Source organism: Capra hircus, chromosome 15 (assembly GCF_001704415.2).
Source record: "Capra hircus breed San Clemente chromosome 15, ASM170441v1, whole genome shotgun sequence".
NCBI lineage: Eukaryota > Metazoa > Chordata > Mammalia > Artiodactyla > Bovidae > Capra > Capra hircus.
In genome coordinates, this window is record NC_030822.1 from 50,506,277 (window position 1) to 51,651,064 (window position 1,144,788).

The following is a 1,144,788-nucleotide window of genomic DNA, read 5'->3' on the forward strand; positions in this document are numbered from 1 at the left end:
CACTTCTTTTGTTAAATTTATTCCTAAAGCATTTGTTCTATTGATGCTATTGGAAATAAACTTTAAAATTTTTTATTCTTGGATTGTATGGAAATGCAGTTGTTTCTCATGTCTACAGCCTTGTTGAACCTGATTACTAGCTCCAATTGGTTTTCTGTATATATGGATTTCTTATAAATCCATAGGGCTTTATAAATATAAAATCATGGCAACTGCAAATAGAAATATTTTGCTTCTTCCTTTCTTGCTGGGAGCCTTCCTTACAATGTTAAATGGAAGTGGCCAGAACATACGCACTCAGTTCAGCTCAGTTCAATCTCTCAGTCATGTCTGACCCTTTGCGACCCCATGAATTGCAGCACCCCGGGCCTCCCTGTCCATCACCAGCTCCTGGAATTCACTCAAACTCATGTCCATCGAGTCAGTGATACCATCCAGCCATCTCATCCTCTGTCATCCCCTTCTCCTCCTGCCCCCAATCCCTCCCAGCATCAAAGTCTTTTCCAATGAGTCAACTCTTCACATGAGGTGACCAAAGTACTGGAGTTTCAACTTTAGCATCATTCCTTCCAAAGAACACCCAGGGCTGATCTCCTTTAGGATGGACTGGTTGGATCTCCTTGCAGTCCAAGGGACTCTCAAGAGTCTTCGCCAACACCACAGTTCAGAAGCATCAATTCTTCAGTGCTCAGCTTTCTTCACAGTCCAACTCTCACATCCATACATGACCAGTGGGAAAACCATAGCCTTGACTAGATGGACCTTTGTTGGCAAAGTAATGTCTCTGCTTTTGAATATACTATCTAGGTTGGTCATAACTTTTCTTCCAAGGAGTAAGCAACTTTTAATTTCATGGCTGCAATCACCATCTGCAGTGATTTTGGAGCACCCAAAAATAAAGTCTGACACTGTTTTCACTGTTTCCCCATCTATTTCCATGAAGTGATGGGACCAGATACCATGATCTTAGTTTTTGTAAAGTTGAGCTTTATAAGCCAACTTTTTCACTCTCCTCTTTCACTTTCATCAAGAGGCTTTTTCGGAGAAGGCAATGGCACCCCACTCCAGTACTCTTGCCTGGAAAATCCCATGGATGGAGGAGCCTGGTAGGCTGCAGTCCATGGGGCCGCTGAGAGTTGGACGCGACTCAGTGACTTCACTTTCACTTTTCACTTTCATGCATCGGAGAAGGAAATGGCAACCCACTCCAGTGTTCTTGCCTGGAGAATCCCAGGGACGGTGGAGCCTGGTGGGCTGCCGTCTATGGGGTTGCACAGAGTCGGACACGACTGAAGCAACTTGGCAGCAGCAAGAGGCTTTTTAGTTCCTCTTCACTTTCTGTCATAAGGGTGATGTCATCTGCATATCTGAGGTTATTGATATTTCTCCCAGCAATCTTGATTCCAGCTTGTGCTTCTTCCAGCCCAGCATTTCTCATGATGTACTCTGCTGCTGCTGCTGCTGCATATAAGTTAAATAAGCAGGGTGACAATATACAGCCTTGACGTACTCCTTTTCCTCTTTGGAACAAGTCTGTTCCATGTCCAGTTCTAACTGTTGCTTCCTGACCTGTATATAGATTTCTCAAGAGGCAGGTCAGGTGGTCTGGTATTCCCATCCCTTGAAGAATTTTCCACAGTTTATTGTGATCACACAGTCAAAAGCTTTGGCATAGTCAATAAAGCAGAAATAGATGTTTTTCTGGAACTCTCTTCCTTTTTCCATGATCCACTGGATGCTGGCAATTTGATCTCTGGTTCCTCTGCCTTTTCTAAAACCAGCTTGAACATCTGAAAGTTCACGGTTCATGTATTTCTAAAGCCTGGCTTGGAGAATTTTGAGCATTACTTTACTAGTGTGTGAGATGAGTGCAATTGTGTGGTAGTTTGAGCATTCTTTGGCATTGCCTTTCTTTGGGATTGGAATGAAAACTGACCTTTTCCAGTCTTGTGGCCACTGCTGAGTTTTCCAAATTTGCTGCCATATTGAGTGCAACACTTTCACAGCATCATCTTTCAGGATTTGAAATAGCTCAACTGGAATTCCATCACCTCCACTAGCTTTGTTTGTAGTGATGCTTTCTAAGGCCCACTTGACTTCACATTCCAGGATGTCTGGCTCTAGGTGAGTGATTACACCATTGTGATTATCTTGGTTGTGAAGATCTTTTTTGTAGGTTCTTTTGTGTATTTTTGCTACCTCTTCTTAATATCTTCTGCTTCTGTTAGGTCCATACAATTTCTGTCCTTAACTGTGCCCATCTTTGCATGAAATGTTCCCTTGGTATCTCTAATTTTCTTGGAGAGATCTCTAGTCATTCCTATTCTGTTGTTTTCCTCTATTTCTTTGCATTGATCGCTGAGGAAGGCTTTCTTATCTCTTCTTGCTATTCTTTGGAACTCTGCATTCAGATGCTTTTTCTTTCCTTTTCTCCTTTGCTTTCACCTCTCTTCTTTTCACAGCTATTTGTAAGGCCTCCCAGATAGCCATTTTGCTTTTTTTTGCATTTCTTTTCCATGGGGATCGTCTTGATCCCTGTCTCCTGTACATATGCACTGCTTATGCTTTATTATGCAACTACATGGCCCTCTAGATTCCCATGAATATATCAGATTATTGCAAAGCCCCGCATAAATATCTTATTCCTTAACGTTTTTTTTTGGTTATCCTATCGCGTCTTGCATGAATATCAGCCCCTTTTGCTATTTTCAGTGGTTGCTCTGTGTGTGTGTGTTTTTAAAAAATGTTTTGGTTGTTGTTAAATATTTATTCTATGTATTTATTTCTTTGGCTGTGGTGGGTCTTATTTGCAGCATGTGGGGTCTTCGACTGAAGCATATAGGATCTTGTTCCCTGACCAGTGATCAAACCCAGGCCCCCTGCATTGGGAGTGTGGAGTCTTAGCCATTGGACCACCAGGAAAGTTCCCCAGGCTGCAGTTTTTAACTGATTGTGGGCTATTGATTTTCATGATTATCATAGAGTGAGAGGGGGATGGGAATAGGGCAAATTAAAAATGCCACAAAGCTCATTGTTCTTTACCAAAACTCAGCCTTTTTTCTTGAAAAAATGTTCCCTGATGGCTTATAGCCTTTGATTAATTTCCAGAGTTCCAAAAGGTTGATCATGACTGTTTTTGCCAGCCTCATTTCTTTATAGAGTAGAGAATATTTAGAGGTCCTGAGCCTGGTGGGCCACAGTCTGTGGGGTCGCAAAGAGTCAGACACGACCGAAAAGACTTAGCATGCATACATGCGTTCTGTATTTTTATTAATATCACCCTTATCAGTCTTAAGATTAGATTTTTAAACTTAACTCCTAACAATATTTCCAGCGTTTTATTAATAAGTCTTGAGTAAAATGGGTAATTTATTTATAGATTTAATTCATTTCGTACATAAATAAAACTCTCCTCAAGTTGACAGTGACATGAAGCCACATTGTCGCTCATTGTCAAATGTGTTTTAAGTACTGAGAAAAAGGTCTATATACGAGGTATTGAGAAAGGGTACACTGTATACAAAGAATGTGGATGTAGATGTTCCAACAGCCAAATATTTTATTGTGCAATGAGATGCTGATGGAAAGGCAGTGAGGTTATGATGAGTTTGACTTGCATTCTGATTATGTAAGTGATCTATATGGCTAGGTTCTGTGTGTAAATATCAGCTTGAGGAGAGGTTTATTTATGCATTAAATGAATTAACTCAAGAAACAAATTACCCACCTTCCTCAAGATTTATTAATAAAACATTGGGAATATTGTTAGGAACTGAGGTAGCTTGGATGGCTATGCTAAAGATGATTGAGGAGTGTTTTGCTCTGGGAAATTCAGCTCCCAGCTCCCCTAAGCATTTGAAGTCCACCTCTCAGTATTTTTTATATAGTGAAAAGTTTTATATTTGGAATTAGCCAGCTGGACTCAGTTTAGATGATCCTGATTTTGTTGGCAACGTCCAAAGCGTCATAGTCAGGAGCCAGTTGAACGAACATACGCCTTCTTCTCTCCATCAGTCCTGATCAGGGTGTTGACCTTAGTCGTGTCAAAGTCATTGCTGTTGGTCAGTCGCAAAGCTACGTCTGACCCTCTGCAGCCCCGCGGACTGTAGCACACCAGGCTCAATGGCATAGAGCTTCTTTTAAAAATATTTTTAAATTGGTGGGAAATTGCTTTACAATATTGTATTGGTTTCTGCCTCACAGTAATGTGAGTCAGTCATAATTATATATGTATCATCTCCCTCCCTCTTGAGCCTCACTGCCCGCCCACCCCTCTAGGTCATCACAGAGTGCCAGGCTGGGCTCCCTGTGTTATACAGCAACTTCCCACTAATGAGCCCAGTAGAGAACACACTTGCGGACTCAGCTGAGGGTGAGACAAACTGAGAAAGTAGCACTGACGTACATAGACTCTCAGGCGCACAGTAGGTGGAATAGAGCTTCTCCACAGCCTGACTAACTTGGTGCTTGTGGGCCCTGGCGTCCACAGTGAACACCAGTGTGCTGTCTTCCGTGTTCCTCGTGGCTGACTCAGTGATGGGGGGGCATATGATGGCACAGTGATCAGGCTGGTTTCTCCCAGGGGTGCTCTTCCAAGGGTAATTGGGCTGCCTCCTGAGCTGCAGTGTTTGGGGCCACTGGAAGGTGGGTGATACTCAGATCTTCTTTTCCTGTGGTTGTGGGCATCTTTCCAAAGCAGGCTGTGGACTGCTTTGGTGCTGCTGCTGCTAAGTCGCTTCAGTCGTCTCCAACTCTGTGCAACCTCATAGATGGCAGCCCACCAGGCTCCGCCGTCCCTGGGATTCTCCAGGCAAGAACACTGGAGTGGGTTGCCCTTTCCTTCTCCAATGCATGAAAGTGAAAGTGAAAGTGAAGTCACTCAGTCATGTCCAACTCTTGGCGACCCCATGGACTGCAGCCCACCAGGCTCCTCCGTCCATGGGATTTTCCAGGCAAGAGTACAGGAGTGGGGTGCCATTGCCTTCTCTGACTGCTTTACTGGCCTTTAAAGCCTTTGCTTTGGCTTTGATTCTGGAAGGGCAGCAGCTTCCTTCTTTGCCTTTGGTGCCATCTTTATGAAAAACAGTCTCTTGCTTTTTAATTTTTGTGTTTTCTTGCTTTTCCAACAAATGACTTTACAACTCATACAACCAAATCTCTCAAACATTTTTATCTCTTTGCTACACTATGAGCTTTCAAACATTTTAGATTCTTTAAAAGGTGTACTAGGTCACACCATCCTCTGGCTGGTAGATAATTAAAATCAGGACAGAACAGCAATATACACCCTCTAAAGCAAATGGTCAGTTCTCAGCCTTTATGCTGCTATGACATGCTTGATGAATGATTTTCTTATGTGGGGAACATTCTCAAGGGCACATTCATATTTGGACAAACATCTCAAATTTGGAAGTCATGCATTGTGGTAATTTGTAATCATCAGAACAGTTAACTGCCCATCTGTAGCAGAGGCTCTTTGTGACCCACAGTGGAGATAAACTTGGGCTGTACAGCAGGATGGTCCCAGCATTCTGGCTACAATGTCACTCCTTTGTCTCCCAGAATTCATAGATGTATATATTTATAGGAATACATGCACATGTGTGTGTGTGTTAGTTGCTCAGTTGTGTCCAACTCTTTGCAACCCCATGGATTGTAGCCTGCCAGGCGTCTCTGTCCATGGGATTCTCTAGGCAAGAATACTGGAGTGGGTAGCCTATCCCTTCTCCAATATACACACATACATACATATTAGAGTAAACCTTTTGGAAATTTCAGTACTTTAGCTAAAAACAACTTAACATATTGTTTTGGTTCATAGTCTGTGTAGCCAGACTGTGTAGGATAGAATCTGATTTCATTATGTGCTAGCAGTGTGATCCTCAGGCAAGTTAACCTCTGTCCTTCAGCATCGTCATCCATCAAGTGGACATAATGGTGCTTGTGTCATAAGGCCACTGTGAAGACACCTGAGATCACGTATATAAAGGAACAAATCTGCTTCTTATAGTGGACACTGTTTTGTTTGCAACAGATCACTCTGACTCACCTTGCACTTGATTGATTGAAATGATTTAGAGTTACATAAATCAGAGTTGTGTAACACTTAAAGGGTTTAGAGTTACATAAATAAAACTACTGGGCTTCCAAGGTGGCTCAGTGATAAAGAATCCACCTGCAAAGCAGGAGACGCAGGTTCGATCTCTGGGTCAGGAAGATCCCCTGGAGAAGGAAATGACAGCTCATATCAGTATTCTTACCTGAAAAATCCCACGGACAGAGGAGCCTGACAAGTTACAGTCCATGGGGGTCACAAAAGAGTCAGACACAACTTAACGACTGAACAACAACAAATACTAAACTTTGAGTAAGTTTTTCTACTCATTCAGGACGTGTCAGTAATCTGGAAGCCTTTTTGGTTTTAGAGATGGAATCCTTTATCACATGAAATCATATGAAGATCCCCAGTGCAGAAACCAGTAACAAACAGATGCTCTATTTGCACTGGGAGGTCTGTGCAAATAGATGGGAGGTCAAATGGGAGGTCTGAAGCCCCATCTTTTCTGTCTGCGGCAGCACATATAGAGTCATAAGGAATTCGGCATTCAATGAAGACAGTTGGAAATCCTGTAGTCTGGTCATGCTCTTGCAATACCAGTGTTCTATTTCTGGGCAACATGTGAGCATGTAAAACGAAGTCCAATGTCCAACCTAGCTTGTATGTCTTTTTTTCTTTTTAATTTATTAATTTTGGGGAGCTGCACTGGGTCTTAGTTGTGGCATGTGGGATCCTTTTGCTGTGATTTGGGGGATCTGTTGGTTGTATGGCATGTGGGATTTAGTTCCCTGACCAGGGATTGAGCCCAGGGGTCCTGCAGTGGGAGCACAGATTATTAGCCACTGGATCAGGGAAGTTCCTAACTTTTATGTCTTGAAAAAAAATCAGCCTAGAAGGTTACCCTTCTGCAATATGCAAGGCTGTGAGCTTAATTAGCAATTCCATCAGTGTATGTGTTTAGGAAATTATCTGCCTTGGGAGTTCAGTACACCCATTTGGAGAGTAAAACCTTATAGGGTGGTGACTTTCAAGCTTTAAAAAACATCAGTATTACCTGAAGGCCTTGTTAAATCAGATTTCTGGGCCCCTCTACCAGAGTTTCTGATCTGGTAGGACTTGGATTGTATCTGAAAATGTGCTTTTATTTTTATTTTTTATTTTTGTTAAACAATTTGATATAATTCAAATACCATATTATGAATCCTTTCAAAGTGTACAATTCAACGGTTTTTAGTATATCTGTAGAGTTTTGCCTGGTGGGAATCCCCAGGCAAATCCCCTATAGGGATTCCCTGGTGGCTTAGACAGTAAAGCATCTGCCTGCGATGCGGGAGACCTGGGTTCGATCCCCAGGTCGGGAAGATCCCCTGGAGAAGGAAATGGCAACCCACTCCAGTACTCTTGCCTAGAAAATTCCATGGATGGAGAAGCCTGATGGGCTACAGTCCATGGGGTCACAAAGAGTCAGACATGACTGAGCGACTTCACTCACTCACTCACTCACTCATAGCGTTTTGCAACCATCACCACAATCAATTTTATTTAATATTTTTAAAATATAAATTTATTTGTTTTAATTTAGGTTAATTACTTTACATTATTGTATTGGTTTTGCCATACATCACCATGAATCTGCCACAGGTGTACACATGTTCCCCTTTCTGAACACCCTCTCCCTCCTCCTTCCCTGTACCATCCCTCTGGGTCATCCCAGTGCACCAGCCCCAAGCATCCTGTATCATGCATCGAACCTGGACTGGTGATTTGTTTCATATATGATATTATACATGTTTCAATGTCATTCTCCCAAATCGTCTCACCCTCTCCCTCTCCCACAGAGTCCAAAAGACTGTTCTATACATCTGTGTCTCTTTTGCTGTCTCACATACAGGGTTATCATTACCATCTTTCTAAATTCCATATATATGCGTTAGTATACTGTATTGGTATTTTTCTTTCTGGCTTACTTCACTCTGTATAATAGGCTCTAGCTTCATCCACCTCATTAGAACTGATTTGAATGTATTCTTTTTAATGGCTGAGTAATACTCCATTGTGTATATGTATCACAGCTTTCTTATCCATTCATCTGCTGATGGACATCCAAGTTGCTTCCATGTTGGGGTACACATGTCTCTTTCAATTCTGGTTTCCTCGGTGTGTATGCCAGTATTGGGATTGCTGGGTCATAAGGCAGTTCTATTTCCAGTTTTTAAAGGAATCTCCACACTGTTCTCCATAGTGGCTGTACTAGTTTGCATTCCCACCAACAGTGTAAGAGGGTTCCTTTTTTCTCCACACCCTCTCCAGCATTCATTGCTTGTAGACTTTTGGATCGCAGCCATTCTGACTGGCGTGAAATGGTACCTCATTGTGGTTTTGATTTGCATTTCTCTGATAATGAGTGATGTTGAGCATCTTTTCATGTGTTTGTTAGCCATCTGTATGTCTTCTTTGGAGAAATGTCTATTTAGTTCTTTGGCCCATTTTTTTGATTGGGTCATTTATTTTTCTGGAACTGAGCTGCAGGAGTTGCTTGTATATTTTTAAGATTAGCTCTTTGTCAGTTGCTTCATTTGCTATTATTTTCTCCCATTCTGAAGGCTGTCTTTTCACCTTGCTTATATTTTCCTTTGTTGTGATGAAGCTTTTAATTTTAATTAGGTCCCATTTGTTTATTTTTGCTTTTATTTCCAATATTCTGGGAGGTGGGTCATAGAGGATCCTGCTGTGATTTATGTCAGAGAGTGTTTTGCCTATGTTCTTCTCTAGGAGTCTTATAGTTTCTGGTCTTACATTTAGATTTTTAATCCATTTTGAGTTTATTTTTGTGTGCGGTGTTAGAAAGTGTTCTAGTTTCATTCTTTTACAAGTGGTTGACCAGTTTTCCCAGCACCACTTTTTAAAGAGATTGTCTTTTCTCCATTGTATATTCTTGCCACCTTTGTCAAAGATTAGGTGTCCATAGGTATGTGGATTTATCTCTGGGTTTTCTGTTTTCTTCCATTGATCTATATATCTGTCTTTGTGCCAGTACCATACTGTCCTGATGACTGTGGCTTTGTAATAGAGCCTGAAGTCAGGCAAGTTGATTCCTCCAGTTCCATTCTTCTTTCTCAAGATTGCTTTGGCTATTCAAGGTTTTTTGTCTTTCCATACAAATTGTGAAATTATCTGTTCTAGCTCTGTGAAAAATACCGTTGGCAGCTTGATAGGGATTGCATTGAATCTATAAATTGCTTTGGGTAGTATACTCATTTTCACTATATTGATTCTTCTGATCCATGAACATGGTATATTTCTCCATCTATTAGTGTCCTTTTTTGTTTCTTTCACCAGTGTTTTATAGTTTTCTATATATAGGTCTTTTGTTTCTTTAGGTAGATATATTCCTGAGTATTTTATTCTTTTCATTGCAATAGTGAATGGAATTGTTTCCTTAATTTCTCTATTTTCTCATTATTAGTGTATAGGAATGCAAGGGATTTCTGTGTGTTGATTTTATATCCTGCAACTTTACTATGTTCATTGATTAGCTCTAGTAATTTTCTGGTGGAGTCTTTAGGGTTTTCCATGTAGAAGATCATGTCATCTGCAAACAGTGAGAGTTTTACTTCTTCTTTTCCAATTTGGATTCCTTTTATTTCTTTTTCTGCTCTGATTGTTGTGGCCAAAACTTCCAAAACTATGTTGAATAGTAGTGGTGAAAGTGGGCACCCTTGTCTTGTTCCTGACTTTAGGGGAAATGCTTTCAATTTTTCACCATTGAGGATAATGTTTGCTGTGGGTTTGTCATATATAGCTTTTATTATGTTGAGGTATGTTCCTTCTATTCCTGCTTTTTGGGGAGTTTTTAAATCATAAATGGATGTTGAGTTTTGTCAAAGGCTTTTTCTGCATCTATTGAGATAATCATATGCCTTTTCATTTTCAATTTGTTAATCTGGTGTATTACATTGATTAATTTGCAGATATTGAAGAATCCTTGCATCCCTGGGATAAAGCCCACTTGGTCATGGTGTATGATCTTTTTAATGTGTTCTTGGAATCTGATTGCTAGAATTTTGTTAAGGATTTTTGCATCTATGTTCATCAGTGATATTGGCCTGTAGTTTTTTTTGTGTGTGTGTGTGTCGCATCTTTGTCAGGTTTTGGTATTAGGGTGATGGTGGCCTCATAGAATGAGCTTGGAAGTTTACCTTCCTCTGAAATTTTCTGGGAGAATTTGAGTAGGATAGGTGTTAGCTCTTCTCTAAATTTTTGGTAGAATTCAGCTGTGAAGCTGTCTGGACCTGGGCTTTTCTTTGCTAGAAGATTTCTGATTACAGTTTCAATTTCTGTGCTTGTGGTGGGTCTGTTAAGATTTTCTATTTCTTCCTGGTTCAGTTTTGAAAAGTTATCCTTTTCTAAGAATGTGTCCATTTGTTCCAAGTTATCCATTTTATTAGCATATAATTGCTGATAGTAGTCTCTTATGATCCTTTGTATTTCTGTGTTATCTGTTGTGATCTCTCCATTTTCATTTCTAATTTTATCCATTTGATTTTTCTCCCTTTGTTTCTTGATGAGTCTGGCTAATGGTTTATTAATTTTATTTATCCTCTCAAAGAATCAGCTTTTGGCTTGTTGATTTTTGCTATGGTCTCTTTTGTTTCTTTTGCATTTATTTCTGCCCTAATTTTTAAGATTTCTTTCCTTCTACTAACCCTGGGGTTCTTCATTTCTTCCTTTTCTAGTTGCTTTAGGTGTAGAGTCAGGTTATTTATTTGACTTTTTTCTTGTTTCTTGAGATATGCCTGTATTGCTATGAACCTTCCCCTTAGCACTGCTTTTACAGTGTCCCACAGGTTTTGGGTTGTTGTGTTTTCATTTTCATTCATTTCTATGCATATTTTGATTTCTTCTGTGATTTGTTGGTTATTCAGCAGAGTGTTGTTCAGCCTCCATATGTTGGAATTTTAAATAGTTTTTCTCCTGTAACTGAGATCTAATCTTACTACATTGTGGTCAGAAAAGATGCTGGGAATGATTTCAATTTTTTTGAATTTACCAAGGCTAGATTTATGGCCCAGGATGTGATCTATCCTGGAGAAGGTTCCGTGAGCACTTGAGTAAAAGGTGAAATTCATTGTTTTGGGGTGAAATGTCCTATAGATATCAATTAGGTCTAACTGGTCTATTGTATCATCTAAAGTTTGTGTTTCTTTGTTAATTTTCTGTTTAATCTGTCCGTAGGTGTGAATGGGGTATTAAAGTCTCCCACTATTATTGTGTTATTGTTAATTTCCCCTTTCATACTTGTTAGCATTTGTCTTACATATTGCGATGCTCCTATGTTGGGTGCATGTATATTTATAATTGTTATATCTTCTTCTTCATTGATACTTTGATCATTATGTAGTGTCCTTCTTTGTCTCTTTCCACAGCCTTTGTTTTAAAGTCTATTTTATCTGATATGAATATTGCTACTCCTGCTTTCTTTTGGTCTCTATTTATGTAGAATATCTTTTTCTAGCCCTTCACTTTCAGTCTGTATGTGTCCCTTGTTTTGAGGTAGGTCTTTTGTAGACAACATATATAGGGGTCTTGTTTTTGTGTCCATTCAGCCAGTCTTTGTCTTTTGGTTGGGGCATTCACCCCATTTACGTTTAAGGTAATTATTGATAAGTATGATCCCACTGACATTTACTTTATTGTTTCAGGTTCGAGTTTATACACCCTTTCTGTGTTTCCTGTCTAGAGAATTTTAGCAATTGTTGGAGAGCTGGTTTGGTGGTGCTGAATTCTCTCAGCTTTTGCTTCTCTGTAAAGCTTTTAATTTCTCCTTCATATTTGAATGAGATCCTTGCTGGGTACAGTAATCTGGGCTGTAGGTTATTTTCTTTCATCACTTTAAGTGTGTCCTGCCATTCCCTCCTGGCCTGAAGAGTTTCTGTTGAAAGATCAGCTGTTATCCTTATGGGAATCCCCTTGTGTGTTATTTGTTGTTTTTCCCTTGCTGCTTTTAATTTTTGTTCTTTGTGTTTGCTCTTTGTTAATTTGATTAATATGTGTCTTGGGGTGTTTCACCTTGGGTTTATCCTGTTTGGGACTCTCTGGGTTTCTTGGATTTGGGTGATTATTTCCTTCCCCGTTTTAGGGAAGTTTTCAACTGTTATCTCCTCCAGTATTTTCTCATGGTCTTTCTTTTTGTCTTCTTCTTTTGGGACTCCTATGATTCAAATATTGGGGCATTTAACATTGTCCCAGAGGTCTCTGAGATTGTCCTCATTTCTTTTTCTTTTTTCCTCTCTGATTCATTTATTTCTACCATTCTATCTTCTACTTCACTAAACCTATCTTCTGCTTCTGTTATTCTACTATTTGGTCCCTCCAGAGTGTTTTTGATCTCATTTATTGCATTATTCATTATATATTGACTCTTTTTTATTTCTTCTAGGCCCTTGTTAAACCTTTCTTGCATCTTCTCAATCCTTGTCTCCGGGCTATTTATCTGTGATTCCATTTTGATTTCAAGATTTTGGATCATTTTCACTATCATTATTCAGAATTCTTTATCAAGTAGATTCCCTATCTCTTCCTCTTTTGTTTGGTTTGGTGTGCATTTATCCTGTTCCTTTACCTGCTGGGTATTCCTCTGTCTCTTCATCTTGTTTATATTGCTGTGTTTTGGGTGTCCTTTCTGTGTTCTGGCAGTTTGTGGAGTTCTCTTTATTGTAGAGTTTCCTCACTGTGGGTGGGGTTGTACAGGTGTCTTGTCAAGGTTTCTCAGTTAGCAAAGCTTGTGTCGGTGTTCTGATGGGTGGAGCTGGATTTCTTCTCTCTGGAGTGCAATGAAGTGTCCAGTAATGAGTTATGAGATGTCAGTGGGTTTGGAGTGACTTTGGGCAGCCTATATATTGAAGCTCAGGGCTGTGTTCCTGTGTTGCTGGAGAATTTGCGTAGTATGTCTTGCTCTGGAACTTGTTGGCCCTTGGGTGGTACTTGGTTTCAGTGTAGGTATGGAGGCGTTTGATGAGCTCCTGTCAATTAATGTTTCCTGGAGTCAGGAGTTCTCTGGTGTTCTCAGGATTTGGACTTAAGCCTCCTGCTTCTGGTTTTCAGTCTTCTTTTACAGTAGCCTCAAGACTTCTCTGCCGGGCTCCAGCCCCGGTGGATCTAGGGTGATTCAAAGGTGGGGGGACAGAGTCGGCATCTTTGGAAAAATACATATTTAATTACAGATATAGAGAGAGATTAGAAACGGATAATATAGTTGGAGATAGTGTAGTGGAGAAAAGGAGGCTGAATCCAGATGGGAATTCAGCCAGAGAAACGGGAGTAAGAAGGAAGCGACATGGGGGAATCAGTCTTTCCGGAAACTGATCCGATTTCTTTATTTTTGGGTTTGCTTATATACCTTTTGTTACACATAGGGATGAATACAGAGTTACGCGGGGGTCAGCAGTCCTGACCTTTATCAAAATCAGGTGCTTCACATAAATGTATTAAAAAAAAAAGGTCTTAGGGATATTACATCATCTTCTGGCCATGAGTGAGACCTGCTGACATTTTATGATCCTTTCTTTCTGATAACCAATCATTTCTTCCAAGGGTGTTTTTTCTTAAATCAGGCACCACCCTCCAAATGAAGTTACATTCCTATAGGATGAAGGTGTAGTGAGTTACAATCAAGAAAGGAATTTATTTAACCCAAGGTTAACATGATTAATCTTCAAGGTTAATACTTATTTCTCCTATATGCTTAAAGGTTAATACTTATTTCTCCTATATGTTAGTTATATTCATTATAAGGGCAGGGAATATGGAGATTTAGCAGCAAACATCAGCCCAACAAATGAAAATCCTTTCACCAATGCTCCCCTTAAGATCTATTCAGTCTTAAGATAGTGATAAAGTTACATTTTTACATAGCAAGGACACAGTGATTTATAACAAAGTACAGTGATCTATTGCAAAGGAGAAAATCCATTAACTCAAAAAGTCTAGTATTGCTAACCTTAAAAACTACTATATTTCCTTTTCTATAGTCCAAATACATTGATTAATATATTCCCAGGTGCCTAAGGATATGGAGGCCTGGCGGCAATCATTGACTCAACAAGAAGAAAAGGCCCTATGCTAATCAAGACTCACAAAATACTCCAAAACTCTCTGTGCTGTTTATGGTTAAAAGGTAGTAAACAATCATGTGTGTAGTGGCAGGAGTATGGATAATCCTGTCACACAAGCTAGTCTGTCAGCAGAGAGGTTTGACCTGAAACATCCTTGTCCCACCCAAGGGAGGGAATTAGCAGCAATTATTGACACAACAAATGAAGAAACCCTTCACCAATATAATTCCTAACCAACCCACTATACTAATAATTTCTAACTCCCCAAAAGAATTCGCCTTTAGTAAGTCTAAAACATCTCATGCCTCTCAGGTTGGGAGGCTGTAAACAATCACATGTGGCCGGACGAACCTATACAGGTGGACTAGATAACCTTCAGAGGAGTCCGTAAGCTGAAACACTCTTGTCACACCCAGGAATTTTTATTGCCTTGGAGCTGCACGTTTACTCCTTCTCTGAGAGAAATGGTTATGGGGGAGAGCCCCCCGTAAAGTCAGAGGTGTAGGTGAGAGCATAAAACAGACTCTGGTTTTGGGGTAAATGCTCGGGAACAGGGCGTTTCCTGAGGCTTGATCACGCCTTTGCGTATGCCAAGCCTCCTTTCCTCATGCTGGCTCCCGGCACTTCTCCATCTATACAGCACCACTGATAAAACATCTAGGTTAAAGATGAAAAGTTTCTCCACAGTGAGTGGCACCCAGAGAAGTTCACAGAGTTACATGGAGAAGAGAAGAGGGAGGAAGGAGTTAGAGGTGACCTGAATGAGATGAGGTGGAATCAAAAGAGGAGAGAGCAAGCTAGCCAGTAATCTCTTCCTTATGTGCACTCCACAGTCTGGACCACTCAGAGATGTTCATGGAGTTATACAGAGAAGAGAAGAGGGAGGAAGGAGACAGAGGTGGTCAGGAGGATAAAAGGGGGAATCAAAAGGAGAGAGATAGATCCAGCCAATAATCAGTTCCCTAAGTGTTCTCCACTGTCTGGAACACACAAAGAGATTCACAGAGTTGGGTAGAGAATAGAAGGCAGAGGGAGGAGATAGAGGCGACCTGGTGGAGAAAAAGGAGAGTCCAAAGGGGGAGAGAGCAGTCAAGCCAGTAATCTTGCTCCCAAGTAAAAACAGGTACTGAAAATTGGGTTCTTAAAGGTACAAAATTGATTTTTAAAAAAAAGCAAAGATTAAAAATCTAGAGTAGAGGTTGGATTTTCAAAAATACAATATTAAAGAAAAGAAAAAAGTCACAAAAATTATAAAATATATATATATATGAAATGTGCTTTTAAAATTAGGGTCTCTCGCTCTCTCTCTCTCTTTTTTTTTTTTTTTTTTGCAAAGTAATAGTAGGCTGCTGCTGCTGCTGCTGCTAAGTCATTTCAGTCGTGTCTGACTGTGCAACCCCAAGACGGCAGCCCACCAGGCTCTGCCATCCCTGGGATTCTCCAGGCAAGAACACTGGAGTGGGTTGCCCTTTCCTTCTCCAATGCATGAAAGTAAAAAGTGAAAGTGAAGTCGCTCAGTCATGCCCAACTCTTAGCGACCCCATGGACTGCAGCCCACCAGGCTCCTCTGTCCATGGGATTCTCCAGGCAGGAGTATTGGAGTGGGGTGCCATTGCCTTCTCCAATAGTAGGTTATAAAAATGAAAATTAAAGGAGTAATAGAGGACTTAAAAATTTAAAAAATTTAAAAAGCATGATAGTAAAAATAGTAAAAATATATCTAGGACTTTCTCTGGTGTTGTGGGCAGTGTGGGGTCAGTTCATTTTCGGATAGTTCCTTGGTCTGGCTTATATTTCATAAGATCTATAGGCCCCTTCCTATGTAGTCGGTACTAATGACAGGGTTTTAATCTATTGCACCTGTCACTTCCAAGGCGGTTCCCTCTGTTTTAGCTTCTGTTTGCTGGTCTCTTCAGTGTCTAATTTCCTCCCTGACACAAGGGGGTGGTGGCGGACACTTGTTTAGGCTCACTTGTTCAGTCGCGCTGTGGGGAGGGAGGGATGCTGCAAACAACTAACACTGGAGTGTGATTGCAGTGTCTTAGCCACACTGGGCCTACCCCCGCTCTCGGCGCGTGTGCCCTTGCTGCCCTCACTGCTCAGGCTCTAGGTTGCTCGCTGGGAACCGTCCGAGGCCGGCCCTGGGCTGCATGCACCTCCCAGGTCTAAGCTGCTCGGGTTCAGGCACTTGGGTAGTCCTTGGGGTGCAGACTCGGTTGGGCCTGCATTTTGTGCCCTTCCCAGGTCCGAGCAGCCTAGGGGATCAGGTGTTTGGCGAGCGTGGTCCCTGCGACTTATTGCCTCCCCATTCCTGCCACTCGGTTTTCTGGGTGTACAACCGGCACACCTTCTCAGGCGGATGTTGACTGTCCAGAATCCCAAGAAGTCTTAGTTAGCAAAGAAGCCTGCTTGCAGTTTGGTAGATAATGCCTCTCTGGCGCCGCGATTGCCCCCTTCCGGCTCTGGCTGCCCTTGTCTGCCTGTCACCAGAGGGGGATGGTCTGCAGCGGGCTAGCTCTGATCAGTCCTTTGTTCTGGGAGTGGGCCTGATGGTGTCTTCAGTTCAGTTTAGTTCAGCACAGTTGTTCAGTTGTGTCCGACTCTTTGCGACCCCATGAATCGCAGCATGCCAGGCCTCCCTGTCCATCACCAACTCCTGGAGTTCACTCAGACTCACGTCCATCGAGTCAGTGATGCCATCCAGCCATCTCATCCTCTGCCGTCCTCTTCTCCTCCTTCCCCCAATCCCTCCCAGCATCAGAGTCTTTTCCAATGAGTCAACTCTTCTCATGAGGTGGCCAAAGTACTGGAGTTTCAGCTTTAGCATCATTCCTTCCAAAGAACACCCAGGGCTGATCTCCTTCAGAATGGACTGGTTGAATCTCCTTGCAGTCCAAGGGACTCTCAAGAGTCTTCTCTAGGCAACCACCAATTTGCTTTGTCTCTACAGATTTGTCTGTTTGGGACATTTCATATAATATGTGGGCTCTTTTTAAAAAAGTTTTATTATAGTTGACTTACAATATTATGTTCATTTCTACTGTATAACAAAGTTATTGTTATATATATGTATATTGTTATATATATGTGTGTGTGTATATATATATATATACACACACACATTCTTTTTCATATCCTTTTCCATTACAGTTTATCACAGGATAATTCCCTGTCTATACAGTAGGACCTTGTTGTTTATCCATTCTATGTATACCAGTTTGCATCTGCTAATCTCAGACTCCCAATGTAGCTCTCTTCTATACTCTCCCCCTTGGCAACCACCAGTCTATCTCTGTGCCCCCAATTCTGCTTCTGTTTCATTTGTGTCATATTTTAGATTCCACATGTAAGTGATATCATATGGTATTTGTCTTTCTCTTTCTGACTTACGTCAGTTAGTATGACAATCTCTAGGTCCATCCATGTTGCTGCAAATGGCATTATTTCATTCTTTCTCATGGCTGAGTAGTATTCTCTCTCTGTGTGTATGATGTATTTATATATATATATGCTTCCCAGGTGGCTCAGTGATAAAGAATCTGCCTGCCAGTGCAGGAGATGCATATATGTGTATATATATATATATATATATATATATGAAAAAGTGATAGTGTTAGTTGCTCAGTTATGTCCAACTCTTTGCAACCCCCATGGACTGTAGCCTGATACTGGAGTGGGTAGCCATTCTCTTCCCTAGGGGATATTTCCTACCCAGAGATCAAATCCAGGTCTCCCACACTGCAGGCAGATTCTTTACCATCTGAGCCACCAGGGAAGCCATATCCATATATGGTACTGTGGAATATATATATACCATGACTTCTTTATTCATTTGTTGATGGACATTTCAGTTACTTGCATGTCTTGGCTATTACCAGCAGTCCTGCAGTGGGCATCGAGGTACATGTATCTCTTTGAGTTATAGTTTTCTCTGGATATATGCCCAAGAGTGGGATTGCTGGATCAGAGCATCCACACTTCTCTCCATAGTGGCTGCACCAACTTACATTCCTACTAACAGCTTAGGAGGGTTGCCTTGAAAATGTGCATTTCTAACAAGTGCTGCTGGTCTGGGGCCACTTTGAAAACCACTATTATTAGAGAGGAGAATAAGTGGAGTGGTTGGTTACTCCATAACACCAGGGATTCATCTTTGATGAAAAAATCTATATTCACTGCCATCTTGTGAAATTTTGAGATTTAATTTAATTTAACATTTATTTATTGAATTTCTACTATGGACCAAACAAACACTATGCTAAATGTTGAGAGTAAAATAGAATAACTCTACTCTGTCTTCTTGAGAAGGATTACATTTTAGTGCAGGACAGACCAGTAAGCAGGCAATTATAATAATAATATAATATAGTGTGAAAAGCCCTCTAATCAAGCTAAGTACGAGGTGCTAGGGAACCTGCCACATCTCTGGGCTCAGAGAAGGCTTTCTCAAGAAAACGACACCTACGTTCAAAATAAAGACTACTGGAAGGCAACCTAAAAAGGACAGTTTGGTAGGTTTTAGGTTGTATTTGCTTGTGCTTAACTTTTTTTGTTGCTTTGTGGTTAACTTTTATATAACAAAATAATCTTGTCATTGAGTCCAAAGTTCAGTTCTGTCTTTTTATATTTACTATTCTAAGAACTAAGACAAGTTTCTGGCAAGCCATGGAAGCATGACCTTTTGTACAAGCAGATGTGGAAAGGAGAATTCTTGTTTCCAATGCTTGAGCAGCAAGAACAGTAATAAGAGAAGTTCCTATAAGTGGGTTTTCATTTCTGTTCCTTTTAAAGTGTAATTAGAATGACTGGCCTATCGTGTGGGTTATCATATTTGCTGGTAAAAAACTTATTGATATGTTTCTTTTGAAACACTTGGTAAGAGTGATTAAAATGCATGAGACTGTGGTTTCTGGAATGAATCATTCAAGCATCATTTTTCACTGGTGGGCACTGAATTAGAAAAGTGAGAGCTTGCATAACTTAAATATACTTATATGTATTTTATACAGTATTTCTTTCTGTAAGAGGATTTTTTTTCATGCCTCATAAACATTTGATAACATCAATAATTTAAATTATTTTATGTGACATTCATTTTAGAGAATGAGGTATTGAAAAATAAAAGCCATTTCTTGATCAGTGCCTCCTGACCCTTGGGGTGTCATTGTGTCCTTGGCTTCCTCAAACCCTTTCTCAATTTTTAATTTAGATGGAAAAAGAATAGAGCAAGGGAGATTTGGGAACTGTAGTAGAGAAAGGAAGTATCATGGCCAGTGTGTACTGAGAATATATATTATAGGACTTATTCTCAGCTCAAATATGTGTAGAAGTCATTTTTCTCTTTCTGCTTGGCAGCCAACCCTTGCTGACCTCCAGATATCTACCAGACAGTATCTGTCAATAGTTCTGTAGGGAGAAAGCATTTTTGCAGAGCAGAGACAAAGGTACATAGTCTAATCATTTTTCAAAGCAGATCAATGTTTTTTAATCTTTTTGATACCAAGGCCTCCTATGATAAAGATGAAAAAAAAAACCTCTCTGCCCTCCCAGAGACTGTAATGTGCATTCCCTTGAGGATCACAGCATTTTTTGCAAATTTTCACCAGCAGAGGTGTCAATCTTTTGTGTGGTTTGTATTATAAAAGAAATAGATGCTTTTGTTATTTTCCAAATATGTAAGTGTAATATAATTTTAAATATGCTATTTTTATTCCACAAACATTGTTTCCCCTAGAAGACTGATACTTCTCCAGTGAAAGATTAGGTCCTGCTCCTATCTCCCAGGGATGAGAATTATAGCTCCAGACGTGTGTTGGTGGGGAGGGGAGAAAACATGAAAGTTATATTTATATGACTATTTCTAGTTGCCAAGACAAAGACGTTAAACCTTAATAACAATTAATGTTAGTTAATACTGATACCACTGATACCATCACTTGATTTCTGAGTCAATTACCTGAGTATTCTGAGGAAAGATTGGGACTGTCACAATGTGGACAGCATCACTGTGGTTCTTTCATTTGTTACCTTTCTTCATATTGTGACTTAAGCCATTTACACCAAATTTAAGTGGAATTTATGCATTTTGGATGAACATAGCCTACAAAAAAGACTCCTACCAAAAAAAATAGATAAAATATAATAACAACTTTGTAAACATAAGCACACACAGAAATTAGATTAAAAGCAAGCATCTATAATATGAAAACATGCATACAATTTTAAGTGAACTTTGGAGTCATGCAAATATTCTGCAAGGTTTATAACATTTCACTAAACACTTAACACTAAATGTTTCAGTACACATTAGAAAATATTTTAAAGAAGTGACAATAAAAATACATGTAAAAATTTTAGAATCAAACTAACATAATTCTTATAAAGAAATGTGTAACTTTAAAAGTTCCATGGAAAGAGGAACCTGGTAGGCTACAGTCCATGGGGTTGGACTGCAAAGAGTTGGACACAACTGAGTGACAAACACAACACTTTGCCAAGACTGATTAAGTAAAAATAGAAAAGGCCCAAATGATCAGTACTAGGAATGAAAACAAGGGAGTGAGGGGACTACTGGAGATGTTACAGGTATCGGAAAGATAATAAATAATCAACTTAATGCCAATAACATTTAAAATTTAAGTAGACTGGAAAAAAATCCCTGAAAAAATATAACTGCTAAAACCTAGTTTTATTAAATATATTAATAATTATTTACTTTATAATTTATAATGATTATCATAATTAATATTACAGTTTTATTAAAATATTTTATTAAAAATAAAACCGGCTCAAAGAATAGAGAAACACAATAGTTAGGAATTGTTAAGGGAATTGAGTCAGTGGTTAAATATTGTTCCATAGAGAAAACTCTGGGGCTACATGTGTTTTACAAAACATCCAGAGAAAAAGCAACTCTAGCCTTCCAAAAGCAATTGCAAAGAATTTTAAAAATAAGAAATATTCTGGAACTAATTTTATGAATATAGCATAATTTTGGTATAAAATTCCAATAAGGTCAGCATAAGAAAAAAACTATAGGCCAATATAAACTAATTAATAGCATTTCAACAATGCACAAAAGGTTGATATTTCACAAGCAAGTTGTATATATCCTAGGAATGCAAGGTATTATCTTTTCAGTATTAGAAAATCAATTAAGCAATTCATGTTCATAAATTAAAGGAGAAAAAAATATGATCAGCTCCATAGATGCTGGGAAAGCATTTGAGTAAATACAGCATCCATTCATATGAAAACTATTAACAAAGTAAAAATATAATGGAGCTTTCATAAACTTATAAAGAACATTCACAAAAAGTTTGAAAGAAAAGATAATACTTAGTGGAGACACATTGAATATTTTTGTTTGTGATCAGTATTAAGACAAAAGCAGCTACCATCATTCATATTAAAGAAAGTCCCTGATATCCTACCAACACAGTAAGAAAAGAAAAAGGTAGACTTCCTTGGTGGTCCAGTAGTTAAGACTCTGTGCTCCCAGTTCAGGGGACACAGGTTTGATCTCTGGTCAGGGAAGATTCCACATGTCGCATGGAAGTGAAGTGAAATGAAGTGAGAGACGCTCAGTTGTGTCCAGCTCTTTGCGACTCCATGGACTACACAGCCCACAGAATTCTCTAGGCCAGAATGCTGAAGTGGGTAGCCTTTCCCTTCTCCAAGGGATCTTCCCAACCCAGGGGTTGAACATAAGTCTCCTGCAATGTCTCATGGAGTGGCCAAAAAAAAAAAAAAAAAAAAAAAAAGAAAGAAAGAAAAAAGTAAAAGATATGGAAATGGAAAGAACAAAATTATTGTGTTCAGATTGTATGCTATATATGTGGAACACCCAAAGACTCCACAGATAAATGATCAGAGGTATTTAGGGAGCTTCTAGAAATCACTAGGAGAAACTCAATATAGAAAAAGCAATTGTGTTTCAACACATCAGCACCAGTTAGATAATGTATTCAGAAACAAATACTATTTACTTAACAACAGTCACCAAATACCTAGGAATATTTTTTTTTTAATATATAAAACTTTGGGAAGAAAAATTGCAAATATTTGGAATTATTAAAAACGTAAATGGACAATAATTAGGAAATCTCAACGTTATAAAGATGTTAGTTCGCAAATGGATTTTTGGGTTCAGTGCAATCCCAATCAAAACACCAACAGGTTTTTTTTGTGTGCTGTTTTACGTTGGGAAATTTGTAACTTTTGTTCATGTGAATTTATATGGAAGAGCACGTTATATTATGCTGAAGTTTATGTGGAAGAGTAAATGCTTAAGAATAGCTGTCATTCTTTTTTTCGTTATTTAATTAATTTTATTGAATCAATTTTTTAAATTGGAGGATAATTGCTTTACAATGGTGTGTTGGTTTCTGCTGTACATCAATGTGAATCAGCGATAAGTATACATATATCCTCTCCCTCGTCATTCTTGATAAAAAAGCAAAATAGAAGAACGTGTCCTTCTAAGTATCAAGATATAAAGCCACAAGTAGTCAAGATAGTGTGGTTTTAGGTCAGGGATAAACAGATTGGCCAACGGATAATGCAGAGAGAGCTCAGAAATAATCTGTACACACAAAGCAGGCACTGAGAAATAATTATCTGAAGGATAATTCTACAAATGGTGCTTGGGCTATTTGTTACCAAACGAAAAGAAGAAGTGCACCCCTATTTCACATAAAAATCATCTTAGTAGATTAAAGACCTAAAAATTGAAATTTTTGAATTGAAATTAAAATTGAAATTTTAAATTTTAGGAAAAGAGCTTTATGAACCTGAGGGAAGAAGGGATTTTTAGAAACACACATAGGCATATGCCAATTATCACTGATTGATAAATCAACTATATTAAAATTAAGAATGTGTATTCCTCACAAAAACAATAGAGAGTAAAAACAGATCACGAATTGGGAGAAGATATTTTCAACATATGTAATCATAAAGATGAGCATCCAGAATGTAAAGGAATTCTATGAATCAGTAAAAATGACAATTTATCAGAAAAAAATGAGCAAAAGACATAAACAGATGGCATGGAAGAAACAAAAATGACTCATAAATCCATGTAAAGATTCTTAACCTTAATAGTCATCTAGAAAATTTAAGTCAAAAATATGATATACGGTTTCACACTCAACAGATTGGCAAAAAAAAAAAAAGCTTTACAAAACCAAATTTGGGCAAGGAGGCCAAGCAATGGCAACTCTCATGCATGAGGTTGAGAGAACGAATAGGTACAATTACTTTGGGAAACTGTTAGCATTATTTTGTAAAGTTGAATATCCCTCAGTACCCAGCAAACTCACTCCTGGATGTATACCTTGGGAAGCAAAAATGTACACGGTAGCACTGTTGGTAATAACAGTAAAAGAAACATGATTCAATTCAAACGTCCTTCTGTAATAGAATCATAAATAAATTGCGGCTTATTCCTGTAATGGAGTACTACCGTCAGCCCTGTGGACCCTTGGCTACTATAATACCTTTGCAGATTTAATCAATCACAGATTGAAACTATTTAGGGAAAAAATTCCAGAAAGTTCCAAAAGGCAAAACTTGAATTTTCTGTGGGCTGACAACTGTTTACACAGCATTTACATTTTGTTAGGTATCATAAGTAACCTAGAAATGATTTAAAGTACACGGAGGGTGGGGGAAGAAAGTGTGTAGGTTATATGCAAATACTGCACCATTTTATATAAGGGACTTGAGCTTCTGTGGATTTTTGTATCTGAAAGGGGTCCTGTAATCAATTCTTTGAGGATTTCAAGGATGACTGTATACAGAAGTAGAAATGAATGAACTGGAGCTACTCACGTTGCTGTTTTTGTTCAGTCCCTAAGTCATGTCCAACTCTTTGCGACCCCATGGACAGCAGTATGTCAGGCTTTCCTGTCCTTCACTATCTCCCAGAGTTTGCTCAGATTCATATCCATTGAGTTGGTGATGCCATCCAATCATCTCATCCTCTATTGTCCTCCTCCTCCTGCCTTCAGTTTTTCCCCGCATCAGAGTTTTTTCTAATGAGTCAGCTCTTTGAAACAAGTGGCTAAAGTATTGGAGCTTCAGCTTCAGTATCAGTCCTTCCAATGAATATTCAGAGTTGATTTCTTTTAGGATTGACTAGTTTGATCTCACTGCAGTCCAAGGGACTCTCAAGAGTCTTCTCTAGCTCCACAGTTTGAAAGCATCAATTCTTCAGAGCTCAGCCTTCTTTATGGTCCAGCTTTCACATCCATACATGACTACTGGAAAAATCACAGCTTTGACTACACAGACCTTTGTCGGCAAAGTGGTATCTCTGCTTTTTAATACATTGTCTAGGTTTGTCATAGCTTTTCTTCCAAGGAGCAAGCATCTTTAATCACGTTAGCATGCATGAATCTCAAAATGATGGTGCTGAATAAAAAAAGCATAAATACATACACTATGATCTATTTTATACACAATTTGAACAAAGGAAAAGGGAAGCAACATATTGTTTGGGGCTACATGAACATGTGGGCTACCGTAGTGATTCAAATGGTAAAGAATCTACCTGCAATGCTGGAGACCCAGGTTCGATCCCCAGGTCAAGAAGATTCCCTGGAGAAGGGAATGGCTACCCACTCCAGTATTCTCGCCTAGAGAAAGCCATGGACATAGGAGCCTGGCGGGCTATAGTCCATGGGGTTGCAAAGAATCAGACATGACTGAGCGACTAACACACACACACAATATATGTGGTAAAATTAAAAGGAGTAAAAGATGAGTGACTTAAAAGATAATGGTTACTTTGAGAAGGGTTATGTGCATAGATTTGGTTGGGGAGTCATGCAAGGAGGTTTCAAGGTATATACTGGTAATATTCTATTTTCTGACCAATGAGGTTGGCATGTGAGTGAGTGTTCAGCTTATTATGATTGTCTGTTTATCTTTATACACTCTCTTGTGTATATAATCTATTTCACAACAAAAATTTTAATTAAACATTTACAGTTCTGCAGAGTGAATATTTGGACATTTTCTTTGACTATTTATAAACATATGACTCAAAGCTTTTTAATAAAGTAGAAATCACATTTATAAGCAAAAATAACATTAACACCAGAAAACCCAATTAATTTGTGGATATGTGCCTGATGATTATAGAATTCTGGGTAAGTATTAAAAATTTTCAAAACTAACAAAACTTATTTTATGCTTTGCTCCTACTAAGATATTCTTACATAACGATTATATAAAACCTGATCTTTAAAAATATATGTATATGCTTTATAAGCTACATAATATATTAGTGAACTAGTACTGATATGTAACTTGTGCATGCGAGCATGCTCAGTCATGTTCCACTCTGTGCAAGCCCATGGGCTGTAGCCTGCCAGGCTCCTCTGTCCATGGGATTTCCCAGGCAAAAAGAGTGGAATGGATTACCATTTCCTCTTCCAGGATATCTCCTCTACCCAGGGATCAAACCCACGTCTCCTGCATCTCCTGCATTGGCAGGCAGATTCTTTTACCTCTGAGCTACCTGGTAAGTTGGATATCTAACTTCTGCATAAGCATAAATATTATACTGCGCATGCTCAAACATTTTCTTACTGAATGGGTAATAAAAACATTTGGAGACCACTGTTCAAGAAACCATTTGGCAGCACCTCTGTAACCAAGGGTGCCTTAGAGTCACCCAGGCACATGTTTAAAATGCTGTCTCCTGGACGTACCCTCAGGATTCTGTTAAGTTGGTATGGAGAGGCCCAGGAACATTCATTTTTAATACATGCTCCAGGATGTTCGGTTTCCCAGGTGGCACTAGTGGTAAAGAACCCACCTGCCAATGCAGGAGATGTAAGAGATGCGAATTCGATCTCCGGGTCTGGAAGATCCCCTGGAGAAGAACGTGGCAACCCACTCCAGAATTCTCGCCTGGAGAATCCCGTGGGCAGAGGAGACTGGCAGGCTATAGTCCATGGGGTTGCAAAGAGTCGGACATGACTGAAACGACTTAGCAGGCTATTCTGACATTAGTTCACCTGCCACAATTTTGCTCTAAATTTAGACAACAATCTAACCACATCTTTAGGAAGCTATGTCCTGAGACTGCGCAGAGTGGCTTTGACTGAATTGAACTTTGGCATGATGCCATGGAGGGATTCTGTCAGAAGGAAATGGCCCTTTTAAATTCATGCCCACACCTGGGATGAAGCTGTAATTGATGTTATAGTGTATGGAGGGGGCCGATCATAAAGCCGAGTACAGCGTGCATACTCAATAAATGGTGACTTCTCATGTTGTAATTCTGTATTATGTGTTAATTCTCCTTATGAGAGCACTTAGGAGCGAGTTCTTTCTGCTCTAAGTATAGGGAATAATTATGCTATTCTTTATAATATAGCAATTTGACAGTCTGCTTCTTAGTTCAATTTATTTTGATACTGGGTTAAATGGCTGTCATAGCTGACAAAAGATACCTCCCACGAATGTATAGATTCCAACAGAGAAGCGAGTCATCGGTTGGACTTACAAAGTGATTATATCTATTTTTCCTCTCTCACTTACCACTTATCTTAAGCAGTCTGTTTTTATTCTATAGACACTCCCTTGAGTGACTTTGTGTTGTTTCCCAGGCAGCTTAGAATCAAATTAGTGGCTCTTCCTTAGTATCTGTACAGAATTTCTTGATAGGCAAAAAAGCATGTAAGTTTTTATACTATTTTATGTTCTTACCCATTTTTCTCACCTGCTTCTAAGTAATGCAGTTTGGGGGTTATTTCTATATTCTTGTTATTGCCTTAAAGAGATGTTGGAATAGAGCAAGAGGAAGGGAAATAAGAGGGAATGAGTGAGTAGGAACACAGATGAGAAGAGGAAAAAAGTGAGTAGCTAGAATAAGCTCAAGCTTTTTCATGCCCTGGAGCAATAATCAGAACTAGTATTCCCAGATGGCTCAGCGGGTAAAGAATTCACCTGCAACGCAGGAGGTGTGGGTTTGATCCCTGGGTCAGGAAGATCCCCTGAAGGAGGAAATGGCAACTCACTCCAGTATTCTTGCCTGAGAAATCCCATGGACAGAGGCGCCTGGCGGGCTGCAGTCCACGGGCATAGCAAAGAGTCAGACACAACTAAGCACTGGGAAGCACTCAAGTGTCCAATTAATATCATGTGGATATTTCTCTTTCTCTTTCATGGATATTTATCCACTAATTCTATATTGGGTAAATACAAATTAATCAGTTCTTTTATGGAGAATTATTGGTTATTTTTGCTTATAGACTGGTCTCCATTGTATCATACAAGGTTTGGGATGCATCTTTATTAACTGGGGAAACTTTTGAAATGTTCGACTTGGAGAATGATGAGGAGCAATCCTTCTTCAGTTTCTCTTGTATTCTTAGAAGATTTATTCCAAGCTTTGAATTTGCATTGGTTAAATTTTCATAGGCTCATGGAATTGTTATCAGTCTAACTAGTCTTAGAAGGACTTTGCGAGGATCAAGATTGTGAGAAGTTTCTATTTTTAAGTGCTAGTTAAGAGCAATTTTTCATCTTCTATTTCTACCTGCTGATAACATTTAGGAAAAATATCCAAGTGCAATAATAATGGATCTGAAATGAGTGTGTTTACATAATTTTTAATAAATGAAAGCTACTCATTTTCTTTTCATTAATGCTTCACTGTTTTTAATAGCTTTTAATGTCTCATGCCTTTTTGGAAAGCCTGCATGCTTGATAATTTTCCTTTTTAGACAGTACTTCAGCATTCAGAAACACCAGCAAGCTTTTTAGAGAATATTCCCATAAGGGATATCTATATGAACGCTTTTACAGTAAGTGGGCTAGTATTCTTAAGATGTTAATAACATTGCTGATTGGTCCCTGTGCAAGTTGCCATTAAAATTAATTGGGGGAAAAAGATACTCATACTTTACAGGGCAGTGAAAAGATATTAGAGAATGGTAAACAAGTAAAACAAGTTTTGAACTAATTAATGGCATACTCTCTCACTGATGCTGAAAAGCAATGTTTTACTACAAGAGGAAATTTATTCTTATACCTTTTTAATGATCTGCAATGTCAATAAGGAAAGAGAAATACTAAAAGCTAGTTTAATTGGCAGTCTTATAAACACAGTCCTCGACTAACTTCTCTTCCACACAACACAACAACAATAGATAACACTGAGATAATGAAGACTGAAAAAACAAACCTACTGTACACTATTTATATACAGAGCCCCATACTAAGTAGCTTGCATTTGTCATTTCACTAAGTTCTCTGAGCAAGCAGAGGGAATAAGTAATATTTTTCCTATTTTATAGATTTTGTAGGTTGTCAGAAGGGGTTTCCCAGGTGGCAGAGTGGTAAAGAATCCGCCTGCCAATGCAGGAGATGCAAAAGACGTGGGTTTGATCCCTGGGTTGGGAAGATCCCCTGGAGCAGGAAAGGTATTCTTGCTCTGGTATTCTGGCCAGGACAGAGGAGCCTGGCAGTCCACATTCCATGGAGTTTCAAAAAGTTGGATGCAACTGAGCACACACACACACACACACAGGTTCTGAGAAAGATTCAATAACTTGCTTAACATCTTCTTACTCTCAACACAATTGGCCACTCTATCCTGCTTGAAATCCTCTCCTTCTATGGTGTCAGTCCCCCTTCCTCCTGCGTTTCCCTTGGCTTTTTCAGGCTATTCCTTGGCTTCCTTCTGTCACGTCTCCCTCTCTTCCTAACTTCTAGATTTTGATCCTGCAGATCCTCAGGTCCCCTGAGAGTGGGGCCCCTTCTCTCTCTCTCAAACTCTGTCCTCCACTTAAATGCCATCTAAATGTATAAGATTCCTATATATGGCTTATCACCACCCCAGTCTAGTCTGACAAGCTCCTGTCATACATCTTCTGCCTCCTTGGCACCCCTGCTTGGATCTCTTACAGACATTGCTTGCTCAGTGTGTGCCAAGCTGAATAGTTGATTTTCTCCCTGAAACTATTTCTCACTTTTTTCCATCTCAGTAAGTGACATCATCATCCATCCTGTTGTACAAATCAGAAATAGTTTTGATTTCTATCTTTCCCCCATCTTCAAACCCAATGGATGACTTAGTCCCACAGCATCTTCCTCCAAAATATAGCTCAAAGTCATCTGTTTCTTCCCATAGGCTCTGTCCTAGGCTTTTGCCAACCACCCAGCCCTGTATAAGAGTCATTAATTCTTCCCGCTTCCTCACTTGCTCTTTACAAATCCATTCTCTATATAGTATTTGGAGTTATTCAATTCAGTTCAGTCGCTCAGTCGTGTCCAACTCTTCGTGACCCCATGAATTGCAGCACGCCAGGCCTCCCTGTTCATCACCATCTCCCGGAGTTCACTCAAACTCACGTCCATCGAGTCCATGATGCCATCCAGCCAATCTCATCCTCAGTCGTCCCCTTCTCCTCCTGCCCCCAATCCGTCCCAGCATCAGAGTCTTTTCCAATGAGTCAACTCTTCACATGAGGTGGCCAAAGTACTGGAGTTTCAGCTTTAGCATCATTCCTTTCAAAGAAATCCCAGGGCTGATCTCCTTCAGAATGGACTGGTTGGATCTCCTTGCAGTCCAAGGGACTCTCAAGAGTCTTCTCCAACACCACAGTACAAAAGCATCAGTTCTTCAGTGCTCAGCCTTCTTCACAGTCCAACTCTCACATCCATACATGACCACTGGAAAAACCATAGCCTTGACTAGATGAACCTTAGTCGGCAAAGTAATGTCTCTGCTTTTGAATATACTATCTAGGTTGGTCATAACTTTTCTTCCAAGGAGTAAGCGTCTTTTAATTTCATGGCTGCAATCACCATCTGCAGTGATTTTGGAGCCCCCCAAAATAAAGTCTGACACTGTTTCCACTGTTTTCCCATCTATTTCCCATGAAGTGATGGGACTGGATGCCATGATCTTCGTTTTCTGAATGTTGAGCTTTAAGTCAACTTTTTCACTCTCCTCTTTCACTTTCATCAAGAGGCTTTTTAGCTTCTCTTCACTTTCTGCCATAAGGGTGGTGTCAATTGGAGTTATTATTTTAATGTAAATTGGTAGAAATAAGCAGGCAGAGCACAGAGGATTTTTAGGGCAATAAAAGTGTTCTGTATGATACTATAGATATAATGGGTATGTGTCACCACACTTTTGCCAAAGATGTATACCACAAAGATGTATACCACCGAGAATGAACCCTAATGTAAATGGACTCTGCATGGTGATGTGTCAATGTAGGTCCACTGATTGTAACAAATGTATCCGTACCACGTGGTGTGAGATGATGATTGTGGGGAAAGTTATACATGTGTGTGGGCAGGGGATATTTGAGAAATCTGTGTAGCTTCTGCTCAATTTTGCTGTGAACCAAATAAGTGAAGTGAAGTCGCTTAGTCGTGTCCGACTCTTTGCGACCCCATGGATTGTAGCCCACCAGGCTGCTCCCTCCATGGGTTTCTCCAGGCAAGCGTACTGGAGTGGGTTGCCATTCCCTTCTTCCTGACCTAGGGATCAAACCCAGGTCTCCCACATTTCAGGCAGATGCTTTAACCTCTGCGCCACCAAAAACTGCTCTAAAAAATAAGTTCCTCTTAAAAAGTAAATTGGATGATACCACTCTCTACTTAAAATCTTTTAGTGGCTTACTATTACTCTTAACATAAAATTCAGATGCCTTCTCCTGGTTGACAAGACCACTGTCTACCTCCCCAGGCCCAGCATGTAGCACCCTGCTGCTGCTGCTAAGTCGCTTCAGTCGTGTCTGACTGTGTGACCCCAGAGACAGAAGCCCACCAGGCTCCCCCATCCCTGAGATTCTCCAGGCAAGAACACTGGAGTGGGTTGCCATTTCCTTCTCCAATGCATGAAAGTGAAAAGTGAAGTCGCTCAATCATGTCCGACTCTCAGCGACCCCATGGACTGCAGCCCACCAGGCTCCTCCATCCATGGGATTCTCCAGGCAAGAGTACTGGAGTGAGGTGCCACTGCCTTCTCCAATGTAGCACGCTAGCTCCTCCTTATCCCTGCAAATGGCATTCTCAAGCCTCAAGACCTTGCCCGAAAGGACTTGAACCTCCCCTTTGTTCGAAAAGCCTCCCCAGACATGCCCTCCTCCACGCTCACTTGGTTCCTTCTTTTCCCTCAAATCTCAGCTGAAAGAAGTCCTACCTGACCACTGTATCTAAATGAGTTTTCCACCCTCATTTCCTCCCATAACATCCTGTTTGCTTTTTTCACAGGACTTTTCTCCATTGGAAATTATATCTTTACTAGTTTTCATTTACCACCGTAGAACAATACCCACTACAAGGAAAGTGTGTGAAAGTGTGTGTTAGTCACTCAGTTGTGTCCAACTCTTTGTGACTCCATGGATGGTAGCCTGCTGGGCTCCTCTGTCCATGGGATTTCTCAGGAAAGAAAACTGGAGTGGGTTGCCATTCCCTTCTCCAGGGGATTTTGCTGACCCAAGGACTGAACCCAGCTCTTCTCCACTGCAGCCAGATTCTTTACCATCTGAGCCACCAGGAAAGCCCTGGTACAAGGAAAATAATTGATAAATATTTGAAAAAATAATTGAATAAATGAAGTACATCTGGTTGGTAAGTGGTGAAACTAGGACTCAAACCCAGAATCTGTCTGACTCTAGAATCTGTGTTCTGAACTCTTATGCTAGGAGTAAAATCAGCTCATGTTCAGTGGAATTTTAGTGTAAAATTTCATTTTAGCACAAAGAGTCTAAGATTCTTTTAAAATTTGATCATCCACATGACAACCCTCCAAGGAAAATAGAGTACTTGATTGACCTGTGTCTTAGTGATGCTGGATAACATAAAGTATACCTGTCATATTTGGCATTTTGCTTACTAAGATGCCAGACGAGATCCCTTGCAATAACTCTTTCAACTCTGTCAAATATTTTGGAAAATCAAATAACATGACTTTGGGCAAGTTACTTAACCTCTGTAGACCAGCATCTATAAAACAGGAAAAATATGATTTCACAGGCTCATTTAGGAGGAATAAAGGAAATAGATGAAAAACCCTCACCACAGGGTTGATATGCACTTAGTAAATAATAACTGCATGGGTTTTTTTTTTTAAGTCTTACTTCTTCCGTTAACTGAAAAACTATAATCTTCAGGGTTAACTAAACAAGATTCCTTTTTTTGGATGAGTTGGATTCACATCCCAAGTGATCAAAGACTAGTAATAGCTGGAGAAAATTGGCAAGAGAACTGCCTCTTCAGGGAGACCCAAGAAATCACAGGAAGCTTCTAAACCTCCAGGAACTGGCTTCTAAATTTCCACTGAGTTTACACTTGACTGCAAAGGACAGCTACAGTCCTAGTTTTGAAGTCAGTGCCATTCTTGGAGGTTGTGTTTGGTTCATGGGCTTACATTTCCCACAAAGCTTTGAGGACTACGCCAGAAGAGAACAACATATATGTTTTTTTCCAAAATACTTTAAAAGAACTTTATTCATGTGCTGATTTATTCTTGGTTGTGCTGGGTCTCTGTTGCTTTGCAGGCTTTTCTCTAGCTGCAGCGAGCAGGGGCTAGTCTTTGGTTGTGTGCACAGCTTCTCGTTGCAGTGGCTTCTCTTGTGGAGGACAGGCTCTAGGATGCAAGGATTTCAGGAGTTGTGGGCCTGGGGCTCAGTAGTTGTGGCCCACGGCCTTAGCTGCTCTGCGGCACGTGGGATCTTCCCAGATCAGGGATCAAACCCATGACTCCTGCATGGGCAGGGGGATTCTTTACCACTGAGCCACCAGGAAAAGCCCCCAAATTATTTTTAAAGAGATATTTGAGTTGGTTCATTGATTCTGCCTAGGGCAACAACAAACAGACACACACTGATATTTAAGAACAGGAATTTTTCTTTTCTTTCCTCTTTTCCTTTTTTATAGGCATCAGAGGGCTTTGCTTTCCAGTATTTGCCAAGGGCTCTATTGCATGTTTTAATGCAAGTCCTGGGTCTCCTTTTTCTTTGAGATCAGTCTGAGAGGACCATATTTCTTTCAGAAGAAAAAAAGGCTCAGAATTTATTTTCTGTCCCTCAGGTTTTGGATGTTATTGTGACAAAACCATACAAGCTAGCAGAGGGAGCCACGGGATTTTTTGAGAATCTGAAAACATAGCAAATGCAGTTGAGTGAATTTTCAATGACAGATTCCTCATCTAACTCAGGAGAAATTAAATAGAACTTTTGCTAAATATTGTTTAAAAATTCATGGGACTTCCCTGGCGATCCAGCACTTAAGAATCCGTGCTTCCACTGCAAACGGCACACGTTTGGTCCCTGATCAAGGAACAAAGATCCCATATGCTGCTCAGTGTGGGGAGAAAAAAAAAAAAGCAAAAGCTCAGTGCTAAATACTACAAATTTTAAGATTCACCATAACGAGAGTCTTTCCTTACAACTCACTCTGAAGTCTTATATTTACACACACACACACACACACACACACACACACACACACACACACACAAAACTGTAGAAGTAAATGGAACCTTAGCTATCTTAATGGCTGAGACTTGGACAAGAGAGATTGGCCAAGGAAATATTAGTAGTTTTACAATGTCCAAGGGGGAAGTTATTGGTATTTTTTATGCATCTTATGGATTGGGCTTTAAATTTATTTACTTGCTGTTCAATCAGTTTAGTGTTGTTTTAAAATAATACAATTCCAAAGGCAATTGTATCAAGACACTTTTTTCTTTTCCTTACATTGCTTAGTTTCTACAAGGAATATTTTATTCAATACATACTTTCTTCCTCAGGGTAATCTTGTCTCTCCATTTCATTTCTTGAATCTGGGTTCCATTAGATTTTTACTCACTGAATTAAATGTGAACGAGTCACAGTTATCCTTCTTAGGGTATTTCTAAAATCTCAGAAAGAAAATTAAGATAATTTTCTCCTACCTTTTAATGAAATCTGCTTAGGAGTTTTACTAAAAGTGAACTTTCCTTTTTGTGACATTTTTGGAAGGGGACATGATTTACCTTTGATGGTGGTCCAGTCAACTTGGTTCTCTCGAGGTCCCATGAGAAGGGCCAAGCCTGATCCATCTGTGTTCTCTCTACCATCCTCAGCCGCACCTTCTTACATTTTGAAGTGAAATCTTCTTGTCCTACCTTTGAAAACTGAAGGATTATGCCACTCTCATTTTCCCAGCCTATGTGCATTCACACAGCACTTCCCAGGTGGCGCTAGTGGTAAAGAACCCAACTGCCAATGCAGGAGACACAAAGCTTGGGGTTTGATCCCTGGGTCAGAAAGATCCCCTGGAGGAGGTCTTGACAATCCATTCCAGTACTATTGCGTGGAGAATTCCATGGACAGAGAAGCCTGGCGGGCTACAGTCCATAGGGTCACAAAAAGCTGGACATGACTGAAGCGACTTAGCCAGCATGCATGGAGTGAGAAGGAAAAACCCAGAATGGGATTGGAATAATTACTGTAGGAATCAGTGAAAATGCTTGCACTTTCAAGTTGTTAAACAAAACTGCCATAGAAGCATGTTTTGGAGGTGGCATTTAAGGGATCTCCTTCTAAGGTTAGACTAAAAGATGAGGCATTTTGTTGTTTTTGTAATATTTGAGCACCTCAAAATGACACTTTTTGGTAGAAGACTTAGAAATACACCCATACATTTTGCAACATTTTATTATGGAAAATTTCTAGTCACCATCCAAGTTTTTAAGTTCTATAGTTTCAAGATCCTATGAATCTTAGGATCTTGAAGAGCCTGTCAGGCTCTTCTGTCTGTGGAATTCTCCAGGCAAGAATACTGCAGTGGGTTGCCATTCCCTTCTCCAGGGGATCTTCCTGACCCAGGAATTGAACTTTAACTCGGGTCTCCTGTACTGCAGACAGATTCTTTACTGTTTGAGCCACCAGGGAAGCCCATAGTTTCAAGCTACCAACACAGTATTGCAAACTCCAAGGCAGAGAAGATATGAGGAGTCCATACTAATGTAGCTGTGAGGTCTCTTGGCTCCTAGGAGTCACAGATGGAGATTTACCAGGAAAAATGACGTTTATGAATTTGTGTTTCTGGAGTGTAACACCTGGAATTTCACAGAGTCCTCATTTGTTGTGACTGTCGTAAACTGCTTTTCCTAAAATTAAAAGTATTTAGAGTTATATATGAAGATGTGTTTCTCTAGGATGTAGGCAGCCTGTGTTTTCGGGGCAATTTGCCTAAATAGTGTGCATTTAAACTGATTGCAATCACTTGCTAAATTGTTCACTGTGGCCCAAGGTGGTGATGGGTTTTTAAGATAAGAGAGATAAGATTTCTCTCCCTCTGTTGACTTAGTTCTTGATTTCCACTTAAAGTTAACTAATGAAAGGAATTGTTTATGAAAAGGATCAAAAGGGCAAAAGTTCAATTAGTAAGTATTGGCGCATGGGAGATGTGAATAAAATCTACAGGGGCCGCATCTCTAGATCCTGCTAAACTGGAATTAAAATTTAGAATATTTCCACTTCTATTTTGGAGATTAACAGTAAGTATTTAGGATCTGGGGCTTTGTTACAAGGAAAAAAAAAATTTGTTCTGTGCCATCCACAATGCTTCTCATTTTATGCCTTGACTATTCTGCTACAACACCTAGACACTTTTGCATATATGTCCCATCATTTTCCCTCATGGAATTACTTTGCCAAATTGCTTTCTGAGCAGGACTGTTCGAGAGAGTAGACTCCCTCCTTTGCAAGGATGCAGCACTCTGCAGTCATGAACTCTTGGGACTCAGGAAGAACATCATTGAATATCCACTTGTAACTCCTTGATCTGAATGATCCACGCAGAAAGTAAACTACATTCAAGGACCAGGACAGCAGGTTGTACCAAGAATTCTCATGTCAGGTAAGAGGAAAACACTAGGAACCGTGCATTCTTGACTTTGATTAGCATATAATTAACTTAATAGCACAGGTCTGCAAATAGTGTTAACATAGGAGAAATTCTGTGAGTTCCACATAAATTCAATGTAAATGTTTGTCAAGCTCTAAACTAATTACTTATGTTATCTTTTTCATATATTTTTGCCCAGTTAAAAATAGGGTGATGTCAGTGGATTTTTGTACCCTGAACTATTCCACAAAGAAATTCAAGAGTCAGGGGGAGAAATCAAGAGCTGGGTGTCACTGTTTGTTTCTTCTTAAAAGGCTGAAAAAACTATCATTCTTATGTCTCATTAGAAGTTGGAAAGGACTAGATAAACCTACAAGCACACATATACGAGTGGGCTTGCATTTTTCTTTAGCTGGTACTTAATGCATCTATAACTTCAACCTGGTGCTTTCCCTCTGACTTCTCTGTCAAAATGCTGCATGATTTAGGATTGAGTAATAGTAAATACAGGTGGGAAAGCATTCGTTATGAAGGATGCTCCATGAGCACATGGTACTGTTATTTCATCTAATGAGAGAATGTCTGAGTTTTAAAACTGTCTCATCATCAATATTTTAGGCTGATGAATAAAATAGTAGCTAACCCAGAGGCCACATGCAAAACAGAAACACACGGCAAAATGTACAGTGAACATTTTTCCTCCATTTGTTTTCTTAACAAACAGAATTTGATCGCCGAGTTATACATGAAACGATGAGTCTTTTGTGTTTTATTTCTATCAATAGACACAGAGATCTGTCCCTCTGCCACAAAGACGTTGTCTTATATGAGAGTCATATTTCAGCAGACATAATTAAACCATCACAAACAGAGTCTTCCATTAGTCAGACCAGAGTTATGGTTGTTGTGCTTTAGATGCATAAGAAAGTATTTCACAGTCTGCTGTGGGGAAAGAAAGACCACTAAATATTTCATGGCTTTTTCCAGATCAGATTGTTTATTTCTCAACATTTTAAAGAGATACTTAATTTTTCTTGACAACTATTTTTGTCAACACGTTAAGAGAAATGGATATTAAGGACAAAATTTGCATGGGATGCCAAGAGCTGCTATTTTTTTTCCTGGAATGATGCTTCCTGGGTGCATAAGAATAAATATCGTACTGTTCTCCAGAAATGTCCTTGGCATTTGATGTGTTCTCTAAAGCTACATTCTGGTAATGTTCCACGTCTAAGGTTTCAAGGAGAGGGAGAAATCATATTTTGATTGGTGTCGTTCAATGTACGTTTGTGTTTAATGAGAAAATAAAAGCAGACACTAGAGGGTGCTGTTTGATTTTCTTTTTCACTGAGTTGTGCCGCAGATGCCCGTGATTCAGGGCACTGAAAAATGCCACCGTGTTCTCCTAGCCAGGACCAAATTGCAGCGCCATACAAGATGTAGACATCCCTGAGTTCAAGGGGAGAGGCCGGAAGGTTCAGAATGGTGTAGATGCTAAATTAATTCAGAATTAGTAAAGAAGTAATTCTTTATTACTCTAACCCTGTATGATTGTCATTTTTTAAAATAATTACTTAATTTTCTTGGTTGAAAGAAATTTTATTAGACTTCAAGCTCTCACTAAATGTCAAATGGTTCTAAAAATAGCTAGAATATTAGACAATGTGAAACAATTCGTGCTCTCAAGGTTTGGCACTAGGATTTTGAATAGAACCCATACTACTGGTTAAGAAACTAATTAGAGAATTCCCAATTGGCAGAAATGCCAGACCCCAGGATGTTGTTTCTTTTGATATCAGAGAAATACCAAGTTAATAAGATTCCTAATTAGCTTCCCTTTTCACCTTTGCTAAGCATGTGCTTTCTTTCACCCCCGTTTCTTGAGGCAAATCTTTTTGAGTGGCAGGAGAAGACAATGTTCTGGAGTTCTCTAAATATATGCTATCATACGGTTTATGCTTGTATCCTGTCATCTTCTAACCTAAGAATATTTTAAAAGAAGCTTAAAGTTCTCATTTTGTAGAAAATTAAGGTATTGTGATACAGGATGATTTGTTTCAAGCAGACAATCAAATTAGCATTGTAGAAGGGTCAGGACCATCTCCGTTCTTCCTGCAGTCAGCTGAGGGACCTGTTCATTTTTAGTTCCATAGATAAATGTTTCTCTTTAATATAGATAGGCATGATTGGTTCAAAGGCTACTTAGCAGCCATCACCACAGATTTCCGGTTCTTCTCCCACCCAGGCTACAGGAAGTTCACAATGCCCTCTCTCTGAACGTTAGTTCTGGCCATGTAACTTGCTTTGATCAGTGAAATGGGAACAGAATGATGTGTCTCTTATGAGGTGCGGTTCCCTACACTCTCCCCCCTTGCGGAGGTGAGCCCCAAAGTCTCCTATCGAGCTGGCAGCAACACAAGGTAATAAAATATTGAGAAGTAACAAGTGTTGGCAAGGATGTGGGGAAAAGGGAACCCTTGGCTGTTAGGAATGTAAATTGGTGTAGCCTCTGGAAAATAGTATGATGATTCCTCCATAAACTGAAAATAGAACCACCACACGATCCAGCAATTCCACTTCTGGGCATTTATCCAAAGGAGATGAAAAGACTAACTTGAAAAGATATCTGCACCCCTGTGTTCACTGCAGCATTATTTACAATAGCCAAGATATGGAAACAACTAAATACCCATCGGCGGAAGAATAAGAAGGTGTGGTACCTATACATATACAGTTGGACCCGACTGATGACTGAATACACACACGCATATAATGGAATATCATTCAGCTATAATAAAGGAAGAAATCCTGCCACTTGCAATAACATGGATAGACCCTGAGGGATTATGCTAAATGAAATAAGTCAGACAGTGAAGGACAAATATATTGGGTTAGCCAAAAGGTACATTTTCCATAACGTCTTATGGAAAACTGGAGAGAACCTTTTGGACAACCAATAGTATGGTCTCATTTATTGGGGAATCGAAAAAACAAAACGAAACAAACAAACAGAACAAACTGGTGGTTCCTAGAGACAGAGTGAAATGGGTGAAGAGGGTCAAAACATACAAACTTCCAGCTACAAAAATACTTGTGTCCTGGGGATGTAATGTACAGCATGGTAACTATAGTGAATAACTGACTGCATTCTGTATTTGAACGTTTGAAGAGCAGATCTTAAAAGTTCTCATCACAAGATAAAAAGTGTAACTATGAATGGTGATGGATGTTAACTGGACTTAGTGACAGTCATCTCCTGGTATATACATATACTGAATCATTACATTGTATACCTGAAACTAACATCATGTTAGATGTCAATTACATCTCCATTAAAAAAGGTGACTCTAACACAGGGGCAGGAAAATAACCCATGGAAGAGAATCAAGAGCTCACAGGACCACAGAGACTGGAGCTGATTCATGCTAAAGGTGGTACTGCAGTCCTATGAGGAAAGAATACATTGCTCAGTAAAAACAAGAGAAAAGCAAGCGAATGAAATCTCCATCCACGTCCAGCCCCTAGGATGGAAGTAAGGATCAGAGCCCCCTGATGTGAGCAAAAGAGAAACCTTTGTTGTTTAAGCCACTTAGATTCTCGGGTTTCCTATTAGGCCTGTATATCTACCTTATCCTGATGACAGGTGAGGATGTCAACCCTCTGTGAGAAAACCAGAGGCCAGGAATCAAAGTGTGGCCAGAAAGGATTTAATTAAAAAATATTAAAAAAAAACAATTATAGTCTTTAATTTAGAAATTTATAATGACTTTGATATGAAGACCAATAAACAGAAGTTATTACATGGGAAAACATTTCCTCCTTATATGTCTTCAGGTTAAAATTTATCTAAGGAAATCATGTGTTAGTTGCTCAGTGCGTCTGACTCTTTGTGACCCCATGGACTGTAGCCCTCCAGGCTTCTCTGTCCATGGGATTCCCTAGGCAAGAACACTGGAGGATTCTTGCTGTTCCCTTCTCCAGGGGATCTTCCTGACCCAGGGATCGAACCCAGTCTCCTGCAGTGCAGGTGGATTCTTTACTGTCTGAGCCACTAGGGAAGCCAAATCAGGTAGAAATAAATAAATAAATGTTACTGCGTTCAACTCAAAATCTGATTGTGAAAACCTATACCTTAGACTCTGGAAATGAGAATTGAACATTAGCTCTGAAGCTGCTATCTTAAAGTGGGGAAAGTGTGGAGCTGGGGATTTTCGTGTGAAAAAAGAACACGTGCATAACATCAATTCCCATCACGGTGCAGAAGAAGTACTGCATCTCACCTCGAATGGGCAGTTTATTCCTTAATCCATCTCAATGTTCAGCATTTTCCCAAAAGATCCTAAAATGTCCAAGTTGAAGCAGACGCATATTTTTCTCCATCAATACCAGCTGTCTTCCTGGCTGCACAGCATCCATGGCTGCCAAGCTAGAGCCTGCAGACCCTCCCAGGGGCTGAGAGAACAAAGCCGCTCAGCCCAGACTCAGTCTACATCCCACTTCTTCAGTCCAGTGACAGTGACAGCCTTTTATAGGCCAGACAACAGGAATCGTCCTCACACTCATAGTCAAGGACACTAGGGTTTCTGCTCAGTGTTTCCCAGAGTTCCCAGGAAACGGCAGAAATACCCTCAGCTTCAATCCAGAACAACTTCAAAATGAACTGGAAGTGGTGTTTACTTTGTTTTTAACCTTAAAAAGAGAGGCACCCCAGGGATATATTTACCAGGCCCTCCATTTTGTAGTTAATTAGAGTAAATGTGGGTTTTTGTATCATATACAAAAGAGGCCACTGCCTGCTTCTCTTCTTCTCAGCACCTTACTAAATGCCCCGCTAATGCTCTGTCAGTACAAACAGCCACATAACAAAATGCATATGAGCTCCAGCCAGCAGGGCCTACCTGCTCCAATTGCTGCTGCTCTAGCTGTCTCTTTGTTTATATCAGAGGATGCTATTTGGTGTGCAAAGCTTCACATCAATATGAATGATTCTGGCCACCGAATAATGAGAATAATTGAACACAGAGTTTATTTAAGCATAAAACATATTAAAAATTATTCGGTTGATTTGTAAAAGAGAAGAGTGTGGGTCTGAAGGGAAGGATGGGGGGTGGGGTTCCCCAGGTCAGCAAACAATATACGAGGTGGACACTTGGCCCTGGCAGGACTCGCAGACAGGAGGGCAGGGGGAGGAGAACACAGGTGAATTGGAGGTCAGACACTTCCAAACACCGGAGAGACCCCTCAGAGGGAGTCAAGCCTTCCAATCACTGCTTCTCAATATTCCCTGTCATTCCACCAGGCCCTCCCTCTGTAAAAACTATGATCCCGACACAGCACTGGATCTACTGGTGGGGTAGATTTCTCTGCTTAGATTTCCAGGTAGACTTGTCTCACCAGAATTTTTTCCTTTACTGGTTTTTCCTGTGAGCCGAACGTTCCTAGTGACAATTGTTTGGAAATGTTAGGGAAGATACATGCTTTCCACAAGCAACTTTTAGAAGCCGGTTTGCATACTCTGAAAGGGGGGGTGGTGGCATGGCTTTTCCCTCTTTTCTGGAACTCTGACCGTACGGGGGAGATGGCATCACTTTGAGACTGTGGACAATTTCAAATAGGTTCTGACTTAAGGGCACACACCTTATCGCCTACAGGGGGTCAAAGTAAGTAAATTACAGTACTTTATATATAACCTTGAGTGAATTATGAGGTCATGCCTGACTTATAGACAAAATGCCATAATGAAATCTGGGTCATGACGAGAAGCAGCATCCAAACTTGAAGTTCGATGGAAGAATTAGAGGCTGTGAACAGAAAGAGCGACATGGTAAGTCCTAGGAAAAAATGTACCTGCTTGACATGGATCAGCCATCCTGGTGGATTCAAATAAAGGCACCTGCTTTCCTCAACGCCAAGAACCCACTTTCTCCATATGGACTTGACTGTGGCAGCGAGGAAGTGAAATTAACTCAACCTCTAGATGAATCCTGCTAACTTAAAAGGTGTCAGGGAAACCTGGTAGCTAAGGCTACTGCAGGCAAGTGTGTTTGATGGATCACACACCCCAGTCCTGGACTTGGGGGCCAGATTAAAGGTCACTACTTGGTTCTTAAATGCCTGGATGTGTGTGTGTGCTCAGTTGCTTAGCTGTGGTCTGACTCCTTGCGACCCCATGGACTATAGCCCTCCAGGCTCCTCTGTTCATGGAATTTTCCAGGCAAGAATACTGAAGTGGGTTGCCATTTCCTTCTCCAGGGGATCTTCTTGACCCAGGGATCGAACCCTCGATTCCTGTGTCTCCTACATTGGCAGGCGGATTTTTTACCACTAGCACCACCTGGGAAGTTCTATTAAATGGCTGGATAACTTTCTTTAAAAAAAATTCCATCTTTTAGTTAAAAGATCACGGACTCAAAGGTTTAAAAAAACCAAAAAGATGCTAGTATTCCTTGAGTGGGCTTCCCTAGTGGCTCAGCAATAAAGAACTCACCTGCCAAAGCAGGAGACATGGGTTCAATCCCTGGGTCAAAAAAAATCCCCTGGAGAAGGAAAAGGAGGCAACCCATTCAGTATTCTTACCTGGGAAATCCCGCGGACAGAGGCACCTGGAAGGCTACAGTCGACGGGGGTGCAAAAGAGTCAGACGTGACTTAGTAATGCAACAACAGCAGTAAGTTCTTTGGGTGTTTGCTTCGTCTTTCCTTCTTACTCTCTGGAGGTCTTATAGGTCAGCTGCTGACCCACGGGGCCTTGCATTGGAATGTCTCCTTCTGGGAGTCAAGAACTTCCTGTGCCCCTGGCTGCCCGCCCGGAGGCTGTGTGCTCACCTCGGCAGCTCTTGCCATCCTCCTGCAGGGTGCCCGTCACACAGCTGCACAGAGGCCCGTCCACCCGGCTGGTGCAGATCTGCTCACATCCTCCATTGTCCTCACACCAGTCCAGCCCTGAAAGACAGCCCTGGACAAGTTACCTGCAGACAGTCTAGCTCTTCATCTCCTATCTACGGCCAAGGCTTTAAAGAGAGGAGGGGCAAGGGAAAAGGCCTAGTACTCCCATGAGTTTTTAGGAGTCCATGAAAGGATGTCATTATGGACACCTGTGATTATGGCAGGCTTTGCAAACGGGGGTCCCCAAACAGGCGTCCTCAAGCTCCTGGTTCACCAGGTTCATGTCGTAGTCACAACACACCCCAGAGTTAGCTTGAATCTTCAAATCCCATTTTTTAATCATTTAGAGTGTTTTAGGGAACATACATACTTTTTCTCCTAATAGGTCCCACTGAAATGATCTGTTCTTTAGGTTCCTTGGTATAATCCGTGGCAGTCCTGGAATTTTGAGGGCAAGTCTGAAAGACAGAACACCAAAGGGAACATTTCACACAATCAAGCTGATAACTTATTCTTCACCACATCCTCACCTCCAAAAGAGGCAGGGGCTCAGCCAGGAGCACTACTACAGCTCAGATTAATTAGGAGCAATGTATTCTTGATCATTGAGCCCCCTGGGACTTGGGGCTTTATGTTGAACAGAATTTAATATATTCTCCACACTAGAATTAGATTCAAAAAGGCTCCCTTCCTAGGAAGGAGGATCCTGTATCAGATCAGATAGTAATGTATGGACCAGCATCGGTAAGCAGCTGGGGCCATCGCCCCATCTCAGTTCTGCCAACATGTTGTTGTTCAGTCGCTCAGTCACGTCTGACTCTTTTTTGCAACCCTGTAGACTTTCAGGCTCCTCTGTCCATGGGATTTTTCAAGCAAGAACACTGGAGTGAATGTCTTGCCATTTCCTCCTCCGGGGGATCTTCTCAACCCGCAGATCAAACCCTCGTCTCCTGCACTGGCAGGAAGGTTTTTTACCACTGAGCCACCTGGGAGGCCATCTGTCAACATGAGGTGAGGGTAAAGCTGCACTGTTAGGGATTAGGGGCCAGGGACCAGCGCAGTAAAACCTTAGGGACATAGCTGTATATGGTGGAGATGTAAGCCTGGCATCTGTCACCTCATCTGCCAGCCCCTCAGAGCCCCAGGCCCAGAGCGTGGATCTGATAATCTGTGGGATAGCCCCTGCCTAAAGGAGACCTGGATAAAGTACATACCGAGCCTGGGAGTTTGCTTCTAAGCGGAGGAGAGCTTGGCCCCAGCCTTCACTTCGGTGACCTGGCTTTTTGAGGCTCTGGCATAGTAGTTCTCAAACAGGGCCAATTTTTCCCCCAGGGGACACTGGGCAATTCCAGGAGGCATTTCAGGTGTTGTAAGAGGGGAGGAGGTGCTGGCGTCTAGTGGGTGGAGGTCAGAGATGTGCTGAACAGTCAACAAGCACAGGGCAGCCCCACAGCAAAGAATCATTTGGTCCAAAATGTCAGTAGCGCTGAGGTTTAAGAAACCCTGGTCTAAGGTTACACCAACAACAGACTGACATTTCAGAGACAGAGAAGAGTAAACGGTCATCATTCTACCCTGCTCTCTTATTGTTCTGGCACAGATGACTATCACTCCTGGGCATCTGAAGACGACTGTTATTCAGCCACCGCCAGGGGCCTTGAGCCCTAAAAAAAAAGCCTCTAAAGAGCCACTGAACTTGGCATTCACCATCCCCATGTGGGGAAACCTGAGGCCGTGAGAAATAAAGACGCGCGTTGAATTTCCACACTCTCACTTACTATTTTACAGGAGTACTTTTCTGAATCGCAGAGGGACACTGCGCAGTGCAGGTGGACCTCGTCGTAATCCCCAATGAACTTAAAGACCGTGACGTGGAAGCGGCAGGTGAGCGAGACGCCATTCTCCTCAATGCCGATGGTGTTGTCTTTAATGTTCTGACACCTGTTCAGAAAGAAAGGGACGCTCTGCTTCACACGTTCATGTCCCACCCAAAACCATCACGAACGGTAAAAATGCCTTTGCGTTTGAAAGTGACCTCTGGAGTGTGTGGGCTTATCATTTGTTAGGACTCCCTTCAGTTTCATAGTTTGTTGGAAAAGCATCGAATAGCGCCTCAAATTAGCATCTTAACTGCAACTAAAGACAAAACAACCGGAGGGCCTGTACTCAATTTTCCCACACGTCAGTTTCTCATCCCTCTCCTTCAGAATGCTGTGTTTTACGGATATCAGTTAAACACAAGATGAGTCCCTACGTCTTCTGTACTTTCTTCAGTTAATTAGCAATTTGGGGAGGGGCCCCTTTTTCAAGCTCTGTTGGGAAGTCTCCCAACAGAGTGAAAACACATGGGAGCGGGAGAAGACAGATAAACTGAAGGGACCACCCTCCTCCCCTCTTTGCGGTACTGAGCCAATAGGCAAGGGACAACGGTATCTGCCTCCACTCGTTGGCGTTCCCCAAATGGCCCGCAGTCTCTTATGCCCCAGGGTCTTTTCACACACTGTTCCCCCACCTGGAAGCCTCTCTGCACATCTAACTAACCCTGCTCTTTCTCCAATGCCCGTCTGTGGTTCCCCCTCCAGTATAAATATGCCCTGATCAGGCAGGAACAAGTGGCCTTGCCTGAAATTTGCCGACCACACCCTGCTGAGCCCCTGGGGAACATGAACCAAGGTGTAATCGTCACTGTGTCTCCAACACACTGATGGGCATGCAGTAAGTATTTCAAAAGAAGACGTGGTACATATATACAATGGAATATTACTCAGACATTAAAAAGAATGAAATAATGCTATTTGAAGCAAATGGATGGACCTGGAGATTATCATGCTGAATCAGCCAAAGAAAGACAAATATCATATGATATCGCTTATATGAGGAATCTTAAAGAAATGATGAGGAATCTAAAACAAAAATGATACAAATGACTTTATTTACAAAACAGACGTTGACTCACAGACTTAAAAAAGGAGCTTATGGTTACCAGGTGGGTAGGGTGGGGAAAACGGAGAGATTGGGAGTTTGGGGTTGACATGTACACACTTCTATATTTAAAATATATAACCAACAAGGACCTACTATAAAAAAAAATAAATAAAAATTTTAAATAAAAAGGAATATTTAGATGCTGTGTAGTCAAACTCATACAAATATTTGCCGGACAAATAAAAGCTATGACACACCTTTTAACTCCAAGAGAACATTTCTCTGTGTGTGTGTGTGTATACAATTATATATAAATTGTATTTTTACTTTTGGAACATTACAAACAGTATTAACTCTCAGACTGTTTTCTTTGAAATGTGGTGTTAAAATTATACTTAATTTTTAGAACCCCCCAAAAACCTCTGGGAATAATCAGTGAGCGAATGAATGAACTGTGCTGCCATGGCCAAGGCTGGCCCATCGCAGCCAAGAAGCTCTTTAAAAAAGATCTTATCAAGATAAAATGGGTGGCTCTTCTCCTTATGTTTTCTTCCCCTGGCCCACAGAATTCAATAGTTTAGTGATAAGGAAAATTATAAGTAATGTTATTCTTCAGGATCCCCACACCTGCTCAGTTTGGTAATTTAGTCTATAAGGCAATAGTTTCCTAAAAGCTCTGAAACAAAAACTTACTAGCTGTGCTTTTCCTGGTCACTGTAACTCATCTGAATAATCTAAATTGGTTCAAGGCTTCTGCAGTGTTCTCAGCCCTCTGGTCTTCACGCAGCTCTTCCCTCCTTTTTTTTAAAAAAATTTATTTATTTGGCTGTGTCAGGTCTTAGTTGCATCACGTGGGATCTTCTACCTTTCTTTCAGCATGCAGGATCTTTAGTGCCAGCAGGTGAGATCTAGTTCCCTGACAAAAGATGGAACCCAGGCCCCCTGCACTGAGAATGCAGAATCAGCCACTGGACCGCCAGGAAAGTCCCCAAACCTTCCCTCTTAACTAGACCCCCCAACTCTTAGAGAGATGATTTGAGATTTAAGTGTCAGAAAAACAGGAAGCAGAAGGAAGGGGCCTCGGGAAACAGGGACAGTCTGTCTGGATGTCGCCTTAGGGGGCAAACAAACCAAACACCAGGATCCTTTGTCCACAATTGGAAGGATGGTGTCCTTTCCTCCGTCTGGGCATACACAGAGAACAGAGAAGTGACCTTTGTGTGCTCAGATCGTTGCATCACTGGTAGACAGCGGTGGCATCTCTGCTCCCCCCCCCACCCCCGTGTAGCTGGAGAGAAGCAGCTGACCCCCCCACTCCCAAATTCCAATGCAGAACCATTCTGCTGCTCAGTCATTCCGCACTGAGCGTCAGTTTTCCCATAAGCTCACTGGAAAAAAAACAACAACAACAATAACCACATTCCTCCAAGAAAGGTCAAAAGGACTCATGAATTAAAATTCTCTCACATGATGAAATTACTTCTCACCCAACAACAGTTTAATTTGAAGACCTTCATCCAGACCCTGGGGGAAGCTGAGATTTATGAACGTGCTCACTTACTCTCCCTCTCTGGGTCAACTCTATTAAATACTATTTAAAAAATGCTAAATGCCACAGTGTCCTTCAAAGGCAGCCTGAGCCCACCCACCAGGGTTTGTACAGTGGCTCAAATCATAGCCCTTTTATTTTGGGAGAAAAGACCATGATGGGGTGGAGAGCAAGGGAACACATGGAGAAAGAGACGTGTTACATTAGCCAGAGCATCTGGATCTGCAAGATACCATGTAATCCTCAAGCTCTTCCCTCTGCCTCCAGGGAGGCTAAAAATCAACCCAGAAAGATAGTGCCTTCATGAGGCCTTTGCTGAAAATCCCCTTCAATGCCTCAGCAACCCAGGCTATAAGCCACACCTGGCCAGGTAGGGAGTTGATGTACCTTGGTACCTGAAAGATTTCTTCCTCTGCCCCTTGCTGGTTAGGTAGCCTTGGGTGAGCTGTATTCAGGCTCTGAGCCTGTTCATCTGCAAAACAGTGGATGTTTATTGTTTGTCTGCCTAGAAGCATAGTCTTCTTTGGGGGAACTATTCCTTCCCTCCCCAACTTGAAGGCTAATTATACCTATCCATTGCACCCCAGGGAAGGATGCTGACTCAGGCCTCAGATAGGGTTCAAGAAACACTATTCCCAAATCTGGCACCTTGAATGTTTTCAATTGAAGGAGTTTGAGAAAAATGACAGAATCAGGAAGGTCACTCTTCTCCCCTGAAAGAGGCCATAAAACTCTCCTGTGAGAGGTACACCAGAGGAAAGGAGCATTCTTATCTCCAAAGTCAAGGGGGCGCTGAGAAGAGTCTGAAGAGTCTGGCTAAGATTTCCCTCAGTTCACTACAGTGACCACACACGATGGACCTATCATATCCACAACTGTCCACTCTGTCAAATGGGGCAAAACGATACTCAGTTTGAACGATTTCTCAGAGTCTCCATTTCCTTATGAAGACTCCCATGTCATGTAAAATTTATTTTAAATAAATGTGTATGCTTTTCTCCTATTAATCTTTGTCCAGATAATTTTCAGACCCAGCCAGGAACCCTAAGAGGGTCAAAAAAACTGCCTTCCCCAACATCAGGCACTTTAATGTTGCATCTTCTCCAAACGAAGGAGAGGGAATCCATCCAAGAAAAGCTAATCCTACTCCTTCCCAGGGATTCCATGAATTGGGACTAGAAGGAATGCTCATTCCTGAGGGTTACAATGCTGAAAAAATGCTGGTGTCTAATGAGGACAATGAGATAGACAGAGACAATGACAGAAACAGAGAGACAAAGGATAGAGGGAGGGAGGGAGTGTTGACAGCAACTGGCCCCCTGAACCCAATTACTCCTGAAGCCACATCTACTTATGTGATTTGGTTTTGTAAACGTTAAGTACTTTGTTGTTGCATAAACTTGTTTGAAATGGTCTCTACCACTTATAAAAGAAAGAATTTTGATAAATACAGTCATCTGCTTTTAGGAATTCATGTACTGGGGTGATGGAAATGTTCCAAAATTACATTATGGTGATGGTTGCACTTCTCTGTGTAAATTTACCAAAAATTGTTGAATTTTACACTTAGAGCAAATGCATTTTATTGCCCATAAATTATGTATGCAATAAACCTGTTAAGAAATTATTGTTGCTTGACAAAACCACCAAGTGTTTAAAAAAAAATAAAGATAATTATCATGATTGTTGATTGGTTCATAGTCTTTTCTTCTTTTTCATTCACCCACTCATTCATTCAATAATTTTGTCGAATAACCACTGTTTTTCAGGAAATATACTAGGTGCTGGGCACATATTGGTGAGTAGAAAACTCACCTACAGGCTATTATTCCAATTCCTTTTAAATTTTGATAGATGCATTATTCACCAACTTTAGTAATTCTCATTATCTCCTTTCATTTGTAGACAATCCACATTCAACTCAGATTGAAATTCAAAGTAGGAAGGACAGAATGCCCTGTTCTTCACATTGAGAATAGAGCATTTTATAGTTAATGTCACAGAAAACTGGTGATCTACCACTAAATTGCTGTGTGACTTCAGGAATTGCTTGTTTTCACTAAGCCTCAGCCTTCTCGTCTATAAAAAAGGAGCTTATCACATTTACTTCATATGTTGTCATAATGATTAGATAGTTCTTGTGTGCAAAATGCTAGTCCTGTAGGTAGTCAACAAATGTTAGTTACCTTTCTCTTCCCTAAAAAAGATGTAGACAAATCTAACACTAAAGGCTCTGAGACCGTCCTTCAAGAAGAGGCTACCCACCCTCCTTCAATGATGAAGTAGCGGAGCTTGTCGTTGCTGTCACGGGAGGGGGTGGCGTAGCATTTGTTCAATGTCAGAATGAGGTGTGTGGAGTCAGCTCCGACCACAAAGACCCCAACGTACAGCACATCTCGCGTTGTCAGTACAACTTCACCCTGGCGGTAAGGATGTTTGTAGGAGGCGTTTTTGTAGAGTGCCATCTTGGTGGTAAAGCTGCCTTCTTGAGTTGGAACCGTCAGGTTAATGACACTATAAGGGAAAAAGTCATGGACTTAAAAAAATATTCACAACCTAAAAGTTGAGAGTTATGTTTTATTTGGTGGGAATTTGTAGGACTTCAAATGACCTTGACAGAACTGCTCCAAGAATGGGAGGGGAGGGACCAGGTTATATAGAAGTTTTGCAACAAAGGGCAGGTAATCTGAACATCCAAAAATTACTGTTAATGAAAGAAAACCAGATATCCCAAGTTAAGGAATTTAGTACTTTTCTATGTATGGGAAGATGCAAGGGTCTGGGCTCACTGAAATCATTCCTTGGATATGCACCTCAGCTGTCTGAGGCCAGTATCCTGTTTTCACATCCTAAGCTTCTTTTTTTCAGGGCTCAATTTAGGGAGTAGCTGCAGTCTGGTGGCTGCTAGATGGCAGGTATTCTTTCCTTCCTGAGTTGCCTCAGGTCTCATCAGCTCACCATTCATGGTGGCTGCAATCCCTGACAACTGTGACATCCTTTGTTTACTGACATGGCAGGAAATACTCCGGTTCTCACAGTCATGAGTAGGGAACCCCAAACAATGTTGTCTATCCAATTACCATTTTCCCAGCTGAAAATGCAGAGGGAAAGCCACGCAGAGAGAAGTGAAGTCTAATAGGCTACATGCGGCCACTAAAATTAAACTAAAAATTCACATCCTCAGTGCCCCGCTCCCCTGGCACATTTCAAGAGCTCAATGCCCACATACAGCTACTGCATTGGATAGTACAGATATGGGACATTTCCATCCCTGCAGAAAGTTCTATCGAACAGCACTGGTGTAAGACATCTGAGTTCAGAAAACATGAATTATCCTTTCCTAGTGCTTCAAAGATAGATGCCAGAAATTTTGATTACGCTAACCTTAACTGTCAAGGAAAAGACAGAGCGATGTGCACAGCCCGCGAGATTCTCTACCTTAGCATAGGCTTCACAACGGAGTCCAAGGAGATCTTGATATCCAGCTCATAAGCACATGAAAATTCCACGTTGATTGTCCTGTCCCTGGTGATGATGTTGCCAGTATTGTTGGCACTTTCGATCCAAATAGTGTTTTTATACATGATATGAGTGCCATTGGACTGCAGAGCAAAGCAAGGTCAGAAATCATTACATCTGGGTGTGGGTATGTGGCTTGCATTTTAAATCCACGGGCCTAAAAGTAGAGAAATGGCTTCACTCCATACATAACCCAGAGGCCAGTATAAATCAGGATGGAGCTAGTCTCAGCATTTAGTAAGGAAAAAAAAAAGTATTAAATGGATGGCAACAGCACCCTTCAGTCTGATAACTCTGAATGCCACCAAGGGTGACTTCATGTACCACTGAATTCTAAGTACTACCAGCCCCCAGTTATCTGTGGGAACCCAAGCTGGGGACAGCATGAAGTATTGCCATCCTGAGGTAAAATACATATCATCTTTCAATTCTTAATTCAAAATCCTACCCGCCCCCCACCGTCAAATCTTGTACCAGGCATGCCCACAAGTACCCAAATGGATACATACATGTTTTGCCATCTTGCTCCTTTCACTCGCTGATTAAAAAGTGCTAATATACACAGTTAACAAAATACATATTACCATATGTAAAATAGGTAGCCAGTGGGAATTTGCTGCGTGACACAGGGAGCTCAATCTAGTGTTTTATGACAACCCGGAGGGGCAGGGAGTGGAAGGTGGGAGTATACCTATGGCTGATTCATGTCAATGACTGGCAGAAACCAGCACAATATTGTAAGGCAAATATTTTGCAATAAAAAATTTAAAAAAAAAAGAAAGATGGCAGGAAGGCACAGGAAGAAGAGAGGTGAGATGCTTTGCTAACCTAGAAATTGGATAGCCCAAGACAAAAAGTTGTGACCTTGCTCTATTTCTGCAGCCAACTGTTAAATGATGTCTGGGACACCCTTACCCCTTGAAATAGCTGAACCCAGCTGTCTTTACCTGGGAGAACAATAAAAGCACTAAAGAGATAAAAACATGTGTCAACATTCAGGGCAAAGGATGACAGCAGACAGAGCAAAGCAGGGAAAGAAGTATGTCCCTTATCTTGCTTTCAGTTCAATCAACCACTAGCACTCAATGATGGGTGTCTTTTGCAGTTTTCCAGGAGCATGTTCTAAGCTACAGCCCTGAAGCTGGCTTAAGGATGGTCAGTGTGCAAATGCCCAGAGCTGTCGCCACCAAGGCCGGCTGCCCTTTCTGGCTCCTGTTGCTCACCTGCACAATGTTTCCACAGTTCCCTTTGGTGTTGTTGATCTGAAAGGAGATAAAGTCCTCGCCCTCAATGCCGGTGCATTGCCTATCATTGACCCGCACGCCCTCCCTCTCGAAGCCGAGCTGGAAGAGCTTGCACTTAGATATGGACACTTCCATCTGAGCCGCCTTGCAGGTCACCTCTGCATCAATGATGTCGTGAGAGTCTGTGGGGACACAGGTATTATGAAAGGCGAGTCACTGGGAGCTGCCCTTGCGGCGGGAGTGGGCGTGGCACCCTGTCCTCTTCAGAAGAAGCTGATGATCTTCACACAGAGGCTTCAGCATACCTAACAAAGCTCTGATCAATCTCAATGAATACATGAAGTCATTCAAAGCAATAACCTGAGCAATGCCAGAGCCTTTTTTAAAAGATGAAAGTGCTATACAAAGCATCTTTGCTCTTTTCTCTTAAACCCAGGATTCCTGCCCCATTCTGGTAGTAGCTACTCTTGTAAGCTCCATACCGTGTCTGGCTTGCTGTGGCCTGGCTAAAAAACATGATTCAAGTGAGGGCAGCCCTGGGCTGGTACCCAGGCCAGCACTAGGAGCTCTTGTTTTTTGTCATGGGATGCACCAATGGACATTTTCCATGACTACACAAACACAGGCTAACAAGCACTAACGAAGCAGAGAGAAACACTGTCTGCTTTGGTGAAGCCTTTGGACAGCTCATGTGGGCCCCTCCTGTGGAGCCCTCTGGTCAACCAGGCATTCATTCGATGATGCTAAACGTAGCACATGCCTCCTGAGTTCCCTGGTCCAACCAAGGGCATGGAGCTGGGAAGCAAAGCAGCTCCCCTTCAAGCTGACAAAATGGGTGTGCTCTGGGCCAGGGACAAGGTCATTGCTACTTTAAGGGGGCTGCGGTTAAGAACAGGACCTGGAGTCCTAATTGCTTGCAGTTCGCTTCAACATTTCAGTTTTCTCTGGGACCTGCTGAAAAGCTTCGGGGAAAATACAGCTGGCTTTAAACACGTCTTTAAGCACCTGGCCCTCTCGTCCTGATTGTTTCATGTTTTCGCCAAACCACCCTATCTCCCTGTGAGTCTGAAAGATCAATTTGGATCTCTCTGATGTTGAACGTGGCCTCAGATGGAGCTGACTGATTCTATGAATGTACAAATTTACGTTTATCATTTATTGGAGAAAGGGATGTAGCTACAAGGAAATGAACATTACCTACTTTGAAGAGGTTGGGTTCCTTTCTTGTTCTGCTTAAATGCTCATGAAAACTTCATTATTTGGGTTTCTAACCCACAGCATGGGACATGCGGTCTCCCACCAGGGAGCTTTCCTACAAGGCTGCCAGGAGTCCCCCACTGGGCCTTTCTTGGGGGTGGGGCGGCAGCTGTCACTCACTGTTTCCATAGGGAGGGGGTTCAATGCAGCCACACAGCTCCCCTCCATTTTCCAGCTCACAGGTTCGGTTGGGACAGTCCACCCCAACACAAGGATCTTCAACCACTCCTGCTAAAAAGGAAAACAAACAGAAACACACACAACTTGATTTTCACAGCGATGCCCGGCAGCATGTGGTCACACTCTGAACTTGCCACTTCAATGGACCTGGTGATGGTCAGATGGCAGATACAAATTAACAGACAGGGCAGCCTTCCAGGCAGTAATGACGATAGCTAATAATTGGGTCTTTGCTATGTGTTTCATGCATTGGTGGCATTATCTCTTCCAGCCCTTACAATCTCTGCCGGCTAAGTATTGTAACTTGGCATCACAACTGAAATGTACCCAAAGTCACGCACAGGTGAAGGTAAGTGAGGAGGATGGAAGATACAAACAAGCTGAACTGCCAGCACGTCCAGAGATTCCTGCACTTACTGCTCTGTACCACCACCAAGTGCATCAAAATCTTTATATTTATATAAGCTGTAGAGTCCAAACCACTTACCTCTATATTCCCAATACCTGGCCACCTCACAGTAGATGCTCAACAAGTAGTTGCCAAGAATGAAGATTTCAGGGCCAGTAAGGTCCCAGAGAGGCCCCTTAAACCAAGACTTCTTAGTCTTTTTTTTTTTTTTATTCACGGTCCACATGCTTCTACTTAATTTTGTAAAAATAGACAAACCAAAATCTACAAACAACTCACCAGCACTGACTGAGATTAATGGCACTTTTTTTTTGCCAAAACAGGGAAAACTCGAAGTAAAATACAAATGTATGTGAGGTGTCATCACCAACAGATTACAAACAATATTTCTGCAGCAGATGAGCCCATAGGCCACCTGCAAGCTCATTAACATCTCAGTTTGAGAACCACTAATGGAAAACACTTTCTTTTAGACACTCATCTCTTTATTTAAAGACTCTCTTTCCCTATCCAGGTGTAATAATCTTCCTCGTTGTCATGGTTTCTAACAGGAAGTGTTAAAGAAACAGCCATGATTCAACTCCAGCATGAGCCAAGTTAGCTTCAAGAGTTTAAAAACAAAACAAAACAAACCCCTCAAGCTGTCCCATAACTGCAGATGCTTCTCCCGACCTTCTGCTAAATGACTATTATAGCAGGTGAGAGGACAGGAATGGAGTCGCATCAGTCTATCTTAATTCCTAGAAAGATGACTACAGTAGAGCCCTCACCATCAGCTAAATACACTTACTTGCTATTTTTGCAGTTTAAACTTTTTATTTTGTATTGGGGAATAGCCAATTAACAGTGTTGTGATAGTTTCAGGTGAACAGTGAAGGGACCCAGCCATACATATACATGGATCCATTCTCCCCCAAACTCCCCTCCCATCCAGGCTGCCACATAACATTGAGCGGAGTGCCCTGGGCTATTCGGTAGCCCTTTGTTGCTTATCCATTTTACATATAGCAGTGTGTACATGGCCATTCCAAATTCCCTAATCATCCCTTCTCCCATCCTTCCTCCCTGCAACCATAAAGTTTGTGCTCTAAACCAGTGAAGCTCTTTCTGTTTTACAAACAAGTTCATTTGCATAATTTCTTTTCAGAGTCCACACATAAGGGACGCCATAGGACATGTCTTATCCTCTGTCTGACTTACTTCACTCAGCATGACACTCTCTAGGTCCACCCTTGTTGCTACAAATGGCATTATTTCTTTTTAATGGCTAAGTAATATTCCACCAAATATACTTATTTCTTAAAAGCTTCTTTTTCTAAAGACCCATTTATTGCCTAGTATGTTCAGCACCTAAGACAGTGCTAAGCACACAGCAGCCACCCAATGAATGTGCTGGTGGATTAACACAATATGCAAACCACCCAGGAGAATAAGGGGAAAAAAAGTGTGGAGGTTACAGCTCCCAAGAAGACCAAAACCTCACTTACAAACAGAGTGGGCCATTTACTACTTGGCAAATACAACGTGCCCAATACAGAGGTTAAGTTTTGAGGTTAAAAACAAAAAACTGATATATTTTTTTAAATTCCAGACAATTTCTCAAGTTCAAAACAGTTTAGGCTCTTTAAAGCATTGCTTATTAACAGAAGAGGGTAAAATATTAAAGTTACCAAACAAAACATTTCTATTGATTGCCAACAAAAACTACTCCATTTGCTTAAGAGTTTTTGAAATTGCTGAGTGCATATTTTAATTAATGACATTTTTTTTAGGTTCTGAATTGTGTATTCCTACTCTTGTCAGGTGTGGTGTGCAGATTTACTGATGAGAACATTCCGTCTTGAAACAAACAGGGCCAGTTTTCGCGGCAGGACCTGTATGTACATGGGGTTGCTGTTGTGCCTTGAGGGACAAGCACACATTCTGACGGACGCAGGGTCACACTGCATTCATGGGACAGAGTGACCATTTATGTACATGGACACACATATATGGACATGACAAATTTAGGCACATACTTACTTGCTCCATCTGTCTTTTTAACATGGCAAGAAAACAAACACAGAGAATAGTGGATAATGGACATCAAAATAGTTTTCTTACTACAGAAAAAAAAAATGCAAGAGTCTACAGATTTTTATTTTATCAATAGCACAGGTATAATCCCTTTATAAATCTAATCATGGCTTCCTTGCAACCAGGCAGACACAGCCAGCTCAGTCTGCCATTTGCCACCTGCCTTCTCTTTGTGTTCTGGGCTCTGACTCCTGTGAAAGGAGCTTTTGGAGAGCTGAATTTGGGGCACTGAAATCAATTAGGAGCCCCATGCTCTGTCCTGCAATCTTAGAAGACACTACACTGATTCTCTTCCAACCCAGAGAACCCCACCTTCCTCAGTTGATATTCTGAATTCCATAACTGGACCTAGTGGGGAGTCAAGCTCCACTGAAAGTGCCCCCTCACAGAATCTGCTGCAGCCCACACCTCTCCACCCTTCAACCCCCAAAGCAGATCTACAGCGGAGAGATGGAGACCAGCGGCTAGCCCCGGACAAGTGACGCCACGGGCCAAGCTGTGCTTTCTAACTCAGAGGAGAGTCTGCAGAAATAAAATAATTCTCTTACAGCAATTCTCCTTCTCAATCCACTCGGTGCTGAGGATTCCAAAGGAGCGGCAGGACTCCCCGTAGGCGGCCAGGGAGCCACACAGCTGGAACTTCTTGTGGTTGTAGCAGCCATCCAGGTAGCAGGACTCGTAGAAGGGGAGGGGGTCGAGCAGCCCGTAGCAGGGCTGGAAGAAGCCCTTCATGTCCGTGAGCTTCAGGCAGTAGCCGTCGCCCTGCATGTGCTGGATGTGCACGTTGTCGCACATGGCTGCGTACTGTGAGAACTGCAGCTCGTTGCAGCTGGGGGTGAAAGAGGTAGTCAGACCAGGAGGCAACGCCAGGCGTCTGAGATGGCCAGGGGGGTGGGGGTGGGGGAGGGGAGACCACAGTGGTGACCTCTTCAGCTAACCCAGAAGTGAGTGTGGGTGCTGATCCCAACCTTAACCCAGGCTAGGATTCGAAAGTCAAGGTAATTTCTACTTACTTTGGGACAAGTGAGGGTAAAATAAAATGATAGTGGCTAACGTGGAGAAGGCAATGGCACCCCACTCCAGTACTCTTGCCTGGAAAATCCCATGGACGGAGGAGCCTGGTAGTCTGCAGTCCATGGGGTCACTAAGGGTTGGACATGACTGAGCGACTTTACTTTCACTTTGCACTTTGATGCACTGGAGAAGGAAATAGCAACCCACTCCAGTGTTCTTGCCTGGAGAATCCCAGGGACGGGGGAGCCTGGTGGCCTGCCGTCTATGGGTCTCACAGAGTCAGACACAACTGAAGCGACTTAGCAGCAGCAGCAGCAACGTGTCACTGGGTAGATATTGGTATAATAACCATTAACCTTTGATGTGGGCTTCCCTGGTGGCTCAGTGGTAGGAAAAAAAAACAAAAACCCTGCCTGCCAATGCAAGATATGCAGCTTCGACCCCGGGTTGGGAAGATCCCCTAGGGAAGGAAATGGCAACTCACTCCAGTATCCTTGCCTCTTGGAAAATCCCATGGACAGAGGAGCCTGGAGGGCTACAGTCTATGGGGTCACAAAGAGTTGGACACAATCAACTCTGTTGTTTAGCAACTAAACAACAACAACCTTTTATATAATTGACTGATATGATTGATACAATAACTATTAACAGATACTGATATAATAACCAATAACAATAACAATAATTATATTATTATCAATCAAAAATAAAGTTAATAACTGTTGATAAATAAAAGATTTGAAAGGAAACCCAGAAGCTTCTAAACCACTTCCAGTTTAGTTACCAGAGACCATAAGGAAATTCTTCACAAGAAAATTGGTGTCAGGCTAAAACCATTTATAAAAGAAGAAAAAGAGGAAATAAGAAGGAAAAGGAAGCTCAAACAGAATGATGATTCCTAAGGAGAAGCTGAATCTTGCTCATCTTTGGAAGCCCCAGAATAGTTTAATGTGCAAAGGAGTCATTTTTCTAACTGTGGGTCCCAGAAGTGACATTTTAGAGAAAGCATCACATTAGGAATTCTGAAATCTAATCCGGGCCTTGCCACTTACTGTGCCCTCTCATCTAAATCATTCTACTCTAGCCTCCGTTGCACCTAGAAAGGAAAAGACTGGACCAGATTGCGCCCAAGGTTCTTTCCAGCTCTGGGTCCCACAATTCACAGGACGGTCTAATTTATGGCACATTTTTCAGTTTAAAGCTGCAGAAAAGTCAAAGAGGCTTGAGAGCTTCATTCCCACATCTGGGAATTCAGCTGACGTTTGGCATGTTAAAGCTCAAGGGGACAGAATCATTGTACAAGCAAAGAAATGCCAAGAAAGAGAAGTGTAGCTCTAGAACCTGAGAGGAATTAACATGATTCAGCAGTCCAGAAGGACTCTTAAGCTACACACCTTTGAAATAACTTGCTTAGCTCCTACTATCTCAGCTGGCCAGAGAGGGGCCTGATAATAACCTCAGTGACTTCTACTTTCTTGGGCTTTCTGGACTCCCACCAACTTCTGCCTGTGCAACCAAGCCTCTGGTAAGAGGTACAGATGGCACTAGTGGTAAAGTACCTGCCTGCCAATGCAGGAGACATAAGAGATGCAGGCTCACTCCCCAGGTTGGGAAGATCCCCTGGAGGAGGGCATGGCAGCCCACACCAGTATTCCTGCCTGGAGAATTCCATGGACAGGAGCCTGGCAGGCTATATGACTGAAGTGACTTAGCATGCCACAGACATGACGTCTCAGCACTAGGGAGCAAGGAAGAACCCTCTTCTCCTGGGTTAACTCTTAATCCCACCCTCAGCAAGGATGCCCAGTCGCAGTTAAATTAAACTTGACCAGTTGGGCAGATGGCCAAGGCTTTAGAGTTCTAATCCTAGGAACGCTCTTCTGTTTGGCCAAGGGCTGGATGACACAAAAATTCAGACTTATCATCTAAGTCTAGTTACTTCCTCTGCTGTTCAAGAAATTACTGTGCCTGTTTGTATGATGAAAACTCCAAAGATCTTGAGCTTAGCTCTTTGTAGGAGAGGAAGGGTGTTGCTATACAAAGTACCTCCCTCATCCACATCTGTCATAGACACGGGAGACTGGGACCACTGAGTCTAGTGACTGGAGACTCTCACCTCTTCTGCATGCCATTAGTTTTCCAGCTCTGGGCCAGGACCACGCTGCTCACCACTGGCTTCCCCCGCAAGGTCACGTAATCATCAGTTAAGTCCCCATTGAAGTTGCCACAAAGGCCACACACTTTGTTCTGCAGCCTCTCGCTGATGCTGATTTTTATGACGTTGTAGCCATTGTAGTAGATTTGGATGTCGGGGCTGGTGTCAATCACCAGGAACCCCTCACTGCTATAGATTTTGGTTGCCAGGCCAGTTATGAATGGAATATTCACTTGTGTGCCATTCACCTGTTAAAGGAGAAAGAAGAAGTAAATGACCCTCAAAGCAGAGATTGGCAAATATTTACTGTAAAAGTCCCGAGTAAACATTTTAGGATTTGCAGCCCATATGATCTATCCTCGTGGCAAAAAAAAGCAGCCACAGACAAAAGTAACTAAATGATCAAGGCTATGTTCCACTAAAGCTTTATTTACAAGAACAGGCAGCAAGGAGGTTTGGCTGAATTTCGTATTTTGCTGATGCCTGCCCAGGAATTTGAGTGGTCACTCATCTTACTGTCCACAGTTCCTCCCAAAGAAGCAAACTATGGTGGCAGAGAGATTAAAATAAAAATGATGGAAAGGTATAACACACAAGTGGCTAGATTTTTGTATAAAACTTTCTCCAGCATAAACCAATTACTGAAAACAAAATCCCAATCCTGCGCTAAGGAGAGTCTAACACAATTAAAATGAATCTGGGGAATCATTGCTATGTTTATTGTTTTCTTATTTATAATGTTCGAACAGGAGATGCCCTCCCAGAGGCCCCATAGGCACAGTATTTTCTCCATTTGTCATTATCTTGCTTTATAAGTTTCTTTTCTTAGCCCTTAGGACAGAACATAACATGCCTTTTCTGTACTTACAAAATAAATTGTTCTTTTCCCCCCTTAGGTTATCAGTAACTTTTGTTGCTTAAAAAAACATAGCAGAAGCCTTTAAAAAATATGATTCTTTACTATTTTGGTGGCTGGGAGTATTTTATTCAGCACAATGTCAGTTCTGATCTCAGGTGATCCCTTTTTGCTTTCTTGCTGATATATTCTGGGCCCACGCAGTCATGTCCATGTGGGCCAATTTGCAAAAGGAATTAGAGTGTCAAAAACAGTAGCAGATTAACTTTCACTGAAGTTAAAAACCAGTATTAAAATCCAGACTCTTCCTTTTAAGCTTGCAAAACCCTACCAGCGTTTTGCCTAATGCTGGATACTAAGCTATTCACTGACTCTTTAAATAGAGATACTCCCAGTGCATGAAACAGTGGTGGAAAGCAGATACAGTACCACTCAATTGCAAAAACATTACTATGCCTGTGCTGGCTCTCTCCTTGGCCCCACCTAGCTGGAATTTGCAACACGGGGTGGGGGGAGGCGGGCTGACTCCACGGTTCTAGAGAGTCCGCCTGCAGCCGACTGGTTTAGCGGAGTGACTGGGTGACTGGGAGTCACCACCACTACTTCAGAGCAGGTTATCTTCTCAGATGGAAACATGGGAGGAATACAGGTCGGAGTGGTGCATTAGTTTATGGAGTGGGGGGGGGGGTCGGGTTGGATATTCACATTTATTTATATACCGTTGTAAGATTCAGAAGAAACCCGGCAACTTTCCTAGAGAACAGCCAACTCTAAGAGAAATTCACCATCTCTCTCCTCTGTGCTCTTTCCCTCGGCGTGTCATTAGGGGGCGCTCTCATAGTGAGGGACGATCCCTCCCACCCGTTTTTATTTAGGTAGCTGTGTTTACAGGACGCAGGAGCCTGGTAGGCTGCAGTCCATGGGGTTGCTAAGAGTCGGATACGACTGAGCGACTGAGCGTCTTCATTTTCACTTTTCACTTTCATGCATTGGAGAAGGATATGGCAACCCACTCCAGTGTTCTTGCTTGGAGAATCCCAGGGACGGGGTGGGGGTGGGGGGCTCATGGGCTGCCATCTATGGGGTCGCACAGAGTCGGACACAACTGAAGCGACTTAGCAGCAGCAGCAGCAGCAGCAGCTGTATTTACAGGCAAACGCTTGCTGTCTTTCATTTTCTAGAAAGGATGGCAGAAACGAAAGAGTCGGTCTTCATTCAGGTGGCAGAGCCAAGAATAATTTCAAACTCTTATAAACAAATGAGAATCTTTTTGGAAATTAATTCAGAGTAAAAGCTGACTTATCTACCATTTTATCACCCGAAGTTTTATTAGGATACTCGCTGACCTTATGTCCTTGAGATACTGTACATATCCTGCAAGGCCTTTGGAATCGTATGTGCTAAGTCCTTTCAGTTGTGTTCAACTCTTTGTGACCCTCTGGACCGTGGCCCGCCAGGCTCCTCTGTCCATGGGATTCTCCAGGCAAGAATACTGGCGTGGGTTACCTTGCTTTCCTCCAGGGGATCTTCCCTACCCTGGAATTGAACCCACATCTCATGTCCTCTGCTTTGGCAGGTGGATTCTTTACCACTAGTAAGCGAAGGACTAAATGGGGCCCTTGCTTATGCCTGTAGAATCTTTACACTTTCAGTTCTCTAAAATCTGGTTATCTGTCTATGGTATGTATGAAATAAACAGCCTGTTAAACTCATTATCCGGGAAAACCACAGTAAACAGCCCCCTAGATAGGCCCTCGTTCCAGGGTACATTTCTCAAGAATCAAGGACAGGTTCGTCACCTTGACTGTGTTCCGGTCGTTGATGAGAATCTGCTCTTCGTTAATGTAGAAATAGACGGGCGAAATGATGGTGAGATTGGGGGCCGACCACTTGTCGAAGTTGATGATGAGCTGGAAGGAGATGTCGGGGAGCTTCTGGCAGATAGTGGAGAGCACGAAGGCGCAGTTGGCTGGGAAGCGGAGGAAGGCGCCATCGAAGGTGCGGAAGACGCCGCCACCGGCCGCCAGGCAGTAGGAGGTCTTGGTGCTGAAGCAGCCACGCACCCCGTTGCGCAGCGCGCACTCCTCGTCCGACTTGCAGTGGCGCGGGTCGCACTGGATTAGGTTGCGCCGGAAACAGCGGCACCGCCGTGTGCAGTCGCTGTTCCAGAACAGCTGCTTGGGCTGGAACAGAGGCGCCCTTTGCATGAAACTCTGGTGGTGGTCAAGGTTGGGGACCCCAAAGCCCAGTCCACCTGGACCCTTTTCAGGCTGGGCTGGCCTATCAGTACGGGGGTGAAATTTGCAACAAGAGAGGCTGCTTCAAGTTAAACAGTACCCGCCTTCCGGGTAACTCAGATGCCAAACTATATGCTACCTAGTCTCTGCCGGTTTCAATAAAGAATTTGGGGATCTTCACAGTGGGTTGTAGAGCTAATCACAGCCAACCAACCAGAATGGGAAGCAGGTCAAGGATCTAGGTGAAGAGGAAAATACTTGGTAGGGAATTCATCTAACAAGTATCAGCTCTACTTGAAGGAACAAATTTAAAGTCACTCAATAATGATAAACCCCACCCTTCAATCTTAACTAGGTTAAACAAAGGGAGAACCAATTCTTATGCCGAACCATTTTTGTCACCTTAAAAAATGCACAATGTGAGAGTTGCAAATTAAGTTTTATTGGCGACAAAATAAGGGCTATAGCCCAGGAGACAGCATTTCAGATAGCTCTGAGAAACTGCTCCAAAGAGGCAAGGGGGAGGGTCAATATGTATGTGGTTTTGGTGAAGGGAGAATATATGCAATCAAGTACCTATTTTTTGCAGAAGGTTTCTGCTAGTCATGAGGAGCAATTGTGACCATGAAGGATTTTAGTGCTTTTCTAGACATTAGGAGCTACAAGAATTGGGCACATAAAATCGGCTCCTAAAAATGCCTATTTGAAGACCTATCCTGCCAGTTTTTCCAGAGCGCAGAATGCCTGGTTCTGCTCTTTACCCTGAACTCTTTTCAGGGAATGTTGAAAAATCAGCAGCTGAAGCAGCACATGTTTTAATCCCTGTAGAGGTAGATGGCAGTGCCAATGGCAAATGCCAATTTGTAGCTGACAGTTTCAACATTTCACAATACTCACTGTTCCAAACTTCTTTCCTTGTAAATAAACTACTGCTAATTGACTTCTGTTGCAGATACCTCTATTTCTATATCCTGAAGTGAGAAACCTAAATAACAGTTAGGGTCCATGAAGGGAAAACTTTGGGATCAGACCACCTAGGTTTCGATCCCAGCTCTGCCACCCTACTCATGACACCCTGAGAGGCTCTGCCAGCTTCCCAGAGTGTTGATTTTCTTTCTCTGAATTGAAGTTAATAATAATGTCTTGCAAGGTAGTTGTGAAGATTAAATTCAATAAGACGTGTGATGCACATTTCCCGGCTGAGAGTAGGTACTCAATAAATAATAGCTGCTGTTATTACCAGAGAAGAACCACTCATCCTCTTTCAGATAGTGGGGAATTATAAAAATTTATATTAAATACCTGCAACGAAGTGTATCATCAATTGGTGACAGCTATTATTTTTCACTCTTTCTACAATCTGTAGACACGGCTGTACTTGTAGAGTCTGTGCTCTTGATCTTGTACCTGTTCTAGACTAAGAATTTCAGGGAACTGTTTGAAATTGGTCATGACTGTTCAAGCGGAGTGTGGTCCCAATGAGTGGTTTACTTCATAGAGATGAGGGCACTCAAGGCATTAATTCAATTTTCTAAAACAGTGCTTTCCAGGGAAGATGTTTTAATGGCACAAGAAGGGCCTATTCTACTGTCTGGTCACAATTTTCTGCATTAACAATAGACTTATTAAAACCCTGGATATCAAATAGAGATCTGACTTAGATCCAAGGGTAAGCAGGAAGAGGGTAAGATCTTCCAGAAAGAGTTTTCTCAAGAAAACCATTCCTGATTCTTTCACCTTTAAAATGGAGTATAAGTAGTTCCCGGAACCTCTTTCCAGACCTGTGAAATATTCTGGGTGCCAGCAGCTTCACAAATTGGCTTCCTTTCTCTTATCAGATTTGCAGAATAATTGAGTGGATGGTCTGGCCTCTCTCAGATAAGAAGTCAGACATTGCATGGGTGGAGAGAGAAAAATAACCTGATGTATGTGGATATGATCAAGGGTCCATAACTCACCCTACAGGAGAACTTGATCATGAAAAGTAGCATCCCAGTAAAGAGACGGGCCCAGTGCTGCTTGCTCAACCTTAATTAGACCTGATAAGGACAGCTGGGTACTTACCCTACATGCTGATCGCTAGACGTGTTCTCTTTTTATTTCCAAAGAAATCTGTCGTATAAACAAGCCTCCAAGCTTGCTTGAACTCTGGCAAGTAGGTGTGGATTATTTGTCCTGTGAATTTGCTACTTTCCAGATATAAGCTGTTGTCAAAACCCACTGACTTTCTGATGAAAAGTGGATACTAATGTTGATGGTGCTAATAGCTGCCGAGAGCTGTATTGTGCTTTTCCTGAGAGTTCCAAGGGCTTTTATATGCATTATTTCATTAACACGCCTGGATTTCTTTAATTTATAAAATGCCTCTTAAGAGAATTACAAAACAATAAGCAGCTACCAATCATCGAACTGCTAGGTGCCAGGTACTAAGGCACCTGCATAGATTATACAACGACCATACTGAGTTGGTATTATTAGTCATGTTCTGGAGATAAGGGCACAGAAGCTCAGAGAAATGACACAGTTTGTTCAGTGACACATCACCAGTGTTGGCTCCGCTAGGATCAAGCCCAAATCTCAATCCATTATGTCACAGACACTCAGGATCTCTGTTGAGGGAAGCATGACACACTTGATAAATGGATACATTTCAGTAAATCTCTGGACAGGGGAGCAGAGATTGAAATAGTATTTTTCAATTTTGAGCCTGGTTATCTCTTCTCCCAGACTGTGGGAAAATGAAATCTGTTATTATTTTCTCCCACATGTTTTGCCTCTTCCTTTCAAATAATCAATATCTCTAAGAGCTAACTTCAAAACTCACCTCTGCCAAGAAGCCTTCTGTGATCAATTCTGCTATTTTACTCTACTTTCCCCCATCTTTCTAATACAACATTTAAACAAATTTCCCGCTTAAAATGAGATTGAAGGTAACGTCCATATTCATCTCTTTCTATTTCTTCTCAAAGTAAAGCCAACTTAGTTGTTCTTGAACAAGAACAATATTTCTTTACTGAAAGAAAGCAGTGTTTCTTTTTTGCCTAGTTTATTTTCAATTTAGACACTTCAATTAGGTTTTTTTCTTTTAATGCTTCGATTCTTTTTCATTTTAAAATTGATTAGTGCTGTAGGGTATTATTTTTCACTTGTTGATATGTTATTTTGTAATTGTCCTCTTGTTTTTAAAGTGCATTTTTTTTTCTCCTTTTCCGAATAGATTTTTTAGTTCCTTAAGGCAGGGAACATGCTTTATCATCCCCGACAATACCACTAGCACAGAGATCTGCAAACAGCAGCTATTGCGTAGATGCTGTTGTTAACTGTCTGCTCACCAACGTCAGGTATTGATATCATTTAAACAGAGAATGGGCGAGAGGCAGAACCTAGGGCTAAATAACCTCTCCAGGCAAGATCTTTTTAAGCTTAGTATTCCAGCACATAAAGAAAGATTACAGGGTGGAAGCATAAATGATTTCGCAAGCGCATATGTTTTACTCAGTGACATCTAAGAAGGGCATCTTCATCAGCTCTATGTGAAGCCCCCAAAGAGAGAGAAGCAGAGGGTAGGATGTGGAAAATAGGACATTAGGCAGCCCAGACGGAACTCTCTGGGGACAGCCCTAGAGGGACAAATGGCACAGGAAGAGGTGGCAGCCTTCGCTCCCCTTCTCATGGAGCTGCAATAGACAGAAGAGAGAAAGCCACTCCTCCCAGCCTAGAGCTCCATATTTTCCAGTTAAGACAGCCCTTAGCTAAGACAGGTATAAATATCAGATTCACTGCCTTGCTGTTTCCAAACAGCCGCCACGTCAGAAGCTTTCAGACTAAGGTTTACAGGAGAGGAAATCAGAAGGGCTTAGAGAAAGGCACGGAGGGGAGAGAGGGTCACACACAGTGCTAGCGAGGAGGCGGGTGGAGTGAGACCCAAGCGCATGTCCAAGTCCGGAGCCTCATCTGACCTGTCCTTGACCTCTCGCCCCCCACATCCCCCTTCTCCGCCTCCCTGCGAATCCACAGCACCATCTTATCCTCATCAGAAGAGAAGATGGGTTCACCGTGACCCATCTTCCTCCTAGCGGGGAGAGAACTCCGCTGCCTCTCAAGGAAGACGGGCGGGCCGGCGCCCCTACCTCGTAGTACTTGCCGTCGGAGTAGCAGCCGCAGCTGTGGGGCAGAATGCAGCTCTTGCCGTTGAGGACGTAGCCGGGGTCGCACTGGCAGCCCTCCACGCAGTAGTGGTTGCAGTCGCTCTTGAGGCGGATGGCGGCGCAGCGGGGCTGGCACACGCTCACGCAGCTCTCGTAGTGGCTGTTGGGAGGGCAGGCGACGGCTGCAACGGGAGACACGGGTCAGGATGGGCCATCCCCAGGGCTGCCAACGCCTTCCTCCCGGCCTTCCCTCACCCGCTTGGGGAGATGGAGGCCTGGTGGGGAGGAAGCTTTGCCCCGCCACCTCCCGCTTTCCTCCCCTCTCTGCTTATGGAACGCCTTTATGGGACTTAGCACTGCAGAAACAATGGACAGCAGAGCAGACGGAGGTTACTCGGCTTCACACACCTCTTGCTCCTCTCCTCAGCCTTGCTTTCCCTGAGGTTCTCTCCAACCTGTTGCCTTAAACCCACTACCCAACACGCATCTTGACTCCAGTGATTCACTGGATGGCCTCCCAGGGGCGCCCCATACTCATTCCTGTCTTTAGGTCCCCATTTGGTGTTCATCTCCCTTCGCCACCCACTGCTTCATCCTCCCAGTGTCTCCAAATTTATCTCCCATTTATCATTTTTTTTGCAGTATAATGGCTTTACCATTTTGTGTTAGTTTCTGCTGGACAATGAAGTGAATCAGCTATACCTGTATGTACATCCCTTCCCTCTTCGACCTCCCTCCCATCGCCTTCCCCACCATCCCACCCATCTAGGTCATCACAGAGAACTGAGCTGAGCTTCCTGTACTTTATAGCAAGTTCCCACTACCTGTCTATCTTCCACATGGTGTATGTATGTGTCAATTACTCAGTCGTGTCAGACTCTTTTTGACCCCATGGACTGTAGCCTGCCAGGCTCCTCTGTCCATGGAATTCTCCAGGCCAAGAATACTGGAGTGGGCAGCTACTCCCTTCTTCAGGGGATCTTCCAGAACCAGGGATCGAATCCGGGTCTCTTGCACTGCAGGCAGATTCTTTACCATCTGAGCCAGCAGGGAAGCCCTTCACACATGGCAGTGTGGTGCATATATGTCGATCCTATTTTCCCAGTTCATCCCACCCACCCCTTTGCCGCAGTGTCTACATGCCCATTTTCTACATATTCATCTCTATTCCTCCCCTGGAAATAGGTTCATCTGTACAACTTTTCTAGATTCCACATGATGTGTTAATATTTTATTTTATTTGTTTTAATCTTTTGGTCATGGACCATGGCATGTGAGAGCTTAGTTCCCTGACCCAGTATTGGATTGTGTCCCCTGCATTGGCAATATGGAATCTTAACCACTGGACCGCCAAGGGGAGTCCCCAGATCCCTCATTCTTCAAGCCCCAGGTAGAGTCCCAACTTACCTTCAAAACTCCCTATTCTTTCACTAACTCAGAACCCTTTTCTAAGCCAATAGTTTTTAACAGTAGGCCCTTGAACCCCTTGATTTCTGAGAAGGCACACTTACGTGGTATGTGTGCCTGTGTATAGAGACCAATCCATGTCAACTATGTTCTGTGGTTTTTAAATGTATGTAGATGCCTTCCTGGAAGGCAATTGGGGTCCTGGTGAAGGGTGTGGGCTCTGGAATCAGCTCTAAGAGACTGGAGCCATTACCTAATCTCTCTGGGTTTCAGCTCCTTATCTGTACTATGCAGTTACCCAGGGCAGCACTTCATGGGTTTTTGGGAGGGAATGAGTGAGTCTATGTACTTAGAACAGTGCCAAGCATCTAAGTGCTTGGCGTGCTGCAGTCTGTGGGGTTGCATAGAGTCAGACATGACTTAGCGACTGAACAACAGCAACAACAAGCACCTAAGTGTTCAGCAAGTGGTACGCAATCATTAAAGACAGATTTGCTTAAAAATTTTACAGAAACTAGTATTTTTAGTCAATGCATAAAAAAAAACCGGTAAAGAACCTGCCTGCCAATGCAGGAGATGTGGGTTTAAACCCTTCATGGGAAGATTCCATGAAGAAGGAAATGGCAACCTGCTCCAGTGTTCTTGCCTGGGAAATGTCATAGACAGAGGAGCCTCATGGGCTACAGTCCATCAGGTCAGAAAAGAACTGACATGACTCATCAACTAAACAACAAAAAGTACAACTACTCTTCTGTGGGAATTTCTACTCCACATCACTTAGCCTTGAATCATTGTTTTTGCACTGCTGTGTGTATTTTATGTGTTTATAATGATGCTATATCCTTATACATTTATCCATGCCCTCATGAGTTAATGAATCTCTACAGTAAATTCCTGGAAGTGGAATAACTGGGTCAGAGGGTATGTGCATTTAAGCTTTTGATGGATGCAACTGAATTGCCCTCTAAAGAGGCTGTGTCAATTTATCCTCCTACCAGGGCTATATGAGATTTATTTTTCCCTCATCCTCATTGATTGTTTATCCCCAAACTTTCTGGTCCTTGGAAAAAACTACATGCTATACCTATAAGGGATCACCATCCAGAATATGAAGGAACTTCTAAAATTCAACAACTAAAAAAACAAACAATCTGATACAAAAATGAGAGAGGGATTTGAATAGACCTTTCTGCAAAGAAGATGTATGAATGGTCAATAAGCATGTGAAAATCAACATCACTAATCATCAGGAAAATCAAAACTATAATGTGATATCACCTCATACCCATTAAGATGGCTACTATTAAAAAAAACCCAGAAAATAACAAATATTGGTAAAGATGTGAGAAAATTGGAACCCTTTGCCCTGTTGGCAAAAATGTAAAATGGTACAGCTGCTGTGGGAAAGAGTAGGGTGGTTTCTCAAAGAATTGAAAATAGAATTTTCAATGGACCTATGGGTCCAGCAATTCCATTCCTGGGTGTATACTTAAAAATGTAAAAGAAATATCTCTAAGAGATATTTAGACACTGTTGTCATAAAAGCATTATTCATTATAGCTAAATCATGGAAGCAATACAAGTGTCCACCAATGGATGAATGGATAAGCAAAATGTAGTCTATACATACAATGGAATATCACTTAGCTTGAAAAAGGAAGGAGATTCTGCAATTTGGATGAACCTTGAGACATTATGCTAAGTGAAATAAACGATCCACAAAAAGATGAATACTGTATGATTCCACTTATGTGAGATATCTAAAGTAGTTAAGACAGGAAGTAGAACAGTGGTTTCAGGGGACTCTGGAAGGGGAGAGGAATGGAGAGTTAGTGTTCAGTGGGTACAGAGTTTCAGTTGAGCAAAGTGAAAAGCCTTCTGGAGGTGGAGGATGGTGGCTGCACAACAATATGAATGTACTTAGTGACACCGAACTACACCCTTAAAATTAGTTACAATAGTAATTTTGTTATGTGTATTTTACCACAATAAGAACTTAATGCTATATCCTTATTTCATTTGCATCCTTTGTGAGACTGATTATCTTTTTCCTTTGTTTATAATCTATTTGTATACCTTTTTCTTTGAATTGCCTTTTCATGCCCTTTACACATTTTGTTTGTTGAATTTTTTTATTACATTGTAAAAGCTCTTTGTAAATTAAAATTTTATTTTTGTTTATCACGTGTTAAAATATTTACCGATTGCTTTTTGACTTTGCTGCTTCTTCCTTTTTTTTTTTTTTGGTACATTGGTTTGTGATCTTGATGATGTTTTCGCCACATGGAAATATAAAAATTTAAAGCAGTCAGATTTATCGTGTTTTCCCTTGTGGCTTTAGGTGTTTTGCTTAGAAAGGCCCTCTTTACTCCTAGATTACCAAAAATATGCCTTTGTTCTCTGTTAGCAGTTTCTTCTGCTTTAAGTTCATTTATTTTGGCTGTGCTGGGTCTTGGCTGCTGCAGGGGCTTCTCACTAGCTGCAGTGCACGAGCTTCTCATTGCAGTGGCTTCTCAGTGCATGGCGCAGGCTCTAGGGTGCACGGGCTTCTGTAGCCACAGCACATGGGCTCTGTCGCTTTGGCGCACAGGCTCTAGAGCACAGGCTCAATCGCTGTGCACAGGCTTAGCTGCTCCGTGCCATGTGGGACGCTCCCAGATCAGGGATCGAACCCATGTCTCCTGCACTGGCAAGTAGATTCTTTACCACTGAGCCACCAGAGAAACGCTTCTGGTAGTTTTATGGTTTAAATTTTCATGTTTAGTCTTGGCTCCGCTTGGGTTTTATTTTTGCGTGAGGAAATGAAAGAAGGGTTTAATTATTTTTCACCCTGATAGTTTGTCCTTTATTGAGTAATACACCTCCCCCAGTGATTGGAAATGCCAGCTTTTCTGTATACTAATTTATCTTCGGTGTTTATTTCTGGACTTTCTCATCGGTCCACTGGTTGGTTTTTCTGTGCATGTGCCAGTATCGACTTGCTGTCTGGCAAATCCCATGGACAAGGTACACAGTCCACAGGGTAGAAAAGAGTCAGACACAACTGAAGCGACTTGGCACGCACGCATTGAAACTCTACAATATATTTTAATATCTGGGAAGACATAACTACCAATTTAGAAATGTCTACTGTTGTTTCAAGTATACTGGTCCTGTTTGCCCAACAAGGCAATAAACTCCATATTTCATACTTCTGATTTTTTGTGGTCCCCCAAACAGTGCTGAGAATGTGACAAGTGATTAATAAATATTTGATTCTTGAAAACAATCTTCCAAATTCCTAATTCTGATTTTCTCCACCTAAATGAAGTACGGAGAGCTGAAAGTGATGATGGTTCTACACCTGGATTTCTATTGTGGTCACAAATGTGTCTCTTGCTGTGGCCAGTGGACTGATACAGCCTTTGTGCCCTCGGCGGGCAGGATGCATAGGAAGAGCAATGCAGCAATGAAATAGAACGGGTAAAGGTTCTGGAGTCAGGCTGACCTGGCTTGAGTTTTGGCCTCTGTGACTAACTGGCAGTGTCACTTCAGGCAGGTTACTTACTCTCTCTAAACCTTGGCTCCTCTGCTTCTTCATCTGTAAAACGGAGATAATAATATCTCCCTCATCAAACAGTAATCATTGTTAAGATAAAATGAAGTGCAATTTTGTACAGTGCCTGGTTCTTCAATGAAAGTTTCTGTTACTAATAGTAGAAACAGTTGTAGTAGTAACAGTAGGAATTTTTAAAGTTATTCAACTACAATTTTGTTTTTTTTGATCATGCCGGGTCTTTGTTATGGCTCCGGGCTCTTCCGTGCGGCTTCTCTAGTTATGGTGCAAGGGTTCCAGAGAGTGCGGGCTCAGTAGCTGTAGCACATGGGCCCAGTTGGCCCTTGGCATGTGGGATCTTAGTTTCCTTGACAGGGATCAAACCTGTGTCTCATGCCATTGCAAGGTGGATTCTTAACCACTGGACCACTAGGGGAGTCCCTCAATTAAAATTTATTGAGTTTGCAGAGAAAGATATAGGAAAACACCTAATTATCAGACTTTTGACCAAGAACTTTGAAGTAGCAAAATCTGCCTCTGAAAAAAGAGAAAATGATACTCAACGTTGGCTGATCAGGGACCAGACAGCCTTGTGTATGAGCCATCATCACATTTAATTCTCACAAGGGCCCACTGAGGTTGGAAGATGCCTCCCCAGACCTGGTTCTACAGAGCTCTGCATCCTGTGTGGTACCCAGGTGCTCCCCACCCCCCAGGGCTTCCTGGGCTGACCAGATAAGAGGAGCAGCACCCTACAGCCAGAGAGCACTGTCTCTGGAGCCACCTTCCAATTTACCCAAGCCAATTTCTCGGGAAAGTCACTGAGTTACTCTGAGCTTTGGTCTCCTCCTCTAGAAAGTGGGACTATTAATATGGCAGAAACCAACACAATATTATAAAGTGATTATCCTCCATTTAAAAATAAATAAAATTTTAAAAATAGGGCGTACTTTACAGGGTTGCTGTAAAGTTATAGGAGTCAATGACTGAGGACTCAGCACTGAGAAGAGTGCCTGGCACATGGTCAGAGCTAAGTACCTGCAATGAATTTATTATTTTCTTCTCTTACTACATTCTCACCATCAAGTGCTCTAATTTAAGTTCTCCACTAAAGGACTGAAAGAATGACAGATGTAGCGGAAAGAATTTTAAGAAGGGGTCCATAACAAAGACAGCTGGCCTCCCCTCCCCCCCAAGCCTATTTGTTCAACTTGGGTGAAGGAGTTTTGCATGCATTTGCAAAAAGGGTAATTCAGTAATAAATTATCCCATTGACAGAAACAGCCAATATTATTGATAACCAACAGCATCCTTCTTTGTTACCAATCAAGCATATATTTAACGGGCAATTCTGGCTTAACCATTTTTCTTCTGAAAAGCCCTTTTTCTCTCCCAGCATTCTCATTTCTCAACGTGTGGGTGTTGAAGTGGATGAATTCTTAGTAGAAGAGAGGAGTGGGACATGCATGTGTGCTAAATTGCTCAGTCGTGTCCAACTCTTTGCAACACTATAGACTACAGCCCATCAGGCTCTTATGTCCGTGGGAATTCTCCAGGCAAGAATGCTGGAGTGGGTTGCCCTGTCCTCCTCCAGGGGATCTTCCCAACCCAGGGATCGAACCCATGTCTCATGTCTCCTGCATTGGCAGGCACGTTCTTTACCGCTGGTGCCACCTGAGAAGCCCCAAGGAGGGAGACAGGGGGATGCTATTCCTGCCCTCAGTCTCAGAGGTTAACACCATGTCAGATTTGGTTATTGCTTAGTTGCTAAGTTGCGTCCAACTCTTGGGACAGCATGGACTGTAGCCCACCATGCTCCTCTGTCCATAGGATTTCCCAGGTTGGAATACTAGCTGCCTCTTGAGACCTGCTACAGAGCAGTTCCTCTTTCCCTATAGCCATGCCGTTCCTGAGTTGCCATTTCCTTCTCCAGGGGATCTTCCAACCCGGGGATCAAACCCACATCTCCTGCATTGGCAGGCGAGTTCTTTACCACTGAGCCACCAGGCAAGCCCCAAACTTGGTTACAAACAATTGTATTCAAGCCAGCCCGCATTCACCGATCTTTCAGATTGAATGGCTGAGTTAAGACTCAGGCTCCCGCGGCTTTTCTCTGCTTCTGAAATTCAAAATGGAAAACTAAGTTGCCTCCAACTGTGTCTGCACACCCCTCATCTCCGCCCACACACCGTCTCTAGAGTGTAATTTTTTTTTTCTCTTATTTTAGCTTTTCTTTTTTGCCAGTCACCACCACCACCTCTTCAGGAGCTTTCTTTTAGATCTTGGCCCCTGTCCTGAAATGCCAAGGTGAGGGAAGGACTATCCCCACTGTGGAGAGGACAGCTGGCCTAGGCCTTGCTGGCAGGCAGTGGTCCAGGCAGGGGTGGGGCTCATGGTCAAGGGTGGGCAGGACAGACTCTGCTCTGACTTGTAAGGAGCTCCCTGTGACTATGGATAGAGGACGCCACCAATGTCTGGACAGATCTCTGAGTTGGGGAGAGGAAAGAATGCTAGTTGAGGGGACAGGAGGACAAGAAAAATAGTCTTCATAGCCTTTAGGAACGGTCTCCCTTTTCCAAACTGTTTCCCCATCCTGCACCAGTTTCAGCCCTATGGGTCCAAGCTCCCTAGAAGTAGGGGACCTTTCTTCTCAAAGGTAAGGCAATGAGCGTGTGCTAACTTGCTTCTTTTCTTTCCAATGAGTGACAACATTTGATACCCATAATTTCAGGTGAGAGCTCCTGGTATTAGCCTCCTTTAAAACCAATTCTTCACTGCTCATTGCAGCTAGATGTAATGGATGTGGGCAGACACTACTCTCTGCCCCACATCCCGGCGACACCAGACAAAATGGCGGCCACCACAGCGTGGCTACAGGAAAAGAGGGACTGCTCTGCAGCAGGTCTCAAGAGGCAGCAGGCAGGGTCTCCTTCCTAAAACTCTCTCCCCATCCTGCACCATGTTTAGGCCCCTGGCTTCAGAGGCTGGTCTTCTGATTTAGGGGAAAGTAAGCTCTCTTGTGGGTTTCCCAGGTGGCGCAGTGGTAAAGAATCCGCCTGCCAATGCAAGAGACACAAGTGACTTGGGTTTGATCCCTGGTCAGGAAGATACTCCAGAGGAGGAAATGGCAGCTACTCTAGTATTCTTGCCTGGGAAATTCCATGAACAGAGGAGCCTGGCGGGCTATGGTCTGTGGGGGTCACTAGGAGTCCGATACGACTGAGCCACTGAGCGTGCTGACAAGGAAGCACTCTCGCCGCAGTGAGCGCACCTCAGTGAATCCAGAGTAGTTCTGGAGGTTTATCCACAGCCTTTTTATAGGCGTACTTATTTTACTAAAGTCACCAGAGGCCCCTACTGGCATTGCTCCCTGTGACCCCTCACTCAGGGACTGAGCCTGGCTGACATGGCCTCTTCTCTCTCCCCGTCCCCCCTTCCTCCAACCCTCCCCTCCTAATCTACATGAATCTAATTATCTGGAATGTAAATGAACTGTGTGAGCATTAAACGACAATACTGTTTTTGGTTTTTCATCCAAATCTCCCTTTACCAGGAAGAAAAGGGATTTTATTTTCCAGGACCCCTGCTGTATCACTTATTTGGAGCTCTTTGCATTCAGCATCCATTTGTAGCCTTTCTCATACAGTTAGGCCTAAAAGAAATTTGCTGTAGCTAATGAGATTGAGATGGGAAAACAGACCCAGGCAGTTTGGCCAAAGACCAATAGCAGTTTCTCTTCCCCATTTTTTCCTATTGTGATGTGCTAAATGCAGACAAATTATTTCACTATGTAATATATGGGCTGAGAGCAGGAGCTTTGAGGCTGGAAGGTCAAACCCTGACTTTGCCACTGAGATTGCAGGACCTTAGGCAGGTTACTTAACTCCTCTGAGTCTCAGTTTCTCCCTGACTAATTGGGTGATTGAGGAGATAATGTTGATAAAGTGTTTAGCACTGGACTTGGCTCAAAGCAAGCCAGGAATGTAACAACAATACCACTTAACATGCATGGAGTGTGCTAGGCTTTCAATTATCTAATTTGATCCTCCTGACGTTTCTGTAGCATAAAGAGTGCAGGCAGCAGCATTATCGGGGAGTGTGTGGGGGGTGGGTACAAATGACAAGGGGAGGAAAAGTGAAATGCTTCAAGGTCACAACCATCCTTACGGACAGAGCAAGGCAAGAATCCAGGAGCTCTATTTCTTTTGCTTTTTTCTCTTTTTTCATCGACATATAATCGATGTGCAATATTAATGTTAATCTCAGGTGTATCTAATTCTTTTCCCAATGTTTTTAACATTCTGCTATATTTCATCACTGCAAAAACTGATACACGACATGCGTGCGTGCTAAATCGCTTCAGTCGCATCTGACTCTTTGTGACCTATGAAACGTAGCCTGCCAGGCTCCTCTGTCCATGGGACTCTCCAGGCAAGAATACTGGAGTGGGTTGCCATGCCCTCCTCCAGGGGATCTTCCTGATCCAGGGATTGAACCTGTGTCTCTTACATGTCCTGCATTGGTAGAGCAGGTTCTTTACCACTAGTGCCCCTGATAAATGACATATATGAGTCAAATAGGAAAGCATACTAAGCGAAAGCATACAAATTATCAGTACAGTGATGAGTCAGTGAGGTTCTGGAACAATGAACTAAGCAACCTACTATCTCATTCTTCCCCCATTTGTCTTTTGTTAGAATCCTACTGTGTCCTTGCTGAGCCCAAACGCCATGTGGGCTGCTCTCTGCTTTATGTACAGTTTGATTCATCTTCAGAGGAATATAAAGGAAGTAAGTGGTATTAACCCCATTTTATAGATAAGAAGACAGAGGTTTTTGGAGGTTTGAGCTCTTGCTTCAGAGAGCAAACTCAATTCCAAAGGGTATATCTCCTTACCCCCCAAAAGTGCATATCCTGAGACATCCCTGGTGGTCCAGTGGTTAAGACTCCATGCTTCCACTGCTAGGGGCCTAGGTTCAATTGCTGGGTCAGGGAACTAAGATCCTGAATGCCATGCAGCACGGCCAAAAAAACCCCACCAAAACCAGAGTGCATGTCCTGAAATGGCCCCACTGGATTTGCTCTGACTCCCACTGGGTGACTGGCCCGCCCACACCAATCAAAATGAAAGGAGAGCCCACAGGAAGGACTCACAGCAGGACGTGTAGTTCCTCCAGCCAGTCACCGCGATCCCCTGGGTCTGGCAGGTGCTGGCATAGTTCTGCAGCCAGCTGCAGGCGGTCTGCACAGCACCCCCATCAATGCAAGAGTCAAAGAGGCAGTTCTTGTAGAAGAAAGTGGGGTTGACCTTGCTGTGGCACTTGGTGAAGCCTGCATTCTGGTTGGGGATCAGGCTGCAGAGCTGCTGCACTTTGGAGAAAGCTTCCACCTTGGCACAGGACGGGCAGCGGTCGCCACAGCCAATCTGGCAGAAGGTGTCCCTCTTCACCCAGCTCTGTCCAAACTCATTGACGCTGGAGGCCAGCAGACCCATGGGCATCTCCAGGTCATCATCGGGGTTGCCGTTGTAACGGCCACAGAGGCCGTAGGTGCTGTTCTGCATGCTCCGAGGGACCGTGACGGACAGGAAGGTCTTCCAGTCATAGACCACCTTTAGCCCAAAGTCAGTTTCCACCACCACGTGGAAACCAAAAGAAAAGATGTTTATCTTCCCTTGTCCCAACTTCAGGGGCAGATAGAGCCGTTCATTGTTGACCTGCAAGAGGAAGTGGGTTGGCATAGACAAATCCAGGTGACCCAGACATTCCCCCCGCCCCCGCCCACCACCGCTGTTTTAATGATTACTCTCTGAGAGGCAGCCCCAGAGGGGGGTGGAAGCAGGTTGAATCCAATCTTTGCATTTAGTGTCGTTTCTGTCACTCAACTGTTATTATTAGGATTTGAACAGACTTAAATGACTATCCTTTGTACATTAATACACCTATTTATTTCAGTGCCTTCTGTTTATAGTGTTATTTCCCCCAGGAGTTCAAATTGTTTTCTCCAAGGTAATGAGAGGGTAATAAGAATTCAATTAAAGTTTAGACTAAAATATCCAAACCTAGAACTCTTATGTTGCTATTTCCAGCTCTTCCGTGGATTTATCTTAGACAAGCCTCAATTTATTAAACCCTTCAGGATCTTCTTTTTCCTGAAGAATGACTTGACTTTGCTGGTCCCTCTGCCAAGGATGCTATTCTTTACCCGTCAACATCCTTCTCATCCCCCAGACCCTGCTCAAATGCCAGCTCTTCTATAAGGCAAGATTTTTGGAGCCTGTGGTCAGAATGAATCACTCCCTCGTCTGGGCAACCAGAACAAGTTATTTATACTTCTCTCCTGTTCTTCTGCACCTTTGGCCAAGATCAGGCACGCATACCTGCTACTGAAGCGCATATGACATCAGCCTCATATTACAGCTGGTTGACTACACCTCTGTCTCATCTACAGGATTAGGAGGGACTACACTCTATCGATCTATGCATCCAACTCCCCCCTTGTTCCCTGCTGGGTGCCCACCACAATGCCTCACGTGGAGAGGGTACTTGAGACATGTTTCCTCCTGTATATTTTAAGTTGAGAAAACTAGGAAATCCCTGAGCTTCAAACTCCAAAACGGTACGGCCCTTGCACCATTTTGATTCAGATCAGTCAAATCCCTGCAGCTTGTGGCTGGGTGAGTGCATGCTGGAAAACAGAGACTGTTGTGAGGGCTAAGAGAGAGCTGATCTTCCTGGTGGAGAAGAAGGTGGCTGCCCTTTGGAGTGGTCTGAGGTTGCTCTCTGACCGGAAATACCTCCCCTTCTGACGTCCTTACTCTCTTTCTCATCTGACACTCCCACCCCCAGCCCAACCACCTTAATTCAGACTCTGATCACCTTCCACCTTGACTCTTAAACACACCCATTACTCCTCTCCCTGCCCTGGTCCTCCGTTCTCCTTCATTCACTCTTCACTGCCTCTCCAATATTTTTTTTAATGCAATTAATACTTAAAACTCTCTCTGCAGTGTGAATGAAATGGGGGATATGGTTAACACATCAGACAGGGCTCTCCAGGAGCTGGCCCCTGCCTCTCAGGCCCAACCCACTCATTTCCTGCACCCCAGCCATACCCAGCACTTCACTGCTCCCCAAACGGACTGAGTTGCACCACTCCACATGCCACCCCCCTTGCTGTGAGCGTGATGGTGCTTTCTGGGCCCCTTCGGGGGACCCATCCTCAGCAGTTGTGAATGTGGGCTAGTGATAACTCACAGCTGGTATTGGCCACAGGGGAGCCACCTGGCCCAGGAGGTTATGACCTCCTATTCCAGCCCCACCTCACCCTAAGGGCAGCCGTTGGCCAATGCCTGACCAACACAAGGGACTGATTCTGTATGCGGGTCACACACCAGAGTTTCCGGTGACTGAAACTGGTGTCCAGCTTAGACCACATCCTCTCTGAGCTCCCTGCTCCTGGTGTATCCCTCATTTTCAGGCACCACTTTCTCAGACTCTGCCTCTAGACGATCAAACCTGAGACAGCACTGATGCTCCTCCCCCATCCCCCCATTCTCTGGGGGCAATATTCCCCCTTCAAATTTCAACTCAGTTATCTCCTTGTCTGTGAACATTTGTCCAGGCAGGATTCACTCACTCATCCAGTAGCTATCAGTCTGGCACTACTGTGCACCAGCCACCGTGCTAAATGCTAGGATAAAGCACAAGGCACTTTCCCTAGGAGCTCACAGGCGTGTGGCCAAGACAAGTACATAAGCAGGTCTGATCGCCTGATAAAAGTTAACAGTAGAGATAAACAGAGGCACAGGAACCAGACTCAGCATGGGAACAGAATCAAGGATACCTACAGGAGGTGGTGCCACACCCAGCTCTGAATGGTGAGCAGTGCTGGCCAGTCAAGATAAGTTAAGAGTTTGGGATTAAAATATACACATACTAGATAACTAGTTAGGATCTACTGTTTAGCACGGGGAACTCAACTCAATACTCTGTAATGGCCTATATGGGAAAAGAATCTACATAAGAGTGGATATACATACATGTATAACTGAGACACTTTGCTGTACACCTGAAGCTAACACAACATTGTAAATCAACTATACCCCAATAAAAATTTTTTAAAATACACACTACTATATATAAAATAGATAACCAACAAGGATCTACTTGTATCACAGAGAATTATACTAAATATTCTATAATATACAGAATAACCATACTCATTCTATAATGGAAGAGAATGTAAGAAATATATATGTGTGTGTATATATCTATATACATATGTATGTATAACTGAATCACTTCACTATATACCTAAAACTAACACAACATTATAAGTCAACTATATTTCAATAAAAATTAAAACCAGAACAAAACAACAAAAAAGAAGGAATGAGAGTGAAGAAAAGGGAATCCCAAGGAGAGAGCATAGCCCAAGTCAAGGCCAAGAGGAGAGAAACAACCTCATAAATATGAGGAATTACAGCAATTTAATGATGCTGGAGCACACAATGTGACCTCGGGGATGATGGGAGAAGATGGAGAGATGGGAGGTTCCTGGACCACGGAGGGCCACGTATGTAATGTCCCATGAGATCAAGCTTGAAAGAGACTCATTCATTTTGCAAAAAAAGTCACCAGTGATCTTAGTAAAAGAACTTCAGTAGCATGATGAAACCAGAGGTTAGACTGGAGAAGTTAAACAGCAGACAAGGGATATGGAAGCAAAGATGACTCCAGTAGTTTGGTAAGAAAAGGGAGGAGAGGGATTAGATAGGAGAGGGATTGGGTTGAACTGGGGTCAAGGTTTGTCTTAGAATAAATATGTCTATGGGTTGAAGAGAAGGACCTAAGACACGGGAGGGGAAGGAGATGACAGATGGGCAAGAGCCTGAGAAGGCAAGACAGAGATGGTGCAGGTGGGTAGTGGCCGTGGAGGGGGAAGAGATGCCTCATTCTCTGGAACAAGGAGAGGATGTGAAGATGACGTGGTGATGGGTCATTTCAGTGACAGGGTGGAGGAGGGAAGTGGAGGAGAGAGATCACATCTGGTAGGCACAATTCTCTCAATAAGAAGGCCTGGAGCTCAGGTGACATAGGTTCCATGTAGACCCATAACACAGGTGCTCAAGGTCACCAAGAGACACGGAGGCCGAAGGGCCTCCCACCAGCCTTGACAACACACACAAATGAACGAAAGGCTGTGTGCCAAATGGCTCACGTGCGCTGGCTGGCGTTTCTCCATGTTCTCTGTTCCTGGCTACTGGGCGTCAAGCAGGAGGCGACACCGTGCGGAGGTCTTGTACCTGGATTACAGCTGAGAGGCTTCGAGAACCCGGGCAAGCAAGGCCTCAACATAAACAGGCCGGCTTGGCTTCTCCCATCTCTGAAGCCCCGTGAATGTCGCCTCCATCCCTCCATCCCTGCCCTGTCTGTCCTTGCGAGTGAGAATGGAGGGAAGGTGGGAGGCCGAGGAAGGAAGGGGTCAGTAAGGAAGCGGTGCCTGATGGATGGAGGAGGCGGGCACAGAGGAGGAAGAGGAGGGTGCTGGGGTCAGTGTGGGGCTATTTGTTTCTCATCTGAGTATCGGAAATGAGGCCACAAACTTGCTTTTCAGTGGAGAGCTTTCCTTTAAACAGCTGGCCCGGACCTGCTGCCGCCTCTTCAGCTGCTCTGAGGTCCCCTCACACCCCCCACCTTGCTGCCCCTCTGGGTCTCCACGGACGATTCCTGGTCCTCCTTCTGGGCCTGGCCAATGGACACCTTCAGGGCTCAGCTCTGGGTCATCTCTTCCAGAAAGCCTTCCTTCTCCACCCCCAGGTAGCTCAGGCAACCTGTTCTCTCATGACACCCACCTTCCCACCCACACATCATATTTTTCTGGGATTTCACATCCTGTTAAAGTTACCTGCGAACACGTCTGTCTCTCCTACCAGACCCTGAGTTCCCTTAGCACAGGAGCCCTGTTTGACTCATGTTTCTACCCTCAGGGTTTGGCACAGGACAGACATCAATACAAGCCCGTCAAACACAGCTGAGCCAGAGTGATGTTCAAAGGTCCTCTCTTCTCTGCTGCCCACAGGATGAGCAGTCAGTGTTAAAGACACTGGCTGTGAGGGTCCTGAAAGCCTTCCCCTCGGCCTGGACCACTCAGGACCTGGCCCTGTTGAGCCTGGGCGAGATGGAGGACAGGGGCCATCTCTGGAGCTCAGGCTGTAGACGGCTGACGCTCGGGCTGTGCGATGCCCAGGAGAGGCTCCCCTCTCCTGCTCACCCCACACCCTGCCTGGTACACACAGCATGTTTATTTCTAGTTTTCCTCAGCTTAGTGGATTTCCCCATATCCTCAGTACTGCAGGGAAAGAGAGTCACAGAGGGACCTGGCGTGCCAAGGAGTCCCTTCCAGGTCACCTCTGGTTTTGTGTGCACCAGCAGTGACCCGGCTCTGTTGCTGTGTTTTGCCCGGCGCTTGACTGTGTGCTGTCATTATGATGGCCGTTATTCTTCTCAGGGAGAGATGGTGACTAATAATAACATCATGGGAAAAACAAATGCAAATCATTGAACAAGCAGATCCTGTAGTGCATGTTAATAATTCAAAGTAAATGCTAAATCTATTCCCCAGGCCTCCGAAGGAAAGAAGCTTTAAGCATCCTGAACCTGGTCTTCCTCTCAGAGATTGGAAAGCTATATACTCTATTCCCAGCTTGGGCATCTTAGGACATCTGGGGACATAGAAAGGCAGGCCGTGGAAAGTGTCCCCTCATCCCGTTAATCAATTCCTCCTTGCTGCCCATGACTCTCTAATTACTCCCTGTTGTAGACCGAGTTGTATCCCCCCAAAAGATACACTGAAGTCTTAACCCCCAGGACATGTGAACATGGTCTTGCTCAGAAATAGGGTCTTTGCAGATCTTCATCAAGTTAAGATCAGATCACGCTGTGAAAGGGTGGGTGAACCCTAAATCCAACGACGAATGGTCTTAAAAGGAAAGAGATCTGGTGCAGGGGGAAGAAGGTCATGAAAAGATGGAGGCAGAGACTGGAGGTATGAGGCCCCAAGGCAAGGGTCACCTACAACCACCAGAAGCTGGGAGAAAGCCTGGAATAGATGCTTCCCTAGGACCCCCGAGGGACCATGGCCCTGCCAACACCTTGATTTCAGACTCCTGGCCTCCAGAGCTGTAAGAGGGCACGTTTCTGGTTTTAGGCCATCTGGTCTATGATGCTTTGTGATAGGAGCCCTAAGAACTAACATACTGTCTGAGAAGAAGAGACCAGCAGTGTGGTTCTCATGGCACTTGACTTTTTAGCCACGAGTGCATCTCAAGAGACATGTGCCTGGAAGGTGAGCTGACCCAAAGAGAGGGAAACACCCAGTGAGAGTGGGGAATCAGCCTCTGGGGAGGAGAGAGGGAGAGCAGAAAAAAGAACTAGTGTTCATGAGGATCTGGTGTCCATATGTGAAGGTAACTGGGTCAGAAAACATAGGCAACCTCAGATGCCTACTTAACTAAACCTCGAGAGTGTGTAATGCAAGGCAGAAAATACAATTTCATAGTACACTGGATGAGCCAGGGCTTACGAACAGATTGCATTTTAAAAGAAGAGAGCAATCTGAAAAGTAGAAAGGCGGAAGAGCGTTAAATGTCACAGAGAGAAGGAATGACATCAAAGTTTATAAATCTCAGGGTAGAAAAATATCAGAGGAGGAGCAAAGCACAAATAGGGTGCCGCCGCATGGACAAAATGATTGATGTCTTTGTTTTAACACAATTGATGAAAGTGAAGGAGAGAAGTTATTGTAATGAGTGACTTTGACTATCCAGACATCTGTTGGAAAACTTATGTGGCTAAAAGCAAGGCACCTGATATATTCCTAACTTGTCTGGGTGGCAATTCAATCTTCCCAATTGCTGACGAAGTGACCAGCGGCAAAATGAAAGTCATAGGAACCTTGGAAGAAAGGGCTTGTTATGTCATCTGTTTCCTTTATTTGACAAACGTTTTGAGTGTCATGGCACGCAGTATATTCATTTAACATAAAGATAGATTAGGTGTGGTTCCCACCCTCAAGAGGCCCACAATGAGTATTGAGTGAGCCAGACACAAACATCATGGAAAAATGCACTATGATTAATGCCTTCAATGACTGAGGGACCAACTGTTAGAAGGAAACACATAGGGAAACAGTAGGGGGTTTGGGTGAAATATCCAAGAAAGAGAAGAGGAATGTCCATAGTGAGACTTTCATCTTAGGTGCTAAAAAGGCACATTTTCCAGTAAACGTGAAAGAGAAGACAGTTTAAGAAGCAGATGGCTGGTGAGAGCCTATTGTAAAGCACAGTGGGAAAAAAAAGGTACAATCTGTTTTTAGGACACATTAAGTTAACCTTAAGAATGCATTCCGATACACAGAGGGTACAGACAAATATGGGCTTCCCTGGTGGCTCAGTGGTAAAGCATCTGCCTGCCAATGCAGGAGACTTGAGTTTGATCCCTGGGTCAGGAAGACCCCTGGAGAAGAGAATGGCAACCCTCTCCAGTATTTTGAGCTTCCTAGGTGGCTCAATGGTAAAGAATCCACCTACAGGAGCTGCAGGAGACACAGGTTCCATCCCTGGGTCAGGAAGATCCCCTGGAGGCAGAAATGGTGACCCATTCCAGTATTCTTGCCTGGGAAATCCCACGGACAGAGGAGCCTGGCAAGCAACAGTCCATGGGATCGCAGAGAGTCAGACACGACTGAGCGGCTAAGCTCAAAGACAAATACTATTTGATTCCACTTACATGAGGAACCTAAAACAGTCAAATTCATAGAGTCAGAAAGCACACTGGTAGATGCCAGAGGCTGGGGTGGGGAGGGGATGGCGAGTTAGTGTTTCATGGGGACAGAGTTTAGGAAGGTGAAAAGTTCGGGAGTGGAAAATGATGAGGTGCACGATGTGAATGCGCTTAGCGCCACTGAATTGCAGTCTGTAGCGTTAGTCGCCCAGTCGTGTCTGACCCTTCGCAACCCCATGGACTGTAGCCCACCAGGCTCCTCTGTCCATGGGATTCTCCAGGCAAGAATCCTGGAGTGGGTTGCCATTTCCTCCTCCAGAGGATCTTCCCCACCCAGCGATCGAACTTGAGTCTCCTCCACTGCAGGCAGATTCTTTACTGTATGAACTACAGGGAAGTCTCAAATTGTACAGTTAAGTATGTTTAAAATAGTATGCTTTATATTATGTGACTTTTATGGCAATAATTGGGAACACATGTACACCTGTGGTGGATTCATGTCAATGTATGGCAAAACCTATACAGCATTGTAAAGTAAAATAAAGTAAAAATAAAAATTAAAATTAAAAAAAAAAAAAGCTCATAAACCTCCGTTTGTCATAGAAGGGGGTTAAAGGAAATCCTAAGAAAGGAAAGATATCAGAAGAGCTGCCCAAAGAAGTCTTTAAGTCAGGATTTGAAAGGGAACATATATAAGAGCAAGAAGCACTTCCTTAGAGATATATTACACCAGAGACCTGAGAAGATAGTGTTAGAAAGCTGACATCCTAAGTCAGCTCCTCCAAAATGCTAAAGTAATGGCTTGTTAGTATCCCAAGTTCTACTTAGGGTGGGCCCTTGAAGAAGGGGTGGCCAGGCTCTTTCTGGGGCCAATGTCCACAGGCTGGACTTTGGAGGGCACAAAACTCCTCAACCCCTACCTGCTCCTGTCTTCAAGGTCAATGGACAGAAAATGTGGGAAAAAGTAAGATTATAAGGGAGCCCCTAAGTGCTCCAAATGTGGGCAAGACTCTTGAACTCCTGGCTTCCCTGGGAACCAAAGGGAGACTGGAAGAGGCGGAAGGAGGCCCAAGCAGACAAATGTTTTTATCTCAAAGAAGAGAAAGAGGGGCTTCTCTGATGGTCCGGTGGTTATGAATTCACCTGCCAATGCAGGAGACACGGGTTTGATCCCTGGTCTGGAAAGATCCCACCTGCCGTGGGGCAACTAAGCTTGTGAACCACAAGTACTGAGCCCATGCACCCTAGAGCCTGTGCTCCAGAAGAAGAGAAGCCAGCTCAATGAGCAACCTGTGCAACGCAACTGGGGAGTAGCCCCCACTCACCACAACTAGAGAAAGCCTGCGCACAGCAATGAAGACCCAGCGCAGCCAAAAACAAATAAACTACAAGGCAAAGAGATGGGTTAAACAACAGTACACTGGCAGATGCCTGGCTTGTACTAGGCGTGCCTTCTCCTACATAGACAGCAACTGCCCGAGGCCACATGACAGTAGGCGAGCCGGGACTCCATCAGGCTGTGCCGTCCCCAGCACGCTCTGATGTGGCATGAAAGGCTGAGGTCCTAGAGCTGGTTCTGTCCCTAATTCAGTGCCGGTGACCTGGGTATTTTCCTGTCTGAGGGCTCCATTCCTTATCTGTAAGATAAAGTGACAGGAAATCTACAGGGCCCCTCTTTGCCCTGACATCCTCTGCTGTTCCTTGAATCCTGGGCCTGCCTGGTTCAGCGGCAGCCTGGCTTGCTGGCTCGGGAGCCCCGTCCTCGCATCCCCACAGCTCCCCTGCTGGGGCCCTGCACGCACTCACCAGCACTGTGTGCTTGTAGGCCCTGTGGATCACGATGCTGTAGCCCCACACGGTCACGTCCACCTGCTTGACCCACAGCGCCAGCGACGGATCTCGGTCCTCGTTCTTGGCGGTGACGACGAACTTGGGGAATGTGTCTGAGTTCGGCCTGCTTCCTGTGGTGCACAGGATGAGCGGGCAGCTGGTCTGGAAGTCAAAGGGGTAGCCGTCAAAGGTCAGGTAGTGGCCGTAGCCCGAGACGACGCAGGAGGCGTCGGTGCGGGCCTGGCAGTAGTAGAGGCCACCCTCCTCCATGCAGTACTCGTCGTCCTTGCAGGGGATGGTCTCACAGTGGACGCTGTTGTCCGTGCCGTTGCAGTAGCAGAAGATCTGGCAGTCCAGGTCCACCCAGAAGGTCTCATTGGTGGCAAGCTGGTGCCCTTCGAAGTTGCAGCCACACTCGCTCCGGGTGACGCACTGGCTGCCTTGCAGGGCGTAGCCCTCGTCACACTGACACCCCTCGGTGCAGGTGTCCACACAGATGGGGCCCAGGGCCAGGGTCTCACAGGTCTCTGTACACGTCATGCACTCCTCGAAATGGCTGTTCTCCGGGCACTCCAGAGCTGAGGGTGGGCAAGGAGAAGAGGGGCTTGAGAAAGGGACAGAGAGTAGAGACAGAGTTTGTGTACACTCATCAGCATGCACAAGTGCATGTGCGTTCACAGGTGTATGCACATGTATGTGCGTGTGTGTGCATGCATGGGTGTGTGCAATGCACGTGTGTGCCTGTGTGTGCATGTGTATATGCAGCATGTGACTCTTATTTGTCTGGTGCAGTGGGCTCAGGGAGCGCCACGTGAGCAGCATGCCACCAGCTTCACTGGGGGTGATCCATCCGAGACTCCGTGAGCCTTTGTCATGTGCCCAAACACATGATTTCTCACATAGAAGATTCTGGGAGGACAGGCCTGTTCTGAGCACCTGCAACATGCCAGGCACTGTTCTAGGCATTTTAGTGTGATTTTCCCAACAACTTGGATGGTAAGGAAAGTCGAATCACCCTTGTCTTACAGGTAAGGAAACTGAAGTTCAGTGACTTCACCCCGCTGGTACTGGAGAGAGATTTGAACCTGTGTCTCTTGAATCTAAGTCTCCAAACTCAAAGACTTTGGCAAGAGAGTCCTGGAAGGAACAAATGCTTTGAGGCCACAGAGACCTGGGGGTGCATCTCTGAGCTTCAGTTTCTTCTTTTATTAAATAAGGACAATGCTTAACTAGCACCGCTGTTCTGAGGATTAATAATCTAATATGCCAAGTCCACAGTAGTGTCAGTAAACTCTGTGCTCTTCCCCCTCTTATTCTTCCCTCCATTACAGACAGGTTTCAGGGTGGTACCACTACTCTACAAACTGGACTCCCCCTGGGTCTTTCGTCTCTCTGCTCCTGTGCCCTCTGACCCCTTCTGCTGCCTCACTGACTTCAGAAATGGTCACCCCCACCTCCTCTGTTCACGCCCTTGGCCCCAATGGCATAGCCCTCACCAAGTAAAATGCTACCCATCTTCCAACTTCACTTCAAGTTGTGCTTCTGTCTAGAAGCCTTCCTTGATGGATTAAGTCTCTGAGTCACTAAGCACAGCACGTAATAGAAAATCATACATAGCTCATCGTGGGGTTCTGTGTAACCTTCCCATTCCTCTTTATTATTTTTGTTTGTCGGAATTTGATATGAGCTGGGGTGAGTCCAGGAGCAGAGAAGAAATCTACCTACAGGTCTGTGTTGTCTGAAGATCTGTGAAGGTCCTCACCCACCATCTCCTGGGAGTTTAAGATCTTGCCTTTAAGGCTCTTTTTAGGTATTATGTACACTATCACTCCTTAAGAGGGTTTTATAATCCAAGGACACAAAGGACACTATAGAGAAAAAGCGCCTGACAGTAATAGACCTGCTGATGAGTACCAACTCAACAGTTCCGCACTGCGTACTGAAAGCCAATCTTTTTTTTTCCCTCTGGGCTAAGGGGTTGTCTCCATTTCTGTTGACTAGTTGAAGGCTAGTTCAGCACTAATAAAATATGTCTGTAGAGAGGGATTTTCACATTTGTCTCTAAATTATGAATGTTCTAACACTGACTGGAGGTTTATGGTGATAGCAAATAACATGACTTATTTAAATGGCTCCCATTTTATGAATTATTGTGTTGTCTGAATGTGTCTGAAAGTCTGGCATATACAGAAGCGAAGTAATAAAACTTCTCCTGGCCCCCAAAATGCCTCTGAAATTACTTAATTGGGCAGTCTGACTCTGCCAGTGAGCGCCGGTTAAAAAAATATCCGAACACAGAAGCAGCGGTTGTTTCTCTCCAGGCCCAAAGGAGACTGTGTTCCTGATTCGCAGTTGTCACGCAATCCAATCCCCACACTGCAAGACCCCGGCCAGATTAACCTCTTAGTACTCAAAGACTTGATTATAAAGTGTGTGTGTGCTCTGGACTGCCTCGCCAGACCCATCCACACATTCTAGGGCATTCTCAAGTGTGTGCCGTGACCCTCCACCCAAGGAAGCCAGGCTCCATGTAGTTGCTGCTGTCCACGTGTCTCCCTCTAAAAGAGGTACTTAAAAGCACTTGCTCCAGCTCTGCAGGCTCTGATGAAGGATTCAGTTCAGTTCAGTTGCTCAGTCATGTCCAAATCTTTGTGACCCCATGGAATGCAGCAAGCCAAGCTTCCCTGTTCATACCAACTCCCAGAGCATGTTCAAACTCATGTCCATAGAGTCAGTAATGCCATCCAACCATCTCATCCTTTATCATCCCCTTGTATTCCTCTTAAATCTTTCCCAGCATCAGGGTCTTTTCCAGTGAGTCAAATCTTTGCATCAGGTGGCCAAAGTATTGGAGTTTCAGCATCAGTCCTTTCAATGAATATTCAGGACTGATTTCTTTTAGGATTGACTGGTTTGATCTCCTTGCAGTCCAAGGGACTCTCAAGAGTCTTCTCTAACACCAAGTTCAAAAGCATCAATTCTTCGGTGCTCAGCTTTCTTTATAGTCCAGCTCTCACATCCATACATGACTACTGGAAAAACCATAGCTTTGACTAGATGGATCTTTGTTGGCAATGTAATGTCTCTGCTTTTTAATATGCTGTCTAGGTTGGTCACAGCTTTTCTTCCAAGGAGCAAGCGTCTTTTAATTTCCATGGCTGCTGTCACCATCTGCAGTGATCTTGGAGCCCCCCAAAATAAAGTCTCTCACTGTTCCCACTGTTTCCCCATCAATTTGCCAAGAGGTGATGTGACCGGATGCCATGATCTTAGTTTTTTGAATGCTGAGTTTTAAACCAGCTTTTTCACTCTCATCTTTAACTTTCATCAAGAGACTCTTCAGTTCCCCTTTGCTTTCTGCCATAAGGGTGGTGTCATCTGTATACCTGAGGTTATTGATATTTCTCCTGGCAATCTTGATTCCAGCTTGTGCTTCACCCAGTCTGGCATTTCACATAATGTACTCTGCATATAAGTTAAATAAACTGGATGACAATATACAGCCTTGATGTATTCCTTTCCCAATCTGGAACCAGTCAGTTGTTCCATGTCCAGTTCTAACTGTTGCTTCCTGACCTGCATACAGATTTCTCAGGAGGCAGGTAAGTTGGTCTGGTATTCCCATCTCTTTAAGAATTTTCCAGAGTTTGTTGTGATCCACACAGCCCAAGTCTTTGGCATAGTCAATATAGCAGAAGTAGATGCTTGTCTGGAACTCTTTTGCTTTTTCAATGATCCAACAGATGTTGGAAATTTGATCTCTGGTTCCTCTGCCTTTTCTAAATCCAGTTTGAACATCTGGAAGTTCTCAGTTAATGTACTGTAGAAGCCTGGCTTGGGGAATTTTGAGCATAACTTTGCTAGTGTGTTGGATGAGTGCAACTGTGTCGTAGTCTGAGCATTCTTTGGCATTGCCTTTCTTTGGGACTGGAATGAAAACTGACCTTTTCCAGTCCTGTGACCGCTGATGAGTTTTCCAAATTTGCCGACATATTGAGTGCAGCACTTTCACAGCATCATCTTTTAGGATTTGAAATAGCTCAACTGGAACTCCATCATCTCCGCTAGCTTTGTTCACAGTGATGCTTCCTCAGGCCCACTTCACTTCGCATTCCAGGATGTCTGGCACTTCACTTTGCATTCCAGGATGTCTGGCTCTAGGTGAGTGATCATACCGTTGTGGTTATCCAGGTCATTAAGACCACAGTTCTTCTGTGTATTCTTGCCACCTCTTAATATCTTCTGCTTCTGTTAGGTCCATACCATTTCTGTCCTTTATTGTGCCCATCATTGCATGAAGTGTTCCCTTGATACCTGTAATTTTCTTGAAGAGATCTTCAGTCTTTCCCATTCTATTTCTATTCTATTCTATATAGTTTTTTTCCCTCTATTTCTTTGCATTGATCACTGAGGAAGGCTTTCTTATTTATCTCTCCTTGCTATTCTTTGGAACTCTCCATTCAATTGGTATATCTCCTTTTGTCCTTGGCCGTTAGCTTCTCTTCTTTTCTCAGCTATTTGTAAGGCCTCCTCAGACAACCATTTTGCCTTTTTGCATTTCTTGCTCTTGGAGATGGTCTTGATCACCACCTCCTGTACAATGTTACAAACCTCTGTGCATAGTTAGTTCTTCAGGCACTCTGTCTGTCAGATCTAATCCCTTGAATCTATTTCTCACTTCCACTGTATAATCATCAGGGATTTGATTTAGGTCATACCTGAATGGTCTAGTGGTTTTCCCTACTTTCTTCAATTTAAGTTTGAATTTGGCAATAAGGAGTTCATGATCTGAGCCACAATCAGCTCCCAGTCTTGTTTTTGCTGACTGTATAGAGCTTCTCCATCTTTGGCTGCAAAGAATATAATCAGTCTGATTTCGGTGTTGACCATCTGGTGATGTCCATGTGTAGAGTCTTCTCTTGTGTTGTTGGAAGAGGGTGTTTTCTATGACCAGTGTGTTCTCTTGGCAAAACTCTGTTAGCTTTTGCCCTGCTTCATTTTGTACTCCAAGGCCAAACTTGCCTGTTATTCCAGGTATCTTTTGATTTCCTACTTTTGCATTCCTGTCCCGTAGGAGGAAAAGGGCATTTTTTGTGTGTGTGTGTGTGTGTTAGTTCTAGGTCTTATAGGTCCTCATAGAACTGTTGGTGAAGGATAGGGAGAAGCAATTCTCAGCAGGTACTGCAACCAGGAAAAGAAAGCATCATTTCCATGGTCCCACACTTACTTCGCATGAACAGTGCCACCAAACTGTGCTTGGTGCAGTACAAAAACAATCCAGTGACATTTCCCGCTGGGTAGGATCTCATAGCCTAAGAGGATGACACAGATACAGTCTGGCAACAACATGGATTGGGTATGGGCAGAGTCTGTAATCCTGTAACATGAATGAACTATAACTACAAAGCTGAGTGCAGGGGGAGGGACGGAGATCACTGCAGACAAGCTAGAGGTAAGGCAGAAGAGGATGTGGGAGGTGGGTTAATAAGAAGGCCTAGGGAAGGCATTCTGAGGTCCCAGTAGGTGTGGTGGTCAGTAGAAACCTTGGAGCCTCCCTCCCTTTAGGTGAATTTCTGAAAAGAACATTCCCAGAATTCCAGCTCCAGGACTGACAGCCTCTGCCATTAAACCCTCCCCAGTGTGGTCAGGGTCACCTGGGACAAAACCACCTATATCTGGGATGACACTCCTTTGGATTTTTGATATTCAGAAACAAGGGTATTATTATAAAATAAAGGTGAGTGTGTGTGTGTGTGTGTGTGTGTGTGTGTGTGTGTCTTAGTTCTATCTAAGAATTTTCTACTGAAAGGGCTTAGAGGCAAAGTAAGGATACTCCAGTAGTGACAGGTAAGCCTCACCAAGACCTTGGTTTCTTCTTTTTTAAAAAATCTTTAGGCCCTGTTGCAATGACTCTTAGTTTTCTGAGCAGGGATCGATCCATGTCCCCTGCATTGGAAGCATGGAGTCTTAACCACTGGACCATCAGGGAAGTACCCAGACCTTAACTTCTAGTAGCATTCTCCACCAAAAGGAACCTGGGCTTCTTGGAGTAATGGTTGATTCTAGGCTGGGGAAGGGAAGGCTAAAAGACGATTTGGAGCATCTTGTTAATCTAGAAAGTAAGAAAATGGGTGGGATGGAGGTTCAAGAAGGAGGGGACATGTGTATACTTATGGCTGACCTATGTTAATGTAAGGCAGAAACCAACACAGCATTGTAAAGCAATTATCCTCCAATGAAAAATAAATTAAATTTTTTAAAAGAAAGAAAATAACAGAAGCCTATGAAAAGGAGGTAGGAGGCAACTTGAAGGGGCTCCCACGGGCCAAATTTGAAACAATTTTAATGCTGAAATAATTAACAAATGTAATATATCCCCAGTGGTTCAGTGGTAAAGAATCCGCCTGCCCAGCAGGAGCTGTGGGTTTGATCCCTGGGTCAGGAAGAGCCCTTGGAGGAGGAAATGGCAACCCACGGCAGTATTCTTGTCCATGGGAAATCCCATGGACAGAGGAGTCTGGCGGGCTACAGTCCATAAGGTCAAGAAGAGTGGGACGTGACTTAGTGACTGTGCGTGAGCATGAGCGATAGGAAACACAAATAACTGGGAAAAAAACAGGAATCCACGTGTGCATATTGATAAGATAGATGGGACTTCCCTGGAGGTCCCATGGTCAGGACTCCACGTTTCCAAAGCAGGGGGCTGAGGCTTGGCCCTTGGTCAGGGAACTAGACCCCACAAGCTGGATGATTGAGATAAATAAACAGGTGGATGGACGGATAAATGAGGACAGGCAGACAGGAGAGAAGCGAGGGCTCAGAAAAATAACAGCTGCTGACGGGCACTAGTGGAGAGAAAACAGGAGTTGGAAACTGCCAGCCTGCAAACACCATGCTGAAGACCAATACCAGTGTAAGTCCTCGGTGGGCACTAAATCGAGGAGGGGGACTCTGAGGACAAGCAGGACATGCATAGTCTTAAAGTATTTCCCCACACAGTGGTCATTAGTTGCATGGGAGAAACCCCATAATGACACAGAGTGAGGACATTTGACACCTCCTGACCAAGGGATCAACATGCCCATCCCTAATGAAAGGAGGCTCTACAGAGTGCGCCGCCCATGTGACCTGATACCAGCAGGAAAACAGGCATCTCCTAAGCAGGAAGCTTGGTGCAGTGTACAGTGTTACCCCCTCATGGGGATATACCCAACCCAAATGGGGGCCATTCTGTTTCAAAAGGAGGGAGACTCTATTCTTCAAAAATGACAAGATCATTAGAGACAAAGAAAGCTAAAGAATTGTTCCAGGTTTAAGGAGACCAAAGAGACATGACAACTAAATGCCACGTGGGATCCTAAGACTAGATCTGTGCTGAGAGAGGGCTAAATCCATAAAGGACATTACTGGGTCAACTGGCAAAATTGAAATACAAATGCTAAGTTATCGCATCAATGTTAAGTTTCCTAAGGTCAGTAACTGTATTATGCTATGAATCAGTGTCCTGAAGAGATAATCAGTCGTGAGGGATGGAATTCTCAATGGTGGAGCTGGTCTTGGTGAGGTCTGACCTTCCTGGTAGGGAAGAGATATGGAGATGTAGTCCAGGTGGGTCAGTCCTGATTCCAGGCCTGGGTCCCACTTCCTCAGCCACCTCTCCTTCTACCTTCCCACTCACTCCTCCCTCTGGGCTCCCCCATAGCCGAGGAGGTTCTCTATCTCCTCTTCCCAGCAATCATTCTAATTACTACCAGTAGTGCCAAGAGGGGTGAAATATTCTGGGGACAAGATGAAAAACCAGCTACATGGGGCTTTTCATAACCATTGTCAAGCTGTCGTTGGGAATAGGGCTAATCTCTACTTGGGAGAAGGTACCCCAACTGATCACATTCTTTTGAAATGAATGGGGTCCTGCTGCCAAGAGAGAAGGCACCCACTGAGCTGTCACAAAGATTTCTGGTGCTGTGACATGATGTGTCTCCTCCACTAGATAAAACCAAGGGTCAAGAGCTAACTGTTCTACAGCCAAGAGGGACTGTGTGATGAGAAACAAAAATAAAGGTGAGAAACAGTCTGGTCTGGGGGGACAGGCCTTCCAGAGGACACCCAGGGAAAGTCTACAAGATAATTAGATTGTCCTTGAGTGTGGGATTCCACCAGGAAAAGAAGAAGATCCAGTGGGATGTCTCAGCTCTTGCCCCGCCCATCATCCCAGCCGGCTTCCCCCATAACGCAGCCCCAACTCACGGCAGAAGTTGTGGGTTCTCCAGGGGCCCACCTCCACATCGGCGTTCTTGCAGGCACTTGCGTACCGGGCCACGGAGTCACACAGCTCCGACTCATTGCCCCCGCTCTGACACAGGCGGAAGAGGCAGGTGCGGTAGTAGGCGGTGACGTTGACCACACTGTGACACTCCAGGAAGGAGCTGTTGGAGGGGTCATTGATGATGCCGCACCTGGAACGGCTGCGGTAGAACTTTAGCAGCTCCGAGTCGTTGTTGCAGGCCTTCAGCAGGTCCCCGCACTCCCCATTGCAGATCTCCTCGAAAGTGGTCCAGCTCTCCAGGAACACTGCCAGGTTGTCCGTGCACTTGCCAGTGGGGAGACAGAACTCGTCGCTGGCATTGGCGTTGAAGAAGCCGCACAAGCCCCCGGTGCAGTTAAAGTAGGCCGTGGAGAGTCGAATGTAGAGCAGACCCACGTCTGAGTACTGCACGCTCAGCACACCCTTGGACTCCACCGTCGTGCTGTTTTTGTTTCGATAGATTTCCAGCTTCCCCGAAGGATGGAAAAAAGGCAGTTCCACTTCCTGACCATTCACCTGAAAAATTAAATCACTGTCACTCATCCCAGATATGCACAGAGTGCCCACAGTTTCCTAGGCTGTGAATAAAGATGTGGTTCTGCCCCATGGCTAGCCCTTGGAGAAGTGTCGAGAAGCTGACAGTCTGTGGAAACCACACAGACGTCAACTGTTTTTTCATGGGCATCTTTGCTGCTTTTTTCCCAGGCTCCTCTGATCCAGCACATTTGCTGTTTGTGTGTGTGTGTGTGTGTGTGTGTGTGTGTGTGAGGCCCTGAGCTAGTTCCAAACACTGAAGTGTGAGCAAAGGTCATTGTAGACATGTGACTTACCTGTCCCCGAACTCCTACCTCCTTCCTCTCCCTTCCTTGCTCTTCAAATCTTACTCTTCCTGTGTCTCAGCCCCTTGGAAGCACATGGTATATATATCTAATTATCCAGCTGTCCATCTGCCTATCTACCTAACACTAGTTCAATAAATTAATTTCTGCCAGCATGTCAGTGGGAATAAAAACACAGCCTTTTCAGTTTGTGGATGGATGTTTTCTTATTACTGCACTGACTTTTGCTTTCTAGATTAGATGTCATGTGGTATTATGAAATGCATGTCCTACTGGAAGGAGGGCGAACCGCCCCTCCCCCACCCTCCCTCATCTCCAGTCTGCCCCCGCCCAGGAGTCAGGCCCAGGGCCCTCACTTAGCCTTTCTGGGATTCTCCTATGACAATGAGGAGTTGCACTAGGTGATTTCCAAAGATTCCTTGTAGAACTAATTATCTATGAGCCTGTATGTGTAGTATTGGCTATTTTAGACCAGAGCAGAGGGACGGGAGGCACCACGGTGGGCACCCTAGTGTCACATCGATTTCCATCTATAAATAGAAGACCCAGCATAGTACAGGGTGAAGAGCACAGACTCTGGAGCCAGCTGACCCAGCCTTGAATCTCATTTTAGGGCTGTGTGTCTTTGGGGAAGTCACCTAACCTCTCTGTGCATCAGTTTTCTCATCTGTAAAATGAGAATAGTTATCTATGGCCTAGGATGAAATGTCATACTGCTTAGGATAGTGCTTGGCACATAGTAGGCGTCCTGTAAGTATTTGCTATTCTGGGGAGCTGGTCCTCCTCTCATTTGAGGAATCCCAGCTTCACTCCATGTCTCCGCTTGAGGCATACTTGGTGTTGACAGTCAGAAAGCTCTCACATTTCAGAGTCACTGGGGTCCTAGAATCCGCTCACGGTCAGAGGCATCGAGGCAAGCCTGAAGAACACGGCTCCACCGCGAGACTCATCAGAAAACTCCCCAAGGCCACAGGAGTCTTACCTTGACCTCCGAAGCCCAGATGCCTCCTATCTTGACCTCTTGGTCGGCCACCAGGATCCGGACACCCCGCAGCCAGGCGGGCCCCGCCTCTGGCTTCTTCTTGTTGATGTCGATTTCCAAGTACTCCAGCCGCTCGGGGCAGGTCTTGAGGAGCGTGTAGGAGAACTCGGCGGGGAAGGCGTAGGCGGCGCCGTCGAAGGTGTGCAGTACCTGGCTCTGGCTGAGCAGACACACGGTCTCCCGCTTGGGGAAGCAGCCCTGATAGCCGTCCTCCACGGCACACACCTCCCCGCCACGGCATGTCTTGTTGAAGCAGTACACGTCGCCGCCCTCCTCGCACAGGCACTGTACCGTGCAGTTAGCTGTGGCCCAGAAGAACTCGCCCATGGCGTAGTAGTGGCCGTCGAAGTCACAGCCGCACTTGTGCAGCGGGACGCACTGGCTGGTGCTGAGGACAAAGCCTTCGTTGCACTCGCAGCCCTCCGTGCAGGGCGTGACGCAGTTCTGCGAGGCAGTCAGATCCGAGCACGTGTCTGGGCAGCTGCTGGTGCACACGGAGTAGTGGCTGAAGCTCGGGCACTGCACGGTGGACACTGACGTAGGGGAGAGGAGAGAGTGTGACAAGGTGAACGACCCGGGGGCTAACCGGCCAGATCCGCCACGCACGGGGCGGAGGCAGGGGGCCAGGGGGGTTGCCTGGAGGAAGAACGCCCCTTCTGGACCAGTTGGTTCCGGAGGAGGGTCTAGCCGGCACTCGCTGGGGGAAGGGAGACTGAGTCCTTTGGTAATAACTACTGAGCAGCGAGATGGGTTAGAACCTCGTTTGATCATCTTGGAAGGAAGATGGAAGAAAGACTGGAAGAAAAACTTCAGGTTACTATCCTAACTAGATTCCACCGATTACTAAATACAGGTTTAGTACTGAGTAATCTACAACCAGGGAGATGGTTTAAGATATTCACCTGATGGGCGTATAAGTTGGTCTGATTTTAAAGAGCATGCCCCATTCTTAGAAGGAAATAAATCCAACTTGCAGGCGAAATGAAAAAGGTAACTCTTAGAGGAGGAATTTGAAAAAGTGAATTTTCGAACAGGGACCAAATGAGATGGAAAATAAATTCTCTGGGATTTGAAAAATAAGAAAGAACCTTGGCTATCTGAAAAGAACCTGTGTGCCCGTTCCACCAGGAGACTAGATTAGAACTAGATGCCTTCCAAAGGCCCTTCTTGCCTTGGAAGCATTCAGTTCTTATTTTAAAAACATCTGACTCTGGTTTGGGTCTGGTTGAATCCTACAGGCGGGCGCTCAAGAGCCTGACAGACTAGTTCTCTGAATTAAATCTAATTCATCCCACCAAAGTGAAAGACAGAGAGAGAGAGTAATGTGGAGGGTAGGAAAGCAGTACCACTAGAAAAAATTAGCTGTGATAGGCAAAAATTTAGGCAATTGGATGCTCTTAGATTATACAAGGATTAAAGAGAAATCATAGTCAGTCTTAGCTTGAATCAGCATTTGGATATTTCGGGCATGATAGAGGCTGGCCAGTCTCCACAGCAAAAAAATAAAAAACAACACTTAAATATATTGTCTTTTAATAGCTTGATTAATTCTGAAAGAATTGATTCTGATGCATATTAATTTCTATGAAGCCAACTTAAACTGATAGAAAGAAAATTGTCCTCTGGCCTTGGAACTGAAAGAAACTTAAAAAATCTCACCTCCATAGCACTCTCAAATGCATGGGGTATAATTTTCTGTTTACTCTTGTGGAGAAAACCAAAGACCAGGAAAGAAACAAAATTCTAACAGGTGATTTGGCTTTTTTGTTTGCTGGTTTTTAACATTTACATTACTAGGAAGAGTAGCTATGGAGAGAAAGTTGCATAGGAGGAAACCATAAAGCAGCTAAATGGTTCCAAACACTCAATCCAAAAGTGTAATTCCAAGGGGACAGGTGGGTTTCCCACACTGTTGGGGCTTTTCCTCACCACCCAGCGTTTTAGAAAGCTTCTACCTGCCCTGTCTACTGCCCCTTCTCTGGCCAGCTGAAATGCTCCGAAGCAGGAGGGACTGCAAGTGAAGAAGAAAGAGCCAAGGACAAAAATGCCATGGGTTCTATATAAATATCTGGACGGTGACTACTTTCCCCAAAATCTGGTCTTGATTCCCCAGGCCCACATCTGCATTTCCGCAATGGCCTCAGAGATAGACACCTCCAGCTTGGACCACCCCCTCAACCTTGGCTTGGCCACTACTGCTAATGGCCCTACTCTGGCCACATATTCCGTGTGTCCAGACACGGATGCTTATTAGTAGTTTCTTGTTTTCTGATCACCATTTTGGCTGGGGAGAAAGGTCAAGATCCTTCTACAGTTCATTCTTTATCATCTGTGATACTTCAACCTCACCCTGACCCTCAGGTAATGAGTCTTAACAGGGAGCTCTCTGAGGAGCCTGGAAACCCTCTCCCAGCCCCCCTGCACACGAGCGGCTTTCTGTGTGGACGGGATGCCAGCTTACCACACCCAGTCTGGATGCGCCAGTCTCCAATCGGAATGCCCAAGCCTTGGCACACAAGGGCATAGGCCTGGATGGCCTGACACAGGAGGGTCCCGTTGTCCCTCACACTGCACAAGTCATACACGCAGCTGTACACGAAGGCCGTGGGGTCCATAACAGTGCCACACTCCCACAGGGGGCCGTCCGTCCTGTTGAGGAAGCCGCAGTAGTCCGGTCCGAAGTAGAGGGCCTCGGTGGCCGCATCACACCGAGTGCAGTTGTCCACACAGCCTGAGTCGCACTTCCACTCTGCGTGGTAGACCCGCCAGCTCTCTCCCAGGTCCAGGACTGACATGGCCGGCCTGCCGTCAGGGCGCAGGAAGTCATCCAGAGGGTTTTTGTTGTAGTTCCCGCAGAGTCCGCACGTGGAGTTGATGTAGGAGCCTGGGATGGAGATGGAGGCGTAGTGCTGGCCGTCAAATGTCACTAAGAGCCCAAAATCCGTCTCCACGGCAGTAGACATGCCACTCTGGTAGACTTTCACCGCCCCCAATTCTAAGGTGACGGGCAAAGAAGCCACTAGGTCATTAACCTGCCAACAACAGCAATAGTGAAAAGGCAGGTGAGCAGAGGCCAGGGTAGCGGGTCCAGCCAAGGTCAGGAAAAGGAGGTGGAGCAACTCAGTGCCCCAGAGTTCGTGGCCCCCAAGCTGCTCAGGCACCGGAGGGCAGGGCTTGCCTTCCAGGAAGGCGGAGGCCCCCGGGACCCTTGAGAGCAGGCTGCCATTTGGCTTGTGACAGATATGCATTGCTTAGTGCCACTCTAGACCCCTCTGGGGACCAGGTGGTGCTCAACACTTCCTGCCTGGCTCTCAAGGCATGTGTGAATGCTCAGTCATGTCCAACTCTATAGCCCACCAGGCTCCTCTGTCCATGGGATTTTCCAGGCAAGAATACTGGAGTGGGTTGCCATTTCCTCCTCCAGGGGATCTTCCAGACCCAGGGATCGAACCCGTATCTCCTGTATCTCCTGCATGGCTGGGAAGATTCTTCACCACTGCACCCTGTGGGAAGCCTGGCTCTCAGGCCAGCTTCAAGTCTTTTCTCTAAAGACTAGTTACCTGGCTTTTCCTCTTTTCTCCTCTAAATCCATCCTTTAAGTCTCAGCTCAAGTCACTTTCCATGATCCCTGCACTGCCCTTGGCACCCTCGGACACTCCTCCCAGCAGGCAGGGTCACTATAAACCATCCCACACCATCAAGCTTTGAGGCTGCCCTGGTGTTATTCTCTGAGTATTTCACTCTGTCACTTCCTGATACCAGGACTTTGTCATGTCATCATTCAACACAACAAATCTGAACACCTACTAGGTACCAAGCACTATGTTAGATGTTGAGAAAAAAGAATTAAAAAAAAAGTAATTGTCCCTGCCCCTGATAAATTCTTGGTCTGAGGAAGAGAGACACAAATATCAATTATTTTAATGTACCAGTTAAAATATGCATTCATAGGTGATGCAGTGATGCAGTGGGAGAAGGGTACCTGAGCACTGATCCAGCTTGGGGGGGGGCATTCATATCAGCTTTTTAGGGGCAATCAAGTCTGACCTGAGTCTTCAGAGATAAACAGAAGTGGCTGAAGGAAGAGTAGGGGTCAGAGAATTCCAGGAAAAGAGAATGAAGTTGCACGGTTAGATAGGGCTGCACGACTATGAGGAGAGTCATCGGGTGTTGCTGGGCTGCAGAGGGAAGGGGTGGCTGGAGAGGCAGGTAGAGACACAAGCAGATGTCAATAGCGTAGCCCTTTCTGTGTGTCCAGCTCTGTTCTAAGAGTTGGGGGCAAAAATGTGCTTCTTGGAACATCTGTTTCCCTTCAGGAGACCAACAACAAACAAAACCAATAAGGAAAATAGGTGACACCACCAGGAAACTGTTCTGCAGGAAAATAAAGCTGGGAATGTGGGTCCAAAGTGCTAGAGAGTTTTCGATTTTAAATAGGGCCAGGGAAGGCCCCACGGGGAAGGAGACCTTTGGGATGAGGAGGAATCCATGCCATTACCTGGGGTGAGAGCGGCTCGGGCAGACAGCACAGCCAGGCCCTGGGGTGGAGCGCGCTGGGCACACTGGGGCCACATGGGCCATGTGGCTGGAGTAGAGAGCCGGGAGAGGGCAGTGGTCAGTGAGGTCAGAAAGATAAGGGCAGCCAGAACAGGCAGGGCCTTGTTGGCCATTGTAAAGACTTTGGCTGTGACTCTGAGGGAAGCCGAGAGGGCGCACAGAGCACAAGATGGACAAGATCTGACTTCCGTTTTGGGAGAATTGCTTTGGCTTCTGTGTTGGGAACAGGCCTCAGAAAAAAGTCTGTTTTTAAGACAAAATGAAACCCCACTAAAACAAAAAATAACGTGGATTTCTCTTCTATAGCAAGAGCTCTGAAAAGTTTTAAGCAAGGGAATGACATGGTCAGACTTGTGTTTGAGGAAGTCCTTTCTGGCCAGTGGGAAGGATGTATTGAAGTAGGTAGAGATGGCACGCTTGCTCAGTCACTCAGTTGAGTCCTACTCTTTGCGACCCTGTGGACTGTAGCCCACCAGGCTCCTCTGTCCATGGGATTTTCCAGGCAAGAGTACTGAAGTGGGTTGCCATTTCATTCTCCAGGGGATCTTCCCGACCCAGGGATTGAACCCACGTCTCTTGCAGGTGGATTCTTTACCACTGAGCCACCTGGGAAGCCCACGTGGAGATTAAAAACAGAGAAATCAGGCAGGTAACTGGTGTTGGAGGCCAGGGGCAATGGAGGGCAAGGCCTGACCTGCCCACAGATGTGGAGAAGGGCCAGCTGGTAGAGGATACTCCACAGGGCCTGGGGCTTTTTGCAGGGGTCGGGGGACGGGGCGGGTGAGAAATGGGCAAAGAATCAAGAGTGAATCCCATGAGTAAGTGGCTTGATAAGCCTTCAGTAGAGTTTTTCTTCTTTCTCACACTTGCCCTGCCTGGCACCTCTGGACATCACTTTTTGAGGGCTGGGATAGATGGTTAGTCCTAGAGCAGTCCTGGGTGGGCTGACTATAACTGCTTGTCCAGGCTGCCCTGACCTGTCCTGATTTCTAGCACATGGAAACATCAAGGTCTTTAGTGCCACCATTACCGCTACTCTCTGGATTGTCTAGGATTTGAGACAACAAACTGACTGAGCGTTGCTCCCAAGGTTTTCTATGCCAATGCCAATTGCAATTCTCTGTCCTTAGAGATTAGTAAGATTTAATGGGGGGAGGGGACCAAAAAAAAACAAAAAACAAAAACCAGGCTTGAGATGAAAGCTATCCGATGAAAGTTAGCAATAGGAAAAAAATCCCCTAGAGTTGACTGATTCATCCTTATCTCCTAGGTAGCAAGTCATCCTGCAAAGATGAGAAAAGCCACGCTCTAAGGGAGGTCACCCAGCAAGAGCGCTGGGTGATTATTGCATATTGTTCTGTGCTGAGATGTAGGGAGGAACATCTTCTCCAAGGTGGTATAATTGTAAATGCCAAATACCTCCCTTGCTGAATGTCCTCCTCTCCTCTCACTCAGTTCCTGCTAAAAAAAAGGACAGTTGTTGCATCTCAGAGCAGAAGCCACAGACTGGGGACTGTGCCTGGATGTTGCTACTGCCCTCCTTGTTTCTCTGCAGCTGATCTTATCCCACTCAGAATGCCTGTGTCCCTGTGCTGACCATCATTGTTGCCCAAGGTATTTTTCCTGACATAGTGGTCATTGTGCCCTCTTCCTCTCTCATACTTGTCTCAGTTTCAACCACATGTTAGAGTCCTATGCTGATACCCCACAGAGCTTGGGGTAGGAGCTCCGGGGACTCTTACCATCACATGGCTTCTTATTTCATTTCTGGTGTCCCAGTCCTCAGCTTCCGGTGAGCCGATGTTGATGAGTCTCCCTGTTTGTGTCTCTTCCTCTCCCTATGTTCCAGGCAACCCTTCCCCGCAACCATATTTCTCCCAGAAGAGGAGTGAGAAGTAGCATCATAGAAGGACAGGTCTTAGAATGAGAAAAGACTTTGGTGGGTGGCAGTGTGGGAACAAGTGTGTATTGAGTGCCTACTGTGTGCCAGGCTCTGTACCAGCTGTCACACATGTAGCTGTCCTATTTCATCCTCAGAAAAATCTAATAAGGTCTTTATCATCTCCCCACTTTGCAGATGGAGAAACTGAGGTCCGAGGCTTGCATAATTTGCGGGTGACAGGACGCTCCCACTTTCCACTGTTCCCTGATGCCTCTGTCTGGGGCTAAATAGAGGGAGTCAAGTCCAAACTATAGCCAAGAGCCCTGCCTTCCAGATACAACACAATGACCCCGTTTTATAGATGGACATAGTGAGGTTCAAGGAGGCCTCTCAGCTGGCGTGGTGGCACAGGGCTTGAGTAGATCTGATCTCAGAGTCTGATCTTTTTGTCACCATGAGCTATTTGGCATTGGCCCTCTTTCCCCTGGTGCACTCAGTTTTATCTGAGGGGAAAAGATGAAAACTGATAAGTATTAGCTAGAAGGAGACATTTTCTATATATGGGTGCTAGCTAGGTTTTGTGTGTGTGTGTGGTTTTTTTTTTTTTTGCCCTTATTAACATATACAATCCTAAATTGTTTATTTTGTCACTTAAGAACATTTAAAAGGGGGAAAATGCACATTCAGAACCCAGTTCCTAACCCCAGCATATGGAGAAAGGCGATCCGTTCCTAAGATCTGTTTGCCGGCCTGGGATGTCTGGAAGTCGGCTGCCTCACAGGCAAATCAGGCTCCTTCTTGCCTCACACCCCCTCCTCGCCTGTCCCCACATCACCCTGGGTGGGGGCTCTGCCATCCACGGAGCCGCCCTCCCCCGGCAGAGCAGGTGTATTCAGAGACACTTGGAAGCCATTTGGCAAAAGGAAAAGGGAGCCATTGTTCGCTTGCAGTTGGAATCACATAACCTTTTCTTTCTGAAACATTTACATTCACATCCACACCTCCCTGTCGCTACAGAAAATTGAGGAATCTGTGCCCTCCGCTCGGACGATGGAAGAGAGCCACGCAAAATTAGCAGAGCTGCTGGGCCTGAAAACACTGCCAGTGCCCCTTTCCTTCTTAAAAAAAAAAAGAGTCTGACTGTGAGGGGAAAAGAATTTTTAATCAAAATGGAAAATAGGAATAAAGCATGAAGCTTTCTTTTTCAACTACAGATATTGTACACATGATCCCCACAAGACAAGGGGGTAGGGGAGAGCTAGTGAGCATTTTTCTAGCTGGAAATGTTAGCATCTATCTGCAAGGACAAATGTCCTTCTCGACAGCACAAGAGAAATTTAAAAGGGAAAAACTCCAAACTTCCGCAGCTGAATTCTTACCTTTGATTTGATTTACAGAGCTGTCTCTAGGGAGACTAACCAAATAACAAGCAAATTGGCATTTCAACCACAGTAATAGCCCACTTTTCTAATTATGACACTGATATGCTGCACAGACCTAGGAAGGGCAGAGCCAGAAAAAGTGGAATTAGTTCCTCGGTCCTGCCTTTTGTTGGCCACACTGCACCAATTAAAACTACAAAACGTATTTTAAAATAAAAAGAAAGACCTCCCTGTGTTGGCATCTGTTCTGGTTTGTAATCTCTGTGATGACCTCCGTGTTTGGGGATTAAGGACTCCATGGGGTTGCAGCAATCAGCCCCTTGTGGTCCTGGTTATTACTGCTTGAATAAATGCATGGCTGCCACAGGGTCTTCATTAACATCATGAAAACTGGGGCCTCCACAAATTGAGTAATTGCTAGTGGCTTTTTGTTCTCTCTCTTTCGTCAGTGCCCTGTCCTGATATCCAGGTGGATGGGGACGAGAATCATTTGCATAGGTTAAATGAACCAAACCGAACCAAACCGTGTTCTCTCGCATTCCAAGCAGGAATGGTAGGGGGAGGGTTGTGTTAAAGGAGCATTTGGGCAATTACTGTAACTTTCCATCCAGGTTTCACTAAAGAAGTCACCCAGCCCACTCTAGCTGCCTGGACAGACAGTGCTTATGGACACACCAATCAATTTAGGGGTTTCTCTGAGAATGAAGCCACAGCTCTTTGGCAAACAGAATGAGTGGGTGGGGTGAGGATTACTAATCAAAGACTGTAGTGAATTATGGGTTTGTATGTTGTGTTTACATTGACTCCATGGCATGGCCATGTGGCCACCACTGTTTCAAGCTAGGTCTATAAGAAACTAAATTTACCTCTGTTCCCAGTTACTTCTGAGCTTGGATGTACGTGTGTGTGTGTGTGTGTGTGTGTGTGTGTGTGTGTGTGTGTGTGTGTGTGTATGAGGGAACTAAGAACCCAAATGTACATTAAGATACCCAGCAGATAGATGTGTCAAAGAGAAAGCTTAGCTCTTGCACAAACAGACTTTAGCCTCGTGAACAATTTCACAAGGCATTTGCAAGGCAGGAAGAGCTACGCAAGTCTTTGGTACCAACAGCAACAGCAGAACCAGTAGACCTGGGAAGGTCTTCCCCAGGATGGAGCATCTCCAGCTTCCCCATCTCCCCATGGAGGATGGAGAGGGTCTCACCTTGACTTTTCCATAGCTTCCTTTGGGGATGAGAATCTTGTAGCCATTCACCTCCACCGAGAGCTCCTTCACCCAGGAGACGGCGGAGCCCCCCCGGTGCTCGTTCTTGGCCTCCACGCTGAAGAAGGGGAGGCTGGAAGTCTGCAAACACTGTCGGGCCAATAGGTAGGCACAGGAGCCTTGGAAGTGGAAGAGGAAGCCATCGAAGGTGTGGTAGTGTGGCTCCCCGAACACCACACATGTGCTGGTCTCCACCGGGCTGCAGTAGAAGAACCTGCCTTTGGGCTCGCACACCTCGTAGGGGCTGCAGGAGGCATCCTGGCAGTAGATCTCATTGTTGAAATCCAGACAGCGGCACTTGATGGTGCAGTTCAGGTCATCCCAGAACACCTCCCCTCGCCGAAGGAACTGTCCTGGGGAGTAAGGACAGCAGAGCTAACATTTATTGAACATTTACCTTCTGTGCCAGGCATCAGGCTAAAAGCTTTACTTGCCTTATACCATTTAACCCACAACAGAAACCCCTGTTAGATACCAAGTGCTGCCTTCTGTTGTCAAGTGAAGAAACTGAGGCTGAAGACTACTTAGACGATTCATCGCAATCACTTAGCAACTCAATGGCGAAGCTGGGATTCCAAGCCAAATGTGTGTGAGTCCAGCCTAAGCTCTCGGCAACACTGTCTCCTCCACTGGTGAGCACACTCCCATTCAAGGAAAGACACATTGTTTCACTCCACTGACATTAAGAGGAAGGGTATTCAGAAAGAAGGCCCCTCAGGTAACTGGGCAACACTCTTGCTCATTTGCCGATGTGTTCTTTCATTCACTCATCCACTCATTCAACCAGCAGTTGCTGGGGCTCAGTATGAAACAGAGCAGAACGCTGTGGTCCTTGCCCCCAGTCCACCATGTCTGCTGCCTGCCTTTTGCCTGTGGAACACTGCAGTCAAAGAATGAGTTTAATCAGAGAAGTGAGAAATTGGAAACAAAGGAAAATGGTCAAAGGATACTAAGTAATAATAATGTAGTCATTAAGCATAAGCAGAGACCTTTAGTTCTTTCTCCAGGGCTATAGGTAATATTCTGAGTCCTATCCTGTGAGTTGTCTTATAGATACTAAAACAGCAAGTGGAAAAGTTAACTCCAGGATGACCAGATTGTACCAGGACATGAGTTGCGACAATTCCAAGAACTGACCACAAAGACATGGGACCAAATGGACCCTGGAACTGAAGATTTACTGTACCTAAAACAATCAAGGTGATGCTGGTCACTTGATGACCACTGATGACCAATCTGAAGATGACTGTTAGGATGACTGTGCTGTTTCTACGTGTAACCGCCCCTCCCCTCCCCGCCCACAACCGACTCTGTCATTAAGAGCTCTCATCCCCTGCTTGTCGGCAGCAGGGAGGTGGGGTATCAACCTTTGGACAGATGTCCACCATCCTCCCCGCTCCCCCCAGTTGCTGGCATCTGAAATAAACCAAACTTTCCTTTCTACCAACCTGGCCTGTCTATTGGCTTTCGAGCAGTGAGCAGCCAGACACACATATACACACCTTTTGGTAACAAGTAGGTGCCAGAAAAGAATCAGGAGTCAGACCCACAAAATTAAATCCCAGACTCCCTGGGAAGATGCTGGAAACGGCTGACCTCTGACTTGGCACCATTGTGGGCTCACAAATCCTGCAGACACTACTTAAGCAGAACTCACACCTACATGAGTTACCATCTCCCCTCCGCTTTTTGCTCCATACTAGGTCGTGTACCTCTCTTTGCAACCCATGGACTGTAGCCCACCAGGCTCCTCTGTCCATGGGATTTCCAAGACTAGAGTGGGTTGCCATTTCCTTCTCTAGAAGATCTTCCTGACCCTCCCTACGCCCTGTCTAAGTCTAGTCCTACTCACTGTTTATCCACTGGACAGAATTTCTTGACAAAATCTGAGTCAGGAGGAGAATGAGGTAGGAGGGGAATGGTTCTAAACAATGTGCCAATTTTTTTTTCTAGTTTTTTTTTTAAAAATTAATAAACTTTATTTTCAGAGCAGTTTTAAGTTCACAGAAAAATTGAGTGCAAAGTACTGAGAGTTTCCATATACTTCCTATCCTGACACAACTGGGAAGTGCTCATTGTTAAAACACTTACTTCTCTTTATTTGGAAGGTGATCAGTCTTTAAAACTATTTCCCTAAATGAATGATTTCCCCCCACCCAAACCCTTGAAATCTGCGAGTTCTTCATAGCAACCCTCAGTGGGCATGGGAGCTGGGCTGGGGGGTCCTTGGTCAGGGGTCGGATTCAAGAGAACCAAGCAGCAGTCACAAGTCTGCCACCCACTGCCAAGACCGCTGCCCTAACTTCCTCCTGTCTCAGTGCTCCACCCTGGAGAAAGTGGACAAGACTATGTTCTCATCTCTGCCTCCTGGGGAACAGAGACGCTAGAAAAACCTGGCCCAGGTTGATAAGGTAGAAGCATCTGTACACTCAGAATGTCTGAAAAGGAAAACATCAAAGATGCAGTGTTAAGTGTAAACAATATCATAGGCCAGGAATAACCATAGCTTGAAGCTGTAGTTGGAAAAGATTTTTCAAATTTTTATAAAACTGAATACCTAGGGACTTCACTGGTGGGTCAATGGTTAAGAATCCATCTTCAAATGCAGGGGACACGGGTTCAACCCCTGGTTGGTGAACAAAGATCCCGCATGCTGCAGAGCAACTGAGCCCGTGCAGCTCAACTAGAGAGAAGGTCATAAAGTGCAATGAAAGATTCCACAATCTGCAACTGAGACCTGACGCTGTCCAAAACAAATAGATAAATTAATTAATTAAAAAAAAAACCCAAATACCTAATGAAGAGCACAAGGCTGCCAGGTGAGCCGAGGCAGAGGGCAGGGCTGCCCGGGTGACAGTCCTTTCAGTATCTGCCCAACAGGAACAATTAGGTCTCAGCGGGCAGTTCTGTTTCATACCTGTTGAGAATAGGGCCCCCGAATGACATAATAGAGGCATTCACACTCCCAGTAGGTCATATGCATCAGCCTTGAAAACAGGCCCTTCCAACCTCACTGTTCTTTGGCGCTAACCCAGGCTGCATATATTGTAACAGCCTCCACTCGGCATAATTTCCAGTTTCTGCTTTCTCAGCCTTCCAATAAATGAGGGGGAAATGCCTTTGAACAGAGGAGGTTTGGCCCAAAAGGTAGACTCTCTGAGATAATTTTGTTTGCAAAATGATGATATAATAAACCCGCTCTATGCAACACTTCCTCTGTTATCACCCAGGCCAAATCCCCATCTCATTAGACTGATATATGTCCAGCGGCACATTAAAATGCACAGCCGTCTGTATAAGGAGATTGGATTTGTCCTGTAGATGAAACCCACAGCCATCACTCAGTGGGAGAAAGAATGAAGTCAAAGTGAAGACTTTGTGCATGGCTGGCATCTGGCCAACCCCACAGCTCTGTGAGTCTGTAGCTTTCCATTATCACAGCACTTCACTCCTGGGACCCAAGGAGAGGCTGTCACCCGGCCCTTAGGTAGCAGGGCCACAGCCAGTCAGCTTGGTGACACTTGGACAAAGGGGAGAGGCTTTGGGGAGAGGCACTGGGGAGAGCCCAGGCCACAAAGGGGAGAGAGAGAATGGGGCAGTGGTTTGGTGTCTTTCACAGGCCTCAGATGAAGCCGTGTTTACACTGTGTAAGGGAGGAAATCACAGTCTTTGAAATCCTGGTGAGCTTTGGAGCTAGGTTCTTTTCTGTCCAGTTTAATACTGGCTTAGCTCTAAGCATTTATTTGCTATTCAGAACATGGAGAACTTGACAGCGTCCACAGAGGCAAGGATGTCCAGGCAGGCCACCTTCGCCAACCACCTTCCCTCAGAGCAAAGGCAGAGGTCTGATAAGTGTGATTGCAGCACAAGGGAGGGGGGCAGAGGGTGTGGGCATTCCAGGCCAGGAGAAGACGAGAGTGCGAGTGCAGCTCACTCAGTCGTGTCTGACTCTTTGCGACCCCACGGACTATATAGCTCCTGGATTCTCCAGGCCAGAATCCTGGAGTGGGTAGCTGTTCCCTTCTCCAGGGGAACCTACCAACCCAGGGATCGAACCAAGGTCTCCCGCATTGCAGGAGAATTCTTTATCATCAGAGCTACAGGGAAGCCCAAGAACACTGGAGTGGGTAGCCTATCCCTTCTCCAGTGGATCTTCCCGACCCAGGAACTGAACTGGGGTCTCTTGGGAAATAGATGGGGAAACAGTGGAAAACAGTGTCAGGCTTTATTTTTGGGGGCTCCAAAATCACTGCAGATGGTGACTGCAGCCATGAAATTAAAAGACGCTTACTCCTTGGAAGAAAAGTTATGACCAACCTAGATAGCATGTTCAAAAGCAGAGACATTACTTTGCCGACTAAGGTCCATCTAGTCAAGGCTATGGTTTTTCCAGTACTCATGTATGGATGTGAGAGTTGGACTGTGAAGAAGGCTGAGTGCTGAAGAATTGATGATTTTGAACTGTGGTGTTGGAGAAGACTCTTGAGAGTTCCTTTGACTGTAAGGAGATCCAACCAATCCATTCTGAAGGAGACCAACCCTGGGAATTCTTTAGAAGGAATGATGCTAAAGCTGAAGCTTCAGTACTTTGGCCACCTCATGCGAAGAGTTGACTCATTGGAAAAGACTCTGATGCTGGGAAGGATTAGTGGCAGGAGGAGAAGGGGACGACAGAGGGTGAGATGGCTGGATGGCATCACTGACTCGATGGACGTGAGTCTGAGTGAACTCCGGGAGATGGTGATGGACAGGGAGGCCTGGAGTCCTGCGATTCATGGGGTCACAAAGAATCGGACACGACTGAGCGAAAGAACTGAACTGAACTGAACTGAGTGGTTGGATGGCTGAATGGATGGATGGGTAGTTGGGTGGATAGGTGAGTGGGTGAGTGGATGGGTAGAGAGATGGATGGCTGATTTACTAATTCTGGTTGCTATAGCCTCCACTTCTAGAAGCAGAAATATGAACAGAAATCCTGTTTTCTGAATACTTTTAGACATATAAGAAGCAGGAATCTATAAACCAGGATGTTCCTGTGAGAGTCCCGGGCTGTTTTGCACATCCAAAGAGGTTTTGATACTTCAGAGAAGGCTCCAAACTTCGGATGCCAATGTAAAGGAAACCCACCGAGGTTCACTTATAGCTTGTTCACACAGATGTAAAGCCAGCTTTGATTCTCCCTAAAATCCTGCATGTTTTGCCACTGCTTCGAGGATTTTAGGAGAAGCTACCCTAAAGACTATGACATTTCCCCCCCTTTGTTTCTAATCATACTAGGAAGCACTGATTTACTTTCGTAGAGACTTGGCGATGCTTCAAGTTCGCCCACTCCCGTGGATCTACAAAGTGCAGATGGCAGAGCAGGAGTAAAAACAAGACAGAAAATTTAAAGGGGGAAATGGCAACAATGACAACAACAAAAATAATGTTAAACAGGAGGGCTCCCTTCTGTCCCTCTGGCTGAGAAATCATTCAAGAGCCTCATGCACTTTGCAGTAGTTCCCAATGGGGAGCTGTGTTCACACCCCAGGCAAGGACTTCAGAAATCGCAGTATGGCCAATGCAGGCTTCAGCTCCTGGAGGGATGAATGTGCATGCTAAAATTACCTTGATCTCCATTATCTAGCCGAGCAGTGTCAAAAGAGTAAGGTATCAGCAATGAGTCCGCCCCTGTGGCTTAAAAGCCTGCCTGTCAGTCTAAACTAAACAAACCCTGCTCTGCCTCAGAGAAGAGGAAATGCCTTTACCTCTAGAGGTGCAGCCATTGGCTGGGTCAATTTCCTTCCCGTCAACTTTAAATGCCCAGCGACCTGGCACATTGACGTTTGTTGTCTCTTGGATGTTCACAATATCAGGAGTTCTTGACCCCGGCAGGCTGAAGAAATTGGTGAGGTTTCCACCATTAAATCCTGCCTAGAGCACATAAGAAAGAGCAGACTTTTGAGCATACACACCATTCCCATTTTGTTTACTTGTCCAATGCCTTATTCTCAGAGCCCAGCACAACCTGAAATCAAGAGACAAACTTTTAATTTTTCCTGGAGCCCCTGGGGCCACCGTTCCAGGTGAGAAAGGCCCACTAGCTCATGGCACACCTGGATCAAGGTAGCAAAGATAGGCGAGACTAGTCCCTCGGTCCACTCGCTGGACCAGACGTGCTTCTCCAATTCAAAACAAGATCCTTCCTGGGGATGCTGAGAGTGTAGGCAGAGAGTGCAGTGCTTCAGAAACACACAGGAGAATGACCCGGAGTACCACCTACCTGGGCCATCACGCCCCCAAGGCCCGTCAGGGGATCGCCACCACTCGCGGTCCCAGTGGTCCAGTTGATCTCGTAATAATTGAAGAGCGTGAAGGTGTAGGAGCCATCAGATACCAGGACGGCCTGGAAGGTATTCACCTACAGGATGAGAACGGGTGGGTGCATTGACTCGCATTCCCCATCATCTCCCCAGTAGTAGCTTCCTCTACCCTGCCCTTCCCCCACCACCAAGCTGCCAGAGCTGCTCCCAGGCCACCTCTTGCTTTGCCTTCTCTCTGAATATGTTCTCGCCTCCAGTGGGAAAAGCAAGTCATGTGGGGTTGTGCATCCAGAAGATAAATTGCCTGAGAATTACCTACAGGCTGACTCAGTGTCCCTCGTAACATCTCTGAATGGTACCAGAAGGGAAAGTCAGAGGCTGGCTCAGCGTGTGATAATCCTGAGTGCCTATAGATGGCAGCATGAGAATAAACTATAGGAAGCCGTCAGGTCGGGGAGAGGGCTGTGAGCACCTGTTCCCAGAAATGTGGAGGGGGTGGGGGGCGGGGTTGGGGGGGGCAGGGGGAACAGGGCACGCAAATGCCCGTTGCTGTGACTCCAGTGGTGGCGAGGGCCCTGCTCTCTGGCTTCCTAGAAAACACGGCTAACCTTGGTGAGATGTCTTCCCCTCTCTTAGGTGAAGCTTGGAACGTGCTTTTAAAAAAGCCCGTTGTGGGGAGAAATTGCTCCTCTTACGGAGCATTCATGCATCACTTTATATCTGCAAAATTCTCTCCGTGCTCCCCTCCCATCTGTACCTCAATCAACGTTAAGATGGGCAATTTTGGGGGGGCCCATTCACATCTCAAAAGCTAAGAAAACTGAGGACTGGGACTTCCCTTGTGGTCCAGTGGCTAAGAATCCACCTTCCAAGGCAGGGGACCCGGGCGGGATCTAAGATCCCACATGTCGCAGGGCAACTAAGCCCTGGAGCTACAATTACTGAGCCTGTGCATGCTGCAATGAAGACCCAGTGCAGCCAAAATAATTTTTTTTTAAAGAAGGAAAACTGAGGGCTAAAGGAAACAGATTGCTGGACATGCCACAATGATCCAACAAAAAATAGGACTGGAGCCAGAGCTCCCAGTCTGATCCCTGAGTGTATTGTCATTACACACTATCTTAATTTTCAATTTTTAAGGACAGAGATGTTATACAAATTCAAACCAGCCCTGCAAACAGTTTCCAGAAAGAAGCTATAGCAGACTCTGTCCTTTACTCTTTTCCTTTGCTAATCCCTACCCCTTGATGTGTGTTTTCAGGAAATTCAAGTAAAACTAGAGTTAAAAGGAGAGACTGCTTTGACCTTTCCTGTTCAAACCCAGCATTTTCCCAGCTGCCTGATACCATCCTGGTTAACATTCTGTCAGACGCAGAGGAACACCCACATCCTTATCCTGTGTAATCAAACTGGGCTAGAGGATCTTGGAAGCCCCAAATCTCCCATCCTAGACAGTCCCAGGAAGGGAGAGGAGGTGCAAGTAAAGAAAAGCCCTTTTTGTAACCAAGAACTTTCTCCTCAAGCTCTGCACTTGCCACAGCCGATGGCGTTTACGATAGAGCGGCCCAGGTATATGCCTCCTTCTCTGGCCTCACACAACAAGAGAGCAAAGTGGGACACAGAGGGGACCAAGCAGTCAGCCTCACAGCCTGACCTGTGGGGTCAGGTTCAAGAGACAGGCATAAAATCAAGGTCATGCAAGGACCAAAGCTAAACCCTCCTTCAGACCAGGATGCTCCTTCAGGATGTGAGTTCCTTTTGAAATGAATTCGGAAAGATCTTTGATCCAAGCAGGTCTTGAAAGCAACGCATGTCTGACCCCAGAAGTCAGCTCATAACCAACTAATCATCCTTAAGAACGTTCCAGAAGCTGGCTCACCCTCAGGCAACTTCTCACTTACTCTCACACATACCCCTCCCCCCAACACACACACATAGGTAATTCTACAACCTCAGTTTAAGAGTCCTCTGGATTTGTTTTTGTAAAATCATGTTTTCAATTCTTGAAAAGCCCTTTTGTGCTTTTTCGTGCCCGTGCTAAGTCACTCAGTCGTGTCCGACTCTTTGTGACCCCCCATGGACTGTAGCCCACCAGGCTCCTCTGTCCATGGGATTTTCCCGGCAAGAATGCTAGAGTGGGTTGACATTTCCTCCTCCAGGGGATCTTCCTGACCCAGGGACTGAACCTGCATCTCCTGCATTGGCAGGCAGACGCTTTACCACTGAGTCACCAGGGAAGCCCTATGATACTTCAGAGGACTTTTAATGCTACTTAGCGGGGGCAACAGAGGAAAGAGGTTAGGGTTCAGAGACAGCAGACTTGGTTTCCATCCTGCTCTGCCTCGTGTAAGGTTCAAGTCCCTTTTCTTGACCCTCGGGGAAGTTACTTAACCTCTCTGGGCCTGTTCCCTCACCTTTAAAGTGGAAGGCGAGCTTCCACGGGTCAATGATTTGCAGAGACAGGGCTAAATGATTTGCAGACATAGTCTAATACAGCTCAGGGTTCATGGTCAGCCTCAATAAATATTAGTTTTCCTTCCTTAAAGTAAACAGGTTCCCATCCCCTTGACTTTCTATTGGACTTCTAAAAGATCTCTCATGCCCTATGTTTCATTGGCCTGTTGATATGCATTATTCTAAAGAAGCTGAGGCCTGGGATAAGGGTAAACAGGAGAGGGGGCAGATTTCAAAGACAAGGATGGATAGACACGCCTGCAGCTCTGGAGGATTTTTATCATCTTTCCCTCCCAGGAGCTCAAAGCACTTAGATGTTCCCTCATTCATCCTCATGGAAAGAGTCCTCACCTAGTCTAGAAATTTACTCCAAAGTACAAACCAGAAAGTATCTAAATTATCTTGCCATTTTTACTGCCAATGGAAAAATTTTTTTTTAAAGGTGGTCAGCATTTGATGGGCATTTTTTTTCTTCTTTTCCTCCCACTGACACTAAAATTTATTGGTCGCTGGCATCCTGCATTCTAACACTGTAAGGTGTGAGACTTGAGGACATAAAACATCACCCGAGGAGTTGTTAGCAATCCATAACATGACAGAGGGAAATGTATGCTTCTTTAGAGGTTATTTCTAGCCAATGCATCCCTTGTTTAAACTTGTTTCTTTCTGTGGTCCAGGATATCTTAGTGATACAGTGCGTCTCGATGCTCCGGTCAGGAGGTGCAAAGAGACAGGGTGCTTACTGCCTGGCAGCTACAAACTGCAGACGCAGCCCTTTTTCACCTCTCTCTCTCTCTCTCTGTCTCCCCCCACCCCAACTCAGTAGTTTCTTTTCCACCCTTAAACAACTGACTCATCGCCAAGGAAATGGGAAAACAGATGGAACTGGAAACAATCCTAAGAAAGCGAAGGGCAGATTTTTGAGTGTCTTTGCTTACTGGAAATTATACATCGAAGACCCATCTGCTACTTCAAAGATCTCCATTGCCAAAGTCACCCAAACAAATGGCAAGCTTTCCTGAAAACCCTGTTCTGTCCTTTTATATAGAAAGTTGATTATCTCTATAATAATGCCAGTGATCATCTTTCTTATTTGACTTTTATTTGATTGCTCATTTGGGATTTCTGAGCAGATGTTGAAACTTTATTCATGAAAACACTTTAACTGCCCACTCCAATTAGCATCAGAGATGAATAATTCTAGCCCCGGTCACAATTTTTTTTTAAAAAAAGGTCATAACATAATAAAATGAGCCAGATCATTTGGCCCAAAACTGGCACCCCATTTTCCTTTTCCTATCAGGTTTTGCGAAAAAAGGGTAAAAAAAGGAAATTAGCTGATGGAGAGAGGCTTTTGTGCCTCTGGTAAGAGAAAGGGACCTTTGGTTTCCTAATTGTTCCCTAATCCTCAGAGGTCTCAGTGGCTCATTCACTCTCCTGCAAAACAGAAATGCTACACACTGCAAGAAAAGTGAGGGCTTCTTTTTAGACATTTGTGATGATTCTCGACAGAGATGACACAGCTTCTGAACTACTATTACAGCTGACCAGACTGGTTAGGTGTGATAGCTCCCTCGGTTTCCTAAAAAGTGAGTTGGCAAGACTCCTCAGTTAACTCAAGGAAACCGACATTCTTCAGCTCTAACAATTAGGCTCCGTCAGAGTAGTGAAGACGGGTAAGAGTTGAATCTCAGGATATGAGGTGGAAAATGGGAAACATGAATGATTACAGGCGTGGTGCTGCTCCCTCCGTAAAATGTGACTTCCTCCCAGGTCACAATGAAAACCCAAGTGGCAGAGAAGGTTGCCATGTCTTTGAAGTACTTCCTGATGTCCTTGGTGGCTCTTTTCAAGATGACAGGGTCCATGGTCTCTCTGTAATATATCTCGCCTCGAATCCCGTTGTGCACATCTGCCCAAAATGGAGCAATGAAGGCCCTCCCATCCGTCAGGGGAAAAGATTCAGGTGTGAACTGGCTCACGAGCACGTTGAAGGAAACAACTCCGTTGTTATTGACCTACAAAGATAGGAGAGGTTTTGCACAGTGGATCTGAGACTGACAATTTCAGAGTCATAAACCAAAACAGACGTTCACCTAATCATTTGAATGGAAACAACTTTTAAACCACTGAATTAGAACCTCCAGACAGCAGCTTCCATTGCTCAACTAGGAGGTTCGTTTGCTTCCAGACAAACTCATCAGTTTCCTTTCACTTTCAATTTGTAGTCAGCTTCATTTCTTAAATAATCAGCCTCATTTCCATGTTCTCTATCCTGTCTTTGTTTGCACTTATCAAACGATACTGGATTATGTGTGTGTGTGTGTGTGTGTGTGTGTGTGTGTGTGTGTATGTGTTGAGTTAGGCAGTGGCTTATGTGGACAATAAAGAAGGTCTAGAGTTACAGATGCAAAATAGACAGAAAAAAACCAACGTGGAAGCAAAAAGTTAAATTAAAAAATTAAGGAACTCTGTATTAGACCTTGATTCCTATCATATGATGGGAGAGGAGTGTCAGTAAAAGATAGATCAAATACTCCATCATCAAACTCAGATCTCAGATGAACCACATCCCACTCTGAGACATTTAAAGGATTTCTACTGATGTCACAACCACTCTGCACCCAGAAAAGGGACAAGGTAATAATTTACAGATGAGCCAAATTCCATTATAGCTGTTGTAGTCTGGGGACTTCTTTGTGTAATCTCTGCACAAAATGGAGACATAAAAGCTTTACACTAAATATGTAAATGACTTATCTTACAATGATTTCTTCATGATTTGTAAATGGCTTAGTAAGCTTACTAAATTACTCAACCTTATGCAAGTAACAAGCCAATATGCATACTCATAAGCAGGATCTGTAAAAAATTTGCCTCTGTCTGTGTCTGCAGCTCAATAAGTTGGCCCATGAAGCTCATTTAACTCTAGGGCTTGTACAGTTTCAACAGCAGGAATGTCAGTGATGGGAATCCTTCCATTTCCTCAATACAGAAATATTCTATTGTTAGTTTCATATTAATTAGAAATATTATGGACATTAATGGTGATCCAGATCCCAGAGGTTAGTTATCAGTATCTGAGCCATGGGTACATCACTCTATTTTGGAAGCAAGGGTGTGTGGTTTGAAAAGGAAGCTGGAGACCTAACTACAAAGACATTGAGAGTCTACTGTCTGCAAATCAGCGAACAACCTAGAATCTTGAGCAAGACTATATGACTCTGGAAACTCAGGGAACAATTTGCCCTCAAATAAGTCTGCCCTCCTTCTGCAAAAGCAAGAATTTTTCAGAATCCATGTCACCCAATACAGTGAAGGAGAAAGAGGAGCTTAACCAAATACACGTGTTTTGGCTAGTGGTCTAGGAGACCAAGGCTTCCAGAATGGAAGCCCTGAGAATACTCTCATCTCCAAAATGAGGTCAATATATTCAGAAACTTACCATCACCTGTTACAGACCAAGGAGGCTATACTGTAAGTAGAGCATAAAGGGCATTTCAAGATGCCAGAGGAATGTGTTTTCTAGGAAATAATGGTGTAATTAAAACGCACAAACTAGGAGAGGAAGTTTATGATGACTCAGATGTGTTCTGATTATCTTCTATAGTTAAAGGCAGTGGTTCTCAAACTTTTGTGGGCATCAGAATCCCCTGGAGGGCTAGTTAAAACACAGATTGCTGCCCGCCTCCCAGATTCCATAGGTCTGGGGTGGGGCCTGATAAGTGACATTTCTAGCAAGCGCCCAGGTGGTACTAGAGCTGCAAGGTCAAGCACCATGGGTGATGTAATGGAAGAGGAAACTGTTTTCTGGTGGGACTCAGCCCTGAGCTATCAATAAAAAGCAGAGAAGACAGAGGTCCCAGACACAGAGGTGACCAGAGATAGAGGTGTTCAGAGTTTGATTTCTTCCTCCGGGGCTGCTGCTGTTGCTGCTAAGTCGCGTCAGTTGTGTCCAACTCTGTGCGACCCCATAGATGGCAGCCCACCAGGCTCCCCCGTCCCTGGGATTCTCCAGGCAAGAACACTGGAGTGGGTTGCCATTTCCTTCTCCACTGCATGAAAGGGAAAAGGGAACGTGAAGTCGCTCAGTCGTGTCTGACTCTTTGCAAACCCATGGACTGCAGCCCACCAGGCTCCTTCGACCATGGGATTCTCCAGGCAAGAGTACTGGAGTGGACAGAACATAGGAAAAATTGGAATGTAATATAATCTTCATTTTCTTCATTCAATTCTTTAAGGCCAAAGATAAAGACAGGTTTGATTGCTCTGAACCTTTTCATCAATGCTCAGTAGTCTCACTAGCAGCAATTCCAATGGTAAAAAATAAAAAAAATAACCTGAGAACACAGGTCCAGAAGAGCTCTGACAGCAAATGATACCATTTCTTTATGCAGTTTTGACAATGAGACCCTATGGCGGATCTCAGACCCTTCGAGGGTGGCTGATTCTGCAAACAACGTGTAAATAATAGTTGATTACCCCTCTTCTCTGCTCTGACTCTGCTCCAAATTGGTAGGAAGTCTAAGAAGAGCAGATGCCTAAACTCTTCACACCCCCAGAGGGAAAGAAAAATGAGATTATTCCTATTGGTGGTTCACTGTATCTTTTTATCTTGTCTAGTGGCAGAAATAATGTTCCTGGCATTGGGGCCTCTGCTTCTCTTCGGTGTTTAATCACCCACAAAAGCAATTTATTGCCCTGTATACTCCTCTACTATGAACATTAGCCATTAAATATACCTTTGACTTCCTTAATCATAAAAGCTATCAGCTCATGAAATCTCAGAACTCATCATCTGGGCTGCCAATAAATCCTCCATTCCCAGAGCCCTGGAAAAAGGTATTTAAAATACTTTTCGTTAATGACAAACAAGGCGGGGAGAGCCGTAGAGGAACAGCCAAGTTGTTTCTCACTTACATAGACAGTACGGTAAGGAACACCAAAGAAGAAGACGGGAATGGCTAGCTTAATCTCAGATGAGCTTCCATCGTCCACTTTAGGGGTCTTGGTGTCATTCTGCCAAAATGGATACATGAGCTCTCTGGGCTGAACTGTCAAGAGAGAGGGTGGTTAGGTAGACAGCAGATCCCCCCTCCATTAGGCAAGCTGCTTCCTTCCCATCCACTAGAGCCACCTTCTTCCAGTAAGTTACAAATGGCACAGACATCAGGTGGGCTTTTTATTTATCCTAAACCTCAGCTGGACACAGTGCGTGATCTTCTGCCTCCGGAAAGAGGAGCATGGAAGTGATGATGTTTCTCCTTAAGAGAAATCACTTCCTGCTTCATTCTATATTTTCATACATTTAGGAGACAGCAATGGTTATCATTGGCTGGAATGTTGTGAAATTGACCCTGCCTGGAGCTCTCAGAGCACTGAGAGGGGCCTCTGGGTCTGGCAGGGCTTAGCCGGCTTGATCCTTGATCAGAAGGCAGAGTACAGAGAATTGTGGCCGGTGGCTCTGAAATTCTCTCCTAGCTCCAGAATTCTACTATCAAGGCTTTTCCTGAAAGGTGTCCCCTTCTTCCCACTGCACAATTGGAGAAGACAGCAGATCCCAGAGGAAACAGACAATAGTTGGATCTGGGACAAGGGTGGGAGGAGAGGGTTTGTAGTAAGTGGCCCGTGAATGACCTTGATTGAGCTCCAGCCCTGTGAGAAGGCTCCCTGCCCGGCTCCTGTTTACAAAGCCAGACACAGGATACTCTGGGGCACAGGAGGTTGGGCTTCTGTGAGTTCTTTGGAGAGGAGGCTGGGGGATCTGACTTATCACCCTGGTCAAAGGTGAGAGTCATCACGCAGACACATACACCTCACCTCCTGCAACCCTGTCACCACCTCTCCTGGCAACTTGGCTTATTTCTCAAATTTCTCATCCAAACTCTTGCAAAGGGTGGCCCAGTTCATAGAAATTAGACAGCTTCTCTAGGGTCTTCATTACCAACGATCAGGTCCAAAGGCTTGTGTGAACTAATCTACATTTGGGATTACATTACATTAATTGATTACATTCCACTAATACTTTTTCTCTGCCTGGATGGAAATAGAGCAATAGGACACCATCTTTTCCTCCAAGTTCTAAAACTGTGTGTTAGTTTCCAGGGACAGCAGTGCATCCATTTGGGGCTTCTGCTGACAGTTCATGGGGTACCTGATTGCCACAATCCAGAGGCTGACACCCCATCCTCAGGTTGGGTGGAGGGGGGCCCTCCTTGGAAAAGTCTCTGCTCTGTGTTGATAGAGTCGATAGGCTAAAGAGCAATTGGCCAATGGTTGCCCTGCTCCTCTGGGAGTCTTTTCGTGAGCAGACAGCAGTTCACGGAAGAGAGAGACAGAGTGACCAGAAAGCCACTCAGCAAGGCCAGGTACCAGCTTCTCTCCTCCTGAAGAAGGGAATTCTAGGATGTCTGCCTGGAGGAAGAGCGCCTCTGTTGCCAAGGATTAATATAAGAGGAAAGCGGGGAAAAGGAGTCTGGTCTTTAGTGAACACCAGCCCGCAGAAGTTGCTGCAAAGCTAGCCAAAGGAAGGAGCTTTCAGAGGTGCTATAATTAATTTCATCACAGGAGCTCTCAGCCCACGTGCTTTATTTAGTGTCACAATCAGTAGACAAGAAAGGATTCTTTTCTAACAGTCATAATTACATAGACGTAACAAACTCCAAATTCCTAGAAGGGAGGAATTTTAAAAAAATTTCTTTGTGATCCTTATCACAGAATTCTATATAGGTACTTATTAATTTGAAGGGTAATGAGCTTTCTCAAATTAATAATAATAATAAATCAAATCTTGCTATGGATTTATCCTTCATGGGGAACTTTTTAGGAGTGACATCCAAGTGTAAATAAAGGCCTGATTCACGCTGAATTGTAATCATTTGAATGGAAAGAGTAATTTGTATTCAGGGCAGCACTGGCTGAGCTGCCAAGGAAATGGAAACTCCTCATCCCTCTTGGAGGAGACGGAAAACTATGGTCAGAGAGACTGTCTCTAACTTCTCTCTCTGCTCCAAAGGCAATGCAAATTTGCAAGAGTCCTTTCTTCATGAGTGATCCTAACTACTTCATGATTTTAGACAGGAAAAGAACGGACAATTAAAATTTTTCAATATAAGAATACAAAGATTCAGGATATCTAATATTGCAAGTACGTAGCAAATACTTGTTGAATGAAAAAAAAGATGTTTAATAAAAGATAAAAGAGAGTAGGTTTAAACTACAGTAATTTCCACTTTAAAGTCATTACCATTATAAAAATATGACTTGTTAACAGCATGGCTTATTGATAGCATCAGAGTTAATAAAAGAAAACTCCTTATTCGTGCTGATCTTAAGCAGGGAATTTACAGTAAACATAACTATGTTTCCAGGAGATTTTTTCCCCCAACAAATAAGACATACTTTCTTAATGCAGCAGTAGGTGAGGGGCAGAGGGACTCATTATTGTGGGGTTTCACACCATAGCCTGCCCGATATAGCTGCTTAAGTTTATCCAACCCTAGAAAAATGGTAGGGCTCCACACGCCTCATACACCTGTTCCCTCAGACTTGTGGTCATGTGTCCGTTCAACTAAACAAACAAAACCAAGACAGACGCTCTAGAATTTTAGTCAGGAACGTTTCAAATCAATATAAACTTTCCTACGTTTCTTGTTTAAAATTCAAAAACTGTAGAAAGAAATCCATGCAATCTTTTACCTACTCCAGGCAATGCTACATAGAGAAAAAAGAGAAATCACAGAGGGGAATAATTTTCTTATTTCACTTGCAGTTTTAGATTTTTGGCCATTGTAAATGGTCACTGAGACTCAAGTCACTGACATTAATGTCATTGAACTTTTCTGATTTTGGCTTAAATAAGTGTATTTTTTTTTTTTTTAAGTTTGTGCCACCAGTTCAATGCCTTCCTTGGAATCAGTCATCAGGGACAGGGTGCACATGCACCAACCCTATATACTTTTAATGAAAATAATTTGCGTTATCTTAAAGACCAACTCCATTTACATGGGGCAACCTGGTATAAGCAAATCGTGTTCCAAGTAAAATAAGAAAAAGTAGAGATGTAAGTGAACATCATTCAAAGTTAATATATTTTGCCCTTGACAAGAGAATTTAGTTTACATTTTTCTTGTTATAACAGTAGACACATGTACACCTGCCCTGACAATTATGGCTCCAACAAAAGCGTCTCTTTATAAATTCAAGAGAGTGCTAATCATGAGCTTTATGGAATTTTGTAGTACTCACCTTGGTGCCATACAAGTGCGAAGATGAAAGAGACCCAAATTCTAAGTAATGATGAATAATTCATCCTGGAATTTTAAAAAGAAAAAGAAAAAAATCCCCAGCTTGCCAGAGTAAACAGAACACCAGGTGCATTTGGTGGCAAATCCCAAGACACATCACAACCGTCATAGAGCATTCACATAAGAGCAGCAACAGTTCTGAGTTAAGCTGAAGTGCCCTGGATGCTGGCGGGGCCTCTTCAGTTCAATACTTTGTGGACAAATTAGATTCCCCAATGAGAAGCAGTTTGGAAGTGTAATGAATCACTTAAATTGTCAGGAAATTATATAGAATCAATGAGCAAACAACCAGTAAGGAAAGGCATCTCCGCTCCAGCTACTAGAGCCCTGAAAACCAGCACCTCACTCTAAAGATGCCTGGTGGGTCTCTAGAACAGACATCCATCCTCTGGGAGACCAGGCTATCTCCTTATCACAACAGCTTTCATTCAAGATCCAATAAAAGTCAGTTAAAGCACAGGTGGTCCTACAGGCAGGAGGATTTAGAGTTTGCTGCCCCTCCTCAAAGGCTGGCTCAGTGGTAAAGGGTCCACCTGCTAATGCAAGAGACGCCGCAGACTCGGGTTCAACCCCTGGGTTGGGAAGATCCCCTGGAGGAGAAAATGGCAACCCATTCCAGTATTCTTGCCTGGAAAATTCCATGGACAGAGGCGCCTGGAGAGCTACAGTCCATGGGGTTGCAAAGAACTGGACACAGCTAAGCGTGTACACGCATCCCTTTCTCTAAAGTATGGAGCCAGTCCATCATTTTGAAGTGCTGACCAGAGTCATGGGCAGTATAAGACTCTTGTCCACTGACCATCCAAATGTGAAATAAATAATAGATACATAACAAAAAAAGAATCATGTCAGGATGGCTCTTTGAAATTACGATAAAAATAGAATCCAGTACAAAAGCAAGTCATTAGTCGTAGCAAATTATTTAGAGAAAGAACATCACAGAAGTGAACTTGTTTTCATTTTAGTTACAATCCGTTGAACCAGTGGCTTTACCCTTGGACAGTCTGTGCCGCTCTGTAGAGCTAAAATGCAAGCTCCCAGTTATACATACACCTGGAACCGAAGCAAGTGCAGAGAAAACCCTGAAGCTTGCTCCCGGCAGCATTCTTAAAAATAAAAACCCTTCCCTTATTATTGGAAGCTATCACAATTCATCAGCCAAACTTCCAAGGAAAAATCAGTGAACCTCCTCTGTGAGTTTTATTGTAAATCTTCAGCTGTCAAGCACATGCATTGAAATCTCAAGCACACCATAAATATTCGTCAGTTTTGCTGAAAACGTGACTAAGACTTCAGCAGAGATCACACACAGTTTTTAGCAGAAGGAGATGTCAGGCAGGTTTAAGACTGAAGTCCTTAGGGAAAGAGTTCAGAGAGCAGGAAGGAGGATTCATTTAAATATTTGTATTTATGAAAAATGTCACTAACCTGTTCGGCAGGGACTGGAGGAATTGAGTCGGAAATATTAAGCCAAATCTTGGTAAACCCGGAAAAAATTAGGTAAAACAAGAATTTATGTCAGTTCTCCCCCACTTGCTGCCAATTATTTCTGATTCCTGAAATGATGTCTGAATCCCCTTCTCTTAAAACCAAAAATTCAGTTAGTCCTCTGCTAGAGTCAGGTAAGTGTTGAGTTGCAATCAAGTTTTTTTTCCTATTGATTAAGGAAAAGTAAATCTAAAGATCAGTTTCAGGATTGCGTAGAGAGGTTCTTTTCCTGAAAAACTAGACCTTTTTCTGCGCCCCCCCCCACTCCCACCCCTTAAAAAAAAAGTAGATTCAGATGGAAATGCCAGTTACTTAGAGCTGAAACCTTGGTCCTTTCTGATCAGAATCACTTTGCACTGAAAACACAAAAGAAACTACCCCCTTCTACCTTTGTACCCAAAAAAAGAGAACTGTATAATGTTACAGAATTAGCATCCACCAGCATGATTTTAAAACTACAAACAAAGCTGCTGCCTCCAACATTTAAAAGAAGCTGGTTCACTACTAAAGGCTTTTTTTGTCTCTCTGGTTTTGAACAATTGCCACTGATAGACTCTACTCTGTATTTTCACAGGTATGCATGAAGTATTTAAAGAAATGCTCTCAAAATTTTCTAGGTTTTATTCCTGCTACTTTGATTCACCCCAGGGCAGAGGATTAGGCCAGGGAATAGGTAAGCAGCGTGAGGCATGATCTTTCACAAGGGAAAAATCAAAGGCTCTGAAAACCTCCAGAGATGCCTAGTGAGGGTCCTCGGAGGGTGTCGGGGAGATAGAACCCCTCCTGATGAAATTTTGTTCTAGGTATTTAAACATCATGAACAAGGCTGAAACCATTTCCAGTTCTGTCGATGCAGAATGAGAAACATTGGCTAAGGCAGAAATGAAGTTTATTATCCAAAATTATTAAAGTGAGACTTGTTTTTTTAAAAAAGGAAATCATTTGAATGTAGCAGGGAAAAACTCTCTGTAAATTAATAGGAATTTAAAATTGCTCCAAATTTATCTCTGACCAGACATTTAAATGCCAACTGTGTCAAAAGACATAACTCCAGTTTTCAGTACGTTGTCCTAAAATGGACAAGAGATTTGGGGAACTGATTTTTCAGTCTAAATCAGTCAATATATATTTTTTCCAATATCCTGTGGTAATTCAGTAGGGTTTTTACCCTACTCTCCATATATAATTACTTTCAGATGTGTCAAATGTCTATCTAGCTTTCTCCAAAAGGCACATATTTATAGAACAGAAAGTCTGACTTTGGGGGTGTCTCTTCCCAGTAAAATTAACTCAAATCCAAGACTCACCTTGAAAAGCATTTTCCTTGCCCAGTCTTTATTAAGGTGTTAGTCCTGCAGTCAATCTAAATGTCATGAAGCAAAATAGTTGATTCTACGTTAGCAACTCCTAGTGGCATAACTGTTTTGGTCTTCTCTCTTCGTGCACTCAGGGGCATTTGTGTTTAGCCTTTTGATCCATATTAAATGCTTCGTCCTTCTTGAGGCAGGACCGCTCCTGGGTTTAACCAGATACAGAAGATGGCAGTATGCATGGCTCAGAGTGGCTGGCTCTGGGTGTGAGCAAGTCAGGTGCCTGAGAGCAGACGGGGCTGATATATCACTGGTTGGGCTGGAGAGCCAGTCAGTGAGTGTGTATTTCAAGTGTACACTCAGTGGTCACAGAAGGGGAAAAAAATGACAAAAATCTCTTTTTACGCCTGTCGGCAGGGGGACTTATTTTGTTGAAGGGGTGAAGTGAGCCAAGATTCAACAAGATTTAGACCTAAGGTGGTGTGGGCGTGGCTTGGAGCCAGTAACCCAAGACACTTTGTTTTTTACAAAGAAGGCATAGATGGATGCTGCTTTTTAAGCAGGAGGAAAGACAGTTCAAACAAAACACAAAACAAAACATCTAATTTCCTAAAAACAGAGTCAGCCCTATATGCTGACTGTTTTTGTTTCGTTTTCTTAAGTTTCTTACACCTTTTGTGAAAGAAAATGGTGCAGTGAGAAGTGTGGCAGGCTGCAAGCCTCGAGCTGTGAGCTCCTTCAGCCTCAGCCTCACTGCTGGGGCTGCGGGACACCCTGCCAGTGACTGGGCCACGTGGTAGGGCGACGGCCTCATCACTTTGCACCCAAAGCAGGACTCTTCTAATGGGCAATTTTGCTCGAGAGAACCTAGGTGAGGTGACAGACAATATCAAGTCTTCAACTGAGGCAGCTCTATTATGCCGAAATCAGGGTCTAATTGGGAAAACCCTGTACTTGCGTACACAACTTTATGTATTAGGATTTTATATATAAATAACTGGGCTTCCCTGGTGGCTCAGATGGTAAAGAATCTGCCTGCAGTACGGGAGACCTAGGTTCAATCCTTGGGTCAGGAACATCCTCTGTAGAAGGGAATGGCTTCCCACTCCAGTATTTTTGCCTGGAAAATTCCATGGACAGAGGAGCCTGGTGGTCTAGTGTCCATGGGATCCCAAAGAGTCAGACATGACTGAGAAACAAGAATTCATATACATCTATCCATCCATATATATATCACACACATATACATATATGTACATATATGTACACACATGTACACATATGTATACACACACACACACAGGTTGAAATGCCCAAATTACTGGGACAGATGGCAGAAGAAGGAATTAAAAGTCTCAGAAGAACGAACGTGTTGGACGTCCACAGGCATAGAATTCCAGGTAAAATAGCATCTGACTAGAGAACCTACTTTATGAGAAAAGGGATGTGACAGTGTGCGCCCAAAATTACAGCAGGAGCCACAGGTTGGAGCAGCGCCCCAAGAGGAGGACCCACGGGTCCAGGTACCAAGGTGCGGAAGCAGGAGTAGCCCCACTTGTGACCACTCCCAAGGATTCTTGGCTCCCAACGCCTCATCTCTAGGTTGCGCGGAGCTTGACATCCTGGTTCCCAAGAGGGCATACTCTCACCAGAAGACAGGACAAGAGTCCTGCTGAACTGCAAGCTGTGGCTGCGATGCTGTCTGGGTATTCTGGGTTCCCTGTGACAGACACTAGCAGGAGAGATGAGCCATCATCCCATCAGGAATCCCTGACTTTGATGAGCAGGAGGAGGTGGGGCTGCTGTTGAATGACAGGTCCAAGGGGTAAGGTGTGTGGAACTCAGGTGATACCTTATGGCAGCTCTGGATACTCCCTTAGCTGCTTGTGACTGTGATGGACAAGCACAGCAACCTAAGCCTGAGCAGCATATGGGTACCAGGGATTCAGACTCCTCAGGAATTAGAGTTTGGGAGAAACCACAAGGGAAACCACTGAGACCTGCAGAGGGGATAGAATGGATGGTGGAAGAGGGAGGTGATGGGTTCTGGTCATGGGCCGGAAACCCACTGCAGGGGCCAGAGTTCACTCCTCTGATCTCCTCTCTCTGAGGTTCCCCTCAGGAAGAGAAGTCCACCAGAGCCCTGGGAGAGCTGGCCCTGACCATGGAAGGAGAACTGCACCTACACACGGCATGGGGTGGACCATGGTCTGTACAGATGTGCACCACTCAGATCCACCTTACAGAAAAGGATGCTCTGAAGCCACAGAGTGTGGTTAGCTGACAGCTTCCAATGGCTGGCTCCTCTGGTGTCTGCATCCGTGCTCAAGCTCAGGTTATGTTCTGGTGTTCCTCCATCCATGACTGAGAAAAGCTTTGGTATAAAGGACCTGGGTGAGACTCATAGGCACTCTTTGCTCCAGAGCATCGTATCGGGCTTGGAGACCGTGTCAGGTCCACGGCACAGTGTGATGCCCTCTGCTGCTGCATGCTTCTTTCCCACTTTTCCTTCATGGGTGTAATTCCCCAAGAAGCCTTCTGCACTCCTCCCTGCACTTTAGCATCTGCTTCCCAGACAGCTGAATCTGTGACACTGATGCCTTGGATAAATCTACCAGCCCTCTGCAACTGATCATTCTGCAGTCTCCATATGCCATGGAGATTCCACATATTTCTGCAGTGCATTTGTTTCTACTACTTATCCATCGATGGATTAATGTTCAGCCTCCTAGATCTAGCTTGACAAAGTGATTACGTCTAAGGTTATTCGTTTATACGGTTGGGTCGGGTCTTAGTTGTGGCACGTGGGCTTAGTTGCTCCTTGGCATGTGGGAATCTTAGTTCCCTGACCAGGGATTGAACCTGCATCCCCCGCATTACAAGGCAGAGTCTTAACCACTGGACCAGCAGGGAAGTCTCTTCAACTAATGTTCTGCTTAACGTTCTCCCTGAAAATGGTGGTTAGTCACAGCAGAGTCCTTGAAACGGAGGAGCTGATTCATGAGCAATTATGCTCGTGACAACCTCCTAGATAGTAGAGACGTTCACAATGGAAAGTTCTCAAGAGCGCCGCACCTTGAAGTTTGTTTCTCTTACTGTCTTGGAATCTTTGTTCTTATACACCTGGGTTAACTTTCATAAAATTGGTTCTCATGCAGTCTGTTAGTTTTTCCACCTTAAGAGCAAAACGTTTTAAAACCTGTCATATTTCTAAAATTTTTCATATTTAGTAGTATCATGGTAATCATTTTGTAACAGTAAGCTGGAAGCATCAGGAGTTTAAATTGTAGCACAGATGCTCTAGAACCTGTCTTTTTAAAGAATTAATATTATTTACCTCCAAGTAATTTTCTTTTTTTGGTGGGAAGTTTTTTGGTGGCTTAGCAGCAAATAATCCATCTGCCAAGCAGGAGACTTGTATTCGATCCCTGGGTCAGGAAGATCCCCGGGAGAAGTAAATGCAACTCATTCCAGTATTCTTGCCTGGGCAATCCCATGGACAAAGGAGCCTGGCAGGCTACAGTCTCTGGGGTTGCAAAACAGTCGGACACCATTTAGTGACTAAACAATAACATTTTTCTTTTTGTGCTGATCTTAGTCTAGACACTGAACTCTTAATTATGAGAAAAAAGGCACTGACTCTTGGAAGATCACATGGAATGACATTAATGTTTATTAGCTAACTAGCAAGACTTTCTAGATCTAAGATCTCAATAATAAAAGATGTTCAGCTCTGAAACTTAAACAAGGACTCAGATATTTTCTGAAAATAACTCTAGAATTTATCTCTAGGCAAGGGGTTTGTAATATCTAATTCTAAGTAGACCAACATAACCAAGAAAACCCCCACAACCAGTCAGTCTAGCACATTAGCAATAAAGTTGCAAAGGGATTGGGGGAAGACACTTTGTATTCCCTATTCACCAAGTAGTTCTTCTTAGAATTTCACTGGTTGGAAAGAAGCAGTTCTGATTAAAGCTTACTGCAGACAATAAACGGAGGGTTTTAGGGCTATTTGTCTATCACTTTTCAAGGGCACTCGGCTGAAACAAATGCTGGCACATTGTTAAGGATGAATAGTACATATACCATCTCCAGTAGAAGTGAAATCTCACTCACCAGTGATTTAACAATTGCAGATTCCAAGGAAAGATAGCTCCTAAGACAGACAATTTGTATGGCTCATGCAAATCCTTTGTGTGTTGAATTCAAGTGGCTAGATCTGCGTGCCTAATTGGGAAGAATCCCATCTTGATTGCCCTAACCAGGAATTACTATCAAGCCCAAGATCAGTAAAATCGTTGACTTTGCAGGATGTGACAAGCAATAAAATCAGAAGAAAAAAAAATGTTCTTTTATGTAACTCCAGTGGAGAACAATTTGGTGACATCCACCAAAAGTACTCTGGGGGTTTCCCTCGTAGCTCAGTCGTTAAAGAGTCTGACTGCAATGCAAGAGACCTGGGTTTGATCCCTGGGTCGGGAAGATCTCCTGGAGAAGGAAATGGCAACCCACTCCAGTATCCTGGCCTGGAGAATTCCATGGGCTCTACAGTCCACGGGGTCACAAAGAGTTGGATAGACTGAGCAACTTTCACTTTTTCACTTTCTGACCTTTGATTTAGCAATCCCACTTCTGGGAATGTATTCTAGTTTTATTTCGAACATGTAAAAGAATGTATCCTTTTTACTGCAGCAAACTGAAAAAAGTAGAAAAGAGAGAGAGGGAGGGAGGGAGATTGGGAGAGTAAAGAAAGACTGAAATGTCTATCAATAAGGTATTGATCAGGGACTTCCTTAGCGGTCCAGTAGTTAGTTAAGACTTAGTGCTTCCAAAGCAAGGGGTGAGGGTTCGATCTCTGGTTGGGGAACTGAGGTCCCGCATGCTACATGGCACACTCAAAAATTGTAAAAATAAGGTGTGGTCAAATAAATTATAAATCACATCTAAAATAGAATACTGTATGTGTTCTATGCTCAGTCACTCTGTCCTTTCCGACTCTTTGCGACTCCATGGACTGCAGCCCACCAGGCTCCTCTGTTCATGGGATTTTTCAGGGAAGAAGACTGGAGTGGGTTGATGATATACTATAAACAAAGCACAAGGTCATTTTGTATATGGTGTTACAGAGAGATTTCTAAGGTAGATTTTAAGTGAAAAAAAAAACAAGGTGCATGATGGTATATGCTAACTTTGCTGGATAAAAAGGGATCAATAGAATTTACATTCTCATTTGACATTATTTGTGTTAACTCTGCAAAGACACATAAGAAACTAATAAAAGATGGAGAACGGGGTTAGAGTGGCATTTTCCAATGTATGCTTTCTTTGTATTGTTTGACTTTTGAATCGTGAATGTTTTCTATTTAAAAATGAAATATAAATGACTTTTAACAGATGTATTTTTGTAAACATTGAAATATACACCAAACAAAATTTTAACACAAGCAAAGCTATTCATGATGTCCTAGTTGTATTCTCTAATAGTGGAATAAAGCTTATATCTGCTCTCAAATGTATCAGGTAGTTCAGAAAAATTTTTTTCCTCTTTAGCCTATATTCTTTAATGTCTGCCTCCTCTGATTCTCATTCTTATTTATTTAACACCTTAGTTGTGTTACTTATAGTGACTTAAGAAGCATTCAAGGATGAAGAGTCTGTGAAAGACTTGGTAAACTGAAATTGTGTTGCAATTTTGGGGCATATTTAGATCTCACAGATCATAATAAACTGCCTCCTCTACTTTGTAAAAAATATTTATATTCCTCACAAGGCTTTGTCTTTAATTTTAGAGAGGAACAACAGCAGTGACAGCCTCTTCCTTTACCGTAACAAAACATCTGATACAAACTCCATCAGATTACTGTTTCTCCCCTTCCCCCCACACCCACAAACATCAAGTTTAAGTTCCTTTGAACACAGATGTCTCCTTAATAAAAGTCAAAGTCAAAACTGAGTGACTTGTTTCACCTTGGGCTGTTCACTGAAGCAGTTTTAAGGCTCTAGAATGTCCTCAGCTTGAAAAGCAAATTATCAGTGTCCAGCATCATATTGTGGGTTCATTTATCCTTGTCAATAGCACCCATGACGAGCGTTCACTGTGGCTCCTCCCAGAAGAGCAAAAGAGGCCAACAGGGACATGCCAATCACAGGGTCACAATTCTGCAAGGGGCGTGAGGACAAGCTCCAATTTGGATTTAGAGCCACCAGCCACATCAGTGATTTTTTATATAGAGCAACTCAATTTAGTAAATGAATATTGAGGGCTATCTCATTTTAGTGTGTTAGTGAAACATAAAGATTAACAATAACGGTGTGTGTGTGTGTGTAGGGTTACGAAGGAGAACTTCAGTAGCAAGTACTGTAGTACAGCTGTCAACTGCAGCCAAATCTCTGGGGTTTGAATCCTGGCTCTAGTGTCATTTATCTACGGTGTAACTTTTGGCAAGTTACTCAGCCTCTCTGTGCCTCATGATTAAGAAGATGGAGATAAATAATAGTGCTGAACCATAGGGATGTCATCAACACCAAAAGGCTTTAACACAGGTAGAGCACCTAGTTTGGGCCCTGGTTGATAAGAAGTGCTCATTGTTAGTGTTTAGAAGAAATATGAGGATGAAAATTATAAGCCTGGATCCCTGGCACTGATTAACATAACCAAGAACTCTCTCTGCTTTTGTCTCATCTTCCTCTTGGATTTGGAGAAGGCAATGGCACCCCACTCCAGTACTCTTGCCTGGAAAATCCCATGGATGCAGGAGCCTGGTAGGCTGCAGTCCATGGGGTTGCAAAGAGTTGGACATGACTGAAGCGACTTAGCAGCAGCAGCAGCCTCTTGGATTATGAGTTTGTTACTCCTCTCTTGATATATGTGCCTTAAAATAGAACACAAACTGCGCAGGGGCCTAAATTACATTGAAGAAGAGCATAAGATGTTCACGTATATTATACTCATAGGTCTAGGCAAATACATGTATTTAAATACTTCAATAGATTAAAAAAAAAACCCTAAACATTTTTAGGGTTATTCTCAAATTTTTGAAGGATACAGAAATTCATTATACTTTAAGGAGATATAATATGGTATGTTATCCCCTTCATGTATTAACTCAATTCCTAAATCTCAAGTTACATTCAAAACTTAACATTAGATGAAATTATGTTAATATTTATCATGACCTATGTTTTTAAAGGCTAGCTGGCTAAATTTGAATCCTGAATTCTAAGTTGGAGAACACAGATAACTTCTTTTCCAGAGAAGAGTTGGAAAGACAAACAGGACTTCAAAGGTTAACCTTCTTGTTTTACATGCATTCTAACAACTGTTAGAAGTTACAGTGCTGTTCAGTCCAGTGGGGTAATGGGCGTCTTGACATGTATCTCCCATGTAAGAACTCGGAGAAGCTCATAATAAATACTAGTTAAATAGAACTTAGCTCAGAGGTTAAAACTACAATTTTTTGAAATTTGAGGTAGAAATAATCTTAAACAGATCATGATACTTCTGCATTTCTGAACAACTGAGAAAAAATTTAATAGATACTGTCTTCTAAATATAGTAAAGTATACATAGTACTTGGACTTCAATTCTTGGAACAAGGCTCATTCATAACAGATCACTGAGAAATTATTGATAAGCAGATATAGTTCAGTGCCCAAACTCTAATTCTTATACAAAATTATTTTCAAAGGAAAGAAGTGTCCTTTGGAACACTGTCACAAAAGCTTAATTCATCTAAATGAGATTCTTATTCAAAAAGGGGGATGCCAAATATCTCAAAGATGGGTTTTTATTTATTTATTTTTTGGGTTTTTATTTTTAAAAGAACATGTTAGAAGTATAAAACTTTGCTAACAAAAAAGTAATATTTCCTATGAATTCTTTGTTTTGCAACTTTAATCTCTAATTTTGACAACAGACTAATTAAATTTCTTAAGCTGATCAGATTCTTACCAACTTAGGCCCAGTTCCCCAGAGGACTCAACCAGAGCACTATCATCGACTTTTTGATATATAAAAATAAATGTACTTTGACGACACAACTCCAGGGGAAAAAAAAATCAGAACACAAAGAGAAAGTGGACTTGGATTTTTAATTTTTTTAAAGATTATCTCTCTATATATATATTAATAAAAAGTGCAAAGAATAGACCTTCATGTTTAAATTATATTCTAAAATAAAATATATATATTTCCATTAACTGCAGGAGACAACTGGCAAGTAAAGAGCCTGAGAGAGTCCAGTCCCTCTCCATCACTACAGTGGATACATATTCGAAGGAAGCACCTATGAAAAATAGAGTGTTCACAACACACCTGGTAACACAGAGAGCTTCTGGGTGTTCTTGGAAGCAGTTGGTTTGCATTTGCAATCCAACATGAAATGAGGGGAAAAGTCAAATTCATCAATGGAAAGGACATTGCTTAGAACAATCTATTATTCTGTATTCTGTTTTATTTGCCCTGGAGCCTAGCACCTCGCATGGAGCAAGCCACCCTCAACACATGGGCTCCTAAAAGCTGTCACCTGCTGCCTCAAATGGTGACAAGTTACTGGTGTAACAAGTCGTCCCTGTTCATAACACTGCTGATTTAGCAACATAGCTGAAACATTTGGTTGAACTGAACTTTCCTTTCTTTTTAAGGAAACAAACTTAAAACATAGCATCATAACATTTGGCTCTGTTACATACAGCTCCTGTTTTGGGCTTATTTTCACCAAAAGGTCTTAAAGGAACAAGGGTTACATAATATCTGCTTTCTTAGGTATTTACAGTCACTCTGGCAATAGGTTACAGAAACAATAGAAACTTTCAATAAGAAAAAAAGATACATGACTCTGGACTTTTTTTTTTTTAACGCAATGTGGGATATTTCAACAATTCAAATTCAAAAATTTATTTCCACTGTGGTTTCAGCAGCTCCATGCCCACATGAAAAGGATGCCTCAGTTTTGACTTGGTTTTCTTTTATTACCTTTTTCATAACTGAAAAGAATTTCTATTTTAGAAAAGGCATGTTCTATACACTGTGTCTGTAGCAACATTATCTGTAATACTGGCTATGACAGAACTTTGCTTCATAAATGTCAATGATATGCTCTCGCTGAATCTGGATGAAGTTAACATTGAAACACAGATAAGCTACAATCAATTATGCATAACTTGTTGACTCAGAAATCCATGGTCTCTCTTCTCCTTCTTTTTGGCCTGTTATAAAAATAATTTTGGTTACAAGTGTCTACACAGCACCAATTTTATTTCAAGAGCAGCATCTTTACTCAGCTACCCAAATAAGTCTACATGTATGCATGCTCAAACAGCTTTTCTCATTTACTTCTGTTCTGTAACTCTAAAAGAGTGATAATTGCATTAGATCTTGTCTCAATCAAAAATCATTTAGCAATTATTAGAACCATCAATTACTATGTCCCCCAAATACCCACGGCCATTGAGTTAAATGAGAAGTTCCCTTGACATGCAACTGTGTAATTGGAGAATTACGCCTGCAGCTGATGGGCACTGTGTTCTGTAACAGCAGAAGGAACAAGTCTCTAATAGTAAAAAAGCATTTTCATAAAACTTTGTCATATATAAAATATCTTATTAATTGTTACTATTTCACTGATGATTAAAGCGTAACACAGGTGTTCGCTCTGCTTTTTGCTGTGAGACAGTCGTGGGTCATACAACCTTAAAAAATAAGAGCTCATCTGTTTCCCAGGCTGACAAAAGCGATGGGCTCATTACACTGTTTCTCTCTCATACTCATTTGCACTCACACGCACGTACACAAAGCACCCACAGTTTTAATCGTCATGACACTGTTGCCACACTTTTTCCCACCTCCAAAAATCTGTCAGGAAAATGTGATTGCAAAATAATTATTCTTGTCTATACCCCACCTGGATCTCCATTGTTCATTTTTATGATTTTGAAAGATAAAGTTTGCAGCAGCAGGAGAGCTGGCCTCATTCATCTTCCTAAACCCTTTGGTTTCCACCTTCAACATTACGGTGAATGTAGATTTGACCCAGCAAGCCTGGGTCAAAGGCTTTACAGATACTGAACCTGAAGTGCATTAAAGAGAATAAACACCTGCTATTGTGGCCTAGGATGACTGAAAAAGTAGCAATAATAAACACAACTTTGTATCTGAGAAGGGTTTTACAAGAGTCATCTAAACATTTCGTGAGAATCTAAGAGTTTGTAGAAGCGATGGAATCGTGTAACAAAGGTCAAAAGGTCAAATGCAATCAGATAACAATTACATTCTTTGAAAAATACTTCATGTGCACACTTTCTGCCCCAGTGGCACTAAGTCCTTTTCAAGTCTCCCATCGGTAAACATGGTGGATCCAGAAAAACATATATCAAAGAAAGAGACCACACTGATTAACAAGAGAACAGAAGAACAAGCCAAAAGAGGTCAGAGCAGGTAAGGACTACCTTTTAAAGAGAAGTGCTTTAAATATGATTGTGCAAAAAACATAACTTGGAGGCAAATCTGAAGTTTTGACACTTATACTTTACTCAGAGATTAGTCAGAGCTGTTCTCCTGTAGGGGCAACTAAGTTGAAACATAAAAGGAATTGTTTAATTATGACATCACAAAATCCCAGGGAAGAACTGGGAATCAAAGATCCCGTTGATGAAAATTTCCCACTTCTAATGCAAGGTGCGAGAGCAAAGACTTCAAATGATGCCAGGCAGGGAAGTCACGATACACTTTCTCCCATATCCCCTCTACGTTGACTCCCTCACACATACTACCAAGAGTTTATTAGGTAACTCTTAGCTCTCCTGGCATGTATATCCACTGCACTATTGAATTCTTCATAAAGTCAGGCCTCCATTCCCAATAAAGTAATGAAAAAGATAGATATGAAAAAAATACATTCAAAAAGCAAAAAGCAAAGCACTCTGGGATTTGACCTATTTCATGCCAGTAACGGGTGATCTACTAGGGGAGGAACATTAAGACCGGGAAAGTCACACACACAGAGCTGACTGCTCGTGCCTGCGCTTCCAGCAGCCGGTGTCCCCTCACGGACTCTTCTTCCAGACCCTAAGAGAACTAAAGGTTCCAACTGAGTACCTGAGATCAGAATCAGGTTGAGAAACGCTTGAAACATGTGAAATTATTTCAAAATGGAGAAATGAAGGAAAAAACTTACCCAGGTTGAGAAATGAGAAGTTAGGTATGGACAGAATAAAACTATTGGGCAAATGTGCAGACACAAGTCAAAAGGAAAATCTGAACACAAGAAGAAAAGGAGAGAAGGAGGGGAAAGTGGAGGAACTGAGAGAGACATGCTGGCCCTTCCTGGAAAGACTCCTTATCTCCTGATTTAAGCGCAAGATGCCCTCCTGGGGGGACGCACTGCTCACACCAGCATCACAAGTGTACCTAAGTGGTCATGACGACCAAGCGGCAGACAGATCTCCGTGAGCACAGCTAGACGTCAGCATTGCCCAGGCATCTCTCATGAGGGTGGGCACAGGGACTGGGGATGTGGCCAATTCTGGTGGCAGAGCCCAAGGAATCAGCGGTAGAAAGTACCAAAAGCAGCCCCGTAACCCATTTTAGAGGGAAATATACAAAACCCCCCAAAACCTAAACAAAACAAAACTAAACAAAACAACCTTCTCCCTCCTGAAGAAAACCTCATGGAACAAATGCCCTGCAAGTCCTAATGTGTGTGTTCTCACAAGGCTGGCAGAGGTTATTTTGTCTTGGATTCCACAAAAATTTTGTCTCCATCCCTAATGCCAAAAGAATGCAAGGCTCGAGAGCTGTACTTCATTTCCTCTGGGCCAAAGGGCGCTTCATGGTCAAAATAGTAGAGAAGCATGCTGCTTGTGGGTAACTGAACTAGAGTTTTTAATTGTTTCTTTAGTTCTGCAACTGTTTGGTCCAGACGAATGCTCATCTCTTCCACCTGGTCATTAAAGTGGACTTCTACTTTCGCACTGCTCTGGGGTCTCAGGTCCACTTCTGCCAAAGGCTCCAACTTCCCATATTTTGTGATGAGTTCATGATACCTAGAAGGGAAAAAAAAAGCAAAACAGTGATAGCCTAAGCCAGCAGCGCAAGAACTACTGGCTTCTTCAGAACTGCAGGTAAACTACTGCTATTCTCAACATCTTTCTAATATCCTAGTCTAATATTATATCTGCTTACCTGCCTACCTATCTACTGTGACTATGTGGAATCTGTGATCTGATATGGTTGTCTCCTTGAAATTTCAGTAAAACCCCATCCTTGCAGAGAGGGGGTTTCTTCTAAAGATGGCTATCATCCTGCTGCTAATAATTATGGAAGAATACGCTTAGAGAGGAGAGGAGAACCTAAAAAGGTAGACACTACAAAGGTTACAGACAGAAATCCAGTCACTGTGTAGAACCCACTTGCTTGGGCATCATCATCAAGGTGTGTAGATATCTAAGCCCATGTTTTTTGGTAATAGCTAGAAAGATGGACATAGACCAGCAGTTTCTGACCCTAGAGAAGCCATAACTTACAAACAAAAACACTGTTGTAAAAAATAGTTGTATATTAGCTATTAACACTGATTTTTCAGTGATGCTTTGTTTGAATGGTCCTGCCTAGCCTAGCTGACTGTAATATAAGGAGTTTGTGGAAGAATCAAGAATATATTCCTGTAAAAAAGTGGTAAATAAGGTCCGACTAGTCAAGGCTATGGTTTTTCCTGTGGTCATGTATGGATGTGAGAGTTGGACTGTGAAGAAGGCTGGCACTGAAGAATTGATGCTTTTGAACTGTGGTGTTGGAGAAGACTCTTGAGAGTCCCTTGGACTGCAAGGAGATCCAACCAGTCCATTCTGAAGGAGATCAACCCTGGGATTTCTTTGGAAGGAATGATGCTAAAGCTGAAACTCCAGTACTTTGGCCACCTCATGCGAAAAGTTGACTCATTGGAAAAGACTCTGATGCTGGGAGGGATTGGGGGCAGGAGGAGAAGGGGACGACTGAGGATGAGATGGCTGGATGGCATCACGGACTCAATGGACGTTGAGTGTGAGTGAACTCCGGGAGATGGTGATGGACAGGGAGGCCTGGCGTGCTGTGATTCATGGGGTCGCAAAGAGTCGGACACGACTGAGCGACTGAACTGAACTGAACTGAACTGAGGGATACAAGTTCCCTGATCAAGGCAAAGATACTAGGAGAAAAGTGAATTATGCAGGTGAGACCAGGGCCTAAGAGGACAAGTTTCCCATGTGGAAAATCTTGTCTCATCTGCCAGCTTTGGAGAATGTAGGTTTGATCTCCCTGCGGAAGCTGAGCAGTTTTCTACAAACCAGAGAGGGGGAAAGCGCTGAAAAAGATCTGATATTAGCTTTATTATAACCAAGATATACTGAGGTTAATTCTGGATCAGAACACAGTGGTCATAAGCTTGCTACTCCCCAACGTTCTCCACCCTACTTTGGCTTTAACTCAGTTAAATCAGTGTTGTAACTAGGTTGGTAGAACACTGAAGCTGCAGTAAGACCTCTGTGGTCAGGGATGGAGGCAGTCATTGCCATGAAGCGGGGGACCAGGTAAAATAGCACCGGCCTTGGAGTCAGAAGAGCTGATGTCAGAGTCTTGACTTGTAATTTGTTGTGTGACTTACCAACTCATTCAATCCCTTCGTATCTCAGATTCCTCACTAGTAAAACTGGGATAACAAGTCTGTTCTTCCTACCTTATATGACGGTTGTGAGGCTCATACAAAATAACAGATGAGTAAGAACTTGGCCACCTCATGTGAAGAGCTGACTCACTGGAAAAGACCCTGATGCTGGGAGGGACTGGGAGCAGGAGGAGAAGGGGATGACAGAGGATGAGATGGCTGGATGGCGTCACCGACTCTATGGACATGAGTGTGAGTGAACTCCGGGAGTTGGTGATGGACAGGGAGGCCTGGCATGCTGTGATTCATGGGGTCGCAAAGAGTTGGATACGACTGAGTGACTGAACTGAACTGAAGAACTTGTAAATTCTAAGTCCATACACAAAGAAGTATTAAGACTCCATTCCTGCTGTCTAGGACTTGTATTATTAAAACACACATACCCTTTAAAAAATATATGACTAAAATCTACTTAGGAAGGACTTCTCTGAAAAGATGGTGTTATGGTGAAACACATTACAGAAATTTCTCCTACGTCTTGGACCCCAAATAATACTTTTTAAGGGTAAAATATTACCAGCAGCAACTCATACAGAAAAAGAGGGAACAGTCTCATTGAAATAGCCTTTTAAAAGGAACCAAAAGCTTTGTGCAATGTGGTTTTGTTAATAAGCAGGGATCCTAATTCAACCCCTAGAAGACATTATGGAGAAAGAAGGTAAGGAAACAAAATCCTTACCAAGGTCAGTACCTTTAGTGCACTGACCAGCACTTTTAAATCTAGAGCAAATGGGGCTGAAGGAGAATGGAGTCAGCTAGGAGGAAGACTAAGGACATCCCTCAGGGGTCAGAAGGTGCCACTCCCCACTGCCAGTATGTCAGGATCTCAGCAAGGAGAAACAAAACAAAACAAAACCGTCCACAGAAACAAAACACAAAACCACCAGGACTTGAAGTTTTCCAAGGCTCCAAGTTACAAAGGCAAAATGACTCAAAGTCCAAGGGTATCTTTCTGTTACCCAGTCTCCTAGCGTATTACAACTTCAAGTAAGTAAAACTAGGTTATGATAATTTAACAAAATCTTGGGAAAGATAGCAGAACCCAGGGGTCAAATAAAAGCTGAACCCAGTTCTACAGATGTTTTCCCTTCAGACTACAGGAAAGTAGATAGAATTGTAACACCCCAGACTCTCAGACTCTGTCCAGGAGGGAAAAGAGAAACAGTGGTGAGGGGTCAGGAGTCTACTTAGACCATGTTTCAGTAAAGACATGGTCCAGAGAGAGGGACTCACTTTTAAGCATAAGCAAGAAGATAAGACAAAGAGGCAACTAAGCACATACCACACAGCAAAAGGAATAAAAGAGAGAAACACATAAATAAAAGGCAGAGGAGAACTCGATCTCAAAGAAAACATCTCAATGAAATGAAAATGCCCCACAGATACTCTAAAGTGCAGAAATTAATAAGTGCATTAATATCATAAAATGGGAGCTCAAAGATAAAGGATAAGCAGCAGAATGGGATGAAAAGCGAGATTTCAGCACCAGTGAAAGAGACTGAGCAAAATAACACATTTCCTACCAAATAAATAAATTAGAAAGCATGACCCAGGAATATTATACCTCACCAAGTTGTTTTTTTTTTTTCTCCCCAGAAATAAGCTTAACAAGCAAACTTAGGGAATACAGCACCCTCGAGTCTTTCTGAAAAAGAAAAACACTAGTCAACAATGAGATTAAAGAACTAGCGGTAAACCCTGAATCTATTTAAATATAAAACTAAAACTTAATATTATAGCTATATAATTCTATACGTATTTATACTTGACATTATAGTCAACTGAATTTATCTCAAGCATAAACATATTTGTACACAAAATTATGGCCCATGTGCAGAAATTAGCCTATTTGTTACAACTGGTCAAGTCTACCTACAAATTAAATGACCTATAAATTAGGACACTCTAAGGTCTTATAGTTTTCTCCTCGACAGGTCCAAAGATAATTCATTGTTGCTCCCCAACCTTCTTCTCTTCCAGTCTTTCTTATCTCAGTAAATGGCACCAGAAACTATCTAATCATCCCAGCCAGAAACCGAACAGTTGTCCGGATTCCTTCCTACCTCTCTTCTCCACTTCTCCCACTCATCAATTGCTGTGTCATACTAATTCTATTCCTAAATATTTCATGAGTCTATCTGCATCTCTTTGCCCACTTGTCTTGTAAATTCAAGACACTATCATTAATAACACAGATTGCCACAGCTTTCTTTGGATGCATAAGCTGGATGAGTCTCCTCAGTATTTGTTCCAACCTCATCCTAGAATGCATTTCTATACTGCAAAGATGAAAACTACATTTACCACCCTTCTTTTCAGGTGAGATTTAACTTTCATCAATCTCATTCAACAGCCCGGGGAGAGAGAGAGTGGCTCTAGCAGACGTGGGTGGGAACAGCTTGGTTAGAGGCTTCCTAATGATCAGACGGTGGTTCACATAGTGTGTTCCTGCAGTCAACTCTCTGGCAGCAGCTTGCTGGTCTCCAGGTCACAGCTAAGGGGGTGTGATCCACCCCAGGGACAGCAGCTTCCTGAGTCTCCCCTTTTCTGGTGCCAGTGGAGGAAGCAGTGCCCTTGGTGGCCTAGTTTTGCAGTACCCCTCTAGAGATAATCCTAGGGAGGCAGCCCTTCTTCAGATTCTATAACATCTTATTCCTTGTATCAAATCCCATTCTTCTTACAATAGCTCATGTGGCTCCTCTTACCTGAATCTCAAATGATATTCCTTTCAATGGTTTCCCAGGACCTTAGAGTGGCTCCCCAATTACTCTTGTCTATATTATAGCCAAAGTCATTGTTATAAAGCACAAAGTTGACCACAATATTCTTCTCTTAGAATCACATATGACGCAGAGAATAAAGTCTTAAGTCTTCAATATGATTAAGATGGGCAGACTTTTGTCTATCCCCAGTCACCTCCATTCCCTGGTGTTATTCTCAAGATTATATCATGCTATGTGGCATAGCTGATCCTAAAATAGGGAGATTAACTGGATGCTTATGTGCATGCTCGGTCGCTTCAGTCGTGTCTGACTCTTCGCAACCTTATGGACCATAGTCCACCACGCTCCTCTGTCCAAGGGATTCCCCAGGCAAGAATACTGGAGTGGGTTGCCATGCCTTCCTCCAGGGGAATCTTCCCAACCCAGGGACTGAACCCACGTCTCTTATGTCTCATGCACTGGCAGGCGGATTCTTTACTACTAGTGCCACCTGGGAAGCCCATTAACTGGGTGGGGCCTAATCTAATCATATGAGCCCCTAAAAGCAGAGAGACTTCTCCAGCTAACAATAGAAGAGGAAGTGAGGGAGATTCCAAGCATGAGAAGGACCTGATATGAGACTGCTGGCTTGAAGATGAAGAGAGGCACATGGAAAGCTTGAGAAGAGACAGAATTAAGCGGCCATCCTGAACAAGCCTGAAAGGAGACGCTTCTCCAGAACCTCCAATAAGGGACACAACCCTGTTGACTGACTCCTTGATTTTGGCCTTGTGAGACCCTAAGCAGAGAACTCAGTTAAGCCATCCTGTGCTCACACTTAACCGTTAACATAATAAGCAGATATTGTTTTAAGCCGCTAAGTTTATAGCAATTAGTTATAGCAGCAATAGAAAACTAATACTTTGATTGTAAAAGTGCCTTCATGATTTCATTCCCATGTAACTTTTCAAACTTATTTTGTGTCGTCAATATAACCACATCCTACACCTATTTCCCACTTATTTAATCTTAAAATCAAGGTTTATTTATTGATTTTGAGGTAACGTCAGCAGAGTTTTGTAAATGGATGAAAGCCTGGATATGGACTATAACAAATACTGACTCTTTATGCTATAAAAATAAAGAAAAAATATCAAAGCTGTGATTCATGATAACTCACTACATACACAGAATATGTACCCCTAAAAGTTACATAAGTGAAAATCATGATTTCAAGATAATATGTTTATCCCCAAATATCTTTATTTTGGATTATTGTTAAGCAAGGCAAATCAGTAGATAGAAAAAATCATGATTTTACAAAATGCCCAGTAAATTTTAGAAACCAATTTCTTAGTCCACCAGCTTAGTATTTTATTCATTATTCAAAAGTTCATCTAAACAATGTCTAAACAATACCTGCATATTCTGTATTATCTGAGCTTTTCTTAGCATCATCAGCCCCAAAGCTATAGCCATAAGAGGTAAACGGCTTTTCTCTTTTCAAAGCTGTATGATTTCTGATGATTAAGTAATCTTCAAAATGAATGATCTCAATTTATAGTCTACCAATCAGTACTGCTATCTGGCTATTAAAAAGCATTTAATATTTGTAAGCCTTATTTCTGAAGTGGGCAAAATGCTATCAGCCTACCTTGGAAGATACTACTGACAAGGATATACTGTAATAAGCAAATGCTAAAATGTAATATATACTGTGTTTGTGTTCAGTAGTTCTGAATACCATTCCCCCATGACCTTCCAACAGAAAATGACCAATCACAGGAGAAACAAAATCTACTACACACAGCATAAAGGCCAGCATGACCACATGGGTAACTGAAAATGATAAATGGAAACCAAATGCTAGCCACAACCTTGTGAAGAACACTACCCACAGACAAACTGGCATTGTGCTTTTTTCCTCCTCCTTATTAAATAAAAACACCCACAGAGAGAAAAGCTTCTTTCAACTTTAAGAGTCTTTGAATGGTGAGGAGTTAGAAATTAGTTACTTGTAAAGTGGGTTGTGGGTGGCACTAACAAAGGGGGGACTGGAGAATGAAGCCACGCTTCGTGGAGCTGGGGTGGGCACTGCACTCCCAGCGCACATAAACCAGCCTTCATACATGAGGCTGCTGGTCCACGGCACACCAGCCTAATGCGACAGACACATGAGCGTATTTTAGTAGCATGATGGTCAGGCGGGGAGAGGTGTGTCCCTTTCTCCTTACTGCCTATTTTCACTCTTGATTCCTAAGATAGCTAGGAGCATTTCCTCAATTACAATTCAGTCACTGGTCTATGAAGCTAGAATAAAGACCTGACACACTACTTGAAAAGGACTGTAGGTTTCCACCATAAATCTTAGTGAGGGTCAATTTATGAAAAAACCTAATCCCCAAAGATGAACAGAGACAAAGGTTACCTTGCAGTCTTATAAACCATCCTAAGCAATATGAACATAACATTTTATATAATTTTTAGGAACACGGAAGACTAAAGGAGGCCTAGAAGCAAAGGTTTTAAGCTGGCAGAAAGCTCCCACATTTGGACCTCATGTCTCCAAATCCATAAAAGCAGCAGCTCACAATCTCAAGGAGCACCCTAGAGAAAAACGATGAGTCTTACATAAAATGCAAGTGCATTACCACAACGGCATTATGGGTATCCCAGAAGTGTTCCATCTCTCCCTTAAAACTATCTGGAGGTGTGCTCACAGGGGCCTATACAGCAGTGTTAAGCTAACAAATCTCCTACTCTATTGAGTCTCAAAAGCAAACTCATATTGAATCAACTAGAGTATTTATTCTAAATAAAGCTATTTTACTTCAAAATAAGGTCTTCCTTGTGGCTCAGCTGGTAAAAAATCCACCTGCAGTGCAGGAGATCTGGGTTTGATCCCTGGGTTGGGAAGATCTCCTGGAGAAGGGAAAGCCTACGCACTCCAGTATTCTAGCCTAGAGAATTCCATAGACTGTATAGTCCATGGGATTGCAAAGAGTTGGACACGACTGAGTGACTTTCACTTTCACTTCAAAATAAATCCCTTGGACTGTAAGGAGATCAAACCAGTCCATCCTAAAGGAAATCAGTCCTGAATATTCACTGGACAGACTGATGCTGAAACTCCAATATTTTGGCTACCTGATGTGAAGAACTGACTCCTTAGAAGAGACCCTGATGCTGGGAAAGATTGAAGGCAGGAGGAGAAGGGGACAACAAAGGATGAGATGGTCGGATGGTATCACCGACTCGATGGACATGAGTTTGAGCAAGCTCCAGGAGTTGGTGATGGACAGGGAAGCCTGGCGTGCTGCAGTCCATGGGGGCACAAAGAGTCGGACTTGACTGAATGACTGAACTGAACTGAAATCCCTAACACAGACATCTCTCTCTTTAAGGAATGCAACAAACAAAACATGAAAAATCCCTTATGCTTCTCTTGAACAAAATCATTAAATGTAACTAGAAGAAAACTATTCACACAGTTTACTCTGTTTCCCAAGGTATTACAAAGGATTCAAAATCCATTTCAAACATCTGATTGCTGTCATTTAATCTCTCTTGTATGGTATGCTTTCTCTTTTTTTTGACATGGTATCATACCATGGCATGGAAGAAGAAATGGCAACCCACTCTGGTATTCTTGCTAGAAAAATGCCATGGACAGAGGAGCCTGGCAGGCTACAGTCTGTGGGGTCACACAGAGTCAGACACGACTGAGCACACACACACGCATGCATATCATGGCATATCAAGGAAGCTGCCATAGCAGTCTACAGCTGGGATTTTGCGCTCTACTTAAACAGTTTCCTCAAAGTCACCAACATCTTTTAAAACACATAAAACATCACATTTCAGAAGCAGAAAAGATCACAGAGATCATCTACTACATACTTAACAGATAAGCAATTGAATTGAGGGCCAGTTTGCTATGCAAGAATGAAAGGTAGAAAGTAGAATTTGGGTCTTATTCTCAGACCATCATTCTTTCTCAGTTATCACCATCTTGATGGTTCGCTGCAATAATGAATACTGTTCTAGAAATTCTCTTCTCCTTTTACATTACATTACAGTCTCTTTTTACAGGTTTTCCTTTTATCATCTATACTTGAGTAGTACTCAAAATTCACTCCCAGATTCTCATCCCTTTTCAGTCTATGGTGTTCCACCATGGAGCTCATTCTTTCACTTAAATGAAGCCACAGATGCTTCCCACTTGTCCTCCTCAAGCTTCTGTATTTCACCTACATCCAGAATTACTTATTCTCATCATTCACACAGAGCAAAGTATCTGGAACTGAACTTAGTATTTTTCATATAGTTTTCCATAAAGACTTAGAATTTTGTTTCAATTCACTATTTCTTAAATTCAAGTACTGTCAACATTGCCTAGTAAATGGACAGACATCTAGTCATATAATAGAATACTATATAGCAGATAAGTAATTATTTGATATATACTTATCAATATGATTAAAACCCTGAACAAAATGGCTCCATAAATTCACATTTTAACATATTTCTGCTCCAAAAGCAGAATAAAATGGATAAAATGTGAAAGGGTTGAATTGAAAGAACACATGGCCCAGTCTCAAAAATAAGAGACATCTCCATGGACCAGAAACTGAACAGAAATACAAAGCACACAACTGAAACTATAGGACCACTGGACTCCAAGTTCAGAGCAGGTAGTAGCAGTCAGAAGTTAAGTTCCTGTTAAGCAAAGGTGGTGAAAAGTACCCCACAGGAGGTACAGGAACTCAAGCCAGGATCACTGCCTGAAGTATCAGTAGAGTTAGGGTAATGTGAGGTTGCACATGAAATAAGGAGGCAAAAAACTGCTGCAGGTCCACTTCCTCAGGCTACCTCTTTTGACCAATGGGCCTAGGTAAAGGAAGTAAGAAGATAACTCTTCCAAAAGGAACTGAATCAAATCACCTACTGCTTGGGGTTTCCCAGGTGGCACAGTGGTAAAGAATCTGCCTTCCAACATAAGAGACATAAGAGATGTGGGTTTGATCCCTGAGTCAGGAAGGCCCCTCGAGTAGGAAATGGCAACCCACTCCAGTATTCTTGCCTGGAAAATTCCAGACAGAGGAGCCTGGCGGGCTATAGTCCATGGAGTTAAAAAGAGATGGACACGACTGAGCGACTAAGAACACACACACACACCTCCTGCTTAGGTGCCTAGATTTACACTAACTCAGTAATTAGTGGGATAGGGTCTCCAAAATCCACTGTGAGAGCTGGTTCTAGATCAAGAGTCTAGGGAGCTGGTTAGAGACAACTGCAAAAACCATTAGAAAGGGAGGGATATATATAGCTCAAAAGATATATATAAATAATAATATATATATATATATATATATATATATATATAAGCAGCAATCCTCAACATGTATATATCTTAAAAGAGAGCTTCAAGATAATGAAGCAAAAACTGGTAGAACTGGAAGCTGAAATGGACAAATCCATAGTTACAGTTAGAGACTTTAGCACTCCTTTCTCAGTAATTAACAGAATAAGAATACAGAAAATGGTGAGCAATATAAAGACTTGGCCAGTACTACAAACTTGACCTGACATTTTTAATACACATTTTCTAGCAACATCAGAAAACACATTTTTTTCCTAGTACATATGGAACTTTGTCCAAAACAGACCATATTCTAGGCTCAAAATATACCTTTATTAGGTTTAAAATAGTTGAAATAATACAAGATATGTTATCTGACTATAATAAAATTATAAATCATTAACAGAAATATAACTGGAAAATGTCCAAGAATTTGGAAAATACACAACACACATATGTAAATAACTCATGGGTCAAAAAGAAAGTCACAAGAAAAATTAGAAAATTTTCTAAATTCAATAAAAATACAATATATCAAAAATTATAGAATGTAGCTAAAGCAGTTGTTTAAAGAGAAATTTATAGAATTAAATGTTTACAAAGAAAAGAGGTCTCAAATAAATAATCTAAGCTTCCACCTTAAGAAGCTAGAAAAAGATGAGCAAACTAAACTCAAACCAAGAAGAAGGAAGAAACTAATAAAGATATGAGAGGAAAATCAGTTCAGTTCAGTCACTCAGTCATATCCAACTCTTTGCAACCCCATTAATCGCAGCACGCCAGGCCTCCCTGTCCATCACCAACTCCCGGACTTCACTCAGACTCACGTCCATCGAGTCAGTAATGCCATCCAGCCATCTCTGTCGTCCCCTTCTCCTCCTGCCCCCAATCCCTCCCAGCATCAGAGTCTTTTCCAATGAGTCAACTCTTCAAATGAGGTGGCCAAAGTACTGGAGTTTCAGCTTTAGCATCATTCCTTCCAAAGAAATCCCAGGGTTGATCTCCTTCAGAATGGACTGGTTGGATCTCCTTGCAGTCCAAGGGACTCTCAAGAGTCTTCTCCAACACTGCAGTTCAAAAGCATCAATTCTTCGGTGCTCAGCCTTCTTCACAGTCCAACTCTCACATCCATACATGACCACTGGAAAAACCATAGCCTTGACTAGACAGACCTTAGTCGGCAGAGTAATGTCTCTGCTTTTGAATATGCTATCTACGTTGGTCATAACTTTTCTTCCAAGGAATAAGCGTCTTTTAATTTCATGGCTACAGTCACCATCTGCAGTGATTTTGGAGCCCAGAAAAATAAAGTCTGACACTGTTTCCACTGTTTCCCCATCTATTTCCCATGAAGTGATGGGACCGGATGCCAAGATCTTCGTTTTCTGAATGTTGAGCTTTAAGCCAACTTTTTCACTCTCCTCCTTCACTTTCATCAAGAGGCTTTTTAGTTCCTCTTCACTTTCTGCCATAAGGGTGGTGTCATCTGCATATCTGAGGTTATTGATATTTCTCCTGGCAATCTTGATTCCAGCTTGTGTTTCTTCTAGTCCAGCATTTCTCATGATGTACTCAGTATATAAGTTAAATAAGCAGGGTGACAATATACAGCCTTGACATATTCCTTTTCCTATTTGGAACCAGTCTGTTGTTCCATGTCCAGTTCTAACTGTTGCTTCCTGACCTGCATACAGATTTCTCAAGAGGCAGGTCAGGTGGTCTGGTATTCCCACCTCTCTCAGAATTTTCCTGTTTACTGTGATCTACACAGTCAAAGGCTTTGGCATAGTCAATAAAGCAGAAATAGATGTTTTTTAAGAACTCTCTTGCTTTTTCGATGATCCAGCGGATGTTGGCAATTTGATCTCTGGTTCCTCTGCCTTTTCTAAAACCAGCTTGAACATCAGGAAGTTCACGGTTCACACATTGTTGAAGCCTGGCTTGGAGAATTTTGAGCATTACTTTACTAGCATGTGAGATGAGTGCAATTGTGCAGATATTTGAGCATTCTTTGGCATTGCCTTTCTTAGGGATTGGAATGAAAACTGACCTTTTCCAGTCCTGGGGCCACTGCTGAGTTTTCCAAATTTGCTGGCATATTGAGTGCAGCACTTTCACAGCATCATCTTTCAGGATTTGAAACAGCTCAACTGGAATTCCATCACCTCCACTAGCTTTGTTCGTAGTGATGCTTTCTAAAGCCCACTTGATTTCACATTCCAGGATGTCTGGCTCTAGATGAGTTATCACACCATCGTGATTATCTGGGTCATGAAGATCTTTTTTGTACAGTTCTTCTGTGTATTCTTGCCACCTCTTCTTAATATCTTCTACTTCTGTTAGGTCCATACCATTTCTGTCCTTTATCAAGCCCATCTTTGCATGAAATGTTCCCTTGCTATCTCTAATTTTCTTGAAGAGATCTCTAGTCTTTCCCATTCTGTTCTTTTCCTCTATTTCTTTGCATTGATCGCTGAAGAAGGCCTTCTTATCTCTTCTTGCTATTCTTTGGAACTCTGCATTCAGATGCTTTTATCTTTTCTCCTTTGCATTTCGCTTCTCTTCTTTTCACAGCTATTTGTAAGGCCTCCCCAGACAGCCATTTTGTTTTTTTGCATTTCTTTTCCATGGGGATGGTCTTGATCCCTGTCTCCTGTACAACGTCACGAACCTCATTCCATAGTTCATCAGGCACTCTATCTATCAGATCTAGGCCCTTAAATCTATTTCTCACTTCCACTGTATAATCATAAGGGATTTGATTTAGGTCATATTGGAACAGTCTAGTGGTTTTCCCTACTTTATTCAATTTAAGTCTGAATTTGGCAATAAGGAGTTCATGATCTGAGCCACAGTCAGCTCCCGGTCTTATTTTTGCTGACTGTATAGAGCTTCTCCATCTTTGGCTGCAAAGAATATAATCAATCGGATTTCGGTGTTGACCATCTGGTGATGTCCATGTGGAGAGTCTTCTTTTGTGTTGTTGGAAGAGGGTGTTTGCTACGACCAGTGCATTTTCTTGGCAAAACTCTATTAGTCTTTGCCCTGCTTCATTCCGCATTCCAAGGCCAAATTTGCCTGTTACTCCACGTGTTTCCTGACTTCCTACTTTTGCATTCCAGTCCCCTATAATGAAAAGGACATCTTTTTTGGGTGTTAGTTCTACAAGGTCTTGTAGGTCTTCATAGAACTGTTCAACTTCAGTTTCTTCAGCATTACTGGTTGGGGCATAGACTTGGATTACTGTGATACTGAATGGTTTGCCTTGGAAACGAACAGAGATCATTCTGTCGTTTTTGAGATTGCATCCAAGTACTGCATTTCAGACTCTTTTGCTGACCATGATGGCTACTCCATTTAGACGGACCTTATTTGGCAAAGTAATGTCTCTGCTTTTGAATATGCTATCTAGGTTGGTCATAGCTTAAATAAGTGAAATAGAAAGCAGAAAACCAACAGAAAACCCATAAAACCCAAAGCTGTTCCTTAAGGTTAGTGAATTTGATAAGCTTCTAGCCAGACTGATCAAGAAAAGAAGATACTAATATCAGGATTAAATGAGGAGACATCACTACAGACTCTAAAACATCAAAGGTTTATAATGAATATTATGAACAACTTTATGCTCATAAATTCAATACCTAAGATAAAATGAATTCCTTCAAAGACACAAACTATGAAAGCTCATTCAAGAAGGAACAACTTGAATCAAGCTATAAATAAATTTAATCATAGTTAAAATCTACAGTAAATATCAGGCACAGATGGCCTCACTGACAAATTCTACAAAATACTTAAGAAAGAAATAATATTCTACACAAACTCTTTCAGAAAAGGGAATAAGAAAGAACACTCACAAACTCATTTTATGAGGCCAGCACTATCCTAAAATTCTAGTATTAAACAAAGACAAAGACATTAAGAAAAAGAAAATTACAGATACATCAAAATGATCCTCATGAATGTAGATACAAACATTCTCAACAAAACATCAGCAAGATAAACCTTCCAATATATAAAAAGATTAACATTATATTATAGCCAAGTGAGATTTATTCTGGGAATTTGTGGCTGGTTAAACATTAAAAAAAAAAACAGTTAATATAATTCACTGTAATGGCACACTAAATTAAAAAAACTACATGAGTTTCTTAAGAGATGCAGAAAAAGAGGGAAAAAAGAAAAATAAAAGAGAAGTATAAGTCATACAGATTGGAAAAGAAGATATACACTGCGCCTTGTCATATACAACATGACTACCTACAATGAATTTACGAAAGAATTACTAGAGGCAATAAATCTAGCAAGGTTGCAAGATGCAAGGTCAATATACAAAAACAAATTGTATTTCTATCCTAGCAATGAACTGTTGAAAACTGAAATTAAAAATAGTACTATTTATAATAGCGCTTAGATACATGAAATCCTTAAGTAAAAATGTAACAAAATATGGGCAGGATTTATGTGGCAAAATACGAAACACCAATTACTTAAAGAAATCATAGAAAACTTAAATAAATGGACAGATACATTGGTTCATGGACAGAAAGGCTCAATATTATTAAGATGTCAATTCTACCCAATTTGTTCTACAGATTCAACAAAATCTCAAGCAAAATCCCAGCAGGAATTTTTTTTCTAAAATTCAATAACTTATCCTAATATTTATATGTAAAGGCAAAGGAATTAGAACAGCCAAAATAACTTTGAAAAGAAAATCAAACTTGAAATCCATACTGCCTGGATTTCAAGACTTATTTTAAAGCTACACTAATCAAGACAGCATACTACTAGCAAAAGGACAGACACATAGACCAGTGGAAAACAAGAGAGAATCCAGAAATAGAGTCTACCTATACAGTTAATTGTTTTTTCAACAAAGGTATAAACTTAATTAAATAGAAGAAAGACAGTCTTATCAATGAATACAACTAAACAATGACATTCATATTTTCAAATTAAAACAAAACAAAAAATTAATCTATACCTAGATCATATACAAAAATTAACTCAAATGAATCAATGTGCTTAAATGTAAAACCTAAAACTATAAAATGTCTGGAAAACATAAGAAATCTCTGTGATCTATGATTTGATATACCACCAAAAGCATAATCCATAGAAGAAAAAAAATCAGTAAGTTGAATGCCATCAAAATTTAAAATGCTTGCTATTTGAAAGTAACTGATAAAAAATAAAATAATAAGCCAGCATGAGAGAAAATATTTACCAAACAATTGTCTGATAAGGGATATATATATATATATATATATATATGGAGTATATAAATAACTTTCAGAATTCAATAATAAGAAAAGAACCCAGTACAAAAATGGGCAAAAGATTTTAACAGATATTTCACCAAAGAAGGCATCTGGGTAGCAAATAAGCACATGAGAAGATGCTCTATACTGTTAGTCACTAGGTACATACTAATTAAAACCACTATGTATCTATTAGAATGGCTAAAATTAAAGACAGAAACAAGAAAACTGAAAATACCATGGTGGTGAGGATTTGGAGCAACAGAACTCTCATATGTTGCTGATGGGAAAGCAAAATGGTACAGTCACTCTGGAAAACAGCTTGACAGGTTAAACATATACTTCCCATATGACTCAGCAATTCCACTTCTCTGTATTTACTGAAGAGAAATAAGAATTTATGTTCACACACAAACCTGTGAGTGGTTATAATAGCTTTCTTAATAAATTGCCGAAGAGGGTAAACAACCAGAATGTACTTCAGCTGATAAATGTTTAAATAAACCATGTCCTTCTGAACAGTAAAAAGGATCTAACTAGTGATACACACAAGATGAATCTCAAATGCATTACGCTAAGTAAAAGAAACCAGATTCAAAGAGCCACCTACATCTCCTTTTAGAAAAGGATAGAGTTACTAGATAGAAAATCAGTAAGAACAGAGATCTGAACAAAACAATCAATCAACAGTGTCTAATTGACATACATAGAACACTCCACTTTATAAGAGCAGAATACACAATTTTCAAGCACCCATGGAATAATCACCAAAGTGGGCATAAAATACACTTTAGCAAATTTAAAAGAATTGATATTATATAAAGTATGTTTTCTGACCATAATGAAACAAAAGTAGAAATCAATATCAGAAAGATAAGAGGAAAATTCCTAAACACTTGGAAATTAAACTTCTAAATAAACCATGAATCAAAGAGGAAGACTCAAATAAAATAATAATTTTTAAAAACAAAACTGAATGGAAATTAAAATATAACACATTAAAACACATGGGATGCCAGCAGTGCAGACAGTGAAATTTATCGCACTTAAGTGTTTATTAGAAGGTCCTCAAATTAAGAATCTATATTCCAACGTCAAAAACTAGGAAAAGGGCAAATCAAGCAAAAGGAAAGAAATAATCAGAAATCACCAAAAACTACAAAACATTGTTGAAAGAAATTAATGAGGACATAAATAAGCAGAAAGATGATCCATGTTCATGGATTGAAATACTTCATATTATTAAAATGTCCACATTTAATACAATCTACAGATTTAACACAATTCCTATCACTATCTCCATAGCATTTTTTTTGCATATACAGGAAAAATAATCCTCAAATTTATATGGAATCTCAAAGGATCCTGATTAGCCAAACCAATTTTGGAAGGGAAGAATAAAATTAGAGGACTCACATTTTCCTTATTTCAAAACGTATTACTAAGCTACAGTAATCAAAATAACAAGGGACTGGCATAAAAACAGACATATAGGCCAAAGGAATAGAACAGAGAGGGCAGCAATAAAACTCGCATATATGGTCAAATGACCCATAAATGTTTGCAGACCACCCAACAGTGAAAAGAGTTTCTTAAACAAATGGTGCTGGGAAAGTTGGATATACACATGCAAAAAGGAAAAGAAAGTGGACTCTTACCTTCATCATATACATAAATGAACTCAAAATGTATTAAAGACCTGAATGTAACATCTAAAACTGTAAAATTCATAGAAGAAAATATAGGGGGAAGCTTCATGACACTGGATTTGGCAATGATTTGTGGCTCAGACGGTAAAGCGTCTGTCTACAATGCGGGAGACCTGGGTTCGATTCCTGGGTCAGGAAGATCCCCTGGAGAAGGAAATGGCAATCCACTCCAGTACTATTGCCTGGAAAATCCCATGGACAGAGGAGGCTGGTAGGCTATAGTCCATGGGGTCGCAAAGAGTCGGACACTGCCGGGAGCCAGGGTGAGGAATCCCACGCGTGACAAGGTCATGCAGCAGAGATCTGATGGGCAAGGTCGAGTCAGATCTCAGGTTTTCCCCCTGGTATTTCCTGAGCATGTACTCAAAACACCAAAGTCTGCCGGCCTTTGTACTCTGCTTTGTACTCTGCTCTTCTGACACACTCTGGAAAAAGTCACCTTAAGGCTTTAGTCTTCTGCATTTGAAAGGGTGTTTCAATCCAAAAACCCCTCTGATAGCTTTCTAGCCTGCCTGCAGGACTGGTACAGCTGCGCATGTGATTGTTTGAGGCCTCCTGCTGCGGGAGGCACAAGAAGCTTAAAACATCCTAGGAACGTAGGGGCTTCCGAGGAGTCAAAATCATTAGAATAGGACTGATTAAAGGTTTCATTTGTTGAGCCAGTACTTGCTGCCAAATTTTCATATCTTTTATTTTTAGATATAGTTGGTATATAGAAAAACAGGTAGTAGACCTGGTATTAGCAACATTAGATCTTTGAGTTAAGTACTTTCTTTGTTATAACCCACTGCACCTTTGTTCTACAGGAATGTTACTTTATTTAGTACTTTGAGGATGATGCAGAGTAAAGAAAAAACACTTCTAGGGAAAAGGAGTTTTCTGGACAATTATCCAGGAAGAGAGCCATAAAAATGTTAACAGGCCTCTTGGCCAGAAGATAATGTAAACCACCTGAGACCTTTTGTATATGGGAGGGAATGGAAAAAGAAAGCCTTGTTTGTCTCAATGAGGGTCAGGACTGCTGCCCCTGCATAACTCTGCATATTTCACTATTTCTTTCTGTACAACTTGGGGTATATAAGCTGATTTTGAAAAATAGAGTTTTGGGAGTCTTGCACCGATGCTGGGCTTCCCCATGTCGTTCTTTTCTCCCCTTTCTTGGATGAATTCCCATCTGAAGCGGGGAGGCTCACCACGTCTACTTACTTGCCCTGGCTGCTAAGATCCACGCGATAGGGAGCCTAAGGCGGGGCACCCTTCGATATTCAAGTGAATGCCGGTTGCCTAACGTGGATGGTGCAAACCTCTTGTCTCGAGGTTTTATTGGTTTTCCCCGTAAACCAAGTTATTCGGCCTCATTTTCTCCACCTAAATTTCCTACTATACTATTTCTTCCTAATCTAATCTTATATTTTCTAAATACATAAGTTTTCCTCGCCTATCCGTCTCCCCTTCGAATCACCCTGGATCCAACGGGGCTGGACCCCGGCAGGACACGACTGAGCAACTTCACTTTCTTAGATACTACACCAAAACCAGAGACAACAAAAGCAAAAATAGACTTATGAGACTATATCAGACCTAAAAAACTTTGTACATCAAAGCATACAATTAACAGAGCTAAAAGGCAAATTACCAAATGGGAGAAAATACCTGCAAATCACATATCTGATAAGGGGTTAATATCCAAAATGTATAAAGATATCCTCCAACTCAACAACAAAAAATATAAAAAAAGATTTAAAAATGGGTAAAGCACTCAGTGTCAGACTTTATTTTTGGAGGCTCCAAAATCACTGCAGATGGTGATTGTAGCCATGAAATTAAAAGAGGCTTACTCCTTGGAAGGAAAGTTATGACCAACCTAGATAGCATAATCAAAAGCAGAGACATTACTTTGCCAACAGAGGTCCGTCTAGTCAAGGCTATGGTTTTTCCAGTCGTCATGTATGGATGTGAGAGTTGGACTGTGAAGAAAGCTGAGAGCCGAAGAATTGATGATTTTGAACTGTGGTGTTGGAGAAGACTCTTAAGAGTCTCTTGGACTGCAAGGAGATCCAACCAGTCCATCTTAAAGGCGATCGATCACTCTTGGGTGTTCACTGGAAGGACTGATGCTAAAGCTGAAACTCCAATACTCTGGCCATCTCATGCGAAGAGTTGACTCATTGGAAAAGACCCTGATGCTGGGAGGGATTGGGGCAGGAGGAGAAGGGGATGACAGAGGATGAAAATGGCTGGATGGCATCACCGACTCGATGGACATGAGTTTGAGTGAATTCCAGGAGTTGGTGATGGACAGGGAGGCCTGGCGTGCTGCGATTCACGGGGTTGCAAAGAGTTGGACACAACTGAGCGACTGAACTAAACTGAACTGAAAGCACTCAAACAAACATTTCTCCAAAGATGACATACAAATGACAAAACGCATACAAAAATATGCTTAACATCACTAATCATCAAAGAAATACAAATCAAAATCACTATGAGATAACATTTCACACCCATTAGGATGGATATCATTTGAAAAACACAAGATAACAGGTGTTGGTTGGTGGAGAAAATGGTGCACTGTTATTGTAATTGTAAAATGACACAACCACTATGAAAAAAAGTATGGTGATTCTTCAAGACTTAGAAAGAGAATTACCACATGATTCAACAATCCACTTCTGGGATTCAAAAGAAATATCTGCACATCCTTGTTCACAGCAGCACTATTCACAGTAACCAAGAGATGGGAGCAAACCAAATGTCTACTGATGGACGTGGTATATACATACAATGGAATATTATTCAGCCTTAAAAAGGAAGGAGATTCTGTCACATGCTACAGTATGGATGAAACCTGAAGATATTATGCTAAGTGAAATAAGTCAGTCACAAAAAGACTATACGATTCTTTTTATAAAAAGTATCTAGAGTAGTCAAATTTATAGAGACAGAAAGTAGAATGATGGCTGTCAGGTGGTTGTAAGGAGTTGGAGGGAGGGGCTGAGGAGCAGTTGATATTTTATACATATAGTTTCAGTTTTGCAAGTGTAAAAAATGTTCTAGAGTTTTGTTGCACAACAATGTAAATGTACTTAACATAACTGAACTGTACACTTAAAAATGGTTAAGAAGATAAATGTTATGTTGCATAGATTTTACCACAATTTTAAAAAAATGGTTAAGGTGGTAAATTTTGTCATATGTATTTTAATAAAATTTAAAAGTTTTAAATTGCATTACATGATAAAAAAAAAAGGAAAATTAAGACCTTTACACAATCTTATCTAGAAAACAAAAGGGGAGGAAAAACTTACCAACTCATTTTATGAAGCTAGTGTTACTCTGATATGAAAAGCACATAAATACAGCTTTTCGAAAAAGAATGCTACATACTGATAAATCTCATGATCCCAGACACAAAAATCCTCAATAAAATATTAGCAAACTAAATCCAACAATGTAGAGAAAGATATACATATACACTGTGACCAAGTGGAGTTTATTCTAAGTATGCAAAACCTTCCAATCAGTCCTTCCAATGACTTCCAATGGAAGCACTGATGTTGAAGCTGAAACTCCAAGACTTTGGCCACCTGATGCGAAGAACTGACTCATTTGAAAAGACCCTGATGCTGGGAAAGATTGAGGGCAGGAGGAGAAGGGGATGACAGAGGATGAGATGGTTGGATGACATCACCGACTCGATGGACATGAGTTTGAGTAAACTCGGGTAGTTGGTGATGGACAGGGAGGCCTGGCATGCTGCAGTCCATGGGGTCGCAAAGAGTCAGACGTGACTGAGCGACTGAACTGAACTGATGCAAAGCCTGGTTCAACACTTGAAAATCAATCAGTATAGCTCCCATATCAACTTGAGAAGGAAGAAAAATCATTTAACATTTATTGATACAGAAAAAGCATTTGAAAAAAATCTATTTTTGATAAAGACTCTCAGCTGTTAGAAACAGAGGGGAACTACCTGATACAGACTATTTACAAAAAGCCTATAGCTAACATTATACTTAGTGGTAAAAGACTGAATGATTTTCCTAAGATTGGGAGCAAAGCACTCTTATGCAATATAGGTACTAGATGCTATAGCCACTGCAATAAAGTAAGAAAAAGAAACAGTCTTGTACACGGAAAGTCAGAAATAAAATTTTTCATATTTACAAATGACATGAAATACTTAGGTATAAATCTAACAAAAGATTGAAAAGGTATGTTAAAAATTATAAAATGTTTATGGAAGAAATCAAAGAATGTCTAAATAAATGGAGAGAAACACTGTGTTCATGAACTGGAAGATCCAGTATAGTAAGTATGTGAAACCTCCCCACCTGATGTAAGTTTAATAAAATTTCTTTCAAAATCCCAGAAAGACTATTTGTAAACAGAAACAAGATTAGTCTAAGATTTATATATTAGAAAAGCAAAGGCCCAAGAATAGCTAAAATAGTCTTGAACAAAGAGAAGAATCATTCTCTGTGATATTGGTAGGACAATAAGACACATAGATCAGTGAAACAAATCAGAAAACCCCAAAATATACTCAAACAAAATAGGCTCTTTCAATTTTTAAAAAGTTACAAAAGCAATGCAATAAAGGAAGACAATCTTCTCAACAAATGGTACTGGAGCAACTGGACAACTATAGGCCAAAAAAAAGAAAAGAACCTCAACTTAAACCTCTCACATTGTACCAAATTTAACCCAAAATAGATTATGGATTTAAATGTACAATTTAAAACTATAAAACCTTTGGTGGAAAAAAAAAACATACCAAAACACTTCACACTGAAACTTTGGAAGTACTCTCTTTAAAGTGAGGAACAAGATAAAGGAAAATGCTCTCTTTTATCATTCATTTAAAATATACTGGAGGAGGTCCTATCTAAGAAATAGAAAAAAGAGATAAAAATATTTGCAGATATGATTGCCTACCTAGAAATTCAAAAGAAAGCAAATATTAGCTATTCTATACATTAGTAAAACTGATGGACACATGATCAACATATAAAATTAAACAGTATTCCTAAACACAAATTAGAAAGCAGTGACAGAGGAAAAAAGAAGATTTCATTTTAATAGCAATAAAATGTATAAGATGCCCAGAAATAAATTTAACAAAGCTGCGCAAGTACATTGTGAGAGGATTAGAAACACTGGTGAAGTACATAAAAGAGTCTCTGAATTAAATGGAAAGACGTCTTATGTTCAGAGAGAAGATGTAACAGCATCAAGACGTCAATTCTCTCAAATTAGTCAATGAATTCAATGTAACTGGAATGCAAATTATAGCAGGATTTATGTGAAACTTGATAAGCCAATCCTAAAATTTTAGGGAAAAGGATCTAAAACATCTAATCTGAATTAGATTCAGTTAACCTGAATCTAGAAAAAGAACAATTAGGTGAGGAAACATATTCTTACTGGAAATTCAGACTTACTATAATTCAACAATGTAATAGAGCAATTTTGTAATGGTACAGGAATGGACTATACATCAATGGAATAGAACAGGACTCTGACAAAGAATCATGAATGCACGTAAAAAACTAGATATATAACTGAACTGGTCTTACAGATCAATGGTGAATACCAACTATGATTGTGGAGGAAAAAAACAGTCTTAGATTGCCATTAGAGACTAAACACAAAAATAGATTCCAGACAGATCAAAGCCATAAATGTGAAAGCACTTTTAGGAAAAGCCCACAAGATTATATTCAGTGATCTTTGGAAAGGCAATGATTTCTTGACCAAGATGGAATAAGAATAAAGCACAGAGGGACTTCCCTGGCAGTCCAGTGGTTTAAGACTCCATGCTTCCACTGCATGGGCTGTGGGTCTTCATCCCTGGTTGGGGAACTAAGATCCCACACACTGTACAGTGTGGCCAAAAATTAAAAAAAACAATACACTGTAGAACAAAGGACTGATACACGTTATAGTAAATTTTTAAAACTTCTTTTCAACAAAATACAAAGTGAAAATATCAGATTGAAAAGGTACACAAGAAAAAACTGGAATGTATATTGACAAAGCATAAGAAGATCCTACTTTATACTTTAATAGATACATAAAATATAATGAGTAGACATCAGCTATATACAGGACTTCCCTGGTAGCTCAGATGGTAAAGCATCTGTCTACAACGCGGGAGACCTGGGTTCCATCCCTGGGTCGGGAAGATTCCCTGGAGAAGGAAATGGCAACCTACTCCAGTACTCTTGCCTAGAAAATTGGGTTGGTTACTTTTTGGAGGAAGAAATAGGACTAAGAACAGAGACAAAAAGGTACTCCAGTTTTATCTGTAATATTATCTATTTCAGTGAAAAATTAAATGAGTAAAATACTAAAAATCATCAGTTCTGAACCATGTGAACATGAGTATTTATATATTATTCTCAGTATTTTATTTTAATTCTAACAAAGCAAACAAAAACAATAAAAGATAAAACTGGCCCCATGCCCTGGCCAAAACAAAAAGTTTAGACAACAAAGAAAATTTCCCCCAAGACCATGATTTGGGAGGGTTGGTTCTCATTCTTTCTTTCCTTTGCAGCTATTTTCAAATTCTCAGATATTAACTCTAATCAAGATTACGAAGGCAGCCTATCTTCTGCTAGGCTGGGAAAGTGGAAAGAAGTCACAATCAAGTCCAAGGTAATTGGAATGACAAAGGCGGTAAGCAACAGGGAGAGCTAACATTTCAGAGGCTCTCCGTGGTGCGCCAAGCAGAAAGCCCCTTTTGTTTCTCATCAGACTTGCAGCTGAATGTGAGGAGTGCTGTGTCACGGCCCTTGTCAGAGGATGATGGAGTCTGGCAGTATGGAGAAGCCCAGGAGACTCTGTCTAACGGAGGAATGTTCCCTCACAACAGCAGGTCCTCTGTCTGGAAGGGATATGAGGGAACGACACGGCACACTAGGATTTCTCCAGCACCCAGGGCAAAATAAGCCTTCATTGAGGTGGGGTCCAAATACAGCCTGCTGCCCTGCTCTCACAGTAACATGAAGATACAATCAGCTCCATTTAGAAAAGCCATTAGTCTTAAGCAGGAAAAAACATGCTCTCCATATTTTAAAAAGCTGGCTACCACTAATGACAATCCAATAAACATTTGAGGAATGCCTACTACAATACCTGACATCATAAATAAGGATTTCCCAGGGCACAGTTTAGGGACTCCTTGGGACAAACATAAAGTGAGATACTAAAGGAGGATAAAAGCAAAAAGAAAAGCCTTTAAGAAAACTTTATTTCTCGCACTGCCACTCTGTCTCTGACAGCAGCATTTCTTCCCATCAAATAACTGCTCACTGGAGCTATGCCTCTCACAGCTCCCTTTTATGAAAAACAAAATTCTAAAGTCTAAAAAAAGACACCCCAAATCAATGCATTTACTTTCCCTGTCTTTAAAAATAAATAGAAACCATTGGACCCCCCCGAAAAGATACATGATATGCTGATTTCTAAAAGAAAAGTTAACATGGTTTTTCTTTTTCTGTTTCTCTTTAAAACTAAACACAGGGGAGCTCTGTATTAGTTAAGAAGGAAATAAGTAACTTAAATTCAGTCTCTCGGGAAATTAAGAGATAAAGAAAACATAAAAAAGGAAAAACTGATAAATACAGGCAATGTAGAAAGATGTCTGATAAATGGAAAGGCAAAAAATAATAAATAGGTACATTGTAACATGTGGCAGATTCATAAATGTGGAGTTTTTTCTCTATATATGGTACTTTTATACCCCAAGAGAAATCAGACCTATAAATACCAGAAAATACATAGAATTTCACAAGGTATTTTCTAAAAATGGCTTCAAATTCTACAGTGAAATTCAGTCCTAACGTGTACCTTTATAAAGAGAAATAAAGGACCACTGATGCACATATCCTCCTTTACTCAAGTCTCAGTTATTAACTAGGTCTCTGGGTCTCTCTCAGCTTCTCCTTCTAAACACAAACCTAAATCTGCCCATACAACTTTCCTACATGAAGCCTTTCAATGATTTCCCACGGCCCACAAGAAAAAGTCCTAGTCTACTGGCATGGCCGAAGAATTGATGCTTCTGAACTGTGGTGTTGGAAAAGACTCTTGAGAGTCCCTTGGACTACAAGGAGATCCAACCAGTCCATTCTAAAGGAGACCAGTCCTGGGTGTTCATTGGAAGGACTGATTCTGAGGCTAAAACTCCAATACTCTGGCCACCTCATGTGAAGAGTTGACTCATTGGAAAAGACTGATGCTGGGAGGGATTGTGGGCAGGAGGAGAAGGGGACAACAGAGGATGAGATGGCTGGATGGCGTCACTGACTCGATGCACATGAGTTTGGGTGAACTCCGGGAGTTGGTGATGGACAGGGAGGCCTGGCGTGCTGCAATTCATGGGGTCACAAAGAGTAGGACACAACTGAGCAACTGAACTGAACTGAACTGAACTGGCATGGCACACCAAGGTCTTAAATGGCCTGCCCTGGTTTCTACCTTCCTCCCGTGTTATCTGCCACAACTTCCCATTTAATTCTTATCATTAAGTCATACTGGAACTAAAGACTTATTTCATACCTCTGTGCCTTAACTTCCCACAAACTCCTTTCTGTCTGGAATATTCTCCCCTCATCTTCACCAGATTAACTCAGTCATGAGAAATCTAAGTTCGGTGTTGATAAATACAAACAATGGTAGGTTAAGAGAATGGCAGGAGACAGAGGTGTGCTGTTTCAGCTAGCTTGGTCAGGAAGGGAGTCTCTGATGAGGTATCAGAGAGAGAGCCCAGCAACTGATGTGGGACATTCTGAACAGGGGAAACAACGCAAAGGCCTGAGGTGGAGTGTGCTTGGTGTGTTTGATGAACGGCAAGGATTTTTTCCCCCATGTATTTGAGTTCTTATAAACTGGCTGCCATGAGAATTGGGCTTCCCTGGTGGTTCAGATGGTAAATAATCTGCCTGCAATGTGGGAGACCTGGGTTCGAACCCTGAGTTGGGAAGGTCCCCTAGAGGAGGGCATGGCAACCCACTCCAATATTCTTGCCTGGAGAATCCCCATGGACAAGGGAGCCTGGCGGGCTACAGTTTATGGGGTCCCAAAGGGTTGGACATAAATCTCCAAGAATGGAGAGATGGAGAGACTAAGCACAGCATGTGGAGAATATGGGGCAAGGGTGGATATAGGGAGGCCAACTGTAATAGGAAAGAACAAATCTGACTCCATATTAGATCTGTTATATTTTACTTTATTATACAGGTTATATATATTATTATATTATGTTATTATATTATACTATTATACAGGTTAGCCCATTGTCATGACTCTGACCTTTAAAAGTGCAACACTTTTCATTGGATAAGATATGAGATTAAAAAAAGCAGCAGGATAGAGAATAGCACTTCTCTCCTTGGAGGTTTACAGGGACATCAGTGACCCGACCTACTCAGACAGCAAGAAGGATTACCACAGCAAGAAGTTTGCAAAAACAAACCAAATGCCCTCCCCTTTTAATATAAAAGAAGCCTGAATTCTAACTCAAGTACGATGATTCTTTGAGATGTTAATCCACCACCTTCTCAGTCTTCTGGCCTTCAAAATAAAGTCGCTCTTCCTTGTCCTAACAACTTGTCTCTTGATTTATTGGCCTGCTGTGCAGTAAATAGTGCAAGCTTAGAGTTGGTAACACAATTGGAAGGCAACTATAATAATAAAGGTAAGAGATGAGGAAGGCTTGAACTAAAACAATGCTAAGAAGTATTAAGATTCTATATATTTTTGAAAGCAGAACTGAAAAAAGCAAAATGGACTAGTTGTGGGGTATAGGAGAAAGAAATCAGGGATGATGCCCAACTCTTAATCTTGAGCAACTGGAAGAATGAAGAGATGGAGGAACATGTGCACAGCAGCAGATAAAGCAGGGAAGGCGAGGGGCCAAGGAAAGGTAAAGAAGGGACCAAAAGTGAGATTTTGGACACATTAGGGTTAAACATCAGATAGAGATGTCAGGTAGATATCTGGAAATATTAGTTTGGAATTTAGGGGCAGATAGATCAGAGCTGAATAAATTTGGCAATTATTTGAAACTAAAAGGTGTGGAAAGCCACAGGACTAGATAAAAGCACCTATGGGATGAGTACAGAAGAGAAGAGATGCAAAGATGAAATCCTGAGATAACTGGATTTTTAGAAGTTGGGAACATGAGGAGTCTCCAGCAGAGGAAATATATCTCTAGCTTAGTCCAGATGGCAACCTTCTTAAGAATAGATACTACTATTTTGTCTTATCTGCAGCTTCTGGCTCAGTGCCTCTTAGTTCATAGTAGATATTCAGTAAATAAATTAAACTGCCCTTTGAAACCCATCTAGAATCTAGAGTTATTTCCTAGAAGGTCTCCTGGTAAAATGTGAGTCCAACGACTGAAATATGACCCACCCAGTGAGGACATCTTTTCAGCCACTGGCAGCACCCACTGAACGGACTCTGAAATAGTGTGCCACCACCGTACGAGCCGTGAAGAGACCAGCAGAAATGAAGACTCTAAAGAGAAATCCAGTGACTGGAGGCTCAAACACTGTGATGCTTAAAGACCAAGAATCATGCAACAGAAATGTTTCATCTTCTACCGTTTACAAAATAGATAAATACGGAACACACGGGCAACTCCTCTGCTTGGTGTGTGTCAGCCCATAGTTACCGTAAACAGACACAGTGGAGAGGCTAAGCCTCCAGCTCCACCTACCAGTAGAAAGGGAGCACCTGTAAGGAGCTGTAACACTCTAAGTAAGTATGTCTCCCTTCAGTCCTCTAAACATTTTATTCTGTTCATCATAAAAACTAAAGTGGTACAGGTAACTCGAGCTTGTATTTTATTCTGAGATAGAAAAAAAGAATATGTAAATTTCTGGATCACCTTTAAAGTGTTGCCAAAATGACTAATCATATGGAAACAGATGTGTGTGAATAATCTGACTGACTCACAAAATAACTTTGCTACCATAAGGGACCCTGAACAGATCATAATGGCCTTTTATTCAAGCTCTCAAGAGACATTTTGGCTAACTTTTCTTACTTATGTCTAAGTTGAGCAGAAGTATTTGGTGATTAATGACACAAGACAGGAAAATAAGAGGAGAAGACTGGGGAGTCTAAACCTGGGGAAGGATGCTGGGAAAGTCAGAATTTATAGGGAAATCAAGATTTTAAAAATCCACGGTCAAGTGAAAAGGAATGTTTTCTTCAAAATAAACAAATACCTCAATCCTACCAGGAAACTAAAGCTCAAGTATGATTCTGTATGAAACATTAAATTATCCAGGAAGTCAAACTTTCACCTTTTACTAACTATGAACTGTGCTATTCACTATTCATTGGTGTTTTGGGGAGAAATTACGCGTGTAACTTGGAGGACAATTAAAGAGATGGTAAGTATAGTACTAAATGCCCTGTTTATACATCACTCAATTCATAATGAATGCATTTAATATAAATTCCTCTCTGTTATTCACCATTTCATCTTGCATCAGCATGAATGCTATTATATTATTTTTAAAATGGCTAACACAGCTCCTGGCATATTATAGTGGCTCAAATATCAGTCCACCAGGAGACTTATAAGAAAACTACTAGGGAATGTGTACTACAGTGGATATATGTCAACTTTGGCATCAGAATGCCCTTCTGATTTGAGGGAAACTCAAGACAGATGAGAGGCAGAAACCACATCCCACTACAGAAGCTCTTAAAGAGTAGATATTCTATTTTTCCCCTGGAAGCTAGAACCTGGGAAGGTGACATAAATCTGTCTAACTATAGCTGGAATTTTAAATCCTAAGATGTAATACAAGGACATGAGGACTGACAGAGATTACTCACAGCAGATAAGGAAGAGTCAAACATTCAAAAGCATGGCTGCAAAATACCTGCAGTGAAGTCTAGCAACTTACTGATGACTGTCCAGTGACCAGTGGAAGCAGGATACTGTTTGTACAGTGAGATCTACAGAAATCTTGGCTGTGCCTGCCTTCCCCTCAACTCTGCCAAGCCTAATTCTCTAATCTTATCAATTCTGAGCCCTACATAGTATTCATTATTCTTTTACTAAATTCCTGTTCTACTTAAGTGGGCCAGAGTTGATTTCTGTTCTGTGCCCTATGGGCCTGCTACCAGGCAGTTGATTCCCCAGCAATAGTACCTCAGGTAATTAAAGGTGATTTGGGATTGGTTTCTGGCCTAGTAGAGGCCAGTGGATATCACAATATTCATGGGAGGGATTTTGCAAGTCCTTGCCATGGAGTGGTGAAATAACTAATTATCACTTGAGTTCACATGAAATGCTCTAGGAGACTGACAGAGTGCTGCCAAGAATAAAACACATGATGGGAATGAACAATCCAAGACTATGAGCACCTGCTATTCTAAGGGTACAAAATAGAGAATATTACATAAAGAGAATGTTAATGTCAAGTTCCTATAAAGGATCTTTGCTCTCTTACAACAGAGCTGAAGTAGCCATAAAAACAAATATACAAGATTTTATGCTCTAGGTTGCTGAATCATAGGTCATTTTGCATCCATACTGGAACTATCCTATGAAAGTTGAAGCACTAAAGGGAGAGACACAGGGCATATATTAGAATGGAAGTATATATAAGGAAGGACTCGGAGGACTTGGAAATATCCTGAATCCCTAAATCCTCACTGGGTCCAATAAGACTGTTCCTCTGTGGCTTGAAAAGGCAGTAAAATCCCCTTGCCTGAGGGAATTACCTTGCAAGTGTAAACTGATTCCCCATTTGCCTCCTCCCTCCACATACATACTCTACTGCACCACCATCAGTCAAATCACAGCACTGTCTGTGGGATCAATTACAAAAACATCAAAACATTTACAAGTCTTTGGTCATTTATATGGAGAAACATATGGGAAATGAATATAGGGAATATAAGAAATAAGTTGTGTTAACCAAGGGGAAAGAAAACAATTCTAAATCTGGCTGATTTTGTGTAGGTATATTACCAAAGGTTCTGAATTTTAAAAAACCTAGTGGCTAGCTTCAATGGTTTCGAATCACTTAGAGTGGTTCTAAGCTGGCTGACTGGAAATTGGACTCAATGGTGGCGGTCTATGCTAAAACAAGTTGAAACGTCACAAATTCTTTGAGCTAACGTGGAAGGAGGAATTCAGAAACTGCAAGACACAGGGATGAAGGAAATTACGGTCACCCTGCTATCACTTCACCCATTCTCCAGCCACGGACCCTACAAAGACCCAGAGATACTTCCTTCCCCAAGGCCTTGCAAAATACATTAATGAGCAGGGCACACACATCCTTGGAAAACATTTTATAGGCCAGGGATGCTGGTGGGAGACACTGAAATCTGGTTGCCCATTTCAATATTTCAATATCAGGAAGGAAGGAAGAGACCAGGTGGCAGCATCAAGCTACTACTAACTGTAACTACTTACTACTAGTGAGTGAGAAAAGAGGCATAATAACAAAAAGAGGCATCAAGGCCAGAGTGGTAACTAAAATAGCTTGACTGCATAAATCTTTGGTAGTAGGTAATTAATTGATCACAGTCTATGTAGGATTGGAATAGGTTATCTCATTACAAGGAGAAAGAAAAGTGTTTTCATTTGTATAAGAAATTTATTAGGGTAGGTAAGAAATGTTTAATACATAACTTAGGAGAAAAGGTATATATCTAGATGTTAATTAAAGCAATCTCTGTGTCAGACTATAGTAAGTGTTCTTTTTGCTGAATTGCTCCTACATGGGAAGAAGTCCCAAGATTAGGGGAAGCAAGATTATGACTTCTCACTGCAGAAGCCAAAATGGAACAGATAAGCCCACTTCTTATCTCTGGGGAGACAGTGTGGGCACATGCCTTAAACCAGCCAATCAATCGGTCAGATGCATAGGTCTCAACTTAGGGAATGAAGCAAAGTTCAGTAGCAAATTATTTTCAATGCTAATGGAGAAATCAAAAGTCCACGACACTGCTGCAAGTGTTCAGTGGTGAAGTCCAGCGCACTGTGCCAACAGAAAGCTATAAAGAAGACTGTAAGAGGAAAGCTTGGCTCTCCTTGCTTTCCTTCCTGTCTAAACCGGGTTCTCTAGACCATCTAGCAATTCTTTTAGTTTCTCAATATCCTTCCAATAAAGTCCTCCCCTGGATGAAGATGATTTCTATGACATGCACTCGAGATAGTGATTACCACAGAGGCACAAAAGCACTTTAGGAAAATTACCCCATCAGGGACAGAAACACTTTACTGCCATATATACACTACTTCCTGCAGCAGACTGGAAGTTAAGTGACCTGTCATGACAAACGTATGCTTAAAGCCAGAATATTTACTTCTTCTAAAACATTAGATTGAATCAAATGAAACTATAGATATCAGATTATAGTTTTCTTAACCTAAAAAATTTTTTTACATGGTTTAACTTAATATTTCTGGGTTGCGCTAAAGGCATAGCCGTATTTCTTCCTAACTAGCTGTTCTTAGCTAATTTTAAAAGTTTACCTTCAAAATCCTTACTTAATTGTCTAACATTTTAAACATTTAAGCATTAAAATTCTACTGCTAATAGCACAACTCTCTTACACAGCCCTGGCTGAGCCTTACAGTATGGAAACTCTCTTAAAGTCTGTAAATAACAGAGAACTCTGGGGAAAAAAAATGTTCAGTAGGAATGAATTAGGACTTTCTTGTAGCTCAAATGGTAAAGAATCTGCCTGCAATGCAGGAGACCCAGGTTCGATCTCTGCATCAGGATGATTCTCTGGAGAAGGGAATGGCAACCTACTCCAGATTTCTTGCCTGGACAATCCCATGGACAGAGAAGCCTGGCGGGCTACAGTCCAGGCGGTCGCAGAGAGTCGGACATGACTGAGTGTTATGTGCCAGATGCCAGGAATGAATTAGAATCACTGAAATTTGTGAACAGAATGTGGTTTGACTCACATTCAGTCTTAACTTGCATCTTGTTGTCTGAAACTCCTCCTGTTGAATGCTGTTCTTACACTCTTTAAGAAAAGAATTACTTTTGGGGTAACTGATTCTAGTTTCCAATACCCATAAACCTGTTTAGGGAGTCTTTTTCCCTTTATGTTTACATATATAATATCTGCTACATTATCTTTACATTTGTAGAATATTAGTTTCTCACCAAATAATATGTGTTAACCCTTCACATTCAGGCCTCAGCATTTCTCTTCCGACCCAACATCCTCGTTTCTTTCATATTTCCTATTTAAGGAGTCTGTTCTCTAGTCCCTTTCTCATAAGCACTAACCCTCACGTACATTTGCCAAGCTTTCCAAACTGCAGAACATAATGGAGATTAAAAGCAGATGCAATGTGAAAAAAAAAAAGACCAGTTTTGGGGGTGGGTGAAAATGTGCTCCTGGAGGAAAGGAACAAAAAGGAATCGATGATATGGAAGACGGAGTGGGAACTACTGGAAGCAGCCAAATACTTACCCAAACGTTCCTAATACAAGTGCAAGGCTAGAAGAAATACACTATGGAGAATAACATAAAACAGGTTTGCTTTTTGTGTTTCTTCCTTTATTTTTAAAACCTATCACCAAAGTCTTCTAAGAGGGTCCAATAACAAGTTAGTAGATTTTGCTCTAAAGAAATAGTTCTTAAGTTGCCTTAATACTTGCTAAAGTGTTGCTAAGCTGATGAGGGATTTTTACCTGAATGGCACTTCTTCCTGTGGGACATCCACATAGTAACGGATAAAAAATCTCTCGGAGTCTTCTCGCTCACCATCAGTAACAACGCTGCCATTAAGTTTGGAGACTGATGGCAATCTATAAATAAAAAGCAAAAGATACAATAAAATGATTGTCTTGAGGCCCAGTCTTATTCTCTTGAAAGGATGCATTTGATGCAGCTCCGCTTGTGTACAACCACTTACATGAACTAACGTGACAGAAAATAAATAGACCAAAAATATCTCTAAAGTTGCATTTTTGGAAGTAACACTGACCTTTTATAACCATACCTCACCTTTCAAAATAAGATTCTATACAGTACTGTCCAAACTTAAATATGATGCAACCCACACATGTAATTTAAATTCTCTAGTATCCACATTTTAAAAAGTAAACAAACAAGATTAATTTTAATACTACATTATATTTAATCTAATATATCTAGGATATATTTCAACCTATAATTGACAATAAGTAACTAAGATACTTCACGTTCTTTTTGTTCATATAAACTTGTTTGAAATCTAGTATGAGTTTTTTCATTTACAGTACATTCCAATTCAGACTAGCCATAATGTCAAGTGTTCCAAAGTCACACATGGCTTGATGGGGCCACACTGAACAGCACAGGCCTACAGAGCCATCAGGACAATCTGGTCACATGGTTCAGGGATTCACTGATTATATTTACAAAAGAATTGTGTAAAGAAAACAAAGCACAAGGTATGCAAGACTTACTCTTCTTAGAAGAAAAATATGCTGAAATTTATTTCCTCAGTAGGATATTAACATGTACGTTAACAGCTGGAAAGCAGTAAAGACCTGCTAGGTATTAGCTGGTCAGAAAGATCAAAGCAGTTTACAGAATCACTCTTCTTTAGGGAATCTTCAAGATTACTGTTCCTCTGTTAAACTACTATGTATATACACGAGAGAAGAGAGCAAAGCTCCACGGCCCTTTACATCTTAGCCAAACCTTAATGCTGTTAAAGATACATACATACAAAAATAAACCCTCACGGGACATTTCAGTAATCTGAGGGAGGCAGAGGCTGAGACATGAAAGGCAGGATGGCTGGAGGAAGAAGGTAACAAGGTGGTGGTCAAGTTTAGGTCAATCTAAATGGAAGAAAAAACCACAGATACTGCTCTCCTGAGTTTTACACTAATGAAACAGCCCAATTTCCAGGGATTTACACTGTAAATGACTTCTATGTTAACAGAGAAAACAAGGAATTGATTCCCAATTATACTTACTTTTTCCTCATGACCCAAACAAGATTTCAAATATTGTAAATATCAAAAAGTATAAAAATGGAATAGACTTAGTGGTCTTGGCAGATGAACTGTATTTCACATTTTTCATCTCATATTACGTTTCTTTTCATCTAGAATTTGGAGCTGCAGAAGCTCTAAGCACAGTCTGTTCTAGAGATGGATGAACACACAGTGTACTTCCTCTCACCTTCCAATAGTGCATAAGCCCTTAATGAAGCAACAAAGCGCTGAGGAAAGAGAGCAGACTGATCAGGACAACAGACCTGGCTATGACCAACTTCCTTCGCTCCTCAGTGGTGTACGGCTGCAGAAGAGGGATTCCTAACAATCTCACTTCTTCAAGTTTAGGGAATGAGTTTAGTTTGTCAATGTCTTCCCAGGACTGCAAACCTAATTTGAGAAAGATATTGTTTAAGTAAATCCAGAAAAGCATACAAATGAGAAGATAAACGTCACTAAACAAATTCTTTCCATTAGTAAGTTCTGAAATGCTAAAATGATCACAAAAGCTAGTTCTAGATCCTGAAATTTTTCTTTATCCAAGGAAAGAGTGGAATAAAACACCGTAAAACTTCCCTATTGCCGCTCCTTTCTCCATGACCCCAGTGTTCAAGGGATCCCCTTTTACTCCCCAACATTCACTTATCTACTGATTCTCTACCCAAAAGGCTGGTAAAGGGGACCACTGGTGGTTTAATACGCAGGATGGATGCCATGATTACAACATTTTAAAAGTGATGTGATCAACTCTTTCATCAAATACAGACTCAGAGAATCTAAGAGTGACACTGCTAGACTAAATTTTTACTTAACAAGTACTAAAATGGGCAGGGTCCACAGAACCAGAAACTAAACATTATCTTTCAACTATCTCTATCTTGGGGATAGGGAAAACACATTCAAAATTTAAAACAAACAAATTGAGACACAAAAAACTTGAACCCCTTGGGCAGGAAAATAGGCAACAAATTAAGACTGGTCAGTCTTAAAAGGAAACTCTTCCTATGGCTGTGAACAAATGTAGCATCCAAGTCTGTACTTGGCACTAGCAGGAAAAATACTCCTGGTCAGTTTTACAACACATTAATTAAATCCTCTGCAGAGAACAACACAGTCCCTTTCTTCCCTTCCTATTTCTATCAGCCTTCAGCAAGGGTAAAGGTAGAGGAGCAATAAACTGGTGCCTAACCAACCCAGGTCACTGCTGTCCTCTTCAGATCAGCATTCTATCTAGGAGGAAGAATGGAGTTAGCTCAAGTGGTGTCAGTTGTGAAATAAACAGTTTCCTTATGCAAATCACTTGTTTTTTTAAAAAATTTCAATTGTAGGATAATTGCTTTATAATCACTTGTTTTTAAGACTTAATTCCCACCCTTAAAATCTCCATGGTGAAATAACCTGTGCGGTTTTTCAGTTACAGGTCAGAATTATTTTTCTTTATATAGTTGGTTTCTTACAAAAAAAAAAAACCAAAAGGCAGAAAGACAATGCCAAGAGAATGAGAAGAAAATCCACAGACTAGGAGAATATATTTGCTAAAGGCACATGGATTGTTATGCAAAATATACAAAGAACTCCTAAAACTCAACAATAGGAAAAGTAACAATCTGATTAAAAAATGGGCAGAAAACCTGAACAGATATCTCAGCAAAGAAATACAGACAGCAAGTAAGCATACGAGAAGATGTTCCACACCATATGCCATCAGGAAAATGCAAATTAAAACAATGAGAGCCACTATACTCCTGTTAGAATGGCCAGAAGCCAAAACACTCACAGAACCAAATGCTGACAAAGGATGTGGAGCAACAGGAACTCTCATTCATTATTGGTGCAATGCAAATGGTACAGCCACTTCAGAAGAGAGTTCCGTAACTTCTTACAAAACTACACATACTCTTACCATATGATCTAGCAACTATGCTTTATTATTCACCCAAATGAACTGAAAACATGTCCACACAAAAACCTACACATGGAGGTTTGCAGCTTTATTAATTAAGCCAAAATGTGGAAGAAACCAAGATATTCTTCAGCTTGCGAGTAAATAAATAAACTGTGGTACATCCAGATAACGGAATATTATTTACCACTAAAAATGAAATGAGCTATCAAGTCATGAAAAGACAAGAGGGAATTTAAACTAAGAGAAAGAAGTGAATTACTCAGTTAAAGAAGCCAATCTGAAAAGGCTACACACTGTATGATTCCAACTATGCGACATTCTGGAAGAGGCAAAACTATGCAGACAGCAAAAACATCAGTGGTTGCCAGGGATTAGGGAGGCAGAAGGGATGAACAGGCAGAGAACAGAGGATAGTTAGGGCAGTAAACTAAGATGGACAATACGACAATGGTAGACGTGTGTCACTATACATTTGTCCAAACCCACACAATGAACACCACCAAGAGTGTAAACTCTGCACTTTGGATGATGTCAATGTAGGTAAACAATGAATGTATCACTTTGGTGCTTGGATATTGACAGAAGGGGAGGTTTTGCATGAGTAGGGGCAGGGAGTATATGGGAACTCTATGTACTCTCTGCTCAATTTTGCTGTGAATATTAAGACTTCAAATAATAAAGTTTACTCATTTTTAAAATTAGGCTAAAATATTCATTCCTGTTATATGCAGAATCAAATGGCAACAAACTGATAATCAATTATATGTAAATACTAGAAAAGATAAGTGAGAATTTGAAAGGACTGGGATTCCTTAACCTAAATCCAGACAAAACCATCTTGTTTGGAACTTTTTGTACTCTTTTACTCTTCCTTTTACTACCCAATTCATCAATTTCACTTCTTTCATAGCATGGCCCCTTTAATATATAAAATAAATAACTAACAGAACACTATGCCAAGTGAATACTTGATAAATATTGATATTTACCAGAGCATTTATGAAAATGAATGCCTTAAATTTAGCTAATCACTAGGCATCTACATGTCACTCTGTAAAATCATCCCGTAAGAAGGCAGAGCTATGATGGAAAGAAATACACTTTCACTGTATTTCATGCATAAGTGCAGAGCAATTTGCATGTAGAATGAGAACAAGCATGGCCCTCACCTGACTTGTGGAGGCTGATGGATCGCAGATTAGGAAACAGCCTGGCCAATGAATCATCAGGCTCCTCGATAGCATTCAAATGGTTGTTGGCCAGGACAAGGGTATCCAGTGAGGGAAACATAACTCCTAACTTGCGTATTTCAGTCCAATCTTGGAGGTTATTGTCTGTTATATGTAGTAGCTTAAGAGAATGACAGCAAATAGAAGGACAAGACACTGTTTCATAGTCATTAAGGCACAGGAAGAGTTCTTCCAAACTGCAGAGAAAAAAGGAAATATTTCATTGTTTAAAGCAGCCAAGTTTCTATTTTGCACCTATTTTTAGTCACTTATTTACTAAGTATCTACTACATATGAGACTCTGCTAGGTATAGTAGAACAAATATAAAGATGTCTTTCTGAAGTTTAAAATAGTTGGGAAGACAAACCTAAAATACATAAAAGAGCAGAAAATGATATAACCCAGTACTAAAGTAACTGTATGCTTAAATAAATAAATGCTAAATGAAGCAGCACTGTAAGTGCAATGCCACTTCATACAGGAATGGAATTGAAATTGTAGTTGGAACAGCCAGGAAAGGATGCGTGGCCTTGAAGAAGGGGCAGAGTTGGGTAAAATGAGAGGAGATAAAAGAAAATTTTAGAAACAACATGAACAGTGTTTAGAAACAGAAATAATAGCTATCATTTATTGAATTCCTACCCTGTGTCAGGCCCTGTGCAGGTGCTTTATATACCATACTTCCACTTCTGAAATTATAATTATGCCCACTTTATAGACAAGAGATTAATAAGCTTATCAAAGGTCATATGATTAGGAAGTGGAACTGTGATTTAAAGCTCATTCCATGCTATGCTAAATGTTGCATGCAGTGAGAAAACCAATCTCATTAGAGGGAGAGGGAGAAATTAAGATGGAATAAGTGAGTTGAGATCAGACTCTGAAAGGCTTTAATAATTTCCATATTTAGACAATCAAGGAGACTACAGCTTCACATATTTCTTTAAACTATTTCCTTTGAATATTTATGTGCATATACAAAGATAGAGATAAACAAAACATAACAAAACACTTCTAAACTGACAAACAGAAGTATAATTTCCTGCTTAAATTACTGAAAAGAATATGAGGTCCATTTTCCCATCATGCCAGCTAGGCACTTACTTAATCATCTGAGTGTTAATATATTTTAGAGATACTATGATTCTTTCCTCCCAAAGAAAAGGGCTAAGACAAAATTCTGGAATCAGGTAATCAGAAGATTAAAATGGAGAAAGCTGGGTTGATTTTGAAATGATAAGTGCTTCTCAGGGATATCTTCTAGCCAAAGGATGACATATCCTATGTCTTGGTGCTACTCAACACTGTACAAGCATTCCAATGAAAATCCTACTAGATTACCCTCACACCCTCATTTAATTACTTCATTTTTCTAACCTCATTCTCCATTCAATCTGCAGTTCTAGTATTTCTGAGGTGGGAGGCCAGCAGTAATTCTAGGTACTAACACAGACGGCAACATAGTTCCCTCTCCATCATGCCCTTTGGGCTTACTCTGGTAACTCCTGCAGTATCGTGTGGACTGTCTCCCAAGAAGCTTTGCTGTTGTTGAGGACAAGTTTTCGAACCCCAGAGAAGGACCCAGCACATGTTCTTTCTAAAACTGACAAATTCAGAGGGTTGGAACTCAGGTTTAGAAACTCCAACTGGGGAACATTTGACACAATTTTACTGACCTACAGAGGAAAAAAAAAAAGAAAAGCACATTAGGCAGTACTAAGAGCTTTTAAACAGCAATCATAGTCAAGAAAACCTAAGTGAGTGGGTCTCCAGGCAAAATGCCACTTATACTGTGAAGTCCTATTTAGAGATGGTATGCACAGAGAAGCATAAATAATTTCAACAAATCATGGCAAATGATTTAATTCCTTTCTCTAGCATCACTGAAAATTAATGGTATAAAAGAAAAATTTTCTATGTTGCCTTTGGCAAAGTTTTTGATTCTGCTCTGTATAATCTTCTCTTTGATATCGCTATATATTTTGGAGAAAAGATCATTTAGATGACATTTTCTAAAGAGCTGAGATTGGGTCATGTACAAGTAATTCTCTTTGAATATTCCTTCCTTCCATCCTCAGCACAGTATTAAGGCTAATTAAAGGTTTACTGAAGATCACATGGTAACAATTCAGGTATTCAAAATTAATTACATAATCATTTAGAAAACACTTTCAGCTTGGTCCAAAGATGCACCAACTTTAAAATATATTTACTCAAAAATGAAAAGCATCTGTGACTACATTACAAAAGAGAAAACATGATCATCAACAAAAGAGAAAACATGATCAAAACATGATCATGATCATCAAACATGATTTAGCGAGTAACTTGGTACACAAGAAAGAAAAAAAAAGGAAATGAGCTTCATTGATTACTGACCTTAACTATTCACTATGCACTGTACTAGGTTTTTTCCTGAGCAGCTCAGGTGGTAGAGAATCCACTGCAATGCAGGAGACCCTGGGTTTGATTCCTGGGTTGGGAAGTTCCCCTGGAGAAGGGCTGTCTACCCACTCCAGTATTCTTGCCTGGAGAATCCCCGTGGACAGAGGAGCCTGGCAGGCTGCAGTCCATGGGATTGCAATGAGTCGGACACAACTGAGTGACTAAGCACAGCACATTAGGCTTCAGTTTAAAATGCAAGCGATTCATACCAGTTGGCATATATTCTCCTGTTTGCTCTCTTTTGTGATCAAATGGTACCAAGCATTTGGGTGATACATGCCTAAGATTCGGAGTTTAGTGAGTGGCCACAACACAGCTGAAAAGTCCACACGTGGACCCATCCTTTACTGCAGTCTACCACCCGGATACCAATGATACAAAGGCCTTTCACACAGAAGATGATGACTAGCTATGCTTTAAGGACCAAAAAAAAAAAAAAAAAAGATGAAAAGGAACTGGCTCCGACTATAGCATGAAGGATAAGTTCTAATTTTAGTACAACCCCAGTTAACTAAACAAAGCATACACCCTTTGCTAACCACCACCCTTCATATTTTATTTTTATAATAAAGAAGAAAACTTCCTCCAAATGGATACTCTCAGAGTTTTTGAAGCAATTTCTGAAAGAATTTCCAAGGCTAGCAGATACCTGATGTGATCCTCTTCATAGTTGGCATCTGCACTTCTATCTAATGAGAATAAAGATTTGAAATAATGACTCATCATACATCACCCACTGGCTATCTATTTTACACATGGTAACGTATACATTTCAGTGCTATTCTCTCAAATCATCCCACTCTTTCCTTCTCCCACTGTGTCCAAAAGTCTGTTCTTTATGTCTGTGTCTCCTTTGCTCTGTGAAAACCAGGAGGGATGGGGTGGACGTGGGAGGAAGGTTCAGAAGGGAGGGGACACATGTATGTCTATGGCCATTTCATGTTGTTATATGGCAAAGGCCATTACAATACTGTAAAGTAATTATCCTCCAAATAATTAATTAATTAAAAAAATAATGACTCAGCCCTAGAATATGCTAAAAAATGTAACACTGGACTACAACTGAATAATCCAAATATTATTTGGAAAATAATACATGTTAGAAATAAGTATCTTTTTTTAAAAGATTAAAATTTTAAAGGATTTTGGGTCACCTTAGATTAACAATATTCTGGAAAATATTATAGTCATTACGCAGGTAGGTTTATTCATGGCAGAAAAATGTCTTAATAGTAAAGGCTGATATTCAGTGAGTATCTCAGGCTTCTCTTTTTTAAATTCTAAAGCTAGAAAACAGGACCCATCGATCTGAAATGAGTTCAGGATACTCATATGCAGAACATGGAGATGAACTCAGACCACCTCTTCGGTCTCCACTTAACAGGGGACCCTCTACTTTTGAAAAGGAAGAAACTAAGGTTTTAAGAAAAATGGGAAAGGGTTGTAAGATAACAATCTGTAATTTATACCTAAGCTATTCTCTACTTCACCCGAGTGGGGGCTTCCTCCCTCCTCTAAGCTGCTTAGTTCAATTTCCTTTATAAAATGGTTTTGATAAGGAGAGGAGGATAAAAGAGATACTTTGGGAAAGGTCAGACAAAAATCTACTTAGCCAAATATTCAAATCAAAAGCTAAAAAATGCATCTCCTTTTTTATACATACAGATTCCCAGTTTTAGAAGGGCTGGAGACAAATCTTTGCCTCTCTCCCAAGTATTACACTTCTCACTCCTATTTATATTAGCCTCTGAATAGATAGCAGCCAGTTGTTTAAAGTATAAAAGAAGCTACTTATAACATTAATGACCATTCAAAAACACTGAAAGGACAAACTAGATTATTCTGTTCCATACTGCTATATCAAATACTGGCTGAAATAAACTTAGTTAATGGCCAGGGACAAATGATCTTTTTGGTAATCAAATACATGTGTTGCAATGGGTTGGAATGTAGTATCTTAAAACTGTGACCTATGAGGCCTTCTGTAGCTTGGCAGAGAGTTTAATCAATTCTAAAAAAATCAATATTCTTCCACTGTCAGTACTTCTCCCATATCTCTGTGTTCTGACATATATTCTAAAAGACTGGGATGAACTACAGTTAAGGGGAAGGACAAAATATAAAGGAAAGATGAAAACAAAAATAAATTGGAAAATGGAAACTTGGAGTGTAGGAGCAAACATTCACTGGAAAACTGCCTGAAATCAGACTACAAGGCACTTATAGGGATACACAAACTGAGCACCAATACAGTGCAAATAAACTTATGGCTGCGAGTGTCGTCGCAGCTGTGAGCTCAGTGCTGTCCAACGCTTTGAGGCTCCATGGACTGTAGCCCACCAGGCTCCTCTCTCCATGGAATTTTCTGGGCAAGAATACTGGAGTAGGGTGCGCTTTGCTACTCCAAGGATCTTCCCAACTCAGGGATTGAACCCACATCTCCTGCGTCTCCTGCATTGGCAGGTGGATTCTTTATCACCAGCACCGCCTGGAAAGCCCAAACATGTGACCCTCTGGCTCTGTCAATGTGGGTTGGAAAAATGTTTAGTGTAGATCTTTGTCTAAGCAGAGAAAAGGCTGAATTACCTAGTATAAATTTTGTGTTCTGATCCATGTTGACACAAATCGTCCTTCTGAGGTAGCAGTTATATCTCTATTAAACTGTTCCCATCAGTTAGCAAAAGCTTATGTATGTGGTCAAAGCACAAAGTACAACACCTCTGTGAAATTTTTACTGCCAAAGAAATAAATTTAGGGGAATCAGCTTGTGAACACAGGAGCTTAAATGATTCAGGGTAAGAGTTGGTCTGACTTGTCATCCACGCAGGTCAAAAGTCTCACCAGAGATTCAGCAGGAGGACTGCTGTGGGAATCCTGGAGGAGGATTAACAAGGTAGTTCTTTTTGCATCTGTACAATGTGGACAGAGCATGCATGTCAATCAAGCATCTCAAAGGACCCAGAAGGCACACACTGTAACTTGCTGAACAGTAAGAGTTGTTTGTATAAGTGAACCAATCAATAAATACATGGATAAGTAGAGATTGTTTCTTGAAACAGCCAGGTAAATCTGTATATATTAACACATGATTTAGAAATCAAGTGGCGTACATCTCAAAGAATTTTGGCGAACATCTTAATAAAAGTAGGAAATATAATGGGGAGCATAAATAACAGATTAAATAAGACTATGAAATGGATGAATGTAAGAAAAGCTAAAGAAAAGTAAGTTATAGATAGATTTTTCTTTAACAAGAGAGCAGTCTTAGAATTTGTATCACATTTAATATCTACCAGGTGTCTTGATAATTAATTTTATCAGTAGCCTTGTCTTACAGATGATAAAGGAATAAGTGAATTTCTTAAGATTACAGGAAAAGTCAGAGCAACTGGGCCTGATCAAACTTCAGGATACAATCATTTATTCTTTAATGAACTCTGCAAACATATGAATGCCTAGCATGCTGCTGTTTGCTGTTTAGTCACTAAGTCACGTTCTATACTTTGTGACCCCATGAACTGTAGCCTGCCAGGCTCATCTGTCCATGGGATTTACCAGGCAAGAATACTGGAGTGTGTTTTTATTTGCTTTTCCAGCCTAGAATGCTACTGTTGATGATAAAATAGAAAGCCCTGAAAAAGCTCATGGTCCAGCAGAAAACTGCCAAGTAAGCCAGTGACTGCACCACACTGTGATGGATTCTGTCACAGCAGCACGATATAGGGGTTAGGGTGATCTAACTCTGCCTGAGTGAGAGTCAGGGAAAGTTTCAGAGAGGAACAACTTGGGCCAAATCTGGAGAGTTGCACAGAAAGCAGCTGGGTAGACAGAGGAGAAACAGAACAGTAGATTCAGAATGAATAAAAGCAGGGAAATTTTCCTTGTCAAGATTTATCATGAACTGCAGAAAAGCACATGGCTAAAGGTGGAGAAAAGACTCTGAAAATAGCAAAGGGTCACATGAAGGAGGGTCACACTGAGAGAGTTCAAACTACTGTTTGTAGGCAGTGAAAATCAGCGAAGGGACTTGAAGCAAGAGTTTCACAATCACGTTTCATTATTTAAAGGCGTCTGGTAGCACTGCAGAAGGTAGCTTAGAGGAAGCATAGTAAAACCTGAGGCAGAAAACCCATTAAGACATTTTTCCAGTAGTCTAAACAAGAAATAAGAACCTAAATTAAGGTTAAAAAATCAAGCAGGAAGAACTCTTTTTCTCTAAAGATACCTTCTATCAGGTCATGTTATAATCAGGTAGTAATGTTATATATAATAACAAGAGAGAATGTCATAATACTTTTATTTGTGCAACTCAGAGTTACTCTGAGGTCAAAGGCATCAGTTATGTCAAATCACCAATAAGACTTAATAAAATAAGGGAAAGTTCTAAAATATTTGGAATAAATTTCAGTATCAAGAAAAAATATTTTTATAACCTTATTTTTGAGCTCCAGCAATTTTTATGTCAAAGTATGGTAACAAATATTGAAATAATAGCAGAGAATGAACACGGGATACGTAAACTAGTGAAACAGTAGAGAATTTAATGCACTGTTAGCAGTCTAAACCTCTGTGGTCTTATTAACCTCTTGATGCCTAGAAGAAAGTTTCTGTGTTTTTCACATTAATGAAAAACAAATAAGCAATAACAAAGTTAACTGAAAAATCACTCTAGAAACAGTTGAAGCAATCAGTTATTTCTCTTGAGACATACAGACAAGAATCCCAAGTGAGAACAAGAATTCAGCAGCATACATAGCAACACAGATAATAATACAGTGAGTCACTGCTGCCCTTCACAAAAACTCAGCAATATAAAAGCTTTACCTCGTGCCAGTCTTCAAGTTTGTTGTCAGAAAGATCTAGTTCTGACACATGAGCACAGAAGGCAGCAATTTCTTTTTCATCTCCTGCACAGGTTATTCCACAGCTGTTCAACACCAGTACACTTGGGAGGTTGAGGCGATCTGAATCACAGGGAAATGAAACGTGATCTACATCAGCCTAATTCTTGTCTACATACACTGAACTGCCAGGAATCAAAATCAAATTATGTGAAATTACACAAGGCCCTGAAAATACAGGATGTGACGGAATCCAAAGGTATTGAATTTCAAGGGGGAGATAGCCAAATATGACCCAGGAGGAGATTAGAAGTACTAGACTGAAAAGTCCTGGAGGTTTTACCTCCTGGCAGGATTGTTTAGCTCAACTACCAACAGAACCATCATCCATACTGTCACCTTATCATCTGACATTAGAACCCTGTGATTCACGTCAGGGCTACCACTATCTTCTTATTGGCCTCAATTCTTTCTCTTTAAAATTTAGTTCAAAAGTATCATTCTGGTTAGCTCTTTTCTCAGACAGACTGATTTGTATTCTCACTTCTTGTTGCCTTTGAAAATTATCTCAGACCATTAGATAGTATATTGGCTAAATCAATTCTGTTCTCCAAGTTTATATCAACTCAAGGAATCTTCCTCACTTACATGAATCCATTTAAAAATCTACATCTTTCTCCCATACTTGTCCATCAGTCAACCCCCTTTCATATCCACGTAGAATTTGTCCCTTACAAAAATGAGACTTTCAAAAATATATAATTATGAGAGAACATGTTTCAGAGTCTTAAACCATTCAATGAATTCAGTCAAACTACTGCTGTTCAAAAATATGCCAATAAAATCACTCTTCCTATCTCTAATAAAAAGGATCAATATGATAATTCAGCCACTCTTTTCCTATTTGGTACAAACCAAAGACTCACAAAAGTATATTTTATGAATGGAGGCCTCAAATAATATGATTTTTCAACTTAGTGCTTTTCACAAAATCAATCTTCTCAGGATGGAAGTGAATCCTAAAAAAATGATCAAGTAAGAAGTCCACTTCTTTCTGCTGTTACAGTTTATATGGAGTGGTAAGATAGTGGTATTGAGAAATAACAAACATTTAGTAACCTTCAGACATAGGAACTTTAAAACACTGTTTAACCAATACAGTATACTAACACATATATGTGGAATTTAGAAAGATGGTAACGATAACCCTGTATGCGAGACAGCAAAAGAGACACAGATGTATAGAACAGTCTTTTGGACTCTGTGGGAGAGGGAGAGGGTGGAATGATTTGGGAGAATGGCATTGAAACATGTATAATATCATATAAGAAACAAATAGCCAGTCTAGGTTCGATGCAGGATACAGGATACTTGGGGCTGGTGCACTGGGATGACCCAGAGAGATGGTACAGGGAGGAGATGGGAGGGGGGTTCAGGATCGGGAACACGTGTACACCCGTGGCAGATTCATGTTGATGTGTGGCAAAACCAATACAGTATTGTAAAGTAAAATAAAAAATAAAACAATAAAACACTGTTTAATATTAACCTCCCATGATGACAAAGAACTATTTCCAAGAACAGTTAATTACATTAAGTTAAAATGCAAACCAAAAACACACACTGCATGTTTCCAGTTGTAGATGACTGCTCACATAAGCTCCCTCCTAGAATGTCTTTATCCCCTCTCTAACCAAATTTTACTTTCTTGAAGGATTAGTTCAAATTTCACAATTTTGAACTCTTTCCTGCTCATATTAACTCACTCCCTAAATTTCTTTCCCAATCAGTGTGCCATTCATTTGATTCAATATAAACTACCTTGTGTTATTATATATTTTTATAAATGTGAGTATCTTGTAATCCAATAGTCTGTGAGGTCATTGAGGGCACAGGCCAGGATTATACTATCTTCTACCTTCCAAGTTCTTTGAAATACTCTCATTCAAATATTGCTCTTGCCCTATGAGTGCAACTAAAATGCCTTTTGGCCAGTCTGGAGGAAGATAAATCCTTTCAGGTATTCCAAGAAACTAAAACCATAGAAAGGGAGAAAGGCTATTCAATTCATAATTCAAAATAAAGGGAATCATTTACAAATACAGCAGTAGTCTGGTTTAATGTCCTAAGTAAGTTCCAGTAAATAAATGTTTTATGTCCCATCTTTCTTACCTTTCATAGGAGAGCCCTGAGGTGTGGCTGGGACATGGACTCCCATCCCAGGACCACGGCGATAAGGAAAGTTTTCAGGACTGTATTTTTCACATAATACTTGCATAAAACTCCTCCCGCTAGGTTGATCCATCTTCCTTTCCTAAAATTCTATAAGAAACCAGAAATCATCAAAATTTGTCTATTTACACAGGAAATATTTATTGAGAATCAATTATTTACAAGGTACTAAGCGAGGCATTGCCAACACAGAAGAGACAGTCACTGACCCCAGGAACTTATACTGTAGTGAGATCTCATGATTTAGGGAAGCTACATAGGCAGACAAATGGCAGCAATATAGTTCAACATATGGTAACTGCAATACAGATGAAAAGAGCTACAAGATTTAGAAGAGAAGACCATCAGCCAAGTGTAACAGGAAGACTCTGGCTGGTGCACAGGTCCATGTGGTAGGAGGAAAGGGGGCCAATAGGAAGGCACAGATTAAACATCAGACTGAAGAATGGGATGAATACGTTGACACTGAATTGACATAATGTCCTCTCTTCTTCTTCCACGGCCACTTCTACTGAGGAATGAGTATATAGGTTCTAGCTGATAGGATAAAAATAAAGAATTCTATGGAGGCTTCTGGGAATAATCCTTAAAAGATAGCCAGTGTGCCCTTTGCCCTCCTTCCCTGTCTTCCCAGTTCTACTGCCTAGAAACAGATCCTTGCTCTATGATACCAAGAGACACAACCTAAGGAAGGTGAAACAAACAGCTGAAAGGGACTTAAGTCCCTGAGGATGTCATGGAACTGAGCTGCCATAATGCTGCTGAGTGCATATCTCTGGAAATTTCAGTCAAAGAGGAATAACCTTGTTTTACTTGAGCCACTGTCCTCAATTTTTCAGTTACTTAAAAATGAGCCTAATCCTAACTAAGTCAGAGTATCATTAGCACTAAGGTATTAGTATTAGTATTGTCAAGGTCAACTCTAACCTCAGCTAAGGGTACAAACATACTGTAACCCCAGCATACTCCCAGTACTCGTGCATAGGTTAAAAAAGGTAACATCAAACAGTGTGGGCCTGCTTACCATTATCTTGAGGAACTGGCTTTTATCTGTATTAAACATAAATCAAAATATAGGCCACCAACTGTCCTCTAGGCCACCAACTGCCCTCTGTAGTTCTGCCTATTAGAAACTAAGTTTTTTACTAAAATAATCAGGAAAAAAAGGAAGAAGGATAAAGAGTACTAAGAGTACTCTTCCTTGAATACTTAAACAGAGCAGAGAATGCACAATGGTATAAAAGAGTAACCAGAAGAGATCTAACAACAGAGAGCATCAGGATCACCTAAATAGGAATCTCAGACAGAGAAGATCCTGATTGGGAGAAGAGTTAGATGCTGCAAAGTTCAGGGGTGACACAATGAGAGCCCAGTGATACAGTGGTAGTACAAATAGATTTAACACCTACTTAGAAAGCAAGCTTTTCAGGAGTTTTAGGGGCCAATAGGAAGATGGAGTCAAGGCTGACGCCCAGGTTTCTAGTCCAGGTGACTAGGTCACTGGTGGTAACACTAAGTAAAAAGAGAATGCAGAAAGGTCTAGTTTTAAGGAGGAAAATGATGAATTCTATTTTACACATGTTCGATCTGAGGCATCTGATTCAGGGAAACAGTCTGAAGTTGGGTGAGAAAGGTGAGCTTGAGGTGAGGATTTGGACCTCATCAGGAAATATCATGACTAAGGACAGTCAGGTGACAGAACTCTCCAGGACACTGATATTTAAGATCCAGGTAGAGGAAGCATCATCATGAAGGAAAACAAAAAGGGACAGAGAGTGGAGTATGTAGCCAGCGCTTTGAGAAGTTCTGATGAGAAGCTGGGAAGAAAATGAGTTGATGAGGAAGGCAGGAATAGGACAGAGCAGGGGGCAGGGGGGCAAGTGCCCAAGATTTTTCCTCTTAAAATAGGAGAGACCTGACACAGTTTAGATTATGGAGGTGCAGCAAGTAGAGCTGGAGAGTATGAAGATGACTACTGGAACCTGGTCCTAGGGAAAACCAGCAGGAATGAGCCTTCTAGAAGGCTGTCTGGCGCTAGGCAGGTAACACTCCAAACTGTGTACCACTGGCAGTGACACAGTCACTTCCCTCTGCTGCACTGGGTTTGCTTTTGCTTTCACAGTCTAATTATACTGATGTTAGGCAGTTTCCTCATGTGACTGTCCTGGCTCCACCATGGCATTATAAAGGGGAGCAATGCTATGCAATTCTGCTTCTAGTATTGTTTCACAGCATCTGGCACAGTACTCTACGCACAGTCACGGCTCAATAAGTGTCGCTGAGTACTATTAATAAAATAACTAGCTTTCAGTATGCCACGTAGAAAGAGCAGAGGGTTCAGGATCAGGAGTAGATATAAGTCCCACCCAGTTCTACCCTTAATACTTTTGTGCCATTGGGCAAGACATTGTATTTCTCTGGGGCTTAAATGTCCTTTCTATAAAAGACAATATTAATATCTATACTACTTGGAGTTCAGGGTTACCATAGAGCTCTGAAATGTACAAATGTGTTATTTAGATTATAGGGCTCTTATAAATCTCTAAAATTCAGAACCAATTATAAAAGGAATTTGTAATGTGGTAAAAAGCACATAAACATAGAAAACTTCAACTCTTGTCAATTGCTAGCTGGGTAAAACATAAACTAGTTATCTAACTTCTTTCCACTTCAAATTTTCCCACCATGGATGAGCTAAAAATTTCCTCTTGTATTTGTAGTAGGAATGTAAAAATGACATGAATATAAAAGTGGTCTTTAAACCTGGCCCATTTTCTAGATTACTACCAGGACCATGTCTTCTGTACTTTACGAAATCAATTCACAAACACCTAGAGCACAGAGTAGGCTCATTGATCACACGTCCAAAAGTTTTATCTGTACAACCTATCAAAGTTTAGCCAGTGGAAATGCATTTCATAACAAGTATACGACAAGTACACTTGAAAATACAGGGCTGCCCTCTGTCACGGTTTTCATTTGGGAGCTTAAGAACAGGGTCTGTTTTAGTACAAGAGAGCTTGTTCTTTCTATGCACACGGAGTGGTAAGTACATGCTGCTCTCCTCTGTCCCAGCACTGTGTCAAAACCAAACTGTGTTTTCATCGACGACTCCAGAAATCTCCCAGTGGAAAGCCTCTTTCTCAGCGTAAACTCATCACCGACAGCAGACAGCACAGAGGAGGTGCTATGCCACTAGTGGCAGGCACCACGGTTCGGATCAAAGACCGTCTCAAGCAGAACGCCAAGAGAAGTTTCAGAAATGTTTAACAAAAAGTCAAAGAAGTTGCATGGCTATCTTCCACACAACTGGCAGTTCAAAAGAACAAAAACTGTGTGGGAGGGTGCTGAGCTGTCAGTGTCAAAATAATAGTCACCAAAATTAAACAGCATCTTTTAACTGGAAGCTTCACATTCACTTAATCCTAAACCTCTTCATTCATGGACAATAATCTTAATCACAATTTAAATATAGACATGCTGAGTGTGGAATTAAAGAAACTTTGGCTAAAACTGGAGTCTGGATAGGGCTACAGGCTGAGCTTTCATCCCTGCCATGTGACATTAATTACTTCACACAGGAAGAGATGCAGGCCTTCATCTATGACAGGAAGATGTTGCCTACTTTACTAGCCAGCAGGAAGAAAAAAAATGCTCCGACCAGCAACAACCCAGCCAGAGCCTGGGAACAGCCCAGCCAGCCTCCATACTTTGGACCCTGGCTTCCTCAATGGACTCTTCAGTTATACAACGTCACCCTCTTTAGCTCCCCTCATTTTCCCTACAAAAGCAAGCTCACCTTCCTTGGATCTGCCTATGGTCTGCCATAGTTTGCATATCTCACATTGTAAATCCTCTGGCTATTCCCGAATAAACTGGCTTTTGGTGGCTAAGTAACTGGCTATTTATTATACTACTAAAACTGATATGAGGATGGTAAGGTTAGAAACATATACAAGTTAAAGTAATTGCTGGTAAGCAAGCAATCGTGGGAACTTTAAAGTTATTCCTCATGGCCCCATGCTGTAAGTTTTTCTAAGTAGTCTGCTTTTTCTTTTTTTCTCTAAAGACTAAAAAGCAATATCAGGCACCTTCATTGGTTATTTTCCAGTATACTCTACTGGAACAGCTTTCCATGAATGCAGATAGCGTACGCATTAAGACACAGATTTTGAATTAGAACACTAAGATTGCAAAATGGATCAGTAACATAAATCTACTCAAAATCTGTTGGGGCACTTGGAGGAAGAACAGTAGATGGGAAAGGAAAACTGAAAACCAAATAGACTGAAAAATGAGGAAATATAGGATGGAAAAAGACCTTTAACTGGAGCCTTTTAAAAGGTTTTTTTGGAGGTGGAACAATAATCTATGACTATGGAAAGAACTGGTGTCAAATTACATCTGATTACCTTCTACAGTTGCACAGTTTTAATAAATTTATAAAAGTGTCCTGAATTGGTGCTTCAAGCCAGGGAACCAGGAATCTGGGGGTGATGTTGCTTGGTTCTCTTACCGAGTCATGGAGTGTGCCCGTGAATATCTTAACCCCTTTGTGCCTCAAATTCTGACTATGTTATATGATCTTTTTATAAGCCCCTGGTGAAAGTGCAAGGATAAGGAGCTAAGGACACTTTTGCCAAATAGATTAATATCAGAACAGGACACCCAGTTACCTAAGTAACCTCAATTGCTATCAATTTGACTCAACATCAGGTCACAATTAGTATGAAACTCAACACAACTGGAAACAGAGAACAGGCTATATCTGACCACTAAGAGAGGAAGATACACAAGATATAGCCTTATGCTGGTATGCAAGACCAATATTTACTTCACCAAAACTTTTATGGTAGAATACTACATTTTATATAAAGTATAAACACTATTAATACCAGCCTCATTCACAACTTCCAAAACTATCCCAGAGTCCCAAAACAGACATTTAAAATCTTATTTAAAAACAGGTTTATCTGTCTATATAGGTACAGACTATCTCCAGAAGGTAGAATATCCAGAAGGATAAAACAAAAGTAGTAAAATTCATGCCTGTGGTTGACTCCAAAGAGAGGAAATGAGGAACAAAGTGAGGAGACTGGTTTTTCACTGTGCACCTGTCTGAACCACCTGAACTCACCAGATGCATGCATCACCCTTTCTTTTCCCATATATTTTCAAAATACAAAACATTTTTAAGTGATAATATCCGGGACTGACCTGATCTATCAAAGTGTTTTTTAAGTCCTCATTATTGTCAACTGTCTGTGAAAAAAAATGCCAAACTCGACTATGTGGAATATATAATTTTAAAAGAAATAATAATAAGTTTTATTTTAAAGGAATTGGGAATTGAGGAAGAAAAGAAATAAAACGGTGGCTAAATGGAAATATTTGTGTAAAGGGGCATTGATAAAGAAAAAGAAAGGGCTTCCCTGGTGGCTCAGAGGTAAAGAATCTGCCTACAATGCAGGAGCAGCAGGTCCAATCCCTGCGTCAAGTAGATTTCCTAAAGGAAATGGCTACCCATTCCAATATTCTTGCCTGTGAAAACACACAGGCAGAGGAGCCTGGAGGGCCACAGTACATGCAGTTGCAAGAGTTGGACTCAGACTGAGCGACTAAACAGCAAAAAAGAAAGCAGAACAAAACACATCTGTGCCTCAGAACTAAACTACAATCAAAATGAGAGGCTGGGCTGAGATGAAGTGGGAAAATGACTATGATGTGTACAGAGTGGTGGGAAGAACACCCTCAGGTCTCCAGTGTCATTTCTTTTGCTAACCAAGTAAAATCTGTTAATAAGTTACCCAAATATTTCATCCAAATTACCCAAATGGTATCCAAACCACTGACTTAGAAACCACAAGAGATCCAGGAGACAGAAGTTACAAAGCCATGGCCTAAGGATGCTTTGGAGCTTCAGGGCTCCCAGTTGCCTCCTGCTGTGGAGACTAACTAAAGACTGGGGCTTCCTACAAGATGTAAATTACTGGAATAATAAATAGTGGCGAACTGACTTACAGTTCTCAATAATAAGTCTCAATAATTCAAAATATGCATTAATGTAGGATGAAGCTAAACATTCAGGAAGAGTTTTCACAGCATAAAAATGATAAAGAGGAGGGAAGCACTCCCAAGTAGCTTAAATTTATTTTCAGCCATTTGACACAGAACCATGCAGATACAATTTACAACTAACCAATCACCGACTCAATGGACGTGAGTCTGAGTAAACTCCGGGGGTTGGTGATGGACAGGGAGGCCTGGCGTGCTGCGATTCATGGGGTTGCAGAGTCGGATACAACTGAGCGACTGAATTGAACTGAACTGAATCTTATCTATCCATCAGAGAAGGGCAGGAGAAAAACATACTTTAGCGCTACCTGCTAATATTTTGCTACCAAATATGTGAAAATAAAATTTAGGTTAAACATTTTGGCCAAAGGCTCCACAATTTCACCTTTGGAATGGTTCTGTTGATCAGATGACATCTCATTCCAGGCATTTTTCTCTTCTCGGGTACCTACTTCCTTTACAACACAATCTGAGAATAAGAATTTCTTCACCACTTGTTTAATAAAAATAGAGACAACAAACAAATATATCCAGTTTTCACTACCTCTTTTTTGTACGTTATCAAGTGGTCCCAATTAGGCTTATTTACTTGTTCATTTATTTATGAAATGTGTGCCCTCACAAAGTTTATAGTCTCATGTAGTTCCATTCAACAAACATGAACCAGACACTGGATCTGTGCCAAGCAAAAAGAAAGCGAGAAAATAAAATACAAACTCTGCCCCTATGGCATCTACAACCTAGAGGGAAATTCAGGGAGATAATATATACCTCAAACAGGGCACCCAGAAATAGTGAATTCAAATACAAGAAGTGATGAACTTTTCTAAGCATAATCCAGGAAGTAGGAGGTGAATCCTCAGCCATTTTGAAAGATGACAAAGATTAGGCTAATGGGATGAAGAGCATTCCAGGCACAGGAAACAACTGAAGATAAACCTCACAAGACACATTAAGTGGTTTTGCTACAACATAAAAATTGGGGAGCAGACCAAAAAGTGGATGGTAGTCAGCTCATGCCTGACCTTGCTCAGTTTGACTTTATCCTATAGAGAGAAAAGAGAAGTTTTGACAGATTGCTGTGAATATTGCAAGGATGAGGTTACCGATCTTTATTTACACTATCAAGAGGTCAAAAATGATAATTTTTAAAACCCTAAAAGGACTGGGCAAGTAGGAGTTTGTTCACCTTAGAGGAAGCATCTTCAGTACAAACAAGGAGATAAAAACCATAGTTTAAAGAGTTAAGGAAATAAGTGAAGACGGTTAAGTATAGACCATGCCTTTGAGATGCTTAGATGAAAACAGCCAAGTTGATGAAGGAAAGTGAAGTGTTCAGAGATAGAGAGCTGTTATATCTTGAAAGAGGAATTTATAGGATGAGTTTTGGGGTGTGGGCGGTAATGGCATGGAGGAGATCAAAAAACTAACAAAACAAAGCTAAGGAGGAAAATCTGAGTAATATCAAAGAATCTCTTAGGACTACTAGCTTTCTTAATTTTTGGAAGTTTTTTTCAAAGCCCATTTAGCTTTTACTTTGGGATTCCTAACCTCATCCCCAGAAAGCTTCCTGTCTTTAAAGATCCCCATTATATCTGAACTCTGCCAGATTCTTGGACATTTCAGGTAGCTGGGACTTTAGCTTGTTGTTTTGTTTCCTAAGTCTTTCTGATCCTCAGCAAGAGTGCACCCCAATAAAACATAATTACTCTAGGAAAGTGTGTATTTTACATATTTTTACCTCCAGGAAAGATTAAAAGAAAGAACAGTAAAAGAATGGATCAAGACGATGTGATACATATATACAATGGAATACTATTCAGCCATAACAAAGAACAGAACAATGCCATCAGCATCAACATGGGTGTAATTAGAGATTATCATACTAAGTGAAGCTGGTCAGAAAGAGAAAGACAAAATACCCTACGATATCAGGTACATGCGAAATCCGAAATACAGCACAAATGAACCTATTTACAAAACAGAAACAGACTCATAGACATAGAGAACTGACTTGTGGTTGCCAAGGGGAGGTGGGATTGACTAGGAGTTTGGGGTTAGTAGATGCAAACCATTACATTTAGAATGGACAGACAACAAGGTTCTACTGTATAGCAAAGGGAACTATCTCTAATCTCCCGGGATAAACCATAATGGAGAAGGATATTATAAAAGAATATACAGCAGAAATTAGCACAATGTTGTGAATCAACTATACTTCAATTAAAAATTATATTAAAAAATAAAGAGAAAAGGGTCTACTGATAAGCTTTTTTCTTTAAAAAAGTGCTTTAAGAATACTAGTGATATACATTCTGAATTTTTAAAAATTACCAATTGAAAATAAGCCAAAAACACTGTTAGGTCATGTAGATGGAGTTTCACTTTTCACTAGCTAAGCATGTAAATAACTGTTATCAAAAAGTTTTTCTTATCTGAAGCATATTTACAGCCACAGCCATACCAGGAAGCTCTGGTTGACAGATTTAGAAAGTACATTAAAAGCCTGAGGATGCACCTTATGGTGTCTATTTTTTTCAGGCCATTTTTTCCATGCTATGTAGACACATGTTTTTCACACAAAGATCAAATTACTTTTAGATATATAGCTCTGTAACCTGCCTTTTCACTGAACAGCTCATGAAAAACTTTCTATATCCATAAATAAATACCTATATAATCATTTTTAAGGTCTGTAGAACATTCCATTAACAAGCTTTTGCTGCTGAACTCATGAATGACAGTGATCTTTCCCATAGAAACACATTAAAGATATTGTCCAAGTCAACATACTTAGGCCAGTCTCATTCTCTATGGCGCTTCTGCTTTCCCCTATCATAAAGTACATATACAGGCAACTCTACCTCAGCTACCTCCTTTAACATTATGTAAGATACCTAAGCAGATGCCTTCTTGGGATGAAAAGTAAGGAAAATAAACTAATTCTAATAACCTTTCAGAGCTCTTCTCAAGTATTATGGCTTACCAATTCACCAACTGACTCTGAGCATGCCAAGTGTAAAACTTGAGTGCAGCTGATAAGTCCATTATCACAACACACCATGATCTCACACCCTACTATGAACCACTCTATTTCTCAAAGTCTCCTCAGCTGTATACTAAGCTACACCCAAGTATAATAATGTGGCACATCAACTTTTCCTGGTAGAAGATTTTTTCAGAAAATCCAACACTGCCAAATGAAATGTGAATTCAGACTCCTGGTCAGTCTCTGAACTGGACCATTAGTAGGGCACTGCTATGCTTTTCATTTCTCACAGCACAGTTCATTCTCCTTAAAAGCATCACAGGTATAAAAATATCTAACCCAAATTCTTTATGTAATTATATTAGTGGCACCAGAGATATCTAAAAACTGTGACTCTATGTTATCCGTGAGTATGGCCTCAGAGCTGTCCATATTTTTTTACTAAAGAACTATACTGCACACACATTTGATACTGGACAAAAGACAAAGTTTTCTCATCTACAGCTGCATATTAGTAACCAGGATTGACTCTCATGCTGGTAGTCTGTTCTGTGCAGCACTCGAAATTTCTGATCCAAATGAACTAGCCCAAGAACTTTATTATAATGAGAAAGTACTTGAGAGGAAAAAGATTAAGAAAATACTGCTACTTAGATGTAAGCATCTCTTTGTATGAAACTATTTCTAAGAACTTCTTTCTTGATTCCCATAGCTTCTGTGAGAAATGTTGGCTTACACCAATTATCTACATCCCTACTAAATTAGGCATTTTAGAATACAGAAAAGCACTTTCCATCAACTTTCAGCAATCACAAGAACAAAAAGTTTAACATTCACCTCACCCCTTATTTCAATCAATTCCAAGAATTCCACCCTTATCCCCCACTTTCCAACTCTTTTACAAACAAATCTCCAACAACCCCTACCTTTCCACATGGACCAGAAAGAAATCTTAAGGCTTTTATGTTGCACTTACTCAAAATTCACGAGTAGAAACATTTACTCTTGAATCGATGCTCCCCAAAAGCTGAGTGTCTCCACACTGAGATTAACAATCATTTTAAAGCCTAGTAATTTTCCACAGGCACCTTCTCAAACAGACAGACTGACACTTATCTCTATTTACACAGGACACGAAACTGAGGTGACCTGCTCAGGTTTCTGTGGCCCAACCAGGATGCTAAGTCATACTTTCTGTATTCCTAATCTGTTGAGCCATGCTGTCTTCACTACAAAAAAAAAAAAAAAAAAAAAGGAAAAAATGCATGTCAATAGTATATGACATCATGCATAAATCATAGAAATCCAACTTATTAAAATATATGAAAATCATCACACCCAAAATACCTCTTGTAACTACATCAAAACGAACCACAAAACTAAGCAGCTGTACTGATTGGTCTAGTCACCAAAGGGGGGGAAATATTCTTAAACTTCCCCTTCCTCCCAAAAAGCACTAGTTTGCTGAATGTACCGGTTTTCATTAGAAGAAAATTATACATGCATACTATCTTTTAACTGTGAATACACAAGCTTAAGGTCACTATTCAGCTGTTTACAGAACAGATTACCCCATCATCTCTACTTGTGTGTACCTACCTATCAAGTTTAAAGCAAGGTCTCATTAGGAATGGAGTACTGGCTCATCACCCTGCAGCCTTCTAGAGTTTACAAAGCATTCTTGTAAATAGCCACAAAGAGAAGTTACAAAAGTTTACAGGTTATTAAAAAAAATTCGCTAGCCCTTGCCATACTTTGTGCTATAGTAGTACTATTGCCCTACAGTGATATTGCTTGGTGGTAATAAGGGCAACCAAACTGCCTGGATATAAATCATGACTGATTCTACCACTCTGTATGTGAGCAAGTTACTTTGGTTTCTAATAATAAGTCTCCTCATTCATAAAAGGGGTAAAAGATAGCCCCTGCTTAGTTAACTTATATGCAGGGTACATCATGAGAAACGCTGGGCTGGAAGAAGCCCAAGCTGGAATCAAGATTGTCAGGAGAAATATCAATAACCTCAGATATGCAGATGACACCACCCTTATGGCAGAAAGTGAAGAGGAACTGAAAAGCTTCTTGATGAAAGTGAAAGAGGAGAGTAAAATAGTTGGCTTAAAGCTCAACATTCAGAAAACGAAGATCATAGCATCTGGTCCCATCACTTCATGGGAAATAGATGGGGAAACAGTGGAAACAGTGTCAGACTTTATTTTTCTGGGCTCCAAAATCACTGCAGATGGTGACTGTAGCCATGAAATTAAAAGACGCTTACTCCTTGGAAGAAAAGTTATGACCAACTTAGACAGCATACTGAAAAGCAGAGACCTTACTTTGCCAACAAAGGTCTGTCTAGTCAAGGCTATGGTTTTTCCAGTGGTCATGTATGGATGCGAGAGTTGGACTGTGAAGAAAGCTGAGTGCTGAAGAACTGATGCTTCTGAACTGTGGTGTTGGAGAAGACTCTTGAGAGTCCCTTGGACTGCAAGGAGATCCAACCAGTCCATTCTGAGGGAGATCAGCCCTGGGATTTCTTTGGAGGGAATGATGCTGAAGCTGAAACTCCAGTACTTTGGCCACTTCATGTGAAGAGTTGACTCATTGGAAAAGACTCTGATGCTGGGAGGGATTGGGGGCAGGAGGAGAAGGGGACGACAGAGGATGAGATGGCTGGATGGCATCACTGACTCAATGGATGTGAGTCTGAGTGAATTCTGGGAGTTGGTGATGGACAGGGAGGCCTGGCATGCTGCGATTCATGGGGTCGCAAAGAGTCGGACACAACTGAGCGACTGAACTGAACTCCTAGTTCACAGGGTTGCTGAATGAATGCAGATAATATGGGTAAAACATGTTTAGCATATTCCCTTGCATGGGAAGAGCACTTAAATACTGGCTTACTGTTACTCCTCCTGCTACTCCGATTATTACTCTCATTACCATTCATGGAAACATTAATGTAGGGCTGGTGGACTTATTTACAATTATTGTTAGTTTTGATCTAATATTTTTTGGTCCAAGGTCAGTGCTAATTAATGCCAATTAATGAATGTCTGACATTTATAATGTCATTTCTCCTTAACTAGGTCTTCCCTTCTCCACCTGTCTTAAGTTTTACTTATTCTTCAAAGCCCTACTCAGAATACTTGGAGATGAAGACTCTTCAGATACCTCCTGACGTAATGATGCTTCTTTTGAGCTGAGCTCAGCCTATCCATTACCTAAAATATTCAGTGGGTAATTAATCGTATATTGGCATGGATTCTTTCACTTTTCTCCCATTGTTAACTAATACATAGTGTTGTGATTTTCATGTGTTTATGTTTTAAATCCTTAGCCAGTATAGTTCTTGAGGCTAAGAACCATATCACAATGCTTCTTTCTGTCATGGGCTGGAACTCTGTACATAATCCACACTCAATAAATATGGTAAAAGATGAGTTTTTTAACCACTTCTTATTTTTCATATCAAATGTATTTTTTAAAATATGAAAGGCAGGGATATAACAAACAGATTAGTTATGAAAATGCTTCTTAGCTACCACTGAAATACTAATTATGTCTACCTCTCCATGGGGATTCTAAAAATAAGACAACACATGATAGAGCAATGAATCAGTAGCAGAATAAAAAAATCCTTGCTTCCAAGCACAAGTTGAATTTTTCCACAAAAACTATAGCCACAGTAGATTTAATACTGAATATATGATTTTGGTATCCATTCTATACTGTACCTCTCATACATAAGATTTAATAATTTATGCCATTCTTTAGATCAACAGGCACAGTACAGTAACTAAAAATGAATATACGTGCACTGCTGTAAGAATGTAAAATGGTGTACTTGCTACAGAAAACAGTATGGCAGTTTCTCAAAAAATTAAACATGGAATTACATATGATCCAGCAATCCCATTTCTGGGTATATATCCAAAGAATTGAAAGCAGGGACTTGAACAGCTATTTGTACACCAATATTCATAGCAGTATTATTCACAATAGCCAAGGATGGAAATTACCTAAACATCCATGGGCAGATAAATGGATAAGGAAAACATCAAATGTATACACATGGAGACTTATTCAGCTTTGAAAAGGAAGGCAATTCTGACACATGCTTCAATATGAATGAACCTTGAAGACATAAACCTAAGTGAAATAAACGAAACACAGAACTACTACTATATAATTCCACTTATACAATGTGTCTAGAGTAGCCACATTCACAGAGATAGGAAGTGTAATAGAATGACGGTTGCCAGGGGCTGGGGAGAGTAAGGGATGGGGAGTTTCAGTCTGGGGACATGCAAAAGCTCTGGAGAGGGATGGTGGGGGTGGTTGAACAACAATGTGAATGTACTTACTGCCACTGATACATACACTTAAAAATGGTTAAAATGGTACATGTTATATATATTTTACCACAGTAAAATTTCAAAAATCAAGGAATAAATAAAATATACTTAAAAACAAAGATGAACGTAGGTCAAGTCTAAAGTGTCTGGTTCTTACTCTCTCAGCATACTTACCAAATTGATGCCAACAATTCACTTAAGGATCTTCAATAGTGAGTGAGGGATAAATTAGCCAAGTCTCAATAAACGCATTTGTAACAGATACGATTTATAACGTACACAATCATATCTTTTTTTTTTTTGGACTCCTTTACTGATGTTCACATGGGAAAATGTCACTAATGGATGAGAGATTAATACACATAACATTTAAATTACAATCTCCAAAGGGACTTGCCTTTATAAAATGTATGCCTTAAGTTATTAATAGTACCTATGAGAAAATATCATCCTCATGCAAGACATAATAATATGGTTTAATAATCTAGACTTGTTCCCAACATTTTAAAGGTCACAATTCTTTCCTAAAATTCTCTATTCATTTACCTATGAACTAAATAACAACATAATAATAAAAATATTTTCAAAAATGAACTATCCTCATTGAGATAATGCTGTGCTTAGTTGCTCAGTCATGTCTGACTCTTTGCGACCCCATGGACTGCAGCCCGCCAGGTTCCTCTCTTCACGGGGATTCTCCAGGCAAGAATATCAGAGTGGGTTACCATACCCTCCTCCAGGGGATCTTCCCAACCCAGGAATTGAACCCAGGTCTCCCGTATTGCATTCTTTATCGTCTGAGCCACCAGGGAAGCCCACTGAGCTAATGGCATCTGTCAAATACAACTTAGTATATGAGAGAATCATTGCATTATATCATTCTTTTAAAATAAAATATTATAAATATATATGTAAGCAGAAGAGGAAAGGGAAAGTGCTAAAGTTGCTGAAAAACTGTCTCCCCAGATTTCATAATACAGTAGAGCCTCATTATTAGCAAATTCTTTATTTGCAAATTTACCAACTCAAATTAATTTGTAACTCCAAAATCAATACTTGCAGCATTTCATGGTCATTTGCAGATACTCTCAGAGCAAGAAAAAATGAGTCACCTCACAGTATGTTTCCAGCTGAGACAGAAAAAAAGGCATCACTCTGCCTTCTTGCTTCAGCTCTCATACTGTAAACAGGCGTCCTTTTCAGGATCTATTTAGTGCCAGGTTTTTTATATTTTGTGCTTTTCTGTTGATCTTACTATAGGAAAAGGCCCCTCAGCACATTGCTGTGTGCCTAAACACAGGAAGATTTTGCTGTACCTCATGGAAAAAACAGGTGTTAGATAAGATTTATTCAGGCATGAACTACAGAGCTAATCACTATGAATCCAAAGTTAATGAGTCAACAATATATACTGAATACAGTGTCTTTAAACAGAAACACATATTAAACAAGGTTAGGTATTAATCACTTGATGAAAATGTGAGCAAAGACTGGCAGGACCCTAACCCTACACTTCCCCTGGGAACAATGGTTACAAATTTACTAATTTGGTATTTATGGCAACTTTACATTACCTACCATGAATAACAAGAATCAACTGTACTTTGCAAAGAAAACTCGGGAGGGAAAAAAAATGGATCAATGGACTTCAATGGATAGTCCAGAAACAGGTCTATGTAAACCTGGCTTCAGGCAGCATAGAGATTAGCAGGAAAAAGTTAAACTACACAAGAACTGCCCCAGGACAAGAGAATACAAATCTGGGAAAAGTGAAAGGGGAATTCCTCATCTCACAATACTGAAAGGTTCAATCCAGCTAGAATGTTGAAAGCAAACTTTATCCCAATGAGAAAAAAATAAGTATTTTTTAAAAATAGGAAAACAGCTCTAAGATCTTGATTTAGGGAACTATTTCATAAGCAAAACACAAAAAGAACCCACAAAGGAAAAGTAAAATGAAAAACTTTTGATCATCAAAAGCTGTTAAACACAGAAAAAGATAAACTAGAAACTTGCAACCCGTGTACTTAATATAGAGAACCAAAACCAGTAAGAAAAAGGCAAGTGATGCAATAGAAAAACGGACAAAAGACATGAACAAGTATTTAACAGAAGATAAAATTCAAAAGACTAATAAATAAAAGATGTTCAATAATATTCAAAGACAGAAATTAAAATCTCAATGAACTATCATGTTTACAAAAACTAGCAAAACTTAAAAACTCTGACAATACCAAGTGCTGGAGAAAATGTGGGCGAACAGGAACTCTTCCACTGCTAGTAGGAATACAAACACCCTGGAAAACCACTTATCATCATCTAGTGAAGCTGAATATGCACATTTCCTGTGACACAGCAATTCTCAGTGTAACTTTACAGGAACTTGTAATGTGTACCAGGAGAAAAGTACAAGTGTCCACAACAACAGTATTGTTTGAAATTACAAAAACCCTGGTGAAAAAAATTGCCCTTATATCCAAGAATAGGCAGCTGGATAAATTCCATTACATTCATAAAATGTTTACACAGCAATGGAATTAATAATTGGTCATTCGTTATGACTGCTTCCTTATCAATACAAATGACTTTTAAAAACACTGTTAAATGGATAAAAATAGCCGATCACAAGAATATATTCAATATAATTCCACTTAAAATTCAAAAACATAGAAAATTAATCATTGCATTGTTCAGGGTGACATGCATAGGTGCTAACTGTAAAGAAAGGTTACAAGAACAATAAACAAAAAATTCAGAACTGTGGTGTCTTTGAACAGTGGGGATGAATAACCAAGGAGAGGCACATAGGAAACAAAATCAGAATTCTTAATTTCCTCAAATCTGCTCCTCCTCCACTAATTCCCACCTACAGTGTTTTATTTTTCTCTTCCTCTCACACCCCCTGTAATTAATCAACCTCTATGTGTTAGTCACTCAGTCATGTCCAACTCTTTGTGATCCCATGGACTGTAGCCCACCAGGTTCCTCTGTCCATGCGATCCTCCAGGCAAGAATAATGGAGTGGGTTGCCATTTCCTCCTCCACGGGGTCTTCCCTCCCCAGGGTCTTCTGCATTGTGGGCAGATTCTTTACCTTCTGAACCACTAACACCCCAATTCTGCCCAATTCTTTTCATTTCCTCTACTTTACTCTGGGTTAAACCTTCATTAATCTCTTGCTAGGACTGTGGCAATAGCTTCCTCTTAAGTTTCTCATGACTGTATAATTCATTCTCTAAAATCTTCCAAGTGATCTTTTCAAAATGTAAAGTCATGTCCTTTAAACTCTCCAAAGGCTTCTCTTCACAATCAGAATAAAATTCAGTCTTTACCACAGCCTTCAGGGCTTCATTTTACCTGTTTCGTGCTTACCTCCTCCCACCCTTTTCCTAGCCCACTAGGTTTCAGCTGGCTTGGCTTTCTACTTCTCGAACCTGCCAAGTTGATTCCCCCTCTTAAGGCTTTTACAGGAATACCCTTTTCCTGGCTCTTGGCTTAGCTGGCTTCATCTCAGCATTTAAATCTCAAATAAATTTAAGCACAAATGCTACCTTCTCAACCAAGTTGCCTCTGACCACCTCATTAAATATGGCAACACTGCCACCAGCAAGCACTTATCACTTCACTGTTTCATTCTTTACAGCACTTATCACTATCTGTTAATTTAGTGATAAATTCCACCAGAACCCAAGTCTCACAAAAGCAGGGATCTGTCAGTTCAGTTCAGTGTAGTACAAAGCAGTGTCAGGCAAGTGGCAACAAATATTTGTTAGATGAATAAACAGTGAACTTCACTTTCAATAAACATGAAGTAGCACTTTCTGACAGTGACAGAAAAATCAAGAACACCAGTGAGAAGTATTACAGATGGAACGCAATTTTGAAAACTATGTGTCTGTGGAAGTGTTAGTCCCTCAGTCACGTCCGATTCTTTGCAATCCCATGCACTATGAGCCAACCAAACTCCCCTGTCCATAGAATTCTCCAGGCAAGAATACTGGAGTGGGTTGCCATTCCCTTTTCCAGGGGATCTTCCTGACCCAGGGGTGTGTCTGTGTGTGTGTGTACACACACACACACACACACAGAAGTTTGCATTCTCCTTCAGGGACCTCGGGGTGGGTGGGTGGGTGGGGGGAGGCGCAGAATCTAACATGCTAATTTGGCATCAATCGTTCTAAAGAAGGAAAGAACACATTTTATGACTTTATATGCCATACAGATCCATCAACTGTCAGTCTACAATAGAAAATGAATCTTAAGCTTGAATTCTTAAAAACATGAGTACTTTGTATATTCACAATGACTGACATAAAGTCTATTCTCGTTTCATTACTTTGATGACCCCTGTTATGATCAACATGACAGCAGTACATAATACCTACTGAGTTCACTACGTGCTTGGTACTATGTTGTTTTATACTTGTTATTATTCAGTTCTCACGACACCTTTATCAGAGGGACTGTTACTAACCCTGTTTTACCCATCAGAAAACTAAAGCAAAGAGAGGCTAGTCAGATGGCTAACGACTGAAAGACTCAAATCTAGGCTGCCCGACTTCAAAGCCCTAAAATTAAACCCATCTGCTGAACTGATACTGCTCAAATCACTTACATTATCTGCTAAAACACTGTATGTGTATCTGCTGCAATTTTATGCATCATGCTAGGTCAGCAATTCTTAAACATTACTGTACATTAGAATCACCTGGGCAGATTCCTAGATTCTGATTAAGTCTAGGGTGGAATTTCCAGAGATCTGCAACTTTAACTGTCTTGGTCCATGAACTATACTCAACTCTGTGCAGGGTGTTCTACAGGTGTGAGGATATATGAGCCTCCTGTCTCAATCAGTTTACAAATCTAAAAGGGATAGAACTCAGACACACAATTGGTAAATATACAGTGATTCAGGAGAAGTAGTATCAACAAAACATCCAGAAAGACTTCAAGGAAGAGGGATCGGCTGTAACGAAATGAAGATGAGCAGGATTTCATGAAGAAAGTCCTGCAGACTTTCACGAATAATGCTACATGCAAAGGAAGGATCGAAAAGCAGACAGCTTGGCAGGAACAGAGGCTCTGCATTGAGGGCTGGAAAAATGTCAGTAAAAATGCTCTCAATGTCAACCTAAACACTATGGGTTTTATTCAGTGCTGGCTCTGGGAAATTGCTAATGGTTTTTGAGGAGGGAAATGATAAATCACAGCAATATTCTTTGGAAGAGTACTCTGATGAAGTTATGCAAGATCAAGTATATTGAAAACAACAATGGGAATAGTTAGGCTGGCAGCGTTTCAATCTCAAAAAAATAAAAGCTAGAACATAGTAGTGGAAAAGATGAAAAAGGGAAGAATGGTACCTCTTGACAGTGAACTGCATGTGGTACAGAGGCAACAGTCACAGCTATTAACAAATGATTTCTTCACCCCTTAAGTCCAAGTTATATTCCGACCAGTTTCATGTTACTTTTTACAACTTTTTCTTACACAACCAACTAAGCTCCAAAGTATAGAGTTCACTTATTCAAAACACAGCCCATGACTAAGAAGTCAGCAAACAGGCCTGGAAAATACATGTCACATAGTTCATACACTAAAACAAAGCGCATGTATATATTATACTTAATATATAATATATATACATGAAAGGACATTCTTAAGAGCCATATAATCTCATTTTACTCAAAGTTCTAACAAAGGTAAGCATCTAATTTCCAAACCCACAGCAGTTCAGAAGCAAAAATTAGAAGGGTAAAAGAGCAAAAATTAAAAGGGTATAGACAGGTGGAAAAAGCTGAAGAATAGAAACGAAAACTATAAAAAAAAAAAAGCACACAGAATCACTCAGGGTAAATTCTCCACAACTGTTTATTGACAGATACACATGATTCCCAGAAAAATGGAATTAATGAGAATCTTCCTTAATGTCCCAAACATCTACCACACAAAGAAAACTTTTAAACATTTTAAAACAAATTTTTACCTGAGTAAAACATAATTTTTAAAGGATGGCTGATACATGCAGGCAGAGCAACCAAGAGATAGTCAAAAAATCAAGGTAAGAAAGATGTATTTTATAATACACTAAGTTTGAAGATAATAAGAATGCTTTCATAAAGCATCTACTCAAGAATGTGGCCCCAGTGGTAAACTTTACTTCAGGCAATATTTTCCGATGGCGGTACTTTTGAATTCCAGGTTTCAAATAATATGAGGGCATCTTCAACAAAAATTAAAATGACTGAACTGGTCTTAAATATAACCTATAAATATGTACCTACTGAAATCAGGCAGCATCATTTGACACTCAATGTCCTGTTAATAACAGGCCATGTGACACTTTTAAAAGGACATTAAATATCATCACACATGAAGGCTTCTCACTTTGGTCACCAATACTCATTAACATTTATTATACTACTACTCACACAAGGACCTTATCTGTTTCAAAAACAGATGAAAATGTCATTTTCATGGGGAGAATTAAGATGCTAATTGACTGAAAGATCTAAGTTTATGATTAAGTTACTAAAGCCAGGAACCTACACCTTAAATCATGCAGAAAAAGCATACCATAAATTATTGGAGTAGGAAGAGTATAGGTTTCAGCTTGAGATTTTTTACACCGCAGAAAGGCAAATTAATGTATAACACTGTAACGTTAAAATAAAATTACCTTAAAGATGTTGTAGGGATGAATCAACTGTAGGAACTAGGCCTCTCATATTTCTCAGATCCAGCAAAGAACAGAGAAAATTAAAAGCACATATTTATTTCAAAATTTCATCAACTGATCAGGCAAATTAAGACATCAAAGATTATGGTACAATTTGCTACACCTTCTAAATATGTAAACAAAAGTAGTCAATTGTACCAGGGGGGTTCCATTCTCCCTCCCTACCCATCTGCTTATTATCATCCTTGTTCTCTAGAAACATACAGTTAGACACTAATTGAAGCCAAAAAAATGCGCCCTGAAGACAGTTTGTCAAACTGCAAGTTATGACCCGTGTATCAATTTAGTGCATTTAGTTAGCATTTCTTAAAGAAAAAGAATGAAATATAATAGCAATAATCAGTATGCATCATTAGTAATGAGTACTGCTTCGTGTCCGACTCTTCGTGACCCCATGGACTGCAGCCTACCAGGCTCCTCCCTCCATGGGATTTTCCAGGCAAGAGTACTGGAGTGGGTTGCCATTTCCTTCTCCAGGAGATCTTCCCAACCCAGGGATGGAACTCAGGTCTCCCACATTGCAGGCAGAGGCTTTACTGTCTGAGCCACCAAGGAAGCTTTCACTTTCACTGCTTTGTGAAACTTCTTGTTCCTATGTGGGTATGTACTAGATGATAATGGAAAACGTTATTCTTACTATAATTTTTTTTAAAAAGTTTGAAAGCTCCTAACCTAGAGATTTAGGTCAAATGTCTCTGGACCCAAAGACATTCATCAGCCCTCAGCACCTACACAACCTCTTAGCTCAAGATGGGCTCGTGGAAACCAATTTAAGAGTTCCAGGCAGCCAAAAAAGAATGAGGACACGCCTTAACTAAGCCCGAATTTGGACCTGAAAGAACTAACTTCCCCTAACACCAGCCCTAAGCGTGCCTACAAGCTTCTGGTAACTTAGCAACCTTCAGAGAGCTCCTCCTCCCTCCACTGACTAGAAACAGTTCTACTCTTCCGAACAACTTTACGGAACTACAACTTCTAGAATCACTGTGCCCCAAGACAGTATCACCTCTCCTTCTCGCTTCACCAATTCCCAGTATGTCTTCCTAGAAGAGGACCTCGAACTCATCAGAGAATGAAGCTCCTCACAGATCCTGACCCTTCTCTTCCAGATCTCCGGACAGGGTACCCTCCTCCCAGGTCCCATCTTACTCCAACCGCCTCATTGTCAGTTACTTGTCCTGGAGGCAAAACGATTCTCTCAAAAGCTCTCTTTAAACTGCCGCTTGCTTGCTTCTACGGGCCCCGGAAAGAGCAGGCCTGGTGTCCCAGGAGCTCCTAACACAACCGAACCTCCCTGGGGACACGTACTTTTTCTTTTTCTTTTTTTTTTTTTGATTCAGTAGTTCAGAGGCAAGTTTCCTATTTCCCCAGCAGCCCCAGACATCTCCAGTATCCATCTCCTACCAGCCATGGGGCATCTCCTCGTCCCCCAGGCCCCAGGGCACAGCGGGAAGCCCTCATTCTCCCAAGAACTCGGACAGGCTTCCCCAGACGGCCTCCTCCAACTCATGCCCCTCTCGCAGCCCAGGCCCTCCCCGCGCCGCCGCAGCGCAGGCCCGACCCTATCCTCCCTCCGGCCTCTGCAGGTGTCCCATCCTCCCCTTCGCCCAGGCAGGCCTCGTCCCGCTCCGACTTCTTCCTACTATTTCCTCGCACGGCACCCCGGCTCCAGAGGGGAGCCCCTTGGGCCTCGACAACCCGGCGGAGCCGGCAGGCCCGGGCTCCACTCACCCCTCTGCCTGGGAGGCGGGGGAGCTGCTGCGGCGGCTCCTCGGCCTGCGCCTCTCCTCCCCCCTCCCGGCCGCCGCCGTGGCCGCCGCTCAGCCTCGGGCCTGCTCACGGCCGGCCCCGGACCGGCTCCGCTTCACCTCGTCCCCCACTCCGGCCTCTGGAGCCCTGTGTCCTGCATTGACCCGGAAGCAGCTTTCCCGGCCCAACAACAACACGTGACCCCGCCGCACGTGTCACGTCCGCTGCGTGAATGGGAGGGGGCGCCGGAGGAGCCGGTCCTCCCGGACCAAGCCGAGGTTGCCGTGGCGACGGGATGTCGCGGCCAGCCGGGTAGTCACTAGAAACACACTTCATCATCTGCTTTTCTCTTACTCGTCATGGGGGGACACCCAGGGTGCAAAGGAGGAGTACAAATTGTCGCATCAGAGTGGAATAGGGGCAAGTCAGAGCCGAGCCCGGGACTCTGAGAGGCTGCTGTCTTACAGAAACAAGCAGCAAGCCGAAAGTTTCCAGACTCAGCTAGAATTTTGTCCTGATTCTGTCACTAGTTTACCGGTGACCCTGATCAGTTCCCCTCCTTTCTATGTCTTCAGTGTCTTTACTCACGAGCTCTAGGCTGTAATCGAATACTGTCCCAAGATGCTTTGTGTAAGGATGTGGTAGCATCTGACCTTTATTTCTGTCCTTGTCACAAGGTCTGGGGCATCCTGAGATTTCGGCGCTCCAACACCAATGTAGAGATTGCATCTTTCACTTATTGGATACCAGGCACTGTATATAAGCTGTTTATGATTTTTTATGACCTTCCCAAAGTAGGTATTCTACAGAATTGAAAACTGAAATTCACAAAGGTTAAGTGATCTACCCAAGACAATTAGTAAAAGTGACCAGACAGATCGGAATTCAGGTCAGTCTGGCACCAAAGTCAAGTGCCCACACTTCACATTATGCTATACTACTGCTCCAGCTCTATACACATTATATATGAGTGTTGGGCTGTGATGGTTTATGTACTTCTTTGACCATTTCTTTTGCAAGAATAGGGATGGTGCTGGCTGAAAGCACCATCCCTAAAAGACTGAAGAAAATTCAGTCTTTTAGGGATATTTTAGCTGAAGAGCTGGGAGTTGACAAGATCTTCATGCATAAAGTGTGTGTGTTTTCATGTAGTGTGTGCTAGGGAGCAGGTAAGGGGTTGTGATTGTGCATACATGGGTATTTATTGGTTCATAGAGTGGGGAAGACAAAATTCTTTGCAAGGGACTTGGCGGCAATCCTGGGGACTTACTTCTCTTGTTTTGTTTTGACTTATCCCATAGGTAAGCCTTAGGGGAATTAAGAGAGGGGCGGGAAAAGAGTTGATTAAAGAAAATGTTCTGAAGGTCAAGGAGAGGGTGAGCCAAGAAACTGTGAAGGGGCAGTTTCCTCCTTCTGCAGAGCACAGAGGGTCTCTCGGGCACCATAGGGTGAATGGCTTTGGAAGTATTAGGATCATTGACATGACCAACATCTAATAGTTTCAGTGACAAGGACCATGAGAAGAATTGAGTGAAATATGCACAGAGGAGAAAGAGCAAGGTGGACACTACATGGATGCTTTACTGATAGACATGCTTGTGAGCTCAGGTACCCTTGGGAACACTCAGATACTTAAGTTAGATGTCCTATAAGCAACTAGGGGAAAAGGCAAGAAATGTGGGGTCATTATTGCTCACAAATACTGCATCAAGTGTATATAAATGCATATATGAATACTGTATAAGATTGGGTGTGATTAGTTACAATTAGCCCTTTGTAACCCAGGGATTCCATATCCACAGATTCAACCAATTGCAGATAGAAAATATTCAGGAAAAAAATGAAATTCCAAAAGTTAAAACTTGAGCTTGCTGTGTGTAGACAACTATTTGGGCTTTCCTGGTGACTTGAGCGGTAAAGAATCTGCATGAGATTAGATGGTCTTGGAGAAGACAACTATTTATATGACCTTTACATGTATATCATATTCAACCATTTACATAGCAGCTACATTGTACTAGGTATTATAAGTAACCTAGAAATGATTTAAAGTATATGGGAGGATATGTATAGGTTATATGCAGGTACTACACCATTTTCTATAAGAGACTTGAGCATCTGTGGATTTTGATATCTAGGAAGAGCCTGAAACAATCCCCTGCGGATACCGAGAGATGACTATATACACTTTGCTTCTTTGAGATGTCCTTGAGTCACTTTTCTTTCATTCCCTTCTCTCCCTTTGTAGAGCATACTCCTAAAGACAAGATCAACATCTCTACCCATCCCTTGTCTATCTCCACAAGATAGACAAAATTATCTTTCTAAAACTCATGTGTAGGGACTTCCCTGGTGGTCCAGTAGTTAAGAATCAGCTTTCCAATGTGAGTTCAGTCCCTGGTGGGAGAACTAAGATCCCACATGCCTCAGGGCAACTAAGCCCATATACCACAACTGGAGAGCCCACACAGGACATATGATATTAATTTTTTAAAAAACCTCATGTGTGATCATGTTCCCCGTCTGTTCTTCTTCTGTCCATGCCCTGTTCAATCTGATAGGCACTAGCCACATGTGGTTATTTAAATTAATTAAAATCGCATTTCCTAAGTCGCATGACACTAGCTGCATCTCAAGAACTCAGTGGCTGTGTGGCTGGGGCTCTCCTATTGGACAGTGCCCACAGAGACCATTCTCATGATCACAGAATGTCTGTTAGTGCTGCTCTACCCCTTTCTCAGTCCCTCGGGTTTGTGTTCTATGAGAATTTGCTCTGCTAAGCCCTTTGCGTCAAACATTCTTCTTCTACCTCCTTGAGATTGAAAATGATATTTAACGCTTATTTTCTTGTCTCCTTGTCAAGCACTTAAGCCTCCATGAAGGTAGGAGCTAGATCCATTCATTGTGTTCATCCTGGATTCCCCATTATCTCTAAAGGACTGTTATGTACAAAGAAACGGTGGACAGGGAAGTTAAATGAGGATGTAACAGAAAGATGGTCATTTTATTAGAAACTGTTGGTAATTTGATTGTTTTGACCTACAAACAGCAATTTCATGTGGTTCAAGCTAATAATAAGAAAGAACGTTCAAAGAATTGGATTGCTTTAATCCATTCCAATGAATTTCCTGTTACTTGGATAGGTTAGGCAAAGGAGAATCCTGTTAGAATTGTATATAAATAATTCCTGTATCAGGACTTCTCTGGCAGTCCAGTGGTTAAGACTCTGCACTTCCAATCCAAGGGACATGGGTTCAATCCCTGGTTGGGGAACTAAGATTCCATATGCCATGCAGTGCAGCCAAGAAAAAGTAAAAATAGTAATAAAAATAATATTCCTGGATCAGTTGGACTGGTTAACCAGTCAAATTCTAAGGTTCTAAGTCTATGGTCCTCCAACCAGTTCTTTATTTTAAAACTGAGTATGCTATAACAATAATCATAGCCACTTCTTGAGTTTTTATTATGTGCCAAACATGCTCAAGCTATTTCACATAGATTATTTCCTTTAATCCTCACGGTGATTTTTATGAAGTACACTTGGTGCCAGCAGATTTGCCAGTTAAGACTCTAGAGAAATTATATACCTAATAACATACAGCTAGTCAATGACAGATGCTGAATACATTTTTAGGTCAGTCTGACACCAGAATCTGAGTTCACAGTAACACTGCATTGATGAGATGTAATTCAACAGGAAGTTTTAGTCAGATTTTTGCATGCTCTTCTAATTCAACAACTGGTTATTTTGTAATGGATATATACCTAGCTAGGTGGTATGGGGAAAACAAAGATGGATAAGGTATTGTTCCTAAAATGTAGTTGGAAGATAATGCTTATACCCAAATAACAGTGATAAAGGAGAGCTAAATATCTATTATTTTAAAAGGAGGGTGGGTTAGGGAGTCATCTTCTTAGCTAAAGACATCTCCCAAGTAGGCAAAGCATAAGGACAGAATTATATGAGAATTCAATGTGAACAACATCAGTACACAGATGGGAACAAAGGGGAAGAGAAAAGCTACTGTTTCCCTTGAAAGAATAACAGCTGGTTTAGAAATTTAAAGTTTGCAAAACTAGTCCTGGTTTTTGCACTAACCAGCCTTTTCACTTGATCTATTTCTGCCTTAGAGCTTTGTTTCGGAGAGGCAATGACAACCCACTCGAGTACTCTTGCCTGGAAAATCCCATGGACGGAGGAACCTGGTAGGCTGCAGTCCATGGGTTCATGAAGAGTCGGACATGACTGAGCAACTTCACTTTCACTTTTCACTTTGATGCACTGGAGAAGGAAATGGCAACCCACTCCAGTGTTCTTGCCTGGAGAATCCCAGGGGCAGTGGAGCCTGGTGGGCTGCCGTCTATGGGGTCGAACGGAGTCGGACACAACTGAAGTGACTTAGCAGCAGCAGCAGCAGCAGAGCTTTATCTATCAGAAAACCTGAATTGAATAAGCTGCCATGGTGAATATATAGAATATTTTACATGTATGTATTTTCAAGAGGAAGTGCCATAGTTTCCATAAGATTCCCAAGGAAATCACAACTCAGAAAACTTACAGACTACATTATAGCTTTAAATTCTGTAATTCTGAGATTCTGTGTTTTATTTTTGTCAACATTATTGATGTCTCTGTCAGGAAATGAACTGTCATGCCAAGCTCAGTGACCAAGCAAAGAGCAGGGATATTTTTATTTTAAACTGGAGACTCATGCCTAGAACTATTTAGAAAGTATCAGGATTTTCTTAACTGGGCAGAATACAGTCTTAAAAAAATTCAGTTTGCTTTTCTGAGATGTACATGAATGGATCAATTGTAAGAAGCTTAATTATCAAGGAGGCTTTACCTTTATTAAGACTGTTTTCTTCAAATTGCTGGAAACTTCACTAAACCCTCTTAGTTTGTATATTTCTGTATGTATCCTTCACACAGAGAAAACTACACATACACAGTGTACATAGATGAACAGTTCAATGAATTATTACAAAGCAAAAGCCATGTAACCAGCAGCCTGTCGAACCATAGTACAAGGTCAGTTTCCCAATCTTCCCCCAGTCACTACATCCACCATTCTCCCTAAAGTTACTGATTATCCTTCTAATATTGTAGCTTATTTTTTCCTGTTTTCACACTTTGTATGTGTGTACTAAGTGGCTTTAGTCATGTTCAGCTTTTTGTGACCTTGTGGACTCTAGCCCCCCAGGCTCCTCTGTCCAAGGGATTCTCCAGGCAAGAATACCGGAGTGGGTTTCCATGCCCTCCTCCAGGGGATATTCCTGACCCAGGGATCGAATCCATGTCTCTTGCATCTCCTGTGTTGGCAGGCAGGTTCTTTACCATTAGCACCACCTGGGAAGCCCAAACTGTATATAAATGAAATCAAATGAGGGGACTTCCTTCACTTAACGTTGTGAATCTTCTACATTTTTTCAAATAGCTGAATAAAATCTTTGTTGCTAAATAGTATTTCATATTATAATCCACTATAATTTATTTATCCATTCACTATTGAAGAATGTTTGGGTTGTTTCAAATTTTTTATTACTATGCATAATGCTGCTATGAACATTCTTGCACTTGATTTTTAGTGCACATATATACCCATTTCTGTGGGAATATACTCAGGAACAAAACTGATGGGTCACAGCTTTTGATCAGCACTGTCTAATAGAAATATAGTGAAAGTCAAGTCACATCTGTAATTTAAAATTTTCTTAGTAGCCACATTAAAAAGTTAAAAAAATGAATGTTAATCATGCACTTTTTTGTTTTAATGCATCTGAACTATTATCATTTTAATATGTCATCAATATCACAATTGTTAATTAGATATTTTACATTCTTTTCACATTTTGAATCTCCAAAATTCAATGTGTATTTTACACGTATTACAGTTTGGACTAGCCACAGCTCAAGTGTTCAATAAACAAATGTGGTACTAACTACTACTACTGCTACAATATTGGACAGTGCAGCTTTAGAAAACACTTTTCCAAAGTGGTAGTGCCAATTTACAATTCTGACAGCAATGTATGAGAACTGCATTTGTTCCACATCTTCATCGATACTTGGTACTGCACATCTTTCTAATTTTAGCCATTTTGATGATCATATAGTAGTATCTTATTTTGGCTTAATTTGCATTTCCTTAATGATGAAGAGGGCTTCCCTGATGGCTCAACGGTAAAGAATCCACCTGCAATGCAGGAGACATAGAAGATGCGAGTTTGATCCCTGGGTTGGGAAGATCCCTTGGAGGAGTGCATGGCGACTCACTCCAGTATTTTTGCTGGGAAAATCCCATGGAGAGGAGCCTGGCAGGGTACAGTCCATAGAGTCTCAAAGAGGTGGACACAACTAAAGCAACTGATCATGCAGTAATAAGGAGGTTGAGTATCTTCTCCTATGTTTATTGGCAAATTGATATTCTCCTTCATGAACAGTACGGGCCCTTTTTTTTTTCTGCTGAGTTTGTCTGTCTTTTTCTCATTGGTCTGATAAAATTAGTTGAAAAGTATTCTTTCTTTTTCTATTCCCTGCAAAAAATTGTGTAATATTGGCATTATTTATTTCTTAGATGATTGTTTGAGTTCTCTGATGAAGTCATTTTGTCCTAGAGTATTTTATATAAAAAGTTTTAAATTACAGATTCAGTTATTTCATAGTTAGGCATTATTCAACTTTTGCCACTCTTCTTGCATCACTTTTGGTAAGTTATAGAAGAAGATTTAATTATTATAGCTTTGAAATATAGTTTGAAATCAGGACTTGTGATGCCTCCAGCTTTGTTCTTTCTTTTTGAAATTGCTTTGGCTATTCAGTCTTTTGTGATTCCATACAAATATTAGGACTTTTTTCTGTTTCCATGAAAAATGACACTGGAATTTCAATAGTGATTAAGTTGAATCTATAGATGGTTTTGGGTAATATGGATGTTTAGCAATATTAACTCTTTTGATTCTTGAACCCAGGATATCTTTTTGTGTATTTTGTGCATTTTTTGTGTATCTTCTTCAGTTTCTTTTATCACATCTTATAGATTTCTTTGCCACAAAACAAGTCTTAGCAAATTTAAGATTGAACTCATGCCAACTATCTTTTCTAATTACTATTATATGAAACTAGAAATCAACAAGGGGAAAACTGAAAATTTTACAGACATGTGTAAACTAAAGAACACAGCCTAAACAACTAATGGGTCAAAGAAACAAATAAAAAATAAAATTTAAAATATTTTAAAATAAATGAAAATTAAAACACAGTACACTAACACCTGTGGCAATTCTTACACTCAAGTTTATAGTGTTAAATGCATATTTAAGAAAACAGAAAGATCTCAAGTAAATAACCTAAGTTTACACCTCAAGGATTTATCAAAAGAATAACAAGCTAAGCCCAAATTTAGCAGAAGGAAAGAAATAACAAAGATCAGAGAAGAAATAAGTGAAATAGAGACCATAAAAATAATAGATGAAGAAAACTAAAATCTGATTTTTTTGAAAAGATAGACAAAATGGGCAAAGCTTCAACTGGTTTGAGCAAGAAAAAAATGAATGAAGACTCAAATAACTAAAATCATAAATGCAAGAGGAGACATTGCAACAGATATGACAAAAATACATAGGATCATAAAAGACTACTTTGAACAATTATGTGCCAACAAATTTGATAAATTTATCCCCCCCAAAATGGATAAATTCCTAGATATATATAACCTACCAAGACCGAATCATGAATAAACAGAGAATCTGAACAGACCAATAAGGAGGTTGAATTAGTAACCAAAAATTCCCAACACAAAAAGCACAGGACCACATATTTTCATTGTTGAATGCTATCAAATATTTAAAAAAGAATTAATGACAATCTTTCTCAAAAATTTGAAGAGGGAACATCCCAGACTTATTTTACAAGGCCAGAATTGCCTTGGTACCTAAGTCAGTTAAGGAAAGAAAACTATAGACTGATATCCATGCCAAATATAGATGCAAAAATTCTCAACAATATATTAACAAACTGAATTCAACAGCACATTAAAAGGATCACACACCAAGATGAAGTGGGATTTATCCCTGAGATGCAAGGATAGTTCAACATATACAAATCAATAAATGTGATAGATCATATTAATAGAATGAAAGATAAAAATCATATGATCATCTCAATAGATTCAAAAGAGAGCATTTGATAAAGTATGCCTTTCATTAAAACAACCCTCAACAAATTGGGCATGTGAGGAACATATCTCAATATAATAAATAAATATAATAAAATAAATAATAATATGGCACACCTACAGCTAATATTGTATCAACAATGAAAGGTTGGGTGCCCATTCTCTTATTTAACACAATATTAGAAGTCCTAGCTAAAACAATCATTCAAAATAAAGGCAATGAAATTGGAAAGGAAGAAGTAAAATTGTCATTATTTGCAGATAACATGATCTTATACAAAGAAAATTAAAAGCCATGAAATTAAAAGTTGTTTGCTCCTTGGTAGAAAAGCTATGACTAACCTAGACAGCATATTAAAAAGCAGAGACATTACTTTGCCAAGAAAGGTCTGTCTAGTCAAAGCTATGGTTTTCCAGTAGTCATGTGCGGATGTGAGAGCTGGACCATAAAGAAAGCTGAGCACTGAAGAACTGATGCTTTTGAACTGTGGTGTTGGAGAAGACTCATGAGAGTCCCTTGGACTGCAAGGAGATCCAACCAGTCCATCCTAAAGGAAATCAGTCCTGAATATTCATTGGAAGGACTGATTCTGAGGCTGAAACTCCAATACTTTGGCCACCTGATGCGAAGAATTGACTCATTTAAAAGACCCTGATGCTGGGGAAGACTGATGGCAGGAGGAGAAGGGGATGAAAGGATGAGATGGTTGGATGGCATCACTGACTTGATGGACATGAGTTTGAGCAAGCTCCAGGAGCTAGTGATGGAAAGGGAGGCCTGGCTTGCTGTAGTCCGTGGGGTCGCAAAGCGTCTGAGAGGACTGATCGACTGAACTGAACTGATACATAGAAAATCCTAAGACTCAACCAAAAAAACTGTTAGAACTAATCAACAAATGTATTAATGTTGCAGGATACAAAATCACACAGAAATCAGTTGTGTTTCTATACACTAACAATGAAATATCTGAAAAAAAAAATAAAAGTATCCCATTCACAATAGCACCAAAAATAATAAAACACTTAGAAGTAAATTTAACCAAGGATGTGGAAGATCCATACAATGGAAATTACATTAATTGATTTTTAAATGTTAGACCAGCCTTACATACCTGGAATAGACCAGGGGTATAATATAATTCTTTTTGTATATTGTGAGATTTGATTTGCTAATATTTTGTTGAGTATTTGCACCTATGTTCATGAGAGATCTTGGAATTTTTACTAATCTCTGACTTCATGCAAGAAATACAGTGTGAATAGATACAGGAACTTGAGAGAATTTTAGTGAGCTTAATAATAGTAGCTAAACTTGCAATGAGGTCTTGCAAAGAGCCATATATTATTCTTAGCTTTTCATGCACTTACTCATTTAGCTTCTAAAGATAAATTTTATGCATGTTCAAGTCATTTTTCTCCAGTAAGGATTAATCATTTAAAAGGGGAATCTCTTTAAAATTGACATACTTCTTCTAGATCTATAGTGTGCTGATAACACTCAGTAACTAGCTCAAGAGTTGGCTGTGATAGTACGTCAACAAAATTGATGGAATAAATGAATTAATTAATAACATTATAACATAATTCCACTGCTAATTGTATTATTGAGTTATACTCCAAAGAACCACTTGGAGACTCAATTGAGGGTGCATAGAAACCCTTAATCAAGTCTTCTGAGGCATGTTTTAAATGTTCTGAGGCATGTTTATTTTGGGCTCACAATAAAGCAGCTTCTTGGCTGCCCTGTTGTTCTCTGTGCTCTGTAAATGTTTAGCTCAGCAAAGTTGTATCACAGTAAGCATTGCTTCCAAGCCAGGAACTTGTCATAGGTAAACTTGGCTTTCCATTAAGATTAAATATCGTTCATAGGTATCCATCTGTTTTGGAAGGTTTAGTTGCTCACCTATCTCTGGAGGCTCCATTGAACTCTGTGAATATGTCATTTTAAAAAATGACACCGATTTTAAAATAACACTGAGTGCAATTAAATTGTACATAAGGTTAATTCCAAAAATTCAGCCAACTATTAAGACACTAGAAAGGTAATTCTCTTGAATACAAACATTTCTTGTTATTTATTTGTTCGAGGTTTAGAGCTAGTTATGTCTAAAAATCTTCAAGGAGTCTTCCCTGGTTGTCCAGTGATTAAGATTCCAAACTTCCACTGCATGGGTAAATAAATAAACCAGTATTACTCATTATTTAAAAAATAAATAAAAATTAAAAAAATAAAAATCTTTGAGGTACCTTCATATGATTCATTTAAACTTGACTTTTCTCCTGTAAAATTGTGAACAAAGGAAGTAAGATAGACTACAGAAATGGAAAATTTAATGAGTAAAAGAAAGATTCAGGGAGAACTCTGGAAGAGCAGGTAGTGTAATTCCATACATTTTACACGTAAAAGTTGTATTGCAATAGACATCACCTTAGTGCTAATAGACTGGCTTTCCACAAAATTAAAGGTCTCTCTTAATTTAATGACCCGATTCACTGATGCTTTGGTAGTTTTAAAACAGGCTACAGGGACTTCCCTGGTGGTCCAGTGGTTGGATGTCTGCCTTTCAGTGCAGGGGATGCTGATTTGATCCATGGCTGGGCAGCTAAGATCCCACATGCCACGGGGCAACTTAGCCCATGAGCCTGCCACAACTAGAGAGAAGCCAGCAAGCCAGAACAGAGAACCCAAGAGCCACAGTGAAGGATTCTCATGCCACCTTAAGACCTGACACAGCCAAATAGATAGATATTTAAAAAAAAACACCTGAACTGTACCCTTATAAAATTGTTAAAGATGATGAGAAACAAAGAGGCTACAAATACTTTGACCTTCCTTCCACTGAGTGGTGGGATCTACACCCTCTCTCCTAGGACCTGGATGGGCCTTTGGGACTGCCTCAACCAGCAGAGTAAAATGCCATGGATACTCGATGCTCTCTTGGGACATGTGTGTTGACAGCCATGCTGTGAGGAAGCCAGTGGAGGCACATAGAGAGCTCACGGGAGGGTATCCCCACAGACCTGACCAACAGCCCTGGCTAAGATCTCAGGTAACTACGTCACCTACCAGACGTGAATGAGTGAGTCTTCACATGGTTCCAGTCCCCCAGCCTTGGAGGATTTCTGACCATAGCCCCAGGCGTCATGGAGCAGAGATGAGTCACCCACTGTGCTGTGTCTTCTCTGAATTCCTTACCACCAAGTCCATGAGCAAATTTGTTGTGCTCCCGTGGCATGGTTGCTCTGTGCCACTAAGTTTGGGATAGTTTGTTGCAGAGAAATAGATAACTGGAACTCACTACTAGTTGAGGACTAGAATCTTGTCACAAGCCGGTTTTCCTGGCTCACCTTCCATGGTTCTTCCTTCATCTGCCTCTGCTACGCTCTTTTTTCTCCCCCAACCCCGCCCAGTTTGCTCTCCTTCATGGGCCTCTCTTCCACATTCCCTGGGCCTTTGCTAGTGCTAATCCTTCTTCCTGGGCTTGAACATCATAGACACCCAGATTTGAATCCTGTCTGGGCCTCTCAATAACACAATAATCAACCTCCCTAATCCTCACCAGAAAAATAGGGATAAAGACAGAACCTATGAATAGATTAAATGGCTAAAATGTATAATGTGCTTAGTGTCTCAGACATAGTAAACACTCAATAAATGTTAGCCATTATTATAAGTTCTTTATATACTCTTAAGTGAGTTTCTCCCTTTCATGGATCACAGCCTTGTCAGGGCAAAGGGGCTTGTGTAACTCAGTGAAGCTATGAGCCATGCCATGGAGGGCCACCCAAGATGGATGGGTCACAGTAAAGAGTTCTGACAAAACGCAGTCGGCTGGAGGCCAGAATGGAAAACTGCTTCAGTATTCTTACGGTGAGAACCCCATGAACAGTATGAAAAGGCAAAAAGATATTATACCAGAAGATAAGCCCCCATCCCCAGGTCAAAAGTTGTCCAATATGCTACTGGGGAAGAGTGGAGGGCAATTACTAATAGCTCCATAACTTATGCTGACTTCCCCGGTGACTTAGAGGTTAAAGTGTCTGCCTGGAATGCAGCAGACCAGGGTTCGATCCCTGGGTTGGGAAGATCCCCTGGAGAAGGAAATGGCAACCCACTCCAGTACTCTTGCCTGGAGAATCCCATGGAGGGAGGAGCCTGGTAGGCTACAGTCCATGGGGGTCGCAAAGAGTTGGACAAGACTGAGCAACTTCACTTCCATAACTTATACGCAGAGTACATCATGCAAAATCCCAGGCTGGATGAAGCACAAGCTGGAATCAAGACTGCTGGGAGAAATATCATCAACCTCAGACAAGCAGATGATACCATTCTAGTGGCAAGAAAGCGAGGGTGAAAGAGGAGAGTGAAAAAGCTGGCTTAAAACTCAACATTCAAAAAATGAAGATCACTGCATCCGGGCTGGAATCAAGACTGCAGGGAGAAATATCATCAACCTCAGACAAGCAGATGATACCATTCTAGTGGCAAGAAAGTGAGGGTGAAAGAGGAGAGTGAAAAAGCTGGCTTAAAACTCAACATTCAAAAAATGAAGATCACTGCATCCGGGTGCCATCACTTCATGGCAAATAGATGCAGAAAAAGTGGAAACAGTGACAGATTTTATTTTCTTGGGCTCCAAAATCACTGTGGATAGTGATGTAGCCACAAAATTAAAAGACACTTACTTCTTGGAAGAAAAGCTATGACAAACCTAGACAGCATATTAAAAAACAGACATCACTTTGCTGCCAAAGGTCTGTATAATCAAAGAAATGGTTTTTCCAGTAATCAAGTACAGATGAGAGTTGGACCATAAAGAAGGCTGAACACCAAAGAATTGATTCTTTTGAATTGTGGTGCTGAAAAAGACTCTTAAGATTCCCTTGGACAGCAAGGAGATCAAACCAGTCAACCCTAAAGGAAAGCAAGCCTGAATAATCACTGGAAGGACTGATGCTGAAGCTGAAGCTCCAATACTTTGGCCACCTGATGTGAAGAGCTGACTCACTGGAAAAGACCCTGACGCTGGGAAAGATTGAAGGCAAAGGACAAGAGGGCAGCAGAGGATGAGATGGTTGGATAACATCACCAACTCAATGGACATGAATTTGAGCAAACTCCAGGAGATAGTGAAGGTCAGGGAAGCCTTGCATGATACAGTCCATAGCATTGCCAACTAGACAGCAACAACAACAAAGGTGAGTTTCTATTGAACAGTCAAAGCTTAAAGGAAACCTTTTGACATTTAAGTTTGAGCTCATGTGTCAGTTTCTCTGTGAAGACATCCCCACCCACCAAACAAAATCAAACTGCTCCTTCTGTTATGCCTCCAAGCATTAATAGTTTTCACATTGTTTTATTATAGCTCTTAACAAGCAACTTATGATATACGTGACCCTTATTAGACCTCAAATCCCTCAAGGAAACCATTTAAGCAAAGGCCTCACAGAAGGGAAAAATGTCCTGTATTTGTCTTTTGTGTGAGTGTATGTGTGTATATATATGTATATGCACGTGTGTGTGTGTCTCCTACATATAAACCTTCAAGTTACAAACGTTTAAACTTGTGAACATGCATTCTCATGTCCAGTCACATAAGTGGGTTCATGCGTCTGGTGTACATTGTTATGTACATGGGTCATCTGCAAGCGGCTGTGCTTTTGTGTATTTTACTGTACAGAACTGTACAGAGGACAGTAGTTCAGTATCTTCACTTCTAGGCCAGAAGGTCCAGAAGCAATCAGTAAAAGCAGTGATGATGTGACTGGCGCTAGTACTTTTCAAAGTGCTGACCTGTAAGATTAAAAATGTTTTCTTATTTTGTGTGTTTGTTTTCATATATTATTTATGTGAAAAGTATTATAAACCTATTATAGTACAGTACTAGCCAATTGTGTTAGCTGGGTTCCTAGACTTACTTTGTTGGACTCAACAAATGCACTCTTGGAATGGAACTTATTTGTATGTAGGCGACTTGCTGTATATATATTTGGTACATAACTACATCAAATACCATAATGGGGAAAAGAATGTGAGCAATTGATTAGAAGGCTGTGACTGGATAAGACTCAAGAATTTACAGAACTTCAGTTTCTGTGGAGATATTGTCTCCATTCACAAACTTACACTTTGTAACTTTGTTAAGGAAACATAAATGAACTGTGGAAGTCCTGTCAGGAGAGATGTTTGCTTTCTATTTGTTCATTATTGTCCCTTGTGCCCCAGCCATTGTGGTGGATGTTGTACAATTTGGACTCCGTGGTCCACCGTTACATGCACTCCCTTGCAAATATCCCTAACTTCAGTGTCTCTCTTTTTCCTCTGTCCTTCTTGTCTGGCAAACTCAAGGATGAACCTTCTAGAGAAGGTGAGTACTGCTAGAGAAATTCACATACCTGAGCTGACTTTACTTCTGACTTTTAACTCAATATTGCTCACTCATCTTGGTGAGTTTTTCTGATTGCCCACTCCTTAAGATTCCTTCCGCTCTGTTCAAACTCCCTATACCCCTTTGTCTTCCCTCCTGCTGAGCAGATGACTTCACTTCAAACTTCATTAAGAAAAGTAATAAACACTGTTGGTGTGAACTCGCTTGTCTTCCTATGCTGCTGCTGCTGCCAAGTCGCTTCAGTCGTGTCCGGCTCTATGCAACCCCATAGACTGCAGCCCACCAGGCTCCCCCGTCCCTGGGATTCTCCAGGCAAGAACACTGGAGTGGGTTGCCATTTCCCTCTCCAATGCATGAAAGTGAAAAGTGAAAGCGAAGTTGCTCAGTCGTGTCTGACCCTCAGCGACCCCATGGACTGCAGCCCACCAGGCTCCTCCGTCCATGGGATTTTCCAGGTAAGAGTACTGCCGTGGGGTGCCATTGCCTTCCTATACCTTTCGCGAAAAGTCAGCCCGCACCTGTCCCCATTTCTTCTGCTAAAATGGAGACCCTGCCCCTCCGCCTACCAAAGGCCGACCTTCCCTCTGTGTTCTGGGTTTCTTCTGCCCTCATCCATTCAAGGTCTCCCACCCTTTGGTTTCCTCCTTGTTTATATGCTTCACAAGTCTCTTGTCTACTGGGTCCTCCCCATCACAACAGGAACGCACTCTAGTATTTCCTGTCTTCATGACTTTACATTCTATGCCCCTCCTCCTACTGCTCTATTTCTCTGCCCCTGTCTCAGCAAAACATCTTTAAACTAGTTGTTATACATGCTGTCTCTTGTCTCTCTCAATAGTCACTCTTTGGTTTACTCCAGTCTTGATTCTTTTTCCACCACTCTCCACTGAAACCATTCTTGTGAGGGTCACCAATGAGTACTTATAGTCCTTCTGTTTTCATTTTAAATTCATAGTAGCATTTGCTTCACTTAACCTCTCCCTCTTTTTTGGCCTCTGGGGCATCATTTAGTTTTCCTCTTTCACACCTGCTGCTCCTTCTTAGTCTCCTTAACTAGTTTATCCTCCTCTACCTTACCTCCAAATGTTAGAACTTCTTAGGGTTTATCCAAGGCCTCTTCTTTCCTTTCTTTCTCTAGTCTTGCCCTATGTCATGTCATCTATTGCACTTGTTTAAATAACATCTTCACACTGATGAAGTCTTTATTTTAAAAAATTGTTTTTGAAGACTTTTTTAATGTCTTCATTTTTGAAGTCTTGAATTTGTTACAATATTAGTTCTGTTTTATGTTTTGGTTTTTTGGCCATGAGTTCATTTAGGATTTTAGCTCCCTGACCAGGGATCAAACCTGTACCCCCCACATTGGAAGGCCAAGTCCTAACCTCTGGCCCACCAGGGAAGTCCCCAAGCTGATGAATTCTACATTACCAGCCCAGATTTCTCTGAGCCCCTAGGCTTACAAATTCAACTGCCTTTTTAATTAATTGCCTGTTTAACAAACAATGAATAGAGAAAAGGTGTCTATTTGTCCAGTTAGGAAATTCTGGGACAGGTTGCTGGGAGTCTTATAGAATGAGAAGTTGATATTCTTATAAGAAGACACTGGAATTATAGCAACCTAGAAAGAAGTGGGGAAAAGATCTCCCCAGCTTCTGGCATAGGAAGGAAATTTGGCCTGGGGGGTAGATAAGAGTCAAGGTGCTGAGATCATTCTGAGTCAGTATATTGTGGTGTGGGGGAAGGATGCTCTCACAGGATAGATATCAAATCCCTAGAGTTCACACCTTGGGAACTTCCCCCAACTTTTTCATAGAAGGCTTTGCAAACTCAGAGAGCTAGGCAATCAATGCCTTGGGGACCTTGGGGAGACTATTTAAAGGACTGAAGCATCTTCAAAAGAAAAGCAGCACTAAGGTATGCAACATGGAGGTTAGGGGTAGTACTGAAGCAGCAGAGACATTTTATAAGCCAGTGAGCACATATGAGATGGGGACCGTGCCAGTGAAAGACAGTCTTGTAAAGGTGAGTTTGCAAGCCCTCATGTGCCCAAGTTGCTGCAGGTGCTTTCACACACACACATACACACACACACAGCTTTTTGTTAAAAAATAGCTGGGAAAAACAGCATCTTCTATTACCCTCTTGGAGAACCACTATACCTATTCATATTATAAATGGTCCAAAAAGTTCTGCAGTACATAAAAGAGTTAAGCCATTTCATGAAGCATGTTCCAAACATATTTGGCCTCAGAGCCCTTTGTCATGAAATACCTTATAAAGTGTCACTGAACCCAATTGTTCCCCGAAACAGAGGACCACAGGGAGACAATGTTTTCTTGGGTACAGATTCAGACTCCATGGGTCCCAGGGAGTTATTTAAGAGGGGTCTGCAAATCCCTGTGTACCCCAAACCCTCACTGAATAAACAACAGTTCTCAAATATACACATACTACTTTTAAAAAATGTGTAAATACGTGACATTTTTAAAATACTAATTCTGTATAAAATATAGAGCTAGCGGGACGTTGTTGCATAGTACAGGGAGCTCAGCTTTGTGATGACCTCGAGAGGTGGAATGGATGGGGGCCAGAGAGTTCAAGAGGGAGGGGACGTATATATACTTACAGTTGATTCATGTTGTGTGGCAGAAACTAACACAACATTGTAAAGCAATTATCTTCCAATTAAAAAAATTAAAAATACTAATTCTTAATTATCCCATGATCCTATTATGTGGGAGCATGAAGGATATTTTTTTAAAAAAGTTCCAAAAAGCAAAACTTTAATTTGTTGGGTACTGGCAACTATTTGCATACCCTAAAGTATTTCTTGTGGAGAAGGCGATGGCACCCCACTCCAGTATTCTTGCCTGGAGAATCCCATGGATGGAGGAGCCTGGTGGGCTGCAGTCCATGGGGTCGCGAAGAGTCGGACATGACTGAGGGACTTCACTTTCACTTTCATGCATTGGAGAAGGAAATGGCAACCCACTCCAGTGTTCTTGCCTGGAGAATCTCGGAGACGGGGGAGCCTGGTGGGCTGCCGTCTATGGGGTTGTACAGAGTCAGACACGACTGAAGCAACTTAGCAGCAGCAAAGTACTCTTGCCTGGCAAATCCCATGGGCGGAGGAGCCTGGTGGGCTGCAGTCCATGGAGTCGCTAAGAGTTGGACACGACTGAGCGACTTCACTTTCACTTTTCACTTTCATGCATTGGAGAAGGAAATGGCAACCCACTCCAGTGTTCTTGCCTGGAGAATCCCAGGGACGGGGGAGCCTGGTGGGCTGCCGTCTATGGGGTCGCACAGAGTTGGACACGATTGAAGCGACTTAGCAGCAGCAGCAGCAGCAGCAAAGTATCATAAGGGATCTAAAAGGAATTTAAAGTATATGGGAGACTATGCACAGATTATATGCAAATACACCATTTTATATAAGGAACCTGAGCATCTACGAAAGATGGTCCTGGAATCAATCCCCTCCCCCACCTTGGGTACCGAGAGACAAATGCTCTGTGAATTTCTGTAGGGAAATGACCACCATTGGTTTCATACTAACTGTTCTGAAGCCACAAGTTTCAGGAACTTTTTGATGAAGTCAATGAGTCCTTGGATGGTTCGGGTTCGCTCTACAGCCCACTTCTTTGTTTTCGTTATAGGAGTGTCTCCCACAGCCTTTAGCAGGATGTTAATATTTTTCTTGGTGTCACCGAAAGGTTCCTCTGTTCCCAGAGAGACTGTAGCTGAAGAAGGGGGCTCTGGGGTGGCTGTTTCTGGGGAGACCTCCTCAGGGCCTTCAGCTTCAGGAGCAGTCGAGGGAGGGAGCTGCAGCCCAGACTCTTCAGCCATCTTGCTTGGAGAGCAAAGAGTATTTTATTATTTAAAAAAAAAGGAATTTCATTAGGAAAAGTTTGTGAATCAACCAACCTTAAAATGATTTTGATCGTATACATAACAGCTGATATCGTTTTGTGCTTAATATTCAGGTTCTGTGCTCAATGCTTCATAAAGACTGTCTCACTTAATCCTACAGCAATTCTATGAGGTAGGTACTCGTTATTATTCTCATCATATAGTTGAGAAAAACGAGGCTTAGTGAAATTAAGGGGAGGCATTTGTTGAGCATCACACAATAAAAGTGCTCAAGTTGGGATTTCAATCCAGAGTCTGACCCCAAAGCCTACATCTTAACCACTGGGCTGTCACCCCTTATCAGGACACTGTGTCCTGGGGGAGATAAGGCACAAGCCATACGTTTCAGCGTTGTCAGGGAAGAATGGAGATTTCTGTGTTTTACGGCAGCTGATGCTGTTCCTACGAAACTTGTCCATGGACCTCTCCTTCACCAGATGACACTCTGTCCTTCTCTTCATTAATTCTTCAATTTACAAAGGAAAAAAAAATGCAATTCAACATTTTCCAGGAAAATGAAGGCATGAGAAAAGAGACCTTTCCTCAACTTTTTTTCTCTTTTTAAAAAACCGCTTATTTTTACATGTTTATTTGTTTGGCTGCACCGGGTCTTAGTTGCTGTGTGCAGGAGCGCTGTGTTGCAGCACGTGGCCTCTAGACCCCTGACCAGGAATTGAATCCAGGCCCCCTGCATTGGGAGTGCCAAGTCTTAGCCACTGGACCACCAGGCAAGTCCCTCCTCAGCCTTCTCTCAGGTAAAAAATTAATGCTTTTCCCTCATGAAGTTACACCCATCTCCGCAGCACCTCACCGGGATTTGACCCAGAAAAAAAATTGAAAAAAGCACATCTCGACAGAATTACCAAGAAGCAAAACAATCCTGGAGGAGGGAAGCCTCAATGTGCTTTTCCTAAAAGAGGGGCTTCAGCATGGTTCATTTGAGTTCCATCACCTCACTTTTGGTAATGATGCTGAATTATCAGCACTCTTCTCAGTCAGAGACAAGACTTGTGATTTGAGTGAGTTAAGGTGTACCTTTGAACTTATGGCAAGGCTTAATATATATAATTTTTTAAAAGACCGACACACCGGAGAGCAAAAGAAAGGTGGACAATGTGATGGTGATCCTTCATGCATAAAGATGACGGTGATTGCCAAGTGCAGGTCCCTGACTCTCTGCCTCATAAATTGTCTGCTGAGTGCCACTGCCCAGCATCGCAGATTGGCACTGCTTTTGTCTTCCTCTCAACATATGGAACAGATTTTTGCTTACACATAAACACTACCATCCCATCCCAGATAGTATCCCAGCAGGAAAATGGAACATCAAATTGCTTTCCTGAGCTGATTTTCTTTTAGCAAGTTATTTTCCAGAGTTTTCCCAGCATGTCTCAAAAAGCACTTTAATACCTCAACTCCTGAGGGGCAACAATATATTATAAACGATGTATTGGGAAAAACATTCATTTAGGATCTAGATGGGAGTTAATAATTTAACTGCCTTTTAGAGAGCTTCATTTCAACCAGTGTAGATGATGCTTCTGTGCAAAAAACAAAACGTTAGAATAGTCTACTTAATACAATCAACCCTTGGACCACCCAGAGTAACAACGTTTGGCATAATTTCCTTTATAGATTAGTATGGAGCACTGTATTGCATAGATGTAAGTATTTATATATATATATGTATATGTAAGTATTTAAATAGATAGATAGATAGATGTATCTATGTATGAGGGCTTGCCTGGTAGCTCAGCTGATAAAGAATCTGCCTGCAATGCAGGAGACCTGGATTTGATCCTTGAACTGGGAAGATCCCCTGGAGGAGGACATAGCAACCCACTCCAGAATTCTTGCCTGGAGAGTCCCGTGAACAGAGGAGCCTGGTGGGCTACATCCATGGGATCTCAAAGAGTCAGACACATACAGCACAGTACAGCTATGTATGAGTGTTCTTCCAGGTAAAAGCAGAGCAAAGGACTTCCCTGGCAGTTCAGTGGCTAAGACTCTGTGTTCCCAACGCAAGGGACATGGGTTTGATCCCTGGTTGGACAACTAGATCCTACTAAGAGTTTGCATGCTGCAACCAAAAAAATAAAATAAAAGCAGGGTGAAAAGAGAAGAAGAAAACAAGGGTAAGAAAAAGGTGACTCCAAGGTGAGGTTTAAATAATGTACACAGTGATGATGCACAGTTACTGTTCGGTCTCAGACTGAGCCTCCCAGATATTCATTCGAAAAAGGAAATGAACTTTGTCTGTTCACAGCATCAGAAGGATAAAATCAAGTACCCAAAGGATTTTTTAAGCTGTTTTTGGCACCAAGATCAGACAGGGCTCTTTCCCTAGAGGTCTGGTAAAATGGATACTATGTGATACAGTGAACATCAGACTCACAAACATTCTTTACAATAGAGTTAGTGACATTCACTGGGCTGTTTCTCATAAAGACCCTCCATCACAGCTAATAGCATCTTGCTAAAGGGTAATTCTTTAAGAATAATTCTTTATGGGCCCAGTATAGACTGTATAATCAGTTCTCTGCTGATCAACAAAGGGCAACCAGAAACTGAAACCAAAAAAAGCTTTTATTATTAAAATAGACTGGCTAGTTATCATCTATGTGCAAGAAGTTAGGTTTTGCCAGTAAATGCTTTACAGAGTTGTTTTATTCAGCTTGAAGTCTCCTATGCCTTTCCCACCAGCATGTAATACCAGAAGGAGGCTGTAGTTGATAGCAGTGCACAGTAGCAGCTTGGGAAAGTGTCCTTGTCCTCATCAACATCGTCACCATCATCATCACAAGCTCTTCCATTTCTTGGGCCTTTATCACTTACTGAGTTCTCTCTATATATATGGGCTTCCCTTGTGGCTCAGTTGGTGAAGAATCTGCCTGCAGTGTGGGAGACCTGGGTTTGATCCCTGGGTTGGGAAGATCTCCTGGAGGAGGGCATGGCAACCACTCCCATATTCTTGCCTGGAAAACCCACATGGACAGAGGAGTCTGGTGGGCTATAGTCCATGGTGTCACAAAGAGTCGGACACAACTAAGCAACTAAGGACAACACACACATATACACTCACACATATATATACATTTATCTATATACACATTTTGGGGCTTCCCAGGTTGGCACAGTGGGAAAGAATCTGCCTGCCCATATAGGAGATGCAGGAGATATTTGATCTCTAGGTTGGAAAGATCCTCTGGAGCAGGAAACAGCAACCCACTCCAGTAGGAAATGGCAACCCACTGTCCTGGGAAATCCCATGGACAGAGGAGTCTGGCAGGCTACAGTCCATAGGATCACAAAGAGTCAGACACAACTGAGCAACTGAGCACGCGCACATATATATGTACTTCACCTGTTTTATCTCTGTAACCCTCCCAGCAATACTGCAAGACATTTTATTTTATCAACAAGACATTGAAGTTAGGGAGTTTGGGATGGACAGGAACACGCTGCTACATTTAAAATGGATAACCAACACAGATCTGCTGTGCAGCACAGGGGACTCTGCTCAAAGTTATGTGGCAGCCTGGATGGGAGGGGTTTTGGGAGAGAATGGATATGTATATATATATATGGCTGAGTCTCTTCACTGTTCACCGGAAATTATCACAACATAGTTAGTTGGCTATACCCCAACACAAAATTTAAAAGTTTTTAGAAAAGAGACTTCGGAGATTATAACCATTAAATGAATTGCCTGAAGCACCAGCAGCTCATAAGTGGTACAGACAGAATCTGACTCCAGTTCTCACTTTCCATCTCCCCATACAACCTCTATATTTCTACGATTAATTAGGTCACCACCCTCCCCACAACCAACACCGCTGATATCTTGTAAACCCTTTCCGTGTTGTGTGCCTTCGTTCCAATGGCACATAGGACTAAAAATTATTTGAAAACAGAAATCACTCTGTTGATCTTTTGAATAGGTTTAATACTCCAGAAGAGAGAGAAAGAAAGAGAAGCACTTCCGAATCCTTTTACTTTGTTGGTAACAATAGTGCAACCTGAGTTGTTCTTGGACAGTCTTGATTTCTACTAACAACACATTCTCATTAAAAACCACTTATCTGCATTTCTTTAACAAAGTTACCCTTCCTTTCATGCATTTGTAGTAGGGAGTTTTCTGGTTTTGCTTTCCTGCTTGCATCTGTTTTGTTTCATCAGTACACGCCAAGACTATGCAAGCACCGCTACAAGAAGCCCTCCATTTATGTTACAGATGCACTCAGACCATGAGATCTTAAGAAAAAGTATCCTTGTTGGCCTTAGATCAATAGTTCAGTCTCCCAAAATATCTAACAGAGGCTGCATCTATATAATAAAGAATATTACTTTAAAGAATGAATGCGTGGTTTTTGTGGTCGATGGTTAAACTTGAGAGATGGCATAGGAGGGAAAACCCCCTGAGATATGGAGGTTTTCACTCAATATTATATGGTAAAGACTTATTCATATGTAGAGGCACCTTATTCACTTTTACAACCGTGAACTGTTCCATTGTGCCAATTAAATCATAACTTTAAAAGTCCATCCATTTATTGGTGGACATTTAAATTTTGTCCAGATTTTTTTTAAGTAATCTGTGTGTTTTGCTGTTATAAACTGCTGCAGTGAATATTCTTCTTCATGTCTGCTTGTGAACATCTGCAAGAATTTTTCTAGAGTATGTACCAAGATCCGCAATTGATTCATAGAATATTCCTCATCTTTACCTTTATTGGATGTTGTCAATTTTTCTTTCCAGTTTACACTACGACCAGCAGCTGAGACTTCTCTTGAGCAAACATCCTCACCAGCTCTTAACATTATCAAATTTTTATTTGTTTATTTAGCCTCCTTGGTAGGTGCGAAATATTATTTTAGTGTTGTTTTGAAGATCTTCTGGTGTTTGCAAAGTAGCTCTGTGAAAACATAGCCTTGCTCTAGATGTAGTGAATGATGCATGAGAAGAATTCATTCATTGTATTCTATAACTGTGGTTAAGGAGAGTGCTGCTAATGCTTTGAGCAGTTGTATTTAAAATAAAAATGTCACTGGTGTTCATATTTTGACAAACTGTAAAAAGTTCTCCATTTCCTATAATACTTACCTTTTTACCTTTTTCTCTTCACATTGGGTTAAGAATTTGCAGCTACCAATAAATAAGTCAAGGCGGGTGCTCATCTGCACAGGGCAAGTAGTTTCTTTGAAATTTGAAGCTTAGCTTTAGACTGTGGCCTAAACTTCCTTAAACGTGCTTTAAGATGTTCCAGGGACTTCCCTGCTGGTTCAGTGGCTAAGACTCGACACTCCCAATGCAGGGGGCCTGGGTCCCTGGTCAGGGAACTAGATCCCGCATGCCGCAACAAAGATCAAAGATCCTTCTTGCAGCCAAATAAATAAGTAATAAATAAAATAAATATTAAAAAATAAGTTTTTTTAAGAAAGACATTCTAGATGCTTGGAGTGGGAGAGGGTGGGGTGGAGGATTTGGCCTCTGCCACCTGAACTCAGGCTGGAAGCTGAGTAGGGCGGTGACTGCAAAGTCACCTATGAGGATGGACCATGCTCTGGAAAGCAGCCACAGCTCCTGAGTCTGATTAATTGCTGCCTCTAATCCATGTTTATTTTCCTTATCTCTGAGCCTTTGGCTGTCCTACGTCATCATTTTAGCCTTGCTGCAGTGCTGCCACAGAAAATTAAGTGTCCTAAGTCCACTTGAGTCCTTTTGTGAAAGATCAGATTGGCCCCAGAGACAAAGGTGGCAGCAAGAATGATGTGAGATAAAACTCCCAAGGTGAAGGTGAATCTTGAGAGGGCAGAGATCAGGTCCAGTCAGTCTAGTCTCCCATTCTCAAGTAGAGATTTTCCCTCCATTTCAAGTTAAAAGACGCTTGCTGCTTGAAAGGAAAGCTATGGGAAACATAGATAGTGTCTTTGGAGAAGGGCATGGCAACCCTCTCCAGTATTCTTGCCTGGAGGATCCCATGGACAAGAGGAGCCTGGAGGGCTACAGCCCATAGGGTCTCACAGAGTCAGACATGATTGAAGCAACTTAGCATGCACACATGCAGACAGTGTATTAAATATTAAAAAGCAGAGTTATCACTTTGACAACAAAGGTCACTATAGTCAAAGCTATGGTTTTTCCAGTAGTCATGTACAGATGAGAGCTGGATGATAAAGAAGGCTGAGCACTGAAGAATTGAAGATTTCAAACTGTGGTGCTGGAGAAGATTCTTGAGAGTCCCCTGGACTGCAAAGAGATCAAACTAGTCAGTCCTAAAAGGAAATCAACCCTGAATATTCATTGGAAGGACTGATGCTAAAGCTAAAGCTCCAATACTTTTGCCACTTGATGCAAAGAGCTGACTCATTAGAAAAGATCCTGATGCTGGGAAAGATTGAAGGCAAAAGGAGAAGGGTCGACAAAGGATGAGATGGTTAGATAGCACCACCAACTCAACAGACATGAATTTGAGCAAACTCTGGGAGATAGTGGAGAAAAAAGGGGCCTGGTATGCTGCAGCCCATGGGATTGCAAAGAGTTGGACGTGACTTAGCGACTGAACAACAATGCATTTTTATTAAAGGAGATTGGGAGTTTTTCCCACTTAGAGTTTCCCACATAGGCTTCTGGGACGGGTGACTCCTGGCTGACCCAGTTGTACAATAAGGCTCCTAGTTCTTAACTTCCAGGGACTTGGCATGATGTCACACAGAAAGCACGATCTTTGAGGCTGGTCAGCTCTTTTTTTTCACATCCGTACTGGGAAAGGTTGGTGAACTTGTGCAAATTACTTCAATTCCCTGAGCCTCCAACTCTTTAGCTCTAAAATGAGGGTGAAAAAGATTACCTGAGAGGGTTGCTGTGAGGATTAAATATAATTTATTTGAAAGTACCTAGTGTCATGCCTGGGACACAATTAAAACTAAAGAGACATTAGTTTCCTTGCTCTTCTGCCCCACCCCACCCCCACCCCTCCGTCTCTGGGACCAGCTTTCCCATAGACCCAGCACCCCCAGAAACCCCAGAATCCTTGGAGGCAGGAACCTCTATAACCTTCATAAAAGTTGACCTTTCCCAGACCTTGCTTCTGCTATGGTGTCATTGACTTATAATGATTAACTCAATGTCATACCCGCTGAACCCAAAGAAGCCACTCTATTGACTATGTCAGGTATGAGAACAGGTTTATTGGGGACACGCAGTCTGAGGGGACAGTTGGAATCTCCCGGTAATCAACACTAACGTCCAGGTCATACCACTTACCTTCCAGAAAAGCCTTGGTGTTCAGCTTTGAAGTGAATGGATTTTGCTGTCAAAGTCCCCGGGGAACAGTCATTGCCCTTACTGCCCTTACAGTAACCGCATCTCCTCACTGCTGAAAGAGGTTTAGGATCAATAAGAGGGGATTATGATTATCCGTGATGCTCTTTGGTATTAAATTAAAATGCTTTCAGTGGTTGGTGGCCTGCTTAGGTGGCTGCCTATGGAACCTCTCATGTCTGTCATCCCCTTTCAAGGTTGCCCCAGCTATGGCATTCTCAAGGAAGAAGGCAGCCTCCGATAAGGAATTCTAGTGGGGTCTCAGCCCTGTGCTTACCCATGGGATGCTCAGCTGGCTGGAAACATCTTCCTTCTGGCACAACAGCTCCTTACTGACAGTCTCAGTGGAGAAACTGAAGATCAAACAAGTTTAATCTCTGACCCTCACGCCGGCCACCGAGCAGGGTTCTGTCTTCAGGGCAAGGGGGATCTGAAATAATTCATGTTGCTCTCATCACAGCGCTCTGCCTCCGCAGGAGACTGTCAGCTGCTTGGGGCCATCAATGTGACATACCTTTCTAGTTTTACACAGAGACTAAAATACCATTTAAATCTTATTCCAACATTTCTCAAATCAGGTGGGTATTACCAAGCATGAAGTCATCATCTAAAAAACTCAATTTTAAAGGGTTAGTTCTTTCAGAAAAAATAAGAAAGAACATTTCCTCCTGTTTACTCTGAGATTTGCTCTTTTTTTTTTTTCCAATAGGCTGGTTATTGTGCCTGTCTTAATCTTTTGAGATTAAGCTTCAATGTTTCACCTTGACTCCAATTTGCTCATAAATCTCTTCATTTTGCTTAATTTAAATGTTTTTGCCAACTTCATGGTTTAATAATGAGAAATAAAATTGGAACCTTAATGACTACTAAGGAGGGTATTTTCATTTCATCTGGAATTAACAGAACTGTGGAAGGGGCAGGCAGCCTGTCAGACCAGCTGCCACAACCTGAGCTGAAGCACACCAAATGCAGCTTGATGTTACACATCTCTTTATACCCAGGGTAATTCTCCAAACCGATTACGTGAAAATCCTTCAAATCCAGCTCTACTTACATCCACCTGATTGCTATGCCCCTATTGATTTGCTGCGAACTGTTCATTGAATTCAGGCCATCTGAGAAGCCCCCACGTCCTCAAAGTGTCCCTCTCACATGCTGCCCATTGTAGCCGAGGCACTCAGCTCCAATACACTTCAGCACAAGTTGTATAATGGGGGCTCCGGGACCACAATCATCAGATAACTAGGCAGGAGAGAGTATGGTTTCAGCACTTCCCCCTGAGCAGTCTTTCACTTAAAGGAGAGAAAGAACTCTAAAAAAGAGTTTTAAAACTCCTTTCTCGTAAGTTTACCACTGGAGAAAGCTATCCATCATGAGGCTGTGTAGCCTAGAATTCCCTCCTTATCCCAGAGCTGAGAGGAAACACTAGCTAGGTACTTTCCCTTGTGCAGGGAGAGGGGCTTTGGTTTCTTTTGCTTGTATAGAATATAGCAGGTCCTCTGAGACTGTCAGTGGAGAGGCCACTTGGTACCGAGTAGAATAATGGGAACCGGCTAGAGACAGAACAACCCATGTCTATAGGGAGCCTATTGGATGGTCAAAAAAATTAAGTTCAGCTTCTTCCACCCTAGTTATACCCCCACACGTATGTCCCAGGCCATCTATCCTCACCATGTATCACTGTTTTCTAAAAAGTATCCTGCAATGACTCATTTCGTATTTAGCCATCTGTTGGTTTCGCAGGGGGCGCTAGTGGTAAAGAACCTGCCTGCAGTGCAGGAGACATAAGAGATGCAGGTTTAATCTCTGGGTCAGGAAGATCTCCTGGAGGAGGGTACAGCAACCCATTCTGTATTCAAGTATTCTTGCCTGGATAATCTCATGGACAGATGATCCTGGAGAGGTAAGGCCCATAGGGTCCCTAAGAGTCAGACACAACTGACGTAACTTAGCAGGCATGCATGCAAGTCTTAGGGTAAAATGCTTTGTGCAATTAGAACTTTAATATGGACTGTCAGTTCCTCAAAGGTGGAGAACTTTGTTTTATATTTTGTGTTCATTCATTGATTGATTGGTAATCAATCCATTCATGATTCTAGCACTTACTATGTTGACAGAACAGTGCAAACTTACTTGTATGTAGTCCAAGGACTCCAGGAAAGTGTGATACCTAATTCCTGCCTTCTACTAGTTCAGAATCTTGTTGGATAAGCTCAGTGTATATGGAGAGAAAGTTAGGTAATAATGTAATAGCATACATTAAAATCATAATGATTCAAAGACACATAAAAATGACTAGAAGACAAAATTTTAAAAATGAAGACCTTTAGTTATTGACATTTGGGGTAGTTTTTTCTTATACTCTTTGGATTTTCCGAATTTTCTGTAATGCATGTGTACTACTTTATTAATCATAAAACACTAAACCTTAAAAGTATAAATCTGGTTGAAAAACAGTAACAGAAATGTCACAAAATCAAATTAAGATTCAGGGTCAAATGAGCAGCCCAGAAAATGAGTTCCTTCAGCTTTAAATGCCTTGTTCTTGAATCCTTCAGTATCTAGACAGAAATGTACACATAAGAGATGTCAAAAGAACTTTTTGGACTATATAATAATAAATTCTTGCTACATATAAGGCTTGTTGATGAAATAATTCCTTATTATGTCTTTTGTAATCACATTTTTCATCCTTAAATAAATCTCTTATTAATTTGTAACTCTGTGTCCTATTTCTCCAACAAGATCATAATATTTTGTGTTCTATATTATCCCCCCTTGTGTTATAGCTGTGTACATTTGTCTCCTCTTTTAAGTGACACTTTGAAGGCAGACCCCATGTCTGTCAATCATAGGATCTCAAGGTTGAAATGAAAAAGACTCCGCTAAAAATAGTAAGACTCTAGAGCAGGGCAGCTGTGTTCAAATCCTAGTTCCACAATTGACTTCTAAATTGCTGCTGGCCAAGTAAACTGGTTTCCTCTTCTGTAGCAGGAGGAAAATAATAACTCCCGGTCATGAATATAAAAATAGCATCTACAAAACACAGAGCATATTATCTGGTGATTATTAAGTCCTCAATAAAAGATAGAATATTACTATTATGATCATCTCCCTCTCCTATAAGGGATCATTATAGCACATCATCTAGTCTGACATCATAGAATACAACCGTATTGTTAATCCATGAAGATAATTCTGATACCATCAACTCTGCATACTCACGATGACGGGGAACTCAGCATTTGTTTACAAGTTCTTTCACTGATCTGTATCTGTATCTCAGCAACATATACAGTTAGTTCTAGGGGTTACAAAGGATAAAAAGTCCACACGAGCTCATCCATCTTCACATCCCTCAACAGCACCCAAAAACCTCGCTCCCTTCCATCAGGGCAAACATAACACTTAAAAAAGTTTTATTGGTTTGAATGGTCAGAATCACTTCTTTGGTCACAGAGGCTTGGGTATCATTTTAATAGTAGGGTATGAACTAATATGGAGTACCTGATTACTGAATGAGAGTCCTTCCAGATTTACAAGTCTAGAGGGCAAACTTCTAGATCCACAAGGCTTTGTGCATAATTTTCCTTATTTACATTGTTATCTCTGATCACTGAAGAGGACTCTCTCTGTGATCAAAAACAGAGCAGCTGGATGTTTGCATCAACTAAATGACAATTCTGGTTCATTGATGCATGCCGTATTAAAGCCATCAAACTTCATTGTTGTTAATAATAAGAAATATCACCAGACAACCTAATAAAAACTCTCCTTCTACTGGGATTCCATCTCTAAAGTAATATATTGAGCATCTCTGACGATGTCTCAGTATTGAAGCAGGTTGTTTCAAAAACGAACACAAAATACTAGTGGTGAACAAAGTTGTAGACTTAGAGTGATTTGTCTGCTTCAACAACAAAAAAGCAAGAATCCTAGCTAATAAAAAGCAAGCATATGCAGAACCCTGTCTGTAAGTTCTATTCTTCCTGGAGGAAAACCCTGCAGATGGGATCAGGTGATAGGATGTAATGGGAGAGACACTGGTAAAGCACATAGACAGGACTGGATTTGAGTATTTGCCTTTCACTAAAAGCTTTGTCTTTTACCAGCTGTGGAATTTTGGGTATGTTATTTAACTCCCAAATCCCGACATTTTTCTCTCCTGAAAATAGTAATATTTAATTCAGAAGGGCTGTCACGAGGATTAAATAAACAAATGCTTGTAGTGTGTTCGGTATGTAGCAGATACTGGAGAAGAGCTGGTTCTTTCTCTCTGCTCCTTTTCTACCTCTTTGATCTAAACACAAACTTCTTTGATCTAGAACTATTTTAGGAAAATAATAGCATTTTTCTCAGCTCATCAAAACTGGACAGACTTCCCAGAATGGTAATCAGTCTACATACTAGAGCTCTACTTTGTTAACTTTTAAACAATTACGATGTTTTCACATTTAAAAAGCAAATCACCAAGAGGAATTTCTTTCAGCTTTGCTGGTGAGTAAGGAGGAAACTGAATTTGGTTTTGATTATTTTGATAAAGATGACTGTATTTTTCCTGAGCAAGTACTACCTTGATGGGCTTATGTTGAAATGGAGAGCCCATGAGCCATGTTTTGATAATTTTATTTTGGAGCAGAAATCACTTTTTGAAAATAATGAGGAGAGAAGGGAGAAGGATGATTGATTTTTTCCAAAGCTGGTGTGGGAGTCAAGAGGCTGAATTCTTATCACCTGTTTAGAAGGCATGTAAACAACTGGAAGAAAACATCCTCTTGTACCTCCCAATTGGAACCAACTCTCCACCAGCCAATGAACATTATCAACCTGTTGTCCCCGTCAGGTTCACATCCAGTTAAATAAACGAAGTAATATTTTTGCCTGGTGTAAAATTTTAAGTTGCTTTGTGCGCAGTTGCTTTAAATCAGGAATGTATTTCTGCTACTTGGTTTCAAACCTTCGGCATTTTTATGTACATTTGCTCTCAGCTGAATTTGCCTCATTCATTCATGCATTCATTCATGGGAACCAAATATGTGCAAAGAATCCTATGCACTGTGAATGAATTAAAGATGGAAAAGGCATTTTCTCTGTACGTTAAGGGCCTTACTTACTCTGGTAGGTGGGAGTAAGCATATATGATTCAATGTAGGAAGTGATAGGGCTTCCCTGGTGGCTCAGACAATAAAGAATATGCCTGCAATGCAGGACACCTGGGTTCGATCCCTGGATTGGGAAGAACCCCTGGAGGAGGGCATGGCAACCCACTCCGGTAGAGAATCCCCATGGACAGATGAGCTTGGTGGGCTGCAGTCCATGGGGTCACAAAGAGTCAGACATGACTGAGCAACTAAGCACAGCACAGCTCAGGAAGTGATCAGGGAAAGAAAGATTGGGAATGTTCAGGAGAAGGAGAGATTATTACTGCCTTGGGGATGGGGATCATTGAAGATGTCACAGGGAAATGATATTTGAGCTGGATCTTAAATACAGGCAGGTTTCCATTTGCAGCAACTTGGACAGATCTAGAGATTATCCTACTAAGCAAAACAAGTCAGAAAGAGAAAGGCACATACAAAAAGTGATTTCTGCTCCAAAATAAAATGATCAAAATTTGACTCATGGGCTCTCCATTTCAACATAAGTCCATCAAGGCAGTGCTTGCTCAGAGGAAACGCAAGGGGCTTCCCTGATAGCTCAGTTGGTAAAGAATCCGCCTGCAATGCAGGAGATCCTGGGTTGGGAAGACCGGCTGGAGAAGTGATAAGCTACCCATTCCAGCATTCTTGGGCTTCCCTTGTGACTCAGCTAGTAAAGACTCTGCCTGCAATGTGGGAGACCTGGGTTTGATCCCTGGGTTGGGAGGATCCCCTGGAGAAGGGAAAGGCTACCGGCTCCAGTATTCCAACCTAGAGAAGTCCAAGGGGTTGTAAACAATCAGACACGACTGAGTGACTTTCACTTTCACTTTACCAAAATAATCAAAACCAGTTCAGTTTCCTCCTTACTCACCAGTAAAACTGAAAGAAATTCCCCTTGATGATTTGCTCTAAAAAGATGAAAAGATAAATACAAAGAAAGACAAATACGAATATGATATCATTATATGTGAAACCTAAGACACCATACAAATCAGCCTATCTATGAAACAAAAACAGACTCACAGACACAGAGCGCAGACTCATGGTTGCCAAGAGGGAGGGGGCGAGGGGAGATGGATTGGGAATTAGGGGTCAGCAGATGCAAACTATTATACATAGGATAGAACAACAACAAAGTTCTGCTTTATAACACAGGGAACTATATTCAATATCCTGTGACAAAACATACTGAAAAAGAAAATATGCATATATGCGTATATGTATAACTCAGTCACTTTACTATACCGAAGAAATTAACACAACATTGAAATTCCACTATTCTTTAGTAAATTAATATTTTAAATTTAAGAATAAGTTAAAATTTATTTATTGAAGAATAGTAGATTTACAATATTGTGTTAATTTTTCTGTACAGCAGAGAGATTCAGTTATATATATATATATACACATATATCTTTTTTCATTTTCTTTTCCATTCTCTAGAATACTGGAGTGGGTTGCTATTCCCTTCTCCAGGGGATCTTCCTGACACAGGGATCAAACCTGGATCTCCTGCATTGCAGGCAGATTCTTTACCATCTGAGCTATTGGTGACTCATACAGGGAGACTTTAATGGTGGAGAGTTTAAAGAGAAGGCAAGAGCTGGGAACTGCCAAAGGCAGAGGAGAAGAAAAGCATGGGATGGAGAGGGTATACACAGAGTAGAAAGCAGTGTGGTTTGACTGCAGGGTGGGATGGAGGAAAGGTGAGAAAAGTGTCAGGAGAAGGTTGAAAGATCAGCAGGGGCTGAATCAATGAGGAACTTCATCCTCTAGAAATCATGGCAGCCTCAGCAAATTTGTTGTTTTATTTGTGAGAGAAAATAGACTAGCTAAATGAAAACGTTGCTTCAGATTTCTATAGCTCACTAGTCAACTTAACCACTTACATTTTAACAATTTCATCGTGTGACCTTTCTGAAAATTGTTTCCTGCCTACAATGGACAAAGTGATTGACAAGTGTCGAGCAGAGGAATGTCAACCTGCGCTACTCTTGTTCTCATGAACTGTGTTCCATTACACTATCACCAGAACGTTTTGCCTGGTCGGTTATTCATGCCGGAGGAGTTCTGTTTTGCATCTGATGGGGGTGGAGGGTGAAGAGGTTTTAAGAAGTTAGCTCAGGCATCTTATCCCTCAACTGGGAATAGGGAAAAAGTACCTTTTACTTCATGCATCTACATATATGTTGGTTTAGAAATAAATTACATCCAAGATTGCTCAGGGAGAACTAAGCCACTAAAAGCCAGAAGATTAAACCCAGGAATGTTGTCTAGAAACACCGACAAACCCTGAAGTGATCGTGGAAACTGTCTTCTCTCTTTCAAAATAGACATAAGAGCCCTGATGGGAATCTCCCAGTCTGTGCTAAACTCACACACACACACCAGCTTAGCTTGAATAAACAGGGGCAAGAGAAGCACAGAGAAATAAATTTAAGTCTCTCTGTGCAGAAGTATTTTCCATCAGATTCTCTTTAAGCTACTTTTAAGTACTGTCACCACATTTGAGTGTGTGGGTATGAACATCTCCAGTAATGCTGTCCTCTGGGTGTGTGTGTTATCCTGCTTGTGACTGTCACATGTCACCTGGTTTTGGTGATTTAGCATGTTTCTCTAGGCCCACTTGGAGCTATAGGATTACAGATGATGTAGAATTGGAAGCTACATTCTGTTACTTTTCATGGATAATCTACTAAGACTCTAATCAGAACAATACAAGTAGAATAATTTTCCATGCAGCCTCCATGGGCTTTGGCTACCTGGATGGTTCAATGGACTGAAAAGAAAATCATTCTGAATGTTCCTGTACATCAGAGATTTGGGCATTTGGTTCTGTATTAGTTTTTTACATTGGGTCCACACTTTCGGTTCTGTATTTCACCCTCCTTCGGTCCAATTTAAAAAGTATTTAATCTTTTTTAAAAAGAGCTCATAATCCACTTCAGATCATCTCATTGCTTGTTTCACAGTTAGACTTTCTGTATTCTGTAGGTCTAAGCTGCTTGTCTCCATAGCTAATACAACATAAAGAAGCCCAGGAACGAGCTAGCGGTGAAAATTTCTAAACAGGACTGGCAGCAAATAGGAAGAAGCATAATAGGTGAGCCTGAATCCTGGGAAAAAGAACGCTGTGGACAAAACAAAACAACTGCCTCAACAAGCTACGTCTTATCAGAACGGCGCTGAATCCATCAACATGAATTAACCATATTTCATTCCCAGAAAAAGTGAACTCTTGTTTTTCTAGATGTCCAAAATAAATAAACTATGAACAACCCCAAGTCACAAACAGTCCTGCTTCCTCCACTACGCCGACCTCAGTTACCTGGAATCCTCAGCCTCTCGGAATGTCTACATGATTTGATTCCAAATCACACACTCCAGCACTTGAATATTTTGCGCTTTATCGTCACCGTTTCTTACAGGGAACTGTTGTCTTCTCAGACAGAAGACAGACACAGACTCTAATGTGGGGCTGTAGACCGAAGAAACACCCTCTCAAGGTCACTCACGAATCTAAGGAAAATTCCCAGCAGGATGAGAGGCCTCTTGGTCCCTGTTCCCTCTGACTTTTCTGCCATAGTCGAGAGAGAACACTGGATTGGGTACAAGGGATTCTGAAGGGGGAGCAGGATTCTGTAGCTAATTTTCTGGCAGGAGGATCATTGCGCTATGGGTCTGACCTCCATCCTCTATACAGACTCTACATATTTGCAGTAAGACTCTATGTATTTACCTTTGTAAATAAGTTCAATTCCCCAGATACAACTCAGTTACAATGCATTGGTTCTCTGACTCATTTCCTTCAATCCTGACCACTAAAATATTTACATGCATGGTCTCACTTAATATATAAGCAGATTATATGCTCAACTCCTTTTTTAAAAAAGTCATTATTGAATTTGCTGTAATATTACTTCTCTTTTATGCTTTTTGGCTGCACATTACATGGGATCTTAGCTCCCTGACCAGCGATCAAACCCTCACCCCCTGCATCAGAAGGCAGTCTTAACTACTGAACTGCCAGGAAAGTCCCTACACTCAACCTCTTTATGTCTCTTCTTAGGCCATCCACTTTTCTGCCATTTCTGATCAGAGAGTTTGTTTTCCATCCTACTCCCTTCACAAACGTTTTTCTTTCTTGATCTTCGTGCTAGTTCTTACGGTAACATTCAGATTTGGAAATTAGTATGAAATTAATAGAATTTGACGGATAACATTCTGTTGATAGTGACAGAAAAGCTCTTTCCAGGTTGCCCTTAAATTACAGTAGGGTTGTTGACCTCCTCAGTTTTAAAACTTAGACACATTTTCCTCTGTAATCAACACCTGTTGTGAGAGACAGATAGATAGAGTGGGTCTATATTTTTTCTAGCTTCCCTGGTGGCTCAGACGGTAAAGAATCCGCCTTCCAATGCAGGAGTCTTGGGCCGAGCCCTGGGTTGGGAAGATCCCCGGGGAAGGAAATGGCTACCCACTCCAGTGTTCTTGCCTGGAGAATTTCATGGACAGAGGAGCCTGGTGGCCTACAGTCCATGGGGCTGCAAAAGAGTTGGACAAGACTCAGCGAGTAAACAGCAACAACAAATATTTTTTCTATGAGAGAAGTTCTCTAAAGGCACATCATCACCAATCTTTGAGGCATGCGGTAGGATTCCCAGGTTGTCAGCCCCTGAGGACACTCTGTTTGGCTAACGTTGGAGGATTTGCCTGTGGGGTTGTGGGGAGAAGCCACCTTTCACAGAAAAACAAGCGAACAACTCAAAGCAACTAAAGGCTTAATTTTTCTCTTTGAGAGGCCCCATAGGAAGCACTAGCTTTAAGTGAAATCTTTATGAAAGGATTCCTTCTCTGTGAATTTTCCCAACAGGCCTCTTTGTTATTACCTCCAGAGAGTCGCCTACCCATCAGGGAACCAAATCCCCCTTATCGTGTCCAGACTGCTGCGCACACCCCACTGGAGGGAGGGTTACAAACGGTTCTCTCAAGCTTCACTCAAACCACCAACCTGCCGAGTCTGAAATGCCCCAGCCCTTTCTGGCCTTCTGCACCATGGGAAATCCCCCTTGGATTCCCAAAGAAAATTAAACTCCTTGGAATTCCAAACTAATAAACTTTCACAGAGCAGCCCCAGGCGGATTGGTTATCTTGATATTTCGGTCTCACCTAACCAATAAGAGGGCCGATTGGCAAGTTCCCAGGATGAATATTCTCATATGAGCATTGGATTAGAGGAAGCCAAAAGATTTTTGGCCATCTACGTACTCAATTTACACCCCACCTGGGTTCTGAGGTAGAGATCTTGTGACCGTTGGGGCCCTGCAAGGCAATTAAAAGAAATAAAGCAAAGTATTATATTTTAATTGATGTAATCTTCAAGCTCCCAGTGGAATCTGGGGTGATATCTGACTAGAGTTACCCTAGGTATCAATAGATGACTATTCTGTGAAAGTGCATTTAGGAAGACAAAACCCTATGAATCCTGGACTTCATTAACATGTGTATCCGTTTGGGGGTGGGAGGTGGGGATTGACTCTGTCTCCAGGACCACAAACTGAAAGAAGCCACCTAGATTTTTCTGGGGTCTGAACAAAGAGCCGAAGCGGGTGGGAACTGGAGAGACTGCAACAGAGAAGGGCAGGTGGAGGGGAAGACAAAATGTGGGTTTATATTTTTATTTGCTTTCAGAGTACCTGGATTTTAGACACACCAAACCACTCTTTCGAAACCCAGACAGCTTTCATCCATCACTAACATTTCAGGGTTTCTTTCTGTTTTATTGTAAATATTCCAGTCGAAGAAAGATAAACAGACAAGAAAAAAACAGCTTTATACAGTATACAGAGTCAGATAGAAAATACAGAATGGAAAAGAACGCCAACAACCAACAGATAAAAAGTGGAGACGAACCAAGGAAGAGAACTAGCTGGTTGCAAGTTCACTCAGCAGCTTGAGCGAGGTGCAACAATGGTTTCTGCAGCTGATAGATACTTCCTTGCGCTGTTAGTCTTCTCTTTATTCCATGAAAGAAACAGACTTTATAAATGATTCATGGGGACATTTACTTCACTAATCCATGAAAAAAAGTTTGTTATTGATCAAGATGTCTTGCTCATAAAAATGAGTTTTATTTGTCTTAAAAAAAAAAAAACAACAAAAAACCCTCCCCGCTTCACATGTGATCTGACAGTAGGGACCACATTTTCAGAAGCAAGGGCTGGAGTTGAGGGCAGCGTGGCACCATTTTGGTCTGCAGTCTGTTGGCCTCCAGGTGCCCTTCCCGCCAAATCCACGTTTCTTCAAGTGGTTCAAGCGAGCAAGGTTTTTTGAAAAAAGACTCGTGTCTGCAGAGCTTGCTGACATTTGATGAGTTAAGAGGAAAAAGGAAAAGGACTCAAATTCATGTGAGAGAAGAGGTCCCCTAGTACAAAACCGGTATCCTTTATTTGACTCCTCAGGGTACCCCCAAGATGGCTGCTCTAACCAACTGTCCTGGCACAAAGAAGATGTCAACCTAACGTCGATGGCAAAAACATGGAATTAAGCTCGTCGTCTTCCAAAGGTGTCTTTATGTTAGTACATTCAGAACAGAAACAACAGGAGGACAATTTTGATTCAAGGTGTTGACGGTGGGGGAGGTGATCATCGTCGCTATTTAGCTCTCTCTCCCTCTGGATTTCTAAGCTGACAAACAGAAATTGCATAGAATTTGTTTTCCATCAGAAAATGAAAACTCTGTGTGTGAAACTCCCAATTGGAGAAGCCAAGCAAAGGTCAAGTGGCTGCTGGGAAGGCTGCCCCTCCCGTCAGAAGATGCTGTGGACCCCGCAAGCATCTCACAAGTAGAGAAGCACTTTGCAGGCATCTGACAGCCTGCAAAGCATCAGTAACTCTGAGTGTGCAGACGGAAGAGAAGTGAGATGCTTCATGTGAAGTCACACAAGGGGGCTACTGCCCATGTGTCGGTAAGAACTCAAGAGTTCCTAGTTCCCAGGCCTATGCCCTGGCCACAAGACCCTACCTCTCTCCCAGGAACCTGGCAAATTCTTGATTACTTATGGTCTTTTTATATAATAAGCACACACACACACACACACACACACACACAGACACACGTGCGCGCTTGTACCCAGGTCTCCCATCTAGCAGCAAGAAGTCACCCAATCCAGGATAGCTCTGGCTTTATAGGCAGCTACTGAATTTCGTTAAAAAGAGGTGCAGGTAACAAAGGATGCCCCAGACCAGCAGAGTGGCCCCATCCCCCACCCCATGAACAGCGAGCCAAGGCCACTGTCCAGGAAGCTTGCATTGACCCTCTCTGCTCCTTAAACCAGCCCTGGGATAGTCAGTGCCTTCTGCGTTCCTCTCTCTTCTCTCCTCTTCAGAGATCACTTTCACCAAAGACCACACCAAACCAAATCACAGTGAAAGTCAAAAAGAGAAACAGAAAGAAGGGACATATTAACCTCTCAGGCATTTCAAGTTCTCTCAGTCAACTTTGAGTTCATTGGTTTGGGACGTTTTAAAAATTACTTTAATGGACCCTTTATTGGAGACTCTCCACCTAATTCTTCCCAAGAGCTTTCTCCACGCCCCTGTGTCCCCTGGTCACCACACAGAAGGGAGAATTCAGCACCTGGAGTTTGATGCACTGGCTGCTCCATATCCTAAAATTTAGGGAAATGGTAACAGAGATTATGGTGACTTCCAATCCCTAATGCAGCCTCCCCGCCTCCCGAAGAAAGCAAAACAAAGGAAGAGAATTGAGACAACAAAGGAGGGAAGGACAGCGAAAGAGACAACAAAAGAACATTAACAAAGATATACAAATCCAGAAAAGGAAAACTTCCCTGTTGAGTTTAATTTGTTTGTTTTCCTGTAAGAACTAGACCCAGGGTACAATGGCCCCTTCCTAGGGGGAAATTCCACTGATGATGCCACCAATTCATCTGACGGTCTGGACAGGGACCCCCACCCGGACTCTGTAGTTTAGGCAGGATGGGAAGGCCCACTGCGGGGAGTGGGGGCTTGTGGCTGGGAGGCAGAGAGTCCCTTGCCACTTGGGCGCATCGTCTCTGGGGTGGCCCCAGCTCCCCGGACCAGGGCGCCGTCTTCGGCTGGGGCGTCAGGCTCTTTGATCTGTTTGTAAAGTTACTGGATCCAAAATCCGGAGAGAAGGGTGGACGCTGTACAAGTCCGAGGGCCCGGCGGGCAGCAGGCGCCGGCCCGGCGCATCCCGCCCCCGCAGCGGACCGCGGAGCCGAGCATCTTCGGCGGCGGCGGGGTTACTCGGGCTCGCTGCTGTTGGTGGTCTTCTCCCACTCCAGGCTCTCCTCGCTGCGCGCCGGGGACGGCCGCGCCCGCAGGCCCTGGAAGCGGCGGCACTCGGGGCACACGCGGATGTGCGTGCAGCCGCGGGCCACCAGGGCGGCCTCCTGGGCCAGTCTCTGCGCCAACTGGTCGGGCTCCCCGGCCCCGCACAGCTTGCCGTTGCTGAGCGTCGCGGTGCCCCGGGGCCGGCGCTGCTCCTCCGGGATGGGGGGCCTGGGCGGCGGCAGCCCAGAGCGCCGCCGGCGCGGATGGACAGTGTCCTGGCATAGGATGATGTTACGCAGCTCGCTCACCATCTCCTGGCAGACGGACCCCTGCAGGACACGAGGAGGTCACAGCCCCATCTTTCAAGAGCAGCCCCATAGGGTCCCCTGCGTGCTAGTTCGGGCGAGCGATCAGGGCGCAGAGTTTCAGAATTTTATCATCTTAAATGATCGATGGCCTTTCAACTCATCCTCTCACTTCCACCCGCTATTTAATATTCAAACATCCTCCATACTATCGTGTGCAACAGCCCTACCAGCTGGTTCTTTCAACTTTGAACACCTTCAAAGGCAATGATCACACCACGGTGGGAAAGCGCCCCTACCAGTTTTGCATATTTCCCTTAAACGCTGCTTCCTTCTACTGACTGAATTCCTCTCCCTGAAATTGTCATCAATTGATCCCAGTTAAATTTGGACCTTGAAGCTGACTAAATAAGTAATCCCTCTACCAGATGTCAGTCTTTCAAGTATTTGAAAAAGCAGCCCTGTCTCCAAGAACATTCTCTTCTCAGGCTAAAAAGTCTCATTTCTTTTAATCAGCTGGTTATGGCTGGAGAGGCTGCTGTTCTAACAAGAACTGTACAACAGCCATCTACTCCTGCAGCTCTCCTGATAAGAAACTCGTGGGTCCAGCTGTGTTTTCGAATATTTTGGATTTGGACAAGGTAATACAGTGAACATAAAATACATTATGTATCTCTTCCAGTGGGCTCTGGGGGAGACCCTACATTCAAACACATTAATATTTCTGTAGCAAAAGGTATATATGCTCACACCAAGTGAGAGAAAGACCATAAACATTAGCCTCATACAAGTCCAAGTTTAGGTTTGTCACCAAATACGCTGGCATCAAACAAAAAACTTGGAACTTTATGTACTGAGCTTTTTAGGTTTCAGAACTGCGAATGAAGAATCTTGAACCTGTACCATGACAATCATGCTTAGTCACTCAGCCGTGTCCGACTTTTTGCAATTGCGTGGATTGTTCCATTAATTGTTCCATTAGGGGAGTCTACTTCTCTGTAGCTGCTTCAGGTAGAGGGTCTGTGTAAGCTGGGTTATTTTCCCAAGACCTCGCCCATGGTCTGGATGTACCTTGAAAAATTCAGTGAGGAGTTCAAGCTCTCCCAGGTTCCTCTGTCCATGGGATTCTCCAGGCAAAAAAGACTGGAGTGGGTTGCCACGCCCTCCTCCAGGGGAATCTTCCCAACCCAGGAACTGAACCCAGGTCTCCTCCATTGCAGGTGAATTCTTTACCATCTGAACCACCAAGGAAGCCCATGACTCTCATGGTTATACCCATTTCACAGATGTGGAAATGGAGCTAACAAATAGCTGACCTAGAAGTTGAATCTAAACCTACCTACTTCAGAGTGAGTACATGCTCTGCTTTGTTCTCTTCTCTGTGCTGGAAAGGACACTTCCCCCCCGCCCCAGGATGGGAGAAGGAACTTTCTTTTCTTTCATGTTCTCTCTTCCACTCTACCCATTCTATCAGCAGAAATGGGAAGTTGCTTTACCATAGTCAAATAGTTCATGTAGCCTTTACTCTTCTTTCTAGATGTTGGGAGAGCTTGAACTCCTCACCGAATTTTTCAAGGTACATTCAGACCATGTGCAAGTTCTTGGGAACATAACCTAGCTTACACAGATCCTCTACCTGAAGCAGCTACAGAGAAGTAGACTCCCCTAATGGAACATGGCCTGAGTCAGGACTAGACTCAAGACTGTCAATAAATAGCAGACACTATGCAAGTCTTGACTTCTCTGTGCTTCTAATAATAACAAAAGCATCTGCTGCTGCTGCTAAGTCGCTTCAGTCATGTCTGACTCTGTGCGACCTCATAGACGGCAGCCCACCAGGCTCCCCTGTCCCTGGGATTCTCCAGGCAAGAATACTGGAGTGGGTTGCCATTTCCTTCTCCAATGCATGGAAGTGAAAAGTCAAAGTGAAGTCGCTCAGTCGTGTCCGACTCTTTGCGACCCCATGAATTGCAGCCTACCATCTCCTGCCTAATCTGTGTGACAGAATATACCAACATATATGTATTGACTGTCAAGTGAAGTGAAGTCACTCAATCGTGTCCAACTCTTTGCGACCCCATAGACTGTAGCCTACCAGGCTCCTCTGTCCATGGGATTTTCCAGGCAATAGTACTGGAGTGGGTTGCCATTTCCTTCTCCAACTGTTGTTGACTGTCAACTAAGTACCAAATACTGTGCTTTGTAGTGGGAATACTGACACAAAAGACTGAGTCCTTATTTTGGGTAGTAAAATGCCTAGTAACCAGGCTGGTTTGAAAATAATTGGCACACTGTGTGAATGCTCTATGCTCTGGTTACAGGGGTGGTGGAAGGGAGGAGAAATGAGTAGCGTTCTGATTTGGGGGAGAAGGCAGGAGACGTGGGGAAGGTTTCACAAGGAAAGGAACACCTGAATGAGGTCTTAGGGAGAGGTGTGAGCATCACTGTTGAAGGAGCAGATGGAGGAAGAGAGCCAGTAATGCTAAAGAGAGAAGGAGGTGGGGAACCAAGAGAGTCTGGAGCAGGCAGGGCAAGGGAGGGAGTTCTAGAAGGAACTGCCCATTTCATCAGGGGCCACACTGAGGTCCAATAAGGCCCAGTGTGTCATCTTTCGGTTTTGTTCGTTGGGAGGGGTCAGGCCTCTTATCCATGACCTTTCAGGGCAGAGGTGGGGAGAAGCTGTCCTTGAGTGAGTCCAGAATGGGAGGTGAGAACACGGAGGTGGAGGCAGTGGATCACCTGGGCTTGCAAGAGGAGAGAGGCAGGGCAAGAGCAATAGTAACAGAGGCAGGGCAAGAGCAATCGTAACATGGCTCTTATTTGAGACTATGGGATAAACATTAGTGTAGCTGTGGACTTGGGGAAGAGAACAGGGAGGAAAAATAAAGGAGAGAAAAAGGATAATCCTAGGGGAGCTGAGGAAAGTTGAGAACGAGGTGGAGGGGTGACCAGAGCACGCGAGGCAGCCCCAAGCGTGGCTCCAGCTGTGGATGGATTTTTAAGGCGGTGATCTTCAGTGGGGGCTGGTCACTCCTGATCTCTTGGAGAGACAGGAGGGAACATTAGTCGTGAAGGAGCAAAGGGTTATGAGGAGTGGGTGGTGGCTTGGAAGTCCTATGGGGACATGAGAAAGAGGAAGAGATTGGTGAGCTGTGTTAAATCGAGGCCCTACATGAGGCTGGACCCCAGAGGTTTATAGGAGCCCCGGACTCTTAGCTATTGTTAGGAGCTGTTTCTCCAGTGTCAGTTAGGGAGAGAGATTTTAGGACACTCAGGAGTGGGGAGATTGAGATAGATGCCAGTATACTTTAAAAACCAAATAATGGTAGTTGTGTTTTTAGTTTTTTGAGGAACCTCCATACTGCTCTCTATACCATGGGTAACTTAGATAGCTAACGGGAAGCTGCTGTATAGCACAGGGCACTCAGCTCGGTGCTCTGTGATGACCTAGAGGTAGGGTGGGGGGAGGTGAGGTGAGAGGGAGGGAACATGTGTACACATATGGCTGACTGACTTCGTCGTACAGCAGAAACTAACACAACACTGCAAAGCAATTATACCCCAATTAAAATAAACAAATAATGCAGGTAGCATGCAAGGAGGTAGAATAGGGGTTCAATTGGATAGTCTTTTTCCTCCTTCTCAGACTCTTCCATCTGTGTGAAGCTTAATTAGCACAGTTTCTAAGTCACAGGTCTGAGAATTAAACTTCTTCCAAATCTCTGAGAAGGAAGGTGCCATTTTGAGCTCTCATGAATTAGGATAATAGCTCTAGACAGCTTTTACCTCCAAGGCAAAAAGATACTTAAGATGGAAGAGCCAAAGCCACTGTTTCCATCGTAACCTGGTTACTTTTGCTTGCTTCTCCTTTTAATACTATACCTTAAATCACAGTTGTGCTAAATCCGTGGGCCCCCTACCCTCCTGTGGGATTTCACAGGTTCTGACTGAAATGACCTTTGTCCCTGCATGAGCCTCTGAACTTTGCCCTGCCTGCCAACACTATATAGGTCATACCCATTAGAAGGTTTACCTCAGTCGCTTCTGAGTGTCGGAGAGTCCATAAAAACTCCAACATAGCCATAAAAATGGCCACGATTAAGCCACAAATAAGAACCACAAAGATTCCACCAATATTCTCCATTCCTAGTCCTGTAAGAAAGTGAGAATAAATAAAAAATAGCATAAAAGAGCTGGGAGACATAATTATTCTACGAAAAATGCTGAATGTTATTTGAATTACCAGCACTTGAGACTTGTAGATGCTTTACACACATGTTCCCTGAGATATAATTATTCTTTTGAAACAAAAGCAGAGCACAGCTGGAGGAGAAGAGGGGAAGGGGATGTAGATGTAAATGGAGGAGATTGGTGAGAAGCTTCTTGGGGTGGGAGTGGCGGTCATTTTCTGAAAATGGGCTTAGGCAAAATTGGATTTCGCCTATAGATACCAAAGGGCTTTCCAGGTGGCTCAGTGGTAAAAAAAAAAAAAAAAAAAAGCCGCCTGCAATGCAGGAGATGCAAGTTTGATCCCTGGATAGGGAAGATCCCCTGGAGAAGGAAATGGCTACCCACTCCGGTATTCTTGCCTGGGAAATCCCATGAACAGAGAAGCCTGGCTGGCTACAGTCCATGGGGTGGCAAAAGAGTCAGACACAACTTAGCGACTATACAGCAACAATAACAATGATATCAAAATACCAGCAAATTCTAGCTGTTTCACAAAAATGTAGTCAATCTTCCTAACACTGTGTTTGCTTGATATAAAGCCACTTATATATATTGATATAAAAAACTTGTAACTAAACTGTGGATAGAAAAAAGTTTCTTTTACTTATCTGTGTCAACATGTTACTAAAATATTTCCTTGGAAAGTAAAACTTTTTATTCCACCAGACCAGTAGTTCCCAAACCTGAAGGCCATCAGAACCATCTGGGAAGCTCATTAAAAACATAGATCCCTAGTCTTTACCCTAGACCTATGGAATCCCTACCTCTGGAAATGATGCCTAGGAATCTGTATTTTTAAATGCATTTCACAGGTGATTCTTTTCCAGCCAGGCCTAAAATTTGTTTGCAAATTGGTATTTGGGAAAGCATCGTACATAGCTAAGTTTCTTCAAGTCAGGCACCATATATGGTTATAACCTCACTTTCTAGTATGATAACTGTCCAAATAACATATACTTAACAAATATTTCTAGAATTATACGGTTGTTTCACTTCTGCAATGTCAAACACCACATTAGCTATGTAACTGGATGCTTTTTGGGGAGGGGGGAGTGTCAGAAACACATGAAACTCTGATTCACCAGGGGCCATAATCATAAATCTAAAAGCAGCTTTTATCTAGGAAAGTGCCAAGAGCGTGGATTCCCTCCTGTGCTCTTCCTGAATACTTGGCACGTTTTGAGTGTCTGTTCAACCAGCAGTGCCCTCATGGGACACGGAGCTATGTCGTGTCAGGGAGAGCCAGCGTCTTGCAACGCTGAGATGAACCAGGGTTTAGGAGCAGAAATCTGACACTGCTTCCTGTACTTGGGAAAGCTGGAAAAATATCCCTGCCTAGCCATTTCAAGATGCCTTGGGTTTCCCCTCACAAAGCCTCAAGTGAATGTCTCGTTTTTTTTTTGGTTTTTGTTTTGTTTCTAAAGTAACAGCGTGGCACAGCACCTGCCTATACTAATAATCTGCTACTCCAAGAGCTCACATTGTGAATGCACCCAATGGGTTACACACTCTGGTCTGCAGGTCCACACAGCCAACTCTTGAGGACCTGCATGAATACAACATCCTCTATTTTGAATAATCAAAAACAAGAGACAAAAACTCAGTTCTAAGGGAACGCATATAGAGTTTGGAGTAGATTTCTTCCTTCCAGGAGGAAGGTGCTCGGGCTTCTTTGATGACCTGTTCCTCTAACCTGGAACAATTTAGGCAGAAGGTTTTGATCATAGGAATATTAGAGACAAAAGGGACATTTAAGGGGGAATGCCCCAAGAATCTAGCTGGGGTGTGCAGCCGTAGCTTTAGGGGTGGTGAGAACCGGGTTTTAGAACATGCACCTGAACATCATGGACTAACCAGTTTCTCCAGCCGGCTCCTGTGGAGAAAGGGCTCCCCAGTGAAGGCGAATGATAACTGATACCAAGGAGGCCCACCTGTTTAGGTAAACAGAGCCCCAAGTGACTGTTGAGGTACCATGGACTTTCCTATCACCTTCAGATAGTTCTGCCTGATATAGAAAAAACACTGTTGTTCAGTCACTAAGTCGTGTCCAACTCTTTGGGACCCCATGGACCAGCATGCCAGGCTCCTCTGTCCTCCACTATCTCCCGGAGTTTGCTCACATTCATGTCCATTGAGCTGGTGATGGTATCTAACCATCTCATCCTCTGTCACCCCCTTCTCCTTTTGCCTTCAATCTTTCCCAGCATCAGGGTCTCTTCCAGTGAGTTGGCTCTTTGTATCAGGTGGCCAAAGTATTGAAGCTTCAGCTCCAGAAAAAAGATTAGGATCCTCTTTTAGGAACTCAACCTCCCCTTGTGTTTCTGCAGAGGAGGCGTTCTACCCTCAGGTCCAGTTCCCCCATCTGGGCTCTAGTGTTTCCCTGTCGCCCTCTGTCCCAATATTGGCCCTCCCCAATCTTGTCTTCCCCACTGGCTTTTTCCCTCAGCACGAAAACACACTCGAGTCTTTCCCTTCTTATCAATGTCTACACACTACTATATTTTAAATGGATAACCAACAAGGTCCTATTGTATAGTACAGGGAATTCTGCTAAATGTTACGTGGCAGCCTGGACAGGAGGGGAGTTTGGGGGAGAATGGATACATGTATACGTATGACTGAATCCCTTTTCTGTCCACCTGAAATTATCACAGCATTGTTACTTGGCTATACTCCAATATAAAATATTAATTAAAAATTAAAAAAGAAAAAAAATCCTTCTCCTCCCTCCAGCTCTGTCTAGTGAATACCCTTCTTTTTTCCTTTCTTCCCTGGCCAAGCTTTTTGAAACAGTTTGTCTATATCAGAACTATTTTAAGACAGCTCTTAAAACACTTACAGTTGGAGGCCCCATCCCACATGAAACAAAAAGAAAATGTACCCACATTGTATGTTAAATGCATTTTTAAAATTCTGCTTCTGATGAGACAGAGTGGCAAGCAACAATTAATGTAAATTGGCTGTGATTTCTTAGCAGTTGTTGTGCATATAAGAGAATGTTTGCAACAGGAGAAAAATCAAGCTGAAAAAAAATTGTTTCTAAATGTAATGAAGTTTTCATGAATATTAAATTTAAAGTTAATGAAGTTGAAACAGTGTTACATCTTGGAGATATTTAATTACACATGTCAACTTAATTTAGCAGTTTTCTTTTTGCCTTTTGAAGCTAATAATTTTTTTCAGACTTCAAACATAGTTTTGGACACTCAAGAAAAGCTTTCAGGTGCTAGGTGATCTGTCTATGGTATCTAAAGGAGAAAATGACTGTGCTCTGAATTCACTTTTATCCTCCCGAATATTTACTTGTCATCCCATGAAATTTTGTTTTGTGTCGCTAAAACCAAGTTCATCAAGGGTCACCACTGAACATTTTCTTTCTAATCTATCAGAAAATTTCCAGTCCTGAACTTAAATGACTTCTTGTAACACTTGACATTGTCAACCAACCCCTTTTTTGAATTTTTTTTTCCTTTGTCTACACTGTGAGGTTGTTGGGATCTCATTTCCCTCAACCAGGGACTGAACCTGGGCCACAGCAGTAAAACTGCCAAATCCTAACCATGGGCCCATCAGGGAAGTTCCTCTTCCTTCTTTTTTTCATGAAGCCATTGCTCTCTGCTCTCCCCCAGGCTTCTCAATAGTCTTTGCCTGCTCTGAAGCATATTCTCCTATTTCCCTGCACTGAGTCTCTTGCCTCTCCTCCATGTACTGTCCTGCTGATTTAACCTCCTAAATTCTTTTTAATTTCTTATCCTTCTCTCGGTCTCTCCTACCACTTCCCTAGCTCAAGCCCCCACCATCTTTTGCCTGGACTTTGGCTGAAGACTCCAAAATGATTTCTCTGCACACAGCCTGTCCTTCTCAACTTTATCATGCCTGTGCCCAAGTGATCTTTCTGGTCAGAAGATTTCTAATACATCTTGTATCACTCTAAAACTGCATAGAATAATCATTAGTTTAATGTAGATACCTTGATTTCCCACTAGACTGTGATTCCCTTGAGAGGAGGATCCATGTCTTGTTCAGCTCTGTAAAACCACAATCATGGCCCATCATAAGAGTCAATAAATGCTTGTTGAAAAAATGAACTGACAGAAAGAGGATAAGGACATCACAGGTATAGAAGCCTGCATTACCCAAAACTTTCAATTCATATTGTGATATGTACTCACTCCTAATCAAATGCTTTTACATTAATAATAAAGTGGGCCAGCCCTCATCTATTATTCCCAGGTGGCACTAGGGGTAAAGAATCCGCCTGCCAGTGTAGGAGATGTGAGAGACAACATGGGTTTGTTCCCTGGGTCGGGAAGATTTCCTGGAGGAGGAAATGGCAGCTCACTCCAGTATTCTTGCCTGAGAAATCCCATGGACAGAGGAGCGTGGGGGCTGCAGTCCATGGGGTCGCAGAGTCAGACACGACTGAGAGTTTGAGCACTAGCCCTCATCCAGTTCTCCTAGCCTGGTGGCACAGGCAGATGGCCCAGATTGTACTGAATGGCTGGCCAAAGTGGGGCTGAACATGACGTGGATGATCCACAATGTGGACTTGACCGTATGTCGTCCTGAAAAGGTCTGGCGGGGGGGTGGGGCTGGGGGAGAGTTATAAACAAACAGGTGATCTGTACTGGGATATCTTGATCAGGTGAGGGAAAGCTTCTTGGAGGAGCTTAGGTTTAGACAGGGTTCTGGTAGAAACCATGAGTCAGTGAAACACCCCACAGCCTCTCTTTCCCAGCTTCTCGTGTTTCAAGACCAGCATGTTAATCAGCGCTGTCAGCTCCAGCGTGCTGACTCCAGGCTGAGTGGCCCCCTCCCCGTAGGAGCGGGGCTTATATACTGCTCGTGCCTTTAGGAACTTATTGGAAAGGGGAGGCAAGAATAGATTGCTGGCAGAGTTGCAGTTGAGAAACAGATGGAGTGGGGAGCAAGCGGGAAGCAGTTAGGAGGGAGCAGCGGTTCCGTTAACGTCGTCATTAGTCATTCTCCTAGAAGTCAGATGCCTTCCCCGGCTCACAGCCATCACTCAGGGGAGCCTGTCATGCGGACTCCCTCCAGCCTGGCCCCAAGGCCCACGATGCACCCATAGATGCCTCCACACCTGTATTGGAGTCATCTTATCACCCCCGCCCCTCCCGTCTTCAGGCAAGACCACACAGAAGCCATTCAGACAGATGGCTTTCAAACTGAGATTTTCCTGACACGAGTTTCTGAGGCTCAGTTGGGTCCCAGAAGTAAGACTATTAAACTAAAATGGAATCAAACTCTCCCCATAAACTTTTGGTAGATTAAAGACTAACTTTGGTGTCATTCACAGATTGCCCACAAACACAAGTGACAGTTGACATGTGCAAATGAAGAATGCTGTCTCCAGAACCACCGAGGGGAATGGGCCACCTGCAAGGGAATATCTCTGAATAGATTTGAATCTCCACCCACCCACCCAGCCACCTGCTCTGCTTTGGGTTCTGACCAGCAAATAGTCACCTCCTGGCTTCAGGTGCACATATATCCCAGACCTTAAAACCCGTGCATATCTCCAGATGGTCCTGTGGAAATCTACAAATGCAAGGCAGGACAATTCCTTTTGAATGGGAGCCTGGGAAGCAAAGAGGCAGAGGCAACAGGGGTCACGTGGCAGGGGCAGAGAGAGGAGAGACTGGTACCACAGTCCCTTTAGGAGGCAGTGTATTTTGTCTTGGACATCAGTCAACACATCCTTCTTGAGAAGCTCCCATGAGCTGAGCACTATGCTAGGTGCTGAAGCTTGGTGCAATCTTCCAGACTGACAACATTTGATAAGAACGTGGATTCTTTGACCAATATGATTTTCGAGCACTTACTAATTCAGAGTCTAGAAGCTCTCTGGCGGCTCAGCGGTAAAGAATCTGCCTGCCAATGCAGGAGACCAGGGTTCGATCCTTGGGTCAGGAAGATCCCCTGGAGAAGGAAATGGCAACCCACTCCAGTATTCTTGCCTGGGAAATCCCACGGACAGATGATCCTGGACAGCTACAGTCCATGGGGTCGCAAAGAGTCAGCCATGACTTAGCAACTAAATTAAGAAAAAAAATTCAGAGCCACATTCACCTACATTCATGCAAATATATTAAATGGCCCCATCTCTATGGACTTATTTGTTGTAAACAGCACCTTTACTCGCCCATATATGAGCTGACCTGCATAACCTTTTCAGAAAATACAAAGTGAATCATCACGTGTGCACTGCTGAGGACTGTGAAACTAAGCTTGCCATTCCTTCTTGCATCGATCATGACATCTGTTGACTAGACCTTAGCAGATTCTGGAAACAGTGATGGCATAAGGGTAGGAAAAGCGACAGAATAGAAAAGGGATGGGAAACGCATCTGATAAATTTTGCAACTTATCGAAATAAAAATTATAGAAGAGGCACTTTACAATTTATCAAAGTATAAGCTTGAGCACCTCAGATCTCATTCAATTCTCATGAAAAATACTATAAAGAAGGTCTACTATCGGCATTTTACAGTTAAAGAAACAGAAATTCAGAGAACTTCAAGAATTTGCCCAAGTCTTCAGAGCTAAGATGTGAAATCCAGGTAAGTCTGGCTGCCCAGCTAACATTTTTATAAATAAAGCTGACCTTTATGAATGTCTACTATGAGCCAGCTTACTAGGCTGCACGTTTTAATCCAGTCCTAACAGTTGCCCTGTGAAATTGGCACTACCCTTGCCTCCATGTTCCAGATAAGGAAACCAAGGTACTGGAATCAGGTAACTTGCCCAGGACCCCACAGCTGGCAAGCGGAAGTGGCTGATTCAAATGGAAGCCGGAGTCTAAGCCTGTATCCCTACCCTACACCACCTCTCCGGGGAACTGGGGGCCCCCATTGTCCCTCGTGCTGCAGAAGCATGATTACAGAACTCAACCTGGCTCCCCATGACTGAAGTCATTCCTAGGACCACTGCCCCAGCGCTGTCCCAAGTGACTGGGGAGGGAGGCTGTGCTGTTGTTTAGTACTCAGTCATGACCGACTCTTTTGCGACCCCATGGATTTGCAGCCCGCCAGGCTCCTCTATCAGAGAAGGCAATGGCACCTCACTCCAGTACTTTTGCTTGTAAAATCCCATGGACGGAGGAGCCTGGTGGGCTGCCATCTATGGGGTCGCACAGAGTCGGACATGACTGAAGCGACTTCACTTCCACTTTTCACTTTCATGCGCTGAAGGAAATGGCAACCCACTCCAGTGTTCTTGCCTGGAGAATCCCAGGGACGGGAGAGCCTGGTGGGTTGCCGTCTATGGGGTTGCACAGAGTCAGACACAACTGAAGCAACTTAGCAGCAGCAGCAGGCTCCTCTATCCATGGGATTTCTCGGGCAAGAATACTGGAATGGGTTGTCATTTCCTTTTCCAGGGCTTCTTCCTGACCCAGGAATCCAACTCGTGTCTCTTGCATTGCAGGTGGATTCTTTACCACTGAGCCACCAGGGAAGCCCGTGTATGGGCTGGGAGTTCCACTTATAAAAACCCCTTCTCTCCTTGGGAACATTACATCAAATGTTTGGATCGAAGATCCATTGACTTAATCTTGCCTCACTTTGCAGACACGGTGCGGCTGGGGTCTTTATACTCGTTGACCTCCTTTGATGCAAACACACCGGGCCATGGTTCACCTCTGTTCCTGATCACGCTTTCCGCCCTCCCCCTACCCCCAATCCCAGAGTTTCCCTGTCTCTGAGCAGTCAATCCAATTTGTTTAGGAAGAGGCTTTCTCCACAAGCATCACTTTGAGACACTATCTAAACTCCCATATTCAGGTTTCCAGTCTTGGCTCTCTCCAGAGAAACTAGAGAGCCAGCATAATAGAGCTGGGCCCCCAGGGAAGAAAGAGAAGGGAAAATGTCCCCACAATTCCCCCCACCCCTCTCATCACTCGCCCCCACTCTTGCTAAGATGTCTCACACTTTCATTCCCGCCATGCCAGACAGCAAACTTCCTGCTCTCTTAGGATTTTGTGAGTCAATGCCACTGGCCTCTATTCCATCCTTGAAAGGGGATCCTGATTTTCACAGCCCGGTGTTGTATTTATGTTCCTTTGAAGCCTGATTGTGAGCTTGTGTTTTTCAAGATAAAAGTATTTAATTTCCTTGGAATTCACCGACTACCTTTTTGTCTGGCGATTGCTCTGCAAAGCCTTTGGTAATACAATCCCCTTGAATGGGGATGTCGGCCCCTGTGAGTGGCTAGCGATATTTCTTTATATAGGAGTTGAGTGAGAAAATAAATAAAATGAGTGTTTTTGAAAAGACAAGGCAGAAGAAAATGAAACAGCTTGGAATGAAGCCTGCTTCTTTTTGTAATGCTCCTGTCCTTCACATGATCTGTGTTTTTCAGCTGTGTATGCAGGGAGCTGGTCACTGAGTTATAGGCAGGGAAAGAAATGGGGATAGATGAAGCCAAGGGGTAATGTTGTGGTTCTCATCAGAGCCAAGGAAGACCTGGCAAAAAAAAAGAACAACTCAGATTGGTGGCATCAGCCCAATGTTAGGATTCTTCTCTGGAATTTGGCAGCGATGCTAGAGCTATAATATTGGATTAGAAGTGGGGCAGCATCAGATCCTTTTCTTTAAAATGTATCACATTTTAATAGGATAACACAGTAGAAAAGGATTATGCCAGGCACCATGCATTGTCTGAAACATCCTAATTGATGTCACTCTCAGCTTCAGAGGTCTGTGAGATAAGGACCCCCTTCATAGTTCCCTCCACCTCCATCCCTCTCAGTCTGCTCCATCTTCTCCTCCTTCCTTTTAAGTCCATGTGGAAGCCAAGGGATTCCAATCAATAAAAGAAAGATCTCCTAGGAGCTGCTTTGGAAAGTAAATGAAAAGGACTGCCCTTTGTTCAATTTGAGACTCAAGAAAAAACATGATCCTGCGGCTCCATTCCTGGCCCCCATGAAAGACTTCAAGGAAGAGCGCTTCCAGGCCATGCTGGCTCCTGTTCTTCTGCCACAGGAGAGGGGAGGTCTATCAAGCAGTGAGTTATATCCTGGAAGTCTGATGGCTAATTTGTCACACACAAACCAAGCAGTGGCTCCAGTCCTTCCAGGTTAGTGCCTCTGGCCTGGCTTGCAGAGGTCACGTGGACTTTTGCTCAGCCAGAAAGCCTTTCAGCCTCTCTGAGTAATGTCTGCTTGGGTTTCAGCCATGGCAGAAATGGGGTCACTGCGTTAAACTGGCACCAGCTGCTGTGGCTGGGCTGGGAACCAAAGCCCCGGCTCTTACGCTGATTTGCACAGCATCTCTCACACAGCCCCTTCTTGGACCACATTGGTGATTAATACGGCTCCCCATCTTGCACCCAAGGACGACTGAAAGGAGGCAAGATAGCATCAGCTGGTTGATAGAACCTGAGCATCTTCTGAAGCACATGAGACCTGGGCAAGGATGACTTCCACTGTTTATTTTCCCTCTTCATCTGCTCAGTTCTCTTCTCCGTGCCAGGGAACATTCAGTCCCCAACTGCAGAGTGGGGAGAAGCCTCCTGCTCACTTCTTTCCATCTTCCGTGGGAGCCTGCTTTCCCTGTCTCTCTCCTCCATCCATTCTGAGCTGTGCTGTCAGACAGTCTTCTTAAAACCTCTGTGGAATGGGGAAGAATATCCCAAGCCAACCACGCCGCAAAAACGACAACTTAATTTTCCTATAAAAGTACCAAATGTCTACCTCAGGCTCCTGTTTTCACCTGATTGCCAAAACACAGAGATTTCTTTATGTTTAAATTTCAGGTTTGCTGCTGCTGCTGCTAAGTCGCTTCAGTCCTGTCCGACTCTGTGTGACCCCATAGATGGCAGCCCACCAGGCTCCCCAGTCCCTGGGATTCTCCAGGCAAGAACACTGGAGTGGGTTGCCATTTCCTTCTCCAATGCATGAAAGTGAAAAGCGAAAGTGAAGTCGCTCAGTCGTGTCCAACTCTTCGCGACCCCATGGACTGCAGCCTACAAGGCTCCTCCGCCCATGGGATTTTCCAGGCAAGAGTACTGGAGTGGGGTGCCATTGCCTTCTCTGAAATTTCAGGTTTACATTCAGTTAAATACAGTGTTATCTCTGTTCCCCTTTCACTCCTGGATATATTTCAGGTCTGAGGTTGGCAAGGAGATTCTGTCATGGGGATGGAGTTAGGTGTCCTGTCCTAATGCTGGATTCGACCTAGATTTCCAATGTCCTTGTCTGGGACCCTGGAAAATGCAGGCCTGTTCCTTCGACCTCTCTGCCCCTGGTGCCCACGTGCCATCTCTCACGCCCTCTACTCCATGCAGCATGACACATATTTCTGGGGTCTGCCAAACTCTAGAAGGAAGCAAAAATCTCTTTGCCTCTAGGGATTCCCAACAAATCCAGAGTTCTCTCTGGCACTCTCCACCTCTCAGCTGGGCACCAGGCTCCTTCTCAGGGACCCTCCAAATTCTAACACATCCTTTCCTGCTCAGAAACTCCCTTCTCAGGAGGGCATCTTTTTATCTGGTTTGCAGACTGGGTGGCCTGGGTCTTTGAAGTTCTAGTGTCAGCTTTCCACCAAGCTTCTTTTCAGGTACTGGCCTTCTGTATTCCAAAATACTTTTTAGCAAATCAAACACCTTGACTTCTAAGAACATTGTGTCTGCTGAGTTGGAACAACTTCTTTTAGAACTTAAAGGCAGTATCTCCTCTCTGTTCCTCCCAAGGCAATGACTGTCCCCTGGGACCATGAATGCCACTGACAGCTCAGAGCTCCATCCACAACGCCTGCTTTCTTGATGCCACATCTCATGCCAGAACCTTTGAGGTCTGCCACCAATGTCACCAAGTCAGTCCAGTGTGCTCACAGCGTGCCAAGGTGCATGCAGAGCTCTGGGGTGTTCCTAGGACATCTTCCTAGGACACAATTTTACCCAGGGTTTAGGCCAGAAAAGGGTTTTTCCATTACATAAACATGCCCATATTCAGCTGTCAGATGCAAAATTCACATGTGTTTTTAGGACAAAACAGAAGACTTTAAGGATATTCCAAACATGTTGGGCTGCTTGAGACCTTTGTGACTGTGTCCCCAGAACCCCCAAAAGTCCATGCTCAGTCCCCTCTGCTGTTCATTTCTTCCATGGGACACAGGTCTGCTGTCCACATGCCTTCACCCACTTTTCAATGTCCTCTTAACTCCAACCTCACCCTGCATTTTGAATCCAATTTCTGAGTGTGACAGCTGTGCTCCATAATCTTCCTAAAGCTGTGACTTCCCGGGGCTTCCCTGGTGGCTCAGTGGTAAAGAATCTGCCTACAAATGCAGGTAACTCAGGTTCAATCCCTATCGAGCCTGCGCTCCAGAGCCCAGGAGCCGCAACTACTGACGCCCATGTGCCTCGGAGCCTGTGCTCTGCACCAAGAGAAGCCACTGCAATGAGAAGCCCACTCACAACAACAGAGAAAAGCCTGTGCAGCAGTGAAGACCCAGCAGAGCCAAGTAAATAAATAGAATGAGGATGAACAACTAGAGCTGTGACTCCTAATGGATGTTTCATGGTCCAGGCCCCCTGTCTCTGTAAACCTTCCCCAAATATTGCTCAGAAGTATTGCCCTGGGGCTTCATAATACTTTCTGTCCAGCTCTATGAAAGCATCTCAGCATTGTGACTGTTACAGTGATGATCTGCGCCTCACTCTAGGTGCTAAGCCTCTTGAGGGCAGGGCCACGTCTCATTGCTTTTCACACTTTCAGAGCCCAGCACAGTGCCTGATACACAGCCACTGTTTGTTGGAGGCAGTGGTCAGTTCAGTTCAGTCGCTCAGTCGTGTCCGACTCTTTGCGACCCCGTGAATCACAACATGCCAGGCCTGCCTGTCCATCACCAACTCCCGGAATCTGCCCAAACCCATGTCCATTGAGTCAGTGATGCCATCCAGCCATCTCATCCTCTGTCGTCCCCTTCTCCTCCTGCCCTCAATCCCTCCCAGAATCAGGGTCTTTTCCAGTGAGTCAACTCTTCGCATGAGGTGGCCAAAATATTGGTTTCAGCTTCAGCATCAGTCCTTCCAATGAACACCCAGGACTGATCTCCTTCAGAATGGACTGGTTGGATCTCCTTGCAGTCCAAGGGACTCTCAAGAGTCTTCTCCAACACCACAGTTCAAAAGCATCAATTCTTTGGTGCTCAGCTTTCTTCACAGTCCAACTCTCTGATCCATACATGACCACTGGAAAAACCATAGCCTTGACTAGACGGACCTTAGTCGGCAAAGTAATGTCTCTGCTTTTGAATATGCTATCTAGGTTGGTCATAACTTTCCTTCCAAGGAGTAAGTGTCTTTTAATTTCATGGCTGCAATCACCATCTGCAGTGATTCTGGAGCCCCCCAAAATAAAGTCTGACACTGTTTCCACTGTTTCCCCATCTATTTCCCATGAAGTGTTGGGACCAGATGCCATGATCTTGGTTTTCTGAATGTTGAACTTTAAGCCAACTTTTTCACTCTCCTCTTTCACTTTCATCAAGAGACTCTTTAGTTCCTCTTCACTTTCTGTCATAAGGGTGGTGTCATCTGCATATCTGAGGTTATTGATAGTTCTCCCAGCAATCTTGATTCCAGCTTGTGCTTCTTCCAGCCCAGAGTTTCTCATGATGTACTCTGCATGTAAGTTAAATAAGCAGGGTGACAATATACAGCCTTGATTTACTCCTTTTCCTATTTGGAACCAGTCTGTTGTTCCATGTCTAGTTCTAACTGTTGCTTCCTGACCTGCATATAGGTTTCTCAAGAGGCAAGTCAGGTGGTCTGGTATTCCCATCTCTTGAAGAATTTTCCACAGTTTATTGTGATCCACACAGTCAAAGGCTTTGGCATAGTCAATAAAGCAGAAATAGATGTCTTTCTGGAACTCTCTTGCTTTTTCGATGATCCAGCGGATGTTCGCAATTTGATCTCTGGTTCCTCTGACTTTTCTAAAAGCAGCTTGAACATCTGGAAGTTCACAGTTCACGTATTGCTGAAGCCTGGCTTGGAGAATTTTGAGCATTACTTTATTAGCGTGTGAGATGAGTGCAATTGTGTGGTAGTTTGAGCATTCTTTGGCATTGCCTTTTTTTGGGATTGAAATGAAAACTGACCTTTTCCAGTCCTGTGGCCACTGCTGAGTTTTCCAAATTTGCTGGCATAAGCTGCACCACGCCCAAGGTCAGGAGCGGCGGCCGAGACGAGCTACCCCACGCCCGAGGTCAAGGAGGCAGTGGGGTCTCTGTAAACAGTTTCCATCCACTGCCTGGATGTCAGGGCTGTCTCGAGGAAAACAGACTTAGGAAGTAGGACCAGTCTGTAGGTCCTTGAGATGATGGCTGATTCATTCATTCCTTTCCATTCCTTGCATCAAGTACTGATGAAATGTCAAATGATATGCTGGTCACTGGGATAGAAAAATGCATATGACACAGACTCTGTCCTTAAGGTTTTCACAGTCCATAGGGAATAACTATTAACAGAAAACTAATGCCCTATGTGTTGAAGAAGAGCTATGTAGCCTGGAGGAATACAGGGTGGACAGATGCACTTGTGGACACTATTCAGACCTCAGTTGCTTATTTAGATAAAAAATTTAGAATAAAATCACTTCTCATTTCCTTTGAACCAGGTGCCCTGCTAAGCATTTAACATGATTTATCTCATTCGATCTCTGCAATAGCCCAAGGAGGGTCATTATTATTTTTAGCTCTGTTTTCCAGAGAAGGAAACTAAGGCTTAAAGACATTTTACAGTGTAAATAACAAGGCCATCTATGGAGCAGAGTCCACTTGACCCACTATTCATGATTTTGAGCCCTGTGCACACTGCTTCAGGGGAGAGAACCAACATAGCGGCTGTCGGCAGAACAAGCAGGTGTGCAGGGGGGCAAAAGTTTGATAAGCTCCATTCTTGGGCAGTGGGGGGGATTCCACTGGACTCTGGGTGAAATCGTGAATGGGACAGAGATGATCTAAATTGAGGTCCCTGAATGAAAACCATAAGGTCCCAGCTCCTGAGTCTTCATTATGTCCTTGCCAATCTTCTGCCCTCCAAATGTTCCTCTATAGATTACTGGTGAAAATAAACACAAATACTAAGTGAACAAAGGGCAAGGGCCAGGGGCTGGGTTTAGCGGTCAGGGATGAAAGGGGAAACTGGAGACTTAGGATGGGGAAACTGGAGAGTTGGGATAACTCAATAGTGAGTCTCGAGGGGAACCAGGCTTCAGAAGATCAAATAGGATCAGGTTTACAAAAGGAAGGAAAGCAGGGGACCTCATCACCAGTGAGAAGGAGAAGAGGAGGGAGGCTTGGAGCAGCCAGAGCTGGTGGGGTTCCTGCAGCTCTCTGAGCCCTTGCTCTTGGCCACCCCTGTTTTGATCAGTCTCCCTCATCCACAGCCTCCCCGCATCCCCACATATGTTAGCTGTCAGAGTCAGGAACAGCTCTACAGAGTGGAGAGCTCTGGGCATGAGGGCTGCCCAGGAAACCATCACAGCAGTGTCATTCAACACCTTAGTGTGGCCAGGGGGACTGGAAGCGGTGTCTTCTGACATCTGTCAGTCAGTGGCTTTAAACATACACATCCCACACACTTTCACTGAGTCCCTATTACGCGTCAGTCTCTGCAGGGGAGGCCAGGGACGTAGAGCAGCGGAGACAGGGCCACTCTACGGTGCCATTGACCAGGCAGCAGACACCAACAGTTGCAAAGCAGCATGTTGAGTGCTCAATCCAAAGCCACAGAAGGCACCCAACCCACTGTGGGAGGGAGAGCGCTGGAGGAGGATCAAGGGCTTTAGGGTGCCAGAAACCTGGACATTTCTCCTGTTTCACTCTGGGTCCCAGGTCCACCTCTCTGTTTCAATTTTAAATTACTCCAGATCAGGACTTCCCTAGTGGTCCAGTGGTTACAATTCTGTGTTTCCACTGCTGGGGACACAGGTTTGATCCCTGGTCAGGGAACTAAGATCCTGAATGCTGCAAGGTGCGGCCAAAAAAAAAAAGATGATATTCTAAATGACTAAGGGCTGCCCCTGTATTCCTGAGCCTTCTCCTTGCAGGATCGAGATGCACATGGAGACACTTAGGAACACAAAGTCACTCCCTCACTGTCTCATCCTGGATAATCACTCACGCCAAGTCAAGAGGGGAAGTACAGGGATCATCCATTTTACTCCTCTGCTGCCTCCCCAGGGGACAGTGTGTATAGGTAAACTCGCTGCATATTTTAGCAAGGCTGCAGTAGATCACTGGGGTGACCAGATGATTTATTGCTCAAACCAGGACATTTGTAGAATGAAAGGGCATTCTAAAAATAACTAACAGGCCTTAACTGATCTACAGCAGATATGTAGTCTGAGATTGTCCTGGGTAAGCCAGGGTGTATATTCCCCCGACAGAAAATGCTACGTGTTCAGGACCCTCGTGCATGCGTGCTAAGTGGTTTCAGTCATGTCTAACTATTTGCGACCCTATGGACTGTTAGCCTGCCAGGCTCCTCTGTCCAAGGGATTCTCCAGGCAAGAACACTGGAGTGGGTTGCCATCTTCCAGGGGATCTTCCTGACCCAGGGACTGAACTCATGTCTCCTGTGACACCTGCATAGCAGCAGATTCTTGACCACTGAGCCGCAGGGGAAGCCCTTCCTCAACTTCACGGCAGTCAGTGCCTGCTCTCTATCCAGCTGGATTTAACATTCATTCATTCATTCAATATAATATCCATGTGCCAGGCCCAGTGGACAGCCCTGTGAGGAAGACAAACTCTGCCCTCATGGAACTTATGTGCTAGAAGAGGCAGAAAGTAAACAGATTAATAGAAAATAATAGTATCAGGTAGTGACAAAGTCGGAAAAGAGAAATAAAGCAGTTAAGAGGAAGGGAAGAGGTGTGCAGGGTGGGGACTTGATGGCCCAGAGGGGCTTCTGAAGGAGCAGGCTTGGGGAGCAGGAAGAAAACGAGGGAAGAGATCAGGTAGGGTCGGGAGTCACAGAAAGCTTGAGTTTTATTCTGAGTGAGATGGGAACCATTGGAAGGTTTGTCTAGGCCAAAGCTGCAATCTCTTTTCTTCCCCTTTGGCTGCACCTCACAGCATGAGGAACTTCCTTGACCAGGGATCGAACCCACACTCCTTGCAGTGAAGGGGCAGAGTCTTAACCCTTGAATCGCCAGGGAAACCCCCAAGGCTGCAATCTTATGTGCGTCTTAAAAAGAATTACCTTTTTAAGGCTCCTGGTGGAGAGAACACTGTGTGTGTGAGTGCGGAATGGCTTCAGTTGTGTCTGACTCTGTGACGCTGTGGACTGCAGCCCCCAGGCTCCTCTGTCCATGGGATTCTCCAGGCAAGAATACTGGAGGGGGTTGCCATGCCCTCCTCCAGGGGCTCTTCCTGACCCAGGGATTGAACCTGAGTCTCTTACATCTATCCTGCACTGGCAGGTGGGTTCTTTGCCGCTAGCGCCACTGGGAAGCCCCAGAGAGAACACTGAAGAAGGGCAAAGATGGGAAAAAGAAGCTAGGCTGTTGTAATCATGCGGTTGTGGGGTGCCAGGGACACAGGCAGGCCACAGTGGAAGAGGTGGTGCTGGCGCAGAAGTGACTGGACTCGAGAGACGTGGCAGGGTTAGCATCTGTAGGACTTGGGAGCGGGCGGGAGTGGATACCCTACAGGGAGCCGAGACCTGGGGACAGGGCTGACCCTAGCCGGTCCCAGCCTGGCCCTGGGCTCCTTTCGAGGCTTGTTTTCAACCTATAATGACCTGGGATTCGGAAGCCAGAGACAAGCAGCTCTGGTCTCCCAGGCAGGAGGGGGGCCCCGGCCGCCCTTACCTTTGGCTCTGTGGTCCTCCTCCTTGGGGCACTTGCCCCCTTCCCACCACTTGCGCTTCAGGATTTCCAGGCGGTTGTTCTCCTGCAGCTGGAGAATGGCCAGATCAAACTCGTCCCGAAAGACGGAGCCTGGGGGTCACAGGAGAGCCCGAAACACAGGACGTGAGTGCCCCGTCTGCATCTCTCTGCTCCCTGGCCAGGTCTCAACCTTCCTGCCACCCCCCACCACCCGCCCATGAAGCACAGGAGGGGCGGGGGTGGGGTCCCCGCAGGAGCACAGCTCTCCACAGTGCTCAGGCTGGGACTCTCCGTGGAGAGGACTGCATTCTGGCGCCAATTGGGGCACCAGGTATTTCTACTTCCCTTCTCTCCACGCTGACTGGCACGCCCAGCCCATGGCCAAGACCCCACTGTGGGTCAAGTGACAGACAGCTGCGTCTCCCACCTCCCCATCCAGGTGCCACTGCGTTCTACCTGGGTGAACCCACCGGCATGCGGGGAACTGGTTGCAAAAGCTCCCCATCTGCCTGCCTCCGGGAGGCCAAGGAGGGCCATCTTCTGTGACACAAACCTTGCTGTCCATCAGCTGCCTACTCTCGACTTTATTTAAATTAGTTTCTCTGCCATTTGTAACTCTCACTACATTACACCCAACAACTGTTTACCAGGAGCAGCCACCAACAAGAGAAAAGCCACCCAGAGAGAGGGGTGGCTCTATCTGCATGGAGAACCCGTCTGGGGCACCCCCCACCCTCACAGCTGCCCGCTGGGTGCCCCAGAACCCTGACTTTGTCCACCACCCTGTCTACATCGCTCCCCCCACCTCCTCAAACCGAAGGCTTAGTTGAGTGCAATTCTTTTTTTAACTTTCAAATGGAATACCGTCAAGGAGCCCTGGTCCCGGAATTTAGATTTAATCACAGTAACAGCCTTAAACGAAACCATGGAAAGCTCGATGCCCCAGCCCAGGCTGAGGTCTGAAATCATTAAGAAAAAGCTGCCAAGAGTCTGGAAAGTAACTAAGCTACCCAGGTTCTTGTCTAAGCTCTGTGAAGGCCTGCTGTGGACAGATGGTCTGGGGGAAAGGGCTCTGGTGAAGGATACAGGCAGGAGCTGGAACAAATAGATGCCTGCACTCAAACTTTCATGCACATTGGAATCCCCTGGGGATTTGAGGCCCGCAGACTCTGATTCAGTGGGTCTGGGGTGGTGGCTGAGAGTGCACTTCTAACAAGCTCCAAGGTAGTGCCGGGCCGCTGGGCCATGGAATCAGATCAGTTCCCAGATCTCTTAGGACTCTAACAGCCCATGACTCCATAGATAGAAACTTCCCTGCTATAGATACAACTATGCTTGGGCATTCAAACCCCAAGCCTGCAGCACTGAACACAAACTGGGTGAATGTCAACAGCACCTCACACATAGCAGGTACTTAACACACATCTGAAGTGAATGGCTACTTGAACTAACAGATGGTGTTAGATGGTGAGACTAATGAACATTCCAGGTTTAGAAGCAAGTATCCACCTGACAAGGCATTTCGAGCAGTTTTCAAGGCTTCTTCAGCCTAATCTCTATAGCATACCAAGGGCCCCAGCAAAGGATTATTCTGCTTACTCCATGTTTGCCTACTTAGCTCCTAAACTACTTACCCATCTCATTCCTTGTTCCGTTTCCCTTAATTTTCCTGGGTCCAATCACATTGCTTATTTGTTTATGCCCTTACCTCTCACTTAAGAAGGACACACATGCTTGTCTTTAGGACCTAAATTCTGTCTTATCAATCGACTCTGCAGTGCTCTTCCCAGCCTGACAACCTGGGCTAGCTCATAGTTCACCCTCCCCATCTATCCTGTTCTGTCGAGCTGGGTACCCTTTTGTCCACACGGTCTGGGAGGCAAAATGCTAGGTTTGAGACGGGCACCCTAGGCTCAAGCCCAGTTTCTCTCTCCACCTATTCTGTGACCTTGGACAAGTAACTCATCAACCCTGAATCTCAGTTCTATCCTCTAGGATGGGAAGGACCACATCTGCCTTGCAGGTGGGTAAGATTAAAGTAATACAAGCGGAAACAGCATCACTTCAGACACAGAACCAATGCATTTCTCTCCCCTTTTCATTGGTTATCGATGAGAATTTCTAGTCAGTCAGCTTCGTGTCAACTCTCTATAGGGTTTTCCTCTATGAAAACTTTTGAAACACTTGACATTTCAGTTAAATATGTTAAACTGCTAGAGTATTATCAAGGTGCAACTTAGGTTCATTTTGTGGTTCACTCCACCATCTTGAAACAAAATGTCAACCCGTAAATTTCTCAAAGGGGCCCACGATCTGTAATATTAATGGACTCCATGAAATATGATGCTAAGTGGAGAGCATGCAGGCACCCTGAGTGAGGCTTCTGGGTTACAGACCTACTAGTGTCAGAAATTACAGGGTTCAAGAGTTGAATCGTGTTGCTGCCTATGTTCCTGGGCTTGGTTTCTGAGCAGTCTTTAAGAAGCCATCTGCTTTGACCAAGTAGCAGAGGGAATGATGGAAAAGATGGGGAGGGCCTGATGTTCCCCAAACAGGCTAAGTGCGATGAGATGCTATGGTGAGATCAGATGATTAGGTTTAACCTTCAAAATAACCCTCTGAGTTAGGTATTAGAAACCTGGTTTTAAAATGAGGTGGGCTTCCCTGGTGGCTCAGAGAGTAAAGAATCCACCTGTAATGCGGGAGACCTGGGTTCGATCCCTGGGTCGGGAAGATCCCTTGAAGAAGGGAATGGCAACCCACTCCAGTATTTTTGCCTGGAGAATTCCATGGACAGAGGAACCTGGCAGGTTACAGTCCATGGGGTCACAAAGAGTCAGACATGACTGAGCGACTTTCCCCTTAAAATGAGATAACTGAGACTCCGAGAGGTTAAATCACTTGTCCAAGGTCCTGCAGTCAGGAAGCAGGGTGCATTTCCAGATCTGCCTGCCTCAAAGCCATGCTCTTCACAAGACACTGATATAAGTGAGCCCCATAATTTACAGAGTTCTTAGTTATGTAATGATCCAGAGAAGGGGTGTAACACTACTATATATAAAATAGATAACCAGCAAGGACCTACTGTATAGCACATGGAACTCTACTCAATATGCCTGAAAAATATATATGTCTACTGAATGACTCTGCTATACACCTGAAACCACCACACCACTGTAAATCAACTAAAAAGGAAAGAGACAGCAGAAGAATTGTGCAAGATCATAGCAAAGATGCATGCACTGTATATCAATTTCCCCACATGATCTGATTTCTTCCATCCCTGCTGCTTTCCCTGCTGCCTCGCACAGGACAACCTTGTCTGAAGTCAGCCCTGTGCCACATGACTCTCCATGGTGTTGGGGGAAGGGTATGTGTCTGAAACACTTGAGAGACATTTCCAGACCTCCAATACAACCATGGTGAGCAGTTAACATGCTCCCCCTCACCTTCTGGTGAAGGAGTCATCGGCGAGGGAAGGCCTAAAGCAGGCATTGCCTTTAGTAGGCATAGCTGGGATACTTTTCTGGAAGCCAAGCTTCTCTAGCCTCCTCAGAGCTACATCAGAGCGCGCCTGCTCACTCTCAGCTATCTACGCTGACTCAGAGTAGACGGATCCATGAGAGCCACAGATGATTTGAAAGCCATCTCCTCCAATCACATCAGTCCCCTTTCATATTACACCTTTCACCATGGACACTAATAGCAAAATTAACTCACTCAAGTCCTACCATCTCCCTTCCGCCACTAGTAGAGATGTCAGCCAGCCGAGAAATGGTCAAAGAGCAGGAAGCAGAAGGGGAGAGAACAACAGGCCTAAAGAATCCACCAGGGGCATCTGAGAGCCGTTTAGTAACCATGCAATTAATAACTAACAAGGGCTTCCCTGGTGTCTCAGTGGCAAAGAATCCATCTGCCAATGCAGGAGACGCAGGTTCTATCTGTGATCTGGCAAGATCCCGCTTACTGCAGTACTGGAGTCTGTGTGCCCTAGAGTCTGTGCTTCACGACGAGAGAAGCCACCACAATGAGAAGCCCACGCACCGCATTAGAGAGGAGCTCCTGCTCGCCACAACTACAGAAAAGCCTCAGCGGCACTGAAGACCCAGCACAGCCAGAAATAAATAAACACAATTATAAAAAAGCTAATCAATTAACCTTTCAATAACTAAGGGCTGAGAACTGATCCCTGATGACGTGAAGTATGAGGGTTTGCTTTAAAAAAAAAAAAAAAAACCTTGAGAATGCCTGCCTCAAGTCGCTGAGAAATTGGTTCTAGAAACAGGGGCTGTTGACGAGAAGGCTGCCTTCAGTGGTCTGAGCTGCCCTGAGCCTGCCTGGGTGGAGCTACCCGAAGAGGCGATCCCCTCCTGCATACCGACTGGCATGCCAATCCCATAGCCCTTGGTGTCCAGCAGGCCCCCGATCTGAGTGAGGTTGCAGTTTCGCTGCCGATAGTACTCATTCATGGTGGACTCCAGCAGGAAGGCGTAGTTGGAGTTCAACACCCTGGCTATCCCCTCCTCCGTGCTCTTCACGAACACACTCGGCTGCTTGGAATACATGTAATTCCACATGCGCTGGTAGGTCTGATAGCGGGAATTCTGGGAAAAGAACACAAGGAAGCAGGTTGAGGGTAGCGAAAGGGGACAGCGGTCTGGAAAGGGAGAGCATCCAAGTGGTCCCCAAAATCCTGGTCCTTCCGCTACTCAGTCCCCTCCTTGCATTCAAGAACCTGTTCCCTTTCATCTCTCAGCTGCCACTGCTCAATGGCAGGAGAGGGCTGTGATTCTGATATCTTTTACAGAAAGACAGCCCCTGGAGAAGGGAATGGCAGCCCACTCCAGTACTCTTGCCTGCAGAATCCCATGGACAGAGGAGCCTGGCAGGCTAAGTCCATGAGGTCGCAAAGAGTCGGGCAGGACTGAGCGGCTAAACACGCACACACACACAGAAAGACAGAAGGAACAGGATCTGAAGGTGCTGCAAACTCTGCCTGCTGGTTTGATCATCGCATCTGCCTCATCCACCCTCAAGGGGTCTTCCATTGCCAACCTCCACACACTGACCAAAGTGAGTATGGGTATTCTGGCTGCATCCTCCACTCTCCTTCTGGGAGGCAGCGAGCTCAGATTCATTCTGGACTTCTAACAGACATCACCCAAAGGAAGAATGCCAGCCCTTTTCTATCAACTCTGAACCAGTCCATCAATCACATATCCAATGCTGGCTTCTCAGGTACAAATAAGAAGGAGACAGATTTCTGGGGGATTATCTGAACCCTATGCTTGCATGATGCCTTCATGGTCCCTGTGCCAGCAGCTCTGAGACATGTACGGAGAACAGAAAACCTAAGGCCTTGGACTTGTTTCATGTGAAAATGAACTTCTTGGGTCATAGGCTGCCTAGACAATCACAGACTCCAGAGAAATCTGCTTCCCTAGAGATCTTGCAAGCCAACACAAACTATTTCTGGGTCTAGCCCAACTCTGGTTGGCCAGCTAACACGCATTGTGGCAGGATCCACTCCTGAGCCTTGCAAGGGAAACTCAGAGAAGCCAAAACGGTCCCCATCTGAGATCTATATAGTTTAGGATCAGTGAAACCAGTTCAGCTTAATCTAAAGTTCCTTACATTTCATTCATTAGTGTATTACTCCAATCTTGCTTTGTCTAAGTACTACTAATAAAATTTACCCTACCAAAAAAATTTTAAAGCATGCTTTAGCCTCATCCTATGCAGTAATAGAAGTAAAAGTATAGGTTAGCTTCACCACATATTTTTTCTAATGCTTATTAAAATAAATAAGAAACTGTTGCAATTAGAAAACATTTCCATCACTAAAATCATCTTAAGCAGCACTAATCATTCACGATCAACATCAGGGACAAGGCTGGCATTAACCCAATGCTCTGAGGACCTGGTTCCAGGGGTATTTTGGGGAGCAGGGGGGATAATGAGCCCCATGAGGACCTCCAAACCAGGTGTTCAAAAGGGAGGATGAGATGAGGAGAGATGTCTTTATCTTCAGCAGACAAACATCTCAACTTTATCCTGCCCAACTCCCGATGCTGGTGAGCAACCATATGGGTTTACTTGGAAGAAGGTCATGCTGGAGCCTCCGTGAATCGTGCCATACTCAATGGCAGTCTGGTCAGCCAGGTCATCCACTGACTCAATGGGCACATCCATGCGCTGCACGGTCAGGAAGGCGGCCAGGTTGGCCGTGTAGGATGAGATGATGATCAGCGTGAATGCCCACCTACGCAGGAAAAGACCAGGAAGTCATCATTGCCCGGCTGCCCCCAGGAGTCTTAGCCCCCATCCCCAGGCCTGTTGTGACATGGGAGAGGGCAGTTGACCCTCTTCTTCTGAAAGAGCCCTCAGCTTAGTGGGGGAAGAGAAAGGAGGCAGGGCATATGATCTCAGCAGAAATGACCAGTGCTTGGGAGGTTGCCTTGAAGAAGACCATGCCTCTCTTTCTCTTATTTCCTAAAGGAGGTGATTATTGGGTTGCTACTCAAAAGAAGTGTGTCTGTGAACATGAAACAGCTTGGGAGACAGTGAGCAATGAGCTAGTGAATGAGCTAAGGGTGTCAGCTCTGGGGGCTCTCTTCAGAGCTACAGCCAGGACATCTCCCCCATCCCCTGTCCCCTCACGATGCAGCTGACCTTAAGAGGAGCATCACCATGTACTGAGCACCCACGGAGAGCCACACCCTCAAGCTCCTGTGCTCCCTACAACTCAGGGAAGTGAAATTCTTATTGTGACTTTATAGAAGAGGAAACCGAGGCTCAGAGAAGCAAAGTCACGTGGCCAAGTAACACATGGAGAAATTCGTATTCTAAAACCAGTTCCACAAATCGTCAGAGCAGGAGCTCTTCAAGACAAACTGATGACAAGCACCTCTGAGCCGCTGATAAGTTGGAATTAGAAAACACTCTTACAAAGGTCATGCTATTTCAAAATGGAAGGTTGTTTCATTGGGTAGATCGAACTCATTTAAAATTAGAATAGCTCTGCAACTCAGGCAGCACACACGCTAAAGTCATTAAAACCAGTTTGTTCACTTAAGTAGGTTAAACAGGACTTCTACCATCTGGTCAGCAGTATGGATCTGCTTTCTAATCCATTTGTTTATAGGGGTTCAAAGATATATGTAAGCATAACTGAGGCTGGCGAATCGCCAAATTCTGAATCAGTGGAGTCTGAATTAATGAGGCTTCAATTCATCATGAAGACATGCGCCAACGAAGGCACAGTGTTTGCCACAGGCTGCAGCAGGGCAGCTTGCAGGTGGGTTTGCAAGAGCAGGAAGTCCCATTACCCCCTTGGCCTGTGCGCTTTCTTCCAGGAGTGATAGGACAGGTGCACCCGTCAACTTGACAGGCACATCCACATGCCAGCCCACCAGATCCATGCCCCAGACCACCAGTAAGAGATCTGGTTTTAGCTCTGGCTTTGTCTAATTCCATCTGTGAGACCTTGGGGGAAAGCTACATAACTCCTCTGAGGTCGTTTGCGTGTCTAATAAATGGGGGATAATAATGCCTGCTTTGTGTTCCCCAGGTGGGACAGTGGTAAAGAATCCACCTGCCAGTGCGGGAGATGCAAGATACTCAGGTTTGATCCCTGGTTCAGGAAGATCTCTGGAGGAGGAAATGGCAACCCACTCCAGTATTCTTGCCCAGCAGGCCACGGTCCATGGGGTCGCAGAGATTTGGACATGACTTAGCGACTGAACACCCTAATAATGCCTGGTTTACCTGTCTTGGATCAGATCAGATAACATGTCATTAGTGACTAATTATCTGTAAAGGATGAGATGAGCATGAGATACAGAGACAAGTAGAGACAGTCCCATTTCATCACAGATGGGATGAAAATCATCTGTCTACCTTCCCTACTGGTGACCTGTAAGTGCCTCCATCCTCAAATTGGCTTTCCTGCTCCTGCCAGAGTTCTTACACCCTCCCGGAAGTTGTTTCTCATGAGCCTCCCCCAGAGGAGGCTGGGGGTGGTGGTGAGTGCTCCGCAGGTGGAGGTGAGCATTTGGAAGTTGCTCTGACCCACTGTTGTGGGTTAATGAGCCCTGGGTATGGACATGACCTCAGAGCTGGCTGGGGAGGTTCCCTCAACCACACAGCTACACTCTGGCATCTGTTCCACCCTGGACAGCCATGTGGCTGTTTATGCCACTGGTCACAGGGGACAGTTCCAAGAGCCTAAGTAGCTCAGTGCAAGTTCATTGCCTCTGCTGAGAAAGCAAATCACACCCAAGCTCCCTCCAGAGGGGTCAACAGAGCCTTGCTCCTGTGCCAAACGGGCATTTTATTGTGAAGCTGGCGTTCTTGTTAGAGACATGGTATTTTCTGTCACTTGCTCTGGATGAGGATGCCGTATTAGGTCACAAAGGCCGGGTCCTCCCGCTCTCCAGGGAGCCAACAAACTGAGGCTGTGATTTCATAACCAAGAGCTCCGAGAGGCAGACGGGCACACCAACACCCCTGGGTCAGGCTGGGGAGGGCCGAGCCTCCCTCCCACACACGCTCTGGAGCAGGGTAACCGAGCCACCTGGGGCCAGCTATTTAAAGCCCTCCTGAGCCAGCGGGCTGAGTCAACAACCTGCAGGACAGGTGGTCCCCTTGGCACCAGGGCAGATGTCCTCTAGGGGAGGGAATTCCTGGAGGTGTGAACTGACAGGTTAAGGGAGCAGGCAATGGAGCCCCACTTGGCGCCACATGGTAACATGCCCCTTTGGAAGGAAAAGCCCAGGTAGAAAGGGATCAAAATCTGCAGCTGACATCTCATCTCCGGGTCTCTGCCCAGATTTCCTGGATTTTTTAGAGGGTTCTGCGATTGTGCCTGCCTCTCCTTTCTGCCGGGGAACGTGAAGCCCGGCTCCCCATGGTGATACGCTCAGTGACTCCTGGGCTGGATGTGATAATGGGTGAGGATCCTGCCCCAGCAATTTAAATCCTACTGTATTTGTCACTTATCAATCCCGGCTGTGTTTCCACCTGCTAGGATCAGTCCCAGTCCAGTGACTCCCAGGTAACTGTCCAGATGCTCCACCATCCCCAGCATCCTCATCCCTTCCCCCTTCCTCCAGCTTACACAGGCTGAGAAGGAGGGGAGAGAATGAAGCCTGTAAGGCCTAAAAGCTGTGACACCAAACCCGACGGTGGGTTTTTAAGTGAGGACGGAGAACTTGCCTCTCAAGGGTACATCGATATTTCATTTCCCCCCAAAATGAATGGTCTAATAGCAATGATCAGTTCAAACATTTATGTGGCTCTTCCAAATTTTCTGGGAACTTTCCCACACCTTGAATCATTTCACCCTCTTCCATTTGCCCTGCCTGATCCAAGAGGAGAAGGAGCTGGCCAACAGCCCTGTGGACCCTGCTGTCAACTTAGACCCTGAGGTCCCGTCCAACTCTGAGCCACTAAGAGCTTGCATTTTTCTACACCTGCTGAGGCGGACACGTCTGGCAGGCCCAGAGGCAGGAGCAGAGAGACAGAGCTCCAGAAAGCTGCTGGAGGGGGAGTGATGTGACTTGGGGTTGGTGAGGGGAGGGCCAGGACTTCCTGCTACATACTGTGCATATTTGCACAAATTTGCACATGACTTCTCAGGCCCTGCCTCTCAAATGCCAGTCATTCTCAGGTCAGGAAGTTATAACTGCCTTGCCAGGGCATTTTCTCACCGGGTCTCCTTTTGCGCCTTGGCTCCTCTCCGCATCTCCAAGGCGGGGGAAGGGGAAGGAGAGAAGATGGCACAAACAGCACCGTCCACTGCCCCTCCCCCCACCCCACCCCACCAGCCCTCTGAGCTGGCAGAGGCTGTCCGAGGGCGGGGCTGAGGTTCCTGCCTGCAGGAAGCCGGATCAGGGCTCATCTGAGGACCCCAGGATCTTACCAGACGCCACTGACGCAGCGGGTGGATAAGGCGCGCGGGGCGATGGTAGAGCCCTGCTGCATGAAGCCCCCGACCGGAAACCAGAGGCTGTTGCCCAGGGAGTACTGATTCACAAGGAGGTTGCACCGGCCCTGGGCACACGGGTGGGGGCTGTACCACTCGTAGGGGGTCAGTCTGTGGGAGAAAGGAACACACGTCAGCGCTGTGGAGGGTGGGCATGAAGAAAGGGTGCTGGGGGCGTGGGGGTGCTCTTCTTCCTGGCCTGACCCCTGGACCTTGGTAGCTGCCTGTGGCCTTGGGCAAGCCAGCTCCCTTCTGTTGGACTATGTTGGCAGTTTTGGAACTGTCTTTAATCAAAGAAACATCTTAATTTTTTCAAAATAAATCAAGTCATGGGGGTGGATGGCTGGGAATTGCTTGTTCTGTCTTTTTTGTTCCCCCGAAGTGACCACAGAGAGAACCCTAGGGCCCCACAGAGCCGTGGATTGAAAACTCTCAGCCCAGAGTGGAAATTCTCAAAATGTAACTGACATCAGAATCACCAAAAAGGCTTGTGAAAACGCGGATCGCTGGGCTTCAGCCCTGAAGTGTCTGATTCGCTAAGTCTGGGTGAGGCCTACGAATCTGCAGGTTCCTGGGAGAAGGGGATGCCACTGGTCCAGGCACCACACTTTGCAAACCACTGGCCCCAGTGGTTCCCTCCAGCCCTGGTTCTCAACCCTGTCTGTGTTTCAGACTCACCCAGGAGCTTTTTTAAAAATGCCAACACCTGGATTCCATGCCCAGAGGTTCTGATTTCATTTGTCCAGATATGGCCTGGGCCTCAGCATGTCTCAGGGCTCCCTGGATGAGTGTAATGGGCACATAGGGCTGACAAGGCACACAGGCTCCTTCGACTGTCCCTCACAGCCTCACGCTGGCCTCTCTCCCAGCAGTACCTCTGATGTCTCTGATACCCTAACCTTCTGCCCATCAGACACATGCCCTCCCTCTTCCCTAGCATGCCTCCCACACAAAGCCTTCAGCTCTGATGTGGGAGACGCATCTGGACATATGCCAAGAAGGGCAGGTCTGCGTGTTCACGATGCCATCATCTTCCCCGGCCTTCCTGTCCCTTCGCCCAGCCTAGGTGCAGGTGCTGCAGGGCTGGTTCACATTTCCTTCGCTGCTACTTGTTGCTGATTACAAGGCCAGTGTGCCATCTCTGGCCCCTGTCCCCATACGTCCTCCTTCCTTCCAGGGGCTGTGGGGCTGGATCGGACCCGTGGGGCTTCACCCCAGTGGTTCCCAAGCCTACGGGTGGTTGGATGTGAGTTTCAGAACTACAGATTCCCGAGGCCTCATCCCTAGAGATTCTGAGATGATCTGACTTAGACATTCAAGTTTTTTTAAAGCTCCCTGAATGACTCTGATGTCAGCTGGCTTGGGAACGGCTGCCATAGAGCAGTGGCTTTCAAACATCTTTTCCCCTCTAAAATCTCACCCAGAAGTACAACACATGAGAGAGAGAAGTGGAGCTGGCTTGAATGAAGACGAGCTGAGGCCGCAGAGCTCTGTGTGCCTAGCCTCTTCACCGCCCCTCCACATGTCCGCGCCTACCAGGAGCCTCCAGGTCCCCGGGAACCCAGTTTGAAAGCTATTGCCTTGGGCCAGATTACCCTACCCTCAGCTAGTACTCATATAGGATATTAGATGTATTGTGCTGCTGTTGTCCAGTTGCTAAGGCCATGTTGGACTGTAGCACACCAGGCTCCTCTGTCCTTCACTGTCTCCTGGAGTTTGCTCAAATTCATGTCCATTGAATCAGTGATGACATCCAACCAACTCATCCTCTGTTGTCCCCTTCTCCTCCAGCCTTCAATCTTGCCCAGCATCAGGGTCTTTCCCAATGAACTAGCTCTTCATATCAAGTGGCCTGTATGTCTGTGTGTGTGTGTATACATATATATCACACATTGTATGATATGTATGATATATATGATGTATGATCAGACCTCTAGTACAATTTTTTGGTTAATCTTTTTGTTAATTCTGGATCCTGGGGGGCCAGTGTGCGTGTATGAATGTGGATGGCAGGAGAGAGGGACTGTTTAAGCCCCCAGGGCTGATTGAAAAGCTTCAGGCTATGAAAGGCAGGGTGAAGCGGTCTTGTGTGTGTGTGTGTGTGTGTGTGTGTGTGTGTATGTATGTATCTGATAGCTACGCCCTAATACCACTTCCAGTCCCTCAAGGCCACCTGAGAACCATGAGACTTTCTACACACAGGGCCTCAATCAAAGGGGACAACAGAGAATTCCAGGGCAGCGGAGCCGAGACTCAGGCAGACAGCTTCCAGTGGGCAGCCGCAGACAGCCCAGCGATGTGCAGAGGGGACGTGTCAGATGGCGTGCCAGCTCCCGCGCCTTGCCAGTCGACACTGATAACAGATTCTTGACAGTGGGCATGGCTACAGGCCCAAGGAGGGTAGGTGGCACCAAGCGGCACACACAGCACCCTGTGATGATGACCAGGTTGTAAGCAAGGCCTTTCCCCCTTTGGCTGGGTCTCAGGGGTCGGGAATGACTTCCCGAACCTGGCTTTGATCTCCACTGGCAGAGGCATGGAGTGGGTGATGCCATGCCTCTTGGGCAGGCTGGGAACTGCCCTAGGGGTTCGTACTCCGAAGATCCTTGGGGCTCCATTTTCATTTTTTAAAATTTATTTTTAACTGGGGGGAAATTGCTTTACAATGTTGTGTTGGTTCCTGGTGTGTGTGTGTGTGTGTGTTAGTTGTTTGGTTGTGCTTTGAGAGCCCACCAACGTAGCCCACCAAGCTTCTCTGTTCATGGGATTCTCTAGGCAAGAATACTGGAGTTGGTAGCTACTTCCTTTTCCAGGGGATCTTCCCGACCCAGGGATCGAACCTGGGTCTCATGCATTGCAAGCGGAGGATTCTTTACCACCTGAGCCACCAGGGAAGGCTGGTCTCCTCTGCGAATGAGTGAGTGAGTGAAGACGCTCAGTCGTGTCCGACTCTTTGCGACCCCATGGACTGTAGCCTGCCTACCAGGCTCCTCCCTCCAAGGGATTCTCCAGGCAAGAGTACTGGAGTCGGTTGCCATTTCCTTCTCCAGGGGATCTTCCCTACCCAGGGATCGAAGAAACCAGGTCTCCCGCATTCCAGGTGGATGCTTTAACCTTTGAGCCACCAGGGAAGCCCAGTGATGGAAATCACCCATAATTATACACACATCACTTCCCTCCTGGGAGTTCCATCTTCTAGCTGGAGGGAGCACAGGCTCCCCTTAAGCAATGAATAGACGTGCTTCTGGGGAAGACCCCACCTCATAGAGGTGGACCATTCACCTCAGAATAGGCCAGCGCTGCCCCTGTCGCCCCAAGGCAGAGGAGAGCAGACAGCTGGACCAGAGCCACTGTCAGCCCCCTAGACTCTCAATCTGAGTGGGTCTTGGCTCCCCTGAGGTGATCAGCTGAGTTCTGAGCAGGAAGCAGGGATCTGTATGAATGACCCTGAACCACGGGAGCTGGCTCTGCCTCTGGATAGTAAGTGGGCTCTTCTGAAGCCCAACTTAGCCTCAGAGAGAAATGACCCTCTCTGCACATCCTCCTGGGATGCTCCTTGGCTTCTTCCTGGGCTCAGGGACAGTCTCTCGTGTCCAGGGAGATGGGGGGTGGGTTTCTTGTCCTCCCCGACCCTGGATCTGGACCATGTGTCTCAACTCAGCGCTGCTTGCCAACACTGCTCTCCATCCTGCCCTGCTGCTGCCAGCCGCCCCGCACGGTCTCCATTCAACAAGGCAGCTGTGTTTTCACAGACAGACCGGGCTGGGGAAGGGCCAGGCCCTCTGCAGAGGGGCCGTCTCCCTTGCCTGTGTCACCGAGGCTGCCGGTTCCCAACTCCGGATTTGCAGCCTCTGTTTCCTGTCACTCAGCACTTTGTGGCAGGTCCTGGCGAGGACAGATGTCAGGGCAGCCAAAGGCAGAACACTTAATCAGAGTAATCTTCCCACCACCTTCCTCCCCTCCTCTCTCTCCCAAGGCAGTGGGCTGGAGACCGGGGAATGAGAGGGGTAAGAGGCAAGGGGCACAAATTCGGACAAGCTCGCTTGTCTATGTTGTGCATATCATGGGACGGGCACATAGATGGATGGACGGGCAGTCCTGAGCCCGCCTCCCATTCCCCTGGTTTGGCACCAAGGCCGCCCCCTCCTACTCCCCACCCCTGCCCATGCAGTTCCCAGAGGTGGACACGAGATGGCGGTGTGAGGACAGGGAAGGGGAGAAGCCAGTACCGAGCCACGAGGAAGAGGACGCAGCTGACGGCCAGATAGGCTAGAAGCATGAAGAGCCAGACGCCCGGAGAAAATGGGTCCAGGAAGGAGAAATAGCCGGGTCTGCGTCCCTGGAAATGGAGACAGAAATGAGATTCATGTATGCATTCAGTTAGCACAGCCATTGGGCAGAGGAGGGCAGAGGGGTTGGTGAGCTGGGAATGGGCCCAGAATGCACTGCCTTGGGTTATGGGTGATTGGTTTAAATGACACAGGGGCCGAAGGTGTAGAGGGGTCTGCTCTGAAACATCTACATAGCCCTTAACTCAGTAGATGAAACTAAAGAACGGCCCAGGGCCTCATCACTTCCTAGGATGAAGGAGGCTCTGTGCTGGGCAATAGCACAGCCCTCAGTGTCCGTTATATGCGTCCCCATGTCCTCCAGGGGCAGCGTGGATGGGCTCCGAGGCACCTTTGAGCTGTTGATGTCCAAGGACATGTAGCCCCCTCTCTGCCACTCACGTCTTTCTTACGAGGATGCTAATTTGATAGGCATCCTTGGTTTTTGGTTTGCAGGGTGATCTCACATACAATGAGACCTTCTCAGGTAAACCTCAAACTGGATGCTGTGTAGCGCCCAGATTCTTATTTTCATTGTATTCGGAAAGAAATCAAAGCCCTAGGGCATTCAAGAGATGTATCCAAGCTCATCAGTGGAAGAACTGGGACTCAAATGCATGCTTGCTGACACAAAGCCCAGGGTGTCTGATGCAGCCCACGATACTGCGGAAAAACACGGTTGTTCCTAGGCCAGGCAGTCATGGGAGCCAAAGGATGGAGCCAAGAACCAGCCAGAAAGCTGGGGACCACACTCTGGCAGAGGCAGGGGGGCATTTTCTGCAGGAAAGTGAGACGGAACGAGAAGGAAGGAATTTCAGAATCTGCTCCTGGTCTTTAGCAGTGTGGTCTCAGGCAAGTGCACACCCCTCTCCAGACTCCACTGGAGCTGATCTAGATCAAAGGTGATACCCTAGTGACCTGCAGCCCACAGACCACTTGCTTGTTGACTTGTAGTGTTTACTCATTTTGATAAGCTGTCAACATTAAGTGACTAGGATGTTTCACAGAAAAATCCAGATTTCTGGCTTTAAAAATGGATGATCTGGCCACATTGGGCCCAATTCTCAACCAGCTGGAGCTGAGTGGTGGCTGTTCACTCAAGACAGGGCCCCACTCTACAGCTCTCACTGCTGCCCTGGCCTTGAACCGGGCTTGCTTCTTCCACTTACTATGAAACCGCTGGAACAGATGCTCCCTAAAGACCATTCTAAATCGAAAATGATATGACTTTATGATTCCAGGAATCTACGAGGTCCACGGATAGGATAGAAAATCAGTGTTAAGCTCAGGAGTGCTATGAACAGGTAAACTTTCAAGTTCAAGGACATATCAGTCATGGCACAACCTGCTGTCAGTATCAAGGTATGTCATTTTGTACTGGAGTTCCCAGACACAACAAGGGGAGCTATCTATGCCAATACTGAGCTGATCTCAATCAGCTTTCTGGGCTTTTGTTATCCAAAGACAGCCAGACCATGCGATAATGCTGAGAAACTGCAGCTAACAACAGCTGCTCCCAAGGCAGCATCTAAGGAGCAGGGGAGACAATGCTGCAAGGCCCTGTTATACCTGCACAAACCCCAATTGTGGCTGATTTTCAGCTGCTCTTCTGGTGAGTTCTCCATCGCTTCCCAGTGAGCCAACAGACAAATTCCCAAAGCACTCGGGAGTATAATTTTATTCTCCCACTGAGGACATAGTCCAGAGGGTACAGAGTGAAGAAGTCAGAGCTTACCCTCTGCCAGTGGGGCACTGGTTCTTGGATCCTGAAGTCCTTCATCAGTGTGACAGTGCCCCCTGGGGTGGTCTGTCTGAAATTGGATTTCTCTCCCAATGTGGCTTAGACCAGGGAACTGCCCTCTGATACCAACTGCAATTTCTCTGCCTCATATGTGTTCATGTTGAGCTGCAGAGAACACTCAGGTGACTGGGAAAATAAAACAGCTTGAAGGACAAAGCCCAGTGACCAGGGGAACAGGAGAGAAACAGGGAGAAGACCATTTGAGTATGTACGGCCCTATCACTATGTAAATTGTGTAACAGGAAGAAGGACGCAAGACAGCGGAATTGGAGTCCCTCGTTAGTCATTCTTGTGTCCATCGTGGACTAACCATGCCTTCACCATCATCCGAAGAGCCAGTGCAGAGGCAGGAAGGGACAGCCTGAGTCCAGAAGGGGGTGAAGATGCTCATTACATCTACACACCTGCTGCAGAAAATCACTAGTTTGGGCCTCTCTTGGGGTCCTTCTATCCCCTGGAGCTTCTCTGGGCAAACGTACATGAATTCTACACCTGTCACTCATGACTACTTCACTCTGTGTCTCCCAACTGAGAGATATCCAGGAGAAAAAAATTCTTTCATTGTTACTCTCTGAATCTGAAACCCCATTAGATGCTCAATGTCAGAAATCTATCCCTGATTATATCACAACGAATGAAATTGAGGAAAATGACAGCACTATTTAAAGCTGCCATATTTGGTTATGGGTGATAAGAAATGATGCACAGCCATGGGAAAAATTCCTGGAGACTTAAGTTATAAAACATAGAGCATCACACAAACAAGGATCAAGACATAAACAGAGCTCCCCTGGAAACATATCAGTCACGTTGGCAAGGCAACATCTGATTCCACGTGTGACTGACTGACGCCAACCAGAAAAGCAGGGAATGGGCAGTCATTTGAGATGTGGGTCTGGGCTTGCACAGACTAGGCTTGGACTGAGCCCAAGCTGTTTTTATGATGCCAAAGAGAAGTATGTTACTTGCAAGGCTCTGAACGCCTCCCGTTTTTTTTCTATGTGGATGCTTTCGTTTGCTTCCTTCCCAACAGACATCTGAGTTCCTGGTGCTGGGGGTAGATCAGGAGTCATATGCCACTGGCATTTCTTCCTAATAACAGGTTTTCCTTAACCCAATGGATATGTGGATATATGACGGTGACGCTTTTCTTCAGATCTCAAAATGCTTCACTATGTTCTTTGGATTTCAGTACTCAGTTCTCCATATTGACAGATGGAAGAAATGGGACCCAGGGAGGTTAAGTGCCGTGCTCACATCACTGGTGATGGCTTCAATTTCTCTGGTGCTCGTTTGTCAAGCTGTGCCATAGGGATACCATGCTCTCCTTCTTTCAAACAGCAGCTGTATCACATCTTCCTCTCTGTTGTATCTTTACAATTTGTTTCAATAAACTCCCTAATTAATCCCGCGCCTTCTCCCCAATGCCAACAGAATCCCAGCTTACTCGATCTCGCCCCTTAAAGTACTCTAAACATTATTTATTTATACCCATCATCATTTAAGACTCTCGAGAGTCCCTTGGACAGCAAGGAGATCAACCCAGTCAATCCTAAAGGAAATCAACCCTAAACACTCATTGGAAGGACTGATGCTAAAGCATCAGTGCTTTGGCCACCTGATGTGAAGAACTGACTCATTGGAAAAGACCCTGATGTTGGGAAAGATTGAAGGCAGGAGAAGGGGGTGACAGAGGATGAGACGGTTGGATAGCATTACCTATTCAATGGACATTAGTTTGAGCAAGCTCTGGGAGTTGGTGAGGAACAGGGAAGCCTGGTGTGCGGCAGTCCATGGGGTTGAAAAGAATCGGACATGACTGAGTGAGCGACAAACCATCCTCTTTGGGGACTCTCTTATTGATTTATACATGTCTCTGTTGACTACAGTTTGGGCCTGTTCTTTCTGGTGGAGACAACCACGTTGAAGGTAGATAATGGGTGATACAGAGTCTATGCCCCAAATGTCTAGGTCAAGCCAAGCCCTGTAAATGGGGCTGCAAATTAGATGGCACCAAAATGCGAACTGGTTCCTTGATTTCTGTACTGTGCTTCAGACAGACCACATCAGAGCCAGCATCACGGATGCTGTCGGATGGTGAGCGAGACAGGGCTGATCACCAAATGACTACAATCCCTGAGTGGCAAGGCCCTTTGAATATCAGCAGTGGAGCTGTTCACGGAGTTACCGAGTGGAACTAATCTCCTCTTGCCTGGTGAAAATTCCTCTTATCCTTAAAAAAAAATCCATAACCTCACTGATACTTCATTGCACATTTACTGGAAGAAATGACGTTATAGTAAGAAAGTAATTGCTTGCCTAGAGTCTGGAGCCAAATGCATAAGGACATTGGGGCCAGGTAGTGCAGGACAGGTAATGAATTAACACGCAGACTCTGGAGTCAGCCTGCCCAGGACTGAATCCTGGCTGTACCATACACAATTATGGGATCCTGGGCGAGTTATGTAAGCTCTCTAGGTCTCCAAGTCTTCTGTAACACGGGGGTAATCATAAAACCTACCTCTTGCACTGTTTTAACACACAGTAAGTGCTACATAAGTAAGTGATGGCTCCCCCCTCTGTCTAATGGGCTTCCCTGGTGGATCAGAGGTAAAGAATCCACCTGCCAATGCAGGAGATGCAGGTTCGATCCCTGGATGGGAAAGATCCCCTGGAGGATCTCCAGTACTCTAGACTGGGAAATCCCATGGCCAGAGGAGCCTGGCGGGGTAGTTCAAGGGGTTGCAAGGAGTCGGATACGACTTAGCGACTGAACAACAACTGTCTAATGGGAGCCATGCGTGAGAGAGGTGGGGGTGTGTGAGGAAAGAGGGAACTGCCTTTTATAGTCCTCTCTCATGGACAAGAAATCCAATTTTCCGTCCCGTAGTAGCACATGCTAACGATCCTTGGAGGGAGAATTCCATCTGGCCACATTCCCTTTCTATAACTCCTAGAGTTTTTGTGGGTTATAATACATGAATCATGAGAGTTTCCCCAGGGCTCCCCCAGGAAGTGATTAGGGTAATACCAGGCTCTCTTCTGGAAGGCTGGCTCTTAGAAGCTGGTAATTGCAAGCTTTGGAACTCAGTTCCACCTCAGCCTTCCCAAAGGAGTCAAGACAGAGTGGCTCAGATGTGCAGTGGGCTCTCCTGCGTCTGTGTGAGGGCTGGGCACCCTCCACTTCCTGACACACAGACTTGGGACATCAATGCTGTTGCTTCTCTCCCTCCAGCAGCACTCTTCCCTCTCCAGCAGAACCAATGACAGAGGCTCATCCTGTCCTCCATGTGGCCTTGCCAGTCTGTAGAACTAAATGGCCACTGATACAGAGGTTTCTTTCCACTACCAGGTGTCATCAGTGGTCAATAAAACACTCTTTAGGGCTGAAGAAACAGATAAGACAGATGCAGTCTCCATGAATCCTTCTGGAAGAAGCAGAAGGAGGAGATTCTTGGTCCACCCCAGGAACCCATGGATAACTCCCTCAGTGTGTCTGCAGTGGACTGTCTTGATATTTTGGTTTAGCACGCACTTCCCACCTCTGACTCTAAGAGGAAAAAAGAAGTAAGCAATTAATCCCTCTTCACTTAAAACACCCAGATGGGGTTGTTGCCTTTATAATCCAGATGCTGGTATATCTATTTTCACTTTGCTGATTGGAAATCTGTCACAAGAAGACCTAAGTTCTAAACCTGGTTCTGACCTTGACTTTCTGAGTGATCTTTGGTGAACCACTCCGCTTTTCTGGGTGCTGTTTTCTTCCTCCAGAAAGTGGAATACCGCAATCAACATGAAGTGGGGATGTGAGAATTACTATAGTAACATTGATAAACTCCTTGAGCTTCTTGAGAGAGAAGCACTCTATAAGTAACCAATAGTAACGTGATTATACATCCAGAGAACCATATACTTCCATTATACGGGCTATCAGGTTACTTAGTTTTAAGGAATAGAACTTTATTCATTTTCTATTTTCTTATAACAGAGTATTAAGCAGTATTAGAAATGATTCATTGGTTTACTAAGTATTATTCTCCATTTTCCTAGACAGTCTTTCTGAGATGAAACAGACCTTCTTGAAAAACGGCTAATACATCCAGAAAAAATGCCAGGTGTTAATTTAATGTGGACATTTATTTCTTGCTCATTTTTAAGTTTAATCACTGTTTGCTTTTTTTTTTTTTTAACTTTTCTTTAGAGAGACGATTCTTGCCAAGGGTTAAGAAGAGAGAAAGAACAAAGCGTCAGACTTTCACATTTGTCATTCAAAGATGGAGCAGGACATCACAGGGGAAAATAATTAACTCATATTTTCTAAAAACTTATTTATTTGTTTACCTATTTTTGGTGGTCCTGGTTGCGGCACATGGGCACTTGCTTGGGGCATGTGGGCTTTCTTTAGTTGTGGCGAGTTGGCGCTACTCTCCAGCTGTGGCCTGCAGGCTCAGTAGTCGTGGCTCATGGGCTTAGGTGCCCGAGCCATGTGGGATCTTAGTTTCCAGACCAGGGATCGAACCCATGTCTCCTGCATGGGCAGGCAGATTCTTAACCACTGGACCATCAGGGAAATCTCACTAACTCACATTTTTTCAAGGGAGCCTTAGATGCTCTGGCTGGTTCAGGGTACTACATGGGATCATAGATAGTATCATTAGATTAGAAAGGATCGTGAAAGATCACCTAACACAAGGAAATATACCTCCTACACCATAAAGACAGATCATTGGAAGTGTGTGGACTTGGAGACTGAAAACCTGGGTTCCGTGCACCCTCACCATTGCCCCATCTTTCTTCTTTCCCCTGCACCACTGGCCACCACTGACCTCAGAATCCTTCTGTGTGAAACAAGAATTCTACTGTCTGCCTCGGGGGGTTGCTGTAGTAAACCAGAGATTGTGAAAGTGCTTCATGAATAACGAGGCGTCAGATGATGTTAGTCAGCACACAAATATCCTGGACATGCACCCAACCTCCTTGAATATATCGATGCTAAATTTTTTAAACTTGATTATCCATTTTGGGGCTCTATGTGCCAAACGTCAAACCCCAGGTTGGCTTCTGGCATGCTCTGGTGAGGCCTTTCTCCAACAGTCAGTGTGTGCTTGAGGCATACAAACTTACTTTAATATTAATCTGAGCAAAACATCATTAGGCAAATTGCTGCTGTAGAAAAATAAGAGAGAGAAAACTACATGACATACTCTAACATCAAATATGAATGTTTTTGATTTTCTGTGCTCTTCTCCCTCCCATTCACAGATATTTGGGAGCTTATAGTATGCATCAGTTCTATAAAATGCTGGACTACAAAATGCACAATTCTGTGAAACCCCCTGGACTGCAAAATGCCCTTGGGGTTATACTGCTATGTTACATACTGAACTTCTCAATAAGAAATAAGCTAATATGCTAAGGAAATGAAGAGAGTCCTGAACTTCTGATGTCCCCAGTCACTGGACTCCTATCTGTGGAGTACATGGGGACACTCCAGATTCTAAAGGCTGGGCCCTCTATGTTTGACCTGGAAGCTCATCTGGCTTGGGTCAGGGGTTCTGAGGCCTTCTCAGGAGCGTGCTTTGCTGTCTGTGGGATGCACAGGCATCAGGGCGGGAGGGAGTAAGGGGTTCAGGTGGCAGCTATGGCAGGCCTGACCTGTTGATGGATCTGAGCTGCCCCAACATCTGCTTTCACTCGCTTTTTGTTCTCAGACCAACAGGGTAAAGGTCAGAAAGAAAAAGAAGAAATCAATTCGGGTCACTCATCCTGCTGCCTAGAATACTGGACCTCCTGACAGAAGCCAGGTTCCTGGGAGTCAGTGATGCTTGGCCGTGAGCCACAAAGGGAAGTGGTGCTCATTGCTCAGAGAATTACAAGATCCCTCACACTTCTCCCCGCTTTCCTTTCTTCCTTCTATACTTTTCAAGTAAATGCTGCCTGTTTAGGATGATGACATTTTCCACACCAAAAATCATCCCATAAAAATGCATAGTCTAATACCATATGATATTGGGGCTTCCCAGGTGGCTCAGCAAAGAATCTGCCAGCCTATGCAAGAGACACAGGCTCAATGATCCCTGCTCTAGAAAGATTCCACGTGCCTCGGGGCAAATAAGCCCTTGCAACACAATTACTGAGCCTGTGTGCTGCAAGTACTGAAGCCTGAGTGCCCTAGAGCCTGTATTCCACAAGAGGGGCTGCCGCACCAGGGAGCCTGCACATCGCAGCTAGAGCGTAGCCCCCTCTTACCGCAGCCAGAGAAAGCCCACGTGCAGCGGCAAAGACCCAGCACAGCCGGAAATAAAAATAAAGAGGGTGCTTTTTAAAAGCCTAAAAAATAAAAGAAACCCCTGCCTTCAAGGAGGATACAGGCCACTGGAATGCAGCAGTTGATGTTAGAGATGAGGAGAGCCTGAACCAAGGCAGAGTGGGCAGGAATAGACAGCATCTGTGAAGACTGCTTAGGACGTGAGTGGACCAAATGGGCGTTCGAGGAAAGACAGGTGCAGGGCGGCTCAGGTGGCTGGATGCAGATGCTGCGACCTGAGAGGGGGCAGAGGGGAGGAGGGAGGAACATGCCAAATGCAGTTTGTGTGAGTCCCCGTTTTTGAGGTGCCTGTGAGATATCCATGTGGAGATGGCTCGTGTGTGTCCAGCTGCTCAGTCATGTCTGACTCTTCCTGACTCCGTGGATTGTAGCCTGTCAGGCTCCTCTGTCCATGGCATTATTCTAGATATAATGATGTAAGTGAATAATGATATATAATGAATAAATGATACTGGAGGGTTGTCATTTCCTCCTTCAGGGATCCTCCTGACTCAGGGATTGAACCTGCATCTCCTGTGGCTCCCACACAGGCAGGCGGATTCTTTATCACTGAGCCACCTGGGAAGTCTGGAGACGACTTAGTAATGTTTTTAAAATATGCTTCCGGAATTCAGGAGAGCAGTCAGGGTTAGATATATAGATTTGGGAGCAGGTGAGATTATCCAGTCAGAGAATTGGGAAAGTGAGAATAGAAAAGGACCACAGACATTTAAGTGGCAAACAGAGAGAGAAGAATCAAGAGAAATGGTAAAGAAGGCAATAATCAGAGAGACAGGAAGCACAGCAGGAGAGAATGGTGATTAGGAACAGAGAGGGGGTTTTAATAAGCAGGAGAGATTGACAATAACCAATGTCAAAGCCAGCCTCTGAGTGGCAGGGAGTAGAGGTCAAAGAGCAAAACAGTCTTCTGATTCTGATCCTGGATATGCCTGGCAGAATAGATTATACCCCAAGGTTGAGAGGAAGGAAAATATCCCACAGTCAACTCGTGATGATCCATGTTCAAGAAAGAACCTAGATAATCTGAGATTGCTGGACAGGCACAAGTTACTTCTGATTATCTTTAGACTTGAGATATACCTACCACCACCTGTTATTTTGAAAGGTTCTGAAGAATTTCTAACTAGGCATTTATACCTTGTGTTAACTATTTTTATTTTTGCACACAGGTTTGATTTTCACCAGATGCTCACTTTTTTGGTAACTATCACTCACAACTCAAGTGACCTTGATACAGAGCTAAGAGACTGGGTCATTATAGATTATAAACTACATTAAATGAATCATATTTTTGCTCACAGAGAACTAACAGTTAGAGAAAAATTTACAAAGTAATAAACATCCAGTATTCAACTTTAATTTCATCAGCTTAACACTTATTGTGTCAGAGAGAGCTTCTCTGTGTAAAATAATTTTAGACAGCAGCACTCACAGTGAACTCTGCTGGGCTCCCCTTTGGTATTAGCTGTTTCTGACAACCTCTTTTGTCTCAGACTCTGCACACTTCATCTCAGACTTGTTCTAACCAGGTCTCCCCCAGTTTAGTCAATTCAGGATTGTCTTCTCCCCAGCTCACTTTTTGATGCTTTCTAAGCATTCTGCTGCACACATGGAATGCAAGTAAATATTTGTTGAATAAATGCATAAACCGTCAGTTCTGCTTAGTGTGAGCTGTTCACGCCAGCACTCAATTTTTGCTCAGCTTGGCCCCCTGTTAGAAATTAGATCTGAGCAGCTGTGTGACACACTAGTGCCTCGGTAAAACGGCAGGGAGAGGGAAGGAACGTTGATCAGACAGGGGAACTGTGTGGGTAAGGCTCTCCAGAGAGACAGAGAATACCAGGAGGGTGTGTGTGTGTGTGTGTGTGTGTGTGTGTGCGTGTGCACATATGCGCATGCTCAGTCATGTCTGACTCTTTGTGACCCTGTGAATTGTAGCCCACCAGGCTCCTCTCTGTCCATGGGATTTCCCAGGCAAGAATACTGGAGTGGGTTGCCATTTCCTGCTCTAGGGGATCTTCCCAACTCAGGGATCAAACTTGTGTTTCTTGCTTCGCTTGCATTGGTAAGTGGATTCTTTACCCGTAGCGCTACCTGAGTTATTTCAAGGAATTGGCTTGTGTGATTGTAGGAGCTGGTAGGTCCCAAATCTGTAGGGCAGGCTGGAAATTCAGGATTTCTACATGATAGCCTTGATACAGAATTCCCTTTGCTTTGGCAAACCTGCTTTTGCTCTCAAGGCCTTTCACTGATTGGATGAGACCCACCCACATTACCAAGGGTCATCTCCTTTACTTGACGTCAACTGATCATAGATGTTCATCGCATCTACAAAAGACCCTCGTAGCATCATCTGGACTAGGGGTTAATGGAATATCTGGGCACTAGAACCTCTCCAAGCTGACACATAAAATTTCACATCCCAGAACGAACGCAGACGAGCTCACACAGTCTGAGGCGTGCAGTTGGTAGGAAATATTTGGCCGATGGTCCCATTAAGGATGTCCAAAGTTGATGTTCAGGACAGTGGTGTCCTGGTGGTGGAGGTGGCCTAGCAGCAGATGTCTCAGGCGGTGAAAACACTTGCGCTGATGTGCTTATACTCATATGGCTCCTCTCAGCCAATCTGATCATGGGCGGTGCTCTAGTGCCTTTGGCCTTAGTCAGGAACTCAAGGCCAGAGCCTAGTCATGTGACCTGGCCATAGAAATGCCATTTGGAGGAAGACTGTGTCTCTGTCTTTTTTGGATCCTCCTTCGGAGCTCAGCTGTGGGAGGAGAATGGGTCAGGGTGATGGGGGGGTGGGGCTCAAGAAATGGTGCTGGATGGAAAGCTGTCTCTAGGTATCAAGCGATGTAATGATGACAAGAACATTACCCTGTGAATCAGGAGACCTGGATTCCAGACCCAGCTCCAGGTGTGACCGTGGTCTCCTCATCTGTAAGATGGGAATGATAACACCTCCAGTTGCGAGGACCAGTTGAGAACAGGGAGAGAGCCCCACTTACGGGACAACTTATGAGCAGGTCACACAATGTAGGTGACAGCCTCATATCACGGTGAAACAGAGCAGGACCTATGGTCCTTGTCTCCCCCATCATGTCTTCTGCCTGCCCTATGTGTGTGGAAAACTTTAGCCAAAGGATAAGTTTAATCAGAGAAGTGAGAAATGCAGAAACAAAGGAAAACAGTCAAAGGAGACTAAACAGTAATAATGTAGTCATTAAGCAGAGGCAAGAACCTTTCCTTCTTTCTCAAGGGCTATAGATAACATTCTGAGCCATATCCTGTGAGCTGTCTTACAGGGACCAAAACAGCAGGTGGAGAAATTAACTACAGGATGACCAGACTGTACCCAGGACATGAGCTGCCACAGTTCTGAGAACTGGCCTCCAAGAAATGGAAACAAACCGGCCTTGGAACGAAAGATTGGACCTAAACAATCAAGATGCTGCTGCTCAGACCACTGATGACCAATTTAAAGATGACAGTCAGAGCTGACTGTGCTATTTCTGTATGTAGCCCCCTACTTCTGTCTATAAAAGCTCTTGCCCCACTGGTTGCCAGCAGGGGGTGGGGAGAGTCCCCCACCTTTTGGACAGATGTCTGCCACCCTTCTCCTACCCCAGATGCCGGCATCTGAAATAAAGCAAACTTCCCTTTCCACCAACCTGGCCTGCTTACTGGCTTCTGAGTGGCGAGCAGCCGGACCCCACATACACTCTTTCAGTAACAACAGAGAGAACATAGGCTTGCACCACACCGTTCCTGGGTTTGAACTCTGCTCTTTCACTGAGAGGTGTGTGGGCTTGGCTACATTTGTAGAACTGCTTGCCACTGTTTCCTCATTTCTAAAATAAGAACAGGATGACTGTACTCATTTACTAGGGCTGCCAGAACAAGGTGCCACTGACTGGCAGGGAGGGGGCTTAACACAACAGAAGTGTATTGTCTCAAGGTTCTGGAGGCTGGAAGTTCAGAATTAAGGGCAAGTTCTTTCCTTGTCCCTTCTAGCTTCTGGGGTTGCTGGCCATCCTTGGCGTTTCTTGGCTTGTAGATGTATCCCTCTAGTCTGCCTCCAAATTCACAGGGTCTTGTCTTCCCCTCTCGGAGAAGGCAATGGCACCCCACTCCAGTACTCTTGCCTGGAAAATCCCATGGACGGAGGAGCCTGGTAGGCTGCAGTCCATGGGGTCGCTAAGAGTCAGACATGACTGAGGGACTTCACTTTCAGTTTTCACTTTCATGCATTGGAGAAGGAAATGGCAACCCACTCCAGTGTTCTTGCCTGGAGAATCCCAGGGATGGGGAAGCCTGGTGGGCTGCCGTCTATGGGGTCACACAGGGTTGGACACAACTGAAGCGACTTAGCAGCTGTCTTCTCCTCTGGGTGTCTGTGTCCAAATTTCCCACTTCTTTATAGAGACACTGGTCATTGGATTAGCTCCACCTCCCCTATTCCAGTATGACCTCATCTTAACTTGACTCCATCTGCGAAGATCCTATTTCCAAATAAGGTCACCCAATTCACAAGTCCTTTTGAGGGGACACAAACCAATCCGTGACAACAGCCCACATCACAGGGGCCCGAAGAGTGTCTGGCACATAAGAGGTGCTCAGTGAATGGGAGTTATCATTATCATGGAAAATATAGGAGGAAAGATCAAAATCCCCCTTCATTCATAAGACAGAAACCTCCATCACCGCAGTGATTATGACCAGATCCTCACATTTCTATCTGGCTTAGCCTGGACAGCTTGGGATTTTGATGCTGTCTTGTCTTTTGATGTAGCCTCTCTGTCCAAGCTGGGCAGCAATGATGATGGACACTGAGGCCCAGCCCAGGACAGTGGTCTTCTGAGCTGCCCGAGTGGACTGAGACAAGAAGTCCTTCCTCCTGGAGAAACGGGCCACAGATCCTGATGCCCTGGCTGGGACTGCAAATATAGAAAACTCCTTTCTCCCAGGGCTGAGACTTGGGGCCTGGGAGGGGCTCAGAAGGGTGGAGGGTCTTCAGCAGGTAGATGGGGTGAGCTCTGGGTTCCTCGCTGTTGAGCAGCTTTGTGGTGCAGGCTGCTAGAATACATCATGTTGGCATGACCTTGGATGCCTAAAGTGACTAGATCATTGGGGAAATCCATGTACTAGATGTGTGCTTAGAGCCAGGTTGGATAAGGGTTACTATTCCCTCTCCGGATGCTCCCCCCACCAGCCAGTAACTTTGATGTCGCATCCAGCCCCTGCTGCCCATGGGTGAGCTTTTACAAACTCATTTTTATACTCAGTCTAGTCCTTCCTTTTGAAAAGGAGGAAGAAGAAGCTATAAGTACTATTACATTACCTGCTCTTTATTCTCCAGTGCAGCTAATCAAAAGAGGGAGTCTGCATTGCCTCAGTAGGTGCAATGCTCAGAATGAAGAGAAGCAGATCCGAAAGTTGCCAAAGGCTTTGAGAAATCTGGGGTGACTCATCCAGGCTGGGGACCCACCACCTTGGACGAACCTGAGTAACCCATGGGTCCAATTGCCAACACTCTACGAACCAAGGGTTGAATGATCGTTCTTGGCCATCCCTATGCAGTGAGGCAGAAGCATTATTTTTACTGGAAAGCCCCCAAGTGTGACTTTTCCATTCCTCCTGTTTGCAAGTCCTCACAGCTGATGGGGGAGAAAATAGCCTGGCACATTTGCATTTAAGTCTTGAAATCTAAATATTTCTGTGAGTCATTCATTATTACCATATAACTCAGTGTTTGCATGCAAATAACTCTAATGCCATAAATGCTTATAAAATAAATCTCTTACCATATGAACTCGGTAAAGAATGCTAATTCCCAGAGTCATGAATGGCTTCGAGAAATCAATCACTTTCTCCCGTTCCGCAGTAATGGTGAGGCCTGCCACGGCCAGATCCGCTTTCTGAAAGGAACAGAGGGAGGTCATCAAAGGGGGACCCCATGAGAAGGGGGCACAGGGACTGGTGACCAGAGGCAGCCAGCGATGGAGAGGTGCCACTCTGGTCTGGCTTCTCTGCTTGGGCAGTGATCCTAAGCAGCCAGAGGTCTGAACAGTCACTCATGAGAGGACACGGATGTAGAAGCTGTAACTCATGTCCCTCTCAAGGACGTATTTGTGCTCAGTCGCTTCGGTCCTATCCCACCCTTTGAGACCCTACAGGCTGTAGCTCACCAGGCTCCTCAGTCCAGGGATTCTCCAGGCGAGAGTGCTGGAGTGGGTTGCCATGCCCCTTTCCAGGGGATCTTCCTGACTCAGGGATCGAACTAGTGTCTCCTGCATTATAGGCAGATTCTTTACCGCTGAACCACCAGGGAAGCCCTCATCTGAGGTTCAGTTCAGTGCAGTTCAGTCGCTCAGTCATGTCTGACTCTTTGCGACCCCATGAATCGCAGCATGCCAGGCCTCCCTGTCCATCACCAACTCCCAGAGTTCACCCAGACTCGCGTACATTGAGTCAGTGATGCCATCCAGCCATCTCATCCTCTGTTGTCCCCTTCTCCTCCTGCCCCCAATCCCTCCCAGCATCAGAGTCTTTTCCAATGAGTCAACTCTTCGCATGAGGTGGCCAAAGTACTGGAGTTTCAGCTTAGACCCCTTTAAATATGTAAATTAGTATAAAAAGGGAGGCTCACTATGGACCTGTCAGACAGAGACTAAAAACGCCCTAGGCAAGGGAGAATTGGCAGACAGAACTTCTGGATACTCAATAATGAGGAGTTTTTTATTCAACTGATGAACTTGTTCAGCCCACAAACAAGTCCCAGTGTTGCGTGAGCTTTGGTGAGGGAGTTACAGTGGAAAATAAAAATGATGACTCCTTGGAAATTACAGGCACTCTAATGCAACCGCGTTTATCTCCCAGGGAAGAAATGAAGGTCAAGAATTGAGTGAGTGGCCCAACGTCACAAGCTTGTCTTTGTCAGAGGTAGGACTACACCTCAGGCTTCCTGGACCACTGGCCTTATGTTGCTGACAAGGTCAAAATTCAGGTGCCACAGCAGAACTCTGTGAAGGGTCTCTGATCCCTTTATGCAAAGTCACCAGATGTTTCTTTAAAGAATCTTTCTTTAATTAAGACCCCCTGAGAAAGGAAGTGCTGTCAGCTCCTCCATATATCTCTCTGTCAGGAAGTTCTTCCTCGTGTCTAATTTCAGTCCACTCTGTTGCAAAGCAAGCTCACTTCCTGTTGGCCTGCTCCCCTATACATAGAGTGGTGGGAAAGGCCCAGAGTGCTCTTCACTTCTGGCCATGCTCTGCCCTAACTAGCTAACCAACCTCACTTCACTTCTCTTGGCTTCCTTAATTTCATCCACAAACCAAGGGTATGGGGTTTAGACAGTACCAGGATCCTTCCAAGCAATTCTCCGACAGTGATTTTCAAAGTGTAGTTTAGGATCACCCGCATTAGAATCACCTTATTCTTATAAAAGACTAAGAATGTTAAAGAGCAAAGGGCTTATTAAAATGTGAATTCCTGAGTCTCATCCCAAACCTCCTGGATCAGACTCTTGTCATGGGGCCTGGGAGTCTATTTGTGACAAGTTGTCCGGGTGATTCTGACTTATACTGATATTTAAGAATTATGTTTTATAACCTAGGCATGTATCTCAGACTAGCTTCCATCAAGGTTTACACTTCAGCTTCTTTCACCAACTCTGGTGAATCTGTTGACACACAAGGTGGAGAAAGAAAGGAGGAAAGGTGAGGTGTTTAACAGTCTACAAACAGGCCAACTGGTTCTGAATGAGAACACACACACACACGCATGCTACACATGTGTGCGATTTTTCCTAAATCATTGCAAAGGAAGTAAGGAGAGAGACATGTCACTCCTCACTTTATACACAAAGGGATTTATGATTTGTACACACTGGATACATCCATTGACAAACATCAGTTTCTCCTCCATCTCAGCTCCGCTCCTCAACCCCCAACTCATGCTAAAGCAGCCACTCGATCCAGCATCAGTTAACAAGGTAGAGCCTTATAAAGTGAAGGTGAAAGTATTAGTCACTCAGTCATGTCCGACTCTTTGCATCCCCATGGACTGTAGCCCACCAGGATCCTCTGTCCTTGGAATTCTCCAGGTAAGAATACTAGCGTGGGTAGCCGTTCCCTTCTCCAGGGGATCTTCCTGATTCATCGATTGAACTCAGGTCTCCTGCATTGCAGGCAGATTCTTTACCATCTGAGCCAACAAAGAAGTCCTCACAATGTGAGGCCAGGCTTTAAAGTGACTAGAGTGCAGATGTAAGAGATTTTTAACAAAAACGAAAAACACAAATGCCTTTTTGAGCTCGTTCTATATTTCTCCAAGAGAGTGTTGATGACTGCTGTCAAGCGAATCAACCCTTGAGAAGGGAGTGAAGTTTGATTAGGAGATGGTTAGTGCCTTCATTTGTGGGGATCCTTCAGAGGGTTGTTAGGACCTTTCAGAACTTCAGTCCCTCAATGACAGTGGCTCTAACTTGAGTTCCACTCAAGAGCACATTTGTAAAGCAACAGAAATCAACCACAAAGATGTAGCAGGTGGAATACCGGTCCTGTGCAGGGTTACGGCAAAATAGCTGTCAAGCCCTGTGCAGAGGAGATAGGAGTTTAATAGGCTGGAATGAAAGAACTGAAGAAAAGAATAGAGAAATGAAAACTGATACAATGGGCAAGAGATAACCACAGCATCCTGTCATTTTTCTGGTTATTAAAAAAGAAAAAGATACCTCCAAACCAAGTAACCCAAACCAACAACTCTATCCTCAAGTTTCTTTCCCCTCCACCACCGACAACACAGCCTTACTCCCAAAAGGGCAAACTTCAGACTGCAATTTAGAAATCATTTCACAAGTTTATAAAGTCGGCCAGCAACAACATTATGGTAAAACAATTCCATATGGAGAGGAAGCTAGAAATGGACAGCATCCCAGGAGGGCGCTTTCCTGGATAGAAGCAGAAAGACCACACACCCCGGGAGAACGTCTGTCCCAGCCTCGGACAGGGCGCTTCTGTCTATTCTCAAATAGACGCTTCCCCAAGCTAGACCAAACAGAAAACTGCCTCCTGGAGGCACTGCTGCCTCTTTAGCCCAGCCCTTCTCTCTCCTTTGTCTCCACTTAAAAGTAACTTGGGAGCAGAGGAGGCAGGGAGGGGAGAGTGAGATGCTAGAAGAAGCTATGGAGGTTATGTAGTGGATTTTTTTTTTCATTGACTCAGTAGCGAGCAGTAATCACGCTCCATGGCTTCTGTGCAGCCTGGATTACCAGCAACAACCTCATGGGATCGGCTATTCCAAAAGGCGGGCATGTCTTTTATTTTTACCTTAGTTAAAAAGACATTATCCTGTAAAGCAGGCTTTGATGAGGAAGTCATGTCCCACAAAACCAAAGTAACAACCACAGGGGCTGGGACTGCAGACTAGCAATTGTGGGCATGGGAAGTCAAGGGAAGTATGGGCATCACGATGGTTCAGCCCAGCCCTTCTGCATCTCCGGTCACTCTTTGGGGAGAGCCGTGCTCTCCAGTGAAAGAACCATGGGACATCAGAAGACCTGGCTCTCATCACAGCTGGGCCATAAACTCACTGTGATCTGGGGTAAGTGATTCTACTGCCCGGGGCTGAGTTTCTCCTACTGTGAAATGAAAGGACTCAACCAGGTGCTCTGAAGCTCTTGCATGTGTGTGTGCTAAGTTGCTTCAGTCATGTCTGACTCTGCGACACTATGGACTGTAGCCTGCCAGGCTCCTCTGTCCATGGGATTCTCCAGGAAGGAATCTTCCCAACCGAGGGACTGAACCCATGTCTCTTACGTCTAACCTGTATTGGCAGGTGGATTCTTTACCACTTGCACTGCCTGGGAAGCCCTCTGAAGCTCTTCCCCAGGCCTAAGATCCCAGGCTTTCATTTTGCTGGACTAGGAAGGGAGGAACTTCCATCAGCTGGTCCCCATTTGCTCCAGAAGATGATGGTGGTCCCTAGAATCGATGTTTCAGAGATGTCAGGGAGGAGACTGTTTATCACCTTAGTCAGCAGGGAGTAGAGCCCAAGGCAGGAAAGCCATAAAGGCCAGAAAGATGCAATGCCATCTGGAGAGGGCAGATCTAGAGGTGTACCCTGGGGGGGGCCGGGAACCCAGAAAAGGGTAGGACACCTGGAGCTAGAGAAAGAGGAGAGGGAGGAATGGGAACACGGAACAGGCAGAGCATTCTGTAAGCATCACGATGCTCCTGGTTCCTGGGTGTGTGTGTGTGTATGTGTGTGTCACGCACACACACATACAGGGGTGTATAAATACATTCCCTCTGAGAGAAAGACCTCTCTCCTCTTCCCATTTTTGATTGAAAGTGCTCTTTGAAGAGCTTCATGTTCTGCCTCTGAGAGATCCCCTCTTTTATCTCCTGGATGTTTGTGGAATTTACAAGGGGAGGGCAGACTGCAGGCAGCCTGGAGGTGACTTCCAAAACATACTACCCTGTGCCTCCTGGGTTGAATGGGGTCACACGAAACTGCCACCATCATCGCTATCAGAGTCTGAAGGCTCAGGGTGGCTGCGGCTCTTCTCCTGGGATGAGAGGCCTGGCTGGAAGATGGCAAATTCACAGCAGGGCTCTGGGCCGTGCCTGCTCCAGCCCGCAGACCCCACCCCGTGCTTCCCCGAGAACACCTCCAGGGAGGCCTCCGCCCAAAGCACCAGATCCTGAAAGAGCTGAAGGATCAAAGCTTTCCTGTCTCCCTTTCCTTCTCTTTTAGGCGCCTGCTGCCCCCTTTTGGGCAAAAGTCTACTCCTTGCCCTCAGCAGTGCCCAGGCACCCTGGGCAGACCTCCGCTGCCTCAGCTCCCTGCCTCCTTTGTCTAAGAGCTCCTCTCTCACATGGAGCCTGGCTAATGAGAGGACGGGGTGGGTCAGAAGACCTGGCTCGGCCTTTTGCTGACCAAATGTTTATAATGACTCACTTAGCCTCTCTGGGACTCAGCTTACCAGGTTATACAATGGGGCGATGCCTGCCTATCAATATCATGTGAGAGTCAAGAGAGATGATGGGTGTGGAAGAGCCCTATCAACCCTACACACTGTAGAGCGCCCCACACACACACCTGCCTGGGGCAATGGAGGTAGTAGACAGGGTGGCTGAGACTCCGCTTTCAGTGTGGGCCAGACCCGTCTGGGCTCTGTTATTCCTTACTTGCTGTGTGACCTTGGACAAAAGTTATTGTAACCTCTCTGAGCCTCAGTTTGCTTACCTGAAAGTGGGGATGATAATAGCCCCCACTTCCGAGAATTGCTAAGAAAGTGAATGAGATGATGCTTATAAATGCTGAGCACGGGCCCGCTTCAAAGTAAGTCCCTGATTAATGTTTGATGTTAAGATGATACTGATAGTGAAAATGATGATGAACTTGATAATGATGAGTATCTCAACAGGGCCTCTGGAGACAGCAACTTAACCCGTGATGAGTTGTAGGAACGTCTGAGGGGGCAGCCAGGCCTGTTCCATCTCCAGATGGGCAGAGGTCTCTGGACATTTGGCCCCTAGTGGCCTTTCCTAGGTGACCTGGGACACACACACAGCAGAACCGACCCAGTGAGCCTCCCTGGTGTAACTACCTATCCACCTAAGGACCGTCTTAGGCCTCATACTGTACCACTGCTTAGAAATCTCAAGGGAAAAGCTGACATCCAGCTTGGAAAAGAAACCCAGCCGTTGTCCACAGCCTCTTCCTTGTTATACGACTCTCCTCTGGGGACAACAGATTCAGTGGCCTCCCCAGCTCCCTTTGAATTCTTGGATCCATCATGCTATCTCTGGTCAGCTTCCAGGTCTTTGTTCTCTGGCCTTTTTTAACTCGGCCCCCACTGCCTCCCAGTCCCCTGGGGCTCCTGCCCACTGGGGAGGCCGGCCGCCCTCCTTCACCTGCCTTGCCACCAGCTTTCTACTCCTTTGCTGGTCACATCTGCACAGATCTTGTTTCACCTGCTACTCAGGCCCCATAGTGCCTCACATCCTTTGCTGGCATTTATTTAACTCTGTAATTGTGTTATTTAACACTGGAAAGCTTTGGGAGGATACAGTTGGAATGAGAAAATGCTACACAGAATAAGGCTGTATCGAGCATTCCTGGAAGCCTTCATTCCAGGGTAATTGTCTCTGGAGATCCTTTGTATATTGAAAAGGCTGACAGAATCCCAAGCAAGGCCAGGCCTGAGGTGGTGAGAGCAGCGAGGGCATTATCTATAATGACCCAGATAGGAAGGAGCCCCAGGTTCACCAAGCCTGGCTTCCCAGGGAGGGATAAAGGATGCTGGGCTCTGGTTGAGTATCTGGGCCCAGGGTGTCATGGGACCACGGAGCTCACTGGATCCCCAGTGAGTTCTGTGTCCTGGGACCTGCCCTGGAGTGTGGAATGTCAGGGAAGGCAGAACCCACTGCCCCCTCTCCAGCAATCCTTCCTTCTGTAACAGCATCCTCTATCGACCCTCTGCCCTGCCCTAGGCAGGAAGCAAAGTGCTGGGATACAGGGGTAAGCAAACACAGGCAGTGTCCCTGATGGCAGCAGAGGCAGTCGCCAGACTGTTGGAGAAGAAATCTGTGAAATGGAAGCTGCACTAAGTGTTTACAGTAGACATCTGTGGCCCCATAAGAAGGGAGAACAGGGGCTGACAGAGTCTTCATGGGAGCTTTCTCATGATGAGACTCAGTTATCCGAACAAGAGTTACCAGTGAGAAGGCCTGGGATGAGCACTCCCACTCAGGGTGGGGGGTTGCTGCATGTGCAAAGGCCCTGAGGCATGAGGGAGCCTGGGGGCATTCCAGAGGCTAGAAGAGGCCCAGAGTGTCTAAAGCACACATGGCTGGGAACGGTGCTGTAAGATGAAGCTGGAGGAGCAGGCAGAAGATGCAGTGACTTGAAGAGCAGTGGAAAGGCCCTGAAGTACTTTAAGCAGAATCAGGTCTGTAATCCTAACACGTTTAATACCTGTAGCCCTGCCTGTTGCTTAGTTAGTAAACTGACACACAGGCAGAGCTACAGGTGTAGCCTGGGAGTCAGGCCCTCATGGTCTGCCCACCTCTCCAAGTTCAGCCTCATTTCCCAGTACTCCTCCTGAAGCCCCTGGGAGTCAAACACACCTCCTATAGCTCTTTCACTTGGAATGTCCAACAGTAACTCCCCTCTTCAAGGTCCATTCCAAGTTTATCTCCTCCGTATAAACTTCCCTATCAGTTTCTCAGGAATAAGCCTTCCCTCCTCGCAATCAAAAAGGGAAGTAAGGGACATCCCTGGTGGTCCAGGGGTTGAGCCGCCTTCCAATGCAAGGGACGTGGGTTCAGTCCCTGAACGGGGAACTAAGATCCCACGTGCCACAGGGCAACTAAGCCTGCACACCGCAACTCCTGAGCCCAAGCGCTCTGGAGCCCATGTGCTACAAACAGGGAGCCTGAGAGCCACACAAGAGCAGACCCCACATGCTACAGCCAAGACTTGATGCAGCCAAAGATAAATGAATAGAAGTAATAATAAAGTGAATATATACAGGGGGAAAATGGAGCTGAAACACTGCTTATACCACTTAGGCAGCATTTGCCATAAATTGCCTTATATTTTTTGGGCTCCAAAATCACTTCAGATGGTGACTGCAGCCATGAAATTAAAAGACACTTACTCCTTGGAAGAAAAGTTATGACCAACCTAGATAGCATATTCAAAAGCAGAGACATTGCTTTGCAGACTAAGGTCCGTCTAGTCAAGGCTATGGTTTTTCCAGTAGTCATGTATGGATGTGAGAGTTGGACTGTGAAGAAAGCTGAGCGCCAAAGAATTGATGCTTTTGAACTGTGGTGTTGGAGAAGACTCTTGAGAGTCCCTTGGTCTGCAAGGAGATCCAACCAGTCCATTCTGAAGGAGATCAGCCCTGGGATTTCTTTGGAAGGAATGATGCTAAAGCTGAAACTCTAGTACTTTGGCCACCTCATGCGAAGAGTTGACTCATTGGAAAAGTCTTTGATGCTGGGAGGGATTGGGGGCAGGAGAAGAAGGGGGACGACTGAGGATGAGATGGCTGGATGGCATCACTGACTCGATGGACGCGAGTCTGAGTGAACTCTGGGAGTTGGTGATGGACAGGGAGGCCTGGAGTGCTGCGATTCATGGGGTCGCAAAGAGTCGGACACGACTGAGCGACTGAACTGAACTGAACTGAACTGAGAACAGGGACCTGGGCTCACATACCAACCGTACCCTTACTGGCTGTGTGACTTTGAGAAAGGATTTACCTTCTCTGTGCCTCAATTTCTTCATCGAGAGAGTGGGCCTAACAACAGTTCCCACCCTCATGGAGCCTCTACAGGAATTAATTGAACAACTCATACAAGGTTTATGTCTGGCACAGAATAATTCTCATTGAATGAGAGCTCTTATTATTATTATTGTATGAACATTATTATTGTTGTTGTGAACATTCATGCACATAAATTAGCTTCCCCATTAGATTATAAGAAGCAAGGACCATATCGTCAAAAAAATTAACTTATGTAGTTGCCATAAGCTCCATTTAACAAAGAAACTGAGGCCCAGAGAGGTTACTAATTTGCTCAAGTACACACAGCTTGGAAGCAGAGAAATCTGTCTTCAGATGCGCATGTTCTCAGGACTGCTTTCTTTGGCTGCACTGTTCATAGTGACGTTCCCAAAGTGGACACACAGTAAGTCTCTAAAACCAGTGCAGCCAGCAGGGTAGGGTACAGGGGGCCAACTTCTCAGACACGGCCTACCCTCCAGCCCCTTCTTGCCAACAGCAGAATCAGGTTGATTTCTGACACATACCTGACGAGCCTGTACCAGGAGGGACTTATTAGGAAGCTGGGTCATTATAACCAAATTCAGGTCATGCTCCGGATGCAAACAGATAACACTTCTTCATCCTCCAGCCTAAAGAGGACTCAAAGCCCCACATCCCCACTAGAGGGCTCCCTTCTCCCCCTGCCCCCTCCCCAGCCCCAGCGCAGTGTAACTCCAGGGCTACAGGGAGCCCAAGCGAAAGGCGAATGGGCCCCCACACTCTGTGATTAAGGTGGAGAGGTGCTAATTACCCTCTGGGAAGAAGCAGATGTTGAGGGGGGCCCGGGCTGAGCCAGGCGGGCCAGAAGAGAAAGGACCAGCTTCCAGAATCTCGCCAGCCCTCAGGCCTTCCGTGCTGTGCAGTGGAGCAGATTAACATCAGCAGCTCAGCCCATTTCAAATTAGATTATGTGCTCACTTTCTGTCTTTTGATCCATCTACCTGCTGGGCACCTTCTTCTCCTCTCCTGTCTCCACCTAGGGAGCCGCTCAGGAAACCTGCCAGGATGTACCAGGGTCCCTGTGCTGAGCGGCAACGGGATCTGAAGGTGCCGGGGAGCTCACTCCCACTCTTGGGTCCCCTGTTATCCACAGGAGCCATCACTTAGACGCCCTAATAATAGGTTTCAGCAATGCACACAGCTGCTCTTCTGTTGTGTAAGGCAGGCGGCTTCCCACTCCACCCGCCGTGGGCTGAGGCTGAGGGTAAATTAATAGGACCCCATGGCACCTGCACAATGATGGGTGCCCTGTTCACTGAGGAGACTGGGGGTCAACCCCATCCCTTCCCCTCCCTTCTTTCAGTCCAGGATATGGGAACATGGAGGAGGACCAGCTAGTCATCTGTCTCTCTCTCACACACACACATTCAAATCAGCCTGCTTCTCATTCCGAGGAAGGTCCTGATCAGAACCTTTCTGAATCTATGTGTGCGTGCATACTCAGTCATTCAATTGTGTCCGACTCTTTGCAACCCCATGGACTGTAGCCCACCAGGCTCCTCTGTCCAGGGGATTTCCCAGGCAAGAATTCTGCAGTGGGTTGCCATGCCCTCCTGCAGGGGATCTTCCAGCCCCGGGGATCAAACCCGCATCTTCTGCAGATTCTTCACCCACTGAGCCACCCTGGAAGCCCTTTTTGAGCACATCTGAGCCCAAATCTGAGGGATTTACTCATGCACCCATGGCTGAGCCTACAAGGCTCAGAGCGAAACCCAGAGAAGCATTAGCATTCCCGGGGAAGTAGCAATGTCACTGGCAGGTCCAAGGGCTCCCTGGTGCTATTTCTTGAGGTGACAGCCTATTCTCAGGGTTGGATGAATTTCTTTAGAGTTAAATTAAAATCCCCATGAAATATTTAGTTGGCTCAGCTCAGAGCTGTGTAATTGGCCTATGTGGGCCGATTTGAGGAAAGAACCAGGCTTAAGGAAAGACGGGTTGGCAATTCTTTCATGGGTGAAGCTGTGCAGCACAGGGATCCAAGCTGGGGCAGGAGGCCAAGCAGATATTGTTGACCTTTTACCTCTTGTCACATGCTGCCATCTCTGGCCATGGACCCTCTCTGCCCTTTCAGGTCAGAGATGTATTTCAATTCTGCAATCCTCAGTGAGCATATTACCTGAAGTCTGGGCTTCAACTTCCTCACCGCTAAAATGGACATAATCATGCCTGTTTTTTGTGATTGTTGCAAGTATTAAATCCAATAACCTCTGTGGCCTGAGCTCAGGGGTCATTCTACCCTTATAACCCCCTCTTCCAACTGTAGCCAGGGGGGTGTTTGAAGCTAAAGCAGATCATGCTGTTCTCTGTATTGCCTTTTTACTTTTCTATGCCATGGACCCTCATCAGCGGTCTGGTGAGGTCTGTCGACCCTTTAAAAATGTTTTAAAATGTTTATTACATTTGCTGTTTCATGTGACTGTATTACATAATACATCACTACAAGGGACCTCCTTGGCAGTCCAGTGGTTAAGACTCTGCTTCCAATGCAAGCGGTTCAGGTTGGATCCCTGGTGGGGAAACTAAGATCCCATATGCCACATGAATAAAATGAATAAAATGAATAAGTGAATAAAAAATAAAAGTAAAGAATACATAACCACATAATTGTGATACACTGACCATGAGAGCCAGAGGTAGGTCTAGCAACATTCTAACGGCATCATTGTTGACAAAGTCACAGTATGCTTAACACCAATAAGGTTTGTTGCCCACATTTATAGATAAAGGAAATATATTTCAGTTTGAATTTAGAAAAAAAAACATACATATAAATTTTTCCCTTTTCAGTTTATGATCTCCCTTGATGCTCTCCTCAGACCCTTGGGTGGGCAAGGACCCCAGGAAAAGAACCCAGAGAGACTTTCCAGTTACTGACCCTGATTCCTCACCAGGCCCACCAGGCATGGTGTGATGGGGCGGTGCTCTGGTTCTCAAATGTTACTGGTTCATTTGCACTGTGGAATTCTGGCATTTACTCTTTCCTTTCCCTGCTCTTGGGCTTCCCAAGTGGTCAGCGGTAAAGAATCCCCCTGCCAGTGCAAGGGATGAAGGCTCAATGCCTCGGTCGGGAAAGTCCCCTGGACGAGGAAATGGCAACCCACTCTAGTATTCTTGCCTGGGAAATCCCATGGACAGAGGAGCCTGGTAGGCTACAATCCATGGGGTCGCAAAAGAGTCGGACATGACTGAGCAACTAAACACCAATTCCCAGCTCTGCCCTGGCCTTGGTGAGGCTGCTTCTGCACATGGTTCGGATCTCAGAGTGGTCTTTCCAGAATGCTCATTCAAAGGAGCCCTCTCTCTGACACTCTGTGTAATTATCCTGAGTTTTTTCCTTCACCACAAAAATCTCAATCTAAAATTGTCTTGTTCATTCCTTCATCTTCCTGTTTATTGTCTGTTTAGAAAGAAGGTTCCAGCAGGCAGGAACCTGTTGTTGCTGTGGCCACACAGCTCTCCAGAGACTAGAACAGTGCCTGGCATGTGATGGGTACCAAACAGATATTTGATGAAGAAAGGCACAACCGAATGAATGAATGAACAGATGAATCAAAGAAAGCAAGCAGGAGCTCATTCATGTGATTTTCTCACCTGGACTCTGAGTTAGGGGAGCAGTTATGCACAATTCCAGCTGAAAGTGTCCATGCTCCAGCCACCCTTGGCACTCACCAGCCACCATAATCTTAGGCAAGTGATCTAACCTCTCTATACCTCAGTTTCCTCATCTGGAAACTGGGACAGTAACAATCCATACCTCACAAGGATGTTGTGAAGACTAAACGAAATGATATATGAAAAGCACTCAGATCAGTGCCTGGAGCAGAAAATGCTACAGAAGTGTAAGCTATTATTTTCGTTGTTGCAAGTTAAAGGATCAACTTCAATGTTATTTAAAACAGTGATTATTTCAAAAGATCAATATAGGTTTTGAAGAGAGAACAAAGAAATCCCATGATTGGAAAACCGATACGTATGACAGATGTTACGCTGCGTTTATGTAGTTGGGATGTGAAAAAGAAACTATCCCTGAGAGTCTGGGGATGCAGGGATTCCCCGGGGAAGCCTGAGCTCTGCTTCCTCTCACTGTGGCACCCTTACCGTCGCCTGCCTCATCCCCAACCCCCGATTTTCTGAAGATCGACCAGTGATTGGCACATGAAAGAAAACGATAGAATCCCCAGTTTTCAGGATAGGCTCATTCATAATCCAAATGTTCCTTATTCCCCAATCAAACTGATAAAACCTCCAGCCCACATGACAATGTGGCCCTCAGTAGGACCAATGATAAGAGGCAGAGGATTGCCGCCGGTGCGCTCACACTGCTGCCAGTCTCCCACATAGCTTGCTGGCTGCCAGAAAAGCCAGAGTTGCTGGGACGCAGCTTGGGGCTCTGACATTGAGTAAGGCTAACTGGCCCACATGGGGATCAAGCTTGCAGCCCTGACCTTTCAGGCAGAAAACCAGCACTGACCAAGCCAGTTCCACAGCTGCCGGGGCCTCTGGGTTCCAGGCCTGGGTGTCTCTGACGGCACTTCTAGCTCACGGTGCCCTTCCTTTATTTCCCTTCCCGCTTAGGGAAGGGGCTTCCAGCCCCATGTTTAGGAACAGCGTGATTCACAGGCTGCTATTAGGACTGTTTTTGTTGGGTAAGATAAAGGACCACCAGTTCCCGGGAGCATTGCTGACAGCCACAGAGAACTTCCAGAGGTGGCCCCTTTGCCCCTGCTGAACTCCAAATCAACAAGCCTCCTCCGGTGATTCCCCCATCCCTTACTGTCTTGCTGGACAGAAGAAACGTCTGAACCGGCTTCAGATTGACCCCTGAGCTGTGCCACAGGGTGCCAGGAAGGGTGAGCAAAGATCTGACTCATCAGATCCATGCATTGGTTAACAGCTAGTCTTTTTCTCATTTCTTATCAGCATATGCACAAGTCAAAGCCATTGCCAAGGGCAGAGGGCATTTCTCAGAGATCCCTGCTGTTTTTCCCAAGAAGACAGCTAGAGGTGCTGTCATAAGCCTCTGGCCCCTCCTCCTCGGTGCTGAAGTGCGTTTGGTCTACTTTAGAGAGGTGCTGACAGGGTTCTCATGCCCCCTCAAAATCAGTCAGTTCAGTCGCTCAGTCGTGTCTGACTCTGCGACTCCATCGCAGCACGCCAGGTTTCCCTGTCCATCACCAACTCCTGGAGTTCACTCAGACTCACATCCATCGAGTCAGTGATGCCATCCAGCCATCTTATCTTCTGTTGTCCCCTTCTCCTCCTGCCCCCAATCCCTCCCAGCATCAGAGTCTTTTCCAATGAGTCAACTCTTCGCATGAGGTGGCCAAAGTACTGGAGTTTCAGCTTTAGCATCATTCCTTCCAAAGAAATCCCAGGACTGATCTCCTTTAGAATGGACTGGTTGGATCTCCTTGCAGACCAAGGGACTCTCAAGAGTCTTCTCCAACACCGCAGTTCAAAAGCATCAATTCTTCGGCACTCAACTTTCTTCACAGTCCAACTCTCACATCCATATATGACCACAGGAAAAACCATAGCCTTGACTAGATGGACCTTTGTTGGCAAAGTAATGTCTCTGCTTTTGACTATGCTATCTAGATTGGTCATAACTTTCCTTCCAAGGAGTAAGTGTCTTTTAATTTCATGGCTGCAGTCACCATCTGCAGTGATTTTGGAGCCCAAAAACATAAAGTCTGACACTGTTTCCACTGTTTCCCCATCTATTTCCCATGAAGTGATGGGACCAGATGCCATGATCTTCGTTTTCTGAATGTTGAGCTTTGAGCTAACTTTTCCACTCTCCACTTTCACTTTCATCAAGAGGCTTTTTAGTTCCTCTTCGCTTTCTGCCATAAGGGTGGTGTCATCTGCATATCTGAGGTTATTGATATTTCTCCCAGCAATCTTGATTCCAGCTTGTGTTTCTTCCAGCCCAGCGTTTCTCATGATGTACCCTGCATATAAGTTAAATAAGCAGGGTGACAATATATAGCCTTGACGTACTCCTTTTCCTGTTTGGAACCAGTCTGTTGTTCCATGCCCAGTTCTAACTGTTGCTTCCTGACCTGCATACAGATTTCTCAAGAGGCAGGTCAGGTGGTCTGGGATTCCCACCTCTTTTAGAATTTTCCACAGTTTATCGTGATCCACACAGTCAAAGGCTTTGGCATAGTCAATAAAGCAGAAATAGATGTTTTTCTGGAACTCCTTGCTTTTTCAATGATCCAGCAGATGTTGGCAATTTGATCTCTGGTTCCTCTGCCTTTTCTAAAACCAACCTGAACATCTGGAAGTTCATGGTTCACGTATTGTTGAAGCCTGGTTTGGAGAATTTTGAGCATTACTTTACTAGCGTGTAAGATGAGTGCAATTGTGCATTTGAGCATTCTTTGGCATTGCCTTTCTTTGGGATTGGAATGAAAACTGACCTTTTCCAGTCCTGGGGCCACTGCTGAGTTTTCCAAATTTGCTGGCATATTGAGTACAGCACTTTCACAGCATCATCTTTCAGGATTTGAAATAGCTCAACTGGAATTCTATCACCTGCAGTAGCCCCTCATAATAAACCAAAAATAGCCCCCAAAATTCTTTTCACAGACTTCATATGAGCTCCATAACAATCTCAAAGCCAGCAGTAGCCAATGTAGAGATAGAATAAGACAGAGCAATGATGGTGTTCAATTCAGGATGATGGTTACCTTTTGGGAGGAGGGAGGGTGCAGAGTGAAGGGAGGCATTTTGGCAGGCAGGGGCAAGGGTCTGCAGTGAGCTGGTGTTGGTGTATGTCTTGACCGGGATTGTGATAACATCGGTATGTCCCCTCTGTGATAAGTCAAGTCTAAGCTTATGATTTGTGTGCATTCTATATGCATATTTCAATTACAACGCTTCTTAAAAAGTTAAGTGATTTGCCCAAATAGAAGAGAGAGTGGCTACCATCAAGCCTGACACTCAGCATCTTGCTGACTCTTTTTTTTTTTTTTTTGTATTAAGGTAGAGCCAAGTAAAAATGTTGTGATAATTACTGGTGGACAGCAAAGGGACTCAGCCATACATATAATGTATCCATTCTCCCCCAAACTCCCCTCCTATCCAGGCTGCCACATAAAACATTGTCTGCTGACTCTTTTGGAGAAGGCAATGGCAACCACTCCAGTACTCTCGCCCGGAAAATCCCATGGGCAGAGGAGCCTGGTAGGCTGCAGTCCGTGGGGTCGCTAAGAATCGGACACGACTGAGAGACTTCACTTTCACTTTTCACTTTCATGCATTGGAGAAGGAAATGGCAACCCACTCCAGTGTTCTTGCCTGGAGAATCCCAGGGACGGGGGAGCCTGGTGGGGTCACACAGAGTCGGACACAACTGAAGCGACTTAGCAACAGCAGCAGCAGCAGCAGCAGCAGCAGCAGCAGCAGCAGCTGACTCTTTGAAATAAAAAAGCCTGTATGTAACAGGGCTACAGTAACTACATTATTTGTGCCAGGGGCTGGTAAGTTCAGACATGACAAATCTCTAGCCTATCTTTGTTTAAACATCTGGGTGGCTTCTAATTCAAGACGAGCTAAAAGGAACATTTGGCTGTTTTAACTGGATTTGTATGTTGCATCTGGATGGAGAAGAGTCCAGATCCCTTGTCTGATGCAAACAACTGGATAGACTGTAAAACTCTCGGGAGCCAACTCTCTCTCTGCTGTGAACACTGGGAAAAGCCCAGTGGCTGGGGGCAGAGGAACCTAGCCCCTCAACTGGGAGCCAAAAACACCCTCCAACACTTGCCAGCCTACACTCTAGATGGGTCTTAAACCCCAGAAGGAGACAGCACTCCATCCCATGTTGGATAGCAATGTTTTCTCAGTGTTTTTTTGATCCTGGTTTTAAGTATGCATCCTGCTAGCTATGTGATCATGGACAAATTACTTAACCTCTCTGAACTTGTTTTCTCATGAGTAAAGTATGAATGGCAACAGCTTCTATTTCACAGAGTTGCTGTGAGGATTACATGAGTTAATGTCCAAGGTCTGACACAAAGAACATGTTCACTGCTCAGTCATGTTTGCTGCTATTATTATTATGCTCTTTCTGATTCTGGCATCCCACCTCCATCCTCTGCCCATCTGCTTGACACCCCCAAGACCTGGCCTGTGCTTTGGGCTGCACCGTCCTGCCTGGTGGGTTTTTTAAAAATACATTTTGTTAAATTGTAATAAATTTATTTCGTTGGGTTTTTTTTGCTGCTGCGTGCAGGTTTTCTCTAGTTGCGGCAAGCGGGGCTCACTCTCTAGCTGTGGTGCACAGGCTTCTCATTGCAGTGGCTTCTCTCGTCGCAGAGCACGGGCTCTGGAGTGCAGGCTCAGGAGCTTGGCACACGGGCTTGAGGAGTTACTGCACACGGGCTTAGCTGTCCCACGGCATGTGGGATCTTCCTGGTGTGTGTGCTTAGTCGCTCAGTTGTGTCACTCTTTGTGACCCCACGGACTCTAGCCCTTCAGACTTCTCTGTCCATGGAATTTTCCAGGCAAGAATACTGGAATGGGTTGCCATTTCCTCCAGGGGATCTTCTCGACCCAGGGATTGAACCTGCATCTCCTGAGTCTCCTGCATTGGTTGGTAGTTTCTTTACCGCTGAGCCACCAGGGAAGACCCTGGACCAGGGATTAAACCAGTGTCTCCTGCATTGCAAGGCAGATTCTTAACCACTGGAGCATCTGGCGGGGTTTTTGAAGGTCGAACTCGCCTCCCTGATTGGCTCCTACTGACTCCCCTTCACTTTTGGTCAGACTGACACCAGCTGACACAACTGCCGATCTGCTGTACTTACTGACCACGTCCACCCTCTGCTTCAATCTCCTGCCTGTATCCCACCATTCACCAACCCCCAGCAGCCGGCCGGGTCCCCAGCCTGCTGCCTTCCAAGCCCAGGCAGGTGTGCTCAGGGCGTGTCCTGGATGTGGATAAAGGATCCATTCAGCAAAAGTTGACAGTCCTTCTGGGCTGTTCAAATTCACTGAATGGACCAACCGCTGCCATTTTTAAAGATCTAGGCCTTCACGCTGTTGCCTAAATTGCAAATGTAGACACAGCAGGGGCTGAAGTTTGTCACTGAGCAAGGGAGCTCACCTGAGGACCGCAGAAGGAATAATGCCATAGGTTCTGGAAGGGGCAGGGCAGAACGGGGCTTTCAGACAGCCGTCTCCAGAGCTGCCAACACTGCCGTTGGCACCACTGAGCCATTTCTGGTTCTCCCGCTGACAAATGGTGGGATGTCAGTTGCTCCTGACAAGCTATAGGATGGCCAGAAGAATAATCTGTGAATAAGCCCCCTAAAGCAGATAAGGCTTCTGGCCAAGAACTGAGATGGTGAGGCCAAGCCAAGACAACAAGCAAGTTGAAAACACAAGACCTTCTGGTGTGAATTCATTTCTGTGAGTGAGGGATGGATGGTGGAATGACAGAGGGGACTGTCGCATATGGTTGCTCTGGAGCAGAGCTATTTATTCCTGGGAAGGCAAGGGGCTTCCCAGGTGGCCCTAGTGGTAAAGATCCTGCCTGCCAATGCAGGAAACTCAGGAGATGTGGGTTCGATTCCTGGAACAGGAAGATCCCCTGGAGGAGGGCATAGCAACTGACTCCAATATTCTTGCTTGGAGAATCCCATGGGCAGAGGAGCCTGGTGGACTAGAGTCCGTAGGGTCGCAAAGAATTGGACATGACTGAGTGACTGTGTGCGCGCACAAGGCAAGGGATGAGCGGTGCCCGCCGGCTGGGGGTGGGGGCTGGAGTGGGCAGGAAGCCACTGCGGCAGGATCTGATGACCCAGAGACGGCTGGATGAGCAAATATGGCAGGTGTTCAAGGCGGCTCCCCACAGTACTCAAGAGGACACACTGCAAACCCATTTGAATTTGGAATCTGATTCTGGCACTTCTCAGTCCCATGATTTTGGATAAATGAACCTGTGAGCCTGTTTGCTGATTTATAAAGCAGGGATCAGGATACTTTACTTTGTCAGGTTCTTTGAAGATTCAGTTCACTTCAGTCACTCAGTTGTATCCAACTCTTTGTGACCCCATGGACTGCAGCACATCAGGCTTCCCTGTCCACCACTATCTTCCGGAGCTTGCTCAAACTCATGTCCATTGAATCGGTGATGCTATACAACCATCTCCTCCTGTCACCTTGCCTTCTCCTCCTGCCTTCAATCTTTTCCAGCATCAGGGTCTTTTCCAGTAAGTCGGTTCTTCGCATCAGGTAGCCAAAGAACTGGAGCCTCAGCTTTAGCATCAGTCCTTCCAATGAATATTCAGGGTTGATTTCTTTTAGGATTGACTGGTTTGATCTCCTTGCTGTCCAAAGGACTCTCAAGACTCTTCTCCAACACCACATTTCAAAAGCGTCAATTCTTCGGCACTCAGCTTTCTTGATGGTCAAACTCTCACATGTGTACATGACTACTGGAAAAACCATACCTTTGACTAGACAAACCTTTGTCAGCAAAATAATGTCTCTGCTTTTTAATATGCTGTCCAGGTTGGTCATAGCTTTTCTTCCAAGGAGCAAGTGTCTTTTAATTTCATGACTGCATTCACCATCTGCAATGATTTTGGAGCCCAAGAAAATAAAGTCTCTCACTGTTTCCCCATTTATTTGGCATGAAGAGATGGGACCAGATGCCATGATCTTCGTTTTTTGAATGTTGAGTTTTAAGTCAGCTTTTTCACTCTTTTCTTTCACTTTCATCAAGAGGCTCTTTAGTTCCTCTTCACTTTCTGGCTTAAGAGTGGTGTCATCTGCATATCTGAGGTTACTGATATTGCTCCTGGAAATCTTGATTCCAGCTTGTGCTTCATTAGATGAGATAATATTTGTAGAGCAACTATTAGCACGGCACCTGGCATCTAGTACGTGCTCAATAAACATCACCCATGACTATCTTTGGTGTAATATCACCCAAGGAACAGGTGAAAGATCAGCCTAGGGAGCCACAAGGGGTTGAGCTCAGAATACAGGAGTCTCAGGGGAGATGACTCAGATGTCCATGAAGCACCTGCTTCATGGTGTACATGGTGTCACTCTCTCTACCAACACCTATACTCGAGGAAATAAAACCGGCAAGCGCAAGCAGAGGTTGATTGCAAAGGCAGTTGGAGGGGACATCCTTGGTGGTCCAGTGGCTAAGACTCTGTGCTCCTATTGTAGGGGGCCCAAGTTCGGTTCTTGGTCAGGGAACTAGATCCCACAGACCATAACTAAGAGTTTGCATGTCACAACTAAAGATTCCATGAATTGTAACTGAGACCCAGCACAGTCAAAACAAACAAAGATAAATAAATAAGAAAAAAATATATATGTAAAACAAAGGCAGTCGGAAAATGTGTGTGTGATGAGAGTTGAGCAGACAACCATTTAGGCCAACTAAAGCTTAAAGACTGAAGACAGAGGGCTGTGACTCAGAGAGCAAACTAGAAGATGGGGTCAATTTCAGAGTCAGACAACTCACCCCAGACATTCCCACCCCCATGAGGAGAGGAAAGAGGGGGAGGGGGCTTAAGCTCCTCTTTCTCAAAACAATATTGGCGTCAGATGTAGGGTGGGGTTGCACATACACCAGGGTGAGCTGAGGGCCCAGCTTTGGGGACCAGGGGAAGGTGGAGCCGGGAACGGAGGCAGGGATCTGAATGGGAAGTGTATGGGTGCCCATGGCATCTCTGCTGCCTCAGCCTGCTGAATGCGCCAGCACTTCTGGGCCACTGTGTGTTTTTCCTGTTACTAGTCAAAGGGATCATCTGAAAATCTACCACTGGTTCTTGGCTTTGGGATGTTCTGTCCAGGCTCTGAGGTCTCTGGGGTCAAGGGCTATAATGGTTCATTCTTTTATACATGTCTTCACAGCATCCCATCCATCTACTCATCCATCCATCCACCCATCCATTTACCTACCACCCATCCATCCATCTATCAACCCATTTATCTACCATCCATCCATCCACCCACCCACCCATTTATCTACCATCCATCCAGCCATCCACCCAAACTTTTATCTACCATCCATCCGAGTGTGTGAGTGCTAAGTCGTTTCAGTCATGTCTGATTCTGTGCAGCCCAGGCAGACCACAGCCTGCCAGGCTCCTCTGCCATGGGATTCTCCGGGAAAGAATACTAGAGTGGGTTGCTCTGACCTACTCCAGGGGATCTTCCTGATTCAAGCATCAGAGTTCTTTACCACTAGCACCATCTGGGAAGTCCATCCATCGATCTACTCACGTATTTATTTACCATCCATCAATCCACCCATCTATTCATCCATCCATCCATCCATCCACCCATTTATCTACAATTTTATCCATCCTATAATTCCTAAGTATGCAGGGCGGGGGGTGTTCCAGGTGCCATCAGCATACAGATGAACAAGACAAATGTAATTTTTGATCTCAGAGAACTTGCGTCCTAGTCTCACAGTAAGCAAGGTGATTTCATTTGGCAACAGTTTCTTTGAAGATCATACAACAAGGTACTGTGGAAGAGAGGGGTTCAGAGACAGGATGGCGGTCCCTTAGGTGGCAGAGAAAGAATACTTCCTGGAGGAGGCAACATCTGGATTAGACCTAGATAACCAGGTAGAAGCAGCAGATTGGAGACTTTGAGGGAACAGATTTCTGCTAGAAGGAAGAGCACAGACCATGTGCTGGAACTGGGCATGCTGTGAACAAGGAGTCAAGAGAAGGTCAGAGAGAGTAGAGCCGGTGATGGGAGATGCAGGGTCTTGTGAGCTCTTAATTACTTCTTTAGATGGTAGGGACGTTGGTGAAATTGTGACTGATGAAGGTAGTAGTTAGTCAGTTGCTAAATCATGTCCTTCTCTTTTTGACCCCATGAATTGCAGCATGCCAGGCTTCCCTGTCCTTCACTATCTCCCGGAGTTTGCTCAAACTCATGTCCATTGAGTCAGTGATACTATCCAATCATCTCATCCTCTTTCACCCCCTTCTCCCACCCTCAATCTTTCCCAGCATTTTCCAGTGAGTCAGCTCTTTGCATCAGGTGGTCAAAGTATTGGAGCTTCAGCTTCAGCATCAGTCCTTCCAATGAATATTCAGGATTGATTTCCTTTAGGATTGACTGGTTTGATTTCCTTGTAGTCCAAGGGACTCTCCAGATTCTTCTCCAGCACCACAATTGGAAAGCATCAATTCTTTGGTGCTCAGCCTTCTTTATGATCCAATTCTCACAACCATACATGACTAGTGGAAAAACCATAGCTTTGGCTATACAGATCTTTTGTCAGCAAAGTGATATGTCTGCTTTTTAATATACTGTCTAGGTTTGTCATAGCTTTCCTTCCAAGGAGCAAGTGCCATTTAATTTCACGGCTGAAGTCACCATCCACAGTGATTTTTGGAGCCCAAGAAGATAAAATCTGTCACTGTTTTCACTCCCCCCCCCCCCATTTACCATGAAGTGATGAGACCAGATGTCATGATCTTAGCTTTTTGAATGCTGAGTTTTAAGTCAGCTTTTTCACTCTCCTCTTTCACCCTCATCAAGAGGTTCTTTAGTTACTCCTGGCTTGATGAAGGTAGAACATGGAGGAAATGTTTTTGCTCACTGAACAAGGGAGCAAATGTTGGCCCAGGGAGATTTGGCACCAGCTTAAAGCTCAGGGACACACCTAGACTTCCAACTCAAGGTATTTTTTTTCTAAGATCAAAAGGACATGTGAACCTGCCACCGATGCCACCACCTTGTCGCCTAACAGAGGCTATGTCTCTCGCAAGAGAGGACCCAGAGGCCATTCCTCTGGAGGGAATTTCTGTTTCCTGTGTCTACTTTCCCCAGACAAGAGGGCAAGGAGAGGGGTTCAGAACCACGGCAGGTTCCACTGATGCAGATAAACTTCAGAAGGCAGCCAGAGCTCAGGCCACAGGAGCATGACCAGACACATGGTGCTTCAGTTTTGTCTTGATCAGTTATACTTTTGTGGTCTCCAGACAGGTGCGGCAAGGAGAAATTAACCCAATTAACCCAGGCCAGCCTGGGACAGGGAAGGACCCAGCCCTGGAAGAGCACATCTCGCAGAAAGGCAGGCCTGTGGACCCATGTGTCTGGGGATGGATGGAGGAGGGACCAAGGCTTTAGGTCTGGAGAGGAAGTGCAAGCAGAGTCTTATGGGAGAGGCAGGTAACAGATGGCAGGGAAGGAGAGAAGAGGTCTGACCTTGTCTGAGAGTCACAGCAAGCCAGGGATACTGAGGACATTAGTTCATTGATATCTCATAATAACCCTGGGGTGGATGCTACTATCTCCATTTTGAGGACAAAATGTGGAGTGGGGTGGATCAGAAACACTGGCTGGCTTGTCCAAGCACCTGGGGTGGGTGCTGTGGCATGGGGAGGGGGGTGGAGGATGGCTGAGCATGCTCAGCTCCCCCCATTTCACTACCTCCTGCCTCTGGTGACCCTCCAAAGGAGCTCGGGCCCAGCTCTGCCCTCTCGCCCATCTTTCCCCCGCACTATATTTCTCCACCTCCAAGTTCTGCCTGTACTTCAGACCCATGTCATCTACTCCTCATCTCTGCCATCTAAAGCAACTTGTTTTTTCCAGAGACTGTTTCTCAGTTCATGACTTCACCAGGCACTTGTCATCTAAAACCGAGACCAGGAGTCAGCCAGAGTCTCCCTGTCCTACCTCCCTGCTGTCTCTCCATTCAATAACCAAGCCCCATCCATCCTGCCTCTGAAATGCCCATGTAATCCATCACTACCACTTGGATCTGATCACCACTGTCATCACTCAAGTCTTTACTGGAATTATTCAGTAGTTTCTGCACTGGCCTCATTGCTCCTAGTTCTTCCCCACTCCATCTGTCCAGTTGAGTGGATTCCACAGGCACTTGGGGTCCTCGAACTTGACTGTGCATTACAACCACCTGGAGGGCCTGTGAAAATGCATGTTGCCAGGCCCTACTCCAGACTGTCTGATTCAGCAGGTCTGGATGGGACCCCAGAATTTGAGTTGCTCACAAGTCCTAGGTAATGCTGATGCTGCTGGTTCACGGACCACACTTTGAGAACCGCTGCTCTAGAATCTACTTCCAGACAAAAGATCTTCTCACATCACTGCCCCCCTTAAAGAAACTCCGGCAGCTCCCTGTGCGTGTGTGCGCATGTGTGCACGCTCAGTCACTAAGTTGTGTCTGACTCTTAGTGACCTCATGGACTGTAGCCCACCAGGCTCCTCTGTCCATGGGATTTCCCAGGCAAGAATACTGGTGTGGGTTGTCATTTCCTTCTCCAGGGGATCTCTCAGACCCAGAGAATGAAGCAGTGTCTCCTTCTTGGCAAGAGGATTCTTTACCACTGAGCCACCTGGAAACCCCCAGCAATTACCTACTAGCTTTCAAATATGGTCCAAACTCCCTACAGTGACATTCACAATCTGTCCCACACTTTCTCTCCAGCATCACCTCAAGCCCTGATCTCTCTTTAACCTATGATGCAGCCACATTGCTCTGTTTGTGTTCCTTACACCTGTCACATATTTCAAACTCCATGTCTTTGCCCACACAGTTCCCTCTGTCTGTAACTCTTTCCTCCTTGGCTCTTGTCAAATTCCTGCTGCTGCTGCTGCTAAGTTGCTTCAGTTGCGTCCGACTCTGTAAGACCCCATAGACGGCAGCCCACCAGCCTCCTCCGTCCCCTGGATTCTCCAGGCAAGAACACTGGAGTGGGTTGTCACTTCCTTCTCCAGTACATGAAAGTGAAAAGTGAAAGTGAAGACACTCAGTCGTATCCAACCCTTAGCAACCCCATGGACTGCAGCCTACCAGGCTCCTCTGTCCATGGGATTTTCCAGGCAAGAGCACTGGAGTGGGCTGCCATTGCCCTCTCCATGTCAAATTCCTACTTATCCATTAAGGTTCAACTTGACTATTACTTCCCTTAGAGGTACCACAGTGTGTTAGAATGACCATGAACTTTGATGTCAGGCTTGGCTTTGAATTCCAGAATCAATCAACTTGTTAGCTGAGATAGTCTCTCTGTTAAGCTGGAGCTAACCTCAGCATCCTCACTATAAACTGTGAATAATAACATTTATTTGTAAGACTGTTGTCGGAGAGGAAATGACGCATAAGAAATGCCTGGCAGGTAGTAGCTCCTCAATAAACAATAGCTATTATTATTGTTATTGCTGCTCTAAAGTCTTGCCTGGCTTCCTGGAGCTGAATAATTTCTTTTTTTCCTGTAATCCCATAAAATTTTGTATATGATCCCATTTTGCATATATCTCATGCTGTGGTCTCATTATTTTTATGCACTGGGCCTCATTCCTGTTATAGTTGGGGGCCATTGTACAAATTATAAACATTGATCCTCCTAGCAAACTTAGTGGGCACATGACTTAGCAAACTAAAGATGTCTTTGCAGGAGGAAAATTTACAGGTAGATAGAGGCTCACACCCGGAGAAGGTACTGGCAACCCACTCCCGTACTCTTGCCTGGAAACTCCCATGGACAGAGGAGCATGGGGTCACGAAGAATCGGATGCAACTGAGTGATTTCACTTTCACTTTTCACTTTCATGCATTGGAGAAGGAAATGGCAACCCACTCCAGTGTTCTTGCCTAGAGAATCCCAGGGATGGGGGAGACTGGTGGGCTGCCATCTATGGGGTCGCACAGGGTCGGACACGACTGACGTGACTTAGCAGCAGCAGCAGCAGCAGCAGAGACTCACACCAGAGCACACGCTTGGTGAGCTGCGTGAGGCTGAGTTTCAGTCCCCATCCACCCCTTGTGCAATATACAACTTGTACAACCGTCCTTGGAGGCTCTGTAAAGGTAGAATGTGAACCTAGTGAAAGTAAAAACTGGGTCTAATTTAACCTGAAGTCACAACCAGTGTTGAATCAATGCCTGTAGGGGCAGGTAATAGTGCCTGAGGATGGGAAGCACTTAAATAGGGTGAGCAGGGCCCTGGCCCCAGGTTCAGGAAAAGCATCCTTAACTTCTAGAGGGAAGGGAGGTACAAGACACAGGGTTAGGAACATCAGAGACTCAGGCTTTGGAGAAAAATCAGCAGCTGAATTAGCGAGTACTTTGGGGAACAAGGGGCTTCTCTTGTGGCTCAGCTGGTAAAGAATCTGCCTGCAATGTGGGAGACCTAGGTTCGATCCCTGGGTTGGGAAGATCCCCTGGAGAAGGGAGAGGCTACCCACTCCAGGATTCTGGCCTGGAGAATTCCATGGACTGTTCAGTCCATGGGGTCTCGAAGAGTTGGACACGACTGAGCAACTTTCCTTTCACTTTGGGGAAAAAGACAGAAGATAAGTGTCCTCATGCCCAACCGGACCTCTTCAAAGCACCCCTGACCTCAGACTACAGCCCGATGCATGGTCAAGCCCATAGATGACACCTCACCTCTGCCATGTGAGGCAGGCAATCAGGACTACAGGACTCTTAGGAGATATTAAGGTCCCACTTTCGCAGCTTCTGTCCCCACTCCTGCCCCAAATCAGTTCCCTACTGCCTGGCTCTTCTGTGTCACAGCAAGCCAATCTCTCAGAAGGCTTTCAGATGCCTTAATTAATCTACTTGCACTTACTCTGCAGACCCTCACTCTCCTAAACAGCTGGTACTCGGCTGGGAAGGCGGAAATAATTTCCAAGAAGGGAGCCTTCTGACAAATTTCCCAGGCCATTTTCTAGACACCCATGGGGTTTGAAGGCGTTACCAGTCTGGAGCTGCTGGAGTCGCTGTGAACATAACTGAACTGCAAAACCCCTGGGATTCCCATGCATAGCAGCTTCTTCAGTAGGAAGAACCTTCCCGGAGTCTCAGGACAGCCAGGCAAAGCTCTGCTCTCTCCTCCTGAATCTGCGGCTGATTCTGTGGGCCTCATGTTCCATGATCCCAGAGAGGGGACCATCTTGACACTGCTTCTTAGGAGATGAGCATTTAAGCTGTACACCCTCACAGCTGATGTATACTGTCACTCCCTGGTCCTGCCCTGCTGAGGGCTCCCTTAGAAACCTACTCCCCTCTCTCCTGCCCACCCTGGGGCCCACGGCTTCTTTCTCATGTCTGTATTCTGCCTACCTCCATATCACCTCGTCTGTAAGCTCTCAAAGACAGAACCAAACCTCATCTTTCCTTTCCCCCCAAACCTCGAGCACAGTAACTGACTCACTGTGTTAAATTACAATCTGCTGATTGATTAATCAATTCATGGCCCAGTTTTCCAAGCCTCAGGTTAACAACTGGGTTGATAGAAACCTGCTAAGGAATGAACTCCCTAAGTTTATTCAGGGAACACTTATCACCTGGTGCCTTGCTCGGCATGACCTAAAGGAACTGTCTGATACACTTTGCTGTGTCCCAAGCACTGTGTTAGGTGCACGGGGGTATCAAGAGGAATGAGATGCTGTGCTTGCCCGCAAGGAGCCGCCAGTCTCGCTGCCACTAAGAAGCCATCCCAGCGGTCCCCAGTGAGGAGTCATTTCTGCCTCCTACTTTGTCAGTTGAAAATGATGTCATTTATATCTATAACAGAGCTTTATTCCATACAACTTGGTGTTAAAATAACTTCTGCCATCTGTCTGCCTTTCCAGTGGGAGAGCTCCTGGAGGAAAGAGACCTGGTTTCAAATCCTAGTGCTTCTAGGTGCTGGCCTCTCTGGGGCTGCGTGTTCTCAGTCCGTAAAAAGGAAGTAGTTATAACACCCGCTTCCCAGATAATGCAGTCGAGGATGTAACTATCATCCCTGTGTCCCTCTCAGGCTGGCCATGCAGCGCCTCCTCTCTTTGGTTGCCATTCTCCCGGTCCAGCCTATTCCTTCCTCCCCATTCTCCTAGCAAGTAGATGCAGAGGACAGGAAGGCTGTACCAAAATCACGCAAAAATCCATTCCAGCCACCAGTTCTCATGCGTCCCTGGTGGTGCAGACAGGGGTCTGAATAGCGTATGAATCCGGGCCATGGCTGCTCGCTGTGAGTCTGCCCTTGGGTTCACTGCTGACTCTCTGAGCCTCCATTTCATCTGTAAAATGGAGTAACAATCCCTCTCAGACCATGCACGGATTAAATGAAATAGCATCTGCCGAGCTCCTACACAGTGGCTGCCTTTGTCAGCAGCTGTTAGCATCCTGCTCTCCCTCCTGGGGGCTCAGCTTTGAAAAAGGACACGGTGCCTTCATCAGATGACCACTCCCCCCATTCAAATTCTCTACAGAGCCATGGAGAGCAAGAGGAAAAAGTCTGAAGGCCCATGACAGAGCCCTCAGCTGAAAGCCGGTGACGGGCAGGTAGGGTATTGTCTGGGGCTCATGTTCATTACAGGCTGTGGGTCCAGAGGCCCAGCCGCAGTCTTCTGGGGGGTGTGCACCCCAGCCGTAAATGTGGAGAGAGGACAGCGGTCGCAGAGACAGACAGCAGCACCCAGCTGCATGGGCGGCAGCTGAGACAGACGTCTCAGAAGAAAGGCACAGAGGCTGCAGTTTCAAAACTGCTTTCCTTCGCTTTTATCGGGCGGGTGAAAGGACTCTAGTAACAGAAAGGAACCTTTGAGGACTCCAGATGAGACAGACAGTTGTAAGGGAGGGTCTGATGAGAGATGGAGAGCGAAGCCGGTTGTGGTCCAGGAAGCAGCCCAGGGCTCTGGCCCTTTTATTCTCAAGGACAACAGCCTGTGGATAATGAACCAGACAAAATGGATTTCTTCCCTTCCCGCGTCTCGGGGGTTGTATGCCGGGACCACTGCTTGACACACATGCCGCAAGAAGCCATTCCAGGAAGGACCTTGCCCAGAGTCAGACAGCCTTCCTTCTTCTGAGAGGCAGGACGACCTGCTTAAAAGTCCCCATGAAAGGGGAGCTCCCCCACTCAGTAGGTCCTAGAATGAAAAGCCGAGACCCCACACTGTCGTCGTTTTCTCCTGGTCATCTTCACTGACCCTGCTTTTATTTGGGTCCTATCCTGCTCCCTGCATCACTGGACCGCTCTCTGATAAGTGTAACTGAATCTGGTCTTCCCACATCCAATCCATCCCCATCTTGCCTCCCGGACTAACTTTCCGGGACCAAAGCCAATTACAGCACTCCTCCCCTCCTGGAATAAAACAAACCAACCACCTCTCTCTCTTCAAAAGCTCCCCATTAGCCCTCTGGACATAGTTTAAATATACAAACAGATAAATCCTGTCACCACTGGCCCCTGCCTATAGCTCTACCCGCCTCCACTCCCTGCCATACTTGGTGCCAGCCGCACAGAACCATTTGCACTGCCTGGTATAATCTCAGCGTTTTCTGCACCGAGAACATTCTTTTCTATCGAGATGATGCTCCTCCATCCGCACCACTCTGTTTCACGGTCCCTTCCTGGGTTAGTCCTTCCCTGCTCATTCCTGTTCATGCCTTGCTCGTGCTTCCACCGGCCCTGCCAGTATCGCTCACTGCCCGTGCGACCCGAGTTATCTGCTTCGTGACTCAGTTTCCTCACCTGGAACATCTGGTTATCGTGAAGACAAACGAGTCAAACGTGCAATACAGTGCCTGGCCCACAGGAAACAATAACTGTCGGTCATTGTTACCTTCATCATGGTTGTCGTTGTTCAGTCACTAAGTTGTGCTTTACTCTTTGCGACCCCACGGACTGCAGCACACCAGGCTTCCCTGTCCTTCACTATCTCCTGGCGTTTGCTCAGACTCACATCCATTGAGTCGATGATGCCATCCAACCATCTTGTCCTCTGTCCCCCCTTTTCCTCCTGCCTTCAATCTTTCCCAGCCTCAGGGTCTTTTCCAGTGAGTAGGCTCTTTGCATTAGGTGGCCAAAGTATTGGAGCTTCAGCTTCAGAATCAGTCCTTCCAATGAATATACAGGTTTGATTTCCCTTAGGACTGACTAATTTAACCTCCTTGCTGTCCAAGGGACTCTCCAGCATCTTTTCCAGCACCACAATTCAAAAGCATCAGTTCTTCAGCACTCAGCCTTCCTTATGGTCTAACTCTCATATCCATACATGACCACTGGAAACACCATAGCTTTGATTATATGGACCTTTGTCAGCATGGTTAATATTATTAATAGAGCATGTATCACACGGTACTGGAATTCGTGATTCATTTGTCTCTTTGAGTAGGTCCTGAGCTCCTTACCAGCAATTCCTCCCATCCAAATAGTGCTTGTCGGAGAGTGGGCACTTGATGAATGAGTGAATGAATGAATGAATTGCTGAATTACCATTGGAGCCCACCTCTTCCTACCTGAGTAAACGCAGGGAGCAGGCTATCAGAGGAAGAAAAAGTCCCCCCCTTGAACCTGGCCGTCACATGGGAAAAGAGTTGAGCATTCAGTTTCAGCCCCTGGATCAGTATCTTGATTTTAAAGAACAGAATTCCATGACCTATTTTCAGTTAAAATAGTCTCTGGCTTCAAGGTGAAAAGGAATCCCAGGGGACTAGTTGCATATTTTTTTTTTTTTTAGTTCAGCAAAATGTCTCTCAACAACTTTCCCAGTGGATCGAGGCCACAGACAGCCCACCCCACCAGGTCTCCAGCAAACCTTCACAGTCCTTCTCCTAGGGGCCCAGGAGGGGAAACGGAATGAGGCATTTCAGCTTCATCTACACTTAATTCATCAAAATGTCATTGGTAAGAGCTATTTGATGTCCAAAGCTTATGAGCCTTGAATCTAAGCCTTCTAAAGCCCCTTTCTCTTTGAACTTAAATGGGCTGTTCTGCCAACCTGGCATTGACTGCCAACAGGGGACTTGGTTCTGAGCTTTGAAGCCTGAGGGGGGCTCTCTCTCTCTTCCTGAATGTGCTTTACTCTTTTCCAAGCTGGGCCCCTAGGATGTGAAATGCAATCTCTCCCCTTCCAGGATACCAGTGCTCAGGGCTGAACCCACAAGAAAGCTTCACACACAACTGAGGAAGAGGAGAAGGGGTCAGAGAGGTCATCCACTCATTTTACAAATAAAGTGCAGCCCCTTTATGGGCCAGAGTCAGACGTGGGTACCAAGTTCTCGGCATCCTCCACAGGCTCTGCCTAGAAAGACCTCTTGGAAGAGAACACCATTCATGGCTGGAGGGATATGAGGGTGTAAGTCCATCAGGAGAGGCCATGAGGACTCAGTGGCCATCTGCTGGCTGTGGGACCGGGTGTGAATCATTTGTATTTCTAAGCCGCAGGGATCCACTTCACAGAGGCATTATGGAGGATAAAGAGTCAGTGCTGTGAAAGAAGTTTCAAACGTGAAATCAACGCATACACGTGTGTGCGATGTCGGGGGTGGGGGGGGGTGACTAGGACAACGGCAGGACAGGCACACCCCTGACTGCACTGCTTCCCAGTGACCCATTCATGCCTCAGCGAGGACCCCAAACCCCTTCAGGAATGCGTCGTTCCCCCACCCTCTGTCCTGCCCACCGTGATCCCCACCAGGACTCCGCTCCAGCCACGTGACTATCCCTGCCTCTCCCCAATGCCTAAGAGACGCAGGTGCTCTCAACTCCCAGCAGCCGCTTCCACAAGCGATTTCATTTTAAACAACAGCCAACCTTTCAGCTCCACAGCTCCTTCTAGCTACAACCCTTTCTTTATCTCGCTTTCCCACAAGAGTGAAGCTTCTGTAAAGAGTATTCCACAATGATCCAACCACTGCAGTGTGATTTCAGTGCAGCCACCCACCGAAACCACTCTTGTCCGTGGCCTCTGCATTCTAAATCTGATGGAAGGCTCTTTTGTGCTTCCTTTCAAGAGGTGGGAAGCTTCTTTACCCGCCTCTCTCAGCAGCCTTCACAGGCTCTCCTCCCTCTCCTCCCTCTTGAATGTATGATTTTCTCCCGGAGGGTTCCATCCCTCCTCACAGCTTCAAACCACCTACAGCTCACCAACTACGCCAGCACCTAAACCTGGAGCCGCAGAGCCCACTCTAACCAACTCACTGCTGAGCATCTCTACCTACGTGTCCAAAAGGCTTTTCACAGTTACCATTTCCAAAGCGGAAATCGTCCCCCTCTTTCCTCCCAGACCTGTTTTTCTCCTGGGTTTTCCACCTCAAAGACTGGCACCACCATCCACCCAGACATCCACGTCAGCGTCCACGTCAGAAACCTGGGTGTCATTCATTCTGCTCGTGTCCCGCTCCCGTGGGCCACGTCCATTCAGTCCTCGAGTCCTGACAATGCATCTGTTAAATAGCTTCCACAAGGTACCAAACAGAATTATACTATGATCTCATTTAAGAAAAAAACTTGTGTAAGTACCTACTCATTAAGAAATCAGAAGGGATCATATTGAAATGTTAACCATGGGTATTACTGGCTGGTGGAATTACAAGTAATTTTTTTAAACACGTATATTTTATAAAGACTGTATTTATTGTTTCGTTGCTAAGTCTGTCTGACTCTTTTACAACCCCATGGACTGTAGCCCTCCAGGTTCCTCTGTCCATGGGATTCTCCAGGCAAGAATACTGGTGTGGGTTGCCATTTCCTTTTCCAGGGGATCTTCCCTAGTGAGGGATGGAACTCCTGTCTCCTGCATTGGCAGGAGGATTCTTTACCACTGAGCCATTCTATATTGCAGAAAAACTTACCTTTAAAGACAGCTTTTGAAGGCTTCTTCTGACCCCTAAGTTACTTTTGATTTTCAACACCTCCTGCAACAGTTCCATCTTCTCCCTGGTCGTCTGCCTCCAGGCCTTTCCCATCGCTCCACCCATCCATGTTCCACACTGTAGAAGGCTGTGTAGACCACTGCCCACTTCCTAGGCTCACTTCCCACCACGCTCTGTTCCAGGCCTAGTATCCTAAAACGGAAACTGCCATGCCCCTTCCTGTCTCTAGGCCAGGACTCTGCCTGGTTCCCTCCCTCCTGGCTTGATCTTCTCCCGCCACATCCCTGCCTCCCCTGGCCAGCTCCTCCTGGAGTTGTCAAGCATCATCTCCTGCAGGTGTCCTTCCTACACCTCCAAACCAGAGTCAGGAGGCCCTCCTCCAGTCCTCTCACCAGTCCCTCTCCCTCCCCATCCTAGCCGTTCTCACTCTGCGTTTATGCAACTGGTCCTCCATCAAAGAGTGGCCTAGTGTCTGTCTCATTCATCTCTATATGTGAATATCTCCGACAGTATCAATGAAAAATTCACTTTAAATAAATATACTGAGGTGACCCAGGAGGATGTTCCAAGGGCATCTTCTTCGAGCTTTAGTCCATCTCCTCCTCTCTGCCAAGTACACCTCCACCAAAACACACCATCACTGCTGTGGGCTCAGCTTGTGAAGGCTTGGACTGGGACCAAAATGAATGCAGACCCAAGAGGCTCCCAAACAGACACACTGCGCTTTTCCCCTACCCAGACACGGCCCTGGGGCTGAGAGGCCAGTCACCTGCCCAGCTGACGTGAAGCCACTTGTTTTCACTCCAACCACACTCCTACTTTTAACGGGATTTACACTGAAAGACACGCTCTGATGATTTTCAAAAGTAAGCAGAAAATATGTTTGAGTGCTCTTTCATAACTAACACGCCGTGAGTGCTAGCCCCACAGTCTTAGGTAAGCAGCTGACCATGGATATGAAAGACTGAGGCTCTAGAACACCCAGTGGAGGTGACCCAGGAGATGACTCTTTACACTCCATCACTCTGCATCCAGGAGGCTACTGCGTTCCTCAAATGATCTACAGAGAGATTCCTGTATGTCAAACTTTCTGTGGGTGTGGGCATGCTCATGTGTGTGTTATTTTAAATCCTTACAAAAATTCTTTCTGGATAAACACTGAAGCCTTGGGGGATGGGGTAGGAAGGATAAAAAAAAGTTGCCCAAGAACACACAGCTAGTAAGTAAGTGAACTGAAATTAGGTTTAACATCAAGATTCCCACTCTCAGACCATGAGCACTGAAGTCAGCTCACTCAGTTGTGTCCAACTCTTTGGGACCCCATCGACTGTACCCTGCCAGGCTTCTCTGTCCATGGGGATTCTCCAGCCAAGAATAGTGAAGCAGGTTGTCATGCTCTCCTCCAGGAGATCTTCCTGACCCAGGGATCGAATCCGGGTCTCCTGCATTGCAGGCAGACTCTTTACTGTCTGAGCCAGCAGGGAAGCCCCAAGTCAGCTGGACCAGGGCTTATATGCTGACTCTAAACTTACCAGCTGTGTGATCTCTGGCAGGTTATTTAACCTCCCTGAGCCTGCATTTCCTCATCTGTATATAAGTGACAGATTTAGGTGAGATGACCTACAAGGTCTCTTCTGTCTGGGACACTGACTAGCCAGCCCCAAGGCTATGCTGTTATAACCTCTGATCTGTGCACCTTGGGGAAGAGGTCACACAGCGGGGCTGCAGGCCTTAGGGCTGTTGTGATCCTAGGGGGCATTGGAAAAGACATACCAAGCACTGAAGCTTAGATCAGGGCCAGCATATGTATTGAAAGAACGGGTTAATTCCTTAATTAATTAATACTACCCAGCCATGTCTTGATGAGACCAAAGCAGCAGTGTTTTGACTTGAAAGCTGATCTGGGGTGAATTTTAAGATCCCAGTCTGATTGCCCAGATCACTCAGTATGAAGCTGCGTGTCCTTGAGTCCTGGATCCTTTCCTCTTCCTGCCAGTCCACGTCACAGCTCATTAAGGGGCTGATAAGGGGATGGCTGTGCACCGACTCCGACATCCCTGAAATCACCCCACAAGTCACAAGGCAGCCCAAGGGAGCTGAAGAAACGGGCTCAAGGTCACTGAGTACATGAGTAACACAGGAGGATGGGCCGTTCAGCTTTCTGAGGTTTAAACACTAGAGGGCGCCTTGACTGGGGGTTCTAAACAATAAGGCTGCCTTGGGAGGCGTTCTGGAACTTAGAAGCACCAAACATCCTTTTTTGCAGGAGTGTGGGCATCATCGGCTAGGAGTTTGAGCCTCAAAGATGGCAGAAGGCTTCACCCCCAGCCTGTCCCTGTGAGAGGCTCTCCGGCCCCCTGGGCCTTCTATGGTCTTCCATTGACCGCCTGCAAGCCTCACTCTGCCAGCAGGGCCTCCCTCCTGGACTCTAGGAACCAGACAATTCATGGTCTCACTGAACAAGTCTTGCTACTGGCCCCGCTGAGTCACTGCAAATGCTATCAGGAAAACTCCTAACCACCATTCCACCTCAGCCCTTAAATACTTTCCACACGCTTTTGTCTATAGAGAACTTTCCATCATGCATTGCCAAGGATTGCTTACTCAATACCCCTACTAACATTTTTATCCTTGAAGACCGGGATTTAAAAAATGTATCTTTTATCCCAAGTTCAGTACATATAAAAGGTGGCGTTGCTCAGTCACTCAGTCGTGTCCGACTCTTTGTGACCCCATGGACTGTAGCTTGCCAGGCTCCCCTGTCCATGGGGATTCTCCAGGCAAGAATACTGGAGTGGGTTGCCATTTCCTTCTCCAGGAGATCTTCCCGACTGAGGGATCGAACCCATGTCTCCTGCATTGGCAGGTGATTCTTTACCAGTGAGCCACCTGGAAAGACCATATATAAAGGATTACAATCATGTTAATTTAACAGATAAAGAGATGAGAGGAAAGAAGGAAAGGAAAAAGCAGGCAAAGGTGAAAGGGAAGGAGAATACATACAAAGGAAGGGACTGGGCTTATGCGGAACTTCCTTGGTAACATCTCCGTCCAGCTGAGGTCGTGTGCTATGGTGGGATTCTGGAGCTAGACGCATCTGGGTTCAAATCCCAGCCCTGTCTCACCCTGACGGTGTGCCTTCAGACAAACCATTCAAGCTCTCTGTTTAGGTGGCACATTTATAAAATGAGGAAAACAAAGAACTATTAATAAAAGGTACATTCTGAGAGGATTAGAGATAATGTATGTAAAGCCCCCTACACGTTGGCACTGGCTGGGAGCCTGCAGGGGCTCCCTCTGCACTTGGAAAGCGTGGAGAGGGACGGGTCGGTTCAAGGTCGCTCTAAGAACCCTAGGTCTGTGACCTCTGCGTTGGGTGCCGATCACCTACCCCGACGAGAAACACTCAGTTATGGAAATACAGACAGTGAATTGATAACAACTCAGTTTTTACAGATGTTAGTAGTTTGTGCCAAGAAAACAAGCACTCTGGCCCTGGAAGAACTTTCTACAGTCTTGTTCTAACCGAATGATGATTGACATTCCAGGATGCTCACCTACCTTTTAATCAAGTCTCCACATTCACCCTGAAAATTTACAGCCCTCCCAGGTGCACCTTGGCCCTGGTCTGTAAGGGCACATTAAGGATAGCAGAAACTAATACAAGAAGTAACAGAACAGCCGTAACTGTGACCAATGCCTCTGACAGTCGGTCCCTTTTCCCTTGTTATTTACATGTCTCTTTGACAGCCCTTCTCAAGCATCAGAGTCAGCTGATGTAGGTGTGCTCTGCACCAGGGCCTGTCCAAGCTCTGCCAGGGGTACTGATGATCAAAAAAATCATCACGACTGGAACTCCCCTGGTGGTCCAGTGGTTGAGAGTCTGCCTACCAATGCAGGGGACACGGGTTTGATCCTTGCTCCAGGAGCTAGATCCCACACGCGTGTGTGCTAAGTCACTTCAGCTGTGTCCGACTGATCCCACACGTGTGTGTGCTAAGTCACTTCAGTTGTGTCCGACTGATCCCACACACGTGCGTGCTAAGTCACTTCAGCTGTGTCCGACTGATCCCACACGTGTGTGTGCTAAGTCACTTCAGTTGTGTCCGACTGATCCCACATGTGTGTGTGCTAAGTTGCTTCAGTTGTGTCTGACTCTTTGTGACCCTTTGGACTGTAGACTGCCAGGTTTCTCTGTCCATGGGATTCTCCAGGCAAGAATACTGGAGTGCATTGCCACGTACTCCTCCAGGGGATCTTTCCAACCCAGGGATCAAACCTGCAGTTCTTACTTATCCTGCATTGACAGGTGGGATCTTTACCACTAGTGCCACCTGGGAGGCCCTAGATCCCACATGCCACAGGGCAACTAAGCCTGTGTGCCACAGCCACTGAGCCTGTGCATCTGAGAGCTGGCACTCCACAACAAGAAAAGGCGCCAGAATGAGAAGCCTGTGCGTGGCAATTAGAGAGTAGCCCCTGTCTACTGCAACTAGAGGAAAACCCTTGTGCAGCAATGAAGACCCAGCAAAGCCAAAAAATAAATAATTGAAAAAAAATCAGAACAAACAAAAAGCACCTGAATTATCCTAGAAGTGAACCCAATCTCTAAGCTGTGTTTATTGGTCAAAGCCTCTATTCCTTAGCCATTACAGGTGATAGACTGGGACCAGAAGAGCCACAGGGCAAGGATCATGGTAGTCTTATTCACCAATGACTAATACCAATGTATAAATATCACCAGTGCCTGGCCCGGTGCCAGCTCAGGGAAGATTCATGCAGTGAATGGACAAATAAATGAAAAAAGGATGACTGACTGACTGAATAAACAGAGGGTTCATGAGCATGAAGCACAACCTTCTGTCCTTCCGTCACCCTCCCCTGCCCACCCTCAGATCCAAACCACCTGTTCTTTCCTTACCCGAGCGATCAGCTCCCCGACCATGCCCGTCCAGGTGCCATTGGCCTCGGGCACGCCATACACGCCGTCCCCGACCAGACGGATCTTGTAGTTGAACCGGAGGATCTCCGCCAGCTCCTGGAGCATGTCCACACAGAAGCCCTCGTAGCGGTCATTGCCTTCCATTTCCTGGTGGTTCCCCTTCAGCATTAGATATGGGTTTTCCTGCAGCAAAACTGGGCAGCTGTCATTCTCATCTTAGCCCTGGTGTCTCAGCCACATGTGATGAGGGGACCGGGGACACAGGAGGGTGGGGAGAAGATGGGGTGGAGGAGGGAAGTGGCTTGGGTAATGGGACACTTTGGAGGTGGCGGTTACCTCCCTTTCCCGACTTCAAGGCACTTCTCCTACCAGGAACACGCAAGGGTCTCGCTGCACAGAGGGTCCAGTGGAAGCCCCCCTACCTTGTTTAAGGTCATCATCTGACCCCATCTCCCATTTCATTCTGTCCTTCCCCCCCGCCCCTTTTCTTTTGTTTATTCCACACAGACTAATCTCAGGGCATTATGAGATGCAAGGATGCTGATGACAGAACAGGTGAGGTTCTTAAATGCACTGTATGACCGCAACCCAAGGCAGAATGGGTCCAGCCATGGGTGTTGGGAGAAGGGCTGGGTCTCTCAGATGAATGTCCAGGGAAGGTTCCACGGAGGAGGTGGGATGCAGGCTGGGCTCTGGAGGATGACAGAACTCTGGCAGATGGAAGCGGTGGGGACAGAGGGCTGTGTGGGCAGGGGAAAGGCAGGATCAAGGACATAATCCCCAGTGAGATGGAGCTCGGCCCATTCAGCAGGTGATGGAGGCACCCTTGGGTGGGAGCCTGGCTTGTGGGTAGGGGTGGGATGGGAGGATGAGTTTAGAAAGATGAATTAGGGTCAGCATGGGCCTTGGATGCCAGGGCGAGGTGCATCACACGTATATAGTAGGAAAGAAATCAGAGTTTTAGAGACGCAAAGATGTGCGTGAACAATATGACAAAGTGAGCGAGAGAGAAGGTCTGGGGGTGAGGACAGAGCCTCTCCTGCTGGGAGATGCTGATTCCCGAGCTGTGCTTTGGCTCAGGTGGGCTTCAGAGCTGGACAAGGCACAGAGAGGGTCAGGTGGATGCCAGGATGGGTGTGGAGCACAGAGGGAGGATCCTCAGACACTTGGAGCCTGAGCAGGAGACTCAGGATGGTGGCATCATGGCCGTGGATGGTTTGCAAAGGAAAAGGCTTCGGAACATGTTGAATTCAAGGTGCTGGTAGGCAGTTCAGGAGCAAATGTGCGACTGAATGTTGGAATCCGGAGGGAGGGCAGGATCGGGGGCACAGATGGGGCGGCCTCTGGATAGAGGTGGTGGCTGAGCGGCAGGATATGGGAGGCCATGGAGGCGGAGGGCAGCAGAGGCATAAGACCTGATCCGGGGGCAGGGGCGAATGAAGAGCAGCCACAGAGCAGGACAAAGCAGAAGCAGCCAGAAAAGCCGAAAATCAGGGAAATGTGGGCATGAAGGTCAAGGAGGTAGGGGTTTCAAAGCAGGCATTCCCACCCAGATAGGAAGCAGGGCTGTGAAAGGGCAACTGGGCCACGTGTCACGGAGATGTTCAAAGGCAGACTGGGGGTGTTGGGGGGAGGTGATGGCAGAACCCTGCAGGGATGGGCGTGAATGAGAGGTGCACAGGGGAGGGCCGGGGTTGTTGGGAGGTTAGGAGATAAGGGCCAGCCAGCAGAGAGCTTCTCCACCCAACTGCTCCCAGTCACGTCTCTCTCCAAACTTCAGTTCCCCTTTAGCAGCAATGGTGACCACCGACCCCTTGATGGATGATCCCCTAAACTAGAGGGTAGTCCAAGGGCAGCGGGGTGAAGGTGAGGTGGTCTTAGGACGAGAGGGATCAGAGTATACATGCAGGTGGAAAGGGAGGGATTCCTAGAAAAGGCAAGATAGAGAAGGAAGAAAGAGAAGTGCGAGTCAGGGCAGCAAGGTACCAGGAGGGCCAGGGTCAAGGCGAACTCGAGTCAGGGAGGTGGACCTGAGGGTGGAGAGGAGGGCCAGGGTCAGCGGGTTCAGAGAGGAAGGGAGGAGGGCAGAGGTAGGAACTGCACCAGAGTTGTGCTGCAGGCAGGAGGGAAGGTTTGGCTCCTCCGGAGAGGTTTGCTCAGGGGATACGATGGGGATGACAGAGAGGAGCCTGGGGTTGCCCAGGTCCAGCTGAGTCAGGAGGCTGAATGCAGAGGGGCAGCTGGGAGCAGGACGTGGAAGGAGAGGTGGACTCAGAGACGGGCAGGAGGTGAGATGGCTGAGCATCACGGTGGAGATGGTTCTAGAAGCCAAGAGAGGAAAGTGCTGAAATGCTGGTTTGCTGAGCTCAGGCTGGAAGGGGCCTCTGGGCTGGGGAAGATCAGAGGTCATGAGTGGAGGCAGGGCGAGACTTGTGGGTGTGAAGCAGAAGAGGGGAGGGTAGGAGGTTCCGTGCCAGGGGGAGGGACCTCTGAGTTGAATGTGATGGGATTCTGGTTCAAGTGCACTGTTCTGTCAATGAGACGCAGCCAGGCTCCTCGCCTTCCATACACGCCGTCCTTGGCTCAAGGGCTCTTCTCCGTCTTTCTGTTTAACCTAATGCAACACTGTCCTTGGAGTCCCATTGCCTCCTCTGTCACCCACCCACATTTCAGAATTCCTACTGTGCTCCCAGCCAGGGTCCCACACACACCCCCTCCATCTTCCTACACCTGCTGCCTCCCAGGCAGGATGTGCATGGGCCTGGGACTGACTCCTCATTGTGTCCCCGCCTGGCTCCAGGGTTCAGCATCTGCGGGTTGTGTGGGTAAAAAGTGCTGAAAGGGCCTCACTGACAGAGCATAGCAGGGGAGTTTCCATGTCTGGGTTGGAAGGCAACCTCCTAGGGTATCTTTAATGACCCCAAGGAGTTTTACAAAATTCTTCTCCCTAAGCACTCTTAAGTTAATTTAAAATCCACTGGCATATTTAGAGTGAATAAACACAAGGCCAGTGTTAGAGGGAGGGGTCACAGGCATTTTAGAAAGTGCAGGGGCTGAGTGCTGGCCTGGGGCATCATCGTGGCAGGGGCATTGGGAGAACAGAAGATAGTGACGTGGGCAAAAAGCTTAACCCGGGTTCTGACACAAGGTGGGGTATTTGCTGCAGCTAATTCAGCGTATTCCTCTGGAGGAAGGCATGGCAACCCGCTCCAGTATTCTTGCCTGGAGAATCCCCATGGACAGAGGAGCCTGGCAGGCCACAGTCCATGGGATCACAAAGAGTTGGCTATGACTCAGTGACTAAACAACAACAATTCTGTGTAGCAGCTGGTGTTAACCCATGAATCACAGGTCCCAACTGCACCCTGTCAAGAGCAGGACACAACAGGACTATGTGCTGAGTTTTAAGGGATAAACCATTCAGGGTGACCATTTGCCAAGGCTCTCTTCCAAATGGTCACCAGGAACTGGGCCACATGCCTGAGGATGGGCAGCAGGGCACGGACTCAGGAAGCCCTTCAGAGGCAGAAAAGGTCCCAGCAATCTTGCTGTGTGCTGTCCCCCTCAGCCAGGACTGTTGCCCAGTGTGGCCCCAGCTCAGCCAGGCATGCCCAGATCTGGGGGTCTAGGTGACACCATCACCCTCTCATCCTGCTGACATTTTCACACAGCTTTGGATGAGCTAAGGTTGAGCTGAGATGGGGGTGGCAAAAACTCTGTGAGCTGGAATTGCCTCTCCATCCTTTGCTGTGACTATTCCCTCTGCCTGGAATGTTCCTCCCAGACCACCACATGTCACCTCACCCCATCAGGTTTGCTCAGATCTGCCCTTCTCAGTGAGGCCAACACCCCACTTCTCTTCCCCAGCTCTGTCTATGCCCTAGCACCCAGAACTGAGCCCAGAACATAGGCATGCCCCCCAAATACTCGGTGAATGAATGGAAGTATTCAGTGACCCCTGTCTCGTACCACGTGAAGGGAAAACCCATGATTTGGCATTCAAGTCCCTAAGCATTGTGGACCCAACCCACTTTTCCAGCCTCAGGCCTTCCCTCTCTACCTATGCCCATGTCCTAGCAACCTGCCTTTTCCTACGTTTCCTGAGTGCCTGAGCCTTCGTCCACTTCTCCCTCCTTATCTCTCGCTGTCTTTTGAGGCCCATCCTCAAGGTCCCTCTTCTTGGAAGGCTTTGCTGACCATCCCTTTGCTGGGATGGGACCTCTCTTTCCTTCAAACCCCACAGTGCTAGACATGAGCCTATTTCTTGGCTTTTTTCCTGCTCTGCTCACAGTAGATCAGTTATTCCGGTCCAGGGCTCCTGGGCCCCTGGAGTTTATGAACATAGTGATGGAGGTCCCTGAACTCTTTTTCATTATCTTGAAAGCCTAATCTTTCAAAAGAAGTCCTTTTCTTAACAGACACATTTCCAGACTTTGCACAGTTAGCAACGATAAGGCTGAACAGACTCACTAATAGTTGGGTCTGTTTGGAGCTGGAATTACATCAGTGCAGCCACACTGGTTATCTCTTGCTGATAAGACGCTGGGCCAGACAGGGAAGTAGGCTTTTGATTAGTTAAAAGGTGGTGGAGGAAGGGGAAAAACTCATTATTACTTAAAATATGCAGTTGGTTTAATTGACAAATCTTTAAAACATGATGTCATTGTAGGTGGGGGGAGGGGAGAAGTAAACGACTTTGGCCATGATCGCACTTGACTCGTGCCATCTACTAAATTACAGCCTCTTTGAGGACAGAGACTGAGTCTTACTCATCTTTGTGTCCCCAGGAATGAACACAGTGCCTGACACACAGCGGGAAGGGCTGGGTAATCATCGAAGAGAATTGGATCAAATAAAAAAGGCAGATGGTCCCTTTCTCTGTAGATTGAGAACTTTCCTTTGATCGTTTGGAAATGAAGAAATCACAGGCCATAAAAACCCACTGAGTTCAGGTGTCCACTGGCAGGGGTGCAATTTGTACACGTAGGCACCAAGCAAAGCAGGCTGCCGTGAAAGAGTAGGGGCCACCCTGGTGAACTTCTTGCCCCTCTGTCTTAAGGTGCCCTGCCCTTGGCCGTGCACAGATGCCCCGGTTGTTGGGGTGCCCCCATTAGAGACATCCACAAACTGCCGTCTCACCACCCCATCCCACTTCCCCAGCTGCCTTGGAACTCATCAGATATCATTTCCATATGAAGCAGCAACTTGGGTTTAATTACACTGTCATAAATTGGCCTCGGCACTGTGATTAGAGCTCCCATCTTCTGTTCCTGGGGAGGCTGCAAGAAGGAGGAGGCACCCCAGGGAGCAGCAGCTGGGAAGCCCTGGGGGCAGCCGCTTACCAGGATGGTGGTGACGACCAGGGTGGTGTTGAAGAGGCTGTCAGAGATGTTGGAGGCGTACAGGCGGCTGTCCATGCTGAGGCCATCTGCCACATGCCACTGGCCGATCTGAGGAGACCAAGGAGAGAGGCTGGGAAGGGCTGGGGGGAGTTGGAGGCTGGGGAGCGGGGGTGCTGTGGTCCCACGAGACTCCAGGGCTGGGGGAGCTGAGAGGACAGTCCCCTGCCTCTGGTGGGGCTACGGTTAAGTCACAGAAGGAGGGAGCCATGCAGCATATGGAGCAGAGGGGCTCAACTGGGACGGGCTACTAGCGTTGGCGGGGGGGCGGGGTCAGGGAAGGGTAGGGAGACTGTGAAGGAAAGCAAGACTTAAGAGAGAGGTGGAGATGAAAATGAGAAAGCAAATCAGGAATGGAGGTGGCCTAAATGGGAAGGAAATCCCAAAAAGAGGAGATATAGGTACACACATATACCTATGGCTGATTCACTTTGCTGTACAGCAGAAACAAACGCAACATTGTAAAGCAACCATACTCCTATAAAAACTAAAAACAGAAAAAAGAAATCACGAATGGAATGCAGTTCAGGGGCGCTCTCTCACCCAGAAGGGTGGGGAGCCGGGGGAATTGCATTAGCTGGAGGCAGGACTGAGCCACACAGCTCTTTCGCTCTATCCTGCCTTCAGGAAGCCTCATCATCTAAACAAGAACCAGCATGGCTACCACGTGGCATTTACTCAGCTCTTCAGTAAATGCCCGCTGAATGGTTCAGTGGATGCATGAACCATAAGAAGAAAGATCCAGGCTCTAGTTTTGGTGGAGTCACTTGCTGACTGTGAGAACCTTGGCAGGTTACTTGAATTTCTCCCAGTCTCCATTTCCCTAGGTCTAAATGGGGGTGGCAATGTTTGCCCTGCCTTCCCAGAACAAATGGAAATCACACAAACACCAGTTTGATGTCACATTATTCAGCCAGACCCAAGACCTCAGATCTCAACTGCATTACCCCAGAAGTGACTGAGCTTTTCTGAACATATTTCCTCATCTGTAAAATGGGAATAATACAAACCTCATGGGGTCATTGTGAGAACGGATTTAAGCTGACACTCAATACCTGCTAGTTTCCTTCCTCTTCATTGTCTTGACTAGAGAGGGGGGAAAAAGTCCATAACTTAGTTCCACCAGTTCCACTTAGTTCCACTTTCTAAGAAAGTCACCCAAATCAAAATTCAACATCATTGGGTTTTTACAGAATTTGTTTGTTTTCCCAGTGGAACCCTTTTTATAGCTACATGTACATGTGTGTGCTACCAGTATCTTTCTACTAGCTGGATCCCCTGGCAAACCATTTCTGTTGCTGGGTGTTGGAGGTGGGCAGCCAGGAGAGTCGGCTGGCAGCTGGCTAGAAACCCAATGAAATGCACACATCCGCCTCTGCCAGGCATCTCCAGGCACCAGCAGCAGCTTCCCTGGAAAACTCTCACAGGTTCCATGGATCCCACATGGCTGCACCCGCCAGAGCTGGGTTCTGGATTCCTCTTGTGGAAGCTCCACCACAGTAAAGACTCGTCTCACCTTTGGCTCTGGACCCACCCCGAGAAGGCTGATAGTCACGGGGAGCAGGAACCATCTCTCTGACATCATGGTCTGGAGCTGAAAGAGGGGAGGGCCAGGCTGGAAACCTCCAGTTCCAGCAATAGCTCCGATGCTCTCTACAGGTATGCTTTTCATCTGTCAAAGGAGAGATGGGGGCTTCCCTGGTGGCCCAGTGGTTAAGAATCTGCCTTGCAATATGGGGAACAGCGGTTCGATCCCTGGTCCTGGAAGATCCCACATGCTGTGGGGCAACTAAGCCCTTGTGACACAGCTACTGAGCCTGCTACTGAGCCTGCAAGCTGCAGCTACTGAGCCCACATGCAGCAACTACTGAGCCTGCAAGCTGCAGCTACTGAGCCCACGTGCAGCAACTACTGAAGCCCGTGCACCGAGAGCCTGTCCTCTGCAGCAAGAGACGCCACCACCACGGGAAGCCCACACGCTGTAACGAAGAGTAGCCCCCGATCGCTGCAACTAGAGAAATTCCATTCAGAGCAACAAAGACCCAGCACAGCCAGAAATAAATACACAAATAAACAAAAGAGAAAAAACCCTTTTTTCAAAAAAACGGAGAGATGACCAAAAGCCCCTCTCCAAGCTTCAGCAAGGATGCCACTGGTGTCTCCACCTCTATAAAGGCAGATAGGTACCACGCGAGTTCCTGATCATTTTAGTTTACTGGCAGCATCTCCTGCATATCCGCATGGGAAGCCTTGGCTAGATAAAGAAACTGAGGCCAAGGTAAAAGAGCCCACCCAACAACTTGCCTGAGGTAACCTCGCCATCAGCTGAGACACCTGAGCTTTAACCCCTGTGCTCTCAGCCCCAGCTCGCCTTGCCAAGGATGCCTTCGTGGCCTCCTGTCGGGTTCTTCCAGCGTCCTGCTGTGTGTTCTGTTTACATGTCCGTCTCCTCTGCTAGTCTGTGGGGGGGGATTGGCTTGTTCAGGCTCACCCCCCAGTCTTTTGCTCAGGGACTGGTACACAGAAGCAGAGGAAACCATCATCTCTCCTAGGCTGAGTGTTCCTCTCGGTGAGGCAAGAGCAGGAAGCAGGTGAGCCTCTTCTGGCTCCCTGGAGTGCCCCCTGGAGGGATCAGCCAGGTTAGGGTACAGACTGAGCTACCTGGCCTGCGCCCCTCTCTCTGTTGGGGAGAGAGTTGGGGAGGATGAGGGATGAGCCACAAGATTTTCAAGTGAAGGGGGAAAGGGAACAAGAGTTACCAGACACTTCTTGTGCTGAGTGAGCACTGTCAGCTGTTTGAATTTTCCCAGCAACCTTGTGGAGCAGTGACAGTGTGTTCATTCTATTTACAAGCAAACTAGAGCGCAGAGGTTTAATGACCTGCCTAAGCTGGTGGCTCAGGGGTTAAAAACTTGCCAGCCAATGTAGGAGATGTGGGTTCGATCCCTGGGTCAGATGATCCCCTGAAGAAGGAAATGGCAAGGCACTCCAGTATTCTTGCCTGGAAAATCCCATGGACAGAGGAGCCTGGTGGGCTACAGTCCATAGGGTTGCGAAGAGTCAGACACAACTTAGTGACTAAACAACAACAAAGCCACCTAGTTAGCAGGTGATGCATGATCTTGAACCCAGAGCTGTCTGACTCCTCAATCCAAGAACTTTCCTGTGTCCACTGCTGTCTCTGGGTTGGGGATGCTAATGTGTCCTCTATGTAAGCAGCCTGGCCAACCAGAGGAAAGGCTCAAAGGAGCCTCAGCCACACAGCAAGAACCCGGGACACAGCTTTTTTCTCTCCTGGGTTTTTAAATCCACAAAAGCAAGTGAAATGAGTCTGCTTCCCTATCTTCAAGACGGCTAGAACTGGCTCCTGGTGACCTCCTAGGATCAGAAGGGCCAGATCTGAACAGAAGGACCTAAAAACAACTAGTCCTGATGTCAGCATCTGGATGTTTGGGACAGGACTGAACTTCTCAGAGTCCTGTCCCCTAAGCATGCACTTCACAGGACCAGCAAGGCCTCACCCCCTACCAGTTCTGCACTCTCACTCTTCTCAGGGGACCCAGTTCTCACTAGCCACCTGCCCCAGCCCTGGACTCCCTGTCTGACCCAAGCCATGAGATGGGTTCGCACAAAACCTAGGGATATAAATGATTTACCCAGAGCCAGATCTGACAGCCTGAGCCATGTCCCCTGCCACCTCCCACCTCTGGGGACATGGCGAGGAGATGAATTAGCCCCCAAGCTCCAGTTAGGAAATGAATCTCCCCCCCAACACTCCCATTAGCTCCCAAGAAATTAATAAACTCATCAGATCCAACAAAGCGGCTTGGCAGCTACTACCCAGAGCAATCTAATTGCAGAAAGGCAGTGGGAGGGAGAGCGAGAGGCAGAGCCAGGAGCCCTGGGATACAGGCTAATTGCCCCACCCACTGGGCACCTTCCATGCCACACACATGCCAGGGGTGGGCAGGAACCACAGCTCTCATCACTGACAATCTGTGGCTCTGCCTCCAGCCAAACTCCCTTGCTCCACCCCACTGACACCTGCCCCCAACCTCCTGCAGGAACAGCTGCTTTGTAAGCCTCTTCCACATGTCCACACGTGCCAGCTAGATTATGCTGCAAATAATGTCTTCCTGGGGCCCTCTCTTTGCGCTTTCTCTCTCTCCCACTTGCTCTACTTTCCCACTAGAGATCCCAGGAGTTGCAGGGAAGGGAGGAGAGGGTTTGGACTTGGACACCACCACTGCAAACCTACACAGCACCTTCAGGCAGGTAGGAAAATGACATCCCCCTGGGCCGATGTAGTCCAGCAGGGTCACAGCTGGGCATGCTGATTCCAGCCTCCACTCACCACTGAGCAGCCCACAGTCTGCACTATGCATGCCACAGCCCCAGTGTTAGAGGACCTGAGTAGAACTTCACTTCTCTGCTTCCGAGCTGTGTGACTCTGGGTGAGTTACTTAACCCCTCTGAGCCTGTGTCGCTCATCTATAAGATGGGTGTTAAAATAGTAATGATTACCTCCTAAGGGTTCGTAAGGAGATTAAATGAGATGATATAGTTGCAGAGCGCTAGATAAGCATTCATTTAATTCGTGTCATTGTTTGAGACAGAAGGTGGGGTCTCTTGTGTGCCCCACACTTTGCACTGTAGACTTTGGGTTATGAGATTAGACCAGGGTCTCCCTGGTGGCTCAGATGGTAAAGAATCTGCCTGCAAAACAAGAGACCCGGGGTTTGATCCCTGGGTTGGGAATATCCCCTGGAGAAGGGCACAGTAGCTCACTCCAGTATTCTTGACTAGAGAATACCATGGACAAAGGAGCCTGGCGGGCTGCAGGGGGCATGGGTTTGATCCCTGGTCAGGGAACTAGATCCTGCATACTGCAACTAAGACCTGGCATAGCCAAATAAGTAAACAAAGCTCTTATTTGTCCATTTCAGTGATGTAAACACTCCCACTGAGGCTGATTTCAAGCTACCAACATGTAATCATGGGACACTGAGTTGGGAAGAGAAGTGTAATACTGGGGAGGAGGGTAGCTCTGGCTAGCTGGGTGAGCTGGTTCTAGGACATCACTGGTGCCACCAGGCTCACAGGTCCTGGGATGGGCACCCATTTATGTCTAGGAATCTCACTGCCACCCTACTTATGAGTAAGGAAAGTGACCTCGGCATAAGGTAATAATTTACCTGAATCCCAGAGCTGAGACATAGGAAAAAAAAATCAGGATTCAAAACAAGGCCAATGTGCAGCTTTATTGAGATCCTGATATTAAAAAAAAAAAAGGTATGTCCCTTCTCATTACTGATTCTATGCTCTTTGAAGGAACTGGAAGTACTTCGTCAAATATGAAAATCGATATGGGATATCATGGGGTATTATGGGATATCCCAAAACATGATATGGGATGTGTCTGCACCTGCACAGAAAGTATCATTTACCCAATTTCCCCAAAGAACAAAGAATCCATATAAATTAATAATAATCTTGCTCTTTTAAGCACTAAAATGGGGGGGCGGATTTTAATTATTTATCTGAAAGTATTATTTCCCAAAATTCTTTCCAAGGGAATTGTATTAATACTTTCTGCTGTCCCCTTAAACAGAGTGTATGTCTTTCCCTTAATGCAGTGCCATCCTTTTGAAGCCAGTTATTACCCTGTCCTGTGACACAGAGCCGCTTATCGGCGTCTGAAATGTGGTGGCCTCGCACCCTCATTCCTGTGTTTTCATAAGTTAATTTGTCTGCTTTTCACAGTATCGCTTTTCTCATGGTGAACTGTCATTTCTGACTGCTATCAGGAGAGCTGTCTTGAAGAGGCTCTGTCCTTCCTGCAGCTGTGTTTAAGATCCCTGGCTGAGCAACCAAGGGACCAAGCTTGAAAGAACTGCTGTACGAAAAGCAGAGATAAGGTCTGATGGGGCCTAGGGCCTTTAGCGAACAGACTCTGTGACACTGATAAGGGCAGCCCACAGTCCCTCGGAGAGGCGACTGCCGTACACTTGAATGAGTGTCAGAGACCTGCTTTTGGTCTGCTGCGTGACCCCGGGTCAGCATAAGCAAGCTGGTCACTCCCTCAGCACGGCATCGTAGGAAATGCTTGTCCAGGAGCCCTGACCCCAGGTGTCCCCTGATGCTTTCTGAAAGCGCTGGTGGTGGAGTCTGGAGATCTGCATTAGCATCCAGCACCATGACCACAGGGCAAGTCTCTTAATTTCTCCAGGTCTCATACTTCCCAGCTTCCATCCTCATCCAAGCTCCCAATGAACTTGGGACTGGGAACCTCCAGGGCCTCTGTTTGTTCTGTTAGACACTTGGCAGCAGCCAGCCATCTCTACAAAGCCTCAACTATGGTCACACTGGCCCCTGCTGAGACCCTTCAACTCTTAAGGATAAAGACCAGGGTCCTTAATACTAAGCCCTCCACACCCACCGGGCCCTACAAGGCCTGGCCTCTGCCCACCCTTCAACTCATACCCTCTTTCCCGGCCTTCTCTTTGCTCCAGGCAAAACTTTCAGTTCAAGTGCAATAAGCTTCCCGTCAGGGTCTCTTGTACCTGCTGTTCCCTCTCTGGGACTCTCCTTGCTGCCCGACCCCCTGCCTGCAGCCCCATTTTGGCTAGTTCAGGGGTTGGCAGACCACAGACTGTGAGTTGAATTCGGCTCGCTGCCTGTTTCAGAAAATAATGTTTTATTGGAACACAGTCACACCCATTCATTGATGTACCGTCTGTGACGACATTCATCTACAACAGTAAAGCTGTAAAGTCTAAATTTTTACCCTCTGGGCCTGTTTACAAGAGAAGTTTTTCAAACTTTGATCTAGTTTATATCTGTCAACCCCTCAGGCCTCAATTTAGTAATCACTACCTCTAGGAAGGCTTTCTTTTAACTCCCAAAGTCAAACTTCTCCCAGAACCACATTCTTTTCCTTTAGAGCATCTGTCTCAGGCTGTCATTATACATTCATTAATGAGCCCATCACTCACTGCCTGTCTTTCTCCCTGGTCCGCTCTTAGTCCTGCCCAGAGAAGCTGCATGCCTCCAGCTCCCAAGCCCTCCTGCTCCCTCCCGCCTAGAATCACTAGAGGCTGTCATTTTGCCGCTTTGTTCTCTCCCCAGTAGGTAAAAACAGATTCATTTTTAAAGCCCTGAAGGATTTCCTCACAACTGTACCTGCCTCCATGAGTGTGCACACGGCTCTGTAACATTTAATATTTCGTGTACGTTTAGATGATTGTTCTTTGCACTCAGCACTGCCAGGATCCAGTTTCTAGACAGGCTGACATAGCTCCAAGGCCGGACAAGTTCTTCTGCTCCAGAGTCAAGAGTTTGCAAACACTTACTGATCACCTTTGCACACCGGGCACTCAGCCATGTGATTTAATTACACACCCTTGATTCTGCGTAACAACTCTGTTATCATTCCCATCTGAGAAATGTAAGCACTTCAGACAAGTTTTTGTTGAAAGAATGAATACATGAAATAAATGAATTCACTTGGTTGAATGAATGAATGAAACTGAGACTCAGAGACATCAAACTTGCTGAGGATCACAGTTAATATGGGATGAAACTGGAATTAAAACTTGGGTTCTGTTTACTGCTCTACCATCTGGTTGGGTTAGGACAGGTGCAGGCTACCCTGACCTTAAGTCCTGGGCCTTCACACACACCTCTTTCATCACCTTGAACTTGTTCTTTGGAGATTACAGCCCTGAAGGGATTCTGTGCAGGAGTCCACAAGAGAGATCTTGACCAAAGTAGAGGGTAGTTTCTTAGGGACTGAGCATAGGAGTTCACAAGGGGAGGGCACCAGAGGAGCCACATTTTCTTAACTCCTCTGTCATGCATAAGCTGTGTGACCTTGAGCAAGTCACTTAACCTCTCTGAATCTTCCTTGGCTGCAAAACGGAAATAAATGAATTGACCTACCCATAGTGCAGCAACGCTGCTCCCAGTCAACTGAGCTGTGTGCATCATGGCTTCTGTGCATGCTTCGTCAGGCATGTCCGATTCCTTGCAACCCCATGGACTCTAGCCCACCAGACTCCTCTGTACCTGGAATTTTCCAAGCAAGGATGCTGGAGTGGGTTGCCATTTCTTGCTGCAGGGAATTTTCCAGACCCAAGGATCGAACCCTTGTCTTCCGTGTCTCCTGCATTGGCAGATGGATTCTTTACCACTGCGCCACCTGGAAAGCCAGGATGGCTTTTGATGAGTGATAATAAGCCATGGGAACCTAATAGCACTACTGTCTGCCTGCTAGAAACGCAGCTGAGCAGAAGTCAAGCTCTACCCTGTCATGTGCTATGTGGCCCTGGGAAGTCGGTTTTGCTACCTATGAGATAAGGCCCTTCTCCGCTTACTGGGATGACATAAGGCAATCATAGCGGTGACAAAAGTTTAAAGCCCTATCCAAACGTAAGCCCTTTTTTCCAGATCCTTATCCTCTAAGGCCATCCAAGGTTGGATGTCATAACACACGATTCACTTTTTTAACCTCAGCTTCAGGGTTCAAAGTTGAAGTTTTCACTAGGAAGAATACATACAATATTGTATTAGTGTCTCCTTGAGTACAGAGAACTAATTTCAACATACAGGCAGGAAAAGTGACAGTCTGATGTGAACCACTAGGGGAGGAATTGAGACTCAGTTATAGTTTAGGGTATCTATAGTATAGGTCTGTGCCTTAATATATGACCAGTTAAAAGATTTGTAATGGAAGCCTCCATGGTGATCCCCTGGCATGAAGAAGTAAAATCTTTACCGAATTTAAATACAGCATCTCCAGTCATAAAACTTCAGTTCACATGGGAGACTGGATCAGAGGTCCCTTGCCTGAGCAGGGTGATCTGGGGAACAAAGGGAGTTGGCTGAAGATCTCGTTCACCCAGCCAAAATATTCTTTTAGTACAAAATATGTGCTTATGTGCAAAATACTGTAAAAACCCAGGATCAAAGGACAACAGTGGCAAATGGCAAAGGTAATAGATCAAAAACAATCCTGAGGAAAGATGGGAAGACTTCACATCAAATGAGCTCTTTCTGGGCTGATTAAGCCTTCAGCTGAGTTGGTCTAAGGCAGTGTTTTGTTCCACTGTGGCTGCTGCCCATTAGTAGGTTAGGAAATCAATTTAGTGGGTCAAGACCTGCATTTTAAAAATGAAATATATATCCAGAACAGAGCGGAGTGCAACCCACACAGCATGGGCGACTACTGTTTCATAAGCTTTAGCTTCAATTAGGTGGGGGTGGGTGTTAATGCATGTCCTGGATTTGCAACCAAAATGCAAGTGATGCTCAAAAAGGACAAAAGGGCCTGGCACAGGTGATTCAGACACTTTGCCTGTTCACTGCTCTATAGTCAGCCCCTAGCAGAGTACCTAGAACACAACTGATGCTCAATAAAACACATTTTTGGCAATAATGAACTCCTATCCTAGCCACTTTTAACTGCAGGACTATGAAAATTATGCAAGCTGATACTTCTGAGCAGGTTGTTGTTTAGTCACTAAGTCACACCCACCTCTTTTGCAACCCCGTGGACTGCAGCCAGGCTCCTCTGTCCATGAGATTTCCTAGGCCAGACTACTGGAGTGGGGTGCCATTTCCTTCTCCAAGGGATCTTCCCGACCCAGGGATCGAACCCATGTCTCCTGCATTGGCAGGTGGGTTCTTCACCACTGAGGCATCAGGGAAGCCCTTGGAGCACGTGCTGAATGCCACATATGGGACTACATGCTTTACATTTGTTATTTAATCTTCCCAACTACACTATAAGGACGGTACTGCTATCATCCCATTTTACAGACTAGAAAACAGAAGTTCGAAGAGGTTAGATTTCTTGCCCAAAGTTCCATAGTTCACGCAGATTTAAACCCAGGCAGGTCCACTCTGCTACACTGCCTCCAAGATATTAATTTTCCTGGGCTGCGGGTGTGTTGTTAAACATTTGCAAAACCTTTTCATTGCTATTCCTTGTCGATTGGTATTTGTTGTTAAGTTTTCCTGGCTGAGACTCCACATTCCTGGAGTCAGCCTTTGGTTCTGACTTACATATTTACGAGAGGATATTTAAATAAAGCTTGACGAAGGGGACAGACAGGTTCATGGAAAGAGTAAAGCATTAGGAATTCTGGCTTCCTGACATGGCTCTGCCATCAATTGGCTCTGATCTCTGAATCCCACACGTGACCACTCGTTCTGGGGGCCCTTGTTTGGGCTCACCAGAGCTCCCTTCCTCTGTGGATGCCCAGCCATCCATTAACCTTCAGCCTGAATGTCACCCCCTTGGGCAGGTCCTTCCCAACCTCTCAGAGACTTGGGCATGAAGCTCTGAACTTCTCCTTTATAGCACTCATTGTATAATTATTTAGATAATTACTTATTTTGTATAATTATTTAGGTAATTATTTGTTTCAAGTCTATTTCCTGAGCTACAAAATCCATTCTGTGACTAATAGGACTCTATTTCATTCCTCACATATCCCCAATGCCCAGTGTGGAATCAGCACTTAGTAAATATTTGACAATTGCATTAATAAATTCCTCTTTGGAGCTCCAGCTCCCAGGACAGTGCCTGGGTGCTCAATAAATGTGTGTCAAATTGAATCATGAACTTTCTTTCGGCAAGACCCTTCTTTTTAGTCTTTAGTCATCTTACTTATAAAAGCAGGCTCTAGTCTAGCCCCTTCCAGCACAAACATGACTTTCTGAAAGTTCCAGGTAGGTGTATAACGCAGCATAGTTTTTCAAAGGGCTTTGGGGGAACAGCAGGAAGAGACAGTCCCGAGAGGTACAACATAAAGAGGCCTGGAAGAGTGATTGTAGATGAGCACTGGAAGCCTGGCTGCCCAGGTATGAAAATGAAGCAGGTGGTCACCTATGAGGAGGGTGCCAGGAAGGCCGCTCTCCCACCTGCCAGGAGTCAGCTCTCTCTGAGCCCCGCGGCTCATGCCTGGCATCCTTTCAGTAGAGAGCACGGTCTGAGAGCTGGTCAACATGGAAATCAACATCAAAATGTTAACACATTATTATTATTCTATTCAACAGCTATTTATTGAGCCAGTCAGCTGCACACACTACTCCCACCTCAAATATTGCATATTGTTCCAGACACCACTCTTCTAGTGGGGCACAGACTAACTGGAGTGTGTTCCAAGCACATGTCTTCCCTCTTGGCTGAACTCATTACAGTTGGTTCTCATTATTCACAGTAGTTTTGTTCTAACATTGCCACAAACACTGAATTAGGGAGACCGAGCCATTTCTCCTAAGGAAAAAACAGGGTTATGTTCCTATGAGTCTCCAGTCACATTTTGATTAACCAATTAACACATAACCTCGATTCATGTGTGTTTCTGCTGATAGGTATCTTATTTAATACATACTGTCGATTCACTAACATTGACTGAAATCACATTCTAGAAGGATCAAGTAAAGGCAGTCATGGGAAGGATGGATGAAATTTGCAGACCCAAGAAATGGAACTAAGGGCAAAAGGAAGAGGTTTCAGAAAAATAAAAAAGAATTCCACCCAATAGATGGAGAAACTTTCTAACGGTGAAAGCTTTCTAAGATGGAATATGCTGTCCCTGTAGGTAGTGAGTTCCTTGAATGCACTGGAGGATTCAAGCACAGACTCTACTTCATGAGTACCTATTTGCAAGAATCTAAGCATTTGACTAGCACCCTGGTCTAGAGGGTCTTATTAATCCTTTTGGCTTCAAGAGTGTGGGATCTAGATCACACTTCTACAGCAGGGGAACCAGAAGCAAGGCCAGGGCATCAAGGGACAGATGAGGTCCTTGGACATTGTGAGAAAACAGAACAGGAGTGTGGGGGTAATGAATGCAGAAAGACAGTCGCTGTAGGAAACTTCAGCCGTTCACGAGTTTGCTCATTTCTGGTCTTCTCTCCTGGCTGAACTCATGTTTGGTTCGCATAATTCATGGCAGTTGTGTTCTATAACATTACCAAAAACACTGAATTAGGGAGACAGAACCATTTCTCCTTAGGGAAAAACGCGGCTAGGGTCCTATGAGCCTCTGGTCACATTTCCACCAACCAATTAACACATAATCTGGATATCTGTGTGCTTCTGCCGACAGACATCTTACTTAATACATACTGCTGATTCATTAACGTTGAACAACAGCACCAAATGTCATGCCTGAACAATGTTTTTCTAACGCTTGTATTTTCTTTGCAAGGCGCATTGCAGCTTTCTGGCACTTAGGAACACTAGACAGCACTTTGGCAGTAAGTGCAGGGGTCATTTTAAATAGCAAAATCACCAAGAAAAAGCACGAAAAGGTGACTGACACTTGAGAGACTATGAAAAACATCCTTGATTACAGTATAAGCCCAGAGAAGAAGGCAGAGCGTTGCCTCGCTGGACCCCTGCTGGGAATACGCCAGGTGACCCACTCAAATTGTTCCCTGCCACACACACATCTGTGAAAGCACCATGAGCACTACATTGGGGTTGTTGCTTTTGTTTAGTTGCTAAGTCCTGTCTGACTCTTTTGTGACCCCGTGGACTGTAGCCTGCCAGGCTCCACTGTCCATGGGATTTCCCAGGCAAGAATACTGGAGTAGGATGCCATTTCCTTTTCCAGGGGGATCTTCCTGACCCAGAGATCAAACCCTCATCTCCTGCATTGGCAGGCAGATTCTTTACCACTGAGGCACCAGGGAAGGATTGTATTGGGGTTACAAATATGTTTTAGTGAAGAGACAGATTTGCAAATATGGAATCTGCAAATAATGAGGATCAACTGTGCTCATCTGCACTCAAATGTTTGGCTCTTGGGAAGATGTGCACAGACTTCCATCCCGAATCCCCAGTCTCTGGAATATGAAGTCGAATTAGGCTTAGCCCACAACACTCCTCCTGCCAACGAGAACAAATCGACAGTGGCTCTTTCCAGGGACTCTGGTGACCAGTAAGTACTCACTAGGGCAAGAATAGAGATGGGTTCATCCCACTTGGCTCTGGCTAAGGTCCTCTCCTCAGCAATGCTCTTAAGCAATCTAAAAGACTCTTCAACTAGCTTAGGCTTTCAGAAGATAAATTTCCCTGAGTAGGGCAGTGAGGATGCTCATATCATTTTTCTCTTTGGACGGAAATACTGAGTTTGATTAATTCTTTTACCTACATCTCAACTCCCTCTTTTTCTTCATATGGTCAAAAATCTCACAGACATTCTTCTAAACATTTTGGAAGTTCATCAAACTAGCATGTCAGTATACACTCAGTCGTGTCCAACTCTTTGAGACCCCATGGACTGTAGCTCCTCAGGCTCCTCTGTCCATGGGATTTCCCAGGCAAGAATACCGGAATGGGTTGCCATTTTCTTCTCCAGGGGATCTTCCTGACCCAGGGAGTCTCCTGCGTCTCTTGCATTGCAGATAGATTCTTTACTGCTTGAGCTATCAGGGAAGCCCAATAAAAGCAGCATGGGGTGAGTTCAAGACAGAGGCTGTAAACATGAAAACTCAGCTTCACAGCCCTCTTTCACCTCCCGAAGATGGAAGGTATTTGAAATTAGCTGCTGAGGAGAGAATTTATCAGAGAGCTCAGGCATGCTTGAGATTTTTCATTTTACAAGAAAATTACTGCCCAAGAACACAACACAGTCAGGGCATGGAGAGTGCCTGGCTTCATCTGTTAACTCACCGGGTAGAGAAGTTTCTCAGGGAAGCAGTTGTACTGATAACACACAGCTTTGAGCTCTGAGTGGCAGATGCCAACTGAACTAATGGTTCTAATGAAGCATCTGGGCTGAAGGAAGCTGATCATGCCCCATCCTCCAGGAGTCAGGGGAAGGCTGAGAAGGCAAGAGGGCAGAGGAAGCTTTCAGGGATGAACTGAGGGTGGTCCACTGCTGCTCCCAGACGGATGCAGGCTGTGTGTGGGAGATGGCGTGTGGCTGGACCTCACGGAGCTCCAGGAAGATGGGGAGCTCTTAGGTGGGGGAGGACAGTGGTGTCAGCAGCTCTTGTCTGGACAGGCCCCAGGCATCCTGGGGATTCTCCCAGGAGTAGAGGCGTGACTTCCAATTTTCATTTTGACACCCACTCAGAAACTCTGCAGAATGGAATTGCTCATACCACCGCATGAGGGAGTGGATGAAGGACAGAGGTTGGCGGGGGGAGGTGAGGGGGAGGTGAGGGAGGGCTGTGGGGAACCCATCCTGGAGCGGGGAGGTGTGGGAGTGGGCAGCTGGCAGAATTTATTTCCACTAAGCCTGGCTGGCACGGGCTGGCCCTTGCAGCCCTCTTGCAGGACTCTGGAGTTGCTGCAGGAGTGATATGAGCATATGGCTTGGTCCTGCTTCGTCTCATTCTACTCTGAAGCAGGTGAGAAGTGAGATCCCAGGAATACTGCATGCATAGAGAGAGAAATATAGGAATAGACATCTCCACAAGACACCCAAACTAAAATGTGCACAATAGAGGAGAATCCTCAATGCACATCTATGAAAAATATTCCATTCTGTTCTCACCACAATTTGATGACTCACATAAAGCAGATACTATGATGACCATCATTCCTGTTTTACTGAGGATGCAATCAAGGAATGGAACGCTGGGGGCTATGAGAGCTTGGACTCGGTCTGAGCCCTTCCCCGATCTCACAGGGGCCGCCCTGCACACAGCTCCTTCTCACCTCCCTGAATTTTCCATTCCCCTTGGCCCATCTGCCTGCACTCCCCACACCTCTGGCCTGGAGCCTGCCCTGCGTCTCATCAGAGTTGAGGTATGCGGGCTGCTTCCTGAGACTGAATTAGCAGCTCTCCCTGGCTTGAGGTGGCTGAAGAGGCATGGGAAGCCGTCGCTCAGAACTGGCAAACTTCCCCAGGCTGAGTTCAGGCAGGATGCATGATCGGGCATATTACAAGAAATAGATTTCAAACACAGCCCTTTAAAATCCCATTCCTCTGCCCAAAAGCAGCCCCCTGTTTGAAATTTCAAGTAGCTCTAATTTGTTTGCTGGTTGATGTGTGAATAAGCATCGGCAGTCAGTGACTTTTCCATCAAAGCTGGTAAGCAGGAAGCCCCTGTGCTTTGGGAGGAAGAGTCAGAAGTCTGTGGGCCAGGGAGGCGGGAGGAGAGGAGGCCCTCAGGTGACACCCTCCCGAAGCCAGCTCATCTGCCCCTTGGCTGTCCGTCATTGTGAGGGTGGCCAGGAGCGCCAGATGCCCTCATAGGAGGGGGTGCTTAATATTAACAGACTTCTAATGAACCAGAGGACTATTGCTGTTAAGAGAACAGAAGCAAATGGAAAAGGAGAAACGTATCAATGATTGGAGGGACTTCCACTCCAGTTTTCAAATTCCAGCTGCCAATGGGGAGGCTTGTCATGTGAAATCTCTCTTGAAAAAATGAGGAACACTGGACAAAATCCTAGGTTCCCAGGCTCCCTGCACACTTCCCAGGTCCCAGCCCTGGGCTCTGCACACCCTAGTCCCTTATTCACGGATGCATCCTTTTTCCCAGCCCTTGCTGAGTCTCACGCCCAGCTGGGTGGTCCTCGGCTGTAGTCGCGGAGTCCTCAAGGAGGCTTGTCCCTCCCCAAACCTGGAGTGACAGCAGTCCAAGCGTGCTACAGAAGAGGCAGCCACAGGGAGCAGGTGAAAGGAGCGCCGGGAGACTCCCTGAAGGCTTCCCTGGCGGTCCAGTGGTTAAGAATCCACCTGCCAACGCAGGGACATGAGATCGATCCCTGGTCTGGGAAGATCCGACATGCTTTGGGGCAACTAAGACGGTGCACCATAGCTACTGAAGCCAGCACGCTGAGAGTCTGTGCTCCGCAACAAGAGAAGCCACCACAGTGAGAAGTCCAAGCACCTCAACTACAGAGTAGCCCCTACTTGCTGCAACTAGAGAAAGCCTGCCGGCAGCAATAAAGACTCAGGAGAAGGCAATGGCACCCCACTCCAGTACTCTCGCCTGGAAAATCGCATGGATGGAGGAGCCTAGTAGGCTGCAGTCCATGGGGTCTCAAAGAGTCGGGCACAACTGAGCGACTTCCCTTTCACTTTTCACTTTCATGCACTGGAGAAGGAAATGGCAACCCACTGCAGTGTTCCTGCCTGGAGAATCCCAGGGACGGGGGAGCCTGGTGGGCTGCCGTCTATGGGGTCGCATAGAGTCGGGCACGACTGAAGCGACTTAGCAGCAGCAGCAGCAGCCCAAACTAAATACATTATTAATAATTAATTAATTAAAAAAGACTCCCTGAGAAGGGGCTCTGTGATCTGAGCTCTGGTGTCAGCAGGAGGAGCCGAGTGAGAAATGGGATTGAGGGTGCAGGCACAGGCGTGAGACAGCTGGGTCCGTTGTGCAATCACTAGGGCGAGGCGTCAGAGTGGTGGGGTGGTGGGGTGTGGGGGAGGTGGAGTCGGGGGTGGGGAGGCGAGGGAGGAGGCTCCCAGCAGGCAGAGCCCAGCTCGTGACAGGCTTGCTGTGAAGCTGCCATTTGCCCTGAAAGCAAACGGGGGCCACCGTGGGGTTTTCAGCCCAGGACTGATGTTTCCTCCTGCCTCCTCTAGTGGGAAAGTTGGACTTGATAACCCTTCAGGTCTCCTCCAACCCTAAGGATTTATAAAGTTCTGGGAGATGTTGACAACTGTTTTAAACCTCTCGCCAATTCCCCTTCTCCCAGCCCCTTCATTAAAAGGGAAAAATGACTTCTCAGGAAACTTCAAAGCAGCCCCCAAACCACCAATCTATCTCCTCTCCCTCCTCAGGAGAACCTGCTGCCTCAGAATTTCCCCATCAAAGGCCAAGTTTCAAGGAATGGCCTGCCAAGTAGCCCCCAGCCAGCGCTCTCGTCAGGTCCATCCGTGCAGCAAGCGAGGCTGCTGATTTCCAGCAATCAATCCCCACTCCTGCATGGCTGAGCCAGGACCCACTGAGGCTGCTTCAAAGGATCTGCATATTTATGATAAACTCCCTCCTCGGATGGAAAACACATTCGACAGTAGCAATCACTGAGCTCTCTCAGCAGCTTCCCCGACTGGCAACCTGTCTGAGCCTTAAAGGCTGTTCTCATTAGCGCAGGTGGGACCTGAGCTGTGCCAGAGGCTCATGCAAAGAGGAATGGGGGACAGAACACAGATGTGGGGGTGGGGGGACCTGTCCATGGACCTGTTCATGACTCCCTCCTCACTGTTCCTCCAAGGCCACATGCAGGCAATGGCAACACAGACCATCATCTGACAGCGTGTTTTGGGGATTTACTATTGTTCTTTGCTTTGGAAGTTGGAGATGCGATCTGGAGCGGGGACAGACCCCAGCAGGTCTGCTTAAGTTGCATCAAAGCAACAGACACTTCCTGGTCTTCTGGCTGTGAGCGCCACGATAACAAGTGTAGCTGCCTTTACACTACTCAGTGATGTAGCCGAAGCACGTTCTAGAGTCACAAACATTGGACCACTCCACCCAGACCTCCATGGAAGACGGCAAATGTGCCTGTTTCGGGGTGGAGGTGGGGCTTCTTCAGGCAAGGGGCAGCACAGGAGATCAAAGAGAGGCATCCTGTACTCCCAGCAACTGGTGAGACCTGCAGGAACTTTGAGAAACTGGAGACTGGAGTCCCTGAACCTTTCAGAAGACATTGCGTCCCTAATTCTCGGTTTGTAAGAGTGACTCACAAAAGCCGTCTTGCCTATCCTCTGCCTCTGGTTAGCACTACACTCAAGTCCTTCCAGGAAATCAGGCCCTTGGAAAGCTGGGTTTGTATCAGCTTTGGAAAACAAACCATGGCTGCCGACTCACAGTGTTTTTACTTTCCTACTTCTGGCCATCTCTGCCGATCTCCATCTCCACACACACAGAGTTAAATGGATCCATGTTCCATGAAAAAGTGGCTCAGGACTGGTTTCTTTGAAAAATCCATGTGAAAATAACCCTGTATATTTTGGAAGTGGTGACTAGGGGCAAGAGGAGTAGTTAATCAATTCCAAGGCCTGCAGTTCAGAAAGAACCAAAATTTGAAGACTAATTCCAGTAAGCAAATGGTGGTAAATAGAAATGGAACGTTTTGAGTGAGGGAGGTGGAAGCCCCATGGTGTTCTCAACTACGTGCCCCTTAGCTTCATTTGGAGCCAGGTCCCCACTTTAAAGTCTTTATTGAATGTGTACAATGTTCCTTCTGTTGTTTCATGTTCTGGTTTTTCGGCCACGAGGCATGTGGGACCTTAGCCTCCTGATCAGTGATTGAATCCGAACCCCCTGCATTGGAAGACGAAGTTTTAACCACTGGACCATCAGGGAACTCCCGGGTCTCGTGTTTTAATAGAGCCCCAGACAAACCAAAGGGCATTTATGGTGAGAAATCATCAACTGTGTCGCACCGGGAATGGCTAGGGGCCATGATTTGGGGAAAGAAAAAGTCAGAGGGGCAGGACAACTCAAGCGCTGGACAGTGACTGTTGACCGTAATTTTTGCCTTTCCTAAAAGATGAGGATCTCTGACTCATTTATCTTACATTTCTAGCCTTTGACCCAAAGTAGGTGCTCAAAAAAATTTTATGCTAAATTTCAAAAAGGAATGAATGAAATCAAATCAAATTATGTTTAAGTATTTGAAGAGCTGGTAAAAAAAAGGGAGAGAAAGCTGATTGTTCTGGGCTGCTTAATGAGGCAGGATTAGGAGGCAGGTTTTGACTCTGTGCCTGGAAGCTTCTGGAATGTGTCCCTGGGGAGGCACTGAACTCCCCAGCCCAGGACGTGCTCAAGGAAAGGATGTGTGGCTGCTTCCCACAGAGATGCTGTGGAGAACATTCTTACATTGGGTTGGAAGATCATGCCAGAGGCCTCAAGGGTCTCCTCCAGCTTGTTCTGGGCCATTCTGCAGAGCAGAAGGACCAGAGACCAAGAAAACAGCTACACCTGAATCAGCTCTTAAGTTTGGAACTAACCAGCTAAATGGATGGGGGCTTCCCAGGCAGCTCAGTGGTAAAGAATCTGCCTGCCAATGCAGGAGACACGGGAGATGAGGGTTTGACCCCTGGTCCAGGACGATCCCATGGAGAAAGGAAGGACAACCCACTTCAATATTCTTGCCTGGGAAATCCCATGGACAGAGGAGCCAGGCGGGCGACAGTCCGTGGTGTTGCAAAGAGTTGGACGTGACTGAACAACTGAGCACAACAGTGGAATGGATGAGGACCAGGATTTTCTCTCAGTTTCTTTACTTGCAAGATGGAGAGAATAGTTTATGCATGGTTGATAAAAGGATGAGAAATTTTAAGTACACAAAACCCCCAGCAGAGCTCACCGCGTAGCAGACCCCAGTAAAGGGCATCCATTCTCATCATGTCAGCAGAGTCAGCTTTCTATCTGACCACAGGGGAACAGAACAGACTGCTATGCAAATCGAGTTTCAGTAATCTTTGAGCTTAGCCAGGCCAGACGTTGAGGGGTTACCATCTTCACTGCACAGAGGGAGAGACTTGAGGTGCCCTCTTGCGATACACAGTGAGCCCATTGAAAAGTGTTGATCCCACCTCCCCGGCCTCATCCCTCCATCTCCCACAGGCTTAATTAGAGCCTGTTAAGCCATTTCCGATCGTCAGATGAAAGGTGCACTCATCTTATTACAGCCCTAACAAAGTCGCTGGGGGCCTGCTCAGAATCTCTGATCTTTAAGCCAAGTTAAAATGAAGGAAATTAAGGGCCTGCTGATGCTGTGCTTCATTTTTCCCCTTGCCTCTTTCAAATACTATTTTTCACAAATTAGGCAGGGAGATTATACTATTCTGATACCACCCAAGACATCTTTTGGAAGATGGGGAGGGAGAATTTGGGATAGAGATAGGAGAACTCATACAGGCAAAAACTGGGGGCTGAAGTTGGCAAACCTTGTCCAGGTTTGGAAATGTTCCTTCCAGGATGCTGTAGGGAACATTTCCCCCTAAACAGCCTCCAGTGGAAGATCCACAGATGAAAATCCCTCTCCAAACAGAATCAAAACAGTAATTTTTTTAAATGGTAAAAAAAAATGCTGAAATTTTAAAAGACTATTTTTAAAATGGTAATAATCCCTTAATCAGCCACTGGCAGGGACTATGGTATTTGGTTCAGACATTTTACCAATTACAACCCACTGGGTCCCTGCGTGGTGCTTTCTAAATAATCAAACCCAGCTCTTAACAGTCACTCGCCCAGACAGGAAGAGAAAGAACAAAACCAAAACCAAATGAGAAGATGTCATTACTAAAGAAAGCCCAGCACAGCAGGTCACCAGGAGCCAGGCGCCGTCCTGGTTTGGAGCAGGTGGCAGCAAGTTAAGGTGTTTTGCTTTGGAGGCTAAGGGATTCCAGGAAAGTGAGAAAAGGCAGGAGTGGGAGACCCATGAGCATGGACTTGGGAGTCAGACAAGCCTGAGTGTGAATTCCAGTTCTGCACCCAGAGTCCTTGCTATTTGTGGACTTGGGCCACGTTCCTTAGCAATTCTGAGCTTCGGTTTCCTCACTTGTCAAGTGGGAGCTTTATCTACCTTGAAGGACTGCCCTCCACATCAGAAGTGACCTGTGCAAAGCGCCCATGTGCTGTCTGTGGTACCAAACAGGTCCTCAAGAGGTGTTATTTCCCTGCTCCGTGTCACTCTCCCGAGGATGGAGTTGGGAGAATAGTACAGCAGTTATACTGACATATCCCTGACATTCCTCCTACCCTGGAAGAGAAGCCCAACTAATTACCAGTCCCTAAACCATCTCTTCATCCTGTAATAAGCAGGGGAAGGACACCCGTCAAGAGGCGAAGACTGGGTCGGTGATTGGGATGGGACCTGGGGACCAGAGCTGCGGAGCTACATCTGTGCTCATGATACGCCCTGCAGGGTTCTCACTGCTACTCACGGAACGTGAGCCAGACAGGCGAGCAGCAAGATGGTCACCAGATTTGTTGAAGGGAAATGGGTAACAGAAGAGGATTACTTTGATGCACTTTATAAGTCCAATCAAGGATGTGTGCCCCTTGGGGTAGCTGAAGGTCAAAAAAACACCATCCTATTTAATGGTCACGTCTGCAGCAGGTTCCATTCAATATTAGCTCAAAAAAGATGAGGGTGGGATGCAGGGATGGGGTGGGGGTCAAGCCTATTCTTAGAGGCTGCAGTGTGTATTTGTCAAAGGTGAGCCTGTGGACTGGGGCTTCTCTGATGGCTCAGAGGGTAAAGAAGGTGGCACAGTGGTAAAGAATCTGCCTGCCAATGCAGGAGATGGAGGTTCAATCCCCGGGTCAGGAAGATCCCATGCAGGAGGAAATGGAACCCTCTCTGTTATTCTTGCTAGGAAAATTCCATGGTAGGCTATACTCCATGGGGTCGCAAAGAATCAGACACGACTGAACACAGCCCATAGACCACCAGCATGATAATCATCTATCTGGGTGCTAGTTAAGAAGGTGCAGGTTCCTGGGAGGCACCCAGTTTTACTAACTCTGTGTATAACTGTAGGGCTTAGGAACATATATTTGAAGGCAAGCACCATGGGTCATTCTTGCATACACCTGGGTTTGAGAAGCCCTACCCTCCACCAATAATAAGTGCTGTGGAAGATGGGGCAGCAGCCGTCTCTAAGCAGAACCCCTTGCTGAGCTGGGCTGGGGTCGAGGGGTGGGTGCCGGTGGCTGGAGATGCTGTTGTCTCCTAATGACTCAGGTAGCTCTGCAGCCCAGCAGCTAGGAAAAGCAGCCTGAGTGGCGGCTGGTGGAGAAGCAGAGGTAAGCTGAAGAGGTACTCCGAGGTTAATGAGCTGTTCTTCAAGTGGAGGGTGGGATCCGGGCCAACAGCCAACTCTGCCACGGCAGGTGTCGCCTGGTAGAAGCGGGCTCTTTCTGGGGAGCATTAGAAAGCAGGGCTGAAGGCCAAGAGAAGTTTTTCAAAGCCTGAGCCTGGGCTTTCTGTGGACTGAGCCTGGGTTTGGCATCCTCACTGTTCTCCTAACTTCCGTTTTTCTTCTCCCCTCTTTTTCCTGGCCCTCTTTTACTTTTCCTGAAGCCCTTACCTCCACTGATGTATTATATAGTACTTTTTGCCTCCTGTCTGTCCCCTACTGGAATACACGCTCCATGGAGGCCCACGCTCCATGGAAGACACTAAGCCCATTTTTAACCTTTGTCTAGAAGACAGACTGGCACATTACCGGAACTCAATATATATATGTGTTCATATATATGTATATATAGATATATACATCTGTGATGATTTAGTAGCTAGGTCGTGTCTGACTCTTGTGACTCCATGGACTATAGCCCACCGGGCTCCTCTGTCCATGGAATTCTCCAGGCAAGAATAGTGGAGTGGGTTGCCATTTCTTTCTCCAGGGATCTTCCCAATCCAGGAATCAAACCTGGGTCTCCTGCACTGCAGGCAGATTCCTTACCGACTGAGCTATGAGGGAAGCCCATATGTATAGATTGCAAAAAATGAATAAAAGTTCCTTACTTCACATCCCCCAGTGGGACTCAGGAAGTCAGCCTGACAATTTTCCTATAGATGGGAGGCTTCATTTGTTCGGGAATTATGAGCCCAAGGGCACGATTTGAGTTTAATAACCTAAAATTGCACTTATTTTTCCCATGTCAGCCTCTTGCCAGACTCTAGGCTTTCTCAGTGTAGGAACTGTATCTTTTCCATTGCTTCCTCCCAGCCCAGTGCCTGACACACAGGACAAGCTCACAATCTGTGACAGCTGTGAAATGACGATTTTGTGATCCTCCATCCCATAGTTTCTGACTGCTTACCTCACTCCTGCCCCATTTGGGAAGTTATGAAAAACGGTCACTGATGTCATTGCTTCAAGATCACGCAGCTCCAGCCCTGAGCTAAGAGCAGTCGTTAACATAGCTCCTCTCTCAGTCTGGGACTCCTGCCTTTTACTTTATTGTCTTCCCAGAAGGGTGATCTGCCCTTGTAGTTGATCATAATTGCTTCCCTCCTAGAAGGAACTCCATTGGCCCTGGTGAGACAGGCTGAATCAGAGTCTCTCAGACACGGGGACCAAGTGGAAGGATGCAGGTGTGATGGCCCTTCCAGCACAGCCCAGGGTGTCACCCAGATCACCTTTGGGGTCTGTTCCTGGGTCCTCCACTAGGTCTACCTAATCAGACTCTTGTGGGGTGGAGTCCAAAAAATCTGCATTTTCCACAAATTGCCAAGGTGATTCTGATGCATAATTTGTCATAATGGTTAAGAACTTGGGTTTTAGAGTCAGAAATGCTTGAACATTGTTCAAGATCAAGTCTCCTGGAGCCTCAGTTTCCTCGCTTGCAAAACGGGGATTAATGAGAAGTAAACTACTTTGTGGGATTAAAAGGGAAAATATGAATGACATACTTCATGTGGTAAATGGCTCATGGATAGAGTTTGATGAATGAAAACCCCTATGATAATGCTGATGGTGGTGGTCGCGGAAATGATAGAGATGGCGGTGGTGGTGAAGATGATGATGGTGGCGTGGTGGTGATGAAGATGATGGTGGTGGTGGTGGTGAAGATGGTGGTGGTGGTGGTGAAGATGATGGTGGTGGTGGTGATGAAGATGATGGTGGTGGTGGTGGTGAAGATGATGGTGGTGGTGGTGGTGAAGATGATGGTGGTGGTGGTGGTGAAGATGATGGTGGTGGTGGTGATGAAGATGATGGTGGTGGTGGTGGTGAAGATGATGGTGGTGGTGGTGATGAAGAGGATGATGATGGTGGTGGTGGTGAAGAGGATGATGGTGGTGGTGGTGGTGGTGATGAAGATGATGATGATGATGGTGGTGGTGGTGGTGAAGATGATGGTGGTGGTGGCGGTGGTGGTGGTGAAGATGATGGTGGTGGTGGTGATGAAGATGATGGTGGCGGTGGTGGTGGTGAAGATGATGGTGGTGGTGGTGGTGATGAAGATGATGGTGGTGGTGGTGGTGGTGAAGATGATGGTGGTGGTGGTGGTGGTGAAGATGATGGTGGTGGTGGTGGTGGTGAAGATGATGGTGGTGGTGGTGATGAAGATGATGGTGGCAGTGGTGGTGATGATGATGGTGGTGGTGATGAAGATGATGGTGGTTGTGGTGGTGAAGATGATGATGACGGTGGTGGTGGTGGTGATGAAGATGATGATGGTGGTGGTGGTGGTGAAGATGATGGTGGTAGTGGTGGTGGTGGTGGTGATGATGAAGATGATGGTGGTGGTGATGATGAAGATGATGATGGTGGTGGTGATGATGAAGATGATGGTGGTGGTGATGATGAAGATGATGATGGTGGTGGTGATGATGAAGATGATGGTGGTGGTGATGAAGATGATGATGGTGGTGCTGATGATGAAGATGATGGTGGTGGTGGTGATGAAGATGATGATGGTGGTGCTGATGATGAAGATGATGGTGGTGGTGATGAAGATGATGATGGTGGTGTTGATGATGAAGATGATGATGGTGGTGCTGATGATGAAGATGATGGTGGTGGTGGTGGTGGTGAAGATGATGATGGTGGTGGTGGTGGTGATGAAGATGATGATGGTGGCGGTGGTGGTGAAGATGATGGAGATGGTGACGATGATGGTGCAGATCATGGTGATGGCGGCCATGAGGATGATGGTGCTGGGGGCGGTGGTGAAGATGACGGTAGTGGTATTGATGAAGAAGATGACGATGATTCTTCTTAATCTCCTGGAAAGGTGATTCTGCAACCTCTTCAGTGGTATGTTTCCTTCGCCACTCTGATAGTCAGGAGGCTCTTCAATATGTCTGCTTCCTGCTATAATTAGTGCATCATTTTCTGCTTCTAATGTTTTCCTAAGGTTGGAGAAAGGCTACACTAAGAATAAAGAATTTACTACTGGAGTGATGGAGAGGTTGGGAGACCTTCAGAGAGGCACTTGGAGTGACTGCCAGAATCCCTGTTTCCTCTGATGTAGGAGAATCGGAGGAAAGGAGAGAGTGAGAAGGTTAATGCAGGAGGATGAGAGAGGCGGGGCGAGTTGAAAGGAGAGCCGGAGGATGAAGCACCCCTGAGTTGGACAGGGAGCAGCCAGGAGAGGAGGGGTGTGACTGGCATGGCAGGGGGCAGAGCTGGGTTGTTCAGACAAGAGCTGACAGGAGAGAACTGAACCCTGAAGGGACTCCTCAAACCCCATGGGATGGGATCTGATCCATTTGAGACCAGCAAGCCACCTGGAAACTAACCCTGGTCCCAGGATTAGGGCGAGATTCAGGAAGCAGAATAATCCACATGGTAGAATGCCCCCCTCTCTTCCCTCTCCCGCTATGAAGCACAGTTGCCTCCCTCTTGGTGTTCTGCTGGGGCTGTGACCCCTTATCCACACTGGCTGATCCTGGTGCAGGACGAGGAGAAGCCTTGCACTGGACACCGCCTGCTGCTCTGGGGATGACAGCAGGAGGTCATCCTGAGTGCCAAGGAGAAATGGGCTGGGGGGCAGAGACAGGAGCAAGGAGGAGGGGTCTGCCAGCAGGCTAGGCTTACCTGCCGGAAACCATTCCTTGTGAACTGCAAGATTTTCAAGGCATAGTTGGACCTCTGGCCTTTGCTGTTGAATTCAATGTGGCCGGTGAGACCTTCCAATTCTACCTGTCCAAGAGAGAGTGAGTTACAGCACCAAATAGGCCCAGCCTTCCATGTGGCGCGGAGCAAGCATTCCACCACACTAGTGAAGGATGCACAAGAGAGGGGGAGCCGTCAAGACCCATTCTCCTGCCCACCTCTTGGCCACAGGATCTTGAGACTATGAAAATGATGTCTCTGGAACCAGTTCAGACTTGGCCGGGGCTGGAGGAGGAAAGGATGCCCCACACCCAGTGACCTCATAGCTGCCGCATAAACCAATTCGGTACTGAGATGCTAGTTTGAGCTCAGATCCCCCAGAGCTCCTCCTCCACGCCCTTGGCTGTGAATATCATCTATCCTCCTTGGGCAGCTGCTCGCCCATCTCTAAGCTGCAGGAAGTCAGGATGACCTGACTCTAGCTGCAAAGTCCCAGCCGCTCTGCACCAGGTTTTTCTGATGGGAGATGGCTTTTTCCTGGGCTAGAATCCATGTCCATCCCACCAGTGGTGGCTTAGCTGGGAGAACTCTGGGGGAACTTAGCATCAGGCCAGAAGTGCTGAGCCTGTGACTCCCTGAGGGGCCAACATCCATGGCAGCATTATCCATCCCCACGCGTGCAGAGCTTTGCAGGGACTAGGTCTGAGCCAACAGGGTTCCAGTTCCAAGCCTAGAATCCAGGAACTGCCCAACAGTCTAAGGCTCAAGAGCCACTGCCTTGCAAACTTGCCATGGGTTCTCAGTGGTTTTTAGGGATTAAGGAGCAACTGGGACTGATGGCCCCTGAATGGGATCACCACAGATCATTGTTTTACCCATGGCTGTGATATACTGGGAGGCCTGGAGGTGGGGGGCCTTGAACAGTGTCCCCCCCCGACTCTGTCCATTGCAGGCTGGGCGTGGCCCGCAGGGTTCCCACCACCCCTCACCATGCGCAGGTAGTTCATGAGGCTGGTGCCGTGCTGCCAGATCTGGGCCGAGCCGCAAGACAGGGGCTTCACACCGATCTCCTGGCTGCGGTTTAGCTCCTGCACCGCGGTCACCACGGCATAGACAGCGTCAAACAGCAGGGCCGAGGACAGCTGAGGCAGAGAGACAAAGTGGTGGGTATAAAGGAGGAAAAGGAAGAGGAGGAAGAAAGGAGGAGGAAGAAAAAGCAAAACAAAGAAGTGAGGGTGTGTCTCGGATGCCCTGGGTCCACCTCTCCCTGGAGACTTGCAGACACAGCTAGCCACGCCATTTCTCGCATCCTCCCACCAGGCCCCAAGCTCGCTCCTGCCACATGGTTGCCGCTTCCCACGTCGTCTGGGATGCGGTTGTCTTGGCTGATGCTCCCTCATTAGCAAATGATCCAGATGCCGAGAGATCGGCATGTGCTTATCTGCAGTATTCTCCGGCATTTGGCCTTCAAGATTCTTTAGGTGCTTCTAAGTAATTACAACTCCAACAAGGGATGCTGGGGGTGAGGAGGAGGAAGAGGATGGAAGGACCACCCTCAAAGTTCCTGTCTTCTCTCCATCTGTATCTTGTCTTCAGAGAGGTGACCCAGGTGATGTATCCCCAGTGTGCTCTGGGCTTTATGAGTCCTTTCTGCAGTCCAGCTTGGGCTGCCTTGAGCTCCTGAAACCTCCTAAGCCCCGAACATCTCCTTTTCCCAGCTTAGTCTCCAAGGGTCCTCTGTCTATCACCAGACAATTCTCTCCCAGGCTCCTGGCAATCAGCCCAGGTCTCTCACTGGGATCCTCCAGTAGCTTCTCTGAAACCTTGTGTTCCATCCACACTCCTCCAGCTAATTCCTCCCACCCCATCCCCCATCACCAATTTCACCTCCAAAGGTGTGAGAGCCTGTTATCTAACTTCCGGCTCATCAGCTTTTCCATCCCACTGCAGGTCTCCATCCCGAAGCATCTTTTGGGTCTCCCAATTGCTTTCTCCCTCTACTATTATTTACTAATTTAGCTCTGGAAAGCATTTGGCACTGCAGTTGGGGAAAGTCCTGGTACCTAACCAGCGCTCCATCCATGTTTCTGCTCCTGGGTCTGCAAAGCCCACTATCCCTGCTCCTTCCATCTTCCATCCTGTTTCCCTTTCGGAGCCCTTGCTGTCTTTCTGTGGCTTCTGTTCCCCATCTGTGTGGGCATGCCTCTAGGTCCTGTCTCTGCTTCTCCTGTCCTTGTCTCTTCTAAATATTAAATCCCCCAAATGACTCAATTCTCATTTAAAATCCTCTCCTCTTTCTTGGCTCGAAATGTTCCTTGGCAAACACCCGTGATTCTCTAGTTTTTATATTTTCATTTGTTTCTTCATTGCTATCTTCTTTGAAGCTGTTTGTAAATTGTTTAGGGGAATGAAAGACTGTATAAATTAAGATGAATCAATCTGACTCAAGGAATAGCAGCTGAATTTCTCCCCCATCCATTGGAATAAAAATAAGAGTATCTTTTAACCACACCACTGTAACCCTTATATTCCCCAACACCCTCAGATCACTGGATTCCCAGAGTCCTCTTGGGTGTCCGTTTGTCTCTGAACTTCTGTCGCTTAAACTCTGATCCTCAGCACAATTTGAGGACAGGAACCATTAAAATTTCATGGAATAGTTCTTACAATCTGGGTTTTATTCAATGAAATAAACACTTAATTACAAACAGCTGTTTTAGCCCAAATTCTAATTACTTAATCTAGCCATCTGTAATTTTAATGATTTTCTACGATTTTTGTTCTTTGCTGCGTGATGAATGGGAGTGGCATATGTAATTAGCAGGGACGTGTCTTCGTTCAAGACTTGTCTTCTGCTCAGGCAGGAAGCATAGCAGGCATGGCCGGGTGGGGGCAGCACTGAGCGCTTTTTTTTTTTTTTTTTTTTTTGGTGGTCACCCTTCTGTACAGCCACTCCCTCTCTGTGCCCTTGGAACTGGGCCCCCATTCCAACAAGCTCCACCTGGAACATCATGGGTCCAACAGGGAAGAAGAGGAAGAGAGGGAGGCACACTCCAGTTGGGAGAAAAAGAAGAGAGAAGAAAATGCAAAGAAAATGCGGAGTGTGGGAGAGAAAACACAGAAAGGGCCAGAAGGGAAGGAGGTTATAGTGGCAGAGGAAAGTGGAAAGGGCAGACTGAGCGGGGAGGAGATGAGAAGGAAAAAGAGAACAGAGCTGATGGGGAGGAGAGGTTCGTGGAGGAAAGAGGGAGGAGGGGAGTGGTCCCTCCCCGATGGAGCATCTCTTTAAGAAGCTGAGTGGGGAGACAAACCAGGCTGTGTGTTCCTGGAAATGATTCTTCCTCATCTTCCAGCTCCTGGCAGATGAAGGAGCTAGGCTGTTTGTGCTGGGAATTTCCGCCCCCAAAGAGACAGGAAGAGGCACCGCTTTTCAAAAGGTAGGTGCTGAAGCGAGAAGCCTGGAGAAAGATGAGCTTCACATTCGTCAAGGGGAGGAGTTCCTATACCACCTTCCCTTCAGACACCGTGGCTGGAAGGTTCTGTAGGATAGAGTCCAGGCTGCACTGTGGCCCCGTCCTCTGGAGGTCCTCCGCAAAGCCCCCCAGCACTCCTGCACCTCAGTTTTCTCATTTGTTCAACAAGGGCAGCATGACTGCTATTGTCTGTTATTAGGATGCCATGAAGAGAAATAAGTCCAGGTGGGATTATTTCAAGCATCAGCGGTTCAGCATTCTATCTGTTCTCACTCCTTGACTCTGAGTCTGTGAGTGCGGCTTTCTTTGGCCAACAAGATGAAGTGGGAGTCACAGGTGCCCATCCTGGGAGCCTAGGACTCAGAGGTCTTGTGCATTTCCACTTGCTTTGCTGCCCTCCTGCCACCACCATGAGAGAACATGCCAGGCCAGCCTGCTGGGCTAGAAGCATGAGAGCTATGTGGAGCCCCAGCCTCGATCAGCCGACTCCTAGGCACTGAATGAGCTCAGCCAGATCAACAGAGCTGCCCTGCTGAGCCAGCTTAGATGAGTTGATCCCTGGTTGACCCTCAGATGCACGAGCTCCATAAATGTTCATTGTTGTAAGCTGGTAAGGTCTGGGTGCTGGCTGTTACAAAGCTGGTGTTGCAAAAGCTACCTGATATACGTACTAATGCTTCCTGAAATATCTGCCAGATAAAATGTTAAATAAGTTCATTCAGTGCACGTAGTGGAAGAAGTGGGAAAGTGTTAGTCATTCAATCGTGTCCTACTCTTTGCGACCCCCACAGACTGTAGCCCACCAGGCTTCTCTGTCTGTGGAATTCTCCAGGCAAGAATACTGTAGTGGGTAGTCATTCCCTTTTCCAGGGGATCTTCTCAACCCAGGGATTGAACCTGGGTCTCCTGCATTGCAGGCAGATTCTTTACCGTCTGAGTCCCCAGGGAATGGTTCTCGAAGTATCCAGCAGATGGAATGTTAAATAAATTAATTCAATGCATATCTGTACTCTTTACATTATGCAGTAAAATTGAGGATGGAATCATATCGCATTTTATCTTCACAATAATCCTCTAAGATGGTCAAACCTAATTCCGCAACATGACAGAAAAAGCATCTGAGGCCCAGGAGGGTTACACAGCTACCTAAGATCACACAGCAAGGGAACAGCAGAGCCAGGATTTGAATCCAGATCCTGTGCCTCCAAAGCCAGTGCTCTTGTCAGCACATCTGAGCACAGCCCAAGCCGGTCCCACAGCCCTGCGAGTGGCGCCGCCTGGCCGGGGTGTCGGGTGGGCGTGAGCCAGGTGCCCGGGGCCGCCCATCTGCCTGTCTGCGGTCAATGTGCACACAAATGGCCAGGTTGAAAACCTCAGAGGGACACTGGCAACGTGGCACCAGGACCTTTAATGTCACTAGGCCAGATGCCAAATGTGGACTGGTTTGGGTTGGAGAGGAGGTGGCAGGTTTTGCCTTTTCTTAGCTGAGTTGGTAAACAATCAGCTTGCAATGCAGGAGACCCCTGTTCGATTCCTGGGTCGGGAAGATCCACTGGAGAAGGAATAGGCTACCCACTCTAGTATTCTTGGGCTTCCCTTGTGGCTTAGCTGGTAAAGAATCTGCCTGCAATGCAGGAGACCTGGGCTTGATCCCTGGGTTGGGAAGATCCCCTGGAGAAGGGAATGGCAACCCACTCTAGTATTCTTGCCTGGAAAACCCCATGGACACAGGAGCCTGGTGGGCTACAGTCTATGGGGTCGCAAAGAGTCAGACACGATTAAATGACTTTCACTTTACTTTACTTCACTTCCTGATACTGTGCTATGAGCCTCTCAAGAGGCTGTGCTCCAGCCTCTGTGAGGTGTAATGAGCACCTCATTACAACACTGGAGTGGTGACTGCAAGACCCACAGACAAGACGGGGGCAACAGGGCTGCACTCCTCCCGGGATGGGTGAGCCTCCCCATGACCCTGTGCCTGGGGACTCGTCACTGCCCCTTAAGCAACTGGGGGTGAGGACTCCCTCCCTCCAGGTGTTTCGCCCCAGGAAATCCTTCCTTTGGCATCTTTCCTCTTTCAGGTCTAAAACACCCTGCTAGAATGCGCTGAGAACCTTCTAGCTCAAGTTCTCATGCCTCCTTCTCTCAGTTGGTTCCCTCATCAAAGCTCCTTGAGCTTTGCAAGAGTTCTGACCTTCGAAAAGTTATATGAGCATCACATGAACAGCCTCATAGGGCTTTGGGAGGCTTAAATCTAACCCGGCTAGGACAGATCTAGAAAGCCATGCAAGCCCACTTCCAGAGAACGTGCCTTGTAATAAAGGAACACGAGCAGACATCCTTGACAGGCCCCACAGAGTAAGGACATTGGACCTGGTAGAGAACAGCCAGGGAAATCTCTTCCTCCATCACACACACACAGGGAATGAAGTGTGGGGAGGAAAAGCGCAGGTAAAGGCACAAAGGAAGCCTCTCTGGATGAGCTGCACTGGGGGCAATGGTCCACGGCACAGGACCAGGAGTATCAGAATCTTATTTCACTTGCAAAAGGCTTGGTGTTTGCCCCTGAACAAGATCCCCACATCTCCTTCCCTCATCTCCATGTCTGGGCTTCAGTCTATCTGAGGGATGAAGGAACAGATCAGCTAAAGCCCTTCCAACGTAAGATTCTTGGATCCAAAACTCAGTGGGTCTTAGCAACAGCATCATCAGGAGTCTGGCCACAGACATCACTAAATGACAGTCTGGAGCCTCCACATGCTCCCTCTCTGCTGACTTCTCCCCCAAAGTGTCCCTTGTAAGCACTTTCCAGCCCTTGTATGATCTAGTGTTGAGCTGGGCCTGGAGAATGCTGGAGTCCAGGCTGGGCTGTTTTTGGGGGGAGGGGCTGGCTCACAGAGGGGGTGCTGGCAGCAAAGGGGCACCAGGGAGGGGCCTGGTGGGCACTTACTGCGGGCCCCGTGAAGGGCACGTGGTCACAGTTCTCCTGCCAGGACTGGTTGAGGCTCTGTGCAAACTCTTGGAAGAAAGCGTGGGACTGGTTGAAGATGGAAAAGCCCAGAATGTTGACTCGATCGTCCACGAGACTGTCCATCCGCTGGAGCGAGAACTCCTGAAAGATGCAGCAGGCAGGGCAGAGCAGGGTCAGGGAGGGCAGGGTGGGTGGGCTCTGCGGGCTCACAGCTGGGGAGTGCAGCCTAGCCAGATGGACACAAGGCCAGGTGCTCCGCTGGGCGTCAGGGTCCGGGGATGGCAGAGAGTTCTTTCTCAAATAGCTCACAGGGTAGGGGTGCAGGGGGGGAGAAAAGAGAAATGAGCAGAATGATCTCTACGAAGGGCATGTGTACAATGCTCTGGCTGGAGAAAGAAAACCACGAATGAGCTGGTGGAGGCCAGATGCTGTGTGCAGAAGGTGTGACCCGTGAGCTGTCCTGAAGGGTGCTCAGGCATTTTCTGGGTGGAAAATGTGAGTGGACCAAGGCTATTCCAGACGGAAGTCACCATGGACACAAAGACCTAGAGGTGAGAGAGTGTGTGGGCGCCTGCGGGATACTTTCACAGGAGCATTGCTCTTCAGAGCACGTCCACAGAACGCCTGCCGTCAGACTCACCTGGGTATCTTTTTTAAAAAAGTAATGATGCCTACATCCCACCTAACACCAACTGAATCCATTATCTCAGAAGCTGAGGCCCAGGACTCGGTATTTTTAGTAGGGTCCAAGGTCATATGCACATTAAAGTTTGAGAGTCACTGGGTCAGATCCAGGATACGCGAGGGTGAGGTGACCGTGAGAGATGGAGTGGGAGATGTCAGCAGGGGCCAGAGCACAGGGCTTGGTTCCTGGGTCAGGGAACTTGCACTTTATCCTAATAGTGATGGGACCTGAGGCTCAGCCAGCCGAGGAGTAAGAAGATCACGTTGTATTTCTAAGAATCTCCACCTAAACATCTTCAGGTAGGGCTGTGCCTTCATTTTATTATTATTTTTTATTCATTTCACAAATATTGAAGTGCTAATTATGCGCCAGACATGGGCACAGAGGATGTTCTAGACACGGAATATATATGAACAAGAAACACATTTCCTGACGTCCAGGAACTTGCAGGTTAGGGGATGAGACAGACTGTAAGCAAACAAATAAACACATATACTGTCAGATAGGGCTCCCAGTGGCTCAGCAGTAAAGAATTTGCCTACAATGCAGGAGCCACAGGGAGACACAGTTTCGATCTGTGGGTCAGAAAGATCCCCTGGAGAAGGGTATGGCAACCCACTTCAGTATTCTCGCCTGGAGAATTCCAAGAACAGAGGAGCCTGGTGGGCTACAGTCCATGAGGTCATAGAGTCGGACACAACTGAAGCGACTTAGCACCCAGGCACTGTTAGATATCTATGGGGGGTTAGGGTGGGCGTTGCTCCCCGAGATGAGGAAGTTAAGGAAACCCCATGAGGGGCAGTGGCATTTAGACACTCAAGGGGATTCTCCCAGGATGTGTGGGCCTCACCCAATCACGTGGCTGGAGCCATGGTTTCACTCAGCTAAGAGCTGCAGGCATGAGTCTCAAGGAGGTCAGTTAGTGTCACAGGGAGAAGCACCCCTATCTCAGGCAGGGCTGAGGTCAGAGCCCTGAACCCCCAAAGTCCCCCTGGTCCTATACAGGGACACCAGGCAAGAGAGTGTGGGCTATTCAGCTCACCAATCCCCGCTCCTGAAATAATGCCTTCACATGCAGGTCAGGTCATCCTTGTGCATTGAATTCACATTCATCACACATTTATTCCACATGCCTCGCACACAGCTCTGCACCCTCTGGGCACACGGTTGTTAGACCCCAGGACTAACCCATCAGCCACTCCGTTTGACATGACAGATGGCAGGTGAGCATCTTGCTTTGTAGCTGAGCAGAAACACAGCTCTTCTTCAGGCAGCCTCATTGTCTTAAGACTTAGTTCCTCCAGGCCCCTGTCACGTCCCTGGTAAACTCACTCACTCACATCCATGGCCACGGCCAAGCCCTCGGGCCATGGGCCTGCGCTCTGCCCGGAGTCCAGCCTCATTAGCTGCAGCTTGCAGACTGAAGTTACAAAGATGCCTTTGGAGCCACCAAAGGCTGACAGCATGGAGTGGGATGAGGATTAAGTGTCTTTTGGATCCTGCCACATCCCCGTCAGGGGAACCCAGACGTGTCAGAGAATGTATTGATTCATAAGCTGATATGTCTCCCGTCTCTAACAGGGCAGCTGCCCATGCGCTCTGGGCTATCAACAGACACAAGGGTGCAGATGGCTAATGAGGAGAGAGCATCTGGCAAGGACAGGGTGGAGGGGTGCAGGGCCAGGCTGCTGTCAGGCGACCGAGGGGCCTCCCCGGCTGTAGTTGGTGTGGGGGGAGCTGGAGATGTCCCCTCTCCCTCAGCTTCTGTGTCAATGTGGGCAGCTTGTCACCACCACCACCCGCTGCCCTATCCTCACATGCACAGCAGGGTGGAAGAAGGCCCATTTCAAGGAAGCCCTGATAGCTCAGTTGGTAAAGAATCCACCTGCAATGCAGGAGACCTTGGTTCGATTCCTGGGTCAGGAAGATCCCCTGGAGAAGGGATAGGCTACCCACTCCAGTATTCTTGGGCTTCCCTTGTGGCTCAGCTGGTATAGAATCCGCCTGCAATGTGGGAGACCAGGGTTTGATCCCTGGGTTGGGAAGATCCCCTGGAGAAGGGAAAGGCTACCCACTCCAGTATTCTGGCCTGGAGAATTCCATGGACTGTATAGTCCATGGGGTTGCAAAGAGTCGGACATAATTGAGCAACTTTCACTTTCACTTTGACACCTTGATGTCTAGACTCACAGCGGCAGTAGGGGGGACACATGGTAAGCGCTTTGGGTTCAAATCCAGGTGCTGCACTATACTGCCATGTGTGATCTGGGCTTCAGATCCTCATTTAAAGCGGCAACTACAATGACAGCAACCTCAGAGGTTGTTCAAGGAATAAGTAATAGGCACGCACCAGGCGTATCATCTCTGGCACGTAAGACATGTTCAACATGGGACAGCTACGAACATGCTACCACAAGATTGTGGGCAGCTTCTAGCTTCCTACTTCTTTAGTTCCACTCGTCTTGGAAACCTGAGTTCAGAGGGTATTTCCTTGAAACGCATGACCCGAGCTGAGTAAGAATGGATGAATTAATTACAGACACTTAGAGACAGCCCATCCCAAAGCCAGACAACCTCTCTTCCTGCCTTTTAATAACTACCTTCTCATCCTCCAATTATATCCTATTTTCAAAGGCCCCCTTAAGATAAAAAGATCCAGGAGCTTCCTTGATAATCCATCCTATTTATAACGACTCATGGGAGAGCTTGTGAAAGGACAAGAAAGGGGTGGAGTGTTCTTTTATTGTAATTTCCCAGGACACTTCAGGCTTCTATTCTCTAAGCATCTTCACTGTTAGGAAATGCTTCTTTCTGTCTAAACTTACACTCTTCTGCTGCTGCTGAAGCTTGGTATCTAAGTGAAAATGGGAAACAGCTGCCCACTGCCAGTTCGTACCCAAAGAAAATCTTCTAAGTTCTAGTATTTCCCAAAGTGTGTTTCTTAGGACACTAGCTTTTCTGGGAAGTGTTAACAGAATTTTCAAGAAAACAAGTTTCCATGTTCAAATAAGGGGAGCAAACCTGGCATGTTCTAACCACATGTTCAAGATTGACAACGCACACTAGCACATTAAAGGGTTAAAGAAGTCCCACCGTAAAGCAGCTTAGTTTTGTTTAACCTGGGACTTTCTAAACGCTAACCATGAAACACGTTCCCCACCAAAGCTATGGATGTCTTGCGGGAGTGTTCTATAGACTGTGCAGTGGGAAACGCTGTTTTAAACATGCGACATAGTCATGCACAGACGTGAGAGTTGGACCATCAAGCAGGCTGAGTGCTGAAGAACTGATGCTTTCAAACTGTGGTGCTGGAGAAGACTCTTGAGAGTCCCTTGGACAGCAAGGAGATCAAATCAGTCAATCCTAAAGGGAATTAACCCTGACTATTCATCGGAGAAGGAAATGGCAACCCACTCCAGTATTCTTGCCTGGAGAATTCCATGGACGGAGGAGCTTGGTGGGCTACAGTCCACGGGTCGCAAAGAGTCGGACACGACTGAGCGACTTCACTTTCACTTTCTTTCATTCATTGGAAGGACTGATGCTGAAGCTCCAGTTTTTTGGCCACCTGGTGCAAAGAGCTGACACACTGGAAAAGATCCTGATGCTGGGAAAGATTAAGGGGAGGAGGAGCAGCGGGTGACAGAGGATGAGATGGTAGGATGGCATCACTGATTCAATGGACATGAGTTTGAGCATTTGATAGTGAAGGACAGGAAAGCCTGGCATGCTACAGTCCATGGGGTTGCAAAGAGTTGAACATGACTTAGCAACAACTGAACAACAATTCTAAACGTATTTAGGGAAATATGAATCATAACCCCCAAATCAAGTCATAGGGAGGGTATCATTTGGCTGAGAGGGTATTATATATGATCAACCAGTTTCGGGATGAGAGGGGAGCATAGACCCTCTGGCTCCTGCTTTCCACCAAGAGCTCTAGCCAAGAATGCACCCTGGCCTCCTCCAGGTGTCCTGTGCTCTCCAGGTGTGTTCCCTGGCTGGCTGTGACCTTAACTGAAGTGACAAAGTGTTAGGAGCCCTGGGATAGATCAGGTTCTCATGGGAACCTTGGTTCTCTTATAAATGTGCTGGGGAGGGAAATCTTAAGGTCTCTGCTCCCAATGTGAGTAGATTCCACCACCGCCACGAGACCAGAGGAACCAGGGTGAAGAACAGAGCCCATGGCCACCTGGTAAGGCCGAGTGTGGCACAGAGGCCAAGACCAAGTCTTCAATTACTCCAAGAGCACGTGGTTTTGTGATAGCACTTGCGGCACCAATATATTTTCATGTCCATGGCCTCTTGCTCCCAAGGCCTGTGTGTTCCTAAGAGCAGGGCTGTACCTGACCCGTTCACTATTTATTTATTTTTGGCTGTGCTGAGTCTTCACCGCTGTTGGACTTTTCTCTAGTTGTGGCGAGTGGGAGCTACTCTCTAGCTGCAATGCGCAGGCTTCTCATTGCAGTGGCTTCTCTTGTTGCCGAGCACAGCCTCTAGGGTGCGTGGGCTTCAGTAGCTGTGGCATTCGGGCTTCGTAGTTACTGTTTGCAGGCTGGGGCTCAAGAATCTGGGCTCAGTAGTGGTGGCACACAGGCTTAGTTGCCCTGCAGCATGTGGCATCTTCCCCGACCAGGGATTGAACCCATGGCCCCTTCATTGGCAGGCAGATTCTTATCCACTGTGCCACCAGGGAAGTCCCCCATTAAAAAAAAAAATCTGGCTTCACCCAAGGGTTGCAGGATCTTAGTTCCCTGACCAAGGATCAAACCTGTGCCCCCTTCATTGGGAGTTCAGGGTCTTAACCACTGGACGGCCAGGGAGGTTCCCTGCCTCATTTCTGAAACCTCCACTGCACCCAGCATAGTGCTTAAAACCTGGAAGCTGTTTGGTGAATGTTGCTTGAGGCTGTGGATGGAAGATGCTTCAAAGTCCTGGGGTCCTCACTATGCCTGACTCTGCTCAGAAAGTATAAGAACATGAGCAGGATGGTGACCAGCCCTTGATTGTTCTCTGCAAGTTACATTATTATATTTTGAAAAGCAAATTCCTGACAGCTTGGTTTCTTATCACTGGGCTTTCTCATTTAAAAAGTTATAGATGTGCACACATCTGTGTATGTGTGAGCATATGGGATCGTGTGTGCACATGTATCCTTCTGTATACAGTGATTTGCAGGGGACTGAATAGCTGCAATTGAAGGTCAGGTCATGACCGTATGTGAATGCTGGAGAGTGTTACCTGAAATTGAAGGGTGTTTAGAACAGGCCTGGGAGGAAGGCTTCATGCATAAAGGATAGAGAGCCACATGGGCGCTGTGGATCAGCTGAATGGCCCCCTTTGTCCAGCAGCTGTGACACTTCCAATGTCCTGGTTTGCCCACGGCCTTCTACTCCAGTCAGTTGCAAGGACCACTCCATCCCCCTACAGCCTGCTCATCCACCAGGCCAGGAGCTAGGGCAAGCTGAGTGTGGGCAGCGGGATGGAGGGGTGAAGGACAAGGTCAGCCAACTAAGGTTAAAAGCACAAGGGTTTTTCATGATCTGGACTCTGCCTCTGTACTTGACTTTAAGGAGAAAAACAGGAAATCAAAACACAGGTCAGACCATGTCCTGGGGTCAAGTCCATCTCCTAACCCTTTACTGTCTGGGCCTGGAGGCAGGTGAAATGGGGAAGTGGGGGAAGGGCATTTCATACTCTGCCCAGAAGCCCTTTCTCCTTGGTTTCTTCTCGCAATTTCTGAGCCCCCAAGGGCCTGACCATTGCCAGGGCCACCTAAGCCAGACACTTCAAAGGCAGCCTTCAACCCATCTTCTTTCAATTCTATGTCTAGGCAATCCTTTCACATCTGTCTCCTAAATTTGTCCTGTATCTCTACCCCTTCCTTTCCAATCCCCAGGTCAGGCCTTCCTCATCTCTCCTTTGTCTATTAAGTAACCTACCCCTTGGATCTTGGGAGACTCAGCCACGACACAGCACAAGTCCCAGCTGCCGTTCACGCGGATGGCAACGTGCATGGCGCCCCCTGGAGTCGTGCCATGTGGCGATCCTATCAGGGGACAGCAGGATATAATAAAAAGAGGTTTTGAAATAAGATAGTCTGTGTTCGAATCCTGTTTTGCCACATACTGGTTAGGTGATCTTGGGCAGCTGAGTAGCCTCGCTGAATTTCGTTCTGCTCACCTATAAAATGCAGATCAGAGTATCCACTTTGCAGGGATAACCCATGGCTAGTGCGGTCCATCCTCCACGCTGTCCCTTCTTCCTTCTCCTGGCCCCCACACTCCACTTAGGTGTGGACAAAGTGAACTACCTGTCCTGGGGGTTTCTCCTCCCTTCTTCCCTCCCCTCCTCACCCTGCAAGAAGCTATCCTTAGCTACTTGTCAAATAAGAAAAGTTTTGCCAAGTCAGTCACCATACGGTGTTAATTGCTTGGTGTGGCTATTTGTGTGGAGACAGAAGGCTTGAGTTGCAGTTCCAGACCTTCCAACCGTAAATAATCCTAACAAAGCAATAATTATAATAATAATAACTGTGACGATTTATCGACCACCAGCTGTGTGCCTGGCATAACTAGGGACTGCATGTGCAGGATCTCAATCCATTCTTACAGCAGCCCTACCACAGGGGAGTTACCAGTGTCAATTTATAGCTGAAGAAGCAGAGACCCAGAGGAATGAGTGGTTTTCCAAGGTCACACAGCTGTAAACAGACCCGGGCCCAGTGGTTTATATATTTGTACCCCTTATGTATCCCTGTGAGCGGGGCATCGAGGGTCAAGGGTACTACGAGTTCATGCTGACTGTGCTATAAAAGAGCTGGCAAAATTGAATTAAAATTCGTTTCAGGATCTACAACTCGACTTTAAGAGCAATGACTTCTGGTCTAAGATTTGCAGCTACAAAATGAACACTGGTTGTCCAAGAGAGTAAAGAGATTATCCAACATCAGCTAAATCTCTGCCTGAGAAATATTTTAATTACAAAGTGTCCTGGGGATTGGTGTGGGCTCCAGACTGAGCAATTAAAACTGATCTTGAGAACATGCGAGAGCTGAGGTTTGCCCCATGCCATGTCTGTTCAGCACAAAGAATCTCAGGAAGGAATACGAGACAACACCAGGTTTCAGGTGGGGAGGAATTAGAAATAAATGCAGTATAATCGGATAACCAACAAGGACCTACTGTCTAGCACAGGGAACTCTGCTCAGTGTTATGTGGCAGCCTGGATGGGAGGAGAGTTTGGGGGAGAATGGATACATGTGTATGTATGGCTGGGTCCCTTCTCTATTCACCTGAAACTATCACAACTCTGTTAATTGGCTATAACCCAATACAAAATAAAAAGTTTTTTATAAAAGAAAGAAAAGCATTGTGACTGAAGACATGAATGGCTAACATGCATAGAGAAGTAGGCAGTTAAAATCAGCTTCATGAACTTGGCTGGCTTCAGCCAGGACTGGTTTAGGAGCCTTGGTCATCCCTGATCACCATCATCTGAGCCACCAAAGCTTTCCTGCTGGCCTGTGGGTGGTCTTGCTCATCTCTGTATCTCTAGCCCAGTGAAACTTAGTGAAACCAGAAGCTGGTTCTTTGGTTTCATTAAATGATGAGGACAATAACTGTGCTGGAGGGAGTGGGTATGGCTGTGGAGTCACAACATGTTAGATCATACACTGTCTGCTGGTATTTCGTCCTAGATTTTCTTCACTGGAGCTTCACTGGAGTCCCAAATTCCAAAAACCAATCTCTGCTTTTTAATTTTTCAATCTCTTTATTTTAGTCTCTTTTCATTAGACAGGACTCTGTTACAAAATAGGGAAAATCACACTTCACAGAGTTGGCTGTGAGACTTAAAAGAGATAACAGTGATTTATAGGAAAGCACTATATGGATCAGAAATATGAAAAGAACTCCTTGAAATTATTAGTATTGTTAGTATACAATACACTAGCTCAAGGAAGGCATCATTAACAGGAAATGAGGAAGACAGGGTGGGGAGGGAGCCTTCTGTCTTCCCTACAGATTAGTCATGGAGGAAGATCCCTCTGATCTTGCATGGAGGCCTGAGAATTCAACATCTCCCTTCCTGCCAGGGCCACAGGCAACTATTAAAAGTGCCACCCTGATGACACCTCTACAGCCTCTGCAGTCTCTTTGGATTCCACTGCCCAGACCCAGTTGGGCTTTAACTGTCCTTCTCTGCAGACCCTTTGCTCCAGAACTGGTTCATATTCACACAGTGGTGTTTTAAGCAGTCCCTCGTTCCTCTGTTGCTTTCACCCAAGACTCAGCCTCTGATCTCTGCTTCATTCTCAGGCCCGGCCCCTAACCTCCTGGGAGAGGAGACCAGCAACCTCTTATCACCCAAATCAGAAGTCATTTATTAAACATTACTTTGTCATTGAGGATCATAACATTAACTGCTTCTATTGGCACAACTCTACAAAACTTCTAAGGCACTTTCCTGCACCTCTTCCGGTCCTCACCAGCACACTTGGTGTGGAGAGAGTGGGTTTTAGTCACATACCCAGTTGATGGAAGGAGAAACTGAAGTGCCTAGGAGTTAGCTGTCTTGCTCAAAAGGCAGACTGGGATTAAGGTCCAGGTACTTGGCATTCAAGATCAGCACTTATAATTCCATCCCTCCCTCCTGGGGCCCAGCAGTAGGTTAAGTCAATAGTAGTAGTAATGTTAGTTCCTCAGTGGTGTCTGGCTCTTTGCGACCCCATGGACTGGAGCCCACCAGGCTCCTCTGTTCAAGGAATTCTCCAGGCAAGAATACTGGAGTGAGTTGCCATTCCCTTCTCCAGGGGATCTTCCTGACCCAGGGTCTCCCACACTGCAGGCAGATCCTTTACCATCTGAGCCACCAGTGAAGGATACAGCATAAACTCAAATACACAAGCCCTCCACTGAGGTCGTTCATGACTGACAACTTTCCCAGGAGTACTGAGAACACCAAAAGCTTCCAGTTTCTTAAGCCATTATTACGAAGCTGGAATAATGGAAGCTATCCTTGGCAATATCACTCCTAAACTTGTACTTGTTGTTCCACCCTAATCGAATCCCCTCGCTTGGTTTCCTAGTTGTGAATGTCACCATCCTCCACGCATCATTCAGGCTAGGATTTGGAGCTCATTCTCCACTTCTCCCCTTCTCACGCTCCCATCTCATCCATGCTTGTAGGCACTAGGTTATTGTCACTGGAAACGCTGTACCTCTTTAACATCTCTTGAATCTGTCCCCTGCTCTCCATCCCTACCACTTCTGCCTCAAATCAGATCTTCACAAGCTTGTTCTTGGACTTTGAATGAATTGGTTTCCCCTCCTCCAGTTTTGCCTTTCTCCAGCTTCCTCCTTCATGCTACTGCTCAAGAGCTCTTTCTCAACAATTCATTTGATCATAAATCCCTCCCCACCTCCCAACACTCCTTACTGCACTCAGGACAAAAACAAACCCCTTAGCTGGACATATGTGTCTTTTCACGCTATGATTCCTGTCTACCCCTCTGTTCATTCTTCACCTTGACTTCCTCCATCATCCAGGAACTGGCCGCTGTCCTCACAGGTATACTCATCATCACTTAAAGCTTTTTATCCCATCACTGCTCAGTCACTCATTCATTCATTCAGACTCTAGTCCACCAGGCTCCTCTGTCCATGGGATTCTCCAGGCAAGAATACTGGAGTGGGTTGCCATGCCCTCCTCCAGGGGAGCTTCCTGACCCAGGGATCAAACTCTCGTCTCTCCCATCTCCTGCATTGCAGGCAGATTCTTACCTCTAGTGCCATCTGGGAAGCTGTCATGAGTTTGTTCAAAGAAACTTCCCAAGAACTGGGTGCTATTGGAGACAATGTATTTACAGTAGCAGCATCTACCCGGGGGGGAAAGCATATAGAAAGAAGTCAAGGTTGTTGACTGAATGAATTTAGGAAGGGAGCACCTGTCAGGCTGTTTCTTATCTTACTGGATGGGCAGCTTGGTCCTTTAACTTTCAAGGCTCTTTCCTTATGAGCCTATTCATTTTCCCTTGGGACCCAAAGTATGGGGGAGGCCAGGACCCAAGCCTTTGTCTTTTAAGTGGCCTCTTAGGGTCTTCCCTCATTGTCCAGTGACTAACACTCTGCTCCCACTATAGGGAACCCAGGTTCAAACCCTGGCCAGGGAACTAGATCCCACATGCCACAACTAAGGGTTTGCATGCTGCAACGAAGATTGAAAATCCCACGTGCTGCAATTAAAACCTGGTTCAGCCAAATAAATAAATAAAATTGAAAAGAAAAAAACAGTGGCCTCTTAGCCTTTCTCGAGAAAGCACTGAAGCCACCAGGAGTCCAGAATCTCCTGGGTACCTTCACATCCTCTCCCTCCCTCCAGGTACCTGTCTGTCTATTTATCTGCATCACTGCCTGTGCTCTCTGCATTCTAGGTGATTGCTTTTTGTGTAATAGGTCTTTGAAGAAAGTAGCAGCTGGGAGGCTAATTCACACCTGTCAGTGAATTCCATTTAATGGGAGATTTGGTTCTAAACCTCCCTGCTCCCAGCTTTCCTGGATCCTTCTCCCTACGTGTCTCCTCTTCATGTATCCCCATGACCTGAGCATGCACAGCCCTTCCTCCCAGGAACCTTGTCCCTTCTCTGCTTTTCTTTCCCAGCATGAGTCTACAAATAGGACTTCAAAAGCAGACTGTACTGTCTTGTCCAGTGCTCTGGTCCCTGCACCTTACTCTGCGCCTGTGCTTAGCAAGTGCTCAAACATTCATTATATGAATTCATGATCATCTGCAAACATGCATCAGGGTGGAAACACCTTTACAAAGACTTCAGTCATTTGCTCCCAGGAAGAAGGAAGGCAGAGGCCAGGGAGGGGAGAACCCTCCCAACTCCACCCCAGCAGCTATGTCTTCATCTTAGATTTAGAAATGTTCTGTGCCTCTGGGAACTAAGTAAGTGGTTACTAACTGTGATGCCAAGAGTTCAATGGATCAAACTGATAAAATGGTAGAGGCTCCGTGTTCTCCCCTTGGGCTGTGGGGCACCATTACTTTTCTGCAGGCCTGCTTCCTCTATCAGGCACTGATGCCTCACCTCTGAAGTCCCCTGCACTCAGGGTCCACTGATCAGGCCTTCTGTCTGCACCGTGCTCCCCCTCCCTCCCAACTCATTAGCCTCAGGCTTGTAGAGACACAAGGCCCTCCCTCCCCCATCTTAGCAGGCATACTAGGAGTTGTTGGGGAAGATGAGTGACACTGTCAATCAGCAGCCTCAGCCTCCTCCTCCACCTCCTCCAGCCACCTCCTCCACAATCAGGAGCCTTAGCCTCCTCCACAGGGAGGTCCTGAGGGGCTCCCACAGGGGCAGGGCATCTTGCTGTCTATGACACACTTGAGATCACTCAGCAAGTATATGACTAAGGCTAGACCAGGATCCTGGAGAAGTCAATGGCACGCCACTCCAGTACTCTTGCCTGGAAAATCCCATGGACGGAGGAGCCTGGTAGGCTGTAGTCCATGGGGTTGCTAAGAGTCGGACATGACTGAGCGACTTCACTTTCACTTTTTACTTTCATGCATTGGAGAAGGAAAGGGCAACCCACTCCAATGTTCTTGCCTGGAGAATCCCAGGGATTGGGGAGCCTAGTGGGCTGCCATCTATGGGGTTGCACAGAGTCAGACATGACTAAAACAACTTAGCAGCAGCAGCAAACCAGGATCCAAGCCACTGGACACTCAGGAGGGAAATGGACATAACAGGTGATTTTTCAGATCTTGGCCATTTTGACTCATTCTAAACAAAACAAAACGACCCAGGAGTCTCTTCTCTAGGACACACATCATTTTGGGTACCAGGAACATACCAGTATGCAAACCTATCTCTGTCAAGGTACTTATCCTTAGTGGCAAGTGGAGGCAAGTCCCAAATAGTGCTGAGCTCAAGTGCCAGGGGCACAGAGAGAGGCGGCATGGCCATAAAAATGACTGCTGATTTTCCCAAGCTGAGAGCTCACTGCAAGCTGAGGCCTGAAAGGTGAGCAGGAGTCAGCAGGCAAGGAGGTGCAGAAGGAGCTTCTAAGAAAGAGAAGTGGTGGGATGCACAGAGCTGTGGAGGAGCAAGGCACTGGCTCAATGCAGGGCATTGCAAGCCGCCCCATCTGGCTGGGGTGCTGGGCAGTAGGGAAAGGCACAGCTAGAGTCAGAATTCCATTCCAGAGAGGCTGCTTTGGGGACTTCCCTGGTGGTGCAGCAGTTGAGAATCCGCCTTCCAGTGTAGAGGACGCAGATTCAATCCCTGGTTGGGGAACTAGGATCCCACATGCCATGGGACAACTAAGCCCGTATGACACAATTATAGAAAGTCCATGCACTGCAATAAAGACCCAGGGCAGCCAAGATTTTAAAAATAAATTTTAAAAAAAGGAAGAAGATGCTTTGGACTTGATCCTCGGGGTAACAGGGAGCTCCTGCAGGGTTTTAAGCAAAAGAGACATATCATCAAGAGTGATGTTGCTGCTGCTGCTGCTGCTGCTAAGTCGCTTCAGTCGTGTCTGACTCTGTGCGACCCTAGAGACGGCAGCCCATCAGACTCCGCCGTCCTTGGGATTCTCCAGTCAAGAATACTGGAGTGGGTTGCCATTTCCTCCTCCAATGCATGAAAGTGAAAAGTGAAAGTGAAGTTGCTCAGTGGTGTCCGACTCTTAGCGACCCCATGGACTACAGCCCACCAGGCTCCTCCATCCATGGGATTTTCCAGGCAAGAGTACTGGAGTGGGGCGCCATTGCCTTCTCCAAAGAGTGATGTTAGGAAGATTTTAACTCTTGGCCAAGATAAAAATCCAGCTTTGAAACTCACAGGAGAGGCACCCACCATGCAGGTGATGGCTGGAGGCTTCAGCTGGACAGGCAGGTGTCACACTTACTGCTGGGCTGTGAATGGGAGCTGTCAGCACTGCAAACACAGGGCCAGGGTGGGGAAAGCCTCAGATGGTGATTAATTGAATGGCTGATGCCTTTGATATTGAGGGAAGCCTGATGCTGGAGAGAGAGGAGCTGCTTAATAATAACAGCACTTGCTCCTCCTAATGGTGCTTGTAATACAATTGCACTTATAATGTAATAATAATAATAATATGATTTGCCATAATGTATTTTCTTCTCAGTCTCTTTATGCTTTCCAAACATTCATTGCATCCCAAGCACTCTTCTCAGCAGGGCCCAAATTCCCCAGGGCCAGACTATGAGGCAACTTCAGCTGTCCCAGGGGCCTCAGTTTCCCCTTTGCTCTGGTTCTGTCTTCCCTCAGGGGCTTGCTTACAGCGCATCATCGGGAGTCAATGTGTATGCCACCCACAGAGCCACACAGTGGGTCAGCAGAAGGAACTTGGGTCCGCCATCTATCAGAGGATGTACCATTTGCTGTCCCAAGGTCTCCAGTGCCTTGCTCCTGGTTTCCTGACAACAACTCTCCTTGTCCATCCTTTCACCAGGCAATGGGGGGTGGGGGGAGGGGTGCGAAGGGGTAGGGGAGCAAATGAAATAAACTAATTTGCACAATTAGTGCATGGGGTAGGCAGGGTTCTAAAGATACCATGCCCCACATATACACAGTCCCTAGGAATGAGAGTGACTGTGATGAATGTTACTTCCGTGATTAGGCTATGCGATGTGGCAAGCACATGCTCAGCCGCGTCTGACTCTTTGAGATCCCCCGCCAGGCTCCTCTGTCCATGGGACTTCCCAGACAAGAATACTGGAGTGGGTTGCCATTTCCTCCTCCAGGGGATCTTCCTGACCCAGCTTCTCCTGCAGCTCCTGCATTGGCAGGCTGATTCTTTGCACTGACTGGGCCGCCTGGGAGGCCCTGCTGTATGGCACAGTTGACTTTAAAAGAGGCCGATTATCCAGGCACTCTAACTTTTTAAAAACAGTTTTCTCTGGCTCGCTGCAGAAGAGGAAGTCAAAGATTGAAAGTTATGAGAAGGCCTGGACTAGAGGCAGACTGTCCGTGGATGAGATGGAGACATCACAGAGTGGGTCATGGACAAGAAGAAGATGAGATGGAGGGGAAGGAGGGGTCATGGGCAAGGACTAGAGTTTCATTTGCTCCCTTCCACCTCCCCCATCACCTGATAAAAGGATAGACAGTGAGAGGCATTCCCAGAGAACCAGGAGCAAGGCACTGGACGGTGACCTTTGGATGCTGAGAGCAGTCCCTAGCCAAGAGCTCGGAAGAAAACAGAGAGTCCAGTCCTGTTAATCAACCACAGAATGTAAATTCTGCTGATAACAGGATAAGCCTGGAAGAGGTCCCTGAGCTCTGGATGAGAACATGTCCAGCCAACATCTAAATTTCAACCTGAGTGGAGAGCCCAGCCATGCAGTGTGGACCTACAGAGCTGTGAGCCAGTCACTGTGAGGTTTAAGCTGCTGGCTTTGTAGTAATCGGTTTCACAGCAACAGAAAACTCATACAGCATGGAAAAGCAATAAAGAGCAGTTTGTTAAAGACATGAGGTAGGCAGGGAGGTCAAGGGCAAATTCTCAGCTGGACCACTTGTGGAGTGAATGATCTCAGTTAAATCTCTGAGCCTCGCTCCCCTGCTTGGTGGAACCGGAGCCCCTACACCATAGTGGCATTTTGAGGATTTAAGATCGTGAGCATAAAGTACTTAGCATGGTGTCTGGTACTTCGCTGGTACCGTGAGAGCAATGATTGTTACAATACCAGCTAGTGAAAATGGGTAGGTGTTTATGGTCAGACTCTTGACAGTGGATTATTGGGAATTGCTGGATCAGTGGACAGAGGGAAGGCTGAAGCATCTCTCATTGAATTAATGGGACCATTGGTGACTCAGGTCAAGGCAGGTCTCCCCTCTCCCAAAGCTCTGTTAAGCAGAAGGCCTGGGCAGTCAGAGGGGGGCATTTCCATTATACTTCTAGAGATATGGAGCTAGCGTAGTCCCCAGAGTCTAGTTCTTATTTCAATTTGATTTATTTCACAAGCACAGTCTGGTGCACCCCGCCAGCAACACACACAGGCATGGATGTGGGAGTGTGTGTGTGTGTCGAGGAAGATGCAAGAACGAGCTTCAATTCTATTAAATGGATGATACGCAAATATCTCCAACTTGGTGCCAGGAGCCCCGTGGGACCAATGTTCACTGTCACACTATTTGTCAAACATGAGCAAAGGGGCTGAGTGATAATTGGTTCCTCTGACACCAGGCAGGGTTTCCTCGCCTCCACCAGGGTTTCCACACCCCTGTTGAATGCTCCCTCACTTTTGATTGATTTTCCTGGCAATCCTCATTCTGCTCTCACACCCCCCGCCCCACGCCATTAGGAATCAAGTGTATCTGGAAATTTCAGGCTCACCTGTAATACCCCAGATCTCACTGTGAGGCCCAGATGCTGGGCTCCTGGTCCCCAGTCCAGTCCCTAGCTGGGGTTCTCTCTTTAGGCCTGCAGAGCCCATCACCTTGAAGGGGAGAATAGTTGACAGCCACCCAAGTGAATGTGCAGTGTCTCAGGCATTTACGACCAGCTAGCACCACATAAAGGTGTTAACTCAGGTTCACCTGGGCTTCCCAAGTGGCACTAGTGGTAAAGAAAGTGAAAGTGCAAGTCACTCAGTCATGCCCGACTCTGTGAGCCCATGGACCATAAAGTCTATGGAATTCTCCGGGCCAGAATACTGGAGTGGGTAGCCTTTCCCTTCTTCAGGGGATCTTCCCAACCCAGGGATCAAACCCAGGTCTCCCACATTGCAGGAGGATTCTTTCCCTGCTAAGCCACAAGGGAAGCCCAAGAATACTGGATAGAATACTATCCCTTCTCCAGGGGGTCTTCCCAACCCAGGAATTGAACTGGGGTCTCCTGCCCTGCAGACTGACCCTTTACTAACTGGGCTACTAGGGAAGCCCATTGGTAAAGATCCTACCTGCCAATGCAGGAGACATAAGAGACGAGAGTTTGATCCCTGGGTCTGGAAGATCCCCTGGGGGAGGACATGGCAACCCACTCCAGTATTTTTTCCTGGAAAATCCCATAGACAGAGGAGCCTGGAAGGCTCGGACACGACTGAAGCGACTTAGCACGCATGCAGATTCACTTGTGACTCCCACCTTTCTTCTTTGTCTGCCTTTCATAGGACATGGAAAGTGGCATTTGGCTGCCTGTGTGGAGGGAGGTGAAGGCTCTGAAAGTTCCTCCCCACCCCAAAATACCTTCCTCACCAAATCCACAATTTCCCATAGGATCCACTTCCTTGGTAGAGGCTTTGGTTAAAAAGGAAATGTCTAAGGCATTAAACTGTGTGTTTAGAACATCCATCCCCCTGTCCTCCACCTGACTAAGCAGTGCTTCTTTAGGGCCCACTGGGTGTGGCCTCCTCCAGGGAGTCTTCATGAGATTGCCAGGCTCTGTGGATAGCTTCATTATTTTAACCCACTGGCTTTCAATCCTCTCTTCGGGTTTGTCTCCCACTCCACCCTGACCATCTCAGAGAATGGACTGTATTCATGGTTGCATTCTGACAAGCTCAATTAACGCTGACCAGCCAACGCATGGTCAGGAGACTTCTGCCCGCCACTCCTGACTCACTGTGAGAGCTGAGCAAGTCACTGTCCCACTCCAGCTATTTCCCCTCAACTGTAAAATGATGAGATTCAGTGAGATGCTCTCAAACATCCCCCCAGATTCTGTGCTGTCATCAGCCCTTCACATATCAGCCTGGACTGGATTTTGAGGCCCTTCGTCCATCAGGGCTCTGAGGAAGTGGCCTGGATGTGGGACGCAGGATAGCGCCTTCTGGGCAAGAGCGGGTGAGAGGACCAGACACTCATGAGCCAGGGGTGCTGCCCTCCACGGTGGGGGTGGGGGGAACTAGGGGAGCAGAAGAGAAGGAGGGAGAAGCAAACCAGACCAGGACTCTAGAAGCCATGAAGAGGAAATCCAGAAGCTTCACATGCCCAGGGAACCCATTCATTCACTATAAATTCACCCAATCCATGAAGTCAACAGAATTGAAGAGCTGAAAGGTCTTTGGAGATCCTTCAGTTTATCCCCAGGGTAGACAGGACTTCTCCAAGATCACACACGGTCAGTTAGTGGGAGAGCCAAGACCAGCCCTTGGAACTACCAGGGCCAACTTCTTTTTAAACAATTATTTATTTATTTGATTGCACTGGGTCTTTGGTTGTGGCGCTGTGGCATGCGAACTCTCTAGCTGTGGCATGTGGGATCTATTAATAGTTTCCTGGCCAGGGATCAAACCTGCGTCCCCTGCACTGGGATTGTGGTGTCTTAGCCACTGGGCCTCCAGGGAAGTCCCTATGCCAACTTCTAATGCCAAAAAGTCCAGCAACTTTGCAGGGCAGACGGAATGTCATCTGACAGGAACTTTCCTCTGCCAACTCTGGTTCCCCTCTCTGCATCACAGGTCCTCTCTCCGGCTACAGCAGGCACCCTGCTTTTTCTTTGTCAGGCCTACCATGCTTACCTCTGACCGCATGCCATCATCCCATTCACCTTTCTAGTAAAAGTGTCAGTCATGTCCAACTCTTTGCGACCCCAAGGACTATATCCCTTCAAGCCCCTCTGTCTGTGGAATTCTCCAGGCAAGAATACTGGAGTGGGTAGTCATTCCCTTCTCTAGGGGATCTTCCGTATCCAGGAATTGAACTCAGGTCTCCTGCATTGCAGGCAGATTCTTTAACATCTGAATCACCAGGGAATCCCCCTCCTTTATAACCTTCCCTTAATAAATGATTCAAAGCAAGCCAAATCTGTAAACCTCTCTCCAAGGTCCCAAAAAAAGCACTCAACACTCTTCCTGTGGGCTTCCACTTCTTGCCTCTTTAAGCCACATCCTATGCTTGCATTCCCAGCACACAGCAGACATGTAATAAATGTTTGCTGAATAAGTGGAGTTGACTTCAGCATTTTCCATAGGTAAGTCGCTTAATCATGACTAGCTAATCATTTTATAATGCCATAACTTGGACCGAGGGACTTCCAGCTGTCAGCCAGTTTCCCCAGATGCAAATGCAGAGAATAATTTTCAGTCGTAGCCTCCTGAATCTTTTTCCAATTCTCCCCGCCATTTCCCCTGAACACACCCCCTCTAGCTGTGGCCCAGTTCAGAGGATAGACACAGGAGGGTTGGCAGCCAGAGAGCACAATTCTGGAATAATAGCTTCTCTTCAAGATGCTGCTGGACCCATGTACGCCCAGGGGACATTTGCCACTGCCAGACCCGCCCCCTCTCTGAGTTTGCATGTGGTGGGGGCGGTACCTTGGAAGCTCAGTCAGACACATGGGGAACTTTCACTCCATTACTCTTTTCCTAGTTGCACTAAAAACATATTTATTCACCAAAGTACACTGTATTATGCAGAGTGGTTCTCCTAAAAGGCTCAATAAAGGTGAAATATGTGGATAGTCTTAATAATTTTACAATAAACTACACTTTAGAATCAATTGCTCTGGCACTGGAAAGTTGTCCAACTGATGGACTGTAGTTGTTGGCTAGCTGTGTGTGTGTGTGTGTGTGTGTGTGTGTGTGTGTGTGTGTATGTGTGGTGTGTGATTTCAGTAAAAGACTCTAAGACATGGAAGAGGCTCATGCACCCTTGGAACTGTAGTTGTAACTTCAATTAGATGACAGACCAATTTTGAAATGCTTCTGATAGCAGCTTTGGAGTTTTCAAAAGTTATGACACAGTAAACCAGGACACTGAGATCTAAGTATGGAAATACTCAACAGGGAAGTGGGAAAGAGGGAAGGAAAGGAAATGATGTTTACTAGCAGCCTAGTAAATAATATTGACAGGATTAGAAAAGTTCCATGTTCCTCACAAAATGATGGTGTATGAATTATCATCCCCATTTTACAAACGGGAAAACTGAGATTCCAGTAGGTTAAGTAACAGGCCATGTGTACATCTCATGCATGGCAGGACCCAGGTTCCAGCTCAGGTCCTCTCTGATCCGAGTCCCCAGCTGCCTCCCTTAAGGCATATTTCCACCCTCTGTGTCATGACACAGTCATGAGGCTCACCAACCTTGTGTGCCAAGTCATGGGGATGGTGGACGGAACTAGATAATTTCATAATGACCTTGGAAACCCAAAGCAGAGGTTTTGTTTCAGAGACCCTTGGGTTCTGGCTCAGGAGTACCGGGAGCTGGCGAAGAGGCTGCCTGACCAAGGCTGACGCAGGCAAGGTGGGGCAGGAGAGGAAGCAGCCCCAGGTGACAGGTCACTCAGCACAGCCCTTGCACTCTTTTGCCCCTTCTCACGTCTATGGTCAGTACTGGTGTCAACCAGGGGCCACAGGTTTCAACACCGCCCTCACTTACCAGAGCTCCCTGATAGGGGACTTCCCTGGCAGTCCAGTGGTTAAGGCTTCACCCTTCTACTACAGGGGTGCGGGTTTGATCTCTAGTTGGGGAATTAAGATCTTTCATGCTGCATAGTGTGGAAAAAAAAAAAGAACCCCCTGATATTCCATGTTTTGGATCCTGAATAAAACCATCCTTGCTGAACTTCAGTTCAGTTCAGTCGCTCAGTCGTGTCCAATTCTTTGTGACCCCATGAATCGCAGCATGCCAGGCCTCCCCGTCCATCCCCAACTCCCGGAGTTCACTCAGACTCACGTCTATCGAGTTAGTGATGCCATCCAGCCATCTCATCCTCTGTCGTCCCCTTCTCCTCCTGCCCCCAATCCCTCCCAGCATCAGAGTCTTTTCCAATAAGTCAACTCTTCGCACGAGGTGGCCAAAGTATTGGAGTTTCAGCCTCAGCAACTTGCACACCCTTAATTTCATATCTGTCCAGCCCAGAATGGAGAAAGAGTGTTCCAGACCGAGCAGTTACCGTGTGGGCTATGAAAATGCAGGCATCCTCGGGAAAAGGGGCACTGAGCCCTGCTCCTCCTGGCTGAGCTTGCGACCTTTGCACTCACTGGGCTACTTGGGATGAGCTGAATTCCTGTTGGATGGAGATGAGCCTTAATCCTGGCCAGCCATCCCAGTCCAAGAACTCTATCAGGTTATGAACTTCTCCACTCATTAACTCAGTATTTATTGAGCACCTACTATATGCCAGTAGGCTACTGGGGTATACTGATGGACAAGACAGACTTGGTCTTGTGTGTGTGTGTGTGTGTGTGTGTGTGTGTGTGTGTGTTTGCACTCGGTCGCTTCAGTTGTGTCCAACTCTGTAACCCTATGGACTGTAGCCTACCGGGCTCTTCTGTCCATGGGACTCTCCAGGCAAGAATACTGGAGTGAGTTGCCATTGCCTCTTCCAGGGGATCTTCCCAACCCAGGGTCTCCCACATTGCAGGCAGATTCTTTACTGCTGAACTACCAGGAAAGTCCAGACTTGGTCTTTCTATTACGAAATTCGACGTCTGATGGAAAGGTCAGACGTAGAAGAAGGAACTCCTGCTTGAGATGGATGCTACAAAATAGAGAAGACAGGGCGCTGTGAGAGTGTGTGACGGAACTCGGCACAGGGCACGTCAGCAGAAAATGCCTCGAGGAACTGGCTTTCAAGGAAGACCTCAACGATGAACGGTGCTGGCCCATCAGAGAAAGGAGCAGGAGGGCAGGACAGCGAGCATTTGCATCCTTTGGAATCATTTGTTTCTTCCCTCCCTGACTGCCCTGGCTCCCCTTTCTGTAATAATTTAAGCAATTTCAATTACTTATAGCTAATCTCTCTGATAAGCCTCTAGAAAAATAAACACAGGCTCAGTCTGCTTGACAGTAACATGGACCCAGAGGAGAAAAATTGCCTGCATATATCCATTCTGCCCAAACAAGATAGAGACTGGGGCACAAAGGAGTTATTTCTGCAGGACTTTGCTACTCTTTGGGAATCCAGGGAGCTGTTAGCTGAACAGCCATGGGCCCTCGATCTAATGGGTCATCCTCTCCTCTTCTCCAGGAAATATTCCCAACCACAGAGTGCTGTGAATTGAAATGCCCTCAACAGTGTGTAAGATAAAATAAGTTCAGGACTGTAAAGAACCTCAAAGATCACCTACTATTAATACAACGTCACAGTTTTCAGATGAAAAAACTGAAGCACAAGGAGGAGAGATGGCTTGCCTAGATAAATGCAGTTGAGTGAGGTGGCTAAAAGCTAACTGCTTGGGTTACTACCTTGAGCAACGTAACAAAATTTTATGAGCCTCAGCTTGTTCATCTCTAAAATAGGGATGAAAGAGGGCTCTCCTAGAGCTGTTGGGTGAGGTTTAAATGAGAAAATAACTGAAAAGCACTTGTTACAGAGTTTAGCATGCAGAAAGTAGGCAATAAATATCAACTTTGACTAATAATATGTTGACCACTAGTTAGTAGCGGGGCTGTAACTATATATGATGAGGCTTCCTGTTCATATAACCCTTACCATGCAAGGTAACCCTACAGGTGCTAATATAACCATTTGGGTGCTGGTGTAATCCTGCCTCTTGCCTTCCAATACCCAGCCAGCACCAAGTTCCTTCTCTCTAGAGTCCCCCAGGGAACAACTCTGAGATGTTAACCGCCTCTATACATATGGCACAAATGGCATTGTGCCCTCCAGCACAGTGCGGGTGGCAAGGGCCTGGCACTCTAGCCCTACCTGGGGCAGGAAAATGAAAAGAGGATCACAGCGTCCAGCAAGCCATGCTGCCTGCAATGCTGGGAGCAGCCCAGGTGGCCCACAGACCATAGTTCCCACTTCCAGGGCCCATTTCCTACTTTTTCTGGACATTTCACGATTCTGACCCTTACCCTGAATCTCTACACTTTTCCTGCCAAGGCGGTGGCTCCCTGCTTTGGCACCAGGCCCATCTGTGCTCACTGACAATAGATTAGGGTGATTTTATCTTTTCTATTAGGCAGTGATTGTGAATCTCCCTGGGTTCATTAGTAGCTGGATAATCCTCCCAGATTTATTAGCTCAAACTACACTTCCTCCTTCACCTCCTCTCTTCAGATGGCATCTCTGCTGTCTCAGCGGCAGTCTGGGCTTTGCCCAAAGGCCCTTAATTCTTCACATCCTTTATCCAAACTCCCATCAGTCTTGCGGAACAATGGTTCCCACAGCCAAACCTGGAGGCCGACTGGAGGACAGAGACTGCTTCTAGACTGAAGAGCAGGATGAGCACAGTGAATCCATATCTGTCCAGTGCATGCCCGACCTGGAAGCACCAGACAGGACCTCCAGGCCAGCAGCCCACCTGGGCAAGAGCATGCAAGACGCAGACCCTTGTAGTTATAAGGGAGCTGACAACTTTGCTTCCCTTGTGGCTCAGTTGGTAAAGAATCGCCTGCAATGTGGGAGACCTGGGTTTGATCCCTGGGTTGGGAAGATCCCCTGGAGAAGGGAAAGGCTACCCACTCCAGTATTCTAGCCTGGAAAATTCTAGCCTGGGTTGCAAAGAGTTAGACACGACTGAGCAACTTTCACTCACTCACTGACACCTTTGTAACAAAGTTCTGGTCTCCACGTATAGGGTCAGCACAGAGTCGGACACGACTGAAGCGACTTAGCAGCAGCAGCAGCAGCAGCCTCTAAACAGACATGCCAGGGCTTAGGTTACTAATTGCCCTTCTAGAATACAGGAAAGAGACCTGTGATGATCATTAATCATTTAATAATGCAACAGATATGGCTAGCCAATCAGCATTCCCATATCATCTTCTCCCTGGGCACACAGGACATGATGTTTCCCCATCTCCCTTGTGGTAGGTGCGAGCATGTGGCCAAGTTTCAGCCAATGGATTAAGAGGAGAGATACTATGGGCCACTTCCAGGCCTGGCCCCCCAAACCCTCTTGTGTCTGACCCACTGTGTTTTGTCCTTTTCCTGGCCTCTCAGTGGACACATTAGAAGCTGGAAGAAACCTGGGCTTCCAGATGACCTTCTGGAAGGCTGCCCAATGATCAGAAATACACCTGGGGGACTTTGAGTGAGAAATAACACGTCTACTGTGTGAAACCATGGAACTGCAGTTGGCATTGCCTACCAGATACAAAGTGTTATCCATTGCTGATTTTTCATTTTACCAAGATTTCCTGAGATGGATATTATGATTTGCATTTTACATATGGGGAAACTGAGGCCTGCCAAGAGCATCAGGGTGCACAGTTAGGAAGCTCCCAAACTGAGGGTTTTCACCAAGTCTGACAGATTTTATACATATTTACCACTATAAAAAAAAAGAGTTTATAAAAAAACAATGAAGTTTTGATACCGCTATAATGTGGATGAACCTAGAAAATGTTATGCTGAGTGAAATAAGCCAGACACAAATATTACATGATTCCACACAACAATAATATTGTGACTGTACAATAACTGATAAATATAATAAATAAAAACTGGGTTTTTACAGCTTCTTTCTCTCATTAGAAAGCTTTCTAATCAGGATTCCCCACTTCAGCCATTCATTCTCACTTCTTTCAATGGGAAAACTCCAAATAGAAATAAGAAACACATCTGAACACTTCACACCATTAAGATGGCTATTATCACAAAAACAAAAAATAACAGGCATTGGGAGGATGTGGGGGAACTCAAACCCTCATTCATTACTGGTGGGAATAAAAATGGTATGGCTAGAAAAGACTATGGTGTTTCTCAAAAATCAAACACAGAATTACCATATGATCCAGCAATTTCACTACCAGATATACACCCAAGAGGATGGAAAGCAGGGACTTGAACAGGTATTTGCATACCTGTATTCACTGGGACACAATTCGTAATAGCCAAAAGGAAGAAGCAACATTAATGTTCATATTGATGGGTGAAGAGATAAAGTGTGGTATAAACATAAAGTGGATTACCGTTGTTCTTTCAGTCACTAAGTCATGTCCAGCTCTCCATGACCCCATGGACTGCAGCATGCCAGGCTTCCCTGTCCTTCACCATCTCTCAGAATTTGCTCAAACTCATGTCTGTTGAGTCAGTGATGCCATCCAGCCATCTCATCCTCTGACACCCTCTTCTCCTTCTGCTATCAATCTTTCCCAGCATCAGGGACTTTTCCAATGAGTCGGCTGTCCTCCTTAGATGAGGAAAATACTGGAGTTTCAACCTCAGCATCGGTCCTTACAACGAGTATTCAGGGTTGATTTCCCTTAAGATTGACTGGTTTGATCTCCTTGCTGTTCAAGGGACTCTGAGGAATCTTCTTCAGCACCATAGTTCGAAGGCATCGATTCTTCGGCGTTACACCTTCTTTACCATCCAGCTCTCACAACCGTACATGACCACTGGGAAGACCACAGCCTTGACTATACAGACCTTTGTCGGCAGAGTGATGTCTCTGCTTTTCAGCACACTGTGTGGGTTTCTCATAGCTTTCCTGACAAGAAGCAATCATCTTCTGATTTCATGGCTGCAGTCACCATCTGCAGTGATTTTGGAGCCCAAGAAGAGGAAATCTGTCACTGCTTCCACCTTCTCCCCCTCTATCTGCCGTGAAGTAATGGGGCCAGGTGCCATGATCTTAGTTTTCTAATGTATTACTCAGTCTTAAAAAGGAAGGGAATTCTGACACCTAGATGACCCCTGAAGACATTATGCTAGGTGAAATAAGTCAGACACCAAAGGACAAACATTAGAATTCCATTTATATGACGCATATAGAAGAGGCAAATTCATAGAGACAGAAAGCAAAATGGTAGCTGCCAGGGGCTGGGATGGGGAGCGGGTAGGGAGTTGCTGTTTAATGGGTTTAAGGTTTCAGTTTGAGGATGAAAAAAGTTCTGAACATGGATCGGGATGACGGTTACCCAACGATGTAAATATACTCACTGTACTGAATGATATCCTTAAAAAAAAAGGTGAATTTTATGTGCATTTTCCACTATAAAAAAAAGAGTTTAAAAAAAGGAATGAAGTTCTGATACTTGCTGTAATATGGATGAATGTAGAAAACGTTATGCTGAATAAAATAAGCCAGACACAAAAGACAAATATTACCTGATTTCACACAATAATAATATTGTGACTGCCAATAACTGAACTGCCTCGTTCTACTCATTGTCCGGAAATTAATAAAATGGCATTTAGGAGTCACTTTTATAGGCCGTTAGAGGCTGGACAGCAAAATAAATATCTCCTGTTCTTTTTGGTACCTGGGAAACACAGAACAGAACTTCCTTTTCTATAATTCCATTTATTTATTTATGGCTGTGCTGGGTCTTCATTGCTGATTGGGCTACTGTCTAGTTTCTGTATTTGGGCTTTTCACTGCAAACGCTTCTCTTGCTGTGAAGCTTGGGCCCATGGGCCTTGGTAGTTGTGGCACGTGGGCTCAGTAGTTGCAGCTCCCAGGCTCTAGAGCAGGGCCCTTCTGGGGCATGGGCTTAGTTGCTCCACAAACGTGGGATCCTCCCGCACCAGGGATCGAACTTCATTCAATGTGTCTCCTTCATTGGCAGGAGGAGTCTTAACCACTGAGCCACCAGGACTTCTTAAAATAATACCTTCCCTTAACTAGACTTGTGCTGTGAGTCAGTTTCTGGGTGGCTGTTATCTCCCAGGGCAGGTATTATTGGTGTCCACCAGCAGATGAGGTCACCGAGGTTCAGAGAGACTGAGCAACCTGCGCTGGATCACACAGCTGACGGCTGGTCAACCTGGAGTCCTTAGTCTTGTCTACTAATGCAAAGGCCTGCCCCTTTGCTCTAACTCTCAAATGCAAACCTGAGTGCCTGCTGCATCACGGTGGCCGAATTTAGAGAGATGGGACATGATGGACATCTTTGAGGAATCAGAAAAGAAGTAAATAAGAATTAAAGTCCAGGTGGCATCTATATTTGGGGGGAAGGACTAAAGCAGAGGTTCCCAAACTCCAGGATCTAATGCCTCAGGTGCAGCTGATGTAATATAATAGAAATAGAGTGCACAGTAAGTGTAATGTGCTTGAATCATCCAGAAACCATCCTCCCACCTCCGGTCCATGGAAAAATTGTCTTCCACAAAATCGGTCTCTTGTGCCATAAAGTTAGAGACCACTGGACTTCTGGAGAAGCACAGAGGCTCACCTATGACCCTCTAGATAAAGCCCCTCCTGCTCTGGTTCAAGACTCCAACAGCAACTGGGCAGAAAGAACGGACTTAAAAATAGTTTCTTTACTCCTAATAAAGGTCTGTCCTGTCTGAGAGCCAAGGCACTAATGAGAAGTATCCGGAATATTCTCTCACTGACTGATTTTTGAAATGGCTTTGCTTCTATTTTCTTGGCTATTACTCAGCCATCCTCATTTACACAGTTACTTTTCTGATTTCCTGTTGCAAACTTACCAACTGTGTGAATCCTGTCAATTCCAGATTCAAAGAACTCTCTGAGGAAGGTACCCTCCCAAAGCGCATCTCATTCTGTGTTCACCCAAGAAGGACAAAAGCCCTTTGAAAGCTGAAAGTATCGGAGTGTGACCAAAATACACACTGTCCTGAAAGCATCTAGTATTTGGCAATTCATAACACAGTTTTCTTTATCCTCACAACAACCCTGTAAGATTTCATTATCCCCATTTTACAAATGAGAGACCTGGGGCTCAGAGAGTCACTGTGACTCCCCCCAAGCCACACAGCAATTACAAGGCAGAGTGGGGACTTGACCCAGGTCTCCCGACTTCATGGGTCAGTGCTTTCTCCACAAGAGTCATCATCAAAGTCTTTATTAACAGTTCGGAGAAGAAGGAGTGGTGGGACATAGCAGGGGTGATGCTTTCTTTTTTTACTTTTCTAAACCTTTTTTTGATGTGGATCATTTTTTAAAGTCTTTATTGAATTTGTCACAAAAAGTGGAAACAGTGACAGGTTTTATTTTCTTGGGCTCCAAAATCACTGCAGCCATGAAACTAAAAGATGCTTGCTCATTGGAAGAAAACCTATGACAAACCAAGATAGCGTATTAAAAAGCCGAAGACATCACTTTGCTGACAAAGGTCTGTATAGTCAAAGCTATGGTTTTTTCAGTAGTCATGTACAGATGTGAGAGTTGGACCATCAAGAAGGCTGAGTGCTGAAGAATTGATACTTTCGACCTGGGGTTCTGGAGAAGACTCTTGAGAGTCCTTTGGACTGCACAGAGATCAAACTAATCAGTCCTAAAGGAAATCAACCCTGAATATTCATTGGAAGGACTGATGCTGAAGCTGAAGCTCCAGTATTTTGGCTACCTGATGGGAAGAGCCAACTTATTGGAAAAGACCCTAAGGCTGAGAAAGATTGAGGGCAAGAAGAGAAGGGGGTTGCAGAGGATGAGATGGTTAGATAGCATCACTGACTCAATGAACACGAATTTGAGCAAACTCTAGGAGATAGTGTAGGACAGGGAAGCCTGGCACGCTGCAGTCCATGGGGTCAAAAAGAGTTGATGTGACTTAGTGACTAAAGACAATATTCCTTCTGTTTTATGAGGGGTGTTTTTGGCCACGAAGCATGTGGGATCTTACTTCCCTGAGCAGGGATTGAACCTGCACCACTGCCTTGGAAAGTGAAGTCTTAACCACTGGATGCCAGGGAAGTCCTGTGATGCCTTCTTTTTTGTATATAATTTTATGTATTTATATTTGGCTCTGCTGGGTCTTCATCACTGTGTGTGGACTTTTCTCTAATTGCAGTGAACGGGGGCTACTGCTTAGTTGCAATGCGAAGGCTTCTCCTTGCGATGGCTCCTCTTCTTGCAGAGCATGGGCTTTAGGCACTTGGGCCTCCGTAGTTGTGGTTCCCGGCCTCTAGAGCACAGGCTCAATAGGCTTAGGCTTAGTTGCTCCACGGCATGTGGGATCTTTCTGGATCAGGGATGGAACCCATGTCTCCTGCGCTGGCAGGCAGATTCTCGATCACTGAGTCACCGGGGAAGCTCTGTGATGCTTTCCTAAACATCTCCAGGCCAAGCAACCTCGCCTTAGTCTCATTGTCATCCTGGGAATTCATCTTTCAAACGACTAGCCTCTTTCCATCTGCAAAAACACTTCTGTGAGTCCTAGCTGCCCCACTCCCTCCTCTTTGTCTACCCCGTCGGCCTAACGGGGGCAAGCTGGCCCAAGGCAGGTGGCCCCTGGCCTGCCTTCTCCCCCTCCTCCCCTCTGCTTCCCAGGCTCCCCAAATGGAACACAGATGGAGTTTAATCTGTCCTTATTCTTCTGCCAACTCGCTGGGCTCCCCCAAATGCCTCCTTACTTCAGGCAAATGCTTTTGCATCACTCTGGGAATAGTCTAATCCTTTTCTTCCCTTTTCCATGTTAATGCCCTGATTTACAGCAGCAGTGTGAGACAGAAAAAAATAAATTAAATAAACACGGCAACAAAGCAGTTCCTTCTGCTTTATATTCTGAGGGGCAGTGACTGGGAGGGGGCATGCAGGGGACTTCTGGGGTGCTGGCAATATTCTATTTCTGGATCTGGGTGTTGCTGACACAAGTGTGCTCACCTGGAGAACGTTCGTTCAGCTGCTCACATATGATCTTTGTGGCCTTCCTTCTGTAGGTTAGACCTCAGTTAAAAATTCCAGCAATGGAACAGGCAGGTCTGTGGTGGGGGCGCACGAGGCAACAGGCCGCTGAATGACTTTTTGGCAAGCCTGCTGTGGAGGGAGTCCCTACACCAGAAGAGAAGCTACACATGATTCTTCAAGGGGGCTTTCAACTCTGACTGCAAAGACCTCTAGGATGCTTCAGGGCGAACAATGCCACAGAACCCCCAAGAAAGGGCTGTTCACAAAACTTCCTCTAGAGATGAACAGGGGTGGCAGGATCCCAGCTTGTCTTTTGGGGCAGCCCTCTCCTCGCCTTTGCAGGACATTTCAGGAGACCTGGCCCTGGCCCCTAAACCCCAGAAGGGACACTGCATGACCCCTAATTTTACACTACCACCTGTGTTGGCCAAGAGAGTCTTAACTCCCAGGTGACCTTTTCCATTTTCAGATTCGAGTCAACTCTACAAGGTTGAATTCTGCTTCCTAAACACATCAAGGCTGTTGTGGTTCACTGACACCTGTGTGTGTGCTAAGTCGCTTCGGCCGTGTCTGGCTCTTGGCGACCCCATGGACTGTAGCCCCCCAGGCTCCTCTGTCCATGGGATTCTCCAGGTAAGAATACTGGAGTAGGTTGCGGTGTCCTCCTTCAGGGGATCTTCCAGATCCAAGGATGGAACCCACATCTCTTATGTCTCCTGCATTGGCATTGGGAATAAGGAACAGCATATTCACATATCTGGAGATCTGAGTCCCTCCTAACATATGGACTGCTCCAGGAATGGGTGAGCCAGCTCATTATTACTCATTCAATGTTACCTGCCTTACATCCTTTAAGAAGGTCACTTTCGCAAATGGCTATAAGCAGAAAAATGAGCCATTATAAACTGGCACACCCATTCCTGGAGCAGTCCACATGTGTGAAGGGACTCAGATCTCCAGGTATGTGAGCATGCTGTTCCTTATTCCCAAATGTTATTCTGCTCTTTGTTTATCTAGGAAAAAAGTCTACTGGTCTTTGAGGATGTAGCTTAAAGTCTCTTTCTTCTGTGAAGCATTTCCTACCTGCCCCGGGCAGAGCAAGTAGCCCCTGCTCTAGGGTCTAAAGCATTTTGTGTCCACATCTCATGGAATTTGCCACTTCGCAATATGACAGTTTGCAATAGGTTTTTGCTGGCCCAGCTTGGTTTCTTATTCCCATTTTAATTTCTAATGCCTGGCTCAGTGCCTGTTACATCAGAAGTATGTCTGGATACGGACTTCCCAGAATTTGCTGCCAATGCAAGGGACATAGGTTCGATCCCTGGTCCGGGAAAATTCCACAACCAAGCCTGTGTGCCACAACTACTGAAGCCCGAGTGCCCAAGAGCCCATCCGCTCACCACCAACTAGAGAAAGTCCCTGCAGGAACGAAGACTCAGCACACTTCAAAAAACATTTAAAAATGTATATCTGGATAAAGGGGCTACTTAAATGATTTGGATATCTTATGCATTTACAAAATAAATAAATGCATAATAATTAAACCGCTTCTCTGAATGACTATTTATAACAGCTCTACCTGTAATAACCCCAAACTGGAAACAACTAAAATGTCTCTCCATAGGTGGATGATTAAGCAAATAGGTACATCCACAGCAAGAAATATGACTCAGCAAAAATAAAGGGCAAACTATTGATTCATACAACAACTTCGATGGATCCTGAGGGCAATACACTGAGTGAAAAAAATTTAACCTCAAAGGTCATCTACTCATGATTCCATTTACATAAAAGTAGAAAAGTTAGGCAAAGCCATGGTTTTTCCAGTAGTCATGAGCGGATGTGACAGCTGGACCCTAAAGAAGGCAGAACACTGAAGAACTGATGCTTTTAAACTGTGGTTCTGGAGAAGACTCTGGAGAGTCCTTGACTGCAAGGGGATCAAACTTGTCAGTCTTAAAGGAAATCAACTCTGAATATTCATTGAAAAGACTGTTGCTGAAGCTGAAGTTTCAATAGTTTGGCTACCTGATGCGAAGAGCCAATTCATTGGTAAAGACTGAAGCTGGGAAAGATTGCAGGCAAAAGGGAAAGGGGGTGGCAGAGGATGTGATGGTTAGATAGCATCACTGACTCGATGGACATGAGTTTGAGCAAGCTCTGGGAGATGGTGAAGGACAAGGAAACTGGTGTGCTGCAGCCCATGGGGTTGCAAAGATTCAGACACAACTTAGCAACTGAACCACCACAATAACAAAAGTTAGAAATAGAGAACAGATTAGCAGTTATCAAAGATTAGGACTGGTAGGAAGAAGGAACATGGATGTGACTATAAAGTAGCAGCGAGATCTTTGTGGTAATGAAATGGTTTTTTTCCTAACTGCAGTAAGAGTTACACACATCTACATATATCTTAACAGACTTGATATTTTGATATCCTGGTTTTGATATTGTACTGTAATAACATAAGATATAGCCATTGCAGAAACCTGGGTTAAAGTTACATGGCACCCCTCTGTATTATCTTTGTGACTTTCTGTGAATCTATAGTTATTTCAAAATAAAAAGTTATAACATTTTTAAACCTGTTCTCTGACAGGTTTCTCTTTCTACTGTCTAATTGAGAGTGTGTATATTTCACAGCGTTTCACATGTCTTAATGCCTTACGATTTCAAAATATACACAGATTAAATTACATAATTTCAAAATGATAGCAATTCCATGATGTAGCTGTCCTTACAGCCATTTTACAGACAAGGAAACCAAGGCTCAGTGCTTGTTTAAGGGGCACACAGCTGGTATGGGGCAAAACTAGAACTCCAACTTGACTCAATAAAATTTCTATAGGTCTGTCTTCTAGGCTGCAAAAAAAGGGAATTTGAAAAAAATGGCCTCTGAAAGTGTATCAGTTATAACACCTTTTACCTAGGACAGCCGTAATTTTTGTGCTCTAGTGTTCCTAATTCTAAGCCAGCCTGCATTAGGGTCTAGAAATGTAGGGACTGGACTGCCGGCCTGTGACTGGACCTATAGAGGAGCTGCAACCATCAGAGGGGTCAGCTGGTGACATCTAAACAGAGGTATTAGACTCTTTGGAGAAGGCGATGGCACCCCACTCCAGTACTCTTGCCTGGAAAATCCCATGGACGGAGGAGCCTGGTAGGCTGCAGTCCATGGGGTTGCTAAGAGTCGGACACAACTGAGCGACTTCACTTTCACTTTTCACTTCTCTGCATTGGAGAAGGAACTGGCAACCCACTCCAGTGTTCTTGCCTGGAGAATCCCAGGGACGGGGGAGCCTGGTGGGCCGCCGTCTATGGGGTCGCACAGAGTCAGATACGACTGAAGCGACTTAGCAGCAGCAGCAGCAGGCTAAGAACTGCTAGGACAAGAGTCCCAGGGCTCCTGGGTTCCCGTGTTTCTCAAATGTCCCGCTTCTCTGGCTGGTGTCTGCTCCTCTGGTCCATTTCCCCTACTGCCCATCTCCAGGGTTTCATTCCGTCACACCCCGTTGACCCTAATTAATGATACTCTCTATGCCAAAGAGGTGAGCTATGAAAATGTCTTACCAGATTAGTGAAGATGTATGTGTAATAGGCTGACACCATCCCTAGTTCCGCTGCCTGCAAAGGGAAGAGAAGGAGATTAGAGTGGAAAATGAAAACCCACTGGAGGTCTCCGGGAGGGTTCGGGAGGGCTCCAAGTGTCTGTCCCTGGTCTGGCTCCCCACCGGCAGAGCAGAACATCTTGACTGATTGATTCTTACACCACCCTCAACCTTGAAGGATGGAGCACAGAAACCCTTGCTGCTAGAGTAGGGTCTCTCTCCCTCCAGCCCACACCCCCACCCCTGCAGTGACACTCATGGTAGCTGATATTCTCATGTGTACACATTCCCATGGATATAACTGGGGATTATGGAAACCAAAGTGACTTTCTGGGAAATGAAACAAATAACAGAAGACTGTAATAATTATTTCCACAACCATTAACAATACCAATGGCTAACACTCACTGTTTAGTCCACACCAAGCACCGGACAGCATTTGGCTTGGGTTCACCTGATGAGGCAGCACTATTACTTGTCCACCACCCGCCCTTTGACAGCTGAGGAAACTGAAGCACCAAAGGCTGTGTAGCTTGTCCAGAAGATCACACATCTCATACATGGAAAAGATGAAATTAAAGCCAGGCAGCCTAACACTCCCCTTGGAGAACTATGATATTGATGGAATTACTGACACACTTCTCTTAGGGGCCAAGGCATGGACAGGAAAGTGGTGGCTTATAGGCAATTCCCAAATTAACTCCACCCTCGTCACGGTGGGAGTGAATATGCCTCATAGGCATATTCTTCAATCTGCGGTAATGCTGGAAAGAGGTGAATCGTTTGCAAACTGCGGTCTAGTCAGCAGTGAGGAGCAAGTTGCTTGTGATGTGCCCTTGGTGACGGTGCACCAGGGAGTCTCAGCCCACGGTTGGGAGCTGCTAGTTCAGATGGGCCTCCTTTTGTCTGATCTTTGCAGCATCATAAATACCTCTTTAAGCAACCTTCCGTGCCATGTGCCTGGCTTGGAGAGTGACAGGTGCTAGAGAAGCCGACAAGGAGATCATGGAAATAATGAGCCCGGCTCTCCCCAGGGCCCTCATCCCTCCTGATAGTCGGTTAGATCTTCATCACGTAGCCTGCAGCCCTGGGCCACTAGGAAACCACTTTTGTCACGACTGTTGAGGTGCATGGGGGTGGGGAGCGGTAAACAAAGCCAGGGATGACTGCCTTCTCCCTTTATATCTTGTTTATCTCCCCAGGGATTCCAATAACTGTGCAAGCATTCTCACAGGCTCCTTGAAGGACAGGCTGGGGTAATTATTAGGTTGGTTGGCTGAAAATTTCATTCACGTTTTCCAAGTTACAGAATAACCCAGACAAACTTTTTGGCCAGCCCAATATATCATCACCATCCCTATAAGAAATTGAGGCAACTGGGACAAGATTACAAGGGGTCGTGATAGAGCTCAAGGCCTCTCCTTCCTCTAGCAAAGCTACAGTGATGCCTCCACTTCTGGGGAGGGGGGCATGGTGCTCACCTCCACCTCTTCACCCACCTCCCAAATTATCCATATAATAATGCCCTTGCCTCTCACCACTGCCTAGCCTGATGAGAGTCCCCTGGTTCCAGGGATGCGCTGGGGGCAGGGGGCTGAGACAGGGCACTGCTGGATGGTTAAAACCTACTTTGTGAAATCTGCTGTCCTAAAGATAAAACACAAGAGATCCTTGGTTTTTAAGACCTGAATTCTGGGTAAACATGGAATTTGTTGCTGGAACAGCCGCTCAATAAAATAGGGGATTACTCTGAAAATCCTCCTGAAATCAAGAGACAGTGGAGTGCTGCCAAGCTCCGAGGCCAGGCTCACGAGTGCACAGCGAGACTCCCAGAAGCTCCGGGCGCCCTCTGATTGCACTGCTTCTCACGCTGAGTCTATCTTCCCTCAAGGCTGGGTGGTAACCTCACGAAGGAGGAGCCTGGCACTTCAGGGAAGCATGCAGATTGAGTCCAGGATGGATACAAGGTCAGCCTGCTGGGGCTTCTAGGAGTTCAAATGGGGACAAGCTTTCCCAAAACCTCGCTGCTCATTGATGAGTTTGGTTCCAAGGTTACATGGGCTGGGGCTGATCAATGACTTAAGGAAAGACTGCCACTGGCCACCCAGCAGAACCATTTGCTAATAATAGTCATTACAAGGGAAATTTCCTTCAAATGCACAGCCATAAAAAAGAAATTAAAAGCGTTTTTAATGAGAATACCCAGGACTGGCAAGGGTGCTATAAGACACCTATACGCCACTGGTGGGAGTGTGAATCCTTAAAGGCTTTCTAAAAAGGCAAGCTGGCAAATCATATCAAAATCCTTAAAAGCATGCATACCTTTAACTCAGTAACTCCACTCCTAGAAATTTATGCTCTGAAAATATTCATGAATGAGCATAAAGATTTATGTAAAAAGATGTGCATTCCAGCATTATTTATTACAGCGAGGATCGAAAACAACCTGTATCTCCAACAATAAAGAGATGGTTAAATAAATTATGGTACATCCATATGATAAGAAATGACGCAGCCATTAAAATATTTGTAGAAAAATATGTCATGACATGAGAAAAAAATGCATGCCATATAATTAAGTGGAAAAAAAAATAAAAGCGGTTCCAGAAGAGTATGTTCAGGGTGTAATAATTTTGAAAAAGGAAAAAAAAAATGTATCTCTAAGGGCAGAAAGACTAGATATCAAAACTTTATAGTGGTTCTCTCTCAGTGATGGAATTGTGAATGATTTTTATTTTTTTCCTATGGGTTTTTCTGTACCTTCCGAGATTTCAACAATGAACTAAGACATATTTTTTAAAAGGGAGGGAGGCAGCCACATAAGCTGGGAGCCCGGAAATATTCCTGGGCAAGGGCTGACCTCAAAAGGCTTCCACTTGGGGGCTGTCCAGGCAGAAATCAGCTACTGCAGGGGAAACATATGTTCTGATCTGCCCTTGGCAGGGGGACTAAGGGACCTCTATCTTGCTCCCTGCTCCTCAGTCCTCCCCACCCTCCTGAGAACGCCTCAGCCTGCATCTCTCATGCCCTGAAGCTCTTCCATCCTCAGTGATTTCCTTGATCACAGCTTCGGACACAAGAGAAGAAAGAGAAAGAAAAATTGTGTGTTGGAGTGTGTGTCTGTGAGTTGGGTATACCCACATAGACAGACGTGGGTTTGGAGCTGCAGAAAATTACTATAGCAACAGGCTGAAGGGACGGCCTTCAGTACTCAGAGAAATTTCATTCAAATCTCTTATTAATTCTGAGACTAAACTAGCTGGGGTGGGGAGGTGAGGAGACAGCGAGGGAGGGAGAGGAAGAGAGAATCATCCTGTGTCTGCTGGGCTCCTTGCGGCCCTGCTGAGGTTAATGAGGAACCTCACTCTCTCAGTGGAAGACGGCGGGCTGCACTTAAATGTGCAATTAAAATGGCACTAGAGGAGGCCATGAGCCCAGAGAGGCTGGGGGAGCTGCTGGAGCCAGGGCGGAACCTGGCAGGGTCCGCTCTGTCTGGAGTTGCTTGCTTAGCCCAGACACCAGCCCGGGACACAGTCCCAGTGGTCCCAAGGATGCCCAGGCGATCAAAGCTGTTTGTCCAGCGTGGACCCCCAGGCACTGCCTTTTCTCCCTCTGTCTCTGTCTCTGTGTGTGTCTCTGTCTCTCTCTCTTGGACCGGCCTCACCCAGAGAGTTCTAGTTTCCATGTGCATACATTGATTCCGGGGCTGATTTCTGTGTCCCCAGGAGGGGGTGGAGAGCGGGGGAGAAGTGGACTGATTTCCTGTGAAGAGAACTGAGGCAGGCTCTGCTCTGCTCCTCCCAGGGCTGGCCTTAGACAATGTTGCTCACCTCTCAGACCCTCAGTTTCTTCCGCTGCTGGGGGACGCTATCATGTCCACCTCCTGTGGCCATGGAGAGGATTACATTGAAAAATGACATGCCAGCACTTGGTAAACGATAGAACACGTGTGAAGACTCCACACAGGGCTGGTATTCAGTAATACACACGGATGAGACAGCCCCGGCTGTGAGAATAGGGAGATACCTCTACTCGGTTCGGCAAATAGCCTCAGCCCCGAGTAGCCCACCCCACCACCCTTGCCCCTCCTAGGAACCCCTGGACCACAGAGCCCCTGGCAGATCTAGGTGTGGCCGGTGTCTCGGCCGGTGGCTGCCCTGTTGCACCGAGAGTTAAACGTCTCTGTGACGTAGCATCATCCTACTTTTTCCTCTTAGCTTTCAGAAGCTGTTCACTGTGAAGCACACTGTAGGGGTCAGAGGTCCAGCCCAGGGCTCCTTCAACCTCGGCCCACGGGGGACACCCAAGGCAAGAAGGGAGCAGAGTGCCAGTTCAGAGGCAGAGGGAGGGAGGGGGATGCTCGGCGCCCACCAGCACCCACCCGGCCCGGCGCCCACCTTCAGGAGGATGGTGTGGGACATGGAGGCGTTGGCATGTATGATGATGGTGGCGGTCTTGTCGTCCCGGATCTCCTTGAGGAGTGGGGTGGGGTCCCTGGCGTCATCCAGCATCCGGACCGAAAGGGTGTCCTTGGAGATAAGGAATTGCCGGAGGAGCTTCTCTAGGTTTAAAAGGCCTGGAGGGGAAGAGAGGATGAAGACCCTGAGGGTCCACGGTGCTGTCTCGGGAGATACGGGAGCCAGAGCCAGAAAACTTGGGAGGGAGGCAGGGTCCTGGGTCTGGCATCAGGAGGTTAGGCCAGAGCATTGCGCATGATGAGCCCTCATAAATGTTACATTCAGCTTTTATTTCCATGGTGGAGGTCAGGGAGCAGTTCCCTCCAAGTCACAAAGCCCGAAAACAGATCTAGCAAAATGCTTTGAACTCCTCAGAGCACAGGGGCTACTCTGAGACAAGGTATTGTTATGATTATGAAAGAACAGGTTTTGAACTGCACCCCAGCAGGCAGTCAGGTGGCCCCAGAACAACTGGGGATCCTGAGCTAAGGACTCTGCCAGGCCCTTGCTATTCACTGCCAAGCACGTGGGAGAAGGGATTCCAGATAGATGTCACCAAGACACATGGGTCTTAAACATCTCTGAAAAGGCAGGCCAGGAAGAGGGTGTGTGCATGGGTGGGGGTCTCCTGGGAAGACAGTGGTCTCAATTCCAATGGAAAGAGACCTAGAGGCATTTGCTCCCCAAAGCCAATCAATGACAAGAGTAACATTCATTGAATTCTTATTGCATTCCAGGTAATGGGCTAAACATTTTAACGGCTCATCTCGTTTAAGTCCTCCCAAGATCGTACAAAGTATTCCAATCCCATAGCACAGAGGCGAGCAGGAGGCAGGAGAGAAGGAACTCTCCCAGACACTGTCACCACACATGGTGGATGGCCCGGGGAGGGATGCTCTCTAACCAGTCAAAGAGCCTGGTGCTGCACTGGTTAAAGGAATATTAAATGCAGGGAGGTCATGAATATGACCCCAAAGAAGCCTTTTTCCTGTGCAGGTTAAACCCCTTCCGGATCCTTGAGGACCAACAGGTAAGATGAGGGGGCATCTGAAAAGCATTGTAAGGACTTCCTTGGTGGTCCAGTGGCTAAGATTCCACACTCCCAATGCAGGGGGCCCGGGTTCCCTCCCTGGTTGGAGAACTAGGTCTCACTTGCTGCAATTAAGGATTTGCAAGCTGCAACCAAAGGTCCTGCATGCTGCAACAAGGATCAGAGATCCCCAGTGCCACAACGAAGACCCAGCACAGCCAAGTAAATAAATATAAAAAAAAAAAAAAAAAGAAAGCATTGTTTCACCTTCCTCGTTTTGTAGAGAAATGACAGGATGTGCCCAGGAAAAGAGCTAGGACCAGAATTCCCATTTCCTCGTCTCCATCCCATCCTCTTCCCCTGAGTCCAGACTTCCTCTTAGGATAAAACCCACCAGGAGGAGCAGGCACAGAACCCAGGGAGGCTTGGTTCGTGTGTCTCAAGGATCAGGGGTGAAGCCTTGGTGTGCTTTGTGACCAAGGAAGAAGGAGCAGGGTGGAGGGAACTAGGGAGCAGGGTGGGCCTGGGGTGACGGAGACGGAGTCCTGGAAGGTGGGGCCAATCCCTAACTCCCACCCCCACCCCGGGTCCTGAAAAGGTGGTCCAAGGAACTATGGGTTGCGGTAGGGCTGGAGAAGCCACTGGAGGGCCTGTCCTTCACAAAGAGGTTTCAGAAACGCAGGCTGTGCAAGCCCAGAGTTGAGCTGGTTTTTCTTTCCTTTCCAAACAGGCCTCAGTGGAGGCTTGTTAGACCCCCTGCTGCTGTCTGTGCCCCTCACGGCTCCACACCACCACCCCTATCCAGAAGGGCACCGAAACTGCTGGGGCTCTTCCTGCCAACTTTGATGCAGATCTGGATTCAAGCTCAGGGTCAACTGTCGCTAGCTGTGTGACCTTGAGAACCATCTAACCTCTTCAAGTCTCAATCTTCATCTGTAAAATGGGCATAACAGGTGAGAACTCACTGAGATCCTATGTGAAAGCAGGCTGGGAGCTGGCAGGCATGGAATCAACATTGCTTCTCCTGTATCTACTCATTCCCATAAGAACAAAGGTCAGGAATGGCAGCTTAGTGAGGAGGAAGAAGAGGGAGGAAGGTACTCGTCTGTTCATCCAACACTCACTGTCCCGGTGCCAGGCACTGGGCTGACAAGACACCAGCAGAGAAGACGGGTCAGGTACAGACCCTGCCCTGCAGGGTCCCAGAGGCCAGGAGCCTGCAGCTCAGTGTGTGCACGCACGTTCAGTCGCTTGCTGCCGCTGCTGCTGCTAAGTCGCGTCAGTCGTGTCCAACTCCGTGCGACCCCATGGATGGCAGCCCACCAGGCTCCCCCATCCCTGGGATTCTCCAGGCAAGAGCACTGGAGTGGGGTGCCAGTGCCTTCTCTGTTCAGTCGCTTAATTGTGTCCAACTCTTTGCAGTCCAGCTCTACCCTATGGACCACGGCCTGCCAGGTTCCTCTGTCCATGCAATTCTCTAGGCAAGAACACTGGAGTAGGTGGGCACCCCCTTCTTCAGGGGATCTTCCCGACCCAGGGATCGAACCCACACCTTTTATGTCTCTTGCATTGGCAGGTGGGTTCTTTATCACTAGTGCCACCTTGGGAAGCCCAGGTAAGTGTATGCTGCTGCTGCTAAGTCACTTCAGTCGTGTCCGACTCTGTGCGACCCCACCAGGCTCTCCCATCCCTGGGATTCTCCAGGCAAGAACACTAAGTGTATGAAAGTGAAAGTGAAGTCGCTCAGTCATGTCTGACTCTTTGTGACCCTGTGGACTGTAGCCCACCAGGCTCCTCCATCCATGGGATTCTCCAGGCAAGAATACTGGAGTGGGTTGCCATTTCCTTCTCCAGGGGATCTTCCCGACCCAGGGATCAAACCCAGGCCTCCCTCATTGCAGGCAGACACTTTAACCTCTGAGCCACCAGGGAAGCCCATAGCAAAGTTCAAATCACAGCCCCAGGACTGTGTATAAAATAGATAACAAGGACCTACAGTCCAGAACAGGCAGCTCCACTCCACACTCTATGACGGCCTATATGGGAAAAGAATCTACCAAAAGAGTGAACATATGTATACGTACATCTGATCCACTTTGCTGTACCCATGAAACTAACACAACTTTGGAAATCAACAATATTCCAATAAAAACTTTTTAAAAGCCCCAAATCGTATCCCTATTTTGTTTCGTGGCCTAAAAATCTGGTTTTCTATGGGGCAGCTGCATTGCATCCTATATGCAAAATTCAGAGAATATTCACATCTTCACAGAGATGTTGTGAAAAGCAAAATCGCACTCCGACAAAGGTCTGAGCACCTGATCAAAAGGACAAGGAGATCAGGGAGGCCACAGGACTGGAGCTGCTGGAGTCTTTGCCAGCTCCTTGGCTCAAGGAAAGATTTGTCTTCAGGACACGCTCTAGGGGAGCAGCTGGAGGTATGAGCAAGGAAGGGGTGGTGGGGGTGAACTCCCCACTGGGCCTGGAATGCAGCAGGGAGAACCTTTGGAGTTCGGCTGGGAGAGAGGCCAAATGCCCTGGGATCCTTCAGATGGGCAATGAAACTCAGTGGGACGAGACGGAAGCCTGGGGAGCGACAGTACAATTACACACAGCATGGAGAAGCCTGGAAAAGGCAGCCCAGGGACCCTGCATCCCTTGAAAGCTGGCAGGCGCCCAGAGCTCCCAGGGAAAAAGGCCCCCGAGGTGTCAGGAAAATGAGGACCCTCTCCCATCAATGCCCATGTGCCCCACCCCCGCTGCCCCTTGGGGGTGCTCTGCTGCCCTTTAAACAAGAAGCAGCATCTCATCCAACCCTGTTTGCCGGGAGGCAGGGGAGAAGGGTCCCTGGGAGGTCCGCCACCTCCCCCAGGATCTCCTAGGAGTCCCTCCCCTTCCCAGGCTGCACCGAGCTTAAAGTAGCAAGAAGAGCGCAAGGTCAGCTGCCGCGAATCCCAGCTCCTGCACCACCAGGTAGCTGGTGGGGGCCATTCCCTCTGCCCCCTGCCGCTCTGTGTACTCATCCATGAGATACGGGTAATGACTACCTTATGGGGGAGTCAAATGAGCAGATCAGTGACTGTCACCTAGAAGGCGCCTCACCGAGCTGGTTTTCATCCACCCTTCCCCCACCCCTTCACATCCTAACTCTCCTTCACCCCGTCCCCTCCCCAACAAAACCCTCTCTCCGATCTCCAGCCCCCACCCTCCCCTTCTCTCTTCTTCCAACTCGCTCAGGATTTATTATCCAATTCGCAGGATACAGCCCTTGGTTATAAACCATAAGAAACATTTGATAGCATATGCTTACGCATATATGCATATATTACAGCAGATAACATGTAGTCTAATTATTTCACAGCGTTGGGTAGGGATCCTATTTCAAACTCTGCAGCTCAGCCCCAGTGTGAGGCAGGGTGCACGGTGCTTGCTGGTGGACTGAGCAGAGACTGTGAGGGGAAGAGAGGGACTGCCTCCTAAGAAGTCAAGGGAGAAGCAGTGCCAGGTGGGAGCAGACACCACGTCACTTGAGGAGCCGCTGAAGGAAGGGGTGCCTGGCCTGAGGCAGAGGGGAGGGGCTGTCACAAGACAGACTTGCTCTGGACTTATAGTCAAGGACTACCCCCAGGAACAGTGAATGGATCAAACTCGGGGGCCACACTTAGCTCAGTGTAAGGAAGAAACTCTGCTAGAGCTCTCTAAAGAAGCAGTGGCCTATATCATTAGGGAGTGAGTTCCCCGTGGCTGGAGGTAATCAAGGAAAGACTGAAGCCCCACTTGAGGATGGTTGTAGAGGAAATTAAATCAGTGGTTGGAAAGCTGAACTACAAAGATGTTGGTGTCTTTCTAGCCCAGAGATTCTTTATGAATTAGAAAAGGATCCTTTTTTTTAATTCTAGGAAGTGGAAAACATCTGCAGAAGAGGAAGGGTGGTTTAGTTACATTAAGCACGTCAGGAGTTTTTCAGTGTAGTCTGGCATTTTCCAATTGTTGTTTACCTTACCTCTATCTGTTTAATGGAACCAAGTGTGTTAGTCACTCAGTCATGTCCGACTCTGCAATCGCATGGACTGTAGCCTGCCAGGCTCCTCTGTCCATGGGGTTCTCCAGGCAAGAATACTGGAGTGGGTAGCCATGCCCTCCTCCAGGGGATCTTCCCGACCCAGGGATGGAACCCAGGTCTCCTGCACTGCAAGCAGATTCTTTACCATTTGTGCCACTAGGAACCCCTTAATGGAACTAAGGTATTTATCAAAGGCAGCTGTCACCAGAGGGGTTCAAAGCTGCTTTCTCCCCAGCTTCCCCTCAACCTCCACCCTGACCCCCCTATCTTGCGGAGCCCTTAGCCTAGCAGCGGGTCTAGCTGCCAAGTCCAAGGCTGAGAGGGGGCCTGAGGAACCTATTAGTATCGCTCAGGATGTGATGGGATGGATCGATGTGAAAGCCAGCAGGCTGGCTATTCCAGGAAGAAGGAGGGCAGCTGGCTTCTGAGACTGGGAGGTGGGGCAGGAGACGGATGGACAGGTTGAGAAAGGCACAGCTGGGGCTGGACGGGGCTGCAGGACAAGGACACAAAGACCTAAGTGATGGGTCTCCTGGGGACACAGAGGATGCTTGTATCCAAAAATAGGAATAAGTAATCATTTCCCTCTCCACTGGCTGATTCCCTGGGCTTCAGGCTTTGATCCTGGAAAATGGTAACATTCCCGGCTGGTGAAAGCCATTAGTCGCTCAGTTGTGGCCGACTCTGCGACCCCACGAACTGTAGCTCATCAGGCTTCTCTGTTCATAGGATTTTCTCCAGGCAAGAATACTGGAGTTGGTAGCCATTCCCTTCTGGTGAATCCAGAGGATCTTCCTGACCCAGGGATCAAACCTGGGTCTCCTGCATTGCAGGCAGATTCTTTACAAGTTGAGCCACCAGGGAAGCCCATTCACACTTTCACTTTAAGCTCCTGCGGGCAGCAGCTGATGTAACACCGACTAGAGGGTGGTGGTGAGGATGCAGTGAGATGGTGAACTCTGCCCGGAGCGTCTAAACCCGGTACTTGTCCATTCCCCTCCCCTGACAGGCGCAGGTGCCTCGGCTGTGCTGGCTTCACGCCCTATTTTTCCAGGGAGCAGATTCTGATGGAGTGAGAGGGATGAGGGTCCGAGGTGTCCCGAGAGGGGCAGGGGCATGGAACAAGTTCCAATGCTTGAACAGTGGGCTTATTTTACCCACTTTTCAGTTTTGTCCCATCCCACGCCTAGACCTGGCCCCAAGAAAAGACAGCAAGGGCCAGACCGTGGGGTCAGAGGAGGAGACAGAGAGGGGATAGAGGGGCAGGTGGAGGCTTCTCACTGCCAGGAGGACTGTCTGCTGCCCTGCTTGGCCATCCAGGCTGCCCCCTTCTCCGACAGCAAGGATGGACACGGGAAAAACCTCACCCGGGGACTCCCCTCGATTTCTCCAGGGTGCTTGACCAGGTTAGTTCTTTGCTGTTTTGTTGCTATTTTTTAATTTTCTTGGCTGCACTGCACGGCATGTGGAGTCTTAGTTCTCCGGTCAAGGATTGAACCCCGGAGCCTCCTGCAGTGGATGGAAACGCAGAGTCTTAACCACTGGACTCCCAGGGAAGTCCTTGTTTGCTTATTAACTCTGCTGGGGCCCAGCAGGCATCTCTGAGCTGAGACCTGCTTTTGTTGTTTCCTAAGCTTCTTCGCATACTGTGGATCTATCCCCACAACGGTCCAGGAAGCAGGTATCATCATTATTCCTGGGTAGAGACGGAACAGGCCAGCCCAGGTGGCTCAGCGGTAAAGAATCCATCTGCAGCGCAGGAGCCACAGGAGACAAGAGTCAGATCCCTGGGTTGGGAAGATCTCCTGGAGCAGGAAATGGCAAGCTACTCCAGTGTTCTTGCCTGGAGAATCCCATGGACAGAGGAGCCTGAAGGGTTACAGTCCAGGGGGTCGCAAGGAGTCGGACACGACTGAGTGTGGACACACCGCACACAGAGACCAGACGTTGGAGCAGGAGAGACGCAGGGCAGGTCTCAGAACTCACGGGCAGGCCAGGCCCAACCCAGGTTTCTGATTGCAGGTTACAGAGGTGATACCCAGGTGGCAGAAGGTGTAGGGGCGCAGAACTTGTAGCCACACACAGAAAAAGGACATTAGAATGCTTAGAAATGCCAAAGCAAGCGTGAACAACAAACAAACAAAAAGATGATTTGAACTATGTATAGCAATACCAGGAAAATACACAGCATATTATGCTTGTGACCATGAAGAGTCAATCCAGAGCATTCATTGGAAGGACTGATGCTGAAGCTGAAGCTCCAATCCTTTGGCCACCTGATGCAAAGAGCCGATTCATTGGAAAAGCCCCTGACTCTGGGAAAGACTGAGGGCAGGAGAAGAGGGCGACAGAGGACGATATGATTGGATGGCATCACCAACTCAACAGACATGAGTTTGAGCAAATTCTGGGAGACTGTGAAGGACAGGGAAGCCTAATGTGCTACAGTCTATGGGATTGCAGAGTCGGACATGACTTAGCAACTGAACTGAACTGAATGAAGAGTCTCTGGGTCCAGCCTGAGGGTCTCAAAAGGTAACTCTGTGGCAGGGCTGGGTGATCTCACCAAAGGGGCCTCGGGGACCATGGTGGGGAACCCCAACTTTCATTGAAAGTCTCCTAACAGCAAACTCCCCCAGCCCTGTGGGGGTGACTGGGACAGCCACCCCCGGGCTCCTCACCTCGCCTCCCCGAAGCTCACTAGTACTAGGTACTTGCAGATGTTCTGATTTTTTTTTTTTCCCATTAAAGAAAAATAATGCCATCCACAATACAACTGTACTTGGTCCCAAACCTGCTTATTAAAAATCTACTTTGGGGAAGAAGGAGCGTAAGCGGCGTGATTCCCCAGGGAATGATCTCTGTTATGCCTAATTTTGACGCTAGGAAAATAGAATTAGATTCCTGTTCCTAATTCGACTTGCAGCGTCTCTCGGCCCTGCATTAATAAGGGAGATGTAAGAGTGTCTCCTCCCAAGCTCTGAGCTGCATTTCCCTTCAGTCCCTCATTTCTTCATTCTTTGATTAGATTTTTAATCCTCTTTGCCCTTGAACTTCTGCTCTGCCCCACTTTCCTTCTGCCTCTGGTAGGTGGGGCCAGTCACTCAGCAGCCTCTAGAGATGGGTTCTTCTCCTCTGAGCAGAGGCGGCAGTGTGTGGTTGATGAGTCCCGCCTGGGCTGTGGGCCGGCCTCACCAGCACCTGAGCAGATTCATCCTCTCCAGGATTACTGTCTGTGCTCAGCCATCTTGCACCCACTCAAGGGAGGAAGGGGCTACACTGTTCCAGAGAGATCTCTGCCCTGCCAAGGACACTGTGCCTGCCCTGCAGAACCCACCCTGAGCCCTCCTGAGCCTGGTGCAGCCCAGGAGGGTGGGAGGGGCCAGAGAGGAGGAAGCCCCAGCTCAGATTTGTCACGTACCAGCTGTGTGACCTTAAGTCAAATCACTTAGCAGCTCCCAGACTCTTTGCTCAGCTCGGAATGACTGAGAAAGAGGGAGGTAAAGTGGGGAAACATAAGTGAAAGTGCTTTGCAATCTGCAAGGAACTATTTGAATGTCAGAGAATGTCAATTCCAATGGAAAGAGCCCTGGGCTAGGAGGCAACCATATCTAGCATAGTGCTCGGCACACGGCAGGTGCTTAACCAACATCTGAGCAACTCATGTCCCAAAACCCAGGAAGAGCTGCAGCAGAGGAAACAGGGCTCAGCTTTAAAGCAAGAGGGACTTTGGCTAGACACAAGAAAGAACTACCTGTCGGGTTGCTGAGACACTGTAACCCAGCACAGACAAGAGCTGCAGAGCAACCGTTGCCTGGCCTTATTTACAGCCTGTCCTGTCCTCCAGCATCCCCAGTGGATGCATGGGGTGAGCCAGTTCAGTCCTGCCTGAGTGGGCTGGTGGCAGAAATTTCCCGGGGAGAATCCTTGATTCTGTTAAACCTTTCAGTGGTGTAAAGATGCCACACAAGGAAGGCCACCTGGTGGGACGCAATGTATCCCAACTGTGTTCCATCGAACATGAGCATCCTGTGTGGGCTTTTAGATCAGCATCCTTTTGGGGGCATATGATCAAACCTATCTGGAAGGTGCTGAGGTAAATAGTTGTTTTGGCCACAGGACAACTCAGAGTGCCCATGGTAATGTGTGCTGAAGTTCTCCATGAGGGAGAAAGAGAATGAAGTGTTATCTAAACATTTCTCTCTCTTTTGGGGGCTGCAAAATGCTTTGTCCACAAAACCTTAGCATCTAAAGCAATGCTATCCAATAGAACTTTTTGTGAGGATGGAAATGTTCTCTAACTGCACTGTTCATATGAGGTTTTTGAGCATTTGAAGTATGGCTAGAGAGACTAAGAAACTGGACTTTAAATAGTATTGAATTTTAAAATGGGACATTCCAACATTTCCAAAATCACTGGGTTGTTGAATAATTAAATAAAGCATTAAAAAAAAAAAAAACATGCATAGGGGACTCCCCTGGTGGCCTAGTGGCTAAGAACTCACCTTCCAATGCAGGGGATGCAAGTTTGATCCCTAGTTGGGGAACTAAGATCTTACAAGCTGCGGGACAACTAAGCCAGTGCCGCAACTACTGAGCCTGCCTGCCACAACTAGAGAGAAGCCCATATCGCAACTAGATAGCCTACACGCCACAACTAAGGCCCGCCACAGCCAAATAAAATAAAAAATATATATTTGAAAAGTATGCATAGTTGGGACTCAGTTACTTTGCTTCTTGGGTAGCACAGAGCAAGTACTCATTTTGTATTAAATAAATGAACGAATGTACAAGTGGAGGCAGTGAGGTGCAAAGGTCCCATAAGAAATGGGTCTGGCCCTTGGCAGGGAGGGGGCTTTTGTTTTCAGATGCTGTGGGCATTCCAGGTTGGAGGAGGGGCTTACCACACTGAGCGGTTCTGAGAAGCCATAACGGCCCGAACAGGAATGGTGTACCTTTGCCCGTGCAGCCCACCCAGACCCGCACGGTAAAACCTGCACAGGACACGGATGTGGGGGCTTGCACTCCGGGCCCCAGCGGGAGCCAGCAGCCAGCACCTGCCTGATTGCATGTGGGTGCACAGCTGCCACGGGGGGGGGGGGGGGGGGCGGGGTGGAACACAGATGCAGATTTACTAGAATGTGCTGGCCTAAATTAGCTAAATCTCATAAACACTGAATTTATGTCGCAAATTGAGAGTCAGAGAAAACACATTTCTAAAACCTGCATTTGCAAGGAAAAAAAAAAAAAAACTTTACCAGGAATTGACCTTGAACCTTGTTCCATCAGCTAAACCTGCTCTCCAAGGAAAGAAGCTCTTCAACCCATCAAATACAAATGCATCCAATTTTATATTTTCCCTCTCTCTCTCTCTCTCTCTCTCTCTCTCTCTCTCTCTCTCTCTCTCTCTCTGTGGCTCTTTAACAATGAGGCTGAAAATGTGGGAATTGCATTTGCAGATGCAGAAAGTCTTGGCGGTTGGCCAGTCTCCCTGTAAACCAGCTCCTCGCTGTTCGGCCCACGCCCGGGGAATTTCTGACAAAGGGGGCCCCTGGACTGCTCTCTCTTTCACATACACACACAGAGACAAACAGCCAAGGACACCTGGGAAGGCCCGAATCCTCTGGTTATCATCTCTAAGATCAGAAAGAGCCCTCCCCTGCGGGGTGTGGTCTCCAGCCAGGGAGGGGCAAACCAGTCCGGTTGACACAGACAGGACCTGACCGTCTGGGCGCAGCCAGCCTGGGGAAACTTACATTCTGCTTTGGCACAGATGAGGCAGGCGGTGGTGCAGTTGAAGAAGTTCAGGACCCCAGCCACAGCCACGCTGATGTCGGTGTTGCTGGGGTGGAGGTTCAGGGTTGTGAATCTCTGGAACTGGAACTTGATAAACTCCTCTGGGGCCACTTTGAAATGAGGGACCTGGGAGGAGGAGCAAAAAAAAAAAAAATGGGCAGCGGGGAAGATTGGAGAGCAAGTGAGAGAGAAAGAAAAGAGGGACGGGTGAGATCAGGCTGCAGAGGGTAGATTCTTCCATGAGCAACCTTTGCCTGGTCGGAGATGGGGCTTATGGGAGTCAGGGCACCCATACCATAGGAGGAAGATGAGATGGCATCTCTGGCAAAGCTCGGGACCCAGGATGGCACACCGTGCAGCCAGAGACCTGGATAAATGGACTGTGGACCGTGGAACGGAGTTCTGTGTCCTCAGAAAGGCAAAACAATAGGTCTTTATTTTCAGCTGCTCACTGCTAGGCAGAGAGACAAAGGGCTCTTGAAGGCATAATCCTTATATTATTTCTAGTTAATGAATCAGAGCAGAGATGGCAATAAGAGAAAAATATTGCCCTAGGGACTAACCAAAGGGCCCCCTCAACCCAGCCTAGCCAACAGATGTATAAACCAGTTCCGGACAAAATTTCTTGGTGAAATCCTGGGATGTGTTCCTCTGAAGACACACGTGAGGATGGGAAGCACTGAGCGCTGGGAAACCGACTAGAGAGCCTCCGAATGGAGCCAGGTAAATAAATACCTGCTTTGGCTTCATTAGGACAGTGTCAGGTTCTCTCTGCATCTATTACTGACATTTCCGGGAGGCACTGCCCCTGCCTTCTGCCTCTGTTCTCCCAGAAATAGATAGTAACAGGCTGTGATGGCTGCTTTATTGGCGGCTTAGGCTACTGGGTAGGTAATAGGAAAGTTAAAATGTAATAAGCTGCCATCCTCCTTGATTGCATTCTGTCACCCTGGGACCCAGAGCCAGAAGAGCTAAAGGCTGTCTGTGTCTCTACCAGAGACGGGGCTGAAACCTCATCCCTCATGCTCACTTAGGGTGCCCAATGTAAGGGTTAGGTTACTATGAGTGTGCATTTGAACTAACGTGAAAGTGAGCAAGATTGAGGGTAGACGGCAAGAACTCCCTGGTAGTGAATTGGTTGGTTCCTAGACTGGGTTATTCAGGCATGATTGCAGAAATTGTCTCTGCCTGGGCTGGCCCAGAGTCTGGGATGATGTTGACATGGTCTCTGGAAAATTCTGCTAACTTATCCTTTTAAGTTTCTGGAAGAGGTCAGCCAGAGACCAGAGTTCCCCTGAGACTGGGATGAGGGGAGGGTAAAGATTTAGCAGAAACTAGGCAGAAAATTCCAGAATTCAACTAGGATTAGCCCTTTAACCATAGAGAGAAGGCAACCAATATTTCCCAGCAGAGAATGGAGAGCATAGCACTGGGGAGACAGCCTGATGAGTAATGACCGAAGAGGCTGAAAAGTGACATTGACCTGGGGTGTGTCATAAGGGGTCTTTCTTCCCGCCGATATTTTGCAGCCCTTACAATCTGTCTTAAATGAATCACAAATGGACCGTGAATGGAAAAAAGTTCACAGAGGGGTAAGCTGGAGGCCAGGGCTGGGCAGGGTAGCCAGGCTGCCTGGCTCACACATTTGAGGATCTCTGCCCAAGGCCCTCCCTGTGCGGCCATCCAGCCTACTGGGTTCCATCAGCAGCTAACTTACCCCCTATAGAAAGCACCTTTAGAGATTCCCATGAATCTACGGATCCCAGAGATGGAGCAGGAAAAGACTCAGGAACGTGAAGGCTCAGGAGAAAGAGTTTTCGAGTTTGAGTTTACATCCAGTTTCTGCTGTGTGATTTGGGGCAAACTGCTTAGCCTCTCTAGGCTTCATTCACATGGAGAAACAACAGGTATTTCTTGAGCTTTGGGAGGATAAAATGAGACCCTGTGTGTGAAGCATGTACTAGCCGAGTGCCTAACATGTGGGATAAAGGTAATGCCTTTTCTCCTTCCCTTTCCCCTTTCTTCCCAAATCTAGGAACTCCTGGACAAGCTCTTGGGGCTGTATGTTCAGGGGGCTAGGGCTGAGAGGGTGTCCCTAGGAAGGGGCTGGTGGGGAAGTCTCCCACAGTCCAGCATCTTAAATGCTGCTGTGGAAGCAGCCAGACGCTCTGATGGGTCCAGGTGGGGATGGCCAGGCCAGACCTGCTGACTCTCTCTCTAGGACAAAAATCAATCGGTAACTGATCTGCAATTATAAATGCATCCTAGGACATCAGCATGGAGGTGTAGATCAGGGGAAGAGGTGAGCAGCATGGAGGGGAAGGGCAGTGAGGCAGAAAGCCGCCAGCTGCAGAGATGTTAGCAGCATTTAAAGGGATGAACTCCTCGATGAGAACTCCATTTCTTTTTCCTGAAGCTGAGGGGAATCAGTGTAAGGCAGTTCAGCCTCATAAAATTTTAAAAGAAATGCATAATCTGAATGGAAAGGAAAGGTTGCTCTGAAAGGAACATGACCAGACAGATGAGGGGTAACTGTCTGGCAGTTCCCTGAGCAGCACAGCCTGTCCGGCTGGTCACTGGCATGAGGTCCCTGGCAGCAGGATGGGAAGATAGGTGCAACTCAGGGTCTCTGCCTCCGGCCTGAAATGCCAAGCAGGGTTAAAGGATGTGGTCGCCGAGATAAAATAACCACTGAACCCCAAGAGGAGGCCATTCTGGAGTGGAGATAGGGCGGGGGGATGACTACAGGGGACAGAGATGAAAGACAAGAGACAATGGGTAGCTTGGCAACCTCACTTGGTGAAGATCACAGCGAGCGGGAAGTAACAGCCTGCCATAGATGTGAGTTGTTACTTGGAGCCAGTGAGAAAGATTTAAATTAAACATCAGGTCCAGCTCACAGAGGCTGAGGGCTGTGAGATGCTGGAAGGGACTGCGGTGGGACAGAAGCTCTTTTTTTGGCCTGGGCTGGTGCAGGAGTCATCTTTCAGGATGGCTGGGAGTAGGGATGGGGAGTAGTCAGCACAAACCTTCTCTCTAGCATGAAGCTCAGGGGCCCCACCTACAGGGAGTGGTAAGAAAGACCCATTGCAGGATTGGTGCTGGGACCTCAGGGCATTCTACAGTGCTGGTAACAATTCTTAGAGCGGGCTCATAACACAGAGAAGCTTCAATATTCTTCTCAAAGCCTCGGGGACTCACCAAGCCCTCTGATCATAAGAGAAGTGCAGGCATCAAGGAAGTGGCTTCCAGAGAGCCTCCTGGGGTGGGCAGAGGCCAATCTGCTGCTCCACTGCCCCCGTGAGGGCAACTCACAAAGCAGGAGCCCCGTCTTGCTGTAAGAACTGGACCCTCCCAAGGCTAAATCTTCTGGAAGTCTGAGCCTCCAGGCTCCTACGACAGGTGCAAGACTGACCCTTCCATTCCCCAGTCCCTCTGCTCGGCCCCCTCCCCAGCTCCTGACCATCAAGCTCCATCTGTCCCCAAAAGACCTGTCTAGAAGCCCACTCAGAGAAGGCAATGGCACCCCCACTCGGTACTCTTGCCTGGAGAATCCCATGGATGGAGGAGCCTGGTAGGCTACAGTCCATGGGGTCGCTAAGAGTCAGACACAACTAAGCGACTTCACTTTCACTTTTCCCTTTCATACATTGGAGAAGGAACTGGCAACCCACTCCAGTGTTCTTGCCTGGAGAATCCCAGGGACAGAGGAGCCCGTTGGGCTGCCATCTATGGGGTCTCACAGAGTCGGACACGACTGACGCGACTTAGCAGCAGCAGCAGAAGTCCACTGGGAGGCTACGGTGTCACTTTGCCACCATCTCCCAGGAATATATCTGAAGGGGAAGGACTGATTGATTCCAAGATGGACTAGGAAAGCTTCCAGCAGTAGAATCGCTGAAGGTTCCAGTTTGTTTTCCCCTTTGGGAAAAGGAGGGAGAGAGTTATTGGAACAGGGAGCTAGCCCTCTCTCAGAAACTCATGCCCAAGCATTTTCTTTTTCTCTCTTTTAAGTTATTTTACCCATTAAGATTTTAATATAGGTGTACATAATTCTCATTTTAAAAGCTTTCATTTTCTTTTTTAGAATAAAAATTTACTGCTCAAATACAGTCCAAAGCTTCGCCCTGTCATTTCTCTAAGAATTGAGCATTTTTATCTCCTGGGGAGTGAGAACTAGAGGGAATGGACACAACACTTTAGAGAAATAAACCCTGGAACTGATGAATGAAGAAGAAAACAAAATAAGATCTCTTTTCTAGAGAACTTATGAAATAGAAGTAAGCTTTCAAACTTCATTTCAGCACTAAAATGTAGCAAGTGGAACTGTTAGTCACTCCATCGTGTCTGACTCTTTGTGACTCATGGACTATAGCCTGCCAGGCTCCTCTGTCCATGGGATTCTCCAGGCAAGAATGCTGGAGTGGGTTGCCAAGCTTTTCTCCAGGGGATCTTCCTGAGCCAGGGATCAAACCCGGATCTCCTGCATCTCAGGCAACTTCTTTACTATTTGAACCACCAGGGAAGCCCCCAAATGTAGCAAGGCCTGGCCCCAAAGGCATTCCTCCCCAGAATCCCAATATCTAAACAGATATGCTGGAGCGTTCCTGTGGGGCTCAGACTTGAGACCTCTCAGCCTCCCCTGGACCACCCTCCCCAGCCTCTCCTTCTACCCTCATCCACCAAGGGACGCCCTCTGCCCTGCCCGCCACAGGGCCCCAAGACTCGGAAGAGCTCAGCTTGAATGCCTTGTTATGAAACTTTTCCTCTGAGTCCCCTCCATCCAAACAAACTGAAAAAAGTAAGTGCCTACCAAGGCCCACTTCTTTCCTTTGTATGGTTGTTATTAGTGACACCTCCGGCCCTTAAGAGTCCAGGATCTCTCTGGGCTCGAGGCACAGGCTGCCAGCCCACAGAGAGTGCCCCCACCCCGGCCCAGCACTCACCTCCTTCTCCCCACAGATGTTGCTGATGATGGAGCTGGAAGCTGGGCTGGAGGATGGTCCCAGGACAGCGACCACGCCCTTGGGGAGAATCTGACACACTGCAGCCAGCAGCAGGACAGAGCGTGGGGAGCAGGAAAGGAAAGGCGCTCATCAGGCGGGGCGTGGGCTTCAGCCTCGAGTCCTCTGATCTTCCCCTGATCGCCCCTCACCTCCCACCCCCCGCATCCTGGTCCCCTCTTCCCATCCTTCCAAACCCAGCGCCTCTCTTCCCCTGGACCACTGGGCTCCAGGACATTTTTATTAGAGTTTATGGATGGTATTAAATGAGGAAATGACCTAGGTTATTTCAACATATGGCCTCCGCCAACAGGATGTATAAATTGTCTGGGCTGTCACCGAAGAACGGAAGTGCATGGTGGGGACCTGCACACCGCTCCCCCGCCCTCTCCTGGCCTGGCCTGGCCTGCAGGATGGGTGCTGGGAGCCCGGACACGGCTGCTGCAGGGGCCGAGGGCTCAGTTCACAGAACAGCCAGCCAGTGTACACTCTATTACTCCCCACCTCCCTGAAAGAGCGAGTCTAGAGAGGAGGAAAGGCAGACAAGCAGAGAGATGAAAGACAGTGAGGATGCTGCAGGCAGAGAGGAGAAAGTGGCTCCATGAAGGTTAAGGGGAGCAGGAGAAAGAGCAGAAGAAAAAGAGAGGGTGGCAGAGAGGAGCCCATCTTTCAATGCCACTTGCCTTTCGCCCGGCCTGGAGCCTGACCCAACCCGCCCCCCTCCTTCCCTGAACCCAACAGGTGCTTTCCTGACCAACCAGCTTGCTCTATGACCTTGTACCTTTCCCGGGGGAGACACCCTTCACTCCTCTACCCTGGATGCTCACTCACTCACATGTCAAGGAGCATCTCAAATGCTACCTTCTCCTTACCCCTTCCTACCTCTTTTAAGTGGAAATCATCCTCGCTTGGGCTCTGAGGCCCCTGGATTGTCCCCTGGTTCTAAGACACTTGTAAATGCGTCAATTTCAGTTTGCTGTTTAAATGTTACTCTTCTCACTAGATTTCAAACCCATTTACGGCAGAGCTGAACCGTATTTCTCTCTCAGTCCCCATTTGACGATTCCCTGTCTCCAGCATGATGCTTTTTCTAGGGGCCCAGTTCAAGTTTGTTGAATGAATGACTGGGTGGATGAGGCACGTGGTCAGAAGAGGAGAGAATGTACGATTTTAAAATGCTATAGATTGAGAAAGGAAGTGAGGGGAAAAGGAGGAAACAGATGGACAGAGAACGCAGGACAATTCTCAAGACACACACAGTGATATGAGAACCAAAGAGCCGGCCCTCAGATTATGCCCCGTGATTCCCAGCTGTACTGTAAGACGTCCTGCCCGACAAAACTCAAAGCCTGACTGGACACATTTTCCTCCTACTCAACATCAAGAGTCAGGGCAGGGACATCCCTGGTGGTCCAGTGAAGAAGAATCTACCTGCCAGTGCGGGGACAAGGGTTCAATCCCTGATCCAGGAAGATCCCAGATTCCCTGGGGCAACTAGGCCCATGAGCCACACCAACTGAGCCCGTGCCGCAAGAGAAGCCACCAGAATGAGCTCGCACGCCACACCTGGAGATTAGCCCTCGCTCGCCATGACTAGACAGAACCTATGCACGGCGATGAAAACTCAGTGCAGCCAAAAATAAATAAACAAAAATGTAAAAAGCGTCGCAGCACACTGAGGTTAAGGAATCGGCCCAGGAGCCTCATGGAGTCAACTGCGAAGCCACACCTGCAACCTGGATGCTCTCTCTCCTAAAGCAGAGTCCTAACCACTGGCCCACACAGCCAAGTCCTGGCTCTCATGGGGCATGGGCGGTGGGTAGAGCACCAGGGTTCAAATCCTGGTGCCGTGGTTTATCACACAAACAATAGATCCGCGGGGGTCTTCTCTCAGCCCGAGGCACAGGCAGGGGTTCAATCAGTACAACATCACAGATCTCAGCTGACGGATAGACTGTGGGCGGTGGGTGCCTGAGGGAGGCTCATCAGTACTTTCAGAACCATCCCCAGAGACGGAGTAGCTGTGGGCACGCTTTACCATTGTTGCTTTAAGTATTTATCTTATTTTATTCAAGTGCACCAGGTCTTAGTTGCAGCACATGGGATTTTCAGTCTTCATTGCAGCACGCAGCATCTTTAGTTGTGATATGTGGCGTTCCTGGTTCCCGATGGGGGATGGAACCCAGGCCCCCTGCATTAGGAGCATGCAGTCTCAGCCACAGGACCACCAGGGAAGGTCAGGGCAAGATTTACCTTTGGAGAATGCTCATCAGAGTTCAAGCTACTGCCACGGAAGTTAGAGCACGTGATCTCAGCCAGTTCAACCCTTACTGCCAATGAGGGGCTCCGAGTTCACTGGCCATCAAATTCCATCAAATTCCAGCAGCCCCAGGGCTGAAGCTCAGTTCCTGACTTTAACAATAAGGAAACCGCATCCGAGGGATGTTAAGAGACACCTATAAAGTCACACATCTGATAAAGGCCAGAGTCAGTGTCGGATTCAAGTCTGCTGTGATTGTCCCGCCTGCTCGCAGCCACCTTCCGTGTCTGCCCTCCTCCTTGCAGCCACTTCGTCCATCTCTGTCCCCACCCCTTGTCATTCTGCTGTACCTGCTTCCCCACGGTCACCAAGGACCTCTTAGCAGTTCTTATCTCTCTTTCGCAGCTAACAATTACATTTGTTCGTTTGAATTTCATGATACCTTTTGGTCCTGATTCTCATCTGCTTTTCTGAAAGGTCTTTCTCACTTCCTTGGCCAATGCCTCTTCCCTCTGCTACCCACTAAATTTAGATTTTGTCCATGCCTCACTCTCCCTGGGCATTCTCCTCTTTACCTGTGGCCTCCACTCATCTCTGCCCAGGCGATCCTACACTCTGAAAGATGTCCTGGGTTTAAAACAAGTTCCAACTACCTGCTGAGTGTTGCCACAGGGACTTCCCTCTCCTGTCCTGCAGTAAGCATGGACAGAGTGAGGCAGAGAGAGAGAAAGCACAGGCCTTAAGAGCATGGGCTCTGATGCAAGCCTATCTGAGTATGAGTCTTGGCTGGATCACTGCTGACTAGCTGTGACACCTTGAGCAAGACCTTGACCAAGCTCCCTGAGCCTTCTTTCTCATCTATAGAACTGAGATGCTAAGAGCACCTCTCCTGTAGGGATGTTGTGAGCATTAAGGTGACTTAATACATACAAAGTATTTAGAGTGGTATTCTTGCTGGGAAAATCCCATAGACAGAGGAGTGTGGTGGACTACAGTTGGACATGACTGAGCGCACACACACACTTAGCGTGGAACTGATATGCCACAGGACACTTACGACTATTCCCAATACATCATATCTGTTATATACTTTTCATATATAGTCTGACTTGATCACCACGCTTCCAGGAAGATTCATTAGTATCCCCACTTTACAGATGGGGAAACTGAGGCTTAGAAAATTTAAGTAGCTTGATCAAGCTCACACAGGTCATATATGATAGTGTCACTCTCAAATTTAAAGCTCCATGTGGATTTCCCCGGTGACGCAGATGGTAAAGAATTTTCTTGCAATGCGGGAGGCCCAAGTTCGATCCCTGGGTTGGGAAGATTCCCCTGGAGAAGAAAATGGCAACCCACTCCAGCATTCTCACCCAGAGAATTCCATGGACAGAGGAGCCTGGCAGGTTATATAGTCTGTGGGGTCGCAAAGAGTCGGACATGACTGAGTGAACAACACTTTCACTTTGGGCATCAAAGCCCAAACTCCTAACCACTTCATTTTACCATCCCTTCACCTCCCCCACCTTAGCTCCTGAAGTTCAAACCGTGGTCTCTTTGACTCTTCCTTGCCTTCTCCCACTGAATCTACTCATGGGCTATACCAGCCAGCAGCCAGGTTCTGACCATTTGAACTGCTCATCGCCCACCATCCTCTCCTTCTCACTGCCACTCTCAGTTCCATCAGCCCCTTTACTATCTGCCTCCTACAGGCTTTCTCTGGATTCTTCATATCCAATCCGTTCTCCACACTGAGGCCAATTATAACCCTAAACGTGTGTCTGTGTGCTCCTGCAGACCAGAAAGCTTGCCTTATTCATCTCTGTGCCCTCCACAGAGAGCAGGGCGGGACTCAAGAGTTATGTGCTCAATAAACTGCCACTGAACCACACTGAAGCCCACTCAACTCTTACCACAGAAAATGGGAAATAAACGAAATGTCCCATCATAAGGAAATAGTTATCTAAAGTGTGGGTCATATACCCAAGTGGAATATTACTTAGGCATTTACAATGCTTATGAACAGTTTATAATAGTATTAAAAATATTTATGTAATAATATTAAGAGAAAGAAGCAGGATATAAAATTATATGTGTATCTGTATGAAGGTTACAAGTAAGCAAATACAGAAAATAGGCAGGCACCGTGGAGTGATTGGAAGAAGAGGTTATTAAAGCCCATATTTATTAAGTGCTAATTATGGCCCATTCTAAGTACTTTATATGAATTGACTTACTTAATTCTGGAAACAACTTGATGAGAGAGATACTATCATCTCACCTTCAGTTTACAGATAAGAAAACAGAAAAGTTAAAGGGCAGAGTCAGGATTCAAACCCCCAACCCCTGACTCCAGGGTCGGTTCCCTAACCACCGTACCACACCACCTCGCTCGGCCATGAGTGATTAACTGAGATCGCAGTAGAGATTGCCTTGACCAGGGGAACACTACATGATGCTCTTTTTTCCTTCTCTCTACTTTCTAATATAAATGGGCATGTATTCCTTTCATAACACATCGTTATAAAAAATAAAATTTCATTATCAAAACATGTCTTCCAATGAACAAGTAAAATCCAGACGGGTCTCATCTCCTCAAGATATGACCCTTCTAGCCCTTTCTCCCATCACGTCTCCTCTCATTTCACACAAGCTCACCTGGCTCACACTCTGCAGTTTCTTACCTGAGCCTGTTCCAAGCTGTTCTCTCTAACTAGACCAGCAGTCTTAACCCTGCTGCCTGAGATCTATGGGCAGAAGTCAGTGGTCTGTGAACATTTGGCGGAAGAAAAATGGCATTATTTTCTCTAACCCCTAACTGAAATTTAGCATCCCCTTCAACTTGGAATAGACGCCATAAACCACAGTATATTAACAGTAACTGTGACTCTGTCATTGATAGACATCACAAGTGTTTTCAGATCATATTATAGTATTGCAGAGATCTTGAAATACCATTCATATTCATAATTACTTCGAAATTACACTAGTAGTTAGGCCTGATCCTAGGTCTGGCTATTTAGTACATTAATAAAGAAATATGTATATTTATATATCACTATCAAAATATTTTAATTGCATGTCTGTCACAGGAAAGAGAGTGGAGCTCAAAAGCATGTGTCACATTCCAGGTCATGTCAGAGACCCTGGGACAGCTGCCAAGTGTGGGTTCCCGGCTTCGCACAAGAGAGAATCCAAGAGCAAACCACAGTAAAGTGAGTTTTACTCACAGAGGAAACGGGCAGAGTGGGGGCCATCTCAGAAGGCAAGAGAGGCTCCAGGGTAAGGGGTGGTCAGTTTTTATCGGGGTGGGTAATTTCATAGGCTAATGAGTGGGAGGAGCATTCCAGCTATTTAGGGGATGCATGGGTGGTCAGTTGCATCCGACTTTGCAGCCCTATTGACTGTAGCCACCAGGCTTCTTTGTCCGTGGGATTTTCCCGACAAACATACTAGAGTGGGTTGCCATTTCCTTTTCCAGGGTTTCTTCCTGACCCAGGGATGGAACTTACACCTCCTACATCTCCTGCATAGCCATTGAGGAAGACCGATTTGGGGGAAGGGATGGGATTAGGGAAGGGGTGGGAATTTTCGGAAATTGGACCACTGCCCACTTTTTGACCTTTTGTAGTTGTCCTTGGAACCACCAAGGTGCCTGGGATGTGTAAATTAGCTTCCGAATGTTACAATAAGCATATACTGAGGCTCAAGGTCAAGTGGAAGGCAGCTCCTCTGCTATCTTAAATCTAGTTCATTCTAATCAGTTTATGTAGTGTCCTCGGGCTACGTCATTCTTTTAAAGGTGCCCTGCCCCTTTCCTGTCTCATTTCCATATAATTGTTTTCCCTCCTTATCCTATCTATGCAATTCTATTTGTTTAAAAACAATTTTCTGAGAAGGAGTACTTTAGCACCTGTAAACTACCATGGTCTATGTCTTCTCTTGCCCTTCGGTCTGGAAAACTCCTACTGATCCTCCAGTGCCCAGCTCAGTTATTGCCCATAGGCAAGAAAGCACCACTCCCTCTCGATATTCATATCCCACTGTGGTTCTGAGTCAGCTCTATGCTGGAAAGATCAATTTCCCTGTTCTCTGAATTCCTGGCTTGCTTCTTCCCCAAGCTAGGTTTTTTCGCCAGGTCTCAATACAGAGAAAAGTGAAAGTAAAGTCGCTCAGTCTTGTCTGACTCTTTGTGACCCCATGCACTGTAGCCCATCAGGCTCCTCCATCCATGGAATTTTCCAGGCCAGAGTACTGGCGTGGGTTGCCATTTCCTTCTCCAGGGGATCTTCCTGACCCAGGGATCAAACCTGGGTCTCCCGCATTGCAGGCAAACGCTTTTACTGTCTGAGCCACCAGGTAAACCCCAACACGAAGAAGCTTCTCCTAAAAAAAATTATTAGAGAAAGTCATAATCCTTTATTCTCAATTTCAAAATCCCCAAAGCTCTTACAGTGGATGGTATCATCAAACTCATTTAGCAGCAAAATCTGATCTAAGTAGATAGATGTGAAGAAGATATTTATAATATGTGACTATCTGAATGTAAGTATGCATTTGATTTTGAGAGTGGGGTTCAGCCCCAAGCCCCATCTGAAATGCTATTTAATGTATAGTATAAGCGGGACATGACCTTTATAGAACCTGAAAAATTCAGAAATCTAAACACATCTGGTCTCAAGGGTCTGGGGACCTGTGCCTTTGTGAGTGTCCATCTCCCACTTCCCACTGCATCTGAAACTCCTTGAAGGTAGGGGTCACAGCTATTCAGTCCTGGCAAAAAGGAATTACTCAACAGATGCTTGCTCAACTGAATCAAAATGATCCAAAATGAGTGCAATGAAAGTGAATTATCATCTTCCCAGCAGCTGGGGCCTGGGGAATTCCTGGGACCTGGGAATTGTTCTTTCATTCCCTATGAAGGATGCCTGCTTGGTAGAAATGAAAATTAGTTATAGATGACCTCGGCTCTAAAACTTCCTGAACCCCAATGCTGCAGGCCCCGGTTATCCCGTGAGGATCTCTGAGCAGTCTGAGGGATGGAAGGGAGGGAGGGGCACTCTCCTTCTGCCTCCCAGGGAGCACTGGAGATGTGAGTGATGTTGCCATGGCAACCAAGTTTCCCAGCCAGCAGAGGAGTTGGAAGGCAACTGCCGGAGCAGCTGCAGGAATAAAACGCCACGATGGGGTGCTGTGAGGGGGGAAACTTCCTCCCCTGCAGACACCAGCTCAGGCTCGGATGCGAAGCCTCCTTAGACACCTGGGCTGGACCAGAGGAGCCGATGGGAACTTAACCGTCTGAGTCTTCACAGGGAGGGGAAGGGTCTGGCTGTGATGCATATGGTCCAGAGTAGTCACTCACAGGCTCACTAACTTCAAGCCCTCCAGGGAAGGGGTAGCCTCCTGGGTGGGGACGAGAAAACTGGGGCCTCGTCACTTACAGTACGGTGCTCTTGGAGATCCTGTGATAAATTATCAGGGCCACGGGGAGCTGAGAGCAACGTGGAGCAGAGGCCGGGAGAGCTCACATAAAAACACTTCAGGGCGCAGAAGCCCGAGTGGAGCGGTAGGGCAAGGTGTCTCTGTGTGCCTGGTCATGCTGTGCACTGCGCCCAGAGCAGAACCCCGACCGGCCAAGCGAGGCAAACAACCGCCTCCATCAGCACCAAGGACCGTCTGTCTCCTCCTTGTGCCAGAGCCTCCAGAGCATGGTCCACTCTCAGCCCTGTGAATGGACCAGGACCTAAAAGGATGGCCTTGCTGACTTCCAAGCCGAGAGGGGAAATGGGAGGGTAGAGTGCCAGGTCTCTGCACCTTCATGCCCCAGGATGGATACCTCCCTGGTCAGAGTGACCCAGAGTATCTGAGATCTCAAAACTGCCACTGGCTGTCACAGGGATGAAATGAACAACATGGGCAATATAGTCAATAATAATGTAACATCTTTGTACGGTGACAGATGGTAACTAGACTTATCATGGCGATCATTTTGTAATACATAGAAATATCAAATCACTGTAATACACAGAAGCAAACAACAGTGTTGCAGGTCAATTATCTTTCAAACACAAACAAACCAGCTCATAGGAAAGAAATTAGATTTGTGCTCACCGGAGGTGGGGAGTGCTCGGAGGGGCAATTAGATGAAGACTGTCAAAAGGTACAAACTTCTAGTTATAAAAAAGTAGGCAGGCAAAGTACATGATTAGTATAATTAACACTGCTATATGTTCTATATGAAAGTCAAGAAAGCAAATCCTAAGAGTCCTCATCACAAGGAAAAATTTTTTTCTATTTCTTCAATTTTGTATCTATGTGAGATGATGGATAATCACTAACTTTACTGTGATAACCATTTCATGATATGTTCAGTTCAGTTCAGTCGCTCAGTCGTGTCCAACTCTTTGTGACCCCATGAATCGCAGCACCCCAGGCCTCCCTGTCCATCACCAACTCCCAGAGTTCACCCAAAGTCATGTCTGTCAAGTCAGTGATGCCATCCAGCCATCTCATCCTCTGTCGTCCCTTTCTCCTCCTGCCCTCAATCCCTCCCAGCATCAGAGTCTTTTCCAGTGAGTCAACTCTTCGCATGAGGTGGCCAAAGTATTAGAGTTTCAGCTTCAGCATCATTCCTTCCAAAGAACACCCAGGACTGATCTCCTTTAGAATGGACTGGTTTGACCTCCTTGCAGTCCAAGGGACTCTCAAGAGTCTTCTCCAACACCACAGTTCAAAAGCATCAATTCTTCGGCGCTCACCTTTCTTCACAGTCCAACTCCCACATCCATATCTGACCACTGGAAAAACCATAGCCTTGACTAGATGGACCTTTGTTGGCAAAGTAATGTCTCTGCTTTTGAATATGCTATCTAGGTTGGCCATAACTTTTCTTCCAAGGAGTAAACGTCTTTTAATTTCATGGCTGCGGAGGCGGTCCTAAGATGGCAGAGGAATAGGACGGGAAGACCACTTTCTCTCTCACAAATTCCTCAAAAGAACATTTCAACGCTGAGCAAACTCCACAAAACAACTTCTGTAGGCTGGCCGAGGACATCAGGCAACCAGAAAAGCAGACCATTGTCTTCAAAAACAGGTAGGAAAAAATATAAAAGACGAAAAAGGAGACAAAGGAGGTGGGGAGGGAGCTCCGTCCCGGGAAGGGAAGCCCGTCTGGGAAGGGAAGCCCGTCCGGGAAGGGAATTTTAAGACGAGAGGTTTCCAAACACCAGGAAACACTCTCCCTGCCGAGTCTGTGGCGAGCCTTGGAAACACAGAGGGCAACATAACAGGAAGGAAAAATAGATAAATAATTAATTTCATGGCTGCAATCACCACCTGCAGTGATTTTAGAGCCCCCAAAAATAAAGTCTGACACTGTTTCCACTGTTTCCCCATCTATTTCCCATGAAGTGATGTGACCAGATGCCATGATCTTCGTTTTCTGAATGTTGAGCTTTAAGCCAACCTTTTCACTCTCCTCTTTCACTTTCATCAAGAGGCTTTTGAGTTCCTCTTCACTTTCTGCCATAGGGTGGTGTCATCTGCATATCTGAGGTTATTGATATTTCTCCCAGCAATCTTGATTCCAGCTTGTGCTTCTTCCAGCCCAGCGTTTCTCAGCATTATGTTGTATACCTTGAACTTATACAGTGCAGTATGTCAGTTATATCTCAATAAAACTGGAAGGAAAAGAAACACCTGCCTTTGGCTCCTGTCACCAATGATGTATCACTCAAAGCCTCAGCCCTAGATCACCACAGAAGCAGCAACACCATTTACAGGGACTTCACACGTGCAAGCACCAGGGACCCCAAAGCCTTACAATCATCCCATGAAGGAGGGGTTACGTTACTAGTTCTATTACTGATACTACTACTAATAGGTGAAATTTATCAAGAGTTCACCTGACTCCTGGCACTGCTCTACGTGTTCTAAGCGCATCATCTCAGTGCTTGCAGCAACCTCGTGAAGTGAGAACTCATAGTATTCCCATTTTACAAATGGGGAGTCCAAGGCTCAGGTGATAATTCTGTGATGGTGGTAAACCCAAGATTAGGATCTTGATCACTGTTCTATGCTGCTTTCCAGTCCCCATTGCCACAGCCCCCACAAACACTCTGTTTTAGTCAGGCCCAGCTATCATTGTGCCCCAAAGTACCCCATTTTTTTTCCTGCCTCAAGCATACTATTAAGCCTTCTGTGTGGATGCCCTCTTCCCTTTGCCTCACCTGTCAATCATTGCAAAGCCTGGCCCAGAGGCCTTACCTGACCACCCAGCCCCATCTGTGACCTATTTCTGAACCCCCTCTGCTCTTCTCCGAGCCACTCCCTGGCAAGCCCACAGCGGAGCTACTGAGATTTATGTCACTTTTCAGATGTGTGGTCTCAGCTGTCCTCTGGGAAAGACTGTGAGCTTCAGTTTTCCCCTTCTGTAAAAGGAGGCAGTGGAGCCAGGTGATTTCTTCAGTTCAGTCACTCAGTCGTGTCTGACTTTTTGCGACTCCATGGACTGCAGCATGCCAGGCTTCCCTGTCCATCACCAACTCCTGGAGCTTGCTCAAACTCATGTCCATCGAGTCGGTGATGCCATCCAACCATCTCCTCCTCTGCTGTCCCCCACTCCTCCGGATTTCTCAGCACTGTAACTCAATGTGTCTCTGAGTCCCTATTATGTATATGTGATGTGGGCAGCTGAGGAAAGGGGAGCAGGGAACACTTGTTGAATGACACATCGCTATTTGGATGCCTTCTCTTCTGGCTTCTCACCTTCTCCCTTATGCTGACTTGGAGTCTTTCTAGTGAGCTGACGGAGGAACGTTAGCCCTGTTGCCAAAATATTGGCTCTCTGTGCACCAACGCCAAACAGAAACACCGGGGCAGAGTTATAGAGGAGAAGGAAAGAGTGCCTTTACTTCTTTGCCACGCAAAGAGGGAGCACCAGAGGCTAATGCCTCAATAACTATGGCCCCCTCTCTGGGTAACAGCGAGAGGTTATCCAGTCAGGCAGGAGTACGCGATAAGGATCAAGGCAGCAACAGTCTTGCATTCTTCTTTCTTCTTCAAAGATTCAAAAGAGTGGGGTTGCTGACAAGATTAGGGTATGTGCAGGGTCTTAGGAGGTCCAGTCTACTCATTGGAAAAGACCTTGATGCTGGGAAAGATTGAGAGCAAAAGGAGAAGGGCGTGGCAGAGGATGAGTTGGTTGGAGAGCAACCAACTCGAGGGACACGAATCTTTGCAAACTCTGGGAGATAGAGGAGCCTGGAGTGCTGCAGTCGAGTTCAGGTTAGTTCAGCTCAGTCATTAGGTCGTGCCTGACTCTTTGCAACCCCATGGACTGCCGCACACCTGGCTTCCCTGTCCTTCACCATCTCCCAGAGTTTGCTCAAACTCATGCCCATTGAGTCAGTGAGGCCGTCCAACCATCTCATCCTCTATCGTCCCCTCTCCTGCTGCCTTTAATCTCTCCCAGCATCAGGGTCTTTTCCAGTGGAGTCGCAGAGAGTCAGACACGACGTAGTGACTGAACAACAACAGGTGGTTTCCTGCCTGCTCCTCTCCTGATGAGCAACTGTTGTGCCCTTTGGAACTCAGAGGTCATGGAGGCTGGAGTCTTGCCTATGAGAAATGAGGGGCAGAAAGGCTTCCATGCCCAGGAGCCCCACAGGGCCCTGCTCGGCATCAGCCCTCACTTACTAGAAACAGCTCTGGATCGCTGGAGGTCATGCATGTGGAGCCTTTGAGAAGCTCGGAAGCCTGTGCAGGAGGGGCAGCCAGGCAGCCGGAACCTCACGCTCTCTGCCCATCACTGGGGCCTCGCGGGGCCTGAGAACCAGGCACCTCTGGGTTTCCAGGGGAAACGGTGTGGACAGCTGATAGCATGATTGGCCTCACAGGGACAAACCCAGGCAGAGGTGAGGGGCTGACAGGAAGCCTCCTGCTTTCAGCTCTGCAGTAAATTAAACCTCAAACTGACTCTGACAGTGGCAGGCACGGTGCCTCCGGGTGTCTGGGTGATAAGGGGGTGGCGCTTAGTTACGCTCTAATATGTTCGCCACAGGAGACTCAGGGATCTATAGGAACAGAGGAGGGCAAGGCCTGTGGGAGCTGCCTGCACAAGAAAGGCCGAGATGGAGATAAGATACGGAAGGAAGGAGGGAAGGGACAGGTGACCTGAGAGGTCTTGTCCCGTCCTCTTATTTCAGATCTGCGGGCCGCACAGAGGGAGCCGGGAAATCAAACATCAAGAAGCCCGAGGCGATGATGGTGACCAGGCAGAGAGGTGGAGGGGATCAGACGTGGGTCTGAGGGAGCTTTATAGGTGACCTTCACTTTAGACAAACTCACTGCATGAAATGTGAACCAGATAGAAGCGAGGTGGTTTGCTACTTGTATCTTTCCAGTGTCCGAGTGAGTGAAAGTGTTAGCCACTCGGTTGTGTCCGACTCTGCGATCCCATGGACTGTAGCCCACCAGGCTCTTCTGTCCATGGCATTCTCCAGGCAAGAATACTGCAGTTAGCATCCATTCCCTTCTCCAGGGAACCCAGGTTGTTATTGATTAACACCCCATGTGATACTTTCCACCTCCCAGTCTCCCTTTCAACCATCAAATGAGAAGGCTGAACTCCACACCCCAGCATCTTCAGTTTTACACTTCATCATCTTTGATTCTGAAATTGCCATTGCTTCTCTTGATGACACACCTGCTCCAAGTGTGACTCATTATTTGTGCAGTTTTTGAAACTTGCCTATTGCCAAAAGCAGGCACAAGGGTACCCTGTAGGATTGCTACCATCTTCACTTAACCCAGAGCCTCTGCTTTCTAAAACCAAGAATGTCATCACTAGGATCTCTTTCATCTCCCTAAAGTGGCGTCCCCAGGCATAGGGTGACAGATGTGAGGTTGGGTGGGGGTGGGGGGTTGGTCAGGGCCCCAGAGCCACTCAAATAGATTTCAATTAACAATGCAAATCAGCCCCTAGCCCAGGGGAGACACCACCACCAGGAGACAGCAGTAGCTGGCTCTGGGCAGCATATCGTGACTTCCAAAGGCTCAGAACTATCAGATGCATCAACCCAGAAAAAGGGAAAGAGAGTGGAATATTCAGTTATGATCGAGGCCCCAGGAGGCACCTGACATTAAGACAGGCCATGTGAAAGGAGGCTGGGAGGTAGACTGGGCTGCCTGGGAGGGATGGCTGAACTCTGAGACAGAGGAGAGAGAGGGGTGATGGTAAGAGGTAGAGGAAGCCAAATCTAAGGAGGCAGGGGCATAAGGGATGTGTGGAGAGAATAGTGAAAGTGTTAGTTGCTCAGTTGTGTTCAGTTTGGTGACTCTTGCCAAGCCCCACAGTCCATGGAATTCTCCAGGCAAGAATACTGGAGTAGGTAGCCATTTCCTTCTCCAGGGGATCTTCCCAACCAAGAGATCAAACCCGGGTCTCACGCATTGTGGGCAGATTCTTTACCGTCTGAGCCACCAGAGAAGCCCGTGGAGAGAATAACCCAACAACAAAATCAACAGCTGCCACTTCCTAACTCCTTGGTATATGTAGGTGCTAATGAACTCACCTGCACTGTCTCCTGTTGTGCTCCTAATGACCCTAGGAGGTGTTATCACCGAGGCATGAAATGGTTAAACAGCCTGTCCACAGTCACACAGCTCATAGGTAACACAGCCAGGTCAGTCTGATCATCCTACACTGTCCCACAGTCTCTCCAAGTAGGGATAGCAGAGCTGTTGTTCCGCCTTCATCCTGGGATGCGGCCTCCTTCCAAACTCCTTCCCCCGCCCCACCACTGACCAGTGGTCCGCCCCACCATGCTTCAGCTAAAAGTGCTAATCCACCATCCTCTCTTCCCCTTACTGAGGGAGGGGAAAGTGGGGCTGGAAGCTTTCTATGAACTATCTGGGTGGTATTTAAAATCCATTGTGGGGGAGCAGTTTTGGCTTTAGATGAAAAGCCTTTGGGGTAGAAAGATCCAAAAGCCCTCTTTTCTAACAAATGCTAATCACGCCTCAAACACAGTGAGATATAAAAGCTGAACCAAGGGCCACTTGTTAGTAAAATACTTAGTGCCTAAAAGAAGGGCCTTAGAAAGATGCTCCAAAGCTCTGTATCACGGATTAAAGATATGTTTCCTTTATTCCCCTGATTCCTCTGGTTTAATGTTTTAGATGTATTGACTCTGCTAAGCCCGGGTCATTGGGAGAAGAAATTTACATCTGCTAATGACCCCCATCCTCAGAGGGCAATCCACACTTTCTGTTCTGCAGGGGACGCTTTCTGTTCTGCAGGGGAAAGTCTGAAGAACCAAAGAAGAAGAAGAGGGAACAGACTATGAGAACTATCTAGAAATCTGGATTCTTGTCTGAGACCTGCCCTCCTGGACAAAAAAAAAAAAAACACCAAAGTATAGACAGGACCAGGAGGTTCACAGGAAGTCATTGCTGATATTTCCGCTTTCCTTTGGAAGATCCTGAGAAACCTGAATCTTCCTTTCACTGTACTAGAGTTTAACCTCTGTGATAACTGGAATTTCCATCTGTGCCTTACCCCCACTGTCTAGGACAGAGTACAGCAGGCACCCTCTAAATAGTTATTGACTGACCGAGTGAATAAATGAATGACAATTCCAAGTACCTGTTCCCCCAAGCTTCCTTCTGGAGGAATCTGTGTCCACAGATCTCACTGGCCTCAACAACTGCTTCATATGATAGGAATCCACCCTCAGTTTTTAGGAGTGGACTCTCTCCCCAAAAGTAGATCTCAGGTCAGCTGGCCAATGTCTGTGGCTTGTGAGACCAGCCAAGAGAAACTGGACCAATGAGATCCTCTGCCTTGAAACTCCAAACCAAGAGGCACGGGGGGAGCTGCACACTGAAGACAGACTGTAAGCACCTGAGGGCAGGGACCCTCTCTATCTTGTTTCCTGCATTGCCCCCAACACAGGATATCCCGAGTTAGGCCCGAAATGGAGCTAATGTTCAGTAAAAGTTTCCCAAATGGGTAAACAAACTGTAAACTGGCATCATCATGGCACATGATGAATGAGCCAGGGAAACGAAAGCGCCAGAAGGAGCAGAGCATGGATCTGATACAGCAGGAGCATTCCAGAAGCTGCGACACGGAGAGCCACTGCCTTCCTCCCTCCCTGCCCTCTTTGGATCCATACAGTATCCTATCGATTGTACTTAAGCTAATGTAAATACGTTTCTTCTGCAATATTAATGGTCCAGATTAGAGCATCACTGGGCCCACATGCCAAAGACCACATGTCTGACATACCCACGTAAGCGAGTTGTTCTTTGGTTTGGTTTGGTTTTGCCATTGACTGTCACTAAAGGCTGATATGGACAGGAAAGGAACAGATGGGACTTTCAGAGTCTTAAGGAACAAAGGCTATCATTTCTCTGGGCTGAGGGGCTCCCCTCCTTCCCTCTGTACTGGAGCAGTTCATCTACAGCTAAGCTACAAGCCATCACCCCACTAACCTGGAAGCTCATCTTGTTAAGCTGTCTAGATAATACCAGCAACACGCCAGAGAAGTGCAGGGGAGGTGGGACAGGCAAGACCCTGGGCTGGCAAGGCTATGACGCGAGTTCAGGGTCTAGGACTTGCATCTGACTACCTCTGGCACTGAGCGAGTTATCCAAAGTCTTTGAGCCTCAGTTTCTTGGTAAAGTTGGAATAACAACACTTAACTTTCTGGTTGCTGGAAGAATTAAAAGCAGTGCCCAGCACATAGGAGGGGCTCCATTAGTGTGACTGGAGTGATCTACTACATACGTCTATAAAGCATTTAAATCTCACAATGACTTGCAAAGGAGAGCCTAGCATTCCCATCTTACAGATGAAGAAACTGAGGTTTAAAAGAATCACTGACTTGTCCAAGGTTATCCTTAAGAGCGAGTGGCCGAACTCCAGCCCAAGTCTCAGCTTCTTCCTACAACACTGCCTTTGGCACAAGAAATCAAGACAGGAAGGAAACATGTGTCACGCTCTGCTTCCCTGGGGCTGGCCAGCTCTCTCCTTTCTCAGCACGGCACAAGGTTTCATTTAGGGATATGCGCACACAATGTCCAGAAGATGAATGACTCGATACATGAAGGAATGAATGAGTGGGTAAAATGAAGGAATGAACACATTTCCTCTCAACTCTACCCTACGTATGATTTACAACAAAGCCTGGGATCTTGCTCAGACTAAGCCCTCAGGGCCTCCGGGCACACGGCTCTCTTCCTCTCTCGGGAGTCCCTGCTTGTAGGTCTGCCGACGGGCGCGGCTCACACCACCAGCCCCTCCTCTGCCAGCGGGGGAAGCCGAGGGCAGCCCTGCCCACTCTACGTACTGGTTTCTGCCGTCTCGTACTCGCTGTCTCTGAGAAGCTCAAAGATGTCCACTTCGACCTTGGCCTTGCCCAGCCTCTCGGGAGCGCGGTTGATGCGGTTCTTGGCCAGGGTGATGGACAGCCGCTCCCCTCTGCTGCACTCCATGGGGTCATCCAAGATAGCGGCTGTGGGCAGGCAACCACATGGACACAGTTGGTACCCTCTACCGTTACCCTCCTCTGCTCCAGTCTCCCCCCCACTGCCACCTTCCACCTCCACCCTGCCATCCTCAAAACTGTCCAAAAGCAAGTCCTCTACCTGCTAAGGGTCTAGGCTTGAAGTCTGGTGTAGCATGAACTCTAATGGGACTAACCACTTCAAAGACCCTGCAATATCACGGTAGGCCACCAGGGGTCCTACCTGCACGAGGCCCCTAGGTTCGGGAGTAGCGATACCCTTGGATATAGGCTTACATGCACACACGGGCACACCGCTGCAAAAGAAGGCAGATGGTGGCTCTGCTTTGAAAATAGTACTTCTGGGCATACGAGAAACTGTCCTCGAGGTGATACAGGGTTGAAGGAGGCCAGGTTTGAGAGGGAGAGCTGTGGTATCAAAGAGCAGCTGGAGGTCCTGCTGACCTCTGGCTCTCCATGCTCAGACACAGATGAGACATGTCACCCAGGGAGTAGTTTCTATGAACTTCTTTCCTCACTGGGCAGGGATAGTATCAATAAGAAAACCCCACAGGGTTGGTGTGAGAATTCGGTAAGACAATGTATATAAGTGGCACACCACTGAAATTTAATCCTCGTGACTTAATCAGGGTGAATGATTGGAGTGGTTGTGGTACCAACAGCTGCCCAACTTCTGGAAGCAGTAGTCAGTATATGTGTATTAAGAATATGTGTCAACCTGAGTTCAAATCCCAGCCCTGCCCTGTGTGAGCTATGGGGCCTCAGTTTCCTCACTTGTAAAATGGGGAGAGAGCCTGTTCTTTGGGCTACAATGACGATGACAAGGATAATATGTGTGAAGTGCTCAGCGCAGAATCTGGTGCATGAAAAACAATAAATCTAGCCATTGATATCATTCACTGTCTCAGTAGAGGAAGTTCCACAATTGAAAATCTCTACATCAAAACTTGTACACAGAAGGGTGGGTGGAGGGATAAATTCAGGCATTGGGATTAACATATATACCCTACTATATAAAATAGGTAACCAACAAGGTCCTACTGTGTAGCGCAGGGAGCTAAACTCAGTAGTTTGTAGTACTGAGGGAAAGGAATCTGAAAATGACTGTATATGTATATATGTAACTGAATTGCTGTGCTGTAACACCTGAAACTAACACGGTATTATAAATCAACTGTACTTCAATTTTTAAAAGTTAAAATAAATCATAAAAGTAGTTACTCTATCTAAATATAAAGAAACTTGTATGCAAATGTTCCAAGCAACATTATTAATAATAGTCAAAAAGTGGGGACACTCATCCATCCGCTGATGAGTAGACGAACAGAAAAGCAGTATATCGTTACAATGGAGTATCATGACAGAAAATAAAAAAGGATAAAGTGTGATGTATGCCACACCATGGATGAACCCTGGAAACATGCTCAGTGAAAGAGACCGGACGCAAAAGACCACACATTAAAAGACACCCTTTATATGAAATGTCCAGGACGGGTGAACCCACCGAGACAGAAAGTAGACTAGTTGTTGCCCAGTTGTGGCAGCGGTGGTGGGGAGGCTAGGGGGAAGGAGAGTGACTGCTAACGCATACTGTGGTTTTTTTCTGGGGCAGGGGGGGCATGTGACAAAAATGTCCTAACATTGATCACGGAGATGGCTGCCCAACCCTGTGAATATACTAAAAGCCGCTGAATTGTATACTTTAAATGGGTGAGTTGTGTGCTATATGAATTATATCTCAATATAAAGCTGTTACAAGAATAAAAAGAGAAAGATCGAGCTTATCTCGCCGAGGTTGAAGCCTCAGAAGAGCAACACAGAGAATCAAGCCAAATAGATTTCGCTGAAGTGAGGCCCCCGGAACGCCTGTGGCTGGTGTGAGCAGAGACCCAGGTTCTGTGCTGTCTTTTCTGTATAAAACTCCCCTGTTTCCCTCTTGTGACCCATTTTCCAAACCAAAACCAGGACACAGAATATGACAAAGCAATTTTTTTCCTGATTTGTGGGTTTATTTATAGGCATAGCCTTATTGAGCAATACAAATTAGACTTCGTTTATAGTGGTTGGTAATACATGGGGCGACAGAGGTGACTTCCTAGAACTCAGCAATAAACTTCTGTGAGTCAAGTGGCAGTCGTTGCACACCTGAGACAGTGGCCAACGGACCTTACACGTACGATTGGTGAGCCCAGGGACAGCTAAAGTTCCTAGCCAGGTTACCTTAGGGGAGCAAGATCAGAATGAGATTATTATTTATGAAGAAGAAGCCTGGACAATTACATTGCGCTATCCCAGGAAGAAGACTCTGGGAGCAGAAGGGAAGTGGGGCAACCCAGAGCAGTGGTTCTCAATGGTGTTCTTTGGAGGGCCCCTGGTTTCCTTCAAGAAGGGGTTCATGGAGGTCTCTAGCCTCACATCAGCTGCAATTAATACAACCTCCACATCTGTCAGTTTTAGATATTGGAGTTCCACAAAAAACGTGATGTGGGGAAAAAAAGGTTTCACTGTTAAAAATATCGTAGAAACCATTAGCCCAGACCTACTGCATAGAAAAGCGACACCTAAAAAAATGTCAGGAACTGGCAATGCCGTTTCCTGGGAAAGAGGCATGGGTCATGGGAAAGAGGCATGGGACCATGGCATGAATCCAACGCTAATAGGGACACATTTATCCGGTGACCACTTTAGGGTAAGTCCTAGTGGACACAGTCTCACTTACTGTCTCTGAGAATTCCATGAGAGTGTGTTTTCTATGTTGTTCTCATTTGGAGATGAAAAAAGTCCCAAAACAGATCACAGAAGGCAAGCGACCTTCCCTCATTCACAGGGCTGGTGAGTACAGAGGAGAGAGGGGATCCCAGGTGGGTCTCATATGGACCCTGTGCCCCTTAACCACAGGGCACGTTCCTTCTAACGAAACTTGTCTTCCCGGGGATTTGCTGCTGAGAAGCAGTGGTCTAGGCAGGTGTGTCTTAGCTCACACGGCTATAAGAAAACACCATAGAGTGGGTGGTATTTATTTCCCACCCACTTTTCTTTTTCCCATCTTTTCTTTTTTTAAAAAGATGTGTGCTATGGACTGAAATATGGTCCCCCCCACCCCGATTCATTTCTTAAAGCCTGAATCCTAAATGTGATTGCATTTAGAGATACGATCTTTAAAAGGTAATTAAACTTAAAAGAGGTTATAGGGTTGGGGTCTGATCTGACATGATTAATACCCTTAGAGAAGGCTCCTTCTCCCACCCCCAAGCCAGGAAGCAGGCTGTCATGAGGAACCGACCCTGCTGGAATCTTGACCTCAGACTTGCGAACTTGAGAAATAAATGCCTGTTGTTGAAGCCACCCAGTCTATAGTGTTTTATTATGGCATCCCAACCTGACATAGACAGTGTGTTAATATAAACCCTGATGTGCAGGACACCAGCCAGCCATGTGACACCACACAGTGAACTCACACAGGGTCACAGGACACTTTGAGACAGAAGGGTCACGGCCGGGGAGGGGAAGAGGGCATATGGAAACTGGACACTGAGGGGCACATGAGAGCCCCTTGGCAGGAGGCACTCAGGATCTGTCCTCAGAGGCACCTGGCAGGTTCTCACCAGCTCACTAAGATTCACAACCCAGCTCTCTCTTCCCAACTCCCATGCCTTCCTGGGCACCAGTGTTCATTAGGTTTTAGGTTTTAGACAATGATTAATTTCTGACTGGGAACCACCTCAACTGGGTGGTTGGCTGGCGTCAAGTATTACTGGGAGTAGAAGAATTAGGATGACAAGAACCAGATTTCCAGGCTGTGGGCAGCAAGACGAGGTACATGCTCAGGCCTTCTTGGGACAGCAGAGGAACACGTCTGCAGCAGGCATCACCGAGCGGCTCACTTGCTGTCCACCTGTCACCTGACAGGCCTGGGGGTGAAGGAGAGCAGCTGGTTCGGGACTGAACTGGTAGCCGCTGCTCCTGACCTTCATCCCCAGGCCTGGCCTGCAGCTGGGCCAGGAGGCTGAGTCCCCAGCCGCCACCCAAGGAGGAGCCCCATCATCTGGTACATCTTCCATCCCTGGGCACTGCTCTGCAGCTACAGTGAGATTAGGGGTGGAGGGAGGGTCTGGCTCTGCAGCAAAGGCCAAGCTGATTGGGGAGACACAATCAGGGGTCAGGCCCCCTTTCCAGCTGTGTTGCTGTTGTTTAGTCACCAAGTCATGTCTGACTCTTTGGACTGTAGCCCGCCAGGCTCGTCTGTCCATGGGATTTCCCAGGCAAGTATACTGGAATAGGTTGCTATTTTTTTCCCAAGGGATCTTCCAGACCCAGGGATTGAACCCATGTTTCCTGCATTGGCAGGCAGACTCCTTACCACTGAGCCACCAGGGAAGCCCTTTTCAGCCATGCGGACTGTGTAATGACTCTTCAAACCCACATGGACTCAACATGACTCCTTCCTGCCCAGGGAGCCATGACCCGTCACATTTCCACCGGCCTTTCTCCCCACAACCGAGAGCTTTACCCTCTGCTAGCATCTCTGAGTTCTAAGGAAAGGGCAGCCTCCTGGCCCTGCCACCTGCACCCAAGTGCCCCGCCATGTTCCGGGCCCATGCCTACATCCACTCTGGAGAGGATGCCTCCCCCAGTGGGCTGGCAGGCCAGGGCTGCCCCCTGCAGCGCTTTCCTACTCAGCCCAGTGGGTGTGGCCTCCCAAGAGGGGAGGGCGCATGATCTCTGACCCTCTCAAAGCCCTTAAACCTCCCCATTGTCTGAAGGGTTGGTCCCAATCCAGTGTCCAGGATGGCATCGAATCCTCCACACCTTTCTACCTGCAGCACCCTGGGCTGGCCTGTTACGGTCCTTCCTCCAAGCCTCTGCTGACACAGGCCCTGTCCCTTATTCCCCCTCTCCCTACTAGACCCACCTCAGACCACCTCGTTCAAGAAGTCTCCCCTGAGGACTTCCCAGGTGGTCCAGGGGTTAAGACTCCTCACTTCCAATACAGTGGGCACGGGTCTGATCCCTGGTTATGGAACCAAAGGCCCACATGCCATGCAGTGCAGCCAAGAAATAAATAACAGGGCTCCCCTGGTGGCTTGGTAGTAAAGAATCTGCCTGACAGTGCAGGAGACACGGGTTCGATTCCTGGTCCAGGAGGATCCCATTTCCCGAGGAGCAACCAAGCCTGTGCGCCACAACTACCGAGTCTGTGCTCTAGAGCCGGTGCTTTGCAACAAGAGAAGCCGCAGCGATGAGAATCCCGTGCACTGCAACTAGAGAAAAGCCCTCCCAGCAAGAAGACTCAGCACAGCCAAGAATAAACGAATAAATAAAAGCATTTTTAAAAAAGAAACAAATAATAAATTAATTTTTTAAGAGAAAAATGAGTCTCTCCTGACTCCCCAGCCTGCTGCTCTCCTTGGATTTCCACACACTACCTTGGAGGGGTATTTATCTTTCCATTTCTATCTGTGAGCTTCCTCATCAAGCTTGTGCCTTAAAAGCCCAGAACTAAAAACAGAAAAGCCCAGAGCTATCCTTCCTTCTTTTGAAACTCCCCAGATTCCTCATCCCACATCAATCCCCTCTTCTTAGAACTCCCACAGAAACTTCTCTGTACCTTTCCTCAAAGAGTAACCACTTCTGACTTTCTATTATGTATCATGCCTATTTGTCCATCTTTTCTCCTACAGACGGTTGGCTCCCTGAGGGTGAAGGCCACGCTTGATTCATCTCTGCAACTGTGCAAGTCCAGACTCACACATGCACGGAGTCCTTAATGAATGGTACTAAGTGAATAAATAATGCAAAGCCACTGTTTTTTCATGCCCTACAGCCAGGAGCAGACATTGGGCTGGGAGTAGTAGGCATTAGACGAGGTATGGACTGGACACAGCTCCTATACCCGGGCTTCCAGGATGGAGGACCCAAGCAGAGCCCTCCTCCCTGGGACTAGGGCTCTCCTGCTCTCTGCTCACCTGTGTCCATCAGAACGGGGCTTGTCCTCCCTCCACAACTTCTCAACAGCCCACAAATGACCCCTCAGATTGAAAAATCAGACTCCTTAATCCCTTGGTTCTTCCAGATCGTCTGGTGAAGAATTCAAAAAGCTTTGATACTCTTACCTCTTTGAGGTGGGAATAAAGAGATTTTACTAGAGAGTCTTTATAGGCAATATCTATAACACGCCTATATCTGTTAGAACTGCGTACTAGCAAGAAGAAGAGGACTTGTGAGCCTCCAGGGAACCAGCTGACTTTGCTCCAGAGCCAAGCGGCGGGCTGCTTGTCCCCAGGGGCCCCGGCCCACCTCCACCATCACTCATCGGGTACATCTCACTCCCCGTGTCTTCCCAGTACCCTTTGTTTCGCCCTCGTTGGTCTCACTCATCCGTCTGGCTGGTGGCAATGGCACCACTGTGCAGGCTGCTCCCACCACAAACTCACACCCTGCCCCTCACTGGGGGGACAACACGGCACCATCGCCCTTGTCCTCTCACACTACAGGCTATCTGTTTCTCGGATGGCACCACAGACAGGGCAGAAACAATAGAACTTGATTTTTCCCCCAGTTCTGGAAGCTAGAAGTTTGAGATCAAGGTGTTAGCAGGTTTGGTTTCATTTTGAGGCCTCTCTCCTTGGCTTGCAGACGGTCGTCTTCTCCTTACATAGTCACTTGGTCTTTTCACTGTGCGAGTCTGGAGTCTGTGTCTTAATCTCTACTTAAAAGGGCATCAGTCATGCCAACTTGGGCCCCACCCATAGGACCTCACTTTTGAAGATTCCCTGGAGAAGGGAATGGCAATCCACTCTAATATTCTTGCCTGGATAATACCTTGGACAGAGGAGCCTCTCGGGCTACAGTCCATGGGGTCACAAAGAGTTGGATAAGACTAAGAAACTAACACCTCTTTAAGGACCCTATGTCCAAATATAGTCACACCCTGAAGTACTGAGTATTGGGGTGTTAACATAAGAATTTGAGGGGGGTATACAATTCAGGCCAGAACACGGACCTTCATGTATAGCCGCTGCCTATTCTCAACTCCTCACTTTCAGCCCACTGTGCTCGCTAAGCCAAGGCCTCTCTCAGTGAACCCCTCAATCTTGTGCCCCCACCTCTTTCCTTTGGACTCAGAAGTGGGGAGTCTCGTGCTAGGAGACCCCCCCCCCCACACCCACCTCTCTGTCTCACCACGCTTCCCTGCTCTTCTTTATCTTTCAGTGTCTTTCCCAGATCCCATCATTCCTCTCCACTAAAACACGGCCAGGGGACTTTCCTGGTGGTCTGGTGGTTAAGACTCTGTGCTCCCAAGGAAAGGGGCCTGGATTCAATCCATGTCAGGAAACTAGATCCCACATGCCACAACTAAAGATCCTCCATGCCACAACTAAGACCCGGTGCGACCAAATAAATAAATATATTTACTGATCAATTAATTAAATAAGACATGGCCAGAGCCCTCCTTTCCCATCCAGACCCCTCTGACTACATTGACCTAGCAGGGCACCTTCAACTTCAGCCAGGCTTCTCCAGTGATTACTCAAAGTTTGCTACTCATTCCACATTTTTCTTGACCCCTTATACTCTTCCTTCTGTCCCCACCACCCCATTCAAACTGTACCCACAAAGTAAATAACCCTCAAGAGCCATTTCTGCAAAACTGGTGGGCACAGTTGATTCCTGGTCTAATTCAGTCCTGAGTGGCATGACTGTATCTGCCACGTGCTGTTCAAAGAGCATCGTGTATATCACCTCACTTAATTCTCAAACAACTCTATGACTTACTGTCCCACTGAGAAAGGAGATGTTGAGCAACCTGCCCAAGATTGTGTGTGCATGCGTGCTAAGCCACTTCAGTCGTGTCTGACTCTGCGACCCTATGGACTGTAGACCACTAGGCTCCTCTGTCCATGGGAATCTCCAGGCAAGAATACTCCAGTGCGTTGCCGTTTCCTCCTCCTCATCCAGCTCCTTACATCAGACAGTACAGTCCATGAGTTGCCAGACTGCATCATCAGGCCGCCTCCAGGATTCTGTGCATCTGAGGGTCCTGAGGGTTCTTTTTTGCCTGAGCCCTTCAGCTTCCATGGCTTCCAGAACACAAGGTCCCTGGGTCGAAATTTCCTCCCACTTCCCTGCCCGTTCTCTCAAGGTACACATCTCTTGCCTGCCCTTAAAATACCAGGGAACCCCAGGGATCTACAGAGCCCTCTTCTCGCCTCACTCCCATGGGCTTCCTAAATGATTCCACTTACAGGCTCCTCCACAGGGATGCTTGACTTATGTCCACTTGCCCAGCGATCCCAGATGTCTGACATCTCAGACTTGGTAAGACCCACACTAAAAGCCCCTCCTCCCTCTTGTATTCTCGCTGCTACACTCCTGAGCTCAGTTAATGGCGGCACCAGCTACCCAGGCATCATGCCTTCACCCCAATCCCTCAACTCCCGGTTGCTTTTGAATGTCCCTCCTCAATATCTCTCGAATCACTGCTTTTCTCTCTGGTCTCAGCTCTGCTGTTCTAGTTCAGTTCTTTCATTTCAATGATATCACTGCAACCTTTTAACTCTCACTTTTTATTTTTAATGTTTTAATTTTATTTTTTTATTGAAGTATAGTTGTTTTACAACGTTGTGCCTCCAGAGTCTTCACCACCACCCAGCACTCCTCAATCACTCCCACATACAGCTGTCAGTGATCCTTTTAAGGTGCAAACCCCAGCTTTTGGCTTCCAATCTCCAAACAAATGAATTACTTGATATGGCAGACAAGAGCAGGCTCTAGCTCTCCAGTCTTATACTTCGCTTCTCTGTTCATCCATCTCTACCTTTTAGAAATATTGAACCACCTAACTCTCACAGCACCATCTGGTACACACACACACACACAGGAGCACACACATGCACACACAGGCACACACACAGAGCTGCTCCATGCCCCGATACTTTTGCTCAGTCTCCTCCGCCTCCTGCCTCCTCACCTTTGCTCACTCACCACTCTTACTCAGAATGAACCCTCAGCTCGGACCTCCCCTCCTTCTGGAAGGCTTCTCTGAACACAAAGGTTGATTAAGTGTTTCAACTACGTACATTTATAGAATCCCATGGATCTTAAACTCTAATTAACACTTTAGTCTTTAACTTCCACTTCATTCATTTTATTCTGTAGCCAGTGCCTGGCACCTTGCCTGATAACACTTTTAAATGTTTGAGTAAAATTTGTTTTGCCTTTTGAAGAACTAGAGTTGCAAAAGAGTCAGGCATGACTTAGCGACTAAACAACAACAACAATGCCTACTTCTACTCTTCCATCAGAATTACTATTCTGAAAAATACCTGTGTGGACACATATTTTAACAAAGATGCAGTGAAAAAATGGTCTGTTCAACAAATGGGGCTGGAACAAATGGATATGCATGAGTTAAAAAAAAAAACAACTTCAAACCATGTCTTATATATGGAATAAACCCTCTCTCATACTATATACAAAAATTAACACAAAATAGTGAAAGCTATATAGTCAAAGCTATGATTTTTCCAGTAGTCATGTATGAATGTAGAGTTGCACCATAGAGAAGGCTGAGTGCCAAAGAACCGATGCTTTCAAACTATGGCGTTGGAGAAGACTTGAGAGTCCCTTGGACTGCAAGGAGATCAAACCAGTCAATCCTAAAGGGACTCAACCCTGAATATTCATTGGAAGGACTGATGCTGAAGCTGAAGCTCCAGTACTTTGGTCAGCTGATGAGAAGAGCCGACTCATTAGAAAAGACTCTGATGCCGGGAAAGATTGAAGGCAGGAGGAGAAGGTGATGACAGAGGATAAGATGGTTGGATGGCATCACCAACTCAATAGTCATGAGTTTGAGCAAGCTCTGGGAGATGGCAAAGGACAGGGAAGCCTGGCATGTTGCAGTCCATGGGGTCACAAAGAGTTGGACATGACTGAGTTACTGAATAACAACAAAACAGGAAAAATAAATCATAGACTTGGAATTATAAAACTTCTAGGAGAAAATCTTTGCAACCTTGAATTAGAAAAACATTTTTTAGATGTGACACTAGAAGCAAAACCAACAAATTAAAAATGGAAAACTGAACTTTATGAAAATTTAAAATGTCTGCTCCTCAAAAGACACTGTTAGTAGAACAAAAACATAAGCCACAGACTGGGAGAAAATATTATATGCAAAGCATACACCTGATAAAAGACTTGTGTCTAGAATATACAAAGAACTCTCAAAACCCAGTAAGAAACCAAACAACCCAATTTTTAAAGATGAGCAAAAGATCCCTTTTCAACAGACACTCCAACAAAGACGTTACATAGGTGGCAAATAGCCTGTGAAACATACAAACATCACTAATCACTGAGGAAATACAAAGTACAACCATAATAAGATATTGCTAGAGATCCATTAGCATAGCTAAAACTTAAAAGCTCAACTGAACCAACTTGGTGAGGAGAAACTGAACTTCGCCTATGCTACTGATGAGGCTAGAAATGGGGTATGAAAGTGAAAGTGTTAGTTGCTCAGTCATGTCCGACTCTGCAACCCCCTGGACTATAGCCTGCCAGGCTCCTCTGTCCATGGAATTCTCCAGGCAAGAATACTGGAGTGTGTAGCCATTCCCTTCTACAGGGGATCTTCCTGACTCAAGGGTTGAACCCAGATCTCCTGCATTGCAGGTGGATAATTTACTGTCTGAGCCACCAGGGAAGCCCATAACCACCCAGAAAATCATCTGTCAGTTTCTCAAGAAGTTAAAGATACACCACCTACTGCGTGATTCGGCCATTCCACTCCTAGGTATGTACCCAAAAGAAAAGAAAGCATGCTTTTACACAAACATTTGTACACAAATGTTCATAATTACTAGATCCAGAACAAAGACTGGAAACAGCCATCATCAGGTGAATGAATAAACCAACTGTGGTCTATCCATACAATGAAATACAGCTTAGCAATAAAATGGAAGGAAAGAAGCCAGACCAAAAAAAGCTGACATACTGTATATTTCCATTTTTATGTATTTCTAGAAAACACACACAAATCTGTAGTGCAGAAAGCAGATCAGTGGTGGTCTGGGGATGGGGTTGGGGCTGGGGTAGAAAGGAACAGAGTGAGAAATTATAACGCAGCTCCAGGAAACTTTTGGGGGGTGTTGAAAAAATGTATTAACTTGATTGCCTTTATTATCTTGCAGTTCAACCATAAAGAAGAACAAAAAATATCATTTGCAGCAACATAGATGGACCTGGAGGTTGTCAAACTGGGTGAAGTCAGTCGGACTAAGACAAATTCCATATGATATTGCTTATATGTGGAACCTTAAAGAGGGTTCAGATGAACTCGTCTATAAAACACAAACAGTTACAGATGTAGAAAACAAATTTACAGTTATCAGGGGTTAAGGCGAAGGGAGGGATAAATTGGGAGATTGGGATTGACATATACACACTACTATACATAAAATTGTTGTTTTTGTTTAGTCACTATGTTGTATTTGACTTTCTTGTGACCCCTTGGGACTGTAGCTCACCAGGCTCCTCTGATCATGGGACTTCTCAGGCAAGAATACTGCAGTGAGTTGCTATTTCCTTATCCAGGGGATCTTCCCAACTCAGGGATTGAACCCCCGTCTTCTGCATTGGCAGGCCGATTCTTAACCACTGAACCACCAGGGAAGCCCATATATAAAACAGATAACTAATAAGGACCTACTGCATAGCAGAGGGAACTCTGCTCAATACTCTATAATGGCCTAAATGAGAAAATAACCTAAAAACAAGTAGATGTATATGTATATGCATGTATATGTATAACTGATTCACTTCGCTGTACACCTGAAACCGATACAATATTATAAATCAGTTCAGTTCAGTCGCTCAGTTGTGTCCGACTCTTTGCGACCCCATGAATTGCAGCACGCCAGGCCTCCCTGTCCATCACCAACTCCGGAGTTCACTCAGACTCACGTCCGTGGAGTCGGTGATGCCATCCAGCCATCTCATCTTCTGTCGTTCCCTTCTCCTCCTGCCTCCAATCCCTCCCAGCATCAGAGTTTTTTCCAATGAGTCAACTTTTCGCATGAGGTGGCCAAAGTACTGGAGTTTCAGCTTTAGCATCATTCCTTCCAATGAACACCCAGGGCTGATCTCCTTCAGAATGCACTGGTTGGATCTCCTTGCAGTCCAAGTGACTCTCATGAGTCTTCTCCAACACCACAGTTCAAAAGCATCAATTCTTCGGTGCTCAGCTTTCTTCACAGTCCAACTCTCATATCCATACATGACCACAGGGAAAACCATAGCCTTGACTATATAGACCTTAGTCAGCAAAGTAATGTGTCAGCTTTTGAATATGCTATCTAGGTTGGTCATAACTTTTCTTCCAAGGAGTAAGCGTCTTTTAATTTCATGGCTGCAATCACCATCTGCAGTGATTTTGGAGCCCCCAAAAATAAAGTCTGACACTGTTTCCACTGTTTCCCCATCTGTTTCCCATGAAGTGATGGGACCGGATAGCATGATCTTAGTTTTCTGAATGTTGAGCTTTAAGCCAACTTTTTCACTCTCCACTTTCACTTTCATCAAGAGGCTCTTTACTTCGTCTTCACCGTCTGCCATAAGAGTGGTGTCGTCTGCATATCTGAGGTTATTGATATTTATCCCAGCAATCTTGATTCCAGCTTGTGCTTCTTCCAACCCAGCATTTCTCATGATGTACTCTGCATAGAAGTTAAATAAGCAGGGTGACAATATACAGCCTTGACGTACTCCTTTTCCTATTTGGAACCATTCTGTTGTTCCATGTCCAGTTCTAACTGTTGCTTCCTGACCTGCATACAGATTTCTCAAGAGGCAGGTCAGGTGGTCTGGGATGCCCATCTCTTTTAGAATTTTCCACAGTTTATTGTGATCCACACAGTCAAAGGCTTTGGCATAGTCAATAAAGCAGAAATAGATGTTTTTCTGGAACTCTCTTGCTTTTTCCATGATCCAGCAGATGTTGGCAATTTGATCTCTGGTTCCTCTGCCTTTTCTAAAACCAGCTTGAACATCAGGAAGTTCATGGTTCACGTATCACTGAAGCCTGGCTTGGAGAATTTTGAGCATTACTTTACTAGCATGTCAGATGAGTGCAATTGTGCAGTAGTTTGAGCATTCTTTGGCATTGCCTTTCTTTGGGATTGGGATGAAAACTGACCTTTTCCAGTCCTGTGGCCACTGCTGAGTTTTCCAAATTTGCTGAGATATTGAGTGTAGCACTTTCACAGCATCATCTTTCAGGATTTGAAATAGCTCAACTGGAATTCCATCACCTCCACTAGCTTTATTCGTAGTGATGCTTTCTAAGGCCCACTTGACTTCACATTCCAGGAGGTCTGGCTCTAGGTGAGTGATCACACCATCGTCATTATCTGGGTCGTGAAGATCTTTTTTGTATAGTTCTTCTGTGCATTCTTACCACCTCTTCTTAATATCTTCTGCTTCTGTTAGGTCCATACAATTTCTGTCCTTTATCGAGCCCATCTTTGCATGAAATGTTCCCTTGGTATCTCTAATTTTCTTGAAGAGATCTCTAGTCTTTCCCATTCTGTTCTTTTCCTCTATTTCTTTGCATTGATTGCTGAAGAAGGCTTTCTTATCTCTTCTTGCTATTCTTTGGAACTCTGCATTCAGATGCTTATATCTTTCCTTTTCTCCTTTGCTTTTCACTTCTCTTCTTTTCACAGCTATATGTAAGGCCTTCTCAGACAGCTTTTTGCTTTTTTTGCATTTCTTTTCCATGGGGATGGTCTTGATCCCTGTCTCCTGTACAATGTTATGAACCTCATTGCATAGTTCATCAGGCACTCTATCTATCAGATCTAGGCCCTTAAATCGATTTCTCACTTCCACTGTATAATCATAAGGGATTTGATTTAGGTCATACCTGAATGCTCTAGAGGTTTTCCCTACTTTCTTCAATTTAAGTCTGAATTTGGTAATAAGGAGTTCATGATCTGAGCCACAGTCAGCTCCTAGTCTTGTTTTTGTTGACTATATAGAGCTTCTCCATCTTTGGCTGCAAAGAATATAATCAATCTGATTTCGGTGTTGACCATCTGGTGATGTCCATGTGTAGAGTCTTCTCTTGTGTTGCTGGAAGAGGGTGTTTGCTATGACCAGTACATTTTCTTGGCAAAACTCTATTAGTCTTTGCCCTGCTTCATTCCGCATTCCAAGGCCAAATTTGCCTGTTTCTCCACGTGTTTCTTGACTTCCTACTTTTGCATTCCAGTACCATATAATGAAAAGGACATCTTTTTTGGGTGTTAGTTCTAAAAGGTTTTGTAGGTCTTCATAGAACCGTTCAACTTCAGAATGTGGACCACTGGAGAAGGGAATGGCAAACCACTTCAGTATTCTTGCCTTGAGAACCCCATGAACAGTATGAAAAGGCAAAATGATAGGATACTAAAGAGGAACTCCCCAGGTCAGTAGGTGCCCAACACGCTACTGGAGATCAGTAGAGAAGTAACTCCAGAAAGAATGAAGGGATGGAGCCAAAGCAAAAACAATACCCAGCTGTGGATGTGACTGGTGATAGAAGCAAAGTCCGATGGTGTAAAGAGCAATATTGCATAGGAACCTGGAATGTCAGGTCCATGAATCAAGGCAAATTGGAAGTGGTCAAACAAGAGATGGCAAGAGTAAGTGTCAACATTCTAGGAATCAGCAAACTAAAATGGACTGGAATGGGTGAATTTAACTCAGATGACCATTATATTCACTACTTTGGGCAGGAATCCCTCAGAAGAAATGGAGTAGCCATCATGGTCAACAAGAGTCCGAAATTCAGTAGTTGGATGCAATCTCAAAAATGACAGAATGATCTCTGTTTGTTTCCAAGGCAAACCATTCAATATCACAGTAATTCAAGTCTATGCCCCAACCAGTAATGCTGAAGAAGCTGAAGTTGAACGGCTCTATTATAAATCAACTGTACTCCAATAAAGTCAAAAATTTACATGCAGTTTATTGTCTACAAATTATGCCTCAATTTTTAAAAGATGCTTTTATGAAGAAAATACTACTATTCCTCTGGTTCTTCTCTGACTTCTCCTTCCCCTCCTCTCCACCTCAGCAAATGAAACATCCTACACTTGGCGGTCTACACCTACTGCCTCCAATTTCTCTGCATCTGCTCCATCCTGAGCTGCCACCATCTCTAGAGTCACCCTCAGAAATCATCAAGGTTCTCCTTCCTTGGATTTTAGAGTTTTGTAGCTCTCTGAGGTATCTGTGACTGGACCCTTTTCCTTGGCATCATCTTTCAATATCTGTGATATTACACCATGTTGATTTATACTCCGATCTCCTTCCTGCACGCTCAGTCACGTCCCGCTCTTTGGAACCCCATGGGCTGTTAGCCGGCCAGGTTTCTCTGTCCATGGGATTCTCCAGGAAAGAATACTGGAATGAGCTGCCATGCCCTTCTCCAGGGGATATTCCTGACCCAGGGATCAAACCCACATCTCTTATGCCTACTGTATTGGCAGGTTCTTTACCACTAGCATCACCTGGGAAGCCTAAAAGCAAATGACCACCACACAATGGTATGTGACTGATAAAATCATATTACATTCCAGCCGTAAAGCACCCACAGGTGCTCACTGTGCTGGAGACTCACAGACAACGAGGACCAGGGGTCCCTGGCTCTCAAACATTTGGCCTCTCTTGGGGACTGGTGGAGGTATGGAGAGAAAGAGACCTTTCCTATATAATGAAGTCAGTGGTCCGTAGAGAGAATCACAGATTTCTAAGGAAGTACAGACAGGAAAACTAAACACTTCTAGGTGATGGAGGGAAGTTTTAGGGAGAGCCCCCTACATTTATGGAACACGCGTATGGTGAGACCTAGTACCTACCAGCCCTGTACAAGGTCCACAGGAGAGGCAACTGTGAAGGAGGACATGAGTGTCCCTGGAGAGGCTAGGCAACCAAGGGTGTTCCAGAGTGGGGCGCCCCCAAAGGCACAAGGAAGCGTGGGGTGACAGGTTCAGCTGGTGTGAGGGGCCCAAGCCCCTGAGAGGGGAGGCTGGACAAGACGACAGGAGTCTGAGCATGAAAGACCTTGTGTGTCACGGCAGGAAACTGAGACAGAACAATAGGAGGACTTTCCAGAGACAATGACGTCATGACATTAGCATTTTAGAGTAATCACTCACAGCACAGTCAATATACCAGACAGAGAGCTGAAATGGGAGCTGAGAAGATCAGCTTGAGGGTGACTCTAGTAGCTCAACAAAGAGAAATGAGGCGGGTACTGAGGGACAGGATGATGAGGATCAGAGATGGGGCCACACTCAAGTGGTTAAGACTCTTTGCTCCCAATGCAGGAGGCGTGGGTTCCACTCTTGGTAGGGGAGCTAAGATCCCACATGCCACACAGTGCAGCCAAAAATGAGAGAGAGAGAGAGAGATGGGACAGATTCAAGTGAGATTCAGGAGGTGGAAAAGAGGGGCGGCCGAGAGGAGGGCTGGGAGGAGACAAAAAGGTCTCTGGCTTCATCTGTCGTTTCAATGGTGACATTACCGACTTGGATGAAGAATAGGGGAGAGGGCGGTTTTTGTTTGTTTGTTTCTGGAGAAGGTATAGAGAGTGTAGGGTCATATTCATTAAGTTTGGGGTACAATGTTGAGCAGCAAAGTTGCTGGAGACCCAGACCTGGAAGACCTCAGGGTTAGGATGGTGATGACAATTTGTATCTGGAATAGGGTGGAGAGTAAGGAGACGGGAGGGAAAAGGCTAAGGCCCTAAGGACTCAGTATCTGAGGAGAGCATGAACTGCTGCAAGAGATGGGGTCAGAGTGGTTAGGGTGGATAGAAGTCAAGTAGAATAAGCAGTGAGAATTTCCATGAGGTCTGGCAAATCAGGAGGCTGCTGAGGACATTTGCAAGAGCGGTTCCTACGGAGAGGTGGGGACAGCATTCAGGCGGCCGCAGGTGGAGGAGTAGTTGAGATGTGCCTGGAGTCAAGCAGCTTGTCTTCCAGAAATGGAGGGTGATTCAGGCAAGAGGTGGAGTGAATCACACTGCCCAAGGGAGGGTCTTTAATTCATTTACAGGAGAAGGGGTCAAATGAAGGAGCCTATGGGAAGGAAGAAACTAACAATGTCAGAAGAAAGGGGCTGTCTCCAGGCCAAGACAGGAGCGTACGGCACCATCCTGATGCTCAAATATGGTCATAAACCCACGGAAACTCACAGTTATCACAACCACACGTTCCAGAAAGGAGGCATGGAAGACACAGGCAGCAGGAACGGTGGAGGGGTAGGGGGGCAGCTAGTCTGTCTTCTAGCATCAAAGCTTCAGGCACAACTTGAAATGCTGGCTAAAGAAAATAAACAAACAGAATAAGTTGCCCAAACTACATAATTCAAACTTGACTGCACACTAGCAACTGCCTGCCTATTGCATTTTCTCTCTCTTACTGAAATTCTGTCAGTTCACCTACGTTATTACATACGTACATATGGCCTTCTTTCAAGAGTCACTAATAAAGATCAACTCTCCTGTTTCCAGTGCTCCAAAAGGAAACCAGTTACACAAAGGACTGGGCTGCATAAAATGGTCTGGTAAGAATGCAGCACACGGACGGGCCTAGAAGCTGTTGTACTGAGTGAAGTAAGTCAGACACAGAGACAAACAGATAACACTGCTTATGTGTGGAATCTCAAGTGAACTTATTTACGAAACAGAAGTAGAGTCACAGATGTAGACAACAAACATGGTTTCCAGGGGGTGAGAGGAGAGATAAATTGGAAGATCGGGACTGACATATACACACTGCTACATATAAACTAGGTAGCTAATAAGGACCTACAGGGAACTCTACTCAATACTTTCTACAACTCAATACTGAATATGGGAAAAGAATCTAAAAAAGAATGAATATATGTGTGTATATATATATATATAACTGAATCACTTTGTTGTAACCTGAAACTAACACAACATATTAAGTCAAGTCTACTCCTGTAAAAATTTTAAAAATAAATTTAAAAAAAAAGAAGAAGAAAGAGGCTACTTTCTGAAGCAAGTCTTACAAAAAGGCTGGTAGGCAGGAACCTGGGGCACAGGTTACAGGTTCACCTAGGTTGGGAGTGGGACAGCAAGCTGCATTTTTAGGCCCCCTTGTTATTACAGCCCAGCCTGCTTTCTAACTCAGTGACACCCAACAGAAATATAATGCAAGCCACATGTGCAACTTCAGATTTTCTAGTAACCACATTGAAAAACTAAGCAGAAACAGGTGAAATCAGGAAATTAATTTTAATTATATATCGCATTCAATCAAAATTTCCAAATACTACTGTTTCAACATACCATAAACATAAAAATCACTGAGATATTTGGACTCTTCTTTTCATACTTAAGTTTCAAAATCCGGAGTGTAATTTTTAATATTTACTTATTTGGCAGGGCCGGGTCTTAGTCTCAGAATGCAAACTGTTAGTTTGGCATGTGGAATCAAATTCCCTGATCAGGGATTGAACCTGAGCCCCCTGTACTGGAAGTGTGAAGTCTTAGCCACTGGGCTACCAGGGAAGTTATATTTTGAATTCTGGATATAACTGTATTTTCCATTTGCCAATAGTAATACTTTAAAGTGAAAAACACCAAAACACACAAAAAAATAATTTTTTTTTAATTTCAGAAAGTCTCCTTGTATTTTAACATTTGATGCTCCATTCATTTCACTAAGACAAAGCCGTCCCCCCATCCAGTGTGCATTTAATACTTACAGCACATCTCAATTTAAACTAGCCACTTTGCAAGTGCTCCGTGGCAAGGGCTACCAAACTGGACAATGCCAGTCCACTGAATACAGATTTGGAGGGCAGAGCATTGAGAGAGACTGAGCTTTGGCTTCTAGTTCCTCTGAAAAGAGGCTAGATCGTCACTTTCTTGAGCAAGCCTGACAAAGATAGGGTGGGTAGTTTCAGGTGAAGGCATAGAAAAGGTGCTCTGAGATATAAACATATTTCTATTTGAGACTAGTTGAAATGAAGAATGTTGGTGTATTTCTGCAAGTGACCTCAGGGTGGGTAGATGTCAGAACTACCAAGAGTAGGAGTAATTAGGTGGGTCGGCAGGATGAGGGGGCAAATTGAAGGCTCTTACTGGAGCACTGATGAGGGTGATGGGCCATGGTCTTCCCACTTGGTGGGAAAGCCAGTGAAACCCAGCAAAAGTTGTCCAAACGGTTGGGCCCAGAAGGACTGAAGAATACTTAGGGTACATGGATGTGTGAGCATATGGAAGAGGGTTGGCAGGGGGAACAAGACGGTAAGAGCTAGGGGCAAAGGATGCTATTTTCAGATTGTGAGGTTTTGAAATGTAAGGTTTTAGAGGCGGAAGAGGACTAGGGGCTGTCACAATCCAGAGGGCAGACAGTGGCATGGAGAAGGAGCATGCCATTGAAAGGAGGACAATGACAGTGACATTGAAAGGCGTCCCCAAAGTGGCGCAATGCTTCCCCAGTGGCTCAGCACTCAAGAATCCGCCTGCCAATGACTCATGTCTCATCTACCTGGCCTCTAATACAAAGCAGGTGCTCACAAAAATTTTATGCCAAGTTTCAGGAAAGAATGAATGAAGTGAAATCAAATTATTTTTAAATATTTGAAGAGTTGGGGGAAAAGAGAGAGAGAGAGAGAGAAAGCTGATTGTTCTGGGCTGCTTAATGGGGCAGGATTAGGAGGCAGGTTTTGACTTGGTGCCTGGCAGCTTCTGGAAAGTGTCCCTGGGGAGGCAGTGAATTCCCCAGCCCAGGATGTGCTCAAACAAACTGTGGAAAATTCTTAAAGAGATGGGAGTATCAGACCACCTTACCTGCCTCCTAAGAAATCTGTATGCAGGTCAAGAAGCAACAGTTAGAACCGGACATGGAACAATGGACTGGTTCCAAATTGGGAAAGGAGTATGTCAAGGCTGTATATTGTCACCCTGCTTATTTAACTTCTATGCAGAGTACATCATGTGAAATGCTGGGTTGGATGAAGCACAAGCTGGAATCAAGATTGCCAGGAGAAATATCAATAACCTCAGATATGCAGATGACACCACCCTTATGGCAGAAAGCGAAGAGGAACTAAAGAACCTCTTGATGAAAGTGAAAGAGGAGAGTGAAAAAGCTGGCTTAAAACCCAACATTCAAAAAACTAAGATCATGCTGTCCGGTCCCATCACTTCATGGCAGATAGATGGGGAAACAATGGAAACAGCGACAGACTTTATTTTCTTGGGCTCCAAAGTCACTGCAGATGGTGACTGCAGCCATGAATTTAAAAGACACTTGCTCCTTGGAAGAAAAGCTATGACCAAACTAGACAGCATATTAAAAAGCAGAGACATTACTTTGTCAACAAGGTCTGTCTAGTCAAAACTATGGTTTTTCCAGTAGTCACGTAGGGATGTGAGAGTTGGAATATAAAGCCGAGTGTTGAACAATTGATGCTTTTGAACTGTGGTGTTGGAGAAGACTCATGAGAGTCCCTTGGACTGCAAGGAGATCAAACCAGTACATCCTAAAGGAAATCAGTCCTGGATATTCATTGGAAGGACTGGTGCTGAAGCTGAAGCTCTAATACTTTGGTCAGCTGATGAGAAGAGTCGACTCATTGGAAAAGACACTGATGCTGGGAAAGATCGAGGGCAGGAAGAGAAGGGGGAGACAGAGGATGAGATGGTTGGATGGCATCACTGACTTGATGGACATGAGTTTGAGCAAGCTCCAGGAGTTGGTGATGGACAGGGAAGCCTGGTGCACTGTAGTCACAGGGTTGCAAAGAGTCAGAAATAGCTGACTGACTGAACTGAACTGAGAGGCTATATGGTTATTTCCCTTAGGGATGCTGTGGAGAACATTCTTGCATTGGGTTGGAAGATGAAACCAGATGCCTCAAGGGTCTCCTCCAGCTTGTTCTGGGCCATTCTGCAGAGCAGAAGGACCAGGGACCATGAAAACAGCTAGACCCAGACTCAGGTCTTAAGTCTGGAACTAATTAGCTGAATGGATGGGGGCTTCCCAAGTGGCTCAGTGGTAAAGAATCTGCCTGCCAATGTAGGAGACACAGGAGATGTGGGTTCGATGCCTGGTCCAGGAAGATTCCCTGGAGAAGGAAATGGCAACTTACTCTAGTATTCTTGCCCACCCCTGCTCAGACCCCCACTCCTGAACTCCCTCCACACCCTGGTCAGCTTGACATGGAGCCGCAGTTCTGCGGAAATGTCTAGCCCATCACACGGCCCCCTCCACTTGCCAGAACCTAAACCTGTCAAGTGCTGCGCGTCCCTTCCAGCCATCTCCGAAGAGAGGTGGCTGTAATCCCCGTTCCCCAGTGCAACCCACAAACACCCTCCACCACTGTTTCCCAGGACAAGCCTCCACTCACCTTGTACCTGCCTGTCTCATCTGTGGCTTTCCTCCAGGCTCACAGCCTTTCTCTCCTCCAACCCTAGGGAATACCGTGGATGGAGGAGCCTGGACAGCTACAGTCCATGGGGTCACAAAAGAGTCAGACAAGACTTAGTCACTAAACAACAACAAAGGCAACGGCACTAGAGAGCAGGATCCACGGGTCCTGAGGATGACCAGGGCGGGAGCCAAGGGTTGGAGGAGAGAAAGGCTGTGAGCCTGGAGGAAAGCCACAGATGAGACAGGCAGGTGCAAGGTGAGTGGAGGCTTGTTCTGGGAAACAGTGGTGGAGGGTGTTTGTGGGTTGCACTGGGGAACGGGGATTACAGCCACCTCTCTTCGGAGATGGCTGGAAGGGACGCGCAGCACTTGACAGGTTTAAGTTCTGGCAAGTGGAGGGGGCCGTGTGATGGGCTAGACATTTCCGCAGAACTGCGGCTCCATGTCAAGCTGACCAACGTGTGGAGGGAGTTCAGGAGTGGGGGTCTGAGCAGGGGTGGGGAGATCGCACAGAGCAGCGAGAGGACCCATCCCCCCTTGGATGGGTTTGGGGGTCTGTGCACAGGGCTGCAGAGGATGCATCCTGGTGCCATGGGACTGCCCTCAGGGCTGGACATCCTGTCTCATCTTTCTTGGACTCCTCTACCCCACTCAGTACAGATCCAGGCAAACATTAGGCATGCGCCTTCCAAACTTGTTAAAAGATTCACTCCTAATATATGTTAGTTATAGCATTTTCCAAGCTTCACCTTCTGGTCCCTCTCTTAATCCTTCATACTCCCACAGTCAACAAAAGGAGATGACCTCTAGGGAAAAAATGACTGAACACCGTCCACAGCATAACCAGAAACTACGTCCACATTGCGCCATGTGCTTAGTTGCTCAGTTGTGTCCGACTCAGAAGTAGCCCGCCAGGCTCCTCCGTCCATGGGGATTCTCCAGGCAAGAATACTGGAGTGGGTTGCCATGCCCTACTCCAGGGGATGTTCCCAACCTGGGGATTGAACCCAAGTCTCCCGCACTGCAAGTGGATTCTCTACCATCTGAGCTAGCAGGGAAGCCCAAGAATACTGGAGTGGGTTGTCTGTCCCTTCTCCAGGGGATCTTCCCAACCCAGAAATTGAATTGGGGTCTCCTGCATTGCAGGTGGATTCTCTACCAGCTTTACTATCAGGGAAGCCCGCCTTGTTAGTATGGCCTCTATGAGGCCTCCACACACCCCATGGATATTCCCAGTTATCTCCAAGCTCTTCCTTTCTCCCCCTGGATCTTGCCACCTCCCTCTAGGCTTCCTTTGGGAAGGATGGTCCCCTGTGTTCTCCTCCTCATGGGTCTATGGCAGTGTCCCGCACAGCCACACTCAAGGTTCTGTGCGCACACAATCAGGTAGGGAGAGAGAAAGAATGGACTGGAGTTGCCCATTTGTCTCTTGCTGCCAGTGACAGTCTCCTGGCCGAGTTATGAGATGGAGTGGAATGGAGGCAGAGGGATGGGGAGCGATGGGGGATGCTGGGAATCTTAACAACCCTAGCACATACCAAGACACCAGGCGAGGTCTGCTTTAACTCCAGAGGAGAGATTGAGGCCAGGCCAGCCTCCCAGTGGGGGGGTATTCAATTTGATGAGCCCTTACTGAATTTCTGTCTTGATGCTAGCGCTAGTGGGGTAGATGCATTTGAGAACCCAAGACCCGGAGGCATGAAGCAGCCTTGGACCCTGCTCTCAGAGACTCATTGATTAGCTGGGGAGATGGTGGTGAGGGTCAGGAAGGAGAACAGAGAGCACAAGCGATGGGCTGGGCCAACTCTGCAAGGTGAGCTCAGCTGGGCAGCCAGTGGGTGCCACCACGAGTCTCCACTGCTCCATGCCCTCTGTGACCCACCTGTCAGTCTCCATCATATGACGTCACCACTGCTTCATGCTCCTTCCTTAACACTAGGGAGGGAGACCTTAAGCCATAATCCCACTGAGGGGTTCTTATCTCCACATTTTATCCAAAGCTGTGATAAATGAGGGTCGTGCCCACCCAAGTCCACAATGCAGGACCTTGTCACCTCCAATCAAAAATGGCAATTACAACGGTAGCTACAAGTCTGACACATTTGGTTGATGCTAATCCCTCTTCCACCCAAGAAACAGGGTAGAAGAGATAAGGTGAGAGATAAGGACAGATTAGAACTGCTTTGAGTTCTTTGCAAAAAAGTGGCTAGAAAACTCCAAAGGGCCATTACTTTGATTGTTTCTACCTTGGAGTTATCAGTTTTTTTTCCCAGGAGACCAAAGCACAAGTAATAGATCTGCTTGTCCATCATCATCACCACCCGGGAAAGAGTCAGAACAGGACAGAGAAGTTTATCCAGGAGGACACGGGGTCAGAGCATCTAAGCAAGGGCCCCACATGGGAGAGGCGCTCTGTTGAACATTTGTTCACCAATTTAATTGGAAAACATTCAGATAATCTCTATTGCGCTCTTTTCCTAAGGTGAAAGGAGGAAATTCACACCAACAAAATGTGTCAAAATTCCAGCTCACATTGTAATGACCATTTCTGACTGGCAAGGACAGTCACTGCTCTATATGCACTGGGGAGGCTGAGTTCTAGAGTCTACAACCAGAATGTAAGTGAGAACTCTGCTTTGCTGTCTCCGGAGGTTCTCTGAGGCCAGCACATCCCTGTCATCCCACCTCCCTCATAATCTGCTCAAGTCTCAACATTCTTTGTGCATTTCACCAAGACAAATACCTCTCAGGTCTCTCCTCCCTCAAAAACCCATATCAGGCCCATATTTCTGCTGGAGACCAACTCACTTGTTAGCTGGTGTCCCTGGGAAATCATGTGTGCTGGGTTTTGTGGAGGGACAGTGAGGACTTGATCCCCTAGAGGAGGGCATGGCAACCAACTCCAGTATTCTCACCTGGAGAATCCCCATGGACAGAGGAGCCTGGTGGGCTACAGTCCACGGGGTCACAAAGAGCTGGACATGCCCAAGTTCTTTGATAGGGTACACAGCACATAGTGAGGAGCTGGAGTGGCCCCTTTGGGGAAGATAAATGGCCCTGGCCACCTGGAGCCCAGAAGAGCTATCCAGGACGGGGAGGGGAGCTCTCCAGGGTAAGGGGCATCTGCCCAAGTTCTACCCCAGAATCCAGTAGACCAGGTCTAGCTCTTCTGGGTAACTGGACACTGGCTGAGTTCCCTAATGAGCCGTTGCTGGCTGAAAGAGACGCTTTAGTGGCTGCTGTCAGAATATTTAAAATGCGTAGAGGGACAAGGGAAAAGACACAGCACTAACCTGCAGGAGATAAAAGGCAGTCCCATCCCGCTGCCATATGCCACAGAAGTGAAAAGCTAGTAAATATAATTTAGTATAGACCACGCAATTACCCACTTTAAAAATTAAGGACAGAGACTGTAAACCCAGTAAACTTCAAATCTTTATAATGAGCAGCTTAATGAGAGCAAGCAGAAGGAGAAAGGAAGGAGGAAGAGGCAAGAAGAAAGAGGAAGGAGGAAGCAGAGAAAAAAGAGGAGGAAGGGAAGGAAGGGGGAGGAAAAAGAGACACAGGAGACAGTGAATAACAGGAGGAAAGAGGAACGGAGATGTGCTCTTCTCCAGAGAAATTTCCCCTTCTTGTGGTTTGTTGCCCAAAAGATTTAAAGTCACAATTGTACACACAGATGGGGACAAAATCTTACCCTGCAGAATAGAAAATATTCACTCCTATTTTTTTCTCTCCATTCCCACAACCGCCACCGTAGTTTCCAACAGGGTTTCTCAACCTCAGCACTGCTGACATTCAAGCTGGATAGTTCTTTGTTGGAATGGGCGAGCCTGGGCATTGTACAAAGTTTAGCAGCATCCCTGGCCTCTAGCCACTAAATGCCAGGAACCCTCTGTTCTAGTTGTGACAACCCAACATACCTCCAGATATTAGCAAGTGTCCTGTGGTGGGAAAGAGGGAAACTGCTCCTCCCAGGTGAGAATCACTAGTTTAGAGCGTCATCACATCCCAAGTCCACTCTGATCCCTGAGAATTCTCTCTTCTTTCTGAGTTTTGCTACTCCACCACCATCTACTTAAAGCCACGAGACGAACTCTCCCAGAGCCCCACTTTGAGGGAATCACTCCACAATTCAGAAGTACTTAAAAGCATCCCAGTGTCTACCGAACGCAAAAATAATAACCGGACACCTACCATGGGTCAGGTTTTGTTCTGAGCACTGGTAATAGACTGGTAAACAAGACAGAAACCCAGACTCGAGGATCTTATGTTCTGGTCAGGGAAGGCAGACAAAGATTGTGTAAAGAAAGAAATATAGGGCAATTTCAGATAGCAACAAGTGCTGTGAAAAATAGGATCTCAGAAGAGTATAATGAGGGGAAACGGTCAGGGAAAGTGAATCTGTAAAGAGGCATAATCTGAGCAGACACTGAAATGATGAGGAGGAAGAAGCCATTGGGGAGAGAGAAAAATATTCCAAGTTGAAGGAACGAGAAATAGCTTGGCAGCAATTGGAGTGCAGTGGTTGGAGTATAGTGAATGCAGAGAAGCAGGGAGGATAAAGAGGGGGACAGAGGCAGCTTATTGCCTCCTGGGTCATGATGAGAAGTTTCATTTTATTCCAGTTGCAATGGGAAATCACCAGACAGTTATAAACAGAGCCCAGTTCCCTAATTTAACTCTAAGGCTTCATAATCTAACCTGTAACCCACTCTATCCTCCTTAAACTGCTTCTTCTCCTTATATAAAGCAAAGAGTGTATCCATCTCCCCTGAAGCATGTTACAACACTCTGCCTGGTCCCGTTCCCAGAGTCTCTGACTGTGGGTACAGGTCTGGGGGGGGAGTGGGCTTCCCAGGTGGCACTAGTGGTAAAGAACCCACCTGCCAATGCAGGAGACACAAGAGATGTGGGTTCAATCCCTGGATCGGGAAGATCCCCTGGAAGACAGCATGGCAACCCACTCTAGTATTCTTGCCTGGAGAATCCCATGGACAGAGGAGCCTGGTGGGCTACAGTCCATGGGGCTGCAAAGAGTTGGACATGACTGAAGTGACTTAGCATGAACGCACAGGTCTGGAGAGATGCCGAAGAATTTTCACTTCTACCAAATTACCAGGAGCTGCTGACACTGCTAATCCAGGGACCACACTTTGAGGAGCGTTCTCTGAACACACCTGACTGCTTCTAAGATGTCCTCAACCATGCTATATTCATGCAGAGATAACCACACTTTATCCCTCCTCTGCAACTGCTGTGTATTGAAATCTCAGCCATTCTTCAAGGTCTGACTCAAAAACAGAGTCTCACACAAACTTTCAAGGATCACCTGAGGCAAATGCACTCCCTCTGTCATCCATCCATCATTTGGACACCATCTGTAAGTGATCCACAGGTACACATACTGGTGTGAGAGCCTCGATTTCCCTCTAAACCATGACTTCTTCCAGAGCAACATCCTCATCTTAATAAACCAATTTAGAATCCCCCTCTCTTTTCTGTTTTGAATGACGTGAGCTATAATTAAATCAATTATTTATAAAATCACTAACACTGCGTCTTCTTTTTTTACCTCGCATTCATTTGGATGACTATTATGAAAAACAAAAACAAACCCCCCCCCAAAAAAAAGCAAAAAATAACAAATAACAGGTGTTGGCAAGGTTGTAGAAAAACCGAAATGCTTGTGTACTGCTGGAGGGAACGTAAAATGGTGCAGCTGCTATGGAAAACAGTATGGTGACTCCTCAAAAAATTAAAAATAGAGCTACCATATGATCCAGCAATTCCACGCCTGGGGATATATCCAGGAGAATTGAAAGCAGGGTCTCAAGGAGGTATCTGTATATCCATGGTCAGAGCAGTGTTATTCACAATTGCTAAAACGTGCCAGCAACCCAAGCGTCCGTCAACAGATGAATGGATAGACAAAAAGTGATATATTGGAATAGACAATATTCCTTTGTATATACAAATATTGTTCCCCCCCCCCTTAAAAAGGAATGAAATTCTAAGAGATGTTACAACATGGATGAACCATAAAGAAATTATGCTAAGTGAGAGAAGCCAGAAACAAAAATATAAGTACTGTATGACTCCCCTTATATGAGATAGCTAAAGTATCCAAATTTATAAAGACAGAAAGTATAAAGGTGTCTGTCAGAGGCTGGGGGTGGCCAGAAATGGGCAGGTAGTATTCAGTGGGTATAGAGCCTCAGTTCTGCAACATGAGAAAAGTTCTGGAGATAGATGGTGGTAACAGCTGCAAAACACTGTGAACGTACTTCATGTCACACACTCTACACTTACAAATGATTAATATGGTAAATTTTATGTTATATACATCTCACCACAATTAAAAATAATTTTAATGCAAAAATTGTGTCTTCTACTATTTGCCCTCCAGGCTTCTCTGTCCATGTGATTCTCCAGGAAGGAATACTGGAGAGGGTTGCCATGCCCTCCTCCCGGGACTCTTCCTGAGCCAGGGGCTGAACCATAGACTCTTATGTCTCCTGCGTTGGCAGGCAGGTTCTCTACCACTAGCGCCACCTGGGAAGCCTTTATAGTTTGCAAAGCACGTTCACACATCTTATCTCATTCGCACTTTTTAATAATCTAGCATGCTTTTGAACCATGCTATTGGAGAAGACTCTCGAGAGTCTTGGACTGCCAGGAGATCCAACCAGTCAATCCTAAAGAAAATCAATCCTGAATATACATTGCAAGGACTGATGTTGAAGTTGCTATGCTTTGGCCACCAGATGTGAAGAGACAACTCATCAGAAAAGACCCTGATGCTGGGAAAGATTGAAGGCAGGAGGAGAAGGGGACGACAGAGGATGAGATGGCTGGATGGCATCACCAACTCAACGGACATGAGTTTGAGCAAACTCCGAGAGAGAGCGAAGGACAGGGAGCCCTGGCATGCTGCAGTCCGTGGGGTCGCAAAGAGTCAGCCATGACTGAACGACTGAACAACAAAAGGGGATAACAGTAAAATATTAGCATTCCCACTTTATAGATGAGTATTCGGAAGCCCAGAAAGATTAAACCAACTCAAGGACTCACAGCTGAATGTGTTGAGGGATTAAAACTAAAAATGAGATCCTTTACTACCAATATTTTGTTCAGTATATTCCAATGGTTTTCCCAGAATGTTCTGTGTAATAAATCACCCCTTTATGGGGGGTGCAGTGCTGCACGACTTTCAGGATCTTAACAAGGAGTCCTAACCACTGGACCACCAGAGAATTTCTTAAATCACCTCTTAAGTCCTAAGTGATGGATACATACTAGCTGTTTGGTTGGGAGAAACGAAAGAAAGCACAGAGACAGGAAGGGAGAGAAGGAGTTATTTTATTTGAGGAAGATACCTCTCTCATGTCTTAGGGAAAGACGGAAACCAGTATTTGCTGAAAGCTTCTATGTCCCTGGCAGTTTGTATTTTTTTTTTGGTATATATATTTTTTTTCTCTTGACTTTTACACACCACAATCCAATATGTGGGTAATGTTTTTATTATTTTTCAAAATGATTATTATCATTATCTTAATTTACAGATGATGATAAAGAAATCTAAGTGCTTAAACCACCTGACCACTTTCACTTCTACTCTGAATCCAGGCCCCAGCTCCCACTACTGGAAACACAGCCACCTCCAGTTCTAGAATGATCTGGTTAACAGCACATTCTTGCCCTTGACCAATAGTCAACGGGTTACTTATCCAACTTACTCTCTTCTTCCTCCACCACCCTAACCAGGGTATTTGCAATAAAAAGACACTCCCTTGAAATGCTCTCTCTCCATGGGCCCACTGCGTAGCCCACTCTGCTTGGGCTCTCAGGGTGAGGAGAGACCAGGACTGTGGACATTCTTCTTCACTCTCCCTTTCTCCTGGCTCACACAGGACTGAGTACCACCTCCTGCAAGAGAGGTTGGTTCCTGCTCCCTATCACAGGTCTCACACCCTCCTGGGGTCTTCGCAGGGGACAGGGGACTGAGTACCACCTCCTGCAAGAGAGGTTGGTTCCTGCTCCCTATCACAGGTCTCACACCCTCCTGGGGTCTTCGCAGGGGACAGGGGAGAATCATGTCTGGTCACTCACTCCTCTGTCCCAGCCCTTCCCCTCCCTCATGAAGGAACACACAACGGAGGTCATGGGGCAAACCAGCACCTTCCATTCCTGGGCCTAACAGACAAGCAGTAGAGACGCATCCCACCAAGGGCAGGACTGCAGGCCAGGATTCCCAGGATGCCACTCTCTCAACTCATCAAGGCATCGCACTTTGGCTGCCCCAGTCAAAGGCAACATCAGCCTGCCCTGTTATAAGAACCTGGAAGGCTCTAAGTCCCCATTGATTTGAAGCAAGGGCTCACTGACCCCTGTATAATGGACTTGGCTGCAGATGTGGTCCAGCCCCTGATTTTCCATCAGACTCTGTCCTTTAGTAAGCTTTCATTCCTCAGCATTCAGAACTGATTAGTCTACCAAATATTAACCCACTCCATGAATCTGATGGTAATGAGGTCAACTTTTGCTATATTTATAATTAACGCTGGCAGACCCAAAGGGTAATTTAGTATTTGAAAAGGTTGATTTTCAAACTTTATGTCAGGAGACATGTTGCCAAATACAGCCTGATAACTGCATCATTAAATAAGGACTCGAGTCTTTATTTAAATTCACGTTCATCTCATCCATGTCTATAAAACATAAGGATGTGTAAAGAGTCAGTCTCTAATCTTCAAAAAAATTTATCCTTCTTTTTTTTCTTCCCCAATCAGTCGTTCTGGTGTCTGTTTGTTTGCTGGGGGTCCAATCCTCTGTCTCTCAGACATTTTAAAACTCCTGCCCACCAAAAGGACATTCATCATTCAGCAAGGCTCTACTTCTTGCCAACAGCGCAAGCAGTGAGAATGCGAGATGGACATATTCATGGTCCCTGCCCTCAAGGAAGGGGCTTCCCAGGTGGTTCTAGTGGTAAAGAACCCACCTGCCAATGCAGGACATGTAAGAAATGTGAGTTCGACCCCTGGACTGAGAAGATCCCCTGGAGGAGGGCATGGCAACCCACTCCAGTATTCTTGCCTGGAGAATCCCATGGACAGAGGAGCTTGGCGGGTACAGTCCATAGGGTCACACAGCCGGACAGACTAACACTTTCACCCTCTCTCTCTCACAGACACACCCCTATTGCTCTGGGAAAGTGCTATGTTGTGAGCAATCCTATGGAGAGAACCGCATGACCAGGTGCTGAAGTGTCCGGCCAAGAGCCAGCAAGGAATCAAGGTCTGACCACAACCACGGATGAGCTTACAGACGACTGCAGCCACGGTCAACACCTTGACTGCAGCCCCAGGAGAGACTCTGAGCCAGATCCATCCAGCTAGGCAGCCCCTGGCTGCCTGACCCTTAGAAGCCGTGTGAGATGATAAACACTGCTTCAAGCCACTAAGTTTAGGGTAATCTGGTATGCAGGGGTAGACCATTTATATCGCCTAATTCCCCTCCATGAGCATCTAGCAACCTCCCACCTTTGAGACAGAGACTGGAGTCCTGAAGGAGGCAGTCCCTTCCATAAAAGAGAGGTTCCAGATGAGGTCAGGAAACAAGGAAGGGAAACTCCAGCCTCCCAGGAGGTCAGCTTCCTGTTGAGGTGGGATGGACATTGGATAGCACTCTCTCCAGCTCTCGCAGCTCCCGCAACCTGGCGCTCTGACCCACACGGGTCCCAGAGGTGCAGCAGAGATGTGAGCGTGCAGCCTGTTGCCTGTTCTACTGCTTCCTCCACCACTTACTTCATGACTCAGAGGGTACTGCGAGCACAGCAACAAGAGTCAGAGGATTCAGGGAAGGCTCAGCTCCTGCTGGAACAATTCTCAGGGGCTGGCCTTTCGCTGTCATGTTTATGAAGTGTTATTAACGCTTTTAAGCCTTGGTGCCCAGGTTCACAGTCAAACCCAGGCGCCTGCTCAGGGAAGTCCCCCCGGCCCACCATCACACCATGCAGCCTGCCCAGGGGGCCCGAGTGCCAGCAGTGGTGAAAGAAGTTGAGCCTGACCCTAACAACACTACTTAATTAATTATTGGCATATAATTGACATATTGCATTATGTAAGTTTAAGGCACACAAGGTGTTGGTTTCCTACATTGATAGCTGAAAGTGTGACCACCACTGTGGCTAACACCTTGATCATATCACAAAATCATCATTCTTTTCCATGGTGAGCACAAGAAGATCCAGTCTCTCAGCAGATTTAAAGTTTACAGGATATATGGTTGACTACAATCACTGTGCTGTGCATTAGATCCTCAGGTCTCGAGGATAATAATAAAATCAGCTCACAAACACCCCAAGAGGATACAGTGTGGGGGTGGGGAGACCCCAGGCCTGGGAGTCAAGCACCCCCAAATTCCAGTTTCAGCTCCACCGTTGAACTTTTGCCCTCGGGCAAGTTACTTGGTTTGATTGACCCACCTGTTCTCACTGGGGTCGTCATGGGCTTAAATGAGCAGCTGCACAGCAAGTGCCCACCGCAGGGTCTGGAATACAGCAGGCGCTTGCTGAAGGCCTTCCCCATCCCAGAATGATATGTGAAAGCCTTCTCCTACCCCCTCCCACTCCAACCAGTGCACTGGAAATTCCCTTTTCTGTGCTCCATGCATATATTGAGTATCCTTAAATGGTATATGTTGTGGTTGTTATGTCTTACACTGTTCAAAGCACCTCTGCATCATGAACTTGTTAGACCTTAGATGGCCTGGTGAGGTCTGTGGGCAGGTACTGTGAGCCCCAGTTTTGCCCAAGTCACACAGGAGGTAAGGGCAGAGCCAGGGCCAGAACTCGGCTATAATTTCTGGTTCTCCTGCCACCCAGCCCCAGCGGCCTCTCTGTGCACTTGTCCCTCCTTACCCTCATCATATGTTTCTTCCCCCTAAAGGGTCTTCTTGTATGGCTTGTCTGCAGTTTCACATGTAAGACTCCAGATTATTCAATCTACAGCAGGTTCTAGAAAGCTGGAGCCCTGACTTGTCGGCAGATCTGGTTCAAAAGAAATAGAGGCTCCAGCATGTTCCAGAATATCAGATAAGGAGGGGCCATGCAACAGGGTCCTCCTCTAATACCAGTGAAATGAAATTAGAAGTACTGAAACTGTGAACCGCCCTGGGTGCACAGGGCGGAGATGGGGAAGGGGGAGGCTGCTGGATTTTCTCATCCGCCTGGCCTACCCACTCACCTGTCTGTACCTATTCTCATCTTTATCTCCTCTCCTGCCTTGGTGGCAGAGCTGGCTCCCATCATGGGATCAGCTAGTCCCTCTGCTCTCATCGAGATATTCATTCATTCATTTATTCATATATTCACGCCCTCATCCATGCTCAGCTGGTCCCTCACATGGCTCAGCAACCCTCTGCCATCGTATTACCACTGTGTCTCAGACTCCCACAGTCCTCAGCTTCCTGGGCACCCTCATCGCCTGACTCTCAGCAGATGACCCTGCCTTCCAGTTCACAGGGAGAACACAGACTCTCAGGTTGCACTTTGCAACGGTCAATTCTCTGTGTCAACTTGGTAATGGTGCCCAGATATTTGGTCAAATACCAGTCCAGATGTTGCTGTGAAAGTGTTTTTAGGTAGGATTAACATTGAAATCAGCAGACTTTGGGTAAAGCAGATTACTCTCCATAATGTGAGTATGGAGAGTATACCGAATTACTCTCATCTGAAAAATTGAAGGCTTTAAGAGAAAAAGACTGAGGTCCCCAAGAAGAAGAAATCCTGCCCTCAGACCTGCCTTCAGACTCAAGCTACAACATCAGTTTTTCCTGGATTACCAGCCTGCTGGCCCGCCCTGCAGCCCCCACAATCGCATGAGCCAGTTCCTTAAAAGAGTATATCTCCATATATATATGCACATGTATACACACACATGCACCCTATCGGTTTTGTTTGTCTGAAGAACCCTAATGCCACTCCCCAGAAATCCCTTTAGCAAAATCCTACCCATCCATGCTCAAATGACCAGGCGGAGGCCTGCCCAGCAGGCAGGCCTTGGTATCTTAGACCCTGAGCACCCTGCAGTGTGAACGTGACTGTGGGCTCTTGGGCAGCACTTCCTTTTCTCTCCAGTGTTTTAATTAAATTATTAATCAGTTTTTTTTTTTCTGTGTAGATGCTACTACACTATAGACACTTAGGTTCCTCCCATATATTTTGGCTCTTGTGAATAATGCTGTAATAAACACAGAAGCACAGGTATCTCTTAAAGATCCTGTTTTCATTTCCTTTGAAATGAAATGCTGGATCACCTCGTGGTTCTATTTTTAATTTTTTTGAGAAAACCTCCATACCGTTTTCCAAAGTGGCTACACCACTCTGCATTCTCATCAACAGCGCATAAGGATACCTTTTCTCTACATTCTCATCAACATTCTGAGAAGTGTGAGGTGATATTTTTAAATTTTGATGACGTTGTAGTTTTGATTTGCATTTCCTTGGAGAAGGCAATGGCACCCCACTCCAGTACTCTTGCCTGGAAAATCCCATGGACGGAGGAGCCTGGAAGGCTGCAGTCCATGGGGTCGCTGAGGGTCGGGCACGACTGAGCGACTTCACTTTCACTTTTCACTTTCATGCATTGGAGAAGGAAATGGCAACGCACTCCAGTGTTCTTGCCTGGAGAATCCCAGGGATGGGGGAGCCTGGTGGGCTGCCCTCTGGGGTCTCACAGAGTCGGACACGACTGAAGTGACTTAGCAGATGATTAATGATGATTATTGTTGTTTAGTCACTAATTCGTGTTTCACTCTTTCACAGCCTCATGGACTATAACCCACCAGGCTCCTCTGTCCGTGGGATTTCCCAGGCAAAAATATTGGGAGTGAGTTGCCACTTCCTTCTCCAAGAGATCTTCTTAACCCAGGGATAGAACCAGCGTCTCTTGTGCCTTCTGCCTTAGCAGGCAGATTCTTTACCGCTGAGCCATCAGGGAAGCCCCTTAATGATTAGAATCATTTAATGTTCCTGTTGGCCATTTGTGTAATTCATTGGAAAGGTATCTATTGAATTCCTCTACTTCTTAAATAGGTTATTATGTGTTCTCTTTTTCTACTATTGAATTGTGACTTCTGTACATATTTTGGTATTAACCTCTTATTAGATATATGATTTGCAAATAGTTTTCCCTTTCCATAGGTTGTCTTTCCATTTTGTTGATGATTTCTTTTGCTGTACAGAAGCTTGTTAGTTTGATATAGTCCCATTTGCTTATTTTCCCTTTTGTTGCCTTTGTTTTGGTGTTAAACCCAAAAATTATTGCTACAATGGAATATCAAGGTGCTTACCCTCTATGCTTTCTTCTAGGAATTTTATAGTTTCATGTCTTAAATTTAATTCTTTAATCCATTTTGAATTGATTTTTGTGGAGGTATAGATAGGAGTCCAGCTTCATTATTTAACATATGGCTGTGGCTTTCTCAATACAATTTATTGAAGAGATTGTCTTTTCCTTATAATATGTTCTTGGCTCCTTTATTATAAACTAACGGACCATATAAGTGTGGGTTTATTTCTGGGCTCATGTTCCACTGATCTATGTGTCTGTTTTTATGCCAATATCATGGAAGCATGATATCTCCAGATTTGTTCTTTTTTCTTGAGTCTGATTTGGTTATTTGGGGTCTTTCATGGTTTCATATAAATTTTAGGGTTTTTTTTTCTATTTGTGCAAAATGTCATAAAATTTTGATAAAGATTACATTGAATCTGTAGATTGTTTGAATAGTATGGATATTTTAACAAGATTAGGTCTTTCAACACAGGAGCACTGAGTATGCTTCCATCTAATTATATCATTCCATTTCCTTCATCAAAGTCTTGTAGTTTTTCACGTACACATCTTTCACCTCCTTTGTTAAGTTTATTCCTAAGTATTTTATTATTTTTGAAGCTATTGTAAATGGGATCATTGTCTGAATTACTCCTCTGAAAGCTCATTGTGAGCATATAGAAATGCAACAGATTTCTATATATGAATTTTATACCCTGAAACTTTTCTGAATTCATTTATTATAATAGTTTTTTGGTGGTATCTTCAGGATCTTCTAAATGTCATATCATGTCATTGGCAAACAGTAAGTTTTACTTCTTCCTTTCCAATTTGGATGCCTTCTTTTTCTTGTCTGATTTCTGTGGCTAAGACTTCTAATATTATATTGAGTAAAAGTGGCAAGAGTTGGTGTGGACTCCTTTGGGTTTGGTTGTTTGGGATTCTCTTTTCTTTCTGTACCTGGAGTCTGCTTTCTTTTCCAGGTTAAGGAAATGTTCAGGTATTATTTCTTCAAGGAATTCTCTGCCCCTTTCTCCCTCTCTCTTTTCCTTCTGGACACCAATATTAGTATACAGGACATTATTCCCTATGATGCCAATATTAGTACACAGACTGTTGTTCTAGGAGTCTCTTAAACTAGCCTCATTGTTTAAAATTCCTTTTTCTCTTTTCTGCTCAGCTTGGGTGAAATCCATTTCTCTGTCTTCCAGTTCACTGGTCCATTCTCTATCATCTAATCTACTGTTGACTCTTTCTAGTATCCTTTTTGTTTCGGTCATTGTATTCTTCAGCTTGGCTTGGTTCTCCTTTGTATTTTCTTACCCTTTGTTAAAATTATCACTGTGTTCATCAATTCTCCCAAGTTCAGTGAGCATCATTTTTTTTTTCTGTACAATACATCCCTGAGCCTATTTTACATTCAATAGTTTATATCTTCCATTTCTTCACCCCTATATTGCCCTCCCCACCCACTGGTAACCATTAGTTTATTCTCTAGATCTGTGAGTCCACCTTTTTGGTTATATTTACTAGCTTGCTGCATTTTTAAAATTTCACATATAAGTGATATCATACACTATTTGTCTTTCTCTGTCTGACTTATTTCACTTAGGACAATGCCCTCCAAGTCCATCCACGTTGTTGCAAATGGCAAAATTTTGTCCATTTTTCTGGCTGAGTGGTATTCCATTGTGAGGGTGTATCTTTATCCATTCATCTGTTGATGGGCATTTAGGTTGCTTCCATACCACAGATATTGTAAATAATGCCGCTATGAACTTTGGGGTACATGTGTTTTTTTGAATTAGTGGTTGTTGTTGTTGTTTTTTGGATACAAACCCAGGAGTGGAATGGTAGTTCTGTGTTTAGCTTTTCATTGAGCATCTTTATGATAATTTAATTAACTTGAATTCTTTATCAGGTAGACCATTTATCTTCATTTCATTCAGTTCTTTTTCTCAGGTTTTGCCTTATTCATCTGTTTGGAACATATTACTCTGTCTTCTCATTTTGCCCAATTCTCTGTGTTCATTTCTATGTATTAGGTAGGTTGGTTACATTTTCCAATCTTGGAAAAGTGGTCTTAAATGGGAGATATCCTATGGGGTCCAGTAATTACCCTCTGGTCACCACAGTTATATGCTCTAGGGGTACCACCTTATGTGGGTTGTATGGGCCCCTCTGTTTTGGCAGGGCTGAATATTGTAGGCATGCTGGCAGGTGGGGCTGGTCCCCAGCCTGGTTGGAGGCTGCTGGGCCATTGGTGGGCAGGGCCAGGTCCTGGCACAGATGGCTACATTCCCTGAGGAGGTCTGGGGCTGATGCCTAACTACTGGTAGGAGGGTACAGGTCCCAGGACAGCTAGGTAAATGCCCCCAAAGGGGCCTGGGGCTTATTTTGGCCCACTAAGGGGTTGTAAGTCCCCAGCTAGAAGGAGGATTCAAAAACAGTGCTTGTCAGCACCAGTGTCATAGAACAAGTTCCTAAAAACAGCTGCTGCCAGCATCTGTGTGCCCAGGGAGAATCCCAGTTGCCTCATGCCTTGCTAGGAGGATCTCCAAGATAAGCAAGCGGTTCTAACCTAGGCTCCTTTTGAATTACTGCCTCTGTGCTGATACTCAGTGTGTGGGATTTTGCATGTGCCCTTTAAGAGCAGAGTCTCTTTTCTATAGCCCTCCAGCTCTCCCATCACAAGTCCTACTGGCCTTCAAAGCCAGACATTCTGAGAGCTTGTCTTCCTGATGTAGAACTCACAGGCTTGTGAGCCTGTTATGAGGCTTTGACCCCTAAAGCCTTTCTTTTCCTCAATGTTAGGTGTTTAATACTATAGACTTTCCTCTTAGAACTGCTTCTGTTGCTTCCCATAGGTTTTGATATATTGTATTTCCATTTTCATTGGTCTCAAGATTTTTTTAAAATTTCTCTTTTGATTTCTTCTTTGACCCATTGGTTTTTCAGTAGTATGTTGTTTAATCTCCCTGTGTTTGTGAATTTTCCTGTTGTTTCTTAGAGCTGATTTCTAATTCATACCATCATGGTAAAAAATTTGCTTTATATGATTTTAATCTTTTAAAATTTATTAAGATATGATCTCTCTTGGAGAATGTTCCATGAGCACTTGTGAAGACTGTATTCTGCTGCTGTTGAATGGCAAGTTCTCTAATATATTATTTAAGCCCACAAAGTCTAACATGCGGGGTTTCCCTGGTGGCTCAGTGATAAAGTCTCTGCCTGCCAATGCAGGATACATGGGTTTGATTCCTGGTCTGGGAAGATCCCCTGGAGAAGGAAATGGCAACCCAGTCCAGCATTCTTGCCTGGAGAACCCCATGGATAGAGGAGCCTGGTGGGCTACAGTCTGTGGAGCTGCAGAGTCCGACACGACTTAGCAACCGAACAATAACAACAACCCAACAGGTAGTTTAAATCCAGTGTTTCAACGCTGCACTTCCCGAGGGTCTCATCCTGATGTCAGCTGTGTCTACTGACTGTCATTCATGAGGTTTTATCTATGGGAATCCTTTGTAAGCATGGTTGAAGATTCATCCATATAAGAGGTTTTATTTTTGCTTCTGTCAGAAACTCCAGGAGCATCACCAACTTTGTTGCTACTTTTTATTACAGATGCTTCCACTTGGTAATTCTTGAAAGAGCAAGGAGGATAAACTCACACCTCAGACCTATTAAGGGTTCCCCATGGTTATAAAATCTCAGAGACTATTTTTTCTTACTCAAGAGTCCAAATTATCACCCTGTTCCCATGAGTGGGCTATTTTATAGGTCCCCATTGCACTGAAGATATCATCTTTATGTGGAGTTCTCAATTCTAACTCTCCACATTACAATTCCAGGGTCTTGACTCCTATCTCTTCATGGTCAATGAAATCCAAACTTCCTGAATCCAAGACTAGCACCGCACTTCTCCACTTACCCACCCAAAGCTGCCACAGCATCACTTCACATGCTCACCACTGTAGTTTCAGCTTCTCTTCATTTTTCGTCCCTGGTGGTTTTCCTTCCTTTCATTCCTGCTCAGCTAGAGTTGGAAAGGGTTTGCTATTATATTTAATCCAGAATTTCTTGGTATTTTCTCAGGGATAAATTTTCAATTTATTAGTCAACCATACTGTCAACATAGAAACCTGCTGAATTTTAATTGTTTATCTGTACATCTGTCTATGCCAATGGGCTTACAAGTTTCTTGATACAATACTCTCAATGGTTATAAGCACAGGCTTCAGAGCACAGGCTGACTGGGTTCAAAGCTTGTCTCTGCCACTTATCAGCTTTGGAACATCGGTTACCTAATCTCTGTGTCTCCAGTTTACCCATCTAGAAATAATGATAACATTGGCATCTGCTGTTATGAAGATTAAATGAAATAATACATGCAAAACTCTTCAAACAAAACAAGCACAAGATAGACACTCAATATATATTGCTATTAGTGTTAGGAAAGCACACAGCAGATAGGAACTCAGCAAATATGTACTGAATTCATTATTTTCAACTTTATATCCTCATCAACAGTAATGCTGGCACATCACAGCGCTCAATACATATTTAATGAATTAATATGATGAGATGAGGGAATGCATCAATATTTATACCCACTTTCCCTCCTGTCCCAGATGAACAGACGCCTCACCTGAGCAAGGCCAATCCTTCTAGCAGTATTCTAGATCCCACCCTTTCCTGCTCTTCCCATGCGTTCTCTCCACCTTGTCCCCCACTCCTCCTGAGAATATAACATGTTCTCGTTTTCCCGTAAAACACCACACACACACACACACACACACACACACACACTCCTTTGTAAATCTCCTAATTGCATACTCTGGCCTTTTGATTGAGTCCTGTGCATCTGGACCAACTCTTTTCTTTTTCTGATTTCTTTTTTTTTTAATTATTAACTTGAACTCCCTAGCTTGGGTTAGACATCCTTTCTCATGAGCCACTGTTTCCTGCCCTGAAGTTCATCCTGATCCTGAAGTATTGTGTGGTAATTGTCCACTTACTAGAGGAAGGAGGGGAGAAGGGAGCGGCAACCCACTCCAGTGTTCTTGCCTGGAGAATCCCAGGGACAGAGAAGCCTGGTGGGCTGCCGTCTATGGGGTCGCACAGAGTTGGACACGACTGAAGTGACTTAGCAGCAGCAGCAGAGGAAGGAGAGTATAGTTCTTCTCTTGGGATCCCCTGTACCTAAGCACAGAGCCTAGGATCCGGTAGGTACTGAACAAATGCTGATAAACTAAATGAATGAACAGAAACCAGAGACAGCACAATATTCACAATACTCATCATCCCTACTCTCAGGAGCCAAAGAAAGAAAGAAGCTTCAGTCAGCCTTAGCATCATCAAGGTGAGTCAGTTTGTTGTCAAGGTTCCTAATGAGATTTATCTTCATGCTGCCCTGATGAACAGGCCCAGAGAGAACTGAGGACGGCCAGGGACTGGTGGGACGGGGGAGCAGAGCTCAATGAAAAGAACCCATATTTTGACATAGTCTGAACTTCTAGGTTCAACTCTCTGTCCCACAAATACTAGCTATGGAGCAACTCTGGGTCAGTTAGTCTCTCTAAGCCTCAGTTTCTTTGCCTATAAAATGGGTTTAATAGTGATGGCACCGTCTTAGCTTTATTATCTCACAGGGTCTGTGAGAAACAGTGTGTATGGGTACACGTGCACATGCTCTATGAATGGTAAAGTGAAACACAAATATTGTTTATTTATTTTTAATTAATCTTTATTAGTATATAGTTGCTTTGCAATGTTGTGTTAGTTTTGACTGTACAACAAAGTGAATTAGCTATATGTGAGTATATGTGTATATATATATATATATATATATATACATCTCCTCTCTTTTTTGGATTTTCTTCCCATTTAGGTCACCACAGAGCACTGAGTAGAGTTTCCTGAGCTATACAGTAGGTTCTCATTAGTTATCTATTTTATACATAGTGTCAATAGTGTATATACATCAATCCCAATCTGCCAATTCATCCTATCCACCCAGCCCTTGATGTCCATATGCCAAACATTGTTTAATATCACTGTGATTTCTGCTCTCTTTCACTCCTTGTGCCAAATCAATCTCAACCACATGCTTGCTTGGCCTGAAATTATCAGAGACACATTGCATAAAATACAAAATTAAGCAAAAATGCATACATAGCATGAGAAACAGAAGACCTGAAATTCATTCAAAAGAAAGTACACCCTGTCAGCCAGTCTCAAGCAGCACTGGCCAACAGCAGACCCTTGTTGATGATAAAGGACGGGGCAAGGTCCGAGAGGAGACACGACCTGGTGCAGAAATGGGACTAGAATCGAGTTTGTCAGAGAGGGAGCCCATCTTCAGAAAGAATGGCTGGAACCAGAAGCTGAACTCTGATTGACTTCCCAGCTTAGCTGAGGGTCAGCCCTCATTAACTTTCACTGTGTGGCATAAACAGATGCTGGGAGTTGAGGTCATTTCATCATGCCACTATCACCCAGGCGGCTCTGCACCGCAGAACATGGAAAGATTTGTGTGTGTTTGTTTTGGACACCGTGCCTTTGCTATAAAGGAAAATCATTCAACTCCTCCCGCTTCCCCTACTGCACCCATGGGGGCTGCAGACCTGGTGAGCATCTCAATGACTTCTTGCTGACTGACTGCAGGCCCTCCGCTGGGGATAGCCACAAAAGTGGGGGCCCTGTCTTCAGGAAGACCCCACTAACATGCACAGGGTTTGGTGTTACTTGGAAGTGAGAGGGAGATTCCTCAGACCATTGCCACAATTTTCCAGGATTAGGTTTTTAGCTGGTGTATTGGTGAAGCTGGTAGGACATCAGGGTGGTACCCAGGCAGGGAGAAGGGCAGAGCTGCTCAGGAGAGGTTGATGGAGGCTTTGTGTGCCAAGAAGCATCACAGCTCTTTGTGATGCTCACTGTCTATGGTCCAGTCATTTGACTGCCTACAGACCTCTGAAAGGACCAGGCTCTCAGTGAAGGACACTGAGGTAGTCTCCCCATCCATTTCACCCCTCCCTGACTATGTGATAGCCATGTGGCTTAGGACTGAACCCTGCTCCAGGAATGAGTTCTGATCAGTGTAAACCGGAGGTCAGCATGTTATGGCCCATGGGCCAAATCTTATGTGCCACCTATTTTTCGTGTCGAGGGGATGGGGCGAGGGTTTGGTATGGTCCACAAGCTAAGAATGGTTTTCACATTTTTAAATTGCTGGAAAAAAAAATCAAAAGAAGAATATTTTGTGATGTGAAAATTACATGAAATTAAAATATTAACATCCATAAATAAAGTTTCTTGGAACACAGCCAAGCTCATTTACTTATGTCTTGTCTATGGCTACTTTTGTGCTATAAAAGAAGTTGTAACAGAGCCTGTAGGGCTCACATTGCCTAAAATATTTACTATCTGGCCCTTTATGGAAAATGTTTGGTCTAAGTCAATCATAGTAATCCCATTTCCCTTACAAGTGCTTTCTCATTATTTTGGTAAGAACCCGGACTAAGCTGGGCATAGCCAGGCATTCCATGTGACAATAATTGGTTCCGCGTGGTTATATGCTCCAAACCAGCCCAGTAAGACTCATAGAGAGAGGATGCTGTCTGGTTCTCACCCTTATACAAGACTTGAAAAAGCTTGCTAGTAATTGACAACGATATAAGAGGGAGCTGATCCCAGAATAAAGCTGAAGGCATGGACACTGGAGTAGACAAAGCAAAGAGCCCACATCCCTGCTGCCATCATTGAGACACTAGAATCTACCACAATGATGCCCATGCTACCTCCAGCCTTCCTGTTGTGGAATTCAATTCATTTTCTTACCATTCGGCTGCTTGAGTTTGGTTTTCTGTTACCTGCAGCCAAAAGCATCTCTCAACTCTGGCCATTAGCACATACTATTCCCTCTGCCCGGAAAACTCTCCTCTCCCCATCCCATGCCTGACTACCTTCTACTCATCTTTTCAAGATCAGCAATTAACAATGTCCTAGGAAGACCATCTGTGACCTCCTAGACTAGGTAATGCCCCCATGTTGCACACCATCCCCATCCACAGTGCCCTGGACTCATCTTTCTGAAACACACATCATCACATACACAGTGTGTTTATCTCACCCTCCTGGCTAGCTTGTTGCTCCATTATAGCCAAGACAACCATGTTAATTTTACTCTCCACTATATCCTAACACAGTGCCTGGCAGCTAGGTGCTAACTAAATTGCATGAAGACCAGCATTTCTTAGCTTCTGTTTTATGGAATACCAGTGTCCCACTGGTTATTAGGGAAGACACCAAGGCATTCCCATTTATTTACATCCATTGGAGACTAATTAACATCCAGTGAGTATTTTAGCTGTCCTCCCTGTCTCTGCAATGGTTCATACCAGGGTCCTATATGGGTTATATCATAGATGGAAACCCAACTATTCCAACTAGTGTTCCAGATCTGATATTTAAAAATTCTGAGACACAGAGCTAAGCAGCTGTCTTTCCTACAAGATTTCTCAGAGAGCTGGCTGCAGTGTTGGTAACTCTGAGGCCCCGATTCTGTGCTGCAAGGAGGAAAGTGTAACACGCAGCCTTTCCCAAACTCATTTGGTGAAGGTTCCTTTTCTTTTAAACCAGTAATAACTTATTGTACTCTAGAGCTTGTGTGTGTGTGTGTGTGTGTGTGTGTGTGTGTGTGTTTTAAGTTGAAATGCTGGCTGAGAGCTTTTGGGAAAAGACAAATGCAGAGGGATAGCATGAAGAGGTCCTCCAGCAAAAAGAATTCTCCAGCAAAAAGCAGCTAGTTTGCTAAAGCACTCCAGAAACACAGATATCAGGCACAGGGGCCCTAGGTCCTAAAGATGGGGATGCAAGGCAGCTGCCAAAGGTGAGGGTGGGCGAAGGGGAGGTCAGTGGGCACCAGGGGAGGTCTGGTGGCCACTGTCTGTTCTCTGCCACCCATCAGTGTGCCACTCCTGCCCCTGGTGTGGTGAGAAGGGCACAGACCGCACTGACTGAGCCTTAAGGGATGGAGGGTGAATGGGTCCTGATGGGACCCCTGGATGCCAAGTGCAGTCCCCAGCTGGCATCTTAGCCAACCTTTACTCCTGGGCTAGTCTGAGTTGCAGGCTATGGAGGGAACTCCTCTGGTGAGGCGGGGGCCCCGATTCTGCATGGCTCCCCTCTGCTGGGTGTGATATCAGTCTCCATGCTGCTGACTGCACACATCACGAGCAGCTGACAGAGTCTTTCATTAAGGTCCTGCAAGGAGAGCTCCCGGAGAGGGACCTGCGGCTGCAGGTTCCCCTCATGCTCTCTTAACGCATCGAGCGTGGGGCAGGAGTAGAAGAATCCCGTCTTCAGAAGTCCAGACAGAAGGAACCCCACGGACCCCACATTTCCCCCATTCAGACTATGTGTGGCTGAGTCCCTTCACTGTCCACCTGAAACTATCCCAATATTGTTAATCAACTATACGCCAATACAAAATCAAAGTTTAAACAAACTCTCTTCCACAGAAAAATGGGACTTGGTAACAGCCCTCTGATGACTGCAGGGAGAGGAAGACTGGGTGCTGTGGGCCCGACAGAGAAAACCAGTGTTTAAATGCAGGTTTCCTCCTTTCTGGAGCCCACACCTTATGTTAGAACCCAAAAAATAAAACAGAGCAGGCTAGATACTAAAGTTCCACTGCCTTCCCCTGGCCCCGGGAGCTCTTCTCCCTTTCACAGCTGTGCAGATTGACAGATTCTCCAAAAAGAGAGATGAATACTTCCCGAAGCCTCCTTGGGCCTTGCCTCATCCTTGGTGCTTTCCAAATGTTAAGTAGTTTTGCCTCCCATATAGTGATACAGGTTAAGTCCTATTACTCAGGTAATTTCACAGGTAAGATACCTAAAGCTCAGAGAAGTCAGAGGACATGTCCAAAGTCAGAGCCAGAAAGAAATAAAACTGGGATTTGGCAAAAAGCCCATGCTCCTTCCAATAGGCTAGCAGTCCCCAACCTTTTTGGCACCAGGGACCAGTTTCATTGAAGACAGTTTATCCACAGACTGGGGGCAGGGCATGGTTTCGGGGATGCTCTAAGTGCATTACATTTATTGTGCACTTTCTTTCTATTATTATTATATCGGCTCCACCTTGGACCATCAGAGTTAGATCTCAGAGGTTGGGGACCCCCGCAGTAGGCTGCACCACCATCTGGAAAGCCCCAAGGCAGGTATCATGAGCAGGAGACAAAATTTGCCCTGCCCTGCCTGCTGGTCTTCTCTATTCTGCCCCCTAGAGACTGGTCTCAGGGGTCTGCTGGTATCCCTGTGAACCTGGTGGCTCCTGATGGCCAAGGACATGCCTCCCAAGGCCTCTGGGGTCCCCCCAGGAGTCCCTCCCCTGCTAGGAGAGGAGGCAGTCCCACCTGAGGCTACTGCTGTGCCCCTGATGAGACTAGGCTCTCATGGGCCATTGAGCTGATGAGGTCTGTTTGATTCACTCAAGGATGGAATCCTGCACCTCCTTCAAGAGCAGAAAAGCCAGCTCCACTGAACCATGTTCTCCGGCAGGAAATGAGCTGAGCTCTGGCTGGGATGTCTGGCTGCAAGGGTCTGATGCAGCAGGAGGCAAAGGTGGGAAAGGAGCTTAGTTTTCTGAGCTGCATGAAGCGTGTGTGCGGGGAAGCTGCTGGGAGCCTGGGTCCCAGCTTTAGTGGATGGGGCCTTGACTGCTTCATGAAACTTGCTTCCTGCCTCTGGGGGAGGAGTTCTGGGGTCAGAATCTGAGCGGTGTGCCCATTGCAGACCAGTGGAAGGCCCACGTGGTGGAACCCCAGGGGTCCACCTGCATGAGGGGCTGAAAATCCAGAAGAGAGGCAATGTGCCCCGAGAGAAAAGCAAATATGGGTAAATTTGGTTTAAGAATAAGAAAAGGGACGTCCCTGGTGGTCCAGTGCATACGGCCAAAGCAGGGGACGCAGGTTCAATCCCTGGCGTGGGAAGATCCCACAAACCTGGGAGCAACTAAGCCCAAGTACCACAACTACCAAGACTGCCCTGAGCAGCAACTACAGAAGCCCACGCACCTTGAGCCTGAGCTCCACAACAAGAGAGGCCCCTGCAATGAGAAGCCCATAAACAACAACGAAGAGCAGATCCTGCTCACCGCAACTAGAGAAAGCCCAAACGCGGCAACAGAGACGCAGCACAGCCTCCCCACCCCCACCCCCCGCCCACCTCCAAAGGAAAGAATTTAAGAAGAACTGGTAGGAAGAGAGATGCTTTTGAGTCCAGCGTGGCTCATGAACCTAGCCTGCCCTTTGAGCCAAACACTAGAGACTGTGAAAGAAAATACCAGCACAAACAGGACAGAAGCTTTCTTTAGGATACTGAGCTTATAAGGCAGCCCTGTTTCCTTCCCTGGGCAGCAGAGGGTACTCAGAGAGGATGGGGAAGATTATATCAGCATCAGGACACCGAAGAGGACCGGGGGGTCAAGAGTAAAAGCTAGAGCTGGAGCCACTGGAACCCATGGAAGGTCTGGGGTCAGGCTGGGGCAGGGAGTCCCAGCCGTTTTGCTGGAGGTGGGGTCCTAAAACAGAGAGTAGGCATAAACAACAGATGTTTGATGGATTAAAATATACCTTCCAACTATTATTCTCCAGGTTGGGGTGGCCTGAAGAGCCCATACTTTGGTCTTGGGTAGAGCAGGTGACCAGTGCTTTGCCATCTGGGTCATGAGCGTCATCCTTGTCTTAGGGAGGGCACCAGTGTATAATGCTGGGGTTGGTGGGTCTGGAATCCAATACAGAGAACAGAGCTCAGTGATGATAGAGGGAGCTCTCGTTGTTCAGTCACTCAGTTGTGTCGACTCTTTTTGACCCCATGGATAGCAGCACACCAGGCTTCCCTGTCCTTTAGTATCTCCCAGAATTTGTTCAAACTCATGTCCATTGAGTTTGTGCTGCCATCCTACCATCTCATCCTCTGTTGCCCCCTTCCCCTGCCCTCCCAATCTTTCTCGGCATCAGGGTCTTTTCCAAAGCATCGGTTCTTTGCATCAGGTGGCTAAAGTATTCCCAATCCCAACAATTAACAGTTGTCACCATGGGCAAGGCACTGAACCTCCCCAAGTGACAGTGATGATAACAGTTCACCCATCAGGTTATCATGAGGATTAAAACTGATGAAATGTCCTGGGCCCCACAGGGAGCAGCAGAAGGATCCGAGCCAGGCATGCTCCCAGGGTGAGAGGGCAAGGCCCCACATCTCTTGTTAGCATAGAAATAGAAGCCATCAGGGCCTTGAGAAGGCTTTAGAGGCATTTTATTCTCCTAAATAGTTTTCACTGCTCATTTGCTTAGTAAACCCCTTTTTTAACGGCAGGGTTAGCTCTCCCTTCCCCAGGGTTCTGCCATCAGGGCTCAGCCCATTGGCTGGATGATGTGTTTGTCTGCTCCTCACTGCAGATTATGGAGAAGGCAGTGGCACCCCACTCCAGTACTCTTGCCTGGAAAATCCCATGGGCGGAGGAGCCTGGTGGGTTGCAGTCCATGGGGTTGCTAAGAGTCGGACATGACTGAGCGACTTCACTTTCACTTTTCACTTTCATGCATTGGAGAAGGAAATGGCAACCCACTCCAGTGTTCTTGCTTGGAGAATCCCAGGGACGGGAGAGGCTGGTGGGCTGCCGTCTATGGGGTTGCACAGAGTTGGACACGACTGAAGCGACTTAGCAGCAGCAGCAGCAGACTGAGGACCACAGACGCAGGCTTTGCTCCACTCATCCCTTTATTTCCAGGGTCTTGGCACATTTCCTGCCCACAGATAGTCTCAATAACTGTGTGTTGAATGGATGGACTTTGAACCTCTACCCTGACCAATTCCAATTTCAAACTATCAGAGTCCAAATTAATGGGGTTTCAGGGTAATTAACACTGACATTTTTTTGCAATTCAGATTCAGTTATCCTGCTTCAAAGGATACCATCAAGAAAACGAAAAGACAACCCACACAATAAGAGAAAATATTTGCAAATCATAAGGGACTGGCATCTAGAATATATAAAGAATTCTTACGACTTAATAATAAAGACAAATAACCCAATTAAAAATGGGCCAAAGATCTGAATAGATATTTCTCCAAAGAAGATCTACAAATGGCCAATCAGCACATGAAAAGAAGTTCAACATCATTAGCCATGAGGGAAATACAACTCAAAAACCACATGAGATAGGATGTGAAAAATACACTTCCAGTGGGAATTTAAAACAGGATGTGGTGGTGGTGGGGTAGTGGTTAAGTCGTGTCTGACTTTTGCGATCCCACGGACTGTAGCCCACCAGGCTCCTCTGTCCGTGAGATTTCCCAGGATAGAATACTGGAATGGGTTGCCATTTTCTTTTCCAGGGGGGTTCTTTGCAACACAGGGATCCACCCACATCTCCTGCTTGGCAGCCTAATTCTTTACCACTGAGCCATCAGGGGAGCAATAAAATGATACAATCCCCTTGAAAACCAGTTTGGCAATCCCTCAAAAAGTTAAACAAAGAATTACCACATAACCTAGAAATTCTACTCCTAGTTATATACCCAAGAGAAACGAAAACAAATGTCCACACAAAAACTTGTGCACTAATGTTCAGAGAAGCATTATTCATAATAGTCAAAAAGTGGAAAAAACTCAAAAGCCCATTAACAAATGAATGGATAAACAAAATGTGGTATATCCACATCAAGGAATATTATTTAGTCATAAAAGGGAATGAAGTACTGATACATGACCTTGAAAACATTACGTTACATGAAAACAATCAGGCACAAAAGGCCACACATTGTATAATGCCATTTGTATGAAATATTCAGAGTAGGTTAATCTACAGGACAGAAGCCAGGTCGGTGGCTGCCAAGGGCTGGGAAGGATGATGAGATTGAGGAGTGAGAGCTAACAGGTACAGGGTTTCTTTTCTGAAGCGATGAAAACAGTCTAAAAGTGATGGTAGTAATAGTGTTACAGCTCCAAACATACTAAAAGGCATTGAGCTGTATACTTTAAATGGGTAAATTGTCTGGTATGTGAATTATATCTCAACAAAGCTGTTTAAGATAACACCATAAGGGAATTCCCTGGTGGTCCAGCGGTTAGGACTCTGAACTTTCACTGCCAAGGGCACAGGTTCAATCCTTGGTTGAGGCACTAAATCCCACAAGCTGCTGGGTGTGGCAAACAAGCGAACAAGACAAAACAACAAACCTAAAAAAAAAAAAAAATCAGATGACTTCCTCTTTCTTGAATCTGACTCTCAAGCCTCTAACTTTGGAAAACAGGGATCTGAGTGGGATCTTAGCTATCAAATCCTCCATAGCCCCTAAAACAGGGATGGAGGTAGAATATCTCCTCAAAAAAACCTGTGGAATTGAACCAACTGTGTAGTTGAAAAGGAGAATAAGGTATGTAGCCAACAGGGATGGAGGTAGAATATCTCCTCAAAAAAACCTGTGGAATTGAACCGACTGTGTAGTTGAAAAGGAGAATAAGGTATGTAGCCTCTCATTCAAATCCAAAACCATCAGGGTGATCATCCCCTGACATCTGGAAGGGACTGGCTAACCTATTTCAGTTTTGTCTAACCACCACAGGTTAGGATGCGTGTGGTCCCCATTTTACAGAAGAGGAAATTGAGTGTCAGTGAAATTACATGGCTTCTCTAAGGTTGCACTGAGCAGATGATAAGGTGCAAACGGTTGGACTCTGGTATTCACAACCTGTCTACTTCTCCCTTTCCTAAGCAAAGCCACCCAGCTGATTTCCCCTGCCCCACACCTCCACACTGTTGTCTGGGCGCTCACCTGCCGCCTATGGCAACTGCCTCTGCTCCCCAGCCACAAGTCAGAAGCTGCTGTGAGCCCTCAGATTCACCTCAATGGCTGAATGCAGAGCAGGGCTCAGGGAAATCACTTCCACTCTGGAGAGAGCTCGGCCAAGCTCCAGAGCTTTCCTGTCTTTCCCAGATCACCCACCCTGCGCCTCACCTCTCTTCTGCCAAGGATGTGGTAGGAAGAGCAGGGACAGCTTCCCCCAGCGGAGCACCCCAAACTCTCAGGCCATCTTCCTTGGAGACTGCCAGATGCAGGGGGCGAGGAGTGGGCAGGACTGAAGAGGCGGCACCTGGAGGGCATCTTCCAGTCCAGGCTCCCAGCTCTCCTGCCTCCAACCCAGGATTGGGCAGGACCTCCTCTGACCTCTCCTTGGAGAGGAGGCTCAGAAGCCTGCTGTGTGTCAGTCACTGCCACGCTTTGTGCGTTGGCTGTGCAGACAGGCTCTTCCTCCCCCTTTAAAGGACCAGAGAGCAGAACAAAGGAGAAGCAAGACAGGAAAAGTGAGCCCTGGACTGGCAGAGGTGGAGGGGTGGGGTGAGCAGAGGTGGGTAAGTACGCAGGAGGCTGAGCCCCAGTCCCAGCCCCTCAGCGAGGCTGTGTGCCCCATGGCCCTCTGACTGCACAGAGAGGGTTAGAAATCGTCACCAACCAACAAAAATGGGAGAACTTTAAGAGGAAAAAGCAAGTTTAAAACTGACGACCTTTTCAAGCATCACTCAAAGCCTGACTTTGCCGAACTATACATGATTATGACAAGACCCACTGGGCCCAAGAAAGGAGCAGATCTCCCCACTTCTTGCACAAGCTCAGATTACTTCCGCCTTTGCAACAACTCTCAGGTTGTGGACCAGCTCCACCCCGGCGGGCTGTGTGACTCTGGATATAGCCGGCCCTTTGAAAAAGATGGGGAGAGGCAAGGCAGAACCTCTAAAGGAGTGGATAGCCACAGCCCACGACATAAATGGTTGGAATCAACTAGGTCCAAGACGGTAGACGAGACTTTGGGTAGACCTTGTGTCTCAGTATACACTCGTTGTAACACATCAGCATCTAAATGACACATCCACGGGTGCCACTACAGTTCCAAGGTGGATCATAAGGCCGAACGTGGGCGTGGCCCAATTCCTGGGGGCCAAGGAATTGGGCCCAAATCCTCACTCCCCTCCCCCAATAGCTGCAATATTCCTCCTACCTATTAGCCTATGAAATTACCCACTCGAATAAGGACTGACAACCCCATACCTTGGGGCCACTCTCACCTTCTGAGACGGCCCACACGCTGTCTGTGGAGTGTGTTCTAAGTAAATCCACTTCTTAACTATCACTTTGTCTCTCACTGAATTCTTCCTGCATGAGATAAGACATCAAGAACCTGAGTTTTATTAAGTCCTGAGACCGGGTGTGTGATCTCAGTCAGAAGGCCATGGGTTCAAGTCCCAGTGTGAATTGCACGGTTTCATCTCTGCCTCTGACCGAGTATCAGACCACATGGAAGGGGGCTACCATGAGGATGATTCCTCTTGCAAAGTTACACTCTCTGCTCCCCACTAAATAGCACTAAACTCCACCAGGAGAGATGTTGCATCATTTTCAAGGACCTCACTCACTAAACTCACTGAATTTTAAACCAAAACTTACTGAATTTCAAATCAAACTCTCCTACTTCCTTGTTGAGTGACCTTGGGCAGATCTTGGCCCATCTGAGGATCTTTTCCTCCTTTGTCACAGGAAGTTGGTCATCACTTCTTCATGGTTTGTGGGGAGACCTCAGGGTGAGGGCATGCAGGTGCTCTAGGGAGAGGATGCTGTCACCCTGCAGGGAACACCTGGCATCTTAGCAGCTCCTACCCCATCACCCTGGAGCTGGGGTCCCCAAAGTGTGACTTTCCACTCCCCAGCTGCATGCTAGAGGTCAGATTCCTGGGCCCCCATCCCGACAAACCACATCAGTCTCTGAGATGGACTGGGGACCTGCTTTGTGACAGGCTTCCCAAGGATTATCCTGCTCACTAAACATGGAGAATTGCTGTTTAGAAAGCACAGAACCCAGGGCCAAAGTCTGGTGGGGCTGCGGGAAGGGAGGGGAGAGACCCTGCTAGAAAAGCTGGGAGAAATCTGCAGAACTGGGTTCTGAGGGAACACAGGGGCTGCTTTTATTGAGTCCAGGCAGCTGCCCTACTGTGTCCCTGACCTGCCTGCTTCCTCTGGAGCAGTACCCTGAAACCTGCCCCTCCCCCAACCCCCCCAGAGCCTTGCAGGGAGGGCTCCTGGGGACTCTAAGAAGAACTCAGCAAAGCAATAACTTCCCCTTCAGAGCACAGGCTTTGGGAGTCCGCTTGGCAGCTTCACCAGCTCATTCATTTTATTTATTTTATTTCATAAAGCTACAGATAGGGCTTCCTATGCAAATGACTCCCAGATGAGATGCAAATTGGGGTTCAGAGCCAAGAACCACCGTGGATTTTTCCCTTTCTTTCTTTCTTTCTTTCTTTTTTTTTCTTTTCTAATTGCAATAGCACTGCGGCACCTCCTACCTGGTCTTCTGCCTCTGCTCAGTGGCCTTTTATATGTGCTTTCCATGGGCAGCCGCTGGCAAGGCACTGCTCCCTCCTGCCAGGCACCGGTTCTGAGCTTGCCACGGAGAGCTGGTTAACTGCACTTCAGTAGGGGGCCTGGGTGGTGAGCAAGCCTGGGGGCCCTGCCAAGGTGAAAAGGCACCACCCCCTCTCCACTGAAACTCTCTACCCTTCCTCATCTGCACATTAGGCAAATCCAACACAGGTTATATTACAAGGATGCCTCTGTGCTAAACGTATATCCTGCAAAAGCCTTGACTGCCCAGTATTTCTCTGAGCCCTAAAGATCCATGTTCAAATCCTGGTACAATGACTCACCAGTTGTGTGACTCTCAACAAACCACTTAATTTGTCCGAACTTCTATTTCCTCATCTATGATGAGGGTAACAATGCCTGCTTCTTGCCTTGGCAAAGATTACATGGAATAATTTATCTAAAGTACTCAGTACAAACTGGCTGATCAATAGGTTATTATATTATTCTAATAAAATAGTATATGAAGTACTTCACTTTGAGGAGCTTGTGCGCTAGACAGCATGATAAGAATTGCGCCCAAGAATAAAATACCTAGGAATAAATTTAACCAAGAGGTGAAAGATCTGTACACTGAAAATTTTAAGACATTGAAAGAAATTGAAGAAGACATGAAGAAATGGGAAGATATGCCATGGTTATGTCCAAAAGCAATCTACAGTCAGTGGCAACTCCTATCAAAATCCCAATGACGTTTTTCACAGAAATAGAACAAAAAATCCTAAAACTTGTTTGGAATCACAAAAGACCCCATATAGCCAAAGCAATCCCAAGAAAAAAAGAAAAAAAAAAAAACTGGCGGCATCACACGCTCTGGTTTCAAATTATACTACAAAGCTCTACTAGTCGAAATAGCATGATATTGGCAGGAAAAAAAGGCACAGAGATCAATGCACTAGAATAAAGAACTCAGAAATAAACGTAGATATAATTTACAACAAAGAAGCCAAGGATATACAATAGAGAAAGCAAAGACTCTCCAATAAATGGTATTGGGAAAACTGGACAGCCACATGCAAAAGAATGAAACCAGACCACTATCTCATACCATACACAAAAATTAACTCAAAATGGATTGAAGAATTGAATACAAACCCTGAAACCACAAAACTCCCAGAAGAAAACATAGACGGCACATCCTTTGACATTGACGTTAGCAATATCTTTTCAGATCTGTTTCATCAGGAAGGGAAACAAAAGCAAAAATAAACAAAGGGCACTACATCAAACTAAAGAGTTCCTATTCAGCAAAGGAAACCAGCAACGACACACACAAAAAATAGCCCACCAAACAAGAGAAGATATTTGCAAATCATATACCTGATAAACAGTAAAAGTGCCCAGGAGAGAGAAGCATGTTGGTCTAGGAGAGTCCTAAAACTTGAATTCTACTGGGTCTGCTGCTAGGCAAACTTGGAAAGGTGATTCTAGGCGGTCAGTTTCTCTTTAAAGAAATAAGAGTCTGGGACCAATTTCTAATGGTAATCATGGCGGGCGTGACAGAGGAATCAGGTTTGGGGTCCTACTGGGAATGATGAGTAGGAATGGGGGAAAAGGGAGAGAATTCAAAAGGAGGAGAGAGCCAGATGCAAACACAGGGCCAGGAAAAGATGAGGCACGTTTCATTCATTCATCTGCCATTCTCTTCACCAACTGTTCATCACTCTCCTGTGTGCAGATGCTCTCCAGACACAGGGTTCCCAGCCATGAGGTCCCCAGTGCATGAGGGGAGAAGAGGCGGACACGGAGCCTGTGGATTCTGGTGCCACCGTGTATCAGTCTGCCCAGGACAGGCATACCCCCTCCCTTCTCCCCACAGATGCCGGCTTCTATCAAGGACAGGCTTTAGGAGATAAATAAAAGCAGGGAGAAAATGAGGTGCAAGAAGAAGACAGAATCAATTATTCCAAGCAAATTAAAAGTACTCGGCAGGGGGTGGCAGGAGACGGAAGGAGGAAGGTGGAGCCTGGGGTGGACTCGAGGAGACCCAGGAGGGAGGAGGCCTCCTGTCAGCCACTTCGCTTCCCCGAGACCACCTCTGGAGACACACACGCACCCCAACAGGCTTTGGAGGTGAATGGAAAGGAGCCTGGTCCTCAGAACAGCATCACACTCCCTGATGGTGCTTCTTAGAGAGGATATTGAATTAGCTACAATAATTCAGAAAGGTGCCTTGCTCGGAGTAGCAGTGATAAACTTAATTAAACCATTTAGTTACTGGATCAGGAGCTTGGGTTACCAACAGCCAAGTTCACGCATCACGTTAAGGATTCAAGCTCACATGGCCCTCACCCTGGGTCTTAACGTGAAAAGCATACTTGGAGGGGGAAGGGTTTGAGAACAGGTGTGTGTGTGTGTGTGTGTGTGTGTGTGTGTGTGTGTGTGTGTGTCTGTGTCTGTGTAGAATGATTCTGTACCAAGCTTTGCGCCCACTTCTGGAAATGGTGATAAAATTCTGATTAAATTATCCAACAATAATGTTCGCAATATTAACCACAATGCTAAAAATATTAGTGTAATACTGGGCTGTGCTCAATATAAATCACTAAACCAAAGCATCACAAACAGGAACGGTGTACAGCATTGGGAGTCCTGGCAGCCTAATTTCTAGCCCCCGTCATGCCTCCCCCCTCCACCCCACATTGTTCTGAATACTTCTAAAGCAATCTCTAAAGCTATGCTATTTGTCTGAGTCTCTCACAAGCCTCAAACCACCTTATCACTCCTGACTCTACATCTAGGTAATCCATTTATGGGCTTTGGGACTTTTTCCATCATTTCCTGGCCTCCTTCCAGACATCTTCACCACCTCGAACACCAACTCTGTTTGTTACAAACCCTCGAGAGGGAGGAACCCATGGCGAGTCCAGACAGGCCAGAGATGCCTGGGGATCACTCAGAATGGAGGCTGCCCGGGGCCTGTTAGGACGTGCAGTTCATCAACTTCCAACTACTGTGAACCAACGACCAGCAGATTAATAGGATGTGCTGAGGAAGAGCCGCCCGCTCACCCACTAATTGCTTGTTTATGTAACTGATGAGCATGGCACTCATTAGGGGTTGTTAGCACATCAAGGCAGTGTCTGCTGATACTGGGAAAGGTCTGAGGTTTGTGGGTCTTAGCTGGTTGTCAGCAGGCACAGTAGCTACTTCTGGGGTGCTCTACCCCCACAGAACTGCCACGGATCGAGAATTTACTGTTTCAGGCATATGACCTCATGTAATTCCATAGCAAGCCCATGGGGAAGGGACTATCATCCCTGTTTTAGAACTGAGGAAACCCTGGGTCAGAGACACTAAGTGATTTACATTAGGTCACACAGCTCATCCATGGTAAGCTCCACAGCGTTAACCGCTCTGCTGAACGGTCCCCACCTCCAACACCCGCCTTCGTACACAGTGATGTCATGAATGCAAGTGCTGTCTGCGTCTTTCGTGCAATTTATTGAACACTCTTTGCTGTGTGCTAAGTCGCTTCAGTAGTGTCCCACTCTGTGACACCATGGACGGTAGCCCGCCAGGCTCCTCTGTCCATGGGATTCTCCAGGCAAGAAAACTGGAGTGAGTTGCCACGCCCTCCTCCAGGGGCTGTTGTCTGCATTTGAACTTCCAGAGTGAAGGGCTAAGAGGTGAGAAAACCCATGTTCTGCTGCCTCTCTTCTGAGGAATCTGGGATCCCAGATGATGGCAGAGACCTTTCTGTCTGATGCTTTCAACTCCTAACTATTTCTTGATTTCTAATGGAAACTTTAATCCACACATTGGGTAAGTGTAAGCTCCCCTCCCCCTGCCCCGTCTGCTATCTAGGACAGTTCTTTGGCTCCTAAGGTATTTTTTATGCCACCACCCCGTGTTCTCTGTCCCTGGTATCTGAGGGCACAAAGCCCTCCCCTCCTGGCCAAGACAGGGGTTTTGAAGAAGCAGCAGTTTGCTCTTCTCATCTTGCTCCCATGACTTCTGAATGTATCTATCTCCCTATCTACCTACCTGCCTACTGGACCTACTTACCTACCTACCTCTCTAAATGTCATACCTGTCTTACCTACCTGTTTCACTTCAGTTCAGTTCAGTCACTCAGTCATGTCCAACTCTTTGCGACCCCATAAATCGCAGCACACCAGGCCTCCCTGTCTAGTACCAACTCCCAGAGTTCACCCAAACTCATGTCCATTGAGTCGGTGATGCCATCCAGCCATCTCATCCTCTGTCGTCCCCTTCTCCTCCTGCCCCCAATCCCTCCCAGCATCAGGGTCTTTTCCAATGAGTCAACTCTTCGCATGAGGTGGCCAAAGGATTGCAGTTTCAGCTTCAGCATTAGTCCTTCCAGGGAACACCTAGGACTGATCTCCTTTAGGATGGACTGGTTGGATCTCCTTGCAGTCCAAGGGATTCTCAAGAGTCTTCCCCAACACCACAGTTCAAAAGCATCAATTCTTTGGCACTCAGCTTTCTTCACAGTCCAACTTTCATATCCATACATGACCACTGGAAAAACCATAGCCTTGACTAGATGGACCTTTGTTGGCAAAGTAATGTCTGCTTTTTAATATGCTATTTAGGTTGGTCATAACTTTCCTTCCAAGGAGTAAGCGTCTTTTAATTTCATGGCTGCAGTCACCATCTGCAGTGATTTTGGAGCCCCCAAAAATAAAGTCTGACACTGTTCCCACTGTTTCCCCATCTATGTCCTATGAAGTGATGGGACCAGATGCCATGATCTTAGTTTTCTGAACGTTGAGCTTTAAGCCAACTTCTTCACTCTTCTCTATCACTTTCATCAAGAGGCTTTTTAGTTCCTCTTCACTTTCTGCCATAAGGGTGGTGTCATCTGCATATCTGAGGTTATTGACATTTCTCCCAGCAATCTTGATTTCAGCTTGTGTTTCTTCCAGCCCAGCGTTTCTCATGATGTACTCTGCATAGCAGTTAAATAAGCAGGGTGACAATATACAGCCTTGACATACTCCTTTTCCTATTTGGAACCAGTCTGTTGTTCCATGTCCAATTCTAACTGTTGCTTTCTGACCTGCATATAGGTTTCTCAAGAGGCAGGTCAGGTAGTCTGGTATTCCCATCTCTCTCAGAATTTTCCACAGTTGATTGTGATCCACACAGTCAAAGGCTTTGGCATAGTCAATAAAGCAGAAATAGATGTTTTTCTGGAACTCTCTTGCTTTTTCAATGATCCAGCAGATGTTGGCAATTTGACCTCTGGTTCCTCTGCCTTTTCTAAAACCTACCCCTGTCTAATTATCTGTCATACCTATTTACCTGTCTTACACTTTGTCTAAAAATCAGCAGATCACCTCTGCTTAGGTGTACCAAATCAGATGGCTGCTCTCTGGCAAAAGATGCTATTGATCACAACTTTGAGCCCCTTACACAATTGTGTTTCCTTCAAAGTTCCAGAAGGAGTCCCTCTGACTTAGAGAGGTTTCATGACTTCCCAAGATCAAATGGCAAAGCTGAGAAAACACACACCTGTTCTTTAGGTCCTAGGACTCTGAGCACTGTGGTGAAGGCTGGGGGAGGTAGGGGAACACTCTGATCATTTTAAATAAACCTCAGATTCATTATTAATAAAGACACTAATATTTAAGTACTGCTTTCTACTTTACAAAGCAATATTAGAAGAATTACGATATTTAATCCTTATTAAAACTGTGTATGGTGTGTGTGTGGAGAAGGCAGTGGCACCCCACTCCAGTACTCTTGCCTGGAAAATCCTATGGATGGAGGAGCCTGGTAGGTTGCAGTCCATGGGGTCGCTAAGAGTTGGACATGACTTCACTTTCACTTTCATGCATTGGAGAAGGAAATGGCAACCCTCTCCAGTGTTCTTGCCTGGAGAATCCCAGGGACGGAAGAGCCTGGTGGGCTGCCATCTATGGGGGTCACAGAATCAGACACGACTAAAGTGACTTAGCAGCAGCAGCAGCAGCATGGTGTGTGATGGTCCCCATTTCACCCAGGATGCGGTTAAAAATTGCACCCAAGTCTTGAGTGCATCAGTAGCAGAACTGAGATCCCAGTGCTGGCCTTGGACAGCAAGTCCCCAAGCGCCTTACGCATCCTCAGTGCTCCATGGTACCTGTCATCATCACCAGCAGCGGTAGCAAAGGGGGTTATCATTACCCTGGAAACCCTCCCAGGTCACACCTCTGACATCATTAGTGGGGACAGGGCTTAACATCCCACATTCATAACCAGTTCCATCTCCTTCTCAACCTTTGTCATCACCCTTAAATAAACAAACACACCGATTCCAGAAAGATCTTTCATAATGTTGCCCACCTGTTTGACATCATAATAATCCATTTGATCTCCGAGGCAGAGGTTGTCAGATCTTATTTTTTTAAGGTCAATAATGTTCGGTTGATTCTAATTTAAAATGTTCACACCCTCTGATCTGAATCTTTCGCTTTGAGGTATTACTCTCTAGACATATTCCTACAAGTGTGCCAAGACTCTGGCACAAGGGTGGTAACAACCCACATGTCCATCAAAAGGAGCACACTGACTTAAATGATGGATATTCACATAAGGGAGAAGGCTTCTACTTTTAAAAAGTAGGCAGATTTATATAAACTGACATGGAAAGGTGTTCACAATATAGTGAAAAGGGCCAATTCCAATAGAGTATGTATAGAATGATCCCCGGTTTTCTTTTTAAAGAAAAAAAATGTATAGATTTTGATAGAAAAAAACTCCAAAGGAATGGTCATCCATGGTGGTTAACTTGGCAGGTAGGACAGAGGGAAATTACAGGAGCAGTGAGTAAACTTCCCACAAGATGCCCAGTGCATTCTGGCAGGAATTGTCCCTCTGTCTCCACTGCTTTCTCTCCAGCTGTGATCAAGGAAGGAAGCTTGATGTTCCCCCCTCCCACAGTCATATTTGGGCATCAGCAAAGATGCAGTGGGGAAGGTCACTCCCATTTACATCCCGACTCAATTCCCTTTAGTCACCAAGTCCCTTCAGATTCAGAATGAAATCAAATTATAAAACTGAAACACAAATTTATTTACCACCAGGCTAGAGTTGGGCCATTTTTTTCTATCAATTTCCTAGCCCAAAAATTACCTTTTAAATGGATAATGATGATTCTGAGGGTCCAGTTATTGCCTTGAAACCTCACATTTTTATATATCCAATGCTGTTCTCTTATATAAATAACAGTTATTATTACAAAGTGATTTTTTTCCCTTGCACTTCCAAAGTGTTCCTTCAGGAGATGGCAAGAAAATGGATTCCATTAATATTCCACTTAGAATGGTTGCCTTTCCCAGCACTAACTTCCACATAAATCTCCTTTGAGTCTTTTATACAAACGCCATCCCTTCCCCCCTGCACTGCCCCACACCCTTCACCCATTTCTCCTCCACCTCTCTCATCTTCTCTTCCCCAGAAAGAGACTCTCCATCTTCTGATTGGCTAGTCAGTGCCTGTGATGATGCCACCACCTGCTCTGCCCAGGTCCTGGCACAGGGTAAACGTGGCTGACATCATTCTTGTCACTGTTTACAACCTGCTCTCCCTCCATGAGCCAGGGAACGAGCCTTTCGCATTCCTTTCCCAACTATTTAGTACTGATTAAAACCCCCAAGTAAAGGGCATCAGCAACAAAAAGCCCAGCAGACGGACATGAGCTGGGCCGGTGCTGTCCTGGATACTGGTGTGCTGAGCATCCAGGCTCGGTGTGGGGGCAGAAAGGAGGAGGCCTGAGCCCCACAGCTTCCTGCGTATCCCCAGTCTCTGTGGAGCCGGATGGAGCTGGGCGGCAGCAGACACCCAACAGCCTCATTAATGCTCCCATCAGCCCCGCTCGCACTGCAAACTGTGTAGGTTGTTGTTATTAGGAAGTATTTATAAAAGGCTCCGTTATGGCAAAGTGCTTGACAGTCATTTCACAGGAGAGACCGGGGTACGGGTGAATCAGACTCCGTGCTGTCGCAGACACTAATCTCTCGAATGTTGTTGAGCACCTTCAAGGACCAATCCTGTCATTCTGTCCAGTAGCCGGAGATCCGGGCTGCCCTCCGTACACCCCTGACGCCAGCCTGGCTGGACCGAGTCATGGCAGTGAAGACACAAGTTCACGCCTAAAGAGCGTGCATCCCCAGTAAACAGTCTCACCCTACTGCAAGCTGGAAAGGCAGTCAGGGCAGATCGGATTGCTCCCCTTTTGTAAATGGGACAACTGAGGCTCAAGGAGGTTGGCTGACTCGTTAAAGGTTGCAGAGCTTGTAGATCAGATAAACATTTATTGGCTCTGCACCTCATACTGTGTCCTCTGACACAGCATCTTTGCAACAGGAAATGGCCGGGCTAGGATGAGAGCCCAAGCCTTTCTTTTCTAAAGTTTCTTTTCTTTCTTTTTTCAAACACTTTTAAATTGGAGGGTAATTGCTTTACAATGTTAGGCTGGTTTCTGCCGTTCAACAGTGGGAGTCAGTCATAATTATATATGTATCTCCTCGCTCTTGAGCCTCCCCCACCGTCACAGTCCCACCCCTCTAGGTCATGACAGAGCACCAGGCTGAGCTGCCTGCGCTATGCAGCAGCTTCCCACTAGCTATCTATTTCACACATGAGAGTGTATATATGGCAATGGTACTTTCTCAATTCAGCCTACCCTCTCCTTCCTCCACTGTGTCTACAAGTCCGTTCTCTGCATCTGCCTTATGCAAATTCAAAGATTCTAGGACATCCGATGTTTTCTCAGTTCCTGAAAGGAGATCCGTCTACAGGTTCCCGAATCAGACTTGCTCCTCTGTGCGCCCAAGCATTCACACATGCCTCTACTGCTGCTCCTGCCCTTGGGCGTTGCACATTTACAGAACCAGTCTCCTCTGAGCCCAAGAACTCCCCCAGAGCAAGGGCTGCTTCTGACTCCTCTCTCAAGGCCCAGCATCCACCACGATGCTCGGGGGAGTTCAGTGGGTTCTGGCTGTTTGAATGAACAAATGAATGGCGAGCAAGTCAATGAGTGCCTGTTGACATGAGTGTGTGTGTCTGTGTGAGCAGATGCATGCGTACTGATGGCCATAGGAACAGAGGAGTTTTCTGTCTGATCTGAAAGGTTAAGTTCCCCTCTGTGGCATTCACATGAACAGAAAGTCCCCCTAGAAAGAAAATCTGCATGTTTGTTCTTTGCAGAAAGTCAGGATGGCGCCATGGTTAAGAATACACAGCTGTTCTACCACCTTTTAGCTGTGAAACCTAGGGCCAGTTTCCCATCTTCTCTAAATCTCCAAATTCCTCAAATTGTAAATAGGGGTGCTATGATTGGTAGATGATGTAATGCATGCAGATGATTTGTAGCAGGGGTCCCCAACCTCAGGCTGTGGACTGGTACCTCCTGTCAGATCACTGGAGACATTAAATTAGAAATAAAGTGCGCAATAAATGTACTGAGCTTGAATCATCTCAAAACCATTCCCTGCCCCCCAGTCTCATGGGAAAATCATCTTCCATGAAACCAGTCCCTGGTGCTAAAAATGTTGGGGACCGCTGCTCTGAAGGATCCCCAGCATCTGGTGAAGTCTCAATGGTGGGAACTGTACCGGGAGGGGAGGGCAGCAGGGGGCTCTGGAGCACTTACCAGAGACTTGCCCCAGGGCATGTACCTGGGCCTGTGCCCCACACACCACCTGTGGTCTCTGAGGCCCCACCTCCCTCAGATGCTTAGGTCCCTGGCCCAGCTGGCAGACCCAGAAACACAGGTGGAACAGTAGCGGGATCCTGAGGGCAGTCCCAGCCCTAGAGTTCATATAAAACCAAAGGAAGATGGCATGTCCATGGAAAGGTGAGGGTGACATGAGATAGTCCATAATCAAAATATTTTGCAGAGCACAGGACCAGGAGGAGAGAGAGGGGGCCCCAGTACTTTACAGATGCGCTGAGGTCCTCACAGTGGAGGGCCAGCAGATGGGCAGGAGGGACACTCACAGAGTTCCCATCCCTCACCAGTCACTCAGCTCCATGGGGACACAGAGGCTGAGATGATCTCCTCTGGGCCCTACGAGGGAGGCCAGGATCCCAGGCAGATCCCCAAGATGGCTATGGTGATCCCAGGCCACCAGGGAATGTTGGATCACTTCCCTGGAAGGTCACTTGCCCTCTCCCTGTGTGGTGTAGTGCACGGTGGGCCACGATGATCTCTCCCAGCGGAGGCAGGGCCAAGCCATGGGGCAGCTACAGATTCTGTGGGGTCAGCAGGATCCTATGGGGATAGCCCAGTCCCAACCCTTACTCTAGCTGGAGCCTCAGTCACTCGTGCGTGTTGGAGGGGAGGCAGGGGCTCAGAGCTACTTCTATGATGACAGGCAAGCTGTGATTGTCCCCAGTCCCCTTGAACTTCCAATTAAAGACTGGAAGCACCTACATGGACAGCATACGACTTTGCCAGTGGCCTAACTACAACCCACTACTATGAAAGTCTGAAAGCCTACTGCCAAACTGTATCCAACCCTTTGCAGCCCCATGGACTGCAATATGCCAGGCTCTTCTGTCCACGGGATTCTCCAGGCAAGAATACTGCAGTGGGGTGCCATTTCCTCCTCCAGGGGATCCTTCTGACCCAGGACTCAAACCCGCGTCTTCTACTTAGCAGGTTTACTTAGCAATGGGCCACCAAGAAGTCTAACTGCTGCTGCTGTTGCTGCTAAGTCGCTTCAGTCGTGTCCGACTCTGTGCGACCCCAAAGATGGCAGCCCACCAGGCTCCCCCATCCCTGGGATTCTCCAGGCAAGAACACTGGAGTGGGTTGCCATTTCCTTCTCCAATGCATGAAAGTGAAAAGTGAAAGTGAAGTCACTCAGTCATGTTCGACTCCTAGCAACCCCATGGACTTCAGCCTTCCAGGCTCCTCCGCCCATGGGATTTTCCAGGCAAGAGTACTGGAGCGGGGTGCCATTGCCTTCTCCAAGAAGTCTAACTACAACCCACTATTATACTCAGTTATAACAGGCTGTAGATTCCAGAGTCCAGCCAGGCTCAGGCATTTTATTAAAATAAAGGGGAAGAAAGAACAAGCTACACCTCCATGATGCCAGATATTGGGCTGGATCTGCACAAGCTCAGCTAATTGTCCATGTAGTCCAGATCTCAAGCTGTTCAGTGTCATGCAAACCAGCCATCTGCATTCACCAACTGCAGACTTTGGCCACCAGATGGGCTGTCCTAGTGGACAAGGCTTGAGCACATGTGAGGTCAGTTGGCTGGAGTGCAGTCCTACAACACAGGTCCTGGGTCTGGGCTATGTGCAATCCTGTTAGTGTAATTCTGTTTACAGCCACAAAAGTCACCTTTAGTTTAGGCCAGGACCCTAGATACTAGACAGGCATGTAATTGGGCCAGTTCAGGGTAAGTGCATCACAGATGCTAGAAAACAATCACATATGTGTAACTGATGCTAAGCGCTGTTGCCTGAGGACAGAGGGATATTAACAGAGAGAGAAAAAAAAAAGAGGAAAAGAGTTTCATTGTCTATTTCGTCCTCCAAAATAACCCACAAAGCAATGTAGAATTTTAGCTCTAACACATATGTATGAGATGACTGAACACTTTGTCTCAGAGAAAAATATAATAGGAAAAAAAAAAAAAAAAACCCTCCAGAGGCAGTAGAAAAGGATTTCTTTCCTATGGGCTCATCTACACAACCATCTCTGGGGTCCCTTGCATCTCACAGCTTCCTGGGCAGTGCACATTTGCAGGATTTGGAGCAAGACTAGGAGGAGGCCAGGCTTAGTCTCGCAGAGTCTTACACTCCCCAACAGAGAAGTAATAAAGCAGACAGACCAATAGGAAACTTAAGAGACCAGATCAGCTAAAATTGGCCCCATCTGCATGGCAAGCCTAGTTGTCAGCACTTTGAAGACACTAACCCATTGCACTCTGCAGCATCTCTATGATGTGGGCATGAGGAAACTCAAGTCTGGCTCCTCCTCACTCTGCCATCCTGCTGGGATGCCTCTGCTCCTGGGCAAGGTGGGTGTCTCCAGGATGGGGGGTCTGTAGCCTCAGCAAACAAAGTAGAGTGGGTTGGGGAGACGGACAGAAGTAGATCAGGACTCCAAAGCTCCCTTCAAATTGCCAGACAGCTCCAAAGAGGACACTCAGCCTACTCTAAAGCTTCTCTGCTACAACTTTAGGCTTTGATCCTTGAATGAAAGATGGGCTCTCTTGCTCCTGTCAGCGTGTCTGAGCCAGCTTCCACTGGCTGTGTCTCCAGTAACCCCAGCCTGCACGGTGTCTGGACGCTCCTGCTTCACCAGGATGAGAAAGGACCAGTTGTGGCCAGGCTTTGAAGGGAAGGCATGAACAAGACATGGGGAGAATCAATTCTCTCGGCTTTGCCAAAGCAGAGGGAGACAGAGATCAGTAGAACTGGCTGATGGTGCTTTGATCTGACTGGCATCCTCTCAACTGTTGGCTTTTGTTGTCCATAAGCCCAGTCCCCCCTGCCCTTCAGGCCCTGCTCACCCTGCATGTGAAACACCAGCTGGCTACTAGCCGCCTGGTCGCCTCAGCAAACAGCACTGGTCAGAGCAGGGCAGAGGCCAGGGTAATGGATTTCAGCAGAACAGACTGTGTGGCTCATCTTCGGAGCAGAGTGCCCATGCCATGGGGCTGGGGAGGGTGCCCTTCCTGCCTGGCACTAAGACGGCTCAAGGGCTTTCCTGATCCATGCCTCAGCCCCACCCTCCTTTTTTTTCAAGTCGCTAAGTTGTGTCGCACTCTGCCACCCCATGGACTGCCACATGCCAGGCTCCCCTGTCCTTCACTATCTTTCAGAGTTTGCTCAAATTTGTGTCCACTGAGTCGGTGATGGTATCTAACCATCTCATCTCTGTCCCCACCTTCTCCTTGCACCTTCAATCTTTCCCAGCATCAAGGTCTTTTCCAGCAAGTCAGCTCTTTGAATCAGGTGGCTTTATAGCACCTCACACCACTCCATATCCCCAGAAACCATTGTCTTTACTCAATCTCCATCCCACTGACCATGCTCACTTTAACCCACCCCATTGGGTTGGGTTTCATCCTCATCACTCCAACACAGCTTCTACCAAAGTCCTCAGTCATCTACATTGCACCAAGGACCATGAAGAATCTTCTGTCCTCGCTGCACTTAGTCTCTCAGAAGCATCAACCAGTGAAATCATTTACTCCACCTTGAAATACTTCCTTCTCTAAGGTCCCATCCTATCTCACTCATCTGTTTATTCACAGCTGTGATTTGTCTTCCTGCTTCAGTGGCTCCTTCTCAAACATCAAGGTGCCCCTCGAAGATTCAGTCCTGAGCCATCTTCCCATCTATGTGCCAGCATGCTAAGTTGCTTCAGTCGTGTCCATCTCTTTGTGACCCAATGGACTGTGTACTCTGCCAGGCTCCACTGTCCATGGGATTCTCCAGGCAAGAATACTGGGGTGGGTTGTCATTTCCTTCTCCAGGGGGTCTTCCTGACCCAGGGATCAAGCCCTCATCTCTTATAGCTCGTGCATCGGCAGGCAGGTTCTCTACCACCAGTGCCACCTGGGAAGCCCCCTCCCATCTACACTCTCTTTCAAGTGACTTCATCTTTCCCACGGCTTTAAATTCCAGCTATACATTCATGACTTTAAAATATTTTGTTACCCATTGATTGTAAAATAAAACATAGATGCTGAAAAACCACACAAAATAAATAGCTTCGGGGATGAACAACCTCATAATGACTACAGCTATACGACTTTGCAGGCACCCAGAAGGCCTACTGGTTCCCATCCCAACTGCAGTCCCATCCTCCCCTCCAAAAGTAACCACCTTCCTGACTTTTATAGGAATCACTTCTTGTGTATTTTTTCTGCATTTAGGGTTTTATCACCCAAATGCCTTCCCAGATACTGTAGTTTAGTCTTGCCCATTTTGAGGAACTTTGTCTTAATTCTCTTTTAACTTACAAATTTCTCCTTCATCTCTTTCTTTTCCTTAAAGTACACCTGTTCCTTTACCCTGTGAGGTTCCCCCACAGTCAGGATTCTGTTGCCTGCACACTCCTGGTACAGCTCAATACACTTTTCTGTCTCTTCATTCGTATAAATCAGCTGCTGGATCCAGAGACTTGGTCAAGTTCAGGTTCAAACCTTCAGCTGAGCCTATAATTGACGCTATGTTCTTTCATCAGAAGGCACATAACGTCTGCCTTTTATTCTTTTTGCAGTATTACCAACTATTGGTGCTCAGTGTCTAACATCTAGATTCTAGGTCCACTCATTCATTTAAGTTTCACATATCAACCTGAATAACTGTATACAGAGATGCTGCCCCTTATCTATTACTCTGTTACCCTGGGGCACAGTCCACATAGGAATGACAGGATAAATGCTAATTTCCTTTTATTTACATGGTTTTCAAGATAATTAGCTCCCTGTCATCCTGCAATGATGACCAATTAGTTAATATTTCACATGCCATTATGAACTCATGGGTATAAACATATTAAACCCATGTTTAAATATAGGTTTCAATCCATTGCAGTTGTTATCCTTATTAAAGCTCAAATTGTCATCTTTGACCAGTGAGAGTCTCTTCAAGTTAGCACCTAAGTCCTTTGGACATGACTGCTCCGCGTGGTATTTTTGTACATTTTTCTGCCTAAACCTGGGGTCAGCCATGTCTCCAAGAAGCCCTGGTTTCTTTCAGTGAGAAACGGAATAGCACAACCATAATCTGATGCATCTCTTGGTCATAGTCTCTAGGCCTTTCTTCAGTGGACAGAGATAGGGGGCAAAGTGAAAAATCTATTTATAGACAGAAATAACAAATATTATATATAAATAAAATATACAACTTATAAGTATCAAAATTTATCAGATCAAAAGTTCAAGTTCAAGTCTACATGATTTTTACTCTGCCGTTTCTATGACTATATTTATATTTCTATTCTTTGGCACTAAGAATCCAGATTCTCAAGGACACAGGAAAGACAGAATTAGAATGACTAGAATGATTCATTTGTGTTATTCCACATCATACATACAACAGTCTCAGAATAGCAGTCGCAATACTAATAGCACTCCCAGCTATTATGATTATTAAAAAAGATTTTAAATGTTTTTGCATATGCCATCTCTGTTCCCCTATTCTTAATAACATATCTGCATTGTCAGATGATATAGCCATTGCAGCTTATAATGTAGCCCTGGGAAACTTCACTTAGTTTTGTGGCTATAAATAACAGCTTAATGCTCACCACTGGTCTAACATCCATATCTCTCTGGCCATAGGGTTGTTCAAACTCAATTTTCTAGTAGATTCCTTATGAAGGACTCATGGGAACAACATTCTGTGAGTAGAAAAATTACAACAAACCTAGACGGCAGATTAAAAAGCAGAGACATCATTTTGCCGACAAAGGTCAGTACAGTCAAAGCTAACGTCATGGCATCTGGTCCCATCACTTCATGGCAAATAGATGGGGAAACAGTGGAAACAAGTGACAGACTTTATTTTCTGGGGCTCCAAAATCACTGCAGATGGTGACTGCAGCCACGAAATTTAAAGCCACTTGCTCCTTAGAAGAAAAGCTATGACCAATCTAGACAGCATATTAAAAAGCAGAGACGTTACCTCACCAACAAAGGGCCGTCTAGTCGAAGCTATGGTTTCTCCAGTAGTCATGTATGGATGTGAAAGTTGGACTATAAAGAAAGCTGAGCACCAAAGAATTGATGCTTTTGAACTATAGTGTTGGAGAAAGACTTTTGACAGTCCCTTGGACTGCAAGGAGATCAAACCAGTCAATCCTAAAGGAAATCAGTCCTAAATATTCATTGGAAGGACTGATGCTGAAGCTGAAACTCCAATATTTTGGCTGCCTGATGTGAAGAACTGACTCATTGGAAAAGACCCTGATGCTGGAAAAGATCAAAGGCGGGAGAAGGGGACAACAGAGGATGAGATGGTTGGATGGCATCACTGACTCGAGGGACATGAGTTTGAGTAAGCTTCGGGAGTTGGTGATGGACAGGGAAGCCTGGTGTGCTGCAGTCCATGGGGTCACAAAGAGTTGGACATGACTGAGTGACTGAGCTGAACTGATGGTTTTTCCAGTAGTCATGTATGGATGTGAGAGTTGGACCATAATGAAGGCTGAGCGCCAAAGAATTGATGCTTTCAAGTTGTGGTGCTGGAGAAGACTCTTGAGAGTCCCTTGGACATCAAGGAGATCAAACTGGTTGATCCTAAAGGAAATCAGTCCTGAATATTCACTGGAAGGACTGAAGCTGAAGCTGAACCTACAATACTTTGGCCACCTGATGAGAAGAGCTGACTCATTGGAAAAGACCCTCTTGCTAGGAAAGATTGAGGGCAGGAGGAGAAGGGGGCGACAGAGGATGAGATGTTTGGATGGCATCATTGGCTTAATAGACTTGAGTCTGAGCAAGCTCTAGGAGATAGTGAAGGGACAGGGAAACCTGGTGTGCTGCAGTCCATGGGGTTGCAAAGAGTCAGCCATGACTGAGCGACCGAACAGCAAATTTTAACGATAGTTGTGCTGTTTGTACTTGAATGTCAGTTTGGGTGAATATACAATCTTTGGCTCATGTTCCCATTTTCTTTTTTGAGTACCTTTAACATGTTACTCCATTTTTTTCTGTCATAACATATGGTGGCTGTAGAAAAGTCTGAGGACAGTATCATTTTCTTTTTCATGTAAATCACTTACTTCTCTGCTTAGATGCCCAAAGGAGAGTTTTTTTTTCTTTTTCTTTAAACCCTAGTAATGTTATTAGAACAAGTTTTGGTCCTTCTGGATCAATATTCTCAGATACACAGGGTGTTTTGTGAATATGCAGCTTTAAATTTTCTTTCAATTTCAGGAAGATTTTTGAATATAACTTTTATGATTTGCTATTTGCTTTAGGTTTCTTTTTTCCTTTCAAGGATACCTGTTATCTATGTGTTGGATCTTCTGTCTTCCTTCAATATGTCACCTTCTCTCAAACCATGCTTATCTCCTAATTTCTTCTCGGTTTTACAGTTTTCTTTCCTTTATGCCTATTTCTCATACGGCACTATTTGTAGTGTTTATTTGCTCTCGTGTTCCTTATAGTTTACTTCTTCATTATAAAATGTTTTCCTTTTATTTCTCATTCTTTCTTGAATTCTATCACTACATTTGTTTTTCTAAATATCAATATGATCATATTTCATGTTGTACTATTTTTTTTTAATGTTTGGCCTATTGTGAAAAAGCATGTTATAGTTTGGTGGTTTTTTTGTTTGTTTTGCTGGTGTTGTTTGTTTTGGTGTGCTTTCATTGTCTACAGGAATATTATTCTCATTCTGTCTTCCTTACAGTAACTTTTATGGAGTTTGGACACAATGATTTCATTTTTAAGTGAAAAGAGTTTTCCTGAACTTTTAGAAAAAGACCTCACTTAGGTGTCTTTTCTAACTCCACATAGCATCCTCTTCCACTATTTCGCTGTCGTTTAGTCACTAAGTCATGTCTGACTCTTTTGCAACCCATGGGGTGTAGCCTGCCCAGGCTCATCTGTCCATGGAATTTCTCAGGCAAGAATACTGGACGAGGTTGCCATTTCCTTTTCCAGGGGATCTTCCCAACCCAAGGATCGAACCCTTGTCTGCTGCATTGGCAGGCAGATTCTTTACCACTGAACCACCAGGGCAGCCCCCCTCCATTGTTTTATGTAGTGTTAAAAATACAGTGAGAGCTGGACTGTCAAGAAAGCTGAACCCCAAAGAATTGATGCTTTCAAACTGTGGTGTTGGAGAAGACTCTTGAGAGTCCCTCGGACTGCAAGGAGATCCAACCAGTCCATTCTGAAGGAGATCAGTCCTGGGTGTTTTTTGCAAGGCCTGATGCTAAAGCTGAAACTCCAGTACTTTGGCCACCTCATGCAAAGAGTTGACTCATCGGAAAAGACTCTGATGTTGGGAGGGATTGGGGGCAGGAGAAGAAGGGGACGACAGAGGATGAGATGGCTGGGTGGCATCAACAACTCGATGGATGTGAGTGTGCATGAACTCCGGGAGATGGTGATGGACAGGGAGGCCTGGCATGCTGCAATTCATGGGATCGCAAAGAGTCGGACACGACTGAGCGACTGAACTGAACTGAACTGAAAAATACAGTAGCTTGCTTTCTGAAATTTCTTGGTTCTGTTCCCCTCCCCATATCTTTTTCTGGACTTTTTCTTCTTTTCTTTTCCTTTTCATTATCCTAACCTTCCACAATTTGGATTCCACTCCCTACTATCCAGTGGGGACCCCAGCAAGAAGAAGCCCTGGCAGACCAGGTTTGAGAAAACGCGGCAACTGCTCTGGTCTAGCTGCTTCAGTCCAGCTGGTGGGCTCCCTGCAGTCACCTGCTATCGTGGTGAGCAGGACCGTGTAACCGCTGCCCGGGCTGCAGCTGCTACTGTCCAAGCGCCCCGCCATATATTCCGCTGAGTATATCTCTGTGTGCTACTTGGAGGCTCTTCTGTTCTCAGGCCCACCGTCCCTCTGTTTTCTCTCTGCTTTTCATGTATGGACACTGATACAGATCTTGTATTTTTAATGATTTCTGCCCATCTGATTGCAATTTATCACCTACTTTTACTATAAATGTTGCCTATGGGGTTTTGGTTTTATCATCTCACTGTTCTGTTGTTTTATGTGGGGATTTTGGGAAAGATACAAAACTATTCAAATACTATGCTGCCACTATCTTTCCAAAATCTCTGTGGCTGATAACATTCAAATTTTATCTCCACACTGCATTTCTCACCTGACTTTGTATACCCAACTATTAACTGTTATCTTCATGTGGATGTCCATTTTCCTTCTGGCTGTGCCACACAGCTATGGGATCTTTAGTTCCCCCAGCAGGGATCAAACCCAGACCCAGAGCAGTGGAAGCACAGAGTCCTAACCATTGGACTCCTGGGGAATTCCCTCCACGTGGAGGTCTAATAGGTGTCTCACACTTAACTTGCTATCCCCCTCAACTCTATCACCTCTCTTAATCTTCCCCATCTCAATAAATGGCACCACTTCCCTCCCAATCGCTCAGGTCAAAAACTGAGGAGTCAGTCTCAAGACTCCAAAATTAATCCTATCCGTCGGCTCTGGCCGTTCCTCCTATACAAAACGCATTTGTAGTTCAATTGCTAACCGCCATCTCCATGCCTTTCCCTGATCCAGGTCTCCACCACCTCTCTCCTGGATCTCTACACTACGCTCCAGGTCTCTCTACCACCACTCTCCCTTCAGGGCAGCTAGAGTGGTCTTTTGAAAAAAAAAAAAAAAAAAGGGCCAGATTATACCATTCCCATGTTTAACACAACCCCAAGGCTTCCCACTGCTAAAAGTGAAATCCCAACACGTAACTTTGGCCTGTAGGACCTGCATCATTTGGAGAACTCGGCTTCTTTGATGCTCTCTCCCTCCAGCTTCCCTATATTTCCTAGGTTCCAGATACCTGGTCTTCTTTTTGTCTCGAAAAGTCCTATATGCTCCTCATCTCAGCACCTTTACCCCTGCTAGTTCCTGTGTTTGGAATGCTTTTTCCCTGGATCTTTTCAACACTGCATCTTCTCATTTTCATGTACAAACTCAGGGGAGACTTATTTAATCCCCGAGGTAAAGCTGTTATCTATTTTATTTTCTTCTTAGCACTTATCAGTGCCAGCAATTATCTTTTTCATTTATGTCTCTGTATAAATACATACAAATGTGGGAATATATACATCTTGCCACCCCCGCCACCATTAGAATTCTCCTCGTGGATAGTGATACCACCTGGAACATAATAGGTGCTCAATAAATATTTATCAGCTGATTATTTTTCCAAATGCTTCTGGATATAGCCAAGGGAACTAAGCCCTGCTACAGCAAATTCTGGAACATGAATATTCTCCTAAAATTGCCAGCTGCCAATCTAAACCTTTCTCTCAGGACATGGTTCTGTCTATACTGCTGGACAAATTATATTGACCACACAACTCTTGGGAAGAGGAGTGGTCTTCAATTCTATTACAATCAACATTCCTTCTCTATAACCAATACTTGATGATAAAGCTTTTCTATTCCAAAATAAAAATTCATATATAACTGCAAACCTAATTGTTTTTTAATTCACCTTATTCCCCTAGTTAGAATACAAAGGAGTAATTTAAAAAGTAATTTATGACAAAATAATAAGTATTTCATTATGCAAATGCTTGAGTATGACTCAACTAGAAGACAGAAGGAAGGAGTCAGATTTTTCCACCTTTATGTAGCATCACCACGAACAAAGCAACTATAAATTCAAACTAATACAAAAAGTGTTGTGTTGGCAGCTCAAACACCACAAGTTCAGTTGGCAAGAGTGATAAAGGATGCTATGATTTTCCAAAGTGTTGACCAACTTTTGGTAAAATGCAGAACAAAACAAGGTACAGTCTTCCCAATGTGCGTAGTGAATTTTCAGGGAAAATTCAATGTATACTAAATTTTTACAAAAATATCCTGTGTTTACAAATATATAAAATGTATTTGAAATGCAGAATATATAAGTTTATACTTTACATAAATTCACAGTAGAAGAGCTAAAAGCCTTACTATATCTTCACTGTGCTGGATTCTCCAGAATTTTGAAGAGCACTTGCCCAGTGAATGCCAGCAAAGCTCATTCTTCAATCACTGAAAAATCAGAGTTGACCAAATAAATTTATAAAATGCTCCCTGTGTTTATATTATTACAAAATAGCAGCCTTGTTTGCGGTCTTCCAAAACTGGAAACAACTGAAAAGTCCTTCAACTGGTCCAGGAATAGACACACCATGGTCCATCCATACAACAAAATGCTACTCAGTAATAAAAAGGAATAAACTTTTGATATTGGCAACAACCTGGATGACTCTTAAAAGCACTATGTTAAGTGGAAAAGGCCAGACTGGAAGGGCTATATACTGTATGTTTTAGAATATTACAGGTTAAGCAACCTATAAACAACAGAAATTTATTTGTTGCAGTCCTGGAGGCTGAAAAGTCCAAGATTAAGGAACCAGCAGATTCAGTGTCTTGGTGAGGGTGTGCTTCCTGTTTCATAGACCACTGTCTTCCTGCTGCGTCCTCACATGCTGGGAGAGGCAGGAGAGCTCCCTGGGGCCTCTTCTATGAGGGCACTAATCCCATTCATGAGGGCTCCATCCTCCTGACCTAATCACCTCCCAAAGTCCTTACTTCCCAATATCATCACATGGAAGATTAGATCCCAACAATTCTGGAGGGAACACATTCAAGCTACGGCACTGTATCACTCCACTTATAGGATCTTTCCAAAACAGCAAAAGCAGACCAGAAGACAGATCAGTGTTTGCCAGGAGCTGGGGGTCAGGGCAGGGGTTAACAACAAAGTGACACAGGGAACATTCAGGGGGTGATGCAATCATTCCATACCTTGATTGAACTGGTGGCTACGTGCTTGCATGTGTTTGTCAAGACTCATAGAATTGTACACTACAAAAAAGAATATTACTGTATGTTATTATGCCTCAAACTTTGGAAGTATTTTTTAAAATAGGTACCTCCCTGCTAAAAACTGAGAACTGAGAAGTAATATAGAGCTTCACAGGGTATAAGTATTTTCAGCTGTCCTGGCCACTTCAGTAAGGCTGGGCAAGGCTTGCTGACTCAGTTTTGGAAATAAGTACTATGGTATGTGGCAAGCTTTATTTGTGACTTTCTGCGGGAAAATTGACACTTAGGGTGAAGGTCTAGTTCCAAAGCCTGAAATTTATCAGTTGGGTACATTTTGGTATTCAAGTAACTGCTCTCCTCTGAACCTCAGTTTCCAAATTGTTGATCCTGACTTTCTTTGATTTTAACTTTTAAAATTGTTTAAATTTTTTTACTTATTTATTTATTTAGGTTGCCCTGGGTCCACTGTTGGATTCTGGCTTTCACTAGTCATGGAGAGTGAGGACTACTCTCTAGTTGCAGCACACAGGTTTAGTTGCTCTGAGGCATGTGGGATCTTCCTGGACGAGGGATCAAACTCATGTCCCCTGCATCGGCATGCAGATTCCTAACCACTGGGCCACCAGGGCAGTCTGACCCAGACCCTCTTTGATTCAGTGATTTACTTGTGGCCAGGGAGCAAGGGGGGAGAAGGCAATGGCACCCCACTCCAGTACTCTTGCCTGGGAAATCCCATGGACGGAGGGGCCTGGTAGGCTGCAGTCCATGGGGTCGCTAAGAGTTGACAGGACTGAGTGACTTCACTTTCACTTTTCACTTTCATGCATTGGAGAAGGAAATGGCAACCCACTCCAGTGTTCTTGCCTGGAGAATCCCAGGACGGGAGCCTGGTGGGCTGCCGTCTATGGGGGTCGCACAGAGTCGGACACGACTGATGTGACTTAGCAGCAGCAGCATCAGGGAGCAAGGGAATAGCTGGTTAATGGTAGGCTTCTAGGTCCTGGCCGTTACGCCTTACCCTCACTGTGCTGATAACTGGAATACTTCTCAGAGGGAGATCCATCAGCTGTTCCCTCCAGCCCAGGGTCAGTGCAAAGGACAGGGGCTGGGAACAAGGCCCAGAGAGCAGGAGGTGGGAGTCACTGAGAACGGGCACTGGAGGCAAGAGCCCACTGCAGGTGGGTCAGAAATTCAGAAGGGGGCAAGTCCAGGCAAGACAACTCTGTGACAAATCAGAAATCAATGCCATCTGGCTGCAAACTGTCCTGACCTTGACAAGATCCTGTTCCTAATGACCAGCAGCACAGGGGTCCCCAAGGGCTAATTTTCCCTTCTTATACTACTGCTCAATTTACAATACACCTAAAGGCTCAGTCATTCCTGCAGGCTCCCTGTCTAATCATCTATAAGGGGTAAAGGAAAATACTTTGCCCCACAGACTTCCAGAGGGTCTTCCCAGGCTGGCAGCTGAGCCCTGGCATCCTTAAGCAACCCCTGTGGCACCTTTAAGAACAGTTAATACTAACTGAAGCCTGTTCTTCACACTGGAACCTGACCCACCCAAACAGAGCTGAAAGGCCAGTTATCAGAAGTCAAGACAAAAACCCCAAACCTCAATATTTCCCTTCTCCCTCTCCAGCTCATGCAGCCTTTGGAATGTGGACCCATCAAAATCTTCTGTTTATGATTCTGTTGTTGAAGCACCATTTACTGATGAGAAATGGCTGGTGTCTGAATAAAGCCCTGGTAGTTACCGCCTCCTTGAAACTTCGTTAAGGAAAACATAATTACCGAGCAAATCTCATTTGGATTCCCTGAATGCTCCAAAGGCTTCGGCACAGACTGTTCTTTGCCCCTTCTTTATAGAAAGAACAGTACAGGGGCTTGCAAGAGATTCCTTGAAACCTAGAGACGCTTTGTGCGAATGCAAATAAAGGGAGCGATGTTTCTCGGGGAAGCCTGCTCTGCTGCCCAGAGAGGGGAATGCCGATGCCTTTCAGAACAACCACAGCTGGGAGTCTGACTCCCCGGCAGAATCAAGATGTCTCCTTGGAAAAGCCTCAAAATCTTTCTGACCCGCAGTTAATTCTCCTGTAAAATGCTATTACCTCCATCATGGTGGAAGCAGTAGGATCTAATGGAGAGTTTTGGAAAGAAAAATGCCAGATAGAAATGCATGAACTTCTCAATTTGCATTAAAATGATCACTATGGAATGAGGATTCTATAGCCTCTGCTGTGTCTTGTTGGCACCTGCTAAGGAGGCCCAGTGACTGGGACCACCAGCCCAGTACTCCAGGCCCAGTACTAGCTGTGTGACCTAGCTCAAATTCCTTAACTTCTCTGAGCTTTAATTTCCTCATCTGTAAACGAGCAGTACTTAATTCCTACTTAATTCCTTAATTCACTGTGAGAGTGGAGATAAAACATGTAAATGACTAAGAAGGATACCTGACATACAGATACTGTCCAATAGACGTCATGTATGATGAGTCCCTTAACTGCCTGTGTTAACCACGTCTTCGATTGTCTGTATTCGGATGCCTTACATCTGGGGTTTTGCTGACCCTGGAGCAACTGCCCCTCTCAGGGTTACCCAATTCCAAGAGATACTAAACAGCTAGCCCATATGGGCACTTTTCCAAAACAGCCAACAAACCCAGAGCCCACACCGCAACCTCCTCCTTTTTTGAGTGTTCTCAAGGCAGGTATACTCCATACATGGTACACTAGCTATCTGCCCTCGTCACTCTCAGGAGTAGGTACCAGGCAACTAGAGAAAGGCCCTGTGCCCCGGAACCCACTGAGATTATTCAGACTAACCAATCCGAAGCCCATGCATGCTGCCTCACCTGTTCCTCCGTGCAGAAACCACAACAAAGGCTCTTGACCACACTGCCCCCAGCTCCCACGCCCTCCTGACCCATACCGGTGGTTCCCTGTGTGGTCCCTGGTGAGGCAAGGCATGCCCCCTCCTCCTGGGAACATTGAGGAACAAATGATCTTTTCAGTGGCGGTCATCTCCTATTCAAATCAAGACACTAGATTCAAACACATTAGCTTTGCCACAGCTTTAATCCTCCCCCAACTGCCCTCTCCCAGGTCATCAACCATGTCTCACTGCCAACCAGGCACGCTCATCCATGCCTGCTTTTTTCTCTGGGCCTCATGATAGCATCTGGCTTTGCTGACTAGCTCATGGCTTAGAGGTCGCTTGTTCTGCTTTTTTCCAAAAAGTGTTCCTGAACTACCACTCCAAGCTCCCAGCCGGCGCCCCTCTTTTGTGTCCCCATGGCTATTGTAATTGCCTATTTTTGTGACTATAAACCCTCCATCAGGAAGTCAACTCAGCAGACTTCCCTGGCGGTCCATTGGCTAAGACTCCACGCTCCCAATGCAGGTGGCCTGGGTTTGATCCCTGGTCAGGGAACTAGATCCTGCATGCTGAAACAAAGATTGAAGATTCCATGTGCCACAACTAAGACCTGGCACAGCCAAATAAATAAATAAATAATTTTTTAAAAAAAAGAAGTGAATTCAGAAATGCTTGAGCCACGATTTCCCTCCCAGTGCTGCTCAATAGCTGCTACTGGAAAGAATGAAAGAGTGACTGCATGAACAAGAAAACTCAGCCAATGGTTGTAACTGAGACTCGTACTTAACTGTGTGTCTCTCTCTGTCCCATTTCCCTCTCTTCCTTTGCATCAACACCCACAACTCCTCTATCCTTTCTGTCACATACTGAAGAGAGCAATACCTTGTTAATCCATCTTCCCAGTTCCAACATCCTCCTCTCCAACCCAGACTGCACGCTGCCACATCAAACTTCTTAAAACATAAATCTTCAGTAGACCTTCCCCGCCCTCCTCTTCCCAACCTACACCCTCATAGACTAAACATAAGGCCCAAACTGCTTCTCCTGGTGTCAGCACCTCCTCCCCCTCTCCAACCTCCTCGGCCTCTTCATCTGCCCATGACTGGGCATCACTGTCGCCCACCTGAAAGCTTATTTCCTTTCCAGTCCTGAGCTGTCCTGACCAAAGCAGGATGACACCCTCAGGTCCCAACTCCCACCCTGTCCAGGCTGGGAGTCCGGGGCCCCGACACTGTCCCAGAGAGCTTCTTAGCCCTCATAGGTGTAGGACTGCAGGGGACACAGCCTTGAGACCCGGAATGTGGTAAGAAAAATCTATAATCATTTGCGAACACATCAGAAGATATCTGGAGAAAACAGTCTACAATAAACCAGCGTCAGACACAAAATGCAGCGTTGATTGATTTCATGACCAATCCTGCCCCGCAGAGTTCAATGTGCTGTGACTGTGACCGGCAGAAGTAGTTTGAAAGGCCGTGCCAATAGGGGCCCCCGTTTCTCAATTTCACCCTCTCTTTCCCTCCCCTCCTTCCTTCCTTTCTCTTTTTCTCCCTACACACACACACACACACACACACACACACACACACACACACACTCACTCAACGTGCTCTGCATTCCACGTACAAGGTAGGGCAGTGCTCCGCAATTCAGGTGTATGTTGCCTTTGTGCAGAAGATGTTTCCTGAAACAGTGTCAATGTTTATATACCACATCCCAGTTTCCCCAAATCTGACTTTTCTGATCCATCTTACCCTTTTCTCTAATTGATCTTTAAGAAACAAAGGTTCCCAATAGTTCCTACTATTGCTTTTTGCTTTCAGCCTGGCATCTCAGCTTCTCTGTCAAATAGATCTAATAGCATCTAATGTGGACCAAAATGCTCTCTTAGCAGAAGAACCCTAGAAAACATCAGTATGCAGAAGAAGGATTCTTCTGTAATAAGTCTAGCCATTGTCCCTTAATTTTCTTTTTTGTAACTTCCAATTTTAAATATTAGATGGGAGAGAAACTTTTCTAACTCAGTTCAGATAAATCTGAATATGAAATGAAATACCTTTTTTAGTGTGAGAAAGAAAGAGTGTCTACAAATAACTCAGGACTCCTGAAGCCTAAAGGAAATGATGAAGAGCTTTCCCTCTCTAGAGAAGTGAGAGAGTGTTAGTTGCTCAGTCCTGTCTGACTCTCTGAGACCCCGTGGACTGCAGCCCACTAGGTTTCTCTATCCGTGGAGTTCTCCAGGCAAGAATACTGGAGTGGATTAGCCATTCCCTTCTCCAGGGGGTCTTCCTAACCCAGGGATCAAACCCGGGTCTTCTGCATTGCAGGCGGATTCTGTACCATCTGAGCCACCAGGGAAGCCCAAGAAGAATGGCTTCATAGGCTGCACCTCAAGTTCATGTTCACAGTTACCAGGGAGGTGCTATCATTAGTCTGACTTTCCCAAGAGAGATGACACTGAAGATGCAAGGAGCCAGGTAGCTGGGCCCAAGATCACACAGGCAGTGAGGGTCAGAGCTGGGGTTTGGATCTGGATCTGACTCTAAAACCTTCATCTTCTTCAAGTTATCTCTGGGAGGAGGCCATCTGGTCGATTCCACCCCCACCTCTACTTAAGCCAGGCAAATTGATAGGAAATACTGCTTTACGTGCGTGCAGAGAAGTTGCTCTAATCTTCCTGTATTGTAAAAACCTATTGTTTCACTTCTCTAAGCACCATGTTAATCTACAAAGGATTCCAAGTAAATCATCCCCATGATTAACAACTCTTATTAAAACTGGGGCTCAGCCCGTCATGAAACGGCTGGGATCGGAGTCAGCAGGGAATGAAAATCCAGCAGAGAGATGGGGAAGGGACTGGAGAGAAGGACCAGGCAGCCGGCTTGGGAAGCAGGCAGGAAATAGGGTAAGGAGGGTCCTGCAGCGGCCTAAGGTAGGGGACCAGCCACAGAGGCAAAGTCACAGCAGGACCAAGGTGGGCGCTGGCCGCTCCTGGGCTGGGAGAGAGGCAACAGCAGCCAGACTGACCCTCCCAAGGCAGCATCCCCGGATACCCATCTGTCCAGCAAGGTGAGGACGAAAGCTCCTGGCTCAGCTGCAGCTTTGGCTCCAGCATAAGGACAATGTTCAGTATGCAAGCCTCTCCCTCCTTCGTTCCATCCTTCTAATCCCACGCTGGGGCCAGGTTGTACTTACAGCTGGAGGTTAAGAGTCCCCGGCTTAGAAGACTGGAGAGAAGCAGGAGTGCGGGGCCCAGCAAATCACTCATTTCAGCGGCATCGTACTCTTTCTTAACCCGAGCCTAAATCCGGCTTTGTCTATACCTATTTCTCCTCGGTCTGTCCTCAGGGAAAATGGAAACTGGCGAGCATCCTCTCCTGAATATGGATGCTTTAGCATCTTAGCGGCTTGGTGACATCCCTCCTCAGTCTGCAGGAAGTCTGCGTTTTTCTGGAATGCCTGGGTGAAGACTGGGCATTACAGGTTGACTTACAGATGCGGGAGAGGGGAACATGCACATCTGGCGTGTGCCAGCTTCCTTGGAGCCTCCAGTGACAGTCACAGGACTGCCCAGTCTTCATTCCTGGTGAGGAGGTGGAGGAAGGAGGGAGTTAGAAAAGAGGGGAGATGGCAGGAGGAAGGCGCCAGGCTTCACAGCACCCAGAGCAGTGAGCAGGTGGCATGACCTTCCTTTCCAGGAATCAGGTGTGTGTCTAGACAGACACTTCGTGGGTGTTAGCGTTAGTCATTCAGTCATGTCCAAATCTTTGTGGTCCCATGGACTGTAGCCCACCAGGGTCCTCTGTCCTTGGGATTCTCCAGGCAAGAATACTGGAGTGGGTTGCCATTCCTTTCTCTAGGGGATCTTGGTGCCTCAGGGGTTGAACCCTGGTCTCCTGCATTGCAGGCAGACACTTAAGGGGGAAAAAGAGCCGAACTGACTTAATTCCATTTGGAATTTCCTTAGCCCTCTTTCAAAGGCAACTGCTTCAGTTTGCAGGGCAGAGTGGGGGCCAGGGAGGCAGCCTTGGTGACTTTCTGCTCAGCTCTGTGTGGATGACCCGGCTGCTAGGCGCCCCCGGGGTGGGGATTGGAGCCTGAGCTTCAGCTCTGAGAGCCTGTTCCTGCCCACAACCCCGTCTAAACAAGGCACCTGGGCTTCCCTGGTCCAACCCCCACACACCCAGATGGTGTTCCCTGTTGAGGCACTCTTTTCTACTACCTCACTCAGCCTCCTCGCATTATATGTGAGATAGGATGCCACAGGATCCTGATTTCTCTTCTTAGAAGGAAGAACATGGGGACCAAGGAGGTCAGCTGATACAGCCATGGTCACGAACCATGGCTAGAACCCAGTTTTGTGGCTTTTGGGGTTCAAATGTCCTGGCCCTACACAGTCCTTCTATATAGGAGAGGAGAAAAGGGGGCAGTGGCAAAAGAGAGGAGTGGACCCTGTCTCTCTCCACCAACTCAGCATCACAGGTATGCCTGCATACGAGCAAGTAGGCTCAGCAGACAGAAGGAAGGAAAGAACCCAGAGGACAGCCTGTCTCCACCCCAGTAACAATGCAAACATTTCCAGTGGGGGCCTTTCTGGAGGCATCTGTTCCTGCAGCGTTGCCCACCACCCATGCGTTTGCAGTCACTTCCTATTTTTCATTCTTCAGGTACATTTGCATTAGCCCAGCCTGGTGATCCCAGCCCCTGGCTCACATTAATGCAATGGACTCAAGGCATGAAAAAAAATGTATTATTGGAGTATAATTGTTTTGCTCCTTAGACAAGGAGATCAAACCAGTAATCCTAAAAGAAATCAATGCTGAATATCCACTGGAAGGACGGATGCTGAAGCCTCAATACTTTGGCCACCTGATGTGAAGAGCTGACTCCCTGGGAAAGATCCTGATGCTGGGAAACACTGAAGGCAGGAGGAGAAGGGGGTGACAGAGGATGAGATGGCTGGATGGCTTCACCGACTCAATGGACATGAGTTTGAGTGAACTCTGGGAGATGGTGAAGGACAAGGAAGCCTGGTGTGCTTCAGTTCATGGGGTCGCAAAGAGTCAGACACAACTTAGCAACTGAACAACAACAATAATAATTGTTTTACAATACTGTGCCAGTTTCTGCTATACAACAAAGTGAATCAGCTCTATGTATACATATATCCCCTCCCTCTTGGGCCCCTCTAGGTCATCACAGAGCACCACGCTGAGCTCCCTGCGCTATACAGCAGCTTCCCACTAGGCTATTTACTTTACACATGGAAGGGTATATATACAGGTGGTAAAGAATCCACCTGCCAAGTTGGAGACAAAAGTTTGATCCCTGATTCGGGAAGATTCCCTGGAGGAGTAAATGGCAACTCATTCTAGTATTCTTGCCTGGGAAATCCCATGGACAGAGGAGCCTGGCAGGCTACAGTCCAAGGGGCCACAAACAGTCAGACATGACTTAGCAGCTGAACAGCAGCAGCAGTAACAACAGCATACATATGCCAATGCTACTTTCTCAATTAGTCCCACCCTCTCCTTTCCCCAATTGCATACACAGACACATGGCCTTTGACCTCCTTAAAGGTCATTCGGTCATCGGGGGAAATCTCCTGGCTGGACCACAAACTGCCCCTCTGAGTGCTGGGGAGCTGCTTCCTCCACGTTGTCTCTCCTCTTGGGGATGAAGAGGCCCCACAGCAAATATTTAGAGGGTTTAGATCTTAAACCCTGCCGCGTCCTCTCTAACCCTCCAAGCTGAAAGCTCAGCCCAGGGCTGTGCACATGGGGTTTTGTCTAGGGCCTTGAGACTCTAAATGAGGTTCAGGGGATGACCAAGTCTCAGAACCCCCCTCCTATGAGCCCATCATTAGCTCTGGTCAGAGCATCAGCTGTTTGGGAAGGCTTTCTCCTCCAGCAGCCTCTGGGAGAGATTTCCTTTCCCTCCCCTCACTGTTGGAAGGGTTCCTGCACAGCGCGGGAGAGTGGCTGGGGTGCGGGCGCCGAGGGCCTTGCTTCCTCCCACCTACTTATCATGCCTTTCTGTTTCCCCAGCCAGGCTGCCAACTCTTTGAAGGCAGGGACTGCGTCTTATCTTTGCATCTCTTGGTTCAAGTTCTGAGCCTGCAAATAGCAGGCACTCGATTCATGTTGAGTAAATTAATGAGTTCTATAATTGTACAAATCCACGTTTGGGCTTCTGCAAATCAGGCTCTGGTTCCTCTGCTTCAGCTCTGATATGTTCTTCCCCATTTCAGAAATGCTGCCAGCTCCCCACGACCTACAGAATAGTCCTAACTTCTCATCCGCCTTGCATTTAGGACCACCACCGTCAGGCTCCAGACAGCCCTGCAGCCTCATCCATCCCCACCCCACCCCACCCCACCCCCACAATGGGGACATCCCATGTGCCCAGTTCTTGAGTGACCCTGAAGCCCTTTTCCTTCTCAGGACAGTCCTGCCCCTGTGTCTTTGCTTGGGTTATTTCCCCCACCTGGAATCCACACAAAGAAGGGGAACAGGGAGAGTATGTTTAATTCATTTGAAATAAATGAAAGTGGAAACCCAGAGGATGCCGTGTCCTATTTTCTGCTTCAGTCTCCCCGGCTCTATCTCAAGGTGGGACGATCTGCCTGAGTCTATCGGCCCCACCAAAGAGAACCGGCGAGGTGCCCATGGAACCTGGTGAGAGGTGATGCTGTAAAAGTGTGATGTTTCCGTTCTGGTGGTTTGGAGACACCAGGACTTGAGAATCCCTGCCTGAGCCCTTGGCAAATGTCATTCTCCGTACCTGACCGGGAAGTCACTGGGGGAGAAAACGAATGTCTAGGAAAGGAAACAGGAAGGCGGGGAGGAGACACAGAGAGGGCAGGATCAGACGATTAGGGAAAGAAAGGCTTGGAGATGTGTTCTCCCTCCTGGGAGGTGTGAGAGAGCAGGGGTCCTTCATCTGAAGTCACCGATTAACTTCTGAGGAGTTCATAAGGGTCCCATCTCTTTGGTTTATTTTGCTTTGTTCTGGAAAGAAGACCCACAGCTTTTGTTGGATTCCACTACGACCCTAAAAGGTGGCTTCCATTCTTGAATTATCTGCTTGCCCTCATAGGTCAGTGCTCAGGATTCTGTTCTAGGTCCCCTGCCCTTTCCGGTTGTGGCATCCATAACCATGGCTTTGATGAGCTGACTCCCGGTACCTCAGGACTAGCATTAGTGCCTAAGGGCTAGCAGAGACATGGTGAATTCCTATTTCCAGCCTGCACTTCTCTTCTGAGCTCCGGACCCACACATCAAGTTTCCTACAGGATACACCGTTCCACTGCCAAGCCCAGAGGCACTTCAGCATCAGCAGGACCCAAACTGAGCACCTTCGATTTGTTCTTCTCACTTTGGCTAGAGGAATCTCTCTAAGACAGAAACCTGCTCATGTTCCTCCCTGCTCAGAACTCTGTAGACGTTTCCCCTCGTACTAGGCTTAAGTCCAGGCCTCCTCAACAGGACTCCCTTATGATCTGGCCCCTGAATATCTCTCCAGGCTCATCTCTTTCCATTTCCCTGTTTCCCTACATTTCACATAAACATCATGTCCTCTATTGCCCCCAGTCTTTGAACATGCCTCTTGCTCTAACTGTACCATGCTTCCATGGTCTCTTTACCAGGACTAATTCTTACCTTTTACTGAAACTTCAGGTCTCAGTTTAAGTCATGATTTCCTCTAGGATTGTGTGTGTCTGTGTGTTAGTTGCTTAGTATGTCTGACTCTTTGTGATCCCATGGACTGTAGCCTGCCAGGCTCCTCTATCTATGGGATTTTTCCGGCAAGAATACTGGAGAGGGTTGCCAAGTGCTTCTCTAGGTTCCTCTAGGAAAGTTTCCCTGACACACAGATCAGCTCCCAGGTCCTTGTTCAGTGACCTACTGTACCCCAACACCTCCCCTATGAGGATGCACTTGATACTTTCAAGTAAGTCTTAGTCCTCGGTCTTCTCCACTTGATTCTAAGTTCCAAGAGGTTAGAACCTGCACCTGCCTGTTCACCAGTGGATCACGGCACCTGGAGCAGTGCCTGACACAAAATAGATGCTCAATAAATAATTGCTGATAGGAAAAATAAGTGGGAGGGTGAATGAATGGAAGAAGGGAAGAGGAGAGGAGAGAAGGAAGGGAGAGTGGAAGGGAGGGAGGGGAGCAGGGAGGACTGGTCTTTTCTGAGAGTCCCTTGCCTGTACTCTAGGTTGAAACAGACCGAGGCATTAGTACTTTCCTTACTCCAACGCTCCCCTGAGTTGTGGATGATACATCAAGATAAGCCTCCTGGCTAAGTGAATTCCTAACATTATTGAACGTAGCTCCTACTGAAAAGCTGGGAGAGCAGATCCCATGCTTTGCATCCCACTAGATGCCCAGCGAGGTATCCCACCCACAGCAAGTCCTATCTTAACAACAGAAACTGTGGACGGGCCCTCCAGGCTCCTCTTCACAACATGCTGCCATGCACGTCACCTCACATATAAGAGTCGAGGAGGAAGAGTGCCAAGCAGAGATGGGCCCTGTGAATGACGCCGGAGGAGCAGGGTGTGGGTAGTGGGAAGATGAGAGCCTGAAACCCGGAGTTCAGCCCGGTTCTAATCCTGACTTTTGGCGGGACTTTGAATCGGCTGCAAATCCACTCTCGACTCAATCTCCGCCTCTGTAAAATGGAGAATCCAGCCCTCCTTTCCCTATCTGCCAAGGCTGCTGTGAAGAGATAAGGCCGGGAAGGCACTGTAAGCGCGGGGAACTGTGAATATTCATGCCTGACATCTCTTAGGGCGACCTTCACAGCTGCCACTCATCCAGTCACTGGTCGCCACTTTCCCCACCACCTTGCAGAGTTCCTAGTTCCAGTTCCACTTGTCTCTCCTCTTCCCTTAGAAATCCTCAGTAGCCAGACAGGATGAAAGAGACACATCTATTACCTCCTACAGCAACAGTCATAAATCCCATTGCAATTAAACCTAGCCTGGGAAAGGGCTCAAAACACAGAACACGCTGCTGTTTCACTTTTGCCAATTACAACGCGACAATGATTGAATAGCCCAGTGGCAGTGATGCACGGGTACCCATTTGGCCTTCCTCCTGCTCCCGTATGGAGTAACCAGACAGGGTCTGGGGGCTTGCAGGTATCAGAGATGACAACATACAGAGCATGCTGACCAAATCTGCAGGGGCCACAAAACTCAGAAGGTGAGCTCTTAGCACGTCAGGTGACAGAACCCAAGTGCAAAATGACTGGCAGAATAGAAGACTGAGGGAAACCAAGGAAATGAAATCTTGGATGGAAAATACAGTCTTACATTTGGATTTGAGAAATCAATAGCCGATCTATAAACGGGGGACACCTGGCTTGGAACATTTATTAAAAGATACCGTTTTGTTTGTTCATTTTTTTTGAACCCCAAGCTTGACATGAGCCAACCGTGATAAACTGCTACTTGGAAAAAGAAAAGTGCAAACCTGGGTTGTATTAATAATAGCAGAGTATCTGGGACAAAGGAGGGGATCTCCTGCTCTGATCCCTGCTCTAGCCAGGCTAATGCCAAGCACTGGGGCCAAACTGGTCACCATTTTCACAAGGGCAATGGGAAACTAGGGAAGGAGAGGGTCCAGGCTAGTAGCACAAAGGGAAATTAAATCATAGGGGAAGTGGCTGAAGGAGCAGGATGTCTCCATCCAGGGGAAGCGATCTGGGAGGGACATGATTGCTGACTTCAAGTGTTTAAAGGGCCATCAAGAAGAATTAGGTGGACCACCTTCTCTGGTGGTCCAGTGGTAAAGTATCTGCCTGCCAATGCAAGGGACACAGGTTTGATCTCTGGTCCAAGAAGATTCCACATGCTGTGGGGCAACTAAGCCCTGACGCTATAACCACCAAGCCGGCACAACCTGGAGCCTGTGTTCCACAACAAGAGAAGCCACCGCAATGAGAAGCCCTCGAACTGCAGCTGGAGGGTAGGTCCAGTCGTGGCAACTAGAGAAAGCCATCAAACCGCAGTGAAGGCCCAGTGCAGCCAAAAATAAATCAATAAAATAATTCATCGTTTTTAAAATGAAGAAGATGAACTTTCCTAGGCCCATGAGAGCCCAACTAGGGCCACAGAAGGAAGTGAGGAGGCATCAGAAAAAACTGACTACCAACCAGAGCTGCCACCTCAGAGGCAGAGCATAACCTGTCCTTGCAGGATGCAGGCAGAGGTTGAATTTAGGAGAAAACAAAAACAGCAGAGTCCGTGCCCTCGGATGCACAGGTCTCCACAGAGCACACAAATGACTGAGCCGGAGGAGATTTTCCCCAATTGAGCTGGAGATGGTCCCAGATTGCTTTGCCTGAGCAGCTTCAAGGGACCCACATGCCTGCTTCCTTGCCCTCTCTCACTTCCTGCCCCTCTGGGCTCATTTTTCTGCCATTTTTGCCCCTCCCCCCGCCCAGCACACCACACGGCTGGACACCAGGAGTCACTTCTCCATCGTCTCTGCTGAGAAGCCTTCTCTTGGCTCCCAGGAGCAGGCTGGGTGCCCCTGCACCCCGGCTCCCTTAGTGCCCTGTGCTTTTGGCATCAGAGTACTCCCCTTCCCCCAAGAGTACTGCTTATTTCTAAAATTTACTCAGCTTTGGCTGCGCTGGGTCTTTGTTGCCACACATGGGCGTTCCCTAGCTGCTGTGAGCGGGGGCTGCTCTCTAGCCGCATTGCACCCAGGGGCTTCTCTCGCTGCAGTGCACAGGCCCTAGGGCACGCGGGCCCACAGGCTTTGTGGCCCTGCAGCAGGTGGGATCTTAGTTCCCATACCAGGGGTTGAACTTGTGTACCCTGCACTGGCAGATGGATTCTTAACCACTGGACTGCCAGGAAAGCCCGAGGTATTGCTTATTTACTTGTCCAATTTCCCAGCTGCGTGTAGGCTGGGGGAAGGCAGAGACCGTGTTCAGTTTGCTCATCATTGTACCCAGAGCACCCGGGACAGCACATGGCACACTGCGTACGGAATTAACATCTCTGAGTTCCTGAGTGTACGAATGAACTCGACTCTAAGTGAAGCTCCCAGGCTATAGAATGGGGATATTCCAGTGCTAGGACCTCCAGGCTTCCTATCCTTAGAGTACCTGTCACCTTCTGTCTCCGTGGGGCTGCATATCAGCTCTGAGGCTTGTCTGCCCCCACAGGTGCAGGGGAAGACAACCTTTCCCCCTCCAATCGCAACAGGATTCCCACAGCTCCTGGGTGTCTGAGCTACATCTTCCTATCCCAACAACAGACATTTGGGGAAGTTCTTGCCTGAAAAACAGGAGGTATCAATCTGTTTGATAGGGTTTTGCCAGATGCTCAGAGATTGGAGAAGATGGTCTCTGAGGCCCCTTTCTGCCCTGGGAATCTCTGCTCTGGGATTTTGGAAGGGCCTGTCCTCTTGCACTCGGGCTATCCTGAGAGGCCCCTTGAATAGAAATATGCCCCATTCCAGGGTGTGACTCCCAGCCAGGAGAGGAATCCTCAGCCAGGACAAGCTTGCTCTGTCTCCCTCCTCACCTCAGGCTATGCGGCAGGTGCGTGAGGAGCCCCAGGGCATCTCCAGCTTGGGACAGCAGATACAGGGCAGAATATTCACTCTCACTTGGTCAGCCCGTTGAGAAAGTGGAGACCCAAGGAGTTCAATGCCTTTGCCCTGCTTTAGAAATGCTCATTCTACGCCCAGGAGTTAACAGGGTTGCTCTTAGTATGAACATTTTCTCGGTTTTGTTCACCCTCTGCCTCTACGGCTGCTATTGGTGCCTTTAATATTTAATGTCTCTTGAGGAAGGCGTGTTTCCCTGACATGACAGCTCCGGTGCAGTATTCATCAGAGACACTGACTGGGGGCTCCCCGCCTCCTGCAGCTCAGCGGGGCCCACCGGGGCCAGAATCTGGGAACAGGGCCACGGCTGGCCCATCCTCCCCACCTCCTGGGGGCATCCTGGCTGTGGCTGGGAGGCAGGAGGCTCAGGCTCTGTGCAGCCCTCCAGGGAACAGCAGCCCCTGGAATCTGCTAAAGGCTCCCAGTTTATTTAGCCACTTCTTAGTCACTGGGCCTCTGGCAAAGAGGTTTCCAGGCACACAGATTAGAAAATAATACAAATTATTAACATTTAAAATGATAAAGTGATGATGGTTCATCCTGCTCTGTGAGGTGGCAAAACAGCTCTGAGAGAGAACCCAGGAGCGGGCTGTGCAGGGCTCGTCTTTACCCGTTAGACCCTCTGGGGCAAGTCTGGAGGTGGGCTGGAGTCCTACCAGAAAGGCCAGCTGCTCCTGGTTCTCCTTTGACCTCTGTGCTTAGAAACCACCCACATATTCCAATCTGGGAAGAAAGATTATTGTGAATTACAATGCTCAGGAGCAAGGAACCCAAGCAGCTGAAACTGGGGACCACTTTGCCCACCAGGGCTTCCCTGGTGGCGCAGAGGTTAGAGCGTCTGCCTGCAATGCAGGAGACCTGGGTTCGATCCCTGGGTCGGGAAGATCCCCTGGAGAAGGAAATGGCAACCCACTCCAGTATTTTTGCCTGGAGAATCCCATGGATGGAGGGGCCTGGTGGGCTACAGTCCACGGGGTCACAAAGAGTCGGACACGACTGAGCAACTGAGCGACTTCACTTTCTTTCTCTTTGCCCACACGTGATCTTCCCTGGTGGTTCAGCGGTAAGGAATCTGCCTGCAATGCAGGAGACACAGGAGACAGGAGTTCGATCCCTGGGTCAGGAAGATTCCCTGGAGGAGGAAATGGTAACCCACTCCCAGTATTCTTGCCTGGGAAATCCCATGGACAGAGGAGTCTGGCAGGCTATATAGTCCGTAGGATCACAAAGAGCTGGACATGACCGAGCATGCATGCATGCATGCACTTGCCCAAAGAAGGGCCAGCTTCAACACCAATATCTGCTCAATCCTTGAGGAGCCAGAGTGAGACAATGCCATTTATCAGGAGGGGTGGGGGTAGGGGGGCAGAGGCCCCAGTTACATCCTGACTCTTGTCATTAATAAGCCTGTGGTCTTAGCCAGACCTCTTAACCTCCGCTCAGCTCAGTTCAACCCAGTTTTCTCATCTGACAAATTACAGAATTATTTCATTTTAGACCTGGAAGAGGCCCCAGAAAATATCGAGTCCAATCTCCTCTCCGTACAGATAACATCTGTCCTCTCTCCTTCTCAGCATGGCTATAAGGATTAATTAGAATACAGGGCATCTTCTGTATTTGTGGATTTGGGATTTAAGACGTGACATGGGGTCAATCCTTTCATTTTGTTTCTGCCTTGCCTCTTGCTGACCACTATTCAGCAGGGACCTGTAGATAACTCAGAAACCAAGGCACAGAGTTCGCGCTACTCATTGTAATGCTTTGCAGGCGTGTGTTTGCTGCTCAGATTTCAAAGCATCTCACTTGCTTTATCTCCTCGATCCCTATGAGGTGGGTGGGGAGGTATCAACATGGCAGATAGGGAAATGCAGATTCTACATCTCATGGGTCATAAGTGGCCAAGAGGGAACTTGATTCCTAGTCATCTCATTCTCTGCCCGCGGGTTTTTGTTTTTTTTTTTCGGTCACTGAAAACATACTCTCTTTGGCATCATCAGAAAACCTTAGAAGAAGGAAAAGAAAGGGCTTCAGAAAAGAAGGGGCTTTGGGAAATGGGTGAAAAGCTGTCCAAAGCATTGTGTGTAGGGAACACATACTTCCAAGACTTGTTTTTTTGCAGGGATAATCAGAGGTGCCATATACAAGTAAACTATATTATTATTAAGATCCCATATTGCCAAGCCAGATGGCGTCAACTCTGCAGAACTCCTATCAAACTGACCTTTTATTTCCTGTAAGCTAGTCAGCATTTGTAGAGACACCCCTTAGGAAGTAATTCTAAAACCCGGGCACAGAAGGTAAGGAGAGTTATCAGGGAAGTGAATCCACATTTTCAGATGATAACACTTAGTCTGAGAATTTCTGAAAACAATTATCCCCTTCCTATCAGATCCCATGTCTTATGTAACCTCATACCTCTGGCACCTAACCACCCATGGCACAGACAGAGGTGAGTGAACTGCTGTGTTTGACAGTCTAGAGAGGGGGAAGGGATTACAAGTGGGTCTCAAACTTGAATTTCTGTAAATCCCTAGCTGCTGGTTAAAAAGCAGATGCTAGATTCAGAGACTCCACTATAGATTTCAGTAGAACTGAAACCTACTTTCTTTTTCTTGTTGTTTTGAAACCTACTTTCTTTTTCTTGTTGTTTTGAAATCTACATTCTTAATAAATTCTCTAAATAAGCATTTAAATAGGCGATCCTTGGCCCTCGCTTTTAAAATTATGGCTCAGAAAGGATTCTGCATTCCTCCTGAGAATGCAGGTCCTCCTGAGGGCTATTTATATATGTCACGTCCACACAGTCTGCCCGAAGGTGCTCGGGTTTTATAAATATCCCCAGGCGAAGCAGGTAAAGATTACTGCCCTGACTTTGCTTAGGCTCTGGGCCATTAGCAGAAAAGACCCTGATGCTATGAAAGATTGAGGGCGAGAGGAGAAGGGGGCATCACAGAATAAGATGGTCAGATGGCATCATCGACTCAATGGACATGAGTTTGAGCAATCTCAGGGAGATAGTGAAGGACAGGGAAGCCTGGCGTGCTGCAGTTCACGGTGTCAGAGAGAGGCAGACACGACTTGGCTACTGGATAGCAACAACATCTGGCTTGCTGGAGTCCTACAAACAACCAATCTTCCAGGGGTTGGGAGGTGACAGACAGCAGGGGACTCTGCATAGCAGCCCCAGGCCTCAGAGGGCAGCAGAGCTTTGGACCTACTCAAAGGAGAAACTTGAGCCTGAGCCGCAGAAGGACAGGTCTCAGCAACTGCTTTCTGGTCTAACACAGCTGAGGGCAATTAACCTTCAGAGGGGCAGCTTCGTTTCGGCATCCAGCAGCTGCCACCTTCTTCTGGAGCCTGTTTGTGTTCCCACAAGGAGCACCAAGCTGGGGGCATCTCCCTGGATGTGGCTCTGTTCCAAAACCCAGAGATTCAAAAGAAAAAAAAAACTCACACAAGTCAATCTGCCAGCTGCAGGGGCCTCACCACTGAGCCCCACGCTCATCCTCGCCTCTGCCTGCCTGTTAAGTAGGAAGATATTTCTGGTCTCTCCCTGACGAAGATTATTCATCAGGGATTTCTGTTGAGCTGAGCTAGAGGTGGGAGGGGATGGGGAGACTAAACACACACAAATCCCATTCGTGTCTTTCTCACGAAGGGTCTCTCACTTACATCAGAGAAGCAACTTAGGGGCTTCCCTGGGGGCTCAGCGGTAGAGAATCTGCCTGCCAATGCAGGAGACATGGGTTCAATCCCTGGGCCAGGAAGATCCCACGTGCCATGGAGCAACCAAGCCCGTGCACCACACTGACTGACTTTATACTGTAGAGCCTGAGCCTGCACGCCCTGGAGTCCAGGTTCCACAACAAGAGAAGCCACTGCAATGAAGAGTAGCCTCTGCTCACCACAGCTAGAGAAAAAGCCTGAACAGCAACAAAGACCCAGCACAGTCAAAAATAAATGAGCAGATCGAAAGCTCTGTGCTTCCCCACCCACACCCCCTACCCTCCAGAGCAGAAACAGGGTCCCTCGTGCCAGTGGCAGGACAACTTCCTCAGCACCTTGCCTCTCACCCATTACCACTTCATTGAGCCCCTCAGGCTTCTAAGGATGTGGTAATGTCCAAAACATTGCTATTCCTTCTCCATGGCTCATAAGGAGATGGTATTTTTCAGAAAAGGTCACAACAACATCTCCCGTCCCACATGCTCTCCCAGTGATGTGACTCTGGACACTGCCCCTTGAAGGTAGGGGGGCCTTGCGACTAGAGTGGAGGGGATGCTATGGGAGTTCCACTGGGTCAGAAAGGGCAGTACAGCTTCCGCCCAGCTCTTCTGGGTTGCTTGGACTTAGTACATGCCTCCACGCGGCATGGAAGCTCAAGCAGCCTGCAAAGGAGCCCACATGGTGAGGTCCATTTAGAGAGGAAGAGAGGCCCCCTCCAGTCAGTGCCAACCTGCCAGCCACGTAGTTTTACACACTTGCTCCCAGCTGCCCCTAGTGGATGCTACATGGAGCAGAGCTGAGTCCTTCTCAATCTTCCCCATCAAGCGCTACTGCCCCAGTTGAAGACTGTGAGCTAAATAAATGATAGTCGATATGTAAAAGCACTATGGTTGCCTAGCCTCCCACTTCCTTCCCTTTACCTTTGTCATTCTGTCACCAAAACGGGATTCTGAGATTACAGAGCCACGTGAGTTTATGTAGCAAGGCCCATGTGTGGGATCTGCAGGGGGCAGAGTTCAGAGTTCAGGGTGGATTCAGCCCTGACTGACAGGTCCCTCCTCAGGCTTTACCTCGATGATTCACCCAGAGCAGAGTGGCTGTGCCTGTCAGGCTGGCAGCCAAGACCATGGGTCTCAGCCAGCGAAGTGATACATGGGGAGCTTGCCGGCTCCAGTTCCCAGGGCACACGGTTCTGATGCCTGTACTCAGCCGCTTTCATTGCTCCCTAGGGGTGTTGTCTCCAGGTGTCTGTAAATGAGCATCACCCTGCAGTGTTGTCCTGAGATGTCCTCATCTGGCAGGCTCATCCAAGCCTGGGTGTTCAACGTTGATGAAGACAAAAAAGCTCCGCTTGACTGTCCCAGGAACTCTGAGGCGCTCCAGGACCTTTGCCAGAGTTGGTGGAGATCTGTGGCTGTTTATTCCTTTCAAGGTGCCAGACAGAGTGTCAGGCTGTGGTTGCAGTGTAGCTATTAACACCTGGCAGAGAATGTGATGGTTGGATGGCATCATCGACTCAATGGACGTGAGTTTGAGCAAACTCCAGGAGACAGTGAAGGACAGGGAAGAGTGGTGTGTTGCGGTCCACGGGATCACAAAGAGTCAGACATGACTTAGCAACTGAACGACAACAATGATAATATGGTAACTGTAACAAACAGGAGCAGTGCTTGCAGGAGACGAGGCTGCCCAGTAGGAGGCACCTTTAGACCAAAGGGCAGCCACAGACGGGGTGGGTGTAGCTGCTATTGATCCAGCCAGAGTTTCCCAGGGTCTTGATCATACGCTCCTCTTTCTTAACCTCCAATATTGTCTTGATACTGCATGGAACAGACTCCCTGTATGTCTTATGTGATAAAGATCCCTGCAGGTTGAGTCCTTTCTGGGCTAGAAATCAACCCTGGACCTTTCAGGGATCCCCCATGCTCTCAAAACCCGAGCACACCATGCACGCAGCGCGTGGGCCTTGCAGCCCAGCCACCCATCCCATTCTCTGTTATAGGTTAATCCGTGGTCTCCAAGCTCTGGTGTCCTGTGGAGGGGAGGGACCAAGGGCAGGCTTGAGCAGAGGTTCACACAGAGACATATGAGCACGCCCACTCCTTCAGACCCCCAGCAAGCCAGCAGAGTCACAATGAGAGAGGTGGAGGAGCTGGGGAAGAAGAACTGCGAACCAAACACTGGGACTGAGTCAGCCAGGAGACCAGGAGAAGCTGGATCTGAATGATGACAAGATATCTGACAAGGAGTGGAGCTGGAGGGGAGGGCGGGACAAACAGAGAGACTGGGTTTGACATCTGTACACTACCATGAGTAAAAGAGATAGCTGGAGGGAAGCTGCTGTACAGTACAGGGAGCTCTGTTCAGGGCTCTGTCACGACCGAGAGAAGTGGGAGGCAGAGAGGTGGGAGGCAGGTACAAGAGGAGCAGACATATGTATACATATAGCTGCTCCACCTCATCGTCCAGTAGAAACACACACAACATGATAAAGCAACTATACTCCAATAAAAAACAAAAATTACAGGCAGAGATCGGGGCAGCTCTAGGACCCTCAGTCCCTTCCCAGGACTTCAGGCTGGATCATCAAGCTCTTGGAAGCAGGCAGGAAGAGGTTCCTGTGTCTCCCCTAAGTGAAGACCAAATGGACTTGCTCATGGTGCCCAGCTAGTGTGCAAAGACGTCTGGACCCCACTGGATGCTGGGGGAGCAGTTCTCTGGTGTTTAGGGTCCACTGCAGGGAGTGGGATGTCCTGGAGGCCTCACTGCAGCTACAAGAGGATGTTAGACAGTAGCCAGAGACATTGGGCCACTGGGGAAGACGAGCAGAAAATGAGGATTGGCTTTGGGCTTTGGCACTGGACCTGACCCAAAAAAGAGGCCACAGAACTATGTAAAAAACGGCTTTGAAGTTTTGTTAACTGTGATATTGTGATTTGTATATTTGGTCTTCATCCTCGCTTCCAGCACAGAGCTCTTAAAACCCAGGGAATTTCCTAAGCGATAAGAGCACTGGGAGAATGTTTGGTTCTATTATTTGGTCTTTAAGGTTACAGGGTTCCTGAAACCCTTGAGGTTGCCTGGGAGATAGAAGCATCTTTTGTTCTAATGAGGTGACTCTGGGCTCCCAGAAGCCTCCTCGATGGGGGGCTGATCACCAGAAAGACCCAGCCAGGATCAGAAGCTTGGAATTTTCAGCACTGTTCCCCATTCACTTGAGAAGGAAGAAGGGCTGGAAATGGAATTAATTATTGATCATGCCTGTGTGCGGAAGCCTCCATAAAATTCCTAAAATACAGGGTTCAGAGAGCTTCCAGATCGGTAAACACGTTCACATCTGGAAGATAACATACAACTCCTCAGGGACAGAGGTTCCTGCGTTCAGGACCTTTCCAGATCTCACCCTGTGTATTTCTTCATCTAGTGATTCATCTGTATCCTTTAAAGTGTAAATGTTTCAAGTTCTGTGAGCTGCTCTAGCAAATTAATCAAATCTGAGGAGGAGGTCAAGTTTTTCTCATCCATTAACCATGGCCAATAAAAAGAAGTATACATCACATCATTAACCGGGACCTAAACGTATATATAAAACTGAAACAAACATTTCATGAAACAGTAACTTCTTACTGCCTATGACACTCTGATAAGTTCTTTTCCATTCTTTTTCATTTTTGCTAAAACTGCTGGTTGCGAACCACTAAACTGATCTCCCAACTTACTAATGGGTCTCGACCTGCAGTTTGAAAAACAGTGCTCTCAAAGGTTGGCAAACTATGGCCCACAGGTCAAATCCTGCCACCTGTTTGGTTTTTAACTGAGGTGAAATTCATACAGTTTATATAATTTCATATATATATTTTATAGTATACAATTTAATGATATTTAGTGCAGGCATTCAAAATGTTGTACAACAGTCACCTTTCTTCAGTTTCAAAAATGCTTCATCACCCCAGAACAACACCATATTCTCTTCAAGTAATAATACACGCATGCCCCACTCTCCCCTACCCTCAGCCCCTGTGTCTCTGGATTTGCCTCCTCTGGGCATTTCACTTAAAGGAATCATAACATAAGTTTACTTGTGTATCTGGCTTCTTTCACTTAGCATGATGTTTCAAGGTTCAAGTTATAGCACATATCAGTACTTCATTCCTTTTGATGGCTGAATAATATTCTGCTGTATATATGTGACTATTTATACATTCAGCTGTTGATGGGATAACAGGGCTGTCTCCATCTTTTAATGATGCTATAAACATTCATGTTTTTATGTGGCTATACATTTTATTTCTTTGGGGTATGTACTTAGAGTGGGATTGGTGGTCCATATTATAATTCTGTGTTCAGCTTTTTGAAGAACTGCCAAACTGTTTTCCACAGCGGCTGCGCCATTTTACACTCTCACCAGCAACATACAAACATTCCAATTTCTCCACACCCTTGCCAATACTATCTTCTGGTATTTTTTGTTTTATATTAAAAGCCATCCGAGTGGATGTAAAGTACTATTTCATTGTTGTTTTGATTTGCATTTCCTTAAAAACCAAAGAAATTTTATATCTTTTCACACATTTGTGGAACATTTGGACTTTGGAGAAATGACTATTCAAGTCCATTGCCAACTTTTAAATTGGGTTGTTTGTCTTTTTGCTGTTGAGTTATAAGAGTTCTTATTATTTACTATCCCTTATCAAATTTATGATTTGCAAATATTTTCTCCCATTCCATAGGTTGTCTTTTCATTTTTTGATAGTATCCTTTGATTCACAAAAGCTTAATTTTGATAAGCCCAATTTAACTTTTCTTGCTCGTATTTTTGGTGTCACATCCAAGGTCATGAAGATTTACTGCTATGTTTTCTTCTCAGAGTTTTCTAGGGCTTCTCTGATGCCTCAGATGGTAGAGAATCTGTCTACAATGTAGGAGACCCATGTTTGATCCCTGAGTCGGGAAAATCCCCTGGAGAAGGGAATGGCTACCCACTCCAGTATTCTTGCCTGGAGAATTCCATGGACAGAGGAGCCTGGCAAGCTAAAGTCTATGGGTCTCAAAAAGTTGGACAAGACTGAGTGACTAATTTTATAGTTTTAGTTATTATATGTAGGGTTTTGATCCATTTTGGATTACTTTTTACAGAAGGATTGAGGTAGAGGCCCAACTTCATTCCTTGCAGATGACATTTATCCATATATATAGAAAATCTCAAATAATCCACCAAAAAGAAAAAAAAAAAAAAGCTAACAGAGCTAAGAAACAAATTCAGCAAAATTACCAGGTACAAGATCAAAATACAAAACCCAGTTTTGTTTCAAGATACTAGCAATGAACAATTCAAAATGAAAACTGAGAAAACATTTCCATTTACAATAGCATTAAAAGCATAAAGTACTTCGGAACAAACTCAGGAGATGAAAGACTTACGCAATGAGAACTACAAAACCTTGCTGGAAGAATTGAAAGAAGACATAATCAAGGAGAAAGACAGCCCAGGTTCATGGGTTGAAAGACTTAATATTGTTAAGAAGGCAATACTCTGCAGAGTTGTTGATAGGTTCAGTGCAATCCCTATCAAAATTCCAATGGTGTTTTTTACGGAAATGGAAAAGCTGATCCTCAAATTCATAGAGAACTGCAAGGGCTCTGAATAGCCAAGATAATATTGAAATGGAAAAAGCTGGAAGACTCATACTTCCAGATTCCAAAGTTGCTGAATCAAAATGTTGGTGCTGGCATAAGTACAGATATACAGACCAGTGGAATAGAATTGAGAGTTCAGAATAAACCCAAACATCTATGACTAGCTGACTTTAGACGAGGGTGCAAAGACTCTTCCATGAGGAAAGAATAGGGAAGAAACAGCGCTGAGACAGCTGGAAAACCACATGCTGCCGGCTTATGTAAATTAAATTTTATCAGAACACACCCTGCTCATTTGTCTGTGGCTGCTTTTGTGCAACCTGGCAAAGCTGAGCAATCACAACAGAGAGTATAGTCCCAAAGCCTGAAATATCTATAATTTGGTCCTTTACAAAAAAAAAAAGTGAAGACCCTTGGATAACAGAGTATTTCTCATGCGCACCTGTGGACATTGCTTCATTTAACAAACATTTTTTCAGCACCGACCACATACTAGGCATTGCTCTAGACAAAAGGTGAACAAAAAGACAAAAACATCTATCCTCCTGGAGCTTCCACTCTAGTAAGGGAACTACCCAGGACAGCTCTGCAATTTAAAGAAATCCACTGACCCCTTGGGGAGGGGAAGCAGTGGCTAAAAGTTACAAGCAGACAAGCTGAGACAGAGGCCATGAACCCTCTAGGCCCCGACCCATCCACAAGCTCTCTGTTGGTCCCGGTCATATCTCATTCAGCTGTATCTTCTGAGCTGGGGCCAGAACTACCCAGCAAGCAATAAATCCTATGGCTCTTCCAGAGGATCTAATAAGTTTAGAGGATTGTGCAGAGGACGCTGGTCCCTACATTTCAGAAGACCACAGTCTAGTGAAGAATAAACTAAAGACACAGCATCATAAGAAAAATCAAGAAATGTTATTACATAAGGGGGAAGGATAAATGAGGATTATGAGATTAATAGATGGATACCACTATACATAAAACAGATAAATAATAAGGATTTACTGTATAGCATAGAGAATTATAGAGGGCTTCCCAAGTATCGCAGTTAAAGAATCTACCTGCCAGTGGAAGAGACTCAAGAGACGTGGGTTCAATTCCTGTGTCAAGAAGATACCCTGGAGTAGGAAATGGCAACCTACCCCAGTATTTTTTGCCTGGGAAATCCTATGGACACAGGAGCCTGGCAGACTACACCCCACGGGGTCACAGAGAGTTAGACATGACTGAACATGCACACAGGTCACAGAGAATTATTTTCAATATCTTGTAATAACTTCAAATGGAAGAGTCTGAAAAAGGATATATACACACATATAAAACACTGAATCATTTTGCTGTACACCTGAAAACTAACACATTGTAAATCAACTATAGTTCAATAAAAAGAAACACTGTCACTCAGAAGCACTGTGCAAAAACTTCTATAGTTTGCATCTCATTTGATGTTCAAGAGAACACAAAAGAGTTGTATCACACTTGAAAGATGAATAAACTGAATTTCAAAGAGCTCAGTATTTTGCCTTTGACCACAAAAATAGTGGGTGGACACCTAGGAATCTGAACCAGGACTATAATGAATCTAAGTTTTGCCATTAAATTATGAAATAGACATTTATGGAACTCCCACTATTTTCTAAGCATGATTCCAGGTTCTACTGATACAAAGATGATCAGACTTAGTGTTCTCTACACTCTGTACCCACTGTGAACAGGAGACGGGACATGGATAATTCACTTGCATGTGGTGGTTTATAGATAATTCAGAAGGCAGGACACAAACATTAGTGAGATAGTGACAATAATAGCAGGCACATTCTAAGGGTCCACAAAGAGGTTTAAACATTAATATTTCAAAGCAATTCTTGGATGGGACGGATAGGGAAAACTTCACAGAGGAGAGGGAATACACAGATGGTAAGATTTTAAAATGGGCATGTACTAGATACGCTTCCCTGGTGGCTCAGTGGTAAAGAATCCACCTACATTGCAGGAGAGGCAAGAGACTCCGGTTAAACCCCTGGGTCAGGAAGATCCCCTGGAGAAGGAAATGGCAACCCACTCCAGTATTCTTGTCTGACAATCCTATGGACAGAGGAGCCTGGTGGGTTACAGTCCATGGGGTCTTTTTTAAATATTTATTTATTTTTTATGGGGCTTTCCCTGGTGGTCCAGTGGTTAAAACTCTGTGCTCCTACTGTAGAGGGCACAGGTTCAATCCCTGGTGGGGGAACGAAGATCCCACATGCCCCGTGGTATGGCCAAAAAATAAATAAATTAATTAATTTTTTAAAATATTTATTTTTTAATTGAAGAATAATTGCTTTACAGAATTTTGTTGTTTTCTGTCAAACATCAACATGAATCAGCCATAGGGTTACATAGGTCTCCTCGCTCTTTAGCCTCCCTCCCGTCTCCCTCCCCATCCCACCCTTCTGGATTGTCACAGAGCCCCTGTTTGAGTTCCCTGAGTCATACAGCAAATTTGCATTGGCTGTCTATTTTACATATGGTGTTGTAAGTTTCCATGTTACTCTCTCCATGCATCTCACCCTCTCCTTCTCCCCACCCTCCATGTCCATAAGTCTGTTCTCTATGTCTGTTTCTCCACTGCTGCCCTGCAAATAAATTCACCAGCACCATCTTTCCAGATTCCATAAAAATGCATCAGTATATGATATTTATATTTCTCTTTCTGACATACTTCACTCTGTGCAATAGGCTCCAGGTTCGTCCACCTCACTAGAACTGACTCAAATGCGTTCTTTTTTAGATTCCATGGAGTCTTTAAAGTGTCAGACGCAACTTAGCGACTAAACCACAACCACTAGGTACACTCTGCCCTGAGGTGCACCCAGCCCACAGAGCCCAGGCTGGGCTGAGCAGCAGAAGATAATGACTACAGGATACCTTGGAGAACCTGTCAACTGGCTGATAAACCTGAGAACTTTGGAGGAGCCCCTAGGTCATATGCATTATCTCCTTCTCCAACTCTGCTGCTGCTGCTAAGTCGTGTCAGTCGTGTCCAACTCTGTGTGACCCCATAGATGGCAGCCCACCAGGCTCCGCCGTCCCTGGGATTCTCCAGGCAAGAACACTGGAGTGGGTTGCCATTTCCTTCTCCAATGCATGAAAGTGAAAAGTGAAAGTGAAGTCACTCAGTCGTGTCTGACTCTTCGCAACCCCATGGACTGCAGCCCACCAGGCTCCTCCGTCCACGGGATTTTCCAGGCAAGCCTACTGGAGCGGGGTGCCATTGCCTTCTCTGTCCTTCTCCAACTCTGCGCTCCCCCAAATACACCAGCTCAGGCCAGCCTATTCTTCTTTGGAGCATTCTACCACCTTCTTGAGGAACAGAGGATAGTTTGGAAATATTCAAGGCTTTGGGTCAGAAGAAAAATTGAAAGTTGCTCAGTCATGTCCAACTCTGTGACCCTACGGACTGTATGTAGCCTGCCAGACTGCTCTGCCCATGGAATTCTCCAGGCAAGAATACTGGAGTGGGCTGCCATTTCCTTCTCCAGGGGATCTTCCCAGCTCAGAGATTGAACCCAGGTCTCTCACATCACAGGCGGATTCTTTACTGTCTGAGCCACCATGGAAGTCCTTTTGAGTCAGAAGACTAGGGTTTAAATCCAGGTTCATTCACTAAGAACTGTACTGTCCATGAATGTAACCACTAGCCACTGGTGGATCTTTAAATATAAATTAATTTATGTAAAATACAATTAAAAAGTCAGCTCAGTTGTACTAGCCACATTTCCAGTGCTCAGCAGCCAGATGTAGCTCAAAGAGCCAATACAGCAAGTCTGCCTCATACAAGCCGAGTTTTAAGCTTTCAAAGATGCAAACATGTGTTCCCAGGTCACATACGTTAGTTCACATGTCTGGCATACATTGTCACGTGTGTCCATCCTTTGCAAATGGCAAGGGGACTTTCTTTATTTGAGGGGGCACTGTTACTTTTTGAGGCCAGGACCCAAACACAGAATAGTACATGAAGGTTGCAGCAGCCGTTCAGAATGCAAATCAGTGCTACCATATCACCCATGATGAGAAAAAAAGTCACTACCCAGATACCACCGGATCGTTTTTTCAAGAAGGTAGATAGAATTGAATCCAGCCAGGAATCAGAACCTGTGCCATGGATGTCAGGTGTGAATGAAATTGAAGCTTGTCCTCCATCTCCTATTGCTGACAAAGGTTCGGCTCCACCATCTCCCACCTCCTGTCCCTCCTGCAGTCGGTAACCCTTCTTGCCTGTTCACTCGATGCCAGCCCCTGTATGCCAGCTGTTATACAGTGCTACTGAACTTTTCAAGGTTCTGTACTGTAAATTAAAAATGCTTCATTTTTTGTGTTCATTTGTTCTCATGCATTATTTGTATGAAAAGTATTATAAACATTACGGTACAGTACTATATAGCTGACTGTGTTAGTTGGGTACCTAGGCTAACTTTGTAGGACTTACAAACAAATTGGACTTATAAACACACACTCTTGGAATGGAGCTCCTTCATATGTAGGGGATTTCCTGTACCGGGCAAAGTAGATAGAGAATATTTCCATCATTGCAGAAGGTTCTCTTGGCCAACACTGATTTCAAAGCTCTGGTGGTCCAGTGGCTAAGGATTTGCCTACCAATGCAGGGCCCACAGGTTCAATCCCTGGTCTGGGAAGATTCCATATTCCATGAACAACTAAGCCCATGCACCACCACTACTGAGCCCACGCTATAGGGCCCTCACACCGCAGCTGCTGAAGCCCATGCACCCCTGAGCCTGTGCTCATCAACAAGAGAAGCCACTGCAAGGGAAGGCTGCACACCGCAACTAAAGAGTAGCCCCCACCCGCTGCCACTAGAGAAAGCCCGAGCACAGCAAGAAGACTCAGCGCAGCCAAGGAAATAAATTAACTTAATTTCATTAAGAAAGTTTTTTAAAAGCCCATGACCTAAAGTTAGCTGTTTTTTCTTTGCACCTCATTTTCTTTATCTAAAAGTAACCCTACAAATCTTCCAATACCAGGACCTGTGGGTAAAAGGAGATAAACTTGAAAGTGTCCTGGTATCTTCCACTTTTCTTTTCAATACAATAAATCTTCCCTCCAGCTTCCTGTAAGGCTGGGGCCCCCAGCTTCACTCAGACAGAAATGCCCCCACCATTGGCACAGTCACCCTTCCCCAGACAATGACCCATGGAAGAAGAAAAAATGTAGAGCATTAAAAAGCAAAGTGAAACAGAAGTCCTTCAGGAGTGGGCCCACCTCTTGGTCCTCATGTTCCTGGATCTCTCAGGAGCGCCTGTTAAAGCTCATCACTCTTTCCTCGACTTCCAGAAGACCCTGCTCACCTGGCTTTCCTCCAAAGACTGGTGGCTTCTTCTCATCAATTCAATCTCCTAATTTGGAAGTGACCCAGAGCTTTGTCCTTGGACCTCTTCAATATCTCCACAAATCCAGTCTCAGAACTTTAAGTATCTATATGCTGATGGGGGGCCTTCCCTGGTAGCTCAGCTGGTAAAGAATCTGTCTGCAATGCAGGAGACCCTGATTCAAATCCTGGAAGATCCCCTGGAGAAGGAATAGGCTACCCACTCCAGTATTCCTGGGCTTCCCTAGTGGCTCAGACAGTAAAGAATCTGCCTGCAATGCAAGAGACCTGGATTCAATCCCTGGGTAGGAAAGATCCCCTGGGGGAGGGCATGGCAACCCTCTCCAGTATTCTTGCCTGGAGAATCCCATGGATTCTCAGAGGAGAATGGACAGAGGAACCTGGTGGGCTACAGTACATGAGGTCGCAGAGAGTCAGATAGGACTGAAGCGACTTAGCACTCATGCATGCCTACACTGATGACTTTCAAGTCTGTATTTCTAGCAGAAGCCAGTCGCTTGAACTCCAGGCTCACATTCCTAAATGTCACCAGATAGTCATCACAGGTGTCTCAGAATTATTAGCCCAAGACTGGACTCAGAGAGCTTCTATTCCCAAGTCAGTCCAGTCTCCCTTCTATTGCAACAAATGCCAATCCCATTCTTCTAAAGCTAAAACAAAAACTTTGGAGTCACTCTTGATGCCTCTCTTGCTCTCATATCTCATATCTAAACCATCAGGAAATTCTGTTGGCTTTATCTTCAAAATCTATCCAGATTCCACCATTTCTTACTACTGGGCTGCTGTACCTGGTGTGAGTCAACATCACCTTTCCCCTGGATTCCTACAAGAGTCTCCTAATTTGGTCTCCCTGCATTTTCCCTTGCAATCAGAGTGATCCCTTCAAAACTGAAGTCAGCTCATGACCTTGTTTTATGCAAAACCTTCTGCTTCCTACAGTTCAATACAAAACAAAACAACTCATGGGCTGAAGATCTAAGTAGACATTTCTCCAGAGAAGATATCCAGATGGCCGGGAGGCACGTGAAAAGATGCTCAACACTGTTCGTTATTAGAGAAATGCAAATCAAAACCATAATGAGGTATCACCTCTCACACCAGTCAGAATGGCTGGTCTCACACCAGATCACAATGCCATATGATCCTACAATTCCATCATCAAAAAGTGTACAAAAAATAAATGCTTGAGAGGGTGTGGAGAAAAGGGAACCCCCCTACACTGTTGAGAAGAATGTAAGTTGGAGCATCCAGTACAGGAAAACAGCATGGAGTTTCCTTAAAAAACTAAAATTTGAGCTGCCATATGGTCCTACAATTCCACTCCTGGGCATATATGAAAACTCTAAATCAAAAATATATATGCATCCCAGTGTTCACAGCAGAACTATTCCCATAGCCAAGACATGGAAGCAACACAAGTGTCCATCAACAGATGAATGGACAATGAGGACGTGGTACATACATACAATGGAATCTTACTCAGCTATAAAAAGAGAATGAAATAGTGCCATTTGCAGCAACATGGATGGGCCTAGAGACTCTTGATGAAAGTGAAAGAATGTGAAAAAAGCTGGCTTAAAGTTCAACATTCAGAAAACTAAGATCATGGCATCCGGTTCCATCACTTCATGGCTAATAGATGGGGAAACAGTGGAAACAGTGGCTGACTTTATTTTTCTGGGCTCCAAAAGCACTGTGGATGGTGACTGCAGCCATAAAATTAAAAGACGCTTGCTCCTTGGAAGGAAAGTTGTGACCAACCTAGACAGCATATTAAAAAGCAGAGACAGTACTTTGCCAACAAAGGTCCATCTAGTCAAGGCTATGGTTTTTCCAGTCGTCATGTATGGATGTGAGAGTTGGACTATAAAGAAAGCTGAGTGCCGAAGAATTGATGCTTTTGAACTGTGGTGTTGGAGAAGACTCTTGAGAGGCCCTTGGACTGCAAGGAGATTCAACCAGTCCATCCTAAAGGAGATCAGTCCTGGGTGTTCATCGGAGGGACTGATGCTGAAACTCCAATACTTTGGCCACCTGATGGGGAGAGCTGACTCATTTGAAAAGACCCTGATGCTGGGAAAGATTGAGGGCAGGAGAAGAAGGGGACGACAGAGGATGAGATGGTTGGATGGCAGCACCAACACAATGGACATGGGTTTGGGTGGACTCCAGGAGCTGGTGATGGACAGGGAGACCTGGGGTGCTGCGGTTCATGGGGTCGCAAAGAGTTGGACACGACTGAGTGACTGAACTGAACTGAAAGATGATCACAACAAGTGAAGTAAATCAGACAGAAACAAATGTCACAATTACCCCTTACACGTGGAATCTAAAAAATGATGCAAATGAATTTATTTACAAAGCAGACTCACAAAGAAAACAAACTTCTAGTTACCAAAGGAGAGGAATAAACTAGGATCTTGGGATTAACAGATACATACTACTCTATATAAAACAGATAAACAACAAGGACCTACTGTATAGCACAGGAGATCATATTCAACATTTCATAAAACCTATACTAGATAAGAGTCTGAAAAAGAGCATATATATATGTACAACTGAATCACTTTACCATACACCTGAATCTAACATAACATTGTAAATATGCTTCAATAATAAAAAAAACAACTCCTTCTGTTTCACATTTTACTCTAAAGAACCACATGGTCTGACCCTCCTAGCCGCAGCTTTGACCTTGTCTCCTGTTGTTCTGCCAGCTCAGCCCCCTGGTTGTGTCTCGGACATGTCAGGGCCCCTCCTGCCTCTGGTCTCTGCATGTCTGCATGGGCTGTTCCCTCTCTGACATGCTCTTCTCCTGGTATCTGCCTGGCTCCTCTCTCACTTCCTTTAAGTCTTTACTCAAACATTACTTTCTCAGTGGGGCTTTCCCCAGCCACCCCATCTAACATTTTGACACCCTTTCTCTTGGATCTTTCCTGTCCTTTCCTTGTTTCATTTTTCTCCTTAATACCTATCCTTGACAGACCACACACACAATTTATGTTTATATTCTTCATGAGTCAGGCTTCTTGCTTGTTTTAATTCACCGCTTTATGCTCAGTGCCTGGAACAGTGCCTGATCCCTAGCAGGCACTAAATAAATATTTGCTCAGTGAATGAATGAACCAAGAGCTGGAGGCTGCATGGAGACCAGTGGCCACCAGCTCCCAACATCCCTGGGCAGGACACCTAGAGGAGCCAGCCTGATCTCCCCTCCAAGCACCTTGACTCAGGCTTTGGAGGAATGACCAGGGAGTGTGGGCCACTGAGATAAGGTCAGTGCAGTAGGGCAGTGCCTTGCCGCTGGGCTTCAAGGCTCACAGGCAGCTGTGTGGATGGAAGCAGTGGGTTCCAGTGTCAACAGGAACTATGAAGTGTAAGAGCCAGTACGTGCTCAGGGCTGACAATGAAACAAACAGATGCGGGCAGGAAATCTTCCCAGAGCTAGGTAGAATTTCTTCCTATCGTGTATGGCAGGGAGGGTCATAAAGCATTTATTAAGGGCTAGTACCTGGAGGGAGGCCTTGCTGAGACAGGTGAAACCAACAACCCATGTCTCGTGATGATCATCTTCACGCATGTGTACTAACTCACTTCATCATGTCCAACTCTGTGCAACCCCATGGACTATTGCTCACCAGGCTCCCATGTGGAGCCATGGAATTCTCCAGGCAAGAATACTGGAGTGGGTTGCCATGTCCTCCTGGAACTGAACCATCCCAGGAACTGAACCCACGTCTCCTACATCGCATGCAGATTCTTTACCACTGAACCACCAGGGAAGCCTGTGGTGACTACAATGCACTGATAATACAGAAAAATGCATGCGCTCATAGTGGGGGTAAATGGGCTCCTGAGAGCTCCACTTTCTCCCTCCCTCGAATCAGGATGGTGCCTATATAGGAATGAAGGAATATACTGTGATGCTGGAAATCTTTATTTCCAGCATTGTGGTGCAGACAAGCCTAAGGACCTTCAGAGGCTCAGGGGGGTCACAGAGGATGGGAGTTAGAGGACACTGGGGGAGCAGGGGCTAGGCTACTGGGGTGGCTATTTGGGAGCCGCAGAGGTGGGGAGAGGGGAAGAGCAGGAGGCGGTCATGGCACAACAGAAGCAAAACTGCTTTCAAAGGTGAAGTATGGAACAAAGGTGAGTTGAAAGGATTTTATGAATATTACCAGGAGATGAGTATCCGGAACAAAAGTCGCGGGAGGGGAGAAGTCAGCCCTGGGTAAAAAGCTTTAAAACACCGCATCTCATTAATGCTTCTAGTCCACACAGCGGGCAGCCATGGTTCCCTGCGATTTACAGATGAGGGGCCAGGAGCTCAAAGAGGCTAATTCACTTGCCCAAGGTCACACAGCTCTTGGTGGCTGGATACAGAATTTGACTCAAGTTTCTGTAACTCCAAAGCCAGTGGTTCTTCACAGGAGCCCTGTGAGGCTTTCTGAAAATTTGGGGGATATTTTTTTCCTCTAAATGTAGTAATGCTCAAGCATTTATATACAGGCACACCTGAGAAATACTGCAGGTTCCATTGTAAACCACCACAATAAAGCGAATATCACAATAAACTGAGTCACATGAATTTTTTGGTTTCCCGGTGCATATAAAAGTTATGTTTACACTATACTGTGGGCTTTCCTGATAACTTAGAGGGTAAAGAATCCGCCTGCAATGCAGGAGACCCAGGAGATGCAGGAGACGCAGGTTCGATCCCTGAATTGGGAAGATCCCCTGGAGGAGAAAATGGCAACTCACCCCAGTATCCTTTCCTGAAAAATCCCACGGACAGAGGAGCCTGGCGGGCTAGTCTAAAGGGTCGGACATGACTGAGTGACTAAACACACACACACTATTCTGTGGTCTATTAGCTGTATGATAACATTTTGTCTAAAAGCACAATGTCCATACGTCAATTTAAAAATACTTCATTGCTACAAGATGCAGACCATCATCTGAGTCTTCAGAGAGTCATAAGTATTTTAACCAGTGGAGGGTCTTGCCTCAATCTTGATGGCTACTGACTGATCAGGGTGGTGGGTGCTGAAGGTTGGGGCCCCTTAAAATAAGACAAGAATGAATTTTGCAAATCAATGGACTCATCCTTTTACGAAAAATTTCTCTGCAGTGTCCAATGCTGTTTGATAGCATTTTACCCACAGCAGAACTTCTTTCAAAGTTGGAGTCAGTCCTCTCAAAGGCTGCTGCTGCTTTATCAACTAAGTTTATATAACATTCTCTTTTTCAAGAAGATAGTCACATTCCCTTTTGCTCACATTTTCTTTTCTTAAATAATTTTTATTTACTTATTTTTTGCTGGGCCGGGTCTTCGTTGCTGCGTGGGCTTTTCTCTAGTTGTGGAGAGCGGGGGCTGCTTTCCAGCTGTGGTGCTCAGCCGCTCTCACTGTGGTGGCTTCTCTCGTTGCAGAGCACGGGCTCTGCGGGACGCAGGCCTTAACAGTTGCGGCATGTGGGCTCAGTGCTTGTGGCTCATGGGCCTAGCTGCTCCAAGGAATGTGGGATCTTCCCAGACCAGGGATAGAACCTGTGTCTCCTGCACTAGCAGGTGGACTCTTTATCACTGAACCCCCAGAGAAGCCCTATGTAATATTTTTAAGTTCTTTATTGTCATTTCAATAATCTTCATAGCATCTTCCCCCAGGAGTAGTTTCCATTTCAAAAAAACCACTTTTCTTGTTCATCCATAAGAAGCAACTCACCATCTGTGAAAGCTTTATCATGAGTGAGTGAGTGAGAGAAGTCTCTCGGTGGTGTCTGACTCTTTGTGACCCCATGGACTATACAGTCCATGAAATTCTCTAGGCCAGAATACTGGAGTGGGTAGCCTTTCCCTTCTCCAGGGGATCTTCCCAACCCAGGGATCGAACCCAGGTCTGCCACATTGCAGGCGGATTCTTTATGTGCTGAGCCACGGAGGAAGACCACTTTATCGTGAGATGGCAGTCATTCAGTTAACATCTTCAGGCTCCACTTCTGATTCTAGTTTTCTTACTGTTTCTACCACATCTGCAGTTACTTCCTCCACTGGAGTCTTGAACCCTTCAAAGGCGTCCATGACATCTGGAATCAACTGCTTCCAAACTTCTGTTAAGGTTGGTATTTTGACCTCTGTCCACGAATCACAAAGGGCACACAGAATGGCATTCATCATAGCATCCAGAAGCTTCCTTTCCAGAAGATTTTTGACTGACTTTTCCAAGACTCACCAGAGGAATCTCTAGCTATGGTAGCTATAGTTTCCTAAAATGTATTTCTTAAATAATAAGACTTGAAAGTTGAAATGATTCCTTGATTCATGGGCTGCAGAATGGATGCTGTGTTAGCAGGCATGAAAACATTAATCTCGTTGTACATCTCCATCAGAGCTCTGGGTAACCAGGTGCATTGTCAGAGAGCAGTAAGATTTCAAAAGGAAACTTTTTTTTCTGAGCAGTAGATCTCAACAGGGGACTCAAAATATTCAGTAAACCATGTTGTAAACAGATGTTCCGTCATCCAGGCTTTATTGTTTCATTTAGAGAACACAGGCAGAGTAGATTTAGCATAATTCTTAAAGGCCTCAGGATTTTCAGAATGATAAAGGAGCATTGGCTTAAACATAAAGTCACCAGCTGCAGAACAAGTCAGCCTGTTCTTTGAAGCTTTGAAGCCAGGCACTGACTTCTCCTCTCTAGCTATGAAAGTCCCAGATGGTATCTTCTTCCAGGGGAAGACTGTTTGGTCAACATTGAACAACTGTTGCTTGGTTGTGCTGTGTGTGCTGTGCTAAGTCACTTCACTAGCGTCTGACTCTTTGTGACACCATGGACTGCAGCCCATGAGGCTCCTCTGTCCATGGGATTCTCCAGGCAAGAGTATCGGAATGTGTTGCCATGCCTTCTCTGGGGGATCTTCCCAACCCAGGGATCAAACCCGTGTCTCTTAAGTCTCCTGCTTTGGCAGGTGGGTTCTTTACCTCTAGCGCCACCTGGGAAGGCCTTGCTGTTCGGTTGTAGCCACCTTCGTGAATTATCCTAGCTAGATCTTCTGGATAACTTCCTGTAGCTTCTACAACGGCACTCGCTGCTTCACTTTGGGCTTTGATGTTACGGAGGTGGCTTCTTTCCTTAAACCTCATGAACTAACCTCTGGTAGCTTCAGACTTTCCTTCTGCAGCTGCCTTACCCCTCTCAGCCTTCCCAGAATTGAAGAGAGCTAGGGACCTACTCTGTATTAGCCTTGGTTTAAGAGACTGTGGCTGGTTTGATCTTCTATCCAGACCATTCAAACTTTCTCCATTTCAGAAATAAGGCTGTTTCACTTTCTTATCATTTATGTGTTCACTGGAGCAGCACTTTCATTTTCCTTCAATAACTTTTCCTTTGCGTTCACAACTTGGCTAAGTGTTTTTGGCTCACCTCAGCTTTTGACGTGCTTCCCTCACTAAAAATCATTCCAATTGCTCTCTATATATAATTTAATTTCGGCTGGGTTGGGTCTTCGTTGCTGCGTGGGGGCTTTCTCTAGCTTTGGCAAGGTGGGGGCTACTCTCTGGTTGTGGTGCACAGGCTGCTCACAGCGGTGGCTTTTCTCTTGTTGTGGCACGTGGGCTCTAGAACACAGATTTAGTAGTTGCGGTGCACGGACGTAGTTGCTCTGTGGCGTGTGGGACCTTCCAGGACCAGGGATTGAACCCGTGTCCCCAACACTGGCAGGAGGATTCTTACCCACTGGACCCCCAGGGAAGTCCTATTGCTAGTTTGTATGTGTGTTTCCTTTTTTAATTTAAAGTAAGAGATGAGTTACTCTTTTTGCACTTGACAGTTGGCCATTGCAGGGTTATTAATTGGCTTAATGTCACTATTGTTGTGACTCAGGGAACAGGGAGGCGCGAGGAGAGGGAGCGAATAGGAGAACAGCCAGTACGCAGAGCAGTCAGAACACACACAACATTTACGAGTTAAATTTGCCACCAGTATTATTTGTGGTGCCTCAAAACAACTGTATCAGTAACACTGAAGATCACTCATGACAGATCACCGTAACAATTATGATAATCATGAAAAAGTTTGAAATACTGCGAGAATTACCAAAATCTGACACACAGACACAAAGTGAGCAAACGCTGCTGGAAAAATGGCTCCCATAGATCTGCTCCACGCAGGGCTGCCACAGACCTTCAGTTTGTAAAAAAGAACACAATTATCTGCGAAATGCCATAAAACAAGGCACAATAAAATGAGGTGCGCCTGTACGGAAACATATTTTATTATGTTACTTGCCTTTAATTTATCCTTTGTTATACTTAGGATATTATACGTTTTTAAATCACGCATGCAGAGGGTTAAAGTATTGGTGAATTCCATTTTAGGATGGTAAAGCACACTTTTTCAAATACGTATAAAATAGATTGGATCAAACTGAGAAACATCACACCCTTCAAGGTCAAAAAGGAAGAGTGATGTCACCTCAGCTCTGGCCAAACCACCCACTCCTAACTCCAGGACCTAGAAGGAGAGAGGGCGGCCAGAGCAGGAGAAGGAAGAGGAGGGGTGTAGCTGCAGCCTGATGCAAGAAGCGGGCAGGGCAGGGGTAGGAGTGAGACCCTCTGTGGACAGCACTGGGCTCGCATTCACTACTACACTGCCAGCCCTTCCCAGAGGGACTGGCTCCAACCCAACTGCCCCAGCCCCACGTGCCTAACGGATGTATTACCCCATGAAGGTTGGCGGCGGCTGGCACACCTGATGATGCCCCTGACAGCCCCGCAAAAGCCTTTCTGTTGAAGTAAATGCACCTTTGTGTGCTCTGTGGCTCATTCCTAGTTCATTTGTAACCTCGGGGCTACCCTGCCCTCTGGCTGTTGGCGTATGCTGAAGGAACACACACTTTTAAAGGTCAGACTTAGTGAAACCAGTTGGAGCACAGCGTGCCATCAGGCATTTAGGATGTGGGTTAGCTGATGCTTTGAACTCTTCATCACTGTTCATCAGCACAGCCAACCAAAGGCTCTGTCATGTCTTCAAGAACAGAACCGACTGCTGAATGCAGGCTGAACCATCCTGGCGTTAGGTGGGTCTGGACGGATGCGGTCAGAGAGAGGAAAGGAAAGCAAAGGAAAAACATTAGGAAGATGATGGGACTAAGGACAGGTGAGGAGGCAGAAGGCAGATTCTTTCACAAGGGGAAGCACAGACTCCAGGGAAGGACAGGAAGGGACACCGCACCAGGCGCTGGACGTCAAGGTTACAGATGCGGGGCTACCCCATCACAACATCTCCCTGGGTCTCGGTTTTCTCTTCTGTAAATGACAGAGCTGGACTGTGAGACTTCCAAAGGCCTCTTCCGGCTCTGATGGCCTATGAGCTGGGGAGCTGGATCGAAAGAGGGTGCAGAGAGCAGAGCGCTGGCCCCACAGCTGCTGTCTGTCGCCACTAAAGGCACCAAGGTCTGAGAGTCACCTGGGGCTCCTCCCTCCTTCCCAGCCATCCTGCTGCCGCTGCCTTGGCCCAACCCTCCTCATTCTCCAGCCCCCACCTTCTCCCCACCCCCAGCCCATCTGGCTGCATCCAGTTTTCTTCCAAATGAGAAGCACGAGGGAGCCACCACCAATGCCAGCTCCGTACCGCTCCCAGGACACGCCTCGAGTCCACACTGGAGCAGGGCTTCAACCCCCTTCTCCATCCTCAGCCCTCCCACTTTGGGACTCAGCCACTGGGACTTCCCAGGCTCCTCTGCCCAATGTCCTCCCCTCACAGGTCTATCTATTAATAAAAACATCTTACTCAAAACTTAGTTCAGACTGCACCTCCCCGGGAGGCCTCCTCTGGGTCCCCAGGGTAAAGCTGAGCGGTCGCTACTCAGTTCAGCGGGTTCCTCCAGGCCTCTGCAGACCGGGTTATAATTATGATCTGTAGAGATCATCTCCTTCATGAGACTCTGAATCCTCAGGACAGAGGCGGGGACCCTCACACCACACCAGACACGAGGCGGGAAAGACTGGCTTTTCTAAACTCCAAGTTCACTCCGCTCCACCACCAGCCAGCTCTGTGGTCTTAGGGGAGTGCCATCTCCTCCCTCCCGGGAGTCCCGTTTCCTCATCGGTACATAGGATCTGAGTCTGAGCTCCAGAGCTGGGGTGAGCCCTGTCTCTCCTGGCCCACCGAGTGGGATTCTGGGGCTCCGTGGTGATGGTTTGAGACTGGCTATGCAGGAGCATCTCTTTTCCCAGTCGTCACTGGGGCAGACACACTTTAGCACAGATGCGCTCACACGCAGACCCTGCAGTGATCCATCCTTCCGCTCTGCGCTCCCAGGGTTAATTAGCCTGCAGCATCTATAGGGCGCTTTCTCCTTTAATAGCCAATTAGATCTTGTTAGCTCTATTGTCATTTATAGGACAAGTCAGAGGCACTCCCGGGCCCGCTGGCCCATCTTGCAGAAGCCGGCAGCCCAGATCCCTCTGCTGGCAAGGGGGAGAGAACTGGAAGCCTCGCCTGGGAAGGAGGGCTTGGGAAAGAGCACTGAGGCAGGTCTGCTCTGGGAGGGAGAGGCAGCTGAGAGCCTGGTGCTTGCTCCTGCCAGGTCACGAAGCAGGGCTCTCTGGGTGAGTGATGGGAGGCCCTTCAGGCTTGTTCTGGTTTTGTCACCTCTGTGTGCACCTGGGGGCTGCACACAGCTGGGCCCACGGTCAGTGGTCTGCATGGCGGCTCCAGCTGCAAGTCCTCCAGGCCTCTGCAGGGCAGATCAATATCCAGCCTGGCCTCCCTGCTAAGGACACCGCATCTCAGCCTGGTCACACAGCTCAAAACGGGGCCTGGGATGTGCTAATGAGGCTGGGAAAGCTCTGCCCCATCCTGCCTCCTGGCCACCTTCCAGGCCAGGGAGGTGGTGGGCCAGCCAGACCCCGCAGGCTGACCTCTCTTCCTCTTCTGCATAAATGAAGTTTCTGACAAGCTCTGCCTCGAGTGCCCTGGCCGCGGAAGAGCTGATGTCTTGATGTGGCCGAAGCAGCCTCTCTCTCGCTTTGCAGTGAGAACAGAGGGAGTCTTTCTCACAGGCACCTGGGTGAAATATGGCTTGGAGACAATCTCCTGGCGAGTCACTGAAGGCCCGTCACGGCAGGACAGGGCAGCCATGCTGGGCAGAGGGAGAGCTCGGACCTCAGTCAGGGAGCCTGAAGCCCTGGAGGCTAGAAGTGAGCGGACAGGATGGCTCCAGGGACAAGCTCAGCGCCAGGGAAGTTGAAGACCCCCGGTCTATTTACAGCCCCTTGGGGGCTGGACCACAGCTGGCTAATTTATAGCTTATAACACAGCTCAGCACCGCCTCTGTCTGCAGGCGCAGGTCAGCTTGTGTGAGAAAGAGCTCCCCCCCACCCCTATACTCCTGAGGCTGAAAGAGCAGGGCTGGCGTGAGCACTCTTAGCCAGGGGTCTCTGAGTCTCCTCCTTGGGGGCTGTGAATCATAATAGTAAAGGCCTTTGAAAGGGGTGAGAAGCAGATCTGGCTTCAGCGGAGGCTCAATATCTTCTTTTTTCTTTTTTTTTAACCTTCCTACATGCGCTGGAGGGGAAAAGGAAATAATAAAGTTCCTGTGATCAAGCCTGAGGATGATAAACTAGGAAGAACGGAACTGCAGGAAGAGATGGGAAAACATTACAGGAGGCTGCAGTGTTTTATGGCCTGTGCGGCTTTTCTTTCTCTCTCTTTTTTAAGGGAACAAATGAAAGGGCTTGGATTTTAATTAGGCTCCTGAAAGACAAAAATTATCCTGGGTTTACGCAGGTGGGGGTGGGCTCCCGGCTGCCTCTTCCTCCTCCGTCTCCCACTGACCCGATTGCAATCTCCAGGAGGCCGGAGGCACAGTCTCTCCCTCCTGTACCCAAGCGAGCTATGAATCAGGCTCCAGGAAGCCAGCGCTGGAGGGAAGGGACCTCCGAAATCCCACAGATTTCTGATTCTCAAACTGTGCTCCCCAGAACGCCCTCCTAGGCTACATCTGGGTATTGGGAGGTAGGGGGAGAAGGGATGCCAACCTCCAAGGCCCCGACATCCTGCTTCGATCCCAGTAGCTCAGTTTTTACCTATTGCGATTCTGTGTGTAAATGAAGGATGTAACCACTAAACATAAGTTTGGAGGCCACTGATCTGGTCTGATCATCTCATTTTACAGATCAGGGCCTCCGAGGTCCAAGGAGGAAAAGCTAGCCTCAGGTCAGGCTGCAAATGAAGAGCCAACCTGAGGCCCGAGCCATGGCATCTTGTTTAGGCCACTGTTCCTTTCCCAGCACCATTCTGCTTGCAATTATTTTGTCTGCTATCACAGATTCCTTGCTGACAATGCCAAAGCTACACTGCCAGTCCAGACCCCAACACTCGTGCCTCAGACCTGTATGTCCAGCTGTTTACCCAAGATCCTGAGTACCTGCAGTCCATCACATCTCCCACGCACCCTCTGCCCCTGGTTGATGTCAACCTCCCAGTCTCCCAGCGGCAGCTCCAGAATTTTCATAGGAGGGAATGAAAGGCAGTCAGGCTGAAAGGGGGAATGGTGCTAGCAAACTTGTCTACAGCTGAGTCTGCATGGCTTTCTTAGGTTAGCTGTTTAATTGGGGTGCTAAGGATGCTAATGGAGACCTCCTCCTGACTCAGCCACTGCAGTCATCCTGAGTGGAAATCCGGAGACGTCCTTGCCTCTGTCTTCATGTTTCCCGCCTGCCCCATCTAATTAGTAACCAAATCCTACTAAACTGACTTCTGAAATAATATTGTACTTCATCTTCTGTCCTCTATCAGCTCTATGTGAAAGGTCCAGGCCTCCTGGCCTCTTGTATGTCAGCTTTGGAGACCAGGGCTCCATCTTTTGTGTCTACCTCTCTGTACCTACACCACTCACCAAGCACCTAACACATACTTGTCACTCAGTAAATATTCATGAAAAGGATAGATTGATGGATGAACAAATGGTCGGACTACTGCAACAGTCTCTTAACTGGTCTCTTTTTTTTAAAGTTTTACCCTCTTCAAATATGCCCTCTATTTTACTTCTGGGAAGATTCATCTAAGATGTAAATTGCCAAGGTACTCTCCTAACTTAAAACCCGTCTGTATTGGTTTCTTGTTCCTCCCTGAGTTGAAGCTTTCCTCTCCAGCACACAGGGTCTCCACGACTGGGCCCATGATTTCAGTCTCATCTCCCTGGCTTCCTGTCTGCCCTACTTACAATTCCCCTTTGGCGTATCCTTCTTCATCTGGCCCACTTTCACTCTTCTTTTAAACTCAGCTCAGGGGACATCGCCCTTAAAAACCGACTCCTGCCGCTACCACCCCTGTTTTAGGCTGGGGGGAGCCTTGCTTCCCATTCCACAGTGTAAATCTCCATTCCTCCCGTCGCTGCCCTGAGCTGAATGATCTGTTATATGCCATCTCCCCCATTAGACTGCTCAATGCTTGAAAACAAGTCCCCTGTGTTCATCTGTCTCCCCAACACCCAGTACGAAGACCAGCATGGAGACTATAGTTGTTTTTCTGTGGCTGTTTTTGGACATGCCACACGACATGTGGGATCTTAATTTTAGGACCAGAGATTAAACCCTGGCCCCCTGCACGGAGGGCTAGAGTTCTAACCACTGGACTGCCAGGCAAGTCCTATAATTGGGTTCTGAAATGAGTAACTGTGCCCCCGTGGGGCTGATTCAGAGAAGCAAAGCCTCAGAAGTCTTCCCTACAGCTGAGTGTGCTCCAAAAGAAGTGGTAGAACCACTTTTTTTCTGTCCCCTACCCAAGGTCTTCACAGGCACTGGTTATCTCCAGTATTACCTGGTTATCTCAAGCCTTTCCAAGATACTTGCTGACAGGGTACGGTTCTCCTTTACTCTTACAACGTGGGCAGGGGAGGCAGGTGCAAGGGGGTCAACAGCACAGTGGTGGATCCTCTCCTGCCCTCCGGCCAAGTGGTAAGGAGGGCACCCATCATCCCAGGCACCACTGAGACTTGATCAACTTGCCTTGTGGGGCTGCCACATCCACCCCCTGCTGCCTGGCTGGGTTCAGAAAGGAATAGCATGCGAGCCACACACAGAGGGACCATGGTCAGCCCAATCCAATGGATATGCATCACAGGAGGGTACCCTTACAGCAGCGCAATGGGAGCAGGAAAGGGCTGGGCGCAGCATCAACCAGCGGGGAAAATTCCCAAGCTCCAGGCTGCAGAATGCTCTCCCTCCAGCTCAGAAGTGAGGAGCACAGGCAACCCCAACATGCCCCTTCAGGCCAGTGGCAGGGCATCTGGGGCTATAATGGTCCCACTGCTCAAGAGGCAAGAAATACTCTGCATTCAGGATAAAGGGAGAGGCGTTTAGAGCAAAGTAAGTAAGGTTTTTGTTTTTTTTTTTTCTTTCAGGACATGTCAGAGGGAAGTGACTGGTCCCCAGGATGTGGACACACTGAGGATAAAGGAAACAGAGTCCTCCCCGCAATGCACCTCTGGGTCCCACTGCTCCCTCTGCTAAAGGCTCTCTTCCTACTTCTTCTAAAGGAGGCTGCAGAGAGTGGGAAAAAAAAAGACTTTTTGGGGTCATCTCACAGCCTATGTTCAAATCCTAGATGCGCAGTTGATTAGCCACACGCTCGACGGAAAGTTATTGCACAATTTTGAGCCTTAGTCCTTAACTAGGAAAAGGGGAGTGATGATATATATTTGAGCTGATTACGTGAGAGTTCAAGGAGATAATATGGGTGAGGAGTCTTGTGTCGTGCCTGAACATCACAGGCACTCAGCACCTGCTGGCTCTCTCCTTTTACCCTAAGTCTTCCGAGGATGCCTCGCCACCACCTCAAGTCTGGGGATTTGGCCATGGTAAGAGTAAGCCTATTCCAGGGATTTCCCTGGTGGCCCAATCATTAAGACTTGGCCTTCCAATGCAGGGGGTACACGTCTGATCCCTGGTTGGGGAGCTGGTATCCCACATGCCTCGTGGCCAAAAAACCAGAACAGTCACTCAGTCGTGTCCGACTCTTTGTGACCCCATGGACTGCAGCACGCCAGGCTTCCCTGTCCATCACCATCTCCTGGAGTTTGTTCAAACTCATGTTCATTGAGTCGATGATAGCATCCAACCATCTCATCCTCTCTCATCCCCTTCTCTTCCTGCTCTCAATCTTTGCCAGCATCAGGGTCTTTTCCAATAAGTCAACTCTTCAGAGCAGGTGGCCAAAGTATTGGAGCTTCAGCTTCAGTCAGCATCAGTCCTTCCAGTGAATATTCAGCATTGATTTCCTTTAGGATTGACTGGTTTGATCTCCTTGCAGTCCAAGGGACTCTCAAGTGTCTTCTCCAGCACCATAGTTCAAAAGCATCCATTGTTTGGTGCTCAGCCTTCTTTATGGTCCAACTCTCACATTCATACATGAAAAACTATAGCTTTGACTATTTAGGCAAAGTGATGCCTCTGCTTTTTAATACACTGTAGAAGCAGTATTATAGCAAATTCAATCAAGACTTTAAAAATGATCCACATAAAAATATTTTTTTTTAATGAATAAGCCCATTCCACAGGAAGGTGAAGTTCAGGGTAGGTCATTTGGGAGCAATGAGGCCAAGGTAAACGAGAAACATGCCAGAGCTTCATGGGGGACAGAAGCTATGAGTTCCTAAGACAGGGTCTTGACTGCCCCCACCCCTGTTTAGGCCACTCTTGGAACACATTCTGAAGTTTGGTAATGGAAGTCAAGGAGGGAGAGTGAATACCAAGAAAGGTAGTAAAAATGATTAAAGGAATCAGAATTCTTGACCTATAAAGGGAGGTTAAAGGAACATAATATGTGGGACTCAGAGAACCAGGACCCATGAGGACATGATAACTTCCCATAAATATGTGAGACACAGCCACATAAAAGAAGGGCAAGAATTATTTCAGGAAGCTAGGGACACCATTAAAAGAAGAAATGGCCTGAAACTAAAATAAGAGAAAGTTAAATCTGGGCCTTGGGAATATTGGCTGATGGGGAGGGTGGGGGCCAAGACACCCGGCTTGTTGGTGCAAAGTCATCAAAAACAAAAGCCACAGGTCCCAGGGTTATTGCCCCCATTTGGGGAGAAATGGCCACTTTGGGACCCGTCTGGGCCACCCGGGAGGTGTTCTGACTCTCCGAGCTGAACCGAGGTTTCTGGGCATCCAGTTCCTGACAGGCAGGGCCTGGCACCGGCTGCTGGGCTGTCTGCTATCTGGGCCCAACCTCACTCTTCGAAATACAGAGACAGGTGCAGCCAGTGCCTGCTGTGGGCTTGGCTCAGGTGACTGGAACGTGAGGCCAGGAAGCCAAGGTCACAAGTTTGAGCCTCATGTGGGCTTTGCCAAGGCTTGCTGTGACAGAATATGGCTGGACACGTAAACAGCTATCTCAATTGGTGCAAAGGTGCTCCACAGCACAAGCTCCTCCCCAAAAGACCACTCCAGAACATGAGCCTCCACAGTGCCCACTATGTGTAAACCGGCCACAAATGTCCAAACACACTCTCAGGAGAGAGCATTTCTACCCAGGACTTCAACACCATACACTAAAGCTGCTCACCTGCCAGGAGGGCAGGGGACATTGGGCTTGCGGGCATCGGGGCTTGGCGTTGGCCTTGGCTGAAGGCAGCTGTACTTCTGCTTTTCGGGTCTGGAGGAATGGAAGGAGCGGGCAGAGCTGACTGTGAACATTTCTCCCACCTGTTTGCACAGATCTCCTATCCGCCCATAAATCACTTCTACAGTCCTTCTCAAACCTCACGTAAAATTTATCTTGCTTTTTGCCGAAATCGACTAAAAAAGAAAAAAAGCTTTAATTACAATAAGAGACACCAAGAGCAGAACACGTGGAAAGCCCATTCAATACTCGTTTACTCATTCAATCAATAAATATTTATTGAGCACCAGGAATGCACCGTGAGGTGTGATGGAGACCACGAGATGAATAAGGCATTCTCCCTACCTTCAAGGAGGTTTCCCTGGTGGGGGCAGAGGCAGTCACCAATAGACAGACAGAGACACAAAAGTTATAAGATAGGCTGAAGGTGATTTATTTTAACAGAGGGGTAGACTATTAAGTAACTCAGAGGAGAAATGAATCATTCTGACAGAGAGGATCAGGGAAGCTTTCAGAGAGGAGGTGACATGTGACCTGAGTCTGGAGTAAAGAGTGGAATTTTATCAGGCAAAGATGGCAGGGAAGGGCATTTCAGGCACAGGGAAGACCATGGACAAAGTCACGGGGGCAGGAAAACACTGGTTATCTCCAGGAATAGTGGCCCAGGAAAGGTAGAGAAAGGGTTCCCCAGCCTGGCCCCCAGGTTTGGGCTCTCAGCTACTGTTGCCTCTTCTTAGTGGTAAAGAACCTGCCCGCCAGTGCAGGAGACATGAGGAACTCGAGTTCGATCCCTGGGTCAGGAAGATCCCCTGGAGGATGGCACAGCAACCCACTCCAGTATTTTTGCCTGGAAAATCCCATGAACAGAGGAGCCTAGTGGGCTACAGTCCATGGGGTTGCAAAGAGTCAGGCACAACTGAAGCAACTTCCCACACACACAAAGCTAGGGAATATGGCTCCAGGGTAGGGTTGGGGAAGGTGTTGATGGCAGCAGGGCAGTAGGTTACAGTCATATCACTAAATGGCTTAATGTATCCCAAGAATTCTGTACTTTATTTTATAAAAAAAGAGGAACCCTAAGAAGTTCTTGAGTGGTGAACAACAATGGCCAGGTGTGCAGATTAGGGAAAAAACATGGTTCACCATATAGGATAGACTCAAGAGGTGAGGGACAGGATGCAGGCAAAAAGCTCTCACCAAGCAAGATGTCATTAAAGATCTGACCAGGGGGACTTCCCTAGTGGTCCAGTGGCCAAGACTCCAAGCTCCCAATGCAGGGGGCCCGTGTTGGATCCCTGGTCAGGAAACTAGATCCCACATGCTGCAACTAAGGATCCAGCATGTCGTAATGAAGATCAAAAATCCTGTGTGTCATAACCAAAACCCGGCACAGACAAATCAATAAATAAATATTAAAAACAAATAGATCTGACCATGGAGTGGCAGAAGAAATGAAAAGCCCGCATTTCTGTAGGATCACATATATGCTGGGGCTTCCCGGGTGGCGCTAGTGGTAAAGAACCCACCTGCCAACGGAGGAGACGTAAGAGATGCCGTTCGATCCCTGGGTTGAAAAGATCCGCTGGAGGAAGGCACGGCAACCCGCTCCAGTATTCTCGCCTGGAGAATCCCATGGACAGAGGAGCCTGGCGGGCTAGAGTCGTGGGGTCACAGAAAGTCGGACAAGAGTGAAGAGACTGAACACGCGCGTGCATGCGCACGTTATCACAGCACTGCCACAGCGCATTTCCTCAGCCGGCTCCTTCTGCCTGGAACGTCCTCCACCCCGTCCAGCTGGCTCACTGGAGAGATCAGCTCAAGCTTTCCCCTCACCCCTAAACCCTGTCCCTGCCCTGTACTCCCGGTGCACCCGGGATATTCCTACATCCAATACTGCTAGTACTACTCTTATTCATTGTTTGGCCGCTTGTCAACCTCTACCAGCAGACTGGGAGGTCCTGAGGGTTCAGATTTTGGTTCTCCTTATCTCTGTATTCATAGGAGCTGGGCCAGACTAGGCATTCAGAAACGGTTCGCCCCAGAAGAGATCATCCCTAAAGCACCCTGTGAGTACAGTTGCATCCCCTCCTTTCATATCCAGGTACACAAGTACATCCATTTTGGAATGCACGTGGACCAGCGCTATGTCCAGCACCTGCCTCTCCAACCCATTCTCACTCTGAGCCCCATCACCCTATTTTCAATGTTTGTTATCCCAACTAGCCTCTCTCAACTCCATTAAAATCGGATGAATTTTTTTCAGCTCTCATGCAGCACTCCATATTAGGTGATCTGGGCTGAAACACAATCTGTTTGCTGATATCAAAATGCTGCTGCTCACCCAGGGGATTAACACTCTGACAAAATCATTAGAAACCTGATGGAGTGGTGAGGACTCCTGAGCTTGCCAAACGCTCATTCCTCAGCCTAATGAATGCCTTCCTCCCAGGCCACAGAGTTACAACCCATCCATTTCCCTGTCTTCCGGGCCGCCTGGAGACACCCGTAAATGCCTTGGGGAAGGTTCTCCCCCAGCTGGTTAGGCCACCTCCCAAGACCTCCAGCTAAGAACTGCCCATGTAAGCTGTGGCTTTTTTGTGTGTAGAGAATAAACATTTGATTTCTACTTCTGAGTAGGAGGGGAGAGTCTGAGGCAGATCAATACTTCCTCTGAGAACAACCAAAAATGCTAGATTAAATGCAAAATGCATTTGTGTTAAAGTCTTGTAGGGGCTTCCCAAGTGGCTCAGTGGATAAAGAATCCACCTGCAGCGCAGGAGACATAGGAGACACAGGTTGGATCATGGGTCAGAAGCTTCCCAGGAGGAGGGCATGCAATGCACCTCAGTATTCTATTCTTGCCTGAAGAATCTCATGGACAGAGGAGCCTGGCAGGCAACAGTCCATGGGGTTGCAAAGAGTTGGACACGACTGAAGTGACTGAGCGGAGAAGGCAATGGCACCCCACTCCAGTACTCTTGCCTGGAAAATCCCATGGATGGAGGAGCCTGGTGGGCTGCAGTCCATGGGGTCGCTGAGAGTTGGACACGACTCAGTGACTTCACTTTCACTTTTCACTTTCATGCACTGGAGAAGGAAATGGCAACCCACTCCAGTGTTCTTGCCTGGAGAATCCCAGGAACGGCGGAGCCTGATGGGCTGCTGTCTATGGGGTCGCACAGAGTCGGACACAACTGAAGTGACTTAGCAGCAGCAGCAGAAGTGACTGACCATACACATACACATGCAAGGTCTCATAGACCTCCTGGAGCAAGGGGATCAGCGAGGATATAACTACCTAGGGGGGAAAGTGAGGAGAGGCAAACTCATATTCTAGAATTGATTCTAACCTGGAAGCATCCACCATTTTTGAGTGCAGGACAAGAGGCTGAGGATATTTTACATAGGCACAGGGTTGCTGCTAGGAGACAAAAACAGCCAGCAAAGCTTCCAGCAGTATTAGGACTAGAAAGAGAAAGTTAGAGGCATGAGGGGCCTCAAATGCATGGCCAGCTTTCCCCTTGGGTCATTTATGGGATTTTGAAAGCTGAATGTAATAGAAGGAGAAAAAAAAAAAAAAACTAAGCAGAAAGTCTCTATGAAGCAGAGAGTTTTCCTGAAGTATTAACTTACTGAAAAGACAAGACTAGAATCCAGGGCCTATCAAAGAAAGGGACCGTGTGAACACACGAGGCTCTCAATTAGTGCTAGCTGTAAAGGAGAGGGACAGATCAGACTGAACTTTATCAAAACACAGTCCTGCATGGACTTGGTTCAGTCTTTAGTTGGATTAAGATCACTGGTTGCACTCTGTCTAGCAGAGTAAACCCTCTCTTGAAGATCAGAGCATCCTACAGTCTATACAGTGTCTAGCATTCAATAAAAAAATTAGGTATACCCAGAGTTAGAACCATACAACCAAAATCCAAGAAGGGGGAAAAAACAGACAATAGAAACAGACCCACAGGTGATCCAGATATCCAAGTTCAAAGAAAAGGACTGTAAATGTGATGCTTTTGTTGTTCATAAAACAGAAAGAAAATTTATAACAATAGAATAAAATAAAGAATTTCACCAGAAAACTGGAAACTATAAAAAGAATCACCTGGCAATCTTCCAAGTGAATCATAATAAACATTTTAAAGAATGACAGTTTCCTTAATGGAGGAGAAATACAAAAGCTGGATCCCTGACTCTGCCTAGATCTAACTAAGAGAGCCTGGGGAAGTCACTGGACTTCTCTGAGCCGTGGTTTCCGCATCTGTCAAATAGTAAAATGAGACCTACTCTACTCCAGGGCATCAAGAATATAAAATTAAATAACATACATGAAAGCTCTTTATAAATCATTATACCAATGTAAGGCATCATTATTATAATAGGCTGGCATCAATTCAAAATACAGAGCTTCTGCTCTATTGCCAGAGGTATTTTATGTCAATGGCAAATGATTAGCATGCCCTTGACTAATTAACGAACATATTGTTATACAGGGGTTGACCAGAGAAAGCTGAGCAGGATAATAATAACATAGCCATCTCTCGGTGACATCGGGGTTGATTATTCACTTTGTGGATTATCTCTGGACAGCTGAAATCCTAAACTAGCTTCTCCTCCTGCTCAGTGCAGTTTTGGATCACACCCTTCAGTTTCCCAGATGGTGCACGCTCATGGAATGCAGACTCATTCTGATGTGTGCCTGATGAAACATAATCAACAAGGTAAATCTGAAGCAGAAACATCACAATGCCTTCCAAAGCCAACAGCAATAATGTTGGGACAGTTGGTTATTTTGATTCTCCACATCACTGCTCTTCTATTAGCATATGTAATGGAGAGTAATGTCTTGGCTTTCACAGGCAAAGGTGATGCAGTCCATTCATGACCAGTGGGACATTTGAGCTTCCCTGGCATAAAAGACAGGCACTCTGCAGGCCTTTGGGGGAATAAAACTATTAGAAGGACAGGAACCTGGTCCAAACGGAGCTTTTACTCTTGCAAGGAAGATGGCATATGCCTAACCAATTATAACGCAATGTATAAGTGGTTTAAGTATTAAAAGAGTAACAGAAATATAGAAATTTGTGCAAAAGCTGATTTGGTGTTGAGTCGATCACAGACCTTGGTGCCAAGGTGGCAACAGAATTTGACCTTGAAAGGCAACAAAACTGGAAATGATCCAAGCAGAGGGAAGATTATGAGCAAAGACATAGCTGAAAAAATGCAGCACGGGTACAACGAATTCAGTTCAGTGAAGGTGTCTATCAAGATTTTTTTTTTTAAAGAATGACATTTATGAAGCATTTGTTATGTGTCATGCATTTTATATACATTTCCCAAGTGGTCTCAAAAATGTTCCTCTGAAGTATTAAATAGATATTATTCATCTCACTCTAGAGGTAAACTGAGACTCAACAGTAAATTAATTTATTCAAGATCCATCAGCTGCCAAGTGGACAGCGTGGCTCAGGCTCAGGGTGGTTTAGTTCTAAAGCCCACATACTTGCTGCCTATTAGAGCAGCATGACTGACCCTCAGCCTGAATGGTGCTATCACACATGGGGGATCTCCCACACATAGCTGATGTGGAAAGTTGTTCATATCGAGATGGTAACTACAGCCACAAAGTAGACAAGACAGCCCAGAAAGGCTGAAGGGAGAGTCAAGGGATCAGGGAAGAAGAAAAACCAGAGAAAAAGATAAAGAAGTAGTTAGGAGTACAAAAATAGGAGAGGCTAATGGAAACCAAGATCAAGAGAGAGCTTCAAAAAGGAAGAGGTCACCCAAACTGTAACTGCCGCATAGAGGCAAAGGAGGTTGAGAGGATGAAGACCAAGAAAACACCGTTTGGCTGGCAGTCTTGAAAAGAATGATTTCAATGGAAAGAGAAGTGCATATGTCCAGGTTATGCATGCTGAATAGCTGACCTGACCCAGGGACATGGACTGCAGCTGGAGCTGAGCTTACGAAACTTTCCTGATGGCACGAAAGTCATCATCTGGGGGTACATGTTAAAAACATGAATTTCCAGGTGTCATCCTAGTCCCACTAATTGGAATTCCAGGGAGGAGGGCCTGGGAAGGGACCCAGAAGGTTCTTAAATCACCAGGACCAGATTAATGTTTCTTAAACTTTAATGAACATGAGAATCCCCTTGCAGGGGCCTAACTTGTAAATACTGATTTTGTAGGTGTAGGGCAGAGTTTGAGATTATGCATTTTAACATAATCCCAGGCAATTCCATGCACAGATGTGAGAGTTGGACCGTAAAGAAGACTGAGCACTGAGGAACTGATGCTTTCAAACTGTGGTGCTGGAGAAGACTCTTAAGAGTCCCTTGGACAGGAAGATCAAAGCAGTCAAGCCTAAAGGAAATTAACCCTGAATATTCATTGGAAGGACTGATGCTGAAGCTCCAACACTTTGGCCACCTGATGTGAAGAGCCAACTCAGTAGAAAAGACCCTGATGCTGGGAAAGGTGAGGGCGGGAGAAGGGGGCAACGGAGGATGAGATGGTTGGATGGCATCATCGACTCAATGGACATGAATTTGAGCAAACTCCGGGAGACAGTGAAGGACAGGGAAGCCTGACGTGTTCTAGTCCCTGGGGTCACAAAGAGCTGGGCACAACTGAGCGACTGAACAGCCACAATAGGTAACTTCAACGCTGCAGGCCTGAGGATCATATTTTTAATGACAATGGACTGAACAAAAGCTTCCTTATCCCAGAGAGGTGGGCGCCAGCACCTGGTTCTTCTTGGCACCCTTCGTGTTTTACCACCTGCGGACTGTGCTCCTGGCGCCTTTCCACACTCACCAACAGATGGCAGCAGAACTAAATGTCATCTTCCGCAGAAGCGCAAGCTCGGAGATTCCATTCCATCTGTCTTCCTGTACAACCTAAAAAGCATCCTTCGTTCACTTCCTCAAGATAAACAACTGGATCAGATAAGAACAGAGCAGCCTTCCCAGATGACCTGGGTACAGAGTGAGTGAGTTCCCCTTCTCCTAGGCTCCAGTACCACATATTGTCTGCACCCTTCATCGGGCGCCTAAATGTTTTGTCCTCTTAGAGTTCCTAAGTTGTCTTACACTGTCATTCATTTTTCCACCTGTGTCAGTACTGTCTCCACCAGCCCTGAGAGGTCAGGAATCAAATAAAATCCTTTTTCTTCTTAACCTTGACTTACAGCTGTTTGTTCATAATATTGAGTGTGAATGAGAGAATGGGTCAGTCATTAATTAAATCAGATGTACATTCTATTAGTTCCACTTTTCTTTCTCCCAGAAAAAGGAAAAAAAAAAAAAAGGCTTACCAGCAAGTGTTAATGGTCTAGAAAAGTTTTGCACTTATTTGCAAAGTCTGTGTTCATGATTTATCCCTTGAGAATCTTCCAACACATCACCAGGGAAAACTTTTCCTAGCCTGGCACATGGACAGTCAGGACTAGTGTTTATCAAGAGCAGAGTGTGAGGTCACGGCTTCATGTGGTGTCAGCTGGTCTACCAAGAGACATGCTGGCCTTTCAAAACCATTCTCCCATTTTCTATGGCTAGTGTACCATCGTTGGCCAATATGCCCCACAGATACAAAATTCAGTTTTCCAGGGATTTCCCTGGTTGTCTAGTAGCCAAGACTCCGAGTTCCTGATTTGGGGGCCTGGGTTCAATACCTGGTCAAGGAACTAGTTCCCACATATCGCAATTAAAGATCCTGCATGCTGCAACTAAGACCCACCACAGCCAAATATATATAACATATATATATAATTTCAGTTTTCCATTTTTTCTTAACAGTTAAAATATTTCAGCTGGTTAAGTCTTGTAGGTACTTCAATCATGTCATTTACTGTGGATTCACTAGACTATGCCTACTTTGCAAAACGGTATCTTTCTTTTTTGAGTAAATGTTCTAGGCTGCTCAATCCTAAGACTCTCTACACTGTTCTCTCCCTAGGAGATGGCCTGATCTCATGGGTGGGGATAACACTTACATGCCAATGATCCCCCATTACCGGTCTGTCCAAGACCTCTCTTCTGAGATCTACTATCTTATAACCATTTGACTGCCTGACATGCTGACTTGAATATCTTACAATTCCTGATCTCCCCTACCCCACCAATCCCAAGGCTGCTCCTATTCCACTCTTCTCCTTCTTAATACATAATACCTCTGGATACTGAGCTGGTCAAGCTGGAAACCTGGTCATTCCTAACCCTCCAATCAACCTCCACATCTATCTACTACCAAGACTGGTCAATTCAACTTCAAATAGATCCATTTACTTCTCACCATCCCCACAGTCACCACCTAATATAAGCCAACATCATCTCTGACCTAGGTTATTAAAACCCAAATCATTTTCTGAGCTTTCAAAAAAGTTTTGACCATTCATTTGTACCCTCAACAATTTACAGAGTATCCTCTCTGTAAGCCAATACTCTCAAAAGAGCACAGCAAGTTCAAGGGAGACTTCCTTTGTGGCTCAGACAGTAAAGAATCCATCTGCCAGTGCAACAGACACAGGTTTGAGCCCCGGGTAGGGAAAAATCCCTTGGAGAAGGAAATGGCAACCCAGTCCAGTATTTTTGTCTGGAAAATTCCACGGACAGATAAGACCGGCGGGCTACAGCCCATGGGGTCGCAAAGAATCGGATACGACTAAGCATGCCCAGACGATGATAAGTCATAAGCAAGCCTGTTACAACACAGACGCTCATAAGGCAAGATGACCTAGGAGAGTGTGAGCAGTAAAAGGAGGGAGAGACGGCGCCAGGGCACACTTCCTGGGAAACATGACATTTAAACTGGGTTTTAGAGAATGAGTAGGGATTCATCAGCCAGACACGTGGACAAAATTCTTCTGCGTGTGGTGACGGGTAAAGTATGACATGCTGAGGGGGCATTCGGAAGAGCAGAGTTAAGAGGGGAGATGGAGATGTGACCGGTGGGATGCGCAGGGACTAGATCACACGGGATGCTGTTACGGCCAAACTGGGTCCCCCTAACATCCATATGTTGAAACCTAATCCTCTGTACCTCAGACTGTAACTGTATTTCATGATGCATCTTTTAAAGAGACCGCTGAGTTACAGCGAGGTCATGAGGGCAGGTCTTAATTCAATCTGACTAGTGTCCTGGCAAGAAAAGGAAATATGAACGCACAGAGAGACCCCAGAAGGGCATGTGCAGAGAGGAAACGCCACCTGAGAAAAGGATGAGAAGGTGGTTATTTGCAAGTCAAGGAGAATGGCCTCAGGAGAAACCGTGCCTGGCCAGCACCTTGACCTTGGATTTCCAGCCTCCAGAACAGCGAGAAAATAATTATCTGTTGTTTAAGCCACTCAGTATTTTGGTACAGAAGCCCTAGCAAATGAATATGCACTCGAGTTTGAACCTGGGGGTAACAAGTGACTGGGGAAGGGTTTAAGCAGGGAAAACACTCTTCATCCAGGACTTTCCTGGTGGCCCAGTGGTTAAGAACCCATCTGCCAATACAGGGGACAGGGGTTTGATCCCTGGTTTGGGAAGATCCCGCATGCCGCAGGCCATCTAAACCCATATGCCACAGCAACTGAGCCCTGGCTCTAGAGCCAGTGTTTCACAGGAGAAACCACCTCAGTGAGAAGGCTGCACACCGCAACCAGAGAATAGCCCCCTGCTCACTGCAACTAGAGAAAGCCTGCCTGCAGCAACGAAGCCCCGGAACAGCCAAAAATAATTTTTTTTTAAAGAAAAGACTCCATTCATCCATCTCTCACTCCCCATAAGCAATGTGGACGCTGTGTCGGGAGCTAGTAGTACAGCTCAAAGAAGGCTTAGCTACAGAAATGACACTTTACATAGAGATGAAAGAAATGGAGAGGAGGTCAAATTATGGTCTAGACAAAGTATGTGTGAGGCCCTAAGACAGGAAGGCGGCGGCCACATTCAAGAAACTGACCTTAGGCCAGTGCGCACAGAGCTGGGTGGGACAGGAGAAAAGCTCTAAGAGATGCGGATGAAGGGGTCAAGGCCAGATCACGGGCTTCACATGCCTCATAAGCAAGCATGTCTCTTCTCCGGAGAATTCTCCTGGGGGCCCAGGCCGACTCCCTGATGGGGATGGAGGCTGACACCATGGCCATCTTCCCTTCCACTGAGCAGCTGGGGGAAGCCCTCCCCGCCGTCCGTCTGGCTGCCCATCGACTGCCAAGGTGACACCACCAAATGCGTTTCTTCCCAGCCAGGGCTCAGAGAGACCCAGGATTTGCATTTCAATTTGACTTCTTTCCGATGATTCCAGCCAAAGCTGGGAAATCACTCCCCCTGTCATTCTCTCACCAGTTCTGTTTTCCTTTTTTCCTCCCTCCACCCCACTGAGGGCTCTTTTTTTTCCTTGACATCCTGCTCTTCGATGCAGAGAAAAGTCATCCTTAACAGCAGTTTTATTGCCCAGTAATATTAACACAATGAAGGAAATCACTGCTAATTTTTATGAATTATCTCATCATCTGCAACTAATTAACAGCTGCTGAAAGAGCAGGCATCCTGCCTCCCGTCGGAGACCCTTTACCTTGAGCATGCTTCCCAACAGCCCTACCCTTGCTGTCAAGGAGGGTCCTCTGCTGGAGATGAGCACTTCCCCTCCAGCAGACCCCCTCCTCCATGTCCCACCCCCAGCCCCAACTCTGCACTTTCCAGCCTGCCCCAGCGAGGGGAGGCAGCAGTGGGGGGCTGACCAGCTACACTCAGCCATGGCTGGGCCGCCTGTGATGCGATGATTTAGCCTAGCTGGAAACTTTATTAAAATCCAATCTAAGTGGGCCGCTACTGCCCTGTTCTCATTACCCCCTTCTCCAAAATCAGGCCTTGGCCCCTCTGCTTCACTGAATGTGTCCATAAAACTCAGTGAACAGGCAGCCAACAGCTAAATGGCACTTAATCAGGGGATAATCTAGACCCAGGTGGACAGTAAATACTGAGCGGGGCAGAGGGAAGAGAGGGAGGGAAGGGAAAACGGAGGAGGTGGAGGCACACTCACATATGCTGCAGCCTCCAGAGAGAGGAGCTGCCCAGAAACAGAACCCCGGGCGGGACAGGGCGGGGGACCATGGCCGGAGAAACGGGAGCCCAGAGCGGCAACGCGACCCTGGAGCATCCCACAGCTCGCACAGCCTGGGGCTCACTCTCACCCAGGGCTTCTCGCATGAGCCCCACTTCTCTGAGCACAGTCCTGCCCCACCTGCATCTTCCCCCTCCCTCTCTACTCTTCCTCCAACCACATCCCTTCCTGCCTATCTAAGGAGCCTCTTTTCAAGCGCCCTGGCATCTGGCCAGACCCCAGGCAGCCGCTGGTGATGTCTGCAGAGATGAAGGGAAGGGCACCGAGGGATGGGGTGAAAGGGCTGGAGGCTGGTCCATCCCACTGTGGGGCAGAGCCTCCCAGGGTGGGAGTCGGGCATCAGAGTCACGCCGGGCAGGGGGCCCCTGTGATGCCAGCCCGAGCACACAGACCTCCTTCTAAAGGTCAAATGCGCCAACGGTGTGCCTGCTAGAATTGAAAAGGCCAGAGACTGCACATCGAGCGATGGGGAGAGGAGAGGTGCAGGGATGATGCTTCCGATCCAAGTCTCTCTCCTCCTTTCTAAGTTCTGAGACACTCAGCTGGCTAACACCTCCACTCCCACCAGAATGTTCCAGGCTCCCTGCTGTTCGGTCTCAGAACGCGTAACTTAGCTCATGTAGCCCCCATTTCCTGCCCCAGGGTCCCCATTTTCAAAGTCACAGGGTATACAGTCCCAAGGGGCACAAACACCTTCTTCATGGCAGCCGGGGGTAAGAGCTGAGTCATTCATTCATTCCACCAATGTTTACTGAACACCTACTATGAGCAAGGCTGAGAGGGGCCGTCTTGGCCTCCAGAGAAACCAATGCCTGAACAACTCTCATCACTATGAGTCGAAGGCTGGGGTGGAGCTGGCCGCCCGCACACTGTGGAGCAAGGAAGGGCAGACAGCCCTGTTATGGGGAAGGAAAGGTCAGTCACGGAAATTTTCTTAGAGGAAGAGCGAGGTTTTGAAGAAAATTCTGCAGGGGTAATTGAGGTGAGGAGATAAGGAGATAAAGCAGATGGAGCAAAGGCCCAGGGATGAGAGACACAGAGGTGCTCCGGGGCCCCAGTGTGTCTGGAGGGCAGGATGCCTGATGGCAAGTGTTCATGGGGCAGGGATGGGAATGGGGGTGTGATGATGAAGGCTGGGGCTGTCTGGACGGTCTGCAGCCTGCCTGCGAAGGCTTCAGGTGCCCCAGAAAGGCGCTTCTTGAGCTTCCCCATTAGAGCCCTCCTTAGATGTTGGAGCCGGGGGTGTGGAGATGCTAAGGCTTCCACTCCTTGGGCAACAGGGCCCAGATGTGCCCAGGACCCCACCACCTCCACCTTCAGACGCCCTGGCGGCCCCACCCTGAGGCTTGGACAAGGAAGCCGAGGAAGCTTTACTCAACATCCTGAACCTCCCACTCCCTGCCCCAACCCAGTGGCCCACTCCAGGTGGTCCCAGGTGGCCCTGGGCACTGCTGGCAATGCATCCTAAGCACCCCAGGAGAGCACAGGGGAAGTCAAGAACTCCAGTCTCTGTACTCTTTCCAGGCCTCAGGGACACGATTTCCATTTTCTTCCTGGACTGTTTACTCAGAAAGTCAAGCTTAAGCAAAAGAGGGAACTTCTGCATGGGTCAGCAGGTAAGAATCCGCCTGCAACGCAGGAGACACAGGAGACGTGGATTTGATTCCAGGGTTGGGAAGATCCCCTGGAGGAGGAAATGGCAACCCACTCCAGTATTCTTGCCTGGAAAACCCATGGACAGAGGAGCCTGGCAGGATATTATAGTCCAAAGGGTTGCAAAAGGTCAGACATGACTGAGGGGCTGAGCACATATGCAGGTGAAAGAGGAGAGGACACTGGTTTTGAAGTAGGGCAGGGCAGTAATAATGAGTATATGGTCTCCTGAGGCAGGCAGGCTGTGGGTTTTAATGCTGGTTCCAGCCTCACACCATCTGTGTGATCCTGGGTAACCTGTTTACTCTCTGAGCCTCAGCTTTCTCATCTGTAAAATGGACATGATGCCAGCATTAAGTGATTTTGAACAGCATAGTCCCTAAAGTGAAGTCGCTCAGTCGTGTCCGATGCTTTGCGACCCCATGGACTGTAGCCTACCAGGCTCCTCCGTCCATGGGATTCCCCAGGCATGAATACTGGAGTGGGTTGCCATTTCCTTCTCCAGGGGATCTTCCCGACCCAGGGATTGACCCCAGGTTTCCCACATTGGAGGCAGACGCTTTAACCTCTGAGCCACCAGGGAAGCTCTAAGCATAGTCCCTGGAACATAACAAATATTTAATAATACTATTATTATAAAGCTAGATATTTCTGACTCAAAAAGTCCCAACTTACTCTCTTCCTTTACACTCTTCTTTCCCTTTTAGAGCGTCCTCTCCAACTCCCATCTCCACTCCCTCTATTTCAAAGGACCGCACCCACCCCCTTTTTAAACAAAATACTCCTGGGACTTCCTGGCAGTCCAGTGGTGAAGACTCAGTGATTCCACTGCAGGGGGTGTGGGTTTGACCCCTGGTCAGGGAACCAAGATGCTGCAGCCTATGCAATGTGGACAATAATAATAGTAATTTTAAAATACTCCTGGCAGAGCCTGTCACCTGGTCACCAGTCAAGCCACCTTCACTCTCCTTCCCCTGGGGCACTGTGCTCATCTTACAAGGTAGGCACCCTCTGGGCCCCTCTCCTTGGCACCTTCCTGGGAAAGAAGCACCGGATACATTTAACAGGGCAGGATAAATAGCAATAATAATATATGTTCAGCCATTAGCCACACAAGTAATCAAAGATCACTGCCATATGATTCCTGGTTAAACATCATTTGGAATCTAATAAATAGGGGGCTAAAAATAAAGGCAACGAGCAGATTGATCCCCTCCGAGCAGCACAGCTCTGCTCTTATTTTTAGCCTAAAGGTGCCTTCAGAGCTACTCCTGTGGTTCAGTTTTAAGTTAATTTCTCTCTCTCCAACGTCTGCAGAGGAAACCTGCAAGGGCAGGAGGGGGCAATGAGGGGGGCTCAGGCTTGGCATCTGCCTTCTGCTTCTCTAAAGAAATTAAGGAACTCCCATCTGCCAGTGCAGGGTAGATGGGTTCAATCCCTGGTCTGGGAAGAATTCACAAGAACTAGCTTGTGTACCGCAACTACTGAGCCTGTGTGCTACAACTACTGAAGCCCTCGAGCCTACAGCCTGTGCTCCACAACACAAGAAGCCGCTGCAGTGAGACAGTACGCCCCTGCTTGCCGCAAACAAAGAAAGCCTGCACACAGGAATGAAGACCCAGTGCAGCCAAAAAAAGAGAGAGAGAGAGAGAGAAAAAGAAATCAAAGTGTCCTTGGGGTCTTGGGTGGACCTCCTTCATGGTCGCCTTCTCCCCACTCCTCCCAGGGGTTCCTCGAAGGAAGTACAGTGGGCACAAGAATGAGAGGCACCTAGTGTGACATAGCACAGGTTTGGGGCCAAAGAAATCTGGGTTCAAATCCAAGGTCTTCTATGTTCCGCATGGGGGACCTCAATCCCTCCAAGCCTTGGATTCTACACCTACAGACCAGGCATCATCCAACCCACCTCTGAAGGTTGTTGCAAAACTTAAATTATATAATTTATAGTCAGTGATGGGCACATATTAGATGCTCAATACATACGAATGTCATTCCAGCCCCTGGATACAGTCTTTGAAAGTGATGGGCCCCCGTCCTTTAACTAGATGGAAACAGGTGTCATATCAAGAAGGCAAAAAGAAGCCCGAAGTGCTGATGACCATTGCTTAAATCTGGAACTAGCCCATTAGCACTCCAGGCCTTTCTGCTTTGTGCTACCCTGGAGTTCCTTCATGTCTGAGGCTTACCTTTTCACATTAGAACCTTAACAACAAAATATCCTGTTCCCTGTATTTCCCACAGAGCCTCAGTCCACTGCAGGGCACTGTCAGCATTAAATAAGGACCAAGAAAAACCAGTTGGATCAGCCTTAAAGCCCAGGTTTCCTAACTCCTGATAGTATCTTCTAATATCACATGCTTTCCTAAAACACCAGAGGATCTGTCCCTTTCTGGAAGGATGACAAGCAGAGTAAGAGACAGTCTGCTGAGACTCTGGGGGGACATAATTCTTTCCTGGCCCCATGGCAGGAAATAAACCCATCACTCCAAGCCAAGCCCAGCAGAGCCCACGTGACGCGGCCTCAGATAACACTACTTGGAGGTTACTCCTTTGGAACCATGGCACGTTAAATCACCGTGACGAAGAGCTTCTCGTTACACAGGCCCTGTGTGACTCTCTCTCTCTCCTGTGGCACAGTCTCAGTCACAGTCTTGCGGCTGTCCTACCGGGTTCCCTCTGCCCATAGAGGAAACGCATCCGCTTCAGGGCTCTGGGCTGTCTGGTTCTCATGCAGAATGGTTGACCGTAACAGGAGTCAGGCAGTCAGGTCAAGGGTTGGCCTGGGGCCAGTTTCCAAACACAAGTGTGGTCCCCTGCCCACAGCTCTGCTCATGAGAAGGCTTTTAAGAGGCTCAGGCTCCTATCTTGGAAGCCATCTAAACAGAAGAACAGAATAATGGCCCCCAAAGATGTCCATGTCCTAATCCCTGGAGTCCGCCACCATGTTACTTTCCAGGGCAGAACGGACTCTGCAGATGTCACTAAGGTTCCAGACCTTGAGATGGGGAGATTATCCTGGATCATCTCAGCATGCTCAATATAATCTGGTGAGTTCTTAAAATTGGCGAACATTTCCTTGGCTGAGGTCAGGGAGCTGTGATGTGAGAATGAAGTGACCCAGAACTTTGAGAATGGAAGAAGGGGGCCATGAGCCAAGGCATGCCGCACTCGGGAAGCTGGGAACAGCCTCTGCTGACAGCCAGTAATAAAACAAGAACCTTGATTTTGTGACTGCAAGGAATTGAATTCTGCCAACAATCAAAATGAGCAGGAAATGAATTCTCCCCTAGAGCCTCCGGGAAGGATCACAGTCCTGCTGACATCTTAGTTTTAGCTCAGCCTGACTTCTGACCATAAATTAATAAATTTGTCTGGATTAAGCCACTGAGTATGTGGTAATTTGTTATGGCAGCAGGAGAAAGCTATAGTAATAATAACTATGGTAGAACTACTTTTAATAACTACTATTTATTGAACTACTAATTATCAGGCACTGGGCTATCCGTTTTGGATACATTATCGTACATAAATCTCAGTATATAGGGTGTGTATAATTACCCCATTATCTAGTAAAAAACAGAGGCTAAATAATTTGTACAAAGTCACATGCTAATTCATTTTCAAGTTTGTATGTCAATAAAGCCCAATGCCATTTAACAGCCCTGCAATGCCACCCAGAATTACACCAGCCGTAATGTTGGGCAAGCTACTGTTTTTTAAAGAAACAAGAAGAAAGGCAATTAATATTTTCTAAATATTACTAGATGCTACAAACCATGGATGGTACATATGATATTACATATCTCCTTTCAATTAATATGATAACCTCCTCCTATGGCAAAGCATTATCTCCAGCTTACAGATGGGAAACTGAGCATGAAAAAGGTTGGCTAATTTGCCTAAAGGAACATGGCTAGTAACAGAGAGTCGCACCCATGGGTTTTTAATTCGAGGCTGCCTTGTCCATGATGCTGAGGATATGAAGACGTGACTGTGAACCCCAAGCTCCCCCAGGTGAACATTCTTATGACTTCATGGTAAGACAGGCACTGAGTCAAGGTCCAAAATGAAGCTCGCCAGGCTGTCATCACAGGCCAACAGCAACAGCCCCCTGCCCACCCCCCAGGAGTGGTCCTGCCCAGAGGCCAGCATTACTCTCTGATAGATAATTCCTGGGCTTCCCTTGTGGCTCAGCTGGTAAGATAATTCCTGGGCAGATGAGGGAGAAGTTGACTCAGTATAGGGAGAGGTCCAACGGGGGTGAATCCACAGGTACTTATATTCACTTACACGCTATTTCATCTCCTCCAGCTCCACTCGTTTCCATTTTAAATTCCTTTAGCACTCAAGGTTTTCCCACCTGGCTCTAAAAGGGAAACTGACATTAAAGATAAAGGTCCCTTTATGTTCAGAAACCCCAAGGGCTCCAGGAAGAGCAGGGAGTGTCCCCACGATGGCCTTCGGAAAGCTCCCTGCTTCCCTGTCCCCTGGCCTGGGACTTCCTGATGGCTGCCCAGAGGTGCGGGGCCACCCACCGCCACTATGCTCCCCGGCAGGCTGGGGCTGGTGCCTTTCTGGCAAGCCCTTAGCAGAGCTTCCTGTGGAGGCCCCAGGGCTATCTGCCTCCCTTTCCTGTCATCTCGGGGAAAATCCCTGTTCTTTCATCTGTGAGCTGAAAGCTCAAAGTCTCATGTTGTTAGATCCCTGGCACTGGGGGAAATTTATGAGCGTCGCCAGCAAAGTGGCATTCCCTCCCCTGCCTGTGTCACTCCCTGCTTGAAAGACCATGTTCTATAAAGGATGGAGAAGCACATCTCAGAAGAAACCACAGGGGTGACGCAACTTGGGGAACCTCCCAGCACTTGCCTCCTCAACACAGATATCTTCAGACACCAGGGGCAACCTGCCACCGGCTTTCAAAGAGCATCGGCTCTGGGGTCAAGAGCAAAGCCAGCCTGAGAGGAGCCGGGGCAGGGGAGGGGGCACGCCTCACACAGACATAGGTGGAGACCTAGATAGGCTTTTTTTTTTTTTTTTTAACTGAAACACTGATCAGTCAGTGCTTGGGTCCAACCAGAGGCTCTGAACCTGGAGACCAGACCCCATCAGCCTGGAGCACGTGTGGGTGGTGCGGACAGGGAGTAGATGAGGGGAGTGCCTGTCTCTCATTCGGAGACCACATCCCACCTGGAAAGGAGAAAAGAGAAAACCCATATTCAGAGGGCAGTGACCAGGATGATGAGCAGAATCCAGATACTGAAACGGAAGCAACCGTCAGAGGCACTCATGATGAATCTCTGAAAGAAAGGAGCTGCTGGGGGCTGTGAAATGACAGGGCTTCAGATCTGAGAGACGCCATCAGCGGGAAGAGCACTAGGCCTGCTCTGTCAGCTCCCAAGAGACAGGCAGAGCTCACAGAGACAGACTGTGGCTCGACAGATAGGAAAACGGATCATCTGAGCTCTTCAAAAGTGGAATGGGTTACCCTGGGGTTCCCTGGCCACCATCAAGATTTTGTGACTCTGAGGACAAGCAGAAAGGCTGGGTCCAGCACTGGAAGAATCCATGGCAGACCAAAGGCAGGTACCCTGGTCAAAACTGGCAGCTTCAGGAAAGAGCCGGGAGCGGGTGGCAGGGTCCTAGCTGGGAGGCTGGGTCCAGATTCAGGTCCCCAGACTCTAGGAAGACTGAGGCAAGCAAGGCCTGGCCGGAGCCCCCGGGGGAAGCTCGGACGCAGTCAAAATGTGAGAGTGAGGTTTCAGACTTGATGACGAGACAGAAACTTGAGCCCTGCAGCAGCTGCACAGCTGGGAGAGGATTCTTAGTCAACAGTTCAGTGTTTGATTCTGAGGGACAAAGTAGGACCAGTAGCCAAGACTGGTTTTGATGCTGAGTCATTAACCTGCTGGCTTGGACTTCCTCAGTGGGATGGAGACTGGCCCCGGGACCTAGGGTTTGCTGCAGGGGTCATGGAACCTGGGGAAAGGAAGCCAGCAGGGTCACTGCACTGTCCTCGTTTAAAGGAACACTTGTTTAGAAGCGCTTTGCGAGTGGGACCATCTGCCTTCCAACAGCTTTCAAATTTGAAGCTCCTCAGGGACCTCCCTCGGGTCTGCATTGCTCACTCATTCAGTAGACATTTAGTGAGCACCTTCTGTGTACCCTGGAGGAGGAAACGGCAACCCACTTCAGTATTCTTGCCTGGAAAATTCCACGGACAGAGAAGCCGGGTGGGCTACAGTTCATGGGGTCGCAAAGAGTTGGACAAGACTGAGCATGAGCTAGGCAAGCGTCTATATACCAGGCACTTACATGCCAGGGAAACAGCAGAGAACAAAACAAAGGGCTTCGGTTGATGGGAAGATGCATAATAACAAATAGGACCCAGTTTATCAGATGGTGACAAGTGCTATTAAAAAAAAAAAAAAAAGCAAGGAAGAAAGAGAGAGAGAAATGGTGGGCAGGGCATGACCTACAGGAAATGAGAGCACGAACCACACACACATCCAGGTGAAGATTGTCCTAGGCAGAGAGGACACCAAGGAAGCCAGGGGGTGGAGGCAGGTATGGAGTGAGCAAGAGACGGAGGGTAAGGAATGAGGAAAAAACTAACAGAACAAGCGGGCAGACCATGGAGGATACCAAGGGAGGGACCCCAGAAGGACTCTTTCTTTTCCTCTGACTTGAGGTGAGAAGGCATTGAAGGAGCTGAGCAGAGGGCTGACATGATCCAGCTTATATTTTAAAAGAATCATCCTCGCTGCCATCCTGAGAAACGAAAGTGACAGGGCAAGAGAGAAGCAGAGAAAGCAGTAGGAAAGCTTTGCAGTGATCCAGGGAGAGAGACTACTATCTTGGAACAGGAAAGCCACAGCAGAGGCGGCCAGAAGGGGCTGGGTTCTGGAAGGTGCAGCAGACAGGAGCTGCTGAAGGGGAGCATATGTGATTTCAGAGAAAGATGGAATCAGGCATGACTCCAAGGGTTGGGACCTAAGTTCAAAGAGATAGGATGCCATCACCACATATGAAATGGAGGAGATGGTACGAGAAACAGGCTTGAAGGGGAACATCAACAGCTCAAGTTTGGACACATCGAGTTTGAGTTTCTCTTAGACCTCCAACAGGGGATGTGGAGTAGGCATATAAGTCTGGAGTTATGGGGAGATGTCAGAATTGGAGGTGACATTGGAGAGTTGTAACATCAAAAGCCATAAAGCTGGATGAGATCAGTGGGCGGTGGGTGGAAAGAGAAGAGGTCTGAGAACAGAACCCTGGGGCACATACATATTCAGAGGTTGGAGACAGGAGAAGGAAACAGCAAGAGAGACTGGGAGCTAGTGAGGGAGGGTAAGAACCAAGATGGAGTGTGACCCAGAAGCCAAGAGAAAGAAGTGTTTCCAGGAAGAGGGAGTGAATGCTGCCGGTGACATGAGTCCTGGAGACAGGTGATCGGATGAGGCCATGGAGGACCGTGGGTGGGAGTGAAAATCTGATGGGAGACAGTCCTACGGATTAGGTAAGAGAGGAGAAGAAATGGAGACAGCTTTGCATGAGAATTCTTTTGCAGAGTTTCTCTGCAATGGGAAGAAGGGAAATGGAGTTTCGCTGAAGAAGGATGTGGGGCTAAGGGAGGTTTTTAAGATGGGCAATCACTCAGATCCACTAGCCAGTACTGGGGACCATTACCTCAGGGGAAAATGCCCACGACACTGGAAAGGTAAAGAAGATAGAGTCCAATCTCTCAGGATGCTCTTAAGTTTGTGGGACCGATGGAATTCAAATAAAGTTTTTAAAATGTTTTCGAAAAGAGGCAGGATGGACCAATGACATCAGTGCAAGGCATGCGTGATTCAGTCAGCATGCACACCTCTTGCGCTCTGAGAATTCTAGAAGAGCTTTCCAAACTGGGTGCAGACTCTTGGCTCTTAGAAATAACTGAATTTAAAGCAGGATTTAGGAAAAGGGAGGATACAGATACAGCACTTGATGGAGGAGTGGAGAAGGATGCTCCAGGCAGGGGAAGGCCAAGAGGTGGACACAGGGCGGCCCAACAGGGCCATTCCCAGTAACAGGCATCACTTTCCCAGCACTTAACACACGCCTGACATTTTCCTAAGTGCTCTGTAGGTACTGGTAGTAGTTTAGTCACTAAGTCATGTCCCACTCTTGTGATCCCATGGACTGTAGCCTGACAGGCTCCTCTGTCCATGGGATTTCCCAGGCAACAATACTGGAGTGGGTTGCCAATTCTTTCTCCAGGGGATCTTCCTGCATTTCCTGCATTGCAGGTGGGTTCTTTACCAACTGAGCCTCCAGGGAACTCACTGAATTTTCATAAACATATGAGGAAGCAACTACTGTCATCCACGCCATACTTGAAGAAATTGAAGCACCAAGAAATTAAGTTGTCTCCCAAGGTCACACGACTAGTAAAAGGTGGTGCTCACATCAAAACCGTTAGAGCCCAGGCTCTAGCATCTACCTCTACTCTACGCTGGAGGCTTCCCAGGCCAACCCCAGTGCTGCGCAGAACACAGCAGGCTCCGTGGTGTCCAGTGAGCTTGGAATGGCCATGGAAGGCACCTGGTGAGTCAGGCGAGAGCAGCTGAGAGGGATATAAGGGAGCCTCTCAAGGGCTGGACCAAGTGCTCACCCACCCCTGGTCAGGTTGGCTTTCCTCCTGAATCTAGCATGGTGGTGATGCCTCCTGGCTGGGGGTTGGATAAAGTCCTCCTTCATCAAGCATCTGCTGAGGCCGGACTCGATGGGCAGGTGCCTCCCTCTGGACCATGCCCCTCACCAATGTGGGCTAAAGGGGTTCCAGAGCCGCCACAAGCTTATCGGCCCCTAACGCAGCTCGATGGGAAGAAACACACACCAAAAAGATACAGAAGGGCTGCTGGGTGACCCGACATGCCTGCAGCCCTTGTCCAGCTGATATGGAATGTGTGCCCCCGCATCCAGACTAATGAGAGCTAAGTGTGACCACTGTCTCGCCTGCAGCTGAGCCGCGAGGCTGTGAGTGGGATTCATGCCTCCCGCCCACTCAGGCTCGCACACACCCAGGCACTTGGTTGAGAGCTGGCAGCGGCTACAGCCATCACCCGCGCATCTCTGACTCCTCAGCAGTGGCCACAGGGAGAAAAGAAACACCCAGGCAGGGCTATACCAACTGAGCAAGCAGAACTTGTAGGGCTTCCCTTCTTATCCTGCTCAAGCAACTGTGGCCGAATGGGGTCATGGCTTAAATCGGGCAGATGGCCGCCTCCATTTTAAGCTCTGGTGAGTGGCTGATAATGAGAACACAATGATAATGGGCTGTCTCCCTCATAGTATGAGAACAGACCAAAGGCTGCAGTATTCTAGCACAGTATCCCAGCATGGAAGGGGTCCTGAAGGTAAGAGGTCCAGCCCCCGCCCCCCGCCATGATGCTGAAATCTCTGTCCAGCTCAGCAGTGGCCATCTCCAGCTGTGAGGACCTCAGCATCAGAACCCATCCCATCTGTCGAATAAGCATTTTTCTACACCAAACCCAAATCTCTCTCCATGATTTTCACCTCCCCCTGAAACAACACACTCCCCCCACACCCTCCCGCCAAAATAGAGCTAATGACTCAGTCCCCATCCCAAGACTCTTGTAAACCACTTTGCAGGGCTGGAGACAGGTTTTTGAAATTCTGACAAAATATCACCATGCCAGTTCTCTCAAATCATGTGTGTCTCTGCCAGGTGGGGCTTCCTCTGGCAGAGCAGCAGATAGTGTGGGTCATCGCCTGAGTGGAGGGGCCATATGAGACCCTGGGGAAACCAGGCTCTTCAAGCAGCAGTGAACATAGGAAATCATGCACCAAAATTATTTGGAAATCAGCTCTATGATGTACAGCTTTGAGTTAGGAAAAAATAACCCCCTCCCTTGTCTCTAATACCACTGCTACCGGGGCCTTTCCGAGTTTCCTTCCGGAGATCCGCCATGATATGTTTAAGAAAACACCATGTTTCCTGCCATCACAGGCCTGTTTGCTTTAGCTCAGTCTGATTTCTTAAGGTCCTAGGCATTGGCACGCTGGCCCTTGCAGCTTTCAGTCTTACCCATAGAGAATGTACAGTCAGAGGGGAGGATGGGATAAACTGGGAGAGTACAACTGACATATATCACTACCTTGTGTACAATAGACGGCAAGTGGGAAGTTTCTGCAGAGCACAGGGAGCTCAGCTTGGTGCTCTGTGATGACCTAAAGAGGTGGGATGGAGCGGGGTGCGAGGGAGGCTCAAGAGGGAGGAGATATATGTGCACATACAGCTGATTCACTTTGTTGTACAGTAGAAACGAACAGAACATTGTAAAATAATGATACTCCAATTAAAAAACAAATGTACTGTGGGACCTTCCTGCTGGTTCAGTGGTTAGGACTCTGAGCTTCCACTGCAGGGGGCATAGGTTCAACCCTTGGTCAGGGAACTAAGATCCTGCATGCCACTCGACCAAAAAAAAAAAGAAGAGAAGAGAGAGAGCACATCAACAGGTTATTCAGGACTCTGCCACCTCAGCTGACCTCCAGCTTTACTCAAGAGGTCCCATTTGTCCCCGCCCAGATGTCCTCCCCTCTCTTTCCTTTTGAGGCTACCACTCCGCTGCATGAGAGCTGGGCAAGCCACAAACTCCATGAGCCTCAGACTCCTCTTCTACGAGATGTGTCTACTTCTATCTACCTGGCAGGTTGTTGGGGAAACTGAATTAACACATGTCGGCCACCTGATGTGAAATGCCGACTCACTGGAAAAGACCCTGATGATGGGGAAGACTGAAGATAAAAGGAGAAGAAGGCGACAGAGGATAAGATGGTTGAATAGCATCTCTGACTCAAGGACATGGACTTGGGCAAACCACAGGAGACGGTAAGGGGCAGGGGGCCTGGTGTGCTGCAGTCCATGGCTCACAAAGAGTCGGACACAACTCAGTGACTGAGCAAAAACAGCAAAGAATGTGTTGCCCAGCATAAACCGTGGCATTAATGTCACCAGGCAGTTGGGAGTCGGGAGTCCTGGCACTGCCACAGTGGCCTTTGCCAACTTGCTGTGCCTTATGCGGACCCCAGTTTGTCTTATCTGTAAAATGGAGCATCTAGGCCCAATTCACCCCTCGCTTCCTCAGTGCAAGAGACTATGGCCAGAGGCTGCAGCTCACAGATGGGTTCTGGAAAGCTTGAGAGAGAGGACGCATGTCCTGACAGTATCCAATGCAGTGCTCGTGGTGGAAGACCAAGCCACAAGCAAAGACAGATGATGCCACGTGGCACTCTGGCCTGGAATACCTTTCTAACCAAGCCTCCTTCACCCCTCTGAAGAGGCAGAGGCGGCAGGGATGGCAGGAAGGAGGAGAGACAGCCCCGAGCAAGCATGCATGCGGGCAGACACTCTAATAGTTGCTCTCCTAAATACATATTTTGTACACTTACAGTTAAATAAAATTGGTTGACATTTTTGAGCACTGACCAACATCTGGGAGAAGAGAGATTAAAAAACTGACAGGTCAGTTCAAGATAAAACTCATCGTTAGATAATTCATCTAGCAGTTCCTAAGCACCTTTCATGGGCCAGGCACTGTGCTAGACTCAGGAACACAGACATAATAACAAAGACCCTGATCCCCTAAGGTGGTTATTAGAGGAGAGATGTGAGTCCCAGAAAGCTTTGTCCATGGATTCTCTCTCTAGATGTCAGGTGAAGGAGAAAGGCATCAATTTCTATTTGTCCCTAATGTGAAAGACCAACTGATTGCTTATATGGGTGACTCAACTGGGAAAAGAGATGAAGAGTTACACGCTGATCAAAATTTCATAAATCAAATCATGCGATCACATCACACATTATGCAGGGAAGCCCGCTACTCAAAAAGCCCCATGGTATGTCCTCTGCAAGGCACAGCATTCCTCTGGTATACCTGGATCTTGGTGAGGTCGCTAAGAGTCGGACATGCTTCACTTTCATGCTTCACGACTTCGCTTTCACTTTTCACTTTCATGCATTGGAGAAGGAAATGGCAACCCACTCCAGTGTTCTTGCCTGCAGAATCCCAAGGATGGGGGAGCCTGGTGGGCTGCCGTCTATAGGGTCTCACAGAGTCGGACACGACTGAAGCGACTTAGTAGCAGCAGCAGCAGCAGCAGCAGCAGCAGCAGCGTCCGATATATTTAACACACAGCAGAACAGGGTAAGAAAACCGGTGTGTTTTATTCCCCCCGCTTACCTTCCCCAATTCTCTTATTATCTTTATCTTCATAACATTTGAATGTTCTATGTTAAACATTCTCTCTGCAGGACTTGGAGCTCATTGAGGGAAACCAACTCAGTGAAAAATGCGAGTTGTAAAGTGCTTGGGGTCCTAGTAAGACAGAGTGTCGAATAAATACAAGCTCTTGCTGCTTTACCTCGCAGGGAAACCTTAAACAAGAGATTCAACCGCTACAATAACCTGCTGATGTCTAGAGCCACCCACACTGAGCAGAACTCTGCACCACCCTGATCGAGCCTCTCAGATCCCCAGGCCTCAGTTTCCTCATCTGTCTGATGGACTTTGTCTGGGTCCTTAGGAAATTATTTAGGAGTTAAAAACAAAAAAAGAGTGAGAGCCTATAAAAGCAATAATGATTCCATCTTTCAATCCCTTTACCAGATAGAACACAATATATTTCATGTGACTGCTGTGATAATGGAATATCCCAAATGTCTCCAGGGCTGTAGAGCTACAGTAGAGCAAAGCAGAAAGAGAAGCTTTAGAGACAGACAGGTTTGAATTTCAGTCTCTGTGTGACCTTAGACAAGTTATTTAAGCTCCCTGAGCCTCTGTTTCTTCATCTATAACATTGGATCATTAATTCTGACGTGAAGATTGCCTGAATTATGTGAAACACCCAGCATAGTACCTGCAAGAAAGTGAGGTCTTTCCAAGTGGGAATTATTATGGGGATTATTATTATTTAGCACCATATCCTCAGTCCTTGGCACACAGCAATCAATAAATGCTTGTTGAGTGGACTCATGAATGAATGGGTGAATCCCTGTTTTTACCATTACAGCAAACACTTGCCTTAGAACTCAATCAGGACCTCCAGTCCATTCCTCTTCTCTCTTTTAAGTAAGACAGATAGACGGACGTTTTCTCTTTCTTCTCTTTCTCGTTTTTCTTCTACTTCCTCCAATAAGTCTACCTCTTTAAGCACAGGGAAAAGCTGACTCATTGGAAAAGACCCGATGCTGGGAAAGATTGAGAGCGAGAGGAGAAGGGGATGACAGAGGATGAGTTGGCTGGATGACATCACTGATTCAATGGACATGAGTTTGAGCAAGCTCAGGGAGATAATGAAAGACAGGGAAGCCTGGAGTGCTGCAGTTCATGGGGTCGTGAAGAGCTGGACACGACTTAGCGACTGAACAACAACCAAGACTGGAATAAACTTTAAAACAATGCTGTGGAGCATGTTCTGAGGGAACCACGTCTTGCAAGGATCACAGACCCATCCCCCCGCTTCACTGAGCTTGTGTGACACAGTTGCATACATCAAGTGTGAGGGCCCGTGTCATGTGGTCTATCTCCCTTGGAAGCCAAGCTGGTAGGAAAATGCCATAACAATCAGAGCACAACCCAGTGAATGATGGAACAGGGGAATGGGAGAATGGCTGGGCAAAGACGGCCTGACCCTAGGAAGGACAGGAAAATGTTGGGAGAGAAGTCTGAGGAGGAAGGGCTATTTACACCAGTGATATTGGTGATGCAAAAGGGGAGAAGGAGGAGGGGAGGGGAGAGGAGGAGCTGGAGAAGTTGCTTTTTTTTTTCCAGGCAGACAGATGGAATGCAAGGAAGCGCTCTTCAGGCCCAGAAGAGGAATGAGATAAGCCCAGAGTAAACCTCCCTAGTATACGGCATATTCACTTAACAGTGAGTAGTCGTGTGGCTAAAATAAGTGATCGGGGAAGGAGTAACAGAAAGCTAGCAGGAAAGCCTCGCATTCATTCAGCTGACAAATATTCAGTTCCTAATGAGTTTGGGGGCAAGATTTGCTAATATCAGAAACGGGATGAGAGGAAACTAAGAGATAAGGACCTCCACCTGCTGTTGAAGGTGACTCTGCTTCCCCAGTGGCTTAGGGAGCCCACTGGTGGGCAATGGAGGGGGCACTGCAAGAGGAGTCAGGAGACCAGGCCCTAGGACTGGCTGCCACCAGCCCCGCCCCCGTGAGCCCTGTGACCTTGGCCAAACCGCCACCCCTGTGGGTCTCCCTCCCCATCTGCAAAATGAGCAGTTGGAAAATGGGATCCGCAGAATCCTTTGTGGCTTTAAGATATATCGATGATCCCTTTAAGTAATGGAGGGCTCTAGAGATGGGGAGGGGAGGTCTTCTCAGGGCATTTATTAACTTGTGGCTCCCACAGTCATCACTCAGAGGACCCAGAGGGACAGAAGCAAAATCAAAAGACATTTCCAGAAGATAGATGACTGAAGCGGGCTGACAGATGTGTGAGAGTTTGCGGAATTTATGCGGGCAGCTTCACCATCATAAATAAAATCCCTTTCTCTTACCCAAAACTTCACTGGGTGGAGGGGGGGTAAACACTGGACCCCGTAATAGACAATTTGGCTGTATCTCCCGCCCCGTGCCTCACTTGAATGAAAAACAGCAGTCCCAAGGCAGGGTAATGGGCTCGGCGCCTCTTTACAAGCATCCATATTGTCACCAGCCATCAAGCGGGGCTGGAGATGGAGCAGGCGGGACCATTTATCTCCGAGATCCCTGGTCCCTTCATGCAGTCTCGCTCTCACAGCCATCTACATTGAGGCTGGGGGTTTGGGAGGAACTCCAGAAGAATCAAATGTGGGGAGAGTGACCCCTGGGAAAGGGGAAGGAGCAGGAGCCCCTCCCTTTTCCAAGAGGCTCTGGAGGCCTTGGGGGACCCGGCGCCATCAACGCTGGTCCAGCCCATTGGTGCGGAAGGCTGCCTGCTGCTCAGCTACTTGCATTTTCCTGACCTACTTCTCTCCTCATCCCTGCCCTACTCCAGATCCCCTCTGGAGTCCGAGTAATTAGCACCTTTTCATCCATAAAGCTCCCGGCTCCCAGGATAACCAAGGAGACAGCCAAACAAGCCCGGGCATTGCTGTTTTGGTTTTTCTTTACTTTTCTCTCTCTTTGTTGACTTCACTCAGCTTCCTGGACTCTGCAGGAGATCAGGCTCGGTCTGACCTTGTCCACCAGCAGGGCCCCTGGCTGGACATCAGCTGGACATGGCCTGGCATGAACCACAACCAGCACCAGCAGAGCTGACGGAACTGGACAAGCATCGTTCCAAGTGTGGGGATGGGAGCACAGGGGTCCCTTGGAAGCCCTCCCCTGTCGCACAGCAGGCCAGACAGGGATCTGTCAGCTTCACTTTCTGCTTTCCCTCCGAGGGAACAAGTGTCAGGACAGCCGAGGCCGTGAGGCGCTACTGATTCCGTCTCAGTCTCTTTCCGCTTCCCATTAGCGACAAATGGAAATTGATGGGTTACTGCTTCATCCACTCATTTAGAGGAGAAGAAAACCTCACAGCAAATGCTGAATAACTGGAGGCATCTTATAAATTAAGCATCTTAAGGATATGAACCGTTTTGCATTGCTGCTAAGCAGAATTAAATTAGGTTTTGAAGTTTCAGTAGAAGTGAATGGGGAAGAGGGAGGAAAGGGTTTGTTTTTAATTCCTTTTTTCAAGTGTGCAGAGTGGTGAGCCAAGGGCAGGATGAGGGGAAGGACTGAGTCACTGGTCCTCATTTCTGATTCCAATTAAGTGTCTCTGGCATATCCATGGAGAAATATGTCTGTGTGCCCACGACACAGCACGGAGCAACTTGGGGGCCTCCTACTTAGGCTCTGACCTGTGATGCCTGGCCTGGCCAGGGCCTCCTGACCACCCATCACCACCATCATGCCAACCTCTGGGACCTTAGAACCAGTTCTAACTGCACTAAAGGAGTTCAGGAGCTTTAGGCCAAGTGCCCCTGGGATTCTATATCGTAGTCTTCATTCTAAAACAGCCGCTAACCCTTTCAGGTTCAAGTTTAGATCTCAGATCCTGCCTTGTGCATAGCATCCACTTTTGCCATCCCCACCCCAGTCTAGACAGAGAGGCCTCGGGTGGGCGCCTGCCTAGACAACCTACCTGGTGTTTAGGTGCTTCTAAGGCTGTTGCCTGGCCTTGCCCAGGGGTCCTGCTGTTGGACTGGTCTTCTTGTGACCAACACACCTGCCTGGATTCCTCACTTCTGTGCCCCAACTACCTGTCCACACTGACTCTCTTCCCCATATACAAGTACACAACCCAGTCCCCAACATCCCTCATCTGTCCCAGGCCATCAGCTGACCACACAGTGTCTGCTGGACTGGCCTATCTGCCTCTGCAGCTGGAGCCGTGTTCCCAATGCCCGGATCACCAGTGCCCCACTGCTTAACAGCAACGCCTGCAGATAAGCAGCTTTGCTCAGTCTTGGAGGTGTTGAGGGGTAGGGGAGGCAGTTGATTTTTCAGGCATTTCTGAACCCTGGAAAGAGCCAAGCCTTCTGCCAGGCACAGGGGTACTGATGGGCCATCAATAGCAGTGCCTGCCTACAGCTAGAAGGAGCACCCCCATGGAGGCAAGGACAAGGGACAGAGCTGGTAGACATACGTCTCTGAAGTGGCACGTTCTTCCTTCCCAGAACCAGGCTAAGGCAAGCAGACACCAAGGCCCAGCCAAGCAGCCAAGTCAGGGGCACCAAGAACACTTCATCTGAACACAGCCTCCAGGAAGACTTCTGGGATTGATCAGAGGACAGAAGAGATGAGCTGTGTTCTGCTCTCTAGCCCTGGATTTGGAAGCCCCCCAGCCATTCCCATCCTGAGTCCATCACAGGCTGTAAGAGAGACTTATCAGAATCTTTAGTTTCATCACAAGAGGCAGCTTAAGCAGATCATAGCTGTGGGCCTGTCGGCTGCCCCACCACTGCCACCCCTGCCCCAGCCAAATTCAGGAGGGCAGTGCAGGGTCAGATGTGCCCGGCAGACGCCTGGGTGCAGGAGGGGCATCACCCAGGGCTGGGCTGCCCCCAGGGTGCCACAGGGGCAGCGCTTACCGATCCTCAGGGAGTGTGGACTGCAGGCGACCATCACGAGCCACGTGGGAAGCAGCACCAAAGGCGCCCAGACGCGGGGCATCTTCTATGAATCCTCATGGAGCCCTCCACTGGTCTGGGCATGACATAACTCTGCGGGGGAGGGGGAGAAGTGCATGAGTCCCCGTGCTGGGAGCCACCCTCCAGCACAGCGGCCTCCCCAAGTGGACAGCCTCAGTGAGGAGGACCGACGCTCCCTCCCCAAACCCCTGCACCCGTGGGGGAGCTCCAGGCCGGCTACAGGCCTTTGCCTTCCCTACTCTGCCCAGGCTCACAGAAGCCTCAAGTTCTAAAGCCATCCTCCACCTTCACCCTCAACAAATCAGGGGCAGGCAGTGTGACTGTGGCCAAATGATTCATAGTAAAAAGTGAGGTCGCTCAGTCATGTCTGACACTGTGTGACCCCATAGATGGCTGCCCACCAAGCTCCTCTGTCCACAGGATTCTCTAGGCAAGAATACTGGAGTGGGTTGTCGTTTCCTTCTCCAATATAGGCAAAAGACTAGAACAAACATTTCACTAACAACTATATCCAAAAGTTTTGGAGCACACTTGGAAAAGTACTAGGGAAAACACAATTATAAATCTCAATACGTTATCACTATACACGCACCCGGACTTCCCTGGTGGCTCAGCGGTAAAGAATCTGCCTGCAGTGCAGGAGATGTGGGCTCAATCCCTGAGTTGAGAAGATCCCCTGGAGAAGGAAATGACCACCCACTCCAGTGTTCTCATTTGGGAAATCCTATGGATAGAGGAGCCTGGCAGGATTAGTCCATGGGGTCACAAAAAAGTTGGACGCGATTTAGTGACTAAACAACAACAACATACACTCACCAGAATGCCTTAGAAAAATGATACTACAAAGTGTTGGCAAAGATGTGGAGCACCTGAACTCTCCTACCGTGTCACTGAGAATGTAGCTTGACGTAGCTGTTGTGGAAAACTGGTCTATTAGAACTTTGTGTGTGTGTGTTAGTCGCTCAGTCGTGCCCGACTCTTTGCAACCCCACGGACTGTAGCCCACCAGGCTTCTCTGTCCATGGAATTCTCCCAGCAAGAATACTGGAGTGGATTGCCACTCCCTTCTCCAGAGGAACTTCCCAAGCCAGGAATTGAACCCTGGTCTCCTGCATGGCAGGCAGATTCTTTACCGTTTGAGCTACAGGGGTCCCCGCAACTCCACCATAGGTATTTCTAATAGAAATGTGTGATACACTCGTCAGACACATACTAGAATGTTCACAGTGGCACTCTTTGGATTTCCCTAAACTGGAAACTACCCAGATGTCCAGCAGCAGGATGGAGGAATGTAGTGTCCAGTCACACAAGGGAATACAGCTTGGAAATGAAGATGAACAGTCAACAACTCCATGCACCTACGTGATGAATCTCATAGACATAAGGTTGAGTAGAAGAAACCAGGTACAAAAGCATTTACCGCATGATTCTATCTAAAAGCAGACAAAACCACCATGTGCTATAAGAAGTCCAGTTAGTGGTGACCCCTGCAGGAGGGTGGTGACCCAAAGGGGCCACAGGGGTTCTTCTGAGGATGCTGGTGATGTCCTGTTTCTTATTCCAGATGCTAAGCAAAGTGTGCTCAGTTTGTGAAATCAGTCGAGCTGTATATATACCGATGATAATGTTCACTTTTCCGTATGTGTGTATGTGTGTTACACTTGGTAAAGGTTTTGTTTTATGACATCCCCCCTTCCCACAGCAGCTCATGTTGCAGCCTGACCCAGCACCTTGCATCTTCCTGCACACAACTCCGCCCCTCTGCCTGGAGTGTGCTCCTCTCCCCGCACCTTGCCAGGTGCCAGAGTCGGGTGCCTCTCTACCCACTCCTAGCAGCCCCTAGTGGCTCTGATGGCAACGAGTCTTCCTCTGTTGCCTGTGTCTCTCCGGGCTCAGTGTGGGCTTCTCCAGGGCTAGACCACTCCCGGTTTTACTGCTGTATCCCTTGAGGCTACTTATACCAACAGGTGCACAGGACATATTTGTTCAATAGAAGGAAGGTCTCAAGCCACTGCCTGATATAAGGAGACAGGGAAATAAAGGATAAAGATTGGAGCAAAGACAACTTTGCTGTTGGCAAATCAGGCTCAAAATCTTTGTCTCTTAGTTCACTGGTGCTGGGACTTCCCTGGTGCTCTATTGGCTAAGGTTCTGCGCTCATAATGCAGGGGGGCCTAGTTGGACCATAAAGAAGTCTGAGTGCTTTTGAGCTGTGGTGCTGGAGAAGACTCTTGAGAGTCCCTTGGATGGCAAGGAGATCAAACCAGTCCATCCTAAAGGAAATCAATCTTGAATATTCATTGGAAGGACTGATGCTGAAGCTGAAGTTCCAATACTTTGGCCACCTGATGCGAAGAGCTGACTCATTAGAAAAGACCCTGATGCTGGGAAAAATTGAAGGCAGGAGGAGAAGGGGACGACAGAAGATGAGATGTTTGGATGGCATCACCAACTCAATGGACATGAGTTTGAGCAAGCTCTGGGAGACGTGCGTGCTGCAGTCCATGGGGTCACAAAGAGTTGGACACAACTGAGTGACTGAACAACAAATGCAGGGGCCTCGGGTTCAATTCCTGGCCAGGGAACTAGATTCCACATGACACAGCTAAGACCAAATAATGATGCAGCCCAATAAATAAATTTAATTAAATATTAATTCATGGGTGTTAGTGCAGGAAGAGATGAAAGCAACCATGATCTCAAGGGAAGCTTGGCATTCTTACTCATTGTGGGAAAGGTTGACTATTGAGTGACTGTCTCCCCATTAGAATTCAAGCTCAGTGGAGGTGGGGCTGGAACAGAAATCCTGTTTCTCTGTCATCTCAGGGCCCAGAACTGTGCCTGGCATATATTACAGCCTCAATAAATTCGCATTGAGTGGAAAATGAATAGGCTGTCAAAGATGGAAGAACCGTAAAAATCTTGCTAGGCTATATAAAAGTAATACTAAATATAATCGTTTCTGTCAAATGCTTTCCATTTATGCCTGGTCAGCCCACTGCACAGTAATTACTATGCAGACCGCTAAATACGTGTCAGATTAGCCTGTGTAAATTTTATTTGATGACAGAACTACACTCAATCCATGAAGGCCTGATGGCCATTATTCATGACCCCAAAGGCTGGCTGATCCTGGAGACCACATGTAAGGACAATGGCTCAGGTCTTCAGCTGCTCTTGGGCAAAGTGATGAGAAATAATCTCCCCCAAAACCTTACAGGAATAAAAAGCACCATCATGACGCAAGGGTTTGCAAAATTTTTCCATAATCTTTATCTTAATTAATCACAAAACAAGTTCTGTTACTGACAAGGAAGCTGAGCTCAAGAAAGGTGCCTAGTTCAAGGTAACACAGCTGTTACTAGGGAAAGCCAGGGCTAAGCCAGGATTCAGACTCCGCTGGGTAGTCGTCTGTCACGTACCTGTTTGCGTATGAGAGCAGATCCGGAAGCTTCTGGATTCTTTATCCAAAAACACAAGGAAAGTTGAGGTCTTACTTTCAATTTATATGAATCTGGTCTTAGAACTTTATGGCATAGCCTTTACCAACTGAAAATATTTTCATAATTTAAGGATAAAATTTTTTTCTAGCAATAGAGCATCCAGCCCCTCTTCCCACTAACATCATCCCTAGGGAGTTCCACCTTCACCCACGAGTTATTACCACTGGCATGGTGTGGCTTCTAAATCAGAATCTCAAGCCCAGAACACCTGTACTGAGATGGCTGCTTCCTGAAATCTCCACCTGGACGTCCAGCCCTCCAGACACACCTCGTCCTAAAGAGGAGGACTCCTCTCCACCAACCCCACCATCTGTTTCTCCTCCTACATTCTCCTTCTCAGGGGATGGCACCACGATCCACTAGTCACCCAAGTTAGAAAGCAGAGAGTCACTGTAGAGTTCAACTTCCCCACACCCCACATCAACTCAGTCACCAAGTCCCAATAGCTCCATCACTTTCTCTCCATCACCATCAACCTGCAGACATCCACCAGCAACAGCCAGGACTCTGCAATAGCAGCCATCTCGGTCTCTCTCCCTCTGGTCTTTCCCTCTCTGTTGGGTCTCCAGTGAGTGGCCAGAAAAGTGAAATAAAAGTGTTATTCACTCAGTTGTGCCCGACTCTTTGTGACCCCATGAACTACAACCCGCCAAGCTCCTCAGTCCATGGAATTTTCCAGGCAAGAATACTGGAGTGGGTTGCTGTTCCCTTCTCCAGGGGATCTTCCTGACCAGGGATCAAACCCAGGTCTCCTGCATTGCAAATGGATTCTTTACTATCTGACCACCTGAACGAGCAGCCGGGAGTTCTTACCAAACCGCGAACTTGATAATGTTCACACCCCAGCCCCAAAGTCTACCACAGCTCTCTACTGCATCAAGAATCAAAGACAAACTTAACTCCAGCAGATAAACCCTTCAAGATCTAGTTCCTCTTTCTTTCTTTTTGTTTTATATTTTTGACTGTGCTGGGTCTTCATTGCTTTGCAGGCTTTCTCTAGCTGTGGTGAGCGGACGCCACTCTCGAGTTGCGGTATGAGAGCTTCTCATTGCAGTGGCTTCTCTTGTTGCGGAGCACAGGCTCTAGGGTACGTGGGCTTCAGTAGTCGGGGCTCCACGGCTCTAGAGCACAAGCTCAATAGTTGTGGCACTCGCGCTTAGTTGCTCCGTGGAAAGTGGGAGCTTCCCAGACTGGAAATGGAACCGGAGTCTCCTGATTGGCTGAAGGATTCTTTACTACTGATCCACCCGGGAAGCCCTGGTTCCTGTCTTCTTGCCTCTACCCCCAATTCCACGGCACCCGATCCTCAGCAGAGCGCAATCTCTGACTTGCCTCAGCACCCACCCTCTGCCCGTGCACCAGCTACAGTCTCCCCCCTTGATGGCCTGAATACTGTGTCTTCCAGGCTCACTGCATTACTTCCCCTCTGAGGCTTTCTGGGATCCCTTTCCCATCTGCTGCTACCACATCTGGAACATTCCTCGTTAGGACACATACTCTGCTCATGATGATGCCTCCTGTCTCCCCACAGAACTGTCAGCTGTGACGCCGGGACCGTGGCCAGCACCAACACACTATCTGGCACACAGTAGGTGCTCTATTAGTATTGGCTGAATGAAATCAGTGAACAGATGGCATCAAAGGCATTTTCTGAGTTTATACCAAGATGAAATAAATTCTCAGTCTGACTTGTATGTTTTATGTTTCGTACATTCACTGTAGTTAATACAATCTAAGCAGACAGAACGCTCTAGATCCAGGCATAGGATCATCATGTCGATAAATGTTGAAAGGAGAAAAGTGAAAGTGAAAAGTTAGCCTCTCAGTCGTGTCTGACTCTTTGTGACCCCATGGACTGCTGCCCGCCAGGCTCCTCTGTCCATGGGATTTTCCAGGCAAGAGTACTGAAAAGGGGAGGGAAACGTTTATTGCTCTTTACTTCTGTGTCTGGGGCTTGGACTGACAGTCACAGTTCTTACACAGGTTGAGATCTGCACTGCCATGTAGCAGCTGTACACCATGAGCAAGTGAGTTAACTACTCTAAACCTCAACTTGTTCATTCATAACATGGGAATGATAGAAACGTGTCTGTGTTCAGTCACTAAGTCGTGTTTGACTCTTTACAACCCCATGGACTGCAGCCTGCCAGGCTCCCCCATTCATAGGATTTCCCAGGTGAGAACACTGGAGTAGGTTGTCATTTCCTTCTCCAGGGGATCTTCCCAACCCAGGGATGGAACCTGAGTCTCCTGCATGGGCAGGCGGATTATTTACCACTGAGCTACCAGGGAAGCCCAATGATAAAAGTTCCCTCACAGAATCATTAGGAGGGGTGATGCTAAGATGCTTATCCTGTACTGCTCATGGCTAATTAACTGTAATTAACTGTTCATGGCTATTATACTAACTCTATAAGATGATATTGCATACCCACTTCACAGATGTGGAAGCTGAGGCTCCAGGAGGATCAACCATTAACCCAAGGTCATGCAACTGAAGCAGTCGTGCTGAAGTTCAAATTCAAGACCATCTAACCCCATGCGATCACAGATCCCAGGCTCCTCGTTCAACTAGAGTTGAATACAAAGGCACTGGCAGAATTTAAGTCCAAAGCAGGCTGATACAAATATGGCTTCTAATTTCTGAAGGGCTCTGATAGATCTTCCCCAGGCAATTTGAGAACACTGTTCTTGACACCCTAGAGCACTCATGCCAACCCTAACAAGTGCACAGTTAGGGCCCAGCATGGAAGGAGGCCAGGTGTGATCTGCTGTGGTCCTTAAGGAGGGAACCTCCTGAGCAGCTCCACCCCTGGGAGCCTGTTTCCTCATTGGTAACATGGGGATATGAATGCCTACCTCATGGGGTGACTGGCACCAGGAGAGCAGGGAACACATAAGAATTTTCCACCTGCATCCCCAGTGCCTAGGACAGGCTGGCCCACAGTGTGAAAGTGTTAGACGCTCACTGGTTTCCAACTCTTTATGACCCCATGGACTGTCCCACCAGGCTCCTCTCTCCATGGAATTCTCCAGGCAAGAATACTGGAGTGAGTTGCCATTTCCTCCTCCAGGGGATCTTCCCAACCCAAGGATCGAACCTGGGTCTCCTGCATTACAGGCTGATTCCTTACCATCTGAGCCACCAGGGAAGCCTCAAAAATATCTGTTGCAATTATGAAATAATTCAATCAGGTTATAGACATGGAAAAGGCTCTGTGGGCGTGAATTATTTCCTAGTGAGTTACTTTCAGAGTCCTTGCCCAGAAAGAAAACGTAGTGTTCGGGTGCAGCTCCTCCACAGAGCACGCTCAGCTCTGCTCCAGCCCTCCAGCCCTCACCAGCTCAGCACAGGAAGTGTCACCCCACACACTGATTGCACCCTGCCCCCGGAGCACTTGAGAGATGTGCTGCAGAATCAGACTGGCGGTTGAGGCTTCTGCGGTCTCATCTCTGCTTCAGCATTTACCTGCCCAGGATGTTTCCTGACCCAAACACCAGAAATCAGTTGCTGTTCAGTCACTCAGTCGTGTCCAACTCTTTGTGACCCCATGGACTGCAGCACATCAGGCTTCTCTGTCCTTCACCATATCCCAGAGTTTGCTCAAACTCATGTCCATTGAGTCAATGATGCCATCCAATCATCTCATTTTCTGCTCCCCCTCTTGCCCTCAATCTTTCCCAGCATCAGAGTCTTTTCCAGTGAGTCGGCTGGAAAAGGTGCATCAGGTAGCCATGCTATGGAGTTTCAGCCTCAGCACCAGCCCTTCCAATGAATATTCAGGACTGATTTCCTTTAGGATGGACTGGTTGGATCTCCTTGCAGTCCAACAGACTCTCAAGAGTCTTCTCCAGCACCACAATTCAAAAGCATCAATTCTTCAGCACTCAGCATTCTTTATGGTCCAACTCTCACATCCATAAATGACTATTGGAAAACCACAGCTTTGACTCTACAGAGCTTTGTCAGCAAAGTGATGTCTCTGCTTTTTAATACAATGATTAGAGGTCCCCACTTTTTTTCAAAGGGGGCACCTAATTTCCATTGTTTCAGCATCTCAAGACTGCTCTGCTTCCTCAAGGTAGAAAATCCTCTCCTGTCTCTTTCAGACCTCAATGTCTCTAATCCTTTCTCTGATGCTTGTATTTTATTTTTTAAAGATTTTTAATATTTATTTTTACTTATTCATTTTGGCTGTGCTGGGTCTTAGTTGTGGCATATGGGATCTAGTTCTCTGACCAGGGACGGAACCCAGGCCCCCTGCATTGGTAGCCAGAGTCTTAGGCACTAGGCCACTGGGAAGCCCTGGTGCTTGTATTTTTGAATGAAGCCCCGTGAAAGCAGAGCCTTCTTCTTCACTGTTATACCTTCAGCACCTAGAACAGCACCCAGTGCAATGCTGCTATAAATAAACATTAAGAAATGAGTGAATAAATGAATGGTTATTTAACTTGCATGTACTGATGCTCTCTCTCTGTTCCAGACTGTGCGTTCCTGGAAGGCAGGGGAGCATCATCTCTCTGGCATGTATCTTCCCGACACGCTTGTTATGATGCTCATCCTGAATAGAAGCTCCACGAATGTGTGCTGACTCTCAACCCACACTGGTTAACAGGCACAGACAGACACTGCCCAACCACAGCTCCTCATGTTCCATGGTAAACGGTGTCTAGACTCCCTGACCCAGTTGTTCTAAATGACCTCTCCTCTCCTGACTTGTCAGCGGTCCCTCTGCTGGTCTCTCTCACCCCCATAAGTCTATTACACCATCAATCCTGATTTTCCGGGGTGAGTCCAAGAGGAGGCTTACAGCCACTAGAGAGTGTTTGGTGGTGGGAGGACAAAGAAAATCAGAGGGGCAGCCAGATTAACTACAGGTCTGCTCTCGACTCTGGGCAACAAGATCTTGATTACTCCTCACGATACTCCAGCCTCCCCAAGACAAATGGGCGTGTGATTCTCTGCTTTTCTGACTCCTCCAACAGAGAGAAAATCCCAACAGCAGCTAGCAGCTTGGATGGGATGTGCAGGTAGTGGGGTGGCACCCCAGGCCATGTGGCCTCCTTGGGGAGTCACCCTCTGTGACCTGATAACATGGGCAGCATGTGTTAAGCATCTTCACTAGCTCTGAGCCTGTCTGAGCCTCAGTTTTCCATTTTGTAAAATAAGAGAGTCAGACCAATGATCTCTAAGGTTCTTTTAAACTCTGAGATTTTGCAGTTCTAGGAACTGTACTTTATGAGAACAGGTAACATTTACTAAATATTTGCTTTCTGGACGTCCCTGGTGGTCCAGTGGTTAAGAATCCACCTGCCAATGCATGAGACACGGATTTGAGCCTTGGTCCAGGAAGATCCCACAAGCTGTGGGGCAACTAAACTTGTGCACCTAGAACCCATGTTCCACCACAAGAGAAGCCACCACAATGAGAAGCCCAGGCACAACATCGAAGACCCAGGGGAGCCAAAAATAAATAAATATGTATATGTAAGTACATTCGCTTTCTATGTGCAAAGTACTATTTAAGATTTAATGCTCCTCAGAATTCTGTGAGGCAGACACTCATCCTCCCTCCAATCCCCAGCAGACAAGGAACCCAAAGGTGGAGGGGTCGAATGGGACTTGCCAAGGTCACTCAGCTTGTCAGTGGAAGAACCAGGCCTTGGTTCCAGCACCCCATTCTCATCCACTGCTCTCTATACCTGCCTCCTCTAGGTACCCCAGAATCTGGCACACAGTGGTACCTGAGGAAGTGTAAGAATGTGATGATAGTGATCATCACGATGTTAAAGAAGCCAAGAAATGCAAATAGGTCTGGGCCCATTTGCACACTTTGCCAAATCAGGAGCAGGGGGAGCCAGCAACACAGAAATGAGTCTAGGAGTGTCCTTTGGCAAAACCATCAGCCCAGATGTCCTCAGCCTTTAGGATTTACTATCAGGAGACGCTCTCAGGAGTTTGTGATGAGTTACAATATAGCACACAAGCCAGGGAGGCTTGGCATCAGCTGGACCAGGTGTGACGCACCAGGATAAACTAAAGTGGAAGGACTGTTCTGCCCGGGCCTGACTTTAGGGGAGGCCATCCAGGGAGCAGGGCCCCTGGAGGTGTCTGCCAGCACTCAGGACACACAACTCCAGAAGCGGTTCCCAATTCTTGGGCACTAATGAGTGAGCTGGGGGGACCCCCAGTTTGCCTTCCCCTCCAAACCACTTCCCGTGTCTATTTCAGACCAAAGCATTCAATCAACCTCTAAACAAAGAGCTGACAACCCTGGTTTCCAGTCTCAACTGTCACTTTGCTTCCTTAAGCTGGTTACTTAACCTCTAAGAGCTTCATTTCCACAACTATAAACCATGGGTGACGCGAGGCCTCCCTAGAAAAGCTGTTGCGAGAGATCTTAGGTGTGATGCAATCGGGGAATGTGAACTTCCTGTCCCTCCCTCATCCCCTCAAGGCACCCTGGACCACAGCCACATCTTCTCCCAATGAGACGACCTCCCACGCCTCGTGCTAAGATTAATCCACAGCCCTCTCACCTCCAAAATGCTGCTCCAGGTCAGCCCCGCCTAGAACCTTTCCCTGAAGAGTCAGCCCTCCTTCTTCACTCAGACTCAGCCTGGCACAGGAGAAAACGCAGACACGGAGGTGGAGAGCTGTGTGACCTCAGGCCCATCTCTTAACCTCTCAGAGCCCCAATTTCTTCTTCGGTGAAATGGGGAAACTACACTCCCACCATCTGCCCTTCAGGGTTGCTAAGAGACTCAAAGGAGATAATAGCTGGAGAAATACGTTGTAGGTGAGTGAAGTGCTTTCTAAAAAGAATTGGTGTTTGTTTTTCCTTTACACTAGACTGGCCAAAGCATGCATGCTGAGTCGTTTCAGTTGTGTCTGACTCTTTGCAACCCTATGGACTGTATCTGGCTCCTCTGTCCATGGGATTTCTCAGGCAAGAATACTGGAGTGGGTTGCTGTGCCCTCCTCCAGGGGATCTTCCTGATCCAGGGATTGAACCAGCGTCGCCTGCGTCTCCTGCATTGGCAGGCAGGTTTTTTACCACTAGCGCCACCTAGGAAGCCCAAGCATAAACTAGACAATACCACTACATGATTCATACTTCATTCATTCAACAAATATTTCTATTGAGTGCTTACTGGGTGGTTCAGTTCAGTTCAGTTCAGCCGCTCAGTTGTGTCCAACTCTTTGTGACCCCACAAATCGCAGCATACCAGGCCTCCCTGTCCATCACCAACTCCCAGAGTTCACTCAGACTCACGTCCATCGAGTCAGTGATACCATCCAGCCATCTCATCCTCTGTTGTCCCCTTCTCCTCCTGCCCCCAATCCTTCCCAGCATCAGAGTCTTTTCCAATGAGTCAACTCTTCACATGAGGTGGCCAGAGTACTGGAGTTTCAGCTTTAGCATCATTCCTTTCAAAGAAATCCCAGGGCTGATCTCCTTCAGAATGGACTGGTTGGATCTTCTTGCAGTCCAAGGGACTCTCAAGAGTCTTCTCCAGTAGGCAGTGTCTAATTCCTGCCGTGATGGAGCTTACAGTCTAGGGAGGAGATATTAATCCATATCTAGGTAACTAGATGCCATAATGACAGATGGTGAGTGGAAAATAGAGGCTACTACAGAGTGTTTGGTGGGGTCTTCATGTGGCCAGAGGATAAAATGTTTGACTTGAGTTGGCCAGGTTCTTTGAAGGGGACAGGAGTGAGTAGGGAGGCGAGGAGCCAGACAGAAGGAACAACACAGCAGAGGAGACCCAGAGGCGCTGGTGGAGCGCTGCGCCGTGAGTGTCGGAGACGGCAGGGAGCCCCCGCGAGGCGCTGGTGGAGCACTGCGCCGTGAGTGCCGGAGACGGCAGGGAGCCCACGCGAGGCGCTGGTGGAGCACTGCACCACGGGTATCGTAGATGGCAGGGAGCCCATGCTAGGTGCTGGTGGAGCGCTGGGCCACGGGTGTCAGAGATGGCAGGGAGCCCATGCTAGGCGCTGGTGGAGCGCTGTGCCACGGGTGTCACAGATGGCAGGGAGCCCACGCTAGGCGCTGGTGGAGCGCTGCGCCACGGGCGTTGCAGATGGCAGGGAGCCCACGAGAGGCGCTGATGGAGCGCTGCGCCATGGGTGTCGGAGATGGCAGGGAGCCCACACAGCTAGAAAGCTGGGAGCACCTTCTCTTTGAATCTGCTGTGTTTCTGTGAGTCCCTCTCATTAGGCATCCTCAGTCTCTCTCTGCTCCAAAGTGCAGGATAAGGCTCTGCATCCACAGCCAACTGCCCTCCTGAAACTCATACTGGACCAAGCATCCTTCACAGAAAAGGGAGGAGGCCACAGCATTTGAATCTCTTCTCTATGGCAAAGGAGGTGGTTAGAGGTGAGAAGATGGAGAATTAATCACCCACCAGTCAATGAGAGATGAGAAGAGGATCCCTGGGTCAGATGTGGAGGTCAAGGCTGGCTCTGGATGGTGAAAAATGTCCCTGGCATTTATCTGAAGCCACCAGGATGGGCCCTGGGGAGTCAAGCTCCTAGCAGAGACCATGTGAGTTGAGGCTTTGAAAGAAAATAACCCAGTGATGGAGCCATCTGAACACATTTAAAGCAGAGAGACCTTGCAAGAGCCTCCACAGAGGAATTGAGTAAGTGGGGAGAAAGATGGGGAGAGAAACTGCTGTAAAGGACAGCATCTGAATTACCTCCACGTAAACACAGCCCTCCCTCCCTTGCTCAGGTTCTTTCTGGGTGTTTGGGAGGAGAGGGGCTGCCCTGCAGAAGCCTAGGAGCGAGGCTGTGTGCACTGCAAACTTCCATAAAGAGATGTGGGAAGAGTTGGGCTCTGTAGCCTGGAGAAGACAAGGACAGGGGTGGGAGATGCATCTGAGTTTAACCATCTGCAGCCAGAGATGGGTTATTATAGACTCACGTATGATGGAAGACAATCTCCAGCTCCACTGAGGTCAAAGCCAGAGGACAGCACTCTAACTGTTATCGATAAGGAAGCACTTCCTGACCTAAGAGTGGCTGGGTCACAGACGCAAGCTCCCTTCCCTTGGCCGGGTTCCATCTCACCCACGTGGTCAGCTCATGTACACATCGGCCTGTTCAGCGTCTCAGACACTACTGGAAGGAAGTAAGGCCCTGTCTTCTTAAAGTCCCTGCCAGAGCAGGAGAGAAGGCAGCCATTCCACGGTGCATGCATTCCTCCAGGAGGCCCAGGACTGGCCCCTTGCTCCCAGCACCCCTAAGGCTGGCGGGTGGTGGGAGGGTAGGCAGAAACAAAGAAGATACAAAAGCTAGATATTGCACCAGAAAGGTCCACAGCAAAATAAGTGGCATGCCTGCGTGTTCAGTTCTGACCGACTCTTCACAAGCCCATGGGCTGCAACCCACCCAGCTCCCCTGTCCATGGAATTTTCCAGGCAAGAATACTGGAGTGGGTTGCCATTTCCTACTCTAGGGGATCTTCCTGCCCCCAGAAATCAAACACACATCTCTTGTGCCTCCTGCATTGGCAGGCAGATTCTTTACCACTGCACCACCTAGGTGGCCCCTTCATTTGATTTATATGATTTATTTATCTTAATATAAATTTATTTATTTTAATTGGAGGCTAATTACTTTACAATATTGTATTGGTTTTGCCATACATCAACATGAATCTGCCACAGGTGTACACGTGTTCCCTCCCCATCCTGAACCCCTCTCCCTCCTCCCTCCCCATACCATCCCTCTGGGTCATCCCAGCGCACCAGCCCCAAGCATCCTGTATCATGCATCGAACATAGACTGGCGATTCATTTCATATATGATATTTGACATGTTTCAATGCCATTCTCCCAAATTATCCCACCCTCTCCCTCTCCCACAGAGTCCAAAAGACTGTTCTATACATCTGTGTCTCTTTTGCTGTCTCACATACAGGGTTATCATTACCATCTTTCTAAATTCCATATAAATGCGTTAGTATACTGTATTGGTGTTTTTCTTTCTGGCTTACTTCACTCTGTATAATAGGCTCCAGTTTCATCCACCTCATTGGAACTGATTCAAATGTATTCTTTTTAATGGCTGAGTAATACTCCATTGTGTATATGAACCACTGCTTTCTTATCCATTCATCTGCTGATGGACATCTAGGTTGCTTCCATGTCCTGGCTATTATAAACAGTGCTGTGATGAACACTGGGGTACATGTCTCTTTCAATTCTGGTTTCCTCAGTGTGTATGCCCAGTAGTGGGATTGCTGGGTCATAAGGCAGTTCTATTTCCAGTTTTTTAAGGAATCTCCACACTGTTCTCCATAGTGGCTGTACTAGTTTGCATTCCCACCAACAGTGTAAGAGGGTTCCCTTTTCTCCACACCCTCTCCAGCATTTATTGCTTGTAGACTTTTGGATCGCAGCCATTCTGACTGGCGTGAAATGGTACCTCATTGTGGGTTTGATTTGCATTTCTCTGCTAATGAGTGATGTTGAGCATCTTTTCATGTGTTTGTTAGCCATCTGTATGTCTTCTTTGGAGAAATGTCTGTTTAGTTCTTTGGCCCATTTTTTGATTGGGTAATTTATTTTTCTGGAATTGAGCTGCAGGAGTTGCTTGTATATTTTTGAGATTAATTCTTTGTCACTTGCTTCATTTGCTATTATTTTCTCCCATTCTGAAGGCTGTATTTTCACCTTGCTTATATTTTCCTTTGTTGTGATGAAGTTTTTAATTTTAATTAGATCCCATTTGTTTATTTTTGCTTTTATTTCCAATATTCTGGGAGGTGGGTCATAGAGGATCCTGCTGTGATTTATGTCAGAGAGTGTTTTGCCTATGTTCTCCTCTAGGAGTTTTATAGTTTCTGGTCTTACGTTTAGATCTTTAATCCATTTTGAGTTTATTTTTGTGTATGGTGTTAGAAAGTGTTCTAGTTTCATTCTTTTACAAGTGGTTGACCAGTTTTCCCAGCTCCGCTTGTTAAAGAGATTGTCTTTTCTCCATTGTATACTCTTGCCTCCTTTGTCAAAGATAAGGTGTCCATAGGTGTGTGGATTTATCTCTGGGCTTTCTATTTTGTTCGATTGATCTATATTTCTGTCTTTGTGCCAGTACCATACTGTCTTGATGACTGTGGCTTTGCAGTAGAGCCTGAAGTCAGGCAGGTTGATTCATCCAGTTTCATTCTTTTTTCTCAAGATCACCCTTGTTATTTAACTTATATGCCGAGTACATCATGAGAAACGCTGGACTGGAAGAAACACAAGCTGGAATCAAGATTGCTGGGAGAAATATCAATAACCTCAGATATGCAGATGACACCACCCTTATGGCAGAAAGTGAAGAGGAGATAAAAAGCCTCTTGATGAAAGTGAAAGAGGAGAGTGAAAAAGTTGGCTTAAAGCTCAACATTCAGGAAACGAAGATCATGGCATCCGGTCCCATCACTTCATGGGAAATAGACAGGGAAACAGTGGAAACAGTGTCAGACTTTGTTTTTTGGGGCTCTAAAATCACCACAGATGGTAACTGCAGCCATGAAATTAAAAGACGCTTACTCCTTGGAAGAAAAGTTATGACCAACCTAGATAGCATATTCAAAAGCAGGGACATTACTTTGCCGACTAAGGTCCGTCTAGTCAAGGCTATGGTTTTTCCTGTGGTCATGTATGGATGTGAGAGTTGGACTGTGAAGAAGGCTGAGCGCCAAAGAATTGATGCTTTTGAACTGTGGTGTTGGAGAAGACTCTTAAGAGTCCCTTGGACTGCAAGGAGATCCAACCAGTCCATTGTGAAGGAGATGAAACCTGGGATTTCTTTGGAGGGAATGATGCTGAAGCTGAAACTCCAGTACTTTGGCCACCTCATGCGAAGAGTTGACTCATTGGAAAAGACTCTGATGCTGGAAGGGATTGGGGGCAGTAGGAGAAGGGGACGACCGAGGACGGGATGGCTGGATGGCATCACTGACTCGATGGACGTGAGTGTGAGTGAACTCCGGGAGATGGTGATGGACAGGGAGGCCTGGCGTGCTGCGATTCATGGGGTTGCAAAGAGCCGGACATGACTGAGCGACTGAACTGAAACTGAACTGAACTGCTTTGGCTATTCGAGGTTTTTCGTATTTCCATACAAATTGTGAAATTATTTGTTTTAGCTCTGTGAAAAATACCGTTGGTAGCTTGATAGGGATTGCATTGAATCTATAGATTGCTTTGGGTAGTATACTCATTTTCACTATGTTGATGCTTCCAGTCCATGAACATGGTATATTTCTCCATCTATTAGTGTCCTCTTTGATTTCTTTCACCAGTGTTTTATAGTTTTCTATATATAGGTCTTTAGTTTCTTTAGGTAGATATATTCCTAAGTATTTTATTCTTTTCATTGCAATGGTGAATGGAATTGTTTCCTTAATTTCTCTTTCTATTTCTCATTATTAGTGTATAGGAATGCAAGGGATTCATGTGTGTTGATTTTATATCCTGCAACTACTATATTCATTGATTAGTTCTAGAAATTTTCTGGTGGAGTCTGGGTTTTCTATGTAGAGTATCATGTCATCTGCAAACAGTGAGAGTTTTACTTCTTTTCCAATTTGGATTTCTTTTTCTGTTCTGATTGCTGTGGCCAAAACTTCCAAAACTATGTTGAATAGTAGTGGTGAAAGTGGGCACCCTTGTCTTGTTCCTGACTTTAGAGGAAATGCTTTCAATTTTTCACCATTGAGGATAATGTTTGCTGTGGATTTGTCATATATAGCTTTTATTATGTTGAGGTATGTTCCTTCTATTCCTGCTTTCTAGAGAGTTTTTAATCATAAATGGATGTTGAATTTTGTCAAAGGCTTTCTCTGCATCTATTGAGATAATCATATGGCTTTTATTTTTCAATTTGTTAATGTGGTGTATTACATTGATTGATTTGCAGATATTGAAGAATCCTTGCATCCCTGGGATAAAGCCCACTTGGTCATGGTGTATGATCTTTTTAATGTGTTGCTGGATTCTGATTGCTAGAATTTTTGTTAAGGATTTTTGCATCTATGTTCATCAGTGATATTGGCCTGTAGTTTTCTTTTTTTGTGGCATCTTTGTCAGGTTTTGGTATTAGGGTGATGGTAGTCTCATAGAATTAGTTTGGAAGTTTACCTTCCTCTGAAATTTTCTGGAAGAGTTTGAGTAGGATAGGTGTTAGCTCTTCTCTAAATTTTTGGTAGAATTCAGCTGTGAAGCTGTGTGGACCTGGGCTTTTGTTTGCTGGAAGAGTTCTGATTACAGTTTCAATTTCCATGCTTGTGATGGGTCTGTTAAGATTTTCTATTTCTTCTTGGTTCAGTTTTGGAAAGTTGTACTTTTCTAAGAATTTGTCCATTTTTTCCAAGTTGTCCATTTTATTGGCATATAATTGCTGATAGTAGTCGCTTATGATCCTTTGTATTTCTGTGTTGTCTGTTGTGATCTCTCCGTTTTCATTTCTAATTTTATTGATTTGATTTTTCTCCCTTTGTTTGTTGATGAGTCTGGCTAATGGTGTGTCAATTTTATTTATCCTTTCAAATAACAAACTTTTGGCTTTGTTGATTTTTGCTATGGTCTCTTTTGTTTCTTTTGCATTTATTTCTGCCCTAATTTTTAACATTTCTTTCCTTCTACTAACCCTGGGGTTTTTCATTTCTTCCTTTTCTAGTTTCTTTGGGTGTAGAGTTAGGTTATTTATTTGACTTTTCTTGTTTCTTGAGGTATGCCTGTATTGCTATGAACATTCCCCTTGGCACTGCTTTTACAGTGTCCCACAGGTTTTGGATTGTACTGTTTTAACTTTCATTCATTTCTATGCATATTTTTATTTCTTTTTTGATTTTTTCTTCTGTGATTTATTGGTTATTCAGCAGGGTGTTGTTCAGCCTCCATATGTTGGAATTTTAAATAGTTTTCCTCCTGTAATTGAGATCTAATCTTACTGCATTGTGGTCAGAAAAGATGCTTGGAATTTCAGTTTTTTTTAATTTACCAAGGCTAGATTTATGGCCCAGGATGTGATCTATCCTGGAGAAGGTTCCATGTGCACTTGAGAAAAAGGTGAAATTCATTGTTTTGGGGTGAAATGTCCTATAGATATCAATTAGGTCTAACTGGTCTATTGTATCATTTAAAGTTTGTGTTTCCTTGTTAATTTTCTGTTTAGTTGATCTATCTATAGGTGCAAGCAGGGTATTAAAATCTCCCACTATTATTGTGTTATTGTTAATTTCCCCTTTCATACTTATTAGCATTTGTCTTACATATTGTGGTGCGCCTATGTTGCTGCTGCTGCTGCTGCTAAGTCGCTTCAGTCATGTCCAACTCTGTGCGACCCCACAGACGGCAGCCCACCAGGCTCCCCTGTCCCTGGGATTCTCCAGGCAAGAACAGTGGAGTGGGTTGCCATTTCCTTCTCCAATGCATGAAAGTGAAAAGTGAAAGTGAAGTCGCTCAGTCGTGTCCGACTCTTCGCGACCCCATGTTGGGTGCATATATATTTATAATTGTTATATCTTCTTCTTGGATTGATCCTTTGATCATTATGTAGTATCCTTCTTTGTCTCTTTTCACAGCCTTTGTTTTAAAGTCTATTTTATCTGATATGAGTATTGCTACTCCTGCTTTCTTTTGGTCTCTATTTTCATGGAATATCTTTTTCCAGCCCTTCACTTTCAGTCTGTATGTGTCCCTTGTTTTGAGGTGGGTCTTTTGTAGACAACCTATATAGGGGTCTTGTTTTTTTATCCATTCAGCCAGTCTTTGTCTTTTGGTTGGGGCATTCAACCCATTTACGTTTAAGGTAATTATTGATAAGTATGATCCCGTTGCCATTTACTTATTGTTTTGGGTTCGAGTTTATACACCCTTTCTGTGTTTCATGTCTAGAGAAGATCCTTTAGCATTTGTTGGAGAGCTGGTTTGGTGGTGCTGAATTCTCTCAGCTTTTGCATGTCGGTAAAGCTTTTGATTTCTCCTTCGTATTTGAATGAGATCCTTTCTGGGTACAGTAATCTGGGCTGTAGGTTATTTTCTTTCATCACTTTAAGTATGTCCTGCCATTCCTCCTGGCCTGAAGAGTTTCTATTGAAAGAGCAGCTGTTATCCTTATGGGAATCCCCTTGTGTGTTATTTGTTGTTTTTCCCTTGCTGCTTTTAATATTTGTTCTTTGTGTTTGATTTTTGTTAATTTGATTAATATGTGTCTTGGGGTGTTTTGCCTTGGGTTTATCCTGTTTGGGACTCTCTGGGTTTCTTGGAGTTGGGTGATTATTTCCTTCCCCATTTTAGGGAAGTTTTCAACTATTATCTCAAGTATTTTCTCATGGTCTTTCTTTTTGTCTTCTTCTTCTGGGACTCCTATGATTCAAATGGTGGGGTGTTTAACATTATCCTGGAGGTCTCTGAGATTGTCCTCATTTATTTTAATTAGTTTTCCTTTTTTCTTCTCTGATTCATTTATTTCTACTATTCTATCTTCTACTTCACTAATCCTATCTTCTGCCTCTGTTATTCTACTATTTGTTCCCTCCAGAGTGTTTTTGATCTCACTTATTGCATTATTCATTATATATTGACTCTTTTTTATTTCTTCTAGGTCCTTGTTAAACCTTTCTTGTATCTTCTCAATCCTTGTCTCCAGGCTATTTATCTGTGATTCCATTTTGATTTCAAGATTTTGGATCATTTTCACTATCATTATTTGGAATTCTTTATCAGGTAGATTCCCTTTCTCTTCCTCTTTTGTTTGGTTTGGTGGGCATTTATCCTGTTCCTTTACCTGCTGGGTATTCCTCTGTCCCTTCATCCTGTTTATATTGCTGTGTTTGGGGTGGCCTTTCTGTATTCTGGCAGTTTGTGGAGTTCTTTTTATTGTGGCATTTCCTCGCTGTGGGTGGGGTTGTACGGGTGGCTTGTCAAGGTTTCCTGGTTAGGGAAGCTTGTGTTGGTGTTCTGGTGGGTGGAGCTGGATTTCTTCTCTCTGGAGTGCAATGAAGTGTCCAGTAATGCGTTATGAGATGTCAGTGGGTTTGGAGTGACTTTGGGAAGCCTGTATATTGAGGCTCAGGGCTGTGTTCCTGTGTTGCTGGAGAATTTGCACGGTATGTCTTGCTCTGGAACTTGTTGGCCGTTGGGTGGTGTTTGGTTTCAGTGTGGGTAAGGAGGCGTTTGATGAGCTGCTGTCAATTAATGTTCCCTGGAGTCAGGGGTTCTCTGGTGTTCTCAGGATTTGGACTTAAGCCTCCTGCTTTTGGTTTTCAGTCTTATTTTTACAGTAGCCTCAAGACTTCTCCATCTATGCAGCACCACTGATAAAACATCTAGGTTAAAGATGAAAAGTTTCTCCACAGTGAGGGTGGGTGTCCCCTCCAAATTGCAAAGTGATTGACTTATTCTGCTGGCATCACCCAAGTTCACTGTGAGCTCTGGAAATGGCATGGAAGTCCCCTCCAGCCCCTGCCCCCACCCAGTGCCATCAGCACTGATGGCCATCCACCTGGGGAAGGCCTGGCACCAGGCTGTGTGGGGCAGAGGACAGAAGCTGCTGCTGGACAACTGCCCCCCTGCAAAGAAGGCCCTAGAACTGCAGGCAGTGCAGGTGGCAGACTCACTTGTCATTCTGAAGTGTTCTCTACTGTTTGCATTTTAAGCTAAAGATTGGACGGCTTTTTCAATTAAGAAATCTAGTTAATAATTTAAAAAAACAATAAAGAATTCCAGCTTTCTCAATGACTGGCTCTAAGACCTAGGCTTACTTCACCTCTGAGCCTGCACCCCGTCCTCTGTAGAGTAAGGCTAACAGCATGAGTCAGGAAGATTCCCTGAAGGAGGGCATGGCAACCCACTCCAGTGTTCCTGCCTGGAGAATCCCAAGGACAGAGGAGCCTGGCAGTCTATGGTCCATGGGATCGCAAAAAGTCGGACATGACTGAGCAACTGAGCATGCATGCATGCACCACCTCGGGGTCAAGTGCTCAGTGACTGCTCGGCCTGTTCAGTGCTCTCTCAGTCTCACTGGACCAACTGTCACCGGCCCAGGTGCTCCAGCTACCAGGAGAGCAGGAGTAGAGCCGCTGTTCAGAGGTGACCCCAGAGTGTATTCCCAGACCATAGTCCCTAGCCAGACACAGGCTAACCCCAGCGCCTCCTTTCCTGCTGCTTTCACAGTCCCCAAGCCTACCTGCAGTTTTCATGCTTACCCAGCCCACATCCAGTGCCTCCAAGACACACCAATGCATTCACAGCTCTGGTTCTTAGCAGGATCCCAGGCCCTAGATGAGAGGAGGGTCCTCCCTTGGAAGGAGAGATGGGGAGGGGAATGGGGGCCCCACTACCTTTTCCTGATCTCTGCAGGGGTCAGGGATGCAGAGAACACTCTCTCTAGGAGCTGCCCCAGTATTCTTCGTTAGTCACAGGCAACAGTAGCTCTTGGGCTTCCCAGGTGGTGCCAGTGGTAAATAATTCACCTGCCAATGCATCGGGAAGATCCCCTGGAGAAGGAAAGGGCAACCCGCTCCAGTATTCTTGCCTGCAGAATTCCATGGACAGAGGAGCCTGGCAGGCTACCCAGTCCATTGGGTCCCAAACAGTTGGAAACGACTGAGGAGACTCAGCACGCACACATAGCAGTTCTCGCCCAGCCTGTGAAAGCCTCATTGCTTCTCCTCTCCATGGCCTGGGATGTCTCAGAAACTCAGGCAGAGCCAAGAGAGGCTAGGGGTTGAAGTCCAGAGGCTGAAGGCTTTTGACGTTCCTCTAGGGAAATCCTTGACTTCCTTAGTTAAGCAAGGGGGCTGTCTCTGGACTTAACACTTCCCCCACCACAAAGGCCCAGATGAAGCGGGCACGTAACCATGAAAGCCCAGCTCCAGATGCCAGAAGGAGAGAGAAAGGCTGTAAGTACCACCTGGTGCAGGGTTGGGGTGGGGGGAGGAACCTCCCAGATCCTGGCAACCCTGCTACATTGCGTCAGTGTCCCTGGGCACTTGGGGCCCACCCAGCGCTGTGCTGAGCACCAACAGGCTCTCAGAACTCTCAGGTGGGCTGACTGCCCTCAAGGAACTTACTGGAAAAGTCGGATGTCCTTGTGGGAAAAGTAAATTAAGCAGCACCCCTCATAAACTCACGGTGCAAGAGAGCAACGGAGCAGCTGTCACAAGACAGGGCAGCCTTCGTCAGCAAACGGGAGGAAGTGCTGGGAATACAGAGGCAGAAAGGCCTCCTGGGGCCCAGAGAGTTGGAACCAGATTCTCGGAAGATGCAGGACGTGTACTGAGCCCCGAGGTATGTGCTGTGTAGGAAGGGAAACCTTCCAGGCACTCACTGCAGAAGGCAAGGGAGCTGTCCCAGGGACGGGGAGTATCCCACCTTGGCAGGAGCACATGGTGTCTGTGGGGTCCAGAGAGAGATAAGCCTTGGGGTCAGATTCTAGAAGGCTTTCGATGCCAAAGTTAAGGAGCAAGGACTTTATCCTCCAGGCAACAAAGAGCCACTGAAAGTTTCTGGGCAAGGGAGGGCCAGGACCGGAGCTGTACTTAAGGAAATTGATGAGACCAGGGTGTGCCAGGTCGCCTGGAGAGCAGCGAGGCCAGTTAATGGGCACTTAGCCACATGTACATGGATGTGAACATGGGGAAGCTGACCCTGAAGGGAGCGGACCCCGTACAGCCTGAACATTAGGGCCCCGAATTTTCCCACAAATTTAGGGAAAAGAAAGTTTCTAAGCAGCCAGGCGTTAGGTCTGCAAAGAAAGTAGAGCCCCAGGCAGCTCCAGAATCAGCCTCAGTAGGGCCGAGGGCATCACATATACCGCACCAAGCTTGGATTAGGCTGAGCATATCCGCTGGGCTCTAATGGGAGAGATTCTTGAAGAGTCTGGGGCTGGACTCATAAGGCCTCTGCTCCAACCTGGCTTTACTACCATTCTCTGTGCAACCACCAGCAGACCCTAAAACCTCTATGCCTTTTGCTATTGTTGTTTAGTTCCCAAGCAGTGTCAACCTCTTCTCCAACCCCATAGACTATATATAGCCTGCCAGACTCCTCTGTCCGTGGAGTTCTCTAGACTAGAGAACTGCAGTGGGGTGCCATTTCCTTCTCCACGGGGTCTTCCCGACCCAGTGATTGAACCCACGTCTCCTGCTTGGCAGGTACACTCTTTACCACTAAACCACAAGCAAAGCCCCTCTGTGCCTTAATTTCCCATAAAATTAGAAACATGCTACTTGCACTGTCTTCTCCATGGGGTTGTTCAAAGATCAAAGGAGACACTCTATGTGATGCTTATTGCAGTAGATTTTGCCAACTGCCAATCATGTTTCAACAATCAGAAAGTAAGATCCCTGCGGTTGTTTAATTCTTACCTCCTCCGCCCCCACCCCCAACATTTCATTCCCTGTCTTTCATTCTGGAATATATGTCTGACTCCCCATCTCTCAGATTTACTGAACGGATGAATGATTTATCTTTGTTTTCTGTAAAACACCCGGGACAATGTTTTCCACCTAGCTAGAGCTCAATAAATGTACCGTTGATTAATTAATAAAAGTAAACCTATGGAGGATGTTTTAATCAGACTCCTCATTCCCATACTCAGTAACTCATCCTAATATCAATGCTAGCAAAAAAAAAAAATAGCATGGCAAGTCAGAGATCTTGACCTGACCCCACCTCCATTCACAAAACTCCACATCATTCATCTCAGAGGAGGGTAGTGTAAGGTAGCCGTTAGCAGCACGAGTTTTGTGCCTGCATTAGACTGAGATCCACAACTCTGGGCTCTGCTCCTTATTAGCTATGCCCTTGGCCAAGTGACTAACCTCTCCAAACCTCAGTTTTCCCATCCACAATATGGAGAAAATATTGGATATTCCTAAGATTGCTCTCAAAAATTAGCTGTGATCTTAGCAGTACGCCTGCAAATGGCAAGTGCTCAATGATGGCACTGTTGCTTAGATTACTGAGAGCTGTTATTAGGATTATTGGTCTTATTGTTTGGAGCCAAATCACCATGATTTGGGGTGACCAGTATTTGGGTACAGATCTCGCATTAGTGCAGATGACTGTTAGTACCCTGTGATTTTCAATAGATGAAACCTCTCTCATCGCTTTCAACTGGAGAAAGCAGATCAGGAAGAGCTTAGAAATGCCTCAGCCCCCAAAGCCAATCTAACATCCTGCTATCAAGCGGCATCTGGGGCTGGGGGCACTGAGCACATCAGTCGCCCTTATGGTGCTAACCCAGCGTTAATGGTGCAAGTGAATTACAAACAAGGCCCACCTGCTGTGCTCAGCAACGAAACCCGGCAGGAGGGTAATTGCCCGGAACTTGAGCACAGGGGGACACAGCAGGCATGGAACACATTAAACACGCAGAGGAGCAACTTCCTAACGCGTTCCTTCTCCACGCAGACCCAAGGAGAAGCTGGCAGGCCAGGGGACGGGAACACAGGCGCCAGATGAGCAAGGCTCCAGAAGAAAGGCTCTTCCAAGCCACCTCAGCTGGCCACCCAGTCCAGCTGAGGGGCTGGGGGAGCACCCAGGCCAGCTCTACGCAGCTTGGCGTGCCCAAAGGAGCTTGCAGGCCAAGGACATCGAACATCTCCAGCTTGGCTCTGGGCAACTCCCCGCCCCCCACAGGATGGTAGCCTCTGTCGTTAACCCCCTACCCGGGAGTGACTGGGGTAGATAATAGCCTCACCTAGGCTGGCGGTGGAGAAGGCAATGGCACCCCACTCCAGTACTCTTGCCTGGAAAATCCCATGGACGGAGGAGCCTGGTAAGCTGCAGTCCATGGGGTAGCCAAGAGTTGGACACGACTGAGCGACTTCACTTTCACTTTTCACTTTCATACATTGGAGAAGGAAATGGCAGCCCACTCCAGTGTGCTTTCTTGGAGAATCCCAGGGACGGGGGAGCCTGGTGGGCTGCCGTCTATGGGGTCGCACAGAGTCGGACATGACTGAAGTGACTTAGCAGTAGGCTGGTGGTACGAAGACCAGCCTCTGGTTCATTCGTTTGTTCATCTCCATGCTGGTGGGACTAGTGGTAAAACACCCACCTGCCAATGCAGGAGACTTAAGAGATGCAGGCTTGATCCCTGGGTGGGAAGATCCTCTGGAAAAGGAAATGACAATCACTCCAGTTTTCTTGCCTAGAGAAGCCCATGGAGGTGAGGAACCCACGGAAGACAGGAGAGCCTGGCGGGCTGCAGTCCATGGGGTCACAAAGAGTCATACACGACTGTGCGACTAAGCAGCAGCTTACATGCTGAGTATGCACTCACTAGTCATGAGCTGCAAGTGGACAGAAAGCTACTAGGACACAAGACATTCTTTCACAGGGACACAGGTGCAGACATTGGTCACCAGGCACAGGCTGGGAAGTGCAGTCACACAGCTAAGGTGTAAGGAAGTGCTGGCAGGGCACAGAGGGTGCCCACTGCCGCCCAGGCGTGGTCAGAAAGAGGCCCTTACCCTGGTCTTGAAGGATGGAGATACACACACACACACACACACACACACATACATATATTATATATTGATATCATACGTGCATATGGGCTTCCCAGGTGGCATGAGTAGGTAAAGAACCTGCCTGCCAATACAGGAGACCTAAGAGACATAGGTTCCATCCCTGCGTCGGGAAGATCCCCTGAAGGAGGGCATGGTAACCCACTCCAGTATTCTTGCCTGGAGAATCCCATGAACAGAGGAGCCTGTTGGGCTACAGTCCATGGGGTCTTAAAGAGTCTGACTCGACTGAAGTGACTTAGCATGTATGCACCAAGTGTATATTACTATACATACACATGTGTCCTCAGGTTTTAGGCACCTAAAAGGGAAATGTGTGGTCCAGGGCTCACATAGCGCCACCAAGTTCTTTTTTTTTTTTTTTTTAAGCAATTTTGGTTCTTCAGTAGGTTTATCTTTAAATTATTTTGGGCCATACCTCACAGCATACGGGATCTTAGTTCCCTGACCAGGGATTGAACCTGCTTCCCCTTTATTGGAAGTGCAAAGTCTTAACCACTGAACCACCAGGGAAATCCCCTCCACCAAGTTCTTAACATGCTCTGAGACCAAATGGAAAAGGATAACTTTAGGTCCATAGAAGAAAGCAATCCTTGTCTTTACACATCTTCACTGTCTACTGCAGGCAAGAAAAGCTAACTCCTTCATCTTCCCCCCATCCTACTGGGAAGGTTTGCCAGTAACCTGGGGAGTGACTTTATAGTTGGGACTTTCCACATGGCCTGGTTGAAAGAACGGCCTTTCTCCCCACGCCACTCCTACCTCCTCCCCGCCTCATGGGAGATCAGACCATGGAAAGGTGCAGTGACATTTCAGGAAGACATAAGAGTAGCAGGAAAGTGCATTAGCTCTCCGGAAGGCTGGGTTCTAATTCCAGCTCCTTCATTTACGAGCTGTGATCAAGATGTTGACATCTGAGCCTCAGTTGCCTCAACTAAAAAATCCTGATAATAGCTGTACCTACCTTGCAGGTTTGTTGACTGTTTTAAATGAGAAATGCATGTAAAGTCCTTAATACAGTGCCTGGCACATAGTTAAGTCCTCGATAAATATATTCTAAATATTCTTCATGATGGCACTCCATCATTGCTACCTAGAAGCAAACAGCTCTGATGAATTCGACCTATACATTTTATCCAGCAAAGATCACTTCATCAGCACTATTTCATTTATTCAATGAGGATCGACTGAACACCGAGTGGGCGGTTTGAGGTCTCATCTAAAAATACAGTGTCCTTGTCCCTGAAGCATCTACGAAGGATTAAAAAAAAAAAAACCTACTTGTGTCCTGTCGAACTGTACATACATGCAATCATACACATGTATACTCACACACATATGTACAAACAGATGTACACAGAACCCCTGCCCCTGGGAATCTGTCATCTATTGGGTTGGCCAAAAAGTTTGTTCAGGTTAAGGAAAAACTTGAACAAAGTGAAGTAAAGTTGCTCAGTTGTGTCCGACTCTTTGCAACCCCATGGACAGTAGCCTACCAGGCTCCGCCGTCCATGGGGGTTTTCCAGGCAAGAATACTGGAGTGGGCTGCCATTCCTTCTCCAGGGGATCTTCCCAACCCAGGGACGTTCGGTCAACTCAATACATTTAAAATACTGTTACTCCCATTGCTGGACATGACAGTTATTAACGTCTAGACAGAAGACAGCGCAGGATTGACTATCCTCTGTGTTTCAGAAGCAGAAGCTGAGACTCGGAGAAGACAAACATCTTGCCCAAAGACCAGGAGAAGGGCATGCCAGGGACTGATATTATTGGGCTGCACACACCACGCATGTGCCAATCAGCTGGCTGCTCCATGTACCTAATTCATCAAGTTCCACAACAACCCCATGAAGCCTGGGTCGCGACCCTCCTACAAAGGCAAAGAAACAGGAACTCAACAAAGTAATTTGCCAAGGATCACAACGCCAGCATGCAGTGGGCCAGGTGGCAAACAGTTTGCTTCAAGCCCAGCAGCCTATGCTCTGATCACCAGCAAACGCTAGTGACCAGCCTGCCGAGCACCAGGCCGGGCACCCTGCCAGCTCATGCCAGGTCCATGCCTGCACACCGCCCCCGAGTGCTCCCACTTTGGGACCTGGAATGTTCCTCCCCCACAGAAACTGACACTCGCCCTCAACTTCTTCAGGTCTTGATTCAAGTTTCAGAGTCTCAGAGTCTCCATCTTCTCGGCTCCTCTTTCCCTTTCCTTCCACAGCACTCACCGCCTCCTACCTTGTTATCTAATTTACTTCCCCACTGTGCTGCATATTTGTGTGGGTCGCTCCTACACACACTTGTGAAAACGTAAGCCCCCAAGATCAGGGTTTTGTTGAGCACCGAGAGCAATGCCTGTCATGTAGTAAATGCTCGAGGGATGTGCTGGATGAATAGGAGAAGCATGTGAACAGTAAGCGGGTCCTAAAATTAAACATGGTGCTGACTCAGGCTGCGGCCACCCGGAGTCTCCCAGGTCTGCTGGGGGAAGGCAGTCTTGCAAGCATGTAGACGCGACGTCTTTCTATTGATCACAGGGACAGAGGCAGCTTGAGAAGCATCCTACTTACAGTGTTCTGACAGCAAACAAGATGAGGTGAGAAGAAGGACATGGGAGAATTTCAAGGCATTCTCGTCCTGGATTCAAGGAGAAACCAAGGCCGCCACTGGCTAGTGTAGGCTCCTCACCTCACAGACACAAACGTGAGGCTTGGAGTCAGAAAATGGCTTCTTCAGCGTCAAGAATTTGTGTCCAGCTAAAGGCAGGGAGCCAAGACGGAGAAGGAGTGGAGAGGGGAGGTTCTCACAACCTGGAAGATAGAGACGGCTAGGAAAGCAAATCTTGGATGCAGAAGATGGATCCAGAACCTAGTGCAGGCTCCTCACCTCGCAGACACGAATATGAGGCTCAGAGTCAGAAAATGACTTCTTCAGCGTCAAGAATCTGTGCCAGAGCAGGTTCTAAGACCTGAGTCTCAAATACGGTGCTCTGTGACAACCTAGAGCGGGTAGGATGGGGTAGAGGAGGTGAGAGGGAGATTTAAGAGGGAGGGGCCATGTATATACCTATAGCTGATTCATGTGGATACATGGCAGAAACCAACACAATATTGTAAAGCAAGTATCCTCCACTTAAAAAGAAATTACAATATTGTAAAGTAATTAATCTCCAATTAAAATAAATAAATGTATATACAAACATAAATTAAAAGTAAAAATAAATAAATAAAACTTGAGTCTCCTGGCTGCTGGATCAATACCCTTTTTCTGGTAGCACTTACTCTTTAAAGTGTGTGTGTGTTTTTTTTAACTGCTTTCCACAAATCAGCTCTCTACTAGGACATCAGACACTATGGGGAGACACTGTGTAAAACAGATAAACACACAGGTAGCCATCAAATTCAAATACCAAGTACATGGTGTTACTGTGGAGGAAGTGTTGCCTGGTTGTCATGGGAACACTGGGAAGGGGTCCCCAAGGCCAGGCTTGGGGGTGTCAGAGAGCACACCTCAGAAGAAAGGACATCTAAGTGGAGATGTGAACAATACCTTGGGATTAGCCAGAGGAAGACAGAGAGGGGGACGAGGAAACAGTACATTCATGGCCTGAAGGAAGAGGAAACAGAGATGTTTAGGGATCTGAAAGCAATGAGAGCTGATGCCCTGAGGGAGGCGAGACCTGGTCACCCATTGCCTTGGAAGCCACTCCTAAGAAGCGTGAAGTGTATTCTAAGAGCCATTGAACAGTATCAAGTAAAGGGTGATGTAACCAGAATCACAGAAGGAAAACTGAAAAATCACTTGGACTGTACCTCAAAAGAAGTTTTGGAGGGGTTGCCTCTAATGTGTGAAAGGTTGGTGGGCTGGGCGACACAGAAGTCCTGATAAGATAAAGTGACCTGAACAAAGGCAGAGGCAGAGAGGTGTGTCTGCAGGTGAAACTTTTATAGGAGGTGGAGTTGACAGGACCTGGTGATCTGAACAAAGGCAGAGGCAGAGAGGTGTGTCTGCAGGTGAAACTTTTATAGGAGGTGGAGTTGATAGGACCTGGTGATCTGATGTGGAGCATGAGAAAAATAGGAAAACAGGATGACTTCCCTGGTGTCTCAGATGGTAAAGAATCTGCCTGCAATGCAAGAAACCTGGGTTCAGTCCCTGTGTCAGGAAGATCCCCTGGAGAAGGGAATGGCAACCCACTCCAGTATTCTTGTCTGGATACTTCCACGGACAGAGGAGTCTGGCAAGCTACACTCCATAGGGTCACAAAGAGCTGGACACAACTGAGTGACTAACACTTTCACTTTCACTTCTCCAGGCTTCCAGACTGGACAACTGTGAGGACACCGGTGCCACCAGAGCGGAGATGGGTGGAGAACAGAGGAAGGAAAAACTAGAAGAAAAGGACATAAGTCCAGAGATGCCAGGAACATCTATGGTGTGGATGTCTAACAAGATGAAGAGAATTAACAGCAAGCTCTTGGAATTCTTCTATCCAGAGCTGACCTTGCTGGTCTGAGCTCCAAGCGCCCCTTTGTGCCTCTGTCCATGGTGCTGCCGATTCAGCCTGGCCTTTGGACAGGTGTACTTCACAGACTGACTTCTCCAAGGGCTGACCCTCCGCTCTTCAAGGTCAAGGGGCAACCTCCAATTAGGAGGATGTGAAGAAAGGCACCAAATGTTGTTTCTAATTCCTGAAAAAGGCAGGCCCCTGCTTCTCACGCCACTTGAGAAGACTTAATTGAGAGGCAGCAGAGTGTGTTACTTAACTTCTCTGTGCCTTGGTTCCCTTATCTGGAAAATGGCATTAAAAGTAAGTGCTTCAGACTTCCCTGGTGGTCCAGTGGCTAAGACTCTGCACTCCCAGTGCAGGAGGGCCAGGTTTGATCCCTGGCCAAGGAACTAGATCCCATATGTGACAACTAAGAATTCGTATGCTACAACTAAAAATCCCACACAAGCTGCAAAGATCAAAGATTTCATGTGCTGCAACTAACACCGGCACAGCCAAATAAATGAAAATAAATATTCAAAAAATAAATGCCTCTTCATGGAGTTGTGAAGGTTAACTGAGTTCATATTTGTTAAAGAGCTTTGAAATGAGCCTGGCACGTAGTAAAGTGAAAAGTGAAAGTGTTAGTTGCTCAGTTGTGTCCGACTCTTTGTGACCCCATGAACCGTACCTCGCCAGGCTCCTCTGTGCATGGGATTCTCCAGGCAAGTATACTGGAGTGGGTAGCCGTTCCCTCTTCCACGGGATCTTCCCAACCCAGGGCTTGAACCCAGGTCTCCCAAATTGTAGGCAGATTCTTGACTGTCTGAGCCACCAGGGAAGCCCAGAACATAGTAAGCGCTACATAATTGGCCAATTAGTAAAAATGAATGCATAAAATGAAGACTGAGATGCCACCACAAGGAACAAGATAGACAGGGCTGGGAGAGGTACACTTCTGGGCAAAGGCAGCCCAGGAGAAGAAAGGAGCATTCTGCAGTTTTGGATTTAAGCACTCTGGCACACTTCACTAGGAGTAAACCTGGGCTGAGCCGAAAAGATTCAACCAGCTGTAGCCTCAGATCATGCCAAAAAAAATAATTTACTCTGGGTGTGGATCTTCTTTAAGAAGTAATGTTTACTTCAAAAACACAGCAATTGCACCCCAAATGGCTTTGATGTATGCGGAATTTGACCAGCCTCCATTATATTAGGGGAGGTAGTCCTGTTTTATGCATCAGGCTCTCTCTAAAGCACCGAAATTTACAGCACATTTGTTATGCAGCTCAGCAAAAGGTGTATGAATAAAGAATAACGTGCTCAATCAACGCTGCTCAGCCAGGGAGCACAGGAAGCGACTCAGTCTGCCTGTGAAAGGGATCTGCCAAGCACCAATGGGGAAAAAAAAAAGGCCTATCCCACCAGGGCACCCTGACATTGCATTTCAACAGGCTCATGTTCCTGCTTCCACTTTGTCACTTGCTGGTGAAATCAACACAGCCCAAACATGAGGTCACTTGCTTCCCCCGAGAGCTCAGGCTCCATGCCTGTCTGGTTCTCCCCTGTGCCTTGCTTCTGGAAAGGAGAAAGAAAAGATTTGTGTATGTGTCTGCTCTCCTTCTCGCCTCCTCTCTTTCTCTACCCTGCCTTCCTGTATCTTCTTTCTCTTCCATTCTTCATGATGCTTCCCCCCAAGCTGGCCACCAAACACCTATGTCCAGGGAGGCCTGTGTGGCCTGAGGGTCCTCAGAGATACAAAGGGGGCACAGGCTCATTTTGCCACAGCTTGATGTCTAGTCCCTGAAATGCCTGGAAGAGTTGGGATCCTGCCCAGCCAGACACCTCTGACTATGGCCCTGGACTCCAGTCCCATTCTCAGCGACACCAGGGCTCAAGTGGAGCCCAGAGTCCAGAAAGCACCACTCTCTCTAGGGAGGAATCCCAGTTGGTCCCTAAGGTCCCCCAACACAGCTTTCCTAAGCTGCTTTGTTTAGAGGTCAAGAGCAGCCCCAGGCAAAACTGTGATATAGGCAAGATTTGTTCATTCATTCAACCAACACTTTTCAGCATCAACTCAATGCCAGACACTGACTAAAAGCTGAAAATATCACAGTCCTACTTTTCCTGCCCTCAGGAAATGCTACAGAATGCCACAGGGTGGCAAACAGGAGCATCTAACCTCCCCTGGGGATGGAGGTCGGAGGAGGGTTCCCAGGAGAAAACCATCTACCCAGAGACATAAAAGAGAAATAAGAAAGACATGTCCAAGAATATTCAAGGCATCGCTGTCGATGAGCGTGAAAACTAAACACCCAAATGTCCACCATCCATAGAATCAATAAGCGATGGCATATTCAGACAATGGAACACAGCAATGAAAAATCAACGAACTGTACCAACGTGGATGAAACCCACAAAGAGAACGCTGAACAAAAGAAAGCCAGACACAGAAGATGCCTGCAGTATGGCTCTGCGTTCATCCATTTCCGAAACAGGCACTGAGAGTCAGGACAGTGGTCACAGCAGGGGTCATAGTGACAAGCTGGGGGCCTGAGTGGGACAACTGGCTGCCATTTGTCCGTCCAGGTGTGGGATAGAAGGGTGTGTCCACTGTGCAAAAATTCAAAGCTGTGCACTTATGATTTCTTCTTTTTTTTTGGTATACTTGATAGACTCCTGTGAAAAAGTTTACATTAAAAAAATTAAAGCCAACAAGAGATAACCTGGCACAGTAGGGGTTCTGCTTGTCCTCAGGGCCACTGGCTCCCCTTCTCTGCTCTCTCCCCATAATCACCCGACTTTATGCCCCTTCCACCCTGCGGTCACAGGGGACACCATCTGATTAATTAATTCACACTAAATTGTCCATGGCTAACAGCAGTTCAGCAGTATTACCCCTCCCTGAGGGATTTCCTTTTTAATAAAGTAGAACCGTCTTAACTTAAAATAGCAACTACAACTAGGCAGCGGGAGCACAAGGTAAGTGACGGCACGGCAGGCACAGCCCTAACACCACTCAGCACACCCTGTGCCGCTGCTTAACCCAAAACCTGTGACATGCTGAGTCTCTTGCTTCCTCCTGGAAAGCGAACAGTGGGGGCATGGCAGCTGGCCTCCTGGGTTGCACCAGGGAGGCACCGTTTGGGCCTCTAGATCATGAACTAGAACCCTCAGAGCAGGTCTTGATGAAGCTGGGTCAGCCCCAAGGTCAGCACAGATGGAGCACTAGGAATGCAAAAGTGCTCCGGGCAGACTAGTCCTGGCAGAAGACCTGGGTGTGGCCCCGCGAGACCGGCCAGGGCCATCTGCAGCTTTACAAACTGCCAAAGAACCAACCAGACTTTGACCTAGCCTCCCAATTTACAAAGCTGATTTACTGCACTTCGGGCAGCTCTGTTGTGTTTCCAAGAATTAGCCAAAGAGTTCTCCCATTCTGAGCAGGTGGGGAATTGCCAGGTTTGTAACCTCACAGGCCAATTATCTCCAAGAAAAACTCACAGCAGGCACCTGACACATTGGAAGGACCTGAGACTTCTGCAGGGATCTTGGCCACACTGGCAGCCCCCTACTGCCCTCCCATCCTCTCAGGCCCAGAGTGGGGAGGGGGTTAGGAAACTAGTCCCTTAGCTCCTCAAGGTCCCCTGGTCTCACGGATCCATTTTCAGCTGAGCTTTGCCCCCAGCTGCCAAGACTGAGCTCAGCTGAGCACAGAGGGGAGCCCCCATCTCCCTCCCCAGGCAGCCAGAGGTGAGGGGCCACGCAGTCTGGCCACCTGCTCTACCTGCTTGGTGGCTGCCTGAGCTGGGCAAGGAGATTAGGGAGGAGGGAGAAATAAGCCCCTGGCCGGCAGTCTCATAAGCGCTCTGGAGATGAACCTCTCACTGTCCCCACATTGCCCTCCCTTCTCTCTTTTCAATTCCCAGCCCGCTGTCTCCAGATCAGTGGGTTTTCCAGACATAGCAACAAGTCCCCCGTCTGACAGACTCAATCCTGAACAGTCCCCAGGGGAACAAGATGCCCCTGGGGAAATGCAGGCTGGCAGCCCCGGAGAGTCTTATGTCTGGGAAGGCTCTTCCCAGAAAAGCCAGGGCACAGCCCTGCAGACTGGCTGTGCAGAAGGCTAACCAGGGCGGGACCCTTGGGAGGAGGAGACTCTGTGTTAGAGGTGAGGCCTTTCTAGGCTGCCGCTGCTGCAAATAGCCAGAGGGAGGGGCCTCTGGTTTCAATCACACCTCCACGCTCTACAGTCTGGGGGGTCTCCACATGGCCCCGGCACATAGCAGGGTCTCAGGAAATGTTACTTGTCAAGTTTGGTGATTAATCCTCTAACCACCTTAAGCAACAAAAGGAGAGAGAATGCCACCAAAGGCAAGGCACCAGGGTCTACCTCCTGTCATTTTTCAGGTGGCTCACAATATCTCAGGCACTTTCCATATACCATCACTCTTAATCTTCACATACTGAAAGGTGGGTCTAAAGATGGGAATACCAGACCACCTGACCTGCCTCCTAAGAAATCTGTATGCAGGTCAAGAAGCAACAGCTAGAACTGGACGTGGAACAACAGACTGGTTCCAAATCAGGAAAGGAATATGTCAAGGCTGTATACTGTCACTCTGCTTATTTAACTTATTCGCAGAGTACATCATGAGAAATGCCAGGCTGGATGAAGCACAAGCTGGGATCAAAATTGCCAGGAGAAATATTAATAACCTCAGATATGCAGATGACACAACCCTTATGGCAGAAAGCGAAGAACTAAAGAGCCTCTTGATGAAAGTGAAAGAGGAGAGTGAAAAAGTTGGCTTAAAGCTCAACATTCAGGAAAAGAAGATCATGGCATCCGGTCCCTTCACTTCATGGCAAATAGATGGGGAAACAATGGAAACAGTGAGAGACTTTCTTTTCTTGGGCTCCAAAATCACTGCAGATGGTGTCTGCAGCCATGAAATTAAAAAATGCTTGCTCTTGGAATATGACCAACCTAGACAGCATATTCAAAAGCAGAGACATTACTTTGCTAACAAAGGTCCATCTAGTCAAGGCTATGGTTTTTCCAGTAGTCACGTATGGATGTGAGAGTTGGACTATAAAGAAGGCTGAGTGCCAAAGAATTGATGCTTTTGAACTGTGGTGTTGGAGAAGACTCTTGAGAGTCCCTTGGACTACAAAGAGATCGAATGAGTCCATCCTAAAGGAAATCAGTCCTGAATATTCATTGAAAGGACTGATGCTGAAATTCCAATACTTTGGCCACCTGATGTGAAGAACTGAATCATTGGAAAACACCCTGATGCTGGGAAAGATTGAAGGCAGGAGGAGAAGGGGATGACAGAGGATGAGATGGTTGGATAGCATCACCAACTCGATGGACATGAGTTTGAATAAGCTCAGAGAATTGGCGATGGACAGGAAAGCCTAGCGTGCTGCAGTCCATGGGGTCAAAAAAAGTCAGACACACTGAGTGACTGAACTGAACTGAACTTGCACACACCATCACTCTTAATCTTCACATAAACTGAAAGGCGAGTCTAAAGGGCCCCAGGCTTCCCCAGTACCTCACACAGCAAAGAATCCACCTGCAATGCAGGATATTTGGGTTCGATCCCTGGGTCGGGAAGATTCCGTGAAGGAGGGCCTGGCAACCCACTCCAGTATTAATGCCTGGAGAATTCCATGGACAGAGGAACTTGTGGGGCACAAAGTCTGTGGGGTCACAAAGAGTCAGGCATGACTGAGAGACTAACACTTTCACTTTTTTCAAAGATCCCCACTTTGGAGATGGGGTTCAGAAAGGAGCCCCTGCTGCTCTGATAGGACACAGCCCGCAAGTGGAAGCAGCAGGACTTGAACCTATGTTTGGCCGCCTCCAACGGCTCCTCTGAGAACCACTGCACCATCCTGCCCTGACCTCCACGTGCTCAGACACACTCAGCTGCAAAGCAAAGAGGTTCACGGTGGTCTTTCTGCACCTCTCACAAGCTGATGTTCTGTAAGTGAGGCTCTTCACTTAAAAAAAAAAAATCCCCAAGCCCAGCCATGCTCTCGGCCTGCCTCTGGCCCGGCGGGGATCCCCAGGAAACACAATGGTGCTGGCAGAGGGAAGTCAGAGGTTCACACAGCCTCCCCAGCCCCCATTCCCAGGGGCCTCCTCATGCTCACACAACCTGTCCTCTCTCACCTAGGGAATGGATCATTTTCATTTCCCTCTTGAATAAAAGCTAAATCAGTACGGTTTTAATGCTTAGGATTTAACTTTATTAATAAACAATAAAAGTTAAAAGCATCTCAGGTCCCTAATTGAAGGCCATCAGTGACAGGCGCAGCAGCCTATCTCCAGATCCAAGCAGGATGTGCTGAGACTTTCTACGCCAAAGGGTGATAACACGGACATGCAGGCACACACATGTGCTCAAGTGTGCAGAGCCCGTTCTGGAGAGAGGGGCCCCTGTCTGCAGGGAGCTCCCTTTGTGCTAGGAAACAGTTCTTTCTGCTCCTAATACAGAAGGGCTATGGTTCCTAGGAGGCCTGGCCCCAGCGTAACTGCCTCTCTGATTTAGGGAGCTGTAAAAGCTTGACTTGGACTCAAATATTTAAGCACTTTAAATACGCTGATAATGATAATTACCCTGCTGATGGCATTTCATCTTAAATGAAGCTCCAGGCCAAGAGGACTCTGAAATCACTGACACCCAGTACACAATGTTCTTGGTCCTCTCTAAACCTGCCATTGTGCCGATGGCGTGGTGTGGGCAGCCATCACCCAAGGAAAAGGGCCCTGAACTTAGAGCCAGATGACAGGGGTGATTGTGTCCTTGGGTGAACAGGTGGCCTGTCAGTCTCCTCACCTGTAAAGTGAAGATGGTACAGCCAGCCTGCCTCCCAGGTTGTAGGTGAGAGTGAAGGAAACCTTGCGTGACTTCCAAGTGGGTGACAGACAGAAGCAGTTAACAAGGCCTCAGCATCAACTCCCTGGCAAACCCAGCAGAGAGCCACACAGCAGAATGAAGGTGCCCTGGTCCTGCCGGCAAAGACTCGGCCTCTAGGGGCAGCTGGTGGTAGTGCAGGGGGCTGCAGGTGACTCTGGGAATGCGACGCTGGGAATCCATCAATCAGTTCAGTCCGTAGTTCTCTCCCCCACCCATCCCCAGGCCTTACTGGGCAGGGCAACTTAAGTGCTATTCCCAAAAGAGCAAAGTTTTCAGCAAGATAAACAAGCGGCAGGCAGTAGAGGGAGGAGAGAACTAGAAAAAGGGTGACTTTTTTTTTTTTAATTTTTCGCTTACTCAGTGCAGCAGGTGGGATCTTAGCTCCCCAACCAGGGATCGAACCTGCACCCCCTGCATTGGAAGTTCAGAGCCCCAACCACTGGACCACCAGGGGAGTCCCAGGGGGTAGATTTTAGACCTTTATTTCACAGCTCAGTGCTAGCCTGGAGATAGAACCGGTCAGTGTAGAAAAGCCTTGGGGATAAGACTGCAGTTCTAAGAGGACCCAGGATTGCAGGGGCATGCTATAGCTTGAGAATATGAAAGACAACGAGGAGGAGAGAAAGGGAGCAACTGGGAATTGAAGGCCCACTCTGAGCTGGGCCCTTGACATTTGCTGTTGTGGTTCAGCTGTTAAGTCCTGTCCCATTCTTTGTGACCCCAATAGACTGCAGCCTGCCAGGCTCCCCTGTCCACAGTATTCCCCAAGCAAGAACACTGGAGTGGATTGCCATTTCCTTCTCCAACGGCGCCCCCCGACCCAGGAATTGAACCCGAGGCTCCTACATCTCCTGCATTGGCAGACGGATTCTTTACCACTGAGCCACCGGGGAAGTTCGGGCCCTTTGACATACTTTATCTCAGTGAATCCTGATAACTCTCTGAGGTGGGTCGCTGTTCCTATTTTTCCAGACGAGGCTTGTGGGGAGGATGGGGGGTGCTCAGAAGCTGCCCAGGCACTGCAGGAAAGTACATGATTGTGCCAGACTGGGGCAGGGTCACCTGATTCCACAGCCTGTCCTCACCCTGCACCCCACCAAGCTGCACAGTCAGGGCTCCAGGCATATGGGTCCCGAGTGCGTCCTACAAGCCTGGCTGGATCGTAGGAGCTCAGGGGTAAAGAGGATGAGAGACCAGACCCTTGTCTTCCAAGAGCTTTCAGCATAATTGGAGAGATAGGCCCGAGACTCGGGCAGCAATCATAACAATCAGCCCTAAATTATGAGAAAATGAGGAGTTCGAGGAAAGAAGCATCTTCAAACTCTCTTTCATGACATCAGCCGGGAAGACCTCCGCTGACCTCACAGCCCGCCGAGGCCTCTGCCCTCTCTTTCTCTCTCTCTCTAACGATGGGGCTGCTGAACTCACCAGGCTCCTCGTATCCTTCTTGACCCTGAGAGGCTCCCACCCGAGCCGACCTGGAGGCCTGGGCCCAGATGCCACATCCACCCACTCTATGCACTGAGGCCGGGGGTCACGGCCACAGCCCGGCCACCCAGAGCATAGCCCACAGACAGCAGCAGTGTCACCAGGGAGCCGGCGAGAAACGCGGAACCTCAGGCCCCACCTTCAGACACCTCCTGAGTTAGAATCCCCCTATGACAAGGCCTCTACGTGATTCGTGTGCAGTTTAAAGTCTGAGAGGCACTCTGGGGCCCCCAGCCAGCCCCATGGCCAACGTGATCAGCACCAGAGGGGATGATAAAAATACTGACAGTGACCGCGGCGGTGGAAGCAACCTGACGGCTGGCACGTCCTGGGCGCTGTCAGTGAGCCGGACACTGCGCGAGTGCTCCGCATGCATCTCTGCTAATTCTCACAAAAGCCCTGAGAGGCCGATGCTGTAACTATCCCCGTCCTGCGCCCGAGACAGCTGAGGCGGAGCGGTCACCTAGCCGGGTACAGGGGACAGAGCTGAGACCCAGGCCCAGGACCGTCCAATGCTTCAGCCCATGCACATCTTACTCACGTGGTGAGAGTTCTTCTCCAAGAACCCACAGGTCTCCTGGAACACCCTCTCATTTTCCAATCAGATGAAGCAAAAAGGGGTCCAGCGAGAGAAGAGGGGTTACCAAGATCCCCCACAGCTCTGCCCTCCCTCAGCCCCGAGGGCTCTGGCACAGAAGGAGCTGGAGTAATTTTAAAGTTGGCAAAGCTCGTCGGCATCAGCTCAGTTTTGCTCAAAACGATATGGACTCATGGACCCTAACAGAACTGCTCTCCCCAGTGGGTTTCTTCCTCACCTGACATTCCTGAGACAGAGTCTCACCCACCCAGAGCCCAGCCCAACCTCCTTCGGAGAGGAGGAAGGAGCCCACTTCTCTTAGGGGTCCCTTTTTTTTCCCTGGCAGCATGGGGAAGGCTGGCAATGGTTGCTGGCTCTGAACCACGGGCAGGAGTGTGGCTTCAAAGCTGAGACTGCCCTTTCTTCCCAGCGGGTTGCCAGGAGCACGTGCACCCTTAAGAGATGCTGGTTCACTGTTCTTCTTCAAGCATGTTTTGATTTGTTTCAGAAACACTCAAAATAATACCACAAAGTGATCAGGCGGCCTTTTGTCTGAGCTAAAGAATAGGTCTCTGGAGGCCTAGCTCGCCTGCTCCCAAGCGGCTGAGCTCCAGTACCGGGGCTGCAGAGCCTTCTGTTGACCCCAGAGACTGACAGGTGAGAGATGCCGAGGGCCTGAGGGCTTGTAAAAGGCAGTGATGAGGAATGGCTGCAACCTGCAGCCACGTGGGGAGAGGGGCAACCCTCCCAGACTGTTCACTCACATGATGAGCTCAGTGGGGTTTCTAGACCTCAGCTGGGAAGGATGCGCCCTGCTCTGGGCCCATGGTGGCCCCACCACCAGCACAACTGCTGGGCACCTTTCATCTATGGGCTGGGCACTCTGCTTGGAAGCTTTGCCACTCAAGTGCAAGTTCAATGGTATTGGATTAGCACTAGGACAGTGGGGACAGGTCCAATTAGCACAGAGGACTCTATCTTGGTGCAGACAAAATGTCAGGCTCCAGAGTGGTGCGGGCAGATGCAGCCTCTAAGGGCACAGTATCCCCTCTCTCGAAGCAAAAGGCCAGCTCTCCAGCCGCCCAGCATGGGGGACGCTGGGAGGAAAAGGTAGCTGGAGCTGTCAACACAAACAGCAGAGGCCTGGCAGGGAAACTTTCTGCCTTGGAGGACAACTGGAGCAGAGCAGGAGGGAAGCTGGGTTTAATTCACACCTGCTTGAGGCGCTCCAGCCTTCTCTGCTTGGAGACAGGGGATTGGCCAGAGGCCTGAGTACATAACCAGGTGCACAGGTGGCCCAGAGGGGAGATGCAGGGATGCTGAGAGGGTGTGAGAAGGGCAGCAGAGATGCAGCTACAAGGCCGAGGGCAGAGTGTAGCAGCAGCAACAGCAGGGATAACAAGGGTACCAAGTTGGAAAGTATACGTATTCTGGAGCAACTGGCCCCACATAGCTTTTCTTTTATTTAATTCTCAAACCATCCTTCAGAGGTAGATACTGCTACTGTCCCCATTTTTCAAATGAAGAAACAAAGCTCAGATAGGAAGATGACTTGTCCAGGCACATGAATATTCAGTGGTACAGACAGGATTCAAACTCAGATCATCAACTACTACGCTGCGCCAGTTTTTCTCTCATCACATGTATCTTTTCATCTTCCCTACCTCTCCAAGCTTTCTGATCCTCCAAGGCCCACCTCTGAGCCACCTCCTCCATGCTGCCTTCCTTGACTGCACCAGGCTTTCCCCAAGCTCACCCAAGCCTGAATGGCTATGCTACTCCCCTCGGTGCCTGCATGCTTGCTTTGACTGCTGTGTTTGATGGCTGTTTCATCTTCCTGACTAGTTTGTGAGCTCCAAGAGCCAGATGTGAGAGTTGGACCATAAAGAAGGCTGAGTACCGAAGAATTGATGCTTTCGAACTGTGTTGGAGCAGACTTTTTGAGTGTCCCTTGGACTGCAAGGAGACCAAACCAGTCAATCCTGAAGGAAATCAACCTTGAATAGTCACTGGATGGACTGATGCTGAAGCTGAAGCTCCGATACTTTAGCCACCTGATGCAAACAGCTGACTCACTGGAAAAGACTCTGATCCTGGGAAAGATTGAGGGCAGAAGGAGAAGGGGGGAACAGAGAATGAGATGGTTGGATGGCATCATCAACTCAATGGACACGAGTCTGAGCAAACTCCAGGAGACAGTGAAGGACAGGGAAGCCTGGTGTGCTGCATCCATGGGGTCGCAAAGAGTTGGATACGATTGAGCAACTGAACAACAACGAAGAGGGCAAGAGACAGGTGCTTCACACTCGGTATTCTAGCACAGTGTAGGGCTTACACAGCTTGCTTAATAAATATTTAAGAAAGAATGAAGAGACGGAGGGAAGGATAGCTCTTTCCCTGAAGCCCTCTTTACTTCACATTTATTTTTCATCGTCTAGAAAAAACAGAGAGAACTGATCCTGGGGTTTCTCACCCTCTCTGGAGAAGTCTTTCACCCCAAGAGCCAACGAGACTGCAAAGGCCTCAGGACCTACCCAGGTCCTCTGTGGTGGTCTTCCTCGGGCCTCCGTGAAGCTGATCACCCCTCTCCTCCTCCATCCATCCATCAGTGAAATGGACCAGAGCCCCAGAGAAATAGCTGATGACTTCCACCTTCACTTCCCTTCTCTGCACAGACCATATGCTGTCAGGAGGACCTCAGGAACACAGCTCCTGGCTCAGATCCCCTACATTCTCCAAAAGGTGCTCTTACCCAAAGAGGCAGGTGGTGGTTAGAGAGGCCCCAGTGAACACCAAAGAAGTGGATTTTCAAGAGTCAGATTTCTTATATCCACCAGGGCAAGGGCAGGTAAGAAGTAGTGAGTGGCTTGGGGGGTGACTGGGTATCCTAGTACCATGGGCTGAAGATGTATTTCTGGGCTAAAAATCAGTGACTTCTCCAAGCAGAGAAAAGGTTGGCACCCAGGGATGTCAGATGAAGGGCCAAGTGATGGGGACAGAGCCCACTGAACCTCCCTCTACCCACCAGCCTGCCACATCTCTGAGTCTCTCCCCACTTTTAAGCTATCTTAAAAAAAAAAAAAAAAACTTTCATTTTGTTTGAAAAACCTTTCAAATTAGTGATAGAATTGTCCTCACTCTTTTTTTTGGTCGCAATGCGTGGCATGTGGGATCTTAGTTCTCCAATCAGGTCTCTAACCTGTGTTGGGACCTAACAAACGCCATGATAGGCTTCAGGGACTAAGGTAGGACTCACAGGAAAAGCTGAGTCATTGCCCAGTGAGGTCATCCCCGCGGATGCCAGGACTTGTCTAATCAGCATACTCCCTGTAACCTGGTTTGAGTTTATCAGGACATAAAAGACATCCCCCTGCAGCCAATAGCCAATTAGTAAATACCAGGAAACCCCTGCAGCCAATAAAGATTAGCCAATTAGTAAATACTAGGAAACTCCTGCAGCCAATCAGCCCTTGCCAACGCTCTGTTCTAAAATCTATAAATACTGCTGTAAATCTGGGCTCGGGGCTCCTTGCTCCACTCTACTGCATTGGATGTGGCGGGAGCCCTAGCTCAAGCTAGAAATAAAACCCCTTCATGCTTTTGCATTGCTGTGGACGTCTTATTCTCTCAGTTTTGGGGACTCAGACTCTGGGCATAACACCTGCACCTCTGGCAGTAGAAGCACAGAGTCTTATCCACCAGAGCACCAGGGAAGTCCTCATCTTAGTCATCTCCACAGCACCCTTCCATGAGCTTGCCCTCACCCCTTGTGTTCCCTTAGCAGCCCCGTCACCGGCCCCAAGGCTGCACAGAGAATAACCCTTTGCACTTTCCAAAGGACTGTCACAAACTTTGCCTCTGACCACCTCCATCAGGAACATTCTCAGGCCTATTTAACAGATAAGACGACTGAGGCCAAAGGAGGCTTGAGGGGCAAAGCAAATTGTTGGCAGCGCATGAGCTCTGGAGTTTTCTTTGGAGTGTGCCTCCACATTCCTTCCTCAGGGAACATGTGATAACCTGAAGAATGGTTCCACATGAGAACTGTGGTGGGGGGGGGGGGGGGGGGCGGGGAGTGTGACCAGAGGGGACCGGCACTCAAGTGACTCTCTCTGTTTGGCCAGGCCCTGGTGCACAGATCCAGCAGTGCCTCCACGCTACGAGCTCATGCTGCCCGGGGCTCGGTGACCACGGTGACAGCAGCATGCTGACAGCTTTGCTCCAGCAGTGCCCGCTCTCAGGGACAGGCGGCCTTTCTCTGCAGGAGGTGACTCGGCCTTTGGGAGCTGCCACGCAGCCCCAGGCTGTGTGCGGTGAATCATTAAAGGATGAACAAGGCCTCAGTCACACAGGGAAGCAGAGGGGGAGACGGGAGAGGGGAGGCTCCAGTGGCCAGTCCTGCAGGCCCCATTCCATCTCCCAGGCTGGCTCTGGAGGCTCCAGGAGGCACAGGGTGGAGCAGGGAAGGAAACAGGGAGATCAGGAAAGCCCAGAACTGGAAGAGACTAGCAGAACACACACCATCCCATTGCAGAGAGGCCCACGGAGGCCTGGAGACAGCACCTGTGTACATGAAGCCAGAGCCAGGAGAGGCTGGGATGAGAACCCAGGTTTATGGCTCCCACCCTGGGCTCTCCTGACACCAGATAGTGCGCCTCCTCCTTCAGGGAAGACCAGGAGAGTGAAGGGTGAAAAAGTGAAAGTGTTAGTTGCTCGGTCATGTCCAACTCTTTGGGACACCATGGTCTGTAGCCCACCAGGCCCCTCAGTCCATGGAATCCTCCAGGCAAGAATACTGGAGTGGGGTCCCTTCTCCAGGGAATCTTACCGACCCAGGCACTGAACCCGGATCTTCTGCATTGCAGGCGGATTCTTTAAGGTCTGAGCCACCAGGGAAGGTGAGTGAGGGCTCCCATCCAAAGCCAGTTTAGGGAGTCATGGCAAGTGCAACTTCTTATGACTAAAGGACTAGACCAACTTGGGCTCCCTAGTGTCCATTCACCAACTAGCATTAATGAATATTAGTGTGACACCTACTGTGAGCTCTCCCTGTGGATTCCGCAGTAAATAAAGTGAACACTGAGCCACACAAGCCTAGATGCACCCCCAGTACCAACCCAGGGGCTCCCAAGGCAAGATCGGCAGGACAGGACTAGGCGGAACCTCCACCTGGCCTGCTTCTCCCAGGGGCCACTGACCAGTGTGCAAGGGGCAAGACCCTGAGACTCCAGGTGTCAACCGGCACATCGGGAACCCTCTGGGTCACCACTGCCAGGGCGGGCTCTCTGTCAATTATGTCAGGCAAACGCGTCTTAGGAGAAGACCACAAGGCAAACGTTCTAGTTTCTTCTGACCTACAAAGTTCTAGCTACGTGACTCTACCATCCTTCTGATGAGCCTTGGACAAGTAAGAATGGATGGGCAGTGCAGCCAGAGGGTTTTCAGACCATGGGGGTCCAGAGCAATGAATGGGCAGCAGCTTTGGAGTCCATGAAATTTAATCCAAATGGGGGTTCAAATAGAGGGGGGGACTAAGTGAACTCCAGGGGGTGGGTCTCTGGCCCAGGATGCCCTGGGAAAAGCCTGGATCAAGGTGAGCTGGAGAAATGTCTGCACCTAGAAGTAGTGCTAGTCTGGCCAAGGGAAGATGGTAAGGCCTTCGGATACAGGGTCCTAAGAGCACCACCCTGTGTGGCCTTGAAACAGCACACCCCAGCTCACAAAGAGATACCATACCCTCTCTCTTTCAATGGCAAGGGAAACCTACTAGCTTCCATCTAAGAAAGCATCTACACCAGGTCAACGAACGAAAGTTATTAGATGGCCTCAAGTTCTTGCCTGTGTCTCATCAGAGGACCTTAAATCCTTTCTCCCCTCCCTGGTCTCTGTTCCCCCAGTTGCAGCGTTGCCTCATCTGTCATCAGCTCACAGGGGAGGCAACTAAAGGCCCCCTTTCGTGGGCTGCCAGTAGCCCTCTAAGTCAGTAACAGCTTAACAACTCCAAGACATACACATACATAATGTTTTTATGTGATTCCCCAAGGTGAATTCATTTTGAAAGCATCTTTTTTGGGGGGCACTTTGAAATAATTAAAGTCTTCCATCGTATGATCCTAGAGAACCCTTTCTGTGAAAAGCCTTTAATTTCATTCTCCTTAATGTAATTCCATCCTAGCCGATGAATTTGGCCTTTATATTTCTTCAGACACTGTGTCAGGGCTCTTAATCAGAGGTAGGATCTGAACAGAAGAGAGACTGGGCAGTCCCCGATCGTCGGAGCCCGAGATGGGCTGGGCAGGCCACTGTCCACACCGCCCCACTCCCCTGCAGGCCGCTGACACCACCGCAGATGAATCATTTCCACCTGGAAGTGCTGATTCACCCATCCATCCACCCACCCTCTCACCAAACACACTGTTTTCCTTCATATCCCTGGCTCTGTCTTTGGGTTGAGAAGATGAAGAAACACAAGCCAGAGCGTACTTCTGTCCATCGAAACCCAAGCCAAAATGTGGCCTCTTCTGAATAGACTGAACTGTGGTCTGTTAACAGGGGAGACAGATAGACCTAGAGAGAAAGAGCAGCTGAAGAATTGATCAATAAGCATTATCCATGTGAGTGATAAGAAGCAATGACGCTGAATCTCTAACCTAAAATGAGGCACAGAATCTGTTCATAATTTCCCCTCTGCTTCTGCAGGTCAGGGCCCTTTCTCGCTCAGCCTCCCCTGGCTCTTCCCTCGCTGCCTTGGCTGACGACGCTATGAAATTAAAATCTATTTTTAAATATTTGTTTTAAGAGCAGCTTCATGACTGCTAGTCTTTAATTTTAATACAAAGTGTGTCTCCTCTTTCCCAGGTCTCTCTTCCATCCCCACCACTGCCCTTCCCCCTGGATAACCAGAGATGAAGTGGTCTTCCTTTAGGTGTGGTTTCCTGAGCTCTCTCTGGGGCAGCAGGTGGGGAGAGGGGCTGGACAGGAGTGAGGGAGGCGGGAGCTGGTCACAGCCCTGGAAGAAAGAAACAAGAGTCTGCCCGATAGATAGGGAGGAAGGGGAGAGCTGTGACAGACCTCCAAGATACTCCCAAAATGCAAATATTCTGGGGAAGGTAAGAGACCAAGTGTCCATCAGTCTTAAGTGATGTGAAAGTTTTCATCCAGTTTGCTTTCTCCCTCTGTGCCAGCTGGCTCTGAGAGGGTGCAAAGAAGCTGGGGGGCCAGCACTGTGGAGTGGGCAGGACAAGGGCCTCTGGGAGCACCTGTGGGCTATGTAGGGCACAGAGCCTGTGTGTGAGGATAGGGCTGTGGCAGCCACCAAGCAAAGTCTGCTAGAAACTGGCCAGGGGCCTGGCTTGGCACCTGGTTCACAGGTAAGGAGCTATGGGGACACAGCCACACTGCCTAAAGGTTTCTCTCTATAGAGTCCCAGTTTGAAGGCCACAGAAGGGGACTGGACCATCAGTTCTTGAAACCCCTGTAGGTGTTGCCTCCTGAGAACCACCAAGGGGACCTCAGGAGCCCTTGATGAAAGGCTGAAGCAGCACATTGAGGAGATGTTTGGGATTTCAGCATAATTATTGTGATAACAATTTAATCATTTAAAAACACTATTTCGTGTTGCTCTGATGAAGAGAGGCTCTTTTCCATATTGTCTGTGCCATCTGTGAACAATTTTCACATTAGCCTCTTAGAATGGCAATGCAGAAGAGTGACAGTGATATAGAGGGGCTGAGCTGGGAGTGGGGAGGAGAGAAGAGCACAGCGGGGGAGGAGGGCGATGAAGTCTAGCAGGAAGCAGGGCCTTAGGACAGGGCGGCGGCCGGAAGTGTGAAGGGCCACCCTCTGTAAGCAGACTCAGCGCTGGGAGAACCGGTGGATGGAGATCTGGCCCTGTTCTGCGGGTACTTCACACTTATATGGGAAGAAAGTTAAATTTGTGGGAAAGGGAAGCAAACGCAGAAGAGCCCAGCACAAACTGCGGTTGCAGTTTGATATCAATTAGGTAGATTGCAATCAGTAAAATTTTTCAATGAAATAGAGTAGACTAGACAATATCAAAGAGAAATACTATTCCGTTTCCTACTGAAAGAAACCAGACTGCCCAGAAGAAATTCCAGTTCAGAGATAAGGAATACACAAGGTGAACCTGAGACGTCTTGCTTTAGAGAGCAAGAAATTGCCCCAGACTAGTGGGTCTAACGATCAAGAGGCTGCCTTAAAGGTTCTCCCACTTGGCCAGTGATGGGACAATTGGACCTTCAAAGTGAATAGTGATGGTAACTGTTTGAAATTTACAGAGAATGCAAAGAATTCACCAGTCCATAATTGTAGGCATGGTGGTCCCCCAAAACAGAGGTTCCTGTCCCAATCTTTGGAATCTATGAATATTACCTTATACGGCAAATGATATGATTAAGTTAAAGATCTTGAGAGGAAGGTCTGTCCTGGACTGTGAGGTGGGCTCTGAATGTAACCACAGGTATCCCTATGAGATAAACACAGAGAGTAGAAGAGACACAGGGGGGCAGTGTGACCATGGGGGCAGTGACGTGAAGTGAAAGTCCATCAGTCATGTCCTACTCTTTGTGACCCCATGGACTATACAGTCCATGGAATTCTCCAGGCCAGAATACTGAAGTCGGTAGCCTTTCCCTTCTCCAGGGGATCTTCCCAACCCAGGGACTGAACCCCGGTCTCCCACATTGCAGGCAGATTCTTTACCAGCTGAGCCACAAGGGAAGCCCAAGAATACTAGAGTGGGTAGCCTATTCCTTCTCCAGTGGCTCTTCCCGACACAGGAATTGAACCAGGGGCAGAGACTAGACTAATACAGCCAAAAGCCAAAGACGGCCCGAAGTCATCAGAAGAAGCATGGAACAGATTCCCCCCTTGAGCCTTCAAGGGAGCTCAACTCTGTCAGCACCTCAGCCTCAACCTTCTGGCCTCCATTCAGACAACACTACAAAGCTACAGTAATCAAAACAGCATGGTACTGGCACAAAGACAGATATATGGATCGATGGAACTGAAGAAAGAGCCCAGAAATAAACCCACACACCTAATATTCAATTAATTTCTGACAAAGGATAGTAGAATATACAATGGAGAAAAGATAGTCTCTTTAACAAGTGGTGTTGGGAAAGCTGAACAGTTGCATGCAAATAAAGTTAGAACACATCCTCACACCATACACAAAAATAAACTCAAAATGGCTTAAGGACTTAAATATAAAATATGACTCCATACAACTCTTAAAGAAAATATAGGCAAAACATTCTCTGACATAAATTGATGCAATGTTTTTCTTATGGCAGTCTCCCAAAGCGATAGTAAAAGCAAAAATAAACAAATGGGATCAAATCAAACTTACAAGCTTTTGTACAGCAAAGAAACCAGAACAAAGACAAACTGGGAGAAAATAGTTGTAAATGATGCACCCAACAAAGGCTTATACAAACAGCTCATGTAATCAATAGCAAGAAAATAACCCAATCGAAAAGTGGTCAGAAGACCCAAATAGACAATTTTCCAAAGAAGACATATAGATGGCCAACAAGCACATGAAAAGATGTTCAACATTGCTAATTATTAAAGAAATGAAAATCAAAACTTCAATGAGGTATCATCTCACACCAGTCAGAAGGTCATCATTTAAAAAAATCAACAACTGACAAATGCTGCAGAGGGTGTAGAGAAAAGGAAACCCTCCTACACTGTTAGTGAGGATGTTAAGTATTGCAACCACTATGGAAAACAGTATGGAGGGTCCTCAAAACAACTAAAAAGGGAGCTACCATATGATCCAGTAATTCCATTCCTGGGCATATACCTGGACAAAATGATAATTCAAAGATACATGCACATCTATGTTCACAGCAGCACTATTCCAAGACACGGAAACAACCTAAATGCCCATCAACAGATGAATGGGTAAGAAGATGTGGCGCACACACACACACACACCCCGGAGTACAGCTCAGCCACAGAAAGGAGGCAATAAAGCAGCAGCGTGAGTGGACCTAGAGACTATCACACTAAGTGAAGTAAGTCAGAAAGAGAAAGACAAATAGCATATGATACCACTCACATGCAGAATCTAAAATCTGACACAAATGGATGTGTCTATAAAACAGAAACAGACTCACAGACACATAGAAGAGACCTGGGGTTGCAGGGTGGGGGGATGGACTGGGAGTTTGGGATTAGCAGATACACACTATGATGTATAGGCCCAGGAATCGAATTGGGAATCAGATCAGGAACCAACCCAGGAATCGAACTGGGGTCTCCTGCATTGCAGGCAGATTCCTTACCGACTGAGCTATCAGGGAAGCCCATGATGTATATAAGTCTGGGATTAACAGATACAAACTATTATGTATGGAATGAATAAATATGAAGGTCCTACTGTATCGCTCAGGGAATTATATTCAATATCCTGTGACAAATTATAATGGAAAAGAATCTGAAAATAATGTATTAATATATAACTGAATCACTTTGTTATACATCAGAAATTAACACAACATTATAAATCAACTATACGTCAATAAAACAAATTAAAAAAAACAACTTCTAGCCTCCAGAACTGAGACAGACCAAGCTTCTGCTATTTTAAGCGACCCAGTTTGTGGTCCTTTGTTAGGGCAGCCACAGGAAACTAATACAATAAAGATGATCAAGAAAGAGATGAAAAGCAATGAAAATGGGAACTGTCAGTGCACAGAGCACACAGCATTTCAGTTTGTATAACTGTATCTCTGGGTAATCTGGGTTGGATCCTGAAATGTATTCCTGCTGTGGACTGTGGTCAAGAGATTGAAAAACTCTAGCCCAGTGCTTGAGGGCACCAGCTTTGAAATTTAACAGCTCAGATAGGCAACTCGTTTCTGCTCCCTACAGACTATGTGGTCTGGGGTGAGTTATTCACCCTTTCAGAGCTTCAGGTCCTCCTTGGTACAATGGGGTTGTTATGAGGGCTGGGCTGGGAAGACTTCCTGGAGGAGGGCATGGCAACCCACTCCATGAGGTTGAGTATTCTTGCCTGGAGAATCCCATGGACAGAGAAGCCTGGTGGGCTACAGTCCATAGGGACGCAGAGAGTCAGACACAACTGAAGCAACTTAGCACTTAGCACATGAGGGATAAAAGAAATAGTGTACTTTCCATAGAGCCTAATATGTCCTGCATCCTCAAGGAATGTTAGCTGTTGCATGTTTGTTGCTACTACTAATAAAAGATACACATGAAGACATGCACAAGCTCTACCCCCTGCCCATGTTGATTATTACAAAGGGTTTTTGTCTTGACATTCCAGCTGAGGAGCCTCTAGAGATGGCAGAATCAGAGAGTCTGAACTGACCAAATCCATGCAATCAAGCCCCTCTACTTCAGAGAGGAGGAAACTGAGGCTCCAGAAAAACGACGACTTTGCCAAGTTTTTGTGTAAGTGACCGAGATGGGGCTAAAATGCAGTCTCTAAACTCCTGATCAGAGGCAAAGGCACTCTCTCCCCCATTCCCCTTAACCTCTCATCGGCCCCTTGGACATCACAGCCACCACTCCTGCCAGCCCCTCCAGCCCAGCACTTCATGCCACCACCAGGGCCCCAGGGAAGACTCCTTTGTGGCCATCCACAGGAAATCCCTTAGGTGCAACATCCATTGATTATCTGGGAGAGGATTTCTGTGCCATTTGAGCTTTCTTTGCACTGAACAAGCTCACAATATCCTGTGATTACCTGTTGAAATGATTCCCATATTTCTCCCTGACAGCTCCAAGTGCCCAGTGCCTTGATCTTGTCCTAGCAGGACGGCCTCCCAGCAGTCAGCTGATCAGAGACTAGAAAGCAGACAGTGAGGAAGGTTCCCCTGGGGAGAGGGCTTCCAGGAACCCTGGGCCAGCCCTCCAGGCTCCCTGTGCCCTGCTGCTTTCCTCCTCTCACCCAGGACTCAGAGTTCCTTTCCCAGTGGACAGGGACTTTGGGTTGGGCAGCCTGAGATGGCAGATGTGGCTAGTCATCTCTCAGCCAAAGAGAATTCAGCCAATCTGGAGAAACAGGAGAGAGTCCTAGTTCTCAGCACTGAGCCACCCAGCCCTGAAATAGTGGCTGAGGATACAGGTTTTGGAACTAGGCAGACTCGGATGGGAATGAGAGCTTTGCCAGTGATTGCGTGATCTTTGGCAAGTGACTTAGCCGTTCTCGGAGCCTTGTCTTTAAAATGGGGGTAACGATGTTGACCTCATTGGACAGTTGTAAGGATTAAATGAGATTGTGTTTGTAAAGGGCTTAGCACGATGCTTGGCACATCATAAACAGGGGGCTGGGTGGAGCTGAAGACACAGCAGTGCCGATGTCAACAGGAGCAGTGATAGGACTGTACTTACTACCTGGCACACCACTGGAGCTAAGTAAGCGCTTATTAAACAAGCTGAACAAGAGCTTTTCCACGGGGCTGTGAACATCTGCCTTAAAAGCTTTATGAACCTTATTCCTTTCAATCACCTAGGAAAACTGTTAGTGAAAGTGTTAGTCGCTCAGTCTTGCCCAACTCTTTGCGACCCCATGGAACCCTAGTCATCTAGTAATTACTTATCAAGCACTGCTATAAACTGAAGGTTTGTGTTTCCCCCAGAATTCATAGGTTGGAATCCAAAACCCCAATGTGATGGTATCAAACATTAGGAGGTGGGGCCTTTGGGAGATGATCGGATCATGAAGGTGGAACCTTTGCACTGGGATTAGTCCCATTAACAAAAGAGGCCCCCAAAGAAAGGATAGTTAGGGAGTTTGAGAATGTCATATATACACTGATAAATTTAAAATGGATAACCAACAAGGACCTATTGTACAGCACAGGGAACTCTGCTCAATATTATGTGGCAGCCTGGATGGGTGGGGAGTTTGGGGGAGAATGGATACACGCATATTCATGGCTGAGCACCTTTGCTGTCCACCCGAAACTATCACAACATTGTTAATTGGCTATACTCCAATACAAAGAAAAAAGTTCAAAAAGAAAACAGGCCCCAAAGAGCTTCCTTGCCCCTTCTATCATGTGAGGTTACAGCAAAAAAAAGATGGCTACACCAAAGCTGCCAGTACCCTGATCTTAGACATCCCAGCCTCCAGAACTGACAGAAATGAATTTCTGTTGTTTGTAAGCCAGCCAAGCTATGGTAATTTGTTAGAGAAGCCGAACAGGCTAAGACAAGCCCTTAGCACCGGTAATACAATGGAGGGCAAGGCAGACAGAGCCTGTCTCAACAGTTCTAACCTTAACTATTTGGGAGGTAAAAGACTATTTTGAGAATCTGATTATTTGCAGAGACATGGGTGGATCTAGAGAGTGTCAAACAGAGTGAAATAAGTCAGAAAGAGGAAAACAAATATCATATATTAATGTGTATATGCGAAATCTAGAAAAATGGTGCAGATAATCTTATTCTCAAAGCAGAAACAGAGATACAGATGTAGAGAATGAATATATGAATACCAAGGGGGAAAGCGGGGTGGGATGAATGGAGAGACTGGGATCGCCACATACACACTATTGACGCTATGCATAAAATAGACAACCAATGAGAACATACGTATAGTACAGGGAACTCAACTCAGAGCTCTACGGTAACCTGAATGGGAAGGAACACCCCACGCCAGTACTCTTGCCTGGAGAATCCCATGGATGGAGGAGCCTGGTAGGCTGCGGTCCATGGGGTCACGAAGAGTCGGACACGACTGAGCGACTTCACTTTCACTTTTCACTTTCCTGCACTGGAGAAGGAAATGGCAACCCACTCCAGTGTTCTTGCCTGGAGAATCCCAGGGATGGGGGAGCCTGGTGGGCTGCCGTCTATGGGTTCGCACAGGGTCGGACATGACTGGAGCAACTTAGGAGTAGCAGCAGCAAATGGGAAGAAAATCCAAAAGGGAGGGAATATATTATATATGTACAGTTGATTCATTTTGCTGTACAGTAGAAACTAATGCAACATTTTAAAACAACTGTACTCCAACAAAAATTATTTTTAAAAAAAGGAAAAAATTTTTCCTAAAAAAGAACATTTCAGACTCTTTCCCAGAGAAACACACATGGCTACATATACATAACATTTTGCCAACATCCACAGGGCTCAGAGAAGGTTCTCAGTGAGGATCTGAGTCCTAAGTGAACTTACTGCTCCAGCCACACTTACCCATTCCCTAGACCCACTCAGACAGATCATGCAGAGGCCAAGGAACCTGGAGCAGAAGCCCAGTGAAACTGCCTGATGCAGGGGGTCCTGGTTTCACTTGCACAGGCAAGTACCGTGAGTCGTAGGCTTGTTCAACGCAAGCAACACACAGTGGCTCGTGGCCTGATGCAGAGGGGAACCCGGTAAAATCTGAGCACCCCGTTCACATGTCTGAAAATTGCCTTCTCAAGGTCCAACTTGGGTTCCCATGCTGGCCTTTGATTACCTGAAGGTCCTTGGGGGCTTGGTGCCTCGTGCATGCCCATCTCCAATCCCTCTGCTTCCCACTCAAGGCTCAGCCTCCCTTCCTGCATAGGGACCAGAGCTGCCCACTGTTCCCAGGTGTTTGTTATGGATCCAGCCTGAATTCCCCCAGCTCATCCATGCAGGGCAGGGACACAATCCTGCCACAATGCCTCTGCTTGTGAAGTTTCCCCAGAAAGAAATCCACCCACACCCGCCCCCTCACCCTCAGTCTTCCCCAGTAAATCCTCTAGGGAAGTTCCAACCATCTCCCATCTGTGGCACACCCTCCTCTTCCACATTCATGTTCCACAAATGCCGGGAACGTCTGACAGTGGCCTGCCTCTGCCCCTAGGACCTAAGCCCCTGGAGGGAAGGGTCTCTGCCTGATCCATCTGTGAATACCCTGGAGTGGAGCACAGAGCCCGGCACATAGTAGGTGCTCGACGATGTTACTTTCTTCTTTGCGAAAACACAGACTACGGACTGAGGCAATGTGGGGCCGCCCTCCTAATTCATCCACCCTGTTGGCAGTAACAGAGCCAAATCCTCTGGACCAAAGCAGCTAGCTTCCATCTGGTGAGAGATGGAGCTGAGCATGGCTCCTTGGGGGACATCTCTGTCACAGCCAATTTGAAAGAATGACCCAGCAGGCTCTTCCTTAAGACCCCCTTACGGAAGCTCTGTTCTCCATCGCTGTCTTTACAACTGAGTTCCAGCTTCGCCACTCCCAGGGATCCCATAGTGCTGGGGTTATCGGCCCAGATGCCAAGCAGGAACAATCCATCATGACCTGGCCCATTCCAGCAGCCCCTCTGAGCCTGGGGCTGGGCCAGACTCCAGCCGCTCAACTCTGGCTATGTCCACAGCTCCCTCCCCCACCCTCCACGCACCATCTCCCTATTCTTCCCTCTGCCCCCTGTTCCCACGGAGACCCAAGGCCAGCCATGCTTTCAAGCTCTGGGGACAGGCAGGGTCCAAGGTCTCTGGGACTGTTCTCAGGGTCCTGGGTGCTTGAACTGTCAGCTAGCAAACAGCTGGATCCCTAGGGAGACCAGTGTCTGAAATCAGCCATTAATCCTCTGCCCTCTCTGTAACCCAACGACCTCCTGCTTCTCTCTGACTCCTGGCACTTTGCGAATGGAAGGGACATTAGGTTCCATCCTCAGCACATGAGGAAACTAAGGCCCAGAAAACAGAAGTACAAGGATGCATGGTAATTAGTGGAACTTAAATCAAGATCCCCTATTCCCACTCCAGGGCTCTTTGGCCCTGATTAAAATGGAAGTGAGCGCCCAGCTGAACAGGTCCCTGGGGTTCCCTGCCCACAAGTGATGATCATGAAGCCCAACAGCGAAGTCATTGTTCCAGGCCCTGTGGGCAGGGAGCGCGCCAGCCCAGCCCAACAGGTGGAACGTGCTCCTAAAGGTCTCCAGGGGCTCCCTGGGACAAAGAAAGTGACAAGCAGGTACTGGCAGGGCTGGGCTTCCTGGTAATGATGAGGGAGCTGGGCCACCGGCAGTTGCCAGGCCCTGCCAGGCAGAGACAAATTTATCCAGGGGTTAGAGGCTGGGATGTTCTTCAGAACCTGATTTAAAGGCAATTCCTGTCCCCCTAGGCCCAGGTCCTCATCAATCCACAATTCAGGGGAGTTATTAACACACACTTAGAGTTGATCTCATTCGGGTATCCTTATACACAGGAGGCCCACGGGAGAAGCCCACCCAGCCTGTCAGCACTTTGGGACATGCCAGTTGGCATCAGCAGGCGTTGTGGATCCTGAGATGAGGCAGAAGAGCTGGTACAGGGCAGAGTGAAGGCCCCTGGTCAGAGTTATGAACCTGCCTCCTACCAACTCTGTGTGTGTGTGTGTGTGTGTGTGTGTGTGTGTGTGTGCGCGCGCTCAGTTGCTCAGTCGTGCCTGACGCTGACCCCATGAACTGTAGCCCATCAGGCTCCTCTGTCCATGGAATTTTCCAGGCAAGAAAACTAGAATGAGTTGCCATTTCTTCCACCACCAACTGTGTGAACTGGAGCGAATCACTTCACTCTTTGCCTCAGTTGCCCCAACTAGAAAATAATTTCCATTTCTACCTTATTTTTTTCAAAGGGACTTCCCTGGTGGCCCAAGTGGTTAAGAATCCACCTTCCAATGCAGGGGACATGAGTTTGATCCCGGGTTGGGGAACTAAGACCTCACATGCTACAGAGCAACTGAGCTGGCACACTGCAAATACAGAAAGCCCCCGAGCCACAACAAAGAGCCTGCACAGCCAAAATTTAAAAAAGAAATTATCCTGTTTCATGGGCTACAGAGAGAGAAGCAAAGCGAGGTGTGCAGGAAAAGGACCGAGCGCCTAGCATGCTGGAAGCTCTCCATTTGTTTGCAGTTCTCATAAATCAGGTCACCCTCAGGCTCTTCAGGAAATAAAAAATTGTAGACATGCTCCCAACCCCAGAGGGCAGCTGGCATCTCCATGTGAGCGGGTTATGGCCCGAGGAGCTGCCCGTACCCAGCAGCTGAGTACGGGTCTGGTCTCCAGGGTGGTTCGGGGTGGCCAGGAGGAGCTGCGGGGCCCTGGTCACTTCCGCTCATGCTCCCCAATTCAAGGGCTTCCAGCCTCAGGCACCTGCAGCTCACCTGAGAACTTTCTGGTCCCCGGAACCCATGCAGCCCAGGTACACAGGCAGGGCCCAAGTGTCACAATCTCTGGTCTGCGGCCAACAGGACACCTTGCTCTCGGATGCCCTGTACACTCTCCCACCGTCCCTAGTGGGGCTAGGTGGTGGTTGCCCATAGTGTAACCTACAACCTGCTCTATATCCTCTTCTCCTTTGTGGTCTCGCTTCTCAAGGAAATGATTATTTCCTGGGATCCCCCATCCCACCCCACCCCCACCCCCCGCAAGGAAGTAAAAGCACTTACATCTTCAACCCAGGTCGGCTTCTGGCTGGCCAAAAGCAGCGTGCTCTCACCACCAGCAGAGGAAAGGAGGAAGGCAAAAGAAGGAAGCCAGTGAGGGTGTGGGCGGAGCCTCCTTATGGGGAGGAGGAGGGAACAGAGGAGAGAGCGCGCTGACTGATAACTGAAGACCAAAACCCAGCTCCTAGGGGAAAACAGATTGTCCGCCACTGAGTCAAAGCAGAACAGAGTGTCTCTGAGTTCACAGATCCCCCAATTCCAGGCTACAGCAGGACTGGCAACTTTGCCAGAAGGAAGCATCAGGCCAATTTTCAAATGTTATAAGCATCCTGAGACATTGAATGAGCAGGGCAGCATGCAGAGAGCTCACTCTGCACCAGGTTCTTCTTCAACACCTCCCCTGGGCCACACAGATGTGCATTCAGAACTTCCATGCTTCTCTGCCCCAGAACCCGGGGTCACCTTCCAACCAAGCAGAGAATCCCAGAACTCCTGGGATGCAAAGACATGGAGGTCTCCTGTTGGTCCCATTTGATACTTTAATCCCTACCCATCACTTTGAAGCACCCTCAAGGTGAGCAACGGAGAAGGCGATGGCACCCCACTCCAGTGTTCTTGCCTGGAAAATCCCATGGATGGAGGAGCCTGGTAGGCTGCAGTCCATGGGGTCGCGAAGAGTCAGACACGACTAAGCGACTTCACTTTCACTTTTCACTTTTATGCATTGGAGAAGGAACTGGCAACCCACTCCAGTGTTCTTGCCTGGAGAATCCCAGGGATGGGGGAGCCTGGTGGGCTGCCGTCTATGGGGTCGCACAGAGTTGGACACAACTGAAGCGACTTAGCAGCAGCAGCAGCAAGGTGAGCAAAAATGACACATGTGCATCCACAGACACACAGACAAACTTGTGTGCACACATTCCACACTCATTCACTCATTTTCTCTCTCTCTCTCCGTCGCTCTGTCTGGGCCGCCCTGCCCTCCTCGTCAATTCCCCCAATGCTGTTTGCCTTGTATATTCCATTCACACATCAGCCTTACACAGATTTAAGAGGATTACCACTTATCAAGAGCTTTGTATCTCCAAAGCTCTTCCCAACACCAGCTAATTAAACATACACAGTCCCCTTTCCCTCCACAGTAGTGTGTACAAAGCGTGGGCCATGAATTGATAAGACCTAGGTTCTAGTCCCAGGTGGAGAGCATGTCACCTTGCACAAAAGACAGAGGAGTCATCTATTATGATGCCTCACAAAAGAGATGGAGAAGCAGAGGGTGTAAGTCACTTGTCAGAGGTCAGTCAGCTAGTAAGCGGCTGAGTTTGGCTATAAACTTGGGTCTCTGCAACTCCCTTAGAACCCAAGCTCCCTTAGTCACTCCTATAGGCTGCTGCTGCTGCTAAGTCGCTTCAGTTGTGTCCAACTCTGTGCGACCCCATGGACTGCAGCCTACCAGGCTCCTCCGTCCATGGGACTTTCCAGGCAAGAGTACTGGAGTGGGGTGCCATTGCCTTCTCCCATATGCAGGTGTTAGTTATTCTCATCATTGTCATACTCCAAGATGACATGCAGAGACCAACGCTTCAGGGCCTCGAATGACTATTTATCCTCGCACCCTATCACTCACACACAGAGCTCTACTGATTAGGTTGGTAGCTGGTTTGAAACGTTTTTTTTTTTTCTCCCACAAGCACTCAAGTTCACATCATGAGCTCATAACTCCTCTCCCCTCCCCAGATTCCAAGGTGTGGGCAGTCAATTCATTTTCCCCTGAGTTTCCCCTACCACCCTCCTCCAGTGCCCCTAGCTCAGAACTCCACATGCAGGGTGGGGAAAGCTCAGAGCTGCCATGGCCTCAGCCTGGCCCAGAATGAGCAGAGACCCTCGGCCATCCTTTTTTCCGGCCATGGTTTGATATTTTTAAATTTACTTTATTTTAAGTTTATTTTATGTTTACTGAGTTGAGACTTTGTTTCTCTGCACAGGGTTTCTCTGGTTGTGGTCAGCAGGGGCTACTCTTTGTAACAGTGTAGAAGTTTCTCATTGTGGTGGCTTCTCTTACTGGGGAGCACAGGCTTCATTAGTTATGGTATGTGGCCTCAACAGCTGTGGCTTGTGGATTTAGTTGCCCCGCAGCATGTGGGATCTTCCAGATCAGGGATAGAATCTGTGTCCCTTGCACTGGTACACAGATTCTCAACCACTGGGCCAGCAGGGGTGTCCTGCTTCCTTTCCACAGATATCGCTGGGAAAGCCCAAAGCCAGTGACCACCCAGCACAAGGCAACTCAATTAACTAAGGTTTTAATGAGGGCTACATTGACAACTTCTATTGTCCAAGTCTAATAATTCTCTTTAACTGAGATCTTTTGCCTTCATTAAAGTAATTAGTGCCTGTGAGGAAATGATTAGAAAAACTCTCAGGATTTCCACCCATCATGTGGAATCCCATATGCCATATGTTTCATCACTGGGACGCAACCTTGGTCAATTCTTTCAAATATTGTCACTCCTTAACAAGGCTAATAAGACTCTTTTATTTTTTTTGCTTCAAAAGTCTTAATAGGATAGAAAATTTGAGGAAATCAATCAGTAATTAATTAGCCATTCAAACTGATTTATCCAGTACTATGAGAACACAGAAGTATTTAATAAGATCCTTGTGGAACTTCCCTGGCGGTCCAGCGGCTAAGACTCCAAGCCTTCAAAGCAGTGGGCACAGCTTCAGTCCCTGGTAGGGAAACTAAGATCCTACATGCCATGTGGCACAGCAAAAAAAAAAAAAAAAGATCCTTGGTTTCCGGGAACTAAGAACTCTGGATAAGTAGAAAAACTGGCATACCACATAATAAGGCAACAGCTGAATAGGCTCCTACTAGAACTAGAGTAAGAAATCACTCATGCATTCATTCACTGATATACCATGCATACCCGACTAGCAGCAGCGTCTATACAAGTGGACACCCGGGCAGTTCTCAGTGGCAACAGGTGTCCAATACAGACAGCCATGGGAGAGCATAGGGTGAACATTGACATTTTAGGAATCAGTGAACTAACATGGACCAGAATGGGCAAATTTAATTCAGATGACCATTATATCTACTACTGTGGGCAAGAATCCCTTAGAAGAAATGGAATAGCCCTCATACTCAACAAGAGAGTCTGAAATGCAGAACTTGGGTGCGGTCTCAAAGATGACAGAATGATCTCTGGTTGTTTCCAAGGCAAACCATTCAATATCACAGTAATCCAAGTCTATGCCCCAACCACTAACGCCAAAGAAGACCTACAAGACCTTTCAGAACTAACACCAAAAAAGGTATCCTTTTCATCATAGGGGGCTGGAATGCAAAAGTAGGAAGTCAAGAGTGGCTACAGGACTAAAAAAGGTCAGTTTTCATTCCAACCCCAAAGAAAGGCAATGCCAAAGAATGTTCAAACTACTGCACAATTGCTCTCCAAAGTAATGCTCAAAATTCTCCAAGCTGGGCTTCAACAGTACGTGAACCAAGAACTTCCAGGTGTACAAGCTAGATTTAGAAAAGGCAGAAGAACCAGAGATCAAGTTGCCAACATCTGCTGGATCATAGAGAAGCAAGAGAATTTCAAAAACATCTACTTCTGCTTCATTGACTATGCTAAAGCCTTTGACTGTGTGGATCACAGCAAACTGTGGGAAATTCTTAAAGAGATCAGAATACCAGACCACCTTACCTGCCTCCTATGAAACCTGTATGCAGGTCAAGAAGCAACAGTTAAAACTGGACATGGAACAACAGACTGGCTCAAAATTGGGAAACGAGTACATCAAGGCTGTATATTTGTCACCTTGCTTATTTATCTCACATGCAGAGTACATCATGAGAAATGCCAGGCTGGAAGAAGCACAAGCTGGAATCAAGCTTGCCAGGAGATATATCAATAATCTCAGATATGCAGATGATACCACCCTTATGGCAGAAAGTGAAGAGGAACTGAAGAGCCTCTTGATGAACATGAAAAAGAGAGTTAAAAAAAAAAAAAACTGGCTTAAAACTCAACATTCAGAAAACTAAGATTATGGCATCTGGTCCTGTTGCTTCATGGAAAATAGATGGGAAACAATAAAAACAGTGAGAGACTTTCTTTTCTTGGGCTCCAAAACCACTGTAGATGGTGACTACAGACATGAAATGAAAACACGCTTGATCCTTGGAAGAAAAGCTATGCCAAATCTAGACAGCATATTAAAAAGCAGGTCCATATAGTCAAAACTATAGTTTTTCCAGTGGTCATATATGGATGTGAGATTTGGACCATAAGGAAGGCTGAGTGCCGAAGAACTGATGCTTTTGAACTATGGTGTTGGAGAAGACTCTTGAGAGTCCCTTGGACTGCAAGAAAATCAAACCAGTCAATTCTAAAGGAAATCAAGCCTGAATATTCACTAGAAGGACTGATGCTAAAGCTGAACCTCCAATACTTTGGCCACCTGATTAGAATAGCTGACTCACTAGAAAAGACCTTGATGCTGGGAAAGATTGAAGGCAGGAGGAGAAGGGGATGGCAGAGGACAAGATGGTTGAATGGCATCACTGACTCAACTGACATGAGTTTGAGCAAGCCCCGGGAGATGGTAAAGCACAGGGAAGCCTGGTGTGCTGCAGTCCATGGAGTGGCAAAGAGCTGGACATGACTGCATGGCTGAACAACAACAATGGGATGAATCCCCAAAGAGCTTGGTGGAAGTCGGTTATGGAAGCAAGTGATCACAGGACAAGGCAAACGACAACCGTGTTGCAAGAAGAATGAACCAAGAATCCAGAAAAGAAGGACTCAGCAGGACTTGAGTTGCAGTTGGTCATATAAGGAGATAACCTGTGTCACAGGCTCTCTGTCGCTTGTAGGGGTCGGGGGAATGCTCTAAACCCCAAAGCACAGTGTTCTCTGCACAGCACGGAAGCATGTATGATTAATCTTGGAAAATGAGCAGCTAAGTTCACATCCACTGGCTTCATTTCACACTGTGCCCTCCAGGCCTAGAGTTAGGTCACTCATTCATTCCATGAATAGTTACCAAAGGCTGGTGCTGAGGATCCAGGGAGAATGAGACACAATCCCTGCTCACTGAGCTTCGCGTCAGATAGAGGAGAAAGACATACAAATTCTAGGGACAATGTAGATGGAGGAGAGCTCTTACCACACACTGGAGGGTGCAGCATCCAGACTGGGGTGGTGGGCGGTGAGGCAACATGCCCAGAGGAGGTGACTAAGCTGAATCCTGAAGGACAAGCAGGAGGTGGCTGCACACACAGGATGCGGCCAGGAAAGCCGATGATGACAGTGACAGAAACGAAAATTATCATACATCACCATATTCTGAGTACCTGTCTTGTTCTGTGCCAGAAGCTGTACTTGGTATTTCTCTCTCATACATACACACACGTGCGCACGCGCACACACACACACACATACACTGACTCAAATAATTTTTCAGAATGTGTGTTTAGGATATTCAGCATTATCACTCCTGTGTGATAAGCAGGTTGACTGAGGCCCAGGGAGGTGAAACAACTTTGTCACGGCCACACAGCCAGCAGATCCAGGGACGGGATATGAATCTGTCTGCCTTCTACTCCTATTCCAGACTTCAGAACTACAGGGTGGAGTGTGTAACTGAATTTCTCCTTAGCCTCTTGGGCCACTGAACTACCCACAGGTCCACATGGTCAAAGGAGTGAACTGTGGCTCTCGGTCCTAGCACTTAGTCCCGAATCCCTGAGAAGCAACCCCAGAGAGCCAGTCCCTCTGGTTCTGCCTTAAGCTGTGAGCCCAAAACAAAGTCTCTCCTTCTCACTTCCAATTGGAAATTGTAACGTGTGGCCTAAAGGTTCATTCAAGACTCCCCACACCCTTGGATTCTGGCTCTAAAAGGGCTGACGGAGCATCAGTGGGGAATAAGAGGCAAGTAAGAGTTTTCCATCCACACGCTTCCTTGGACCTGGCCTGTGACTTAACAAGGATGCCCAGTCCAGCAGCGCAGACCTCCCCAGAGCAGGAGGGCTAATTGCTGAGCTCCTGAAGCCTGAGACGCTGCAGGGCGCTCCTCTCTCCCTCATCCTTCTTGCACTTCACCCCCTCGAAGTGGGTGCCATCTGGAGATAGCCACCCTCTCCTGAAGTTCTTTTGAAAACTTAAGAGTCAGCTCCCCAAGCCATGAAGAACATGCCACCCTGTCTTCTGGGGGGGCTGCTCCCAAATGATGGTGCCCTCGATCTTGTCCCCCTGCTGATCCCAAGTCCCCTGCCTGCCATGCTCCTGTCCTCTGCTCAGGTGACAAAGATCGTGGACCAGAACCTCAATGCCAGAAAGAGGTCCCTCTCCCATGCCCACTGGCCACACACACAGCAACCCCACGTTTTCTGAGGCTTCAGGGGCCAGGAACCAGGAGTCTGCACACAAGAATAAACAATCTCGTCTACAAGTGTATATTTTGTCTTCATTATGCCACCGCAAAGGTGTTAATATACAACTTACAACATATTAATCACCCCTCTAACTTCCAAATGCTACATGCATCATTAACATTCATGTTTTCTTCAATTACTTGGCTGTTCTGGGGGAGGGGAGCAAGTCAGCTCCTCACTAAATCCATCTCCTCTGGATGGCTCAGGGATCACAAAAGGCAACTCAGGCCTCCACACTTATGGTGGAGAGGGGAAATTCCTGCTCCCTGCCTTCATCACCGCTGTCTGGCCCACATGCAGGCGGGCCATAAAAAAGTAATTGAAGCTGAGAAATGAAGGAGAGAAAACAAAAGAGAAGGCAGGTGGGAGGGGAGAGGGCAGAATATGGGGAGGAATCACATTAGCACCAAAGGATCACCGAGACTACTTAGTCTAACCACCTCAACTTATAAATGAGAGAACTGTGGCTCAGAGAGGGTAAGCGACTTGCTGAAGACCACACAGCACATGAGAAGAGAGAACAGAGAAAAGGGTGAGAGAAAAACTCAGTGCAGAGGAGGAAAGAATGGTAGCAGGCAAAGCTGACAAAGCACTGAGCAATAAAGATACAAAGAGGCTGAGAAGGAAGGAGCAGAGAGAGGGGGACAGAGGACGTGTTAAAGGGGTGGAAAATCTGAAACAGATGCAAGCCCAGAGTCATCTTCAACCTCACCCCCAACTGCTCAGCTTCCCCGATCCCTGAGGCAGGAGAGGGCTGGGCTCCCGGTGTAACATCTCTGATAGCGGTCCAGCAGACCAGACGTAAGGGGGAGAGAGGGACCAGGGAGCACTGGGGTTGAGTCTCTGCCCCAGGCCTCCAGCGTTCAGCCAGACTAGATACACACATAATTAAAATGCCATTACCCCACAACAGTGCTATCCCAAGTTGACTTGGAATGTGTTACAGACACTGGTGGCTATAAAATCAATTTGCTATTATAATTCAGCAAAGCAGATTCAGTCACCTCCCTGAAACCAGTGGGCTACAGACCAGTCCTGAATTGAAGAAGAGAAAGGGGGAAAAAGGCTCCTGCTGGCCGGTCACTTTTTTGTCCACAGGCTGCAATCCAGCCAGGCCTGTCCACCTTGACGGGGAGCAGTCAAGGTCAGCGCACACTGGCGCTTCCAGAAGAGTGAGCTGGGGCCTCAAAGTCCAGCAAGCAGAGAAGCGAGGCCAGCTCCACGGGGCACTGTCCCAGGCCCACCAAAGACACAGGCCCTGATGGTGGTTCTGAGCATAGTGAAAAACCCAGACAGGTTAGCACACCCTATGCAAGGCTCCGAAACCACCAGCTGTTGGAGCCTCACAACTCAGGACGTGGGCATGGCGGCCATCACCTCTGCCTCTATACACAGAAAGAAGTCTCAGAAGGATCAGGAGCGTGGCCAAGGTCACCCCCTCAGAAGGGGGATGGCAAAGATCACGTACGTCAATGACAACAGCACCCCACCCTGGAACACAGACACACTCTTGATACAGCCAACTCTGCGGACTCCTGGCGGAGTGTGACTGGAGGGGTGGCCCGGAGAGCTGCTGCAGATGTGTCCCCAAGCCTAGCGACTTTGAGCGTTATTGAGCCTTCTTTGCAGGCTGCCGCGGCCCACCTGTCTCTTCCTTTCTATGCCCACCGTTATGTCCCAGACCAGGACCCTCCCAGCAGCTCCTTTACAGTCTCTCCTCTCTCCAGTCTCACATACCAGTTCGAGAATACACTCCTAAATGTCACGTTGACCCCGACTCTTCCTTGAACATAAACCTAATACAGCTGCCTCTGCTCTGTATCTTGTTCCCACCACTCAGCTGAAAACGCTCCTCCAATACCCACAACCTCCTCATTACCCACCCAACCCTGTCCCGTCCTCACCTTCCTGAACCTCTTGGCACGTCTGTCATCTCCAGCGTCTTCCTCTCTGTGATTCCGTGGTCTCAGTTGCTTTTGTCTGTTCTTCTACCTCTGGTTACTCCTCGCTTCGCTTCTGAGCCTTCTTCCTTAGTTTGTTCCATAAATTCATCTGTTCTTCCCAACCCTTATGTGTATGTCTATGTGTTCATCACTCAGTTGTGTCTGACTCTTTGCGACCCCATGGACTGTAGCCTGCCAGGCTCCTCTTTCCAAGGGATTTTCCAGGCAAGAATACTGGAGTGGGTTGCCATTCCCTTCTCCAGAGGATCTTCCCGACCCAGGGATAGAATCCTGGTCTCCTGCATTGCAGGCAGATCCTTTACCATCTGAGCCACCAGGGAAGACCCTGTTAGCCCCAGCCTGCCTGCCTTAATCTGAGCGCTTGGCTTAGGCTCCATGCACTCAGATTAACTGACTCCAAGTGACTTAATCTTAGTACATGACTTAGACTCCATCTCTACCCGAATGGAGCCAGATTCTGTGTCTTGAGCCTACTCCTCTCTCCTGAATTTTAGATCCCATCATTCAGTTGCTTGTTGGATGTTTCTCTGTGGCACCTCCAACTCAATATGTCCAAAGTAGAATTAGCCATCTCCCTTTCTCCCCCTATTGACCACTCCTCCCACAGTCTCTCTTTCTGAATGGCGTCACCACCTAACCAGTTGTTTCCCCTCTCTTGTACCAACAGTATAGATGCTAACTGTGCCCTGCCTGAATCCCCTTGGCAAACATCATCCCTGTATGGCAGGCACCTATGACTTTGGGCTGATGGCTTTCTCCTGCAGACTAGTGCTGGGTCATTAGGCATGGGGGCAACCCTTAGCCAAAGACACATGGCATCTGGATGAGTATACCCCAACTCCCTGGCACATCAGGAGGGACACCCTACTGTCTCTGCAAGCCCCCAGCAGGACTGAGCCCCATGCGTCCACAGTGCTCACCTGTCCTTTAAGCTCCTTGCACTGGCTTCCTTTCCTTCCCTGTCTCACTTTACCACTGGTGTTTTCCATGATCACGCCCCAAACAAACCTCTTACAATATAAATACTGTTCTCAAAGCCTACATTTAGGGGGACCCAGCCTTAGCGCCACTAACCCTGTATCAGTTACACCATCGAGTTCAAGTCCTAAATGTCTCCTGAGCCATGTCCTCCTCTTCTCCCCTTGGATCCGGCCCTCCTCCTTCTCCCCTGGGTTACAGAAGCAGCCGACTGACGGGCTTCCCTGACTCTCCCCTTGTCCTGCTCCAAACCATCCCCAATTACACATCTGGTCACGGCATTCCCTCCATTAAAACGCTTCAGTGGACCTTCACAGTCTCTGAGATACAACCAGATCCCTTTATCCTCATGGCTTCAAAGGCCCTCCATGTCCCACCCTCACCTCCTGTGTACATTCAAGCCTATCAAGCTCCTCCCCAAACCCTATGGTCCCAGCCACACTGAGGAGCTCCCAGCTTCTCCAAGGCACATCCCAGGCATGTCCTTGCCTGCCCTCTGCCTTCTGCACACTTATTCTTAGCCAAAAACTAAACGCAAGGCTCCCTCCTTCTGTGAAGTCTTTCTTGCTGTCCCATCCTCTCCCCACCCCCCAGGGGAGAGCTGCGTGCCTTCCTCTCCACGCTCACAGCTCCTCTGACATGCTTCTCCCTGGACACCTGTAGCACTCACTGCCCTGAACGCCATCGATACTTTCCCCTCTGACGGTGAGGCAATAGTTCACTACCTTTTTAGTTTTTAACACCAAAAACATTTTGTATTGGGGTAGAGCCAATTAACAATGTTGTGATAGTTTCAAGTGAACAGTGAAGAGACTCAGCCATACATTACACATGTATCCATTCTCTCCCAAACTCCCCTCCCATCCAGGCTGGCACATAACATTGAGCAGAGTTCCATGTGCTACACAATAGGTTTTGGTTGGTCATCCATTTTAAATACAGCAGTATGTACCTGACCTTCCCCAAACCCTTAACTATCCCTTCCCCCCAGCACTCATGAGTTCATTCTCTAAGTCTGTGAGTCTCTTCCTATTGTGTAAGTAAGCTCATTTGCATCTTTTTAGATTCCACCTATAAGGGATGTCATATGATATTTCTCCTTCTCTGTCTGACTGACCGTGTTAACATACCCAGAGCCTAATTCAGTGCCTGTCATTTAATAGATGCTCATGAAATGTCAGACGAATGCATGGGAACCAGAACAGATGGAAAGAATGAACATACTCACAGCTCCTCCCCCTCAGGCTCTGCCACTGGCTTGACTGCTGTCCGATGAGGGATCTGGAGATGTCTGGCAGAGACCTTGCCCTTCCACAAATGTTTACAATGCTATGCAAATAATCCTCCTCGGGGATGATATATGCTGCCTTTCTGCCCCAGGCGTGCCACGGTCAGTGCCGAGTGGGCTGTCGGTGGGGACGCTCAAGCAACACCCTGAGAAATTCGGGTCTGCGTGGAGGGCTGGGGTGAGGGGATATAATAAAACACTGTACTCGGACAAATCTGGGCCCCATGCCATGAAAAATGTGAGTTTGTCCTTGACTTTGGTGGCAAATGAGGCGTGAAAACATATCAAAATGTGATATCCGATATATGGATGTATTTAATATTTTATGAGACTAGAAACCAGTTACCGAAGGTTTGAATGATAAATCAAACATCAAGCAGATGAACTTTTTCAAGTGTCTGCACCTGGTATGTGCCATTCTGGGGAGGAAAAGAGGGAGGAGAGAGAGAAACAGAGGACAAGAATGAAGGGCCTAGAGACCTTGGAGGGCTTTCCCGGTGGCTCAGCAGCAAAGAATCTGCCTGCAATTCAGGAGACGCGGGTTTGATCCCTGGGTGGGGACGATCACCTGGCAGAAGCAATGGTAACCCCCCTCCAGTATTCTTGCCTGGGGAATCCCGTGGACAGAAGAGCCTGGCTGGCTACCACCCATGGGGTTGCAAGAGTCCAGACACAACTTAGCGACCACCAGCAACAAAAAGAGACCTTGGAAGGCAAGGTCCAGAGACCCCACCCGCCAAGCCCCTGCAGCCAACACACCTCTGTCAAGCCTTCCAATGTTTGCACATCCAGTCCCGGCTGCCTGCAAGCACCTTGCCTGCCTAGAGAACGTTATTCATCCTGCAAAATCCAGTACTTCCTTTGGAATTCTCTCTAAGCAGCTTCCCTGGACATTTTACCCTCTGGCCCCAGACCCACAGAAAGCAGGGCACGAAGTATCCATGCTCAGCCTGGGCTTGCATTCTAGATGCTGAAATGCTGGGGGTTTAATGCAGCTGTCTCCCAATCGCACTGTAAGCTATCTGGGGACCGAAATGAGGTCCCCCTCACTCCAACATCCTCCAAAGCTTGGGGACTTCCCTGCCAATCTAGTGGTTAAGACTCCAAGCTTTCATTGTACGGGGTGTGGGTTAGATCCCTGCTGGGTGAACTTAAGATCCCACGTGCCACAGTATGGCCAAAACAACAACAACAACAACATCCTCCAAAGCCTGGACCATCCCTGACACAGTGTAGACCCTCAATTCACATGGCTCTTGAACTGAAAGAGAAGTCCTGCATCAGCAACTGTGGTCAGCAGACAACTCTGGGGAAACTACCATGGCCCAGATGCTAAGCTAGGGACTTGGTTTCCACGTTGCTCTTTCACATAAACTTCACGGAGACCCTGTGCTCAAAGCAGGATTTGTCCCATTGAACTTATGAGGAAAGTGAGGCTTGGAGAGATTTATCACCTATTCTGCACACTCCTAGAGGATAGGGGACCCCATCTGCCTCGATACAAGCCACAGAAGTGCCTGGCAGGCGTTAAGTTCTCAAAGGTTTGTTGCCTGAGTGTTGATTCTTGTCCCCCTCAAATATTTATTTTGATGTTGAATAACACACTCATCTAACCCAGGTACCCCCGCCCTTGGTTGGTCATCAGTATCAGTAGCCATCCCAATAAAGTCTAGGGATAGGGACTGGCTTCCCTGGTGCCTCAGTAAAGAATCCACCTGTAATGCAGGAGACCGCCTGCAATGTAGGAGACACAGGTTCGATCCCTGGGTCGGGAAGATCCCCTGGAGAAGGAAATGGCGACCCACTCCAGTATTCGTGCCTGGAGAATCCCATGGACAGAGGAGCCTGGTGGGCTGCAGTCCACGGGACTGCAAAGAGTCGGACATGACTTAACAACCAAATCACCGCCAGGGATTGACCATAGCTATTATTTTTTCTTATTAAAGCTCCCTGGCTGATTCTGACAATGAGACAGAATTGGGGGCCGCTAATGCGGCCATCAGAACTGCTCCTCTGCGTCCTGACCATGCACTCTTCAGCTCAGATGTCAGGGTTCACAGGGTCTGGCACCCCTTCCTTGGGTGGGAGTTCTTTTTGCTTATTTCCCACCCTCCCCATGCATTAGTTGTTTCCCTTTGAAATCCTCCTGCATCCCCACTTGTCTGCAGGTTACAGGTCTCTCTGCCTGGTGACGACAATGAGCCTCTCCTGCCAGATCTGGGTGTAAACCAGCCTGGGCTTAACCCAGCCCCACTCTGAAACCCACCTCAGGAGGACAGTCAGCTCTTCCTGAACAGTGCTCCCACTGTCTGACTCATGTTCAGTCGCTCAGTTTTGTCCAACTCTTTGCAGGCCCAAGGACTCTAGCCCCACCAGGCTCCCCTGTCCATGGGGATTCTCCAGACAAGAATACTAGAGTGGGTTGCCATCTCCTACTTCAGATCTTCCCGACCCAGGAATCAAACCCACGTCTTTTTCGTCTCCTGCATTGGCAGGTGGGTTCTTTACAGCTGAGCCACCTGGGAAGCCCAGAGCAAGAGCATCTCTGGATAAACAGAGCCCGTCTGCCTGCAAGACACAGTCCGCCCACCTGTGACCTTAGCTCTGGTGATTCCCCATCGAAAGGCACTCCTCAGCCCTTGTCCCCCTTCTCCCTGCCTTCCGACCTCTGCCAAAAGAGCTGCCACTGAACACGGTGAACACCAAACAGGATACTAATATTTTATTTTATTGTTTTTAAAGCTTTTTTTTTTTTTGATGTGGACCCTTTTAAAAGTCTTTATTAAGTTTGTTACAATATTGCTTCTGTTTCATGTTTTGGTTTTTAATCTCAGCTCCCAGGGATCAAACCTGCATGCCCTGCACTAGAAGCTTAAGTCTTAACCACTGGACCACCAGGGAAGCCCCCAGCTACTAGTAGTTTTTAGCATTAACAAGGTACTTGTGAAAACCAAGATAGAGCTCTTCAATCTAACCCGGTTCTCAACAGGGACAATGGGCCTTGGGTTCAGACAGTTCTATGTTCAAGCCTACTTCTGCCAAGATGCAAGCATGCTCCTTCACATCTCTGGGCCTTTATTTTCTCATCCACAAAATGGGCTACCAACACCTGCCCCACCAAGGGCTGTGATGACGCCAGCCTGAGAGAAAGTCTCGAAGATGCCAAGCTAGCTCCCTGCTCCCTCTTTAGGCAGCTACCAGCAGGACCATCTATCCATTCCCTGAAATGAAAGAGCCATTCTTGGACAGGGCTGCCGGGCCTGTGAGGAGCCTGTGGGGTGGTAATCAATTCCTATTGGGTTCTATTTTATCCACTAAATGGAGACTGGCCCTAGGAAGCAAAAATTCTCATCGGTTGAGAATAGCAAAAGAATGTTGTCAGCATTTTCATCATTTCAGAGAAAAGAGACATGGGAGGTCCAGGGCTTGTCAAAGGTAACAAAGGAACAGGAGGGGTCCATCCGAGTGCAGCTGGTCCCCAGGGGCTCCCGATCAATACCATAAATGGAGCAAGCTGGAAATTTAAGGAGCCTTAGGATGAAAGGGAAGGATGAGAGCAGACAGAGGACGGCCCCAGGGTACCTGGCTGGTGACTGAGCTGGTGAGCAGACCCCGGCAAAATCAAAGGCCAGGATCAAGGGCCCAGAAGGCGAGAGTTCCCTTTCAGTCCTTCACGCCTGCCAGAGTTGGGGGACATGCCAAGCCCAGCCCAGGCTCCTCACTTAAAGAGACTGGCAAGCCCGGAGCTCCATTGTTCCAGGAAAAACAAAACACAGAAACACGCTCCGGCTGTTTATCATGTTTGCTGCTCTTTTTCCATCTCATTAACTTTGGTTTCAGAGTTGCTCCCATTCAGTTCTGAGTCAGTTTTACCCCAAACTCACAGTTGCTTTTTTACTTTCACTTCCCCCACATGTTGAGCCTGTTTATTCCTTATTTATTTTGCTCATCTCAGCCCCTTTACTTCTGGGAGTGATTCCAGCAGCTACGAAAAAAATACAAAAAAACAAACCAAGAAATAAAAAACCCCACCACATACAATCAATTAAGAGACAAGCTGCTTGCAAATCACCAGGAAATGAAAAAAGGCTTCCCCTCCTCATTGCTGGCTCCCTCCCCTTAAACATGAGGATTTGACCTTTGCACCCAAAGCCAGGGACTTCCCCGGTGGTCCAGTGGTTAAGAATCTGCTTTCCAATGCATAGGATGCAGGTTCGATTCCTGGTCTAGGAACTAAGATCCCACGTGTCCTGCAAGAACTAAGTCCACACACTGCAACGAAGAGCCCGCATGCCGAAACTAAGACCCACAGACAAAAAAAAACAGATGCTTCAAAGAACAATAAATAAAATAAACCAAAAGCCGCTAATATGCTGCGTGACTTGAATCAAGTCCCCTGCCCCTGTCTGGGCCCAAAGTTCTCCTTGTCCACAGTAAAGGAGCTCCTCTAGTTCTCCTGAGTCCTCAGTCTTTTCCAGCGTCCCCGACTTCTCTGAGAAAGTGAGGAACGCCGGCGTCTTTCTCCTCCCACTTCACTTTCTATACATACACTAAATGTGGCCTGTAATAGTGAGGGGCGGGCGGGCAGCTGGAACCACTGATCACCCTCGTGGGAGGGGGTCCCTGGGCTCCCAAAAGGGGTCTCCTGCAGCCCTGACAGGAGAAGCAGAATGAAGACCGACATCCGTCCCCAGCCCTCTCATCAAGGAACAGACAGGGCCTCCCTGGGAGCCCCTGAGACTAGAAACCCAGCTCCCGGGGCTTAGCCTGAGGCACTGCTTCTGGAAGGCTGCCATTCAGGCAACCAAAGCTGATGTGACATTTGTTTAATTTGCAGGAAAAGTTTTTTTGTTTTTTCTTTTTAAGAGGAAAAGCCACCCTCATAGAACCTTTAGCTCTCTGGCGCTAATGGGACACACAAAGGCTGACAATGCACAAGGAGCCAGCTGCGCTGAGAAGCCCGCTGGCCGTGTGGGAGGGCGCTGGGCACCCCCTTCTTCCAGAGGCAGATGAGGCCGTCTTCAGCGGTGTAGCCTTCAGACCCCACGCTGGGGTCTCACCTCCCCCTTCTTCCCTTCCCACCATGACCACTGGAGCAACCAGCTCGCTTCCACCTCAACCAGCGCCACCAGCACCACCCCTCTGGAACTTTCTGCCACGGGGCTTCAGTCGCCGGCATGGTGGTCTAGGGGTGAGCTCCTTTCTGGAGCTTTCCTCCTGTGCCAGGCCCTGTGCTGGGTATTCAAGCCATTGCAGAAAAGAATGAGACCAAAATCAGCCAAAAATTTTAACCAGTCCTGGCTGCAAGGGGCACCAGAGGCCTCTCACATTTGGGTCCCAGGCCTTGGGGCCCAGCTATGTACAAGATCCCCAGAGGGATTCATCCGAGAGGCTGAGCTGGGGAAAAGCCTATGGTGTTCACACCTCCTGCAGCCTTGTTCTTTCCCTGTTGGAAGGCTATAGGGAAACCTTGAATTGAGACCTGAGGCAGGCTACCTTGAAACGGGTTCCCACAAACCTCTGATTAAAGCAGTTTCTACCCAGAAAACGGGTCATCATGGCCTTGGAAGCAGAGGAAAGAGGCTGGGGGGCTGGGAAAACAGAATCTGAGATAAAGCTCTCAGGGTATGTAAAAGACTCAATCACAAAATGGATTCCTCTGAACCTCTCCCTCCTTCAAAGAGCCTAAAATCCTCTGGTCTGCATTTCCCAGATCATGGGGGGGAAACCATGGAAAGTTCAGGTGGAGAAAGCAGAGCATGCTGAGAGCCCTAGAGAAGGGATGAGGCAGGGGCACAGAGCTGCCGCCTCCTCCATCCTGCAGCTGTGAGCCATAGAGGCGGGATGGGCCCTACCAACACGTCCAGATACACGCTCCCAGGCAAGCTGAAGCATCTGGTCCAAAGACATAAAGACAACAAAAGATAATGGCCGGTTACGAGAACGTGGATAAATTGCCAAAGGGAGGTTTTGTTTTCTCATCCTCTGCATGTTAAAAACAACATAGCAACAAAAAGTGAAACATCTCTCTGGAAACAGCCATGGTGACATCCTGTCCAGATGTAGAGGACCAATAAGTCCCCTCTCCAGCCCCTAAATGACTGGACCAGGAAACGGCCTTTTGAAGAACATGACCCTTTGTGGGAGAGCACAATGACGGCAAAAGCTTCCCATCTCAGGATGAGGCCCGCGCTAATAGGGCTTCCCAGCCCCTCCCATCAAAAGGCGGAGTCTACTCTTCACTCCTTGAATCTGGACTTGGACACGCGGCTTCCTTGTCCGACTAGATGCTAGAAGACATGAACTAACAGAGGTTCCAAAAGTGCTTGTAGCTTAGGGCTTCCCTCTTCTGCTGCCAGCAACTGTGCACTACCACAGGAGCAAGGAAAGATAAACGAGGTTCAAACCGGCATTATTACTTCCAAAGAGGAACCTACATCTCTATGCATAGTTACAGCTACATACGAAACGCATGAAAGAGGCCAGGCTGGGGCTAGCCTCCTGGAAAATACGACCATCTGGGTCTCACCCCAGCATCTGGGTCTCACCCCAGCATCTGGGTCTCACCCCAGCTGATACTGACACAGGCCATTCCAGACCTTCTAGTCCCGACCCGAGGAACCATTTAGCTAACATGGAGTCAAGAAAAACAGAAAAGTTTGTTAAGCCACTAAGTTGGGGGGAAGTTTGTTATGCAGCAGCAGTTACCTGCTGCACTCTCCCTGCCATTCACTCTCAAGGAAAAGAACTGGCAGCTCCTCGGGGGTTGGGTTAACTGGACCCAGCAGGAAAGCATCCCAGGCCAAGGGGGAAAGACCACTTCAGCACCAGGACCCTGAAGCCAAACCACTGCTCTGCTCCCTGCTACCTGTGTGAGACCTCGGCCAGATGCCACCTAAGTCTTTTAGCCCCAGTTTCCACATCTGCACAAAGGAAACCATAGGCGTGAGGTCACTGTGGGGAAGGAAATGAGAGACTGTCTGGGAAAACCACCACTCAAAAAGCACTTCTCTCGCTTTTACTCAGCCAGACTAGATGGTCCCGGCGGCTTCCACCTTGAGTTCAGAGGAGCGGACAGCACAGGAGGGGGTCCCCAGAGGGACCTACTCTCCCTGACTCCGCAGACTTGCTCAAACAGGGGCTCTCGCGGGCCGAGGGGAAAGCCTGTTGCTAAGACAGCGGCTCCGATCTGTCGCTGAGGCACTCGGTTTTTAATCTCTCTGAGAAAGAGACGCTTCATCCAACATTCACCGCATCAGCAGCTCTGTAAGTAAAATGTAGAAAACACAATGTCTTTATTCATTCCATCAAGCGGCAATTAGGGCTCGGAACAGGAATCTTCCGTCGGCAGGCACTCTGGCTCCTAAAAAGCCAGGCAGGTTTCTAATTGGGCTGGAGGCTGACTTTGGGGGGATCTCAAGAGTCTGAAAAAGGGCTCATCTGGAGTCTCAATTTCCCTTTCCCGTCCACAGCCTCGGAGAAAAAATTAGAAGGCTGAGCTGTATTAGGAAATTAGACAGAGTGGGAGCCGCACTAAGCAGGCAAAACACACACAGCCCACAACCTGGAGGACCCCCGCAGATGCCTTAATGTAAACACGCTGGCAAGGCGCTCGGCTCAGGCAGCCAAGTAAGACGGAGAGGCAATTTTATTTTTGTTGTTTAAAAAGAAGCAGCTACAGAAACCGCCTTTATGGTACAGTGAGACTTCGCAGCCCACTGCTGGGCTCAGCTGAAGAGCCTAGGCTCAGGCAGGGAGCAGGGGCAGGTCAACACCTGTTGGGAAGAGCAGCCAAAAAGCGGAAGAGTAAGGAAGGGGGACAGGAAGGTCTCGAGCTCCTGGGGAGGCAGGACCTGGGAGAGGGGCTGTGCCTGCATGCTCCCCCCGCCCCTGAGTCCTCCTGAGAGCCCGACAAGGGAAGCCATCGTCAGAGCAGGAATTTTTTATCACTTACTGTGAGTATTCGGGATACAAGGATTTTAAAATGTGATAAAGAAGCCATTCTCTCAAGGAGCTCAGAGTCTAAGGGAGTCAGACAAGTGGGACCTATAGTACAGACTGGTCAGTGCTGTGGTGGGTGAACGGGGACCTAAGGGCCTGATCCAGGGAGGGGAGGTCCAGGAAGACACACAGCAGCCCAGCCAAGACCCAAGGAAGCATGGGAGGTGCCTGGGTGAGAAGAAAGAGCTCTTCCAGGCAGACGGAGCCGCACATGCAAAGGTCCAGAGGTCAGGGAGATGAAGCAATGTTCAAGAAACTATAATACCATAATAGGTATTATAGTTTATAATAATGCCATTATAAACTATATTACAGATATATAGTTTATATAATACCATTTATAGGTCAGAATGGCTGGAGTACAAAGTGTAGGTGTCACCAAGTAGAAGAGAATAAGGGAAGGAAGAGCATGATCAGACTGGTCCTCCATTCATGCAATCAGTCCGCAAACAGGAAGTGAGCCCCTTCTCTCTGCAATGCATTGTATTCTGTGATGCACAGTCAGGCCACGGTAGTGAACAAGATATACAATATCTGCCCTTATGGAGTTAACAGAAAGGAAGGAAAAAGTGAATGTAAGAAATTATTTCAAAAGGTGCTAAGGGCTATGAATGAAACTAATAAGAAGTAGACACCAGGAAATAATAGATGCAAGAAAGCCTCCATGTGAGAGCTGCCTGAGCCTTAAGGGTACACAACATCAGCCAGGTGAACAGCAGGTAGAGATGCTCCAAACAGAGGGAAGAGAACAGGCAGACCTCCTGGGGCAGGAAAGAGCTCCGCACGGCCACAGGTTGAAAGGCCAGTGAGGGTGGAGTGAGAGAAAGGGTTTCAGTTAGGAGGCATTTGGTTGCAAGCAACAGAAAACGTTCTTCAGGGGAACTGGAACCATTAAGATATGTATTAACCCCTGAAGGAGATGCTGTCAATTACAGGGTAGATTCAGCCGCTCAGCCAAGTCTATCAGGACCTGCTCCCCCCACCATCTACCATCCTCAGTGTGTGGCTGTGTCTACCATCATGGCACCCAGGCACCGCATCCTCATCCACCAACATCGGAAAAGTGGGAAGCGGGTATTGGAGGCATCTCCCCCTCATGTCTAATTTTCCCAGGAGGGCAGTGCATCTTTCCTAGACATCGCCAGGAGACATTCTTAAGTCCCAAGTTGCAGAACCAATCACGTACCTGCCCTTAAACCAATCACTGGACATAGAGTCATGGCATTACCACAATTAGCTTGGATTAACAAATCATGGTCATCTCCTGTGGAAGACAGAAGGACTCACCTTTCCCGAAAATGTCACCACCTTTTTCATGAAAAATCACTTTTCTGAACAAAAGTGGGGTTCTATCACAATGGAAGTTGGGAGGAAACAGATGTTAGGAGGGTGACCGGTCAAGGAGAGGAAGCAAGATGAAGCTGGGGAATTAGATGGCTGGGCTGGATCACACAGAGCCTTATAAGACATAGCAAGGAGGGTCCTTATTCTAAGGATAATGAATAACCATTGCGGGGTCTAAGCAGAGGAATAACACGAAACAATTTATGTTTTGAAATGTTGTGCTGTGTGAAGAATAGGGATTAAGAATAGCAGTAAAGAGACCAATTAGGAAGCTATGGTCCTAGGTCAGGAAGGACATGATGGTGGCGTGGATGGGGGGGTAGGCAGGGCAGATGGAGAGAAGAGTGTACACTGGAGATACATGTTGGAGGTAAACTGGAAGGATCTGGTGGGAAGTGAGGTGGAGAGGGTAAGAGAAGGAAACAGGGAGGACTCCCATGTCTCTGGCCTTGCAAACTGGTGGACATGGGTGCCATTTACTGAAATGGGAGAAGATTTAGGGAGAAAAAGACATGAGAAGAGACATCAAGAGGTTGGTTTCTGGGGACTTCTCGGGTGGTCCAGTGGTAAAGAATGCAAGGAACACGGGTTTGATCCCTGGTCCAGGAAGGTCCCACATGCCACGGGACAACTAAGCCCGTGGGCCACAGTCAGAGAGCCCGCACTCTAGAGCCCGTGAGCTGTAACTGAGCCCGTGTGCCAAGCCCACGCTCTGCAACAAGAGAAGCTGCCACAACAACGAAGACAGCCACAGATGAATGAGACAAAGAGTCTAGTTTCCTTTCACATGTTTGGGGTATCTGCAGCACATTCAAACGAAAAATTCAAGGAGACAGAATCCCAAGACCAGACCTCAAGAGAGGAATCTGGAAGTTATCACTACAGAGACGGCACTTCAGCTTGCTAACACCTGGCAAGGGTGCGTAGATGGAGATGCAAGCTGGGGACCAAGAGTCAGGACGTCGATATTTAGACAAGAGAAAAGGAGGAGCAAACAGAAAGGGAGGGAGTAGGGCCAGAGGAGCCCAGCGTCGGGAGCCCAGAAAAAAGTGTCTTGAGAAGGAGAGGGTGTGGAATCCTGTTGAGAAGCCAAGATGAAGACAGTAAAGCATCAGCAGGGCAGGAGGAGGCTATACGGAAGCTACCGGTAACCTCCCCGAGTTGGAACGTGGCCTAGCGGGGACGGATGGCAGACTGAAGTGGGCAGAAGGGTGACGGGGGGTTGCAGAAGTGGAGGCGGAGTGCACTGATAATCCTTCTGAGCTGTTTGGCAGTGAAAGAGCGCGGAGATGGAGCAGGAGCTGAAAGAGAAGGCACAATTGCAGGCAGCTTGTGGCTTTGTCAAAAATGACAGATAAGAGGGCAGGTTGGACACTGCGGGGAAAGATCCCAGGTGAGGTCCTTGAGAAGGTGAGCGGCTGAGAGCCGGAGCACAGGTGGAAGGACTGTGCCTCGGAGTTTCAGGGGGGATGAAGCCAAGCCCAGCTGCGACGGGCTCACAGACCTGGGGGCTGGACGGAGATGAGGCGGCCCCACACAGATGCCTCCATCTCCGTCTCCTCTGTCACTTCCGGGAAGTCTGAAGTTGAGATGCAGAGCTCAGAGTACAGTGTGGGAGGTGAGGTGGAGAACTGAAGTCTGAGAAGGGAAGGAACAGGAGCCCTGGGGAGTGAAAAGGGAGTCTACTAGAGAAACATCAGACAATAAAAAGCCTTAAAAGGCCAGTGACTGGGACTCTGATTTTCAGTTAGGCAGTCTCCACCCAGCCTAAGGGAGCACGGGGCTGAGCAGAACAGGGATCAATCAGGAAAACAGTGCAGAAAGCGTAGTTCCTATGTCAGGGCTCATCACTATAGAAAAACAGGTACCTTTCTATACAGGTCCCTGGCAAGCATCTCTGAAGGGGTGTGTGGGGTCCTGTTTTTGATGAGTCAGCCTGCACTTCCCCACTGGCTTTATATACAATTTCTGGGATGCTTAATCTTCATTTCTGAGCCATATGTAATTGGCCTTGGTTCTTAAACTTGAACATAAAGTTTTCCCGTCCCTAAAGTCCCCCTGTCAAGTACTTAATGGCCCGTAAATGACTTAAATAAACCAAAGGAGCTCCAGTTTTAAGGGATCTAGCGGCAAATCCTTCTGTCAAGTGACTTTTGAAATGCAAATAGCCTGGACCTGGAGGTTTTCCTAAGGAGCGGCCCACCTGCGTTCTGCAGCTTTGTGGCCACAGCAAGCACAGGTGGTTTGTACTGACATCTTTTATTTCCTAGGACATTGACACACATCTGCTCAAATTAATTACTCTTCCAAGATCTCTCCCCTGACTCATTTGATGGAAACAAGAGCTCCCGGGCCGATGCGAATACAGAGGGGAGGTGGGGATGCTGACAGAGCAGGCCTGCAACAGACAGTCTGCAGCTTACCACAATGGAAGCAACAGCGATTGACTTACACTCGAAACGGTTATGAGCATCCATCCAGAGGCAAACGAATACCAGAGCCACCTGGGACAGAGACAGGGAGAGAAGAAAGCTGTTGTGATGGTCCTGAGCAGCAGAACCCCCAAGAAGAAGAAGGAGAAAAGAGGCAGGAGAGGGGAGGAGGAAGAGGGGGCCGGGGCATACACTGAGCACATCCATAGGGAACCCCACCAACACACTTCTGAGCTAAACTCCTGACGTGATTAGCTCTATGGCTACAATGAGCAGATAACAAGAGGTAGGGTGAGAGAAGGTGATCAAGTTATATACAGAGAAAGTGACTGTGGATGGATGGTGCCTCCCAAAGCAGTAGCTCCCCTACTGACTAGTGGCTTTGCCAGACTCAGGACCATCTGCCAGAGTCAAGGCTCAGCTGCAGGCTTGGGAGGAAGAGAGACAGATGAGGCCGATCTCTCAGTATGGTGACTGGCCGCAGTTTCACCCCTCCAGTCAAGAAGGAGGCAGGTTAAGAAGGCAGATCTCCTGTGAGTTAACCACTGAACAACATCCATCACAACTGTGTCTCTTGGCCTTAAGTCAGGGTCAGCCTATGGAAATCCAGGGAAGGGAGGGAGCGGAGGATTAATTACATTACATCATCTTTAACTTCATGACATCTTCATTTAACCTACCTTTAAAAGAGAGAGATAGTGGGACCAAACCCAGGGATTGCTGGGAGAACCAACACCATGGGTAAATCACTCAGCACGCTGCTGGATTCAGTAAGTACTCCACAAAGGCTATGTGGGGTCTGGGGTGAGGGGACCCTGTTGCAGAGGCTGCTACCAAAAGGCCATCAGATCCCACTGACATGAGTCACTGAGCCTCCCTTGCGTCAGCCTTGGGGTTCCTAAGAAGTGGCCCGAGTCCAGATCAGGAAGTGAGTAAACTGTATTCACGCATTCCCCTGACTCAGTGCACAATCGAACTAAATGCCAATTACATGCCAGGCACTGTATGCAGCCTAGAAATACAGCATGAGGGAGGCGGCGGGCCAGGAGAAAGGGACACCTGGGCATCAGGGAGCAAGGACTCATCACTAAAGATTCATCTGGAGCCGCCCATATCAGGCCACCAGGCTGATATGCGTGGCCAAAGGCTTGTTCTGGGTAGCACAGCAGAAGTCTGCTGATTTCATTCTATTTCTCTGGGGAAGACAAAGCCTGAGGCTATGAGGAAATGTGCTGCCCAGGCACAATGAACTGAGACATTGGGGTACAGGGAGGGCCAAGCTGAAAGGAAGCAGAGGAAGGGGTAAATGGCAGTGCTGGGGAGGGGCTGAATCACTGAGGAGAAAGAAGAAAAAACCAATGGGAATTAATGCTTCATGGATTAAAAAAAAAAAAAAAAAAAGCATTGAGACCTCCCAGACCCAGACCTTGACCTTCGAGATAGGTTATGTCCTTGAATGGGCAGGAGACATCAGTTAGAAACAGCAGAGTCCAGAGCTGACTCTGCCCCTCCTTTGCCGCAACCCTACAACCCTTACCTCCCTCTCAGGCCCCAGGGGTTTGGGCAGAATGTCCTTTGAGGCCCCTTCCTGCTCTGGTCTCTTGGAGTGATGGAAATGCCAACCACCAAGCAGGTTGTGTGCGCCTCCCTCCGGCCTTTTTGGCCATCAATACCTTTTAAATATATATTAAAAGAAACAAACACTCTGCCCTGGTGAGAATGGTTGTTATTGCGGATGAGGGGCAGGGCTGGATGTGGGGGAGGCTAGTGAGAGGCCCTAGGGGAGCCTCTGCAGGGAAGGTCATGTTTTGTTTTCTGAGGTCCCCCTGTGAGCCAGGGAGTGCAAACAGGGAGTGCTCCCAAAGCAAAGGGTATCAGGCTCAATGTCTTTGTGCATTTTTCATACCTCCTGAGCCCTGTCCTTCCGCATCTAATTCTAAAACTTGACCGGCAGCATGAGACACAGGCAGCCAGCACCGAGGAAGTTTCCGGGGCTGAGCCAAGCGGAGTTCCTGAGACCTTACCCTGGGCCAAAAGCCAGGGTACTGAGTCCACCCTAGAAACGTGGACTTTACACCATCCTTACTATTTAGATGGTAGCCTAGGTAGGATTTTGACCTCTTCTAGGAAGAAGCCAGGCACTACAACCCACATCCTGTCTGGGCAATGAGTTACAATTAGGGCAGTGTTTCTCAATCAAGAAATACAAATTCTTAAGCCTCTACTGAATCAGAAACTCTGGGGAGTGGCACCCAGCAATCTGTTTTCACAAAACTCCTCCAGGTGATATGGGTGCCTGGTAAAGTTTGAGAACCACTGAGATAATATAACAGGTAAGGGTCATCCTTGGGCCCAACACAAGCTGTTTTAAAAACTACTGTCTTCAACTTGGTGCCTTTATGTCACCAGCCAGCTGGGCTCCACACTGCATCCGACTTTATGATCCTTGGCAGAGAAGACAGTTCCACTCCAAGCAAAAGTTCCTGATCACCAAGGGTCACTGACAGATGAAGGGATAAATGAAATATGATCTATATATATGGGGGCTTCCCAGTGGCTGAGTAGTAAAGAATCTGCCTGAAAATGCAGGAGACACAGGTTTAATCTTTGGGATGGGAGGATCCCCTGGAGGAGAAAATGGCAACCCACTCCAGTATTCTTGTATGGAAAATGCCATGAACAGAGGAGTGAGGCTATAGTCCATGGGGGTCACAAAGAGTCAGACATGACTTAGCAAATGAGTATGTGTGCACGCATAGACACATGTGCACACACACACACACACACACACACACATATTTACAGTGATGTATTATTTAGCTTTAAAAAGAACAACAAAAAACCCTAACATTTATATGGGACCGCAAAAGATCCAGAATTGCCAAAGTAATATTTAGGAAAAACAAAGCTGAAGGCATAACCCTCCCAGACTTCAGGCAATACTACAAGGCTACAGTAAACAAAACAGCCTGGTACAAAAACGGATGTATGGATCAATAGAACAGAAGCCAAAGTCCAGAAATAAATCCACACAACTGTGGCCAATTAATCTTTCACAAAGGAGATAAGACTATGCAATGGAGAAAAGACAGTCTCTTCAGCAAGTAGTGCTGGGAAAGCTGAACAGCCACATGTAAATCAGTGAATTCAGGACACATACCCCATACCATACAAAAACAAACGCAAAATGACTTAAAGATTTAAATATAAGATATGATTGCATAAAATTCCTAGAAGAGAACACAGACAAAACATTCTCTGACATAAATCATATCAATATTTTCTTAGGTCATTCTCCCAAGGCAACAGAAATAAAAGCAAAAATAAACAAATGGGACATAATTAACCTTACAAGCTTTTGCACAGCAAAAGAAACATAAACAAAATGAAAAGACAACCTACAGTGTGGGGAAAATATTTGCAAATAATGCAACCAACAAGGGATTAATTTCCAGAAAATACAAACAGTTCACACAGCTTAATAACAACAACAAAACAAATGACTCTATCAAAAAAAAGCAGAAGACCTAAACAGAAAATTTTCCAAAGAAGACATCTAGCTTGCCAATAAGCACATGAAACGATGGTCAACGTTGTTAATTATTCAGTCAGTTCAGTTCAGTTCAGTCGCTCAGTCGTGTCTGACTCTTTGCGACCCCATGAATCGCAGCATGCCAGGCCTCCCTGTCCATCACCCACTCCCGGAGTTCACTCAGACTCAACGTCCATCGAGTCAGTGATGCCATCCAGCCATCTCATCCTCTGTCATCCCCTTCTCCTCCTGCCCCCAATCCCTCCCAGCATCAGTCTTTTCCAGTGAGTCAACTCTTCGCATGAGGTGGCCAAAGTATCGGAGTTTCAGCTTCAGCATCAGTCCTTCCAAAGAACACCCAGGACTGATCTCCTTTAGGTGGATCTCCTTGCAGTCAAGGGCCTCTCAAGAGTCTTCTCAGTCTTCACAGTCCAACTCTCGCATCCATACATGACCACTGGAAAAACCATAGCCTTGACTAGATGGACCTTTGCGGGCAAAGTAACGTGTCTGCTTTTCAATATGCTATCTAGGTTGGTCATAACTTTTAATTATTAGATAAATGCAAATCAAAACTACAATGAGGCATCACTTCACACTGGTCAGAAGGGCCATCATAAAGTCTACAAATAATAAATGCTGGAGAGGGTGTGGAGAAAAGGGAGCCCTTCTACCCTGTTGATGGGAATATAAATTGGTACAGCTACTTTGGAGAACAGTATGGAGGTTCCTCAAAAAACTAAAAATGGAGTTACCATATGATTCAGCAGTCCTACTCCTGGGAATACATCCAGAGAAAACAATAATTTGAAAAAATACATATACCCCAATGTTCCTGGCAGCACTATTTACAATAGCCAAGACATGAAAGCAACGTGAATGTCCATCGACAGATGAACGGATAAAGAATATGCACCACACACACACACACACACACACACACACGAATAAAACCACAAAAAAGATGAAATAATGCCATCTGCAGCATTATGGATGGACCTAGAGTTTATCACACAAGTAAAGTCAAAGACGAACCTATGATATCACTTGTATGTAGAATCTAAAAAATGATACAAATTAGCTTATTTACAAAACAAACACTCTCAGACATAGGAAACAAACTTATTTGTTACCAAAGGGGAAAGAGGAGAAAGATAAGATTAGGAGTTTGGTTTTAGCAGATACAAACTACTATATACAAAATAAACAACAAGGACCTACTGTATAGCACACTGAACTATTAATATATTCAATCTCCTATAACAAACTATAATAGAAAATAATCTGAAAAGAGTAAATTTATGTATAAATACATATAATTATATATATATAAGTGAATCACTTTGCTGTACACCAGAAACTAACATAACAATGTAAATTAACTATACTTAAATAAAAAATAAACAATATGGGGTAGCTAAAAAATAAATAACATTTTAAAATAAAATTAAGTTTAAAATGAAGACAGAACTTAAGACATTATGCTAAGTGAAGTAAGTTAGACACAAATAGACAAATACTGTATGATTACACTTACATGAGGTAGCTAGAGTAATCAAATTCACAGAGAGAGAAAGTAGAAATAGCTTTACAGAAAGTAAAGCTTTCCCAAATGGAAAGCAGCTTCCCAAATGGAAAGTCTGTATTCATGAAATACTGATTCCCCATCCTCCCCTGGTGACGGCTGCATAGCAATGTGAATTTTCTTAATGCTATTAAACAGCATACTTAAAAATGGTTACACTGGAAAATGCTAAATTTTAAGTTATGTATAGTTTACTGCAAAGCTCCTTGTGAGAGTTTGCTGATACCATCGCTTCTCTGAATCATCTGTTTAAAGAAGGCGCCTCCTTATTTCCAGAATGAAGTCCTCTTTTTCATCTTGCAAAGCAGAAACACTATACTCCTTAAAGAATTCTCTTTCGCCCCACCTCTCCCCAGGCCCTGACAACATCATTCTACTTGCTGTATCTATGAACTTGACTGTATACCTTATATAAGTGGAATCATACAATGTTTACTTTTCAATAAACTTACAGTGTTTACTTGGAAGTTTACAAGTAAAACTTACTCTTCAATATTTCACTTGGCTTAATGTCCTCAAGGTTCGTTTATGTTGTAGCATATGACAACATTTCCATCTTTTCTAAGGCTGAATGGTACTCCATCATACATACTATATACCATATTTTGTTTATCCAGTCATCCGTCAAGAGACATTTGGATTGCCTCCACCTCGTGGCTATTGTGAACAATGCTTCTGTGAACATGGGCGTGTGAATATCTCTTCAGACCCTGCTTGCAATTCTTTCTGGATATATACCCATAAGTGGGATTTCTGGATCATATGGTAGTTCTATTTTTAATTTTTTGAAGAACTGCCATACAGTTTTCCACGGCGGCTGTACCATTTTACATCGCCACCACCAGTGCACAAGGATTCCAACTTCGTATCCCTGCCAACACTTGTTGTTTCTATTTTTTGACAGCAGCCATCCTAATGGGTGTGAGGTGGCATCTCATGGTGGCTTTGATTTGCATTTCTCTATGATTAATGACATCAAGCATCTTTTCATATGCTTATTGGCACTTTGTACATATTTGGAGGAATGTCTATTGCCCATTTCTTAGTCGGGTAATTTGATTTTTTGTTGTTGAGTTGTAGTCCCAATTTTCTTAACATAAAACCCATAGCCCTTCCAAACTTGGCCCAGCCAACCTTCCCACCATAATCTCTGACCACCCCCTACGCCAGCCAGTGGTTCTCAGTGGGAGTGACTTTGCTTCCAGTTGTTTGGTGAGTCTAGAGGCATGTTTGGTTGTCACAACTCAGGGACTGGAGGGGATACTGCTTGTGTCCCGTGGGTAGAGACCAGGGATACTGCTAAAGATCCTACAATTCCACCACAGCCACCACAGCAAAGAATTATCTGACTTGAAATGTTAAGAACCCTATCCTACACTTTCCGAACAAAGGTCCGTACAGCCAAAGCTATGGTCTTTCCTGTACTCATGTACGAATGTGAGAGTTGGACCATAACGAAGACTGAGTGCTGAAGAACTGATGCTTTCGAACTGTGGTTCTGCAGAAGACTCTTGAGAGTCCCTTGAAGAGCAAGGAGATCAAACCAGTCCATCCTAAAGGAAATCAACCCTGAATATTCACTGGAAGGACTGATGCTGAAGCTCTAATACTTTGGCCACCTGATGCGAATTGACTCATTGGAAAAGACTCTGATGCTGGGAAAGATTGAGGCAGGAGAAGAAGGGGGTGACAGAAGATGAGATGGTTGGAAGGCATCACTGAGTCAATGGACGTGAGTCTGAGCAAACTCGGGGAGACAGTGAAGGACAGGGAAGCCTGGGGTGCTGCAGTCCATGGGGTCGCAAAGACTCAGAAACGACTGAGCAACTGAACAATAACAGTCCTATACTATTTCCTGACATCAAACTCTTGCACTCGTTATTCCAAACGCTTTGCCCTTAGCTTACATCACTTCACCTCCCAGAATGCCTCCCGGGCCCCCGGGCCCAGCTGAATCCTCCTGCAAACCCCACTTCTGCGGTGAGGCTTTCTCAACCAGTCTCGTTCACAGTAGTTCTCCTGCCCTCTGAACACCTAGATCAGCCAGTAAAGACTTTATGTTACATAATCTGCTGCCTCCACCTCCCAGAAACCCTGTGCTTGCACACAGTAAGGACCAGATGTGTGTGTGTTCATTAGTTGCCAGGCAGTAAGAAAGGGAGTTGACTGGCAGGGTGATCACCTCACCCTAATACTCCAACACCAAGAACACTATACTCCAAGGAGCTTCTGCCCCAACTGACCTCAAATCCAGGCACTGAGAAAGCTGAGGACCAGAGGCATGCCCAGCACCCCCACCTTAAGCTACTTCACCTTCCTCCAGTCTCTGGTATCCTCCAGAGCAGGCCGAGTCCAGTCACACATCAGCAGAGACAGGAGCTCTGGACTTCTGTGTTTGGCTCACCGCAGACTGCCCACCCTCCTGAGTCCACCGCAGCTCACAATCCAGGCCCATAATATTAAAAACATGGATACAGTCTGGCAAATCCCCTCAGAGACTGATGTAGGTTTTCACATTGAGCCCTGCAGGGCTGGAACAATTACACCGTTATCAGTTGGAATTAGAAAGATCTCAATAACGCAGCAAGTAGCTCTGAGAGGCAACCTTGTCCCACAAGGCTGAGCTCCTCCTCTTGATTCAAAGGGCAGCTCAGCAGTCTTCTGGTGCCCTGTTGTTGTTCAGTTGCCCAGTCGTGTCTGACTCTTTGTGACTCCATAGATGCAACACACCAGGCTTCCCTGTCCTTCAGTATCTCCTGGAGTTTGTTCAAAGTCACGCCCATTGAGTCAGTGATGCCATCCAACCATCTCATCCTCTGTTGTCCCCTTCTCCTCCTGCCCTCAATCTTTCCCAGCATCAGGGTCTTTTCCAATGAGTCAGTTTTTCACATCAGGTAGCCAAAGTACTGGAGTTTCAGCTTCAGCATCAGTCCTTCCAATGAATATTCAGGGTTGATTTCCTTTAGGATGGACCGGTTGGATCTCCTTGCTGTTCAAGGGACTCTCAAGAGTCTTCTCCAGCACCACAGTTTGAAAGCATCAATTCTTCGGGACTCAGCCTTCTTTATGGTCCAGTGCTCACATCCATACATGACTACTGTGCCTGCTCCCTCCCAGTGAAGACTTCCAGGTACCTGGCCAGGTAATCCAGCAGGCCTGAGACACTGAAACACTAGTATACCTGCCCATCTGAGCCTCAGCCCAGTCAGCCTCGGGAGAAGACGTTTTCTTCCTCCCTCCTAGCTTTTATCTGGTTGGTCTAAGAATTAAACGGACTTGTGACAGATTAATAGGAGAAAATCTAACAAAAGTTTAATAACATATAAACATAAGAGGGACCCAGAAAAACTGAAAAACTCGTCAAAATGGCTGAAACCGTCACTTTAAATGCTGTCTCCAGCTAAAAACAAAAGACAGGACTTCTCTAGTGGTCACGTAGCTAACTCGTCACATCCCAGTGCAGGGGGCCCATGTTCCATCCCTGGTTGGAGAACTAGACCCCACACGTGCAATCAGGTAAATAAATTAAATAATAAATACCTTTAAAAAAATCTACTCTGTTAAATAAATAAGTAATAAATAGATAAAGATAAAAGAGGATGTTGGGGGTAGTGGTTTGGGACTGCAAAGGGGAGGAAAGTAATTCTCTGAGACTTGGAAGAGTCAGTGTTTGGGAAATGTTTGGCAGAGACCGTAGGACACAGAGAGGAATTTTAACCAACAGACTGTGCTGGGTTCCCCTCTGTCTCCACTCCAGCTCAGACTACAGTGAGCTATGCTGACGGCTCCTGTCCTGGAACAAGTCTTTTAGGCAGTTGGGGAAAGATCAGAGGTTTCGCCTCAGTCTTTGGGGCCTTAGAAACATTCGGCCTAAATGAGTCTGCGTGCCAAAGAGACAATCAGGGTGCCAAATCTGCTCCCTGACACTTGCAAAGAGTGTCTGGGATGAATGGGTACGGCCTGAGAGTGAGTCCTGAAGAGCTCTTGACTTGCTCCCTTCACTAGTTCCCAGTCCAAGCTCCTTAGTACACCCATTCCTACCTAGAACACCTTTTTTTTTCTTGTATTCATTTCTTTGGCTATGCCAGGTCTAGTCACAGCATGCAGCATCTTTAGTTTTGGCAAGCAAACTCTTAAGCTGCACCATGTGAACTTCTAAGCTGTGGCATGTGGGATCTCGCTCCCTGAACACAGTTCGAACCCAGGCTCCCTTCACTGGGAGCGCACAGTCTTAGCCACTGGACCACTAGGGGAGTCCCTAGAACCTCGTGCTGGAACGATCAAGATAATAATAACTATGTATGTCTGATCCTGCCCTAGGCAATTCACATTTGCCTTCTCAGTAGACATCATTATCCCTTTTTTGGGTGTCAGAGACTTGAAGTAACTTCTCCCTGGTGACACAGGCAATAAATGGAAGAAAGTGAGGATTCAAACCTTGAGCCATGCACAGCCCCGGCTCTTCTCCCTACATGATCAGAATTATAAGTGACATTCTAAGAATCCTTTTTCCATATCAAAATGGCTGCACAGTTGGCTCCCTCCAGCTACCCACTCCCGGCCCGCCGCCGTCCCCCAGGGCCTCTCACCCCTGATTGCCAGTGTCGTTACATTAGGCTTCTTTTCAGTCCAATTCCCATTATATCATCTCAGCCTGGCATTATAAAGCAGCGCCATCATAAACATCAGCTTGATTACAAGCAGAGACTGTTGCCTCCAATAAATAAGCATGCGTAATGTATACAGAGGGAGAAAGAGACACCTCTATATTTTCAGTTTTGTAAAGACAAATCGCTTCGATTGTTTAATCAATAAAAATGCCTCTCTAACTCCTGCCGTTATTACGGAGCTATTTCAGACAGAGTGAAAAAGGAGCATCGAATCTATATTCCTGTCAGGACAGACAGGGTCTGATTAGGCAGACGGATGAAGGCTCAGACCTGATGCCAGTCCCCTGAAGTGTCTGGACCCCACTCGCCTACAAACCTGGGCAGGTGTCTTGATACCAACTGCATGTCAGGTCTGGGGGAGGCTGAAGCACAAAGAGACTCACCTCAATTGTGGGGCTTGATCTAATCAAGGGATCCCTGGGGACAAGCACACTCAACAGGTCACAGGAAGGGCAGCCTCGCTGGTGGGACCGAGGGATGGGAGACCAGGAGTAGAGGGAGCTCATTCTGAAGGTCACACCATGACCCCTGACTCTCCATCCCTCTAGCCGTTGCCAAGTTCAGACACAGCATCTCACAGTGAACACGCGCCTCCTCACTGACCTTCCTGCTTCCTGTCTCATGGCCTCTAATTCACACCGTGGCGCTGGTCCTTTACATAGAACAAACATCTGAGGGAGGATGGGATGATCCCCTCCCCCTACCACACACAGAAAGTTTGTGGTTCATTTACCCGATATCTACACAAGAAAAGCCAAATTGCTCTCTCTATGTAAAGTTCTTTCCGGCACTGGCCTTCCCTCCGTCCAGACTCCCCACCCACATTCCTATCCAGGCACCTTCTCTCTGACTGCTTCAAACTCTGAATTTTCCTGAACACCCTCCACTTCATGTTCCAAAGCCTGTGCACAACCTGATCCTTCCCCTGAAATTCCACTCCCAAGATCCTCTCTCGGCAAACTCCTACTCATCTGTTAAGACCCCCTGACTTGACCTCCTCTGGAGCCTTTCTCTGCTCCTCCCTGTACTCCCGCCGCAGGGCTCCGACACACTGAACACACACGCCTACCTCTGCATCCGGCGCACAGCACTCCAAGCACCAGCTTACCTGTCTGTTTCTAGTACCAGTGACCCGTAAAATGTGTGTCTCTAGCCCTCACCTCTGCCCTGAACTTCAGACACATATGTCTAGCTCTCCCCTTGCCAAATGATCTTAGAGGACTTCCAAAACATAACTCAAAAATTCCAAGTCCCCAAGTTGTTCTCTCTAAGGGCACCCCATCTAAGAAGGCAGCACCCTGATCCAACCAGTCACCTCAGCCAAAATTCACAGTTCAGTTCAGTTCAGTTCAGTCGCTCAGTCGTGTCCGACTCTTTGCGACCCCATGAATCGCAGCATGCCAGGCCACCCTGTTCATCACCATCTCCCGGAGTTCACTCAGACTCACATCCATCGAGTCAGTGATGCCACCCAGCCATCTCATCCTCTGTCGTCCCCTTCTCCTCCTGCCCTCAATCCCTCCCAGCATCAGAGTCTTTTCCAATGAGTCAACTCTTCTCATGAGGTGGCCAAAGTACTGGAGTTTCAGCTTCAGCATCATTCCTTCCAAAGAAATCCCAGGGCTGATCTCCTTCAGAATGGACTGGTTGGACCTCATTGCAGTCCAAGGGACTCTCAAGAGTCTTCTCCAACACCACAGTTCAAAAAGCATCAATTCTTCGGTGCTCAGCCTTCTTCACGGTCCAACTCTCACATCCATACATGACCGCAGGAAAAACCATAGCCTTGACTAGACGGACCTTAGTCGGCAAAGTAATGTCTCTGCTTTTGAATATGCTATCTAGGTTGGTCATAACTTTTCTTCCAAGGAGTAAACGTCTTTTAATTTCATGGCTGCAGTCACCATCTGCAGTGATCCTGGAGCCCAAAAAAATAAAGTCTGACACTGCTTCCACTGTTTCCCCATCTATTTCCCACGAAGTGATGGGACCGGATGCCATGATCTTCGTTTTCTGAATGTTGAGCTTTAGGCCAACTTTTTCGCTCCCTTCTTTCACTTTCATCAAGAGCAGTCACCCCTAATTCCTCCTTCTCCTCTAAGTTCCACATCCAAAGACATGTCTTGTCAATCCTATCTCAAAACATTTCTAATGCAATGAACTATGAGAAAGAGAAATGAAGAGAACAATTGTATCAAAAAGAATAAAATACCTAGAAATAAACCTACCTAAAGAGGTGTAAGACCTGTACTCAGAAAACCTGATGAAGACACAAACAGATGGAAAAATATAGAGTGTTCATGGATTGGAAAAATTAATATTGTTAAAATGGCCATGCTACCCAAGGCAATCTACAGATTCAGTGCAATCCCTATCAAAATACCAATGGCATTCGTCACAGAACTAGAAGAAATAATTTTTAAATTTGTTCAGTTCAGTTCAGTCGCTCAGTCGTGTCCAACCCTTTGCGACCCCATGAATCACAGCACGCCAGGCCTCCCTGTCCATTTGTACATAAACACAAATCCAAATAGTCAAAACAATCTTGAGAAAGAAAAACAGAGCTGAAAATATCAGCTTCCTGACTTCAGACTATACTACAAAGTTAATTAATCAAAACAGTATTTGGTACTGGCACAAAAACACATAGATCAATGGAATAAAATAGAGAGCTCTGAAATAAACCCACATACTTATGGTCACTAATCTACAGCAAAGGAGGTGAGAATATACAACAGAGAAAAGATAGTCTCTCCAATAAAGAGAGAAAACTGGACAGGGACATGTAAAATAATGAAATTAGAACATTTTCTCACACTATATAAAAAATTAACTCAAAATGGATTAAAGACCTAAATGTAAGACTAGAAACCGTAAAATTCCTAGAAGAAAGCACAGTCAGAACACTCTGATATAAATCGTAGCAGTCTTGTTTTGGATCTGTCTTCTAAGGCAAACGAAACAAAAATAAAAATAAACAAATGGGACCTAATTAAACTTAAAAGCTTTTGCACAGCAAAGGAATGTATCAACAAAATGAAAACAACATACTGGATGGGAAAAAATATTTGCAAATGATATGACTGATAAGGAGCTGATATTCAAAATATACAAACAGCTCCTACAACTCCACATCAAAAAGACAAGCAACAAGATACCAAAATACAAAAATTGATAAATTTTTAAATCAAAATTAAGAACTCCTGTCCCTCAAAAAGCACTGTCAACAGAATGAAAAGAACCCAAAAGAACTGAAAGCAGGGTCCCAAAGAAATAGTTTTAAACCCAATTTTACAGTAGCATTATTTACAATACACAAAAGGTGGACGCAGTGCCCAGGTCCATGCCCAGAAGAAAGGATAAATAAAATGTGGTCTTTGCATGTACATGGAATATTACTCAGCCTTGAAAAGGAAGGAAAGTCTGCTACATTCTACAACATAGATGAAACTTGGGAGCCTTATGCTAAGTGAAATAAGCCAGTTACCACAGGATAAATACTGTACAATTCCACTCAATGAGCAGTCAAATTCATAAGGAGAGAACGTAGAATGGTAGTTGACAGGCACTGGGGAGCTTCATTCAATGGACACAGAATTTCAGTTTTGAAAGATGGAAAGGGTTCTAGAGATTGGTTGCACAATAATGTGAATGTACTTAATGCTACTGTACCACACACTTTACAAAGACTAAGATGGTAAAAATTATGTATTTTACTACAACTTGAAAAAACAGAAACTATGAAACTTAGGCCATCAAGATAAGATCAAGATAAGATTCCCAACAAATCTTAAGAAGAAGCAGTCTTCTGGAACCATTCTTTGAATGACAACAGATTGGTGGTCTCTGAATTTTTTAATTATATATTTAGTCTTGGTTCTGTTTTCATAAATGTACTTAGTCTTGTGACTTAAAAGAGAAAGTGAGTGTGAGAGAGGGAGCGAGGAAAAGATGGGGAGAATCACAGACTGGGAGAAAATCCTTGCAAATTGCATATCTGAAAAAGGATGTATCCAGAATATACAAGAACTCTCAAAAAAAAAAAAAAACCAACAAGAATACAGAAATGTACAAAATACTTAAAAAAGTTATGTGAGCCAAAAAGATAAGGGGATTACAAACAAGTAGATGAAAAGATACTTATGTCATTAATCATTAGACAAATGAAAATTAAAACCACAATGAGATACCACTATATACCTATCAGAGTGGAGGAAGAAAAATGTAATGGACAATATTAAATGCCGGTGAGCATTCAGAGGAACTGGAACTCCCATACACTGCCAATGAGAATGCAACATGGTACAGCCATTCTGGAACACAGGTTGGCTGTTTCCTATAAAGTCAAACATTCACATAAACACGTGCATGCCAATGAGATTTATTGAAATTGAACTTTATTTGAAACTGCCCCAAACTGAAAACAACCCAAATGCCCTTCAAGTGGTGAACGAATATTGAAACTGGTATTTCCATAGAATGGAAAACCCAGCAGGAAAAAGGAGTGAACTTCTAATATATGAAGCAACATGGAAGATTCTTGAACACACGATGCTAAGCGAGAGGGCATTATACTGACTTCCTCTGCTATGTACCATACGATTTCACTTATGTGACTCTGTAGAAATGGCAAACCTACAGGACAAAAAAAAAAAGCAGATCAGCGGCAGCCAGGGATGGAAAACAGGGGAGAGGATGACCCAAGGGGCACAGGGGAGTCGGGGATAACCATAGTCACCGTACCCTGACTGTGGTGTGCTCACACAAAGACATTTGGCCATCAAAACGCATAGAACTTTACACTAGACAGGGTGAGTGTCATTGCATGTAAAGTGTACCTTCAGAAAAACAGCAGCACACATATCTGAAATCTGCCTAGCAGGCACCCGCTATCGCCAGGACCACTCTGTCCAAGCTTTCGTCTGCTCTTGCCCCGCCCTCCTCTCTTTCCCCTAACTTTCTTCTCTATGTCTGTTTTCTGAGACTATTTCTGCTTTGTAAATAAGTTCATTTGTACCACTGTTTTCAGATTCCACATGTAAGTGGTATCATATGATATCTGTCTTTGTGTGTCTCCCACTTCCAACCAATGAAGTTTCATTCAGAACAGCACTTCCCATGTCCCCACTTCCCTATAAAAGCAAGATGCCCTCCTTTATTATCTGGACATGCCAGTGGTTCCCCAAAGGTTGCAATTCTGAACTGCAATTCTTTGCTGTTGCCAAATAAACCCATTTTGCTGGTACTAATAAAATAACTTGCTTTTTTTTTTTTTTTTTTTGCCACACAGCATACAGGGTCTTAGTTTCCTGGCCAGGAATCAAACCCCTGCCCACTGCAGTGTAAGCTCAGAGTCTTAATACCACTGGACTGCCAAGGAATCCCCTGTTCTAATAATTTTAGATAAATAGAGTCCTTGTCTAGAGCTGGTTCCATTACATGCCTAGGGTCAACCCTACATCCATCCTCTCTTCAGATTCTTGGGGAGCATCAACACAGCACATTCTCAGTCTAAGAGTCAGGGAGCAGACAGAGAGCCCAGAGGATCCTGCTGCTGCTGTAACATCAGGCCTCCCCCTTGCTGCCCCTGGGCTGTGCCCACCTCTGTCCCTTCAGGATCTCATTGCCCATCTCTGGTGGGTGTAGACTCACAGCTAAGGGACCAAATGTCCCTGCCCCTGGGAAGGCAACTGTTGCCCTTCAATCTCCTTGCCCCCAGCCTGTGGTTCCCCTTCTCCTGCCCTCATCTCCGTCTACCCCATCTTTCTCCCTTTGTCTCTCTGTCCCTATATCTTTGCCCCATCCATGCGAACTCACACAAGCGTGCACACACATATACACACAAACACACTTGCATACTGTCAACACCCCTTTTCCAACTCACTCCCTTCAGCTCTTGAATTCACTCTGACTGGAGGACAGGACCACGACAGATTAAGGTGGTGGATAACCTGCTTCAAGGGATCCAAAGGATCAGAAGGATGTCCGGGCCATAGTTATGGTCCCCTGGGCTGCAGCTGAGATGTCTGTGTAGTGCACAGGGGCTCATGGCTTCCTGGACCCTGCTCCAGCATCACCCCTCCTCACGAAGCTCTCAGCCTTGCTACGTGCACACCAGTCCACCAGTCGGCCGTGGCTGCACACCTCATCGCCAGCGGGGAGGGGCTCTGTCCAGCAGGTGCTCTGGGCCAGCTCATCTGCAGCCCAGTGGTGCGGTTGGGGAAGGCTAGAGAGAGGAGGGCAGGGACTGGCATAATTTCATGTCTGGCCTTTCCTAACCGACAGGCAAAATGACTCTGTGATCCCTTAGCTCTCTAAATTAGTTGTATTTTATGATCCCCCTGTCTGGCGGGAAACATCCCATTAAATCTTAATGATCTGCCTTCCAAGAAACTCCCCAGGCCTTCTGTCCCCTGGAGGACACCGAGCCCTGGAAAAACAGGGTGGGGTGCTGGCTGGAGAAAGGGGGAGATGAACACCCAAGAGACGGTGTCTGGTAAGGGTAAGGGTTCCCACCCAACATCTTTCATTGGGCATTCGTCTTCAGAACCGGAACCAAGCAGGTCTTTCTAAACCAAGAGCTCTCCGTCTTCCCATTCTGTGCTTCTCAGGACCCAACCCTCCTCTCTGCTCAGACTGCAGCCTACACACCCACTCTGAAGCCCACTTGGCCCCCTCCAGCCCAGGTGCCCACTTCTGTCTCTAGGCTACAGAAATAAACTAGCATAAATGTGGGACAGAGGTGCGCCCTGCCCCACTTTCCATGCACACAGCCCAGGCCAGGGTAGAAATCTCTCTTTGAAAGAAAGATGCCACATGACCTTCAGGATTATTCAAATATTAACTACCTGGATAAACAGTTTCTCCTATATTCTCATTATCACCTCTCTTGCTGAAGCTAAAGTGCAATATTTCTCTTTTATATCCAGAGCAAAGATGTTTCTGGTGGCTCCTGGGGAGACAGGAAGGATGACAAGAAAGAGAAGGAGCGGGCAAGCATGGGGAGAGGGAGCAGGATCGCTCCAGCTCCCCCCACCCCCAACACAGGCCATCAGGACGCCCAGCAGGAACTCAGGGGAGACCTTGAGCGGAAGGCTGAAGGTCACCCACTCCAAACAACAGTCAGCCTCGTCCCTAACCCAGCACAGACTGGTGATCCCAGAGGGGTCTTGGGAACACAGGCTCACCAGACTCCATCCACCCACCTCTAAGAGCTCCCTGCATGAACTTGACCTTGTCACCACTTGGGCCTGCCTCAGGAGGCACCACCCCTGGGCCCTGGCCAGAGGGGCTGTCCATGACCCTCAGAGCTATAAGCAAGATACCTTCTTGAACTAAACACTTCATGCTCTTGGCTGGACCCTTTCTTGTCTCTCGTTATTCTCTTGTCTAATGGAACCATTGAACTTCCCTGGTGGTTCAGTGGTAAAGAATCTGCCTGCAATGCAGGAGACACTGGTTTGATCCCTGGGTCGGGAAGATCCCCTGAAGAAGGAAATGGCAACCCACTCCAGTATTCTTGCTTGGGAAATGCCCTGGACAGAGGAGTTTGGCAGGCTACAGTCCATGGGGTTTGCAAAAGAGTGGGATAAGACTTGGCAATGAAACAACAATATAACCTTTGGTCTCCACCTGGCCAGGTCATGAGAAAGCTAACGACGAGCGTGTGAGCCCTCCCTGCTTCACCAATCCAGCCACTCAAAACTCTCCCCAGGTCAGGAGCACCTGCTTCTCCACATTCCCACCTCTCCCTGGGAGCTGGGCAGAGAATGGAGGCCTCCGTCCTCCTGAAGTCCAGCTTCTCCCAGCAGAGAAGACAAATCCATTACAAACCCCCATTATCGCAGCCCATTTTAAAGTTATTATTGTGGATTCTTAAGATGTCAACAATGAGGAATCCTATTGTCCCACTAATTAATTCAGCCATCTCCCTGAAATAATAGGAGTTGTAATTGTAATTCCAAACTCACCCCTCGACCACTGGCATCAACTAATTAAACAACAATCAGCCAGCACCAGGCTTTCAAGGGGGAAGATGGACTATTCCTTTTTATAGCTGCAATTAGGAGACACATTCAATAATCAGAATGAAATACAAATTTACCCAGGAGCCCAGTAAATTATGGCCATTCATACTGTTTTCCTATGGTCGTCACCCAGAAAATGAAAAAGGGGTTGCATCTTCCAGCTGCAGCAGAATGCTGCCTGGACCGCCTCTGAGCTGCTCCTCAGGGTCCCACTCAACAGCTTTCTGCTGCTCGGTTCAGAAGCGCCAGAAGGGTGGAGGGAGCTGGATGCCCACGCCTGGATCTGCCAGCATCCTAGGGTGTCAGCGGGAGGTCAGAGTGGTTGGAGGTATCTGAAGGGAGAATCGTGGAGGCGAGAATAGGAGTCATACACACTGTTGAACCTGGGTGGGCGAGTGATACACAGGCCCCAAACACATGCTCAGGCTCTCAACAGCACAAGCCCTTCAGAAAATCCTTTGTATTTCCTGCAAAAATGCCCCAGAGGGGAGAAGAGCTTGGAAGATGGTGGAAAGACCCATAGGTCAGAGGGAAGAGGTGTAGAAGAGTTTCTCAAGGAGCCACTGAAAAAGGAGTGAAAATTAAATCAGGTAAAAGGCAGGGAGGGGCAGGAGAACTGTGAGACAATACATGGAAAAGATACCAGCACCAGGGCAGCACCCTCAGCCCACCCCGGGCTGAGCAGAAAGCTGGTACTCTTCAGAATTAGCAAAAACGCACACGTCCACAAACGGAGGGAATGATAGATCCCAGCATTAACATGCATAATTGAATTATCTCGGTTAGTCTGTCTGAGGGATGCTGGGTGTGGCAGGGCTCTCTGAAATGGAAAAGGCTGCTGAGCAAGATACCTATTTCCCCCTTCCCAGAACTTCTAGAGGGCAAAGCAGGAGTCACTGAGCAAAAACACAGGACAGCTTTAGGAGAAATTCAAATGAAGGGATTTCCTGGCAAGAGAAACTGGAAACTCCTTGAGGTCATGGGCCTCTTCTCTGCCACTTAGTATAGGACACATAGTAGGTGCTCAATAAACACAATAGATGGGGAAAAGTGTAAACAGTGGCAGATTTTATTTTCTTGGGCTACAAAATCACTGCAGATGGTGACTACAGTGATGAAATTAAAAGATGCTTGCTCCTTGGAAGGAAAGCTATGGTAAATCTAGATAGTGTATTAAAAAGCAGAGATATCACTTTGCCAACAAAGGCCCATATAGTCAAAGCTATGGTTTCCCCAGTAGTCATGTATGGATATGAGATTTGGACCATAAAGAAGGCTGAGCACCAAAGAATGTATACTTTCGAATTGTGGTGCTGGAGAAGACTCTTGAGAGTCCTTTGGACAGAAAGAAGATCAAACCAGTCAATCTTAAAATAAATCAACCCTGAATATTCATTGGAAGGACTGATGCTGAAGCTGAAGTTCCAATACTTTGGCCACTTGATGCAAAGAGCCAACTCATTGGAAAAGACCCTGATGCTGGGAAAGACTGAGGGCAAGAGGAGAAGGGGGTGACAGAAGACGAGATGGTTGGATGGCATCACTGACTCAATGGACAAGAATTTGAGCAAACTCAGGGAGATAGTGAAGGACAGGAAAGTCTGGCATGCTGCAGTTCGTGGGGTCACAAAGAGTCAGACGTGACTTAGCACAACAATAAACACATGTTAAATAGAGGGGCTGGTTTCTGGGACACCCCTCTGCTCAGTGGGCATTGCAGGGAGACCCAGAGGATAGAGCCCCCCTCTCTGCAGACTGATTGATGGACTTCTTCATGGACAGCAAGTGATGCTCTCAGAATGTGTCCGTTCATTCATTCAAAAACATTCCTTGAGTGTCTACTCCATACCACCTTTGTGCCAAGTACCAGGGGTTCCCTATGAGGAAAGCAGGCATAGCCCTGATGTGATAGAGCTCACTGTCCTAGGGAAGCAAACAGCCAAGAGGAGTGAGAAATGCCGTGAGAGGGAGGTAAAGTGCTACAGCCTCCCCCAGAGGAAGAGAATCAAACTGGGACCTGAGGAAAGCACAGCAGGAAGCAGGTGCCTCCACGTCCTCATCGGTAAAATGGGGATAATGAGAATGCCTGCTTCAGTCTTCCCTGGTGGTCCAGTGGCTAAGAATCACCTGCCAATGCAGGGGACACAGGTTCGATCCCTGTTCCGGGAAGATTCCACATGCTCGTAAGCCCATGTGCCACAGCTACTAAAACCCATGCTCTAGAGCCCACAGGCCACAGCTACTGAAGCCGTGTGTCTGGAGCCCCTGCTCCACAACAAGAGATGCTACTGCAGTGAGAAGCCCACTCACCACACATACAGAAAGTCTTCACACAGCACAGAAGACCCAGTGCAGTCAAAACTATTAGATTTTTTTTTTTAAGTGAAAAAAAAGAATGCCTGCCTCATAGGGTTGTTGTGAGAATTAAGTAAATAACGTACAAAGATGTTCTACCTGGTCCAGTGCCCGGTTATAAGTGTTTGCCATCATTACCATTACTACTTTAGTTCTTCTTTGCTTTCTGCCATTAAAGTGGTATCATCTGCATATCTGTGGTTACTGATATTTCTTCTAGCAGTCTTGATTCCAGCTTGTGAGTCATCCAGCCTAGCCAGTATTTTGCATGATGTATTCTGCATATACGTTAAATAACCAGGGTGACAACATACAGCCTTGAAAATACTCCATTCCCACTTTTGAACCAGTCCATTGTTCCATGTCTGGTTCTAACTGCTGCTTCTGTGAAGGACAGGGAAGCCTGGTGTGCTGAGTCTATGGGATCGCAAAGAGCTAGACGTGACTGAGCAACTGAACAACAACTATTACTACTACTATTTTTGTTGTTTTTTAAAAAATGTCTATTTCTTTTGTATCTTCCTTGCTGTATGCGGGCTTCCCTTTGCACTGGCTTCTCCTGCTGTGGAGCATGGGCTCTCGGGGCACTGCTCTGAAGCCCACTGCATGGGCTTACACACGTGGAATCTTCCCAGACCAGGGATCGAACCAGTGTCCTCTGCCTTGGCAGAAGGATTCTCAACTGCTGGACCGCCAGGGAAGTCCCTGCTACTACTATTATTATCATCCCTCCATCATTCCCTCTTTGGGAGAAGGCCTCTGCCACAGAGGTCCATCCTTCTGAGCAGCTTAGTCTTGGCTGCTGTTCCCAGCACTGTCCCCTGCCCATTCAGGGACAGTCGCACAGTGCGGCTACTGCTCAATTCACACAGCATTTATCGAGCCCCTACTGCACACTAGGTACATGCTGGGGCATGTTGTAGACTTGGGGCATGTTCATGTTCATGAAAAGCTTGTGATAAGCTGCAAAGACGATACCTCACATTCCCCAGTTGATCCCAGAGGCACCGGTGCTGCCCTGGAGGTGATAGGATTTGTTAAGAGATGTTCTCAGGGCTGTAAGGCCCTCCCAGGGCAGCAGCTCCCAGTCCATGAGCCAACAGAGATGAGTCAGCAGGAGTCCCAAGGCCTGGCCCTCAGCCACCTTCTGTCTGGGCCCCACAGAGGAGCCAGAGTGGGAATACAGGCTTAGCCATCTCCAGATATAAGGCGCTGGGAGAGGGTCCTGAGCCCCAGGCCCCAGGCCTCAGTGGTTGCCTGGCTCACAGTTCAGGTCCATCCACACACCATGTATGGTAGCAGGACCAGGGCCTACTGACTCCCCATGCAGCCTCACCCCACGCCTCTATCCTTTCCTGCTTTGTCCTCTTACATACTTGCTCATGATCATTCTTGGAGTCCCACAGGCTCCGATTCCAACTTTCCATCCCCATGTGCACCTCCTCCTCCTCCCAGAGAGAGAAGATTTGAGCTGGGCACCAAAGACCCACGAGGCAGAGCTGAGGAGCCCTGAGCTGGGGTCCAGGGTTCCCAGCAACTTCGGGATACTGGGGGGTAGGACACTGGACTAGCTCAGTGACTTCTTGTTTTCTGCTCAACTTCTCCCCAGCAATAAATTGCCAAGGCCTTTTTCATCAGGCCCAGCTCTTGCAAACCATAAAAAATCTGATTGAGCACTCTCAGAAGCACATTCAAGGGGAAACTCTCACACACATGAGTACAGATTTATTCCCTGATGACAATGGCAGTATTAGCTTTATTGATCAAGCACCAGTGTCGTCAACAACAAACATTTATGGAGCTATGGCTCCCAGCAGCTGCCTGTCCCTCGGCCCAAACCGTGAACCCAGGGGACCCCATATGGAATCGGCAAAACCAATCAAAGATTCACGACCGCAGGATAATTACAACTCACCAAAGGTCAGTTTGCTTTAAATACACTTTAAATACCTCAAATTGAAAGACACTGGGCTTTTATAATGCCAGAGTCTAGAGCTTTATTAGATGAATAAAAGATACTGAGTAAATTAATGAATGAGTAAACAGTCATCTTCCATGGGCTGTGAGTCTGATTATTTAATTATGGATGACTGAAGCCTCTTGCTTTTCCATCTTCTCACACAATATTTAATGGCCTTACTTGGGTCATTTCATTGCTAATTTGTACCTCATTCAGGAGCAGAAGGAGGGAGCAGAGGGGATGAAAAGAAGAAAGACACGGATCATTCAGTCTTGCTCCATGCAGGAGCTCTGGGAAAGGTTTGGTGGGTAAGAAAGATTGAAACTGATGGCTACAGCCAGGCTTCTTGGGAGTTATCTGTGGATTTTTATTTATGCAAGACTCCTGCCATGAACTGCCATCTTGCTTCCACTTAGCCTGGGAAATATCCCAAGAGAGGCACTGCAATAGGTGGGGATTGAAAGAGGGACAGAAGGGACTGGGGAAGGAGGAAGCCACTATCTTAAAGCAAGCCTGGCAAGTCCTCCCAGAGACAGCCTGCAAAGCAGACGGCCCTCCTGCCCTGTTCGCCATCTCAACACGCTCTTACCTACAGAGTTATAGTGCACTTCAGGAGAGCCTGACTCTCTCCCATGATCTCTGCTCCTTCACCTGCAGGATTCAGGCCTGAATTCTTCCAGGTAAAGGCTAGTAGACATGTTGTAGAGACTTCGCTGACTTCCTGCCAATTCAAAGGGGCACAAGCAAGGGGGAGGGATAAATTAGGAGTCTAGGATTAACAGATACACATCACTATATATAAAATAGATAAACAAGGATTTGCTGTATAGCACAAGGAACTACATCCAGTATCTTGTAATAGCCTATAATGAAAAATAATCTGAAGCTGCATACCTTGACAGTAATACAACATTTTGGATCAACTATAGCTAATTTTTTTTAAAGGGGGATGGGGTATGAGCAGAGTGAGTGTGCAACAAGCGAAGCAAGGGGGCAGTGATCCTTACAAACCATGTTCCCTGCCTCCAAGTAGCCTTGTTACCCAGAAAGGTATAAAATGTCCAGGTCACCACACAGACCCTGGGGTCCTCTAGGAGACCAGATCCTTGACAGAGTCTAAGCAAAGGTGTTCCAGAGACAGACACCAACAATGGGGCTGGCTAGGGAGGACGAGGAGGAGAGGCGAGGCTGCGAGTGAGGCCAGCTGAGGCCAGGGAGCACGGTTCTGGCCACGGTGGGAGGAGTGAGGATCCGCGCTCAGGGGAAGGCCACCGGATTCGAACCAGCAGATCCGGGTCCAAGTCACAGTGCTGCCACCTGCTAGTGTGACATATACGAGGGCCCCACCACCAACTGCCTGCCTAAGCTCAAAATCCTCCAGCAAGATGAAGGAGGATTACAGAAAACAGGAGGAAGAGGCGACTGCCACGCACCAGGAGCAGAAGGCCCCGGTCCAGGGGGCACGGCGCCACCCAGCAGACTGTCATCACCACACCCTTGGACACTGCATGTTTCAAACCTGAGAAAACTCCTGGAGAATGTGCTCCATCAAAACAATGGAGGAAAAAAAAAAAAACCAACGGAGCAAACCAAAAGAGAAGACGATGCAGATCCTAGAAACAGAGAATGCAAATCACGGAAAAGCAAAGGGAATTCTCAGGACCAGAGCAGAGGGAGGTCCCGGGATAACACGGCTGCAGGCCTGGGAACAAGCTGTCCCGACAGAACAGAGGTGTCCAGGAGCAAAGTTTCTGAGAAACCTGCTGAAACGGATGCCTTGCCTGATGAGAGTAATCTTGAGGAAAATCATTCTGAGAGGCTATTAGTAGAAACAAAGAAAATTAGAGCCACAAAGTTAAGCAAAACAAGGCAGCTACTAACTTCAGGCAGAAAAATGAAGCATAACCATAATAAAGCAGTCCGTTGTAAATATTATCCAAATAGGGGTACAGTGGAAGTGAGAAATAGATTTAAGGGACTAGATCTGATAGAGTGTCTGATGAACTATGGACGGAGGTTCCTGACATTGTACAGGAGACAGGGATCAAGACCATCCCCATGGAAAAGAAATGCAAAAAAGCAAAATGGCTGTCTGGGGCGGCCTTACAAATAGCTGTGAAAAGAAGAGAAGCGAAAAGCAAAGGAGTAAAGGAAAGATATAAGCATCTGAATGCAGAGTTTCAAAGAACAGCAAGGAGAGATAAGAAAGCCTTCCTCAGCGATCAGTGCCAAGAAATAGAGGCAAACAACAGAATGGGAAAGACTAGGGATCTCAAGAAAATTAGAGATAGCAAGGGAACATTTCATGCAAATTTGGGCTCGATAAAGGACAGAAATGGTATGGACCTAACAAAAGTAGAAGATATTAAGAAGAGGTGGCAAGAATACACAGAAGAACTGTACAAAATAGATCTTCATGACCAAGATAATCACGAAGGTGTGATTAGAGCCAGACATGCTGGAATGTGAAGTCAAGTGGGCCTTAGAAAGCATCACTACGAACAAAGCTAGTGGAGGTGATAGAATTCCAGTTGAGCTGTTTCAAATCCTAAAGATGATGCTGTGAAAGTGCTGCATTCAATATGGCAGCAAATTTGGAAAACTTACCAGTGGCCACAGGACTGGAAAAGGTCAGTTTTCATTCCAATCCCTAAGAAAGGCAATGCCAAAGAATGCTCAGACTACCACACAATTGGACTCATCTCACACGCTAGTAAAGTAATGCTCAAAATTCTCCAAGCCAGGCTTCAGCAATACGTGAGCCGTGAACTTCCAGATGTTCAAACTGGTTTTAGAAAAGGCAGAGGAACCAGAGATCAAATTTTCAACATCTGCTGGATCATAGGAAAAGGAAGAGAATTCCAGAAAAACATCTATTTCTGCTTTATTGACTATGCCTAAGCCTTTGACTGTGTAGATCACAATAAACAGTGGAAAAGTCTGAAAGAGATGGGAATACCAGACCACCTGACCTGCCTCTTGAGAAACCTATATGCAGGTCAAGAAGCAACAGTTAGAACTGGACATGGAAAAACAGACTGGTTCCAAATAGGAAAAGGAGTACATCAAGGCTATATATTGTCACCCTGCTTATCTAACTTATATGCAGAGTACATCATGAGAAACGCTGGGCTGGAAGAAGCACAAGCTGGAATCAAGATTGCCGGGAGAAATATCAATAACCTCAGATATGCAGATGACACCACCCTTATGGCAGAAAGTGAAGAGGAACTAAAAAGGCTCTTGATGAAAGTGAAAGAGGAGAGTGAAAAAGTTGGCTTAAAGCTCAATTCAGTTCAGTTCAGTTGCTCAGTCGTGTCCGACTCTTTGCGACCCCATGAATCGCAGCACACCAGGCCTCTCTGTCCATCACCATCTCCCAGAGTTCACTCAGACTCGCGTCCATCGAGTCCATGATGCCATCCAGCCATCTCATCCTCATCGTCCACTTCTTCTTCTTCCCCCAATCCTTCCCAGCATCAAAGTCTTTTCCAATGAGAAAACTAAGATCATGGCATCTGGTCCCATCACTTCATGGCAAATAGATGGGGAAACAGTGGAAACAGTGTCAGACTTTATTTTGGGGGGCTCCAAAATCACTGCAGATGGTGACTGCAGCCATGAAATTAAAAGATGCTTACTCCTTGGAAGGAAAGTTATGACCAACCTAGATACCATATTGAAAAGCAGAGACATTACTTTGCCAACAAAGGTCCGTCTAGTCAAGGCTGTGGTTTTTCCAGTGGTCATGTATGGATGTGAGAGTTGGACTGTGAAGAAAGCTGAGCGCCGAAGAATTTATGCTTTTGAACTGTGGTGTTGGAGAAGACTCTTGAGAGGCCCTTGGACTGCAAGGAGGTCCAACCAGTCCATTCTAAAGGAGATCAGTCCTGGGTGCTCTTTGCAAGGACTGATACTAAAGCTGAAACTCCAATACTTCAGCCACTTCATGTGAAGAGTTGACTCATTGGAAAAGACTCTGATGCTGGGAGGGATTGGGGGCAGGAGGAGAAGGGGACAACAGAGGATGAGATGGCTGGATGGCATCACCAACTCAATAGACATGAGTCTGAGTAAACTCCGGGCGTGGGTGATGGACAGGGACGTCCGGCGTGCTGCAATTCATGGGGTTGCAAAGAGTCAGACACGACTGAGCGACTGAACTGAACAATGTATCAATAAATCCCCAATACTGATTTAACTAAAATTCGAATACACTATATAAGGGTTAAGAATCAGAGGGGAAGGCAGTGTGAGAGAGCTAAATCCTCATTACCACAAATAGTCAATCGATAATACAATCAATGCATTAAACTTTAACAATACACATATATTATTTAGAACCATGAAGATACAAACGTCAGAAGAAACAAGTGAAAAGTTGAGAGCCATTACTTCTCAGAAGGGAAGCTATGGGACAAGGGAGATTAAGGGCAAAGAAGTAATATCTATTATCATAAGCCTTTTAATATTATTTGAGCTATAAACTATGAACAGTGATTACAATCAGTTATTTTTTATTTTTTTATTATGGTAAAATACACAAAACATCAACTTTACCATCTTAAGTGTTTATAAGCACACAGTCCAGTAGTGTTAAGTAAACTCACACTGTCGTGTACAATTAGTTTTTAAAATCCTCAAACCCTGACCCTCCAGTGCTGGCCATTCAGGGATGCTCTCCAGTGAGGCAAGGCAGCAGGCACCTTCTACCCTGACCCTTGTCACCCAAGCTTCATCTTGTCCTGAGGGGAAGGACTGTCTCACTTATGATGCTCACACCAAAAGGTGGTCAAATAATGCTTTGCTGTAGACACAGGTCCTTTGCCTTCCTCTCAAGAAACACAACTAATGAGACTGTAATTATTAAATAAGACTTTTCTAACAGGCTGGAAATACAAAGGGCAAAGGAACAAGGAACCTGGGTTTTATGGGTATGGTGGACTCTCTCTGGGGTTCCCCAGTTCACTCTTCCTACCTCGACCCTGCCTGCCCATGGGGAAACAGCACCTTTCCCATGCCCAGACTCCTCCCCTGAATGTATACTCACAAGAGTAGGGCCTAGAGCTTCTCCCCTGGTACCCTGGGGTCCTCCCAGCCACTCCTGTCTCCTGGCTAATGACCCTCCTCTTCTCTCAGTGACTGACACTCCGTAGCACGACCCTTTGGGGCAGCTCACACCCCTTCCCCCAAATCAGAACGCACCACGAAACCCCTGACATTTACAAGGGGGCACCCTACTTGAAGAATAGGAGAACAAGAGACGTGGAGTCTCTTAATGTTGAACAAAGCAGTAAACATCCCAAAGCCTCAGTTCCCTCATCTGTAAAATGGGGACTGCAGTGTCTGTTCCAATCCCAGGGTGCTGATAAGGATCAAGACAGAGATGAAGAGAAGGCAGCGCTGCAAAAACTTAGAAATGTGAATGATTACTATAAATACTAATTTTTTAAATGTCTTTTTTTATTGGAGTATAATTGCTTTACAGTGTTGTGTTACTTTCTGCTGTACAGTGAAGTGAATCAGCTCCTGTGCTTAGTCGCCCAGTTGTGTCTCTTTGCAACCCCACGGACTGTAGCCCATCACTCCTCTGTTCATGGGGATTCTCCAGGCAAAAATACTGAAGTGGGTTACCATGCCCTCTCCAGGGGAATCAGCTATATATATCATATATCCTCTTGCTCCTGAACTTCCTTCACACTCCCTCCATACGATTTTTTTTTTAATTAGCAGACGATACAGAGATCTTTAAAGATAGTGGCAGGAGATGAGTGCATGAAGTTAAAAGCCTCAACTTTGGGTAGCCCTTTCCCATGGTAACCATGGGGAGTTGCCTGGTAGGTCTCTCCTCCTCCCTGCAGTGGTGTGGGTTGTCCCACCTGGAGCTGCCGATGCCCTGGGCACAGATCTCCATGCCTCGGGCAAATGGTTCCAAACACCTGTGCCATTTCCCCTCCGTAAAATAAAACCGCTCACGAATGCGTTTCTGTTCCTCTCATACAAATGGCAACAGCCGTTGTTCTTATTGGATTGTAGATGAATCACTCAGAAAATATTTTTGGGCACATTATAGAGGCAATAACATAAAAGTACCTGGAAAATGGTTCTGTTTTGTTTTCCACTTTGCAAACCCAAACTGGAGCCTGGGGTTGTATTACATATTTTTGTCTCCTGTTTTTGAACAGAAGTGCTCTGCTCATTTCCACTGCACGCTGAGGAGGCGGACACGTCAATCACTCCTGAGTCGGGTGTGAACCCTTCCGAGGGTCCGGTTCGTCTTCGGTGGCAAGAACTTAAGTGAGAGGAGAGGTGAGACTGCAACGCCAGCCTTCACATCTAGGAAGAGTGATGTGGAAGATGGAGGTGTACATCTATCTCTTCTGAGGACAGAAGAGCGGGGAGAAGCAGCAGCGAGAAGTCAGGCTGAACCCCAGGAGGACCAGTCTCATGGCCCAGAAGTGAGCAACATCTGATCACATCTCCTAGAGAGTTTATGGGGCTGGACAACCATTTGTATGGCGTGTTTTGGGTTCATATCTGCCCTGTGGCAAATGGAGGGATAGATGACCCATGAAAAGCCCAACAGTGTGGCATACTAGGAAACTCCTCCTGTGACATCAGGTGACTATCTGGTACCAGGCACAAGGGGCTTGGAAGAGAATGCGGGCTTCTCTCTCTGTCCTGGAGACCCTCACATCATCAGTCTCTTCCTCTGCTAAAGAAGGGCTGGCCGGCTACTCCACAGCCTCTCATGCAGGCCTGGCAGGCAAGGCTTTCAATCATGTGTCCATGAGTCTGTTCCACACCCATAGCTCTACAGACTTCCACAGAAATGCCCTCTCAAGCCCCTCTCCCATCCTGTTGAGAGCTTTCTGAGTCTTAATTCCAACATCACACATCACAAACACTGAAGTGGGAAAGAAGAAGGACAAAGTCCTGATACATGCTCCCAGGAACTCCCTTCTAGTTGACACCAACCCAGTAACTTCTCAACTCTACCATCGCCCCATTCAGAAAACTGAACCTAAAAATGCAGAAGTATGGAGATGATGAAAAGATCCGTTTCTAGGGGTGGTGATGAGGGGAGAGATGAGTAGGCAGAGCACAGAGGATGTTCAGGGCAGTTAAAGTACTCTGCTTGATACTGTAGTGATGGATGTATGTCATTATACATTTGTCCAAACCCATTAACGTACACAACAAGAGGCAACCCTTAGGGAAACCATGCACCCGTGGGTAATTATAGCGTCAGTGTAGGTGCATGCTTGGTAACAACTGCGCCATTCCAGTGATGCTGATGGTAGTGATGCTGATAATGGGGGACACTATACATGTTTGGGAACAGGGGCTTTGTGGGAAATCTCTGTACCTCCCCTTCTAGTTTATTGTAAAAAATAAATCTTAAAAATCTTAAAAAAAAAAAAAAACTGAACCTAAAGTCAAAAAATAGTTTGCATGTTGTTGGAACAGTTTGTTCTACACACTCCAGGGGCATACACGCGCGCTCAGTCATGTCTGACTCCTTGCAACGCCCTGGACAAAGGCCTGCCATGGTCCTCTGTCCGTGGGATTTCTCAGGCAAGAATACTGGAATGGATTGCCATTTCCTACTTTAAGAGATCTTCCCAACCCAGGGATCAAACCCATGTCTCCTGCATTGGCAGGTGGATTCTTTACCACCGAGCCACCTGGGACACCCACATCCGTTCCAAGTACCTTCTTTATTCCAACTCTAGAAGGTCTAAAACCACATCATATGTTGGCCTGACCAGTCCACAAATTAGCTTGTGATTATCCCAAGTAGACTCTGTTTTAAGACAGCATGGATTTATCTGACATCCAAACGTTAGTTGGAAGGGATGTGAGGTCTGGTCTCCTCTCTCAGGCACTTCTTGGCTGGATCACCCTGCTTAACATCTCTGGGCCCCAGCGACTTCCTCTGAAAAACAGAGGAGACAATATCTCACCTTCATCAGAAAATCTCTCTAAACCCCTTAGAGCTCAAGGGCTACAATTCCTCACAAAACAGCCTCTACAAATGAAGAATATTTTTCCCTTCTCATTTGTCAACTAAAATCCAAGGCCTAGGGTAAAAGGCAAAGCATGGGCTTTGGAGGTAGAGAGATCAAAGTACAGATGCAGGCTATCATTCAGGAGATCCAGGACTTAACCTCTCCAAGCCTGGCTCAGATCTCTACCATCAAAACAATGACAGCTACCTGCATCACAGTCAATGCAGAGTAAACATAAGATCACCCCCTTCCTGCTTGGGCACCAAAGAGCTCTCCAAGCCCAGATTCGCCATGTGGCTCAGTTCTTTCTCTTAGATTTCCTGTCTCACCCTTTCCTCCCTTTAGGAAAACGTGGCTTTGTCCATTCCCTGCCAACTAATGTGCTATTAGATAAATTTTCTCTTGTGGCCAGATATTACCTCTGAATTATAAGTGAAAAGACAGGGACACAGGAAAAAAGGGGTGGGGGGAGTCATTCAGGAGACAAAGCCTTAGGCCAGACCCCATATTTCTGCTCATTAACCTGTGACTGCTGCCCTGGGCTGGAGACCCTCTTCCCCTGCCTGTCCCTGGGCATTGGGCTGTTCTCTGTTGTTCCCCTTACAATATTGGATCTGTTCAGTGCTTTATATTCGGTTTGCCAACGCAGGGATGATTCAGAGCAAGACTGGGTTATTACAAATTCAGGAGGCACTACACACACGCCTGTCATGTTCCAGTTACCCTTTCTCTCGGTTTAATAAAATTTGCCACACTAATACAAAGCCATCTTTTATCGTTTTTCCCTGCAGTTGTAACAACTTGTCCAGCTCCCTCCTGCTAATTAAAGGAGGAGGGGATGCAGCCCGCTTATTGGAAAGTGAGTTTCCAGGGAGGCTGTCAATATCTTTGCAGCCACTTAGCTCTGGTTCTTATGGACCTTTAATGGCCTGCGCCTCCATGATCGGAGCCCTAATGAGGTCAGCAGCTGCTGGCCAACGCGGCAGGCAAAGCCCTGCTTGGTGGCTGCCCGGGTGCCCGCAGGCAGGAGAGGAGCCCAGCACTCCTCCGGGGCTGGATGACGTGGGTTCCGCAGTCCATCCTCCCACGCCGCCCCAGCGTCACTGCCTCTGATGTGTGTGTGACAGTCTCCCTGGCATAGAGAACCCACCAGAGTAACCGCGATAGGGAAGGGGGTCGGTTTGACAGGAGCCATTCCCCCCTCTCCCGCCCTCCCCACTCCCGGCTTTTCGCCCCATCCCCGCCCCCGGGGTGGAGCAGACAACCGGAAAAGGGGAGGAGGTGGAAGAAAAGGAAATGGGAAGGGAAAGAGGAGCTGTAAACAAAGAGCTGCTCTTGTGTGAAGTCCTGAGATGGGTCCAAAGCCGCCCGCTTCCGGAAGGCCCACGCTTTGTTCGTCATCCCACTCCCGAGCCTTCGGGGAGCCAGACAGGGAGAGGGCGCCGGGCTTCACTGCGAACATCTACCTCCGCGCCGGTCCCCATCTGTCCAGCTAATTACCTGCTACGGCAGCCAGGACGCTGCCCTTTACAAATGAGGCGCGGGCGAGCGGCGCATTATCATTCCGGGCGCAGGCGGTCTGCCTCGGCCGGCTGGGCAGGCGCCGGCTGACTGTGGCTGCAGGAAGCCTCGGGACCCGGGCTAGGGCAACCTCAGGGCAGGGCGGGGACCGGCCCGGTCCCTATGCGGGACAGGGGTCCTTCCCCCAGGAGACACCTGTCTTCTCTCTGAATCCTAAGGCCCTTTCCATCCGTGCGCAACGATCCCCCTTATAGTGCCAAGTCGGGGAATCAAAGCAGGCCAGGCCAAGGTCAACGCTGGGGCGGGGGCGCTTGGGGCCAGGCGGCCCCGCCCGCCCCTCGGCTCAGCTCGCCCGGCTGATTAGCATGCGGCTGCCATCGCCCCTGCCGTCCCCCGGCGCGGCGGCCCGGATTCCCCGGCCCTCTCCCCGCGCGCGCACACTAATAAGTTTACAAATGGAAGCCGGTGGCGCCGGTTGCAATAAAAGGCAGAAGCTCCGCTCGGGCGCTTCAATGAGAGCATTTTCCCCCGCAACAAGGGGCTGGATTCAGCTGCCTGCTGCCGTCTGAGCGGGGCCAGTTGCCAGAGTAACGAAAGCCTAGCGCACACGTGGGGAGAGGGAGCGGGCGGGGGCTCCAGGGCTCGCCGCCGCCTTCCAGGACCCGCAGCCCTTTCTCGGGAGCACTGCCTCCGCGTCCCCATCTTTCCGCTCTGTAGGCGCTCTCAGGATCCTGCCCCCTCCCCACACCGCCGCCTTTTACAGGTACTCTGAGAGCTTGTATTACATTCAGGAGACACATCTGGAGCATCTAGTCCGAGATGGATAATATGCCAGGCCCAGGGAGTCAGTCTAGAGTCAAACTGGACTGTAGCTATGCTCATGGTGGGCCTGGCGACAGAACAGGACCCCAGGTGCGGCAGGAGCCAGAACTGGCTCAAACAGCCAGAGAGAAAGCAGATGGGGATTCAACTCTATGAACAACAGGTAGGCCTTTCTGAAGGGTGGAGAGGAATTCGGCACTGGAGAACGCAGACGCCCATGATGGCGCACTTGGATCAAAGGATAGAGTTCCAGAAGTGCTGGGGTCTGCTGAGCTGAGGGAGGAGGCCAGTTGGATGGCGACCAACTCTGCCCATCCCCCTTACAACTACAAGAGGGCTGCTGCTGCTCTGCCCCCCCAGCCCCTGGCCCATGCATGGCCAAGACTGGACCTAGCTTTTGGTCCTCAATTTTCAGAAGTTCGCATTTTACTCCAGAAAGTCAAGGTTGCCATCCATCCATCCCACTTCCCTTCTAGGGTCCTAAAAATATAAGGATTGTCTTATTTCCTTTTATAAGCTTCTCCTTGGGCACCGAGTCCTTTCCTGGTGGCTCAGAATCTGCCTGCGATGCAGGAGATCCAGGTTTAATCCCTGAGTCAGGAAGGATCCCCTGGAGAAGGGAATAGCAACCCACTCCAGTATTCTTGCCTGGGAAATCCCATGGACAGAGGAGCCTAGCAGGCTACAGTCCACAGGGTCGCAAAAGAGTAGGACGCGACTTAGCAACTAAACGACCTTGGACACAGAGTATACCCAGGACCCAGAAGTTGCTCCCTAGAGCCCAGAGAAGCTGGCACCTGGAAACATGACCTCCCCTCCACCCCATGATCTCACAGCTGCCGTCCCAAAGCTAGGCTAAGGGTTTCAGGGCAGCTGCCTTCCAAACAGCCATGTGCTAGTATCCTAGGGGAAAGTAGGGCCAAAAGAAAGCTTACTGGCCAAGCAATCCTTAGGCCACACAGGAAAAGAAGACAATAATAGACACCGTCCATATGTCCAATACACACAGAGTCGACTTCCTTTGTAACTGACAAAGAAGAGGTTGTGCCTAGGGGGAGGATGGGGTGGGGAGGCACACTTCCCTAGCTCAGTTCCTGGGAGCAGGGCCAGCTGGGTCCCTGCCTGCATGACTGACATCTCAATAGTCACAAGGATCCCCTAGCCCAGTGATCATAATACATCTACTTCGTCCACATGAACGGGCCTGGGTCCACAGTGAGGATCCCCACTGCCACCAAGCAGGCAGGCCACACAAATTTGGGGACTTGGCTACCCATTCTGTTCCCCTAGACCTGGCTCCTCCATTCTCCACAAATGACTAACCAGCACAGAGTCCTATTAATTCTCCTTTCTAGGTCCTTCAGATTTGTGTACTTCCAGACCTTAGTTTAAGACACACACGTTTCACACTAATGCCCACAGTGGCCTCATGGTTTCTCTGCCTCTTGTCCACCTGCTCAGTGGATCTCAACCTGTCCACTTTTGTAGAAATCCCCGCAGCGGCCTCCTGCTTCCTTTAGTCTGACGTACAAGGCTCTTCACAATCTGACCCCTGCCAACTCCCTGGCTTCTCCCCTTGTACCCTGGCTCCCGCTGCTTGCTATGACCTAAACACAAGTCCTCACTTCTGTGCATGTGTTGAAACTCTTCCCCAATCTCATGATAGCCTACCTCCCATTTTCCCCCAGCTGGCTCCTCTACATCCTGCTAGATTCAGCTTTTGCATCACCTCTTCCAGGAAGCCCTCCCTGGTTCTTTGTCATCCATCCAAGGCTGAGCTCCCCACTCAAATGTATTCACCTGCTCTCCAACTACACCCCAAGCTCCTCAGGGGTAAGGCTTGGCTCCCTCAACTTTTCAGCAAGGCCTTATTAGCAAGTGATTCAAAGTGACTGCAAGTCAGTTGAGGGTTTGATTCTCAGCTCTTCCATCTGTGAAGGTTGCTTAATTTCTCTGAATCACAGTTCTCTCACTTAAATGAATAATAGTAACATCTTAAGGTTCTTAGTGTTAAATGAATTATTGTGTTTACGGAATTTAGCACAATGTTTGACACAGAGAAGATGGACTCGTCTCTTTATTACTTGTTTCTCCTCAGCAACCAGTGCTTCTGGAACATTCTAGCCACCTACTCACAATGGCTGAATGAAACAAATGCCTGAAAGGAAGGACATGACATGGTTCTGAGTCTCCTCACCACCTAGCCAGACTTCCTTAGATAGGCTTTCGTTTCTTTGTAGCCCTTTTCAAGCGTGTCACAAAGAACTGGTAGCCAGTTGACATGCCCTCATCAGATTTAATGGGTTGGCCCAAAAATTTGTTCACGTCTTCCCATACGATGTGATGGAAAAATCCGAGTGAGTCTTTCTGCCAACATAATATATAGTGTAGTCATCAAGAGTCCAATCTGGATACATGAGTGGGTAAGAAGGCAGGAGAGAGACACACAGACAGGGCTGAAGGCGGGTGCCTATCTTTGGGTCATCTTGGGGCTTGAGGGAGGAGACAGGGAGTTGTTCATAATCTATATACACTTCACCCAAATCTCCTCTGATGTTTTCTGAGCCCTAGAGATACATATGGGCTTCCCCGGTGGCTCAGATGCCTGCAATGCAGGAGGGCTGGGTTCAATCCCTGGGTCGGAAAGATTCCCCGGAGAAAGGAATGGCAACCCACTCCAATATTCTTAAAGAAATCCATGGACAGAGGGGCCTGGCAGCCTATCTACTGCCTGCTCTGTGTAGTCTGGGATACCATTTCTATCCGTGAGACCCTCTCACGGGCTCCCCAGCTCCCCAAATGGCTCTCCAGCAGTGCCAGGAATTACTGGGACTGATGCTTCCTCTGAAGCAGGAGGAGGGAGGGAGGGTGCCCAGCAGGTGTGTGGGTGGATAGGCAGGAAAGCCAAAACAGACGGAAAGAAGAGAGAGAAATGCTTGAAGCCCGGTAGGGGCAGATCTAGAACACAGAGGGGGAAGCCTCCATCAAAACCTCCTGAACTTCAAAGTGCACCGAGCTGACGGCCTGCAGTGACCAGCCCTCTCCCGACTGCCCTCAGCCCAGGGTCTGCTCCCTGTCCTGGTCCAAAGCTGCTGCCTCTGGGAGCCCCTGCTCCACCCACCCTCACCCTGAGACCACACACCAGGGAACTGGACCGGCTGGCTCCCTCCCTGGCTGGTTGCAATTTTAATTTCTCACCTTCCTAAACAGCCAAGATTTATGGCACACTTGACAGAAATATTTAATTTTCCAAATGTCTATTATTCAAAGGCTGTGGAAATCTCCAGACCTAACATTTCTGCATTAACATCCATCTCACACCGAGGCCAAATAAAGATCTTCCCAGAGGCATGGAAGCAGGGAAACGAGGAGGGTTCAATCCAGGGCAGAAAGGAAGGGCCCCTAGACAGACCCCCAGGAAGCATACACCATCCCCACCAGATGCACCAAATCACACATCAAAGGTTTTTTTATTATCATTACTAACATCAGCAAATGCTTTATTACATGCCAGGTATTGAGCTAAGTAATTTTATTTTTTTAATATTTATTTTTATTTATATATTTATTTGGCTGTGCCAGGTCTTAGTTGCAGCATGTGGTATCCAGTTCCCTAACCTGGGATCAAACCCAGGGCCACCCTGCATTGGCAGTCTCAGCCACTCGACCACCAGGGAAGTCCGGTACTAAGCAATTTAAACAGCCAGGACCCCATTTATCTTTACAACCCTATGACGCAGCCACTATAATTATCCTATTTTTCAGGTGAGGAAAGTGAGGCATGGAGTAATCAAGATCACCCAACTAGAACCCCATCTCACTAACTCCTAGCCACTATCGGACTGCTTCTTCTATATACATGATGGAAATGCTCTCCTTCTTTCTAGTGGTGTAACTATTTCTATTTCCAATGGAACCAACTGTTCCACTTAGTTCTTTATCTCATTAAGTACTGGATTGGCCCAAATATTTGTTTGGGTGTTTTAATAACATCTTTTGGAAAATCTTAATGAACTTTTTGGCCAACCCAATAGATTCATTGATAAAGTCAAGGTGTACATTTGTGAAGGGACCCTGCTATCCATGGAGCACTGCTGCAGGGGAAACAAATGTAGTCAGGTCCCTCATGGACCACAGTCTGAAAATCTATCAGGAAAGCTGGGCACATGTGCAAACAATGCAACTTCCACACTGGCAGGACCATAATACCACCCAGCTAGGGGCCTCAACTCTACTGAGATAAAGGAGGAAACCAAAAGGACTCAGAGCAAACGAGAGAGACTCCTCCTGGCCCCACTCTAAGCTAATGCTGAAAGAGTTTATTCACAGTAAGTGCAGAAGAGGGAAGAGGGAAAGGGAGGCAGACAAGTGGGCAAGGGTAAGAAGAGGCAGCCGATGAAGTCGGAGAAAAGAGAAAAGTCAAGGAACCCAAGAAGGTCCACTGTGGGGGAAAAAACACTATCCCACCAGGCTTTGCTGTTTAGTCGCTAAGTCGTGTCTGACTCTGCAACCCCCTGGACTGCAGCCTGCCGGGCTGCTTCGTCCATGGGATTTCCCAGGCAAGAACACTGGAGTGGGCTGCTATGTCCTCCTCCAGGGGATCCTCCCCACCCAGGGATAGAATGCATATCTTCTGCATTGGCAGGAGGATTCTTTACCACTGAGCCACCTGGGAAGCCCATAGCACCCGGGGAGTAGCTAACATTTATGATCACAACCCTGAGAAATGAAAAAGCAATCCAACTGTATTCTGAGTACATTGGTTAAGAGAGCATGCCTGTGGCTGATTCAGGTTGATGTCTGATAGAAACCAACACAATACTGTAAAGCAATTATCCTTCAATTAAAAATAAATAATTTTTTTTAAAAAGCTCAGAATGAAACCTTAAAAAAAAAAAGCATGCATATTAGTCCTACTTTTCTTAAGTCCATTCAGATGGAAAGATTTCATTACAGCGGCCAAAATATCTTTTTAAGTTTTGGTTCTTAAAGAAGTAAGTTACGTTCTGTCACTGGTTCTGTAAGAACCACAGTCAGTCAGGACTGGGAGCTCCTGTTGGACAATAAGACTCTGCCTGGAGGGGAGGGCAGTTTGGGAGGAGAATGCATACATGTATATGTATGGCTGAGTCCCTTTGCTGTCCCCCTGAAACTATCACAACATTGTTAATTGGCTATACGCCAATACAAAATACAAAGTTTAATTAAAAAACAAAGATGAAGATTCTGTCTGGCCCTCTCTGCTCAGGGCTCAGGTAAGCACTCAATCAGATGAGAGTCCCATGGCTGCTGGGACTTCCTCCACACACGGCTGAGAAACTAGGGGAAGCTAGGGAGCCCCTCTCCCCCAAAGCCAGTCCTGAGGAGCTCGAGACCTCACTCCCCAGCTCCCTGGAGGCCACGCTCAGAGCACCTAACCCAAGGGGAGCTTTGCTGTCCCCCGAGGGCCACCACTCCCAGACTTCTCTAGAAGGAATCCTAATCAAAGCTGTCAGCACATAATGTGCGAGGTTTCTCTATCTTCTTAAACATGTGTACTCAGTCGGGTCTGATCCTTTGCAACCCGTGGACTTAGCCCGCCAGACTCCTCTGTCCATGGGATTCTCCAGACAAGAATACTGGAGTGGGGTGCCATTTCCTCCTCCAGGGGATCTTCCCGACCCAGGGATCACACCCAAGTCTCCTGCATTGTTATGTGGATTCTTTACCACTGAACCCCATGAAAAGCCCCCATCTCCCTATGCCTGGTCCTCAGTGGAAACGTAACAGCAGCAGTAAACGAAGCAAAAAGATGAGGCTCCATCACCACCACCATGGTTAGGCTTTACTAAGGATCTCAGAAACCTCTGTAAAACCAGACGCTCACAGATTGTGAGTCAGAACAAGACAGAAAGTACGACACAAAGAGAGACCAACCTATGAAACCCACTCCACATCTGATGGAGAAAACTTCTGTCCATTTTCTTTCTATGTGAACCTAAAATGTCCCCTGAATCCATCGCCCTCAGTCAGCTGAATTCATCCAACTGTTCCTTGTATATAATGTACTTGCCTGTTAATTTCCTAGTATTTATGTTGTGTGTAAATGCCGCTACATTGGCATAGCGGAACCAAAAACATCCATGAGGTTTTTAACTTACTTCTTACAGGGGGCGGGGGCAGAGGCAGGGAGGAACTACCATTTATAGAACATTTAGTATAATACAGACACTTCACATAGGTCTCCCTCATTTCACTTCATAACAGCCCTCTAAGAGGGCTATCATTCCCATTTTACATATAAGAAAACAGGCTCAGAGAGGTTAAGTAAGCCGTGCAAAATTGCACAGCTAGCAAGTGTCGAAGCAGAGATCTGTTTCAGGAGCATTTGACCCTGACTCTGATGCCACCAGTACCAATACCATCTTCTTGATGCTATCACCCACAAAAGAGCTAATCCGGGGACACGGAAAACTGCTTCTGACTTCAGACAAGAACGCTCTTCCCTTTTGCCCTAACCCTGGCTGGCATTTCAGGGGCTGCCTTACATGATGAATGGGCTCAGGGCTCACACGAAATGTAATATGTCTTGATTTAGTGGGGCGCTTGATGGGTCGTCTGATTAAATTCTACTTGCAAAATTAATTCAGATTGTCTTGGCTGGGTGCTCCTGTCGCCCAGACGGCAGAGAGGCTGGGAAACTGTAAACAAGTGCCCAAGAGAAGAAGCTGGTGATGGTGGGAGTGCGGCGCCAGGGGCAGGTGACTTCAACAGCAGGAGGTACCGTTTTCTTTCCACCAACGCAACCGAGCCTGCGGGAGCAGAGGGCAGGCAGCTGGGAGGGGCACTGTGTTGAATGAAGAGTCTCCATGGGAAGAGGGTTCTTTCTCCCATGGGGATGATCAGAAGGTGTTAGCCAAGGGCAGAGGCCAGGAAGGCAAAATGACCCCGGAGGGCTCCTTCCCATCCTTGAATCCTCTGTGGTCATAACACATGGCCCACACTGCTACAGCCAGAAAAGAAAGAGTCAGCCCGGACTCCTGAATGCTGTCAGCGGCAGCTCCAAGAACACGGCCGATGGCCTTGCAGTTGGGGTTGATTTACGCCTCAGACAGGCCACCTTGGCACAGCAGTAGTTGGAGGTCGGGGCCTCCTGAGAGCAGGCTGCTGTCTGCACCGGGTCGGCTCCAATGATGGAGTCAGCTCACACCAGGAAGAAAAGGTCCACTGGGAGGCGAGGTCCTCAGGACAGGGTCCCTGTGCCACCAGAGGGGATGGAGAGTGATGAATGAGCAGGAATCAGCGGCCCAGGGCAGAGTGGAGAGAAATTCACACAGGGCTGGGAACGTGACTGCTGGTCACCATTAATGGAGGAGCGCAGAGGAGATGAATTACTGTAATTATGAACCTATGGAGCACAGTTTTTTGTTTTTTTTTTTTAAGTGTCCTCTTATGTATGTACACACTAGGTGATGGGGGTGGGTTTTCCTCCTAAAGCAAAGGATAGGGGTTTAAGCCCCAGATACCGAGGATAAACGCAGAAACCTAGGGACTTTTAAAGTGTGAGTGAACCAAAAGGAAACTAGGAAACTCCCCAAAAGAAGCAGGCGCCGGATCCCCACCTCTTTGTGGAGCTGGCAGGTGAAGTGAAGTGAAGTGAAGTGACGTCGCTCAGTCGTGTCCGACTCTTTGCGACCCCGTGGACTGTAGCCCACCAGGCTCCTCTGTCCATGGGAGCTGGCAGAAGGTAAGTGGAATCTATTGGGGTGGGGGGCGGAGGAGAGGGAGGTGCTGCCTCCTGGATGCACTCTGCCTTAACCTTGTGAACTGACCTGATCTGACTCCCATTTTAAAGGTCTACTCTGCCAGCGATGTGAAGGACGGGCTGTGGGGAGGGGGCGGGGTAAGCAGGAACAGGGAGTTGAAGAGAGAGTGGTAGTTCCATCCAGGGTGATGGTGGCTAGCAGAAGGTGAAAGGTGATTCGATGTGGGGTCTGTTTTTCGGGTAGAACAAACAGGACTGTTGATGCATATGGACTGCGAGATAAAGAGCCATCAATGAATGTATAGCTCAGACTGGCTGTACTGTTATGTACACCAAATGGAATGACCTTTCATTCTCCGGGCTGACCCTGACTCCCCAGCAACCTCCCCTTCAATTTAAATCTTGACCTAGACCCACCCCTTTCAACTAGCTGATAATTTATTTTAATCCAAGTTAAATAGCCCTTTGTGTGCTGGCAGAGAAACTTAACCATCACCTGAAAATGTATTTCTATGAGAAAAACTGTTTTCAAGTAGCCAACAGCCAATTTATAAAAAAACTGCCAGAAATATGACCTGTATGTAAGTGGGAAGTGCCTGTATAAATGTTGTCATTGCCTTAACCGTCAAATTCAAGGCAAAGCAATTTCTGTTGCCTCTGAGATTAACGAGCCCAGCCAGGCTGTGAGACTGGGATTCTCGGTGGGTGGGGCCAGTTGTTGTTGCTGTTCACTAAGACATGTTCGACTCTCTGCGACTCCATGGACTGCAGCACGCCAGGCTCCTCTGTCCTTCACTGTCGCCCAGAGTTTGCTCAAATTGTGTCGATTGAGTCAGTGATACCATCCAACCATCTCATCCTCTGTCGTCCCCTTCTCCTCCTGCCTTCAATCTTTCCCAGCATCAGGGTCTTTTCCAATGAGTCAGCTCTTTGCATCAGGTGGCCAAAGTATTGGAGCTTCAGCTTCAGCATCAATCCTTCTAATGAACATTCAGGGTTGATTTCTTTTAGGATTGGTTTGATAGTGACAAATGTGGGAAGAAGGCCCCGAGGCCTCTCATGATGAGCCTCTGGGGACAGAGGTAAAAGGGACTTGCAGACTTGATGCCACTCACAGCTTTCCTGAGAGGTACAAAGAGCCAGGGATAAAGGGCAGATCTTCTCTCTGCATCCCCTGTGCCCTGCCCACCCCACCACCTAGACACTGGGTGCTGCTCAATTCTATTTGTCAAATAAAAAGCTACCCAGAAGGGAAAGGCAGGTGGACTGTGAGTGAGAAGGATGACTGCGGTGTGCCTCTCAGAGCAACCTCAGCCCCAACGTGAATTCCACTGATGGCAGAGAAGAAGGTCTGGGAGCCTTGGCTGGGCGTACGGAGGACGTGAGCAGACCTGGGTGGAAAGCTTTCTTAGCAACCTTGATGCAAATCAGAATTGGAGAAACACAAGCCAGACCCATGACTGCTGTGTCAGCTCCGGAGAGAAAGCCTTTCCAACCCTCATCTGGCCCGGCACCTCGCTGTGGCTTCTGGTTCACCACCCGGTAATGAGAGCGCCCAGACCTAATGAATAAGCAGGAAGCCGCACGACGGGCTCTGCATTCAGAATCCCCGCCAGTGAAAACCACCAGAAACTCAGGCTTTCTGAGGCTGGAAATGTCTCCATTTGTAGGAGTTAAGCGTGGAGTCATGGGAAAGATTGGGAGATAGCGCACGGTCATTGGCCACCTGCACTTTGACCCAAGTGTGCGTGGACTGGAGGACACGTGGGCTGCAGAGAACCTTCTCGGGCCCCCCAGGCGGCTGAAGCAAGCACCCCTTCCAGCGGACCTCCGTGGACACCCCCCTTCCTTCCACGACACTGGGTAGCAATGTGGCTGCAGTCTCCCTGCCGCACCCTCAAACCCAGCAGATATTCCTCATCTGAAAGGAGGGCGAAAGGGGCATGGGGCCATCTGAGCTCACTCGCAGGAGACTGGAAAGGAGAAGGAAGCCAGGCCTCCCCATGCCACTCAGCAGTTTGGGAAGTGGAGAAGTGAACCTGGGAGGAAAACAAAACCAAAGTGGAGACAGGATTTCTTGTAGGGGCCACAGGGGGAGATGCTGTGGTCCAGCCCTGACACCCGACCGCAACCCCAACACTGAAAGAGACAGCAGGACATGCTGTGAGACCGCAAAGGCCTTCATGGCAAGAATAATGAAGGAACTGCCCCTCTGATGAGCCAGGGCTCTTTCAGAGCATAAATTGTTTCTGCCAAGATATCCTGGGCTCCAAACCTCACACAGTTGACAGAGCCTTCTGCTAGTCCCACTGGGGCCTGACCCTAGGATTTTAATGTTAGATATTCATTCACTTTCCTTTTGTTCATGGCGCCTACAGATGCCTATGCTGCTAAGTCACGTCAGTCGTGTCCGACTCTGTGCGACCCCATGGACGGCAGCCCACCAGGCTCCCCCGTCCCTGGGATTCTCCAGGCAAGAACACTGGAGTGGGTTGCCATTTCCTTCTCCAATGGAAGAAAGTGAAAAGTGAAAGTGAAGTCACTCAGTCATGTCCGACCCTCAGCGACCCCATGGACTGCAGCCCACCAGGCTCCTCCATCCATGGGATTTTCCAGGCAAGAGTACTGGAGTGGGGTGCCACTGCCTTAGTTCAAGGCTATTCCAGGGACTCTGTGTGTGTGTGTGTGTGTGTGTGTGTGTGTGTGTGTGACCCCTAACATTCTCCCCAGTGTCAGTGTCCGCACGCACCCAGCCCTGTCACGTCTGGTTTCCCCCTCCAAGCTGGTTTCTCTGTGTGAAAGCCTGGCCTGGACACTGCGGCCTGGACCTTCCTCAGCCCTGTCCCTCCCACTCCACCCCTAACTCTGCCAGCTTTGGGAAAACATGGTCTGCTCCAGTACGAAAAGAGAAATATCCGGGCACAAGAGACACGTGGGCAAGCAATCTACACTCACTTGCTTGTTCAGATTCCACAGGACACAGTCCTCATGACATGCCCCCTACATCTGGTCCCTGACCCCTTTTCGCACCTCCTTCCTTCTCCAGGCACAAAGGGTCCTCTCTCTCACAGCTCCAGGCCCTGTGGGAGCCACGTGCTGTTTTCTGGTTCCGAACAGAACCCCCGAGTTCAGGTCCTCACTTCCTTTCTCTGTCGCCTCTTGGAAAATTAACCCACTTCTCATTTCTCCAGATCTGGGTCAAGTTGCCTCGCTTCTAATGCTGTTCATCCCTCTGACCCCACTCACCACCTCCACTCCCTCCCCTTCCATCTTCACCCCACGTAACCAGTGACATCCAAAGTAACAAATCCAGCCTCCCGGGAAGGTTGGTCACTCCAGCTCTTCCCTCCTTTGGTTTCCACGGCACCACCTCTCCTGCATTCCTCCCTTTCAGTCACCACCAAGGCTCCCTCACTGCCCCCTGGAACGCTGACTCCCCCGGTCTGATCGCTGGCCCTCTTCTCTCTCACGTCACACCCTCTTCTGGGCAATCTCATCTAAACCCTTCACCTGCTGCCCATTAGCTAATGATCCTAAATGTTTATCTCCAACATCTTTTCTATCTCGGACGTTCTTGGACACGCATAATTATGGCTCCGTATAGTCTCTCCCTTGCAGATGACCTCAGACTCTTTTCCCCTTCCACCCTCCTTCCATTCCCTGGGCTGAGTCCCCGGTCCACCTGAATCCAACTCTCCTCCTTCTCCACGTCTGCACCTCAGGCACCGAACGTTTCAGGAGGTGACCACAGAGCCAGGCTGACTGCTCGCACTTGAATTTTATAACCACAAGCTTCAGACAGGCACTCAGCATCACCCTGTACTCCTTCTACAGACCTCAGGTAAGGTTACCCTACCCCCTGCTCTCAGACTGCTGTCTTCTGCCCTTCCTCCTTCCTTAACAGCCCCTGGGATGCTCAGCTTCTTGCCTTACCCTGTAACCCACTGAGAAAACAAGGAAAGAGGAAACCCCTTAATTTCTCACCACCAAGTTGACAGCCTTACCTCCTGTTCTCAAATTCTCTGTCATCCCGCCACTTATCCCCCAAGAGAGGCCTGATCAGTTGATTTGAAGCCCTCCCTTTCATTCAGGAAGGGACTCCCCCTCTCTCTTGTATTATCAGTGTATCCCCCCACACACTAGATCATTTCCATCACTGTCCACACACTCCGCCATCTCCTGTCTTTAAATGTAAAATGCCCTCCTTGAACCCACATCCCCCTCCAACCACAGCTCCATCACCTGCTCCTGGTCACAGCTCACCTCAAAGAAGCTGCAGTGATCACACCCCTACCCCTCTCTTCCTGCTCACTCTTCAGTCACCCCAGTCTGGCTTATCGAGGTCACCGATGACTGCCATGTTGCCAAATCCCGCAGATGCTTCTGTGTTCTTCTTCGGTGTGACACCCCCAGCACCCTTGGATACAGCTGACCTCTCCCTCCGGGGTGCCGCGGCTCCACACTGCCTGGGCTCCTCTCCGTCTGGCCACTCTCTCTCCATTTCTGTCACTCTCTCTCCATCACTGGCTCCTCCATCTCTACCAGGCTCTAAGATTGGCAAACTCCAGGGCTCTGCCCTCAGCCCTCTTCTCCTCGATCTCTGTATTTTCTCCCTACATGACTTTTTTCTTAGCCACTGATGACGCCCAAATTAACCCTGACCCTTGGCTTGGGCAAGAGCCTGATATCCAACTGTTGACTTGTTATGGCTGCTTAGTTGTCTGATGAGCATCTTCAACAGAATCTGCTCAAAAGAGAAGTTCCAACACGTCCCACCCACCAACCCAACACTCCTGCAGCCCCGCTCCTCACCAGCATCACTAACAGCTCCGCCCTCCTCCAGTCACTCCGGTCCTTCCAGTCCACCCACAGCAGTCTTGTTGACCCTGCACCAGCTACCCCAGGACTCTGCTGGCATTATCTGCCCACTCTACCATGACCGCCCGAGTTTAAGCCACTCCTTCCCCACCTGAACGGCTACAACGGCCTCTCGAGGAGCCCCCTGCTTCCACTCATGCCACTCTAGAGCCCATTCTCCACCAGCAGCCAGAGGCATCTTTTCAACATGTAAATGAGATCATGTGCTCCTCAGCTCAAAATCCTTTAATAGCCTTTTATTGCACTTGGAACCAAATCCATTGCGAGTGACAGAGAACCCAACTCAAACTGGCTTAAATGATAAAGACTAAATTATTGATAGCAAAATGTCTGAAACTGTTGCAGACCTCATATCTTCACACCTCAATATCCAAGGGAGCGTTTTCTAAAGACCACGAAGGGCCCTGGAGGCCAGAAGCGGCCCTGACATCCGACTGGAGTTCTCAGACCCTGGGCATCTCTTCCTGTACAGGTTTCCCTGGTCTTCCCTCATTTCACGGCAGCTGCTTGTCCCAGGTCCTCCTCTGCACCCTAGCTCCACCGGCTGCCCACGGCCACCCTCCTCAGCCTCTGCACATTGCAGTCCCAGGCTTCTGCTCTGAGCCCACCAGCATCTTGTGGCAAATAACCTTTCCCAGGTGGCGCTAGTGGCAAAGAACCCGCCTGGCAATTCTGGAGACATAAGAGGTGCGGTTCCATCCCTGAGTCTTGAAGATCCCCTGGAAGAGGGCATGGCAACTCTTTCCAGTATTCTTGCCTGGAGAATCCCATGAACAGAGGGCCCTGGAGGGCTGCAGTCCATGGGGTCACAAGAGTCAGGACTGCATCGACAGCGTGCGCAACCTTTCCAGGCTTAGGGTGGTGGTCCCTGTGCCTCTCCCATCCTTTCTCTCACCGCAGGTCCTTTTTAAAGGAAAAAGACCTTTTTCATTTTTTAAAGATTATTTTATTTTTTAATTTTTATTTTTTGGCTACACCACACAGCATGTGGGATCCTAGTCCCCAGAACAGGGATCGAACCTGTGAGCCCTGCATTGGAAGCACAGAGTCTTAACCACTGGACCACCGTGGAAGTCCCAGAAAGCTTTAAAACATGGGCTGCTGCAGCTCCCGTGAAACTCCCTCTTTCTTGGGTCAACTTTGTGTCTGTCCACTGCTACCATCTAACAATATCTCATGGGTGGAGGTAGGGGGCATGTGTCTTCTAATAAGAAGCAGCCAAGAAAGACAGCATCCTTCGGAACGTCCCCCCTCCCCACAGCAGGGTCCAACAGCTGTCTAAGCTGAGCACTCACCCTTGCTTTTCCGACCAGCATCGTGTAGCCCCAGGTTCTGTGGCCTAGAATATTGGTTTGGAGTTGTGCTTCCACTCAGAAGGCCTGGCCTCAAAAGAAAAAGCTTGGTGCTGCGACTCAGAGGGCCCTGGGGCTGGGGGGCTGATGCCCAGGGACGCGCCTCTGCTCCAGGGCCGCACCCAGGTGGCAAGACTCCCTCTAACCCACAGCTGTGCATCCTCCACACTGCCATCAGCTCGTCCCAGAACGCCAACGGGATCACACTGTTCTTTCTCCTAGAACCCAGCAGCTGAGAAGAGAAAGTCTGAATCCCCTAGTAAGGCGATCAAGGAACCAGCTTGCTCCCAGCTCCTCTCCTGTAAGCCTGCCATCCACCCAAGCGAGACACGCTGTCTCCGACCACCTTCCCTTTCCCATGCCGCCCACCTTCACTGTCTCTGCCTGGAGTCCCCTTGTTTTTACACCGCATGTCTCCACCTTGTGCGATCCTCACCTCCAATGTCCTCCACATATCTGCTCATCGCCCCCCATAAGAACTAGGATCACTTGGGCATCCATATACTGGGTCCCCTTCTACACACCTGCCTTCTACAGACCAGCACTCACGACACGAGGCGTATTCTCACACAACAGGGAGAAGAACTCCTGGGTGCCAGGCAGGGCCTGGGAGTCTGGCAGCCTGAGCCAGCATCACGCTTCCAGCACCAGGTAACAGGCGATGACTCATGCAACGGCTTTGATCAGGACACCTGTGCGTCCACTGCCCCAGGGTCTGGCCCCCACCAGTGCCTTCCCACGGGGACGCTCTGGATTTACCCCAGCATAAGGCCAAGCAGCCCCACTCGCCCTGGCAGGCGCCCAGCAGAGGTAGGCTGCAGATTCCCCAAGCACCCAGCACATTTATCCCACTAATGAGAAGTTTCTTAAAGCTCTAACCAGGCTCTCTTCATCGAGCAGATTCAGCAACAGATTCTTATAAAAAATAAATTCAGCACATTAAACCCAGATTTCAGCACATTAATGGACCCATGGGAGGGGCCTGAATTTAACGAATATCAGGCAGTTGCTGTCTTTTAATTAAAAAATAATAATGATGAACTCTTGTAATTTTTGGTCTCTCCCTAAGAAAGATTTTCTGATTTCCCATGCAAGATACTTTGATGGAAAAACCATGTGTTTACGCTGGGACAAAACCCACACCTGAGTAGCTGGAAATGGGGCTAATGCTTCCCCGCTCGGTCTCACCAACTGCAACCGTCTTCTCCACCTATGTGATCACTGCCTTGAAAGTGTGTGTGAGACTGCGTGCCTGTTTAGGTGTCTGACTACCTCCAGCGATGCTGCCTGTGCCACGCCCCCACGTCGCCACAGTATTCATCCCTCTCTGTCCCTCCAGCCATCCGGCCACCTGCTGAGGTCACTGCTGCTAGAGGTCAGACACGCCTGAGGCAAGGTCACTGACCTCCAGAGCTCACAGTCTAAATGCAAAGAGAGATGTCAAGACAAACGGGCTCAGATGCTAAAGGCCACAGTGGACGCAAGCCTGCGGTGTCCTGGGGGCAAGAAGAGGGGACCCTTTCTAGTAAAGGCTTCCAGACGAGCCTTCATGGGGGACATGGACACTGAGCTGGCTCCTGAGGATGGGGGCAGGAGGGGGGCGAAGGGGACAGGTACTTCAAGTAGATGGCATGCCCATGCAAAGGGATGCGGCGAGCCACGCAGGAGCTCTGAGGGAATGGCGCAGAGCCCAGGGGGCAGGCTGCCAGGGGAAGGACGCAGGGCTCTGCATGCAAGAAGAGGCTTAAGCTGGATGGCTGGTCAGGCAATGCCAGTCGTCCCTCATTGTTCCAAAGGTGTGTTCAGGCCCGGAACCTAGTGGTATTAGGGGTTGAGGTCATATTTGGTTCCTCTAGCAAGATTCTGAATCATCTGCTGGTATTTCTGTTTCATACCCAGTTCATGGAAGCCTGAAGCACTGCCCCAATCCCATCCTTATTCATAATAACCTCAGAGTGGGAGGAGACTGGGAGAGTTGGCACCTGTGACTCAGAAAGGGGAGCGACACACTGGGTCAGGCATTCAGGGTTAATGGTTATTGGACCGGCAGGTGTGGAAGCTACGCACCTACAGCCTGGCAGGAAGCAGACACAGCCCCCAGAAAGTCCTCTGCCATCCCAGAAAGAACCACTCCAGACCACTTGGTCTGTTCTCACATGGCTCACCCTCTCCCTACTCCTTCGCCCTCCTTGAAAATAGCCCTGATCATTTCTCCGGGCCAGCTGCAGTCCTGAGAAATGCATGGGCAAACCCACGTCCACAGGGGATGAAGCCGCTGAACAGGAACGGTCGTGGGGATTCCATAAGGCATGGTTTTCAGAGGGGGGTACCGCCCGCAGACACCTCCCTTCTCCTCCACACCCTGGCTCCCTTGGGAGGATGACACCCCAAGGGACCCTGTTAGAAGCACAGGACGGGTCCGCCATGCCTCGGGGTCAACTCCTGGACCAACCCTCGAGGACTGAAGACTCTCAGTCACTGGCTACAGGGGCACTGAGAAGAGAAAGGGAGGGCGCCCAGGCCGTGAAGCGGGCACCAGACCACGAGCTCTGGGAGCTCGCCCAGAGCCACCACCCTTGGTGGAGGGAGACTGTCCCTGGTGCCCCCGTGTTCGCACAGCCTCAAACAAGTGGAAAGCTCAGGATGGAGCATGCCTCTGGCTTTCAGTAACTCCTTCTCTGTCTTCATAAAGCCTGAATTAAAGCACCATGAGGTGTTGTTATCGAAAGATTCCTGAAACTGGTGGTCCCCACCTGACCACTATAATCACAACTTCTCCAGTCCCGAGTAGGCAAAATCCAGTAAACAGCTTCAACACCTCCCTTTCCAATTCATTGCTGTTGCTATTTCACACAAGAAAGAGGAATTTAAGAACCCTGGAGCCACTCTGTGCATATTAAAATCCCATCAATTCCTGGCTGTGTGACCTTTGTCAAGTTACTTAACCTCTCTGAGTCTGTTTTCCTCACACACTAAAAAAAGGGTTAATGATAACAGTACCTCAAAGCCCTTAGTATAGTCCTTAATACATAGCATTCAACACATCAGTTATGGTTACTAACATTATTATACATCGTAGAATTATGGGTGATTCCCACTCTCTTACATTTGCCTCACTATATTTTAAACTTCTTCAATGAACATATATCATTTTATAATAAGAAAAAAATTATCTCAGGAAAAAAACTTCAATTAAATTAATTCAATATAGTTTCAGCCAAAAGAACATTCTAAAGACTAGAGATAAGGTGATTTGGAGTGAGCAAAGCTCCATTTCTGGTGTGACTATGTAACGCACAGACGTGCTCTCGGCCCCTTTTTCAAAATGACTCCCAAGTCTCCTCATGACCCCGGCTGAAGAATTCCACCCGGAGGTGAAGCAGGAGCCGCTGGGCCCCACCCCGGCCTCCGGCCAGGCTCAGACCCTCTCTGGTTCATTCACGCCCCTCTGGCTCGGAGGTGCATCCTCCAGCGGTGCCCAGACTTGCAGCTGGACGCCTGCAGCTGCGAGTTCTGACCCCGCCGCAGACATGCCATGTGGCCTCGGGCCAACGGTGCCACCTCCCTGGCCCAGATCCCCATCTACACACTAGAGAAAACAGGACCCTCCGGCAGAGGGCTGCTGTGCAGCTCCAGTGCGGCACACGGGCACCCCGCCTGGCACCGGGAGGGAGCCTGGGATGTGCTCACCATCGCAAGTCCCCTCTCCCGAGTGCTGCCTGGTGCCCTCTCCTTAGTCCATCTGTGAAATGGGCCACACGTGGTTCCTCCATGACATCCTAAGTCTCCATGTCCAGCCCTGACCCCTCTCCTCCTCTAGGACCAGAGCTCTGATGACCCACAGGATGACCTCCTTCCTTGTTTGCCCTCGTACATCAAACTCAGCCTGTTCCAAACCCAAGGAAATATCGGCAAGGAGGGACACAGCTTCCTCCTAACAGCTGTGCTGCGACTTTTCCAGTCTTCACGCTTAAAGGGCATTTTTCTCCATACCTACCCGGTTGCGGCCATTTGAGTTGAAAGGGCCTCACCAAATCAATTTAACACATTTTATTACAGGGTTACTCAAAAGGTCCATTCAGAAATGAAGAGGAGCTCACCTGCTGTCAAGAAATACTTAGGCTTGGGACTTCCCTGGACCAGAGGCTAAGACTCACGTTCCCAATTCCAGGGGCCCAGGTTCCATCCCTGGTCAGGGAACTAGATCCCACATGCCTCAACTAAAGATCCAGCATGCCGCAACTAAGACCTGGAGCTGACAGATAAACCAACAATAAATGTAATAAGTTTGTGTGTTTCTTCTTTTTAAGAGAAATACCTCGTCCTGGTGAAATAAACACAGGAATAAATGGTTTGAAAACACTGAGTGGTAGGAGCTCCAGTAAACCTGTTTAAAATTTGACACTGGCTCAAAACAGGGGGCACAGTGACAAAGAATCCATCCGCCTGCCAAAGCAGGAGACGCAAGAGATGCACATTCGATCCCTGGGTTGGCAAGATTCCCTGGAGAAGGAAACGGCAACCCATTCTAGTATTCTTGCATGGAAAATCCCATGGACAGAGAAGCCTGGTGGGCTGCAGTCCATGAGGTCACAAAGGGTTGGACGTGAATGACAGACTGAGCATGCATGTACACAAAAGAGGGGACAACTGGCTCTGTCCGTGGAGAGGGGATCAGCAAAAGCTTGACCTGGCTGTTGAAGGATGAATAGGAGTTTGGCAGATGGGCAAGGGGGCAAAGACAGACAGAACAGCCCCGGCAAAGGCCCTGAACCGTGAACTACCACAGCATGTTCAGAGAAGCTGCACCTGAATCTGGTGCCTGGTCCCCAGGTTTGGGGGGAGGTGATGCAACACGCTGGCAAGGGTCTCACAGCACACAAACAAGTGGTGCTTTGTATTTCTGAGACCGCAGCCCTCTTTGAGAATCTTATGGACACTATCAACTTTGTACCTCAAAGGGACAGATTCACTTGGGACTTGCCCAGTGGTCCAGTGGTTAAGACTCTGCGCTTCCACTGCAGCAGGCATGGGTTCAGTCCCTGGTCAGGGAATTAAAATCCTGATGCCACGTGTGTGCGTTCTAAATCACTTCAGTCATGTCCTACTCTCTGCAGCCCTGTGAACCGTAACCCATCGGGCTCCTCTGTCCATGGGATTCTCCAGGCAAGAATACCAGAGTGGGCTGCCATGCCTTCCTCCAGGGGATCTTCCTGACCCAGGGATTGAACCCATGTCTTAAGTGTCCTGCATTGGCAGGTGGGTTCTTTACCACTAGCGCCACCTGGGAAGTGCTACATCCCACCGAGTGCCACAAGATGTGGCCAAAAAATAAAAAATAAAATTAAAGGCATAGTCTCACAAACTTGCATCCAACTCCAGAGTCTTCCCAGCTTTGGACTCTATCCATGAGGCCTGCACATTTATGACATCCAGGTATTGAACCCTGGGTGAGCACCCTCAAGAAGAAACCTGGTAATAGGCACTCAGCCCTTGCACTCCAAGGTGTGGGTTATTCTGCCCTAGAAGCATCCTGAGACACTTAACTTGCGTTAAAGCCACCCTGCTCTTTCCCGGACACCTGAATAGGTGGGCAAGACCTTCAGTGATCTGTGTCCAGAGGTCAGGAAGAGCCTCCAACAAGCCTGGGATTACCATCATTCCCAAAGGTACTCCCCACCCAGGAAACACTCCATTCCTTGCCCGTCCATCCCACCCCTTTCTGCTGCCAGCTTCCCCACCAGTGAGAGTCAGAGTCACAGCCCCACAGTAACTTGATTATTTAAAAACTGCTTTGGCAGGCAACCTTGAGAAGGAGTTCAGAAGCCAAGCAGGTTGGAGCTGCAGGTTCCTCTTTACCTGGCTGCCTCCTTTCCCATCAGGGAACCCACTCACCCTCCTGATGCAGAGACCCAATGTCGGGCTCCCAGTGGAGGCATCTGGTTGATGTGTCTGGTGACCCTGTTCAGCGGAGAAAAGCTGACATGGCTTTAAATATTTAACCACTTTAAATATGTGGTAATGATAATAACTTCACCGATGGCAGCTTGACTTAAGCTCCAGATCAAATAAGATCTGTTGAAGCCAAAGTACTTCCAATTCAGTCCCTGGCCAGCTTCCCTCACAGTTGAGAGCCACGAGGGACAGCTGTGTATCTCAGACAGAGCACTGGACTTGGGGTCCACCTGCAAAGAGGGGCAGATAGCACTCCTTCCCACTACACTGTTGTGAAAAGCATGAGATCATGTTTGCAAAAACGCTTCTTTTGGTGACCTATTATTCAGTGGAGATAAACACAAGGGATGACTATCACTGGGAATTTAAGATGCTCCCTACTCATTCGAAGGTTCCACCCTGTGATATGGCACGCCTCTCACCTGGTACCTCTTTAAGACAGTGGGAAGAGGGACTTCCCTGGTGGTCTGGTTAAGACTCTGCGCTCCTGATGCAGGAGGTACGGATTCCACCCCTAGTTGGGAAACTGAGATCCTGATGTTAGGATCTTAGCCAAAATTAGCATCACAGCCTAAAAATAAATAAAGAAAAGAAAAAGAAAAAAAGAGGGGGGAGGAAACAAACCAAAAAAGAAAGATAGCCAGAACACAGGCCAATGGGCCTGTCCCATGGGCCCCTGGATGCCACGCTGGCACTGGTAAAGAGGCTGGACTCTCCTCCCACAGGGACAGCTTCCTCAGGGCGCTATCCCCTAAGCAGAGTGTCCCGGGCACTACCTCTGACCTCAGGGAGTCCACCTCCACGGAGAAGCCTGGCTGAGCGCCTCTCACCTGCTCTGGACGTGGCTCTGGTATGGATGATCCCCGTGCTGCTTGCCTGCCCTTGAACAGAATTCCCCAGTCTGGGGAGTAAGGACAGAAGAAACCTCATCTGACTCGTGGACCGCTGAGGACGCTGGCCTCCTCTCCGATGCCTCCGTCGGGAGGACCCCAGCCCATCCTGGGATGTACTCAGAGCCCCAAGCTCTGGCTGGTATCATCAGAATTGTCCTGCAGACTTCCTGGGATTACCTTGACTCACAATTGGAGAAACTCAATCTCTTTTTCCTTCTGACTTCCTTCTCCTCTGGGGTGATCTAGGTGGTGGAGCAGGAGGGCTTGCCAGTTTAAAAGTCTCAGATAAGCAGCATACTCCAGCACCTGGCCCACCTCTTCACTTGAAGAGAAAAGACCCTAGGCAGTCAGCTCAGACAGCTCTAAGCGGCAAGGAAGCCAACAGTGATGGCTATTGCAATACACGCAATCTCATTACTAATGTGAAAATTGATGCCAACTCAGGGAGAAAGAAAAGGGAAACCTGCTTGGAATGTTAAGTCCCAAGGATCTGGAGTGGTTGGATGGGCCTGTCCTGAGAGAGTGGGCCTTTATAACATAGACTTCATGGGAAGGGAATCAGACAGACAGTTATCTGGTGGACCAGTCAGGTGGTGTTGGAGGTAGGGGGTGTCACCTGAACATTTTCTACTTCTCAGAATAAGCACCTACCTTAAGTAACTCCTGGGCCCCACCCCTTCTTATCAAGAGGAAACAAATCTCCAGAAACACACCCCCTCCCACTGGCCTGGTACCAAACCTGTCTGGAGAAGCAAAGGTGCTTAGAGACAGGCACGTGTCTGGAGGGATGTGTTGAAGCTTCTGAGACCATGAGTGGGATCGATACGCAGGCTTCTTCAAATCCTTGGGACTTCCCCGGTGGTCCAGGGGTTGAGAGTCCTGCCAGTGCAAGGGACACAGGTTTGATCTCTGGTCTGGGAAGACCCCACATGCCTGCCAGGCAACTAAGGCAGCGTGCCACAGCTACTGAGCCTGCATGCCCTAGAATCCTTGCTCCACAACAGGAGAAGCCCCAGACACAACTAGAGAAAGTCCATCTGCAGCAACAAAGATCCAGCACACTGAAAAATGATTTTTTTAATTTAAAAAAAGAAACCCTTCTGCGCTCCTTAGAGCTATGTGATATACGAACGTCTGTGGCTATGACCTCAGAACACACTTTTGTTTATCAAGGCTAAATAATTAAGACCACGTTTCTATCTAAATGTTGGCCTTGGCCATAAATCACGAGCTCCCTCTGTGGTTCTCCTCACTGGATGATGCATAGATACAGATCCCGGCCCTCCACCCTGGGTCCTTCCCCTTAACAAGGAAAACTCACTCAAAGGTTTGTTTTTGGTAAAGAACAAGTGAGTATGCATTCCAGCCCATACGCAGAAGAGCACATATTTATTCTACAGCAGATTCACTCATTCATTATTGAGCAGCTACTTTGTGTGTGGCACGGGGCCAGGACTGAGGCTATGAAGGAGTGCAGGCAGAGCCTCGGTGTGCTGGGGGACGGGGGACGAACGCCCATCCAGGGTGCAGCCGGAGCAGCGGCGCGCTGATGGAAGTAGGTTCCGCAGACTTGGAGACCAGAGAAGCAGCAGTGATTAACTCTGCCTCGGGCTTTGGCAGAAGGCATTTGCATTTGCTTCCTTCACTGTGAGTTTCCAGGTAGGACTCCCCCAGGCAGTACAGAAGCTTCTCTGCTGAGATCTCAGTCATCACATTTGTACACACTCAGCTGCCTTCTCTCCGTGTCCAATAAAGAGCAAGGCAGCAGTGCTAGTCAGGACGGTGACAGTTTATTTAGAGGCTTGCTGTGTGGCCGGGACTCATGAAGCATCTGGACATCTCCACCTAGGAGTCCCCTGCCTGATCACAACCCAAACGTCCTCCTGCCTCACAGTCTCTTGTTTCTAAAGAAACTGCTGGCCACGTAAAGAGGGGATGCTGAAACCGCAGAAAGGAAAAGGAAGGATCCCCTCTGTCTGGGGATGCGGCAAAGAATACGGGATAGTGACGCAGTTAAGTAAGGATCTTTCTTCTCGAACCACACTGCAGATGTTCCAGGGTCTGAAGCATTCACCCTGAATCTTCTCACCCACCTTCCTGCAGTCCCCTGGCCATCTCACCAGCTGGCTCCCAAAGGTACTGCGGTTTTAATCAACCTATCTTGGAGTGAGGCACTCAGTAATGAGCACAGGGTGCCCCCCTACCCGGCTCGAGCATGATCTACTTAGGGTGCAGGGTTTGGGCACATTCCCTTTGCCTGAACACACGGTCCTTTTCCTTAAATTGCACTGGGGCTACAAGCAGCTCGTGTCAGCCCCATCTCCAAGTCCTTTGTCCCTCACAAGGCCAACTCAGGTCTCCTCATTCTGTGTTCATGTAATTGATTTTTTAAAAAATCTGGATGTGAGACTTCGAGTAGTTAATTCCATGGGCTTGGCTTTGGCCCGTTGTTCTGCCCATCAGTCATCCCACATAGCGATTATGTCACCTAGTGGAGTGGCTCTTCTCCCTCCCAGCCTGGTAGCAGGTGTGCATCTGTCTTCTCTCTCCTCATCCAGGACATCCAGAGACATGCCACCCAGGACAGGCCCAAGGATGACACCCTTGGCACTAGAGACCTACAGGAAGGGCTCAGTTACTCTTCGTCATGAAAACACGTGGGGAACTGAATGGAAGCCCAAACAAAGGTGAGTTTTCTCTGCTCCACCTTAATTCTTTTTTTTTTTTTCCACCTTAATTCTTAATCAATGCTCTGGATTCAATTATTTAACCCGCTATGAATCTACCTGTCTGTACATCAGGCCTATAACAGCATTCCATCTTATTTGCCAAAGAAATGATGCTTTCAAACTATAGTGCTGGAGAAGACTCTTGAGAGTCCCTTGAACAGTAAGGAGATCAAACCAGTCGATTCTAAAGGAAATCAACCCTGAGTATTCATTGGAAGGACTGATGCTGAAGCTGAAGCTCCAATACTTTGGCTACCTAATGCAAAGAGCTGACTCACAGGAAAAGACACTGATGCAGGGAAAGACTGAAGGCAGGAGGATAAGGGGGTGACAGAGGATGAGATGGCTAGACAGCATCACCAACTCAATGGACATGAATCTGAGCCAACTCTGGGAGATAACGAAGGACAGAGGAGCCTGGCGTGCTGCAATCCATGGGGTCACAAAGAGTCAGACAGGACTTAGTGATTGAACAACAAGAGTCGTATTTCTAAAACACAGTCAAGACTTGGCTCAAAGCTCCCTGAAGTTAAGACACCGTGTCTAAGTTACTTAGACACAGTTAAGTTTTTGGAACAAAAAAAAAAAAAAAAAAAAAGAAAAGATGAGGTTGACTTGGCTTGCTCTTCACGAGCGCTGCCAGCCCCAGTGAACACCTCTGTTTTCCCAGAGCTCAAAAACCATCTGCTCCACATGCTCTTCCAAAATATTGGAGGAAAATGGCCTAACACTTATTGCTTCATAATATTCTTTAATCTACCTTTTTCTTCTTTGTGAAAACGTCTGCCTGTCTTCAGACTTCTGGCACCTCTGTGGCTCTCCAGGCAATTTCTCGGCATAATGCTTCTGAGAATCGCGTTGATAATCGTCTGCAGCTCCCCTAAGAATGACTCTGTGGTTACCTTTGTTTGTCATCATCTCAGATTGATCCCTAGCTTTGGCCCAAGAAGGTAGAAATGCAGCCCTTGGTCAGGAGCAGCCAGTCAAGCTTGCTAATACCGCATTCAAGTGCATTCATGCCTGCCGCCGAGAAATAAAAAGGATGCCCGCTGATTGGGGGTAGGTTATAGCATCAGTTTCATAACTTGAGGACTGCTCATTATGTGTGGCAGTGCAAACATGCATGGATATGTGTACCCAAAGCATTCAGCATTCATTGGGTTCCTGCTATAATAATAATAGTTAATGTTCATGTCACTTACTATGCTCAGGTACTAAGTGCTTTGTATATTTTACTCATTTAATCCTTGGTTCAGCCCTGTGAGGTGAATACTCTCATTATCTCCTCTTTACAGCAAACAGAAGCACACAGCTGCAAGTAGTACAGCAGGGATCGGAATCCAAGCAGCCTGGCCCCCGGGTTTGGGCTCTCAACTACTGTTCTCTCTTCTCAGGCATGTTTGCTCACATCAGTAAGATGTCATCCCCAGATTTCCACTTCATTCCCTTCAGTCTACGAGCACACCTCACAGTCCTCACATCTGGGTACTCCTCATCATTCCCTGCATGTTCCACGTGCCTTCATAGCACTCGTGCCTCTGTTCATGCTATTGGCTCTGCCTGGAATCTCCTTTCTCCTCTTCCCCACAGAGAAAACTCCTATTCATCCCTCAAAGCCCGGTTCAATGTCATCTGTTCAGTGAAGCATGTCCTATTCCCATCCTGGATCGAATGATTTATTCCCTCCCTTCCGATCCTATAGCAAGTTGTTTGTACTACACAATGTCTTAACTGGCTAGATCAGGCTTTATAAATAGTGCAAGATTCTGAAACAGGGATGTAGGGGCCAGGCAGCTGACAAAAAAAAACAGCAAGAAAAAAGCTTGCAGGTTATCTGGGGCTTAGTCATTCATTCAATAGATACTTATTTAATGCTAACTGTATACGAGGCACTACTTCAGATACTAGGGATTGAGCAGTGAACAAAACACAGAAATCCCTGTCCTCATAGAGCTCACATTCTAGGGGAGCCGGAAAATAACACAAATAAGTAAACATATTAGAAGCATTGTGTTACTCAGTCGTGTCTGACTCTTTGCGATCCCATGGGCTATAGCTCGCCAGGCTCCTGCGGCCATGGGATTCTCCAGGAATACTGGAGTAGGTTGCCATTCCTTTCTCCAGGGGATCGTCCCCACCCAGGGATCAAACCTAGGTCTTATGCATTGCAGGCAGATTCGTTACCATCTGAGCCACCAGGGAAGCCCCCAAACATATCAGAAGGTAGTAAGAAAGAGGTAGTAAGGAAAAAAGAGGGGCAGGGGCAGAGTGCACGGAAAGGACAGGAATGTGAAATCTTCATCTCTGAGACTTAATGCTTGGTTGCAACTAGACAGCACCAACGAGAACAGCATAGACAGTGTTCCTTTACCCATGGAACTTGGCTAGCGCTTCAGAGGAAAAGCAGGCCCCTCAGCTGCCTCACTCTTACCTCCAACAGTGGTGATAAGGAGCCAAGGAGCCAATAGGAGCCAAGACTATCCTATTGATCTGAGGAGGCTGACACAGATGAGAAGGACCAGCCAACGGAACCACTGGAGAGGACACACAGCCGCAGTGGTCACAGCTAACACTGACTACACACACAGGTACGCCACTCGACACGTCACGCGGAGCAGCCCACCGAGTCCTCCCAGGTTTATAAGGTGAGGGCTATTATCATCCCCCTTGTGCAGATGAGACCACTGAGGCTGGAGAGGTTAAGCATCCTGATCAACAACCCGTGGAGTCCACATGCCAGGACAGGGACTCAAACACACGTCTGTCTGACTTCAGAGCCACTAAACCCCACAAGTCATTAGTCTTGAGCTGCAGCAGCCAAGAGTTCTGTTCTCTGTCCCCAAAATATGCCTGAGAAGGGTGACAAAGCAGAGGAAGACTCTCAAAGCCGAGCCCTGCTCCAAAGATGGGCCTGGCTGGTCCTGCATGACAGCTGGGCTCCTGGACCAAATATTCAGTTCTGTGGCTAGAATGAGGGGCGTGATGGAGGGCAGGGGCTCCAGAACCGGACCTGACTGGATGCTTCCCTCCTGGGCTTCCCTCCAGACCTCTGTGAGCATGCCTCAGCCTTCCCTGCTGGGGAAGAGGGTTTTTCCACATCCCTTGTGGTACAGCCAGGTTACAGAACAGGTGTATTTACCCAAGTGTAGGTTTGGCTGCACACCTGTGGTCCCTCCCTCAAGTCACACCTGGCTCCACAGGGCCACACGGCTCCTGATCATTGTTTCAACTTTTCCCAAACCAGTACCAACTCCAGGACGTGCACCTCTGCCCTCCTCGCCTGCCTACTAATGTCCATCACTCCCTCAATTTCTGAACCTCTGAAAGCAGTGGTTCCCTCTCTGCCCTGACTGGCCTGAAACCCATGGCTAATTACTGCACTAATCGTGACCCTGAGCCCTCCTATTCCCCCGGCCTTGGATCACCCCTGTCCTACCAAACCCCAACCAGCCAGGTTCTTCCCTCTCGCCTCCACACTAGCTTCAACCCCGACCTGCGCTGCTCTGTGATCCTTGGAGCCCCGGTCCGCTCCCTCCCTCTTCTTTTCACAGGCTTTTCCAAACTCCCCAAGCCTCTGCTCCTAGCACCTACCCCTTCACATTCCAAAAGTGAGTCTGCCTGTCCTTCCCGGAAACCATCAAGGCCACGGAGTGGCAAGGCCCCAATGCCTCCTCCCTGCATCTAGTCCACCCTTGCCTCTTCCCACTGGTCCCCATGGACGGGAAGCCACTCCTGCCTCCAGGAGCCCTCCCTGGGCTCTCTCCCCACCGCACACCCCACCCTGGGAGCTGGAACTAGCCCAGATGGCTCACAGACTAGGCTGTGACCCCTCTTCCCAATTCTGTTCAGTGACATCATGTGGGTAGCTTCCATGGACCACAGCGAGAGTATTCACACCATGGGAACTGGCAAACTGCACAGCAGGCTTCCCCCACACGACCCCTTGTCCAGCACCAGCCAGCTCACCACGGGACTTTAGCTCTCCCAGAGCGACCTATCATCCCAGTTTGCCTGGGAGCATCCTAGGTTTAGTCCTGAGCCTGGGGAGATCCTGAGTTCTAAGCATACAGGACGGTTGGTCACCCTCCCCTCCCCTCTTCACTATAAACCGTGCTCAGGTCTCCTGAAGGCTGGAGAGGCTTCCCAGGGATCTCTGCCCCTGCCCAGGGCTCTCCTGGTCTCTCCTCCCCTCCCTAACAAAGCTACCAAAACCACCTGTTACAGGTCCTCTCTCATCCTGCCCAACATTCCTCCACGGCTGATCACCTCCACCCTGTGCCCCACCAAGACTTCTCCCTGCAAGGTCCCCAGGGAGCCCCAAGTTGCCAAATCGCTAAGCACAGCCTGCCGTTGCCTTGCTTACTGTACTTTTCTGTCACACTCCACCCTGGATCATTCCTCCCCTTCTACCGAGGTTTCTGCGACCCCTTTCTCTCTCTCTCCAGGCTGTCCTTCTAACTCTGGCTCCTTCCTCTGGTCCTTATCACGGACTCAGGCCCTCAGTGTGGGCAGGCTTCAGAACCCCGTCACCAGCCCTCCCCTCTTCTGACATTAAATGTTCAAGGAGAGCTCATCCAAATCCACGCACCGTCTATGTGCTCCAGTTCCAAAATCTGCATCTCCAGCCCTTGCCTCTCTCCTGGGCTCTGGGTTACATTCACCCACTCACTGGACATCATGCGGATATCCCTCAGTCACTTCAAATCAGCGAGTCTAAAACAGAACTGATTCCATCGCTTGAACTGCAATCTAGTCCTCCCCTGTTCATCCCGTCTCGTGAATGACTCCCAGCCACCCTGCACGAAGACTCTGAGATGACAAATGCTGGCAAGGATGCAGAGAAAGAAAAGGGAACCCTTGTGCACTGTTGGTGGAATTATAAATTGGTGCAGCCACTGTGGAAAACAGTATGGAGGTTCCTCAAAAAATTAAATATAGAATGACCATCTGATCCAGCAAATTCACTTCTGGGAATACATCCAAAGGAAATGAAAACACTATGTCAAAGCGATATCTGCACCCCCACGTCCACAGCGGCATTATTCACAAGAGCCAAGACATGGAAACGATCTTTAGTGTCCATCAGTGGATAAATAGATGAAGCATATGGATATGGCATGTATAATGCATGACTGAATCACTCTGCTGTGTACCCGAAACTAACGCAACATCGTAAATCGGCTATATTTCAGCAAAAAAGAGGCAGCGTGTGCAGACAGTGGAATATTATTCAGCCATAACAAAAACAACGGAGGAATCCTGCCACTTGTGACCACGCAGATGGACCCTGAGAGCATTTTACCAAGTGAACTGAGTCAGACAGAAAGAAACAAAAACTGTACTATCTCCCCTATACGTGGAATCTAAACAACAAACAAACAGAATTTAGAGAAAAAGAAGTCAGACTTGTGGTTACCAGAGGTGTGGGGCAGGGCGGAGAAGTGTTAGAAAAACATGGTCACAAGGTACAAACTTCCAGTTATAAGATAAACCAGCAGCGGGGTTTAGCATGATGACTAGCACAGCATGCTGACTAGCTAACACCACTGAATCAGATGCAGGCAAGTTGGTAAGAGTATACCCTCTGGATTTAAGTTAAAAAGTTCTGGATTTAAGGAAAAAATTTTTTTTCCATTTTTCCTTTTTCTTTTTATTGTATCTGTACGAGACTATGGATGCTAACTAAACTTGCTGCAGTAATCATCTCATAATATATGCATAATATATCCTTGGAAGAAAAGTTATGACCAACCTAGATACCATATTAAAAAGCAGAGACACTACTTCGCCAACAAAGGTCCATCTAGTTAAAGCTATGGTTTTTCCAGTAGTCATGTATGGATGTGAGAGTTGGACTATAAAGAAAGCTGAGGGCTGAAGAATTGATGCTTTTGAACTGTGCTGTTGGAGAAGACTCTTGAGAGTCCCTTGGACAGCAAGGAGATCCAACCAGTCAATCCTAAAGGAAATCAGTCCTGAATATTCATTGGAAGGACTGATGCTGAAGCTGAAATTCCAATACCTTGGCCACCTGATGCAAAGAACTGACTCATTGGAAAAGACCCTGATGCTGGGAAAAACTGAAGGCAGGAGAAGGGGACGACAGAGGATAAGATGGTGGATGGCATCACCGACTCAATGAACATGAGTTTGAGTGAACTCCAGGAGTTGGTGATGGACAGGGAAGCCTGGCGTGCTGCAGTCCATGGGGTTGCAAAGAGTCGGACACGACTAAGCAACTGAACTGAACTGAATATATGCAGATTAAACTGTTATGCTGTACTCCTTAAATGAACACAGTGACATATATCAATTATATCTCCATAAAACTGATAAAAGAAACCTCTTGTCTTATTGAAATAACTCCTATTAAGAATTCTGTACCCAATAAAACTTAGTTACATTTAGAAGGTATGAAGTACCTTTTAGTGAGTTTAGCTTTAGTGAGTTTAGTGAGTTTCAACACACATCTTCAGTGTTTTGGAAATTTTGCTATCAGAAAATTAATGCTAGTTAGCCAATGGTCTATCAACTGACAGTCTTCAAGATTCCTGCCACATTTGAGTCTTCTCATCAGCAGAATCAACTTGCTGCAGCTAGAAGGGATTCCTTTCTCGTTTCAGGGAATATGAGTCATTCTATGATAAAGATTTTTTTTTTTAATTTGGGAACTGTGATATTGCGATTTATAATAAGAAATATGTATTTGGTTTTCGTCTCCATTTCTGGCACAGAGCTCCTAAAACCCCTGGAATCTCCTAAGTGATGAGAGTGATAAAGTGTCTATTGTCTCGTTAATGACGTGACTTCTGGACCTCCCCTGGGGATGAGGGCTGGTTGCCAGGAGATCCAACCACTTGATTAGATGGTTCTGGGAGAGGAGAGAGACTGGCAGCTGAATCAATTGCCAATAGCCAAGGATTTAATCAATCAATCATGACTATGCAATATAATCTCCATAAAACCTGAAAGGATGGGATTCAGAGAGCTGCCGGGTTGGTGAACACGAGGAGACTTGTGGAGAGCAGCACCCCCGTAGAGGGCATGGGAACGCCCCACCCTTCCCTGGGACCTCGTCCTCCCCGTCTCTTCCATCTGGCTGCTCCCGAGTTATATTCTTTACCGGGTAATCTGGTAAGAAAAATGTTTCCTGAGTTCTGTGAGCCACTCTAGCAAAATCATCGACCCCAAGGAGGAGGTGGTGGGAACCTCTGATTTATAGACCATCAGCCATCCTGAGTTAGAGGCAGTGGTAGGACCCTCCATCCTTTAGCCAGTGGGTCAGAAGCACAGGTCATTACCTGGGTGTGATGCTGGCATCTGAAGTGGAGGATGCTCTTGGGGGATTGAGCCCTTCACCTGGGGAATCTGATTCTAGACCATGGTAGATGGTGTCAGGATTGAGCTGAATTCTTGAATACCCTTTTGATGTCTGAGAATTGCCTGGTGCTATGAGGGAAAACCCCTCCTGCACACATTGGCAATTGGCCTCGGAACACCAAAAGAGGAACTGTAATAGGTAATAATTTGACTTTCCTATTTTTTGGCCATGCCATGCGGCATGTGGGATCTAGTTCACCGACCAGGGATCAGACTCATACCCTCTGCACTGGAAGCGCGGAGTCTTAACCACTGGATCACCAGCGGAGTCCCAGTAATTTAACTTTCGGTGAGATTTTACAAAAATAAAATTTTGCAACCTTTGGTTAAAAAAAAAGAAAGGAATCTCAGAATCATCTAAACCCTGCCTTCAGCCACCATCCCTCGCCCTCATCCAAGCAACCCCTAGGCGTCCTGCAGATTCGGCCTCCTTGTGCTTCTGGAGCCCATGCTCATCTGTGCTCCCCGATTCCCCCGCCTGAGCCAGCCCTCAGCCCTCCTCGCAGGGTCACGGCCCCACTCAGCAACTGCTCTCCATGCCTGCACTCTGGATCAAGCCCCATGCATCCTCCACACAGCAGCCAGGGTGATAAATTCTAAAAACAAACCCAGTCCAGCTATTCCTCAGTTTAAAATTTCTCAGTGGCTCTCTGTAGCTTTCAGGATGAAGATAAAACTTTTCCATGTACTCACATAAGACCCTCCACAATCTGGTTCAGCAAGGACACCCCAAGGTTACTGACCCAACCTTTGGCATGACATCCCTGGGACAGACACAGAGGCAGCAAAATGCTGAAGGAGCCAGCAGCCCTGAATCAGATACCTGAGTCCACAGCTCGAGTTCCTTCACTAGCATAGGTGAGACCCGGGCTCCACACCTCAGTCATTAAAGGAGATGCCAATGGCATCTGCGTGCGGGGTTGTTATCAGAACTAAACTAGATAATCCAAGGAAAGCCCCTGGACACTGCCTGATGCTCAGTGAGTCTCAATATATTATCATCACTGTAATGATTATCAGTCCCTCTCAGCTACCTCTTTAGGAACCCTGCCGTTACCCACCGCTTCCTCAGCCTAGGGTGCCCTTTGCCAGCCTAACTCCTCCTTGTCTTCTGAATGAAGAGCTCAAGCTGCTTTGCAGGCACTGTTCCTCTTCCACGAAGCCTTTCCTGTTTCCCACATCTGATTTCAATGTCCTCTCAGTGTCCCCCTGGCCCCCTGCCTTGACCATCATGCTGCACTGGGTCAGCTGTTCACGTCTCTCCTACAGAGGGCTAAACGCAGGAACTCGTCCCCTGAGTGCCGATCACAGAGCCTGGCAGAGAGCTGGTGTCTCACTGAATGAATGAATGAGGCAAAACCGGGGCTCGTCCCCTAAGTCTCCCGGCCACTGCCCTTTCTACTCCCTTCCAGAAAACATCTCAAAGCACTTAAAGCCCCCAAAGAAACAGGCTGACTCTATGTCTCTCTTGAGTCTCCAATTAAGGAATGAGTCTTGGGAATCCACTTGGGAGGGACTAGGGGCCCCATGGAGGCCAAAGTCAGTGCCAGAAAACGGAAGATGCTCATTATGAAGCCAATGAGATGAAACTCAGGTTGTGATGCAGGGAAGGAGACCACATCAGAGAAAGAAAAATGAGCACAAGTCAAGCAAACTGTTTAAGCAGTGGGCCGAGGCTCAGGGGGGAAGGACAGATTAAATCAAACCTCTGACAGGCAGTCAATGGACATTCAATTAACAGCTACAATAATACTAATTTACACAAAATGTCTAAACAATACCCACTCCCCCCACTGCCAAGGTCTCGGATTCAAGGCCTCCCAGCTGTCAGGACTTCCCCTGCTAATATCACAGGGCCACCAGGCCACAGAGTCCATGCCTGGGGCAGACTCCATGGTACGGGATCAGCCAGCTCAAAAGACGCAGGGGGTGAAGGGTGGGCCTGCGTGGACACTCAGAGTCTGGCCTCAGGGCGGGGGAAAGGATGTTGAGAGCAGCAGGGCCAGGCCACTTCTGGAACTGGGAGGAGCCTCAAAGGACTCCCAGGGGTCAGAATCAGAATCAGGCAACCATCTCTGCATCTGCAGCCCAGGGTCCAAGCAGCCATGACCCCAGCCTGCCCTTTGGAAGTCTTGCTCCCTGGAGTTCACGGTACTCGGAAGGTAAAATACCTGCCAGGGACACTGAAGTCTTTCTTCATGCTCAGGGCATCCTGAGATGCTGGATGCTGGGGCAGGAGGAGAGTCTCCACTTGGGGGTAAAAGAGAGGAAGTGGGGATGGCAGCCACTCCACGGGGACACCCCGAGGTCACTGACCCCACCTTGGCGAGGCAGCGTGGGCCAGAACCTCGAAGCGGCAGGATGCTGAAGGAGCAGGCCGAGCTCAGATCTAACCATGACCTTGGGCGGCCCCCTCACTGCTCTGGGCCTCAGTTTCTTCCTGCTCCAGTAAAGTGGGTTAATACTGGTGCCCACCTCAAGGTCGGCTGAGAACTGGGGAGCAGTGTGCCGAGTGCTGAGTCCACAGCGCGGGCACTCTTGACGTCTCAGCGATCCTTCGGGCAGTGCCGCAGAGCTGACGCCCATGTGGGGACAGGGAGGGGGAAGGGGGCGGGGCAGGGAGGGCCATGCCTCTCCTTGTCCATCACGGCTGATGGATGAAATCTGAAAGGTGTTGCAGGTACTACCTAGACACGCAAATCCCAAATCCCCTCACATTCTCTAAGCCCTCCAAAGCCCAGCTTTAAGCAAAGCAATTTCTTGCGGGAAGCAGGAGCCTGTCTGCTAATGCCTGAAGGACTGTCATATCCCCCTGCTTACACAGTCCTGTTTTCCTTCTGGATCCTATGAAGCCAGCCCCGCAGTTCTCATCACTCGCTTTGTATGGATGAGGAAACTAAATTACCAAGAGGATAAATGACTTGCTCAAAGTCACACAGTAGCAGGTCCTATCTTTCTTAAACTATGCTTTTTACAGCACGTGATGCTCCTGAGGCACAGCGGAACCGATGAATCACAGGGACAGAGGTGCTATCTATTGTAGGGGAGGGGGGTGTGTCTGAATCCCCTCTCCCATTCCGGGGCCCCCTCTCTCTCTTCCTAATTCCCAGGCATCATGGAACCTATGATACGTCCCTACATTTTTCTTAGAACCTTCTTAGGTCTCTGCCCTGCCTGGCAGAACCTGACCAGCTCTATAACTTAGGTGTCAGAAACGGAGGCACGCTCTGGATGGCAGTCATGGGACCTTGTAGGAAGCAGCTTTCCAAATTACAGATTTTAAGCACAGATAACTGAAATAGACATTGGAGAGCTATTTCCCCAGCCAACAGCCACCTCCTCAGCCTGGAGACGCTGTCGCAGTTGGCAAATGTACTTTCAACAAATTTTAACATGCATATTAACGACTTCTCAAACTGGACCAGGAGTGGAGAGCTGTTCCCCAAAATAAGCCCTCCCACCCCCACCCCAGTAAGGAACCTGCCATGGCTTAGTCCCCCTGTCACATGTCTCCATGAAATATCCTTTCTGCATCTTCTCCCCACAGGCCATCGACCAATTCATTTGCTCACCATTATTTTTAAAACTCAAATTTTATTAGCAGTGGAGCATGAGGAATAAATACTAATACATGGTTTGCACTTGAATTAGCCCTGCCTGTCCTGGGACCACAGGGCTATTTGTCAAAGCCAGACTTCCTCCCCACTTGATCAGGACACGGACCTTCCAAGGTCATGGACTCTCAGGTGCCAAGCAAGGATGGGGGTGCTCTGAGGACTCACACTTTGGGGCTCCCTGGCTCCTGAGCAGGCACTGAGCCACCTAAGAGGAAGGAGAGCTGAGGGGCAGGGGGTAGGGTGGGGAGAGGCGCTGTATGCTGAAAGAGACAAACTGAATCCCAGCTCCGCTGCTTACCAGCTACATCACCTGGGCTGTGCCCACTTAACCACTTTGAACTTTCTTTTCCTTATCTGTAAAATGGGCCAATAACATGCTTCTCCCAGGGTTGCTGGAGGGAATAAATGAGAAACTGGATGCGAAACTCCTGTAAGCCATTTGCACACAATGGGGACAGTGGCTGAGGCCAGGTCATCTGAAACCACCTCCACCCAGTTCCCTAAAAGGATGAAGGATGGGCATCTCCTTTCCTGGTCACCCCCAATTCCCACAGGGGGCTGACACATTTGAATTTCCAGGCAAATCCATGGGACACTCAGATGCAGCACCTGTAGGCAGATGTCAGACGCTCAGCACTGAGCAAGACAGATGCAGCCACTGGTACCCACACTGGGCTCCAGGCTCCTGCTCTATAGCTGTCTGAGGTCTCAGACTCTGCTAGAGGGAGTCACAGCCACGGGCATTCCTTCCAGGGCAGCTGGGCGCCCAGAGAGCAGCTCTGGACTGACTCCTCTCTTCAGTGCTCAGCGGCCTCACTTCTTTCAATAAACATTCAGCAAGATCCTCTGAGTTATGGGCTATGGCACAGCAGTGGATGTGACAGCCCAATCCCATCCCTGGCTTCCCAGAGCTCAGTGCCCACCGTGAACAGGCAGTTACAGTGCCAGCTGGGGAGCGCTCCAGTGGCAAGGAGCATGGGAGGAGCCAGAGCAGCAAGAGGCGCCCCATTCAGGTTACAGCAAAGAGCTTCCCGGAAGAGGATGAAGAAGCAAAAGGAGAGGAGGTGGCGGAAGGGGTTCCAGGCAGCTAAACAGCACGTGCAAAGGTCCTGAGGCAGAGAGTCAACTCTGCACTGGGAAACTGCAGCCAGCACTGCAGACTGGCACTGGTTACGTGGATGGAATCTCTAAGGGAGGCCCAGGGGAAGGGTCCTCACAGTCCTGCCCTCAGCCAACCTCCAGTCAAATGGGAGTAACAGGATCAATGAACTGGAGACAGACTTTAGACATAAACCATCACAAAGAACCAGAACTCGCTACTGTGCTTACTCTAATCAGAGTATGTGCCTTCTTGCTAAGGGCTGGGCTGTAACCATCAAGAGCTGAAGGGGTTAATCAGGGCAGGCCTCCCAGAGGAGCTGAGGGGTTCTGCTGTCTGCTCTCCTCCGGCACACCTGAATGATGCCGGGAGCCCTCATTTTCCCATCTGATTGGAAATTTTGGACAACAATAAGGCTTTATCTACTTTGCCAGTTGCATATAAAGGCAAACACAATGGAATCTGTCTCCCTCTAGACAAGGCTGCAGGGCAGGGCCATTTAGTCTGAGTTGGGCTAAGAATAAAGGCAACAAATAAAGTGCCTGCAGTCATGCCCCAGGCTCCTCAGGGGAGCAGCGAGGCCCAGCGAAGATGCAAATCCCCCATCTGGGGCTCAAGAGGTGCTAAGGGGGTTTGCATTATGCAGAAAAGCTCCCCACTTCCCCTGGCTGCTGGGAGGAGAAATTCTCCAGCCATTCCCCTCTCACCTGGCAGGGATCTGCCCTGGAGGTTTCAAAGTGAGCTAGGCATCATTTGCCCTGTACAGCACCCTCCCCACCAGGACCCTCAGAGGCCGCCCACCCCACCCTGCCTGCGTGATCTTGCAGCTCTCCAGACAAGTGCTTCCATCTGGTTCCGGCTGCCCCCTTACTCCCATTCTGAGGGCATCTCCAGATTGGGACCAGCTTGGGAGCAGTGCCCTTCTGCATCTTCCACCACAAGCTACAAGCCAGCAGAACCCTGGCATCATCAGAGTCAAAAAAGACAACACAGACCCAGGAGCCACCCTCCAGCTAGCCGAGGAAGGGTCAGGGCAACACTTAGGTCCTTCATGCTTCACCAAGAGGGCAGCTCTGGAGTCACACCTGGCCTGTGCCCCCCTCTGCCCCAAGTTGGCTGTGTGACTTTGGGCAACTTACAGAACCTCTCTGAGGCTCCGTTTCCCTCCTTGTAAAACGTGGCTGTTAGAAGGATTAGGGGAGGAAGTGCATGTGAAACCAGTAACACACTGCCTGGAACATTCCACAGAAACCAGCCATTTCTACCAACAGCATTCCAGGCCTCCTCAAGGACACTCTGCCAAGTGTCTGGCCATTCTAACCACTTTTTTTTTTTTTTTCCTCTTCTTTTTTAAATGTTTGGTTGCACCACACAGTATATGAGTCTTAGTTCCCCAACCAGGGATTAAACTCATGCCCTCTGCATTGGAAGGCAGAATCTTAACCACTGGCCTGCTGGGGAAATCCCCTATAAGCCTTGGAGCCCCCCAAATTTTTTTCTTTTTTAAGAAAAAGTTTTAAAATCAAAGTGTAATGTTTATACAGAAAAGTGCACATTAAGTGTAGAGCTCCATGAATTTTCCAAGGTATCAGCTCTCAGATCAAGAGACAGCATTATTAGTATCGTAGAGCCCCCTGCACCCCCATGCCTCCTGCGAGGGTACTGTTATCCTGACTTGTTACCAGAGATTTATTTTCCTGTTCTCGAATCTTATATATAAAGTAGTATAGTACCTACTGAAAGCACCTTACTTAAGAAGCCCTTCCATAGATGTTATCCAATTTGCTCTTCCCCAAGGCTAAGGAGATTAGCTCTTTTATTACCCCCATTATATTGCTGAGCAAACAGAGGCATCAGACATGGTAACAAACTTGTCCAAGGCTGTAGATCCCCTGGAGGAGAGCTTGGTGACTCACTCTAGTATTCTTGCCTGGAGAATCCTATGGACAAAGGACCCTGGCCAGCTATTGCCTATGGGGTCACACAGAGTCAGACCTGACTGAAGCGACTTAGCACGCACGAACACACAGGAAGTGAAGAGGTGGGGTTGCCAACTCCAGGCTGGCCAAGGCCCTCTCCTGTCACTATTCCACCACACCAGGCTACATCCCACACATCACACTAGACCACACCCCCTAACAATGTGTGTGTGTGTGGGGGGGTGAACCCCTTCCTCTAGGAAGCCTCCTGGGATTGCCTGCCCCCTGCTGCCCATTGCAACCTGGACACTGGGGGTCTTACCATACTGCTGACTGAACACATCCCTGTCCCTGGGGGGTGTGTTTACTCACTCCTATGGGTTTGCACAAAATCTTTGCCTTCTCTTCTCCACACACCTCTTGGGGTCACAAGTCCCAGAGGGCAAGGCCTGCTCCAGGGCTCATTCCCTGCCTTGCCCAGGACACACAGGGTGGGCTAGCAGCTGGGAAGGTGGGAGTAGCCATGAATCGGGCCAGCCAGGAGGGGTCACTGAGCAGGGCGCTTGCTCCCCTGCTGTGAGAGGAGGCTCCTGGAGAGCCAGTTTAGTGAGAGCTGGGAGACAAGGAAGAACCAGGGGCCCCCAGTTCAAATCCTGATGCTGCAAGTCATGTGACCTCAGGCCAGCTTCTTCCTCTCTCTGGGTCTTGCTTTCCTCGACTGTAAAATGAGCAGACCGGGGACTTCCAGTGGCCTAGTGGTTAGGGGACATGGGTTCGAACCCTGGTCTGGGAGGATCCCACACACCACGGAGCAACTGAGTTCGTGGGCCTAGCGCCCGAGCTCCGTAAGAAGAGAAGCCACCACAGGGAGAAGCCCGAGCATCGCAACTAGAGAGAGCCCCCACTCACCACAACTGGAGAGAGCCCGCACAGCAACAAAGACCCGCGCAGCCAAAAATAAACGAAGAAGTAATTTTTAAAGATAAGGTAAAGTCTAGGAAAAAACAACGAGCTGATTGGACTAAATCCAACTGGACAAATTTACTGTACCCTGGGCCCCTGGCAGACATCCCAAGTCAACCCAAGTTCTGTCCCAGGGAGCCCACCCTTGGCCCCAGACCCCTCTCAACCCTACCCTGCAGGCACCACCGCCCATCAGCAGAAGTGGGCCAAGTAGCAGACCCAGCAGACACTGCTGAACACACTGGCACCAAGCAACAGGCGTCACTGGGACTCTGTATCCACGTTCAGTGCCAGACTGTGCCCTGAGATCCAGGGGCTGAAAGGGCAGACAGGGCCACAGCTCACGCCCCGAATCCTGGGGCTTCCATCCCCACAAAAGGCAGTCTTCTCCCAGGTTTTCTGCCCCCACAGTCCTTACACCCACCTGCCTGGCACCCTCCCACAAAAATTCTACCAGGAAGAAATGAAATTCTGGGGGCACACCATCCCCGGCTCATACCACGTGTGTGTAGGTTAGCACCCCTGGGGCTCGGGCCTCTGCTCCCCAGTCCCCTCCTGACTCACGGGAGTGAAGTCAGAGCTCTCACCGCACATGCCACCCCCACTCTCACCAGACACCCTCGACCAGTGCCCCTCGGCCCTTGATGCCAGGAGGGAGTGAGGCACCTAGGGATATGGTCCAGGTGGACCTTGGATCCACACGCTGTGAGCTGAAGCTGCCAATCCCATCTTTCCAGAGCCGAGGCTCATTGCTAGCCGCAGACTCTACCATCCAGGGCCTCTGCACATAAAGGGGCTCCCAGAAGAAGCTATTCTTTCAAACATATGTCTATTAGAAGCTGGTACCATCCAAGCTGTTGGGGACGCAATGCTGAGACACAGACCCAGCCCCTGTGCCACCGGAGCTCATCTCTTGGGGAGACAGATGATGACCTCTGCTGATCTTCCTGAAGCATCTGGCCACACAGTCTCCTGCCCTGGACCCTCTGCAACTGGTGGGCTGTTTAAGTTCCTCCCCTGCCAGGGCTGGAGGCTCAAGCAGAGACACCTACTGGGTCCTTGGAGAGGCACTGGCCACCATAAGAAGACACAGATACAGAGAAAAGGGGCGATGCCATGGTCCAGCTGTGTGGCTGCAGGTTACCCAGGAGTATCTGTAATCTCCTGGGTCAAATGGAACCAGTGAGCCCTATGGTGTAAGTTGCAAAGAGGATTTGCCGGAACATTTGAGGATGGACACTGGAGACGTGACAAGAGGGGCAACATTCCTGACCCAGGAACACGGGACAAAGGTCCACTCCAGCTTCTGAGGCCCAAGGTCAAGCCCCGAGCATCCCCCTCTGCTCACCACCTCCCCTGGGGAGGGGCTGAGGGGGAGAGCCAGCCTCGTGCTGATGGAAACGCACATCCTCAGCTGACTTTCCACGGCTCACCTGGTGCAATCGCCTTGTTTGCTTCCGGTCTGCACCCTACCTGGCACATCTCACGTTCCAGACTATTTACTCCGGACTCTGGCAAGACACCTAGTTTTCAAAGGAGAATGGTATGGTGCTGTTTTCATTCAGATCACCTGGGTGAGCGTTCTCCACCCAGCTGCTTACCCTGAGACTTGGGTCACCTGAACTTTCTGGCCTTCCCGGGGTGTCTGCAGCCTCACGTGGCCTCACAGAAGTTCACAAGAGCAGGCTGTCACCTCAGTCCTCAGGCCCTGGTCCCCAGGACCCAAAACTCTGACAGATTCAGAAGATATCTGTGCTCCCAGCCCCGGGGGCAGGGAAGCCCACCCTGTGGCCAGACCTGGAACCCAAGAGGCGCCTGAGAAGTGTGTGCTAGGAACGGACGTGACCAAGGATCGGGCGCCTACCTGCCCTCCAGGCCAGTGCCAGCCTTGTAGGCTTCTCAGAGCACCCCGCCCCCTCCACTCCAGGCCATCATCTTCCTGCTAGGCTACTCTAGTTTGAGGAAGAGCCTTTTTTTTTTTTTTTTTTTTTTTGGCCACGCCACACAGCATGTAGGATCTTAGTTCCCCGACCAGTGATCAAAGCCGTGCCCTCCTGCAGCAGAAGCTCGGAGTCTTAACCACTGGACTGCCAGGGAAGTCTCCGTGGGAAAGAGTCTTGAGCAGAAACCCAGGTAGGAGGAGGCTTTGCCTTTTGCTCATAAGGGTTCTTCATACCCCCAGGACTGGAAGGAGAAGAAGGGTAGAAGTACCTTACAGGGCTCCAAGGAGGGGTGCAGAACAAGGATTTGTGAGGAGTAGATTTGGCTCAGTATAAGGCAAAGTGTTCTGATACTTTTTAGGAGAGAATCGCTAGCATTTCCTGAGCACCTTCTGCATGCCAGGCAGTGTGCTGGGTGCTCCCACACGCTCCCTCGTTTACAGCTACCTGGCGAGGAGCAGCCTGCCTCATGAGAGGTCAAGGGCATGGGTGAGACTGCCAAGTTTATACCTTGCATAAGCTATGCAACCTCTTTGAGCCTCAGGTTACTCACTGATAAAATGAGACGACAGTCCCTACCTCTGAGGGTTGTTGTAAGATCAAAGTAATACTTCAAGAGCATCTACGGAACTCTCCCACACTGCTGGTGTGAATGGGAATTGGAAAAGTCACTAAGAAAAACACTATGGAGGTTCCTTAAAGCACTAAAAACAGAAGTACCATATGAGCCAGCAACCCTACTTCTGGGCATACATATGGAAAAGATGGAAGCTCTAATTTGAAAAGATACATGCACTTCAGTGTTCACGGCAGCATTATTTACAATAGCCAAGATATGGAAGCAACCTAAATGTCCATCGATAGATGAATGGATAAAGAGGATACAATGGAATATCACTTCACCATAAAAAAGAATGAAATAATGCCATTTGCAGCAATATTGATGGACTTAGAAATTATCACACTAAGTGAAATAAGTCAGACAAAGATAAATATCTGATGTCACTTATATACAGAACCTAAAAAATTGTACAAATGAACTTATTTACATAACAGAGTCATAGACACAGAAAACAAATGTATGGTTGAGAAAGGGGAAGAAGAGGGTTAAGTTGAGAACAGGAGATGAATAGATACAAACTACTAGATATAAAATAGATTAGCAAAAAGGACTGTTATTTATCTACTGGACTAAGGACTACTGTCTAAGGACTATTGTCTATCCTCTGTCCATGGGACTCTCCAGGCAAGCATACTGGAGTGAGTTGCCATTTCCTTCTCCAGGGGACCTTCGCCACCCAGGGATCAAACCGAGGTCTCCTGCATTGCAGGTGGATTCTTCACCAACTGAGCCAGCAGGGAAGCCACGATGACAGGGAATGACAGTCACTACCTTATAATAAACAATAGTAAACATACACAAAAGTATCTGTAACACAGTACGTGCTTAGTAAAGCTAGATTTCAGAAGGTGGGGAGGAAGAAGAGGAGGAGAAGAGGGAAGCAAGAGGGTGAGCTGAGGCTGGGAAATAGCCAGCAGAGATTCTGTCCACAAAATGGGATGTCCACAGGTAGGATGCTGACTGAAGGATCTCAAGTTCCTTCCAGGAATAAGATTCTGTGATTCATTTAACCTCCCTGTGTTTCAGTTTTCCCAGCAATAAAATAGGCATCATCATTCTTGGATAAATGCTGCTTTATTCAGTGCAATATTCTTAGCCTGGGGAAGAGCACTGCTTCCACCATCTGCAAAGGCTGCGGTGGCCTTCAATAGGTCTGAGGCACAGGACAGAGCCCCAGGCAAGGGGCAGCAGGCCTGGATCCTGATCCAACCTCTCAACCCATAAACTCTTGTTTTTGACTAGTTACTGAAATTCTGAAAGTGCGGGATGATAATTCCTACCTGTTGCATCTACCTTTCAGGTTTGAGGCCATGTGAGATACCTGGGAGAGAAGAAATCTCCAAGACATCACAAGCCTCTGAATATGTGATACACACCAGGAACTGGGCAGCCTCAGCGATGGGCTGGTTGTGCTGACTGATGGAAGCTTGGGGGTGGGGTGGGCTCGGTGACAAGCTTCACCCATAACCCCCCTAGGCAATGACTCCATGAGGGTCTTCTGGCCCTCCCTAAATCCACTTTAGTCCTCTCTACCTTTGAAAAAGTCTATGTTACCTCCAGAGAGAAATCCTGTCACCAGCCTTGCTGGGAACATTTTTCAGTAACCGTACAAACAGTACTAGATCAGGGAGGTGCTGTAAAGATTCCTAACAACCACACTGTAAGAGCAGGGCACCTCAGATTTCCTCCAGAGATGTCCTGTCATGCCTCTGAGAGTACAATATACCCCAGTTAGACCCGCTCCCCATACCCTGCAGCCATGCATGGCAGCTTGACCCCGGGCCCTGGGGGGATGGTGAACACACAGACCCTTGCTGGTCTGGGCCAAGTGGGATCCAGGACCTTGTGGGGCCCTGTCTCATCTGAGCTCAAAATTCTGGGTTCACGAGAGAGTCTGGCTAAGGCTTCATGTGGCTCCCTCCTCCAGCACCCAGGCCAGGTCCTCACTTGGACAGCCTCTGTGTTGGGTAAGACTGGCACACAATCAGCTACCCCTGCAGGAGCTCTGTTGGGGGTGGTCTTTGCTTCCCCAGCGCTGCCAGTGGCCTTTCACTCAGGGGTCAGAGAAATCAGGCTAAGGAAAGACAAGCACTGGAGTACATCAAGAGTTTGCCACCTCCTCCAAGCCTGGCCTTGCCCACAGGGGAGTGAGGGAGCCGGAGGGGAGTCTAGGAAATCAGGGGAGAGTCAGAGCATATTTCACGTACGTGTGCCTGTGTGCGTACATGTGTATGCATCCACACAGGCACACACAGAAACTTTACCCCCAGGGTGTGAAATCAGACTGCTTGGGTATAAATTCCAACTCTACCTCTTACTATGAAACTTTGGGCTAATTCATCACCTGATCTGAATCTCAGCCTTCTCATCTGTAAAATGGGTATAATAATACCTTAAAGTTATTAAGAGAATGAACTAAGATCCTATATGGAAAACACTTTGCATCATGCCTGGCACATAATAAGTACTCAGTGAACATTAGCTGTTATTATTGGCATTGGCATTGTCGTGAAGTCATCTGTCCATTTAACAAGTATTTATTGAGTACTTACTATGTGTCAGCTGAGTGCTAGAGTCAAAAATCTAAGGCCGTATCCCTGCCTTCAAGGAGTTCACAGACTGTGTTGCCTTAACGAATCAAGATCAGGCACGTCCCTGGAGGTTCAGTGGTTGAGACTCCATGCTTCCAAAGTAGGGGACGTTGGTTTGATCCCTGGTCAGGGAACTCAGATCTTGCATGCCTCGTGGTGCAGCCAAGAAAAAAAAAAAAAATTGTTTTAAATCAAGACCTTTCTCCTTTTTAGTTCTAATCTGATTTTGTTGGGATGCCTGGATGGGACCAAATGACTATGAGTCTCTCTCTCCCACCCTTCTCCCTCCCTCGTGGAGGCCACAAAAGGATGCCTCAGCGCGGTGGATTCCTGCCTTATAACTTGGACAACTAACCTAAGCTCCCTGGACCTCAGGGCCCTCCTCTGCTTTGGGCTGGGACTAAACTCCCTCTAGACTTCTCTGATGACTTAAGGAACACCCGTGCTGCCTCCCAATAAGGCTTACCCATTTCTCTCCAACCTGACTAGGGATGGTATTCCGTAACATCTTCGGAACTGAACAGGGCTGGAGAGACTCTGTAAAGAGGAAAATGTAATCATACTTCTAACAGGAACAACTGTGTCCATTTAGCAAGCACTTGGTGCACCTGCTGAGACTGTCACAGGTGGGTATCACGTTCCGCATGGGACTGGAAGAGCTGGGGTTGGAATCCCATGCAGTCTGATCCAGGAGCAGACCCTGCCGCCCCCCACAGCCTCTGGGAGGGAGACAGGGTGCCCTGCTCAGGCAGAGAGGAACAGACAGCAGACTCCAAGAGGTGGCAGCAGCCCTTCACCCCTCAACCCAGCCTGCCCACTCGGGAGCCCCGCCAGGCTGAGGGCAGAAGCCACCCCAGCATCCCTTCTCCTCGGCATCTCAAGCTTTTCTTTTTTTATTAAGTGTGCCTTGTAACCAGCCTCTCACTTATACTTAACATCCTCTGGGCTATTGATTTCTCATTTTATTAAATCCTCTGTTTTAACTCTGGCCCTTAAACTCCAATTCTAAATATGTGTTTACTTCACAATCATTCTTCTGTCCTGAGGGGGTCACACCCTTCTCAACTCCCTCCCCCAAGGAGCCTTCACATGATTATCTCACTGAATTGGGAGCCGTGAGGTCAACCTTATCATACGGCCCAGATGACAGAAAGGAAACTGAGGCAATCAGTAGCCTGGTTTTCCCGTTTCCAAGCTGGCTCTGTCCCGCGGGTCCACAGCATACGCCCCCACACACACAAAGATGTCCCCGCCAGACTGTGCACAGCCAGCCTTTCCTTGGCCAAAATACCCCCGGTGCACCCTGGCAGAAACTCCACCGCCACCTGGCTTTCCCTGCTTCCTCTGAAAACTGCCCCCTGAGAAACGCAGGAGAAGGCAGGAGGGGGTAAGCAGGACCCCTCCGGGGAGGGGCAGGCCAGTGTCAACCCCGGGACTGAGCAACAAAGGGTGGCCTACTGTCCTCCAGACCCCTGTTCCATCCCCGTATCCTGGGGAAAAGGAGGTCCAGGACCAAGTAGAGGCCAAGAAAGGGTAGGAAGAGTCACAGAGCTCGAGGCCCCGAGTGGTGGAGGAGCCCCAGCTCCCGGAGGCTGAAGGCCCACCCAGCCTTCCTTTGCCCTCCTCACCCACCATATTCCACAAACATGTCTCCGTGACAGACATTTGTTAAACACGAGTTGAGGCCACTTAAATAAGACAAATATTAATATTTATTTCAGAGCTGCTCTTTGCGAGGCATGGTCCCTAGGAGGTGACAGGCAGAAGGGGTGCTGGGCACAAGGGTCCCACTTTCAGGAGAGGAGGACCGAGAGGGTGCTCAGCAGGCTGGGGGGTGAAATTCAGGCATCAGAAATGCCTAGAAGCAGCCACCAGGGCATCAGGTGCCCTGAGGCATGCATCTTTGCAAAAGACTGCTCAGCTGCAAGCTAGGACCCCAGAGCCACCCGGGAGGACCCCTAAACGCCCCATCACTCTCCTCCCAGCATTTCTGGGCACACACTCCCCAGCCTCCTTCAGACCTGCCTACCTTCCTGGCTCCCTTGTTCCCGAAAGAAAACCAGGCTGGAAATCTCGAAGTTCCCTTCGACGCTTCCTGCTCCCTCATCTGTGTGCTCAAGCTGTCAGCACGTCTGCCGCTCCTTGGAAATGTCACTCAAGTGCACCCCCTTTCTGCCGTCACCCTCATCCCGGTCCCTCACCCCTTCTGGGCACCCGGTTGCCTCTGCCCAAGGATGCTGAACCTTTTCTCTTTGGCTCTCAGGGTTCTGCAGACTCCAGTTAGTTCTGCCCCAGCCCTGCCCGCCTTCCTCCCCACCGAGAGGACCCAGCCTCACCTGTCCCATCTCTTTCGCCATCACCCAGGTGCCAGGGCACCCCCGTCCCCACTCGGCCTGTGCATCCCTGTGCTCCAGCCCTGGGTGAACACTTGGCTCGGCCAGCGGCCACTGCAGGTTCATGCCCATGCTGCACATGCCAACCGCACCAACCACGCCATGTGCCCGCCTGTGCTCTCCACCTGCTCATAACCCTGCTGGAAGGGATCCTGCCTCCCCGAGGTGCTGGTAACCCCCCAATCCCTGCTGGGCTGCACAGAGGTGACAGAGACGCTCAGTTGCTGAAAGAAAACCTGCGATGTATCTTTTCATAAACAGCCTCTTCTTCCCCTTTTCTGGTCTCAGTCGAGGGGAAGGAAGTGGGGTTCTGGAGCGCTCCCTGAGCTGTAGGCTACCTCGCAGGGCCCTCTGTGGGCCCCCTTCCTCATCTGTAAGAGATGATCAGATCTAATTCACGGGGTCTCCGGGGTGACCGAGAGAAATGAACCAACTTTGCAGGCAATACATTAAATTGAGCCTCTACTTCCTCCCCACCATTTCTCTCAGCTGGTACTGTGGCTTAAAATGGTTTTTTCCTATTGGATTTGCTACAGGTAAGGCATACCCTACCCTATTTTATGTAACCATATATTATAATCAAGAAGCAACTATTTCTCACATTCCGGCTAGGGGCAGGGGCCAATTTCTGGGATGTTGAAGGACAGGGCTTGCTCCTTTGGAGTTGAGGATGTGCCAAGGCACCAAAGGCCTTGTTCCTTAGGGGACTGGCCATCCAGGTGGGAGACAAGCAGGGACAGCAGGCAGGTGCTGGGAGCTAAACCACAGAGGCTGTGTGGGAGGAGTCAACCTGGGGACACTCCCCGGGCACCTCCTAGGCTGACAAACCGCAGTCCCTTCTGCTCACATTCATGCCAACAACAAGCCTTTCAGGCAGAAAAGACTGCTCCCATTTTACAGGTGAGGCAAGTGAGGCTCAGAGAAGTTAAGCAATTTGTTCACACCCAGGGAGTGACACCAGAATATGAACCCCAGGTCTGCCCGACATGAGCTGCTGAAGCTGTCACACTTTGGGGATGGAAGGCCAAGGTGGGAGCAGGGAATTCCTTCCCAGCCTATACCTTGTGTGGCTCCAGAGGCATCCTGAAGGCTGGGGAGGGTGTGGGTGGGCAGAAAGGAGGAGGAAAGGACAAGGCAAAGCATCGAGTGCCTCGGGGGAGGGTAGGCAGATAGAGGGCAGAGGGTCAGGTCCAGAGGCACAGAGTTGGGACCAGCGTGTCGATGCCATAAACTCCAGGCCACAGTCTGGGAACTCCATCCAGGAACCCGAGGGGACCACTGATGCTCTGAAGACCCGATCACATGTTCCAAACACCATCCTTTGCCGGAAGGCAGGCGTGGAGGCCAGGTGCCTGCAGCCTGCCCAGGGAGGAGGCTACGTTACCATAACCCAAGGCTGGGCCGCTGAAGCCCCACGTGGGATAGTAGCCAGGGGAAAAGGTCATGCTGGGCACCAGCAGTGTCCCAGAGAACCAAGGCTCGAGAGACAAGGTGCAGGAGGGTGGGATGGGGGAGCTGAGGAATGCAAGGCCCCCAGGACGTGTGCCTGGGAGAACTGGGAACTCTGCAGGCGGGGGTCCACAGGAAGCCACGGGCTGGGGAGGTGGGGGGAGGACAGCCAGGGAGCCAGTGCAGCCAGTCTAGGGGCAGGGAGAATGCAGAACCCCGGACCAGCCAGGCTGCAGACCGGGGCAGGGGTGGGGAGCCAGCGCCCCCAGCAAGGAGGGGTGCTGAGCTGACACCGGCGAATGTGAGGGCTGAAGCCTGGGATGTGGAGAAGGAGGGCTGAACAGCAGCAAGAACTTAGAAAGCAACAAGTAGTTTCCCAGGTGGCACCAGTGGTACAGACCCCACCTACCAATACTAGAAAACAAAAGGGACTCAGGTTCGATCCCTGGGTCGGGAAGGTGTCACGGCAACCCACTCCAGTGTTCCTGCCTGAGAGATACCATGGCCAGAGGAGAGAGGCAGGCTACAGCCCACAGGGTCGCGCAGAGTCGGACACAGCTGCAGTCACTGAGCACAAGAGCTGGGCCGGGAGTCCGGAGGCTTCAGGTGTGGCTGCAGAGCCTCGGACGAGGCGTTTAACCTCTTCGAGCCTGTTTTCAGGGGATCAATAACACCTCCCCGAAGGGCACTGGTATAGACAAAACGCTTGTCTGGTTCAGATCGAGTAATTTTTCTAAAAAGCATTTGGAAAACTGCAGAACTCAATCACCACGTAAGGGATTCACCTTGTACTGTGCAGAAGCAGCAAGAGACGTTTGCTTCCCACACGCATTCTCTGCCTGCTGCCCACCCGCACCAGCCGCACGGCAACCAGCTTCACATTTGATGTTCCTCTTGTTTTCTGAGTAGTTTTTCTTATCTCCCAGGACAGGTCATCCTGCCCTTTTCCTTCCTTTCTTGCCTCTCAGTTGGGCTGAGACTCACACCAGGCACAGCTGAGGCCCACTGTCCAGGAGATCCTATGCTCCAGAAGCTGGGACCTTCTCCTCAGAGTCTCCACTTCTCTGCCACCAGGCAAAGTTCCCTCTCCATCCGCAGGGAAAACCACATTGGGAAGCCAGACCAAGCAGCAGAGCCAGTCTCTAGGAAGAACTTCAGGTGCTGGGGAAAATGCTAGCCAATGATCAAGATGCCTAGGAGGGTGGGCGGAGGGGGATGGGGAAACACAGAAAATCAGAACCTCCTCTCAACCCCCCTCCCCTAACCCCTGCCCTCCTCCACCAGGCTCTCCCAAGAACTCCAGGAGCCAGATTCATCTTTGGTCTCAGCTGGCAGGTCCAGAGGAGGATAGGGTTGGAGCTGGAGAGGCAGGCTGGAGGCTGATGGGCAAGCCCGGGCCGCAGCTCCATGGACGGCTCGCTCCAGGAGAAATGAACAAAATACGGAAAATTAAACAAACCCAGACACTGTAATGTGTGCGTATTAGATTAACTCTCCAAAGGGTCGTGACCTTGAGGAACACATCCAGCCAGTGAGGAAAATAATAAACCTGATTAATGAAGAGGCACAAGCTGCAGCTTCAGCAAATAGAGCCTGACGACGCCCAGCGGAGTTCCCGGGGTTCCTCCCGGAGTGGGACCAGAGCGCAGAAGACCTCTCCCCAGCCCTCGCCCATCACATAAGCACAGACACTCCGGGAGCAAACAGGACCAGAGTCCTCTCTCTGGCGGCCCACTGTCAACCCAGACAGCCTCTCTCCCAGGGGATACCACGCCCACCACTGGCAGGTGCTCCTGGAAGCACCCCATCACCCAGGTGACCCACAGGGAGCTTAGATGAAGGCAGTTCTCGTTGTCCCTGGCAAGGCTCCGGGCACTTGGTCAGTCCCGAGATGTCTCCGTCTGGTCCTTACTGGCGTCCACTGCCTGACTCCTGGGCCCAGCCAAGCCCAGGGGTCCCTCTGCTTTCCAGACAACCCAGGCCCTTGGGAGAACATGCCCAGGAGAGCCACTGGAGGGAGGCAGGGAGGTGGCACCTCGTGGCATCACCAGACAACAGCACCAGGAAGAAGATGGCAGCATGAAGTAGAGGTGCCAAGAGCTGTGCAGCCCGAGGTCCGGAGGGGGAGACGCTGGCCGCATTGCCCGGCCACTGCCAGCCCGGCAGCCCAGAGGGCCAAGGTCCTCCCGGCTGCGGGCCTTCCCAGCCCAAAGGCCCTCGCCAACTCTCCCTGGGCTCCAACTCCTCCCCCATCACTTTCCTCAGCTCAAGGGAGCCAGCGAAAGAGACACAGGTGCTTCCGGAGCCTAGAAACCCCTGTCCCAGCTGTCGCAAGCTGGCCCTCTCCTCCGGCCAGGTCTGAGCCGCTCACCGCTCGCCAGTCCTCACTAGAGAGGAGCTCGCTTTCAGCTCCCCTCCCCCCGCTCCGCCCCAGCCCCCTCCCCCATCACACGCCCAAATGCAGGTCTCTAGAGTTTCTCCCTCACTTCCCACTCGGGTGAACTAGGGTGGGATGGGTGGGAACCTCAGTAGTCCAGGGAAAAGAGGGTCGTTTCTGATACGACGCTATTCTCCCCGAGGCGAGACGGCGCGAAGGATTGGGGGGGGGGTTGGCCGGAGTCCTGGGCAGGGGCCGGGGGCAGTCGAGGCAGATGGCAGCGAGGACTGGAGGAGGGGGCTTCGTGGGCTCCGGGCTGGGATGGGGCACTGTAGCCGGGGACCGAGACGACCAGAGAAGCGGAGGGTGACGAGGTGCGGGGGAGAAGCGCCGGGGTGGGGAAGGGGCCGTCATCCCTGCAGGGGGCAGAGGCAGGGCTGGGAGTTGCCCGGGGGCAGAGGGAGGACCCGACCGGGAAGACGGTGAGCCCGGGGAAGGGATGCGGAGGGAGGGAAATGGGGATGGAGACCGGAGGAACTACGGGCGCAGAGCGATGGGGGTTCGGAGCCCGATCGGGAGACGCAGAGACCGGAGTGCAGGGGACAGGCTGGCTGAAGGCGGGAGACGGAGGGAAGGGCGCCGGGAAGGGGGTGGGGGCGGGGGCGGGGTGCGGGGCCGCGGCCCCGGAGGGCAGGAGAGGCAGAGACGTCAGAAGTAGGGAATCCGGGCGCGGGAGGGGGCGCGCGCGGGGCTCCGCGCGGATAGGACGCGGGGGGCGCGGGGGCAGCGCAGGTGCGGGCCGGGGGCGCCGCGGCGGGCCCTGCCCTTACCTGGGCGGCTCCGCACTCCGGGGGCTGAGCTCCGGCCGGGCGCTGCTCCGCCGGCCGCCGGGCTGTTGTTTTCCTTTTTTTTTTTTTTTTTTCCTTCTTCCGCAGCCGCCGCGGCGGCTCCAGCGCGATCCGCCGGCAGCTGAAGGCAGAGTCTGTGTCCGGCTGCTAGCGAGCGTGGAGCCGGCAGCGCGGGAGGAGCGCGGCCGAGGTGCGCGGCGCCGCCCGGCGGGCAGCGCGGGAACTACGGCGGCCCGCGCACGCCGGCTGGGGGGGGCGCCCCTTCGGGGCCCGAGCGCCGAGCCGCCCGCCCGCCCTCGTAGCCCTCTAGCCCGGCGCGCTCGGGGCCCAGGCGCCGGAGGAGAGCGGCGGCGAGGGGCCCGAGCGACCGTGAGCAAACTTGCCGCCGCCCCGGGGACCGAGGCCGAACGAGAGGCGCGGGGCCGGGGCCGCAGCTGCGGGCAGGGTCGCGGAGGACGCGCGCGACCAAGCGGCCGCAGGACGCGGTGCGGGCGCTGCGCTGGATCGACCTCCGGGGGACCCCGGGCGCAACCCGCACCCAGCACCGCCCTGCGCAAAGGGGTGCCCACTCCGGCCCGGAGGAGTTCGAGCCCGGCCCGCTTCGGCGGGCAAAGGGCGCCTCCTGGTGGGGCTCTCGGGGAACAGCGCAAGGGAAGAGCGTGCTGGTTTCTGGAGACTGTGGCCTCGGTGGTGGCTAGGCTGGAGAGGAGTGTGAAGTTGGCGAAGAGAAAAGAACAATTTGTTCCAGGAGGCTGGAGAGAGACGGCTTGCACTTAGTAGTTCCAGGGCACTATTTTATGAATACAAAAATCTTTGGAGGAGCCGTCATCCTCATGCCACGGATGAGGATCCCAGCCCAGGAGCCTTGGGCTCCAGGTAAACGAGGTAGTGAGCATCAGGACCAGGGGGGCAATAAAGCTTTCTGACATGCCGCCATGGCTCATTGTACTACATCACCGCTGTCCTCCGGAGGAGCTGGGGAATCGGGGATCCTGCGGAGGGAGATCCGAGGACATGTGACCTCCTCAGAGGGGGACTTCCTCCTTTCCCACCCACACGATCTCTATCTGGGACAAACAAGGCACTCATCCCAGAGTCTTGCCATCGTCAACGGCTTGAGCCGCCCGCACTCAACGCTCTGCCCACCCACAAGGTAGTCAGTTCTCAGAGAAGGGTTTGTTCCCAGATGTCCTGGGTTGGGTCTTGGGCATAAAAAGCTGAAACCTGGACGATGATGCTGCGTTCCCCAGGCTCACCACCCCACTCTTACCACTTCTCGGCCACCCAGGGCTGCAGGGATGAACAGGGGTCACAAGAGTGCTGGCTTCCCATGCCCACCTCCGCTAGCTGGGCATGGTGAATGCTCACTAGGGAAAACACCAGTACTGCTCAACAGGTGTGGTTTTCAGGAACCTTTGCATCAACTCTGCAAGGTATGTGTGAAGATGACCCTAATCACATTTCACATAAGAAAGCTGCTAAAGCTTAAGATACCCCCAGTAAACCAGCCACACCCGGGGAAGAATCAGCCACACCCCGGGATGAATCGGCCACACAGAACCATCTAATTCCAGCTCCTCTGTCTTCTCACGCAGGGCCTCATTTGCCAAGTGGACACATGGCTGCATGGACCAAGCAGACAGCACACTGGAGGCGTAAGGGGCATTCCTGGGATCCACTCCGGGCAGGGGACTTCACATCCCTCCCCTTCAGTGTTCACATCCCTAGACATGAGGGAAGCAGACTGAATAATCTCTGAAGGTACTTCAAACTCTGAAAGGCTGATCCTGGATCCTGGGCCTTTTCTTGGAGAGATGTGAGATGAGCAAGACCATAGAGGCTTAAGTGTTTGGGAGGAAAAGTACCATCTGTGTGAAATGTCTCATCTTATTCCTTTGTCTCCTGATAACTGGAGGCGGGGAGGGGGAGAAGTTGTTGGCGAGAGCAACGGAATTGCTGATGGGTCTTGACTGTGGTCTAATGAGGACCCCAGTTTCTCCCCTTCTTAAAAAGATGATTCTGACCTTCTTTCCCTTCCTTAAGGCCTCTGTCTCCTAAAGCACAAGGCCCGCTAGCAGTCAGAAGGTGAACAGTGATGCCAGAGAAGCCTGTCTACAGCCTCACACTGGCTGTCCCCCACCCACCTGCTGTCTCTTCCTTCTGCTGCTAACCTCAGAGTTATGAGTGATCGCTGCTTGCTGTCCTCTTTTTGCAGCAGTATGCAGAATCCCAGTTCTTTGACCAGGGATTGAACCCAAGACCCCTGAAGTGGAAGCGTGGAGTCCTAACCACTAGATGACCAGGGAAGATCGTGTCTACTTTCTTTACTCCTGAAAGTCAGTGTCACTTGTCAATCAAAGTTTAATTCCAGGCAAGCTAAGTTCCCAGGCCTGATTGTGGGTGGGAATGGGGTAGAGAGGCTGGTCCAGATAATCTTGGATCCTGCAGCAGGGCTATGTTGGAGGGGAATGAGGCTGGCTCAGCTGAACTATCTCCAAGGCTGCAGCCTTGAATGAGATAGGAGAAGGGTTGGAAATGGTGGTCCCTCCCCTGGAACCTCTCATCTGAAGCATCCCAGACAGCCAGCTGCTGGGCTGTGCTAGACAGACAGCGTTCCGTGTGCTAGGGCCTCATGGTTAAACCCAGTGGATTCAAGCGCTTTGGTGACTGAAGCCCGTGGAAAGGAATTTGTTCTCCTAGATTTATGTTAGCACCTCTTTCTTTGTATTTGCTTCAGGTATATCCCCAAAGAATTCCTGATCTTAAATTTACTAACCTGTCTTTTCCAAAGGTCCCTTTGAAGGTTCATCCCAAGTTCATAATGAACCCATTGCATAAGTGGGGCCAACTCGGGCACACGATGACTGTGTGACTTGTCACTTGCTTAGGTGTACATGCCATCTTCTATCACTGTCTCTTAGAAACTATTGCAACAGTCGTCTAACTGACCTCCCTGGCCCCCTCCAACACATCCACAAATGGCTGTCATTTCAGCTACTTCATCCCTAGCTTAAAATCCTTTTGTGACTCGAGATGCCCTCTAAGGTAAAACTGAGTCCCAAGCTTCTTAGCACAACATAAAAGCTCTCAGCTCACTTCTGTCCCACCGCCCAGTTTCCACCACCGCCCTTCTCAGACTTCATCAATACCAAATGCTTGTAGTTAGTTCTCCAGTCCTCTCATTAAAAAAAAAAAAAAAAAATTATATGTTTATTTGGCTTCGCCGGGTCTTAATTGTGGCACAGTCCAGTTCTTCAACCAGGGATCGAACCTGGGCCCCTTGCATTGAGAGCACAGAGTCCTAGCCCCTTGACCACCAGGGACGTCCTTGGTCCTCGGTCCTCCCATGCTACGCCTCTTTGCCCTTAACACATTGACTTTCGCCCAAAGCCCATTCCCGCATTCCCTCCCCTCAACCCCACACACAGCTAGACAAGTTCACATTTACCTTTCCAAATTCAGTTCAGGAATCTCTTTCTGCTAGAGGTTCTTCCTGACCTGCAGTCTAGTCCCTTCTCGAAGAATTAATTACTCCCTTTTTTGGACTTCGCTTGCGCTTATTGGAGCTTATGGCTACTCCCTTGTTTCATGTCTGCCTTCACTAAGAGGCTACGAATTTCACCCCCTGGATTTATTTTTAGCTTCTTCCTTTTTTGTATTTGCTTCAGGTATATCCACAAAGAGTATTTGATCTTAAGTTTACCTGCCATCTCTTTTCTAAGATCCTTTGAAAGCTCATCACCAGTTTCTGGTAAAACCGAGCTGTCTTAACAGCACAATGCCTGGGACGGTAGATGCAAGTAAATGTGTTCAATGAATGCACAGACATGGAGTAAGAGTTAGCGGGTCTGCAGTTCAGGCAAATCAAATTGCCTTCTGTGGTCAGTCCAAATGAGTCAGATAAAAAGACCTAACTGGCAATAGGAAGCCTTGGTCCCTGGTAAGTTGAAGCTTTTATAAACCTAATCTAAATTAGGGGTTCACATTTGGGGGAATGAAGTTGAAGGAAGCAACAGCCTGATTGAATAACCTTCTTGCCACACAGTAGTAAAATGCAGCCATCCCATCAGAGTACTGCACTCGAACTCGGGATTAAATGAAAGTGACCCTCTGTGTCTTCTTGCCACCTGTTTGGGGATAAAGGGTGATCTAACAGGACCAGTTTAAGAGCAAAATTGAAATTAGAGAGAGGACTGTTCTTGGACTTGACGTAGATATTTTCACTCATGCCTCGACGGATGCAGCAAGTAGTGCTTCCACCTGATAACATTATGGCCAAGCGCTGGCAGAGAACAAACACACACGCATGTGTGTTTAGATATACGTAGCCTCCTGGCCTCCTTGCAGCATGTTGTTCAGCCTACCTGGCTGCAAAGGCTACATCTAATGTTAAAAATCCACCTCCCCTCCTCAGGATTTCCCTGGCGGTCCAATGGCTAAGACTCTGTGCTTCCAATGCAGGGGGCCCAGGTTCAATTAGTGGTCAGGGAACTAGATCCTTCATGCTATAAGTAAAGATCCCGCATGCCGAAACTAAGACCCAGCTCAGCCAAATACATGCATAAATAAATAAACCTAAACGAGTTGGAATATGGAGGAAAACAAATAAATTTTTTCCCCCTTCTCTTGACAACTGCATGCTCACGCATCTCCCTTCCCCCAATGCCTCTTATCTCAATTTTTTAAGTCTGCTACTGCCAAGTCGCTTCAGTCGTGTCCAACTCTGTGCAACCCCATAGACGGCAGCCCACTAGGCTCCCCTGTCCCTGGGATTCTCCAGGCAAGAACACTGGAGTGGGTTGCCATTTCCTCCTCCAATGCATGAAAGTGAAAAGTGAAAGTAAAGTCGCTCAGTCGTGCCCGCAGAATACCACTCACACTGAAATTAAAATGAAAACTTGGGTCATCCCTGATCAGAACGCAACGTGCCTCTCATCCTGAGCCATGCTCTCTTCCTAATGGGAGACATCCCATTAGGATGGCAGTTCACATCCGCCAACTAAAGATCTCACGTGCAGCAACTACAGACCCCGCATGCCTCAACAGAGACTGAAGGTTCCACACACCGCAACTAACACCCAGCGCAGCCATTTACATAAATCAGTAATTTTAAAAAAATTTTTTAAACTTGGGACTTCAGGCATCAGGAAAGAAGCATGCCGCATGAACGATGCTGGTCAAAGGTCACTGTGAGAAGATGTTAAACATTTAAGCCAAATTGGGTAAACTGTTCAGCAAGGGCTAAAGCAGTTGCATTTTTTTTCACCATCTCATTATTCTCCTTCTCAGTCTCCAGTACCTAGGGCAGCTGAAGAAGCAAAACGATTGAACAGGAGGAAGAGGCAGGAAGATGAGGAGGGGGGTGACATATTCTACCCGGGAGCAAAGCAGAATCACTTTAGCAATGGAAAATAGGGGAAAAAGAGCTCTGCCTTCTCCATGCAGCAGCCTCGGGATGTAAAAATAAGATGACGCTTTTCATATTCCCCCAGGTGTTTGGGATTTATAGTTTATCCAGAGAACAGTTTTGTCTGAATAGTGGCATTAAGTCTTCCTATGAATTATTATAAAATGACTTCAGGATATTATAAATGTAATTGAAGGTTTAAAAAAAAAGGATATGTGTGTGTGCATATGTATGTGTATATGTGTCTCTCTGTACATATATGAATATATATGTATTTCACATATAGTATATATATACGTGTGTGTGTGTATATATATACATTTCCCTGATACATACATATTTCAACATAAGATTGAGCAGTTTTCTTTTTTCAGCTCAACAGAATAGCAATTCATCCAGCAGCTTCTTTCTGCCAGGTAGGATATTACGTACTATAGGGGACAGAAAGAAAAATTGAACAGAGTTTCTACTTTCAAAAAGTTTATATTTGGGTGCATTTAATTTTCCCTTCTAAAGGAAAACCTTTAAATTTTATCTCAGAGCAATTTTTTGGAGCTTGTGCTCTCTCAAGGAATTCCGAATAGCAACAGGAAGAAGATAGCAGGTTTTCTATTCACCAGGGACAGATTTCTTACTGTGCCTAGCTAAACAAGGCATGGGTTACATTCAGAAACTACTGCAGAGTACGCTCAGCCCAAGCTTGAAATACTAGAAGACATGCCTACCTGCTAGCTGCAATTACAACCGAAGTATTGTGATGGGTATTGCATGAGGTAACAATCATTTCATTCTTGCTCTTCCACATTTCAGAAAAAGGCTTAATTTAGAAGACTCTAGTCATCTTAATTTGAAAAGACTAAAGGAAGCTGTGGCAGCTGTCTTCAAATACTTAAGAGCTTTCCTATGTTGCTCCATAACCAGGACCAGTGGATAGAAGTTACAGGCTGATGTTAGCTCAAATAAGAAAGAATTTATGAGTTGCCTCAGGCGATAATGAGCTCCCCAGCATTGGAAGTATACAAGCAGATGGATGGCCATCTGCCAGGGTTGCATAGAAGGTATTCCAGCGTTGGATTAGAAGGTTGAATGAGCTACCTTCCATCTCTAAATTCTCGGTTCTCAGTCTGTCTCTTTGGCCCAAGGCTAAAAGGAAGTTTCAATCTTGGAGACATGTAACACTTATTGTTGGAAGTAAAAGCACGCTGCGTGTGTTTGAGCCTTTCTCTTTAGATGCATGGGCACTTTTCTTTCAATGCAGTGAAGACACTTAATACTAGAAAATGCAGTAATTACTTAAATGCTCTCTTGACAAAATTAATATTATTGACACACTCAAGTGTTACTAGGTAAATAGCACTAATGGCCTTGTTAAGAAAAGGGAATGAAAAGAAGATGGTTCCAAAATAAGACCAATCTGAATAGATGAACACTGTGCTTGGTTTTCAAATGACTTCTTATAATATACACACATAGGCATACACGTTCAAGAATGCAAACTGTGGAGTAAAAGTGAAAAAGTATCTCAATACATCAACTGCTTTCCAGCCTCCAAGCCAGGCTAGCTCCTGCTAGAGGAAGGATGGTTTTCTTCATGCATTTTCAAGCATGAAGCACTTGGGTGAAGCTCAGCATACACAGTAATACCTTGTTCTACCTTGTTCTACCAAATACAAATTGACTCCAAGTCACCCTTCCCCCAGTCTGATGGCTGCACTGCTTTTCAAATGCTAATTAATTAGGCCCTCCGTGGAGGTGATACAGTTGACTTAAAATCTGGATGGGAATGAGACTTCCCTGGTGGTCTGTTGGTTAAGGATCCTCCCTGCAATGCAGGGGACTCAGGTTTGAACTCTGGTTGGGGAACTAAGACCACGGAACTATAAATTCCGGGAACTATGCCACGGAACAACTTAGCTGGTGTGCCACAAGAGAGTCTATGTGCCCCAGTGAAAGAACCTGCATGATGCAACTAAGACCCGATGCAGCCAAATTAATTAATTAATTTAAAATTTTTGATAGGGAAAGAGGAATAGAGAAAGTAAATAGACCAAAAAAAAAAAAAAAAAAAAGTAGGCCCAAGCAGAAATGCTTAGGCAGAAATGCTTAGACAAAAATACTTGGACATTCAATAACCAAAGCAAGAGAGCAAGTCTCCCCAAAGCAGAGAGTAGGTCTTCCCTCTCCCAACTCCCAGGGATAAGATCTTTACTTTTCCAGTGCTATAAGGATCTGGTTTATGGTATTGTTGGATAAAGCAGTAGATGAAGCAGGTAGAAGAAAATTTATTAAGTAACAGATTACTGCTGAGGATGTGTTTTCAATCTTCAGCTGGGTTTGGTGGACTATTGCTCAGTGGTTACTAGGCGCCAGGCCCATCCCAGAGGCTGGGGACACACAAGTCTCACCTTCCAGGAGCTCCCTCAGCCCTGAGTCCAGAGGGTCGACCCACTCATTTTGGTCCTCTGCTCGACACTGCTGCCCTGGCACCTTCCTCATTAAAAGCAAAATAAATCTGAATGCAAGAGTAAGTGTGTTTGGATACATTTCTTGCACATAAGCATATACAAATAGACAGTAGGAGTTCTGAGGCTGAATGCTTCCCAATTCTGTCATCATCGAGGTACCCAGTCCCTCTCACCATCACTCTTCATAGCAACTAACGTTTGTATGGCACTTTCCTGTTTACGAGTGGTTTTCCTGGCCGATGTGACTTGGGTTCCTCATCTCAGCCCTGTGATGATGTTATCTCCATTTCAAAGATAGGAAAGGAACCCGCTTGGTAGCAAATCATGAGCCCCCAAGTTGTATTTTCTGATTTTAAACCAGAAAAATTTCCTTCTTACTGTAGTTTTAACTCCTTTCTGCCCTCATCGTGTAATACACCTGAACCTGGGGTATACAGAGTGTAAATGACAAAGCTGAGCCACTTCTTGGTTAAGTGAGCTACAATCCAAACTCCTGCTCCTTCAAGTTCCAGGGTTTTCCCTTGTTAACAGTGCCAAGCCACCAATTTTGCCTTGGGCCAGATGAAAAGATCAAAACACTCTTTGTGGAATGAAAAAAGTAGGTGAAACCAAAATAGCTGGAAAATGCAACCCATCACTTGAAATAAGAGCAAAAGTAAAATCTTTCTTTTAAATCAATCTTACTTTTAAAGCAAGTTCCCAGGGTATTTTATTTCTCTTTCTTATTTCATACCTTGATTTCTATATGTCATCCCCAGGGGGGCAGGGGTTAATGCTTATTAATATAATAGGGAATACTTGCAAAACCTTCCCTAAGATGACACAGATTGCCCACTACACATTTTTTTAAAAAATTTTTTGGCCATTAGGGCTAAAACTAAACTCACATGCACTCTAGATTCCTCATCCAGGCAAAAGAACTATGCTCTTCTTTGTGTTTAACAAACCATATGGTTGACATTTAATAAATGTTAGATAATAAAAATAGATGCAGTGCTTCAAAGTAACAGTATCTGAACATCTCGTTAAGCACCAAGTAAGGTAAATAAGCTGCCGTCACACATCTGGACTTGCACACATCCCTGGAGTGCTACCAAAGACACACAGCAGTTGGTGTTCCACCGGACGTGCTGGACAGCATTTTTCACCCATTTCCACAGTAAGAGAAAGAAAAAAACAGGCATCTTCCGTTCAGCTCTCTTTCCTAATTATACCTTGGATCCAAATAAAGAAAATACAGCACACATGATCAGAAATAATTGAGAAGTAAATGAAAAGCAACAGAGTAGAGGGTTTAATCACATTATCAGTACCAGGGTCAGAGGAAATGGACAGATGGGAGCGTCAAATTATCCACAACGGCATGAAACGGAGAAAGAGATTCAAAATAGAGGAGATGAGTCAAGAAATTAAGCTTGGTTTCCATGTTAATTCAAAACTGTTTGTGTGAGGGCTGAAGGCAGGAAGCAGCAGTGATAACTCCAGCAGGGGAACTGCTCATTAATATCCCAGCAAAACAATAACCTCAGATAATAGAAAATATTATGATGTCTCCAGAGAACAGAGAAAGATTCAAATTTATTTTCCCATCCATGGAGTTCAGTTTAATAGAGGATATTCAACAGAGCTGAATAAATATCAACAAGAAGGTTAAAACATTGATTGGGACAGTGCTTCACACTCCTGACATCTGGAAACAAACAAACCAGTAAAAAACACACCAGGCAGGGACACTCCATTATGTACAATAGACGACTAAGAAGGACCTACTGTACAGTACAGAGAACTCTTAATACCCTGTAATGACTTATATGAGAAAAGAATCTTAAAATGAGTGGATATATGTATATATACAACTGATTTGCTGTGCTATACAGTGAAAATTAACACAATTTAAATCAACTATACTCTAATAAATTTTTTTTAGAAATCTTAAAAAAAAATCGTGTGGGGAAGATTTATTTGTCTGAAAGTAACACTGGCAATTGGCTATTCCAGCTGCCTTGTTGAGGGAGTGTAAAAGGGGTTGGGGAGTAGGAAGCAGAGAGAAGGAGAGGCGGGAAGTCATGCTCCCTTGGTGCAAAGCTATTGCAGCAGCTACTATTGGGTCTATTACAGTATTTTATGAAGCAATACAGGAGATGACCCAGACAGCTTCAGCTAGCACCCTAGACACGTAATATAACCACTTGTAAAAGGTTACCAAATCTTCTAGAGGATGGAACCAGCATAAATTTTCTCCTGTCTTGACTTTCGGTGTCCCATCATTTCAGAGCACTTGTCTAACCTTCGCCAAAACAAGGATAAGAAGGTTGAGGTTAGGACCAGGATCCAGGAGACAATTCCTTGTTGCTTTCACGCGCTTAACCAACTGTCTTTCTGTGTATGTCTTTTAGTTGCCAAAGCGCGTAGGGATATTGGGAAGGTCTGGGTCGGCTGCTTTATGTTAAAGAGCACTGCTGTCAGCTCCTTAGTGTTATTGGGTCTTTGGGGGAGAAATAAATGCAAGCTCCCCCGGCACCTTGTTGGGTCACCAAGCGGTTGTTTAGATCCCCAGATCCCTGAGATCTCTGGCCACCTTGTGCACGTGCTTCATGAGGGAAAAACAAAACTCCTGGCAAACTGACTCACTGACAGTAAAGTCGTTAGAAGAGCCTATCAAGTCTTAAAAAACAAAACTACCAATAAGCCATTTTCACAGCTTATTCCCACAGTGTCATGGCCTCTCGGGCTCTAGACTTTGGTGACCACCAAGTCTGTAAGTGTAGTCATTGAGCTCTTGCTAGGTGTTCAGTGCTGTAATGAAGGGCAGGTGAGAAATAACAAAAAGCTAAGTGTTACCAGTCAGCGAGGGCTGACTCTGCACCGGTGTCCTACACTGTCCCTGCATTGGGTCACTGCTTCCTCGTAACCCTGTGAAGCAGGCACTATCATTTTCCTTATCTTGCAGATGATGACATTGAGCCTCGGTGAAGTTAGCTAACTTGCCCAGTGCCACGCAAGTTAGTAAGTGGCAGAACCAGGACTGTCCAATATCCAGAGTCCGTGTTCCTTAGTCACTGTGTCACATACACCAGTTCAGCTCAGTCGCTCAGTCGTGTCCGACTCTCTGTGACCCCACGAATCGCAGCACGCCAGGCCTCCCTGTCCATCACCAACTCCCGGAGTTCACTCAGATTCATGTCCATCAAGTCAGTGATGCCATCCAGCCATCTCATCCTCTGTCGTCCCCTTCTCCTCCTGCCCCCAATCCCTCCCAGCATCAGAGTCTTTTCCAATGAGTCAACTCTTCGCATGAGGTGGCAAAAGTATTGGAGTTTCAGCTTCAGCATCATTCCTTCCAAAGAAATCCCAGGGCTGATCTCCTTCAGAATGGACTGGTTGGATCTCCTTGCAGTCCAAGGGACTCTCAAGAGTCTTCTCCAACACTACAGTTCAAAAGCATCAATTTTTTGGCACTCAGCTTTCTTCATAGTCCAACTCTCACATCCATACATGACCATAGGAAAAACCATAGCCTTGACTAGACGGACCTTAGTCAGCAAAGTAATGTCTCTGCTTTTGAATATGCTATCTAGGTTGGTCATAACTTTTCTTCCAAGGAGTAAGCGTCTTTTAATTTCATGGCTGCAGTCATCATCTGCAGTGATTTTGGAGCCCCCAAACGTAAAGTCTGACACTGTTTCTCCAAAAACACAGACTGAGCTACTTTGTGAGAAAGTTTCCGATGACAGGAGATGGTTAAGCATCTCCAGTACTGAATCACTCAGTGTGGAGACAGGGTACATGACCTCCAAGACACTTTTTTCCTTCCATTTTCTAAAAGAAGTAATTCACATGCCATAAAATTCACCCTCTAAAAGTGTACAATTCATAGCCAGGACATGGAAGCAACCTAAATGTCCATCCACAGAGGACTGGATAAAGACGATGTGGTGTATATGTACAATGGAACATTACTCAGCCAGTAAAAAGGAACAAAACTGTGCCGTTGGCAGAGACACAGATGGATCTAGAGACTGTTATACGGAGTGAAATAAGTCAGGAAGAGGAAAAACAAATATCGTGTACTAACACATGTATGTGGAATCCAGAAAAATGGTGCACGTGAACCCATTTGCAAAGCAGAAATAGAGACACGGAAGCAGAGAACAAACGTATGGACACCAAGGAGGAGAAAGAGGGGTGGGATGAACTGAGAGGCTGGGATTGACATATATACACTGCTATGCATCAAATAGATAACTAATGAGAACCTCTGCATAGCAAAGGGAACTGTGCTCAGTGCTCTGCGGTGACCTGAATGGGAAGCAAATCCAAAAAGGAGGGGAGACACACACACACACACACACACACACACACACACAGATATATACATAGAGCTGATTCACTTTGCTGTACAGTGGAAACTAATACACCACTGTAAAGCAACTCTACTCCAATAAAAATTTAAAAAAAATGAAGTGTATAATTCAATGGTTTTTCATATATTTGCAGGGTGTGTAACTATCACCACTATTTACTCCCAGAACATGTTCATCACCAGAAATGTAGAATATTTTAATCACTTCATACCCTTAGCATTATACCTACCCCTCAGCCTCTGGCAACCAGTTATCTACTTTCGATCTCCAGGGACTTACCTATTCTAGACATTTCATATAAATGAATCCTACAATATATGGTCCTTTGTAACTGATTTCTTCACTTAGCATAGTGTTTTCAAGTCTGTCATGTTGTAGCATGTATCAATACTTCATTTCTTTTTGTGGCTAAAGAACATTCCATCGTATGGATACGGCATTTTGTTTATCCATTCATCAGTTGACGGACTCAGTACTTTCCACTCTGAGAATTTATGAACACAAGGCTCCTGCCCTTAATCCAGCTGGGACAACTCACATGGATAACTCAATTCAGCTCTGGGACTGTATTTGCAGCTTCTTGGTGGACATCCCCTAGTTGATTTATTCCTGCCTAAAACTCAGTGCAGCCAAGTTAAACAAATTTTCCCCACAAAGCCAACCTCTCCTCCATGAGTCCTGACTTCTGTTGAGGGCAATACCAAGCTCGTAGGTCCATGAAACAGTCTTTTGAAAAAACTATTTACTTTTACTTATTTATTTGGCTACACCAGGTCTTAGTTGTGGCATGTTCCCAGACCAGGGATCGAACTTGGGCCCCCTGCATTGAAAGCAGAGAATCAGCCGCTGGACCACCAGGGAAGTCCCCAAACAATCTTTTTCTAATGTGTGTATTTAAATTTTATTTTGGCTATACTACACGGCACGCTGGATCTTAGTTCTGTGACTAGGGATTGAAACTGCGCCCCCTGCAGTGGAATCGTGGTCTTAACCCAGTGGATCACCAGAGAAGTTCCTTTTTTCTTTCTTTCAAAATTGAGGCATAGTTATTTACAATATTGTGTTAGATTCAGGTGTGCAGCACAATGATTCAGTTAGATTCTTGGCCCTTTTAGGTTATTACAAAATATTGAGTAGATTTTCCTTTATTAGACAGTAGTAGGTCCTCGCTGGTTGCATGCTTAGTTGCTCAGAAGTGTGACTCTTTGTGACCCCAAGGACTGTAGCCCACCAGGCTCCTCTGTCCATGGAATTTTCCAGGCAAGAATACTGGAGTGGGTTGCCATTTCCTGCTCCAGGGGATCTTCCTGACCCACGGATCGAACCCATGTCTGCTGTGTCTTCTGCCTTGGCAGGCAGATTCTTTACCATTGCGCCTTGTTGCTTACCTATTTTATATATAGTAATGCATATATGTTAATCCAAACCTTTTAACTTCTCCTTCTCCCTTCCCCCTTTGGTAACCATAAGTTTTCAAAACTGTCTTTTTTTTTTTTTTAAAGCTTCTCCCTCTCCTGTATGTTTCTTATTAATTTACATACCAACAGCTGTAAATTCTACCTTAACTATACCATTTTCTCCCCTTTCTTTCAGCTACCCAACTTGAAGTCTCTGTTGATATTGCAGTAGCCTTCCTCTAGTCTGACTCCTAACTCTCCCTTCTACTCGGTATTCCTCGGTGTAATTCAGTTGCTGAATTCATCTTTATGCTCAACTATGTCCAAACCACTGCCAAGATCAAACCACCTTAAATGACAAGCAAACTGCTACCTGTTAGTCCAATTTAAGTAACCACAATTTAGTAAGGGAGAAAGATAGAAAAGTGATATTCATGTATTTGTCTTTTCAGTGTTTTATTGTAAATTATTTCAAGGACAAAAGTTATTTCCACAGGGGGGTGATAAAGACAAGGTTTGGTGGAAGACAGATCTTGCCTTGAATTCTGGCTGTTCCTCTGGGAACATCACAATCAACTAGCTTCAGTTGTCTCACCTATTAAAGCAGGAGAGAAACACCTAGCTCTTGGAGTGCCTGTTAAGATTAGGGGTAACATACATAAAGCGTGTGGCACCTGATCCTGTGAGCACATGCATGTGCTTAATTGCTCAGCTGTGTTCCACTCTCTGCAGCTCTGTGACCTGTAGCCCAGCAGGCTCCTCTGTCCAGAGGATCTTCCTGAACCAGGGATTGAACTTGTGTCCCTGGCATCTCCTGCATTGGCAGGTGTATTCTTTATCACTAGTGCTACCTGGGAAGCCCACCTGATCCCATAGTTTGTACTAATAAACTGTAGCTACTCCTTTCACACTCATGGTGGAACCCTTATGTTTGTACATATGGCTCCTGAAAATACACATCCTCTAACTAGAAATGGGGGCAGGGGGCAGGTGGATACAAGGGAAAAACCACAACCTCAGGAAGAGTTAGGGGAAGGGGACGGTAACTAGCAGTTTCAGGAACTGAAAAGGGGGAACTGAAGATACAGACTGAGAGGAGGACCAGGTGCATTTCAGACGATGAAGCGAAGGCAGGACCGGGATGCCAGATGAGGAAGACAGGGAGGAGGCCAAGCTTCCTGGAGAAGCAGGTTTATTGCGGGCAGTAGAGGGGAATAAGGTTAGCTGGATAAACCATGGACATCTCAGATACTAAGCAGTTTAATTTCGGTACAGCAGTAATGGTAAAGCCATTGTAGTCTCTTGGGCAGGTTAAGTGTTGTGATGAGGGTAGTGGTGTTGGAAAACCACATGGGTAGCTGCATGTGGCAGATGGGAGGGCATGAGAAGGTGGTTCTCACAGTGTTTTTAGACACTCACACGCATGGCAAAGTGAGCTGGCCACAAGAGCAAGGGCTAAATCAAAGTGAGCTGGCCACAAGAGCAAGGGCTAAATCAAAGTGAGCTTGCGAGAAGAGCAAGGGCTAAATCAAAAAGACATTCTGAGGGACTTCCTCGGTGGTCCAGTGATTAAGAATCCATCTTGCACTGCAGGGAACATGGGCTCCATCCCTGGTGGGGGAATGGGGGAACTAGTATCCCACATGCTATGGAGCAACTGAACCCATGGGCTCTGGAGCCCATATGCCACAACTAAAGAGCATGTTCACAGTGGAGGATCCCATACAATGTAACAAATATCCTGTGTGCCACAACTAAGACCCAATGCAGCCAAATGAATCTTAAAAAAAAAAAAAAAAAGATATTTTGAAAGGAAAAAAATCACAGCCCCTCATAACAAATACCATAAATGAGCTTGATCCCTAACCTCCCTCCCCTAAGGCCTAGCTTTTTTTCCTGAAGCCATTTCAAACATTCTGCTCCTCCAAGTCTTTGTTTTCTGAAACAAAGCTGGGACTAAGTTCACCAATTAATCAATCAACTCTTTAGCTATTCTGGCTCAGGGTAGAAAGATTCCTGCTCAGATCTTCCCGAAAGAGGAAGAAGAAAGTTGGGACTATCAGTTAATCAATCACAACTCATGTTCGAAGATTCAGAGCCTTCCACACACTCCTCCTAGAATGCAGATACTTGTCCCCCTCCCGCTGCTCCCACAAGCAAACATCAGGCTCTATATGTGTTGCAGCTAAATGTCACTGACTGCCAAGCAGATTAGAATGTATCCCAAAGTATACAATTTCTAAAAGGTAAAAAAACCAGTCAAGACTATTTGAGTCTTTTAGTTTCAGTAGGTGGCATGGCATAGGAACAGTTTCGTCCTTGTTAGTTTATAAATATTAGATTGCATGAAAGCTTCCAAGTTCTCTGGGACTCATCATTGCTGGCTGGACCAGTTTTTCTGATAGTACATTTGCTTGCTGAATTACCAATCCAGCTAGCTCATGTTATGGGCACTCAACTTTTAAAAATTCTGTAAGTTTCATGAGCCTCCCAGAATAAGTCATAATGGCAACCCACTCCAGTACTCTTGCCTGGAAAATCCCATGGACAGAGGAGCCTGGTAGGCTGCAGTCCATGGGGTCACTAAGAGTTCGGCACTACTGAGCAACTTCACTTTCACTTTTCACTTTCACGCATTGGAGAAGGAAATGGCAACCCACTCCAGCGTTCTTGCCTGGAGAATCCCAGGGACGGGGGAGCCTGGTGGGCTACCGTCTATGGGGTCGCACAGAGTCGGACACGACTGAAGCGACCTAGCAGCAGCAGCAGCAGCAGGACATGAGCTGAGATGGAGATAAGATTTATCAGTCTCCCCTCAGCCTGCTTAGAAAGTCTCCTCTGAACCGGGAACGTCAGATCTTCTTTCAGAGAAAAGCCCCTAATTTATCATAAACTGGTAGCGAGATCCGGACAAAATAAAAATGATAACACTTCATCAGACTATAGGTAACACTGAACGAGAGGAAGCTATCAAAATAACAAGATAAATACTCCAAAGAACAGAAGAAAAAGTAACGTCCAGGGAGAGACTTCAGTGAATGATACTAAAATTATACTCTTATTTGGAACAACATGCAGCGGGGAAAGGATAGAGCTTCCCTGAGAATAGCTAGTAAGCAAGAGGCAAGCTGCCTCTATGTTTCAGTGTAATCCATTTCACAGACTTGCTCAGCGTAAGCTGAGAAAACAGAGGCCCAGATAAGGTATGGACTTATTCTAGCTTAGACAAACAGCTAATAGAGCAGGGAGTGGAGAGAACTCAAGTTTGCTGTAGTCCTGCTTCCTGGCCGTATGTATGGCCCTCTCCTTAAGGACAGAACGAAAGGTAGAGAGACATCTCAGAAACCTTGCCACACCATGGACTTGTGGCCATGATGTCTGGGTATAGGATCTGGGTTCTCCAGAAAGTTCGTCTCAAAGTACTATCATGATTTTCATGTGAAAATCATCCATGGTTTTTAGACATGGCCATCAGTGCGTTTTTTGACAAACAGAAGACTCTCATTCAATAACCACAATACAACTCAGTCTCTCATAAAAAAGAATAAAAGCAGCTCATATATTTTTAAGAGAATAAACATGTTTCAAAACCACCAAGATCTAGCTTTAACTGGAAGATAAACCCAAGTAGTAACCCTAACCCCAATCCTAGCACATTGCATATAGGAGATAAGATGAAAACCACTAATCCCACATGATTACTTAAGTTTGTGGAATACCACCACAATCCACCCCATTATAATAGGAGCATCAAAACAGTATAATATACAGGCTTCCAATAAATAGGTTTCTTTAAAACTGCAGTTTTTCTTTCTTTACATTTAGAACAATTAGATTAAACAAGTATATTATTATAGAGGTCAGCAACCAATTCTTTAAAAATAAACACACATACCACACACCTTAAGAACCTAGGGTTTAGACACACAAAACCATTATAAAACATGAAATATGGTTATATTGGTAGAATATATTTAATTTTCTAAATTTATCATTTTCTATCTTTCCAGCTTTAAGTACTAAATTCTACAATGAAAAAAAAAATTGGAGAGAGACCAATCACATATTTGATAATTTCTCATTTACCAATTCCTCCAACAACTCTCTGAGGATAAGTGTTGTATGTTAGTTGCTCAGTTTTGTCCGACTCTTTGTGATCCCATGGACTGTAGGACACTAGGCCGCTCTGTCCATGGAATTCTCCAGGCAAGAATACTGGAGTGGGCAGCCACTCCCTTCTCCAGTGGATCTTCCTGATCCAGGGATCCTACCTGGGTCTCCTGCATAGCAGGCAAGATTCTTTACCGTCTGAGCCACGAAAGCAGCCCAGGGTAAGTTTTACCCACCCCAATTTACAAAGTGGAAACTGAAAGAGTAATCTGATCATACCGCAAGTAAGAAGAGCTGGAAATGAACCCAGATCATCTACGTCCGGGCCCTTTTTACTGCATCAACAATTCTGCATGTATGGTCTGCAAGCCCTTAGGGGTTTCCAAGACCCTTTCACAGGGTCCAGGGAATCAAAATTGTTTTCATGAAACTACTAAGACACCATTTGCCTTTTCACTATGTTAACTTTGCACTCATGGTGCAAAAGCAATGGAGCATGAATCTGCTGGTGGTCTTAGCCTAAATCCAGGCAGTGACACTTGATTTTACTAAGAATCACTGCATTCCTGCCACTCATGTACAGTACTAACACTGCCAGTTTCTCTTTGGAATGCCCTTGATGAAGCAGTTAACAATTTTAAAACTTTATGAAATCGCAATCCTTGAGAAAACCTTGTGAAAACTCTGACAAATGAGAAAAATGCATAAAGCACCTCTGTCACACACAAAAGCACCACAACTGTGCCTGGAGAAGTATTAGGATTTGTGCAACTGTTTGAGTTGGATGCTAGATAAGCCATTTTTTTTTTTTTTCCAAATGGAAGACTATTTGAACTTGAAAAAATGACAGGTTGGCTATTTAGATTTGTGTATTTGGCAGGTATTTTCTCAAAAATGAAAATGTGAGCCTGTTATTGGGAGGAAAACAACTGTATTTGTTGCCAATGATAAATGTGAGCTTTCAAGCAAAAATAAAAACTTTGGAAACAGACTTTTCTGACGAGACTGGCTGTTAACAAATGTGATTGACATACAGAAAGAAAATGTGTTAACACTTGAAGACCTGAATAATGTGGTAAACCAATATTTTCCAAATGATCAATACAGGCTATTACAAAATCATGCATGGGAAAACATTCCATTCTTTACACATTTAAAGTATTATATGGATTGATGGATTTGAGCATAACAAAGTATAGCAATTTCATTGATAGGACTTCAGACTCCACACTGCAGCTGTTTAAAAAAGATCACTACTTATCAAATTTTAGTGTATTATCAAAAAAGAATATCTAAAATTATCTGAAAAAGCTATTCTTTTTCCCTTTTATATGTCTGGGTGGGGCTAGATTTTCCTCATCTACTTCAATGAAAACAATGTATTATACTAGACTGCACAGAGATCTAGATACTAGGATTCAGTTACCTTCTATTATGGCAGATCTTAGAGATTAAATGCTCTTACAATTTTATTATGGAAAATATAGGAATTCTTCATAAAAATATGTGATGGGTTTATCATTATTTTAAAATGAATTGTTCCTACTTTTCTCACTTCTTAGACATTTTCTCATTTTAATTGCTAATAAAGTAAATATTGATAGCTATAATAATCTACCTGAACCTAAGTTCCTCCATAAGGTCCTCAGTAATTTTTAAGCATATGAAGTGGTTCTGAGATCAAAAAGATTGCGAACTGCCACATTATATCCTGCTGCCTTCAATATTTAAAATAATAAGACAGCAGAAAAATTTCTCTGTATTGACATTTCTCTGAAATATTTAAAAAGATCACCAAGTGGGAGTTTGATGTATGACGCAGGGCGCCCAAAGCTGGTGTTCATGAAACCTGGAGGGATGGGGTGGGGAGGGAGGTGAGAAGGGGGCTCAGAATGGAAGGGACACATGTATGCCTATGGCTGATTCATGTTGATGTGTGGTAAAAACCATCATAATACTGCAATTATCCTTCAATTAACATAAATTTTAAAATATATAGAGAAAAAAGATCACCAATATGTACCCTAATTATTGTTATTGATCAGAATGTATTCAGGAAGCCCCATCCCGTGGTCACATATACAAAAACAGGGATCCCCTAAAATAAAATTCTGTAAAGGAAGTCTTATAGTTCCAATAGCACCCTAATCAAACGAGGGGGAAAGATTGGAACAGAAAGAGCTCTACCTACCTTAAGTAATTTCAAACCAAGACCTTGGCTGATGCCCAGAGGATGATGATGTCTCACTAGTAATAATAGGTGGCAAAACAATCATATTCCCTGACAGCTAAAATCAAGGAAGTGTTTTTAATTAGCCTCTAGAATTATACTTGACATTACAGAAAAAAAAAAAAAGGAAAACACCTACATCTAGCTAATTATCTGTAATGTTTCATGACTTTCGTCATAGCGGGAAGATATAAAGTTTTAATTGAAAAGTAAATTTTTTAAGAGGACAGATCCTCTTATCTTTCAAGCTGGCATTAAAACTTTGGTGAACCAGTCAAAAGTGCAGTCGCTCAGTCATGTCCGACTCATGGGATTCTCCAGGCAAGAGTACCTGAGTAGGTTGCCATTTCCTTCTCCAGCGGATCTTCCCAACCCAGGGATCAATCCCAGGTCTCCTACATTCCACGCAGACACTTTAACCTCTGAGCCATCAGGGAAGTCCGAGTCAAAAAGTGGAAGTAAATGCTCACATGCAAAGACAAGAATTTGACCTTCTCCATTCCTGTAAGATGGTATGGGGATCTATTTCTTCTATCAGCTATGTTTATAAACAGAGCTAAGAGTACAGACAGGTTAATTTCTGCAAAGTACATCTGACTTAATTTTTTTTTAAGGTTTAAGTAAAGGATCTACGAAACACCATTTTTATTTATTTATTTTTTGGCAGCATCACACGACTTGCACAATCACAAGTTTCCCAACCAGGTACTGAACCAGAACCCAGGACACTGCAGCGAGAGCCAGAATCCTAACCACTATGCCACCAAGAACTCCACTGAAGCATTTTTTAATTATTATTATGCTTATTAGATCTATCAAACACACGCTAAATGACTGGAAACTAAAATATCTCAAGAATAAGTCAAATTACACCTCTATGTCAAAATCAACATACCCAAAGCCTAAAACTTAAGGTTTTGAAATGGAAGAGTTGAAATGGGATCCATAAAAGCACAGAAATGGTTGGTAGTTTAGGAAGTCCAACACCGGGGATAAGAATGGTAATAAAGACATCTTACTTCATTTAGGGTAGCATTAAACCAAAGTTACCTTTAAGTAAGCCATAAAAGCTGCTCCATTTACGCCACTAATGTACATTTAAAGTTTTTACGTTATATATATTGTACTACCATTAAAAAATAATAATGTAATAGGCCCCCAAATCATTGTACAATGAGTAAATTGTACAGTAAGTGAATTATATCCCAATAAAATTGTTAAACAAACAAACAATGCTGCCCCAGATGCTGGGGCAATTCCAGCTCTGAGTGTCCCCATGGAAGTTTACATGTTACAGAGATCAACTGGCTGGTCTCACTAGTAAAGATGCTCTGACCAGCAGGAAGATGTTTGACAGTCACCACCAGTGAGATGAATTATGGCCTCCTTGGTGTCAAAACTTCTCTAAGATAACTTGAACAAGACAAATCAACAGGAATGTAAATAAAAAGTCACATACTTGGTTCCTTTAAGCATATTTAATATTTGAATTCTCATTCTTCTATTTTCCCAGACCCCAGAAAACAGTTTTTAGATGACCAATATTTTGTTCCAGAAACATACAGCCTTATCAGCTAATTCATAAAAGAGCTATTTTACAAAGGTACATCTGGATAATTAGAACAATAAAGTCTTTTAGGCATTTCAAAATGTGATCAGTAAAAATACATGATTATTAATAAAGTTTTTTTTTTTTAAGATAGTTCCAGATTTCTTTAAAAGTAATTTCTGTTAAAGAGTAGTACATGATTGTACGGTGAACAAGGAAAATAAAACGCTCTAGTAGGAAGAGGCTGATTAAGAGTGACCCACAGTGTGCACAAGTTACAGTTATGTTTGAGGCACACCTGCTTAGCCATTGGCACCTGGAAATGGCGGGCAGGGCTTCCTTCTAGGAGGTACACTTTTTTTTCCTACCAGTTTATTTTCAAAACCATCAGTACCAGTGGAGAAGAACAAGGCAAAGGAACTCTTTTCTTGAGGAAAGAATAATTATGCAGATCACTTTGAAAAGTGGTGGAGGAGTCAGAGGGGAAAAAAAAACCAACCATGATTTACAAAACAGGAACTGTAATTCTAGGGAATAAAAAGTTAGCCAGCAGAAAGATGACTGGAAGGTCCTGCTTAATTTTCTATCTTGAGGTCCTCTGTACACAGTTTTGAACCTTGCCCCCCGTGATATATAGGGAAGGAAAGACTGATCAAAGCTCTTGTAGCTCAAAATTACATTATATACCACCTTCAAAGAAGACAGCTTCCATTTTGAAATACAGAAGCTCCACATAATACACTGAATTTAATGATATCAGAAAGAAAAAAGTATGCGAGCGAAAGACAACTCACAGTAGGTGTAATTATTTTCTTTAGCTTCAAAAATAAGGGAACAGTGGGCTTTTCTCCTCTACTATCACACTAGCTCCCCACCCCCCTCCAAGGACAAAATTAACAAAAAATATTTTTGAAAGGGACTCATGCTTTCTAACGGTCGATCAAAGTTGTTTCAGGGAAAAGCAAGCAAAAAAGCACCTTTTTTTGGTAGCGTATTATAATAAATAGTTACAGTTTAGGTCCTAATAGCCAAAGAGAACCCAAGCAGTCAGTTATTCATAGCTGGCTTTAAAGTACACAAAATATACGACTTCTAGGGCAGTGACCATGATTTTAAATTACAGCACTTTGGGGTTTACTGATTTGCCTTGCTGAACTTTGTCCTCTGAAAACAAAAGAGACACCTCAAACGTAATGTGCCACTTAATAGCAAGGGAGCCCTTAGGGCCACTGGAAAGAGCACAGGGTCACGGCAGGTCACGATAGCTAAAACCAGCTCTCCTGCTCTGGGAAGGTGGCTCCGTCCACCGCCCTTGGATCTTTCCACATGAAGTTGATTCCAACTTCCAGTCACCAACTTCAAGAAAACAGCTTTGACAGTCATCAGTCTCACCCCAAAACAGAGATTACCTAATTCCATTGTCCCGAAAGGCAGGAATAGTATCAAAGGAGGATGGATGTGATTATAATGGACAAAAAGGAAAAAAAAAATAAAAGGAGAGCATGGGAGGCCAGGATGAGGAGGAGGAGGAAGACATGAGGCTGGTGAGATAAAAAAGAAAACTCAAAATCGTGGAATCTTTTCAGAATTGGATTTCATTTGGAGGCTTCATTTGAAGATCTAGATACGAATTTATTTGGAGGTACTAGAGCAACGGTCAAAATATTTTTCCAGTTAGCCCTGTTTTTGTTCCAAGGAGAGGTTAAACTTCAGGAAAAAGAAAAGCAAATAGTTGCTAAGGACAAGGGGTTGGCTGAACCAGAAGAGAAACTAAAACTCTGCTAACGCACAAATCTTCTTAAATAAATGAGTGCTAGGGAATTATTCAATGACCTTGTACTATCTGAAGTTAAGATGAAAGTTCTGTTTGTATTTACCTTTCTTCTGATGAACTGCCCACTGACGGTATTAATGTCAAGTAACTACAGGTACCCCTTTTAGTTGGGAGTGACTACATTATTTCCAGCAGCACAATGTAACCATTTGGTTTCTACTTGTTTCTCTTAAGAGATACAGAAAGTTCAAGTCCCAAGCTTTACTTATATATTAGCTTCTGCTTCTAAAATTTTTAACCCCATTTTAATTTATACTTGGGCTATAAATCAAAATAAAATTCTAATTTATAGATGAGGTCCAACGATCCAAGCTGGTCTATTTAAAAACACAGATCACTTTTGGAAAGACAGAAACAAGAATTTGGACACAGATGAGCTTTGCTAAGTTGTAGTGGTGTTTATAAATGCAGTTGGGAATCCTTACCACTTATGATGGGGGGGAAATTTATATATATAAATTTATATATATATAAATATAATTATATATATATAATTTTATATATATAAATTTGGGAAGATGGTGAGGGGATGGCAGGGGAGAGTAAAATTACATCCTAACTACCCACAGAGTTCAGAGGGTACTACTGAAAGACATGAGCAGTGGATCAACTCCTTGTGTATTAACAGAATTGTAATATTTGACAAATGATTTTGTTTTTGATTGGCAAAAATACTTCAAAACACATTAATATATACCTGATGCACAAAGAAAACCACAGAAAGCCAACAGAACTGAAGGGAGTTCTCAAGTTACAGTTCTGAAACATTTATCCTCTGGAGGGTGCTGCCAGGGCTACCATTCATTCTAGAGCAGGCAGTTCCCAACGCCTTGCCTGCAGTATCCAGTGTATGTTCTGGTCTGCAATTTTTAAGGTCAGTCACGCACCAGTGTGGAAAAAGCTCCAGCAGTGAAGTCTGAGGATGTGCTTCTGGAACTGGCTGGAGCAGCTCTGCCTTCTCCACCGCATCCTTCTCCACTCCACCCTTGGCTCTCTTTTCAAACTCCAAGAGCCCTTTGGCACCATCAGTGCAAAAATCAGAGTCAAACCTCCAGGTACTAAAATTTTACTGGCCTTATAATCAGCAGTACCCGTGGCTCATGAAAGCCATTGTTCAACTCAGTAGTGATTCAGTTACATAACCTTCCCACACTCTCACCCGCTCCCATCCCACCCTTCCTTAGCAGCCCCCACCCCTGCCACCACCTGAAGCATCTCTGTTTGTTTTCGCTTCCTGCTCAGCTGGCAGGGATTATTTTACACAAGTGCCAAGGTCTAATGTATAATTATAAAAATGAAATAATATCAAGGATAACAAATTTATAGTCAAGAAAATAAAATTTGCTTTCCTCTCCCTCCCAAATCCCAACCCTCAACAGAAAAGGAGACGATAGAAGAAAACACACCCATTTTCAAGTGCCTGCTATTTAGTACATTGAGGATTCCTGTTCATCAGGAGCGGATCCCAGCTACAGAGAAGAGGTGCTGGCCTCGGGTGGGAGGAAGCCCCCTACCTGGGAGCACAAAGCTCAAGTCCTCTGCTCGTAGGAGTCGTAGCAGAGGACTTTGGGGTACACTTTTGAGGGGACCCTCAGACAAGCAGCCTATGGGACAGCAGAGGGCACGGGACATCATCCAGTAGAGACCTCATGCTCCTCCCTCCTCTGCCCACTCCCTCCCCCTCTTCACCTCTCCAGCCACCTCCTGATACCCCATCCTGAACTCTTTGCTTCAGGAGCAGTCAATCCTTGGGTGTACTAAATACAAAGGGCTAAAACTCTCACTACTCAATTAAAACAAAACATGGCAAAATAAAAATTAAAATGTGCTTTCAAATACGGAATGAAGTCAAATAAATACATCTGATTTTCTCTTTTTCTTAAGTCTAAGTAAAATTTCATATTCTACACCCAAAGCTCTATACATTTGGTTTCTGTTCTGAATCAAAATGGATTTCTGAGAGTGAGAAGAGCAGGGCGAGAGCACGGATGTCCCCTCGCGGACAGACTTGTGCAGCTGCCAGGCTGTGAAGACCCAGTCCTGCTCTGGGCCCCAGGGGGCATGGCTCCCCCAGGGTGTTTGCAGGCAGATCCTCTGTCACACGTCACACTCTCTCTCAGCGTCCACACTGGAGCCAGGACATGGTGAGACAAGGCTGGTGCTCAAATCCAACAACCTGCAGTCACCTCCAGGACACGCGGCTCTAACTTTTATCTGGGAAGAACAAAGAGGTGTAGAGGTCAAATTAAGGAGAAAGAATGCGTTCAAATTAATACAGAGAGGGCCTCCTTGGTGGCTCAGTGGTAAAGAAATCGCCTGCCAATGCAGGAGACTCGGGTTCAATCCCTGATCTGGGAAGATCCCACATGCCGAGGAGCAACTAAGCCTGTGCACCACAGCCACTGAGCCTGTGCTCTAGACCCGCGCGCGGCATCTACCGAGCCCACACACCCCAGCAGCCATGCTCTGCAACGCGAGAAGGCACCACAGTGAGAAGCCCATGAGCTGCAACTAGAGAGTGGCCTCCGCTCACAGCACCTACAGAAAAGCCCTCGCAGCAATGAAGACCCAGCGCAGCCAAAAATACACACATGAATTTAAATAAAAATACAATTAACACAGAGAGTACATTTAAAATCTGTGAAGTGAAGTGAAGGGAAGGGAAGTGAAGTCGCTCAGTCGTGTCCGACTCTTTGCGACCCGGTGGACTGCAGCCCACCAGGCTCCTCCGTCCATGGGATTCTCCAGGCAAGAATATTGGAGTGGGTTGCCATTTCCTTCTCCAGGGGAATCTTCCCAACCCAGGGATCGAACCCGGGTCTGCCGCATTGCAGGCAGACGCTTTAACCTCTGAGCTACCAGGTGAAACCTGTGGACCTTGTTAACATCTTTGTTTCTGGATCGGAATAGCCTCATTCAAAAGAATGAAGGCAAGTGAGTACACACTGCTGCACTGAACACGGGAACCATCTGTGGTCCCCGGGAGACAGGAAAGCACAGCAGTACCCGAGCAGGGCCTGCTTCCACCGCTACGCGGCCTCGGTTTACTCCCCTCGCTGCAGCTCTGCCTTTTGCTTTTGCAAATGGGAAGAAAGACAGAACGCGGGTGCCGTGGGGACTGACAACTGCAGCTCTTCTTCGAGAGGAAGAGCCGAGTCAGCAGACGGTGGCCTCTGCTTGATGCATGATGTTCGGAAACAGGTGTCTTTTTTTTTTTTTTTTTTAGAGACAAGAGATGAAATAGAATCTCACAAGGTTTTCACTTTCATAAATCATTTCATTCAATGGACTGTTCAGGCAGGATGATTCTTGAGTCAGAAACCCACAGCATTCACACACCTGAGTGCTTGTCTGTGAGGGCTGATCCAGCCAGCCTTTGGCAAAGAATGGTGTAACTTTCCTCCACCTTCTGTAAAATAAAACCCACAGGTTTTTCATTCAAACATCATTAAAAAAAAACCTTTATTTTGAAAATAGGAACGAAGGCTTTTGTATATTACAGGTCTAAGCTGTCAAATTTAACATTAACATCCTTAAAATTTTTGTTAATGGGAAAAAAAAGAAGTAAATTTCATTTCTTTTTACCTGCTTCTCCCTTGAGTGAATACCTTAAAATGTTTCCATGCAGAAGAAAGTAGAGGAGAGAGCAACTATTAGAAGTGATTATTCCCTCCTGCCCTGGAGTCACCCTGAAAATGATCCCATATGTGGCATGAACTAAGTTAGAGCCAATGTGCCCTCGATGGCCTCTGAGAATCTTACCAGCCGCAGGACATCCCTATATGTAACCCTACAAAGGAATGGAAACCTATCACAGGAAGGTGAAAGAAAAACTAAGGGAGACCAATCTTTAGCTAAGAGACTAAGAACACTCTGAACTCTGCCCCCAAAACCTCTACTAAGTAATGTCATGACAAAACATCTGGCTCTGGTACCTATGCCTACGGATGGCAAACTTACAGAGTCCTGTTGTCAGAAAGGACCACACAGGTCAGTTCTGCAGTGATGGCTCACACAGTGACATCTTTAATTGCCCATTTACAGAACCCCTACTCATAGGCAGGTCTTTAGATTACCACTGGAGCCACTGGAGACAATGTCTCTCTGTCACAGCATCTGGGAAACTATCAACATCACGCTACAATTCACAGATAATTAAAAGGTGACAGCAAGTTAAGGCATTTCCCAGCCTAGATTCCTAACTACACAAACTCCACCTATCTCAGCTTATTGCTCACATTTTCTCATGGAGGTCAGCCAATCATCCCAAATGTATTCAGGTCCTTAAACTTTGAAAGCCATACACACACAGTTTATAGAGTACAACTTTTTCTGTTCTTGTGATGTGTAACCAGGTAAAACAATGCTGACCTTAGTTTTTCATCCAGGTCTACTCACAGACAATGGTCAGAGACAACACACAAACCTAGACCCTCAGCGAGGTTACTGACATCAGCATGCCGATCATTCTACACTTCCTCTCTGTTAAATGTGTTTCTTATATCCGACTCCTAAGGATGAAGTCCGAGGTACCTTTAAGTGTTCAAGGTCAGCCTCTATTTTACGAATGTACTCCATGATCTGGCTTTGTGAATCAGCACAAGCAGAGGGACTCTGGATCTCAAAACAGGAATCCTCCATAGTTCCCCAGCGCTGCTGGATCAGGAATTCTGAGGTGAGTGGTGAAACAGCCCCGTCAGAATGAGCATTCTGGGGAGAAGGCTGCTGCTGGTGTCCAGAGTCCAGAGAGGGGATGCCTGCCCCGGGCTGAAGGGGGAACGAGGAAGCAACCTCGTCGTCTGTGGAGCTCTCCTGCACCGGGTCATAGCCATCAAGGATCAGATAGGTTCCTACAGACAGAGACAGGACACGTTAAAGAGGTTAGTACCACCTCCAACACATCGGAAAATAATGTGGGGTAATGTGCTGACACCTTTAAAAGCTATTGAAAAGTGAAAGTCACTCAGTCGTGTCTGACTCATTGCAACCCCATGAACTATACAGTCCATAAAATTCTCCAGGTCAGAATACTGGAGTGGGTAGCCTTTTCCTTCTCCAGGGAGTCTTCCAAACCCAGGGATCGAACCTAGGTGGCCCGAATTGCAGGCAAATTCTTTACCAGCTGAGCCACTAGAGAAGCCCAAGAATACTGGAGTGGGTAGCCTATCTCTTCTCTAGCAGAGCTTTCTGACTCAGGAATCGAACTGGGGTCTCCTGCATTGCCAGAGGATTCTTTAACATCTGAAATAGCTTCAAAGCTATTAAAGAGGGGGAAAGGCCGTTAAGTTCCAAATTACAAGTTACATTTTCAGGACATCAGAATTTTCTTACTTCAGATTAAAGCTACACTTAGCAAACATTCCTGGTAATTCCGGAATAACTTCATGTTTGCTAGCATTTTACAAGTTAAAAGCTGAAAACTACCAAGTCCCTATATGATCTTATGACCACTTTCCCTGTCAAATACCTACCTGGCCTCATCTCTCACCATTTCCTCCCACAGCCTGTGCTCTTTAACCACAGAATGCCTGCTCTGGCCTTGCAGACTGTGTACTCACCTCCTCTGTTGGAACACTCTACTCCTGGACACCCACACAGCGTCTTCCTTCCCTTCCCTTCCCCTGGGTCTCTGCTCAAGTGCTACCTCATGAGAGGCCTTCTTCCCTGACCACCCTGTCCGTTATCCTTACTGTCTGCGCCCCTCAGTATGACTTATTTTTCTGTATCATCCTTACTATCTGACATCTATTTATTTGGTAACTTATTTACTGTTACTCTTTCCCCAAGTGGTGGTGAAGCTTCATGAGAAAAGTGGATTTTTCTGTGTTTTATTCACTGTTACATCTCCCGGGACCTAGGATGGGGTCCACCATAGAGTAGAGACAGTATTTACCGCATGAAAGAACAGACACTATACAGAGACACACAGACACACGCATGAGATAACGCTTGGATATCCAAGCAACATCGATTTCAGCACATAGGACAAATAACGACGATCGAAATCAAAGTTTAAATGTGAAAGGAACTTGCCTGAGATGCGCAAATTAACATCCTTCTCTTCCTTTTTAACTGCTCCATCACCTTCTGATGGATTATCATCACTATGTGCTTCACGGGCATCAAAAAAGTGCTCTCCACTCTCATCAAGACCCCCTTCTGGCTCTGAGGGAGGCATCTCTGGGGTCATAATCATGTGGTCCATTACTAAAATGTCACTTGCCTGGCTCTCTTGGAATGCCAGTACTACTGAATCCCGTGGAGCAGAAGATTCAGTTGAAGTCCGTGGACTGTAACAAGTTGAAATGTCACCAGTTCCAGTTCTAAAGGGCATCTGTGCTTCAACAGGATGACAGGCCTTAATATTTTCAGGGTTCTGGGTTCCACTGTCTGCCTGCACCCCCAGAGAGGCTGTCCTGCATCTTGGAAAATGTGGCCAGTCTTCCTGAGTGCTCTTCTCAGTCAAGCCCAGCTGGTGTACCAGCAGCTGCTTCAACAAACCCACTAGAAGATTTAGGAAGTGGGGAGAACACATGCATTCACATAACCTCAGACAGACAGAATTAAATTAGAGGAATTATAATTTCTCTCTTAAAGCCAGTACCTTTTTACTAACATACAATAGAAAACATTAATTTCACACAATCATTTTTTGTTTGGTTTGAAAAATGAAATAAAACACCATCTAGAGAAAATTTAAGATTAAATCAGACAAAAAAAACACAAAAAACTGAAGAATTCTCAATGGAGATTTTCCTATTATTCTCCTATTTAAAACTGTTACATAACCAATACCATGCCTGCCTCCTCTTTTTCTTCCATATAACTGGAATACCACCCCCAAGGTACTTCTTAAAGGGATGTAGAAAAGCTGTATTAACCTAAACAAAAGAATCTAAAAGTTCTGCTTTTTCCAGAAGCCCACACTATTTACATAGGCATTTTTTCTAATTTTATTAGAGACACAGAACATTTATTTTATCATCTATAATAACCCAAAGAATCTCCTTAAATGGTGACAAAGAAAACAAAGCTGGCCTGTAAATTTAATTCCAATGTTTGGTACCATGCATAATTTCAAAGGATAAGGAAATATTTATTCGTTTTTAAAAATGACCTAAGTAACACAGCTTCCTTAGGTTACTAAAAACAGAACCAATTTAATTTTAAATGGGCCAGTGTATGATGTGAGGCCACTCAATGAGAGGGTCAGTGGAGCACTGTTAGTGAAACCATCAGAAATCATTATAACTCAATGAGTCTAGAATAAAGTCTTAAATGACTGGATCAATTCCCTACTTTCAACTACCTTGATTTCTGTCTTCCCTTTAAATAAAGTCTCCACATGGGTTTGGGTCTTTGACCCTCTGTCTCTCTGTTCTGCAGTCACTCCCTGAGAGATGCTATGAATTCATATGGCTTTGACACTCAGAGCCATCTTTTTCCCCAACCTCCTCCAAAATTCCCGTCTTAAAATTCTAACCTCCTGCTCATCCTTCCTCTTAAATGGCTTGCCATTCATTACTTACATCTCAACATGTTTTAAAATTGAGCCCACAATCTATGGCAAAGGAAAGGAGGAGAAAATAAAGTGTCGCAGTGGGCAGTGGCAGTCCTTTCTAATTTTTATTTCTGACAAGAAAACTAAAATTATCTCTCAATATTCCCTTTCCTTTGTCCTCACATCCAAAGAAGTCAACTGTTTTAAGTATTTGTTGGTTCCTCACTTCATTTTTATTTCTCTAACATCATTCCACCATTCTAGTCCAAACCCATTTAGCCTCAAGCCCAGACCACACCAATCCTCTTTCCATTCAAATCCCTCTGCAGCTCTCGGCCAGAGTATTCTTTTTCATTACTAATACATATATATACTCCAGCTTAAAAACTTCAAATGTTTCTTTCTCTGCAGCAGCCTTTTTCCCTTCCTCCGGTACACCTGAGACATGTGATGCACTCCTGTCTGTACCAGTGGTTCTCAACCAGGCTGGAAAGGTGGGGGGATCGCTAAGAGAGTGGCAAGGGGCATCCAGTCATGCACGTGTGTGCATGTGTGTGCGTGTGTGTGAGAAGAATGGGCTGTGGTGAAGAACACTACAGTATCCACAAGAAAAACAGAAGAATTATCTGTAGCTTGAAACAGTCCTCAGAACCCTGTGGGGTGCCGCCCTTCAATCTAGTCTTCAGGGTCCACAACAGCTGGGCTCCACAAAGTGTCCCCCAGCTTTCTAACCTTGCCCCACAACTCCTTTACCTTGCGTGGTCTCCCACGCAGGCCAGCTGCCCTACCCACTGCGCTCTGAACACCCTCAGAGGTTTAGCCTTTTTGCTGTTGGTCCTACCATTCTTCTTATCTGAATGACTTCTATTTATTCTCCTATTAATAAATACCTATTTTGAGTCTTACCCATTCTTCAAGGCAGTAATCACAGCCCTCTTGTTTTCTAATGCCTCCCTTCCCTGGTCACTCAAACCAGATCAATTCTGACATACCTATAAAGCTTATCTACTTAAGAAGGTAGGGGAAAGTTTTCTGTCATCTTCCAAACTAGACTGTAAGATTCTTGAAGGGAAAATTCATAGTTTATACTTTCTTGACTCTCCCTAAATGGTTGCATAAGACATTATAGAACTCTGGTGTTTAATAAGTCTGTCTGTGTTAATGTATGAATAGAACTTACAATTCCTTAGTGCATCCAGTGCCCACCGTTCTTCTGAGACAGGCAAGTGTGGATCTGGGATTATGATTTGATAATTCACTCCAACTTCCTTTAGTGTCCCGTCTGCATGCTGCTCCTTTGCAAACTGTCTCTCAGCCACAAAGAGGTCATCTACTTCCGACTTCCCAGAGGTACCCAGCGAATGAGACTGAGGTTTTGATGACATTAAAGGAGACTCTAATCCCAAATCTCTGTCTGTTCAATGGAACAGAGAAAGCAGAATACATCTTAGCAAAACTTTTAATGTGAAGCACCCAGAAAAATATTTGGAAAAAAATAACCGCATGAGCTACAGAGATTGTCCACGAAGTAAAACGCATGCACTTAGTGTGGCATTATGATGGCACAGAGAAGATGCATGAGCTAAGTCTGTTAAAGTGAACAGCAGATGCCAGAACCTGCATAAACCAAAGCAGTTAAGAGTCTCTTCACATTTTATTAACTAACATGTAGACTACTTTCTTCCAGGTTAACTTTGCAAAACAGCTTACCTGGACTCTGCAGACCAGTGACTGAAATGTCATGATGCTCCACTTTTAATTTTGGAGGTTCTTCATCATTGTCTCCTCTACAGAAGAGAAAATAAATAAATAACCTTTTAGTCTCACAAGGTGCCTAAAGATCACTGCAACAAAATGTTAAGACTCATCCATCGTTTTTCGGATGCCACTCAGGAGCAGAGGCACACTCACTCGCACGGCGGCGGCTGGGGCAGTGGGATCGGCTTTGTGGACTGCTCCTTCACGGATGCGGCCATCCGACATATTAGGTCCTGCCAGCTGCACATTTGAAAACAGCACAAAATACACACAGCAGGGAAAGGAAAACGAAACACATTTTAAATATACTCAGACAGCAGAAATAAAAACAACGAACTATACCAGAAACCAAACCAAACCAACCAACAAAAAACCCTATTTCTGCCAGAGGTTATCTTTATTTTGGAGACATACTGTTAAGTAGAGATAATAAAAACTCTATACTTTAAAGAAAAACCTAACAACATTATGGATACACTACCCATTAAAAAAACTTCACTTGACACTTGTAGAATTTTTTCTTTAGAAAAGATACTTTTCCAAGTAAGAGACAAGAATACTGGAGTGGGCTGCCATGCCCTTCTCCAGGGGATCTCCCTCACGCAGGGATCAAACCTTTATCTCTTACAACTCCTGCATTGGTAGGTGGGTTCTTTACCACCAGCGCCACCTGGGAAGCCCAAGTAAGAGACATCTACCTAGAAGAACAAGTTCTTGAAAGAACACCTCTCAGAGAATACAGAGGAAGTATCTGTTTCCATTCAGTTTTTGGTTTTCAAAGTCCTATTACAAAAGCAAGGTTAAGATTGTGGAATATTATATTCAGAATGATAAGACACAATAGAGCAAGGTAGCTATGTCCAGTACATACACAGTCTTTTCAGAAACTGTCTGTGCCACCAGTTCATAAATTTGGGCTCCATTATCAGACATGGAGATGACGAATAAAGCTTTGTTATCTGAAAAAAAACAAGACAAATTTACTCTAATGATATGACCCACAGAGGCTGCAAAAGATGTTTCTAGTGTGCTGGTACTATTGTGCATCTTAATCTAAGTAAAGGTTACACATGATCACTCTGTAGACACTCATTCACTTAGTAAAAACTCATCAAATACAACTTGAAAATTCTGCAAATTACTTTATCTTACACTATATATATATTATACTTTAATAAGATAAAGATTATAAAAGCTAACACTAATTCCACAGTAATTTATTAAAAACAAAAAAGTATCTATTATCTAAATTATTGAACTAAACATTATTTTTGCATTTATTCCACATTGCCCTTTTGCTAAATGGCTAGTTGGTAATATTCAGTAGGTGTTGATGAAATGAGGTCATAAATGTATCTTAGCACCATGGAATTAAGAATTTTAAAAAGGGATCTTCTTTATTAGCACTGTTAATGTATAACTTTCTAACTTAAAGTGATTTTTTAAAAACCTAAACCATACCCACTTCTCCTGGTTTTGCTTTTTCCCCACCATATCAGAAGAGGAAAGCCCTGTCAATGGCTAAATTCAATATTTCTTTTGGTAAATGTCACAGTGCACTTGAGAATATGAGCATTATTTTCAAATATCTTCTGATATTGATTTCTAACATAATGCTACAGTGATAAGAAAACAGGCTCTGTATGATTCAGTATCTTTAGACCATATATTTTACACCCAGTTATATGTCTTTGGATATGCTCCAATATTTCCTGGTTTACAGTCTGTGGGAACTTGAATAGAATTTCTATCCTGTTGTTGTGTGCAAATTATATAAATCGTAATTATGTTGAACTGGGTCATAGTGCTTTTCCAGTCTGCTGTATCCTTCTACTTTTCTGTCTGTTCATCTATTAATTTTTCAGAGTTTGATAATGAAACTCCAACTAAAACCCTTATCTATTAACAAAAATAATCATAATATATGGTGGAACCATATGTAACTTTGTTTTGTATTTTCCAAGTCTCTGGTAAAGGTGTTATCATACTTTCATAATTTAAAATAAATAAATAAATATTTTATCTTCTCAAAAAAAATAAATAAAAATAATCTAAAAAAATAAGTCTGTCTGCTATATTAGATGCTGCCTAATCCAAATAAATTTTTGCCCAAATAAACTCTTGAAGTTTTTAAAGAAACTAACAAAATAATGAAAGCCTTTTCAATGGCATTAGCTCCAATTCACCATCTTCACTGATTTGAACATGAAATAAAGATCAGAGTAATATGCAGAAAAATTTTAAATGAGAAAAATTATTCAGAGAATCAAAGCATCCTAAATAATTTTGGGATATAAACTCGTAATTCACATTCTAGGCGGTAAATGCATTTCACTTTATCTGTTTAAGAATATAAAAGGAGCAGAACTCCACGTCAGCTGTGCAACTCAGACAACACTGAGTGTCTTATGCAATGTCATGATGCACCTGGAGATTAGTGTCACTCAGCGGACATACTCGCCTGTTGCCACTTGTCGAACCAACACCGTATTCAACTTGATGACAGGGCTAAATGTGTGTTTGCTGTCAGCTGTAGATGCCAGAATCTTACTGTGACACCTTAATACCAGCCTATCATCCTGCTTCTGTAACAATACAAGAATATCTTCCAGCAGCAATGTATATAGATCTAAAAATAAAAATGCAGGAAAAGGTGATTAGTATAGAAACTGAGAGGTGCTTTATAAATATTATAACAATTTGACATAGAAAACTGATTTCTGGTGAATCTAGTAAATATTAAAAATTGACTTGCTATTGTGTTTTTTAATTTCATTTTTAATAATTCGTTTTAAAGTATCACAACAAATAAAAAAACAATGGTTCTTCACCACAGATAGTTTGAGATAGAGAAGTTTAAAAGAAGCTTTGCCTGATCAGCATACAAAGATGGAGACAGGACTGGATAACGACAAAATTTTCTGCTTCACTCCTAAGTAAATATGTAACACATTTCACATGTAAAAAAATAACATAAGCAGATTTTCTGTAAATGTATAAATAACACAAAGTACCACTGCTAACTGCTGTAACTGAAAAATGTGAGTGGATGTCTTTTCTCTTTGGCATAAGGAAACTTTCCTATTCTTTCTCTTTCTCTGCTCTCCCCCAAATTGGCAGACAGTACACCTACCAATAGTTTTATCTCTATTCACCTTCCAAACCAATGGGCCTTCATGAATCATCTTCCTTTTTGTTAAATCCAAATTCTGCCAAAATAAGGAGAATTATATATAAATTATTTCCAAGCACTTAGATGATATTCCATAGTGTCTCCTTTCAAGAAATTCCTAATATAAAAGGCATCACTTACATTCACTATTATTGATATCTGTAAGCTATTGAGAATAGAATAAAAATCCAGTTAAAGTAAGCTACATAAAATATTCTAAAAAGGAAAATGCATCTTGTAGAAAAACACCCAAGAGTAAAATCTTCCCAATCTCACTCTAAACAGATGACAACAGCTAATAAAAATGAAGCAAACATTCAGTCCCTAGAGTCTCAACCCCTTTCCTTATTTTTTTCTATGCATAACTAACTAGATCATGGCTTATGCATATGAAGTCTCCAAGCTCTAGGCTCTCGTTCCAAAAAAAGCTCTAAGGACAGCATTCACAGAAGTCTAGGAAGTACTCAGGCTTGCTCTAAATATCAATAACTTGAGAGAATTATCTTTTAGTATAAGCAGCTCTAGAAAAATCTCAAGTCTCTGGAAGTCTTCCGGAAGGAAGCTCAGCATATCAGCATGTGTTTTGATAAGCTGTTATGTAGGACATAAAAGTCTATTTTAATAGTCACCAAATAAATCTGCCAAAAGAACCAGTGAAACAGTACAAGGAAGACTTAAAATCCACAGAAGTTAATTAATACAAAAACTCCATGTACTAGAAATAGCAATTCATAAATATTTTACTATCATTCCAGTAACGGTTTCAACTTTAATGCTTTGGAAGAGCTTCATAGAAAAATAATTGTATTACTTAACTAAAACATCTGGAAGGTTCCAACAGTAAACAGCCCTAGTCTTACTCAAACTGTAGAGTACAATAAAATTAAATTTAACATTAAGGAATGTTCCTTAGTCTCCTACAAATTCTTGTCACAAAAAGTTAGTTTCACACAAAACACTCCTCTGATGAAAGACTAAAGCAGTCTTTACACACAGACCAAGACACTTAAAAGGAAGAAAACAATCCTTAGTATAGACAATCTATGATGTAAGAACTCCTTCAGATCATGTATGTTCCCACTGGGATGTTAATCATCTGCCAGGTCTTCAGTAAATTTTATTTTTTAAGTAATGATTGGACCATCTCTTACCCTGAGCTCTTCAACATTTGGGTATTCTGACAACTTCAGATTAGAGGTATCAAGGCGACGCTGATAATCTTCCAAGCGCTGAAAATCAGAGAGGACGGAGCTAAGGTTACTCCTTTGGAGATCAATGACTTCCCTGTTTCTTAACCGAATGCAGACACTCCCCCTGCACTTACTGAGCGCTCTGCAACAACTCACTCTTTCTTAAAACACTCCCTTCTTTCCGCTGTGGTGACACTACCCTCTCCTGGTTTTCCTTCCACCTCTTCAGCGCTTCCAATCTTTTTTTCAAACTCTCTGGCCTCTATCTAGCTTGTATTTACTTTCTAAATAGCAAATCACGTACATGGTAGAAAATTCAGAAAGTAATATAAGGCACACAAAAAACAGTAAGTCTCCCTCTATGCTTGTCCACACTTTCCCCACCCCAAGTTTTCTCTTAAGAAGTAATCACCCATTTCTTGGGTAGCCTATGAGGAAAATTCTAAGCAAAAAATAACACATATGGATATAAGTTAGCTTGCCTCTCTGCATGCTGTGTGTAGTATACCCTTTTTAAAAGAAATATATGGTAACATAATATTTTCATATGTGTATCACTTATTCAAAAATAACAATACAGTCATATACACATTTCTGTGTGTGCATCATATCAATATATCTTGGTGATGGTTCCATTAGCAAATGGAGAGTGGGCTCATTTTTTCAGTGGCTGTGTGGTATTCAACTTTGTGAAAAAACTAGTTGAATTACATCTTACTAATGGACATGTATATTAGGATCCACTTTCAGAGGAAGAATGGTTGGATTAAAGGGTACATGCATTTTTCCCAAGATTATAAAATATTTTTGAATAGAAAGGTCAGCATGTATATAGTAAATGCCCATATACTCATCTACATTCCACAATTAACATCTGCTCTATCTGTTTTATCACATATCTGTCCATCTACTCACCCCTCTATCTGTTCATCAATCCATTTGATATTTTGGATGTATTTCAAAATAAGCTACAGATATAAGCACACTTTAAACATTTTATCATTAACAGAGCTAACAAGAGCTCAATATCATTAACGGGAGTTCAATATTTGTTTACAGTTTTTTTTTCAAAGTAAAATTTACATACAGCGAAACGTACACATTTTAAGTGTACCTTTCCATGAGCTTTTACCAATGCATATACTTATGCAATCAAACTCCTATCAAGATATGAAATATGGCCATCACTTCAGAAGGCCCTCTCATACTTCTTCCTAGCTAAGATCTGTCCCCACATCTTCAGTGACAAACCACTTCCCTGATTTTTTCCCACTGTAAATTAGTTTAGCTAGGTCTTATAAGTTCACTAAACAGAATATATGTATGTGTACTCTTTTGTGTCCAGTTTCTTTCACTCAGAATAATGTTTGTGAGATTCACCCATTATTGCTGGTATCACTTTAGCTTATGACTATACTACTTTTGGTTTATGTTACAAACATTCCGGTAGAAGTCTATGGGCATATATCTTCATTTCTCTTGGGTAGATCAGTAAGAAGAGAATGCTGGATCAAAAGATGAACATGTGAATATGTGTTCTGTAAATTTAGATATAAATTTCTAATTTTCCCTCTAGGGTTACAACAGTTTACATTACAAACAACAAAGTTCCTATTTTTCCAAAGTTTTACCAACAGACTGAATGAATGAGCAAACAAGCAGCTAGAGATGCTCAAGAGCCAAATACAACTCTGACATCCAACCACAAACTGCTCTGGACCCACCTACTACATGAACAGGTAACCCGGGTTCCGCCCTTCAATTATGTAATAACAGCTACAAGGGTTACTGAACAGGCTCTGGGTAAAACTAATTTAACATTCTTATTCTCATTGTCAACCTGTGTCTTCTTGCTTTTTCCTTCTTACCTGCTTGTTCTCTGCCTCCTTAACAGCCTGGTTCACATAATTTAAGATCTGACGACAGTGATCTGCAGCTTTCTTCACCTTCTCCCTTTCTGGTGGCCACTCTAAAAATGGCGAAAAAATCCAAAATGTAAAATGGAGGAAATCAGAAAAGAATATAAGCATATATATATATATATATATATATATATATATATAAAGGAGACAGCACTTTATTTCAACAGTATGAAAGCATACTAAGACCCTGAATATTTTTATACCAGGATAAAAAACCTACAGCAGAATCTCAATTTAGGTAGTCTTGGGACAGGTAAGACTTCTTATCACAGTCTTTAAGCATAAACACTAATTTTTAAAACGAAATCAAATGTGAGGAGTGATGCTTTATATCAAGTATCAAGCCCACCCCAAGAAGCGGGTTTCATCCACATTGTAAGCTTATATAAACGAGACTCCTTTCTCCTTGCAATTTCAAAGTGCACAGCCTACAAGATTATGTACAGCTGACTAGTTAGGCAACATTTTTGAGTGATAAAATAATTAAAAATAGCTCCAAAATAAGTTCCTTTAAATTTGGGATTAAAGAAAGAAAATAACTTACAATACTTGTTATCATTAAAAGAAGATGAAATTCACCAAAATGTATTGAGATTGTGTTGAAGTTATGTTTTGGTATACCAAATCAGAATACTTGAAATTATAATCCTCTAAACAATAGTTCAATTATACTGAATAAATATATTAAAGTACAAAAATTAATGTGTATGAATATTTTCAAATTCCCAGGCATAACAAATAGGCATTTAAATTGCACAGAAGTATTGAGAACTAAGTAAGTATAAGAACCTAAAGCTCAATTGAGAAACTCAGATTCACTTCATATTTAAAAAAAAAGAGTTGGAGTGATAATACACTGATTGGACTTAATGAAAGTACATGTCCATAGTTACAAAACATCTCTTCAACCTGGTATAGGCCTTCACCAAAGGAAATATGATCCACGCTAGAGGAAGTATTGGTAAACTTTTTCTGTATATTTTATAGGCCAAATGGTCTTTGCCACAACTATTTAACCCTGTTGTTGTACAGCAAAAGTAGTCAAGAGATAATATTTCAACAAGTGAGCATGACTTGCTGATTTATGTTCCAATAAAATTTTACTTACAAAAGTATGTGTGAGCCAGATTTAACCATGATCCATAGATTGCTTAAACCCTGTGCTTGAGCTACTAATGGAGCACATTAAATCAAACAGCCTGAAGACAACTGGAATCTTGCTAGAATATTTTGCCATACTACTTGGAAATTCAAAGTGCCAGACACCAGGATGCTGTGAGAGATTATTCAGCAAAATGTGTTTTTGTTGTTGTTGTTCTTAAGCTCTTTAATTTCAGTGAGAATATTGTACCTGTGTATTTGGCAATATTGTCCAAGAGAAGAGGGTACTTAGTAAGCCTCTGCATTTGAGTGGGAATGATATCCTTAAGCTGCAGACGACGACACAGTGGATTACTCTCAGCATCCTAAAATTAAAGGCAAATAAGTGAATCTGTAATTCTTATTAGGACTATAATTACCTAATACGCACCATATATTCATCATACAAATGTCTTCAGCATCACAGTTCTGGTTATTAAACCAAGACTTAAAACCTGCCAGGACATGTCACTGGCACACTCCACTTCTGTTTTCTCCTTTAATCATATAACGTAGCCTTTATCACTCAGCACATGGCTCTGTGCTATCTGTTTAAGCAAGGATTGAGAACACCATAATCATCTCTAAGAATTACTTTCTTGTGAAAGAAGTTTTATCTTTACATACTAAGAAAATCTAGTTATGTTTTCCAATGATTGACTTTCCTACCAAAAGCTAATCAATCAGTTAATCTGATATCTGCCACTCCAAGTAGGTACAGTAGATCATAAATATAGATATATCAGCTCAGCTGTAACAGAGGTCTGCAAACTTCTCAATAATATACCAACATGGCTTTGAATGTCATCAGAGTCTGTCACAACTATTCCATTCCGCTGTTTTAACACAAAAGCAGCCAGAGACAATACCTAAAGGAATGAACCTGGCTCTGTGCAGGAGAGTTCTAAGAAGGCCTCCAAGATTCCAATTTTCCGGTGTACAATCTCTATAACCCACGCCCTGCCCTTGAGTGTGGACAGAACCTATCAATATGATGGCTTCTGTGATTAGGTGACTATCAGTTAACTCTAAGTCAATCAAAAAGGAGATTGTTCTAGGTGAGGCTGACTTAATCAGAGGAGTCTTTAAAAGCAAGCTCCATCAGAGAGACACGTTCCTACTGGCCTGGAAGGGAAGAACACATCTTATAAACTGCCTACAGGGGCTATGTAGCAAAGAGATTTGGGCACTTGCTAGGAGCCCAGAGCAGTTGCTAGCCAACAACAGCAAGAAGACAGGGTTCTCGATTATACATTTACAAGGAAATGAATTCTGCTGACAACTAGTGAGCTTAAAAGAGTCCCAGATGAGAACTGCAGCTGCAAGTGATACACCGACTTCAGCCTGATGAAGCGATGAAGAAAGGACACAGATAAACAGTATTTGTACTCTTAAACTACAAAACTGTGACATGATACATCTGCATCAAGTTGCAACATTTGTGGTGATTTGTCTACAGCAATACAAAATAAACTGTGTTCCAATAAAACTACAAAAACAGGGAAGAGGCTGGATATGGCCCGTGGGCTCTAGTTTACTGATGGTAATCTATACCAATATAAAGCCCAGTAAGCATGACTGCTGTTTGACTCTTCTCTGGGCTGGCTATAAGGCCCTTCTCATGTTTTGACAGTATTATTTCAATAGTGTGCATGGCCATTTCCTGCCAATATCTCCAAGGCAATGTGAACTTCTATGTCAAATATTTTAATCCCATTATGTATTCTTTGTAATTCACCATTACAGTATCACCTTTATATCCTCCAGTAATTTAAGAGATTATGTATGGCTTTAAAAATGTAAACATAGATATAACCCTTATGCAAAATTTTAGTCTTAGAATCCCCCTGGTTCATTCCATAATTGATCCCAAAAAAAATTGCCCTTTTTTTTTTTTTTTGGTTATATGACTCACTCAACTCACTTGCACAAAAGTCTGGAATCGAGAATCCTTTTTCTGGCGAGACTTGATCATTTCCAGGGCAAAGGGTTGGTTACTGCAAAAGGTGGCAGCAGCATGTTTCAACTTTTCCTCCCCGGGTCCACTGAACTGTGCCAAGAACACAAAGAACACAATAGAGAACGGGATACTGAGCTTATACAAGGCTAGGCAAAATGAGAGACAGCCACAATCCTTCCAATATCCCAGTCAGAAGCAGCAGAAATCTACATATTTAATGTGGATTATCAAGGATTCTCCACTAAAACACTTCTGACTCTGATGTATCCAGATCTTTTTTGATCATTGTCTAGTATTTTCTTGTTCATAGCTTCCCACAACTTACTACCTTTTCAGTCTATCCCACTTCTAAATCTGACAGAAAGGTTGACACCTAGGGAATATGAGACACAAAATGCTTAAAGACTGAGATTAAAATTTGATTTTCTTAGAATCTGACACCTTCACAAAAATTACTGTCTTACTGCTGTAGGAAGAAAATCCTTGGGATTCGAGCTTACTTTCTTACTTATGAAATCCAGGGCAGGTCATAACTTCTCTGGGTCACAATAAAATTAATCACCTCTGCTTCACCTACGCAGAAGGTGGAGCTCCATCCCTTAAATTTCTCTTAGGGAAGATTCATGAGCCTATGAACCTCTTTCACTAAAAATTATACTTTTTACTGGCTTTCCGGGTGGTGCTACTGGTAAAGAACCCACCTGCCAATGCAGGAGATGTTAAGAGATGCAGGTTTGACCCCCTAAGTTAGGAAGATTCCCCCTGGAGAAGAGGATAGCAACCCACTCCAGTGTTCTGGCCTGGAGAATCCCCACGGACAGAGGAGCCTAGTGGGCTACAGTCCATGGGGTCGCAGAGTCGGACATGATTGAGTAACTAAGCACAGCACAGCACAGGGCATTTGTAGGTAAACGCTCAGTACTTTCCTCTTCAACTATGAAGCATACAAAGTGATGTTTTAATAGGTTGCTCCAATGCTGTATTTTTATTTTAAATATGACATTCAACATATTTAGAGATGAGACTGGCAGAATTTTTGGTATTTTAGTCAATCTAGGTACCAGGCAATTATTAACAGCAGCTGGGTTTACAAAAGAAAATAACGCCCCAGCCTCAAGCAGTTTTTACAGTGGTTTTACTAGTAGCAAAAGTACATATAAGGTGATCTCATGGGGCCAATAATGGAAAAATACTCTCCAAAACTACTTTTAAAAGATAAAATAAATCTAGACACCTATTCACGATTTCTGCTTTTAATATTTCTGGCCAATGCTTTGCCCTAAATTAACCCTCTGTACCTAGCAGCAACTAACCAAACTGGTTAGTCCATTTTGCTTTTTCTCAGTCTCTTACAGGCAAAACACACTGGTCAAGAATACAATTCTTTTTACATGCTCTAAAATAAATTTTCTGTCCCACTTTTAAGAGGTATCTTTATTTCACATGTAATATTTATATAGTCCAAAGGGCTATTATAAGAGGACCAACTGTACTTTTGTACTTTATTAATGATGAATCTCACTTGACACTTGGTATTAAACATTATTTATATGAGATGTAAATTAAACTGCTTCAGAATCAAGATTGGTATCTTAAGTCCATATGACTCACAACTTTTTAATCCAAATGGAGAAGAAAATTGATGCTACGCTATGTCATACTACAAATTTTCTATTTCAAGTTTGGTAGTGTGCTGCCAAGCCCACAGAACTCAGAGATCAAGAAACAAAATGAGTCACACGATCACAGAGTAGCCACAGAATAAGTTGAATTTTCAAGGAAGTTAAGTCTCCTTAAGAACAATAATGCCAGCATGGGTCTAAGGAGAAAATGCTCTGGAAAGTTCAGTAAACGCAAGGAGACTGGACTAGGATTTCCTGATCCTGTTTTACATGTCAAGTGGCTAATCATTAAGAAGAGATCTATTAATAGATTAGTAGATTCTGAGTCATGTTCTCACCATCAGTGAAGAGAGTAAGATGAAGATTGTTTTGGTCAACTTTCCAGTAAAAGTTATCATTGTAAAATTACCAAAATCTTTTGGCATTTCCTCAAGCAGTCTACATACTGAAATTAATATCTGTTGGCATATCTAAACAGTTCCTGTTCAACCAGTGTTAAAATTTTGGGAACCACATCACATGTTTTACTCATGTAAAGCACTCATAGGCTTAACTATAGGACTTTCTTTAAGCATCTAAATCAAACCCACTTTCCTGTAGGAAGATTTTCTGTATGCTCCAGTTTAGGTGTCCCTGCTATCTATTTCCAAAATAACCTGTATTCTCCCCTTTTTGTAACACTAGTCACACTTGAAATAATGACTATTCTTTTCCCCCTACTGATTATAAGTTCCACAAGGGCAGGAGCTTTATGTGTTCTGGCTGCCACTGTATCCCCAGCACCTAGAACAGTGAGTATATGCTGACAAAGAGTCACCAGAAAGATAAATGCAATCTGCCAAGCAGCTACCATTGTCTCTGAACTCTCTTTCCTTATACTGTAAATAAGGTTAAGTAATTTTTACTTTTCTGCTTTTGTGATGGTAGCTCTCAATCTGTAATTGTCCAGTGTTTTACAGTACATTTCTGAGATTTTGACAACAAAAGACAATTAAAATTCCACATCAGTTAAATTATTTTTATCAAGGTCCATTTTACTCTACATTCTTTAAAACACAAAGAACTACTATCTTTAATTTGATAAGAAAAGAGCATGCAGTTGAATAGGCACTTATTAGAAGACTAATTAAGAATACGCACTTGGACCCTTTTTATCTTTACATTAAAGAATGAGTTTGCATACTTGGGAAGGTTAGCAGTTTAACCTTAAATCTGATCAAATGCCTATGAAAATCTTTAAACGAAATCGCTGATGTCCTTACCCAGATCAGCAAATCTTCCCCAATCTGATCAATAACAGAGGTCTCATTCCTCTTCCGAATAGCCTTCATTTGCTCATTCAATCCAACTAAGGTGGGGAAAAAAACAATGAAAAAAAATTAAGCATACATTCATTTCAGGCTGAGATACTGGTAGTATCATGAATCTAAATTTTAAAAACAAAGGATTTTCAGAGTAGTATAGCTTCTTCCATCATAGTTTAGTCAGTAAAGAATCTGCCTGCAATGCAGGAATCTGCCTGCAATGCAGGAGATCCGGGTTCAATTTCTGGGTCCAGAAGATCCCCTGGAGAAGAAAATGGCAACCCACTCCAGTATTCTTGCCTAGAAAATCCCATGGACAGAGGAACCTGGCAGGCTACAGTCCATGGGGTTGCAAGAGTCGGACATGATTTAAGCCACATAGCTTCTAATTGCCTTAAATATAAATCTGGACATAATTCCTATACATCTACACATCTACATATTTTTAGTTCTATATGAAAACCTGTTGCCAAAGCATAAAATAATGTGGAAACTAGCACATTATATACGGTACGGGGGCATCAAATACGCATTTAACCTCAAGATTCCATCTGTAACCAGCCATGCTTGTAAGAAAACAAACTTCAACTGTACAAGTGACTCTGCCCACTCTTCCTCTCAAAACGTGTGTTCCCAGGCAATGGACATCATCATGCTCGAATGTGTCACACACACTGGTGAGACTCAGTATCACCCACACTGGAGCAAAAGGCAACTATTCGGTGGGTGGGTGTTGCTAGGCAGTGATGGCATCCTTAATGAAAGAAAGACTAAAAGTAAGGGTCCTGGAGAAACAGTGACTTAAAAAGAGAGGAACTGATACTACTGTCTCCAAAGCCCAAGACGACTACAACCAGGGACAGATTTTTAATGTATTCATTCAAGCATTCCAAGCAACAAAACCATAAAATAATTTAATTCCTGAATGTTTTGGATTCTATGTTATATATCGCTCCCTACAAAATATATTTATACATATATTATACAGAGTATATATTTTAAAAAACATATATAATGTAAGTAATCAGGGATTTCCAAGGGTAATTTTAACTATTTATGTTTTTTGTCTTAGGCATTGACTTTAGGCCCTAAATTCTGTGTTAATACTCTGAAAAAAAAAAGTTGATGTGGTGGAAGTAAGGAATTGGGGAGAAATTCAAAGATCCAATTATTTCTTCATCTTATGCTCATATATAATTATGGAATTTTCAGGAATGCCAACATGGATACATTTATTTATAAGATTTTACTGTTATGGTGCCTTTTTATACCAACAATCTTTTATCTATTGGAAATGTTATGAACAAAGATCAGAGTCAATTTATCTTACTGTGAAGTTGAAGAATATCTTCTAAGTTTGAAAAAATTTTCCGTAGTTCTGAAGGTGACAAAATTCCTTCTCTGGACACTCGCTGATAAAACACTTGATCTAGAACCTTCAATGTTCGAACATGAGCTCTTTCAGTGCAGAACAATTCTAAGTAGAAAAATGGGAAACATAAAATGTTACCTTACTTAGAATGAGATCAGACATAGGCTTTGGCTGAAATTAAGAACCAAATGAGTAATATAATCATTATTTATAGTTTTGATAGGATATGGTATCTCTGAAGTCACTTAATTCCATGAAACTCTACTATATACTAGCTCTAAGAGTTAAATACTGTTAAATGAAAAGTATCATTTAAAACTGTTTTCTACTTACAAGATAACAATGTACTCTGAAATCCATTGGTTGCCAGCACCAACCAATCAGAACAACATTAGAAAACTGTAAGTCCAAATATTACATAGTCTTTGAACTGAACCCTCTTCAGAAGTAACAGCATTCTATGTTATCTAACTTGCCTATTAACTCTCTTTAAGTAATTAAGCAGGCTGCACTGGGTGTCTGCTGCTGCCCGTGGGCCTTCTCTAGCTGCAGCAAGCAGGGGCTACTCTCTGGTTGCGGTGCATCGGCTTCTCACTGTGGTGGCTTCTTCTGTTGTAGAGCCCAGACTCTAGAGTGCAGGCTTCAGTAGTTGTGGCACACAGGCTTAGTTGCCCCACAGCGTGTGGGATCTTCTGGGACCAGGGACTGAACTCATGTCCCTTGCATTAGCAGGTGGATTCTTAACCACTGGACTACCAGGGAAGTCCTGCCTATAGACTCTCATTTCTGAGGCCAAACTTTTTAATTTCACCATGTCTCAATGTTGCTAGAGACAGGAAGTATATTTATTCAAATCACAACTTAAAAGATAGTAATAGGCACAGTTTCTATGTCATATACGCCAGGGTAAAATAAAGCACATTACACAAGGATAGAGGAAGACCTAGATTTTAGTTTTCTTCCCATCACTTACCAGCTGCATGATCTTGACTACAATTAGTCTGAGCCTTGGCTTTCTCATTTACAATCTATGCACAAAAAAATAACAGAGCCTGAAAGTAAAGTCAGGGCACAAGTGTTGTCTCAATGATTCTTCATGTTTAAGATCTACGATGATATGAATTTTAAATAACTTGAATGCTAAACACATTTTCCTTTTAAATTATCAATAAGAATCATACAATCGCTTGCATTTTTAAGTTGGAAAGTACAGGGATCATCCATTAATTTCCTCTCTGTTCAAAACAAACAGTGAGCATAAACTCTGAAGCAAACTCCAAGGTTTGGAGTTGGTTTAACTCTAATAAAACTCAATATATGTGAATAACAAAAATGAATTAAACTCACCATTAATTACTTCCTGTCTTTTGATCTCACAAGGCTTTAGTCCCAATAACACTTCTCGACTGACGAGCTGTTGCCAGTTGGGTGGGTCTGTCTCTAAGTCATTTTCAAACTGTTCATCCTCACTCTGACTTTCTCCAAAAGCTATGCTGTCAAACCTAATGAAGAACAAATAATGATTTCTATTTCAGGATACCACACGGACAATGGGAGACAGCACAAGCCTTTATGTTACAGTCAGTCAGTCAGATTTCTGAAGTATTACTTAGCAGAGCCTGAAACATCATCCTCCCTTACAAAATAGCTTGCATGTGTTATAAAAACCTCCATAAATATTTAAATAGTTGTGTTTATTAAGAAACTTCTTTTATACTATCTAACAGATTTGTGCATGGGGCTTTTTTTCCTTTAAAACTAGGACTTTAGGGAAAAAAGATATATTTCTTAAAATATACCCCACTGAAAGCTACTTTAGGCTTACTTACTTTCGAAAAGGCTTTGGTGTCCCATGTTCAGTCACTCTAAAACAATGGAGAATAGACAGTCAACATACAAATAAAATTGTGATGAAAAAATTGATGACAAAGATATTCAAAATTGTGTTAAACCACAGTGACTGATAAATAATTCTTCTGGATATTGCAATGACTTAAAATGAAATAAATTAAAAAATATTTTAGTACCTATCTAATATTTACTACCAATAAATTCTATTTCTTTCCCCCAAAAAAATGTAGAAAAAAACACTACTAAGTATAGGCATACTATACAGTGAGAAACTTTTAAGCAATGTCCTAAACACCCCTAAGACACCATGAATTACCTTTCCACTTCCCATTCCTCCTCCTGCACCTGGTCTAATGGAGGAGGTGGGAAATCAAAGATGGTGTTGGGAGTACGAGGAGTGCCATCCAAGGAGTCTCCAGATGCTGGCATTTCTCCAGCTTGTTTTGATCCTGAAAAGACAAAAGTCAGACATTCAGATGCTGTTAATAAGAACAATGATTAAAACAAAAAAATCAGTCCCCCAGAAAGCTTCAGCCTCACCCATGGTCATATTCTTACTTAAACAACTGCAGGTTAGCTAGAAATAAAATTCTAACATAAAATTTTAACATGCACTAAAAAATAAACTGGAATATCATTTTTCAGTTCAGTTCAATTCAGTTGCTCAGTCATGTCTGACTCTTTGTGACCCCAAAGACTGCAGCATGCCAGGCTTCCCTGTCCATCATTTTTATGCAGCTTTAAAAAAATCAACATAAGACATGGCAACCACTAGGAAGAGCACATGATATGGAGAAACACTCTCTATATCCTCTTTTACTCCAAGTACCAATCTTCTTCATTCAAATTTTAGTTATCATGATGGTCTACCTCCAAATAACTTCATATTTCTCACCTCTGAAGTTTGCTCACTTATTTGTCCCATTTTCACTTCCCTTTCTTTTTTTCTTCCCACTCTTATTATTATTCCTGCTGCTGCTAAGTCACTTCAGTTGTGCCCGACTTTGTGCGACCCCACAGACGGCAGCCCACCAGGCTCCCCAGTCCTTGGGATTCTCCAGGCCTAGTTATCTGTTATTCCCTAGGTTTAAATGATGGAATTACATATATATAATATATATATTTGTTCCAACAAGGCGTCAAGTGTCTTAACTTTCCTCTATGTCACATTAGGTATTTGTGTCCGTTTCCTTCTCTTTAATTGTATTTCTTTCCTTTTACCTTTCATGTCTTTCAGTTACATTTTTACTTGTATCCTTAAGAGGATTTTTTACATTTCCATTCTGATCTGCAGCCACAACTAAAAATATTCTATGCTTCGCCTAACAGTTTGATTCTAAGAGTCTGAAAAAAAAGTGTACTTACATTATTGTGACCTTACACATATTGTAATACAACATACCCTATACATATTATTCTTGCCAGATTAAGAGGCATCTTAGGTTACGATCATGTTTTCTTTTCTACTGGTCCAATGTTACAACTCCTAGGTCACTTGAAATTGAATGTTTATTACATTAAAGTCATACACTCCACCAGTCACTTTCAGATTATACCACTGTTTGCTTCATGTTTCAATCATGAAGTCTTCCTGTCACCAGCCACCTGTGGAAGCACAGAAGCAGGTCTCTTGGCCCTGTTAAGCTTTTAGATGGATGGCTGACATCCTGACTACAACTTTATGAGAGAGTCCAACCCAAAACTGCCTAGCTAAGCTGCTCCTGAGCTCCTCACGCACCAAAAATGTGAAGTAGTAAATATTTTTTTTGTGTTACGCCATTCAGTTTTGGGATAATTTGTCACCAAGCAATTGATAACTAATAAAACAGTTATTATATGTAACAGTTATATTAAGATGTCTTAGTCTCTGCTCCTTTTTCATAACATGCAATTCTTGCTTTAGATATAATAACCTCTTTAATTTCTTCAAGAATACTATCTAATTTGGAGGTATTTTTATAAGTTCTTACTTATTCCCTAAATTGTTTTCTGCTAGTGGCAGTTTTTCTGTTTCTTTTGTATTTTCTTCTTTATGCCCGAATAGATTTGGCGGTATGTATTATCTTAGGTCTTGACTCTAATAACTTCTGCCAAAAGTGAGTAACGCTGAACATTTGCAAGAATGCAAGACTTAGCAGCTGAACTGACTTTCCTGTTCTGCTATGTAGAAGAAGGGTCCTTTTCAGCTAGACGCTCCTCTGAGTGGCATAAGCCCCTGGCATGCTTACTGCCAGGCTTTAGGTCCCCTAAGGTGAGCTTCAGGGCACTAATACCATGGAGGACTTGAAAACTGTGTACTATGGCCCTACACAATTCACTTAGCTTATGCCAAGTCATGTCCAACTCTTTGTGACCCCATGGACTGCAGCATGCCAGGCTTCTCCATCCTTCACTGTCTTCTCGCATTCGCTCAAACTCTTGTCCACTGAGTTGGTGATGCCATCCAACCATCTCATCCTCTGTCTCTCCTTTCTCCCCCTGCCCTCAATCTTTCCCATCATCGGTGTCTTTTCCAATGAGTCAGCTCTTCGCATCAGGTGGCCAAGTATTGGAACTTCAGTTTCAGCATCAGTTCTTCCAGTAAATATTCAGGGTTGATTTCCTTTAGGATTGACTGGTTTGATGTCCTTGCTGTCCGATGGACTCTCAAGTCTTCTCCAGCACCACAATTTGAAAGCATCGGTCTTTCTTCAGCACTCAGTCTTCTTTATGGTCCAATTCTCACATCCGTAGATGACGATTGGAAAAACCATACCTTTAACTCTATGGATCTTTGTCGGCAAAGTGATGTCTCTGCTTTTTAATACACTGCCTAGCTTTGGCACAATTTTGCTTTCAAGGAGCAAACATCTTTTCATTTCATGGCTGCAGTCACTATCCACAGTGATTTTGGAGCCAAAGAATATAAAATCTGCCACTGTTTTCACTTTTCCCCCATCTATTTGCCATGAAGTGATGGGACCAGATCCCATGATCTTAGTTTTTTGAATGCTGAGTTTGAAGCCAGCTTTTTCACGTTCCTTTCCTCCTCATGAAGATGCTCTTTAGTTCCTCTTCACTTTCTGCCATCAGGGTAGTTACCTTCTGCATATATGACGATGCTGATATTTCTCCCAGCAATCTTGATTCTAGCTTGAGTCATCCAGTCCAGCATTTTGCATAAGGTACTCTGCATATAAGTTAAATAAGCAGCGTGACAATACACAGCCTTGATGTACTCCCTTCCCAAATTTTAGCCAGTCTGTTGTTTCATGTCTGGTTCTAACTGTTGCTTCTTGACCTGCATACAGCTTTTTCAGGTAAGGTGGTCTGATATTCCCATCTCTGTAAGAATTCTCCACAGTTTGTTGTGATCTACACAGTCAAAGGCTGTAGCATAGTCAATAAAGCAGATGTTTTTCTGGAATTCCCTTGCTTTTTCTATGATCCAATGGATGTTGGCAATTTGATCTCTGTTGGTTCCTCTGTCTTTTCTAAATTCAGCTTGTGTATCTGGAAGTTCTTGATTCAAATACTGTTGAAGCCTAGCTTGAAGGATTTTGAGCATTACCTTACTATCATATGAAATGAGCACAACTGTATGGTAGTTTGCACTTTTCTTTGGCATTGCCCTTCTTTGGGATTGGAATGAAGACTGACCTTTTCCAGACCTGTGGCCACTGTTGAGTTTTCCAAATTTGTTGGCATATTGAGGGCAGCACTTTCACAGCATCATCTTTTAGGATTTGAAAGATTTCAATTGGAATTCCATCACCTCCACTAGCTTTGTTCACAGTAATGCTTCCTAAGGCCCACTTGGCTTCACATTCCAGGATGTCTGGCTCTGGGTGAGTGATCACACCATCACAGTTATCTGGGTCATTAATAACTTTTTAATATAGTTCTTCTGTGTATTCTTGCCACTTCTTCTTAATAGCTTTTGCTTCTGTTAGGTCTCTGCTGTTTCTGTCCTTTATTGTGCCGATCTTTACATGAAATGTTCCCCTGGTATCATCAATTTTCTTGAAGAGCTCTCTAGACTTTCTCATTCTATTGTTTTCCCTCTATTTGTCTGCACTGTTCATTTAAGAAGGCTTTCTTATCTCTCCTTGCTATTCTCTGGAACTCTGCATTCAGTTGGGTATATCTTTTCCTTTCTACTTTGCCTTTCGCTTCTCTTCTTTGCTCAGCTATTTGTAAGGCCTCCTCAGACAATCACTTCGCCTTCTTGTATTTCTTTTCCTTTGGGATGGTTTTGGTCATCACCTCCTGTACAATGTTACGAACCTCTGTCCCTATTTCTTCAGGCACTCTGTCTACCAGATCTCATCCCTTGAACTGTTCATCACCTCCACTGTAAAACCATAAGGGATTTGATTTAGGTCATACATGAAGGACCTAGTGGTTTTCCCTACTTTCTTTAATTTAAGCCTGAATTTTGCAATGAGAAGCTCATGATCTGAGCCACAGCCCGCTTCAGGTCTTGTTTTTGCAGACTGTATAACCTTCTCCATCTCTGGCTGTAAAGAATATAATCAGTCTGATTTCAACTTCTGTAACAAAGGACTAAGGTCTATCTAGTCAAGGCTATGGTTTTTCCTGTGGTCACGTATGGATGTGAGAGTTGGACTGTGAAGAAGGCTGAGCGCCAAAGAATTGATGCCTTTGAACTGTGGTGTTGGAGAAGACTCTTGAGGGTCCCTTGGACTGCAAGGAGATCCAACCAGTCCATTCTGAAGGAGATCAACCCTGGGATTTCTTTGGAAGGAATGATGCTGAAGCTGAAACTCCAGTACTTTGGCCACCTCATGCGAAGGGTTGACTCATTGGAAAAGACTCTGATGCTGGGAGAGATTGGGGGCAGGAGAAGGGGACAACAGAGGATGAGATGGCTGGATGGCATCACGGACTCGATGGACGTGAGTCTGAGTGAACTCCAGGAGATGGTGATGGACAGGGAGGCCTGGCATGCTGCAATTCATGGGGTCGCAAAGAGTCGGACACGACTGAGCGACTGAACTGAACTGAACTGAACAAAGAACATATTCATTTTCTTCTGATACAAGAACGACTGCTTATATTCTGTAATATAAGAATCAGAAGTTGCTGACAGAACTGTTCTGATTACAGATCTTCTGTGAATTAATCATTTTCAGTTTTACTTTTTCCTTATGCACTCTGTGACTCATATGACAACCCTCTTTTGGGTTCCAATGGACAGACTGGCTCTCACCTTGGACTCCTTACACAAACTATGGGCTCCTACTTCCTTTATGTCCTTTCATACATCAAACCACTCGTGCCCATTAATCTCCCCCAAATTTGTGGAAATCTCTTATGAATAAGAATACCTTCTCTTCCTCAGCTTCTTTTCTCTTTTTGCTTGTTGTTTATTCATTACTACCATTCTTTTATTTCAGTGAGACACGACAGCCATGAATTAAGGCATTACTCAGTCCAACATCTTCAGAATTCCATGTAAGACTGAACCTCCAGGCTTTTCTACAAATATCACCGCTACTTCTTTGTCTTCTGCTTCAGATCCCTCAAATAGAGACTGATGTTTCTGCCATACACTATGTACTGCAGGGTGATGAGACAGCAACTCTTCTTTTTCCTAAGGACTACTTTTAGACTATTATCCTACTTTCTTACAAAAATCCCTTGCTCCACTGAGGCGCTCACTCTCTGAATAATGTCATGTTGTCATTACCAAGAGCCGTCTAGCAACACTGAAACTTTGGCTGCTGGCTCACAATTTTCCTCTCCATGCTATTATCAAACACAGCCACCACAAAATCTATGTCTATAAACATATCTAAACCTTTGGCTCCTTGGCGCCTCCCCTGCTTCATCACTAGGAACCCCCTCTATGCCACCCCAGTGACCACTCCCACGGATCCACTCTTGGTTTTGTCATACCAGAAATTGAACTGCTTCCAAAATCACCAATACAAACGGGTATTTCCCTCTCCAAATACAAGGACCTAATTCTCCCAGCTCACTTGCTTAAGAAACCAATTATAACAAGTATGAAGAAATACGGTAATAAGCTCTTTTCTCAATTACCTACAATTACTTCCTATCTTCCTTTACTCTTTAAATCCTCTTGACCTTCTCACTAAATCCTCACTCTCAGCTAATAACCTTGCCCTTCACATATACTCTGCATAGCATTGCTTCTCTCCTTCTCAAAACTTTTTTCTATTGGTCATATAGTCCATTTCCCACATTTTTAACCTCTTTCTTTCAATTGGCTTCCCCTTAGTATTAAAAAAAAAAACCCAGTATCTCAGATTTTTTAAAAGTCTTCTTTAGATGCGCCCTACATAAACATATCTGCCTCTAACTTACTTTTACTTTTCTTATTTTTTGTTGTTTTTATTCTATCAATTTTATATTGATAACATTCTTAAATACAGAATAATTTTTACTGATATACATACTACCATATATAAAATAGGGCTTTTGGTGACAGAGTGTGTGGCTCTAAACCACATGTTCCAGCTTTCTTGCGTGTTTAGCTTAGGTTTTGTGAGTGCATTGCTATTTACCACATGAAATCACGTGTACAATACTCTGCTTTGTAACTGGACTTGTATTATCTCTTTTTTCTGTTACCACCCATTTCATATTAGCTGCATGGTTAGTCAGCTTATAATTAAATTAACCGTGAATCATTTTAGCGGCCTGTGAAGTAACTAGTCCCTTTTGTGGTCTTTTGACACACTGTTTTTATAATTTGCATCACTGGCTAATTAGCTGATATTTAAAATTCTTTGACGATTTCTCTGTGGTTTCTTGCTTGATTTCTTTCCGAGTATTTGTGAAAGAACAGTTCTGTATGTTTTCCTTGCTGTTGGAGTGCTCTGGCGGTGTGTCTGCTTTCACCATTGGTTTTGATTTCCTGTCTCATCCTGTCGTCTGCTTAGTCGTCATCAATCCAGACCCCCCCACCCCCGCCCCCCGAGGCTGTAGTTTACCCATCCATCTTCCCTCCCTGGTCACCCCTCACTTGCTCTGGTCATAGCCGTGCTGTGGTCCACAGCATGTGTGCCCTTATTTGGGTTTGTGCTTTGTCTTCATGTCTCCTTAAATGGTATTTTTTCCCCATAGCAGTAAGTTGAATTGGTGTATCCCTATGCAGTTACAGGAAAAGGCAATGGCACCCCACTCCAGTACTCTTGCCTGGAAAATCCCATGGATGGAGGAGCCTGGTAGGCTGCAGTCCACGGGGTCGCACAGAGTCGGACACGACTGAAGCAACTTAGCAGCATATATAAAATAGATAAACAACAAGGACCTACCGTATATGCTTCTAACTTCTGACCAGTTCTCTCAACACTCCCCACAACTTGAATATTTTATTTATGATATTTATGACTACTTCCCCAGAAGGCTAAGCTGCATGCGGTAAAAATCTATGTATAATAATCACATGATAACATTTGCTACAGAGATAATGCCTGACAGAAAACTCCATAAATATTTTCTGACTGGATAATAACTCAAAATTACCATTCAGAGTAGATTTGTCACTGGTTATAGAATACTAAAATCTTTAAACTGTGACTCAGTCCTGATTCAAATAATCTGCCCTTCTATTTCTTAGTATAGTTGTTTTAAAATCCTGATGCTTAGCTAAGTTGAATGACAGCATTAGCTCACCCATATCATTCTCTTTCCCTGCTTCCTGGGAAAGAGTGGCCCCTGAAACCATGGAGGACGTGGAATTGGCTGGCAGGTAGCCAATGTCTGCTCCTTCGCTTGCTAATCCACCCTGGCGCAACTTTGCAGAATCCTGAGGTTCAGGACTCACAGATGAGGGCGTGGACAAGTGCTTAGGGTGGCGCTGCTTCTGTAGTTCCATGGCTCTGCCAACTGAACAGAAAGCAATGGTTAATAAATCATGTGGCAAAGCAGCTTTAAAAGAGATGATGAAAAGAGCTTAGAAAGAACATGGTGGGCCTTAGAAACATATAACATGAATTACACAGAGTGAGGAAGAGAGGGGAGATAGATAAAGATAGGAAGGAAGGGAGAAAAAAAGGAAGAAAGAAAGAGAAGGAAGGAGGTGGGGGGGGAGGGAGAGAGAGAGAGAGAAAGGCAGGGGAGGTTGAAAGAGGAGGAGGAGTAAAGGGTGGGAGATGGTAGAAGATGAGGGGGAGAGAGAAGAGGCAGAGGAAGAAGGGTCATGAGAAAAGGAGCTGAGAAGACCAGCAATGGGTGGCCTGGGGGGGAGGGGCGGGGAGGGGAGGGGCGGGGAGGGGATACAGACAGACGGAGATGGACACACCACAAAGCTGCATTCCCGTCAGAGTGAAGATGAAGCCCGCTGGCTCTGTGAACTCTTAGCAAGCCCCTAAGCCACTCCTCCCTAACACTCACAATTTCTCCATCATGACATGCCTCAGAGGCCATGCAGAATAATCCCCACCCTGCCTGTTATCAGTGTGTACATCAGTTACCGTGAGAAGCACCCCATAGCCGTGCACATCTTCACATAGCTGTATACATCTCCAATCCTAAAATTCTTCCTTCCCGAACTCCTACAATTCTTCCTCTGAATCCCTTTAACAGATGGTTAAATTTTCCATTCTCCTCAACCTCTTCTCTAAAGATTTCCTTCTTCTTCTCAGTGTTTCTCAACAAGGGGCACCACTGACATTTGAATGAGGATTCTTCACAGGGTGGGACACTCAGGTTTGCTGGATCACAACAGCCGCCCCCAACTCCAGCTGTGCCGGTATCTTCAAATGCGGTGCTGCCCAGTGTGAGGACCACTGCAGGACCTAATTTCTCTCCCACAGCACCACCTCTACTTCTCCTGTAGCCCTCTCCAGGAGAGCAACTCTCCATTAGGCCTGAGCGTGGAGGGACAGCAGGAAATAAAGCACAGTGGAGAAGTGGAGACCAGTTTAAGTATGGAGAAAATGACTCATACATATACAAAAAGACAAAGTATGAAGGTGAAGTTCATGTACATTTTGTTCTATAAATTTAACAATCAGAAAGTGAATGCAACGAAATCAGAAGAGGTGAGTAAATTATGTTATGAACAGCTGATGGGATGTTCTACTGCCATTAAACACTTATGACAACTGTGAAGTCTAACTGAACACCGGGGGTTCTGTTAGAAATGACACTGAATAGAAACAGTGGAGGTTCAGTGGAAACATTTCTAGAACATCCTTCTCCAGCAACCCAGCCTAGCTGAATGAGCCTCTGATAAGAAGACGGCACGGAATGGTGGGAATGCGGCATTTCAGACTTCAACATACTTGCACTGTTGTCGTGGCGGCTTGGTCTCCTAGGGGGTCCCAAGATGCTGGTGAATCCTCTTCGCTTCCCCTTTTCTTCGCCTTCTCTATCTTTCTTCATACTTTGCTAGAATCAAGGTACAAGGAGATAAGAGACACATAATTCTAATGGTCAAGTTGAAAGAAACTGGCCACATGTAAATGAAAGACACACAAAGGGCACTCATTGGAAGCTGGCACACAGCACTATGTACACATCAAACTCAAGACGCCTTTTCAAACCCTCCAGAGCTGACAATTTTGGAAAGTAAAAGGTATTTTTATAACACATTTACTGGGAGCTTGTTTTAAGTAACTCATTCATCTCTTGAATAATATTTGCTAAACGAATAATGTCTGAAGGCACTATGCTAAAAGATGGGGTACAACGAAGGAGGTCCTTATCTTCATCCAGCTCTACAATCTACCAACATAAACAATTATAAACACTGAGAGGAACCGTAAAAGCAAAGCACGGGGTCGAAACAAAGCTGAGGATAGCTCTCTGTGTAAACTCTTGTTTTCACTTTTCATATCATCTAACAGTTCGTACGTCTGGATTTCTCACTGGATTTTGAGTTTCTTGAGAACAGGGACCGTATCTCATTCCTGCTGGCATGCTTAGCACTAACTTGCTGAAAAAATCCACACTAAGAAGAAGGAAAGCCCTGCAGTCAGATATAAGAAGCATGGCGACCTGAACACACTATTATTATTCCAGTTTTACCTTGATTTTTGGAAGGAATCCAATGCGACCTCGCTTGTGCTCCAAATTTCGAGGTTCTTTCACTTTTACTCCCAAATGTTTCATGTACATGAGAATAACATATTGCATTGTCGAACTGGGGGAGAAAGGATTAAGTAAAATAAGACTTCTGGGAAGGGACAGTGGGTAAATAAAGATATCAAATGACTTCCAAAACCCCCATGCTGAAAGTCTTAGAATTTATCAAGTGAAAAATAAAGAGCTATCGATTTACTGTGACCAGTAAAGATTCTACTCAGATACTAGAATATTAGTCACATAAAATACAAGCCACTAGAAACAGTCTGTATTTTTAAGTTAATAGAAATAAATCTAAATTTAGGACAGGAGAAAAGACAGTTTCTTTTTTTTTTTTGTCCTTAAAATTCTAGGAAAAAATAGTTTCATTACCTCTTTTCTTCTTCTACAGCCTGAGCAGTCATCCTAAAAATAAAAGCATTTAAAATGAAATATTACAGTTTAATAAAAGAGTTGTTACTAAACTCAGATAACTGATCAACAAAACAGAGTCAAATCCATGGAATTCTCCAGGCAAGAATACTGCAGTGGATAGCCATTCCCTTCTCCAGGGGATCTTGCTGACCCAGGGATCAAACCCAGGTCTTCCACACTGCAGGCAGATTCTCTGCCATCTGAGCCCCCAGGGAAGCCCCTGTGGCACAGTCAATGTTTCAGGATCCACTCTAAGTCTCTGTCACCTGGAATGATGTATCAGAAAAATTGTGATCCCTGAGGGATCACTTTTTCATCACCAACTTGCTATAAATGTTTTATAGCAAGAAATATTTCCAAAGCCTGTGAATTAAAGCCAATGTAAGTATTCGATCTGTTTTTGATCAGTTAGAAATTCTACAGTTACTCATTTTAGCAATACCCAGAAAAAGAAATACAAGAATGTCATCTACGATATCAGCATAAAGTTTAGTATTATCACAAGGCAATCGGCTCTACATAAACAACCTGACACACCTTCTAAATTTGTTCAAATGTACTTTACACATAATTATCATCTCAGTAGAGAGGGCGTTTCTACATGTATTTCTATTACTTACAACACTTCTTCAATTTTGGCAACAATCTGTTCTGCACATGCCCGTTCTTTCTCCAAAGTTAACCGGTCCTTGTCTCGCTCTACATCAAGTTTAGTCAGTTCGCTTTCAGCCAAGGTCAGCCCCATGCTGCGCTTCTGCCTAAACGGAATAGGAGACATTTCCTGAGGTAGCCTAGAGGGTAATTTCCTGAGTTACCTAGAGGGTACTATCTCCCTCTGGAGATGCTTCATCAGAGTTTCCATAGTTATGAATTTCTAGCAACAGGTAAAATGTCACGGTTTTCTGTGTGGGGGCCCATGTCACCTGGGACACAGGAGGAAGAAAATTCTAGAGGAAGTCACTCAACAGAACACATATCTTGAAGGACACACTTGGCACAGACAGCTACTAAGCTCAATTCCTGCCAGCCATAAGGAAAGGGGACCATGCACTCTCAGTACCATGCCAACCTTCCGACGCTGGAAGTTCATTAGGTTTTAGTAACAATGATAGAGACCATATGTTATGCCAAGGAATGTATAACCTGTTCCCACCTAAAAAGAAAATTAATTCAGGACAACCATATCAGCTTCTGTCGACCACAAGGCTTACCGAAAATCTTCCAAGTGCCTCTGAACTTCTGGGTGGACTCTTTCTTGCATAGTTTGGATATAGTGGCGATGTAGATCCTCAGGAATAAGCTCTGGTCGTCTTTTTTCTGCATAAATACAAGAAATCACCTGATCTAAAGGCACATTTTGTGCATTGTAACTGGCACTACTTGGTGTGAACTTAACTTGAAGTAAGATAAAGAGATAATATATTTTAAGTATTTTAATCTTAGAACTCACATTTCGTTTACTCTTAAATGTATTATAGGCTCTTTTACTGTTGTGATTCATATGACCTACTAGTCACTGTGTAACAGATAAAACCTCTAGAGAAGAGCTGAGCTACCTATCTACAGAGATGTAATCCTCTAGCACATTGGTGCTCCAGACTTACCTAGATCTACTGATATTTCATCAGGAACAGAAACCTTCAGGTGCTAAAACAAAAATGCAAACAAAAAGTGAAATAGCACTAAGGGTCTTTCAGGATCCATATCAGTACTTACACAAAATAAAGAGAAAAAACTTGAATACCTATAAGTATATTCATGTATAAGCTCATTTTTGGGGGTACCACCCATCTAAATTTCCCAGCTTTGGAATACTCTATGGTTTGAACTTGAAAATCAGCCCACTCCCCAAGGATCATGTTATAAAGGAAATACCTAAAATCCGTTTTACTAGATGACTGAATGCTTTTGTGCCTTATTTATTCCTGTTGGCTTTGGCTTTCTAGAATGAATGAATATTGGTTTGGGCTTTCGAGAATCACTGGTTAAGATAATCGGTCACACACTGTTTGAATCAATATAGGTAAAAACCTAAACTATATGTAGATTACGATATGAAAAATTTACTCATGTATAACAATTTTATTCACTGTATTTGAGACACTCCCACTGAAGACCATGCTATTCCCAATCATATTGGTATATAAAGCTAAAGAACCCTCATAAGAAGTCATGTTCCCAACGAGAAAGTGCTGGATATCAATGTTGAAGCTCTGGAGCCTCAAATCTCTAGTTCTTACAAGTGCAGTTTTTACTACTGAAATAAGATGACCATGTCATAATTAACTTCTTCTTAGCTATGTTTTTTCACATGACAACTGCAGTCTGTGAGCCCATTACCAGATAATTTTCTCCTGTTAATCTGGGAAATGTCTCAGAAAAAATTATTTTGCATTTGGAGAAAGTATATTATCTTCTTCAAATTTACTCTGTATTATACACCCACTTAAGTCATATCCTTCCGGAATTTAAAAAAAAAATTAATGTAAGATCTGAAGTTTTACATCTGAAAATAAGTTACTGCTAAAAATTGAGAGCTCTAATATTTATTTGAAGAGCAGTTAAAATGGATTTCAAAGCTTTCTCTTTATCTGAGGTTGCCATAAAGTAGCTCAAGCCAACTTTCCAGAAATACTTCTAGCACAAATGTAAGAAAGTATATATGTGTTCATTTCTGTATGTGGGTATTTATATGAAATAATATCACCTGTGGCATAAAAGAGCCACGTGGCAGAGCTATTCTTCTGGGTTCCCTTACCCTACTGCTCTCCACCCGGGTGCCCTTTCCCAGTAAAATCTCTTGCTTTGTTAGCACATGTGTCTCCTCAGACAATTCATTTCCAAGTGTTAGACAAGAGCCCAGTTTCGGGCCCTGGAAGAGGTCCTCCTTCCTGCAACAAATGGCGACCCAGATGGGACTTTTCTTGGCTGAGACTGACATCCTGACCACTCGGGGTACTCAGGGGCCAGCTTGCCTGCCAGTGGACCAGACCCAGCGGCCACAACTGGGACCCTTTTGTTCCTGGTTTCCTCCTGACGAGGACAACTGGCCAGAGTGCCCCAACCGGTAAGGAACAAGAGACTTTACTGACCGCTCTCCCCTTCCCTCTCCCTTTCCTCTCCTTAATGCTTCCTATCCTTCCCTGTTTTTCTAGTCCCCCGGTCCTGGACGCAGGAATCTGGTCAAAGGGCCCTCAGCCTGAGCTGAGGATTGGAGACTGATCACCTCCCCTTGGCAGCATAAAAGAATAATTAGGAAATTAATCTAGCAGGGTTCTTACACTTTGATGTTAATTAGCTTATATAGACCACGAGCAGCAAAATATAAGAAGTCACCTGATCTAAAGGCACATTCTGTGCCTTAGCATGGAATGCTCTTAAGAAATGTCAAGTTTATATAAACCAGTATACTGTCATTTCTTCATTGAAGAAAATCATCTTAATAAATACAATGTGTAATATTTTAAACAATGGCATTATAATCAGAACCCTAACTAATCCACTCAGCAACTATCTCAGTGACCACTCTGTCAGGATCTATTCAGTTTTGAGGAAACAGCAGTGAACAAACAGAACAAAAGACATCTGCCCTAATGGAGCTTGCATTCAGGGCAGAAGAGCAGGAATATAGACAGATAAAATAAAGAAAAAAATATAAATTCTGTGGACAAAAATAACACAGGAAAGGTGACAGAAAGCAAGGGGGATGAAAATTTAAGTAAACTGGTCAGGGAAGGTCTTACTGAGAAGGTACTGAAAGGGAAACTCCCCAGGTCGGTAGGTGCCCAATATGCTACTGGAGATCAGTGGAGAAATAACTCCAGAAAGAATGAAGGGATGGAGCCAAAGAAAAAACAATACCCAGCTGTGGATGTGACTGGTGATAGAAGCAAGGTCCGATGCTGTAAAGAGCAGTACTGCATAGGAACCTGGAATGTCAGGTCCATGAATCAAGGCAAATTGGAAGTGGTCAAACAGGAGATGGCAAGAGTGAACATCAACATTCTAGGAATCAGCGAACTAAAACGGATTGGAATGGGTGAATTTAACTCAGATGACCATTATATCTGCTACTGTGGGCAGGAATCCCTTAGAAGAAATGGAGTAGCCATCATAGTCAACAAAAGAGTCCAAAATGCAGTACTTGGATGCAATCTCAAAAACAACAGAATGATCTCTGTTCGTTTCCAAGGCAAACCATTCAGTATCACGGTAATCCAAGTCTATGCCCCAATCAGTAATGCTGAAGAAGCTGAAGTTGAATGGTTCTATGAAGATCTACAAGACCTTTTAGAACTAACACCCCAAAAAGATGTCCTTTTCATTACAGGGGACTGGAATGCAAAAGTAGGAAGTCAAGAAACACTTGGAATAACAGGCAAATTTGGCCTTGGAGTATGGAATGAAGCAGGGCAAAGGCTAATAGAATTTTGCCAAGAGAACGCACTGGTCATTAACAAACACTCTCTTCCAACAACACAAGAGAAGACTCTACACATGGACATCACCAGATGGTCAACACCGAAATCAGACTGATTATATTCTTTGCAGCCAAAGATGGAGAAGCTCTATACAGTCAGCAAAAACAAGACTGGGAGCTGACTGTGGCTCAGATCATGAACTTCTTATTGCCAAATTCAGACTTCAATTGAAGACAGTGGGGAAACCACTAGACCATTCAGGTATGGCCTAAATCAAATTCCTTATGATTATACAGTGGAAGTGAGAAGTAGATTTAAGGGACTAGATCTGATAGAGTGCCTGATGAACTATGGACGGAGGTTCCTGACATTGTACAGGAGACAGGGATAAAGACCATCCCCATAGAAAAGAAATGCAAAAAAGCAAAATGGCTGTCTGAGGAGGCCTTACAAATAGCTGTGAAAAGAAGAGAGGTGAAAAGCAAAGGAGAAAAGGAAAGATATAAGCATCTGAATGCAGAGTTCCAAAGAATAGCAAGGAAAGGTAAGAAAGCCTTCCTCAGCGATCAATGCAAAGAAATAGAGGAAAACAACAGAATGGGAAAGACTAGAGATCTCTTCAAAAAAATTAGAGATAGCAAGGGAATATTTCATGCAAAGATGGGCTCGATAAAGGACAGAAATGGTATGGACCTAACAGAAGCAGAAGATATTAAGAAGAGGTGGCAAGAATACACAGAAGAACTATACAAAAAAGAGCTTCACGACCCAGATAATGACGATGGTGTGATCACTCACCTAGAGCCAGACATCCTGGAATGTGAAGTCAAGTGGGCCTTAGGAAGCATCACTAGGAACAAAGCTAGTGGAGGTGATGGAATTCCAGTTGAGCTATTTCAAATCCTGAAAGATGATGCTGTGAAAGTGCTGCACTCAATATCCCAGCAAATTTGGAAAACTCAGCAGTGGCCACAGGACTAGAAAAGGTCAGTTTTCATTCCAATCCCAAAGAAAGGCAATGCTAAAGAATGCTCAAACTACCGCACAATTGCACTCATCTCACATGCTAGTAAAGCAATGCTCAAAATTCTCCAAGCCAGGCTCAAGCAATACGTGAACCGTGAACTTCCAGATGTTCAAGCTGCTTTTAGAAAAGGCAGAAGAACGAGAGATCAAATTGCCAACATCTGCTGGATCATAGAAAAAGGAAGAGAGTTCCAGAAAAACATCTATTTCTGCTTTATTGACTATGCCAAAGCCTTTGACTGTGTGGATCACAATAACTGGAAAATTCTGAGAGAGATGGGAATACAAGACCACCTGACCTGCCTCTTGAGAAACCTGTATGCAGGTCAGGAAGCAACAGTTAGAACTGGACATGGAACAACAGACTGGTTCCAAATAGGAAAAGGAGTATGTCAAGGCTGTATACTGTCACCCTGCTTATTTAACTTATACGCAGAGTACATCATGAGAAACGCTGGGCTGGAAGAAACACAAGCTGGAATCAAGACTGCCGGGAGAAACATCAATAACCTCAGATATGCAGATGACACCACCCTTTTGGCAGAAAGTGAAGAGGAACTAAAAAGCCTCTTGATGAAAGTGAAAGAGGAGAGTGAAAAAGTTGGCTTAAAGCTCAACATTCAGAAAACGAAGATCATGGCATCCGGTCCCATCACTCCATGGGAAATAGATGGCGAAACAGTGTCAGACTATTTTGGAGGGCTTCAAAATCACTGCAGATGGTGACTACAGCCATGAAATTAAAAGATGCTTACTCCTTGGAAGGAAAGTTATGACCAGCCTAGATAGCATACTGAAAAGCAGAGACATTACTTTGCCAACAAAGGTCTGTCTAGTCAAGGCTATGGTTTTTCCTGTGGTCATGTATGGATGTGAGAGTTGGACTGTGAAGAAAGCTGAGCACCGAAGAATTGATGCTTTTGAACTGTGGTGTTGGAGAAGACTCTTGAGAGTCCCTTGGACTGCAAGGAGATCCAACCAGTCCATCTTAAAAGAAATCAGTCCTGGGTGTTCATTGGAAGGACTGCTGCTAATGTTGAAACTCCAATACTTTGGCCACCTCATGCGAAGAGTTGACTCACTGGAAAAGACCCTGATGCTGGGAGGGATTGGGGGCAGGAGGAGAAGGGGACAACAGAGGATGAGATGGCTGGATGGCATCACCGACTCAATAGACATGAGTTTGAGTGAACTCCGGGAGTTGGTGATGGACAGGGAGGCCTGGCCTGCTGTGATTAATGGGGTTGCAAAGAGTCGGACATGACTGAGGGACTAAACTGAAATGAACTGAGATGTAGAGGCAGCTCTGTAATAAAATACAAAGAATACAGGGCAAGTGCTGGAGGAAGAGGAGGAGCCAAAATGTTTCTGTGTGAGTTTGTTTAAGATGGGAGAAATAACCATGTCTGCACACTAATAGGACTGATTCAGTAGAAAACAAAAGAACTGATGATTCAGGAGAGAAGGGGTACGTTTGCTAGAGTAGCGCCTTTGTGTAGGTATAAGAAAACACGATCTGGATGAACAGGGGAACAGGTGGTCTTGAACTAAAAGTAGAAAAATTCCTATATCATCAGGAGAGAGGGTCAAGCATAAGGTATGACAAAGATAGGGTGATACCTCTGGTAGAAGTTATCCTCTGTATGCTTTAAATTTCTCAAAAAAACAGCAAGGTCATCAGTTGAGAAAAGAACAGGAGAGGAATTGATGGAGAGTTTAAAAGAGAGAAAGTGTGGAACAGTCAACTAAGAGAACTGCAAATATGAAAGGACTAGAGACATGCAGCATGATTATCAGAGACGTATTACGGGCTGTTATTTACCCTAGAGCAAGGCTAATAATAAAATGCATTAGTTTAAAAACCTTATTAAGATTTCTATTGGTAAAATAAAACACTACTATTATCTACCATCATTTATATGAGTAAGATCTTTTCCATCCCTTTTTAGTTAAACTGGGCCTCCAAACTTCAAAGAGGCCAACCAGAGTCCAATTATACAAGTATGAACCTTTGGATCTTAATATATATGTATATTTATGTATACACAGATATATTGTATTCTCTTTTTCATTCCCTTGTCCTAAATATGCATATATATAAACCTATATATATATATCCCTTAAAACCTATTTTGAGAATTTATATGCCTGTAACTAACTTAGAAATGATAAAAAAATAAAGGTCATGAGTAATCAATAATTGAGATATAATACAGACGTCAGAAAGCACAATAAAGTCCAAAAACATGGGAGGGGAGACCGGAAGTAAGAGGCCAATAATTCAGTGTACTGAGGCAAAGGTTGTAATATTAACTTGGTAACTTACAGCAGATCGATCCAGGAAGAACTGGTGGAACTCAAGGAAGACACGACGGGTCTCCTTGGAATTGGTCTGTTTATATAGGTCTGAATAGAGATAACAGAGCTGTAGTAGAGAAAGAAATGGGGAAGAAATCATGAAAAATGTCATCTGCTAGATCTTCATTGAGTAGAAATGTCTGAAACAAGTAGGCCACCATGAACAATGTAGTTATTACCATATAACAAAGCCTTAAAAAAATAAATTAGTAACATTTTAATCATCTTTGGTATCTAATTTAGAAAACTGACAGAAGTCTATCTACCCATCTTGCTAAAACTGAAAACTTTCATGGTATTTGAATCAATTAAGAACTCTAAACAGGCTAAATCATGAAATACATTACCAATGTTGCAGGGTCAAACTGGGAAACTACATGGTGTAAGAAGACAGCCAAGTGAGCAGGGCGAGATTTTAGCAGTTCAATGCTCTGAAAACAGCTGCACTGCCCATTGATCTAGAAAAATAAATAAATAGACATCAGTAACCCCACACATAAATGCAAAATGTCATGTCAGCTCAGTTAAATATGACTATCCCAATTTCACTTTGACCTTTCCTAAAAAATTCAAGGTTTAAAAAAACTTCATTAGAATTTATTATAAGCAACATATGCTATGGAATCTCTTCCTCTGAAAATAATCTCTTGGGAACAGGTTGGAAGAAAGACCATTCTGGGAGAATGCAAGTCCAGAATATAATTATCAAAGAGCTCACAGGTCTACACATCAGTACACAAAAAAAACAGGTTAATAACACTTCTAAAAATGTAAAGGGAGGCTTTTTGCCTAATAACAAAATAGGTGTCTTCCTTTTAGGCTCATCATAGAGATGGTGGTAGGAAATGGAGTTGTGTGATTTTAAATAAGACAACTCCTAGAATACTTGTATGTTTCCAAACTACAATGAACACACAAAGCAGCAAGAGTTGACCTTAACCTAGAATATGTAAGTTAATCTAAACAAGTTAACACCCATTCTGCACAATCTCTTTCAGAAAATATAAGAGGACTAAGACTTCTCAACTCAGATCTAAGAGCTCAGCATCAACCAACTATCAAAAGCAAGATATTATAAAGAAAGAAAACTTACTATCCCCAATAAACACACACAAAAATCCTCAGCAAAATAATAGGATTGAATACAACAATACTGGAAAAAGGAAAATAAATTATGACCAACTGGGGTTTCTCTCAGGAATGAAAAAGGAATAGCGGTTTCAAAATGCTAATGACATCAATTAATGTAATTTACCATTATATTTAGTTACACATAAATTACATTAGTGTAATGTAAATTTAATAACAACATATGATGATCTCAGTCATTCAACAAAATTCAACCTCTATTCATGATAAAACTCCTATCAAACTAAAAATAGAAGGAAACTTCCTCAATTAAAAAGAAGTATCTACAAAAACCTATGGCTAGCATCATATTAATAATAAATGACTGAATGCATCCTTCCTAAGACTGAGAATAAGGCCAAGAAGGCCAGGATGCCCTACCTCACCAGTGATTCAGCCTTACACTGGAAATCCTAACTAGCACAGTAAAGGTAATAACAAGAAATAAAAGATAAACACTGGGAAACAAGGAAATAAAAACTGTCACAGTGATTTACCTAGAAAAATCGTAAGAAGTTATTTTAAAAACCTCTTTGAAGTAGTTAGTTTACTAAAAGATCACGTGAGCTTACTAACAAGGACAAGAATAAAGCCAATCACATTCCTATATACCATCAATCAACAACAAGAATTTGAACATTTTTTTTAAATTTGTAAGAACATCCCCCTTCTCCAAAGATAAAATACTTAGGTAAAAATCAATGACTTCTTATCAGCTTCAAGAGCAAGGCCATTTCTATTGGTCAAAGCTAAAATAAGCAATTAACCCAAGCAATTAAACAATTAATCTTAGTTCTAAGACTTGAGCTTCAAATCCTTATAAATATAATTTCAATCTCCAGAAACTGCTCATTTTTGCAATAAATCAAACATCTTAGATAATTAATTATTCATTTTTTAGAAAGAAAAAGTCATCACCTGTTCATGTTCACTACCAAAGTCATCGTCCTCGGCTCCAATAATATGAGGTGCCACACGGGTAGAGGGACTCCCAACAAGTGACTGAGTGTCCTGGAAACATTCATAGAGAAGGAACAGAAAATTGCTTGGTAGTCAATTTCAGAGACAGAAAAAAGACATGGTTCACTAAACTGACTGGATTTCTTTTCCTTTTCTTTAGGTATTTTATTTTCAAAGTGGTTCTCAAATTTACCAGTATTGATTGTTTCTTGGTCAGCGGGAGGGGGAGAAAACACTTCCCCTAGAAATAATAAACATCCTCTGTTTATACACCCTTGTTTATCTGGTTCTAATCCCTCTCTGTAGGCTTCATTTATTGTTTCATATATATTTAGACCTTGGTACAGAAAGAAATTAAACTGGCTTACACAAACAGTTACAATTTTTAACAGTGAATGAAGGCAACAGGACAAAGGAAAAATGGCACTGTTGACATTTTGGGCCAGACGATTCTTCATTGTGGGGGCTGTCCTATGCACTGTAGGGTACGGAGCAGCATACTTGGCCACTGCCCACCCACTAGATGCCAGGAGCGGCCTCCCAGTCATGACAATCAAAAATGTTTCCAGACCTTGCCAAATGTGCCCCAAGGGACAAAATCATTCCTGGTTGAAAATCATTGGCATAATGCAATAAAATGTTCAAGTAATCACACAAACACTGCTATAGAAACGATGGTAACAAGACTGTAAAAGTAAATTGTAGGCTGGCAGCCCTCGTTCCTATGCAATAGATCATCCATGTGTCAATTCACTCACACATTTGGATTTAGCATGAAAAGGGGAGTGTTGGAACATTAGTGTATAATGCAAAAAGTATGGGATATTTGAATACCACAAATACAGAAATGAAAGACCATACAGTACTAGGAGAAATAGTAAATTTGGAGCAAATATGAAAAAAATGAGTTTGGCTCAAACCTGACAGTGGTTGAATGCTGCAGGATTTGGGGTTGAGCAAAGGGAGTGAGGCTATGGTGACATGGGAGTTATCTGCACAGCAGTTACAGCTGAAACTATGTACATGGACCCACAAGCTACAAATTAAGTGACTAATAAACACATAGCTGCAGTTTTTCTTCATTAAGTGTGTTGCAACTCTAAGTATCTGCATTGCCTAAACTTGATTCTGCCTTTCTGTACTCTTGCTTTTAAAACCACAAGGCTTTAATATTTTTTTAAAGAATCAGGTGAAGCAGAAATTTTATTAGTTTAGAGTATTAGTGAGACAACTTTTCATTTTACAGCAGACTTGAGGTTTCTGATTTTTCAACAGTCCTTATGTTGCTACTAACAGATGAATCATAATATGCTATTAAATCTTTTACTAGAAAACTTTATACAAGTCCTAATCTTAAAAAACAAAATCAGAATGCTAAGAATATTCAATTAAGGATTTACAAGATCTAGCAACTCCATTTCTGATTATATACTCAAAAGAACTGAAGGAAAAACTTAAATGGGTATTTATTTATACATCCATGTTCAGAGTAGCATTATTCATGATAGCCAGAAGGTGGAAACAACCCAAGTGTTCACTGATGAATGACTGGATAAACCAAATGTGGTATACACACACAATGGATTATTATTCAGCCTTAACAAGGAAGGAGATTCTGCTACATGCTAACTCACTGATCAAACTTGAAGACATTATGCTCAGTGAAATAAGCTGGCCACAGAAGGACAGATATTATATATTCTACTTATTATGCGATTCCCAGTCAGTTTCGAAGGGACAGAAAGTAGAATGGGTTTGCCAGGGCTGGAGAGAGAAGATAATGGAAGTTAGTGTTTAGTAGACACCAAGTTTCAGTTGGGGAAGGTGAAAAAGTTTTAGAGATAGATGTGCTGATGGCTGCAAAATGATGTGAATCTAACTTAACGACAAAATGAACTTAAAAGTGGTTAAATTGTATATTTTATGTTATTTGTATTTTACTATAAAAAAATTTAACCACATAATACTAACTATGGAGAGGCTATTTTCCAATCTTTATTAAATTCCTTTAATAAGTTTAAGCTTTTTCTCCAAATTAAAAAAAAAAAAAAACATTTACACACACATATCAGTTATGTCTGTCATTTAAGCATAAGGAAAGTCACTATCATTTCATTGATTTTATACTCACAGTGTCCTGAACTGCTTCACTTTTCTCTGGGTTTTCCTCTAGATAAATCTTCTCTTTCAAGCCACTCTTGGGACTCTAATGAAAATTAAAAAAAACAAAAAATGACGTGTTCATTTCAACAGGCCCACCAAAGGAGATAAGAAAGAGCAACGTGAAAGAATAATGTTCTGAATGTCACATCTGTGTTTGAAACTATTAAATATCTTTCATATAATACTTGGCTCTGCTACTTTTTACCTGACTTTGGCAAGTCACTTATTCATTAGGCTTTTAAGTCTTATGTTTATAAAATAATTTCATCTTCAGGCTTGAGGGTTAATTTCTATCAAGTAATTCTAATCAGATATATTATATATTTCAAGCTCATTAAGTCAAAATCAAACTCTACTTCCTCTAAATCCCTCTGTCCCAAACTATTCTTTCTATCCAAGTTAAAAGCATTTTAGCCTATTTACACGAAGGAAAATGAGCTTCTATTTTTATGTTACCACCTTATGTAAACTGATTTATGGATTCTTATAAAATTTACATGGTATGTTTGGGATGACCTAATGTAAAATACACACTACATGATACACAGAGCTTCAATTCTGGCAGATGAGGAACACTCCAAGCAAAGGGAGCCATTCTTCAGAGCAGGTGAAAATGAGATGCAAGAGATTTTTGTGTGAATGCCTATACAGAAGATATATGCTATCTGGATAGATAATACATATAAGAGAGAGAGAACAGTAATTTCAAATATAAGCCCCATCTGGGGGAAATGGATGACTCTACGTTAACAGGTAGGACAGATCAAGCTAGAATAATCTTATCACACCAAAAAGAAACAAACCTATGTTACTGGGGAGTCATGTCTAAAGGACACAGAAGACAACTTGAGAAAGAGCGCAATAGTCCCCTCAAAAGGGACAACTTAGTAAGTATCAAAAAGAAAAATGACTGTAATGGACTGAAATACAGTAAGAAACAGGTTAAAAACCTATGAATTCAAAATATTACACATCTACACACATGTGTGCAAAGATCCCCACATTTAGTGACCTTCAGAGTATGTCAGGGCACCAATTCTTCTGAAAACAGATACATAAGGGAAAATAATCAAATATTTATTCTGAATTTCCCATATAAGCTATATTTTACAGCAACTTAAAAGCTAGAAGGGAAAATTCTTTATAAAATAATTCCATTTAATGAATACAGGAAGAATGACAAAATTATATCATTTTGAAATCCCTTATTAAATAATGGATGCAGGTATTTTTGCTAACAATGGAAGTAAAAACGTCAGATAAAAACTTAGTGGAGAAATTTATAAGGAAGGAATTATGCTGATTTAATCTGCATACCTTCTACAAACTTAACAATTGTAAAAAGACAACCAGACATTCCTCTCCTAATGTGATGTAACAGGATATACACAGTACCACCCATGAATTGTTCTTGCCAAACAACAACCCTCAATCCTTAATCTTTTCAAGACTCTAGATCTTACTATCAATTTTCAGGAAATATACACCAGAGGAACATGCTAAACACCTCCATGAAAATACAATTAGAATGTGGATAGTTCTATTGGACATATGACCCAGTTTAACAAAAAAAATAGTAAGAAAAGAAAAAAAAGAGGAGGGAACAATCATAAATTAAGAGATTTATCAACCAAGGACTGAAGCTGTTGACTGGATCCTGACTCAAATAAACCTACTGTAAAAAGATTATTATAAGACTATTAGGCTAATCACATTGCATATTAAGAAAATATTAATGAAGATTTGATAACTTCCCTGGTGGCTCAGATGGTAAAGCGTCTGTCTACAATGCGGGAGACCTGTGTTCGATCCCTGGGTTGGGAAGATCCCCTGGAGAAGGAAATGGCAACCCACTCCAGGACTATTGCCTGGAAAATCTCATGGACAGAGGAGCCTGGTAGGCTACAGTTCATGGGGTCGCAAAGAGTCGGACACGACTGAGCGACTTCACTTCACTTCACTATGGCTCTAACTTTTTAAGTCTTTTCTTCCTCCCAAAGATGCATGTTAATGAAATATATCTTGGATTTACTTTAAAATATCCAGTATATGGAGAGAATGAGGAATGAAGGAATACACACAAAAGTAAGTTTAAGCACTTGTTGATGACTCTGAGCTGGGTGATTAGGTACATGCGGGAGTTTATTATCTTAGTCTATTTTTGAGTAAGTTTGGAATTTTTCAAAATAACTTATTTTTAAATTATTTATTTACTTTTGGCTGCACTAGGTCTCTGTTGCTGCTCGTGGGCTTTCTTTAGTTGTGTGTGGGGGCTTCTCTCTAATTGAGGTGAGCAGGCTTCTCATTGAGGTGGCTTCTCCTGTTGTGAAGCTTGGGCTCTAGGCACACAGGCGTCAGCAGTTGTGGTATGTGGGCTCAGTAGCTCTGGCACGCGGGCTCTAGAGTATGGGCTCAGTAGCTGTGGCACATGGGTTTAATTGCCTTGCAGCATGTGGGATCTCAGTTCCTGGACCAGGGATGAAACCTCTGTCCCCTGCATTGGCGGGTGGATTCCTAACCACTGGATCACCAGAGAAATTCCTCAAAGTAACTTTTAAATTAAACGTCAGCTGCAAAATGAAAATCAAAGAGACAAATGCTCTAAGTTTTAGATGATAATTTGCAATCAAAGGAAATCAGTCCTGTATATTCACTGGAAGGACTGATGCTGAAGCTCAAGCTCCAATACTTTGGCCACCTGGTATGAAGAACTGACTCATTAGAAAAGGACCTGACGCTGGGAAAGATTGAAGGCAGGAGGATAAGAGGACGACAGAGGATGAGATGGCTGGATGGCATGACCAACTTGATGGACTGGAGTTTGAGCAAGCTCTGGGAGTTGATGATGGACAGGGGAGCCTGACATGCTGCAGTCCATGGGGTCGCAGAGTCAGACACGACTGAACTGAACTGAGCTTCTCTTATGAGAAGTAAATCCATGGGCATGTGAGTATTCTTTAAAGCCTTCTCTGAGGTGAGCAAGAGCAGGGAATTTCACAATGCTAATGATATCACAAACACAATAAGGAGATTATTCTATAAGAAGGAGCAGAAAATGGAAAAAACGTAAGGCACTGATTGGTTCCTACAATCTTAATACAGTACAACTGAGACAAACATTGAAATCCATAAGCTAAAAGCAGAAAATCTCTAGCTTCAAAAAGACACCTGCAGGAATGACATGAGTTTGTTATGTGTTCAGTGAATAGTCTTCACTGTGTTGTCTCTTGTGGATTTCCACGACATCCACTTGTTTGGCCTCAATTGCCTCACCTATAAAACGGTGACATCTGCTTTTTTAAGATTACTATGAGAGTTAAAAAGAGTAACTGTAAAGCATTAGGTACATGCACTGTCACAAACTAGGTATTCAACAAATGGTGACAATTTATCAGCCATTTAACACACATTTGTCAAGTTCCTCTTAGGCCAAGCAGTCTTCTTTTCTTACTGATCTCCCTGTCTACTCACTTCAATTCATTTTTGACACGGACATGTTTCTGGCTGTGCCTCTCTTCTGCATGCAAGATACAGCCCAAACTCTACTCATGCACTCTTGTTCAAAGACCAATTCAACACCAGACACATGTCAAACAGTCTGAATTCACTGGAATGCCTGTTTCTACACTTGCCAGTTCACTCTGTATTTCATAAAGTGATATTTCTAAGCCACAGATTTTTTGGTTAACATTTCTGTAAATAAGATAAAATTCAAGTTTTTCATTTGCATCACTTGTTCTGAATTCCTACAATCTCATTGTCTTCGTAGATATAAAGTCAAATATGATGGGTGTGTTGCTTTGAGAGCAAGTTTAGAGACATCTAAACTTAGAAACACCTACCACTAGAAACATCTAATGGGAGAGACAAGCCATGAAAACAGAGAGGAGATGCAGCACTGAATCCAACAGAAGCGATGTGAGGATTCCCAGAAGCAGCACTGCCAGAGCAAGTTATAACTTGAACTCAAGACTCTGCCTCTAAGATCAGCTCCAGCCATTTCATTTATTAATATAATCCTAGTACACCTGCAAAATCTTCACTGCTCTCCCAAAATGTAATGCATTTTCAGACCTTGGAGCCTTCGAGTGCTGGTCTTTTGAAATTAGGTAGAGGCAATCACTTACTAGCTGAGTAAGTTTGGCAAGTTAGCTAACTCGCTTTGGCCTCAGTTTTTTCTTTTGTTTAAGTAATAACAACAGTACTACTTCATCAGGCTGTTCTGAGAATTAACTATGATAAAAAATATATAACACCTATTATAGCTGATGGTATTAATACATATGCTCAATAAATGTAAGCTACGATAATTCTTTTCTTGAGGAAAAATTGAAATCTTTCATCAAGACAATTAGCCTATCTAATCATAAAACTCCTATTAATATCTTTCAAAATAAAAATAACCTCAAATGTTCCTTGTACGAGGAACTGAGTCACTGAGTCACTGGGCCTAAGCATCAAGATACCCTAAATGATGGTGGTTTAGACCAGTGGCTTTCAATTTTTTTTTACAACCTCCACTGAGAGATATTTTACATTATTAACCAACGTGTGCACACACACACACACACACACACACAGCTATTCATGTGTACAAATGCACACAATGTGTGCATGTGTGTATACAACAAAAGTCACAAAAAGTAATACTTACCTCCTCTACATGCAAAGCACTCTTATTTCCTATTCTATTCTTTTTTTAAAAAAAATACTGGCCCCAACCCACTAAACTGATTTTATGACCCACATTGAAAAAAAACACTGACTTACAACAGATTATTTTCTTCATCACTTTAAGAAGGGTGATCTATTTTGAATTATTACTATTACTGCATACTACTTAGAAAGTATTGCTGAGTATATAACACTGAACTTAGCTTTTAAGTACTCATATAACTGTGACACTACATCATATTTAGCTTAAAATACTTTATCATCTTAACAATTATCCATGTTCATCTGGCAATTTTGGGGTTAATCAAGAAAGCATTACTAAACATGGGCTATTAACTGAAGTCTAAGAGGACTAAGGCTTTTCCTCTTTGAAATGGCAAAGTGCCCCATGATTCAAGACTGAGTCACTCTGACCACAAATGGAATATTAACATGCTCTTAAAGATATCAACAGCTGGCCTCTCGGTTCAGTAAGAAAGCACCGGCATTATTAACTTCTCTACCCACAAACAAGACGCCTGCTGGGAAATTCCATCTCCTTAAAAGAAACATTTGGCAATGGTGTCCAAGGGAAAAAGTGAACTCTGGAATTAAAAGCTCATACAGGGTCCAGAATTTCTGCTCATCAAATTGCTATATTAAAGATGATGGCGACCCTGAGGGATGGGATGGGGAGGGAGGTGGGAGGTGGGTTTCAGGATGGGGGGCACATGTACACCCATGGCTGATTCACGTCAGTGTATGGCAAAAACCACTACAATATTGTAAAGTAATTAGCCTCCAATTAAATTAATTAAAAAGATGATGGCGATAAAAAGAAAGTAAAAAGAACACCTGTAGTTCCTATAACTTACAATCATACCTGGAAGTGGGGCTGTAGAGAAAAATACAACAAAATAAAAGTTGCAGAACACTTACATCGGCACTGTCACTCCTAGGCCGAGAAGTGTCTCCGCTGCCATAGTCAAGCCTGCCTGGCCCATCACCAGCATCTGCTTCTCCTTCACCGACTGCTAGCCCGTCACCTAATGGCTTGGAGGATGTAACTACAGCTCCATCCTAAAACAGATTAGGCACACATACATTAAAAACAAACAACAACAAAAAAACTCTTTCATTATTGACCACATAAAGAAAGAGTCACACTGCAACCTCAATGGAGACTGTAAAAAGTTGGCCAGTTTGATGTGATCAAGAATGCTCTAAAAGTTCTAAAAGTCAAAGGCATAAATAACTACTAATCCTGTGGTTCTAAAATGGCATGACCTTGAAGACAGGGATATTTCAATAAAGAGAATAAATATTCAAACTTCCAAATAAAAGCAAAAAGATAAAATAGTTTAACTTACATAATTTATATTCCCTGCCTGTTAGTAAAGATTATGACACTATAACTTGTGGTTAATTGCCTTCCAACACTTTACAACTTCAATAAATTGCCAATTCTGGGATGCATTGCTATACTGCAAATTATTCTAAGGTTTTAAATTAGGAATCACAGTTTTACTCTTGGAACTGAGTAAGATTGTCTTTGCTCAGTAGTAACAACAACATAAAACATTACTTAGGTCAATTATTACTAAGGCAGAATACTCAAAACTTCATATAGCTAATGGGACTAAAAGAAACAAACAAAAAATGTGTAATGAAAAGTACACTGAACCCGGAAGTCAAGAGGCCTTAAAAATGTGTGATCTTGTATGAGTCATTTAACCAATTTAGGCCCTAGTTTTCTCAACCATGGCATGATTTTTTTTAACTTTAAAACGAGCAGATTAGGATAGATGATTTCTGTGTGAACCTACAGATCTAACTCATGAAGAATAACAAATAAGCAGCTCATTTCTCCATATACCAAGCCTAAACATTACAGAATATAAATCTGGTTGACATATAATGCTGAGTTATTCTTCTAATGAGACCATCATCTTCATAACTTACACCTATATAGCAAATCCATTTTTAAATTAAAATAAAAATATAGTCATTAAGAACATGAATGTGCTTTAAATTTGTCAGACTGAGTTTAAATTCCAGTTCCAAGTTCCATTTAGCTACATGCCCACAGACAAGTTATTTAACTTATCCAAGTTTCTTTAAGTGTTTATGTAAAATGAGGGGAAACAACAGTAATATCTAATCTCAGAGGGTTGTTTTGCAGATTAAGTAAGAAAAATTATATATCCCCACTTCAAATATAATTGCCGGTCTGTTTTCAAATGGCAGAATAAACCTCAAAATGGAAATACATGTATCTAAATACATTTTAGTAATTTGTTGTTATCAATGCAAAAACACTCAATTCATTCTAAAATTACTGCGGAACAAAGAAGCATGATATCATGACCAAACAATCAGAGGCCCACATTTCTTTTCTTTTTTTTCTTTTCACATTTTTTTTAGTTGACCATTATTTCTGTAACATCCTACACAGGACATCCTGTTGGCCTATACTAGAAAAAAAAAACTTTTAAAAAGGGCAACTGTAACACCATCTGACTCATTCCCAGCTCCTGCAAAACGGCGTGCAGCACTGTTAACAGTGATGTTACCTGAGCAGAGCCCGTGGCTTTGGACAACTGCTCTTGCAGCTGAGGAATGTGTTTCTTGGCCTCCTGGATCTCTTTTAGCAATCTCTGAGCAGGTGTTCGGTTGTAATCTTCCTGCAATAGCTGAAAAGTTATAAAAATATTTCAAGAATTAACTACTTATGTCAAGAAAATATCTAAAAAGTCCATTCTCAATCAATTAAATAGCTGACGGCACTGATTACCAATAGTGTCTGATTATGATAAGTACCAACTCAACTACGCCCACTCATGTTTTTACTGGCCTGTAAACAGCCCCATTTCTAATTTAGTACCTGAAGCCGTTCCTGTTCTTTCCGTAACATTTTTCTCAGAATTTCTACTTTCTGGTTATGAACCACATTGTTTTCTTCCTAGAAAAAGAAAAAACAAACAAACAAACAAAAAACCAAGAATCAATAAAAGGAAAGTGAAGCTAAACTATGTATTGAAAATGACTCATACAATGTTACATCTCAGCTCCAATTTTCAATACCTATCAGGATTTTCTTTATTTCCGGTGGTTATGACACCAAGCTTTCAGACATGACACTGAAGATAAAAGGTTACAGGGAAATTTCAACCTTTCTATCTCACTTTTGATAAAAAACACTAAAATGTTAATATCAGGTTCAAAAAACACTAAGTGTTAATATCAGCTGGAGAAATGAAGTTGACTTAAATATAAGAAGAGTTATCTTATACTTTGCCCTCCTTTGGATCTTTACTATCAAATTCCTTGCATGGCTCAAATTCCCAGTATTTCCTACCTGAAGTATTAAGACCACTCCCTAATTCATCTCCTGCCATTTTTCCCAGTTTTATAACCCTATAATATTTTATCATATTAGTCTTCCTAAAATCTTGCTATAATCACATCAGTCAAAAAATATGTACTATATCCTTAATGATCCAGTTACATGTAAATTAGCTTCATTGTTGAGACTCTTCAAAATAAATAGTCTTACTTTTCCAAGCTTGTCTCCTACCATATAAATCTTTAACAAGCACCAGCCAAACAAAAATCCTGGCTATGTCTCCCCAATACTTGATGCTTTCTTGGCTCTTTACCTTTGTTTATCCTACTCTCTCTACCTGGGTTGACTTCCTCCCCCTGACCTCTACTGCCACCACTTGAATGTTAACTGCTCTTCAAAGCTCATTTCAAATAACAGCTTTCCATACAGCCCTTCCTTATCACAACTGGATGTGCTTTCTCCCTTCTTTGAAACCTCACAGAACTTAATATTTTCCTTCTCATAATGTCAACATTCTGCCTTTGTAGTATCATTACCTGCACACCCTTGATTCAATCTCAAACAACAAAGTTTATTAAGTATCCAGCACTATATGCCAAGCAATATTGCAGACTCTGGGGAAACAGAATAAACAAAAAACCCCTTTCCTCTTAGAATATATATTCTAAGAAGACAAAGGACCTTGACCACAGATATCTTAATTATATTTTTGTGGGAGGTACACTGTGTTGTAGATGCTAAGTGTTAAATACTTGAATTAAATCTGCCATCCCAATATTCTGCAATCATTCCAATCATTATATAATTTTTTTATCATCAGCAAATTATTTTCTGGAATCTTAAACTTTGTTTAGCAATTCGACACTTTGAAACTCTTAACATAAAGCAAAGGCGTCATTCATTATATAACTGGACATTTACAGAGACATTTTCCCACTCTTACCCCCATGAGCACAGGACTAGTAATTCTCTCCATATTCCCAGATGCTCCAGGTGAATGAGGGGATGTCATGATGGGAGACATATGTCCAGTGACTGATGGCTCTACTTCAGAATCAGCAAGTGGAATCTGGGGCGACCCAGGTGGGCGTCCCTGAACAGTGAGAGCTACATAGGAACCAGCTTTGGGGAGAGAGAAGGTAGAAAGGGGAGGAAAGGGGGAGTAACATTGTCAAAAAAATTTTACAGCATTTTACTACTTAATCTTTGATAGTTCTAAAAGATCTAGTTATGTGAGAAAGTTTCATCATCTGCTGGTTAATCATTTCTCGACAGAAACAGAATCCAATCTGCCATATCTCTTTTATGACTCCTCTACAAATCTAAAAGAACAATGCGAAATTCAGATAACAAATTATTACTCGTAAGATCGGATATTACTTAAAAGCAAGTAAGATTTATAACCCCAATAACTTTTTAAAATTTAGATATGAATGAGTTATCAACCATCTACTAATGGCTATGTTTAATTTCTCAAATGGAAATTTAAAAAAAAATCACCATATTAAGATGACACTAATTAAGCAAGGCTTAACTAACTCTGTAATGATGAAATTTTAAATTAACTTTAAAAAATGAGTGTGACAAAAAAAAAAGAGAAAAAAAAAGCCACAAAAAGTAAGCAGTAAGTTTTAATTTTAAAAATTTGGAGGAAAAGACAAATTGAGTAGGTATTTTACATGGGAAAAAACTATAGAAAGCAAAGTTACCCATAACCAGAGACTCAACCACAGATATTCATTATTTATCTAGAATCAAAAATAACACTTTCCAAATAAATAACTTTTCTAGATAACTGATCTTTAATGACAAAACCTTTCTCTTATACTTTAAATTGTATTTCATAGTGTTTCTTTCCACTTACTCTTCCATGAAACTCAATGGCAATTATTTCAGTGTTTCTGGTTCTAAAAAAAATTTTTTTTACACTTAAGTCATTAATGCTGTGATACTGGGGAGACTTTACATATATACACTTTTAAAGTTTTTCAATCAGAAACACTTTGTGATTGTCACAAAGTCATCTGATGTATCTTGTTGACTTATCCATGTTTGTCTCTCAAAGCTTCCTGGTTCTTCCCTTTCCTTCTTTAGATATTTTTAAACAAGTTTGATTTGAAATCACCTTTATCATGTCCAGAGTCTGCACTGAAAAGTAGGACATGAGGGAACTCTGCTACAAGTATAGTACACAGGGTTTAGGCATTTCAAATTTATATCTGTTTTCAATACTTAGACTGTTTTATTCTTATTTTGAGTTTTCAGCTAGGCTCTTGTTATTGGATAAGTAATCTACTGCTATAGTCCAAGGGTTTAAGTAAAACTGATATTGGAACACAGTTAACAGGCATATATTTATTACCATAAACCATACTTATACAGTACATAAAAATTTACTATATAGTAAATTTATATTTATATATTTATTTAGTATATAAATACGTACTAAATAATACTATAAACAAATATGCACTAAATATATTTAATTCTGATCTTCCCATTTCTTTTTAAAATGTACTAAAGTTAAACACTAAGAACAAAGTGACAGATTTAGAGCACTAGTACTCTGATGAAAACGTAAAGGAATTCACGGGTAATTTATCTAAGCAATAATAAGGCCAAGAAAGATTCCAGTGTATTAAATTTGTTTTAAAGATGTCCACTTACTGAAAAGAAGTAATGTTAAGTAAAGAAGTAGTGTTTCTGCTTGGCCACAAACACCTGTCTCTTAACTGTAGCCTACCATCCCGTGGAATAGTCTGATACAGAAGATTATAAATTCTTAACCCTGGGGATTTCCAAGAGAAGATCACTCCTCTGGATTATTTAATCATTTACTTATCTGAGAGAATATGATTATGTTACTTGAAGTTCCATTTCAGTTCATCCAGCCATTGTGTCTGATTTTTTAACCTATTCTCTTTCAGGTCAACTCATCCATTTCTTTCAAATGTTTTCAATACAACCAAGAGTGACAGGGACATTATAATCAACCGTATATATGAAGTGGACTAAAGATGAAGTGAAAAAAAGCCAAAGTGTTAGTCACTCAGCTGTGTCCAACTCTTTGTGACCCCATGGACTGTAGCCCGCCAGTCTTTTCTGTCCACAGCAATTCTCCAGGCAAGAAGACTGCAGTGGGTGGCTATTTGCTTCTCCAGGACAGCTTTCCAGCTGAGGGACCAAACCTGGGTCTCCTGTATTGCAGGTGGATTCTTTCCTGTCTGAGCCACCAGGGACTAAAGATAGTTAAGTTAAGAATTTTCACCTCAGACTTTAACATAGGGGTCAGTAAACTCCAGCCAAAGGACTAAGTTCAACCCACAGATTATTCTGGCGAATAAAGTTTCACTGAAACACAGCCATGTCCATTCACTGATGTATTGTCTATGCCTGCTTTTACACTATAATGAGAGTCAAGTGGCAAACTATCTGGCCCACAAAGCCTAAAAAAATTACTATCTGGCCTGTTGAAGAAAATGTTTGCTGATCTTTGCTTTAAGGGTTTCAGAAAACAAAACTGAGAATAACATTCACCTACATTTGATTAGCTTCACCACTTCCAAATGGTTTGAATGAGTCACCAGAGTTCCATTCACCTATAAAAAAATGAAAACAGTGTGTGTCAAATACATTCTAATTGAGACAATGGATAAACTGACTTTAAGAATTGTTATACACAATACAACCAATTATAATATAGTAAACAGGCCAACAAAGGTCCGTCTAGTCAAGGCTATGGTTTTTCCAGTGGTCATGTATGGATGTGAGAGTTGGACTGTGAAGAAAGCTGAGCGCTGAAGAATTGATGTTTTTGAACTGTGGTGTTGGAGAAGACTCTTGAGAGTCCCTTGGACTGCAAGGAGATCCAACCAGTCCATGCTAAAGGAGATCAGTCCTGGGTGTTCTTTGGAAGGAACGATGCTAAAGCTGAAACTCCAATACTTTGGCCACCTCATGTGAAGAGTTGACTCATTGGAAAAGACTGATGCTGGGAGGGATTGGGGGCAGGAGGAAAAGGGGACAACAGAGGATGAGATGGCTGGATGGCATCACCGACTCGATGGACGTGGGTTTGGGTGAACTCTGGGAGATGGTGATGGACAGGGAGGCCTGGCGTGCTGCAATTCATGGGGTCGCAAAGGGTCGGCACGACTGACTGACTGAGCTGAACTGAAACAGGCCTATATTAAAACGTGTATATATCTGGTTCAGTATTCACTTTTACCACTATTCTACAAGGTATATGTGTGTGCATGCATGCAAAGTCACTTCAGTCCTATCAGACTCTGTGTGACCCTATGGACTGCAGCCCGCAAGACTACTCTGTCCACGGGATCCTTCAGGCAGCAAGACTGGAGTGGGTTGCCATGTCCCCCTCCAGGGGATCTTCCTGACCCAGGGATCAAATCCCTGTCTCTCATGTCTCCTGCATTGGCAGGCAGTATCTTTACCACTAGCACCACCAGCGAAGCCTTCTATAAGGTACACTCAGCAACAAAATGAACTTGAGCACCAAAAAAGGCCTTGATTTAAAGGACATTATAGCTTATTCACCATGAAAAATGATAAAATATACTAAGCAACAGATACACAAATCCTTCACAGTGAAGAACCCTTGCAAATAGAAAAGCTCGCTATGCTTTTAATTGCAAATTCATTGGTTTCCAAAAGCATAATACATTTTTCAAAAGATGAATAACCAATATTCTGCAATAATATTCAATTTACTTTTTGTTTTCTGATCATATCCTAATCTTTACACAGAAAATTAAATTTTCAGACAGGCTAAATGTAGGAAGCATTCTCCAGAATTTCCACTAAGCCAGAGAAATTTAAGTAAAAATATCACACAGGGATCTAATATTAACATTATTTTTTCTAAGGCAAGTAATACTAATTTTTACAAGTTCAAATTTATCAGGGTATAAAATCGAAGCAAAAGTACACTTGTCATGCCCACCAGAGACAATCACTATTAAGCATGATGCTTAATATTTGAGATGCTATTCTAATATACACACACCAGATATACAGACAAGCATACACACACATTATAACTGTCTTTTTCTGCAAATAAAAAAAATACTGTTTTATTGTATTATGGATGCCTTTCAATATAGGTTACAACAGACCTAATCTACTCTTTTTAAGAGCTGGAGATGTAATGCAATTTATTTCTCTGCTGCTGCTAAGTCGCTTCAGTCATGTCCGACCCTGTGCAACCCCATAGACAGCAGCCCACCAGGCTCCTCCATCCCTGGGACTCTCCAGGCAAGAATACTGGAGTGGGTTGCCATCTTCTTCTTCAATTTATTTCTCTAGTCCTCAGTTTATGCATATTTAGATTGCTTACAAGTTTTCAAAGTGATAAAGTTTAAGTAAATTTTCCTATACACATATCACTTCACATTTGAACACCATTTTCTTAGACAAGTTCCTAAAGCAAAACTGTGGTCAAAGTTTATATACTTTCTAAAAATATGTAACTTTTGATATATATATTCACAAATTTCCATCCAAATAGGTTTTACCTAATTTATAGTCACAAGTTTATAAGAGTAGCCATGGTACCATTCCCAAACTATATCAAATGTATATTCAGTTCAGTTAAGTTCAGTTCAGTTGCTCAGTCATATCCGACTCTCTGCGACCCATGAACGGCAGCACACCAGGCCTCCCTGTCCATCACCATCTCTTGGAGTTCACACAGACTCACATCCATCGAGTCAGCGATGCCATCCAGCCATCTCATCCTCTGTCGTCCCCTTTTTCTCCTGCCCCCAGTCTCTCCCAGCATCAGTCTTTTCCAATGAAAAGTCTTTCCTCAACTCTTCACATGAGGTGGCCAAAGTACTGGAGTTTCAGCTTTAGCATCATTCCTTCCAAAGAACATCCAGGGCTGATCTCCTTTAGAATGGACTGGTTGGATCTCCTTGCAGTCCAAGGGACTCTCAAAGAGTCTTCTCCAACACCACAGTTCAAAAACATCAACTCTTCAGCGCTCAGCCTTCTTCACAGTCCAACTCTCACATCCATACATGACCATAGCCTTGACTAGACAGACCTTAGTCGGCAAAGTAATGTCTCTGCTTTTGAATATGCTATCTAGGTTGGTCATAACTTTTTTTTAAATTCCTGACAAGCAAATATATTTTTACCTATTTTACCAAATATATTTCTACTTCTTTGCTATCAGTGAGATTGGACATATCCTCATTGATATATTACTTATTTCAATTACTCTGGGGAATTGCCTGATAAAATTCTTTGCCCATCTTTCTATTAGACTATTTATTCTTTTGTTAGTAATTTAAAAGTGTTCTTTATATTATATTCTATAATACATTTCAAATATGTATTTCCAGATAGTTCTTTGTAAATATGTTATGTCTTTTCCTATACAGTAATTTGATTTTAAGTAATCACATTAGTCAGTTGCCTAATAATTAGTGACTAATCCATACTTACTCTACTGATCAAAACTCAAGGCCTGTTTCTGGACCTTCTATTGTGTTCCACAGATAGATCCATATTTATACTACAGTCACTTGCTTCTAATTAATCTACACCATCTCACCTCCCACTTACCTCTTCCCATAATACCTTAGCAAAATTTGTTTAGAAGAAATAGTCATTTGAAAGTTTGACAAGGAATGGCACACCTCCCAAATTTATTAATATATTATGATGAGAACTTCTTGCTAAGAGATTAACTTGGAGAAATAAGATCTTTATAACAGTGAGCTACTCTCCTGCCCAAGAACACACATGACTCTTTATTCAAAACTTTTATTATACTTTACAGTAAAGGGTAACATTAACAGTAAGATAAATGAAATAATGTTTTATAGTCAATATAATGTGTAGCTTTTAATAAAAATTCAAGCTAAAAAATTAAAATATGGCTAATATATGCTGCTTTATATTTCTATCATAAATTTCCTAGCAGTCTTTTCCTTACCTTGATGATTCGATCACCTGTCTGTACTCCAGCCCGCATGGCTGCCCCATCTGTAATAGAAATTAATTCTTAAAATGTAATTCATTTACATTCACTGACAATCTTCTCAAAAGAGAAGCATGTAACAAAATAGTTAAAAACATGGATTGTAAAGTCAGACAGACAAGGTCCCAATCCTGCTTCTGCCACTCACTAGCTGGGTGACCATGGTCAGATTTTATGTTTTTTTTTTCCCCTCACTCTAAGACTCAATATCCCCTGTAAAATGGAGATTAAAAAGTACCAAAGTATCTCACTCAAATTACAGCAACATAAAGAAAGTATTCAATATATGGTAATATTGCAATAGTATAAGATATTATAGTCATTTGAGGGGAAAAGACAGATATTTTTTGAGCCTACGACCATTTCTTTAATCTGTGACTACCTAAATATCTCTGATGCCATGAAGAAAAAAAATTATGCAAACTTCTATAAGTGATGATGCTTAAAGTATCATGACTGAAGAGTCATGTGATTTTTCTAAAACATACAAGAACATTTTTCTTTCCATAAAATGCAAAAGGAAGTCAACCGGGATAAATTCGCGCCTATAACTAGCACTGAAAACAAATCTAGTACAGTAAGGCCATATGACCTATAATTATGTGATTGTTTTATTCTAAGCAATGGACATTATTTAAGCTTTTCTATTCTTACTCTGTTTGCTCCCAGTGACAAGACTGTTTTTTAAAAATGCCTTGCCTTCTTTGACAGACTGTACGAACACTGGGTTGTCTCCACTGACCGTCAGCCCAAATCCATTGTCATCCTTCTGGATGATCACACAACGCTGAACAAGACCTGCACAAGAACCACAGGATAGCGAGAGAAGGAAAGAGAAAACAGGGGAAAAAAAAGTCAATAATCATATTATTAGTAATGAACCTGGAGAAACACAAAGTAGCACATGAAACCCATGTCAAAAATAAAGAGCACTAACCCCATAAGCAAAACAAACACAAGAATATCACAGAGTCATATATATTGGTTTCTCAAAGGAAAGGTAGAGTAGAATTGCTCCAGGATTAAAAATAGCTAAGGCGAACTGGAAAAGGTAAAGTATTAGAGAGGAGACAGACGGAAGCCCATTCAAGTCTATGCAATTTATTTGTAATATAAAATTCTACCCCCACTTCATTGTGTTTTTAAGTGCTCTAAATGGTATTTAAACCTAAGACAATCGAACTTTCTGGGACATTAGGCTAGAAGCAGCCCATGGTAAACTCTAGAGAAGTTCAGTATTACTCTCAAAAACACATATTCAGAAAAACAGACCATTAAAAAGAAAGGAATGCTTAGAGAGTACCTGTGGCTCTTCTGAAAAGTCCAAAGGAAAGAAACACTTTGGCCTTCAGAAATAATAAAAAGAAAACACAGTAGAAAAGATAAAAGAACTTGTGAGCTTAACCAGCTCTTTTATTTCTTTCATATACTTACCTGATTGCTACAGAGAATTTGTTTTCCTTCCAGTTAAACAGCAAACAAAAATTGTCAAGGTAAGATGAGAGAAAGAAGACCACAACCAAAGGAACAGGGATAAAACAGAACCCTGATTAGTGCCCAGGGCTGTTTTCATCATAGAGCAAGATCGGGAGATCCTGAACTCTGTGTTAGCCAAAGGTTTAATACATACTTCCAGCTTTACAGAATCCAAATGCTTCACCAAAAATGAATATATAAAAACAATATACAAAAATAACACAAATATAATGATGACTAGCAAATAAAAACTACTTCAAACTTAATATTTTTATACAGAGGCATGATCTTTTAAATAAGTTTGATGTACAAAACAAAGGAAGTGCTAAAGACTGCACGTTAATGAATATACATGCATATTTCTTGCTATTGATGAAATGACACAAGTATGAGCTTCCTTGGTGGCTCACACGGTAAAGAAACTGCCTGTGATGAGGCAGACCTGGGTTCGAGCCCTGGGCTGGGAAGATCCCCTGGAGGAGGGCATGGCACCCCACTCCAGTGTTCTAGCCTAGAGAATCCCCTTGGACAGAGAAGCTTGGCAGGCTACAGTCTATGGGGTTGCAGAGTCGGACACGACTGAGTGACTAAGCACAGCACACAGGAGCCTACTACAGACGACAAACTAGAATAACTGGATCCCTAAATGGAAAAGAGGAATCTTAGACCTTAATTTATTAACTTACAACAAACCACGAACCTCAAGATAAAAGCTAAAACTTTTCATAAGAACACATAGGAACAAATCTTCAAGACCTTAGGATAGGCAGAGATCTTTCAGGATGCAAAACGCACCAATCATAAAAGAAAAACCCAGGATATTGGATTCAAAATTTTAAATAATTGCTTTCCTAAAGACAGTAATAAGAAAATAAAAAAGCAAGCCACAGACTGGGAGAAATCATTTGTAATACAAATTACTGATAAAGCACTTGTATCCAGATTCTTATTTTTTTAAAAAAACAACTCTACGATCCAATAATGGAAGACATATTTTAAAGGGACAGAAGGTTTGAAAAAATACATCACACATAAAGATCCATCAGTGGCCAATAAGCACATGCAAAGGTACTCAACATCTGCTGTCTTCAGGAAAATGCAAGTTAAAACACAAAGAGACACCACTATATACTAACCAATGGCTAAAAATGAAAAGACAGATAATACCAGGTACCAGACAGGGTGCCGAACAACTGGAACTCTCATACAATGCTGGTGGGAATGTTAGATGGTAGAAATTTCTTAAAGTATATAATTACATATGCCCCAACATCTTCACTCCTAAGAGGAACGAAAGCTCATGTCCACATAAAGGCTGGTAAAAAAAAAAAAAATGTTCTCAGCAATTTTCCTCATTAAGAGTGAAAAACTAGAAACAACTCAGTTAAGTTCAGTTGCTCAGTCATGTCCGACTCTTTGCGACCCCATGAACTGTGCAGCACCCCAGGCCTCCCTGTCCATCTCCAGCTCCCACAGTCTACCCAAACCCATGTCCACTGAGTCGATGATGCCATCCAACCATCTCATCCTCTGTTGTCCCCCTTCTCCTCCTGCCCTCAATCTTTCCCAGCATCAGGGTCTTTTCCGATGAGTCAGCTCTTTGCATCAGGTGGCCAAAGTACTGGAGTTTCAGCTTCAACATCAGTCCTTCCAATGAACACCCAGGGTTGATCTCCTTCAGAATGGACTGGTTGGATCTCCCTGCAGTCCAAGGGACTCTCAAGAGTCTTCTCCAACACCACAGTTCAAAAGCATCAATTCTTCGGTGCTCAGCTTTCTTTATAGTCCAACTCTCACATCCATACATGACTACTGGAAAAACTGTAACCCTGACTAGACGGACCTTTGTTGACAAAGTAATGTCTCTGCTTTTCAATATGCTGTCTTGGCTGGTCATAACTTTCTTTCCAAGGAGTAAGTGTCTTTTAATTTCATGGCTGCAATCACTATCTGCAGTGATTTTGGAGCCCCCCAAAATAAAGTCAGTCACTGTTTCCACTTTCCCATGGAGTGATGGGACTGGATGCCATGATCTTAGTTTTCTGAACTGAGCTTTAAGCCAACTTTTTCACTCTTCTCTTTCACCTTCATCAAGAGGCTCTTTAATTCTTCATTTTCTGCCATAAGGGTGGTGTCATCAGCATATCTGAGGTTATTGATATTTCTCCTGGCAATCTTGATTCCAGCTTGTGCTTCCTCCAGCCCAGCATTTCTCATGATGTACTCTGCATATAAGTTAAATAAGCAGGGTGACAGTATACAGCTTGACATACTCCTTTTCCTATCTGGAACCAGTTTGTTGTTCCATGTCCAGTTCTTACTGCTGCCTCCCGACTTGGATACAGGTTTCTCAAGCTGCAGGTCAGGTGGTCTGATATTCCCATCTCTTTCAGGCTTTTCCATAGTTTATTGTGATCCACACAGTCAAAGGCTTTGGCATAGTCAATAAAGCAGAAATAGATATTTTCCTGGAACTCTCTTGCTTTTTCGATGATCCAGTGGATGTTGGCAATTTGATCTCTCGTTCCTCTGCCTTTTCTAAAATCACCTTGAACATCTGGAAGTTCACGGTTCACGTATTGCTTAAGCCTCGCTTGGAGAATTTTGAGCATTGCTTTACTAGCTTGTGAGATGAGTGCAATTGTGTGGTAGTTTGAGCATTCTTTGGCATTGCCTTTCTTTGGGATTGGAATGAAAACTGACCTTTTCCAGTCCTGTGGCCACTGCTGAGTTTTCCAAATTTGCTGGGATATTGAGTGCAGCACTTTCACAGCATCATCTCTTAGGATTTGCCAAAAGCTCAACTGGAATTCCATCACCTCCACTAGCTTTGTTCATAGTGATGCTTCCTAAGGACCACATGACTTCACATTCCAGGAGGTCTGGCTCTAGGTGAGTGATCACACCATCGTCATTATCTCGGTCGTGAAGATCTTTTTTATTAAGTTTTTCTGTATTCTTGCCACCTCTTCTTAATATCTTCTGCTTCTGTTCGGTCCATACCATTTCTGTCCTTTATTGAGCCCATCTTTGCATGAAATGTTCCCTTGGTATCTCTAATCTTCTTGAGGAGATCTTTAGTCTTTCCCATTCTGTTGTTTTCCTCTATTTCTTTGAATTGATTGCTGAGGAAGGCTTTCTTATCTCTCCTTGCTATTCTTTGGAACTCTGCATTCAAATGGGTATATCTTTCCTTTTTCTCCTTTGCTTTTCACTTCTCTTCTTTTCACAGCTATTTGTAAGGCCTCCCCAGATAGACATTTTGCTTTTTTGCATTTCTTTTTCTTCGGGATGGTCTTGATTCCTGTCTCCTGTACAATGTCACAAACCTCCATCCATAGTTCATCAGGCACTCTGTCTATCAGATCTAGACCCTTAAATCTATTTCTCACTTCCACTGTTAGTCATAAGGGATTTGATATAGGTCATACCTGAATGGTCTAGTGGTTTCCCCACTGTCTTCAACTGAAGTCTGAATTTGGCAATAAGGAGTTCATGATCTGAGCCACAGTCAGCTCCCAGTCTTGTTTTTGCTGACTGTATAGTGCTTCTTCATCTCTGGCTGCAAAGAATACAATCAAGCTGATTTTGGTGTTGACCATCTGGGGATGTCCATTTGTAGAGTCTTCTCTTGTGTTGTTGGAAGAGGGTATTTGCTATGACCAGTGTGTTCTCTTGGCAGAACTCTATTAGCCTTTGCCCTGCTTCATTCCGTACTCCAAGGCCTAATTTGCCTGTTACTCCAGGTGTTTCTTGACTTCCTACTTTCGTGTTTAGTCCCCTATAATGAAAAGGACATCTTTTTTGGGTGTTAGTTCTAGAAGGTCTTGTAGGTCTTCATAGAACTGTTCAACTTCAGCTTCTTCAGTGTTACTGGTTGGGGCATAGACTTGGATTACTGTGATATTGAATGGTTTGCCTTGGAAACGAACAGAGATCATTCTGTCATTTTTGAGACTGCATCCAAGTACTGCATTTCAGACTCTTGTTGACTATGATGGCTACTCCATTTCTTCTAAGGGATTCCTGCCCACAGTAGTAGATATAATGGTCATCTGAATTAAATTCACCCATTCCAGTCCATCTTAAGTTTGCTAATTCCTAGAATGTCGATGTTCACTCTTGCCATCTGCTGTTTGATCACTTCCAATTTGCCTTGATTCATGGACCTAACATTCCAGGTTCCTATGCAATACTGCTCTGTACAGCACATCGGACCTTGCTTCTATCACCAGTCACATCCACAACTGGGTGTTGTTTTTCCTTTGGCTCCATCCCTTCATTCTTTCTGGAGTTATTTCTCCAGTAGCATACTGGGCAACTACTGACCTGGGAAGTTCATCTTTCAGTGTCCTATCTTTTTGCCTATTCATATTGTTCATGGGGTTCTCAAGGCAAGAATACTGAAGTGGTTTGCCATTCCCTTCTCCAGCGGACCATCTTCTGTCAACTGTCCATTAACAGACAAATAGATTCTTTAAAAAATAGTCATATATCCATTATAATAAAACACTACTTAGCAAGAAAAAAAAGTAAGGAACTACTCACATATGCAACAAATATGGATCACAAAAACATCACACTAAGCAAAAGACGGAAGATACAAAAGACTATAAATATTACATGATTCCAATGTAGAACAAGCGAAAAAGTCAACTATAGTAACAAAAAGCAGATTAGTGGTTGCCTAGGGACAAGACGGATGGAGAGGTAAGAATGACTGCAATGAGATATGTGAAACAACTTTTTGGGTTGATGGAAATGTTCTGTATCTTAATTAAGGTAATGGCTGTATGAATATGTATCTGTCAAGACTTACTGAACTGTATACTTTATATGAGTGCATCGTATTTTATGTAAATTGGATCTCAAAAAAGTTAACTTTCAACTTCAAAAAAATGAGACCTCAATTCTAGACTCTACCAAGTACTAAACAGTATTTGAATTCATAAATTCACCACGCTTCCAAAATAGGAAACTGTAATGTGGGCAGAGTAAAGATCAGAATTTAATCATTTTTGTTTAATGTTGCTTCCTTCAAGTAATTAGGAAAAATTCTAAACAGAATGAGTATGAATGCATAAAATCATGGAAAAAGACATTCTTTATTATAATTTCTAGTATATAATACAATAAATGTTAAGTATCAGAAAATGATGTTATACAGGAAGTTTTTAAAATGCAAACCTAGCTTTAGAAACATAAAACATCTGATGAGCTTCTTTACAGTCATTTGAAATATCAAAATAAATTAGATATTTTGAATTTTTGAATATCAGGAGTCAAGAGAGCTGCAACACTGAATATGTATTTTTTCATGCTATAACCATCCCCCTCAGTTCCAAAGGGCTGAAAATCAGTGAGTTAGAGGATTCTAATATTGATGTTTGCTTGCTAAGCCACTGATCTTAAGCAGACTCTCTTTCAGGTTCCTGTAGAAAATCGAGTGTTTGTACACAATGAGAGGAGTAATGGAGGTTAAGAGTTTGCTCTATTTGTGTATTTCACTTGAATATAATGAACCTAAAGTCTCTAGCTTAATGTCTGACAAATACTAAGGGCTAATAAATGTGAGTTATTACTTTATTATGATTAGGGGTGAGTTGCCCTTGGATTTTCCTGCTCAGAAATATATGATCTATGCCATCAATTAAAAATCATTTAAAAATACTTTTGTGTCAACGAACTCATATCATTAATGTAAATAATGCTTAGTAGAGTCAGTCCTCATTTATGTCTTTGTCTGAATTTTGTTTTAATCGACCAGCAAATTACTTTGAGATTGGTTACGGAATACGGACATTTTACAGAGCTTCTTAGAATAACTTTAGAAGATGAGAGAAAGTAAGAAGGCCTCAAGAAACAAATCATCTTCTCTTATAAAATTTTTCCTAAATATCAAGACTGGGTTAGGTGTCCCATCCTAACTACCACTGCACCCTCTGTTTACTTTCAGAGCATCTTTACCAGTCACAAGTGATTTGTATTTATCCTCTTATTAGATTACATACTTTTAAGGATCCAGGGGCACTGCCTTGTTTACCAACTTATCTCAGGACCTGGTAAATGTTCTGGAATAAAAGGAAATTTTTAAAATTGCTAATGAATTAATGAATATCAGAAATACACAGGAGTCTGGTTGCTGTTGCTGCTAAGTCTTTTCAGTCGTGTCCGACTCTGTGCGACCCTATGGTCAGCAGTCCACCAGGCCCCTCTGTCCACAGGATTCTCTAGGCAAGAATACTGGAGTGGGTTGCCATTTCCTTCTCCAACAGGAGTCTAGAGATGGATGGAAACTTAGAAAGGGAGGTGATCAGAGATAAAAAAAAAAAAAAAAAAAAAAACCCAACACACAGTTAATTTTAGCAAATATGCTTAGGTTCCTAATAGACAGCTAAGTATTGAAAAAAATATTAGGGTTACTTCAGAATACTGAACACCTGTATTCTCAAATTCAAATTTATTCCATGTGATAACTTTCCCCTTTGATGCTACATTGAAAGGAAAAGATAAAGAGCAAAGAAGAAAAAGCAATGTGCACATCATATCCATCTCTTTCTTCTCAACACCATTATACTGCCCACTTATTATTTTAAGTCCATCTACCAGTCTGAGAGTCTGACATACTTGAACATCTAAGAATTACTAGGCCACCAATACAAAAAGAAAATATACATACATAGCCAATTCAGGATCTATAGAATTCAAATTATTGAAATGTTCTACTTATTGTAGACCAGAAGGTGCTTTAACCCACCACAGAGGATAAATTCCACTAAGTACTAAACAGTATTTAAATTCACAAATTCACCACTCTTACAAAATAGGAAGCCATAGTACTGACATCACCAGTACTAACTAGTCATATTTTTGAAATGTCTTTTTTGACAAAAAGCATTTACTTTTTTGGGAAAATTTGTATTAAGCATCTACTAGTTATTTAACACTGTAATCTGTAGGTGTTATGAGCAACACAAAACTACTGGAAGTCTTTGCACTCAAAGAACTTAAAATCTTGGTGGGGAAGGATAATAAAGAAACAGATAGGGCCCAGAGACGGCAGCCCACCAGGCTCCCCCGTCCCTGGGATTCTCCAGGCAAGAACACTGGACTGGGTTGCCATTTCCTTCTCCAATGCATCAAAGTGAAAAGTGAAAGTGATGTTGCTCAGTCATACCTGACTCTTCGTGACCCCATGGACTTCAGCCTACCAGGCTCCTTTGCCCATGGAATCCTCTAGGCAAGAGTACTGGAGTGGGTTGCCACTGCCTTCTCCAAGAATATGAAAACAACAGGCCCAATATGTTATTAAAGAAGGATGAGATTTAAAAAATGGACTCCTAATTATAGAATGTCTATTTCCAAATTTTATTAACTAAAAAAAAAAAACTTTGAGCATGTTAACTTCTCCTGGTTCTTACAACACATATTGTCCATGGTTTGTTTGCTGTTTGCTGGTTTATTTTTCTAATTCCCTTATTCTCTGCTATAAAGATTATTAACTATAATCACCATATAAACATGTTTATCTCTGAACACAAGTTTTTATAAGGTCATAAAATGACTTTAACATGAACTGTAACCACGTACTTTGTATGAAGACAGGCAGAGAGAGTGTTCAACGAGTAAGGTAATGATAACCTAAATCTGAGATTTAGTCACAGGAATATTTCTTTACTCTTTACTATCCTTAGTGCCATATGAAGATTTCTTTTCTCACAACTATTAATAACTGCCTATGGAGCACTGGTAATCAAGGGCACATCTCTATTATCATACTTACAAAAAAGGGTTTCTTCTGTGCCAGATTGTGAACTTCCAGAAAGCAGGTACAGTCTATTACCTTTTAATCTATCCCTTACCATAGTACCTGGCGTATAATCGGTGCTCAATGAATATTTACTAATTTGAACCTATTTTATAAATATATCATACTCAAGTCATTTTTCAAGAAAAAGTAAAATCATATCCCTGAAAACTATGTGAAGTGAGGAAATACTCCTATACAGACACTAACCTTCTGCCCTGAATTCTAACTAACTTGATTCTCTATCTACCCTAAAATAACTCTAGTTACAAATAAGTTTTTCTTTATTTCTGGTCTTTTAAGGAATATGGTATTTCACCTGGAAGCTGATAATAAATGTCATGCTTCATGTTATCAACGAAGTAAAAGTAGACAGTCTATCAAATTTATGTAAATATTATCCTCTCCTAATTTTTTTCCCTTTATAAATAAACGCGATGTTTTCCTGTTAAAATATTGTGGCTTTTTTTTTTCAATGCTTTTTTACTGAAGTACCATTAATTTACAAATTCTGTTAATTTCAGGCATACAGCATAGTTAAACAGTGTTTTTACAGATTATATTCCATTACAGGTTATTACAAGATTCTCAGTATACTTCCCTATGCTACAGAGTATATCCTTGTTTATCTATTTTATATACAGTAGGTTGTATCTATTAATTCCATACCTCAAATCTGTACTTCCTCCCTTCCCTCTTTCCTTTGGTAACCAAAAGTTTGTTTTCTGTATCTGTGACTCTGTTTTGTATATACATTCATCTATATTGTTTTTAGATTCCACATATAAGTTATATCATGTAGTCTTTGCCCTTCTCTGTCTGACTTATTTCACTATGCATAATGCTTTCTAGGTCTATCCATGTGGCTGCAAATGGCATTATTTCATTTTTCATGGCTGAGTAATATTCCTTGATGTGTGTTATGATAGTCCTCTCTGTATACATACATAAGATATTCTTTTTTAAAAACTGAAGTATAGTTGATGGCTCAGCGATAAACAACCCGCCTGACAATGCCTGGGTCGGGAAGATTCCCTGGAGAAGGAAATAGCAACTGACTCCAGTATTCTTGCCTGAGAAACCCTATGGACAGGGCCTGGTGGGCTACAGGGGGTCCCATAGGCTCCGTGGGGGTCCCAAAGAGTCAGACATGGCTTAGCAACTGAGCACGAGCATGATTTATAAAAGTTGGTTCGAAATATTGTGTTAGTTTCAGGTGTACAACTAAGTGATTCCGTTATACACATATTTATTCTTCATATTATTTTCCATTATAGGTTATTACAACATATTGAATGTAGTTCCTGTACTGGCGCATCTCCTTAATCCAATCATTCGTTGGCAAGCACTTGAGCTGGTTCCACATCTGGGCTACTATAAATAGTGCTGCTATGAACACTGTGGTGCACTGTCTTTTCCAATCAGCATTTCTGGTTTTCCAGCTATATACCCAGGAGTGGAACTGCTGAATCACACGGTAGTTCTATTTTTAGTTTTTTAAGGAACTCAAACTGTCTTCCACAGTGCCTGTACCAAGTTACATTTCCCTCAATGGTGTACAAGGGTTCCCTTTTCTCCACAGCTTCTCTAACATCTGTTATTTGTTGACTTTTTAATGGTTGTCATTCTGACAGGTATGAGGTAATACCTCATTGTGGTTTTGATTAGCATTTCTTAATAAGCAGCAGTGATGAGCACTGTTTCACGTGCCTGTTAGCCATCTACATATTTTCTTTGAAAAATGGCTATTCAAGTCTTCTGCACATTTTTTGACTGGATTGTTTTTCCTTGATATTAAATTGTAATGAGTTCTCTGTATAGTTTGGATATTAACCCCTTGTTGTCACATCATTTGCAAATATTTTTTCCCATTCCACAGGCTGTCTTTTTGTTTTGTTGATGTTTTCCTTCGCTGTGCAAAAGCCTTTGAGTTTATTTAGGTCTCATTTGTTTATTTCTGCTCATATTTCTTTTGCCTTAGGAGACTTATGCAAGAAAATTTTGCTACAATTTATGTCAAAGAGTATTCAATGCTCTCTTCTAGCAATTTTATGGTTTTAGGTCTTTAAACCATTTTGACTTTATTTTTGTATATGGTATGAAGGAATGTTATAGTTTCATTGTTTTACATATGGTCATCCAGCTTTCCCAGGATCACTTGAAGAGATTATCTTTTCTCCATTGTTTATCTTGCCCACTTTGTTATAGATTAATTGACTGTAGATGTGTAGATTTATTTCTGGGCTCTCTATTCTTTGCCATTGATCTATGCATTTGTTTTTATGCCAATACCATGCTGTCCTGACTACTATAGCTTTGGAGTATAGTTTGAAGTTTGAGAGGATTATACTTCCAATTTGTTCTTTTGTCTCAGAATTGGTTTGGCAATTTGAGGTCATCGGTTATTCCATATAAACTTTAGGATTATTTGTTCTAGTTCTGCAGAAAATATCTTGTGTATTCTGATTGCACTTAAATCTGTAGATTGCTTTGAGTAATATGGCTATTTTAACAATATTAATTCTTTCAATCTAAGAGTCTGGAATATCTTTGTACTTCTTTGAATCACCTTCAATTTCCTTCATCACTGTTTCACAGTTTTTTAGAATATAGGTCTTTCACTTCCTTGCTTAGGTTTATTCCTAGTTATTTTATTATTTTGACGTGATCTTAAATGGAACTGTCTTTTTTACTTTCTCTGACATTTCATTATCAGTGTATAGTAGAAATGCAACAGATTTCAGTATGTTAACCTTGTATCCTGCAGTCTTCCTCAATTTGTTGACTGGTTCTAGCAGTATTTTAGTGCAGAATTTAGGGTTCTCTATATAAAGTATCATGTCATATGCAAAGAGTGACAGTTTCACCTCTTCCCTACTATTTTGTATCTTTTCTTTTTTAAAAAATTTTTTGTCAGACTGCTGTGGCTGGGACTTCCAACAGCATGTTAAACAGAAGCAGTGAGAGTGAGCATCCTTGCCTTGATTTTGAATTTAGCAGGAAGGCTTTCAATTTCTCACCACTGAGTATTATTGTGTGTTTCTCTTAAGTGGCCTTTACTATGTTGAGATATATTTCCACTATACTCACTTTGATAGGAGTTTTTATCATGAATAGATCTTGATTTTGGCAAATGCCTTCTCTGCATCTATTGAGATGATCATGTGATTTTTGTCTCTTCTTTTGTTATTGTGGTGTATCACATGGATTTGTGTACACTGAACCATTCTTGTGACCTTAGAATAAATGCACCTTGATCATAACATATGATCCTGTTTGTGTATTGTTTAAGCTTTGTTAATATTTTGTATTTACATTCATTTTATATCTATATTAATCAAAGATGTTGGCCTGTAACTTTTTATAGTGTCTTTGGTTTTTGTATCAGGGTAATGAAGGAAATGGGAATACCAGACCACCTGACCTGCCTCTTGAGAAACCTGTATGCAGTTCAGGAAGCAACAGTAGAACTGGACATGGAACAACAGACTGGTTCCAAATAGGAAAAGGAGTACGTCAAGGCTGCATATTGTCACCCTGCTTATCTAACTTACATGCAGAGTACATCATTAGAGATGCTGGGTGGAGGAAGCACAAGCTGGAATCAAGATTGCCAGGAGAAATATCAATAACCTCAGATATGCAGATGACACCACCCTTATGGCAGAAAGTGAAGAAGAACTAAAGAGCCTCTTGATGAAAGTGAAAGGGGAGTGTGAAAAAGTTGGCTTAAAGTTCAACATTCAGAAAACAAAGATCATGGAATCTGGTCCCATCACTTCATGGAAAATAGATGGGGAAACAGTGGAAACAGTGGCTGCCTTTATTTTTCGGGGCTTCAGAATCACTGCAGATGGTGACTGCAGCCATGAAATTAAAACACACCTACCCCTTGGGAGGAAAGTTATGACCAGCCAAGACAGCATAGTAAAAAGCATAGTAAAAAGTCTGTCTAGTCAAGGCTACGGTTTTTCCAGTAGTCATGTATGGATATGAGTGTTGGACTATAAAGAAAGCTGAGCACTGAAGAATTGATGCCTTTGAACTGTGGTGTCGGAGAATACTCTTGAGAATCCCTTGGACTGCAGGGAGATCCAACCAGTCCATTCTAAAGGAGATCAGTCCTGGGTTTTCACTGGGACGACTGATGTTGAAGTTGAAACTCCAGTACTTTGGCCACCTGACGCAAAGAGCTGACTCATCTGAAAAGACCTCGATGCTGGGAAAGACTGAGGGCAGGAAGAGAAGGGGACGACAGAGGATGAGATGGTTGGATGGCATCACCACCTCAATGGACATGAGTTTGGGTAAACTCCGGGAGTTAGTGATGGATAGGGAGGCCTGGGGTGCTGCCGTTCATAGGGTCACAAAGAGTTAGACACGACTGAGCGACTGAACTGAACTGTCCAGTTTTCCCAGCACCACCTATTGAAGTGGCTATCTTTCCCCGTTGTATATTCTCACCTCCTTTGTCAAAACTTAGGTACCCATAGGCGCATGGGTTTAACTCTCTATCTTGTTCCAATGGTCTATGTTTCTGCTTTTGTTCCAGTACCATACTGTCTTGATGACTGTAGCTTTGTAGTATAGTCTGAAGTCAGGAAGGTTGATTCCTCCAGCTCAATTCTTCTTTCTCAAGACTGCCTTGGCTATTCGAGGTCTTGGTCTTTTGTGTTTCCATATGAATTGTGAAACTTTTTGTTCAAATTCTGTGAAAAACGCCACTGATAGTTTGATAGGGATTGCATTCAATCTGTAGACTGCATCAGGTAGTACAGTCATTTTCACAATATTGATTCTTCCTACCCAGGTACATGGACTATCTCTCTGTTAACATCGTTTTTGATTCATCAGTGTCTTATAATTTTCCGTATACAGGTCTTTTGTCTCCCTAGGTAGGTTTATTCCTAGATATTTTATTCTTTTTGTTACAATGGTGAATGGGATTGATTCCTTAATTTCTCTTTCTGATTTTTCATTGTCAGTATATAGGAATGCAAGTGATTTCTGTGTACTGACCTTGTATTCTGTGATTTTGCTGAATTCAATGATTAGCTCTAGTAATTTTCTGATAGTTTCTTTAGGGTTTTCTATGTATAGTATCATGTCATCTGCAAACAGTGAAAGTTTTACTTCATTTCCAATCTGGGTTACTTTTATTTTTTTTTCTTCTCTAATTGTGGTAGCTAGGACTTCCAAAACTATATTGAATAACACTGGTGAAAGTGGACACCACTGTCGTGTTCCTGATCTTAGCAGGAATGCTTTTAGTTTCTCACCACTGAAAATAATGTTTGCTGTGGGCTTATCATATATGGTCTTTACTATGTTGAGGTAGGTTCCTTCCATGCCCCTTTTTTGAAGCATTTTTATCATAAACGGGTGCTGAATTTTGTCAAAGGCTTTTCTTTTTCTGCATCTATTGAGATGATCATATGGTTTTTATCTTTCAATTTGTTAATATGGTGTATCACATTGATCGATTTGCACATACTGAAGAATCCTTGCCTCCCTGGAATAAATCTGACTTGATCATGGTGTATGAGCTTTTTAATGTGTTGCTGAATTCTGTTTGCTAGAATTTTGTTGAGGATTTTTGCATCTATGTTCATCAATGATATAGGCCTGTAATTTACTTTTTGTGTGTTGTATTTGTCTGGTTTCGTGGCTTCTCTGGCGGCTTAGCTGATAAAGAATCCATCTGTAATGTGGGAGACTTGGGTTCGATCCCTGGGTTGGGAAGATCCCCTGGAGAAGGAAACGACTACCCACTCCAGTATTCTGGCCTGGAGAATTCCATGGACTGTCCATGGGGTCACAAAGAGTCGGCCATGACTGAGCATCTTTTACTTTGCCTGGTTTTGGTATCAGGGTGATTTCAGCCTCGCAGAATGAGTTTGGAAGTGTTCTTTCATCTGCAATTTTTGAAAGAGTTTCAGAAAAATAGGCATTAGGTCTTCTCTAAATGTTTGACAGAATTCACCTGTGAAGCCATCTGGCCCTGGGGTTTTGTTTTGGGGGGAGTTTTTTAAAATCACAGTTTCAATTTCAATGTTTGTAACTGGGTTGTTCATAATTTCTATTTCTTCCTGGTTCAGTCTTGGGAGGTTGAACTTTTCTAAGAATCTGTCCATTTCGTCTAGGTTGTCGATTTTCTTAGCATATAGTTGCTTACAATATTCTCTTATGATCCTTTGTGTTTCTGTGTTGTCTGTTGTAACTTCTTTTTCATTTCTAATTCTGTTGATCTGACTTTTCTCCCTTTTTTTCTTGATGTGTCTGGCTAATGTTTTGTCAATTTTATTTATCTTCTCAAAGAACCAGGTTGTAGTTTTATTAATCTTTGGTAACATTTCATTTCTTTTTCATTTATTTCTGCTCTGATATTTAGGATTTCTTTCCTTCTGCTAACTTTGGGGCTTTTCTCTGTTTTCTTTTTCTAGCTTCCTTAGGTGTAGAATTAAGTTGTCTCTTTGACGCTTTTCTTGTTTCCTAAGGTATGGTTGTGTTGCTATGAACTTCCTTCTTAGAACTGCTTTTGCTGAGCCCATAGGTTTTAGGTCATTCATTGTGTTTTCACTGTCATTTGTTTCTAGGAATCTTTTGATTTCCCTTATTTCTTCAGTAACCTCTTTGTTATTTAGTAACGTATCGTTTAATCTCCATGAATTTCTGTTTTTTGCTGGTTTTTTTTTTCCTAGTTAATATCTAGTCTCATAGTGTTGTGGTCAGAGAAGATACCTGATATGATTTCAATTTTCTTAAATTTACTGAGGCTTGATTTGTGACCCAAGATGTGGTCTATGCTGGAGAATGTCCCATGCGCACTTGAGAAGAAAGTGTATTCTTATGCATTTGGATGGAAAGTCCTGAAGATATCAATTATGTCCATTTGGTCTAATGTTTCATTTAAGGTTTGTGCTTCCTTATTGATTCTCTATCTTGATGATCTGTCCATTGGTGTAAATGCGGTATCAAAGTCCCCTACTATTATAGTATTACTGTCTATTTCCCCTCTTATGCCTGTTAGGGTTTGCCTTATGTACCAAGGTGCTCCTATGTTGGGTGCATAAATATTTACAATTGTTATGTCTTCTTGGAGTAATCCCTTAATCATTATGTAGTATCCTTCTTTGTCTCTTATAATATTCTTTAAAGTCTATTTTTGTCTGAAATAAGAATTGCCACTTCGAATTTCTTTTGGTTTCCATTCACATGGAATATCTTTTTCCATCCTTTTGCTTTCAGTCTGTATGTGTCTCTAGGTCTGAAGTGGGTCTCTGTAGGCAGCAGCTGGTCTCTTGTAGGGTCTTATTTTTGTATCCATTCAGTCAGTCTGTATCTTTTGGTTGGTGCATTAATCCATTTATATTTAAGGTGATTAGTGATACATATGTTCCTACTGGCATTTTCTTGGTTGTTTTGTGTTTGTTTTTGTAGGTCTTTCTTGTGTATTTACTGGCTATATAAGTCCCTTCAGTATTTGTTGCAAGATTAGTTTGGTGGTGCTCAATTCTCTTAGCCTCTGCTTGTCTGTAAAACTTTCGATTTCTCCATCAATTTTGGATGAGATCTTTGCCAAGCATAGTAATCTTGGTTGTAGATTTTTCTCTTTCAGTACTTTAAATATATCTTGCCATTCCCTTCTGGCCTGCAGGGATTCTGCTAAAAGATCTGCTGTTAAACATATGAGTTTTTCCCTGTATGTTACTTGTTGCTTTTCCTTTGCTGCTTTTAATATTCTTTCTTTGTGCTTAATCTCTGTCAGCTTGATTAATGTGTGTCTCAACATGTTTCTCCTGTAAGGGGCTCTCTGTGCTTCTTGGTCTTGATCTCATTTCTTCAAAAATGTTCTCAGTGCCTTTCTGTTTTTCTTCTTCCTCTGCTGCTGCTGCTAAGTCATGACCCCTATAACTTGAATGCCGGTGAGTTTAATATTGTCCCAAAGGTCTCTGAGGCTATCCTCAATTCTTTTCATTCTTTTCCCTCGATTCTGCTCCTCAGCAGTTATTTCTACCATTCCATCTTCCAGCTCACTTATCCATTCCTCTGCCTCAGTTACTCTGCTATTGGTTCCTTCTAGAGTATTTTTCATTTCAGTAAATGTGTTCCCCATCTCTGTTTGCCTTAACAGTGTCAAATGTTTCTTGCATTTTCCCTATTTTATTTTCAAGTCTTCAGAGCATCTTTACTATCATTATTCTGAATTCTCTTTCAGGTAGATTGCTTATTTCCTCTCCGTTTATTTGGTCTTTGAGTTTCTACCTTGTTCTTTCATTTGTACTGTATTTCTGTCTTTTCATCATTTTTTCTAACTTGCTCCACTTGAGGTCAGGCTTTATTCCTTCTTCCTTTTGGATTTTGTCCTTGCAGGGAAAGGCTGGTTGAGTGGTTTGTGTTGATTTCTTTTTAGGGGTGACTCGTGCCTGTGTTCTTTTTTCCTTCGTGCTTTGTCTAGTTTCACATGCTCATAGTGAATCACATGTGGAGGCCTTGCACTAGACACTTCAGACCAGAGTTCCAAGTGGAAATCTGAATTATCTATTTTTTATTGGATTTTTATTGGTTCTAGAAATTATCTGTGCTTAGATCAATTCTCTTTTTAGTTCAGTTAACATTTTTATTATAAAATTTTTGAATTCATTAACCAGTAGACTGATTACTTCTGTTTCATTATTTATTATTTCAGGGTAGTTCCTTGCTCTTTTGAGGGCAGTTCCTCTGCCTTCGCATTTTACTTAACTCTGTCTCTGAATTAATTTAGGTGTTAAGTTATCCACTGTGGTCTTGAGGGATGTTTTTACATCACAGCATCCCCATGTAGACTGTTTATGCCTATTGTCTCTGGTGTGAGGGCTGGACTTGATGTAGATGCCAGACACATATTATTCTCAGGATGTGCTAGCCATGATCACCTTGATATGGGGTGCACACGCTGGTGTTGGTGGTTGGTGTTAATCCTGGCCTGCACAGGACTTAAGGTGGGATTTCCTCTCTGCTCAGTGGTAGACACTATTGCCTTGTCGGTGTGGGGTCCACTCCCAGGTTGCTAGAGCAGAATCCCTGGTAGTCAGACTTGAAATGGCTCTGTTCCTTTTTAAGTGTGTTTCTTGTTGGCAAGCCAGTACCCAGGTACTCCTCACAGTGGAGTCCAGGCTTTTCCAGCCTTTCTCTTTGTCCCACTGGTTCACCAAGCAGCCAAGTGGGCTTGCCTCCTCTATAGAGGACCCCAGAACTATGATTCCCAGCCCGTGGCTCCACCTGCTTACTTTCCAGGGTGAGTGTCCACCCACACTCCTTCCCTCTTCCTCTTCGGTCCTTCCTAGGGGCAGAGGTCTCAGCTCAGTGTTTCTTCCCATCCTACCCAATTACGTGAGAATCTTCCTTGCAGCCTTGGCTGTACAGTTGTTCTGCCAGTTTCCAGTTTCAGCAAGAATTTTTCTACATGTAGATGTATTTTTCATGTGCTTTTAGGGGTAGGTGAACTTCACATCCTTTTACTCCACCTCCTTAATCCCCCTTTCCAATGCAACATTTGAAACCAACATAAAAAACTGTTTCTTACTCCAAAGTTAAATACCAAGGATTGAAAGTGAAAAAAAATTAAGTTTTATAATGGTTTACCATAGGGAGGGGAAGAAGTCTTTCAGGTATTCTAAAAAAGGTGAAAAAGTACTCTGAGGTTTCACTACAATATATTCCTTGAAAAACTTGGCAACTATATTGCCAAATAGAAAATTAATGAAAACATAGTGTAAATATGCAAAGCAACATGCTAAACCTTTCAAACTGCATTTACTTCAGGGAAAGCACATTAGTCTTTCTTCATCTTTGATTTTTTTACATGACCAAACTTCTCTAAGTCTCACCTCTTAAGAATTAGCTTCAGGGAAGGGTGTGGAGAAAGACCATGTGCAACCGCATAAAAACAGCTCATTTTTAAACTGCTGCCAGACATACATGTTTTATGAGTTAGACCTTAGATAATCCGTTGATTAAGAAGTTTCTTGATTCTAAATGCACAATGCTGCCAGCAAGAAGGGCCTTAAGTTCCAAATATATCAATTTCTTTCTTTTATAACCAACAGTTAGTCTCTCTTCAAAGTTACATTTTCTTCTACCTTAAAATTTTTCAGAGAAAGGAAGAATCCAATTTAAATGAATCAACAATTTTATTCCATTAATCCTCTTTACTAAAACAATGCATACCAATCTCAACAACCATTCACAACCATTCACTCAGAGTGATTCCAGTGTGTCAGGCATTATGGAAGATGTAAAGATGAATATAAATATGAACAACTTAACATAAAGCAGGATGTTAACAGGATGTCAGACAACAAAAGCAATTGTTTAAAACCTCAGCAAACTTAGGAAAGTCATATGGAAGAGGTAGTATTTGAACACAGGCCTTGAAGGGTGGGGAGGATTCTAACAAGGAGTTATAGGAGATAAACCATTCAAAACAATGGGGATGGCATGAGCAAAGAAAAAGTACCAAGTCATATATGAAGAAATGAAAATTTGGGGGACAGTCTGGTTCCTTTAGGTGAAAAGTAGTAGATTAATGGAGAATGATGAGTTGGAAACAAATCATGGCATATCGTAATAACTATTTGCACTTTCCTAAAAAGTGAATGACTAAATCCTTACTTCAGTGATACCAATCTGATTGAATACAGAAAAATGAAGAGGAAGTGAATCAATGTGAAATCAACATGAAAGAAACTTATGAGTCTAGCCTATTAAATAAGTCTAATGACATAATGAAAAACTGAACAGAACTGCCAAGATGAAACCATGCAGTAAGGGGTGAAAAGTAATGCGATGGGAGAACCAATGAAACGTGGCAAGCAGCTGACAACAGAGGAAAAGAGCAAGGGAGAAGTCAAGGGAGATTTAAGAAACTAAGACTAAGTGAAGAGAAAAGTGACTGTGCTACTAGAAGAAACAGGGAAATCAATCTCCAGCCATAGTTACCATGGATAAATCCCAGACTGGTCATTTGGATTCAAAGGATAGAGTGGAAGTATGCAGTGAATTGTTATAAATATGAGACTGGAAACAGAAAAAGACCAGGGACAAACTTGGGTTATGCCTAAATTTAGAAGAAGGAAAAATAAATACAGAAAAGACAAAACCAACATAAAGAGAAAAGGAAAGGGTAGATGTAATATTACATACACCAAAGATAGGGTATCATCACTGCCTAATGTCTCAAGGGGAAGGTGAGAACTGAGAAAAAGTTTACAAATTTTCAAGTTAGATTGTTTTGATTTACCTCCCAGAGACTATGTGTTCAGCAGTCAGAATTTAAGAAGTTAATCAGTGAGTGACTTATGAGGACACAGATGGTCCTCATGGTGTAGAATGCTCTTTACAAAGTTGAAGAAAAAACAGAGAGAATGATAACTTGGTGGGAGTAAAAATCAAACCAAGAACTTCTCATTTTATAGGTATGAGAAGTCAGGAAAAAAAATATGAATTTAAAAAATTACACTCTAAATATCTAAATCAGGATATTTCAAGTAGTAACAATTTGCTTCTGTTATGGACTGAATGTCTGTGTCACCCCCACAAAATTCATATGCTGAGTCCTAACCCTCAACATGACAGGATTTGGAGATGAATGAGTCCTTTGAGGAGGAATTAGGGTTAAGTTCCCCAGTGGCTCAGAGGTTAAAGCATCTGCCTGTAATGCAGGAGACCTAAGTTCGATCCCTGGGTTGAGAAGATCCCCGGAGAAGGAAATGGCAATCCACTCCAGTATTCTTGCCTGGAGACTCCCATGGACGGAAGAGCCTGGTTGGCTACAGTCCACGGGGTCCCAAAGAGTCGGACACGACTGAGCAACTTCACTTTCACTTTCAAGATCATTAAGAGTGAGGCTCTCATGCTGGGATTAGCATCCTTACGAGATACCAAAGAGCTTGTTCTCTCTTTCCCCCTCTACACACGCTTGCACCAAGGTAAACACCACGCAAGCACGAAGCAAGATGGTGACCATCTTTAAACCAGGAGAAGAGCTCTCATCAGAACCTGACTAATGCTGGCAGCTGCTGGCAGCCTGATCTCACATTTTTAGTCTCCAAACTGAGAAAATAAAACTCTTGTTTAAGTCAAGTCTCTAGTATTTTGCTATAGAAGTCCCAGCGAACTAACACAGATTCAAAAAGACACAGCTTATTTTCTTATACATAGTATCATCAGCTGAGATCTTTTTAGGACACCAAGACAGAAATCAGGGAGAAGCTGTAGTTTAACTCAAAATTCCCTTGCTAAATTTCTCACATTCCTCAAACAGCACAAAATTTCTCCATTACAGTAAGGAAAACATAAAATTAAATATCATTAAAATTGCAGATCAGAAAATATATCTGTATATGGTCAAAAGACTCCAAAATGTTCTGAGAGGAAAATAAAGGGAAAAGGAACAAATATTGACCTACTGCGCTTAACAAAGAAGTGAATACAAAACAAACATTTGATTTCCTCTTAAAATGAGCAAAGTAAATCCATCTCACAAAATGGCTCTAGAAATGGCTAGGAAAATTTAAAATAAATAATTTGTAAGTGAATGACGAGTATCTGTGTGAAGTATCCAGCTAACAAATTTTACCCCAAGAGAAGATAATCTCAAAAGTTAAAAGTAGGCTTGTTAAGAGATCCTCAGTTCAGTTCAGTCACTCAGTCATGTCCGACTCTTTCCGACTTCAAGGAGTGCAGCACGCCAGGGCTCCCTGTCCATCACCAACTCCCAGGGTTTATTCAAACTCATGTCCATTGTGTCAGCGATGCCATCCAACCATCCCATCCTCTGTTGTCCCCTTCTCCTCCCGCCTTCAATCTTTCCCAGCATCAGGGTCTTTTCAAATGAGTCAGTTCTTTGCATCAGATGGCCAAAGTATTGAAGTTTCAGCTTCAGCATCAGTCCTTCCAATGAATATTCAGGACTGACTTCCTTTAGGATGGACTGGTTGGATCTCCTTGCTTAAGAGACCCTACACTAAAGCAATGTCATCGGTTGCTATGATTCTACTCAAGTCATACTCCAGTATTTCTAAACTTTCCAAAACTCTCCAGATACTCCTTTTCACCCATGCTAATTGCACAGAGTCTGAAGAAGTCTATTCACACTGGTGATAAAATATTTGTAACGTCAACGAGATTTATGTTAGCATGCTAACTCTGTTCTCATCAAGTCATCCCTCTTGAAAGTGCTTTTTGAGAACTCATGGCTTAGTTCCTTCCAAAAAAGGTATTTCAAGGGTTCTCAAGAAACAAACACAGAGAAGCCACACCTTACTTCCCCATTACCACTTAAAATGTTTCTATTACTACCAAGCCAATGGCATGTCTGAACTAGTGTTAGTATTCCTATCGCTGGTAAGAAAAATATTAGTATACTATTTCTAGCCATGGATTCCTAAATTGTTAGTCTCATCCAAAGCAAACAGCATACATACCACAGATCTAGGAAAATGAGGGGGAGATGAAATTACAACATTGCAAAGGTTACTGGAAAAGAATGGTGCTATAAAGAGAGTGTTCACATTCCTAAAGAGAGAATAAACCATAGGAAGCTCTTTATATAGAACAGAAAGACAGAGTCTCAAGAAATTATGAGGAGCCAAATACTTTGGAAGGAAGAAAAAAACATGAATCTGACATCCCATATGGCATGGTACACATTTCCTGCTGAACTAATGTAAAAGGTTTAAACTGCACAGAAAATGTACTAGTCACATAAACCCAAGCAAAGAACTATGGGTATGTACCTAACACAGAAGCATTAACTGATTTATAACCAAACACAGGCCTCATAATACTAAACAGTATCTGACAGTATGTGTTCAAGTGTCTTAAAAGAGAAAGGGGGCATTTTTACATATTTTTTCCTTTCATGTATTAATCAAGCTAGGAAACAGCTCCACCTGGAGAACCTTATACTTGATAGATTTTGGCTCTATTGAAGAAGACCTGGTTTTTCTTTGAGGCCAAATTTCGAATCTTCTTAAAAAAGAAAAACTTATTAGTCTTTCAAAGATTATTTTAAAAGTCTAGGTTCCAGGCAGCACTTCTCTTATTCACTTTTCTCAAAACACTAATTAGATGCCAAAACAAGAAAAGAGGGCAGGTAAAATTATGCAAAGGAAAAAGAAAAATATGTCTGAACTACACAAACAGGGTTTATGTTATCTTTGGAAGACAGAAAACAGCCTGGAAATATTAGTGTTTCAAGCATCTGCTGCAAGACTTGACCATTCAGGTTAAACCTGCTCTTTGTGGAGATTATTTTCCAGAGGTGCCATTTTGAAATTTTCCCATTCAGAATAAGCTTTGGGGAGACTTATGAAAGGCAGAGACATTCTTCATCTACAAAAATAGTTATTTTTGCTGTTGTAGATAAATTATACAAGAACAGCACTTCCAGATGATGAGGCAATTAAAAAGAAAGAAACAATAAAAAATAAAATAAAAATTCTGAAGAGCTGCTAACACATCTAAACTATACTGGGACTAGACTGAGAGGAGAAGACAGGTAGGAATGACGTAATTCCACATGATCCAAACTCTGCCAATGGGACACGGGAAGAAAACGCCAAGAATTCAAAGCTCATTCGTGTTATTTGGAGAAACTTGACCCAAACGCCTTTGAGATCACCTTCCTGACATAAACAAGATGAAAGAGAAGATGGGCAGTGTACCTGTTCTTCCTCTATAATGTTAGTTTCTAGCAATCTTAAGCTTCCACATCACAGCCACATTAAAACCCCAGGCTCCCTTTCCCTGCAGGAGGTCATGCCATGCAGAGCAGACACAGGAAGACTGCAGTTAAAAAAAGAAAAATGAAACAGCATGAAGCAAGCTCCAAAGGCGCAAGGCTGAATTGGCTACATTAGCTTACCATATATCTCGGATCTACTCTCCTCTGAACTAGACTTTGTCTTCTTGAAGGAGCTATCTGCACAAGAGTGGGAGAAAAGGAGAGAGATATAGAAAATATGGAGACCAAATGTAAGGGGGAAAATTCATGGGGGAAAAAAAAAAAGAATGAGTCATGATCAAGTTAAATCGTGCAAACACAAAGTATGAACATCACAGGTGACAGCCCTTAGAATAGTCACAAACAGCACAGGTAATGACATTTTAGATTTGTCGAAGAAAAGACAGTGCAATAAAAATATGTTCAAACAAAACAACACATGAGAATTCTACAAAATATATTATCTGACATTGTAGAGATGACAAAAGCACTAAAAGCTGTAATAATCTCATTGTGAAACACTGGGTTCCACTTTGCTAGTCTGTCTTTGGAGATGGGCACATCACAGATGAATATACAGAGTAAGTCAATCTAATAAGACTTTAATGGCTTCGATGAGTACAGGACAGAAACTTTGTGACCCTAGTTATCGAGACAAAACTAATCAATAAATGAAAGCCTTGGAGTCCTATGACATCAAAATGAGGTGTCAAAAACCAAGAATTATTTCTTAATAGAGATCCAAAAGTTACATATTACATACTCCCACCACCAAAGCCTCCTAAATTGATGAACGGGATTTCATTTTTAACCTACCACCCAAGGTTCAATAGCTGTTCACTTCCCATTCTTCCCTTACCAGGTAGTATTTATGTTTTTCAAAGTGTACTAGCGGTTTATACTAAACTATGAAACATCTTGGATACAAAAAACACTCTATTAAAAATGTTATTCCTAAGTGAAAATATCTAAAAATAGATACATTATATTTATGTATCTGAGACCTTAGTATTTACTTACTTTATCTTTTGTCATGGGAATGTCTAAGTGAACAAAACAGTATACGCACAGAGAATAAATTTCAAATGACAAGAGCAAATTTATCAAGTAATTTTTATAAATTAAATATTGAGTGAATTTACAAGGGAAAACCAAAGCCTATATATTACAAGAAGGGTTCAACCTATATACAAAATTAAGAATATAAATAGTCAAAAGTACACTAGCATGAAAATTCTAGGAAATACCAACATTACTGAAGTTGAAAGACAGCTCTGAGTTTAGAATACTTTTTGAAGAAAAAGGGATTTCTATTCATCTACTTACTCTAAAGTGAGACAATCATTAATTTTGAATTATTTTATCTAATTCTCCAATTTACTGTGATCACATCTGAATTCTTAATTGACTACAGAATATGTAGTTGTTATAGCCTTGATTATAATGTTGGTTTCATAAACATACTACTGTTCATTCCTAGGATTTACCTTGCTACTAAGTCCTTGGTCTGACCAATTATGATATAACTATTTCTATTATCATTATTATTTAAAAATATAACACAGTCTGCAATGATGCTTCCATAGTAGAATCCATAGTGTTGAAAGTTAAAAATGCCTGTATTCCTTCTGAGTGCAAAGGTTTCATACTATGTAACTGAAGAGGAAAGAGAGTTTTAAATAGATCGAACAGCTACTCCTGGGTGTCGCAGGCAGTCATGTAGCTGAAGGTGTATTATTCGAAACTTCACCAGCCTCAGTATTCTTTGGCAGAACAAAGTGTGTTACCTGTGGGGTCAAAATCATGTGATGTACTGCGCTCAACTTTCTGCTTCTTATCTGTTGGTGACTCTCGGTTCAAAATACTTCCATGCCTAAGTTAAATAAAAGCAATTAAATATTTACTACAAAAAAAAAAAATCACTGTAACAAAAACAATTTAAAAATCCCAAGTGCGTCTTACAAAGAGAAACCAATAAATGAGTTTACCTTAGGTCTCATAAACCTAATTCATATTTTTCAAAATGTTTTAAAATTCAGTCTGTGCTATGTTTAATACAGAGTCTATTTAACTAGTTACAAAAAGTGCTTTAAAATAATGAGCAGTATTTACCAATAAGGGATTCCCTGGTAGCTCAGCTGGTAAAGAATCCGCCTGCAATGCAGGAGACCCCAGTTCGACTCCTGGGTAGGGAAGACTCCCTGGAGAAGGGATAGGCTACCCATTCCATTATTCTTGAGCTTCCCTGGTGGCTCAATCAGTAAAGAATCCGCCTGCAATGTGGGAGACCTAGGTTCGACCCTGGGTTGGGAAGATCCCCTGGAGGAAGACTACTAGAGTAGTCTTGCCTGGAGAATCCCACGGACAGAGGAGCCTGGCAGGCAACAGTTTGTGGGGTCACAAAGAGGTGGACAAGACTGTGTGACTAAGCACAGCACAGTATTTAGTAATAAGGTGTATTTTATTCTGACAAATAACTGCTTAAAATCTCTTAGTGGTTTTCTCAGGTTGATCACTATTATTCAAATTTAACAGATAAAAAAACAGTACTGAAAAGTAATTAAACATAGTCCCCAAACCTCTGTTTACTATGGTCAGGTTCAAAAACACTGTGTAAATATAGCATAGATGAGAACAGTTTAAAAAAAAAATCTTAGGCAAGGCTCTTTTAAAGCCTGCCTAAAGTTCGTGCCACAGACATATTTTTTGCAAGCCCCAGATGACATTAGAATGATTGTTTTTCCTATGCCCTACCATATTACACTTGATCAGATAATGACTGGGCAGCAAATAAGACCACTACTGTAACACATACATTACTAATTAACTGAAATGCCAAGATGAGCATTGGTACCTTGGACTATGCCATCACTAAAACATGATAAAATTATCATGATAATTAGGAATGATACACTATCTACATTTTAAATAATATTTATGACAATTAAGATCAGAGAGAAAACAGATGCTGAAGAACAAGTACTCAGGAAGAGGCACTTAATCCCAGGAAATGAATAAATATGAAGATATAGATACAGACACAGAAATATCTGGACATTTTGGATTTTTTTCCTTTACTTTCTTAGGGTAACTAACTAATTCAGTTTGCCAAAGTTCATTAACTAAAGGCAGTTACAGTCACCCAAGTTATAAAACACATCAAAACTGGCAATCCATTTACACTCCCCAAGCTACTCACAACTTAAAACAGTCACAAAAGATTTTGAAATTAAATCTCTTCATAGGGAGTGACCTTAAGTATCAATTTGAACAAACTTTTAAAATGCTTATATTAAAAACATTAGAAATGTTATCAAAATAATGCCATCTTCCAGAAAAAATATGCAACACCTGTTATATTTCAAACTTGTAAAACATTTTGAAAATTTAAACTACTTAAATCCACATTTTCTAAAACCACAAAAATACACCATAATTTCAAAGGAACACTTCTAAGTAACACTGAACCTAAACATATGAAGTGCAACTGAACAACTTACCTTATAGGTTTTTTGAGGGGAAACCTGAAACAAAGAAAAAACAAAAAGATTAGATGTAGTTATTTCACTTGTAAGATTGTTATTAAGTTTATTAATTCTATAAAACCAGAATAAGGGACTTAAATCTTGTACTAACTTTTCCAAGGCAAAATTCAACAAACAAGTGGAACTGGATACATTTTCTTATGTCAACTACATTGTTAAATCTTAAATTGCAGGTGCATTTACCATCAGCTGTCCCTGAGTATGGGTTCTCTTTTTAAAAATCCAAATAATAATAGCAATAGCTACATTTACTGAGGGCTTAGTAGATGCTAAGCACTATTCTAAACTGTTCACATATATTATTCTTTAATTCTAAAAATATCTATGAGGATATTATTTCTATTTTACAGACTTAAAAAATGGAAGCTAGAAAAATGTCACTATTATAAATATTATAACATAAATACTATATTTACTTTTCCTAGAAAGAAAGTTCCTTCTTCACCTTTCCCCATCCAAAATATCTGGGTCCTGATTACTGCTCTATTGGTCTGTGTCTAACCTTTGATCATGATCAAATCAAGATCTTCAATTATTTATGTTTAACATAAATATTCCCCATTCAATTATTTCTGTAATAACAGATATCTAGAAAAAACTACAACTGAAGTACTATCAGTTAGTACAAACAAGGTCCAAAAGTAGAAAACAAAAGGTACTTAAACATTTTTTTCAGTTCCGTAAGCAAGAAGAACTACAACTTTTCCTCCTGGTTGTCTTTTTAAAAGAGTATTTCTGGAGGCTTCCTGATAAGAATTTGACGCTATACATAAACACTAACCTAAGTCTAAAGGAATGTTCTCACACTTCCATTCTTCTTCTCATCTTTGTCATTTCTATAATTATCTCAACCTATACTATTTCACGTAAAGATTATTTAGTCTAGGTAATAAGAACAGGGTTTATTAAGAATATCAGTAATTTTTTTTAAGACTATCAGTAAGGGTTGTTGTTTAGTCGCTAAGTTGTGTCCGACTCTTTTTGTGACTCCATGCACTGCAGACCACCAGGCTCCTCTGTTCATGGGATTTCCCAGGCAAGAACACTGGAATGGATTGCCATTTCCTTCTCCAGGGGATCTTCCTCACCCAGGGATAGAACCCGTGTCTCCTGAATTGCAGGCAGATTCTGTACCACTGAGCCACCAGGGAAGCACATTATTAAGGGCAGGAAGAAATAAACATAAAACAATGATACCTGACTATTTTATTTGGCATGGAGGTAGTTTAGCTTAAAAAGAAAACTTAGTCTAAATATAACTTTAATTATAATTCCCTTTAATTCCCATATAAATTAAAATTGATTTAAAGAAAAAAGAGACTCTAAAAACGTCCCTAATAAGTTACAGAATATTAACTTACAACCCAGGTAGGCATGACAAGAAATAGAGGTTCTGGACTAAGAGAGAGGACACTTCTCTAAAGAATATATTGATTACAAAAGATTATAAAATCTTCAGAAATAAGAGTTCCTAAGTAGTCCATCCTTACTTGCTGGAGGAGGTGGGAGGGAATGGGATTTAGATTGAAAGAATCACAAAAGCTATCACAATATTGTAAAGTAATTACCCTCCAATTAAAATAATTTTAAAAAAAAAGATGAACATAAAAGTTGGCAGTAAAGAATTCCCAACTGAATTTCTGCAAAGGATAATACCTGCAGTTAGCAACCTTAGCCACTTGGCCTGACAACCATTATATTAAAAACTCCTATCCCAGAACAATGCCGCTTGCGTCAGAAACTGCATCATCCAGGGAGATTCTGGTAAAGAAACCGGAAGTTCCCAGACTACTGATTGTAAACCAGTTTCCTGAGCTATTTTCTCTTCCAAGGGAATGGAAAGGAAAGGAAAGAGGACAAAAATGAAATAAGAAGGGCTACCTCATAGTACAACTTCCTTATTGCAATTGACTTACCACAGTCCCCAAGTACAAAGAAATTTTTCAAGAAAATATTTACATCACAATACTTTTTCTCTAATCACCAAATTCCACTTTAAAATATGTGGTAAAACAAACAAATATACATGTACATACGCATGTGACGTTGTATATGCATGTAAGTAACAAAGTCAAGGGCCTTCTTCCACCAGCTCTAGCTAAGAACATCACCAACAGAATCCCACAGGTTTGTATAATCACTACCGCCTCCTGGATATTGACATGGAGATGTAATGAGACAGCTAGAAGCAGAAAGCTAGAACCCCAAAGAAAAACTTGAGGCCAGAGTTGTAGATTTGTGTCACCAACCTACTGATGGTCACTGAATTTAAAACAGCACATAAAGAGAAAACACCAAGGATCAAATCCTGGGGAAAAGAAACCTAGTTTCTGAACAACTGGGAAAGGATGTGAGAGCTGATGAAGGAGATAAAGAAGATAAACCACGATAGAGAAAGGGCTGTCCTAGGGCCCAACAAAGAAGAGATTCTAGTACTAAATGCTACAGAAAGGGAGGCTGAAGGCTGAGAAACGGCCATATTCTAAGCAACATAGTATCCCAACACTAGGCTGATAAAACAGTTCTGGTGTACAAAAATCCCGTATTTCCAAGTCCCTGTCCATTGTGTAGTCCAATCATAAAACTGTTAAAATCTCATCTGGTTAGCTATTTAAGTAGAAACAGTTATGTGTGAATGCTGACATAACATTAGATGTGGCTAGTTAATCAAATGTGTCTGGATTTTGAAAATATCCTGTTGATGACTTGGACATTTAGCCAACAATGAATATGTTTGTGTTTATTTATATATGTCTAGATGTATTTTGCTAGATATATGACAAAGTCAAAGTGCCGATGTGAAGAATCGTTAACAGATAAACCAAAGGGTTCCCAAGAGTTTGAGCCACTGGGATAAAGTGCCTTGGTTGTTGTTCAGTCCCTAAGTTGTATCTGACTTTTTCCGACCCCATGGACTGCAGATTCCCAGGTGACTTAGTGGGAAAAGAATTCGCCTGCAATGCAGGAGACACAGGCAGACACAAGTCTGATTTCCAGGTTGGGAAGATCCCCTGGAGAAGGGCGTGGCAATTCGCTCCAGTATTCTTGCCTGAAGAATCCCATGGACAGAGAATCTGGAGGGTTACAGTCCATGGAGTTGCAAAGAGTTGGATACAACTGAAGTGATTTAGCATGCATGCACGCATGGACTGCAGCACACCAGGCTTCCCTGTCCTTCATCATCTCCCGGAGCTTGCTCATACTCGTGTCCATTGAGTTTGTGATGCCATCTAACTATCTCATCCTCTGTCATCTAAGCATATTTGCATGCCAAAAATCCTAACCAAGGGCCTTTAATGTCACAATACATTGACTCACTTGACTCAGGATGCCTTTTCTTTGTTAGTTCTGAGCTCTAGTATTAAATCATTAGGTTACAATATACAGAGGCCTCCCCCAATTTTTTATTTTCACACTTCTCCCGATACGTTAAATAGTGTAGAGGGAAATGTTATTCAGTAATTAAACAACCCTAACCTGCAATTAATATATATATTGGAATAAGACTTTCATTTCTTAGCCAGGTTTAATGATTCTATGATACATATATACATATACATGATGTCATAACTGTTTTTAAGATTTAAAAACTCAGGGCTTCCTGATGGCTCAGTGGTGAAGAATCTGCCTGCCAGTGCAGAGGACACGGGTTCAATTCCTGGTCTGAGAAGATACCACATGCTGTGGAGCAACTAAGCCCATGCGCCCCAAGTATTGAGCCCGTCCTCTGCAACAAGAGAAGCCACAGTGATGAGAAGTCCGTGCACCTCAACAAAGAGTAGTCCCTGCTCTCCGCAACTAGAGAAAAGTGCACGCATCAACGAAGACCCAGTGCAGACAAAAATAAATAAATTTTTTTAAAAAGAGAAATCGTAAAACCTAAAAGCTTTAAGACCATTACAGAGAATTTCTTCTGGATTAAAAAAACTGCAAGGAAGTGCCGAAGTGATGTGTTACGACATATTTGCTTGTAATAAATAGCCTACTAGAAATCATATTTTCCTTTTATTGATTTTGGTGAGACAAAAGCTAGCCTTTGGATACCACTCCAATGAGAAGCATTCTCAAAGAAGAAATGGGGATATCACAGGCAAACCTTAATTCCTATTCTGTTTCCTCTAAGATATTAGATTTTTCTCCCCTGGGTTTAGTTATGATGAGGAATTTGAGATCTGGTTGATTCTTAATAATGGATGACCGAAATGAAGGGGAGGAAGTTAAGAAAATTTCTCCTACACTGGAGAGTGGTCAAGCTTTTATTAACATTCAAACAATGTTAGCTACTAAATTTAGAATTCTCAAAAATTCCATTGTAACATACATCCTGATTTTAGTAATATTAAAATGCAAGAGAAAAATCACTTCAGTGAGTAAAGTTACTAGACAAAGAATTCTACAAAACAGGCTAACAATTAAGATAATTTTTAGGCTCAGCTCCTCATAAAATGATAATAAACATCAGTGCAAAAAACAGACTATTCCAGTATTGTTACAGTCCTGTCACTGTTCAGTCTCTATGTCATCTCCAACTCTTGGCGACCCCATGGACTGCAGCACACCAGGTTCCCAGTCCTTCACTACCTCCCGGAGCTGCTCAAACTCATGTCCATTGAGTCGGTGATGCTATCTAACCATCTCATCCTCGGCTGCCCCCTTCTCCTCCTGCCCTCAATCTTTCCCAGCATCAGGGTCTTTTCCAATCAGTCAGCTCTTCGCATCAGGTGGCCAAAGTACTGTTTATGGTACAGTCAATGAGAATTACATGTGATCTCAACACCTTAGGTTCAAGGACTCCTCAGAAAAAACACAAGGTTCATATTTTGGTTTTACAATGAAAAGGTATTTGAACTTGGACAAGTTGCTTAACTTCGCTAAGAATCATTTGTAGAACAGTGATAATACTAATACCGAACTCACCACTTCGTTTTGAGGAGTAAATCATAAAATGAAAAGCATTAAATAAGAAGCACTGCCTTGCACATATTAAGCATTTAATTACTAGTAGCTATTAGGACGGAGAAGGCGATGGCACCCCACTCCAGTACTCTTGCCTGGAAAATCTCATGGATGGAGGAGCCTGGTGGGCTGCAGTCCATGGGGTCGCTGAGAGTTGGACACGACTCAGTGACTTCACTTTCACTTTTCACTTTCATGCACTGGAGAAGCAAATAGCAACCCACTCCAGTGTTCTTGCCAAGGGACAGCGGAGCCTGGTGGGCTGCCGTCTGTGGGGTCGCACAGAGTCGGACATGACTGAAGCGACTTAGCAGCAGCAGCAGTGACATTACTAAGTGTCATTCAGGTATGACCAATATCAAATCCCTTATGCTTATACAGTGGTGGTGACAAATAGATTCAAGGGACTAGATCTGATAGAGTGAAGAAATATGAACAGAAATATGGACAGATGTTTATAACACTGTACAGGAGGCAGTGATCAAAAACACCCCCAAGAAAAGGAAATGCAAAAAGGCAACATGGTGGTCTGAGGAGGCCTTACAAATAGCTGAGAAGAAAAGAGAAGACAAAGGCAAAGGAGAAAAGGAAAGATATACCATCTGAATGCAGAGTTCCAGAGAAGAGCAAGGAGAGATGAGAAAGCCTTTTTGAGTGAACAATGCAATGAAACAGAGGAAAACAATAGAATAGCAAAGACTAGGGATCTCTCATAAAAAATTAGAGATACCTAGGGAACATTTCATGCAGAGATGGGCACAAAAAAGGACCTGACAGAAGCAGAAGATATTAAGAAGAGGTGGCAATAATACACAGAAGAATTATACAAAAAAGATCTTAATGACTCGGATAACCATGATGGTGTGATCACTCACCTAGAACCAGACACCCTGGAATGTGAAGTCAAGTGGGCTTTAGGAAGCATCACTATGAACAAAGCTAGTGGAGGTGATGGAATTCCAGCTGAGCTATTTCAAATCCTAAAAGATGCTGTGAAAGTGCGGCCCTCAATATGCCAGAAAATTAGGAAAACTTCAGCAGTGGCCACAGTACTGCAAAAAATGTCAGTTTTCATTCCAATCCCAAGAAGGGCAATGCCAAAGAATGTTCAAACTACCATACAATTGCACTCATTTCAAACGCTAGCAAAGTAATGCTTAAAACCCTTCTAGCTAGACTTCAACAGTCTGTGAATCAAGTACTCACAAAAGTAAAAGCTGAATTTAGAAAAAGCAGAGGAACCAGAGATCAAATTGCCAATATCCACTGGATCATAGAAAAAGCTAGAGTATTCTAGAAAAACATCTACTTCTGCTTCATTGACTATGTTAAAGCCTTTGACTATGTAGATCACAGCAAACTACAGAAAATTCTTAAAGAGATGAGAATACCAGACCATCTTATCTGCCTTCTGCAAAACCTGTATTCAGGTCAAGAAGCAACAGTTAGATGTGGACACGGAACAATGGACTGGTTCAAAATTGGGCAAGGAGTATGTCAAGGCTGTATACTGTCAACCTCATTTAACTTATATGCAGAAGTATATTAGTCGCTCAGTCATGTCCAACTCTTTGTAACCCCATGGACTGTAGCCTGCTAGGCTCCTCCATCCATGCGATTGTTCCAGGCAAGAATACTGGAGTGGGTTACCATTTCTTTCTCCAGGGGATCTTCCTGACCCAGAGATCGAACTTAGGTCTCCTGAATTGCAGGCTAATCCTTTACTGTCTGAGCCACTGGGGAATATACAGAGTACACCACCTGAAATGCTGGGGTAGATGAATCACAACCTGGAATCGAGACTGTGGGGAGAAATATCAATGACCTCAGATATGCAGATGATACCATCCTAATGACAGAAAGCGAAGAGGAACTAAAAAGCCTCTTGATGAAGGTGACAGATGAGAATGAAAAAGTTGGCTTAAAATTCAATATACACAAGACTAAGATCATGGCATCTGGTCCCATCATTTCATGGCAAATAGATGGGGAAATACTGGAAACAGTGAGACTTTATTTTCTTGGGCTCCAAAATCACTGTGGATGGTGACTGCAGCCATGAAATTAAAAGACACTTGCTCCTTGGAAGAAAAGCAATGACAAACCTAGACAGCATATTTAAAACAGACATTACTTTGCCTACAAACATTCGTATAGACAAAGCTATTGTTTTTCCAATAGTCATGTACAGATATGAGAGCTGGACAATAAAAAAGGCTGAGCACTGCAAAACTGATGCCTTCAAACTGTGGTGCTGAAGAAGACTTCTGAGAGTCCTTTGGACAGCAAGGAGATCAAACCAGTCAATTCTAAAGGAAATCAATCCTGAATATGCACTGGAAGGACTGATGTTGAAGCTGAACCTCCAATACTTTAGCCACTGATGCAAAGAACCAACTCATTGGAAAAGACTCTTTGGATTGGACCCATTGGATTCTGAGAATGATTGAAGGCAGGAGGAGAACAGGATGACAGAGGATGAGATGGTTGGCTGGCATCACAGACTCAATGGACATGAGCTTGAACATGAGATGGTGAAGGACAGGGAAGCCTTGTGTGCTGCAGTCCATGGGGCTGCAAAGAGTTGGACACAACTGAGTGACTGAACAACAATAATCAGGAAGAACAAATATAAATTCTGAATTTTAGTGGCATGACTTCAAATTCAATAGAAAAGAAAAATAAAGACTAACATTATTCAAATAGCTTTTTAGCTCAGTAAAATCCATAGAAATGCATAGTTCAAAGCTTAATAAACTTAACTTGCCAAGACATATTATATAAAATTAATGTCAATACTCAAGTTACCAAATTTCCTAGTTGCTACAGGGTAAGATAAAAAATCAGATTATAACCAAAACTTTTAATTCTGGCAAGTAAGATCAGTGATTCTTTTTAAACAAAGTGAAATTACGTTGACTTTACTTGCCATTTAGTAAAGAGTCCAGCATTTCCTCATCTCCTTTAAAATATCAAGAATGATTAAGGTAGTCTGTGTCCTGGACGTAAACTGAGTTTTTCATTTATCTATTTCTAAAAACTAATTTAAATAACCTGAAGCAGAGCACTTAATTTTGAAAGTACTCTAACATGAATATGAACAAGTTAGCTCAAGTTATTATCTCATTTTTCACAAAATAATAAACAAAGCTATAAGGACATTTGCCTACAATACGCAGTACCGAAAAGCATGCGATTCCGAGCACAGTACCGATGTCAGCCGACTGTCAACTGAATCTTTACGTCTCTGGACAGCAAGACACACAGAACCAAAACCAGTAAACAACCACCACCACTTCCCTCCCACCAAAAAAAAGGAAAAACCAAAATACCAGTCATAAATACTTTTGCCACCTATAATTTATAACTGGTCAAGCTCAGAGTTGCTAAAAGAACTAAAAATTTTGGTTCTAGACAAAAAAAAGAGTCTGAACATTATCTACCACTGTGCTTTTTTGTTAGCATACAGATCCAAAGCATGAAAAGTTTAGCAGAGCTGGCAATAAAACAATAATTAGTTCTATCAGAAAGACTCTAAAGCAGAAGCTACAGCTGACAGGATGAGTCATGGAGAATTTTTCATGGTGTTATTAGTTTTAAACTTCTGGACCCTGCAATACAAACCACAGCATGACAAGGAACAAGGAGCTCAGCTCGGTGTAGATCCAAAAATGATTCACTAGAATGTAATGTAAGATCTCAAATTAACTTTTTAAACATAGCTTAGTATACTGCCACTTTTACTGAAGAATTTCAAATATAAGACAGATGCTAGGTAAATGTCTCTTGTTTTTGTGGACATACTTTGACAAATCAAATAGTTAATTCTAAATTATTTTAATTCTCTGTCAGAGATATTATACATTTCATATTGGTTGCTTCTGAACTGGGAAAAGTAAGTCATTACAGAAAATAACAGCTTATTAAACTTTCATCTCTTTATTGATCATCTGGAACATTATCACTTTTCTGAGTATTTCCTGTAAGGTTTCTAACTAAATTTCCTTTGAGATCATGAGTATCACTATTAACTTACAGTGTCTTTTTAAGACTTCAAATTACTCAAAAAAGGGGGGGGGGGGGGTAAAAAAAATCTGAAAAAAGTCTGAGACCTTGAAACTACTTAAGTATTCTCATACCATTCAACACCAATCAAAACATCAAACACATTAAACAAAAATCAGCAAGAAACTGGACTCTACAGAATAATCTCAGGACTTAGAGGGTCAATGCATGATTTTCTTTAGACAGGGTTGTTGTTGGTCAATTGCAAAGTTGTCGTGCCTGACTCTTTGCAACCCCATGGACTGCAGCATGCCAGGCTACTCTGCCCTTCACTATCTCCTGAAGTTTGCCCAAACTCATGTCCATTGAGTTGGTGATGCTATCTAATCATCTCATCCTCTGTTATCCCCTTCTCCTGCCTTCAATTTTTCCCAGCATCAGGGTCTTTTCCAATGAATTGGCTCTTTGTATCAAGCGGCCAAAGTACTGGAGCTTCAGCTTCAGCATCAGTTCTTCCAATGAACATTCAGGGTTGATTTCCTTTAGGACTGACTGGTTGGATCTCCTTGCTGTCCAAGGGACTCTCAAGAGTCTTCTCCAGGACCACAACTCAAAAGCATCAATTCTTTGGCACTCAGCCTTCTTTCTGCCCAACTCTCACATCCACACATGACTACTGGAAAAGCCATAGCTTTGACTATATGGACCTTTGTCAGCAAAGTGATGTCTCTGCTTTTTAATATGCGGTCTAGGTTTGTCATAGCTTTCCTCCAAAGGAGCAAGCGTCTTTTAATTTCATGGCTGCAGTCACCATCTGCAGTGATTTTTGAAGCCCAAGAAAATAAAATCTGTCACTGCTTCCAATTTTTCCCCTTACATTATAGATAGAAATTTAAATCTTAACCTTGTTTCACAATTCCCTCTTTCAGGATCTGTTTGTGACAATAAAAATGAGAGAGAGAGATAAAGGCCTCCTAACCTGGGATGGGGATGTTTCCCAGCAAGAATTTACACTAACATATACTAATATTAAATGCTCAAATTTTGTAAGCTGCAGTGACAATTATGCAAAACTTGTAGGAATAAGCTTCTTTCTTCAAATTTGGCAAAAGATACAACTGTGCTTCTGAAAAAATAGAAATCCTTAGTTGTTAGCTTTTTACCTTTTGCATTGAGTTGCCATTGAGATACTTTGACAATTTAATAAAACATAAAATAGTATGTCAACATTTTTTCTATTATATAAAAAATTATTTTCTATTATATAAAAAATTTTAATTATTATATATCACTTAAAAATAGCATTATATATAGCAAGGACTACCAATTAAACAAGAAAACAAATTATAATGGATTTCTCTTAAGTGCTCTTAAATACTTATCAAGTGTCAACACAACAGTAATAGGATTTCATTTCTGAAATCTTGGGAGAAGGAAAAACCACCAAAGCTACATTAACTCCCAAATCACAGAATATTATTCTTGATCTCTGCTTATCTTCAGGTGTTGGCACACCGTGTGTACTCATTCTTTGACTACAAGAAGCCTAATCACTGCCATAGTTATATTTAACCAAGTAATGCCCCAAAATCACAGGACAAGAAAATATACCAAATAAGAAAAGTATATATTTAGTTCCCACATACGATAAAAATGTTCACAATTTCCTTGATCTAAACCAACACAGGTCTATTTCTTTTGAGGAAGTTAAAATCTTATACACTTTCTGGGAAGAACTTTAAGGGAATAAGCATTGAGCATATTCTATGTTTTCCACTTACAATTTAAAAAATTTATGTAAATAATGCATTATGGGTAAGGATTTTGATTACCTATCCTTATATTTAAGTCATGTTCCTTAGCTGGTGAGATATTTCTATAAATAATGAAAATTTAGAGGCTGTATGAATATAAAATATAGGTAAAGATAAGACTACAAAACAAACTGATGGACAGCCAGTTTCATTACAATTAAATCTCCTATATAACACACCTTCCACATCCATAAAAATGTTTTATTTTCTTCTGAGGAAATTAATTTTCATTGAAAATACCTTTACTTGATATGTATATAATGAATGCTCTGATGAAAATTTTGGTTTTAAAACTAGGGAGAGTTCTCTTCATAAATGCTTTGGTTTTTAATAACAGCTCAATTTCTCTTAGCTATCCACTTAAGTTTATTATAAAACCACACTGCTGTCAAACCTGAAAACTCCAAACTTTCAAACTACTGCAAAAAAAACCACACCAACTCCAATTTTGTGGAGCAAAGTTGAGGAAATCAGATATACGCATGCCCTTTTACCCTTTCCTCTACAAAAGTTCTTCTTGGCCTGAAACCAAGGAACTAGAGCAGAGGTATACTCGTTAACAATGGCTCACAACAATACCTAGTCTGAAAAGGTGGAGGGAACGAGCATTTCAATTGCTTTGACCTTCTTACATTATCTCGGAACTGAGCATTAGTGCTTTATAAAGTTCAGTTCATTTTGAATCCACTGACATTCAGTTCTGCTTTCTCCCTTGGATGATAAAAATGTGACTTATTTTAACAAACTTAACACCTAAGACTACTGATGTTAATAATTTCTAAATAAATCTACGCTACTAAGAGTATTTTATAATATTCTCAAGATAACTCCTCTCTCACAAAGAACTGAGGAATTATTTTCCCAAAATGTAAAGGTTCCTATTAAGCAATGATTCTCTATTTCTTAATATGAAAAAATATCTTTTACTCTCAAAGAAACACATGTACACAATTTAAAAAGACAAAATAGAAACCAAAAATTCTTCCATAATCTCAATATCTAGAATTTTTATGAGTACATCCCCTATCTTTTTTCAAGGTATAGACTACTGTATCTGTATATAGCATAAACACAGTGTATAAAAATTCTTTTTATAAAACTTAAAGCATAACAGACATATTATTTGGCAATTTTTTTAACTTAATAAAACATCAACATAATTTACATCATTACTTTTTTTTTTTTTTTTTAGCCAAAGCAATGGTTTTAAACTGTGCTACATAAAATTCTAGGACCATCAGGGGACAAAAATGGGTAGATGGAGACTCTGGGTTTCCCATACATCAGAGCTATTTAACTTTTACTTATTTTATATATTGAACTTACAAGTGAGATAAAGATTTGAAAAACAGGGCTCCAGATCATTCTTGATAACTGCAATGTGCTTTGTGATACCGCTGTTTAATTAACTTAACCAATTCCCTTTTGTAAATATTTAGGCTAGCTCCAGTTTTACAGTATAATAAACAATGTTGTAACAAAATATCCTTGTAACTCAAGGTATGCACTCCCTGTTGATTTCTTCCTTAAGATGAACTTATCTATAGTAAGGAATCCACATGGGAGTTTGGCTAGAAGTCAAGAGGAGTTTCTGTGTGTACAAGGTAAACAGGACAGAAGACACAGCAGTCTCCTAGCCCAGTCTTGTGAAATCATTTCTAACCCTTATGGAAACACACAGAAGCAAGAAGCTGACGGAGCTGTTTTAGGAACAGACTTCGTAAGACAAAGGTTCAAGGTAGCATTACTTTGCAGCCCAAGTGCCAAAGTGTGGTATAAAACAGGTGCTGCTGCTGCTGCTAAGTCACTTCAGTCGTGTCCGACTCTGTGACCCCATAGACGGCAGCCCACTAGGCTCCCCCATCCCTGGGATTCTCTAGGCAAGAATACTGGAGTGAGTTGTCATTTCCTTCTCCAATGCATGAAAGTGAAAAGTGAAAGTGAAGTTGCTCAGTCGTGTCCGACTCTTAGCAACCCCATGGACTGTGCAGCCTACCGTTAAAAAAACTGTTAAAAGTAAAAATGGATAAAGCCGAAATATACATAACAAAAGTTAGAGGTATATTATCCACAAAGTGAATAAATGCCAAAAAGCTACACCAAACTCATATTTTCAAATAATTCTGTATTTATTAATTATAATACCATCATTACATTTGAAAGAAGAGCAAAAGATACGGAAGATGCTTTACTTATATACACAGTACGGGAACTGTACTTGGTACACACAGAAATTCTCGGTTCCCCTGCATCAACCATGAAAACAATCTTTAAACTGGGAACCACCACAGTTGTTGCGGGTTAAATTGTGTCCTCCACAAAGATGTGTTGATGTTCTAACTCCTAGCGCTTGTGAATGTGATCACACATTTTTGGTGTCATATCTAAGAAAGCTTTCCCTAACATAACAAAGTCCTACATTTTTCTCCTACATTTTCTTCCGAAAGTTTAATGATGTTCAACTTTACTTTTAGGTCTATGACATATTTTTACAATAATTTTTGAACAGGGCATGAGTATGGGCAGGAATTTATTTCTCTGCATAGTGATATCCTGTTGTTACAGCATCATTTGTTGCAAAGACTATCCTTTTTCTATTGAATTGCCTTTACACTTTTGTTGAAAATCAGTTGTACATACATATGTGGGCCTATTTCTGAAATACCACAGAGGTGAAATGCCTTTCTTGTCATACATCAGAGGATGAAAAGTCAAAGTGTTAGCTGCTCAGTCGTGTCAGACTCTTTGCAACCCCATGGACTATAGGCCTGCCAGGTTCCTCCGTCCACGGGCTTCTCCAAGCAAGAATATTGGAATAGGTAGCTATTCCCTTTTCCAGGTGATCTTCTGATCCAGGGATCGAACCTGGGTCTCCTGCATTGCAGACAGGTTCTTTACTGTCTAAGCCACCAGGGAAGCCCATATTGGAGGATATATTATATCAACTTGACATCACTAGTAATATTACCCTTGGTCATTTGGATAAGACAGAATTTGCCAGATTTTGCCCTGTAGTTTCTGGTTTTTTTTTCCCCTTTCAATATTCTATTCTTTAGAAGCAAGTCACTAAATCCAATCCCATACTAGGGGTTGGGAAGCTTAAGCTCCATCTCGTGAAGGAGGCAGAATTCACGTAATACCATTTGGAACTCTTCCCATAAGGAAAATTTGTATCTTCTATCCTTAATTTATATAATCATTTCTACCAGCATGAATTCATGTGTATTTATTTTATATTTTGAGTTCTAATCAATACTACATTATTTTATTGCTCAAAAAATGGATTCCAGCTTAAGCCATTGAGAGTTTTTTCAGGTTGGCATCTGTGTTCCCACTGTTTTACTTTTTTTTAGCACTTCCTTGTTTCTGGCACTATCAAGTGCTCTGGGCTCATCTTGTATCTTTGCCTACTCCAGCCTTAGAATCAATCATTTCTCTAAGGAGTCTTTTATGGGACTGGTATTTAGAAACCAAGATCTGGGAGCTAAATGTGCTTGCTGCTACTGGGGTGTCAGAAGTTCTTGGCCCTATTAGCAGACAAAGCTAAGAAACTAATGTGTACATATACACACATCTATAACTGATTTCGTATTTATCCACTGTATATTTATTAAGCTAAAGATGAGTTCACACTAATGTCTGATTCTAATCCAGTACCAAAGGGTTCACCTCACCCCTCGGCTTAACTTCCCTGACAGTGAGAAATCCAGCTCCCATCTATGTATATGTGTGAGTTCATGTATGCATGTATACACACACATATACATGTCTCTTATATGTTTACACATTTTATATGTTCTTGTTTATATATAATACATCGGTATATATACTTATATATTTATATATATAATTATATTGCTGAGATTCATAACATTCCAAACCACTATTTACCTAAACTGCTAAACTTACTGGCATGGTATTCATAATATTCCTTTATTATCTATTTAGTACTTATAGATCTGTACTGATATCACCTCTCTCATTCCCAAAATCAGTAATGTCTTCTCATCTTCATTCCTGATTAGCCCGATTAGAGATTTAACAACTTTACTGATATTCTCAAAACAACCAGGTTTTGCTTTCACTGATTTTCTCTACTTTTTTCTACTTCATTGACTCCCACTCTGATCTTTATCATTTCTTCTCTTCTGCTTAATTTGATTTAAATTTCCTCTTATTTTTCCTAGTTTCTTAAAATGGAACTTAAAAGGTCACTGACTTTAGACCATTCCTCTTTCCTAATAGGTGGCTTTTTTAAAAAATTAATTTATTTGGCTGCAATTAGTCTTAGTTGCGACACCGGGGTCTTTGCTGGGCCATGTGGGATCTTTTGCTGTGGTCCTCAGAGGGTTTCAGCAGTTGCAGCACACAAGCTCTCTAGTTGCGGCACGTGGGCTTAGTTGCTCTGCAGCCATGTGGGGTCTTTATTCCCCGACCAGAGATTCAACCTGCATTCCCTGCGTGGAAGGTGGATTCTTAACCACTGTACCACCAAGGAAGTCCTTCCGATAGTTCTTAAATTCTAATAATGTAATTTTTTAAGTAATGCTTTAGTGGCATTCCACAAATTCTGATATGTTGTGCTTTCATTTTCATTCAGCACAAACTAATTTCCCATTTCCCTTCTGACTTCTTCTTTGAGTCATGGGTTATTCAGAATTCTTCTGTTTAATTTCCAAATATTTGAAGATTTTCCATAAACCTTTTATTGATGTCCAATAATTTCACTGTGGTCAGAGAACATACTTTCAGTTCAGTTCAGTTCAGTCACTCAGTCCTGTCCGACTCTTTGCGACCCCATGAATCGCAGCATGCCAGGCCTCCCTGTCCATCACCAACTCCCGGAGTTCACCCACACTCACGTCCATCGAGTCAGTGATGCCATCCAGCCATCTCATCCTCGGTCGGCCCCTTCTCCTCCTGCCCCCAATCCCTCCCAGCATCAGACTCTTTTCCAATGACTCAACTCTTTACATGAGGTGGCCAAAGTACTAGAGTTTCAGCTTTAGCATCATTGCTTCCAAAGAAATCCCAGGATCTCCTTCAGAAGGGGATCTCCTTCAGAATGGACTGGTTGGATCTCCTTGCAGTCCAAGGGACTCTCAAAGAGTCTTCTCCAACACCACAGTACAAAAGCATCAATTCTTTGGCGCTCAGCCTTCTTCACAGTCCAACTCTCACATCCATACATGACTACTGGAAAAACCATAGCCTTGACTAGATGGACCTTAGTTGGCAAAGTAATATCTCTGCTTTTGAATACATACTTTAATATAACTTAAATCTTTTTAATTTACGCAAACTTACTTTGTGGCCCAGAATATGGTCTATCTTGGTGAATGTTCCAGGGTGCACTTGCAGACAATAAAAGCCTATTACGCTGTTGGCTAGAATGCTCTATAAATGCAATCAGATCAAGCTGGTCAGCGGTGTTAAGTGTTTCACATCCCTGCTGACGTTCTGTCTGCTGCTCTCAATTACTGGGTGATGTGAAGTCACTGTTATTGACTGTGGATTTGTTCACTTGTCGTTTTCATATGTCAGTTTTGTTTCATAAATTTTAAAGCTCTGTTATTAGAGGCACAGAAGTTTACAGCTGTTGTTTTCTTTTTTATTGACTACTTTATCATTATGAAGTGACTTTCTTTATTCCTAACAATATTTTTGCTTGAAGTCTACTTTATCTGCTATTAACATATTCACACTAACTCTACTTTGATTGGTGTTAGCACAGTATATCTTTCCCTATCCTTTTACTTAAAAAAAATTTATTTATTTCAACTGGAGGCTAATTACAATATTGTAATGGTTTGCCATACACTGACATGAATCAGCCATGGGTGTACATGTGTTCCCCATCCTGAACCCCTCTCCCCATCCTTTTACTTTTAAATTTTGTGTATTTATTAAAGTATTTTGTAGGCAGTATATAGTTGGGCTTTGCTGTTTTATCCAATCTGATAATCTTGGCCTTTTAAGTGGGGTGTTTAGGCTATTTTCCTTTACTGTGATTACTGATATGGATAGTCTACCATCATTGCTATTTGCTTTTCACTTGTCTCATTTGTTCTTTGTTTCCCCTTTTTGCTTTTTCCACTTTCTTTTGGATTAAATTATTTTAATCAATTAGTCGACTGATTTTTTTCCAGTTTCATTGAAAAATAATAGACACACATCACTGTGTCAGTTTAAGGTGCACAGTATGATGCCTTAATCTACACATAGTGTGAAACGATTATCACAATAGGTTCAGCAAACATACATCTTCTCATAAAGATATAATGAAAAAGAAAGAAGAAAAAAGGAAAAAAAATTCTCCTTGTGATGAGAACTCTTAGAATTTACACTCTTAACAACTTTCCTTTGTTATATAGCAGTGTTAGCTATAGTCATAATGTTACAGCTGACTGATTTTTAAAACAATTTAAATATTCTGTTAACCTGTCTGACTCACTCACTAAACCTTAAATTATCTAAAGGTAAAGAACATGTTCTATCTGACTTTGTATTTCAATTAACTAGTAGAGTGCTGAGCATATACTTGACAATACATGTTTACTAAATGCATTTACTCATTAAAATTTTTTTATTTAGGATTATAGAGAATATAAGTAATTCCCAATCCAGAAACTACCATTTTATTTTACTACTATTTTATCTATTACTTTCCTCAGAGCCCAGCTGGCTCAGAGAAAAATGACTCCATCTACAGCAAAAAAGATAAGCCTTTTTGGCCTATTGGTAATTCCATTCTTGGGTATGTGATTAATTCAGAAAGAGACTGAAGAATAGAAACAAAGTTTGCTGGATGCATCTCTTCCTCTTGAGAGAAACACATGCAATTTCCCCTCTTCCACTAGAGGTGAATGAGGAAGCAAGCAGGCCTGACAGCTAGGCAGCACCCAATCTTACCAACTCGTTTAAGATGCAGGTGACAATGACAGCAAAAGAGGAAGAACGGAAAGAACCCGGGCCACTCACAGAGTTTCGCCACTAAGCCCAAAGTCCCTCAACCTACCAACAGACTCTGTGTGAGCCAGGAAACGTCTGTACCGTCCTTACACCTTAAGTCGGTTTGACTTAGTGTCCTGCTACAGGCAGCCAGACGCAAACCAAGTCACATGAACAGCAAACTGTGCCTCACACTGTCCTACACTGGAGGCTGCCTCAGTGAACAGACAAGGCCTCTGCTCTCAAGAAGCTCACATTCCACAGGAACACAACAGTCCAAACAGACAACTGCACCACGTAATCTCAGACAGTGTTAAGTCCTATGGGAAAAATAAAAGAGATGTACCTGGGACTAAATGGGTTAAGTTAGTTTACTCAAAGAAGACATCTAAGGCATCTGAGTTGAGATGTAAATGAGGTAAAGAAGCCACTCGTGAGAAAATCTGGAGCCAGAGGGTCATGGGAAAAGGGAACAGCCAGAACAAAGGTCACAAGGGAGTTGTTGTTTAGTGTTTTGAGAAATATGAGGTTCACTGTTGCTTGAGCACAGAGAATGGCCAGGAGAGATCAACAGGTGTAGACAGGAACCAGATAATGAAAGAATGAGAGCTGTATCGACAAATTTAGATTTTACTCAAAGTACAATGGAAAACCACTATAGGTGTTTGAGTCATCATCTGATTTCTTTTAAAGGAGCCTTCTGATGAATGAACTTTCACATTCCATATATTTGAATACTAAACAGTTACTTGCCTAGTAGCACAGATGGTAAAGAATTTGCCTGCAATGCAGGAGAGACCCAGGTTCAATCCCTGGGTCACAGACCATGGGATCACAAAGAGTCAGTCATGACTGAGCAATTAACACACAAGAAAGTTAACTTCAGTCTATTTTACGTAACAGTGTATTTTGCCCCAAACATCAATACTTAGGAAGCACTTAATATATGGAGAATACTACACAAAGCTTATAATGTTGATATAGTCTCTCCCACCAAGCATGAATTCCACATTATCTTGAAATTAGATTTTATTTAGGAAAAAGAATAAAATGAGGGAACTAGTAAAGAAACAGAGATACCTATTACATTGTCATTTCTATCCTAAATTCTCTAGATAACATCTGAAACTCACAGATTTAATTTTTTTTTTAAAGCATAACATGACTGAGAGGCATCTGGTAAACTTATAACCATAGTTCAGTCATTTAGTCTTTGCTCAGGCAAGTGTTTCAGCCCTGTTCTAACACAAGTATTTGGATTTTTCCAAGAGCTGATGTCAGGGCTTTTCACAGAGACAGAACAGCATTTACAGGCCAGAGAAGGAAAAAGGGTTTCCCCAGCAGTTATGCTCAATGTGGCCTTTGTACTGTTCCACTGCTAATGGCAGGAAGACCCTGCTAGATAAAGCTATTTTAGTTCCTGAAAAAAATTCTACCCTGGGAGGGTGAAGGAGAGTGAACGGAGGGAATCCAGTTTAGTTTTACATCAGTGCTCAAACCCAAATTTAAACATGCTCAACATCAGAACAAATATTTCTGAATGAGAAAAATTGTTTTGCTGAAGTTGTATGTTAAAGAGGAGATAAACTGGCTGGAAATAAGCACAAATTAAAGAGGTAAAGAACAACAAAGTAAGCTGGTCTGTACTTCCTGAGGCCAGATTCCCTGAAAAGTATTTATTTGGGAAGAATATTTATTAGTTGAGGAACACTCAATACCTTCAGGTTCACTTGGTAGTTAAAAACTATGCTAGGCAGACTGCTCCAAATATGTGCCCTCCATTATCCATGATAAGAATAATCACTAACAATGGAAACCATGATAATATTAGCTAAAACTTACTTGAGTAGTAGTTTTACTTGAGTACTTATCATATGCCAATCTCTGCATTAAGTATTTTATACATATATATTAGTTAACTGTATTCTAACAAAGATTCAAAGAGATAAATATTATTTTTAGCTTCATTTTATAGTAGGAAAATGTGAGATTCAAAGAAGCTAAATAACTTATACAAGTTATACAACTAGTAGATGGAGGACTTTTGACTGAAAACCCTCATAGTCTCACTAGAGCCCCTGCTCTCAACCTCTAGATTACTATCTTCCAACAAAACATTATTTTTCTTTTGTACAGTTTTTCTTTTTACAGCTAACTAAAAGTGTTCACATGAAGGAGGAGCAGAAAACTAGATCTGGTATAACTACAAAATATTTAGCCAGAAAGGTATTTATACCATTTATTCCTTTTAGGCAAAGATAAGCCAATATAAAGTGGTTACAAAAGAATTCCCATTCATACAGAATCTGTGTCCCCAAATCTCAAAAGTCTGGTTGAGAATTTTGTTATTATCTATTTGCAAAGAGGGCAACTTGCCGGAGTTACATCTGAGGAAAAATCTGTTTCCACCTAAAAGTGGAATATTCTCAGAAACCTCTCATTCCTTCAGTAAACATGCATTAAACTCCGCGTAAAGGTGGAAAAGAAAAGCAGTTTTACTGTACTAGGCTTCCTCAACACTAAAAGCAAAATAAGAGGGGACAAAAATCCATCTTCTCCACGAAAGAGTACAAGAGCATAACCTTAAACCACTAACTACAAAACATACTTGCCATATCTATTAAATTCTTGATCCACACCAAGAAAGTCTTTAGTAGACCTAAACAGGAAACAGATCTCCCTAAACCTAGGGATCGCAGTTGCAAACCCAGACCTTACTGTTCTAGAGCCTTGTTCTTAACTACTATGCTTTACAGGTATAAAAAGAATATTCAAAAATACATTTTTTAAAATTCTGAAAAATAAAGAATAATTTTAATCTGAAGATGGAAGGATACAATGCACACTATAAAAACAGACAAATTAAAATAAACAACCCTAACACATACACTGCAACTGGGTTTGCGACTCAGCTTCTCTGCTTACTATCTAATCTTAAGCAAGTTCCTTAATCTTTCTGTGACTTAGCTTCTTTTGTTGCAGCAATTACTGGCATATATTACATGCACAGTAAATGTTAGCTGCTATTAACTATTCCATCTTCCTGTTACCTATTCTTTTTCTGTTCGTGTTCAGAAGGTCTGTGTGGCTCACAGCCAAGTTCTTCAAGTCACAGAGTTTTCTGCGCTGTGTTCTGGTGGCAGTTACGAAAACTTAAGATTTTTAAACAAAGAGCTACATGAGCACCTAGACAAAAAAAATTACGTTCTGTGTAAATGTATAAGATTAAGTTACTAGCCTCAAGATTTCTCCACAGTTAAGACTCCCTGTGCTAGAAGCTACGACTCCACTGTGAGAAGAGAAAGCATACAATGTCTAACCTTCCTTTAAAAGGTTATTATACATACTGGAAATAGAAATAAATATCTAGAGAAATAAGGAAATAAAGCACCTATCGGCTCTTCTTGGGAGAGGGGGAGAAACACTAATTAAAGCCAAAAATCCACCCAATAAAAAAAGAAAGGAAGGAAGGAAGAACTCAGGAATGCAGACGGTAAGGTAAAAGAATAGAGGGTAAGCACAAAATCAATTAAAATGCAGAAGTTAACACATACCTGTAACAAAAGCCACCCCACAGCTATCCAACAGAAGACCGAGTCTCCTCAATGGAGAATGTCTTAATCTCGTGCTCTCAGGTACTTTGGAACACAGGCTCATTTTTTTAAAGCATTTATTTGTTGATCTATCACCCACCCCACCCCTAACTTGCAAGAATATAAATTCTGTGACGTAAGGATCTCCGGTTCACCTCTGTATCTCGGGACAGTACTAGGCACAGAGTAGGTGCTCAATAAATAACTGAAACAGTGTCAGACTTTATTTTTCTGGGCTCCAAAATCACTGCAGACGGTGCCTGCAGCCATGAAATTAAAAGACGCTTACTCCTTCGAAGGAAAGTTATGACCAACCTAGACAGCATATTAAAAAGCAGAGACATTACTCTGCCAACAAAGGTCCATCTAGTCAAGGCTATGGTTTCTCCAGTGGTCATGTATGGATGTGAGAGTTGGACTGTGAAGAAAGCTGAGAGCCAAAGAATTGATGCTTTTGTACTGTGGTGCTGGAGAAGACTCTTGAGAGTCCCTTGGACTGCAAGGAGATCCAACCAGTCCATCCTAAAGGAGATCAGTCCTGGGTGTTCTTTGGAAGGACTGATGCTAAAGCTGAAACTCCCAATACTTTGGCCACCTGATGAGAAGAGTTGACTCATTGGAAAAGACTCTGATGCTGGGAGGTATTGGGGGCAGGAGGAGAAGGGGACAACAGAGGATGAGATGGCTGGATGGCATCACTGACTCAATGGACATGAGTGTGGGTGAACTCTGGGAGTTGGTGATGGACAGGGAGGCCTGGCGTGCTGCGATTCATGGGATTGCAAAGAGTCGGACACGGCTAAGCGACTGAACTGAACTGAATGAAAGACAGCAGACATTGTCAGATGGACTTCCTCTACCTTCTGGGCCCTAACCAACTGCCACCTGGACATGTCCATTTAGATATCTCTCTGGTACCTCAAATTCAATAACTCTAAAACTGAATTCTTACTCTGCCTCTCAAAACCTGCTTCTCCATCTCAATAAATAGACCACCATCCACCTAGCTAATTCAGTCAGATCTAGAAGTCATTAATGACAACCTTCTTCCCCGGGGCCCAACATCCAATACACCAACTCTCCATCCATCCAATGATACTTATTGAGCACTACCTGTGTATCAGGCACTGCTCTAGAGACTGAAGACACAAAACAAATGTCACTATCTTCAAGGAGTTAACATTCACCATCACATTCCAGCGATCTGACCTTCGATACATATTTCCAATTTGTCTATTTCTGACCTTCACCATTGCTAGCTTACAGCTAGCCATCTCATCTCAGACCTAGACTATTGCACTAGTGGCCTTGCCACTTCTACTCCCGCACACATCCTTCATTTTCCCAAACAGCAGCCATATAATTTCAAAACACAAGTCTTAGCATGTTCCTCCCTTGCTTAAATTCTTTCCCATTGCATCCAGGGGGGAAATAAAAACACCAAACATGACATGCAAGGCCTAAATATAAAACATAGCTCTTGTTACCTTTCTAATCTCAACTTTACCACCCTTCTCCTGCTCATTCCCTATGCTCCAGTCACAATGGCCTACCTTTATTGCTTCATATGCAGGCTTCCTGCCAAAAGGATTATCTTGCATTCTGCTCTGAGCCACTCTCCCTACCCACCCAACTCCTGAGTATTCTTCAGGTCTCTGCTTAAAGGTTGCTACCTCAGAAAGGCCTTTCCTGACCTCTCTTTCCAATTTAAATTAAGCTCGTCCTGTTATATTGTCTCCCATAATTAACCTTGTTCTCTCTTTTTTAATAGTTTACCACATTTTATAATTATTTATTTTGTGTTCAATGTTATTCTATATAATTAGACATCTCCCTAAGTACAAAGTAAATCCAGTACCTGGTTAGGTCCTCAAAATGTTCAGTAAATATTTGCTGAATGAATTAATAACTCAGCCAAAGAATCAAGAAGAGAAATTCTCAACAAGGGAAAAAGCATATGCTGATGTGTTTGGAGAAAATTTAAGTAGCTCAGAATGGCTGGAGCATGGGGGTTGGGTGGGAAGAGAGTAAAGATGTCTGGGGAGATGAACAGTAGCCAGATCAAAGGGCATCTATTTATCATACAAAGGAATTTAAACTTCGATTTCAGCTTCTATAGGTATTGAATATTTTAGACTATGAGACTCTCTGGAGAGGGTTTCGAAAGAGGTCTGCAACATTCTTCCTCCAAAGAACCACTGAAGACAATGCAAGTACACTAATAGACTATAAGCCAGGCAGTAGTATGATCCACTACGCACTTTAGAAATACTCCCTTGCAAATAACACGATGAATGGGCAGCAAAGATATGAAACTGGGGGCTGGAAAACTAATTAGAAAATAACAGCATTTCTAGATTAAAAAATGATGAAGAGTGCAATAACAAAGCCAAAGAAGAACAGGGGCTAAACACCAAAAATAATACTATGTAAATAAGCATGGAAGTTCCAGCAAATTTAGGGAAAAAGGAGGGAAAGGAACTCCAAGGAGTCTGGCTTAGATGAAACATTTAATTGTGCCACTCACAATGGAAAGAAATGCAAGAGCAGGTTTTGGGAAGTAAGCAATTTTATGTTAGCCAAGGACCTGCAGGATATCACAAGGAATACGTGTCTACAGAGTACAGGTGTCATTCCAGATCAGGATGACATCAGCATGAGAGCAGATATCATGGAAGCAGATGAGACTCCCCAAGAAATTAACTTATCATCTATAAAATGTAAAAGTGGTTAGAGAAATCTAAATCAAAATACACTGCTACATTAATATGATTTTAGTCACTATTATTGATTTTTATGGAATCAAAAAATCCATAAACTTGTGAAGAAATAATTTTAAAGGACACGTTCTTATATTTTTAAATTTAAATCTATGTCACAATTACATAGCAGAAAAAATACTAAAACTGTCTAGTTACGATGTCCCTTGCAATGCCAGATTATTGGCAGTGACAGAATTCACCTGTTCAAAAGACTACTGTATTGAAAAATATTCTAAACCCTTTCTTCTTAAAAAATGTGACCTCTGCTACTTAAAAAAAAGTTCTATTTGTGCAAGTGTTATCAATTTCATTTCTCACATTCATTGAAAGTCTAACCTGATAAATGGCATCTATAAAATATCCTACAGCTAACATCATGATTAAGGTGAAAAAAGGAACGCTTTCCCCCTAAGATTAGGAACAGGACAGGAATGCTTCCTCTGATCACTTTTACTCAGCATTGTACTAGTCTAGCCAGTGCAGTGCGGCAAGAATGAAAGTGTCCAGGTTGGAAAGCAAGAAGCAAAACTGTCTACTCACACTACATGATGGTCAGTATAAAAAACTCTATGAAATCAACAAAAAAGCTACCAGAACTAATTAATAAGCTTAGCAAGGCTGTAGAATTCAAAATCAATAATTAATTGTATAACTGTAAATTGTACTAACAATGGAAATTAATACTGAAAAGACAATACCATTTACGATAGCATCAAAATATTAAATACATAGAGTGTGTGTGCTGTGGGCTTAGTCATGCCCAACTCTTTGTGACCCCATGGACTATAACCCAGCAGGCTCCCCTGTCCATGAGATTTTCCAGGCAAGAATACTGGAGTGGGTTGCCACTTCCTCCTCTAGGGGATCTTCCTGACCCAGGGACTGAACCCCCATCTCTTGCACCTCCCTCACTGGCAGGCATTTTCTTTACCACGAGCACCACCTTTGTCTCTCTCACAAAAGATATATAAGACCTGCAAATGGAAAACTAGAAAAATATGGCTGAGAAAAAATAAGACCAAAATAGAGTGATATATTGTATTCATGGACTGGAAAACTCAGTGTTGTTAAGATGTCATTTTAGCAACACTGATTCAACAAAATCTACAGATTCAACATAATACCAATTAAATTCCCAACACACTTTTTTTTTTCAGTAATCGACAAACTGACTCTAATGTTCATACAGAAATGCAAAGAACCTAAAAAGGCCAACAACTCTGATAAAGAAGAACATAGTTAAAGGATTAACTCTACTTGATTTCAAGACTTATTATAAAGCTACAGTAGTGAAGATAGCGTGATACTGGGGTCAAGATAGATAAAGAAATTGACAGAACAGAAGAGACTCCCAGGTGGCACTAGTAATAAAGAACCCGCCAGCCAATGCAGGAGATGTAAGAGACTCAGGTTTGATCTCTGGGTTGGGAAGATCCCCTGGAGGAGGGCATAGCAAGCCACTCCAATATCCTTGCTTGGAGAATTCCACGGACAGAGGAGCCAGGCAGGCTGGGATCGCAAGGAGTCAGACATGACTGAAGTGACTTAGCCCACATATATATGGACAACTGATTTCCAACAAAGGTTCAAAGAGAATTCAGTGGAGGAAAAGCACTTTTTAAAAAGAAATGGTGCTGGAACATTTGGATATTCATATGTCAAAATATATACTTCAATTTATACCTCAAGCCATATTTATAAATTATTCAAAATGTACCACAGACCTAAAACTAAACTTAAAACTATAAAACTTTTAAAATCAAACTCCAGAAAAATACTGGTTAGGGAAATATTTCTTGGCAGAGGGATTTACCTCCTTTGAAGTGAAGTGAAGGTCGCTTAGTCATGTGGGACTCTTTGCAACCCCATGGATTATACAGTCCATGGCATTCTCCAGGCCAGAATACTGGAGTGGGTACTTCTTTCTCCAGAGGATCTTCCCAACCCAGCGATAGAACCCAAGTCTCCCACACTACAGGCAGATTCTTTACCAGCTGAGCCACAAATATTTCTTAGCTATACCAAAGGCAAAACCCATAAAAGAAAATACTGACCGACTGAGATTCAAGGTTAAAAAACTTCTGATCTTTGAAATGTGAACTACATCTCAATTAAGCTTTTTAGAAAGAGAAAACTGAGCAAATGAAGACAAGTCACAGACTGGGACAAAATGTTTCCAAATCATATATAATAAGGGACACTTATAACTCAGTATTAAAAGACACTTGTAAAAGAATGAAACTAGAACACTTTCTAACACCATACATAAAAATAAACTCAAAATGGATTAAAAATCTAAACGTAAGACCAGAAACTATAAAACTCCTAGAGGAGAACATAGGCAAAACACTCTCCAACATAAATCACAGCAGGATCCTCTATGACCCACCTCCCAGAATATTGGAAATAAAAGCAAAAATAAACAAATGGGACCTAATTAAAATTAAAAGCTTCTGCACAACAAAGGAAACTATAAGCAAGGTGAAAAGACAGCCTTCGGAATGGGAGAAAATAATAGCAAGTGAAGCAACTGACAAACAACTAATCTCAAAAATATACAAGCAACTCCTGCAGCTCAATTCCAGAAAAATAAACAACCCAATCAAAAAGTGGGCCAAAGAACTAAATAGACATTTCTCCAAAGAAGACATATGGATGGCTAACAAACACATGAAAAGATGCTCAACATCACTCATTAGCAGAGAAATGCAAATCAAAACCACAATGAGGTACCATTTCACGCCAGTTAGAATGGCTGCGATCCAAAAATCTACAAGCAATAAATGCTGGAGAGGGTATGGAGAAAAGGGAACCCTCTTACACTGTTGGTGGGAATGAAGACTAGTACAGCCACTATGGAGAACAGTGTGGAGATTCCTTAAAAAACTGGAAATAGAACTGCCTTATGACCCAGCAATCCCACTGCTGGGCATACACACCGAGGAAACCAGAATTGAAAGAGACACGTGTACCCAATGTTCATCACAGCACTGTTTACAATAGCTAGGACGTGGAAGCAACCTAGATGCCCATCAGCAGATGAACAGATAAGAAAGCTGTAGTACATATACACAATGGAGTATTACTCAGCCATTAAAAAGAATACATTTGAATCAGTTCTAATGAGATGGATGAAACTGGAGCCCATTATACAGAGTGAAGTAAGCCAGAAAGAAAAACACCAATACAGTATACTAATACATATATATGGAATTTAGAAAGATGGTTACAATAACCCTGTATGTGAGACAGTAAAAGAGACACAGATGTATAGAACAGTCTTTTGGACTCTGTGGGAGAGGGAGTGGGTGGGATGATTTGGGAGAATGGCATTGAAACATGTATAATATCATATAAGAAACGAATCGCCAGTCCAGGTTTGATGCAGGATACAGGATGCTTGGGGCTGGTGCACGGGGATGACCCAGAGGGATGGTACAGGGAGGGGGGTGGGAGGGGGGTTCAAGATGGGGAATACGTGTATACCCATGGAGGATTCATGTTGATGTATGGCAAAACCAATACAATATTGTAAAGTAATTAGCCTCCAATTAAAATAAATAAATTTAAATTAAAAAAATAATAAAATAAAATGTAAAAAAAAAAAGAGAGAACATAATTAAAAACAAGATTTGACTGGATAATCCATGAAAGAAGACACATGGATGGTAAATAACATAAAAAGATGCTCAGCATCACTGGTCATGAGATGGAATGCAAATAAAAACCACAATGACACCATTACATACCACTAAAATGGCTGAAATTAAAAAGACTAACAGTACCAGGCATTGGTGAGGCTTTGGAGCAACTAGAACTTTACTGGTAGGAATGTAACACGATGAAATCACTTTAGGAAACATTTCAGCAGTTTCTGAGAGAGTTAAATACTACACTCTTACCTCATAACTCAGCCATTCCACTCCTACGTGAAATGAAAATATATGTGCATACAGAGACTTATATGTCCAAAGCTAATCTATTCTTACTAGTCCCAAACTTGAAAATAACCCAAATGTCATCAACAGATAAATGGATAAACAAACTGTGGTATATCCATATACTGGAATATTATTCAGGAATAAAACGGTATGAACTATTGATACACATGGTCATATTTTAAAGTAATTATGCAGAATGCAAGAAAAACAAGAAAAAAATCACACACTATAAAATTTCAGTTATATAAAATTCAGGAAAATGCAAGCTAATCTAAATGACAAGAAGTAAGAAAATACAAACTAATCTATAATGATACCATCAGTGGGTACCTGATGTGTGGGGAGGGCTAGGAGGGAAAAATTACAAAAGCTACAAAGAAACATGAGATGATGGATATGTATATTACCATCACTGTGGTAGACAGTTTCCAGTTGTATATATATATATCAAAACCTATCAAATTTTATACTTTAATCATATACAGTCTATTATACATCAATTTTAGCTCAATAAAGCTACTGAAATCTCAGAAAGCCTAACATTCAAATGAACCAAAACTACCAGTAAACATAATGTCATACTTCATGAAAAATTTTTGAAGTAAAAGACTCACTGGTCTGAGTATTTTCTACCCATTATGAATTAGTAACATTTGAAAGTATACATAAGTTAACAAATAAACCAAAAAGGAACTTTGGTACTGTGTTTTTCTTTGTGTATATGAAAATTTCTAATAATACTTTAGCATTTTAAAATAGAATACTGGGTAAAACTATGATTGTGAAGTTCTATACTAGCAATAATTTTGCATGGGGAAATTCCAGCATCTATAAGTTTACTTCCCTAAACAATTGCTATAGGTTTTCTTTTTTTTCAAAATTCTCCTTACAGGGTCATTGTAATAGTAAAATGAGTAATATTAACCCCAAGGGAATCTGTTGATATTAAAAACTATTTAGTTACTTCTATATCTTATCTACGTACTATAAAAGTATATCATTCATTCATTCAATAAATGAATTTACCATAGTCAGGCACTGGTCTAGGTCCTTGCATTGTATTTGGCAGAAACAGAGGAGGGAGACAATAACAATGACTTAATGAAAAAAAGTACCCTGTAATATATTAGAAGGTGATATGTATTACGGATATCCCCTGGAGAAAAAGTAAAGGAGGTTATAAAGGATCAGGAATGGAAACATAGTTACAATAAAAACTTGTAAGTAATGCTATCTGTTTCCATAAGCCACATATGAAAATCTCTTACATGGAATACAATCATATAATGTTAGAACTGAACTTTAAGTGACCTAGTCCAACCTTCACTCTTTATAAAATATGATGCTAAACTTTTTATCCAATTACTCAATTCCTGAGAGAGATCAGGATCCCTATCTCCTGTTCACTCTACCAGCATCACTCTTCATGATGTCAAATATTTGTGATATAATGTTTTAATACATTCACATCAAAACCATGGAAAGAGTTTTTGAGCTTGACCTGGGCTTCATCACTTTATGGTCTGTTACTTATGATGAATCACTTAACCTCTCAAAATGTAAATTCCCTCATCCATTAAAGAGGGATAGTGCTAATTTTATGACAAGGTTGTTTTGGGATTAAATGCAGTGAGTGCTCATGCGTGCTCGGCTGCTCAATGGTGTTAAGACTCTTTCATGACTCCATGGACTGTAGCCTGTCAGGCTCCTCTGACCATAAGATTTTCCAGGCAAGAATACTGGAGTGGGTTGCCATTTCCTCCTCCAGAGGACCTTCCTCACCTAGGGATGGAAAACAAGTCTCCTGCGTCTCCTGAATTGGCAGGCGGGTTCTCTACCACTGAGCCACCTGGGAATCCCTTAAATATAATAGCTTATGTAAAATACCCACGTGTCAGTATATAAGTATACATGTGCTAAGTTGCTTCAGTTGTGTCCAACTCTTTGTGACCCTATGAACTCTAGCCTGGCAGGCTCCTCTGTCCATAGGATTTTCCAGGCAAGAATACTGGAACAGATTGGCATGCCCTCCTCCAGGGGATCTTCCTGACCCAGGGATGGAACCTACATCTCTGTGTCTCCTTCATGGGCAGGTGGGTTCCTTACCACTAGCGCCACCCACCCAGAAAGCCCATATATGTATGTAACCAATAGGTGTGTTCTAGCACACACACACACACACAAATAGTACATCATATGCATAGGTTTTTTATACTCTCTACTATGCTATAAATCGTGTTTACATTTAAACTACTGAAAATTATGTAAACACTCAATAAGCATTTATTAATTTTTCAGTATTCTGAGGAACCAAGCAACTTTCAAAATGTGGCAAATAGTATGATAACTCATACCACTATGAGGAAGATAATCAAATTAACTGAAAGCTTCAGACTATGCTTAAAAATGTTTTTGGTCTTTCTTTTCTAAATAGAGATGTCTGTAGTACTAAACATGTCTTAGTATCATAAATTGGGTCTTTCTATTTACAACAAAACAACTTCCACCATGAAAAACACCTTCAGGAGAAAACAAAAATGCCTGCAGCATTTTATAGCACTTTTGCTTCATGCCCATGCTCATGTATTATAGCACTTCACATTCACGCCCATGCTCATGTACTTATGCAAAAAACGAATGCAAAAAAAAAAATCAGAATTGCAATTCCAATGCCATCACATAGTAATCTGGCTGCTTCTTCATATTTATAACCAACATTTTAGCTGACAAAAGCAAAAAATACCACAAACTGAACAAAGGATAAGATCATTCAAACAGATAAGAGTGTTTGGTGTCATGGATATCACCTTTTCCAAATGACTGTATATTTCAATTTAGCTTCACATGGAAAAACAATCATGAAGATTATTCTGTAAAAACATTCCCCTCCCCCACTATAGATTTAATCCCTGCCCCCTCTCACAGTCCTTCCAAGATCCCTTAGGTATCAAAGGGAATCAACCAACCTGAAGCTTCAGATAATTAAATCACAGTTTACAGAATAATAAATCAGAGTCCCTAGCTAAGATTCAAGAAGAGTTTTGTCAATTCAGTTCTAAAAAGGTAACAGAAGGATGTTGCTTCCTCTCCTTCTGAATAAAAATATCCCTGCAATGCTGGATGCTAAAACCTTTGTTCTCAAGCTAAGCAATTAAAGTACAGGTTTTTAAAACTAGGAATTTTCTTCCTTTAGATCAAATTAGTCTTTTTAAAACATGAAAAAACCTTCAAAGCTATTTAAAGAGTAATGAACAATGTAATATGTCCTTTTCCTTTCTAATTTTATTCCTGTTATAAGTACATCCCTTTCACTAAAGCTAGTTTTCTACCATTTTGCCACATTTCACACACCACCGAGAAAACAAAAGACTGCACTAGATTACCTGGATCACCGGACAGATCAGCAGACAAGTAAAAGCTCAAAAGGCTCGTTTCCATGGAGCAGAGGAGAATGAAATCCTCAGGAACACACCACTCCCTTGGCATTCCTAGGCTTCTCCTTTACACACACTCGACATCCTTGGGAAGGCATCTGTCGGATGATTTTATTGACCACAAGAGGGATGATATGAAGAAACTCCACCTCTTCTCCACCCCCAATCATCCACCATCATCAACTGAAGCCCAGCACTGTGCTGCTATGGAAATGCAAAGAGCAGCATCCACATACACATACGGCTCCGAAACATTACACTGTAAAATTACATAAATGATCAAAATAAAAAAAGCAAAGATGCAGTTGGCAGTATGTGAAGGGGGTAGGCCAAGCAGCTCCCATAAATTAAAAACACTTGCAAAAGATCCAATTCTAGCACCATAAAAAAAATTAATTTTCTCCAGAATTTCCTGAATAACATATGATTTTTAGAAGAACATCTAGTGTCTCTATCAAAAATGGAAGTCCTTGTATATCTTAAAATTTTCTTTTGCCACTGCTCCTTTCCTGAAAGCTAACTAAACCAACTAAGTTAGGATTAAACAAAAAAACCTCTCTTTTTGTTGATAGCGTGATCCCCTTCAAAGGTAATCTGGAACAGGAGGTTGAGGGTGGGGGTGGGAGGGTGAAAGAGGAGCAGATAAAAATGGGAGGAAGAATATTTTCTGACCCAATAAGCCTAATTAAGTTTGTGAACAAGGCTGAAAGGACTGAAATTTCTTCATGCTACTCTATTTGTGTTTGATTACTGTAAACCTGCCCTGGTCTCTAAACATGCCCCAGGCAGCGATGTCTGGCACTCTGTTAACTAGCACCCCTGCCATTTACACTAGAAGCAGGGAGAGACAAGAGACACACTCATTCAATCTAATCCCTAGAACCTGTATAATTTTGCTGTAACTAATTTTTCCCAAACACTGCTCCCTAACAAATACATTGCCACACTAAGATGACTCATTACCCTCTAATTTCCTTTTCTGTGAGCTTCTCTTGTGGCTCAGCTGGTAAAGAATCCGCCTGCAATGCAGGAGACCTGAGTTTGATCCCTGGGTTGGGAAGATTCCCTGGAGAAGGGAAAGGCTACCCACTCCAGTATTCTGGCCTGGAGAATTCCATGGACTGTATAGTCCATGGGGTCGCAAAGAGTCGGGCACGACTAAGCGACTTTCACTTCATTTTCTGAAATATCAACCTAATTTGACAATTTGGAAAACATAATTTCTGGGATCAATACATTAGTAATGAATAAAAAACATACTCTTTGTTTTATAAAACACTTTCTGTAAAACATTTGGATATATCTAATTACAAGTTCAGTTGCTCAGTCGTGTCCGACTCTTTGTGACCCCATGAACCACAGCACACCAGGCCTCCTAATACCCAGTAATCAGTTCATTCACATAAATTATAGACCAGAGTTCTGTGAATTTATGGACAAATTTACAGAACCTCAGAACCACAATCAGTGATCTATGAAGAATCATCTTCTAAGAAAGCACACTTTGGCAAATGTAACTTCTAAAAAATAAAGAAGAAGTAAAGGCTGGATAAACGAGTAGATTTTAAAGACTTTCTAGAGACTGATCTTAATACTCTCTGTGGACAATCTTCAACAACAGATTTACTAAACTTATTGTTTCTAAGCACTTAATAGTGAAGTAGTGATATGATTTACCATACAACCACATAACCCAAAGATCACACTCTTAGGTGCTTACATAGACGATGTGAAAATTTATGTTCATAAAAACACCTGTCCATGGATGTTTATAGCAGCTTTACTCATAATCGCTGAAAAGTAGAAGTAATCAGGATAATCTTCATAGGGGAAAGATTACATAAACTTATGATTCATCCATACAATGGAATCCTGTTTAATAATTTTAAAAGAATGAACTATAAATTCACAAAACTATGGATAAATCTTAATGTTCTATGTTCAAGAAGTGTAAGTGTCAGTCGTTCAGTTGTGTCCAACTCTCTGTGATCCCATGGGCTGCAGCCCACCAGGCTCCTCTGTCCATGGAATTTTCCAGGCAAGAATACTGGAGTGAGTTGCCATTCCCTTCTCCAGGGGATCTTCCCAACCCAGGGAGCGAACCCAGGTCTCCCACATTGCAGGTAGATTCGTTACCATCTGAGCTACAGGGAGGAACCAAGAACTGTTCAAGAAGTTAGACGAAAAATCTAAAGATTTTAATACCATTCCATTCACAAGAAACTCTGGAAAATGCAAAAATTAAAAATAAATAAGACAAGAAACAGATTAATGGTTACTACGGATCGGGGTTGGGCGGGGAGTGGCTGACTAAAAGGGACACACAAGAGCACAGGCTCTGTTCTGCGTAATGCTAGGGTGGCGGACACACGACTCAACTCCTGTCAAAACCCACAGAACTGCACCTTAGGAAGAATGAACTTCACTTAATGCTGACCATGCGACAGCAAAAACCATCAATCACACCGCTGGAAGATTCCAAGACGAAATGTGGGCTGTGACAAATGAATCTAACTGCATTACAAATTATGACATACCTGCACCAAAAGGATGTGGGGCGGGGGGGAGCTGACCTAACTAACTGTGGAAAACAACGTTTCGACTGGAAACACTGTACTCTAAATGGAACATTCGTTTCTCGTGGGCATATGGATTAACAGTTCTGAAATAGCTTTTCATGTAAACTGGAGTTGAACAAATAAGTAAATGGATAATGGATGGTCAGAGCCAGGTCTCTCACTGTCAGACAGGAAGGGAAAATAGAGTGAACCCTGTGGTACTGGATTGAAGTCAATTTTCCTTACAGAAGAATTCCAAATCAAAGCTACAGATACTTCTCTCTCAAGTGCGGACTGAGACAAGTAACTTGCTTCAAAATAGTAGACGGAAAGAGAAAAGAGTCACTTTATAGAGTGGACAAACCTGGCAAACACTACCTTAGCCAAGTGGTCCAGATCAATCCCATCGGTGATGCTCTATGAATGTCTTGTAGACATCACATACCCTTGTGTAAGATGAAGTGAAAAGAGGACTTGGCCTCTGGGTATTCTTTCCACAAATGCATAACCCTAATGGGACACAGCAGCAGCACACCCAGGCTGAAGAGTATTCTAAAACATACCCAGCCAGCACTCCTCAAGGCTGTTAAGGTTGAAAAACAAGGCAAACCTGAGGAACTGTCACAAACCAGAAGAGCCTGGGGAAAACAAGAAAACTAAATGCAATGTGGTGTCCCGGAACAGTCTGAGACCATTACTGGAAAATCTGGTGAGACCGAAATAAAGTCTGCAGTTAGTTTAGTTACTATCAGTGTCAGTTTCTTTGTTCTGACAAATGTATCACAGATGTCAACAATGAGGAAAACTAGGTATGAGGTATATGGGAACTCTTTCTACTATCCAAAACTTTTCCTTAAATCTAAATGTATTCCAAAATAAGGAGGCTATTGAATAGTCTATGATGCTAGAAGTCATAACAGTAAGCACTCTAAGGTAGTGACTTCAACTGTTGGTTTAAAATATTCCCACAAAGAATATTTTAGGCTTAGATGACCTCACTGGTGAATTATCACACCCACGTAAAGAAAGAGATAAAATCCTACACCTACTCTTTCTGAAAACAGATGATAATTCCCAATTCATTTCCTAAGCCCAACATTACCCTGACATCAAAACAAGGCAATGACATTACAAGAAAATGAAAAATCAATATCCTTTATGAACACGGATGTAAAAATCTTCATCAAAATACTAGCAAATGGCTAACAAACGTATGAAAAGATGCTTGACAGCGCCCATTATTAGAGAAATGCAAATCAAAACTACAATGAGATATCACCTCATACCAGTCAGAATGGTCATCACCAAAAGTCTACAAACAATAAATGCTGGAGAGGGTGTGGAGAAAAGGGAACTCTTGCACTATTGGTGGGAATGTAAATTGAAACAGCCACTATCGAAGATGGTATGGAGATTCCTTAAAAAGCTAGGAATAAAATCACCATATGACCCAGGAATCCCATTCCAAGCATATATCCTGAGGAAATAAAAACTGAAACAGATACATGTATCCCATTGTTCACTGCAGCACTATTAACAATAGCCAAAACATGGAAGCAGTCTAGGTGTTCATCCACAGATGAACGGATAAACGATATGTATATGGTACATATACATAATGGAATATTACTCAGCCATAAAAAGGAACGCATCTGAGTCAGTTCTAATGAGGTGGATGAACCTAGAGCCTCTTACACAGATTGAAGTAAGTCAGAATGAGAAAGGTCATATACTAATGCATATATACAGAATCTAGAAAAATGGTACTGAAGAATTTACTTGCAGGGCAGCAATGGAGAAACAGACATAGAGAACAGACTTATGGACATGGGGAGAGGGAAGGAGAGGGTGAGATGGATGGAGAGTGTAACACGGAAACTTATATTACCATATGTAAAATAGGTAGCCAACAAGGATTTGCTGTATGTCTCAGAAAACTCAAACAGTGGCTCTGTATCAACCTAGAGGGGTGGGATGGGGAGGGAGATGGGAGGGAGGTTCAAAAGGGAGGGGAGATATGTATACCTATGGATGATTCATGTTGAGGTTGACAGAAAACAACAAAATTCTATAAAGCAATTATTCAATTAAAAAATAAATTTAAAAAATATTAGCAAACCATACATATATACAAATACTACAGAATGATGACATGGGGTTTATCCCAGGAATGCAAGGTCCACCCAACATCCAAAATTTAGTGTAATTCACCATATCACCAGAGTAAAAAATAAATAAATAAATAACCATCTGATCATCTCAATAAACACAGAAACTACACCTTACAAAATCCAATACTCATCAATGATAAAAAAAATTTTTTGCAAACTAAGATACCTAAGCTGATAATGGACATCTATAAAAAACAAACACACAATTTCATACTTGACAGACTGAATGCCTTCTCCCTAAGACAAAAAAACGTGGCAAGGATGTCTACATATCTACTCTCACAATTTCTACTCTGATTAGTCAAAGCAGTAACACAATAAAACTAAATATATAAAAGGTTCACAGACTGTAAAGAAAGAAGTACAATTTTCTTTATAGAAAGATGATGACTGACATAAAAACTCTAACGTAGTTTATTTTTAAAAACTAGTACAACTAAGTCTAGCAAGAAAATAGTATACAGATCAATACACTAAAAAGCTTGATGAAGTGAAAGAGGAAAGTGAGAAAGTTGGCTTAAAACTCAACATTCAGAAAACTAAGATCACGACATCTGGTCCCATCACTTCACGGCAAATAGATGGGGAAACAATGGAAACAGTGAGAGACTTTATTTTGGGGGGCTCCAAAATCACTGCAGATGGTTAAGTGCAGCCATGAAATTAAAAGATGCTTACACCTTGGAAGAAAAGTTATGACCAACCTAGACAGCACATTAAAAAGCAGAGACATTATTTTGCCAACAAAGGTCCATCTAGTCAAAGCTATGGTTTTTCCAGTAGTCATGTATGAATATGAGAGTTGAATATAAAGAAAGCTGAACGCTAAAGAGTTGATGCGTTTGAGTGGTGTTGGAGAAGACTCTTGGACTGCAAGGAGACCCAACCAGTCTATCCTAAAGGAAATCAGTCTTGAATATTCACTGGTAGGATTGATGCTGAAGCTGAAATTCCAATACTCTAGCCACCTGATGCAAAGAACTGACTCTTGGAAAAGACCCTGATACTGGGAAAGATTGAAGGCAGGAGGAGAAGGGGACAACAGAGGATGAGATGGTTGGATGGCATCACTGACTCGAAGCATGTGAGTTTGAATAAGCTCAGGGAGTTGGGGACGGACAGGGAAGCCTGGCATGCTGCACTCCATGGGGTCGCAAAGAGTCAGACATGACTGAGCAACCAAACTGAACAGATACTAAAAGCAACTATATTTATAATTACTAGTGACAAATCGAAAATTAACTTTTAAATACCACTTAAGCTCAAAATACATGAAATATATAGAGATGAAGCTAAACTATGTGCAAAATCTGCACACTGAAAACTGTAGACTCTTTTGAGAGAAATTAAAGACTTCAATAAATGGAGAGTGAGAATATGTTCATGAACCAGAAAACTCATACTGTTAAAATACCGTTTCTCCCCAATCTTAACTAGGTTCAGCGCTCTTACCCCAAATCACAGCACCTTTTCTAAAATAGAAACTGGCTTTACTGATTCTAAAATTCATATGAAAATACAAAGGACCTAGAAAAGCCAAACAAATTTTTAGGAAGACAACAATGGAAGACTTACATTATCTTATTTCAAGATTTAAGATCAAGTTAAAACAATCAAGACATAAGGATAGGCACATTGACAAAAAGAATATAACAGAGAGCATAAACAGACCTGGTGAAGATGGTGCTTAAGTTTTTAACAAAGATGCCAAGGCAGTTCTATAAGAGGAGAACAGTCCTTTCTACAAACAGCACTGGAATATATGCCAACATACACACACACACCCTTCAATCCTTACTTCACACCATATACAAATGTTTACTTGTTAAAGAGGTGATAAACTGAACTTCATCAAAATTTAAAACTTTTGTTATTTGAAAGACACTGTTAAGGAAATAAAAGGACAAGACACAAACCAGGAAAAAATTTTACCTAAAACATATCTGATAACAGGCTTGTATCTTATATCTCAATAACAAGATAAGCCATTTCTAAAGATTTTGAACAGATATATCACAAGAGAAAACATATGGCAAAAAACACATGTAAAGTCCTCAACATCATTAATCTTAAGAGAAATGTAAACTAAAAATACAATGAAATGGCCATTCACACCTACAAAAATGACCAAAAACACTGACAATACCAAATATTGATAAGAATATGGAAGATGTGAAACTCTCCTACCTTGCTCATAAGAATGTGAAATGCTGGTCAGTCTGGAAAAGAGTTTGGCAGTTTCTTGAAAAGTTAAACATACACTTATCAAACAATTTAGTAAGCCTAATTCAGGGATTTCACCACAAAGAAATGAAAATGTGTACCAAATAAAAACTCATATGCAAGTGTTCAGAATTATCTGAAATAGCCAGAACTGGGAATGATCCAAATGTCTATCAGCAAGTACCTAGATAAAGAAACTATTCACACATGGAACACTATAAGCATGAAAAAGAAGCAAACTACTACAATATATAACAACTTGAATGAATCAAAAAAAAAATGGTACAGAAGACAAGACACAAAAAGGGTACACATTGTTTGACTTCATTTACATGAAATTCTAGAAAAGACAAAACTCTTGAGACAGAAAGCAGATCAACAGTTTCAGAGGAATAAATGAAAAGATGCAAGAGAGAACTTTTGAGGGCGACAGAAATGTTCAGTATCTTAGTAACAGTGTTAGTTAAAAATTATAGACACCTGTCAAAGCTCATCTAAATACACGCTTAAAATGAGTAAACTTTATTACGTTTACATTGCATTTCAAAGTAATTTCATTTTTTATAAGGAAAAAAAAAGTCCAGAATATAAATAGATGATTACTTCTCTAACTTCCTACATGAAATATTGAAACCTTGTTACTTTAGATAAACATAAATCTTAAGAATGTCATAGAAAAATCTTTTATTTTAAAAATAAAACTTGAAAGATTGAACATTCAAAGCATTTAATTTTTTAACTCGGAACATATTTGTAAAAATATTTAACATTTCAATGAGCATCATATCAATATAATGACTTACTCTAATACCTAAAGCCCAAGTAATTACCAGAGCAATTCCCCTAACTAGGATATTCTTACTAGAACACTCCAACACTCTATAATGGAGAAACCTGACACACTACTTCAGCCTGGTGATCAAGGTCACTGTCAACAGTCATCAATTATGTTGATGGTATATATCCTTGATATGATGTGTTGAAAATGGCACTGTATCTCTGTGATCCCTCTTTCCAACAACCCATAACTACAGTCTGTGTCAAAAACAACAGCCAAATCCCAATGTGGGGCATATTACAAAATACTCGACCAGTGTTCCTCAAAACTATCAAGGTCATCAAAAACAAGATACGCCTAAGACACTGTCACAGTCTGAGAACCGTCACAGCCAAAAGGAGCCCAAGGAGACAGGAAAACTAAGCGTAATATGGCATCTTGGGTGTGAGCCTGGATCAAAAAAGGGGGAGCAGTTTAAAAACTAGGGCAATCAAAATAAACTTTCAACTTTAGGTAATAATAATGATGTATTAAATGCGGCTTCCCAGGTGGATCCGGCAGTAAAAAATCTGCCTGCAATGCAGGAGACCTGGGTTCAATCTCTGGGTTGGGATGATCCCCTGGAGAAGGAAATGGCAACCCACTCCAGTATTCTAGCTTGGGAAATCCCATGGACAGAGGAGCTTGATGGGCTACAGTCCATGTAGTTGCAAAGAGTCCAACATGACTGAGTGACTAACACCACAATATATTAAATGGCTCAACAGGTAAAGAAACTGCCTGCAATGCAGGACTGGAGATGTGGGTTCAATCCCTGGGCCAGGAAGATCCCCTGGAAGAGGAGAGGGCAACCCACTCCAGTATTTTTGCCTGAAAAATCCGATGGACAGAGGAGCCTGGGGGCTATGGTTCAGATGGGGGAAAGAAGTCAGATGCAACTGAGCACAAGCAATGTGTTTAAACTGATTAATTTTAACAACTGTACAATGCTAACATTTTAATGTGTCTAATGCAATGTGTTAATAAAATGGGAATCTGAGGTCAAGTATGGGGTACATAGTCTTCTCTGCACTAGATTTCAATTTTTCTATAAATCTAACCCTGTTCTAAAAAAATACTCTTAAAAAAAACTCTCCCTTCACCACTTCCCTCTTATTAAATAAAAATGTCCATCTCATCAGAAGAACTTAGAACACTACATGAAAAGAAGGGAAAGATAAAAGCGGAAGGGAATCTAGAGGAGGCTGGTACAGGTGCTAATAATTTAAAGAACATTGCTACAGCTTTGGTAGAAAATAACATTATAAACCCTCTTTTTAAAAACTATTTAATGGAAGAAGAGAAAGAACAAAAAGAAAGGTCAAAAGATGATCTAATAAGGATGTTAAAAATACTCTTCCCACTGCTTATACAGCTGTACTGCTGTTTTGACGTCAATCTCAAGACTCCCATGGTGTATAGCAACAATTCACTCTTTAGTGTTTGCTGCTCAGATTTCAAAGTAAAACTACTTGTTAATGAATGTTCACAGTTTCCATGATGAGAAGACTAATTTTGCTTAAAATCTGAGAAATATAGTGGCTAACTATGGAAGGAAGAAGGGCAGAAATGGAGAGTCATTCTGAGCACGCTTATTTGAGTTTAAATTAAGTCTTCTCTCTTAGTCATTTAACTTCTCGTTTTTAATCCTCATTTGCAAACTAGAGTGAAATACCAATGTCTTTCATTTCTTTTACAAGTCAGAAAAAGATACGGTTGGGTTTGGTGCGCTCCTCAAAATTGAGGGTGGATTCCAACATTTTTGAAGCTTCAAAGTCTGACATATCTGTATTCAGTATCATAGATTTAACTTATTAGAGCTATGGTGGTGATTTAAATTGCTAATCTACGTAATTCTATGTAATCACTTATTCATCAAAACATATTCTTTGCTAAAGCCATCACAGAAATTCTTCACTATCCAAAGATAAATTTGTTTAAAAAAATTTTTTTCTAAGTCTGTAACTATGAGGACTGAGATTGTTGTAACAAAATTCACAAGGTTAATTCTGCATATCTAAAGATAATTTCTGCAATGCTATAATGTTACACAACTGAATTAAGGAACTTAATTCAAAAACAGAGTAACTACAAATCAATAACACAATACATTCACAAAAATCAAAAAGAACAAAAGCACAGTACGAAAGAAAAAACAAAAGATAAAGGAACAAAGAATAAATACAAAACCAACTGGAAAACAAGGTTTAAAATGGCAATAAACACATATCTACCAATAATTGGGCTTCCCTGGTGGCTCAGCTGGTAAAGAATCCACCTGCAATGTGGGAGACCTGGGTTGGCTCTGTGGGTTGGGAAGATCCCCTGGAGAAGGGAAAGGCTACCCACTCCAGTATTCTTGCCCAGAGAATTTCATGGACAGAGGAGCCTGGAAGGCTACAGTCCGTGGGGTCACAAAGAGTCGGATACAACCGAGCGACTTTCACTACTTCCATCAATAATTACGTTAAATGGACTAAATGTTCCAATCAGAAGACATAGACTGGCAGACTGGACTAAAAAGAAAACAAGAACCTTACTTACAAATGCTATCTGTAAGAGACCATTTTAGAGTGAAGGACACACAGACTGAAAGTGAGGAGATGGATAAAGGTATTTCATGCGGAAATGACAAGAAAATGGGGGAAGCAATACTTATAACAGACAAAATAGACTTTAAACAAAAGCTCTAAAGACAAAGGACACTGCTGCTGCTGCTAAGTCGCTTCAGTTGTGTCTGACTCTGTGTGACCCCACAGACAGCAGCCCACCAGGCTCCTCTGTCCCTGGGATTCTCCAGGCAAGAATACTGGCGTGGGTTGCCATTTCCTTCTCCAATGCACGCGAGTTTCCTTCTCCAATGCACGCAAGCATGCTAAGTCGCCTCAGTCATGTCCGACTCTGTGCGACCCTATGGACAGCAACCCACCAGGCTCCTCTGTCCACAGGATTCTCTAGGCAAGAATGCTGGAGTGGGCTGCCATTGCCTTCTCCAGATAAAAGACATTATATACTGATAAAAAAATCAATACTAGAAGACAATACCACACTTAACATATGCACCCAATATAGGAGGACCTAAATACATAAAGCAAGTACTAACAGACATAAAGGGAGAAACTGATGCGAATACTATACTAAGAAATTTTACCACCTCATTCACATCAACAGATAGATCTTCCTTCTAGACAGAAAGTCAGTAAAGCAACAGAGATCCTAAACAATACAATAGAGCAGTTAGACTTACTTGCTATTTTCAGGGCATTACATCAAAGAAAAAAAAGCAGAATACACATTCCTTTCAAGTACACATGGAACATTCTCTAGGACTGCCCACATAATAGGACACAATATAAGCCTCAACAAATTTAAGAGGACAGAAATTATTTCAAACATTTTTTTTCTGATGACAACAGCATGAAACTAGAAATCAACAACAGAAAGAGAAAGAAGGGGAAAAGAAAAAGATTACATGAAGACTAAGCAACATGCTACTAAAAAATCAAAAGATCAACAATGAAATCAAGGAGGAAATTTAAAAATACTGAGGCAAATGACAATGAAAATACAACTATAAAAAATCTATGGGGTGCACCAAAAGCAATTCATAGAGGGAAGTTCATAGTAATACAGGCCTTCCTCAAAAAATAAGAAAAAAATCAATCTAACCTATCCCCTAAAACAATTAGAGAAAGAAGAACAAAACAAAACCTAAAGTCAGCAGAAGGAAGGAATACTAAAGATCAGAGAGGAAATAAATAAAATAGAGATTTAAATAAATAAAACAGATTTAGGTCAGTTTCACAAGGCAATAGAAATATAAGCAAAAACAAACAAATGGGAGCTAATCAAACTTAACAAGTTTTTGCGCAGCAAAGGAACCCATAACAAAGTGAAAAGACAACCTAGGGCCTGGAAGAAAATATCTGCAAGTGAATTAGTTTCCAAAATATATAAACAGCTCATACAACTCAATAACAACAACAACAAAACAATCAAAAAATGGGCAGAAGACTTAAAAAGACATTTCTCCAAAGACACCCAGATGGTCAACAGGCACATGAAAAGATACTCAACACTGCTAGTTATTAGAGAAATGTAAACCAAAACCACAATGAGGTGCCACCTCACATGAGGCAGAATCACTGCTGTGTTGTTTAGTTACTAAGTCATATCTGATTCTTTTGCACCCCATGGATTACAGCCTGCCAGGCTCCTCTGGCCATGGGATTTCCCAGGCAAGAATACTGGAGTGGGGTGCCATTTCCTTCTCAAGGGGATCTTCCTGATCCAGCGATTGAACTCACAGCTCCTGCACTGGCGGGTGGACTCTACCGCTGAGCCAACAGGGAAGCCCACCAGTCAGAATGACCACTGTTGAAATGCCTACAAATAACAAATGCTGGAGAGGGTGTAGAGAAAAGGAAACCCTCCTACACTGTTGGTAAGAACATAAATTGGTGCAGTCACTATGGTAAACAGTATGAAGGTTCTTCAAAAAAAATAAATAAATAAAAGTGGAGTTTCCATATGCTCCAGCAATTCCACTCCTGGGCATATATTTGAAGAAAACTATAATCCAGAAGCTACACGCACCCTTATGTTCATAGCAGCACTATCCACAATAGCCAAGACATGGGAACAACCTAAAATAAAATTCTGTCAACGGACGAATGGATAAAGAATACGTGGTATATACATACACACAACAGAATACTTAGCCATTAAAAAGAACGAAATAATGCCATTTGCAACGACTTGGACAGTTGCAGAAATTATCTCACCAAGTGAAGCCGGAAGGAGAAAGATATAAACTATACGGTATCACTTATATGTGGAGTTTAAAATGTGATACAAATAAACTTATTTACAGAAACAGACTTATAGACATAGAAAACAAACTTATAGTTACCAGTGGGGAAAGAGGACGGGAGAAGGATAAATCAGAGGAGTTTAGGATTAGCAGATACAAACTTAATATGTAATAAACAACAAGGTCTAAGCACAAGAAAGTATATTCAATATCCTACAAGCCATAATGGAAAAGAACACAAAAAAGAATATATACACACGTGTGTGTGTGTGTGTGTATGTGTGTATAACTGAATCACTTTTCTGTACACCAGAAACTAATATAACGCTGTAAATCAACTATAAGTCAACTTCAATTCTAATAAAAAAAGAAACAATTCAAGAAATTGATTTTTAGCTTTGTAAACTTCTGGATGGAGCTGAGCAGAAAAATCAGCTAGAGATGTTCAGTAGCTCAGTGAAGCTGTTTTTATCAACTATCATAATTTTCATATACACACTCAGCTATAACAATAATCCAACTTAATCTTCAGAAGTACCTCCCTACTCTTAAAAGGTAATTAAATCAAAAGGAGTCAATGTTTCTCTTCCTCCAGAAAATAAAACATCCAAGCAATGCCTAACTTGCTGAACCCTTACAGAGCCATAAAAGAAAAAAAAAGCTTTAACTATGCAATTCATTTTTATGAGAGAAAGCCTATCCAGAAGCATTGAAGAATGGGTACACTCTGAAATGATCACAGGAGGACACAGGAGGCACTGTGCAGAGACAAGCTGATTAATGAGAGTCACCAGATTATATTTAAAGGAAGCACAACAAAGGGAAGACATTTAACTATGGGTAGCCATCAAAAGACACTTCTAATATTTTAATTTTGCTTTCAAAGTAAGTTTTTTTCCATCATTATCAAAAACTAGTTGTTCACAGAAAAGGATGGGGGAAAAAAAAACAAAGGAAAAAAGTTATCTAACATCATAGCACACACCATTATTCTACTAGTTAAGTAAATTATTAGACAGCTATACAACAGAATATAGTACAGCTACAGACACAGGCAATCAGATGGTAATAAAACATATTTTAAGTATACTTCTAAGTAAAAATTTCAAGTAATAAAATGTACATATAAGGTAACTTTATTGTGTGAGGAAACTTCTTGGTGGCTACCTTGGTAAATCAGATCAAGCAAGAGAGAAGGGAGGGAACTTGTTACTTTATTACACTTTCTTAATTGAAGCTGGGTAGCATGTATAGGAAGGTTCACTGTGCTATTCTAATTTTAATGTATGCCTTAAATTTTACATAGTAAAATTACACAAGCATATATTTTACATATACTTTTTAAAAAATCTACTTCTAAAATTATGTTTGAGAGTAGACTCATCCTGAATAGTTTTTTTGTGTGTGTCTGCATTTGTTTTTAATTCTAGAGGTAGGTATATCAGCTAAATTGGCCTTAAACAACAAATTATCAAACTATAGTTAAAATTTTTGAAAAAACTTATTGTTCAAAAATCCCTTAAAGTATTAGATATTATGGTAGTAGATATCACAGATAAAGAAACAAAAGCTACAAAATTACAAAAGTAATTTTCTCAAGGTCACTCAGCTACCAAGTGGTAGACAGAATTTGAAATCATACCTGATTGCAAATCCTGCTTGCTTCTATTAATACAAAAAGTTGGAAAACACTGTAGAAAAATCCCAGAAAAATGAGCACCTGTCTTATCCCTAAAAAACAAACTTCAATTTTCTATAAGTAAGTCTTTCAAATATTAGGCACTCCATGGCACTTGCCTAGAGAAAATCAAGATATGTTTCAGAGCAGATTCAATCCTGCAAAGCAAACTGATTAATAACTCACTGGGAGAAAGGCTTGCTAGAAAGAACTCTGGACTAGCCCAACACACGACACAGAGTGTAGTAAAGTACAAATAACTATAATTCAGGGGCATTAAATAATATCAAGTCAACGTTAAAGACAGTATATCAGTTAGAACATATAAGAACTTTGCTTCATGAACATAGAAGAAAACATTATTAGAACAACAAATAGTTCTACTGAAACCTAGATTGCAGTGCTAAATGGTGACTAAATAATGAGACAGCTGTGGATTCTTTTGAAATTTACAAGGTATTTTCTACTGTAGTAGGGGTTACCTTGTAGTTACGATTAATTATTTAGTGTTCTCTTGAAAATTTTAAAGGCTTTAAGGGTGTTACCAAAAATTCCAATATTCAAAAGTATGAAGGAAACGCTTAAAAATGTTTATACAGAGAATCACTTTTCTAGATTATAATCCAAGTCAGTGCCTTATAAATTAGATTACAAAAGATCTAAGTGACAGTAGCTTAGTCCACTCAAAGAATCAGTTTCAGTGAATTAAGCTTTATGTTCTCTCCTAATTTTTTTATTTAAGGTGACTAAAGAAGACATTTTAAAATTTGCTTTTAACTTACAGGAGAAGCAGTACTGTCACAAAACCCATGTGACTAATATTTTTTATGAATTTAATGGCAAATAATAAAAATCTGCCTTCTGTTACGAAAGAGGAAACACACCTACTAATAATCAAATTATATTTATCTTTTCCCCACAGTATCCCAAAAGCATACAGCATTATCACAATGGTTGTATCAATCATAATTATCATATTTGTATTTACTTCATTGTGATAACTTGATTTAAAATTTTTATTTAATGTATTCAGTTGGGATGTATGTATATGTGTGTTTTCTTTATTACAAATCACGTCCTTTTGGGCAAGTGGGGTATAAACATTATAAATAATTTTTAAGTCAATGTAAGTATATGTATGAGGAGGGCATGGCAACCCATTCCGTATTCTTCCCTAGAACCCCCATGGACAGAGGAGCCTGGTGGGCTACAGTTCAGGGGTTGCAAAGGGTCGGACACGACTGAGCAACTAAGCACAAGCATATGTATTCATATGTTCTTCTTTAATATTTTTTATTTTAATATATATCTCCCTCTACCTCAAAAAAACAATTTTTTGCATTTTTTTAGTTAGAAAAAAAATCAAAGCTAATTTGATCCTGTGGTATACAAAATATGAAAGCATTCTTCTCCCTATGTAGATGAGGAGCTGCCGCTGCTGCTGCTGCTAAGTCTCTTCAGTCGTGTCCGACTCTGTGAGACCCCACAGACAGCAGCCCACCAGGCTCCCCTGTCCCTGGGATTCTCCAGGCAAGAACACTGGAGTGGGTTGCCATTTCCTTCTCCAGTGCATGAAAGAAGAAAAAAAGGCGGGGAGGAAAGGGAAAGAGAGAGGAGGGAAGGCGAGATCAATATTCAAAACAGCAGTGAAAATCATTAAGTATCTAGCTTTTTTTGGTGAACAACAGTTCTGAGATGTGAGTAGCAGAATTACAAATCAGTCATCTACTTTCTCCTTCCCATACTGTGTGATCTCTACTTGTGTAATCGCCAAAAGAATCAGATCCAGTAAGACTGCTGGACAGCAATTAAGTGTTCCAACTCTCCTTTGCCACAGGGTGTCTAGACAAAAATTTTTTCTTTCCGATTTCTATTCATCTATAGCATACACAATATCATGTGATCTTGAAGAAGGAAAGATGGGTAAGTTCAGAATTAGGAAACTGGAGTCAGGAAGTTGGGGTCACACTGTGGTCACATTAATTTACCTGCTGCTCACAACCAGAAAAAAAGAAAAGATCAGCCAACACTTTTGTGGAAAAACAAGGAACCTTATATTTGAAATGCAAGAACAGAGCACTCACTGTATTGTTTTATCATCCAGGGCATCATAAAAAATTTTTCAAAAATTTTAACATAAGACCCCCAAGTGGATACATATAAGTTTAACTTCAATTCACCAAAAAAAGCTACCTTTGGTATCATTTTGGGTTCTTTTTCCCCTCCAAACTTATTTATTTTTAATTGAAGGAAAACTGCTTCACAATATTGGGTTGGCGCTGCCATACAACAACATGAGTCAGCTATAGGCAGACCTGGTTCCCTCCCTCTTTAATCTCCCTCCACCTCCCACCCCTGGAGGTTGTTACAGAGCCCTGGTTTGAGTTTCCTGAGTCATACAGCAAATTCCCATTGCTTATCTATTTTACATATGGACATATGGTAGTGTTTATGCTTCCAAGTTTTTAACTGACCTTTCTGCAGAGTCTTGCAATGGAGAAATAGTCGGCAGGATTTTCTTTCCTGCGTTTTTTTTTTGTTTTTGTTTTGCTGTTGGGGGTGCCACCCAGGGTACATGTAATTTCCATCTACGATTTTACCTAAGAATTATCCTTCTTTACTTAGAAGATGCCATTTTCCACTAAGATTATAACTTCAGGAGTGGTGCACATAAGCCAGTGAGCAAGTCAGCTAATACTTCTCAAGATAACCAGATTCACTAACTAGCAATCCACAGGGTGACCTATGTCAGAAACACATTATCTTCATAATTATGTCACCTATTTGTTCTTAACAGCAAATCAGAAATAAGATCTTCAACAACATATAAAATTTAAGGAACTGAAGCATATGGAGAAAGGAACCTGAAGCTGTTAATAACCTCATTAAATTTAAATATTCCCTAAATAAGAATACCTTTTTTAAGAGCCAAACTTGCCACTCAAAATCTTTCAATTAAACACCCAGCAATTTGGGGGTCGTCCTGGACTCGTTTTCCTCTGTTCTATCTCACTCACTGTCACTGCCGTCCTCCCCAGCTCCATCACCCCACCCCTGGGGCAGGAACTTCTCTCATCTTCCATTATAGTCTCCCACCTGCACTCCTGATCTCAAGAATTACCTCTGATCTTCTATCAAATTACTACCAGTTTGTCACGGAAATAAAAATCAGTCAAATAAATGAAACTAAGTAGAGCTTTCACTTAAAAACAAAGTATCTCTCATTACAAAAGCAATATATTTTCACGGCTGAAAGCCAGGAAAATACAGGTAAAAAGTAAAACAACCATGCACAATCTCACAACTCAGAAATGTTTAAAAAATTAGCACATGACTTTGAAGGTTTTTTTTAAAGCATGTTTAAAAAAAATAACTGGCATTATATTTACAGTTTTACCTTCTATTTTTCACACGCCATGGACACTCTTCTATTAAGTTTTACTTGAAAATGTCTTTAGTGCTTATATTCAGTTCAGTTCATTCCCTCAGTCGTGTCCGACTCTTTGCGACCCCATGAATCGTAGCACACCAGGCCTCCCTGTCCATCACCAACTCCCGGAGTTCACTCAGACTCATGTCCATCAAGTCAGTGATGCCATCCAGCCATCTCATCCTCTGTTGTCCCCTTCTCCTCCTGCCCCCAATCCCTCCCAGCATCAGAGTCTTTTCCAATAAGTCAACTCTTAGCATGAGGTGGCCAAAGTACTGGAGTTTCAGCTTCAGCATCATTCCCTCCGAAGAAATCCCAGGGCTGATCTCCTTCAGAATGGACTGGTTGGATCTCCTAGCAGTCCAAAGGACTCTCAAGAGTCTTCTCCAACACCACAGTTCAAAAGCATCAATTCTTCGGCGCAAACCTCTACAAATTTCCTAAGTGATTTATTAACACCAGTCTCCTAGGAGCTCCCTGCCATCACTCTTCAGAGGCACCAATTTTAGACTGGCTTCCTCGCTGCCCCTACTACAAATAATGGTGTGGTTGACATCTTTGTATAAAAACTGATAACTAAATTTTTACTTTCTTTACGTCTTGAGATATATGCCAAAACTGGCACTACCAGATCAAAAGGTTTAAATATTTCTTAGGCTTTTGAGGTACACTGTAAAGTTATTTTCTATAAAGTTTAAACTAATTTATAGCCTCAACTGAAGAGTACAAAAAACACTGCCTTATCACAATCCTCCATTCAGTATTCTTTTAAATTACAATTTAAAAAGGGAAAAGAAAAATTTTTTAAATAAAGATGAAGTTCCAACACAGCAAGGCATAGCCTCAGAAGGTTTCTGCTCAATATCCAAGATTATGCCTTATGCTATAACACTGTAACTCTTATTTGGGTTTATCTGTTCATTTATTTATCAATTCAAATATTTATTTCACTATCTTGCAGGTACTGGGAACACAAAAGTGAGTTAGACAAGCTCACTAAAGCTGAAAAAATTAATTCCATGGTTTCTTCTTCCAAAGCATGGCCCTCAGAGCTGTCAAATTCCCTCTCTTCTAACTACCTTCTGGCCAGGTTTGGGCTCAGTCCTTGAGAAGAGGCAGTCCCCATGCTGATCAACACGACATCTGTGATAACAGAGAGTGCTAAGACAGGAGACTGTAGAAGCCAGACAAAGGCCAAGCAGTGAGTGGTCTTGAATGAATGCTGAGGAACTTGCCTTTAACCTGGGGGCTACTGTTTCCCATACTTAAACTCTGCCTTAAGGACCTGCCATAGTCACAGAACTCCTGAATTCAGTATTATTAATGTTCTTCTTTAAGTAGTATGATTTTCATTTAAAAAGAAAACTTTATTTCACTGCTATAAATTTAAAAACCAGTATCACTTGACGGGGCTTCACAGGTGGCTCGGTGGTAAAGAATCTACCTGCCAATGCAAGAGACGCAGGTTCAATCCCTGGGTGGAGAGGATCCCCTGGAGGAGGAAATGAGATTTCTTGTCTGGGAAATCTCATGGACAAGGAGCCTGCTAGGCTACGGTACATGGGGTTGCAAGGAGTTGGACAGGACTTAATGACTAAACAACAACAGCAATTATTTGACAAAAATAGAAAGCAAGAGTAGATAAAATATACAAACTGCTATTGAATTTTTATAATTTTTAAATGCAAGTAAAGCACTCTTGGAAATAGAAACACTAACAATTAGTATACCAGTAACATGATCATTACTGGAGAAGGCAATGGCAACTCACATTCCTGCCTGGGAAGTCTCACGACAGAGAAGCCTGGTGGGCTACAGTCCATGGGGTCTTAAGAATCAGACACAACTTAGCAACTAAACTACCACCACCAACATGATCGTTATAGAAGCCTTGAAAAAAAAAAGCATTTCATGTCTCCTTCTCCTCAAATCTCAAGTTATGACATGCCTTTAGCCAGAAAAAACTGTCCTACTCAGTTGAGTGGTACCAGTGATTGGTCATTTAACGGGAAAGAGCAGTTAGAGAAAAGAACTGTTTAAACAAACCAATCATATACACCTTAAACTTCAATTTAAAATATTTAGGTGTATATTTATTTGCCAATTTTTAAATGTAGGCTCAAGACTTTTTCTTTGAGTAAGGATGTGTTGGGCTGCCTTATTATCCTTTTATAAATTATGCTATAATAGATCTGCTATGTTCATGTCCTGTTTCAGTTTCTTTACAGTGGACAAAGAAACTAAGGATAATCCCTGGACTCTTTTTTTCCCCAAATAGCTAATAGTGGTTTTTCATCTTTAATTTGACAGAAATTTCCTTAGTGACAAGTCTCTACTTGTATTTCCAAAGTACATACAACTCAGCTTTCATAGAAATAACTTTCCTTTTATGCTCCTATTTCATCAGTTTTCATAATATTTAGCTATCTAACTCCAATACTAGTACAACAGATTGGGATTACAAAGTTCACCTGGAAGTATTCAGACATACTAGAGTAGCTTGTAGATGTAATAATTTAATCCAACTGTGAGTAGAAGTCATGCTCCATGGGGGAAATGGAGTACGTCCATTAAATTGAGGTTAACTAAGAGATTTCAACTACTGCTTCTACCCTCTCTTCTTAAATATATTGGTCACATCATTCAAAACTGGATAATGTTAGCTTCCCTTGATTACAGGACTTTGTGAATTCCTAAATGACCACTCATCTTTACCACATGTTCCCTCCAACAGTTCCTTAAATGTAATCGGTCACCTTGAGACATTCCAACTGTTATCGTAACATCAACAATGTTACTCTTTCTTGGCACTTTTGCAGCATCTCTAACACTATTATTTTCATGTTTTTTGTCGGCCAGTACAGCTCAAAAATATTCATTAAAAATCTTATAAAAGTATCCCCTATCTTAACCTCAAAACTGGAACTACACTACAGAGTTTGGCAGAAATAATGGAAAAGTCTTTGCACATCCATTTGAGTTGTAGGAAGAATTTCAAATATTTCTGGAAGAAATCTTCAGTTTTTGAGATAACATGCATGAATGAGACAAGTTTTACAAATAGGCACATCTTGATAAACATATCTGTTCATGTGAACAACTTACATTTATCCTGACAATGTAAGCATCCCATGTGCAAAACAAAGTGAACAAGATTCAGTGCAAAACTAGAACTATGAGATACATAAATGAGTTGGATTTTTGCTCCTCTCTGAAAAGACCACTTAAGGTTTCCTCTGAAAAACCACTGAAAGTATTCTGAATATCATCAAAGATGCATGGAAGATCTGATAATTTTTCACAGTAATTTCCCCAAACTGGATGGCAGCAAAGAGTAGATGAAGAACTCCACGTCATCAACATCAACTAACAGCTTGACACATTTGGAAGAACAGATTCTGAAGATTAGATAGTTTCTTTGAATAAAGGGCCTAATTTTTATTAGTATTTAAATGTAAAACAAAGTTGGCCATTAACTATTTTCTGATCTTTTAAACCATAGACATTTGAGAGTTAGGATTCTTGGTGCTTGTCAACATCAAAACTTAAAAATGAAAACATCCCAATAATCTTAAATCTCATCTGAATTATACCAGGTCATTTCCAAAGAAGTTTCCCTTTCTTGCTGACTAAAAACAGTCTCTCACTGAAGAACTGATTTTTCAGGCAGACATTTCTGTAAATAAAGGATACACTGCTGTATTTTATTTTTTATTTTTTTAAATCTTATAATAGCTTGCAATTTTTCTACTGTTGTGTCTACTCTATGTGGCCAAAATACTGATTTTCTATTTACAATAATGAAGTAAAGTTTCCTTTGGAAATGGATTTTCAATTTAAAAGGCAATGTTACAGAAGATTAAGTAACTGATACATGAGGGATTAAATTATTTGGATACTATCTAAGTCATAATTTTAAGTATGGGAAGCAACAGCCTACAAGAAAAAGGCAAGTTCCTTTCCACGCATTCAAGACTATTCTAATTATCCTTGTAGTCTCTTTTCTCACCGCTTTTCCTCATTACAAACTTCATGTTCTAGGAATACCCTGCACATAACAAGCCATCCTTTCTGCCTAAAATGTCTATTCTATTATCCATAATATCACCACTGCCACCTTCACAGACCATACGACATGTATGCACATGCATGCACGCGCGCGCACACACAAACACAAACACACACACACACACACACACACACACACACACACACACTACACCTAACACCCAACTCAACTCACCTTTTAGAGGTTCTACACTAAGGTTTTATCTTCCTCCAAAAAATTCTCCATAACCCTATCTCCTCAGACTGCATCATTAGAGATTTTATCTTATTCATCTATATATCTTTCTATCGTTCCCAGAATATTCAATAAATAATTTTTGAAAGAATGACTATTACTTGATTAGTTTGTATCATTTAGCAATGTTACTTACACTTTACTTTCAACTTTCATCCCTTCATGAAAGCTCCTTTATATAACATCCTCCTGGTACTCCTACTCCTCTGCAACCATTACTTTGATTCTCTGCAGTACTGATTCTCAATAGCCTTTGAGAGCCCTTCTGGACTGCCCCAGACATGTGACCCAAGATGCTATTTGAGCCATCCTTTTGGCACAATCTCATTCTTATTGAACTCATCTACTAAAGTGCTCCAACTACCATCACAAACACAATAGCGGTAGCTATGCCCTCATGCCTTCGCAACTAGTCACCGATCAGATGTCTGCACCTGTAGGCTTCATAGGTACCTATGCTGGGCAGCATCTAAAATAAACCCCAGTGAATTCTGTCTCCTGGAATTCATGCCCTGAATAGTTCCCTCCCACACTGAATAGAGCTGATCTCTCAGCTGATCTGAGAGAACATTTCAAAAAAGACAGACTGTCTTCTGAGCTTAGCTCATAAAACTCATGGCTTCCATCTTGTTCTCTATGATCACTTGATTTAGATAAAGTCAGCTGCCTCAAACATTCCCATGAGAGGTCTTCCTGGTGAGCAACTGAGGCCTCCTACCAACAACCAGCACTCACTTAGCCAGCATGTGCATGTGAGTGAATCACCTTGGAAGTCCATCCACCAGCTCCAATCAAGCCCTCAGAGGAGTCAAGCATGGCTTTGCTTCCATAATAGACATCTCAACTACAACCTCGTTAGAGAGCCTGAACCAGAACCACCCAGCTAGGTTGCTTCCAGGTTCCTTATCATGGGAAACTGTGAGCTAACAAACGTTTAGGAGCACTATCCAAGGGAACTTGTTGCAATGATTAAAATGGTCTATGTCCAATGTCCACAACAGTAGCTACTGTCTACACATGGCTATTGTATACTTGAAAGTGGTTAGTGTGACTGAAGACCTAAATTATAAATTTTATCTAATTTTAACTACTTTAAATGGCCACAAGTGCCTTGTGACTACCATATTAGAGTGCAAGTTTATTTACTGTTTTGGGATAATCTATTAGATGAATCCAACCTTAAATTGAATCTGTCCCTTACTACCTCAGTTCTCTCTCCATCTTTCATCTTATCAGTCAACCAAACACACGCACACACACAAAAAAAACCCAGGCCTTCTCCCTTTTATATTTCATTATCTTGGTGAATGGAATACCCAACATCCATTAAAACCCAAGCCAGAAAGGCCCTCACTTTCACCACCTACCTTTCTTATACTTAACATCTTCTTAATAGCTCTATTTGTCTCTTCACTTTTAAATGTAGTTACAAATTTAGTACTTCATTCTTCATTATTGAAAAATGTCTCCTTATTGGTCATCTCTGCCCCTAAAACTTCTCAAGACTAATCAAATCTTTACAATGCCACCCAAATGATCTTTCTATACCATAACTACTGACCATATTACTCGTGCAATTAAAGATCTTCAGTGGCTTCCCACAATCCATTGGAAAAAAGCCAAACTCAGAATGGTATAAAAATAATCTGACACCTCCTATCACTGTAACTTTACCAAATGTTGTACCCATAGTCAACCACCATGTTCTTGTCACAATGAACTACACGCATGGAGTTCTTAGAAAAGATGAGCTATTTTACCCCTTGTTCATAATCACTGCTTCTACCTGAAATGATCTTTTATTCCTCACCTGTCTGATAACTACAACCCATCTTTAAAAATTCAATGGAAGCATTTATCTCCTGTTTCTGATCTATCCAGAAAGTACTGATTTTTCTTGAGTCTCACTGCTGACATGTCTATCTCCTTCTATTAGACTAGAAGCTTCTAAAGGACAGAATGAGTACCTGATTCAATGCTGATTCTATCTGACAGGACAGCATAGTGTTCACAGTGTAGGCTAGGAAGTTAGACAAACTGAAGACTACAATTCCAGTTTTTCCACTTAGTAGGTATGCTACTCGGAGAAGGTGATGGCACCCCACTCCAGTACTCTTGCCTGGAAAATCCCATGGACAGAGGAGCCTGGTAGGCTGTGGTCCATGGGGTCGCAAAGAGTCAGATACAACTGAGCGACTTCACTTTCAATTTTCACTTTCATGCATTGGAGAAGGAAATGGCAACCCACTCCTGTGTTCTTGCCTGGAGAATCCCAGGGATGGGGGAGCCTGGTGGGCTGCCATCTATGGGGTCGCACAGAGTCGGACACGACTGAAGCGACTTAGCAGCAGCAGGTATGCTACTTAAAACTTTCTGAGATCCTGTTTCTTCACCTACAAAATGAAGATTATATAATAAAACCCATTATACTTCAGAGTAAAGAATAAGTAAACTATTATGTATAAAATGTTACAGCTCCTACTATATGATTTTTAATCAATAAGTGTATTTTGGATGGAGAGACTAATGAGTTACCACCTCCTGGGTGGGTAAAGGAAAAGTGAGATAGATCAAAATAAAAGCTACCATCTTTGAAGTCACTTCTACTAGGCTACTCTATAAAGAAAATACATTAAGTAATCCAGGAACCCCCTTAGGTATCTACTATGTGGTCAGAAAATGACAGAGAATGGCAAAAGGACTCAACCAGAAATAAATAAAAGGCTGAGGAAACTAAAAGGTTGAAGAAGAGCAGAAGTTCTAGATGGGATCAGATGGGAGAGATCAAAAGCCCAGTAGTGACAATGAGGGCAAAGAATGCATATAGAAAGGAATGCGGGAGACTGAGAAATAGAAGGTAAGAAGTAGAAAAACACAGAAATTTGGAAGCAGGATCTTTCCGAGCAATGCCAAGAGCCACGATGTAGTTGTATAGATAGTTCCTAGGATGAATCACATGAAACTGCAAAACCTGCACTATTTTTGACTTAAAAAATAAAACAGATTAGACCATTTTTAAAATAATAAGTTGGACCTCTTTTAAATAATAAAATTTGGGGGGGATTACACATTAATTCAATTAATTTCTTTCTACATTCTACCTTCTGCCTTGAGTACCTGAGACAATGTGGGGCTCCTAAGAAAATCATGCAAAACAAAAAATTACATCGTTAAAGTGTTCCGGATGTTCCCTGGAACACAATTTAAAAATTGCTACTGTAATTTACATTAAAAGACGGCAGTGTTTAGTCGCTCAAGTCGTGGCCAACTCTTTGTGACCCCATGGACTGTAGCCCACCAGGCTCCTCTGTCCACCGGATTTCCTAGGCAAGAATACTGAGGTGGGTTCCCATTTCCTTCTCCAGGGGATCTTCCCAACCCAGGAATCAAATCCAAGTCTCCTGTGTCTCCTGCATTGGCAGGCAGATTCTCTACCCCTGCACCAGGGAAGTCCACGTTAAAAGATAAAGAGACCACATAAATAACCTTCTTTGACTGAACCTTCTCATTAGAATTCCATGCTCTGTAGCTGTGTTTGGACTCTACCTTCACAGAAAAAACAGTTACCCATAATTGTGTGCAGTAGCAAACACAATGCACCAGGAGTCAGAAGGCCTGGATTTTAAACCTGGTCCCAAGTATGTATAAGCTGGGAAATAACAGGCTAATCAACAAATGTCTCTGAATCTAAGATTTTTCTCATCTGTAAAACAGGAATAACATCTGCCTTATAGTGCTGTTATATGTATTAAACACAATGCCTACAAAAAAAACCTACTTAATAAATTGAAGCTTTTATAACTAACTGAGGAAATAACTGTAAAAGTGTAGTAAATGAGACTAAATTACTCAAGTATCACACTGACAAAATATATGAAAGCGACAATGATCTGACTTGTTAGATGGGACAAAGCTGAAGTGAATCAGCTGATTCACTTCGTACAATCAGCTGATTGTATGATAATAACCTTATTTTTAAATACAGGACAATAAACATGGGCAAATATTTCTATAATAAAAAGATTATTATGGATTGTGAATTTGTAATTCACCCCATTATTTTTTCCAATCTGACTTTTAATTACATCAGCCCTCAAAGATAACAACATTCTCCAGACAAGTCATATCTATAACAAACTTTTCAAGCTGGGTAAGCAAAGATTTCCTTATTACTACCAGTGTAAGGAAGCAATGCTAGCTAAAATGAGATATGGTAAATATTTATGCAAAATTAACAGAACTTTACCCCACAGGGATGCTGCAAGCATGGGAAAAGGCCGCTTCCCAGCACTCGGCAGAGCGGATGTCTGCAGATCTCCCTAAGGGCTATGCGATCTCCATGTCCATACGAATGCTTCAAAGGGCATTGCTTTTTTGCAGGCAGCCTCTCTGTAAGCTTTAAACCTAGTAAAACTCTCAAATTAGAATTCTCCATCCTTTCTCTACATAGAAACAGTATTCAATAAAGGATTTGGTTTGTGGCTTTCTTTTTTAAACCAGCTATCTGCCTATCTGATCTTGATTCTCCAGGGTTACTAAGAAAATGCAGGAAAACAATTCATAGCTTAAAAGAGGTTAAAAAATAACACTGAACTATCTCTTAGGCAAGTTTTCTTTTCCAATGTTATAGCACAAAGGGAGGCTAAGTAAAAGGATTCATGCCACAGAATTTTCAGTAACAAAAAAAATCATTTACAGAGAGGAAATGAAGACTAAAAACTAACAATGTTTTATGGCACAGAATATGAATCTACAGCTAGGATAAAAGGGATGATATTTCTTTAAGTGGTAGAAACTATAAACTAAATGATATAGAAGAGATTACTACTATAAGACGAAACCTTTAAAAAGAAAATATAATCTCCATTACCACTTAACCAAACATAGATTCTTGCTAAGAATAAACTTAAACTCAATTTGCTTACATCGTTTGTTTCGCAAAGGCCCAATCACTATTCATTCATTTGCTACCTTTTCCTCCTCTTACATACTCAGTATAACAATTTTTTGAGTAATTTCTTACTGTTTTGTGTGCCTGTAACACACACACACGACAAACCAAATCCCATAAAACTTGTATTAGATGGACTGTAAACTGCCAGGCTCCTCTGTCCATGGGATTCTCAGGGAAGAATACTGGAGCAGGTCGCTATATCCTCCTCCAGGGGCTCTTCCAGATCCTGGGATCAAACATGCATCTCTTACATCTCCTGCTCTGGCAGGGTGTTCTTGACCACTAGCACCACCCCTAAAGTACACATGACTTCTCATCTTAATCCTCAACACTAGTCAATGAATATCACAGGTAAATTTCTTAATTCTTTAAATACAAATTAGCAGACAGCAAGAATGCAAAATAACTTTGACAACGTAATGACGTACACAGAGCTGGCATTCAATACTTATTGAACAAATGAAGAAACAAATGAACTGATGTTGTCAAGACAGAACTGGACAAATCTAAGTGATCAAAGGCAGATTTAAAAGTTGACTGCCAATCCTAAAAAAAATCTTATTGACACTATACCTAGAGATGTTACTGTTTCACAGTCTGTCTCTTTGGTCTATTCCTCACCTCTAAATGCACCTTAATTCTAAAAACATCCTATAACTTGAAATTAATGGAAAGGGAATATTATCACAGCAAGGAAAACACTGTCACAGCAGTAGAAGCAGCAAATACATATGAATTCGAAATTATTTAAAATGTGTAGATCAAAGTTGTAGGAAAACCCAATTTCTTAAGTTTAAACAATAATAAATTCCTATTCTAAGTTTCTGACCTCCTTTATGTACTTAAATACATTTTCATTTAATCTTCATGCCAACATTAAAGGTAAGTGATATTACTCCAATTTTTATACATGAGAAAACTAAACTGTTCCTCAGAGACATAAATTTGCCTGAAGTTTTCTAGCATGTAAGCAGAACAAGTCTTGACACCAAAACCCAGGCTCTTTTCTCTACATTATCTTCATTTAGTTCCCTTTATTACTCCTTTCTTACAAAGGCTGCAAAAAATTAAAATTAGAATACATATAAATAATTAAGAGCTAAAATATCTTTCCTTTAAAAGCTACTTTTAATCTCTAAAAAGAGAATAATCTCAAAAAAATTCTGCCAGGGCAGTCAAAATTAATATAATTACTAATATTTATCCATATTTTACTTAATTCCCTTTTTTGGAAACAAATTATATCTTGTATCCTGTTATGCAATAACTGCATGGTAAGAACCTTCTCTCTCTCTTTTTTTTAAACTATTCACATCTATTTACTAATACACCCAATTTACCTTCAAACACTGTCTCAAGAATTCTGACCATGTAGGGCTTCTGGATAAATACACAAGAAACAAAAATACTTAAGTAATACGAAACCACAAACCTTTCCCCAAACTGCACAAATGACAAATCCAACTAAAATGCAACCAAGTGTTAGGAAGTACATTATTCTGACAAAGGGACCAACAAATTATTATCTTTAAAAATGAATGTTTTTCTAACATGATACAATAGAAATATAACATGAACAAAAGGCAGGTCAAAGAGTTAATTCTCCATGGGGAAAAAACTGTTTATTTATTAAAAACAGAATGTACTGCCCCAAGCAACCAAAGCCAGAATCAGTTCAATGCCAAGAAAAATTCAAAATTAAATAAAATTTTATGTACAAGTCAATCATAACCAAGTTTCTGCTTCAGTCACTACATGGATTCTGAAATGAGATTAACAATATAACTTAATTAAAGAAAACTGAAACTACTTCGACACCTAGAAATACCATTTTAACCAAGTTTCAATGAATAGTGAAAAACATCAGATAAGAAAACATAGTACTATCCTAAAATAAACTATTTTCATGTTATATACAATAATTTATTCACTAACCTGTATAAATCCTCTCTGATCAACTCACTGTCACCTGCCAACCTACAAACTGAAGGGATTGTATCTGTTTTAGCTTGCTTCCCACTGTTACATAATACCCCTCCCAAGTATGTCCTGTGAAACTGACTATTCTAGATCCATAATATAATGTCTATTACTCCCATAACCATAGAAATGATAAGTAAACTTACTGTCCCACACTATACGCTAGTAAAATCTATGAAGTTGTGAGTCAAAATGTAGGCTTTAAAAAGGTCCTCAGATGAACTAACCTGAGCAGCTGAGAGTTAAATTATTTCTAAACTAAAATTAGATTCACTTTCTTATTTTTATATTGTTTTAGGACTATTTCCTTAGAGATCTGACAGAATCTTTCTCTGCACAGCACACAGCATAAGTGAATACAGAATTTTTAGAAATGATTCTGATATTCTTCTCCAGAGTATATAACATCAGCAACTGGGAACTCCCAGAAGACTTAGAGCCATTAAGGGCTGGGATTCCTTTCAGTTGGCGTCATTCCAACAGAGGCTCAGTGTGAAATGAAACCTCCTGCAAATCAAATCTGTTGCAATGTTATTTTTTTCCAGAGGTTAATTACCTGCTTCACACTTACACACACTTACTTACACACACACACACACACACACACACACACACAGGAGGAAAGGACGTACTGGAAAAAAAGATGACATTCTGCTGTAAGCCTCCTCCAGAAATACTCAAAACGAAATCAAAACAACTTTCTGGCTGTCAAATTCTAAATACAACTCCATGAACATCCTCTCCTACTTAACACCGCTCAGTCCATAGCATCATTATCTCCAACTACTAACAGACAGTAAGAATTTACTAAAAGAAGTTACACCTTCAGATTTTATCTTTCAGAGATACTCAGTGAAATATTTATGGTTGAAATTATGATATCCAGCAACTACTTCAAAATAATCCAGTGGAGAAGCAGGGAAAGGAAATAGATGAACCAAGACTGTCTATGCACAGAAAGTTTTTGACGCTAACAATGGGAATACGGATGTTTATCATATTATTCTCTGTACTTTTGTGTATGTTTGAAACAGTCCATAAAAATAAAAACTTTCACAGATTCAAAACCCATTTAACAAGAATTTATCGATCGCCTCCGATGACAGACTGTCTTACTGCTCTGCCCTTTCTTTCCTTAAGAGGATTATACAGACCTATTATCACCCGACCTGTGATGCCACCTGTGGGAGGAGTACACATCTCTGGCCCAATGACAATGAGCATGACCATATTACTGCTTTGACCAATGACATGTGAGTGATGTGATGTACACCTCGACAGAGCAGAAGTTTTTGAAGTCACTGTATGTTTCCATCAGTTTTCTTGTTCTTTCCCTCTGCCACAGAAATGGCATATTCCAGGGGCTGCTGGGTGGATGCTCCTTCAGACAGGGTTCCAAAAACGCTGCAATCAATCCACAGCTGACAAGATGCAGTGTAAGCAAGAAATTAACTAGTGTTGTAAGCCACAGATATTTGTTGGTGTTGCTATGGCAATACAACCCAGCAAAAGCTGATAGATACATTTACTATCAGTTAGTTAGGTACCAAGAATATTAAAATTATGAGTGGTATATTTATGAGACTGTAAAGTAAGGTAGACACACACAAAAAAACTTAACTATAGTTACCTCTGAGGAGAGAGTCTGAGAACTAGAGGGTGTGCAGGGTACAGTTAAGATCAGAAGACTTTATATATTATTATATTATTTGAATTTTTGTGAGTATGTTTAACAATATCATTTGGATATCTGGATAATTTGGGCTATTTTTTATTCCTTATGCTTTTTAGTACTAAAATAGAATAAAAATATATTGAAGCAGATAGTAACTAATTAAAAATGAATAAGAACTACCCTCCTATCCTTAAGGAATCTAAAAATTGGTTGCAATTTAGCTTTAAAGAAAGCTTCTTCCAATAAGACATACATTATTAATTCTTTAAAGTGGTAAAGGTGATATGTGAAAACAAAATTTAATAAAATTAGGAGTGTAAGTACATGCAATTCTCAGTTTGCTCATCTTAAGATTTCAGTAAAGCAAACATAGGGTTTTGTACTTGGGTAGTACACCTACCGATCTCAAAGGAAATTCTCTCAATTTTATTTTAGTATGCCAGTTAAACTGGTGAAGAAGTGCACTCTAGGCGTTAAACTTGGTGAATAAGCCTTAACTACAGACAAGGTATCTACTCCTCTAAGTTAACCCATACAGGGTAAATATATTTTTCAGCATTAGAAGAAAAACATTCCAACCACAGCTCTTGAAGTGATTAAACAAAACTTGAACGGTTACAGAAGTCTCAAGGCCAATAAAGTAACACTTCACGACGTGAATAAATTTTTACTTAAACTTGAGCAATACCTGCAAATATGATTAGGGACATGTCTGCTCTTTTCATCTTAGGATCTCAAAGCACTTTACAAACATTAATTTAACCCTCATATCGCCTTCGGAGGTAGGTATTATACAACATTATAACTATCTATTCTGCCTACAGAACGTTTAAATATCCCTTCAGCAGTACTTGCCCTGAGGAGGTATTGCCAAAACAGCCAATAAGACAGGAAATAAGCTGACAGTGCATATGCCACCAACAATCTCTAAAAAGATCAGACCTTCACCCACAAGAACCACTTCCTCTGAGTAAGCCACAAAGACGGTACAGGGCAACCACAACATAGCAGCTTGTGTCGGAACACAGGCAGATAACACCTCTAATCTATGGAAGGCTATGTCTGAGCACCTTCACAAGGTATCGTATATGTATGTCAGTGTATGTGTATTTGGGGGACTTGTTACTCTTCTGGACGAGATATAGTCACCTTCTACATTACATAATCAATTTCATATACAATTTATTCAGATGCTGATTTTTTCACCACCACAAATATCTAGATTTTTCTGAATCCACATGAAATCCTTCTTAAGGTCGAGTGTATGAACCTAACATCAGCATTTAAATGTAATATTTAACCAAAACGGTATTCTCAGGACAGTTATCTTTAAATGCCTAAAACAGGCATCAAAAGAAAAAACAGGGTGACAAGTAAAGAGTGAACATTAACTGAACCAGGTTTTCTTATATATTCCCAATTTCTTCATGAACTGACCCTTACAGTCCCATGACAGGAAACCTAATTTTTTACTGGCCTTTAGATTTGCTTATCTCTCAACACTGGGAAGCCACCCAGGTCTATCATGTGTCTATGACCTAAAAAAACCAGGATTCAGCATTTGAATTAGTAAGAGATCCTGTTTTGCTATGAATCTAAACTGTCAGCTGCACTGGTTCATGTTAATTTAGTAAGGAAAACAGTATATTTCTCCTTTTACTGAAAGTCAGTAACATATGTTTATAAAATGTAGGCAAAGTCTCTGACCTGTGACACCACCACATATTATCTCTGCAAAATAAAAAAGCTGAGAATTATTCTAGGTACTAGCTTCATAGGTTTGTCTTGGTGTTAGAAACTCTTACAAATTTCTTTCTTTTGCTTTCTTTTGCGGCTATCTTGGTACTCTAGATATTCTAAGTAGAGAAAGTAAAATACCCTAAATCTCATCTCTTTCCAAAATTCTGACGTTTGAGGTAACAAAATCACTAGCAAAACAGGGAAGAATAAAGACATCTATTTAAAATAACTTTAAGTATCAACAATAAAGGTCTGCTAACCCAACATTCAGGAGCTCTATCTTATATATACATAATAATTTCAATATCCACGTTTTCCTTCTGTTACTTATCATTAGTAACAATTCTTGTAAATACACTGGTAAGAAAAGAAAACATTATTTAAATATTAATAACAGTATGTCTTACTGGAAAAACCTGCTTATCATTGCAAATCTCTTTCTTTTCACTAATAAGTGGAAATAACAGGAAAAAACAAAGTTAAACAACACAAGCACACACACAAAAAAAAAACAAAACGGAAAAATGACATACAATTTTAAGGTTAGACTGAAAAACTACTGTAAAAAACAAAGAAAAAAGAATAACAACTTACAGATAAATCTCACCATACAGTGATATCTTACTTTAAAGCTACAACCACATCTCTTTATTAAATTCAGAGATAGTTCATCATCATTTCTGATTTAGTTTCAACCGGGATGGCTTATCATTTGCTTGCTACATTTTTTTCACATAACTGATAATCCTTGTAACTTACATTAGGGCGCGATATTAGAAAGAATCACTTTGTAAACAATGCTTTTATAACATGAGCAATTGCTTAATTAGCTGATTTGCTAATTATGCTATTTGTATATATGTTTGTTTGTTTGATGGTGACATCTCCCATATCCATTCTAAAAACTATCTAAAATAAAACTGAGTCAAAATGGTCTTGAGAATTTCTTTACTTATAACTTTGGATTATGCCTGGAGAAAACAGAAGACCCCTGTATTATGGTAAAACCAAACTGGAACTTGTTCTAGAATATGAATAAAGTTAAAATACAGACTATCATTTTGTAGTAGGACAGCATTTAAAGAAAAAAAACATTTTGCACTAGATGAGCAACTGAGGAAAAGCTAATAAAATATTAAGAGGAACAGACTGACTTTTAGACACAAATCAACAGAATATACAACTTGGCTCAGCAAAGAATAAGGGTGGGGGAAAGGAAAGGGTGGTGGACAACTGTCTGAACCGTTTACAGTCACATAAACATAAAATGGGAGGAGATCATTATTTAGCCTAGTACAGCAAGTGTATACAAGTAACAGGACAACTTAAAAGAAAAGTCTGTGCTAAAGATCAGGAAAAACTTCCTGACCACAAGATCTATCAGATTGTTGTTCAGTCTCCTGAGGAAGTGACGATAGCTTTATCCTCTAGAGATACTTAAAATTAGAATGGATAAGGTACTAGAAAGCATCCGGTAAGAGAAAAATCCAACCCTGACTTAGCTTGGAAAGTTACAAGGGAAGCAGGACAGAAAAAATATACACGGAAAGACAATAATTTAGAGTGACATCTGGAGGACTTGAAAGCCAGAAAATCTAGGTCATATCTTGAATCTATCCTTTCCAGTTTTATAATCTTAACTTAAATGCTATGAGTTGCTGTAAGTGTAAATGATGACCTGCCTCACACTGAACTGAAGACACGGTAAATGTTAAAGAGCCACACTGCCATAGGACATCATTACATATATCAGGGTATTTTCTTCAAAAGAAAACAACAAGATTTATAATTTTGCTGATTTTAAATTTTCAGTTCAAATGCCATTATTTTGAAGATTCTTAACTACTAAAAGGAAAAGGACCATGCCTTCCAATGAAGTTTTAAAATATCAACACCCCGTTTTAATGGATGAAACTTAATGAAGTTAATTATGCTCCCTGTTTCTGAAAATGTGGCATGGTCAATCCCTAGGAGATGAGCAGTTAAATGATAAGTAGCATTTCTAGTAACTTTGTTAGACAACCATGATGTAAAAGCACTTCTCCAATTACTGCTGGAAAACTGTTAAAATATCCTGCTGCTTCTGAATGGGAGAAAATAATAGCAAATGAAGCAAGTGACAAACAACTAATCTCAAAAATATACAAGCAACTTATGCAGCTCAATTCAGAAAAATAAATAACCTAATCAAAAAATGGGCCAAAGAACTAAATAGACATTTCTCCAAAGAAGACATATGGATGGCTAACAAACACATGAAAAGATGCTCAACATCACTCATTAGCAGAGAAATGCAAATCAAAACCACAATGAGGTACCACTTCACGCCAGTCAGAATGTCTGCGATCCAAAAGTCTGCAAGCAATAAATGCTGGAGAGGGTGTGGAGAAAAGGGAACCCTCCTACACTGTTGGTAGGAATGCAAACTAGTACAGCCACTATGGAGAACAGTGTGGAGATTCCTTAAAAAATTGCAAACAGAACTGCGTTATGACCCAGCAATCCCACTGCTGGGCATACACCCCGAGGAAACCAGAACTGAAAGAGACACATGTACCCCAATGTTCATGGCAGCACTGTTTATAATAGCCAGGACATGGAAACAACCTAGATATCCATCAGCAGATGAATGGATAAGAAAGCTGTGGTACATAGACACAATGGAGTATTACTCAGCCATTAAAAAGAATACATTTGAATCAGTTCTAATGAGATGGATGAAACTGGAGCCCATTATACAGAGTGAAGTAAGCCAGAAAGAAAAACACCACTACAGTATACTAACACATATATATGGAATTTAGAAAGATGGCAATGATGACCCTGTATGCAAGACAGCAAAAGAGACACACATGTATAGAGCGGACTTTTGGACTCAGAGGGAGAGGGTGGGATGATTTGGGAGAATGACATTGAAACACGTATACTATCATGTAAGAAACGAATCGCCAGTCTATGTCCGATGCAGGATACAGGATGCTTGGGGCTGGTGCACGGGGATGACCCAGAGAGACGTTATAGGGAGGGAGGTGGGAGGGGGGTTCATGTTTGGGAACGCATGTACACCCGTGGTACATTCATGTCAATGTATGGCAAAACCAATACAGTATTGTAAAGTAAAATAAAGTAAAAAAAAAAAAAAAAAAATCCTGCTGCTTTTACAACCCGTATCAGTTAGGTAGGCAATTCATACTCAATTCATGAAACCAGTGTGTTAAGCGGTATTACCAGGTTAACATATTTTTATTATGATTCAAATAAAGCTTCTCTCATCATCTCACTAAATACACGTGAACATCATATAAATGTGCCGTTAATCTAGAAGACTATAGCTCTGTACTTGTGAAAAAATTTACTTCGGACTGTACATGTTGACTCATGTAAAACTGTATGAGTGGATGTACTACTGCATACCTGTCTGAATCAGGATTTTAAACTGAAAAACTAGAAGAAAAGACAACATTAAAGTGAATACAAAGCTAGCTCTGTGATCCTGGCCCCACTTTCAATTCAGTATTTATTTAATGACATTTTACAAATGAATGCTACAAATAATTTCACCTTGCAGATGACTTAGGCAGCCTTGAAAACAGTGCACATACAGAATTTTTGTTTTGTATTTTAATCAAAAGCATTATTATACGGCACTGTTGGCAGAAAAAGTATCATGAATGAAAACGTTAATTAGTGGGCAAATGCATATAAAGCCTCTGGCTTCCAGACTCACTTTAAAAAGCTGCTTCTTAAAAAAAAAAAAAGAACAAAAAGACTTGCTTCAGTTAAACAAGCTTAAAGTTGAACTTACAGCGCTTAAAAAAAAAGCCAATATATTAAAAACCTTTTATCTATAAATCAAAACCCAGAAAATCTACGAGTCCTAGACAGGACATAGGTTCTTTTCAACAAAGACCTTTATAGCAAAATCCTACCTGTATTGTCCCTGAAAATTCACTGTTCTAGAATACAGCCTGAAACAATTTACTCAGTCCACTGAAAAAGCATTCTCTTATCTCTCAAAAGAAATTCCAACTTCCACAGGACCCCTAAACTCTTAGGGAGAGGACAAGCATCCAGGAGGATTAGAAACAATTAGGATTATTTTGGGACTAAGGGCAGCAATCAATGCAATTCTACCACTTTTCAAGTGCTGGTTCTAAAAGCTGAAAAATAAAATCTTCAGGTCTCACAGAAGTTACAAAGCAAGACACTGGATGGTATTCACAAGCTGTTTAGATTTTTCTTTTTAACAATTCAAATATGCTACATAAAAACAATAGCTACCATGAACATATAGTTTGTTTTAAGTTGATAACTACACTTTTAAAAAGGGGGCTGGAGTGCCTGAGGAGTAGAGAATGAAAAGGGGAAAAGGGGAATAAATGAATGTGTTAATTTAACTGCAAACTAACAACAGGATATAACAGAATTCTGAGTCTCCAAAGTGACCATTCAGAGCCCAAACATAGCTGAATTCCATCCCAGCCCCAGCACGTCCCTAACACAAGAATAAAACCCTTATCTTGTTCAGCCATGTGTCGCCTGCCACAAACTGCAAAACAGAACAACGCCCAAAACCAGCTAGTCTGATTTCAAGTGAGGACAGACAGACTCTGTAGTCAGAAGCATCACAATGAAAGAAGTCTAACTCACACAGCTGGCCTGGTGGGTCTGCACACTCTACAAAACAAAGCCATACCACATACAGCACTTCAGACTTGAAAGGATCTTTAAAAAGGCACTGTTAATTTGCCAATAGCTCTAGAATCAGCAAAATGTACCTAGAGTGCACTGGAGTTAGACCATGAGAAGAGGCTGAGGTAGTTAGGCTAAGAAGATGGGAACTGTTCTATACTAGTAACTTTATTAAGGCAGCCTGGCACAGAAATAACACTAAACCAGTACTTCCAGATTTCACCCCAACATATATTCAAATCAGGGACAACTCTAAGAGTCAATGCATGCTTGAGATTTATGGGGCAAGATATGTTCAAAGAAAAAGTAATGGTCACATAAGAATAAATCTTGTGGTGGAAAAAAAGAAACTAGTAGTAAATTCCTAAGAAATATGAATCCATAATTGTCTCACCAAGGCACATTAAGTGGCTTTTAAAGTCTTTTGTCTTTTAAAAAGTATGTGAAATTAGGCAGTACCTGAACTAATTCAAGTAGACATTAAACCCAAACCAATTTGCAGATTCATCTTAGAATATTCATCTTTTAATCCTTTGTGCCCAGCACAGTGCCTGGCAAAAAAACAGGCAGCATTAACTGCATGTTTATTGTACATTTGTATCTCACCTAAGTTATAAAAAGCAACACAAATACCAAGGTTTTATTTCCAACATAATGGAAATAGGAAGAAAATCTCTGAGAAGCAAAGAAGAAGGAAAGATCATTACTTGGGGGCCTTTAGGTGATTTTAATGTGGAATGAGCTGGTGATCCAAGGTTCTGTTTCTACAGAATTAAACACCCTTACTATTGCAATGAAAACTACCAACATATTAGTTTCTAATAAGACTTGTCTCCAGGGTCAACAGAGAAGGCAAGAATTGAGAGAACCAGGAAAACAATTACCCTTGAAAGTGGCTTCTCAGAGACAAAACACCCTGAAAGAAAAGGAATGGGAATAACCAGAAAAAATCAAAATAAGCACTGTTAATAATGTTAAGTGTACTCTCAGAGAAGTTGAAAATTAAATGCATTAAAAAAAATACACAAACAAAGAATAAATAGTTTAAATATTTAATAGAATCTTTTAGGTGAACATTCACGTGATACTGGGAAGCATCAACAGGAACAGGAAATTCTGTTTCTGGAGTAGCTGTTAGGGTAAGATAATGGAATTTGGCCCTTTTAAAATCAACAAATGAGTCTTACAATTGGGTGAAACTCTCTTATTAGGGAATTCAACTACTTTTTGCAGAAGCACTTCTCAAAATGCTTTCTTTGCTCCCTAACTTCAGCTATTTGATCTTTTTTTTTCTTTTTAATGATGTAATGGTTTGAAGGCTGACCAAAAAAATAATAATAATAACAACTGAAACTTGGGACTTGAATAAGTAAGTAAGTAAAGTCACTCAGTCGTGTCCGACTCTTTGTGACCCCGTGGACTGCAGCCCACCAGGCTCCTCAAGTCTATGGGATTCTCCAGGCAAGAATACTGGAATGGGTTGCCATTTCCTTCTCCAGGGGATCTTCCCGACCCAGGGATCGAACCCGGATCTCCCGCATTGGAGGCAGACGCTTTAACCTCTGAGCCATCAGGGAAACCTGAATACGTTATAATAACACTGAAAAATATGTAATAAAGAATATGCTTTTATCACTTAAATATTTCAAAGAATAACTCTAAAGAGTAAGGAAACTCACTTAAACCACAAATGGTCTACCTCAATTCACCAAGCAACATAGGTAAGTACTGTAGAAGACTGACCCAACTCAACAAATCCACCTGCCAGCTTCTACTACATAATTCGCTTAGGCCTACACCCCCTAAATGCAAACGTTTCCGGAAAATGAAATCCTAAAAGTGCAATAATTAAAATCAAGCCCCATGATGTTCCCCTGCCCTTTTTTTTTTTTTTTTAAGTTCCTTGATATTGTCCCCACCAGGAGACTGGGACTTACTGGTAATTCCAACATTCTGGAAAACTATTAGACAATAAACACTGTGCAAGTCAATGTTTCAAGGATATCAATTTCATAAATCATCAGGCAGTAGTCTCAGAATGAAGTTCACAAACAGAACAGGGTCTAGGGAACTACAGGACAGGAGTTAAACTTATGAGGGACCAATACCCCAGCCGACCTCTGGCGCTGACCTTCACCCAAAATGACCTTCCTCTGCTTCCAAGATCAGTAATGAATCCTAATACCCACTACGGACAGAAAAACACAATCGTGGCTTTACCTACCCTTCCTCCGACACTCTGGAAAAGTTTCTCTCCAGAAAAAAAAAAAAAAAAATACATTTCCAAATTCAATCAACCGGGTAACTTGGCAGCAACCCCAGACTAACTGCAGAGCTCGGAAACAACCCTCCGTCGGATGCCTGTCAACTTCACTGGGCAAAGGCAATCGGCAATCCTGACTCTCCTGTTAGGTCGGGCCCCATCCAGGGAGGCTAAGCGCAGGGGGGAGCTTCATACCAACCTGTCGGTGATAGTAGACTGTGTGCCACTCATTGGGGCCCTTGGCGAGAGGTCCTCCTTTTATCCAACTTGCATTTTACAGTAACACCTCCACCCCACCCCCAGCGCTCCGGGATCAGGCCCGACTCCGTAGGGGACACCAGAGTCCAACTCAAAACTCCATTCAGTCATCTAGAACGTCCGACTGGCAGGGGTCAAGGAGAGGGGATGCGGGTGGGAGCGAAGCAAGTTATCTCCCCAAACAAACCGAGCAAGTCCGCCAGAAGGGGAGGTCTAAACCTAGGGAGCGATCCTTGGGAAAGCGCCGGAGAAAACTTCGTCACGGAGGGAAGTCGGCGAGCCGCGCGGGGAACGGACCTCAGGAGTCCGTCCGGGGCAGGATGGGCTCCTCGTCGGGGTCTCGGGGGCCTGCAAATCCCCGCCGCCGAGCCGGGGCCCGCTGGCTTCTGCTTTCTATCTGGGGCTGCCGGCCGCTCGTGGCCGCGGTCTCGGCCGCGTCTCGGGCCGCCCCGCGTCAGCCGCGCGCGGCTCCATGGCCCCGGGCCGGGGGACCCCTCTCGTCGTCCTCGCCGCCCCCCACCAGGCTCCGGATGCCGGGACGAGCACGAGCGCCGGGGGAGGAGGTCCCGCAGCCGGAGGTGACAGGAACCTGGTCTCTCAGCCCCGCGGGCTGCTCCCCATCCCTCGGAGGCCCGGGCTCTTCCGCGGTCGGCGAAGGCGGCGGCGGCGGCGGCGGCGGTGGCTCCTCCCCGACGCGCCGGTAGGCGGCGGTTCCCGCGAGGGGCGGGAGGTTCCCGTCTGACCCGGCCTGGACGCACTGGCCCGGGAGGCCGGCGGCGACCGCGGCGACTCGGAACGCAGGGCCGGCTCGCCGGGTCCTGGGGCTCTCGCGGGAGCGCGCGCGGCGGGCGGAGGAGGCCGCCGGCGGTGGAGGGGGCCGCGCGACAACCGCAGGCGCGCGCGCGGGTTCCGGTTCCGGTTCTGCCTTCCCGGCCCCTGCCGCATCCAGCGCGAGCGCTCGCCCTTCCCCTCCCCCGCCGACTTTTTTTGGCCTCCTCCCCTCTGACTTCGGGAAGCCGCCTCACCCGGGATCCCTCCGCGGCGCGCGGGGCGGCCCCAGCCCCCAGCTCTCGCCACCCCGCGCGCCGCCTCCGCTCACCGGCCGCGGGTGCGCGCCGCCCCCGCGCGGACGCCTCCGCCGGAATCTTGTGGGGGGAGAGCGAAAAAGTAGTTCTGCGGGGGCAGAAGGAGGTGGGCACCGTGCGACCCTGAGAGTCCCACGCGCCAACCTAAGGTTGTCCCAGGGAGCCCACGAATGCCGGAGGTTGCTACTTTGGGGTCTAGCTTGCCCTAACTCGGCTTTCCCCCAGAGAGAACGCCCCCAGTCCCGAAGAGTTGAGGATGAGAGAGGAGGCTCTTTGGAAATTACTCACCCCCTTGTCCTAGAAACTTGTATTCCTTAAGGGAGCATACTTGTTCTTTTCTGATAACACGCACAGACTGTTTTTGGCGAATGGAAGCAAACTCAGGTCCGGCTGCCCGGACCCCGCTGCTCTCTGGTGAATCAGACCCCAGCAGAGAGAGGTTTTGGCCTTGGCCGCTCACCTGGGGCACCTGCTGGCCTCGGCCCAGGGCAGGGGCTGCCGCGCAAAAAGTCTTGGCTGCCGGCGGAGGGTTGGAGGATGGAAGTGTATAGGAATGGGGAGACAGTTTGGGAACTGGAGCCAGGATTTCTTCGTATAAGGTTGCTTTTAGGCTGCTTCTGCCTTGGCAAAATAAAATGTGTTATCTGCCAGATTGAGCAAGCATGGTGCTTTCCACAGCGGCTTAACAAGCTTGCTGTGGAAAGAAATGGGAGCTGGGGGAGGGGGGGGCAGTTTATTTATCCTGTTACATTACAGTTCTCTTTGAAGAGTTCCCAAATATATATGTTTTTTTCCTACTAGGTAGTAGGTTTAGACACCCATCCAGTTTTATGGTTGCGTAACTCAGGATTCAAGCTATTCAAGTTCCATGTACAATATATTTCTTCCATTCCGCCTGCAAACATCTGAAGTGGCTGTCTCTTCATACAACCATTATCAGACTTTCGGGTTCAAACCTGTATTGGTAGGTAAGGGTCTTTAACCTTTTTTTGTGGAAATCAAGAGGCAAAGCAAATCTAATAAACAGTGGATGTAGAGAAAGGAAACAATTACCTCTTAACAATGCTGTTTCTAAGTCAGTCCGCAACAGTGCATGAAAGGATCATTATCCCTGAATAGATGCATGAGCTAAGGCTGACGTTAGAACTGGGTTTAAAAAAAAAAAAAGATAAAGATAAACAGAGGCCAAAGATGACTCTTTATTGCTCGATTTTTTTTTTTTTTAAGTCCAGGGCACAGCCAACTAATTTTGTAATGTTTATTTTGGGAAAGAATAGAAGCAGAATAGGGTTCCAAGCCACTTTCCTAATGATCAGACCAGGACACATTGCCACCTGCTGGTGTACCCTAGCATGATAATTCTGTCCTGAAAACTCTTCATTAAACTGCGCAATTTTCCATAGATAACTGGAAAGAGCTTCATCAGTCTGTATACAATGACCAAAATTCAAACCTTATCCGCAAACTTTTAGACGTGCTAAATATCTTTTTTTGCCCTATTCCAACAATTTCACAGCGTAGGTATCAAATTAATTGGACCCAATGACTCATCAAATCATGCATTTTGAAAATGAGTTTCCTTCTTCCCTTCAAGAATGCCTCACTCCACGAGCTTCAGGAATAACACAAACTGGGAAAGTTTCCTAATTCACCTTCTCTTCCTTGCATACAAAACCTCTTGGCAGGCTGCTTTCAAGATCTTTCCAAACTTAAACAGACCCAAAGTTCTAGCTGTGAGCAAAGAGGCCATTTGCTGTGGGAAAGCTTCGGAAGATGGTAAGCAAAGGATTTAATTAAGCCAGTGATTATTCACTCCAGGGCTCTTTTTTTTTTTTTTCATAATGAAAATATATTCACGCACAAAGCTCTCATGGTAAAAAAAAAAAAAAAAAAAAAGGCCAGAGAGCCTCTTTACAGCTGTTGGTAGCTCTAGGCTATTCTAGAGTCTGTATATAGAATACCTTCACAATAGTTACACCAATTTAGGCAGAACACACTCCACAGGGACATTAGTCCTTTACCTAGAAAAATGACATTGATGACACCTATTCACTGTGCATGCTCTTTGAGGTTTTCCAATGGGGGGTTATCCAGGCCCTCATCCATTCTTTCAAGCTGCTTATTGAGCATCTGGCTTCGCAAGTGGCTCTAGTGGTAAAGTACCGCCTGCCAATGCAGGGGATGTAAGAAACTTGGGTTTGATCCCTGGGTTGGGAAGATCCCCCTAGAGGAGGAAATGGCACTCCAGTATTCTTACCTAGGTAATCCAGTGGACAAAGGAGCCTGGTGGCCTACAGTCCCTGGGGCTGCAAAGAGTTGGACATGACCAAGCACACAATGAGCACCTACTGTGTGTCTAACACTGTTCCAGTCTTTGGAAGCAGAGTCTGAAAAAAGCAGAAGGCCCTGTCTTCATGGACCCAACTGGACATCATCATTTTCAAGGCAACTACTCAAATAGGCCAAACATAAAGAAGGCTGAGCACCAAAGATTTGATGCTTTTGAACTGTGGTGTCCAAGAAGATTCTTGAGAGTCCCTTGGACTGCAAGGAGGTCAAACCAGTCAATCATAAAGGAAATCAATTCTGAATATTCACTGGAAGGACTGATGCTGAAACTGAAGCTCTGATACTTTGGGCCCCTGCTTCGAAGAACTGACTCATTGGAAAAGATTCTGATGCTTTTGAAGATTGAAGGTAGGAGGAGAAGGAGACAATAGAGGACGAGATGGTTGGATGGCATCACTGACTCAATGAATATGAGTTTGAACAAGCTCCAGGAGACGGTAAAGGACAAGGAAGCCTGGCATGCTGCAGTTCATGGAGTTGCAAAGAGTCAGACACGACTGAGTGACTGAACAACAACTAAAACTGGTGGCAAAATAAGAAATTAAGTTCTTCCTCCTCCTTTTGGCAAACTGCTTTCTGTATGTAGATTGTTGCCTCAAAAAATAAACACTATTAAGAATGGTGGATAAGAGCAGCTAAGAAGTATTTTACCAGTAAGTATAAATATGGTTCAACCTTTCTGCCGGCCAAAGCCTTTTTTTTTTAAAAAAGCTTCTTGGCAGAACCACAAGAAAGACATAAAGCAGACCCTGGGTTGATAAAAAGTTGTTTATTTTTATAAAATTTAGTATAAATCTTATTGAAATATAAATTCTTCTTGAGCAGTGTTAATAATTATTACATAGTAATCTGAATGCAAATGAGTACTTCATGTGTCTGACCATACCACATGTTAATTAGCCCTTCAGTACCTGTCATGGACAAACTCAGCATCTTAACTGCTGAGTCACCTTCATTTCACAGTTTTGTCTCAGCAAGTTGCCTTCAGAGTTATCAGCTACAACATCAAGAAAAAGCTGAAATGAGGGATTCTCCTCCTCTTATCATTAGTTAGGTTTCTTGAAATTCAAGAAATCTAAGTACATTCCCCTAAAAGAGCAAGGTCTACAATCCCTTCACTTCTGAGGCGTAAGGAGAAAAGAATTGGTACCAGATTAAGTCTGTTCATTCTTCTGGTATGGGACAGGTTGCACTGTGCCAAAATTCAAGAGACGGCTTTTTTCTTCCTTTTTTTTTTTTTTTTTTTTTTGGTGCCAAGCCATGCTTTTTTAACTAGGCTTTTGCTAAAATCAGCATTCCCTAGCATCCTACTTTGACCACAATCTTATTGGAAAGAAGCTAACCAGCATTTCAGGGATGTGGGTCATAGAAAAAAAGGAGTTGGGGATGCTACTGTCAGATTATTCTCATGTCCAGCAAATCTCCTTAACCAAATGACAGTCATTTTAAAAGACCCATAGTTAACATGCCTTTAAAGCTGTCTTTTCCCAGAGCAATGATGACTTCATGCTGTTCCAACCACTCATGCCTGGACAATGATGTCCATTTTCAAGAACCACTCATTACGCTAGGATTACGAGTGCCCATCCAATGGGCTGACACTTCCTACCGACCTCCAGCCCTGACTTCAACAGCCCCAGACTCTTGCTCATCAGCTGAGCTACGTGGTCGCCACTATGTGGTCTCAACAACACAATTGACTAAATAAATAAAAAACAAACAAATAAATAAATAAAACTTCCCTTTTTTCCCGTAAAAACCCTACATTAAAGACCTTCATTAATGAAAAGCCACCTAATGTCTCTATGAAATATGCAGTGGAGTATTTTGTTTATTGACAGTAGGGTTCAAACAGAGGCAAAGAGTAAACAAGTGACCTGCCCAAAGGATCTGGCAGGTGAGTAGCCAAATTAGTTCAAAGAACCTAAGAATTCTCACTTCCTAAGCCCTTTTACTTGGAGAAGGAAATGGCAACCCACTCCAGTACTCTTGCCTGGAGAATCCCATGGAGGGAGGAGCCTGGTGGGCTACAGTCCATGGGGTCGCAAAGAGTCGGACACGACTGAGCGACTTTACTAAGCCCTTTTACTACACTTGTGTTCTTGCTTTTCCTAGGTAAGATGAGAGACTACTGACTAAGAAATATTTTTTTCCTCCTAACATTGGCTTTTTCATAATATACTGTCCAGAGAGAGTGGCACCTTTTCCAGAGAAAAAGTAGTAACAAGATGAACAGGGAATGTATCTGAAATGGAAAAAAAAAAAAAAAAACAGTCCCATCACCCTGAGGCTAGGACATTTGGTCTTTGGTTCTGGTTTGTAGTATGTATAGCAGAGCTGAAACCTGAACTGGCATCTCAAGCCCAGTGGAATCTACATGGTAAATCCCTACGGAATTCAGTCACAACCTCTCATGCCTAGGAGATTAATGCACAAAAGCCCTGAGAACTGGCATAGTTTTCCTGGTAGGGCAGAACCCGTACAACAGGACTCGGTAAATCTGCCCACACCTCATTCATCTCTCATCCGAAGCTCTAGCTCTATGGTTTTTGTGCAGAAAAGAGTTAATAGAGCAGGCCTGGAAAGGGCTGTCTGCAAGGTTGGCCCTTGGCCAGCATCCGGGGACTTAGATTTCGTCAGGAAGGTTCCCACATGAACTGATGAGACTGGCTCACTGACTCTAAACTGCACAAACAATGTGGTTCATGACGAAAACCTCCTTTCCTTCTGGGAGTCAGGAAAAGGCGGACTTTTTCACACCATGGAAAGACTGCCTATGGCACCAGCCCCCATCTGAAACCTTGGATACCGAGTCTCTAACAAGCTTTCTTCTAGACATTTCATACATACTTTGAACAGATCATTGCTAGAGGAATTAGCACATCCTACATGATCCCACTGGGAGAGGGCTCTCGAAGCTTGGGCTGGTTTCCCCTGTACTCTGCTCCGGGTGCCTTTTCCTTTTGCTGAGTTTTCATTGTATCCTTTTGCTGTAATAAATCAAAGCTCTAAGTAAAACAAAGTGCTGTGTCCCGTGAGTCTTCCTAGTGAAGCATCATGCCTAAAGGTATGTACTTGGGGACCCCCAAGTACAGGGAGCCCTATATGGTATATACCAAGTATATGGTATAGGGAGGCTCAGGAAGTAGCCCCCCACCACTGTCATGTTTTCACCCCCCATCCTGCTCTCAATTTCCTGATCCAAGTTACTTCCTGAAAGTCCCCACTTTATAGTAAATGGGGTGCATTTCTTTAAGCTGCTACACAGAAACCAGGAAGAAACATGTGTTTATTCAAAGGAATACAGAAGAAACTGCACTAATGTTTTTTGAGTTCCTTTCTAAGCTGTCTGGTCATCAAGCCTCCCAGGGACAGAAGAGCCAGGGTCACCACAACCTACAAGGAATGCAGCACATTCATCTCACAGCTCTGACTTACTCGCAACTACTGCTGGTAGTTGCACTTTCCACAGCTGTGCTGCTGCAGAAGTCAGCGTTTTAATACTGGAATATGTTCTGCTCCAAGACTGGCTTTCAAACCAATCAATAAATTTAGCCCTTTGTTGTGATCTAAGTTTGTAAGAAGCATGATTCCGTAGCAGCCATATATCCAACCTGGTTCCCGTGGCTGACTGAACCTAATCCATTGTCCAGAGCAAGCCTTGGCTAGTGTGTCTTGAGATGTCCATTAAGTCTGAGCTGCCGCTCCTCACTCCACCTGCTTCTCCAGGTGTGGTACTTCTTGATGCTTTTCCTCCATGCAAAGCGCCAGATGCTAAACATGAAACACCAAGACACCACATACATTGCCACTCCCCCGACCTTCACAAACCACTTGGGCGTGGGTGAGACCATTTCACAGAAGAGGAGGCAGGCTCCTACACCAATCCTCACCCCAGTGAACAGGGCCACAAAGAGGAAGTCCACCACGTCTCCAGTGAAACTATGGTAACGGCCTGTTTCACGAAGAAACCAGCGCATCTGTAGCAGGGGGTTGGTAATCTCGCTTCCGAAGAGGACCGCATTGACCTCTGTGCCCGACTCTCCAAGCACCAGGGCCACGATGATGCCCAAAATACTCAGTGTGTGGTGAGCCAGCATCAGAGGCCCCTCAGACCGGAAGTAGATGCACCAGCCCAAGTCGAAGATGAAGTAGCCCAGGGTGAGACACAGAACGTGCACTTGGAGAGGTGTATTGGGTGAGCCTGAAATAAACCAAGACAGAAGCAAATTGAGTGGCTAGGAATTGTGCTGCCTTACACAGGGATCCTGTGTTGCTCTTTCTCAAACCTTTTGGAATCACTGAAAACAAAAGCAATGGCAGGCACATGCTTTTTAGAGGCAACCAAAAAAAAAAAAAAAAAAGACTAAAATCTAAAACTCTGGTCTCTATCAAACCAATGTTACAGGCCCCAGGACATGCTGTTCTGATGCATCAGATCTCAGTGAGTGATTCGAACACCAGCAATGATCCAGTGTCCTCTGTGTAGCAGCATAAAATTGAGTTATTTTGTTCTTTCCATTAAAATACTACACAGTCTCTTTCTTCCTTTTTTTTTTTTAACTAGCTAAAAGTCTGCTTCCAGATTCAGTTATTCTATCCCACTAACAAATGCAAACTATCATATATGGGAATGAACAAAGAACAAGATCCTACTATATAGCAAAGGGACAATATTCAATTTCCTATAATAAACCATAACGGAAATGTTACTCTGTCCCAAATGTCACATTAATTTCTTAGCTTAATGGGTTAGATTATTGGACACTGGTGGCCCTAACTTGTTTTGAAAGTGGACTCTGGAGAGAACCCCCAAAGTTAGTATGTTCCCATATGCAAGAACATAGGGTGCAAGGACCTGACATGTTTGAATCCATTAACAACCTTCATGTAAAACATAAAGCTTAAGCATTGCTTCCTATCAGTTTGATAGTTTGAGGAGGAAATTCAGAAACTCAATATGGGAATATAAGGAAATTAGAAAAAGAATCTAAGGAATTTTTTAAAAAATCATATTCTAGGGAATGTACAGATTGAACTACATCCTCACAAAATTCATATGTTGAAGGGCTGAACCCCAGTACCTCAAAATATGACTATATTTGGAGATAGGACCTTTGAAGAGGTAATTAAAATAGAGTCATTAGGGTGGTGTTCTTGCAAAATGAGGACACTAGGCACAAAAGACCATGTGAGACAGCAAGAAGGCAGCTGTCTGCACACAAAGGAGGGGAAGCCTTAGAAGAAATCAAACGTGCCAACTTGATCTTGGACTTCTAGCCTCCAGAATTGCAAGAAAATCAATCTTTGTCATTTAAGCGACCCAGTCTATAATAAACCCCAGCAAACTAATTCAAGGGGAGACAGGTTTTGTATTATAAGGAACATTTAGGAACACATCTGGCAGCTTAAAAATTAATGCAGCTACCCCAAATAATGAGGCATTGGTTAAATAAAGGATAGCAAATGCATACAACACAATATTATATAATAACTGACAAGGATAAGGAAGATCTATATACATAGACATGGAAAGATGATGTCCTTTGAATATACAATCAAGTAAAAGTTGCAGGTTACCAAAAAGTTTGCATTATACAGTCCATTATTGTCTGTCTGTCTGGGGATGGTGGTAGAAAATGTTGATATTGCTTTTATAATTTATACATTTTGATCAATTAAATTGTAAAAAGCAACTAAAATTGTTTTAAAAAATAGAGTTATGAAAAGTAGAACAAAAGGTGATGCATACAATATCAGAATCAACAAGAAGATGAATGAAGACTCCCAAAGCACATTATAATAGTAATTATTCTTCAATATTCTTCAGCATTATACAAATTCTGTGGAAAACTCCCATCCTTCTAGGACTGCCTCCAAATCATAAATTCCTAAGGGAAAATTCTCTAATGTCTCCCACATACCTGGGTGGGTAAAAGGCCAAGGGCCGTCAATGAAGCCAATATAAGCTGAGAGACCTATTGAGAGGATTCCGTGGGCGAACGTAACCAGCCGGCAGTTCCACTCATAGCTTCGGTGCTTATTCAGGCGACAGAAAGAAACGTAGAGCGAAAGCCAGCCCCCCAGGCTGCACAGTGCCTGCAGACACAGAGCTAAGGCCATCCTATGACAAAAAGACCAAAACCAGAAAAACAAAGAATGCACCCTAAGAAAACAGCATCGGGTCACATTGAGTATACGTCTTCATTTCTACTGTAAGACAGTACAAAAATATTACCTTCACAGAAATACTTTTTCCTTATCTACATTGCCAAGAATCTTCCACTGAAGTGTGGCTGTAATTCTGATGGCGTGTTCCTTAGAGATAACTGGTCAAAACAGTAAACCGAAAAGCAGGCTAATATAACATGTCGTAATGATGAGTAAATGTCAATAATCTCCCAGTGATGACTGACCTTGGACTATGAGACACAAGTAATACAATGCACGTATTAGATGTGTTCATACTTCAAAAATCCCAATAAGAAGCTCTCACGGAAAAACACCGCCACCACTTGTGTTCTCTGCTAGAAGTCATATGACACATGAGAGTTTAATGTGGTTTTAAACTGATACTAAACTCAACTGAAGTTTGGGTTTGAATTATGGGTTTACCAGTCAAAACCAAAATGAGGTAAACCTGAAGACAGAACTAAACAAAGACTTAGATATTTTGAAAGGAAAGAAAAAGAAGCTAGTTCTATTCAGTTTTGTAATTCAACTCAAAAACTGGCCAAGGGGGAAGCAGGATTTTGAAGTACAAGTGGGGAGTTTCTGTTAATATATAAAAATATCTTTAAGGAAATTAGTTAAAAATGAAACAAAGTCAGAAAGCTACATTTTGACATTCTTACTAGTGATAAATATACCAGGACAGGAATGAAAATAATGGAGTCAATAGAGTCAGACAGGACCAAAATCTGAAAATAACCAAGATGTCCTTATTAATATTCATTAGCCCCTCTACTGAAAGTACAAATTAAAAAGTTAAAAAAAAATTCAGATATCTGTCTCATCTCAGCAGGAATTTTCTGCATGGCTACACTGGCTGCTTAACCCTATTCTGACAAGTGAAATAGTATCTGTGGACCAATACACATCAGTACACAAGCCACTCCCAAGAATGCTATCCCAAGAGGGCTTTATGAAGGTCAAGTGCAGTACAGCTTTCATCTGAAACCAGATTTCTACTCAAGAAAACAGCAGGTGTCAACCACTGACCTGAGTTCCAATTCTATTTCTGCCCCTAAATAGCTGTGAGTGTGTGGACCAATCACTTTCACCTCTGGAGCTTCAGTTAAAAAGAGAGAAAGCAGAGGGAAAAATGACCGATAAAACTCTATAATCCAGCCCAGTTCTGACAAGGAGTTCTGAGAGAATTTTGTAAAACTTCCAGGCCAATTTTCCGAGCAAGAGCCAGAAGTACAAAGGACCCCGAGTGAAAAGAACCTCCTCTCTCACTTCCTTTTAAAGGCCAGGGTCACCAGCCAGAGTAATACGGATCAGCTCTTTTGGTTATGCCGATTAGTATTTTTAGAGTCTTCTTCCCTGAATCCTAATTCCCTGGCAGAACAGAGGGAACAGTAGCCCATTTACAAACAAATAAAAGAATAGACATTCGTAAATGGCAGATACAACGCTGTGACCTTGAGAATGTCACTCCATCTCCGCGTTTGGGCTTTTCACTCTTGGGGGAAAGGATGGCAGGGTATTTAGAAGCCGATGGCCGTTTCAACTCAGAATTCCAAGGCTCCAGTCCTCGCTCCTCCCTGTCCAGGGCCAGATTCGGGAGGAGGAGCGCTGGGCGGGCCCACCTGGCTCCGGGCCTCGGAGCAGGCGTGGCTGGAGCCAGCGGCAACCTCGGCGACTGGCAGGCACGGCGAGCGCATCTCCCCTGGACGTGCCTCCCCTGCGCTGCGGCCACACCCGGCTGCGGCGCACCTGAGCCGGACCGTTATGCCGGTAGCCCGTCGGCGCCCAAAGGCAGAGGGAGGCCCTCTCCCCCTCAGAGGCCAGGCCAGGCCATCTGCCGGCTTCCTTCTCCCACCCTCGCCCCCCTCAGCGGGCCAGGCATGCCAGGCCACCCACGTCCGGAGCCCAAGCTGGCCGCCGAAGCCGGGCGGTTCGCCCCGCGCAGTTACCTGGTCCAGCGCCCCGGAAAGCCTCGGGCGCCTCGGCCCCAGAGCTCAGGACCGGGATCCCCGGGAGCAGGAAGCAGCGGAAAGAGGGAGGGAGGACCAGGCTCTGTCGGCGGCAGAGGAGGAGCCGGGGGTCTGGGGGCACCTGCTGGCTGGGAGGACGGAGCGCACAGCCAGAGCTGGACCCGGGACTGTTCAGAAAGCGGGCGGGAGGATCCCCTCTTCGTCACGCAGGCCTGGGGAGGCGAGGGGCGGGGGTGTGAGGGGTGATGGTGACCTAATAGTGACGTGAGACCTGCAGACTGTTGTCCTTGCTTACTTGTTTGTTGTCTGTTAGAACACTTATCCATCCCCTGCCCCCACGATGTGACGGCCCATCCCATAACCAGTTGGAGAGCACCTACTAAGTGCTTACCCCCCTACTAGGCTCTGTGGGGGATTTCACTTTTGCGTTTAAGTTAAACAGGCACACAAATAACTAATTTCCAGGAAAGTGCTCAGGCCTGAAAATTAGAAGTTATCTATGCCTTCTCAGGTCAGCCCTCTCACTACCTTGGCAGTGGAGAATAAGGCTTTAAGAGTAAATCCCGCTTGGTTACTGACTGTGTATCTTTGAACAAGTTGCTTAACTATTCTGTGCCTCTGTTTTCTCATCCACAGAATGGGGATAGTAATAATAATAGTTGTCTTATTGGGCTATTGCAAGAATTTTACACACTTGACATGTGTAAAGTGCTTATAGAATGGCTGGCGCATGGAAGTTGTTATATAAATGTTAATTATTGTTGTTGTTACCTTACTTTGGGTTAATCCTCTCTCCTCTCTGAATCTGCTTTGAGACCAATGAAAGTGAGTTTGAAGAGATAGCTAAATGAAACTGTGGAGATGCAAATGGGGTAAAGAGGGCATCTAAGGGGCTTCCCTATTGGTTAAGACTCCATGCTCTCAATGCAGGGGCCTTGGTTCAGTCCTTGGTCAGGGAACTAGATCCCACATGCCACAACTAAAGATCATGAATGTTACAACCAAGACCCAGTACAGCCAAATTCATTAATTAATTTTTAAAAAGAGGGCATCTGGGGTGGTTGATCAAGACAGGCAATGATAGGATGCCGAGGGGCCCAGATATTCTTAAGAAGAGAAGACCTTGAGCAGAAGGGTGAGCCTTTAGGCCATGTTTGGGGAATAGTAAATAGTTTGGGTCATTTGTTTTGCCGGCCCCTTAAGAATCAGGATCACACTCTTTTCATTTTTGTTTCCCTGGTACCTCTACCTGGTACAAAGGCAGGTGCAATAAATGTTTGCTGCTTGAATGAATGAGAAGTGAGCCTGCAAATGTATATTGGAAGCATACTGGCACTCCTAAATCTGAATGCCCCTCTAGGTCACTTGGGAAGTGTTTTCAAAACACCCTTTGTTCAGGCTGCACCTTAAAGGTTGTGCTTTAATAGGCTTAGCATGAGGTTCAGGAATCTATGTCTATTAAAACCTGCTCATAGATCACTCAGATGTTTAGTCATATTTAGGAGGCACTGATGTTAGAGAACCTTTCATTACTGATGCTAGCCTAGGATGCCAGGCTGAGGCATATTATGCAGATAACAGGAAACCTATGATGATTTTTGGCAAGGGAATAACTTTCTCATGTTCTCAAGTCCTTGCTACTCCAATCTGCATTACCTGAGAGTTTGTTAAAAACACAGATTCTCAGACCCTAACCCTGGATCTACTGAATCAAATCTGCATTTTTAACAAAGGCCCCAGTGATCTGTGTGTGCATTCAGGCAGCGGATCTCAACCATGACAGTACAACAGACTCACCTGAGGAGTTTTTGAAAGTCCCATTTCCTTGGGCCACATCCCAGGCAAAGTAAATCAGAATCTGTGTGTCAATTTTTTTTTAAGTTTCCCAGATAATTCCACTATCTGTGCAAGCAAAGTTCAGAATCACTGCTATATAGATACACAATGAAAATCAATATAAAATGAATTGGAGAAGACAACCTGTCACAAGTGGATTGGAATGGACCAGATAAGTAACAATAATAGCTTGAAGAAAGAAAACGAGGAGAGATCCATTTCACCAAATGAATAGATGGTATGCATATCTCAACTTTTTCCTGTTTTTGTTACAGATCTTCTAGTATCTGAATCTGGAGTTATCTTCTTGCTGCCACCATTTCTCAGGAAAGAACAGAATATTAATTAAAGGCTTCAGGAGTCTAATGGCTGAGGGTGTGAGGGAAAGTGCTAGTTCTTCCAGTTGAGCCTATATTGGACCTTTATCCTGGGGTGGCTGGGATTCCAGGCTCAAACTCCATTACCTGGGATTAAGTTTTATTAATTCGTGTATCTTTGGCCACAATCCTTGTTCCACCAAATCACAGGGTTGTCAACCATGGAAAGTTTTCCCCAGGAAAGTTCTGGCCTGTTCAGGGAACAGGAAGCTCTCCATCAATTTATTTTACTAACAATAACAATCATAACCATAATAATCACAATAATAACAGATAACACATTAATCAAGCATTGTTCCAGGCACTTTACATATATATACATATTAAGTCATTAATTCTCACAACAACTCTTGGAGATGGATATTGTTGTTATCCCCATTTTTGCAGGTGAGAAACTGAGTCACAGAGCACTGAAGGAAATTGCCCAAAGTGACATGATTAGTAGGAGGCAGATCTGGGTAATGAACCCAGGCAATATGGCATTGGATGTCATACTCTTAACCACAAAGGTAGGCTGCCTCCCCTCCCCTAGAGTCTCCTCCAAGATGGTACTATGTGTTCTTCATTCACAGCTCCTATTAGAAGTTGTTTAGAGGTTAAAAGAAAGAATTCAAGTTTTGAAAACCTGAATTGCCTATTGCGTCCTTGTCACAGTACTAGTCATGAGGATACAGAGAAAAAGACAGACAGCTACAAGGAGCTCCCCACAGTCCATCAGGGAAACAGAAGAGTCAGCAAACATAGTCCATGAATGTAGCCCGGGGAAGCAGAGTACACAGTGGGAAGGGGCACTGAGCCAGCAGTCTGGGGGCCCAGGACAGGATTCTTTGGTTTTTTTAGCTTATCTATTACTATTTTTTTTAATTATCAAAGATTATCATTGTACGATATTGAGAGGTATAGAACAAAATACAATTATTGGAGGACAGTTGCTCTTCAATATTGTGTTAGCCTCTGCCACACATCACGACTCAGTGACATATATCCCCTCCCTCCTGAACTCCCTCCCATCTCCCTCCCCTTCCCACCACTCTAGATTGTCACAGAACATTGGGTTGAGCTCCAGGACAGGATTCTTAATCTGAGTCTGCAACTAAACTCATCCTCTTACCTCTCAGTTGGACCAAAAGCTCTTAGTATTAGGACCCCACAGCTGAACCCATCAGTCTTGAGTCTACTGAAGATCAAAGTTTGAAAGTTCACAAAGCAGCAGCAACAATTCTTTTTCCCTTTCTTTCCTCCTAGACAATGACTGGTTGTTGCCCTTTGATTCTCTTGTGTCTAATTAGATGCTGAAGAAGCTAACCAGGCTTTAGTTAAACTTGACTGGAATGATGAGTTTTACAGGATCTTGCAGACATGAAAAGTGAATTGGTACCCCCTTTTAGGTTTGAGTCTGTTCAGCAACATTCCAAGGCAACAGTTAATGGAAGCTACTGGAGGCTGAGCAGGTAGGCTACAATTCTGTTTATTTCTTTTATAAAAAGCATGGTCAAATAGCCCAGAAATAGACCCCCATAAATATAGTCAACTGATTTTTGACAGAGGAGCAAAGGCAATACAAGAGGATAATGATAGTGTCTTCAACAGATGGAGCTGGGACAACTGTACATCCACATGTGAAAAAATGAACCTAGACTCAGACCTTACACCATCACAAAAGTTAACTCAAAATGATCACAGGCCTAAATGTAAAACACAAAACTATAAAACTCCTGGAACAGAGGTCCCCGACCTCCAGGATCTAATGCCTGATGATCTGAGGTGGAGCTGATGTAATAATAATAATAGAACTAAACTGTGCGATAAATATAATGTGCTTGAATCGTCCTGATATACCATGACGGTAATCATACCATTTGCTCCCCCCTGGTCCGTGGAAAATCGTCTTCCATGAAACTGGTTCCTGGTGCCGAGAAGGTTGGGAACTGCTTTTAGAAGATAACGTAGGAGGAACCCTAAGCGATGCTGGGTATGGTGTTGCCTTTTTAGATATAACACCAGAGACAGACCATGAAAGAAATAATTAACAAGCTGGACTTCACTAAAATGAAAGACTTCTGTTCTGCAAAAGACAATAGCAAGAGAATGAGAAGAGAAATCACAGACTGGGAGAAAATATTTGCAAAAGACACATCTGATAAAGGACTGTTATCCAAAATATACAAAGAACTGTTAAAACTCAACAGTAAAAAAAACAGACAACTTGATTTAAAAATGGGCCAAAGATCTTAATAGACGTCTCACCAGAGAAGATACACAGATGATAAATAAGTGTGTGAAAAGTTGTTCCACATCATATCATCAGGGATATGTGAATTAAAACAACAATGAGATACCACTGTATTCCTAGTAAAATGACCAAAACCCCAAACACTGACAACAAAGGCTAGCAAGGATGCAGAGCGACAGGAACTCTAATAACATTGCTGGTGAGAATGCAAAGTGGTACAGCCACTTGGGAAGACAGTTAAGTGGTTTCCTACAAAACTAAATGTACTCACAATCTGGCGATCACACTCCTTGGTATTTGCCTAAATGAACTGAAAATGTATGACTACACAAAAACCTGTTCACAGATATTTATAGCAGCTTTATTCATAATTGTCAAAATTTGGAAGCAACCAAGATGTCCTTCGGTAGGGAAACGAATAAATAAACTGTGGTACATCCAGACATTAGAATATTATTCAAAATTAAAAAGAAATGAGCTAGCAAGCTCATGAAAAAACATGAAGGAAACTTAAATGCATATTACTAATTGAAATAAGCCTATCTGGAAAGGCTATATACTATGATTCCAACCATGTGACATTCTGGAAAAGGCAAAACTATTGTGACAGTAAAAAGGCTGTAAGGGTGTGGCAGGGAGAGATGAATAGGTAGAGCACAGAGGGTTGTTAGGGCAGTGAAAAATACTCTGTATGATACTATAATGATGGATATGCGTCATTGTACTTTTCTCCAAACCTAGAGAAGGTACGACATCTAGAGAGAACTCCAAGGTAAGCTAACAAATGTTTAATGCTGGACTTTGGGTGATTGTGATGTGTCGGTGTAGATTCATTCTTGGTTAAAAACAAAAATTACTTTCTTGTGAATAACGTTGATCATGAGGAAAGCTATGAATATATGGGGGCAAGAGGTGTACAAGAAATCTCTGTAGCTTCCTCTTAATTTTGCTGTAAACCTAAAACTGCTCTGAAAAAATAAGATATTTGTTAAAGGGTCAAATGAGTGAACACCAGACTCATGGACAGTGCAGGACGTAACTTTCAGCACTCACCTGAACAAGGTGTCAAAGTAGCCAATACTGCTGCAGGGAAGTGTCTACTCTGGCACCCACAAGTGTACAAAGAACAGTGCACACTCAAGTGTGTATGCACAGATGGGCCTATGGGTGGCAGAGTAGTTTCTTTATACAATTAAATTATTGCTGCAGGCTCCTCTTGTCTCTTTGGTGCATACCTAGCTCCTTTCAACTAGATCTTTTCTTGACAAAGTAACCACTACCAATAGGCTTTCTCCCACTTCACCAAATGAAATGTTACTTTTTATATAAGCCCCATCCAAAGGAAAAAAAAACCAGTTAATTTGTGGTTATTTGGATATAGATTTCCCCTTTGGATATTACTATTTGCAACAAACGTTTAATGCTAATTTTAGTTTCTTCCCTTCAGTCATTACATTTTTGAAGTGTCTCCTTTTCCTACAGTTCAATGTTTGCCTCAAAAATGGTTAAGTATTTAAATTTTTATTAATCCAAGAAAGACCACAAGGATAGCTTCCTTGCCTCTCAACTGCCTCTTCAAAAGTCACAGTGCCTTCAAAAGCCAAATATTCTTGACTTTTGAATCATCCCTTGTCTCAAATATCCATCACTTTTACGACCTTTAGGATTTCTGAGATATGAGGGATAAACCCCAGACTTCAACTCATAAGTCTCCAAACAACTTGACCTTATACGTTTACCATTTTCCCACTTACAAAATGAGGAAGCCAATCTTGTACCTACACTTTCCTCAAGGCTGCTCAGTCAAAAAGAGTAGAATCTCTGAACTCTCCAGAGCCCTGTATTAATGTATGTCATCTTCAGCATCAGTTGGGGGAGTAATAAACTTAATCCACCAATTTGAAACACTTTATCCATCCTGTTTCATTATATGCATTCACCTTCCCCCACAACAAAAGACACAGAATAATCTAAACCTCTTCTTACCAATTGGAGAAGGAAATTGCAACAGACTCCAGCATTCTTGCCTAGAGAACCCCACAGACAGAGGAGCCTGGTGGGCTGCTGTCCGTAGGGTCGCACCGAGTCAGACACGACTGAAGTGATTAGCATGCATGCATGCCTTGGGGAAGGAAATGGTAACCCACTCCAGTGTTCTTGCCTGGAGAATCCCAGGGACAGAGGAGCCTGGTGGACTGCTGTCTATGGGGTCGCACAGAGTCGGACATGACTGAATTGACTTAGTAGTAGTAGCTTCTTACCAATAGAGGAATACTGTATATATCATTATACAAATTTATTTAGGAACAGAGAGATTCCTTTGAATCTCAACATTTTCTTGGCTATGCAGTCTTTTTAAAAAAAAAAAAAAGTGACCATTTCTACAATGGCTTCATGTTACAGGTCTACACACTGGCCCACAAAGAAAGAGACTGGAGAAAGAATGTTCCTGCAAAAATCAACAAGGATTCCCAGCCCACATGGGAACTCCTGTGGAAGCTAGCACAGTAGTTCACACTTTGGTATTTTTTTTTCTTTCTTTCTTTTTTGTTAAAGAAGATAATATATTACAGAGACGTCTTCAAAATTCACACCTGAGTTAAACATTTTGCTGGAAAATTCCACATTAAGGAGAGAAGAACATAATGCAAAAAAAGGAAAGGGCTATATACAGGTATGTTGCCAGCATAATTGTTGTGTGTTTGGTTTTGTGTTCCTCCTTCTGCAACAGGAGACAGGGGAGAGAAGGAGACACACAGGGAAGGAGAGAAGAAACAAGTGTTCCTGAACTCGGGAGCAGACAAAGCAGACACAAGAGCACCTGTGGGCAGAGAAATGTGCCCAGGGGACTGAGTAAAGAGGAGGGAATTTGGAGAACATGATTATGAATGGATTTGGTTCTAGAAAAAGGGACGAGGCTAAAGAGAAAGTGGGGGGAAATGAAAATTTTGCTGAACAGAAAAATATCAAAGCTTTGGTGGAGACATCAGATTCAAATCTTTTCGCAGATTCTAGAATCAGTTCTCGGACTGTGGCTAAGTTCAGAGTCAAAACCCATTCTCTCCCCTCTGGTAGTTTGGCACCAGGTGAATGGCTGTGCCCAGAATGAACTGGAGACGAGCTGGAGAATAATAAAAAGTCCTTTTTCAAAGGCCACTGCAGCAGGGAAACTGTCTGAAATATTTAGAGAAGGGTGCAGGCAAGGAAGGCAAAAATGACCAACTCCTAGGAGGGATGTGCGTTTCAAGAGCGCTAGGAGTCAGCACACGGTTCAATCACAGTTTGGATCTCTGGAGGCGCTTGCTCTGAAGAAGACAAGAGTTTCGGTTCGTCCTCTTCCGCTCTCTCCTGAAAGTAATCTGTCCATACAGAGAAGGCATGATTCCCTTCCTTCTGGTGGGGAATACAGGGCCAGGTGGCAGAGGAGAAACTTTTTGGTCTCAGTGGAGGTATGTGGGATGACTCCATCGATACCAAGATCTAGAAGGAAGGAAGGAACGAGTCAGTTGGACAGCTTCTAACCATGAGGAAAGGGGAATGAGCAGCGAGCACTAGCAGGTACATACAGGGTTTTTTCCTAGGAGTGCTGAAAGTGTTCTAGAATCAGATATGGCGACACTTGCACCATCCTGTGACTACACTAGAAAGCAGTGACTTGTACACTGAATTGGTAAATTTTATGGAATGTGAATTATATCTCAGAACAATTTTTTTTAATGTCCATTATATGTTTTCCTCTCTTCTTTTTGGTGGGGGTGGTTGAGGAGCTCCTAGCTTTGGGGGTATGCCACAGTTGGCCCTTAAGAGCTGGCTGCCTTGCCGAACAGTTTGGGTTTGGACAAACGGGTTCATTTCTTCAAACAAGCTCAGGTCTTTAATTGCCTGACCTGCAATCTCTTGTCTTGTTCTGTACTGGGGAAGAAACCTCTTGAGGCATCCACTCTGGGAACACTTTTTAGAGGAGAATCTTTGCGTCAAGGCTCTGGAGGCTTCTTCTGTCATTGTATCCCGGGTGGGAGCACAAGGTTAGGATGGAGCACCCCTCCCCTCTCCCAGGGCATCAGCTACACAGGGAAGCTCAGGCTCGGGGCAGAATGCCCCCATTGCAGCTGGAACTGGCATGAAGGGGAGTTCTCTGAAGCCCAGTGAAGGACCTGGCCCTTTTCAACAGGAGTGTTTGGAAATTTCCACCCTCCCAGTGAGGATGGAAATTTTGGCTTTGTTGACATCAGCTCTTTGCCAGGACTGGCTGAGGCTTCTCTTTTAAATCCCACTCCCAAGGGATAGAGCCCAGTCTGGCTCGGCACCCCGCCCTCTCCCTGCCTCCCGCGTGACAAGCCTTCTTCCCCAAGGTGTTGACCCCCAGACGCAGCTTCTCACATGTCCCTTGGCCCTGGAGGAGGTGTCTTGGTGCTCTTCCCTCCACCTTACCCTGAAGAGTTAAAACTGGAGGAGGAGTTCACGGCCGCTTTGGAGTTATTTTGAGATGCAGTGGGGCTGCTGGCCTGGAGTCCTGAGCCGGGAGAAGATGGCCTGCTGTTGTTCCCAGGGGAACAGGATGACGTTACTGAGCATGAGGAGAGGCAGAAACAAGGGGGAATTAATGAGGCTGGCTCCAGGGACCTCGTGACCTTCAGGCACGTATCCCCCAAGGGGTCTCACCCTCTCCCTACTCCACTCCCCCTTCCACCCATCTGCCCACCTCCTATCACGGTAGCATCAACACCCTGCCCCAGAGGGGCCCTCATCATACATACTGCTCCCCGGCCCAGGCCCTGAGAGTGGCATGGCTGGTTCCACAAGTCCAAGACTTGCCAAACACAGGGAGGATGGATGCCAAAACCTTCCCATTCCAAGGGCACACCCTGGGCTGGGTATATCCAGCCTGGGACCCAGGGGCAGGATGAGAAAGAGAAGCGGAAGCTTAGGGAAGGAAGCGAGGAGGAGAGAAGAATGCTCGGGGAGGAAAAGAGAAGCTGAGAGCACATTAAGATGGCCAGCCTCTCTGGGGTTCCCATCTCCACATGGTACGTGGTCTTCCAGAAAGAGCATGGGAGGAGTCCCAGGCATCCACTATAGAGCTCTGTGGCCTGTGGCAACTTGCTTCATTTCCCTGAAACCTCTTTGTGACCTCTCTAATATGGCAAATCTGGATAAAACTGAACTCCTGTATTCAGGTTCCCCAAACAACATTCCGTGGGTAAGGTGACATAGATTTCATCCTCCAAGCTAAGATGATTTGAAGGGTTGAAGGCAATAGTATCAATAACGAGATCAGCACAGGGGACTGTCAGATACTGGGGCTGTCCTGGGCAAATCCAGACTATGGTCACCCTATCTAATTCTTTGAAATACTTTTTGAAAAATAGAGTTCTGTAGAAAATTGGTTTAGAAAACCCTGCCTTCTGTTCAGCTCATTTTTATGTATAAGGCATTTGTAGGTAAAGTAGGCCGAGAAGTGCAGCAATTAAAACAAAAACACTTGTTCAAACTTTACCTACTCAGCATTCCCCAAACTTACTTGATCACAGAAGACTTTTCCTCCTAGAAAAAATGTTAACATCTTCTGAAACACATTTTGGGAATGCTGAGGATGAGATGGTTGGATGGCATCACTGACTTGATGGACATGAGTTTGAGCAAGCTTCGGGAGTTGGTGATGGACAGGGAAGCTTGGCGTGCTGCAGTCCATGGGGTTGCAAAGAGTCAGACTGAGCAACTGAACTGAACTGACTTAGGTCAATATCTTGCAGTTCTGTTATCCCATTATCTAAAAAATGTTAGTAGACCTTATTTTTAGAGCTCACCTGTTCCAGGCATGGTGCTGTGGACAGGAGGGACAGAGAGGGGGCCCAGAGATCCGGAGGGAGACACCTGAAAGGTGAGAGAAGCTTGTAAACATTCTCTTCCGCTTCTGTCTCCATCTTCTCCCAGGGTGCTGGGCCGTAAACTCCACAGAGATTAGGGCTTCACTTCCTGGATGGTTTCCTAATCCCAAACCGATGCCCTGTGCTGTGTCACAGGAAAGGCTCTGGACCATGTACACCACCCAGCTCCAGCTCTGCCCTGCTCCTGCCACTCCCTGTGGACCCCTGGCCAGGACCTCTCTGCAGTGTGACCCCTGGCAAGGCTGCTTGGCCGCCAGACCAAAGAGGCCTTGCTCAGATGCCCTGGTGAGGAGAGGAGCATGCCTCCAGGATGCTGCTGTGGCTGACACTGTGGGATGGCTGCTTTATTTCCAGTCCCTTCTTCTTCCTTCTTAAAAGACCCCTGTGGGGACTTCCCTGGGGGTCCAGTGGTTAAGAATCCACCTTCCAATGCAGGGGATGCAGGTTTGATCCCTGGTTGGGGAACTGCTATGCCATGGGGCAGCTAAGCTCACGTGATGCACCTACTGAGCCCTCACACTGCCTCAAAGATCCCACATGATCAATGAAGATCCTGCATGCTGTAACTAAGATCTAATGCAGCCCAATATATAAACGTTAAAAAAAGAATAATGGAAATGCTTGTTTTTTATTTTTAAGACCCCTGCACTTGCTTGGGCAGGAGAACTCAGCCCTAACCATCCTGTCACAGGCTTCGCATCTTGATGTATGAGAGGATCATCCACTCTCCGGAGGTCCCTGGAGGAGATGAACTGTGTGAGGTCTCATCTTGCCCTGGAGACCTCACAGCATCATCAGCTCTGGGCTGGGAAGGGACCTAAGATACTGTAGCTTAACCTTCCCACACAGTCCAGGAATCCCTACCCTCGGTATTACTATCCTAAATAGACATGGGGGCCGAACAGATCTGGGAGTGAGGCCTGGCTCCACCACTGTCTGTGTAGCTGGGGCACATTACTTAAGCTGAGATTTGGTTTTCTCATCCATAAAACAGCAGTAACACCTCCCTCATATTTTCTTTTAATTAAGGTTTAACGAGATAATGTCCATTAAGCTTCTAACTCAATGCCTGGCAAAGAGTACCCGGCTTGTTAAATGTTAGTTCCCTGCCCTCCTGCAGAAGCTGTCAACTCGTGTGTCTTGAGCTGCTGTTTACCTCTTCATTGGAGCTGAACTCGGCATAGTTTTCCTCCCCCTTCATCTTCTCATGCTGTCCTGGGACATGGATCAGCCTCCACCCAGGACCTCGCAGGGAGGTTCTGCTCAGGGAGCTGCGACTGGGCACCCCTGCCCTCCCCTAGTTTGGAACACCCCGTGCCGACAGGATGCAGCATGTACTCATTTCCTAATCAGTCTGCAATGGTTCTGCTGCTTTCATTGACCTGCCCTTCCACAAGGAGCCTCTTTAGTAGGCTGGGGGCCCATGAAGGGCGGAGACAGGTGTGGGGCAGCATGGTGAGAGATGCTATCAATAATCTCCCTCCCTCTTTTCCTCTGCCCACCCCTTGCTGCCACACCCCAAGCCATTTGTTGTTGTTTTTAAATAATTATTTCATCACTGCAACCAGCTTCTTCTCTTCTATCTGGAGACAGGCTATACATGTGCAAGCAGAGATATGGCTCTCCCTTTTTTTATATAAATAGTAGCATTCTGCCCATACTGCTGTGAATAATTTTGCCTTTTTTGCTTTCTTTCTTCTTCTTCTTTTTTTTTTTTTTGCTTAACAGTATACCTTGGAGATTACGTCACACCAGAAGTAGAAGAAACTATGTCCCAGTCCCGAGGACAATGTTCCAGTGAGACCCGAGGAGAAGACCGGATTAGAGCATTTTCTCTACACTCTTCCTTCAGGACGCCACAAGTATTGTTGTTGCTGTTCAGGAGCTCAGTTGCATCCGACTCTTTGCGACCCCATGGACTGTATCACGCCAGGCTCCTCTGTCCTTCACTATCTCCTAGATTTTGCTCAAATTCATGTCCACTGAGTCAGTGATGCCATCCAACCGTCTCATCCTCAGCTACCCGCTTCTCCTCCTGCCTTCAACCTTTCCCAGCATCAGGGTCTTTTCCAAGGAGTCTGCTCTTTGCATCAGGTGGTCAAATTATTGCAGCTTCAGCATCAGTCCTTCCAATGAATATTCAGGGTTGTTTTCCTTTAGCATTGACCGCAAGTATTAATGTGACTATTTATTTAACATCTTTCTCCCTGACTAGGCTGGAGCCTTCATGAGGGGAGTGTGATGCTTGTGTGGTCCCCTGCTGGATCCTCAGTGTCTGCTGCAGCACCCAGAACTTGGCAGGTGTTCAGTATCCAATGCACGATGAGAAGGCATGATGCTCCTTTACGGCTCTTCCATGCCTCCCACTTCTTTTCTCCACGTTGGTGTCCCCAGCTCGGATTGAACTGAGGTGATAGCTACCTCCCAACTATTCTAGACAAAGCCCCATCTTTAAAGATTCCAAATCTCTCATGGCATGGTTCGGTTTCCTTCACGTGGCCTACAGTGCCCTACAGGATCTAACCCGCCTACTGCTCCAGCCCCCTGATTCACACACTGTCTCCCTCCCTGTGTTCCAGTCCAACCTTCTGTGCTTCCTCTCCCTGCCCACCCCAGCCTCAGGGCCTCTGCACACACTGTTTCCTCTGCAGAGAATGTTCTTCCCAACACTCCCTCCACCCCGCCATCCTGCTCCCCTTCCCCACCTCCAACTCAGACCTTTACCCCATTCGCATCTACTCTTTCTTCTGCCATCAACGTGACCATCATTCCAAAGAGGAGTCCCCGACACCTGGACTAGGCTTGGTCCCTCAAATACCCACACGCCTTCTCTGGAGGCTTCATCACAAATTGCATTTTGTTTAATGTCTGCTTTCCTTGCTAGACTCTAAGCGGAGATCACCAGTAACGATCCTGTGCACTGCCACATCTCAGTGCCAAATAGATGGTGTGTGCTCAATAAATACTTAAGAAATGAATGGTCAATGAACATCATATTGTCTCCAACTCCAAATTGTCAATGGCTCCTCATAGCTTCTAGGGTAATTTAGCATCCATGGCCCCCCATGATCCAGCTCTCATCAACCTCCTGTCTTAGGCCTAAACCCTTAGCTCCAGCCAGAACAAAAAGCTTGTGGTTCCCCAGATGCATCATGTTGTTTCAGAACTCGATGCCTCTCCCAGACTATTCCTTCTGCTGGCTATGCTGTTCTTTTATGAATTCCTAACCTGTTCTCCAAACAAACTGGGGAGTCATCCCTCCTGCATCCCATCCTGATTTGGGGGTCTTTCATCGGTGTTCCCATGGCTATCCTTCAGGGCTCCTTACAGCTGCTTCACCCACTTCATTGCAATTTCTTGCCTTTTCTGGCTCCACCTTCTCATTTTCTCCCCTTGGTCCTCTTCCTTTGCCCAGCCCTCAAATGCTGGTGTTTCCCAGGGTTGGGATTTCGATTTTCCCCTTTGCTTCTTCTGTACAAATTACACAGGTGAGACCCTCCTGACCCAGGATTCCAGCCACCACCTGTGTGCTTATGACTCCCCAGCTCACTTCTCTATCCTGGCTTTTCCTTCTGAACTCCAGACCCATTATTCCAAGTGCCCGGGGACTTTCCTAATTGGGTGACCCATAGGCCTTACTGTATATCATAATGTTGTAAAGAACTAAAATCGGGACTTCTCTGGAGATGTGGTGGCTAAGACTCTGTGCTCCCAATGCAAGGGGCCCAGGGTTTGACCTCTGGTTAGGGAACGAGATTCCACTTGCTACAACTAAGACTCAGCACAGCCAGATGAAAAAAAAACACGAAAAGAACTGAAATCATTTTTTCCTACTCCTAAGCCAGCTCCTCCCCTGTGTATAATCGTTCCGTCATCGGCACCAGCTTCTACCCTGTCAGTCCGGCCTGAATGCAGAGAGGCATCTCAGAGTACGCTCTTCCCTTTATGGTTCTTCCTGCGCCCACCCAGTTTTCAAGTCATTAACCAAGACCTAATAATCCTACCTTCTAATTACCTCCTGAATCTCTCCCATCCCCCTCATTCTTACCAAATGGCTTTGCTTCGGCCCTCGTCATATCTTTACTGGATAACTGCAGTCACATCTAACTCATCTCTGAAACCAAACCTGGTGCCTTTCAAGCCACCCTGTATGACTGCAGTCAGAGTGATGGTTCTAAAAAGCAAATGTGATCATGCCAGCGCCCTGCTTCAAATCCGTCAGCAATTCCCCAAGCCCTCACCTCCCTCAGCCCTGTCCACAATCCCTTCCATCTGGCCCTTGCTGATCTATGCAGTCTTATCTGTCAACGGTCCTCCACATGGACCCACCTGCTGTTCTGTGCACGCGCCCTCTTCACCCTGCTTCACACCACTGCACCATGGTTCTCCTACTTTCTCCTCCGGAACTCTACCCCCTACACACTTATTTGCCTCTTCACTCCTTCTTGTCTTTTTAGACTCAGCTCAGGTATTAATTATCTCCTTGGGGAAGCTTTCCCTAACCACCACCTCCCAAGGCTTTGTTAGCCGCTGCTCCTAAATTCTCTGAGAGAAACCATCGTGTTTGTCATTTGTTTATTTGTCTGTCTCCTCCGCTAGGCAGGGAGGTCCTCTGGGACAGGGGACAAATATTATTTATTTGTGTATCCCCAGCACTTGGTACAAAGAACAATACATAGTAGATGGTTGATCAATGTTTGATAAAAGAATAAACAATAGCATGCCTTTATGAAATATGCCAGGACGAGGCTGGATTTCAGCCACCCTTGAGTGCTAGAAGCAAGGGGACAACACCATTATCCCCACCTCCCTTCATCTTCAACCTTCATCAGTCCCAGGGATGGAGAAGATATTTTCTACCCTCCAGGCCTCCCAGTCTGCCTGAACTTCTCCCAGCCCTGACTTCTCCCCCTGCACTGTAGATTCCTAGATATGACCATCTACTTGACACTTTCTCTTGGATGCCTAGGGTGTTAAGTCTACCTTAATATAACCAGCTCTAAATTCTCCGCTCATCCCCCCACCCTTCAAACCTGTTCCTCTACAGTCTTTATGATCTCAGAAAATGGCAACAGCTTCCAGTCTGTTGCTCAGGTCAGAACCGCTGAGGTCATCTTGGCCTCATTTTTCGTACTTCCTGTCTGAGCTAACAGCACACATTGTCAGCTTCATGGTGGAGATCCATTTAGAGTCCAACCACATCTCCCCCAACCATGCCCTCCACCCTCGCCCAAGCTTCCCCCCTCGAAGCCTGACTGTTGTACCTCCCTCAGGTGGTATCCTGCTTCCACACAGATTAATCTCCAAATGGCAGCCCGTGGTATCTTATTTCACTTAAGATGAAGGCCAGGGTCCTCTGGTGGCCTCTGAGACCTTTCCTTGGTGAATGGCTTCCTGTCACTTCTCTGCCTTCATCTCCTGCTCCTCACCTCCTTCCTTGCTCTGCCCTGGTGACACTGGCTTCTGTGCTGTTCCTCAAACATGCCAGGCCTTCTCATTTTCTGGTCCTGCTACCTGGAACAACTCTTTCCTCCAGATATTTGTATTTCATTCCCTTTCAATACTTAGATCCCTGATAAAATCTCACTTTATCAGAGAGGCCTTCTCTCACCCCTCTACTGAAACACCAGCTCCTTACAATCACATTCGATCTCCTTATTCTTCTTTACTCTACTTTATAGTATATATATTTGATATATAGTATCTCTTTGCTTATTTATTTGCTCCATACTCCCCCACCCCCATCTTCCTTAGGATGGGGAAGATTCTTGGCCCTCCAGGCTTCATCTCCCCCAGTGCTTGGCAGGCAGTTTGGCTCCTGGCCACTCACCAGCCGGGAACTGTACATGGGTGATTTGATGGGTGTGGCCACAGGGCAGTTGATTCGCTTCTCCTTTTGTCGTCGGTTGCAGAACCAGACCCTCACCACCTCCTTCTCCATGGACAACTGCTCTGCAATCATGGAGATCTCCTCAGAGCTGGGTTTGGGGTTCTACAGAAACCAAAGGGGCAGAGTCATCAGGAGGAGAAGGGAACAGGACCAAGAATCGAAGGTGGGGGAGAGATGTTCCAGGAAGCAGGATAGAATAATAGATGGAGCAAAAGCTTTAGAATCAGACCTAAGATGGAATAGTGGTTTTAGCCCTTACTCTGTGGCCTCAGGAAACTTTCTGAACCTCTCTGAGCCTCAGTCTTACCATCTATGAAAGGAGAGTAATAATGACTACTGTATAGGATTATTGTGGAGACTGAAGGAGGAAATGTGTGTCAACTGCCAAGTGCAGGGCCTGACACAGGGTGGAGGCCCTCCTCTCACTTCTTCTCCAGGAGAAGTTCTGAATAAAGAAGCTGATGAGCTTGGTGGGGCAGGCTGAATCCCCAGAACCCATGCTCCCCTCTTTCCTCATAATCTGAGGAAACCTTCTCTCAGCTGGTTTCTTCCTGCCTACCATAGAATAGGAAATGCTAGTTAAAACGTGTGGACCCACCAAGACTATAGAGGAGATAAGCGTGTGTGTATGTGTGTGTGTGTTAGTCGATAAGTTGTGTCTGACTCTTTGCGGCTCCATGGACTGTAGCCTGCCATGCTCTTCTGTCCATGGAATTTCCCAGGCAAGAGTACTGCAGTGGGTTACCGTTTCCTTCTCCATGGGATCTTCCCAACCCGGGGACTGAACCTGCATCTCTGTGTCTCCTGCGTTGGCAGGTGGATTCTTTCCCACTGAGCCATCAGGAAGCCCATACATTTGTATACACACTCAGATATATATATATATATCCATCACTCCTTTGTTTTGACCACTTCCACCCTCAACTCAGTCTTTGATCTTAGCCCCCTTCCTCTCCTTTCTACAGCCTCCCTGACTCTTGCTGCTCTGAGAAACTTTAGCAAAAGGAAAAGCCAGCTCTCATCATCCTGCCAGCAGGATGCAGCCATCAAGTCCTCAGTCACATGCACGGGGGAATCTGCTGGGTGGGCAGCAGTCCTGGAGGCCTGGGGCCTGAAAGGCAGAACTAGGCCACGGGCACATCCTTGAGGGACCTGAGCGGTGTGGATGGAAACTCTGGAGGCCGGTCCCTAAGGGACCCTGATTAAAGGCTCTTTAGGCCACGCGTGTTTATCCCTCTTCTCTTCCCCGGCTCCCATGGGGCACATAACTGGTATTATTAGCTTCCACGTATTGACTCCAGAATACACTTTTGCTGCAAGTTCAAAACAACGTGTGTATGTAATATGATCACAAGTATTTAAGTGTATGCAAAGTGAAAATGTTAGTCGCTCAGTCATGTCCGATTCTTTACAATTCCCTGGACTGTAGCCTGTCAGGCTCCTCTGTCCATGGAATTCTCCAGGCAACAATACTGGAGTGGGTTGTCATCTCCTTCTCCAGGGGATCTTCCTGACCCAGGGATCGAACCCAGGTCTCCTGCATTGCAGGCAGACTCTTTACCATCTGAGCCACCACAGAAGCAAGTGTACGCAGAAGAAAGAAATAGGACATACGTAGATGACATTTGGTGGTGAATTTTTTCCTACTTCCCTGTGTTTTCCAAATTCTTTACAATGAGTATTTATTTTATGTATATAATTTGAAAAATACAAAGCAATGTGAGGAAGGTAAAGAATATATACACAATGACCTGGCTTTGCTTCCTTTATCTCAACTGGATACAGATACAATCCTCTCCACTAGGATTCTAGATCCCAGTCTAAATCTCTTGGCTCAAGGGATCATGGGTACCAAACAGAGGTCAGAGCCAGCAGGGTCTGTAGGGGAGGAAGTTTCTGGAACCCAGCCTGTTACTCAAACGCCTGGAGAAGGAGCAGGTCTCTGTTTTCTGACCCTTTCCCAGGGCAGGTGTTGGAGGGCTCAGGGATGGTGTCCAAGGACCTGTGCGTGTATGCTCACCCTCCTGTGCAAGTCAGCCCACTTGCCCCCACCCCAAGGATCTGCTCACATCTTGAAATCTCTTCTCCAGAGTCAGACGGATGTTGGTCTCGATGCTGGTCCGCTTCTTCCTCTTCCTCCCGAACACCTCGCTGAGGGCGGGGTAAGAGTTGGGGGTGCTCATGGAGGGGTCCGACGGGGAGGATTCTGCGTGGAGCGGGAGAGGAGAGGAGGCTCAGAGAGGGGAAGGCAGCCGGTGCAGGCTTTGTCTCCCTGGATGTGAGGTCCCATGACCCTCTCCCAGCAGGTCCGTGGACCCTCCCCCCGCAGGGGAGCAGGAATAGCTGGAGAATCCTGCTTTTCCTCGCTGCTCTGGGCAAAGGTCCTCCACGCCTCCCACCTCGGTGCCTCCAGTGTTTGCGGTCATGGTTCAGGGACACCCAGACATCAGCGGCATGTGTGGGTGTGAGTGGGTGAGGGCAGGGCTCCAAGTGACACTCACGGGTCTGTCTTTTACAAGGAGGCCTGGGTGTGAATCCTGAGGGAAATGGGAACTGGGGTTTTGAGCTAAAAGCAATGGCCCTTGGCGGCCGGAGGCTGGTGTGAGGCCACTTCCTTTGCAGCATGAGTGCTGCAGCTGAGGTGGTGTGAGGGGTCAACTGGGAGGGCCCTCCGGAAGCATTCAGGCGCAGACGGGAGTCACGCCAGAAGAGATCAGCAAGGTCCTTTCCCAAAGACCCTAAGACTCTCTCTCTGGTCATCTCAGTTCAGCACTCCAGTCAAACCTGCCAAAGGGACAGCCTGGTGGGGACGCTTCCTTACCCCCTCCCTTGTTTCCATGTGGAAGGACTTTCGAGAGGGCCCCACCCTTGGCTGCCCATCTCCCACTCTCCTCTTTCTCCATAGTAACCACTGGGAAGTGAAGTGTTAGTCACTCAGTCATGTCTGTCTCCTTGTGACACCATGGACTGTAGCCTGCCAGGCTCCTCTCTCCATGGGATTCTCCAGGTAAGAATACTGGAGTGGGTTGCCATTCCCTTCTCCAGGGATCTTCCTGACCCAGGGATCAACCCCGGGTCTCCTGCATTGTAGGCAGAATCTTTACCATCTGAGCCACCAGGGAAGCCCCGTAGTAACCATGAACCCACACTATCTGCAGACTAGAGCCCAGCCCCACCACTGGCTCTGCTCCTCCCTCTCCACCAAGACCAGTGGTTCTCACCCTGGGATGACTTTGTACTACCCCCATTCTTCCCCCAGGGACATCTGGCACTATCTCGTGGCATTTTGGATGTTACAACAGGGGGCAGGCATCTAGTGTGTAGAGACCAAGGATGCTGCTAAATAGCCTATAATTCATGGGACAGCTTCTATGAAAAAGTATTATCTGTCCCAAGATGCTGCTAATGCTGTGGTTAAGAACCCTGTTCCACGCTGTTCCCTGACACCAAACTCTTCCATTCATTATTCCAAATGTTTTGCCCTTGGCTTATACCCTGGGCCTCCTGGAATTGCTTCCATGGCCACCACGTCTGACTGAATCTTCCTGCAAACCCCACTCCTGCTGGAACGCTTTCCCAACCAGTCTGCTGCTGCTGCTGCTAAGTTGCTTCAGTCATGTCCGACTCTGTGCGACCCCATAGACGACAGCCCACCAGGCTCCTCTGTCCCTGGGATTCTCCAGGCAAGAATACTGGAGTGGGTTGCCATTTCCTTCTCCCAACCAGTCTCGCTTTCGGTAACTTGTTGTCCTCTGAAAACCCACTCAAGAATTAACCAGATAAAGATCTTTTGTTGTGCCTGTTGCCTCCTCCTCCCAGCCATGAGACCCTGGAGAGCCCCCTTCCCTATCCCCCTGCTCTAAACACAGTCCAGACAGTAGTCTGGATGTGTTGGCTCTGCAGACCCCACCTTATGGTGACGCCAGGCAGGTCTGGCGTAGGGAATAAAATGGGGCAAGTCTTTGTGGCCACAGACCTGAAGCCATGTCCTGCATGGCTTTTTCCATAATGAGCTGACATTTTCATCTCTATTAGCCTGTCCCCAGTGTCCTATTTTTCTGTTGGTTCCAGACTCAGGAGGAGAGGAAAGGGCCTTGTGCGTTGACCACTGAAAGCCCCAACATAGACCAGCCACCAGCCCCTTTCTGCACATCTTCAAAGGCTGGGGTCCCTCACCTCTGGGATCTAATGCCTGATGATCTGAAGTGGAGCTGATGTAATCATAATAGACATAAAGTGCACAATACATGTAATGCGCTTGAATCATGCCGAAACCACTCCGCAACCCTGGGTCTGTGAAAAAATCGTCTTCCGTGAAAACTAGTCCCTGGAGCCTAAAAGGTTGGGGACCACTGCTCTAAGGCACCATCCATCGTCATGTCCCCAAGGCCTACCTGCATCGTTCAGCCACTTCTCCAGCAGCGGCTTGAGCTTGCACATGTTCTTGAAGCTCAGATTGAGGGCCTCAAATCGTGAGATAGTTGTCTGGCTGAAGTCGTTTCCATACAGCTTTCCCATGGCCAGACCCACATCTCCCTGCATGTAGGGGTGGAGAGGGAGGAACTTGATTGACAGGTCCCTTCTCCCCTTTGTCCACATCCCCCACCATCCTAGCTCCTCGCCACACCTTCCGCGCTCCCACCCATCACCCTGGCTCCCTTCCAGGTTTCTTCCTCTAAGATGGAAACCTGGTCACTTTTCTTCTTAGACTCTGAGTGGTCTGTGCCTTGCCCCTGGCCTGGCTCTCATTCCTCGCCCCACTCCACCAGCAGGGTCCCCGGCTTCCCTACCAATGGCAACTGTGCCTCATTGTTAGGGGACACAGGGGCATAGTGGGTTTGTCCCAAACACCATGAGTTTGAGGTGCTCTTAAACCTACACTTAGGAAGTCCAGTCTCTATTCAGCCCAAGTTCTTCCACCTCCCCAGTCCCAGACCAAACCTGTGTGAAGCCCAGCTTAATACGCCTCTGCTTAAAGGTCTTGGCAAACTTCTCCAGCTCCTCCAGGTCACTGGGCTCATCAGCTCCTCCAGCGCTGGGGAGATGCTTGGGCACCGGGAGATGCTGAGATGCTTCCAGATGGGGTTCTAAAGAAGATCCTGGTAGCCCAGGGCGCCCAACTGCCTAAGAGGAGACACACACCAAGCTCACCCACAAATAGTCAACAGATGAAATGGCATTCTCTGAGCTTTTTGCACTAAAGGCCTGCTTAGAGGCTAACAGGTTAGATTCCTATTATTTCAGTGTTGTGGAAGTGGAAATTGGAGTTTCTGGGAAGGGACTGGGCTTCCCTGGTGGCTCAGTGGTAAAGAATCCCTGCCAATGCAGGAGATGCGGGTTTGATCCCTGGGTTGGGAAGATCCCCTAGAGAAGGAAATGGCAACCCACTCCAGTATACTTGCCTGGGAAACCCCACGGACAGAGGAGCCTGGCGGGCTACAGTCCATGAGGTTGCTCAGACATGACTTAGCGACTAAACAACTAGATGAAGGGACCAGCAGGAGTGGCTGGCGCAGAAACAGCAGGAGTGTGGGACAGGGCGGTGGCCTTTCTGGGTTTTAGCCTATGACTCACAGTTTGACTCTGAGCAGGTAACTTCCTCCTTTCAGTTTTCCACCATAAAAGGAGCTAGCAGGGTTGTCTACAAAGATCCCCAAAACAAATCTCAAAATGGGATAAGGGAAAGGTTGTCTGTCTCGTCTGTTCTTTTCCACAAAGCAAAGTGACTGAGGTGTTCAACAGGCATTAACTGAAGATAACAGAGGGCATCTGAGACTCATTATGTTAATGGAATTTCCATAAAATTCCAAACTCTCGAGACCACCATTTTACTTTCTAAACCATCATTTTCTTTCATGAGAATATTTTGCTTTCTGCTTTTCTTTTTTTTTTAATCAAAGATATTCCACTACCATCCAAGTGCCCCTTGATCACAGTCATCAAGGATGTTGCCAGGAGATGTTCTTTCTTTAATTTATTTTCATAGAACAGACTCTTATACCTGGAATCTAATTTATGCCTACTGGGGTCAGGAGTAAATCCAACTCGTCCATGAAAAAGGAACGGAGCCCAGGCTTGGGGTCCTCAGGGGCTTGTATCCAGGGCAGCGGCTGCTACCCGAGTGGATGAAGTGGCCTAAGTCCACTCTTTTCTCTTCCTTCCCAGTTTACTCCTTTCCAAGACTGGGGTTAACTTTAGTCTTTTCTTCAGGCCTCCCATTCAGACAGGCAACCTTGTGGTAACCAGAGAAAAGTTAAGGGCTCTTTTCCTCGAGGGAGGCTCTTTTAGAACAGAATGATTTGAAACCATTAGGCTTTGAACCTTTTCAGTGGGAGACTGGGTGGTGCAGACCAGACCCTCAGGACAAAGCCTATCGCCCACCTTCACATCCAATCAGGTGCAGAATTGCTTTGAGTCAGCTTCCCCCACATCCTCTGGCAGCCCCTTCTTTCTGCCCTTACTTGTTGCTGTTGTTCAGTTACTAAGTCATATCTGACTCTTCGACCCCACGGGCTGCAGCACACCAGGCTTCCCTGTCCTTCACTGTCTCTTGGAGTTTGCTCAAACTCATGTCCATTGAGTCAGTGACGCTATCTAACCGTCTCATCCTCTACCCTTATTGCTACCACTCTAAGCAGGTCTATTTACTGCTGCCTCAGGATGATCTTAATAATCTTCCAAACAGTCTTTCTGCTTCTGGTCTCACCTGGCTCTTGTGTTATAAGTCATATGAGTTGATCTTCAGAACCCTCTAAGATTTATTCCAGATCCAAGTCTGGTGATGAGATTCCGCTAGCAGTAAGGAAGAGGTCTGAGAGCTTAGGACACTGGTGTCCTTGTGTCTCTTAGCCACTAGGTGGCACCCTCGGCTCTTCCAGAAGTTCAGTGGACTCCCGCACTGTAAAGTGAAGTCAAGTCGCCCAGTCGTGTCCGACTCTTTGCGACTCCATGGACTGTAGCCCACCAGGCTCCTCCATCCATGGAATTTTCTAGGCAAGAGTACTGGAGTGGGTTGCCATTTGGGGCAATCCACGGGGATCTTAGCACAGAGAAGGGATTAGGATCTCTGCAGTCATTCCCAGCTCTTGTACACGTCGGATTCTGCAGAGCCATCTCATGCAGTGGTGCAGGGGTTAACTGCACAGGGGCAGCTAAATGAGGGGGAGGGGTGGCAGCTCTGATGTAACTCCAGCTGCTCTGGCCAAGCCACATTCCCTGGTGTGAGGCTGCCTCTGGCCAGAGGAAGCGGTGTCTTTTTTTCTCACTGGCAAACAGGTGCTGTGGGGCGCCAGGGCAGCTCTGCAAAGGGCCCTCTTGCAGACCTCAGTCCTCCTAACCTAGGCACCTGTCCACTACAGAAGCCAATCTAGAAAAGCAGTTATATATATATATATTTATTTATTATTATTATTATTATTTTGGCTCTGCCATGTGGCACATGAAATCTGTTTCCTGACCAGGGATTGAACCTGTGCTCCCTGAAGTGGAAGCACAGAGTTCCCTGGTGGTGGTTCCCTGGACCACCGGGGAAGTCCCTCAAAGAGTGGTTCTTAAGAGAGGCCCACAGATGAGAGACCTTGTCTTGGTGTTCTCCTGACATCAAGCCTGTGGATCTCTGGTCTCCCCCTTGGGACTTGAGAGTACCAGGAGGGCTGGCAGTAACTTTAGTGTCCCTGGAAAGTTAGTTGAGCCCTGCAGAGGACTGATGCAGGGGCCTGATCGGGAATGGAATGGAATGCACGGATCCAGAGCAGGCTAGCCCAGGGGCTGGAATATCTGGCTTCTAATTCTGGCTCCACAAGTGACACTGGGTCACTCATTTCCTCCGACTGTGGCTTGAATTTCCTCCTCTTTGTCAATGGGGACAATCCCTTGCTATTCGCTCTCCCCAGAGGGAGAAACCAAGGAGTGTAACTCCATCAAGAGCTGAGAAGTTCCTAGAGGGGACAGGAGGAACACGCATGTTTACCTGGGATGTGAGGCCAGGCCCTGTCTGCGGGAGGAGGAGCGAGCTCTGTTGCTGCGGAAAGGGGAGAAGATTTGGCTGCAGACCTGGGTGAAAGGGGAAGAGCAAAGCAACAAATGCATAAAATCCAGGCCAGCTGGAAGACATGCTCTACCCGATAACTGTCCCCACCCTCCTGCTATCTAATCCCCCCCAGCCCCCCATGGAGCCCTGAGGAGAGGCCCCCACGGGCACTGTCAGGATTGCCACACACAGGTGGAGGTGAATCAGACATGGGGATAAACAGATGTAAACAGCAGTCCCCAAACCAGTCCTTCTGCTTGCCTGCCTGCCTGGAGTGGTACAAAGGCTGAGGAGGGTCAAGGAAGCCAGCTCTGGGATCTGATAACTGGGCCTGAAGAAACCCAAGGTGGGAAGGAAATGAGGGGGGTGACTACCCAGAATTCAAGCTGGGGCTGAGGGTTTTCGTTTTGCCTGCAGAAGTAGCTGGGATGGCTAGAGAGGCCTAGCCACATCTGCAAAGATGCCAGGTCAAAGGAACGGAGCAATACAGCTCTAAAGGGCAGCAGACAAGTGCCAGAGGCTCTTGGCCGGACCCAGACGTTGTACATTTGGGAGGAAGGGCTAAGAGAGAGAAGGGAAGCGCCCAGGCCAAGCTTCTGGCAACTCTCTCTGGTGGTATGGACTCTATCTGCTTGTTCACACTGCCTGAGGTCTGCTTCCTCCTTCTTGCTCCAGGAGAACTGTCCATGAAGCGCTCTGCCTGGTTGGTGGTCATGACAATGGCCTCCCTCTAAGAAGAGCCACAGCCAGGAACTGTCACTCTCCTTATGGGAATGGAGCCATCCGACTACCAAAGCACGTGACGGGGCAGGTCACCCCATGCACTCAGCACAGAGCAGAACCTTGGGGTCTCTGTTGTCCCTAAGCTGTTCTGGGTCACTGATGTGTAGCATCTAGTGAGGCTGACCACTGTACTCTTCAGAATGAAGAGCTGCTACACATCAGTGACCCAGAACAGATTAGGGACAACAGAGACCCTGAAGGCTTAATTTTTCCTTATTAAAATACATAGGCAAGAAAAATAAAATACACAGGCAAATTTGCAGCAACATGGATGGGCCTAGAGACGCTCATATTGAGTGAAGTAAGTCAGATAGAGAAGAAACATCCTATGACATTCTTTATATATGGAATATGAGGAGAAGTGATTTACTCAAGACAAATGAACTTATTTACAAAACAGAAAGAGACTCAGTGGCTTAGAGAACAAATTTATGGTTGCTGGAGGAATAATAAGGGGGAAGGGACAGCTAGGGAGTTTGGGGTGGACATGCACACACCACTGTATTTAAAATGGATACCTACCAAGGACCTACTGTCTAGCACAGAGTACTCTGCTCAGTGTTATGTGGCAGCCTGGATGGGAGGGGAGTTCAGGGAAGAATGGATACCTGTGTATGTATGGCTGGGTCCCTTCATTGTTCACTGGAAACATCATAACATTGTTAACTGGTTATATCCCAACACAAAATAAAATGGTTTTTTTTAAATAATAATAAAGTTTAAAAATACGTAAGCAAGAAAGCTCCTATAAAGAACCCTGTACTGAGAGTCAGAGGCATGAGAACTGTGATCTGATGTTTACGTTGCATTTTGAAATGTACAAAGCCCTCTCACATGCATTATTTCAAATAGCTCTCAGTAACCTTGTGAGGCAGAGTTTTATTATGATTCCATTTTTAGGAAGGAGAAAAAGGAACCTCAGAGAGGTCAGGTAAGGTTCTCAAGGAGACCCAGCTAGTAAGTGACTTTTTTAAACCAATGAGTTTTTCTGATTCCAAATACTAAACTGTATTCCCCCTCTGTGTCACACGCTCGCCTCATTGGTTATATGCCTGAGCCAGTTTCACAGTACCATTTTTCAAAAGAAATAGAATTAACTGTTATCTTCCCTTTCCTACGTCAGGAATAGGATGTATACTGTTTAGTGAATGCAGAGACTCACAGATTCACATATGTCCTCATTCGTCATCATCATAGCACTCTGAGATGACTTGGAAACTAAGGATACCTATCACTGGGGCAGGTGCTAAGGACAGAAGGCAAGGTTGCGTTTTCGTCAGGTTCTGGATCTCTAAAGCCTCTCTTTGGGATTTGAACAGTGGAGAGAAGCTTAGACTTCATCACTTTCAGCTCTAGTTGGTGGAGGTGGGAGATGGCGAGGCAGTACCATGCAACGCCCAAAAAATGGGTTTCTGACAGACTGTCACGGAACTTTCTAGTAGGTCACTGGTGACCTCATAGGACCACCTACCATTCGAGGTTATTTTTAAAGATGTCAGAAAAATCCCTCCACAGAACTCCTGGCATGTCAAGCTCAAGAAATGTTAGTTATTACTGTGAATATTCTAATCTGCTTGCTCTTGTCAACGAGAAGTTCTCTGCGAGGAACTTGCCTGTAGGAGGAAACGCGAGAATGCTCTGCATAGCCTGTGGGTGGCGCTGCCGCCCCACACAAATGGAATTCCAGCTTCCCGAGAGCCGGCGTCTATTTCCACATCCTGAGTCCTGGGGAGGTTTCCAAGGAACTGGGACTGCGTTTCCCAAAGAGCTCCTCCTTCCTTGCTCTGCCCTGGCTCTGCCACCCTTTACCTTCGGTCTCAACTGGTCATGAAATTAAGGAAGAGGGGAGAAGGAAGAGGAGAAGGATTCTCAACCTGAAGGGCAAAACCAGGTCCCTTCTTCAGGCCCTGAGCTGGATAAGCCGCTCTTAAAACCAGAGGGTGAGCCGATCACCCACCAACCCTAACGTAGCACTAGTGGTAAAGAACCCGCTTGCCTGTGCAGGAGACATAAGAGACTCGGGTTCGACCCCTGGATGGGGAAGATTCCCCTGGAGAAGGAAACTGCATCCCACTCCAGTATTCTTGCCTGGAAAATCCCATGGATTCCCCATAGGGATGCCAAGAGTTGGACATGACTGAAGTGACTTAGCACACACACACCCACATGAGTTGGTCACCCACACCTCACACTTGGGTCCCAGCAGGCAGGAGCAGCCCTTTACCGCCCTTATCTGTATAGAAAACCCCCAGGGTTCTCACCTTGCTGCCCAGGCTGGCTCTGAGATAGCAGGAACTGGGAAACAGACTGTAGGTGTCCGGGAACCAGCACGAGCTGCTGGAGTGGGTGGAGGGAGGCCATGTCCTATGCGGGGCGACACAGACATCATAGAATTTACAAGCTGAGAGTGTGGGCTCCATCCACCTGCTGCCTGTCTGTCCCAAGGGTATCCACCGGGAACTTGCCCTATGCCTCTGTGTGGCCCTGTATTTGGCACATAGCAGCTACCCCGTTAATGTTGCTATTGATACACCGCCTGCCCTCAGTCAAGCCATGCCTTGCAGCCTGTTGTTACTTAACCTTGCCTTGTTATTTAACTCTCGTGTGTGTCAGAACTGTCTCCCAGCTAGACTGATAATGCCCCGAGGACACAGACTGTGGGTATTACCCATCTCTCAGAGGTTTACCCTAGAAATGACACGCAATACACACATTTTTTTTTAAATCTCATGCCATTTGATTATACTTAAAGCCATTTTCATCTTGGCCGTTTCCAGGGTCTAAACCATTCCCGGAGGAAGAAGCCCATTACTTGCTCATAATAAAAACGCTTTGATGAAACAGAAAGTCCATTTCCCCTTGGGGTTCCTCCCATTAGCCCCCGCAAAGAGAAATACCAGTCCCAATATCCAGGGACCTGGGAGTCCTCTGTGATCTGGACCCGCGGGAGTCTGTGATCCCCACAGGACCGAGCTTAGGTCTGTGCACCAAGAAAAGGCTTGGTAAATCCTTGCTGAAAAGAAGTGAAAGAATAAATGCACACTCTACCCTTAAATAGTTCTAGGGAAGGGGCGGCTCATTCTTCCCTGGGGGAGTCCATATCAAATCAGGGACTCACCCTGTGGACATCCAGCCTTCTCAGACATGTGTCATTACTATTTCAGGAGCCCCTTTATTCCTTCTAGCATGACAAACTCTTGAGGAAGAAGAATGGGCTTATTGGGGACAGAAGTGCTCTGTAACCATAGCTGTCATCGTGGGGCTCCACTGAATATGGCTGGCAGACCCCAGCCTTATAGCTGTGAGCTCTGTCATTTTGGCAAGACAGGCTGCTTTTTCTCCCAAAGGGGTGGAGACCTCCCTCTTTGCCTAAGTAGCCAGGCTTCATCTTTCTGAGGATTGTCTGGTGACCCTAGCCCCACCTCAGACATCCATGTTTCCCTGCAGGGGATTCTTTGGCCCAATCTGGATGCACTGAGAGCCAGGTCCAGAGGTGAAGCGTTTTGCAGGAGGCTTGCCTGAAACTCTCTGGCCCGCTGAGACTATTAGGGCTCCCCGACTTGAGCTGGCATTTACCCCAGACATTTGATTTCCGGGCATCATGGCAGGTCCTTGACTCAGGTGGCATGGTCGATGAGAGAGAGTCTGCTGCAGGGAGTCGCTGAGGTCCTCAGTTTTAATCTGTAAGCGGAGGCAGGGAGGAGAATCATCAGTTCAGGACCCCTTAGGCAGATGGCAGGCAGAGGCAGGAGATAGATGTTCAACAAGCCCCAAGAGTCAAAGAACTCGCACAGCGCCTATTGGGCTGCAACTTGATTTTCCTGCCTGTGTGAGTCCTTTAGGTCAGGGCAGCTGGTAAGGGACAGAGGTTGAGAGGTTCACAGGGGTAAATGTCCTCAAGACGGGGGGAGGTCCACCTGGATTGATTGCTCCTGAACACCACGGCCTGTGCTGGTATGCACAGCAGTATACGTTCCTCCTCACTAAAACTCAAAAATGAGGAATTTTTGTAGTGACTGCAAACATTTCTTTCAGACTGTTGTTCTTTTTTCTTGGGGGTGGCATGTTAGAATCTCTTTTTGGAAATGATAGTGCTCCTCAATGGTGTTTTTATTCCATTTTATTTATTTAGTTAGTTACGGCTGGGCTGGGCCCCACTGCTGTGCAGGTTTCTCTCTAGCTGTGGTGAACAGGGGCTGCTCTCCAGTTGCAGTGCACGGGCCTCTCTTGTTGTGGAGCATGGGCTTTAGAGTGCACAGGCTTCAGTAGTTGCCGTTTGAGGGCTCAGTGGTTGTGGCGGGCTTAGTTGCTTCACAGCATGTGGGATCTTCCCAGATCAGGGATCAAACCCATGCCTCCTGCATTGGCAGGTGGATTCTTTACCACTGAGCCACCAGAGAAGGCCCCTAAATGGTATTTTTAAAACTCCCCACTTTATAAAGTTTAAAAAAAGGAAAAGGCAGTTCTTTACTAATCTCCCTTATATTCTGTTTTTTATTTTCCTGGTCCACAAAATCCCAAAGCCTGGGAACCAGCTTCCCTCCATTCCCCCATGTTTTCTACACTAACCTTCCCTCTGCGAGCTGAGTTGCTTTGGCAGTCAGCTTCCTTAGCCATGCGGCTTGGGTGACAGACCTTGCCTGTCTCCCTACAGGTGGGGACATGCTCCCTCACAGTCACTGCTGAAGTTGCAGCCTGAGGGGCCTGTGGTGGTTTCCACACTCTCTCCAGCCTCTACCACCCTTCAGTGGCAGCACCAACCACCCACCTGTGGGTTTTCCAGGTGTCCAAGGGCAGGGCAGGAAGTTCTACCTGTGCCCACCCCTCCTCCCACCCTGAGAACAACTACCCTCTTGCAGCCTTTCAAAAAGTCCATTGTGGGGGTGGAGGGTGGGTAGGGAGTATGCAAGGGACTCTGAATTCATATAATACAGCAGGGAGCTTGGGATCCAGACAGAACCTTATAAAAGACATGGTGTGGGGGGGGGGCGGGTATGGCTCTGCTGGAAGCTCTTGTCCATAGGAATCTTGGCTTAAACTATTTTCTTGGTCTATGCTGGGAATATCACTGTCACCCTGGAATCTTTCATGTCTGCATTAGTTTAACACAAGTCAAAGCTTCAGACTAACAGCTCTACTTGTGCTCAACCACTGTGGGAAATGGTGCTTTGGATCACTAAAGAAAGAACTCCATATGGTTGGAGAGTTAGGAAGATCTTGTTGAGTGACACAGACCAAGGGGGGAGCCCATGTCCTAATGGTACTTTGTACCTAGCGGCAACCCCACGCGTGTTAAATGAATCAAAGACACAGAGTCTCTCTCCCCATCCTCCATTGGGATACAGTGAGGAAAACATCGAACAGGGAGCTAGAACCTGTTTCTAGTCCTAACTCTGACCCTAGTTTACAACATAACCTTGAGCAATCATTTCGTCTCTGTGAGACTTGGTTTCCCCATTCTACATGATTTTTCTTTCGCTCCTCCAGGTTGCTACAGTGCTCTTAGATAAAGCAGATCTAAGCAGCACCAGGGAAGCCCTGCTTGTACCAAAAGTGATAGGAAGATGGTCCTTTTAGCGATGGTCTTTGTACGTCTTTCCTCTCTTTCTTCACCTAAGGAGACTATTCTGGAAACTTGGAAGCAAAGAGGAGGAAGCCAGAGTGTCAGAAAACAGCCCAGTGGGGGCAGAGAGTTAGACATCCAGAAAACTTCAAAGGCACAGCCCCCTAGGAGTGATCTCCAGAACATCCTCCGTCCCCACCCTCAATGCCCTTCAGCTCTCCCCACCCCACCTACCATACTTGGCATCCCCATCTAAGAAGCTCCGGTGACCTAGTTCTTCCCCCAGAAGTTAGAGTTTTCACATCCTAGATTCCGGGGAAACATTTGTTGGCAGATTTTGGAAAGCTCAAAATAGATGATAAACTACTTATTTCAGATCACCACCAAGCTCAAGCTTTGCTCAGAGAGGAGATTTTACGTAAGCAAAGCCTCCCTTTCCCACATGCCTGCCTCTTGTGCAGCCCCCTCGCGCTCCCGGGCATCCCTTATCCCCAGTGGGGATACGTGAGACAGGATGGAGGAAGGGAGACGGAGGGAGAACATGGAAAATCGGAGCTCACAGCACGCTGGTGGAACCGCCGCAGGCAGCTTGGCAGGACTCCAGCTCGGAGGCAAGTGGCAGGGTTCCTTTATAGACTCATTATGCGCAATGGGGAGATAAGAAGGTGCAGCTATGACAGAGCTTGAAAACATGTGCTTTGCCTCCAACCTGAGTGCTATCTGTTAGAATCAGTGCCAGGTCTTCCTGCAACACTTAATTTCAGAAACCAGCGCCATCATAAAAGAAAATGCACCCTTTCATCTGCTTCCTGGATCAATTGCCCTCCACGTTCTTTCAGGGGCCCTGCCGACCTCCCACTTCTGAAAATGAGGTTCCTGATAGCAAAACATCCCCCTGGGTGTTAGCCTGGGGGTGTTCTGACAACTCCGTGTGTTACTCTTCTGAGGTTTTGCTTTATTGACACCTTATTCTTCCATTTTTCATCATTTACTACCCCTTGGATATGAGTTGCTGATGGTGAACCCCAAAGAAGGCAATCCTAAACAAACCAATTTGAAAGACAGCAAAGCAGAAGACTTTTTCTGTGACAAGTTCTAAAATCTCCGCTTTGGTCACTGAGTCTCAGAAAGAGTTGAACTGGACGAGGAGGAGAAGAGACACAGCAGCAACTCTGTCTGCCTCCCATGCCCCTCCCGCCCCCCCCCCTCCCCCCCCGCACACTTCTCTGATTACTCTCTGAAAGTTCAGAGGCTAAGAAACTAAGAAAATCAAGTCCCTTCCAAATCCAAAAATCCCTCTCATGGCTGTCAAATGGAAAAGACTGGAGCCTTTCCAGGCAGCTGGGTGTTGGCTGTGGATCGGGACGATGAGATAGAGAGACTTCTGTTGGGTCCCACTGACTTATCACGTGAGAACCAGAGGCAAATTGGACGAAAACCCAATTTTCCGCATACTTGTGAAAACCCCACCAAACCCACAGCCTCCCTGAAACCGTGCAGACCATCCGCAAGGTCCCTTTGGAGCATCTTTCCACGCCAGTGGATTAATTCTCCAGGTCCTGTTGTGATGGACCGATCCCTGGGGACATGAGCCACCACAGAGGGCTCTGCCAGGTCAAGGCCCGGTCAAGGCCATCGATCACTCTGTCCATCTATTAGACACAGTTAGTTAGTTTAGGATCTTCTCTACCCATTGTGCTGTGCAAAGGTGTTACACTGAGTCTTGGGTAGTGACCAGAGAGGTAAAGAGGTATCATGGGCGATTATCTTTTCTAATCCCAGCAAACTCCCTGACATCACCTGCTATAGAAAGCAATAAATAGTCTCGTTCTGGGAAGAGAGGGCCCTTTATGATGAACTGGAAACCCTTCAAACATTCCTTACTTAGCTTCACCTCCCAGTCAGGAAGTTTGAAGACAAGTGCTTATCTTACTATCTCATGGAAACCAGGAGTGCTTCAGAGATGGGTGTAAAGTTATACAACAGGACACTGGCTAAACCCTGGCAAGGGAATGGTCCTCTGACCCTCCCCTGGCACTCTTTCTACAAAACAGTATTACACATTTTCCAGGGATGAGAGAGAGAACGGATTATAGGTGATGGAAAAGGTGATGCTGTGGTCCACCCATACACTTGAACCTCCTTGTTAACCATCTGACAGGCCATGGGGGGCTGGAGTACTTAGCCTTAGCCCCCTCCCCGTGACATTTCACATGGCCCTCTCCTGGGGGGAAAACAGCCCGACACTAATGAATATATCACTGGCGATGAAAATGATCAAAGCTGTAGTGCCAGTTGCATAACTCGTTTGTGGAAAGTGTTTCATAAACATTTCACAAGAAGGAGAATTTCAAAGCGTGAACATCTCCCAACCTGCCTTCAATTACAGGCAAGATTTTTTTTTTTTTTTTTTTTGGTTGTTATTTATCCCTCCCCCCGCCCCTTCTATACTTCTCCAGAGCAGTGAGGAAGAGTTTCTGTTTTGTAACTTATCTATAAAAGAGTTGACAAACATTTTGCTAATGAATGATCCTAAAAATACATTCCAAGTAGTGGAATGGGGCAGGCAGGTAACTCAGATGAACAAGGCTGAGAGTCCCCTAAGAGATGCTGGCTGTATTTTTGCCCAAAGGACTCTCCTTTCTCCAGGGCTCTTGATTGCTTCCCATGAGTCCAAGGCTCCCGCCCTTTTGGGTGCCCGTGGGAAGTGCCTGGGGAAAAAGAGATGGACTGGATGAGGTCTAGTCAGGTCTATGACAGACTAGCCTAGATGCACCTTCTTTAAAAAACAGTTTTGTGGGTGTTTTCTTTTCAATTAGGTGTGCTGGGTCTTCATTGCAGTGTGAGGGTTTTCTCTGCTGTGGTGAGTGGGGGCTACTCTTTGTGGCAGTGCATGGACTTCCCATTGTGGTAGCTTCTCTTGTAGAGTGGGCTTCCCAAGTACATTAACGGTCAAGAATCTGCCTCCAGTGCAGGAGATGTGGGTTCGATCCCTGGGTCGTGAAGATCCCTGGGAGAAGGAAATAGCAACCCATTCCAGTATTCTTGCTTGGGAAATCCCATGGACAGATGAGCCTGGTGGGCTACAGGCCGTGGTGTCGCAAAAGAGTTGGACATGACTTAGCCACTGAACAGTAGGAAATCTCGCTGTGGAGCACAGGCTCTAGGCGTCCAGGCTTCAAGAGCGGCAGCACGTGGGCTCAGTAGTTGTGACCCCCTAGCTTCGTTGCTCCGCGGCATGTGGAGTCTTCCCAGATCAGGGACGGAACCCCTGTCCCCTGCATTGGCAGGTGGATTCTTATCCACAGTACCACCAGAGAAGTTCCTACATGCACCTTTTCCTGTACACTTTGGAATCTTCTCTTGGACAGCTCTGAACTTCTAGACCAAGAGTGATGAAGTGAGGAGACATGGAGTTCTTTAATAAACATACAATTTCTTAGGAGGGTGGGGCCACTTGGAGTTGTTCCTTCCTGAAAAGAAGCTTCCCATAGAGGCCTCCTTGTTCTTCCTGCTTGTGCCTCCTCTGGAAATGCAACATGCTTATCAGTCCTGTTATTTAATGCTTTGGCTTCAGTTCTTAGCACACAGCACTGCTAGTACTGACACATGTCTGAAAAAACCCCATCATTTTAAGCCCATAAAAGTTTTCTTCTCCCTCTGGCATTCAGGTCCATGCATTCAAGCTTAAAAACTCTAGGAAGGGGCTGTGCTCTCTGGGAGGTCACATCCTCATGGATTATTTTCGGTGCCCAGGACTTAAACCACTTTAACCACTGTGCTGCTTTCTAGCCCTCTGGAGACACCAGCAGCATCTGCTTCCAGTGAAGAGCTGGATTAATGCTAGCTCTCTTTATAGACCCTGATTTTTTGTTTTTGTTTTTGTTTTTTTGGCCTCTCCACTTGACTTGCAGGATCTTAGTTCCCTAACCAGGGACTAAACCTGGGCGGCGGCAGTGAAAGTGCTGAGTCCTAATCACTGGACAGCCAGGGAATTCTTAATCCTGATCTCTTTTGAATCAGAGTCTTCTAGTTATTCTGGCCACCTGCCTGGTCGATAAGAGGTGTGGAGTGCCTCTCTGATTCTTTGACTGGGAAAGAGTGCCACAGAGAACTGTTGATTCACCCCCATAGATGGCTGTTCTGCCTCCCAAATAAGTGAAATGGCCAGAAGAAGGGGTGGGGAGGGCTGGGGCTAGAAAGGCTGAACATGGAATCAAACTCTGAAAACCTCTTGCTAGTGGCTGTTCTTGGGAACTCTCTGATGTGTGAATGCTGGTGGTCGTCACACTGGGTTCTTCTGCATACACTGGGCTGCACATCATGGAAGGACCTTGTGATTCATTTCAGAGCAGAGGGTAGGGGAAAAAAGAACACATCCAGGAAACAAGCACAAGGCTCAGAATTAACCAGAAGACCTGACTTTGGGCTCCATGTCTGCCTCTAAAGACCTACATGATCTTATATTTAGTTATTTCACTCATCTCTCTAGGCCTAGATTATGCATCCATGAAAGGAAGAAAATACGCCAGATGGAATCTACTCAAGAAATTTGTCATGTACGAAAGAGAGAGTTGGAGTTGACTTGTGAGCACACAGGTATCTTTATTGAGTCACTAGACCCATTTCGGAGAAGGCAATGGCAACCTACTCCAGTACTCTTGCCTGGAAAATCCCATGGACAGAGGAGCCTGGTAGGCTGCAGTCCATGGGGTCACGAAGAGTCGGGCACGACTGAGCGACTTCACTTTCATGCATTGGAGAAGGAAATGGCAGCCCACTCCAGTGTTCTTGCCTGGAGAATCCCAGGGACGGGGGAGCCTGGTGGGCTGCCGTCTATGGGGTCGCACAGAGTCGGACACGACTGAAGGGACTTAGCAGCAGCAGCAGCAGACCCATTTTACTAGACTGAGGTTTAGAAAAGTTAAGAAACTTGCTAAAAGTTACTTACTGCTGGTAAATCTGGGATTTCAATCCACATCTGTCTGATTGCATAGTTCTACATGAACCTGACTACCATGTGTGATAAAACCATAGACGCTTCAAGGAAGCTTTGTGCAGACTGCTGTCAAGTGCATGGCAGACATGCAACAAGTGTTGATTCCTTCCCTTTCCCATCAGAACTCAAAGGAAGTGTAGCTACAACCTGGTTCAAATGGTGCATTTTACAGCGCTGACTCTGATTTCTCCTCTGGAGAAATCAGGGCAACCCAGCTAGAGATGCAGTCAAGCCAAGTCTGGTGACCAAGTCAGGGCCCCTGGGAACAGGTCTCTGAACGTTCCAGCCGGTGTTCAGTCCACTCCCCTACACAGCGGCAGGACTCTCTCTCTTGTTTCTATCACTCTGGGGTTGTTGCCCATTCTGGCTCCTGAAGTCACTCAGTAGTAACCCTAATCCCATTGCTCTAATAAGATTTAATCTCAGTCCTGCTTCAGAGTTCTCCATTACTTCACTGGGTAAGGTTCAGATGCAGATAAAGCACACATCTGCCTGATGTGTAACCTGATACACTTGGTTTGGGAACCAGCATTTTTGTATTCCCTTGACTTTCACACGGACAACTTAACTCCAGGGGGGTTGACATTTGCTCTTTTCCTCCCTCATCACGAGGACAGGGGAAGAGAAGGCTCAGACACACCACGATATTCTCACACTACGGTATGTTGTTCTCTGGGGTCCAAAGGAGACTACCTGTGCACACACACAGCACCAACTTGCAGTCATGAAGTGCTACATAGATTAGTTCCAAGAGCATCAGCTCAAGAAAGGGAAAAAGTAATATTTTAAAAATACTTTAGGGCTTCCCTGGTGGCTCAGCGGCAAAGAGCCACATGCCAGTGCATGAGACGCGGGTTCGATCCCTGGACCAGGAAGATCCCACAAGTCACGGAGCAACTAAGTCTGTGTGCCACGACTACTGAGCCTGTGTTCCAGAGCCTGCGAACCACAACTACGTGCCACAACCAATGAGGCACACGTGCCTAGAGCAAGTGCTCCACAACACGAGAAGCCACCGCAATAAAAAACCGACTCACTGCAACTAGAGATTAGCTCCTGCTCACCGCAACTAGAGAAAAGTTCCCGCAGCAACGGAGACCCAGCACAGCCCAAAATGAATAAATAAAATTATAATAAAAACATAAGTACTTTCAAATGGATCAGCATTTGTTCTTCATGATAACTCAATGAGGAAAATAATCCTATCAAGCCATTTTTACAGATGTAGGAACCAAGACTAGAGAAATTAATAGACCCATCACACAGCCAGGAAGAGCAGAGCCTGACTTTCTGTTTGCATCTTTGGCTCCCAGACCCTCCCTTCATTTGCCCGTACCACTCTGTAAGGCATCCCATTCTGTTTCCGCCTAGAATTTCCTACCTAAAAATGAACTTGTTGACCTCTACCTCTTCAGTGAGCCATGCTGTTTTCACATGTGGTACACAGTTGGTGTACAGGTTTCCACAAGTGGAGCCTGGGATTTTTGCACGGATGTGGGGCTGCCACAGTGATCAAAAGTAAACTTTCAACAAGTCTGAATGGGAGTCTCTTTGACATCCCCTGGGGAACTGCCTGTGACCTGGAAGCCTGTCTCTGAAAGGCTGAGCGTTGGCTATAAGTGCAAGTAAAAGGCTTTCCCTGGTAACGTTCATATTTGAGAATAGTCTTCTAAGTAAGGCTGAGGTCCTTGTCTCTTGTATTCTTCTGGTGCCCTGGATAAAGGGATGTGTCTCTGTGGCCCTCTGATCCCGCATCTTTTCTAGTAGCAGTGGAGCATATGGTCTTCCAAGCGGCTTTAGATATAGCTTTTTCTGCCCCATAAAGTTCCCCTTCCCAGTTTAATTCAATAAACATTTAGTATGCACCTATTGTATTCCAAGAGTAACTGTGACACAAAGGTGAACAGGGACCTCCCAGATCAGTTAGGAGATGGCAAGTAAAACTGCAGTCACCTACACAGCCTGGTTAGGAGGGGAATTTGGGGGAGAAGGGATACATGTATGTGAATGGCTGAGACCTTTGCAGTCCACCTGAAGCTATCACAGCATTGTTGATCAGTGCCACTCCAATATAAAATACAAAGCTTAAAAACATAGATAAGTAATGAAACAAACAAAAACATCACCTACAGTGCAATGCTGAAGGCAATGGGGATGCAGTGCTGCGGTGGTCGCATGGGAAGGTTGTGAGTTGCTTTGTCAGGGCAGAGGACAGATAACCAGAAAAAGAGGGGTTAGATAGGAAGGCTCCAGAGAGGAGAAGTGGGAGCCTCTGGGAGCCTTGAAGAATGAAGAGGGGTTCAGCAGAAGGGAAAGCAGGGCATGCCAGGAAGTGGGAGCAGCTTGTCCACAGTCACAGACAACGAAACGACTTCATGTTCAAGAGCGATGAGCAATTCAGTGCTGCCACAGCGTGGAGTGGGAGAGGCCGGGGCAAGCAGCCAGGGCCTGATGACAGAGGCCCTGTGGATCACGCAAAGAAGCTGAGGCTGGACTCAGGGGCAAAGTGTAACTCGAGCAAAGGGCAGGGACATGGGAGATTTTGTAACAGCTGTACGGGATATGGATTTGAAGAGAGGATACCTGTGAGCAGGGGAATTAATTAAAGAGCTGTTTATCACAACAGTCTAGGTAAAGAGCTGCTGAGGACATGCCTAAGGCCAAAACAGTAAGAACGGAGAGGCAGATATGGAATGGCACGTTTTTAAGATCGAAAATATATTTCCGCCCCTAAAGGTTTATCCTCTATAACAAAGGACTATTTCAGGAATCTTCTGTTGAATGCCTGCAGGACAGAAAGAACCAACACACAAAAAAAATTCTGAAAGACCAGAGTCAATCCAATTACTAAGAACAGATACATGGAGGGTATTTGGGGTTACAGAAGGTATTCACTAAGTCAAATATTTCTGTAATGTCCAAATTTTCAAAGGTAATTATTCATTTTAAACTAGAAAAAAAAATATTAATAAGATTAAAAAGAGAAAGAACTCCAAATTTCAGTGCTTGAGTTTGGAAGATTTCAGTTCCTAAAGTATTCAAGTTAGTGATAGTTTCCTCTTTTACCTGGTGAAAGAAATGTCTTGAGACATTTAGGGGCACATTTTCTAAATAAACACACATATATGCAGATAGATATGTTTGTTGTATGTGTGTGTGTGTGTGTTTAAATCAATAACTGAGAATCCATCTCCTTCTCCTGCCATAACCTGAGTCATCGTCTACCAAGAGGCCACACCTGGATGTGGTCTACAGCCCTCACTTACACCTTTCCATGACATTCTACAGTTTACAAAGCACTTTCAAACATATCAGTTTGGTTGATTTTCAGAATATTCCCATGAGATTGAAAAGGCAAGTGATGCTATTCTTGTTTTACTGTTAAGGAAAACAGGTTCATGAAAGGTAAATGATGTATCCAAGGTACATGGCTGGTTAGCAGGGGAGCTCTGATTTGAATTCAGGTTATCTGATTTAAAAGTCAACACATCTATCAAATTTTTAGGATTTTCTGAGGAAGCTTCCCAAATAAGTGGATTTTCAGTCCCCGAAATCTATCTCTTACAGATCCAAAGACTTTATTTCAGTTTTGGATAGCTATTTATTGTTTGTTTGTTTTTTTCACCTTCCAGTATTTTAATGGGAATTGCATTATCTATAGATTAATTTGAGGGAAATAGACACTTTTATTATAGTAGACCTTCTAAATTATAAATTTAGCCTGTTATTTGAATATTCTAATATCTCTCAGTAATGTTTTATAGTCTTTAGAATATAACTATTGCACCCCTAGGATTTGATTTTTCTGATACTGTTGTAAATGTGTTTACAGTTTCATTTTTAACTTGTTTGCTGTGGAATATAGACATACACTTGCTTTTCATGTACTGATCAGATACTCATTAACTTTATTACATGCATTTATTAATTCTAATAACTTCCTTGTAAGATCTTTTGAATTTTCTATTTATACAATTTGGTCAATAGTTTTCTGTGAATAGAGATAGTTTTTTTTTCCAAAGTTTACACTTTTTAAAAAAATTTTGTACCTTTACTTTATTGCTCTGGCTTAGACTTCCAAGATAATTGAATAAAAGTAACGGTAGTGGATATTTTTGTCTTTTTCTCAATGTCACATTTCCTCATTAAGTATGTTCAGTTCAGTTCAGTCGCTCAGTTGTGTCTGACTCTTTGCGACCCCATGAATAGCAGCACGCCAGGCCTCTCTGTCCATCCCCAACTCCCGGAGTTTACTCAAACTCATATCCATTGAGTCGGGGATGCCATCCAGCCATCTCATCCTCTGTCATCCCCTTCTCCTCCTGCCCCCAATCCCTCCCAGCATCAGAGTCTTTTCCAATGAGTCAACTCTTTGCATGAGGTGGCCAAAGTATTGGAGTTTCAGCTTTAGTATCAGTCCTTCCAATAATGTTAGAGGTTGGTATTTTTTTTGAAGATATCCTTTATCAGATTAAAAAATTTTTTTTTCAATTTCTAGTTTTAAAACCATGAATGGGTGTTTATCAAATGCTTTTTTTCTTCATTTTTTTGAGATAACCACATAATTTTTTACTTCTGTTTGTGATTACTTACACAACTGACATTTTATTATGAAATCAACTTTGCCTTCCTGGGATAAATCCTACTATATGATTTTCTTCTCTTCCTCTTTCCTATTGGTTTCATTTTTGAACAGAGATCTTGTATCATATATATCTCTACTTTTCCCTAAAGAGTACCTGACAACTCACAAAAAAGAAAATTATAAGCCAGTATTACTAATGAACGTAGATGCAAAAATCTTCAACAAAATATTAACAAACTGAATCCAACAATACATTAAAAGAATCATACACTGTGACCAAGTGGAATTTATTCCAGGGCAGCAAGGATGGTTCAATGTTCACAAATCAAAAAATGTGATCTATCACATTTAATTTATTAAAGAATAAAAAATCATATGATCATCTCAATACATGCAGAAAAAGCTTTTGATGAAAGTCAGCATCTATGACAAAAACTCTCCACAAAGTGGGTAGAGACGGAACATACCTCAACATAATAAAGGCCATATATAACATATCCATAGCTAACATCATACTCAGTGGTGAAAAACTGAAGGCATTTCCTCTAAGAGTAGGAAAAACATGAGGATGCCCACTTTTATTTAACATAGTCTTGGAAGTCCTAGCCACAGCAACTAGAAAATGAAGAAATAAAAGATACCCAAACCAGAAAGGAAGAAGTAAAACTGTCACTGTTTGCAGATGACATGATACTATACATAGAGAATCCTAAACACACCACCAAAAAACTTCTAGAGTTTATCAATGAATTTGGTAAAGTTGCACGATACAAAATTAAAATAAAGAAATCTCTTGCATTTCTAAACACTAACAATGAACTATCAGCAAGAGATATTAAAACAATCCCATTTTAAACCACATCAAAAAGAATAAAATATCTAGGAGTAAATCCAATTAAGGAGGTAAAAGACATGTACTCAAAACTGATGAAAGAAGTTGAAGATGACATAAACAGATGGAAGGGTATACCATGTTATGGATTAAAATAATTAATATTGTTAAAATGATCAAGGCAATTTATAGATTTAATGCAATCCCTATCAAAATACCAATGGCCTTATTCACAGAACTAGAAGAGGTAATTTAAAAATTTGTATGGAAGCAAAAAGGCCTTGAAGAGCCAAAATAATGTTGAGAAAGTAAAGAGCTAAAGGTAGCATGATCCCCCTGACTTCAGACTATACTACAAAAATACAGTAATCAAAAAAAAAAAAAAAAAGGCATGGTAATGGCACAGAAACAGACACGTAGATCAATGGAACAGAATAGAGAACTCAGAAATAAACTCATGGATCTACTGCCAATCTACAATACTGTAGGCAAAAGTATACAATGAAGAAAAGGTGGTCTCTTTGGTAAGAACTTCCCTGGTGGCTCAGATGGTAAAGAATCTGCCTGCAATGTGGGAGACTCAGGTTTGATCCCTGGGTTGGGCAGACCCCCTGGAGAAGGAAATCGCTACCCACTCCAGTATTCTTGCCTGGAGAATTCCATGGACAGAGAAGCTTGGCAGGCTACAATCCATGGAATCACAAAGAGTCAGACACAACTGAGTGACTAATACTTTCAATAAGTGGTACTGGAAAAGCTGGGCAGCTACATGCAAAAGAATGAAATTAGAATATTTTTTTCACACCATATACAAAAATAAACTCAAAATGGGTCAACGACCTAAATGTAAGACCAAAACCCATTAAACTCCTAGAAAAAAACATAGGACAAACACTCTTTAACACAAATTGCAGCAATATTTTTTTGGATCTGTCTCCTAAGGCAAAGAGCTAAAGGTAGCTAAAGGTAGCTAAAAATTAAATAAACAAATGAGATCCATTTAAGCTTAAAAAGCTTTTGCAAAGGAAACCATTGACAAACATAAAGACAACCTACTGAATGCGAGAAAACACTTGCAAACGATATGACCAATAAGGGGTCATTATCCAAAATATATAAACAACTCATAGAACTTAATGTAAAATAATCAAACAACTCGATTAAAATCTGGGAAGAAGAACTGAATAGACATTTTTCCAAAGAAAACACACAGATGGCCAACAGACACATGAAAAGTATGCTCGACATTGCTAATCATTAGAGAAATGCAAATCAAAACCACAGTGAGATATCACTTCATGCCTGTCAGAATGGCTATCATCAAAAAAATCATAAATAAAAAATGTCAGTGAGGATGTAGAGAAAAGAGAACCCTTGTGCACTGTTGGTGTAAATGTAAATTGGTGCAGCCACTGTGGAAAACAATATGGAGATTCTTAAGAATACGGAAAATAGTACTAGTGTATGATTCTGCAATTCTAGCACTAGGTATATATCCAAAGAAGATGAAAATACTAATTCAAAAAGATACATGCTCTCCAATGTTCATAGCAATTACTTACAACAGCCAATATACGGAAGCAACCTAACCTAACTGTCCATCAACAGATGAATGGATAAACAGGTGGAATGTGTATACGAGTGGACTATTACTCAGCCATTAAGAGAATGAAATTTTGCCATTTGCAACAACATGGATGGACCTGGAGGGTACTATACGTACTGAAATAAGTCAGAAAGAGAAAGAAAAATACCGCATGTTACCACTTTATATTTAGAATCTAAAAAATATTGAGTTGGCCAAAAAGTTTATTCCAGTTTTACCATAACTTTTTTGGGAAAAACCCAAATGACCTTTTTGGCCAACCCAATTAAACAAATGAATGAATATAACAAAACAGAAAGAGACTCACAGATAAAGAGAACAAACTAGTGGTTACCAGGAGGGAGAGAGAAGGGGGGAGGAACAAGACAAGGGTAGAGGATTAAGAAGTACAAACTACTATGTATAAAATAAACGAGCCACAAGGATATATTGTATAGCACCCAGACTATAGCCAGTATTATATAACAAATAATAAATGAAGTATAATATATAAACATTTTGAATCACTATGTTGTCTACCTGAAACTGATATAATATTATAAATAAATTATGCCTCAATTAAAAAAAAACAATACATCTTTCAAAATTCCTAAGATTTCCTGAGAAAGCCTCCCCAAATAAGTGCATTTTCAATCACTAAAATCTATCCTTTTTAGCTCCAAGTCTTTCTTTCAGTTTTGAATAGATACTGATTGATTTCATTTTTGAATAGAGATCTTGCTGAAAAGTATTATACACATCCCTTCTTTCGCTTCAAGGGTACCTGAAAGGTAATTTAGTCAATGACGCAATCACAATTGTGAACACATTTTAAAGGCAATCATGCCCTCAGGGACACTGAAGTGTTTGGCGTCTGTTGGCTATAGCACTAAATGGCTCTGAATTCCTTTTTTTTTTTTTTTTTGCAGCTCTGCTTTTTTCCATGTTTTTTGTCTCCTTTCTCACAACCAAGTTTTTAGCCTACTGTTGGTATCCTTGCTTCTAGCAGCCCCCCATGCCAGTTTAACTTTGCAACTTTTATTTGCTAAGGGCTAGAAAAACCAGATAGTTAAGTTTGTTACAACTGTTTCTAAAATAAGAGTTTAAGGCTCTTGAGAAACAGTCTGGCTCCAAGTCTCATTGGCTTCCTTCTTACTCTCAGTTGGATTCTAAATAGGTGAGGCTGTGGGCTCTCTGGATAACTGAGGCACTGCAATGGCTCTGAGTAGCTGTTTGATATGGGGTTTGCCTTTTGGTTCAAATTTTACTGAGTACATATCTATCCTGTTACCCTTAATAGCCTGGGACAGGACTCCAGGCAAAATAGTTAGCTGAACCCACACAATTGACAGTGTAAGCTAAATTCTCTAAGGCTGAGGAGCAGTTACCAAATTTATTGCCAAAAGGCAGTGAACTTAAGCCAAGGGACTTTCTGACAGTATATCTGTTTCCCTACTTATAAAATGAAAATCATCTTTGATTCCTGCCCAGGTGTCAAGGATTTAAGGATCAAGGTCTACAAAACCTGGGCTTCCCAGATGGCGCGGTGGTAGAGAATCTGCCTGCCAATGGAGAGGATGCAGGAGACTCAGGTTCGATTCCTGGGTCGTGAAGATCCCCTAGAGAAGGAAATGGCAACCCACCCCAGGGTTCTTGCCTAGAGAATCTTGTGGACAGAGGAGCCTGGTGGGCTACCGTCCATAGGGTTGCAAAGAGTCGCCTGAGCACTCACACACGTCTATAAAACCTGCTCTAGGAAGGACTCTCACTGCTTTTGTCACCAAACCAATATGAAGAGGATGATTTTGCACATGTATTACCTGGGATACTTATCTTGCTTGCCTGTCACTAAGTGCTTATTGAATAGATAGGGGACTGACGCATACATACTTTCAATAATCCTGGAATTTAGGAAACTAGGTCTCAGAGAAATCAAAGGATTTCCCCAAAACCATACAGCTAGAAAGTGGCAGAGCTGGAATTTGAATCTAAGTCTAAGCAGACTTGGGCTTCTCAGGTGACTCAGTGGTAAAGAACCCTCCTGCCAATGCAGGCAGTGCAGGAGACTGAGTTCAATCCCTGGGTGGGGAAGATCCCTGGAGGAAGAAATGGTAACCTACTTTAGTATTCTTGCCTGGATAATCCCATGGGGAGAGGAGCCTGGCAGGCTACAGTCCATGGAGTCCCAAAGAGTCAGACACAACAGAGACCGAGCAGACCCAGAATCAACTCCCTTTCCATGGCATCATGCTGACTTAAAAAGTCACGCCAAACTAGGCTCATTTTCTTTTATACAGGGTTTTTAGAAATGAGGATCAGATGAATGCTATAATTATTATATATATATATATATATTTATATACACACACACACACATGTCCCTGGAGATCAAGATGGGGGTCATAAGGGCTGCTGCTGCTGCTGCTGCTGCTGCTAAGTTGCTTCAGTCGTGTCCGACTCTGTGCGACCCCATAGACGGCAGCCCACCAGGCTCCCCCGTCCCTGGGATTCTCCAGGCAAGAACACTGGAGTGGGTTGCCATTTCCTTCTCCAATACTTGAAAGTGAAAGGTGAAAGTGAAGTCGCTCAGTCATGTCCGACTCTTCGCGACCCCATGGACTGCAGCCCACCAGGCTCCTCTGTCCATGGGATTTTCCAGGCAAGAGTACTGGAGTGGGGTGCCATTGCCTTCTCCGCATGAGGGCTGAGAGAGTGTTAATTAACAAATCAGTGTCATCCAAGGGGGATGTCTCCAGTGGCATGCCATGGGACTCTGCTCATGGTCCAGTCTTGCTAAGCATGTCATCAGTACATTAGGCTATGAAGAGATATGTACCTTGCATACTTAATACATCTCTGTATGAGGAACAGGATTGGCTACTACTACTGTGCACAAAGACATCATGGTTAAAAAAAATAATCTTGGAAAGGTGCAAGGAAGGGAACAAAGTAATAAGATAAAGCATAAGAGGAAATATAAAAATCTTTTACTTAGAATATGAAAATTAACTGCACAAGTTGAGACAGCAGTTTGTAATTTTTTCAAGAAGACCTTAGAGGTGTTAACTGACACTTAAGACCATGTAAATTGAAAGTGTGATATAGTTATCTTTTAAACAATCTGTAGACTACTGTATAGCACAGGGAACTCAATATGCCGTGACAACATATATGAGAAAAGAATCTGAAAAAGAATGAGTATATGTATAACTGAATCACTTTGCTGTATACCTGAAACTAACACAACATTGTAAATCAACCACAGTCCAGTAACATTTAAAGAAAAAAATAAAAATAAAAAATTTGTAGGATAGGCTGTACTATTCTAATGCAATAGAATGTGGAATGAGGATCCCCTGCTTAACCATGCAAGTTCCACCTGGACAGGCCTGCCACTGCCTTATCTGGGCTTGTAACGGCTGGAATCAAGACACAACAAAGATACAGCACGTGCTCAATTAAATTTTGTTGAAAGAGTAAATGGATAAATGAATAAATCATCCAAGGTGTTCTGGCCTAGCCAGATGTTGTCTGAGTATTAAATGTTGTGCACTTGTGGATACTATACCTAAAGAGGGTGACTGGCAGACCAAAACCTATGCATCTAAAGGCATGAAGGCAGAAACAAATTCAAAGGGTTTGTCACAGCATTGAACAAAAATAGCTGAAGCAACCTAATGTCCTTTGATAGGGTAATAGAAGAGTAAAATTACATTGAAACAATAGAATGGCATGTAGTCATTAACAATAATCAAATCGGCCCTATGTGTAACACCAAGAGGCAATCTACAAATCTTATTTTTAAATTTCAAAACAAATTCAAAAAGAAATACACACTGTGTTATTTATACCTACCTACTATGTACATATACATGCATTTTTAAAACTCCACAAATATTTATAATTTCCATTTGTTCCCATATCCACGTATGAGTGGAGAAAAGGTTCTTCTAGACACATACACACAATATTGATAAGAGAAATTCTCTCTGGAAAAGAGGGCCGAAGCTCAACGAAGAACAAAAGTCTTCCTGTTTATCTGTAACATTAAATATTTCTACAAGAAAGCATTCATGCACTTTGTGTGTGACAGCAGCAGTAGCTTTAAGTAAGGCAATTAGAAACCTATATATGACTTTGCTGAAGGCATTCTGGATGTTTACATGGAAAGGGGAAGAGTAGGGGTGAGTTGTGTTAGTTGCTCAGTCACGTCTCACTCTTTGCGACTCCTTGGACTGTAGCCTGCCAGGTTCCTCTGTCCATGGAATTCTGCAGGCAAGAATGCTGGAGTGGGTTGCCATGCCCTTCTCCAGGTGATCTTCCTGACTCAGGGATCAAACCCAGGTCTCCCACATTACAGGCAGCTTCTTTACCATTTGAGCCACGAGGGAGGCCCTGGTGTAGGTGGCAGGATGAGGGGTGAGAGCTCTTCTCAAATACTGAAGGGCTGTCAGCTGAAGTGGACGGATTTTGGGCCTGGAGCATGTGGAGTGACGACCACAGGTGACCGTCACAGAGAGTGGATGGGGTCTCAGGGGAAAGAATGTCCTAACATCACAACCTGCTGAACCCTGCAGTGAACTGCATTCTGGGAAGTGAGTCCCAAATTCCTGGGAGAGCTTTGGCCAGAAGTGTGGGGCCAGGAGCCTTCTGTCAGGGATGTAGGCAGAAAAACGTTGCTCCAGGAGGTAGCTTAAGCTGGTTTTGAGGCTTATGCTGGTTTTGAGGCTTCTGACAAGTAAATTTATTTTTTTTGGCAGAGTTCAGAGAGTGTTCTTTTATTTTGTCAAATAAGAACATTAAAGTAACCAGTATCACCTACTCAGGTCATCACTTCATCACATGCAACCGATATTTTAATACCCCAAAATGCAAAATCTCAGACTGTTAAAATTGAATATATTTAATTGTATAAAAATTTGCTATGTTTTCTTCTTTTAAAATGTCACTGCAGGAAATTCCCTGGTGGTCCAGTGGCTAAGGCTCTGCACTCCTAATGTAGAGGGCCTGGTTACAATCCTTGATCAGGGAACTAAATCCCACATGCTACAACTAAGACCCAGTATACCCAAATAAATAAGTAAATATTAAAAAAAAATGCTAATGCAGACGGTGAAAACTTAGTCGTACAATGTTGTATTATGAATAAATAAGTGTATCCACAGACAGGATAGGAGAAAAGAAGAAAGCCTTGGTGCCAAACAGCAGAGATCTGTGGAACCCTTCTGGATATAGGGGACAAGTAACCTAAGGGACCCTTTTGCCCTAAGGGTCTATTTGTCTCTGACACACTCCAGAGTTAGAAATGCAACCCAAATTTGTCTCTACAGCTGATGAAAAATATAGTCACGGTGCTGTCAGGAGTCACTGGTTACCCTCAACCACACTTTCTATTGAAATGTCCAGGAGAGGGCAATCCTAGGAGAAGAAGTTCAGTCCTGTCCTCCGTTAAGGGGCATTTGTAAGGGGCCTCCTCTGGCTTGGGATATGTAGCTTGGGACTGAGCTCTCAACCTCAAAGAGTTTAGAAAGCCAGGTTGGCCGGAGTCCTATATGCAGACCCCGGATGCCTAGAGGGTAGGCCCTGGCACCCAGCAGCCACTGAGCAAACAGCTGAGATGCCTCAGCCAAACGCTCCTGGGACCCAGCCAATAAAGCAGTGGAGTTGGGAAATATTTACCAGAGTGGACTGGAGGGAGCCCACTGTACACGCTATATGCAGACACCCAACAAGCTCACCTCCCTGGGAGGAGGGGTGTGTTTCTGAGAATCGCTGGCTGAGAGAATGACGACAGGGAGCAGAGCAGCGTGAGGAGCAGAAGGCCCTGAAAAGCAGAGAGGTGGGATCCTTGGCACCGGGATGGAGGGGCGGGTAGATAGGTTCATCACAGCTATCCATCAGTCCGTTTATTTAAAAAACATGTACTGAATGTCTGCTCTGCTAGACACTGCTTTACTGTAATCACTACAATACAGACTCTTTCCTCAAATATTTCCCATCTTCTGGAGGGCTACCCGAAGAAGAAGACATCTGAGCTGAGTTTGGAAAGATAAATGGCAGGGTGATGGAAAGTGAGGATGAGGCGGTGAGGGGGTAGGGCTCAGTCAGAACAGCTGAGGACCTCCCTGGTGGTTCAGCGGTTACCAATCGGCCTGCCAGTGCAGCGGGACATGGGTCTGACCCCTGCTGGTGAGACTGCACAAGCCGAGGAGGGAAGCCAGTGCACTGTGACTATTGAGTCTTGTCTGTGCTCTAGAGCCTGGGAGCCACGACTACTGAGCTCACACGCCGCAAATGCTGAAACCCACGCACCCTAGAGCCCGCGCTCTGCAACAAGAGAAGCCGCTGCCATGAGAAGCCCGAGCACCACAAGGAAGAGCAGCTCCCGCTCGCTGCAACCAGAGAAAGCCGTGTGCAGAGACAGACTCAGTGTAGCCAAACATAGAATAAGTTAAAAAAATTAGAAAGCAACAGAGTCTAGATGCTGCCTCTTCCTCTGTTCCTCCCTATCTTGAGGACATTTCCTTATTTTAAAGAGGATCATTTCTGGGTGGTACTTACAAGCCCTTAGGACCTGGGAAGAAGGGGGCCTGGAGGTCTCCTGTGAGGTTAGACGGACCCTGGCTGAGTGGCTAGATTCTGAGTCAAGTCCCAAACCTCAGATCCTTCTACTCCCCACCCTGCTTTATGAGGGAAGAGTGTCTGTCTCTCAGAGGCCATGGGCCTGGCCAGGCTGGGGAGTGCCCTGAAGCCAGGGAGCTGCACTCCTCTTCACCGCCCAGCCAGCATAAGGGGAAGCACCAAATTCTCGGAAAGGAAGTTGGTTCTGGTTCACTTCAGAGAGAAAGGGACTCCATGCCTTTGGGTAGCTGCATGGCTTCTCTTGGGCCAGAGCGGTGTTAACTCTTTCTGTCTGGCCTGGGGGCTTGTACCCTAGCAGCCACACCTCTGAGAGTCCCAGCCCCAGACAGGGGGCACAGAAGCCTTCCACCACTGGCCCCAGCAGGAATCAGCATTTACCCCCAGGGACTGGGTGTTCTAATCTTTCTGGGCTTCAGTTTACCAGCTCCCCAACTGGCCCGCAAAACCCACTTCCAAGCTCTCAGATGAGTCCCGTCCACTGTGACGGGGTCAAGTTTAAACATTTCCTGGTTAGGATCACACACTTTCTTTGAGAAGATGTCATTGGGGAAAAGCCAAATTAATACAGAAGTTACTTTAAGCAAATCCTATGGATGATGTTTGCTTTAATTCATCGTAAAAGGGCATTCTTTATAGTCTCTGGAAAGACTGAGCATGATATTGCTTTAAATAGCAGGCTCTTGGTGGAAAAAAAGTAAATTAGTTGATAAACCTTTAACTTACATACAATATTTTGGGAACCACCCTCTCAGGTATGGAGAGGCATGCCTGTGTTTACCTGGCACCAACTGAGTCTGGCATATTTTTCTTATTATTCCTCTAGGAACGGGCTGAGTCAGGCACAAGGGCACAGGTTAGGGCACCCAGAAGAAGGCCTGCAGTTGGGGGAATCTGAGTGGAACTATCATCTGGAAAATGGTGAACCTTGGGCCTTCAGTGCCTCCCAAGAGCAGAGTTGGAGCAGGCTGATGTGAAACGGCAGCGAGAATCAACTGCGGCAACAGCAACAACAGCCAGTTTATTGAGCACTTACTATATTCCAGATAGCTTACACTCAAGATCTCTTTCACTCTTCATCCTAACAACAATGTGAGGTTGATGCTATTATTTCCCCGCATTTTACAGAGAGAGAAACTGAGGCTTGGGAAGGGTGAGTGACCCCAGCTCCTAGTGGTAGAGCCAAGATTCAAATCCAGGTCTGTGTGATCCCAGGGCTGGATCGCTGACCACTACACAGTCACTTGCAAGCCTAAAACCAGACACCCTGCAGTAGTCCACGCCAGCAGTGTCTGGGGAGAAAATGTTACAAGATGGCAGTGCAGGGGAGGGGCTGCCAAGACAGAGAAACAAAACAGGATGCGAATCCTTGGGAGCTGGAAGCCAAGGGGAATTTAGTGGCCTCGCAGTGGGGAGGGAAGGGAGTCTTGACATTGGGTCTGGAAACAAGCAGCAGAGGCCAGAGGGGTGATGGGGGCAATGGGGACAGCCAATTAGTAGAATAAGCTGGAATCGGAGACAGGAGGCCAGCAATGGACACAGCGCATATGATCAAGGAAACACTGAATAAAGGTAAATGGAATAAGTCCTGGCTCTGCCACTTAAGTGAAGTCACTTTACCATTTTGAGCCTAAGTTCCCTTGTTCATTGAGAATAGTGACTCTTGTTTAATAGCTGTTGTGAGAGTCAAACTGTTGGCTTAATGGGGTAGGGAACTGAACAGGGCCGCAGCGCCTGAGCCCGGCCTCCGAAGCCACTCTCAGGCTAGACTAGGAGAGGGAAGTTTGAGGTGGAAAAGTTTATTTTCTGCCACAGCAGTGATTCTAGGAGAAGGAGAATCTTCTGGATACTAGAGTTGCCTCTACAGCCCTCCGACTGGGGGCACAGAGAAGCCGGGTCCCACCCCCTGCCCTGTGGGCACACACACAGGCAAACAGTCGTCTCCTCCCTGCACCCTTCTCACGCACAGGCCAGGGAGGCACTCCTCCTCTCAGGGCAGGGGAACCCTCTGGGTGGGAACCCTGCTTCACCCCACCCCTCCCCTGGCAGCCTTCCCCGAGCCTGCAGATAGCATCTCTGTCATGCAGGCTGGCAAGCCCTGGCCGCGAGAGGTCTGCGGTATGAGCACAAGGGCTGGGGACCGGTGGAAAAGTACTGCAGGTGGGGGGCTCTGGGCAACGTTAGGGCTCGTTGCTTCGCAGGATCTCTCTGTCTCAAAAACAGCCTGCCACAGGGTAGGATCAGACAGGCCTGCTGCACATCTGAGCTCCACCTTGGGTAAATTACTTAACCGCTCTGAGTTATAGTTACCCCAGCTGTATAATGGGAATAATCATGCTTACCTCACCTGGCTGTCGTAAGGATTAAGTAATATCAAATAAGATAGAACTTTAGGTAAAGTGCCTGGCACATTCCATCATCCACGGTTTGAATCCAGGAAAGTCTCTTGACCTTCCTGGACTCCGTTTTCTCATCTGTAAATTGGGAATTCTAAAAGCTATCGCTCTGGGTTGCTGTGAGGTTCCAATGAGATACTGCTTATGGAAGGCACGGCCTACTGCCTTTCAACTCAGGATGGTATTAATTTCTTATCCCATTCGAGCCAAATCCAGCTTCTTTTTCAAGACTCCTGCTCCAAAAAAGACTCCTACATGAGAAGGGGATGAACTGGCCCTTCCTTACCAGAATCTAGACCCATCAAAGGCAACTCATTCAAATCTCCAAAGAAAGCACTCTTTTGGATCCCCGCAGAATCAGGGGGAGGAGGTCTGACGCTTTCCTTCTCCTCTTGCGTCCTCTCTGCTCTCCAGCCCACTCATGAGTGGAGAGGAACGTTCGGTCTCCCACTCCCCGTCTACAGGCACCCATGGGCTTGTGCCATTGCTGCAGCCGGAACGAGCTGGCCCCACACCCAGTGCCCAAGAGGGGCTTCGTGGCGGTGCTGGTGGCTCTAAGGTCCACCAGGGTGTCCCAGGACCAGGCCTCCTGAGAACCCTGGCTGCTCCTGTTCCTACCTGCTCCTCACAGTCCTGCTCTAAATAAGGCTCAATCCATCTAAATACCGAGGCTGCTGCCCAGGCCACGAACGGAGACCACTGACATCTGAGCCTCAAGCCAAACAGCAGTGGATGATTGGCAAAGGAGGACAAATTCCCACCTCTCCAAAAGCGAAGACATTCATCAGTTGCTTCCCATCCAAGCTTAGGGTGGATAGGGCGAAGCTTAGATGGAGAGATCGTGCATCTCAGAAAAGAAATTTCCTTCTAGTACCACTGGCAGCCCATCTAAACTGGTGCAAGCTCAGCAGAGCAGCCACCCAAGGAGAGAAGAGGAAGAGAAAATTATGGGTTCTCATTCATCAGAAATAATAGCAGCTAATGTTTATTGGTCAATGACTGTATGTCAGGGCCTATTCTGTGTCTTAACTGTAATTAACCCTTACAACATGCCTGGAAAGGAGGCCTGATGACTGTTCTCATCTTCAGGTGAGGACAGTGAAACACGGGGAGGTTGACCAATACAGACAATTGGCTCAACTACATGGGACCACCTCCTCCCAGACAAGAGAGGCCGTGGAGCAGAAGAAGCATGGAGTCTGGAGTTTGGCTGGTCTAGCCTTAAATTCCCTACTTCTGGATGAAGGGATGTTGGGAAAATTCCTTAACCTTTCAGCACCTCAGTTTTCTAATCTATGGAGTTGGAATGATCCCGAAGACCTCACAGGAGTGTTCTAAGTAATAAAAGGAACAATAAAAATGAAGCAGATTGCACTCAGCACCTGTGCACAGGCAGGATTTATTATCATTTAATAATAATAAATATTTACTACTAATAAATATTTCTATTGTTATATTATCTTGACTATGATGGGGGAATCACTTTGGAGAAAGGAGTCATTTTGTCTCACTGACCATCTCCTGCCTCAGAATTCTGTCCTCCATCTACCCTGTGACTCAACAAGCCCCGCTTAGTCCCTGTTGAGGCTGCACTGGTTTACATACCCCTTGTTCTGACATTTTAAGGCACTTTTCAGACCTGTCTCCCTGTGGAATAGCAAGCGAGTTCTCTGAGGGCAGGTCTGTGTGTTATTTGGGGTACCTTTTCCCAGTGCTGGGGAGCCTCCATATTTCACTGCCTTGTCTTTCTGTGTGGAAGGATCATAGCCATAGGAACACCTTGCCCTCCGCCTCCTGTAGAAGGCTCTGTGTCCCTGGTAAGTCTAGGTCAGCTCTCCTCATGGTGGAGGGTGGTGTGGGGGTGAGAGGAAACCTGAAAGCCATTCTCTGAAATCTGTGTGGTGGGTTTTCTGTCTTAATAACTAGGAGGTTCTATTTGCATTTACCAGGCAGAGGACAGACATTCTAGACATCCTGTGATGCAGAAGACGGTAATAGCCGAGAAACTCTTGCTTGTGTTCTGTACAACTTGTATCTGGCTTTCAAATACCCACCAGACACTTGTGTCAGTAAATGGCCTGCCTATAATCACACGAGCTAGAACCCAATTCCAGATTTTTTATTTTTCCGTTTGACTGCTCCATGCAGCAGGTGACATCTTAGTTTCCCAATCAGGGATGAACCCAACCAGTGATTGAACTCACGTCCCCTGCACTGGAAGATTGGAAGTGTGAATCTTAAACACTGGACTGCTAGGAAAGTCCCCAATTCCAGTTTTTAGGTGGGCACACTGTACTTTTTGCATACTTTTAATATGCATTGTCTTTTTCTGGGATGCCATTTTCTGCATAAATTGAAGAAAGATTATATTTTACTTTGTTTGGAAGTTTATCAAGAGTTTGCTTAACATTTTGGAAAATCCTGGCTTTTGAGTTGCCAGTATAGCATACCAATATCAGTCTGTACTTGTGTCTGTCCCATTCATATAAACATCATATTATCTCATCAAACCTTCCGGGGGAGGCTTCACGAGGATTTACTTGCTGAAATATATATATATATATTTTTTTTCATTCTCCTTTGAATCATTATTCAAATTAGAGTATCCTACTGATTTTTAGGTATGTTTTCTATAAGTTTCATTCGAGGATATTAAGGGGATTTTATAGCACCCTGTTATAAGGGATATTGAATCTGATCAGGCTGAGAAGCATAGGTTTAGAGTGAAATGGATATGTGTGACTTGGTCACTTCTGGGACCTAACTCTTGGCTAGGAGGGTACTTGAAAGTCTGTTCTCTACCAACTCTATGTGTGCTGGGTGGATATATTCAGTTCTGGAGCAAGGTCTTTGAAAGTCCATTATGGCAACACATCAAAACCATGTCCCCCAACCAGTTAATTGAAAATAAGTTCTGGCCTATTGTTCAAGTGCAATCTTTTAAAATAAATGGTACCTTTATAAAGGACATCACCTACAAGTAATACTGTATTGTCCTTCTTTTGTTTCACGAAGAAATAAGAGATATGTTTTGATGTCTACTATATATATTTTGTCCATCTAAGCTCTCTGATAGAATTAACCACTATTTTTGTCATTACTCTGTCTTTATAATTTTGTTGTTAAATGATTTTTATAGCAATGTTTCCTAGGGTAAAAGTTTCACTTTCTTTTTGGCAATAAAAGTGCACTGAGTTAAAAACAAACAATCATGTCTCCCTTGCAGCTCTATCTGTCTGACTCCTGCATCTGTGTTTTTCAATTGCTTTGGTACCTGGGCGGGAGAAAAAGAGGGATGTCATAGGTCAACATACTAAAACCCAACCTTACTGCTTCGGTTCAGTTCAGTTGCTCAGTCATGTCCGACTCTTTGCGACCCCATGAATCACAGCACGCCAGGCCTCCCTGTCCATCACCAACTGCCGGAGTTCAATCAGACGCGCGTCCATCGAGTCAGTGATGCCATCCAGCCATCTCATCCTCTGTCATCCCCTTCTCCTGCCCCCAATCCCTCCCAGCATCAGAGTCTTTGGTTAGGGTTGAGCAAAATGTAGTTGGCTGGCTCCTCAATCTCTTCCCTTAGTCTGCCCATCCACCATCAACAATCCTGCCTCCACCTGGAAGTACAGGACTGGGAGCTGGATTCTGCCGCAGATGGAAACAAGCCTCAGAGGATCAAGACTTTCACGATCCTTAATTTTCATCCTCCGAGGTCTTTCACAAGGAGGTCTCAGAGTCTCCCTCCAGCTTATTGGGCCCCCTATCCCTAGCTCTATCCCTAGTGCTATCCCTATGCTTTAGCCCTTTCTGAGACTCCCTGAATCAGCCCCACTGGCATTAGTATAATGCAAGGGCCCCCCTCTCTTCCTTCCCTCCCCCTGCCTTCCTCCAACCCCCTGCATTTTCCACTGTGTTTTCTTCCCACCAACTGGGAGCTCTTGTGGGCAGGGACCTCATTCTACCCTTCTCTGACTCCTCCTCACTACCCAAGCTAGGCACAGGTTTGTGGGACTAAATGGTCAAACGTGGTCAAATAATTCCCTCCCTCACCCTCTGGTGCTCAGCTAGAGTGGGGCCGGCCCTCCTTGGAAGACTCACTATGTCTTCACTGCAGACCTTCACGCCCCAGCTTGAGAGCCTGGTCCTGCCTCCATCATGGAAAGTGAAAGTGAAGTTGCTCAGTCGTGTCTGACTCTTTGCAACCCCATGGACCATAACCTACCAGGCTCCTCTATCCATGGGATTTTCCAGGCAAGAGTACTGGAGTGCATTGCCATTTCTTTCTCCAGGGGATCTTCCCAACCCAGCGATCGAACCCGGGTCTCCCACACAGCAGGCAGACGCTTTACCGTCTGAGCCACCAGGGAAGCCCAATTACTACTCAGGTGGCTTAGTGAAAGTGAAAGACGCTCAGTCGTGTCCGACTCTTTGCGACCCCATGAACTATACAGCCCATGGAATTCTCTAGGCCAGAATACTGGAGTGGGTAGTCTTTCCCTTCTCCAGGGGATCTTCCAAACCCAGGGATCCAACCCAGGCCTTCCACATTGCAAGTGAATTCTTTACCAGCTGAGCCGCAAGGGAAGCTCCTCCTGTTGTAGGAGCAGATGAGTTGAGAATACTGCCAGGCCTGGGGCTGAGACAGAACCTCAGGTTGCTGGCTCTCAGCTTTGGGGGCAGGATGCTCAGAGACAAAGATACCTGCCAAACTGCTTCAGACTCTCTTCTGGCTTCAGAGAGCTTTTGTGAAGTCTTCTGGCCAGACAGCATTCCACAGCACAGGTGGAGACACTGTGCTGATAGTTCTGACGGACACCCATGGCCCTGGATTGATGAGGGGCCCAGAAGCCATCAGCACAGAGCGGCGCCAGGCTGCCCAGGTGTGTGTGTGTCACTGTGGGCTCTCTCCAAGCCTTGTGAGTCAATAATACTCCCTAAAGTCCTTCTGAAGTTAGCTGCTGGTCCAAAGAGCAGGAAGTGGAAGCGGAGAAACTCCGGGACTGGAAGGCTGTCCCTCGGGCTCCTGAACTCACTGACAGGGTGCTTAGCCCTTCCCCACCCCCCCGCCCCCCTCTTCTCGGCTAAATCCTCCATCCATGTTCTCCCTCCTCTGTCTCCTCTACTGCACCTCCCATCTCTCCCCAGGCCCACAGCCCCCCAAAGCCTCCCTCATCCCCCCAGACCTTCTCTTCACACTGTCTCCATCTTTGGCTGACATCTCCGTCTCTTCATCATCCCCCTCCTTGGAAGGGGATTCTGTAGTCCTCATCTCCATCAGGTCCTAACCCCTCCTCCCCTCCCCCGCCCCCCATAGCAACCTGGCATCTGTTCTCATCACGATGCCACGATGAGACCAGCACCGTTCACCTCACTGCCAGACCATGGCCACTTCCCAGTTGGGGCTGTACAACATCTCTGTGCACTCTGACGCTGTTGTCCCCGCCTTTGTGAAATCTCTCCTCTGTGGGTGTGGTTCTCCATCCATCCCTTTCACCACTCCTTCTTAGTCTCATCTATGGGTACCTGTTCCTCAGCCTGTCCCTGACATGTTCCTTCTCTCCAGGTCTTCTTTGGATTCTCATCCCAGTCTGCAACACCTCCCAAGGTGACCTCACTCCTTCCCATCACTAGGATTAACACCATTCAGTGGTGACACCTCAGTATGCATCCTGACCTGTCTGCTGGCTCTAGATCTGAGTTTTGCATCATATATTGAGCACCTATAGAGCATTATCTGCCCTTCTTCCTCCTCCTATCATCTGGAAAAACTGGCTGGACCTCCCATCCTCTTGATCTCTGATCACAGCCCCACTAATGTTCAGCATCCAAGCCAGAAACACAAGAATTGTGCCAGACCTTTCCCCTTCCTTTGCTGCCCATCTCCAATTTGTTGCCAAAATCCTCCTGATTGTATACCAGAAATATCTCCCAAACTGGACTCTCTTTTGCTGGGTTGGGAAGATCCCCTGGAGAAGGAAATGGCAATCCACTCCAGTACTCCTGCCTGGAAAAATCCCATGGATGGGGGAGCCTCGTACACTATAGTCCATGGGGTCGCAAAGAGTCAGACATGACTGAATGACTTCATTTTCTTCATGCTTGCTGACACAGGAATAACAATTGCAAATACCTATACAGTATATATATATATTCTAGACATTGTCAAAGAGGTACACACTCACAACAGTCCTGTGAGATAGGTACCAGTATTCTCCCCAGAGAAATACAGAAGTTGAGGAACTTATACAAGGTCACAATGCCAGGCAGTGCAAAGCCCAGGACTCAAACGCAGGCCATCTGGCTCTATGTCTGGGTGCTTCATCCCACTCCTTGGCATTGCCCACTTCCTCCTACTTCAACAGCATCCCATGGGCCTCTCTCACATCGGTCCGTTCATCTTTCCTCCCTCCTCACCCATACCCACTTCTAACACTCTTCCATTAAGCGAAACTAGTTTTGTTTGAAAAACCCTAGTGGCTCCCTGCTGTCCACAGGATAGATCCAAACTTCTTTGCTGGGCATTCAAAGTTCTACACAATCTGTCCAGCCTCATCTTCCACCATCACATCCCATGCTGACCTTCTCATAGTTTCCTTTTATGTAGTGAGACTTCTTTCACAGCAACAAGAATATTCTTGTTGTTCCTCTCTGCCAGTCAAATCCCATACTCTTCCCTTGTCACCCACTTTGGACGCCATCTCTATGGTGACATCACTGTGCAGTATCTCAGAACTCAGCGCTCTTCTGTCTTAACAGAATTCACTACAGAGTTTGTTGGCAATTTATCATCTTACAAATGACACCCTCTATCTAGCCCTTAGGAATGATTAAGTATTCAAAGAATGAATGGTTAGCCCCAGATCCAGCCTGCTGGGTCCTTCGGTCTCTGACCCTTAAATTTCAAAAAGATTCTTTTCTCTGGGTCACACGAGATCATAAAGGCTGGAAAGATTTCATGTGACATTTTCTCCTCACTCTCTACAGCTCAGAGTAAAGAAATGGACACTTTCTTCCCTGTTTTTCTTCAAAGAAAAACATGAAAGGAATGCGGAAGCATAACCAAACAGAATATGGCATGAGAAAATTGATGGGACCATAACATACAGACTGCAGGGGCTTTGGTGACCATGTCATGCAAACATCTTTCTTTTATTCGTGAGGACACCAAGGCCCAGAAAGGAGAAGAGGATTGTGTACGGTGCAACAGCACTGGCCCTCAGGACCTCAGACTCCCTGTCCAGGGATCTGGCCTTGTCCTGGTGCCTCCCAGCTCTGAATTAATCTTTCCGAGGGACTTAGGGGTGGCCCTGCTTCTGGGTCAGCTCACTATTATCTCCCAAACAGGCTCAGGCTGCTTTCCTGGGATCAGGAAGTTAACAGGCTCAGCATGAAACTTCCTGATGAGTAAATGTCCCTTGTTCATGCAACCTCAAGATGGCAGGCAGTGTATCCAGAGCCTGGCTGCAATTCCCCATGGCACCAACTGGCTTGGGGTCTTCCAACCAGAGCTTCTCCAAAGGTGGTGGCTTAGCCTTTGCTTTCCCGCGTCCGCCAACCCTTCTCAGTATCAGACACAAGGACGACTCCTACACAACACTGTTTCTTCCCCTCCCTGTTCCCTGCACCTCCCACTTCCTCCAGGTTAGTCACGGTGAGGTCACGCTCAGCTGCTGGCTCCCAGGCCTCTCCCTAAGGACGGTGTGCATTTTCAGGGACAGGGGAATTGAGGGACTGGGGAGGAGGGTGCTGCAAGGCATCATGGGAAAAATGAGCTTGGGAGTCAAAGAGATGTGGGTTCAAGCCCAGGCTCCACCAGTAAACCAATGTGTGTGACCTTTGGCAAATTACTTAACCTCTCAAACCCTTCCCCAAATCAGGTGGGGCTGCCTGGGAAGTGATTTCCTTACCTATGTAAGGTGAGAATAGTAAGGATCAAATGAGACAAAGTGCCAGAAGCACCTCGCCTACTGCCTGAGGGTCTGCAAATGTTGGCTTACTTCCCTTGTCATGAAGCTCGAGGGTATCACTATCAATTTAGGGACCTGAGAAATTCTAGTGCCCACCTGCAGGTCCACAGGTGAGCTGGTGTGAATGTGAGGGTGTGGGTGCTGGTATCTGATGGCATCTGAAAGGCAGAATGAGAGGGAGCCAGGTGGATTCTTAGGGAGGGCATGGATGTGTGTGTTTTTGTGCACAGAGGTGAGATCCAGTCTAAGTGTGTAAAGGAGTGTGACCAGCAGAGCCTCTCTTACTCCAAAATTCCCACCCCTCTAAAGAAAAGGTCTCTTGTGGGACTTCTCTGGTGGTTCAGTGATTAGGAATCCACGTTGCAATGCAGGGGATGTGGGTTCGAACCGTGGTCAGGGAACTAAGATCCCACACGCCATGGAGCAACTAACCCTCATGCTGCAACTACTGAGCCCACATGCTCTGGAGCCTGCGTAACACAAATAGAGAAGCCTGTGCACTGAAAGAAAAAAAAAAGGAAAAAATCTCTTCTGTTTGTTCTTGTCATTAATGAGAAATGCAAAAACCCTTCCCAGGGGAGGGTGGGATTGCCCTCCTCTTCGCCATGATGAGGCTTATCCAAGAGAAGCAAACTCCAGTGAGGTCCTCCCCTGACAGAAACCAGGAAACTTTCTCCCAACTGGTGAGGAAACCTTATCCCTAAAGAAGTTCAAAGGATCAGGGGCCTCTCGGTAAGCTGCTGGGCCCAGAGGGGCTGCCCCCAGCCTTGTCCTAAGTGCAACGTTTTCCCCAACTTCAAAAAGATCACACAGGCAGCCAAACCCACCAGGCCTGTGGAGCAGGCCCCCTCCAGGCTGGGCTAGTGCTGCCATGTCTTGGTGTGGATGGGCTACTCCGTGCGCATCTCATCCAAGGGACTGGGAGAGGGGTACCCTGGGCCGCGATGCTCAGGAAGAACAGGCAAGGGGCCACACCCCAACCACGGAGGGCTCCTTCAGGGTCACAGAATCCTCAGGCATATCCTCCATCCTCCTGCCCTGGAAACACACCTGGCCAAACTACCTCTTAGGTGAGAATCTGTTTCATCTTTTTTTTTTTTTTTAATAAATACTTATTTATCTGGCTGAGCTGGGGTTTAGCTGGGGCACATAGGATCCTAGTTGAAGATCTTTAGTTGCAGCATGTGGGATCTAGTTCCCTGACCAGGGATGGAACTTGGGACTCCTGCATTGGGTGCTCAGAGTCCTAGGCACTGGATCTTAGGCACCAGGGAAGTCCTTGTCTTATTTTTAAAGATGTTGAGAGAGAAGCTTATTCTACAGCCTCCTTCCCTTGGTAGCTCTTCCAGTGTTTGATAAAGCTCATTGGCTGGAAGTCCTTCCTCATAGTTTACCCAGATGTGTCTTTAACCGAAGCCTACCCTTTTGTCTTCTTCCCAGGTGGCTTAGTGCTAAAGAATTTTCCTGCCAGTTCAGGAGATGCGGGTTGCAAAAGCTCTTGAAATACCCCTACCAATCCTGAGAGTGATGAGTCTATAAATAAACACCCTTGAACACTTCCCTTCATCTTCTTTGTGTCCCCACACTTGACATAGTATGAATGACCCCTAAAATTTATAGAATAAATTTTTCTTCTGAATGTCCTTACCTGCCTGTTGAAATCTAAGCCATTTCGATCATTTCCTGAAAAGATAAAAAAACAAAAAAAGAAAATATTAATAGCTAGCAAGATTGGAAGAGACTGAAAGTTAAAGGGAAACAGGATGTCAGGATGAGCTTCTCTTTATTTTGAAAAAGTACACTTGCCTGCCCTGTGGCCAGACTCTTTTTGTTTATTCTGTTTCCTGGGACAGTCTTTGAAAAATTTTCTTCAAGAAGGGAGTAACCAGACAAGCAAAGGGGAGACTGACTTGTCCAAAGTCATCTAGAATCTAACTGGGATTAGAACTTGCCATACCAGAATGCTTCTGCCGGATGTCCTCAGACAGAAGTTCTGAAACAGGCTTTCTGGAAAAGCAAGGGGTGACCAGCCATGGGCCCTAAAGGAATTGCCCGAAGGCAAGAAGTCCCTCCGCTATCCCAGCCCTCCAGGGTTAATGGGATCTAAATCATGTCAGGTAGATGACTGTCACCCCCATTTCTATCACCTGTCCCCCAACTTTCATTCTTTGTTTTATTCATCTTTTTCCCTTTATAGTAAATGTTCAGTTGAAAAATTAAAGGTGTGCTTAATAGAAAAAAATTTTTATATAGAAAAAGTAGCAGAAAAATCAACTTGCAAACAGCTACAATGAATATTTTTGTATATTTCATGACCTTTTTTATGCTAGCTTTTCCTAATTGATATATACCACTCTGTACAGATTTTTACTCTGCTTTTTCTAGTGAGTATCATAAACCTTTCTTCTACACCATTAAGGAACATCATAAACCTTTCTCCTGTGCTTGCAAAGATAATTTTTAATGGCTATATAGTATTCCATTTATGGACACACCAAAATTTGCATAAATATATAGCTATTATTAGAGAAATGCTTCCATTCTTTGCTAAAATTAAGTTTCCTATTCATATACCTCCTCAGGGCAGAAGCTGCCAAACAATCTTCCTTTGTGCCCCATGGATAACTGGCTCTATAATGGCAAGAAAATGATATTAAATGCCATACACCCCGAGCCTAGCACTGGGCTTAGTACATAACAGGAGTTCAAATTATATTGGTTGGGACTTCCCTGGTCATCCAGTGGTCAAGAATCTGCCTGACCAAGCAGGCGATGTGGGTTCAATCCCTGGTCAGGGATCCCACATGCATGAGATAACTAAGCCTGAGCCACAATAAAGATTCTACATACAGCCAATAATAAATAAATAAAAATTTAAAAAAAATTTGAAAATATTGCATTGGTTGAGTGAATGAATAAATGAACATGTGAATGAATTCAGACCTTAACAGATTTGCCACAAATGCAGAGGGTTCACATCTGGCTTTGGCTTGGTCAGCCCTTAATAAAAATGGCAGAATGCAACTTAAATAAGAAAAGAAATTCTCCAGAAAGTAAGAATGATAATCATCTGGCATTGGGATGACAAAACTTACTACAGGAAAAAAGAAAACCTGAACACAAAGACATTATGTAATAATGTATATTCAGGTTTATCACATTCTGGTAATCCTCGACATATCTGAAACTTTTTCATTATTATTATATTTGTCATGGTGATCTGTGATCAACAATCTTTGATGTTACTATTATACTACGACTCGCCAAAGGCTCAGACGATGGTTATCACTTTGTACTAACAAAGTTATTTTTCATTAAAAAAAAAAAATTCTGCTTTCCATTCGTTCCTCAATAGCTTTGGAATGAAGTCCAAATTTCTTAGTATAACAAATAATTCCCCGTATGATCTGGTTTCTGCCTACCTTCCCTGCTCTGTCTTCTGCCTCTCATGATCTCACCTTCCTCCCTACCAGGTACCCTGTGCTCCAGTCACATGGAAAGATCCACACGTCCAAACACGCCACACCTCTCCCATTTCCATGCCTCCATGCCCTGTTACCTTTCACAAAGTTGGTCCCTCTCCCCTCTCTACCTGCCCTATGGCACCTGTCATGGAACTCCTTTTCTTGTCTGCATGTCTCTCTCTCCCTCTGGTCTATGAATTCCTTGAAACCAGAATGATGACACCACTTTTGTCCTCAAAGACCACTGTAGTTCCTAACATTGGTCAGAGGCTCAAGAAGCACCTGATAGCTGAATGAATGGGGTCCAGGAGAATCCTCTGGAGCTTTAACTGAAGCCCCCTTCCCTCTGCTCTGCTCTAAATGATAGATAAGCTTGGCCCTTGCCGGTATGATTGGTTGTGAAGCATCCCCAAGAGCAGCTGGGCTGGCAAGATGACAGCAGAAGTTAAGGGCTATGGGATTCCGAGAAAGAGGCAATAGGTGAGACAAGAAGTCATCTCTGAATAGCAGTCTGATTTTGAGATTAAATAAGCTAATCTGAGAGGGGAGCTAAAATGGGAAGGGCCCAAGGACCGAAAATAGTGTGTGTGCAGAGACTAGACTTAAAGATAAAATTGCTTTTGTATTAAAAAAAAATTTTTCATGACATTGTAAATGTAGCCTTGTAAGGGGGTAATTTTAAAATATGACCAAAGAACAAATTCATTCATTCCACAAAATACACTCTATATACCAAGCACTGTTCTAGGCACTTGAAATATCATGCTGGAAAACCAGATGAAGTCCCTGGCCACACAGAGCTTCTTTTCTAGTTGAAGAGACATAAAAGGAATATGAAAACAAGTACACAATTTCATTTAGAAAGAGTTACTATGGAAAACAATAGTGATGGTCAGGAGAAGAGTGTCAGAGGCTGTTCATAATCAGGGTGGTCTGGGAAGATCATTCTAGACAGAGGGATTGAGGCCTGTGCGAGGCAAGAACAGGCTTGCCTGTTGAGGAACAGTGATGAGACCAGTAGGGCTGGAGAGAAGGGGATGGGTGTGGCCCAGGGCAAGATGACGTGGCTCTGGAAGGCAGGTCATGCCGAAGACTTTGGCTTTCATGCCAAGGACGCTGGGACGTGATCAGAGGGTTTTGAGCAGAGGAGTTACATGAATTGACTTCAGTGCTTAAACCTGCAGTGATCAGGGACTTCCCTGGTGGTCTAGTAATTAAGACTCCATGCTCCAAATGCAGTGGGCATGGGTTCAATCCCTGGTTGGGGAAGATCCTGTATGTCATGTGGCATGGCCAAAAATAAATAAACCAGTGGTAATTAGCTGTAGGGATAAGCAAGGGGGAAGGGAGGCCATGCAGTCGGTCAGGTGACAGAGGGCAGTGCACAGGACAGAAGGGCAGCCGTGGAGGTGGTTAGAAGGACTTGGATTTTGAATCAATACCTGACACAACTAGATATTTAAAAAATATATTTAGTTTTGGCTGTGCTGGGCTGTTGCTGTGTACAGGCTCTCTCTAGCTGTGGCGAGCTGAGGCTATTCCAGTGGCCAGATGTGGGCTTTTCACTCTGGCGGCTTCTCTTGCTGTGGAGCACAGGCCCTGGTTGTGGCACGTGGGCTCAGTAGTTGTGGCCCATGGGCTTAGTTGCTCTGGGGCAGATTCTAAACCATTGGATCTCCAGGAAAGCCCTACCACATATTTTAAAGTCAGTGTTTTGTGTGTCTGTTTTCCTCATGAAATTGTGAGTTCCTAGAGGCCAGGGTTGGAGAAGGCAATGGCACCCCACTCCAGTACTCTTGCCTGGAAAATCCCATGGATGGAGGAGCCTGGTAGGCTGCAGTCCATGGGGTCGCGAAGAGTCGGACACGACTGAGCGACTTCACTTTCACTTTTCACTTTCATGCCTTGGAGAAGGAAATGGCAATCCACTCCAGTGTTCTTGCCTGGAGAATCCCAGGGATGGGGGAGCCTGGTGGGCTGCCGTCTATGGGGTCGCACAGAGTTGGACACGACTAAAGCGACTTAGCAGCAGCAGCAGCAGAGGCCAGGGTTATTTCTTCTTACTCATTTTTGTACTCTGAGAGCCTTTAACAGCATTTAACACATAGTAGGAGCTTAATAAATGCATGTTTAACTGATCCAAGTAACTAAGAAACTGCACCTGAAATGGATCTCCTATTCAGATCTAAGAAACCACGGGTCCCTCCATCTGCAGAAATCTGAACACATTCTATTATATAAGCTCTGGCTTTGGAAGATGGCAGTCACTTGTAGGAAAAAACAAGGCAGGACAGACACCCAGAAGGACCAGTGCATTATTTTTAGAGTTGAAAGGATACTGAAGTCCAGCCTCAGAGGGAAGCACCTTGTGGTGGTCACACAGCCTCAGAGACTCTGATTTTTTGGACTAAAGCTTGGATCTCTCAACTCCTGTACTCATACAGTTTTCCCAATAAACTCACTGTGCCCAGAGTCCAACACAGAGGGAACCAAGTATTAGGCTATAATCAATAGTTTAGGCAAGTAAGCAGGATAGATGATGATCAGATTTGGAGGTAATTTAAAGCAGAAAGCAAAATTAACTCAGCTGGATGATGTAATCAGGATTAGAAAATATTTTGGTTGATTCTAATAGAACTGGACATGGAACAACAGACTGGTTCCAAATAGGAAAAGGAGTACGGCAAGGCTGTATATTGTCCCCCTGCTTATTTAACTTATATGCAGAGTACATCATGAGAAACGCTGGGCTGGAAGAAGCACAAGCTGGAATCAAGATTGCCAGGAGAAATATCAATAACCTCAGATATGCAGATGGCACCACCCTTATGGCAGAAAGTGAAGAGGAACTAAAAAGCCTCTTGATGAAAGTGAAAGAGGAGAGTGAAAAAGTTGGCTTAAAGCTCAACATTCAGAAAACTAAGATCATAGCATCTGGTCACATCACTTCATGGGAAATAGATGGGGAAACAGTGACAGACTTTATTTTTGGGGGCTCCAAAATCACTGCAAATGGTGATTGCAGCCATGAAATTAAAAGATGCTTATTCCTTGGAAGGAAAGTTATGACCAACCTAGATAGCATGTTAAAAAACAGAGACATTACTTTGGCAACAAAGGTCCATCTAGTCAAGGCTATGCTTTTTCCAGTGGTCATGTATGGATGTGAGAGTTGGACTGTGAAGAAAGCTGAGCGCTGAAGAATTGATGCTTTGGAACTGTGGTGTTGGAGAAAACTCTAAAGAGTCTGTTGGACTACAAGGAGATCCAACCAATCCATCCTAAGGGAAATCAATCCTGGGTGTTCATTAGAAGGACTGATGCTAAAGCTGAAACTCCAATACTTTGGCCACCTCATGTGAAGAGTTGGCTCATTGGAAAAGACTCTGATGCTGGGAGGGATTGGGGGCAGGAGGAGAAGGGGACGACAGAGGACGAGATGGCTGGATGGCATCACTGACTCGATGGACATGAGTTTGAGTGAACTCTGGGAGTTGGTGATGGACAGGGAGGCCTGGTGTGCTGCGATTCATGGGGTCGCAAAGAGTCGGACTCGACTGAGTGGCTGAACTGAACTGAACTGAACTGAATAGAAGGCAAAAACCAACAAGATAATATGTAACAGGAATAAATCTAAGCCTTATATTTAGGTTTTAAGAAAGTCACCTGTATACATAAAAGATAGAGGAGGCTGAATTAAGAAATGATTAAGGTGGTAAGTGTTATGTTTAATATTATATGCTTTTCTGCCTTTAAGCCTATCTACATATGATCCGGTAATCTAACTCTGGGTATATATCCACAGGAAATGAAAACAGGATATCAAAGAGATAGCTTCACTCCCTTGTTCACCACAGGATTATCCACTACAGCCAAGTTAAGGAAACAGTTTCAGTTATAGCCCATCAGTGCATGAATGGGTAAAGAAAATGCCGTGTATATATATATATATATATATATATATATATATATATGTGGTATGGTGGAATATTATTCAGCCCCAAGAAAGAAGGAAATTCTGCCATTTGCAGCTACATGGATTGACCTTGAGAGCATTATGCTAAGTGAAATCAGTCAGACTGAGAAAGTCAAGTAAATACTGCAAAGATCACTTCTATGTGGAATCAAAAGAAAAAGAAGTCAAACTCAAACTCAAAAAAAAGTCAGAGAGTGGAAAGCGGGTTACCAGACACTGGAGGGATGGGAGAAATGCTAAAAGGGTAAAAACTTTCAGCTATTGGAGGAATCAACTCTGAGGATCTAATGTATAACAAGGTGGCGTTTTTATTTAGTTGCTCAGTCGTGTCTTGACTCTTTGTGACCCCATGGACTGCAGCCCACCAGGCTCCTCTGTCCATGAGATTTCCCACGCAAGAAGACTGGAGAGGGTTGCCATTTCCTCCTCCAGGGGATCTTCCTGACCCATGGATGGAACCATGTCTCTTGCATTTGCAGGCAGGTTTTTTACTGCTGAGCCACCAGGGAAGTCTATAACATGGTAGCTATAGTTAATAACACCGTACTGAACAATTAAAATTTTCTAAGAGAGTAGAATTTAAATGTTCTGTCTCATACATAAAAAGGTAAATACAGAGGTGATGGATGTGTTAATTAACTAGACTGTGGGAATCCTTTCACCATGTATACACATACCAAATCACATGATATGCACTGTAAACATCTTACAATTTTATTTACCAGTAACACTTCAATAAAGCTTAAACAAAAGACTCTGGGTTACGATGTGAAACCTCAAAGAGTTTTTTCAACAAAACCAATAACCAATCTCAAACTAAAATTATAGAAATAATCACAGCAAATAACTACAGTGATTAAAAATTCATGGGTGCATACTTAAAGATAAATGACCATCAAAATATCTGTACTCCATATTTCACATTTTCAAAGAGACTCAATCTCCTAAAGAAATATAATACTGGATTGGCCAAAAAGTTCTTTACAGGGAAAAACCCAAATGAACTTTTTTGGCCAACCCAAAAGGAGTTGGACACGACTGAGCGACTTTCACTTCACTTCACTTCAATATATCTCTCCCATCCCAACGAAAACAAAACAAAAAAAATGATTCCCATTTCTGTTTATTGGCAGACATGTTTGGAAATAAACAAACTGCAGTTCCTTGTGGGGAGGGGAAGAGAGAGGAGGCTGGTGTTCTTCCCGTGAAAAAGAAACTGGAAAAAGGGAGCACTTCAGCTGACTAAAACCAATGCTGGAGATGTGGGTTCAGTCACTGGGTGGGGAAGATCCCCTGGAGGAGGAAAAGGCAACCCACTCCAGTATTCTCGCCTGGAAAATTCCATGGACAGTGAAGCCTGGTGGGTTCAGTCACTGGGTGGGGAAGACCCCCTGGAGGAGGAAAAGGCAACCCACTCCAGTATTCTCGCCTGGAAAATTCCATGGACAGCGAAGCCTGGTGGGCTATGGTGCATGGGGTCACAGACAGTCAGACATGACTGAGCGTGCATGAGCGCACGAAGCCCATATTGGTCGGAGTGTGCTACACGTGCGTGGTGACCTGTGTGTTAGCAGACACGCAGATTTGCAGATCTCTGCTGAGAGCATCAAGCCCAGTTCAGGGTACCATTTTCTAAAAGGGACCCTGATGAACTGGCTGTAGAGCATGAGGCCCAAGAGTGGGGCCTAGAAGTCACATCAAATGAGGAAAGGATATCTAGCCTAGAGAAGAGGACACTTGCCCTTAGGTCAACCCTTCTTCCTAGGATGGCCACAAGAATTATGTGAGATTAATTTTGTTAAGTGTGATAACAGTACTATGGTCAAGAAGGATAATGTCTTTTATGGCTTAGAGACACATACTGACATATTTAGTACTGAAATGTTTATAATGTCTATAGTTTGCAAGAAAATACTTCAGTGACAAGAATGGCAGAAACTTGATGGCTGTTGACAGTAGGCAATGAGTATATGGGGGCTCATCATTTTAGTGTCTACCTTCAGGTATGTTTGAAATGAAAAGTTAAAAATAAAATATTTCCCTCCCCAAATGGATAAAACAAATATGGCAAGATGCTAAGTTATTAAATCCAGGTGGTAGGTATATGGTTGTTCGTTAACCTATTTCTTCTCTTTTCTATATATTTGAAGTTTTTCAAAATAAAACTTTTTAAAGTAATTCAATATGGGAACATTTGAAAGCTCTACCTGGCCCAATGCCTGGCACATAGTATGTTCTTAGGTAAATGTCAGAGTACTTTTCTTTCTTCCCCAAATATTGGTTTGGATATGAAGCAGGCTTAACCTGCAGTTCCTAAAACCCAGCTCCACAAGGGTCAGTGGCGGAGGCTGCCAGGAAGCAGGCTCACCTCAGGATAAGGAAGAATTGTGTCAAATGTGGAATTGTCCAGCAGTGAAACCCATGGTTTCATGTCAACAGAGCTCAAGCAGAGACTGCTTATTTCAAAGATGTTATAGAAGTGGTTTTTGAATTGAAGGGTTCAGATGGTAAAGAACCTGCCTGCTTGAGGGAGAACCAGATTCAATCCCTGGGCTGGGAAGATCCTCTGGAGAAGGGAATGGCTACCCACTCTACTATTCTTGCCTGGAGAATTCCATGGACAGAGGAGCCTGGTGGGCTACAATCCATGGGATCACAAAGAGTTGGACACAACTGAGTATACACGCATAGTCAGTGACTAAAAGAGGGTAAGAGGCATCTTGAATTGGTGGGGAACACCAGGGTTCTGGATAGAATTTCCTTAGACCAGGATGGAGTAATACTCAACAGAGTCCCAGTGAGAAAGGTCAAGGATCTGTCTACAGGAGGAACACAGGGGTCAAGGCAACTTCCATCTCTGTCTCTCCTCCCTGGCATCTGGTGAACACCAGGTCAGCAGTCCCAGCCACCTGCAAAGACCCCTGTTGGGACCGGAGACAGGAGGAGCTGGCCAGCCCTCCGCTTTCCCACCTCTGAGCCACAGTCTTGCAGGCCCACTGATTTGCATGCTTTGGCAGCACTGGGGTGTGAGTTTGCCTGGGGAGCAATTCTCTGGGTGAGGGAGGTGGAAGCACAGGAATGGAGAACTGTTCCAGCAGGATTTTTCACTCTTGACTGGTAAACACACAGGGAGCATTCTGCAACGAGGCTGAAACGCTCCCGTTTCTGGGCTGCTTCTCTTCTCACTAGCTCCACTCCCAGGTAAACCCACTAAGACTTCCCCTGCCACTTTATGATTACTTGGCAATGTATTGGCACTTCCTGGGATAGCAGTGATTAAAATAACCAGCACCTTTGGAGGCCCTCCTGGGCAGGCAGCCACCAGAGCAAATCAAGAGACTTCCCAGTGAGGTCATTCCAACCAGTTTTTCCCAGGACCCCACAGACACTATGCCTACCTTTTTTATTACTTGAGATTCCTCCAAGGGACTGGGCACTGTGGCCTAATGGCCCGAGTTCTGTACAGAGAACACACGGTAAACTGAGCCCGAGGGTTACTGCAAAGGCTATTTTCTGCTGGACTTTGGGCAAGTTGCTTGATCTCCAAAGCCTTCAATTTCCCTTACATACTAAAACCAAAAATTCTGTCTGTATTCATGCCACTTTCTTCGTGGGAGCAAAGAAACGCCTTGGCGTTTCTTAGTTTCAAAGAAAACTAAGGCTGGCCCCTGAAGGCACCTGAAGAACAGGCCACAGGAGGACCTTGATGGGCTGGGGGAAGAATGCTGGCTTATGGAGTGGGAGATCAGAGCTGCAGTTCTCCACCGGCTGAGTGTTCTCAGCTGTGGATAGCAGGTGCAAAGGTGCCGCGAGGGAGACATGCCCTGGGCAGGCATCGCTGATGAACCGCTGTGCTCACTTCCTTCTAAACTCAGTGCATAGCGCCCACCAGCGATGATCAGAAGTGGCTCTCCCGAAGAAACCCACTTGCTACCCCAGGACTGGAAGATCTTCCCGGGTCCCTCCAGTTCTGACTATCTATGGATTTTCATGATTTAAAGCTTCTTCTCTAGAATGGCAGAGTAAACACAACTGATGTCGCAAGGGCAACATGGCCTGTGAGTGTCCCAGCGACTTTCTCTACCTGGGCCATTATGCAAAGCCTTGCTCTCCAGGCCCTTCTCACAGATGTCAGGGGCATGGGGCCGGGTGACCATGGACAGAGGGTGCCCACTCATCCACCTTTGCTAAAACGGGGGCCCAGCCTCCTCTGGCTTCCCTTTATAATTTGTTGTCATTATTTGATACATGAAAGGCTCCTCCCCAAGGTCTTCTAATTTTTTAGGAAATAGAATCCTCATTTCCTCTCAGTCTGAGCTATAGAGGGGACTCCTGGGGCCCCCACTTTCTGCTGGCCACACACTCAGGCCCAAAGTGGGCAGCGTGATCAGAGGAGCTGAAGGAGCATGCGGGCAGACGTGTCAGGTTCCAATAAAAAGAGACTAGGGACTCGGGCCCTGGCCTGGAATGGGGTCAAAGGGCCAGGTTCCCCAGCCCAGTCTCCGTTCATCATCCCTTGACCCTGGAAAAACAATAAAAATCCAACTTGAAAGGAAAAACTCTGTTAAGGAAATCCAGTGTCTGGGCACAGATCAGAGAAGTACCTTGGCTGCTATATTTCTGTTAGCACTTTCTTGTGCTGAACGGGATCACACAGACTCCCGGTGCTGCACTCGCCACTGACAGGTGAGGAAACCGCGTCCCACACAGGATGAGTGATGAGCTAAAGGCCACACAGGTAACGCATGGCAAAGCAGGAACAGAACCCCAGCTCCGATGCTCGAACTTGCCTTCTGACCACAGTCGAGGGGTTCCCTAAAGGTCTCCTCAGACCAACCCCCAGACTACTCCTCCCCCAGTCCTGAGAGGGGAAGAGGTTTAAGGTTGGTAAGAGACACTGCATAGACGCAGTGGGGCCCTGGGCTTCACACAGGCACACAGATGTCCCTTGTGTGGCTCAGAAGGGCATGTGTGCGCTGGGAAAGCTTAGATGGAAGAGGCTATCTCACATTTGTAGAACAACTCACACTTCCTTCAGTTGCCACAGATGTACTCCCGCCTCACAACTCGTTTTACAGATAAGGAAACTGAGGCTGGGTCACGGAGCCCAGCCTGGAGGGATGGAAATCTGATCTCTCGGCTCTGGAGGTAGGGCCCATGGCTGGCCGGCGAGCATGGGCCTTGGGAACTTGAGCTGGGTTTGCTCCTTTCTGGGCAGTACGCTTTCGTTCCGCATCCTTAAGAGAGCCTCGCCTGCCTGTGGGGTCTACAGGGCCAGGGACTCCGGAACTCCTGCTTCATCAGTGAGGAAACTTGAGGCTCAGAGACAGCGAGGCCTGCTGATGTCCTCTGCAACCAGACACCATGCCCGTGTGCCCACCCTGTGCCATGCCTCTTCCTCCCCTTCTGGGGCCCCTGTTCCAAGCGTTGCAGCGGCCACTTTTGAGGGACAGGTGATGGGGAGAGATGAGGCTTTGTGCAAAGAAACAATAAAAAAAACGAAGGACAGAGGACTACCTCTAGGGTAGGGAAAGGCTTCTAAAGAAACAGGGATCTCAATCCTCTGCTGTGACCTTGGGAAAGTCATTCCCCTTTTTCTGACCCCAGTCTCTTTCCCCATAAAGTACAAGAATAGAACTAGACCAGAGAATTTTCAAACATTTTGGCAAGAGAACACTGTTTTCAAATAACAGGGATTAATTAATAGTTGGCATTTATTGAGCATTTACTATGCGCCAAGCTTTGTATTAAACATTTTATATACAAGACAGCATTTAATCCTCATCATCACCCTATGAGTAGGTGCTCTTATTATCCCATTTCACAGATGAGGAAAACTGAGGCTCAGAGAGGCTAATCAACCTGGCCCAAGGTTACCGGTTAGTAATTTGTCAAGTAGAAACTCAAGCCCACATCTGTCCACCAGCCAAGAATGACTACACCACAGTTTTTATATTATCTATCTCCAAATGATAACACATAATGGAATTGCTGCAGAAACCTGAGAAGGAAAAAAGACCTTTAGATTTTCAGAACTATAAACATCTTCTAGTCTCCTTGAAATCTGTCCAATCTCTAAGCACCGGGTGCGGGGAGGAGGGGTCTTGGCACTAGCTCTTCCCCCTCCTTCCAGTCATTTCTGGATTGCCTTATGTCAGTTTGTCTGAGGGCCCTTCGTTGACGCATGCTTCCCATTCCCAAGCACAGGTGGCTGTGACAGTGTGTGGGCCACGAGTGAATGAATTCACAGGTAGGTCCATTCAGGAGACAGCCCATATTCCTAACAGAGGGTCCCTCGACTGGGTCACTGCCCATCGTGTGGACAGTTTGTCCTTCTGATACTAACACTGGCAAATAGCATTCCTGTATTGCATTACTGTACGGCAGGCTTCGCTCTAGGGGCTTCCCTGTTAGCTCAGGTGGTAAAGAATCCATCTGCAATGCAGGAGACCCCAGTTCAATTCCTGGGTCAGGAAGATCTGCTGGAGAAGAGATAGGCTACCCACTCCAGTATTCTTGGGTTTCTCTTGTGGCTCAGCTGGTAAAGAACTGTTTGCAATGTGGGAGACCAGGGTTCGATCCCTGGGTTGGGAAGATCCCCTGGAGAAGGGAAAGGCTACCCACTCCAGCATTCTGGCCTAGAGAATTCCATGGACTGTACAGTCCATGGGGTTGCAAAGAGTCAGACATGACTGAGCAACTTTCACTCAGGCTCTACTCTGAGTGCTTTACAGATGTTGGCTTATTCAATCTTCACTGGAACCCTATGGACCCGTCTCTACTATTATCCCTGTTTTACAGTCTAGGAAACTGAGCTGAGACATTAAGTAACCAACCCAAGGTCCTATAACTAGTAAGTAGAGAAGCTGGGATTCAAATACAGACTCTGGCTCCAAAGTCACTGCATTTATGGCCTGCACCTTGGTAAGCTGGGGGACAGGGCTGCTGTTCCTAACACATTAGAGGAACTAGGGGTGCAGCAACTCACACCTTACAAATAATAACCGGTGAGCACATAGGATCCGCATGTGCTCACAGACTTCAGCCTCTTGGAGCTGGAAGTGATCTCAGAGACCCTCAAGTTCAGATCCTTCGTCCAGTGCACAAACCCAGGGCCTGGAGACGGAGGTGATTTTTTGGCACAGGTTCATGGCAGAGATGACTCCAGAATGCCTGTCTCCTCACATCTCCTCAGCCGGACAAGGAGGTGCAGACTGCTTCTCCAGTTTCACTGATATAAAAACTGAGATGACCAGTCTGTTGTCAGCAGAGGGTGGTAGGCCTGAGCCCAGAACTAGAACTCATTAACTCACTCAGTGGTTTTTAAGAATCCAAGCATCTTTTAGGTCCCTGGGAGGTAAACTGAGTCTGGGACAGGAGGGGTAAAGACCTAGCCTTCTCCTGGGAGGCCGAGGCCACTAATACCCCGCCCAGCCAACCACCCTCAGCCTCCAGGGGCCTGTGGTGAGGGGGTGAGGGGACGGAGACAGGGGTGGGAGAGGCCAGCCCAGAGCAGCCACCTCCCTTTGATATCTTGGAGCCCTGAGCAGACGCTTCCCAGCTGGCTTAACCCCTTTTGTCCGCGCTTCCCTCCTCAAGAAAACCTTAATCACCCTCATTTGAATTTCAAATAACCTCTCCCCTCTCCCCTCTCCCCCTCCTGGCTCCAACAGGCTTTGAGGCAGGAATATGGAAATCCACCCTGCAGTATGGAAATCATTGCCCTATGCAAATCAGGCACCAGTCCCCATCGTCATGGCAACCATTGGGTTTCCTCTCCTTTGGGTGACACCTCTCTGGGCTCCCCGGCTTAGGTTTTTTTTGTTCCTCTCCCCAGTCCAAGTAGGTGGGGTGGGCAAGCCCCCTGCCTACCAAGTAGGCCTCACTGCAGCCACCACAGGCAAGTGGGGCGCCCCTCACCGAGGTACCCAAAGAGTCCCAGACCTACCAGGCCACCTGCCTGCTTCTCTAGTGCAAATCTGGACCCTGCACACCCAAGCGAGGCCCACTGCTGTTTTTTTCCCCAGGTTGGCCTAATTTAAGGATGGGCTGGGTGGTGAAAGTTCTGGAGTCTGGAGGACACAGCAATGCTCCTAGAGGGGGTGACAGGAGAGGACAGACCCGGGGGGGTTCGGCCATGCATCTCCAGTGGTAGGAGATGGAAAGCAGGGCATATGTAAAATGCCATGCAAATTAACACCTATTATTTTTTGAGTCAACAGCACTACTGCTTTTTTGGGAGATGCCCGCAGCCCTGTTTCCCACGTTCCTGGCTTGGCACAAAGGCCTGCCCTCCCTGAGTCTCCCAGGGCTCTGCTGCTCCCCAAGTCGTGCATGCTAAGTTGCTTCAGTCGTGTCCGACTCTGTGTGACCCCATGGACTGTAGCCCGCTAGGCTCCTCTGCCCACGGGATTCTCCAGGCAAGAATACTGGAGTGCGTTGCCATGCCCTCCTCCAGGGGATCTTCCCGAAGCAGGGCTGGAACCTGGGTCTCCTGCATTGGCAGGCAGATTCTTTACCATCTGAGCCACTAGGGAAGACCTCAAGCCCTAAGACAACTCTAATTTGGCTGCTCATTTCTCTGCAAATTCCTTTCCCACTTGCTGAGCACTTTTGCACACCAGGTGTTCACTGCCCTAATTGTTTCTTGAGGAGCAAAGTAGCCCCAAGAGACCAAAAGAATCTACTCACAGCTTGAGAAGTGAGGCTGCAGTTTGGGTGCCTTAATGCAGGGATCCAATCCAGAAGCTACAGTGTTGAGTTGAGCCTCTGGACACTGCTCAGGAGTATGTGTGTGTCTGTGTGTCTGTGTGTCTGTGGTGTCATTCCACCCCTGACAGCAAAGGACTGCCTGGACCTACCTCTCCTGCTGGATCTCCCTATCACTGCCCCCATGACACCCACAGTGGGAGCAGGAGGGATGCTCAGAAGCCCATAAAATATATCCACTGCCCATGGGAGGCCAAAGGAAATGGGCATTCTTGGACACATCCTTATCCTCTAAGGCAGGGCACCTCCAAATGTGGTCCCACAACCAGGCTGGTCTGACTTGTTCATTGAGGTCTGAGACCAGACGCATCCAAACACAGAGAGTCAGAATTTAGACATGCTTACAGCACCCAGAGCACATGATTAGTGAGCAATCTCTGTGGACGTGGTGTAGACCAGATTGGGTCCTATTAAATGTGTATGGTGGGTATAAGCTTCCTTACCAGTTACGGATGGTGGGACTGCAGACTGGTCTGTGACTGACCAGAAATAAAATGACTGGTCTTGCAACCCACATTATTTAAGGAGCAGTGCCCTAAGGAATGACCACTGATAAAACCAGGATGATAAAAGACAATGTCCTGACGGCCCCCCACGTGGCCACCTCACTTTACTCCCTCTTAGATTGAAGAGAAAAGGAGGTCCAAGCGTTTCAGGGCTGCTTGGGCAGGGAGAGCAGTTGGGCAGGGAGAGGGGTACATCCTTCAAGGGACCCCAGAATGGAAGAGGGACAGGACTGGCCCAGCCACCTATCATCTGAGCAGCATGGTTCTGCCCTGTAGGGTTGGATTTGGGACTAGACTGTGAGAAGGTGTCTGTGAGCTGTGCAGCACAGGTGTGAGCTTCTGGAGTAGCTGTTTTATTTGCTGAGGTTCTCTGTGTGCTGGAGGCAGATACCTCCCGACACCACAGGCTGCTCTCCTGAGGTCTCCAGCACACATGGCCACAGTAGGAAGCCTGGATGGTGAATGAGTACCTCCTAATCTCCCAGCCACAGAAACTGGCAACATGGTGAGACAGAAGCCACTTGTGGAAGGCCAGAACAAAAGGCAAGGGGCTTTTACTGCAGCAAGCGTGTCGTAGGCAAGAGATAAGGACTTTCAGACACTGAGAATTGCATCCAGTAAGGATAGGTGGCCAAGAGAAATGGTGGGGTTAGCTTTTCTTAAGGATGGATGATAAATGGGAAAACAGCTCTAAGAACAACAGATTCTTTCATTTTCCAGGGACAGATTTGAAATGTCTTCAAAGGAAGAGTGAGGCATGACTGAGATTCCCTCTCAGAATCCTGGCCTCCCCAAGAATTTGTCAGTTCCCCCTGGACATCTGCAGGGGCTGTGACTTCCTTTTTCTCCTCCAGAGAGGTAAGGGACAGAGTAGGTTCAGACTAAGGCACAGGACCAGAGTGTCTGGGCTTGAGTCCTAGAGCCCACCAGGCCCATTCCCTTCACTTTATTCCTGCAGCCAGCCCTCTCCTCCCCATACTGTGACAAGGAAACTCAGGTCTAGGGCACCAGCAGACTGGTCCCACACTGCTAAGTGGCAGAGCTTTATCTTGTCTCCTGAATGTTTCCGATAATTATCAACCTAATGATGGATTATATTTGTATGGTGACAGACACTTTGCAAAGTGCTTTCACACCTACTCTGTCATTTACTCATAAAAGATGTGCATGTGAGTGTGTGTGTATTTACCCTCATGCCTCATTAGGAAGAGCTATCAAGAGGAGACTCTTGTGCACCTTCCCCCAAGTCTCACCTCACCCCAGGTACTTCCTAGACCCCAGCTGTCCTCTGTGTCATTGAAAGAATAGTTTTATTGCATAAACATTTGGGTTAAAAACCATACACATCTCCAGAGTCTTCTGCCTGTTTCTGCCTGGAAGTGTATCTCTTGGTTGCAATAAGCTGTAGTTTCTTTATCCTCAGACTTTTTCTTGGGGACGCAGTGGGGTGGAGACAGTGAGGTCCCAGGAATAAACAAATTGAAATGGAGTTTTTTATCCTGAATCAGGTTCCTCATTCTTTCTTTGGGCCTTTATGAGAATCACTAACCTCTCCAGGCTCCCCTATATAACTGTGTCCATTGCTTCTTAAAACCATGCAGATGTCAGATTTAACATAACTAATGAGAGCCAGCAGTGGCCACAGGACTAGAAAAGGTCCATTTTCATTCCAATCCCAAAGAAAGGCAATGCCAAAGAATGTTCAAACTACCGCACAGTTGCACTCATCTCACACACTAGCAAAGTAATGCTCAAAATTCTCCAAGCCAGGCTTCAACAGTACGTGAACCAGGAAATCCCAGATGTTCAAACTGGATTTAGAAAAGGCAGAGGAACTAGAGATCAAATTGCCAACATCTGTTGGATCATCGAAAAAGCAAGAGAGTTCCAGAAAAACATCTACTTCTGCTTTATTGACTATGTCAAAGCCTTTGACTGTGTGGATCACAACAAACTGTGGAAAATTCTTCCAGCCAGGAGAAATATCAATAACCTCAGATATGCAGATGACACCACCCTTATGGCAGAAAGTGAAGAGGAACTAAAGAGCCTCTTGATGGAAGTGAAAGAGGAAAGTGAAAAAGTTGGCTTAAAACTCAACATTCAGAAAACTAAGATCATGGCATCTGATCCCATCACTTCATGGCAAATAGATGGGGAAACAATGGAAACAGTGACTTTATTTTTGGGGGCTCCAAAATCACTGCAGATGGTGACTGCAGCCATGAAATTAAAAGACGCTTGCTCCTTTGAAGGAAAGCTATGATCAACCTAGACAGCATACTAAAAAGCAGAGACATTACTTTGCCAGCAAAGATCCATCTAGTCAAATCTATGGTTTTTCGAGTAGTTACATATGGATGTGAGAGCTGGACTATAAAGAAAGCTCAGTGCAAAAGAATTGATGCTTTTGAACTGTGGTGTTTGAGAAGACTCTTGAGAGTCTCTTGGACAGCAAGGAGATCCAACCAGTCTATCCTAAAGGAAATCAATCCTGAATATTCATTGGAAGGACTGATGCTGAAGCTGAAACGCCAATAATTTGGCCACCTAATGTGAAGAACTGACTCACTATAAAGACCCTGATGTTGGGAAAGATTGAAGGCGGGAGGAGAAGGGGTCGACAGAGGATGAGCTGGTTGGATGGCATCACCGACTCGATGGACATGAGTTTGAGCAAGCTCCGGGAGTTGGTGCTGGACAGGGAAGCCTGGCGTGCTGCAGTCCATGGGGTCGCAAAGAGTCGGACACGACTGAGCGACTGAACTGAACTGAACTGAATGAGAACCTACTGTGTAGCACAGGGAACTTTACTCAGTGCTCTGTGGTGACCTAAATGGGAGAGAAATCCAAAAAAGATGGGATATAGGTATGTGTATAGCTGACTCACTTTGCTGAACAGCAGAAACAAACACAACATTGTAAAGCAACTATACTCCAATACAAACTAATTGTTTAAAAAAAAAAAAGTTTCCATATTTAAGTGAGGAGAGATTTTCTGCAAAGGGACCCCACACAGCTAACTTGCCTGGCTGGTCCTTCTGGAGAATGAGACACAGTGAGCAGTTTTACCGCACAGATAAGTGGCTGAAGCAGAGAAGGGCAACAGGAAGGCATGACTGACGGAGTCCAGCCCCTGCCCCCTTTACTTCCTGTTCCCCTGCTCCTCCCCGTGGGCTCCCCTCACAGGGTCCTTCCTTTCCGGATCTCTGAGCAGGACAGAGTGCTGAGGCATTTGCTCCACTGTCGTCTGGGCCTGCAATCCCCTCACCCCACGGATGGCAGCTGAGCCTGCAGACCGCGAGTAGCCGGGGCCGGTACGTTGGTGAGGCTGGATGAGAGAAGAGAGGAGATGCTTTTCTCTGAGGCCAGATTCTCAGCCTCCACACTTCACCAAAGGGAGGGAATGGGCTCCAGCTCTTTCTCTCTCTTTCCCAGCAAGCGCCTTTTGGCAGCAGACAAGGCTTCCGCCTCTTTGGAAGAGACTGCTCCCCGCCCCCCAACCCCCGGCCCGGCCCGGGCTTGGCTCCCCTCTGGCCCTTTTGGCTGGAGCCACCTGCCATCTCTGATGCTGCCTCTGTCTTGTGTCATCTGTTTCTTGTTCCCCGTGAAGGTCTCCAGTCTTCCCACCACCTTCTTTAGGTGAAAAGACACTAGAAAGAGGGCCGCAAGCAAGGAGCCCACGAGCGGCTACTGCTGAAGTCCGCACACCCTAGAGCCTGCGCTCTGCATCAAGGAGAGCCACCGCGATGAGAAGGCCACATGTCACAACCAGAGCGTGGTTCCCGCTCTCCACAGCCAGGGAAAAGCCTTGCAGCAACGAAGACCCAGCACAGTCAAAAATAACTAAGTAAATAAAATTATTTTTTTAAAAAAAAGGTCACTAGAAAGATCCAGGTTTAATTATGTCACTTGCTAGATTCAGAATCTTGGGGAAATTTGCTAACCAGCCTCAATTTCCCCATCGGCAAAGTGGGACGGTGCCATCTAGCTGCATAGAACTGTTGTAAAGGCCAAATGCTTTGTTCAAAAGCACTCTTGACAGACACAAGTTGGCCCTGTTATCCACTCCACCGTGACGTCCTGGAGAAAAGCTCCTTGAAGACAGGGACTGTTTCTTCATCTTTCTGAACCCAGGTTCTGACACAAGGGGACCTGCCAGCGAGGTCAGAGGAGAGATCGGAGCCTGAACTCAGCAAGGCAGCTGGAGGAGTCGGAGGAGAGTGGGCCGAGAGTGGATGTAGGGGCTGAGGCAGGTGATGGGGTGGACAGGCAGGTCGCGCCTGAGGAGGCCCACACACAAACACCCCACGTGGGTGTGCGAACCGATGAATGAGAGTTTTGAAAAGCAGAGCTGCGTACACATCTTTAAAAATCCAGCCCTTAAAGATTATCCAGCCCCAAACCCTCCTTTGTTGTTGTTATTTAGCCGCTCAGTCATGTCTGACTTTTTGCAACCCCGTGGACTGTACCCTGCTAGGCTCCGCTGTCCATGGAATTTCCTAGGCAAGAATACTGCAGTGAGTTGTCTTTTCCTACTCCAGGGGATCTTCCCATCCCAAGGATCAACAACTCTCCTCACCTGTCTCCTGATTCTTTACACTGAGAAGCCCCCAAATCCTCTTTAATGGGGTGGAAAATCAACATCCAGGTAGGGAACACTTGCCCAGTAATCTGCAGGGAGTTAATAGCCTGAGTCAGGCAGGCCCGAGTTTGATTCCTGGTTAGAAACTGTGTGATCCTGGGCTAGTTAGTTTCTCATTCTGAGTCACAATTTCCTCACTGATAAAAACGTGGATTGTAAGAATGAAATGAGGTGATGTAGTTACAGCTGGCTCCATGGGCCTGGGTATGGGAAGGAAGCTCCATGGATGTGACTGGCTTTTATCTTCCTCTTCCCAAGACCACCCCATCTGTCCTCCCCTGTGTTGGAAGCTACATCATGACCAGTGTGGTCAAAAGTCATAGGGTCAGCTGCGTGGGTGCTTGGGGCTGGTCAGTTACAGAGCCGGGGGCTTTTGAAGTGTGGATAAGCTCATTTTCTTATCAACCACTCAAGTGAGAACAGAAAAAAAAAAAAATGTATATGATGTCAGCTTAAGAACAAAGGAAAAGTTAAAACAGGGATTCAAAGGAGGGATTCAGAAAAGTTTAGAAGTCTAGAAAGAGCTTTGGAGAAGGCAACAGCAACCCACTCCAGTATTTCTTGCCTGGGAAAATCCCCTGGACAGAGGAGACTAGTGGGCTATAGCCCATAGGGTCACAAAGAGTCAGACATGACTGAGCAACGAAACAGCAACAATAGAAACAGCTCGATTCCAGTCTTCTGGGCAGCGTGGAAGCAGCACTGGACAGGGGATCGGGAGCTTTCTCTGATCCTTCATGCTGTCACTAAGACTCTGAATTTACCTCTGTCTGCCCAGACGGCAGGAAAGGGAAGGATGAGTGGCCTTGCCAGGTCTCTACCAGCCAGGGAGGTCTGTGTCTGGACCCGAGAACGCTCTCCTTTGTCAGTCTGGCCAGTGTGAATGGGAAATTCACTTCCCTTTCTCAGCTCCCACCGTGTGCCCCTCGGGGATTTCACACAACACCGAGGGTGTTCTCTGGGAGCTGGGGCTTTCTAGGTCACCCTTGTTTATAGTTCCTTTAAAACCCAGAGACAAACTACCCCTTAATTCATGCACTGCCTGGAAGGGTAATCCGCCTTTCAAAAATCCAAAGGAAGCCATTAAACCAGGTTGGTAACCACTGTGACTCACCATGAGCTTTCCTTCATAAAAAATGAGTCAGAACGACTTTCCAGGAAGTTTGGTTACTTTAATTAGCTACCTCTTTTTTTCTTGCCCTTAAAAACATGCAGTAATTTGACAATCACCCAAGTATGGATGCTACCAGCTACCAAGCTGAGCCCCTAAAAGTGAAGGATCTGGGGGTACAGGTGTTCCAGACAACATGGACTAAAGGGTCTCCTTGGAGTGTAGGACCCATACAGAATTCTTCCCTGAGTGGTGGAAGAAAGGAGCAAAATCAATATCTAGGGTTGACCCTCGAGGTCTGAGTGAAGGGGTGACGGCACTCTAGCTACCTGCAGCCCCAAAACACCTAGCAGAAAGGTTCGTTATGTACATTGCATCTTTTTTTTTTCTTTGCCCAGGCTCATGGCATGTGGGATCTTAGTTCCCCCACCAAAAATTGAACCCATGCTTCTTGCAGAGTCCCAACCACTGACTACCAGGGAAGACCCCAGAATCACAAAACCTTAATGATGCCATCCAAGGAAATGATGGCCACAGGTGTCATAACTGTGCTAATGGCTTTAAACATCCCAGCTCTCAACCTACTCTCTAAGGATGGGCATTAATTGTCCCCTTTAAAAGGGATGAACTGGGACTTCCCTGATGGTCCAGTGGCTAAAACTCCATGTTCCCAACGCAGGGGGCCTGGGTTCAATCCCTTGTTAGGGAACTAGATCCCACATGCTGCAACTAATCAAAAATTAGCTAATCAACTAAGTGCAGCCAAATCAATAGACAAAATTAAATTTAAAAAAAGAGAAAAAGATGAAATTAAATTAACTTATCAGATCACACAGCCAGTAAGCAGCAAAGCTGTTTTCTTTACCCTACATCTGTTTGATTCCAAATCCATACTCTTCAAAGGTCATCTGTTTCTGCCTCTTGGGGAAGCAAAGTGGTCTAAGGTCACATTTTGAACTGACAGTCTCTGGGATGACAGTTGTATTTGAAAGATCCAGTTTATGTTCAGATTCTTGGACCTACAACCTAGTCTGTGCGAGCTCCTACACTCCCAGACAGGAGGCCAGAACTGTAGAGATGGCCTGTAAAAAATAAACCTTCCTGACCCCACTCAGTCATGTCTGACTCTTTGGGACACTATGGGCTGTAGCCCGCCAGGCTCTTCTGTCCATGGAATTATCCTGGCAAGAATATTGGAGTGTGTAGCCATTCCCTTCTCAGGGGATCTTCCTGACCAGGAATCAATTGAACTGTAGCTCCTTCACTGGCAGGTGGATTCTTTACTTCCCTGGTGGCTCAGCAGTAAAGAATTTACCTTCCATGCAGGAGACTTGGGTTTGATCTCTGGGTTGGGAAGATCCCCTGGAAAAGGAAATGGCAACCCACTCCAGTATTCTTGCCTGGGAAATCCCGTGGACAGAGAAGCCTGGCGGGCTACAGTCCATGGGATCGCAAAGAGTCGGACACGACTGAGCAACTAAACAACCAATCCCTACTCAGGATCTGAACTCCCTCCATCTCCTGGCTCACTTTTCAGGGTTTTATTATAGGTCCTTCTCACTCCCGACATAGGCACCTTGACTTGATCCCATAACTAATAACAGAGCACCAGAGCTAGCCTGCTAAGTGCACTCTTCACCCATATGGACACTCTCTTAACTGTGTCCTCACATACCTGGGACAATATACTTGGCCTGGATGAACAGAGTTGGCTCCAGCCAGCCTGCTACAGGGGAAGGGTGACCCAGCTTCCCTGAAACAAGGCTTCTGGACTCTCCTTTTTCTAGGGAAGAGTTCAGAACAGAGATAGGCCTGATACTCCTCAGGAGAACTGATTTGAAAGCCTTGCTTGAGTTCTGGAGATAAAAGGCAATTTTCTTCACAACTGGGAAGAACAGATGCCCCACTCCATAGACCCTATAGTAACACATTCTCAGCTAATAAATCAATTGGCAAATGTTTGCAATTGGCCCACCCTCTCCTGACTTAACTGTCCCCAGACACAAAACAAAATATAAAACCTGCGCCACCACCTGTGCAGACACAGTATCAATACTAAACTGGGGAGGGGGGCGGGCAGGAAAGTTTATGGTAAATATATCCTACCGATGCTTCCACAAGACCCCTAGTTTTCTTGTCACTGATCCGGAGCCTTTTAGCTTTAAGAATGGAACTAGACTGGGACTTCCCTGGTGGTCTAGTAGTTAGGAATCTACCTTCTAATGCAGGGGATGTGGGTTCCATCTCTGGTCTGGGAACTAAGATCCCACATGCCACAAGGCAACTAAGCCAGCCCGCCTACCCTACAGAACCCATGGGATCCTATGTACCACAACTAAGATCCAGTGAAGCCAAATAAATAAATACTAAAGAAAAAAAAAAAGAATGGAATGAGACTGCACCTGAAGACTTAGGAAAAGATTTTAGCTCTGGGGGACATCGATTCTCTTCCACTTCTCATTTTTACACCTCTAATGATCTAGATGAAAGACTAATTGAGGTCTTGTTGGGATGCTATTAAAATTATTTGGTGGTGTTACAATTTATACTCATCTTTCTTTAAGTTCTTTTTAATTATATGGAGCTTTCAAAGTAAGGATGACAGAGTTAAAAGCAGGGAGCTATGAAACTTTCTTCTCAATTCTTTTCTGTTCTCTTTCTCTTATTCACAAAGCAAAATCATCTCCAGGCACTAAGCCTTCCTTTCTGGGTCTATTTACCACCCACATGCATGTAATTTGGAAGACGAACACTTGTACATGGGCCTCTTTGGTTAGATCCTTGAGTAGGATTATTGAGAAATCTGGGGTTAAAAGGCCTTAGTTCCCATTTACCAAAGACAGGTTCTGCCTTCCGTCAGCCAGTAGCAGCTGGGAACACAGCCTGCTGTTTCTAGGGGTCTTGGAATGGCAAATGAAGAAGTGAATCTCAGAACTTTCCTGGGGGTCCAGTGGTTTGATAGCAAGCTTCCACAGCAGAGAGTGTGGGTTCAATCCCTGGTACGGGGACTAATAATCCCATATGCTGCATGGTGCAGCCACAAAAAAAGGGGGGCAGGGGAGAAGGAGAAGTGAATCTCTTCCCCAACTTGTTTGTTTCTAAGGATCTAAGGCCCTTTCCTAGCCTAGTTCCAGAGACTTCGTTCTATTGTAGACCAATGTCTACTGTTCAAAGGCTCCAGGGTCATACCCACATCTCTAGGGAACATCTTCACTTCCTGACTCAGCCTTTGGGTCTGATTGGCTGAAAGACCAAGCCAGAAAGGATACATGAAATGAATAAGAGATTCATTATTCCATGAATTTCAGTATCCCCCGCCCTTGCTTTTCTGTTTCTGTCCCCAGAAGACCCTTACCTGTCTCCACCTGGCTGAGAGCACTTTGAGCATCTGTAGAATCTGCTACGTCCCCACTCATCTTTATATCTGCAGGGAAAACACAACTGACTTTAATAACAGGTCACAGTTTTTCTCGCTCTGACATATGCAGCTGTAACTAAACAGTGAAGATGAATGTGTAATTATAACAATCATCAGACTTTCAAATTCCTGATTCCTGAACATACAACTATTAGAATATTCATAAGCTTGGGGGCACATATACTCTTCTCTCAGGCTAGCCTCCTTTCCCCCCTTTTCCGGGCCACTATAGGGTCTCTCCCACTTTGTATCATTCATTGCCACTACTTTCCATCGCCAGGCTCAGCTGGTAAAAATTTAAACAAGGGGAAGGGTACAACAGAGGGTGGGTGGAGCATGGGGGAGAATGCCTCCCATTCTTCATCCTCATTTCATTTGGGATCTGGAGAATGTAAGTAATTTTTAAAGTAGCATAAGAAATCCATCTCCCATCCTGCCCCCCGCCCCCACCATAATAACTCTAACCTGGGAGGTAAGAGTACACTTGAACCAAGGCCTGCCCTGCTCCTCTTTCTCTCCCAGTCCTGCCTCTGTTCTCTGTCTGATTCTCAGAGGTCAGCCCACTGTCTAGGGATCAAACCCTAGTATCTGTGTGGCCCTCTTTGGGGATCCTTACCTTCTCTCCTACTCCTTCAACATTTTCAGTTCTTAGTAAGAGAGGGGTGGTGAGTGGGTCAGTGCCCTGCAGCGAGAAGACCTACACAAGGCCCCCTGTCTCAGTCCCCAGGTGCTGCTGATCTGGCCTGTCTGCCCTGCTTCATTTCAATAAATTACACATTTATCCACAACAGACAGCTGCCACTACCTAAGAGGCCCCTAAGTCTCCTCCAGGGTGCGCAGAGAGAAGGAAAGATGTAACTTTGAACTAACTCTTTTTCTCTAGACTCCTCTCTTTATTAAACCACTCAAATACTGAAGCCCTTAAAGACAGAAGAATATTTTATTCAAATTGGGTTGACTCCCTACACACTCACCCACCCACCTTACCCCCACCCTCTTCTCTGGGGCAGCATTTTAACTCTTTCAAATCTGATAAAGTCTGGGTGAGCCAATTTGCATATCCAGCTCCCCAGCCAATGTCGGGTAAGCAGGCCATCTTCATTTGCATCAGGTAATCAGGCAGTTGGCAGTCTGGATGCCTGAGGTCTGGAGAGGATCAGGATGAGGGAGAAGGGTGGACCTCCCCCCGGGGGAAAAGTGGGAAGAAACTCATTTATTTATTTAGTTTATGGCAATGACGTGTGTGGCTCTGGCAGAGATTTAAATTGTGGTCCCAGGGGTAGCAGTGACTGCAATGCAGAAGAGGTGACTGTCACAAGAGGCAAGACAGAGATGGGGAGTCCCAAGGCTCTCCAGACCTTGGAACACTCCAGCAGCAGGGGAGGGGGTAAGCAACCTTAGGAGCTGCTGTAGTTTGAGGAGTATTTTTGAGATCAGCCTAAGTGACCACTCCTAGATAAATACGTGGAGCTCCGTATAGCCTGCCTCAGACATCCACACTGTCCTGTGTGGTTACAGACGTCTAGGGGAAACCCTGCAACCACACCTGCCACCCCTCTCAGCGCATGACACTTGAGAAAGCATTTCGTGAGCCTAACCAAAGTCCTTCCTGCTGCAGTTTGAAACTTTCCGTACAGTCTGTCATGCATCAGCATAACAGGGTGGGCCACCTGGACATACCTGCAAAGGACTTCTGCTAGTCCTCACTTTCTGCTCCAGTGGGAAAACAGGCTTTGCTTTGTCCCACCAATGAAGTCCCACCCTTGAGCTGGGCATTGCCTACCACAGACAGGCTCAGTCACACTCCTCCATAGGGATTCTCAACAGTGCTGAGAAAAAGCCAGAGAGTGATGGGTGGGGCGGGGGGGTTGTGAGTTCTCACCCTCATTGGGCTTTTAAACCTGCTTCAGCAGTCCTGGGAATTCAGAGCACAGATTTTGACAGCAGACAGACAGACCTGGATTTAATCCCAGTGTCATCCTAACTAGCAGGGGGAACCCTGGCCACACATGTGAACCTGTTTTCTCAGCTAAAAAAGAAAAGAATGGTACTTCCCAGAATTATTGTGATGAGCAAGTAAGATATTGAATGAAAACAGCCTGGCACAGCACTTGGCACAAAGAAAGCATATGATAAATGAATGAACTAACCAGATGCTTAGGCTTCAATGGGGGTCCCCTTCTCCCATTACAATAAACAGCTTTGGTTTTGTCTCAGCACTATTGTAATTTGTCCTTTACCTGGGAAGGCATCTGCATTCTCCAAATTCTGACTTCATTAGAAAAATGCTCATGGGGACAGGAAGAGTTTAAGTAGTAGTAAGGCTGGGATGATAACCAAGTATTCTGAATCAACTTATTTCAAACTTCTGACGTTTGAGAAGGGTAATTTTTTAGCTCAAGCGTAATTTTATGCCTATAACACAGACTCTTCTCCAAAACCCATTCCTTGCACCATCTTTAAATCTATCTAAAAGCCATCTCTCTGAACTTTTAAATTAGCATAAAAGGTAGTCCTAATCATATCGGAAAAAAACTTTTGAAGGAGTCAAAGGCTCCACACTCTACCAGGACATCTCCTTGTTCAACGTACCCATCATGGGAGCAACACTGTGATACTTGGGGATCAGACAGAGCTGTGGGTCTGCACGGAGGGGCAGGCTGAGATGATCTGTAAAAGCTCTTCAGTGCCGTAGGATGCTAAGATCCTGAGAACCTGTTCCTGTCAGGTAGGAGGTTGAGGCTGATGGGTGGAATGAGCTCTTGGGTCTCAGCCTAAAAATGGGCCAACACCGAAACTCCCCGAGAGGCCGTAACCCTTTGCCTGTCGGACAACACTTGCCGGAGGTGAGTGGGGGAGGTGTGGGGTGGGGCCAGGCTTCTCTGCTGTTCTTATCTCAGTTGGCACTGAGTAGGCTCCTTGCCATCACTCCCTTCCCTGGGGAGGCTCAGCTGCTCTGTGTAAGAACCCAGATACCAGACAGCCCCTCATCTGCCTCACTGGCGCCGTCATTCTCTGAAGCTGGGGCAAGGTGTTGGCTGCTGGCCTTGCCCTCCTGATGCCTTGGCATGACCCAGGAGCAGCCCCTCCTGACACACTGGTGAACCAGGATGTGTTTGTGAACCTGTAGGAGCAGAGTCCAAGAGGCAGCACTTCCCCAGGCTGCAGGCTGAGTGCCCGCAGTGTCCTGGACCTCCCGGACTCAGGCAACACTGGGAAAGCAAAAGGTCCGCTCCCTGCTCTCCTACGGTCCATCTTCAACTCTTTGGAAGGGACTGGAGCTCCTCTTGACTTCTTCCCCCACCCACTGCTGGGGGCACTTCTCCCAGAGGCAATTCAAGGGGCCCACCCATCCTACTTCTAAGCTAGCCATGTTTCCAACTCTTCTGTGGAGGAGACAACTCTTGCCTTTACTTCAAGAGAAATGCACATTCTCTCATGAGACCTTCCAAACCTGGGGTCCTGAGCCATAACTGGTATCAGTCTGTGAGACTTGAATCTTCTTTCCCGACCCTGATGGGGAACAGCTCACAGTGAGGAAAGGGGCAGAACAAGAGGTGCCCTGGGACTAACTGAGTGTCCCCCTTAGGCTCAATCCCACTGTCTCCTCTGTCTCTTCTGCCTGAGATTTTTGATTTTTTTTTTTTTTTTTCTGGCTACACTGGTCTTTGTTGCCGCACATCAAATTTCTCTAGTTTCGGACAGTGGGTACTGCTCTCTAGTTGCCGGGTGTGCAGGCTTCTCGTTGCGGTGGCTTCTCTTGTTGAGGAGCACAGGTTCTAAGGCGAGTGGGATTCAGTGGTTGGAGTGCACGAGTTTAGTTGCCCTGAGGCATGTGGGATCTTCGTGGATCAGGTATCAAATCCCTGTCCGCTGCACTGGCAGGCAGGTTCTTAACTGCACCCCCAGGGAAGCCCTATGTCTGACTCTTGTCTACCCCTCCACCTGTTTGGGGCCTGGGAGGGAGGAGCCCCTCTTTGGCTGGGGTGCCCCTGCGTCTGGTGACCTCATGCATGCTCGGGTGTTTGTGTCGAAGGAGAGGCGCTCTACAAAATACAAAGTGCTGAGGCCCCAGGCAGACCTGGATCATGGCTGGCACGCAGGTTATCAGAGCGAAAAGATGGGCTGGCACAGGGGCTGACATGCTCGCGGAGCTGCTGAGTGGGGGACTTCAGGGTAACCCACACCCTACTTTGTGTACTCCCACCCCTCCTCCACACCCCACTCCAAACTGTTGTAGCAAATCAGTGGAGGAGGAATCCACAAGGGCTCAGACTGGGAATTCAAAGGGCAAGTGCTATTTATAAAGTATCCACAGGACACAGGATCACTAGGAGGCGAAAAATAGGGTTCAAAAGAGACCAGATTTCAGGATTTTCCTGGTGGTCCAGTGGTTAAGAATCTGTCTTGCCAGCCTGGATGGGAGGGGAGGAATGGATACATGTATGTATGGCTGAACCTCTGCTGTCCACCTGAAACTATCAAACATTTTTAATTGTCTATACTCCTCTCTCTCTGTCTCTCTCTCTATATATATAAAAGAATCCACCTTGCAATGCAGGAGGCACGGGTTCGACCCCTGGTCAGGGAACTAAGATCCCACATGCCGTGGAGCAACTAAGCCTGCACATCACAACTAGAGAGTTCACGCTCTGCAATGAAAAACCCTGAGTGCCACGACTAAGATCCGACTCCGCCAAATAAATATATAAATAATTTTTAAAACAAGAGAGAGAGAGACCAAATTTCCACAAAGAGGATCCTGAACCAAGAGACCCTAGAGAGGGGCCCACAAGGAGACACTCCATAGACGGACCCTCCCTCAGAGACCCTGCAGCAAGGCCCTCAATGAAAGACCCTAAAAAGATGACCTTGGAGTAAGAAGCCCACTGAGAAGACCCAGCAAAGGGAACCCTCAAATGGAGACCCAGTCAGAGAGGCTTCACAGAAAGTCCCAAACTGAGCGGTCCCTTTGAGGTGCTGTCGAAGGGGAACCGGACACCACAGAGGGGCCAAGAAACCTCACAGAGAGGCTGCACAGCCCCAAGGGGAGACAGGCTGAAGAAGTGGGCTGGGGAGAGGCAGCAAGCAGTTGCAGAGAGATGACTCAGGTTGCCCACACCGGGTAGACGCAGACCCCACCTGAGGAGGCAGCGCCCCTCAGGTTTAGCTTAATCACCCCCTCCGTGTCTGCCTGCAGGGGACAGGGCTGGGGGAGGTGCTGGGCTTCTGATAAGCATCAGCCTGGAGCTTTCTCCCAGGCCAGGCAAGGAGGGCTCAGCCTTCTCACCTCAGCCTCACCCTCTAGAGATCTTGGCAAGATCCTCTTCACCCTCAGGAAGCCTCCCTGCTGGGTTGCAGGGTCCCCCCTCCTCCCACTTCCCCCAGAGAAGGAGCCTCCAGAAGACAACGAGGTGGAAAACCCCCAGGAAGTCTCTGATCTTCCTGAGGTCTTGCTCCCCATGTGTGCCGAGGCCTTCTTGGTGGGAAGTGGAGGAACGAGAGCCCAGGATTGGCTCCTGGCCATGTCCAGCTCTGTACAGGATCTGGAAATGGACTTTCCCCAGACATTGGATGATACCCAGTTGGATGGCTCCTTCTGCTTCACTGAGCCCTTCCTGGCACATCCTAGCACCCAAGGATCCACTCAGAGTTAACACCTCACTGTCAGCTGGCTTTCTCAGCCTCATTAGGACTATGTCTGGGGAAAACGGGGTCCCGGGGTCTCCCCCGTGCATCCACTGCTGCTTGATTTCAGGACTAGCTGCTCCAGGAAGGGCCAACAAAACTCTCCAGCCTGCCCTGCTCCTTGGGTTGGGTCTTGAGAATTGCTTCCTCCATTCTTCCTCCAGAAAGAAGAGCAGGTAACAAAATTTCACCAACAGCCCTGAAGTCCTTAATAAAGGCCATGCATTGGGTGCTGCCCCCTTTGAGAGGCAAGTCGCTGTTTTGAAATGGCTAAACCAGGCTCAGCTGTCTTCACCTGGAGTCCTTCTCTGCTCAGGCCCTCAGATCTCCAGAAGGCCGACTCCAACACCAAGTCCAGCCTCTGGTATTAGGAGCCCCTGTCCTCCCCTGGATGGGGAAGGAGGGATCAGTGGGGTGAATGGAGAGGCCCCTGGTTCACTCCATGCTCACAGACCTTTCATGCAGGGAAAACTGACTCCCAGAAGAGTATTTCTCCCCACCCCTGGGGAGAGGAGAGCTTGGAATCTAAATCTATGGGACATGGAACAAAGAACAAAGGAATTGGGTACCCCTGGGTCTCCACCGCCATGCACCCACTGCTGATGGATCTCTCATGTCCCCTCTCAGACAGAGAGATGGAAGGACTTCCCACAGGCCCCTGAGCAGGCTACTCCTCCAGTGAGGTCCCACAGAGCTCCAGCCCAGCCCCTGCACATGGACTCCCCAACCCCGCTGTGCACCAGCCTGTAACACCATCTAGACCCACAGAGCTGGGGAGCAGGCACACTTTCATCCATGGGGTCTGCCCCACCTCCTCTCCCAACATACCTGAGGACAGGTAGACTCCCCTCTGATATTCACCAGAGGTACTTCCCTAAGCCCTAATCAATATACGTGCGGCGTAGCATCTGCCCCGGTTGTGCCTCTGTAAATGCCCAGCTCTGTCCGCTTCTCCTAGGCACCCCTAGACGGCACAAATGTCCATTTGGTCTCCACTTCATATAAATGCCGGGGACACCAAACACCAACATGTGGATACAAGTACTTCCCTCACTTCTGCACTCCCAGGTCCACACCCGTGGTTAAGCCAGTGAGCCACCCTTCTGCAGTACGTGAACAGGGCAACTTCCCCGAGCCTAGGACAGCCCAGCATGCCCAGGTCCCACATAGCTGTGGCTCTTGGGGTGCTGCGGGCCCTCAGAAGCCCTGCCACCCCCACGCTGCAGCCTCCACCTGCATTCTTCCCCCAAGTCCCCCAGACCTTCCCGGCGCCCGCCCGCCCCGGGCGACCCGCTGTCCACACCGCCCTCACCTGGCCGCAGGGGAGCAACACCCCCGAGAGCGGCGCCCCTGTCCTTCGCCCCTTCCCGCACGCAGGGACACCTGTCAGAGCTCGCGCCCTCCGCCCCTCACCTGGGTGCATGGGTTCCAGATTCACCATCCTGCCCCAGGCGGGGCCAAAGCCAGCGCCCCCCCAGGCCCCTCGCGTCTGCCCCAGCCTGGCCCCGGGGGAAGCCAGGGTCTCCTGCCTCCCGCCCCCGGCCGCCACCGCCGCGGGAGCCGCCGCCGGAGCCGTCGCCGCCGCCGTCGCGCGCTCCGCTGCTCGCTCGCGGCCGCCCGGGCAGCACTCGGCGCGGCGGGATTGCCACACTCCCCAGGTGAGCACGCCGCGCGGCGGGCGGGGGCCGCGGGCCACGCCCCCTGGCAGGGCCCCCGCGCCTGGCCCCGGGCCCAGGCAAAGCAGCGATTTGCATTCGGGGAGCCGGGGGCCGGCGGAGGGGGCAGTCCGTGCTGCCGGGGCGGGTCCCGACCCTGCGGAACACCTGTCCGCCCCAGACCGGCCGGCGGCCTCTCCCCACCGCGCCCGGCCCGCGGCGACCCAGGCTCCCGGTCCGGCTCGCCCTACTGAAGAACCCCAGCTTTCCTCTGGATAGATGCCCCAGCTCTTCGAGGAGTGTCTGGAGAAGCCACAAGAGTGTGCTGGAAAGAATCTAGAGTTGGAATTCTACCTCTCAGCCGCTTGCCGGCTGTGTAACAGGAGAGGAGGCTCATCACCTCCCTGAACTCAGTTTACTCATCCATAAAATGGGACAGGTGCTAATCTTAACTGCATCTAATGATAGGAACTTAGCAGGTGGCCAAGCTCACCTAAGTTCCCATGCATCCTCATCTCCTCCTGGGACCTGGATGGGGCCCAGCTAATTACCTCGTTTTCTAGGTGAAGATTCTGTCTCTTGCCTGCTCTATCAGGTTCCAGGTTGCTGTGAGGTTCTTTGAGAGAATGATGTGAAAGTTATTTATTGAGTGACAGGGGCTGTGGGAGCAGCCACCTCCCTTGTGTACAGAGCTGGGAAGTGACTTGTCCAAAGGCAACACAATAACCTAGTGATGGAAGGAGCCTGGCTGGGGGTAGGATCTTGGCCAGGGGTAGGTCTCTGGCCTCCCACTCCATGCTCTCTCCAGCACCCATCATAGACTCATCCTCTGAGCTCCCCTACTCTTCTGCTCCACTCTTCAGGTCCCAGTAAGAGGTGCCAAGTCAAGAGACGACCTGCCTATAAGCCTAGGAAGCTGGGTGCCCCCAGCAGAAGCAGCCCTCGCCTTACTTTCCAGGCAGGTCTCCCTATCAAGCTGCTTACAGAACAGATCTTGGACTTTTCTGCCTCTATGCATTGTTTGCAGTATTTTTTCCAGTTGGTATATCCACCCACCATCCACTCCCATAATCCCTGTCATAACATCCAGCATTTACTGAGCTTTCAGTGTCTGTCAGGCAGTGTGCTAACCAGCACTTTAAAGTCACTTGATCTTGTTTAGTCCTCATAACAACTACACATTGGACTGTTATATTTCGATTTTACAGATGGGGAAAATGAGGTTTAGAGGGTTTAGCTTGCCCAAAGTTACCCAGTCAGTAAGTAACAGGGTTCCTATTTGAAAGCTCTACACTCTATCCCCTCTGTACATAATTCAGATGCCACCTCCTTTCTGAAGTTAGAAGTTACCTGATCTGTTATTAAATTACCATAACATTTCAATGTTCCTAATAGCTCTTGTGGCCAGTTCTGTGGGACTTTTCTTATTCTTCCTCCCGGTTGTTAACTGATTGTCTTCCCCACTGCACCAAATACCATGTAGGATACATGTCAGGTGTCAGAAAGGGCTCAGTGGGTGCCACAGTGGCCCTGCAGGGATAGGAAGTGTTTAATAAGCACTTCTTCGGGTCCATACAACCACTCACCCCCTGTCGCACCTTCTGCTCCTCTCTCCACCCTTGTCAAGAAGGCAGGAGACTTTCTGTTTCTTCTGGCAGAGGAAAGAGATCAGTAGGTTTTTGGAGGCCTAGTGAACCCAGGGACGTCCCCTCCCCCATCTGCCTCAGGACACTGCCAGGCTGTCCCTTCCTTCCCTTCTCTTTCCTCTCCTTTTCCTTCCCTCCTCCACTTCAGGTTTGGCCCCAAACCTGCGGCCATTGCTTATCTATAACTGCACTTCACCTACCGTCATCCTAGAAAAATGCCTGCACATAGTTTATATACCCCTGTGTGCTTGCAATTTCCATATCTCTATTTGCATACCATTTGCATAGCCATGTGCACTAGGGGTCTGATTCTCTGACCACCATTATCTGGAGCCTGTGTCCCTTTTCTATGTGCAAAGTTACATTTCTTTCTGGGGCTTTACTTTTCCAGAAGCCAGAGGAGCATGTACCTAATGACTTCTAAGGGACTTCCAGCTCTAGCAGCCTAGGATTCTCGGGTCCTGGGGTTGGGAGGGGTGGAACTCCTGGGGATGGAGCCACAGGGGAAGAGATGGGGCCGTATGGGGCCTTACAGGTTCATAGTTGGAAGGACAGCCATGGGTTCCAGACCATGGGAGGGGAGATTGTGTGCGGGAAGGGAGATTGGATGGAGGATGGGAGGGTGGGGGAGAGGTGGCAGACAGGACTTCACCTTCATTCATTTACTCATTCATTAATAAATATTGACTGAGCACTTCCTATATGTCAAGGCAGTTCTCCATGCTGGGCATATGCCTTCTTACTTCATCAGCACACCTTTAGGAGAAGTATACAATTTTTAGTTTCCTTTTATAGATGAGGAAACTGAAGTTCAGGGGGATTAATATAGCTAGTAGATGGGAGAGTTGAAATTTAGACTGGGTCTGCCTGACTCCAAAGCTGGTGCTTTTAATCCTGCTGTCCAACGTCTGAGCCTGTCTCCTCGTCTCTTCTTTTCCTTTCTATGATCATATCACTCGAAGTAGAAGGAACCTAGAAACAATCAAATGAGGGACCTTGAGGGACCTCCCCGAGGTCCCTTGCCCAGGCTTTTCAGGTGGCTCAGTGGTAAAGAATCCACCTGCCAATGCAGGAGACACAGGAGACTCAAATTCAATCCCTGGGTTGGGAAGATCCCTTGGGGAAGGAAATGGCTACCCTCTATTCTCTTGCCTGGGAAATCCCATATACATTCTATAGGGTCGCAAAGAGGTGGACTTAGCTGTGCGACTGGGCACAGACGCACACAGGACTCGCCCAAGGTCACACGGCAAGGATAGGAAGAACAGGGACCCTCTATTCTCTCTGTTCCTTCGTCATGTGTTCTTCCAGGGCCTTTGGAAGTTGGGTAGGGCGAGGGGCAGTGTTGGACGATTGTTGTTCCTTCCCTTTCTGACTTGCTTGATGATCGTTTCCACTAGATGAACTGGAACAGGCGTGCCAAAGACCCCTTTGTCTCTCCCTCCTTTGTGGAGACTGAGTGCTTCTATGGAACACTCAAGAGTCTCCGTGAAATCAGCTCTCCGAGTTCTGGGCAGATGGCAGGTGGTAGGCCCCAACCCCTGGGGCCTAATACTCACTCCAATCCTCTGTTTAGTGTGGCAGAGAAAAAGCTGTGGGGAGAGGAGAGAGATAGGGAATCGCCTAGAGGTTGGAAAGGAACAGAGGAAAGAAAAGGGAAAAGAAGCAAGGACAGGAAATTTCAGTGCCTTTGGACATCAAAAGCACCGCATGCAAATCACATGTAAATTTTATGCAAATCACCACTTCCTCCTCTACCCCCACCCTCTCAACAGCTGGAGGGCTTTTTCAGAAAGCAGCCAAATCTTTGCTCCAAGATCCTGTTGTCCCCAAATTGTTGAGGGATCAACTTGGATCCCTCCTGGGGTCCTTCTGGTCCTCCTGGAGTGACATCTGATCCCTTCGGCTGCACTTCTAGAAGTCACTAGCCCCCCAGCCCCATTTCTACTTGAGCAAGCTGTCAAATTCTTTTGCTTCAAGGACAGAAGGCTCTGGGAGTTAAGTCTACCCTTCCAGACACGTTTCTGGAAGCAAGCTTTCCCCCTGGAGAAGGTGCTCGGCGAGGGAGGTGGGGCCACAGCCCTGTGCCCCACCTCAGCAAAGTGGACTCCTCGGCTGCAGGCCCTCCGGCTCATTCTCACTTCCTGTCATGTCAGCCGGATTGAGTTGTCAGGCCTGGGAGAAGGGTGGAGAAGCCAGGCAGCCTGGAAGGCCACCAAGTAACAAGCCTCATCTCGTTCTTTCTGTCTGCCAGATGGGCTGTAGGGCCCTGAGTGTAGGGGTGTGGGGCGCGGGGTCAGCCCCCTGCCTTGGGGTGACCGCAGGGAATGAGATTCAGCTCAGGTTTCCCACAAGAGCAGACGGAAGGAAGCCAGAGGCCAGGAAGAAGTCCTGGGCCTCTTAAAATCAGACCTAGCGTCCATCTGATGGCACTATTGCCAGGAGGCATATTGGCAGAATGGGACTGGAGGGGGTTAGTGTCAGGGTGACAGAGTGAGAGGTGCTCCGGGAGCCAGAGTAAAGCAGCTTTCCTGGGAAGTGGACAGGAGAGGCCACGGTGGTCAAGACATAGCTGTTCCCTGCCCCTGATATCCGCAGTGCTGAACCCCAACCCCAGTGCTGAGCCCCACCCCCTCACCCCCACCCCCGTCTAGGGGGAGTACACACACACTTGTTGCCCGCTTTGCTCTTGAAGTTCTCAAATAATAGATCATAGTATATGTATTTACAACTCTGATTTCCGATGAATTCTTTTGACCTTGGGGCCAGCACTGGTCCAAGGTCTGGCCACTCTAATCACATCTTCTGCAGAGCCATGCCTCAGCGAGCCCTTGCCTGACTTTCTGCCTCTCTCAGACCACATGAGCCTCCCCGTCCCTCTGCAGACTCAGGGCAATCTAAGCCCAAGGCGCCCTCTTGTGGTGACGGGAGTGTGATCCTGACTCAAGCCCTCACCCCACCAGCTCTTCCAAGACTCTGGAGAGGTCTCCCCAGTGTCTCCTGTGGTGCCCGTCCATGTCTGGGGGAACCACAGGCAAGGGTCGCGGGTCCACGCCTGTTGGAGATACTGAGTGTTAGTTTCAGGCCGCTGTAGGGCCTTCTAGTCCATGCTTCCCATCAAAGGCCAGACTTTACCGTGGAAAGCCCAGTTGGAATCATCCAGTCACTGCCTTGGGGTGTCAGTCCTTTTGCTGGACAGCTCTGCTGGTTAAACTGTCCCACCTCCCACACTGCCCTCTGGAGCTTCTGAGCTCCATGCCACCCACGCACATAGGAGGTCAGAGCCGTTAGTTTACGCATCCATCTAGAGCTGAGAATTGAGTACCCCCTGGAGCTATGCATTAGGCTAGGGGCTGGGAATGGAATAGAGACCAGGGAGTGTCCCTGACCTCAGGAAATTCACGGCCTGATGATGCTTGCAGACCATCCTGGGGCACGTCCCTCATCCTGGGACCTGTGTCTCAGGGAAATAGAGGGGACTATTGGGCCCACAGGTCTTCCCAGGTGGTGCTAGTGGTAAAGAACCACCCCCAGCCAAGACAGGAGATGTAAGAGACATGGGTTAGATCCCTGGGTCAGGAAGATCCCCTGAAGGTGGGCGTGGCAATCCACTCCAGTGTTTTGGCCTGGAGAATCCCATGGACAGAGGAGCCTGGCAGGCTATGGTTCATAGGGTTGCAAAGAGTTGGATGTGACTGAAGCGACTCAGCACACACATGGGGCCCACAGAGGGGCACACCTTACTTGAATCTGAGGGTAGGCATCAAGAAAGTCTTCTCTGAGGCACGGACATCTAAGCAGAAACCCCCAGCAAAGAGAAAGGAGGAGGAATGGAGTGTAAGCCGTCCAAGCAAAAGGAACAGCATATGCCAGGAGGATGCGTGGCACCCCGGAGGAGCCCACAGTACAAGCCGGCTGGATCACAGAGTACAAGAGGTGGAAAACCGCAAGCAAGGGAAGGTGATGATGTCTGCACAGGGAGAACCTTGAATCGGGCCTAGCTTAGGTGGAAATAATCCACTGGTTTCAGGAGCAGGTGACTTCTGCTGATTGCAACACAGCCTAGGCTTGAATGCCACAGCACGGGGTGGGAGCGGAGGAGGAGACTGGCAAGAAGGTTGACTGCGAGGGCACAAGGAGAAATAGGGCAGAGGTGGAGCGGGACTAGGCTTGGGGTGGTTTTGATTTCTCTTTTAAATGGGAAAGAGTTAAAAACCTTCTCAGGGCAGATGGGCAGGAGGCAGGAAAGAGGGAGATGCAAGGGAAAGGGGAGTTCTCCAGAGAGGAAGGGGGAGCCTGGGATTCAGAGCCATGGAGTAGGGGGAGGACAGGCGGGAATCCTGAAAGGCCAGGGTAGAGGCAGCGTGTGGAGAGGCTTCTGCTCCTGGAGTGCAGAAGAAGAGGGGGCTGTGAGTGCAGGGTCCCTTCCCCCCACCCCCTACCCCTGGGAGTCCACACATTCTCCCAGCGGGAGACACAAGGCAGGAGCCAGGACCCAGACGGTGAGACCACCATCTCTAGGCATGCAGACGCCACCCCAGAAAAGCTCTGGGCCCTAAGGTAGCTGGTGATCTGCCGTCTCTCCCTAGCTTCACTGGAAGCCCCCTGAGGTCTGGACTTCCTCCCAAGGATCAAATAGGCCTGTGCCATCCGTGTTACTTTGGCCCTCTTCCCATCCACTGTCCATTTTTTCTGGGTCCCCACCTGGGATAGCTATTGTCGTCAGGATCTCTACAGGAAAACAAACAATCAGCCTGACTCAGAGGTCCTTTGATGAAGGAGTGCTTATTTACAGAGGTGCCCGTGGCCTATGGTCTTTCCAGTAGTCATTTATGGTTGTGAGAGTTGGAACATAAAGAAGGCTGAATGCCAAAGAATTGCTGCCTTCAAACTGTGGTGCTGGAGAAGACTCTTGAGTGTCCCTTGGACAGCAAGGAGATCAAACCAGTCAGTCCTAAAGAAATTCAATCCTGAGTATTCATTGGAAGGACTGATGCTGAAGCTGAAGCTCCAAAACTTTGGCCACCTGATGTGAACAGCTGACTCACTGAAAAAAAAAAAAACCTAATGCTGGGAAAGATTGAGGGCAGAAGGAGAAGAGGGTGACAGAGGATGAGATGGTTGGATGGCATCATTGATTCAGTGGACATGAACTTGGTCAAACCCTGGGGGATAGTGAGGGACAGGGAGGCCTGGCGTACCGCAGTCTATGGGATTACAGAGTTGGATGCAATTTGGCGACTGAACAACGGTGGAGTTAAGGGACACTGAGAAGCTAGGGCTGAAGAGGACCAAGGAGGAATGGTGGTCTAGGAGCCCACGGAGGTCTGGAGCCTTGGAGGGAGAAAGCCAGGGGCCAGAGCTATGGTACCGAGAGAGCCAGGGGCAGGGAATCCAGGTCTCAAATCTCTCATCCCGCCCTCTGACCTCTGCTGCTTCTCCTGGCTGAGCCACAGGTGAGGGAACCTAGGTCAGGCTGATTCAGAGGCTGGAGTCCTGGGACACAAAGCAGGGCAGAGGGAGGTGGAGAATGCAGGGGCCCAGGAACAAACGGAACCAGCGCGGCCAGGCTCCTGTCTATGGTTACTTGTTCATATAGGAGAGTAAACTTGTAGAATACGCTGATGCTTCTCATAGTCAAAATAGCAACACTTGGTGATAATATAAAGTGATAGCAGATGTGGTGGTGAATTTTCTGTGTCAGCTTGGCTAGGCTACCTTGCTAGTTGTTTGGTCTAATATTAGAGTAGGTGTTGCTGTGAAGGTATTTTGTAGAAATGATTAATGTCTAGTGTACAGTCAGTTGCCTTTCAGTAAAGGAGATGATCCTTGATAATGTGGGTGGGCCTCATCCAATCAGTTGAAAGCCTTTAAGAGCAACCACAGGTTTCCTGGAGAAGGAATTCTGCCTCAAGACTCAACATGGAAATTGAGTGAGTTTCCAGCTGCTGACCTGCCCTACAGATTTCAAACTCAAGGCTGCCACATCAACTTTTGCCTAATCTGCCAGCTGCCAGGACTTGACTGGCCAGATCCCCAGTCTCATGAGCTAAAACCAAGTAGTGTGTGTGTGTTTACCCTTGAACAAGATGGGTTTGAAGAGCCTGAGTACAGTTGTCTGGGGATTTTTTCAATGGTGAATACTGTAGGACCGCACGATCCACAGTTGAATGTTAGGATGCAGAGCTGCGGAAACTAAGGAACCATGGGTATGGAGGGCCAACTATAAATCATACTCAGATTTTTAAAAAATATTTATTTATCTATTTATTTGACTGCATCGGGTATTAGTTTCAGCATGCGGGGTCTTTGGTGGCGGCATGCAGGCTTAGATGCCCTGTGGCATGTGGGATCTTACTCCCCGACCAAGGATTGAACCTGTGTTCCCTGCATAGCAAGGTGGATTTGGAACTACTGGACCACCAGTGAAGTCCCCCATACTTAGATTTTTGATTGTGTAAAGGGTCACTCTCCTAGCCCTTGCCTTATTCAAGGCTTAACTGGATATTTGTTGTTGTTCAGGCGCTCAGTCATGTCCGACTCTTTGCAACCCCATGGACTGCAGCACGCCAGGCTTCCCTGTCCATCACCATCTCCAGGAGTTTGCTCAAACTTGTGTCCATTGAGTCAGTGATGCCAACCAATCATCTCATCCTCTGTCATCCCCTTTTCCTCCCACCTTCAGTCTTTCCCAGCAATAGGGTCTTTTCCAATGAGTCAGTTCTTCACATCAGGTAGCCAAAGTACTGGAGCTTCAGCTTCAGCATCAGTCCTTCCAATGAATATTCAGGACTGATTTCCTTTAGGATTGACTGATTTGATTTTCTTGCTGTCCAAGGCACTCTCAAGAGTCCTCTCCAAAACCACAGTTCAAAGGCATCAGTTCTTTGGTGCTCAGACTTTTTTAATGTCCAACTCTCACATCCATACATGACTACTGGAAAAACCATAGCTTTGACTATATGGACCTTTGTTGGCAAAGTGATGTCTCTGCTTTTGAATAGGCTGTCTAGCTGTGTCATAGCTTTTCTTCCAAGGAATAAATGTCTTTTAATTTCATGGGTGCAGTCACCATCCACAGTGATTTTGGAGCCCAAGAAAATAAAGTCTGTCCCTGTTTCCATTATTTCCCCATATATTTGCCATGAAGTGATGGGACCAGATGCCATGATCTTAGTTTTTTGAATGTTGAATTTTAAGCCAACTTTTTCATTCTCCTTCTTCACCTTCATCAAGAGGCTCTTTAGTTCCTCTTTACTTTTTGCCATTAGGATGGTGTCATCTGCATATCTGAGGTTATTGATATTTCTCCCAGTAATCTTGATTCCAGCTTGTGCTTCATCCAGCCCAGGATTTCGCATGATGTACTCTGAATATAAGTTAAATAAGAGAGGTGACAATATACAGCCTTGACGTACTCCTTTCCCTATTTGGAACCAGTCCATTGTTCTGTATCCATAAGTGTTGCTTCTTGACCCACATACAGGTTTCTCAGGAGGCAGGTCAGGTGGTCTGGTATTCCCATCTCTTTAAGAATTTTCCACAGTTTGTTGTGATCCACACAGTCAAAGGCTTTAGTGTAGTCAATGAAACAGAAATAGATGTTTTTCTGGAATTCTCTTGCTTTTTCTATGATCCAATGGATGTTGGCAATTCGATCTCTGGTTCCTCTGCCTTTTCTCAATACAGCTTGTACATCTGAAAGTTCTCAGTTCACATACTGTTGAAGCCTGCTGCTGCTGCTGCTGCTAAGTCGCTTCAGTCGTGTCTGACTCTGTGTGACCCCATAGACGGCAGCCCACCAGGCTCCCCCGTCCCTGGGATTCTCCAGGCAAGAATACTGGAGTGGGTTGCCATTTCCTTCTCCAATGCATGAAAGTGAAAAGTGAAAGTGAAGTCGCTCGGTCGTACCAGACTCTTAGCAACCCCATGGACTGCAGTCTACCAGGCTCCTCCATCCATGGGATTTTCCAGGTGAGAGTACTGGAGTGGGTTGCCATTGCCTTCTCCACTGTTGAAGCCTAGCTTGAAGGATTTTAAGCATTACCTTGCTAGCATGTGAAATGAGTTCAGTTGTGTGTGTGTGTGTATCAACTGTATATATATATGTATATATCAACTGTATGTGTGTTGATATATATACACATATATCACACATATATATCAACTGTATCACATACATATATCAACTGTATATATATGTGTGTGTGTGTATATATGTTTATATATTTACCTATATATGTATATATGTCTGCATGTATACACACATATAATCTGTTCTGATTCTCTGAAGATCCCTGACTGATACAGCCCCAATGTGGGAAAACGGGGCCTTTCACACACTGCTAGTGGTAATGTAGAATAAGCTGGAACAGTGCCATCTGGAGGTGATTGTATAGTATCTACCGAATACCGGCCATAGGAACCAGTCACAGGAAGCAATTCAATCACCCAGCTTCTGTGGTGGCTCAGAGGAAAAAGAATCTCCTTGCAATGCAGGAGACCCGAGTTCGATCCTTAGGTCAAGCAAGTCCCCTGGAGAAGGGTATGTATAGCAACCCATTCCAGTATCCTTGCCTGGAAATTCCATGGACAGGAGAGCCTGGCGGGCTACAGTCCATGGGCTCTGAGAAGAGTGGGACACAACTTAGCAACTCAGTAACAAGAATTCCGGGAGATGGTGATGGACAGGGAGGCCTGGTGTGCTGCGATTCATGGGGTCGCAAAGAGTCGGACACGACTGAGCGACTGAACTGAACTATCTGAACAAGTCAAAGGGCCAGCAGTTTACAGTAGGATGCCCAGCAGCCACTACATGGTGAATGCCAGCGTTTGGGAAGATGCCCTAGAGAGTTAGTGAGCAGATGGAATTGGGGTCTTGGAAGGTGGTGAAGTCATCCAGAGATGGGGCTGGGCATTGCCAGCCTCAAGCTTTGCTTCTGGGGAGCAGTCCCAACCCCAGTTTTGGCCAGATTCCTCTGTGGCTCCACCCACCCTATCCAGATGCCTTGAAGACCCTGGGCAGAGGAAAAGGCTTGGGGAAGAACACCTCCCTTGCTTGTCCTCCGGCAGGACTGAAGCTGGTCCTTGAAAACAGGTACAGAAAGAGGCATGTCCACTTGAAAAGGATATCTCCCCACCCCTCAACCCCTAACTTGACCATGGCCAAGCACACCTGGCTCCCTGCACAACTCTCTGACCAGCACAGTTCAAGCGGCAGCAGCAGACTGTTCTGGGGGTGCTGGGGAGCAGAATAATGGGGCCGCCCGGCAAGCCCCTTTCCCTCTACAATGTCTGTGGGGAAGGCACCTCCCTCTAAGGAACTGTGACCCCTGGAACTTGCCCACCCCTGAAACACTCGTCTCTTCCTCGTGCTCACATGGTCCCCTCTACCTTGACAAATCCTGACCAGCCTGTGGTCTCAACCTCTTCCCATCCCATCCCATCCCAGGAAACCTTCCCTAATCAACTCAGCCACGCACATCCCTCCTCCTTGGAAGTCCTTAGTATCTGGCCCAGCACTTCATATTACAGCCTCTTTATACTAGGAGATACTCTGGAAGTGAAGAGGCCTTTGAGTTCCTTGGCTGGGACTTGCCTGTTGGTCCAGTGTCTATGACTTCACGCTCCCAATGCAAGGGACCCTGGTTTGATCCCTCATCAGGGAACTAGATCCCACGTGCTACAACTAAGAATTCACATGCTGCAACTAAAAAAAAAAAAAAAAAAAAAAATCTTGCATACCACAACTAAGACCCAGCACTGCCAAAATATGTAACAAATTTTTTTTAAGAAAGTAGATGACTTTTAAAAAGATGCCTGGCTTAGTTGTCTTGGGTTTATAAATGAGGAAACAGCTGCTCTTCTCATGAACAGTAACAATATTAATGGCAGCTAGCACAGTGAGCATGCTTTCTGTGAAGGGCACTTAACACATATAAATCCGCTGGAGTCTCACAGTTAAGCCCATTTTGTAGCTGAGAGAGGTGAGGTGCAGAGAGGTAGAGTAACAAATCAAGATGCACAGCAAAGAAGAATCATGGCCAGCAGCAGGCCCATGAAAAGATGTTCAATCTCACTAATTGTTTGAGAACTGCAAATCAAAACTACCATGAGGTATCACCTCACTCCAGTTAGAATCAGTTCAGTTCAGTTACTCAGTCATGTCTGACTCTTTGCGATCCTATGGACTGCAGCACGCCAAGCCTTCCTGTCCATTGCCAACTCCCGGAGTTCACTCAAACTCATGTCCATTGAGTCGGTGATGCCATGCAGCCATCTCTTCCTATGTCATCCCCTTCTCCTCCCGCCTTCAATCTTTCCCAGCATCAGGGTCTTTTCCAATGAGTCAGTTCTTTGCATCAGGTGGCCAAAGTATGGGAGTTTCAGCTTCAGCATCAGTCCTTCCAATGAACACCCAGGACTGATTTCCTTTAGGATAGACTGGTTGGATCTCCTTGCAGTCCAAGGGACTCTCAAGAGTCTCTTCTCCAACACCACAGTTCAAAAGCATCAATTCTTTGGTGCTCAGCTTTATAGTCCAACTCTCACATCCATACATGACTACTGGAAAAAACCCATAGATTTGACTAGATGGACCTTTGTTGGCAAAATAATGTCTCTGGTTTTTAATATGCTGTCTAGGTTGGTCATAACTTATCTTCCAAGGAGCAAGCATCTTTTAATTTCATGGCTGCAATCACCATCTGCAGTGATTTTAGAGCTCAAAAAAATAAAGTTTGTCATTGTTTCTACTGTTTCCCCATCTATTTCCCATGAAGTGATGGGACCAGATGCCATGATCTTAGTTTTCTGAATGTTGAGCTTTAAGCCAACTTTTCCACTCTCCTCTTTCACTTTCATCAAGAGAATGGGAAAGTCGAGAGATCTCTTCAAGAAAATTAGAGATACCAGTCAAAATAGCCATCATTTAAAAGTCTACAAATAACATGCTGGAGAGGGTGTGGAGAAAAGGGAATCCTCCTACACTGCTGGTGGGAATGTAAATTGGTACAGCCATTATGGAAAACAATATGGAGTTTCCTCAAAAATCTAAAAAATATAATTGCCATATGATCCAGCAATCCCATTCCTGGCCATGCATCCAGACAAAACTCTAATTTAAAAAGATACATGTACCCCTATGTTCACAGAAGCACTATTTACAATAGCCAAGATATGGAAACAGCCTAAATGTCCACTGACAGGTGAATGGATTAAAAAAAAAAGTGGTACATGTATCAGTGGAAGACTACTCAGTCAGAAAAAAAGAATTAAAATGCCATTTGCAGCAACATGAATGAACCCAGAGATGATCATACTAAGTAAATCAGGAAGACAAATACCATATAATATCGCTTACACGTAGAATCTAAAATACAACACAAATGAACGTATCTACAAAACAGAAACGGACTCATGGACATACAGAACAGACTTGTGGTTGCCACGGGAGCAGGGATGGTGGGGGAGAACAGATTGGGAGTTTGGGAGCAACAAATGCAAACTAATATATATATGTGTGTGTGTGTGCAACTGAGTCACTTTGCTGTACAACAGAAACTAACTCAACCCTGTAAATCAATTACAGTTCAGCGAGTGTGTGCTGCGTTCACGCCCGCCTCTTCGTGAGAGCAGAGACTGTGGCCCGCCAGGCTCCTCTGTCCATGGGATTCTCCAGGCAAGGATACTGGAGTGGGTTGCCATGCCCTCCTCCAGGGGAGCTTCCCAACCCGGGATCGAACCCGGGTCGCTTATGTCTCCTGCATTCTTCTTTACCATTAACAGCACCTCAGAAGCCCTAAACTAGGAAAAAAAAAACAACAATAAACCTATTTCCAGGATTCGATCCCTGGAGTGGTCTGGCTCAGAATTTTCATCGATCTCACGGTGTCTTTTACTGCTTACCCACCTGTGTCTGTCTCATCTCAAGTGCAGAAGTTTTGTCATAGCTCTTCCTAGTAATAGCCACCCCCAGCTACATCCTCCCCTCTCCCCCGCCAAGACTGAGCACACGGTAGGTGCTTCAGGAGTTGTCCCTAGACGGGCTGTCCCCAAGACGGTTCCCTGGACAGGGACACCGTCTCCTGACACCAGGTGGCAGCATTGGCTAAAAATTCTCTCAGAACTCTGTGTCTAGAGCTGTCAGTCAAGTAAAAATTTAAACTTTTATTTCTGGTACAAATGATAAATATTTTGCATTAAAAATCTGGAATTCAAGTTTTCCTCATACTTCATGCTCCCTCCCTGTCCCAGAACCTTACAAAAATATTTCCGTTTAGAGGAAGCAAGCCGGCACCTGCTCCCTCGGCAAAGTCCAGGTTTGCAGAAAGGCACGTACGGTCTGTGTCAGGGTGGGGACGGCGGCCTCAGAGGCCAGAGTGAGAGGAAGGCGTTGAGATCCGTGCTTGGGGCTGTGCCCCCTCTGGTGCAATGATTCTTCCCCTCCTTGCTGCACAGTGGGACGGTGCACAGGGGCCAGGTCCTTCCCAACGGTGGGGCAGGGGTTGTGTGTAGGGAGGTGGGTACGACAGGCACAGACACCTTTCAGGGTCTAAACCTTAGAAGAGTTAAACAGGAGAGTCACAGGCCGTCACATTTTGGGTGCTTGAAAGTGAACACTTCAGGGAGATGGAGGAGGGGAGGCAAGCTTGGAGAAGCCCCCTTCTCCCTGGGTCCCCAAGGAAGGCACGGGACAGGAGTGGGGGCTGCCTTCATGAGTTAACCCTTGCCACGCCACACTCCTTCACAGTCATGGGTGAGGGGGCCAGAGGCTCCGGGATTAGGTGATGGAAGGAAGAGCAATAAGGCCTCGGGTGTCGGAGGTGGGGGGGGGCACCCCCCTGGCGGCTGGGGGAGGGGCAGTGGGTCCCGGGCAGCTGCCTCGGGGACCACCCCTCGTGCCAGCCTGGCTAGGGGTCCTCATCCCAGAGGCACAGCTGCTTCTGGGGCACGTAGAAGTCGAAGCTATAGCTCTTCTGGCAGCTGCGGATGCCGCACTTGTAGGGCGCTGGGCGGTCGCGGCTGTGGCAGTACTTGAGCATGCAGGGGTACCAGGCCAGGCTCAGACCATAGCGGCAGACGCAGGGCCTCCCACGGTCCCCCGCCTGCCCGCAGCGAGGCAGCAACACCTGCTCCCAGGCCTTGGGGAGAGCCTCGAACACGGAGCCATCCACACCTGGGAGAGAAGGCGGGGGTCAGGGGGTGCGGGGGCCTCCCCACATGGCCCCTTCGGGCATCCCAGCACCCCCACAAGCTAAGCGTTATCACCCTTGTTTTACAGATGAGAAAACGGCCCAGAAAGGTTATTGGCCTGGTTGACGTCACACAGTAAGCAGGGACTCAGGACTGTCTTGACTTCAAGGCCTCCACTTGCCCCTGCCAGTGCTACGCCACCCTACGCTTAAAACCATTACTGCGCTGGACATGATGGCACAGAGGCGTGGGGAGGAGGAGCAGGAAAGCAAGGGAAGCTTCTAAAGGAGGTGGTATCTGAGGAGGGCCAGGGAGGGAAGGGCCAGCACAAACGTGCTGGGGAAGTCAGGGTGGCCAGCACACAGGGCACACACGGGCGGGGTGCTGGGGGCACAGAGCAGCGACCTAGCCCAGGCTCGGCTCAATGACCACGGGAGGGGCCAGCCCCTGGTCCCTGAGGGACAGCATGTGGCTTCCACCTTGGTCTGGGGTGCAGCCCACAGGGGAGCGGCAGGTGCTGTCGGGGGCACGGCCACAGCTCTGTCGGGCATTTCTAAATCCAGTGGTGCCCTGGGAGGAGCAGGCATTTCTCTTACGCTCAGCCAGCCAGGCAGAAGGACCAGGGACCTGGCGTTGGAATGGTGACATCTCTCTGCCCTCCCTACAGAGAGGAGCCGAGGATAGGGCTGGGAAAGATGACCGGGAGATGGGCCAGGTGTGAGGTCACATAGGCCAGGAAGGCAGGGACCACACCAGGATGGGAGGCGTTCTCAAGGGTACTGGGGGAGAAACGCTGGGTCCCCAGAAGGTGTGAAGTGAAGGAGTGGAGCTGAACTCTTGAGAGGCAGCAGCAGAGGTAGCCAGGTGGGAACGGGTGTCTTTGGGCCCCATCCAGACCCTGGTTCCTGCGCATGTCCTCGGCAGGTTTCACCTGTGTTCTCACTCAGGGCACAGATGGGGCAGGGGGTGGAGCTGCCGGGGGAATTCCCTCCCCAGGGCCTAGAAGAGTCACCGTTCTGCGTGTTCCTACATGGAATCGATCCCTTTCATTGACTCCCCTTAATAAAGAGCCTCACAGGCGCCACTTCCTCCAGGAAGCCCTCCCTGACCAGTCCCAGCTGGGTGGAGAACTCCCGTATCTCATCATTGCTCCCCATCATATTCGAGGTGATACAGCAGTGGGCCGCACCCAGCTGACCTTGCTCCAGCCAGAACCGGACGTCCTCCTGGCGGGTGTAGATGGCATCCACGGCCTCGGCACACACGTTGCGGAGATGGGGGCTCAGCAGCGCCCCCTGGCTGAAGTTGACGGCGATGTCCATGTGCATTCGCTCTGGCCCCCGCACCTCCTCAGCCTGCCGGACTGCCCGTGGGTTTTTCTGGGTGGAAGAGAAGAGTTGTTCCCACCCGGCCTCAGTCAGCCCCCTGCCCACTCTTTCCCTGGTCGCTGATTGTCAGACAAGCCCAGGCTGGCTGCCTTCAGATCCTTGGGGCCACCTACAGGGTGACAGTCAGGGGGAACCAGCCCCCCTCCAAACGGTGGAAAAGCTGATACCCAAGGCACCGTCGAGCCTTTTCAGCCCGCCACTGAGCTGACCTCTGAGACCTAAGGGAGAATTCTGACATGTTGCTGGGGGGTGGGGGGTGCTGTTGGTGGGCAAGCCAGGCCAATTGTCCCAGGGTCAATGACCGCTGGCGTCCTGTACTTCCCAATATCCAGGTAACTGAATCTCTCTGGGAAAAGCAGACAGAAGGGTGGGACCTAGGACAGGTCCTGCTGAAGAGTTTAGGGGGCTTACCCGAGGCTGGCGAGAGGCCCGGGGTCAGGGAAGGGACTGGGAGCAGGCAATAGGCTGAGGGGTTCCAAAGCTGCGTTGAACACTTTACATGCTCCATCCCACTTAATTCTCACTGTAACCCATCTCTCACTAAGAAAACAGGGGCTTTGAGGGACTTTCCTGGAGGGCCAGTGGTTAAAAACGAGCTTCAAATGTAGTGGGTATGGGTTCCATCCCGGGTTGGGAAACTAAAATTCCACATGCCCTGTGGTGTGGCCAAAAAACAAAGAAAATAGGGACTTGGAAGGGAGGTGATGTGTCTAGAGTCACCCAGATGGTGAGTGGTGGTGCCACAGCTGAAGGCAGATCTGACTTGTCTCCATCATAAACGGGGAGGGGCTGAGGTTGGGGGCAGGAGGAACTTGAGAGATAGGGGTTCGGTGCAGATTAGGGATCTGGGGTTATGGGATCAGGTGTGGCCTGGGGCATAATCAGGGGGTTCAGGATTAGAGGCTGAGTGTGGGGCCAGGGATTAGGTGGATGGGGCAGGGTGGGAGACTGAGGCTGGGGCGGGTGGGGTCCAGGCCAGAGCTTAGCTGCAAGGGTGCATGCGGGCTCTGGGGCAGGCCTGGGGTGGGCACTCACCTGCCGGAGCTTGGCCATGGCCTCGCTGGGAATGATCTCATTGTGGTGCAGCCGGGTGACGAAACAGAGAGCCTGGAACTGACTCTGCCCCTTCTCCAGCTCCCCCAGAATCAAGGCCCGGAAGATCTTCACATCCTGATGGGGAAGGGCAGAAGGATGGGGGCTGGTTGGAGGGGGTGAGGTCTCACCAGTCCCCCCCCACACACAGTGCTCAGCTCAGACTGCCCTCCCTCAGGGGACACAGGCCTGGACACTGTCCTGCAATGGATACCTCCCTCCCGCTGTCCTGGGAATTTTTTTCTTTCCCATTTAAACCCGTGACTTAAAAGAACACACCCCAGATGTTCCAAAGCCTTCTGGAAAATTCACATAGTGTACCGCTAGAAAGCTTTCCAAAAACAAGGCTGTTTAAAAGTACGGAACTTCACCTTAAAGGAAACCACCCCTTTGGTACCTGGTTCACTCACAGCTGATGCTTCCCTTCTGTGGCACCCCCGTGTTCCCTGATCAGGGTGAGTCAGGGCCCCTACGACCACCTGACCAGGGTGTCACAAGGCAGAGGCTGCACGTTTTATAAGCACAGATTTCAGAGCTCCTCTCGCTGACTTTCCCATTCAGTAGGTTTGGGGAGAATGCCCCCAGTGCTCTAGTCATCCAGGCTCCTAGACACCAGCATCTCAGATGAAGGTGGCGGAGTCAGGATGGGGTTAAGGGCAGACACAGCAGCAGCTGTTGCCAAGGGTGCTGCGATGGCTCACCTTTCCCCTTCCCTCCCCACTTCCCCTTTCCCCATGGGGTTACTAATGGCCTGACCAGCAGGCCAAGGGCTCCTTCCTGTCACTGACTCACCGTGTGAATCAGGGAGGCCAGAGAGGGGCAGAGGAAGAAGGGAGAGGGGCTGTGGGATGGGGTCCCCTTTCCAAACTGGCTGCTGAAACCCTGGGCACCCTAGGTATCCCTTGCTCCCACCCAGCTCTGTGCCTTGGCTAATGGCTCTCGATGAGACATCAGCAGGTCCCAGTCAGCAGTGGTCTAAGTGTGTGAAGATCCCCCCTGACTGGGAGGGACCCTGGTCACACTGATAGTTCCTCCAGGAACCCTAGTGGTCCTGCACCAACACAGAGGGTATAGAGCCTATATAGATACGAATCCTTCAATGACCGTGCCCTAGGCTCACTCACCAAACCTCTCGGTTCACTGAGTGCTTCCTGCCAACTGAAACGCTCTGAGAACAGGGTCTGAGGGGCCCCCCTGGATTCTGGTGTAGGCAGTGAGGGGCCCAGGGTTCCCCTCCAAGCCTGCAGTGTATTAGTGGCGTCCAGCTCACCTCCCAGTTTCTCTAAGCCTCGTTTGTAAAGTGGGGATGATGCCACTTTTACCCGCAGAGTTGTGGTGAGGACAGAACAGGCTGGTGTGAAGGGAAACACAGAGAATGCCCACCCTGAGTCAAGCGCCTAGCAGCGCTGGCTGGGGCCACTGGCCCACCGCAGGTGACTGGTCAGTGCTGTCATCCCACAAATCCCCGTGCCCTTTTGTCCTTTTCTTTGTTTGTTTGTTTTAGAGTCTTTTGATGTAGACCATTTTTAAAGCCTTTATTGAATTTGTTATAATATTGCTTCAGTCTTATGTTTTGGTTTTTGGGTCCCAAGGCATGTGAGATCTTATCTCAGCCCCCTGACCAGGGATCAAACTGGTACCCTCTGCGTTGGCAAGCGAAGTCTTAACCACGGGACCACCAGGGAAGTATATCACCACCCACCCCCCATGCCCTTTGGAATTCCTCTGACTCTACAAGGACTTTCGCTACTTCCCTTCACTGTAAATGGTCTCTGGAACATTGAGGGGTGGGAGTGTCCAGGGAGATTTTCCACCAAGACTGTAGTAGACAGGGAGACTGAGGCCCAGCTGGTGAGAAAGGTTATGTTAGGTTCCTCCTGGTCCCAGGCTTGGAGGGAAGGTGAATCACAGCTCGGGTAACCGCAGCTTCCTCTCAGCAGGAAATCCGCTCTCGGGCCATGAGGCTAGGCTCTCCTTGTCCCGCCAAACCTCGGTCATCCAATCTTCCACACCCTCAGGTCGGCTGAGGGGAGACTGGAGTTGGTACTTGGGTGCATTTCCCCTCAGTTTTTGCCAGGGGAGACTTGATACCAGACTTCCCCTCCTGGGGCTGAGTTAGGCGGATGTCCCTGGCAGGACCCCCAGGCAGGATCCAAAGTCCGCGTATTTTCAGCCATGACCCTTGAAGAGAATGCCATCTGGGGTATTCACAGCATCTTCTCCGATACCACAGGCACGTGCCGTAGCCTGTGGTTTGTGGGCTGCCCCGAGCTGGCCTCCTGGTTGGACACTACCCATCTACCACTAGCCAGAGAAAGCATTTAAAATTCTAGACCAGACCAGGGGGTGAACAAAATCTGTCAGAATATTTTCCCTGCTTCTAGATTAAATAACAATGTCAGGACTCAGAGGGAGAGGGAGAGGGTGGGATGATTTGGGAGAATGGCATTGTAACATGTATACTATCATGTAAGAATCGAATCGCCAGTCTATGTCCGACGCAGGATACAGCATGCTTGGGGCTGGTGCATGGTGATGACCCAGAGAGATGCTATGGGGAGGGAGGTGGGAGGGGGGTTCATGTTTGGGAACGCATGTACACCCGTGGTGGATTCATGTCAATGTATGGCAAAACCAATACAGTATTGTAAAGTAAAATAAAGTAAAAATAAAAATTAAAAAAAAAAATAGCAACAACAACAACAACAAAAAACAATGTCAATGACAACAGCAAAATGCTACCAAAATGGTAGCCTGACTGCAGGTGAAGCGAGGGGATGAGAATTTTTTGTTGAGATAGATTTCTTCTATGTCTCTCATTTATTTCTGCAGGACAAAGATTTACTGAAGTTTATAACTGGTAGGGACAAGTCACTGTTACCATGAGTCAAAAAGGATATACTGTCCCATTCAAATCTTCACAACAACAGGAGGTAGGAACTATGATTATTACTGTGTTTGGAATGGATAACTTGCTCAAGGTCATGAGACCAAGAGGAAACGCAGCCAAAATTTTTAACCCAGGCAGCCTGCCTCCAAAATCCAAACTCTCACAACCATAATGCACAACTGCTTCTAGGTCAACTAATCCAATGTCTTTGATGCCCAGTGACAGACCAGATGGTAAGGCGTCTGCCTGCAGTGCAGGAGGTTCAGGTTCGATCCCTGAGTCAAGAGGATTCTCTGGAGAAGGAGACAGCAACCCACTTCAGTATTCTTGGCTGGCGAGTTTCATGGACAGAGGAGCCTGGTGGGCTACAGTCCCTGGGGCTGCAAACAGTCGGACATGACTGGGCAAATACCACTTTCACTTTCTAAAGAAACTAAATCTCAGGCCCAGAGAGAGAGTGTGGCCTGCCCGCAGCCACACAGCCAGTGAGTGACAGAAGAGAACGCAGGGCCCTCTTCCTGCCGTGTGGTTTGCGTGTCCTCAGCAGACCTGCCCCGGGACGATGGTGGCTCCCATTCAAGGCTGTGTGTGACTAACAGTCAACAGCATCTGATGCAAACATCAGGGAAAGATGACACAGGATCACCTTTCTAATCCCTCTTCCTGCTCTGCCCAGGGCCTCTGTAAACTCTGAATTTTCCAACCTTCTTAATCTGTATCTCCAGGAAACCAAGTTCCGTGTGCTGAGCCCGGGAGGGAGACAGCAGTCCAAGCAGCTGGATCTCTGTGGCTCCATCATCATGACCAGTGTCTCTCCTACCTTCTACTCCCCACACCTCAGACTCACTCCTAGGGCCCCTTTTCCCTCCAGCACAGAGGACAGGGCAGGGGAGAGGGCCCCCTGCTTCAGGGAACATCTGACCAGATGCTAAGCCCCCAGCTTTCCTCCTTGCCCAAGAATCCCCTGGGATGATCCACCCAGATGCGGCCTAATGCCCAAGGCAGATGACACAGCTGGGAAGAGCACATGGCAGGCTTTTCAGGCCCAGGTCTCAAGGCTAGGACATCCAAGATGGGCAGTTTCTATAAGGCTCCTTCTTCCACGGGCTCCTAGGAACCTCCAGCCCCCCAGGAGCAGGCCACTAGGAAGAAGAGGAGGGGACGGTACCAGGGCTGAAACTGGGCCACACAGAGGGGATGGTCACAGAGATACAGCAAGTCCCCTATACGAACTTTCAAGCTGTGAACGTTCAAAGATGCATCTGGTTCCAGCAAGGAACCAGAACCTGAGCCATCAACGTCAGGCATGAATGAAATTGCAGCTTGCCTTCTGTCTCCTATTTCTGATGATCCTTCAGCTCCATCATCTCCCACCTCCTCTCCCTCCTCCAGTCGGTAACTCCTCTTGCCTGTTCACTCGATGCCAGCCCCTGTATGACAGCTGTTGTACGGTACTACTGTACTTTTCAAAGTACGGTATTGTAAGATTAAAAATGTTTTACTTTTTGTGTTTTTTAAAATGTATTATTTGTGTGAAAAGTATAAACCCAAGACAGTACGGTACTATATAGCCAACTGTGTTAGTTGGGTACCTGGGCTAACCTTGATGGACTTAACGAACAAACTGGACTTATGAACGTACTCCCAGAAGGGAGCTCATTTGTATGTAGGGAACTTACTGTACTGAGGATTTGCTGAAGTCTTTTGTGGGTGGTTTAAAGGTTCTCAGAGAGCAGGATAGTTAAGAGCAAACGTTCTGGAGCCAGTGCTGCCCGCATTCAAATCCTGGCTTTGCTGATACACGCCATGTCATCCTGGGGGATTCACTTGACCTCTCTGTATCTTAGTTTCCACATGTGTAAAATGAGTACAAGCAACAATACCTACACCTCAAGGAATTCCTGTGAGGAAAGATGAGTGAAAGGTCTCAGAACAGCATGGGCTGGACTCCCTCAGTTTTTCTCTAGAATTGTTGCAATCCCTGGCCTAGCTCCAACTGTGATCAACTCCAGACCTGCAGAGGCAAGGAAAAAGAGCTTTCTTCCAGAGACACACCAGAGCCCCAGAGAAGTCAGGTGACTCTGCTGGAGCTTGCAGGTAATCAGCAAATCGGTGGGAGAGCACTGACTAGCCTCACCTGGGGCAGGGCCTTCACAGGCGGCGGGGCAGGGCCTTCACAGGCGGCAGGGCAGGGCAGTGGGCAACACCAAGGTCAGGGCCCCAGTCTTCAAGGGACTCATAGGGGAAGCTGACCTACAACTGAAGTCAGCGCCCCTGATGAGGCCTAGGGTGGAGGCTTATGCAAAGTGCTATAGGGTAAAGGTGAAAGTGAAAGTCACTCAGTTGTGTCCGACTCTAGTCCTCTGGTCCCTTTAGGCATGGGGCTGGGAGGGGTGGAGGGAGGGAAGACTTACTAGAGCAGAGGTCCTCAACAGTTTTGGCACCAGAGACAGGTTTCGTGGAAGACAGTGTCCCCACGAACCAGGTTGGGGCGGGGGAGGCATGCATGGACGGATGGTTTGAGGATGATTCAAGCGTGTTACATTTGTTGTGTGCTTTATTGCTATTGTTATATCAGCTTCGCCCCAGATCATCAGGCACTAGATCCTGGAGGCTGGGAACCCCTGTACTAGATTGAAGGATACTTCACTGGTTCTGGACAATGAGAGGAGAGGGGGCTTTCTAGGCAAGAGAGAGGCAATTACAGAAAATGTGTGTGTGTGTGTGTGCTGTGTGCTCAGTCGTGTCTGACTCTTTGCAACCCCGTGGACTGCAGCCCACCAGGCTCCTCTGTCCATGGGATTTCCCAGGCAAGAATACTGCAGTGGGTTGCCATTTCCTCCTCCAGGGGCTCGTCTCGACCCAGGGATCGAACCTGCGTCTCTTGCACCTCCTGCACTGGCAGGCAGGTTCTTTACCATGAGCACCACCTGGGAAGCCTCAGGTGAATAAATTACAGAAGATGAATAATGAATAAATTACAGAAGCTGGGGTGTACAAAGGCATCTTAATGCCCCCTCATCCATCTCTTCACACTATCGTCTTATGATCTGCCTAATGCCCTTCCAAGGCTTCTTTTGTCCTCACCATAAACTGTACCCCCCAGAGACTGGCATCCACATCTTTGCTGACAGTTCTGAGCATTGAACCAAAGAGGTGGCGGTTTCCAGAATAAGCGAGGCCATGTGCCTTTCTATGAGGTGATGCCTGTCGGGGATGCCCCGTCCCATCCTGCCCAGCCTCCTTCAGGACTCAGTTCGCATGCATCCATCACCCCCACCAACTCTCCAGCAGAGCTGGCCAGGTCCAATCCCTACCTTCCTCCCACTGTGTCTGGAAGGACCTCTTTCCTTGTCTTTCCTTCCAGACTCAACTCCTTGAGGCTGGGATAGTATATTATTTGCAGTGTATCCCCACCCACTAGAACACAACAGGTGCTCAATACATATCTGGAAATGAATAAATGAAGGATGGACTGAACACACAAGAGCAGGCCAGGGTCCTAAGGAAAGTGATGGGAGTACCAGGGAGGGGAGGGAGGGAGGGAGGGGAAGGCAGTGCTGGAAGGAAGAGGCTGGTGGGAGGGCAGGGACAGGGTCTGAGAGCCCAGTGAAAGTCTGAGCTTCATCTAGCAGACCACTGGAAATAATCACTGGATTTTCAGCCTGGAGGTGACATGCACGAATCCCTGGCTTAGAGCTGAATCAGAAACTTGAGCTGTGCTAGGTCAGGGTGCATCTTATCTAAACACCTTGGAAGGGCACCAGTCCTCATGTAGCGTCTTCTGCCTGGGCAACAAGTCCCCCAGGCCCTCCACGCTGAGCCCCTGGCTCAGGACAGCGGCTCCACCTTATCTATGCATTGTCCTCAGTCTGACACAAAGCTGAGTGAAGGCACCCATGCTCTGGGGCCTCGATCGAAACCTCTTGCCCCCAACAAGAAGACGGTTCTTCTTGGGCTTCCTTGTACCCGGGCTCCTGCATACTGGCAGCTACAGCTACGCTTTTGGCTTCTAGAGGTTCAGGGGAGCTTTTTCATGCTCCAGTGAGGTTCCAGCAGGGGACGTGACCTTCAAGGTCACCTAGCTGCAGGGCCAGCCCCAGGCGCCCAGATTTTCTAACTCAACCATGTGATCTTTCTGCTCTTTCCAGCTCCCCGCTGAGCCCTCTCCCAGATATTCTATTCTTCCCTGCATCCACTCCCTGCCCTAGACCCTCTGTATCTCATAGAGAGAAGGCTGTTCTGGGAAAAGCAGGGGGTAGCCCTCTGCACTTACATGAGCCAGGCTTCTGCTGCTGCCTTCTGGGGGGAGAGGCTCCAGGGAAAGCTCGGTGTTGGGGACAGCAGGCGACCCCGAAGACAGAGCCCATGGGAGCGCTGATGACCCTGGCACTGTCACACAAGCCCGACTGCCAGCTTCCAGAATGAAAGGGGGAAACAAGCCTCTTGTTCTGACTGCTACGGGGTTTTACGTTACAGCCAAGTCGAATCGTGACTGTACACACAGACAGACACCTGCTCGCCCCCATTCAGGGGCCACGTGGCCACAAGCTTTCACCCAGAGGTGCCGAGCTTTCAACGATCTCCCACCCTTCACCCAGCGGCACCCAGGCCCCCCACGCCCCTTGTGCTGGGGCCCACACTTCCGCTCGGCCGCGGGCCCCTCCTCTCTTGCACCCCTGCTCCTAGGAGCATGTTTCCGCCCCCAAGGCCTCTCCCAGGAGTCTCCATGTCACCCCCTTTCTCTTGATCAGCACAGCACCCCTTGCATGTAGTCACACACGCCCATTTCCCCCCACAGTCTCTCCACACCCTTCTCCCGCCCTCCCTTCTTCCCCCAAAGTCTCTCTCTCTCTCTCTCTCTCTCTCTCTCTCTCTCACACACACACACACATACACACAGCGTCTTCCATGCCTTCTCACACATCAGCCTCTGCACCCACCGCACACAGGCTGTTACACTCACCTACCTCCAGCCACTCACATTGGCCTCTCCCAGTTCACCTCCCCAGCCTAGCCTGGCCAACCGCCCCCCCCCCCAATCCTGCCCTCCTTCCCACCGCCAGCTCCCAGCTCCCCCCTGACTCCAAGCACCCTTCCTCAGCCACCTTTTCCAGAAAGCCCACCATGGGGAAGTGCGGGGAGAATCTCCCATCTCAGACCTCGCTGCCACCCAGCCCTGGACCACAGGGGAACTGAAAACAAAGAGGGCCAGACAGTGGAGCTCCTGTGCTCTTCTGGGCTGCTCAGTCATGTCCAGCTCTTTGCTACCTACCCCATGGACTATAGCCCGCCAGGCTCCTCTGTCCATGGGGATTTTCCAGGCAAGAATACTGGAGTGGGTTGCCATGCCCTCCTCCAGAGGAATCTTCCCAGCCCAGGGATCGAACCCAGGTCTCCCGCATTGTGGATTCTTTATCATCTGAGCCACCAAGAAAATCCAAGAATACTGGAGTGGGTAGCCTATCCCTTCTCCAGCGAAACTTCTCCACCCAGGAATCAAACTGGGGACTCCTGCATTGCAGGTAGATTCTTTACCAGTCAGTCTACCAGAAAAGCCCATGGTGGAACTGACCTTCCCTCAAAAGCCCTCTCCCAGCCCACCTCTGTGGCACTGTGGTTACACAGCCCAGGCTGGAGGCCACACTCCAGGTCCCCGTGAAGCACCTGCTCCTCTCTCCCCCTGCCCCTCAGACGGCACACACCAACTCCTGGGAGCTTCCTCTGCCATCTTGCTCTCCTTCCTGGCGCACCGGAGTATGAGGTTTTGAGGCCCATCCTGAGCCAACCCAAATATTTACTGCTCGGCTCCTGGCTGGAGCCGCTTTATACCTAGAGTGGGGCTGGCTTCCCTGTGCTGGGGAGGCGAGAGGTCAGCCTGGAGAGGCAGCCAGGGAGCAGGGCCCTCCTCACCCCGCACTGGCCGCCCCAGGACAGGCACAGGAACACCTGGGCTGCTCTGGCTGGACCCCTGGAGAGGCACAGAGGCAAATGGAATCAACCCAAAGCCAAGCCAAGCACACTCCCTGGCTGGTGCCTGGGGAGGCAGGCTGCCCCGTTATGAGATGCCTGCAGACCCCAGGGGCTACGCCTACACAGAGACTCCCTGTTACAGGTCATCCGTGCAACCACTTGCTGGGGGCAGTGCCCCCTGCCCTCCCCCAGGCCCCCAGCGCTCCGTCAGCCAAATCCCGAAGGTCACCACTGTCCCGACTGCTCCAGGAACAATGCGTGGCTTTATGTGGATCAAATGCACCCCAATGTCCCGCTGACTCAGGGCTCCTGAGACGGGGCTCCACGCTTCCTGCTCACTCGCATTCCCAGCCCCAGCGCCTCCCTCCCTCGCCCCCAGCCCTTCATCAGAATCTCCCCCCGCCCCCCTGTGGGGGCCAGCCACTTCAACACTTGCCAACTGAAAGGACGGGAGTCCTAATGATGCCTGGGTCCCCAGAAGAGGAACAATCTGCTTGGCTGTGTTAGGAAGGAGGGCTGGGGCCCTGGCTGGAACTGCTAGTTCTCTTCTCACCTGCCTCTGCTGGCCTCTGCTTTGCTGAGGCCTCTTACTCACTTCTCACAACATGTCTCCAAGCCGACATATGGCATTTGTGTTGTGTCTGAGCCTGGGGCTCAGAGAGTTTAAGTGACTTGTCAAGCCACACGGCTGGTCAAGGGCAGAAAAATGTACAGCAAGTGCTTAGAAGTATCTATTTAAAAAATGGTCCCCTCACTCCCATGGTCTCTCCAGGAGCCACGGCGGGAGGGCAAAAGGGAATATCCCAGGCTCAGTGAAGAGGTCAAAATTCAAAATTAATGGTGGGGCATGTGGCGAGCTTCCGGGGAGGGGTCCAGCCCAAGTCTGTAAGCAGGAAAGTTTCTCCATAGATGTGTCCCTCTGCACCAAGGCTCTTTTCAGCCTCCTTCTTCCTCTTCCCTCCCCTGTTCGGGTTTCTTCAGCCTCCGGGAAGGAGCCCATTTATATGTCACAGCAAGCACAGGCAGTCAGAACACAGTGGAAGAATCCCTGGGTCCCCATCCTGGATCGTTAGCTACTGATCTTGTCCAAGTCACTACACAGGCATGAGCCTCAGTTTGCACATCTGCGAAATGGATGCAATACTCGCCATTCGATGTAGTGGTGAGGATCAAATGAGGCCAGGTGTGTGAATGCCACTGTCAGTGTGTGATCTGAGTGACCACTCAGTGTGTGAGACCCAGACAGCTGTGATTCTTCCCTCAAAGCTGGCCTCGGTCTCACCGGCACCACCTCTGTGACCCTCAGGAAGCCTCACAGGAAGATCCTCACTTCTGTTTCTCCCCCATCAATAACAGAAGGTCACTCACTTGTCCCAGGTGGCAGTCCTCACTGGACAACTGGGATCCTTTGCCAGGACTCCACCTGGACATAAGTACTCAGAGAGTGGGAGGCACAGGCCAGCCTGCACCTTGGGGCAGGGCTGCTGATCCCTAACACAGGGAGGGCTTCCTCAGACACGGCAGAGGGACTGCTGTTAGAACCTGGGGCCCTGCGGGCACAAGCCGGGTGATTCTCTCTGATGACTCCTCATAAACTCCCGTGGGGAAATGCCCTGGGCACCACAAAGCTCTGGGCCTCTGCTGAAAGCACCTCTACCGTAATCTGTTCCCCGAAAGACACCCTCTCCATCACGTGCCTCCACTACTGATCACCAAACTGCAGGGACCCAACCTAAGCTGGGGAGGCGGACACTGCACCCTCAGAGGCTGTCCTGCCTGACACCCCTGTGATGAGCTATCCTGTTAGAACAAACAGCCGCAGGTATCAGTCTGGCCATTTGTATATTCCCTATTTTTGCTGACTCTCTCACAGCCCGCAGCTGCTCCCCCTACCCAGACGGGGAGCCCCCAAGGCACGGATGACTGTGCTCTCTGGACTGCTCCTTCCTCTGACCCCCACCCCCCAAGGCATGGGTGCCCAGGGCATGGGTCCCTTGAAGTGACCTCGAGCTGACCCGCCCTGTTGTATGGACCCCTTTATCTTGGCTCTGGGCTTCCTTGGTGGCTCAAGCAGGAAAGAATCTGTCTGGAATTCGGGAGACCCAGGTGCAGTCCTTGGGTCGGGAAGATCCCCTGGAGAAGGGCATGGCAACCCACTCCAGTTTTCTTGCCAGGGGAATTCCACGGACAGAGGAGCCTGGTGGGCTACAGTTCATGGGGTCACAAAGTCGGACATGATTGAGCAACACACACACACACACACACACACACACATATCTTGGCTCCAGCCCATGGCCCCTCTTGGCCCCCAGCCTCTACACGTTTGGAGTCTGGCTCCTTTCTCCCTCCTCCTGTTGCAGCCATGGTTCACCACCACCCCCACCTGCCCTTTGTAGCTGCACATGACTTTCTCTTATCTTTCAGTCCCACCCTCCCTGCCCCGTCAGCACCAAACCACACCGCCTGAACATGACTCATCCCCCTCCCCCAGATTCTGGACACTCAGATGATAAGAGATACTCAGAGGGAAAGAGAACTTGGATGGGGACAGCAACCTGGGGGAAGGGGACCAAGGCGACTGTCAGATCAAAAGCCGGGCTGGAGAGTCAGGATGGTGACATGCCCAGTGAGTCTGTACATCTGGGTATGATTACATGCATAGGCTTTGGATCATAAAGAAGGGCATTGCCTACGGAGACCATATGATGAATCAGCATTCTTGTGCTGAGGGCACCGAGAACGCGGCCCTGGGTCGCGTTTAAACACATTAGGGTTATTGTGGATAGAAAGACAGGTTTCAACTAAATGACTGAGTTGGGGCTTGACCTTCATTTCACAGTCTAACCTCGTGCCTCCTTCAAGTCCCTCCATCCCTGGAGCAACTCTGTCAGGGCGTCCCAAACGTTGCTGCTCATTGGAATCACCAGGGGCTCTTTAAAAACCCTGCTGTCTGGTTCCCACCCTCAGACATTTGGACTTAATTGGTCTGGAGTGCAGCCGAGGCACTGGGTTTTCTAAAGCTCCCCAGGCGATTCAAATGTGCAGTGAAGTTTGGGAGCCACCGAGCTGCAGCATGGTTTTTGAAAGCTGTGCCCTGAACTGATGGTCAGCAGCCTGTGGGCAGGGCTTACAGTCATGCACGATGGTGATTTGGTAGCCTGGAGGGCCTTGTGGAGTGTGTGATACTTGCCCGGGCTCTGTGTCCTACAGTGGGCTGATCACTGTGACAGTTTTACTGGCTTCAGGTCCAGTGTGGCAGGGTGGGGAGGGCCAGGTGGTGCTGGAGGAGGCAGAGGGTTGGAGGGGTGTGGACAGGGCGCTGCGGCAGGGGTGCGACCAGCTGGAGGAGGGCTATATTGCATCCAGCACAGGGGACCTTGCTGCTGCCCTGAGTAGCAGGACACAACAGGGATGACTGCTCCCTGCGGAGGGGCTGGCCAGCAACTCTGGAGTGTGATGGCTAACTTCCCGTGTCCATTTCACTGGGCTAAGAGATGCCCACAGAGCTGATAAAACATCTTTTCCGGGTGTGTCCGTGAGGGTGTCTTGGGAAGATACTAGCATGTGAAACAGGAGCCTGAGTAGAAGGTGGCCCTTGCCAGAGTGGGTGGGCATCATCCAATCCATTGAGGGCGTGACAAGAACAAAAAGGGTGGAGAAGGGGAAATTTGCTCTCTCTGCATGAGCTGGACATCCATCTTCTCCCGCCCTTAGACGTCAGTGCTCCTGGTTCTCAGGCCTCTGCACTCACACTGGAAAGACACAGGCCTTCCTGGGCCTCCAGCTGACAGACCACAGACTTCTCCGCCTTCATAATCATGTGAGCCAACAACCCCTCAAATAAAATCTCTTCTACAGCTCTGTGGTGGTGGTTTAGTCACTCAGTCGTGTTCGACTCTTTTGCAACTCCAATGGACTGTAGTCCACCAGGCTCCTCTGTCCAAGGGATTTCCCAGGCAAGATTAAAGTGGAGTGGGTTGCCATTTCCTTCTCCCAGGGAGATCTTCCCCACCCAGGGATCCAACCCATGTCTCCTGCTCGGCAGGCAGATTCTTTACCACTGAGCCACCTGGGTGTATTTCCGTCCTATCATTTCTGTTCTGCGGGCCTGGGTGTATTTCTCTTCTGTTATTTCTGTTCTGCGGGGGAACTCTAATACATGGAGCTTCAGAGAGAAGGTTCTGATGAGGGACTAAGGCTCTTTCAGGCTCAGTGCTGTCTTTCCGTGTGACTTTGGGTCTGTTGTTCAACATCGTTGCATCCGAGCTTAGCACAGAGGGTCCCTGCTGAGATGTGACGTGAGCCAGTGATAATTATGAAAGTCAGTGGCTTCTATTTCTGGAGCATTGGGTACGGCAGATGATACACAGTGAGTATTTCCTGTACGTGGCTCAGTTTAGTTCTCACAATGGCCATGGGAACAGTACCATTATCATCCCCATTTTACAGATGAAAAAATGAAGGCTTGGAGAGATCAAGTAGCTTGCCCAGAGTTAAACTACGTCTGTCTCCTTTCAGTTTGGACTGTTTCCCAAAGGTGACAAAGCGGCCAATGTTACTATTCCCAAATGGACTAGGGACTGTTCCCAAACCACCCCCAAACGGATTTGGTACGTGGAATAAAAGAAACACCAGATCCAGGACTTTTTCCTACAAGAAAAGTCATTACTTCTAGATAGAAGCTTCTCTTGGAAATCTGCCAGAGACCTTGAGGACTGGGCGAGCAACGAGAGGTGACCCACCCTAAAAAGATCCCTTATAAAAGCTGCTCTGGCCAATGCAGACCATGGACTAGGGTGGGGATAAAGGCTATTCCACTCCACTCCCAGCCTTCTCCAACTCCACCCCACCCCAGGCCAGCTGAGAAATCCAGAGTAGGAAGGGACCTTGGAAAGCTGGTTCCCTTCGGTGATTTTCACTCTCAATTCCCTCCCTTGCTGATGAAACTGGAGATGCCAGAGGGCGGGTGTGAAATGCCAGCTTCTGGGTCAGAGGTTACTCTGAAAAGCTGCAGGGAGGTTTGAACTGCTGCGGGGATTAAAATGAGGCTCTTACAATCAGTTCCAAATGGATTCTCTAACTGGGCAGTTGGCCCCTCACTTTACCCTCAGCCCCAATCCCCAGGCCTGCACCCCACTGCCACTGGCCTCTCCCCTACCCTCAGGATAGAGCAATAAAACCTTCCAAGCTGCAGCTAGAGGCTATAAAAGCTGAGCCCTACTCGTTGACTCTCTGACGGGTGTCCTACCCATAGTCTTGGCTGCTGGAGTGGTCCCAGGGATGGGGAAGTCTCTCGAGGGTTCCTGAACTGCCACAAAACAATGCGCAGTGGGGCAGGAGGGTGGGAGACTCCCGGGCTGGCCTGAGGCTCACTCTCAAGGACAAAGGGTTTCAGTGGCTGGAGGGGACGCTTAGACTCCTGCTTCCCCTATTTGGGTTTTCCAGGAAAAGAACAGACTTGACAAAATTCCCCTGGAGTTTAAGCGGGGAGGCAGGAGGTGTTCCTGCCCTGTCAGGTTCCCGCTCTCCACTCACACACTCACCTGCCCCTGCCTGAATTGAGAACCCAGCTTAGGCCTGCTCAGTAAGGAAGGGATCACACAGCCCTGCCAATCGCAACACTCAAGCACCCCTACCCCCACCCCACCCGCTCAACTGGTCTCCCTGCAGCCCTGGTCAGTGACAGCCCAACAGTCCAGGGACAGGTCAGCCGCCAAGCCCCACCTCCCCTGTCTATGGGTCCCTGGCCCCCAACCTGGTATATCATCTATGGCAATGTGGCTGGGCCCCTAGGTGACTCTGCAAACTTTGCCCTGACTCCTCTCAAGCTCTGGACTCCAAGAGGAAGGAGAGAGAGGCGGCTCAGATAGCTGCCCCAGAGCCCTGGGCTTTCCCCACTGCTGGCTGTCTCATCGGCTTCCCCTCTCCCCTTCCCTAGAGCCTCCCAGGGCCTCTTTCTACAGGAGAGGGAGGTGGGGAGCATGCTTCAGTTGATCAGGAGACTCCCTTGAGTACCACACCTCACCCACCTTCTTTCCTGCCAGGGTTCCCGCCCCTGGGTCACCGTTACTCGCTGCCCTTCCAGGCCCGCTTCCTGATAACCCTGAGCACCTCCATTCTCTACCCCACCTCACAACCCAGGGGACCCTTCCCACCTACTTGTTCCCTTCACCACACACACACAGGACAGGCTGGTCTTTATCCACCCAGGAACCCCCTTCCCCAGCCCAGGGAAGTGAAACAAGGAGAGGTGGTACATAGACTCCAAGATGTCAGGGCTGGGAGACCTGGAGTCACCCTCTTGTTCCTGTACAGAGGTGTGAAAGGTGGCCTAGAGAAGGAAAGGGACTTGCCCTAGGTCACAGTGAGAACCCGGGACCTCCGATGCCTGGCCCAGGACTTTTTCCTGATAAAGCCTGAGGGAATTACTCCAGAAAGGGAGACAGGGTTATTAACATTGACTCTAGTAGGGTCAGCACCTGGAGGGCGCGGGGAGACCTGGAAGAGGAAGTGCGGAGCCAGCTGGTCAGAGGGCCTCGGTGGCCAGGGTAAAAAGGTGAAAGGCCGCAAGGGAGAGTCTGAAGGGCAGCAGAGCAGTTCGTGGGGGAGAATGACGGGCGCTGGGGAGCAGGGCAAAGAGGTGTGGAGAAGACCCGCGTGACCTTGGCTAAGTCGCGTCCCTGTCCCTCTCCTGGCCCAGTTCTCCGGCCAGCAGACGGGACCCTCTCAGGCACGCAGATTTACCCCCTCCGCCCCGCCGCCGGGCAACCGACGGTGCCTCACCTTCTTAAAGTCGGCGGTGAAGGAAATGAGAGTGCCGTCGGGCTTGCGCAGCTCCAGGCTGATGCTGTCGGCGTCGCTGTCCGCCTGCAGGCTCTCCTCGGTCACCTGGCCGTCAGGCAGCCGCACCCGCACCCGCAGCTCCGACGGCGAGCTAGCCCCGGCCCCCGCGCCCACGCCGCGCGGCGCCCCCAGCAGCGGCACGAGCAGCGGCAGGAGCAGCAGCGCGGGGGACGCCCGGGGGACCCCGCAGCGGCCGGGCGGGCGCATCCCCTGGAGCCGCCGCCGCCCTCGCGGTCCCGGCGCGCCGCGAGCGGGCAGGGAGCTGCGGGGCCAAACTTTGCCCGAACTTGGAGGCTAGTTCACGGCGCGGGGGCGCGGCTCCCCCTGGGGCTGGGGGCTCAGCCGCGGGGCGCCAGCGACGTGGCGCCGAGGCACGTGGGCTGCGCTCCGCCGCGCGCCCCCCGGCGGCTCCGAGGCGGACGCCGCGCTCCCGGGGCCGGTCCGCCTCCCAGTCCCAGCGCGGCGCCTCCCGCGGCCCCCGGCTCCGGAGCTCCGAGACTCTGTTTTGCACTTTTCATTCAATCCCACCCCCCGTCACTTCCTTCAGAAAACAGAAACCACCAGGACCTGCCTTAAAGAGACCGCGCACCTCTCGGCCCTTAAAGGGCCCGCGGCGGCTCTCCCCGCGCTCGGCGGCGGGCGGGGCGGACCGGCGCGCGGCGGCCTGGTGGGAACTGGGTTTCTCAACCGCGCTCCCTCCGCGTCGCGCCCCGGCAGCGACCGGGCTGGCCCGGGAGTTGACTCTCCTGGCAGATCCCTTCCTCCCAGCGGGGGCGGGACGGGTGACTCTTCCCCCGCCTCCCCTCCCCCGGCCCCGTCCTTCTTTTTGGCCCGTTCTTGTGCCACGTGGATGAAAGAATCGGGCTTGGTGTTTTAGGGGTTTTGTTTGGTCTTTTCAGTTTCTCCGAGGGGGCGAATTTCTACACTGCTTCTGCAAAATCGGACCTCACCTCGCGTTCAGCCTTTTGACTGCCATAGATCAGGAGAGAGAGGGGCTGAGGTTCTGCTGGCATTGACATCCATCAGGTGTGAAATCTTGATCAGTCAGGCCGCCTCTCTGGACAGGGCCCTTGAAGTGTCCGCATTCTCTGAGCCCCTGCGCAGGTTCTTTTCTGTCTGGGCGCCCTTACCTTCCCCATTCACGACTTCTCCCCAGTCCTGCCCACCTCCCCAGACCCCTGTTCTCTCTCCCACCGATAGGCTGAGCAAATTCAGGAAAACAGTAGATTGCAGACCATTCTGGAGGATGTCCAGGGACTCAAGATGCGCTTGACCATCAGAGGCTCTCCCACAAGCCCACAGAAATGGGGTGCCTTGCCATGAACTCGAACAGTGAACTGGGTGAAGGCAGGAGGGATGTGGATTCCTGCTTCCTCTGATTAGCTGTGTGCTTTGGAAACATTTGAAAAGTTCTTTGGGCCTAAGTTTCCCCCGGGTAGAGCGGGTGTTGCTGAGACTTACAAAGTCCTGCCAGTTCCAGAAGAGAAAATGCCAGGAGGATGTTCAGAACCTATTGTTCCTTGATGTTCGCTTCACTTCTCTTTATTCTGTGGTCCCCTAATCTTTCCCAGATCTCTACCACAGATGTTGAATACCCTTCTCTTCAGCCTTCTTCTCATCTAGGTTTTCCCCAGCACAGGTTAGTAACAATGACAACAGGTACCCAAGCACCCAGGGACCATGAGGGTGCCAGCAGAGTTAGATGCCTTGAACTGCAGGGGGTGCCCAGAACCACTTCCTCACTACTAGCCCAGAGCTCTTCTTACTACTGGTCATGAAATTAAAAGACGCTTGCTCCTTGAAAGAAAAGCTATACCCAACCTAGATAGCATATTAGAAAGTAGAGGCATTACTTTGCTGACAAAGGTCCATCTAGTCAAAGTTATGTTTTTTCCAGTACATTCCAGTATGAATGTGAGAGTTGGACCATAAAGAAAGCTGAGCACCAAATAATGGATGCTTTTGAACTGTGATGCCAGAAAAGACTCTTGAGAGTCCCTTGGACTGCAAGGAGATCCAAACAGTCCATCCTAAAGGAAATCAGTCCTGAATATTCTTCGGAAGGACTGATGCTGAAGCCGAAACTACAGTTTACTTTGGCCACCTGATTCGAAGAGCTGACTCATTGAAAAAGACCCTGATGCTGGGAAAGATTGAAGGCAGGAGGAGAAGGGGATGACAGAGGTTGAGTTGGTTGGATGGCATCACCGACTTGATGGAGATGAGTTTGAGCAAGCTCTGGGAGTTGGTGATGGACAGGGAAACCTGGCGCGCTACAGTTCACAGGGTTGCAAAGAGTCGGACACGACTGAGCATCTGAACTGGACTTCTTACTACACTTTGCTGCATAAATTTAAGACTGAAAAGGATTCAGAAGATTATGTAATTTGATGTTTTCCAAATTTGTTTTACGAAAAGAATCACCTAGGTGCCTATTAAAAACACAGATACCTAGATCCCTAAATCTAGTCAACCTGATTTCTTAAGAAACAGAACTGAAAATCTGCATTTTTAACAAATGCCCAGTGATGCTTGATCTCAGGGGTTGATAGCTGATAACCTGACAGAGAGTTAAGCTTAGCGGATCTAAAACAAATAGCATCTTTCCTGAGGAAACATCCTGATCCCTAAGGAGTTTATCTTCCCAAGGAGATGAGGTGGGCTGTCAAGAGAACAGTGGATTAGCACAGAATGCCCCCCGAGGGCCTCCCACCCAAGGCTGGCAGGGCTGGAGGGATGCCCAGGGTCTCAAAACTGGCCTCCTGCCTGACAGGACACTCATCTCAATCCAGCCTTAGAATTAGGTCTTCTCACATGAGTCATTAGGGCCTCACCCACATTTCCTAACTTCCTGTTTCAGGTCCTGTCCCCCATCCATCATCAGGCTCTGCCCCCAGCCATATTCCCAGGCCCCTTCCTCTTCACCCCAGTGAGATCCTGGAAGAAGTAAGGAAAGAAGCCCTGTGTGTCTGGTTTCTTTTCTAGGTTTTTAAGACTGTCTTTTGCTGTTTTTGTTCAGTCACTAAGTTGTGTCCAACTCTTTGCGACCCCATGAACTGCAGCACGCCAGGCTCCTCTGTCCTTCTTTATCTCCTGGAGTTTGCTCAAACTCATGTCCATTGAGTTGGTGGTGCTACCTAACCATCTCATCTTCTGCCACCCCCTTCTCCTTTTGCCCTCAATCTTTCCCAGCATCAGGGTCTTTTCCAATGAATTGGCTCTTTGAGTCAGGTGGCCAAATTATTGGAGCTTCAGCTTCAGCATTAGTCCTTCCAATGAATATTTAGGGTTGATTTCCTTTAGGATTGACTGGTTTGATCTCCTTGCTATCCAAGGGACTCTCAAGAGTCTTTTCCAGCACCACAATTCGAAAGAATCTATTGTCACTATTCGAATTATGGGTTTGGAAGCAAGGATAGATACTTCATCTCTTTCTGCCACCTCTTCTGCATAATCAGTGTCCTCCTTGAGTTCAACCACAGATCACACTAGAGTTTTCTTTTAAGATAGAGAATTTGAAGTCTCACTCCATTTTGCAAGCCCTACTTCTGTCCCTCGCCTTTCTTTTGATTTTGCCTGACCAACTCTTCAAGACTAGGACAAAAAGCTCAAGTTTGCTAGGAAGAGTTTCCCAGGCTACTGACTCTATTCTCTCCCTACTCTGAACTCCAACAATAACAATTATTATAGCAGCTAACATTCATTGTGTTCTTATTGTGTCCAAGTTCTGTGCCAAGCACTTTACATGTATCATCTTATTTAATTTTCATGGCAACACTCCAAAGTGTGTTCTATTCTTAGCCTCTTTTTACTGACTAGGAAACCGAGGCATCCAGAGGTTAAGTAACATGCCCAGGGTCACACACGTAGGGGAACCAGAAAGGACTCAAACATGAGGCCGCCTGACCACAAAGTCCTTACTTTTAACCACAATAGCATCTGCCTGCCTGTAGCCCTTGCTTTCTTCCAGCCGCATTTGGGCACACATCCTGTGCTATCTTCTCCTCTCATCTAACGGTTCTGTGTGTGGTAATCTTGTACCCCAGAGAGGCTGTCAGTTCAAACAAGCCAGTCCCATGCTGGGAACAGAGACTGCTTCCCTTAAACCAGCCAGGCATAGAAGCCTCCATTCATCTAAATGTAAAGGCCCTTGGAGGAAGAGCTCTAATGAGCCCAATTACTCTGACTATAACCAACAGCTCTCATTGTCAGAATGTTCTTTATGTCTAATCGTGAGTCCTCTGCCACACTATAAACCAGTTTCCTTCATGATCTCTAGCCCTAGGAAAGCAGTTATAAGTTGTAGTTCAAAGCAAGACATCAGCATCTCAGCTCTAGAGCTTAACCACTTAGGAGCACTGTGACTCAGTGAGCCTGTTTCTTTATTTATAACATGGGTGTCTAAGTGCTTCCATCGCTGGGTCGTTTTGAAAATTAAATGGAACATTACGTACAAAACACTTCACATCATGTTTGTCAAGTAGCAGAGGCCCAAGGTGGCTTCCTTGCTGGCTCAGGTGGTAAAGAATCCACCCGCAGTGTGGGAGACCTGGGTTTGATTCCAGGGTTGGGAAGATCCCCTGGAGAAGAGAATGGCTGTCCACTCCAGTATTCTTCCCTGGAGAATCCCACAGACAGAGGAGCCTGGTGGGCTACAGTCCATGGGGTGGGAAAGAGTCCGATGTGACTGAGTGACCGACACTCACTTTCGAGGCCTGAGAAATGGTGGCTGTTATCATTAGGCTGACCGTTAGGTTTTCCATAAGATTTTACAGAAAACCAGACCAACTTTTCAGCCGACCCAATATTTTAAACTGTTTTTTCATTCCTTTTATATCAACTATTAAGTCTCTGATTGACCTGCACAAGCTTCCCCCTTCCCCTGGCCCACCCTCTACACACACTTACACACAACATATTACCAGAATACCTTTTCTGTTTATTCTTTTTAGGTCTTCCAGTTTCAGCTATGAAGACCACTGAAACTGGGAAGTGGGCAGCCCAACCCGGGCAAGCACCTCCCCTTTGCTGTTTGGTCTTAGTGTGCCTCGATTTGGCAGGAAGAGACATGCCACGCCGTCTCCCAGTCTGTGACCAAGGAAACAGGTGCTGACAGAGCCCTGCAGAAGGTTGAAAGACTGAACCAGGGATCTCTGCCTGGAGATGGGGAGAATGCGATAGGGAGCCTGACTTTGCAATAATGGAAGGGTTTTTCTTTTAATTTCTTTCTGTGACTGGCTTGGTGCTGGGCCTGTGCAGATGGAGTTGGCCATTGGCGCTTTGAGCCTGAGAAGGGTGTGTGGAGATGGGGCGAGGGAGATCTCTTCTGCCCCTCAAGGCCACCGCAAAGCTCTCGTCACTTCCCTGCCCAAGCACAAGTGCAAATTAGATTTACTGCATCACACAATTACTCAGTTACATAAATCCAAGGGCGTGGTGGGAAAGTGAATTGGAGAAGCAGTGGGCCAGGGTAGAGAGCAGAAAGGAGAGAGAGACCGGGACCGCTGGGTGAGAAGCCATTCTTCCCAGGCAGAAAATTGGGCTGAGGGGAAGTTTAGATGGAATTGGACTGAACTGATGACTTTTAGGAAGGAAAAGGAAGCCTTCACGATCAGAATTGCAAGAGAAGGTACATCTCAGCTCATTGATTTCAGACTCAGACTCTTGAAGTTCCCAAACATAACCATCTTCTTCTCCAAGATAGTTCTTTTTTTTTTTTTTTTCCAAGATAGTTCTTTCAGGAGGTTGTTCCTGCTCTCCTAACTGGATGTTCATGCATCCATGCATCCAACACACATCTGTCCATCCGTCCACCCATGCATCATCCATCTATCCATTCATCCACCAGTTAGTCATGTAGTCAGACACTCTGCTAGATGCTGCAGTCACAGCAGTGATGCAGATGCAGCGTTTCCTTATCCTGGGATGGAACCTACAGCTGCAAGAGACGTGAGCATTAAAAAAAAGAAGCGCAGAACCAAATATATATATATATGTATGTATATGTATACATATGCTGCAGTGTGCAGCCTGTAGGATCTTAGTTCCCCAACGAGGGACTGAGCTGGGGCCTTCATCAGTGAAAGCACCGAGTCCTAATCACTGGACAGCCAGGGAATTCCAAGAAACAAGTACTTACATGATAATTTTAGCGCTTCCCTGATGGCTCAGTGGTAAAGAACCCATCTGCCAATGCAGGAGACTTGGGTTCGATCCCTGATCCAGGAGGATCCCACATGCCACAAAGCGGCTAAGCCCACGTGCCACAGCTATTGAGCTTGGGCTCTGGAGGCCAGGAGACACAGCCCCCGAAGCCCACGCAGCCTAGAGCCCACGCTCCACAACCAGAGGCGCCACTGCAGTGAGAAGCCGCACGCTGCCGCTGGAGAGTGGCCTCCCACTTGCCGCAACCAGAGGAAAGCCCACGCAGCAAAGAAGACCCAGCACAGCCAAAAATAAATACATGACAATTATTTAAAAGATTATCGTTGGCACCGGTTGTGTGGAGAGTTGGAGGAAACTCTAGCCTAGACCCGCATTGTCTAGGTTGACTTTAAAAGATGAATCAGGCTTGATACGAAAAGATAATGTTCTAGGCAGAGGAAATAACCTATGAACCAGCCTGAGCCTGGTGGACTTCCCAGAAATTTTGCCAAGTGCCTGAGGTGAGACGAGGGGAGGAGAGCTGCTGGAAGTAATGCGGGGCCTTGCAGGCAACGGTAGGATGTGAGTATTGTTTTGTTTCCTCTTCCTAAGTACAAGGGGGCAGTCACTGAAAGCTGTCTTATAAGGGAATGACATGATCAGCACTGTGGAAGAGGTCCAGAGGAGAGGTCATGATGGCTTGGACCACGGTGGCAGCAGCAGGTGAGAGAGGTGTTGCACTTCAGCTGCATGTTGGAAGTAGAATTTGGAAATTGGATTTGACTTGGGGGTGAGGGAGAGGGAGGGGTCAAGAACATTTGGCTTGGGCTGTTGGGCCGGGAATGGGGGGCGGGGGGGAAAGGCCCTTTGGTTACTTTTTGGTAGCTCTACAGGTACTCTTTACCTTCTGCCTTTTGTTTTAATGATTCCACAGCATTTGTGCTTGAACCAGAAGGATGAAAGAAAGGGAGTGAAGTCTAGTGGTTAGGAGTCCATGCTGCCACTACAGGGGACATGGGTTCGGTTCCTAGTCGGGGAACTAGATCACATATGCCATGAGGCAAGGCTCCCCCTGCCCCCAAAAATAAATACATAAGGGCTAAGGCATGAGTGTTCAGTTGTGTCTAACTCTTTTCGACCCCATGATCTATAGCATGCCAGGCTCCTCTGTCCATGGCATTTTCTGGGCAAGAATACTAAAGTGAGTTGCCATTCCCTACTCTAGGGGATCTTCCTCACTCATGGATCAAACCCAAGTCTCTTGTGTCTCCTGCATTGGCAGGCAGATTCTTTACCACTGAGCCACCTGGGAAGCCGGCCCCGCTATTAGTGGTTTTGCTCAGATTAGAAGCCATCTTTAGCCTCCTCTGTGACACCACATAGGGCTTTCCTTTCATGGCTGGGGGTAGGGGGCTCATCTTTGTATTCACCTTGAGCCCAGCATAGCACCTGGTACACAGAGGGTTTCAATAATGAGGTTTTCTGGAGCCCTGTGTACTTGGCACTGTGCTTTGCGGGTGAGCATCATAGGCATAGTCTGCCCTTAAGAATCTCACTGGCAAAAAAAAAAAAAAAGAATCTCACTGGCCATTTGGTCCACAGAGAACAGGGTCTCCAGGGGAAACAGGCTGGGCCACCTCATCAAAAACGGAAGCCCACAGGTAATTTGCAGAGGCTAGCATGGCTCCCTACGGCTAGAAAACCACAAAAGATGAATATAGCACAGAGAAAGAAATAGATGTGTGTCCTGGAGAGCATCTGGTCCCCTCAAGCCCCAGTAGAAGGCTTGGAGACCTTGGAGAAGAGGGGTCTTGTCCCTGCCTTGCAGAGCCACCTGCTCAGTTCCAGCAGAGACCTTAGGCAAAAAGCCTGCAGGAACATAAGGGGCCCCAGCAACGCAGTGTGCTTTGTGTCTACTACATTTTTCATGGGTAAATATGCTTTTCTTTATGCAAAGCCCTGAGGAAATTTATTACTAAAAAAAAACAAAACACAGATATTTTAGCCAGACTTTTTACTGCTCTCACAAAATGAAGGTACCTATTAAGGCTTCAGATGAGAAGACCTGCTTCTTTCTCTTCAGGGAGCTGAGTGACTATGAATATGTTTGGCGTGGACAGGGGCCATAACTGAACAGAGCCGTCAGCTTTCCCATCACAGGTACTGCTCAGGGCCTTTAGCATCTGTTTTTCAAATAGAAAAATAGCATCTGGCTTCTATTAGATCAGAGAAAGGGAGAGTCAGGTCCTAGTTGGGGGCAGAATGTGGTGGGGAGGGAGTCACATCTCTTCCTTATCTAATAGAAAAAGAACCTCCTCCTCCCCCAGACTGGGGATCTCAGAACTACCATCGCTGTCATGATGTTTTTTTAAACTTTTAATTTTGTATTTGGGTATAGCCAAATAACAGTGTTGTTTTCAGGTAAAGAATGAAGAGACTCAGCCATACGTGTACATGTATCCATTCTCTCCTCAATTCCCCTCCCATCCAGGCTGCCACATAACATTGAGCAGAGTTCCCTGTGCTAGACTGTATGTCTTTGTTGGTTATCCGTTTTAAATTTAGCAGTGTGCATATGTCCATCCCAAACTCCCTTATTATCCCCTTCCCCTTGGCAGCTGTAAGTTACCTAAGTCTGTTCATTTGTACCGTTTCTTTTTAGATCTCACATATCAGGGATGTCATCCGATATTTCTCCTTCTCTGACTTACTGACCTCAGTATGATCATCTCTAGGTCCATCCATGCTGCTGCAAATGGCATTATTTCATTTTTTCAAGGACACAAAAATAGAAATATAGACTGATGGAACAGGATAAAAAACTCAGAAATAAACCCATGCACCTGTGGTCCATTAATCTGTGATGAAGGAGGCAAGACTATACAACATTGGAAAGACAGTCTCTTCAACAAATGGTGTTGGGAAAACTGGACAGGTACATGTAAAAAAAAAAATTGAAATTAGACCATTCTTTAACAACATACACAGAAATAAACTTGAAATGGATTAAAAGACCTAAATGTGAGACTGGACACTATAAAACTCCTAGAGGAAACACAGGCAAAGAACACTCTGACATAAATCATGGCGATATCTTTTTCAAGACATTTCCCAGAATAATGGACATAAATCCAAAAATTAACAAATGGGACCTACTTAAACACAAAAGTTTTTGCACAACAAAGAAAACAATAAGCAATGCAAAAAAAGACAATCCACAGATTGGGAGAAAATATTTGCAAATTGTTGTTGTTGCTGTTTCGTCGCTGGTTTGTGACTGATTCTTCTCAACCCCATGGACTGCAGCATGTCAGACTTCCTTGTCCTTCACTATCTCCCAAAGTTTGCTTAAACTCATGTCCATTGAATCAGTGATGCCATCCAACCATCTCATCCTCTGTCGCCCCCTTCTTCTCCTGCCTTCAATCTTTCCCAGCATCAGGGTCTTTTCTAATAAATCGCTCTTCCCATCAGGTGGCCAACGTATTGGAGCTTCAGCTTCAGCATCAGTCCTTCCGATGAACATTCAGGACTGATTTCCTTTACAGTTGACTGGTTTGATCTCTTTGCTATCCAAGGGACTCTCACGAGTCTTCTCCAGCATCACAGTTCAAAAGCATCAATTCTTCAGTGCTCAGTCTTCTTTATGGCTCAGCTCTCACACCTGTGCATGACTACTGGAGAAACCATAGCTTTGACTGTACAGAACTGATGGACTTTTGTAGGCAAAGTGATGTCTCTGCTGTTTCATACGCTAAGTTTGTCTTAGCTTTTCTTCCAAAGAGCAAGTGCATTTTAATTTCATGGCAGCAGTCACCATCCACAGGGATTTTGGAGCCCAAGAAAGTAAAACATGCCACTATTTTCACTTTCTCCCCATCTAAGGGGACCTGTGCTGTGCTGTGCTTGGTCACTCAGTCCTATCTGACTCTTTGCGACCCCGTGGACTGTAGCCCCCCAGGCTCCTCTGTCCATGGGGATTCTCCAGGCAAGAATACTAGAGTGGGTTGCCATTTCCTTCTCCAGGGCACCTTCCTGACCCAGGGTTTAACCCCCCGTCTCTCTGTCTCTTGCGTCTCCTGCATTGGCAGGTGGGTTGTTTGCTAGCTGAGCCACTGGGGTGCTGTGCTGTGGTGAGTCATGTCCGACTCTTTGGGACCCCATGTACTGTAGCCCGCCAGGCTCCTCTGTCCATGGGGATTCTCCAGGCAAGAATACTGGAGTGGGTTGCCATGCCCTCCTCCAGGGGATCTTCCCAACCCAGGGATGGAACCCAGGTCTCCCGCATTGCAGGAGGATTCTTTACCAGCTGAGCCACCAGGGAAGCCCCTATTGGGTCCTGCTTAAACTCAAAAGTTTTTGCATGGCAAAGGCAACAATAAACAAAGCGAAAAGACAGCCCACAGGTTGGGAGAAAATATTTGCAAATGATGTGACCTAAAAGGGATTAGTCTCCAAAATTTACAAACAGCTCATGATGCTTAACAGCATTGAAACAAACAGTATTCTAGCCTGGAAAATTCCATGGACAGAGGAGCCTAACAGGCTACAGTCCATGGGGTTGCAAAGAGTCAGCTGAGTGAATGAGCACACACACACACACACATCGTCGTTTTAGGCCATTTGAGAGAAAATAAAATTTGATCAATATTTATTTCAGGTTATCTTCTGAGCTTTAGGTCTTCAATCAAGTTCTCAGAGCAAGCTCTGTGTTTCCTGTTCTGCTTTTCTCAACATTATTTCATACATGTATTTCCATATATTAATGCAGTTCACGTCATTCTTAGTAGTTATGGAACATACTGTGTCCAAACAGTTGGCAGCTCACTCTCATTATTCATTTGTATCATTTTCTCCTATATGATCTTGTAGAAAAGATTTACAAGGAGACATGAATATGATTCTAAGATGCATCAGTATAATATGAATAATAACAGAGCTTTTTGCAAAGATTGACTCCCTGGACATAAACTTTAATTCACACCTCCAGCCAGGGCCATGTCCAGTAGCCTCTGAAACAGTGTTCCATCTCTCTATAAATGTCTGTGAGGGGAGAGGATCCCATAATGTCCTGAGGGGATCTTAGCCAGCTTTCAACTAGAAACTTCTTTCGAATGTATAACACAAATCTCCTTGACTTGAATTTAAGTGTTCTACCTTTTCCTCAGTGTGGACAACTTCTCTGACCTGCGTATAGCACCCCTGTGCAAACCAGGAGAGTTTGATCAGTAATAGGAATCATTGATACATGATTCATGCTAATATTCTGCTGGAGAATGTCAAAGACTTTTCATGAATTTTCACCAAATCCTGAACAACCCTTTGAGGTAAGTACTATTATGATTTCCATTTTACAGATTAGAAAAGGAGATGATAAATTATTTCTCATTTTAAATGCCTCCTCTTTGGAATGTCAAATTACTTCCCCCAAATACCACACTTATTAAAAAATGAAGTGAAAAGTCCTGTGACTATCCATGGAGTGCTTACTGTGAGCCTGGGAACTTTGGGTTCATTTTCTTACTTAATTCTTAGGGTATTTCTGGGAGGCAGGTATTATTACTAATTTAATAGGTGAGGAAATGGATGCTCAGAGAAGTCAAAGTACTTGCCCAAGGTCACACCAGAAAGGAGTGGGGCTCCACATGGAAGCCAAGTCCAGCTCTAAGGCCTTGGGCTTCAAGCTCTACCTAAATGCCCCAGCGTCTGTCTCATCTACACAGGGACTAGCTCTCCATTTTGTTTGTAACTTTTTGCTTCCTCCTGGAAATCAGGGATCTGAAAGTCCGGACACCCCCCCACCACGGCCACCCAGTGTGTGTGTGTGGTTGCCCTGATGCCCTTGAACAAATCAGACCAAGCCAGCTTTCAAATGCTAGACCTTGCCTGGGTGGGGGTGGGGGGACCTAGTCAGGGCCCTCAGGGTGAAGGCAGAGGGAAAGGTGTCTGATTCTCACCGTTCACTTGGAACCTCCCTCTCATTCCCTGCAAATAACAGAAGGGAAGCTGAGAAAGGGCTGTCAGTGGTGCCTGAGGAGGACAGAGCAAAAACTGTCCCTAGAGTTTGCAGTTTGAACCCATCTCAGTCTCATAGTTTAGGGAGGATCCCGATTTTGAAATCTTGGCTCTGCCTTTTACTGGCTGTGAGAAGCTGAGTGGGTGACACCCCTCCCCCGCCCAGTGAGGCTCTGTGCCCTGTGTGAAAAGCGGATGTGAATTCCCGCAGGCAGGTTATACCGAGGACTAAATGCGATGAGATGCACGGTTAGCCTGGTGCCTGCGGCAAATGGAGTTTAGGAAAGCTTCTTGGGACTTCCCAGGCTCCAATGCAGGGGGCACAGGTTCAATCCCTGGTTGAGGAAAGAGGATCCTGCATGCCTTGTAGTATGATCAAAAAAAGAAAATGGTATAGTGAGTGTATACACAGACTCATCACATCAGCTCCAAACGCATGGTGGTGACAGAAAAGAGAAAAGAAAAAATAGGGAAGGGAAAAAGGTTTAAAAAGAAAGAAAGAAAAACGTCTTTTCTTCTCCTTCCCTCACTGCCTTCCCGGTGGTACTCCTGGGTCACGTCAGTGCTTCCTGCCCCAAGTCTGTCAGACCCCCAGCCCTGCCCCCTGTTCCCCTCAGCTCTCCTAGAGAGACGGAGAAGGGAGCAAAGAAATCCAGGCCGAACCTTGGCTTCCAGGCCCCGCCTCTCCCAGGTTGGGGGGTGCCTGTGGAGCCCTGTCGGCCTCTCCCTCTGCCCAGACACTCCTCTGGGTCCTCCCCTCACCTTTGCCCAGCTTCCCGCAGTTAAGATGACTCACAGATCAAAGGACACCTCATCAGGGATCCTTAATCACGGATAGCTTCAGGGCCCCGAACTCTGAAAACAAGAAAGGCAAACCTTTGTGTATACTTGCAGTTTTTCTGGAAATAGAAACCTCAGGGATCCCTGACCTCTCTGGTTAGATATGAAGTGGGGAAAGGGACTCTGTGGGGTTTCTTCTGCATGGCCTAGAACTTTCCTTAGCATTTAGACAGCCACTTGCAATTTCAGCAGAAGAAATCTGGTCCCAACCACAAAAGAGAGTGAGCCAGGGAGGAAGGGCTTAAGGTTCCCCAAGGAAGGGAATTCCTAGAGGAAGGCGGATCTTTGATTTAGACCCTACAGATATTCAGTCTCTATTCTGCCCACTCGCTCACTCATTCATTTTTTTCATCAATCAGCATTTATTATTGTTGGGTACTGTGCGTCTGACTTTGCACTAAGTAATATTGGACACACGAACATCAGACCAGTCTTTTCTAAAATGAGGTCCTGCAGACCAGCCTTATTAGAATCCCCTGGATGCTTGTTGAAAATATAGGTCCCTGGGACTTCCCTGGTGGTCCAGGGTTAAAACTCTGTGCTTCCACAGCAAGGGACACAGGTTCCATCCCTGGTCTGGGAAGTTCTGGCTTCAAGGTGCAGCCAATAAAAAAAGAAAGAAAATTAAAAATACAGGTGCTGGGACCTCAACCATAGAGGGCATTGCCTGGGACTCTGGATTTCAAACAAGCTCCCTGGGTTCATTAAGTTAGCTGGGAGCCATTGGCAGAGGCTGGCATCTCTCAGTGCCCACGTCATGGCTGCACTCGGAGTGTTGGCTGGTCTGAGACCATGGTCCCCACCCTTTCGTAGGAGACGGTATGGTAGATGGTAGTTCTATCCCTGCCTCACCCCTGCCCTTCTCACATGCTGGGCCCTGAGGCCCAGGGGAAGAGAGGGGAGGAGCTGCCTACCCAGCCACCCACCACAGCCACTGGGGGCGGTGCAGTCTTGGACAGATTGTGAACCCCAGGGGCAGAGACACTGTCACAGCCTGCACTGCTCCATCCTGACTGGGCAAAGATCTGGTAGTACCAATTAACGTCAATAAGGCTCCCTCACCGCCTGGGCCTGTCCTGAGACTTTGCTAATTAGTACCTTGATAGTCCCTTGGGTCCCTGGGATGGGAGGTTTGGGGATACTGGGGAAACTAAATGGTTTCATCCAAAAGGATCATCCTACCTATAATAAGCATAAGGAAACTGAGATGGGAGTCAGCAGTGGTATGAGAAATGGAATCTAGAAATGTACCAGCGAACATTTCGGGAGCACTCACTATAAATGCTAGAAATACACAGGGAGCTCCCTGACGGCCTCCTGCTTAGGATTCCGTGCTTTCACTGTCGTGGTCTGGGTTCAATCCCTGGGGATAGGCTACTCACTCCAGTATTCTTGGGCTTCCCTTGTGACTCAGCTGGTAAAGAATCAGCCTGCAATGCGGGAGACTTGGTTCGATCCCTGGGTTGGGAAGATCCCCTGGAGAAGGGAAAGGCTACCCACTCCAGCATTCTGGCCTGGAGAATTCCATGGACTGTATAGTCCATGGTGTCGCAAAGAGTTGGACACGACTGAGTGACTTTCACTTTACTCACTTCTCACTTAATACCCACTTGCACCCTAGGAGACAGGAGCTATGATGCCCCCCACTTTACAGGAGGGCACAATGAGACACAGTGTTCTGTCCAAGGTCACGCAGCCAGTGTGGCAGAACCAGGGCCACACCCAGGCCACCTGACTCCAAAGTCTGGGCTCCCATGCCTGTTCTCCAGGGCCTTCTGTGCCTCACAGTCCTGGGTCCCATCCAAGCCACGGCCTCTCACTCAGGGGTCAGATGTTGCCTCTGTGCTTGGTCCCACATGGGGTGGGCTGGGGTGGTGTCCTCACTGATGCTGCTCTTGGCTCCCACTCCCAGCTGAGCCTTTGGACCTGATCACGGATTTCCTGTTCCTGGGGAGGATGAGGCCACCAGGAGGGGTGGGTGGGGGGGTGGGGGTGGGGACAGGCCCTTCCTCTCTCCAGGGTCAGTGGCCTCTAAGGGACTCTGCACCCTGGGCCTTCTCAGGCACCGCAGCCTCCCTCTCTAAGGCTGCTGGAGAGCAGACTCCTCCTCCCAGGAGGGCACGGAGGTGGGCATAGCTGGCTGCAGTATTATAAACGCATGGCCAAGGTCTTGCCCCCAGGAGCCTGTCTGCAGCATGGCTTTAGGACAATTTTGAGCCAACTTCAGATTTCTAGAAACAGGTGGGTCTTGGGCAAATGCAGTGGCTCCAACATGGGTGGCAGAGCGTGAGCAGCGGAATCAGACAGCCCCAAGCCTGAGCTGCCGTCTAAGCACTCTAGCAGCAACTAGAGAGCAGCCCCTGCTCACCTCAACTAGAGAAGGCCTGTGCACAGCAATGAAAGACCCAGTGCAGCCAAAAATAAGGTAATAATAAAAAAGGCAGTGATAACTCCCATCTCATCAGTTGTTGTGATAATTAAATGAAGAACTGTGTTCAATGCCTAGGCATTCACCTCCACCCGTGGGCTCGTAGCAGAGAGACGCTGGGCGGAGGGCAAGTCCATGTGTTCTCCATAAACATGGCAGCGGGTGTTCAGCAGGTGCTCGAGCCCACTGGCAATGTCGCCTCTCATCCGTTACCTGGAGACAATGGAGACCGATTTGGGGCAGCACTCAGACCCTCGTCAGAGGACACTGAGATCCAGAAATGATCCCAGGACATCTCTGGCACTCCTGCCAGGCGATCTGCTTTCCCAGTTCCCCTTTCTCCCCTCCCCTCCTCCCTCCAGGGTTGCTCCAGGGCTGCTCCCTCTCTCACCCTCCCTCCATCCACATCTGGATTCAACTAGAGAACCACAGGCTTTCTGTGAATGCCTCTACCTTCCTCTGCCCTGGGTCCTCCAGTTCAGAGCTGTGCTTCTCACAGGCATGGCAGGTACAGAAAAGCTGAGGGATCTTGTTTCCCTACAGTGCACAAGACTCCTCTCCCTTCGCCCCCCATTCTTAGTGTTCCCTGCTGCCCCAGTTCGAGCTGGGGCCCTAGTTCAGAGCTGGGCTGGCTGTCCCCAGGCACAAGCAGGAGACTGCCGTCCTCCACTCTCCACCCCCAGTCCAGGCCACGCCCCTCCCTGCCAGGGAGAAGTCCTGCTGGGCTCCCAGAGGCCTGGCCATAAATTGGAATGCAGCAGTCACAGTTGAAGGCAGCTGTAACTCTCATTAAAGTGACATCAACCTCACCGCAGGAGGATGCTGTAAATTCAGGGAAAGGGGGGCATTCATCCAGGGAGAACCGCAGGAGCAAAGAAAAAAAAAAAAAACGAAAATAGAGGAGACTTCGTGTCTGGAACTAATGGTGGGGCCCTCCCTGCCCAAGGCCGTGCAGAACTGGGGATGGGGAGAGACTTTGGGGCCCAAGGAAGGGGTGGGGGTCACGAGGTGGGTGCTCAGCCTTGCGAAGGGTGATATGTGTGTGCTTAGTCGCTCAGTCGTGTCCGACTCTTCGTGACCCCATGGACTGTAGCCTGCCAGGCTCCCCTGTCCATGGGATTCTCCAGGCAAGAATACTGAAATACGCAACCATTCCCTTCTCCAGGGGATCTTCCCGACAGAGGGATTGAACCCAAGTCTCTGGTGTTGCAGGCGGATTCTCTCCCTTCGGAGACAGCAGGCTGGTGCTGGGGGCAGAGTTGGCGTGTGTCCCTGGCAGAACTGCTGGAGACCCGTCACTGTTCATGGGCTTTCTCAGGGACAAGAGGAGCTGCTGGCATTGGCCATTAGGGTTTGTTTTTTTTTTCGGGGGAGAAATCAGTCCTGGGTCAAGCTCTGGGCTTGTAACTGGCCATCTGGGTTCTAGTTTGACTCAGCTCCTTGCTTCCAAGCTGTGGACCTTGGGAGAGTGGCTGTGCCCTTGGAAGCCTCAATCAGAAAGACGAAAGTGGTTGCCCCTACCACACAGGCTTGGATGTAGATAAGCTTGTACCATGTCAGGCAGTCTGTGCTGTTTATCAAATGACTCAATGAACCAGCAAATCCCTGTAGCCTCAGATGCTGGGTTTGGCTTTCAGGTCAGTTTCCTTCTTGCTTGAGTATGGGTTCAGCCACTGGTTTTCTGAAAGACTTTGAGCAAATGACCTAACTTTCTAAGGTTTGGGGTTTTTTTTCCTGAGAAGAGAGAGGGATTTAGCAGACTGACTGTTCGGTGGATGATGCTGCCTTGGGGATCTGTGGAATGGACCAGGTCTCCAGGTCCTTATGAATGTTGGGCTGCTTTCCAGAACCTTCCCCCAGACTCCCGCCTCACCACCTGCATCAGGAACCTCAGGCACTCTCCTAGGAAGCCGCATCCACCTTTGCTCTCCAGTACTGGTGGCAGTGGTGCTGGCGGCAGGCCTATTCTCAGGAAGGATCAAGGCCAACCAGGCTCTCCGGAGGCTGACGCCATCAGAGTCACCTGGAGGGCCGCCACGTCAGTGACAGGTGGCGGGGTCCCCCTACCCAGGTTTTGTTTCAGCAGGTTTCAGGTGGGGCCTGAAAACTTTAACAAGTTCTCAGGTGAGCTGCTGCTGCTGCTAATTAGAGTGGTTGTGCCAGAATTCAGAATACCTTTCCTCTCTCTCTCTCTTTTTAAAAACTTATTTATTTGTTTAAGGCTGTGCTGGGTCTCTGACGCTGCGCATGGACTTTCTCCAGTCGCGGTGAGCAGGGGCTACACTTCACTGCAGTGTGCAGGCTTCTCCTTTTGCCGAGCATGAGCTCTAGGTGTGCGGGCTTCAGGAGTCGTTTTGCACAGGCTTGGTTGCCCCAGGGCACGCGGGATCATCCTAGACCAGGGATCGAACCCACACCCTCTGCATTGGCAGACTGATTCCCAACCACTAGTGCGTGTGCATGCTAAGTCGCTTCAGTTGTGTCCGACTCTGTGACCCTGTGGACTGTAGCCCACCAGGCTTCTCGGTCCATGGGATTCTCCAGGCAAGAATACTAGAGTGGGTTGCCATTTCCTTCTCCAGGGGATCTTCCGGACCCAGAGATCGAACCCATATCTCTTATGTCTCCTGCACTGGCCGGCAAGTTCTTTGCTGATAGTGCCACCTGGGAAGCCCTCTCAGCCACTGGACCACCAGGGAAGGTCCCCTTTCCTCTCTTCTTGCAGACCTGAACTGGCAACTTAGGCAGACTCTGGATGCCAGTGTGCAGGCTTTCAGAGTCCCCTGGGCCCCTCTGAGGCCAGTCTTCACAGATGCAAAGAGCAGGTGTGGAGTGCTTAGGAACACCCATTCTGTACCTTTAACAAGCCCCGCAGCCACAGAGGGCTCTGGCATTGGAAATTTGGTGTCCTTGCACGGTCCTCATCACTTCTCCCCACCAAAAAGAGTTAAAGAAAAAGGGGATGAAGAGAGAAAAAAATGTAGAAACGAAATTCAGTCAAATGGTTTAGATGGAGGAATCCAGTACAATTACTGGAAAGGAAAAGCATTACAACCAGTCTTCTTTTTTTCTTTTTAAACTTTTTATTTTATATTGGAGTAGAGTTGATTAACAATGTTGTGATAGTTTCAGATACACAGCAAAGTGATTCAAAACATCTATTCTTTTTCCAAACTCTGTCCCCATTTAGGTCATTACATAATATTGAGCAGAGGTCTATGTGTTATGGGCTTCCCAGGTGGTACTAGTGGTAAAGAACCTTCCTGCCAACGCAGGAGACATAAGAGATGTGGGTTCGATCCCTGGGTGGGGAAGATCCCCTGGAGGAGAGCATGGCAACCCACTCCAGTATTCTTGCCTGGAGAATCCCATGGACAGAGGATTCTGGTGGGCTATAGTCCAAAGGGTCTCAAAGAGTCAAACATAGCTGAAGTAACTTAGCAGCAGCAGCTATGTGTTATACAGCAAGTCCTTGTCCATTACCCAGTTTAAATGTAGAGGTTGGGGGGAAGTAAGGGAGGGAGAACACTGACCGCATGTGGGAGTCTCTGATGGCCAAGCGGGCAGCAGGCACCCTGGTGGAGGAAGACCTCAGGCTGACCATTGGTCCCAGAGCCAAGCCACAGACTTCAGCAAGCCCCTGCCAGTGGCTGGGTGTGGTAGGGACCACAGGCTCTGCATCTGCCCTGGGGTTACAGAAAGGGGTCAATGATGCCCAAACTGGATGGCAAGACCCAGGCCTGATCCTGTCCCAGTGGAGGGTGGGGGGGCCCTGGGCTTCCCTGGCTGTCCATTGCTCTCCCTGGCCCACACACGGCCGAGAGCTCACTCTCGCCTGGACTCTGGGGCCGATCTGGCTGTAGGAAAGGCAGAAGAGGGAGTTGCAGCAACAACCCTGTCTTACAAATTTTCCTTCGAGCTCCAGCCCCCAGGCATCTTGGAGACACAGTGGGAAGAGGACCCTTCCAGAACTTGTGTTTCTTGAGTCCTGGACTTGATTCTACTTGTTTATTATTATTAGTGGTAGTATTTTATTTATTGATTTATTTAGTTGGCTGTGCTGGGTCATAGTTGCGGCATGTGGGATCTAGCTTCCCAATCAGGAACTGAACCTGGTCGCCTGCATTGGGAGCACGGAGTCTTAGCCGCTGGACCACCAGGAAGTTCCTGGATTCTAGAGGGAGGCCTAAAGCTACAGCCGTCCCCCTGAGGGTCAACGGCTCTGGAATTGCACTTGGGGAAGAGAGCAGACACCTTGGTTCTGGTGGATTTTCTTGGCAGTTATTGGCAGCCCTTGTCAGCTTTGGCATCAAACCAGAGAGAGGCTCATTTGGGCCCATCCTTTTGCCTGGGGATTCTGAACTTTTTTTTTTTTTAATATATATATAGTTCATGTGAGTAGAAATAAAAATAGTTCATCCCCTCCTATTAACCAAGTCTTTCCACTGTGAGCATGAGCTGCAGACGAGGCAATCCTTTGTTTGAAGGCGGGACTCCAGGTGAATGGAGGTGACACCTGTTGAATTTCCCCTCTGTGCTGTGCTCAGTCATGTTCAACTCTTTGCGACCCCACGGACTGTAGCCTTCCAGACTCCTCTGTCCATGGGATTCCCCAGGCAAGAACACCGGAGCGGGTTGCCTTTTCCTCCTCCAGGGGATCTTCCCGGCCCAGGGATTGAACCCACGTCTCCTGTGTCTCCTGCATTGGCAAAGTAGATTCTTTACCACTGAGCCACCTGGGAAACCCTGAATGCCCCCTCAGAAGTTAGAAATCTCTGGTTCCTTAAGATGCTTGACTAGTGTGGGCAGACACTGTCCTTGCCCTGGCAATGGAAATGAGTGCCTTGAAATGAGAAGGCAGCCTGGATCAGGAGCTGTGGGGTGGGGTGTGGGTGCTGGTCAGGCTTCACCCAGGAAGGAGCGGCAGCCAGGCCCTGCCCAGCTCTGGGTCTTGGTTTTCTCACCTGGTAGGGAATGTTCTTTCAGCCACCAGAGGAGGTGTGTCTGTGACTACTGTCTGTTTCTTTTCCCTTTTATTTTTTAAGCCTTTGTGAGAAAAACCCCATGGTTCCACTTGTTTTCTTTGAATCGTCTTGTTGGCTGAGGTGTTTGCATGCAGAGAAACACACACTAATATTTTTCTTCTCAGCAAAACATTAATTATCCCACCCAGTAACCTTTCTGGCATGTTTTTTTTTTTTTTAACCACTCCTAAGCTGTTCAGTGCCGAGGAATTTCTGTGTTTTCCCATCATTGCAGCAAGCTGCCTGAGTGTCTGAGAGAGAGCTGTCCCTCGTGGATGGGGGCCCTCCCCATGCTCCAGGCTGGCTGGGAACCATCTGTTTACATCTCGTGTGGTCTTCCACCAGGCTGGGAACAAACTCACTTCTGTTTCCCCACACTCAGGACGGTGCCTGGCACATTGTATAACTGTTTGCTGCAGAAGCAGGTGAGTGAACGAACGTGGCAGACTGAAAGAAGAAAGGATGGGGACTTCCCTGGTGGTCCAGTGGTTAGGAGTCCGCCTGCCAACGCAGGGGACTTGGGTTCGATCCCTGGTCCGGGAAGATTCTACCTGCTGCGGGGCAACTACGCCTGTGCCACAGCTCCTGAGCCTGCACGCCTAGAGCCCGTGCTCTGCAACGAGAGAAGGCACCGCAGTGAGAAGAGTAGCCCCTGAGCACCACGACGAAGAGCCGCCCCTGCTTGCCACAACTAGGGAAAGCCCTCAGGCAGCCATGAAGGCCAGCACAGCCAATAAGCAAATACACACATGAAATAAAAAGAAAGGATGCTCAGCCAAGGTGCCAGGGTAACAAATGGGGCCCCCCTTTGGCCCCTGATTCAGGCCCGCCTCCCGTGTCCCACCTGCAGCCACTCTCAGCTGCCAGCCGGCTGGCACCTTCCCTGGGAGCCTGGGATGGAGGGACCAGAGGACAAAGTCAGAGCTTAGCTGTCATCCAGCAGCATCACCCCCTCTCCCAGGTCAAAGATAATGTCTGGAGAGCTGAGCTGTCTGGTCCGAGTTCCCAGCCAATGAGTGGTGGTGCTGGGACTCAGTTTCCAGGCAGGTGCTGAGAAACTAGAGCCTCTTAATTAATCCTGGGTGTTGTTGTTGTTCAGTAATGTCCGACTCTTTGGGACCCCATTGACTGTAGCATGCCAGGCCTCCCTGTCCTTCACCATCTCCTGGAGTTTGCTCAAGCTCATGTCTGTTGAGTCGTGATGATATCTAACCGTCTCATCCTCTGCGGCTCCCTTCTGCCTTTGCCCTTTCTGGGTGAGGGGCCTTCTAGTCTGTCCTGCTACCACCTCTGGTGCTGAAGGGAGCAGGGAGCAGCCTCATCTGCCCCCTGTGTGGAACACAAGCACCTTTCTTCTCCTGTCCCCTTGGACCTGCAAGCATCTCTCTTCAGCAAACAGGGTGGTGATGGTTGTCTCCATGTTACAGAGAAGGAAACTGTGGTGCAGAGAGTGGAAGCGACCTGACTGGGAGAGCAGATCAGTGCAGAGTCAGGGCTGGGGCTGTCTCTCTGACAAGTCCAGTGCCTGTGCCCCCCACCCCCACTGTGCCTCTCCTGGCCAGGCCTGTCCTGCTGCTCTGTCCCTTCCCTCCAGGAAGGACCCTGGCTTCTCTGACTTGACCTGGCTCCAGCGGAGATGCGAGATGCCCCGCTTCAGAGGGCTGTCCTGGGAGTCAAGACCAGAACCCAGCATCCCTCCTCCCAGGCCCGGCTCTGCACACAGTCCTGGAGCTCTCAGCTGTAGGATGCAGAGCTGGAGGCCTGGGGAGTCTTCAGTACACAGGACAGCAGGCTGATGTGTTAAAGATGCCACAGGGTGCCCCTCCTGCACCTCCAGGCCCTCCTGGCTGATGTTGGCTGAGATAAAACCTCCCTCTGAAGGTAGAATGTTTAGGGTGAAACCCCCCTATAGCATTTATGCTGCCCTGCTTGGGAAAGTGGGCAGGTTGCTCACAAAAAGATTTGCTCTCAGCTCCCACTGATCGTTTTGGTTCTAAAATCGAGTATAGGGACTTCCTTGATGGTCCAGTGGCTGAGACTCCATGCTCCTAATGCAGGGGGCCTGGGTTTGATTCCTGGTCAGGGAACTAGATCCCACATGCTGCAATGAAGAGTTTACATGCTACAACTAAAGATCCTGCGTGCTGCAACTAAGACCTAGCTGAGCCAAGTAATAATATTAAAAAAAAAAAAAAAATCAAGTGAACTGTTTCCCAGGAAGAGTGAGACCCTGGTACTAACTTGGTCCACACTCTTAATGGTAGAAGGGGGCCTCTAAGACAGGATGAGGGACAAAGCCACTGCCCTCTCAGATCTAGTGTGCCCAAATTCCTTCAGTGCTCTAGATGAAGGCAGTAATGGGGTTGCTCCATAGAAATGTGTTTTCTTAGAGACAGAACTTTTGCATCATAACCCATCTCCACCTAGGACTGATTCCTGTTGGCTGAGGGAGAAGCTAAGGAGAAATTTATCTGACTTTATCTTGTTAGTTTGAAGCTCTATTTTTGTCTGTCTCACTCCTATGATGTAAATCTAACACTGTAATAGGTTTATATAGAGCCCTATAAAGCAAAAAGCCATGCACTCAAATCCTGCTACTACGTGGAGTTTATCTATCAATCTGTTGCCTCTGAGACCCTGATGCCCCCCAATCAAAAGCATTTTGCACTCTCAAATAGCTGGCTCAGGTGAAACAGAGCAGGACCCTATGCTCCTTCCCCGCAGCCCCCCAAACCCCGCCATGCCCTCAGCCTGCCTTTTGTCTATGGAAAAACTTTAGCTAAAGAACCAGTTTAATCAGAGAAGTGAGAAAGTGCAGAAGCAAAGGAAACAGTCCAACAAGACTAAATAATAATAGTTTAGTCATTAAGTAAAGTCAAGGACCTTTGATTCCTCGTCCAGGCCTATAGATAATGTTCTGAGCCACATCCTGTAAGCTGTCTTGTAAATACTGAAACCCCCACCAGGTGGAAGAAGTTAACTATATGATGAACAGACCGCAGATTGGTGTCCCAGTGCCAGGGGGCACTTATTAGCACGCCACAATTTTAATAACTGGCCTCAAAGAAATAGGAAAAAACCGGCTCTGGAACTGAGGACTAACTATGCTTAAGACAGTCGAGATGATCCTGGTCAAGTCATCCTATGATGAATTTCAAGATGACAGTCGGAGCTGACTGCGCTGCTTCTGCATGTAGCTGCCTCTCTCCACCTATGAATGCTCTTGCCCGCTGACTCCCAGTGGGGGAGAGTTAGTCTTTGGATAAGAGTCTGCCCTCCCCCTCAGGTCGCCTGCCCCTGAAATAAAGCAAACTTTCCTTTCCTCCAACCTTGCCTTTTTATTGGCTTTGGAGTGGCGAGCAGCTGGATTCCATTTTCGGTAATTCAGGGGCTCACTGGTCTGTTCTTACCAGTGCCCTGTGCCAAACCTAACAGCTTCCTCAGCTTGGCCTTCAAGGCCCAGCACCGTCTCCTCCTGCAACACTGCATTCCATGTCCCCTGGCATTGGGACACCAAGCTCTCTCCCTCCCTTTCTATCTCCCTTCCTTCACTTAGCTTCCCTGGTGGTTCAGATGGTAAAGTGTCTGCCTGCAATGCGGGAGCCCTGGGATCAATCCCTGGGTTGGGAAGATCCCCTGGAGAAGGAAATGGCAACCCACTCCAGTACCCTTGCCTGGGAAATTCCATGAACTGAGGAGCCTGGTAGGCTACCGTCCATGGGGTCACAAAGAGTTGGACACAACTGAGCAACTTCACTTTCACTTTTCTTCACTTAAAGAGCACCAGACCCCTTCCTGGGCTTCCTAGGTGGCGCTAGTGGTAAAGAATCCATCTGTAATGCAGGAGCTATAAGAGACATGGGTTCAATCCCTGGGTCGGGAAGATCCCCTGGAGAAGGAAATGGCACCCCACTCCAGTATTCTTGCCTGGAGAATCCCATGGACAGAGGAGGCTGGCAGGTTACAGTCGATGGGGTCACAAAGAGTCAGACACGACTGAAGCGACTTAGCATGCACACACACAGACCCCTTCCTAAGTGCAATGGACTTGCTTTCTCTTAGCTTATATTACAGGATGGACACAGATAAAAACAGATATTCAGACACAGTAAATTTAGATAAGTGTTATGCATTCAGTAAAACAGGATGATGTGCTAGAGATGTGGGTTGGGATTGAGGCCAGATTTCTTGACCTACTCCTACACGGGCAGAGGTAAATGCCCCCCAGAGGTGGAGGCCTGCCCACAAGCCACTCCCTCAGGAAGCCTGCCTGCCTTGGGGGGCTAGCAGCCTTCTCTCCTACCTCAGGACTTTATCTCCCTTCCTGGCAGGGTGTCTGGTGGCTTCAGTACAGCCCACGCCCCATTTGCTGTTGAGCGGTGAGCTCCCCAAGGGTAGAGAAAGCTTCTCTTCCAGCCCTGTGCCTCCCATTTGCCCTGCCCATGCCAGGCACAGAGTAAGTGCTCCAGGAAGGCTTGCTGGGGGAAGATGCGCAAGGATGCCTCCCACCTCTGAGGGCAGAGGGCAGACAGGGTCCAGCCCAGGGTCACTGCCCAGAAGAGAGACACTTCTGTGCCCTGGAGAGGGATGGGTTGAATGGGAGAATTCATCCCTGGCGGGGGGGGGGGGTGGGTGGTAGTGGGAGGGGGCGAGTTGCATTTAAACCAGTCCAGGCAATTGTGGGACAGAACCAGTCAAATTCTTTTAAAGCTTTAAATAGTTTGCTCTGATGAGGAGCCTAAGAACAGTATCAGGACTGTTCCTTGGCTTGGAAAGGTCTGGAACTGTTTATGGGGGCAAACTTTGATGAAGAGTGGGGGCGGGGTGGGCATGCAGGGTCATTGTTTGTGGGAGAGGGTGTGTATGGTTTGGAGTCTGTGTGCAGTGGGGGCGTTTGTATGGTGGCTTTGATTGCGGTGTTGAAATACTGGCATATGATATGAGGGTGTGTGTGTGTGTGTGTGTGTGTGTGTGTGTGTGTGTATGAATGTGGTGACGATGTGTGTATGTGTGTGTGGTCCGTGTGTGGGTGGTGGTGCCATGGTGGCTGGGGTGCCTGTGTATGCGTGGTGCCTCCCAGCTCATGGTGCGGAGGGGATGGAGGTGCTGGTGTGTGTTTGCCCGAGGGCAATGGAGCACTTGCCCAGGGCCCCGAGAGGGAGGGGCCCGGAGAGGAGGGGCCGCGGTGGGCTGGGCGCTGGGGCCAGCACTCTGGACACTGGAGACAACCAAAGACATCACTCTCCCCAGTGGTACCCGGGGCCCTACAGCCGAAAACCATCAGACACCCCTGCCCCTGGGTCCCAGCCCGTCCTTTGGGGGAGGCTCTTGCTTCCTCAGTTTCCCACTGGCCTGTGGTCCCTCCTTTTTGGAGCCCTACCGTCAAGTCCCATCCCCATTCTCTCTCCTACTACTCAGAGCAGACACCACAATATTTCAGCGTTTCCTCTGGAAAAATCCCGGGAGGTCTGCTTAGGACTGCAGCAAAGCAGCCCACATCTGTGCGCAGTTCAGCTGGGGCAGCTGGAAACTCAGGCACTGGAGTCGGCTGGAGCTCGGAGCACAACAGTGCTTCCCTGTCTCTGTCTGAAGCACACAGCCAAGTAGCTAGCCCTCCACTGGTGTGTGCACATACACAGGCACGCTCTTGTACACACCTAATTTCCATAAGACCCGCAGAGGCCGGGCAGGGACACATATAAGCACACTGGTGAGCCAGTACGGGTGAGCGGTCCCTGAAGACACAGACACCCAATGCTCTGGAGCCCGTCCCACGTGTGCAATGCCGACCACCCCACACCCGCAGGACAACACATGCTGATTCACTGCACCCACACGAGGACGGGTGGCGCATGCAGGTTGTGATTCAGTTCCAGCCACCTGGAAACCCCCCACAAACAATCTCAGGCAATACCTGCCCTTCCAGGTAACAGGCCAGGCCTGCCCTGCCCAGGGAGAGAGCCAGGCCGTGCCTCTGTCCTTCCCCATCTGCTGCCCTTTCCCTGACTCAGGCTGCCCGCATCTCCTCTTGGGCCCTGGGCACCCCGGATTGCCTCCTCACCAGGTGATCAGGAGCTGCCCTCAGCACTTGTGTGACCCTGGACCTCAGTTTCCTCCTTGTAAAGGAGGCGCTGGATGGGAGGGCTGCTAAGGCCCGTCCATTCCAATTCAGGACACCAAGCCTATTTCTCAAAGGCCGACTGGGCTGGGAAGAGGCCAAAGGCTCAGTCATCTGCGGAGATGGGACTGCCAGGCTCTCTGGGAGGACTGGAGGCAGGGGACTGCCTGTGTGGAGGAAGCCAGGGACAAGGAAGGTGTCAGCCTCGAGGAGCTGGCAGGCAGGCAGAGGAAAGCTGCCCTGTGCTGGGATGCAAGCAAGGGGATGAGACGAGGAAGCTGCCCAGCTGTGCAAGGGTTAACCTGGGCCTGGCGGAGGGAGGCAGCCAGCCAGCCCTGCTGCTGGGACTTCCAGTGTTCTCAGACACAGGCCTGGGGAGCCTGAGGGCCCCAAGTGAGAGCCCCGAGTCGGCAAGGCTGCCGTGCCGGGGAGGCCCAGGGCTGCCTCTTTGCCTCTGACTTTTGGGTCTCCCCCTGGCTGGGCCCCTCTTCTGGACTTTTGCTTCCCATGGCAGCCTGAACCAGACCACCTGGGGGTGCTGAGCTGGGACTGCGGGCTGGTGTAGGTGGGAGTGACCCCCCTCCGCAGCTGCCCCTTCACCACCATGGCCCCCTCTGTAGGGCAGGGAGCCTGAGAAACCCCTGTCCTGCACCCCCAAATCTCTCTGCAAGCCTCATAGGCTCTGAGGCCACTGTCCCACCAGTTCCTCTCTCCCCGGCCAGGAACTCATTTCGCCCCTTGGCCAGCCCCTCCTTCTGCCTCCCAGTTTCTTCAGGCCTGCCCCTGAATCTGCCTCTTCTCCCTCAGCCAGAAACCAGGCCTCCCAGATTCCAGCAGAGCTTCCCGGTCAGGATAGGAATTTGCTCTTTAGGGCAGATGGGGGAGTGGGATGGGGGAGCGGGCCAAGGAAGGGGGAAGGGGGAGAGGACAGATGGGAAAAATGAAGTGGAAGGAGGCAACAAGAACTGACGTTTGCTTGGGCCTTGGAAGGAAAGAGGAGCAAGTTTATTTTTTAAGTTTCACTTATTTATTAATTTATCTGTTTATTTTTGGCTGTGCTGAATCTTCGTTGCAGCTCACAGGCTTTCTCGAGTTGTGGTGTGTGCAGACTTCTCATTGTGGGGGCTTCTGTTGTTGCGAAGCACCGGCTCTAGGGCACGCAAGTTTAGTTGCCTTGTAGCACTTGGAATCTTCCCGGAGCAGGAATCGAACCCGTGTCCCCTGCATTTGGCAATCAGACTCCTTGCCACAGGACCACCAGGGGAGTCCAGGAGGGTGAGTTTAGCGCAGCTGCAGGATGCCCAGCAAGTGGGTGGCCAGGCAGTGCGTGTGGAGGGGAGTCGGAGAACTTGAGCCCCCTACGTGCCCTTACTTTGCTGGGCATCAATTTTCAGGCCCTGCCTGCTCCAGATGGGGCTGAATTATGTCCTTGGCCTCTCCAGCAATGTATCCCAAAGTCCTGATCTTCTCAGGCGAGATCAATATTCTCCAGGACTCTTGTAGGGGTGTCCTGGGTTTGGGGTGCTCTTTAACGCTCTTCATCCATACACAGCGCCATCTTGATGGCCTCCGTGTCTAAAAGAATATCAAACCTCGTGGGCCTTCCTGGTTCTCCTGGGGCCCCTCCCTCTGCCTATGAGCCCAGGCTGTGCATAAATTCACTCATCTCTTTGAGCTGGAACATCACACCTGTTTTCAGCTTTCTGTCCAGAAGCTATGGATAATTCTAGAATGTTCTAAACCAATCATGAGTTAACCGCCACCCCCCCCAAAAAATAACTCCATTGGTTGGTTCAAAGCATTCTCCACTCTTCATATTTTCGAGGTCTGGGGCAAGTTTCTTCAAGGCTTTGCATCTCAGTTTCTTATAGGCAAAACAGGGGAGGTGGTGCTAATGGTAAAGAACCCACCTGCCTCTGTGAGAGACCTAAGAGACGTGGGTTTGATCTCTGGGTGGGGAAGATCCCCTGGAGAAGGGCAGAGCAATCCACTCCAGTATTCTTGCCTAGAGAATTCCATGGACGGAGCAGACTGGTGGGGCACAGGCTGTCGGGTCTCAGAGAGTCTAGACGACTGGAGTAACTTAGCATACACACACGCATCCCCAGTAGGACAGCTGGGAGGTCAGTTTTCTCTTGAGCACCCAGTCCAGTGCCTGGTAGTAGCAGGAGGCCCCGGATCAACTTTAATTCAGCTCTCACGTTCACCCACCGTTTAGTCTTCTATAGCTATTTAAGTCCGAGAGGAGCAAGCTGACCCTGTCGCCCTGGGACAAAGGGATGATGGCCTCCATTCAAGGGCAAAGTCCAGGAGTTTTTGATTAACTCAGGAACACCACTGGCTTCCAGCAGCCCAGCCGCTAAGGGGTGGATGGGGAAAGGAGGGGAGGGTGTTGAGTAAAAGTGCCGGGAGGCGATTGGGAAATTCTGAGATCCCGGAGGACAGGAGGGCCAGAAAGCCTGCAGCCAAGGCCTCTGGGAAGGGCACAGTCCAGGGGTAGCCCAGAACCCCTGTGAGAAGGGGGGTTCCTGTGGGGTTGAGAGGGCTCCTACGCTATCCTCTGCTCCTGTCCTCGGCCCCAGATTCCTGCCTCAAACCTGAGTGCATCAGATGTGTTTCTTTCTGGACTTGACTGGGGTGAGGTCACAGTGGCTTTGGAGGGGAGGAGCTAGGCACCCTGCAGGTCAGTGCCCTGTGGGTCAGGGACTTGGCCAGAGGGCATTGAGTGGGAAGGTAGGGCTGTGTGTGGGTGGCGTCCAGAAGAACCCCAGTGTGCGCACATTAGAGGGCCTCTCAGGGATTGAGGGCCCCTCCCCTGCGTCCAGGCCCAAAGGGCTCCCCACCCACCCCTGCTCTGTTCTCCAACTCTGCTCTCCAGATGGAGCATTCCACATGGTAGACATCCTGGTCTGCAGTCTCACTGATTGCCAACCTACATCTTTCCTGCCAATCTGATAAAATTCTTTAGGTTTTGTGATATCAAGTAAGCAGTTTGTTTTTCTCCCTGAGGATAAACCAAAGCTCGGGTAGATTTGAAACAGCTCGTCCTCAACCTCCTGCATCCAACTCCTGCCCTCCCAGCCTCCTCCCTGCCCGACCACATGGGAAATTCCCCAGTTAGCCCTCCCAGTCATGTGAATGAGGCCACAACGAGTCAAAGGCAGTGGGCAAGAGGGAGGCCACCAGAGAAGCCTGAAGAACCAACCCTTTGTGCTGGACTGGGGTCCTTGGAGGATGAGTGCATTTTTGGCGTTTTTAGAATGATTTTTTTTTTTTTTTAATGAGCAGCAGAGGGGGGAAGGGGAGGGAGGGAGGGAGAGACAGAGAGGCCAAAGGCAGGACTTGGGAAAAGAAGAGAGAGGAGGAGGGGTGAGGGCTGGAGAGGGAGGTTTTAAAGAACGTGGAAAAATGTAAAAGGAGGTAGAGAAACAGAGAGAGACAGGGCCCAGCAGGGCAATTCTTAGGACAGAGGGGAGTCGCCATGTCCATGCCTGAATGGACAGCTTCTAAAGAGAAAAGGTGCTCCTGTTTGGAGGTGGAGGAGTGGATGAAATGAAGGTGCCAAGAAAGAATTTGACCTCCAGTTTATACGTGGGAAAAACAGGCTTCAAAAGGGATGCAGGATGGACTTTTCTGGTGGTTCAGTGGCTAAGATCCCAATGCAGGGGGCCCTGGATTGATCCCTGGTCAGGGAACTAGATCCCACATGCTGCAACTAAAGATCCTGCATGCCGCAGCTAAGACCCAGCACAGCCAAATAAGTAAATCCTTTTTTTTTTTTTTTTAAGCTGGGGGAACGCAGCAGCTGGTGGAGATTTCTCCCCACACCAGGTACCAGGTATTGCGCTGAAAGACTTTGCAAGCAGCACCTCATTTAATCCTCACGACAACCACACGAGGCCTGGGATGTGTCATCATCCCCACTCAGTACCACTTTGCAGACGAGGAACTTTGAGAAGTCGGACACCTTACTAACACCTAACGTGACAGCAATCAGCTGAGCTGCAGCGGCGGCGTGGTGCTGAGCTCAGAGCTCATGGGCACCTCCTGCTGCCGGGTGGGGCTTGGTGCAACCAACGGAGACAGCTGGAGCCGTGAGCCTGCCTGGAGGTGCCCCCAGGCCAGAGAGAAGACATATTTTCTAGCTGTAGACATCACACTTGGTCCTTCCTCAGGGTCAGTTTGGAGAAGGCAATAGCACCCCACTCCAGTACTCTTGTCTGGAAAATCCCATGGATGGAGGAGACTGGTAGGCTGCAGTCCATGAGGTCGCTAAGAGTCTAAGAGACACGACTGAGCGCCTTCACTTTGACTTTTCACTTTCATGCATTGGAGAAGGAAATGGCAACCCACTCCAGTGTTCTTGCCTGGAGAATCCCAGGGACAGGGGAGCCTGGTGGGCTGCCATCTGTGGGGTCACACAGAGTCAGACACGACTGAAGCGACTTAGCAGCAGCAGCAGCTGGGTCAGTTCAGAAGTCTACGAGCCCGTCCTCCACCATCTGACTCCCTCTGTGAAAAGACTGTTCTGCAAATGCTCCGTGCCTTGGCGGACCTAGCAAACACCTTTCCTCCTCAGCTCTTTGTAGAACAGACGTCATGAGGCCTCCTGCTTCGTGATCCCATCCTCTTACGCCCCTGTTTTTCACTCAACACGCCTCATTGCAAGTCCTCTTTGCATACACTGCTTTCCCCAGGGACTACCTTTACTGAAAGTCAGACACCTGGCCCTGCGCCGGACACAGTTGAATGACGGTGCCAGCATTCCACAAGTACCCAGGTTCCTACATTCACGTCCAGTTCTAGAGGACCCTCTCCGTGCTTGGAACAAGCAAAGAGCTGGCGAATGAGACACAATCCTTGTTCTAGGGACACCAGACAGAGCTGGGGAGAGAGATGAGTGAGTGTCTATGAATGACCTAATAGTCTGGTAATGGAGATGCAGAAGCCCCAGTGGGTGCGAACCTGGGGTGGGGTGAGGGGGACGGAGGCGTGGCAAGTCCTCGAGGGCTTCCTGGAGGAGGTGTGGACAAGAGTCTCCATCAAATTCTGGAGGATTCGGGTTTGCTATTTCCCTTTCCCCACTCTTGGGCTTCCCTGGTGCCTCAGCTGGTAAAGAATCCACCTGCAGTGTGGGAAGCCTGGGTTCGATCCCTGGGTTGGGGAGATCCCCTGGAGAAGGGAATGGCTACCCACTCCAGCATTCTGGCCTGGAGAATTCCATAGACTATACAGTCCATGGGGTCCAAAGAGCTGGACACAACTGAGCAACTTTCATACACACACTTTTCCCACTCTTACCACCATTAAAAAAATAGCAATAATTCATTTGTTTGTTAATACATTTGAAAAATACTTACTGGCTGCCCTGTATGGGTCAGGCCCTGAGTTAGTGTTGAGAACTCAGCAATGACTAAGAGCTAGTCGCTGCCCCCGTCAGAAGCTCCCAGACAAGCGAGGGCCGACGAGCAGGCAAGCGATGACCCCCACCGAGACTGCTGCAGGGTCTGCACCAAGGCAGCCCTTTCACTTGATCCTCCCTCCCTCTGCCATTTTACATGGGCTGGTGGCTCGCCCAGGGTCATGGGGCAGAAAAGTAGGAGATCTTCGACCCCTCCTCAGTGCTCAGGCTCCAGACCCCTGTTCTCAGCTCTCACCAACCTGGTCCTTGCAGGAGGAAGTGGCTAGAGGTGGGCTGGCTGCCTGGGGGTGACCCGCTCCAGGGGCTGGGCTGTGGGTCTCCCCTGAGAAACTGGAACAGTGCCCCTTCCTCCTGGGCTCCCTGTGGAAGGTCTGGTGCTCCATGTGGGAAGGGCTGGGGAGGTAAAGGCTCACAGGAGCAGGGTGGGTACTTTGTCCCCTGGGGCGGGGCTGAGCTGGTAGGCCAGGCCACCCCCCCACACACCTGCGCACCTTCTCCCCCTTCCTCCATCTCCTCCCATCTCCCTCCTCTGCCTTTCCCTTCCTGCCTGTGTTTTCCCTTCACCAGTCACCTCCTTTTTCTCCTCCTCCTTCTCCTGCTTTTCTCCTCTGAACTAATTGCTTAAGGGGTGAAGACCAGGTCGACTTGTGAAAACTCTGATCCATCGCCATGGTGATGCTAATTCAAGCTGAGTTCAAAGGAAATTGTTCCAGTTAAAACTAACAAGCTGGAGCTGGGGCCCCAGGAAGGACCGGTGCCAGGAGGCGTGAGCCCCGCTCCCAGTGAAATAGGGAAAGCAAACCCGTCACTGGCTCCGCGCACCCCAGCTCTGTTCCATTCTGCGCTCTCCCTGGGCCTTCAGATCGGCCCCAGCTGAGAAGAAACCCGAGAAGTCATTGCAGGGAGTCCTCCCTCCTCGGCCAGACTCCATCCAAACCGCCTCAAACAACCCAGCACATTGAAGTCTTCCCTAGAAGGCCTTACCCAGCCACCCTCACCCTGCTGTCCTGAGGTTTAACCACCTTTACTACTTCTGGGGAATTTCCTCTATCCTTCACACGATGCTTTCTATCACCTTCTAATAAGCACCAGCAGGAAAGCAGCCAGGACCCCTGAAGTGTGTGCTCTGGGCTGGGCTGTTCTCAGACTTGGTGTCTGTGACCTGAAAACCTGCTGGCTGCTGGGGTTAGTGTCCCCCCTACTTTTGGGGTTTTCTGCCATGAGAAAGCTCCCAGGGGAAGCACCTGCTTGATTTGAGCTCAGCCCGGTCGAGATGAGAGTTGTACGGCATCACGGACTCAATGGACAGGGGTTTGATCAAACTCTAGGAGATAGCGAAGGACAGGGAAGCCTGGTGTGTTGCAGTCCATGGGGTCACAAAAAGCCAGATACGACTTAGTGACTGAATGATAACAACAAAGTCTGGCTAGTTCAAAGGATGGCCCCTGAACTGGGGGGAGATGCCTTACCAATGGACAGGGATAAGACATGCTTCCCAAATACAGGTGAGCAGCCTCTGTATTTTGAGTTGACCAGACCTCCCCTTCCTCCCCACTGGCCCCCAGAGCACATTGCTGGGACCTCCCTCGATCTCAGCTCATATCCCGTTCAGTCTGTGTGCCTGCTCAGTCACTCAGTTGTGTCCAACTCTTTGCAACCCCATGGACTGTAGTCCACCAGACTCCTCTGTCACTGGGATTCCTCCAGGCAAGAATATTGGTGTGGGTTGCCATTTCCTTCTCCAGGGGGTCTTCCTGACCCAGGAAGTGAATTTCACATCACCTGCATTGGCAGGGAGATTCTTTACCACTAGCATCACCTGGGAAGGTTTAATGTGTCTTCCCTTTCAGTCTGGGTTGCCACAATTGTTTCTTCTCGACTCTGAGGGCAGGAACCATATCTTGTTTGTCCGGGGCCCATGAGTGGCCAGGATAACCACTGTCTACCCACTGGAACACTGAATGGGGACCCTAGTCCCTTGGGAGGGGGATGCTCTGAGGTTCACCAGATGAAGGAGGTTTGGGGAGCTCCATCTCCTGGAGGCCAGTTGAAGACCAGCAGGAGAAGCCTTTCTGGGAGGACCTGGTGGTTCCAGCCCACTGGCAGAGGCCAACCCAGGAACCCTTCCCTTGGCAGCCATCACCTCTCCCCTCCGATCTTCCAGAAGACCTCTCTCTCTTACTCAGTCTCTGGTTCTTTTTCTTCACCCTGAAATATCTAGTGATCTTTCCAGGCACTGAAGAGGTACTAGTTGAGCAGGAGAAGACATTCCTTCAGGTCATGCCCATGCAGGGCTTCTGCCTCAGCCCCAGCAACCCAAAGCCAGGGCTGGGAAGCTCCCAGGACAGCCTCATACTTAAAGAAATGAGTAACCGGGCTCTGGCTGCCCTCTGGGAGGACGCCAGGAGTCAAAAGGCTTCAGATTTGCTCTCTCTTCAGATGTACCCCGAGACCTTGGGAAACCTCTTCTGCTCTTTGTTCCTCAGTTTCTTCAAGCGTAACAAAAAGATGCTTGTCTGTGAACCATGTGGAGAGGGAGTCAGGAAGCTGTAAATGCATGGCAGCACCAGCATCGGCATCAATGCCGGTGGACGCCCCTCCCCTCCCAGGGAGCTGAGGTTCAGGCCTGGCCTGTGTCCTGCACACACTCTCTGGGAACACCACCTCCAGCCCCCACCCCAAGCTCTCCTGAAAGGGGAGTTTGGTGTCTCTGGATTACAGAGGCAAAATCAGCCAGGATGGAGGAAGTGACTCAGCACGGGGGCTGGGGAAGGCCCAGGGCCAGGCCTCCCACTCCCAGGACAATCCGCACTGTGCTTTGTACTCAGCCCAGCGCCTTTCATCCCAGCATCTCAAAGCCCCTTTCAAGCTGCAGCAGTCCTGGGAGTTGGGTCATGATCTCAATTAACAGGAGAAAGCTGGGGCCCAAGCCCAGAGGAGGCAACTTTCCCCTGAATGAGGTCTTGACTCTGGTACCCAGGGAGCCCATTATTTCCTAACCACAGGCTTCTGCCCCAAGCTCTAGATGCAGGGACCCATTGCAGAGCTGAGCTCGTTTGTCCTGGCCTGAACCTCCGTGATGAGGGGATCAAGGCTCTGCTCAAGGCCTTGGAGGCTTGTGTTTGCAGGGTTGGAATTTCCCAGAGGCCCATGTGGTGGGTGTCCACGCCCATCAGTGTCGTTAAAGGGGGAACCTGCACACTTTGCTTTTTCAAGTGGTGGTGGGGGGCTGAGGGGGTCAGGAAAGGGGAGAGTGCACAGAAGAAGCTTTGGGTGAAGGCTCAGCAGGCTTTGGGGATCTTCTATCCTGTTGTTGTTCAGCCGCTAGGTCGTGTCCAACTCTTCGCAACTCCATGAACTGCAGCATGCCAGTTTCCCTCGTCCTTCACTATCTCCCAAAGTTTGCTCAAACTCATGTCCATTGAGTCAGCGATGTCATCCAAATGTCTCATCTTCTGTTGCCCCCTTCTCCTGCCCTCAATCTTTCCCAGCATCAGGGTCTTTTCCAATGAGTCAGCTCTTTGCATCAGGTGGCCAAAGTATTGAAGCTTCAGTTTCAGGATCAGTCCTTCCAATGAATATTCAGGGTTTATTTCCTTTAGGATGGACTGGTTTGATCTCCTTGCTGTCCAAGGGACTCTCAAGAGTCTTCTCCAGCACCACAATTCGAAAGCATCAATTCTTTGGCGCTCAGCCTTCTTTATGGCCCAACTCTCACATCTGTACACAACCATACATTCTATCTTGGGGGAAACAGTATTATGGCCCCAGGCCTTGGGCATCCCAAGTGGTTTTAGCAACTGGTAACACTGAGTTTCTCTGGTCTTCTACCATCAGAATATTCACAGTAACAGATCGACCAACAATTGTTGAGGCTGTTTGTACTCACCTCAAGAAGTTCTAAATCCAGCTGTGTAATCTTGGGTAATCAATTTAACTGTTCTGAACTTCAATTACTTCCTTGGCAAATGGCTCCTTGGCTCAGTGTCTGAATCCCAGCCCTGCTAATATTGCAAAGGGGAGATGCACTGCAGAGCACGGGGGGCGGGGGGCTGGCCAGAACCTGCTTCCCTTCTGTCCAGGAATGAAGCACAGAGAGGTGATGTGGATCGCTCTAGGTCACACAGCCAAGAATAGAACCCAGGCCGTGAAGAAGCCTTCAAAGGGCATCCATTCCTGCCTCTCTAAACTTGGATGATGCAGCTTGCCTGCTTGCTGACTCAGAGTGAAGAAAGGCAGAGCTGTTGACCTCAGCAGGTGGGAACAGAGAGGGAGTGGGAGGGTGGGGTGTCGTGGGGAAGACGGGGGCAGAGGAAAATCCGGATGTTGCACAAAGAGAAGGGGTGAGGGTGGGAGGGGGAGGTTCCATTTTAATGAGGCATCAGCAGAGGAGAGGGGCTGACTGCCTGGACAGAAGGCTGCCCGCCCCGGTGATGATGCTCCACGCTCCGGGATCAAAGCTGCCCTGGGCATCATTCCCTGGGAACCGTGTAACAGTGCTGGGCCCACTACCCCTGGGCTTCCCACGGGGCCTGACTGATGCAGCTATACCCAGCCCACCACCCCCACTGGTTTCTGAAGCAGCCTATTCCAGCCCAGTTGTCCTTTCTATGCCTCCAGCTTGGGTTGCTGACTCAGGCAGCTAGGTTGATGTCCATGGCTGCCTGTGGCTGCAGACCATCTGTCTCATCGATGCCAGGTTGCCCTCTCTGGTCCTTGTTGCCGCCCCAGCCTCAGCTACCACCTCCATCTCTTAGTGTCTTTGAACATGGCTCTGGACGCAGCCAGGTGTATTTGCTCAATAATCTTGGTATCTGACTCAGTCCTGCCCTTGTCCTTGGTTCAGCTCAGTCCAGTTCAGTCCAGTCTCAGTCATATCCGCCTCTTTGTAATCCATGGACTGCAGCATGCCAGGCTTCCCTGTCCATCACCAACTCCTGAAGTTTACTCAAACTCATGTCCATTGAGGCAGTGATGCCATCCAGCCATCTCATCCTCTGTCATCCCCTTCTCCTCCCGCTTTCAATCTTTGCCAGCATCAGGGTCTTTTCCAATGAGTCAGTTCTTCCCATCAGGTCGCCAAAGTATTGGAGCTTCAGCTTCAGCATCCAGTCCTTCCAGTGAACATTCAGGACTGGTTTTCTTTAGGATTGACTGGTTTGATCTTCTTGCAGTCCAAAGAACTCTCAAGAGTCTTCTCCAACACCACAGTTCAAAAGCATCAATTCTTCAGCTCTCAGCTTTCTTTATAGTCCAACTCTCACATCCATACATGACTACTGGAAAAACCATAGCTTTGACTAGATGGACCTTTGTTGGCAAAGTAATGTCACTACTTTTTAATATGCTGTCTAGGTTGGTCATAGCTTTTCTTCCAAGGAACAAGTGTCTTTAAATTTCATGGCTGCAGTCACCATCTGCAGTGATTTTGGAGCCCCCCCAAATAAAGTCTTTCATTATTTCCACTGTTTCCCCATCTATTTGCCATGATGTGATGGGACCAGATGCCATCATCTTAGTTTTCTGAATGTTGAGTTTTAAGCCAACTTTTTCACTCTCCTCTTTCACTTTCATCAAGAGGCTCTTTAGTTCTTTGTTTTCTGCCATAAGGGTGGTGTCATCTGCATATCTGAGGTTATTAATATTTCTTTTGACAATCTTGATTCCAGATTTTGCTTCCTCCAGTCCAGCGTTTCTCATGACGTACTCTGCATATAAGTTAAATAAGCAGGGTGACAATATACAGCCTTGACGTACTCCTTTCCCAATTTGAAACCAGTCTGTTGTTCCACATCCAGTTCTAACTGTTGCTTCTTGACCTGCATACAGATTTCTCAGGAGGCAGGTAAAGTGGTCTGGTATTCCCATCTCTTGAAGAATTTTCCACAGTTTGTTGTGGTCTACACAGCCAAAGGCTTTGGTGTAGTCAATAAAGCAGAAGTAGATGTTTTTCTGGAACTCCCTTGTTTTTTCAATGATTCAACAGATGTTGGCAGTTTGATCTCTGGTTCCTCTGCCTTTTCTAAATCCGGCTTGAACATCTGGAAGTTCACAGCTCACATACTGTTGAAGCCTGGCTTGGAGGATTTTGAGCATTACTTTGCTAGTGTGTGAGATGAGTGCAATTGAGTGGTAGTTTGAACATTCTTTGGGATTGGAATGAAAACTGACCTTTTCCAGTCCTGTGGCCACTGCTGAGTTTTCCAAATTTGCTGGCATATTGAGTGCAGCACTTTCACGCATTATTTTTTATGATTTGAAATAGCTCAACTGGAATTCCATCACCTCCCCTAGCTTTGTTCCTAGTGATGCTTCCAAAGGCCCACTTGACTTTGCATTCCAGGATGTCTGGCTCTAGGTAAGTGATCACACCATTGTGGTTATCTGGGTCATGAAGATCTTTTCTGTATAGTGAAGGTGAAGTTGCTCAGTCATGTCTGAATCTTTGCGACCCGTGGACTGTAGCCCACCGAGTTCCTCTGTCTATGGGATTCTCCAGGCAAGAATACTGGAGTGGGTTGCCATTTCCTTCTCCAGGGGATCCTCCTAACCCAGGGATCGAACCCAGGTCTCCCACATTGCAGGCAGACACTTTAACCTCTGCACCACCAGGGAAGTTCTTATGTGTAATCCTGCCACTTCTTCTAATATCTTCTGCTTCTATTAGGTCCATACCATTTCTGTCCTTTATTGTCCCCATCTTTATTAGTTATTTATTATTATTATTATTATTGCCCTTCGTATAGGCAGGCAAGTGAGTGCAGCAAATCTGGCCCTTTCCCCACATGGACCTTTTTCAAATCTTTGTTCTGGGTTGACCCCTCTGAGTCCTGCCATCAGCTTCCCTACCTGTGAGCCTTCTTCCTCTCCGGTGCTGGGGCAGTGGGCCATAGAGAGGCCAGCTGGGGCCAGGAGGCCCAGCTCTGCCTTGGGTCTGCATATCCTGGCGGGGGTGGGGTGGGGTGGGGTGGGGGTGGTGCAGGAGTGGGAGTGACGGAGGGGGAAACATGGCCAAAGACAGGCAGCTGGGAGCGTCTCAGCCTGGTCTGGAAGACTCATTAGGGTGGGATGGATGGAAAGGGTTCCGAGGAAGGAGGGGAGCTGGGCTTGGGATCAAAATCGTAAGGGGAAAAGAATTTGAACTTTCTTCTGGGGTTTGTGAATTCTAGAGAATGGTTTCTTCAATATGACCTCTCTGATTCTTATCTGAAGTTCTTAAATGCCTTCCCATTTCAGCCTCCCCGACTTCCTCTGCTCCGAGTCCCCATCATCTTCTCTTCTAGTCTTGGGCTTAACATTTTTCTGCAGTTTGTTTTTTTTTTTTTCAGTCTTTGGATGGGTATAAATTCTTGCATTTTGCAGATGAAAAAACAGAGATCTAGATTTGGTGATTTACTTAACAGACACAGCCAGCAATGTTAGAGCTGGGAAACTGACCAAGTCCACCTGGCCCCAAAGCCATGCTCCCTCCATTTCACCGTCACGCATACGTGCAGCCTGTGTGTGTGTATGATTTCCCCGAAGGCCTTGGAGGGTTGTTTACTGGCCTCTCTCCCTTCCCTCTGTCCCTCCCTCCCTCCTTTCTTCCCCCTCCCCTTCCTCTTGTCTCTCTCCCTTCTGGATGATGTAATGTGCTGCCTTTGTGCATGACAAGTTTTCTTTCCAGGCCTGTGAGGAACAGAACCGCTGGCACTGGTCTTTCCACAGTTTCAGGACACCCAATAGCTAGCCCTGTCTTGGGAAGAGGGAGGTGGTTTTGTAACTCTTCCCTGGTATTGCAACAGTCTTGGCACCAATGTTGGCCTCTAGGTGGAAATAAACAATTTTTTGAAAAAGTGAAATGGAGAAGCAGGAAGGTCAGGGGACCTGTGTGCCTGGTTTGACTCAGCCTTTTACAGATTGTATGACCTTGGGCGACCCTCTGAACTTCAGTTTCCTCAACTGTATGATGGGGATAACAATACCATCAGCCTCCCAGGAGTTAAGTTAGATGACATACTGTGCATTAACATGCTTGGTAAATTGTAAAAAGTCGAGTATCTAAATGTCAACCCGGGGAGTGAGGGATGTTTGGATTTTGCTCCCCCCAAGTTATTCTGACAGTGACATCAGAAGAACAGCATCCTTTCGACACTCCCAACAGAGACAGGATCTAGTTGGATGGATCTTTCTTGATGGTAATTACTGTGGTGGAATGAACTACTCAGTGTCCTCTCCTCTCTTCATCAAGAGGATATTAGGAATTAGCAGAAATCCAATTAGTCATTCCAGTTGCTGAGAACACTTAACAACTGATGTGGTGATGCTTCTACTGCCAGCCAAGCTTGGGAACGAGTGATGCTTTCTTAGATGAATTCATGCTGGGTTCTTGTTTCATAGGGACAGGGTTAAAATCAGGTGAAGAGGAGAAATAGCCCTTCCAGGATGAGACCAGGCTGTGTTGGCTCTGGGGGGAAAATGAGAGGTCCCCGTGAGTGGAGGCATGCTTAGTTCTTGGTCAGTAAGGACACTGGCCGGAGTTCTCTGGTGGGAGGCTGAGTAGTCAGGGAACCCACTGCTGCTCTCCTAGACTAACCCCTGCTGCCAAGAGGGCTTCCCTAATGGCTCAAATTGTAAAGAACCTGGCTGCCAGTGCAGAAGATCAGGGCTCAGTCCCTGGGTCGGGAAGATCCCCTGGAGAAGGGCATGGCAACCCACTCCAGTATTCTTGCCTGGAGAATCCCCATGGACAGAGGAGCCTGGGGGGCTACAGTCCATCGTGTCACACAGAGTCAGACACGATTGGGTGACTGAGCATGCACGCATGCATGTAGAAAAAGACATGAGTCTTTTCCCATTTTCTTGCAGGGAATTCTGCTAAGATGGGACTGAAGGAGTACAGACTCCTGATGGCCTACCAAGTGGGGTCACCATGGTTACTGGTGGCAGAAGAGGGATCCGGGGGCCAGAAGTGGTGGAAATGATCACCACACTCTGCCTGTTCAGTGGAGAGACTGAATTCCCTAATGGCTGTTCACAGGTTCAGTTCAGTTCAGTTCAGTCATTCAGTCATGTCCGACTCTTTGCAACCCCATGGACTGCAGCACGCCAGGCTTCCCTGTCCACCAACACCTGGAGCTTGCTCAAACTCATGTCCATCAAGTTGGTGATGCCATCCAACCGTCTCATCCTCTGTTGTCCCCTTCTCCTCCCGCCTTCAATCTTTCCCAGCATCAGGGTCTTTTCCAGTGAGTTCACAGGTTAGCAAGGAATGACTTGAGAAATCTGAGTAACGTCATATCAAGTAACGTCATATGCTCCAGATAAAATGTTTTTGAACACTCACTCTGGCTGTAGATAGTTGTGTTGGAAACAGACCCAAATAGGTCATCATTCCTCCTTATTGCCTTAGACAGAACGGACCAACTGCTGATATATGGTTGTCTTAATATGCTCTTATATTTCTGAACGTGAAAGTCATTCAGTGGTGTCCAACTCTTTGTGACCCCATGGACTATACAATCCATGGCATTCTCCAGGCCAGAATACTGGAGTGGGTAGCCTTTCCATTCTCCTGGGGATCTTCTCAACCCTGGGATTGAACCCAGGTCTTCCACACTGCAGGTGGATTCTTTACCAGCTGAGCCACCAGGGAAGCCCAAGAATACTAGAGTGAGTAGCCTATCCCTTCTCCAGGGGAACTTCGTGACTCAGGAATCGAACTGGGGTCTCCTGCATTGCAGCCAGATTCTTTACCAACTGAGCTATGAGGAAGCCCTCATATATTGTTAAGGGAAGGCCTCATATTTCTAGGGATGATGATTCCCATATCCTTCCATTCATTTACTCATTTATCTGTCCATCCATCCGTCCACTATTCATTGAAAGATAAGTAGGACAGGGAGGTTTTCCTTTAGTATTTCAGGGTATTGTCTTTTCAGGGATTCCAATGCCTAACCAACAGAAGTAATTTCTAACATCTAATCTAAATGTCTAATATCATCTAATGTCTAAGTGTTGTAAGTAAAGATAAAGATAAATCAGGGTCATTTACTCACTCATTCACTCATGCATACATGAATGCATACATTTATTCCACAAGTATTTTTGAGTGCGTCCTCTGATCTAGACAAATTGGAGGATGTCCCTGTATTTTGGACAAGTTCCTTAACCTTTTAAGCTCACTAGATACCTTTGAAGGCATTACAAATGTGGTCAAATCAAGCTAACTTGTGGGGGCTTCCCAGGTGGCTTAGTGGTAAAGTATCTGCCTGCCAATGTAGGATACTCAGAAGACCCGGGTTCGATCCCTGGGTTGGGAAGATCCCTTGGAAGAGGAAATGGCAACCCACTCCAGTATTCTTGCCTGGAAAATCCCATAGACAGAGGAGCCTGGCAGGCTACAGTTCCAGGGGTCACAAAGAGTCAGACACTATTGGGTGAATGAGCATGCGTGCAAGGCTCATTTGTAACTACATATTTGGACAAAAGAGAGCTCTCACAATTCTGTTTGTTTAAGGAGCTCAAAATATCTAAGAGCACGGTCACTTCCCAGAGGAGCAATTGTTTGCTGAAGGTTCATCCCAACTGGCAAAGGTCAGGCCCCAGAATTCCTAATCATCAGCCATGACACCTTGTCTAAAGGAGCAGGTGAACAAACTTCGCCCGCTTTGCCTCTGTCTGAACTTGCTCCCTGCCCTGCCCTTGGGTTCCCACTCCCCACCCCTTGCATCCTTTCAGCTTCCACACCTTATTACAGAGGTGATGGGGGAGGAAGTGGGCTGAGCCATGGAATACCCCTTAAAGGCTGCGCCTCTCTTGACTCATCAAAGAGGGGCTATCTGGTTGTTAGAAAGGGTGGGGGAAGAGAAGAGAGGGAGAGGGATCTTCAGGCTGGGAAGATCCAGAACTCTCATTAATGTCTGACACCTCCAATAAAAGCTGCATATTCCCCAAAAGCAAGTTTTGAAAATGCTAGACTCTTTGAAGCTCAGTGTTTAACTGCCACTCCTTCCCCGCACTTAATAGGAAACCAAGCCCCTTGGCTTGCTCACAGGGCTCCCACCTGGGGCAATTTCCCTCCTCCAAGCTTTTGAGGCCCTTGTGTGCTTCTTGCAGCTGAGCATGAAAGGGAGGCCTTGGTCCGCACACAATGAAGAGTAGCCACCCCCAGGGGCAGTGGTTGTGGTGCAAACAGGCTTGAAGGCTGGAGTGGATGAGAGCTGGGTGGGAAGGAAGCAGGGTAAGGCTTTGGAAGTTGGAAGGTGAATGGAGTTGAGAAATAGGACTGAGACCAAGAGTTCTTTTTCTCCTCTTCATTTATCTGAAAAAATTAGCATATATATAAATGCTAAAATAGGAATATACTGAAAAGCAAGTCCCCTTTTATGAAGACTACCTGCCTCTTAAACTACTAGTAACAGCTTTTTGTGTACCATTCAGAACTCTTCTATTCTTAAATGTATTTACTGTTTTTATCTTTTGCTTCCCAGGTAGTGCAGTTGTAAAGAATCCGCCTACCAATGCAGGAGACACAAGAGATGCCAGTTGGGTCCCAGGGTCGAGAAGATCCCCTGGAGTAGGAATGGCAACCCACTCTAGTATTCTTGCGTGGAAAATCCCATAGACAGAGGAGCCTGGCAGGCTATAGTTCCTGGGGGTCACAAAGAGTCAGACACAACAGAGCAACTGAGCACACACATACAAATGTATTTATTTCTTTTATTTTTTGCCGTCAACAAGAACATAGAATACTCACTCTTCCATTATGACTTGTTCTGTTATTTTTTGATTTAAAAATTTATTTTTAATATCATATATATTTATATTGCCATATATGACTTGTTCTTGGTATATCTTAGAGTTCTTCATATAACTCTACTTCATTTATGTGCACGAAGTAGATTTATATGAAGAACTCTAAGATAAACTAAGAACAAGTCATATATGGCAATATAAATAAGGAGGAGGGCACGGCAATCCATTCCAGTATTCTTGCCTGGAGAATCCCAAGGACAGAGGAGTCTGGTAGGGTCGCACAGAGTTGGACACGACTGAAGCCACTTAGCATGCACGCACGGGTCACATTATTGCTAGATGGGGTAGGGAAGGGATGGAAGGTTGACAGACAATTTTCACCCCACTTCGGTTGCAATCTTGGCCAAAAAACAAACTGAGCAAAGTCTGTGAGCTTAAAGGACACACCTCTGACAAAGGCAATTCCAGGGGATCTTCCCAACCAGGGTGGGATAATTTCCTAGCGGGTAACTGATGAATCATCTCTGGCTTTAGGGTGCAAAAAGAAAGATGTTCTTGTTTATTTTTTGGCTTCTTTCTTCTTTTTTTTCCCCGCGTGGAGTAGTCTGTCCTCTTTTTTTAAAAGTTTTATATTAGTGTATAGTTGATTTACAATAATCTATTCTCTTAGTGATATTTTTCTGGGCTGAGCACTTCTTGCTTCTCCTGAACAGACCTATACAGAGGAGGGACTGCCAGGCTCAGGAGGTGACAGCTGGTCTAGCTAGCCCTCCCCCACAGGCTTCCCAGCTCCATTCACCGAACTGCAATGGTGTGATCTTTGTAGGATTCAACTTTTCAAAGACTTTTGTAGTGGAAGTTCCATTGCATTTCAGCTCTGAGGGAAGTCAAACAAATACTTTTAGGTTAGGTGAGAAAACAGATGCAGAGAGGCTTTGTGATGGAGTGTGGCTGTGAAAAGGTACTGGTTCGCAGGGTGAGAGTCTTGGGTTGAAGTCCCATTCTGGCACCCAGGTGTTAGCAGGGTGCTCTGGGGCCTCTGGGGAAGCTTTTGGACAGGATGGTCTTGCAGGCTCTCCCCTTCAAGGATGTGGTTTGATGACTGTCCAAGGGCCTGCAGTTAGCTTGGGGGCAAGCTGGCTGTTCGTGGTTTGCTGGGCCACAAGGTGAAATCCAGCCTACAACGGCTCCAGGTGGCTACCACATCCTGATGTGGCTTCCGCAGAGAAAGCAGAGAGTCTGTCTCCTTTGGTTGATGGCAAATGTGTTTGAGGGGTGTGTGGAGAGGGGGCCGGGAAGCACAGCAGGGCTGGAACTGATGTCATTCGGCCAGGCTGCTTGGGAAGATGTCATATCCCAACCCCTCGGGAAGGCATTGTGGGGAGAGCCCTGCCAGCCCATTAAAGCCCCTGTAATTCAGGCCGTCTGCCACCCCTCACCCCCCACCCTCCACCATAAAACCAGCCAGTCTCCTCCAGATTCTGGTTCTCCAGATGGCCTTAGAACCTAATCAGAGCCAGACCCCTCCCTGGCCCCTTCCTCTTCCACTGGTCTGGTTATAGCCTTTGGCCATCTTGGCTTCCAGCCCCTTTAACCCCTTCTTCCCTGGCTTCCTTCCTTCTTCTGAGATCTCTGTTCTGCAGCGCCTTCACCACCCACTCCCCCAGATGAGGGTCACACAGAGGACCCCATTCAAAGCCAAGTGTGATGTCTTGAGAGACTCTATTAATAGGTTGGGATGAGAGGCCAGAGCTCCTCCCCTCGGGAAACCCCTGACTTGCCATGTGGCTTCTGGAAAGTCATTTAACCTTGTGGAACCTCAGTTTCCCTATCTTTGGCAACCAACATTTACATTTTAATAAAGAGCTTTCAAAAATGTTTTTCACCTGCAGAGCCTCATTTAATCTTTCAAAAGATAATTATGTTCTTTTAATTACTCTCACAGGAAGAAGTTCATGAGAACGTGGGTTGTGGAGACTAGGAGGGAATACGTGGGTGACCAGTTACTCTGCCAGGCTGGGGAGGGGTCCCCACAGCAGGTGTCACGAGCCTCTCTGCAGGACGGTCAAGGCCTTCTGGGGGAGCGGGTGTGTGCTTAGTCGCTCAGTTGTATCTGACTCTTTGCCACCCCATGGAATGTAGTCCACCAGGCTCCTCTCTCCTTGCGTTTTCCAGGCAAGAATACTGGAGTGTGTTGTCATGGGAGGGGGCAGAATTTCCTAAAAGCTGTTCACCCTTGAGGAGGTCATACAGCATCCAGGGGGCCACAGTATGTGAGTCCACACAGAAAGTGACCTCCAGGCCACTCAGCTTAACGCAACGGAGTGAGGCATGGGTAGCGACAGGCCTTGTGCTTGCCGGCAGTCACCGCCCATCCCCTCCGAAGACAAAACAGGAGGAAAGACAGTAGATAGTAGCAGCAAGGATTGAGGTCAGACTCAGGAAAGTGAAAGCGTTAGTCCTATCCGACTCTTGGTGACCCGGTAGGTGAGGTAGCTCACCAGGCTCCTCTGTCCATGGAATTCTTCAGGCAAGAATAGCGGGTAGGTTGTCATTCCCTTCTCCAGGAGATCTTCCTGAACCCAGGGATCAAATCTGGGTCTCCTGCATTTCAGGCAGATTCTTTACCAATGAGCCACAGGGAAGCCCCTCAGACTCACCAAGTGAAAGTGAAAGTGAAGTCGCTCAGTCGTGTCCGACTCTTTGCCACCCGTGGACTGTAGCCCACCAGGCTCCTCCGTCCATGGGATTCTCCAGGCAAGAGTACTGGAGTGGGTTGCCATTTCCTTCTCCAGGGGATCTTCCCGACCCAGGGATCAAACCCAGGTCTCCCACATTGCAGGCAGACGCTTTAACCTCTGCGCCACCAGGGAAGCAAAATCTCCTATAGAGACACAGAACTTCAGATCCAAATACTAACATCAAAGATTTCAAGGGAGGAAAGGAAGCCAGGTTGAAAGAAGAAGGGGGAGGAGGCAGGAGGGGGGGTGAAAAGGGTGGTCTTACAGACGTCTCCTGCCACCTACAGATACCCAGGCGTTATGGGACTTTTCCCTGGGCCTCCAGAGAAGGGAGGACTGGAACTCAGCCCTACCAGAAATCAGACCAGACCAGAACCAGAATTCAAGTTCTCTGCCAAGAGGAGGTGATCAGTTTCCAATCTTCAGCTCAGGTTGAGGGCCCTTCGACCAGATTCCTGCGTCCAGGACCAGGGGACTAGAAAAACAGGGAAGGATAGGAAGGGTTAAGGAGAGGAAAGGGAGAGGGAAGGGGAGAGAGGTCAATAAAGTCTCTTGTTCCTTACCGGTCGGGACACTTTGGCCAGTTGTCCGCGTCAGGAGGAGACCAGGGACAAAAGGGTCCCAGTTGCAGCCGCTGGGTCTGGCCCATTGGCAGGCAAGCTGGCCCTTGAGTGCCCCGAGTGGTCAGGATGTCAGTCTCAGCGAAGAAGAGTCCCCGCCAGAGTTGCCATTTGTTACAGGAAGGGGGACCCCTTCCAGGGCCTGAAACTGGGCTCTTGTCTAACACACGAAAATGAATTGTCTGAGGAGACACATGTGCTCACCAAGGGCGCTGTCAAAGGGAGCCTCGACAGCTGGTTGAGCAGGGCTGTGGCGACACCCTGTGGTGGGAATGAGGAACCACAGTTTGGTTCCCCGGGCTCGCTGATGGGGTAAAGCAGGGACGCGGCTTATTTGAGCTCACACCTGTGCTGGACAGGTTCTTTCCCCAGCTAACTCTTGAATCTCTGAACCGCCCGCTCCTCTGTGTTCACTCTGATGTTCAATTATACCGCCTCTCTCCTCAGCTTTAAGACAGCCTTCCCTGGGCCAAGTGCAGGGAGGAGAGTGAGGATTCAGTCGTCACTCCACAGGCCAGAGCTAATGACCAGCAGGAGGGATTGCAGTTAGATACCAAAGGGACTTACTGGGTGGAAGATGGCTCCATGGTGGCAGAAAAATCCTTCTGCCTAGGTCAAGTTTGGTGACAGAAGGTAAAGGAAGGGGACAGGCTGTTTCCTAGGGTGTGGAGATGACCACCTCAGGCTGGTCCCTTTGCCAGTGGCCTGACACAGCTGCTCTGATGGATGAGGTGCACACAGCAGGCCAAGCAGGCATTGCCTACCTAGTCCTCAGCCCTTATATGTCAAGGCCAAGCTCTTCTCAGCACCTTGGTGTAGCTTCCTCCTCCAGAGTCCTTGCACCACAGGCTTGCTAAGGACGCTGACTCAGGCTGGGAGCTGACCGGGAGGGGTGAGCTGGGTGTCTTACACTGGGTGAGGGTAAGGCTGCTGAGCTGTGTGGGTTGTGGGTCACAGTAACAAGACTAACATTCACCATGCCCTCTCCTGTGCCAGCAGCTGTGTGCCCACAATCGCTCACAGTGACCCTATGTGGTCGCTCTGTTATTTCCTCCACTTTACAGATGAGAGAGTGAGACACAGAAATTAAGGAGCTGGCACCAAGCCACACAGCTGGAAGATGGTGGGGTCACGATCTGAGTGCCCAGCCCGCACGTGTCACCATTACACCTGCCTACCAGGTAGGATGGGTGGGCTGGACCAGGAGTGGGGCTGCGGGGTCAGCAGAGGCAGAGCTGGAGCAGGAGAGGGGGCTCCAGCTCTTGGTGGGCAGCGGGGTTTCGGGGAGACGGGAGTGGGCTGCAAGAGAGGGAAAGGCGGCCGAGGCACTGGGTCCCCCGAGAGAGGCTGAGCACTCTCGCTCAGAAGGGCTCCAGGTGGTACAGTCTCACCGGCCCAAGAGCAGAGTTCCCACCTGTGGGGAGGGCACACCCATGTTCCAAGAATGAGTTACAGGTGTTTTAAGACAGACCTCTCCCCCATCCCATCCTCCAGATGGTCGCAGGTTCCTGGGGGACCTGCTGCCCCTCCCCCAGCATAGCCTCTGGCTGGAAGCAGCCTCTCACTTAACTTCAGTGGGCCACGCCATGCCCCACGTCATCACTTTCACACGTGCCGGGCTGTGATGAAGTTCGGAAAGCTCTGGCTTAGCCAGGAGCCCTCATGGTCTCTGAATCGTTCCAGGAGCTCAGAGCAGTAGATGCTGCGTCAACAGCCGCCACTACGGCTTCTCCGGTGCCAGGCACAGACAGCCATCCCTACACCGGAGCGCCTGGAGACCCTGTGCGGTGGGTGGGGTTGGGGAGGACTGGCTGCCAGGGTGGCGGTCTGCCCTGGAGTTGAACTAGTTGAAGTCCACGAAGCTCAGGGAATCTCCCGTGGGAAGCTTGTTTCCTTCATCCAGCACCTTCTAGCTGCGTGAACCTGGGCAGGTGACCTCCCTGGGCCCAGATTCCTCATCAGGAAAATGAAGATAAGAACCCCCACCCACCTCCGGAGAGTACTTGTGAGCATTAAATGAGCTTTCCAGTCTTGCTTTGGGCCAGCCGATGGTTGGCGTCAGGGATGGAAAGTGAGGGAGTACACCGCGGGGCCTGTGGGCAGAGACAGGAGGGGAGCCAGAGGCCGGGAAACGGACCTAGAGACAGAAACCTAGGTATTTAATGAATGAATGGGGCTGGACACAGAGCCGGTGCAAAGCGCACCACCGGTAAAAAAAAAAAAAAAAAAAAAAAAAGAAAACAAAAAAACAAAAACAAAAACAAAAAAAAAAACCCCGCTGGACCTCCCTTTAGAAGAGGAACGATCCACATGCTCCCGGCGAGCTGCTGGACGCCGGAGTTCAGAAGCCCCCTCTGCCTCCCTGTTCGGTTTGTCAGTCTCCTCACCCCTCCCAAACTCTTTCGGGAGCCCAGACAAAACGTCCTGGAGTCTGGGCCCCTGCCACCCTGGGACGCTCACGCGGCAGCAAACTCAGGTCCCCGATTCGCCCGTCGCGGGAGAACCCGAGGGCAGACATAAGCCCCATTCCGTCGTTGGGGGATGAAACAGGCCTCTGAGAGGGGCGGGAGCAGCCATCAAAGCCGAGCGAGCCGGGGCAGGTCTGGGAGACATGAGAGCCTGGGCGCCGCCGGCTTCCCACCGCGGCCGTCGCTCCCTCGTGCACCGTCCCGACCTCGCCACACGGGGGCGCCCGGCCTGCCGTGCCCTCCGCTCTGCCTTCTCTCCGCCTTTTAACTCCAGAGATGAGGCCACCCCTACTTGGGTGGCGGGCTTCCCTGGTGGCTCAGCTGGTAAAGAATCCTCCTGCAATGCGGGAAGATCCCCTGGAGAAGGGAACGGCTACCCACTCCAGTATTCTGGCCTGGAGAATTCTATGGACTGTATATCCCATGGTGTCTCAAAGAGTCGGACAGGACTGAGCGACTTTCACTGCTTGGGTAGCACTTTTACAGCTTTGGGGAGCACCTTTTGCTCCATTTGACTCATTTGCTCTGCATCATGAACTGAGGACATATGAGGATGCCACTCAGCGATGTCAAGTGGCCCCTTTGTTCAATAAGCACCCGTGGTGTGCTAAGCTCTGAGGACACGAAGACCCCAGCTGCACTTTGCAGGGCGTGGGGCTGTCTTAAGAACGGAGGTCTTATTCCTGAGAGCAGTAAGGAGTGCTGGAAGAATTTAGGTAGGCCAAGCATGTGAAAAAGGGAAGCAATGGCAAGTTCAAATGTATGTTTCAGAAAGATCCCCTGGCTGCTGCATGGAGAATGCTTTGAAGTGAGCCAGAAGCATTGTGGGGAGAGCAGCGGGAGGCTCCTGAGAAGTCCAGGGTCACACAAATGCAAAATCCAGTGGAGCATCTCAAGAGTCCTGTGGGACAACATTAAGCAATCTAGCATGAATGTATCTGGAGCTCACGAAGGAAAGGAGAGAGAGAGAATGGATACGAAAAACATTTAAAGAAATAATGGCTCAAAACTGTACAAATTTAGTGAAAGACCTCAATTTAGAGACCTAAGAAGCTCAGGGAACCCTAAGCAAAGTAAGCATATGGAAAACCACATGTAGGAACAGATGATCAAGCTGCTAAACCCCAGAGTATAGAAAATATACTAAAAACTTTGTGAGAGGAACAGTGATACAGGGGTGGCCAACTTCTCATAAATGATGGAGGCCAGGACACAACTGAGCAGCATCTTCAAAATGCTGGAAGAGAAAAGAAAAAAAAAACCCCTGCCAACTCAGCATTCAGCAAAATTGTTCTCAGTAATGAAGGCCAACTGAATGAATTTTAAGAAACACTAAGTGAATTCATTAACCATCACATGTAACACTACAAAAAATGTTAAAGGAAGTTTTTCAGATGGAAAGGAAATGATACCAGATGGTAACACAGATTTATATGAAAAATTAAGATTATTAGATATGATAAATATGTGGGTATAATACAGAAGACTATATACATTATTTTCTTAAATTCTTTAAAAGACATATGACTATTTAAAGCAAAAATTATAATACTGTGCTGAGGGGTCTGTTACATATGTAGATTTATATATGCGGCAAATGCAACACAAACTATGAGGGTAAGTGCAAATGGAAGTGTCTTGATGCAAGATTCTTATACATTCTTTATGTGAAGCAGTACAATACTAACTCTTTCCAGGTGGTGCAGTGGTGAAGAATCCGCCTGCCAATGCAGGAGATGCAAGAGATGTGGGCTTCATCCCTGGGTCAGAAAGACTCCCTGGAGTAGGAAATGGTAACCCAGTCCAGCATTCTTGCCTGGAGAATCCCATGGACAGAGGAGCCTGGTGGGCTACCGTCTATAATCACAAACAGTCGGACATATCTGAACACGTACACACACACACACAGAGATTATGGTAAATTGAATATACATATTATAATACCTGGAACAACTCCTAAAAATGCAAAGACATATAGTTAAAAAGCTTTTGGAGGAACCACAATAAAACATTCTAAAATATCTTATTAATCCTAAAGAAATCAGGAAAGAACAAATGAACAAGAAGACAGATGAAATAAATACGAAACATACAGGAAGTGGTAGGCTTAAACCCAAATTTATCAATAATTAAATGTAGTTTGATGAATTATTAATAAAATTGGTGAGTTAAACATTTTAATTAAAAAGTATAGATTGTCTGACTGCAGAAAGAAGCAGAACCCACCTCTTATATATTGACTGTAAGAGGTGCACTTTGAATACAAAGAGACAAGGTGGGAGTAAAAGGTTGGAAAAAGATATACCATTTGTGATAATTAGTTTAATGTGTCAGTTTGATTAGTGACTAATTATTTAATTAAACCGAATCCAGGTGTTGCTGTGAAGGTATTTTGTAGATGTGATTAACATCTACAGTCAGTTGACTTTGAGTAAGGGAGATTACCCTCTATAATCTGGGTGGGCTTCATCCAATTAGCTGAGAGCCCTTAAGAGCGAAATTAAGGTTTCCTGAAGAAAGAAAAAATTTTGCCTGTGACCCACAGCTTCAACATCTGCCTGAAAGTTTCCAGCCTTCCAGCCTGCCCTATGCTACAGGTTTCAGACTTCCCAACCCCTACAATCACATCAGCTAATTGCTTGAAATAAATCTGTTATCAATTTCTCTTTTTATATAAGAAAATATGGATAAAGAAATATTGTTATAGATCTCCAGAAGGTTCTATTTCTATTAGATCTCTAATGTAGCATTTAAACACAACTCATAAGAAAGCTGGAGTGAGTATATCAATCTCGGACAAAATAAACTTCAAGCCAAAGATTATTACTGGAATTAAAGTGAATATTTCATAATGATAAAAGGGTCAATACATAAAGAAAGTATAATTATAAATCTGTACTGAAGTATAATAACAATAATTATTTATAATCTGTACTAAATTTAGTACATGAAGCAAACAGTGACAGAAGAAAGAGAGACATACACAAACTCACAATCATAGTTGCAAATCTCGTCACTCTTCTCTCGGAACAACTGGACAGAAATTCAGTTAGAATATAGAAGATCTGAAGGGCATAATACACTCCCTCATTTGAACTGACTTTTATAGAATATTACCCATAACATTTTCCACCCAAGTGCCCATGGAGCATTCACTGAGATGGACCATACGCTAGGCAAAATAGGATCCCAGTAAATTCCATAAGATTGAAAAAACATTGAGGATGTTTTCTGACCAAAATGGAATTAATTTGAAAATCAACAAGATATTTAGAAAAATTCCAAATATTTTAAAGTGGAATAATACAGCTTTAAATAACTTGTGAATCAAAGGAAAAGGGCTTCCCAGGTGGCACAGTCAAAAGAATCTGCCCGCCAATGAGGGACTCAGAAGATGTTAGTTCAATCCCTAGGTTGGAAAGATCCTCTGAAGTAGGAAATGGCAACCCATTCCAGTATGCTTGTCTGGAAAATTCCATGGACAGAGAAGCCTGGCAGCCTACAGTCAATGGGGTTGCAGAGTCAGACATGATTGAGTGACTGAGCACACACACAGGGAAATCTAAATGGGAAAAATAGTGCTTTGAACTAAAAAATAATGAAAATATATCAAAATTCATAGGATGCAATATTTAGAAAAAACTTTACACTTTTAAATGATTCTATCAGCTAATAATAATGGCTTAAAATCAATCATCTACATTTTTATCTTCAAAAAACTGAAAAGAAAGGAGAAAATTGAACTGAAAATAAGTCAAAGAAAGGAAATAATAAAGGGCAGAATCAATAAAATAGAAAACAAAAGATAGAGAAAAAGAATGAAACCAAAAGTTTTTGGGAAAATTAGTATGATTAATAAACCTCTATCAACTGACCAAGAAACAGGGAGACAATATCAAGTACCAGCATCTAGAATAATAGAGGAATATTCCCACAGATCCTACAGGACATCAAAAGGATAATGAGGGACGATTATGAATAACTTTATGCCAGTAAATTTGACCGCCTAGATGAATCATATTCTTTGAAAAAACCCAACATACCAAAACAGACATAAAAGAAATAGAAAATCAAAATAGTTCTATACCTATCCAGTACCTTGAATTGTTCAAGGTATAAAACTTCTCTGCAAAGGAAATTCCAAGCCTAAGTAGTTTCACTGGTGAGTTCATCAAATATTTAAGGAAGAAATTGTACCAATCATCTTTCAGAAACTGTGGTATAAAGGAAAATTTCCCAGTTCTCTTCATGGCTCCAACATAACCCTGAGCCCAAATTTTACAAAGAAAAGATTACAGACCAATATCTCTCATAAACATATGTACAAGAAGCCTTAACAAAGTATTTACAAATTGAACTGAACAATATATAAAGAGGATCATACATCTGACTATATGATTTATCCATTTCATACTTGTAAATCAGTTATTATAATCCACTTATTTATAGGATAAAGGAGAACATCCATGTGATTATCTCTATAAATGCACAAAAAACATTTGACAAAATTCCACCTACTCATGATAAAAACTGTGAGAAAACTAGGATCACAAGAGAGTTTCTCTGTCTGATCAAGGGCACTATAATGAAACCTACAGCTAAAGCCAGCTTTATTGGTGAAAGATTGAATACTTTTCTCATAAGAGCAGGATGTCTACTTTTATTACTTCTGTTTAACATTGTACTGAAGATTATAGACATCATTTTACAGATGATGTGATACTTTATGTGAATAAAAACCTCACTAGAACTAGTGACTAAATCTAGCAAGTTTACTTCAACAGCATTATACACAACAACAGCATTATCCACAACAACAGCATTATACACAACAACAGCATTATACACAACAACAGTATTATACACAACAGTATTATACACAACAACAGCATTATACACAACAACAGCATTATACACAACAGCATTATCCACAACAACAGTATTATACACAGCAACAGTATTATACACAACAGCAGTATTATACATAACAGTATTATACACAACAACAGTATTATACACAGCAACAGTATTATACACAACAACAGCATTATACACAACAGCATTATATACAACAACAGCATTATACACAACAGCATTATACACAACAACAGTATTATACACAACAACAGTATTATACACAATAGTATTATACACAACAACAGTATTATACATAACAACAGTATTACACATAAGAAAATACTTAGGAAAATTTTTAACAAAAGATATTCAAGAACTATGTACTGAAAATTATGAAATATTGCTGAGTAAAGTTTTAAAAGACCTAAATAAATGGAGAGTTACATAACACTTATGAATTGAAAGACTCAACTTTGATGTCATTTTTGCCAAATTAATCTGTAGATTTAATGTATTAAATAGTTCTATTCATAATCCTAGAAGTGTTTGTTAATAGCATTTTATAGGCTATAGAGTTTAGTCTAAAGAAGTTCAAAGGACCAAAATAATCCTAAAAAAGCAAAACAAAACAGAAGAGTTTATACTAGATTACTCTAAGTCTTACTATAAAGCTGCAGCAATTAAGACAGTGCTGTATTGATGTAAGGGCAGACTAACTGATCAATGAAACACAATAGAGATCCTAAGAAGACTTATACTCACACAGTTAACTGATTTTGAACAGAGGTGTAAAAGTAATTATGGGAAGAAAAAATCTTTCAATAAGTGGTCCTGAAACAGCTGGATGTCTTTATCCAGAAAAAAAATGAGCTTTGACACCTGAACTTTATATCTTATATCAAAAAATTTGAGTTGAGTCATAGACCTAAATGTGGCAGCTTACACTATGGTTTTTTTTGTTTAAATTCAGCACAGGAGAGAATATTTTTGAGACTCAAAAGAAAGCAAAGAGTTCTTGCGTGTGTGTGTGCTTAGTCGCTCAGTCATGTCCAACTCTTCGTGACCCCATAGACTGTGGCCCAGCAGGTTCCTCTGTCCATGGGATTTCCCAGGCAAGAGTATTGGAGTGGGTTGCCATTTTCTCCTCCGGGGGGTCTTCCCTGAACCGAGGATTGAGCCTGCTTCTCCTGCGTCTCCTACATTGGCCAGTGGACTCTTTACTGCTAGAGTTATCTGGGAAGCTCAAGAGTTCTTGAGCAAGACCCACAAGTCGATAATCAAAAAAAGAAAAATAAAAGATAAAATATGTTTCAATAAAATGAAAAGAAAAAACTTTACTCATCAATAAACACTTCTGCTCTCATCATGATGGAGTGACTGGGACCAGATCTGCCTTGTCACCTTAAACAACTAGAAAACTGGAAAAAATATATGAAACATGTTTTTCAGGTATTAGAAGAAAATAGTCAGCACAGGGCTGTGATCGTTGAGATAAGGGAAACAGCTGAAATGAGTCCTACAAATAAATTCCTTGCTTTATTGCCTGGAGGCAGGCTCCAGGTCACAGAAGAGGATGAGAGAAGCCGAGCAGGGCCTGGGTGAATCGAGGAGACAGTGACGGGAGTTGAGGAAAGGCAAGGAGCAGAATTTGGAGGACAGAGTACCAAGGAGGGGGCATCTACGCAGACAGAGTTCTGGAGATGTACAGAGGTATACCTTGCTTCAGTCCTTGACCTGCAACATGTGAGAGGAAATGACCCAAAGCTAGGGAAAGGATCACCAGAAAGCAGTGGGCAAAACAATTTCTGGAGCCCGCATAAAAATTAGAACTTGTGTTCCCACCAGCCCGAGTTAAGAAACCTTACAATACCTGGGACATTGGGTAGAATGATCAAAAAGGGTACTGTCTTAAGAGTGCAGCTAAATCAATTCTAGTCTGAAGGCTGCTGTGGACACACTGTAAAGAAGCTTAAGTGCAAGTCTTGAAATTTTTAAATTTTTAATAATGGCTGAATTTAACAACAGTTTCATAAGAGTCAGTACAAGCCAGTTCTGGTATACCAATGATTCTACTAAACATTTAAGTTAAAATAGTACCAATTCTATAAAAACCTTTATAAAAAATAAAAGAGGAAGGAACATTTCCAAACTTATTTTAGAAGGCCAGCATTATCTGGGTACCAAAATGAGACAAAGACATTATAAGGGAAAAGAAATGCTAAGACTACAAAGCATTGTCACTCAATAACATAGGTACAGAAGGCCTTTCCTGGTGGCCCAGTGGTTAAGAATCTACCTTTTAATGTATGGGATGCAGGTTCAATGCCTGGTCCAGGAACTAAGATCCTGCATCCCGTGGGGCAACTAAGCTGCAACTAGAAAAAGCCTGCACCCCACAACAAAGATACAGTGCATTAAAAAAAAAAAAAAGATACAGGAATACTTAATAAAATTTAAGAAAGAAATTTCAACAATATGTAAAAAGGATAACAAACCATGCCCAAATGGCCTTTAATCCAGAATTCAAGGTTGTTTTATTTATTTATATTTTTAAAAGATTTTTTGATGTGGACCACTTTTTTTTCCCTGGTGGCTCAGTTGGTAGAGAATCCCCCTGCAATGCGGGAGACCTGAGTTCCCTCCCTGGGTTGGGAAGATCCCCTGGAGAAGGGAAAGGCCGCCCACTCCAGTATTCTGGCCTGGAGAGTCCTGTAGGCTACAAAGCCCATGGGGTTGCAAAGAGTAGGACACAACTGGGCAACCTTCACTTTCACCTTCTTCCACTTTTCAAAGTTCTTATTGAATTTGTTCTGTTTTACGTTTTGGCTTTTTGGCTCTGAAGCATGTGAGGTCTTAGCTCCCTGTGCTGTGTGCTGGTGTCCGACTCTTTGTGACCCCATGGACTGTAGCTGGCCAGGCTCCTCTGTCCATGGGATTTTCCAGGCAAAAATACTGGAGTGAGTAGCCATTCCCTTCTCCAGGAGATCTTCCTGACCCAGGAATGGCACCCAGGTTTCCTGCATTGTAGGCAGATTCTTTACAAGTTGAGCTACCAGGGAAGACCTTAACTCCCCAGTCAGGGATCAAACTCACACCACCTGCTTTGAAAGGTGATGTCTTAACACTGGACCAGCAGGGAAGTCCCATCAAGGTTTCTTTAATATTCAAAAGTCAGTCTATGCTCTATCATATGTGGTAGACAGAATATCCACATCTGAATCTCAGAACCAGTGAATATGCTGCTTTCAGTAACATAAGATATTCTGCAGACGTAATTAAGGATTTTGAGATGGAACAGAACTCTCTCCTAGAGCCTGCAAAAGGAAGGTAGCCCTGCCAACGTCTTGACTTTAGCCTAGTAAGACCCATTTTGAACTTCAAACCTCCAGACTGGTAAAATAATAAATCTGTATTGTTTTTAAGCCACTAAGGTTGTTACAGCAACAGGAAGAAACTAAATAGAACAACACAAACACACCATTTAAACAGTCTTAAAAGAAGTAACATATGGGTCATGCCAGGTGATGCAACGGAAGTTTTTGACAAAATTTAGCATAGATCTATGATAAAATCTTAGCAAACTGGGAGTAGATGGAAACTTTCACAACCTGAAAAAAGGATGTCTACAAAATATCTTAAGAGTTTAACCTCATAGTTAAATGGTGAAAGACAATGTATTCCCTCTTAGATCAGAAACAAGGGAACCTGTTAAAACTATTCTCTTCTTCCAGTTTTACTGAGATATGATTGACACATAAGATTGTATTGGTTTAAGGTGTATGAGATAATGATTATATGTATATATATATTGCAAAATGATCACCAGAATAAATTTAGTTAATACCCATCACTTCACATAGTTATATATATTTTTATTGTGATGGGGACTTTAAGATCTGTTCTCTAAGAAACTTTCAAATATACATTATTGTTACCTATAGTCACTATAGTTGTGCAGTACATCACCAGAACTTATTAATACTATAAATTGGACATCTTGACCACCTTCACCCATTTCCACCATGTCTGAACCTCTTTTATAACTATTTTCTATTCAACAGTGTACTTAAGGTCCTCGGCAACATGATAATTCAAGTAAAAGGATTAAAAGGCATGTTGTTTTGAAGGGAAGATTTGAAATTTTCTTTATTTACAGTCAACATAATTGTCTAGAAAAAGCTTAAGGAATCTATAGAAAAGCTAGGGGACTAGAACTAATAAATAAGTTTAGCAAGGTTTCAAGATACAAGCTTGATATACAAAAATGAATTGTATTTCTATATGCTAGAAACTGGAAATTTAAATTAAAAATAACATTTGTAATAGCATGGAACAGGAAACATTTAGGGACAAATTAGCAAAATTTATAAAGTATGTTGAAAACTATAAAATATTGCTGGGAGAAATTAAGATTTAAGTAAATAGACAGACCACGTTCATGAATCAGAATACTTGATATTGTTAGGATCTCAATTTTCCTCAAATCAATCTATGGATCTAACATATTCCCAGTCAAAATCTCAGCAGGTGTTTTGCAGATTTGACAAGCTGATTCTAAAATGTATGTGGAAATGGAAAGAACTATAATAGCTAAAACAAATTTTATGAAAAACAAGGAACAAGGTTGGAGGAATTACTACCAGATTTTAAGACTTACAATAAAGTTGCAATAATGAAGACAGTACATATTGGTGAGGAATAGAAATTTGGATCAGTGGGACAGACAAGAGTGTCCAGAAACACTTACACATCTAAAGTTAATTGGCTTTTCACAAGGGTGCCAAGGTAAACCAGTGAGGGAAATAGCAGTCTTTTTCAACAAATGGTATTGGAATATTTGGATGTCTATGTATAAGAAAAAACAATGACTCTTGTCTCATACAATAAACAACAATTTGAAATGGTGGGTCAAAGACCTGAAATTTTTGCGATCTTGAGTTAGCCAAGACTTCTGAGGATACAGAAAGGACAACTTCTAGCAAGAAAAAAAAAAATCAATATATTGCGCTTCATCAAAATGAAAACATTTTGCTTTTATAAAAAAGACATTGTCAAAAAAGTAAAAAGTCAAGCCACAACGGGGTAGGAAATATTGCAACTCATACGTCTAATAAAGGACTTGGATCCAGAGTCTGCATGAGAAACTTCCCACTCAGTAGCAAGACAAAGTGATCAAAAGATTAAAAACTGAGCAAAAGACCTGGCAAGACATCTCACCAATAAAGGTAAGCAATAGCAAATAAGATGGGAAAAGAAGCTAGACATCTTTAGTCACTGTGCTTTGTGGCTCAGTAATGTCCGACTCTGTGACCCCATGGACTATAGCTCTCTATGACTGTACTCTCTTTGTAGACCCCATAGACCAGGCTCCTCTCTCCAGGGGGATTCTCCAGGCAAGAATACTGGAGTGGGCTGGCATTTCCTTCACCAGCCCAGGAATTGAGCTGGGGTCTCCTGCATCGCCTGTGCGCATGTGCTAAGTCGCTTCAGTTGTGTCAGACTCTGTAAAACCCCATGGACTGTAGCCCACCAGGATCCTCTGTCCATGGGATTCTCCAGGCAAGAATACTGGAGTGGCTTTCCATGCCCTCCTTCAGGGGATCTTCCCAACTTGGGATCAAACCCTGGTCCCTTACATCTCCTGCATTGGCAGGTGGGTTCTTTACTGCTAGCACCATTTGGGGATCCTCTTTAGTCACTGGATATGCACAAATTAAAATTACACCAAGTTACTGCTACATAACCAGTGGGATGGCTAAGACTTCAGGAGACTAACTGTACCACATGTTCCAGGGATGAAGATGCCTTGAAAAGGCATGGATGTTTTGAAAAATAGTTTGATAGTTACTTATAAAGTTTAACATCTTATTTCATGACCAAACAAACTCACTCCAAAGAATTTCCCAGGGGAAATAAAAAAAAATTAACACACACAGACATTTATGTAAATACATCAACTTATCTGTAAGAGCTGCAAATTGAAACACCCAAAATGTCCATTAAGTGGTAAGGGGATAAACTGTAGAACAGTTGTACAATGGAATACTATTCATCAATGTAAAGGCTTTATCTATATAGGCAAGAACGTTAATAAATCTCAAAAACACTATGCTAAGCAAAAGAAGGCAGATATAGAAGATTACATACTGCAAGACTCAATTTACAGAAATTCCGGAACAGGTAGAAACCACATATCAATGATTCCCAGAACCTAGGGAATTCACTACAAAGGAGCACAGGAGAACATTTCAGAATGATGGAAATATTCTAGATCATGCTTCTAATGTTGGTTATATGACTGCACACCTTTGTCCAAACTTTTTGAATTGTGCACTTAAAATGGGTGAATCTTATCTAAATTGCTGCTGCTGCTAAGTCACTTCAGTCGTGTTCAACTCTGTGCGAGCCCCATAGACGGCAGCCCACCAGGCTCCCCCGTCCCTGGGATTCTCCAGGCAAGAACACTGGAGTGGGTTGCCATTTCCTTCTCCAATGCATGAAAGTGAAAAGTGAAAGTGAAGTCGCTCAGTCATGTCCGACACTTCTCCACCCCATGGACTGCAGCCCACCAGGCTCCTCCATCCATGGGATTTTCCAGGCAAGAGTACTGGAGTGGGGTGCCACTGCCTTCTTCGCTTATCTAAATTATGCCTTGATAAATCTGATAAAAGGATACCATTAAGAAAATTAATAGGCCATAGATTTGGAGAAAATATTCAGAAAACATGTATCCAACAAAGGACAGACTACCAGAATAAACAAAGAACTATGATTCAATAATAAAAAGACAAGCAAGACCATTAAAAATGGGCAAGAGGTTTGAATAGGTACTTCACAAAGATGTACGAGTGTCAATGGCACGTTAAACATTGCTTGACATCATTAATATAATGCAAATTGCAAGCAGTACATACCAACCTTAACGGCTAAATTTAAAAGCCTGACAACCGCCGAATGTTGACGAGACCGCGGAGCAGCTGGAACACACACAAGCTGCTGGTGGGAATGCAAACCAGTGCAACCACTCTGGAAAAAGGTTTGATAGTTTCTCATAAAGTTAAACATACACCTATACACCTGCTCTTGGACTTGGTAATTCTGCTCCTAGGTATTTATCTAAGAGAAACGAAAACATATGCCCACAAAAACAACTGTTCATAAAAGTTTTATTCATACTAGTCACATGCTGGAAACAGGCCAAATGTTCATCAACAGGAGACTCGCTAGATAATTTTTGGTACATTCCTACCCTGGAGTACCAGTCAGCAATGGAAAAGAAATTAACTACTGATGTGTGTGGGTTTCCCAGGTGGCTCAATGATAAAGAACCCACCTGCTAACGCAGGAGATGTAAGAGACATGGGTTCGATCTCTGGATTGGAAAGATCCCCTAGAGAAGGAAATGGCAACCCACTCCAGTATTCTCGCCTGGAAAATCCCATGGACAGAGGAGCCTGGCATGCTATAGACCATGGGGTCGTAAGAGTCGGACACGACTTAGTGATTAAACAACAACTGATGTATGCATCAAGATGTGTGAGTCTCAAAAATAATATGCCAAGAGAAAGGAGAAAGACACTCAGGAGTACATATTGTATGATTCCACTTGTGCAAAGTTCCAGAGTAGGCAAAACTGTTGTTAGCTACAGATTTAGGTCAGTTTAGGGTGGAGGTAGGTGGTGGGCTTGACTTGAAATGAACATGGAGAATTTCCCTGTGAGATGATTATGTACCGTATTGAGACAGGGTTGGGGGTTACTTGGATATAAACATTTATCAACGTGGTACACCTATATTTGTACATTTGAATGCATGTAAATTCCCCTAAAAACAGACATGTCAAAAAACAATAAGAATTGAGTGGGTGAGAATATAATGAAAGAAGAATGGCGCAGTGAGATAATTGTTGCAGTGGGGTGATGGGCGTACAGGGATTTAAATTATACCGTTATGTTTACTTTGTGCATTTTTGAAGTTTTCCGTAATAAAAAGTGAAATAAAATGGAAGGAAAGAAAAGCACAATGATGCCTCCTGGAGCCGTTGTGCGTTCATATGAGGCATCGTCGGGAAAAGGATTTTGGAGGCGGGAGTATATTTTGACAGGAGCTTTCCCCGTTGGATCTGCCTCCCTTTCCGTCTCGTTTACTCACTCTAGTTCTTGCTGTCTGCTGCACGCTTGTCCTTTGTCCTTCCTGCAGCTTCACTTTCTGTTTCCTTTCCTGCCTGCCTGCTCCCTTCTTTCTGCTGTTAGCCCATTGCCTTTTGTCCATTGATGATTCCAGATCTGCTGCAGGGGGCTCTGGTGGCACTGGTCTGGGTGTGGGTGGTGTCTTTTTTTTTTTTTTAATGTATTTTATTTAGGGGCTTCCCCAGTGGCTCACTGGGTAAAGAATCTGCCTGCAATGCAGGAGACACAGGAGACCCGGATTCGACCCCTGAATCAGGAAGATCCCCTGGAGGAGGAAATGGTAACCCACTCCAGTATTCTTGCCTGAAAATCCCATGGACAGAGGAGCCTGGCATGCTATAGACCGCGGGGCCGCAAGAGTGGGACACAACTTAGTGACTAAACAACAACAACTGACCTCATGGCTGCAGTCTGTGAGGTCACAGACTCAGACACGACAGAGCAGCTAAACACGCACATATATCTATTTATGTGGTCTTAGTCACAGCAAGTGGGATCTTCGCTGCGGCATGAGGGATCGTTTTTTTGAAGCTGTGGCATGTGAATCTTTAATTGTAGCGCGTGGGATCTAGTTCTCTAGTTCCCCGACCAGGGATCGAACCTGGGCCGCCTGCATTGGGCTTGTGAGGTCTTAGCCGCTGGGCCACAGGGAAGTCCTGAGGACAGTGTCTTGAAGGTGTGGCCGCACAGCTAGCAGCCTGCCGTGGGGAGGTCAGGGAGGGTTCTGCTTTCTCCTCTCGCTCCCATGGCCCGCCACTGTGTGCCTCCCGGGGCGGAGGCTAGCTGCTCCTGCTGCTTTGCTGCACTGCAACCAGACAGACGGGCTGCCTTTGCCTGGACACGTCTCCTCTACCTGGCTTCTCTGAAAACTCTCAGATTTGAGGGAAATTTGTGCCAGTTTCCCAAGCCCTAAACCCCAGCTCATCTCCTTTCTGGAGCCACCCTGCCCTACCCCGGCTTCCACTGGGTCACTGCCTCATCAGCATCTCAGCCCTGGTACCCCGAGTTGTTCTTGCCAAGACCAGCTAAGTGCCTGGCGCTGTTGCAGAAACTGTGGGCTTTGGGGGGCACGGCCCCCAAGATGCCTAGAGGCTGCTCTTTCGCTTTTTCTGTTCTGTTTTAATCATCCAGGAACTCAACAGATATTTATCAGGCCACCCACTGTGAGCTGGGCACCCAATGAGACACTGACCACCACAGAGATAGCCTGGTGGCTGGAGGAACAGAAGGTTTCAGGGCGGTGTGATGGGGTGGCGGCTGTGGAGCTAGGAGAGTCGGGGGAGAGGGCGGGATGGGAGGAGGGGAAAGGGAGGAGGGGAGGGGCCACACGGCCTGGCTTGGGGTGAGGGGGTGTCAGGAAGCGATTCTTAGAGGAAATGCCAACTAAGCTAAGCCCCAAAGTGGGTGGAGTGGCAAAGAAGAGGCTTGTGAAACAGCCGCAGGCTGAGTGTGCCTTGGCACGGCCTTCTGGGAGCTGCAGAAGGTTCAGCCTGGCTAGACTTCAGGTGTGAGGGGTGGGTCGGGCCGGGAGATGTGGCCTGGAGAGCCTGCGGCTCCCCCGCCAGAGCTGCCGGACCCGTGTGCCCCTCCCAAGGCAGGGTTGCTTCTGCCTGAACCAGGGGGGCTCCAGCGTGGCTGGAGCCAGCCTCCCCTGAGCAGTATAGGACTTGAGTTGGATGGAGCTGAGTGGGGGCACCTGGGTGCTCCCTGCTCCCCCTCAGTGGTCCTCCCTGCCTGGAACCCTCAGGCTGGGCAATGATTCGGGCAGAGCTGGGCTTGCCTCCTTTCATGGGACTCACACCTTCTGCTTCTGTGGGGTCAGGCAGACTTCTCTGCCCCCTTTGCCTTTCAGGGAATGCTCTGGATTCCATTCCGGTTCCAGTCCTAGTTCCAATTCTGATTCAGTTCCGACTCTGGTTCTGGGCTCAGCTGGACCCACAGGTGAGGCCAAACAGAGGAGCCAGGTCTTGTCAAGGCCAGGAAAGCAGATTCTGACTTCAGCACCTCCTCCTGGGGAAGGGCCTCCCCCATCCCTGAGCCAGGATGGTGAGACAGGCTGTGGGTGAACTTCTCAGGAGTGGAGGCTGGAAAGAAGAAACAGAAGACGTGGAAGGAGTTTTGTGAGACATCACAAAGCTGTTAAGACTCTAAAATCAGTTAGCCTGCTTGGCTCAGAAGAAGCAAATTTAACAGTCCAATTAAAGGGATTAGAAGGAGGGCTCTGGAGTCAGATAATGTACAGTTCAAAACCCAGTTCTGCTACTTATTAACCTTGTAACCTTGGGCAAGTAATCTCTTTGTGTCTCAGTCGCCTCCTCAGTAACACGGGGAGAATGAAAGCACCCACCCCACAAGATTACGGGAGGGCTGAGTCAGATAATCCGTGTTAAGCACTCAGCGTGGCTCCAGGTACACGGTCAAGCGTTAGTCGCTTAGTCGTGTCCGACTCTTGGCAACTCCATGGACTGTAGCCCTGCCAGGCTCCTCTGTCCACAGAGTTCCCCAGGCAAGAATACTGGAGTGGGTAAGCCATTCCCTTCTCCAGGGGATTTTCCCAGCCCGGGGATCGAACCCTGGGTCTCCTGCATTGCAGGCAGATTCCTTACCATCTGAGCCACCAGGGAAGGCTTAACAAATAATTAAGATGCTTTTTATTGATATTATTTCCTGCAATTTCTCTGATGGACAGGTGAGTGACCCTTGCCTGCCACCTAATGGGGGCCTCATGGGAGTTTATATCCCCCCACATCTACCCCCCCATGGAATGAGAGAGCTGCAGAATGGGGGTGCTCTCTAGCATTTTCACTCAGTGCAGGAAATGTTCAGGTTTGGCAGCTGGAATGTATGGCTTTATTGATTAATGGGCTCAGCTTTTTGGTCTTCACTGCCTCATCAGTAAGATGGGGATAGTGCGATCTCAATGGTGAGTTTATACCGCATGGATGGATGGCACAGGGCTGCATTCCAGCTCTGCTGTGTGACCTTAGGCAAGTTGCTTCACCTCTCTGGGCCTCTGTTTCCTGGTACTATGTACCAGAGAGAGTTGTGGAATTGGGGGAAACCTAGGTAATGTGCCAGGCAGAGAGTACACCTTCAACAAAATAGTCGCTAGTATCGTTATCCCGATGGTGAAGATGGGGAAGAAGTTTAGGGGTCTGGGAGGGAACTGGTTGGTTCTGCGTGGGCCTTGGGAGAGAAAGCTACTTATCACAGAAGTGCTTCTTGTTTCCCTTCATACCTTCCTGAGATGTCAGCATTGCCTAAACCTGGGAGGTTCATGTTCAAGCTGCGTAGAAGGAATGGGGAAGGAAGGGGGCTCGGAGGTCTCAGGAGCAAACCCAGGCAGAGCCTTCTCTCTGTGACCGACCCCTCCTGCCCCACAGGGCTCCTGCTGACTGACCCCTCAGGGCAGCGAGGCGCTGCTGAATCAGCCTCGCCACACCTGACCTGTCTGCTCTCGCGTTGACGTTCTTTCCCTTTCCTCCCATCCTTCACAATTCTGGGGAAATGAGTTTCTAGAAATTAAACAGCACGGAGGTCATCCAACCCATTTCCTACTGCAAGGCAGGTCTGTGACAATCCCACCTTGCATTCCCTGTCCCCTGGCCCTGCACCCCCTAAGTCCTCTAAAGCAGAGGATATCTCAGGCAAGGCAGACACCCTGCGGTCTGACTTCAGTCCCTCTAGATGGGCTGTTAGCCTGGGCCCTCTTGTTTGGGCCTCTAGAGAGGTGGGGAGAAGCTGGCCAGCCTTCATCCAAATAACCCTCCTGAGGTTAGGAAGGGTGTCATTAAGCCATTCTTTCTCCAGGCTAAATAATCCCAGGGGCCTTTAACCCTTTCCTCTCAGGTTCTATTTTTCCAAGTCTAATTATTTTCACTGCCCTCTCTGTATTTTAGGACGCCACCCTATAATCATGGAATTTCAGAGCTGGAAGGTACCTAGGAGAGGCATGGAGGAGCCAGATGCAGAGGGTCAGGCCCTGTGTGGTCCAGTCGCAGGCATGGGAGTGAAGTCCAGTCAACCCCTCTTCACGACCCCCTTCCCCATCCTTCCTCCAGCCAGGGAGAGCTCTGCTCATTTCCCTTTAGAGCAAAAATTGATCGAGCTGTTCTGGGGAGCTATGTGCTGTCAAGGCATTTTCAGAATTGTGACCTCCTTAATCCCTTCACTGTCCTGCCAGGCAGCCTCATTTTGTAGGCAAGGAAACTGGCTCTGAGAGATTAAGTAATTTGCCCAAATTTACACTTGAAGAAAGTTCCAGAGCTCTTCTGCCCAGAGTCCCTGCTCCTGCTACTCCCACCCCAGTTCCCGAGGTGCCCACAGAGAGCCAGTTACCACAGGCCTTTCTGGAAGCATCTCCCTCGTGGAGAGTCTGTCAAACTCCAGCCAGCACCAGGCTGCAACAGGAATCGGTCAGGATTCCACAGAGAAACAGAACCAACAGGAGATATGTTTGTCTCTATCTCTCTATATATTTATATAAAGAGGTTCATTTATACATCTTTATATCACCCCTTCATGGATCACAGCCTTGTCACGGTGTGAAGGGGTTTGTGTAACTCAATGAAGCTATGAGCTGTGCCCTTTAGGGCCACCCAAGATGGACGTGCTGTAGTGAAGAATTCTGACAAATCGGGGGCCAATGGAGAAGGAAACGGCAACCCGCTCCAATATCCTTGCCTGAAGAACCCCATGGACAGTAGGAGAAGGCAAAAAGATTTGTCCATGGAAGCTGAGACCTCCAGGCCGGAAGGTGTCCAATAGGCTGCCGGGGAAGAGCAGATTCAGCTACTAATAGCTTCAGAAGGAATGAAGCGGCTGGGCCAAAGCAGGAACGCTGCTCAGCTGTGGATGTGTCTGGGGGTGAAAGTCATGCTGTAAAGAACAGTATTGCACAGGAGCGCAGATGGTTAGATGGCATCACTGACTCAATGGACAGGAATTTGAGCAAAGTCCAGGCGAGAGTGGAGGACAAAGAAGCCTGGTGTGCTGCAGCCCGTGGGGTCGCCAAGAGTCAAACACAACTTAGGGACTGAGCAACAACAGCAATTTTTATATCAAGGGATTTATTTCAAGAAATTGGCTCATGCGGTTGTGGGGGATGGTAAGTGGCAGGTTGGCAACTCAGGCAGGAGTTGATGGCAGGTTTTGAGGCAGAATTTCTTCTTCTCCAAGAAACCTCAGTTTTCATGGTGAAGGCCTTTCCAATGATTCGATGAGACCTGACCACATTAAAGCAGATAATCTTCTTCACTTAAAGTCCACTGACTGTAATGTAACCACATCTACAAAATATCTTCACAGCAACACCTAGATTAGTGTCTGACTCAATAACTGGGTATTATAGCTTAGGCAAGTTGACACGGAAAGCTGCACATCCCGCCCTCCTTTACGAGTATCAGTGGAGAGAAGTTGGCTTGATCCAGTGGGTATTTTCCCCAGAGTTCAAGGCAAGTGCTGGGAAGGTGCCAAGGATGGCAGAACCCTCCTGGGCCTCCCCATTATGAAAGTGCTAGGTCCCAGGTCAGGGTTATCCCAACCAGATCCGTACCAGACTTTTTCCCCCTGGGGAGGCCCTGATCTCTATTTGATAACTTCATTTAAGACTTGGTGACTTTTAAGGGGGGGGGGGGTAAAAGACTAGGAAGGAGTAAAGGGCACTCCTTGGAATAGGATCAAGAGGATTGTCGCCTGACTCTGAGGGACTGGGTAGGCCAAGAGTCCTTGAGGGTGGGAACCATGTCTCAGCACTCGATATCCCAGGGCTGGGCCCATGGCCCATGGGGGAGGTGCTACACATGTCTGTTTCTTCCCCTTCATCACCCTCCCCAGCAGGTGCCTTAAATATTCTAGGCAGGTAGAAATCAGACCTGTTTTTAAAGTTCTTCCTAGAAGAAAATTTGATAGCAGAAACAGTAGTTCCCAATCTAGAGTTATTTTTCTTTTTCCTCTGTCTCCTTCTCCCTCTTCTTCTCTTTCTTCTTATTCACCAAAAGGTTCAGCCTTTAATTTTAGAATAAATAAGTCCCAGGAACATGAGGTGCAGCATGGTGACAATAGGTAATAATACTGTCATGTATATTTGAAAGTTTTTAAGAGAGTAGATCTTAAGAGTTCTCATCACAAGAAAAAGAAATTAAAGAGTTCTTAGTATATAATTGAAACCCCTCCAATTTCACGGCAAACTCTGTAGGACTAGAACAGCAGAAATGAGTAAATAAGACCTCAGAAATTCTATTGTTGCTATAAAGTTTTGAGCTCAGATAGTAAAGAATCTTTCTGCAATGCAGGAGACTTGGGTTTGATCCCTGGGTCGGGAAGTTCCCCTGGAGAAGGAAATGGCAACTCACTTCAGTATTCTTGCCTGGAAAATTCCATGGACAGAGGAGTCTGGAGGGCTACAGTTCATGGGGTCGCAAAGAGTTGAACACAACTGAATGACTAACACACAAAGTTTTGAACCACCACAGCCTTCTGGCTGCTGTCTATAACCAGAGGCACAGAAAGACAGAGATACAGGCCAGTCGAAAGAGCCGTGCCAGTACTAAGACTGGGCCAGCGCCCTCCTCTCTTGGACACAACTGCCCCTTAGCTTATCTTTCTCAGGGCACGAGGCTCAGATAGATTCAAAGATGTTCCTGCAGCAAATAGTCCCAAAGCTTGAAACTGAATGGCTGAGGGAGGTCGTGACATCTTTTTCTTTGCAGATCTTTTAGAGGACATTTTTAGATACAGTTTTGCTCAGAGGCAAGGGATGGACCCGCTGACCGCTCCCTCCCAACCTTGGGATCCCAAGGGGGCGGGAGGAGCTTTCTCCTTTTAAAGGGGTTTCCTCTTTCATCTGGAGGTGACTGGGGAGGGAATCAGGTGCTGCCAGGCCGCAGAGGTGGGTGGGTGAGGCTGCTCCACCCGCTGAATCAAGGGAGGCTTCCAGGAGGGGAATGGCTTGGAGATGCCTCATGAAAGAAGGCTGGGAGGAGGCTTGGGGTTGGCTGACCAGTGTGCGTGGGAAGAAGGGACTCGGTGGGGGCTGGCTAGCTGTACATACTTAGTTTGAAGAAGGATTCTCCCTGGCTTCACAGGACTCCTTTGGAAGCCACACCTGCCAGCTCTTCTCACCTCCTAACCCTTGCAAGGGATGGGGTTGGGGCTGACAGCCACTCACATTCCACCATCACTTGGTATAGGGAGAAACATTGCAGCAAGAAGGCTTTAAGCCAGACCACAGGTAGAACTGGATAAGGAGGGAGATGAGTGACGGAGGGGCTTCCATGGACCCATTTCTTTCAAGGCCTTTAAAAACAAAGTTTCTTCTGCTCCCAGGAGACCCCTCACCTCCAAGCCACAGTGATGGATGTGACAGCCTTTGGGAGCTTTTGGCCAGCTTGCATGTGACACATAGGTTCTGCTAGCATTAGGAAATGCCCTTTTGTGGAGCTTGTGCAACAGATTTGGGATCAAGTGCAGCTAGATCCTAGCAGATGGTACCACATGTCGATGGGGGGACGCAATGGCAGAACTGGAGTGAGGGTTTGCAGAAGCCCTAGGAGCAATCACGTTGCCGTGGATGGTCCCCAGTGCCCACCCCAGACCTCAGTACTCCAGAGGCTAAGGTGGGGGCTAGGGCGGAAGTCCTTCCCCCTTAGCTCAGCCCTGGGGCTGGTGTGCACAGAGTCATGGTGTCCCTGGAGACACGATTGTTTCTTTGGCTTCTCCTTTTCAACTTTTGGATTCTGGGGATTCCTAGGACACTCCGCCTAGAGTCCACCATGCATCTGGAGTGAGGAAGGGCTGGGGCCCCATCTGGGTGGACCAAAACTCAGAGCAACCAACACAGACTGAGAATTCAACTGAATAAATATCTGCTGAGTCAAATCAAATGCTGCCTCTGTCTGGTCAGAGAGGACACCTCTGTGCATGGGAAGTGAGCTGTGCTCAGCCTGGTTGGATGGACCGCCTCTCACAGCACGGCCTGGACTCTTCTCTCCCCTGGGCAGCTCAGGCCTCTCACATGGATTTCTCTCATTCTCGGTCATGCCAGATTCAAATAATTGACTCACTGGTTTGTTTCCCCACTAGACTGGAAGCTCCCCCACCACGAGATCTGGGATTCATTCATGCGGTGTGGTCAGTCCCTTGTTTAAAGCCTGGCACATGGTAGGATGCTGAAATATCAATGTGAATGAGTGAGTAATTAACACCATTGGGTGGTCTGAGACAAATACCCCTGAGTAGGACAGACAGTGATGTTTCAGGGGTTCAGAGGAGGGAGCAATCTGTGCACCTGAGTCAGGGGGGAAAGCCTTGTGGAAGAGATAAGGTAGCCTTATCTTCCACTGCCTTAAAATCACTTGAACCCATTTTCCTCTCTCAGGACAGTTGAGAGTTGAATTCTCCATCATCCTTTTTCTTTTTTTCTGTCCTCCACTCCTACATTAATTCATCTACCCAGTTACCCACCAATCCCCTGTGATGTCCTGGACTGGCTCACAATGGCCTGACCCTGTCGGGAGCTGACCGTATTCATGTCTTCCCAGCACATCTTATGTTGGTGGCTTGAAACTGGCCAGGGTAGAAGAAACTGGCAAACACTATCAACCAGTGCTTTTTTTGCTCTGGAAGAGAAAGTTGCTAAGTGTTTATCAGCACACTTGCTTATCTACTACTTGTCCATTACCTTCCGTCCATCTCCTTCCTTCCTTTCTCTTCCCTCTCTCCTTTCCACAAATCTTCCTTCCTCCCCTTCCTTTCCTTTTTTAAAGTGACTTTATCCAGTTCCCCACTTGCCTACTCATCCATCCATCCACCATCCTTCTGCCGTCCATCTATCAATCCTTCATCCTATGGCCCACTCACCCATCATCCATCCATCTGTTAATATTATCCATCCATCCACCCATTCATTTCCAACTCAGATCCATCTAACTTTTGTTTCTTCTGTATATTCACCCACATATCCATCCATCCATTCATCCATCCATCTATCCATCCATCCTTCCACAAATGCTTTCTGAGCATCTTCTCTGTGTCAGCCTATTTTTCAGGTTCAGAATCTTTCCCAGACTTCTGAAAGATGGAGCATGAACCCTAAGACTAGCAGAGGCCTCCTCATTAGGGAGGGGCAGCCAGCACTGATGTTGGGTTCATAAGCAGAACACTTTGCTTTTCCCCTTCTGCTGCTGCTTGCCCTCTCTGCTCTTTGCTCCTCATAGCCTGTTCTCACAGGGCCCAGGAGACACCAGCAGGGGAAGGAGCAGTATGGCTCCACTTCTGTCCCTCTTCCTTTCCCTCCACACCTCAGGCAAGAGCCCAGCGGAAGTGGGCTTGACTTAAGAAAAGTATTTTTTAATTTATTTTGGCTGTGGCAGGTCTTGGCTGCAGCATGTGAGATTTTGGTCGTGGCATGCTAACTTTAAGTTGTGGCATTTGGGACCTTTGGTTTTGCGGCATGTGGGATCCAGTTCCCTGACCAGGGGTGAAACCTGGGTCCCCTGCCTTGGGAGTGCGGAATCTCAGCCACTGGTCCACCAAAGAAGTCCTGAGCAAGACTTTTTGAGAAAGTGTTTCCTGCCCCCAGAAGCCCCCATGAACTCTTAGACCACTCACCAGTGAGTTCAAACGAGTCGGGGCTCCTGTGGAGCCTGAGAACGGAGACACAAGGTGAGAGGGAATCCCCTTGATGAAGCAGCACTCTCCACCCCCACACCTCCTCTTAAAACTCTGGCTGCTTGGGGAGCTAAGCTTGTCTCTGCTCTCGTTCCCACGAGCTGTTGCTGCAGAGGATTAGCTGTTCGGCCTGGTGAGCCAAAGGGGCGGGGGCTCCCTGAGTTTGACCTGGATTCGAGGGGAAGGAAACCCACTCCCCTACACACAGCCTGGAACCTGCCGCCCCAGCCACTCCCACCTCTGCTCTGTCCAGTCCAGCCCGGCCGGGGAGAGGCACAGCCCTTCCCTTGGTGGGGGCCCTGAGGACGCTGCCACCTGGCCTGCGTTTCTGTCCCTCACTACTGTCTCCCTGTCCCTTGGATCCAAGCAGGTTCTAACTTGCTCTGATAGAAATAACATAAAGCCGTAAGCATCTTGTTAGGGCTGCTGGGTGGGACGTGACTTCCTGAAGCTGTCTTCCGTTGAGATAGTCAGGTGGCTGTTGGTTCTCAAAGGCCTTGGGTTGAAATTTTAGCTCCAAATCAAGTGGAACCCACCATTCCTTTTAAGACAGGAAGTCAAACACAATATTGTAAAACAATTATCCTCTAATTTAAAAAAGTACTAAACTTTTTGATGGAAATTAAAAAACAAAAAAAAAGATAAGAAGCAACTCCAGTGTCTCAGGGTGGCAGGGGGATATTCCTCTGAAACCCAGGCCATCACGTTTCAAGATTATTTGGCTTGTGTGACCCAGTTAAATAGCCCTGAGTCCTGTGGGCCTCTGCGGACACCTCACCTTCTGTCCCACGGCTGGCTTGGCT

At 45.4% G+C, this 1,144,788-nt stretch overlaps 7 protein-coding genes and 2 pseudogenes across 16 annotated transcripts; all 9 read right to left on the reverse strand.

Moving 5' to 3' along the window:
• Window positions 3,928-5,071, reverse strand: LOC108637638 (annotated as a pseudogene).
• TECTA (tectorin alpha) lies at window positions 41,111-122,393 on the reverse strand. The gene is made up of 23 exons (XM_018059641.1): window positions 122,330-122,393; window positions 119,003-119,136; window positions 115,813-116,100; window positions 111,589-111,726; window positions 111,074-111,239; window positions 105,267-105,679; window positions 98,703-99,273; window positions 96,182-96,774; window positions 94,303-94,876; window positions 86,032-86,633; window positions 76,595-77,156; window positions 66,481-66,680; window positions 61,913-62,296; window positions 59,219-59,505; window positions 56,637-56,962; window positions 53,544-53,654; window positions 52,146-52,348; window positions 50,842-51,005; window positions 49,669-49,917; window positions 44,708-44,870; window positions 43,300-43,387; window positions 42,870-42,986; window positions 41,111-41,846 (listed from the first exon to the last, which is right to left on the reverse strand). Exons 1-23 carry the CDS (start codon window positions 122,391-122,393, stop codon window positions 41,746-41,748), a joined length of 6,498 nt encoding a protein of 2,165 aa, XP_017915130.1. The 3' UTR covers window positions 41,111-41,745.
• TBCEL (tubulin folding cofactor E like) lies at window positions 133,264-205,653 on the reverse strand. Of its 3 annotated transcripts, none has more exons than XM_018059642.1 (8): window positions 205,475-205,653; window positions 183,524-183,673; window positions 181,335-181,474; window positions 175,560-175,741; window positions 174,005-174,261; window positions 171,193-171,319; window positions 169,631-169,747; window positions 133,264-137,231 (listed from the first exon to the last, which is right to left on the reverse strand). In XM_018059642.1, the coding sequence occupies exons 2-8, from the start codon at window positions 183,654-183,656 to the stop codon at window positions 136,913-136,915; spliced, it is 1,275 nt and encodes a 424-aa protein (XP_017915131.1). In that variant the 5' UTR covers window positions 183,657-183,673; window positions 205,475-205,653; the 3' UTR covers window positions 133,264-136,912. The 3 variants fall into 3 exon arrangements, with proteins under 3 accessions (XP_017915131.1, XP_017915132.1, XP_005689615.1); XM_018059643.1 differs by having other exon boundaries at window positions 183,524-183,665; window positions 205,475-205,551; XM_005689558.3 differs by lacking the exon at window positions 205,475-205,653 and adding an exon at window positions 203,684-204,166.
• LOC108637616 lies at window positions 223,608-223,907 on the reverse strand (annotated as a pseudogene).
• GRIK4 (glutamate ionotropic receptor kainate type subunit 4) lies at window positions 244,263-750,199 on the reverse strand. Of its 2 annotated transcripts, none has more exons than XM_018059644.1 (20): window positions 749,947-750,199; window positions 588,291-588,422; window positions 438,574-438,738; window positions 421,903-422,000; window positions 416,917-417,082; window positions 406,008-406,186; window positions 401,573-401,626; window positions 368,823-368,984; window positions 363,389-363,541; window positions 362,382-362,486; window positions 336,832-336,939; window positions 331,469-331,672; window positions 294,397-294,510; window positions 280,365-280,474; window positions 276,073-276,246; window positions 272,247-272,412; window positions 270,529-270,754; window positions 266,133-266,261; window positions 249,093-249,211; window positions 244,263-245,083 (listed from the first exon to the last, which is right to left on the reverse strand). In XM_018059644.1, exons 2-20 carry the CDS (start codon window positions 588,370-588,372, stop codon window positions 244,724-244,726), a joined length of 2,874 nt encoding a protein of 957 aa, XP_017915133.1. In that variant the 5' UTR covers window positions 588,373-588,422; window positions 749,947-750,199; the 3' UTR covers window positions 244,263-244,723. The 2 variants fall into 2 exon arrangements, with proteins under 2 accessions (XP_017915133.1, XP_017915134.1); XM_018059645.1 differs by lacking the exon at window positions 749,947-750,199 and adding an exon at window positions 644,283-644,348.
• ARHGEF12 (Rho guanine nucleotide exchange factor 12) lies at window positions 771,401-945,874 on the reverse strand. Of its 5 annotated transcripts, none has more exons than XM_018059650.1 (41): window positions 945,834-945,874; window positions 863,203-863,226; window positions 861,490-861,575; window positions 859,844-859,900; window positions 836,352-836,450; window positions 835,608-835,657; window positions 832,185-832,242; window positions 829,587-829,765; window positions 828,182-828,259; window positions 827,871-827,990; window positions 826,237-826,377; window positions 820,613-820,687; window positions 818,440-818,532; window positions 816,741-816,851; window positions 816,362-816,460; window positions 810,193-810,235; window positions 809,800-809,905; window positions 809,209-809,346; window positions 808,547-808,579; window positions 808,118-808,232; window positions 807,373-807,478; window positions 805,760-805,972; window positions 798,429-798,561; window positions 798,091-798,126; window positions 797,609-797,763; window positions 796,220-796,366; window positions 794,848-794,933; window positions 791,928-792,053; window positions 790,215-790,329; window positions 788,810-788,910; window positions 786,903-786,980; window positions 785,713-785,788; window positions 785,041-785,208; window positions 783,451-783,538; window positions 782,733-782,819; window positions 782,532-782,608; window positions 782,002-782,235; window positions 779,354-779,824; window positions 777,854-778,170; window positions 776,660-776,729; window positions 771,401-775,534 (listed from the first exon to the last, which is right to left on the reverse strand). In XM_018059650.1, exons 6-41 carry the CDS (start codon window positions 835,644-835,646, stop codon window positions 775,524-775,526), a joined length of 4,323 nt encoding a protein of 1,440 aa, XP_017915139.1. In that variant the 5' UTR covers window positions 835,647-835,657; window positions 836,352-836,450; window positions 859,844-859,900; window positions 861,490-861,575; window positions 863,203-863,226; window positions 945,834-945,874; the 3' UTR covers window positions 771,401-775,523. The 5 variants fall into 5 exon arrangements, with proteins under 5 accessions (XP_017915139.1, XP_017915138.1, XP_005689613.1 ...); XM_018059649.1 differs by lacking the exon at window positions 945,834-945,874 and adding an exon at window positions 935,632-935,649; XM_005689556.3 differs by lacking the exon at window positions 945,834-945,874 and adding an exon at window positions 934,200-934,419.
• TMEM136 (transmembrane protein 136) lies at window positions 940,964-945,916 on the reverse strand. Of its 2 annotated transcripts, XM_005689555.3 has the most exons (3): window positions 945,834-945,903; window positions 943,617-943,816; window positions 940,964-941,896 (listed from the first exon to the last, which is right to left on the reverse strand). In XM_005689555.3, exons 2-3 carry the CDS (start codon window positions 943,813-943,815, stop codon window positions 941,358-941,360), a joined length of 738 nt encoding a protein of 245 aa, XP_005689612.1. In that variant the 5' UTR covers window position 943,816; window positions 945,834-945,903; the 3' UTR covers window positions 940,964-941,357. The 2 variants fall into 2 exon arrangements, with proteins under 2 accessions (XP_005689612.1, XP_013825023.1); XM_013969569.2 differs by lacking the exon at window positions 943,617-943,816 and having other exon boundaries at window positions 945,834-945,916.
• POU2F3 (POU class 2 homeobox 3) lies at window positions 952,458-1,038,609 on the reverse strand. 2 transcript variants are annotated; one of them, XM_018059651.1, is made up of 13 exons: window positions 1,038,447-1,038,609; window positions 1,031,283-1,031,351; window positions 1,007,105-1,007,139; window positions 974,467-974,571; window positions 973,152-973,254; window positions 970,048-970,130; window positions 967,020-967,202; window positions 966,473-966,614; window positions 964,148-964,284; window positions 962,019-962,180; window positions 956,108-956,174; window positions 954,732-954,867; window positions 952,458-953,780 (listed from the first exon to the last, which is right to left on the reverse strand). In XM_018059651.1, the coding sequence occupies exons 1-13, from the start codon at window positions 1,038,472-1,038,474 to the stop codon at window positions 953,741-953,743; spliced, it is 1,290 nt and encodes a 429-aa protein (XP_017915140.1). In that variant the 5' UTR covers window positions 1,038,475-1,038,609; the 3' UTR covers window positions 952,458-953,740. The 2 variants fall into 2 exon arrangements, with proteins under 2 accessions (XP_017915140.1, XP_017915141.1); XM_018059652.1 differs by lacking the exon at window positions 1,007,105-1,007,139 and having other exon boundaries at window positions 1,038,447-1,038,608.
• OAF (out at first homolog) lies at window positions 1,051,662-1,072,445 on the reverse strand. Its single transcript, XM_005689554.3, has 4 exons — window positions 1,071,655-1,072,445; window positions 1,055,952-1,056,086; window positions 1,054,727-1,054,907; window positions 1,051,662-1,053,511 (listed from the first exon to the last, which is right to left on the reverse strand). The coding sequence occupies exons 1-4, from the start codon at window positions 1,071,919-1,071,921 to the stop codon at window positions 1,053,246-1,053,248; spliced, it is 849 nt and encodes a 282-aa protein (XP_005689611.2). The 5' UTR covers window positions 1,071,922-1,072,445; the 3' UTR covers window positions 1,051,662-1,053,245.

Coding starts and splice junctions, on each gene's coding strand:
- TECTA (XM_018059641.1), bottom strand. CDS start 122,393: ATGAATTATTCATCATTACTTAGAATTTGGGTCTCTTTCATCTTCGCA. Junction 96,775..98,702: donor GCGCATCCAGACTGGGTGTG/GTAAGCTGGCAT, acceptor CCCCTACGTCAG/TGTCCACCGTGCAGTGCCCG. Junction 43,388..44,707: donor AAAAGTACTCCTGTAAAATA/GTAAGTGAGAGT, acceptor TCTGTCTTTCAG/ACTTGCCCTCAAAATTCCAG.
- TBCEL (XM_018059642.1), bottom strand. CDS start 183,656: ATGGATCAACCTAGCGGGAGGAGTTTTATGCAAGTATTATGTGAAAAA. Junction 174,262..175,559: donor ATACTGCAGGAGTTACCAGA/GTAAGCCCAAAG, acceptor TTTTCTCTGCAG/TTTGGAAGAACTCTTCCTGT. Junction 169,748..171,192: donor AGGAAGTTGGTCATAGCCAG/GTCTGTTGTCCT, acceptor TTTTATTTATAG/ATTGCCATCAGTCTCCAAAC.
- GRIK4 (XM_018059644.1), bottom strand. CDS start 588,372: ATGCCCCGCGTCTGGGCGCCTTTGGTGCTGCTTCCCACGTGGCTCGTG. Junction 422,001..438,573: donor GTACGAGACGGCAGAAACCA/GTACGTAGAGTG, acceptor TGCTGGCTGCAG/TGTGTCAGATTCTCCCCAAG. Junction 406,187..416,916: donor CATCTGTGCCAAAGCAGAAT/GTAAGTTTCCCC, acceptor CTTCCCCTCCAG/GCCTTTTAAACCTAGAGAAG.
- ARHGEF12 (XM_005689556.3), bottom strand. CDS start 934,231: ATGAGTGGCACACAGTCTACTATCACCGACAG. Junction 818,533..820,612: donor GTGAAGCAGTTCAGGACACT/GTGAGTATAAAA, acceptor GAATGTTTCCAG/GACACTCAGTCACTTGTTGG. Junction 782,236..782,531: donor CACTGGTCTGCAGAGTCCAG/GTAAGCTGTTTT, acceptor TCCATTGAACAG/ACAGAGATTTGGGATTAGAG.
- TMEM136 (XM_005689555.3), bottom strand. CDS start 943,815: ATGGCCTTAGCTCTGTGTCTGCAGGCACTGTGCAGCCTGGGGGGCTGG. Junction 941,897..943,616: donor TTGGCCTTTTACCCACCCAG/GTATGTGGGAGA, acceptor GGTTTATTTCAG/GCTCACCCAATACACCTCTC.
- POU2F3 (XM_018059651.1), bottom strand. CDS start 1,038,474: ATGGTGAATCTGGAACCCATGCACCCAG. Junction 1,007,140..1,031,282: donor TCTCAGCCAGGTGGAGACAG/GTAAGGGTCTTC, acceptor TTATCTTTTCAG/GAAATGATCGAAATGGCTTA. Junction 954,868..956,107: donor CAGCACCATGCCTGGAACAG/GTGAGCTCTAAA, acceptor CCTCATGCTCAG/TAACGTCATCCTGTTCCCCT.
- OAF (XM_005689554.3), bottom strand. CDS start 1,071,921: ATGCGCCCGCCCGGCCGCTGCGGGGTCCCCCGGGCGTCCCCCGCGCTG. Junction 1,054,908..1,055,951: donor CCATGGCCAAGCTCCGGCAG/GTGAGTGCCCAC, acceptor TCTTCCACCCAG/AAAAACCCACGGGCAGTCCG. Junction 1,053,512..1,054,726: donor CCGGTTCTGGCTGGAGCAAG/GTCAGCTGGGTG, acceptor CTTCTCTCCCAG/GTGTGGATGGCTCCGTGTTC.